Here is a 959,259-nt window from a genome sequence, read left to right as displayed (position 1 = left end):
AAACCCCTTCTGCAGAACAATGCTGTTCACAAACACTTTGTAAGACCACTTGAGAGCAATATACAGGAGTTTGGAATATGAGTGAAAATTCCAATTGGTCGGGTATTTCATCTACTGAGATTGCGAATGAAATGTTTTATTGCACACTTCAGCAAGTGATTGACACTTACTTTCCAAAGCAAAGTGTTCTCCAACATCTGCAGCAGAAAGTGTGGGTGATGTCATACAAAAATACATTTGCATAAAATGTGGGCGGCACGGTGGCACAGTGGTTAGCACTGCTGCCTCACAGCGCCACAGACCTGGGTTCAATTCCCGACTCAGGCGACTGACTGTGTGGAGTTTGCACATTCTCTGCGTGGGTTTCCTCCGGGTGCTATGGTTTCCTCCCACAGTCCAAAGATGTGCACGTCAGGTGAATTGGCCATGCAAAATTGCCTGTAGTGTTAGGTAAAGGGGTAAATGTAGGGGAATGGGTGGGTTATGCTTCGGCGGATCGGTGTGGACTTGTTGGGCCGAAGGGCCTGTTTCCACACTGTAAGTAATCTAAAATTACCAATGAACCTTCCACCATAATGGAAATTATCTACACTGGAGCCATTACTGCAACAAACCTATACACAAAATGAAGAAAACAAAGCAAAATCAATATACTTTTAAAGTAGCATCCAAGGAGCAGGAGGATCGATGTTTCGGGCATGAGCCCTTCTTCAGGAATGAGGAAAGTGTGCCAAGCAGGCTAAGATAAAAGGTAGGGAGGAGGGACTTGGGAGGGGCATTGAAAATGCGATAGGTGGAAGGAAGTTAAGGTGAGGGTGATAGGCCGGAGTGGGGGGTGGGGGCGGAGAGGTCAGGAAGAAGATTGCAGGTTAGGAAAGTGGTGCTGAGTTCGAGAGTTGGGACTGAGACAAGGTGGGGGGAGGGCAAATGAGGAAACTGGAGAAATCTGAATTCATCCCTTGTGGTTGGAGGGTTCCTAGGTGGAAGATGAGGCACTCTTCCTCCAGCTGTCATGTTGCTATGGTCTGGCGATGGAGGAGTCCAAGGACCTGCATGTCCTTGATGGAGTGGGAGTGGGAGGGGGAGTTGAAGTGTTGAGACACGGGGTGGTTAGGTTGATTGGTCCGGGTGTCCCAGAGGTGTTCTATGAAACATTCCGCAAGTAGGCGGCCTGTCTCCCCAATATAGAGGAGGCCACATCGGGTGCAGCGGATGCAGCAAATGATGTGTGTGGAGGTGCAGGTGAATTTGTGGCGGATATGGAAGGATCCCTTGGGGCCTTGGAGGGAAGTAAGGGGGGAGGTGTGGGCACAAGTTTTGCATTTCTTGCGGTTGCAGGGGAAGGTGCTGGGAGTGGAGGTTGGGTTGATGGGGAGGTGTGGATCTGACAAGGGAGTCACGGAGGGACTGGTCTTTTCGGAACGCTGATAGGGGAGGGGAGGGAAATATATCCTTGGTGGTGGGGTCCGTTTGGAGGTGGCAGAAATGACGCCGGATGATACGATGTGTATGGAGGTTGGTGGGGTGGTAGGTGAGGACCAGTGGGGTTCTGTCCTGGTGGCGATTGGAGGGCCGGGGCTCAAGGGCGGAGGAGCGGGAAGTGGAGGAGATGCGGTGGAGAGCATCGTCGATCACGTCTCGGGGGAAATTGCAGTCTTTGAAGAAGGAGGCCATCTGGGTTGTTCGGTATTGGAACTGGTCCTCCTGGGAGCAGATGCGGTGGAGACAAAGAAATTGGGAATATGGGGTGGTGTTTTTCCGGGGGCAGGGTGGGACGAGGTGTAGTCTAGGTAGCTGTGGGAGTCGGTCAGTTTATAGTAAATGTTCGTGTTGATTCGGTCGCCCAATATAGAAATGGAGAGGTCTAGGAAGGGGAAGGAGGAGTCTGAGACGGTCCAGGTAAATTTGTGGTCGGAGTGAAAGGTGTTGGTAAAGTGGATGAACCGTTCAACCTCCTCGTGGGAGCACGAGGCAGCGCCGATACAGTCATCGATGTAGCGGAGGAAAAGGTGGGGGTTGATGCCAGTGTAGCTGTGGAAGATGGAACAGTCCATCTTCTGCAACTTGGAACAGTCCTCATCTTCCACCTAGGAACCCTCCAACCACAAGGGATGAACTCAGATTTCTCCAGTTTCCTCATTTCCCCTCCCCCCCACCTTGTCTCAGTCCCAACTCTCAAACTCAGCACCACCTTCCTAACCTGCAATCTTCTTCCTGACCTCTCCGCCCCCACCCCCACACCGGCCTATCACCCTCACCTTATCCTCCTTCCACCTATTGCATTTCCAATGCCCCTTCCCCAAGTCCCTCCTCCCTACCTTTTATTTTAGCCTGCTTGGCACACTTTCCTCATTCTCGAAAAAGGGCTCATGCCCGAAACATCGATTCTCCTGCTCCTTGGATGCTGCCTGACCTGCTGCACTTTTCCAGCAACACATTTTCAGCTCTGATCTCCAGCATCTGCAGTCCTCACTTTCTCCTATACTTCTAAAGTAGGTTATTTAAAATTTCCAAACTCAAGAACACGATCTTGCAAGATTCACTTCATGTTTACTGGCAGCACTAGCTCAGATAGTAAAATTTCATAAGGGCTTTCTACCTGTTTGCACACACCAATCAGTCACAGTAAGGTAGTCAATCTGAAGGCACAAGTAGCAATGCTCAGGTATCATTTAATTGCAATTGTAGAAATGTGGCTGCATGATAACAAAGACTGGGAACTGAATAGTCATAGATAGTTGACATTTAGGAAGGACAGACAAGAAGGAAAAGGCATGGAGTTGCGCTGATAATAAGAGATGGGACCAGTTCATTAGTAAAGGAGGATCTCAGATCAGAAGAACAATGTGTAGAATCTGTTTGGGTGTAACTAAGAAACAGCAAGAGGCAGACATTGGCTACAATTATTTATAGGCCACCAAATAATAGTGGAGCATAGTATTAATCGGGAGATGAGAGAAGCATGTAGCATGGACAACACAGTTATCATGGGTGATTTTAACCATGAGTGATCATAGTCTGGGTAAACTAATTGAGTACTAATACTGCGGAACAAGTTTCCAGAGTGTGTTAGGGATGGTTTTCGAAAGCAGTACGTTGATCAGCCAACTAGAGGATACAGGTCATTCTGCTATAACGCGCATTTCATTAACATAAATTCACTATCAAACAATTGATGATTTGGGAATACTGTCTCTAAAGCGAAAAGTGTGAAAGCATGTATTGGTTATAGCACAATTCCGGCCCCATTAGTTTAAATGGTGCTGCTATTACGCAATTTTCTTCTAACATTAGATTGCACAAGAATGGAACTACTGCGTTATAGCAGAACTGACTGTTATTTTAGATGTGGCATTGTGTAATGAAAAGGCCGATTAACAATCTTGTCATAAAAGAACCTTTAGGGATGAGTGATCACAATATGATATTATATTTGAAAGTGGGGTACTTCATTCTGAAACAAGAATGTTATGTTTGAGAAAACAACCAAAGATCAATATTTGGGCGCCAGCTGTTCACAATGTATCTCAATGTTTTGGAGTTGGGAATCTAATCTAATATTTTCAGATTTGAGGATTTTCAAAGCTAAGTGGGAATGTATGTTGTGAGGAAGATATAAAATGACTTCAGGAGGATTTGGACACACCTAGCGAATGGGCAAGAAGATGGTAGATGGAATAAAATGTAGAGAAACAGATGAGAGAAACAGATGTGCAAAGTGTTCCTTAAATGGTAAGTGGTTGGAAGTGTAAATGTATAAAGGGACCTGGTTGTCCTTAGTGATAAGTCCCTGAAGGTTAAAGTGCAGGTTCAATAAGCTATTAGCAAGGTTAATGGAATTTTAGCATTTATTGTAAAAGGATTTGAGTACTGGAGGAATTAAGTCTTGCCAGTTGTACAAGAGCTTAGTTAAACCACATCTGTGTTTCAGTTTAGTCGTCATATCTCAGAGAACATATTATTTCTATAATGGGAGTGCAACAAAGGTTCAACAGACTTCGTCCCAGAATGGTGGGAGTCACCTCTGAAGAGTGATTGGCAAATTATTCTGTAATTAGTATTCTGAAGTTTTGAAAAATGAGAAGTGACTTCATTGAAGCTTACAAAAATGCCTCAGGGTAGATGCAGTTATATCAAGACGGTTGATGCAGGTAAGATGTTTTCTCTAAATCTAGAATGAGGGGACCCACTTTAAAAAGTTAGGTTAATGCCATACAGGTCTGAGATGAGAAGAATTTCTTTTAATCAGAGGGTTACAAACTTTTGAAATTGTCTACCACTGAAGTTGTCGAAGATTTGAAGCATTCAGAAAAGGGTTTGCAGTGTCATTCTTGGCCCTAATGATCACTGTTTCACAAATGTTTTACATTATTGCAGCCTGGAGTCACTAGAAAGAAAGAGCAGAGTACAATAACACATTGATCATTCAATTAGAGTCTTTAAGTTAACATGATTTAACATTTAATATTTGTGCTGATGAGATAAAGCATTGAACTGTTCTGAAATCTTGACTTTTTAAAATAATTAAATTGGCTGTTTTTAGTTCCTTGACATAGCCGTTAAGCCCTTTAAACCTGTTTTCGATTCAATATGATCATGGCTGATCCTCTATCTCAACACTATATCCCTGCTTTCTTAACTGATCTTCTAAGTCAATACTAATGATTGTTAAACTTTCAATTCTGACATTATAAAGACACTGATCTAATGATCACTGTGTTACTTTACTCTGCTTTTTTTCTGTCAGATTTTGCATTTTCACATGTTATTCAGAAAAGCAATTCATTACAAACCTTAATTGAAATCTTCACTCCAACAGAGGTTGATTTAAAATAACAAAACCTTAGATGGTGATGGTGATAACATTAAATTGATGTGCTGCTTCACCAGAAATCAATGTAAGTCAGCAAGTGCAGGTGCTGAATATTATTACAATAGAAACATGATGCAAGCAAAGCTATGAACAACGTTTTTGTATGGAGTCAAGGACATGGAAAGTTGGTGCTACAATACTCACGTTGAGAGGTAGAAAAGGGATTGCTGAAGATTTCAACAGCTGATAAGTTGAGAAATGGGCAGAGTTGAGGATTTTTCAATGTTGGAACTGGTAGTCTTAATTATTATGTTATTTTGTGGTTAGGAAAATATCTCCAAGTTTAATATCAACACGTATAATTAACAGGAGGGGGAGAACAGATGCATGCATGGGTCATTGGGGAATTCTGAAGGTAGAAATACGAAATCGGTAGATTAGCCATATTTAGAAATGCACTAGTTGTGAGGAGATGAATAAGAACAAAATCAAGCATGAACAGTCTCAGGGTTGGGCAACAGACTAAACATGTTGAAGAATACTATGATTGATCGTTTCAAAGGAGGGAGGTGCCGGTGCTAGACTGGGGTGGACAAGGTCAGAAGTCACACGATGCCATGTCATTCCAGCTGATGAAAGAACAGTGCTCCAAAAGCTTGTGATTTCAAATAATTCTTTTGGACAATAAACTGGAGTCATGTGACTTCTGACCTTGACCATTTCAAAGGTTGCAATGTGGTTAATGAGAGATATTGCAACCAATGTTAAAACTACAGAAGAATGTTTAGGACTCTGTATGGCTGTTTCAATGAAGTGGCAGGTTAAACTATGTTTGGAGTGGATCCAAGATGGCAGCGATCTAGAAAGATTGCATTGCAGAGCTCTGCACCGCATCGCAAGCGGGGTGAAGTCCTAACTCGCCCTACCCGAACCATCGCAATATCCTGGGATTCTGGAAAGTTTGTGGAGTCCCAGGAAACTGTTAGAGAACAACTTACCTTGGTTTTCACCATCCAGGGATGGCAAAGAGGGAAGCAGGCTTGGCTCACGGTCCAACCTACAGGATCCTCGGATTCGATTGTCTACTAGGTCCTGGTAAAGGATTTTGCAAAATCTCACAAGATGTTGGGGAAGCAGATAGGGGTGAAGCTGGCCCCGATCTCTATCATGCTGCAGACGCATGAATAGCAGCTAGGAGACCTGGAGAAAAGGATGGATGAGGTAGAATACAGAGTCACAGTGGTGGAAGCTGGTATTGATTCCTTCAAGGATAGGATCCAGGCCCTGGAGACACAGGTCCTTAATTTGCTTAACCAGGTTGATGACCTCGGGAACAGGGGCTGGAGAAAAAATGTTTGGATCATCGGTCTGCTGGAGGGTAAGGAAGGTGAGTCACCGGTGGAATTTATTGAGGATTGGTTGCTGAAATTCCTTAACTTGGAGGCCGGAATGGGAAGCTTGAAGATTGAAAGGGCTGACCAGGTCACAGCGCGGAGGTCAGGTCTGGATCAGCGTCCTTGTCCTACCTTGGTGCGGTTTCATCACTGTAGAGATAAGGAGGGAATTGTGGAAGCTTCCAGAATCCAGGGGAAGGATCCCAAGGCCCTAGTTTACAACGGATCTAAAACCATGTTCTTCCAGGACTTCTCAGTGGCAGTGATTCATACAAGAAAATCCTATGACAGCTTCGAGAGAAGACTGAGGGAGCTAGGGATCCAGTACACTCTGAGGTATCTGGAGGTGCTTCAAATCACCTTAGATGGATCTGTACATCTCTTTGACACATCGAAGAAGGCAAGAGACGTTGTGGACAAATTAACTTAATCTGAACAATTTAGTTATGTACAAATAGTAGTGTTTTTTGGTTATGTCTCTACTTGTCTTTAAAAAAAAGAGGATGTCTGGTCGGGGCTTTTTTTTCCTTTTTTTTAATTGGTAATAACCTGGTCTAAACTATGCCCAGGAGTGACTGGAATGCTTACTTTCAAAGTCTAAAGAATGGGTGGGGTACTTACTTTTCTTTCAAAATTTCTTTGTTCACATTGTTATTTCCTGGTGTATTTTATTCCTTTGCTACTTGTATTTGCAGTGCAGCTCTAGCTAGGAGGATGGAAAATGGTTGGGATGGCTAGATGTCTACTTACAGGCAGTTTATACCTGGTTCAGGAATTTAAATGCCCTGGCTGAAGTATTGACAGTGGGATGGGAAGTTTGGTTTTGGGATGTGTAGATGCCTCCTTTGGGCAGGGGGTGAGTTCCCCTATTCAACACCATTGGTGCTTTATATGTTGGTTTGTTTTTTTGGTTTTTGTTGTGTATAATCTTTGATAGCTTTGTAGGTTTGTTAACTGTAGTGCTTTTAGTTTATGTAGTTTTTAAGTTCAATGGATCTTGCGACACTAAGGCTGTACGATTTAGAATTCAAGTTCCTCCTCTCTGGAATCTAAATGTTACTGCGGAAGGTTAAGGCTAATGACTTGATTAAATGGTGTACTTGGAACATCAAGGGGAGTCACTCACCAATTAAGAGGAAAAGGTACTCTCAAGTCTTAGAAAGGAAAAGTGGATTATTTTTTACAGGAGACACACGTGGATGATAGGGAGCATTTTAAACTAAAGCAGAATAGTTTTGATTGGGTTTACTTTTCATCTTTTAACACCAGAAGTAAGGGAGTAGCTTTGTTGGTTAGGAGGAATCTCTCATTTAAGTTACTAGAGTGTGTTAAAGACACACACGGGAGATTTGTAATCCTCAAAGCCCTGATAAACAGGGAAGAATATGGTGTTTTAAATGTTTTCTGCCTTCCGGTCAATCCCCTCAAATTTCTGGTAGATGCATTTCCTAAATTGATCAGTCTTGAGTCCTGGCATATCATTAGTGGGGGAATATTTCAATTGTCTTATGGATCCTATGGTCAACAGGCTGCCCAAAGCACCACCGCCATGCGTCCCCCCCCCACCCCACCCCCAGCACCCTCTGTACAAACTAAACAATTAGTGAATCTGATTGTGGAGCTAGGGTTGGTGGACATCTGGAGGCACCTCCACCCCACAGGCAGGAGTTTTATGTTTCTTTTCAATCTACACAGATGTCACACCAGGATTGATTTTTTTTCTGACCCCCGGGGCAATCCTGGACTTGGTAACCTATTGTATGATTGGTAATATTCTCAGCTCTGATCTTACTCCAGTGCATCTGTTGGTTAAGATTAAGGATGCTATACTGGGCCTGAGGCACTGGCGAATGGATTCCTTTATCCTTAAGGATAATAAGATTTTAGAGTACTTCTCTAAGGAATTTAGGGCTTTTCTTGACATTAATTCAGGCTTGGCTAGTAGCCCATCCGTCCTCTGGGAAACCACCAAAGCCTATGCCAGAGGTTAATTATCTCCTACTCTGCCAGTAGGAAGTGGCAGAAGGTCGAGCAGCAGCGTTTCCTTGAAGCACGGTTGAAGACAGCCAAGAAGGCTTATTTTGACAGGTCCTCGTTTGCCAAGCTACAGAGCATTATGGCACTGCGGTCAGCATTGAATTCCGTCTTCATGCAGACAGCAAAGAACGAGCTTACTTTCGCATAACAAAGGTTGTGCAAGCATGGCGACAAGTCAGACAAGTACCTAGCATATCTCACCAGGAAAAAGAGTGCCCTTCAAGCCATTACATTGATTCAGGAAGGGGCTAACATGTGATTCCAAAAAAGATGGAGTCCTTTTTCAAGTATCTGGAGCTTTTGGGTGTGCCCCCCTAACAAGAGTCTTCTCTCAATGCCCCCTTATCAGAGCAAGAGGTGCAGGAGTCTGTGAAGCAGCTTCAGAGTGGAAAGGTGCCCTGTCTTGATGGACTTCCCACCTAATTTTATAAGGAATTTATAAGCATATTGTCAGGCCTGCTGCTCAACATGTTCAATGATTCATACAGTCATGATCATCTCCCGCCATCTCTAGGAGAGGGCAATATTTCGCTTATTCTTAAAAAGGGAAGGTCCCAGAGAACTGTGCTTCTTTTAGGCCCATTTCACTCTTAAATGTTGCCTTTAAAATCCTCTCAAAACCTCTTGCTTTAAGGCTGTAGATTGTGTTACCTTTGCTTGTTAAAGAGGACCAGACGGGCTTCATAAAGGGCCGCAGATCCTCCAGTAATATTAGGAGGCTACTTAATGTAATTCAAGTGTGTCACCAACAGTCAATACAAAGGTTGGTGATTTCTCTAGATGCAGAGAAGGCATTTAACCGAGTTGAGTGGCTGCACCTTTTTTTAAACTCGAGAGTGTTTAGGTTTGGGTGAAGCCTTTATAAGATGGGTAAAGATTCTTTCCAGTGACCTTCTTGCTGCGGTCATCACCAATGGGGTACGATCAAGTAATTTTAGCATTTTTAGGGGCAGCCAACAGGGCTGGCCCCTTTTGCCATTGCCTTTTACATTGGTGATAGAACCGTTGGCGGAGGCCATTCATACAGATTCCAATATATTGGCTCCAGAAATGGGGTCAAAATTACACAAGATTTTGTTGTATGTGGATGACGTCCTCATTTTGTTTTGTCAAATCCAGCAGTTTTGGTACCTCACCTGATACAATGCATCAGTGTGTTTGGCACCTCTTTGGGGAACAAGATTAATTTTGCAAAATCAGACGCTATGCCTATGGATGGTCTTACAAAGGTGCTTGGTCTTGAGGGTGAATCTGAATTTCCATTTAAGTGATCACAGGGGTTTTATGTATTTGGGCATATTCATCACTCCAGTTCTTGATCAGTTGCTAAAAGCTAATTTTGTTCAATTATCCAACAAAATCAAACAAGACCTTCAAAGATGGGAGGCGCTACCGGTCTCATGGTTAGGTCAGATAGCTCTTATTAAGATGAATATTCTCCCCCGTTTGTTGCACCCTATACGAATGCTACCCCTGATTTTCGATAAGCAAACATTCAGGAGACAGAATGACTGGTTCAGCTCTTTTATTTGGCATTGTAAATGGTCCCTTATTAAATTAGCTAAACTGCAACTGCCGCACAAACTGAGGGGAGTGGATCTCCCGGACATTAAAAACAATCAACTCAGCTCACTTTTCTCTTACATGAGTGATTGTGCTTGTGGGGACCCTCTTTCAATATGGTTAGGTATCGAAACCTCTCAGGCAAAGTGCCCCCTTACTAGCTTGCTGTTTTTGGACAAAATGGGGACAGCTAAGGAATATTGCCATAACCCAATAGTTATCAATACTGTTAAAGCATGGAGAGCAATTCAGCAGAAGGAAGGCAATATAAGCAAAATATCTTTTCTTACACCAAAGTAGGTATGCTGGGTTTTCAACTGGGGATGATGGATTCAGGATTCAAATATTGGGCAGCTAGGGGTGTGTCTTTCATGGGTGATTTATTTGAGGGTAACACAATGATGTCTTTTGATCAGTTAGTGCAGAAGTACGAGCTATCTAGCAGGGACCTCTTTTTGTTCTTTTCCAAGTTGGAATTTTATTCAAAATAAGACTACATCTTTGACCAATCCGTACAAATTCGGCTCAGTGCTAAGAGATTTTCTGTCAGCATTTTATATCATCAACTCGGGGGGTGGGGGGGGCCTCAGATGAGTTTGATCGGCTTTTCAGGGTGTGGGAGAGAGAACTCGGCATTGAGGTCTCTTCAGAGGCATGTGAAGATATTTGAGAAAACACAAGAAAGATATCAATTTGCAATAGGACCCATGCTTTACAGTTGAAGATTCTCCACAGGGTCCACTTGGCTCCAGATCATTTGTCAAAACTTAAACCAGGAGTATTTTCAACATACCCCAACTGCAAAGTTAGTACGGGTACTCTTACCCATTGTTGAAAATGTGTTGCTGGAAAAGCACAGCAGGTCAGGCAGCATCCAAGGAGCAGGAGAATCAATGTTTCGGGCATGAGCCCTTCTTCAGGAATGAGAAAAGTGTATCCAGCAGGCTAAGATAAAAGGTAGGGAAGAGGAACTTGGGGGAGGGGTGTTGGAAATGCGATAGGTGGAAGGAGGTCAAGGTGAGCGTGATAGGCAGGAGTGAGGGTGGGGGGGCGGAGAGGTCAGGAAGAAGATTGCAGGTTAGGAAGGCGGTGCTGAGTTCAAGGGATTTGACTGAGACAAGGTGGGGGGAGGGGAAATGAGGAAACTGGAGAAATCTGAGTTCATCCCTTGTGGTTGGAGGGTTCATAGGCGGAAGATGAGGCGCTCTTCCTCCAACCGTTGTGTTGCTATGGTCTGGCGATGGAGGAGTCCAAGGACCTGCATGTCCTTGGTGGAGTGGGAGGGGGAGTTGAAGTGTTGAGCCACGGGGTGGTTGGGTTGGTTGGTCTGGGTGTCCCAGAGGTGTTCTCTGAAATGTTACCCATTGTCTCTGGTCCTGTGGCAGGCTTCAAACATACTGGAGTGCTGAGGTGGGTGCAATGGAGAGGATGGAGAAGGAGCGAATCTCTCTTGTTCTTGGCCTGCCCAGTGTGTTCCATGTAGATGTGCATAGGGAAAAAATTCTTAAACATCCTTACTTTCTGCGTAAGAAAGAATATCTTGTTAGGTTGTGTGTCTGAAAATCCCCCTACCTATTGGGTTGGTGTAAGATTGTTATGGAGCACATCCCCTTAAATTTCCTCAGAAGTATGGTACACCACAAAACTAAGAATTTCTTTAAGAGATGGCTGCCCTTTTTGGACTATCTGGGCACAGATTTGTCTGCCACACTAATAAGGGCTTTTATATAGCCGTAATGATTGTGCTTTACAAGTTCAATATCCAGAGAGGGGGAGCTGTGAACATATGAATAGGTGAAAACTAATGCTCTCAATCGTCGAGAGCTAGTATTTTGTCTTGCTAAGTTGTATTATTATTACTTATTAGTTTGTTGTTAGTTATAATTTATTTAGTTAAGTAGTCAGTTGTTCTTTTTAAACATATTTTTATATATATTTATACATTGGTACTTGAGGGCGGTTTGGGTTTTTAATTTATTTTGTATTCTTTCTTTGAATTGTATTTTTTGTAATTGTTGCAATATTAAAAGAATCTATGTTTCAATAAAAATATATTTTAAAAAATGTTTGGAGATATTCAAATTGGGAAATTTTGGAAAAATTTGGATCTGAATTGTTTCAATAAATTCAAGACCAATGAGGGAACAGGAAGATTAAAAATGGTGTGGTTAGCTTACGTCAAGCATTAACTTTTTAAGGATGATGTGGAGTTCAATTGCTGAATAGAAGGAAAAATTCTTAATACCAATTAGTATAAGGGAAAGTTGAGTGACTAGAATATTTGTGATCATGGAATATAATTAATATAATTGTTGTTTGATTTTGTGGATGAAATAATCTTGCAGAGAGATTAGGATATGAAGTTGGTGAAAGAGCTAGAAATAAAAAAAATGAATGATTCAGAGCTAGAAAGTAAGAGATTAGATTGAGGCAGCTATCAGGACTGCATGCAAGAAAATGGAAGTAAGATCAATATAAAAAAATGAATAAATATGACATTTAAACATTATGAAAATAACATGGCAGTAAGTTTTAAAATTTAGAAAGACAGAATACTGGATGGCCTGGATATGGTAGATGTTGAGAAAATGTTTCCATTGGGCGAAGAGACTAGGACCCGAGGGCACAGCGTTAGAGTAAAGGGAAGACCCTTTAGAATAGAGATAAGGAGAAACTTCGTCAGCCGGAGAGTGGTAAATCTATGGAATTCATTGCCACAGAAGGCAATGAGTATAGTTAAGCCTGAGATAGATAGGTTCTTGACTATCAAGGGAATCAAGGGTTATGGGAGGAAGCAGGAGAATGGGGATGAGAAACTTATCAGCCATGATTGAATGGCGGAGTAGACTCGGTGGGATGAGTGGTCCAATTTCTGCTTCTATGTCTTATGGTCTTATAATACTCATAGCGGCTCACTGCTGCCACACAGTGCCAGGGACCTGGGTTCGAGTCCCACCTCAGGCACCTGTCTATGTGGAGTTTGCACATTCTCCCCGTGTCTGCGTGAGTGTGCTCCGGTTTCCTCCCACAGTCCAAAGATGTGCAGGTCAGGTGAACTGGCCATGGTAAATTGCCCATAATGTTAGCTGCACTAGTCAGGAATAAATATAGGGTTGGGGAATGGCTTTGGGTGGGTTACTCTTCAGAGGGTCGGTGTGGATTTGTTGGGCCGAAGGGCCTGTTTCCACACTGTAGGGAATCTAATCTAATCATAAATGAAGTCACTTGCTGACACTGAGCTTGATTCTTGCTGAAAAGAGAAAGATGGTGCCAAAGCTTTTCATTTTGCACTTATCAGGACAAACACAAGAATACTAAATTTCAAATGATCACACCAATTTTTAACTTACTGTCTTACTATTTTCATAACATTTAAATATCACATTTATACAGTTTTTTTTGTTTATCTTACTTCCATTTTCTCATCAGGACAGACACAAGAATACCAAATTCAAATGATCATAACAATTTATATCACACTATATACTAATTAGTAATTTTACTCTGATTGACCAAGGGTTTGTGGGAGAGGGGAGTGTGCAGTGAGACCTGGGTGTCCTTGTGCACCAGTTGCTGAAGGTAAGCACACAGGTGCAGCCGGTGGTGAAGAAAGCAAATCGTATGTTGGCATTCATTGTGAGAGATTTCAAGTACAGGAGCAGGGATGTGTTGTAGCAGTTATACAGGGCCTTGGTGAGGCCACACTTAGAATATTGTGTGCAGTTTTGTTTTCCTTTTCTGAGGAAGGATGCTGTTGCTCTCGAGGGAGTGCAGCAACGGTTTACCAGACTGACTCTGGTGATGACGGGACTGATGCATGAGGAGAGTCGAGAGTGGGTGCTAGAAAAGCACAGCAGTTCAGGAGCATCCAAGGAACACAAAAATCGATGTTTCAGGCAAAAACCCTTCTTCAGGAACAAGGTTGGGAGCCTCGGGGATGGAGAGATAAATGGGAGGGGGGTGGGGGCTGGGGGAAGGTAGCTGAGAGTGCGATGGGTGGATGGAGATTGGGTAATGGTGATAGGTCTGAAAGGAGGGTGGAGTGGAGAGGTGGGAAAGAAAATGGACAGGTCACGAGGGCAGTGCTGAGCTGCAAGGCTGGAACTGGGATAAGGTGGGGGAAGGGGAGATGAGGAAACAGGTGAAATCCATATTGATGCCATGGTGTTGGAGGGTCCCAAGGCAGAAGATGAGGTGTTGTTCCTCCAGGCGTCAGGTGAAACTTTGATGGATATGGAAGGCTCCTTTGGGGTCCGGCCAGGGTCCCAAAGGAGCCTTCCATATCCATCCAAGTTTCACTTGAACTTCCACATATGTCATTTACTGTATCCACTGCTCGTGATGCAGTCTCCTCTACACTGAGGAGACAGGATACCCATGCGCAGAGCACTTCAGAGAACATCTCTGAGACATCCACACCAACCAACCCCACCGCCCCGTGGCTGAACACTTCAACTCTTCATCCCATTCCACCAAGGACATGCAGGTCTTGGGCCTCCTCCATTGCCACTCCCTTACCACCCAACGCCTGAAGGAAGAATGCCTCATCTTCTGCCTCACCCTCCAACCTCATGGTATCAATGTGGATTTCACCAGTTTCCTCATTTCCCCTCCCCCACCTTACCCCAGTTTCAAACTTCCAGCTCAGCACCGCCCTCATGACCTGTCCTACCTGTCCATCTTCCTCCCACCTATCCATTCCATCCTCCCCTCCGACCTATCACAATTATCCCCACCTCCATCCACCTATCGCACTCTCAGCTACCTCCTCCCCAGCCCCAGCCCCCTCCTATTTATCTCTCCACCCCCGAGGCTCCCAGTCTCATTCCTGATGAAGGGCCTTTGCCCAAAACATCAATTTTCCTGCTCCTCAGATGCTGTCTGATCTGTTGTGCTTTTCCAACACCACACTTTCGACTCTAATCTCCAGCATCTGCAGTCCTCACTTTCACCTTGATGTATGAGGAGAGATTGACCAGTTTAGGATTGTTTTTGCTGGAGTTCAGATGATTATGGGAGAATCGCATAGAGACTTATAAAATTCGAACAGGACTAAATAGGGCAGATGCAGAAATGATGTTCCTGATGGTGGGTGCATCCAGAACCAGGGGTCACAGTCTGAGGATTCAGGATGGATTATTTAGGACGGAGATGAGGAGACACTTCTTCACCCAAAGACTGGTGGACCTGTGGAATTCATTGCCACAGGACGTAGTTGATGTCCAAACAGTGAATGTATTCAAGGGGCAAATGGGATCAAAGGTAATGGGGAGAAAGCAGGATTAGGCTATTGAGCTGGTGATCAGCCATAATTGTGATGAATGGCAGAGCAGGCTCGAAGGGCCAAATGGCCTCGTCCTGCTCCTATCATCTATGTTTTGAACCCCATTTAACAAAAGAAAAATTTGTTTTGAGTTTTCCAAGCATAGGTTGATTAGGGATAGTCTGTACTCTGCCTATTATAAACAAACAAAGAAGGCTGCTATTTGATATGTTAAGGACATCACTGGGTACTAACGCCTAAGTACCTTGCTTTGTGCTGTCAAAGAAATTCAGATACATGATTGCTCAATTATGTGGGTGAGATATTTTTTTGGACTGCTGGCAGCAAAATGTTAGAGGAAAATGTCACTGGCATGATCACTGCATAGCAGCACTGCAAAGTATCTCAAAAATTTGAACAGGTTAAGCAGGCCATTTCACAATGCCATTAGAAGGAAATGAAACCTTTGCTGATTTTATGAACAACATATAAGAACACAAGAACTACGAATAGGAGTAGAAAATTCAGTCCCTTGATTCTGCTGTTATTCAATACAATCATGGTTGATCTCAACTTGGCTCCAACTCCACCTTCCTGGGGCGGCACGGTGGCACAGTGGTTAGCACTGCTGCCTCACAGCACCAGAGACCTGAGTTCAATTCCCACCTCAGGCGACTGTCTGTGTGGAGTTTGCACGTTCTCCCCGTGTCTGTGTGGGTTTCCTCCGGGTGCTCCGGTTTCCCCCCACAGTCCAAAGATGTGCAGGTCAGGTGAATTGGCCATGCTAAATTGCCCGTAGTGTTAGGTAAGGGGTAAATGTAGGCGTATGTGTAGGTTGCAATTCGGCGGGGCGGTGTGGACTTGTTGGGCCGAAGGGCCTGTTTCCACACTGTAAGTAATCTAATCACTCCCCACAATCTTTAAACTGTTAACAGCACCATCCTCATGACCCGTCCCATCTGCTCAGTTTCCTTCCCACCTATCCTCTTCACCCTTTTCTCTGACCTATCATCTTTACCCCCACCTCCATCCACCTATTGCAGTCTCAGCTCCTTCTCCCCAGCCCTACCCCCCCCCCTTCCCATTTATCTCTCCACCTTTGAGGCTCCCAGCCTCATTCCTGATGAATTCTGTTTGTGTCTTCCTTAAATGTATTCAATGTCCTGGCATTCACTGCAGATTCATGATCCTTTTAGAGAAGTCATTTCTCCTCATGTCTGTTTTAAATTTACTATCCCTTACCCTAAATCTATGACATCTCATTGTCTCAGAAGAGGAATTATCCTTTCTTTGTCTACTTTTGCATCTTACATAGCTCAATTACATTTCATTCTTTTAAACTCTGGAGACTCTATGCCAAAACTGTTTAATGTGCGCGGGAAAAGCACAGCAAGTCAGGCAGCATCCGAAGAGCAGGAAGTTTGATGTTTCAGGCAAAAGCCCTTCATCAGGAATGAGGCTGGGAGCCTCGGAGGTGGAGAGATAAATGGGAGGGGGGTGGGACTGGGGGGAAGGTAGCTGAGATTGCAATAGGTGGATGGAGGTGTGGGTAAAGGTGATAGGTCAGAGAAGAGGGTGGAGACAATAGGTGGGAAGGAAGCTGAACAGATGGGGTGGGTCATGAGGATGGTGCTGAGCTGCACGTTTAGAACTGATATAAGGTGGGGGGAGGGGAAATGAGGAAACTGATGAAAACCACATTGATGCCCTGGGGTTGGAGGGCCCCGAGGTGGAAGATGAGGCGTTCTTCCTCCAGGCGTCAGGTGGTAAGGGAGTGGCGATGGAGGAGGCCCAGGACCTGCAAGTCCTTGGCAGAGTGGGAGGGGGAGTTAAAATGTTCGGCCATGAAGCGGTTGGGTTGATTGGTGCAGGTGTCCCAGATATGTTCTCTGAAGCGCTCTGTGAGTCTCATGACCCGTCCCATCTGTCCATCTTCCTTCCCACCTATCCGCTCCACTCTCTCCTCCAACCTATTAGCTTATTCCCCACCTGCATTCACCTATTGCATTGTCAGCTACCCTCTCCCCAGCCCCACACCCACTCCCATTTATTCTTTACCCCCGAGGCTCCCAGCCTCATTCCTGATGAAGGGCTTTTGTCCAAAACATCGATGCTCCTCGGATGTTGCCTGACCTGCTGTGCTTTTCCAGTACCACACTCTCGACTCTAATCTCTAGCATCTGCAGTACTCACTCTCACCAAAACTGCTTAATCCCTCTTCATAAGACAAACTACTCACCTCTAGAATCAATTTAACGAATCTCCTCTGAACTACTCCAGTGGAATTACTTCCCTCCTCAAGTTGTTTGACCTGCAGAGGAGCAGAATCTGAATCTGATTCACTACGTAACAGAAAAGTAATAAACAATACTAAGAACTGTGAATGCTGGAAATCTGGAAAAATAACAAGAAATAACTGGAGAAATTCAGCAAGTCTGGCAGCAACTTTGCAAAGAGAGTCAACGTTTTGAGTCCAGTAACACTATTCTAATTGTTTAACAATTCCTGTTCAGATATTTGTTTCTAACCAGCTCTAGATTTCTGATTAACTCCAATTTAGACCCAAATAAAATTGGTTAACTGACTGCTACTTTGCCATTCATCCTTTTTCTCTCTATTCCAACCAAGTTTTTGAGCTTGAACCAATGGGTCATTATGATCAAGAAGGCTTAGGCTGAAAGAATGGTAGAAACATATTCAACAATACTATGCCAAAGGGGAAATGAATATACAACATTCAAGGAAAAATAGTTGGTTTTACTCAGCTATTGGAAAAGGATGGGGAGTAAAACAAATTGAACAGCTCTTTCAAAGAGTCAGCAGAGATACAATTGGTCAAATGGCCTCTTTAATGCTATATGCTGAATTTTCTCCACTCCATGGAGAGAGGGTTGGTGGCAGGGTGCGAGAAAGCAATAGGAAATTCCTTCAGAATTGTTCCCCAATGCAGTTATGCCTCCAGCAACTTATCCACTGGTGGACAATGAGCCAAATATCTGCAATCTTCTGTGCCACAAGATTTTCTGTCCAGATTCCTCACTCCATCAGGAGCCTGACAATGGATTGGAAGTCTGAGTTACTACTTGATTTAGTATTCAATATTTTTGGCCTCAGTTATTCATAGAACATAGAACATAGAATATTACAGCGCAGTACAGGCCCTTCGGCCCTCAATGTTGTGCTGACCTGTCATGCCAATCTGAAGCCCATCTAACTTACACTATTCCATATACGTCCATATGCTCGTCCAATGAAGACTTAAATGTACTTGAAGTTGGTGAATCTACTACCGCTGCAGGCAAAGCATTCCATACCCTTACTACTCTCTGAGTAAAGAAACTACCTCTGACATCAGTCCTATATCTATCACCCCTCAAATTAAAGCTATGCCCCCTCATGCTCGCCGTCACCATACTTGGAAAAAGGCTCTCCCTGTCCTGAAGAAGGGCTGATGCCCAAAACGTCGATTCTCCTACTCCTTGGATGCTGCCTGACCTGCTGCGCTTTTCCAGCAACACATTTTCAGCTCTCCCTGTCCACCCTATCTAACCCTCTGATTATCTTAAATGTCTCTATTAAGTCACCTCTCAGCTTCTTCTCTCTAACGAAGACAGCCTCAAGTCCCTCAGCCTTTCCTCGTAAGACCTTCCCTCCATACCAGGCAACATCCTAGTAAATCTCCTCTGCACCCTTTCCAAAACTTCCACTTCCTTCTTATAATGCGGTGACTAGAACAGTATACAGTACTCCAAGTGCTGCAGCATAACCTCATGGTTCCGGAACTCGATCCCTCTATTAATAAAAGCTAAAACACTGTAGGCCTTCTTAACAATCCTGTCAACCTGGATGGCAACTTTCAAGGATCTGTGTACATGGACACTGAGATCTCTCTGCTCATCTACACGATCAAGAATCTTACCATTAGCCCAGTACTTTGCATTCCGGTTACTCCGACCAAAGTGAATCACCTCACAAGTGGATCTATTTCTAGGCATCAGATGTGCATTTGTTGTTACCTATAAAACTATACTTTAAGACATTTGTTGTCTCCACTAATGCTTGCCCTGCTCCAATGACTTTCTCTTCCCTCCTACTGAAGACATTCTGCAACACCACTGCCATGCCTGCTGATGAACAGACATCACCCTAATGCCAGGGATGATATCAACAGTCTCAACAAACAAAATTCATATTAATTACCATTAATCTTTAATTTTATATGTGTTACCTTTCATTAGCATATATTGGCATACTCAAAATAGCTCTTTGTTGAACATATTTCACAAACATATGAATTAAAACTTTTCCCAATGTAGCTACTGGCATCAACTTAATTTATGGGAGGAAATATAAATATCTTCAGTAACATACTAAAAAATGGAAAAAGGGGATAAGGAAAATAACTAAGTTCAAAAAGCTCTTGGAAATTTAGTGATTAGAAATAGCTAATCACTAAAAATGTTGGAAGTAATAAAATAATTTATCTCATATGACAGGTTACTTGTTTCTAGCTGAAATGTTAATCTATATTTCTCCTTTTCAGAGGAAAAATGTACAAAGATTTCAACATACTGAAATGGTGAAATACGATGAATCTGACACAATTAGAAGTATTGACAGTACACTAACATACAGAAAAGAATTAAAATTAAGCAATCGATGTGAATGCTGGCTTGTCTTTTCTGCACGAGAAATAATGACAAAATATGCTCTTGATGATTAACGTTCAATGAACAATGCGTATTGTGCAATAACTCACGTGCCTAGGGCATGATTTTCTTTTCTGTACTTCCTGGTTCATTTTTGTTGACAAAATGTGTGCTTTGGTGTCGAATATATAGCATTCAATTATTACTTAAAGTTTAATGTTGGGTATATAATTAAGAAAGTTGCAATGTTATAGTATGGAAGAAAGTTGTATAGTATAGGAAGATATCGATGGACTGATCAAATGGTCCAAAAATTGCCAACTATAATTCAGTACAAAGAACTGTGAAGTACTTTGGGATGGTGAATGAGGCAACAGAATACACAATAAATACTAAAACAAAACTGAGAAGTGTTGAGAAACAGTACTACATGTCCAAAAAATTCTGTAAATGCAGAACAGGAAAATAAATGAGGAAAAGGCATTTGGGAAACTTCTCTATATTGGCTACTATTGAATTTGAAAGCAATGAGCAAGTAGGAGGATTGTAAATGATTTAGGTAGACCACATCTATAGTAATGTATACAGTTCTGGTCACCACTTAAATGGGAAGAACCTAATCTCTCTAGAGAGTGTATGGAGAAGATATTTGAGGATGTTGCCACAAATAGAGAATTCTATTTGCAATGTAAGATGCAATAGGCTGGATTTGCTTTCTTTGGAACAGAGGAGACTGACAGGAGATACAAAATTATGAATTGGAGGTGCCGGTGATGGACTGGGGTGGACAAAGTCAGAAGTCACATGACACCAGGTTATAATCCAACAGATTTATTTGAAATCACAAGCTTTTTCAGCATTGCTCCTTCATCAGGTGAAGGAGCAGTACTCTGAAAGTTTGTGATTTCAAATAAACCTGTTGGACTATAACCTGGTATCGTGTGACTTCTAAAATTATGATGGACCTCGATGGAGTGAATAGGAAAAACCTATTTTCCTGACCAGTTAGATCAATACTCAGAGGGTATAGATTTAAGGTAACTGCCAGAAGGATTAGAGGGGATTGAGGAGAATTAATTTGCCTTGAGGTGGTAGGAATATGGAACTCACATGGGCACATGTATCATATGATCTCCTTATGGACCAGTGTGAGCAATTTCCGTCTTATATTTCATTCATGATGTAAATTATAATCAACTGCTTTTAATAAAGCCTTCAAATCAGCAATGTGTTGATGACAGCAAGGCTATTAACAAGAACTAAGGAGTGAAAGATCTTAATAAATGTATTAACTCGTTGTGTACTAAATGACCAATTGGATAGGTGCACAGCCTTGTTCATTCATATATTCAAGTTTTGTGAATTTAAAATCTTCCTCTTGACAGAGAAAAGAGTAGGTAGCATTATAGCAACTTCTGAAATATTGAAAACTGTGATTGATTCATATGACGAGTGAGGATGTATAGTGACAATGTCACTACAGTGGACTAGTAATCTATAAAATTTGAATTTGATTTTTTTAAAAGCTGGTCTAATATCAACCATGTAACCACTGTCAAATATTGTACAAAAGAAGTTGTAAACATTTATCTGGTTCATTCAAGTCCTTTAGGGAGGGAAATCTGAGTCCTTACCTGGTCTGGCCTACATGTGATTTTAGATCCAGAGCAACATCGTTGACTCTAGCATTGGCCAGGACCGCTATTCCCACATCCAATGAATGAATAAATGAGGAATGCTCTCTTTGAATATTGGAAGCCGATTAGTAAACAACTGTGATGTAAACTGTGGGATTTATTTCAATTTTTTAATGTTTTTGTGGTGAATTTGGGTTTCTGGTTTTTTGGATTTCTGTGCATCTGAAGTTAATAATGAATTTATAACCATTTCTGTAGCCATGGTGATTTCTCTTAAACACAGATTTGAGGCCTGGTTTCAGAGTGAATGGGTATTTTGCATTACTGGACTTTTATTTAGAGTCATGGAGTGATAGCATGGAAACAGACTCTGCAGTCCAACTCATCCATACCAATCAAGTTTCCCAAACTAAACTAGATCCCATTTGGCCCATATTCTTTTAAACTTTTCCAATTCATGTACTTGTCCAAATGTCATTTAAATGTTGTAAGTGCACATAGAAACATCAAAGATAGGAGCAGGTGGAGGCCATTCAGCCCTTTGAGCCTGCTCTGCAATTCTTCATCATCATGACTGATCATCCAACTCAATAGTTTAATCCTGCTTTCTCTCCATAACCTTTGATCCCATTCACCCCATGTTATACCCAGCTGCCTCTTGAATGCATTCAATGTTTTGGCATTAACTACTTCCTGTAGTAATAAACTCCAAAGGCTCACCACTATTTGGGTGAAGAAATGTCGCCTTATTTCCATCCTAAATGGTTTACCCTCAACCTTCAGTCTGTGACCCCTGGTTCTGGACGCACCCGCCATCGGGAATATCCTCCCTGCATCTACTCTGTAGAGTCCTGTTAGAATTTTATAAGTCTCTATGAAATCCCCCTCATTCATCTGAATTCCAGTGAAAACAAACCTCATATGTAGGTCCCACCATCCTTGGTATCAGTTGGGTAAAGCTTCACTGCACTCCCTCAACAGAAACAGCATCCTTCTTCAGAAAAGGAGAACAAAACTGTACACAATATTCTAAGTGTGGCCTCACCAAGGCCTAGTATAATTGCAACAACACATCCCTGCTCCTGTACTCGAAACCACTTGCAATGAATGCCAACATACCAATTGCCTGCTTTACCACCTGTTTACTTTCAGTGACTGGTGCACAAGGACAGCCAAGTATCACTGCACACTCCCCTCTCCCAATTTACAGCCATTCAGGTAGTAATCTGCTGCCTTGTTTTTGCTTTCAAAGTGAATAGCCTCACATTTATCCAAATTATACTGCATCTGCCATTTGAAGTGCCTATTTGAAGTCTAGTTGGGCTTCAGCTAGTAGGCGCTTTTGCATGGTGACATAATTAATCTCACATTCTAAATGGTCTCTTAGCGACCCACTTAAGGTTAAACGAAAATCACATGCCGCTGTCCGTTGTCTTAACCTCGTCAAAAATCCCAAAACGGATTCCCCTGGTTCTCAAATTGTTGTGCTGACTGCATCTCAGAATTAGAGGAGGCTTGTGGTCATAATTTTCCTTAGCTAAATCCATCAACTCTTGAAAGGTCTTAGTATCTGTCACTTCTGGGAAAGTTAGGTTCCTAATAATTGAAAGTGAGTCCACACGTTGTCAGGAAAATTATCTGTTGCTTTTCATTTGCCCCAATGTTATTTACCCAGAAAAAGGTAATGCATTCTTTTCACATATTGGGCCTAGTCTTCGATGGCAGGATCAAATGAGTCAAGCTTCCCAAATAGCTGAACGATGCCAGAGATGCTTACCACAAATCAAAGACGACTGTTGCAAGTGAATTCTTTCAGAGGCATGTTTTTCTCTCATCACCACTGAAATAACAGCACAAAGGCCTGTACCCTATCATCAAGTGACCCTTTATTTACACATACATAGTACATGACACTGACCCAGTTAGCTCAGAGCCGACTGCTACAATGAGCAGAACCCATGACACTCCTATTTAAATCTGTCAGCTATGGTTCTCTGATTGGATCAGGTTAACAGCCCCAATCAGGGAACTCATATCTTGTGATCTCCACCTGCCTGACCTTGTTCCAATCATTGCAAACCACACTTAATCTCAGATTTATGTGCTGAAGTATTCAAATTTGCCCATTTAATTCCTAAATTTTGAAAAGTTAGCACAGCTCTTAAAGGGGCCAGTCCAACAACAGATAATACTGTTACAGAGAAGTCTCACAGATAAAGCCTGCAGTATCAAATCCATTTATAATATTCAAGGACTCTAAGAACCTTTTGAACTGCATATTTATCCTGGGAAATAAATAAGTAAGTAAAGAAGCAAATAAAAGAATCGCCTTGCAATTACAAGAAAAAAACTTGTAATTGACTTCTTAATTTTGACTAAAAATACATTTTAATTGAAGTTTGGCAGATGCATTCTGAAAGAAATAAAATTATTTGTTGCAAACAACCAAGAGAGGGTTAAAAAGAATTACCCTCCTCAACTGATCATAATATTGTCCAATGACATCTACCTTTTCAGTTGAAGCATTCCATATTCCAACATATCATTGAAGGAAAACATTCCTCTTTATTTCTTCTCAGTGTTTTAATTTTGAAATCAATGATTTATGATTATTGATTGAGTTACCACAAGCATTTTTTGCTGTGCACGCTATCAAAATCTCTCAACATCTTGAAAATTGCTGATCAGTCACCTTTTAACATTCTATGTCCCAAGGTAAATGTTTCCAAGATTTCCAACCTCTCTTCATATCTGAAGTTCTCTATTAATGATAACATTCTCGTAAATTCCTATCTTCTCTAAAGCCTTCTTATTTTTCCTGAAGTGTATTGTCTACAACTATTCACAAAAGTCCAGCTGTGCCAGAACCAGTGATTTATAAAGTTCCAAAGTGAAATGTGCCACAACTATTAAGACTAGCTGTAGGTGTTTTTATTAACTAATTGAAATTACAATGGAACAGCAAGGCATAATACATATAAGATGACGTATAATTGAGGAAATAATTACTATAATAGTGGGTAGGGCAAATTCCAATTGGTATTGCTTTAGAAATAATAAAAAGAGAGATGATGCCAGTAACCTAGGCTTATGAGTGACACTTATATTTCTGAAGATGATGAAATTGGACTTGAAATATGACTTATGGTCTTACGGGACATAATCTCTGTCTTTTCTCACTTCAAAGATGTTGCAAATTTGATGTACTGAACTTTTCCAGAACAGGTTTTTGTTACAAATATACCCACAAATAATGGGTTAATGGCAAAATTTCAAGATGAATATAAGTTTGGTGAGGTATGAAAAGTGAAGCAGGAAATACTTAAGCAGGTTTGCCCACTTTTGGATCAACACATTATCCTACCAATTTATAAAAATAAACACATTTCCTCCCACAGTCCAAAAATGTGCAGGTTAGGTGAATTGGCCATGCTAAATTGCCTGTAGTGTTAGGTGAAGGGGTAAATGTATGGGGATGGGTCTGGGTGGGTTGCCCTTCAGAGGGTTGGTGTGGATTTGTTGGGCCGAAGGGCCTGTTTCCACACCGTAAGTAATCTAAATAATCTAAGTAATTTGCACCCTGTTTAAGTAAATGTAACACCTCGAGAAAATATAGGATTGGGACAAAACACGGGGTCATGGAAGTTATTAGTGTTCAGACAAGGCTTCATTTCTACCTGGAATTTCTCTTTCTGGCAACTAAGGGGATTGTCACATGATTATAGACAAGAGAATAGAAATGCCCTATACTGTGTTTGGTAAATTACTTGTTAGCTCACAGCAATCATTTAAGCAGGAATTATACACAGGAAGTAAATGCTGGCCAGCCAGTAATGCTCAAATCTGCAAATTATTTTTAAAAGATGTTTGAAGCAAATTCACAAGAATATTACAAGCTATCTAAAGGATTAAGTTATAAAGAGATTTCATAAAATTGGCTGCTAACCAATAAATTTAGAAGTCTTAGGAGTAATCTGATTGAAAAGTTTATATTCCTGCTGTTGGAGAAATCTAGAACAAAGGGGCACAAGGTGATGACACAGTGGAGATGTTGCTGGCCTAGTAATTTAGAACACCAAGTTAAATTCTGGTTAACCTGCTTTCAAATCTCACCACAGCCAAAAGGTAAAAACCATATAAAAGCTAGCCCAGTGGTAGCCATCTAGTTTACTAATATCTTCGAAGGAAGGACACTTGCTTGCCTATATGTGATTCCAGATAAACTCAACAACATGGTTGATTTTTAACTTCCTCTTGGCAATAAATGTTAGTCTATCTAGTGAAACCCACATCACATGATTTTTAAAAAAAATTACACCACACTCACTATGAAAGATAAAATCAGATTTTGACAACCTTTCTGTGAAAAATCTATTCCGTGATTTCACTTGGAAATTGTGCCCCTTTGAGATTTTTCCCACCACAGGTCTTTTTCACCTATTCTATTGAATACAAATTTTTCAATCAGATTATTCCTCAAACTTCTAAACTTATTGGAAAGAAGCCATGTTTATGAAATTTGTCTTTATAATTTAGCCCTTCAGATAGCTACTGACATTCTTTTAATTTGCTTCAAAACTTTTTTTTTAATATGGGCATTGTTGGCTGGCCAGCATTTATTTCCTGTCCATAGTTGCCCTCAGGAAGATAGCAGTAAGCTACCTTCTTGAACTGTTGTAATCCATGTGCTGTAGGCTGACCCACAATGCCATTAGGGAGTGAGTTCCAAGATTTTGGCCAGCAATATATTTCCAAGTCAGGATGGTGAATGCTGGGAGGGGAATTTGCAAGTGGTGGAGTTACCATGTATCAGCTATCCTTCCAGATGGAAGTGGTCGTGAGTTTGGAGAGCGTTGTCTAAGGATCTTCTGTGAATTCTTGCAGTGCATCTTATAGGTAGTACTCCCTACTACTAGTCAATGTTGGTGGTAGAGGGAGTAGATATTTGTGATATGGTGCCAGTTACATGGGCTGCTTTGTCTTAGAGGCGAAAGTGGGTATTACAGATACTGGAGATTAGAGTCAAGATTAGAGTAGTGCTGGAAAAGCACAGCAAGTCAGGCAGCATCCGAGGAGCAAGAAAATCGACGTTTCAGGCAAAAGCCCTGATGAAGGGCTTATGCCCGTAACATCAATTTTCTTGCTCCTCTGATGCAGCCTGACCTGCTGTGTTTTTCCAGCACTAATCTTGACTGTTTTGTCTTAAATGCTGTCAAGCTTCTTTAGTTTTGTTGGAGCTGTAACCCATCCTGGCAACTGGGGAGTATTCTGTCATCATGCTGACTTGTGCCTTGTAGATAGTGGACAGGCTTTGGGAAGTCAGGAGGTGATCTACTCACCGCAGTATTCCTAGCATCTCTCGGAGTTTGTTTATTTGGCGAGTCCAATTGGGTTTCTGGTCAATGGTAACCCTAAGAATGCTGATGGTGGGGGATTCAATGCTGGTAGCACTATCAAGAGGTGGTGGTTAGACATTGGAGATGGTCCTTGCCTGCCATTTCTGTGGCAGGAATGTTATCTGCTATTTGTCAACCCAAGCCTAGATATTGTCCAGCTCGTGTTGCATTTGAACATGCACTGCTTCTGTATTTAAAGAGTTGTTAATAGTGCAGATCATTGTCCAACCATCACTAAATATGCTCACTTCTGGCTTTATGATGGAGGGAAAGTCATTAATGAAGCAGCTGAAGGCGGTTCGAACTTGCACACTACCCTGAGGAACTCCTGCAGAGATGCCCTTGAGCTCAGATGACTGAACTCCATCAACTGCAACTATTTTCCTATGTGCCAGGTATGATTCCAACCATGGAGAGTTTGCCCCCGATACCCACTGATTCCAGTTTTGCTAGAGCTCCTTGATGAGATAAAAGAAAGATTCTGCAGATTTTGAAGACATAAAATAAAAACAAAAAAAGCCAGAAATACATTTAAGTAGCATCTGTAGAGGTAGAAACAGAGTTAGAGCTGAATGTTACATTTCTTTGGTATAAGTAGCAATTGCATCAATTTTTTTGGAGAGTGTTTCACCATGTGGCTTAGGACAATTTCTCACCATATGGTAAAAGAGGGAGAAGTGTGGCATCGTTAATAAAGGACAGTATTGCGGTGGCAGAAAGGATGTTTGAGGATTCATCTACTGAGTAGTATGGGCTGAGGTTAAAAACAGGAAAGAAGAGGTCACCCTGGTTGGAATTTTCTAATGTCTCCGAATAGTTCCAGCGATATAGAGGAAAGGATAGCAAAGATGATTCTCGATTGGAGTAAAGTGACAGGGTAGTTATAATGAGGGACTTTAACTTTCCAAATACTATAGATGGCTCAGTATTTGTCCAATATGTGCAGGAGAATTTCCTGACACAGTGTGTAGGCAGGCCAACAAGGGGCGAGGACACACTGGATTTGATACTAGGGTAATGAACCCAAACAGGTGTTAGATTTGGAGATAGGTGAACACTTCAGTGATAGTGACCACAATTTGCTTATGTTTACTTTAGCGATGGAAATTAATAGGTATATAACGCAGGGCAAGAGTTATAGTTGGGGGAAAGGCAAATATGGTGGGATTAGGCAAGATCTAGAATGCATAGGATGGGGAAGGAAACTGAAAGGGAAGGGCATAATTGGAATGTCGAGCTTATTCAAGGAACACGTACTGCGCATCCTCGATAAGTATATATCGGACAGGCAGGGAGGAAGTTGTCGAACGAGGGAGACATGATTTACTAAAGAAGTTGAATCTCTTGTCAATAGGAAGAAAAAGGATTATGTTAGGGTGAGATGTGAAGGCTCAGTTAGGGCACTTGAGAGTTACAAGTTAGCCAGGAAAGACCTAAAGTGAAAGTTAAGATGAGCCAGGAGGGGACATGAGAAGTCATTGGCAGATAGGATCAAGGAAAACCCTAAAGCTTTCTTTTGGTATATTAGAAATAAAAGAATAATTAGAGTAAGATTAGGGTCAATCAAGGATAGTATTGGGAAGTTGTGTGTGGAGTCAGAGGAGATAGGAGTAGTGCTAAATAAATATTTTTCAACAGTATTCACACTGGAAAAAGACAATGTTGTTGAGGAGAATACTGAGATACAGGCTACTAGGATAGATTGGATTGAAGTGCACAAGGTGGAGGTGTTAGCAATTCTGGCAAGTGTGAAAATAGGTAAGTCCCCAGAGCTGGATGGGATTTATCCTAAGATTCTCTGGGAAGCCAGGGAGGAGATTGCAGAACCTTTGGCTTTGATCTTTATGTCGTCATTGTCTAAGGAATAGTGCCAGAAGACTGCAGGATAGCCCATGTTGTTGCCTTGTTCAAGAAGGGACACAGAGACAACCCTGGTAATTATAGACCAGTTAGCCTTACTTCAGTTGTGGGCAAAGTGTTAGAAAAGGTTATAAGAGACAAGATTTATAATCATTCAGAAAGGAATAAGTTGATTAGGGATAGTCAACACGATTTTGTGAAGGGTAGGGTGTGCCTCACAAATGTTATTACGTTCTTTGAGAAGGTGATCAAACAGGTGGATGAGGGTAAAGAGGTTGATGTGGTGTATATGGATGTCAGTAAAGCATTGGATAAGGTTCCCCACAGTAGGCTATTGCACAAAATACAGAGGCATGGGATTGAAGGTGACTTAGTGGTTTGGATCAGAAATTGGTTAGCATAAAGAAGATATAGAGTGATAGTTGATGGGAAATGTTCATCCTGGAGTTCAATTACTAGTGCTGTTTATCAGTTTTATAAATGACCTCGATGAGGGCATAAAAGGATGTAAATGTGCGGATGACACTAAGTTCGGTAGAGTTATGGATAGTGCTGAAGGATGTTGTGGGTTGGTGAGGCCCATTTCGGTCATGGCTGACCATGGGTTACATCCTCGTTGTTCTGGCTTTCTGCTCCCCTGAAGCAACCTCGCTTGTGACTGAAGAGGTCAATGCTGGAGTGACAGTCCAGGTCATAGAGGTCACATCTATATATGGTCATTGATCTGCTAGAACTGCTGCACTCCTTCCTTGGTGCCCGCTTGTCTGCTGCAGCACTCATCAGCTTCTTTTCCCCTGTTTTGAGATGTTGGTTCAGGGGGCTTCTCCATTTCATGTGGTCAGCTGCAAGCCTTTCCCAGGATCTATAACAATATCAAGCTCCTTCATGTCCCTCATGCAGGTGTCCTTGTAGCATAGCTGGGGACGCCCAGTGGGTTTCTTCCTAGATGCGAGCTCTCCACAGAGAATATCCTTTGGCAATCCTCCATGCGGTGGGTGTGGCCCAGCCAGCGCAGTCGCCGTTGCCTGAGCAGAGTGTATGTGCTGGGAAGGCCAGCACAAGATAAGACCACTGCATTGGACACTCTGTCTTGCCAGGATATGCCCAGGAAATGGCAGCTACTCCTCAAGTGGAAGGTGTTCAATCTTCTCTCCTGTCTGGTGTATGTAGTCCATGTTTCACTGCCATACGGCAGTGTGCTTATGGCACAGGCATTTTAGACTGACATTTTTGTCTTCACTGTCAGCTTGGGACTTGTCCATACTCGAGTCGTGAGGCACGCAAGAGTTGAGATGGCTTCCCCAATCCTCTTGTCGATTTCTGTGTCCAAGGAGAGATTATCAGTGATGGTAGAGCCAAGGTAAGTAAACTGGTGGACGACACTGAGTTTGTAGTCATCGATGGTGATGACCAGCGGTGCCTCTGTGTTCTGTCCCAGGACGCTCATCTTCTTCAGACAGATAGTCAGCCTGAAATCCTTACAAGTGTGAGAGAGGCGGTCTGTCAGTAACTGGAATTCCTGCTGAGTGTGTGTTGCAACTGCAGCATCATCGGCAAACAGCATGTACCTGATGAGTGCCACACATACTTCTGTCTTGGCTCTGAGGCGGGCCAGATTGAAGAGTCTGCCATCTGATCGAATGCGTAGGTAAATCTCTTTCGTTGTGGTACCAAAGGCATGTTTCAGGAGCATAGCAAAAAAACTGCCAAGTGCATGGGAGCGAAGATGCAGCCTTGTTTGACACCGCTGTGGATGTTGAACGGCTCAGGAGAGCTGCCATTGAATTGCACTGTCCCCTTCATGTTACTGTGGAAGGATTTGATCATGCTTAGCAGTTTCGTGGGCAGCCAATCTTCAGGAGAACCTTGAAAAGGCCGTTTCTGCTGACCAGGTCGAATACCTTGGTGAGGTTGATGAAAGCGACATACAGGGGCATTTTCTGTTCTCTGCACTTCTCCTACAGTCGGTGATGGGAGAAGAACATGTCTACTGTTGACCTTTTAGCTCGGAAGCTGCACTGTGACTCTGGGTAAACACGTTCTGCCAGTTTCGGCAGGCGAGTCAAGATAACTCGAGCAAAGGCTTTGCTGACAGTGTTGAGGAGAGAAATGCCTCTGTAGTTGTTGCAGTCGCTTCTCACGCCCTTGTTCTTGCAGAGGGCAATGATCTTGGTATCCCTCATGGCCTGTGGTACAGCTCCTTCTTGCCAGCACTGAAGAGGACTTCATGCAATGGGAGCAGTAAGCTAGTCTTGCAGCACTTGATCAGATCAGGAAGAATCCTGTTGCTACCTGGGGCCTTACCTGAGGCCAGGTTGTCAATGGCCTTTCTGAGCTCTTCTTTTGATGGCTCTGCGTCTAGCTCGTCCGTAGTCAGCAAGCAAGTGATGGCATCAAGTGCTGAAGTGAGCACGATATGCTTTCTGGAGTAGAGATCAGAGTAGTGTTCGACCCACCTCTCCACCTACTAACCCCAGTAGAGGATTTGAGGGGGCTGTCTTGCTCTGAGCTAGTCCTAGTGCCTTCTTGATGTGTTCATGTATTCCCCGAATGTTTGCCGTTATAGCGGCCATCTGAATTTCCTCACTTAGCTATGTCCAGCACTCACCCCAATGCCTGGCGGTCTGCTGAACCTTGCTCCTGGCAGCCCTGAGAATCTGCTGGTTCTTCCCATTAGCTGACCACTTGTACTCAGCTGGGGTGACACACTTGGCTTCAACAATGGGGGTCATTTTGGTTACCGTAGCCTCAAACCAGTTGTATGCCTTGTAGATCTTCTTCCCAAAGTTAGCCAGAGATGTGCGGTGGATGGTATCCCGCAAGGTTTCCCATTTCTCTGTAGTGGAGTGTCCGTGTCGCGAGGCACTGACTTCTCTCTGGAAAGCCTCTGAGAACTGTTGCACAAGGTCTGGCTGGGACATCTTGCTGAAGTTGTTGCAAGGGTTCTGTGTTGCTAAGTGCAATGGAATCTCTTAGGTTACAGCCTAATCTTGTGACACACTGATGAGTGGTCTGTGTCAGAGTCTGCACTGTGGTAAGAACATACGTGGAGAACGTGTTTGATGGCGGTGTGCCTAACAAAGATCAGATCGAGTTTGTGCCAATGCTTTGAGCGCAGGTGTCTCCAGGAAACCTTGTGCTGATGCTTTGCCTGGAAGTAGGAATTGGTGATGCACAAATTGTGGTAAGTGCACAGCTCCAGCAGTCTGTTCTCATTCATTTTGTCCACACCAAAATGCCCAAGGCAAGAGGGCCACGAGTAATGTTCTGCACCCACTCTGGTGTTGAAGTTACCCAGAAAAACAAGTTGCTCCTTCCTAGGGATGCTGCTAATGAGGGGTGCAAGTTTGGGGTAAAGTCCGTCCTTTGTGTCTGGCATGGAGGACACAGATAAAACATAGGGACATAGATAAGCTGCAGAGCTAGACTGAGAGGTGGCAAATTGAGTTTAATATAGAAAATTGTGAGGTGATTCACCTTTGAAAGAGCAACTGGAATAAATAATACAGGACTAATGGTAAGTTTCTTGGTAGTGTAGACGAACAGAGAGATGTACATAGATTCCTGAAAATTGCCACCCAGGTTGATAGGGTTGTTAAGAAGGCAACGGTGTGTTAGCTTTCATTCACAGAGGAATAGAGTTTCGGAGCCATGAGGTCATGCAGAGTATTGCATACATTTCTGGTCATCGCACGACAGAAAGGATGTGGACGTTTTGGAAAGGGTTCAGAGGAGATTTATGAGGATGTTGCCTGGTATGAAGAGAAGGTCTTACGAGGAAAGGTTGAGGGACTTGAGGCTGTTTTTGTTGGAGAGAAGAAGGTTGAAAGGTGGCTGAATTGAGAGATATAAAATAATCAGTGGGTTAGATCGGGTGGACAGTGAGAGCCTTTTTCCTCGACTGGTGATGGCTAGCACGAGGGGGCATAGCTTTAAATTGAGGGGTGATGTCAGAGGTAGATTCTTTACTCAGAGAGTACGGGTGTGGAATGCACTGCCTGCAACAGCAGTAGATTCGCCAACTTTAAGGGTATTTAAATGGTCATTGGATAGACATATGGATGAAAATGGAAAACTATAGGTTAGATGGGCTTCAGATTGGTTTCATAGGTCGGAGCCGAAGGGCCTGTACTGCACTGTAATATTCTATGTTCTCTATGTTCTTACCAAACTCACCTCATTAGCAATCTTCCCTGCCCTTATGCTATTCCTCTTGTTTGGTTCTGGCACGATCTCACTGCATACCTTTCCCAGAACTATGCATCACTCAGTGGCTATCCAGTGAGGGATCTGCATTCCTTGTGTCTGCATCATTTTTAAAGGCCATGTGCACCTGAGCAAACATTTGCAATGCACCACTGGCACTCAGCAACAATGTAATGACATAGCAGCCAAAGTCATGCAGCTCACGGCACATAGTTGGTGTGGCTGTCAGTCCCTTGCACATAATCCTTTCATTGAGATACCTTCTGGGAAAGGTGGGACCTGTAGAAGGAGGATGGGTTGCACCTGAACTGAAGGGATACCAATGTCCTGGGCAGGATGTTTGCTAGAGCTCTTTGGGGTGGTTTAAACTAGTTTTGCAGGGGGATGTGAACTGGAGCTAAGGATCAGAGGTTGGGGTAGCTGCTGAATAGGCAGATACAGCGTGCAGAGAGTCTGTGAGGAAGGATAGACAGTTGATAGGACAATGTTGCAGTCAGCGTGATGTGTTGAAATGTGTCTATTTTAATGAAAGAAATGTCAGGAATAAGGGTGATGAACATAGAGCATGGATCAGTACTTGGAGCTACAATGCTCTGGCCATTATGGATACTTGGATATCACAGGAGCACGAATGGTTATTGGATGTTCCAGCATGGAGATGTTTCAAAAAGAATCAGGAGGGAGGTAAAATAGGTGTGGGAATAGCATTGCTAATCAGGGATAGTATCACAGCTGCAGAAAGGGAGGTTGTCATGGAGGGTTTGTCTACTGAGTCAGTATGGGTGGAAGTCATAAACAGGAAACGTGTCATTTTATTGGGACTTTTCTATAGATCCCTCAGAGACACAAAGGAGAAGATTGGGACGTAGATTTAGGAAAGGTGCAGAAGTAACAGGGTTGTTGTAATGGATGACTTTAACTTCCCTAATATTGATTAGAACTTCCTTCATGCAAATAGTTTAGATGGAGCAGATTGAAGGGTTACACCCGAAACATCAACTTCTCCACCTCCTGATGGTGCTTAGCTTGCTCTGTTCTTCCAGCATCCTGCCTGTCAATATGTAGATAGGCCAACTAGAGGGGAGGCCATATTGGATTTGCTGCTTGGCAACGAACCAGGTCAGGTGTCAAATCTCTCGGTGGGAGAGCATTTCGGTGATAGTGATCACAACTCCCTGACCTTTACTATAGTCATGGAGAGCGATAGGAGCAGTATTTAATTGGGAGAGAGGGAATTACATTGCTATTAGGCAGAAACTATGGAGCATAAATTGGGAACAGATATTCCCAGGAAAATGAGTGTCAGAAATGTGGAGGGAGTTTAGAGAGTACTTGCTGCATGTGCTGGATAGATTTGTCCCACTGAGGCAAGTAAAGGATGGTAAGGTGAAGGAACCTTATATAACAAGAGATGTGGAACATCTTGTTAAGAGGAAGAAGGAAGCTTACTTAGGGTTGAGGAGGCAAGGATCAGAAAGGGCTCTAGACGGTTACAAGGTAGCCAAGAAGGAACTGAAGAATTGACATAGAAGAGTGAGAAGGGGGCATGAAAAAGTCTTGGCGGGTAGGATAAGGAAAACCCCAAGACATTCTACACTTATGTGAGGTACAAAAGGATGGCCAGAGTGAGGGTACGGCCGATCAGGGATAGTGGAGGGAACTTGTGCCTGGAGTCAGAGGAGATGGAGGACTCCTTAATGAAGACTTTGCTTCAGTATTTACTTGTGAGAGGGACCTTGATGTTTGTGAGGACAGCGTGAATCATGCTGATATGCTCGAACAGGTGGATGTTAAGAAGGAGGATGTGCTGGAAATTTAGAAAAACAAGAGGATAGATAAGTCCCCTGGGTCAGACAGATTATACCTAAAGTTTTGATAGGAAGCAAGGGAAGAGATTGCTGTGCTTTTGGTGATGACCTTTGCATTCTCACCGTCCACTGGAATAATACCAGATAATTGAAGGGTGGCAAATGTATTTGTTCAAGAAAGGGAATAGGGATAATCCTGGGAATTAAAGACCAGTTAGTCTTACATCATTGGTGAGCAAATTATTGGAGAGGATTCTGAGAGACAGGATTTACGATTATTTGGAAAAGCATAGCTTGATTAGAGATAGTCAGCATGGCTTTGCAAGAGGCAGGTCATGCCTCACAAGCCTTAATGAATTCTTTGAGGATGTGACAAAACATATTGATGAAGGTAGAGCAGCAGATGTGGTATATATGGAATTCAGCAAGATGTTTGATAAGGTTCCCCATGGTAGGCTCATTCAGAAAGTAAGGAGGCATGGGATACCAGGAAATTTGGTTGGTCTGGATACAGAATTGGCTGGCTTATAAAAGACCGAGGAAGACAGTAGATGGAAAGTATTCAGCCTGGAGCTCGGTGACCAGTGGTATTCCTCAGGGATCTGTTCTCTGACCGCTGCTCTTTTTGATTTTTATCAATGACTTGGATGAGGAATTGGAAGGGTGGGTTAGTAATTTTGCCAATGAAACGGAGGTTTTTGGCGTTGTGGATAGTGTGGAGAGCTGTTGTAGGTTGCAACAGGAAATTGACAAGATGCAGAACTGGGCTGAGAAGTGGCAGATGGAGTTCAACCTGCAAAAATGTGAAATAATTAATTTTGGAAGGTCAAAATTGAATTCAGATTACAGGGTTAAAGGCAGGATTCTTGGCAGTGTGGAGGAACAGAGGGATCTTGAGGTCCACATCCATAGATCCCTCAAAGTTACTACCCAAGTAGACAAGGTTGTTAAGAAGGTGTATGTTGTGTTGGCTTTCATTAGCAGGGAATCTGAGTTTAAGAGCTGCGAGGCTATGCTGCAACTCTATAAAACCCTGGTTAGATCACACTTGGAATATTGTGTTCAGTTCTAGTCACCTCATTATAGGAAGCATATGGAAGCTTTAGAGAAGGTGCAGAGGAGATATATCAGGATGCAGTCTGGACTGGAGAGTATGTCTCATGATGAAAGGTTGAGGGAGCTAGGGCTTTTCTCATTAGAGTGAAGAAGGATTAGAGATGACTTGATAGTGGTCATAGAGTCATAGAGATATACAGCATGGGCGTACAAAATAATGAACGACATAGACAGAGTGGATAGCCAAAGACCTTTTCCCAGGCAGAAATAGCTATCATGAGGGGCATAATTTTAAAGTGACTAGAGGAAGGTTTAGGGGAGATGTCAGAGGTAGGTTCTTTACACAGAGAGTGGTGGGTGTGTGGAATAGACTGCCAACAGTAGTAGTAGAGTCAGATACATTAGGGACATTTAAGCAACTCTTAGATAGGCACATTGGTGATAGTGAAATGAATGGTATTTTGGTTAGTTTGATCTTAAGAGTTGGATAAAAGGTCAGCACAACATCGAGGGCTGAAGGGCCTGTACTATGCTGTACTGTTCTAGGTTCTATGTTCATAACCCCTTTCTCTCACCTGGGTTGCTGTTTAACCACCAAACCATACTTGTTATGTGTCCTTAACCAAATCCTGTTCAACCATCTTCTCCTGGTAAGTGCTACCCAGTTCCCAATTCCTACTAGTGGCATACAACTTGTCATTATCCATTAAGTGAAAATCAAATAGAGGCAAGGAATCAAACAACTCCAAACGTGAGCTCTTATTTGCAGCCAGCAAAAATGAACAGAAACAAAACGGGTACCAGCTGGAGATCCCCCCTTCCAATTCAAGATGAATGCTGGCATCATGTTCAATACTCTTCTACAGTCCATGATGGTCTCTTGCACCCAGCTGTCAACGAGTGGAACTGAATGTAATCAGGTCCTCCCTGGCTTATAGTGCAGCTGAGCTCAGTCATGCATAAGGAGAACTTCCCCTTCCTACAACATTCTTGTCTTCCTTGCTGGAAGGTTGCTCCTCCCAAGTCCTCAGCTTGTATCACAATATCTCACATTGCCTGCTTCAATTGTACAGAGTTCAGTGCTCCAGGATAATACACACATTCTATCCCAATATCACAAGAAAGTTCACCTCCCATGCGGTCACAGCATATGCACCAACTTGCTGAAAGTGCCACACCAGCTCAGTGATCGACACATTACATCGAAAAGGGAATGCGTACTGCACTCTTACCCCCTTCCCATCCAGACCATTCTCAATCATTCAAATTTTCATTTAATTCAATCAAGCCCATCATCATGCTGACATGGCGTATAATGAAGTGATGCATTCCTCATCCCACAGTACTCTTGGAAATTTGACAAGCGATGCAACATTTTTGGCCAGAATTCACCTCCTTTTCAGTCATTTCCACAAATGTCTGCATTATTGAGAAACTAATGTTACATTTACAAGCACCAAGATCATGGTGGATTCACCTTTGACCAGCATTTGAAGCCTAAGCACATTAACTCTTAATGCATTGCAAATGGGTGAAACAATGGAAATGAAACTTAGTTGGGGTTTGTAAAAGCATGTACTGATCCATTCAATGTCCTAGCCATCCAGCAGACATGGATCTTGCACATTCACCAATCAAACTGACACTGACTCTGCCTACTTTGGGTGTTGTCCCAAACATTCTCCAATTGCATATTGCATATAGAGAATGCCAAATGATGGCAGGTAATGCAGCTCACAATAGATACCATTAATTCCAGGCTCTGCCTGATCAATAAGTAGCCCCATCCCCAATCCCCCACCATGTCCTTTATTATCTCACATTATCTGACAGCCCACTTCCACCTATCCTCCCCATGTGAAGACCCACCACTTTGAACTTTACCTCCAACTGTCCTCGCTGGCCTCTGAGCCCAGACATTATATCTTAATGATATCCACCCAGATCCTACTTAAGAGGCCCAAGGTAGACATCACTGCCAATAACACCACTTCCTATAGCTCACCATGCCTATGATGCTGTTTAACTTATTCCCCATACACCTTGAGTTAACCCTCACCAAATCCTCATCTTTAACCTTTTCCAAAGATGCATCTGCATCCTCACTTTCCCTCAGACTGAACCCCCTCTCCTTTTGGCAGTAATCCCCTTACTATGCCTATAGGAAACTGTTCACTCACATTAAGAATCAACACATTGATCCCAGTACTATATTCACACAGATCACCAACCTACTTTGACTAACAGTCCCTAGACATAACTGACCAAACCTCTGGGCACTATATTACTAGATTCCTGACTGACAATACACAATTCCCTTGACTACTTGTGATGGCCCTACAGGACTGACTACTCCCTGGACTGTATTCGGACATAGTCGGGATGACCATGTTTGGCCCAAGAGGACATATGACCTGAACTGTGTACAGATTGTGCCAGTGACTAATGATACTGAGACCCCTTGACTAATGTTGACCCCCCCTTTAGTGGACTTAGGACTAGCTTCCATCCACTTTCCAACATAGTAACTTGGATGAACAAATTTGCTAGGAGAAAGTGAGGACTGCAGATGCTGGAGATCAGAGCTTAAAAATGTGTTGCTGGAAAAGCGCAGCAGGTCAGGCAGCATCAAAGGAACAGGAGAATTGACGTTTCGGGCATAAGCCCTTATTCATTCCTAAAGAAGGGCTTATGCCCGAAAAGTCGATTCTCCTGTTCCTTTGATGCTGCCTGACCTGCTGTGCTTTTCTAGCAACACATTTTATGAACAAATTTGCTGTGTGTTGGTCATGGAGGCTTCTGGCAAATGGAGGCTTCTGGCACATTGATGTGCCGTGTGCAGTACAGCAGATATCCCCTGACATGGACAGATCTCTGCTGATCGGTGTAACAAGTAGCCTGTACAAATGAGCAACTTAATATGGTAGCATTGATAGTGTTTGGTTCTGGTTGATGTGCCAATGTGTTAATAGGCATGGCACAGCATGGCAGGGTAAGACAAGATGAGGATACTGTGATAATATGATATTCACTCTAACTTCCATGTTAAGAGTTTTCAATGTCTACTTTCTCAGCATGCTTGATAAGTTGGGAAGCTGGATATTAGTGAGGTGAGTTGTGCCATTATTAATGTGGTTTAATAAGCTATAATTTTCCTTAATTAGCAACTGAATGCTGCCTAGCAAGAAACTTGCTTTTCCACCTGGCAGATGCATAAAAGATGGAGAGTTGCTCTGGGCATTGAGATAAGCCTTGCCAAGCTGCTCACACATATCTTGCGATAACCCATGTCATTCAGCCCTATAAGATTCTGATCTTAATGTTTCAAACTGATGATGTTTCAGCCTTTTTGAAATACACAGCTCATTACTGCACAAGATACTTCAGAAAATATCTAAACAAAACTCTATACAACTAACAATCCATTATCATTTTTACAAATCATCTTTTCAGACTATCGGCACCCCAACCAGAAAATTTCAAGGTCAACTTTGCTTTTATTGTTCTTATATGCAAGAATAGCTATCAAATGTTTTTGTTTGAAATTAATTGATATCACTCACAGATAGATTACTTACAGTGTGGAAACTGGCCCTTTGGCCCAAGTCCACACTGACCCTCTGAAGAGCAACCTACCCAGACCCATTCCCCTAACATAGTGCTAGCATGGCCAATTTACCTAACCTGCACATTTTTGGACTGTGGGAGGAAACTGGAACAAACCCACACAGACACAGGGAGAATGTGCAAACTCCATACAGCCAATTGCCTAGGGTAGGAATTGAACCCAAGTTTCTGGTGCTAGGAGGCAGCAGTGCTAACTACTGTGCCACCCACAGCTAGCAGGTAGCTTAAGTGTTGAATAAGCTGTCAAAGCTTTCAAAGATGTACAGCAGTTTGCAATTAAGTCATCAAACTTTCCAAGCTACCAATGAAGCTCTCAAAAGCATCATTGAAGGCCTCAAGGCATTAATTGATCAATTGACAATGAACGTAATAAGCAACCCACACAATAGAAAAATGCAAAAATGAAAAGGCACAGAAAAGAAATCCTTGTTATTTTATTGTGCAGTTTGATGCCAGACTATGATGTTAGGTTCTTTACAGATTCATTGCAGAGAAGACAAGGTCAAGAATTATTTTCAGGGTCAGACTTCAAAATAATACTATTTATTATACATTAATACAAAATACTATTATGGATGGTTATCATTTGATATATCAGGATCTGACCTTTGGTTACATTATTAAGGACTAATCTATCTTCATGCCTCGATATACCATGTTGTACATTGGTTTTTTTTTGTAGACTTTCAGATACTCTAACTCCATCCATACTTACTTATACTCTGATGTCTAACTTTATGATTTTACCATGCTGGTTCCAAATCCTGAAGCTCTCACAAAAGCTGTCCCAAGCTTTCTCCCCTGTCATAGACATGCATTAACAGTTAATTTAGATTCACAGATAATGTAATGAGTTACCCTGTTTTAAAACATTCAGATTAGATTACCTACAGTATGGAAACAGGCCCTTCAGCCCAACAAGTCCACACCAACCCTCTGCAGAGGAACCCACTCCCCATATTTTACCCCTGACTAATGCACCTAACACTGTGAGTAATTTAGCATAGCTAGTTCACCTAACCTGCACACCTTTGGATTGTGGGAGGAAACTGGAGCACCCAGGGGAAACCCACATAGACACAGGAAGAATTCCATACAGACAGTCACCCAAGGCCAGGGATTGAACCTGGGTCCCTAGCACTGTAAGCAGCAGTTGCTAACCACTAAGCCACCATGCTACCCCAGTTGCTGTACATATTTTCCTTATCCATCCTATCACTTCCCAAGTCTTTAATTTGATTCATCCATTTCAATAGGTAGATCAAGGAAGTCCACAACCAGATTTAGTACATTTAAGGTAAAGCTGACAAACATGCATCTGCGGGCTTTTGATGTATTGGAGATTCAGTCAATCTGGCTGAAAGAACTTATGGTGATGCAATTGCAAGAGTGTATGAAAATGATGAGGTGCTTATACTCCTTTTGTTCTGTTATTAGCATTGAATACTTTTGTTAGTTCCCTTAAGAAGATATAAAGTATCCCATTCATGTGTTGTTCTTCTTCATTTAAGCTTGCTTTCTTATAGAACTGAGGTAAAAACAATGACTGCAGATGCTGGAAACCAAATTCTGGAATAGTGGTGCTGGAAGAGCACAGCAGTTCAGGCAGCATCCAAGTAGCTTTGAAAATCGACGTTTCGGGCAAAAGCCCTTCATCAGGAAATGGCTTTTGCCCGAAATGTCGATTTTGAAGCTACTTGGATGCTGCCTGAACTGCTGTGCTCTTCCAGCACCACTAATCCAGATTCTTACAGAACTGACCTATTCTTCAAGATTTTGTTCCGCAGCATGAATGTTTAGGTTGTGTTGGGAAAAATTTGATGTGTTGCTTGGTTTGTTCTTCAGACTGTAGCACATCTTTAAGATGTGATCTCTTTTGCCACAGATTCATTGTTAGCAGAAGACTGTAGTTTTCTCTTGGCTGATGTAGGATTTTAGAACCTCATCTGTGACAAGATACTGTAGTATTGATTATTATGACTTGAGTAGTCAACATGCTCTGACAAATGTTCTGCTTTGAGGGAAACTTTTGTGTTATTATACTTGAACAGTTTTCTAGATTCTGTACCCACCACAATTTGGACTGCTTATGATTGAATTCTTGTTTAGAAGCTCTGATGCATCATTGTAAGGTTGCTCCCACAGTCACACAACAATAATGCAAGCAATTGAATTTATTAAACCTTTCATACAGTGCAGAAATCTAACTAGCATAACATCTATAAAAATATTCAAACAATAACTATGAAACTGCAAACATGAGAACTGTAAAAACAATAAATCAAAAACTATAAAACTACAAACAGAATAAACTATAAAACAAAACCATATGAAGCATCTGAGCCACAATCCCCCTTTCATTAAATAGCTGCATGCCTCCAGTAATGTGACTGAGGTCAACTTGCTGAAAGACAGGGCAACTGTCTGCTGCCTAGACAACAGCTGTTACTGGTGCTATTGAGTTTCAGCTCACTCAGCACTGGTAGTCATGATGACTGAAAAACCTCAGCCCTATAATGTTCATGTCAGCACATGGCTATGGATGTTTTGTGAGAATAATCCCCATGCAACACGCGTTGTGATCTTATATTGGCTGTTTCCTGGTTTAATCATCCTTGATGACTTGAACAGCATTTAGGGGTCAAGGTTTTCATCTGGCCACTTCCACAGTTGCCGTGCCCCTATTTTGGGTCTTGGTCAGGAGGTGCCTCAAAAGGAATGTACGCAGCAGGCACCACAATGCAAGTCGTGGCTTCTCCATAATACTGAATTGTAGGTCACCAAAGATCTGCCAATGGTGGAAGCTCACTCCCTCCTGCCTAGAGCTCTGAAAGGTGGATGAGGAATTTGTGTATATGACAATACAGATGATCAGAAATGTATACAGCTGCACTATGGCAATTCTGTGGTTTTGTCAAGAGGAGAAACCAGATCATATCTTTGCCAAATTCTCTTTACTAATGCCATTTCTACCCTCATTTGGAAGTTGGTTAGCTCAATTGGCTAAATTGCAGGTTTACAATGCAGAGTGACACTCACAGTGACAGGTTACCAGGAAGGATTCTTCTCAAACCCTTCCTTTGCCAGATGCATGGTGACACTCAGGTTAAAGCCAGCACTGGTCATCTCTCTCTAATGAGAGAGCAGCCCTACTTTCCTTACTGTAGCCCTCATCTTGTGCAGGTGAACTCTGTATGTGGATTCCCTTTTGCATGCATGGCAACTTGCCCTGTCTGTCCAGCGGTGGTTATGCGTTTTCAGGATAACTGCTGCTGGACTCTGGTGTCCCACATCCTGGTAACAATCACATTTGAACTATTCGGCCTGCCTTCAGTGAAAACATTGTTCTCCAGAACAATCTTGTGTTGAAACTCCACAAGCAAAGATAAGGTGATTATTATGACTTGAACAGAAAACCACAACACTTTCCTTGACTGTATTGAAGAAAGTCAAGGCTGCAGAAATCAGATGTGTGCAGCATGGACTATTATTTGCCTAATTTCTCATTCAATGAACCTGTCTCAACTTTCTTGTTCCTTTTGGTATCAAGTCTCTCAGGTTTTGCTGACAGATGTTCATTTCCAGTCTCAGTCTCTAATTCACTATGTAATCTGGTAGGGTCCTGTGCATTTCAGTTTGCCAAGAGTTGGGTGAAATACTTCTGGCAAAGCATCACATTTCAGCTCCTGAATACGTGAAGCTGAGTAAATTGGCATAGGAGTGGGAATATTTCTTTGCTGCTCTGATTCATGAGGGTTCAACTGGGAACAGGTCAGCATGTGATCTTTAAGAATTTGCTGGAAGGTCTCAGGACACTGTTGATTTTGGCATTTTTTCCAATCAAAATTAGCTGCAGGGTCATGACCACTTGGAAACTGTTTGCTGGCAGCCTGAGCAGTGCAGTAAATTCTCCATGATTCTTGTTATGGCTCACTGGAAGCGGTGTGCTGGAAATCAAGCCCTACTATTCCTGTAATTGTCACAAAACAGCTTAAGATTTTATAAGGTACGCAAAATTTACCAATTTACCTGACTTTCAGACCCAGGTTGATAAAATGCATGGAACAGATTTCTGTATTGAACAAGAATTGTTATTTCATTCAAGTAATTAGCCTCCACAAGTAAAAAGTTAAAAACCCTCTGCATATATAATACTGCTAATTTAAAAATCTGATCCCCTTCTAAACTGCCCTTTACACACATAGGCAGAAGATAAACAGGGTAAAATAGGCTATGAGCAGAGGGAAACTGAAGACAGTTCAGTAATCTTTGAATCCAGGTAGTGTTGTAGAGATGATCTTTATGACTCTTTGCCAGCTAGTACGTCTCTTCAGTCATCTTTCTCCAGTTGCTTCCACTGTTTGATAAGAGACACAAGATGGCCTGTTCACTTGTTAAAACGTCATAGTTTACTACAACTATTACAGGAAAGATAAGTAAGCATAATTCAGGTTTACTGTGAGATTTAACTACTGAGAACTAGAGAGAACAAAAGGATAGACTTGTTCTAAAAGTTAAAGTTCAAAATTGGATTAAGGCCAATTTTGATGGAATTAGACAGGGGCTTTCAAAAATTGATTCAGGGAGGCTGGTAACATACAGGGGATAGTTGGAATGTGGGAGGCCTACAAAAATGAGACGAGAGCTCTGAGACAGTATGGCCCTGTTAGTGCAAGGGGCAAGGTTGATAGGTGTAGAGAATGCTGGATGACTAGAAAAATTGAGGCTCTGGTTAAGGAAAAGAAGGAGGCATATGTCAGGTATAGACAGCTGGGATCAAGTGAATCACTAGAGGAGTTATGGACAGTAGGAGTATGCTGAAGATGGAAATCAGTAGGGCAAAAAGGGAACATGATAGCTTTGGCAAATTGGATTAAGGAGAAGCCAAAGATATTCTAGAAATATTCTCACATTGGGCAAAAGATTAACTAGGAAGATAATAGGTCCCCTTAAAGACCAACAAGGCAGTCTATTGGTGGAAACACATTGGAATTGTGTGATAGTAAACAAATATTTTACATCAGTATTTACTGTGGAGAAGGACATGGAGGCTAGGAAACTTGGGGAAATAAATAGTGATGTGGTGAAGAGTGTCTATATTACAGAACAGGAGGTGCTGTAAGTCTTAAAATACATGAAGGTAGATAAATCCCTGGGACCTGATCAGGTGTATCACAGAAGCTAGGAAAAAGATTTCTGGGCCCTTTTCTGAGATATTTGTATCATCGACAGTCACAAGCGAGGTGCCGGAAAACTGGCGGGTGGAGCTTGAAGGTAGAAGACAGAGGGTGGAGGTAGAGAGTTATTTTCAGACAAGAGGTCTGTAACCAGCACTGTGCAGCAAGGATCAGTGATTGGTCCACTGCTTCCCGTCACCTATAATCACATTCAAATTATTTACATAAGTGGTATGGTTAGTAGCTTGCAGATGATATCAAAATTAGACCGTGAAGAAGGTTACTTCAGAGTACAAAGTAACTTTGATCAGACGGCCCAATGGATCAAGGAGTGGAAGATGGAGTTAATTTAGACAAATTTGAGGTGTTGCATTTTGGTAGGACAAACTCGAGCTGGACCTATACAGTTATTGATAAGGCCCAGTAAAGTGTTGCCGGACAAAGAGATCTTGGAGTGCAGCTGCACAGTCCCTTAAAAGTTGAGTCACAGGTTGACAATGTGGTGAAGAAGTCATGTGGCATGCTTGCCTTCATTGGTCAGTGCATTTACACAACATTTCTAAACACAAATGTCACAAAGACATTAATTGTACATTCCCAGAAACATAATGGTTCAGCCATTTCAGGGACATCATGTTGCAGTTGTACAGGACATTGGTGAGGCCACTTATAAAAAATATTCAATTCTGGTCTCTCTGCAATAGGAAAGATGTTGTTAAACATGGAAGGGTTCAGGGTTGTGGGTGGCACAGTGGTTAGCACTGCTGCCTCACAGTGCCAGAGACCTGGGTTCAACTCCTGCCTCAGGTGACTGACTGTGTGGAGTTTGCACGTTCTCCGCGTGGGTTTCCTCCGGGTGCTCCGGTTTCCTCCCACAGTCCAAAGATGTGCAGGTCAGGTGAATTGGCCATGCTAAATTGCCCGTAGTGTTAGGTAAGGGGTAAATGTAGGAGTATGGGTGGGTTGCGCTTCAGTGGGTCGGTGTGGACTTGTCGGGCCGAAGGGCCTGTTTCCACACTGTATTGTAATCTAATCTAATCTAAAAGATTTACAAGGACTTTGCTGAGGTTGGAGAGTTTGAGATAAAGGGAGAGGCTGAATAAGCTGGGACTTTTTTCCTGGAGTGTCAGAGGCTGAGGGGTAATCTTAAAGAGGCTTTTAAAATAATGAGGGGCATGGGTAGGATGAACAGCCAAGGTCTTTTTTCCCAGGGTGGGGGTGTCCAAAATTGGAGGGCACAGATTTAAGTTGAGAGGGAAATTATTTAAAAGGGACTAGAAGGGCAACGTTTTCACGCAGAAGGTGGTGCGTGTATGAAACAAGCTGCCGGAAGAGGTGGTGGAGGCAGGTGGAGGCAATTACAACATTTAAAAGGCATCTGGATGGGTAGATGAATAGGAAGCATTTAAATAGATATGGGCCGAATGCTGGCAAATAGGATTAGGTCTGAATGGGATGTTTCTGATGAAGGGCTTTTGCCCGAAATATCGATTTCAAAGCTACTTGGATGCTGCCTGAACTGCTGTGCTCTTCCAGCACCACTAATCCTGAATGGGATGTTTGGCCGGTGTGGACGAGTTGGACTGAAGGGTCTGTTTCTATGCTGTATGACTCTATGATTCTACTCTATTACTACCATTGACTGCATTTGTGGTTTTTATGAGTTGCCAACCAACTAATCATGCTCTAGTTCAAGTCAAAATACAGCCTGTATTGGCTAGCTCCAATCAACAGTGTGTAAATATTGTAAAGACACAGTTACTCAGAGGCTATACAGTACAAAGCTACTAAACTTAATCTCTTGACTTCTAATAACTGTCAAATAGTATATTGCACAACACAAGGTAATTGAATGCATGGCATGGCTTATATACTATTTTGTTGTTGTACTGTGTGGCATTCTATCTGCGGCCTTATACCAACACCCCACCATTTTTCTGGCAGAAGCTGACCACTCTAAAGAAGAAATAGACAGAAATTGCCACTATTCAGTATTGTCAGCATTTCCTACAGAGCACTTTTAGGAGTCTTGCACTCTCCTGAATATAGAAGTTACTTATTTAGTTGATAATTCATGCTTTAAGATCACTTTGGGTCTACAGCTACTTTTCTTTCAAAGGGGTGAATAGTAAGCTGCAGAGGCACGTCCAAGTTGCTTTAAAAAAAAGCTTGTGATCTACATAACAGATGCAATCAGTTCTAGCTTTTATTTTAAATCGACCTGTTGGAAAGGTTATTGGCAAATTTTGAATCTGAAACTTCTGCCCCAGAGGCAGGGACACTACCACTGTGCCAAAACAGCCCTTTCGTCTGGAGTCCAATAGCATTACCATTGCTCCCCTATATTAAACCACCTGGTATTTCAATCAACCTGTTCACTGATGTTATGACACATTTCTGGACCTGGTTAGATTTGAACTCAGGCCTTCTGTGCCACAGAGGCTTTATCCTGTGACATGAGCTTAGCATGACATTACTTCCTGATTCCCATATTTTAAAAATAATTTGAATTGTTGAGGTCCAACAAACTTGTGACTCCAGAGCCACAGCATAAGATTGATTCTGAATTGCCCTTTGGACAACTATTTAGCAGCAAAAATGCTGGCCTAACCAGAGACACTCATATCCCATTATGAATTACAAAATGTACTACTGTCATTGCATAAGATATATATGCAATAAGAAAAATCGTACCAGCATGTGGGCAAAGGCTTTTAGCTGCTGTGGAAAATGCAAGGTTGGTGCCAAAGTCCTTGTTGTGTTTCCTCCATGCCCAGATCCACAACTCGCTCATGTAGATCTTCAATAATCTATACTGTAGGATTTCTTTTTTTTTTGAAGAAAGCAATTTTTCTGCTTGGAATTATTTTTGAAATATGCATGCTGTCCAAAACTAACTGTGTATATATTGCTGTCATAGAGCTATACAACATTGAAACAGACCTTTCAGTCCAACTCATCCAAGCTGACCAGATATCCTAAATCAACCTCGTCCCATTTGCCAGCATTTGGCCCATTTCCCTCGAAACCCTTCCTATTCATGTATCCATCCAGATATCTTTTAAATGTTGTAATTGTTCCAGCTACTTCCTCTGGCAGCTCATCCCATATGCAAACCACTTTCTGTGTGAAATAGTTGCCCCTTCGGTCCCTTTTAAATCTTTCCCCTCTCACCTTAAACTTAGTCCTATTATGACACGACATGGATTGCTTTCAGCACAACCTATCCATTTTCTCCTATGCTCCACTCTCATTGTCACTTACTCAACTTCTCTTCTGTCCTGGTCTATTATCAATAATCCCCTCATCTGACTATCTCATATCTCTCTCGATCTCTGGACCATGTCCACCTATCCCTCTCCCCCACCTTCACTCCCAACCCACCTCGTCTTCAGCATAAATGCCACTTTTTCATAGTTGCTATCAGTTCTGATTAAACGTCACCAGGTTCGAAACATTAACTCTGCTTTCTCCCTAAAGATGCTGTGAGACCTGCTGGATTTCTATGTCTGTTTCAGATCTCCAGCATCTGCAGTTGAGATTAACTTTTGTATTATCTACATAAATGCTGACCTCAGTCGTGATCCATTAGCCAGAATTACATGTTAGCACATATGCTTAGTGTGAAGTAAATCCACTCAACTCGCAGTACTCCCTCCAAGTTCCATTGAAAAATGTTTATGTGTGCATCAGTGTTGACATGGCCAGATAAGGAATTGCCCAATACTGAATTTCTACTTTTGACCTTAACCCTAGTGAGGGAGATTAAAAATGTATTAAGATAGCTAGCTTCACTAGATCCAAACTTGTTAGTGTGCAAATTAAGTCATATGCATCGGCATAGCCCAAGAAATGTCAAAGTGTTTTGCCTTTTCAATATTCCCATTGCATCTCAGTACTGATCTTATAAATCTGATTTTTGTGCAATATATTTGTTGGTATAATTATGCCTAGTTTTAGATGGGTTTGAAATGATACTTACTGCATGTTACCAATATCTAATTGGATTCTACATTGAATATTTACTCCTATACTATACATTGATGAATAATAGTACAATAAAATTATGATGTTGAATTGCAGGAGACCACTCACAAATATACACCAAGCTGAGTTTTGAGATTCCCAAAGAGGCCCCAGCACAACTCAATTTTACCTAGACACATTGCATGTGAAAAAAAGCAAATAAAGACACAGTAATTATGTGAAAAATGCATTTCCTTTTATTTTCAATTTTTTTCACACTTTACAATGGCCTGAGCTTGTATAGAAAAAGATATTAAACATGTTGGGGTTATCTCTGGAAAAACTCAGTAAACTTGTTCTCCTCAGCATGGTGCCTTTAGGCAAATGTGATACAGTACACCAGTGCATCAGTGTAGTCAAACAACCTTACAGTGTTTGCGTGTTTCAGTGCAAAACCTAGACTATCTCCATGGCCTATGTGGATTTAGCCAGGGAAACCCAGGCATTCGTTAGTCTCTTCAGGATTATTGGCCACTTCTGCAATACTGTAGGGTTTCACAGAAAGATCTTGATGTCAAATGATAGTTTGCCTGTAATTTTGTGCTGTAGCATGGCCTAAATCCAATCAGATATGTTGGTGTGGTTATATGACAAGTTCGAAAAAGTTCAATGAATCCAGAGTTACCAAACCAGAACTTCAATGTATCAAGGGCGTCCTTTTATTAGATTTCCTAATCAATTACAGCCAGTTCAGCTTTCATGTCTACATAGTTACTTAATTTAACTTAGAATACTAGTCTTGGACAGCACATAAATGAACTTCAGAAGTTACCCTTCCCAGTCTGGCGTAAAAATAAAATGGGAATGCAGTCAAACCATGGCTATCAAGGGAAATTAGGGATAGTGTTAAATCCAAAGATGAAGCAAACAAGTTGGCCATAAAAAGCAACAGACATGAGAATTGGCAGCAGCTTAGATTCCATGAAAAGGAAAGAAATAAGTAAGAGACAAAAATAGAATGTGAGAGAAGAATTGATTGGCAAGGAACAATGGTAAAACCTTCAATTGGTATGTGATCAGAAAAAGATCAATAAGGAATATTCCTAACATCTGAATTTATAATGGGGAATAAAGAAATGGAAGACCAATTAAATACACATCTTAGTTCTATCATTACAAAGGAAGACACAAATCATATAGAGGAACACAGGCGCTAATGAGAAGGAGGAACTGAAAGAAATTAATATTAGTACAGAACTGGTTTTTAGGAAACTAATGAGTTTGAAAGGCAAATAAATTCCCACAGCCTGGTAAGCTTCATCCCACAGTACTGAAGAAAGTGACCCTAGAAATAGCACATGCATGCGTGGTCAGGTTCTGAAATTTTATAGACTCTGGAAGAGTTCCTGTAGAGGGATGTTGGCTGATATAAATCCATTATTTAAGAAGGGAGGCAGAGAGAAAACAGTGAATTATAGGCTGGTTAGCTTGACATTGGTGCTGGGGAGAAATATTAGAATCCACCATGAAAGATGTAATAGCAGAGCATTAGGAAAATAGTTACAAGATCAGACAGAAGGGTTTAGAGGGATATGGGCCAAGTGCTGGCAAATGGGATATCTGGTCAGCATGGGCGAGTGGGATCAAAGAATCGGTTTCTATTCGGTACAATCTATGACTCTATGAGTCAGCATGGATCTATTCGCTTGACACATTTTTGATGTTATAATTGGTCGAGTGGATAAGGGGAAGCCATTGGATGTGGTTTCCTTCAATTTTTCACAAGGTTTTCAATAAGGTCTTGCTTAAGCGATTAACACAAAACTAAAGCACATGGAAATGAAAATTGTGCACTGAAATGTAATGAGAATTGGTTGGCAAACAGAAAACAAACAACAGGAATAAACAGGTCCTTTTCTGAGTATCTAGTGGGGTTCTGCTAGGATCAGTGATGGACTTCAGCTAATCACAATGGAAATGAATGATTTAGAAAAAACTACATGTAAAATCACCAAGTTTGGAAGGGAAGGTGAGCTGTAAGGAGAATGCAGAGAAGTTTCAGTGTGATTTACATTGAAATAAATAAGACAGGAGCAAGAGGAAGCCATTCAGCCTTTGAGCCTGCTCAGTCATTCATCACGATCATGGCTGATCATCCAACTCGATTGCCTAATTCTGCTTTCTCCCCATAACCTTTGGCCCCATTGGCCCCACGTGCTATATCTAGCCACCCATTGAATACATTCAATGTTTTGGCATCAACTACTTCCTTTGGCAATGAATTCCACGGGCCCACCACTCTTTGGGTGAAGAAATGTCTCCTCATTTCCATAATGTCTCCTCAAATCCTGATTTGGACAAGTCAGTGAGCAAATTCATGGCAGTATAATAAGAAAAGGCTGTTGGGAAGGTGAGTGACTTACCTTGAAGCCAATGGTCTTTTTGCAGCAGAGAGCGGCGGGAGCTGGGCGGAAGTGAAGTCGGAGTGCAGAGGCGGTTGGGAAGGTGAGTTACTGTTAGTTAAGTAGGTGTGTTCTAAACCCCAGGTGCTACACAGTAGGTCCTCCCTCCCACCCTCCTCCTCTAACCTAAATTAAAAATCGGTAGATTTGCACCAAAAAAAGTGGATCCAGGGAAGTTTCTGTTGAGAAAACAGAGAGTCTTTAGCTCAGGAGTCTTCGACAAGGAGGTTGAGTGAAGTGATTACGCCACAGTTGAAGAGGGTGAAGACGTGACTGCCAAGCTGATTCAGTGTGCTACGTGCATGATGTGGGAGGTCAAGGACTCTGGTGTATCTGGCTCATATAACTGTGAAAAGTGTGTGCATATTCAGCTTCTGACAGAGCATATCGCAGCACTGATGAAAGAACTCGATGACCTCTGGCTCATCCGAGAGAATGAGAACTTTCTGGACAGGACCTTCAGTGAGGTTATTACACCGACCATTCCAGAAGAGAGTAGAAGGGAGAAGACGATGAGGAAGGCAGAGAGGAGACAAGTGCAAGAGACCCCAGTGGAAGTACCTGTCAGGAACAGGTTGAATCTTTTGGAAACAGTAGAGACGGACAACACTGCCTGTCCACGAGGCAGTCAGGTCTGCCAATCAAAAGCTGGCGTGGAGGCAGAGCCGAGGAGTCAGGCATCACACAGAGTCGTGGTAATAGGGGACTCCATAGTGAGAGGAACTGAACAGGATTTCTGTGGCAACAGGCGGGATTTGAGGATGGTGTGTTGCCTTCCTTGTGCCAGGATTAAGGACATCGCAGACGGAGTGCAGGAAATCCTCAAGGGCGAAGGTGAAGAGCCAGAGGTGGTGGTACATGTCGGCACAAATGACGTCGGGAAGAAGAGGAGGGACATTCTTCAGCGGGACTTCAGAGAACTCGGAAGAAAGCTGAAAAGCAGGACGTCCAGGATGGTTATCTCCGGTTTGCTTCCAGTTCCTCGGGCTGGAGAGGCCAGGAATAGGGAGATAATGGACTTGAATGTGTGGCTGGGGAACTGGTGCAGGAAGCAGGGATTTAAATTCTTGGATCACTGGGGTATGTTTTACGGTAAGGATAAATTATACAAGAGAGACAGGTTGCACCTTAATAGGTGGGGGACCAGCATTCTGGCAGGCAGGTTTGCCACTGCAACACAGCTGCGTTTAAACTAAATAGAGGGGGAGGCAGAGGACAAACTGGAAGTTTAAGAAGGAAATTGAAGGGAAAGTTAGAACAAGAGAAGTCAAGAAAGACAACGATATCAATGGAGCAGAAAACTCACAAAAAGGGATCATGCCGTAAGGTTGAGTGAAATAGGAATTGATAGGAAGGGTGAGGGCAGTAACAAATTAAAAATATTATATATGAATGCACGAAGTATTAGAAATAAGATGGATGAGCTTGAGGCTCGTTTGGAAATTGGCAGTTACGATGTTGTGGGGATAATGGAGACGTGCTTCAAGTGGACAGGGCCTGGGAAATAAATATTCAAGGCTATGCGTGCTATCATAAGGACAGACTGACGGGCAGAGGAGGTGGGGTGGCCATGTTGGTAAGGGATGATATTCAGTCTCTTGCGTGGGGGGACCTAGAATCAGGGGATGTAGAGTCAGTGTGGATAGAGCTGAGAAATTCTAAGGGTAGAAAGACCCTCATGGGAGTTATCGACAGGCCCCCAAACAGTAGTCTGGATGTAGGGTGTAAGCTGAATAAGGAGTTGAAATTGGCCTGTCGCAAAGATATTACTACAGTTGTTATGGGGGATTTCAACATGCAGGTAGACTGGGAGAATCAGGATGGTACTGGACCCCAAGAAAGGGAGTTTGTGGAGTGTCTCTGAGATGGATTCTTAGAACAGCTGGTGCTGGAGCCTACCAGGGAGAAGGCAAATCTGGATCTGGTGTTGTGCAATGAACTGGCTTTGATCAGGGACCTCGAAGTGAAGGAACCCCCATTAGGAGGTAGTGACCATAATACAATAAGCTTCAATCTGCAATTTGAAAGAGAGAGGGCACAACCGGAAGTGACAATATTTCAGTTGAACAAAGGGAACTATGGAGCTATGAGGGAGGAGCTTGCCAAAGTTCAATGGTGCAATACCTGAGCAGAGATGAAAGTATAACATAGCAAAGTTGAGTAGGAAAACGGAGGACTGGGAAGCTTTTAAAGGACAACAGAGGATAACTAAGAAGGAAATACACAGAGAAAAAATGAGGTACCAAGGTAAACTGCCCAAAAATATAACGGAGGATAGTAAAAGCTTTTTTAGGTATGTGAAAGGAAAAAAAAGGTTAATACTAAAATTGGGCCCTTGAAGACAGAAACGGGTGAATATATTACGGGGAACAAAGAAATGGCAGAAGAGTTGAATTGGTATTTCAGATCTGTCTTTACTGGGGAAGACACAAGCAATCTCCCAGAGATAACAGTGGCTGAAGGACCTGAACTGAAGGGAATTTACATTCACCAGGAAATGGTGTTGGAGAGACTGTTAGGTCTGAAGGCTGATAAGTCTCCGGGGCCTGATGGTCTACATCCCAGGGTACTGAAGGAAGTGGCTCGAGAAATCGTGGATGCATTGGTGATAATTTTCCAATGTTCTATAGATTCAGGATCAGTTCCTGCGGATTGGAGGGTGGCTAATGTTATACCACTTTTTAAGAAAGGAGGGAGAGAGAAAGCAGGGAATTATAGACCAGTTAGTCTGACCTCAGTGGTGGGAAAGATGCTGGAGTCAATTATAAAGGATGAAATTACGACACATCTGGATAGCAGTAACAGGATAGGTCAGAGTTAGCATGGATTTATGAAGGGGAAATCATGCTTGAATAATCTTCTGGAATTTTTTGAGGATGTAACTCTGAAGATGGACGAGGGAGATCCAGTAGATGTAGTGTACCTGGACGTTCAGAAGGTTTTGATAAAGTCCCACATAGGAGGTTAGTGAGCAAAATTAGGGCGCATAGTATTAGGGGCAAAATACTGACTTGGACTGAAAGTTGGTTGGCTGACAGGAAACAAAGAGTAGTAATAAACGGCTCCCTTTCGGAATGCCAGGCGGTGACCAGTGGGGTACCGCAGGGATCAGTGCTGGGACCGCAGCTTTTTACAATATACATGATAACATATAGATGATGGTATTAAAAATAATATTAGCAAATTTGCTGATGATACAAAGCTGGGTGGCAGGGTGAAACATGAGGAGGATGTTAGGAGATTACAGGGTGACCTGGACAGGCTAGGTGAGTGGACAGATGCATGGCCGATGCAGTTTAATGCGGATAAATGTGTGGTTATCCACTTTGGTGGCAAGAACAGGAAGGCAGATTACTACCTAAATGGAGTCAAGTTAGGTAAAAGGGCAGTACAATGAGATCTAGGTGTTCTTGTACATCAGTCAATGAAAGCAAGCATGCAGGTACAGCAGGCAGTGAAGAAAGCTAATAGCATGCTGGCCTTCATAACAAGAGGAATTGAGTATAGAAGCAAATAGGTTCTTCTGCAGCTGTACAGGGCCCTGGTGAGACTGCACCTGGAATATTGTGTGCAGTTTTGGTCTCCACGTTTGGGGAAAGACATTTTGGCTATTGAGGGAGTGTGGCGTAGGTTCACGAGGTCAGTTCCCGGAATGGTGGGACTATCTTACGTTGAAAGACTGGAGCGACTGGGCTTGTATACCCTTGAGGTTAGAAGGCTGAGAGGGGATCTGATTGAGACGAATAGGATTATTAAAAGATTGGACACTCTGGAGGCAGGAAGCATGTTTCTGCTGATGTGTGAGTCCCGAACCAGAGGACACAGTATAAAAACAAGGGGTAGGCCATTTCAAACAGAGTTGAGGAGAAACTTCTTCACCCAGAGAGTGGTGGGTGTGTGGAATGCTCTGCCCCAGAAGGCTGTGGAGGCCAAGTCTCTGGATACTTTCAAGAAAGAGTTGGATAGAGCTCTTAAGGTTAGTGGAATCAAGGGTTATGAGGATAAGGCAGGAACAGGATACTGACTGAGGATGATCAGCTATGATCATAATGAATGGTGGTGCTGGCTCCCAAGGGCAGAATAGCCTACTCCTGCACCTATTGGCTATACATTTGAGGTTCTCCAATGTGGTAGCAAAAACAGGCAGGCAGATCATTATTTAGATGGCAACAGATTGGCAAAGAGGAAGCTGCAATTACACCAATTGATTAAGGTAAGCATGTAGGGACACAGGCAGTGAAGAAAACAACTTATATATTGACCTTTATAATGAGAGGATTCAAGTACAAGAACTGTGAACTTATGCTGCAATGGTACAGGGCACTGGTAAGACCTCACCTTGAGTACAGTCAGCAGTTTTAGTCTCCTTATTTGAGGAAGGATGTTCTAGCTATTGAGGGAGTTTACCAGAATAATTCCTACACCGGCAGGGCTGATGTACACAGCAGACTGGCTTGATTAGGACTATATCCACTAGAGTTTAGGAGAATGGCTGGGGAAGGGGAAGATCCAAAAAAACCTTTAAAATTCTAACAGAATAATACAGGGTAAATCCAGGAAGGATGTTCTCAAAGACCAGGAAGTGCTGAATCAGGGTTACAATCCAAGGATTTGGGTTGGCCATTTAGTACAGAGGAGGAATTTCTTCACTCAGAGTAGTGAGTCTGTGGAATACTCTTCCAGAGGAAACTGTTGAAGCAAAACATTGATGACTTTCAACAAAGATATCGAGACAGTTCTTCAGTCAAGTGATCCAAGGAGAATGGATCACTTGACTGAAGTGATGAGAAGAAAACAGAGCTGGATGATCAACTAATGACAGAGCAGGCTGGAAGAGCCAAATACTGGATTAGTGGTGCTGGAAGAGCACAGCAGTTCAGGCAGCATCCAACGAGCAGCGAAATTGGATGCTGCCTGAACTGCTGTGCTCTTCCAACACCACTAATCCAGTATTTGATTTTCAGCATCTGCAGTCATTGTTTTTACCCTGGAAGAGCCAAATGACCTACATCTGCTCCTACAGACATCTTTAAGTCAACCAGTTCAGAGATATTGTTACACACCTCGAGGTGGCTCTTGAATAGGAGGGTGCTATACGGTATTCTGTTTCTTAGACATAGCCATTAAACTAGAAATAAAATTCAATCACATTGCAACCGCTGCTATTTCCTCTGCGATCATTCCCGTTGGCAGGTTGAAGCAGGAAGTTGGATCCACACACTTTGTGGAAATGACGGAGTTACAAAATCAGGCAATGAGTTGGAAATGCTAAAAGAAATACGTACTTCAGGAAATCGGGAATGTATCTCGCCATGAACACCATTATTATGAAGTAGATTCATGTCTAATCCGGAACACTCCTGCACAGTAACTATAACAGACATGACCTTAATAAGACGCCGCAGCAAGAGAGGTCAATAACCCACCTGCCCGGGAAGTACTTCCGGGTTCACACCGGAAACGCCCTGTCTCTGTCAAGATGGCGGCTGCTGGGAAGGGGAAGAAGAAAGTTATTGACCAGCAGGAGCTACGGCGGATAATGAGGGAGAAGCAGCGGGCGAGCGCGGTTGGAAAGAGGATCGACTCCCCATTCGCTAAATATCCTTTCGGAAGGTCCGAAGGAAGTGGGAGTTAGATCTCCTCTGTCAGACCGGGAAACGATTTAAACTCGAAATCAGGAAGACTTGTCAGGGTTTAGGGGTATCTTCTCGTCTGTTCCGTGACCCGGATTTCTAGTACATTTGAAGTGACACTAGCCACATACACCAGTCAGCAGTTTGATCCTACCCTCGAAGTGCTTTGCATTAGAGGGGTTGCCAGGCGAAATTAAAGGGAGAAGCAAGGAGTGTCAGCACAAACCTGGTTAATTCGGGAAAGGGAAGATTTTACCTTGAAAATGATGGTAGTGAAAATAAAAGGATCCGTGGTTAGTTTACATCAAACATTCCCATGCCTGAGCAACCCCCCTTCAGCTGTTTAATAGTTACATCCCTTTCAGATTCCATTTGAGCTGTTTTAATAATTACAATGTAATTGTTTATATATATATGTGTGTGTGTTTTATTTTGAAACTTGTGGACTTGATTTACAAGCCTCACTTGGGTCACAATTCTGAGTCATACCTTTTAAAGCCCTTTATTGAGATTTTCCATAATTATCAAACATTTGTAACTGGAATATCTTTTCCAATCATCAAATAGTTTAATATACAGTTTCCTGAGTAGGTGGCAGTGGTATTGCCCTGGGATAACCAAGTCGAGTTAAATGCATGACTTAAAAATTGTTACAGGTGAAGTGTCTTGTGGTTCATATTGCATTAGTACTGGTGGAGAAGACCAGATTTGGGAACTAAACATTCAGGGGTATGTGACATTTGGAAAGGCTGGCAAGAGGCAAATGGCAAACATGATATGGTATGTTTATTAGTGTGAAAAGAATTAAATGTTAAAGCAAGAAATTATCTTGCATCAGAAATATGGTTAAGTAGAAAATACCAAAGGCAAGAAGACACTGGTAGGAGCAGCATCAAGTCACCAGCTTCCCCCCTCCCCCAAAAAAGGGAATAAATCAAGACCTAATGAGATCATGTGGAAAAAGGCGGTACATTGATCACAGTGACTTAAATGGTTACGTAGTTTGGGAAAATCAAATTGACAAAGGTTGCGCTGAGGATGAACTCATAGAATATATTCCAGTTTCCTAGAACAATATATTGTGGATTCAACCGGGCATCAGGATATTTTGGATCAGGTAATGTGCAATGAAGCAGGTTGTATAGGTAATCTCAGAATAAATGAGCCCCTGGGAAACTGTGCCCAAAGATGATAGGATTTAGTTTTGAGGGTGAGAAACCTGGGTTGGACACAGACATGCTAAACTTAAATAATGTAAAGTTTAAAAAAAGCAGAGTTGGCTGGTATGGACTGGGAAAGGAATTCTCAGAAAGATAATTGAGGAGAAAATGGCTAAGGAGTAAAATGAATACTTTGCACCAGAAGAAACTAATAGCATTCCAGAATGCAGAAATAGTAGTACTCGGAAATAATCAAAGGACAGAGAGGGGTGGGAGATGGACTAAATGCAGTTGGTATCACTATCATTGGAGAAAAAGATCTATCGAAACTAAATGGGGTTAAAGGCTGATAAACCCATGGACCTCATTCATTGCACCCTAGGAATTTAAAAGAAGTAGGTACAGATAGTATAGGAATGTATCAGTACAATGAAAAGTGTACAAAGTAGCCATTCTCCGGTGCAATCTTGGTTACAAAACCAGAATTGAAAAAAGCAGAAATTTAAAAACACTGTAAAATTAGGAAAACATCCAGATCTTTAAGCCTTATCTCAAGAAAGCTGTTTGGAACCATTGCAGGCGCCGAGCCTAGCCACAGCCCGCAGTCTCCGATCAGTCTGCGAGCTGTGCATCAATCGCCGGAAGGAGCCACATTCTTGCTGCTGCCTCTGATTCTAGAGGAGCTTTGCCATTGCTGCCACCTTGATCGCTGGAGGAGCTTTACTGCTGCTGGCCCCAAAGGCTGCGAGGAGCCACGTCCTTGCTGCCACTGCTATCAGATAACCTTTCAACTTGATTGTATTTATAATTTGGTTTCATAACAAATTTTCTGTGTGAAATTCATGTTGTATTTTCTGTAAACATTTATTTTATTTTCTGGAAACTCTGCCATCTGGCAGTATCTATAGAGAGAGAGAAACAAGAAGGGTAATATTGGACTTGAAATGTTAACTCTTTCTTTCCCCACAGATACTGCCAGACTTACTGCGTTTTCCAGCATCTGCAGTATTTTGCTTTTAACTTTTGCATTGTAACTTGGTTTACCTTAACCCAGATGAACATACAACAGCTTAGGTCACCTCAGCTGTGTGCTTTGCAGTGCTCCAGTAAAAAATGAATTATTATGGCAGACACACATATTAGGGAAACAACATAAAGAGGTAAGAATACTTATTCTTAATTGTAACCCTAGGAATTTTTAAAACTGAGGATATTTTTATATTGCAATTTTGTTATTCCATTGGCAGAATGACCAGTTTTCAGGGTACAATTCACTTGAGCTGCACATCTTTGGACTGTGGGAGGAAACCGGAGCACCCGGAGGAAGCCCACACAGACACTGGGAGAATATGCAAACTCCACACAGACAGCCGTCCGAGGCTGGCATCGAACCTGGGACCCTGGTGCTGTGAGGCAGCAGTGGTATCCACTGAGCCACCGTGCCATCACTTATGATAATAAGTCTTAGATTGAGAAAAACTAGGTTAAGTAATCATTGTCTAGTAGACGGAGATGACAAGCATACCTATGTTAAAAAAACAACTTTCTCCAGCCTGCACCCTGTACCACATATTTGATCTATTACAACCTCCTTTTACTGTATGATTTTAGGATGATATTCTAACATGAACAACACCACATTTATTTGCAGGAAAGAAGTTTGAAAAAATCTCAAATGTTAATGCAAAGCTGCGATTTCCCTAAAATCCCACTTTTTGTGTTTCACCAATTTGGTCCCAACTGCTTTCCTTTTGTCAAATCAAATTTTGCTGCAAAGATTTGTGAATTGGTTCAATTTAGATTTTCGGGTGACATTGACATTTCTTTCATTTGAACTAAAATGTAGGGAACTTATCTGTGATAAATAGCTCTAACAATTTTAAACTATAAGCAAAGCATTGGTTGTTAACTGAGAAAAGACCATAAATGTTCAGGTCTGCAGTCTAAGTTCTGCTAGAAAGGTTTAGGTTGAGATCAACATTAAAAAAATTCTCAAATGTATTCAGACCTGGTACCCTAACAGAGCCATAGTATTAAAATAATGAAGATCCTCTTTTCATTAAAAAAAATCAAAAAATGCTTTTGATTAGAAATGTGTTCACAATATGCTGTCATGTAATTAAGGACTGCACCTATTGTGAATCAGTACAATGCCAGAAAGCAACAAATTAACACTGTAATATTAGGAATTATCACCATAAGTACTTGTGTATAAACTATGAAAAACTTGTATTCACAGCTTGGAAAGCACAGTTGTTTATTTGAGCTAAAACCCAGTGCTTTCATTATAAAGTAGAAAGCTCCAATTCCTACTTTATCAGTAAGTGAAGACATTTTCATAAGAATTACTCTCGTAATAAGGTTATAAAGGAGTTAAAATAAAATGAATTGCTGCAACTGTTATTATTCATCGTACTTTTGTGTATTCATTCTTGAGTTGTGGGTGTTGCTGGCAAGGCCGACATTTCTTGTCCATCTCTAATTATGTTTGAGAAGGTAACAGTGAGCTGACTTCTTGAGACAATGATGATTTTAGGTAGAGTATTCAGAGAATGCATGGTATTTGGACAGTTTGGATTAATACCAGAATGTATGTGTCAGTGTAGCTGTGCGAGATTAAGGGCACATTAATTTTAGGGCAAACCTTCAGCTTCACAGCTAAAACATTGCTGAAGCTGCATTCATTGCTGTGTCGAGCATTCAACTATAGCTTGATCTAATTTAAAATGGCTAAAAACTGACATTTGGGATGACTAGGACCTCAGGAGAAAAGCACTTGGCTGCTTGATGCTACTGGAATTGATTTTTCTTGTTTAGTTGTTTAATTGCCCACCACTCTTCATGATTGGACATGGCAGGATTATTGAGCTGTGATCTGCAAGTAGCATGCTAATACTACTGTTTAGCTAGCATGTGTGACAATGCTTTAACAAGGTTATGTTGTCCTTGTTTTTTTTCAATAGGGATCATAAAGGCTGAGGTTCCAATGTGTCTAGAAATATCTATTTGAAATCAATGGCAGAGGGGTGGCCAGTTCTCCCAATTGGTTTTTTTTATCCTAGTTTGGTTTAGTTTTACCTGGGGACCTAGAGAAGCAGTTACAGTGAAAAAGAGGTTCCATGTTTCGGCAGAGGTCTTGTCTAAACTTCCTGTCTGAATCCTGTCTTCCCTCTAAGACCCTGAGTTTGAATTTACCTTTTACCAAGGGGTGTGTTTATGGAATGTTGCAAGAATTGAAACAGATTCGCTAATTTGTGATATCATGTCAGATGAGTTATCAAATAAGTTATTCTAAATTCTGTTTTCTTTTGTTCATGTTTCATCCATAAGGTGTAAATAAACTCTGTTTTGTTTAAAGCTAAGTGGTTTGACCAGCTGCATCACTCCTGGAATATTCACCTTTCATCTGCCTATTAAAAACATAAGAATTTAGGGTCTGGGCTACCTTCTTAAAATGTTTTGAGGCAGGTCTGGCCTGGTCCATAGCACATGTAATCCTGTGTTGTATCTTTACAAAGTTGGCACCTCATTTAACGCATAAGGTACTGCACCTGGCACTTACCAGGCGATACCTGAATTTGGCAGAATTGCTATGTTAATTTGCCAGTGCTACCTTGTTTCCTTTGATTAAAAGAGCATTCTTAAAGTCGTGCAATGCAGACTAAGTACATTAATCTTTGATTCCTTGTAGAATCTTGAGAAACTAAAAACTACAAAACAAACAACAGGACCCTCACATGTTAATGCACCAAGAGTTTCTGTAGGAAAAAGGAAAGTTACAGATCCAGAATCGCAAACAACAAAGAAGGTCAAAGGTAAGAACCAATCTAATATTCCAAGAATAAAAGAAAAGCCGATTTATTGATTTATGTCAAACTTCATAAATAAAACTTTTATATTGAGCCACTTGCTCTTTTATCTGTTAACTTGAAGGTTAGGACAATAGTATATGTTACACCCTTGTTCAAGAATTATAACAGTCAATCCAGCAATGCAATTGTTTTAACTTTGTTTGTGGTCACGCTTTTAAAAATAATTTAGGATAAAATTTGTAATCCCTTGTGCAATGTCTATTAAGTAAAACCAAGTATGGATTTGTTAAGGGTTAATTGTGTTTAACTAACATGCTTAAAATTTTCAGTTGAGGATACAGCATTATTTAACACAATATGGTTAATATGGTATGCATAGATTTCTAAAAGGCCTTGATAAAATACCATATCAACAGGTTGCGAGAAATGTTCGAGTTTCTGGAATAAAAGGGATAGTAGCAACATGCATATAATAACAAAATAATACATTCTTCATCATGTCACCTTACCATATCTTCCGATTCACCTCAAGCAAGCTGCAAGCCTTTTCTGTGTGCACTGTCTTTACCTGCCTATCTCTTTTTCTTCACCCCCAGCTTATCTCTGTTTTGTATTTACATAGCAATATGTAGTATAATAGATTTCAAACAAAGATCCAGGTTGGGAAGATCAGTAGAGAAAAAAACCTTCTCGATAAGTTATTTTCTGTTTAATGTGTTACACTATTAATTTATGCTAAAACTGTGATAAATGTTTCTTCTGACTGCAGCAAGCACTAGTTGCTTAGTAACTGTTGGTTATCTTTCACAGCATTCTGTGAATCCACGGGTTCTGGGTGAGTAATTTTGTTACATAAGATCACTTCGTATGGCTTTGATTTTCTTTGACGTTGCATTTGTACAATTTTTGAAATGGTCAATACTACTTGTTTCTCACAGTATACCTTACAGCTTACCTTTTCTTTGCCTGTATGCATCCTTTCTCTGAATGCCTATCTTTCTTTCTTTCATTCAAAGCTTTTTGATTTGTGTTGTCTTGCATTTTTTGTAGTTTCTGTTTTACAGAGGAACATGGGACAAGAGTGAGTGTTTCAGTCACTGGAGCTTGCCCTGCCCTTCTAAATCAAAAATTGATCCCTTAGTTGTACTATCACCATATCCTTTGATAGCATTAGTATCTAGAAACCCATTGGTCACTATCTTGAACATGCTCAATGGCTGAGCTTCACAGCATTATGGGGCTGAGAATGCTACTGGTTCTCTGCCAGCAGAGTGAAGATGTTCGTCCTCATTTTGGTCCTAACCTAGTTTACAAACGTGTAGAATGACAAGGATGAGAAAAATGCTGTCCTTTCGTTGTCTGGCCTACGTGTGACTGCAGACCCAAGCAATGTGAATGACGCTTAACTGCCCTGTGAAATGGTTTACAAGCTATTCAGTTGTATCAAACCACTGAAAAATCTCAAAATGGGAATGAAACCAGATGGATGACTTGGCATCGACTAAGGCACTGTAAATGACAATGGCATACCCAGCCTTGTCAACCCTGCAGAGTCTTCCTTAGCAACATCTGGGGCTAGTGCCAAAATTGGGAGAGATATCACTACACTGACGTGTTAAACAGAAGTCTGACAGGGTAAATCTGACAGAATTGTACCTTGCGCACATCTAGATAACACCATCGCCAGCCCTAGGTATGTCCCATTCCATTGGCAGGACAGACCAAGTAGAGGTAATGATACAGTGGTATACAATCAGGAGGAGATCTCAACGTTGACTCTGAACCTTATGAAGATTCATGGCATCAGGTCAAACATGGGCAAGGAAACTTCTTACTGATTTCTCCAAGGTCAGCAAAGGGTCCCTACAAGCAACCATCCAAGACAGTTTGATCAGAGGATGCCTAAGCACAGACTAGTGATTGATCCCAGCCTTGTTAATGATTGTCCCAGTAAGTGAATAATACTGCATGTGATCTCAACCCATGAAATAGCCAGATTGACTCTGTGAGCAGCTGCAAAGACCACAGCTAAAGTTATTTTGTAGCAAATAGTTGTTTCTTTTGAAATTACTCACAATATTCAGAAATGTTTTCTAGTTAAAGATTCTTCAGAAAATCATAGGGATTGATTCCAACACAAGTATAGATACACATTTAATCAAAGTATAATAGAAGCATAGGGGAAGAATATTTAAACACAGATGTGAACGTTAATTAGCCTCAGGAAACGCTTTCTATTATCTCGCTCTCTCTCACTCCAGCAGCAGTCTTGTTGTTGGTGTCCAGTCCAGCTGCCCCAGAGAGGGGACGGCGGTGGGGGGTGGGGAATAGAATGGAGGTGGATGCGGATGGAGGAGTGGTATTCAACGAGATTGGGGGTGATGTTGGAGGGCACGGTTGGATAGGTTTGAGGGCAGGGGTGTGGGTGGTATTGGATGGGTTTGAGGGGCGGTGTTGGAGGATGAGAGTGGGGTTGTGTTGGACAGGTTTGGGGATGCAGGGTTGGCGTTGGACGGGTGTCAGGGCTCATGCGTGGTGTACTGTGTGTCTCCTGAATGGGGATCAGACTTAACAGAAAACTCAGAGTTTCAGAGGAGAGGCATTGAATCGAATAACAGAATAATCAATTATCCGAACAAAATAGTGCCCGCCCATCTCATTCGGATACTCGAGGTTCCTGTGTGTGTGTGTGTGTGTGTGTGTGTGTGTGTGTTTTATTAGGACAGTGGAGAATACAATGAATAAATACATTCAGGCAGTCCTTCAAGATAAGCAAGCCTGTGACAGATCTGAAGGATTATAGCCAATAACTGTGCAGTACAAATAAATAGGATGCATAGGAAGTTCCCAAGACCTTGATTATAGTTTAGTCAGAGTGGTGCAGGAAAAGCACAGCCAGTCAAGCAGCATCCGAGGAGCAGGAAAATCAACGCTTCGGGCAAAAAGGGCTTTTCCAGTACCACTCTGATCTAACCTCTGGTTTCCAGCATCTGCAGTCCTCACTTTTGCCTTGAGATTATAGTGTCTGGTAACACCTTAAGATCATGGGAACCTGGGGTTGTCCGTAGAGATGCCTATCATTAATTAGGTGTCTCTTAGGATTGGGTATACAGAGTAAGAGGGAAGGAAATGGTGACCACGTTGTGTGTGATTATTATAACATGAAACATATAGGAATGCTGTAATTTGCTGTCACAATCTGAGTGTCTCATTAATCTCTCTTCTGATCTGAGCCAAAGATGAAAAGAAAATTTGCTTCCTTACGTTGAGGCCAGATTTGGGGAAGGTCCTATGACCCTCTCCCTGCATTAACCAGTTTCTGCTTGAATAAAAAGTCTGCCACTTGCCTGAATCCTGCCTGCCTCCTGAGTCGTCATCCCCAGTCGGGTGCTACGCTCCTACAATAACGTATTGATCTACATCCTTATTATCAGCACTTTTCCTTTTTGGTCTGTCTTTTTCTAAATGTTGAATATCCTTAAATATTCTGTTCCCAGCCTTGGTCAGCTATGTCTTTATAATTGCAACTAGATCATACATATGTTTGCATTTATTTGTAATTGCACTTTGTGGCTTTAGTTTGTCTGATTAATGTTGTTCTGTGTTTCAACTCAATCATTGGTATTTGTTTCTGCGGCTTTCAACTTTTGTTTATAACTTTTCTATTTTTCAGTAGCAACTTTATTTTTCTCCAGGCTAAATTCTCTTTATGTTAGGTTCCCAGCCTCCTCTTAAGCTAATTTCAAATATCGCCTCCATCAACCCTCCGCACCCCGTCCCCCACAAACCTCGAAAAGAACCAGCAATTTTCTCTGTGGGCAAAATAGTCCCAGATCTACTTAAACATAATGCTTCCTCTTTATAAGGTCCTTCCTTCCTTCACTAGAACTAGTCCCAATGTCCCAGAAATGTAAAGCCCTCCCTTCTACCTATTCCTCCAACCAAAAGTTTAGATGCCAATTGTACTGTTTCTATACACACTGGCACGTGATACTGGGAGTTTGCCTAAGATGACTTCTGTAGAGCCCATACTTTTAATTCCCTTTCCTAGCTGCTTTCAGGACTTCATCTCCCTTTTTATCATTGTGGACCACGATTTCTTCCCAAAACAATGTCACATTGTCACTCGATGATATCCTTGACAGTGACACCAGGAAAATAGCATAAAATCATGGAACGATGCTTACATCTGTAGAAATGCCTGTCTGTTCCATAACAGTTGAATCTCCTGCCACTATTGCCCTTTCATTCTCAAATCCCAGCCACCATAGTGATTCTTCAGAAATTTCTCTGCGGTGCTGTCACCAGCACCAGAATCCAAAATGGACAACCAGTCCATTAGCAAGATAGACTCTGGGAACACTTGCATTACCCGTCTGGTACTCCAGAACATTGTAGTAGTCACCTGTTCATTTTTTCCCTGCATGTTCTTATCCTGAGATGCGACCACCTCCATGAAGTTCGTACTCTTCATCTCACTTGCTGTGGAGAAAGTGAGTACTGCAGAAGCTGGAGATCAGAGATGATGGTTTGGTGATGGGAGGTGAAATCATGGTCAAGGGGGCAGTAGGAGGAGGTGTCTGCGAGTTGGCGCCTGGCTTCACCAGTTTCCTCACGGGATTACTGTGGATTTCACCAGTTTTCTCATTTTCCCTTCCCCCATCTTATCCTAGTCCAAGCCTCCAACCCAGCACTGCCCTGTTGTCCCGTCCATCATCTCTTTCCCATCTATCTGTTCCACCCTCCTCTCCAACCTATCACCTTCTCCCTCACTTTCATCTACTTATTGCATTATCAGCTACCTCCACCCAGCCCCACTCCCCTCCCGTTTATCTCTCAGCAACCCTCAGCCTCATTCCTGATGAAGGGCTTATGACCAAAACACGATTGTCCTGGTCCTCGGATGCTGCCTAACCTGCTGTGCTTTTCCAGCATCTCACTTGCTATTTCTGTTACTCACTTGTCACTTCTGAAATGAGCTTGGCCCCTTCCTAGGAATCTGACTTGTTGTTATACATTTGCATAGGGCTGAAACCTTGTTCTTCATTGCATGGAAGGAATGAATAGGGAGAAAATGGACATCTTGGGAGTGGAGACACCAGGGAAGGCGCAAATGGAAAACATTGAGGTTGAAATTATGATAAGCTTAGAAGGCGATAGTAGATAGGGGCTAGAGGAAAATTGAGTGGATAGATTATTGGCTGGAAGTCAGATGTATCAACTGAACAATTTGAAATCTCCTTAGTATGGACCAGGGTCTGAAACTCGGACTTTCCTAGTCTGTATAGTGGCTCACTATCATTAGGAAACTATAAAAGTACTTGTACACATACAGTAACAAGGTTTATAGGGATGGTTTTTTTCCTCAAGTTTCTAAATTGTGGACTAAAACAGACATTGTCAAATTAGAATCAATCCACAAAATCAGCATTAGAGCAGAATTGGCGGTCTAAAAAGAACAGTTAAATTTATTTGCCTGTGAGAGCATTCAATAAATTTTCAGCACTTCTAGAAAATTTCCTTTCCTATTTTTATTCCCTAGCTATAATACATGTAAACAATATAACATTCAAAATGCAATACCCTATTCCCCCATTGACTTCCAAAAATAAACTTAATCATTCAAAGTATTTCAGTAGCAAAATATGAAGCAAAAGTTTTATTTGGGCCATGTGGTTTAAAATAATGTTTTCAATCCAGTTATTACTTTTAAGGAAGGTAAATAACTTGAGTGGCAGGTAGAGTTTAATTTAGATAAAGGTGAAGTGTTGCATTTTAGTTAGGCAAATCGGGGCAGGACTTATACACTTAATGGTAGAGGTGTTGCTGAGCAAAGAGTCCTTGAAGATGGTCACGGTAGACAAGGTACTGAAGAAGGTGTTTGGTATACTTGCCTTTACTGGTCAGTGCATTGATTGCAGGGTTGGGATGACGTGTTGGCAGCTGTACAGGACATTGATTAGGCCACTTTTGGAATGCTGCTTCCAATTCTTGTCTCCCTGCCTTCGGAAAAATATTGTTAAACTTAAAGGGTGCAGAAAAGATTTACAAGAACGTTGCCAGGGTTGGAAGGTTTGAGCAAGAGGAGAGGCTGAATAAGGCTAGGACTATTTTCCCTGGAGATTGGAGGCTGAGGACTGATCTTATAAAAGTTTATAAAATCATGATGAGCCTTAGTAGGGTGAATAGCCAAGGTCTTTTTCCAAAGGTAGGATAATTGAGAACTGGAGGGAATAGGATTAGGGTGAGAGGGGAATGATATAAAAGGGACCTAAAGGGAAACGTTTTCACACACAAGGTGGTGTGTGCATGCAGTGAGCTGCCAGAGGAAGTGGTGGAGGCTGGTACAATTATAATATTTAAAAGGCATCTGGATTGGGTATATGATTAGGAAGAGGTTAAAGGGATATGGGCCAAATGCTGGCAAATGGACCGGATTAATTTAGGATATCTGGTTGGCATGGACGAGTTGAACCAAAGGGTCTGTTTCCATGCTGTATATCTCTGACTCTATAACTGATGTAATAAATTGCAGATGGCAAATTGGGGGCCAATTTTTTTGATTAATTGCAGGAGTCTTTTTACTATAAAGTGCCTCTAATGAGGATTATAATGAAATAAAATCCTGAAAATGACAGGTAATTCGATGTTAAAAATCTCACAACCAGGAGCAGTGCTCCAAAAGCTAGTGCTTCCAAATAAACCTGTTGGACTATAACCCAGTGTTGTGTGATTTTTAACTTTGTAAACTCCAGTCCAACGCCAGCATCTCCAAATCAGGTAATTCAATGAATCTATCTTTAAAAAGACTGGCAAAAGAAACTTCAGTAATAATGTTTTAAAGAGTCAATGGGTTCAGACACTGCCTAGGAAAGTATGGAGGTAGATTCAGTTGTGACATTTGAAAGAAAATTCGATAATTTCTGCTTTGAATGTGTTGGCTGAAGGGAAAAACTTGCAGAGCTACAAGAAAAGAACCAGGGAGTAGGTCTACATAATAGCATGGACTCTACAGTCTGGACTAAATGGATGCTGGAAGAACACAGCAAGCCAGACAGCATCAGAAGGTGGAGAAGCCACCATTCTGGGTGTAAGTATTTTTATATCTGCAACATTGACGTCTCCACCTCCTGATGTTGCTTGGCTTGCTGTGTTTTTCCAGCCTCCTGTTTGTCTACTTTGGATTCCAGCTTCTGCAATTTTTTTGTCTCATTAGTCTGGATGGCTCCCTGTTGTGTTGTAATGATTATATCACTCAAATGTTTTTCCAGGTTACCACCTGATTTTATTAATCCAGCGAACAAAGTTTCTCAACAGCCAAAGTCTTCACAGAATTCTGGACTTGGATTAACTGTTATTGATTGTGATGAAGATAGCAATGACACGGTAAAAGAGGGCAAGAAAGGTGTTGTGGCCCACTCAGCTCTTCCAGCACCAGTGGAATCACAGGCTGGACATGGTCTACCTGCTGGTAAGCATTTTTCTGACAAGTGGGGCAACATTCCTTCTTTAAGCGTTGATCATGTTGACAAAATTTATTTGGGAACATTGGAATCAGAAAATTGGAAGACTATTGTTTGCTTAATTGGACAATGGTATTGTTACTCAATTATTCTGTACTTATCTGAAAATTAAACTCCCCATCCTGCAGAATTGGTGCCAAGCTGCCTTTTATATATGATAGGACATTTTTATCGTTCTGTAGTTTTTTAGCATAATTTTTTTTAAGCAAACCTATAAAGACCTTCTGCTGTATAAAATATAAGAAACTGGTTTTTCATCTAATAGATCAATGATTTTCATTGTCATGGAAGCTCTTTGCTTCATGGCTCCTTGAGATAGGAGCATAAATGATTGTTCAACTGGGAAAGATGTTAGACTTTGCAAGCATTTAATAGATTGTAGTTCAGGATGAGAAACTTTCAAACCTCCAGTCTCCAAATCAATTACTTTAGTTAATTAGTTAAGTTCAGATACTGCATTCTGGATATATAGGAAGTATATGCGATGAATTTCTTTCTTATTGTTATTAGATTTGATCCTAAATCCTAAAGAAAAACATTAGTGCTTAATGTGATTAACGTGGCTTCTCATAAAGATGGTGGTTTTGTGGTAAAGTGTTTGGGACCTGAGTTCATGCTCCATGTGCATAGGTTCCAGTTGCAGCTAGTGGAACTAAAATTCAACTAATACATCTAGAATATGTAAGAAAAAGTTTGTTTCAGTAATAGCGATTATGACAGCTATTATTAATTTTTATAAAAGCCCATCGGTACCTTTCTTTGAGGAAGGAAAGCTGTCATCCTTATCTCGTTGGTCCTGCGTGTGATTGGAGACTCATAACAATGCAATTGAACTTCCACCTGAAATTGCTGAGCATGCCAGTCCATTCAAGGACATTTAAGATGGTCAACAAATGTTGACATTGCCAGTAATGTTCATACCCTATGAAAGAGTAAACCATAAGGACTGTGGGCTTTGTATGTTTAAAAAGAAACACGGTCAGTGAATTGCTTTACAGTCTTATATGGGGATTCTGTGTTATAATTCAAGCATTCTTCTTAATATTTCATAGGATCTGGTCATCACTGGCTAGCTCAGTATAGCATTAGTCTACTCTTACTAATCAGCCTTGAGAAGGTGGTGGTGAACTGCCTTCTAGACATGTTGCACCTATGATATGTCTGTACATCTACAGTGCTGAAAGATAAAGAGTTTCAGGATAAGATCATAAGATGGAGGAGCAGAAATAGGCCATTCAGTCCATCAAATCTGCTCCACCACTAATGAGATCATGGCTGAACTGATAATCCTCAATTCCACTTTCCTGTCTTTTGCCTATAACTCTCAATTCCCTTACTGATTAAAAAATCTATCTGTCATGACCATTACAACATGGAGACAGACAGCCGAGCCAAATCAGTCATTCTACCTCTGTGTAAGTGACACAGTAAAATTAAAACCTTCAAATACCCTCAAAATTGACTCCACAGGTTCCCAACAAGTCTTTCTAAATATCCAGTCCAAAACTTTGTGTATAATTAATCATTGACATCAGTTTGTGTCTTAAACAAAATACTTAGCAGCTTATTAACAATGTAATGACTTTAACAGAGCAAAAATTCAACAGTAGGGTCATCTAATTGGTCCACGTTCTCTGCCCAAAAACCATTGTTCTTTTACAGCCCCATTCTAACACAAAGGCAGATAAGCAAACACAGTTAAGGGATAAATAAAAGAAGATAACAAAAGTGACAGACCATTTAAGTTGTTTTTATGATATGTTGTTCCTTGGGCATTGGTGATAGTTTCTTGGTTGAGACCTGATCAGGTGTACCCTGAACTCTGGGAAACTAGGGAAGTAATTGCTGAGTCCCTTGCTGAGATACTTGTATTATTGATAGCCACAGGTGAGTTGCCAGAAAACTGGAGATTGACTAATCTAGTGCCACTATTTAAGAAATGAAAAGCCAGGCAACTATACACAGGTGAGCCTGACATCAATGACGGGTAAGTTGTTGGAGGGAAGATTGAGGGACAGAAGCTACGCGTATTTGGAAAGGCAAGGACTGGTTAGAAATAGTCAACATTGCTTTGTGTGTGGGAAATCATGCCTCACTAACTTAATTGAGTTTTTTGAAGAAGTAACAAAGAGTATTGATGAGGGCAGAGTGGTGGGTGTGATCTATGTGAACTTGACTAAAGTGTTCAAAAAGGTTCCATGTGACAGACTGGTTGGCAAGGTTAGATCTCATGGAAAACAGGGAGAACTGGATGGAAGGTAGAAGATGGAAGGTGGTGGTGGAGGGTTGCTTTTCAGACTGGAGGCCTGTGACCAGTGGTGTGCCGCAAGGATTGGTGCTGGGTCCACTACTTGTCATCATTTATATAAGTGTATTGGATATGAACATAGGAGGTATAGTTAGTAAGTTTCCAAATGCACCAAAATTGGAGATGTAATGGACAACGAAGAAAGTTACCTGCTAGTACAGTGGTCCAAAGAGTGGCAGATAAAGTTTGAATGTGAGGTGCTGCGTTTTTGGAAAAGCAGATCAGGGCAGGACTTATCCTGGGGAATGTTGTTAAACAAAGAGACATTCGAGTGCAGGTTCTTAGTTCAGTTACAGGTAGACAATGCCGCTCACCTTTATTGATCAGTACATTGAGTATAGAAGTTGGCAGGTCATGTTGTAGCTGTACAGGACATTGGTTAGGTCAGTTGTGGAATACTCCGTTCAATTCTGGTCTAACTCCCATAGGAAGAATGTTGTGAACCTTGAAAGGATTCTGAAAATGTTTACAATGAGGTTGCCAGGGCTGGAGGTTTCGGCTATAGGGAGAGGCTGAATAGGCTGATGCTATTTACCTTGGAGCATCAGAGATTGAGAGCTGACCCTATAGAAATTTATTAAATCTTGAGAGGCATGGATGGAGTAAATACATAAGGTATTTTCCCTCAGGTGGGGGAGTCCAATACTAGAGGGCACAGGTTGACGGTAAGAGAGGAAAGATTTAGAAGAGACCTAAAGGGCAACCTTTTCACATAGAGGGTGGTATGTATATGGAATGAGCTGTCAGAAGAAGTGGTCGAGGCCAGTCCAATTATAACATTTAAAAGGTATCTGGATGGATATACAAAGAAGAAGGGTTTAAGAGAGATGTAGGCCAAATGCTGACAAATGGGACTAGACATACTTAGGATATCTGGATGATATGGACAAGTTGGACTGATGGATCTGTTTCCGCGCCATATATTTGTATGATTCTGACTCTTAAGTTGATCAAGGTCATCTTTACAGTTCAGAATAGAAAAGTGTGGAAGCACAGCATGTCAGGCAGCATCCGAGGAGCAGGGGAATTGACATTTTGGGCATAAGCCCTTCATCATGTATGTGATTGCTGAGAAATAAATAGGAAGGTAACTGGGAAGGCAATAGGTAGATGGAGGTGGGGGTGATATTGATAGGTTGGAGGGGAGGATGGAGCGGATAGCTGGGAAAGAAGCTAGACATGTAGGACCGATCAAAAGGGTGTTGCCGAGTTGGAGGATTGGATCTGGGATGAGGCAGGGGGAGGAGAGATAAGGAAACTGGTAAAGTTCACGTTGATGCCATGTGGTTAGAGGGTCCCAAGGTGGAAGATGAGGTGTTCTTCCTCCAGGATCAAGTGGCTTGGATTTGGCGATAGAGGAGGCCTGGGACTTGCATGTCTTTGGTGGAGCGGGAGGGGGAAGTTAAAGTTTTCGGCCACAGGATGGTAGAGATGTGCCCTGAAACGTTCTGTGAGTTGATGTCCTGCCTCCCCAATGTAGAGGAGACCACACTGAGAGCAACGGACACAGCAGATGATGTGTGTGAAGGTGTAGGAAAATCTCTGCAAGATGTGGAAGGATCCTTTGGGGTCTTGGACAAAGGTGAGGGGTAAGGTGTGGGAGCAGGTTTTACATCTCTTGCGGCAACAAGGGAAGGTACCAGGAGTAGGGGGTTGGGTTGGTGTGGGGCGTGTACCTAATGAAGGAGTGCCGAAGGGGTGCCAAAGAAGTCCTCAATTTTCCCACCTTTACAGTTAGGTAAAGACAGTAAGATTTATAACTTCGTTTTTATTTTTTGAGCTTCTGAGATCTGCTCATGGGAGGTTAGGGAGGAAACTTGCAAATCTTTCATCTTGTGGTATCAACAGCCAGATTCTTTTTATCACAGAAAATACAATCCAAAACCCAATTCAAACTCTGATCACTCCCTGACAGACTGAGACTTCTTGAAGGAGATAGTCAATTACCATTCAACATCTGCCATCTGTTTGAGCATGGTCTTTTCCAGACTTGCTGGAACCAATTCCCAGGTGCTGACTTCATTAGTAGTCAACCTCTGCTCTCTGTTTACACATAATGCTCTCCTCCAGTGAGGAAGCATCAACCAACCAACCTGATCAAGAGCCAACCTGCAGTTAACTTCTAGGTCTTGCCTCATGAACAAACAAAAACTTATTCTTTTTTCTTTCTTAATAAAACTGTTGCCCACAGTTTAAAAATCATCTTTCGCTCACAGTTCTCCCAAAATTAAAACTGATAAAAGAACAAGATAAAAATAATGAAAAATCAACAAGGGCTCTAGTATGACCTTGAAAATTCTTTACAACCCAACCTGATCGGCCACCTACAGAAAGGAATTTCTCAGATTCACCATTCTCTGAGGGAAGAAATTCCTCGTCACCTCTGTCTTAAATGGGCAATCTTTTATTGTGCAATTATGCCCTCTGGTTTTGGACTGCTCCACAAAGGGAAACAATGTCTCTGCATGTACCCTGTCAAGCTCCTGAAGAAACTTGTTCTGCTTCAATAAAGTCTTTTCTCATTCTTCTACTTTCCAATAAGTAAAGGCCCAACCTACTTAACATCTCCTTAAAAGCCACTTCCCCCATACCTGCTTTCAGCTTAGTGAATTTTTCTGGTATTCTGAAAAAGTCATACCTGGTTCTTTCTTTCTCAACAGATACTGTCAGACCTGCTGAGTTTCTCTGTGTTTATTTTGAACATTCTCTGGATTGCTTCCATTACCAGTTTACGTAGATAAGGATTCAACAGTGAAGGAATGATTATATCATTCCATATGAATTATTGAATTATTGTCTTCCGTGTTAAATGGATTTTGTGCAGTTAATGAATTTTGAGTGCATTTTGACTTTTATATTTCAGTCTACAAAGTATATTAACTTAATAGCGTGGGACTTGGTGAAATAAGTCTTGGTCATGCAAGTCTGTACCTATTCTGCGTTTGTTGTCATCCCAGTTATTAAACAAGCCCTAGCTTGCACCTGAACCTGATATAGCTCAGTAGTACCAACCTGTAAATGCAATTGATTTGCAAAGTACAAAAGTATAAACTTTCTAGCCTGGTTTATCTTTCATTTTATTGTTTGTGTAATATGAAGGAAATACAGCAGTGAATATCTTTGACTTGTTTCCTTGGAACAATCTGAACAACTTCAAGTTGTTGGCTGGTTCTTTCACATTCTGCTACACGTGGTTGACATAAAAGACGACCTCTGTGTCTATAGTTCTGTCCTCTAAATAGATGGCCAACATTCTGCTTGTGGCCTTTCATAGATATTAACCGACATGGAAGGAAACAAGATGCACAAAAGAAGGTGTACTTATGGGACTGTATATTCTTTGCTGAGTTGGAATTGTTTTGTGCTGGATATTGAAGAAGTATAGTGAATCTGGGAAAAGGCAACTGAACTCTGATGGTTAATAATTCCTGATGTGGAATGTGGAATTTTGCTAACTGAGAGCAGGTCATACACACAAATCTATGGACAGGAAACAAGAGGTAACTAGCTGTCCCCTTGATTCTGCTCCATCATCTAATAAGATCATGGCTTATCTGACTGTAGCCTTAAATCCAAATTCTCACCTATCCCGATAAACTTTCACCTCTTTGCTTACTGAGAATCTATCCACTTCTGCCTTCAAAATATTTAGAGACTTTGCCTCCGTTGCATTTTCAGGAAGGGCATTCCAAAAAGACCTTGTCTCAATTCTGGTTTAAATGGATGGTTTCTTATTTATAAACAGTGGTCCCTGATTCTGGATTCTTTCATAAAACAAAAACATCCTCTTCATATCTACCCTGTCAAGCCCCCTCAGATATCATATGGTTCAGTCAAGTCACCTCTTATTCTTCTAAACTCCAGCAGATGCAAGACCATCCTATCTAACCTTTCATCATAAGACAACTCACTTTTTCCAGGTATTAATATGGTAAACCTTTTCTGAACTACCTCCAGTGTGTATACATACTTAAATAAGGAGATCAATGCTTTCTACAGTATTCCAGATATGGTCTCTCATGTGCCCTGTCCCATAACCTCCCAGTTTTTGTATTCAGTTGCAATAGACAATAACATGGTATTAGGTTTCTAAATTAGTGCATTCTTTTGTGATTTATGGGCAAAAGGTTGGCAGATAGGATATAATGCAGGAAAATGAGAGATTATGTACATGGTGGGAAGAATAGAAGAGCAGTACACTACAGCAAGGAATGAGTGGGGGATCTTGGTGCACATATCATAATAAGCTAATATCCAAGTTCAATGAATAATAGGAAAGGCAAATGAAATGGTGGCTTTCGTTTCAAAGGGAATGAAGTATTAAAATACAGAAGTCTTGCTGAACTCTACAATGCACTAGTCAGGCCACACTCTCAATACTGAAAGCGGATTTCGTTCCCTGATCTAAAGAAAGTTTTACTAGGGTTGGAAGCAGTCCAGAGAAGGTTCACTAAGTTGATTCCCAGTAAAGAGGATTTTCTTATGCATAGAGGCTGTGTAAGTTGGGCTTGTACTCATTAGAGTTTAGATGAAAGAGACCCGACTGAAACATATAAATTCTTTGTGGATTATATAGGGGAGATGCAGAGAGTTTAGAACCAGAGGGCATAATCTCAGAATAAGCGGTTGCCCATTTCATATTAAGATGAGGACTTTTTTTATTTTCTCAGGCTAGTCAATCTGCAGAATTCTTTACTGCGGAGGCTTGTGGAATGTTTAAGTCTGAGATAGACAGACTTTCTTATCCAGTGAGAGAGAGTCAAGGGTTTGGGGGATTAGGCAGAAAAGTAGAGTTGAGGATTATCAGATCAGATTCTTAATTAGTGTCCCACAATACCATCTTGCTTCCTAAGCGGTCTTATTGATCCAGTCCCCACTCTCAGGCAGACATCTTCAGGTGCTGTGAAAACAGCAGAGACATATTAATAGAAAGGAAACATCCTCTCCCAATTTATTTTCGTAAGAATGTGACAAGTATGGGCTATTTTCATATAAAATGAAGCTTTTCCTTTGATCTGAAAAACTTTCTTTTGTCTTTCAGTTGCCTTCACCTTCTCTGATCTGAAGAAAGTACCAATAATTTAAACCCCCCCCCCCCCTTTTTCAGCGTAAGTCCAAACCCTCTCTCAAGGTGCCTTCACAGTCAACCTTCTCCAGGTAGTTAACAAGGCTCCCATTGCTTTACCTATAACACCTCACATGGCTTTACAGTGATGGCACGGGCCTTCCTTTGATCTTTAATTACCCTAGGACTGTCTGCCAGTCTTTCAGACCGAGTGTTCTTTTATAAATCCTACATTTAAAAAATGTTGTTTTCAAAATAAGGGTAATGTTATAATATACATATTTGCAGGCCAGGGCATGGAGTAATTCCAGCTTTGTGTATACCTGGATACAAAGAAAACTCATTCCAATTTTCTGAACTCTGAGCAGGTTTATATTTCACTGTATATAACCATTGTAGTTACATAAATTCCTGTTGGTTGGTAACCATTTGTAGAAGTGCTCTCTTTAACCTTACATCCAGTTTTAATTCCATACACCTTCTCATCCATCTCAATAATGCTGCAATTAACGCAATAATCTTTACTCATTTGTTGCCAACTGCACTTCATTATCAGCTTTCAAAAACAAACATTGAAAACAAAAGTCTTTCTAACTCTATTCAATATAAAAGAACACAAATGAGTAACAATGAAAAGAAACAAACTTACCTGGCAACTGAGGTAAACGTTAATTAAACTTTTAGTAAAATGTCTATTCCAATGTTTTTAAAATAACTAATTACAGAGATCGATCATGGCTGCATATTCTCATACATTCAACAAATACACAAACAAATTGAGAACCAATTTGTCCTATATTTGCGGCTTAGTAACCTTTTCTCTATACATATCCAGCAGTAATACTTAAACCAGGAGTGTTTTTCATTGTTTATGACAAAAGTTACTTTCACCAACTTTTTGAACAGATTTTGTCAAGAAATATCTACTTATTAAATGCCTTTCCTGCCAGGTTCAATAATCTGTGTCCTTAAACATAAAAGTTTAACACATAGGAGCAAGAGTAAGTCATTCAGCCCCTCAACTCTGCCCCACCATTCTCTAAAATCATAGATGATCAGCCCAGGCCTCCACTCGTCTTCCATATCTCTTCATAGAATTCCTACAATATGACAGGCCATTGAGTCCACACCAACGCTCTGAAGAGCATCTCACTCAAACACATCTCATCCCTACATTTCCCATGGTTAACCCACCTAACCTCATATCCCCAGATACTATGGCGCAATTGAATATGGCCAATCCACATAACCTGCACATCTTTGGACTGTGGGAGGAAACTGGAGCACCGGGAGGAAACTGGACCACCAGGAGGAAACTCACACAGACACTTGGAGAACATGAAAACTCCACATCGACAGTCACCTGAGGCTGGAATCAAACCCAGGTCCTTGGTGCTGTGAGGCAGCAGTGCTAACCACTGAGCCACCATTCTGCCTACAGTTCCTCACAACCTTCAACTCCATGCTTTTTAATATGTATCTACGTTCTCTTTAAATACTTCCAGTGATGGAATCTCCACAACTCTTTGGGAGACAGGATTTCAAACGTTTACAACCCTCTAAGAGAAAAATTCTTTCAGATCTTAGTTTTAAATAAGTGTGCCTTATTATCTGTTCCCTGGTTTGAGATTCCTCCCATGAGTTGAAATTGCCTCTCAACATCTACTCTATCAAGCCCCCTTAAAATCTTGTATGTTTGAGTAAGATCACTCTTCTAAACATTAATGAATAAAGGCCTAACTTGTTTGTCTGTTCTTCATAACACAGTCCCTTAATCCCAGCAGTCAGCATAGTGAATCTCTTTTGAAAAAACCTCCAATGCCAGTATATCCTTTCATAAATGCAGATACCAAAACTCCACACTCTGCTTCAAGTGTGGCCCCATTAACACCCTGTAAGATTGTAACAAGACTTCCCTATTTTTAAACTCCAAACCTGGAGCAATGAAGGCTACAATTGCATCAATTGCCTTAATTGCTTGCTGCATTTACATGCTAACATTTTATACCATGCAGAGGAATACTCAAATCCTTGTGCACTGCACTTCTATTTTGAGTCTTTCTTCAATTAAGGATTCGACTTTCCTAAGGCAGCAGTACCAAGAGAGACATCGATAATGGACAGCACTCTCAACCCTTGCCATAAAGAGGAGTTTCATAATAGTGGGTCCTACTTTAAAGGACTTTAATTTTCTGAAGTAGTACATATTTCCCTTTACTATTATACCTGTACACTATTCCTTCCAAATCAACTTATCATCAAGTTTAAGTCCTAGATACTTGTAGTTAGTATCTATTTCAAAGTCACATTATGGATCTTCAGATGAATGTAATAAACTGTCCTTTTTCCTAGATTGTAGTTAGTTCTTGCTCTAGTTTCCATTCACTTTAAAATAATTGTTATTTCACCATTTTACAAATTGTTTCATCAAATTACTTTGTTAGTCCTTATGAAAAATACAAATACCACATCATCTGTGTACTTTCAGATCAAAATGTTGCCTTGCTCTTATTAACAGTAATTCATATAGAAAAGCAAAGGTAGCCCTGAGTAAATCCTGGAGCTAAATACCATTGAGCCCTTCTGTGAAGAAAATCACTGACATCAGTACTTTTTCACTTTTTTTTAATAAACTTGAATATATGCATGCTATTAAAAGTTGGAGAGAAATCAACTAATTTCCTTCCTGACCTCATCCTATGCAATGCAAATTGCTTCCTTACTTTAGGCCCTGTCCTGTCACTTTCAAAACTTCAGTCACCATTTCTCCCTCAGGAAAATGACTTCAATCACCCGTCTTTGCAAAACTACTGCCTTTCTCCAACCTGCCTTTCTTTCTTGGATCAGGTCAATATCTGTCAGAACTAGCCTGTATCCCGTGACTCCCTAAATGAATCCATGCAATCAGGTTTGAATCTTTGTTGCAGGCATTCCTTAACATTTCCTCTGCATCTCTTATCCAAAACCTTCAATCTGTTTAAGAGCATAAGACATTGAAACAGAAGTAGGCCATTCAGCCCATAGCTACTGCTCCACCATTCAGTGAAATTCTGGTAATCTTTTAATTCAACTTTCCTGCCTTTTCCCATAAGCCTTAATTCCCTTCTTGATTAAAAATATCTCTCAGTTTTGAATGCACTTAACTCAGCTGTTTGTGGCAAGGGTTTCCATAGGTTAATAGCTCTCTGAAAGAAGAAATTTCTCCTCATCCATCTTTCAAGATTATGCCCTCTGATCCTAGACTCTCCCACAAAGAGAGACAACTTTTCTGCCAGCCTCAGCTGTCAAGTCTCCCAAGAATTTTCTATGTTTCGATAAGGTTGCCTTTCATTTTTCTATAATCCAAAGATACAGGCCCAATGTACTCAATCTCTCATAAGACATTCCGTCCATCCCTGGTATCAACCTAGCAAACGTTCTTAGGACCACCTCTTGTGCTAATACATTTTCCCTCAGATAAGTGGCCCAAAACTGTTGACAATATTCTAGCTACAGTCTGACTAGTCCCTTATATGATTTTAGCAAAGCCTCCCTACTGTCATACTGTATTCCTTTTGAAGTACAAGCCAACATTCTATTTGCCTTTTTTATTACCTGTTGAACTTGGATTTTTTTTTTGTGATTCATGGATGAAGAATTCCAAATCTCTCTGTTCCATTACTCTCTGCAGTCTTCCTCCATTTATATATTATGACCATATTGCATAACCTCACTTAATCTGTCTATGGCCCTCTGCAGACTCTGTGTGTCTTCCAACCATTTGCCTTCCCATCTATTTTTGTTTCATCTGCACACCTGGGTAGTACATTCACATTTCTCAGCCAAATCATTAGTATATATTGTAAATAATTGTGGGCCAAGCACTGATTCCTTGACACACCATTAGTCACAGGTTTCTATTCGTTAGCCAATTCTCTATCCATGCTCATATGCTCTCCGTTTTCTATTAGTTAGCCAGGTCTCTATCCATGATTAAATGCTACCTCCAACACCATTAATTAGCCTAATGTGGTACCTTATCAAATACCCTCTAAACACCAGAGTATATTACAGTCACAGCTTTCCTTTCGCTTGCTTGTTTCCCTTCAAACAATTCTAGTACATTTGTCAGGCATGATTTCCTCTTCATGAATTTGACTCTATTTGTTCATATAATATATATCTAAATACTCTGCTCCTGCATCCTTTATAATAGGCTAACATTTCTCCCAATAACTGGCCTATAATTACCTGTTTTTATCAGTTAAGTAGAGGTATTACATTGGCAGTCTTCCAATCCTGTAGGACTTCACCAAAATCTAAGGACTCTTGGAAGATTAATACCAGTGCTTACACTATCTTTGCAGCTACTCCCTTTACTTAACCTAGGATTCATCCAATCAAGTTCAGGCAACTTATCAGTCTTTACCCTCATTAGTTTCCCTAACAATTTTTCTCTAGTGATAGTTGCTATGTACTCTGCTGATTTTGCCCCTTGCATATTTTGTAATATCGGGATGCTATTAGTTTCTTCTACTGTGAAGACTGATGCAAAGTATTTATTCAATTCCTGTGCCATTTCCTGGTTCCCCATTATTATTTTTCCAATCTCATTCTCTGAGGGGCTTGTATTCACTTGGGCTTCTTTCTTACAATTTATGTATTTAAAGAAGCTCTTGCAGTCTGCCTGTATATTGCTTTCAAGTTTAGCTTTAAAGTTTATTTTCTCCCTCTTTATTATTTTTGAGCCATGTTTTGTTGGTTTCTAAAACTTTCACAATCTTTTAGATTACTGCTAATCTTTTCAACATTTTTTTTCTTTCAACTTGATGCTATTCCTCAAGTTCCGTGGTTAACCTGTTTAACTCATCCCTGCTCGTAGAATACTTCTTCCTCACTGGACCATGTATTTGCTGTGACCCATGAATTATTTTCTTAAACATTCGCCATTGTTACTTGACCTTCATTGCTACTAAACTCCTTTTCTGGTCCACTCCAGTAAGCTCTGCCCATGTTCTTGTGTAGTTACCCTTATTTAAGCTGAGCGCAATTGTTTCCAAGCCAGGTTCTTCCCTCTCAAACTGAATGTTAAATTTTGCCATGTTATGGTCACTGTTTCCAAGGGGGATTTTTACCTGCTGTTATTTATGAAACCTGCCTCTTTACCTGTCACCAGATCCATATCAGCCTGATCCCCAGTTGGATCTACAACATGTTCTCGGAAATATTATGAATTCTTCTGCATGGTTTCCTCTGCCAATCTGACTATCCTGGTCTACATGAAGATTAAACTCACCCATGATTAATGCCTTTGTTACATGCCCTCATTATCCACTGATTCATTCTCTGTCCTAGCTACTGTGTACGGGGCTGAAAGTCTACCTCTGTTCCAATCAGTGTCATCTTCTGTTTTACCTCCAGCCATAAGCTGTTGCACTTGTTTGCTGTACTAACAATGCTACCTTCCTGCCCTTTTCTTCCTGCCAGTCCAACCAAAAAGTCATGTTAACCCTGAACATTTAGTTCACAGTTTTGATCACCTTGTAACTATATTTCCATAATGGTTAGAGGATCATATACATTAACATGTATTTGTGCAGTTAATTAATCCATTTTGTTCCAAACATTATGCATATTCAAGTAAAGAGCTGTTAATTTTGTCTCATTACCTTTTTTTTCTTTTGACCTTTTTTCTCTAGGCTTTTTCTCTGTTGATATAATTTGACCCTACCTCTCTGTATGATTATCCAAATAGCTGTCCTCTACTACAGCCACATCCTCTTGCTTTGTAAGCCTACAAGTCCCCTCCCGTGAACCCTCACCTCCTCTAATTATTTTAAAACTCTCTCTGCATTCCAATTTATCAAATCACCAGGATAACTGGTCTCAGATTGATTCAAATGAAATCCAGCCCACTGGAACATCTACCCTAGAACTAAGTGTCGTTGCCCCACAAACTGAAATCTATTTCACCCACACCACGCTTTGAGGCACACACTTGATTCTTTGATTTTATTTACCCTATACCAGTTTATACCGGCTCAGGTCAGAATCCAGAGATTATTATGTTGGAATTTCTGCTTTCTAACTTACTTCCTGACTATTCATAATCTTTCTAATTGCGACAGTGTCATTGGTCATAGAGCTGTTTCTGTTCTGTACAAATCTATGACTTCTGTTCACAGCTGCACAGAACAATATCCATCCCCTTCATAATTCTGCACCCTACCAGAACTACATTTCTATTTCCTTCCCTCCCTGAATGATCCTCTATATCAAGGTGCTGAGGTCAGTTTGCTCATTTTCCCTGCTGACCCCATTCTCACCTCTACGACATTTGCTGGAGCCAAAGCTCCTCACTTATAACCCCGTGCGTTCATTTCTGCCTCACCTGCAGTTGCTGATGACAGCCCAGTTTTTAATCATCAATTCAGGGGTGTATTACTATCCTCTGAAGCAAAGTATCTACATAATTTTCCCCTTCCCTGATGTGTCAGTGTTTTCAACTGAGGTCTGAAGTTCCTCGAGCTGCAAACATTTACTATACGTGAGTTCACTCTAGATCAGATTAATGTTTCTTTTCATTCATGGTAAGTGGGAGTCACAGGCTAGGCTAGCATATGTTGACCATCCCTCATTGCCCTGAGTAAAGATATGAGTCAACCACTTTGCTCTCGGTCCGGAGGCACGTGGGCCAGACCTGGTAAGGATGGCAGATTTCCTTCTGAAAGTACATTCGAGGACCAGATAGGGTTTTTCCAACAGTCAACAATGGTTTCATAGCCTTAATTCTAGATTTTTGCTCAGAGTGAATTCAAATTTATCTGTCATGTAGGAATTCGAACTTGGATCTCTGAATTAACAATCTAATATCTCTGAATTAACAGTCTAGTATCTCTGAATTAATAGTCTAGTATCTATGATACCACTAGGCCCTATAAAGCTTTCATGTATTGCAGCAGCAATATCACCTGTCCTCGTATTTGATTTAACTTAAAAACAAATCTTTAAGATTATCTACACTTCACTGTCTGGATATATTTTTTTAAGCTACAAAGAAAAGGAAGTTCACCAGTATCAATCTAATATTTGAGCAGTTATTTTTAAGGAAAGAAAGAAAAACAGTGCAGATCAAAATACAAATAAAAGTAAGATCTTTAGTTTAAAGGACTAGAAACATTCACTACTCCAACTTGACCATGGGCTTTTTTCCCTGTACTCATGTCATGCTATTCCCTGTGTTCTTGTAGTACCTACCAATGGAACCAGATTTTCTTCGTCTACCTTATCTAATTGTGTTATAATCTTGTACCCATCTGTTTGTGGGAAGGCAGATGTTGCTGTCGCTGTCGCTGTCTAAAATAAAGACACAAACTTTGGAAATTCTCAGACCATGAATCATATGGTTTAGGAAAGAAAATAGAATGTTGTTGTTTATTGCAGGAGGAATGCAATATGAATAAAAGCAAAGTGCTGAACATGCTGAAGATCCAAACTCATCAGGCCTGGCAACATCCGTGCAGAGAAAAGCAGAGTTAATGTTTCAAGCCCAATGTGAAATCTTCAAAATTCATGTAATATATTGAGTTGAAAAGAAATCTGCATAGAATGAAATATGGAAATAAGGAGTTTCATAGGCCTTTGGTGAAGCCACGTTTGGAATATTATGTACAACTTCGATCTAATTTGAAATATGAAATAATTGCACTTGAAGCAGTCCAGATGAGATTCCCTCTAATCATTCAATGGATGACAAGTTTATCTTATAAAGAAAGGTTGGGAGAGAGGGCCTTATAGCCACTTGAGTTTGGAAGAATTGGAGGTGATTTTTCCTAAAATTAGTAGGTCCTGAGGGTACAAGGATATTTTGTCAAGTAGAGAAAGATTAGAATGAGGGGATAGTATTAAAAATATGAGGTCTGTCTTTTAAGACATAAGTGAGTAGGATTTTTTTCTGAGGATCATTGGTCTGTAGAATTCTTTTTCAAAAAGCAGTGGAAGCTAGGTCATTGAATTTGTTGAAGACAGAATGATGTAGGTTTTATATTGACCTCTAATTTTCAGTTCACTTTTAGACACTGATGATCTGTTACTTAAAGTTCAACAGGTTTGTTGGTTCTTCCTCATTCCAGAGTCCTTCTGAAGGTCAAGAGCAGGGAGTGGCAATTCTTATTGACAAAACCAGTCAAACTGGAACAGTTAAATAGCTGTTTATTCTGTGGAGCACATATGTTTGAAGCCATATTTTATAAATATTATATTTGTATGAAACCTTTATTAAAATAATTTTGTGGGTAAAACATGAGCAGAAGAAGGGAGTTGGAAAAACATCCAGTTCTACACCACTGAGCAAGTTTCATATATTTTGCCCCTGATAATGCGATCTCTCACCTCTCCAGCCCAACTGATCAAGTTATGACATCTGAGCTCACTTTTGATGTTTTGGCACTGATCCTTCCCAACCACTTGATTCTCCTACACCTTCTGTCCAACTCCTGAAAGTTCCTTTTGCACCACGCTCTTTTTCATCAACGTTGGTCCTTCCCCACTTCATTCCTCTTTGTCTTAGTCTTGCTCTGGCCTTCCTCTCTTTATACATAATGGCACCTTCTTAATTATTAAACTTCCTGTAATGCATTTGTTGTCCTATCTTCCTTTATATTTGATCCCTACCTTCTTTGTTATAACACAATGAATCTCCAGCATACTGTGAGCAATACAGCCAAAGATCTGTGAGTAATTATTTTGTTCTTTTATAGGATGCAGGCATTTCTTTTCATTGCTGGCAGGATCAATTTCCCTTGAAAAGACGACAGTGAGCTACTCTCGTCTACCTGGTCTTGAAGTGCCCATAGTGCAGTTTAGAAGGGAGTTCCAGGACTTTGATCCCGTGACAATGAAGGAGTGGCAATATAGTTCGAGTCAGAAATGTGTGGTATGGAGGGAAATTAGAATGTAAAGGCATTCTTATGCAATTACTTCATTTTACTTCTAGCTGGTAGAGGTCACAGCTTTGAAAGGTAATGGTGAAGGAGATTTGGCAAGTTGCTACAGTGTATTTGGAATATGGTGTATAGTTGCCAAAAACTCAGACTGTTTCGTCCAGGATTGAATTGAGCTTCTCGAGTGCTGTTAGAACTGCACTCACTAAAATAAGTGGAGAAAATTCCATCAGGCTCCTCTCTTTTGTCTTGTAGATGATGGACAGGCTCTGGAAGTTGGGAAGCAAGTTACTCACCACAGAATTCCCAAACTCTAACTTGCTGTTAATTCAGACTTTAAGCATTCGCACTAATGATGATGAAACTCAACAGTCTTGCAACGTCAGTGTGCAACACTTTCTGATAGAGAACTTAGGTGTAACCTTGCAGCATCAATCACAGATTCAAGTGTGTATTTTGCAGAATTGTTGGGATTTAACAACTAAGCAATAGGATCTCTGAAGCAGAATGGGAAAAAAAAATTATTTTAATTGAATCAATTTTTCATTGAATTAATCTAGTTTGATAATGTCCTGAAATACAGTGGGCCGGCCGGAATTGTCTTGGACTGTTCTACCTGGCATAATTGATTGACGATTCAGGCCATCATTGCCAAATTACTTGGAGCCAACTGCAAAATGAAGAGATCCTCCTTATTTCTTTGTAAAGTGGTTGATAAGTTACAGAATGTGCTTGTGATTACTCCTCACTACATCCTCTATCTTTCTCCCATCAATCTCCCTTTTAATGGAATCAAATCCTAGCAGAATGACAAAAGTCCAGCCATATGCAAAGAATGGCTTAATGAGGCTAAATTGACCTCTGTTGTCCTTCCCATATTTTCCATATTTAAATGTTGGACATCCAGCTTTTGATGGTCAGTGGACATAAACTTGAGGTTAAGAACGATGATAGACCTCTACAAAACACTCCCAAACTTTCCATTCAATATTCCATAAGCAAAGATGAAAGTAAGGAAAAATAGATTTTCTTTCTACAGACAGCTGAATATTTTCATCTTCACCCTAACTACAACTGGCCTCTAAGGCATGCTGCAGCAAATCCAGCCCCATCTCTGCTGTGATATTTGCACATATATGACTGTGGAGCTGAGAGTACATTCAAAATTACGGATAAGATATTTGCAGAGCTCACAGAACTCCTGACCTACAATGGGAGTGCCCAATTTGAAAGCTTGAGTTTGAGGACATAAACTAGTAGAATCATACAGATGTACAGCACGGAAACAGACCGTTCAGTCCAACTCATCCATGCCGACCATGCCGATGTGCTATGTTAATCTAGTCCCATTTGCCAGCATATTCTCATATCCCTCTAAACTCTTCCTATTCATGTACCCATCCAGATGCCTTTCGAATGTTGTAATAGTACCAGCCTCCACCTCTTCTTCCAGCACCTCATTCCATGCATGCACCACCCTCTGTTTGAAAATGTTGCCCATTGGGTCCCTTTTAAATCTTTTCCTTTTCACCTTAAACCTATGCCAGCTAGTTCTGTGCTCCCCCACCTCAGATAAAAGACCTTGGCTGTTCACCCTATCCATGTCCCCCTCACAATTTTATAAACTTCCTATAGGGTCACCCCTCAGCCTCTGCTCCAAGAAAAATAGTCCCAGCCTGTTCAGCCTCTCTCCATAGCTCAAACCCTTCAACTCTGGCAACCTCCTTGTAAATCTTTTCTGAACCCTTTCAAGTTTCACAACATCCTTCTTATATCATGGGGACCAGAACTGAATTTCCAAAAGTGGCCTAACCAATGTCTTGTACAGCCACAACATGACCAATATTCAATGCACTGACCAACAAAGGAAACGATACCAAACGCCTTTCTTCATTATCCTATCTACCTGTGACTCCACTTCATGGAACTATGATCCTGCAATCCAAGGTCTCTTTGTTCAGCCACACTACCCAGGACCCTGAATGATAAGTCCTGCCCTGATTTGCCTTTCCAAAATGCAGCACCTCACATTTAACTAAATTAAACTCCATCTGCACTCCTCGGCCAATTGGCTATCTAATTAAAGTCCTGTTGTACTCTGAGGTAACTTCCTTCATTATTCATTGCATCACTAATTTTGGTGTCATCTGCAAACTTACTAAGCATATCTCCTATGTTCACATCCAAATAATTTATATAAATGATGAAAAGAAGTAGACCCAGCACTGATCCTCGTGGCACTCCACTGGTCACAGGTCTCCAGTCTGAAAGGCAGGCTTCCACCACCACCTTCTGTCTTCTACCTTTGAGCTAGCTCTGTATCCAAATGGCTAGTTCTCTCTGTATTCCATGAGATCTAACCTTGCTAACCAGTCTATCATGTGGAACCTTGTCACATGCCTTACTGGAGTCCATATAGGTCACGTCCACCACTCTGCCTACATCAATCCTCTTCAAAAACCTCAAGTCAGTGAGATGGGATTTCCCATGCACAAAGCCATGTTGACTATCTCTAATCAGTCCTTGACTTCCCAAATTGATGAAAATCCTGTCCCTTAGGATCCCCTCCAACACCTTGCCCATCACTGACATCAGGATCACTGGTCTGTAATTCCCTGGCTTTTCCTTACCACCTTTCTTTAATAGTGGCACCACGTTCACCAACATCCAGTCTTCTGGCACCTTCACTGAGCTACAAAGATCTCAGCCAGCTATTTCTAGTCAGCAAAGTACATTTACTACATACTGTTCTTAAGTGACGCTGATGGATCCTTAATCAGATGGCCCTTCCACCTTCTTATATTGATATGAGGACAGAGAGAAAGATAAAACACATTATAAGTAATAAAAATGTGCTGTTCCATGATATTAAGTTAATTACTTGTAATTTTTTACCTTTTTTTTCTCTGTCCTTTTCAGACTTCTTTGATAGCACCCTGGCACCTCCTGCTGTCCCTCATTCTGGATCCATCCAGAAACCAGAACAATCAGACAACACAGTGGAAAGGTGAAAATTCTGATAGTGGTAATTATGTACTAATTACAGACCAAGTTTAACAATTATAGCATATATTATCAATTGTCTTAATATTCTGTTCCTATGAAAAAAATAGATATACTGTTTTCTAACTATTTATTTTTAATTAAACATGTTAAATATTTGGAAATAAATTTATACTTTAGCATTGCACTGGTCAACTTTCCCATCTTTCAGGTGAACATGGGACTTAGGAGCAGGATTAGGCATTTGACCCTTCAAGCCTGCTCTAATATTCATTTAGATAATAGCTATTGTGGTTTTAAACCCACCCCCGCACACCATAGCCATTCAGACCAGTGTTTATCAAGATTTATCTAGTTCTGCCTTGAACAAATTCAATAAAACAGGTGCTACAGGGCAAAGGAATGCCACAAAGCTTTATTTTGTATTCCATTTTATAGAAGGATCAAAAATGTGGGATACAACTTATTAATTTTCAAAGTGAAGGTTCTTGTATTAATTTTTTAAACAAAAATTAAATGTTAAAAATATTAAAATACTTTTGCACAATGAAATATTCTATTGAGCTTGAGCAACAGAATACTTCAGGCCACAGTTGCACTGTATGTTCTGGATTTTTGAGACTCGGCTGGCTTTTAGGTGATCAGATCTGTCTTGCTGTTTTAGGAAAGACAATACAGCAGAGGCTTTACCAGAAGGATTTTTTGATGATCCGGTAAAAGATGCAAAAGCAAGTACCACAGCATTTATGTTACTTTGTTTGTCAAAGCTGATGCTGATATTTTAGTCAAATGTCCTTGTCTAGCAGTGAGATGATATTTTTTAAGGTTGCAGTTTGATAAACTGTAGACGGCAGTGAAGAGCTAGCATTCGTGGAATTCTGATACCTGACCACTTCAGTACCCTCATCTGTTTATTTTCTTCCTGATCATCATCTAATATTATAGGTGCGGAAAGTAGACCCTCCAAAAGATCAAATGGACAAAGAGTGGGAGGAGTTTCAGAAAGAAATCAGACAGGTCAATACGGTGAGTGATTTTAAATGTCCTAAGTAGAGTCTGTTTTCTTATTGTCAGTGATGTGACTCACACACAATCGTGCACACAAAGGTTAGATGCAGATGAAGGAAAAATATTACAGTTTGGTCTAATTAGACCATGAAATCAGAAGATATAGCTCATTCAGCCCATTTAGTCTGCTCCGCCATTCAGTGAGATCATGGCTAAACTGATAATCAACAACTTTATTTTCCTGCCTTTTCCCTATAACTTTTGATTCCCTTACTGATTAAAAATCTGTGTATCTCACCATTGAGTATTAGTAACCCACCCCTATGCAGCGTTCACATTAAAGAATTCCACAAATCCACTACTCTCTGAGGGAAGAGAGCGGCACGGTGGCACAGTGGTTAGCACTGTTGCCTCACAGCGCCAGAGACCCGGGTTCAATTCCCGCCTCAGGCGACTGACTGTGGAGTTTGCACGTTCTCCCTGTGTCTGCGTGGGTTTCCTCCGGGTGCTCCGGTTTCCTCCCACAGTCCAAAGATGTGCAGGTCAGGTGAATTGGCTATGCTAAATTGTTTTCCAACTGTGGCCTAACCAAGTCTCTACAGCTCCAACCTGACCTCCCTACTTTTATAATCTGTGCCATGATTGATGAGAGCAATTGTCCTATATAGTGCCTTAACTACCCTATAAATCTGTCCTGTCACCTTCTGGGATCTATAGACAAGCATCCCAAGGTCCTTCATTCCTCTGAACTTCCTAGTGCCTTTCCATGCATTGAGTCCTCTCTTTTCTACTTCTTCTAGAAACTAAAGTGCTGCTATTAGCTCTGAGGAGCTGGGGCTAATTGAAGTCCCAGGTGCTATTTGGTGCAGCTGAGAAGTAGGGCTTAGGACTCCCATTTAAAACAGAACAGCCATTTATAGATCAGGTGCAACAAGAGACTAGAATTGAGAAAAATCTGGGGGCAGTGCTATTGCTGCAGTATCCTTTTTTTTTAATACTGTGGTGACCAGAGCTGTGCTTGATACTTTTATTGTGGTTTAAAAAGACCACAAGGTGTGGGAGCAGAATTAGACCATTCAGCCAATTGAGTCTCATTCCTGATGAAGGGCCTTTGCCCAAAACGTCAATTTTCCTACTCCTCGGATGCTGCCTTACCTGCTATGCTTTTCCAGCACCACTCTAATCTTGACTCTAATCCCCAGCATCTGTAGTACCCACTTTAGCCCATTGAGTCTGTTCCACTATTGTAAGATCATGGCTAATCTGATATTGAAGCAGCATTGTATAACATACCAGCGTTAATATACTCATTTGGCTCAATATTGATCTATGAATGTGTCCCAACACCTAATTTCCTTTGCTCATTGATATCAAGCATATTATGATAGCTTTCAGTTTGTTGTCCAATCCTCCTCATTTTGATCTCATGTTCGAAATGAAATGTAATGGGATCACTTGTAGTACATTTTCCTTGAGATTTTAAATACTTTAAATGTTGATTTTAAACTGCTATTTTGGCCAAAAGTGGTCTATGCATCTTAACAATCACATTTTTATATTGTGCCAAAAGGTTTCAGAAGCAATTGTAGCCGAAGATGATGAAGAAATTCGTTTTGACAGACAGATAGAAGAAATTGATGAACAAATGTAAGTAAATTCCAATGCATTAGGAAATTTAAAATTATGTTTTGATAAATGTCTGACTTGTAGAAAATCCAGGTCACTTCTTGTGCCCTGGACAGCCAGGGGAGCAGGAAATGTCATCAAGTGAAAGAGCTCAAGCTTCAGGTTTTGGATTTGGAGTAGCAGCTGGTATTACTATAATGTATCCAAAAGACTGAGAAGCATCTCTGTAGCACCTTTCAGCAAGTGGTTATTCCTTGGCTGAAGTGTGCAGCTGAACAGGGAGTGACCCCACCCCAGATACAGAGGTGCTTCTTGAGTGTTGTTGAAGCTGTACCCATCCAGACAGGGGGAGATTATTCCATTCCATTCCAGATTTGTGCCTTCTAAATGGTGAACAGGCTTTTGGGAGTCTGGAAGTGAGTCATTTACCACAGAACTCCCAGTGCTGACCTGTTCTTGTGACCATGGTTCTAAATGGCTGGTAGAAGCCATTCTAGACTTAGCTGCTTTGACTCACCAATCCCAGGATATTAACATCGAATCATACAATGATTTCAGTTTGTTGGGAATTCATTAATGGTTATGGCTGTTGAATTTAAGGGAACGTTTTAGTAGAATCTCAAGTTTCTAGAGCCCAGAGGGCCTGTGGGTGAAGAGTGGCTACAGTGTGGCTCCCTCAGGCCAGTGTGGCTGAATAATGGAGAAACTGTTAGGGTGAGTTTTTTGGCAAGCAAATTCATAGACATAAAGCTATCTTTGTAAAGCTTAGACACAGGATACATTGGGTGGGGAAGGCTCTGGTGGTGCAGTGGTAGAGGCCCTATCTCTGAGCCAGGAGGTCTGGGTTCTCACCTGTGATGTGACAATATCTACATTGGGTGGGAAACATAGAGAAGATTAACCTGATGCAATAATTGCTCAGCTACAGGGTAACAAACGATGAATCAAGTGCAGTGAACCTTCCACATAAGTGAAGTCAGTTCTTTGTTAACACAAACAGTTTGTCAGTTCTTTATAAATGCAATCAGTGCTTTGTAATCATTAGCATTTCCTCAATTAGTTACAAATACAATAAGTTTGTAATAATTCTACAGAAGCCAGTATCCAATCACCAAGTCACTCTTTATTTACATGTGGAAAGTCCTTGACACAGATCCAGCTCCTTCAGAGCCAGCTCTCAGAGTGAACAGGATGTCTGACACCTCTGTTTTTATCTATCTGTCAGCCAGGGTTCCCTGATTGGACCAGGTTTAACAGCCTTAATCAGGGATTTCATATTCTTTGAAGTACACCTTTCAGTTTGTGAACCTTCACTCTTAACTGGTGTATTTAACCCCATGTAATTAATCGAACAGTAGAGTTCACTTTCGACTGTCAAAAGTGACTTTCCCTATGTGCAAAGTACATAAAGCATCAAAACCATACCTGATTTTCTGAGGTATGTTATTTGGAAGCACACCCCTATACATGGTTTATAAATAAATTGCATTGAACATCACAGCTATTTGCAAATTTAACAGTGCCTTTACAATGAGTCAAATTCGGATAATCTGAAACTCCAGTTGTGACAAAACTGTCAGCAGCTCCTGCCAGTTGGATGGGAAATCCAATGAAAAAATGCCCATGATAACCTGAAGTTCCAGACTGGTAGTTGCAATTTGGCCAACTCGTGTACACTAGTCACACGACCACATTGACCAATCAGAGCAGATTTGGACCAAGCTTAAGGGTGAAATCACAGGCTAGCATGTACTAGTAATTGCAAAATGAACCTACCCATGCCCTGAATGAGTACGCACCAAATGATACTTATGATATTAGTAGTGGCATCGATAATGGAGAAATGAACCTGGATGAATCCAATATCTGTGTGATTAGTGTCTTTAAATATTATTCAAATTAGCCATTCAACAGCTTAGTGTCTTAGAAAGGTTGAAAGATTTTAAAAGATCGCACAAGAGACGTATTAGTGGTCTGATGTAAAAACAAACACTTTTGTAAATAGTACATGAACTTCAGTTGTACGGGCCCTTCTAAGCTGAAGCTCTCAATTCGCATCTTATTTTATCTTAACAAGCATCATGTAACACATTATATTGTCATTGTTGTAGTGAGATTTTTCTGTATTGGTATTATTTTGAACATGAATTCATACTGGATTCTCATGTAGTTGTTAACTATGGCTCAGTGGTCCCATGTTTGCCTCTGAATCAGATCATTGGTTCTAACCAGGGACTTGACCATCTTCTCCTTTGCCCTTCAGTGCAGAAACGAGAGAGTGCTGTGCTCTTTGTAGCTGCTATCTTTCAGAAAAAAAGTTAAATCAAAGTCTCTTTTTCTTTCTCATATGGTTATAAAGCACTTGTGGATGTCATCCCTGAATGATGTTATGCAAATGCAAAGTTTTTCTCCTAATCACTATTTTAAGAACACAATTTAGGATGGTTCATTTTTACGAATGTAGAAACATGACCGGGTCTGTGTTTCAAGTAGATCATGGTTGATCGATGTCTTAATTTCATCTAACCACAAAATCTAGTGTCAGCTTTTAAATTTTTGATTAAGTTCTACATTTCCACGAACTTCCTTGTTTCTCTTGCTTAACTTCACACACTTTTCCTCTTTGTGGAGATTAGCGTGGAAGTTTTGGAAGGAGTTGTAGGCTATCAATCTGTTTCAGCCACATCATGAACATTCCTACTGGGGCCATCAAGTTCTGAAGTGGACGTGAACCTGGAGTGTTCTGATTCAGAGGCGGGATGTTGCCAGTTAATTCAACTCCTATTGTTTGTGGGAAGATGTGCATTCTGATATTAGACCTGAACAACTTTGCTCTAATTTTAAGGTTATATCTCTTTTTTTGTAGTTGAATCCATCAATTTCTCTTTATCTACCCTGTCAAATAATTACATCACACATACTGTAGTTGGGTTACCATTTAATCTCATAGATATTTTTAATCAACCTGTTTAAGCATGTTATGACACATCTCTGAAGCAGGTAGAACTTGCATCTTGGCTTTCTAATTGAAAGATGGGAGCACCATCGCTGTGTCAAAAGAGGACCACTCTCCTTTGTTGGCTTTAGGGGCACATGATCACAGTTACCTAATTTAGACAGTTGATGATTTATTGCAATTATCTGATAGTTTGAGCTTGTAAGGAACTAGTAGTTTAGATATGATGCATTAGTTAATTAGATAAAGTATACAACCATGACAATTGGGATGATTTGGTGATACCAGAGGACAAACAGGCTGTCAGCTTGGAATGTTTTGATCTCATTAAAGTGATGGGGGCAGCATCCTGCTCTCACGCGAAGTGGTCAGGAACTCTTCCCATGGTTTTCCTCCTCTCCTGTCTGCTTACTGAAGACCGCTCACAGGGAACGACCCGATGAAAACTGCTGTCTATGAGTTCTGCTTGATGAAAAGTCCCACTGCCTTGATTCTTTTCTTGGTCCCTGCATTGATCTTCCAGCACGGATTTGACCTAGCTTCAGCATAGTTACTCGAGCACAGAATCTGGCTCCTGAACCCTCTTGGCCCTTGCATGGCTTTTCCAGTGTGGAGTGGGGGCCTCTAACTTCCTGGCTTCAGTGCATTTATCCCAACACAGAAATTTCCTAGTGGCTACTGGCTTCTGCTAGCACATCCTGTCCTAAATACTCTTATCTGAGTCTGGCAGTTATTGTTACGTCATATTTTTAGGAGCACGTACCTTAGACTGTGTCAATCAATTGACTGAACATTTTTGGCCAATGGCCTGGGACAGCCACACATGATATCGGAAGGTCATTGTTCCCTTGACCACACACTGAGGGTTAGATTACCATTCTCTGAGAACAAATACTTTTTATTTTTGAGTAATAGAGTGCGTTTGGTGCCTGATAAATCTTTGACACTAGTCTGATGTGCATTGTGATCTTTCTATTTTTCATAATTCTCCCTTTTGTTTTCATAAGCTATGATTTTGGAACATTAACTACTGCTGCAATAGCATTTAAATGAAATCTCATGTTACAGTTTTGATACTAGGAATATTCAGTTTTTCAACAGCTTAATCTTATAGGTATTCTGAATCCACCTGTTCAGATGTGTTAATGCACACCTTTAGTGTCAGTATGACGTGAATCCAAACCTTCTGGCTTATAGATAGCGTGACTACCACTGCACCACAATAGCCCCACTCCTTAATCTTATATAATTATGGAAATGAGCTGTATATGCAACCTGTCCTCCTTTAACCCTTTTTCTCTCTTCATTCTGGAGAATCTGCGCTGCAAGTGGAGTCGAATTAGTGTGCCCTGCAAAGCAGTAATGTAGATCTCATTTCAGCTGTTTAAAATAGCAAGACTTATTTTAATCTTTTGTGATAGAAATATGGTGAGAACAATTTTAATTAGAATTTTATATTATAACTGTTGCGTATTGCACTGACCTGAAATATGCTGCAAATTAGTCATTAATCACAGTTGAAATCACAGAAGTTTCGGAACAGAATGCGTTCATTGAGACCAGTGTGCCGATGCATGTGCTGGATCTAGATCAGAAGTATCTGTTTACTCCAATTTCCCCAATTTGTCCCAGCATATCCTTTTTTCTCATGGAGTTAATTTTATCTTGAATTAAATTCAGTACCAATAAAAAAAAGGCTTCATTTTAAGGTTATTTGAATCAGCATAGCCCTGTGTAAAAAATGGAACTGTTGGGATGCAAATGTTGAGACTAAGGCCAGGCATCTGTACTCAAAAATAAATAAGACCATAAGACATCCAAGCAGCCCATCGAGTCTGCTCTTCTTTCAATGAAGTCATAGCTGATTTGATAATCCTCAACTCCACTTTCCTGCCTTTTCCACAAAACACTTGATTCCCTAACTGATTAAGAATCTGACTATCTCAGCCTTGAACATACTTAATGACTTAATGCTCTTGCTAGTTTATTGCTACAAAATAACCTTAGATTTGAGAGTTGAGAATAGTAATAGTAAAATCTTGTGGGTTGTTTTTAAAGCACACTCCATTTCTTGCCAGGGTAATAAAAGGCAAGTGAAGGACAGCAATTCCATGACAGTAGATCACTTGTACAACTACAGCTACAGCATGTTTATCACTGATCACGATCACTTAACCTACTATCTGAACATCGAGTTAGGGAATGGTTAAATCTCTGAAGGATGCTATTCTACCTCTTGTAGTCATGCTGGCTCTCTACAGGAACAATTCACCATGGTGCCCTTCCCCCTTTCATATAATCCAATTCAGTTTTTTTTCCCCTCTAGTCACCCTTATTTATTCTGCCAAATACTTAAATTGGTTCTTTTTGTTTCTGGACTTTCTGCAATGGGAACTGTTTCTCCTTATCTACTGTCCAGGCCCTTCATAAACGCCAGTATCCAATCTCCTCTCAATCTAACCACCTTCTTGCATACCATTCTCAGCAGCTCCAATCTATCAATGTAACCAGAAAGTGATTGATCATCTAGTTCTTAATTTTTAATATTTTAGTTTCATTGTTTTGAGAAATAGCAAGCTGACCTGGTGACTAGTGTGATGGGAGAAATTGGATTCAACAATTTAAACAGATATTGTCATTCACTCAGATCAGCATTGGTAATCTAGCTGATTGTTGCTGAACCGGACTATTGATTAAGAACCTAAGAACTAGGAGCAGGAGTAGGCAGTCTGGCCTATCGAGCCTGCTCTACCATTCGATAAGATCATGGTTGATCTTTTTGTGGACTCTGCTCCACTTACCCGCTCGCTCACCAGGACTTTTAATTCCTTTACTTTTCAAGTATCTGTCCTTCTTTGCCTTACAAACTTCAACAAGGTGGCCTCAACCACTTCATTGGGTAGGGAATTCCCCAGATTCACAATATTTTGGGTGAAAATGTTCCTCCTCAACTCAGTCCTAAATCTGCACCCCTTATTTTGAGGCTGTACCTCCTAGATCTATTTTCACCCACGAATGGAAACAGCCTCCCTGTTTCTATCTTATCTATTCCCTTCAGAATTTTGTATGTTTGTTTCAGATACCCCCCCTCCCCCTCCTAAATTTCAATGTGTATAATACCAGTTTATTCAATCTCTCCTCATAAGGCAACCTGCTCAATTCCAAAATCAAACTAGTGAACCTCTAATGCACCCCCTCAAGTGCCAGTACATCCTTTCTCAAGTAAGGAGGCCAAAACTTTGCACACTACTCCAGGGGTAACCTCACAAGCACCCAATACAGCTGTAGCATAACTGCCCTATTTTTAAACTTCATCCCTCTAGCAATGAAGGACAATATTCCATTTGCCGCCTTAGTTACAGCTGCACCTGCAAACCAACTTTGTGATTTGTGCACAATGACGCCTAGGTCCCTCTGCACAGCAGTATGCTGCAGTTTGTCACCATTTAAATAATAGTCCATTTTGCTATTACAAAATGGATGACCTCACATTTACCAACATTATACTCCATCTGCCATACTTAAACTGCGAAGTTTGACACACTATTCTTGGTTCCCAACTCAAAATCATCTATGTGAAATGTAAATGATTACGGTCCCAACACTGCTCCCTGAGGCATACCACGAGCCGCTGATCGCCAACCAGAAAAACACCCATTTATCCACACACTTTGCTATCTGTTAGTTAAGATGACACCAAAATTGGAGGTGTAGTGGACAGTGAAGAAGGTTACCTCACATTATAACAGGATCTTGATCAGATGGGCCAATGGGCTAACAAGTGACAGATGGAGTTTAATTCAGATAAATGCGAGGTGCTGCATTTTGGAAAAGCAAATCTTAGCAGGACTTATACACTTAACGGTAAGGTCCTAGGGAGTGTTGCTGATCAAAGAGACCTTGGAGTGCATGTTCATAGCTCCTTGAAAGTGGAGTTGCAGGTAGATAGGATAGTGAAGAAGGTGTTTAATATGCTTTCCTTTATTCGTCAGAGTATTGAGTACAGGAGTTGGGAGGTCATGTTGCGGCTGTACTGTTGGAATATTGCGTGCAATTCTGGTCTCCTTCCTATCGGTAAGATGTTGTGAAACTTGAAAGGGTTCAGAAAAGATTCACAAGGATGCTGCCAGGATGTTGGAGGATTTGAGCAAGAGGGAGAGGCTGAGGCTGGGGCTGTTTTCCCTGGAGCGTCGGAGACTGAGGGGTGACCTTATAGAGGTTTACAAAATCATGAGGGGCATGGATAGGATAAATAGTCAAAGTCTTTTCCTTGGGGTAGGGGAGTACAGAACTAGAGGCCATAGGTTAGGGTGAGAGGGAAAATATATAAAAGAGACCTAAGGGGCAACCTTTTCACACAGGGTGGTACGTGTATGGAATGAGCTGCCAGAGGAAGTGGTGGAGGCTGGTACAATTGCAACATTTGAAAGGTATTTAGATGGATGTATGATTAGGAAGGGTTTGGAGGATATGGGCTGGGTGCTGGCAGGTGGGACTAGATTGGATTGGGATATCTGGTCTGCATGGATGGGTTGAATCGAAGGGTCTGTTTCCATGCTGTACATCTCTATGACTCTATAATACATTACCCATAATGCAGTGCACTTTTATCTCATGCAGCAATCTTTTGTGCAGCACCTTGTCAAACGGCTTCTAGAAATCCGGATCCACCACATTCACCGGTTTCCTGTTGACCACCATGCTCATAACGCCCTCAAAGAATTCCACTAAATTCGTGAACCCATGCTGTCTGCCCGATTGGTCAATTTCTATCCAGATGTCTCACTATTTCTTCCTTGATAATAGATTCAACCATTTTCCGCACTACAGAAGTTAAGCTATAGTTACCTTTCTTTTGTCTACTTTCTTCCTTAAACAGTGGCGTCACATTTGCAGTTTTCAATTCTGCTGGAACTGTCCCAGAGTTTACTGAATTTTGGTAAATTGCCACAAGCACATTTGCTACTTTATCTACTATCTCTTTTAATGTCCTGGGATGCATTCCATCAGGGCCAGGAGATTTGTCTTCCTTTAGCCTCATTAGCTATCCCAACACCACCTCTTCAGTAACAATGATAGTTTCCAGGTCCTCACTCACCATAGCTTCCTCATTAATTATTGACGCGTTATTTATGTCTTCCACTGTGAATACCAACACAAAATACCTGTCCAATGCCTCGGCCATTTCCTCATTTCCCATTATTGAATCCACCTTCTCATCCTCTAAGGAACCAATGTTTACATTAGCCACTCTTTCTTTTTGTTTTATATATTTGTAGAAACTTTTGCCATCTGTTTCTATATTCTGAGCTAGCTTACTCTCATAATCCATCTTGGTTTTCTTCATAGCTTTTTCTGATGACTTTCTGTTGACTTCTAAAGATTTTCCAATCCCCTAGTTTCCCACTACAGAGGAACCTCGATTTTCCGAATGGGATGGGCAGTCACTGTTTCATTCTGATAATTAATTACTCGGATGATCGATTTTACCTTAAACAAGGGAAGCCATACTGATCTAACGCTGTGCTCTACCAGAGAATTTGTTTAAATCAATGATTTTAATAAGTCTGCTATTTAAACAAACTGATCTTTACATTCTGCAAATTACAGGTTAAATTGAGAAGGACTAACCCCATACCATCACATAAATACTGTATATGAAATCCCAGCTGTAAACAAGGTCCTGAACAGCTTCTACGATTGCAAGAGCATTTGTCAGTTTCCAGGAACTCAGTGTTGCGATAGAAAGACAGGATCTCTGCTTCGTGCGTGTGTTTACTTTCTTGACCATTTCTTTTTATGAACGGCCCAGTAAAGTTACAGAAATACTGTAAAACACTTACTTTTGCAAAGGGCTGTGAAACTAACCCTTACATAAAACATATCCAGTTGCTGATGCTTGAGGTGCTTGTGTTTCCTTGCTTTTGCTAGTGTTTTCATGTATTCTTCAATACAGGTAATCCGAATAAACTTACCTCTTTGAAGGAACGTTTTTACAGGGCCTTGAGATCTTCTTCGGGTAATCTGAAAGTCGGATAATTAATATTCAGATAATCAAGGTTCCTCTGTAATCTTTGCTACTTTGTCTGCATTTACTTTTAATTTACTCCTTTATTTCCTTAGTTACCTGTGGCTGATTTTCCTTTTACCTGCATCCATCCTTCTCACTGGTGTATTTAAAAACAAACAAAAGCAGTGTTAGGATGAATCACATTCAGTTTATTTTTCTCTCTTTTTCTACAAGTTACTTCCCTCCTTTTACTGAAAAAACTTTTAACATTAGAACATGAGTGTGTTATAGATTTTCTTTTCATTTGTGGGTTGTGGACATCACTAGCAAAACCCACTTAGGATGGACATGGTTCTTTGGAACTCTTTTCCTCAAAAATGGTGGATACAGAGCCTTTAAATACTTTTAAGATAGTGGTGAATATATTCCTAATAAGCAAATAAGTAGGTAGGCAAATAAGTAGGTAGGCAGACAGCAATCAGACACCACTCCTCTTAGTGAATCTTGGAGCAGAATGTTGCAGTATATTTCACCGACATTTGTCCATCCTTACTTTCCCTTGAACTGAGTTATTAGAGGACAGTTAAAAGTCATGTTACTGTCTGCATCTGGAATCACATTTCGCCTAGACCAAGGCAGATTTCCTTTCCCAAAAGACGTTAGTTAATTAGGTGAGTTTCACAACAATCAGTAACAGTTTCATGGCTACTGATTGGCTTTCAATTATAACTTGATTAGTTGAGTTTAAATTCCTGATGCAATGGTGGCATTTGAATCCATGTCCCCAGAGCATTAGCATTACTAGCCCAGTGACATTGCCACTTTGCCACCATCTCCCTCTAACCAAAATCACTTTCTGACTATCATTTCATTTTGGTAATATTGTGATCATCGATTTAGTGCAGCGCAGAAAAACTTTGTAAATAAGTTAGTGTTTCAATGGCAGACCTTTTTAAAATTTTCTGCCTAATTAATAAGTTCCTATTTTCCTGCAGAATGTGCTACAAACGTATAGAGCACTTGCGAGATCGTCAAGAAGCAGTAAAACAACTGATGGCAGCATTGAAAGGCAGGCAATCCCAAAGTGACAATGAAGTTGACACAGATGAAGAAGAAGAATTTCAGGAATTCCTTTCAGGTGATTGGCGTGCAAAGGGAACCTTACTTTAGTACCCTGGAAGATTCAATTTCTGACTTGAAGAAAGTTTTCTGCAAACCTCAATGAACATTCAACTGAAACTGGCTTCTGATTGTTTATATCACATGAACTGGGAAATGAATGAGAACATTAGCAATTAAACACTTTGGCGAAAGTATTCTTTTTCTTACACTTGTAAATAAAGCCGACTTGAAATGTCTGTGCTTTGGTTGTTGCATTAAACTTAAGTTGAATCCAGTTTTTTTTTCAGATATTTTATTTCAGGAATTCTATTGTAAATTGTAGTGATACTTTTTTCTTAGTCCCTTGAGAATAAGTAATGGGTCTTGAGTTGACTCAGCAATCCAATGTTGGAGCTGCACAATCTGCCACAGATGTTTGAGTTGGTAGGCTGTTTGGCCTATACTTTCTATGTAGTTTTAACCAACCATATCAATGGAATTTTTTAAATATAAAATTGGGTCTGAATGTGTAATGGTAGAACTTAATTTTAGAACTTAGCATATCCATTTCAGAAGTAGCATTGTTTGCAGTTTCATAATGTGCTTGGCTACATGGGTTGAATTTCTCATTCAGTCATCAATATGGAATATATTTTGAAAGGCGTAAGTAAACAAAAGGATGAGTTTATAGCAACCTCTTTTAGTGCAGAGAGACTTTTTTAAACTATAGCATTACTTTGTTTACTGCCTCCAAGGACTTTGCATTAATTGCCCTTCAATCAGAGGCAAGTCACATGCTTTTTCAACAAGATACGTGACTCACTGAGACACCATGTCCTCTTTCTGTCAGCTCCTCTGCATTTTTGCTTCAATACGTATTTCCATTTAGCTGCCTGTTTGAATCATGGCAAAAGTTTGCCCAAATGAAACTTAAACGACTCTGTTCCAGGCAAATCTATTCTAATTAATGGAGAAAGGACATTAGTTTGACATGTCCAAATTTATTTTAAGTAACAACGAGAGCCTTTTATTGCTATCAACTGATTTTAAACTAAATAAGAGTATGGATCCTACAATTGCAATTGAAAACAACAAAATAGATCTTAACCATAGGATGTAAGACTAGAAGTAGGCCGTTCAGTAGTGTGTTCTGCCATTCAGTGAGATCATTGTTGCTTTGATAATTCTCAACTCCACGTTCTTGCCTTTTTCTCATAATACTTGATTATCTCACTGATGAAAGATCTGCCTTAGTCCTGAGTATTCTTCTCCAACAAACTCCAGTAAAGAATTCTACAGATTCTGCATACTCTAAAAGAAGAAATTCAGCTTCATCTCTGAAATTGGCAACCTCTGAATCTGAGATTATGGTTTCTAATCCTAGATTCATCCACAAGGGGATATAACTTCTCCACATCTACCTTGTCAAACTCCTAAGAATATTCTACGTTCAATGAGCAATCATTCGTCTAAATTCCAGTGGGCTCAGCCCACCCTACTCTGACTGTCCTTAAGATAATCTCTCCATACCCAGCACCAAATCTACTGAAAGCTAATATCTCTTTTCTATCTAGTGGATTATGTTTATGGTTTAGATGTCCAACAATCTTTTCTCATGAAACATTGTCATACATAAAGCAGAGAGAATGTATGTTTCACTGTACATGCTTTACTTGTGGGTAGAAACAGTTTAATTGTAAACAGTTTAATTACAGTAAATGTTTTATTTCATACCCAGTTTTGTGGAAGATATCTGTGATTATTTTCCGTGTCATGACTGTCAAAGCCTTTGTAAAACCATTCATCTCCATTCCTGTTAGCAAGTAGAGTATACGGATAGATTATTGCCACCGCTATTATTTAAAATTTATGCTTCTAGCTCTTTAATATGTTTTCAATATACAAAACTGAACTTTAGAATTAGCTAAGTAAGGATTTGCAGAATAATTTATTTTAAAACAGCACTGCATTGTTTGATAAATAAAACTGCAGCTTATATGTAAAAGTACGGATGTCAAACATGCCTTGAAACATTTGTCACTGAAATCTGTCAAATTAATGCCTCATTTTGCATTAAGTTCAAAGCACGCAACAAAGCTGTTTAAAAGCTTCCTTAAGCCATTTGAATCTTTTGAAAGTTGTGAAATGCTCCTGGAAACACGTCTTCACCAACTGTGTTTGCAGTGAGTTAACTCCTTATAATCATGGACCCTGGGTTCAAATTCAGTCCTTCTTGAAAGGATGGTTTCCATTTGTCTGAAAGGCTTTTTGGTGCAGGGACAGTAGCCCATCAACATTGTAATCAGTGTGTCAAATATTTTTGCTTTGTCCAGAAGCCAGCCAAGCATGAGGTGTAGAGGAGGGACATTTGATATTTATAAACTGCATATGTTCCATGGGCTACGTGTGTAAAAACTGGTTTGTGGCAGCTTGGGGAAAGAAGGAAATTATAGCGGGAAGATCTTTGTACGTTAATGATAAAGAGCTTCAGAGAGTGTACAGCACAGTACATTAGGACATTGTTTAATATGAAGAAATACAAATTTTAAGAAAAATTCAGAGTATTTGGGTTGTATTAGAAGAATGAAAATTATAGTACAATATGATCTAGGTGATGCAAATATGAGGCAAGGTAGATAGAAACAGGTTCTTGCAGTTTATGGATTTAGAATGAAGATAGTGGTTACAGATTAATGCAGCAGTTTGAAACAGAGAGCAAGATAAACTTCATTGTAAATTTGAGGAGATTCTAAAATGAGAAAGGTGCAGAGTCAGACTTGAGGGAGACAACTGCAAAGAGTAGAACCAAGATAATTGTTAATTCTGGTGGGATAACAAAGTGCAAGGCACAGAAAGCCAGAATGAAAGAAAGCAAACATTTGAGAGAGGGCATAGCACAATCGGGAATTGTCAAGACAGAGCAGAGCAAATTATATTTATAAATGAGAAACTAGGAATTTGAATCTTATATCTTGAGCCCTGGGCCAGTGCAGATTGATGAGGGTAGGGTGAAATGTAAGTTTACATTATGTGCTTAAGTTCTAAAGTGTAGCTTGAGGCCACAACTTTTCGCTTGAGGCATGGATAATGCAAAAAGAATTGAACTGAAGTTTGATTAAAGACTTTGCAGCTTTCTGTATGTTGCAAAGCACATACATCATTGTGCAAAATTCAATGTTTCTGTTTCATTCATACATGAGGATGTTGTTGGCAAGGTGAGTATTTATTGTCTTATCATAAATGCTGGTGAGAAGGTTGGTAATGAACATTATGGCAGAGTGAAGTCACGAGCTAGTATAATTTATGAATTATTTTGCACTTGTGAAGCAAGATTCCATGGGAATTAAAAACTAATTTAAAACCAAAAGTGACTTCAATACAATGAGTTGTTCCTTAGTCAGAAGATGATATCAGTAGGAATCAAATTAAATGGCTGAAAAATATGTAGAAAGAGATGGTAATTAATTGTGTTATCACTATTGTTTGGATGACAGCCATGGCTTAATGGTAGAATTCTCATTTTTGAGTCTTCAAGTTACATTTTAAATTCCACTCCAGAAACTTGAGCACATAATTTAAGCTAACAGTCAGAGATGAGGGATTGCTGCTAAGTTGAGACCTGTCTGCTCTCACAGGTGGAAATAAAAGATTCCATTGCACTACTTAGAGGGAAGAAGAGAAGGCCTTCTTAAGAGCCTTGTTCATATTTATCCCTCATACAGTATGATTAAAACAGATTATCTGTTATTACCACTATCCTGGCATGGAAATATATTGCTGTTCCTTCACTGTCACTGGGTCACAATCCCTTCCTAAAGGCATTATGAGTTTTTTAAAAAGTTCATTCACAGTTTGAGAGTGACACTCTAGGCTAGCATTTATTGCCTACCTCTCATTGCCCAGAGGACAGTTAAGAATCAGCCAGATTGCTTTGGGTCTGGAATCACATGTAGGCAAATAAGGATGACAGATTTCCTTCCTGAAAGGACATTAGTGAACCAGGTGGGTTTTTACAACAAATCGACAATGGAGTCATGGTCATCAAACTCTTAATTCCAGATTTTTAAAAATTGACTTCAAATTCTCCCATCTGCCAAAGCAGGATTTGAACCCAAGTCTCCAGGGCATTAATTGAGTCTCTGGATTAATAGTTGAGTGGTAATACCACTGGGCCATCACCTCTCTTTTGCAATGGTTCAAGAAGGCAGCTTACGACCACCTACAAGGTGGTCAAGTGTCTAAATAACATGCAGCTATGTTGCCAATGTGCTGAGCCACTCACAGGCACTACATTTGTTTGTCCCAGAGTTGTAGATGTATTCAATGCAAATTAGTGATGGCAGCTTTTCTCTTCAAACCTGGCTGCTCATGATCCTCACAGTAAGACAGAAGGCGGGTAAAATGTTAACAGAGCCATAAACTATTGTTGTTCTGTGGCTGCAATTCTCTACTGGTGCAGGGAGCAAAGCTGCTGTCTGTTTAGACACTTGACACTGATATGATGTGTATCCTGGCCCCATAGACTTTGCTATGCCTGCAAATCCCATTTCCCTCTTCTTCAGGTTGTACTCATCTGTCATGAATGTCTTGTACTCTTCTGCTACCAGTGCACTTCATAGCTTCTAGCAATGAGAGTCAACTTGGGAAATCCCACAAATGGAGTGAGTAACTGTATCCCTGACAGAGTTGGTCTCTCCAGGCATTGGCTGCCAGTTGTAGTTTTGTGCACCTGGCATTTTGGGGACTTAGAGGAAATAGGCAAGTGTGTGTCGTGGGGGTGGGGGGTGAAATTGGTCGGATTGAGACAATTGGAGGACATTGGGAGAAAAGGAATTGTATACCCTGCATATTGTTCTCACATCTGCCTGACCATGTGGACTTATAGTATTTGTAGTAGGCTTAATGAATTAGCTGCATCTTTTATATATTTGTGATAGGGTTAAGGTTGAACCTGAGCATTTGTGGTCTGTTTCACCGATGTTAAATATTCCATTACCTAGTATGGCGACAAAACGACTGAAAACTAACCTTCCAGCTCAGCAAACAAATTTATATCCAGAACCACAACCTGAGCTACAAATCTTCTCAAAACTCACTGACACCTATGGGCACAATACACTAAAACCTTGCCCAAAAATGGGAAACCAAAGCCATCCGACAGATGGCGAACAGCTGTACTTCCTGCATGAATGCCTAAGGAAACAGGTACTACCTAAATATCTTAAATACCAACCTCCCCTTAACACCCCATTAGCCAGAAGAACAGCAGAGCAAAGTGGCCATAGAATGCTTAGAGAAATGATTAATGATGCCCACAACAGACTCCATAAATACAATTTGGAATTTTGCACCAAAAACCTTTACTCGCTAAGGTGACAGACCATGAATGGACTGATACAGTAAAACAAGCCATAGACATTAGATAGCAACAAACACAGAAAATGAAAAAAACTAGATCTGTAGAAGAAACTTGACAAACTCACACAAAATAACAATACAGACAACCTGGAAGAATGGATAAAAAAATTATCTGACTGACCCTTAACAGACACTAAAAAAGCAATCTTAATAAGAGGATTGAATTACAACTTCTGGGATGGGGACAAAAATTATTTTTTAGCAGCATTAGAAACCACGCTGTAAGATAATGCACTCACAGAAGAAACCCAGCAAACCAGCAGTCGCACCAACATTAAGCAGGAAAAAGGAAAGAAACACAATGCACAACAAAGGAAAGCACTAGAAGGACTCAACAAAGATAAAAAATTGTTATCCCACCTGCAAACAAAGGATGCTTGACAGTCATTTTAAACCGAACAGTTTATATTGAGAAAGTGATGGCACTGCTTGCAGATACCAACACTTACCAACAGGTGGCGATAGACCCCATCCCACAACTAGAGAACCGAATTGCAGTCCTACTGAAAAAAAACTTCAGAAATCTGAAGAATTAAACAAGACAGATTTCCAACAAATGAAACCTGACAGATCCAACACACCACACTTCTATGGATTACCCAAAATTCACAAACCAGGAGCCGCCCCTCAGACCCATAATCTTGCTACCTGGAACACCAACGTACAGATTAGCCAAGGAATACACCAAAGACTAAAACATTAGTAAAAGATTCATGCCACTCCATTCACTACACCCATGAATTCCTGAACACCATCAAAGACACCAAGGTAGAAGAGATGAAATAATGTTCTCCTTTGATGTAACAGCACTGTTCACATCCATCAACATCAACCTGGCCAATGAAACACTGACTACACTATTAGAAGACCCAAAGACACGTACACTAAGCATCACCAATTTCATCAGCAAGAACAATATTGTCAAGCTAGTGGACCTATGCCTTACCACCCACTTCACCTTCAACAACAAAACCTGTAGACAAATCAACGGAACACCCATGGGATCTCCGATAACAGGATTCTTAGCGGAGGCAGTAATGCAGAGACTCAAACAAACAGCTTTGCCAACCATCCAACCCAAACTTTGGATAATACCTTTGTCATCACTGAATCAAAGAAATTATAGGAAACTTTCAAGTCTGTCAATAATACCCTTACTGGCATAAAATTCACAAAAGAGGAAGAAAACAACAACAAACTGCCATTCCTAGATGTTACAGTAGAGCGAACAGCCAATGGGGAGCTTTAAACCAGCATCTACAGGAAAACAACACATACGGACCAAATATTGAACTACAGAAGCAATCATCCCAACATCCACAAACGAAGCTGCATCAGAACAATATTTCAATGAGCCAACACACACTGCAGCACAGAGGAACTACGAGGAGCAGAGGAAAATCACCTATACCGTGTATTCAAAAAGAATGGGTATCCAATGAGCAAAGTCCGCTAATTTCTCAGCAACAAACCCAAACAAGCAGACAAAATGTATCCAGAAACCCCAGCTACTCTCCTCTACATCAAAGACATCTCGGAATTGACTGCCAAACTACTCAGACTCCTTGGCATCATGGTAGCCCACAAACATACCAACACACTAAACCAGCAGCTAATGAATTTAAAAGACCCTATACAGATAACAAGCAAAACAAACGTAATTTACAAAATACTTTGCAAGGACTGTAACAAACGCTACGTTAGACAAACGGGCAGAAAACTAGCCACCAGGATACATGAACATCAACTAGCCACAAAAAGACATAACCCACTCTCACTAGTATCCTTACATACAGATAAGGAAGGACACCACTTCAACTGGGACAGCACATCTATCTTAGGACAAGCCAAACAGAGACACACATGAGAATTCCTAGAAGCATGGCATTCCAACCGTAATTCCATCAACAAACACAGCAACTGGACCCCTTTTACCACCTTCTAAGAAAAAGAACAGAAAATGACTTCACCACAGGACATGACATCACCACCCAAGGGAACCTAAACAGATTAAATAGAAAATGGGTCATAACACCAGTGCTTCACTGGAGGCTCACTAATGGTGTTACCTAGTATGGTGACGAAACAGCTAAAAACAAACTTTCCAGTTCAGCGAGCAAACTTACATTCAAACACTCCATTTGTAAAGAGATTTGACACATCTCCACACAACTGTTGTAAGTGCAATATCATCATGATCACGTATCCCTGTGCTTCCTTTCACAGCCTTAATCAGTTGAACTCCTGTCTCCTACTCATTTCCCATACTCTTTAACATTTATTCAATATAAGCCCTGTTTTTACCCTATTTAATTCTCCTCTTCTCTTCTCTCCCTCATTGCCCCAGTTGAATCAATCACTCAATCCCTTCAATCTTCATACCCATTAATATTCCTCAATGTTGTCCCAAGCTTTCTAGTGTACTGCTAACAGAATTGATGGATTGTTTTTATGTGTGATTCACAATTATTGCCACATCATGTATCTGTGATGCATCTAGTTTCATATCAATCAGGCAATTAAACTGGCCCCAACTGAGGCAAGATATAATCCATCAGAAGTGTCAGGTTGCCTTTTGACTTGTGTTTGGTTAACATAAAATACAGGATACACAGTGAATGTGTTCAACTTCAGATGAATATACTTCTTTACTGATAATTTAAAACGATTTCACATTCACAATAATGACTTGCTGTTTGATATTACTTCCAGCACTGAAAACCTGTATGGTTGTTTACTGATTTATCTTTGCATTATCCTATTTCACAACATTTCTTTAGGTTGTTGCATGACTCCAGCGATAGCATGCATGCATACATAGAGAATAGGAACAGACGTAGGCCATTCAGCTGTTTTGAGCCTATTCCACCATTCAGTATGATAATAGTTGACCATTCTAATCAGTATCCTGTGCTCACTTTCTCTCATATCATTTGATCTCCTAAGTCCTAGGAACAATATCTTGAAAGCATTCAATGTTTTGTTCTCGACTGCTTTCAGTAGCAGAGAATTCCACAGGCTCACCACTCTCTGGATGAAGACATTTCTCTGCATCTCAGTCTGAAATAGCCGACCAATATCCTTAAATGGAGATTTGTACTTCTGGACTCTTTAATCATGGGGAACATCCTTGCTGTCTTTACCCAGTCTAGTCCTGCTAACGTTTTAAAGGTTTCCATGTGACTTCACTTGTTCTTCCAAATTCCAGTGAATATATCTTTACCAATATAGTCTCTCTTCAAATGTCATAGAGTCATAAGAGGTGTACAGCATAGAAACAGACCCTTCGGACCATCTCTTCCATGTCAGTCCTGCCATATCTAGGTATCAGCCTGGTAAACCTTCATTGAACTTCCTATGTCTCTTTCCTCAAATAAGGAGATCAATACTGCACGCCATACTCGAGGTGGCATCTCACCAAGCTGTACAATTGCAGCAAACATCCCTGCTCCTTTATTTGAATCTTCTGGCTGTGAAGACCAACACACCATTTGTCTTCTTCACCACCTGTTGCACCATCATGCTTCCTTTCAGCAACTGGTGTACAAGGACACCTAGATCTTGTTGAACTTACCCTTATCCAAGACTATTGCCAATCAGATTATCTATCTTACTGTTTCTGCTACTATGGAAAATAAAGAACATGAAAACATGGGAAGGGTTAAAGCACGAAGACCACTGGCAGCCTGTGTTCTGTGGAAGGCAGGATGGGATAATCATAGTGGAACATTCTTACACCAATTAGCAGAGTAAGGTTAAGGCTGAAAGGTCACTATGACAAGATGAGATAACGCAAGTAATAAAGCAAGTTTCTCTGTTAAGGGTTATTATGACAGGATTGGGACAATAAATATTTGGGACATGACATTAAAATATCTAATTAATAGTTAGTAGAGTCAGCTTGAGACAGGAGACTATTGTAACGGATGGAATAGCTAACTATTTATCATGACAGGTTAGTCTGGAATTGAAGATCACTGTAGCACAGTTAGCAATAAATATCTAACCGTGACATTAGAATAACATTAACTAGAAAGTACCACTAAAGAGATAATGGGAACTAACATCACTGGTTTATTGTGTAGCTGGAGTGAGGTACTTTGATTAATATAGTTGGACATACTGATAAGCTAACAGGAACATGATTTTAAAAAATCCATGGACCCTGAGGTTCGTGGGCATTCGAGAATCTGCTTTCTCAGTGTCACCTGCATGTACATATGTTTGCAAATAAAAGACCTACTTCTTGAAGAACTCTCTGTGTCTCCTGGTACTTCTCTATATTTTCTCCACAACACTACCAAAATGGATAACCTCACATTTGTCCATATTATACTTCATCTGCCATGCATTTGCCTATTCATTCAACTTGTCCACATTCCCAGAATTTTAGAAGATGGTAACCAATACATCTATCTCCATGGCCACCCATCTAGTACCCTGGCACATAGATTATCAGGCTCTGGGGATAGATTAACTTTGAGTCCCATTAATTTTACAAATTAAAAAAATAATAATTTTCTTCAATTTCTCTTTCCTAAGAGATCCTTGCTTCCCCCAGTATTTCAGGGAAGACTTTGTCTTCTGTGAAGACTGAACTAAATGAATTGTTTAATTGTTGTGCCATTTATTGGTCTTCATTTTCACACCATAAGGGATCTATATTTGTCTTCACTTTTTCCTTTTTACATAAGGCTTTTCTGCTCTTTATAAGTTAAATTAAAAACAGTATTTTTCTTAGTCAATCTATTGGTTATCTTTTGCTGAATTCTAAACTGTTCCCAATTCTCAGGTTTGCTACTTCTTCTGGAAATTTGCAAAAATTTTAATTTATTCTCTTGCCCATGATTGGGCCATTTTTCCTGTTGTGATTTTGTAGTGGAATGAAGTATGTAACTATTGCAATGTTATGGTTCATTCCTTAAACATTATGTCTATCTACTGTCCAACCTATTAATGAAGTTGCTCACTTACAACCATGCTTCATACTTCTGTAATTTCTTTTCAATTTAGAACTGTAGTTTCGGATTGGATCACTTCACTGTCCATGAAGAATTTTATCGTGTTGTGGTCACTCTTCCTTAAAGGACCAGGGCCCATATGTATATGCAGGTGTAGAAACATTGTGTTAAGAATGGTGAGGCAAGCCATGACAAAGCTTGAAACAGGTGGAAATGGATGGAAAGAGCTTTCTTGCAAGCTTTACAATTCATAGAATATCCAGGGATGGTTACTTTGATTGACTCATTTGGTCCATGTTGCTTGGTGCTGTGATTCCCATGGGAGGACAGGCCTCACATACCATTCATCAGCTGTATTGAAGAAAGTGCATACAGAATATGGAGTACAAATTTATCTGGAGAGTTGGTAAATATTGTCAAATGAATAGAAATGGCTCAACCACATCCACGTATAAGTCTATTTGCAGCAAGCACAAGAGATGAACTGTCAGTGAGTGAAGGATCAGCTGGAATGCAAAATCATGCCATAATAAGCTTTGACCCCTTGTGGCATGTCAAGTGTCTTTAGTAGGCTGATGACAGTATGTCTCCTGTGATGTTCAGCAAGCTAGGTATTGCTGACATCAGGTTCCCTCTTGCCCTCATACGTGCTGCTCCTGCAAAGTCGTCTATGTTGTTGTCTCCATGACATCGTTATGCATGTGGGTAGAGTCCCACCAACAGACCGGTAGTGCTAAAGACTGATATTGTGCAAGGTTCCATGTGTGGGTGGACCACTGCACATTCACATCGATCTTGGCTACTATTTTTAATAGTGGTGCCATGTATCTTGTATTGAGAACACACAGTGTTTTGACATTATAATACTGACTACCTGCAAAAATATTAAGTTGACTTTAACATGCTTTGAGATGTCCAGATTTTATAAAGGTGCTCAGAAAACATAGGGCTTCCAGTAAAACAATTACTTTGGGAGTGGGAAATGGCTGTCTTCTACACTTTGCTGATTTGCTTATTAGAAATCCTGATATTGTGTAAAGTAAATGTTGATTAAATGTTTCTGAAGATTGCTGCACATAAAGGGATATTGTATGCCGGTGTCAAAACAAGTGGAGCATGAAGCTAAGGGGAACCTAAACAATAAAATTGCAAACAATGGACAGTATTTGCCACTAGATGGTAGTAATTGTGTACATGTATGAAGACTTTCAAGACTTTTCACTTTAAAAATAGTAAATTTATTCTAGGAAAGTGTTTCTGTCCGTTGCTCAGAAATGAAATATTACATTATTGATGCAGCGTAATTAAACATTAAAGCAGGTTGCAAACACCTGTAGGTCAGTCAATTGGCACAAAGGGTCACCTGAATGAGTCCAAGGTTTTAGGGAATGATTTCCAAAGAGCTGAATATGACACTGCAAGGAGGTTCCTTGCCCCCATCCTAACGTGAAAGTCAGGGCATGTTGCTTGCACTTGGCTAGTTTGCCCTGCAACCATTTAATAGCCACTGGGCTGCTAATTTATTACAGATGAGTCTTCTGACACCATTTCAGAAAATCCAATGGCCTGCAGCTCAGTTGTCCCAGCAGCAGCATGAGCAGTGGACACTGCCCAGACTGCATACAAACCTTTGACAAAGAGGAGTCTATTGAGCCTGGACTTTAAGATAAGCCCAAGATCTCACCGCCTCCAGAAAAGAGGGAATGGGGAACAGGTTCATTAGGGAGGGTTCCTGGTGAAACCTGGGAAAAGGAATAGGATGATTTACAATGGCAATCCCTTGCCCTGGCAATATTCTGCCAGTTCCCACTTGCTACCAAGCCTCTGGTGCTATGAATAACATTCCAGCAGAAGTGGGACGAGATATTCGAGCAGGCCTCAATTTTCCCTCAGCCACATCTTCTCAAGTGTGAGTTAGCCACTAAGAGGTGGTTTTATTCAATGCAGCAATTCTCATGTTTATTCCCTTAATCTAAGAATCAGGGTGTGGAGTTTTGCTGTTGAAAGTGATGTTGAGTAGGATGAGGCCTGGACAATACAAAGGCCAACCTCCCATCTGTAGAATCCATCTACCAGGCCCGCTGTCAAGGAAAGGCCACCAGCATTCTCAAAGATCCATCCCATCCTGGCAAAGCTTTTCTACAACCTCTACCATCAGAAAGAAGGTACAGAAGCCTGAACACACACACCAGCCAGTTTCAATACAGTTTCTACCCTACTGTTGTTAGAATACTGAATGGATTCACAAACTCTGTGTTTTGGTTTTTGCCACTGTTTACCTATTATTATTTACTTATCTATGCTATTTAGCTATGTCATCTGTCTGTATTGCTCACAATACAAAGGTTTTCACTGTGCCTCAGTACTCGTGACAATAAATTTAATTCAATTCAATTCAATTTTGAGGTTGACAGACTGTAATTAAGAGTGTCACAGAGATCAGTGTTGAGCTCTCAGTTATTGACAATCTCTAACAATGATGTGGATGCAGGTGCAGAATGCATAGTAGCTAAATTTGTCCATTACGTCAAGACAGTTTGGGAAGTAAGCTATCAACAGGAGCTAAACAGACTGCAAGTGAATAAAGATGATTTGAGTGAGTGGGCAAAAGTTTTGCAAATGAACAATAATGCGAGAAAATGTGAACTTGCCCACATTGGCAGGAAGAATAGAAAAGTAATATTCGATTTAACTGGAAGTGATTACAGAACTCTGAGATACAGAAGTGTGTATGTACGCACATGTGTCAGTAGCTGCACATGAAGTTATTATACAAAACAAGCGATTGGGAAGGCAGATGGAACTTTGATATTTAATTGCAAAAGGAATGTACAAGGCATTGGTAAGACCACATCTAGGAGGACAGTTCTTGTATCTATTTGTAAAAGCGAAATAATTGTATCAGTCTATAAGTTTACCACTCTTACAAATGCAGGAGCTCTTGTGTCAGTGGTAATGTTCCTACCGTTAAAACCGAAGGTCTGGGTTGAAGACCAACTTACTAACCTGGCTGTTTAAAAATACCTATTCTTGCATCAGAAATAGTTCACATATGGTTCACTTGGCTTATTTCTGAGATGACGGGATTATTAGACAGGATTGGTATTTATTCAAACGAATAAAATTCCTTATCTCTAGTAATATGTTCCTGCTACACCATGTGCCATCTGGGAATTGACTAAGAATCATGTAGAACATTTGGAGGTTGGCGAATGAACCATTAGTAGCGAGCAGCTAAATTAAATGCTAAGATTATTTTTGCTATCCATGGTGATGAAGTATCAAAGGTCAGAGGTCAGTCTGACTGAATAAAACTTTGTTTCAGACAAATGTGGTGATTTGTAAGGCAGTTATGCAAATGGAGGACTGCACACTTTTAGGGAGATTTGATTGAGCCATAACAGAATAACTAGGATGAGAGATAGTGAACCTCTTAATCAGAGAGATGGAAGGTGGACAAAGCTGCAAATAAATCAAAGGCTAAGCTCTAGAACTGGGTTAGGACAGTGATACCTGGAGAAAGGACTCAAAGTACTTGACTGAGGAGAAGTGTAAGCTGCCCTGTCTAATGATAGGAAAAGGAGGAGAAAGAAGACCAAAGAGAGTTTGGATGAATACAAACTCATTTCTGGACCATCAATCATTCCTTATTATACTGATCTAAGTTAATAAAATACCATTCCCTGAAGAAAAAGAAGAAACAAAAATATGATTCTTCTATTTATTTTTATGTTGGAGAGTTAATGTTCTCCAAGAAAATAGATCGCTACTGGGATTTTACAGAGGGGCGTCATTGGCAGCAGTGAGGTTACCATCAAACCAGGACTTTACAGCAGTTATAATGTCTTCTCTGAATGTTAATCAATTTCCTCACAATAATCTGGCCACCATTCTATCCAAATCAAATTCCCAGTACATCAGATAGTAATGTTCAGTAATGTTGTAGATATACTTGTGCTTCAGATTGAAACCACTTATCTCAAAATAATTTCCATTATCAAGATATGGTCTAGACTTTACCAACCCTTTGAAGATGGGAATGGTTGCTGAAGGGATTTGGAAATAATGACATGTTGTTGTGAGGGACGCCCCAATGGGTTCTCATTGTCATCAGATATTAACAAAGGTGGGAATTTCAGAGGTTGAAGTGCCCACTTTCTAGACAAAAAAAAAGATTAATTGGCCTATTAATGGTCATTTTATGATTCCCTCAGCGTTTTATTAGCGTTAGGATGTACCTGCTGTAACTGAGTCCACCATACTCACCAGGAAGGCCACCCAACTGCTCCCAAGGGTAAAAGTGGTGGGCTGGCTCCCTGAGGGTCCATGACCCAATTAGGGGCCCACTGAAAGCAATGGCTATCCCTATAGTCCAGCACCTCTTCTGTAGAATACACTCTTCTAAAACCCAGGAACTGCCTAAGTGCTCCAGCAGATAAATACTTTCTCTGTTAGGGCTTCAAGGATTCAATGGGAGGTGATAGCCTAGTGGTATTATCACTAGACTATTGATCCAGAAACTCACTTAATGGGGAACTGGGTTCAAACCCCACTATGGCAATAGCCTGATCAGTGATGCCCAGTTCAGGTTCTGCCAGGGCCACTCAGATCTGACTTCATTACAGCCTTGGTTGAAGCCACTCCCGGCCACTTCCCCTGCAACCGCAAGAAATGCAAAACTTCCGCCCACACCTCCCCCATTAGTTCCCTCCAAGGCCCCAAGGGGTACTTCCATATCCGCCACAAATTCACCTGCACCTCCACACACATCATCCATTGCATCGCTGCACCCGATGTGGCCTCCTCTATATTGGGGAGACAGGCCGCCTACTTGCGGAACGTTTCAGAGAACACCTCTGGGACACCCGGACCAACCAACCCAACCACCCCGTAGCTCAACACTTCAACTCCCCCTCCCACTCCACCAAGGACATACAGGTCCTTGGACTCCTCCATCGCCAGACCATAGCAACACGGTTGGAGGAAGAGCGCCTCATCTTCCGCCTAGGAACCCTCCAACCACAAGGGATGAACTCAGATTTCTCCAGTTTCCTCATTTCCCCTCCCCCCACTTTGTCTCAGTCAAATCCCTCGAACTCAGCACCGCCTTCCTAACCTGCAATCTTCTTCCTGACCTCTCCGCCCCCACCCCACTCCGGCCTATCACCCTCACCTTGACCTCCTTCCACCTATCGCATTTCCAACGCCCCTCCCCCAAGTCCCTCCTCCCTACCTTTTATCTTAGCCTGCTGGACACACTTTCCTCATTCCTGAAGAAGGGCTTATGCCCAAAACGTCGATTCTCCTGTTCCTTGGATGCTGCCTGACCTGCTGCGCTTTTCCAGCAACACATTTTCAGCATGAACAAAACAGCTGAGTTCCAGAGATGAGACGCGTGTCAGAGCCCTTGATATCATGGCTGCAATCGACCAAGTATGGCATGAAGGAGTCCTAGGAAAGCCTGGAATAAATGGGTATTGGGGGCAAATGTTCTGCTGATTGGAGCCATACATGGCACATAGGAGGTTGGTCGTGTTTGCTGGAGGTCAGTCATCTCAGCTCCAGGACATCCCTGCAATACCTCCTCAGGGTAGTGTCTGAGGCCCAACCATCTTAAGCAGCTTCATCAATGACTTTCCACCATCATTGGGGGTGTCAGAATTGTGCATGTTTGCCAATGATTGCTCAATGTTCAGCTTCATTCGTGACTCCTCATACACTGAAGCAGTCCGTAATCAAATGCAACAAGATTGGGACAGTATCGCAGGCTTGGGCTGACAAGTAGAATGTAACATTCACACTTTACTATGCCAGACCATGGCCATCACCAATAAGAGACAATCTACCCACCATCCCTTGACAGTCAATGGCATTACCATCACTGAATTCCCCCACTAGCAACATCCTAGGGAGTTACTATTGATCAGAAACTCAACTGGACTTGCCACATGTACACAGTGGCTACAAGGGCAAGTCAGAGGCTAAGAACACTGTGATGAGTAACTCATCTCTGATTCCCCAAAGCCTGTTCATCATCTACTTAACACAAATCATAAGTGTACTAGGATATTCCCCACTTGCCTGTGTGGATGCAGCACTAACAACACTCAAGAAGCTGGACACCATCCAAGACAAAGCAACCTGCTTGACTAATACCATTTCCACAGGCATTTATCCCAACACCACCAATGCTCGGTAGCAGCAGTGTGTAGTATCTACAAGATGCACTGCAGACATTTTCCAAATATCCTCAGACAGAACCTTCCAAATCCATGGCCACTACCATCTGGAAGGACAAGAGCAGCAGATACCTGGAAACACAACCACCTGCAAGTTCTGCTTCAAGTCACTCACCATTCTGACTTTGAAATATATCACTGTTCCTTCATTGTCACTGGGTCTAAATCCTGGAATTCCCTCCTTAAGGGCATTGCAGCTCAACCCACTGCAGCTGAACCTACAGCGATTCAAGAAGGCATATCGCCACAACCACCTTCTCAAGAGCATCTAAGGACTGGCAATAAATGCTGGCCAAAGTGAGGACTGCAGATGCTGGAGATCAGAGTCAAGAGTGTGGTGCTGGAAAAGCTCAGCTGGCCAGCCAGCAACACCCGCAACCCACAAATGAATAAAACAAAATTAATTTGGAGGAACTCTCTCCTTGTGCAGCCTCAACAGTGCACATATCAACTAAAGGCACTGTGAAGACATTGGTTGTCTAACTGAATCAGCAACTCAGAGGCAGGCTGCAGTCCTTAATGGGATGATGGTCTTGACAGACGTCCATAAGACCATTAGAACATAAGAAAGAGGAATGGAAGTAAGGCCATTCAGCCCATCGAGTCCACTCCGCCATTCAATCATGGCTGATGATTGAACGTTACTTACCGCACTCTCCCCATATCCCTTAATTCCTTGCAAGATTAAGAATTTATCAATCTCTGCCTTGAAGACATTTAAAGTCCCAGCCTCCACTGCACTCTGCGGCAATGAATTCCACAGGCCCACCACTCTCTGGCTGAAGAAATGTCTCTCATTTCCATTCTAAATTGACCTCCTCTAATTCTATGGCTGTGCCCATGGTCCTAGTATCCCTGCCTGACAGAAACAAATTCCCAGCATCCACCCTTTCTAAGCCATGCATTATCTTGTAAGTTTCTATTAGATCTCCCCTCAACCTTCTGAACTCCAACGAATACAATCCCAGGATCCTCAGCCGTTCAACGTAAGTTGGGCCTATCATTCCAGGAATCATCCGTATGAATCTCCACTGGACACACTCCAGTGCCAGTATGTCTTTCCTGAGATGTGGGGCCCAAAACTGGACACAGTATTCTAAGTGGGGCCTAACCAAAGCTTTATAAAGTCTCAGTAGCATATCACTGCTTTTACATTCCAACCCTCTTGAAATAAATGACAACATTAATTTGCTTTATTAACCACGGACTCAACTTGCAAGTCAATCTTTAGAGAATCCTTTTACTAGCAATCCCAGATCCGTTTGCATTTTGGCTTTCGGAATTTTCTCACCATTTAGAAAATAGTCCATGCCTGTGTTCTTTTTTCCAAAGTGCAAGACCTCGCATTTGCTCACTTTGAATTTCATCAGCCATTTCTTGGACCATTCTCCTAAACTGTCTAAATCTTTCTGCAGCTTCCCCACCTCCTAAGAAGTACCTGCCTATCCACCTAACTTGGTATCATCATCGAACTTCGCCAGAATGCCCCCAGTCTCTTCATCCAGATCATTAACATATAAAGTGAACAGCTGGAGCCCCAACACTGAACCCTGCGGGACACCACTTGTCACCAGCTACCATTCTGAAAAAGAACCTTTTATCCCAACTCTCTGCCTTCTGTCAGACAGCCAATCATCAATCCATGCCAGTAGCTCACCTCGAACACCATGGGCCCTCACCTTACACAGCAGCCTCCCGTAAGGCACCTTATCAAATGCCTTTTGCAAACTTAGGTAGATAATATCCACTGGGTTTCCCTGGTCTAATCTACTTGTTACCATTTCAAATAACTCTAACAGGTTTGTCAGGTATGACGTCCCCTTGCTAAATCCATGCTGACCTGTTCTAATTCCACCCTGCACTTCCAAGAATTTAGAAATCTCATCCTTAATGATGGATTCTAGAATTTGACTCTTGGTACTATTGGTAGGTCACTATTGGTAAAATCTCTGTAGTCCCACCACTCATCTGAGCAGGCTCAAGTTTCGGATGATTTGGTTCCAGCAGCAGGGCCAATGATGTGCTCCTAAAATTCTGGCCATGTTTACAAGTTGATCACATTTAGAAAATAAATGTTACCAAGTAGATAACATTTTAAAATGACAACAAGGTGGAAAAGAATGATGAGTTCTGATACTAAAAGGATACAAAAACAATTCTGGTGAAAAATCTTGACTGAGCAGACCAAGTAGTATAATCAAAATGGCTGGAGATAAGAAGTAACAAAAGTCTAAAAAAAGCCAGTGGGAGTAGTATATAGGCCCTCTAAAAGTTATAGTTATACGATTAGTAATTAAGTGAGAAATACTCAGCGTTTGTAACAAAGATAATGTAATAATTGTCAGAGGCTTTATCCTTCATACAGTCCCGACAAATCAAATGGAAAAATCCCACCAGGAAGAGAAGTTTACTGGATACTTTCATGACTGTTTCTGAAACAATCTTTAGTGGAACTACAATGTTATTAGGTCTAGCATTGTGCAATGAGGCAATTTTAATTAATCTCAAAGTAATATCTCCTCTGAGGAGAAACTGATAATAATATGTGTGATGTTAATTTGACTTCAATGTGCTCCAGGCCTAAACAGACATTTAAAAGGACAGCAAAGCCTATTACAGATATTAGAGGACTGACTATAGTTAATTAAATAAATAGACTAAATGTTTTTGAAGTAAATAAACAAACAGTGGTTAATATTTAAACAAGTCACAGAATTCAAGAAAAATATACCCAGTAAAAAAAATCAAAAACTCAGTGAAAAAAAATCCATCCATGGTTTACTTAGGAAGTTAAAGGTAGTATGAGATCTTTTTGTGGAAAAAGGTTATTATAATGTTGAAAAGAATAACAGCAAGTCAGACAAGTGACATTTTACAAACCACCAAGGGTGAAGAAATACAGTTCCGGGAACAAATAGAATAAATGATTAGACTAAACTGGAACAAAATCAAATATAGGAGCTTCTGTTTATATATGAAAAGGAGGATAGCTAAAGTAAATATTACATCCTTATGGATTGAAGCTGTATTACCATGGGGAATAGGCAAATGGCAAATACTTAACAGAAATTCTGACTGGAATTTTACAGCCTCCCCTAAGACAGGTTTGTGGCAGGTTCATTTACTTAGGTGAAAGGGTGATGAGTGGACAACATGCTGGTTTCCCAATTCTGCTCATGAATATCTCCCAACCCAGAAGTGGGAACTCAACCCACTACAGCTGGTATTCACCCGTCAGCGAATAGGGGACTTGCTCTGAATAATCCTGCTACATGACCATTCCCCATCAGAATGATCAGAGTGCTCTTGGCTTCTTCCTTGCTACAGTCTCCAACCACCACCACACCCCTTCGTTTGGTTGAACTGGTGTTCATCTCTAACTTGATTCACTTTCTCCAAGTCAAAATTGTGGCTTTGTCTGCCCACATTGGGTCACAGCTATGCCTCCCTCTTTGCTGAGAGTATGGAAAGTTTCTCGTTCCAGTCCTGCTAGGGGACTTCAGAACATGTTATGAACAAGTGTCACTGAACTTGAAACACTAACTGTTTTCTCTCCAGAAATGCTTCCAGGACTGCTGAGTTTCTCCAGCAATTTGTTTTTGTTTGGTGACTGATGAAGCTTCACTGCTCACTTTAATGACAAGTATATATTTTCTTTGGTAAGATAACCAAAACTGCACAGAATTCTCCAACTTTGGTCTCACCCAAGCTCTGCACAACCACAATAAGGCTTCCTTGTTCCTGTACTCAAATTCTCTTGCAATGAAGGCCAATGTGCTATTTTCCAGACCCATAGCCATAGATTCAGGACATAATCAAAAACAGCTTGACTGGTTGAAATGTCATGGTCCTTCAAAAAGAGATGGCCTATTCTAATAACAAAGGAATTGCCTGGTCCAGAAAACCAGGATACCACAAGAAGGGAAATGTTTGGTTCAACAGAGCAACCATCTTCATGTTGAACATTCCTGAGATTAAAAATCCCTTAGATGGTGTCCTTGGAGAACTACCTGAGTTAACAGGGAAGAGTTTCTCTGCAAAGAGAACTCAGGAGCTCAAAAGGTTCTCAAACAAAGGTACTACCAGATTTACCTGGAATGACACCCTCTGTAAAGTACCAGCAAGATATTAACGGTCCTGCAGCAGATAGTGATTCACAGATCAGAATCATGGTCAATAGTCCTGAAATAAAAGACTGAGTAATCTTCTAAATCTGAAGAGAAAGTGTTCTGGGAATATTGTGAAAAATCCAGACCACCTGGATTTGTGAAGTCAGGGACTTGGAGGAGATGGAGTCATGGTAAATGTATATATATTTCTACACATGGATGTATCATTGTTATCTCTCGGGAAAAAATGCCATTATGAAATAGTTCTGAAAGAGTTAATGTTGATGTTGCATTAAGCTCCATCCAATATGATGATGTTCCAGTGTTCAGGTGTCAGGATTCTTGCATGAGATCTTGGAGCTGAAGTGTCACCCATAGCTCCTGTTAGTCTAACTGATTAGGCATAATCAGTTAAATGTAATCAGTACTTTTTATTACAGTGCTCCACAAATGATTGTTTAAACTAATGTTCCTCATTTAAAAGAAATTAGTGGCAATCACCTGTAGAATCATATTATATGCTGACATTAGTATTAAAAAACAGATATAGTATTCTCTAGTCCTTTTGATCCTGAGTTTATTGCTAAATAAGTTTGCAATGTCTTAACAAGTTATTGCTCAAAAGATTGTTGGTTCAAATACAATTGACAGTTGTTCAATGTAATGCCTGTGTTTGTTGCAAAAGTTGATTTACTTGACAATTTAACCACTGAATCTTCACATATCTACTTAATAATTTAAAGGACTTGTTTCACTGAGCTCTGTTAAATCTCCTAAAGATGAAAACAAGACAAATTCAACTTTACAAAAAGAAGTTAAAATGTAGTTAAAGAGATACAATGATTTGTTTTCCACAAATGAACATAACTTTTACAGTATTTAGGAAACTCCAAAGAATGTAGATCCAAAATAATAATTTATAATGTTTAATCAAGCTAAGGTTTTATAATACTTCGGGCCGTCTAAGTTTTAAAAAGGTACTTTTAGATATGGTTAAGCTTTGCTATTGAGAAAGAAAGACACTTGCAAAGTTTTTACATAAATGAAATAAATTCGGTAATTGCTGGTTATTTCTTGAAATTGTAGCAAGACAGTGGAAGGGTATAGTAATGGGGGCAAGAAAGGAAATTACAAAGAAGGATCGATACAGGATTTTAGTGAACTATTTACTCAAAAACAAGATAATTCTTTGAAAATTTATCAAGAAAGGTAATTGAGAGAAGAAGTACTTAGGTTTCAATTTCTGTGGATGTAGAATCTCTAAACAAATCAGTTTGGAACAGCAAGTACATGCAGCAATGTTAATGTGACCCTGTACAATATTCATATGGATTGAAATGCCATACCTGTTTTAAAGGGAACAGTTAACCAGGTTAATGTACATGGATTGGCAGCACTTAGTCATTAAACAATTTAATTTTATGATAATACATGGTCCTACTGGAATGATAACTCAAACCAGCAGGAAAATACATTAATGCAGACTTGTGAATTATCTTTCATCAGGTTTCCATTACACTCTGGAATTAATTCAAAAATTGCTTTCTGTCAATGAAAGAACAAAATATACTGACAATGACAATGAACTGTAAATACTCTCACTCCAGTGAAAATGTAATAAGTCAAACTGTGCCTTCAGTACCCATAAATTATGTTCTGCCCCCATTTCAGAAAAGTTCCATCTGCATCCTAAATGGCACAGGAAGCATAGGAATAATTTAATGCAGAATGCTTGAGGTTAGAAGAAAGGCTTTACATAAGAAAAACAATATTAACTTATTTGTTTTCCATTACACTTGGTTTAGTTGAAGCATGACATGCTCAGAATGCTGTGACCTTGGGCCTTGTGATATTGGGTTTTCTTCATTCTTCAAATTATAACTGTTCATCTTGTATTCACCATAAAATAAACTGCAGCCTGGCAGGTCAGGTGACCTTTTTCCAAATGTGGTTTGATGAATAATATTGATTGTTACATAGCAGTCATACAGGTTATTAATTGGAACAAACTTTTGAGTTATAAGGAGAAACTGTAAAGGCTGGGATCTTTTTCTCTGAAGCGTTGGAGGCTGAGGGGTGACCTTCTGGAGGTTTGTACAATTATGAGAGGCATGGATAGATTGAATAGCCAATATCTTTTCCCCAGTGTAGGAAGGTCCAAAGCTAGACAGCATAGGTTTAAGGGGAGAGGGGAAAAATTTAAAATGGACCTGAGGGGCAACCTTTACCCACAGGTGGTACGTATAGGGAACAAGCTGCCAGAGGAAGTGGTCAAGGCAGGTATAACTACAATGTTTAAGATATATTTGGACAGGTACATGGATAGAAAATATTTAGAAGGATAGGAGCTAATGTAGGTAAAATGAGACTTGTTCAATTTAGGAAACCTGGTCAGCATGAATGATTTGGGCTGAAGGGCCCTGTTTCTGAGCTGCATTTTCTCTGTGAACCTATGACTCTATCTCACCATGGATTTCATTAGTCATGTAATATGGTTAGCATAGCATGCCAATCGATGTTCGTGAGGAGAGGCTAAGAATGACAGCCAAGAGAAATATTGAGTTGTCTTTTTCATGTTAAACACCTTCTACAGCTAACTCCTAGCGTAGGATTTGAACACAGAGACTCTGACTCAGGGGTAGGGACACTACCACTGCACCATGAAACTGTTCCCCACCATATGGATGCAATGCCAAAGTAACTTGGTAAACATTAATGGCAATCCCTCAGAACTGCTTTTGTCAAATGCACAGAAAGTGCCTGCAGATTTCACTAAGTGTACTCATAGGACAGAGACCCGACATTCACACTTGTAGGCTCCTGAATACTCATCCAAATTTCAGAAGAATAATTTCTCAAAAAACCTGGGGTTACATAAATAATTGATTCTTTGAGTAATAAAGGATTGAATGGGCTGGGTAACCATCAACATTTGCAGCTATCCCTTTGTTTTGTCTAAAAATAAGTGAAACTATACTTCCTCCAATTTCCTTTTTTCCTGATGAAGGTGTAATCTCATAAAGGATGACTGTTTTAACCATGTCCAACCATCTAGGACCTTGTCCAAGAGGCATTTATTTATTTGTGGATATGGATGGTAAGTGTCAGTAAGATGTTTCACATTAGATCATACTTATTCTGATTTTGCCATCATAGTGATCATGAATGTGCAGGAGTTACTACTTAGCTATCAAATTTGCTTGCCCTCAAGGAGGATCACACATTTCATGCAGACTCCATGGATTTTAGCAAGACCTTTGACCTGGCAGACTGAACAAAAGAGTAATGCAAAGGAATATGGTAAGTTGAATTCAAAATGGTTGATAGGTGTTTTTGTGACTGGAAACTTGTTTCCAGTGGGGTTCTGTAGAGTTCAGAGCTCAGTCCCTTGTTTTCTGTGGCATGTTTGAGGAGTTAGATGCAAGTACAGAGGACTTGATTAGGAAATCAGTGGATCATACAAATAGTGAGGAGGAAAATTAAAAGGTGCAGGGAGATATCTATGCACTGTTCCAAATTCATTCGAAAGAAATGGCCAGCAGGGCCATGGACTGAGATCATGAGGCTTCCCTGGATTTGATTTAATAGTCACATGGACTGAGGTAATGAAAGGTATTGTTTTGTGTGCTAACCAGACGAATCATACCTTGCGTAAGTACATCAGGGTAATAGAACGGAATGCAGAATGTAGTGTTACAGCTACATGGAAGGTGCAGACAAAGATTAACTCTTGTATGAGAGACCATTTTTAAGTCTGATAACAGCGGAGAAGAAGCTGTTTTTAAATCTGTCAGTATGTGCTCTCAAACTTTTGTATTTTCTGCCCGGTAGAAGAGAATATAACCAGGCTGGTAGGGGTCTTTGATTCTGATGACTGCTTTTCTGAAGTAGTGGGAAGTATAGACAGAAGGAAATTAGATTTTTTTAATGGACTGGGCCCATAACTCTGTAATTTCTTATGTTCTTGGGCAAAGCAGTTATCATTCCAAGTTGTTTCTGGACTTTCCCCTCACCTCAGCCTTTTTCAACTTCCAACAGCTTCTGCCAGGTCCCTTTATGATGCAATGACCTATATATAGGAATAGTGCAGCACAAAAAAGGGCATTCAGCCGATTGCATCTGTGCTCGTTCTTTGGAAATCCAGTTCACCCTTTCATTATCCATTCCCCACCCCCCCACTCCCTCCCCACTCCCTCCCCACTCCCTCCCCCCACCCCCCCCACCCCCCCACCCCCCCAGCCCCCCCCACCCCCCCACCCCCCCAGCCCCCCCACCCCCCCACCCCCCCAGCCCCCCCCAGCCCCCCCCACCCCCCCACCCCCCCACCCCCCCCAGCATGTGTTCTTTTTTTTGTTCCAAATATTTATACAATTCCTTTTGAATACCAATTTGATTCTGTATCCACAATGATATCAGGGAGGAGAAGTACCATCAGCATCACTCTCTCCTGCCTCTGGATGGCAGAAGCAACATTCGGTGGGGGGGGGGGGGGGGGGGGGGGGGGGGGCATAGGATTACGCAGTAAATGGTAAGACACCAAAGTATAGAGGTGCAGAGGTAGTTTGTAGCTTGTGTCAGTTGAAAAGGTAGATGAGGTGATTAATAGACATATGTACACATTTGCCTTTATTTGCAAAAATGCTGGTTTGGCTACAGACTGAGTATCCCAATACTAGCAGCTCCTATTTTGTGTAGTTATCTTTCATGGAGCACCTTATCAAATATGTCAAGGAAATCCAAATACACTAAATGTACTGGTTCCCCTTTATCAAATCTGTTATATTCTCAAATTACAGTATCAAATTTGTAAAGCATGATTTCCCCTTCATAAAACCACTGATTCTGTTTGATTGCATTATTTTCTAAATGTTATCTAATTCTCCCTTAATAATGAACTCTAGCATTTTCCCAGTACTAGATGGTAGGCTAACCAGTCTGTAGTTTCTGGATTTCTGTTCCCCTCATTCTGAACCAGGCATTATATTAGCAGTTTAACCACTCTGTTGGTACCCTTCTAGAACTGGGTGAGTTCTAGAATATTTTGACCAGTGCATCCTCTATGTCTGAAGCCACTCCTTTAAAACTCTGCGTGCAGGCGAACAGGTCATGGTGACTTCGTTGTGTTCAGTTTCGTTAGTTGTCAAATATTTTGTTCATTGTGATAAATACTGTTTCAAAACCTTTTATTTTATTAAGATTTTGTTTATCTGTTACCTTTGCAATATTTATAGTGAACTCCACCCTGAACAACCAAAGTAAAATAGTAGTTTAAACTATCTGCCATTTCCCTGTTCCCCAGGCGAATCCTCCAAGGGTTCCACACTCACTTTAGCCCTGCTCATTTCTGTCCTTGTAGAGGTTTTTGTTGTTTGTTTTACTTGTATTCATTGGAGTTTAAGAAGTGTGAGAGGTGACCATATTGGAACATACAAGATTCTTAGTGGATTTGACAGGGTATATGCTGAAAGGTTGTATTTTATTTCAATGGTCTGATGAGAGCAGATTTAAGGAAGTAAATAGATGGTTATAGAATCAGAGCTGTACAGCATGGAAACAACCCTTCAGTCCAATTCGTCCATGCCAACCAGATGTCCTAAATCAATCTTGTCACATTTGCCAACATTTGGTCCATATCCCTCTAACCCCTTTATATTCATATACCCATCTAGATGCCTTCTAAATAATGTAATTGTACCAGCCTCCACCACTTCCTCTAGCAGCTCATTCCATACACACACCACCCTCTGCATGAAAGATCTGTCCCTTAGGTCCCTTTTAAATCTTTCCCCTCTTATCTTAAACCTATGTCCTCTGGGTTTGAACTCCCCTGCCATGGCTATTCCCTCTATCCATTCCCCTCACGATTTTATAAGCGTCTATAAAGGTTAAACTTCAACCTCTGAAGCTCCAGAGAAAATAACTCAAGCTTATTCAGCGTCTCCCTATAGCTCAAACACTGGCAATGTCATTGTAAATATTTTCTTAATCCTTTCAAGTTTCAGAACATTCTTCCTATAGCAGAGAGACCAGAATAGCACGCAGTATTCCAAAAGTGGCCTAACTAGTGTCCTTTACAGCTGCAACGTGACCTCCCAACTCCTATACTCAATGAGCTGACTAATAAAGACAACATACCAAACACCTTCTTCCCTCTCTGGGTGAACAAATTTCTCCTCATTTCAGTCCTAAGTGACTTACCATATATGTGACTCCTGGTTCTGGACTCCCAGGTCATTGGGAACATTTGCGTTTACCCTGTCCAGTCCTGTTAGAATTTTTTAAGCTTCTATGAGATCCCCTTCATTATTCTAAACTCCTAACTGATACTGTATTTCTTCCTAGCATCAGTTCTGACCACCCAGGTGGGGTGTCACCAAGCCCCTATACAATTGCAGCAAGATATTTTTGCTCCTGTATTCAAATGCTCTTGCTATAAAATCAGCATGTCATTTACTTTCTATGCTGCCTGTCACGCCTGCATGCTTATTTTCGCCCAGGTCTTGATGCACCTTCCCTTTCCCAATCGATAGCCATTCAGATACTAATCCATCTTTCTGCTTTTTCACCAAAATGGATAATCCCATACTTATTACATTATGCTTTATCTGCCATGCATTTGCCCACTCACTCAACCTGTCAAAATCACACAGAAGCATCTCTACATCTTCTTCAGTTTACCTCTAAGACAGCTTTGCCATATGACAATCCCCACACACCTGAGATCAAATTAGTAAATCAATGCCCCAGAGCTTTTCCAGCATCATCCTTAGTTGGATCAGCAAGACAAACTTGTCAGATGTGGCAATGCCATCGTATCCAAGTTGAAAGATCTGTCAGTCGTCAACATTGAAATTCATGAACTATTGATGCTTCATGTCGAACATGGACAATGAATCCCCTTAAAAAATATCCCATGTGGGTTTCTCTTAATCTCAAGCTGCAAAAAATGCCCAAACATTAATGGATAAATTTATCAGGTCTGACATCATTTGAGGAGAGTGTAACAGTTATTGTTGCAAGTCCAATGTGACTCTTCTTTTCCAAAGGACAATCCTCAATAAAGTCAAAGAGAGGTAGACTGTGGTCGGGGGTTCAAGGGTAGCCTCTGATATCAACCCAGGGGCTTAGATCCAGTCAGCCATTCTCCACACAAAGGCTGAGGCACCGAATGTCAGGCCACCTACCACCAATCTTGACTCTTTTTGCTGTTATCCTCCTGGAATGAGAAAGAGGCAGGTATTAAGGGAAATGAAAATTGGTGGCGCAACTATTAATTTAGGTAGGAGTGGGGAGATGTCCTGAACACGTGAGTAGACAGTGCAGAAGGCATACAGAGTTACTGGTACCAGGAAATGGAGTAAATGAGGGAAGATGCTGCAGCTAATAATGAAATATAGAGAATTCTAGAGCATGGGTCTTGTTGGAAGGTGGGTACAATAATAGAGATAGAGTGAGGGAAGGATATAGAAGAGATGATGGTGGCACTTAGGCTGGTAGAGTGACATTCCTCCTGGTGGCTGAAACTACACTTTGCCTCGGGTAGCAACCTCTGGTCTAGTGTTCAGTCGTCTACTGCTGGTCCTGAGGGAAGAGGATGTCCCACTTCTGCACCAATCTTTCCATCAGGACCTCTTGATCTCTGCCCACAAAGCATGATGCTGCACTTTCCCTCTATGTCACATCATAGCCTGTACAGGGCAGCTCCAGACTGGTAGTAAAACCAAAGAACTATGGATGGCTTATTTGTCTGGGTGCACAAAGATGGTCTTAGCATCAGGGATATTTTAGCAACAGGAAGTTGTTCCAGGAATGACATGTGATAAGGTTGGGCTAAAATTGAATGAAGTGAATGCCATTGGGGCATGGGAGATAGTTAATGAGATGAGTTTGGTAAGAGAAGGTGAAAAACTGTTATATCTTGTGGTAAAAAAAACTGTCCAAGAAAAGTACAACTGAGTCAAAAAGGGCAAAATTCAGCCCAACACTCCTAATAAACTGCAATGTACCTGGAAAAGTTTCAGAATAGTATCCTCAGAATTCCTCATTAATTTTCACAATTTAAATAGAGCTTTGTTTCTGGTCGTCATTGTTAATGGTCTTTCAAAGCTTTGGAGGAATAGCACATGAAAGAATTATAACCATGAAATGATAGGAGGAACAAAGATTCATATTAATTTCATCAATCACCTAAAAAATATACAGCATGTTTCACAAGTATAGAATGACACAGAACATTTTACAGCTAATTAAGTATTTTTGGAGTATAGCCATTTTGTAATGTAGAAAATGGGACAGCGAATTTGGTATAATGTGCTCCCATAAACAGCAATACAATAATGACCAGATCAACCTTCTCTTAGGAATGTCAATTTAAAGATAATTCATTTTATTAGTTTGCAGGATGTGGGTATCACTGATATGTAGCATTTATTGTTCATCCCTACTTGTCCTTGAGGTGTAATAAGCCTTCAGTCTGAACTGTTGCAGTCCATATGGTGTATGTGCAGCCATAATGCTGTTAAGGGAGTTTCAAGATTTTGATACAGATACAGTGACATTTGTTCAAAGTCAGGTCAGCGAGAAACTTTCAGACAATAGCATTTCTGTGCATAAGGTACCCTGGTTCTTATTAGCAGTGTCATGGATTTGAGAGTCAAAAAGCATGGCGCTAGAAAAGCACAGCAGCTCAGGCAGCATCCGAGAAGCAGGAGAATCTATATTTCAGGTATAAACCCTTCATCAGGAATATGAGGGGCAGGGGGTGGTAAAGGGGGCTGAGTTATAAATAGGAGGGTGGGGGTAAGGTGGCTGGGAAGGCGATAGGTAGATGCAGGCAGGTGGGTGATAGTGTTAGGTCAGAAGGGAGGGTGGAGTAGCAGGTAGGTGCAGGTAGGGGGGATGATAGTGTTAGGTCAGAAGGGAGGGCGGAGTGGATAGGTGGGAAAGATGGTGGACAGATCAGACAGTTCAAAAGGGCAGTGCCAAGTTGGAGGGTTGGACCTGGAATGAGGTGGGGAGAGATGAAGAGATCATGCCATAAGGTTGAGTGAAATAGGGGTTGATAGGAAGGGTGAGGGCAGTAACAAATTAAAAATACTATATATGAATGCACGAAGTATTAGAAATAAGATGGATGAGCTTGAGGCTCTTTTGGAAATTGGCAGCTACGATATTGTGGGGATAACTGAGATGTGGCTTCAAGTGGACAGGGGCCTGGGAAATGAATATTCAAGGCTTACACGTGCTATTGTAAGGACAGACTGATGGGCAGAAGGGGTGGGGTGGCCCTGTTGGTAAGGGATGATATTCAGTCCCTTGAGCGGGGGCCCAAAAATCAGGGGATATAGAGTCAGTATGGATAGAGCTGAGAAATTCTAAGGGTAGAAAGACCCTCTTGGGAGTTATCTACAGACTCCCAAAAAGTAGTATGGATGTAGGTTGTAAATTGAATAAGGAACTGAAATTGGCCTGTCGCAATGATATTACTACAGTTGTTATGGGGGATTTCAACATGCAGGTAGACTGGGAGAATCAGGATGGTACTGGACCCCAAGAAAGGGAGTTTGTGGAGTGTCTCTGAGATGGATTCTTAGAACAGCTGGTGCTGGAGCCTACCAGGGAGAAGGCAAATCTGGATCTGGTGTTGTGCAACGAACCAGAATTGATCAGGGACCTCAAAGTGAAGGAGCCATTAGGAGGTAGTGACCATAATACAATAAGCTTCAATCTGCAATTTGAAAGGGAGAGGGTACAATCGGTAGTGACAATATTTCAGTTGAATAAAGGGAACTATGAAGCTATGAGGGAGGAGCTGGCCAAAGTTCAATGGTGCAATACCTTAGCAGGGATGACAGTGGAGCAACAGATATTTCTGGGTATAATGCAGATGATACAGGATCAGTTCATTCCAAAAAGGTAGTAAGATCCTATGAGGAGGCAGGGGTAGCCGTGGCTGACGAGGGAAGTTAAGAAACATCTAAAGTCCAAAGAGAAAAAGTATAACATAGCAAACATGAGTGGGAAAACGGAGGACTGGGAAGCTTTTAAAGAGCATCAGAGGATTACTAAGAATGAAATATGCAAAGAAAAAATGAGGTACGAAGGTAAACTGGCCAAAAATATAAAGGAGGGTGATAAAAGCTTTTTTAGGTATGTGAAAGGGAAGAAAATGGTTAAGACTAAAATTGGGCCATTGAAGACAGAAACAGGGGAATATTATGGGGAACAAAGAAATGGCAGAAGAGCTGAATTGGTACTTCAGATCTGTGTTCACTGGGGAAGACACAAGCAATCTCCCTGAGGTAACAGTGGCTGAAGGACCTGAACTGAAGGGAATTTACATTTGCCAGGAAATGGTGTTGGAGAGACTGTTAGGTCTGAAGGTTGATAAGTCCCCGGAGCCTGATGGTCTACATCCAGGGTACTGAAGGAGGTGGCTTGAGAAATCATGGATGCGTTGGTGATTATTTTCCAGAGTTTGATAGATTCGGGATCAGTTCCTGCGGATTGGAGGGTGGCTAATGTTGTCCCACTTTTTAAGAAAGGAACGAGTGAGAAAGCAGGAAATTATAGACCAGTTAGTCTGACCTCAGTGGTGGGAAAGATGCTGGAGTCTATTATAAAGGATGAAATTACGACACATCTGGATAGTAGTAACAGGATAGGTCAGATTTATGGATTTATGAAGGTGAAATCATACTTGACTAATCTTCTGGAATTTTTTGAGGATGTAACTCTGAAGATAGACAAGGGAGATCCAGTGGATGTAGTGTACCTGGACATTCAGAAAGCCTTTGATAAAGTCCCACATAGGAGGTTAGTGAGCAAACCTAGGGCGCATGGTACTGGGGGCAAAGTACTAACTTGGATTGAAAGTTGGTTGGCTGACAGGAAACAAAGAGTAGTGATAAACGGCTCCTTTTCAGAATGGCAGGCGGTGACCAGTGGGGTACCGCAGGGATCAGTGCTGGGACCACAGCATTTTACAATATAAATTAATGATATAGAAGATGGTACTAATAGTAACATTAGCAAATTTGCTTATGATACTAAGCTGGGTGGCAGGGTGAAATGTGAGGAGGATGTTAGGAGATTGCAGGGTGACCTGGACATGTTAGGTGAGTGGTCAGATGCATGGCAGATACAGTTTAATGTGGATAAATGTATGGTTATCCACTTTGGTGGCAAGAACAGGAAGGCAGATTACTACCTAAATGGAGTCAATTTAGGTAAAGGGGCAGTACAAAGAGATCTGGGTGTTCTTGTACAGCAGTCAATGAAGGTAAGCATGCAGGTACAGCAGGTAGTGAAGAGGGCTAATAGCATGCTGGCCTTCATAACAAAAGGAATTGAGTATAGAAGCAAAAAGGTTCTTCTGCAGCTGTACAGGGCCCTGGTGAGACCACACCTGGAGTACTGTGTGCAGTTCTGGTCTCCAAATTTGAGGAAAGACATTCTGGCTATTGAGGGAGTGCAGCGTAGGTTCACGAGGTCAATTCCTGGAATGTCGGGACTATCTTATGTTGAAAGATTGGAGCGACTGGGCTTGTATACCCTTGAGTTTAGAAGACTGAGAGCGGATCTGATTGAGACGTATAAGATTATTAAAGGATTGGACACTCTGGAGGCAGGAAACATGTTTCCGCTGAAAGGTGAGTCCCGAACCAAAGGACACAGCTTAAAAATAAGGGGTAGGCCATTTCAAACAGAGTTGAGGAGAAACTTCTTCACCCAGAGAGTGGTGGCTGTGTGGAATGCTCTGCTCCAGAAGGCAGTGGAGGCCCAGTCTCTGGATTCGTTTAAGAAAGAGTTGGATAGAGCTCTCAAGGATAGTGGAATCAAGGGTTATGGAGATAAGGCAGGAACAGGATACTGATTAAGGATGATCAGCCATGATCATAATGAATGGTGGTGCAGGCTCAAAGGGCAGAATGGCCTACTCCTCCACCTATTGTCTATTTTCTATTGAAGAAGCTGGTGAAGTCGAAGTTGAAGTTGCGTGGTTGAAAAGTCCCAAAGCAGAATATGAGGCGTTCTTCCTCAAGTTGTCAGGTTACTTGGATTTGGCAGTGGAGGAGGCCCAGGACTTGCACTTCCTTGCCAGAGTGGGAGGGAGAGTTGAAGCAGTCGGCCACAGGGTGGTGGAGTTGTTTAATGCATATGTCCCAGAGATGTTCCCTGAAATGCGCCATGAGTTGGCGTCTTGTCTCCCAATGTCGAAGGAGACCACATCGAGAGTAACAGGCAAAATAGATGAGGTGGGTGGATGTGCAGGAAAATTTCTGCTGGATGTGAAAAGATCCTTTGGGGCCTTGGATGGAGGTGAAGGAGAGGTGTTGGTGTAGGTTTAACACCTCTTGCAGTGACAAGGGAAGGTGCTGAGGGTAGGTTGGTGGGGCGCATGCACCTAACGAGGGAGTCACAGAGGGAATGGTCTCTGCAGAACACAGGTAGGGTAGGTCTCTGATAGTGGGGTTTGATTGTAATGGATTTGAGGGGTGCCATCAAAGTTACTTTGATTGAATTGCTGTGGTGCATCATGGAACAAGATGGTAGATACTTCTGTCATTATGTGTCATTGCTGGAGGGAGTGTATGTTGGAGATTGTGGATGGGATGTCAGTCAAGCAGACAACATTGTCCTGTATTGTGTTGAACTTTGGATGTTGTTGGAGTTGGATACATCCAGGCAAGTGGAAATTATTTAATCATATTCCTGACCTTTACCTTGTACAGGCATAGGCAGTCAGGAAGCAAGTTATTTGTTAGAGAATACATAGCCTCTGACTAAGTCTTGTGACTTTGGTATTCATAATGCTGGTCTAATTTGAATAATGTCACATGAATCTCTATGAGGTTGGCAACAGTCTCATTGAAAGTGCTCAGACAAAGCATTGAATCATTGTGGAGCATATGAGGTGAAAGAATCCTTCCAGTCTCAATTCATGGCCTTCTACCATTGCCTCAGGTAACTCCAACATATGGATACACATTTCACTTTAGCTGTTCACCTTAGTAGAGATGCCTTTTTTGCCTTTGAAGAGAGTGCAGTGTAATTTACCATAATGAGTGCCTGGTAAAAGTGAGTTCAATTATATGAGAGACTAGATGGAATTGTTGAATTAAGATAGATGTATGCAAGACGTAGAGGATCTCAAAAACTAATTTGGTAAAATAAACATAAAATAAACAAATAAGTTCTTCCACAGGCATAACTGTCACCAACCATAAAAAGGTTACAGCACAGAAAGAGGACATTCAAACCATTATGCCTGTCCTAGATGAATTAGCTAGTCATCCATACTAATCCAATTTCCAGCATTTGGTCTGTAGCTTACAGTACCTGTTCCTTAGAGTAGTATCCTTGGCCTAACCAGTTCTAGCTGCATCAATAACTTCTCTGGTATCATAAAAGGTCAGTACTGGGATGGTCACTAGTGGTTTGCATGATGTTCTGTACTATTTGTGAGTCCTCAAACACTGAAGCAGTTTGTAGCAAGACCTGGACAATATTCTGGTTTGGGCTGACAAACAGCAAATAATATTCATGCCACATGAGTGCTAGGCAATGTTAATCTCCAACAATAGACAATCTAATTATTATCCCTTAACATTTAATGGCATTACCATCATTGAATTCCCATGAATGAAGAGAAAATCTGCCCCCAACACTTTGTTAAAAGTATAATTGTTAGTAAACATGACTTTCCCTTAACAAATCCATGTTGACTATACCTGATTAACCCATACCTTTCCAAGTAACAGTTAAATCCAGTTCTCAACATCAATTCCAGTAGTATGCCCACAAAAATCAGACTGACCGGGGATAGGCTAATAATTTTTGGCCAGTGACTCATGTCATAACAGGACTGGGTGTGAGGTGGAAAAAAAGACATGGAAGGATAGAATCAGGATCTAAAGTTATTGAACTTGTTGCAGAACCCTAGAGGCTGCAGGATCCCTGAGCAGAAAGTGAAATGTTTTTTAGGCTCACACTGAGGTTTGCTGGAACACTGCAGTAGGCCCGCAGCAGAAATGTTGGTGTGAGGATATGGTCGAGCGTTGAAATGGCAGGTAATTAGAAACTCAGGGTCATTTTTGCAGACATGAAGTAAGTGTTCTGTAATGCAGTCATCCAGTTATGTTTCATCGCCCACTATAGGGGAGACCTCATTGTAAATAGCAAATGAATTGAATTGATTGTCACACGTACTGAGGCACAGTGTAAAGCTTTTTCTTGTGAGCAATACAGGCAGATCACATGGTTAAGTAACTTAGATACAGTGGACTAGATTGAATGAAGTATAGGTAAGCTGCTGCTTTACCTGGAAAGTATGTCTGGGGCCTTTGCTGGTGAGGAGGGAGAAGGTAAGCAGGTTGGTATTACACCTTTGCGATTGCAAGGGAATGTGCTATGGAGGTAAGAGGAGGTGTTGTGAACGGAGGAGTGAACCAGTGTGTTGCAGAGGGAACAGTCCCTATGGAAAGCTGACAAGGGAGGCAAGGGGAGTATATGTGTCTAGCCATAAAGGTGCTGTTGGAGGTGATAGAAATAGTGGCGTACAGTCCTTTGGATGCAATGGGTGGCAGGTTGGTAAATAAAGACCAGAGTCTGCTTATCTTTACTGTGAGAGGGAATAAAAGGGATGAACGCAGAAACGTGAGACATGGGTCAGACATGGATAAGGGCTCTGTTGACCACAGTAGTGGGGGATACAAATTTGAGGAAAAAGATGGGCATTTTTGAGACCCATCCTATGGAAGGTGGCACCATCGAACAGATGCAACAAAAAAGCTGGGAGATAGAATGGAGTCCTTATAAGAAGCAAGGTGTGAGGTTGTACAGTCAAAGTAACTGTGGGAGTCAATGGGTTTGTAATGGATATTGGTGGCCAGTCTAAGTGCAGAAATGGAAACAAAGATGTTGAGGAAGGGAATGAAGAAGTAAAAGATGGACCAGGTGAAGGTGTGAGCGGAGTGGAAATTGGAAGCAATTTAGATAAAGGTTTCCAATTTCAGTTGAAAGAGGAAAACAGCACTGATGATGTCAATGTATCTGAGAAAGAATTGTGGCGACAAATCAAAGTAGGAGTGGATCAAAGTATGCTCCATGTACCTCACAAAGACACAGGCATATCTATGGTCCTCATCTGAACAAATTGTCCTTTAACTCCAACTTTCTTCAGGTCAAAGTAGAGGCTAGGTACCTGCATGGGCCTCAGTTATGTCACTTCCAATTCTTCGCGTCATGCTTCCTATAAAGACTCCGTCACATTCTCCTAGTTTTTCTGTCTCTGTTGCATCTGTTCTGATGATGCCCCTCAACCTTTGGCAAGGGAACCTCTGAAATATCCATCTTTCTCCACAACTAATGGTTCCTCACTACTGAAGCCAAATAGGCCCTTAGCCATGGAGTTCAAACCATCTCCCTCACTTATGCCCTCATCCCTTCTCTTCCTTCCCACAGCAATACAGTCCCTTGGTCCTCATTTACTAGATTACCAGCCTCCTCATCCAAAGGATTGTAAACTGCCAATGGGATACCACAACCAGACATATATTCCCTTCCCTTCCTTTGTCAACAATCCTCAGAGACAATTCCCTCTGTTCCACTCCCAACATCTCCACATACCCCACAAAATCTTTCATTGCAATCACAGAAGATATATTGCGCTTCAGTGGAGCTAATACCATGAACGTTAGAACCTTGGAAAGTACTGAAGACCCACAGGATCTTGATCTGTACATCCACACATTTCTGAAAATTGAAGTGACGGTAGATAAGATGGTTCAGAAGGCATATAGAATAGTTGCCTTTATTATCTGAGCCGTAGATTGCAAGATCAATGAGATTGTGCTGGGACTGTGTAAAATGCAATAGCAAAAGTGTGCAGTTCTGGTCACTGCATTATAGGAAGGATGTGATTGCACTAGAGAGGGTGAAGACGAGATGCAACTGGATACTGTCTGGGCTGCAGGATCTGAGCAATGAGGAAAGATTGTGTAGGCTGGAATTGTTTTCCTTGGAGTAGCAAAGGTTGAGAACAGACCTGAGTGGTGAACAAGGTTATGAGGGACATCAATAGGAAGGTACTTCTTCCATTTTTAAAGGGGTCACTAACCAAGAGGGCATTGATAAGATGAGGTAGATAGGTAAAAACAATGACTGCAAATGCTGGAAATCAGATTCTGGATTAGTGGTGCTGGAAAAGCACAGCAGTTCAGGCAGCATCTGAGGAGCAGTAAAATCGGCGCTTTGGGCTAAAGCCCTTCATCAGGAATACAGGCAGAGAGCCTGAAGGATGGAGAGTTGAGAACAAGTTATTTTCACCCAAAGGATGGTGAAAGTCTGGAACTCGCTTTCTGACAGGGTGGCTGAGTCAGAAACTCAAAGTATTTAAACGGTATTTGGATATTTATAGGATGTTACTGTAGCCTCCAGAGTTATGGACAGACAGCTGGAAAACTGAACTTGTATAGTCATATCTTTGTTAATTAGTGTGAACATGGGCTGTATGGCTTTCTTGTGTGCCGTAGGCTCAAAGGTTCATAAATGTCTAAGTTCATCTTTGCCAGATCATCTTTCAGCTTTTTATGATTTTCTTCCACCAATTCAGAGCTTTTACTCCTGTTCTATCTTTATCCCTCACTATAATGATGCTAAATCTAACTTTTATTTTTATTACATCCCAAAATGGTTACCCATTTTGAGTTCATTTGTCTACCCAGCCTCATTTCTTGAGACCAAATCTAGACTTGTGCGTCTATTATTGGGCTTGTCATGTTGGCCGGATAGATTCTTTCGAAATGAGTTCAAGTATTTTGTGCCCTTTGTCTTTAACACTGTTTGTATCTCAGTTTTGATTGTTAGGTAGTTGAAGTCCCCAGCTATTGTTTTTGCACTGAAAAGGTGTACATTTTTGTCCCTCTAGCTGTTATCCACTGATAATATATAATACACAACTAGCAGTGTGTATTATATGTTATAATGAGGAGTGTGTGTGCTTTATTTGTTTTGGAGTTTAATACATACAACCTTATTTGATGCTTTATTTAGCGCATCAGCCCTCTTTACAGCTGTAATTCATTTTTCAAACCAACAATGTTACACTCCCCCTTCTTAAATCCCATTCTCTACCCTGCCTGAAAAATCTATCCAGAGACAGAGGAGCCATGCTTCTCTCTTTGTCGCAGTCATGGTATCATGTGTCTCTGTGCCCTCAGCTCATTGGCTTTATTCACTCACTAAGTTTCTGCCTTTTGTTTCCTGCTCTGAATTGGCCCTCATGTTCCTGTTTCTCTGCTGAACTAGTTTAACCCCTCCCCAGCAGCACTTGTAAATCTTGCTGCAAGAATATTCATCCTTGTCCTATTCAGTTGTAGATCATCCAGCTTGTGCAACTCTGATCTTCTATAAAACGAGCCCTAACGCCCCCGAAATATGATGCCCACCTATACCTGATTTCCAGTCACATTCAATTGCTCATTTCTCCTATTGCTATGCTTACTAACACATGGGACTGGAAGTAATCAGGAGACTCCTGCTTTAGAAGTCCTACATTTCAATCTCCTATCTTGTTCCCTGAAGTTTGTTTTCCCATCTCCTTTCAGAATGCCATCCTCATTCATACATGAATAATTGGTACTAGTAGAGACACTCCTCCAAAAGACTACCTTGCAGCCATTCTAACATTCTTTACACTGCACAAAGGAGGCAACATCTTGTCCTGAAGTCAGGTTGATGGTCGACAGAAACACCTGTCTGATCCCCTCATCAGTATTTCTCTTCCATTCTTCATACCCCCACCCCAGTGCAGCTGAGCTATCTGTTGGCTCTGGCTGTACTCTGAGAAATTCCTACCAGTCTCCAAACTGGAATATGAAATAGCAAGCACATTAGTTTCACGGGACTCCTGCATTACCCATATGGTTCTCTTAAAATGCTTGGTGGTCACCCATTCCATTGCTGCTTATACATTTCCAAACTGCAGTCTTCCTACTGCCTCCCAGAATGCACTATCCACATGGATCAGTCTCATGGATGAACAACAGACTAAGGCTATTACTCATGTTCTGAAACATAGTGGTCAAACTGTACAGCTGGTGACACTTCCTGCAGATGTATCCATCTGGTACATACGTCCATGACTTGACATATACCACAGGACATACATTCTACTTGGCTAAGCTGACCTGCCAGTAACGTTAAAATGTGTTTGTTACAATTAGGAAAAACTTATCATTCTTCACCAATTAGCTTCTTGCCCTGTGCTGAAGAACCAAATAATAAAGCTGAAAACAGTCAAAGAAGAAAAGGAGCACCTCCTCTTCAACAAATTCCCTCATAGTCACCAAATTCCTACTTGGCACTCTGCACAACTAAAGTCTCTATCTATACTTCCTGAACTCAACCTTAAAAATAATGGACTAAACCAGCCACAATTAATTAGCTGCAGCTTCCTTCAGAGCTTATAAACCCGGAATTAGGGCTGCAATAAAATTTTAACCTTCTCTCAACCTAACTTGTTCATGTTTAATGAAGTGCTAAAGTAAAAGAAAAAAACTAGACTAGAAAAAATATCACCCCTGAAAGCTCTCACATGCACCAGCTCCCAAAGCAAAAAAAAATTAAGATAATTTGCAATATAAAAGCTAGTGGGGGAAGGGCTGGTGTAAATATTTTGTTTTACTCTTTGAGCTATTATGGTTGGGAATGTGTTGCCTGAAAAGTTGGTGGACGCAGCTCTAACAGCTATTTCCAAAACAGAATTTGCTTTAAAATTAAAATGAACCTGTTAGGGACTATGGGGAAACAAATACAGGAATCTGACTAATTTGTTCACATTCAGGAAGCTCATACAAGCATGTTAGGTTAAATGACCTCCTTCTATGTTCTATTAATCTATGAATGTATGATACATGTTTCATTATATGTTTATGTCTAATATACTACATTTGATGCAGAATAGTTCGACCAACAGACCATCATGGTTTCTCAATATTCTATCCTCCTTTTATTTATTTAACATACAAATTTACAGTTGAACAAAGACTGCAACAATGAAGGGGAAGCATTTTCAGACTCTGCAGTGGACCAAAGATAGAAAGAATGGAACCTGCTGAGGAAAAGCATGGAAAATCTGTTCTGATAGAAGTGTAAATGCTATGCAACCAGCTATTGCTCATATATTCTAGTGTGACAGCCTCATTTGTAATTTGCTTACACAAATTATTATAATTAAATATTGCATTTCAGTCAAAAAAAAGGAAGTAGCTGCTGTAGAATCGATTGGATAAAAACAATAATCTGAAAATGAAAAGGTTTGTTGTGAGAATCAGAATTTATGGCCCATTAGAACCCAAAACTCAGGGAAAACCTACTCCATATTTCCTCAGAGACTCTTAGCTTAAAATGTAATTGATATGGATTTATTGAAAAGGATTAGATTTTGTTTCTCTTACTTAAAAATATCACAACTGAAAAATTCATAAGCAAATCAAAACAGCCCAAGGCTAAGCTTCCTCATTTGACAATTGAAAGTAATTCAGTTACACTATGAACGCACCCAAGAGAGTGATTTTAGTCAGATGTGCAAATTATTCAGAATGTCTTGAAGCATATTTTCCCATCAAATATGCAGCTGCCCAAAAACTAATAAACAGTGTAATCTCTGGAAAAAGTGACATGCAGTCTAATACATAAGTGTGGCAAAATATGTATTTTAATCTCAGGAAACAAATCTAATGTTAAATGGAACAAAGAACGGCAGATTCTGGAGATCTGAAACAAACAAAGTTCTGGAGAAAGGTCTAGCTCATCTGTTGAGTCCAGTGAACCTGCTTCAGAACTAGAAGCAGCGAGGAAAAGGTGATATTTGCGCTGAATATGGAGGTGGAGAGTGAGCTCAGAGAGCATGAGATAAAGGAAGGAGAGGATAGGCAAAAAAAATATTATTGATAGTTGGACAAGGAACAACCGAAGTTAGTAAGGCCCTATGATTAATTGAAAATGTATTGGCTGTACTGAAAGCAACCCATTTCATGACAGGGATCTGGAGTTGAGAGGGTAGGTAACAGACAAGGAATGGCTGTTCATTCCCTGAAATTGTTAAATTCAACATAGAGTCCAAAAAGCTATAAAGGTTAGGAGTGGTCTAAGATGTACCTAAATGGTGGTTGCATGGAAACATGGTGATATGTTGAAGTGGCAGGAAACTGCAAGATGAAGGTCATTTTTATGGACAGCATGTAGGTGTACTACAAAGCAGTTAGCCTATCTGCGTTTCATCTCCCTAATGTAGAGGAGGCCATGTTGTGCTTCACAGGCTGATGGCTCTTTACTTTCCTGTCTTTATCCACATCAGTTGGGATTATATGTAAATGGCTTGCAGACCTCTGTTGTCATTGATTAATATCATGACTAGGTTCTGGGTACTTTTGACAGTAGAGGTTGGAAGCCATGTTAGTGCAAGCCAAAAGAGCATTTGTTAACTCACGCTATTAACAGAGACAGACTTCAGCAGGAATCATTTAGAATCTTATACCCTTAGGTTCAAAGTCCATGTGATCTCTAAGAGTATCTGGTATCAGTAATGATGCTCTGTAGCTATTAGTATTGCAGCTATGAACTCCTTATACTGCACTATGATTGCCAGCAGGATTTTAAGCAGTTACCTCCATGATGCATTTCCCATGATGCATCAGCTGGATGTTCTGGGAGGGGAATTCATAGTTGTTACAGCATAGAGGAGAATTGCTCTTGTGGTGCAGTGGTAGTGTCCCTATCTCTGAGCCAGAAGGCCCAGGTTCAAGTCCCACCTGCTGCAGAGGTGTGTGACAAAAGCTCTGAACAGGTTGATTAGAATATATTGAGGGAAGAATTGAAATGCAGCAATCATGAAGCAAGGGCAAAAAAAGTGCAAGCCTTGCCAATGATGTGTCTCATCTCAACAAATAACAAAAAAGAACATCTGTGCCAAGGCAATGTTCATGAATATTTAAACTTAGTGTCTGACTCAGAATTCCTATGCATTTAAATAGTTGCAGCTTTTCTCAATCAACCTACATCTGCTATCTTACGTCTTCATTGTGCTATGTAAATGCAAATCCTTTTCTCAAAAGTGACCCTCATAACAAAAGAATTCTTAAATACTGAGAGATACGCTGACTTAATTTTATTAGAACCTCAGCTTACAATGCTTCACTTATTCCCAGCTATTGGAATTGTAGGAAGTACAATGAAAATTGAACAGAATATCAGTTGCTAAACAAAGCTGATATCATGCTTATGATTTGGAGAAGCTGGTGTTGAACTGGGGTGGACAAAGTTAAAAATCATACAACACCAAGTTATAGTCCAAACAGGTTTATTTGGAAGCACTAACGTTCGGAGCGCTGCTCCTTCATCAGGTGATTGTGAAGCAGCAGCGCTCTGAAAGCTAGTGCTTCCAAATAAACCTGTTTGACTATAACCTGGTGTTGTGTGATTTTTAACATGCTTTTGTACATTCGTGTCTCTTTTTAGTGTTTTCAAATGATTTCATCCTGCACCGTGGGCATTTAGAGTAATAGCTTTTAATGATAGAACATTTGTGGTATTGAATTTATATATCATTATTAACCCTGATCTTCTACGCTTTGACCTATTAACAGGTTACATCAATGTCATTTTATTCGACAATGATAATTATGTGTTTCTGCTTCCATACCTCTCTCTGACAGCACATCTGTCCCAGTGCCAAATTTTGTCTTTCACTAACAACATTTTCCCTTTGCATTTGTTCACCTGACTGGGATGCAATCTGTGCAATGCCAGACTCCTTTCCTTTGGCAAAAAATTCCCTATATTGGTAAAGCTTCATCCTCCACTAACTAAGATTAATTTCATTAACCTGTAGCAACTTTTATGGATCATATTATAAGTATGCCATTGTGGCACGATTGTATTCTTAAAATAAAATAATGAATCATCTCCACATGCCTAGATACAAAGCAGAATTAACAAGTCTGACAGCAGGTTGCTTATTTACTTCCTTGGCTGGGGAAATGCAGCATACTGTGCTAAACTTAAAAGGAGGAAGAGTTTCTCTTTAAAGCAATTGCACACAATTTTTCTGTTCCCTGAGTTTTACTAAACAATTTAAATCCATGTTCTCTAGTTTGATGTTGTCACAAGTTAAACAGTTGAAATCCACACCATCTATTTCTCTCCAATTTTAGAATCCTTTTCTGCACATAAAATCATTTAAATTTATCAGTATTTCCTCAAAACCTCAAGCCACAAAGATCTTATTTGTACCAAAATGTATTATTTCAACTTGCATTACAAATTCTGAAACATAATTCTAAATACAACATGTTTATTGTTTTCAATTACCGAGATTGATATGAAGATTCCATTTAACATATCTCCCTTGATTTTTCAAGATGTGGAGGAGCAGGTATTGGTCTGGGGTGGACAAAATTAAAAATTACAACATCAGGTTCTAGTCTAACAGGTTTATTTGGAAGCATTAGCTTTCAGAGTGCTGCTTTATCATTAGGTAGCTGTGGAGCAGGATGATAAGACAAGTTGAATCTTTTGGAAACAGTACAGACAGATGACACTCCCAATCCGCAAGGCGGCCAGGTCTGTCAATCAAAAGTTGGCATGGAGGCAGAGTGGAAGAGTCGGACATCGCACAGAGCCGTGGTAATAGGGGACTCCATAGTGAGAGGAACTGACCGGGGTTTTTGTGGCAGCAGGTGGGACTTAAGGATGGTGTGTTGCCTTCCTGGTGCCAGAGTTAAAGACATCACAGACAGAGTGCAGGAAATCCTCAAGGACGAAGGTGAAGAGCCAGAGGTGGTGGTACATGTCGGCACAAATGATGTCGGGAAGAAGAGGCGGAACATACTACAGCAGGACTTCGGGGAACTAGGAAGAAGGCTGAAAAGCAGGACGTCCAAGGTGGTTATCTCCGGTTTGCTTCCAGTTCCTCGGGCTGGTGAGGCCAGAAACAGGGAGATAATGGACTTGAACGTGTGGGTGGGGAACTGGTGCAAGAAGCAACAATTTCAATTCTTGGATCACTGCGGTATGTTTTGTAGTAAGCATGAATTTTACAAGACAGATGGTCTGCACCTTAACAGGTTAGGGACCAGCATTCTGGCAGGTAGGTTTGCTACTGCAACACAGCTACGTTTAAACTAAGTAGCGGAGGGAGGGGACAAACTGGATGTTTAAGAAGGAAATTGAGGGGAAAGTTAGAACAAGGGAAGTCAAGAAAGACAACTGTATCAATGAAGCAGAAAACTCAAAAAGGGATCATGCTGTAAGGTTGAGTGAAATAGGAGTTGATGGGAAGGGTGAGGGCAGTAACAAATTAAGAATACTATATATGAATGCACGAAGCATTAGAAATAAGATGGATGAGCTTGAGACTCTTTTGGAAATTGGCAGATACGATATTGTGGGATTAATTGAGACATGGCTTCAAGTGGACAGGGCCTGGGAAATGAATATTCAAGGCCACACGTGCTATCGTACGGACAGACTGATGGACAGAGGGGGTGAGGTGGCCATTTTGGTACGGGATGATATTCAGTCCCTTGTGTGGGGGGACCTAGAATCAGGGGATGCAGAGTCAGTATGGATAGAGCTGAGAAATTCTAAGGGTAAAAAGACCCTCTTGGGAGTTATCTACAGGCCCCCAAACAGTAGTATGGATGTCGGATGTAAGTTGAATCAGGAGCTGAAATTGGCCTGTCGCAAAGATGTTACTACAGTTGTTATGGGGGATTTCAACATGCAGGTAGACTGGGAGAATCAGGATGGTATTGGACCTCAAGAAAGAGACTTTGTGGAGTGCCTCCGAGATGGATTCTTAGAACAGCTGGTGCTGGAGCCTACCAGGTAGAAGGCAATTCTGGATCTGGTATTGTGCAACGAACCAGAGTTGATCAGGGACCTCGAAGTCAAGGAGCCATTGGGAAGTAGTGACCAAAATACAATAAGCTTCAATCTGCAATTTGAGAGAGAGAAGGTACCATTGGTAGTGACAATATTTCTGTTGAATAAAGGGAACTATGGAGCTATGAGGGAGGAGCTGGCCAAAGTTTAATGGTGCAATACCTTAGCAGGGATGACTATGGATGAACAATGGCAGATATTTCTGGGTATAATGCAGAAGATGCAGGATCGGTTCATTCCAAAAAGGAAGAAAGATCCTATGAGGAGGCAGCGTTGGCCGTGGCTGACGAGGGAAGTTAAGAAACATCTAAAGTCCAAAGAGAAAAAGTATAACATAGCAAAGATAAGTGGGAAAACGGAGGGCTGGGAAGCTTTTAAAGAACAATAGAGGATTACTAAGGAAATACGCAGAGAAAAAATGAGGTACGAAGGTAAACTGGCCAAAAATATAAAGGAGGGTGATAAAAGCTTTTTTAGGTATGTGAAAGGGAAAAAAATGGTTAAGACTAAAATTGGGCCCTTGAAGACAGAAACAGGGGAATATATTATGGGGAACAAAGAAATGGCAGAAGAGCTGAATTGGTACTTCAGATCTGTGTTCACTGGGGAAGACACAAGCAATCTCCCAAAGGTAATAGTGGCTGAAGGACCTGAACTGAAGGGAATTTACATTTGCCAGGAATTGGTGTTGGAGAGACTGTTAGGTCTGAAGGTTGATAAGTCCCCGGGGCCTGATGGTCTACATCCCAGGGTATTGAAGGAGGTGGCTCGAGAAATCGTGGATGCGTTGGTGATTATTTTCCAGAGTTCGATAGATTCGGGATCAGTTCCTGAGGATTGGAGGGTGGCTAATGTTATACCACTTTTTAAGAAAGATGGAAGAGAGAAAGCAGGAAATTATAGACCAGTTAGTCTGACCTCAGCGGTGGGAAAGATGATGGAGTCTATTATAAAGGAAGAAATTATGACACATCTGGATAGTAGTAACAGGATAGGTCAGATTTAGCATGGATTTATGAAGGTGAAATCATACTTGACTAATCTTCTGGAATTTTTTGAGGATGTAACTGAAGATGGATGAGGGAGATCCAGTAGATGTAGTGTACCTGGACATTCAGAAAGCCTTTGATAAAGTCCCATATAGGAGGTTAGTGAGCAAAATTAGGGAGCATGATATTGGGGGCAAAGTACTAACTTGGATTGAAAATTGGTTGGCTGACAGGAAACAAAGCTGACAGGAAACGGCTCCATTTTGGAATGGCAGGCAGTGACCAGCGGGGTACCGCAGGGATCAGTGCTGGGACCGATGCTTTTTACAATATATGTTAATGATATAGAAGATGGTATTAGTAATAACATTAGCAAATTTGCTGATGATACTAAGCTGGGTGGCAGGGTGAAATGTGAGGAGGATGTTAGGAGATTACAGGGTGACCTGGACAGGTTAGGTGAATGGTCAGATGTATGGCAGATGCAGTTTAATGTGGATAAATGTCTGGTTATCCACTTTGGTGGCAAGAACAGGAAGGCAGATTACTATCTAAATGGAATCAATTTAGGTAAAGGGGCAGTACAGAGAGATCTGGGTGTTCTTGTACACCAGTCAATGAAGGTAAGCATGCAGGTACAGCAGGTAGTGAAGATGGCTAATAGCATGCTGGCCTTCATAACAAGAGGGATTGAGTATAAAAGCAAAGAGGTTCTTCTGCAGCTGTACGGGGCCCTGGTGAGACCACACCTGGAGTATTGTGTGCAGTTCTGGTCTCCAAATTTGAGGAAAGACATTCTGGCTATTGAGGGAGTGCAGCATAGGTTCACGAGGTCAATTCCTGGAATGGCGGGACTACCTTATGCTGAAAGACTGGAGCGACTGGGCTGGTATACCCTTGAGTTTAGAAGACTGAGAGGGGATCTGATTGAGACATATAAGCTTATTAAAGGATTGGACACTCTGGAGGCAGGAAACATGTTCCTGTTGATGGGTGAGTGCCGAACCAGAGGACACAGCTTAAAAATACGGGGTAAACCATTTAGGACAGAGATGAGTAGAAACTTCTTCACCCAGAGAGTGGTGGTGTGTGGAATGCTCTGTCCCAGAGGGCAATGGAGGCCCAGTCTCTGGATTCATTTAAGAAAGAGTTGGATAGAGCTCTCAAGGATAGTGGAATCAAGGGTTATGGAGATAAGGCAGGAACAGGATACTGATTAAGGATGATCAGCCATGATCATATTGAATGATGGTGCAGGCTCGAAGGGCAGAATGGCCTACTCCTGCACCTATTGTCTATTGTCTATTGACACAGAATTTATAGCAAGAGATTACAGTGTCATACTGTGATATATTGAACAATCCAGGATTGTTCTATAACCTGGTGTTGTGTGATTTTTAACTTTGATTTTTCAGGTTTTTTCCAACTAACACCGAGAAGGACTGAAATGCTTTTCAACATGTCATCTATACACATATCTATATCTATACACATAGATATCATATCTATACACATTGGACAAGTTGAACCATATTTTAAAAGCTCATGTATTTTGCTTATTTTATTTCTATTTAGGTCCAGAAATGTTCTTAATTAGTCATTAACCTAACTCTAAAATATTTACAGGCTTCAGGAGTCAAATGATTTACTTCTATTCTTATGTTCTTAAAGGGGGAGGGAAAGGTTGTGAGGTGGAGTGATGTCAGTAGGAAATTCCAGATCCTGGGACATTGGCAGCCACACCTTTCTAATGGCCAATGACAGAGCTATTAAAATTGGTTGCTCAAGAGACTAGAATTATATGAGCATGATATATCACTGTGGAACTGGTATATATGAGGGAGGAGCAAGGTTGTGGAAGGATTTGAAGTGAGGACAATATTTTTTAAAGTGAGGCATTGTTTGATCAGGAGCCAGGGAATATTTGAAAGCATAGGTATTACCAGTATGTGGAAGTTGGTGGGAGTAATCACAGATTACAGAGTTTTAGATGACCTCAAGTTTTCAGAGGGCAGAATGTGGGATGCTAGTCAGGAATGCATTTGAACAGACAAGTCCAGAAATAACAAAAGGTGCAGGTGAGATTTTCAGTAAGGTGACAGGTGTAGACTTCAATGATGCTAGAAAAATAGAAAATTAATCTTACTGATGAAGCTATCTGGTTATAAACTCATCTCAGGTGAAATATGACGCCAAGTTTATGAATGATCTGCTTCACCCTTAGATGTTTGCCAAGGAAACAGACAGATGGAGTTTGTATTTGGGGGATGAAGTTTGAAGCTGGAACTTAAGATAATGATATGGTCTTCCTGATATTTAATTAAAGCACATTTTTATTCACTCTGTACTAGACATCATAGAATCACAGAATTGGAAAGCAGAAAGAGGCTTTTTGGCCCATTAAAAATTGTACTGGCTCTATTATCTAATACTAATTCCCTGCCTGTTCCCCTAACTTCTCAATGTCATTTTGACCTAAAAAAGTCCTCTTGAATTTTTCAACTGATTCGGCCTCCATCACAACCCAGGCAAAGCACTCGATATCATAACTACTTGATATGCGAAAAAGATTGCTCTCACTTCACATGCACAGCCTGTTCATTCTTATTTCTTTTACCATCAGAAATAAATTCATCCTATCGACTCTGTTGAGCCCACTCATGATTTTGCAAACCTCAATCAGATCAGGTGGGGAACAGTCTCAACCTTTTAACTGAAGTTTCTCATTCCTGGAACCATTCTAGAAAATCACATCTGCACTCTTTACAATGCATTCGCACCTTACCTCGAAAGCAGTGCCTACACTGTGCACATTACCCCAGCTGAGTGTCTTGTGGAAGTTCAATATCACCTCCTTGCTCTTATACTCTCTGCCCCTATTATTAAAGGTGAGAAAACTGTTTGCTTTCTTTCCTATTCTCTCTGCCTTCTGCCACTTTCAATGATGTGTATATATACATCCAGGACATATGCTCCTACACCCCATTTAGAATTGTACCCTTGTTTTATATTGTCTTTCAATGCTCTTCCAACCAAAGTGCATCACCTCACAAATCTATGCATTAAACCTCATCTGCCATCCTTTACCCCTCCACCAACTTGCCAATCCTTTTGGAGTTCAAACATTTGGCATTTTAGCACAGAAAAAGGCCACTTAACCCAATGTGTCTGTGCTATCTGGGAGTGAGCCACTCTGCCAAATCTCACTTCTCAATCTTTGCTCCATGCATGTCCAATCTTAGCCCTGCATGTCCTGGCACTTAAAGATATATATTCAGACATCTTTTTAAATGAGTTGAGGGTTTCAGTCTTTACTATCCATTCAGGCAATGAATTCTAGACCCCTACCATCTTCTAAGGGAAAGCACTTTTCCTCATCTATCCTCTGATCTTTCCACCAATCTCTTTAAATCTAGAACTCTTGTCACTGACCTCTTTACTAATAGGCCCTTCCCATCCATTCTATCCAGGCCTGTCAGTTTTCTACATCTCAAATCAAAATGTTCCTCATTCCCCTCTAATCCAAGGAAAATCAGCACCAGCCCATCCAAACTTTCCTCATGGCTGTATTCCTCCAGGTCGATAAAATCCTTGGAAATCTGCTATGCACTCACACTATTATAATTGAATCTCTTCTATAGTGAGGTGATTGGAAATACCTAGAGTACTCAAGTTATCACACTAAAGATTTGTTCTGTTCCATCATATCTCCCCTGCTGTTATATTCTACGTCAGCTAATTAGTGAGAGGATTCCATATGCTTTATCCCCCCACTATGTTACTGAGCTATTCTGCGACCTTCTGGGACCTGTGGACTTTGAGGTCCTTCACTTCCTCTCTATCTCCCACCATTCTCCCATTAATTGTGTCCTCCTTTGCTTTCTTTGATCTCCTCATGCACGCCACCTCCCAGTTCTCAGATTTGAATACAATTTGTCATTTTCTACCCACCTGACCAGCTGCAGTCTGCAGCTATCCCACTCATTATCAACCGTGCAGCCATTTCTGTCTCATCTGCAAAGGTCTTCATCATGATGATGTAATTATGTGGGAGCAGGATAAGAAGCTGTTGCAGATTCTACTCAGAGGCTGTCATTCGATAGTTATGAATGAAACCAAGATAGTGCAATCTCACCGATGGAGGACTGTGGAGAGGCATTTTTTCAATTAATTCTTCCAGAGGATATGGGCATCACTGGCTAGGTGAGCATTTATTATCTGTGCTGAACTGCCTTTGAGAAGGCTGCTTTCTTCAATTGCTGTAGTGATTCTGGTGAAGATACACTGACTGTGCTGTTAGGGCAGGAGTTCCAGGATTCTCAGTCAGCAGTAGTGAAGGGATGGTGATACAGTTCTAAGTCAGGATGGTGTGTGGCTTGGAGGGGAGCTTAAAGCCAGTAATGTGCTCATCTGCTGACCTTGTACTTTGAGGTGTTAAATGTTTGGAGTTTGGAAGGTGCTGCCGAAAGGGCCATGGTCAGTCACTTCAGTGCATCTTGTAGGCAGTCCGCACTGCTGCCACTGGGTTGATAGCGTCAGTTAAGCGGTTTGCTTTGTCTGTGTCAAACTTTTTGAGTGGTGTCGAAGTTACACTCGTACAGACAAATGAAAACTCTTTCATTAAACTCCTGAAGCGCACATTGTGGATGGTAGACAAGAGTTGGGCTCATGTAGCATTTATATGGCTGTTCCTGTTAAATTTCTGATCATTTGGAGGATGCTGACATGGATCAATAACAAAGACTGCCAGCAGGAACTTACCCTCGTCCTACACCTTCCCCAAGTCTTTTGTTCTATCCCTTTAAAACATTGTTTAACAATTCAACATTAGCTAAACAGAAATATTAGAAGTTATCAACATTTTCCTCACTTTCTCTCCCCCCACCCCAACATTCCTCTTCAATTCTATTCTTCGCCCATCTTGTGGGAAGATGAATCATTTTCCATTAGTTGAAAAGGCATAATCTAGAGCAGAGTGTGCACATAACTGGAAGATAATGACAGTGAAAGGTGCTTAACGGAGGATGGACTGTCAACAGCTGGTGGGGAAAAGGATAAAATAGGCAAAAGAGGTGGCTGAAGTTCAAATCCCTTTGTACTCTGCCCTATCCCAGAGAGAAACTTCAACATCCTCTTTGTTAAATGGAGAATCTGCAGCTCCTTTTTGTTTAGTAGGAATGGCCTTGAGGGGATATATCTGAATACCACCTTTGTGAATAAAGAAGGATGGTAGCCAGAAATGGGAAGACTTTCCCTTCGTCCAGTTCACATGAGTCTCTGCATGGATACATCTGTTGGTAGTGGGGTATCCTGTCTGTGTTCAAGAGCTTGGAGAGTGGAGGACAATCTCTTTTGATCCCAGGTAGTAAATGTGAAATTCCTAAGTTATAGCAAGTGTTAGGCATCCATTCCTGAAGTGGACATGGGATAACAGTTACCACTGATAGGCAGGACAGACCCAGCAGTGGTGACAGTACAACGGTATACAGGTACAATGGTACTCTGGATTCCTTTTGCACTATAGCAATTCCCTGATTCTACAAAGCCCAGAGAAGCCATCAACATGTATACACATATCACCTGACAAGTAGATGCCAGGCCAATGCATCTATATATTTCATAAAGCAATTTATGATTCCTCTGGTTGGATACTGATGACATCTTCACCCGAATAGACATTATTCTACCACAGCTAAACCACCGTGCCCTGCCCATATGGATGGTGGTATGACATTCATCTGTATAATTCTCCTCTCATGACAACAGAAATACCAATTTTCTTACTGAGGTCTCCCCACACTACCAACTACCTACACCCACAATAAATCCATACTACAACAACCTCCTACATTAAACTCCCCAAATCAGCCTCTTCAACAAGTCACTTTTTCACCGTCTGAATAGAACATACATCACATTCTTTCTCTTTCCTCCAAGTTCACTGACCTTCTATATTCCCTGAGCCTTACCCTCTTTGAAAGCTCTGTAGTCCGTATTTATAGACCCTCTCTTGAACTTGCCATTTCATATGTCCCTGCTACTCCCAAAGTATCACAGATAAGGCCTTCTCAGATTATCTCTTTAATCATGCACAACCTGTAACCCTTCCACGTCCTTCTGTGCCTGACTCTGAAAAAAATATTACACCCCAAATTCACTAATAACTGCAGTCCCAAAATGTTTAACTTTTGGTATTCCATTACACAATTTTAGGTACCAATTTGCTTAATCCAAATGTCACCTCCATTGTTGATTCCCTAAATCTCAAAACAAACATTCCCCTCCTTCATTCTGGGCAGATCAACTGGGAATTTTTCCAAAAACTGTTCTGCACCTGTAACGTGGTTTGATTATCATCCATTAGGAATGAGATTTCTCTACCAATAATACTTTTAAAGCAAAGGACAAACAGCTGTTCATGATCCAATTTCCCTAAAGACTTTTCAGTTTAAATCAATTCAAGTCTCGACCAGTTTCAGTTAAAAGGACACAAACTTGAATAGTTATGGCAAACAAATGACAGTATCAGTTATCGTGGAATTTAGGGAGGGAAGTTAGCTGATCAGTAGCTTAGTGCAAAGTCAATTTAGAAAGAACTCTTTCAACCTGCACAGAGGTTGCTGTTTGATGTCCAGATTTGCCCACTTGGACCATACTAACCCCTACCCTACTCTCAAGAAAAGCTCCAGACTCAGTCAGCACTCCAGGAAAGCTTGCACATTTCAAGGACCCCAGCTAGTTATTAAACTCACAGGAGGTGGAATCAACAAATCGTTCCTCAAGAGTTTAAGGATGCCACACTTGTTGATTTTTACAAAGGAAAACAACAAAGATCTGTATATGACTCACGGAATCACATTGCTTATGATCGTTGTTAAACTTGTAATAAAAGCTCTATTCAGGAGGCTGTGTATGACGAGATATAGTTGTTAAGATTGTACTAAAAGCAGATGAGTTAAATAACAATAATCTTCTCGCTCTAAATGTAAAGTGGATACCCAAAAGACAGAAACTCTTGTAACATGATCTTCATCCTTCGGCAAATGCAAGAAAAATGTCACAAACAACAGATGGGACTCTATTATTCAATGTCAACTGATTTTGACATTGCAAACAGAGAGGTCTTGTGAAAAGGCTTAATCAAATTTGAATGTCTTGAGTGCCACAAAGTTTATACAGCAGTTTCCCAATGTGATGATGGCCAAAGTCACTTGTTGCTGAGAATGCTGTTTTTAGGTAGCATAACAATGTATGATTTGGAGATGCCAGTGTTGGACTGGGATGGAGAAAGTTAAAAATCACACAACACCAGGTTATAGCCCAATAGGTTTAATTGGAAGCACTAGCTTTTGGAGCGCTGCTCCTTCATCAAGTACTCCACAACCATCTGATGAAGGAGCAGCATTCCGAAAGCTAGTGCTTCCAATTAAACCTGTTGGACTATAACCTGATGTTGCATGACAATGTAGTGTATCATGGACCCTGTGATTGTCAGTATATTCTTTGCTACCATGCTTATTGGGGAATTTGATGGAATATACTTCTGATTGCAATAAACTGCCAGCTCTTCAACTAACTTCCACAAAATTATGACTCATCACTACATATCATAACTATCAATAACACAACCATGAAGACTGTAAATAATGTTGCTTGTCTTAGAAGCACAATCTCCAGAAATGGCAAGGTGGCAAATAGAATTGCCAGGGCAAGTTCAACATTTATCCATTTATGCAAAAGACTCTGGAAAGAAGTGAGGAATCAAACTTACTAAAAAAAATGCTGTGTACAAAAGTGTGGAGGTACCCTCCGTCACGCCTTTAAGTCATCAATTACCTACTCTTGACTTAAAATCATTCTTCATGAGATGCACACCAAATTGGAAGACAAATTTTACAACACAAAGGTGCTTCAAATAGCATAAACACCTGGAATTGAAACACTCATCACAGGACTCAGCTCAGATGGCGTGTTCATGTAATATGTATGAATGATGATAACATTTCTAAAATGGTCATGCATTAACAACTTCATCTTTGACATCCAGTGATATACATTGAGATTAAGGTTCATGGATTCCTTGAAGCTGAACTTCAAGAAATGTAACATTTCCACTGCAGATTCAGAGAAAGAAATGCATACTAAAGAACTACTTGGAGATCGATGTTAAATAATGGCTGTTGTTTACTTCGAACAGCAAAGAACATAGGCAAGGGTTTCCTGATGAAGGGCTTTTGCCCGAAACGCCGATTTCGCTGCTCGTTGGATGCTGCCTGAACTGCTATGCTCTTCCAGCATCACTAATCCAAAGAACATAGGCAGCCAAGGACACAATGTAAGACAGAAACATTGGGCAGTCACAATTAATTCATCCTCTCCTGCACTGTGGAAAGCCAGGCAGATCTGCAGCCTGGTCCACCATCCACAATGGAACATAATAGATGACAGACTGTCTGCACAAAAGAAACAACTGTTGTTGATAATGTAGGGAAACCAAAGATGACATAGACAAATAAGCTCAATGATATATCCCTCTAGAACTTTGAAGATTCCCTTGAAACACATTTAGAAATTATTTCATGATTGATATACAATTAATGTATCTTGTCTTTATAAAATTCGATGAACTACGCATCTTACAGAATATAGTATTTGTTCGATAAAGCTTAATAATATTATGCTCTGCAATTCATTGTGCTCCCTTGTGATGCATTATCTGAGCCACAGAATATCTCTTCTCTATTGTTTCTTTTCAATGATCAGAGCTCTACCTTATAATGAACTGCACTTTTGTGATGGTGTGTAGCGAGCATGCCACTAACAGCATCTGGAATTGTTTATATGGAAATAATGAATGGATCCCCAGAGGAAACTCAGCAGATGTACAACATTTGTGTGCAAAAGGAATGTTGAATTTTTCACAGATGCTATCCATTAACCAGCTGAGACAAATGTCTCAGTTTCACTGTGTTGAAAAAGATTTACAATGTTTATCATCTATATGAAATAGTGTTGCTTTGTGCTTATAGAATGAGATGTCATTATTGAAATAGGACTTAGTCATGTCAGGATTGTCATTTTTCTCTTGCTCTACTAAAATATACATCTCCCATTGATCCTGGGCATTAATGGAGCAGCGCTCCAAAAGCTAGTGCTTCCAAGTAAACCTGTTGGACTATAACCTGGTGATGTGAGATTTTTAAATTTCCTGTGGTTCTCTTTTTCTATTTTGGTTGTTGTCTTGTTCACCATGGGTAATTCTCAGATTAATGAACTGCATTGAGTCAGGATCAGTGGTCTGGCTGCAGGCAAATGTTCTGTGCTCTCATAACAAGTCTGTTTTGCTTCTGAAGTTTGACCTGTCTTGCATACTGTACTGCATTTTGTAATACAATGTATTTTTTAGGCTGTAAAAATTCTGAGAGAGCTTTATCCTGCGTTCCTACTAAAGTGCAGCCCCATGTGAGCTTCTTTCTCAAGGGATATGGTCTTATGATCCATACCGAATATGAAATTCTATCACAATATGATCATTCTTGCCCTGAGGAGCCTTTACTACAAGGCCTTTAATCATCCTGTGTCGTGTGCTAAAAATTTAAACAACTCCAATGGTATTTTGACAAGGGACTGCAAGTATCTGACTACAGCCTATTGCAGAGCCAATTACAACTTGATTGACTTGTTAATTTGACTTCCTTGTGCAAATCAAAAAACAATCTTGTATTCAAATCGCAACATTTAAAAGTCTTACAGAAATAATCATGTTAAATTCAACTTCAAATGTTTTTTAGAATATCAATAACAATTCTTTGAATTTCTTGTGTATTCCAGCTCAGCATAGTCAAACTCAACGAACTGATCAAATATTTTCTGGTCACAGGTTCACTCAGATTAATGCTGAAGCAGATAAAACTGCTAACAACTAAATCCAGAATTTATTAACCACACGACTGATTTTAAAGACATTGATTGGCCTGGGGATAGGATATAGGTCAGCATAATAAGGTTGTAATTATGAGGGATTTTAATTTTCCAAACTTTGACTTGGGCTACCATAGTGTTAAAGGTTTAGATGGTGAAAAATTTGTCAAATGTGTTCAAGAAAATTTACTTTATTAATATGTAGATGCTCCTACTACAGAGGGAGAAAAACAAGACCTTCTTTTGGACAATAAGGCAGGGCAAGTGATTGAAGTAAAATGGGGGAACACTTTGGGTCTAGCGATCATAATTCTATTAGTTTCAAAATGGTTATGGAAATGGATATACCTTCTGTAAAAGTTAAAGCATTTATTTGGAATAAGACAAATTTTAAATGGAAAGAGACAAGAACTTTCAAAAGTTGATTGGAGCAGACTGTTCACAGGTGAAAGGATGACTGACAAGTAGGAGGCTTTCAAGAATGTGGTGATGAGAGTTCAGGGACGTAATGTTCCTGTTAGAGTGAAGGATAAGTCTCCTAAGATTAAGGAACAATAGCTGAATCAAGATATTGAGGTTCTAGTCAAAAATAAAAGAGAAAGTTAAGTGCATTCTTAGGAAGGGAATCAGGAAGGCAAAGAGTGATTATGAGATTGCATTATCCTTAACATTATCTACCAAAATACTAAGAGATTCTCCAATACATTAAGAGCAAGAGGGTAGCTACAGAAAGGGTAGGGCCCCTTAAAGATCAAGAAAGTCATCTTTAAATGCTGTAATTGTACCCACACACACTCCTTCCTCAGAAAGTTCATTCCACATGCAAATCACCCTCTGCAAAATACATAAATAAATAAATATGCCTTTCATGTCTTTTTTAAATCTCTCTCCTCTCACCTTTTTATTAATGTGCCCCCTAGTCTTGAAATTCCCCCTCCTAGGGAAAAGACAGCTCACATTAACTCTATCTAGACCCCTCATTATTTTATAAACTTCTATAATGTTGCCTTTCAACCTGCTATGCTCCAATGAAAAATGTCCCAGCCTATCCAGCTGTCCTTTATAACTCAGACCCTGGGGGATGGGAGAGATACTAGATGAATATTTTGCATTGTGGAGAAAGAAATGGAGGCTAGAGAATACAGAGAAATAAATTGATATTTTTAAAACAGTTCACATTATAGAACAGGAAGTTTGGGAGGTCTTAGAGAATATAAAGGTGGATAAATCTCCACGACCTGATCTAATGAGTAAAGGAGGAAATTGTGAGGTCCTTACAGAAATATTTGTAACATCTGTAACTACAGGTGAGGTGTCTGATGACTGAAGGGTGGCTAATGTTGTACCTTTGTTTAAGAAAGGTTGTAAGGCAACACCGGGGACCTAAATACCTGTGAGTCTGACTTTGGTGACGATTAAATTGTTGATGTGATTATAAAAAGAAAAGATTTATGGACATTTACAGAGGCAAAAATTGATTAGGGATAGTTAACATGGTTTTGTGTGAGGAGAATCATGTCTCACAAACTTGATTGAATTTTGAGGAAGTTACCAAAAAGATTGATAAAGGGCAGAGCAGTACACAATGTTTATTTGGACTTTAGTAAAGCTTTTGACAAAGTTCAACATGATAGATTAGTTACTAAAGTTAGATCACATGGGATTCAGGGTGAGCTTGCCAATTGGATACATAATTGAGTTAATGGCAGGAGATAGAGAGTAGGTTTTCACACTGGCAGCCTGTCACCAGCTGTGTTTCACAGGGATTGGTGCTGTATCCATTTTTGTTTGTCATTCATATAAGTGATTTGGATGAGAATGTAGAAGACATGGTTAGTAAGAATGCAGATGACACCAAAATTGGTGGTATAGTAGACAGTGAAATGTTTAAGATTACAAAAGGATCTTAATCAAATGGATCAATGGGCTGAAAAATGGCATATAAATTCAATCTGGATAAATGCAAAGTATTGCATTTTGTTACAACAAACAAGGGTAAGGCTTAAACAATGAATGGTAGGGTCTTGGATAGTGTTGTGAAACAGAGGGACTGAGAGGTTTAGATACATAACGTTTTGATGTTTGCATCATGTATAGACAGGGTGGTTAAAAAAGGCACTTGGCAAGCTTGCCTTCATTTGCTCAGTCCTTTGAGTATAGGAGTTGGGAAGTCTTTGAGGTTGTACATGACATTCGTGAAGCCTCTTCTGGAATACTGTACCCAGTTTTCATTGCCCAGTTATAAGAAGGATATTATTAAGCTAGAGAGGGTTCAACAGAAATTTACCAGGATGTTGCAGGTTATGGAAGGTCTGAGTTATAAAGGACAGCTGGATAGGCTGGAACGTTCTTCATTGGAGCATAGCAGGTTGAAAGGCAACAATATAGAAGTTTATAGAATAATGAGGGGTCTAGATAGAGTTAATGAGAGCTGTCTTTTCCCTAGGAGGGGGAATTTCAAGACTAGGGGGCACATTATTAAAAAGGTGAGAGGAGAGAGATTTAAAAAAGACATGAAAGGCATATTTATTTATTTATGTATTTTGCAGAGGGTGATTTGCATGTGGAATGAACTTTCTGAGGAAGGAGTGTGTGTGGGTACAATTACAGCATTTAAAAGATATTTAGATAGGTACGAATCAGAAAGGTTTGGAAGAATATGGGCTAGGAGCAGGCAGGTGATATTAGTTTAGTTTGCGATTATGTTTCGTATGGACTCCATGCTATATGACTCCAAATATCATTCAATCTGACATGTGACAATCAATCTAATAAAAACATAAGAATCTGTCAGATGGAGGTTCAATGGCTATTGTTAAATATAAGAAGTTCCAATCATGTTCCCATTTGATGCATGTTTAGAGCAGGAAGTCTGGCAATTGCCCAGGAGTTATTGGCATAATCTGGGAAATGCCACAAATGGAAGCCATAAATGTTAACTCTGGACATTTGAAATTGCATTTTGCCATTTTGATGCCTCTATATCTAATGACTGCGAGCTGACCAACCAACAGCTTACTTTAACTAATTACTGTGCATCATGAATCTTGCTCCTTGCTTCCCCATTTAAAAGTTGCTTCTTATTGTGTTTTCATTACTTAGATATGAACAATAGGAGTTAATAAAAACCATTTTAGAATATTTGAAATGTGTTTTTCTAGACTGTTACGTGATATTAGTCATTCAAAAATATTGGACTTCACCAGTATAGGAGAAAGTGAGGACTGCAGATGCTGGAGATCAGAGCTGAAAATGTGTTGCTGGAAAAGTGCAGCAGGTCAGGCAGCATCCAAGGAACAGGAGAATCGATGTTTTGGGCAGGAGCCCTTCTTCAGAAGTCCTGAAGCCATTCCTGAAGAAGGGCTCATGCCCGAAACGTCGATTCTCCTTTACCAGTATGCTAGCCTAAGTGTAAACTTGTCTGCTAGGGTGTTAGATTTGTGCAATAATACAACCAAGGTTTTGGAAAAACAGTATTTTGTCTTTGAGTGTAGAAATAACTCCACTGAGGCTGGTATCACATCACTAAATCACTATTTACACGTGCATAGTACTGACACTGGTGCAACTTCCTGAAAACCAGCTCAAAAGTGAAAAGAGCCTCTGACACTCCTGTTTCTTTTTTTTTCCTATCAATGTTTTTTAGGAGAACACCCAAGTGGCCAGTGACAAGCAGTGCCCTTCATAAGAGTTTTATTTTGACCCCCACACTATCACCTAACTGCAGTAGCGCTTATTTTTCCCCAGCACCCATGGTGTGTGTGCGCAGGTGTGAGACACAGTGAGAAGCACAAGGTGTACAAATCTTTATTCAATTTCCACCACCAGGAAGATAGGAAAACACCTGAGTGGCCAGTGATAAGCAGTGCCCTTCACAAAAGGGCAATGCTGTGTGATCAAACAGTGACGGGGAGGGCAGGGACTAAATCAAAATAGAGTTGGAGAGGGAGACATTCTGTTCCTTGTTTTTTCCTGCACGTACGTACACTCACACTGATCCAACTCTCAAAAGGGAAAAACACCCGGGTGGCCTGTGACAAGCAGTGCCCTTCACATCAAAGGGCAGTGCTGTGTGACCCTCCTGCTTATTTTTTTTCTTTTTTTTTCCCAGTGACAAGCAGTGCCCTTCTCTCCGTCTTTTTTTGTTTTCCTTCCGGATGTTTGACACCCCTGTTTTTTTTTATAATTTAACCCCCACACTACCACCTAACTGCAGTAGTGCTTATTTTTTTCCCCAGCACCCATGGTGTGTGTGCGCAGGTGTGAGACACAGTGAGAAGCACAAGGTGTACGAATCTTTATTCAATTTCCACCACCAGGAAGATAGGAAAACACCCAAGTGGCCAGTGATAAGCAGTGCCCTTCACAAAAGGGCAATGCTGTGTGATCAAACAGTGAAGGGGAGGGCAGGGACTAAATCAAATTGGGGTTGGAGGGGGAGACACTCCTGTTTCTCTCTGTCACCCTGGGCTCCCTGATTGGCCCAGATTAACAGACCCAGTCAGGGACTCACCTAGCTGACCTCATTACAATCACTTCAGTGGTGTCCAGCTAGACAATGTTTGTGTCCCAAGTTTGAAGTTTCTGCAATAAGTAGGTTAAAATTAAGGAGTTTGATTCCATACAAATCAAAGTCACAGTGAGTGGTTGTGGGGAGTGATTTGGATACCAACGAATGGGTAAATAGTTAAAAACACTCGGATGGTTTATTTGACAACATTCCATATTCCCAATCCATTCAGTATTTAATCACATTCTCAAACAGGTCACAAATTACATCCCTTAGACTGGAAGGGTTTGTCTTTAATTACAAGTGCAAAATACTGGAAATGAGTCAGAGTCATAAGCACGGAAACAGGCACTTCAACCCAGCTTCTGCACACTCTACAAGTTTCCTAAACTGAACAAGTCCCATTTGCCTGCATTTGGCCCATATCCCTCTAAATATTTCCTAACCATGCACCTGTCAAAAGGTCTTTTAAAATGTTGTAATTGCACTTGTCTCTATCATTTCTTCTGGCAGCTCATTCCAATAACAGATCAGCCATGGCATGAAAATATTTCCTTTAGGACCCTTAAATCTTTCACCTCTTACCTTAAACCTGTGTTGTCAAGTTTCCAACTCCCCCTACCCTGGGGGAGATAACCTTGGCTACTCACCTTATCTATCTCCCTGTGATTTTTTAATCTCCGAGGTGACCCGTCAGCCTTCGAAGCTGCAGGGAATAAAATCCAAGACTATCCAGGCTCTCCTCATAACTCAAGCCTTCCAGTCTCAGTAACCTTGTAAATCGTTTTTGTACCCTTTCCAGTTTAATAGCATCCTTCCTATAGCAGGGTGACCAGAATTGTATGCAGAACTTCAAATGTGGCCTTACCAATGTCTTATAAAGCCATAAGATGATGTCTCAACTCCTATATTCAATGCTCTGACTAATGAAGGCAAGTGGAAGTCTAAAATAAAAACATACTGAAACATTTCAGAATCTGTGGATAAAGCATTCTTGGTGGATGAGTTCTGATGAAAGATCACCACACTGAGATATTAACTTGGTTTCTCTCTTCACAGATACTGCTTGACCATTTCCTGCATCTTTTGCTTTCATTTCTTCTTTATAAAAAGATTAGGAGCTGGTGACACAATTGGACCCTGATTGCCATTTCAACAATAGTTTACACAGAATATTGATTAGAGGTTTTCCAGCTAAAATGTGGTTTTCCAGCTTGATGTAGGCCAGCAAAAGAAAATCTGGAAGCAGAACAAGCTCTCCCTCAAATCGATTTTCGATTCCATTGGTAATAATAGTGCCTTCGATCATTTGCATAACTTTCTCCATAAATACTGTGATGATAAGAGCAAGTCAGAAGCTGGGAATTCTGCAGTAGGTTTGCTCATTCCTTAACCCCCAAAGCCTATCCATCACCTACAAGACATAAGTCAGGAGCAAAACGCAATACTTCCCACTTGCCTGGATGGGTGAACTCCAAAAAAACTCAAGAAATTTGATTAATTAAATAATCATGGACAAAACCAGCTGTTGTGGTACCCATTCCGCTATTCACTCCCACTACTGAAGCACAACATGCAGAGGAAACCCACAATGTCTTTTTCAACATCACTTTCTAACCTCGCAACCCAGTAAGACAAGGGCAGCAGACTGTTGGAATGCCACTACTTGCAAACTCTTCTCACGCAACATCACACACATCATCCTAACTGGGGTCTATGTCACCATTCCTTCATGGCCAAAAACTTGAAGCTACCTCCATAACGGCATTGTGGGTACATCCATATCAACATTCTGCAATGGTTCAAGATGACAATTTTAAGGGCTTTAGGGATGTCCAACAATAGCTGGCCTAGCCAATAATGCTCATATCCTGTGAGTAAATAAAACAAAATATATAGGACAGCCACTTATTGAGGCAAAGTGCTTAAAAATAATACAAGACAAAATTTTACAATTATGGAGCAATCATGGAAGGCTAGCCTAAACCTGTTAAAGCGATTCATGTGTAACTAATTCAATTGAGTTTCCTCAATGAGAAAATGGAGAATGCAAATAAGGTTCATGCCATTGATTGGGTGAATTGGCACTTCCAAAAGGTGGTTTGTGGGAGGGCTGCATTTTGGCTCATCATCACTATTAAAGGTCATGCAATTAAAGGGTTGAGAAGGTGAGAACGCAGATTTGAGGTGAATGGCAAAAAAAAGTTACATGAGTTAAGCATTTTTTAAAAATGCAATGAATGATTACAATTTGGAATGCACCACACTTGCTACACTTTGACCCTTACAAATATTTCATTTATTGGGAAAGTGTAGGAGAGAAAGACTAATTGGGAGGCTCCTTTGTAGAATAGCCTCACCCTATGCTGTATCATTTTACAACTCCAAATATAATCGAGTGACAGTCAGAATTAACATGTACTTTGGTCAAATTAGCTGAATCAATTTCAAAACTCACACCTTTATGTAAAAGATAGAGTCACAGTCTTACAAGACCATAGGACCACAGTCTCATTAGAAATAGACAACTGGAAGTGGCTTAACCTAAAGGTTATCATGCCTTAGGCAACAGGAGTAGTTGTGAAGGAGAATCCTGCATGGTAACCTTAGCAATGTGTTATTCTGCATTGCAAACCAGCCTTCCAGCCAACTTAGCTAACTGACCCCTTCCCTTGCATCTAAACAGTAGAGGGAAAAGTTCAAATTATTGAGTAGAAACTAATTAGGGTAATTTATTAATAAGATTCATACTTAACAATCCATTTCCGTATATTACTTTATGACATGAGTTTTAGAAAACAAATTAATCTTACAAGGAAATGTGGTGTCATGTAGCTGAAATTTTAGGCATTTGTCATGTTAATAAAAAGGCATATCCTCTGTTCAGCCATCAGAATCAGTCTGTGCAATTTAATTAATTACAGACAAGATGTTTATCATAATAATATGTTGATTTTGTAACACAATAATTTTACTACTGCTGTCAGCAGCATGATCACTGAACACCCACCACAATTTGAATTTCTGAAGGTCTTAATCCTTTGAACATCAGACTGATTTCTAACATGCTGTTTCGCACATCCCCAACACAGTAGCTGTGACATTTTTGGCAAAATCTTGATTATTAACAAGTTGCTGTCACCAGAAAACAAATAATATGTTAGGCAGTGATCAAGATGATGTGAAATTGTATTGTTCTTTGTTTAGCATTTGTCATGAGATTGGTTTGATAATAGTAGTACTCAGAGTATGGTATTAAGTATTAACAAGATCCGTTTCTCGGATCTGCTTTTAGCAGCTTTTCTAGCCAAACAGCTAGGAGCAACAAGATCATAACTCCAATAGTTTTTCATATTACATCATTGAGTTACAAGGTTAAAAGAGAGTTAAACATGTAATTTTCTGGTAATGCACGGCATGTGTGTTGGGGAAGTAAAGAGGATTAAGGGGTAAAAATTGAAGAGGGTGCACTTTCAGCACATGCGTCATGACCTGCCTGTGCCTGGCTGCATGCAAACTTGCTGCTATCTCCTTAATTACCTGAATGGAGGATTAGCCCAAGCTGATCCTCTATACTTAACTGCATAGGAAGACTGAGTAGCATGTGTTGACAATACACCTCTTCACCTACTTCATTGTTCACCTTGTAAAAAGCAGATACACTCTGAAGAAAACCATTGTTGGCTGCTCATACAAACACATAATGCATACACAGGAGCTGCAAAAATGGGAAGGGTGTTTTTTTTAGTGCAGTGCTACTGATGAAGGTGGATAGGCAGAGAAATGATCTATGAGATCCAGATGTCTTTTAGGATCATATTCTGATGGGTATGGAAACAGATGGGATACTCTTTGGAGATTCTGTGTCGATTTGATGGGCTGAATGACCTCTTTCTGCAGTATAGGGATTCTATGATTCCATCACCAAATGACCAAAGAGCTCAATGCAAGCAGTCTGAATCAATAAAAGTGTCAACAGTACCACAAGAAATTAATTATACTTAGGTGATCCAGGTCAGTGAATGCATCTTACATAACATCACCTCCCTATTACACTACCAATCTAGAGTTAAAGCCACAATGAAATCAGCCATGATTGTATTAGATGACAGAACAGGCTTGATGTGGTGAATGGCCTACTCTTGCTATGTGTCTATTAGCAAATCATTCAAACATAATCAAATACAACCACTATTAGCCTACCCTCTCTCTTCTAGAACAAGGCCACTCACTATAGAACTGATATGTCATATGACTGTCCACATATGTTGGTCTTGGGCCTTATGGAAGAGATGACTCTCCACAGCAAGAGTCAAGCTACAAGCATATAGACACTAGCATTGCTGAGAATACTTAATTGCTGGTACATTTCCACTTAAATCAATATTACTTCAAAAATAAATGTTTGGCTGTCTGCTTTGAGTCACCCAGGAACCACTGCTAGTCCAGCTGCAGGAGGGATTTGATCTGTTCCTCTGGTTTTTTTAAACTTCTTGAATATGATGATGCTTTAAGTATTTCTCCTTTATATGCTGATTGTTTGAATGTTAAAATTATAGACTGCTTTAAAATGGCCTATCTCTTCACAGTTGTGGCACTTTGCTCTACTTTCTGCACATGAATCTCATTTATAAGATTTGTTCATGCTGCACTAGGGATATTTTAAAATTGCAGTTGGCAATTTGGTGAGTTAACGTTTCTCCTGTGTGGTTTACCAAATGAACTGCTTCACTCAATTACTTACACGGGTCTTCAATTTCCTGGTGAGTGAATATCCGAGTCTGTTTTCTAAATTCTGTTTGTCACATGATTCAAACCACTTCCTTCAGAATTAAATTTGCCCTCACTTGCAAACGGTCTGATAATGGACTTGACCTGCAACTCTACCAATGATCTGGTCATGAATCAACTCTGCCTTTTATAAGTTCTCTGCTATATGAAAGAGGTAATTAAGAAATTAATCCATACTTTCTTCTGGATTTTCCTTTGGTCTATTAAATGTAGCCCATGCAATAATTAAATTTTGACATAACTAAAATTAGTTGAATATCTGTAGTACTTCTTCACACAAAACTACAGCCTCATCAATGCCCTGTCTTAATTTTATGTAATTTGGTCTTTCTGGCCTTTCCGATCCAAGCCTGAATCAGTTCCGTATCCAGTGAACTTCCAGTTTTCTCATTCCTTGGCTTGGTCTGGGCTCTTGTTTGCTAAGAATGCTTTTGAGAATAGTAGATATGTTTGCACATTTCCTCTGAGATGAATCAGTGTCTGCCACACTGCTTGCAGCATTTGGTCTTTGCTCACTGTTAACCAGTGTCTGTGGCTATCAGCTCACTTCTGCTGCTCTTGCAATAATCCTGACATCTTGGTGAGCTTTCAAAAGTTCTTCTGTTTTGGGTAACCTCCTTAATTCCAAGATTCTCTTCCACTGGTGGCTTGGTCAATTTCTTTTGCCTTTCCCTCTACTGTATTTTGTTGTGCTTCCTAGATGTTTAGTCTCACAAGTGTATGCTGCTTTGAGTCCATAGTCTTTTTATGCAAGAACACTTTATTCACAGCTAGATCTTTACATACATTGTCTTTGAGCATTGCTCCCTTCCAGACCTTTCTACCCACTCATTGGCTCCGACATCATGATTATATCATCATTGTGCATGTGTCTAATGTTAACATCATTACTCCATATTGACACACCCCTGCCCTCTAAACATTCAGTCATGCACCAGAAAAAAATCATAAGAACATACAAATTAAGCAGTAGGCTACTTGACCCCTCCATTCTATTTTGTTGACATGACAGTGACTTCAGCTGTAGTTTCCTGCCTACCTCTTGTATCCTTTGACTCTCTTATCAATCAAAAATCTATCTATCTTAGACTTAAAAATACCCAGTGGTCCTGCTTCCATTACTTTCAGGGGAAGACGAGTCCACATATTGATAATCTTCCAAGAGTAAATATTTCTTCTCATATTCATCTGAAATTTGAGACCTCATCATTAAATTGTCTCCCCTAGTCCTAGCCTTTCTCATTTGGGAAATATTCTCTCAATATTCAACCTGTCAGTTTCCCTCAGGATCATACGTTTCAAAAGTTTCATCTCTCATTCTTCCAGGTGTGAATGGATATAGGTCTAATGTTTCCTCCTAAAGTAACTCCTTGATCCCAGAATCAGCTGTTAACCTTCATCAAACTACTTCTTTAAATAAGGAGACCAAAACTATACACATTACTCCAGATAGGGTCTCATCAGGACCCTTTACAGCTGAAACTCCCGTACTCATACTCATATATGAAATAAATGGCAACACTCCATTCACCTTCCTAATCACTTGCTGAACCAGGGTACTTTTTTGTGAATCATGTCCCAGGATACCCAGAGCCCTTTGTACTCCAGTGTTCTGCAATCTCTCATAATTTTAATGATATGCTGCTTTTCTTTCTGTCCTGCCAAAATAGGCAAGTTTACAGTTTTCCTGATGGTACTCAATCTGTTAAATTCATACTTATTTGTTGAATTGATCCATATTCGTTTGCATAATTCTTACGTTTTCTTCATAGCATATTGTCCTACATATCTTCCCACATATCAGAAAATATAGCAATTATACGTTTGGTCCCTTAATTCAAGTTATTGATATGTATTATAAGTTATTGATTCCTATGTCATTCATTCATCCTTATTCACTGCTTCCTGTTAGTTAACCAATCCTCTATCCATGCTAATATGTTACCCCATACCATGAGCTCATACTTTGTGTAGTGACCTCTGATGTAGCATCTTGTTAAAGGACTTTTGGAAATTCAGACAATATGAGGGATCAGCCATTCAAGACAGACATCAGAGGAATTTCTTGGCTCGAGTTTTTTGAATCAGCCTAGAGGAATAATGGCTGCTTAGGAGCTAAACATATTCAAAGTTGAGATAGATAGATGTTTAGCCTCAATGAAATCAAGGGATTCAGGTAACCAGGCAGAAAGTGCAATTGAGATTGAAGATCAGCTATGGTCTCACCAATTGGGAGAGTAGGCTTGAGAGACCATGGTATATTCCAACTCCTATTTCTTAAATTCTATTGTTGCAATGTTACATAAATGCATTTAATGTACAAAAATATAATGAAGTATTTCACAGAGATTTAAGTATTTCACAGTAATTTGAGAAATAGTTCAAGCCAAAAAAGAAGCTTTAGAAGGGATACACATTTAGTCAAAATAGTGAACAGCGAGGTAAAAGTAGAGACTGGGCTCATTAAAGTCTGAAGAGCTTCTTCGGAATACTGATAGGGGAGGGGAGGGAAATATATCCCTGGTGGTGGGGTCCATTTGGAGGTGGCCTGAAGAAGGGCTCATGCCCGAAACGTCGATGCTCCTGCTCCTTGGATGCTGCCTGACCTGCTGCGCTTTTCCAGCAATACATTTTCAGCTCATTAAAGTCTGACACAAAGATGGAATGTAGGATGCCAAAGCTAGAGAAATTAAGAAGCTAGAAGCAAGGAATTCCCAGCAGCAGAAAGGTGTAAGGGCACAAAAGATATCAAATATGAAGATATGCAGTTTAGATTGTGGACATTGTTAAACTAGGTAATCAAGAAAGGGGCTATGAGTCTGTAGCTGGATACAGAGTTCTGGATGCATGGAAGTTCATTCAGACTACTAAGCTGGCTAAGGCTGCATTGGAATGACAAGACAAAAGGTAGCAATGGCTTGAAATGATTTCAATGGCAGATTGCCCGCCTCTACTCCTATCTCAGGCAATGTGAGAGAGAGGACCCAGAGACAGTCAGCAACATCTAAAAGTGCACAAGAGAGAACAAAGTCTAAGAGTAACACTGCAAGAAAGCCATTGGTTTAAAGCTTGCAGAGTGATTGTCATTAAGGACAGTTTTTCAATTCCAATATATTTTGAAAAAATACATTTCTAAACTACCAAAGGGAAATACAGAGTTTATAGATATAGGAGAAGGAGATAATTTGTGAGTAAGGGAGAGGAATTTCTACTAATTTATAGTTTTTAGTTAACAATGCAAAATTAAGGTTTAAAGGAAATTCAAGTTTAGTAACTAAAGTAAAAAGATAGCAGGACAATTTGGCTAAGTGGAATGCCCATTGTATGGCATGTAGGAAGTCATGGACACTTCTTGTGATCTAGATAATCCAAGTGCTGGAAGTTGCACTGCATAAGGCTGCCATTTGGATTTCAGAGTTTGAGCACTGGCTTGAGTCACTGAGATGTATCCATTAAACAGAGAACTCCATAGAAAGAATGTTCATAAGTGCTCACACTGCAGTATTGAGATGGGAAATGTTGTTGGTGTGATGTACATGGACTTTGAAAAGACATTGGTTACAGTGTCAGACAATAGATATGTGAGAAAGTTGCTGATATGGAATAAAAGGAGCAATGGAGATACACAATTGGCAGAGGGAAAGGAAGCAGAGAGTAATAGTTAATGGTTTTGCAGCTAGAAAAAGATTGTAGCGGAGTTGCCCGAGGGCTGGTGTTGGGGACACTTGCTTTTCCATCTATATATATGAATGATGCAGATCTTGGTGAGAAAGGGACGATTTCAACATTTGCATGTAACACAAAATGTGGGAGAATTGTAAACTGTAAGGAGAACAGTGTAGAATTTCAAAAGGACATCTATGACTCTATAACATTGATACATTGATGGAATGAGACAATAGTTGGCAGATAAAGTTCAATATGGGCAAATGTGATGTAATGCACTTTGATTAAAAAAATGGAAGAGGCAGTATAATCTGAAGAAGTATGATTTTAAAGGGTGTGCAGGAGCAGAGACCTGGGTGTATATGCACACAATTCATTAAAGATGACGGGACAGGTAGAGAGAGAGCAGTTAATGGCCCAGGAAATACTCTAGGCTTAATAAATAGGGACATAGCGTGCAAAAGAAAGAAGATTATGATGAACTTCTATCAGACATTGGTTAGACTGAGCTGAAATATTGTGCACAATTCTGAGAGCCAAATTGGAGGAACGACGTGCATGCACTGGAAATAGTGCCGGGAGGTTTGTGAATTTCTAGGGACAAGTTACTTATATCATGAGAGAATATTGGAGAACTCATAGACTTATCGTGATTTAGAGCACAGAAGGAGATCCTTTGGGCCCATCATGTCTGTACTGGTCAACAAAGATGTAATGATATAAATCCCTTTTCCAGCTTTTGGTCTATTGCCTTGGAGGCTATGACAACACAAATCAAGATCTAAATACTGCTTAAAGGTTATGAGAATTTCTGACTCAGCCACCCTTTCAGGCAATGAGCTCCAACGCTCCCACCAACCTCCACCTGAAAATAATTTGTTCTCAACTTCCTTCTTAGCCTTCTATGTTTTACATTAAATCTATGACCCTTGGTATTGACATCTTGATTGGTGGAAAAAGTACCTTCCACTCTTCCTTCATAATCCTACAGACATCCAATAGGGCCCTTCTCAACTTTGTTCCAAGGCAAACAAGCCCAGCCTATGAAATCTTCCTTGAAATTCACACTCTCCACCCCAGGTACCATCCTGGACAATCATCTCTGCACCGTTTCTACTGCTTTCACATCCATCCTAGAATGTGGCATCCAGAACTTCATGCTGTACTCTCGTGTGGCCCAACCAGGGTTTTATACAATTGCAGCATAACCTCTTGCTCTTGTATTTTTTTGTTTGAATATTAAAGATAACTATCCCAGATGCCTTTTTAACCATTTTATCTACCTGGCCTGCTTCCTTCAGGCATCTGTGGATTTGCACACTAAGGTCTCACAGACATTTCCAAAGTCCTACCATTCATAGTGTAATCCCTTGCCTTGCTGGCCCTCTCAAATACATCCCACATCCCCTTTGATTGAATTTGCTCTGACAGCCCCAACTCCTAACCCCAACCTACCTTGAACAGTCAGCCACTCACTTATCATCCTAACACCCATCACACCCCCACCTAGCTGGCATCCTATTTCCTCATCCAGCTGCCAACCTACCTTCTCATCCACCTAGCTTCCTATTCCCTCACCTCCCTGCCACCTCTTCCACTCACCTTACACACTTGCCTTTCCTCAGCAGCTTCAGGACATGTAGAGTCATAGAGATGTATAGCATGGAAACAGATCCTTCAGTCCAACTCGTCCATACCGAGCAGATATCATAAATTAATTTAATCCCATTTGCTAGATATCCCTCATATCCCTCTAAACCCTTCCTATTCACGTGCTCATCCAGATGTGTTTTAAATGTTGTAATTGTACCAACCTCCATCACTTCCTCCAGCAGCTCATTTGCGTGAAAAGTCTTAAACTATGCCAGCTAGTGTAATGCAAAAATAAGTGAGTGATTTCAATGTGAATCCACTTCACATCTGGATGCCTGGATTCCTGGCCTGGACTAGACTGCTTCTGTTGGGAAAGGTCCTGGCCTTGAGTTTCACACAGAGCAAAGTTAAGTTTGTAAACTTCTGTCCATTCGAAGTTATAAATATAGTTCCTCATTCTGATAAGAGGTCTGAGCTTAATACATTTTATGTCTTCTTCAGAGGGAAAGTAAGGAATGGTTTAACACACGTTTCATTGTGTGTAAGAACACTGAATAAGAAAAGCAGAGTCAAACAAGCAATTTAAAACAAGGACTAAATATTTTATGAAAATTTCAATACAGGCCTTAGGAATTTCTAAACCACATAGAAACTCAATGAAAACTTTCTTATGTTAGTAAATTTTAAAATCTAGTCATTAAGGGTGATGGGTGACCTTGAGTAATTTTAATGATTAAATTATTACACATTTATGTAGATATTGAATAAACATATCTTGAAACTAACATTTTTGAAAACTCCAGTGTGGTATCATTTGAGCATGTACGAAGTATAATTTTCACAAGCATTTAAATCAAACACACAACAAGAATATTTAAAACATTAAATTTAATGATGTGGCTAGATTAGATTACTTACAGTGTGGAAACAGGCCCTTCGGCCCAACAAGTCCACACTGACCCGCCGAAGCGCAACCCACCCATACCCCTAACCTAACACTACGGGCAATTTAGCATGACCAATTCATCTGACCTGCACATCTTTGGACTGTGGGAGGAAACCGGAGCAAACCCACACAGACACGGGGAGAATGTGCAAACTCCACACAGTCAGTCGCCTGAGATGGGAATTGAACCCGGGTCTCTGGCGCTGTGCCACCGTGCCACCCACAGTCTTCAGGTTTTCTGAGGTTCTATGCTATTTGTAAAAAGATTATGATTGAATTTGCTTGAATGTCTGAACCACAAGATGAAGAATTGGAATCTACCAGATTATGGTTTGTTATGAGTGTAGCTAAAACATTAAACACCAGAATATTTAAAGGATATTTAATTATTAATGTGAGTCACAAAATGTGTAGAATCATAAAAAATGATGTAGTAACACTGGAGTTAGATTATTTAACCACTAAGACAGCAAAAACATTTATTTCTCAATATTCTTAATTCTCAACCATGTTAGAAATGTTAGGAAATTTCTCTTATAGATTACAGTCCACAGAAATCATGCTCCAGAGAAAATGGTTTTGTGTTGTGATTAATGCAGTTTGTAAGATGGATATATTACTGAGCCCCCAGGCCAGAAACTTCTGAAGTCAGCCTAAAATGGAGGAACAAAATCAAGAGAAAAGATAAACAAAGTACTTCTCAACCATGAATTTTTGTTGGGACACAACAAACCAGGTACATGATTCATTGGTAAAGCCTGACAGGAGCTTGGATACTTTGACATTGTTTCTAAATATTTTCATTATATACAAGCAAACAAAAACATTAATGAATAGCCAACATTAAAAACAGCAGTTCTACCACTAAAGTACATTTTAGTGTAACTTTGCTGAAATAGTAATGAGTTCCAGAATACAACAATGACGTTTATTGTAATACTTAAAAAGGTGAATGGTCCTATACAACACCATACTAGGGCTGGTTTTGATATATAATTTCTTCACAGATTGTATTTTTTTGTATTCTTTTACAAGTTCACTTGATACAATTAAGGATTTGTACATTTATCTGAAAAATGAAGATGAATGAACACAGTTTGTTGATGGCCTTTTTGAATTCAGAAAGTGACTGAAACAATGTTATTTTGTCAGAGGTGCAAAACTAAACTTAAAAATGAATGAATAGACAAAACAGGAAATGTGATATAAACTAGCTCCAACAGATAAAGACAGGAATGTTTTGTGATATTTAACTCATTGGTGAATTCACTGACGTTATTTTCCAAGTGGGCAGCACGGTGGTTAGCACTGCTGCCTCACAGCACCAGAAACTCGGGTTCAATTCCTGCCTCAGGCGACTGACTGTGTGGAGTTTGCACATTCTCCCCATGTCTGCGTGGGTTTCCTCCGCGTGCTCCGGTTTCCTCCCACAGTCCAAAAATGTGCAGGTTAGGTGAATTGACCATGCTAAATTGCCCGTAGTGTTAGGTGAAGGGGTAAATGTAGGGGAATGGGTCTGGGTGGGTTGCGCTTCGGTGGTTCAGTGTAGACTTGTTGGGCCAAAGGGCCTGTTTTCACACTGTAAGTAATTTAATCTAATAATTTGTATTTTAAGCGCAATTACAACCATAATGTGGATGGCACTTCCTTCCAGAATAACTTATAAAAATATTCAATATTATCTGTAAAATGTTCACACATCCCATGAGTATAAAAACTTTTTATTTCTGTAATTTCCATCCTCTTATACTGTAAGAGGCTAGGTCTTTGGAGTTAGTTGTGTGGTACTGGTTGTTTTCAACAAGAAACCCAAATCACAGTTATTACTGGGTGTGCTTGGGCAGTGACAGTCAAGACTATTCAGTTAGAAAGTAGCAGAGCTGGGTCCAATGCTGTCTTCATCCTGCTTCTTGCAATGCATTCAATTTAAGTAGAGGTTGCTGGATAGCAAACAGAAGCAACAACTTCTTAGCAGCTTTTCTCATTGATAACTCAACCACTGAGGTTGCTAGCTGCCTAAATATAGTTAATTCAGTACTGATCAGGACTCACGTTGGGAACTTTCTGGTCTGAAATGCTAAACTATTCATTCGTTAACTCGCTCCTGAGCTACAGAGAAGATGTTTTGAATGTGATGTTTGTAAGATAGATCAAGTTTTTGCATCTAGGCTGTATAAGGTATCATGCCATGTATGATAGGATTGACCAAATTTCTTGATTTCTAATTTATCTCAGTCCAGCTTTAACCCTTGTCTAATTCCTCACATATAAGCATACTGACTTCTTAATATTCATATCCATAAATACAATGCTTTTCTGCTAACATACTATTTTTCTCCATCAATCACCATGTATTAACAACTTACCCTTTAGTTTTATTTGCTTACAACTGCTTAATATTGACAAATTAACACAACTAACAGATGACCAAATTTAAGATTTTCACTCTTTTTCACAAATACCAGTTTAGAAGTGATTGTCATTGTCATTCAGCAGTACATTACATGAACTGTTGGTCATTAAAAACAAACTAAGTTAGAATTCAAATAAAAACAGAAATTGGTTGAAATATTCCGCAGGTCAGGCCGCATCAATTGAGAAAAACAGAGTTATCGTTTCAGGTGGTGACCTTTCTCCAGATGAAGAGTAAATCATCAACCTGAAATGCTAACTCTGTTTCTATCCAGTTGTACTGGCTGTCCCAGCTGTCTCTAGTGCACTGTCAAATAGCTGTTCTTCACACTTAGGCAATGGTTTGTTCCTGGCAGAGAGCCCTGTAAAACTATGAGAGAAAATAGATGATGGAATGTTCATGTGTCCCCACTGCCATGACATTTAAGTATAACCTTCTCATCCAGAAGTCAATTGAGCCACTTATGTGGTCAATGAAGACCTCTTCCATTGTAGCTGGGCTCCCTGTCATATCAGCAGACTACCTATGAAGAAGCCACCTGGCACAACTAGCTGCCCAGCAAATAACAGCTTACTGAACTTGGCAACCCACCCTGTTTCTTACTTGGGCTTGATCCCATGTCCCCAGATCCTAGTTGAGACAAAGGTATACTTCCGTAGCTTCCTCCTCTTACAAACACAATCCCAGTAGTGGCTATTTCTCCTAATGGCATGACTGAGCTTTAACCAGAGCTTTAACCAGGACATGCAGTCATCCTTTAAAGGGACAATGGCCCTGTGGCAGCCTGTCAGAAACCTGACTTTGGTTAAATAGAGCAGGGAGTCCCAAAAGCTGTGACTCAGGATTACCCCGACTTTCCAGCCCATCATCAGGATCCTTATCTCTGCAGAAAATTCAATCTCTATAATGTAAACTTTCACAGGCAATTTGACCATTTAGAGCCTTGCAGACCAGGTCAATCCTGTACTCACTGATCTTCATTATGTGTATACTCTAGAAACCAATGGAGAGTAATCAGGAGATGGGACCCAGACTAACTTTCATTCCTGAGATCAGAGGCACTGATTTAGTGTTAAGCTCTGGGTGGGATTTAGTTTATGTGATGGCACTTTCCCACTGATTGGACAACTGGTAGGAACCTGCGTTGCTTCTCTCTGTGAAGGCCAAGCATTATTTATGAGGGCATGTCATTGACTATGTTTAATACTGAGATGCACATGCACTTACCTGGCCAGCATTGGTCTGCTCCCATGACAAAGGTACCAGTCAGATGGGAACTCTGCATCCAAGAGCTGCCAGCCAACTTTGAAATTTTTTTTTCCATTCATGGGATGAGGATTTAATCTTGCAAGGTCAGCGTTTATTGCCTCTCCCTAATTGAAGGTGGTAGTGCATTGTCCTATTAAACTATTGCGGGCTTTGGGGTGTAAGTACACCCACAATACTGTTAGGAAGGGATTTCTAGGACTTTGAGACAGCGATAGTGGGGCTTGGAGGGGAACTTGCATATCTTGGTGATCCTCCATGTAACTGGTCTCCGTGTCCTTCTAAGTGGTAAAGGATTTGAGTTTGAAAGGTGATGTTGAACGACCCTTCAGTTATTGCAGTGTGTCTGGCGATGTTACATCTGAAACCACTGTACATTAGTGGTGAAGGAAATGAATGTTAAAGGTAGTGAATAAGGTGCCAAGCAAGTAGGCTGCTTTGTCTTGAATGGTGTGAAGCTTCTTGAGTTTTGTTGGAGCTGCACTTATGCAGACAAGTCATTCCTTATTATTTGTGTGTTGTGAATGTTATTTGCCATCCATCAGCTGAAGCCCAATTGTTGTCCAGGTCTTGCTTCGTGTTGAAGAATAATGGCATGGAGTATTTTCTAAATGGGGAGAAAATTCAGAAGTCTGAAGTGCAAAGAGACTTCGGAGTAATAGTCCAGGATTGTCTCAAAGTAAACTTGCAGGGTGAGTCTGTAGTTAGGAAGGCAAATGCAATGATGGCATTTATTTTGAGAGGATTTGAACATAAGGCTCTATAAGGCAGTTTTGGGCCCCATACCTCAGGAAGGATGTACTGGCCTTGGAGCCTGTTCAGAGGAGGATCATGAAAATGGTCCTAGGAATGAAAAGCTTAACATTGGAGAAACATTTGAGGACTCTGGATTTATACTCAATGGAGTTTAGAAGGATGAGATGGGATTTAATTGAAACACAGAATACTGAATGGCCTGGACAGAGTAGATGTTGAAAAGGTCTTTCCATTGGTAGGAGAGACTAGAACCAAGGTCATAGCCTTAGAGTAAATGGAAGACCTTTTAGAATGGAGATAAGGATAAACGTCTTCAGCCGGAGGGTGGTGAATCTATGGAATCCATTGCCACAGAAGGCTGTGGAGGGCATGTCATTGACTATGTTTAATACTGAGATAGGTAGGTTCTTGAGAATCAAGGGGATCAAGGGTTAAGGGGAGAAAGCAGGAGAATGAGGATGAGAAACTTATCAGTCATGATTGAATGGCACAGCAGACTCAATGTGCTGAATGGCCCAATTTCCACCCCTATATCTTATGGTGTATGGACACAGACTGCTTCAATATCTTCTGGATCATGAAGGGTGTTTACTATTGCGCAATCAGCAAACATCCCCATTTCTGACCTCATGATTGAGGAAAGGACATTTATGAAGCAGTTGAAGATAGTTGGACCTAGAACATTAAGCTGAGGGACTCTTGTGAAAATCTCCTTGAACTCAGATGACTGATCTTCCACAACCAGAACCATATTACTTTGTGAAAGGAATGATTCTAAACTGGACAGAGGTTTCCCATCAATTTCAATTGGCTCTACTTCTGCTAAGTGTCCTTGACCCAAACCAGGTTGAAAGCTGCCTTAATTACAAGGTTAGTCATTTGCTTCTCACCTCTGGAGTTCATCTGTTTTATCAATGTTTTGACCAAGGCATATAATGAGGTCAGGAGCAGACCCAAATTACTCAGTGAGTCGGCTATTCCTTTGCAAGTGGCATGTCAATGACCCCCCCCCTATCATTTTGCTGATGATGGAGAGTAGGCTGATAGGGCAGTAGTTAGATGGGTTGGATATGTCTTGTTTCTTCTGGACAGGATATAACTGGGCAACTTCCAACATTGTCATAGCATTGTGGGTGGCACGGTGCCACAGTGGTTAGCACTGCTGCCTCACAGCACCAGAGACCCAGGTTCAATACCAGCCTCAGGCAACTGTCTGTGTGGAGTTTGCACATTCTCCCCATGTCTGCGTGGGTTTCCTCCGGATGCTCTGGTTTCCTCCCACAGTCCAAAAATGTGCAGGTTAGGTGAATTGGCCATGCTAAATTTCCCATAGTTTTATGTGCATTAGTCAGAGGGAAATGGGTCTGGATGGGTTGCTCTTCAGAGGGTCGGTGTGGACTTGGTGGGCCGAAGGGCCTGTTTCCACACTGTAAGTTATCGAATCTAAAAAAAAACCTGTACTGGAACAGCTTGGCTAGGGTCACCAAGTTGTGGTGCATATGTCTTCAGTACTGGCTGAAGGCCACAACCAATCAGGGGTAGCAACTCTGTATTGCAATAGCACTGCAGAGGGTAGTGGGTGTGGCTAGTAATGCTCCAACACCTTCATCAAGGACCATCTCTGGATCCCTGGAAACAGGTGAATAGTGCCAGATGGGATTCATGTGGAGGGGTTGTTGGTGAGGTGGAGGGGAGAATGGTGGGAATTAGGAAATGGGAGTGGTTCTCACATTAATTGCCAGATTGACATTTAACCTCACTCAGGCTCCGAGGAGTGGTTGCAGTAGGACACCACTGATTACCAGTGGTGATGTGAGGCCATAGCCAGTACATTCCACTTTATAGATTGCTTTCTGACAGTGAAGATAAAAATTTAACTCACAATGTTTATCGTTCTCCTTCAACTTTTTTCTGTGTTTGACTTGTTCTAATGCTTCTCTTCTCCAGTGGAAAATTGTGATAATTTCTCTACTGTGAAATAATTCCTACTTGTTTGTTTTTGCCTAATATTACTTACAAAAACAGTGCGCCTCATTTTCTTAAAGTAAAATTCTTTACCATTTTGTCTTAGACTGTGGGAAATATTTTATTATGTGGTATGTCAATTAGCTGTTGGAACTAATTGCATCATATTGTTAATAGTAATGGAACGTGAAAGACAATTTTAGTTCTCAACTGTTAGAAATGATAAACATTTAAAATGCTTCCTTAGTATCTATTATTAGCTATTGATTTGGTAGAGACTTGAAAACCGCCTTCACATTACTTCAGTATGGAGCAAACTTCTGCCGGTCAGATTTCTTAACCCCACTTGTTGAAGGAATTTTAGGAGTATAAGCAGATAAATTCCCAGGGACACCCATAGCAGCTGTGGCATTAAGTGCCAGGAGCGGGACAGTTTTCATGCCAAGCAGACTGGAAACAGGAACAGCATAGTGGGGTGTTGGTAAAGGAGACGAGGTATTCACATTAACCATGGAGGCAGCTGCTGCTGCCATAACAGCCACAGAGGTGGGGGTTGAGGTAGGGGTGGCAGACTGAGAGAGGTTCACGTTCAGGTCAACAGGGTTCGTGACGGAAGCAGTCTGGGTGCTGACTTTAGCCATCTCTAAGCTGCAAACGAAGAGAGGAATAGGAATAAACAGTTGGGGAGGTCAAGCCAGGGTGAGGAAGAGAGGAAGGATAGGAGCACACATACAGGGTGGGATTAGATTGGTCAACAAATGGAAAGGGAAATGGGGAGGTAAAAAAGGAGAGATTAGGATCAAGGGGGGAACATGTTATGTGTTAAAGAAGAGAAATAACAAAAGGGTATTTAATGATTTTGATGATGAAACATTATTGAGACCTCAAAGTCTTTTCAAATTAAAAATTTGATATCATGAGTAAAATTAATCTGAGGAAATGTATATAATGACTAATGATGGAGAAGCAAACTTAAAGACCAAGAATTTAAAATATTTAAGATATAATCTCCAGCACAAATAAAAACATCTGAATTGGAAAGGTTTTCAAATACTATTTTTTTCATATAAGAAATTATATTACTATAAGTACTCTTGTCTGAGTTGTTTTACATAATTTTGAAAAATAACAACATGATAAATTCAAGGAGTCAGAAAATTTTAAGACCGGTTCGTTGAATTGTAATTAAAATTAAACCACATTATTTATTAAATGTTGCATTGTTTCCATTTCCTCCTTCAGTACAGTACAAACACAGCTGTTGCAATATTGTTGAAAAATAGATTTTCAAATATAATTCTAATTGAAATATAAGAATTAAAATTCATTTAGAAGTGCGTAGTTATGCTTTATAAACCAAACTTATACAAGGGCACTAATCCTATATGTAAAGATACACTAACAAATTACTGGAGTATAAAGGGTAAATTAAAACAATATTTTCTCACATTTCATGTTGACATAGCACATATACATTTATAATACATTGTACACTATTAGATATAAGTAAAAGTGCAAAAGATCAGTTGACTTAATTTTAGATATGAAAAGTTATAAAATTATTATATTATGATAATAACATGCTTACTGATTGTTAGACACATAACTATTGCTATAACAAGATAATTTCTAACAAGCAACAAAACCTTCTTTTTAACTTTACAGTACATATTAGTGCTGGAACTATGATTTAATAATACTGTTTTAAAATCATATTAGAATAGGCATTCTCCCAAATTAATATTTTTACACAAATTTTGTACTGGCTATTGAATATTACATTTTTAAGTTTTCTCAATGCAACTTGGAGATATTAACAATATACAGTCAGACCCCATTATTACAAACCCACGGGGAATGGCCAAGTAGTTCTCCTCATTGGGACTTCATTCTATCGAGGGTTGAGCTGACTTTATTCCGTTACCACAGACACAGCTGCTGCACTGGGTTTTCCAACTGTCGCACATGAGCTGGAATCATGCCTGGTGATGTCATTGCGCACTTCCTGTGAGTGTCAAAACAATGACTACTGACCAGCTCATAATAATGGGGTAAAAGCCTTTGCAAATGTGGGAGTTGAGCTGTAAATCATTGAGAAACAGTTGCTGGTTTGCTTGATTTTAACAGGGGTTGAACACTATATGCTGTAACAGAAAGGAAATTGTTCTAATGGAAGGTTTGTAATAACCAAGTTCACTATAAAGAGGTTTGACTGTATGATTTCTAATCTAAACTTAAAGAACAGTATTAATTTTAAAATATCAATCAATATTTAACTAGTAATTACTTATTTTTAAATCAGTACTTTCCTCAAAGATTGGGACTGCATCCTGTTAAATAACTTCATGTTTACAAAAGAAAGATAATTTGTAGTAATTTATGATTTTCTCCTATGTTCCTGCTGCACGAATCTGTGCACTTACAGGTTTTTTCAAAAATCTATTTGCTTTCCAAAATATTTTGGAAAAAGGAACCATACAGATTATTAATTGTAGGAAATCCACTTCTAGGAGAGTAGAACTTAAGAGCAGAGATGTTAGTATAAAATGTTTGTCTTCCAACAGAGGCAGGAATAGGGTTATGAAACCTGAGACCATTGAGATTTTGCTGGCAAAATGGGCATCCTCTTCCTTTTTGATCCCATACTGTTCTCATACAGCCATCTGTTTTGCCCTGGATCGCGACTCCATATAATATCCATCACTATTAGATTACTTACAGTGTGGCCATTGAGGGTCATTAAAGTGCTTTAAAAAGTGCAAAACTTTCCTTTCTCTTAAAATGCACTATTTTCACCTGTTGGTGTATGTCTGTGAGCATTAACAAAATTGAGTCATAACCCCTTCTTGCGAGTCAGAAAGAGTTTGAGATTGATGTAGAGCAACTTCATTGCAGCATTTTCTTCATACTTTTAACACGCTTAACACTTGGCTGGCAACGAAAGGATTCTCTGCTTGGGAGGGTACCCCACAAAGTGAATGTCAGAAGCCTACACTCCAAGCACTATTAGGGGTCATTGTGGCACTGATTTGTTTTTTGTTGCTGGGGGTTCATGTAAACATTCCACAGACAACCTGGTATATCACAGGCAAAAGCACAGACATAGCTTTTTCGTCAAGGTGAGCAGTTTATCTTTCTTGAGACAATTGCCGCATCAAAGGCCCAGGAAGTGACTGGTTTTGCTTCAGTTGCTAGTTTCCTAAGATGTGGAGGAGCCATTGTTGGAGTGGGGTGGACAAAGCTAAAAATCACACAACATCAGGTTATAGTCCAACAGGTTTATTTGACAGTACTAGCTTTCGGAGCGTTGCTCCTTCATCAGGTAGCTGTGGAGCAGGATCATAAGATACAGAATTTATCGTGAAAGATTACAGTGTTATGCATGTAACTGATACAGTAGATTGAACAAACTTCGATTGCTATTAAGTCTTTCATCTTTTAGAATGGGTTGCAGGTTTTGGTTCACTAATATGTAAAACCAAGAACCTCTTTCAAATCGCATTCTCGAGATAGCAGGGTTGTTGTTATGGGTGATTTCAATGTTCCCAATATCGACTGGAACCTCCTAAATGCAGATGGTTTGGATGGAGCCGCTTTTGTCAGATGTGTCCAGGAGGGTTTCCTTACTCAGTATGTAGACAGGCAGACGAGGGAAGAGGCCATTTTGGATTTGGTGCTCGGCAATGAGCCAGGACAGGTGTCAGATCTCGTGGTCGGAGAGCACTTTGGTGACAGTGATTACAACTGCCTCACATTTAGCATAGCCTTGGAGAGTGAAAGGAGTAGTTACCGAGGGAAGATATTTAATTGGGGAAAAGGAAATTATGATGCTATCAGACAGGAGTTGGGAAGTACAGACTGGGAGCATTTGTTCCACCAAAAGGGCACAGCAGACATGGGGAGACTGGAGCAGTTGTTGCGAGTGATGCTCAAATTTGTTCCTCTGAGACAGGTAAGGAGGGGTAAGATTAAGGAACCTTGGATGATGAGAACAGAGGAGCTTATCATCAAAAGGAAGAAAACAGCTTATATAAGGTGGAGGAAGCAAGGATCTAGCACAGTTTTAGAGGACTGCAGGCTAGCTAGAAAGGAGCTCAGAAAGGGACTGAGGAGAGCCAGGAGGGGCCATGAAAAAGGCTTGGCTAGAAGGATTAGGGAGAACCCAAAGGCATTTTACTCATATGTAAGGAATAAGAGAATGATCAGGGAGAAGGTAGGGCTGATCAGGGATAGCGGAGGGAACTTGTGCGTGAAGTCTGAGCAGACAGGGGAAGCCCTAAATGAGTTTTTGCTTTGGATTTCACTAAGGAAAGGGAACTTGTTGTAAATGAAAACTTAGAGGAGCTGGGATACAGTCTTGACCAGATCAAGATTGATGAAGTTGATGTGCTGGAAAGTTTGGAAAACATTAAGATTGATAGGTCCGCAGAGCCAGACCAGATTTATCCTAGGCTGCTCTGGGAAGTGAGAAAGGAGGTTACTAAGCCGCTGGCAAGGATATTTGCCTCCTCACTCTCCATGGGAGTCATACCGGAGGATTGGAAGGAGGCGAATGTTGTTCCTCTTTTCAAGAAGGGTAATAGGGAAATCCCTGACAATCACAGACCAGTCAGTCTTACGTCTGTGGTCAGCAACGTTTTGGAAAGAATTCTGAGGGATAGGATTTATGATGATTTGGCAAAACATAGTGTAATTAAAGGCAGTCAGCATGGCTTTGTGAGGGGCAGGTCATGCCTCACAAATCTTATTGAGTTCTTTGAGGAGGTGTCAAGACAGGTTGACAAAGGTCAAGCAGTGGATGTGGTGTAACTGGACTTCAACAAGGCATTTGATAAGGTTCCCCTGGTAGACTCATTCATAAAGTCAGGAAGTATGGGATATAGGGAGATTTGGCTATCTGGTTTCAGAATTGGCCGGCTGACAGAAGGCAGAGAGTGGTTGTAGATGGAAGGTATTCTGCCTAGAAGTCAGTGTTGACTGGGGTCCCACAGGGCTCTGTTCTTGGGCCTCTGCTCTTTGTAGCTTTTATAAATGACTTGGATGAGGAGGTTGAGGGGTGGGTTAGTAAATTTGCAGATGACACAAAGGTTGGAGGTGTCATCAATCGTAAAGAGGGCTACTGTAGACTGCAGCGCGACATAGACAGGATGCAGAGCTGGGCTGGGAAATGGCAGATGGGGTTCAACCTGGATAAATGCGAAGTGATGCATTTTGGAAGGTCGAACTTGAATGCTGAATATAGGATTAAAGACAGGATTCTTGGCAGTGTGGTGGAACAAAGGGATCTGGGTGTGCAAGTACATAGATCCCTCAAAGTTGCCACCCAAGTGAACAGGGTTGTTAAGAAAGCATATGGTGTTGTGGCTTTCATTAACAGGGAGATCATGTTTAAGAGCCGTGAGGTTTTACTACAGCTCTACAAGTCCCTGGTGAGACCACACTTGGAAAATTATGTCCAGTTCTGGTTGCCCTACTATAGGAAAGATACAGAGGCTTTGGAGAGGCTGCAAAGAAGGTTTACCAGGATGCTGCCTGGACTGGAGGGCTTGCCTTGTGAAGAAAGGTTGAATAAGCTCAGACTTTTCTCTCTGGAGAGAAGGAGGAAGAGAGGAGACCTGATTGAGGTATACAAGATAATGAGTGGTATAGATAGAGAGAGTGTGTGTGTGAGGTTGTGTGTTGCATGTGTGCGCCTCTCGTGGGGTGTACTTGTGTGTGTGTCTGAGAGAGAGTGCGTGTATGAGAGAGGGTCTGCGTGAGTGTGTGAATATGTAAGAGTGTGTATGTGTGAGAGTGTGTAGTGTAGTGGGGTGTAGCAGAGTGACATGAATCCAAGGTCCCGGTTGAGGCCATCCTCATGGGTACTGAACTTGACTATCAGCCTCTGCTCTGCCATTCTGCATTGTTGCATATCTCGAAGTCCACCTTGCAGGATGGTCACCCGAAGATCCAAGGCTGAATGTCCCTGATTGCTGAAGTGTTCCCCAACTGGGAGGAACACCTCTGTCTGGCAATTGTTGCGCGGTGTCCATTCATCATGTTGTAGCATCTGCTTGGTCTTGCCAATGTACCATGCCTCGGGGCATCCTTGCCTGCCGTGTATGAGATAGATAATGTTGACCAAGTTAAGTGAGTACCTGCCGTGTACATATCCCCATGTGTAATGGTAGTATCCATGTTGACACTCTGACATGTCTTGCAGTGGTTGCCCTGACAGGGTTGTGTGATATTGTGGTTGATGTTGTCCTGAGGCTGTATAGTTTGCTGTGCACAATGACCTGTTTAAGATTTGGCAGTTGTTTAAAGGCGAGACATGAAGGCGTGAGGAAGGTCTTGGCAAGGCACTCATCCTCATCAATGATTGTGTTGCAGGTTGCAAAGAACATGATGTAGTTTCTTCACTCCTGAGATGTACTGGATAATGAAGGGTACCCTATCGGTCGGATCCTGTGTCTGTCTTTGAGGAGGTCATTACAGTTTCTCACTGTGGCACATCGGAACTGGTGATCAATGAGCTGCGTATCGTACCCTGTTTTTATGATAGCGACCTTCAGCACCTTCTATTAATGAACCAAAACCTGCAACCCTTTCTAAAATATGAAAGACTTAACAGCAATCTAGGTTTGTTCAATATATCGTATCAGTTGCATGCATGACACTGTGATCTTTTGTTATAAATTCTGTGGCTTATGATCCTGCTCCACAGCTATCTAATGAAGGAGCAGTGCTCTGAAAGCTAGTACTTCCAAATAAACCCGTTGGACTATAACCTGGTGTTGTGTGATTTTTTTAAACTAGTTTCCTCAGGTTTGAGGGATGGTGGTCTGCCCATGTGAAAATAAGGACTTCTACATAAACTGCAGAGCAATACATTAAAGGTTAATCAAGGAAGCCTCATCTTGGATAGTGAACAGAAGGAGGAAGAATTTCAGCAGAAAGATGAGAATAAAGAGGAAGGTCCATAGGTGAGGCCTTAAAGAAAGGGTAGAGAGCATTGTCATTGAGGGTATGAATAATGAATGCAGGATATCATCATTGTACCTTCAGTACAATGGTACTTTACATGGCACTTTCCTGAGTGTGAATTCTGAAATCAGAATTGAATGTTGGAGACATTAAGGGAAGGGCATTGGAATTTCTTTCTTGCAATCATATATGTGGATTCTTCTCAAAATTAACTGAAAGTAGTGTGGATATTACAGCTGCTTCTGAGTTACAGGATTTCTTGTATAATTCTTATGGTCTTGATATTTCATACGGGATTCTCCTGTCAGGGACACAGACAGGAGATTTTGTGGCAGGGAGCTTGAATCTAGGATAGTATAAATAAAAACCGAAAGAACTGCAGATGCTGGAAATCAAAAACAAAAACTGAAATTGCTGAAAAAGTTAGGTAGGGCTAGCTGCAAGTGTGGAAAAAAATCAGAGTTAAAGTTTTGTGTTCTGTGATCCTTCCTCAGAACTCTGAGGAAGTTCTGAGGATAGTATGTTGCTTTCTCAGTGCCAGGATTAAGGACTTTCAGTTGAAGCATATTGTCAAAAGGGAGAATGAAAAGTCGAGAGTTGTACACATTAGTGAGAATGACATAGTTGGGAAAAGAGCTAAAGCATGCAGGGTGAATATAAGAGGTTAGGTAGAAGGTTAAAAACAGAACATCAAAAGTAGTAATCTCTAATGTACATCCAGTGCCAGGTTCTAATGAGGGAAGAAATAAAAGAATAAGAGAGATAAATCAATGGCTGAAGAGGTGGTCCAATGTGCAGGGATTCAGTTTCTTGGATCATTGGGATCACTTCTGGGACAGAAAAGACCAGTTCAAAAAGGATAGGTTTCACCTGAACTGGAAGGGGATGAATTTCCTGGTGGGAAGATTTCCTAGCTCTATTTTGGGATCCTGTAAACTTTTAGAGTGATAGGTGGGGGCTTCGTAAGTAACAGCGAAAATAGAAAGATGAGGATGATTCTGAAAAGTGCAAGTTAATTAGAAAAGACAGACAAGAGCAAGTCAGATAATGAAGTAAATCTGAAGAATTAAACTGCATTTATTTCAGTGCAAGAGGTCTACAGGTAAGGCTGATGAACTCAGAGTGTGTATGGGAACATGGGACTCAGACATCATAGCTATTACAGAAACATGGCCGAGGGAAGGACAGGACTGTTAGCTCAATGTTCAGAGTTTTAGATGTTCTAGGAAGGATAGAAAGAGGGGAAAGAGAGGAGGGGGTGTTGCATTTTTGATTAAGGAAAACATTACTTCAGTAATTAGAGAAGATAATTCTGAGGGGACATTTTCTGAAAATATATGGGTTGAAATTAGAAATACGAAAGGGGTGATCACCTTGATGAGATTGTACTATAGGCTGCCCAATAGTCAGAGCGAAATTGAGAAGTAAATATTTGGAGAGATCTCAAATACATGTAAGAATAATAAGGTTGTCATAGTAGGGGATTTTAATTTTTCAAACAATTACTGGGACAGCCATGGTGTTAAAGGTTTAGATGGTGAAGAATTTCTTAAATGTGTTCAAGAAATTTTTTTTTTATCAATACTACCTACTAGAGAAGGAGCAAAACTTGACCTTCTCTTTGGAAATAAGGCAGGGCAAGTGACCAAAGTGTTAGTAAGGGAACATTTTGGGACTAATGATCATAATACTATAAGTTTCAAAATGGTGATGGAAAAGGATAAGTCTTCCATAAAAGTTAAATTTCTTAATTGGAGTAAGGCAAAATTTAAGGGTATGAAACAAGAGTTTGCAAAAATTGATTGGAGTAGACTGTTCATAGGTAAAGGGATGACTGACAAGTGGGATACCTTCAAAACTGCAATAACAAGAGTTCACAGGCATTATGTTCCTGTCAGAGTGAAAAGTAAGGCTGGGGAGATTAGGGAACAATGGAAGACTAAAGATATTGAGTTTCTAGTCAAGAATAAAAAGGAATCACATATTAGGTATAGACAACTAGGATGAACTGAATCTCTTGAAGTGTATAAAGGACGTAGAGGCATTCTTAAGAAGGAACAGGAAGGCAAAGAAGGGATATGAGATAAACTTGGCAGATAAGATAATCCAAAAAGATTCTACAAATAAATTAAGAGCAAGAGAACAATGAGAGAGAGAGTAGGATCACTTAAAGGTTAATGAGGTCACCTTTGTGTTGAACCTCAGCAGCTGGGAGAAATATTAAGTGAATATTTTACTGTTGAGACAGAAATGGAGGCTGGAGAACTCAGGGAAATAAAAAAATGATGTTTTGAAAACAGTTCTCATTACAGAAGAGGAAGTGCTGGAGGCCTTAGAAAACATAACGGTAGATAAATCTCCAGGACCTGATCAAGTGTATTCCAGGACATTGTTGGAACTTAGGGAGGCAATTGCAGGGACCCTAACAGAAATATTTGTATCATCTGTAAGCACAGGTGAAGTACCAGAGGACTGGAGGATGGCTAATGTTGTGCCATTGTTTAAGAAAGTCTGTAAGGTAAAGCCTGGGAACCATAGATCTGCGAGTTTGACATTAGTGGTGGTAAGTTGTTGGAGGTGATCCTGATAGCTAGGATTAATATGCATTTGGAGTGGCAAGGAATGCTTAGGAATAGTCAGCATGGCTTTGTGCAAGGGAAATCATGTCTTCCAAACTTGAATAAATTTTTTAATGAAGTAATCCAAAAGATTGATGATGGCAGAGAAGTAGATGTCATTTAGTTGGACTTTAGTAAAGCCTTTGACAAGATTCTGCATAGTAGACTAAATAGTAAAGTTAAATCACAAGGGATTCAGGGTGAGCTTGCCAATTGGATACAAATTTGGCTTTACAGTAGGAAACAGAGGGTGGTGGTGGAGGGATGATTTTTCAGACTAGTGGCCTGTGACCAGTGGTGTTCCACAGGGATTGGTACTGGATCCACTTTTATTCATAATTTATATAAATGATTTGGATGAGAATATAGGAGGCATAGTTAGTAAGTTTGCAGAGGACACCAAAATTGGTGATCTAGTGGATAGTGAATATGGTTATCTAAAATTACAAAGGGATTTATATCAATTAGGTCAATGGGTTGAGAAATGGCAGATGGAGTTTAATTTGGATAAAATGTGAGGTATTGCATTTTGGTAATAGAAACAAGGACAGGACTTATACAACTAATTGTAGAGCCCTAGGTAGTGTTGTAAAACACAGAGACCCAGAGGTTCATGTACATAATTCTTTGAAATTTGCATCACAGCTAGACAGGGTGATTAAGAAGGCATTTTTGCACATTTTCCTTCATTGCTTGGACCTTTGAGAATAGGAGCTGTGACATCATGTTGAGGTTGTACAGGACATTGGTGAGGCTTATTCTGGAGGACTGTGTTCAGTTCTGGTCACCCTGTTATGGGAAGGATATTATTAAACTGGAGAGAGTTCAGATTTACCAGGAATAGAGGGCTGGAAATATAAAAATAGACTGGAAAGACTGGGACATATTTCACTGGAGTGTAGGAGGTTGAGGACTGATCTTATTGAGGTTTATAAAATTATAAGGGGTATAAGATAGGGTGAATGACAAGGGTCTTTTAAATAGGGTGGGAAGAGTTCAAAACTAGTGTACATATATTTAAGGGGAGACAAGAGAGATTTATAAAGAACAAGAGAGGCAACTTTCTTTTTTAAACAGAGAGGGTTCCTGTGTGGAATGAAGTGGTGGATGCAAGTATAGATACAATGTTTAAAAGACATAAAGAGATGTTTTTGAAGAGGAAAGGTTTGGAGGGAAATGGGCCAAGTGCAGGCAGATGGGGACTAGTTTAGTTTGGAAACGTGGTTGGCATGGACTGATTGGATCAAAGAGTCTGTTTCTGTGCTTTATTACTCTATGACTTTATTTATGAAGGCCAACTGAATGTTATGCTGAGATAGCAGGGGAGAAAAAAAAGACATTTAAATTTGTTGTGTAGTGATAAATTGTATATAATTCTATATTTTCATAAATAAAGAGTTCTTTTTCCCTACACAGATATTTTGCATCCTACTTTACACTGCTAACTTACACCACAGTGACCTGATTACTGATGCAGTTTCCTTCACTCTCAGAAACTCCTACACAAACATACAAATTAAGAGCAAGATCAGGCAGCACGTCCCTCCTTGCCTTACAAAAGGTTGCTCGATTCCCTGGCTATACAGCTGTGAGGATCATGGCAGTCAGCTTGTTGTGCAGGGATCCAATAGGCCCTGCTTACGATTGAGCTACTTGAATTTCAGTAGCAATTAGAACAGGAAGTGGATCATGCATCTAGCTAAGAGACTAAGAATTCAGAGGAAGGTGAGATTCCTCCAATATTGCATGGACCATCAACATTCTGTTAAGACTGTTTAATCCTAAGGATGGTGTCCCAGTGGCTGGGCAGGCTGTTATCACTGATTCCATTTAGCCATCAATCTGCCACCCATGAGATAGTCCTGTTCAGGCATCTGAGCTGCTCTCTCGTCACTACCAGGAAACAAATGTCACTGCACAGGATATCCTGTATCCATTTGCTGCATTGCACGTACACCAGGGGAGTCACCATCAGGTTGGCCATTTTTTTGTGACAGTTTGTCATGTGTTCCCAAATCCAGGACATTGTGGAGGTCATGACCACTGTAGACTGCTCCACTTAGAAGATGTAGCTTTGCAATGTTTCAGGGGACTTAGCCAGCTACATTTCTGTGACTGCAGGATCAAATTGGCCTGTGGCACATGAGTCAGCATGTGTGGTTGTCATGACTTTCCTTGTTATGAACTTTATGTTAAATTGTGCTGGTGAGGAGAAGGTTTAGATTAGATTAGGTTAGATTACTTACAGTGTGGAAACAGGCCCTTCAGCCCAACAAGTCCACACCGACCCTCCGAAGAGCAACCCACCCAGACCCATTCCCCTACGTTTACCCATTCATCTAACACTACAGTCAATTTAGCATGGCCAATTCACCTAACCTGCACATTTTTGGACTGTGGGAGGAAAGCAGAGCACCCGGAGGAAACCCACACAGACACGGAGAAAATGTGCAAACTCCACACAGAGAGTTGCCTGAGGTGGGAATTGAACGCGGGTCTCTGGCGCTGTGAGGCAGCAGTGCTAACAACTGTGTTACCATGCTGCCCACTTGGCACAGGTTTGGTGGCCTAAATGTCATTTTCTATTTAACTGTCTGACAAGCCATGTCACATTGCACTAGGGCCTCAAGAGGTTCCTGAAACCTTTATCACCTCCTTTGTGGCGGGGATAGGTCTGGGAGCCTGAAATGTGCTGTGACCTGTGAAAGGGAAGGCATTGAGATGGGTGTAATCGCTGAGAAGATGTGAATGGGACAGAGGGGTATAACAGGTGAATTCTTGCTATGGTGACCTGCAGAACTGTTTGAGATGCTGCATGGTATGTTTAAAAGTCTGTAACATTCAGCAGTGAGCAGCAAATAACAAGTATAGCATAGTGCTGAAAGAATTGAATAGAATGACAACGTTGACAACTAAATAGTCCTTATAATTTAAGGGTTACATCTCACCTTCAGCGACCTCTCAGAATAGTCTCAGTTAAGATCAAGACTCCCTGGTGGTCTAGTGGTTAGGATTCAGCGCTTTCACTGCCGCGGCCAGGGTTCAATTCCCGGTCAGGGAACGGGTGCTTTCTGGGGTGGCACAGAGGCTCAGTGGCTAGCAGTGCTGCCTCACAGCACCAGGATCCCAGGTTCAATTCCAGCCTCGGGTGACCGTCTGTGTGAAGTTTGCACATTCTCCCCATGTCTGCATGGGTTTCCTCCAGGTGCTTCGGTTTCCTCCCACAGTCCAAAGATGTGCAGGTTAGGTGATTTGGCCATGCTAACTTGCCCATAGTGTTAGGTGCATTAGTCAGAGGGAAATGGGTCTGGGTGGGTTACTCTTCGGAGGGTCGGTGTGGACTGGAAGGGCCTGTTTCCACACTGTAGGGAATCTAATCTAATCTTTCACATATTTGTGCTTTTAACTGTACTATATTGGACAGATCCCTGATCTCATCCCAGCATAAAGCTCGGTCTGCACCCATTTAGTAAGGCATTTGATAAGGTTCCCCATGGTAGGCTTATGCGGAAAGTCAGGAGGCATGGGATAGAGGGAAATTTGGCCAATTGGATAGAAAACTGGCTAACCGGTCGAAGTCAGAGAGTGGTGGTAGATGGTAAATATTCAGCATGGAGTCCAGTTACAAGTGGAGTTCCGCAGGGATCAGTTCTGGGTCCTCTGCTGTTTGTAATTTTTATTAATGACTTAGATGAGGGAGTCGAAGGGAGGGTCAGTAAATTTGCAGATGATACAAAGATAGGTGGAGTTGTGGACAGTGAGGAGGGCTGTTGTCGGCTGCAGAGGGACTTAGATATGATGCAGAGCTGGGCTGAGGAGTGGCAGATGGAGTTCAACCCTGCCAAGTGTGAGGTTGTCCATTTTGGAAGAACAAATAAGAATGCGGAATACAGGGTTAATGGTAGGGTTCTTGGTCAGGTGGAGGAACAGAGGGATCTTGGGGTCTATGTACATAGATCTTTGAAGGTTGCCACTCAGGTGGATAGAGTTTGTAAGAAGGCCTATGGAGTATTATCGTTCATTAGCAGAGGGATTGAATTCAAGAGTCGTGAAGTGATGTTGCAGCTGTACAGGACTTTGGTTAGGCCACAGTTGGAGTACTGTGTGCAGTTCTGGTCGCCTCACTTGAGGAAAGATGTGGAAGCTTTGGAGAGGGTGCAGAGAAGATTTACCAGGATGTTGCCTGGAATGGAGAGTAGGTCGTACGAGGATAGGTTGAGAGTTCTTGGCCTTTTCTCGTTGGAACGGCGAAGGATGAGGGGTGACTTGATAGAGGTTTATAAGATGATCAGAGGAATAGATAGAGTAGACAGTCAGAAACTTTTTCCCCGGGTACAACAGAGTGTTACAAGGGGACATAAATTTAAGGTGAAGGGTGGAAGGTATAGGGGAGATGTCAGGGGTGGGTTCTTTACCCAGAGAGTGGTGGGGGCATGGAATGCGCTGCCCGTGGGAGTGGTAGAGTCAGATTCATTGGCGACCTTTAAGCGGCATTTGGATAGGTACATGGATGGGTGCTTAATCTAGGATAGAAGTTCGGCACAACATCGTGGGCCGAAGGGCCTGTTCTGTGCTGTATTGTTCTATGTTCTATGTTCTATGTTCTATTTGAGACTTACAAATTTTATCTGGAACACATTCCAGCCTCCAAAATGCAAAAGCTTGGAGAAAAGTCAGTTCAGAGCTGAATTCATATTTCAGAAGCCACAAACAGATCTGAGCATGCTTTCCCATCTCTAAAAGAAAGTTTGGGCCATTATGCTAAGTTTATTTAGAACTTACATTATAGGTCTGATTGCCACTTTATAAAAGAAAATAAGAAGGTATCGAAAGGTTTGCATGGATGATACAAGAACTAAGAAGATATACCAATCACGAAAGATTGACTAAGTTGAGACTCTTTTCTCGAAAAAAGAAAAGTCAAACTTGACCTCATAGAGGTCTCTACAAAAATAAAAGAGTTAGGGATACATCCACTAATGGGAGAGACTAAAATTAGGGCCATAGATATAATATAGCTACAACAATAACACCATAAATTAATTCTAGAGTTTTTTTTGTCCAAAGAGCAGTTAGAAAATAGAACTCCCAAACACATGCTGTTGAGGGGAATAACATAGATATATATAATGGGAAGGTAGTTAAACACAAGAAAAAGGGTTCTACAGATATGTTGAAAGAAAATGGATGAAGTTGAGTATCACATGGATCATAAACAATAGTGGTGACCTGTTGGTTTGCAGGGCCAGTTTCTTGCTGTATATTCTATGTCATTTTTTTGTAATACACATCAGATGAAATAACAGGGTGGTTAAAAAAACATTAGGCACGCTATACTCAGTCCTTTAAGTATAGGAGGTGGGAAGTCGTGCTGAAGTTGTACGGGACATTGGTGAGGCCTTTTCTGGAATACTGTGTCCAGTTCTGGTCACCCAGTTATAGGAAGGATATTATTAAGCTGGAGAGGGAGCAGAAGAGATTTACCGGGAAGTTGCTGGATTTGGAAGATTTGAGTTATAAAGAAAGACTGGATAGGCTGAGTTTTTTTTCACTGGAACATAGGAGGTTGAGATGAGACCTTATAGAAGTTTATAAGATAATGAAGGATATAGATAGGTTTCTTTTCCCTATGATGGGGGATTTCAAGACTAGGGAATACATCTTTAAGGTGAGAGGAGAGCGATTTAAAAAAAGACATGAAGAGCAATTTTTTTTACACAGAGGTTGGTTCGTGTGTGGAATGAATGTCCTGGGTAAGTGTGGATGTGGGTACAGTTACAATGTTTAAGAGACATTTGGATAAGTACATGAATAGGAAAGGTTTGGAGGGATATGGGCCAGGAGCAGGCAGGTGGGACTAGTTTATATTGGGATTATGTTCGGCATGGACTGGGTGGACCGAAGGATCTGTTTCCGTGCTTCATGACTTTATGGCTCTATGAAAGAAGTCGAGGCATACATTTAATATAACTAAAAAATAATTCAAAAGGAAATTGTAAAATAATCTTTCAACAGAAGGTGGTTAGAAAAACAATCTCTGTCAAAAACTTTGTCAAAGCAGATTCTAAAAATATCTTTGAAACAGAATTAGATTGTTATGTTAGAAAGGTGTATATTGCTAGGTAATGCGAGCAAGTGGGAGAGTAGGAGTAAACTAAATGCTCTGTGTGGTCAAAATAGTATTTCAGAGTGCATGGGTAGAATGGATATTTTTGTGCTATCATATTCAATTCTATTCATTAATTAAGGTAAGGGAACTAAAGCTTGATCATATGGGGTGTGTGTCCTATAATATGTGGGAACTCATGAACACTATTGCTGACCTACACAACCATGTGGAGGAGATGCCACCTGCTGCAGGATTTGGAGGTTAAGCAGGAAGTAGGGTCACTATGACACATCTGCAAGGCTGAAGACCATGTTGATGGTACATTTAGAAAGGTGGTCATACAACCTGAGCATTCAGGTAGATATAGAATGGCTGACCGCCAAAAAGCCTGACAGAACAAGACCCCAGGGGTCCTGCTTGCTAATCACTTTTCCATTTTGGATACTGGTGCAGATGTTAGTTGCTCAGAGGAATGCAGTCAGAGCCATGTTTGTGACACAATGAGTGACTCAACTGTAAAAGAGAGGAGAAAGAAGATAGCTATGAAGGATTCACTAGATAGGAACAGACAGATGTATCTGCAGCTGCAGATTTTACTCCAGGACGGGATGTTGCTTCCCAAGTGGTAAGGTCAAGAACTTCACAGAGTGATTGTGGAACATTCTTTTAGAGAAGGGTGACCAGACAGAGGTCATAGTCCACATTAGTACCAATGACGTGGCTAGGAAGTAGGATGTTGCCTGCTGTCAGAATTTAAGGAACAAGGCAAAAAAGACTAACAAGCTAGACGTCAAAAGTAGTAATCTTCAGATTACTCCCAGAGCCACGTGCAAGTGAGCACAGGCATAGGATGATAAAATGGAAGAATGTGTAGCTAGAAAGATGGTGCAAGAGGGAGCATTTTAGATTTTTTGAAGATGAATGAATTGGTGCAGTGAATGAAAAATGAAGTCTGTGAATGAAGTCTGAATCAGAGTTACTGTGCATGTGTCTGAATGCAGTGAGAACAGCAAATAAGTTACAGTTACAGGTGATGTTTGTCATGTGGAATTATGCTATTGTGGGAATAACGGGGATCTGAGTCAAAAAAAGGGCAGTATTAAGTGTAAATTCCTTGGTACGAGGTGTTCAGAAAATACAGGAAAGAAGAAAAGGAGGACAGGAACAATGCTGGAGAAAGTGGAAGCTGTTAGTGACAAAATCAAATTGGATAGAGTTAAGTAATAAAAAAGTGGAATTACAATTGCTCAGTGTAGTCTGTAGACCACCAACTAGTAGGAAGAATGTAGAAGAACAAATTTGCAGAGAAATTACAGAGAAGTGTTAATGTTTTAGAGTTGTTATAATGGGGGTATTTAATTACCTGAACATAAACTGGAATAATGTAAACTGAGCAGGAAGGCAAACCTTAAATGTAGCTTGCATCCATAGCCAGTTGTCTCTGCTCTTAACCTGGATTGTTCTGTCCGTCTCTCAAAGAATCTACTTCCCCAGATGAAAATCTTATCTTTCAGACTAATGACTTGCTTGGATCAGATTTACAGGGCTAGGGCCTGTCCCATCTCTATGCATCCAACCTGGGAATGAAAAACAGGGCCTCTATGTCTAAAAATCCTTTCATTTTAAAAATATTTTTATATTCTTGGCTAATTTTATCTTATTCTTCTGTACATGACTCCCTTTTGAAAGCTAGCTTTCAGTGCCTATCCAAAGGTAATTGTTCAGTTATTTGCAGTGCATGGTGACAGATTGATTAACCACAGGATCATCACAAATAAGCCTGAACTTGTCACTCAATGTGCACTCTGAGCGACAATTGTTAAGTTGCAATCAGGAGCAGGCTGATTTTCCATCTCAATATCCAACTATACTGAGTCACATCGCCTTCTTCCCTTACCTATTTCTGTGCAGTTTAGTAATGCCCTAGGAGCGTGAAATGTGCAAACCTCAACATCAAAGTTTTGCATGTTAATTTCTGCCTGAAACCAATTTATACAGAAATAACGAGCACAGATATCTGACTGTATTATTTTCCTGAAATGAGGTCTGACAGTTCTCTATTCACAGGATTTGCAACATATTCAAATTATTTCTTAATTACTAATGATTTCTTCTTCACTTGGAAGGGGTGCTTAACTAATTAGGTTTTGTTTTCTCCTTTTCAAATGGAAATTCATACAAGAAATCCAGTTACTAACTTCCTTCATGCTATTGAAATAGATTACTCTTCTATTGCTCTTGAAAATAAATAATAGTAATTCTCTTTACATAATTTATAGTATGGAGATATTGCTTGCTATCACATTTTAAGACTTTCCTTTTCATGTTCTGTAAATTGAAGCTTGTTTCATGATGTTATTGGCTGCTTTTTCAATCTTGATGTTCATCACATGCATTTTTTTCCCACTGTGTTCTCTTTACTGGCATTTGACTGCATTTTGATTTTAATTCCGGGAAAACACTTACACATTGGTTAGGTTTCACTCTAATACCCTAAGGAATCAATAACAAAATCAAAAAAAGCTATTATCATAACATAAAGGACTATTTAATGATTATTAGAATCCCTACAGTGTACAAATGGGCTATTCTGCCCTACAGGTCCATGTTGACCCTTTGGAGAGTAACCCATCCAGAGCCATTCCCCTACGTTTATCTCTAACTAATGCACCTAACCTACACATTCCTGAACACTATGGGTAATTTTAGCAAGGCCAATTCACCTAAACTGCACACCTTTGGATTGTGGGAGGAAACCAAAGCACCTGGAGGAAACCCACGCAGACACAGGGAGAATGTGTAAACTCCACACAGTCACCTGAGTCTGTAATCAAACCTGGGTCCTTGGCACTGTGAGGCAGCAGTGCTAACCACTGAGCCAACATGCCACCCAATGAGATAACAGTAGGTATTAAAGATTTAATTCATTGCCACAGAAGGCTGTGGAGACCAGGTCATTGAGTATATTTAAGACTGAGATAAATAGGTTCTTGAGTATCAAGAAGATTGAGGCTTACAGGGAGAAAGTGGGAGAATGGGGTTGAGAAACTTATCAGCGGTGATTGAATGGCAGAGCGGACTTGATGGGCTAAATGGCCTAATTTCCGCTCCTATGTCTTATGGTCTTATTCCCTCTTGTATAAATAGATGATACAAAATAGAACTCCTAAATTGGAAGTGGCTAACTTAAAAGGGATGAAAAGTTTTCCAGCCAGAGTAAAACCGAACCAACATCCAATGGAAAAGGCTAATCTTTAAGGAAGAGATAGTTAATGTACAAGTTGGATACATTTTAACAAGACAGAAATACAGGAGAACCAAAGCTTGGTGCTGTGGTTGATGAGCTAAATGATGAAATATAAAAGAAAATGCTTGATGCATATCAGGTAAATTATTCAAGTTAGAAGTAAGCCAAATACACTTGGTTGAGAGGAGAAGTCAAGAGGAAAATAAAATTGGAAAAGAGAGAATGTAAGATAGAATAGCAGCTAACATAAAAGGCTTGTAAATAGTCAGCAGGTGGTAATGCCTAGGGTGATGCATTTTAAGGACAAAGAAGTGCAAAACCAATGTAATTATTGAGTACTTTGATTTGTTGAGAAGAAAGAGGATGTTGATATCAGTTGAAGTGGAGATAGGAGTTAAAGCCAGGTGGAAGGCTGAACTGTTAAGAGGATGCAGAGATGCTTCAGTGTGATTTGGATAAGTTGAATGAGCAGACAAAAGCCAGATGAAGCATAATGTGAGCTTATCCATTTTGGTAGCAAAAATGGGCAGGCACATTATTAGCTGAATGGCAATAGATGGGAAAGGGGGAGGGGCAATGAAACATGGGTGTCCTTGTACACCAGTTGATGAAAGCAAGTGTGCAGGTGCAGCAGACAGTGATGTAGGCAAATATTTATGTTAACCTTTATAGTGAGAGGATTCAAGTGCAGGAGCAGGGATGTCTTGTTGCAATCATACAGGGCCTTGAATATCCTGTGCACTTTTCATAGAATCCCTACAGTGTGGAAGCAGACCATTCGGTCCATGAAGTCCACAGTGACTCTCCAAAGAGTATTCCTCCCACATCCAATCCCCCTAACCCTGTCCCTGTAACCCTGTATTTCATGTGGCTAATGCACCTAACCTGGACACTACAGGGCAATTTAGAATGCCAATCCAACTAACCTACAGATCTTTGGACTGTGGGAAGAAATTGGGGCAGCTGGAGGAAATCCATGCAGACACTATGACAATGTGCAAACTTCACACTGACAGAGGCTGGAATCGAACCTGGACCCCTGGCACTGTGAGGCAGCAGTGCTAACCACTTTGCTGATCATGTTCTCCTTACCTGAGGAGGTTCTAGCTATGGAGGGAGTGCAATAGAGGTTTCCTAGGATCCCTATAGTGCAGATAGAGGCCATTTAGGCCCATTAAGTTTGCATTGACCCGCTGAAGAGCAACCCACTAAATCCTAATAACCCCACATTTACCATAGCCTGCACATCCCTGACACCACAGGGACATTTACCATATCCAATTCACCTAACCTCCACACCTTTGGGCTGTGGAGGGAAACCAGAGCAGCTGGTGGAAACAAACGGAGCCACTGTGAGAAATTGCAAACGCCACACAGACAGTTGCCCAAGGCTGAAATCAATCCTAAGTCCCTGATACAATGAGGCAGCAGTGCTAACCATTGGATCACCATGCCCCCATTTACTGATGGCAAAAGTGAGTATTGCAGATGCTGGAGATCAGAGTCAGGAGTGTGATGCTGGAAAAACACACCAGGTCAGGAAGCACCTGAGGAGCAGGAAAATCGATGTTTCGGGCAAAAGCCCTTCATCAGGATGAATGTGGGCTTTTGCCCAAAATGTCCATTTTCCTATCCTCGGATGCTGCCTGACATGGTGTGCGTTTCCAGCACCACACTCCTGGCTCCATTTACTGATTCCTGACAGCAGAAAGGATTGATCAGGCAATGCTTTAAAATGGTGCACATAGACTTCCAGTGCCACACAATAGAATTGTGAGCAATATTTGAACTAATGGAAAAAAAGGATCAGCATGGACAGTGCATGGATTTTATTTGGGCAGGAAAAAGGTTTGTATGGGTTTCCCAGTGGTCAGTGTTGGGACCCTTGCTCTCCCAGATATATTAATTATTTAGGCCTGGGAACAGAGAACAATTACAAAATTGTGGAAGATATGAAGCTTGGAAGCATTGTAAACTGTGTGGGGTATAGTCTAGAATTTCAAAAGGACATACACTAGAAATTCAAGAGGACAATTGCTACAATAGTACAAGTGCCTGGTGAGACCACACCTGGAGTACTGTGTACAGTTTTGGTCTCCTTACAAGGAAGAATGTTCTGGCCATGGAGAGAATGCAACAAAGGTTTACCAGACTAATTTCTGAGATGGCACAACTGAGGAATAAAGAGAGACTGGATTGGATAAGAATATATTCAATGGAGTTATGGAGAATGAGGGGAGATCTTATAGAAACCTATAAAATTCTAAGTTAAAAATCACACAACACCAGGTTATAGTCCAACGGGTTTAATTGGAAGCACACTAGCTTTCGGAGTGATGCTCCTTCAACAGATGATTGTCAGGTGATTGTCAGGCAATCACCTGATGAAGAAGCGTCGCTCCGAAAGCGAGTATGCTTCCAATTAAACCTGTTGGACTATAACCTGGTGTTGTGTGATTTTTAACTTTGTACACCCCCAGTCCAACACCGGCATCTCTAAATCATGTATAAAATTCTAACATGACTGGACAGGTAAACATGTTCCTGATGACCTGGTCTAAGGATATAGTGTAGGCCATTTAGGACTGAGATGAGGTGAAATTCCTTCACCCAGAGAGTGGTGAGCTTGTGGGATTTTCTGCTAAAGCAAGGTGTCGAGGCCAAAACATTGAATGTTTGCAAGAAGGAAATAGATATAGCTCTCACAGGTAAAGGGATCAAAGGACACATGGAGAAAGCTGGAACAGGGTACTGAGTTGGATGATCAGCCATAATCATACTGAGTGGCAGTGCATGAAGGGCCAAATCCTGCTCCTATGTGGATGAAATTCAAGACATAGAAGTGCGAGGATTTGGTAGGAAAAGCATGGAGAGACAAAATAAAATAAAAGATTCAATTCCAAAGGGGGTGCAAGAGCAGATGAACCTGGGTGCATAAGTGCATAAGCCATTAAAGTGGCAGGACAGATTGAGAGAGAAGTTTGTAAAACATACGGCATTGCAGGTTTTATTTAGAGGGCATAGAGTGTAACAACAAGGAAGGTATGTTGAGCTTAGATACAACATTAGTTTGGCCTCAGCAGAAGTATTGTATTGCCACTGGGTGGCACATGTTAGGAAGGATGTGAACAGATTAGAGAGAGTGGAAAATAATTCATAATTCTTGTAAATATAATTATAATTATAATTTATAATGAATTTATAAGAATTATTCCAGGGATGAAGAATTTCAGTTGTGAAGATAGATTGAAGAAACTGGGACCAATCTCTTTGGAGAAGAGAAGGCTGAAGCACCCAAAATTATGGAAGTATGGACAAAGTAAATAGTTCATGCATTTTGGAAGGTCAGGTACAGGTGAAAATTATACAGTGAATAGCAGAACCCATAGGAGTATTGATATGCAGAAGGATCTGGATGTGCAGGTCCATAGATCACTAAAGTTGGCAGCGCAGGTTGATAAGGTAGTAAAAACGACCTACAGCATGCTTGCCTTCATTGGAAGGGGCATTGAGCTGCAGCTTTATAGAACTTCAGTAAGGTCACAGTTGGAATATTGTATACAGTTCTGGTCACCAGACTGCCAGAAGAATGTTGATGCTTTGGAGACAATACAGAAAAAGTTTACCAGGACATCGCCTGGTATGGGGGATTTTAGTTATGAGGAAAGGTTGGATAGATTGGGTTTATAGTCACTGAAATGCAGGAGATTGAAGGGCAACATGATAGAAGTTTATAAGATTATGAATGGCATGGATAGAGTGGGAAGTATGAGTTTTTTTCCGAGGGTGGAGAGGTCAATTACTATGGGACTCAGGTTCAAGGTGCCGGGGGGGGGGGGGGGGGGGGGGGGGGGGGAGTTTAAAATAGATATGTGAGGCACATTTTTCACACTAAGGGTGGTAAGTGTCTGGAATTCTCTGCCAGAGCAGGTGTTGGAAGCAGACACAATAGCAGCATTCAAGAAGCACTTGGACAAATGCATGAACTGGAAGGGTCGAGAGGGATACTGATCCTGTAAGTGAAGTCAGTTTAAGTATGGAAGGGCAGTGCAGGCTTGGAGGGCTGAAGGGCCTGTTCCTGTGCTGTATTGTTCTTTGTTCTTTGTTCTAAATGTTCTCACTTGTGAACAGGCAAGCATAGATTTAAAGTTATTAATAAAAGAAGCCAAAATAATATGAGAAGTGATAAGTCAGGCCAAGTAAGGACAGACCTTCTTCTCTAAAGGGGATTGAAAAAGGTGGGTTTTCATGACAATCAATGATAGTTGTTACATAGACAGTTAACTACCTTTAATCCAGCTTTATTAATTAAATTCCACCAGCACCATGATGGGATTTGAACTCTTATCCTCTGAGCATTAACCTGGGCTAAGAGATTATTAGGCCAATGATATTACCATTATATTCCTGCCTCTTCGTACCAATTGGCTTTTATCTGATAACAGGCCCAATAGTGGAATAGTGGAATGAGGCCCTTAATTGATCACTTACTGTCCATTTTTGGGCACAAAGCAAGGGTCATCCTCAACACTTTCCATCCTGATCATGATCACATAATGATGTGTATCGGGGTGTGGGAGGAAAAGAGAGAGGTGGGACAGTGAATGGGTAACTACACTGCACTTTCTTACTCAACCTGCTTCCCAGCCCACTATGGGTGAGCATTAAAGTCCACCTTTCTGCACAGATCCTGCTTGACCTGCTGAGTGTGACTTACTTTTCTCTTTTTATTTCAGGTTTCCAGCATTTTAATTTTCTAAAACAAAATTTAAATGTTAATTTACTTACTATTTCTAAAAAGTACTAAGCAGTATTGAGGAACAGTCATAAGTTCCTAAATTGGATATTATGATTGCAGCATTTGCCCTTAGACTGAAACAATCAGTGTGTCATTTCTTACGTCAGTGTCTAATATACTTTCTTCTTGCAAGTTATATCAAAGAACAATAAATACTGCACATACCTTGCATTTATTAGGTATTGTGCCAGGCTAATATTAGCAGGAGATCCTGTGATGGTAATCTGTCGCTCTGTGGAACCTTCTGTTGCATTGGCAATCTTGATCTGTGCTCCTGACATCTGCCTGATTTCATTTATTTTGCTCCCTTGTCTGCCAATGATACATCCTATTAACTTAAATAGAAGAAAAACAGAAAGACATTTAATTGGTTGTTCCAGTAGACTTCCAGAAACAGCTAATGATAAATTAATAACTGTATTTGAAATCTATTTCTGCTGTGTACATAGTAATTGAAAAGCACTGCACAAGAAAGAACTGCATAATATTGAACTTGCAAATTAATACACTTGACAAATTTCCTATTTAATAGATCATACGTAAGTACATTTCAAAGCAGGATCAGAACATGGAGCAGGCCGTTCACCTGCCAGAAACGTAAGGTGGATATGGAATCTAGTTTCATTAATCTTCCAAAAAGTTTTAAATCCTGGGGAAGTGAGAGCTTTAAACAAGCAAGTGTTCTGCCTTTCCCTCTGCATCAAGTTTGGGGAAGCATCCTGGTATTCCTAATCAGCCCCAAGACATGCCCCTTTCAAGTCTCAAGAGCAGCTGTTGACCATTCCATCTTCTGAAGGTCGATCATAGCATGTGATGCTGAAGCACCATTCTAGCCCTGGGAATTCTGTCCTATGTAATTGACTTTGTAAATGACCTATTTGACTCAGAGAACCAAGAGACCTGCACATCATACTTATAGTGGTGAAGCAAGCCCCTAACTTACTGTTAATTTATGTTGGACCTTTACATTTAGCAATGATACTTCAAACCATTTATTGTACAACTGCTACAGAAATTATAATTTTACCCTCCAATAAGTGTAATGTAGTAAATTTAATACAATATTGCAAGGATGTTTTAAATAGGAATACTAGATTTCCTTTAATTTGATTTGAGTTTTGGTCAGAATTGCTTTTTATGGCAGAGAATTCCACAGACTCACCTTCTTCCCCTTATCTTCATCCTAAATGGCCTACCTCATATCCTTATACCTAGAAGACTGTTTTTTTATTATTAAAAAAAACTCTTCCACAATTTTGCATCCTTTAAATATGTTTTGGAATTTTTAAAAAAATTATGGTTTGTGGGCATCTCTGGTTGGACCAGCATTTATTGCCCATCTCTTATGCACTTGAGGTGGTGGGGAGCTTTCTCCTTGAATTGCTGCAGACTATGTTCTGTAGGTAGAATCAGTGCCATCAGGGAGGGAGTTCCAAGATTTTGACCCAGTGATACTTAAGTAATGATAATGTATTTCCAAGTCAAGATGGTGAGTGGCTTGGAGGGGAATGTGCTGATGGTGGTATTCCATGTCTTTCTAACTGAAAGTGGTCATGAGTTTGGAAGGTACCGAACAAAATGGTTAGTTGAGTATAATGAGTCATTCTTAATCAGGACTCTTATATGAATGATGTGACAGTTATTAATCCCCTGCAACAACAGGTCAGAATTCTATGCTTTATAAATGAGATATGACTAAATGTTGGCAGGCTGTAATAGTCATTTAAAGGTCACAGTGCTGAGTGAGTATTAAAGGGCACAATCCTTACAGTACTTGCATCTCCAGTGAAGGATGTAACCCATGGAGTTGCAAATTTTTAATTAAGAAACCAGCGTATGCTTTTGTCTTCACAGCCTGTGCGGTCATTTGTTAGAGCAGATTGGCAGCCCTTGTATCTGATTTTTATTCCATAAGTTTCAATAGAATAAATACTATTCATATTCAATAAAGGGTGGTCGATGCAGTTGACCAAATTACCAATGAGGTGTTAAAAAAAAAGCAATTCACTCAGTAACTTTCAATTAAGTTTCAAGACTGTCGGTATTTAGGGGGAGAAAAAATTTGCTTTTAACTGCTTTCATTGGCTCACTGCCCTTTTGGAATACATAAGCATAGTGTAAATACGGTTCAGACATTCCAGACCAGAGCTGTGGCCTGAAATTCTGGGTGCTGCACCATCCTATTTAGCTTACTATGAAAATTCAGTTAGGGCAGAGGTGTAGAACAAGAAAAAAACCAGCTGCTGCTGCTGCAAAAAGGCATGTCTGGACGCATTTCTTTCTCAGTCCAAGAATTCCACCTAACAATGCCCTCTTTGTTCTAGTCGTTCACATGCCATTCAAAGCCCCAACCAGTACAATTGTAAGGCAGGTTAAAAACATCTATCTTTACCTAAACAATGGGCTTAATTATCATCTACATTCAGTGGAGGACAATCTATAATTTTATGTAACTGGCTAACATGATGGGCAGCTGGCGCATTCATGCTTTCAGCCTATTTTGAAAATTGCAACTTCAGGGGTTTCACAGCTATCTACCCACTAGTGGCAGGTAACAATTAGACTAAAGGGTCAATTCAAGACACTTCACATGCCATCTACAATTTTCCAGTCAGAATATGGGGCTCCAGTGAGGCCAAAGCCTTGGATAGAGATGCCATCCCATCAGCAGGGCAGGGGCTCACAACGCCCTATTTAATTTCTCTCTCACTACTGCCCAGCCTTAATTGCTAAAGGGTTATTGCAGCTACAAGTCTATGATGGGGGATTTCCCCTTCACAATTCTGTTCAGGCAGCTGTAGCCACATTTTACATTGAAATTTTAGCAAGTCTTCAGAGGTGCCCTTACAATTATCTTACCTATTTCAGCAGTTTCTGTCACTGATTGCAGTGCTGAAGGGCTTGTTATTACTCCTCCAGAGTTGGGAACTCATCCACCATCTTTGTTGGACAGAGCTCCCGTACAAGTGTCAGGTAATTACCATCATCAGTAGGAGACAAGCTACGTATATCCAATAGACATTCAATGGCACTAATTTCACTGAATCACTCATTCTTAACATCCTGGCAATTAGCATTTACCACAAACTGAACTGGATCATCATATAAATACTGTTGATATATGAGCAGGACAAAGGCTTGGAATTCTGTGGAGAATAACATACCTCATATCTCTTCAATGCCTGTTAATCATCCAAAAGGCACAAATTAGTACTATGATGGAATATTCTTCATTTGGCTGGATAACTACAACAACACTCAAGAAACCAGAATAAAGCAGCTAACTTGAATGACACCCCATTCACCACTTTCAATATCTACCCACTACAATCACTGATGCACAATGCTAGCAGTGTGTACCATCTACAAAATGGACTGCAATAATTCACCAAGGCTCCTCCAGCAGTACCTTCCAAACTCATAACCTTGAATACATTTAAATACAAGGAATGCAGAAGCTTAAGGACACCAGCACCTGCATATTCCAAGACAGACACTGTTCCTTCACTGTTTTTGGGGCAAAGTTCTGGAGCTCCCTTCCTAACAGAACTGTAGATGTCCCTACACATTAACAGTTACAGAAGATAGCTCAGCATCCTGTCCATTGGGCAAGTCAAGAGGAGCAATAAATGCAACATCTATGAAAGTAAAAAAGGCAAGTAGTGCAGAAACTTGACACTGAAGAGTTGATCAGCCATGATCTAGAATAGTGGAGCAAGCTCGGTCAGCTGAATGATTTACTCCTGTTCCCATGTTTCAATGCTTTAAGGGCAAATAAAATATTTTTTAAAAATAAATATTGAGAAATGCATACTCAATTTCTAGCTTTTAGTCCTCTTTAGTGAGGCTTCTTATGTCACTCTTCCAGATGAGTATTTGAATATAGATCTTTTTAGAATTGCCTCGGTGGGTGAAAATGGAAAATGGCGTTCCTTGGCCTGGAAAGCTAAAAAAAAGCTGATAAAAATACTTCAGCTGTAGAAATAATAGTTATGGTGTTTGATTTATCAAATATTTATGGGGACAAGGACACTTTGAGAATAACTGAAAGTTATATTGATCGTCATTCCCAGTGGTGTAGAGTACATTCAACAAAAAAAAGTGACCCAAAAAAGTTCAAGTGTTAAAGAGATGCTGGAAAGAAAATAAATCTCCAGGATAAAATGGAATGAAGTAAGTCATCAATTGTTGGATTGATTTGCAAGAAGGAATGCATCCATAGAGAGACTATTTGAGGTCCTATAAGAGAGATATCTAGTATTGTGATGTGGAATTTATAGAATATTGTTTTTTCTTTTGGTTTTTTCTGATTTGGTTTGAAATATTGTTTTCGTATTTTGATAAAGTTATAATTTAAATAAAAGAGGGGTATGTCTTAATAGTATATTAATTGCATAATTAAGAATATTTAGTTGGAGGGCATTGATTTATTGCTTTACCAGATAAGAACTTGGATTCCGATGCAAATTGCAATAGAGGTATATCATGTGATGTTTAGTTAATTTGGTTTATTGGTAATCAAAAGACAATAAAGTGAGACTTTTGGGGCTCTAGATGTTGGCTAGGGAGGAGTAAGGTGTTTATAATGTTGCATTGTGAATAAATCTAATATTAAATAAAAGATTGGTGCATGGTTTCCTACTTTTTCATCTTTGGAAATTCCAGAGGCTGCCACTAAATTGGCTGCTTCCTCCAAGATCTCACCCCACCAAGTTCCCAACCTGAATTTCACCCAGAGGTGGAATGGGACCCAGGAATGAAATTCCAATGTATGATATCCGCCAGTCAGATTTTAAAAAAAGTTTTAAATAAAATAGAAAATGCCTTCAAAGGTAAAATTATTTTTTGTAGGTTTTAGTATACAAACCCTCATTTTCTAAAGTTTCAATCATTTATTGTCATAATTTTGTTTCTCTTTCTAGTAAAACATGAGGTTATTAGTTTTATTTAAAAGCCCCATGTTAGAGAATAATTCTTATCATTCTTCCATTAAAGTGTCAATGTCAACCGTCAGCCAATTCAACTAGAGTTAATGTGAGCAACAAGCAAGGATTTATAGTCAAGTCTGTAAATACACATTTACTGTGATAGGGTTAGGGTCATTTCCTACCTTCCCTTCAAACTGTAAAACCTGCTCCCCGCAACTATTTTGCTCCTGCCCTAGTTTGGTTTCATGGATGTCAATGTCCCAGAGTATATATTTAGATGCTGTTTCTGATGTTTGAGTCTAAGTCATGAGTGTTGACAGTCATATCATAACCAAGCTTAATTCTTCATCAGATCCCTCTTAGCCATAGTCATTGTAAAGCAGTTGGAAGTAATATTCGTGGCATTTATATTCTACAGTAAACATTGTATTTGTGAATCAGCTATCATGTCAAAGGCAATTTCACCTGTGAAACAATTTCACAAGGTCACGCCATGTCTCTATTGTGTTCTTCTCCAATAAGACACTCCATAAAACTTTTTTCTGTAACCAATTGTTTGGCCATCTTCTGTAATATCTCATGTGGCTCAGTGTCATATTTTGTGGCTGACTAAGTTTAGACTATTCTGACATTAATGTAATAGATATTAAATAAAAGCAAGTAAAATTATCCTAACTTATTCTGTCCAGTGGGATGTGAAGTCTTCCTTCTGTGCTCATTACTACTTTAGCTGGATTTTCTTTTTAAATTGTTTCAGTCTGTGTACTTTAACTGTTCTAAACCAACCAAACATCTTTTGATCTAAGATAAAGATAACCACTTCTTTTGGTCTCTGTCAGAATTATCTTATAAATAACTAATGTAGCATCTTGGAAAACATGATTCTCAATTGGGGAAATATGCTGAGGGGAATACTTTAGGAGGGGGCCACCAAAGGATATAGAGAGCCTGAAGAGAGAGACAACAATACCTTGCCTGGTCACTAGCCTGCCATGCTTATTGATTGAGCTGGACACTTAATGCCAGCCTCTCCCTGTTGTGGTAAAATCCCAACAATGGCACCAGAAGGCCAGTGAGAGGCTCTCAATACTTCGCCTGTCATTAATAAAATTGCAGCAGGAGTGGGCATGGGTTGACAGGCAGCAAGAATGTACTACTGACAGTGTATCCAATTTTACAATACTCTCCATGTGCCATCCTATTCCCAGGGGTCTGCAAAATTCAGTACATGAAGTGAAAGCCTGGAGATGACAGTGGTACCCAAACACCTCATGACCTTGTCTTTCTAATTTGGTGTAGGTTACCAGTTTGGGATCTGTGCTGAAGAAGTTAATGATCTGCATTCTGTAGACAGCATACATCACAGCTATAAAATTCCTGTGGAGAGCAGGAATTATTATGAGGATCGCATTTTCGTATACAGTAATGAGCTTCTTGAATGTTACTCAAGATATGGAGTCATCCAGGGCAATGGAGGGTATTCATTCACACTTCTGCCCTATGCCTTTTCTTTCCTGGAAAGGGAAAGTAGGACAAGCACTACATACCACAGAATTCTCAGCTTTTGAACGACTTTAGTAGTTGCTCATTTATGTAGCTAGTCTCATACAATTCTTGCTTAATGATGATTCAGCCAAATCATTGTTTGATGCTAGTGCGATTCAATCTTAATAAGTAGTTAGGCTTTCTCTTGTTCAAAGTGGATGTGGTGCAGGTTTTACTGCATCGTTATTTCACTATCTGAGGAATTGCAAATGAAGCTGAATATACTGTGATCAGCAGCATTTCTGATATTATGTTAGTGGAAAGGTCATTATTGAAACAGTCAAAGGCACTGAGTCGATATTTACAGTAAGAAACGTCTGAGCAAGAGAAGAAGAAAAGTGGACCACTGTTTTTATTGAAGAATTATAACTAGGTCCATTTTGTTTATTGTACCTGATAAGGGCTGATTGGATCAGTTTTTGAGTTAGTAACATATCTGCACAAAATGTCTGCAGCAAAATTTTCACTAATTGCAAATTGTTTAAGTTGGTATATTGTACAATGAATCAATAGTCAGTGGTTGTATTAATTCTTTACAATATGCCACATTACACAGAAAATACATTTTTGCATATGGAATACATAATCAATAGTTTATTGAAAGATATTAGCATTAAACTCAGAGTTGATGCAAATGTTAATTTACTGCATCTCCAATATAACATTTGTTGAATTCCTTTCTTCCCTGAGAATAATCATTTCAGGACTGCAGGTGAATTTACTGACCCTTCCATTAATTTAACATTGCAGAATTCATCAAAATCTAACATTCTATTTCTTAAAAATGATGTATCATTAAGGATATTTAAAATTTAGTAGATGTTAAACAATATGTGAATTAGAAAGAAACACTCTCAAATCCATTATTTTTCAATATTTCAGCATACAAAAGTGAATCGTATTGGAAATAAATTGTATTTGCTGTACCATAATGACCACTAATTTATTTAAGATGAGGTTTTATTCAAATTAGAAACAGTTTTGATTAAGTGCATTGAATAAAATATTATTAACACTATGCTACATTGTAACTATCTATCAATTAATGTCAAGCACAGATTTATTCCTGGTTCCTTATTATTGACTTTCAATGTCAATGCTTACACCCACCACCCTGCAGTACCATAGAAATATAGGCTGCCGATAGTATTCAATTATTATATTTAGTTGACAGTCGTCATGTAGCTCTACTAAGTGTAAAAGTAAGATTAAGGAATAAAAAGAGAAGGCTGAGCCTTTAATCATATCAAAAAGTTATGTCATTGCACAAGATGCAAAATGAACTTTTGGGAGGTAGCTACAAAGTAGCTTCAGAAAACTTGGGTTTAACTGCTCAGCTTTCACTTCCTTAAAATCTTTGTTCTCTTTTTCAAATTTCCTCCCACCCTTCAACTATCCCAAACTTCTGTATTCCTCTAATTCTAGCTGCTTGAACTTCCTTGGATTTAACCGCTCCACCATTGGTGGCTGTTCCTTCTGTTGTCTAAGTCCTAAGCTCTAAAATTCCCTCCCTGCAAGTCTTCACTTGTCTCTCCTTTTTAAGGCACTCCACATGTTCTACTTATATGTACCTTTTGGTCATCTCCTTATGTGATATGGTATCTTATTTTGTTTTATAATGTTTCTGTGACATACCTTGGGATGCTTTATTATCTTAAAAGTTTTAAATACAGTGCAAGTTATTGATACTGACCAAAGTATAGACCTCCAATGAAATCCAATGTCATTTACACAGATATACTACAATTTCAAAATCCATTAAGGAACGCATACTTGTCTTTAGAATGTGCAGCGCCAAGCTAAGTTTTACATTAATATGTCAGTGACTTATTTATGGATTACTTTTCAAAAGCAACATACATAGTAAGTGATTTTATGGTTAAGATGAAATGTGTAACTCTGCAAGCTCAGCTCTAATCTATTTCAAAATATTCAAAGATATAACTCTATATTATTTTGACAGGTGGTCTTTCCGAAGGAAATTGTTTTTTGTTGTGACAACATGTACTGTCATGTTAGCAAGATTAAAAATGGGGCATGCAGATTATTGCAGTAGCTAACAAAAGAACACTCACATCATTTGGAATAGTGAACTCATGGGAACTGGTTTGACCAGTGGCATCCAATCCTGCTGCTGAACAGAATTAAGTATTTATTAATATCAAATTCCTAGTAAATATTCAATAAAGCGCTTCAAAATATTTAAGATATAATTTAAAAGATACCAGAGCAAAGCATAATTGATAGATCGAATGAAACAGCTGCAGAGCATATAACATATAGTACAGAAGAAAGGAAAATTGAATAATAAAGAGGAATGCAAAAATAAAAGGACAAACTAAATGTGAGGAGGAAACATTGTGATATGCAGGGAATATGGGCACAAAGATACAAGATGGTATAAGAACATTTCAGGAAAGAATTAAATGAAATACTGTGACAAGATTTAGCAAATGAAGACAAAAACAGATGAGAAAAAAAAGCTTAAAGAACTTTTTAACATTGCTAGTTTAGATTGATAAAACAGACAGTTGGTTTGCATTAAAGAAGGAATGGTTAAAAAGAAATTTCTGTTAAAAGAAACACAAATGAAACATAAATTACATCTAAAAAGCAAATTAAGCAGAAAGAGGATTCAGGAAATAGAAAGACTGATTTGTAGTTTTTAGTTCTGTCTGTAACAACGTTTTCATGTAACATGCATCAGATGTGAGTTAATGATAATATCAAAGTTTTGCTTATACAGAAACTTTTAATATTAAGGCAAAATGAAATGTAGGAAGGATGTTAAACAACAAGACATAATTATACAACATTGGAATTACTAACAGAAACATATTACATTTAAATGATGCTACAACGTACTGCTTTTTTTTTTAACAACAAAGCTATTAACAAGGGTACAAGACAACAATGAATAACCATTAATGACATAACTCATTACAAGGGTAATTATAAAAATTAGTCACAGTTAAACGTGACAACAGGAAACTTGGTCATTGACCACATTTAATTAAGTGATAAAATGACCATGGGAGATAAAGGTGTTTTGACAAAGGACATCCCCAGGGAGTCACGGGTACGTACCAGGGAAACCAGGGGTGGTCTGCCCAAGGGGAGTAAAAGGGGTATGCTGCATAGCCAACTGGTGAAGCTTGGTCAACTGCAGGGCAGGATGGGAAATTAGAGCTAACCAATCAAATGGAATTATATCAGAATACAGAAACCATCTTTCTTTAAAAACAGGATTAATTAATTATATTAAATACATACTTAAAATCAACCATAATTTTATTCTACTATTTAGAAATAAATGTGCTATGATTAATGACATTTTTTACTGTTATACATATAAGTAACTACTGTTAATTGTTAAATTATTATTTACATTGAAACGATTAACAAATTTTAAGATACTAATACAAAGCTAATAATTTGTATCTGGGCCAATGTACTTTCAAGCAAAAATAAATTACAGAACAAACTCCAAATAATTCACATTGAACTATGCATTACTCTGCTACACACAATTGAAACTACAGCAAACTCTCTTTCACTTATTAACAACAGAAAGTAAATACTGCCCAGAACAAATGAGAAAGGGCATTGATTGTAGTGCACAGGACTCACGTCAGGATGAGGAATTGCATACTGTCCCTGAACTGTGTATGCCTAAAACAAAAGGTTAAAACATGCAATTACATTTACCTATGCATTTTAAAATATTAAATTAAACCACAACAAAACCATAAAATATTACAAAGCCACTTAAAAGTGCCACATTTAAATTAAAGCATTAGTGTTGATTTCTTAAAGCACACAAAAATCTTTAAGTTAAAGGAATAGTTTGCCCTTTTAGCCAGATAGAGTTTTGGTCCAATTCCAGCTATATGCCATAGATTTTTTTTGTTTTACTTTTCTCTCCTGTAGACTCTAATTTCTATTGCAGTGGGATTCCATCAGAGTCAGTATGACTGAAGTACGGTGTGTAAATGGCTATTTATCGTAGGTAAGTCTGCAAATTGAGTGGTTTTTCACCTGGGAAACCAGGAAGCTCAGTCATGATTCCTCCTATCCTAACTCGAAGCCCATGCACCAGGAATCACAACACAATAATCCAGAGCTGCAAGTTTATTTCTCCATCTCAAAGTTGGGGATACCGTGTCCACTTGCACCCCTTGTGTCATCACAGCTGTGAGTAGTTAACTCATCACAGATCCAAGATTTTATATGGAATCTCCTAGTCAACTTAGAAAAACTGACAAACGTTGGAATCAGAAGTGAGATATGTTATATACTGTCTTAGTAAGGCTAAAGTTAAAAATCACACAACACCAGGTTAAAGTCCAACAGGTTTATTTGGAAGTACAAGCTTTTGGAGTGCTGCTCTTTCATCAGGTAGGTAGCCTTTGGGCTATAACCTAGTGTTGTGTGATTTTTATTTGTCCACCCCAGTCCAACACCTACAACTCCACAACATTAGTAAGGCTAAAACAGATATGGGCAGGGAACAAAAGTATTGGTGCTGATTGGCATGCCAATTTTCTGTTACACCAAGGCAGGTGAAGGACAGCCCCAAGAATTTTCATTTTTTAAAAAAGAATCAACCTGTTTCGACATTTTGTGACATGCCTTTGTGGCATAAGGGACTTGAACCTGAACTGGAGACATTACATGATGCATACGGTGCCAAGAATTAGGATAATCCACTGACTGCAGTTAATGCTGTTAAAGAACAATTCAAGACCATGTTCAGATTTTGTAGGCAGTGCACAGGCTGCGTACTGAATCTGAGGCAGACCAGCTGCATTGATACAGAGATACAGTGGGGATTCATTCTTGGCCAGCCCAGACAATTAGGTGATCTCTATGAAAGGAAGAATGGTGCCGAGACACACAGCCATTGGCATACTGATGTCATTGGTTCAGCACAGGGTAATGGGGGTGAAGCATGGTCATTAAGTGTTTGGATAGCAAGGAATCATTACAGCACAATGCCTGCAGGGTGATAGGTAGAGGGGAAAAAGATTCCTAAACATAATTTGAAAGTTACTTGAGCATAAGAAAGTCAACAGTTGGTATTAAGTTTCATTCAGAATTTCAGACCTAGTAGTGAGGAGGAGCAATGTCCAGGAGAAGCAGATCCTGAGGGCAACAGCAGAGCCACAGGAGGCAAGAAAGCAATGGAGGCTATTTCCTCAACATAACTTGTCTCACTGTAGATGAAGATACGTTGAGATGACAAAGATTCAAAGCTGCAGGACACTGCATCTGCCCAAGGAGACAGTCACTGAGATTTATGCTCTTGTCAGCAAAGACCTCATGTCTCACAGAATTGGTCACTGTGTCCCGCCAGTAGCCACTCAATTCACTGTGGTCTTGAACCTGTTCATTCCTGGCTCCTCCCATAAATCAGCTGTGGACACTGTTAGTGGCCCTCAAACAGATAATTACTAAAGAAAAGTTTGGTTCACTGATTACCTTTTTTGTGGCAAAGTGCTACAATCACAGCCATCTGCTCACTTAAACAATCATTGAACAGCTAGGTCATCAGGTATTTGAGAAGCAGGTTCTGATGCGTCGACTGATCATAGAATATTAGAATCATTGGGCTGTACAGTACAGAAACAGACCCTTCGGTACAACTCGTCCATGCTGAACAGACATCCTAAATTAATCAAGTCCCATTTGCTAGCATTTGGCCCATATCCCTCCAAATACTTCCTATCCATGTACCCACCCAGATGCCTTTAAAATGTTATGATTGTATCAGCCTCCACAACATCCTCTGAAACCTTATTCCATACACACAACACCCTCTGCTTGAAAAAGTTGCCCCTTAGGTCCCTTTTAAATCTTTTCCCTCTCACCCTAAACCTATGTCCTCTAGTTCTGGATTCACCCAAACTAGGGAAAAGACTTTGTCTATTTACCCTATCCATTCCCCTCTATAATGCCTCTGACATTCCAGGGAAAAGTGCCCCAGCCTATTCAGCCTCTCCATACAGCTCACATCCTCCAACCCTGGCAACATTCTTGTAAATCTTTTCTGAACCATTTCAAGTTTCACAACATCCCCCTGTAGGAGGAAGGCCAGAATTGCATACAATGTTCCCAAAGTGGCCTAATCAATGTCCTCTACAGTCACAACATGACCTCACAACTCCTGTGCTGAATACTTTAACCAATAAAGGAAAGCATACCATGCGCCATCTTCGCTATCTTATCTACTTGCGACTCCACTTTCAAGGAACTATGACCCTGCAATCCAAGGTCTCTTTGTTTAGCAACACTCCTCAGGACCTTATACACTTAATGGTAAGTCCTGCTCTATTTTGCCTTTCCAAAATGCAAGACCTAATTTATCTAAATTAAACTCCATCTGCCACTCTTTGGTTCATTAGCCCATCTGATCAAGATCCCGTTGTACTCTGAGATAACCTTCTTCGCTGTCCATTATGCCTTTAATTTTGAAGTCACCTGCAAACCTACTAACTATACCTCCTTTCTTCACATCCAAATCACTTACATAAACAATTGAAAACTGTGGATCCAGCACCAATCTTTGAGGCATTGCACTGGTCAGTTTGAAAAGCAACTCTTCACCACCACCCTCAATCTTTTACCTTTGAGCCAGCTCTGTATCCAAATGGCTAGTTCTCCCTGTATTCCACGTGATGTAACCTTGCTAACCAGTCTACCATGAGGAATCTGGTTAAACACCTTACTGAAGTCCAAATAGATCACATAAACCGTTCTAATCAGGAAGACCTTAAATTGCAATTCTTCAAAGGTATTGCATATGATAGAGGTTTGCTTCTTTTCCCATAATATGGTCCTCCTAGGTCTGCTGCACCTGCATGATTGCAATGATAACCTCCTCATCAGGGCTCACTGCATAGATGCTCTCAGTCTGAGGGTCCAAGGAGGCCAATAAAACTGATGGTGATGCTGGTGTCTATCAGCTGTGGCATCCTAATCCTTGTTGTTTGCCTCGGCCCTAATCTGATATTCTGGATGGCTGGTGAGAAGAATCAACTGGGGCCTCCAAACATCCTGTACCATCAGCCATACTGAAAGTTTCAGGTAACATATAGTGTGGCAGGCATATGTCTGTGTGCAAGTTCTGCATGCATTTCAAGTGCTACTGCAAATGTTGTCCACAAGGTTGATCGATTTCTGAAATGGAGGGTCTCATGTGATCAAACACATGAGCCATTGTGGAGAATCTAAACTGAATGGGCTCTTTCATTCTCAGCCTATGACCACATGCCACTCAAGGAGTTCTAACATGCAAAGTCACATTTGTTACTTGTTACACCTCGCTGGGTAGAATGTTTGAAATCAAGCCCCACTCTTCCCAGAGACCTTTCCTAAGTTAAAGATTTTTAAAAGTACCAGAATTCCCCAATTTAGCTGTTCCTCTGACCCAACATAGGCCAAGTTTCTGTATTTAACAAGAACAACTACTTATTACAAATAAATAATTTCTAGCTACAGGTAAACAATTATAAACCCTTGGCATATAACCTTACTAGTTAAAACTCTAACTGCCTTGAAACTCCCCCTCTACACACTCAAAGAGTCGACACAGGAAAATAACATTGCTTCTTAATCTTCCTTCCACAGAATCTTTCACTTGCTTGCAGGAGGTGGTGTGACTGGTTTCCACTTTTAAAAATCTTCAACTTATTAATTAAACATTGCAACCTCCAGCAACTGGAAAGAGGAAACAGGAAGCCTGGTTGTCCTCAGGCTTCAGATGTTTGTTATTACAGGACAAAGCAGCTCCTTTTCCTACAGAGGTCTGCAGGTTTCTTCCAAACTTTTCTCACACCTGGGAGCCAATCACAGTCGTTGATATGCAGAAGGTCTTTGTCAGCAATAAGTGGTCACTAGACCATAGACCAAACAACTATTGTTGCCAGCCGAAGATTCATTTGTACACACCACTTGGTTCCAGCTCAACTGTATACAAGCTTCCACTATTGTTTGAATAAGCAGTTATATGAACAGCATTTATGATGAACATCAGATTATTTGTTTTTAAAAAGTGTCAGAATCCTTCAATAGTCATTGGTTTCTCATTTCAGTTCACAATCAAAAATACAGAAAAATAACAAGATATTCAAGAACAAGATGGTCATCAACAAGAATAGTTAGCTCTTCAGCTATGAGAAGGAACACAGATTTGAAATTGACAGTAAGAAAAACTATAGTTGAGTAATCAGAACAGAGCGTGGCATGGTGGCACAGTGGTTAGCACTGCTGCCTCACAGCACCAGGACTCGAGTTCAATTCTCACCTCGGGCAACTGTGTGTGTAGAGTTTGCACATTCTCCCTGTATCTGCGTAGGTTTCCTCCAGCTTCTCCGGTTTCCTCCCACAGTCCAAAGATGTGCAGGTTAGCTGAATTGGCCATGCTAAATTGCCTGCAGTGTTAGGTGCAGGGGTAAATGTAGGGGAATGGGTCTGAGTGGGCTGCTCTTTGGAGGGTCAGTGTGGACTTGTTGGACCGAAGGGCCTGTTTCCACACTGTAGTGAATCTAATCTAATCACAGGTATCACAAAGAGAAACTGAACATTCTTAGTATCCTTGTAAAGCAAACCAGTACAAATATGAACACACAACTTCCATGAAGATGACAGAAAACCATGGAAAGCTCTACACAAACCCAAGGAATGGAAATTTAAAGTGAGAGAAGGGAGAGTGGGCAAGACCGGCAACCTCAGGAAAATAGCTATACAATAGCAGATAGAGTTAAATTGCCACAAAGACTTTCCTGAGAATTTAGAAGAAGGTGGGGTGCAATGACATGAAACTAAGGAATAATGTTGTAATGATGAAGTAATGGTGAGGTAACATCACATGAAGAAGAGTCTAGGGAGAGATCTCTTGGAGGAGGTAGTCTTAAGCTTATATACAGTCCATGACTGTATAAAGTGTTAATCGATACATAAAAGGTTATTGTTGAAATGTACACAGTAAGATGAAATAGACATCAGTATTTATGTGTGACAAAAGAAGAAAATCATGTTAGTTAGTCTTGGAGAGTGGAAGTCTCTGCAATACTGAGACTTCCCATACAACCAAGTTTTCTTCGACATGCTGTCAGACAGACTGGAGTGGTGTGCATCCTCCTTAACAGATGAAATCCAGTTTGTCTTCATTCTCTCCACTGGGATGCCCATCCAGCCTTCCCTGAATTGTTGAGCATTACTGACCCTGAATCTTCGTCACTCCTTCTTCCATTGAGTGGATGATATACAGGTAGCAAACTCTTTCAGATATCTGGCCTTTCTCATGACCATTAAGTGGCCTTTTCTACTATACTCCAAGCTCAAAACTTATCAGATCAGGAACTGATGGCCTTTATAGACAATGCCAGTGGCTCATAATGCAAGAAACTACATGTCTCATTGCAATCATCAGCATTTTACATGTTAGCCTTTCTAATGGGTCAGTAATTACCCTGGGTACATGCTCCATACATAATCAGGAGCAACAGACACCCTGACAGAGCATAGCCGGTGTATCAAATGGAGGCCAAATATCCAAGTGTCTGTACTGAGGGTTCAACATTACACTCCCTTTATCAGAATAATTTATCCTTTTCCCATGCTGTTCCCAGTTTTTGAGCACTGTACTATGTCTTCTTATTGTGCTTGTGGCCTTTATCACAATGGAAGAGTGCTAATACCTAAATGTCTCAGAAGTGATATTCTCCAAAGATTGCATCAAAGTCATCTAGGTGTATGAAAATGCTGAGTTACAGCCCAAAACTCAGACTGGTGGCTGGGAATTGCTTAATCAATAGAAGAAACTATATTAAAAAGCCAAATCTGTATACCTAGGCCTGCTTGATCTGTGAGGTGCCCTTCTCTGGACATCCTCTTCTCCATCACTGCCTTGATGGACTCCCAGGTCACCTTTAACAAAATGAGAAACAGCGCTTCCCTAGTTCCTGGTCTCTACTTCTCTGACTGCATGTGCATTTCAGTAATTAATTCAGTGAAACAGCAACCACAAAGAGAACTACCAGTCTGGCTTAATTCAGGTCTACTTTCTTTCAGAATTGCCAACATTTCCCATTGGTGGATTGCTGCTTTTGCAGTTAATGAAAATACTTCTCTCTAGAAATTGGTATTGTTTCCAGGTCCTGAATCTATGTCTATTTCCCAATTCTAGAAGGAAAATAAGGTCTCTGATGAAAATAAAACCCATTGCTAAGTTCTCTGCTGTTTATCTGGAAGTAATGGCATATACTTTATACACCGATATGGTAATGAAATATACCAATTATACAAGGGCAATCGATTCCCCAAATATTTATAAAGCAGTAACTCAGTAAGATAATATGGCATGCAATAATTTATATCTGTGCTTTGCAATTTAACCAAATTGTTATTTGAAATAGGGGAAGACCAATAGAAACATAACAAAATCAAACTTCATGAATTGAATACAGAATATGAAAGCTGTCCCAATATTAAATTAAAAGCCGTCAAGTAAATTCACATTTATACAATATTAAGAACTGAGGATATGAAAATTGAGAATAATTAGGATTATTACCAGATAATAAGGTATTAGTCACCCCCTATATAAATAAGATATGGCATACTAAGTTTAGAAATTAATAATTAAGACAAGGAAGAAGACAGAAAAAGATTTGAAAAAAACTAACAGGCGCTGACTGATGTTGGGCCAAGACGCTGTGGTTTCCTGCAGAAGCCAAAATGGTGTCTGCTCTTACCTGGCCACCTGCAAAAATGACGGGTGCAGAGGCAGGTTTTGGGCGATAGGGAATAGTAGCGCCTTTGGGTGGGGACTAAAGACAAGGAACATAAAGTAATAGAGCAATCTTTTACTTACATATCTTCTTACTAAATTTAAAGGATTTTCTTGCTTTTGTAACTGGCTTCACAAAACAATTTGAAGCATTAATTTCAACATTCAACTCAATAATATTGATGGTAACAGTTCCTCAATTATGTTACGAACAATTTAAAGTTAATTTTATGATTGAACAGATAATTACTAGTATAATTATATGATCTAATATTAATTTATTTTCATCACTAGAAAAGTTTAATTATAGAATTATTCTAGCTAGTGACTGCAAAATTCAATTGTAAGGATACAATTTACATTTTTCTCCAAATGTCATACCTCCAGCATCACCACACAGATCTGCTTTACACATTGAATAATGGCATCTGGTGTGCCAGAAATAGTAACTGCACGTTCAGTGGAGTTTGGAAGCATATCACCTGCTACCTGCACCTGGGCTCCTGTAGTCTATGAACAGACAAGAGTAAGACTAGATTCATGATTCCACAGGTACAGTTGAAAGACATTGAATTACAAGTTTTCTATACTAAAAAGTTTTCAAAATTATTTTCTAAATATTTGTAATCTTAACATTTCTAGTGTTTAACATTTTCAATAACACTAATCTATTATATATCCGGAAACACCCCTTACCCCAGAATGATTCTGAAAAAGTTCCTACAAAAGATAAATATTTTATACATTATTTGTTGTAGTTAGAATATATTTTTTGAATTGGATATAGGTTTGCTTGCTGAGCTAGAAGGTTCATTTTCAGATGTTTCATCACCGTACTAGGTAACGTCATCAGTGAGCCTCCAGATAAAGTGCTCACACATAAATAAAAAGCAGGCCAAGCCACCAGCGCTTCATCCGGAGGCTCACTGATGATGTTACCTAATACATTGTGACAAAACGTCTGAAAACGAATCTTCTAGCTCAGTGAGCAAACCTATATCCAGAACCTCAACCTGAGTTACAAATCTTCTCAAAACTCACTACTTATTGAACTATATATATTGTAAAGTTTGACGTACATTGAAAATGCTCACACTTAAATATTAAAGTAGAGTTATGATTTCTTCAAGAGATTCAATAAAGCATGAGGCTTTTCCTTCTGGTTTTGGACTAACTTCCACAAGAGTGTACTTGAGGATTAGTGTCAATTTTTTTTAGGATTTTAAATATACCTTATGTACAATGCAATGACATTCCATGGCATTAGTGGGCAGCACGGTGGCACAGTGGTTAGCACTGCTGCCTCACAGCGCCAGAGACCCGGGTTCAATTCCCGCCTCAGGCGACTCTCTGTGTGGAGTTTGCACATTCTCCCCGTGTCTGCGTGGGTTTCCTCTGGGTGCTCCGGTTTCCTCCCACACTCCAAAGATGTGCCGGTCAGGTGAATTGGCCATGCTCAATTGCCTGTAGTGTTAGGTGAGGGGTAGATGTAGGGGTATAGGTGGGTTGCGCTTCGGCGGGGCGGTGTGGACTTGTTGGGCCGAAGGGCCTGTTTCCACACTGTAAGTAATCTAATCTAATCTAAAAAAAAGTAATCTAATCTAAATTTAAAATCCTTTTAGGTTTTATTGATTAACGAATATAATTTGATCCATGATCTACAAATTCTAACACAAATAATAAAGAATTAATAAAAGTAATGCAACATGGCATCTAGCATAAAATGATAAGATTACCTATAAATTACCTATACATTGTATCACACATTTGCTATAATGACATATTTTTATTGCATATTAAGGGGTTTATCTTTTTTCCTGTGGCAGATATGAAAACGTCACTGCAAGTCAAAGACAGATGCATGTGAAATTCCAAAAGAGGACTTGATTATTGTACCACAACAACAACCAAATAAGTGAGCTTTGAGGAAATTTTATGTCTACTTATAAAGGTTGACTACAATGCCCAATATTGGTTAAAACAAAGGTGGGGGGGGGGCGTCCTGTCTGTTATAACTCCACATAGAAATATTTTAAAGGTCAAAAATAACTAACTAATACTTTTGATTAGCACACGACCCTTTCAATTTTAGAATGTTAATAAAGTCAAAATTGGATTGATATGTTGAAAGTCTCTTCCTTCTACTGGCTGAATTGAGTGTGACAATCAAGTTTTTGTTGATGCAAGACCACAGCATAAAATTATCTACAATGCTGTAATAAATGCTACTAAATTGGATGGGAGATTTCCTATAAATGCTTGGCAAAACAAAATTATAACCCCTACTCTTCAAAAACTTGATTTTACTTCAAGTACTGCAGACGTGAATCCAAGATAATGAATAGAAGATGAATAGAGAACTGTGGCATTTTTCTGAATTTGAACGAAAGAATTCAATGGGAAAATTGCCATACAAATAAGATAGAACAAGATCTGAAATATATTTACAGTTCTCCTGCAATTACAGTTGATGAAAAATTGTTTGAGCAAAGTAAAGCAACTTCTACCCTGCGTTCAGTTGTGCTATATCTCTCCTTGAAGGAGTGTTTGCTGTCACTGGATATAAAATATGTGAAACTGTTCCATTATCAAGCCAAGAAATTATTCAGTTTATTAGCGCAATTAATTAATAAAATTAAAAGAAAGTTAGAAGCTGTAAGAATTACAAAATAAAAATTAACCTAACTTCATCAAGGGAAATCACACCTCTGAGGTGTTCTTTTTCCTTTAGTGCACAAATGAAGACGAATTTTCTGAGTCTGTTAGCTGTGACATTGCATCTTGGAAAACGTGGACAGCTTGTAAAGGCTTTCCTGTTGTGTGTGGCAAATAGATATGTGGGAAACATTTCTGGCAATTAGTACAAACTTGGAGAGTTAAACTTGTAATATTTTGTGCTCAATTAACAGATGAGGTAGAGTCACATAAAAATGTTTTCCAAAAATAGCCATTTGCTAGCACAGCGCTTGCATATTGCTGAAAAAGTAACACATTTTGGCAACGATTTTCATCTTTCAGCATAAATTGCAAGTGATACCAGATTATCAAGAAAATATTTATGCTCAATGAGAGGAACTGATTGATTGGCAAAAGTACTCTGATTGCCACAGGTCATTTACCATTTAATGATAATCAACAGCGAACTGTCAGATTTTGTGTAAATGGTAAGCCAGGTAAGTTGACTCTGATTAGTTGAGGTATTGTCCTGAGAAACAAAGAAAACAATGGCTGTCATCTATCTTACTAAGTTGAAGCAGGCCTTGTGTATTAATATATGCAGCTTCCAGTATTATTTGATGAATAATCCTAAGTATGAAAGAATTACACTGTCAACACATTTAGGATTGTCAGTTGGGCTTGCAGTGTGGCACATTTTCTTGCACTTGTGGCTACATATACCAAGATCCCTGCCATTTGCAAACACACAGAACATATACGCACACTGTGCCTGGTTGAAAGCCATATTCATGTTTCCTTCACATACCACATGAAGCCTTTAATATCTAAGAAAAATCTACCTCTTTCTCAAATGTATTCAGTGACTTTGCCTTCAAGCCCTCTGTCGTAGAAATTTCCACAGGTTGAAATTTTTTGAGTGAAGGAAGTTTTCCTGATTTCAGTCCTAAATAGTCCACCCCATATCCTGAGACTTTGTCCCTTGGTTCTAGAGTACACAACCAAGGAAAACATCCTGCCTGCAAATAGTCTTTCCTGCCCTGTTTGAATTTTACACATTTCAATCAGATCCCCTCTTGTCCTTCCAAATTCTAGTTCTACCATCCCCAGCATCAGCCTAGTGAACCTCCACTGCACTCTCTCAATGGCAAGTATACTGGATTAGTGGTGCTGGAAGAGCACAGCAGTTCAGGCAGCATCCAACGAGCAGCGAAATCGACGTTTCGGGCAAAAGCCCTTCCTTTTATTCCTGATGAAGGGCTTTTGCCCGAAACGTCAATTTCGCTGCTCGTTGGATGCTGCCTGAACTGCTGTGCTCTTCCAGCACCACTAATCCAGTATTTGGTTTTTAGCATCTGCAGTCATTGTTTTTACCTTGTTGATTTTAACCCTACTGCGAATCCTCTTGCAAGGATGCCTGCCTTGAAGAAGTTTTCCTCCTCTCTCTACAAGAATCTCAGGGAGTCCCTCTCCCACTGCAACTCCCAGGTCATTTCCTCTGCTCTGAAGCTCTTCAACCATGTTGTGAAACAAACTCGGTACCACAGCCACATTTGCTTCCTCAGTGCATGCCTCCGTAACCAACTCATCCCACACGGACACCAGACCACCTTTAAACCAGCAGAGTTCGGACCCGAACAGGACGAACAGTAAGCTTTTATTCCTGATGAAGGGCTTTTGCCCGAAACGTCGATTTCGCTGCTCGTTGGATGCTGCCTGAACGGCTGTGCTCTTCCAGCACCACTAATCCAGTATTTGGTTTTCAGCATCTGCAGTCATTGTTTTTACCTATGGCAAGTATATCCTTTCAAAGGTAGGGAGGCCAAACACTTGCATGCAAAACTCCAGGTGTGCACCACCAAGGTGATGTGTAACTTCAATAAGACATCCCCCCTAGTTCTGAACTTACATCCTCTTGCAATGAAAGTGAATATACCACTTGCCTTCCTAATTATTTGCTCCACATACCTGTCTACTTTTATTGACTGGTGTACCAGGGAACAACAGATGCCTTCATACATCCACACTTCCCAATAAATCATCATTTAAATACTGTTCTTTGTTTATGTTTTCTACACTAGCCAAGTGGAACTGCAACTACTATGTATTTGCCTACTCATTTAACTTGTCCAAATCACATCAAAGCCTCTTTGTATCCTCCTCATAACTCATTATTTCCCTAGTTTTGTGTCATCAGCAAACTTGGAAAAGATGCATTTGGTTTCCTCATCCAGGTAACTTTTAACTATCATGAATAACAGGGGGCCCAATGGGAGGCATTAATCCTTATAACCCTCTACTAGTCATTGCTACAACTCAAAAAAAGGCCATTTATTTCCACTTTCTGTATCCTGACAATCAGTTCCAAATCTATGCCAATATATTATCCCCCATTCATTATGCTTTAGTCTTGCCCACTAACCTGTTCTGAGGGACCTTATCAACTTGACTAGTTACATCCTTAAAAACCACCAGTAGATTAGCTCAGCTTAATTTGTCTTTCACAAATCCATTGAAGACTTGTCCAATTCCATTAATACTTTTCAAATAAGACCACAAGAAATAGGTTCAGGAGTAGACCATTCAGCCCCTTGAGCGTACCATGCCATCCAATGGGATCATGGCTGATCTGACATTTGTCACAACCATTTTCATGCCCTTTCTCCATAATCCTTGATTCCCTTCCTGGTGGAGAATTTATCTAATTAAACTCTAGCATTTTCCCCATGGCAGATGTAAAGTTAACTGGTCTGCAATTATTTATGTTTTTCTCTCCTTCCCTTTTTAAATAGTGGTGTTGCACTTGCCACCCTTCAATCTATATGAACTGCTCCAGAATCTATAGATATTTGAAAAATGACCACTAATGTATACTATATACACAAAGCGGCCTCCTTTAGTTCTCTGGCTTGTAAATTATCAGGCCCTGACGATATGTCAGCCTTTAGCCCCATTAATTTCCTCAGCAGCATTTTCTTACGAATACCGATTTCCTTCAATTCCACGTTCTCACCATCAGGGATAGATTTTGAAAATATGATCAAAAACACAAACAAAAAAACAAAACACAAACAGTTGAGCCATGCTCTTAATGAATGATGGAGCAAGCTCAATGGGGCAAGTGGTCTATTTTTGCTCCTATTTCATATCTTCATATGTTGGCAACTAATTTTCAATCATCAATAATTAGTGTACACTTCATGGCAACATAGTTATCAATCAAAGTCCTGTTGCCATCCAATCAATTTGCTCCAATCATGCATTTTAACATTGTTTTCCCTTTACTTTGGTATTCCTTATGAATTGTCCTAATAAGTGCAAGACAAAAAGCTTTTACAAAATATGTTTTTTTTCATCTTATATATAAGAAATATTATACACACCAAATCTTGGTGTTGTTAGCATAACATGGGGGCAGAGTTTTATCTATCATTGTTCTCTAAAGCCAAAATATGTAACCCACCTTTGAGAAAGCTAAAAGGAATAAACAGTTCTAAAAATAATTAAAATGCAAACTTAGTCAGAAAACCAGATTATACGAAGAACAATGTGACAAAATCTAAACTTATCAACAAGCTTGTTAATTTACTTGAATAAACCATTTTCTGAAATATGTTCCGTATGACCACACAAACAGAGATATCTGAACATGTCCAGAGCCTACAGCCTGTCAGTTAAAACTCTCATGGCTACAAACCCTATGATCATCCAAACTGTCAATTTCCTCTGGTAAACCTGAAAATGGCTGAATAAATACCTTCTGAACAAGGGTCACTAAACTCAAAACATTAACTCTGTTTTCGCACCATAAATGCTGCCAGACGTGCTGAATTTCTTTAGCAATTTCTGTTTTTGTTTGATTCTGAAGGAATTCCACCTTCGCCATTTGAAGCAGCATTTGCACAATGGCAAAAATTGTCTATCAGAATTTAAAATATTAAAAGCTGCCCTTCATGCCCATAAATTCTCTTGAGTCCTACAGCCAAACAAATTCACTTGCTGACATGTGGGAATGAGTTGCAAATCTGTAGAAGGATCTAGCCAAGAAAGTTAGATCCTGGGAGACAATCAGGTGAAAGATGGAGCCTACAGCTTCAAGGAAATAAAAAGTTAAAGCTGCCTAAGTTTCCGAACAACATTGTGAATATGCCTACACACAGGAGAGGCAGTAGAACAATAGTAATGTCACTGGGCTAATAAGCCCAAACCCCAGTCAAATGTTCTCAAGATGTGAGTTTGAATCCCACCACAGCAGATGGTGAAAATTGAAACCAATAAAATCTGGAATTAAAAGCCAGTCTAATGGCAACCATTGGATTGGTGTAAAAATCCTATATGGTTCACTTTTGCATTTTAGGGAAGAACACCTGCCATCGTTGTCTGCCCTACACATGACTCCAGACCCACAGCAACGTGGTTAATGTTTAACTGTCCTTATGGTCAATAAATGCTGGCCTAGCCAGCAATGCTGAGATCCCATCAACATTTTTTGTTTAAAATTCAGCCTCTCCTGGTTCATAATTCAGCTCCCCAACAGGTTTGGCCTAACAAGCAAGCAGCCAGTAATTCCTCATTCAGCCACCCAACTAAAATCACAGACTTCATAATTATTGGGTTTGCTATATTTACACAGAACACAGTTTTTTTTCCTCAAGTTGTCCCATTCATCCATTCAAAATAGCAGGTCAATATTGGGATGTGAGCTAGGGCACCGAAAGGAAGAGGAAAGAGGAGGCCCTTATTTTAATTGAATTTTTTCTGTCAATCTTTAAGCAAAAGATCAGGGCTAATGTTACTACTTTAAAGCTACTGGTTTCACAGATATACAATTTGAGGATTCAATCAAACAACTTTAGCTCTTTGTTCAAGTTCTGGCTATGTAAATAGTAACAAGAATTTTCCTTTCTTTTATTATCTTTCTGGATTGAAAGATAAAATAAGATATTAGCATTTTGGTTAGCCCAGTATAACATGAATATTATTGAAAAACAAAACTTTTAATATCAGCAGGGAAACATTACCACTCCAATCATAAATTTAGCATACAACAAAATGGATGAAATTAGTCCCATCATCTCCCCATGCTCTCTGCAAAAGAGTTGAATTTGGGGAGATGATTTCAAAAGTGAACCCAACCTGCATCAAACCAACCTACTTCTGCTTTAAAAGATGCATGATTCCTTGGGCAGGGTTGGGAGGTGGTTTCCCCAATTACCAACTCTTCCTCAAACACAATACCACCTCTCCTGAATCACTGGCAGCACAACACTGAACCTCTCAATGTTCAATGACTCTCCTGATCATCAACCCTCTCATGTGATCACAAAGGTCTTGATCACTAATCTTCCCATTGATTACTGATATTCCCCAGCCATCTCTCTGACTACCAAATCCCCCTATGAACAGTGACCATTTGCATGCAGCCACCAATTTCCTCTCCGTGGTCACCAATCATTCCCTGCTACCATGAGCCCCAAATCACTGACTGTTCCCAACCATCGATTTCACCCAGCTATTTTCACCCACTGTGCAACGAGTGAGCACTCCCTCCCACTCACCAACATTTTCCCACAATGGTAAATAAAACGTAATCAAATTTCTACAGGACCATTTTAGAATACTTGTCCATGATATCTGTCAGAATACTGTCTAATGGTACTTAACAATGCAATTAAGTTAAAATTGCTTCCAATTATTGTTGTTATAAACTTTTTAAAAAATGACCACATTTAATTTATAAGGTATATTGTACCTTACATTCTCATAATTCAGGTAATACTTGCACATACTGTGCAGTTGCTTTTCCCTTTATGATAGAGCAGCATGTATAAAAATGATACAGATTAAATATCAAATTCCAGTGTCTAAAGCATTACCTCACGGATTTCTTTGATCTTTGAACCTCCTTTCCCTATGAGAGAGCCACATTGGCTTGCTGGAACAACTAGACGTAATGTCACAGGTGGTTTACTTGTCACTGTGCTATTTGTCATTGAAGAATTTATATCCTGTAATAACAATTTCAGTAAAAATTAGTCTCGGATTAGTTATTCCATTTGAAACTTTAACCGTCTTCTCAGAATATTATTACAACAAATCCAGGAACCATAAAGGAGAATAGGCATGGAATTCATTGTGGATTCCATTGAAATAAATACCCACAGAATCTCAAACAGATGGTCAAGAGTTGATATGTACATTGAAATGCAACAGATTAAGTAAATTGAAAACACTGGGCGCTTAAGATACCTACATACATTGCATGGTGGTAAATGTAGATTCAATTATGTCAATAATGGCAATCACCAAATATGTAATATTATGCAAGAAGAGGAATTCAGCTTTTGCTGTGTTTCACAGGTGACAGCGGTCACAAAGTTTATCTCCCATTCGCCATTTTTTAGGCATTGCAGGTGATATTTTTGCCATCACTTGAAATATGTAGAGTAGGCATATTGTAGCATCAATCAAATTGTAATGCTGATTTGACATCAACACTGACATGTTGGAGCTCAATGTTCTCACAAAAACCCTATCTTAACTTCACACAGTTGCTTTCAACAGCAGAAAAAACCTTCCTTCTACCTACTCTATGAATGCAATTTAAGTGCATCAACAACATTCAGCTTAATTTCTGATAGATTTCTACTGGCTGTTGCTGCAGTTGTAGAAGTTTTGGGGGCATGCAAGGCTTCTGTAAAATGTTAAGATCTACAAAGAGTAATATGAAATGTGCTGAAGAAGTTACCATTGACTTCAAGTATTCATTACAAATCATTTGCTTCCTGACACTGGTCACTCCCCTTGGACTATAGCATGATGAGGAGAAAGTAGATATTGCTACAGAATAAGATGTATTTGCTAGGAAGGATGTAAAAGAACAGGTTTACCTACACAGCAAGGCAAGCATGCTGGAGATGTGAGAAGGAGGAAGAAATCCTCTCACTAGGAAACTCTATCCACCTAGGTTATTTCGGGAGCAATACTCCTACTTGAACCTCAGCAAAAAAGCAGTGGGTCGCTCACCAATGGGTGCATCCAGCAAGTGGCCTTCTCTGCCTGCCTCCCCACCATCTCTGAAATTTAGTTTACAGCAGAGTGATGGGGGGAGCAACAGCCAGTCCTTCAGCTCATGGGACTGGTGAGGTCCTTAAATAAGGGCCTCATTCCACTACTGCCAGTATTTCATTCCCAAAGGTGAAAACAATACCTTAAAGCAGGAGCCTCCAACATTTTAAGCACAAGATCACTTTTTAAAATTAAGTGCAAGCCAGGATCTAGCCAAAATCAAATATAGAATAAACAATTTATTTTTAGTGTGAAATAACTCTAAAGCCAAGTATATATAATTATTCATTTTGTCCTTTACTGATCAAGTCTCAGTGTGACCTTGTGACTGCACATTATCTGTCAGTGTTTCAAAGTCTATGCTGCAGTTTAAGGCCATTAGCTATACACAGTCCATCAAACAGTATCTGTGAGGTGGATGCAATATTTGGACTTGATTATCTCCATTTGGGCGAATGCTGTCTCATGGACATATGTGGCATTAAAATACATGTTCACTTTAAAAGCAAAGGATGATAGAAGTGTTTTTTTTCTCTGTTTATGAATCCCCAAAAATAGCTGTCTCTCAATCTGATTTTTAGCTCAATATCATTTTGCATTGTAATCATCTTATTACCAGACTCAACCACTTCACATCAGCATGGAGGATTAATTCACAATAAGCAGCATCACGTTTGTCATGCAAGATTGATGATGAAGGGCTTTTGCTCAAATCAAGTTTATCATCTTAACAAAATTCATTATCTGAGAAAACTCTATAACTTTACTTGCTAATGCTTGCTAGTAGATTATACTGTGGTAAATGTTAAAAGATGGGAAATCAAGATAATTTCTGCAAATTGCAAAAAAGACCACATTTGTGCCAAGCATTGTTGTTGCAGCATCAGTTGTAATGGAAATCAGTTTCTTGAATGGAAATTTTTTTTCAAGCATATACCTTTTGAATGCAATCCAGACATCATCACCTTTTGTTCTCACCAAGTGTTATGCTCTGAATTGCCATTGTGTCCTTCTTTATTCTTAAAATGTTTGAATATGTCATTGCTTCTTTAATTTTTTCATTCATTCCCGGGATGTGGGCTTCACTGGCCAGGCTAGCATTTATTACTCATCCCTAATTACCCAAAGGTCAGTTAACTGTCAACCATATTGCTGTGAGTCTGGAGTCACATGCAGGCCAAATCAGGTAAGGACAGCAGTTTCTTTTCCTAAAGGGCATCAGTGAACCAGATGGGTCTTTTCTGACAATTGACAATGGCTGAATGTGCACCATTAGGCTCTTGGTTCCAGAAATTGTTGAATTCATCTGCCATAGTAGGATTTGACTTCAGGTCCTCAGAACATTACCAAGGTCTCTAGATTATTAGTCTAGCAACAATACCACTAGGCCATCATCTTACCTTTGCCAATAAATAACAAAGAACTGTGGATACTGAAAATCAGAAACAAAACCAGAAAATGATGGAAAAACTCAGCAGAGGGTATGGAAGCATTAGAGGAGAGAAAGCAGAGTTAACATTTTGGATCCAGTGACTCTTCATCAGTATTGTTCTGACGAAGGGTCACTGGACCATTCCAGTTTTGAAAGTTTTTCCAGCATTTTCGGACCTAGCCTTTGACATTTGTGAATGACTTCTCTCATTTAGCTGGAAGATGGCAAATACCCTAAGTTTAAAAAGGGTAGAAATTAGGGGACCAGCTAGGCATTCAGTGGAATAGCTGAGTTTGAGGTTAACAAAAACATGGATAAAGGTTTCACAGTCGATGAGCAAAGTCATAATTGAGATGGAAATAGGCAGTCTAAGTAATGGCACAATTGTGGTTGAAAGGTCATCTTGTGATGCTAAGGTTCAAAGTAGATTGGTTTAATCTTAATACTGCTGCCAAGGCAAGGGATTTGGTCAGTAGTAAGGGAACAGGGAAAATAATTGTTTTAGCTGTCTTAATACATAATTGGAAAAGATTTGTCTTCAATACAGATGTAGTATGTAGTTTCCCTATAGTGGAAGGGTTGAGAAATAGGGAGTGAATAGGGCCCCTTAAAGATCAATGTGGTGGCTGTCTCTATGTGGAACAACAGGAGGTGGATGAGATACTAAACAAATATTTTGTGCTAGTATTTACTGTGGAGAAGGACATGGAAGCTAGGGAACTTTGGAAAAAAAATCATGATGTCTTGGAAAAGGTCATACTACAGAATAGGTGCTGGAGGTCTTAAAACACTAAAAGGTAGATAAATCCCCAGGACCTGATCAGGAATTTCCCAGAATGTTGTGGGAAACTAGGTAAGAAATTGTTGAGCCCTTTGCAGAGACAGTTGTATCATTAACAGCCATGGGTAAGGTGCTGGAAGACTGGAGGTTGACTAATGTGGTGCCACTAATTAAGAAGAGCTGTAAGGTAAGGCCAGGGCGCTATAGACTAGTGAGTCTTACATCAGTGGTGGGTAAGCTGTTGGAGGGGATTCTGTGGGACAAGATTTACATGCATTTAGAAAGCCAAGGGCTAATCAGAGATAGTCAGTGTGGCTTTGTGTGTAGGAAATTATGGCTCACTAATTTGATTGAGTTTTTTAAAGAGGTGACAAAGAAGATGAAGGCAGAGCGGTAGACATTCTCTATATGAACTTCACCAAAGCATGGTAGACTGGTTAGTAAGGTTAGATCACCTATAGGATCCAGGAAGAGCTAGACATTAGGATACAAAATTGGCTTGATGGTAGAGGACAGAGGGTGGTGGTAGAGGGTTGCTTTTGAGACAAGAGGCCTGTGACTAGCATTGTGCCACAACGGTTAGGGCTGGATCCACTATTTTTTGTCATTTATACAAATGATTTGGATGTGAATATAGCAGGTTTGGTTAATAAGTTTGCAGATAACACCAAAATAGGTGATGTGATGGACAGTGAAGAAGATTATTGGATGGCAATGGGACCTTGATCAAAGAGGGCAATGGACTGAGAAGTAGCAGATGGAGTTTAATTTAGATAAATTTGACATGTTGCATTTTGGAAAGTCAATCCAGGGCAGGAATAATCCAGTTAATAGTAAGGCCCTGGGAGCATTGCTGATCAAAGAATCTTAGGGGTGCACGCACGTATTTCCTTGAAAGTGGAGTCACAGATAGACAGGGTTTGGCAGGCTTGCCTTCATTAGTCAAAATATTGAGTATAGGAGTTGGGACTGATGTTGTGGCTTCAAAGGACATTGTTGAGGCCTCTTATAGAATACTGCATACAATTCTGGTCACCCTTCTATTAGAAAGATGTTGTTAAACTTGACAAGGTACAGTAAGATTTACAAGGATATTGTTGGGCCTGGAGAGTTTTTGAGTTTTAGGGTGAGGCTGAATAGGTTGAGGTTTTTGTTTCCTGGCGTGTCAGAGGCTGAAGGGTGACCTTATAGAGGGTTATAAAATCATGAAAAGCATGGAATGAAAAGCCAAGATAATTTTCCTAGTGTGGGGGAGTCCAAAACTAGAGAGCATAGGTTTAAGGTGATAGTGAAAAGATTTAAAAGGGGCCTAGGTGTAACATTTTCATGCTGAGAGTGGTGCGTATATGGAACGAGCTGCGAGAGGAAGTGATAGAGATAGGTATAATTGCAACATTTAAAAGGCATCTGGCTGAGTACATCAATAGGAAAGAACATGATCAAAGTGCTGACAATGGCACAAGGTCAGATTGGGATGTCTGGCTAGCATGTATGAGTTGGACCAAAGGGTCTGTTTCCGTGCTATGTGATTCTATGATTCTATCCCAGTGGAGAGAATGTGGGTATCAAGATTCCTGATTTTGACTGCAAATAGGTTTACACATGACATCGAGATAGGATATAGATTGATTTTTGATCTATTAGGGAATCATGGGATAATGGGGTTCTTTTATTCAAAGATCTATCAATCCATCTGCTTTGTGACAAGCAGCTTAGACTGTATTATATTGGCAAAGGTGTCAGTAGCCCAGCCTGGCTGACTGACAGTCAACAGCAAGAATATTGGTGGATTAGCAGTGGTGGGAGAACAAATGTAATCATTCTGAAAGTGGACAGTAGTTTCATGTTCTATGATGCCATTGTCATCTTCTTATCCGCTTCTCTGCAATTTCAGCAATGCATTGGAGGACAGTTTGCAGAACAATTATTTGTTCATTCTGTGAACTGCTTTGAATACTGCTATCCTCAGCTTTGAAAGCAACAGTCTGAACCTGCATGGCACCAAGCTGACCTTGCACGACTTCACTCTGAGCTGCCACTGCTGCACTCAGACATTGGATGGCACTTGTTGATTTCAATGGGAGCTCAGATATTGGACATCAGCCATGCAGATTGGCTTTAATTGACGTAGGCTTTAACTGATGCTAGCCTCTCATGATTTTGCAGTCTCTGTTTACTCTGTTCACTGGTTGTACAATACAGTCATTTAAATTAGCAAGTTCCATGAAGTTGCCATATGACAAACATCACAAACAAAGAGTGTCAGCTAATTCCATCTCAGAATTCCATGCATTCAGTTTAGTCTGCTGTTCAATTTTACAGCCAAATTCATTTAAAAAAAATTCCCCAGTTACTGTTGTGAAGCTTTTTTATTTCCAATTTAAAACATGGTTATATTAGATACTATTCAATTCTCAAATTTAACATCAAAATCATAGAGAAAAAGTAAAATTCAAAACAAATTGGGTAAATTTGGAGAAAATAATAAGAATTAGCTGTTATTGTAAATCAGCAAAACTCAGTAAAGCAAATGAGATTAACAAGGCAGAATTAAATAAGTTCATAACAAATAATAATTGCACAGTTCACAGGTACTAACCACAATCCCATTAAATGGCAGAGCAGACTCAATGGGCCAAACAGCCTTCTTCTGTTACTATTACTTATTATTTACATTTAAGAGTCAATGGCAGTTCCAATAATGTAATATAAGTTTCCACAATCAGAAAATACAATTAAGCTTCTTTAGTAGTAAATATCTTTTACAGCATGTGATTAGAATGTAAGTTGGAAAAACATTGACGAATAAAGGTTAATTTTGAATTCCAGACTGAAATATGCAATATGTAATTCTAAAATTTAATTTTGTGGTATGTGCTATAAATTATAATATTACAATAATTGGATGAAGTGAATCTATTTTATTAAAATATGGTGGTAAACATCATTGGCTTGGATTTTTGCCAAATCAGGATGACTTGGGAGTCCTTTAAACATAATGTAAGACTTTGGCTCAATCTACCAATTTACTATCTGCTATGTGTGAGCCTCGTCCTGCGTGTTCTTTTAAATGAAGCACTAGGAGAAGATATTCAGTCTCACACTCTTGATTTATTTTAAACAGTAAGTGGACAAAGCATGCAGAGTTCTGGGTCTAACCCTTTTTTCCCTGACCAAGTACCACGTGTGGCAGTTCAAAAAATAAGACCTCGTTTTGTCCCTGCCCTAGTCTTTTATACAATAAAAAACGTCATACACACACTGAGGTAGAATTATCTTCTCATTGGCTGTTGATCTGACTCCATTCCCCGCCTCCTCGCATTCCCGGATGTCCGACCCCACGTGAGCTTCTTTTGCCCGCGAAACGGATCATCACGTGACCTCCTTGGCCCACTTCCTGGGCGCGAAACAGAACGTCACGTGACTGCCCCGCACCCTTCCAGGGCGCGAAACGGAAAGTCACGTGACCGCCTCGCATTCTTCCGAGCGCGACACAGAATGTCACATGACTACCTCCTGCGTGTATTAAACAGCGTCTTCACAGGCTTTTGACTGCTGCAGAGATTCACAGTCGCAGCTAGCCTTCAGTTTTTTTTATGTAAGTCATATATTTACAATAACTAACAGTTTCCCACCCCTATTTCCATACACACTTTGACCCACATCTGTAACCTGTACTCCAGATGAGAAATTATACTTTGGATGTTGGGCCTTCCGAGTTTAACAGTTCAATGCCACATTGTGTATTCACACTCACCTACTAAGGCAACATATATTTATCTCTTCTGATCTATTTTAACATGCACATTCAGTTCACAAGTTAACTTATTGAATACATGCTTAAAGTCCAAATATGTACATTTACCTACCTCCTCAAATTTATGTGCTATCATTGAAAAGGCCATGAAAATAGCATCTGTTGGGCCTGTTATTGTTACAATGCGTTCTGGACAGGACCCCTCTGAAATGTTGATTCTTGCACAGCTCTATGAAAAAGAACAGCTCATTGTCTCATTTCATGAAGCATGTTTGTCAACCTATATTTCACTACAGGATTAACAATTCACAACTTACCTCTTCCCTCATCTTTTTCACCGTCTCTCCTTTCTATAATAGAAAGAAAAATGTTCACACACTTATTGTAACTTTATTTAGCTTTTTTAAAAACTGTAGGCTGGGGAATTAAAATGATAGAACTAACCTTTCCAATAATGCTTCCAACTTCCTGTACAGCAAGAGGAAAAATACATTATGTCAGATTACTAGTTTCCCTCAATTATATGAATTATTTGAATGAAAATAAAGTCTTAAAATATTTATGGAACTTTTTTTCTGATTTAAGTGAGCACATTTGTACTGGAAAACTTTAGCATTAATTACACCTCAGCAAAATCCAATAAGGTTTCACACAGAAATCTTAATATGTTGTGGCCTGGAACAGTGAGATTACAATTTAATGGAAGTTTGTGCTTTGGATCCCTGGAACTGAAAACATGCATCTGGGCTTAACAAACTACTGGGATCTAAATCCTCTTAAGCAAAATAGCTTGGGCCAAAACTGCCCTTACTCCAGTAGTTGCCTAGCAGGTGCCCATTGATCAGAGAGATCTGAATTGGTTTAAGGCAGAATTTCTACTCCATCTGGAAATCCCACCTTGGAGGGCTGCTGGCCAATCAAAGGACTGAATTCACTTGGTGCTATCTGTCTCAGTATCTATACCTGATCTATGTCACTGCTGGAACTACAATAGTGTCCTATACCTGAGAAGCTGGAATGAGAGTAAAAGACAGGGGAGCATATTGCTGGAGACAGCCTAGAATGTCTCAGTTAGGGGACGGGTGGAGCTGAAAGCTAGCATAGATCAGCAAGTGGAGGGAAGAGATCTAAGTGAGGCACAGAAATGACCTGGATGAGGCCAGGTCCCTGAAAAAACTTCTAAGAGCTACCATGCTCCCTTGCTTGTCAAGAGCCTGCGCTGTAAATATTGCCCAGCTGGATGGGGTCTCTCAGGCTGCATGTTATATTAAGTGGCTGTTATGTTGCTTACACTTAAGAACATAACCATAAGGAGCAGAGGTAGGCCATTCAGCTCACTGACTCACCATTCAATGAGATTATGGCTTATTTGATAGTCCTCAACTCCACTTTCCTGCCTTTTTCTAAAAGATCTTGATTCCCTTACTGATTAAAAATGTTTACTATAGCCTTAAAAACAATTAAAAACCCAATCTCAACAACTTTCTGTGGTAAATAATTCCACAGATTCACAACTCTCTGAGAGATGAAATTCCTCCTCATTTTTATCTTCAATGTGCAACCTCTTATTCTGAAATTATGCTCCCTGGGGCTAGACTTTTCCAGGTAAAACTGTGGTGGAGACAGGGGTTGGTGAGTATGGATCAGAGTCAACACCAATGGTATTTTATGAGTCCCCTCCTCATCTACATACCATTTGTCAGGGTTTGTAAAATCTCAATTTTGATTATAGGCTGTAATCAGCACAGACACTCAACATATATATCCAGCTCCCAGAAGTTAAAGTAGTATCTAACCTAACGCACTATTTAGAATCATTATCTTAAACAGAACAATACTGTCCAGGAATTATCCCAGTTGTACATATTTACTTCTTTGTCTGGTTGTTATTGAGCACAGCACAAAGTAACCACGGAATATATTACATATAGCAGTTACTTACCATTCATATAACAGACATCAAGGACTGCATTTTTCTCTGATCCCATAACCCGCAGAAGTATAATTAGACTAGGTTTTTGGCCATTGGTGTCCCAACTGTAGTTTTCAGTTTGGGTTAATTAAAAAATAGCAGATGAACTGAATTATTGAAAATGACTCTAGGATTTTGCCTTTTTGGCAGTGGGAATTATCAAGGTGATAATTATGCAAGATTTAAATGCCTTCAGCTTTCAGGATTCTTAATAATTTTGCTACAAAAACTGGAAATGAACTGTTAGTACACTGCCAGGCATGTCTGCTTTAGGGCTCAGAGCTGCTCTCTTCACACATGGGTCATGATAAAGTGTTCCTGCAGAAGGTCATGAGGATGAATACAAAGATACCGTGAACCATGAAGTAAGAAGTAGCAGCAGAGACATAGAAGAGGATTGCTGGGGTAATCAGTGCCAAACTCAATATTTGCTATACAGTCATAAATTGTGGCAAAATAGTTTGCTAATTGTAGCAGACCAGTCAAGGAGAGAGAAGCTAGCTGCTTATCCTAAGAATATACCAAAGTAGCCCAGAATTGCTGTAGAGTTCTCCTGAACTGCTGTCATAACTTGAACAAGAAATTAACAGTACTTTTGGAAAAACAGCATAAACACCTAAAAATGACCTTCTCACTTAGAATTATTTCCAAATTAGAGTTCATAAATAGCGTCCATTCATTCTGAGGTAAAGTGTTTGAAGACCTTTGAACTATGAGGCTATTCAGTCAATAAAATAAATTCCGGAATCTGGGAGACATTTGGAGGAGTGAAAAATCACAACCTGTCAAAATGAGGAAGCGCACTGGGTCTTCTAGGAATTTTGCACCTGATTGGTTGGCCATAGGTTTTTGACTGGTATTAGGATCCAGGAAGTGGAATTGTCAGCCATCAAGTGTAACTGGCCAATCCGAGGTCAGCAGCTTCAGATCTTGGCAGCATCATAGAGGAAGCTTTAGCTATTGCTGGTATAACACCCCATTATCTCCTAGGGTGATGGACTGATGATAGAAAAGGAACTCTGTGTGTGTGTGCGCGCGTTGTGGGGAGGGAGGTCAGTTTCTGTATTGTGGCTAGAATTCTGAGAGTGTGGAAATACACCAATCAGCCCATTGAGTCTGCACTGACCTTCTGAGCAGCACCTCACTTGTAAGGAGGGTGTTCGGACTGAAATGCAACCATGTAAAAACCTGGTCTGCTATCGTCATGTAACTGAGACTCACACTGGAGGCAGTCATTTTACTGAGAATCAAAGAATTCATTCCGCCAAGACAACAGCTGTTTGCTGTGCTCATCACATAGCATCATTATATAATTTCAACATTGCTTTCATTTTTGGATTGCCATGTTGAGCACTTCACGGAAATTTGTGAAGGTCACGATGATGAATGATCCATATGTGTCTATCTGTCACTTTATGTTGACCTGATGGTGTCCTTCTGCAATTATCATTCACAAATCATGTCTCATCTATTAATCTGACTGAACTAACCAATTGTAACTTAAGAAATAGAAGCAGGAGTAAGCCATTTAGTCCTTCAAGCCTGGTCTGTCATATTATAATATCATGGTTGATATGCTCCAGGCCTCAACTCCTCATAGCCCACAATTCTTTGATATTTCAAAAGTGTATCCACCTTCTCTTTCAGTACTTCCTGCGATCTAGCCTCTACAACTGTTGGGTGAAGAATTCCGGACATTCACTACTTTTTGGAAGAAAGAATTCCCACATATCTGTTTTAAGTGACTGTCCCCTTATTTTGTAACTATGTCCCATAGTTTGAGATTCCTCCACCGAGTGGAAGCATCTTCTCAACATCTATGCTGTCAAACCCGTTCATAATATTGTATGTTTTAATAAGATCACTCTTCATGCTTCTAAAATATAATGAGTATAGGATTAACCTGTTTAACTATTTTTCCTTTCACTCCAGCAATCCGCCAAGTGAATCTCATTTGAACTGCCTCCAATGCTAATGTATCCTTTCTTGAATATAGGGATTAAGGCTGTACTCAGCATTCCAGGAGCATGGGTTTACTCAACTTCCTGAAACTTACCATTGAAAGCAAAATAAAAGCACAATGACAGTTGCTGGGGCTGACTAAAACCCATGTAATTAGTTTAATAAATACTTAGACTTCACCACTTTTTTTTAATATCATTGTGCAAAAGGATTTCATAGAAGCATAGAATCCCTAGAGTGTGGAAACAGGTTATCCAGCCAATCAAGTTCACACTGCCAACTAGCCATGAAACGACACGACCAGCTATCCTTAGTAGCCACACACGCAGATGACACGAACATGAGTTCGACTGGGACAACAATACTATTATAGGGCAAGCCAAACAGAGAACAGCCAGGGAATTCCAAGAGGCATGGCACTCATCCACAGATTCTAACAACACATCGACCTGAACCCAATATACCGGCCACTGCAGCGGACAGCTAGAACTGACAAAATACTATAAATGCTGGAGGAAAGATCACAGAAGCGCTTCACAGGAGGCTCCCAAGCACTGAGGATGTCACCTAGACAGGGGACGAAATGTCTGCAACACAAATTCCCAGCTCGGCGAACAGAACCACAACAACTCTAGATTATACCAGTATATCAATATCTGGAGCACATGCAGGGGACATTCTTTCTGACTCCTACCCACCTTCAATACCACTTACACAAAATAATTTAGTAACAACTAACCAATCCAGCATATAGCCCCTTTAATCCTAACAAGTCATGTATTCCTATTGTGATGAAGGCGTATAATATATCTATGTTATCATTTTTGGAAACTGGATTACAAATTAGAGGCTAGTGGGCATTGGTTTTTGTGAATGGTTTTCTTTCAAAAATAATAACAAGGTCAGAGAGTCCTTCCAGATCCAGATTCAAATCCAGCATTTGTGATTAAAGCAGGTGACTGCAAACCTTTTTGAATGGAAAGATGTTTAGATGTTTATACTGTTGGATTAGCGAAGTTAAAGTAAACACTTAAAGTTTTATTTTCAGTTCAGAAGAAGCTAGATTTGAGTAAGTTTTTCCAATTCAGTCTAGAAAAACCAGAGTTGAGTTCAGAAGCTAATTTATTTTCACTCTTAGAAAGAGTTCACAGCAGTTCAGAGAACTAGTCATCTCAGCAGAACAGTTTAATATGTGAAACTTCCAAAGCAGGAAAGTTTGGTCAGAAATCTGTACATTATTACAACTGAGAAAAGTTCGGCTCTTAGCTTTGGGAAAAGTTCATGTTGGCAGATTTGAAAGGAACTCATTGAATCATCTCAATAGTCTGAGGTAAAGAAACTTGAAAGCATCAGGAAGCAGAACCCTAAAAAGTTGAGACAGGGAGGTAATTTTTCTGGACTTGAGGTTCTATAATGGGTCATGTTAGAAATAGGTTGAAACTTTGTGTTGCATGTTTGAAAATCATTTTAACTTTCATCCATATTTTTCTGATTTTTTTGTAATACATTTTGTCCTATTGTTAAAGAAAATGTGCAGCCTTATGTAAACATATTTCAGCAATTAACTACCATGTTAACTAACTAAACAAAACAAAAAAAAATCATCTATTCAAGGCAGGATTTACTCTTGGATTTGACTTGTCCAGCAGTACCATCAACTGGGATCATAACACATATAAAGAAGGAAACCTTCCATCCAGCAACCAAGAAAGAGCTAGTTGGGAAAATATTGTATGCTAATAAAATTTATGTAATTCTATGGAGATTAGAAATTCCACAGCATAAAACATTTTCAGACCCATGTGCAAACATATGCAGAATTACAAAGTTTAATTCTTTTTTTTCTTACTGCTCCTATATGTTGCGATATCTGTGATTTTAGCAGAGGTGGAAATAAGTAACTCATTCCTCTGATTAGACTGCTTGTAACTAGCAACTTCATAAATTAGAAGTTTATCAGGGTTTTGCCAAAGATTTCACCTCCTACATCCATGCAGGTTCAACAAGCTCAACCACTAGGACATGAGACAGTATGTCTTCTACTGATTGAGGGCAGATAACAGATAAGAAGTATTTGCCTTAAGGCAACATGGAAGAGAACAAAATGAAAAAAACCTGAAAGAACTGCAGTTGCTGGAAATCAGAAACAGAAACAGAAGTTGGTGGAAACACTCAGCAGATTTGGTAGTTTCTGTAGAGAGAAATAAGAGTTAATATTTTGGTTCCAATGACCTTTTTACAGAAATCAATGTATGGAAGAGAACGAACTGTTTGTAGAAGGAGAACAAAATTAATAGGATCTTTTTGTTTTTATCTGCCTGATTCCACCACTGCAAAATCTCTAACTCTAACATCTCCATTAAATTGTTCCTGGATTTCATCTATTTTAACAGATATAGTCAGTTTTTCACAAGATATTTGCATTTCTATTTTCACATAGAAAACAGCCTTTGAATTTCCATTGTACACTCAACATAACTTCAAATTCCTTATTACGATTTGGGCTCTAAAACTATAAGTTATATTAAACAGTGGTCCAAACATATATGAACATATATTGTTGTGCTCTGAGCATTTTGTAATAACCATAGAATCTAAATCGTTTGGAACGCAAACCATTTCCAAATTGAAAAAGCTTTTGAGTGGCATGAAATAGAGCAAAGGCAGATGTGATCTAGTGTAGCTGCCAAGATCACAGCCTGCAAAACTTTTCAACCAGTAGTTATCGCTACAGGGAATTAGATGCAATCAATCCAAAGGCAATGTGCCTTTGATCCAGACCCATAGCTGTTTTTATGCAGCTGCATGATTAGGATTGAATCAGTGAGCGAACTCCCTGCATCTACATGACTAAATTTGATTCTTTTATCTTTGTCGAAAGAAATTATGGAAATAAGATAGTTTTGTGCTATCCAGATAGTACAAAACATTTAACGTCTGGCTTATATAGTATCGTGCACAGGTCAACATCCTTCTGCACCCAAGTTTGAAACCAATGAACATGAATGACAAGCAAACATGGAATTTCAAGACACAGAAACATTCTCATTCAGTACAGGCTCCAAACACTCAACAAAATACCAAATGAAATGCAGTTTAGCAAACTTCATGTAGTCTCCATTTTTGCCACGATGATAAAGGAGATTATTTCAGTAAACACATCAAACTGTTTCTTAGATTCCAAGAAAAATAAACAGTTATGTAAAGTTATTTGTATATTGTGTTCATTTTTGTCATCTCCTGACTGGAGTTCATGGTTCTGGAATAGTGGTGCTGGAAGAGCACAGCAGTTCAGGCAGCATCCGAGGAGCAGTAAAATCGACGTTTCGGACAAAAGCCCTTCATCAGGAATACAGGCAGAGAGCCTGAAGGGTGGAGAGATAAGTGAGAGGAGGGTGGGGGTGGGGAGAAAGTAGCATAGATTACAATAGGTGGAGGAGGGGATGAAGGTGATAGGTCGATGGGGAGGGTGGAGTGGATAGGTGGAAAAGAAGATAGGCAGGTAGGACAAGTCATGGGGACAGTGATGAGCTGGAAGTTTGGAATTGGGGTGAGGTGGAGGAAGGGGAAATGAGGAAACTGTTGAAGTCCACATTGTTACCTGCTTTAGCAAACTGAACAACTTTCATTGAAGCTGCTTTGGCAGCCGTATGAGAGTTGTACACTGTGAGCTTGCAATTCCAGTATGCCACTAAATGCAATATAAAATTAGCTTAAAAAGATAGAAACATACTAGTAAGAGTAGGCTATTCAGTCTCACAGGCCGCCTGTTCCAATCTGGATGATAGCTGATAATCTACTTCAATATCATTTTTGTATGCTGTCTGCATATCCCTTGATGACATTAGTTTCTACAAATTTATCAATCTCTGCCTTGAAAATATTCAATGACTGAGCTTCTACAGCCTACTAGAGTAGAGAATTCCAAAGATTCACTACCTTCTGAGTGAAGAAATTTCTCATTACCTTAGACAAAAAAGGCTTGCCCCTTATTGTGATAGACGAAAGTGAGTACTGTAGATGCTGGAGATTAGAGTCAAGAATGTGGTGCTGGAAAAGCACAGCAGGTCAGGCAGCATCCGAAAAACAGGCAAAGCCCTTCATCAGGAAATTCCTTGACCTTTACTTTGGTAATGTATTCCTCGGTTCTAGATCTATTCAGCCAGGGGAAACATTAGTTCTGCAAAACATCCTGTTGAGTCCTTTAAGAATTTTGCAATTTCAATGACACCATCTCCTATTCTTCTAATCTCTAGAGAATACAGGTCCAATCTCTCTAAATAAAAGTAAAGTTTAGGTGCTGGAGATCTGAAGTAAAGCAGAAAGCACTGGAGAAACTCAACAGGTCTTGTACTATCTGTTGAAAAGGAAACAGAGGTAAGTTTTTAAATCTAATTACCTTTTTTATGGAACTCAAAACTCTTCCTAAACCTTTCTTGGCTAAATCTGAGTTGCGTCAAGTTTGTTGGAGCATTCTTTGTCACAAGGCCAAGAGAGATTTCTTGTTATGTTACCAAACTCATGTCACTAATTACCTACTGTGCCCTTGTGGAATCCCTTATGTCCGATATCTGCCGTAACTTGCCATGTGTCATATGTAGGACAAATGCATGGCCAATGAAGTATAATGTGGACAAATGTAAGTTTATCCACTTTGGGAGCAAAAACAGGAAGGCTGATTATTATGTGAATGGTGATAGATTGGGAGAGGTGAGTTGCAAGAAGACCTTGGTGTCCTTGTACATCAGTTGCTGAAAGTAGGTTGCATGCAGGTGAAGCAGGTGGTGAAGAGGACAAATGATATGTTGGCTTTCATAGCCAGAGGATTCAAGCATAGAAGCCAGGATGTCTTGCTGAAATTGTATATGGTCTTGGTGAGACCATATCTGGAATATTGAGTGCAGTATTGGTCTCCTTATCGGAGGAAGGATGGAGAGAGTGCAATGAAGACTTACCAGACTGATTCCTGGAATGACAGGACTGATATTTGAAGAGAGACTTAATTGATTTGGAGTAGAATTTAGATGAATGATGGGGAAAACTCATAAATATTATAAACTTTCAACAGGAACAGGAGGATGTACCCGATGACTGGTAAGTCCAGAACCAGGGTCACAGTCTAAGAATATAGAGTAGGCAATTTAGGACAGGGGTGAGAAATTTATTCACCCAGACAGTTGTGAGCCTGTCGAATTTGTTGCCACAGAAAGCAGTAGAGACCTAAACATTGAATGCTTTCAAAAAGGAATTAGACATAGATTTTGGGGCTAAAGGCATCAAAGGGTATGAAGAGAAAGCAAGATCAGGGTACCAAGCTGGATGATCGGCCAGAATCATATTGAATGGCAGAGCAGGGTCAAAGGGCCAAATGGCCTGTTTCTGCCCATTCCAATATTTTTGTGTCTGTTTTCCACCCCACTCTACCATGCACCATTTCCTGAATAACTAGCCACTCTCAACTGCTTTCAGGCAAGCATCCCTAATGAAAGGGCACAATTCACCTGGAGAAGTGCTGACATCGGGCAGCTGATCTTCTCATTGAGGACTGAGAAGAGATGACAGAGAAGGGGAAGTTGACACCACAGTTCTCTGATATAGATCTGGATACCTTTATTGATGAGGTATTGAAAGGAAGGGATATCCTCTTCCCAGAGAAGCATCTGAGAAAACCATGACAACACACCATGACAGCCTGAATGGAGATCACCACCCAATTAATACCATCTTCAGGGAGTGGAGGGATGTAGTGTTGCACGAAATGACCCTGCCACAATAACTGCTTAGACCAGACCTGCATGTAGAGAATCATGTCCCAGCAATAGAGTAAGTAACACTTATTGTTGCATTGAAATGCTGCTATCAAGCAAATGGTCAGTGAAATGCATCAGGCATCACTTGTAATCCATGGCTACAATTCATTCTGCCTTTTATGGCCATGGAGGTGTAGCCAGTGTCCCGACTACATTAACAGAGAGCTGCCTGTCTTTCATCTCTGTAGGTGACGCTGTCAGAGCCCAGAGCAGGTTTCAACAACAACGTCTCATGCACAGTGTATCTGCTCTGATATGGAAATGTCAGTGACTTTGATAGACAACAAGAAGTTTGGAATTGAAGGTTGCCCAGGACCTCACACAGACTGTTGTGCAAATAGCAGTGTTAAAAACATTGAGAGGACCCTGTGGTCTTAACAATAAGGGACTTCATGAAAATGCAAAGGCAGAAGCAGACAAGCATGCGATGCGCAGGCCTTCATTGATCAGAAGCTGGAGCAATGCAGGTAGTCCAGCCACTGTATGTCTGTCTCCATGAACAGGTTAAGGGCTAACATGGAGAGTTAGGCACAGCTCCCTCTTGGATGCTGGAGGCTCAAGCCCATCTGCCATCTACCACCATAGGCACTGATCCTCAGGTCTGAAGGCGGGGTGAGAGTAGTGCAGGGAGCCTTGACCTTATTCCAGATGCCGCATCCTCACAAGGAGGCACCCAGTGAGAGGAGGAAGGACGCACACATCCCTCTACTCAGGATACTGCAGAGATAGCAGGTTCCTTCAGTACCCTTCTGATGCATGGGAGTTCAGGCTGAGAGGGGAGACCATATGCCTGACCTATCCAGGCCCCTTCTCTCTACCCAGATCAGTGCAGGGTAGTGGGAGGGAGAGGAGGAAGGTTTACTGAGGATGTAGGAGCCACAGTTGACAGTTCTGCAAAGATTTGTTCTGTTCATACAAGCTTGTTTTCCATGATTCATCTAGAAGTTTGGGCAGGGCTTAGATACATTGTTGTATCCTATGATATCATTCCTTGGGTAGTAATGAGGCACAGGGGTCTATGATGAGCACCCATTGCATCATGTGGGAGCAGGGAAAGCAATGCAAAAACATGGCACTGGCTAAATAAAACAGTAAAGGTGCCCAACTATCACTTACAAAGGAAATTAAGGATAGTATTAGACAGAAAGAAGAAACACATACAATTGCCAGAGAAAAAGTGTCAAGTCTGAGGATTGGTAGCAGAAAAAGACAAAAAGTTTGATCAAGAGGTAGAAAATAGAGTATAAGTGTATAATTGCAAAGAACACAGAAATTATAAAAACTTCTATTAATATACAAAGAGATAAAGATTAAGAAAGATAAAGTTCTCAAGAGTCAGAAGGTGCGGAAATTATGAGGAACAAAAAAGTGGTCAAAATAATTGAATACATATTTTGGTCTTACCTCCACAAAAAAAATAGGACACAAATAACCTCCCAAAACCTTCAGGGAACCAAGGGTCAAATGACCAGATGGAATTATAGGAAATAAACATTAGTAAGGAAATGGTGCTGGGAAATTAATGGGGATAAATCTGACAAATCACCAAGGTCAGATATTCTGTATCCAACAGCAGTAAAGGAAGTGGTCCTGGAAATATTCAGCATTGGTAGTCATCTTCCAAACCTCTATAGACTCTGGAGCAGTTCCTTCATATTGAAAGGTGACACATGTCACCCTACTATGTACATTGGGACATAGGAACAGGAATAAGCCATTCAACTTCTTGAGCGCTCCACCATTCAATAAGATTATGGCTGATCTGTGGTCTAACTTTATTAACCAACTTTGGCCTCTATCCCTTAATACATTTGCTTAACAAAAAAAACTACCTCAGATTTAAAATTAACAACTTATCCTGCATCCACTGCTGTTTGTGGGAGGCAGCTCCAAACATCTAACACCCTTTGAATAAAGAATGTTTATTAACATCTTTCCTGAAGGATCTAACACTAATTCTCAGACTATGCCTCCTAGTTCTAGAATCCCCAACCAGTGGAAATAGCTTATCTTTATCTTCCCTATCTTTCCTGGTAATATCTTGAAGACTTTGATCAGATCACCACTTAACCGTCTAAATTCTGGAGAAAATGTGCCTAATTTGTGTAATCCTTCCTCATAACTTAAGCCCTAAAGTCCAGGTAGCATTCTTGTAAATCTACATTGTAATGTCTTCAAGACCAATATATGCTTCCAAAGATGTGGTGCCTAGATCTGCTCACAGTATTCCAAGTGTGGTCCAACCAGGGTTTTGTATAACTACAGCATAACTTCTGCATCCCTGTACTCCAGTCTGCTAAATATATGAAAGCCAGCACTCCATTTCTAGATTACTTTCTGTACCTGAGGTCTATGCACCTGAAATTTTTTGTCATCAACAAATTTGGATATATGACTTTCTATGTTATTATCCAAGTCACTAATAAATAACGTGAAATAATTGAGGCTCTAACATAGATCCATGCGGAGAGAATTACAGACCAGTTAGCCTGACATCAGTGGCATGGAAAATGCTGGAGTCTTTTATAAAAGTCTTGATAACAGAATATTTGTAAAGCATTAACAGGATTGGACAAAGCCAGCAAGAGTTTATGAAAGGCAAATGATGTTTTATCAATCCACTGGAGCTATTAAGGAATAGCTAGTAGGATAAATAAACAAGAACTAGTGGATATGAAGTATTTGAAGTTTCCAAAAGCTTTTGGAAAGCTCTCCCCTTAGAAGTCAGTGGACAAAGTAAAAACACATGGGTTACGGATTAATATAGTAGCATCGATCAATAATTGGTTGACAGACAGGAAACAGAGAATGGGAATAAATGAACCTATAAATGGATCCCAACTATAAACGAAATATATAAATTATCTTGATGAGGGAACCAAATGAATAATTTCCACAGTTTCGCTGATGACACAAAACTGGACAGGATTGTGAGTTCTGAAGAGGATACTAGGTGGCTTCAATATCAGTTAGATAGGTTGAGTGAGTGGGCAAACACACAGCAGATGCAGGACAATATGGCTAAATGTGAAGATATATACAATCTTGTGAAAATCAGACCAGAAGGATATTGTTTCAATGGTAACATTTTGAGAATTGTGGATGTACAAAGGTTTTTGGATCAATGAAAGTACACTGGCAAGTGCAGCAATAAAATGGGATATTGGACTTCATTGCAAGAAGATTTAAATTCAGAAGCAGGGATACCTTATGGTAGTTACACAGGACCCTGGTGAGACTGCACCTGGAGCATTGGATGCAGTTTTGGTCTCCCTACCTAAGTATATATATATATGCCATAGAGTGAGTGCAGGGTGGCAGAATATAGGAGAGATCAGTGTGACTGGGCCTTTATTCAATACAGTTTAGAAAAATGAGAGGGGATCTGATTGAAATGTATAAAATTCTAACAGAGATGGATAGATGCAGAGAGGATGCTTTCCCTGATTGGGGAATCTAAAACTAAGGGATACAATCTCAAGATATGGAGTAGACCATTTACAGCTGAGACGAGGAAACATTTCTTTGCTCAAAGAGTAGTAAATCTGTGGAATTCTCGATCACAGAAGGCTGTGGAGACCAAGCTTTGAAATATATTCAACAAAGCGATATAAACAGTTTTACATTTTATTAGCACCAGGGGTAAAGGGAGAAAGCAGGAATATGACATTGAGATAGACGATCAGCCATGATTACATTGAGTGGCAGACCAGGCTTGAAGGGCTGAATGGCCAACTCCTACTCCTCATTTTCATATTTCTATGTTGACACAGTCTCTTTAACATTTAGTCTTAAGAGGCAGAGGACGATTATTAGGCGCACTATTTCTATTCTGGGGCAGCATTAAAGATAATACCTAATGGTGCTTTTACGCAGTTTGTGCACGGCCTCTTGTAGGGTTTACATGATATCACATTGAGGGATATTGGGGTAGAGGATTCAGGTTTCCATTTCCAACAACATAAGCAAACACTAAATTGGAAGTTCTAGTTTGTAAAAAGAGAATCTCTTCAAATACATTTATGTTCAAACTGCATATTTTTGGTGTACAAATTATCAGATGTGCCTGGGAAATTCCATCTCCACTCCTTTATCTAGAAAATTTCATCAGATTATGAGAATGATTCACAGTGCTAAACAGATACATTGGTGGATTCATATTTGAAGACAATCCAACTAGAGTTAAAGACAGTGATATTGCTGATTTAAATTACAATTGTTTTGCTAAGTTGCAGTTTGCCAATTTTTTTTATATGCTTTGGCTTTGTTATTTTTGCCCATTTATTGGAAGCTGCAAAGCCTGTTTTTTTTCTCTCTCCCATTGCATCTTCCATAAAGATACATTTGCTCCTTTCAGATTGTATTAATTGACACTCAAAACCTTCTAACCATAACTCAATTCTGCCCACCCAGTAAATTTCTCTGCTTTGATTTAACGACTTTGGAGAAGGGGTAATAAACCAAAAACAGTAATGATAAGCACTTTGTGGGTTGGCTGTTTCAAAATAAGATGGTAACAGGTCCAAGTCTTTACGTTGCCTTTCACTTCAATTTGTTTTCTATTGCAGAGAACAGAGGTTGCTCGATAGAATATTGTGTCATGGAATATATTACTTTTGGGGGGGGAATGAGAGGGAAAGAAATGACGTGGCTTGACTAGTAACAATACCTCCATCACAGAGCAGCATGAAGTTAAAGAGACCCAGACCATCTGTGCGAAGGCTTTCTAAAGGAGATCTTCTCCTGTGAGAATATTGAAAAATAATAGCGGAAGAAAGAGAAAAGAAAATGAGACGAATGACATGAGGCACTCGCATCCATATATAAAATTTAATAAATAAAGGATTAGTGCCACAGGACTAGAAAACTGCAAATTTAATTCCTATGTGAAGGAGCAAGAACTGTAACTGACTTTCCCCTAATTTCCTAACAAGGGAAACTGAAACAATAGCAGCATCCCAAATGTTGCACTAGGTACAACCAGGGATCAAAGCTGGCACTTTCTGACTTTCCATGGCTCAACTAATTACTGAATAAACTCCTTGACCATCCAGGGTAAACTCTGACAAGGAGTTTACTGCACTACTGTGTGCATAAAATTAGACTTGTGTTAGAGTGACATCCCTGACCAAATATGCAACAACAGGAACCAACAACAGGTACTTGAACATCTCTTTGCTAGGAACACAAGTTTAATTATTTTGAATTCAATAACTAATAATATATTCACTCAAAGACAACTTGGTGCAGTTATTTATGGTTGATGAAACAGTACCTTTCCATGCATAAGTAGGCGGATAGTAAGCATGATGTTCAGTCCCCCTTCAGCCACTTTGGAGTCTGATTTATTCATTCTGATGTTCGGAGGCACTCTGTTTTCACACAGAAATACTGGCACCCTGCAGAATGAAACGTTCAAAAATATGATAGCTGCTGCAATTTTTATATATTTTAAAAATTTAAGTAAGTCAGTTACAAATTCATTTGCTGCATGTGCCTTTGTCTGAAAAGATTTGTTATGCTACAATCTTGTGGAAATATTTAAATTAACATAGAAAACAGTTCACAAGAAATCTACATAGGAATTTGACAGCAATCATACTGTGGAAAACTTGACCTGTGAAAACAAATTTCTGTATTTGCTAGAAATAAACATAAATAGTTTCTTTTTCAGTATAGTTCTACAGCAGTTTTTGTGATAGAGAATCAATTCATTTCTCACACTTGAATGAATGAATTAATGATATTATCGTCATATATCCGGGAGGATACAGTGAAAATTGTTTTGTTACCGCAATCTAGTGCCACTTTGATTAACAAAAAAAAAGAAGAAATTACAGAAATATAGTTTATCTTCTTTTCAAATTGGGTCTCAAGCATGGCTCCAGAGCTTCTGCAAAGTTTCCGGGCACAAGAAAGTCTCACTCTGGATACAGCAATGACAATGCCAATGCCGCAGGAAACCCTGCTCAGCTGTTGCTGCCAAGAGCCCCCACTCTGGGCCTACCACAGCAAGGAATCCCTGCTCAGGGCACAGCCACTACTGCAACCAATGCCTTGCTGCCACTACCAAAGGTCTAGGCTGCAGGCCTACTGCAGCCAGGCATCCCAACTCCAGACATCACCATGAGTCCAGGCTCTGGGCCTACTGCTACCAGGAGTCCCCGCTCTGGGTGCTGCTGCTGCCAGGAGTCCCAATCCACACCTTTGATGCTGCAGCCACTATTTATGCAGCTTTTCAATTATGAAATATAGTGAACAAATACACCAAATTCTATTTTCTTATAATATGCAATGAAGACATGAATAAAAACATTTACAGCATTTTCATTGTACAAGTTGATGTATATGTGGGTGTTATACATTGAGATTTCATTCAAATATCAGAACTGAATCTAATGTTAAAACAAAATTACTAAAAAGAGGATAATTAGCAACACAATACAGCTGTATTAGAAAAAAAAACACCAAAAAGCTAAATTTCAACAACTTATATTACAGGAAAAAAAGGTTGCTGATTGGTTGGCCTGTCGACTCTGATTTGGTAAGGCATTGACAAAGAGAAAGCAATAGGAAACTATAAGCTCCTCAAGTTCCCAAGTAAATCAACAAATGCAAAAGACTTCAACATATTCTTTTTATTTACTGAGTATGTGTCCCTGAATGTGTGTGAAGCAACATGTTCAAGTCTTTTTCTTTTTTGAATTGCCCATTTGCTTGCAGAGCTTTCTCCTACAGTATACATCATGAAAAACTATTGAAGTTCCATACTACTAAATAACTGCACACCAAAAAATCTCTTCTGCTTGTAAGATTGATGCTTTTGCTTAGCTGCTTGCAAATAATGTATCAGTGCAAATAAAAATATTTGATCAGAAATAAAATGTTTATTAAAACATGTGCCAAAAGTTATAAATGATGCACTGCAAAATAGGGGGGTGGTAAAGATCTTTAAACCAAAATCAGTGCCCCTGCCAAAATTGATCAAACATAAACATTTGATCTCCATCCTCTCTGATTGATAATATAATGCTTTAATTCATGAATATTAGTGAAGAAGCATTTTCATTATAGCAGAGAAACTATTTTTGGCAGCCATCTCTGCTTTGACAAGTTGGCAGTGCTTTGTGTATTCCTGAAAGTTGAAGAAAAGATAGTGCAAGAACTGCCATTCCTTTTCCATCATGAAGGGGTAATAGAAAACACAAATCTTTGAAATAATCCACTAATGAGTGTCAAGCACACATTAGCAGATGTTTACTGCACAGTACATAAGTATCCTTTGTGAAGCATTAACAAAAGCATCAATAACTGCCCCTTCTATTCCAGTGAAACTAGAATGTAGGCATTGTGCCACCAACCACATGCTTTTATACAATTGCAGTGCAATTTAATTATCATTCCGCAGCTTGTTCCATTCAATCCAAGGCTTAATGCAGCCTTGTATTTAACTGCTGTGTTGATGTCTATGTGCCCCAGAATCATTTCCGTCTCTTGCCTCAGCATCTTTTCAAAAATGACTTTATTCATGAGAACTTTATTTAATCCAATAACATAGAGAAAAAAGGCACAAGTCTATGTTAGCTTGGCCTAAGTATTGTTGTGACACAAAGCTTAAACTGCTATTCTAGTTTCATGCAAGGAGGTAACATGCCTTTTGCAAGGAACACCTCTGGCTGTGCTTTCACTTGAAATGAATAGCACTTACTTGTGTTGGCAATTCTGGAAGTTCTTGTATACTGAATGGCATTTAGCTCATGCTGATGATACCAAATTGGGGGATACAGCTAACACTGAGGATGATTGCAAAATATTACAGGGATACATCAGGGCTTTTGCCAAAACATCGATTTTCCTGATCCTTGGATGCTGCCTGACCTGCTGTGCTTTTCCAGCACCACTCTAATCTAGATTCTGATCTCCAGCATCTGCAGTCCTCACTTTTGCCCTGTCAAGTTGATAAGTTACTAAACAAATGAACTTTGAAAAGAGATAAACATAAGATGTTGCATTTTGATAGAAAAAATAGAAACACCACACACCACCATAGAAAATAAGAAACTGAGGGGAACAGAAATAGAAACTGAATGAAGAAGAGATTTCTTCACTCAAGAAACTGATTAAAACAGAAAACTGATTGTTGTATCAAGTGGTTCAAATAAATAGCTTTTATGCTTTCAAAAGACACGTAAGGAAGAAAGGAACAAATGCTAATAGACTCAGCTGATGCAGGTAAAATGAAAGAAACCTATATGGAGTATAAACGCCAGCATAGGTTAGTTGGGCTGAATGGCCTACTTCTGTCCTATATATTCTATATAATGCTATGTAAGTTGATGTACAGACAGATATATCTATTTAAGTCAGAAAATATTTTGCAACAAAACAATTTTGCAAATAAATGAAAATAGTCTAAACATCAGAAGCACAAATTTTGTTTCCCGCATCCATCTGATTTTAAAACTGGATGTAATGATTATTGAGAGTATACAAACCAATTAATATTTTCATCAGCAGAACAGATTTTTACAGATGAATAAGTTAATTCTAAACTGCAACGAATAATTTTAGCAATCTAATAATTCTGAGAAGTTGCAGTGTTAATTGTTTCCTTACTCAGATTATGCAACATCTTTCTTGGCTTTTATACATTGTGTTTCGAGATGGACAACAATTCTGCAATTGCTTCATCGTGATATATCTGCAACATTGTTAAATGGGAGATCTGTAAAAGATGCCTTCAAAGTATGGACCACTGTCAAGCAAGGCTTATGTTTTACTCATTCATGTGATGTGGATTCACTGCATGGGCAAGCATTTACTGTCCATCCCCTGAAAAGGTAATGGTGTTCTGCCCTCTCAAATTACTGCAATCCATGTGCTGTAAGTAGACCCACAGTGCTATTCGTGAGAGAGTACCAGGATTTTGACCCATTGAGACTGAAGAAACATCAATACATTTCCAAGTCACTGGAGAGCCTAGGGCCAGAGGACATAGCCTCAGAATAAAGAGGAATCAACTGAAACTTGAGATGAGAAGGAATTTCTTCTCTCAGAAAGTTGAGAGTCTTTGGAACTCCTTACCACAGAAAGATGTGGGGGCAGAGTTCTTGTGTATATTTTGGGCTGGAATAGATAGATTCTTAGTCAGGAGAGGACTCAAAGGTTACAGGAAAAGAGCAGGAAAGTGAATATGTGGAATGGCGGATTAGCCGTGATCTTATTAAAGAGTGGAGCAGGCTCAACAGGCCAAACAGCCTATTCCTGTTCCTATTTCTTAAGTCTTATTATGGTCTCAGTCAGAATGATGAGTAGCTTGGAATGAAACTTGCAGGTGATGTTGCTCACATGTATCTGCTGTCCTTGTCCTTTCAGATGGTAGTGGCCATGGGTTTGGAAAATGTTGTTTCAGGATCTTTGCTGAATTTCTGATTACAGATGTGGTAGCAATCAAGCAGGCCACTTTGCCCTCCATAATGTCAAACCTCTTGAGTACATTACAGCTGTACTCATCCAGGCAAGTGGGGAGCATTCCATTGCATACCTGACTTGTGCTCTGCAGATGGTGGACAGCCAAGTGGGGAGTCAGGAGGTGATCTACTCACTACAGAATTCCAAGCCTCTGACCTACTCTTGTAACCATTGTATTTATATGGCAAGACCATTTCAATTTCTGATCAATGGTAACCTTCAGGACATTGAAAATGGGGGATTCACTGATGAAAATAGCCTTGAATGTCAAGGTACAATGGTTAGATTCTCTCGTATTAGAGATGGTCAATGCCTGACTTTTGACTTTGATTTAATTTGATTTATTGTAGTCACATGTACCTAAGTACAGTGAAAAGCTTGTGAATGTCACTTGCCACTTTTCAGCCCAAACTTGGATATTGTCCAATTCTTGTTGCATTTGAACATAGACTGCTTCAGCATCTGAAGACACATGAATAGTGCTGAATATTGTGGAATCATCGGCAAACATTCCCACTTTTGACTTTATGATGAGATGAAGCAGCTGAAGATGGTTCGGCCTAGAACACTTTGATATCGCATGGAGTGAATTGAATGGGATAAAGATTGGCATCTGTGATGCTGGGTACCAAGGTAAAATCGGTGTGTGGAGACAGAGGACATTGGTAGCGTGTCAAACAAGTTCCTTATATTTGTCTTTACTTTGGAGGATGTAGGTACTGAATTTGGGAAGAGGGACTGTGGGGTACTTGAACAATTTAACACAGAGTGAAGAGATATTGGTGGTTTTGGCTGGCTTCAAGTTGGACAAATCTCCAATACTGGATGAATTGTATCCGAGACTGCATGAGGGAAGAATTTACAAGGGCTCTGACTTTTTAATTTTTAATTCATCTCTTGGCACAGGGAGGTGCCAGATGACTCCAGGACAACAATGTAGTTCCATTTTTCAAGAAGGATAGTAGAGATAAATCCGGGAAATATAGACTAATGAGTCTCCAATCAATGGTAAGGAAACTACAGAACAACCTCAATTATCAGAACATCAATTATCCGAATTTCAGATTATCTGAACAAGATTTCAAGGTCCCTGTACATGCATTTCAATTGAAGTTGAAAAATTCTATTCCTCAACCATTTAATGCATCATTTTGTAGGTTTGAACAGGAATATAGATGCAAGCAAGCTTTAATAAATAAGTAACTTCAAACATATACTCGAGACGTGACATTAAAGTTCACACTTTTCGTTTCCATTGCTTTTTCCTCCGGTTATCCCGTGATGACTTTTTTCCAAAAAATAGGTAGTTCAAAATCTTTCAACTGACAAGAAAATTTAATGTAACATTTTTTGATGGAAGCGAGTAAATCATAGTGAGTTAGCTCACATGAAAATAAACAGGAGAAAAATTTGACAGGAGGAAACACGAGGAAAACATTACCCCTAAAAAAAATTGATGAGAGGATGGAAACTGAAGTCAGCAAAAAATTCTTCCCTCTATTTCATGTTCCCCCTGTATTTTGCACCTCTCTCTCTCTCTCTCTCTCTCAGGGATCGGCGGTCACTGAGGAGGGAGGGACAACACTTGGTTAATCGGAATGGCAGGCCAACACCAAACAGAAAGATGCTGGCTGCTGTCGAGGACTGGGATAAAACCAAGGAAAATATCAACGAAGATTTTCACAGACTTCAGTCAAACTCTAACCAAAAAGTGATTTTATTTGTCAAACATCATGTATGAAATACCCAGTATGGCTTCCATTGTTTACAATCAGATCAGTTATCCAACCAAAATACTCCCCACTCATCTTGTTCACCTCATCAAGGTTGTTCTGTACTGGGAAAAATTCTGAAAGAAAGAATTAATCTCTACCTTGAGAGATAAGGTTTGTAAGAGGGTTTATAAGAGTGAGGTAATGCTTAACAAATTTGATTGTATTTTTCAAGGAGGTGACCAAGTGTTTGGATGAGGATAGGGCATTTGAGATAGTTTATATAAATTTTAGGTCTTTGACAAGATTCCACAGGGGAAACTGATATAGAGATAAAAGCACATGGGATTCAGGGAAACTTGGCAAGTTGGATCCAAAATTGGCATAATGGTAGGAGACAGAGGGTATTGCTAGAAAGTTTGTATATTGGAGGCCAGTGTCCAATGATGTCCCACAGGGTCTGTCACTGATTGTAATATATAGAAGCAATATTGATAAAAATGTGGGGAAATGGAAGTAAGTTTGCAAATAATGCGAAGATTGGCTGGTGATTGATAATGAGGAAGGTGGTCTTAGATGACAGGAAGGCATAGACAGATTGGTCAGATAGGCAGATCAATGGTAGGTGGAAATTAACCTTACTAAGTGTGAGGTGATGGACTTCTTGGAGCAAGTAACAAGACAAGGGAGTACTCAATGAAGGGCAAGACAGTGGATGTTGAGAAGAATTGAGGGATCTTGAGGTGCTTGTCCACAGATCCCTGAGAGTGGCAGGACAGGTTGATAGAATAGTTAAGAAGGCAAGTGGAGCACCTTCCTTTATCAATCATGTAATAGGTAATAAGAGCAGGAAGGTTATGTTGGAGCTGTACTTTTGTTAGATCACAGCTGGAGTACTGTAAGCTGTTCTGGTCACCGCACGATAAGAGGAATCTGATTGCATTGAAGCAGGTTCAGAGAGTCAGGGAACTTCTAATCTGGCAGACATATCTTCTTTAAAAAGACGCATATTCACCAAATTTTTACATAGACAGGTGAAGTGGATGAAGTCAAGTTTATTGCCTCTAGAGGTAAGCCTGACGTGGCAACAGAGCAAGCAGTAAATCCAGCTAGCAGGCTAGAACATCTGCAATCCATTTACTGCAACAATGATCCAGTTATAATAATGAACGTTAGGCACGCAAATACATTTTTTCTTTATTCTTTCACAGGATGTAGGCAGCACTGGCAAGGCTAGCATTTGTTCTCTATCCTTTATAGCCCTTAACTGAGTTTCTTGTTCAGACATTTCATAGAATAGTTAAGAGTCAACAATATTACTGTGGGTCTGGAGTTAGATGTAGGTCAGACCAGGGAAGGATGGCAGATTTCCTCAGTTAAAGGACATTAGAGAACCAACAATTGATGGTTGATCTGGTTAAAATTTCTGAGATTAGCTTTATATTCAGTTTTATCAATTGAGTACAAATTCTATCAGCCGCCATGCTGGCAATTGTATCCACATTGTCCAGAGTAGGTCAGTTTAGGATATCTGGTCAGCACAGATAAGTTGGGCCAAAGGGTTTGTTTCCCTGCTGTATAACTCAATGACTCTATGACTTCATTGGCATGGACCACTGGATTACTATTTCACTGACATGTATTACAGCACCATTTCCCCTTCCTCACTCTTACCCACTTAGCACTCAATTCTGTGGAAGTATTTATGAGGCATTGGAGTTATTCACCTGGCTGGGAGCTTGTTTCATGAGTGCCAAGGGTATAACTGTGGGCCTGCATGCTTACCTATCTGGAGTCAAAATGTCCTTTGGATTCCTCAGACATTTTAACCTGGCAAGCCAATAAAAAAAATGCATAAATCCATATTCTTGTTTATCCTAATTATTGTAAGTCTAGAGTTGTTCGTACTTCCTTTTTAAAAAAAATTGCAGTTTATTGTGGTTATGCATTTGCTCAAGCCAGTATAGTGTTCAAAAAGTGGCTACAATATTATTTGAATATTAATGTAATTATCATTGTTGTTACCTCTTACCAACACATTAAGATGCATTATCTTTTATATAATATTGATTGCTTTCAGCTTTCAACTGTCTAACAAGTGAAATAAAATACCCATCCTTTTGTATGGGTTTTATTAAAATTGTTTATTATGGTTCCAAACATAATTTTCCTGTAAAGCTGCTCTATACTGTGTTCAAATATAGCTCCTAAAAGATTCCAAAAGTCGACTTTTTCGTGTGTGTGTGTGTGTGACTGAACAGTTGTGTCAGTAAAATTATGTTTTTTTTAATGGATGAACTGAAAAAACAGTACTGATCCTTGTGCTTAACCAAATGTATCCCTCATGCTGAACCAAAAACATGTAATGGGATTAGTTAAGTAATCAAAGTTATTAACTGTCAGTTAACAAAATAAAATATTGTAATGATCCATAAAGATCAAATAAAGTTGCAATAGCTTGGAAATCAGTCAAAATGACTTCCAAGAATGACTGAAGTTTTATTGTGACCATCAGCTAATAAGCTTATATTTATTATCTTATGATTTTTAAGTTACTGTCAAGCCTGAATTCTAATAAGAACAGTAGACAGCATCAAGCCAGAATACTGAACGCATTTGTTCTGAAACAGTAAACTGTGCCCAGTCAGGAAGGAGAGGTCACATCCAGAGTGAGACACAGCCCAAGTGAGTACATAGTTTAGAGAATTTAGAGGCAAAATGGAAAAGTGCAGAGGGGAAGAGATGCTGTTTGCTTGTTTTTTCTTTTGGCTCATTGTTTGTAAAGGTTTTTTTAAGATGGGATAAATTGAAGTCCGGGATCAAAAGAGCAACATCACAGATAAACAAAAAAAAATTGGTTGGTGATAGCTACTAATTTGATTATCTATTATTGGTTACTTTCAGACTGAAGTCAAATAGTTGAAATATTTACAAATTACAAACTAAAAGACCAACACGAAACTTTTAAAAAATCAAACTAAGAACTAAGTAAATAAAATATAGGTGCAGAGTCAGGCAACATGTTGTACCTGTATGATATGGGACCTGGTGGACTCCAAGGTCCATCATTGGGGCATGGTGGTTCAGTGGTTAGCACTGCTGCCTCACAGCACCAGAGACCTGGGTTCGATTCTAGCCTCAGGCATCTGTCTGTGTGGAGTGTGCACATTCTCCCCAAGTCTGCGTGGGTTTCCTCCCACAATGCAAAGATGTGCAGGCTAGGTTAATTGGCCATGCATTCAGGAATGTGTAGATTAGGTGTATTAGTCAGGGATAAATGTAGGGGAATGGGTCAGGGAGAATTATTCTTTGGAGGATTGGTGTGGACTTGTTGGGCCGAACGGCCTGTTTCCACAGTATAAGGATTCTATGATTCAATTGGTTCATTGTGACCACACCCGTAGCATGTGTTTGCTGGTTGAGGAACTCCAGCTCAGAGTTGATGAGCTGGAGTCTGAGCTTTGAACATGATGATGCATCAGGGACGGGGAGAGTTCCCTGAATTCTGTGTTTTGGAAAACAATTACACCGCTTAGATTACCTATCTCAAATTCAGTCAGTGGTCTGGGACAGGAGGCTGTGACTACAAGCGAGGTAGAGGGACCCAGGAGCTTGTGTTGAAGGAACCTCAGCCCTTGAGCTTGTCTAATAGGTTTGAGATTCATACTTCCTGTGTAGGGCTGTACAGAGGATGCGCAAACTGATCGTAGCATTGTTCATTTAAGGCAGAGATATATCGGATCTTGATTAGTAAGGGGATCGAGGAGTATGGGGAGAAGGCAGGAGACTAGGACTCAGAAACATATCAGTCATGATCATATGGCAGAGCAGACCCAATGGGCAGAAAGACCTAATTCTGATCCGATATCTTATGGGCTTATGGAAATGTCTGCACAGTTTTCTTTTCCAGTATATTGCTAGAAGTGAATCTATTAACTTGAAAGCAACATGAATTCAACTGGGACAACTCTACTATTATAGGACAAGCCAAACAGAGAACAGCCAGGGAATTCCTAGAGGCATGGCACTCATCCACAGATTCAATCAATAAGCACATCAACCTGGACCCAATATACCGGCCACTGCAGCGGACAGCTGGAACTGACAACCGGAAGCGGCAGATTCAAACCACTATAAATGTCGGAGAAAACATCACAGAAGCGCTTCACAGGAGGCTCCCAAGCACTGAGGATGTCACCTAGACAGGGGACAAAACGTCTGCAACACAAATTCCCAGCTCGGCGAACAGAACCACAACAAGCACCCGAGCTACAAATCTTCTCACAAACTTTGAACAGTTTATTTATTTCTAATTCTAATCTTTAATTCTAATTGAACAGATTCACTTTTTTGATTATTTTCTATATAATTCTTACAATCCCAATTCAGAATCAATAAAGGAAATGGGAAAACAGCATACAAAGGTTGTGCACTCCGGTTCAAGCATTCCTTTCTTGAAGCCTGACTTTGTGGTGATTCTTTTGCCTTTTCATCAGGATACCATACCCTTAATCTGAAGTCCAGAACTGTGCAATATGTCGATTCTTCCAAAATATGTCATACAGAAGAAGATAGGAAATAGGCGATCAGTCATCCATTTAGCATTGGACGCCTGCTCTCTTGTTCAATAAGATCATATTTGTTATTCTAACTCACCTCTATATTACTACCCTATGCCCAGTTCTCTTGAGTTCCTTTCACTGCTACAGTAAATCAATGCTCAGCAATAAATTTATCCCTCTAATATTTCCCTGTTACATTCTTATTGCATTTCACATCACTTGGTGTGAAAACTCTTCAGTATTATCCTCGCATTGAGATAATGGAATTTACAGACATATCATTTAGAGACACATTGCATACCATTTGTTAGAAGCTTATAAAAACATTCAACAATTCAAAATGTTATGAAAGCCTGAGCACAGGTATTGAAATATTATTTCTGAATGTGCACTGGAACGGGCATATTCTCAGTGATTATTAAGTAAATACTGTTTCAAAGTGCACAAGACTGCAATAATCTACAATGACAGTACAGTGCAAACACCCTGCAGGCATAGTACTCAGGTTAAATTAATTTGTCAGTGACTGCAATGGCCTTGTAATAATGAACAAATGGGAATTCTGGACATCTGGAACTCACAGCTGTTGTTTTGTAATACATTAAGAACTTAGAAAGCTAATTAGGAACTCCGTGAGATACAAATCAAATAAAACACAGTTGCATATGTCCTTACCTCAGGTATTGTGCTAATATTTATAAACAGAGAGCCAGCTGAATAAATCATTGAATGTTCCAACAAAGCTGTGTTAACCCCTGCTAATATTTTCCACATCATAAGTGCTGCTGATTTAGGCTACAGAGGTTGATTGCTTTAACACAATATACTGTTTACAAATTCAACCACAGTAACATGAATGCAAAAACTCATTCAATGTTAATGTCATAGTGAAGTGGAATTCCAGTTTCACCACTTTACTGTCAACACAATGCCCCCAGTGGCCTGTTTATTTTTGTACTATTGGGTTTTTCAGCTTCTTCTTTCTTATTAATATACAATATAAAGATTGACAAGAAGTATATCCCATAATCCTAATTAATCAGCAAATACCTACCATGAACTATCATGAGCAATACTTTTATACAAACTGCATATAGGTTGTACTGCTGGTGTGTTATTAGAACATAAAACACAGAACAGTACGGCACAGTACAGACCCTTTGTCACTTGATGTTATGCCGATCTTTATCCCAATTTAAGATCTAACTAACCTACATACCCTTCATTTTATTATCATTCATGTGCCTATCCAAGAGTTGCTTAAATGTCCCGAATGTATCTGACTCTCCTACCACCATTGCCAGTGCATTCCACACACTCACCACTCTCTGTGTAAAGAACTGACCTCTGACAGCTCCCCTAAACCTTCCTCCAATCACCCTAAAATCATCTGAATGATCTGCTGTTAACTGGGATGATCAATAAAGAGCATTTTGAGAACTTGGACACAGTGTTTAAATGTTTCTCCAAGGCCTTAAGAAAGAAAAATGCATGTTCCAAGGTACCCCAAGTGACCTACTGGAGCTACAGGATCAATAAGACCGGGTGTGCACATTGAAAGATAAAGTGAGGGCAATCAAGGTCTGTACCAGAGTTTCGGTCTTTCCTTGGGTTGGTAAATTATTATGGACTATTTTGTAATAACCAGACCTCCATCTTAGGAGCTTACATTTGATATAGAGAAAGGGTAAGCCTTGCAAATGGTCACGTAGCCAAGAAGTAACCTTTAGGGAAGTGAAAGAGCAGCTATTGTCACTTAAGATGTTGGCACACAATGATCTCAAGTGAGATGTTGTGCTGATGGCTCAGCAGAGAGGAATGCCCGATAGTATATGCTTCCCAGACTTTGGCTGATGCTTTCAATTATTTCCTGTAATTATTTACTGCAAAATGATAAACTAACAAAAAAAGCGGAATGAATGAACAGTCTTCTGTCATAAACATTTAGTGAGATTTCACTGTATGAAAACTGAAAAAAAAACTTGTTTTTTGGTATATGAACCCAAGCTCAGAAGGGATATTTGAACAAATCCCATTTTGACTGGGGCAATGGTTTTATTCACACAGTGTATGAGTTATATTTTTTTTAAAGCAGACATAAATGCATGTGGAAGGCAGACAAAGTCTGTAGTACTTTCAAGCCATCAAAACACTTAAATAAATCTTGAATCTGTCCTTGAAAATTGAAAAAAACTTGTGCCTATGTCTGAGAGTTGAAAAAATCTGTTCCTGTACCAGTCTGTTATAGCTAAATAAGGTGAGAGTGTAGCATTGTAGGTTAAAGAGTTAATTACAGCTGTAAGAAGCATGATGCATTAAATGATGAATCAAGTGTGGCCAGATGAGTAGAGCTCTGAAATGTACTGCTAGATGCATATTATATATCACCCAAATGGTGGGAGAGAGTTAGAGAATAAAATATGCAGGGACATTTCAAAGTGTAAAAACAATAAGGAAATAATAATTGGGAACTTAATCCAAATATCAACTGGAATAATATCCTCATCTAGAATAATGAAGATGTCCAGTGTGTCAGTGGAGAAGACAAGGCTGAAGCATTGACAATGATCTTTATGAAGATGTGTTGAGTGAATTAGCATCTCAGCCTCCTCCTGAGGTCCTCTGCATCACAAATGCAAATCTTCACCCAAATTGATTCACTCCACATAATTTCAAGGAATGGACTAAGGCATCAGATGCCATAAAGGCAATGGGCTGTGATTGCATTCCAGTACTGAAGACTTGTGTTCAAGAATTAGTTTGTCCCAGCAATGTTGTTCCAGCATAGCTGCAACACTGACAACTAGGAGAAAGTGAGAATTGCAGATGCTGGAGTATCAGACTCATGAGTGTGGTGCTGGAAAAACACAGCAGGTCAGGCAGCGTCCAAGAAACAGGAGAATTGACGTTCCTGATGAAGGGCTTATGTCCGAAACGTCGATTCTCCTGCCCCTCAGATACTGCCTGACCTGGTGTGTTTTTCCAGCACCACACTCTCGACTCTGATACTCCAAAATCTGCAGTCATCACTTTCTTCTAGTTGATTAGAACCTTACTGCGAAGCTTCTTCCAAGGATGCCTCCCTTGACGAAGTTCGCCTCCTCTCTCTACAATGATCTCAGTGAGTCTCTCTCTCACTACACGCCTCAGGTTATCTCCGCTGCCCTAAAGCTCTTCAGCCATATCCTGAAGCAGGGTCACTAACACAGCCACATCTCCTTCCTCAGTACCTGCCTACAGAACCAACTGATCCCGCATGGACTCCATCTACATTCAGAACAACACTAGCATCTATCTAGTAAAAGAAAAATGTGTCCAAGAAGGTCCTTTCCACAACAAATAGCAATAATCCAATCTGGTTAATTAGAATACTATTATATACTCTCATTCATCAGCAAAGTGATGGAAGCACACTTAAACAGCAAAAACTTGATGCTTAGTTTAGATTTCTACAGGGTCATTCAGTTCAAGATCTCATTGATGCTTAGCTTGGATTTCTAAAGGGCCACTCAGTTCAAGACCTCATTACAAATTTAGTCAAAGCCAGGATAAAATAACTGATTTTGAGAATTGAGGTGAGAGTGACTAACCTTGAGACCAAGGCAGCAGCAATTGACCTAGTGTGGCATCAATTACCATGAGCAATACTTAAATCAATTGGAATTGGCTAGACTATTGACAGGGGTGGGGGTGGTCAGGGAGGGATTCTTCACTAGTTGGAGCCATACATGGTACAAAGGAAGATGTTTATGATTGTTCAAGGTCAATCATCCTAATTCTAATACATCGCTGCCGAGGTTCCAATGTTGCATTATCTTCACTTGTTTCATTAATGACCTTTCTTCCATCATAAGGTCAAAAGTGGGGGATAAGTGCTAAAGGTTGCACAACTCCACATTTTTGAAGCAGTCCATATCCATATGAAGCAAGACCTAGATATCATCCAAGATTGGGGTAATTGACATTCACACTGCACAAATGCCAGGCAATGATGATCTCCTACAAGAGAGAATCTAAGCATCTCCTCTTGACATTCCAGTAGCATTACCATCAACATCCTAGGGACTTACAATTAACCAGAAATGGAACTGGATGAGCAATATAAATACTAAGGCTACAAAAAGCAGGTCAATGGCTGAGAATTCTGCAGCAGGCCAATCAACTGACTCCCAAAGCTTGTTCACCAAGCCCAAGGCACAGTCAGGAATGGAATAGAATATTTTCAATTTGTCTGGAAGAGTGCAGCCCCAGTAACACTCAAGAAGCTTAACATCATGCACCAGGAAAAAGCAGCCTGCTTAATCAGCTCTCAATCTACTAATCTAAGTTCCCTCCATTATTACAATGTGTACTATATACAAGAGGACCAGCAGGAACTCACCAAGCTCCCTTGACAAATCCACATCTACACACAGAATGATAAGGGCAGGAAGATTATCACATGCAAGCTAGATTCCATCCAAGCACTATATTATCCTATCTTGGAACTATATCCATATTTCCTTCACTGTCACCGAGTCAACATCCTGGAATTCTCTCCATCACAGCATTGCAGGTCTACCTACACCACATGAACTGCAACAATTCAAGAAGGTACTTCACTGCCACCTTCCTAAGGGCATTTGCCTTGCCAGCAATAGCTAAAGCCCATGAATGAATAAAACTATTTCCAGTTGTACAAGGATAATTATTTGGGATCTCAACTCAGTACTTCTGTTCTGAAACCAAACAGCTCCTTAAATGAGTATTTATCATTTATCTTTTAGCAATTAATTCCCAGGTTTATAATCAAAACCTAAAGATTTACTTGTAACTAATAGTTTTATCAACTGCCTTTTGGTGTCCAGATGCACCATACTGTAGGGCTTTACACTGTTCACTTTAAAAGTTTTTGAGTGTGATCCCGTAAGGTTAGAATATATCTGCAAATATGTTGGAATTTATCATAAGGCAGTATCACATTGCTCGGGTTAAGAGGACATTGATCAGCTGATGCATTTCATTCCTATAGTTTGTAAATTCCTCTTACTTCAAAATTTACTACTTGTTTTGTTGATGTGACTGCTTCAACGATTAATATCAGAATAGCAGACTCTAGTGCTCAAATTACAATATTTTAATTTGTGTCAATCCACATTGATACAAAGTGCAGCCATATTTCTTGGTCAGCAAGTTGTGTTTTTCTGCCATATCAGGATAATAAACACAATCTATACTTAGTATTCCAATACCAACAATAAAGCCTTCCAATACCAAAACAAGAATTGTCAAAAGTGCACTTCTGTGATACATATTGTGCCTGGTCATAACACTATTTAAAAATCATAACACTATCTAAAGCACAGAGATTTCTTTAGGACAGATTTTTATATGACTGCAGTTGTAGGGTCAAAGGTAGTTGTCCTCACAATTTTCTATGATGAGCAACCTTGTCTCCCTTTAGGGTAATTTCCCTACAATCTGTTTGGTAGAAGAGGGTACTTGTGTAGAAAGCCTATTGAGTCCACAATGCATATGCTAACGTGGCTGTTGGGATCTATGCTAAAGCTGAGTCCCAACCAATGAATGTAGCCTCCCAGCAACAAACCAGAGAGCCTGTGCTCTGACAATTATTCCTCTCCTCTCCACCTCCACTAAAGCCACAATTTTGTATGGCCACAACTGTAATCAGATGCTGCCCTATGGAGGAGGATGCCTAATCAACGTCTTTCGTTATAATGTATCAGTTATCTCCTTTCATGTTCTGATTTTGTTGTTCTTTGTTTTGTTCCCTTTTCCTTTCTTTATATCATTCACATTTGCCAGGGTCTGTGTTTTTTTTTTGCACACAGTCAGTTCTGATATAACACGATAGTTCCATTCTCGTGCAACTGCTGTGTTATAAGAAAATTGTGTAATAACAGTACCATTTAAACAAATGGGGCTGGAATTGCATTATAACCAATGCAGGGAAGGAAAGTTCTACAAAGAAATGGTCTAAATTCTACAAACGCATTATAGCCAATTCATTTTGAAGAAATATGCATTACAGAAGACTGTGTACTTGTACACAGTCTTTTCTTTTAGATTTCTCAGATGAAAGCAAAATACTGTAGATGCTAGGAATCAAAACCAAAACAGAGAACACTGGAGACACCCAACAGGTTTGGCTACATCTGTGTAGAGAGAAACAGAGTTAACATTTCAAGAATTGTATGACTCTTTTTCATATGCTGAGATACCTGCTGAGTTTCTCCAGCATTCTCTGTTTCTTTTAGATTTATTTTGAATCTTACCTCCATTATTATCCCTGGCTTTTTTTTTAACAAAGTTCTTGTTTTTTTTATGTTTCCGGCACAAGGGACTCTATGTCCTTCCAAATCAATGTTATATTTTTGATGAGTAGGCAGGTGTATGTGGCCTTACAGTTTTCCTCACTCTACCAGGGGGAACCCCTGACTCAGACTACTTCAAAGTTGCCTCTACCAATGATCTTCCACAGCTGCAACCACAGGAAGATGCCCTAGACTATATCCTTCCTTTACAGAACAGGTAGAGGAACACTACTGACCATGGCAACCAGACAAAGGAGGTGGCTTGAAAACCTACATGCTGCACTTTGAGGAGAATGTGGAAGAGGACACCACCAAGGCACTACTCATGACAGGAACCACCAAAGAAGGAAAGTTCAGGTCTCACATGACTCTTCAAGGAGAATGTGGAGATTCCACAGAAGAAGCACAACTCAACACAACAGGCCCCGCCAGAGAGCACTAGGATCACCTTTTTCTCCATTATTAAACTACCTGAAGAAGAGATGAGGCTACAACCCTGAGAAATGGGCATAAAAAAACCCAATGTCAGTCCAGGTATTGGCCAATGTATGGAAGCCCTGAGGATATCAGAGCCCAGGGAGAGCAAATAATAAACTAGGATGATAGCTATGCTTCAGCCCAGTACAGTGGCTCAAAAAGAACTGCTTTTAAAGAGCAAAACAAATACAACCAAGGACTTAGAAAGTCTGAAAACTGAAAATCCATCTAAGGGAACCAAGCAGCAACAGGAAGCTACACCCAGAGGAGTATTCCAGACTGGTGCAGAACATACCAGAGATGAACCAACAAAGGATATAACAGAATTTTAGCATACCCCATGCAAGATCTGAAGGCAAAACAGTAAAGACTTTCAGGGGTGAACATCGAAGAGGCTACCCAAGAGACTAAGCCTCATGCAAGCACAGATTGCCTAACTCCTAGCTGACACAAGAGCAGAAAAACCCATCAGTCCACCAGCAGACACACTGTGAGAAACCACCACATTGGGAGATAGTCCCAACAATACTCTAACAACCAATAGCAGGAGGTGCTCCACAAATCAACTCCACCATGGACATGGCAGGGCATTGGGAGGTTGCCCTCAACAACTCTTCACCAGACGACGAATACAGTGATTATTCCATGCACTAACTGGACTGAAGGTTTTCAGGCCAGACTAAGCCAAACAACACCAAGGGAACATTATAAACCATATTTAATGCAAGCAAGCAAAATGGATATTCCACTATAGGGCATTTTCGCAAAGAAAAAAGGAACAGTCAATGTTCATGTTTAATTCTCAGACAAAAGCACACATGTAGCACCAGTCCTTCCATCCTTAAACAGGGCTGAGAAAGAAGGTTGGTGATTGAAGCCTCACCACAACAGACTTGGTGGAGAAGTCAATGGAACATACGTTAATAAATAGAAATGTAAAAATATTAGGAACACATTAATGATGAAAAAATGTAAACACTTGAGGACAAATTGAATACTTTGGGGAGATGTAGTATAACAGAAGCAACTATCCATAAGACCATAAGACATAGGAGTGGAAGTAAGGCCATTCGGCCCATCGAATTCACTCCGCCATTCAATCATGGCTGATGGGCATTTCAACTCCACTTACCCGCATTCTCCCCATAGCCCTTAATCCCTTGTGACATTAAGAATTTATCAATTTCTGCCTTGAAGACATTTAGCGTTCCAGCCTCCACTGCACTCTGCGGCAATGAATTCCACAGGCCCACCACTCTCTGGCTGAAGAAATGTCTCCGCATTTCTGTTCTGAATTTACCCCCTCTAATTCTAAGGCTGTGTCCACGGGTCCTAGTCTCCTCACCTCTCGGAAACAATTTCCTAGCGTCCACCCTTTCCAAGCCATGTATTATCTTGTAAGTTTCCATTAGATCTCCCCTTAATCTTCTAAACTCCAATGAATACAATCCCAGGATCCTCAGCCGTTCCTCATATGTTAGACCTACCATTCCAGGGATCATCCGTGTGAATCTCTGCTGGACACACTCCAGTGCCAGTATATCCTTCCTGAAGTGTGGGGACCAAAACTGGACACAGTACTCCAAATGGGGCCCAACCAGAGCTTTATAAAGTCTCAGTAGCACAATGGTGCTTTTATATTCCAACCCTCTTGAGATAAATGATAAAGTCAATAGTAATGAGATCACAAGCAGTGATATCAGAACACATGACGGTCACTATGTATAAGATGGGTCATCAGGGACTTCTGCTCTTGGATTAGTGATGCTGGAAGAGCACAGCAGTTCAGGCAGCATCCGGGGAGCAGTAAAATCGACGTTTCGGGCAAAAGCCCTTCATCAGGAATAAAGGCAGAGAGCCTGAAGCGTGGAGAGATAAGCTAGAGAAGGTGGGGGTGAGGAGAAAGCAGCATAGAGTACAATAGGTGAGTGGGGGAGGGGATGAAGGTGATAGGTCAGGGAGAAGGGTGGAGTGGATAAGTGGAAAAGAAGATAGGCAGGTAGGATAAGTCATGGGGACAGTGCTGAGCTGGAAGTTTGGAACTAGGGTGAGGTGGGGGAAGGGGAAATGAGGAAACTGGTGAAGTCCACATTGATGCCCTGGGGTTGAAGTGTTCCGAGGCGGAAGATGAGGTGTTCTGCCTCCAGGCGTCTGGTGGTGAGGGAGCGGTGGTGAAGGAGGCCCAGGACCTCCATGTCCTCGACAGAGTGGGAGGGGGAGTTGAAATGTTGGGCCACAGGGCGGTGTGGTTGATTGGTGTGGGTATCCCAGAGATGTTCCCTAAAGTGGTCTGCTAGGAGGCGTCCAGTCTCCCCAATGTACAGGAGACTGCATCGGGAGAAACGGATACAATAAATGATATTAGTGGATGTGCAGGTAAAACTTTGATGGATGTGGAAGGCTCCTTTAGGGCCTTGGATGGAGGTGAGGGAGGAGGTGTGGGTGCAGGTTTTGCAGTTCCTGCGGTGGCTGGGGAAGGTGTTAGGATGGGAGGGACCTCTGCTTGCATGGTATATAGATGTGTACTTTAAATAAAAGATTCTGGTTATAAAGACCTGTTCCAGGTCCAACTGAGTATGCTTGATTTCATTATTTGTTCAGCATTTTTTTCTGTTTCGATCAGCACAACTGTTGATTACTGGTTTTGCAATAGTATTCAGAGGCTTTGATTACCATATTGATTGTAACTAATAATATAGGAGAATCCTAATTCTCAAGAAAACTGAATGATTTCCCATAATAATGAATGAATGTGATGGATAAGGTAACACTTACTTACATTGTAGGTTTACATTTTTATAAGATTAAAATGTTACCAAAATTATCAAATCTAATTTTTTTTACCATACTCTATCTATTACTATTAATAAACATTTTTTTGCAATAAGAACACAAAATTAACAGATATGTTATTAAATTTGAGAATAAGTAAGCTTTGAAGTGTTCCAAGCTTCAGACATAATCAAAAGTTACAGAGTTTGCACTGAAACATAATCATGGCAGTCTCAAAGTACAACAAACTTTATTTTTCGATTTGCTTGTGAATTTTACGAGTTAACCACATAAACTGATACCTAGCAGTGACATGATGTCTTTTTAAACTTTTTTCATGGGATAGAGATGTTCATTCGTTACCCATCCTCAAATGGTCTAGAGAAGGTGGCAGGGTAAGGCCACTTTTTGAGCTGCTGCAGTCCACCTGATATACTGTGTTGTTAGGACAGGACATCTAGATCTTGATCCAATGACAGGAAAGGAACCAATTGATCCAAGTCAAAATAGCATGTGGTTTGGAGGGGAGCTTGAAGGTGGTAGTGTTGCCATGCACTTGCTGCCCTGACTTTTTAGGTAGACAGAATGTATTGTTTTGCAACATTATGAATCCACTGTGATATAGCTTACAGATAGAATAAGTCTTAACTGCACTGTTTATGAATGGACATTATTGGCAATGAAAAGCTGAATAAATGAAAAATGATAAAGACAAAGATGAACAGGGAAATTAAACAAACAATAGACAGTGAGAATATTGGTTGTAAACAAATACGCAAAAGAACAACAATAGTGACTGATAAAAAGGAACAGTTAGATTTGATCTTGAGTATTCAAGGCTCAGTTCCAGATGGTGACAGTGTCTGGTAGCTTAACACATGGGTACAGCTCAGAGGAAAGGCATTCAACCCAACTGGTCAATGCCAGTGTGTATATTTTACAAATGCCTCTTCCAACCCTATTTCATCTAACCTGAACAGAATACCTCCTTGATCCTTTCCTTCCTCATTTACTTATCTTGCTTCCTCTTAGGTATTAATGCTGTCCACTTCGCAGAATGTCCTGTATTCTAAACATTCTTCAGATAAATCAATTAATGGATTTACTATGACTATCTTGTATGTATAACCACTGGATTTGGATTCCCATGCAGGGAAGCATTTTCCTGCATCTTCCTATTGAGACCCCTTCATAATGTTAAAGGCATCAATTAAATGGCTCTGTTGTACAGCAAGGAGGGTCAAAGTACAGTAGAGCAGTCGTAATAGGGGACTCTATAGTCAGGGGCACAGATAGGCATTTCTGTGGCCATAAAAGACACTCCACAATATTGTATTGCTTCTTTGGTGCCATGATCAAGGATGTCTCTGAGCAGACACAGGACATTCTCAAAAGGGAGGGAAAGCAGCCAAAGGTCTTGGTACACATTGGTTCTAATGACATAGGCAGGAAGAGTGGCAAGGTCCTGCAAAAAGAGAGTTCAGGGAGTTAGGTAGTAAGATAAGAGTTAGGACCTCTAGGGTTGTAATCTTGGGATTACTCACTGTGCCACTTCGGCTATGAATTGGAAGATAGTACAGTTAAATATATGGCTAAAGTGTTGATGTGGGGGGAGGGTTTCAGGTATGTGGATGATTGGTTGCCTTTCAGGACTGGTGGGACCTATCCAAGAAGGATGTATTGCACCTAAAGTGCAAGGGCACCAATATCTTGGCAGGGAGAGTTTTCAACTAGTGTGGCGGGGTTGGGAACCACAGCAGTAGGTCAGCAATTGAAATGACTGAGGAGGAGTTAGAGATTAAGGCCAGTGAGGCTAAGAGGGAGAACAGACAGCAGTTGCTGAACACAGTGGGACTGGCCTCTGAGATGCACTTGTGAGGAGTATCACATGTAAGGCAGATGAACTTAGAGCATGTTTAGTACTTATAAATATGATGTTGTAGCTATTACAGGGACTTGGTTGAGAAAGGGATAAGACTGACAGCTTAACATTCCAGGATTCAGATATTTCAGGCAAGGTAGAGAGATGTAAAAGATGTGGGGGAGTTGCATTACTCAATAGAGAGACTATCACATGTACTGAGGGATTATACCTTGGAGGGTTCACTCTAGCAAGGTCATATGAGGAGAGTTCAGGGATTATGAAGGGTGCAATCACTTTGGGGTCATACTACAGACATTCCAACAGTCAGCAGGAGGTGGAGGAACAGATACGTGGACAGATTATGAAAAAATTGTAAAAACAACAAGGTTGTTATGGTGGGTAATTTTATTTTCCCTACCTTGACTGGGACTCCCATAGTGCCCGGGGCTTGGATGGGGAGTGAATTTGTTAGGTGCATCCAGAAGGGTTTCTTGAAGCAATATGTAAATAGTCCAACTAGGGAAGGGGCCATTCAGGACCTAACATTGGGGAATGAGACTGACCAGTTGTTTGAAGTTTCAGTGACAGAGCAATTCGGGAACAGTGACCATAATTTCACAAGTTTTAAGTTACTTAAGGATAAGAATAGTCCTCAGGTGAAAATACTAAAGTGGGCAAAGGCTAGCAATGACAATATTAGGCAAGAACTGGGAAAGTAGAATGTAAAATGTAACTGTTTCCAGGAAAATCCATATCTATTATGTAGGAATCTTTTAAAGACCAGCTGATTAGAGTTCAGGACTAGCATGTTCCTGTGCAAATGAAGGATAAGGATGACAAGACATGGGAACCTTAGATGATAAGAGAAATTGTGAGCTTAGTCAAAAAGAGAAAGGAGGCATATGTTAGGTTTAGGAAACTGTAGACAGACAGAATGCTCAAAGAATAAAAAGGAAGTAGAAAAGAACTTAAACAATGATTTAGGAGGGCTAAAAGGAGCCATGAACTGACCTTTGAAAACAGAATTAAGAAACACTCACAGTGTTTTATATGTATCTAAGGAGCAACAGGGTAGCTAGGGAAAGAGCAGGTCCACTCAAAGACAAAGGAGGGAATTTGTGCGAAATTTAGAAGAAGTGGGTGAGATCCTTAATAAGTACTTTGTATTGGTTTTCACAGAGGAGAAGGACATCTGGATAGTGAGTCTAGACAAGGTATGTTGATATTCTAGGGCATGTCAACGTTAAAAAGGAGAAGGTATTGGGTATTTTGAAAACGATTAAGGTAGCAAGCCCCCAGCTCATGATGGGATCTATCCAAGGATACTGGGGGAGGAGAGGAAGGAAAATGCTGGGGCTGAGGCAAGACCCCAAACAACTGAGCCAATGTTGTTCCTTTGTTTAAGAAGGGCAACAGGGATAATCTGAGAAATTACAGGCCAGTGAGTTTTATGCCAGTGGTAGGGAAATTATTGTAAGAGATTGCTAGGAACAGGATTTATTCATGTTTGGAAAAATAATAATTATTAATGATAAAAATGGTTTTATGTGGAAGACATCATGTCTCACAAACTTCATTGAGTCTTTTGAGGAAGTGACAAAGATTGTAGAATCAAAGAATGCTGATAGTGTAAAAGCAGGCCATTCAGCACATCTATTCCAGACTGACCCTCCAAACAGCATTCTATCCAGACCCACCCCCCACTCTATCCCTGTAACCTTGCATTCCCCATAGTTAATCCACATAGCCTGCACACCCTGGACACTATGGACAATTTAGCGTGGCCAATCCACCTAACCTGCACATCTTTGGACTGTGGGAAGAAACCCATGTGGACATAGGGAGAATGTGCAAGCTCCACACAGACAGTTGCCTGAGGATGGAAACAAACACGAGTCCCTGGCACTGTGAGGCAGCAATGCTCACCACTGAGTAACTGTGTTGTCCTTTGGGTTGATGAAGACAGGGCAATGGATGTTGTTTACATGGACTTTAGCAAGATCTTTGACAAGGTCTTTCATTGCAGGCTGATACAGAACGTGAAATCACATGGGATCTGCAGTGAGCTGGTAAGATGGATACAGAACTGGCTTGGTCATGGAAGACAGAAAGTAGGGGTGGAAGGGTATATTTCTGACCGGAGGTCTGTGACTAGTGTGTTCCATAAGGTTCAATGCTGGGACACCTGTTATTTGTTTTATATATATAAATGACATGAAGGAGAATGCATGTGGTCTGATTATCAAGTTTCCATATACAACAAAGATTAGGCAAGCTGCGGTCAGTGAGGAGGGTTGTCAGAGGATACAGCAGAATGTAGATAGACTGGAGATTTGGGCAGGTAAATGTTAGATGAAATTTAATCAGCCAAATATGAATTGATACATTTGGAAGGTCCAATACAGGAGGGAAGTATACAGTAAATGGCAGAACTCTTAGAAGTATTAACAAACACAAAGATCTCGGCAATCAGGTCCACAGTTCCCTGAAAGTGACAATACAAGTGGATAAGGTGGTCAAGAAGGAACTTGACATGCTTGCCTTCATTGGTTGGAGCAGAGAGTACAAATATTTTCAAGTTGTATTGCAGCTGTATGGAACTTTAGTTAGACCACATTTGGAATATTGTATACAGTTCTGGTCACCACACTATCAGAAGGATGTGAAGGCTTTGGAAAGGCTACAGAAAGGGTTTACAAGGACGTTGTATGTTATGCAGGGTATTAGCTATGAGGAGAGATTGAACAAACTTTGTTTTTATTTGAGCGTTGGAGGCTGAAGGATGACCTGATAGAAGTTTACAAAAGTACATTCTTAGGCGATTGTCTGTGTGGAATTCACATATTCTCCCCATGTTTGCATGGGTTTCCTCCGGGTTCTCTGGTTCCTTCCACAGTCCAAGGATGTGCAGGTTAAGTGGATTGGCCAAGGGTTCCAGGGATAGAGTGGGTAGGTCGAGGTGGGATGCTTTTCAAAGGATCCATGGACTTCATAGGCCCAATAGCTTGCTTCCACACTGGAAGGATTCTATGAATTTTCTATGATGCAAGAGGCATAGAAAGGAGAAAGCGAGGATTGCAGATGCTGGAGAGTCAGAGTCGAAAAGTGTGGTGCTGGAAAAGCACAGCAGGTCAGGCAGCATCCAAAGAGCAGGAGAGTTTACGTTTTCAGCATAAGCCCTTCATCAGGAATGTGAAGGGGGAAGGGAGCTGAGAGATAAATAGGAGGGAGGTGTAGGGCTGTGGGCAAGAAGGTGGGATGGCGATAGATGGATGTAGGTCAGAGGTGATTGTGACAGGTCGGTGGGGAAGGTGGAGCGGATAGATGGGAAGGAAGATGGACAGGTAGGTCAGGTCAAGAGGGCAGTGCCAAGTTGGAGGGTTGGATCTGCTCTGAGGTGGGGGATGGGGAGATTTGGAAACTGGTGAAGTAAAAATGTTGATGTTGTGTGGTTGTGGGGTCCTGAAGCAGAAGATGAGGTGTACTTCTTCCACTCAGCGGGTAAATGGCCAGAATGAAAGGTCAGAGTCTTGTTCCCAGGATAGAAATATTAATTACTAACACTTAAGGTAAAAGGGAGAAAGTTTAAAGGAGATGTGAGAGGCAGGTTTTTTCACACAGAAGATGGTAAGTGCCTGGAATGTGCTGCCATAGGAGGTGGTAGATGCAGATACAACAGCAATGCTTAAGAGGCATCTTGACAGATACACCTCTTAAACACAGATATTGTATCTGCTTTTACCAGTTCCTCTGTGGAGAGGCAGAAGGTCTTAGTTTAGAAAAGCATCATGAGACAGTGGGAGTTTGGTGGGCCAAAGGGCCTCTTTCTGAGTAGTACTGTTTTTGTAGCTTGTTCTTTAAATCAGATACTCAGCCTTTTCAATCTTACCTGATGATTCTAATTAATACTAGAAATTAAAGATATGAATTGGACAAACTGAAAAACAGATTTCAAAATGAGTTAGGCTACTTTTGCCCTAGATGTCTACAAGGTTACACATGTCTAGAATTTGGTTAAGTGCATTCACAAAAGTGCTGTAGGGAAGAGTTGAATACAGCAGCCTTTAGTTTCACAATCAGCCTTCAGCAGCTGTTTATAAGACAACCAAGTCAGGGAGGAACAGCTGAGTCACTTCAGTTTCCAATAACTCCTCCAACATCTCAGGAACAGATCAAGTAGCGTTGATACAATGTCACAGCAGAGGCTATACAATCACCCTAGCAGGAAAATCGACGTTTCGGGCAAAAGCCCTTCATCAGGAAGTGCTTTTGCCCGAAACGTCGATTTTTCTGCTCCTCGGATGCTGCCTGAATTGCTGTGCTTTTCCAGCACCACTCTAATCTAGAATCTGGTTTCCAGCATCTGCAGTCCTTGTTTTTACCTATACAATCTCCCCTCAAGGTGGGAAAGCCACAGGCTGAATTTTGCAAGTTCCTTCACCTTCAAACCCCTAAGTGGGCTGGAATGACACAGGGTAATCCCCCTCGCTAATTTAAACCAGCAACATAGAAAAGATTTACCCTGTGCGGTAATCTGTGAAACTTCGAGATGCAAAGAACTATCCCAAAAGTCATTATTTAAAGTAAAAATTAACAACTTTATTTATCTAACAGAGAATAATTAACTAACAACTATTTACAACTCATTCATCTAAACCTATCTTTTACCTTCCCCCCTATAATACCGCTCCAATAAAACCCCCAATTACGATTTACAGAAAAAATTCAATTTCAATTTCAAAACCAACCAACTGTAGAATCCTCTCTTCATATCTTCCTCTGTCTTCTTTTCTTCTTCTTAGGGATTTCTGTTTCACAGGTCATTGATAGATAAATGTACCTTTAAGAGAGCTATTCTCTGGGCAGTCTGCATATGTTGGTGGCTTGGCAGTTTTCCTCCAACTGGTCAATTTTTCCTGATCTTATACCCAAAAGCATCGGATCGTTTCATTCGTTTTAATATTGTCAAAATACTAAATTCAAACTTGAATGGAGTTTAGTATGTTGGGGCATAATTTAAACTGATTGGCCGAATTTGAATTTTTTTTATCTCAAAGCAACCCAGGTACTGCTATCTGCTGAACCATATGTTACATTGTAACTTCTCCAGCACTCAGTGTGCTTGTTAAGTCCTTCAACTCTCTTAAAGGTACAGTACCCCTTACACCTTCATAACAATATGGGTATAAAGTGAAGCCCTTGGAGATGCACAAACCTTCACAGTTTCCCTTTGCACTTTTCTGGATGAATAACTTTCCACTAAGTTTGAAAATAATGTAGTTCAATTTAAAACGAATGCATTAAATCTAAAATAATGCATACAATAAAGTTGGCAGTGATGATTTGGCAAAATACATTAAAAAATACAATGGCATATATCAAATACTAATTGCTATTTAAAAACTTAAATTCTGTATTAATATAAACAAACACATATTTCCTTAAGGTAAAAAAGCTCAACAGTGAAAATGAGTCATCTGTTGCTAACAAAAGAAAGTCAAAATTGCATTAGAAGAATGGAGAAAGTTTGTAACAGGTTTGCCAGAAAAGTAGGATTGGGACCATTTCAGAATTAAAAAAGGAGAATGAAAAAATACTGATAAAGAAAGGGGGAATAGAATATTAATGCATTTGAGACTGGAATAGCAAATCTTTTCAAGGAATTAGATGTAGTTCTTATGACAAAAGAAGATATCATCTATATGGACTTCAGTAAGGCGTTCGACAAGGTTCCCCATGGGAGACTGATTAGCAAGATTAGATCTCACAGAATACAGGGAGAACTAGCCATTTGGATACAGAACTGGCTCAAAGGTAGAAGACAGAGGCTGGTGGTGGAGGGTTGTTTTTCAGACTGGAGACCTGTGACCTCCAGAAGGATCAGTGCTGGGTCTTCTACTTTTTGTCATTTATATAAATGATTTGGATGCAAGCATGAGAGGTATAGCTAGTAAGTTTGCAGATGACACCAAAATTTGAGGTGTAGTGGACAGCGAAGTAGGTTACCTCGGATTAAATTGGGATCTTGATCAGATGAGCCAATGGGCTGAGAAGTGACAGATGGAGTTTAATTCAGATAAATGCAAGGTGCTGCATTTTGGGAAAGCAAACCTTAGCAGGACTTATACAATTAATAGTAAGGTCCTAGGGAGTGTTGCTGAACAAAGACACCTTGGAGTGCAGGTTCATAGCTCCTTGAAAGTGGAGTTGCAAGTAGATAGGATAGTGAAGAAGGCGTTTGATATGCTTTCTTTTATTGGTCAGAGTATTGAGTACAGGAGTTGGGAGGTCATGTTGCAGCTGTATATGTCATTGGTTAGGTCACCGTTGAAATATTGTCTGCAATTCTGGTCTCATTCCTATTGGAAAGATGTTGTGAAACTTGAAAGGGTTCAGAAAAGATTTACAAGGATGTTGCCAGGGTTGGAGGATTTGAGCTATAGGGAGAGGCTGAACAGGCTGGGGCTGTTTTCCCTAGAGTGTCAGAGGCTGAGGGGTGACCTTATAGAGGTTTACAAAATTATGAGGGGCATGGATAGGGTAAATAGCAAAGTCTTTTCCCTGGGGTCGGGGAGTCCAGAACTAGAGGGCATAGGTTTAGGGTGAGAGGGGAAAGATATAAAAGAGACCTAAGGGGCAACTTTTTCACACAGAGGGTCGTTCGGCTATGGAATGAGCTGCCAGAGGAAGTGGTGGAAGCTGGTACAATTGCAACATTTGGATGGGTATATGAATAGGAAGGGTTTGGAAGGATATAGGATGGGTGCTGGCAAGTGGGATTAGATTGGGTTGGGATATCTGGTCGGCATGGACAAGTTGGACCGAAGGGTCTGTTTCCGTGCTGTATATCTCTATGACTCTATGACTGTATAAATGGGGAGAAAGCAGGATGAGGGTACTGATTTGGATGATCAGCCATGATCATAATTATTGGCATGGCAAGCTCGAAGAGTATGGAAGTTTGTATAAATCATTTTGCAACATTATAGGCATGGAAGGCACACCAGATGTGCTCAGGATATTACATCTCTTAACAATAGATAGGTGTCATTAGAGTCTGATAAAACAACTTGAAATTCAGGAGGGCTACATCTGAGTCCATCTACTGTCAGAACAACTGTTGGTTAAGCAACATTTTGAAATGTAGAAGGAAAGTGGACTAACAGGAACAATTGCTTCACCTGAAGGACATACTTTGGACCAAATAGTTACATGATAGCAAAAGAATCTGCCAAAAGGCAGCCACTAACTGCTTTATAAAAGCTAAGAAAAAGATATTTTCATTATTGTTCACAATTTATTTAGCTATTGAGGCATTTTTACACTGAAATACAACTTTGTGGCAGGACCTAACAAAAGCGTGTGGTGGCAGCAACAACAGCATTTCCAATCCTAAGTCTAATAGCAGGGCATGACCATCCAAAAATCTACAAGCAACTACAGCCACAGAATGTAAGCTCAGACGAACATAACATGGCTGAGTCTTTGATCTTGCCGTAGATATCATCAAAAATCCTGCAAATAGTAGCAGCATGATTCCAAAATTTCCTTCCCAGAATTGGAAGCCGGCAATCCTCCTTACTGAGTAAAATTTGTTTAGGCAATGGATAGCACTATGTTTCCTGAACGTGGCTATGTCTAGCCATATAAACAAGCCATCACATGATAATAGCCTTAAGAAATGAAGGTTTCCACAGACTGAACACATCATGACTGTCAAAAGACAACTTCATGGACTCAGAAACAAATAGAGCTCATCTTTCAGTGTGAAACCTAAGTTAAGCTTGTTTTTCACATATACCATCTTAAATTTTAACTTTCAAATAGCAACCAAAGGAGATTATGGATCAGTTTGTGAGCCATTGCAGAGATAAGGGGCATAACTGTGACTTTTCAGAGGCAGAATTAGCTGATAGAATCATCAAACACATGGTAACTTCTACCAAAGAACATCAAAAGGAACTTTCGAATCAACCCAAAGGTTACAGTTTTGAACTATTCATAAAAAGTAATGCAAGTATGAAACAGTCCTAATGGGAAGAAAGAGTTTACAGGCTCTGTGCTGTATATTTGCCATTTTTATGGTAACCTATTCAAACAAATCCAATAAGACATGCAGATAGTGCAGTCTCATATATGCACCCAGAATTTGACCATCTTTCAATGACATATGGAAGGCAGCTGGCATGAGAGAACACTAGAAGAGCCAGTGCAAGAAACCAAAGCCAAAACAGATGGCTCAACACCATGACAAGACACAGTTGGACACAAGGCAGGTACAGCATTCCAGAAAACAAAGGGAGCATACTAAATATGACAAACTGTAAATCCAAACATGACCAGATGGACTGTTAGATTGAATGATAAGGATGATCAGACCATTAACAAACACAATGAGCAGACATTTCAAACAGTCATCATCATAGATCGTATTGACACTGTGGTATCCTCCAAAGCCTTTGTCACTGTTCACATTGTATGCTGACACAAGTTTGGGAAACATAGACTGTGGACAAAAATCAATATAGGTTCAAGCATTGTGCACACTGAAAAGCATATTACAGCAGAATTGGAAAGTGACGGATCAACCAACCACTGTCATGTACATAGATTTCAATAGATCAAAGATTCATCCCTAGGATCCATCATATTCAAATGTCTCTATAACAGCTGACAATGGTCATTCCAGTTGGTCTACATTGTGAACACCACAGGTGCAGCGATTCCATGTGTGCATTGGTTATCACTTATAACATTGCTAAGACAATGGCAAAGACAACAGATCAGAAAGGTGACCTTATCACTTCCACTGCTAATTAAACATTGTTATACTTGAAGAGATTCAAAAGGAATAAATATTTCAAAGTGATATAGCATTGCATATACATGCAGATACTATTCCTTTCATTGATCCTTCATGTAAACGTAGATTCATATTCAGTGGAAGCTGAAAGTGAAACTTGAAAACATAGCAAGAGAAAGCATAATTGAAAAGTTTCAGGACCGCAACAATTAGTATAGCTCCATCTTATACATCATCAAAAATTATCCTTCTATATGTGTTTTTTTTGGACACCAAAGATGGAATCTTCTAAGAGTCTGAAATGAACAGATCATGGCAAGATTTACGACAGAATCACGTGAGAAATATGTTGCTTCTTGTATGCATCGGTCAAGTGCCACGATGAGTTTCTCACTAAATAGTAGCAAGCTGCAAACTAAGAGGGACTATGGCTTGTTAACTGAGTTATTAATGGCTTATTAATTTTCAGCTTCCTATCTTACTAAACGTATCACAAAAGCTAGATGTCTGGAATTCTCAACATAGAAATCAGAGGGGGAAGCTGGTGACTTCAGCTCATAGCTTGCTCCAAAGGAATTCCATGTTGGACACTCAGCATTTACATTTCAGGCTACACTCCATGGCACCAATCACATGCATCCCACATCCACAGACGTTGGCATTCGACATGTACCACCCTCATGGCACATTTCTGATCCACTTACAGGATGCTTCTGTACTTTAATGCTGCATCTCAGACTGTACCAACAACTATCAGTGTAAGGCTGCTATGTACTCAGGGACATGCACCAAGTTTATGGATTGGACCAGGTTGCATCTCCAGCCAGTTCCCTTGCTCTCATATAGCCCAGTCATCCTGAGCCTGCTTGGATGCTCACAGCATTATCTTGCCTTGCCCTTCTGTGCATGACCCGTTCAGCCAAAGATACCAGGCTCACAGTACTGTTGTCTTGCTGTGCTGGGATGCTTGTCATTAATGTCAGCAGTCATTAGTCACAGCTTCATAGCTTCATCTGCTAACCAAAGAAGATTTAAGGCTATAAAAGCAGCTCCACTCAATGAAGAATACTGATGTTTAATAACGATATCTAAGTTCTCTGTAATATCACTTCCATTAAAACAAAATATAATATACATTTGCCCTTTCTTTCCAATTCTAGTATTGCCTTCGACCCAAGGTTGTGTGGACGACAGTCTATTTCAGTCTCATTATGGTAAAAACTATGACTGCAGATGCTGGAAACCAAATTCTGGATTAGTGGTGCTGGAAAAGCACAGCAGTTCAGGCAGCATCCAAGGAGCAATAAAATTGACGTTTCGAGCAAAAGCCCTTCATCAGGAATACTGCTGTGCTTTTCCAGCACCACTCATCCAGAGTCTCATTATGGTGAAGTGTCTAAGAAGTTTGATATGTTTGCTCTATAGGATTCTGGTTTGCACTCAATAATTTGTTGATTTTAGGTGGTTCGAATCACCCCAGATCCCTGGTTCTAGACACTGGACTTGTTTAGGGAATGTGAAATGAAGAAAACAGTAAGCAGGGATTTCAGGGCAAAAGAATCCCTGCATTTATTTGAATATGAAAAGGTAAGTATAATACAAGAAATACAGGTTCAAAACATTAAACAGTGAAATTAACACTATGAATTATACATAGGACAATAGTTAAATACACTATTAAATTTAACACAAATTAAATACTATTAGAAACTAAACGGCAGTTTTAATCACAGGAATTTTAATCAGGCTTCCTACCCTTGGGGGTCCCAGGCACTGTCTCCACCCACTTTTCCCTCCCTGCTACCTAGGTTGGAAACGTTGGGGTCTCGGGAGTTTAAGCTCACCACTGAGGAACACATGATTTTGAGGTACAGCTGGCTATTTCCACTTGCCGTACTCCCTCCCGGATGAAGACTTAAGACTGCATAGGCCTTTAGTCTGGGTTGAGTCTGCATCTGAGGATGCATATTGAATCTGTTGGGTAAATACTTGGTTTTCCTTACTTCTTGGTGGCTTAGCGGGCCTTTTTTTTTTAAACAGGACATGTCTGAGGCCTTGTGGTGTCAGTTGAGTCAGTGGTTTTCGGAATTTGTTGGTTCAGAGGTTCGCTGGTCATGGTTAGTTGCCATTGGTTCCTCTGGTTCAGAACAGGCCTGTGTCAAAAGCTCTCGGAATTGCTGTTAGATTTCCTCATCTGGAGACAGCTCTTGAAAATAGCTGCTGGAATTAGCTGTTGGCTCCATGAAATGTTTCTGGAGCTAGCTCTTTGGCACGCTTCTTGGGATCGCTGCATTTGGAACACTATCGGGGTAAGCTTTCTCAGGGATAGCTGCCTGGAAATCATCTGGGGATAGCTGTGTGGATCACTGTTTCACGTGAGATTGAGGCCTGCAACTATATCGATTGTGGGCCCATTACCTTCATGCCAAATCTGTGTTTGCCATTGCATTTCTGGTGTTCCTTTTGAAATCAATGGGTTTCTTCAATAGTTACAAGCATGTGTGAATGATTTTCGATTGAAGTTGAATGTCCAGTATCTCTGTGAATGTATTTCATTTGAAGTTGAAAGTTTGGTACCTCTGTATGCCCCACACTGTCTGTGCTGGGTAGCCCCAGGTATGAAAGGTAGTTTCTGTGAAAGGTGCCTGTTTTGGACGGGGGTGGACAAAATTTAAAGTCACACAACATTAGGTTATAGTCCAAGAGGTTTAGTTTGAAGTACAAGCTTTCAGAGCGCTGCTCGTTCATCAGATAGCTAGTGGAGTAGGATCATAGGACCCAGAATTTATACCCAAAGATCATATATTGATATGATATATTGAACAAAACTAGATTGCAATCTACATTTGTTCAATATATCTCATCAGTGTATGATACTATGATCGGTTGCTATAAATTATGTCCCATGATCCTATTCCACTGGCCACCTGATGAAGGAGCAGTGCTTCAAAAGCTTGTACTTCCAAATAAACCTGTTGGACTATACCTTGATGTCGTTTGATTTTTAACTCAATCTAGAGTGTTAAGTTTGATTGATTGTTCTCTTAGAGTGGAGTAGTAAATTGGAATTTCAGCCTGAACATAATCCCAGACAGAAACCATCCTAGCTCTGTGTGTGTTTGTTGCAGCCTGAGGTCAGGCTGGATTTTGTCCAGTGTTTTAGACATTAGAAAAGTCTAGGGTTTTGTCCAGTATTTTAGATGATAGGATTTTTGCTCAATCCTACAACTCCTACATCCAATTCCCATTTTATTATATTTATTGTCATCTCTGCATATCAGAATTTGTCTTGTTGATTTTTACTGTCAGGAGAATTTAAACCTTGTTGCACATCTGTAGGAGTTCAGCTTGCCCCTCTGTGCCCCCTATTGCTGGGATGCATGCAGACTGCTATGGGATATGTTTACATTTATGCTGATGCAGCAGTGCCCTGAGCTCTCTCTTTGCCCTTCTGTAAAACTTGCTAGGTTGGGAACTTGCCAGTAAAATTCTGTTATGGTATCCACTGTGGTCTGTTTTGTGGTCTTTTTTTTTTCTGAACCTTTGGCCATTGCTGGAATTTCTGAGTCCCCATTTCTTCTCCATTTCTGAGAGTTTTGGTATTCTGTGGTCAAGTAACTTGCCACAAATTCTATTGAGGGTCTTCTCCATTTTTTCAGGCACAGGCTTTATGAGTTATTTATGCCACATATACCTAGAAAGATGCAGTGAAAAATGTTTTGTTGCCATAATTGGTGTATTTTAAGTTACAAAAAGGAATTACATAAATACAGCCCATCTTCTGTACAAAAGGGTCTTCAATACAGCTTCAAGGCTTCTGTAAGATCTCTTTAAGGCGTTCTGCATCTCAAGGAGTCACGGTCCAGATAGAATGGTGACAACTATGCTTCAGACACATTGCAGCCAGGAGTCCTTACACTGGGCACCACTATCACTGTAGCTGACACCCCGCCCGGGTTTCCCCATGATGTCAGAAGTGGATGAAAAAAAAGAAAGAAAAAGACAAGAAAGGAGAGAGAAAGGGGATGCAGCTGGCCTGGAGCGGATGGGCTCAGGATGCCATACCAGATGAGACTCAAAATCTATTGTTCACTAGCCTCTACTTCAGGTGTTTTATCCACCTCTGGATTCTAATCACAGAATGGCCATGTGTTTTCTTTTTCTCCCTGTTACTGGCATGTCATTGAGCTTTCTTTATATTCTTACTGCCACTCACCTCAGGTTCCATGGGTCTGATCAGCATTGTCACTACGTAGAAATGTGTGATCTATAGTCTTGTAAGTGAAGACCAAGCTTTGTTGAACATAACTACATATAGCTGATGGTGGGAGAGATCCTTATCAGGAACATCATTGACCCATGCTCCAGTTCCCTGAGGTCTAATATCACAATTGCATGGCTTCCTTTCACACATGGTCAGTTTCTTACTGCAAAAGCATATTTCTTCTTCCTCTACATGCAGTGGGAAACATCCATTCACCATCTTTCCTGTCAAATCCCTTCAGGATCTTTTAAATCCAATTCAATGCAGTTAAAAGCCATTCAGCCCATTGAGTCTGCACCAACCCTCCAAAGAGCATCCCACCTAGTCCTACATTAATCCACCTAGCCTATACATCCCACTACGGGAATATTTTAGCATGGCCAATTTACCTGATACCACACCTTTGGACTGAGGGAGGAAACCGGAGTGCCCAGAGGAAATTTATGCAGATACTGAGAGAACAGGAAAACTCCACACAGACAGTCACCCAAAGGTAGACCTGAACCTGGATCCCTGGATCCGTGAGGCAACAGTGCTAGGCACTAAGCCGCCCAAGATCATTTCATTAAGATAATCTCTCATGTACTCAAATTCTAATGAATATAGACCCAACCTCTTCAATCTTTCTTTAAGAATTAATCCTATTCATCCAGGAATCAGTTGAGTGAACATTCACTGATCTGCTTCCAATGCAATTATGTTATTTCTTAACTAAAGAGACCAAAACTGTACACAGTACTCTAAGATGTGATGTCACTAGTGCCCTGCATAAGTGAAACATAATTTCACTACTTTTATATTCCATTGCTTGAAATATACAATATCTCAATTATATTCCTATTCACTTGCTGTCCTGCATTCTCACCTTTTTCATGTATTTGTGCACCAGTATATCCAGATGCCCCTGTATCACTGAGTTCTTGAAATCTCTCTCATTTAAATAGTGCACTGTTATTCTATTCTTGCTGCCAAGTGGACAAGTTGTCACTTTCCCACATTATATTCTATCTGCCACTCACTTAACCTATATAAATTCTTTTGTGATCTTCTCTTCACAACTTATTCATGTCACTGATTAAAGGATCACCAATACTCCAATTTCATAACACAGCAGAGGCTAAATATGCCTTGTAAGTGAAAACAATTTGTGAAAATATTGTGTAAGATGCATGCTCAAAGTGTCTATCAACAACCCAAGACAACTATTCAACTATTGAATAGGAAAGGTTACTTTTGGTTGTCAGAACCTAACGTCTTCATATGTACAAATTTTAAAAATATATTTATAATAGAAACAGAACAGAAATTGCTCAAGATGATTTCGCAAAACCATTAACTTATAAACCATTCAGACTACAACCCTTACCTGTAAAAATGCTTTTAAAGTATGATTATTTAATGCTTTTCTCTTTACAATTATCATGGTTTGGTTTTAAAGAACATGAATTTTGCTGGAAAAATAAAGCAAAGGTTTCATTTTTAGCTCCTTAAAGGTCCTAAATTTATGAACATAATTAAGGTAAACTTGTTTTAATGATCAATTAATCTGGACATGTGGTCAATTTTGCAAACAGGTTTGATTCTAATGTAATGTACTGAGAAAACCAGTGCACACTTGAGCAAGTAATATAACAAAGCAGAGGTAAATTAATTGTTCTAATGCAATGTGTCATTCATTTCCAGGACAGTTTTTAATTTCTCTCTCTTCTGTATTGTTACTACACAGGGGTTATCAAAGAAGAGAGATGATTATGAGAAAAATCATTATTATTTTGGAATAGGAAGCTCAATTTGTAGTATGCTTAATCTTGCATACAAAAATACTGACAATGTAAAAATGCAACAAAATGTGTTAAATAAAAAATATTACATAAAGTAAAATTATTATATTTGTATTGTCTCCCCAGTAGTTAATGGAAATGTTGCATGCCAAGGATTTTTCATGCCCCATGAGAATAAATATTTACATATTACATGACTTTCTCAAATTTGTTAGTGAGAGTCAGAATTGTAGGAAGATGTGTTCATTGGTCCCTCATGATTTGCATCAATTCAATTGAATGCTGATGGTTTCAGGCAGTGGAAATACCAATTCAGAGGCATTACAGCTATAATACTAACCTTTAAAGATCACGTCCACTGCTTTGTAGAGTTTACAAAGCAGTTTTGAATAACAAATGTTACATGATGAGATAGATATTGAGAATATTATTATCTGTTCATGTCTTTGGATCCATGGGAGTATTCGTGCCTCAAATCAAAAGTTCATGTTAGAATCATAGTATTTTGCAGTGATGAAGGTGGCCATTTATTAAGTTATGGGCAAAAGTGGATACTACAGATACTGGAGATTAGAGTCAAGATTAGAGTAGTGCTGGAAAAGCACAGCAGGTCAGGCAGCATTTGAGGAGCAGGAAATTCGATGTTTTGGGCAAAAGCCCTTCATCATTCCTGAAGTAGGCTTTTCCAGCACTACTCTAATCTACTTGCTAAGTTATGCCCATTCTGATACTTTGAACATTGGTTCAATTTGTCCCAAATTCCATGTTTTTTTTTCTATAACCCAGCAAATCAATCCTCTTCAACACCAATCCAGAAGTAGGAACAGATACTCTGAACTGACACTTTAATGTAGCACTGAGGAAGTGCCATTGTGCTACAATTAAAGCAAAATGTTACATATGCTAGAAATCAGAAATAAACACAGAAAGTGCTGGACTCCATGAATTCTGAAGAAGAGTCATACTGGACTCTAAATCTTAACTCTGTTTCTCTTTCTCCATAGATGCTGTCAGACTCACTGAGTTTCTTTCTAGTAATACATGTTGTGTTATGTCTCACAGTTATTATGTCAGTTTACCTGTAAGAGACATGTTTATGATATCATTTGATCATAGGAAGATATAAAGGTCTCAGAGTCCATTGTAACTTGAGCCAGTTCAACATGACCATTGATGAAAGCAATCTGTTCTTTGTAACCAAAGATCCTAATAATAACCGAAACACTTCTGTAAATTTGAATAGCTGTAACAAATCTTCCGTTTGATTCTTCAACACCACATTACCGATGTCCAACTCTTACATTACAGGAGATAACATAAGCATTCTCACATAAGGTACAAGTATCTGTTGGAGCAAAATGCACATCAATACAAATGCCATCTTAAAGATGTGATATTAAACTATCAGACATAAAAGAACAGTGAGGGATTTATCCCGGTGTTCTGACCAATAATGTCAATAAAACTATAAATCAGTTAATTTATTTCACTCATGTTTGTGGGATCATTTTGGAAACTTTGCAGAATCTCCACAACTCTAGGAAAATTGAACCTCACTCAATCTTTCGGTGTGTCTCGTCCCTTTTTCTTTGTTTGTCTTTTAATTCTAAACTAAAGCTTACACAAAGATGAGGAGGATTTTTTTTTCTCAGACGGTATCAATCAGTGGAATTCTTTACCATTGAGGACTGTAGAGGCTGGGATGTTAAGTATATTCAAGGCTGAAATAGACAGAGTTTTAGTCAGTAAGAAAATCAAGGATATCTTAGTAAGGACTACCAGATCATCATGATTTTGTTGAAATTGGAGCAGATTCAATGGGTTGAATGGCCTATTTACACTTTTACATCTATGGTATTTTCTAAAACAGAATGAACTGAATAGAAAAATCGAAGTATTAAATTTCCCTTGCAGTTTGGGTTACAAAGGGAATGCTGGCCTCAGTAGCATCAAGACATCTGCAGACATTGCAAGATGACTTCCAGCAACTCAGAGGGAAGTTCTTCCTGAATTGCTGTGGCCAACACTGTAAGGTGGTGAAAATGCTGTTTCATATGAAGAATGTTCTCATCATCTCAATACAGTGGATTTTAAAAATCCTCATCACTCATTCCATTTCCTTGACTCATCCTCCAGTTGACAGAAGCTGAGATTCTGAGGATCAAATGGTGCCTTCTATTTGGACAGAAGAGATATAAATCCCCAGACATGACCTGCATAGAAATCTGCTGTTAAAGGATCATCATATGGCCCTTGTTGGCCAAAGTGGAATTATAGGTTTCATTGCAGAAATACTATACAGCATGACATGAGATTACAGCCTCTGGAAAGAGTATAGCACTACTCCTGCTCTCTCATCTTCATCACATTCCATGGAAGGTGAGCCATTGTGGTTTCCCTGCATCTTTGCATCATTAGGGCCCCTGTAGCTGCAAGTTCCATTGTATATAGTTGGCTCAACCTTTGGCCCTGGGATTGTAGATGCATTTATTTATTATCCATTCTTGCAGCAGCTAGTGACAGGCATGTGCACAATTTTTATGTGTAGATTCACTGGACATAGTTCCATTGGGCTTATTGTGACAATATTAGAAACAAAGCAGCTCTTAGGTGATCTTTTAGAAGTTGCAGAATAACATTTGAACAGGGTCTTCCAAAACACAGGGCCATGGAAACCCCTGAAAAGAAGGCTAGTGGGAAGCCTTACATTGATGTTTTTACCCTGATACAGACATCTATTGCACACTCCTTTTGGTGCATAGACAGTAGGAGATTATATGTGAGGAACAATAATGAAGACTTCTCCATTCCTCACTTAATCCCAATCTAATACATGAAAGGCGGCATGGCATATAGGATAATAGGGTCGATATTTTACTGTCCAAAGTCTCAAAAGAGTAGCTCCTGCACCCTACAGAGACAATAGGACCTTGGAAGGTGATTGCTACTTTGGCAACTATGGTAAATCACCATATGATTGTTTGTTTGTGTCCCATAATCATTAGTAAGATTATTCATAACGTTGTATCATGATGTGACGAAGAGTGTTTAGGGCCAGAATATTTAGTTGACAGGATAAGTCAATGTGTAAGGTCCACATACAGCATTTTTAAGTATGGATGTCATTCGTCTATATTATGTAGGTATCTATTTAATGCTATTGTCCTTTGAAGGACTTTACATCATTCAAAGGTATATCCCCCCCTCTCATAAAATGAAACATTTATTCCCATCCACCCAAGGGGTGAATGCGGGAATTTTTATCTTTACTGTGAACTTGCCATTTGGAAAAGGATGAAAAGAAACAGCAGTTGAACTTCCTGGAATCAGAAAGAGGCTTAGCTTCTCAGTCTAGGTCTCTCCCAAATCATCATATACCCTTTCTGGTTGTGATGTCTCGGATAGTGTTTTCAGGATCCTTAAGGGGGAGGGGAGCAGCCCCAAGACATGGTCCACATAGGCACGAAAGACATAGGTAGGAAAAGGGATGGGGGATTTAAGGCAGAAATTAAGGGAGCTAGGGTGGAAGCTTAGAGCTAGAACAGAGTTGTTAGGACTGGTTTGTTACCCATGCCATGTGCTAGCGAGGCGAGGAATAGGGAGAGAGAGGAGTTGAACACGTGGCTACAGGGATGGTGCAGGAGGGAGGGTTTCGGATATTTGGGTAATTGGGGCTCATTAAGGGATAGGTGGGACCTCCACAAACAGGATTGTCTCCACCTGAATCAGAGGGGTACCTATATCCTGGGAGAGTGGGGAATGGAATTTGCTTCTGCTCTTCAGTTTAAACTAATTCAGCAGGGAGAGAGAAACCTAAATTGTAATTCCAGTGTCCAGGAGGTTGAGAGTAGTTAGGTCAGATATAAGGTTTCAAGGTCACAAGAGTGCACTGGCAAGCAGGTAGGTGGTTTAAAGTATGTCTATTTCAACGCCAGGAACACCCGGATTATGGTGGGTGAATTTGCAGCATGGGTTGGTATCTGGGACTTCAATGCTGAGGCCATTTCGGAGACATGGATAGAGCTTGTTGTAAATTCCGGGTTTTAGATATTTCAATAAGAATAGAGGAGATAGTAAAAGAAGGGGAGGTGTTGCATTGTTAGTCAAGGACAGTGTTATGGTGGCAGAAAGGACATTTGAGGACTTATCTACTGAGGTAGTATGGGCTGAGGTTAGAAACAAGAAAGGAGAGGTCACCCTGTTGGGAGTTTTCTATAGACTTCCGAATAGTTCCAGAGAGGTAGAGGAAAGGATAGCAAAGATGATTCTGGATAGTAGCACGGATAAAAGGGTAGTTGGTTTGGGGGTCGTTAACTTTCCAAATATTGACTGAGAATACTATAGTTCAAGTACTTTAGATGGGTCAGTTTTTGTCGAATATGTGCAGGAGTGTTTCCTGACAGAGTGTGTAGAAAGGCCATCAAAGGGCGAGGCCACACTGGATTTGGTACTGGGTAATGAACTCGGCCAGGTGTTAGATTTGGAAGTAGGTGAGCACTTTGGTGATAGTGACCACAAATCGGTTATATTTACTTTAGCGATGGAAAGGGATTGGTATATACTGCAGGGCAAGAGTTATAGATGGGGAAAGGCAATTATGATGTGATTAGGCAAGATTTTGGATGCATAGGCTGGGAAAGGAAACTGCAGGGGATGGGCACAATTGAAATGTGGAGCTTATTCAAGGAACAGCTACTGCATGTCCTTGATAAATATGTACCTGTCAGGCAAGGAGGAAGTGGTCGAGTGAGGGAGCCGTGGTTTACTAAAGAAATTGAATCTCTTGTCAAGAGGAAGAAGAAGGCTTATGTTAGAATGAGACATGAAGGCTCAGTTAAGGAGCTTGAGTTAGCCAGGAAAGACCTAAAGAGAAGAGCCAGGAGGTGACATGAGATGTCATTGGCAGATAGGATCAAGGATAACCCTAAAACTTTCTGGAGGTATATCAGGAATAAAAGAATGACTAGAGTAAGCTTAGGGCCAATCAAGGACAGTAGTGGGAAGTTCTGCGTAGAGTCTGAGGAGATGGGAGAAGCGCTAAATTAATATTTCTCGTGAGTATTCACACTGGAAAAAGACTTTATCTAGAAGAATGGGACGAGATGGGATTGAGGTTCACAAGGAGGAGGTATTAGCAATTCTGGAAAGTATGAAAATAGATAAGTACCCTGGGCAGGGTGGAATTTATCCTAGGATTCTCTGGGAAGCCAGGGAGGGGATTGCAGAGCCTTTGGCTTTCATCTTTATGTCATCATTGTCTGCAGGAATAGTGCCAGAAGACTGGAGGATAATAAATGTTGTCCCCTTGTTCAAGAAGGGGAGTAGAGACAACCCTGGTAATTATAAATCAGTGAGCCTTACTTCGATTGTGGGTAAAGTGTTGGAAAAGGTTACAAGGCATAGGATTTATAATCATCTAGAAAGGAATAAATTGATTTGGGATAGTCAACACGGTTTTGTGAAAGATAAGTCGTGCCTCACAAACCTTTCTGAGTAGTTTGAGAAGGTGACCAAACGTGTGGATGAAGGTAAAGCAGTTGATATGGTGTTTATGGATTTCAGTGAAGCGTTTGATAAGGTTCCCATAGTAGGTTATTACACAAAAAATAGAGGAATGGGATTGACGGTGATTTAATAGTTTCAATCAGAAATTGGTGAGCTGCAAGAAGACAGAGGGTGGTGGTTGATGGGAAATGCTCTTCCTGGAGTTCATTTACTAGTGGTGTACCACAAGGATCTGTTTTGGGGCCACTGCTGTTTGTCAAGTTTATGAATGACCTGGATGAAGGCTTAGAAGGATGGGTTAGTAAATCTGCAGATGACACTAAGGTCAGTAGAGTTGTGGATAGTGCTGAAGGATGTTGCAGGTTACAGAGGGACATGGGTAAGCTGCAGAGCTGGGCTGAGAGGTGGCAAATTGAGTTTAATATGGAAAAGTATGAGGTGATTCACTTTGGAAGGAGCAACAGGAATAAAGAGTACTGGGCAAATGGTAAAATTCTTGATAGTATAGATGAGCAGAGATCTCAGTGTCCATGTACATAGATCCCTGAAAGTTGTCACCCAGATCGATAGGGTTGTTAACAGGGTGTACGATGTGTCAGCTCTTGATTAGATTGGATTAGATTAGATTCCCTACAGTGTGGAGACAGGTCATTTGACACAACAAGTCCTCACTGGCCCTCCAAAGTATAACCCACCCAGACCTAATTCCCTCTGACTAACGCACCTAACACTATGGGCAATTTAGCATGGCCGATTCACGTTACCTGCACATCTTTGGATTGTGGGTGGAAATCAGAACACCCGGAGGAAACCCACGCAGACACAGGAAGAAAATGCAAACTCCACACAGACCGTCACCCGAGGCTAGAATCGAGCCCAGTCCCTAGTGCTGTGAGGCTGCACTGCTAACCACTGAGCCACCGTGCTGCCTTTTATTGGTAAAAGGATTGAGTTTCAGAGCAATGGGATCACGTTGTAGCTGTACAAAGCTCTGGTGTGCCATACTTGGAGTATTGTGCGCAGCTCTGGTCACTGCATTATAGGAAGGATGTGGGACAGTTGGAAAGGGTTCAAAGGAGATTAACTAGGATGTTGCCTGGTATGGAAGGAATGTCTTATGAAGAAAGGCTGAGTGACTTGAGGCTGTTTTGGTGAAAGAGAAGAAGATTGAGATATGACTTAACTGAGATATATAAGATAATCAGAGGGTTAGATGGGGTGGACAGTGAGAAAGTTTTTTTCCTCAGATGGTGATAGTTAGCATGAGGGGACATAGCTTTAAATTGAGGGGTGATAGATATAGAACAGTTGTCAGAGGTAGTTTCTTTACACAGAGTAGCTAGGGTAGGAGAATGCCCTGCCTGCAACAGGTGTAGACTCACCAACTTTAAGGGCATTTAAATGGTCATTAGATAAACATGTAGATGAAAATGGAATAGTGTAGGTTAGATGGGCTTCAGATTGGTTTCACAGATTACTGTGCTGTAATGTTTTATGTTCTAAAAAACAGAAATTGCTGGAGAAACTCAGTAGATGTGGCAACATTTGGGGAGACAAAACAGAGTGAACATTTTAAGTCCAGTGGTTCTTCAGAATGGAGTTATATTGCAAAGAATTTAACAAAGTCAAGGATCTGCATTAATTAGCCTCAGGCTGTGTGAAGTTTGTACATTCTCCCCATGTCCATGTGGGTTTCCTTCAGGTGCTCTGGTTTCCTCCCACAATCCAAAGACGTGCAGGTTAGTTGAACTGGCCATGCTACATTTCCCATAGTGTTCAGGGATGTGTAGGTTAGGGGTAAATGTAGAGTTATAAGATTTTTTTTGTTTATAATGTTTTTTCAATTTTATCCCTGAGTAAAAATTTCTTTAGTTGTAACTGATCTATTGTCCTTCTTAGAATATAGCACTAACATTTGTTGTCCAGTAACCCACCAGCTCAATTCCGTTTTCTATGAACTATTAAATGTAAGTAATAGTGTTTCACAACTTCTAATCTTTGTAAATGTAAACCAACCAGATCAGCGATTTTGTCCTGTTTCATTAATTAATCAATTATTTCCCCTTTTCTACATTAAATGCCTTTTCTTAACATTACAGAACTATTCTTATGTTATGCCCACCTTGTTAATACAGCTGATGAATATTGTAACAGACTACACCTTCTATGAACTAAAAGTTAGAAAAGTGGACATTCCTTTAAAAAATTCCAGAAGGCTTCTCATCAGTGCCCTCAATGGGCAAATGAATCAACCTGATCACCCCAGCATAATGGCCTGCATCAAAATAAGCTCAGAGTGGGACCATGGTAGCAGGCAGCAGACAGCACACCAGGTAGTAGCAGGAAATTGCTGACATGCCTGTTTTCAGGCCTGACTGCTTATTACTATTAAAATTCAACTCCATCTGTGTCGAACTGTTGACTGTATGTTTTCTTAATAGATAACTGTCCTAAGAAGTTCACAATTGTCTCAGCTACAAATGCAATTCAATATTTTACAGAAGTAATGTAATTTGGAGAAGAAATTTTGATTTAATATTGTATGAGATGTTGCTTGACAATTAAAACATAACTTACTGCAGCTGTACTTCAGTTGTTTTATCTTAAAGGTTTCTCTTGCTCCTGAAATGCAGAAAGAAAATAGTTCATAAATAATGAATTTTGAAAACCGATACTGAAAATACAAAGCCAGTCCTATGCATTTTTTGCTTTAATTGGAAAAAGAGAACAAGTTACATTTTTCAGTGTTAGAAACTAAAAGATCTTGTCTACAACGAATTTACTATGCCTATTGTTATGAATCCAGCTGATGTTAGTATCAAATAAGTCAGCTCCCAGAGTAAAACCTGGCTTGTTAAGCTAACCTTTTTTTAAAACAATTTTGAAGTCTGTTATTCAGCACATTCATAAGAGTCTGCCAGTATGCTTTAACACAAATAATAAAACATATGTAGAATTAGGAAACATATTACACTAGACAAAAATGTTGGGAAAGATTTGATTGGTAACACATCCAGGAAAGGATTTAAGCTCATACTACCCCTTTTTCTGCAATATCTTTACCAACAACCAAGCCTGAGTGAAGAGCTAGAGTACCTTCAAATAGGCTTCTTTTCCAGATTGGTACAGCTGCAACCAATTTGATTGCTGCAATTGCGAGATGCTGTTTTCTTCCGTTGGTATCTCACCATGAAATATTAAAATTAACTGCAAAGTAAATTCACTATCAATTTAACTTCAGAGCAAACATGTATGTTCTCAGCTGTCTTGTCTCCACGCTGTCTTTTTATAAATGCACTGAACTGGTAACCTCCATTTCTTGACATCAAAGTTGTAAAACCTCATGAAAATGCAAATATGCAAACATGCCTTCAGACTCCCCAGTACAAGCTCCTAAGACCTCTAGACCAATGTCTTCCTTCTTCACACATATAAAAAAATATAAATTAAGCTTAAAATTCTGTTTCATGTACATTTCCCATTTCCCATTTGGCTTAGAGTGACTTTTTCTCACAATCTTCTGCTTTTCACCTCATAAATGTTGTAACTGGGCTTTTGGGCATCTTTCTTGGGCAATAGCACAGCCAGTGATTTGCATGAGCTCACTACTATCAGGACCTTTCAGATTTCATGTCTCTAGTGCAATTTTCAAAGACCAGCTACATTCTACGAAATATACTTCAGACTAGGAAAGGAAAACTTTCTCATCTCTTAATGGATAGGAATCTGGAGAAGTTGGTGGACAGCTGATGGAAAGGAAACAGGTATTTTCTAGTCAACTAACACTGGAAGCTCAGTCAACCTGGATACAAACTGCAGCCTACATCAGTGCTGCATCCTGGGTGAAACAGGATGCCCAGGAATGCAGGAAGAAGGTTAATAATTTATGTTGCTCGAGAGAAAGTGCCAACATCTTCCCACTGCTGCCTCACATTCAAAAGGGACACTATCCATTCTAATTCTGCCTCTGCATACACATCACTCCTGGGTCTGTGAACTACAATTCAATATTGATCATCTCTCGTCAATGGCTTTCACGCACTTCATCTTCTCAATCTACTAATCTTTCTGTCTTCATTTTCAACTCACTCACTGGGGTCACTTCGCCACGTTTTTCTGTTCATGCATTCATTTCCACCATACTCAATTCCTCCTTTTGTCTGAGTGCAGCAAACTTTGGCTTACTTCCACACTGACACCCCTACCTGATATCCCCAGATGTCTCACACTGAATAATCTAATATACAAAATCTTTCATAAAAATCATATTCTACACATGTCCATTTTGGAGCTGAATTCCTCCTGATGATGGGATCCTGTCAAGAAATGACAGAATATTTGCAAAGATATTGGGGGACATAGTTTAGGGTGAATTGGGCAATTACAAATCAACTACCTATTTTACACTGCATTTTTTTTCCCAGTAATGCTAGTAATAAGGAAAATCAGGCAAAGTGTAAAATAAACTACTGATTCACTAGCACTGATGAATTTGGACACCAAATAAAGATCAATGGGGATAAAAAAAAGAGACCTTTGAAATGTGAATGCTAAGATGCATACCTAAAATTTTACACAAAGATCATAAGACAGATGAATGATTGTTTAAAATTGAGAAATAAAAATATTTTCAAAAGTGTCATCCAGGAAAGAAAGTGTCGGTGTTTTGATAACTTGATCAGAGCTGAAAAACTACTAAAATCTCTTCCAGAGGATAAAGTGGAGGGAAGCAGAAAGTGAAGTTGAGCTAAACATATTTAGATGGTGGATCACAGAGCAGTTGCACAACAGCTATATTACACATGTGAGAATGGCAAATGACTGATAAGCATGACATACCACAATAGTAGACCTCCTGTTAGGAGTAACTACCAACAATAGCAGCAAAGACAAATTTAAGCCCAAGTGACTCCAGGGCTGGATCAGGTTTATGGTGATTGTGGCTGAATTCATGATCCAACAATTCATGGATTGTTAAAATGTGGACTGCACAGGAGAAAGATTAGGATATTTTCAATTTCCTGGACATACATTTGAGGTCAAAAGAAGAGATACAATCAAGAGGTCTGTTATTTATATTTGGTCTCTGTTTTGCTGAGAATGGGACAAGTTTTAAATAGCAACAGGAAGCATTTTGTGAGTCTTTCACATTTGCTTCAATTTTAGAACAATTTTTTCTTTAATTTTTCATGCCATGTGGTGTCACTAACAAGGCCACTGTTTATTACTTATCCTGAATTGGTCCAGAACTGAGTGGTTGAGCAGAGACGCTAAAAGAGATTAGCTTTTAATTTTAGATTTTATGATTTGAATTTAAATTTCAACTCAGTGCGTTAGAATGTGAATCCATGTCACCAGAGCATCAGCCTGGAATGCTGAATGATTAGTGACATTACCATTGAGCTACCATCTTTCACTGCCCAATTACGCCTGTCTCCCACCTCAACAAGATAAGCAGCCTGGGCTCCCTCAAGAAACAAGTTAGGAAATGCAAACACAAATCAGAAATTAAGAGCATATTAAGGAGCACTAAGGATTTTGAAATGAAATTGCACCTCATCAGCTATGTGTAAACTACACCACTGACACTGACAGCAATAATATTTGTCAAGCATGCCAATCAAACATGATAGAATGATGCAGGAGGTTCTTTTCAAGATCATCAAGGTTAAATTTTGGGTGGAAGACAAATCAAAGAATTCAGTTTTCTCTTTAACACAGTTAATAACTATGCTACTAAGACAGGAAAGGGCCAGAAAGGAAGATAAGAGGAATCACATTATTTGCTAAGTTGCCCAGTCAGAAGGAATAGCTGGGAGGGAGATAACAAAACAAGCTGACCCAAATGGAAGTGTCATACTATATTTGATTTGAGTAGATTGCTTGCAACATTACTCCAACCACCCTGAAGCACTTTTGCAAGCATTTACTTTTCATATTTATGACACAGTCCTAAAGGACAATGGACTGGTTATCTGCATTAACAAACAATGTCAAATTCCAAAATAATTGACATTCATCTCATTTTGCAGATATAGCTCAAACACGGATCTATTCGCCCTTGCCGATAATGTCACTATAAGTAGCTTGCGTCCTTGTTATTCTTTACTAATTTGATCAGAAACAGTGCTGTAAGCAAATATCACTAAAATCAAAACACGTTCTTCAAACCTTGACAGACCTTTACCAAAATATTAACAAGTGAGATTAGGTTTGAAATCATAAACAAAAGATACTTACAATTTCAAGAAAAATGAATATATAAAAACAAACCTCAACATTATTACTGTTTAGGTTTCCACTGTAAAATACTTGAACTTTAATACACTTACAATGCAGTAACATGAGGTGCATGAAGTCTGTTGCTTGTCTTCCACCATTTTTGGTTATTAAAAAAGGTTTGAAAACAGCAGGTTATGATAATAATTATTTAAACTGTAAATTTGAAGCAGTAAACATTTTCAGGCTGTTATGTTAGTTTTTTTTATTACTGAGTTTTAAGTTTTCTGTGATTGGAAACAGCTTTTCTCCTGTCTAACCTATCTAGGCCTGTGACAATTTTAAACATATCAACTGAAACTCCTCTCAACTTTCTCATCTCTAAGAAGAACAATCTCAGATTCTCCAATCTGCCCCTTAATTGGCGTTCTGCATCACTGGATCCATTCTCATAAACTGTTCATATTTTTCCTTCACCTTCTAAGATTAATACACTGTTGTTCAATGTGAAGCCCAAAATTGGGCATAACATTCCAAATAGGTCAAGTAAGTACTTTATACTATCATATGTTTCTTGCTTTTGTATTAATAAAGCCCACAAGCCTGTATGCCATTTTAGCCATTTTCTCAACTTGTCTTGCCAACATCAATACTGTGATTGTTTCATACAAATATTACATGTAAAAACATACATGGTATCAATGTGATATCATGGGTTTTACATTTATTGCAGGAAACATCAGTGACTTTGCTAACAATTTTCTGACATATTAATTTAAGTTTCCCCATAGAAGAGAAACTGCTGACATAACGCATGTCAAAAAATGTGAGTGATCTAGATTGTGACAAATACTTAACTCAGTAGACTGATGGGTATGTTGATATTCCATTCATTTCAAAATGTCCTCATACTTCCTATGATCCAGATTTAGGGATGAATTTTCACCTCGTGGATGGGAAACTGGAGCTGGGGTAGTTTGCAAGTCCCAGAATTGCTGTCGGTGTGAAATAGCGAGCGACCTGGAATTTTATCAAGTCAACCTTTTAATTCTCATGGAGCCAGGCTCCCTGGCCAGTTAGGAAGCTGGTGGTGTTTCCATTTATCTGTGTCCTTGTCCTTCTAGATGGAGGTTATCATGGGTTGGAAGTGGCTGCCTACAAAGCCATGTAAAGAGCATTTGTACAAAGGGTGCACACTGCTGCTACTGAGTGTCATTAGGAGGGAGTGGATGCTTGTGGATGTCATGTCAAATCAATGAGTTACTTTGTCCAGGATGATGTAAAGTTTCATGAGATGTTAATGGAGTTGCATCATGCAGGCAAGTGGGGATTACTCCATCACACTCCTGACTGTGCCTTGTAGATGTAGGTAGACTCTGCAAAATCAACACGTGAGTTACACACCTCAGAATTTGTAGTGTTTGCTGTAATCTTGTAGCCACAATATACCTATTTCAGTTCAGTTTCTGGTCAATAGTAACCCCAGAATTTTCATAGGAGGGGATTCAGTGATGGTAATACCACTGAATGTCAAGAGGTAATGTTAGATTCTCGCTTGTTGGAGATGGTCATTGCCTGGCACTTGTGGCACAAACATGAATTGCTGCTTGTCAGCCCAAACCTAGATATTGTCCAGGTCTTGCTGCATTTGGGCATGGTTTGCTTCAATATCTGAGGACTTGCTGAACATTGTGCATGCTGTGAAGTTACTACTTCTGACCTGACAGTGGAGTGAAAGTCCTTGATGAAGCAGTTGAAAATAGATAGGCCTACGAACCTACCCTGAAAAACTGAGAGCTCTTTGTGGTACAGTCGAGGTGCCCTTAGGAGGTGAAGGTTCAAGTCCCACCTGCTAATGAGGTATGTCATAACAAGTTGATTAGGAAAATATTTACTCTGAAGACCTCCTGCAGAGATGTCTTTGAAGTGAGGTGACTGATCACAACTACCTTCTTTTGTGCTAAGTATGGCTCCAATCAGTGGAGATTTTCACCTTGACTTTTATGCACTCCAGTTCTGTTAGGACTCCTTTTATGCCATCTTCATTCAAATGCTGCCTCGACGTCAAGGGCGGTTACTATCAAGTCACCTTTCAGCACTTTTGTCCATGTTTGAATCAAGGCTGCACTGAGGTCAGGAACAGTGTGCCAACTGTGAAACCAAGTTGAGCATAAGTAAAAAAAGTATTGCTAAGCAAATGCAGCTTGATAGCACTTTTGATGCCATGTAGCATTGTTTTACTGATAATCAAAAGTATATAGATGGGTCAGTAATTACCTGGGTTTGACTTGTCTTGCTTTTTATGTGCAGAACTACCTGGATTACTAGTCCAGCAACAATACCATTGCCTTCCCAAGTGAAAAAGAGAAGGGGACCAAGGAGCCACAAAGGTAATAAAATATGAATGTGAAGTAAAGACACTTCAGATTATTCATTGCCAGAAAATGGATAGAGAAGATTAGAGCTAGATGAATTCAGTCTCACCCAACCAGATGATAATGGAGAGGTACTGAGTAAGTATATATATCCTTGTGTCAAAAACTGCAATGAGCATAAACCTGATTAGAAGGAATTAAAACTGGAATCTTGGAAAAGTAAGCACAGATTTGAGGGTGACAATATGTTCTATTATTTTGGAGAGAAAAAGAAGGTTACTCATCTAAAGTTAGATAATAATCTGAAATGTGCACATTTGTTGCACAGACAGTAAATTTATTTTATTTGCATGCTTTGGAAATGCACATGCCTGAACTGGGGTCACATCTTCCAGGGCAATGCAATCTAGCAATGACAGAGCTGTTGGGATTTCAAAGGTGGACCAGAGAAGCAGATAAGGACTGGGAAGAAAAACAGTGCAAGGAGCTGTCAAGACAATAGCCTGGCCTGTAATGAGACTATAAACTGCTTCGGTGGCACAGTGGCTCAGTGGTTAGCACTGCTGCCACTCAGCGTCAGGTACCTGGATTTAATTCCAGCCTTGGGTGACTGTCTATGTGAAGTTTGCACATTCTCCTCATATCTGCACTGATTTCCTCCACCTGTTCCACTTTCTTCCCCTGTCCAAAGATGTACAAGTTAGGTATATTGGCCATACTATATTCCTTTATAGTGCCCAATGTGCAGGCTCAATGGGTTAGCCATAGTAAATGCGGGTTACAGGGATGGGGTCAGAGGGTATGCCTGGGGAATGCTTGATGGGCTGAATGGTGCAGACTTGATGGGCTGAATGGTGCAGACTTGTTGGGCTGAATGGTATCTTTCTGCACTGAAGGGATTTGCTGATTCAAGATGGCACACCCAGTCAGTGCCTCATCATAAATGTTACATGACTACAGCAAGCCAGAGGGTCCATTAGTACAGATTGCATTTCCATCACAAACATATTCCCTATCATAGAAAAAAAATTACATTAAGTATCATATACATTGAGTTTCTCAAGTTATCAAACATTCATAGAACTGTACTCGTGCCTTAACAAATCATTGTTTTCATTAGTGTCTGAATATGCATTGCACACAGCCTCTAAGTCATGCCACTCTCTCAATAGCACCTGTGGGCTTATTTGGGAGAATTTCTTTCCCTGGTGAGAGTCATTCCTATGCCATTTATTGTGACATTGCCATGCCATGGTTTCTTTTGTTGGCATGTTGTGAATCTGTGGATTGTGTTGATGGTGAATTTATATCTTCTTGGTTAGCTGTTTGCAGTTTTTTTTATTCATTCACTTTGTGGGATGATGGTCTCACTGACTGGCCAACATTTATTGCCTGTCCCTAGTTGCTCATGAAAAGGTGATGGTGAGTTACCTTCTTTAATCACTGCAGTCCACCTGTGGTTGACCCACAATGCCATTAGGGGGGGAATTCCAGGATTTTGACCCAGCGACAGTGAAGGAATGGTGATATATTTTCAAGTTAGGATGGTGAGTGACTTGGAGGGGAATTTGCAGTGGTGGTGCTCCCATGTACCTGCTACCCTTGTTCTTCTAGATGGAAGTGGTCATGGGGTTGGAAGGTGATATCTGAGGATCGTTGGTGAATTTCTACAGAGTACCTTGTAGATAGTACTTACTGATGCCATTGAACGATGGTGTTGGAGGGAGTGGATGCTTGTGGATACAGTGCCAATCAAGCAGCCTTCTTTGTCTTGTATGGTGTCATGCTTCTTGAGTGTTATTGAAGCTGCACTCATCCAAGCCAGTGGGGAGTATTCCATCACAGTCTTGATTTGTGATGGTGGGTAGGCTTTCAGGCAACAGGAGGTGAGTCATTTGCTGCAGTATTCCTAGCCTCTGACCTGCTGTTGTAGCCACTGCATTTATGTGAATCCAGTTGAGTTTCTGATCAATTATAACTTCCAGAACGTTAATAGTGAGGAATTCAGTGATGGTTACACCATTGAATGTTAAGGGATGGTGGTTAGATTGTCTCTTATTGGTTGGTGATGGTCATAGCCTGGCAGTTGTGTGGCGTGAATGTTACTTGTCAGCCCAAACTAGATATTGTCCAGATCTTATTGCATTTGGACATGGACTGCTTCAGTTTCTGAGGAGTCATGAATGGTGCATCGTGCAATCATCGATGAACATCCCTACTTCAGACCTTAAGACGGAGGGAAGGTCATTGATGACGCAGCTGAAAATGGTTGGGCCTAAGACACTATCCTGAGGAACTCCTGCAGAGATGTCCTGGAGCTGAGATGACTGACTTCCAACAAACACAACCATCTTCCTAAGTGTTAGGTATGGTTCTAACCACCAGAGATTTTGCTCTCTGATACTTACTGATTCCAGTTTTGCTAGAGTTCCTTGATGTCACACTCGGTCGAATGCAGTCTTGATGTAAAGTTAACAAACAGATTCTCCAACTGTGCATATGTGCATGCAGATGCAACTGTACCATTAAGTAAGACCATAAAATGATAAGTAATAGAAACAGCAGTAGACTATTTGGCTCCTTGAGCCTGAGAGTGTGGTGCTGGAAAAGCACAGCCCATTAGACAGTATCCAAGGAGCAGGAGAATCAATATGTTGGGCATAAGCCCTTCATCAGGAATGAGGTTTGTGGGCCAAGAGGGCTGAGAGATAAATGGGAAGAGGGTTAGGGCTGGGGGGAAGGTAGCTGGGAATGCAATAGGTAGATGAAGGTGGGGGTGAAAGTGATAGGTTGGAGAGGAGGGTGGAGGTTGCTCCATCATTCAATAGGATCATGGCTAATCCAACATTCTATGTGTCCACTTTCCTGCCCTTTCCTTATAAATTTTGATTCCCCTACTGTTCAAGAATCTATTACAGCCTTAGATATACACAAAAACTCTGCCCCCACAGCTTTCTGTGGCAAAGAGTTTCAAAGACATTCAACCCTCTGAGAAAAGAAATTCGTCCCCATCACATTTTTAAACTAGTGCCACTTTATTCTGAGACTACACCTTCTGGTCCTAGACTCTTATATAAAGAGAAATATCCTCTCAGTATTTACCCTATCAAGTCCCTTAAGAATCCTATAAATTTTAGAGATCACATCTCATTCTTCTAACCTCCATTGAGAAATGTCCCAATCTGTCTAGCTTGACTCATTAAAAGGATTCCTCACACTGGGGATCATTTTATTGAACCTTCACTGAACTGTCTCCACTGAAATTATATCTTACTTTGAATAAAAGGATCAAAACTGTTAACAATACTCCAGACATGATCTCAGCAGCGCCTTGAACAGTTGCAGTATGATTTCCCTACTCTTTACTCCAGCCCCCTTGAAATAAGGGCCAACATTCCATTAGCCTTCTCAATTACCTGCTGAACTTGTGTGCTAGCTTCCATGCACAAATATCCCAAGTCACTTTGTGTTGCAGATTTCTGCAGTTTTTTTCCCTGTTTAAAGAATGTTCTGTACTTCTGTTCTCCCTTTCAAAATGAACATCTATGCATCTTGCCACATTATACTCCATTTGCCAATTTTTTGCCCATTTACTAATCTATCAATATCTCTCTGTTAACTGCTTGTATCCCTCTCCAAACATGCTTTTCCATCTATTTTAGTGATGCTTGCAAATTTGGTAACAGTACATCCCTCCAAGTCATTGATACACAATGTAAACAGTTCCTGTGACCAGTGGGGTTCCTCAGGGTACCTTGTCTCCATTTGCTGTTCTCTGCCAATTAGCCAATGTTCTATCCGTGCCAATAAACTACCTCCAAAATGTGGGCTCTTATCTTATGACTTAACATTTTGTGAGGTATTTTGTCAAAGTATGGGTAGTTTAAGTTTGGAAGGGGAAGGCATTTTCAGTTTCAGTCAGAGAAAGCTGAAAGAAGGTTAGGACACTCCTTTTTTTCATTCAGTTTATTGACAGCTGACTCTATAAATTCACATTCTTGTTGTTTTGTGTATTTTCAACATGCTACTACCATTAAAATCTACACACCTGTTTAATTCATACTCAATCTGCTTCCTTCTACTTCCAACTTTTCTCTTTAAGCTACTAGTGAGCATACATCTATCTGATTTCCTTTTCTCCATAATGGTGTGCCACTTACAAATTGTGGAATCAGCATCAGTAGCTTTCCTGTTGTATTTAAAATTTAAATGGATTGGCCATTCCTTCAACTGATCATGTGTATTATAGTAAACAACTAATAGGTGGTGAAAATAGATAAGCTTTTATGTTTTTATCATCTGAAAATAGAAAAGTTTTTGTGTTTTATTGTATTTATCCCCTTTCTACATTTTGTCAAGATGAATATTGTCTAAATCAAGAGGGAGAGAAGTTCAAAGAAAAATCTATTGCCAAATTTCAAATGTTAACACTATAGTTGAACACTATATCTCATAAGCATTTGTGTTTTATGTCAAAATCAAAGCAGACCTTTCCTCACGTTACTTTGAATTGCAAACTAGAACGCTTCCTTTTAACATTGCAGTTACTTGAGGCTATTCGATTCACCTTAGTTTCCAGGTCAACTTTTGAGATGAGTTGGTTCTAGGAGATTCTCCCACTAGCATCCACCTAGGTGAATCCTCCAGCCCTACCTCAACAACTTAGAAATTTGAATATTACCAGCCTGAACATGGAGCTCACTAACATCCTTGTGTTGTAACTCCAAATTTAAAACACTCAGTCTTTCTGATGGCACTCTACTTCTTATCCTGAAAGCTGTTCCAGACACAAACGGACACCAGAAATTACAGCCTAATAGATTATGAAAACAGCGTGGTATATTAGAAACAAAGGAATCTCTTTTGACCCAGTTCCGTGACAACATGACAAACATAGCCATTTGGTGAAGAAGGAAGGTGGTGCTACGTTATGGGAATGTCCCCTGATGCAAAATGGCAGCGTCCAAGTAGAGTATACCCTCTATCGGACATCTTTATATTTCGTAAAAACAAATGACTTTCCCCTCACACCTGCTTGCCTATGCCAACTGTGTTATAGCATGGGTAGGGTAATGGTTGATTTAGCTTTTAGCAACTGTCTGTATTATAGGAGTGCGCTAGGAATAGGAAAATAGGTGTACAGGGCACTCTTTATGCTTTATATGCTCTCTGGACAGAAATTCACCCAACAACGGTATGTAATGTCCAGCCACGTACATCTAAACAGGAACAGGTAGTAAAGGTAAAGCAAATATGAAAAAAATCAAACCTTTCAGAAGATCAGTTTACGTCTCTTCTCATCTGCAATCACCAGGAAAGATTCCTTTGGAATGAGAGATTTCTGGAGATTTTAGACTGAAATCCTAGGATTATTTTACTTTCATATCATCTGGTGTGTAAAATTCAACTAATCTTTCTGTGTGGGACTATAATCTGTGACAATGAAACTCTGCCACTGACAGTTTTGTGTAGCTGAGCTGAATGATAATAACTGAGATGTTGGTAATAGCATCTCAGGCGTGTACAAATATTGTAACCAAACAAGTCCTGTGGTGAGCTATCTCCTCCACTTCAATAGGTTAGAAAAATCAGGAAATCACAGGCATATTGAACTCAATTAAATTTAATGTTAATAAAGGTGTGCCATGATGTGTTGCGTTTTCTTCACTAATTTATTAATGCTAATAAAATCACATTCTTACGAATCTAATTCCATCAAGTGTGATGGAGGATAGCTGAGGAAATAGGCCTGGAGGGCCTAACAGATTTTTCTAAAACAAGCCAGAACTCTCAATGAACAAACGTTGGCCCTCTAACCAGCTTATCTTGGCACTTGCCCACCTTTGTGTCCTTTCTGCGTTCTCAAAATATGTCACAATGTCATAAAACCAAAAATTAAAGGACAATCATGAGACCTCAACAAGTCCCCATAAACAGAAATATGTTGAATGATCAGTTAATTTCTTAGGGCCAGATTTTTGGCATCAAGGAAGGAAGTCGCCTAACATGGCAAGCCCACCTTCATGAGATCAACCACATAAATATTATTTTATTTCCAGGAAGGTGGGGAGTGATAAAATGTTCTTTGAGATTTTGAATTTTAAACTAGTAGCAATTGGTGCTGGTCAGTGAAGAAAAAAATGTAGTTCTCGTACATTCAGAAACAAAGGAAGTGAGCGTAGGGAACAAGGAGATGGTGGATCAATTAAATACTTATTTTAGTTCTATCTTCTCAAGGACACAAATAACATTCCAAAAGTGTTGGGAGTGCAGTACCCTGTGACAGGGAGGAACTGAATGAAATCAGTATTAGTAGGGAAAAAGTATTGGGATGATTGATAGGATTAGAGGCTGATAAATCTCCAAGGCCTGATAGCCTATATTACAGAGTGTTAAGGAAGTGGCCCTTGAAATAATGCATGCATTGATGGTTGGCTTTCAAGGTGCTGTAGGCTCTGGAATAGTTCCTATTGATATGAAAGATGATAATGTAACATCACAATTTAAAATAAAGAACATAGAGAGAAAACATGGAATTATAGACCTGATATCAGTGGTAGGGAAAATGCAAGAGTCCATTGCAAAAAAGATTTAATCGCAGAACCCTTGGAATACAGTGACCAGATTGGATAGAGTCAGCATGGATTTACAAAGGGGAAAAAAAATCATGTTTGAAAAATCTACTGGAATTTTAAGGATGTAAGCAGTAGAGTTGATAAGGGAGAGCCAGTGGACATGCTTCTCCTTGACTTTCACAAGGCTCTTGAAAATGTCCCACATTACAGATTAGCACATAAAATTAACATGCATCAGACTGGAAGTAGTGTACTGACATGGATGGAGAACTGGCAGATGAGACTGACAAACAATAGAAATAAATGGGTCTTTTTCCTGATGCAGATAGTGATTAGTGGGTACTGCCGGGATCAGTATTTGGATTCCAACTATTCATAATATATATTAATCATTTAGATGACGAAAGTAAGCGTAATGTCTCCAAATTTGCAAATGACACGGAGCAATAGCAGGGCTTTCTGGGGGTAATTTCAGAGGCACAGCAGAAAGTCATGTTAAGGAAGAAGAAACGTGCCAAGGGGAAGACGAGGCAACCATGGCTGACGAGTGATAGATTGGAATTAATGGGGAACAAAGAAATTGCAGTGGAACTGAATAGGTACTTTGCATCAGCTTTCACCATTGAAGACACTAACAGCATAACAAATTTTGAACAGAGTCAGGAAGTAGAAATGAGTGTAGTGGCCATCACTAAGGAGCATTTGTTGGGGAAGCTGAAAGATCTGAAGGTGGATAAATCACTCAGACTGAATGGACTATATCCAAGAATTCTGATTGAGATTGCCGAGGAAATTGTTGAAGCACTGGTGGTAATCTTTCAAGAACTACTGGAATCAGGGAGGGTACCAGAGGTTTGGAAAATGATTAAGATAACACTGCTGTTAAAGAAGGGAAGGAGGCAAAAGATAGAAAATTATAAGCTTGATTTTAGTCATTGGTAAGAAATTAGAGTCCATTACTAAAGATGGAATTGCAGACCACTTGTAACTGCTTGGTAAAATAGGACTGAGTCAGCACAGCTCCACCAAGGGGAGGTCATTCCTGAAAAAACTGCTCAAAATCTTTGAGGAAGTAAGTAGTTTTTAGAAGAAGGAGAGTTGGTGAAGATGTTCTATTTGATAAGATGCTACATGGAAGGCTGCTAGCTAGGAGCCCAGGGCTTTTAGGGGCAAGGTACTGGCATGGATGGAGGATTGGCTGATGTGCAGAAGACAGAGAGTGGGAATAAAGGGACCTTTTTCAGGATGGTAGCTGGCAACCAGTATCGTTCTGCAGGGATCAGTGTTGGGACCACAACTATTCATGTTATACATTAATAATCTAGATGAAGGAGCTGAAAGCATTGTTGTTAAGTTTGTGGATGACACAAAGATAAGTGGAGAGACATGTAGTGTTGAAGAGGTGGGAAGGCTTCAGAAGGACCTGAACAGGTTAGGAGTGTGGGCAAAGAATATTTGGGAATACAATATTTGAAATTATGAGGTTTTGGTAGTAAGAATAAACATAGAGTCTATTTTCTAAATGGGTAAAAGGTTTAGAAACCTAGGGCACGAAGGGACTGAGGAGTCCTCGTTTAAAATTCTCGTAAAGTTAACGTGCTGGTTCAGTTGGCAGTTAGCAAGGCAATTGCAATGTTTGCATTCATTTTGAGAGGGCTAGACAACAACAGCAAAGATGTACTGCTGAGGCTGTCTAAGGTTCCAGTAAGACTACAATTGGAAAATCGTGAGCAGTGTTGGGCCCTGTATCAAAGGAAGAGGATGGGCGGACCTTGGAAGGTTTGGGGACCAGAAGACGTTCACAGGAATGATCCCGGGAATGAAGGGCTTGTGTATAAGGAGTGTTTGAGGACTCTGGGTCATATCAATGGAGTTTAGAAGGATGACAGGGAATCGCATTGAAACCTACAGAACACTGAGGCCTGGATAGGGTGAATGTGGAGAAGATGTTTCCACTAGTAGGAGGGACTAGGACCCAAGGGCACAGCCTCAGAATGAAGGGATGACCTTTTAGAACGGATATGAGGAGGATTTTCTTCAGAGGCTGGTTAATCTGAGTAACCTATTGCTGCAAAAGGCTGAATGCCTTTAAGACAGAGATAGATAAATTCTGGACTAGTAAGAGGATCAAGGGTTACGATGAGAAGCCAGGAGAAGGGGATTGAGAACAAAACAGTCATGATCAAATGACAGAGCAGATTCAATCACTGAATGGCCGAACTCTGCTCCTATCTCATATCGTCTGAGGCAGGTAAGACAGTGACCTGCGATGGGAATGTAAAAATGTCTCAATTTGATTTGGGCAAGTTCAATGAGTGAATAAATACATGACAGTTGAAGTATGACTTTAAGATTATCCACTTTGGTAGCAAAAACAGGAAGGCAGATTATCTGATTGGCTACAGTTTATGAAAGGGGGAGCTGCAAAGACACCTGGGTGTCCTTGTACACCAGTTGCTGAAAACAAGCATGCAGGTCTTGGAGGTGCTAAAGAAGCTAAGTAGTACACTGGCCTTCATACTGGGAGGATTTAAATGTAGGAGCAGGCAAGCCTTGCTGCAATTGTACAGGACCATAGTGAGCCCACACCTGGAATATTGTGTGCAGCTTTGGTCTCCTTACATGAGGAAGATACCCTGGCTATGGATGGAATGGTGAAGATTCCTGGAATGGCAAGACCAACATGTGACAAGTGACTGGATCAGTTTGCACAATATTCATTGGAATTAAGAATGACAGGGGATCTCATAGAATCCTATAACATTCTAACAGGATTAGACAATGTAAACACAGAAAGATATTCCCAATGACTGGAGTCTGGACAGAGCCAGGAGTCACTGTCTAAGAATATGTGGCAGGCCATTTAGGACCGTGGTGAGGAGAAATTTCTTCACACAGGGAGTTGTGAATTTGTGGAATTCTTTGCCACAGAAAGTGGTTGAGGTCAAACCATTAAATATTTTCAAGAAGGAGTTAGATACAGTTCTTAGAGCTAAAAGGAACAGAGAGTATGGGGCAAAAGCAGGAAAGCAGGGTGCTCATTTGAACGATCATTTTAAATGTCAGAACAGGCTCAAAGGGGCACATGGTCTACTCCTGTCCCTATTGTTTACATTTCTGTGAAAGAGTTAAAAAATTAAGTGGTCAATCTTCCCAGAATCATTATTTTAAATCAGCATATGTCACCTGGAGTGTTAGTGGAGGTTTACAACTACAGAGAGAAAATATCAAGCCAACAGCATGGCAGAGTCTAGAATGAGCAAATTTCTTTTCTATTTAGTTCAAAAGATTTTGGGCAGTTCAAAGGAGACCTGACTGGGATCAGAAGTAAGTATACTTTGAGGCTGGCATGGTGCCTCAGTGGTTAACACTGCTGCCTTACAGCACTAGGGACCCAGGTTCGATCAGAGCCTTGGGCGACTGTGTGTGGGGTTTACACTTTCTCCCCATGTCTGTGCAGGTTTCCTCCCTCAATCCAAAGATGTGCAGGGTTAGGTGAATCGGCCATGCTCAATTGCCCAGAGTGTTCAGGGATTTGTAGGTTAGGTACACTAGTCAGAGGTAAATATAGGCTAGGGAAATGGGTCTGGGTGGGTTACTTTTGGCAGGGTCGGTGTGGGCTTGTTGGACTGAAGGGTCTGTTTCCACACTGTAGGGATTCTATGATTCAATACATAATCTCTCTGAGAAAATGAAAATTGTTCAGAACAGTTAAGGCAATAAGTTACCTCAGAGTAGGAATATCATTTGTGAAACTTCTAGATTGGAAATGTTTGGTTCAAAAGACTAAACTCTCAGTTGTGTGGATACACTAGAGAAAATACCTCACAGCTCAAGGATTGGTACTGGGTAGAATTTACAGATTTGACAGGGAATTAATTTATCTATGTATTTGAATATATAACATGTTGCTGTTGGAGAGTAGATTAGATTTGTTCTGCTATGTATTATGAATATTTTTTAAACTGCATTATATCTAGGTTGCAATGTTTGTTTTAATTTTATTTCTTTTGTGTCATTAATTTCTGTCTTATTGTTAAAACCAAATATGTAGTCTTATGTGCTTATTTTTCAGTGAAAGACTGCCTATTAAATAAAGATCTCAGACTAGGTTTGATTATAGGATCGGATTTGTCTAATTTAAACATCAGTTGGGATCATAACAGGTGATGTAATCAGTTTGGTTCACCCATTTCTGGATGCCGTAGAAGTGGACAAGTGCCAAGATGGGATTACCAAAAGGCCAATGCTGTGAAAAGAGTTGGAAAATCTTTAGTTGGGTAACAAAAGCAGTGCCCAGTTTTTCTTTAAAAATTGTAGCTTAATATATCAATATATATACAGTACATATCAGGCTGATGGGGCCTGAGTGTAATAGATTGGCTTGGATTTTCCAATGAGAGAAAGTGAGGACTGCAGATGCTGGAGATCAGAGTCAAGACTGTGGTGAGTTTAGAGAAGATTTGTGGCTCAGGTTGAGTTTCTGATTGTAGATTTGCTCGCTGAGCTGGAAGTTCATTTGAGACATTTCATTACCCAACTAGGTAACATCTTCAGTAGACTCAGGCGAAGCACTATATATGATTCCTGCTTTCTATTTATATGTTTGGGTTTCTTTGGGTTGGTGTTATCATTTTCTGTGGTGATGTCATTTCCTGTTCTTTTTCTCAGGGGGTGGTAGATGAGTCTAACTCAATGTGTTTGTTAATAGAGTTCTGGTTGGAATGACGTGTTTCTAGGAATTCTCGTGCATGTCTCTGATTGGCTTGTCCTAAGATGGATGAGTTGTCCCAGTCGAAGTGGTGTCCTTCCTTGTCTGTATGTAAGGATACTAGTGAGAGAGGGTCATGTCGTTTTGTGGCCAGTTGGTGTTCATGTATCCTGGTGGCTAGTTTTCTGCCTGTTTGTCCAATGTAGTATTTGTTCCAGTTCTTGCCTGGTATTTTGTAAATTAACTAGTTTTGCTTGGTGTCTGTGTAGTGTCTTTGAAGTTCATTAGCTGCTGTTTTAGTGTGTTGGTGGGTTTGTGGGCTACCATGATGCCAAGGAGTCTGAGTAGTCTGGCAGTCATTTCCAAGATGTCTTTGATGTAGGGGAGAGTGGCTGGGGTTTCTGGATGTGTTTTGTCTGCTTGTTTGGGTCTGTTGCTGAGAAATCGGCGGACTGTGTTCATTGGGTACCCATTCTTTTTGAATACACGGTATACGTGCTTTTTCTCTGCTCTGCACAGTTCCTCTGTGCTGCAGCGTGTGTTGGCTCATTGAAGTAATGTTCTGTAGTGCTGAGAGTGTGGTGCTGGAAAAGCACAGCTGGCCAGGCAGCATTCAAGGAACAGGTGAATCGACATTTTGGGCATAAGCCCTTCATCAGGAATGAGGCTTGTGGGTCAGTGCTGAGAGATAAATGGGATGGCGGTGGTGTTGGGGGGAAGTAGCTGAGAAAGCGATAGGTGGATCAAGGTGAGGAAAAATGATAGGTCAGAGAGAACAGAGACGGACGGGACCCACACACTCTCGACTTGGATTTTCCAATGGTCTGAAAGTTGTTATTCCAATATAAATAGGAGTCGCAGATGGGGATCCTGTAGTAGCCCTGCCATTAGCAGGCTCCAAAGGAATAGCCCAGGAAATAAAAAAGATTTTTCTAGGTAATTCCTTTACTTTTGGAAACCTCTGAAAGTGTCTATAAGACTTTGAGGGTTCCAATGAAATTAGGTAAAAATCTATGCAGCAGAAGTTACTATTATTACTGTTAAATTCATAGTATGACTTCTAAATAGCTATTTAACAGTTCCTATACCTATCCATCTACACCTCTCTCAGATGAGCTATCCCCACCAGACCCTGACTCAAGAACCTCCCACTCCCAGTACACAGCAGACAAGGTACCTGAAAACAAACCCATACAACTGAAACTCTAGCCATTGCCACTGCCAGCTGACCTGACCCAGGACACCTTCCCACCATCAGTGGACCAGAATCTTATTGTCAGACTGCCACCTCTATCTCTGCAACCAACAAACACCCTAACAACCCTCCCATTACCCCCAGCAACCACATGCCACCTCCGATGGCCACTCTCTCTCACTAGAACCAATTTCTCCTACCACCCCCCCAAAAACTCAACATCATTTCCCTAGCTGTCTTGCCAGCTTGAACCCTACCCCTTCCTACTTGACGTCATACCAATGTGACACCTTACACCCTATCCATTTGACACCCTATTTACCCAGCACACGACCCACCAATCCAAGTGGCATTTTACCATCCCAGAAACCTAATGTCACATTTAACATATATCCTATTTTTTGACAGCAGCTGTCAAAGTTAAAGCTGTCAGGCTCTCCAGAGCTTTAAACTTCACAATATGGCTGCTGATTATTGTGAAAAGGGGGCAGAGTTTACTTTCCTCTGACGGTTCTTCACTATGAAATAACTGACTGGATGGAACTATGGCTCTGCATTTCTGTAGGAACCATAGGAATTTCCTCTCAGAAATGTGGAACTTCTTCCTTGTCTAAAAAAGGTCAGAAAATGTGCCCCATTATGTTTAGAGCCACAACTTCAAGAATGCAGTAGTCCTGCAGTCTTGAAGAAGCAGCCTAGATTTTATATGTTTAAATCCTGGAGTTAAGGTGGAATCTGATTTTTTAACTAAGAGGTGGAGGCACTAATGGTTCACTTAAACAGGTATATTGTAGGACCTCACATATTTCCTGCAAAGTGTCAATTAGATTTCAGATCACCCATTAGTCATGCAGGCTGAATACAGTTCTTCACCTGAACAAACAGTTAGTAGTAGAAAAAATGCATTACTAACAGGCAGGTTATAACACTCAAAGCAAATGCTTGAAGAAAAACACACATAACTTCTGACCCAGGAAGAAATCAGATGCTCAGAGATCCATTTAACCAAAAGCAAACTTCGTTATATATGATTAAATTATTTTTATAAACTTTTGATTTCTGTTAAGTGTCAATTCCATCTTAGTTAAAGCAAGGCACATTAAATATGTACATAGCTACAGTTGCATAATCAAACAGAACCAGTTCATGCTTCATAAAGGCAATGCTCATAACATAGAATCATAGAGCAATACAGCATAGAAAGAAGGCTTTTGACCCATCGTATCTGTGCTGGCTCTTGAAAGGTCAACTACAAGACAGCACAGGTTCAAGGTGAGAGGGGGAAACTTTAGGGAAGAAGTGAAGGAAAAATATTTCACAAGAAGATGGTGAATGCCTGGAACGCACTGCTAGTGGAGGTGGTGGAAGCAGACATGTTTAAGATGTATCTTGACAGACACATGAATGTGAGGTGAACAGAGGGATAAGTATCACACATGGGCAGTAAGTAGCAGGTCTAATTAAGAAATAGGAATCAGCACAAGTTTGGTGGGCCAAAGGGCCTGTCCCAATCCTATACTGTATTCAATTGTATTGCTGTCACTAATCTCACTGATCCTGCTCTTCAGTTATTTCCTTGTGAACATCTACACTTTTTTGCATTCAGGTATTGATTCAATTGACTTTATTGGTCAGAGTATTGAGTACAGGAGTTGGGAGGTCATGTTGCGGCTATAAAGCACACTGGTTAGGCCACTGTTGGAATATTGCGTGCAATTCTGGCCTCCTTCCTATTGAAAAGATGTTGTGAAATTTGAAAGGGTTCAGAAAAGATTTACAAGGATGTTGCCAGGGTTGGAGGATCTGAGCTATAGGGAGAGGCTGAACAGGCTGGGGTTGTTATCCCTGGAGCGTTAGAGGCTGAGGGGTGACCTTATAGAGATTTACAAAATTATGAGGGGCATGGATAGGATAAATAGACAAAATCTTTTCCCTGGGGTCGGGGAGTCCAGAACTAGAGGGCATAGGTTTAGGGTGAGAGGGGAAAGATATATAAGAGACCTAAGGAGCAACTTTTTCACGCAGAGGGTGGTATGTGTATGGAATGAGCTGCCCAGAGGATGTGGTGGAGGCTGGTACAATTGCAACATTTAAGAGGCATTTGGATGGGTATATGAATAGGAAGGGTTTGGAGGGATATGGGCCGGGTGCTGGCAGGTGGGACTAGATTGGTTTGGGATATCTGGTTGGCATGGACAGGTTGGACCGAAGGGTCTGTTTCCATGCTGTACATCTCTATGACTCTATGACTTCTGGTTTATTGAATCTTCTCCCACCACCCTTTCTATTTGTGGATTCCAAATCATAACAACTCTCCTTGTGTAACATTCTTTTTCCAAATATATTTTGAGTTCTTTTGATAATTAACAAATATGTGGTCTCTGATTAGCAAGCATCTTTCCACTGGAGCAAGTTTAGTATTACTTTGATTAAAACACTTTAGGATTCTGAATACATTTATTAAATGTCCTTTTAATGATACATTTTGGTTAATAAAACCATAGGAAATATGGACAGATGTATGCCATTTAGCCCCTCGAACCTGATCTGACATTCAACAGGATCATGGCTGATCCAAAACTCCTCACATCCAATTTCCTAACCTTTTCTGACAACCCTTGATGCCCTACTGATCAAGAATCTATCTCAGCCTTAAATGTACCCAACAGTTCTGCCCTCTCAGTTTTCTGTGGCAAGGAGTTCCAAAGACTCATAACCCTCTGAGAGAAGAAATTCCTCCACACCTCCGCTTAAACTGGTGTCTTTTAATTCATCCCTGTGATCCTAGACTCTTCTATGACCTAAAACATCCTCATTATTTACCCTGTCAAGAATCCTTTATGTCTCAATAAGATCACTTCGGAGAAAGTGAGGATTGCAGATCCTGAAGATCAGTGAAAAGTGTGGCGCTGGAAAAGCACAGCAGGTCAGGCAGCATCTGAAGAACAGGAAGTCAACATTTCAGGCATACGCCCTTCATCAGGAAGCCCTGATGAAGGGCTCCTGCCCGAAACATCGACTCTCCTGCTCCTCGGATGCTGCCTAACCTGCTGTGCTTTCCCAGTGCCATACTCAGAGATCACCTGTCATTCTTCTAAATTATTCATTCATGGAATAAAAACTGACAAAGTTAGCATTTATTGCCCTTTTCTTGAGAGACTGGTTGTTTTTGCAATTTTTTTTGAAGGTTGTTAAGACTTGACCCCGCTGCAGTTCATCTCGAGTCACATATATGTTGCTAAGCTAAACACAGAAGATATCCTTCACACAATGATACTAATTAATTAAGTGAGTTCATGAAACAATCTAAAATTACATCTTACAACAATCCAACATAATCACTATAACTAAAGCTAAGTTTTTCTTACTTCATATTTACATACTTAACTGTATTCAATTTATTTTTTGTATTCCTGATTCAGTAGCTACAACTAACGCAGAACCTGCCTGGTTTATCTCTTCAAAGACTGTCTATCTGCCATGTCAAGGCATTTATCCAGTTAGCATCCAGTATTGATGTTATGCATTTGTGGCAGCACTTCAGCTCGCATTTCTTACACAGTATGATGCCCATGCCAAAAAACAATTCAATTATGTAAGATTGTTATGGCACGTCAAATTTCCTTTTCGGGTAAGGTCACTCACTCTCAACATCAGCTGGAGTAAAATACTGTGTTTATTTGGTCCAATAGTGAGTATATTAAACTGACATTAAAAGTCCTTAACATATAATAGAAATTCTTCTATTTTCAGAAGGTTTTAAGCCCAGGTGCAGAAGCAAATGTGGATGCCATGCAATTTCAGGATATTTGCTCTTATGGATGCTAGCCTGATGAGTTACTGTAAATATACTAAATGAAACTACCCTTTCAACATAAATACTATTCATTGGGATTTACCACTTAATCCTAAAACCAATATGACCCATTTTATATGTGAATACCTGCTCTTTTTTTTAATTCCATGGGATTAACATTAAAGAAGGATTAAAATAGGAGATTTATTGTTTAATCTATGGATGGTAGACATCTAAAATAATAATATCAAGTTAGGAAATGTTATATGTGATTTATACAGCATTTCCAATATTTTAATAGTTAGATCATGTAATTATTTAATAAAACATAAATATTAATTAGAAAACCAATATTTTGTGTTCCAGGTTTTACTCCATGCTTAATTTTTCGAAATAATGCTATTTTATATCTGAAAGTAAAAGAAATGCCCTAAACTAATATATGTCTTAAATAAAAAAGATTTGAATATTTGAAACAAAATGAAAAAGCAGAATTCAAGCAACCTCCAATTATTGCAGTAAAACAGATGAACAGACAAAGCTGTTATAAAAGACAAATGTCTTTTTTTCTGTCACCAATCAGGTTATTGATGTTTGAACACAAAAGGCATATTAAAATACTGCTCTTGATTTTCACATGAGATTAAGTCAGATATTTTCTTGTTTATATTCTTACTTTCTTTTCACTTGGATATGAAAGGAAAATTCATATCCAGGAATGAATAAAATATTTCCTTAATAATTTTACTTAATGTAGTGGTAAATGTTTCAAAGTTTTCCAAAGTGAATCTAGGTAACACTTTATCCATTCAACGTCACAGTCCTACAACAAATATAGATGTGTTTGATTGACACCCTGCATCTAAATCTAACCTAAATTGTTTATTAAATAGTTTTCTCCAAGCATTAACTTTTGATGCTTGAAACATTACCATTGTAGTATTTTGACACCACTTTCAGCATTTTTATTTTGCATAACTGAACGCTACGTTTTTTGTTTCCTCAGAGTTTGGTGCGTTCCCAAATATAGGTACATGAAATGCTGCCCATGGCACAGCATTCTATTAAGAGTTTATTATTTATTTTGCCAACTTTCATTTCTCTTTCATAGTTGCATAAACAAAAATGTAAACTCCTCACTAAAGGTGGAGCACAGATTCCTGTATTTTTAAGGTTCCTGGCAGAAAAGAATAATTGCTTCTAGAATTACCCTCACATCTGTCAATTGAAAATATTTTAGCCTTCAGAAATTTAAGATCTTAAATAAAAGTGATTGCTTATTCTGTTAATTTAAGCTAACAATTAATAACAACAGTAACAAAAACAATTAAAGTCAACTTAATGATGCAAAACTACATTAATAATAACAATGCACTAATCAAATTTAAAATTGTCAACCTACCAAGATCTTTCTGTACTGTCGTCCTAATGAAATGCAAATGCTGTCTCAGTATTGCTCCTCTCTGCTGCTAACACAAGTGTGGCCCTTATTTGTCTGACAATTTCTGGTGTGGACAGATGGCCAGGAGCCCTAAGCCCTGCTGATATGAAGGAAGCTTTGCTGTTCCTAGCTTAGCCCTTGGTGGATAAGCCTGAGTAGGCACAGTGAGCTCACAACCTCTTTTCTAATCATTTAAATTAGTGCCACATGAGAAGATCTGCCCAAATCTGTTCAGTAAAGGACTAGAGAGTAGGACAACCAACTTCAAAACTGATCAGGTATAATCATGAATGAACTAATGCTTTGCAGCTGTGATAATTAGGATATGAATCTTAAAAACATGGAGACTTTAAAATAACTGAATGTACAAAGAATAGAAATCCCTCATAGAAAATTCCCATCAATTGTCACAACAGTTTTCTTATAATGAATGTATCAAGTATCTAACTGAGAACATGAAAAGTCTAACTTGGGAATAATATCAACCTACTTTCACAAGTCTCTGGCCCTGAAATGAATGTTATGCTTCTCTGTCTGTAGAAAATGTGTCTTTGCTGAAGATAATGAAGCATTCAGCAATTAAATGAATAAGTAAATGAATCAGTAGTGCAGAAGTGGCAGACTTAAGCACTGTTCTGAGCTAAAGTGTAACTAATTATTGAATACATAAACCACACACCACAATTTTCCCTGACATACTTGATTTTCTTGAACTAGTCAGTGCCAGAAAATAAGAAAGGAAGTAACAAACTCTTCAAATTAACTGAAAAGAAATCTGATATCTTAAAGTCATTACCAATTTCAGTATGTTTTATTAAAAATAATTAAACTACTTACTGCAGCTTTATCTCATTTTAGAATTTGATAAGGTAATTGGAATATTATTACTTCAGTTTAAACGAAGGAGCAGGCCTATATTCTTACTGTATCATTTGTTGTTTCATCTGCAAACCTTTGTTATTGAAGAACTTAAAGGACAGCTGGATGATTATGCATAAAGACGTGATAAAAATATGGCTGATATTTTAATGCCTACTTAGTCATTTAATGTTAAGACACCACTTATGTGCATAGTTGCATTCATGCTTAAAAATGTTAAAAAATTGAAAAAATTCACTTTACAGCAATGAAATAAACCGACCTCACATGTTTCTAACTTCCAAACTCTCAGGAATGTCACCATTACACACATAACAGAAGGCAGTATCACGTTCCGAAGTTTCCATTTTATCTACAACTGGTGATCCAGTTGCAAATAGCATTCCAAAATTCACTAATTTAGGACATTCCTTTAGGTTCAAGTTGCCACTCAGATTCTTCTGTATCACATGAACATAAGGATTTTTCTGTCCTGAAAAGGTCAGGAATGGGTATAGAAACGCAGCAAAAAAAACTCTGAAGGACACCAATTTTGAATTTCCCAATGGAAAAATTGTACAATCTTCCCATGGGGAAAAGAATTTCAGATGTGGTTGGTTTGCAACTCCACACATAAGTCAGGATACCAGTTAAGTATCTTTTTCATTGGGTCTGAGGTTTCTATTTGAGTATGGATGACAACTTTATTAGACTATTTCAAGCTTTTTTTTATGTGCATTTCAAAGACTTGCCATTGTTATTACATGGCTCCTGAAATCAACCTACAGTGGGTTTTTTTTTGTCTCCTTTGCTTTTTAAATAAAGGCAGTTTTCTAATCCTCTGGGGTTTTTCCAGAATCTCAGAATTCCTGGAAGATTACTACCATTGCATACACTATCTCTGTAGTCACCTTCTTTAATATTAGATTCCCTACATTGCGAAAACAGGTCCTTCGGCCCAACACGACCCTTTGAAGAACAACCCATCCAGACACATTCCCCCCAGACTAATGCACCTAACACTATGGGCAATTTATCTAACCTGCACACCTTTGGACTGTGGGAGGAAACCAGAGCAGCCAGAGGAAACCCACGCAGATACGAGGAGAATGTGCAAACTCCACACAGACAGTTGCCCAAGGCAGGAATTGAACCCGGGTCCCTGGCGCTATGAGGTAGCAGTGCTAACCACTGAGCCACCAGGCCACCCATCTTACAATGCATCCCATCAGATCCTGGAGTTTATTGGTCTTAAGCCCCATTTGTTTCACTACCATTTTTATTCAAGTGATTATCATCACTTATTTCCTGTTCTCCTCCTGCTTCTTGAATGTTTGGCAATTTTGGAATGTTTTCAGTGTGAAGACTGATACAAATTGTTTATTCAACTCCTCTGCCATTTACTGGTACCCCATTATTATTTCCCCAGCATTATTCTGTATGGGGCCTATGTTCACTTTGGCTTCTCTCTTCTATTTTATATATTTTAAAGAAGTTATTGTTGTCTGTCTTGACATTACTTACAAGTTTATCCTCAAGATTTATTTTCTCTGTTTTTATTATTGCAGGGGGTATGAGGAAAATAGAGCAAGGTGAAAATATGGACAGAGCATAGGGGCGTGAGGAAAAAGAGATGATGAAAAAGAAAGAAAAGACAATGATGTGTGGAGGGAATGGATACTGCATGGAATTGGTATTTAGTTTTGGGGATGAATGAATGATGGGACATAGCATGATGTGAAGAATTGAGCCATTGATGGCTCTAGGAACTGAGGTGAGACTTCGAACCAGACTATGTAGGAACCCACAACTTTTCTGATACTTTATCAGGCCTGCCTCAGGAGATAACAGATCCAAACTCATTTCTAGTGCATTGACCCAGGTATTGTATTTTAGCTGTACTAATTACTTTTTTAATTGTCTCAGCCATTAAGTTGAATATTCCTCATCCTTCCACATTTGGTGAGATAGAAAAGTTATTCAGACCTTCAGGGAAGACACTGTCTGTGAGTTTCTGTTTCTCCTTGTAGAAATGTTTATTGAATTTCATAAGTAAACACATGCCCATGTATGTCTATCCATAATCTTTTTTGAGATAAATACAGCCTAATTCCTCCAGCTGGCCAATCACAGTGGAATGCACAAACAAGAGAAGTTAGGTGACTTTTGGGAGCCATCTTTGAAAGCTCCTTTCATGTCATAGAGTCATAACAACATGAAAACAGACCTTTCAGTCCAACCAGTCTATGCCGAACATAATCCCAAATGAAACTAATCCTACCTGCCTTCTCCTATTCATGTACATATTCAAAAGGTGAGTTATGAGAAGATTTGTAGCTCAGGTTGAGGTTTTGGATATAGGTTTGCTCACTGAGCTGAAAGGTTCATTTCCAGATGTTTCATTACCTTACTAGGTAATGATTTGGAGGTGCCGGAGTTGGACAGGGTGTACAAAGTTAAAAATCACGCAACACCAGGTTACAGTCCAACAGGTTTAATTGGAAGCACTAGCTTTCAGAGCGCCGCTCCTTCATCAGGTGATAACCTGAGCACCTGAAGGAGCAGCACTCTGAAAGCTAGTGTGCTTCCAATTAAAAGTGTTGGACTATAACCTGGTGTTGTGGATTTTTAACTTATTAGGTAACATCTTCCGTGAACCTCATGTAAAGCAATGCTGAAAATTCCTGCTTTCTATTTATATGTTTGGGTTTCTTTGGGTTGGTGATGTCATTTCCTGTTCCTTTTTTCAAGGTGTGGTAGATTGAATCTAACTTGATGTGTTTGTTGATAGAGTTCTGCTTGGGATGCCATGCTTCTAGGAATTCTTGTGTGTTTGTCTTGTCCTAGGATGGAAGTGGTGTCCTTCCTCATCCATATGTGAGGATACCAGTGAGAGAGGGTCATGTCTTTTTGTGACGAGTTGGTGTTCATGTATCCTGGTGGCTAGTTTTCTGTCTGTTTGTCCAATGTAGTGTTTGTTACAGTCCTTGCATGGTATTTTGTAAATGATGTTAGTTTTGCTCATTGTCTGTATGGGGTCTTTCAAATTCATTAGCTGCTGTTTTAGTGTGTTGGTGGGTTTGTGGTCTACCATGATACCAAGACATTGTAATTGTACCCACATCCACCACTGCCTCAGGAGGTTCATTCCACATGCAAGCCACCCAATTTGTAAAAGAAAAAGTCCCTCATGTCTTTTTAAAACCTCTCTCCTTTCATCTTAAAAATATGTCCCATAGTCTTGAAATGACCTATCTTAGGCAAAAGACAACTACCATTAATCCTATATATACTCCCTCATGATTTTATAAACTTCTATAAAGGTGCTTCTGAGCCTCCAACACTCCAGTGAAAGAAGTCCCAGCCTTTCTTTATAACTCAAACCTTCCATACCCAGCAACAATCTGGTAAATCTCTTCTGAACCCTCTCCTGCTTAATAATATCCTTCCTATAATTTAGATTAGATTAGATTACTTAGATTACTTACAGTGTGGAAACAGGCCCTTCGGCCCAACAAGTCCACACCGCCCCGCCGAAGCGTAACCCACCCATACCCCTACATCTACATCTACCCCTTACCTAACACTACGGGCAATTTAGCATGGCCAAATTCACCTGACCTGCACATCTTTGTGACTGTGGGAGGAAACCGGAGCACCCGGAGGAAACCCACGCAGACACGGGGAGAACGTGCAAACTCCACACAGTCAGTCGCCTGAGGCGGGAATTGAACCCGGGTCTCCGGCGCTGTGAGGCAGCAGTGCTAACCACTGTGCCACCGTGCCGCCCATAATGGGTCAACCAAAACTGAACACGCTACTCCAGAAGAGGCCTCACCATGTCTTGTACAATCTCAACATGACTTCCCAACTCCAATACTCAAAGGACTGTGCAATGAAGGCAAGTGTGCTAAATGCCTTTTAAACCACCCTATCTATATGTGATGCAAACTTCAAAGAATTACGTACCTGAACCCCTAGGTCCCTCTGTTCTACAACACTACCCAAGGCCCTACCATTAATTGTATAAATCCTACCCTGTTTGTTGTACCAAAATACAATTCCTCACATTTATCCAGACTGAACTCCATCTGCTATTTTTCAGCTATTTTCCGTTTATCCATTTGATCAAGATTCCTTTATAGTCTAATAAAACCTTCTTCACTGTCTACTATGTCATTTGAAAAGGAGATTAAAGTTTCTTACAAGATCAATAATAACTGCATGCTCATGACATGATTAAAAGAAATAGCTGGAGATGATTCAGCTACAATAATTCTGGATAGGGTGAGTAACTTCTAACATTTCCTATTTGTGAGTAAGACTCCAGTCTGCAGTCTTTTGCTTTTGAAACTTGTTGATCTGTGTAACATCAATGGCTGGTCTTTCAGGTAGCTATTGAACTCATCTTTGCAAGGATGCCTTTGGAGCCATATATAGTTAAATGTTGCTTGGATATTGAGGTCAGTTATTCTGACTTGCCTCTGGCAAATTCAGCTCATTGAATCTATATCTGATTTAAAGCTGAAAGAAGTCCTGAAGTTGAAGAGTTCTGTCAGAATTTAAACTGCACATTGATGTAGAATTATTGCTAACCAGATGCCTTTGATGAAGTATTGACTCCTTTAAAACACTTTTTATAATGAATAGTGGGATGAAATAAGGCTGTAATTGACGAGTCAAGATTGATCCAGTTTTGTGGAGAGAATAAGTTTGTTCTGTCTTCCACAAGACGCAATAAATATAATTGCCATAAATACATTGAAACAAGTTGAATGTGGGGAGAAGTGAGAAAATAAAGAAGATCCTAGGCCCAGGATTGGGATGAATAGGGGGAGAAAAAGCAAAGATTAGTCTTCTAGTGGTGAGGGAGCGGCGGTGAAGGAGGCCCAGGACCCTGGAGGAAGAACGCCTCATCTTCCGCCTCGGAACACTTCAACCCCAGGGCATCAATGTGGACTTCAACAGTTTCCTCATTTCCCCTTCCCCCACCTCATCCTAGTTTCAAACTTCCAGCTCAGCACTGTCTCCTTGACTTGTCCGGACTTGTCCGACCTGCCTAGCTCCTTTTCCACCTATCCACTCCACCCTCTCCTCCCTAACCTATCACCTTCATCTCCTCCCCCACTCACCCATTGTACTCTATGCTACTCTCTCCCCACCCCCACCCTCCTCTAGCTTATCTCTCCACGCTTCAGGCTCACTGCCTTTATTCCTGATGAAGGGCTTTTGCCCGAAACGTCGATTTTGCTGCTCCTTGGATGCTGCCTGAACTGCTGTGCTCTTCCAGCACCACTAATCCAGAATCTGGTTTCCAGCATCTGCAGTTATTGTTTTTACCTAATGTCATGTAGAGTTAATTGAATTATTTGGGAACTGGCAACTGCAAAGGAGGTAAAATAGGATTATGTACTGGATACTTTTTTTATTTCTGAAGCTGCTTCCAAAATATTCAGACTGATCTGTTGTATTCACATTCTAGGTTCTGCTATGGTGGAGGGATGTAGCCAACATAGTCATAGTCATAAAGTTCTATAGCACAGAAACAGACCCTTTTAATCCAACTCATTTATGCTAATCAAGTTTCTCAAACTGAACTAGTCATACTTGCCTGCAATTGGCCCATATCCCTCTAAATCTTTCCTATTTATGTATCTATCTAAATGTCTTTTACATGTTGCAACTGTACCTGCACCTACCACTTACACTGGCAGTTCATCCCACACATGAACCACCTCAGTATGCAAACATTACTTCTTAGGTCCCGTTTAAATCTTTTTCCTTTCTCCCTAAAAATGTGCCTCCTGATTTTGAACTCCCCCACCCTAGGGAAAAGACCTTTTCTATTCTTATCTATTTCCCTCATGATTTTATAAAGCTCTACAAGGTCACCCCTCAACCTCCAACGCTCCAGTCAAGAAAGTCCCAGACTATCCAGCCTCTCCTTATAACTCAAGCCCTCCAGTCCCAGCAACATCCCGGTAAATCTTTTCTGAAACCTCTCCAATTTAATAATATCCTTAGTGGGCTATCACTTCCTGGTGCTGGGCCCATCATCAAGCACTGAGTGAGGAAGGTAAAAACAATGACTGCAGATGCTGAAAACCAAATACTGGATTAGTGGTGCTGGAAGAGCACAGCAGTTCAGGCAGCATCCAACGAGCAGCGCTGCTCGCTGGATGCTGCCTGAACTGCTGTGCTCTTCCAGCACCACTAATCCAGTACTGAGTGAGGAACCCCAGCCCAGGAAGACTGTTTGCTTGTCATTCCCTACCATGTGGCATTTCCTGTCTGATTAAAAGGTTGTTCAGCCATCAAACCCACAAACAGGAAGGGTATTATACCTCCCCAACTGCACTGATGTGAGAGTTTTTTTAATATTCGTAGCAACCCTAGTATTATGAAAAGGAAGATACACAGAATGTAGATGACCTCTTAAATGTTCGCTTGCTGAACATTCCATGTTCCATCTGTTTTCATGAGGTGTCTGCAAAGTCTCTTCTAAAATTGGCCAGTCAGAGAATTTGACTCCCCCTCCCCCCTCTTCTGTAACAATCAATCTAAATTCACCTGTACGCCCTGACCAAATTAGGCCATCCACAAAACTCACTTTAACTAAAAGCCACACGAATGCAACAGGCAAATAAAGAAACTCATCCAGTAATTCTGTTATAAGTTCAAATAAAACTTCATGGTAGTCTTTTAATAATGGGATGCTTTGGCACAGCTGCATGCCCTTGCAGATACCAGTCATCTTCCACTCACTAGATATAGTGGCTCCCCCTGGTACTCCAAGTCCCATTGGAACCTGAAGATTGGGAGAGACATGGAAGTGAGGAAGGTGGCCCTCTGACAATAGATTTTTAAAATTATTATAAATTATTTCTTTCGGGCTTGTTATTATCAATAGGTGGAACTTTTCTAGTTGTCTATCTTGCTTTAATCCAATATTTACACTATGCAATTTTAATTGCTTACTTTCATCTTTCTGTAGTATGTTAAATGGGATCAAAATATTGAAAATAAAGTCCACTTTCAAAAATAGAGTAGCGATTAAAAATAAAACAAAGACATCTTACCAATGACCACATTGCCAAACAAAATATTTTCCATGCTGCGCTTGAACAGTTGGATACAATCATGGCAGATATGATTCAAAATCCAGTTACAATGATTAGAAAGAAGACAGGATTTCTATATTTCACATTGGACCAGATCTCTCTGTTGACTAATATAGGAGATATTAACATCAAATACCAATATGTATTCAATAATGTATATCATGATATTGCTGTGAGAGAAACATCTTGGTTGCTGCAGTGGAAAATTCTACTTCCAAATCAACTAATTTCTTCAATAAGACAGCAGTTGGTTTTGGTGTATCCAAAACCAACTGAGCTTAAGGGTAGACATAATTTACCAAATGGAACTCAATATTATTAATTCAAATGAATTTTGCATTTGGTGTTAAAAAGGACAGGGATCTCATGAATGTGTTTTTTTTTGTTTAGTCTGCTCGATTTGGTGAAAGCAATACAATTCAATAAAGAAGTTTCTTTTAACTATTTTACTTTTGAGTTAAGTTGCATAACGTAGATTAAATCAATGATTTCTGCACAACTGTTCCAAGTTCAAGCCCCACTTTAAAAATATAATTTTTAAAAAGATCTTGCTCAAGAAGCAACATTATTAATTGATTGTCACTATGCTTAGAGTGTTCATGCAGTAAAGTCAATGCCTTTTAATTATTCAACATGCTTAATTGTGATGTGGTCGATTGATATTGGACTAGTACAACTTTGTAGCCTTTACTTTGGTCTTGCACCATATCTTCAGCAGGAAGATTATATAAAGGGAAGTTGAGGATCTTCTGTATCTAGCTGTTAGCCAACTTTAAGTGGCAGAATTTTAGCCTGGCTCTGACAATGCTAAATATAAAGGGGACAGGACAAAGTCTCCCAAAACTGTAAGTTCTTGGTCAATGTTTCTATATCAAACAAGTAGTCATTCAACCTCCCACAAGACTATTTATGGACCTCACCATTGGGAACCATGCCAAGAATTTCCATGAACATACAGCAGGCACCTCTATGTTCATGACGCACCTAAAATGGTATTTTCCCATCTGTCTCATGTTAATGAGTGCTCTTTAACTGACCCTACAAACGTTGTTACCGTTAGCCCAAGATTGGATCATTAATGTGATCCCAGCAGATTATGATCTGTGAATTTTTTTTAATTTCAGAAATCAAGCTCCATGCAGGCATGAGACCCGATGGTCCAAACATGACTCAGATGAGCCTTTTCCTTGTCCCAAATCGCAATTCTTTGGAAAAATGTTTTCTTTATTATTTTTGGAGCAGAACTATAGTCCCCAAAATAACATTGATATTCAGTTACAAGTCAATTAGTAGCCCACAAAATCTTTTGGTAATTTAAATATGTGGGAGTTAGGGATATAATACTAATGTAATTAGATTAGTAATCTTGAGGCATAGGCTAATATTGTAGGTTTGAATCCACCACGGCAGAAGGTGAAATTTGAATTCAATATTTTTTTAAAAATGAAACCCAGCAATTCTGATTCTTGTTCATCAGAAAGGGTCAAGAGTTAGTTTCTGGTGAGAAGAGAAAGTAGAAAGTGCCTGTTGGCACTATGCCAAACTTATAAGTGGAGGATATTGAGTAAAAGGGTTAGCTATTCAGAGATCCTTACTATTGATTCCTCCATCAGGAGTGACGATGACTTCAATGATGCACAATGTTGCCTCTTGGGGTGGGGGGCGCGGGGGGTGTTAAATAATGCATGTGTGCTTGTCCTCTAATTATTAGCTATTTCTTCAAGTTATGTCACATCCTCTTGCAATTTTCCCCAGGACTTTTCCATTTACTATATAGTTCACTCTTGAATTGGATCTTCCAAAATGCATCACCTTGCATTTGCCCAGATTGAACTCCATCTGCCATTTTTCTGCCTAACTCTCCAATCTGTCTGTATTCTGCTGTACCCTCTGAAAGTCCCCTACACTATCTGCTCCTCCACCAATCTTAGTCTCATCTGCAAACTTGTACCTTCCTCCAAATCATTTATGTATATCACAAACAACAGTGGTCCCAGTACAGCTCCCTGTGGAACACCACTGGTCACAGGTCTCCATTTTGAGAAACTCCCTTCCATTACTATTCTCTCTCTCCTGTTGCCCAGCCAGTTCTCTATACATCTAGCCAGTACACCCTGGACCCCATGCAACTTCACCTTCTCCATCAGCCTACCATGGGGAACCTTGTCAAACACCTCCCTGAAGTCCATATATACAACATCTACAACCCTTCCCCCATCAACCAACTTTGTCCCTTCCTCAAAGAATTCTAATAAGTTGATAAGATATGACCTTCCCTGCACAAAACCATGATACCTATCACTGACAAGCCCATTTTCTTCCAAATGGGAATAGATCCTATCCCTTCGTTTCTTCTCCAGCAGTTTCCCTAAAACTGATTTCAGGCTCACTGGTCTATAATTATCTGGATTATCCCTGCTACCCTTATTAAACAAGGGAACAACATTAGCAATTTTCCAGTCCTCTGGGACCTCACCCACATTCAAGGAGGCTGCAAAGATATCTGTTGAGGCCCCTGCTATTTCCTCTCTCGCTTCCCTCAGTAACCTGGGTAGGTCCCATCTGGACCTGGGGACTTGTCCACCGAAATGCATTTAAGAATACCCAACACTTCATCGCTCCTTATGCCATTTGATCTATAGAAATCAAGCATCTATCCCTAACGTCAGCATCCATCATGTCCCTCTCCTCGGTGAATACCAATGCAAAGTACTCATTAAGAATCAAACCAGTTTTCTCTGATTTCACACATAACTTTCCTCCTTTGTCATTGAGTGGCCCAGCCTTTTCTCTGTTTACCCTCTCGCTCCTTATATATGAATTAAAGGCTTTGGAATTTTCCTTAACCCTGTTTGCTAAAGATATCTCATGATCACTTTTAGCCCTCTTAATTCCTCGGTTTCAGATTGGTCCTACATTCCCAATATTCTTCCAAAGCTTCATCTGTCTTCAGTCCCCTACACCTAATGTATGCTTCCTTTCTCCTCTTAGCTAGTCTCACAATTTCACCTGTCAGGATTAGAGTGGTGCTGGAAAAGCACAGCAGTTCAGGCAGCATCCGAGGAGCAGTAAAATCGACGTTTTGGGCAAAAGCCCTTCATCAGGAATACAGGCAGACTGCCTGAAGGGTGGAGAGATAAATGAGAGGAGGGTGGGGGTGGGGAGAAAGTAGCATAGAGTACAATAGGTGAGTGGGGGAGGGGATGAAGGTGATAGGTCAGGGAGGAGGGTGGAGTGGATAGGTGGAAAAGAAGATAGGCAAGTAGAGCAAGTCATGGGGACAGTGCTGACCTGGAAGTTTGAAACTGGGATGAGGGGGGCAAGGGGAAATGAGGAAACTGTTGAAGTCCACATTGATGCCCTGGGGTTGAAGTTTTCTGAGGCGGAAGATGAGGCGTTCTTCCTCCAGGCATCTGGTGGTGAGGGAGCGGCGGTGAAGGAGGCCCAGCACCTCCACGTCCTCGGCAGAGTGGGAGGGGGAGTTGAAATGTTGGGCCACAGGGCGGTGTGGTTGATTGGTGCGGGTGTCCCAGAGATGTTCCCTAAAGCACTCTGCTAGGAGGTGTCCAGTCTCCCCAATGTAGTGGAGACCACATCGGGAGCAACGGATACAATAAATGACATTGGTGGATGTGCAGGTAAAACTTTGGATGTGGAAGGCTCATTTAGGGCCTTGGATGGAGGTGATGGAGATGAGGGAGGAGGTGTGGGCGCAGGTTTTGCCATTGCTGGGGTGGCAGGGGAAGGTGCCAGGATGGGAGGGTGGGTTGTAGGGAGGCGTGGACCTGACCAGGTAGTCACTGAGGAAAGGTCTTTACAGAAGGGGGAAAGGGATGGGGAGTGATGCCGGTGTAATTAGGGAAGATGGACTGTTCTACGTAGCCAACAAAGAGACAGGCATAGCTGGGGTCCATAAGGGTGCCCATGGCTACCCCTTTGGTCTGGAGGAAGTGGGAGGATTCGAAGGAGAAATTGTTACGGCTGAGGACCAGTTCAGCCAAACAAAGGAAAATGTCAGTGGAAGGATACTGTTAGGGATGTTGGGAGAGGAAGAAACGGAGGGCTTGGAGGCCCTGGTCATGGCGGATGGAGGCATAGAGAGACTGGATATCCATGGTGAAGATGAGGCGTTGGGGGCCGGGGAAACTGAAGTCTTGAAGGAGGTGGAGGGCGTGGGTGGTGTCTCGAACATATGTGGGGAGTTCCTGGACTGGTCACGCCGTATGGGCCCCAGCTATGCCTGTCTCTTTGGCTAGGTAGAACAGTCCATCTTCCGTAATTACACCGGCACCACTCCCCACCTCTTCCTCCACTACATTGATGACTGCATTGGCGCCACCTAGTGCTCCCGCAAGGAGGTTGAGCAATTCATCAACTTCACCAACACATTCCACCCTGACCTTAAATTTACCTGGACCATCTCTGACACCTCCCTCCACTTCCTGGACTCTCCATCTCCATTAATGCCAACCAACTTGACATCGACATTTTTTACAAACCCCACCGACTCCCACAGCTACCTGAATTACACCTCTTCCCACCCAACCTCCTGCAAAAATGCCATCCCGTATTCCCAATTCCTCCGCCTCCGCCGTATCTGCTACCAGGAGGACCAGTTCCACCACAGAACACACCCAGATGGCCTCCTCCTTTAGAGACCGCAATTTCCCTTCCCATGTGGTTAAAGATGCCCTCCAACACATCTCGTCCACATCCCACACCTCTGCTCTCAGACCCCACCCCTCCAACCGTAACAAGGACAGAACATCCCTGGTGCTCACCTTCCACCCTACCAACCTTCGCATAAACCAAATCATCTGCCAACATTTCCGCCACCTCCAAAAGGACCCCACCACCAGGGATATATTTCCCTCCCCAACCCTTTCCACCTTCTGCAAAGACCGTTCCCTCCGTGACTACCTGGTCAGGTCCACGGCCCCCTACAACCCACCTTCCCCTGCCACCGCAGGAACTGCAAAACCTGCACCCACACCTCCTCCCTCACCTCTATCCAAGGCCCTAAAGGAGCCTTCCACATCCATCAAAGTTTGACAACAAACACATCGACATGGACCCAATATACCGGCCACTACAGCGGACAGCTCGAGCTGACAACCGGAAGCGGCAGATTCAAACCACTATAAATGCCAGAGAAAACATCACAGAAGCGCTTCACAGAAGGCTCCCAAGCACTGAGGATGTCAGCTAGACAGGGGACGAAACGTTTGCAAGACATTCCCAGCTCGGCGAACAGAACCACAACAACGAGCACCCGAGCTACAAATCTTCTCCCAAACTTTGAACCAATATCATTTATTGTATCTGTTGCTCCCGATGCGGTCTCCACTACATTGGGGAGACTGGGCGCCTCCTAGCAGAGCGCTTTAGGGAACATCTCCGGAACACCCGCACCAATCAACCACACCGCCCTGTGGCCCAACATTTCAACTCCCCCTCCCACTCTGCTGAGGACATGGAGGTCTCTGGGCCTCCTTCACCGCCGCTCCCTCACTACCAGACGCCTGGAGGAAGAACGCCTCATCTTCCGCCTCAGAAAACTTCAACCCCAGGGCATCAATGTGGACTTCAACAGTTTCCTCATTTCCCCTTCCCCCACCTCACCCCAGTTCCAAACTTTCAGGTCAGCACTGTTCCCATGACTTGTCCTACCTGCCTATCTCCCTTTTCCACCTATCGACTCCACTCTCCTTCCTGACCTATCACCTTCATCCCCTTCCCCACTCACCTATTGTACTCTATGCTACTTTCTCCCCACCCCCACCCTCCTCTCATTTATCTCTCCACCCTTCAGGCACTCTGCTTGTATTCCTGAAGAAGGTTTTGCCCGAAATGTCGATTTTACTGCTCCTCAAATGCAGAATGAACTGCTATCTTTTCCAGCATCACTCTAATCTAGACTCTGGTTTCCAGCATCTGCAGTCATTGTTTTTACCTAATTTCACCTGTCATCCATGGTTCCCTAATCTTGCCATTTCTATCCCTCCTTTTCATAGGAACATATCTCTTCTGAACTCGAATCGACCTGTCTTTAAAACCTCTACATGTCAAATATGGATTTACCTTCAAACAGCTGCTCCCAATCTATATTCCCCAGCTCCTGCTGAGTTTTGTATTGTTGGCCTTGCCCCAACTTAGCATTCTTTCTTCAGGACCACACTCGTCTTTGTCCATGTGAGTATTCTAAAACATACAGAATTGTGATCACTATTCCCAAAGTAATCCCCTACTGAAACTTGAACTATCTATTCGGGCTCTTTCCCCAACACCAGGTTCAGTATGGCCCCTTCCTGTCTTGGACTATTTACATACTGCCCTAGAAAACCGTCCTGGATGCTCCTTACAAATTCTGCTCTATCTAGACCTCTAACACTAAGTGAATCCCAGTCAATGTTGGGGAAATTTAAAATCTTCCATCGCATAGCCTTGTTGCTCCTACATCTTTCTATAATCTGTTAACATATTTGTACCTCTATCTCACACTCGCTGTTGGGAGGTGTGTACTACAGCCCCAACATGGTTACCACACTATGTTTTACCTATTTACAGCACTGTTACCTATTTCTGAGCTCTACTCATATTGCCTCGATTCTTTCACCGTGTCCTCCTTCAGCGCAGCTGTGATATCCTCTTTGCACAGTAATGTAACTGCTCCATCCCTTTTATCTCCCTCTCTATCCCACCTGAAGCATCGATATCCTCGGGATATTTAGTTGCCAATCATGCCTTTCCCTCAACTAAGTCTCAGTAATAGCAATAACATCATACTCCCAGGTACTAATCCAAGCCCTAGGTTCATCTGCCTTACCTACTACACTTGGATTAAAACAAATGCACCTCAGACCAACAGTCCCTTTGCTTTCATCATCCAACGAAATAGGAAGGGAAAAGGTTGAGATTCTGAAGGGAGATTAGAGAGTAAGGCAGAAATTTTAAAAGAAGATCCTCAAGGGTATGTAATATCTGGATTGCTCCCAGTGCTACAAGCCAGTGAGGGTAGGAGTAGGAGGACAGAGCAGATGAATGCATGGCTGAGGAGCTGGTGTAAGGGAGAAGGATTCACATTTTTGAATCATTGGAATCTCTTTTGGGGTACAAGAAGGATGGATTGCACCTAAATTGGAAGGGGACTAATATACTGGCAGGGAAATTTGCTAGAACTGCTTGGGAGGATTTAAACTAGTAAGGTGGGACTCGGGGAGATAGTGAAGAAAGAGATCAATCTGAAACTGGTACAGTTGAGAACAGAAGTGAATCAAACAGTCAGGTAGGCAGGGACAAGGTAGGACTAATAAATTAAACTACATTTATTTCAATGCAAAGGGCCTAACAGGGAAAGCAGATAAACTCCGGTCATGATTAGGAACATGGGACTGGGAAATCATAGCAATTACAGAAACATGGCTCAGGGATGGGCAGGACTGGCAGCTTAATGTTCCAGGATACAAATGCTACAGGAAGGATAGAGGGGAGGCAAGACAGAAGCGGGAGTGGCATTTTTGATAAGGGATGGCATTACTGTTGTGCTGACAGAGGATCGTCCCAGAAGTTTTTGGGTGGAACTGAGAAATAAGAAAAGGATGATTACCTTATTGGAATTGTATTATAGACCCTCTAATAGTCAGAGGGAAATTGAGAAACAAACTTGTAAGGAGATCTTGGCTATCTGTAAGAATAATAGGGTAGTTATGGTTGGGGATTTTAACTTCCCAAACATCGACTAGGACTGCCATTGTGTTAAAGGTTTACATGGAGACGAATTTCTTCAGTGTGTAGAAGACAATTTTCTGATTCAGCATGTGGATGTACCTATTAGAGAAGATGAAAAACTTGATCTACTCTTGGGAAATAAGGCAGGGCAGGTGGCTGAGGTGTCAGTGGGGGAGCACTTTGGGGCCAGCGACCATAATTCTATTCGTTTTAAAATAGTGATGGAAAAGGATAGACCAGATCTAAAAGTTGAAGTTCTAAATTGGAGAGAGGCCAATTTTGATGGTATTAGGCAAGAACTTTTGAAAGCTGATTGGAAGTAGATGTGCGCAGGTAAAGGGACAGCTGGAAAATGGAAGCCTGCAGAAATGAGATAATAAGAATCCAGAGAAAGTATATTCCTGTCAGGGTGAAAGGGAAGGCTGGTAGGTATAGGGAATGCTGGCTGACTAAAGAAATTTGAGGGTTTGGTTAAGAAAAAGAAGGAAGCATATGTCAGGTATAGACAGGATAGATTGAGTGAATCCTTAGAGTATAAAGAAAGTAGGAGTATACTTAAGAGGGAAATCAGGAGGGCAAAAGGGGACATGAGTCAGCATTGGCAAATAGAATTAAGGAGAATCAAAAGGGTTTTTACAAATATATTAAAGACAAAAGGGTAACTAGGGAGAGGATAGGGCCCCTCAAAGATCAGCAAGGTGGCCTTTGTGTGGAGCCACAGAAAACGGGGGGGATACTAAATGAATATTTTGTATCAGTATTTACTGTGGAAAAGGATATGGAAGATATAGACTGTAGGGAAATAGATGGTGACATCTTGCTAAATGTCCAGACTGGAGGAGGAAGTGCTGAATGTCTTGAAATGGTTAAAGGTGGATAAATCCCCAGGCCCTGATCAGGTGTACCCGAGAACTCTGGGAAGCTAGAGAAGTGATTGCTGGGCCTCTTGCTGAGATATTTGTATCATCGATAGTCCCAGGTGAGATGCCAGAAGACTGGAGGTTGGCTAACGTGGTACCACTGTTTAAGAAGGGCGGTAAAGACAAGCCAGGGAACTATAGACTGGTGAGCCTGACTTCAGTGGTGGGCAAGTTGTTGGAGGGAGTCCTGAGGGACAGGATGTACATGTATTTGGAAAGGCAAGGACTAATTCGGGATAGTCAACATGTGCGTGGGAAATCATGTCTCACAAACTTGATTGAATTTTTTGAAGAAGTAACAAAGAAGATTGAGGGCAGAGCAGTAGATGTGATCCCAATGGACTTCAGTAAGGCGTTCGACAAGGGTCCCCATGGGAGACTGATTAGCAAGATTAGATCTCATGGAATACAGGGAGAACTAGCCATATGAATACAGAACTGGCTCAAAGGTAGAAGACAGAGGGTGGTAGTGGAGGGTTGTTTTTCAGACTGGAAGCCTGTGACCAGTGGAGTGCCACAAGGATTTGTGCTGGGTCCTCACCTTTTGTCATTTACATAAATGATTTGGATGCGAGCATAAGAGGTACAGTTAGTAAGTTTGCAGATGACACCAAAATTGGAGATGTAATGGACAGCGAAGAGGGTTACCTCAGATTACAACAGGATCTGGACCAGATGGGCCAATGGGTTGAGAAGTGGCAGATGGAGTTTAATTCAGATAAATGCGAGGTGCTGCTTTTTGGGAAAGCAAATCTTAGCAGGACTTATACACTTAATGGTTATGTCCTAGGGAGTGTTGCTGCACAAAGCGACCTGGAGTGCATGTTCATAGCTCCTTGAAAGTGGAGTCGCAGGTAGATAGGATAGTGAAGAAGGCGTTTGGTATGCTTTCCTTTATTGGTCAGAGTATTGAGTACAATAGTTGAGAGGTCATGTTGCAGCTGTACAGGACATTGGTTAGGTCACTGTTGGAATACTGTGTGCAATTCTGGTCTCCTTCCTATCTGAAAGATGTTGTGAAACTTGAAAGGGTTCAGAAAAGATTTACAAGAATGAGGCCAGGGTTGAAGTATTTGAGCTATAGAGAGAGGCTGAACAGGCTGGGGCTGTTTTTCCTGGAGCGTTGGAGGCTGAGGGGTGATCTTATAGAGATTTACAAAATTGAAGGGCATGGATAGGATAAATAGACTAAGTCTTTTCCCTGGGATCGGGGAGTCCAGAACTAGAGGGCATAGGTTTAGGGTGAGGGGGGAAAGATACCTAAGAGACAACTTTTTCATTCAGAGTGTGGTACGTGTATGGAATGAGCTGCCAGAGGATGTGGTGGAGGCTGGTACAATTGCAACATTTAAGAGGCATTTGGATGGGTATATGAATAGGAAGGGTTTGGAAGGATATGGGCCGGGTGCTGGTAGGTGGGACTAGATTGGGTTGGGATATCTGGTCGGGGTGGAGAGGTTGGACTGAAGGGTCTGTTTTCATGCTGTACATCTCTATGACTCTATCTGCTCCCTGCCTACTATTCCCTTTAACCACGCTGACTTCATGATCTCTGCTTTAGTTACGAACTCCTTGCTGTCCACTAGTCTCCTCAATTTGTTCCCATGCCCCTGCCACATTAGTTTAAACCCTCCCCAATTGATGCTATCGGAGGACTTTTGGTGGGCTCCTACTATTGTACCTTGTATTCATTGCTGCCATTGAACTGCCAGTGGAGGAATTGAATATTGAAGTTGACGGATGGGATGCTAATCAAGGAGAATAGGGTGGCACGGTGGCACAGTGGTTAGCACTGCTGCCTCACAGCGCCAGAGACCTGGGTTCAATTCCTGCCTCAGGCGACTCACTGTGTGGAGTTTGCACATTCTCCCCGTGTCTGCGTGGGTTTCCTCCGGGTGCTCCGGTTTCCTCCCACAGTCCAAAGATGTGCAGGTCAGGTGAATTGGCCATGCTAAATTGCCCATAGTGTTAGGTAAGGGGTAGATGTAGGGGTATGGGTGGGTTGCACTTCGGCGGGGCGGTGTGGACTTGTTGGGCCGAAGGGCCTGTTTCCACACTGTAAGTAATCTAATCTAATACTTTCTCCTAGATGGTGATGAGCTGCTTCCATGTTGTTGGAGCTGCACCCATTCATGCAAGTGAAAATTATTCTATTACACTATTGATCTGTGCTTTTGTAGATGGTAGGTAGATTCTGGTGCATCAAAAATAAGTTATTTGCCTTAGAATTTATAGTCTGTGACCCAGTCTTGTCGCCACAGTATTTATTTATAGAGTCACTTTAATTCAGTTTCTGGTCAATGTTAACTGCCAAGATGTTGACAGAGAGAGATTCAATAGTGGTAACGCCATTAAATGTCAAGGACAGATAGCTAAATTCCCTCTTGTCGGAAACCATAATATCCTGGTACTTGTCCAGCATGAATGTTAGTTTTTCTCTTATGAATGCTATCCAGGTCTTATTACATAAGGATAAGACTGCTTCAATATCTGGGGAGTCAATGGTACTGAAAATCCTATTTCTGACCTGCAAAGGTTATTAATGAAGAAGCTGAAAATGCTTGGGCTTACAGCATGACTCTGACTCTAAAGGGCCCTCTTGTGGCACAGTGGTAGCATTCCTACCCTAGGAGTGAAAAACCAGGGTTCAAGTCCCACCTACTTGAGATATGTAATAGCACATCTGAACAGGTTGATATGAAAAATTTCTTAAATAGAGGAAATGTCTGACTCTAACCTATGGAGTTTTCACCTGATTCCTTTCTGAATTGAAGAGTTGAGTATCAATAAAATTAGTTGGTTGGTAAATAATCCTTGTAATTCAATTAGTTGTATGTGTCATTGGAGTATGGAACTCACCCACCTTGATAATTCTTATTAGATTGCTAGACCAGGAACTACCGCTGCCTTCTGAGCTTGTGACTCAAGGATCTCCTACTCCATAGATATAGGATATACATTCTCTCTCTAAACTTTTGCACCCATACATCAGGGTATTATCAGAAAATTCTGGCTCAGATTCACTTTCTTATATTCAGCCATACTTCAATATATTACAGCACAGATTTAGTTCACAAAGAACTTCTTGCTGTCATAATGCACTTTCTTTCAAGAGGCATTGGATAGACCTTTAGATGACCTTGGCTATGCACAATATTAGCCATTTTGCTGACTTGATCTTTTGGAACCAGTTTGCAGCACTTTTGGCCAGATGGTTACTGATTTTTAAAACACATAGTTGCAAACCTGTAACGCTCCCCCAAGAGTAATATGACAGACAGAGGAGCATAGCCCTGTCTGTCATGGGCACAGCAGGGGGTACCATGCCAATCAGCTATCAACTTCGACTGCCACCTGGCCAAGAATAAGATGGGGAATGGGTGTCATCACAATTTGGACACAATTTTGCCCAACCGGGGAACAGACTTGCCTGACTAGCCCTTGTAAAGCCATCTATTTCCTGGTTATCTCCATGTTGCTTACTTGGAACTGACTGAAGTCACATCAATGAACACTGATTAGCCAGCAGCTTTTACAGACATGGGTGCAGAAGCCTTAACTGTAGGCAGCTAGTTGTCTGTTAATTATAAAACCTGATCATTGTCTCCAGGACAAGAGTCTCCTGCTGTTTTTATCTGAGGGGCAGGGCCGCTATTCTGCAAAAAGATCCAGTCCATATCTTCCCATTTTCTCCTTGCTTATCTGATCTGCCAAATTAGTGAAGAAAGGTACTCTGGCATGATGCTTAAACATATAATGCCACAATATTAAAAAGTTGCATTCACCACAATCTTTCTTGGAAAAATTATGCATCAGTGAGACCACATTTGGAATACGATATGTAGTTTTGATTGTTATATTTTAGGAAGGATGTATTTGTTTTGGATTTGGTATAATTAAATTCACTATATTGGTTTTTGGGAGGTGTCTTATGATAAGGTTGAATAAATTTAGTCTCTATTCTCTGAAGTTTAGAAAAATTGGAGGTGATGTCAATCAAATGTATGATGTTTTGAAGAAACTTGATATACTGAATATTGAGAGATTGTTTCTGTTAGTCAAGTAATCCAATATGTGGAAGCGCAGTCTCAGGGCAAAAGATGATTCATTAGGACAAAGATGAATTACTTTACTCAAAGCTTGTGAATTTTTTACCCTAGAGGCTTGTGGATGTTGCACTATTGATTATGTTTAAAGCTGCTTATGGCTAGATTTTTAATCTGTCAGGAAATTGAGATATGGGAGCAGACAGGACAGTAGAGCTGAAGTCCAAGATCAACTATAATCGTATTTAATGACAGATTTGGCTCAACAAGCCATATGGCTTTCTATACCTTGTATTCTTTCTTTCAAAAGAAAACCCCTGAAGACACACATGACATTGATTCTGCAGATTTGAAAACTCTTGCAATAATGTACATTTATTTAAATGACCGTTGTGATCTTTACAATCAAAGATAATAAATTTACTGAATATGTTTGAAGCCCATCACCATAAATGGCCCTAACAATAATGATCAGTTTATCTCTGTGGTTCACGAGAAGAGTTTTTAATCCACATTCAGTTTAGGAACCAATGTTTCTTCCCCTGCTTTTCTATTTTGATGAGTCTAACACAGTCAGACATGTACAACAAAACATAATGCTCATGCCAGCTGGTCACTACAAGTCTTTTTTTGAATACAATACTTCATCCAACAACTTGGTGTCACATGAAACATTATAGCCTGCCACACTTTAATATTTGTCAGTTGTCACACATTCTCTATATCTGATAGTTAAAATGGTAATATTAACTCTGTCTTCCCTGCCATTACAACTAGATTTCTAACCTTACTACTCAGCTATCAACCCTACCACATGCTGCATTCTGTTTTAATAAAAACAAGTTGTGAGGCAATTTCTTGTCCCTTGAATCACAGTGCAAAAAATAAGCTGTAAATTTATTTTGTTTTTACAATAAATCAATTATATGTGTGGTCCATTACTCATCAAGTAGTGGATTAGAGATCCTGAGATTATATACACTAAGTTTTCTTTAATTGATCAATGTAATAATCTGTTCTATAAACAAAATCTTGTTATTTTTCTTGTTAAGTAATGCCTACTGACATCAACAGTGTAGCTGCAAACTACTGCCTGATTACTCACTATGCCTAGCATTTTAATAGCATCTTATGTGCCAGAAATAGGTCATTTATTTGAACACACTTCCCTTTTCAGTGACTATCATTCATTGAAGTTCATATACAAATTGAAATTTACCTACTAATTTATTATGTGTCAAAAACTTTTCTATTAATGGAATACGTAAATGTAAAATACTTTTAATCTAAATTTTCATGCAGCTTCCAGCCTCAAATAATGTATAAATTCCAACCAACTTTGAGGTAAATACTTATTCCAAATAGCTACTCACAATGCATGTTAATGATTAGATGAGGGAACTAAATGTAATATCTTCAAATTTGTAGATGACGCAAAGCTGGGAGGGAGGGTGAGCGGAGAGGAGGATGTAGAGATGCTTCAGTGTGACTTAAGTGAGTGAAAAAAATACATGACAGATGCAGTACAATATGGATAAATGTAAGGTTATCCACTTTAGAGCAAAAACTGAAAGGCAGATTATCTGAAACAAGAATGGAAATTTCTGGAGAAACTCAGCAGGTCTGGCAGCATCTGTGGAGATAGCGAGAACTGCAAATATTGGAAAGTCAGAGTCAATAAAGTGTGGAGCTGGAAAAAGCACAGTAAATCAAGAGCATCAGAGCAGCAGGGGAGTCGACATTTCAAGTCTGAACCTTTCATCAGGACTTCATGATGAAAGATTCAGACCTGAAACGTCGACTCCCCTGCTCCTCTGATGCTACTTGACTTGCTGTGCTTTTCCCAGCTGCACACTTTATTGACTCCACATCTGTGAAGAGAAACATCTTAATGTTTCAGTCCAGTGACCTTTCTTCAGAATGGCAAATAGTTATAAATTGAGAGGTAATGTGCAACAATATCTGTCACTGACGCTAAGCCTGGAGATTTAGTAGGCAGCAAAGAAGGTAAATGGTATGTTGGATTTGTGAGAAGAATGTTTTAAAAAAAAAAGTGGTGAGTATAGGGCAGAGAGAGAACTTGGGAAGTATGCCTAACAATGTTGGACACTGGGTGAGTGGTACAGAGGGTGTAATGACAAAACCTGCAGCAGCATGATTTAGCATTAAGCTAACATATGAGCTGTGAAGGGTATGAACGTTGGTGGGGTTTCACTAATTAGTTTGGAAAATATGAGGAGCAACGGTGTTGGCACATGTGTTGACATGATTGAACATGTGTGGATATTGATAAGCAGGCATGGCAGGTAAGGACTAGACAGTCTAACGTTTAAGAAAACAAGTGGAACAAAGTGCCAGATAGTTGCAGTAGGCCTTTATAAATGTGGTGTCTCAGTAATTGGTAACTCTTTTGACGCCTGATTCTTCATACTCCCACTCCCAGCACTACAAGAAACTCCAAGAATGAGGATCCTATTACTCACAGCATTGGTTTCCAAAACACGTTCACCAAGCCAGGAAATGTTCAGACTTGAACTACCCTACTTGAAAATGAAAGTTCAGGCCAATGACTTGCATTAACAGTGCACCTTTAATGTGCAAATAATGTCCTGAGAAATTTACAAGTATTATGAAACAAAAGTTAATGTTTGAGCAAGAAATTTTTAAGATTCGCTGCTAAAGACATCTCTGGTGGAGCAATTAAATTTGGAAATGCTTAAATGGCTAGAACTGATAGCCGGCCAAATACTTTGTACTCCGTAAGACTGGAGATCATAGGGAATGATGAGGGACAAAGCCATGGATGGATTTGAAAACAAGGATAAGGAATTTTAATACTTAAGATTTTTTTTTAAACAGCAGCCAATGTAGGTAAGCAAGCATGGAGTTGGGGAGAGGCAGAGGGATAGGTACATAGGACAAATTGCATGTCTGGGAATAGGATTTGAATGGCATCATGTTTGTAGACAACAGAACTGAGGCCAGCCAAGTATGCATTGGAACAGTAAAGCCTAGACAAAAGAAAAGTATGAATGATTTGTCTTGCAGTAGTTGGAAACACAAGAAGAACAGGTGTTAGCCCCCTTTTGATGAGGTAATAGCTGATCGATAACAAAACTCCATTTAAGCTGAGGCAAGGGCAAAGTTGGACAATGTAATGAGATGAAAATTAGCAGTCCATGAAAGTGAGGATATATTGTTGGAAGCTTATCTTGTGGTCAACTAAGACAAGATGGATACGAAGGTTCTGGTTAAACCTCTGACAGTTGGCAGAGAGTGTACTTAAATTGATGACAAGGGAACTGAATTCGTGATGGGGAAGGAAAATAATGATTCCAGTCTTCCTACCACTTAGTTGTAGGTGCAGTGTTTTCGAATGATCAGGCTGAGGAACAGCATGTAGTTGAGGCATAGGAAAAGGCCAAGAATTGATCCTTAGGGGATACCAGAAGTAACAGCATAGTTGTAAGAACACCATTGCAGATGATTCAAATACTCTGATCAGACAGGTAGTCTCATACAAATGGATGACATAGTAAGGTGCTGGAGCAACCTTTGTAATTAACCATGCCAAAAAAAGGTCCTAGCCATGTCTAGAATGGCAATGAGTGGTAGTTTCTTTGTCACAGTTAAACTAGGATATCAATTGGTAATTGGTCTAATAAAAACCATATTCGTATAAGATGAGACAGAAAGCCTGCTTGGAGGGAAACTCAAAGTTTCATGAAAGATGAGCATGGATCTCGGAGTGATATGTTCAAGAACTTTGGGGAAAGAAAAAGACAGATGGAGAAGGCAGCAGTTTTCAAGAACATCAGGGTGTTTTTTTAAGAAAACACATATCATGACACTAAATTTGAAGGTGAGGAAAAAAAATTCTTGAAGACAGAACAGTTAATAGCAACCAACACAGATGTCAAGATGGAATATTTTATGGTCAGTGGTTTTGAGGAAATACGGCCTAGAGGACAAGAGGCAAAACTCATTGATAAAATACGCTTACCAAGGGGGGAGAGAAAGTAGAGAAAGACGTAAGTACAGGGTTAGGACAGAGGGGTGCATCTAAGAAGAAGCAGCTCTAGTGGATTATGGAATGGAAAGAAGCAGTAGAGACAATTAAATTGAAGCTCCTCATTGTATTAAAGAAGTCCCCAACTTCTTCCACTTATTGTGGAACTTAAAGTTCTGCGAATTACATATAAAAGAACTGAAACCAACATGGTCATTTTAAAAGTTGAGAGACTTAGCAAACAATCCAGGTCTTTTTCAATGTATAATTTCAGTTACATCACACTGTAAACTTTGCTATAACTTCTGTCTCTTATAATCTTATACGCCATAACCACCTGATGAAGGAGCAACGTTCCGAAAGCTAGTGCTTCCAAATAAACCTGTTCGTCTATAACCAGGTGTTGTGTGGTTTTTAACTTTGTACACTCCAGTCCAACACTGGCACCTCCAAACTACGTGTTTGCGTATTAATTCTGTGTTATAATATTCCTGAAAATTCCATATACAGCTGGATCAATTTTAGCATGAATGGGTTCTACTCTCTATCAATAAAATAGCCCACTGTTCAAAGGTTATCCAGAAAGGTAAAGAACTTGGCTTCTCCTCTCCATAAATTATATTTTTAAACTATCCTCTTTCATTCTACCCTCCAAATAAACCTGTTGGACTATAAGCTGGTGTTGTGTAATTTTTAACAAACACATTAGGTTGTATTAAGACAGGTAGCCAAAAGCTTAGTCAAAAATATAGGTTTAAGGAGTGTTATAAAGGAGGGAAAAATGTTGGCGAAGTTTAGACAGGCCATTATACAGGATAATTACAGTCAGATTTGCCAATGATGGAGCAATTTGATTTTTGGGCTATTCCAAAATTTCTGAATTAGATTAGAGATATCTTGGAGCATTATAAAGCTGGAGGAAATTAGAGAGAAGGGGTGAGGCCATGCAGGCATTTGAAAAAATACTGAGAATTTTAAAATCAACATATTGCTTGACCTAAAGCCAACGTCAGTCAGCAAGTACTGCAATACTGAATGAAAGAACCTTTCTACATGTAAATATATAAATAGCAGAATTTTGGATTATCTCTATCAAGATCATGACATAGATCCACCATGACATTCCTGCAGTCCTAATTTTCTAAATTACAAGACCTCCACTAACTTCATTGCCCTTATTCCCACTCACTCATCTGAATCATTCCTCTGGTATATACCTTAAATTGAAGGGATGAAGATATGATGCCTTGATGAAGAGCGAGTTTAACCATCCATTGCCACATATGACTGGTTCACATATACTGCAGCACTAATGGGTCCCACACTCCATCAATAAAACTATCCACTCTTCAAAGATTATCCAGGATGATAAAGATTCTCCTCTCTACAAATGGTCTAGTAAACTACCCTGCACTGCCTCTTCCACTATTTCATCCAAAAATAGGTGAATGAAGCTTGGGACATCCTAATACAACAATTAAGAGCTCCATGTATAGATACAGATACAAAAGAATAATCAGAGGTTGCCTCATCAATGATATTATGATGGGAGAATGTGACCACTACCTATCAGAAGACAGATACACCAAAACAAGAATTTACTTGCATTTTATGTTTGAAAGACAACTTATTACGCATTGATTGATGGTGTACCAACAATTCAGTTCTAAGGGCAAGTTGTGAAAGAGAATTCAAGTGAAAATATTTGAAAAAAGTATCAGAATGTAACAATGAATTGAGTTACTATTTTTCAGAATACTAATTAAATGATTCTACTTTCATTTCTCTACTGGCTTGTTGGCCCCTATTTCATTGTGAAAGGATTTGCATAAAGAAGCAGGAATGGCCTGCTGTAATTGTACAGGAAATTGGTGAGACCAGTCTTTGTCTCTCTATCGGAGGAAGGATGCTCTAAGTATTCAGGAAGTGTAAAGCAAGTTTACAAGATGATTCCTGGGATGGCAAGACTGATGTATGAAGAAAGATGAGATTGGTTCAGTCTATATTCACTGGAGTTCAGAAAAATGAGGGGAGAGCTCCTATAAACCTATAAAATTTCAACACAATTAGACAGCATAGATTCAAGAGGGTTGTTATCATTAATCAGGGAGTCCCAGAACCAGGGGTCACAGTATTAGATAAGGGTTACACCATTTAGGACAGATGAAGAAATTCTTCACACAGTCAATGGTAAGCCCATAGAATTCTCTGCCTCAGGAAACTACCGAAGACTTTGAAGAAAAAAAATAGATATAATTCTTAAGACTAAATTAATCAAAGGATATGGGGAAAAGTAGGAACAGAGTCCTGAGTTAGATGATCCGTCATAATCATATTGAACGATGGGAGCAGGCTCAAAGGGATGAATGGCTTACTCTTGCTCCAATATTCTATGTTTTTACTTCTTTCCCTTTTCCTTTAAACATTTCGATTATTCATTTCACTAATTTCATGTTGTTGTAAATATTTTGTTATCTTTCATAGGCTCCTTATGGTGTCTTAAATTTAACAATAGACAACAGGTGCAGGAGTAGGCCATTCTGCCCTTCGAGCCTGCACCACCATTCAATATGATCATAGCTGATCATTCTTAATCAGTATCCTGTTTCTGCCTTATCTCCATAACCCTTGATTCCACAATCCTTGAGAGCTCTATCCAACTCTTTCTTAAATGAATCCAGAGACTGGGCCTCTACTGCCCTCTGGGGCAGAATATTCCACACAGCCACCACTCTCTGGGTGAAGAAGTTTCTTCTCATCTCATTCCTAAATGGTCTACCCCATATTTTTAAGCTGTGACCTCTGGTTCGGCACTCATCCATCAGCGAAAACATGTTTCCTGCCTCCAGAGTGTCCAATCCTTTAATAATCTTATATGTCTCAATCAGATCCCCTCTAAGTCTTCTAAACTCAAGGGTATACAAGCCCAGTCACTCCAGTCTTTCAGCGTAAGGTAATCCCGCCATTCCAGGAATTGACCTCGTGAACCTACACTGCACTCCCTCAATAGCCAGAATGTCTTTCCTCAAATTTGGAAACCAGAACAGCACACAGTACTCCAGGTGTGGTCTCACCAGGGCCCTATACAGCTGCAGAAGAACCTCTTTGCTTCTTTACTCAATCTCTCTTGTTATGAAGGCCAGCATGCTATTAGCCTTCTTCACTACCTGCTGTACCTTCATGCTTACCTTCATTGACTGGTGTACAAGAACACCCAGATCTTTCTGTACTGCCCCTTTACCTAAATTGATTCCATTTAAGTAGTAATCTGCCTTCCTGTTCTTGCCACCAAAGTGGATACCATACATTTATCCACATTAAACTGCATCTGCCATGCATCTGACCACTCACCTAACTTGTTCGGGTCACCCTGTAACCTCCTAACATCCTCATCACATTTCACCCTGCCACCCAGCTTAGTATCATCAGCAAAATTGATAATGTTATTGCTAATACCATCTTCTATATCATTAACATATATTGTAAAAAGCTGCAGTCCTTGTAGTGATCCCTGCGGTACCCCACTGGTCGCTGCCTGCCATTCCGAAATGGAGCCGTTTATCACTACCCTTTGTTTCCTATCAGCCAAGCAACTTTCAATCCAAGTTAGTACTTTGCCCCCAATACCATGCGCCCTAATTTTGCTCACTAACCTCCTACGTGGGACTTTATCAAAAGCTTTCTGAAAGTCCAGGTACACTACATCTACTGGATCTCCCTCGTCCATCTTCAGAGTTACATCCTCAAAAAATTCCAGAAGATTAGTCAAGCATGATTTCCCCTTCATAAATCCATGCTAACTCTGACCTATCCTGTTACTACTATCCAGATGTGTCGTAATTTCATCCTTTATAATAGGCTCCAGCATCTTTCCCACCACTGATGTCAGGCTAACTGATCTATAATTTCCTGTTTTCTCTCTCCCACCTTTCTTAAAAAGTGGTACAACATTAGCCACCCTCCAATCTGCAAGAACTGATCCTGAATCTATCTAACTCTGCAAAATAATCACCGACGGATCCACGATTTCTCGAGCCGCCACCTTCAGTACCCTGGGATGTAGACCATCAGGCTCCGGGGACTTATCAACCTTCAGACCTAACAGTCTCTCCAACACCAATTCCTGGCAAATATAAATTCCCTTAAGTTCAGGTCCTTCAGCCACTGTTACCTCAGGGACATTGCTTGTGTCTTCCTGAACATAGATCTGAAGTACCAATTCAATTCTTCTGCCTTTTCTTTGTTCCCCGTAATATATTCCCATGTTTCTGTCTTCAAGGGCCCAATTTTAGTCTTAACCATTTTTTTGCCTTTCACATACCTAAAAAAACTTTTACTATTCTCCTTTATATTATTAGCCAGTTTACCTTCGTACCTCATTTTTTCTCTGCGTATTTCCTTCTTAGTAATCCTCTGTTGTTTTTTAAAAGCTTCCTAGTCTTCCATTTTCCCAATTATCTTTGCTATGTTATACTTTTTCTCTTTTAACTTTATATGTTTCTTAACTTCCCTCATCAGCCACAGCCACCCATACCTCCTCCTAGGATCTTTCTTCCTTTTTGGAATGAACTGATCCTGCAACTTCTGCATTATACACAGAAATATCCGCCATTGTTCCTCCACTGTCATTCCTGCTAAGGTATTGCATCATTGAACTTTGGCCAGCTCCTCCCTCATAGCTCCATAGTTCCCTTTATTCAACAGAAATATTGTCACTTCCGATTGTACCCTCTCCGTCTTAAATTGCAGATTGAAGCTTGAAGCCTTCAACCACCTTTTCATCATTTTATTCTATTGTTTCTGCTTCTGATACTTCTTTCACAGGTTCTGATCTTTGTTACTCCCAACTGCACCAGATGGAATTGTCCTCTGACTTAGTAGCTGTCATCACCCTAATCTGAACTCTATAGCTGTTTTGGATGAAATCATGTTGTTGCATAAATTGACTGACATGTCAATTAGCAGTGCCATCACACAAAACATCAGTATAGAGATGAGCTTCAGTCTCACTGAACAGTCTTGAGGCTGAAACGCTACTATTGTTCAGCAGCCTTAGGTAGTTAGTATTAGAAATATGCACTGTTCTTTGCGATTACGTGACAATGTTGATGCATACTCTGCAACATAAAAGCCTATTATTTCCCATTCAACAGAAATAAAAGAAAGACCTGCATTAATACTTACCTGCTTATCTCTCAGACAGTGAATATATATACATGGAAATTTTATTGATAAATTATCGGAGTGTTACTTAAGGTCAACTAAACATTGTTTAAGGGTCTTGACAGTTTCAAAACATCCTAGTAAACCCCCATATATGAAAGTTTGGGAACAGAGTTAGATCATGAATTATAATGATATCCTACTGGGCCGACCAGTGGAGCAACACCGTTAATCGTGGCAGACAGGAATTGTTTGATATATAGATTTTTAAAAATTATTTTCGAACATAGAACAATACAGCGCAAAACAGGCCCTTTGTCACTCAATGTTGCACCTACCTGTGAACTATTCTCAGCTCGACCCCCTACACTATCCCATCATCAACCATGTGCTTATCCAAGGATTGTTTAAATCTCCCTAATGTTGAGTTAACTACATTGGCAGGTAGGGCATTCCATGCCCTTACCACTCTGAGTAAAGAACCTGCCTCTGACATTTGCTTTAAATCTATCACCCCTCAATTTGTAGTTTTGCCCCCTTATACAAGCTAACGTCATCATCCTAGGAAAAAGACTTTCACTGTCTACCCTATCCAGTCCTCTGATCATCTTGTATGTTTCTAACAAATCCCGTCTTAGCCTTCTTCTTTCCAATGAGAACAGACCCATGTCTCTCAGCCTTTCCTCATAAGACCTTCCCTCCAAACCAGGCAACATCCTGGTGAATCTCCTCTGCACCTTTTCCAATGCTTCCACATCCTTCCCGAAATATGGTGACCAGAACTGTACACAATATTCCAAGTGTGGCCGCACTAGCATTTTGTATAGTTGCAGCATGATATTGCGGCTCTGGAACTCAATCCCTCTACCAATGAAACCAAACACACCATATGTCTTCTTAACAGCACTATCAACCTGTGTGGCAACTTTCAGGGATCTATGTACATGGACTCCAAGATCCCTCTGCACATCCACACTACCAAGAATCTTTCCATTGACCCAGTACTCTGCCTTCCTGTTATTCTTCACAAAGTGCATCACCTTACATTTAGCTGCATTGAACTCCATTTGCCACCTCTCAGCCCAATTCTGAAGTTTATCCAAGTCCCCCTGCAACCTGTAACATTCTTCCGAAATGTCCGCTACTCCATCGACTTTAGTGTCATCTGCAAATTTACTAATCCATTCACCTATGCCTGCATCTAAGTCATTTATAAAAATAACAAACAGCAGTGGTCCCAAAACAGATCTTTGTGGCACACCACTAGTAACTAGACTTCAGGCTGAATATTTTCCATCGACCACCACTTGCTGCCTTCTTTCAGAAAGCCAGTTTCTAATCCAAACTGCTAAATCATCCTCAATCCCATGTCTCTGCATTTCCTCCAATAGCCTACCATGTGGAACCTTATCAAAGGCTTTACTGAAGTCTATATATACCATGTCAACTGCCCTATCCTCATTCACATGCTTGGTCACCTTCTCAAAAAACTCAATGAGGTTTGTGAGACATGTTCTGCCCTTGACGAAACCATGTTGACTAAATGAAATCAAATTGTTGCTTGCTAGATGCTTATAAATCTTATCTCTTATAATCCTTTCCAAAATATTCCTACAACAGAAGTAAGGCTCACTGGTCTATAATTACCTGGGTCATCTCTGCTGCCCTTCTTGAACAAGGGCACAACATTTGCAATCCTCCAGTCCTCTGGTACTAACCCTGTAGACAATGACGACTCAAATATCAAAGCCAAAGGCTCTGCTATCTCCTCCCTAGCTTCCCAGAGAATCCTCGGATAAATCCTATCCAGCCCAGGGGACTTGTCTACTTTCACTCCTTCTAGAATTGATAACACCTGTTCATAACAAACTTCGATCCTTTCTCGTCTAATATCACGTACCTCATTTTTCTCCTCTACAATATTCTGAGTGAAAACAGATGACAAATGTTCGTTTAGCACCTTTCCGATCTCCACAGGGTCCACACTCAACTTCCCACTTCTGTCTTTGACTGGCCCTATTCCTACCCTAGTCATCCTTTTATTCCTCACATACCTATAGAAAGCTTTAGGGTTCTCCTTTATTCTATTTGCTAAAGACTGCTCATGTCCTCTCTTTGCCCTTCTTAACTCTCTCTTTAAATCTTTCCTAGCTGATCTGTAATTCTCCATCACCTCATCTGAACTATCTTGTCTCTTCAACACAAAAGCCTCCTCCTTCTGCTTAATAAGAGATGCAATTTCTGTCATAAATCAGGTTCCCTTACCTTATCACTTCCTCCCTGCCTGACAGGGACATACCTATCAAGGACACGCAATATCTATTCCTTAAACCAGCTCCACATTTCTATTGTCTGCATCCCCTGCATTTTGCTACCCCATTCTATCCATCCTAATTCTTGCCTAATCGCATTATAATTGACTTTGCCCTATTGATAACTCTTGACCCTTTCCATCACTAAACTAAACGTAAATGAATTTTCCATTTTAATATCATTTTCTGTAGGTAATGAAAGCTAATTTATTTTATATATAAGGTGCTATTGAAACATCCTTTTTTTAGGCTTAATGTTATTAAGGCCATAGATAAGTTAGAGAGTGAGATGGTTAGTAGATTTAGAAAAGTTATTACCAGTAGGATCAGTCACATAGATGGATGACTGTCAGGAAAGTTAAGATGATATTTCAAAAGTCTCTGGTGGCTATCAAAGCTATTCCATTTTTGGAACTGTTGACGGGGATAGTCTCTCCAAGAAAAATGGGTCAGTTAATAAACGTTTCAAACGATTCTTACATTAGGCACTATTTGATAAGATTTCATAGAATTATTGTTATAGGGGACTCTCCTGTCAGGGTCAGAGACAGGACATTCTGTGGCGGTGACTGTAAATTTAAGGTGGTTTCCTGATGCTAGGAATAAGAATGTCTCTGAACGTTTCAAGCATATTGTTAAAGGTGAGATCAAGAAGCCAGAAATTATTGTACACATTGATAGAAATGGCATTTTTAAGGAAAAGATTAAAACAGTACCTAGTGAATTTAGGAGGTTAGATAGAAGATTAAAAAATGAAACCTTAAAAGTAGTAATTTCTGGTTTACTCCCAATGCCAAACTCAAATGAGGGAAGGAACAAAAGGTTAGAGGAGATAAATCAAAGGCTGAAGAACTGGTGTATTGTTCAGGGATTTAGGTTTTTGGACAATTGGAATGTCTTTTGGGAAAAAAAAACTGTTCAAAAGAGTTGGGTATAAGGTAAACTGGAAAGGGACCCAATTACTTAGCAGGGAAATTTGCTCATTCTATTAAGAGAGACTTTACACAGAGAGAAGGTGGGTGGAGGAATTCTAAATACCAGTATAAATGGAAGGATTGATGGGGAAGGTTCTAATTATGAGGAAAGCACATCATTAGAAAATAAAGACAAGAGAGAGTCAGAATATGTATTAACTCTGAAGAACATAATTGCCTTCTGGATATAGGTTTGCGCGCTAAGCTGGAAGGTTCATTTCCGGACCTTTCGTCACCACACTAGGTAACATCTTCAGTGGGCCTCCGGGCAAAGCACTCCTGATAATTCCTGCTTTCTATACATATGTTCGGGTTGGTGATGTCATTTCCTGTTCTTTTTCTCAGGGGTTGGTAGACGAGGTCTAACTCAATGTGTTTGTTGATAGAGTTCCGGTTGGAATGCCATGCTTCTAGGAATTCTCATGTGTGTCTCTGTTTAGCTTGTCCTAAGATGAAACCTTCAAGACCATCAATAATTCCGTTACTGGCATAAAATTCACTAAAGAGGAGGAAAACAACAACAAACTGCCATTCCTAGATGTCACAGTAGAGGGAACAGCCAATGGGGAACTTCAAACCAGCGTCTATAGGAAAGCAACACATATGGACCAAATATTGAACTACAGAAGCAATCATCCCAACATCTACAAATGAAGCTGCATCAGAACATTATTTCCATGAGCCAACACACACTGCAGCACAGAGGAACTACGCAGAGCAGAGGAAAATCACCTATACCGTGTATTCAAAGAAAGGGTACCCAATGAACACAGTCCGCCGATTTCTCAGCAACAAACCTAAACAAGCAGACAAAACACATCCAGAAACCCTAGCCACTCTCCCCTACATCAAAGACATCTCAGAAATGACTACTCAGACCCCTTGGCATCATGGTAGCCCAAAACCATCAACACAGTAAAACAGCAGCTAATGAACTTGAAAGACCCTATGCAGACAACAAGCAAAACAAATGTCATTTACAAAATACCGTGCAAGAACTGTAACAAACACTACATTGGACAAACAGACTGAAAACCAGCCACCAGGATAGATTACATACAGATAAGGGGGGACGACTGGGACAACACATCCATCCTAGGACAAGCCAAACAGAGACAAGCATGAAAATTCCTAGAAGTATGACTTTCCAACCAGAACTCAATCAACAAACACATAGAGTTAGACCCCATCCACCACCCCCTGAGAAAAACAGGAAATTTCATCACCACAGGAAATGACATCACAACCCAAAGAAACCCAAACATATAAATAGAAAGCAGGAATTATCAGCAGTGCTGCGCCTGGAGGCCCACTGAAGATGTTACCTAATAGGGTGACGAATTGTCTGGAAATAAACCTTCCAGCTCAGCGAGCAAATCTACATCCAGAACCTCAACCCGAGCGACAAATCTTCTCAAAACTTGCTAATGTAATTGCATTTATTTCAAGTCAAGGGGCCTTACAGGTAAAGCTGATTAACTCAGGGCATAGTTAAGAACATGGGATTGGGATATCATAACTATTACAGAAACCTAGACAAGACTGGCAGCTCAATGTTCTGGGATTTAGATGCTTTAGGAAGGATAGAAAAGGAAGCAAGAAAGAAGAGGAGGTGGCGTTTTTGATTAAGGTATACATTAATGCTGTAATGAGGGAAGATATTTCTGAAAAATCATCCAATGACGATAAGTGAGTAGAAATTACAAATAAGAAAGGAAATATCACTTTGATGGGATTGTATTGTAGGCCCCCCAATAGTAAAAGAGAAATTGAGAAAGAAGTATGCGTGGAGATTTTAGATATATGTAAGCATAATAAGGTGGCAATAATGGGGATTTTAATTTTCCTAATATTGACTGGAACTACCATTGTGTTAAAGGTTTGGATGGTGAAGAATTTCTCAAATGTGTTCAAGAAAATTTTCTTTATGGAAAGTGTAAAAATAGAAAAGACCCCTGGGCCAGATAGGATTTATCCTCGGATTGTCTGGGAGCCAGGAAGGAGATTGCAGAGCCGTTGGCTTTGATCGTTATGTCGTCTTTGTCGATAGGAAAAGTGCCAGAAGACTGGATGATAGACAATAGACAATAGACAATAGATGCAGGAGTAGGCCATTCAGCCCTTCGAGCCTGCACCGCCATTCAATATGATCATGGCTGATCATTCCCAATCAGTATCCTGTTCCAGCCTTATCTCCATAACCCTTGACTCCACTATTTTTAAGAGCTCTATCCAATTCTTTCTTAAATGAATCCAGAGACTGGGCCTCCACTGCCCTCTGGGGCAGAGCATTCCACACAGCCACCACTCTCTGGGTGAAGTAGTTTCTCCTCATCTCTGTCCTAAATGGTCTACCCCGTATTTTTAAGTTGTGTCTTCTGGTTCGGCACTCCCCCATCAGCGGAAATATGTTTCCTCCTGCCAGAGTGTCCAATCCTTTCATAATCCTATACGTTTCAATCAGATCCCCTCTCAGTCTTCTAAACTCAAGGGTATACAAGCCCAGTCGCTTCAGTCTTTCCGTGTAAGGCAATCCTGCCATTCCAGGAATTGACCTCGTGAACCTACGCTGCACTCCCTCAATAGCCAGAATGTCTTTCCTCAAATTTGGAGACCAGAACTGTACACAGTACTCCAGGTGTGGTCTCACCAGGGCCCTGTACAGCTGCAGAAGCACCTCTTTGCTTCTATACTCAATTCCTCTTGTTATGAAGGCCAGCATGCTATTAGCCTTCTTCACGACCTGCTGTACCTGCATGCTTGCCTTCATTGACTGGTGTACAAGAATACCCAGATCTCTCTGAACAGCCCCTTTACCTAATTTGATACCATTGAGGTAGTAATCTGCCTTCCTGTTGTTGTAGCAAATGTTGTCCCCTTGTTTAAGAAGGGGAGTAGAGATAACCCTAGCAATTATAGACCAGTGAGCTTTACTTCAGTTGTGGGTAAAGTGTTGGAAAAGATTATAAGAGATAGGATTTATAATCATCTTGAGAGGAATAAGTTGATTAGAGATAGTCAACACGGTTTTGTGAAGGGTCGGTCATACCTCACAAACCTTATTGAGTTCTTTGAGAAGGTGACCAACATGTGGATGAGGGTAAAGCGGTTGATGTGTTGTATATGGATTTTAGTAAGGCATTTGATAAGGTTCCCCACCGTATGCTATTGTACAAAATACAGAGGCATGGGATTGAGGGTAATGTAACGACTTGGATCAAAAATTGGCTAGCTGAAAGAAGACAGAGGATGGTGGTTGATGGGAAATGTTCATCCTGGAGTTCAGTTATTATTGGTGTACCACAAGGGCCTGTTTTGGGACCACTGCTGTTTGTAATTTTTATAAATGACCTGGATGAAGGTTTAGAAGGATGGGTTCATAAATTTGCAGATGACACTAAACTCAGTGGAGTTGTTGATAGAGCTGAAAGATGTTGCAGGTTACAGAGGGATATAGATAGGCTGCAGAGCTGAGCTTGGAGGCAGCAAATGGAGTTTAATGTGGAAAATTGTGAGGTCATTCACTTCGTGGTGTCCATGTGAATAGATCCCTGAAAGTTGCCATCCAGGTTGATAAGGTTATTAAGAAGGCAAATGGTGTGTTAGCTTTTATTGATATAGGGATTGGGTTTCGGAGCCATGAGGTCATGCTGCAGCTATACAACAATCAGGTGCAGCCACACTTGGAATATTGTGCACAGTTCTGGTCACCACATTATAGGAAGGATGTGGAAGCTTTGCAAGGGGTTCAGAGGAGATTTACCAGGATGTTGCCTGGTATGGAGGGAAGGTCTTATGAGGAAAGGCTGACAGATTTGAGGCTGTTTTGTTTGAGAGAAGAAGGTTGAGAGTTGACTTAATTGAGACATATAAGATTATCAGCCGGTTGGATAGAGTGGACCGTGAGAGCCTTTGTCCTCGGATGGTGATGGTTAGCCCAAGGGAGCTTTGAATTGAGGGGTGATACATATAGGACAGATATCAGGGTAATTTCTTTACTGAGAGAGTAGAAGCGACATGGAACACACTGCCTGCAACACTAGTAGACTCGCCAACTTCAAGGACATTTAAGTGGTCATTGGATAAACATATGGATAAAAATGGAATAGTGTAGGATAGATGGGCTTCAGATTGGTTCCACAGGTCGGTGCAACATTTTGGGCCAAAGGACCTGTACTACAATGTAATGTTCTACTTTCTATGTTTTTTATCAATATGTGGATGCTCCTACTAGAGAAGGAGCAAAACCAGACTTCCTTTTGGGCAATAAGGCAGGGCAGGTGATTGAAATAAAAGTGGGAGACACTTGGGGTCCAGCGATCATAATTTAGTTAGTTTCCAAATGGTTATGGAAATGGATAAGCCTTCCATAAATGTTAAAGTTTTTTTTAAATTGGAGTCAGGCAAATTTTAATGGTATGAGACAAGAACTTTCAAAAGTTGATTGGAGTTGACTGTTCACAGGTAAAATTATGTCTGAAAGTGAGAGGCGTTCAAATATGTGATGATGAGATTTTAGAGGCATTTTTGTTCCTGTTAGAGTGAAGGGTAAGGCTGATAAGATTAAGGATCAATGGATACATAAAGATATTGAGGTTCTAGTCAAGGATAAAAGAGCATCTTATTTTAGATATAGACAACTTGGTTCCATTCAATCTCTGAATCAATATAGATTGTTGGGGCATTCTTAAGAAAGAAATCAGGAAGGCAAAGGGAGGATATGAGATAGCATTGGTAGATAAAGTTAAGGATAATCCAAAGAGACTCTACAAATACATTTAAGAGCAAGTGGGTAACTAGAGAGAGAGGGTAGAGCCTTTTTCAAGATCAAGGAGGTCATCTTTGTGTTGAATCTGTGGAGATGGGAGATACTAAAAGAATACTTTGCGTCAGTTTTTACTGTGGAGAAAAAGTCTAGAGAATGCAGAGAAATAAACTTTGATGTTTTAAAAACAGTTCACATTACAGAAGAGGATGTTCAGAAGGTCTCAGAGAATATAAAGGTAGATAAATCTCCAGGAACTGACCTTATGTATCCCCGAACATGGTGGGAAGTAAGGGAAGAAATTACGAGACCCCTTGCAGAAATATTTGCATCATCTATAACTGGGGGTGAGGTGCCTGATGATTGGAGGGTGACTAATGTTGTACCTTTGTTTAAGAAAGGTTGTCAGAAGAAACTGGGAAACTGTAGAATTGAGAGTCTGATTTCGGTTGTGGGTAAATGTTTGGAGGTGATTATAAAACATAGGATTTATGGACATTTACAGAAGCACAAATTGATTAGGGATAGTCAGCATGGTTTTGTATGAGGCAAATCATGTCTCAAAGACCTGATTGAGTTTTTTGAGGGGGTTACCAAAAACATTGATGGTGGCCGAGCAGTAGGTGTTGTTTATTTGGATTTTAGTAGAGCATTTGACAAAGTTCTGCATGGTCGATTAATTAGTAAAGTTAGGTCACATGGGATTCAGGGTGAGCTTGCCAACTGGATACATAATTGGCTTAATGGCTGGAGACAGAGAGTAATGGTGCTTTTTGAACTGGAGGCCTGTGACTAGCAGTGTCCACAGGGATCAGTTGTTGGTCTTTTACAATTTATATAAATAATTTGGATAAGAATATGGAAGGCATGGTTAGTAAGTTTGCAGATGACACCAAAATTGGTGGCACTTTAGACAGCGAAGAGGCTTTTCTAAGATTGCAAAGGGATCTTGATCAAATGCAAGGTATTGCATTTTGGTACAACAAACAAGGATAAGCCTTATACAATTAAAGGTAGGGCCTTGAGTAATGTTGTAGATCTTAACGACTTAGGGGTGCAGGTACTTAATTCTTTAAAGTTTGTGTCACTTATTGACAGGATGGTTAAAAAGGCATTTGGCACACTTGCCTTCAAATGTTGAGGTTATACAAGACATAGGTGATGCCTCTTCTGGAATACAGAGGAACCTCGATTATTCGAATGAGATGGCTGGGCACTATTTCATCCGGATAATTGATTATTCAGTTAATTGATTCAATGCCTCTCCTCTAGGAATCAGAGTTTTCTGAAGTTTCCTTTTTCTTCACTCTGACTGCCTTGCTCCCTCTCTCTGCCTCAGGGTTTGTTTCTGAGCAGACACACACTTGTGTAAAAGGGAACTGCAGCATTGCTGAAGCCTCCCCATGCCCCAATCAGTTCAATGGGATTGACACAGCGAGCACTTGCTACGTTTACTTCCCATTCAGGAGACTCGGCAGAAGCACACCATGGGCGAGCCCTCGCACTCCCATCCCCACTCCCACCCATATCCCCATCCACCCCCACAATGGTATCCAACCCACCCCCTGTCCAAACCCCCGAACCCCGCACCCCTTCCACCCCGTGCCACCCCCAACCCCCCATGTCCAACCCCCCCCAACCCTGCCCCATCCGACCCTCCAACCCCGTCCAACCCTGAACAAAAGACCTCACAACCCCATTCAACCCCACCCCCAGTCCACCCCACACCCACTCCGCCACCCACCCACCCTCAATCCCATCCAACCGCGCCGTCCAGTCCGCCCCCAACCCCATCCAACCACGCACCCTGTCCACCCCTGCCCCCGCCTCCACCCACCCGAACCCACATTCTGCCCACCAGTCAGCGCCCCCACCACTCCATCTCTGTCGTCCGCCCTGCACTACTGTGCCTCTGTCCTTGTCCTCCCCGCCCTCTGGGGGAGCCGGTCTGGACACCAAGAGTAAGACTGCTGCTGCCAGTGTACCCCACACCCACCACCACCACACACCCTGTTTTACCAAGTTCCATCTTTGCCCTGTACAGGACAATGTTGGAGAGATTATCTGGGGAAGCGGGGCGTACAGGACAATGTTGGAGAGATTATCTGAGGAAGCGGGATGCAGGCTACACACCTGCTTAGAGCTCCAGGGAAAGTGTGGGGAGAGAGAGAGAGAGAACGGGAGGGCAGGCAGTCAGTCATTTGAAGATGGTGCTTGGAGACCCATCGATGTTCAGGATTGTTCTCGGCAGCATTTCAGTAAGTTGAGTTCAGTTTTAATCATTATAAATAAAAGACACGATCAGTGTTGGAAACCCTGCTTTGATTTAATGTTTCTATCGGGACCTTGAAATCTCCTTCGGATAATCCAAATTTTGGATAATTGATATGTGGATAATCGAGGTTCCTCTGTACTGTGTGCAGTTTTGGTCACCCAGTTATAGAAAAGATATTGTCAAATTGGAGAGGATTCAGAAGACATTTACCAGGATGTTGCCAGGTATTGAAGGTTTGAGTTCTAAAGATAGGTTGGGACTTATTTCACTGGAGCAAAGGAGGTTGAGAGGTGACCTGATAGAAGTTTATAAGATAATGAGAGGTATAGATAGGGTTGATGGTAGTTGTTTTTTCCCTAAAATGGGAAATTTCAAGATTAGGGGATACATTTTTAAGGTGACGAGAAGATTGAAAAAAGACATAAGAGTCAAATTTTTTACAAAGGGTGGCTTGCATGTGGAATAAATTTTCTGAGGAAGTAGTGGATGCAGGTACGATCAAATATATATGTGAATAGGAAAGGTTTGGAGGGAGATGGGCCAGGAGCAGGCAGGTGGGATTAGTGTAGTTTGGGATTATGTTCAGCATGAGCTGGTTGGACCGAAGGGTCTACTTCCATGCTTTATGACTCTGAGTCTAACAATACCAATGTACTTAGTTGCAGTATAGAGAACAGAGTAGATGTTAATTGCACATTTTTGTTCTTTGTTTTTTCACATGATGTGGGAATCACTGAATCAACTGTTTTTTTTCACAACAAATTATACCTTCATTATCACCATTACTCAGATTACCTTTCGGTTTCAGATCTACCAACTTGAGTTTAAATTTCCACCACAATATGTAGATCTAGTGTGATATGTAGGTGAGAGCAGGTAAGGATGATAGATTTCCTTCCCTAAAGGACATTAATGAAACAGCATAGTTTTATGATAACTGGTGATAGTCTCATGGTGATGTTTATTGAAACTCGTTTTTAATTCCAGGATTATGCATTGATGTTAAATCCCACCGACTGCCATAGTAGGTTTTGAACACAAATCCCCACAGCATTAAATAAAAAAAATTAAAAGATCTACAGATACTAGAAATCAGAAACAAAAATAGAAATTACTGAAAAAGCTCAGCAGATCTGGCATCATCTGTGGACAGAAATCAAAATTAACATTTTGGGTCCGGTGACCCTTCAGAATACATGGAATACAGTTCTGAAGAAGAAATTCTGAAGAAATAACATATGAAGTAAAAGTAATCTTCTGAATATCACTAGTTGGGAAAGACGCCAAAAACTATCATGCACGAACCTATTATGCAAGAATCTACATATTGTGGTTGACCCTTAACTACCCTCTGAAGTCCTGATAAAGGGTTCCTGCCCAAAACATCAATTCTTCTGCTCCTCGACCTGCTGTGCTTTTCCAGCACCACACTCTCGACTCTGATCTCCAGCTTCTGCAGTCCTCACATTCTCCTCTTCTCCTATCCAGTCTTGATGTAAATTCTACCACAAGGACTATCTCACAAGTTGAATTCCACATCCGCCAAACTCTGAGCAGCAAGATTTCTTTCATTCTGTGTTACATATGTAACAATGGATTACATATACTCTTGAATCAATAATCTTTCATTCTTGGCACATCAACCACTAGAAACAGGCTGCTTCTATTTAATCATTTAAAATACCGGTAGTCTATGAAATTATAACCAGCATTAGCCTAACAAAGAGACAACTTGTCAAGTCTTTCCTCACATTTGTATTTCATATAAAAAAAGGTGCTGGTTGCTTATAATATGAACAGCACTGGATTCTTCATACAATATTCTATACTTTGTCATGTCCTTTGCTGCCCTTTAGTGGAGGTTTTTGTAATCTCAGGATCAGTTGGTTTTATTGATAAAGGGTGCAAAATTCATTAGGTTGCTCTGCAGAAGGGAAAATAAGATAATCATCAAGAACCTCTGGTGTTGTCAGGTTTGGAAGGTTTTAGAAGTGTTGAGCTGAGTTCCTGGATTTCACAGACCTAGACATTCCCAGAAATGTTAATGTTACATAGTGGTGGCTTGCCTGCAGTGTACTGAATATTATATTCATGATTTGGAGGGGCTGGTGTTGGACTGGGGTGGACAAAGTTTAAAAATCACACCAAATTATAGACCAAAAGGTTAATTTGGAATATTATATTGAACATTTAAGCACTTGATGCCTCTACATACACAAAGTACCAGCAAAGTGAGTGGACTAGAATGAGATTTTTATAAAGGATCTGTTTTTAACAGCTCACAGATATAATTCTAATTCTGAGGCTTGGTGAATTAAGGACATCCGTGGAGGAGTGAAAATGATAGCTGGGACCCAATTCTGGAATTCCCAAGGTTTGTTAGTTTTTGTTTGAGAGTGTTGGTGGGTTTGTGTGCTACTAGGATTCCGAGGGGTTTTAGTAGTCTGGCTGTCATTTCTGAAACTTCTTTGATGTATGGTAAGGTGGTTAGGGTTTCTGGCTGTGTTTGGTCTGCGTGTCGTGGTTTGTTCTTGAGGAATCTGCACACCGTATTTTTTGAGTATCCATTCTTCTTGAATATGTTGTATAGGTGGTTCTCCTCTGTTTTCCGAAGTTCATCTGTGCTGCAGTGTGTAGTGGCTCGTCGGAATAGAGTTCTGATACAGCTTTGTTTGCGTGTGTTGGGATGGTTGCTAGTGTAGTTAAGTATTTGGTCAGTGTTTGTCAGTTTTCTGTATACGCAAAAACTAACAAACTTAAAAGACCCAGTACAACCCATGGACAAAACTAACGTCATCTACAAAATTCCATGCAAGGACTGCCACAAACACTATGTAGGCCAAACAGGAAGAAAGTTAGCCACCAGGATACACGAACAACGGCTAGCCACAAGAAGACACGACCCTCTCTCCCTCGTAGCCCTACACACAGATGAAAAAAACCACCATTTTGACTGGGACAACACATTTATCCTGGGACAGGCCAAGCAAAGACATGCCAGAGAATTCCTAGAGATCTGGCAGTCCAACCACAACGCCATAAACAAACACATAGATCTAGATGCCATCTATCAACCCCTCAGAAAATGAACAGGAAATGACATCACCACAAACCCCAGGAACCCCATCCAGGAGAAAGATATAAATAGAAAGCAGGAGACAACAGCTTTGCTTCACTTGGAGGTCGCCACTGATGATGTTACCTTGCCAGGTAATGAAACGTCTGGATATCAAACCTACAGCTCAGCGAGCTAACCTACACCCTAAACCTCAACCTGAGCTATAAACCTTCACAAACCTTGCATAATTATGTCAATATCAATGGAAGTAGTTATCCTAAAGTTTAACCAGATTTCCATCTTACTTTGAATTCCACAAATAGGAAAAATAGACTCCATTCAACACTGAGTCTAGAAAATTTGTAAACTACCTGGGTTTCAGTCATTGGAAAAATGATACTCTGTTGGCCAAGAGTTAAGAGGAGAAGTCAAAAGATTTATGCACTCCTTGAAAGAAATGATAAATATATATACATCTGAAAGCAGCAATGGAAGTAAGAGCTGCAAAACTTTCTTTGCACACATTCAGGAAACTGTTACTCAATTTCCTGAAAGCCTCTCAACATTGATCAAGCTGTGTGCCACAGAGTTATCCCACAGAGCTAATGATCAACAAGAACACAAACCTAACTGGGATCAGGTGATCAAATGAAGAGATGCAAAATGAAACATGAAATTTAGAGTTATACCACTAAAGTACGAGATAATGTGTTTGTGAAACGTGGTGTTCATATTGAAAAGCTAACAGTCTCGTGTGACATTCAGCCATGTGTTGTATCCAACACAAAATAATAAATGATCAGTGATAAGTATAGTTTACGTCATTACTTAGCATTCTTGAAAGCACTGAAAACACCACTCCTGAGCATTGAATCTGATTTCAACATCAACATCTCAAACGAAAAATGAAATAAATGAGACTGCACTTGATGTTAACCCTATCGTACATGAGAGAAAATTTCTAGGATATTTAAGTAAATATGTCATGAAATTAGCTATTTTAAGATAGTAAATAAATAATTCATTTCATTGTATATTACCAATTGCTAAATATATTAATACAGTTGTTAAAATATGTAATAAGTTGCATGTTAAGTAATACTGGAGTTTATTCTTTACACTAATAAATAGCTCTCTGCTAGATAGAGAAAACTTAGTGAATACTGGAAGAAAGGTAAAACATTAAAGCTCCAGTGGCAAACATGTGAGGAGATATTCCATAACTCTCAGCAACAATATATTTCAATATTCTACGAGAAGGATGCATCATCCCCATCATTAACTAAGGAAGTTAAAAATAGTATCAAATTAAAGGAAAAAACATATAATACCATGAAGGTTAGTGGTAGGTGAAAAGGCTGAGCCATTTTTCCAAGAGAGAAGAAATTATTAACTGGAATTGCAAATTGCTAGCTACACAGGATTTATTTTTCATTCCTAATTGCCTTTTGACAAGTGGTGGTGAATTGTCTTCTTAATCTACTGCAACCCAATTGAGGGGGGCTGGATGGAGCATGGGCAGTAATGCTGTTGGGAAGATAGTTTCTAGGATTTGGACCCTGTAATAACTCAGGATGCCTGACTGGAAAGGAACATCCTTTATTGTTGGAACTAAAGTAGAGCCACCACTCATGGCATACATAGGCTAGTCCCAGCCTGGGACAGAGAGCTTTGCGGAACCATCCTTGGGTCTGCTTTATCTTTTTTTCTTGTTTTTATACCTGAAAGTATTAATACACACAATCAAATGACTTTCCCACTACAAATTCTGTGACTTTTGTTTTGATTTCAACTATTAACCACCACTAATCACTCATGCAGCCTATTAGAAGCTTGCATGCAAAGCTGGTTTTGGGCAATGCAAACAAAATGGAGTGTAGGGATTAGAATGACATTCCCAGGAGCGACACATGCATACTCACAGCAGTAATGGGCATACAAGAAAAGCAGAGGATGGTTTCAACTCACTGACCTCAGGGAATAGACCTAGCACATTACCTGGTGGGCGGCACAGTGCCACAGTGGCTAGCACTGCTGCCTCACAGCGCCAGAGACCCGGGTTCAATTCCTGCCTCAGGCGACTGACTGTGTGGAGTTTGCACGTTCTCCCCGTGTCTGCGTGGGTTTCCTCCGGGTGCTCCGGTTTCTTCCCACAGTCCAAAGATGTGCAGGTCAGGTAAATTGGCCATGCTAAAGTGCCCATAGTGTTAGGTAAGGGGTAAATGTAGGGGTATGGGTGGGTTGCGCTTCGGCGGGTCGGTGTGGACTTGTTGGGCAGAAGGGCCTGTTTCCACACTGTAAGTAATCTAATCTAATCACACTCCCACTGTGCCACTCTGCTATAGCCTGCTTTATTTCTTTTCTTTCTACACATAATTGTCATGTCACACAATTGAGTGACCTTCCCACCTCCAAAATCACCACAACGGTTTCTTTGCCTTTTATTTTAACTAATATCACCCACAGAAAATACATCCTTGCAGCCAATTCAATATTTACAAGCAAAGCTCATTACTGGCAATGCAAACCATCAGAAGTTTGGGCCGGGGAGGGGGGAGGTTGGCATAGAGAAAGAGGAACTGGTCTGCTTTATATTTATATTATAAATATATATGTCTCCCAGGAAGTGTAGTCATGCACAACTCAATGAATTTTCCCACCACCAAATCACCTTCACTTTTCTTTTTAAACTACCTCCACCATAAAGTACCTGTGTAGCCAATTAAATATCTACATGCAAAACCCATTACAAGTAAAGCAAACCATCAAATGCTCCCCATAATGGTAACAAATTCAGACTTATTTTGCTGTATTTGTGCCATTAATTGATCTGTTTTGTTTTGAATACTATGTGTATTCAAGTAAAGAGCCATTAACGTTGCCTTTTAAAACATTTTTTCCTCCTTTGATCCTCTTTACAACTGTTTTTTCTATGTTTTTACACTCTGTCCCTTCCCGTCCCTTTATTGTTAAACAAGTAGTTGCCCAGTAATGCTGCGATATACTCTTGCTTTTTAAGTTGATATTTTCTTTCTCCTAAGCACTCCACCCCACTAATTAGTTTGAAGTCCCCTCTACAGCTTAAGTTATTCAATTCGCCAGGACACTGGTCCCAAACGCGTAGTTCATCCTACTAGAGCAGCTCCCTTCCACCCCAGTACTGGTGCCAGCTTCTCATGAACCAAGACCCAAATCAATCTTCAAGCTAATTTTTATACTGCCCCTACTGCAATCACATTCCTTCTTTCTTCTCCCATTTCAATTGCTCCCTGTAGGGAGATGGTGTTAATGAGTTCACTCATTCATCCTGAAGTCCCCACTCTCATTCTCACAGCTTACAAGAACCGTAACTGTTAGAGAATTGCAGGGATTGAGGCCCCTCAATTGCAACTTCCAGTCATTATACTTGCCTTAGCTGCCATCACACCTGTCTATAACCAATCATAGTCCATTTGTGAATTATCTAGTCTGAAGGGTGTGACCATCCTTTGGAGCAAAGTGTCCAGATAACTTTTTCCTTTTCTGTTGTAATGTCTGAAGTTAGATTCCAGCTCCAGAACTTGAATCCAAAGTTGCTCCAGCAAAAAAACCATTTCCTATAGATGGTTCGCTCTGGATCACATAGGTATCCAATGTGCAGCAGCAACACATCACCCATCCTGCCATTATTACTGGATTTAATTTAATTTAATTTGTAAATGAATGACTTTAGATTCTCTGCTTTTATACTTTACTGTAATATATTGTTTGTATCAAGTGAAAAAAAGTATCAATCTTATACTTAAGCAGCCATTTTTAGGAACAGAAAGAAAGAAAAAATGGAAACCTAAACACAAATTGAAGTCATTACCGTTAAAGACGAGAAATATTCATCAATCCTATTCATAAATCAGCTTCTTTCCCTGCACTCATGTCACTTTGTAGTTTGTGTAGTGTCTCTGCTGCGGGTCTTTCTGCAGGTAGACTTCTCAATCCATGCCTTTTATGCTCTCCTACTTTCCTCTCACTCTCGAAAGTTTACTTCTTGCAATTATCCTTAGCTAAAGCACTCTGTCTCCCTTTATACTGAATTCCCAGTTTGAACCAAATTTCCACCTATATACTCATTCGGCATTCATCTCACTCCAACCATGCTCCTGGCCGACAATGTGGTGCAGGAATTCCCTTTCTGCCTCAAAGTCATTAAACGAGGTCTGACCACCTCCCTCAATGAGCTATTCACATAATTCTCAGCTTCACAGATGTGTCACAGTGACTCCAGTCACTGCTCAAGTTCCAAAACCCTCCGCTCAATTATCTTCAGCTGATAGCACTTCCTAAATATGTGATCATCTAAGACACCAATGGTCTATGATTTCCTAAATATTGCAGGCTACACATTCCACTTGAGCAACTTGTGATGTCACATTTACTCCCTTTATGTCAACTTTATGCTACTTCATATAGATGTAATTGTCAAAATCCACCTTCAGCATATGATTTGGTGAATAGGATGTTCTTGATAAGCCATGGTTAATTTTTGCTGGACACCACTGAATATTTCATATTCCATTGCTTTATTCAACTGAATTAAATCCATGGAAACTTTTTATCAGATCGTTTGGTTTTGCAAGTGTAAGTATAATCAAACACTATCTAGTTAAAAAGACCAGTGAAATCATTCCTTGTAGCATATTCTTTATTTATCCTTTAACTTTTTCCTAAATTGAGTCAGGGATCTTTCTCTGCATGTACAGTATACACAAACTGGTAGAACATCAATTTGTAGTGTGATGTGATAGTCAATCTTTAAAATGAAAACAATTTCAGAAACTTACTTTGAAATTCATTTGTTTGCTCACCAACAGCAATCCCAATGACTTTGCAGATTAATCTCTGCTTTAAATCTAGCTTTCTGCTTAGTAGAGAACATTCTTATTCAGAATAACAGATATTCCAGGATTTCTCTTTTCTTATATCTGCACCTCAACATAAGTTGACCTTTTACATTTAATAATGTTCCGCCAGATACTTGCAGTTTCATGGATGATGTTTGTAATTTAATTTATTTAAGCCATTTAGGTTATCTGTTAATTCTGACACACAAAATCAGAATCTAGTTTAAACTCTGTGGGGTGGCCATTTCCTTCTAGTCTAATTTTCAATGTTTATTTTCTGCACCATTGATTTCTTCTGAATGTGGTGTTAATTTCTCCATTTCTTTGCAATTTATATGCATTTTAAAATGACAGGTTGCTTTTATATGACCTATTTTTCCATAGTTGTGGGATTAAGCTCCTCTTGCTGGACGTTCTTTGCATTTGGCTGGCTTGTACCAGCCACATCAGGGAATAATCAAAATAGCAGTTAGTGTACATTTCTTCTGTTTTGATGTACTGTGGTTTTTGTGCTCTCTCCTTTGCATTCTGTGTGCTGAACTGTCTGGCCTTTTTTTTGTATGGCATATCAGTTTCCCCTCATATACCCTATTGTTTCCAAAGTTCCCTCTGCCAAATAATTTACTTTATTGAGGAGCAAATAACTGCAGATACTGGAATCTGTACTGAAAACAAAAAATGCTGGAGATCATAGCAGGCCAAGCAACATCCATGGAGGGAAAGCAAACTAATGTTGAGTCTCTATGACTCTTCATCAAAGCTGACTTGAAGTGTGGAGGGGGCAGCATTTATGCAATAGTGGCGGGGATGGGATGTGGTTTGGAGTGCTGGAGGAGAAAGGATGTTGACAGTTCAGATTAAGTGATTGGCATGTGAAAATGGCAGAACAATGGTGTGTCTAACTGCCAGACTGGAAAGAAGAGACAATGCCACTGGAATGGGTGTGCGTGGGGTGGGTACAGAGAGACAATATGGTGACAGAGAATGTAACAAGCAAAGCTAAAAAAATGGAAGGGATTGAAGTCAGGGTCATGCTTGCGCATGGACTGGAGGTGTCCTGCAAAGTAGTCACCTGCTGCCCCCTCCACACTTCACGTCAGCTCTGATGAAGAGTCATGCGGACTGAATGGTCTGTTTCCACATGGTAGGAATTGGGTGATGATCTGCACCATTTTTTTGTTTCCAATTTATTTTCTTTCTCTCAATGGATGCTGCCTGACCTGTTGTGAGTGGCATGGTGGCTCAATCAGCACTGCTGCCTGACAGCACTAGGGGCCTGGGTTTGATTTCACCCATGTCTGCGTGGGTTTCCTCCCATAGTCCAAAAATGTGCAAGTTAGATAGATTGGCCATGCTAAGTTACCCTGGCAAGTGTAGGTTAGGTGGATTAGTCATGGGAAATATAGGGATAAGGTAGAGGGATGGGTCTGCATGGACTCATTGGACCTAATGGTCTGTTTCCACATGGTAGGGATTCGGTGATGAGCTGCACCATTTCTTTGTTTTCAATTTACTTTCTTTAACATTTAATCTTCCCCGGCTTGTAAAAGGTTTGACACAGTCTCATGTGCCACCTTGATTACGATCCAGTTGTAAATTATTTCTATCTTCAACCTTTCATAAGCACAGTTCTCTGCCATCATATAAAGATTATTAATGAATAAATCCATGCTTGCCCTGACCATTAATTATTCCTATTAAACTCATATGTGTAATTATTGAAGTTTGATCAATGTTAAAATATGTATTCAGTATCGTAATATATCTCCAAACAATGCTGATTTTCATCAATGTCTTGTCTTGCTAAAATGTCATTGGTTATGGTTCCCACATAAAGAAATGTACTGAGCTATTAACGAATTCTGAAGCAATCTCTATCTTGTGAACCTTTCTTCCAATTTCTCCATTCCTTGACTTGGTGTAGTTGCTCAATTGCCTAGAATGTTTCTAGCAGTAGGAGGTTGGCTTTCTTGCATCTCTTGAGTCCTGGAGTAGTTCCTGAATCTGCTGCTTAGTCCATCATGCTGCTCATGGCTTTGGAACATTGCTCACTGCTGTCCAGTCTCCAGGTCTATTTTCCAGCTTGCTTGTGGTCTTGTGATATCCCTGACATCTTGGTGAATATACAAGAAGAAATAAATCTCTGTCCTATTTGACTATAGAATTCATTTAGTTGCTGACTTTGTTCCTTATGTTTGCCTTTTCCACTGGCACCATGTTTTGCTGTGCGTTTGAGGTCTAAACCTGTTTATTTTCCTGAATTAACATTGCGCAAATCCATTAAATCATCTTCATGAACTTTGTTTACAGCTTGATTCATATATCTATATCTTCATGGTTGGTTGAGCTTCTGCTCACTTCCCGCACTCAGTAGTTAATCACACAGCATATATATAAATGTAACCTATTTTTCTAAGTGACCTGTTTAGAGAAGTTACTCACCTCTGGAGCAGAGCTGAAAATGTGTTGCTGGAAAAGTGCAGCAGGTCAGGCAGCATCTAAGGAGCAGGAGAATCGACGTTTCGGGCATGAGCCCTTCTTCAGGAATGAGGACACTTTCCTCATTCCTGAAGAAGGGCTCATGCCCAAAACATCGATTCTGCTGCTCCTTGGATGCTGCCTGACCGGCTACGCTTTTCCAGCAACACACATTTCAGCTCTGATCTCCAGCATCTGCAGTCCTCACTTTCTCCACCTCTGGAGCAGGTCAAAGCTGAACCTGGCCCTCCTGGTCCAGGGGTAGGGGTACTAACTCTGCGTCCCTTAAAGCAAGGAGGTCCTTTTCCCTGGGTGGTATCAAACCACCAACTTTCCAATTTACAGCTAAACGCACTGACCCATTGTGTCCTAGATACGGCCTTAGTGTTTGCTTGTTTGCAGAAAGATACAGCGTGACAAGCTAACAACACATGTGGCAGCATTGGGATTACATAACTGGCATAATCAGTGTATCATCATCATCATCATGTGCGGTTCTGGAATTAATCTCATTGTTCTTCAGGCTCAGATTCAGCCCTGTGTGTGTAACTACTGCTATTCAGCCACAGACAGCATTAATTTTGGATGCAGATCTCAGTACTTAAAGTGCTTACAGGCTTTCACAGCAATTGAACGACTTATGTTCCACCATATGAGCTGAGGTGCTGCCAGGAGAAGTGTCAGTGAGGCCATGAAACACAAAATTGTTTTCTTCTCTCATTATGACCACATTCATGTTTTCACCACAGCCACTTGACTAATGTCCTTGCTGTTGCCTCTCAGCTGGCCAGTCACTCCAAGGACTACTATGCACACCAAAATGGTACAGTCCGAATTCTAGACCCTTGACACTCGTCAGCATTTAAGGCATTCTTCAAGATCGTCTGCAAATCCCTCTAGAAAATGTAAACAAACTTCCACCAATCATGCTGGAGCCACTGGTGCCCTGCATAAAAAACATTAGACCAGACAAGGGTACTCACATAACAGGCATTATGGAAATCCACAATGGGGATTTTCTTTTCATATTATGGATATGTTTATTGATAAACATTGTGCAAAAGCTTGGTGATGTGGGCCAAAGGAACTTTGAAACAGTATGAAATTATTATATTCTAAATTTGGAGTGGGGAAGTTACATTCATCTAAAATACAGCTTCACCATGTAGTTCCTGTCACATTGTCTACTTTCAGGTGTTGTATGCGATTTCCTCCCTTCTTCCTCCACCTTATGAGGTAATTTTCAGATCTAGAAAAGTGACAAGGCCCACAATACCACAAACATTGAAACCTCTGGGGCTTGGTTTTACATGTCAGTCCATGGTTGTATTGAAAGCCCTTTGATTCAGAGTGATGCAACTGCAGAGTGTGACCATAAGCCAAGTGCAAAATAAAGCAGAGGGTAAGCCTTGCACAAGTACGCAATCATGTTTCCTCTCTTCGAGGCAAAAAGAAATTGCAGCCTATTGAACGATGAAAGCATCATGGCTGCTTCAGGAGAGCAGGAATTCAGTGATATGAATGTCTTGATGAGATCACACACCAATTGCACAATTAACTTATGGTGGTCCTTGCAGTAAAATTCACCAGAAGGGTAAACTCCTGGAGTCAATCTGGCATGGTTCCTCAAGATTTTTTTGGTTCTCCTCCTTTCTATAATGCCATCCAGCTCTCCTTGGAACTGATAAAATTGAACCCAATCTTTTTAGTAAAACCTGCATAGCAACATAATTACAGTTTTTATTGAATCAAAATATTTTATAGTCCAAGCATTTTAGCAAATAATGATATTACCACCAGTTAAGAAAGCCTGAGAGGAAAAGTGATATCTCCAGAAAAAAGAATTTTATTCTTCAGAATTTTACAACAATAAGATGGTAAATACATGTTCTGAATACAATAATATGCCTTCATTGCAAAAACTGCAAAATAACACATGCAAGGTATTGTAAAATCAGACTGCAATATTTGTTCTGAAGTAAGCAAAATGAGAGAATTTTCTCAGTGAGTTACAATACGGCTGAGAAAACTTGATTTTGAAAAGTTTATTTTGAGAACACTTCATTCTAAAACTAAGACTAAGACTATCTAAAATTTATCTATATAATTATAAAATTAAATGTCAGAGAAAGATTGACAAAGAAAAACTTTCTTAACCAAAAAGATTCCAGTTCCATGGGAAAAAAAGCAGATTGGATCTTGTTCAAAGCAATGAAATAACTTTTCTGTAATTGTGATCATAATATAATTTGGTATAAAGTAGCTACAGACAGGTATGGAAAATAAAGAACATGAAAGCATGGGAAGGGTTAAAGCATGAAGACCACTGGCAATCTGTGGTCTGTGGAAGGCATGATGGGATAACCATAGTGGAACGCTCTTACACCAATTAGCAGAGTAAGGTTAAGGCTGAAAAGTCACTATGGCGAGTTGAGATAACACAAGTAATAATGGAAATTTCTCTGTTAAGTGTTATTATGACAGGTTTGGGACCATAATTATTTGGGACACGACATTAAAATATCTAATTAGTAGTTAGTAGAGTCCACTTGAGACAGGAGACTTTTGCATTAGATGGAATAGCTAAATATCTATCATGACAGGTTAGTCTGGAATAGAAAGATCACTGTAGCAGAGTTAGCAATAAATATCTAACCGTGACATTAGAATAACATTAAGTAGAATGTACAACTAAAGAGATAATGGAATTAACATCACTGGTTTATTGTGTAGCTAGAGTGAGGTACTTTGATTAATATAGTTGGGCATGCTAATAATCTAACGAAACATGATAAAAAAATTATAAAAATCCACGGACCCTGAGATTCTTGGGCATTTGAGAATCAGCTTTCTCAGTGTCACGGTTTTTTGTTTGCAAATAAAAGACCTACTTCTTGAAGAACTCTCTGCATCTCCTGGTGATTCTCTATATTTTCTCCACAACAAATTTGGCACTGTGAGCAAGGCAGAGCAGAGACCCACTTGGACAGAGGGCGGCAGTAACAGGGTGCTTGTTGGTCCACCAGGGGCACTCCCAAGACTGACAGAATAAGGGTACCCAACAAAAAAAAGTTAGCATTTTTGCTGTGAATTCAGACTATATTCTGTTGACTTGGAGTGGTCCTTGGGAACTCTGAGGTATGAGAACCTGCCGGAGGGTCTCTCCGATCCAAGCTCCAAAGGCGAGAGGTAAATTACTGCTTAAGGGATGTGGAGAATTGGTCAAGAAAACTGCCCAGTTGGGTAAGGGGTGAGTAAGAATAGAAAGTAGCAATTGTTGAGTAAAAATTCCTCGTGGTGTATATAAGACCCTATAGATAGATAGGGCAGAAATATAAGACCCTAGAAATAGATAGGCCAGAAATATAAGACCCTATAAATAGATAGGGAAGAATAAAGAAGGGGAAATTGTTGTATAAGACCCTATTGATAGATAGGGCAGAATAATGATGGGGCAATTGTTTTATAAGACTCTATAGATAGATAGGGCAGAATAAAGAAGGGGAAATTGTTGTGTAAGACCCAATAGATAGATAGGGCAGAATAAATTAAGGAAATTGTTTTACTGGAATTGCTGATAGACCTGTTTGGAAAGTAATCAGATTGGTAATGGATGATTAAAAGTAAAATAGCAGACAATAGTATAGTGTTATAGTGTTACTAGACTGTAAAATGTTTTAGATAAGGCCTGTAGGATAATACGATTTTTGGAAATGAACCGTTAGTGATTGATGCATTTTGAAGGTGCAGTGTTAGATTGGTTTAGGTTGAATGAATGAGAATAGGTTGTTTGTATTAACTAACTGCAATTGAGGACGTTTAGAAATTGATAGATTGGTAAGGGACAATTGCAAGTTATACAGTTAGGAACTGCTTATACCATTGAACAAAGCACTCCCGGACTTGAATGGTACGAAGAAGTGATTTATGAGAGCAAAGATAATACATTAGTTGGACTGAAAAATATCGTAGATGATAAAGGGACTGCAGTTGAGATACAGAGTAAGAAATTTCCAGTGGCAAGAAATTATATTGTAAAAATTTCTGAGAAATAGGAAAAATGAACTAAGGATTTATTGACTAAATGGCCAAAAGAAGGTACCTTTGATATACATATGTGCAATGACATGGAAGGATTAATTAAGAACTATAAGCCAAAAGATAAATCTAAAAATAGAAACCAAAAAGGGATCAGGAGATGGAAATACTGAAACTTTTCAGGAAAGAGGGTGAGGAACTGAAGGTAGCTTGTCAGGCACCTGTGGTGACTAGGAAAGCTGCAAAAGAACAAGCTGAGCAGTTATGGGAAACAGGAAAGCAGGAATCAGGCTCCCCCATCCCCCACCATCTCTATACCCAGATGTGGAGTTGAATAGACCTCCTCCCTACTCGAATGAAGAGGCATTGAAGCAGAGTCCAGTAATAAAGGGAACAGTAGAAATAGAGGAACAGTTAGAATGGGATAGAAATTCAGAAGATAAAAATGAACTGAAGGAAAGAAGAGAACGAGAGAAAAGGAACAGGCAGGAGCAAATAGAAGCTATACAATGAGAGCAAGAAGAGCTGAAACATGAGATTAGTGTGCTGCATAGGCTAAGGGAACAAAAAGCAATTGAGGATACTCATTGCGATACGAAAGGAGGGCTGAAGAGAAAAGCTGTGAAAGTGACACAAAACAAGCAGTAAGGGATGATGAGAGACCAGGAAAGAAAAAGGTCCCAGTACCTAAAGAATGGGAGAAATTAGAAATAGCATTGGACTCAGAGCCCGAGGGGGATTTATTAAGATGTAGTGTCAATAAAGGGAAAAAGGGCCAACAGGGAAGGATGCTATCACTCCTTATAAAAGAGGGGAGCAACCCACAATATATTCCTTGGGGAACTCAAGATCTGGAAGGGCTGAAGAATGCGCTGCCCAGTTTATATGAGGGAGTGGACAAGTGGATCAGGGCTTTTGAAGATGAAACCACTGGGCGATTGCTGGCTATAGGAGACTTGAAGGCACTGCTGGTGAGATTGGTAAGGCTCCCGAAGTTAAAGGAAATAATGATCCGAGCCCATTTGAAAAATGCAGTAGACAATCCAATGATTGATGGGGTTAGGTTTGATCGAGTGAGACAGAATGTATGGCAGGCCTTAAGAGACTGTTATCCACCCAAAATGGACCCCCAGGCTCTGAGAGGGGATCCACTGGGAAAAAGTGAAACTCAGCTACTTACTTGGAGAAACAGTTGAAGAAGTGGAGGTTGGAAACAGAGCAAGACTAATCAGTTGCTGACCACAATGTTGTGAAATTTTATCATTGAGGCAATGCCCTCCCAAGTCAGGTCAAGACTGGAGGAGGCGGTGGGTCTGATATCATCAATGAACCACCAGGAATTTCGAGATCATGTAGCTCATGCAGTTGAAAGGTTTCAAAAAGACAAAGAGAAACTGTCTGAACAGCAGGAGGAGGTGCAAAGGAAGCTGGCACAAATGCAGCTCGAAGACCTTAAAAAGAAAGAAAAAGAGAAGGCTTAAAAGGTATTGCCAATAAGAACTGACACATAATCAACACTGGCGTGAACCAAGAGCCGGTGCAAGGGGGGTCCTATCAGGTAGCCAGACAGGGGCCAGAAAGTCCCATGCCAGCAATGGAGGCTTTTAGAGAAGTTTCCCGCAGGTGATGTATCCGGAACAGGGCAGATTTAAACAACAGCCTAAACAGAACTGGAGTCCCCAAGGACAGGGACGTAGGAATGGGGGACTAAGGTACATGATAAATAATCAGGCTCAAGGCGGGGGCAGAAATTATGTGCTGGAGATGCCATCAACCAGGCCACTTTAGGAGGAATTGCCCTTATTGGACCGGGCCCTCTCTGCTCTACAACGGGCCTAGTCGGCGGGAAGCCCCAGTGGCCACTTCGCAGATACCTACAGGCCCAGCAGGACCTGTTAACCCGTATGGGATGTGTTAGGGGTGCCCTGAGAACCTGGGTGGGAAGGGGCACTATCCTGTTGTAGCATGGGAGGCTGATCAAGAACCAGTAATACAAGTTAATATAGAAGGGCGGCAGACACCGGTGATGATAGATACTGGAGCTACATACATTTGTGTACAGCCGTGGTATGCCTCTCACCTTCCCATGTCAAGTAAATTTGTTAAAACTGTAGGGTTCTCAGGGAATTCACAGTTAAGCCGATTTACAGCTCCAGTAAGATTAGACATGAAAAGTAGGGAGATAGTTCTGCAAATATTAGTGTCTAAAGAGATGCCAATTAACTTGTTAGGTAGGGATGCTTTACTCTAGTTAGAGGTAAGATTGGAGTGCACACAGCAGGGCTTGGTCATAGAAAAGGCCAATACACAATTAGTGATGTAAGAAGTTAAAGATGTAAATGTTTATTGGATAGGGGATATAGCAAGTGATATTCAAGATGTTTGGGGGATGTGGGAAGCAGAAGTGTTGATGATGTTGACTAAAGCAAGACCACCTAAGTCTGAGATGCACTGTACAGTGATATTTGATGAGTCTCAGGATGAGGTGTTAGAGAGGCAGTGGCAGCAGGAAGTCACTGCTCCACAACATTTGAGAAGTGAAGCAATAGTATTAGGGGAGCAGGGGATGATCCTGAAAATAGAGAGAAATGTGTTCCTGGAAAAGTGGTATAGAGTACTAGGTGCTGCACCACATGTAACCTTACTGGTAAATAAGGGATATCAATCTAAAGACTTAGGATCTATGGCCAGGCATCAGGAATTGGCATATCCTTACGACAGGGATTTGGGAATCCAGGGATGGCAGCTACATTAAAATCCTAGCATGCTGCAACTTGACAGGGAATCAGAAGGAAGTCAAGGTAACGCCCCAGCGGAGCATGCCAGTGACAGTGAAGGAAAGTGATCAATATGGTAATGAGCGATTGGATGCATTACCAGCTACTTTGTGGTCACAGCATGATACAGATGTGGGGAGAGTGAAATCAGCTAGCCCAGTGGAAATAAGGTTGAAACCAGGAACTGGGACAGTAGTGAAATTTCTGATGAATGAAGTTATCCCAAAGTTTGGTATACCGTCAGAAATTAGTTCAGACAATGGGTCTATCTTCATTCAGAAAGTAGTTAAGTTGGTGCTGCAGTCTTTGAGAATCAAACAGAGGTTTGGGTGCGTGTATCATCCCCAGTCACAGAATATGGTGGAAAGGATTAATGGGACATTGAAAGCCAAGTTAAACAAGATCTGCGCAAGCACCAACCTTAATTGGGTTGATGTGCTGCCACTGGCGCTAATGAGTTATTGCATGACCAATCTAACACCGCATGAGATGCTCACACGTGCCAGTGCCCAGGTGGACAGGCCCATATGAAGGGCTGAGCTTGGAGCGGTTAAACTTAGAACTTAAGCAATATATGCAGCAGCTAACTATGATACATGAGATGATCCACCTGCAGGAAACACAAAGGGAACCGACACCTGTCAACGAGGAAGGACCTATTACACCTGGGGATTGGGTGTATGTGCAAGTTTTTCAAAGATGCTGGAACGAGCCAAGGAGAGAGGGACCTTTTGCAGTGACTATGGCATCACCTACTGCCATCTAAGTGGAAGGATGACACATATGGTACCACCTTAATCATTGTACTAAAGCTCTCCCACCAGCACAAACGAACTCTAACACTGAGGTAAGTGGAGCTGAGGCCGAGGAACTTGGACATGGGCAGGGCACACAGAAGGCTAGTACCCCTCAGCAGGGTTCCATACAAGGTACAGATGAAGTTCTTGGGGATATTAATCACTCTAGAAATGATTGTGATGAAGATGTGGAGCATAGTTCTCCTGGCAGCGGGGATGGGGAAGACATGGAGAATGTCCCTGATACCCCCCTCTCTGATGCCAGGCCTGCATATGCAGACTTGGAGACCATTAATTTGGCAGACTTGGACTGGTAATGCCAGGGTCATTCAGGCTTGGAGACAAAGATGTTTTAGAAGTGCAGACTTCACTGCCCTAACATGGGTACGTGCCTGTGACAATCACTGGTATCAATGGGTAAACTATACGGCCGTAATGATGGCTAGACAGGACTGTTTCTTGTGTACTAAGGCAACTATGTTGTCCCAATGCCCTATAACTCAACCACCTGTACTCAATGGCATTTGCAGCACTCAAACCAACCTCTTAGACCGGATGATTCATCAACTTACAGGCAATCCCATTGCCCGTTTTGGTGCCTCCTACTTCAGGTCTTTGCGTTCCATCAGCAGGATTATGTGGGCTGGCAGCAACTCCAATGATGGTGTGGTGATCAGTAAGACTAATTACACGTTCCCCATGGTTGCTTTCAGAATATGGGAAGGGTTGAGTTTTGAATGCTTTAAGCAAAATGGCTCCACACCAGTAGGCTATTTTAAGGGTCTTTGCAGGAATATGATTGAATTAGAGGTGGACACTACATTTGGGACTGTTTTGAATTCTCAACGCATGCCACTGGCAAATACTTGGTGGCTGTGTGGTAGGAAAGGATGGTTGTGCCTGACACTGCCCACTGACTGGAGTGGCAGCTGTGCCCGTATAATGCTCCTACACGAGGTAGTTATATCAGCACACGCGCAGTTTGATGCGATGTCACAGTCAGCTTTGCACCGACTAAGCAAGTGTGTCCCTGATCCGACGATTCGGATTGATCGCATAGGACAGCCAAGAGGTATTCCAAAAGAGTTTAAGGCCCGCAATGAGATTGCCACGGGCTGGGAAGCTCTCATCCCAGTGATAGGAGTTAGCAAGAATGCTGAATGGATTAATAACATTTATTACAACCAGCAGGGACTTATCAATTATACTGACGATGCCCTTGTGGCCTTGGGAGAACAATTGGATGCTACTACTAAAATGACATGGCAAAACAGACAGGCCTTAGATTGGATGCTGGCAGAAAAAGGCAGGGTTTGTGTGATGCTTGGGAAACATTGCTGTATCTTTATACCTAATAACACTAGCCCCGGAGGATCTTTTACTAGAGCAATGGAAAAACTAAAGAATCTAAGATGGGAGCTAAAAGACAATGTGGGATTTGGTCATCAGGCTTTTGCTTGGCTGAATAATATATTAGGGTCTTGGGGAGCATGGTTTATCAAGATTGGTCTTATTGTGGGTGCGGTTTTGCTTGTTGTTGCCTGCATCTTTTGTTGTGCTTTAACTTTTATTAAGTCCTTTTTTGTTCGCGTCACTACACGGCAACTTGTGGTCATTTCAGCTACCCCAGGAACTACTTACTCCTCTGATGGAACCCCACCATTCTATTATTATGATCTGACAACCGCCACAGTGCAAAGGACATGTCCACGTGGAGACGTCAATGATACTTCTGAAGAACACGCTGGTCCTAGAATATGGGGGATCTTTGGGTCTTTTTTCCTGTTCTGGTTATTGGAGGACAGGTTTTTGGCCTGTCCTCCAGGAATGGAGGAAGAACCCTTTAAGTCGCAGACTCCAAAAATTATTTAATCCGTGTTGGGACCTACATTGTTTGTATTGGGTACAAGAGGGGCTGAGCTTATTGTCTTCTTTCTCTAGGTGACACCAGTAGGTCTCAAAGGGGGGATTATGGAAAATAAAGAACATGAAAGCATGGGAAGGGTTAAAGCATGAAGACCACTGGCGATCTGTGGTCTGTGGAAGGCATGATGGGTTAACCATAGTGGAACGCTCTTACACCAATTAGCAGAGTAAGGTTAAGGCTGAAAAGTCACTATGGCGAGATGAGATAACACAAGTAATAAAGGAAATTTCTCTGTTAAGTGTTATTATGACAGGTTTGGGACCATAATTATTTGGGACACGACATTAAAATATCTAATTAGTAGTTAGTAGAGTCCACTTGAGACAGGAGACTTTTGCATTAGATGGAATAGCTAAATATCTATCATGACAGGTTAGTCTGGAATAGAAAGATCACTGTAGCAGAGTTAGCAATAAATATCTAACCGTGACATTAGAATAATATTAAGATAGAATGTATAACTAAAGAGATAATGGGAACTAACATCACTGGTTTATTGTGTAGCTAGAGTGAGGTACTTTGATTAATATAGTTGGACATGCTAATAAGCTAACAGGAACATGACAAAAAAATCCACGAGGTTCATGGGCATTTGAGAATCTGCTTTCTCAGTGTCACTGTTTTTTGTTTGCAGAGAAAAGACCTACTTCTTGAAGAACTCTCTGCATCTCCTGGTGGTTCTCTATATTTTCTCCACAACACAGGAAAAACTACAGTGGAAAAGCAACAGTGAAAAATATTCAGCTGGAAAAGAGACACTGTCAGTGATTTGAGAATTATCACATGTGGACTGAATGGGGACAAAGATTGGTCAAGAAAACACAAATTAAACAGTATCAGGCCTTCAAGGCTGAAGTAGTTTGGATAAGGGAAAAAGATAAAGCATCAAAGCTGGAGTTCCCTAGATAACAAAAGATACAAAGGTGAACACAAAACAAAAAATATTAGGTTTATGCTAAATAGCAGGTACAGATTAATGTAGAAAACCTATTGAAAAGGATATAAGCACAAAGAAAGAAAATCATAAAAGGAAACTGATTTTTTTTTTCTTTTGTAAATGTATTAAAAGTATAGTTAAGGGAACGATGAGGCTGTCTGGAGGCAAAAAAGGAAATCTTCATTAGACAGCAGTGGACAAAACCATATTACAAAATGAGTATTTTAACATATTTACTTTCTCATCTGAAAACCAAAGCAACGCTGCCATAGTGAAGGAAGTGATATTGAATATGATTTTAAATAGTAGAAAAGATTTGATGAATAGGTTGATGTTGAACTGAAGCAGATGTGCCACAGTACAAGTTGGTAACATAAGGGCTAAAAGATAGCTTTAGTATGTTTGTGCCAAGAAAGCACTGTGTGACTGCTTGTTTGCAAGAGTAAACATTAAAACTCACATTTTGAAGGTTGGAGTTAGAATTAATCTCATAGAAGCAATCTCAGTGGAACATCGCAATACTGCTTCTAGAAATCACAGTGCTCAGCAGTTAGGAGACCATGGTTGGTCATGTGTATGCATTTGATCTGTTGCCAGGGCTGTGGATGGTGTGTTCAGCCACGATAGGTTGTGTAGCTGCATGATGTAAGAAATATTCAGCCAGAATGGGCTGAGTAACTACATAAAAGCTATGCAAAATTGTAAGTTGGGAAGAACAAAGACAGAGAGGTCAGCGGGAGCTGATTAGAATACTTGTATCTCCCATGTGCATGTAAAATGAGTCCAATGTATTTGTTCAAACAGAATGTGTTGAGGTGATACTTTAATCTGCACTATAGACATCACTCAAAATTACTAAATCATCTGGTCCAGATATGTTGCATCCGAGATTGCTGAGGGAAGCAAAGACAGAGAAACCGGAAGCTCTGACAACAATCTTTCAATCCTTCAAGGTCTTGAGAGCGCTGCCAGAGGATGGGAGAATTACAAATACTATTTTCAAATCCAAAAAGAAGTGATAACTCAGTACAGGCAGTCTAATGTCAGTGGTGGAAAATTTGTTAGAGACCACTGTCAAGGACAAAATTAATTTTAACTTGGAAAACTATGGGTTATTAAGGGACAGACTGCACAAATTTGTTAAAGGCAAATCATGTCAGACTCTCCTGACGAACCTGAAGTCGATGGTGGCACTGTTCAGTCAGGTCTATTTGGGGTGATCTCAATGACGGGGGTTCGTGCCTCTGCAAACCAAGATTAGGACACAGTCAGTCCTGTGGCTCCGTAGCAGCGAGTCTAGGGGGTTGGGGGGCTAATGCAATGAGTCTGGAAGGGGCACTTCCTGCCCAGCCTGGCTGTTAGACGTCAATCTACAGGGTGGGCCACAGTTAGTACATGATTCAACTGCACAAAAAAAAAATGGGAGGGCACTGTCATGGGAAGGAGACTCAGCAAGTTACTTGGGACTGTAGGCTGAGAAGAAGGAGTTATAAGAATTATGAAGGGAGGAGCAACAACATTACAATAGCATGGATGGGAAGTGGGTCATATGGAAGGTGGGCTAGCCATCAACAGGAGCACCCTGACTTGAAATGGGTAACATTGTATGACTTCACCTGGCATGGTCATCTCATATATAATAGAGGTTAGGAGGGAAAGGTGGGTAGATGCAGGCTTCGTTCAGATGGGTTGAGAACTGGGGTCATGCCTTTGAAGAAGGGTTACCAGGAGGGGGACTTGGATATTACGGTCCACACTGACATGTTGAGACAGACATGTGTGATCTCATCAAGCCACCAGCTGAAGAACACTAACTGTCACCTGCTATCATGCTGAAAATAAAAAATGTACAATGGGGAAGAAAATGGCTGTAACCACTATCAGAGTAGGCAGGGTAAGTGAGAGAGAGGGGGATGGAACTGCAGAACCCACCAATGTTAGTGCTTTTAAAGAGAAAGAACATTACTGCAGAGTCCCTAATCTCTGACCATCCTAATGCATTTCCCTCCTATTTGCTTTGCACTTCCTGACTCAGAAATCGCTGACCAAAATCATTTAATACTGACACGTTTGGACACAGAAGCCAGAAAAGAATAGTGATATTGTGGGATGTTGATCGAAGATGCCAGCAGTACTCATTGCCCTTTGTGTACCTCATTTTCCCTATTTCCAGATGCTGCAGCAAGCTTTCACTACAGACATCTATCCACCCATCCATGATGCATCATATGTGGTCAACAAATTATGCCTCATGCTGGAAAATGACAATTAGATGTACAAAATAATACGTAATGCCAAAAGAGTGCACTCCGTAAGTTTTCTTCTACCTCTCCCCCACATTATGTGTGAGTGTACTCTTTAGCTTGGTCGCTGTAGGCTGAGACAGCTTACTTTCAGTGGAATTCCTTGGCCCTGAAGGTTTAGTTAGGTTGGCTCCAGGGAGGCTATGTTTGAATGGATCACATAGGTCAAAGGTCTTCTTGTCAGATGCAAGTTGACCTTCCTTGGCATGACCCTCTAGAAGCCTGATGGGGCAGCATGGGTGCAGGATAACAGACAGGACTAGGCACGTAGGCAAAGTTCCTGGTTGCTGAAAGCACAGGGGTCTCTCCAACCTGGCACTGAGCAAATACCTGCAGCCTAGGACATTTCTTCTTCAGTCAGCTGCAGAATCGTTCCTGTGAGGGACCTGCCAGACTATGGCCTATTTTCCTAAGTCTAATACTCCCATGAATATGTCTAACCATGCTGGTGGGGAGGCAGGATGCAGTCGAGGCCATGCTTTCTCTGAAGCTTTGATACTCTTTGTCCTCAGAGGTGGAGGAGCTAGCTTCTGGGCAGTCATCCATTTCATGGCTGGTGGCAGGATGCTGGCAGTATCTCCAAGACACAAGAGAGAGAAGGCATTGTGGTCAATGACTGAAATGTTAGAAATGGTGTGCCCACTTAATTAAGATTAATTTAAGATTTGCAGTGGAATGAACAAAGGAACTTAGTAGATTGGCCAGTCATGGATGTCTCAGCATCTTCGTATGATTAAAATCAGATCTTCTTCTGCATGGGCCAGATGTCTCTCTTCATATGGAGTAAGGAGCATAATTTCCAGTACCTCCAGAACCTCTGTGATCTCTTGTAACAAGAGAATGGGAGGTATTGAGTAAGTTGAAGACAAAAATAGAAATCGCTGGAAACCTCAGCAGGTCTGGCAACATTTGTGGAGAGAAGTCAGGCTTAACATATTAAGTTGACTGACCATTCCTCAGAATGTGTTCTAAGGAAGGATCACTCAACCTAAAACATTAACTCTGATTTCTTTCCACAGATGCTGCCAGACCTGCTGAGCCTTTCCAGCAATCTCTATTTTGGACTCCGACATAGCATACTCAATAAAACCAAAAGAACTGTGTAAGTTGAAAGTGTGTGCTGGACCATGGAGTCAAAAGGAGGTGAGGTGTTCAAAAGGAGCAGGTCGTCAGTGTAGAGGCCATATAGGGTTAATGATGTGGGGGGTGGGGGGGGGGGTGGTGGAAGATGCTGCAGGCAATGTAAGATGGGCACAGCATGAGCTTTACTGAGAGGTGGGTGAAGTAGTAGAGATAGAATGAATGTGAGGAAACAGAGACAAGACCTTCTTCATGCACTTCTGCCATTCCTCCACACCTAGGTGGTGACCGCAGACCAGGCTGCCAAGGTCTGTTGCGGCCTTCTCTGCCAGTCCTCTGCACCACCACTCCACAAGGATCTCCTGGCTCCTGTCAGAGATCTACTATGCCATATTTACTTCTTATGTTCAGATTCTTTCCATGAACAAGCAGGACAATTTTGCAATGCAATTACTTGTCTGATTACACAGTGGAATTTAATAGATGGCACAAGGCACAATAGCAAGTTGCTCTGGGAACCATGTCTGGTGAGTGGGGCTGGAATTGAACATTACGGATGTTACAGGGGCAGAATAGATAGTTAATCAGGCAAGTTTGTTAAATTGTTCAAAAACCCACTAGACCTTGATGCCAAATTCCCTTCAAAAAACTTGACACAATTGTACTTTAGCCATAAAAAGGTAAAGTTGAGAACAAAGTATTTCTGCATCCTGGATTTTTCTTATGTTTACATTTCAGAAGTTAATTCTGTTTCTTTTTCCCCAGCAAGTTCGATTTTTATTCCATGTTACTCAAGATCAATGCTACAGAAAGTCAACTGGATTCTTAAAATGATTATATAATTATCAGCCAAAGTCCAACAATATAATGGCAGCAATTAAAACGTCAGAAAAATTGACAATTGAACTTCAAGTTTAAAGTTCAAATGGCAGGGTCTTCATTTACTCAACAAATCTGTAAATGAGTAGTTTAACTTTACAAATCAGTAATCACCAAATAAAAAGTGAAGTACTTCCATTTCAAGCAAGTATAGGAAAACTCATATTCTATTGTTGAAGTACCTTGACAAGCCAAATGTATTCTATTCATTATATGCATGACTCTAGAAGCTATTCCTCTCTCCCTGAAAATCTAGACAGAAAGAAAATTCTGTAAGTTTGCAGTTGATACTGAACTAATAAGAACTATAATAAAAATTAAAAAGATGAATTACAGAAGAACACAAATAAATTGTGAGCTTGGTTGATGCAGTAAATGTCATTTAATGTGGACAAATGGAAAGTCGTTAGATAGGTTAAAAACTTTAGATCGCCTCTTTTTATATTACAAAGGAATCAATTCTTTGCAACTTATCTGTTTAATTATGCTGTAATTAATTTTCAAATGTAATAAGTGTTTTGTATTCCTTAGTAACAAATTGATTTATTTTCAAATGTCCACAAGCATTCCATTGCCAGATAAACAGTCTGAATTTTTCAACAACTTCAGTGGTATTCTACTTCAAGACAATCAATAAATTGTGATAATGCAAGCGCTGAAGGTGCAAATGTGACTGCAAATTGTTGATCACATTTGGGAAATGTGACAGATATGCAGTATATATTGGACACAAGACATTATGTATTATAGATGAGTGGCAATTCAAATTTTAAAGCTTCATCTACCACACCACATTTACTTGTTTTTTTTAACCAATTATTCAATAACAACACTATTATTATAGTTTAAAATGCAATTGTGACCTTTCATTGAAGAATTTGATGGATATGTTAAATGAAACAGATGACCCTTAACCTTTACATACATATTATAGAATTCTATGCATTCTTTATTTGTATGAACAATTGCAGCAATGACTACAAAAGTCATGTGCTGGGATATCTATAGACTGCAAACTTAATGGTTGTTTGCAGGTGCATTGGTATGTTGCCAGCTACAGTATATTTATAGTTTGTTGTTTGTGCCAAAGTAAGCTTTATCCTTGGTCATTGTCATTCCATTACTTAACTGTTGACACGTATTTCAAGATCTCAATGTCTAATTCTTCAAATATTAGACTTACATTCTTTGTTAAAGTACCATGGCAAATTGAAACACCAAACAGAAATATTATATTTGGCTTAAACTTGGCTCAGTTTAAATAGTCTTAACTGAATTACTCATTTAAAAAGAAGAACAATATTTTGAATAACACAGTAGACGTTGTCTCAAAATGTGCTCTAACTGCTGTTTGGTGCCGAGAAATATTTTGATGTTTACATATTACAGTTCTCAGAAAACCTGTCATATAGAAATGGTTGCAAAAGCAATGTCAACCCCTTATAACTGGACTTAAGTTAATAAAACTTCATAGATGTTAAATAAATCTAGTGTTTGTCACGTAAATTGACAAAAATAATAACAATGTAACTACCATTACTATTCGGGCACTGAAATTTCAAATTTTAATAAGTAATTTTAATTGTTTGTTTTCAATATTTTAATTCAGACATTTTTGAATGTCCTTATTAATTTTGTTTTGTTGTCAAGGAGGTAGTTTAGAAATTGTTAAATCACTGTTAGAAGTCTGACCTTGTTTCTCAGCCTAGTTTCTCAGGTGAAAATGAAACTGTTGTTTCTTTCCTTTGTTGTAGATACTAGTAATTGACTTCTTTTGATTGGATCAATCCCCTTGGCTGCCTGTGGGATCTCACTGTTCATTTTCTAAAAGCTTGTTTTCCTTAATATTGACTTACAGTTGTTCTTAGTGGTATCTCTACAGAAGTTTAATGTTCAGAGATATTTTCTCCACAGCAACTGCTCAGCCTGTTGATTATCTGGATGTTAGCTGATCTTAGAGCTTTGCCAATGCCTTCTTTTGAAAGAGTGTTTTTTTTTCCTGTCTTCTTTTGTCTTTATTTGTCAAGAGGTGAGAGGGAGGAGCAGAGGACTGCTGGGAAGGTGAATAAATCCATTTTAAAAACTTATCTCAGGCTTTCAGGCCTCTATTTCAAGAGGTGAGAGAGAGAGCAGCACACTCTTTTTAAAAGAGCAGCAGAGGGAGAGGCCACAACGAGGAGCAGAGGACTACTGGGTATATATTTGGGCAGCAGCTGAATCCCGAGACACTACACTTGTTTCAAGTGTAACTACAAGAGAGGCTACAAGGCGTTTCAATTAACATTTCTTGTGTATCGTGTGACAGATTAAGAGTTTACTATTAGTTGGTTAGTCGAATAAGACCAGAGAGAAGTACTAGAAATTATTTAACTCGTAAATTTGTATAAATTAATTAAATAAGTAGATATGGCTGGGCAGGTGATGTGCTGTAGCAGAATGATGTGGGAGCTGGCTGATCCCATTGTAAACAGCAGTGACCACATCTGCAGGAAGTGTTGGTTGCTGGAAGAACTCTGGATCAGAATTGATGATCTGGAACCTGAGCTTCAAACACTGTGGCACATCCAGCGGCAGGGGGAGAGTTACCTGGATGCTTTGTTTCAGGAGGCAGTCACACCCAGTAGATTTAGTAATTCTAGCTCAGTTAATGATCAGGGACAACAGTGTGTGACTGCAAGTGAAGCAGGTAGGGGGATTCTGAATTCAGGAGTGGAGGAGCCTCAGCTTGTCCAACATGTATGAGATTTTTGCTCCCTGTATGGATGAGGAAAAGGGCTGTGGACAGGATGAGCCAGCTGACCACGGCACCATGGTGCAGAAGGCCATTCATGAGGGGGGAGCAAAAAAAAAAGTTGTTATAGGGGATTGTATAATTAGGGGGACAGATAGTATCCTTTCCCTGGATCAGGAGTCCCACATGGTGTGTTGCCTGCCCGGTGCCAGGGTGCAGGACATCTCCAATTGGGTTGAAAGGATATTGGAGCAGGAAGGGGTGGATCCAGTTGTTGTGGTCCATGTTGGCACTAACAACATAGGCAAGGCTAGGAAGGAGGACTTGTTTGGGAATTATCAAGTCCACTAGGAATGAAATTGAAGAACACGTCCTCAAGGTTCATAATCTCTGGATTACTGTCCGAGTCACATGCTAATTGGCATTTGGATAAGAAAATTAGAGAAGTAAACACGTGGCTAAGAGATTGGTGTGGGAAAGAGGGATTCCATTTCATGGGACATTTGCATCAGTTTTGGAACTGGGGGGATCTGTACTGATGGGACAGTCTCCACCTGAACCCAATCTGGAACCAGTGTTCTGGCGAAAAGAATAAATAGGGTGGTCAGTAGGACTTTAAAATGTGAGTCGGGGGAAGGGAAAGGGAAAGAAAAAGGGAGTATGGAATCAAGTAGAAAGATAAGCAAAAGGTTAGCATGTGTGCAGGGTTTAAGTTCAAGGCAGGCTAGGAATGAAGCAAAAAGGAATGATAACTTAGGACATAATACTAGCGATGTTGGAAATCATGAGGATAAGAAAATTAGCATTAACACGCTTTACCTAAATGCTTGTACTATTCGTAACAAAGCAGATGAATTAACGACACAAATCATCGTGAATGATTATGATGTGGTAGGCATCACAGAGATGTGGATGCAAGGTGTTCAGGGCTGGCAGTTAAATATTCAAGGATTTACAACTTATCAAAAAAACAGGGAGAAGGGCAGAGGGGGTGAGCTTACCTTGTTAGTTAAGAATGAGATTAAATCTATGGCACTGAATGACATATTGTCAGAGGATATGGAGTCTGTGTGGGTGGAGTCGAGAAACCACAAAAGCAGAAAAACCATTATGGGAGTTATGTCCAGACCTCCCAGCAGTGGTCAGGACCAGGGATGCAAGATGTATCAGGAAATAGATCAGGCACGTCAGAAAAGCAAAGTCACAGTGATCATGGAGGACTTCAATATGCAGGTTCACTGGGTGAATAATGTTGCTAGTGGATCCAAAGAAAGGGAATTCATGGAAAGCTCACAGAATGGCTTTTTGAAACAGCTTATGATGGAGCCCACAAGGAAGCAGGCTATTCTGGACTTAGTTCTATGTAATGAGCCAGACTTTTTAAAAGATCTTAAAGTAAGGGAACACTTAGGAGGCAGCAATCATAATATGGTAGAGTTCAGTCTGCAGTTTGAAAAAGAGAAGGCAAAATTGGATGTAATGGTGTTACAGTTAAATAAAGGTAACTACAGGGGTTTGAGAGAGGAACTGACGAAAATCGACTGGAAGCAAAACCTAGTGGGGAAGACAGTAGAGCAACAATGGCAGGAGTTTCTGGGTGTAATTGAGGACACAGTAGAGGTTCATCCCAAAGAAGAGAAAGATTATCCAGGGAGGGGTTAGGCAGCCATGGCTGACAAAGGAAGTCAGGAAATGCATCAAAGAAAAAGAGAGAGCCTATGAAGTGGCCAAGAGCAGTGTGAAATCAGAAGATTGGAAAGACTACAAAAACAAACAGAGGATAACAAAGGAAGAAATAAGGAAGGAGAGGACCAAATATTAAGGTAAGCTAGCTAGTAATATTAGAAATAGTAATAAAAGTTTCTTTCAATGCACAAGAAACAAACGAGAGGCAAAAGTAGAAATTGGGCCGTTCTAAATTGATGCTGGAAGGCTAGTGATGGGAGATAATTGCTGAAGAACTTGATAAGTATTTTGTGTTAGTCCTCATGGAAGACATGAGTAATATCCCAACAATTAAGGAGAGTCGGGCAGATTTGAGTATGGTAGCCATTACGAAAGAGAAAGTGCTAGAAAAGCTAAAAGGTCTAAAAATCGATAAATCTCCTGACCTCGATGGGCTAAACCCGAGAGTTCTGAGATAGGTGGCTGAGGAAATAGCGGAGGCGCTGACTGTGATCTTTCAAAAATCACTGGAGTCAGGGAAAGACCCAGATGTTTGGAAAATCGCTGTTGTAACCCCCTTGTTCAAGAAGGGATCAAGACAAAAGATAGATAGGCCGATTAGCCTCAGTTGTAGGTAAAATTCTAGAATCCATCGTCAAGGATGAAATTTCTAAATTCTTGGAAGTGCAGGGTCAGATTAGAACAAGTCAGCATGGACTTAGTAAGGGATTGTACCTGACAAACCTGTTAGAATTCTTTGAAGAGGCCACCAGTAGGTTAGACCAGGAAGACCCAGTGGATGTCATCTATCTAGACTTTAAAATACTGTGTCCAGTTTTGGGCCACAACCCTCAGGAAGGACATAGTGGCACTGGAATGTGTCCAGCGGAGATTTACACAGATGATCCCTGGAATGGTAGGCCTAGCATATGATGAACTGCTGAGGATCCTGGGATTGTATTCATTAGAGTTTTGAAGGTTATGGGGAGATCTAATAGAAACTTACAAGATAATGCATGGCTTAGAAAGGGTGGATGCTGGGAAGTTGTTTCCATTAGGTGGGGAGATTAGGACCCGTGGGCATAGCCTTAAAATTAGAGGGAGTCTATTTAGAATGGAAATGAGGAGACATTTCTTCAGCCAGAGAGTAGTGGGCCTGTGGAATTCATTGCCATGGAATGCAACGGAAGCCGAGACGTTAGGTGTCTTCAAGGCAGAGATCAATAAATTCTTGATCTCGCAAGGAATTAAGGGCTATGGGGAGAGTGCGAGTATGTGGCATTTGAAACACCCATCAGCCATGATTAAAAGGGTGGAGTGGACTTGATGGGCTGATTAGCCTTGCTTCAACTCCTATGTCTTATGGTCCTATGGGCTTTTCTCTGAAGATTTCACGATGACATCTTGATCCTCACCACATTTTCTTGGTAGTGAATCTCATTGCTGCCACCATGTTTTATTGTGTGGTTTTATGTCCACACCCATGTGTTTATGCTCAAGACGTACTGGGTGAAGAAATGGTAAGGTGAAGAACAGTTTTAAGACTTCAGTTTCCTGAGCATTATTAATACTAAAGATAAATACTACAATACGTGATATTCAGAGGTATACCAGGTTCTGATCTTTTACATTATTGAAAGACAATTCTGTAAATTCTACTGCTTGAAGCTGGTTGATCTGCTACTCATGCTTCTCTTCAAGCATTTCTAAAATTCAAATGGCTAGATTTTGTTTCTGGCTAGCCCTCCCTGTGTTTCTTTTGTTTTTTTTTAAACTTCATGCACATTGTGCCATTTATGCCCAGTGAGGAACAGCTCCATCATATCATTGTAAGGTTGCTCCATTATCCTAATACCCTTACACAATAGTGTCCTAGGTCCAACCTTCTTCAGCATAGCGTCACGGAGTCATACAGTTGCACAGCACAGTAACAGACCCTTTGGTCCAACTCATCCATGCCAACCAGATATCATAGAGTCATAGCGATGTATAGCACGGAAACAGACTTCTCGGTCCAACTCGTCCATGCCAACCAGATATCACAATCTAATCTAGTCCCACTTGCTAGAATCTGGCCCATATCCCTCCAAACCCATCCTATTCATATACCCATCCACATGCCTTCCCATGTACAAAGCCATGTTGACTATCCCTAATCAGTCCTTGCCTTTCCAAATACATGTAAATCCTGTCCTCAGGATTCCCTCCAACAACTTGCCCACCACCAATGTCAGGCTCACTGGCGATAGTTCTCTGGCTTGTCCTTACTACTTTTCTTAAATAGTGGAACCACGTTAGCCAACCTCCAGTCTTCTGGCACCTCACCTGTGACTATCGATAATACAAACATCTCAGCAAGAAGCTCAGCAATCACTTCCCTCACTTCCTACAGAGTTCTAGGGGCCACCTCCAATCCTGGGGATTTATCCACCTTTATGAGTTTCAAGACATCCAGCACTTCCTCCTCTCTATAGTATGGGCATTTTTCAAGATGTCACCATCTGTTTCCCTCCATTCTGTATCTTCCATGTCCTTCTCCACAGCAAACACTGATGCAAAATACTCGTTTGGTATCTCCGCCATCTCCTGCAGCTGCACACAAAGTCCTCTTTGCTAATCTTTGAGGGGCCCTATTCTCTCCCTAGTTACCCTTTTGTCTTTAATGTATTTGTAAAAACCCTTTGGATTTTCCTTAACCCTATCTGCCAAAGCTATCTCATGTCCCCTTTTTGCCCTCTTGATTTCCTTCTTAAGTAAATTAATTTAGTCCCATTCGCTAGCGCTTGGTCCATATCCTGCTAATCCCTTCCTATTAAATGTACCCATCCAGATGCCTTTCAAATGTTGCGCCTATACTCCACCATTTCTTCTGGAAGCTCATTCTGTACACACACACACACATCACCCTTTGCATGAAAAAAATACCCTTTAGGTCCCTTTCAAATCTTTCCCCGCTCACTTTAAACCTTTGCCCTCTAGTTTTGGACTCCTCTACTCTGGGAAAAAGAGCTTGACTATTCACCCTATCCATGCCCCTCATTATTTTATAATGTCACCCCTCAACCTCTAATGCTCCAGGGAAAATAGCTCCAGCCTATTCAGTCTCTCCCTGTAGCTTAAACCCTTCAAACCTGGCAACATCCTTGGAAATCTTTTCTGAACCCTTTCAAGTTTACTAACATCTTTCCGACTGCAAGAAGACCAGAGTTTAATGCAGCTTCATTAATGATCTTCTTTCCATCATAAGATCAGAATGGGAATATTCACTGGTGATTGTGCAATGTTCAGACCCATTCATGATGCCTTAACTATTGAAACAATCTATATCCATATGCAGCAAGACATGGGCAGCATCCAGTATTGGGCTGATATGTGGTATGAATGTTACTTGCCACCTAAGTGCCAGGCAATTATCAAATCCACCAAAAAAGAATCAAACTATCTTCCCTGGACATGTAACAGATTTAAAATTGCTACATCTTCCTCTGTCAACATTCTAGGGGTCAGGAACTGAAGTAGACAAACCTATTTAAGTACTGTGGCTACAAGAGTAGGTCAGAGGCTCAGAATTCTTTCTTTTTTTCTCCTTTATTTATTCACAGGATGATGGTGTTGCTGGTCACGAAGCATTTATTGCCCATTCTTCATTGCACAGAGGGCAGTTCAGGGTCAACCACATTGCTGTGTGTCTGGAGTCACATGTAGACTAAACACATTTCCTTCCCTAAAGGACATTAGTGAACCAGATGGGTTTTTCCTGACAATCAGCAATGGATTCATGGTCATCATTAGACTCTTAATTCCAGCTTTTCTTTATTTCAACTCTCCTGCTCCTCAGGTTCTGCCTAGCCTGCTGTGCTTTTCCAGCACAATACTTTTTGACTCTGATCTCCAGCATCTGCAGTTCTCACTTTCTCCCATTGAGTACAGGAGTTGGGATGTCATGTTACAACAGTACTAGACATTAATTATGCCACTTCTGGAATACAGTGTTCAATTCTGATCTCCCTGCTATAGCAAAGAAATTGTTCAACTTGAAAGGGTTCAGAAAAGATTTACAAGGGTGTTGATGGGGTTGGACAGATTGAGTTATAAGGGGAGGCTGATTAGCTGGGCTATTTTCCCTGGAGCATCGGAGGCTGCTGGGTGGCCTTATAGTGGTTTACAAAACCATGAGGGGCATGGAAATGGTGAAAAGCTAAGGTCTTTTTGCAGGGTAGGGGATTCCAAGACTAGAGGGTACAGGTTTAAGGTAAAAAAGGAAAGATTTAAAAGGGACCTAATGGGCAACTCTTTCATGCAGAGGGTGATGCATGGTGGAATGAATTGTCAGAGTACAAAGTGGAGGCTGGTATGATTGCAACATTTAAAAAGCATCTGGATGGGTACTTGAAGAGGAAAGGTTTAAAGAGACATGGGCCAAATGCTGGCAAATGGGACTAGACTGATTGATATCTAGTCGGCATGGATGAGTTGGACTGAAAGGTCTGTTTCCATGCTGTACAACTCTGTGATCTGCCATGATGGGATTTGAACCAGAGTCCCTAAAACATTATCTGGGTCACTGATTTAATAGACCAGCAATAATAACACTTGGCCATTGTCTTTCACTGATCGTTTTGTGGCACAAAGCTGACCATTTGTCTCCCCAGGGCCTGTCCCTCATCTAGAAGGCAGAAATCAAGAATGTAATATTGTCTTATGCCTGGATAGTGAAGCTCCAACAATACTCAAGAAGGTGAACATCACCAAGGACAAACATGATTGACATCTTAACCACTAACTTTAACATTCATTCTTTCCACCATCATTGCATCATCATTGTACAATTCACAAGCTGCAATGCAGAACTCCTTTGGTAGCTACATCCTCCAGCAGGAGAGAGGAATAGATATGTGGGAACATCACCAGCTTTAAGCTCCTCTCTAAACCATGCATTATCCTAATTTGGAAATATGCCACTATTCCTTCACTGTTGCTAGACCAAAATCCTTCCTCTCAGCACAATGAGTTTACCTATCCCAATATCTAACAAATAAATTAAAATAAAGAACTACAGTCCTCTCAAGCAGCAGAATCATGAATTGTCTCATGCAATGATGGATATCTAGATGAGAACTACCGCCAGGCCAAGTAACGATCGATTGAAAAACACATACCAAAATCACATTCTCAAGGACATAGGATTGAGATGTAAATGCTGGTCCAGCCAGCGACACTCATATCGTGTGAAAGAATATCAAAGAAACACATCCCATCTTACAAAAGACACAGTGGTTCCTAATTTCTTCAAATTTGGGTCATCACAAGCATCAGCTTCTTCACATTTGGGTCATCCCCAGCATCAGCTGCTTGGCTGGGTAGCAGTTTTCATCTACATCCCCATTATTGCATGTCACAATTCATTATTCCACTGTTTGAGAAGATTGTAATTCTTTATTTTAACTCATTCATGGGATATGGGTGTTGCAGACTGGGCCAGCGTTTATTGTCTATATCCAGCTGCTCTCAAGAAGGTGGTGATGAGCTGCCTTCTTGAAGGGCTGTAATCTATTTGGTATAAGTAGACGCACAGTGTTGTGATGGAGGGAATTCCAGGACTTTGACCCAGTTACACTGAAGGAATGGCAATGTATTTCCAAATCAGAATGGTGAATGACTTGGAGGTAAACTTTCAACTGTGTTCCCATTTATCTATATGTCTGCTGCCCTTCTCCTAGTTGGAAGTGGTTGTGTTTTAGGAAAGTGCTGGCTAAGGAGGTTTGGTAAATTTCTGCAGTCCATCTTGTAAATGGCATACACTGCTGCTACTGAATGTCAGAGGTGAAGGGAGTGGATGTTTGTACATGTAGTGCCAATCAAATGGGCTGTTTCGTCTTGGATGGTGTCAAACCTCTTGAATGTTGTTGGATCTGCATTCCTTCAGGTAAGTATGCCATCTCACTTATGCCTTGTGGACAGATGGATAGGCTTTGGGGAGTCGGGAGGTGAGTCATTCACTGCAGGACTTCACGTGCTTTAATAGTTATTCTACTTATATGGTTAGTCCCAATTCAGTTTTTGGTCAATAGTAACCCACAGGATGGTTATAGTGGGAGATTCAGAGGTGGTAATGCCATTAAATGCCACTGAATGTCAGGGGGCAGTATTAGATTCCCTCTTGTTGAATTTGTTCATTGCTTGGCACTTGTGTGGTGCAACAGTTACTTGCTACTTGTCAGCTCAAACTTGAATACTGTCAAGGTCTTACTGCAATTCAACATGGACCACTTCAGAATCTAAGGAGTTGCAAATGGTGCTTAACATTTCACAATCAGCAGCAAACAGCCACACTTCTGAGTGAATGGTAGAGGGAAAGTCATTGATAAAGCAGCTGAGTATAGTTATTGAGTCATAGAGATGTACAACACAGAAACAGACCATTCAGTTCAACACGTTCATGCCAACCATATAGCCTAAATTAATCTAATCCTATTTCCATCAGTTGGCACAAATCCCTCTAAACCTGTCCTATTCATATACCACCCTAGAGAAAAGATCTTGTCTAATTACCCTATCCATGCCCCTCATGATTTTATATATCTTGGTAAGGTCACCTCTTAGCCTTCAACACTCCAGAGAAAACAGCTCCAGTCTCTCCCTATAACTCAAGCCCACCTCGTAAATCTTTTCTGAATCCTTTTAAGTTTCACAACATTTTTGTTTGTAGCAGGGAGACTAAATTGCACACAGTGTACCAAAAGTGGTCTAACTAATGTCCTGTATAGCCGTAAATGACCTCCAACTCCTATACTCCTGAACAAAGAGATCTTGGAGTGCAGGTTCATAGCTCCTTGAAAGTAGAGTTGCGGTAGATAGACAGTGAAGAAGGTGTTTGGTATGCTTTCCTTTAATGGTCAGAGTATTGAATACAGGAGTTGGGAGGTCATGTTGCAGCTGTATAGGACATTGGTTAGGCCACTTTTGGAATAGTGTGTGCAGTTCTGGTCTCCTTCCTATTGGAAAGATGTTGTGAAATGTGAAAGGGTTCAGAAAAGATTTACAAGGATGTTGCCAGGGTTGGAGGATTTGAGCTACAGGGAGAGGTTGAATAGGCTAGGACTGTTTTCCCTGAAGCATCGGAGGCTGAGGGGTGACCTTATAGAGGTTTATAAAATCATGAGGGGCACGGATAGGATAAATAGACAAAGTTTTTTCCCTGTGATGGGGGAGTCCAGAACTAGAGGGCATAGGTTTAGGGTGAGAGGGGAAAGATATAAAAGAGACCTAAGAGGCAACTTTTTCACTCAGAGACTGGTACATGTATGGAATGAGTTGCCAGAGGAAGAGGTGGAGGCTAGTACAATTGCAACATTTAAAAGGCATCTGGATGGGGGTATGAATAGGAAGGGTTTGGAGGGATATGGGCCAGGTGCTGACAGGTGGGACTAGATTGGATTGGGATATCTGGTCGGCATGGACGAGTTGGACCAAAGGGTCTGTTTCCATGCTATACATCTCTATGACTCTACGACTCTACTCAATGCACTGAATAATAAAGGCAAGTATATCATACTCATTCTTTTGGCTTAGGACACTACACAGAGGATCTCCTGCAAAGATGTTCTGGAGCTGAGACAAATGACCTCCAACAACCACAACCATCTTCCTTGTGCCAAGTAGTGGTGCCTTTGACTCCAACCAATGGAGAACTTTCCCCTTGATTTCCATTGACTCCGGTTTTGCTCAGACTCCTTGATACCACATTCAGCCAATTGCAGTCTTGTTGTCGAGGGCAGTGACTCTCACTTCACCTCTGGAATTCGGTTCTTTTGTCCATATTTGAACCAATGCTTTAATGAGGTCAGTCCTGAAAAGCCCTGGTGAAATCCAATTTGGGCATCAGTGAGCAGGTTATTGTTCGATTTGTCCTTCTTTCTGTGTACAGGATGTACTTGGGCAATCTTTTGAATTGTATATGCTAGTGTTGCAGCTGTGCGAAAACAGCTTGGCTCTGGGGTGCAGCAGGATCTGAAGCACAAGTCTTCAGTACTATTGTCAAGTGTTGTTAGGGCCCAAAGCCTTTGCAGTACTGCAGTTGTATCACCTACAGGATGGTGTTGGGTGGGGTGGGGTGGGGGGGTGCCGGAATGCACTGTCTCGGTGGGTGGTTGAGGTAGGTAACTTTGTAACATTTACAAATTACTTGGATGAACAAATGTGTTATTAAATCCAAGGCTATGGGCCAAGAGCAGTAAAGTGGGACTAGTGTAGTTAGTAGTTCACTTTTGGGAGCACAGACTCGAAGGGTCTCTTCTATACTCTATCACTCCATGATATCCAGTGCTCCAAAACATTTCCTGATTATAATGTGGAGCAAATTGATTTGGCCAAAGACTGGCATCTGTTTTGCTGGGGACATCTGGAAGAATGTTCACAACTGGACTGTCAGGACTGCAGAGCTTAAATCTGATCCATGAGTGTGGAATTGCTTAGCTGTGTCTATCACCTGCTTCTAATGCTGTGGCACAGAATATTTAGCTCTGCATCGTGCTGTTCCTAGCATGTTCTCCCCACATGCTTCATTGAACCAAAATCGATCTCTCGGCTTAATGGTTATAGGAAAGTGAGGAATATGTCAGGCCAAGAGGTTGCAGATTGTGTTGAAGTACAGTTCTGCTGCTGATGGTCCATGCTCCCAGTCTTGAGTTGCTGGAGCTGTTTGAAGTCTATTCCATTTCACAAAGTGATAGTGACACAAAACACAATATATAGTATTTCCAATGTGCAGATGGGAATTGTCTCCATGAGGACTGTGCAGTGGAGACTGCTACTGAGAACATTAAGGACAGATGCATCCACAGCAGGCAAACTGGTTATGCAAAACACAAAATGATGAAACAATGCAGCACAGGACAGCAGACTACACCTCTATTGCTAGATTCTTTCAGGTGAAAGGAATTGTTAATTTCACCTAGCTGCCACTGAGGGAATGACTGAACAACTATGGAGAATCCTCAAGAGGAAGGGATATAATTCCTTTAAGGTCCAACTGGTCTGTGACCACAAAAATATTTTCATACAAGTATCTGCATGATATCCAGACCAGTGCCATTCTCAGGCAAATTCTCACATTCAAAGGTGCTGCAAATTATTGTGGAACATGAGGAATTCCATGGATGGCTTTTAAATGGATGAAGGATATCCCTTGGAGAAATAGCTACTGATCCTGATCAAAGACTCTGCAACAGAGACAGATGTCCTTCAGCTGATGCTATCTCATCACCAGAACCAACAAATAAGGAGGCCATTGAACATCTGGAGATGTGGTTCAGAATCTTGACTGCTCAGGAGGGGCCTTGAGTACATTCCCTCAAGTTTCTCTTGCGTTGTAGTTATCTACTGTGCTCCCCTTAATATGCTCTCAAAAGAAATGTGGATCTTATGGAGGCAGAGAAAGAGAATGAGGTTGAAGAGCCAATGGAAGACAGTACATCATTTCTATGGCTTTCCACATGATCAGATAAAGGTCAAAGCACAGGAGCAGAGAAACTTGGGCAGTTCTAATTAAGAACATTTCTCTGATGCACCTAGAAAATCCTGAGATGATATGCACCTCCTGTAAACTGGATAACCATCATGCACACAACACAGAAATCTTCCATTGCTTCATACAGCAAATGAGGCACAAGTCACTAATGGTTGTGAAGTTACACAAAGCATAACCTTTGCACATTCCTCTATGCCTTACTTCTTTGACTGGGGTGAAAGGAGTGCATTGGAGGGGTGGTACCTCTTACGGGGAGGCCGAATACATTACTTTGAGTGGCTCATTCTGAGGGAAGAATGTTTAGGCTGTTCTAGGGCAGCAATCCAACTTTAAAAAATGCAGAATCTTTCAAAAGCAATTGTCTCTTAGAGGCAGAGAGAAGATGCAGGAAGAAGAAATATTGAGTCAGCATCTTATCCAAACTCAATTAGCTGTAGTATTTTGACCTGCTGCAACTGAACCTTCCAGAAACAATTGGTCCTAATACTCACATGTGTACCATTTGAGTTTGGCCAAATACCTCAGATGATGAACACAGTCATCCTCACCTCTTACATTAATTTCAAAGACTGGAAACTCATAGGCCTCTCTTCAAACAAGACCACAAATGCCATATTGAGTTCTCATAATTTGGCACAACTTTTCACACACATAAGAACAAGCTAAGTGACAACATAAAATTGATAACACGATGGTCTTTACTCAAAACAATACCAATGTGTACTCCTCCTGTGGCTGGAATAAAGGAGGAGCAATTGGTTTACCTGTGCAGCAGAGTGGCAGTTATAGTTGCCTTAGAGGAGCCAATGGGTGCGGTTTCACTGTTTGCTCGAAGTGAAACAATGCAGGACCTTGCTGTAGAGATGTTTCCAATTCAGAGGAGTCAAAGCATTGGATGCTGATGATGGTGAACCTCATCATCATTGCTAAATGCTTTAGCATTTGACAGATGAGTTGAGTGTCTGAGGGAAGCTGCAGCACAACCAGCATCCAAGCATCTTTGCATAATTACAGCACTGAATGGTTAATGTCACCAAACATCTCATGCAGTGTGTAAATGTTCTGTTCCTGTATACATTTAATTGCACTACATGAGATTAATTGTTCTCTCAATGGATTAGCTCATGTACTCAAAACTCTGTGATGCTTCTATGTCCATTACTAAACAACACCTCGGAGAATTCCAACATGAAGGCTCATATCTCCCACTCCCGGCCCAGAAATACCCACTTTCTAAGAGTGATTCTCGGTTGTATATTACTGCTGAAATGAGTATGATTGTGTTTGTAACTCATCTTCTGATAGTTACCTGTACCTCCCCTACATTTTCTTGCATATTTGTATTGCTCATCTTGTGTCACTCATTCTAAGAATTAAAGTATTTCATACAAAGTGCTCAGAGACATCTATGATGTGTTTGTTGGAGGGGGTGCAGGTGGGAAGAGAGAGAGAGAGATAGAGATAGAGATAGAGGGAGACTTGATTTGATTTATTATAGTCACATGTCCCAAGATACAGTGAAAAGTATTGTTTTGCATTCATTTATGCAGCATTAAAAACCTTTCCTCTGAGCCAATTGGCAATGTAGAGGTAACTAGCAGTTTGGAGATAAGCCATTATGCTGCTAACTTCAAAAAGCTCATGGCATCTACAGATCTATTTAATCTTATGCCAATTCTATGGAAAATAAAGAAAAAATAGTAGGGTAAATTCGAGGAATATGTATAGAACATTAACTTAAATAGCAGTTGGCACATATTTAATCAGGGAAATTTCAAACTAAGGGATTTTTTTTGAGGGATAGCTACCAAAATGGACCATATTTAGTTCTAAATATTGTGAAGTTAGACGTTCAAAGGCACCTAAGAGTTCCAAACAAAAGGATATCAACTAATCTCAAAGGGTGTAAGGATTTAGGATCAAATTTGGAAATAGATAAAGGTACTAGCTGAAGATAATAAAAAAGACTCTGCTTAAAGTGGCAGCAGTGGGGTAGGAAGTAGCACTGCAGGGATATCCTAAGTTGTCCACTATCAGTATCTGAATTTGTCAAACAATTGCAATTAAAATTTAATGCCAATAAATATAAAGAAAGGAAGTTTTAATTAAGTGACATTAATTTTGCTGCTCTATATTTTCTTGTTTTTGTACTGTATTGTTATTACTACCAGCAAAAACAGTTAAACTCATTACTGTAGCTACATGATGCCACCATTGAAATCAATGACTTTCACTGATTCCTCACATATAAATCAAATATCACAACACCATTAATTTATCTGAAAGAACAATTCTTTAAAATTGACTTATAGTGCATTAACTGAACAGACTTCAACTTTTGAATGGTGCTGAAAATGATTTTGAGCCTCTGAAGATCTAGTTCCAATCAGAGCACAAATAACAATGATCTCTGAGCCAAAGTTAAGAACGATGTTTCAGCAAAATACCTGAAGCTCAAGCTACACAATTGTTTATTTTTACTCACAGAGACACATGCATAAAAGTCCAAAGAGTCCACTTTACCATCTGCCGTACACTTATTAGCCCTTTTGAAAGTTCAAACTAAACTTAGTTTGGAAAACATTTAATTTAATGAGTGTCCAGTATAAACATGTGATTTATTTTAAAATGAGATTTCAGGAGAGACAGTAACTCAGATAAAACAAATAATTATTCAATGAAAATAAAAATAAATTGATGTAATATTCAATAGGAATGTTCTAACTCACATACAGCACTTTTCAATTAAAACTGTTAATTTTAAATTCAATTGGTATGAATTATATAGTACAGCTTCATAATGAATTTCCTCAAATATTTTAAGATTAAATATTAAATTTTACTTGCGCAAGTTATTTTGCACATTGGTTTCAGAAAATTAAAATATCTTAAATGAGTTTCAATTAAAGATTAAAATGTTTACAGTGATGTAATAACAAGCAAATGACCCGAATATTGACACAATTCTCAATGCAAGACATTTACGAACAACACATAAAATATACATATCAATCACATGGAAAGGGTGGCATTTCAATAATGAATCAACACCATTCCACTTCTCTAGTAAACATTTCGGCCTGGCGTTTGCAGAAAAAGTAATGCCCACTACCCACCATTATTAAAGTGCCAAATCAGACTGTTTTGATAACCACACATACATACAGGGTAGTTAAATGTAGAAAGCAGGAAGGTACTAACTGTGTTACCCTGGTCTTCCAGAAATTGTACTACACCTCAATGGAACACCTGGAGTGAGCTAATATTGCTGTATCATGAGTTGTAGTGGCAGAAGAAAAGTCTCAAAGTAACAAGGAGTTATATAACTATAGCATTTTAATGATCTACAGTGGAATGCAAATGCCGCTAGGCTATTTCAAATGGGTGGAATTATTACAGTTCAAATGAGGAGTACCATTAGTTTTCCCCTTTGTTATCTTCTATTATGGTCAAGGCTGTAGATTTGCATAAAATCAGCAAAACGGTCTGAGCATTTCAACACAGTTAGTGTGTGTAATACAAGATGAGGTCCATACTAACAACAAACATGACCGCGGGATTATATGCATACCAAGTGTAGCAAAGGAATATGGCACTGCTTTGCAAACAATTTTCTGATGTAACCCCATTTTAAAATTACCACCGCTTTCTCAAGTACAATTAATGATCGGCAACAAAGGCTAACTTTGCCTTGCCAGCGATGCCCATATCCCATAAATGAATATACAGTATAAAAAGGTTCATGAAACTTAGCAGAATGTGAGATGTTGCAAAAAATCAAAACTGCAATAATGCAGCAGAGTAACAAGTGGTATATTGTAATTAAAATTTGACAATTATAGATTGACATATAATAACACATTACATAAATACGAAAATCTATGTTTGCAAAGGACTTTAAACATTGTTAATAGGAAACAAGAAGTTGAAGTATTTTGTCTTGCACTGCTCAGAACTAGGACACAAGAAACAGACTTGAGAAAAGAGACACCATTTTATACGAAGAGAGTGCCAATATGTTGGACCATAAAGGTTCAGTAAGAAAGATCAACTGTATATCTTAATTCCTACACCAGTACAGGTAAACTCTTATTGTTGACAAACCATATAAAACACCATTGACTATGCTTCCCAGATAAGTTTTCAGCTAATTACCCTCAATTATCATATAACCATTTAAGTTTCAAAATTTCTTCATTCTCCAGTATCAGTTTTAAAACTGCAATATCGATCTTGGTCATTTTTCATTCACATATTTTGTCGAATGTGTTCTATCCCATTGTGACTTATAATTACTATGTATTCAATGCGTATTACTGCTGAGTTCCTTTTTTGGAAATCCTTCCAAACTTTTTTCTAAGAAAAATGCCTTATCTACCACTTCAGTTAGAGGCAAAAAAAAACTGCAGATGCTGGAATCCAAAGCAGACAAGCAGATCTCTAAAGTCCCAGTCAGCACCCATTTCAATTCCCCTTCCCATTCCCTCTCTGCCATGACCATCCTCGGCCTCTTCCATTGCCACAGTGAATCAGACTGCCTGGGCAACCTACAGCCTGGAGGCCTCAACATTGATTTCTCCAATTTCAAATAACCTTCCCACACATCCCCTGATTCCCTTTCCAGCCCCGTCTCCTCCCTTTCATTCCACTTACTGACCCTTCCTTCCAGCCACCAAATGGATTCATTCCTCCATACGGCATACTAGGCCGTACCCTCTATTTGTGTTTGGCTGTCACTACCTCACCCTACTGCCCTTCTCCCTACCCAAAACCCTCATCTTTATCTGCAGCTCTCTTCACCCCCAACCCCAGTCCTGAAGAAGGGTTATACCTGAAATGTTAACTTTTCCACCTCCTTAATGCTGCCTGGCTTGCTATGTTCTTCCAGCCTCCTGCATATCTACCACCTCAACAAGAGTAATACTTCCTGCTGCTAAGTTAATTCTGATCTTTTTTAGCTTCACAAGTTCAAAAGCAACATTTACCTCCCTCTCCCAAAGGGAAATTTATAATATTTTCTCTAATCCAAACTTAATAGACATCTGCGTAGGAAGTATCACTAAAAACAATAGACTTCATGTTCCTGACATCTCCCATTGATGGAAACCTGAAAACAAAATGCACTATTTTTAGTTTTATCAATGTTTTGTTTTCCCAAATAATACCTCCAACCTTGGGGATTTTCATAGTTTTCCTCGTTTTTCAGACCTCAAACTGACATTTGCCTTTTTTGAAAGCTGAATTCACCTGTTCAATTCGATTTTACAATTTTTCCATTTATGTTTTGGAAACCAGATTTTTTTCTGAGGCTCTATTTCTAATAAATGCAATGCATCTAACATTTTCCATATAAGGTTGTTGATACACGATGAAATCACTCTGCCTGATTTTAAATCTAATGCACTTAACAGCCCAAGAAGCCTGACTTCCAATTTTGAATTTGCTTTAAGTCCATTTATGGTAATATTGTCAAATTCAATGCTGCCACCCCTCAAAATACATATACATGCATCATAAAATGCCTGAAAGCTATTCCTCTTGTCTCGAGTAAAACATGAGGGTCTGCTTTCAACTGGAGATAGTCCAGTTTTAATAAGGTGGACCTTCACTGAGAAGCACCAAACACTAGAGGCACCTTTTAGGCTATATATTTATTTAATTTCCAGGGGGTTCCCACAGTGTGTGGTGCCTCTTTTGGAGGTCAAATAAGTACTTCTGCTTTGAGATGATTCACCTGAAAAAATGCAGCTTTAAAATTCATTATGTATATTACTAAGTTTTGTTGCTAATATTGCCAAGAAAATGTTCACAACTGCTTTTCTTGTCATGGAATCTTCCCATGGTCTCCAGTTTATCTTCAAAACCTTGTGCAACTGTCATTGCTTTAAGCTTTATGAGTTCCTTCAGAAGATATCTTTTCCATGCCAATCCACCTAAGTGATAGAGGTGGCTGTCCCTTATTTGGCACCTCTATGTACACCATAAATTCACTCCAGCTTGTCCTTCTTGCTGATGGCCTCTTTTGTTAAATTGTGTCATTTGTTTGTAACCTCTATGTCTTCCCAATTATATGAGTGAATAACTCTACAGAGGTCAGTATCCTATCACCAAGTCATACTTTATTTAATGTGGAGAGTCCTTGACCCTGATCCAGTTTCCTCAGAGCCATTCTCACAGTGAACAGCTTATCTGACACTTCTGTTCTTATCTGTCAGCCAAGGCTCCCTGTTTGGACCAGATTAACAGCCCCAATCAGGGAACTCATATTCCATGAGGTCCACCTGGCCGATCTTATTACAATCACTACATCCCACCCCATTCAATTCGGAGGACGTAGGCCTTTTTTTGTAGCTTCTCCTGGGATGTTTTAGCACCATGTCAAGTTCCTCCAAATCTGCCTCTGATATGCGCGGTGTGTAACACACAGTAGCTCGCCTCTTGTGCCTGGAGCATCTCGGAAGAAATTTATCCTCCTCTTCAGGTGGCAAAAGGAGTCAAGGCGGCAACATCTGCTCAGTTAATCTTAGGTTCCAAGGTATCTTCAATGTTTGTCAGTGAGGGAGAACCCAAGGGTGCTGGAATGCTCAGAAAGACTGTGGAAGAGCTGGACATGTTTTGCTCCCATGCTGTTTGCAAGTTTGCAGTTTCATAATGTTCACATGCTTGTTCAGGGCCATCACACCTATGTGAACTTCATACAACACTGGAGCTTAGACCTTGTAAAATGCCCTTTATTGTCCTCTGAAAAATTGCATGGTTGACAATACCCCAAATGACAGTCCTTGGCTAAGTTCTAGCGTAGGTGCAAGGCCTTCAGGTGGTGACCAAGTGGAGGAGCAAAGTTGGAGGCAGGGTCAGTGGTCATCCGAGGGAGGTTGGGAGTTTTTGTCAAAGAAGAAGGCACAGAGATGGAGGTGGCAGAAGAGCTCTACGTTGTGGCGGATTGTGAATTCATTGAAGTGGAAGTGCAAGGATACAAAAATGAGCCCTTTCCTGAGGACAGATCATCCGGTCTCAGAGTTCAAGGTTGGGGGGGTTAGTGAATATGTGGCAGGGCTTGTGGGTGGGGTTTTGGGGGGAGTCCCGGGGTGGTTGGTGGTGGGGGGGGGGGGGGGGGGGGGGAGGGAAGGGTGATGGTATGTAGTGGGTGAGGGTTGGGTGTGGTTGGGAGAAGTTGAGGTGAAGAGGAAGAGGTGGAGGGGTAAGGTGCATTGTGGAGTTGGGTGAGTGAGGACGGAAAGCTGGCGTGCTGGCTGACTGCAGATCGGCAATAGGATCCGGGGTATCCCTGTGAAATGTCGTCCAGGAATTCCTTGCAGAGTGGGTGGAGCCAGAGGTAGAGGTGGAAGCTGGAGCAGAGTTCAGGCTGGTCTGAGTGCTGTTGTTGGCGGAATCCGGGGCAGCATTGCAGGAGACGTCCAGACCAGAGTCAGGTGAGTACTCGGGGGTCCCAGTGGTATGGGTGCTGATCCATCTTTGCTGGTAACATCAAACAGTCCAGCTTCAGCACCTACACAGGCTCTGTACCCAAACTCTTTCACCGTTACATCGATGACTGCATCGGTGCAGCGTCCTGCACCCAAGCTGAACTGGAACAGATCACTGACTTCGCCCACAAATTCCAACCCACCCTCAAATTCACTTGGTCCATCTCAGACACCTTCTTCTCCTTTCTTGGCCTCACCATTTCCATAGCTGGCAACAGCCTCCAGATGAACATCTACAGAGGAACCTCGATTATCTGGCATTCAATTATTCGAATATCAGATTATCTGGCAAGATCGCAAGATCCCAATGCTCGGCTAAACTATGTTAGAACATAGAACATAGAACATAGAAGAATACAGCGCAGTACAGGCCCTTCGGCCCTCGATGTTGCGCCGATCAAAGCCCACCTAACCTACACTAACCCACTATCCTCCATATACCTATCCAATGCCCGCTTAAATACCCATAAAGAGGGAGAGTCCACTACTGCTACTGGCAGGGCATTCCATGAACTTACGACTCGCTGAGTGAAGAACCTACCCCTAACATCAGTCCTATATCTACCCCCCCTTAATTTAAAGCTATGCCCCCTTGTAATAGCTGACTCCATACGTGGAAAAAGGTTCTCACTGTCAACCCTATCTAACCCCCTAATCATCTTGTACACCTCTATCAAATCACCCCTAAACCTTCTTTTCTCCAAAGAAAACAACCCCAAGTGCCTCAGCCTTTCCTCATAGGATTTTCCTACCATACCAGGCAACATCCTGGTAAACTTCCTCTGCACCCGTTCCAGTGCCTCCACATCCTTCCTATAGTATGGCGACCAAAACTGCACACAATATTCCAGATGCGGCCGCACCAGAGTCTTATACAACTGCAGCATGACCTCAGGACTCCGGAACTCAATTCCTCTACCAATAAAAGCCAGTACGCCATATGCCTTCTTCACTGCACTATTTACCTGGGTGGCAACTTTCAGAGATCTGTGTACATGGACACCAAGATCCCTCTGCTCTTCCACACTACCAAGTAGTCTACCATTAGCCCAGTAATCCATCTTTTTATTACTCTTACCAAAGTGAATCACTTCACACTTAGCTACATTGAACTCCATTTGCCACCTTTCTGCCCAGCTCTGCAGCTTCTCTATATCCCGCTGTAACCTGCCATATCCTTCCTCACTGTCTACAACTCCTCCGACTTTCGCATCATCCGCAAACTTGCTCACCCAACCTTCTAACCCTTCCTCCAGGTCATTTATAAAAATGACAAACAGCAATGGTCCCAAAACAGATCCTTGCGGAACAACGCTAGTGACGGCACTCCAAGATGAACCTTTGCCATCAACTACTACCCTCTGTCTTCTTCCAGAGAGCCAATTCCTAATCCAAACCTCCAACTCACCCTCAATGCCATATCTCTGTATTTTCTGCAGTAGCCTACCATGGGGGACCTTACTAAAATCCATATATACCACATCTACCGCTTTCCCCTCATCTACCTCCTTCGTCACCTTCTCAAAGAATTCAATAAGGTTTGTGAGGCACGACCTGCCCTTCACAAAACCATGCTGACTATCCTTGATCACATCATTCTTATCCAGATGTGCATAAATCCTATCCCTTACAATTCTCTCTAAGACTTTGCTCACAACAGAAATGCTGAATGTTATCCGGCATTCGATTATCCGGCATTTGATTAACCGAGCGAAATACTCCCCACCCGTGTCCTTCAGGTAATCAAGATTCCTCTGTACTACAAACATACAGACTCCCAGAACTACCTGGACTACGCCTCCTTCCACCCAGTATCCTGCTATATCCCGATTTGCAACCCAGATGTCCACCGATTTTGAATAACGTACTTTTCTTCCGTCCGTCATACAGACAGCCTTCTACCGCACCACCTGCATTCCCCATTCCACCACTCTAAACCTCCCCAAAATGCAATAAGGAGTCGCGCTTATCCTCACTTACCACCCCACCAGTCTCTGCAGCCAACACATCATCCTCAAACACTTCCACCAACTCCAAATAGACCCCACCACCAAGAACATCTTCTCTATCCTATCCCTCTCAGCCTTACACAAGGACCATTCCCTCAGTATGTGATTGCCTGTGTGATTCCTTAATAAGTAGCCAAATTAAAGGTAACTTGTGATGATTTACCCACAACACCAGGAAGATTTAATTTCAGAGATGGGCTAAACAGAACACAAAATTGGACACCCTAGAGAAACACTTCTTGAGGAATAAACTAATTTCTAAACAGGATACTAACTCAAAAGCTGAACAAGTAACATCTGTATACAATTGGCAGAACAGCAGATGATATTATTGCCCAAAAATGTAAAAAAAAGAAACAAAGAATAACTGAAAGCCTTGAAAGACTTCAAGCTTAGAACTAATAAAATGCTTGAAAAATTTAAGATTTAACAGGAGAATACAGCATTTAGAAAACAACAAGAACATACAAACATAATACATAGGAACAGAAGTAAGTCATTCATCCCCTCAAATCTGTCCCTATTCTATCAGATCATGGCTGATCTGCCCTGGGCTTCAACTCCTCTAATATTTCAAACATCTATCTACCTCCATTTTAAATACTTTCAATGATCTAGCCTCTGTAATTCTTGAGTAGAGAATTCCAACCATTTTCTACTTTCTGAGAGAAGAAATTCATTTTCATCTCAGTTCTAAATGACTGTCCCCTCATTCTGTTAACCATGTTCTCTAGTTTGAGATTCCCCCACATGTGGAAACATCTTCTCAAAATCTAGCCCATCAAGATGACTCAGAATCTTGCATGTTTCGATAAGAAGACCCCTCATTTTGCTAAAATCTGATGAATTAAGGTCTTACCTGTTCAGGTTTTCTGCATAATTAACCCTCCTCACCTCAGAAATCAGCTCAGTGAATCTCTTTTGACTTCATGAATGATCTTTAGAGACTAAATGAGAAATGTGATTATGGAGACTTGAAATCAAAATTCATGAGATCAATTTCTTTTAGGCATCACTAATAAGATTGACAGATTTATGACAGCCCAAAGACGACCAAGGTCTATAGCAAACCATTCAGAAAGACGGGATTCTTGGCAGTGTGGAGGAATAGCAGGGTCTTGGGGTCCACGTACACTGATCCCTCAAACTTGCCATACAAGTTAACAGGGTTGTTAAGAAGGCGTATGGTGTTTTTGCTTTCATTAATAGGGGGATAGAGATTAAGAGCTGCAAGGTTTTGCTGCTTAGGTCACACTTGGAATATTGTGTCCAGTTCTGGTTGCCTCATTATAGGAAGCATATATATGCTTTAGAGAGGGTGCAGAGGAGATCTACCAGAATTCTGCCTGAATTGGAGAGTTTTTCTAATGAATAGAAGTTAAGTGAGCTCTGGTTTTTAACACTGGAGAGAAGAAAGCGAGGTGACTTGATAGAGTTGAACAAGGTAATGAGATGCATGTATAGAGTAGTTAGCTAGACACTTTTCTCCAGGGCAGAAATGGCTGTCACAAGGGGTCATAATTTTAAGGTGATTGGAGGAAGGTATAGGGGAGATATCAGAGGCAGGTTCTTTACTCAAACAGTGGTGGGTACGTGAAATGCACTGCCAGCATCAGAGACGCTAGAGTCAGAGACAGTAGGGACATTTAAGCGACTACTGGATAAGCATATGGACAGCAGTAAATTGAAAGGTGTGTAGGTTAGGTTGATTTTAAAATAAGATAAATGCTCAGCACAACATCGTGGGCTGAAGGGTCTGTACTATGCTGTACTGTTCTATGTTCTATGGTGCACGAAGTAGACAGCCATAAGTAAAACATACTAATCCTAAGGGTAGACAATCACGCCTAATTCAGAAGATTTTCAGAATTGTGAAGGTGCAGAATCTCAATCACAAGAAGATTTAATTGATAAGCTAAGACAGTGAGTATCCAAAGATGTGCAGGTTAAGTGAATTGACCATGCTAAATTGCGCATAGTGTGCTGGGATGTGTAGGTTAGGTGCATTAGTCAGTGGTAAATGTAGACTAATAGGGTAGGGGAATGGGTTGGGGTGGGTTACTCTTCAGAGGGTCAGTGTGGACTTGTTGGGCCAAATCTGCTGTTTCCACATTGTAGGGATTCTATGAATATTCTGTGGAAATTGCTTCTTATTTTTACCATTAAGTATCGAATTTGTAGGTTTGGGAGAAGAAGCTGATTGGTAAAGACGAGTAATTCTACTTTCCACTATTTATTCCCCAATTTATAATCAGACACGAAATGTCTCAACCAATTCTTTGAAGAAAGGAACATCTTCCAGATACAAATAATGCCTAGCTATTAAAATCAAATCAATAGGATAGTTCTTTAAAAATGTATTGAAGCAAGGCACATCCACAGAAAAACAAAACACTAAAGAACTACATGCATAAAGATATAAGTGAAATTAAACAATAATGGCTAGTAGAAGGCAGACAAAGTTTTCTAAGGGAAAATTGGTGTCCCAGACCATTTTGACAATCTGACATTTAAGTCAATGAACATCTAATGAAGCAAGTCTTGGCTGACAAAACATTGTTTACAGCTGACAGTTAAACTAAAAATTGTAAGACACTTTTCACACTAAATGAACGCTAGAAACAACCCTCCAACATAGGAGACACCTAGTAGTAGAAAATGTATTTGTACCTCACAATCAGGAATTCGCATTTCTGAAAATAAAGGGGACCTCAATTTCATTCAAAAGCTAGAATGGACTAAGTAACAAAAAAGTCAAGAAACAACTGATATAAGATTTTATAGGGCTCTGTTAGCTCGTGATAGAACCCAGCGAAAAGCAGAATCTATAATCCTTAGTTATGTCAGAAATTCCCCGAGGTTCTGTAGCACCTTACAAACACACAACTACTACCAACTAGAAGGACAAATGTAGCAGATACATGGAAACACCCACCACCCACTTTTAGTACACAGACTTTAACATTGAAATTTGAGGAGTGAGTTAGATAAGGAGAGGATGGAGGAACTCTGTTTATTTTGTTACATTATTACATTAGGCAGCATAGTGGCTCTGTGTTTTTAGCACTGCTGCCTTACAGCGCGAGGGACCCAGGTTTGATTCCAGCTTCAGGAGACTGTCTGTGTGGAGGTTGCACATTCTCCCCATGTCTGCATGGGTTTTCTCTAGGTGCTTCGGCTTCCTCCCACAATCCAAAGATGTGCAGGTTAAGTGAATTGACCATGCTAAATTGCACATAGTGTGCAGGGATGTGTAGGTTAGGTGCATTAGTCAGTGGTAAATGTAGACTAATAGGGTAGGGGAATGGGTTGGGGTGGGTTACTCTTCAGAGGGTCAGTGTGGACTTGTTGGACCAAATCTGCTGTTTCCACATTGTAGGGATTCTATAAATACTCTGGAAATTGCTTCTTATTTTTACCATTAAGTATCAAATTTGTAGGTTTGGGAGAAGAAGCTGATTGGTAAAGATGAGTAATTCTACTTTCCACTCTTTATTCCCCAATTTATAATAAATAATTCAAAAGTAAATTTTTGTCATATTGAATTCTCATCCTTTGTCATGGGGGAATTGTGAACCATTGAGGGATTTCCATGTAACCAAAACGGGTACATGTGCAGCAATATTTCACTGGCTGAAAATGCTTGAGCTCACTGTTTCAGAGCATGTCAACAGCTGAAGTCACTATGCTGTATTCATGAAGTAAAGGACACATGAACAACACAGTAAAAGAGATGGGCACAGTGCAGAATTGCAACATTTGGTTAGACAGGGAATGGAAGACCACCAGACTGTCGAAGGACATCAGAAGATAATGTAGGAGCTCCCTGTGACAGTTTTGCTCACTAATTCTTGACAATATTGTTTTGTGTGGCCCAAAGGATCAATTACTGTGCTGTACTGTTCTCATTAATTTTCCATACTGCATACTGGTGAGGGGAAGCATTCCTCAGAGAAGTGCAGTTGTACAGGAGGGAGGGAAGAAGAGTGGAAGAGCCATCAGTGATAGCGGGTGCATTACTCAGGGGAACAGACAAATGTTTCTTTAAATGTGCTCTGAATAGGACTCCAGAATGGTATGTTGTGTCCATAGTGTCAGGGTCGGGAATGTCACGGAGCAACTGCATGCCATTTTTCTGTTGATGATAAGCCTGAGGTCATGGTCCATGCTATTATGGTTTGAATGACTCCGGTAGGAAAAGGGATATACTCTTCCAGTTAGGATTCAGGTAGGATTCAGGGAGTTAGGTAGAAGACTACCCAGCAGGACCTCAAAGTAGCAATCTTTGGATTACTTCCAGTGCTAGGCACACGTGAGTACAGGAATAGGAGGATAAGATGGAGGAACGTATGGCTCGAAGGATAGTGCAGTACACAGGGTTTTATATATAAATATTATGCAATAGTTACAAGGACAGGACTTTAAATATCCTAATGTAGTCTGGGATTGTGGTGGGTTAAAAGGCAGAAAGGGCATGCTTACATTGATTGTGCTCAGGAGCATTTTCTTCAGCCATATGTGTCTAGTCTAACAAGAAAAGAAGTATTGCTAGACCTAGTTCTTGGCAATGAAGAGAGTCAGTATTAGTGGGGGATCATTGACGGGACGGTGATCATTATATCTCGATCTATGTTGATGATGGAAAAGAACAATGAATAATCCAGAGCAAGCAAAACTGGGAAAACAGCCTTCAATGGGGCAAGAATGAAACTGGGCTGGATAGGCTGGAGTCGAGAATGACTTAGCACTTTTGACTCTGATCTCCAGCATCTGCAGTCCTCACTTTCTTAATCCTGGATAGACTGGAGGCAAAAGTTGGAAGGCAAAACTGTAGCTGAACTAAGGGTTATCTTTAAAGAGATGTTTTGGGCATAGTTAAAGTATTATGTCCTCAAAAAGGAATGTTGGTATAAACAAATCCAGAGTTCCCTAGGTAGAAATTATGATTAATAAAAAGTGTACTTATGACAGTGCTCAGAGACAAAACACAAGTAAGAACCAAACAGAATACAGAAGGTACAGAAGCAAGATGAAAAAGCAAATAAGAGGGATTAATTAAAAAAAAAGACTGGGAGCTAATATAATTGTGCAGTTATAAATTTGTCCAATGGCTTAAAAATAATAAAGGATTGTAAAAGGAGTAGTAGGGGTGATTAATGACCAAAACAGAATTTACACACATAATTGTGGGGCACAAATGAAGTAATAAATTAATACTTTGCTTCTTTACCAAAGAAAGATGTGCTACAAAGGCCACAATAACACAGGTGAAAATTCAGTCACTAGCAGGATCCAGAATTTACAGGAAGGAGGTACTGTATGACCTGTCACTCAGTACCTAAAGACTGCTACACATTGGGAGTGTATGAGATACAGCCCAGGATACTGAAGGAAGCAAGATTGGAAATTGCAGATGCACTAGCTGTAATTTTTAATCTTCCTTAGAATTGGAGGTGGTGCCAGAAGAACGGAGACTGGACAAATATTACAGTCTTTCGGAAAAAAAAAGGCTGATGCAGAGAATAGGCCAAATAACTACGAATTGAAGATGCCATGTATAATTCCATGGAGGACACCACTAAGGACAGACAAACAATATTCAACATGGTGCAGAGAAAAAGCAGTGTCTACTCTTTCAGGGATGATAACCTCTGAAAGAAATACAAGAGATTAAAACTTCTCCACTTCAGAAGGGAACCTCAGATAGTCAGGGTGACAATGTAAGACAACTACCTTCTACACAAAAAAACATTCTTTCAATCCTAAGGGAACAGTGTAACCTCTAGATCTCTCAAATTTGTAAAGTCAAAGAACTTGGGGGGCAGATGGGATTGTGATTAACCTAATTATGAAAACAAAGGTATGTAAAGATCACTGTTATTGGACTGTGGACCACAAGTGGGAAAAGAGACTGTTTTAAACCAAGAAAACAATGTAAGAAATTTTAAAAACAAGTTCCAGGAACACACTGTGCCTTATGGAGCAGTGAGAAGAAGAATTCCAGACTGATCAGAACTGATTATCTGTGTAATTTTGCACAGAAATAGTCTTTTGATTAATTTTACAATCAGTGCCTATTTTTGTGGCTTCAGGAGTGCTCAGCATAGTAACAACAACTTGATCAGTTCTTGTGCAGCAAGTTACAGCTTTGTGGATGGACAATACAGCAGAAACATCTAGCCTGGAAAGAGAAATCATCTATCTCTTCTTCTTTCTTTCCTAAATAACAAGTAGTAAAAGAAAATCCCTGGCAGCTTGCTACTCGCCCACAGCTATCACTGCAAATTCTACAAACCAACCCCACCACTGAAAGGGCAAAGGAATAATCACTTTTAGGGACAATGAAAAAAACTAATCCTTAATCAATGAAGGGAAAATTGAGAATTGATATATCACAACCCTGTGTCATTAGCAAAGATTTAGAAGGAATTGCAAGTATGTCAAAGAAAAGAATTCATGTTTCTATGATCAGTACTGGTCACAGAACTGTATTTCAGCCTTTTTTAAAAAAGTCTTTCTTCACCCATAGCATTTGTGACTTGCCTTGTCTCAATGTGTGTCGGTTTGTATATATATGAAGATTTTGAAAGGTTTAGAATTTAAGATATAGATGTATAAGTTAGCAATATGTATTTCTTTCTTGCCATTGGTTAGATACAGCTTAATTACAATAAAAAATTACTTTCTTGTTTGGGTGCATATTCTTTTAACTTGAATCAGCCAGTTGGGTAGAAATCAACCAATTTAGTAGATTCATTCAAATTTTACAATTGTGATGACTCCAGGATTATTGGGGCTTGATTTCTAACACCCTACTCAAAGAGTCAGGCCATATATAAAATATCAGAAAAAAACTCTTGATGGGCATGTTGCAAATCAGTCTAAAAGGGTCTGAAAGAATTTATATTTGATTGGGTGCAATAAATACGACCCACAAATGATGATATCATGGGCACTCAGTGAAAAAATTGAAGTAGGATATCATAGGGAAATTACTGAAGGTTAAGTCCTCCCAACAATATTTGTAGTAATGTACAGCCACTTCTTATTGCCTGTAAGTAACTGCTGAGGTGCAATCATGAAAACTGCAGTAGAGAGAGAAGTGGAATGATCCCCCGCCATAATTCTTGTTGGTATTTGCCCCAAACCATTATGGCCAGTTTAGAAGAAATAGAAAAATCTGTTGATAATTTGTTTTCTGTATGAGATCTGACATTTACAAAAAATCACCTCTTCTCTAATAGCTTTTCTCAAGCCTGGTTTAATTCAACTCCTGTGCAAATCCTGAGTATGAGAACACCACATTTTTACATAAAAATGTCATGAAACATCCAACAGCGGGGAGACCCAAGATGGCAGCAACCCAGCAAGTCTGAGTCTAGTGCCCAGCAAGTGCTCCTCCCAAGACTTGGGCAAAGTGGGCCGCCCACCTCCACCACACCTACCAAATCATTTAAAATAGTTTTTATTTAATATAATTAGTTGCTCTGTACTAAATTTAAACAGTCTAGTCTCCTGCAAAAATGACTAAAAGGAAAAGGTGCCCGCAGTTCTCAGCACACAGGAACCCCCTCCCCCACCCTCCCCAGCTGCAGAAGAGGCGTCCGCAGCTGCCCGGGTGACTTACCTACGGTGGCGAGCCTCGTGGAAGTAATTTCCAAACTTGACACGAAGATCGACGCCTTCATCGAAGAGTCCCAGAGCAGATGGAATTTAATCTCGGTCGTGTTACAAAAGCACGACCGAGACATTGAGGAAATCGAGCGCCGAATCGGAGGGGTGGAGCTAAAGGCCACGATTCTCGAGGTTGTCGAAAAAATATTCGTTTGCTGGGCCTTCCAGAACAGGAAGAAGGCGGCCAACTTAAAGCGTTCCTCGAGCAGTGGCTTCCACAACTGTTAAATCTAAAGGCTGGATCAGGCCAGGTGGGGGTGGAATGGGCCTACTGGGTTACAATGCGCAGGCCCAGCTCGAACCAGCACCTCCGCCCGGTCCTGTTCCGGTTGCAGAGTTACAGGAGAGGCAGCTACTCTTAGAAGCTTCCAGAAATCTTGGGAAAGATCCCCAAGCCATGATTTACAAAGGATCCAAGATTATGCTATTCCAGGATTTCTCCCCAGCTTTGGTCCGAAAGAGGAAGGCATTTGATGAAGCGAAGAAGCGTTTAAGGGACTTAAAATCCACTACTCCCTGCGCTACCCAGTGACGCTATATTTTAGCCATGAAGAGTCTGTACACAACTTCAGATTGCCGGAGAAGGCCAAGGAATTTCTGGACTCTCTTAGATAAATTGTAAGAATTAATTCGAGTGGTGAATGATGTTGTTCTGTCCTCCCCCCACCCCGGTTCATTCCTTTTTTTTCCTTTTATTACCTTACTGTTTCATATCATCTCCGGGGGGTGGGAAGAGGGGTTTAGTTATTTGTTCTTCACTTAGCGATTTTCATCCCTAGGCCGGGTAGTCTAGTTAATGTAGGTGGGGGGGGAGGTGGTTACCTTATCCTATTTTATCTCTGTCTTTAAGAGTGGGGCTGTTTTCCCCTGTTATTTTGTATTACTATATTTAATTATTATTTGTTGGCGGGGGGGGGGGGGGGGGTAGGGTACTCACTGTTAACTTTAGCTTTGTAGTATATTTGAATTTTCTTTATTCTATCGTGGGGTGCCTGGGTCAAGGGTGGGGCACTGGTTACGAGAGGATATGATGGGCTTTCGGAAAGGAAGTGATGCCCCCTGGGAACAAGGGGGAAAATCTCTGTTTAAATATGTTTTATATTTTTCCTATTTAGAAATAGTTTTTTATTATATTGGTGTGAGTGTACTAAAGAACCTCTATTTTTGTGAATTTTATATGTTCTATGCTCGAGATGTTTTGGATGGGGTTTCTTCTCCCGAGAGGTCTCGGACTTCCCCGGATAATTATGGTTAGTCATCCGATTAAATGGTGCACCTGGAGTGTCAAGAGGAGTAATTCACGAATCAAAAGGAAGAAAATATTATCAAACCTCATGAAAAAAAGGGTTGATATAGCTCTCCTACAGGAGACACATTTATTGGATAAAGAAGGCTTGAAATTACGACAGGGTGGATTTGACCAGGCCTTCTTTTCTTCCTTCAGCTCAAAAAGTAGAGGAGTTGTCATCCTTATTTGGAAGAATCTCCCTTTGAAGATCCTAAATCAGATAAAAGACGAATCTGGATGATATATTCTAATTAAAGCCCTTAAGAATGGAGAGGAATATGGGAGCTTAAATCTGTATTGTCCCCTGGCACATCCTTCTAAATTTATAACGGAAGCCTTCTCCAAATTGATGGCTCTCGGTGCTCGTCATACAACTATAGGGGGAGACTTTAATTGTATTATGGACCCAGAAATAGATAGGGTTCCCAAGAGTACTGCAGGAGTATCCCCCAGATCCAGACAATTGGTGGATTTGAACAAAGAATTAGGACAAGTAGATGTGTGGAGATACCTTTACCCGCAAGGCAGAGATTTTTCTTTTTAGTCCAATCCATATAAATTGATATGTTTTTTGCCCCCTCGATTTTTTAAAATTCCATATCATCCTGTAAAATAGGTAGTATAACAATTTCTGATCATGCTGCTGTATATATGGAAATCAAAGTGAGGAACAATGAGACACCACCCCCTCCCCCCCACCCACCCCGGCACTGGCGAATGGATTCCTTCCTGATGAAGGACAGGAAATTTCTAAAGTACTTCTCTCAAGAATTTTAAACTTTTTTGGAAATTAATTCAGGTATGGCTAGCAACCCATCAATGATGTGGGAGACCATCAAAGTTTACGTGCGAGATTTAATCATTTCATACTCGGCGTCCCAGAAAAAATTAAAGGGAAAACAACAGCGTCTGCTTGAAGCTCACTTAAAAGCAGCTGAAACAGCATATGCTGACAGACCTTCTATTATCAAATTACAAAGGATTACGGCCCTTAGGACAGCACTGAATACCACGCTTACCCAAATGGCTAAGAGGGAAATATTATTTGCAAAACAAAGGTTATATGAATTCGGTGATAAATCTGGTAGATTCTTAGCATTTCTCGCAAACAAAAAAAAGGCCACTCAAACAATCACATCTATCAAGGGAAGTGCAGGTACTCTGACTCATGATCGCAAAAGGATTAACGCAATCTTCAGAAAATGTAATTCTGATTTATATGAATTGCAGGATTGCGAAGATAAAGAATGACTGCATCCTCCTACTCTAAAAACTTGACTTTTCCGGACCTCACCCCGGAACAGGTATTGGTCCTGAATGTTCCCCTAACAATCCAAGAAACACTTGACGTAATCAGGCAACTTCAGAGCAGTAAGGCATCTGGCCCAGATGGCTTTCAAGCTGAATTCTACAAAGAATTTACAGGAATACTGGCTGGCCCACTTATGGACATGTATAACTACTGATAAAGTCAGAGCTGTCTCTCGCCTTCGCTGAAAGAGGCGAATATCTCCCTTATTCTCAAAAAAGGAAAGGACCCAGAAGATTGCGTGTCATACAGACCATTATCCTTGCTAAATGTAGATTTTAAAATCCTTTCTAAAACGTTAACATTGAGGCTAGAAAGGGTATTGCCATACATCACAAAGGAGGATTAGACGGGGTTTATTAAGGGCCATAGAACATCCAATAATGTTAGAAGAGTTTTGAATGTGATTCAAGCCTGCCATCAGGGAAAAATACTCGGAATAGTAGTCTCATTAGACGTGGAAAAGGCATTCGACATGGTTGAATAGTCATACCTGTTTGACACATTGGAAAGGTTTGGCGTTGGAAAGGTGTTTGCCAAATGGATCTCAACACTGTATAATGATCCCAAAGCAGTTGTGATTACCAATGGACTGAGCTCAGATAGCTTCAGTATGGGTAGGGGCTGCCGTCAGGGATGTCCTGTCTCATCATTGCTATTTATGCTAATAATCGAGCCACTAGCAGAAGCTATACGGACTGACCCTAATATAACGGCCCCGAGGATTGGTACAGGTAAACATAAAATTACCCTTTATGCAGATGATGATCTCCTATTCCTCAGTAATCCCCTAATGTCCGTGCCTCGCTTAATCAAAGTTATTAATATATTTAGTGCATCTTCAGGCTATAAAATTAATTTTTCAAAATCAGAGGCTATGCCAATGGACGGCCTCGCTAGTATCCCACCTATCGGACGGATCCCACTTTCCCTTTTGGTGGTCCCTGGAGGGTTTCTTATATTTAGGCATTTTTTATTACTTCAGTATTTGGCCAGCTATCCAAGGCTAACTTTGTGCATTTACTGGAGAGGATAAGGCAGGACCTCCAGCAATGGGGAGACCTTCCAATTTCCTGGTTAGGCAGAATAGCACGAATTAAAATGAATATCCTGCCCCGTCTCCTATACCTTATGAGAATGCTCCCGGTGATGCTGCCGAGGTTGGCACTATGCAAATTGTATGGTTGGCTGGGTTCCTTCCTCTGGAATCGTAGACGGCCCCTCATTAAGCTGAGGAAGCTACAGCTTCCACAGGCAAGGGGAGGACTGGATTTTCCAGATTTTAAGAAATATCAGTTAAGTTCCCTATTAAGCTACATAGCCAATTGGGTCTTGTCTGACCCGCAATCAATCTGGCTGGACATTGAGGCTTCTCAAGTAAAATGCCCACTTATTAACAAAATGAGATAGCAAGAATCCAGAGAAAGTATATTCCTGTCAGGGTGAAAGGGAAGGCTGGTAGCTAGAAGGAATGCTGGATGACTAAAGAAATTGAGGGCTTGGTTAAGAGAAGGAAGCATATGTCAGGTACAGACAGGATAGATCGAGTGAATCCTTAGAGTATAAAGAAAGTAGGAGTATACTTAAGAGGGAAATCAGGAGGGCAAAACGGGGACATGAGATAGCTTTGGCAAATAGAATTAAGGAGAATCAAAAGGGTTTTTACAAATATATTAAGGACAAAAGGGTAACTAGGGAGAGAATAGGGCCCCTCAAAGATCAGCAAGGCGGCCTTTGTGTGGAGCCACAGAAAATGGGGGAGATACTAAATGAATATTTTGCATCAGTATTTACTGTGGAAAAGGATATGGAAGATATAGACTGTTGGGAAATAGATGGTGACATCTTGCTAAATGTCCATATTACAGAGGAGGAAGGACTGGATGCCTTGAAATGTATAAAGGTGGATAAATCCCCAGGACCTGATTAGGTGTACCCTAGAGCTCTGTGGGAAGCTAGAGAAGTGATTGCTGGGCCTCTTGCGGAGATATTTGTATCATTGATAGTCACAGGTGAAGTGCCGGATACTGGAGGTTGGAAAACGTGATGCCACTGTTTAAGAAGGATGGTAAGGACAAGCCAGGGAACTATAGACCAGTGAGCCTGACCTCGGTGGTGGGCAAGTTGTTGGAGGGAATCCTGAGGGACTGTATTTGGAAAGGCAAGGACTGATTCGGGATAGTCAACATGGCTTTGTGCGTGGGAAATCATGTCTCACAAACTTGATTGAGTTTTTTGATGAAGTAACAAAGAAGACTGATGAGGGCAGAGCAGTAGCTGTGATCTATATGGACTTCAGTAAGGCGTTAGACAAGGTTCCCCATGGGGGACTGATTAGCAAGGTTAGATCTCATGGAATACAGGGAGAACTAGCCATTTGGATACAAAACTGGCTCAAAGGTAGAAGACAGAGGGTGGAGGTGGAGGGCTGTTTTTCAGACTGGAGGCCTGTGACCAGTGGAGTTCCACAAGGATCGGTGCTGGGCCCTCTACTTTTTGTCATTTACATAAATGATTTGGATGCAAGCATTAGAGGTACAGTTAGTAAGTTTGCAGATGACACCAAAATTGGAGGTGTAGTGGACAGCGAAGAGGGTTACCTCAGATTACAACAGGATCTTGACCAGATGGGCCAATGGGCTGAGAAGTGGCAGATGGAGTTTAATTCAGATAAATGCGAGGTGCTGCATTTTGGGAAAGCAAATCAAAGCAGGACTTTTACACTTACTTAATGGTAAGGTCCTAGGGAGTATTGCTGAACAAAGAGACCTTGGAGTGCAGGTTCATATCTCCTTGAAAGTGGAGTCGCAGGTAGATAGGATAGTGAAGGCGGCGTTTGGGATGTTTTCCTTTATTGGTCAGAGTATTGAGTACAGGAGTTGGGAGGTCATGTTGCGGCTGTACAGGAAATTGGTTAGGCCACTGTTGGAATATTGCATGCAATTCTGGACTCCTTCCTATTGGAAAGATGTTGTGAAACTTGAAAGGGTTCAGAAAAGATTTACAAGGATGTTGCCAGGGTTGGAGGATCTGAGCTACAGGGAGAAGCTGAACAGGCTGTTTTCCCTGGAGCATTGGAGGCTGAGGGGTGACCTTATAGAGGTTTACAAAATTATAAGGGGCATGGATATGATAAATAGGCAAAATCTTTTCCATGGGGTTGTGGAGTTCAGAACTAGAGGGCATAGCTTTAGGGCGAGAGGGGAAAGAGAAAAAGAGACCTAAGGGGCAACATTTCAATGCAGAGGGTGGTTCGTGTATGGAATGAGCTGCCAGAGAATGTGGTGGAGGCTGGAACAATTGCAACATTTAAGAGGCATTTGGATAGGTATATGAATAGGAAGGGTTTGGAGGGACATGGGCCGGGTGCTGGCAGATGGGACTAGATTGGGTTGGGATATCTGTGATATCATTATGGACCACTTAAAAACCCTATAATACTAAATACAGTTAAAGCTTGGAATATAGTGCAAGAGTGGATCCAGTATCTCTCCTTTTAGGCTTTTCAAGCTTGCCTTCCCTGGATGTGCCCGGGAAGAGATTATTTTCCATTCTCTCTTTCTGTACAAGGAAAAATATTTTGGTAAACTGGGTGGCTGAGGGCCCTCCTGGACTTTCAAATTGGCACAGAACAATCATGGAATATATTCCCCTTGACTTCCTTACAAACATGGTGCACCAAAAAACCGAATTATTCTATAAAATATGGCAGCCCTTCTTGAATTACACAGATACACATATTTTGGCCATTCTATTAAGGGCTTTTATCTAATTGAGACAACGACCCTGGCTGGTCTGGGGCCCCTTGGGAGAGGAATCCCGAATGAATACAGGTTTTGCTACGATCTGATGTTAACACATTCCGAGCATGTACTTTAATACTCAATTTCTGTGTTATCCGTTGTTTTTTCTTTTCTTGAGTAATGTAAGAGATTTAATCATACACTCTGATTAGTTGTAGGTTAGATTAGTAGTTAGTTGAGTTTTGTCTTTTTTTCTTTTCGGCATCTCTTCTTTTGTTTGACAAATTTTGGCTATTATTTATTTAAGATTTAATTGTATATCAATGTTTATACTTGGGGTTTATTTTATTTGTAAATTTGCAAAATCATGTTAAATTTTCAATAAAAATATCTAGTTAAAAAAATCCAACAGCAATTTATTAATTTAAAAAAACTACTTGCTTTCACACAAATGTAGCAAATTATTATAAAACTGAAGTTTGACATCTATCCAAATTGATACCATGTATCAGTTGTAATTTTGACAAATTATAACATTGAAATCAAAATCAAACTAAATTGTTGACTTTATTATAGCTCTTGAACATCCAGGAGGAACTCTAAGTAACTTGTACAATGAATGTCGATTGATGTAACTCAGCGTCCAGAAGTATACGTTGAGAATCACATTAAAGAATACTTTACCATCAATAAAGAAGGAGTATTACACAAACGAAGGGGACTAATGGAAGATAAGTCTCCTGACCCTGATTGCTTTCATCCTTGGAACCCAATAAAGGTAGCTGCAGAGGTAGTGAATGTATTGGCTGCAATTCTCCAAAAATCATCGTATTCTGGAGAAGTACGAGAGGATTCGAAAACTGCTAATGTAACATCCCTATTCAAAAAGAGAGGGAGGGAAAATGTGGATAACTATAGGCCAATTACTATTCCATCTATTGTTGGAATAGTATTAGAAGCAATTAACAAGAGAATCAGAACACTTGGAAATTCGTAAACTAATTAAGCAGAGTCAGTACTGCTTTTTTAAAAATTCACTGAGACATAGGCATTGCTGGCTGGCTAGCACTTTATTGCTGTCCCTGGTTGTCCTTCAGAAGGTGGTAGTGAACTGCCTTCTTGAACCACTGCAGTCCATATGCTGTATGTTGACCCACAATGCCCTGAGGGAGGGAACTGATGAAATACAAATCACATATGACTTATTTATTAGAGTTCTTCAAGAACATCTCAACCAGAGTAGATAGAGAAGAGTAGTATATATTTTGTATTTGGGCTTCCAGAAGGCATTCAACAAGATACCTTACAAAAGGTTAAGCCCAGAGGGTCGGAGGTAGTATATTGGCATGGATAGAAAATTAGCTAATGGGTAAGAAACAGACGGTGGTGGATGAGAGGTTCTTTTTCAGGCTGGTGACACATGACCAGCCCGGTTCCACTGAGATCAGTGCTGGAATCACGACTGCTTATATTATATATTAATCACTTTGAGGAAGAAAATGAATGTACTGCAATCAAATTTGCAAACAACAGTAAATTAGGTGGAAAGGCAGGTTGTGACAGTGACACAAATAGTTTACAGAGAGAGAGATTAAGTGGGCAAAAGTTAGTAAATGGAGTATGTGGGAAAATGCAAAGTTGTTCATTTTGGAAGGAAGAACAAAACGAAACAAAACAGAATATTCTTTCAATGGAGAAAATCTGAAAAAAAGCTTCAACATAAAGGGACTTGTGCATGAAACACACAAAGCTAGCATACGTGTGCAGCAGGAAATCAGGAAGTCTAATGAAACATTGGTCTTTATTTCAAAAGGTTTCAACTATAAGAGTAGGGAAGTCTTACTGCAACCGTACAAGATGCTGGTGAGGCCACATCTGGAGTACTGTAAACAGGTTTGGTCCCTTTATTTAAGGAAAGATATCATTTCATTGGATGCAGTTCAGTGAAAGTTCACTAATCTTACCCCTGGTATGAAGTATTGTCTTATGAGCAAAGGATAAACAGGTTGGGACTCTACTCACTAGTGTTTAAAAGTATGAGAAGTGATCTCATTGAAACATATAACATTCTGAAAGAACTTGACAGGGTAAATGCCGAGATGGTGTTTTTCCTCATCAGGGAGTCAAGGGCCAGTGAGCACAGTCTCAGACTAAAAGGCCATCAATTTAAGACTACAATGAGAAAGAATTTCTTTTCTAAGAGGATTGATAGTCTTCAGCACTCCTTGCCACAGAGTGCCATGGGTAGACTCCTTGTGTGTATTTAAGGCTGAGGTAGAATCTTGGTCACTAGGGGAATCATGGGTTATGGAGAAAAGAGCAGGAAAATGGATGCAAAGAATGTCGATAAGCCACGAATCTCATAAATGCTGGTGCAGGCTTGAGGGGTCAAACGGTCTACTCCTGTTCCTATTTCTTATTGTCTTCTTAGAAAAATCAAAATATTAGTTGTGTTTATTGCTTTTTGTCAACAATAAATTACATGCTGTGCTCAGGAACTGGTGGTAAATATTACGTCTATATTTCAGCAATTGTGCATGTTTTTAGAACAACCAAGCACTGGAATTTTTGCATCACAAAGAAATCCATGTGAATATTTCTTATTTTACACATTTGGGAACAAGAAGAAACCAGCTTCGATCAGTAGAAGATAGGTGATAGGAAATCATTAGCTCATTTTACACTGAACCTAATTTTCCTTTCCACTGAAGTCAATGGAAGGTGTGGAATAAAGTGGCTTGCGAATTCACAATGAACATATTTTACACTATGGGGAAGACCAAATTGAGCTTTCTGATTTAGAAACATGAAGAAATTTCTATATCATACAAATACTTTGAGGCATACTGGACAATAATATTCAAAGTTCTTCAGAATTACTAAGGAAGCCTTCAGAACTGACAGCCATTACTGATTAAGGAACATGGTTTTAAAAATGGTGTCTCAAAATAAAATTACAATGCAATTACTAAAATCTTATTTTAAATTCACAACAGTTACATATATATCTTTGAATATGGATTTCACACCCAAGGAAAACTCTAGTAATTTATTTCCTGTTCTTCCATTAAAATATTCACTAAGGTGTCATAAAGCTAGTTCCTGTTTTTTCTAAAAGCTCTTCCTTGGCTCAAGGATACTCTGTCCTTGATTTTTTTCAGAGGGGCAACAAATTGGGCTGGATTTCGATCAGTCTGGTTTGGTACAGAGATGAAAAGGATTTTGAGAGGCCTTTTGTTTATATGTAAACAGATGAAACTTCAGGCTTAAGTGGTCTCTAATGAAAGGTGAATAGTCAGTTCTCTAGCTAGCTGAACTGAGCAGTTTTAGTTCAGTCTTGAACTGGTTGGAAGTTCAACAGGGAGTTGTGTGGAAACCCTCTCTCTCTTTCTGCCCTTCAACTTCAACCTGTAAGCACGTGTTCCATTTATACTGTTTTTTAAAAGGGAGATAGCTTATTGGGACTGTAGTGTATATTCGGAACAGTATAATTAATTCTAGTTGGATAGATTAGATTCGGTAGGGATCCTTTATTCTGTTCTTTGTGTCTCATTGTGTAATTTTGTGAATAAATATTTGTTGGTTTTAAAATCTAGTTGTCAACCTTGCTATCTTACTCCAGGTAATTTTCACTATACACTTACCAAAACAAATTGCAAAGTTATGGTCTGGGGCTGCTGTTTAAGAATGTTTTGAGTGGTCTGGACGAGTCCATATCGAAGGTTTATGTAAAACTGAGAGAAAAAGCAGCTTCAACTTATTGGATCCAGTTACAAAGTCTTGCAACACATAATTGTTCCATAGTAAAACATTTTTCTGAGAAACACAATGTTTTCGTGCTCCATGCAAAAGCTTTTCTTACCATGCGTTTATTGAGTTGGTCAAATATATTGGATCTGGTGGTGAAGTGCTTATTCAGAGTTAATCCTCCCTGAGCTTCATATCCTTGCCAAACTTTACTAATGAGTCAAACTTTTTCCATTATCTTCATCTATGTTTTTATTTGATAAGTTCTCATACTTATCAATGTGCATCCAGACTCTAACTGAAGTTTTAATTTGATTGTTTTCACGTTAACCTCGCCAGAACCTCAGTACAAAAGACACATTTGATTTCCACCAAATCTATAAATATGAATCCTAAGTGCAGAGGATCATAATACTTCAAAATGATGTCACTTGCTCCCTTCATACAATCAACATCCTGAAAAAATATTCAATTTCTTCATAATTCTTGAACAGCTAACATCAATAATAATAACTTGTAGTTATATAAAAAGACTTGCTGTTATATTATGCCCATAATCATGCTTGACAGTCAATAAAGTGTTTTGGAAGCGTTGTGACTTTTGGGATAATGTTGGATCTTTAAAATAATAAAATTTCCAAAGATACTTCACAGGCCACTAATCCATATAAGCATACATGGGAACAGTTGACCTAAAGTGAAAAACAAAAAGAGATAGACAGAGGATGATATTTGGTGAGGAAATTCCAGAGCTTAGATCCTTGGTAACTGAATATATAACCAGTAATGTTGAAGCACATAAAATAAGAGATTCATAATGGATCAGAATTCAAGTTGCAGAGTAATCCTGGTGGATTAGGGAATAGGAGAACCTCAGAGAGGTAGGAAGGAATGAGACCATATAGCAATTTGAAAGGATAAATATTTTAAAATTAAAGTCCTCTTTTAACTGGAAGCAATTGTGTCAGTCCTAAAATCCGTATTTCAATAGAAACACAGATCAGAAGTGAATAGAACTTGGTGTAGGTTGTGAGACAGACAATACAGTTTCAAATAACCTGAAATTTATGGATGATGGAATATGGGAAACCAGGCAGACATACATTGCAATAGTCAGTGCCTAGAGATAAGAAAGATAAGGGTGAGGGTTTAAACAACAGAGGAAGTAAAGTAAGTAAAGACAATGTTACAGAGATGGAAATACACAGGATGTCATTTGTTGTGACCTAGCTAAGAGGTGTTTAGGGAGGGAGAAGTTTGATTGAAGGGATTAAAACAAGGCACCTATAACTGATGGGAAACAACATACAAGGACTTGGGGGAGAAAAAGTAAGTTTGAGATGTGACAGTAGTTTTTGAGAACAGAGTCATAGAGTTATATAGCACAGAAACAGGCCCTTCCGCTCAACTCATTCAGTTCAGGAAACCTGGATTAGATCCATTTTCTTTCATTTAGTCAAAATTCTTTTCGCGTTTTCTGTCCCACATTTCTGTTCAAATGTCTTTTAAGTGTTGTAAATGTGCCCACCTCTACCACTTTCTCTGGCAGAGTGTTCCATACATGCACCACCCTCTGTATGAAAAGGTTACCCCTCAGGTCCTTTTTAAGTCTTACCCCTCACACCTTAAATTTATGCCCTCTAGTTTCAGACTCCACTACCCAGGGTAAAGATCATGGCTATTCATCTTATCTATGCTCCGAATCATTTTATAAATGTCTATAAAGTCAACTCAGCCTCCTTTACTCCACATAAAGTCCCAGACTATCCAGCCTCTCAGAACACAAACCTTTCAAGCTTGGTAAAATTGTTGTAAATCGATTTTGCACCATCTTCAGTTCAATAACATCCTTCCTATAGCAGGACTATCAGAATTGTATGCAGTACTCCAAATGTGGCCATATGTCCTCACTTTCTCCAATGTCTTGTACAACTGTAACATGACATCCCAATCAATAAAAAATTTGTGTTCAAGAGAGATGCAATGATGGAAGATTTATGGCGGATGGAAGATGGCAGATGGACTTTATTTTAGATAAATGCGAGGTGCTACATTTTGGAAAAGCAAATCTTAGCAGGACTTATACACTCAATGGTAAGGTCCTAGGGAGTGTTGCTGAACAAAGAGACCTGGAGTGCAGGTTCATAGCTCCTTGAAAGTGGAGTTGCAGGTAGATAGGATAGTGAAGAACGCGTTTGGTATGCTTTCCCTTATTGGTTAGAGTATTGAGTACAGGAGTCAGGAGATCATATTGCGGCTGTACAGGAAATTGGTTAGGCCACTTTTGGAATATTGCATGTAATTCTGGTCTCCTTCCTATTGGAAAGATGTTGTGAAACTTGAAAGGGTTCAGAAAAGATTTACAAGGAAGTTGCTAGAGTTGGAGAAATTGAGCTATAGAGAGAGGTTGAATAGGCTGGGGCTGTTTTCCCTGGCACATCGGAGGCTGAGGGGTGACCTTATAGAGGTTTATAAAATCATGAGAGGCATGGATAGGATAAATAGACAAAGTCTCTTCCCTGGGGTGAGGGAATCCAGAACTAGAGGGCATAGGTTCAGGTTGAGAGGGGAAAGACAGAGGAGAGACCTAAGGGGCAACATTTTCACCCAGAGGGTGATGCGAGTATGGAATGAATAGGAAGGGTTTAGAGGGATATAGGCCAAGTGCTGGCAAATGTGACTAGATTAGGTTGGGATATCTGGTCAGCACGGACGAGTTGGTCCGAAAGGTCTGTTTCCGTGCTGTACATGTCTATGACTCTAAAAGATAAAGCAGTTGAATCAAAAAGGAAGAACCTGAGTCCATCCCAGAATGCTACTATCTTAAAAATGAAGTCTTGATGAGGAAATGGTGAACATAACATTTTCAGATGGATGAAAAATGGGGAGACATTCATCAAGATGCATATTTTGGGTTATAGAAAGGAGATGTTGCAAGTAGCATATGAGCTACCAATAGGAGGTCATTTGGGAGTAAGGAAAACTCAAGCCAAAATACGAAAAACATTTTTACTGTCTTGGAAAGCACAAAGATGTGGTTAGATTTCGCCAGGCATGTCACACATCAGGTGATAGGAAAACCTCAAGCAATGATAAAACAATTTCCCTTACTACCCATTTCCACATTTGAGGAACCTTTTACATAGGATGCCCTCCCTAAAACATAAAGTGGGAATCAGCATTTGTTGAACATTATGGATGGGTCTACTAATTTCCAGAGGCCATTCCACTATGCAATATCATCATTGTAGAAGAGTTAATCAGTTTTTTTTACGAGATACAGACAATCCACAGGGATACAATCAGAGGAAGGATCAAATTTTACATCACAGATATTCAAGGAAATTATGGACAGCTTAGGATCAATTGTTTACCATCCAGAATCACATGACCATTAGAATGGTAACATTAAACTTTAAAGACCATGTTGAGGGCCCATCGCCAAGAGATTCTAGAGAATTAGGATAAAGGTATTCCATTTTACTTTTTGCAATTGGGATGCACCTAATGAATCAACTAAATTCAGTCCATTTGAATTCACTTTCAGATATGAGGTGAGAGGACCACTGAAATATATAAGGAAAATTGGACAGTCAGAGTTCAAAGATTATATTATTGGGCTGTGTGTCAAATGTTAGGGAGAGATTAAATAGAGCGAGTGAGTTGGCTAGATAGCACTTAAAAGTAGCACAGCATGAAGCAGATGAGAGATCAAAAATTTGTAGTTTCACTTGTGAGAATCAAATGTTAGTATTACTACCAGTAGTAGATGAACCTTTAAAAGCAAGGTTTACTGTATTTTACTGTTGAGCATAGACAGCTTCTGCTAGAAGAACACCTGCACACACTTTTGTGTCTTTCTCTCACTGTGACTCTGTAATTTATTTCCAGTTCCAAACTGCTCAGTTAGCTGAAGACCAAACAACTTCATTTTTAAACAGCTCCTCAGCTCCTGATCCACAAACACAAAACAGAATTCACAATAGGTATTAAAGTCCTAAGTATCAAATTATGTGCCATTCCGGTAAGTCCCTGTTTAAAAAAAAACAGTTCTTTCTAATTGCAGTCCACAGTATTGAGACAAAAAAATAAAAAGCCACTGTCCTTACAAGTCTCTATCCTTAAGGAAATGAAACGTTTTTTTTTAAATGTGTTCTTTGTAAATATGTAATCCACAATAACAAGATCTACAATTACTCATTCTTCTTTCCACTTTGTACAAACTTACACTGCCTTAGAATTTCTCACCTTTTAACTTTTTCTAACGTTTTACATTTCGGATAGTGTACCCACCATTATTCGTCATTTCCATTGATATGAGCTTATATTACATTAAATGATTGCAACAAAAAGTTCCATATGAATAGTAACATATTTCAATTTTTAAATGTTTCAATGCAGGCTCGTGAATTAATCTACGTAAATTAGTGTTTCCTTTTGGATATACATTTTAAAGCACTGAAGACCTTACAACAATCCCAAGGCCTTTTTTATTCTACTTTATGTATTTTTTCTGATATTGGTTTAGTTTCTTAGAAAAGTACCCCAAAACACTAGTTCTGGTACAATTCCAAAAAACACCACTCAAAGTACTGACTTCAGAATCCCTGTATCAATCAACTTCACTTGTCAACAGCTCCTCAGCTCCTGGTCATCCACATGTTGCAGAAACCCACAACTACAAAAACAGAATTCACAAAATATAGCAAAGTCCTTGTTATCAAATTATGTTTCATAGTTTCCCCAATGACTTTTGTTTATTGACTCATCATCCTGTAACTAGATAGCATCCACTCCCAAATCTTTTTTTTATCAAGTGTCATCTTGAAAGGTGTCATTTTGATGGCCAATACTGGTTAATTTATTAAGATTGCTTTCAGAATCTCAAATGACATGCCGAACATATTTCATCTGGCCTCATTCTTAAATAGAGTTTCAAACACCCTAACATCTGCTTGTAATATTACTTTAACACGAACCATTATTGTTAGTCCCAGACCAGAAATGTTGGGATAAAAACCCAGAAATAATTATTCAAGCCGGACGCATTGAAGCACAGGTGTGTGATAGCCCCAGGAAGAAGCTATTGCAGTTTCAAACTGATTTGAGCTACAGGGAGATGCTGAACAGACTGGGGCTGTTTTCCCTGGATCTTCGGAGGTTGAGGGGTGACCTTACATGGGTTTACAAAATTATGAGGGGTATGGATAGGGTAAATGGGCAAAGTCAGGGAGTCCAGAACTAGAGGGCATAGGATTAGGGTGAGAAGGGAAAGATATAAAAGAGACTTAAGTGGCAACTTGTTCACACAGAGGGTGGTAGTGTGTGGAATGAGCTGCCAGAGGATGTGGTGGAGGCTGGTACAATTGCAACATTTAAGAGGCATTTGGATGGGTATATGAATAGGAAGAGTTTGGAGGGATATGGGCCGGGTGCTGGCAGGTGGGACTAGAATGGGTTGGGATATCTGATCGGCATGGACCGAAGGGTCTGTTTCCATGCTGTACATCTCTATGACTCTAAGTCCCAAGTGACGGAAACATACTCAGGTGCTAGATACAGGGATTCTAGAGTCAGTTCTTTATGAGTGGTATTTTTGGGAACTGAAGCAGGACTCGTGTTTTGGTATACTGGAGAAAAGCTGTTTTGTTTCTTTTCTACTTAAAGCACTGTTTCTGTATAATACAAGGATCTTCAAAGAATTGACTAGTGAGACAGTTGATTCGTTGGTTTAAATTTTTGAAAACACTCTGGATTTGGGAAGGTCCGATTTGACTGGAAGATGGCAAATGAAACCCCTTTATTCTGATAGGGAGGGAAACAAAGTATGGGAACCTATAGTTGAGATAACATCTGTCATTGGGAACATGTTGGAAGCTGTTATTAATAAAAGTTATAGCAAGGCCTTAGACAGGTTTTAGGTAATTGAGCAGAGTCGAAAAGACTTTGTGAAATAGAAATCATGCTTAACGGAGCTATTGGGGATTTAAGAGGAAGTAATAGATGCTGTGGATTAAGATAGGGTGGGGGGTGGTAGATGCACTGTACTTAGATTTCCAGGAAGAATTTGATGATGTGCACATCAAAAATGATCGTGGACAATAAAAACTCAGTGTATGGGGTAGGACATTGGTATGAACAGAGGTTTAGCAGACTAATACAAAGCAAACAATCGGCATAAATGAGTCTTTCTTAGGTTGGCCGGGTATGTTGAGTAGTATGCTACAGGGATTGGTGTTGGGACCTCAGCTGTTTATAATTTACAGAAATGACTTGAATAACTTGATTAGCAAATTTACAGATGGCACAAAGATAGGCAGGAAAGTAAGTTGTGTAGAGGATACAAGGAGACTAATAGAAGATATGGATAAGTTAAATGAGTAGGCAAAGATCTGACAAATGGTGCATCATGTGTGAAATGAGGCAGGAAGAATAAAAATGCGTACTCTAAATGGTGAGACATTGCAGAGTTTAAAAGTATAGAAGGATCTGGGTGTCCTCATGCATAAATCACAACATGCACATACAGAAAATAACTAGAAAAGCAAATAGAACGCTATTATTTCTTGAGGTAAATTGAACAGAACAGAGTGGAGATCATACTTCAGTTATACAAGGTGCTGGTGAGACTACATCTGAAGTAGTATGTATAGTAGTGGATACATTATCTAAATGAGAATGTAAATACATTGTAAGCAGTTTAGAGAAGGTTTACCAGACCAATAACTGTAACAGGCAGGTTGGCTTAAGCAGAAAGGCTGGAGGGGCCAGGCTTGTATCTGTTCGAGTGCAGAAGAGGAACAGGTGATTTGATTGAAACATATCCTCAGGGGTCTTGATAGCATAGATGTGGAGTGGAAGTTTTGTCTCGTCGAGAACCACAGATCACCATTTAAAAATCAGGGTCTAGATTATAGTGCTGCCTGACTGGCTGTGCTTTTCCAGCTCCACTCTAATCTAGACTCTGATTTCCAGCATCTGCAGTCCTCACTTTTGCCTATTTTAAAATCAGGGCCACCCATTTAAAACCAATGAGACACTTTTCTGTTCTTTGAAGGTCATGAGTATTTGAAATTCTCTTCCTGAAAAGGTGGTGGGAGCAGAATGCTTGCCTTATTTTAAAAAAAGCAGAGATGGATAGTTTCTTGTTAAGCAAGGGAGTGAAAGATTATCACTGCAGGCGGAATATGGATTTGACATTGCAATTAGATCAGCCATGATCTTATTAAATGGCAGAGCAGTGTGCAGGGCTGAATGGCCCACCCTTGCTCTTCTTCCCTTATAGGTACCTTGGGATTGTTTTGCCTTTGATCTGCACTTCTCAGCTCAGTTTCCTCAGAAGCAAGGTAAATGTTTGCATAGTTCTATCTTAGAGCTCTAATCAAAAACAAGAGGAACAAAATCAGCCTTATCAGCACCACCTGCAAGGGCAGCAGCAGCCTTCTTCTCAATCAGCTGTCACTCCACAGGACAGAAGAGGTTAATTGAAGGCTAGAACAGCTAACAGAAACCACCCCACACTCAACACAGAGTATATAAGTAGAAGATTATTTTTGAGGATATGACTGGGAACCAACACCTCAGGAGACTCAGACTTACCCAATGAGTAGTGACATTTATAGGCCCCAAAAAGGAGGCTTTCTTCCAAGTCATAGAGTCATAGTGGTTAAAGTTAGTGCACAATACCTGTGCTAGTCAAAGGTGCAATAGAATTAATTTCTTCATCTCCTGCAAGGGAGCCACAGAGTCTCACAATCTGTTACCCACAAATGTGCCTTCCACTTGCAGAGTTCCAGGGTTAAAACTTGTGCACTTTGCTACTGGTGGAGCCAGGTGAAGAGAGCCATCAGAATTGTCACTTTTGATGGATTCCAATGCACCCAGGAAGTTACAGATTGTACACATGGCAATCATGATATCCTCTGATCACCTATTTATATCCATCAACTAAAAAGGCTTTCCACTCCTTCAATGTTCAACTGACACACAATCACAGAATGATCATCATGCATACCTGTTCAAGACACAATCAGAGCTGTCATGATGCCTTCATATGAGTTCATTATCTTTCTCATAAATACTTGCACCCAGAACCACCATCAGTAGGTGGATCATTAGAGAGAAAAGCTAGCCTTTAGGTATATGACTAACAATACCAGTGACTACCTTGACCACAGACATCCAGGGCAGGTACAACCAAGCCAAGTTAGCATGAAAGCTGTGACTGAATAACCAATAAAGATGCTGAAGGTGCATTTCAGATGAAGTCTGAGATGTCCTCCAGGAAGAGTTTCCAGAATTATCGTAGGGTGCTGCAGCTTGTGGAACAAAGCAAAGCAGCAAGGTCAGAAGTTTGAAGAGTCAAAGGGAATGAGTGCTTTGTGTTACAACACAGATTAAACACTCCTGCTTAATTTAAACCAGCAACACAGAAAAGATTTATCCTGTACAGTAATCTGTGAAAATTCAAGAGGCCAAGAGCTATTTACAGTAAAAATTAACAACTTTATTTCTTAAAGTATAACAGAAAATAATTAATTAACAACTATTTACAACTCTTCCCCTAACCTATCTTTTACCTTCCCTTCTGTAATACTAGTCTGATAAAGCCCCCAATTAAGATTTACTGAAAAATTCAAATTTCAAAACCAGGCAGCTGTCAAACCTTATCTTTGCAGATTTGCTCTCCAGGTCGGTGTCAATGTTTTTCTCTATGCAAACTCCTTCTCTAGACAGGTACCTCTCCAACAGTTCAGACAAGCAGTCTACATCTGTTTGGTCTTGTTGCAGTTCTCTTCCAACCGTTCAATGTCCCCCGGTCTTATTCCCCAAAGCATTGGATTGTTTCATTGTTTTTCTAAGATTGTCAATACATTAAATTCAAACTTGATTGGAGGTTGGTATTTTGGGGTATAATTCAAACTGATTGGCTGAATTCAAATTTGTTTTTGTCTCCAAGCAACCAACTACACTAACTGCTGGACCACATGATACATTGTATCTTTTTGAGAACACTTGGTGGTGTCAGGTAGTTTTGCTAACTTTTAACTTTCCTAAAGGTACAGTACATCCACATCTTCATAAAATTTGCATCTTTAGAGGATTAGAAGAAATGTTCAAAAACACCTGCAATTGCTTGAATGATTTGTTCAACTGCCAAGGATATTCAGAATAATTTTGACACGCCAGCTAATCTAAACCAATACTGCAGTTTAGCGCATTAATGCTGAACCCACTCTGCCCTACACAAAGCAATCAATCAATAATCCATCCAACTCACCAACACAATTGCTTTTTTAATCATTTACTTTTGCCCTACTACATTTCAAAAGTCAGAAGGTCACTTAACAGATGACAATGGGGAAGAGAAATCAATGGAATTTTGAACTAAAATTTATGGTTCATAAACATGAAACTTTAAGCTCCCGCACTGACTGAAAACAAACCAGCCCTTGTAGTATACTGCATGCGTGCAATGCACAAAGTTAAAGTGCATGCTTGCTTAAATTAATAGGTTTCTCAGAAGAAAAAAGTCAAAGAGCATTGGATGTTGACATCAAATCTACATAAGTAGGTGTTATCTACCATGTGACAGTATCATATTTAAATCTGCCACATATAGTTAGAGGCCACAATCTCTCCATCATGGATGCTGAGATATGGCTTATCTTCATCATATCCTAAATGGAGATGACATGAGGGTTACCTCCAGTTTTCTGCCTCCATCTGGTATTCTGTGTTTCTTTAGCTCTAAGGAGAGAATCATAGAATCCCTACATTGTGGAAGCACGCCATTTGGCCCATCAAGTCCACATGGACCCTCCAAAGAGCATCCCACCCAAACCCAGCTTCCCTTGCTCTATTCCTGTAACCCTACATTTCCCATGACTAACCCACCTAGCCTGCACATCCCTGGACACTATGGGCAATTTACCATGGCCAATTCACCTAACCTGCACCCCTTTGGACTGGGGGGAGGAAACTGGAGCACCTGGAGGAAACTCACACAGACACAGGGAGAATGTACAAGCTCCACACAGACAGTTACCTGAGGGTGGAATTGAACCCAGGGGTGCTGTGAGACAACAGTGCTAACCACTGAGCCACATTTTGAGAAGGTCTATAGGTTTAAGAATTAAAAGGTTTTATATTTGGAAGAAAATGTTTGAGGGGAGATGGGGAGGGAATGGGGTTGTGGGGACAGCAGAGGCTCAGTGTGAGCTATCAAACTACCCTGAAATTTCATATATCCAAATACAACATCAGCAGATTTATCAGCTTTATCAACCATTTATCTAAGCTTTACTGTGACTTCGTCCCAAAGCTTCAGTACATTTGCTCTGATTGTTTTTCAATGAATTATATTTAATTTCCCGCAATAAAACTTCACAAATTTACATAATGTATGCATAAGATAGCAATGTGATTGTGTGCGCGCGCACATGTATGTGTGTGAGAGAGAATATGACATTGCAAATGCAGATGTCGGTTATGGCTATTTAAATGGAGTATGAGGGGGTGGTTACTCAATGAGGGTTGATTGCAAAAGGAAGACTCGTTCATCTGAGCACTGACGTGTAAAAGACTGGGGGTAGAGTGCGGGGTTCTATCTGGGATTGAATCACGGTTTTTGCCTTATTTAGGTCATTGAATGTCTTAAGGGAACAAATCTAGAAGCAAGCCTCAACAATCCATAGCCACACCAACCACACTTGCAGTTTCTTTTCTCCTGACCACAATGAATGGAATCTCCCCACAGACCTGTACACTGCAATATATATTTCGGGGTGAATCTGAAAAGTGTGATGTTGCTTTTCAATTTTGAGACCCCATCAGTGAATCCCCTTGTCCTGTAATAACACTTCGACAATCTTTTGATGCTGACTCTCACAAAGTCCCTTTAAAGTATAAAGCTGAAACAGACTGATGTAAGTTGTCATCCCTTCAGTCTGCTTTAATTAATCAGGAAAGCTTGAAGTCAGATGCAAATAATGTAGCCGAGTTGAAAGTTCACTGCCAAATGAGATGCTGAAATCCTCAGTTTCTGAGCTTCCTAGCTGTGAGCAAGTCTAAAAGCTAAAATCCAAACCTAAGAGTCTAATGCACTGAATTAAAAACGAACACCGAAATAATAGCATTATGCTGCAGCAGAATTTTCTGGCTACAGTAAAAAAAACTAGATGGCAAAGTTAACATAAATAATGAAATTATGCAGAATGTGTATGATGATTCTAAGACCTGTGTACAAACATGTAGTACATCTGTACCAGCTTTTGTATGTGAACATCCATGATTAAACAACATTGAAATTCCACATGTTCCATATTCTATTGGGGCATCACAAGATTCACCATCATGACCTATTATTTGTCTAAGCATTATTGTATCCAAGTTACAAAATTTCTGTAAATCTGCTTTGTCAAGATTTTCTATAAAACATATTTTATTCTCCTCAATAAAACCATACAAATACTGTAACTATTTACAGAATAAACTTTAATAAGTAAATTAGAATACCTACTTTAGTTGAAGAGTCAGCTGTAGCTCAGCCCATAACAGGCTTGCCTGAACCAGTTGATTCAAGTTCCATTTCAGAAACTTGAGTGCAAAAATCTGGGCCGACACTCTCATACAGTATTGGTTAAGTGCAGTACTATCAGAAGTGCAGTTTTCTGGGATGAAATGTTAAACCGAGAGCTCATCTGCTCATCCCAGTGGATGCAAAAAGTCCCAAGGCACTATTTTAAAGAAGAACAGGCAAATATGTTATCCAGGCAAATATGTAGTGCACAAAAACAGATTATCTCATCATGGATTATGTTGTTTTGTGGATGTTCGTTGTGTGTAATTTGGCTCCTTTATTTCTCATATTAAATCTATTATTAACATGAAACAGTTGCTCATGGATTATGAAGGATTTTAGGATGTTTGGTGTTCAAGAAAGATATCATATAAAGACATTTTTACTATTAGTTGTGGTATGCCTAATGAATTGAGCATATTTTATCCTCTACACAGATTTTTTAAAAAATCAAAACAAGTGCTTGCTTTTGGCTGCATTTTATCATGGATAGTCCCTGTGTAGATGTCGAAACTTCCTAGCACCCCTGCAGCATCACTAAACCGGACATTGATACAGAATTAAAAAAAAATCATTCTCTAGCAACACACTTAGCTCTCTGGTACTTTTATAGCAATATTTTCTTCAAGAACAGCTAAAAAATATTGAAAATTATGAGATGTAAACAATCAAACGTAAGTAATCCAGCATAATCTACTGCGACAGTGTGCAGACCTTTAACTGTGATGTAAGCAGTTAGCTCTGTAATGATGATGGTGGTTATACTCAGTGTATTACCACACAAGGGGGTTCAAACGAAAGGATCTTCTATACCTAAACATAATAACGATAATGATCTGAAGTTGTTGAACTCTGTTGCATTTAGAAGGCTTCAGCAATAGCACCTCAAGCTTACAGCCTTCTGGATAGATACACAGGACAGAGTGGGAAGTGCCCAAGAACTCCAGAATTGCTAGGAGTGGGGAAGTGTATCAATGTTGAAGAATGTGAAGATGTAAAGTTTGTTAGAATACAATGATGTGACTGAGTTAAATATTGTATCACCCATTTCCTTTTGACAGGTTATCTATGGGCAAGTTGACATTGAAATGGATGATGATTATATAATAATCTGATGGAGATGGATCAACTAGAAAATAAGTGAAAGAAAATGGAAAAAATAGCCCAGCACAGGGAACTTTCCACAGTCAATGGCTTCTGCTATGAAGGATTATCCCTCCATTCCATCTGCAGAATAGAGGAGCTCAGAGTGGTGCAGCAGGAGTGACAGGAGGAGAAAAATGTATTAATGTCACATATGGACAGCCGCTGGAAAACTTGTAAATAGTTTGTTGATCATTATATCTCATGTAAATAGTTTGTTTGCCCATACAATTGGGTTTATTAAGAAAGCACTTAAATGGTTCAAATTATTTCAGAAGCAATAGTATGAAAATAGTTCTCAGATTTCACAAATTCTTACATTTCATTGTCCACGTGGTTGTCCCTGTCTCTTGTGTCTGTAAATGCTTCATAGCACCCTGCAAAATCACTCCTCATCCATCAACAGAGCAGAATAGTTGTGGGTACATTGCCGATACATTACAATAGAATAGAGTTAGCAAAATGTGTACTGTACATGGCACTGGCTCACTTCGACACCATAGGCCCAGCCTCCAAAGACTTATCATCATCTACTTCTGAGTGCACAGGAATGTATATCTTAGAGAGTTCCCAGCAGTGACAAGGAAATGCAACTTAGACGGTCAATGCAGCAAGATTCTCGGGGGTAGACACCCTGCATGCTTGTGTGACCAACAAAACATGTGTTGGAGGACAATGTTGTTCCCCAAAGAAGTGTCAGTGAACAGCTGCAATACCGCACCCTTCCTCACACTTACCCGGCCCATGGCAAGTACCTATGCAACCATTCTCCACCACAGTGCACACAATCCAAGTGCTTCACGGTTGTCTGAATGAATGATCTTTTATAGGTGGCCTCAGCCTTAGCATTAATGTGCCACTGAGACCAATATTAAGCTCTCCTTTCCAGTTGTCTATTCTGTTAACCACGCAGCTTTGTCACTTTGCCAGGTCACAACCCCTAAGCTATACATATGCAACTTAAAATGCATCTCTTTCCCTTCCCTCCCCTCCCCTTCTCCGAATCTTCTTCCTTCTTAATTTCTGTGAATGTATCTGATGGGATAACAGCAGACCACTCCTTCAAGCAATCCGTCCTGCCAACATCAGCCTTCACCTGCTCTGACTCCTGGATGGTGTTCCTGACAGTGACAGTCCTTTCTTCCCTCCCACCATCTCACCTGACCCAAGTGGCTCCTTGGAGACAAAGGACTGACTGTGTCTCACATACAGGGATGGTCACCTTCTGCAAGCCACCAAAACCAGACACTTGGCAGTGACCAATACCTTGGGCTGGTTTGTGAGACTGCCCTCTAATCAGAAGCCTCATCGCCTGCTTTACAGCTTGTTGTTTTCATTCTCAAGTTGTTTATTGTGTTTCGATTCTGATGAGTGGTGGAAGATGAAAAACTTTGACTTCATGTCTCCTTTGAATAATAATGTTCTGAAATACCAATGAATTATAACCCAAAAAATGTTGTTACTACCAATTTCCTTGCACTTTGCACTACAAAATGTGAATGTTTGTCTCATATCTTGGTGACCAGAAATGGATAGTGCATTCAAAATAAGCACAAATTGTGTGTATTACAGTTTGGTCATAACTTTGTTAGGCTAATTGTCTACTGTTTTGTCATTTTGAACCTTCTTTTGCTTCATAGATTACTAATCTACATTTGATTGGGCATACTATATTGAGAGTTCTAAAGCTTCTTTTTTCAGCTTTATTATAAGCTATTTCAAAACTATTCAGAGTTAAGTATTAAGTATAACATCTCTTTATTTCTTTACTGTGCATGAGTTTACATGTATTTGGACTAAATTTCATCTATGATCTTCTGACCATTTATATACAATATCTAGATACTTTTATAATTTGTGAGTTGCACCTGCCACTGTCTTTCTACTTTTGTATTTTCATCAAATTCTTAACTCCAAATAATTTGTGTTAATTACGAACTTTGACAGACCCAACAACATTTGGACCATCATTCAATATATTCCTGCCAATCCCAACATGGCTATTTGTTGTTGACTACCTTCAGCCACTCTCTTATATATTCTAAAGATTTAAGATTGGATCGCCACAGCTTTGAATTTAATGAAGAGCATTTTATTTGAAATTTTATTGAATGCCCTCTGCAAGTTTCAGTACACTATTTCTTAAGGCTTTTCACTTAAGTCCAATGAATTGTCCTGTTTTCAAAAAAAGTTGAAAGAAATCAAAAAGTTCTTTCTCAATTTATGTTGACTGCTATGGTGTAGGTTATTTTTAGTTTCTTCAATTATTCCGTTGCTCTAGACATAAATGGATCTCTGGATTCATATGTCTGTTTAAATCACCTTTTGGAATATTGATTCTACTTTGACCCAGTTCTAACCTACCGATACCTTCTCATTATTCAATACTTCTCAGTGACTCATCAATCATCTCCTTTATCAGTTTTCCAAACTTGCCACTGCGCAGTGCAAGATTAATTTAGAAACTGGATTAATACTGCAACAATAATGCATGGCACCACTTCAGTTTCACTCAATTAATTATTTTTATGAGTGAATTTAAGCTTGTCTACAAAGCAGTACATCAGAACACACCATAAGTTATTGTCTGATACAAATTTGTATCCTTTCTTACAGTGGTTATAAATTGGTAGGATTATTGGGCTATTCATTTCAAAGAAAGTTCTTAACTATTTATGCTGTTCACAGCAATCAAAATATTGTTATCTTATACTTACAATGGCAATTTCTTAATTTAAAATATAAGCCATACATCTGATTTCATAAATTGAATTTATATTTGATTTTCAACATAATTTTGTTTGGTGTAACAAGCAACATTCTGTGTTTATTTTCTTGATGCAAGTATTGTGTATATAAATCTCCCATTTTGCATTAATTTGTAACAGCAAACTCCACAATTAGAGAATGGTTGAAGGAATGTACCATCTGTTCTTTTATCTCCATAGCTCTGGGGAGCTGGCCTTTTGTTGTGCACAGTACATTGCCTCAACAAACTGGCATTCTGAAAGATAGAGTATAACAATGCAAACCATCCAGTCACACAAAGGCAGCTGAAAAGTCTTCCACAACAGAGACACCTGTTTCACATGGAGACAGTCTGAATAAATGCTGCCTAGATTGAGAAGATACAAATAAACTATATTTTCTTTCATCAGTCAACAGGTAGTATTAAGTTTCTTGCTTCAAATTTATATCTGAGGAAAAGAGATGCTTAGAAATAGGAATCCATTAACATTCAAACAAATCCAAAATGTTTCTTGATAATATCCAGAGAACCAGAATAATTCCTTTGCAGAAATATTGTTCAGTGATTTCAAGCTTCAAGTGTAACTGCATTCTATAGAATTACTTTTTCAGAAATCTCAGACTGTCGTTGCTGGATGATGTGTTCTTCAGTATGCTGGACTACATTAGTTGGATCAGCTGATTCACTGCTGATAACAGTCTTCCCAATTTAAAAACTACATCCAAATATAACGTGAATGTAATGAATTTACAGTTCAGTTTGTAGGTGCGTCCAGGATATCAACTTTCAGTTCCTGTAATAGTCTTGTTTCCATCCCCATGGGAGCCAGCACAGTCAATACTTCATATCCTTAATTGTTCAGCCATTAGGCTGTGGTTGGATTAATGTAGCAACTGAAAGCATTGATTAGAAAGAGTTGGGGGGAAGGGGAGTACATTAGGGTAAATGAAAGGGCCAGGGGAGACCAGGCTGGTTTTCTAACACATGCCAAGAGGACTAGGATCATACACTGGTGGTGGTGGCGATATGGGGGAGGGGTGGAAATGGGTGAAATCAGAATCAAATTCAGCCAGTTTACAATAGCACAGCATTAGTGACTAATGAATGGCAGGGCAGAACTTCATCCAGATGGTGACAGCATCATAGGAGGAGAAAATTACAGCTAATGGAAAAGGACAATAGTCTTTCCCAGCCTCATAAGCCATCTTTATACAAATATACAGTTTAACAGAGCTATTGCATGCCTTGTCCAGACTTCCCCTCAATTCCACAGGGAAATTCCTCCCAGCAAAAAATAACTGCTCGCCATTTTAGGCTCTCTGATTCTCTCTCCCTTACAGCATTACACACTTCAATTATGTAAGTGGAAAAAGTAATATATATTCAATTCAATTCAGCAAAACACTTATTACAAAATTTACACACTTGATACATATTAATGCTTACCTTAAGGACTGCTCATGAAGGCATATATCCTACTTGCTCTCTTAGAGAGACACAGCTCTACACAATAGAGGCATTAATAATTTATTTTAACTATGATAAAGTGACAAATCTATGCTTTTAAAGGACAAAGTGCAGTTGAAAGTTTGCCAATTAGCTATTTTTAAGTTAATAAATATCTAACCTGAAATGAAAATAAATTACAGTAGTTCATATTTTGTCAAAAACTAACTATGCTTCTTACAAGTCATATGGTAGACTTCTGATCAGAGAAAAATATTTTTTAATTTGTCTGCATTTATTTCATATTATTTCATTTTAAATCTACTTCTCAATTCTAAAAACATCATGTGGACTGATCTTTGATTCACAAGGAAATATTACACCTTCAAGATCAAAAGTAAATCCGAATGAACTTTTTGCTAACCTAATTAGAAACATGCATATAGTCGTTAAGTTTATAAATTGCATTGATTGGATTGGTATTCTTACACTCATTTAAGGATAATATTTTATTTACTGGAATTGTTTTGCTTTGAATGCAATTGTTTTGCCATAGCAGCAAGAATGCAGATTTGGACTTCTGTAAATTTTGAAAAACATATATTGCTCAAGTCCATAAAACATGCAGCATTAATTCAAATGCTGTGACTATTTATTGTAATCTCCTGGTCTCACTAATTCTACTGCACTGTTTAATAGATAGGGGAAAATTGTAAAATTATCATCTGCCCACATTATAGATCCTTTATAAGTGAATTATTCCTGACAGTAAAAGGTAGGAACATCTGGGAATATGGAAAAAAATTGTTTGTAGAAACATATTTGTTTTTTTTAGAAATTCTATCATATTGATTCTGCTGAACAATGGGACTTTATATTAACAGTAAGCTATTGGCACAAAAGGTTTGTCTCTACCACCCTTCCTTTTTTCAAAATACATTTCTACTAAATGTCCCAAGATTTAAAAATGTGATCTGTAAGCATCACCGTGTTAGGACAACTCTATTTTTACATTCAAGAAATGTGAACACCCTAGGCATTTTGCCTAATTAGCACCAAACTTGGCAACAGATGGATACTCCAGTCTCTCACTGTGCAGATACTACTGTACCAGAAAATGCCAGCTACTCATCTCTATTAGGTCTGAAAGTAGCCACATTAATTATTAAAGTCCTGCTGAAAGCAAAGTGGTGTTTAAAATTATGCTGCCAAGCACAAATTCTGAATCACTTAGGATATTAATTAAATGCTAATTTCTACCCTGCATTAAAAATAGTGAATAACTCCATTATTAAATGATCCATTGCACTCGTTGTCCAATCTCGATATGATTTATTTCCCAAGATTTAAAGTATATGTTCAATATTCTAATTATATTTGGAGTCTTCTGCATGTTTTGGGGGAGTGAGTTCTGTGCCACAGCTTTAATGAATTTATTTTTAAAAAGCAAGTAAATTGCACTCCGAAGGTAGAAGAAATAAAAGGCTGAACATCCGTCTGTCATGAAGCCGTTATTGCAGTAATAGAAAACTAACACTCATTAGGCATTTAAAATTTTAAATACCAAAAGCAGCATTATTTATCACTTAAAACAGTCGATTTTAACCCCCTTCGCCATTTAGTAACATTAAAATTCACTCTAGATTGTAACCCGCAACTGAAGTAAAACTGACAAAACTGAGAATTAATGGATGTGGTGTTTTAGGGTTAGATAACTACTCAACAAATTTATTTTAGTTATGTAGAGGAAAGTTGCATTATTGTTATTTTGATGCAAATCGGACGCAATATGCAAGCTTTTAAGAAAATTGAAGTATCGTCAACAAAATTCGATAGTACTGTTCAAAGGTGAATCAAAGCAGTTATAATCTATGCGTTTGCTCGACTTGACCATCAGTATCAGATTTTTAACAACATCTGTAGAAGCGGGCGAAAACAATTCACTTAATTTCAACATAGGTTTTTCAGGAAGAAACAATTTTGGGAGATAAAAAAGTATGATAGCGTTGTTCGGAAATTTCCTTTCAGCTTATTGAATTTAGCTACGAGCTAAGCGCCCCGGAGAGCTGAACATCAAAGTAACCGAAATCTGCAGCAAAAGTTCACTGGATGCGACATTTCATTGATAGCTTTCAATGGAAATGTTACGAAAATTTGTAGCTTTTCAATTGCACGACAATTTCCCTTCCGTTCGTTTTCTTGAAGGGTGTCAGAAGTTACATTATGAAGAAATTGTCCTGCCCTTCCCCAAATACACACGCCATTCTCACACTGCCTGATCACTAAAACCTACATCCCGGAATGAGGCAAGTTTGGATGGTGCTTAGGCTCCATAAAATAAACCTGCCGTTTACTTCGAACGGGAGAACAAATCAAAGCCCTTTTTTTTTCCAAAAGTGCACAACTCTATCCGTTTTCACAAAATAAAAGGAAAGTGATGAAAAGACAAACTCACCTGGACGAGAATACAGAGGAGGGTTTTGGGGGGATGCAAACGTAGAGGGTCAGAGCAGGAGGGTGCAGAGATGATGATTAGATACAAGACAGGGTTCGGACTGAAGGGAAGCGAAGGAGGGAAATCAGGGGTTTTTAATAAGACTACAAGTCAGAAATCAGCCAAGTAACACACAAATATTTCGTTCTCTGCTTCTCTTCGGACTCTTTTTTTTGTCTCCTAGATATATGAAGACCAATGCAAGATGAGGCAAGGCAGCTCTTTTTTTCTGCGAGCGCTCGGGCTCAGATTTCTGCTTGCAGCTGAGATTTTAAATGTCTGCAGGGAGACAAAGTACACTGTCAGCTCTTCTCCCGATCTCCACTTCCACTCTCTCAATCGACCCCGCTCCAGCTCCGCGCACACGGACACAGATGTCCCTCAGCCACGGCCGCACACTGATTCACCGCCGCTGGCGGAAGGATACCATCTCCCCACCGCCCGCCCTCCCTGTCAATGGGCACAGGACCGTGGCGCGTGATCAACGGTCGCTGTGCGCGTGTTAGCAGGTGGTTCGTTGCTTGCAGCGCTAACGGTAGATGTTATTCTGCTCGAGCTTGGGACGATCGGTCGGCGAGGACGGTAATAAAGTGCCACAGTCAGTAGCAATGAGCTTTTGTTCTTAGTACCTATAACATAGGAAAAATAGCAGCACCGGTTCAACGCACGCCATTTCCGACGTGGGTGCACCCTGAAAGTTGGCAAGTGTACCATTACCGTTTGCCAATCTCAAAATACACAGTAGCTTCCAATTGGATGAATCAGATTAATTTTATCAAAATTATACCCAATTACAAAGTGGGCATAAATCAGCACAAACAATTCGTGCTAGAGACAAAGTTGTAGCCTAAAATCTAGTGTTTTCATTTTCAAATTTTAATTAATTTAACGTTATTCGTGCATATTAGACAATCAGTCATCGGAAAAGTTCAATTATTTGAATTATGCCATAAATGTTGTTTAAAAAAAAACAGTGCAGATCGTTGAGAATATTTGCAAACAAACATTCAGAGGACCAATTAAACAGGACGAAAAAAAACTTTTTTCGGTTTTAAAATCTGGGTGATACTTCAGAAGAGTTGTAGAGTCATAGAGATGTACAGCACGGAAACAGATTCTTCGCTCCAACGCGTCAGTGTAGGTAAAAATAATGACTGCAGATGCTGGAAACCAGATTCTGGATTAGTGGTGCTGGAAGACCACAGCAGTTCAGGCAGCGTCCAAGGAGCTTCGAAATCGACGTTGCCCGAAACGTCGATTTCGAAGATCCTTGGATGCTGCCCGAACTGCTGTGGTCTTCTAGCACCACTAATCCAGAATCCAACTCGTCCATGCTGACCAGATATTCTAACCCAATCTAATCCCACCAGTGAGCACCTGGTCCTTATCCCTCTAAACCCTTCCTATTCATATACCCAGCCAGATGTCTTTTAAATGTTGCAATTTAAATGTACCAGCCTCCACCACGTCCTCTGGCAGCTCATTCCATACACGTGCCACCCTCTGAGTGAAAAGGTTGTCCCTTAGGTCTCTTTTATATCTTTCCCCTCTCACCCTAAACCTATGCCCGCTAGTTCTGGACTCTCCAACCCCAGGGAAAAGACTTTGTCTATTTATCCTATCCATACCCCTCATGATTTTATAAACCTCTATAAGGTCACCCCTCAGCCTCTGACACTCCAGGGAAACCAGCCCCAGCCTGTTCAGCCTCTCCCGAAAACTCAAATCTTTCCAACCCTGGCAACATCCTTGTAGATCTTTTCTGGGCCCTTTCAAGTTTCACAACATCTTTCTGATAGGAAGGAGACCAGAATTGTACACAGTCTTCCAACAGTGGCCTAGCCAATGTCCTGTACAGCCGCAACATGACCTCCCAACTCCTGTACTCAATACTCTGACCAATAAAGGAAAGCATTCCAAATGCCGCCTTCACTATCCTATCTACGTGCGACTCCATTTTCAAGGACTCCAAGGTTTCTTTGTTCAGCAACACTCCCTAGGACCTTACCATTAAGTGTATAAGTCCTGCTGAGATTTGCTTTCCCAAAATGCAGCATCTCACATTTATCTAAATTAAACTCCACCTGCCGCTTCTCAGCCCATTGGTCCATCCAATCAAGATCCTGTTGTAATCTGAGGTAACCTTTTTCGCTGTCCACTACACCTCCAATTTTGGTGTCATCAGTAAACTGACTAACTATACCTCTTAATGCTCACATCCAAATTTTAGATTTAGATTACTTACAGTGTGGATACATGCCCTTCAGCCCAACAAGTCCCCACTGACCTGCCGAAGCGCAACCCACCCAGACCCATTCCCCTACACCTAACACTACAGGCAATTTAGCATGGCCAATTCTCCTAACCTGCACATTTTTGGACTGTGGGAGGAAACCAGAGCACCCGGAGGAAACCCACGCAGACACTGGGAGAATGTGCAAACTCCACATAGTCAGTTGCCTGAGGTGGGAATTGAACGTGGGTCTCTGGAGCTGTGAGGCAGCAGTGCTAACCACTGTGCCACCAAATCATTTATATAAATGATGAAAAGTAGTGGACCCAGCATCGATTCTTGTGGCTCTCCAGTGGTCACAGGCCTCCAGTCTGAAAAACAACCCTCCACCAACATCCTCTGTCTTCTACCTTTGAGCCAGTTCTGTATCCAAATGGCAAGTTCTCCCTGTATTCCATGAGTTCTAACCTTTCTCACCAGTTTCCCATGGGGAATCTTGTCGAACACCTTACAGAAGTCCATACATCTACCACTCTGCCCTCATCAATCCTCTTTGTTACTTCTTCAAAAAACTCAATCAAGTTTGTGAGACATGATTTCCCATGCATAAAACCATGCTGATTATCCCTAATCAGTCCTTGCCTTTCCAAATACATGTACATCCTGTTCCTCAGGATTCCTTCCAACAACTTGCCCACAACCAATGTCAGGCTCACTGATCTATAGTTCCCTGGCTTGTCCTTACCACCTTCCTTAAACAATGGTACCACGTTAGCCAACCTCCAGTTTTCTGGCACCTCACCTGTGACTAATGATGATACAAATATCTCAGTAAGTGGCCCAGAAATCACTTCTTTAGCTTCCCACAGAGTTCTAGGATATACCTGATCAGGTCCTGGAGATTTATCCACTTTTACACGTTTCAAGCCATCTAGCACTTCCTCCTCTGCAATATGGATATTTTTCAAGATGTCACCATTTATTTCGCTACACTATATCTTCCATGTCCCTTTTCACAGTAAATACTGATGCAAAATACTTGTTTAGTCTCTGCCCCATCTCCTGAGTCTCCACACAAAGGCCACCTTGCTGATCTTTGAGGGGCCCTATTCTCTCCCTTTTACCCTTTTGTCCTTAATGTATTTGTAAAAACCCTTTGGATTCTCCTTTAACTCTATTTGCCAAAGCTATGTCATGTCCCCTTTTTGCCCTCCTGATTTCCCTCTTAAGTATACTCCTACTGCCTTGATACGCTTCTAAGGATTCACTCGATCTATCCTCTCTATACCTGACATATGCTTCCTTCTTTTTCTTAACCAAACCCTCAATTTCTTTAGTCATTCAGCATTCCCTATAGCTACTAGCCTTCCCTTTCACCCTAACAAGAATATACTTTCTCTGGACCCTCGTTATCTCATTTCTGAAGGCTTCCAATTTTCCAGCTGTCCCTTTCCCTGTGAACATCTGCGCCTGATCATCTTTTGAAAGTTCTTGTCAAAATTGGCATTCCTCCTATTTAGAACTTCAACTTTTAAATCTGGTCTATCCTTTTCCATCATTATTTTAAAACTAATGGATGTTACAACCAAGTCCAGGGAAGTGAATAAGTATCACTTTTCCTTTCAAAGATTCGTATTTTTATAAGAATTGTGCTTTTTTTACTCAATTTAGAATGTACTTGAACATGTGCATAGCAATGGCAAAACAAGCCAGTCAAATCTATAGTTAATAAGTAGAGTTCATTTTATGATTGAAAAATCTCACTCAGTTGAAACTATATAATATTAATTAGTAAAACCCATCCCAAAATTCATAACAGAAAGTCTAGGTTCAAGTTCCAGCTGCTCCTCAGTTGTGGATGTGCCTATATTGCGCTGGGGTAGACAAGGTTAGATTTCACGCAACACTAGGTTAAAGACCAACAGATTATTTGAAATCACAAGATTTCAGATGCTGCTCCTTCATCAGGTGAAATGGTCTTCCAAACATCTCTGAGCAGGTCAACTACAAAATATCTACTCACAGAACATTGTACAATTCAGAATGAGTTATTGAGATCGGTTGGTTGGTGGAATTGAAAGAAAAGTTTAAGTTCATGAATAAAAAGAATTCTAATTTCTTTTGGTAGACTTTTAAATTCTAGGGGGTCTTAGCCAATGTAAGATGTTTGTTTTCATTTTTTTAAACCTCAACTCAGTAATTTTGCAGACTGGGTGCTATTGAAGTTTCTTTTATTTTTAACTTCTCTCTGATGTATATGGACTATTATATGATATTGTAGGCTTTTTTGACAACATTCCTCCATCAAAATGAGAATCTTATAATTATAGATTTTCACAATGGGGCATTCCAGTCATGTGATAGCTGACTCGTGACAGAAGTGGGACAATCCATGGGAACAAAGGAGTTTTGGTCTCCCATTATCAAAGCTCTCAAGATGTGATTGAAACAAGAATCTACAGAACTTTTTTTGCATAGTAATTTTCAGTGAGTTTTCTTCGCTGATTGATGATTGCTGCCAATGAGAGGTCTGTTGCTTGTTGTCAATTTCAACTATCTTAATGCAAATCAGTTCCTTAGTAATGTTTAAGCAATCAATTTGTAATTCCCTTTGGAGTTTGGCCCTTTTACAGGGAAAGGGGCTTCTGTAGCCATTTTAAATAGTATTTTGAATCAGTTAACAGTGTTCTGTCAAATAAAAAGCCCAGATATAAAGTCAATGGATGGTTAATAGGTGATATATTAAAACATTATGACATTTTGAATAAATGAAACACAAGAAATGTGCACCTGAGACCAGACAGTGGATATGCCTGGCACTGCCTTTGTTGCTCTATACACACTCTTTGACCAGTTTATTACTCATAAAATGGATTTATCTAGGTGCTCTTTGTTATGAAACAAATAAAGGACTATGGTTCAAACTTAGTTTTATTAAAACACAATGAAGTTATAGAAACTACTCTTACACAACAAACTTAACTTTTACCAAAATCAGGCTGACTGCCTGAAAAACACTTATCTATCTACTCTGGTGAAATTGATTAGGCTCTGGATTAGTGGTGCTGGAAGAGCACAGCAGTTCAGGCAGCATCCAAGGAGCAGCGAAATCGACGTTTCGGGCAAAAGCCTTTCATCAGGAATAAAGCAGAATCTGGTTTCCAGCATCTGCAGTCATTGTTTTTACCAACTTGATTAGGCTGCTGGATTCAATTCACTGAATTCTGTTGACTGATGCACTCAGGTTCTTCTTGATATGAAGATGGGTCTTGTTTGGAGTCTTCATCTACCATGTCTTCGCTGAGGGAATGGCCATCAGGTGTCCCTTCTTATCCCCCCTTTCTGAACCTGCTGGAATGTTCTCTGACTGCAGCCACTGAGGTCACAGTGCCTAATAAGATTAGGCCAGGTCATCCTAGGTGCATTCATCCTCCTTCCAAGATTTGATTACTCTATAGTACCAAGGGTTTGGCCGAAACTGGGGAATGCACAAATGTAATATCTCTCCCTATTAGAGTCATACTGGTAAGAGACTGTTCGTTCCAACTAGTTCATGCCGACCATGCTCCCAAACTAAACTAGTCCCACCTATCTGTGTTTGGTACATATCCCCTCAAACCATTCCAATTCATCCACTTATCTAAATGTCTTTTAAATGTTTCTGCATCCACCACTTCCTCTGGCACTTCATTTCATACTCCAACCACCTCTGTAAAAAAACCTGCCCCTCATGTCCATTTTAAATCTTTCTCCTCCCGCTTTAAAAAATATGACTACATCTTGGTAAATCTCTTCAGAACACTCTCCAGGCCTGGTTGAACCAATTTCTCATACAATAGTCTTGCAATCCTTGGTATCAGCTTTATGAAACTTTGCTGCACTCCTTCAGTGGCAGGAAAACCCTTTCTTAGGTAGATTAAAACAGACCATAATACTCCAAGCGCAGTCTAGCTGCAGTAAGACAACCCTACATTTGGACTCAATTCCTCTTGCAATGAAGACCAACATATTAATTATCTTCCTAATTGCTTGCTGCATCACCTGTTTACTTTCAGTGACTGGTGTACGAGGATATTCAAGTCCCTTTGTCATCCACATATTTTAACACATCACCATTTTACTCTTTTAGTTTCTGTGGCAGGGAGTATGAAGAAAGATGAAGAATATTTATAATGACTTTTGTAAGTTAGATTTTAAAGTAGAGGTGGAGGGAAAATGGCCAATTACACAAAATGCATAATCACTAAGAAAGCATTAAGTACTTTAGACAACCCTTAATACTATGAATGAATAAAATGCTGCTACTGTTGAGCTTATGAAAGGCAGACTGAAAAACCTACAAGGAAGTGAGAAAGTCTATAGCCTTAAAACTTGTCCTTAAACATTTAGACTAAAAATGTTGAGTTAGAGAACACATTTGCTGCACACCCAAAAAAGACAGCCAGGGAGGGTACGGCAATTAAAAACATTTGCCTTAATATCAGTGAATCTGTGTAAACACAACACCGTGTGATAACATTCACAGCTGTTCCCTTGTGAAATTAATGACAGTGTTTGATTCTGACCTCAAATCTAAACTCAATATCAATTAACTTCTCTCCTGAATTATTGCCCTTCACTGTTATGTGACGAGTTAAGAACATGCAGTGTTTTTGTAAACGTTTTGAATAAAGGAAGCCTGTTTGTGACTATAGCTTTTGTAAACATTTTGTATAATGGAAGCCTGTTTGTGACAGTACAGCAGAGTAGCCTGCTAGGCCGCTTGAAGAGCTGATATCCTACTCTCCCAGGCTATTAGAACCTAGTTAGCCTGGCTTATAGGTATCAGTGTTATGTTGTAACAGTGACGCTATTGGTAAATAAAGGGGATGACTCAAATTAAACTAAACTGTCTGTAAGAGGTTTTTTATTCCAGACTACCAAAGAGTATGATCTCTGGGATGAACCAAGAGAGGCTTACAGGTTGGGTCCACAAGCAATTCCCTGGCCCCTCTCAAATCTGTACTTTAACAGAGGTAGGTATCCTGTCATCTTTATTTTCATGTGCACAGTACATAGGCTGTGACCAGCCCGCTCAGAGCCAGTCCTTAGAATGAAGAGATCTTCTGAATCCCCTATTTATTTTATTAAACAATACAAGTTACAAACAAACAGTTAACGTTAACAGCTGTATACAAGAAACAGCAATTTACAGAGGAAAGGGGTGGCAAAGCCAGACCCCAAACCCCACTGTACAGCTAGTTTGCAGAGAAATGAGGAGACACCTTGAATCCCATCTTAGTATTATCGAGAAGACAACAGTAAACGCAATAACATACGGACAATCTGATAAACTGAACTATAAAATGGTGCATATAACACAGACATCCCTGGCAACCCAGCAAACCACTCATCCCTCTCATGCCCCTTCCAGCTCTCGGTCCACCCTGACACCTTGTAGCCGCCTCAGCCCGTCCTGTTTCCCCAACACCCTCCCCAGGTGATCAGGATGGCCTACCCACAAGATCGTACCCTTAATCTGTAATGTTTCCCTAGTATAGGTTCTTAGTCTGGTCCAGGTCTTATGCAAACCTAAGGGTTGGAGTCCAAAATGAATCTTGTTAAAGATTGGTTCTGCAACCACTGCATTGGTATCGAACTAGAATTCTATATACTAAGGGCAAAAGAGAGGCAAAAGTGGACATTGGGCCACTGGAAAATGATGCTGGAAAGACAGTAGTGGGGAACAAGGAAATAGCTCAATAATTACTTTGTGTCAGCCTTCACAGTGGAAGACAAGAGTAATATCCTAAAAATTCAAGTGTGAGGGGCAGAGCTGAGTATGGTGGCCATCACTAAAGAAAGGCATTAGAAAAACTGAATGGCCTGGAGGTGGATAAATCACCTGGAGTAGGACAAAGAATAAAGAAAAACTACAGCCCAGGAACAGGCCCTTCGGCTCTTCAAGCCTGAGGACTGATTTCTAAACTGGCTGATCTACACAATGTGGTACAGGTGTATTGCAGTTCTCATTAGGGAACTGTTGTTTCACTGGCTGATGACAGCCTGTGTGTTACCCTTTCCTTTTACTTTGAGAAAAGGGCTATGCTAATTTTGTGTCAGGGATTCGCGCTTACACTCCACACACCAAACAGTCTCTCAGCATCTCATTCAGGGTTAACCCAAATTCACGTGCCTGTGCAAGTTGTTTTCATCTCCTCAAAAATCCTGATACGTGTTCCCTTGGTTCTCAAACTACCAAATAAAACTGATATTGCCTCAGAATTTGGGAAGGTTTGGGGATGTAATATTCCTTAGTTAAATCTATCAACTCTTGAAAGGTTTTAGTATCTGATGCCTGAGGGAAAGCTAGGCTTCTACTAACGAAAATTCTGCATGTCCGCAAACAGTCAGAAATATTATTCATTACTTTTCATCTACTCCAAAGCTGTTTGCCTGGAAAATATAATGCATGCTCTCCACATATTGGGCCCAGTGTTTGACAGACGAGTCAAGCTTCCAGAATAAATGCACAATGCCAGAAATGCTTATCCCAAGTCAAGATGACTGTTACGAGCGAAGTTTTTTTCGGCTCATGCTATCCCAATCTCATCGCCACTGAGCAAGGATGCAGATATCCCATCACTAGGTCACCCTTTATTTACATGTACATAGTACAGAGGTTCTGGCCAGCCAGTCCCCGGAATGACAGGGCTCTCTGAATCTGCTGTTTATTTAAATTTTTTTCCCACCTCCTGAAAAGATAATGCCTATTGCAGGTGACATCGCTAATTTCTTACTGTAGAGGCTTGGTAATTATATTTAAAACGGTGATTGACAGATTCTTAATCAGTCAGGGAATTGGGGCTATGGGAATAAAGCAGAAAAATGGAGTTGAGAATGATCAGATTGAAATAATTGCATAGAGGCCAATATCCTGTCACCAAGTCAGCCTTTATTTACAAATTATTGTACATGGACTTTGAACAGCCAGCTCAAAGCCTGTGCCTAGACTGAGAAGACCTTCTGAATCTCTTCTGTTCCATTAATAAATCACCTTTTATTTACATGTGCACTTGTTTGTGGGCTGTGACCACCCAACTCAAAGCCAGTCCCAAGGCGGAGGAGACCATCTGAATATTGTTCTTTTTTACTCTTGTTTTTAGAACTTATATTCTTATTTTTTTCCTTAAAATGTGAGCAGCTGAATAACAAGCAAAAGGGTGACCTATAATCCCTCTTTTTTCAGATGTCGGACACTCCTTTCTTTTTGTTTTTTTTTTCCTTTACCCCCATGCTACCACCTAACTGCGGTAGTGCTTATTTTTATTCCCCATGATGTGTGTGTGTGCAGGTGTGAGACACAGTGAAAGACACAAGGTGTAAAAATCTTTATTCAATTTCCACCACCAGGAAGAAAGATAAATATTGTGTTTATCTCTGTCAGCCAGGGGTCCCTCATTGGACAAGTTAACAATCCCAATCAAGAATCTCATAGTCAATGATATCCACTTACTTCAACCACTACGCAGAGGAAAGATAACAAAGTCATTTGTTTTGGTTTGACTTCAGGACAAAAGAACTAACTTGTTTACAGACGAACCTTGATTATCTGAATGACACAGGCGGGGAGTATTTTGTTCAGATTATTAAATACTGGATAATTGAATGCCGGATAACACTGTTTAACCAAACATCGGGACCTTGCGAGGTTGGTCAGATAATCCGAAATTCGGATAATCGAATGCCAGATAATTGACATTCCTTTGTAGTTCAGAAAGAAAAAACAAAAGAACTAAGACTGGCGCAGTTGAGAAAAGAAGCAAGTCAAACAGTCAGGGCAGGCAGGGACAAAGCAGAGGACAAGGGAAGACTGATAAATTAAACTGCATTTATTTCAATGCAAGAGGCCTAACAGGAAAGGCAGATGAACTCAGGGCATGATTTGGAACATGGTACTGGAATATCACAGCAGTTACAGAAACGTGGCTCAGGGATGGACAGGACTGGCAGCTTAATGTTCCAGGATGCAAACGCTACAGGAAGGATATAAAAGGAGGCAAGAGAGGATGGGAGTGGCGCTTTTGATAAGGGATAGCATTACAACTGTGCTTAGGGAGGATAGTCCAGGAAATACATCCAGGAAAATTATTTGGGTGAAACTGAGAAATAAGTAAGGGATGATCACCATATTGGGATTGTATTATTGACGCCCTAATAGTCAGCAGGAAATTGAGAAACAAATTTGTAAGGAGATCTCAGTTACCTGTAAGAATAATAGGGTGGTTATGGTAGGGGATTTTAACTTTCCAAATGTATACTGGGACTGCCATAGTGTTAAGGGTTTAGATGGAGAGGAATTTGTTAAATGAGTACAACAAAATTTTCTGATTCATAATGTGGATGTACCTACCAGAGAAGGTGCAAAACTTGACCTACTCTTGGGAAATAAGGCAGGGCACGTGACTGAGGTGTCAGTGGGGGAGCACTTTGGGGTCAGTGACCATAATTCTGTTAGTTTCAAAACAGTGATGGAAAAGGAGAGACCAGATCTAATACTTGAAGTTCTAAGTTGGAAGAAGGCTAACTTTGACAGTACTGGGCAAGAACTTTCAAAAGCTGATTGGGTGCAGGTGTTCTCTGAAAGGTATGGCTGGAAAATGGGAAGCCTTCAAAAATGAGATAACAAGAGTCCAGAGACAGTATATTCCTGTTAGGATGAAAGGAAAGGCTGGATGGTGGAGAGAATGCTGAATGACTAAAGAAATTGAGGATTTGGTTAAGAAAAAGGAAGCATATGTCAGGTATAGGATAGATTGAGTGAATCCTTAGAAGAGTATAAAGAAAGTAGGAGTATACTTAAGAGGGAAATCAGGAGGGCAAAAAGGGGGCATGAGATAGCTTTGGAAAATAGAGTTAAGGAGAATCCAAAAGATTCTTACAAATATATTAAGGACAAAAGGGTAACTAGGGAGACAATAGGGCCCCTCAAAGATCAGCAAGGCGGACTTTGTGTGGAGTTACAGGAAATGGGGGAGATATAAACGAGTATTTTGCATCAGTGTTTACTATGGAGAAGGACGTTGAAGATCTAGAATGTAGGGAAATCGATGGTGACATCTTGAAAAATGTCCATACGACAAAGGAGGCAGTGTTGGACATCTTGGAATGCATAATGGTGGAAATATCCCCAGGATCTGATCAGGTGTACCCTAGAACACTGTAGGAAGCTAGGAAGCTAGGGAAGTGATTGCTGGGCCCTGGTGAGGTGCCGGAAGACTGGAAGTTGGCTAATGTGGTGCCACTGTTTAGATTAGATTACTTACAGTGTGGAAACAGGCCCTTCGACCCAACAAGTCCACACTGACCCACCGAAGCACAACCCACCCAAACCCATTCCCCTACATTTTACCCCATCACCTAACACTACGGGCAATTTAGCATGGCCAATTCACCTAACCTGCACATTTTTGGACTGTGGGAGAAAACCGGAGCGCCAGGAGGAAACCCACGCAGGCACAAGGAGAATGTGCAAACTCCACACAGACAGTCACCTGAGGCGTGAATTGAACCCGGGTCTCTGGCGCTGTGAGGCAGCAGTGCTAACCACTTAAGAATAGTGGTAAGGACAAGCCAGGGAACGACAGACCAGTGAGCCTGATGTTGGTGGTGGGCAAGTTGTTGGAGGGAATCCTGAAGGACAGTGTTTATATGTTTTTGGAAAGGCAAGGATGATTAGAGATAGTCAACATGGCTTTGTGCATGGGAAATCATGTTTCACAAACATGATTGAGTTTTTTGAAGAAGTAACCAAGAGGATTGATAAGGGCAGGGTGGTGGACATGATCTATATGGACTTCAGTAACGCATTCCAATGGGAGACTAGTTAACAAGGTTAGATCTCATGGAATGCTTGGAGAACTAGCCATTTGGATACAGACTGGCTCAAAGGTAGAAGACAAGGGTTAGTGGTGGAGGGTTGTTTTTCAGAGTGGAGGCCTGTGACCAGTGGAGTGCCACAAGGATCGGTGCTGTGTCCACTACTTTTTGTCATTTGTATAAATGATTTGGATGTGGGCATAAGAGGTATAGTTAGTAAATTTGCAGATGATGTAGTGGACAGCAAAGAAGGTTACTTCAGATTACAATGGGATCTTGATCAGAGGGGCCAATGGGCTGAGTAGCAGCAGAAGGAGTTTAATTTAGATAAATGCAAGATGCTGCATTTTGGGAAAGCAAATCTCAGCAGGACTTATATACTTAATAGTAAGGTCTTAGGGAGTGTTGCTGAACAACGCGACCTTGGAGTGCAGGTTCATAGCTCCTTAAAAGAGTCGCAGATAGATAGGATAGTGAAGAAGGCATTTGGTATGCTTTCCTTTATTGGTCAGAGTATTGAGTACAGGAGTTGGGAGGTCATGTTGCAGCTGTACAGGATGTTGGTTTGGCCACTTTTGGAATATTGTATGCAATTCTGGTCTCCTTCCTATCGGAAATTTGTTGTGAAACTTGAAAAGGTTCAGAAAAGATTTACAAGGATGTTGCCAGGGTTGGAGGATTTGAGCTATAGGGAGAGGTTGAATAGGCTCAGGCTGTTTTCAGGAGCATCAGAGGCTGAGAGATGACCTTTTTGAGGTTTATAAAATCATGAGCATGGATAGGATAAATAGATAAAATCTTTTCCCTGGGGTGGGGAAGTCCAGAACTAGAGGGCATAGGTTAGGGTGAGAGGGGAAAGACGTAAAAGGAACCTAAGGGGCAGCTCTTACACACAGAGGGTGGCACGTGTATGAAATGGGCTGCAGCGGAAGTGGTGGAGGCTAGTACAATTGCAACTTTAAAAGGCATTTGGATGGGTATATGAATAGGAAAGGTTTAGAGGGATATGGGCCAAGTGCAGGCAAATGGGACTAAATTGGGTTGGGATATCTGGTCGACATGGACGAGTTTGACCAAATGGTCTGTTTCCTTGCTGTACATCTCTATGCCTCTAATTAGTGCAGTTCAGGGGAGACACTCACCTGAACCTCTGTGTTTTCCTCATGTGTGAAATTTCAAAGCTGGGAGATGTCATGCAGAAGTCTTCAAGTAGTTAAAACTGAGAAAGTTCAGGCCTTTAGAGTAGCTTGCAAATGTTGTGTGGTTTGAATCAAGTGAGAAACTAGGAGTTTGGTGAGGGAGGGAACCCTAAAGGGTCAAACCCTAAAAGTCTAGTCTTCTCTGCAATTAGCGCATAACTGTAATTTACTTTGTTCTTTGCAGAACGACTTTACACGTTCTCTGCAATTTCTTTTTTAACTTTTTTGTTCTTGTTTGTTAGTTTATTGACATTTACCTGGAATTTTCTTGGGATATATCTTTCCTCCCCTCACTTCTGTGCTTTCAAGTAGTGTTTGATAAATTGCCAGACTTTATGGGGAAGATTTTCCTGGCCTGTACCCTAATTGTCTGGATCATCAGAATGGCAGGAGTATCAGAAAATTTGGTTGGTTCAACACACATCTTTTAGAATCTTCCTGAAATTTTGCATGTAAAACGTGTGCTTCTGTACAAGTGTGTTTCATCTTATCTGATTTTCTGATGTTCGTTTTGGTGGAGCAGTCTATATATAAACCCAATTGAATCCAGGGCTTTTCTTTGTCACTTGTCTCTTTGTAGAAAAACAACATATTTTGCTATTGCTCAGTTCACCTTCGAGTAGCAATCCCAACTGTCACAAGTCTTTTGTTGCAAACCTCATAGTATAATGTTCGTTTCATGTTCAAAACTGAAAAGCTTCATTCCACCCAATTAAGCTGGGCCATCTCAGTAAACTTAACAATAGCAGTAGGTACCATAGGTCTTTTGTATATGTTTCAGCTCTACAGAACTTAAGATTTAATTAATTCATTATTTTACATAATGTGTATGTTTTAAAATAGTTAGTTATCGTACACATCCTTGTAATGGCTATCCCAACAGCTGCAGTAAGTAAAATAACTGTTTTCTGATGAATGCTTCTTCCACATTGAGTGGCCTGCTGAAATATGTGAACACAGGCTAAGCAATTTAAGAATCTTAACCATTTGAACAGTGTGGTAGACAACATCTGTGGCTTAGTTGGATGACCTACATGGTAAATTATATTGTTGAGTAGTCTTACCTTAATAATTTTTACTTTGTTGTGAGTATGGAGTCTAATCTTAGAATTAGAATTAGTTTTATTGTTACATACTCAAATGAGTACAGTGAAAAGTGTACAAGTTGCCACTTATGGTGCCATCTTAAGTAAAAGCTTTTTAAAATTACAGTTCTTGGGAAAATAGACAAGTAAAAAATGTCCAGCATTGCAAACTTTAGGAATAAATTATAAAATGGAGAAAAAAAAGTTCAGAACAACAGTCTTCCGACCCAGTCCATGCTGGCACCTAGTCTCCAGTCCGCACCTGGCCTTGACTGTAGACCGCTCTGGACTTTACCTCCGGGTTCACGAGGACCGGAGATCACTCTGGTGTCATCTTGCGATTGGAATTCCACACTAAGGTGATGCTAGGTCATGAGACTGTCATGTACCACCCAAAGATCACCACGCTCGGCTGCTGGGAGATCGTTATGCCAGGCCAAGTGGATGCCACACTGGGCCAGCAAATTGCCAAACCAGGCTAAGAGACCACCATGTGTGGCTAAGAGGCCAGCACATTGTGCTGAGGCTGGGAGTTCTGAGGTCACGAGGTTGGAGCTGAGAGTTTTGAGGCTGCGAGGTCGGAGGCCAGGAGATCTAAGGCTATGAAGTCAGAGACCATGATTTCCAGGGCCGTGCAGTTGGTTGCAGGGAGTTCCGTGGCCACGAAATTGAAGACTGGGAGTTTCAAGGCTGTGCGGTCAGACCGTGAAGAGAAAAGAGGAAGGAAATAAAGACAAAAGAGAAAACAAAAAGAAAAGAAATGGACGGAGCAGATGAGCTCCTGCTGAAGCATCCTACTCAGCCACCATCTGGGAAATAAGTTATTTCTACTTAGTTGCCCAAAATGTACAAACTTCTGAAGTTAATTTTATTACACTTCATCACTCCTCTTCAAACCTAAGTTCACTGGTTGGTCTTTCTGAAGCTTTGAAATATCTCCTTGGTCTGGTTCTGGTCTTATGCTAAGGTATAAGATTTTCTGCATATTTCCTTTCTTTAGGCTGAATGTAGCTCTCTTTGAATCACTATAAATATTTCTTGCACCTCTTCTATTGGTTTCATTGTCAATGGTACTAATGCTTTACAATATATTGTCATTTGTCCCTTGATTTGTTCCTTATATTGTTCAAATAATGGGGTAAATGCTTGAGACTCTACAACACCATGGGTGTGTTTGCGGAACAAGCTTCACCCGGAGATACACTTTTGATTATGTTTTCAAATAGAACCAGTTATGTGAGCCCAGAGACATCGGCATGACAACAACTCTGATTGGGTAGATAGGCAGACCCAGTGTGAACAATACAGAAGCAGAAGCTCTCCAAACTGCTTTCTCCCTCTGCAGTGAAGTAACCAAGAACTGAAAGATAGCTATTTTGTTCCACCTTTTCTACAAGCTGTTGCCTGTAACCAGGAATGAGGTAAAAACAGTGACTGCAGATGCTGGAAACCAGATTGTGGATTAGTGGTGCTGGAAGAGCACAGCAGTTCAGGCAGCATCCAAGTAGCTTCAAAATCGACGTTTCAGGCAAAAGCCCTTCATCAGGAATAAACCAGGAAGACTGAACAATTAATATGCTATCCACCCTCCACTCCTGGCACCTTCCCTTGCCACCGCAAGAGGTGTAAAACCTGCGCCCACATCTCCCCTCTCACTTCCATCCAAGATTCCAAAGGACCTTTCCACATCCGACAGAGATTCTCCTGCACCTCCACACATATCATCTACTGTGTCCATTGCTCTCGATGTGGTCTCCTCTACTTTGAAGAGACAGGACACCAACTTGTGGAACGATTCAGAGAATATCTCTGGGAAACACACACTAAACAATCCCACCGCCCTGTGGCCAAACACTTCAACTCCCCCTCCCACTCCGCTAAGGACATGCAAGTCCTGGGCTTCATCCACCGTCCAATTCTAGCCACCTGACATCTGGAGGAAGAATGCCTCATCTTCCGCCTTGGGGCCCTCCAACTGCACAGGATCAATGTTAATTTCACCAGTTTCCTCACCCCCTCTCCCCATCTTATCCCAAATCCAACCCTTCAACTTGACATCGCCCTCTTGAACTGTCCTACCTGTACACCTATCTGCTCCACCCTCCACTCCGACCTATCACATTCACCCCCCTCCCCCCACCTTCGACTACCTATTGCATACCAAGCCACCTTCCCCACAGACTCACCCCCCCATTCCCATTTATCTCTCAGCCCCCTTGGATGCCCGCCCCCCCCCCCCATTCTTGATGAAGTGCTTATGCTCAAAACGTCGACTCTCCTGCTCCACAGATGCTGCCTGACCTGTTGTGTTATTCAAGCACCACGCTTTTTGACAACATTAAAGCATAACTTCAAAAAACATTAAGGTATAAAGGAAGGTAAATAAGTTGTCAAAGAAAACAAATCTCAGGTTGATGAACTGATGATTTAACAAAATGAGTACTTAATAAAAGTAACCTTTAGAAAGTGCCAAGCAATAGAGTTAGCAAATATGAATTTTAAATATTTCATGTAACAAGCAGAACTAGAGAGACAGACTAGGCCTCAAAAATTGGTCAAACGGGAAAGAAAGAGGACTGGTGCCATGTGAAGGCATGGTGATAAACATGTTCACCTTTTCTGGCACACACTGCAAGCTGGCCTCTGGTGTAATTCATGTGAAAGTGGTGCCGAGAATTGGATTGCCTTTCAGCTTGAGATTTCCTCATTTCCAGACCCTATTTGACTTAGTATGGCATCAAAGAGGCTTCAGCAAAACTGGTGTAAATGGGAATCAGAGGAAAACTCTCCATTGGTTGGAATCATACCTAGTACAAAGTAAGATGTGAACATGTGTGGTTGTTAGTTATTTTCATTCCAGAATATTTTTGTGGGAGCTCCTCAGGGTAGGTATTTTTATGATCAACCTGTTCACAGATGTTACATCACATATCTGGAGCACATGGTTCTGAGGGAGGGCCACTATCACTGATCCTCAAGAGCTCTTAGATACTCAGGGTAGATATTTTCAAATCAACTTATTCAGAGATGTTGTATCACACCTTTGAAGCAGGTGGAACTTGAACATAGGTCTTCTACTTCAGAGGCAGGGCCACTACCACTGTACTACAAGAGCCCTTTCCTCCGGCCAGTGTTCTTGGCTCAATCATTTTCTGCTGCATAATTTCCTTCCTTCCACTGAAGAGACTTTGGAGTGCAGGTTCATAGTTCCTTGAAAGTGGAGTCGCAGATAGATAGGATAGTGACGATGATGTTTGGTATGCTTTGCTTTATTGGTCAGAGCATTGAGTATGGGAGTTAGGAGTTCATGTTGCAGCTATAGAGGACATTGGTTAGATCACTTTTGGAATACTGTGTGCAGTTCTGGTCTTCCTACTGTAGGAAAGATGTTATGAAACTGAGTAAAGAGTCATGGATTCCTAGAGATGTGCAGCACTCAAGTAGACAGTTTGGTCCAACTTGTCCATACCAAATATCCTAAATTAATCCAGTCCCCTTTGCCAGCACTTAGCCCATATCCCTCTTAAACCCTTCTTATTCATATACCATCCAGATGACTTTTAAATGTTGTAACTATACCAGCCTGCAACACTTCCTCTGGCAATTCATTCCATACACACACCACCCTCTGTGTGAAAAAATTGCCCCTTATGTCTCTTGTAAAATTTTCCCCTCTCACCCTAAACCTATGCCCTCTAGTTTTGGACTCCCCCGCCCTCGGGAAAAGACCTTGTCTATTTATCCTATCCATGCCCCTCATGATTTTATAAACATCCCTAAGGTCACCCCTCAGCCTCCAACGCTCCAGGGAATATAGCCTCAGCCTATTCAAACCCTCCCTATAGCTCAAATCCTCCAATCCTGGCAACATCCTTGTAGATCTTTTCTGAATCCTTCCAGGTTTCACAACATCCTCCTGATAGGAAGGAGAGCAGAATTGCACATAATATTCCATAAGTGGTCTAACCAACATCCTGTACAGTGCAACATGACCTCCCAACTCCTATACTCAATGCTCTGACCAGTAAATGAAAGCATACCAAACACCTTCTTCACTATCCTATCTACCTGCAACTCCACTTTCAAGGAACTATGCACTCCAAGGTCTCTTTGTTCAGCAACATGCTCCTGGGCCTTACCATTAAGTGTATAGGTCATGCCCTGATTTGCCTTTCCAAAATGCAGTACCTCACATTTATCTAAGTTAAACTTCATCTGCCACTACTCAGCCCATTGGCCCATCTGATCAAGATCCCCTTGTACTCTGTGGTAGCCTTCTTTGCTGTCCACTACACCTCCAATTTTGGTGTCATCTGCAAACTTATTAACTATACCTCCTATGTTCACATCCAAATCATTTATATAAAATGACAAAAAGCAGCAGACCCAGCACTGATCCTTGTGGCACTCCACTGGTGACAGGCCTCCAGTCTGAAAGGGAACCCTTCAACACCATTCCTTCTATCTTTGAGCCAGCTCTGTATGCAAATGGCTAGTTTTTCCTGTATTCTGTGAGATCCAACCTTACTAACCAGTCTACCATGAGGAACCTTGTTGAACACCTTACTGAAGTCCATGTAGATCTCGTCCAATGCTCTGCTCTCATCAATCCTCTTTGTTACTTCTCCAAAAAACTTAATCAAGTTCGTGAGATAGGATTTCCCACTAATGAAGCCATGTTGACTATCACTAATCAGTCCTTGTCTTTCTAAGTACATGTAAATCCTATCCCACAGGATTCCCTCCAACAACTTGCCCACCACCGATGTCAGGGTCACCGGTCTATAGTTCCCTGCTTTTTCCTCAAAACCTTTCTTAAATACTGGCATCAACTTAGCCAAACTCACCTCACCTTTGACTATCAATGATACAAATATCTCAGCGAGGGGCCCAACAATCACTTCCCTAGCTTCCCACAGAGTTCTCAGGTACACCTGACCAAGTCCTGGGATTTATCCACCTTTATGCATTTTAAGACATCCAGTACCTCCTCCTCTGCAATATGGACATTTTTCAATATGTCACCATCTATTTCCCCACATTCTGTATCTTCCATGTCCTTCTCCACAGTAAACACTGATGCAAGATACTCGTTTAGTATCTCCTGCGGTTCCATACATAGGCTGCCTTGATCTTTGAGGGGCCCTATTCTCTCCCCAGTTACCCTTTTGTCCTTAATGTATGTATAGAATCCCTTTGGATTCTCTTTAACCATATTTGCCAAGCTACCTCGAGTCCCTTTTTGCCCTATGATTTCCTGCTTAAGTTTATTCCTATTGCGTTTATACTCTTCTAAGGATTCACTCGATCTCTCATGTCTATATCTGACATATGCTTCCCTCTTTTTCTTAACCAAAACTTCAATTTCTCTCGTCATCCAGTATTCCCTACACCTACACCCTTGCCATCAAAGGGTTCAGAAAAGATTTGTGAGGATGTTGCCGAGATTAGACGGTTTGAGCTATAGGGAGAGGCTGAATAAGCAGGAGCTGTTTTTGCTGGAGTGTCAGAGGCTGAAAGGTGACCTTATAGAGGTTTATAAAATCATAAGAGGCATGGAAAAGGTAAATAGAATTGGATGAGTCCAAAATTAGATGGCATAGGTGTAAGGTGAGAGGGGAGAGATTTAAAAGGGACTTAAAGGGCAATCTTTTCATGCTGAAGGTGGTGCATGTATGGAATAAGTTGCCAGAAGACATAGGGCAGGCTGGTGCAATTACAACATTTAAAAGGCATCTGGATGGATATATGAGTAGGAAGAGTTTAGAGGGACATGGGCCAAATGCTGGCAAATGGGTCTAGATTAGGATATCTGATTAGCATGGACAAATTGGACCGAAGTTGTTTCCGTGCTATACATATCTATGACTCTATGAATGGTCAGAAGTGTGGATGTTTACTGATGATGCACAATGCTCAGCACGACTTGCAACTCATCAGATAATAAAGCTGTTTATGTCAAAAAACAGCAACACCTGGACAATATCCAGATGTGGGCTGACAAGTTGAAAGCAAAATCTGCACTGGACAAGTCCCAAGCAATGACCAATGTTGGCAATCTCCAGTAAGAGAGAGACTAATGAGACTAATTATAGCACTGAATTCCTCTATTATCAACAGTTACCACCTACTGGATTAACCACATAAATATAATGGCTACAAGAGCAAGTCAGAAGCTAGAAATCTTGCAGGGAGTAACTCACCCACTGACTTCCTAAAGCCTGTCCACAAAGCACAAGTCAGGAATGATGGAATACTATTTACCTGGATAACTACAGCTCCAACAACACTGAAGAAGCTTGACACTATTCAGGACAAAGCAGCTCTTTTTATTGGCACCACATTCACTCCCTACACCACTGATGCACAATAGTGGCAGAGTGTATTATCTACAAGATGCAATATAGAAAGTCGCCAAAGCTTCTTAGACTGCACCTGCTAGACCCATAACCTACATAGAACAAGGGTAGCAGCTACATGACAACACCACACCTGCAGGTTTCTGTCTGCTCGTCATGTTGACTTGGAAATCCATTGTAGTTCTTTCAGTGTTACTGGTCAAAATCCTGTAACTCCTCCCTCACACTATTGTGAATGTGCCTACATTGGATTGCAATGCCTTAAGAAGGAAGCTCACTAGTACCTTTTCAAGTCAATAGAGATGGGCATAAATATTTGTCCAGCTAACAAAATCTACATCTCATGAATGAATAACATGTATCAGAACTGCAGAGTTTAGATGTGATTTGTTGGTTGTGGTTGCCAAACTCTGATCTGTGTGCTGATTTTGCAGTTTGATAGGCAAATAGCCCAGTGTTGTAGCGTCACCAGGTTGGCATTTTTAGGTTTTGTTCTGGCGCTGCCCTTGCCATGTCCTCTTCTACTGTTCATTGACCAAGCTTGACAGTACCGGGAGAACAGGTTATATGCTAGTCCATGCAGTGACAGATTGTGACTGAATACAATTCTGCTGCTTCAACTGAGCCATGGCACTACATGGATGCCCAGTTTTGAATTGCTGGATCTTTTCAAAACCTGTCTTATTTAGCATGGTTGTGGTGCTGCACAATACAATGCAAGGTATTTTTCGAGACGGGTGATCTAATGCCTAATTTTGGTTTGTAAGACCACAAAACCAAAAGATGCAGGAGCTAAAGTAGGCACAAACAAAAATAGAAATTGCTGGAAAAACACAGCAAGTCTGCCAACATCTGTGCAGAGAAAGCAGTTAACGTTTCAGTGATTCTTCTTTATAACTACTCAAAATTTAAACTCTGGTTTGTCTCAACAGATGTTGCAAGAACTGATTGTTTTTCAGCATTTTCTGTTTTTGTTTCTGATTTCCAGCGTCTACAGTTCTCAGACTTTCTTTTTCTAAAGGAAGCCATTCAATGAGATTGTGACTGATCTGATAATGCTCAACTCGCCTCCTAGCAGAGCGCTTTAGGGAACATCTCTGGGACACCCACACCAATCAACCACACCGCCCCGTGGCCCAACATTTCAACTCCCCCTCCCACTCTGCCGAGGACATGGAGGTCCTGGGCCTCCTTCACTGCCTCTCACTCACCACCAGACGCCTGGAGGAAGAACACCTCATCTTCCACTTCAGAACACTTCAACCCCAGGGCATCAATGTGGACTTCAACAGTTTCCTCATTTCCCCTTCCCCCACCTCACCCTAGTTCTAAACTTCCAGCTCAGCACTGTCCTCATGACTTGTCCGGACTTGTCCTACCTGCCTATCTCCTTTTCCACCTATCCACTCCACCCTCTCCTCCTTGACCTATCACCTTCATCCCCTCCCCCACTCACCCATTGTACTCTATGCTACTTTCACCCCACCCCCACCCTCCTCTAGTTTATCTCTCCACGCTTCAGGCTCACTGCCTTTATTCCCGATGAAGGGCTTTTGCCCGAAACGTCGATTTCGCTGCTCCTTGGATGCTGCCTGAACTGCTGTGCTCTTCCAGCACCACTAATCCAGAATCACCTTTCCAATCTATGCAATGATTACACCCTGAATCCATAACCTGATCTGTCCCCAGGAATCTCATGACCCCAGCTCGACCTTCTGCCAAAATTATCATTTTAACGATTATAACTGTTTTGCTCCTCGCAGGGCCTCGGCCTGATTACCTGTTGCATGATTTTACAGCTCCCTTAATTTACTACGCCCGGTTTCCAGACTCGACGCCTCTGTCTCTTTTCCCAAGTGCAGACGGGCCCAGGCCGAGGAGTGGGAGGAGCTGCGCCTTGGCCCTTTGGTGTCTGAGGAGAAGCCGATTCTGAGCCCACACTAAATGGAGGAGGAAGCGACACCGCAGGAGCGCTGCAACCTAGAGCTGTTTGCTGCAGCTTTCAAGCAGCAGGGGTGCGGGGCAGCGATCGAGGCGATACGCCCCCGCGAATTCAGTCGACTCACAGGTAACCAACCGAGCGAGAAAGGAAGGCCCGGCCATTGGCATTGGTCCTGGGGCCCACTGGGAATAACTTTCCCCACCAACCGGGTCTCAGGAATAGCTGGTTTTTAACTTGCGAGAAATTTCTTTTCCGCCCGATCCCGTGCTCTTCCCCATACTCCAATGCATATTTGCGTGCGCATTGTCAATAAGTGTACAGTATTTGGTTAGCTATAGATTCAATTACAGTATTAAGAAGCTGAGAACACACAAAGGCAGAAATCTAGATCCATTTGGTTATAAAGGATATAACGAGATGGAGAATCCAGCTGTTGTGGACCATGGGCAGCATTATTTGATCCTTGGGGTAGTGAATACAGATACTGCAGTGACAGGTACTTCTGGATTTGGTAGAATTAAAGCTGTGTAATGGAATTTGATTTTTTAAAAAGTCTATATGTTTTAGATGGATCTTGGGGGTATGAGAATTTTGCAGGTGATCACCTCATAATGTAATAATACCAGGAAATAGTTGACAATGTTTGGAAAAACTAGATGGTGTATATGCACACTGATTTCAAACAAGATCGTGCCCATCTTTTGCAATTCTCCACCTCATATCCAGGAAGATCCCCACTGCAGTGAAACTTTTCTACAGGATGAGCTGGAGCAGTTCAATCTGCGTCACCTCCAGTTCAGCCTAGACCACTGCAGCCTCTGTCATTGAGCTGCAGTATGCTGACACTGCTTTTCTGTGCACACTCTGAGGCTGACCTTCAAACCATCATTGATGCATTCACAAAGGCATATGACAGTATGAGCTTTGTGCTAACCAACCAGAGCACAAAGATCCACTATTAATCTGCTGCTGCTATGCAGCTCCATTCTTTGGCTATCAAGATCCACAGTGAGTCACTGGTCAACACAGCCCAACCCTCCTATCTTGAGAGCTTTTTTCAAGAAAACAGCCATAAATAAAATTCAACATGTCTCTAATGTGCCAGCACAGCCTTTGGCTGCCTGAGGAAGAAAATGTTTGGTAACCTGGCACTAGACACTTGCTGTACAGAGCATTGATCTTGCTTGAGTCTGTGTATGTGACGGAGTCATGTAAAGCATAAATGTAGACACCTAGAATCACAGAGAAATATCACCAGTGCTGCCCCCTGCAAAAGTCTTCAAATCTGTTGACACAGTAGGTTTTCAATATCAGTGACCCCTCTCTCAGGCCAACATCCCCACTGTTGAGGCGCTGGTTCCTGTCAGTCAACTGCACTGGTGTGCCACAATGTCATCATGCCTGACACAAGGCTTGGGGAGAAAGTGAGGACTGCAGATGCTGGAGATCAGAGCTGAAAATGTGTTGCTGGAAAAGCGCAGCAGGTCAGGCAGCATCCACGGAACAGGAGAATCGACGTTTCGGACATAAGCCCTTCTTCAGGAATGGGTACTTGCTTCAGGCTTGGGTACTTCCAGCACAGCACTATCCCCATGATTTGTCTTACCTACCTATCTTCTTTTCCACCTATCCACTCCACCCTCCTCCCTGACCTATCACCTTCATCCCCTCCCCCACTCACCTATTGTACTCTATGTTACTTTCTCCCCACCCCCACCCTCCTCTACTAAGGATAGCTGGTACTAAGGATAGACACGACCAGCTATCCTTAGTAGCCAGACACACAGACGACAAGCAACATGAATTCGACTGGGACAACACTACCATTATAGGGCAAGCCAAACAGAGAACAGCCAGGGAGTTCCTAGAGGCATGGCACTCATCCACAGACTCTATCAACAAACACATTGACCTGGACCCAATATACCGGCCACTACAGCGGACAGCTCGAACTAACAACCGGAAGCGGCAGAGACAGGCCACTATAAATGCCGGAGAAAACAGCACAGAAGCGCTTCATAGGAGGCTCCCAAGCACTGAGGATGTCACCTAGACAGGGGACGAAACATTTGCAACACAAATTCCCAGCTCGGCGAACAGAACCACAACAACAAGCACCCGAGCTACAAATCTTTTCCCAAACGTTGATTTTACTGCTCCTCGGATGCTGCCTGAACTGCTGTGCTCTTCCAGCACCACTAATCCAGAACAAGGCTTTTAAACCAAACTCTGTCAAGGCAAGCAATTACTAGCAGGGCAGAGAAAACATTTCAAGGATGTCCTCAAAGTCTCTCTGAAAAGAATGCAATGCTGTACTGAATCTGGGAATCTTTTGCCCACAACTGCCCACATTGAAGAAGAAGCATCTGCAAAGGTTACAAACAACTAAATCATTTTAGGCTTTGGTATGTGTTAAGTGCAAACTGGAAGGAGTATGCAAAAAGCTGAGCATCACATCTACCCACCTCTCTAAATACCTCCTGCCCATCTTGTGACAGGGTATGCATTTCAGAATTGTTTAGCCACCTCTGAACTGACACTTCTAGAATAGAAGAAAGTCATCCTCACTCTCAAGGGACTGCCTAAGAAGAAAATAATTTAGTAAAGGTAGAACCACAACAAAGAATGGTTTGAGATCTACATAGTAGAGATAACATCCACTATTGGTGCAAAAAACATAGCTTACGTGATGCACAATATAAACACAACTGTTAAAACAATGCATGTCCCTGAAAGTATCCAAGACAATCATGCAGAAGAGGGGGATACTGTTCTAATAAACTTCAGTCAGTTGTATTTGACAGGAGAAATCAATGAGCAACATTTTTATTATGATGGAATTTCCTGAAATCAGCATAAGTTGATGTACTCACTGACACAAATGAAGATTTCCAGATGAGCTGATAATGGCAGTGATTCAATCATTGCCCAGTCCGTGCTTGGCAATCTCCCACAGCTTCCTGTCATGGATAAATTAGATGAGAAATCTATTTGCTTGAACTCACGAAGGCCTGTAATGCTTTGCAAATAGCAAGGCATGTTGGAAGTTAGGAACCCCTGCTGAATTGCTCAAACATGAAATGTCCCATCCTTATGTCTTTCTTTTTCTGCTGGAAAGTAGGTCCAATTCTAGATGAAATGATCACACTATATAAAACAAAGGTGACAGGAGACTACTGTACCAACAGAAACAACTCACACCTTAGTGTCACTGGGGAAGATATTGCTCAGGTCATACTAAGATTGCATCTGCTTGCAGACTGAGTGTACCCATTCTGCAGTTTCTGTGCACACAGATCTGCTGTGGACGTGAACTCCATGCATCTGCCACAAGAGAAATACTTCGTTAAGATATTTAGTGCCATCAGCAGAGCAAATGTGCAAAATTATTAGTGATGAAAGACACCGTTCTGTTGAAGCTGATCATCTTGTATGCATCTGGAAATTTACAAAACTACCAATGTAAAGGTGAATAACATTTTTATGCTCTGTCAGCAGAGCATGATGAGTACTTGGCAATGGGCTCTGGCAGAGACATTACCATGGGATTGCACCAGCTACATAATATCTGTCAGTTAATTATCAAGCTTTGTTTAAATTTGAACCAGGCAATCTGCATGGTCAAGGAATAGCTCTGAGGAACGAAACAGAGAATGGCTGTTGCCAATTTTGATCAGTTGTAAAAGGGTTTGTTTGCAAAGAACAACGTCTTATATATGAATGATTACCACTTGCCGTATACACAGGTGCGCCAAACTGAGCCCGGTGAAGTCTAACACAGATATATGTACAGAAAAGTAGAAAAAGACAAATTGACTGGTTCACTGAACACTCAAACACCATTTATGGCTGTATCTTTCATGTTATTTGGGATTATTAATTGACCAATGGGCAAAGCAAAAGTTTAATTCCCAAATTTGACTAAAAGGAGTGAAATTCAAATTTGCAAGAGTCCAGAATAAACTGCAACTGCTTATCCATTTCTGGCACATCTATCCCACTTTTTTGTCCACTGACATCCCAATTAAATTGACTTTCAACTCCCGAATGTTTTATATTGACAACTTGATCATCTAAGAAATAACATAAACCTGCTGTGGAAGCTTGATCAACATCAAGTTTTGCACACTTTCCAAATGAGAGTGCTACACTTAGAGATACTAACTTTCAGTTGACGCAATCAACTGAGGACCAGGCTGCTACATCCGCTAGACCTAAAAGCTTCCATTAGACCATTTGAAAAACAGCAGCAGTGGTCTCACCAGTCTTCTGGCTAATATGTACTCCTCAACCAATATAATAAAAATTATCTATTTGAAAATTCTTGCATTACAGTAGTAACTCAAAAGTACCTTATTGTCTGTAAAGTGATTTGTTAAATACCTTCGGGTGAAAGGTACTATTTAATGCATGATTTGACTTTTCGAATAACTGAAAGCAAGTTTAAGCCAATCAATAGATTTTACCTTGACTTTTAAAGAACCAGATTTATGTTAAATGCAAGCAGTTTTAACAATAAAATGGAATTTCTTTGAGTGAAGGGTTAGTCCAGTGACCTTTGTTGACCTTTCTAATTCCTAGTGATGTCATTATGGTAAGTTTTACTTTGTCTTATTACATAATTTCTCCCCATTCTTAATGCGAAATGTTAACAAAAATCACAAACATTAGAAAGTTGGATATTAATAGTCATGTGGACCAAAAACCTAAGAATAAAGGAACACATGATCAATGCATCATTGTCATACAATGTTTTAGTAGAGGGGGACAGTATTTGTGTCTAACCCGGTTTATTCACTCATTACTAATTGAAGTGCAGGGTGTAGTTAAATGTTATTGTCGACTGTTCTGTTTCTAAGTAGCAATATGTTGGCATTTCAGTCAGCTTTGAGACTTAACAGATTCAAAACTAATTCCACTGTACCATATTTTCCCCATATTCGTCTACCGTTGCTTCAAATGTTAATGCATTTGTTCCATCTTTAATTTTCCATTCTCTAAAATGAAATCAAAACTGAAAGATCATTATTGCCATTCCCTTCCCAAATTTTTTATGGACTGCTAACTCTATTTGTTGTCATCAATATTGCTAGATATCTGGAGATACTGTTGACATGGCATTAGATTTAAGTTAATAGTTGAAAAGGTGAAATTAATGCCACAGAAATTACTAGATTTTTGTGGACAATTTTCTTTGATACCGATGGCAAGAGCTAATGCTTCATTGTTATCATAGAGTCATACAGTGGGGAAACAGACATTTTGGTCCAACTCGTCCATAGCAATTTAGTTTCCCAAACTAAATTAGTCCCACTTTACTGTGTTTGACCCATATTCCTCTAAATCCTTCCTATTCATGCAGCTGTCAAAATGTCTTTTAAATGTTGTAGCTGTACCTACATCTATGACTTCCTCTGGCAGTTCATTCCACATTTGAACTATTCTCTTGCCCTTCAAGTCCTTTTAAATCTTTGTCCTCTCACCCTAAAAATATCGCCCTTGGTTTTTCACTCCCCCATCCTAGGCAAAAAACCTTTGCTATTCACCAGTGTGTGCCCCTCATGATTTTATAATCCTGTATAAGGTCACCCCTCAACCTCCTACACTCCAGCAAGAAAAATCCCAGCTTATCCAAGTCAGGACTGTGATGGAATATTCTCCATTTGCCTGGATGAATGCGGCACCAACAACAGTCAAGAAGCTTGCACTATCCAGGACAAAACAGCCTGCATCCACTCCCTCCACTACAGATGCTCAGCAGCAGCAGTGTTTACTATCTACAAGATGCACTGCAGAAATTCACCAAAGATCCTCAGATAGCACTTTCCAAATTCATGACCACTTCCATCTAGAAGGACAAGGGCAGCAGATATATGGGAACACCACAAACTACAAGTTCCCCTCAAACTCACTCCTATCCTAACTTGAAAATGTATCATCATTCCTTCAATGTCGTTGGATCAAAATCATGGAATTCCCAACCTAATAGTCGGTGGAGTACAGCTGTTAAAGAAGGCAGTCAGCATCACCTTCTCAAGGACAACTAGGGACGGACAATAAATCTGGCCAGCTAGTGATGCCCACATCCCGTGAGTGAATACAAAATGCCTCTAAGAACCCTCATGGCACATTTCCACTCCACATATCAGCTGGTTTAAGTACTTCAGTGGTGCATTGTAATCCTTTAGCAAGGACACTATACACTCAGGGACACAAACCCAACTCATAGACAGGATCAGGCTCAACTAAGTGAGAGTTATGGGGGCAAGTTGGTGGTAACTATGCTGACAAAATGGAGAAGGATATTGACCTCCGTCCCGCAGTGGTGAGCATTCTTCCAGGTGACTGAGACTGCCTTAGCCCAATTGGCAATCTTAGACAAGGGCGACAGGGTTTGGTGTCATGGTCTCTACTGCTGGTCATAGGAGTAGAGGAGATGCTGTCCACCAGAATTCTGATTGCACCAGAATCTTCAGCTTCTTGCCTGCAAAGCAAGGTGAATCTTCTGTCATTTGTCATGTCCGGGGCAAAAATCTGGAATTGTGAGAGGCTGTCTGTGCATCCAGACAAGCGCAAACACCTTTTAAAGATGGTGTGGGTGCAAGGGATTTGCAGATATCTGCCAAGTTTTCAACTTTTCTGGACATTGATGTAATATTAAAGAGTTAAACTGCACTGAGTCAACATTCTGAAAGTGGGTGGAGATGACATTCATGCAAGAATGCGAATCAACCAAGCCCCATTTGCAACTACTCCCCTATTATTACCAAATTAAACTATCATCAATCTATTGTATTCAGAAATGCTTTCATAAGCCATTCCTTGGACCTAGGTATATCACACATGCATTGTCTTGGGGAATCACTGATGAAAATGTGTTGCTGGAAAAGCACAGCAGGTCAGGCATCATCCAAGGAACAGGAGAATCGACGTTTCGGGCATCAGCCCTTCCTGAACATTTTCAGCTCTGATCTCCAGCATCTGACGTCCTCACTTTCTCCTTGGGGAATTACTGAGTCGGGAAATCATCTGCATGACAATTCTCCAGGATTAGAGCATTTACATGTGCATTATCTCTGAGGATGATCTTATCCTACCTTTGTACCTGGGGTAACATGTGACTGTGAGGGAGTAACTGGGGGTTGTCTTGAGTGGCATGTAACTATAGGGGAGTGGCCAGAGTATCTATGAGCATGACCAATTGACCTGTATAAAGGAGGTGTGTTTTCTTTGTTCAGTGCCTCACTTTGACTTGACCTTTTATGCCTGCGAGGGGGAAGGGGAGTCAAAGGGGGTCACCTAGCTTGTACAAGCTTTAATAAACTTTAACTGTTCACAGAAGTTGGTGTGTGTGAAACCTTGAGAAAAGAACCTAACAATGAACCTAATGTGCTAAAAAGAATCAGACCTGAGGAACATCAACATAGGTAGTTAATGAGGCCCATTTGCAAGGTAAGACAAGAAATTTCACTGGTGGTTATGATGAGAATCCCTCCAAAGAATTTGACACAAGGATGTTGCCAGGATTGGTGGGCTTGAGCCATAGGGAGAGATTGAATAGGCTGGGGCTTTTTTCCCTGAGAACGTCAGTGGCTGAGGGGTAATGTTTTAGAGGTTTATCAAATCACGAGGAACATGAATAAGATGAATAGCCAAGGTCTTTTTCCCAGGATAGGGGAGTCCAGAACTAGATGGAATAGGTTTAAGGCAAGATGGGAAAGAGATATGAGTGGCAACCTTTTCTCACAGAGGGTGATGAGTGTCTGGAATGAACTGCACATGTGGTGGTGGACACCTGTGCAATTATAATATTTAAAAGACATCTGGATGGTGAATGAATCAGAAAGGTTTAGAGGTATACTGCTGTCAAACGGGATTAGAAGATGAGTTGGACTATATAAGTTGCTGTACAACCTGATGATGACTCTATAACTGGTGTTGTCGATGAGAATCCCTCCAAAAAATTTGACACAACTTGCACTTCACTAAAAAAAGTAAGATTCTGCCCTTGGTTAGTAAAAATGATCAATTTGATACTGAAAATGTATTATTAGAGACAGTAATTATGTTGGAAACAGCTCTACTATACTTTGTATTAGTAGGTTGTTTCTAATTGAATAGCCTAGTTCTATTTTAATGTTGTCCGTGAATACTAGAAGCAGTGTTTCTCTCCAAATTTTGCTTCAATCAAATTGCCCTGTACCTTTTCTTTTTGACAGACTACAACTGTGTTATCTAAACCAGGGCTTCCTAAAATGGGCGGTTGGGACTTGGAGTGGAATCCTGGCCTGAGATTTGGGGGCCCATGCTGTAAGACAACAATGGCCACTATGGAGCTCAAACCTAATTCTAACAGCTATGCTCCTATTCTAACACCATAATCAACATTGGTGGTCTCTCGCAGACGAGGATGACTCTCTTCCGCTCCCAGATTAAGTCTGTAAGTGGCTTCAATCAACCAAGCGAAAGTGAGAACTGCAGATGCTGGAGATTAGAGTTGAGAGTGCGGTGCTGGAAAAGCACAGCAGGTCAGACAGCATCCGAGGAGCAGGAGAATCAACATTTCGGGCAAAGGTGGCTTCCACAGGCTCTGTTACACTTGAGACAGATGATGGTCACGGGAACGAGTCTGCATGGCAGTTTTCACCTAGATTCTGCTTTTTCCCCGATTGCAAATCTGAAGGTGCTGCTCATTGCCTTCGTGGATGCTCCTGCTCCACTTTGGACAGTCTTGAGCCAGTGATTCCCAGGTGTCTGTGGTAATGCAGCATTTTGATAGTGAGATCTTGAGGGTATCATGAAAGCACTTCATTGGTCCACCTGGGGCTGGGAGTAGAGCACCTGCTTGAGGAGCGAAATCGACGTTTCGGGCAAAAGCCCTTCATCAGGAATAAAGGCAGTGAGCCTGAAGCGTGGAGAGATAACCTAGCGGAGGGTGGGGGCGGGGAGAGAGTAGCATAGAGTACAATGGGTGAGTGGGGGAGGAGATGAAGGTGATAGGTCAAGGAGGAGAGGGTGGAGTGGATAGGTGGAAAAGAAGATAGGCAGGTCGGACAAGTCCGGACAAGTCAAGGAGACAGTGTTGAGCTGGAAGTTTGAAACTAGGATGAGGTGGGGGAAGGGGAAATGAGGAAGCTGTTGAAGTCCACATTGATGCCCTGGGGTTGAAGTGTTCCGAGGCTGAAGATGAGGCGTTCTTCCTCCAGACGTCTGGTGGTGAGGGAGCGGCGGTGAAGGAGGCCCAGGACCTCCATGTCCTCGGCAGAGTGGGAGGGGGAGTTGAAATGTTGGGCCACGGGGCAGTGTGGTTGATTGGTGCGGGTGTCCCGGAGATGTTCCCTAAAGCGCTCTGCTAGGAGGCGCCCAGTCTCCCCAATGTAGAGGAGACCACATCGGGAGCAACGGATACAATAAATGATATTAGTGGATGTGCAGGTAAAACTCTGATGGATGTGGAAGGCTCCTGCCTTTATTCCTGATGAAGGGCTTTTGCCCGAAACGTTGATTTTGCTGCTCCTTGGATGCTGCCTGAACTGTTGTGCTCTTCCAGCACCACTAATCCAGTATTTGCTTTCCAGCATCTGCAGTTATTGTTTTTACCACCTGCTTGAGGAGTCTCATGTTGGTCATGCTGAGGTCATGCCCATTCCATCAGAGTTGATCAAGGGTGGTCAGTGCCTCAATGCTGAGGATGTTGGCCTGGTCGATAATGGTGATGTTGGTGCATCTTTTTTTCCCAGTGAATCTGCAGGATCTTGTGCAGGCAGCATTGATGATACTGCTTCAATGCCTTGAACTGTCAGCTGTAGAGAGTCCATGTCTCAGAGCCATATAGCAGGGCAAGAACCAAGAAACATCCTTTTCCTCAGACGGCTGAAAGCTGCATTAGCATACTGGAAGCGTTGCGTATTTCTTTATCAATAACTTCTTTGGCTGACAGGACACCCCAAAGTTTTGGAAGTGGTCAGCATTCTCTAAGGCCTCCCCATGGATCTTGAAGATTGGGGGTTCGCTCCACAATGCTGTGCCAGGTTGATGGATGATCTTCATCCAGATATTCATCCAGGTACATCCTCTCAACGCCTCCATAAAGATTCTGACGATGGTTTGGAGTACATCCTCTGAGATTGCACATACACAAGCATCATCCATATACTGCAGCTCGATAACACTGGCTGGGGTGACTTTGGTTTCGGCTTGAAGATGATGGAGGTTGAATAATTTCCAGTTGATTCTGTAAATTAGCTCCACTCCAGCCTATTCTTGCAGGTATCCATTCTCACAGCCTCATATCTGGTTTTTGCTAGTTGACCATAAAATACTGGTTCCTGTCTTTTCAAAGTCTTTGGCAGGCGTGCTCATTGTTTGTCAATTCACACATTTTGTGTTGACAGAAAGCACTAAGAATATGTTCCTATACCCCAGTCTAAATCATTTATGTAAGGTTGATTTTTAAGCCTATTTTCCTGCGAATCAGCAGTTTATTCATTTGCTGGGAACTTTCCCAAATCAGTATTAATTTACAGAATTCTGGAGATGATTGACAACTGCTGGAAAGGATAAAGAGGCCCGATGCATAATTCTAAAATGTTTACTGGCCTGGCAGCAGTCTGCTGTGCTCCAGTTGATTAATTTCTAATTACCAGTGGTGCACAGGGATACGAGTACGGGATGAGTAAAAGGTATTGAAGTGTTTGATCAGCCGTGATCGTACTGAATAGTGGGAAAGGTTCAAAAGGCTGAATGGACTATTCCTGTTCTTATGTTTCTCTTCATTGGACTTTGCCCCCACAATTCCTTGCCATTATATAAAAAGCAATAGGTCATCTAAACACAGAGTAAGACATATGAGAGATCAGAAAAGTTACCCATGTATAGAGGTGAAAGACATGGGCATATTTCTAATGTAATTCTTCATACCACACTTTTATAAAGACAAATGCAATGCAAATACAATAGCCCAGACATGCTGTCAATGGCAGAGTGCATGCCACCAACCCAATGTAAAACTGTCCCACGCTTTTTAAAGGTGGAGTTTCCTGTCCTGGTTCCAGCTTGGGTTGAGGGCTGACTTGGGGGGGAAGAGTTTCCCTGTGAAGAGATGCAAATGCAGTGAAACCATGTCCTCTTTTTCAGCATGAATCAAAAGCACACCCTGAGAGATTCCTTGCACGTTAGTGAACTGAAAACAAATTTTTGATAGGCTGCCACTTAACATTGGTTCTGAACTCCCAACATTGCTTGGCTGCTTTCAGTATTTCTCATTCCCTCTCAGACATCTCTAGCAATGCTGAACTGCTCCCACCCTATGACCTGATAATGTTGATTTCACCCAACTTGACCTATGCTCGCATCTTCGAGCCGGCTGTGTTCTGACATTGTCAGACTCTGGACCCAAGGAATCTTGAAAGTGAGCTGGGCAGAGAATGCAGAGCATTGTCGGGGGTGCAGGGTGTGAGCAGTGTTGGGAAGAGACTTGAATAATGTCAGTGTTGTCATGAATGCTTGAGTGCTTTGAAATTCCTTTTATTTAGAGTTGAGCTCCTGAGCAATATTTACACCTACTAGGAACAGCACAACGTAAATCAGAGTAAAAACTATGATAAGAACAGGGTAAACTGTGTAGTATTAGATCCTGAGGTGGGTTGGGGAGGGAGGTGGGCGAGGCATTAATGAAGGTTCCCACAGAACCATTTCTGAGGCACCCACATTCATGTGTCCAGCTTAAGTTAGCTTCCCAGAACTGCTGATGTTGCTGTGACAATAGCAATGAAGCTCTCAATGTTTTCTGTGAGAAGATCAGAAGATCTGGGTATTAATTAAAAAAGAGGACTGTGAAATATTGTGATAAATGTAGAGAGAAAAATGTTAGGATTTAATGTTGTATGAGCATGTCAGCTGCTGCTTGTAATGAAAGTTGTTGCCACCATCCTCTTCAAATATAAGAAACTGCTGGGTCTGCTTGGTCTACTGTGGCAGAGGAAAACCGTTGCTGGGATAACAAGAAGAATCACTTGTGGTTTAAAATCAGTAGTTTATTGGATGTTAATAATGAGTTGCAGATTAAGTTGATATGATGGACATTGTCCTCAAAGTCTCTGTAACAAACAGAAATCACGTCTCAATCCTTGAAGAACCTAAACTGCCCATGAGTTAATATGACATCATTGTAGTAGGTGGTGCTTACGACATTCTTCAGTATTAACCTTTTCAGGTCCATATACAACATCTCCCTGCAAGTCTTTTTATTTTCATTATACCCAAACATAAAATGCAAATTTAGTTACATTTGCTCCAAATCCATTTCTCATCCCTTCCTACTCACTCAAATCTCTGACTTTATAAATTAGGCTGAACTGGAGGAGACTATGGGAGTAAGGAGGAGTGTCAAAATGGTGGGAAGCAGAAGAGAGTGTGGAGTGGAGGGTAGGGAAGAGCTGAGTGGGAGGACAGGGGTAGGCTTGGTGTACAAGAGTGTAGTAGAGGAGGATTTGGCGTTGGGTGGACAAGAGCAGGGAGAGTTGGATTGGCTGAAATGCCTGGTAACTAAAGAAATTCTGCAGTTTTGGAAGGACAAAGGATAAGAACAGGTACCAGTGGGTGGGGGAGAGAGAGAGAGAGAGAGAGACCATGGTGGGGTTGGGGTGAGAGGAAGGATGGAGGCTGGATTGGGGTAGTGTGGTGAGAATGAGCTGGGGAAGAGAGAGGTATCAGAGAGGTGGGTGAAGGATGGTAAGGAAAAATGAGATGGGAACGAAGGATTTAGACTATCACAATATATAACAATAAAAATGCTATAGGATATTATGATTGATTATAGTGGTTCTCAATATAGTAATTGCAACAACCAATATATCTAATACTCAGTACTATAATGAACACTATTGTAATTTGTCTGTTAAACAATTGCAGCTTACAGAAGGAACTTGGAAAAATTCTGATTCTGGGCTTTTACTTCTCTTGATTGCTTGTACTAAGCAAATTTTTGTTTCAGCTTGTTTTCTTTCTCTGATTTTCACTGATCTCAGTTGAGCATTTTCAGGGAAAATAAATGTCTGTGATTGATGTGCTTGGAGCACAGTTTCATTTCATTTCAGGTTCATTTATTTCAATGGATCACTACTTGATGTCAAACAATGAATGAATGAGCACAGATTGAACACACATCATTGCAAATGAGCGTGATCAAATGCCATTCACTGCTGAATGATATCAGATATTTTTGATTGGGTAAATCTCACTGTTAAGAACTTCAGTCATCATTTCCCATTTTTACCACGGTTTTGCTGAATGATTCTCACTTCTTACAGTTTAAATAAATGATTCTGAAGTCCTTTTTATAGCCCTTATAAAGAAAATTTATAAAGAAAATGTACCTCCTTAGTGTTTCAAGTAAACTTATTTTCAGAATTCATTAAGTAAGAGTCCTCAAAAAATTTAATATGAGAAACACTTGCATAAAAATAATTTGCAAGCATTTGAAGCTTGATTTATCTGTCAATTGTGTCTTGCCTTTAACATATCCATACTGCTGTTTATCCTGTGTTGTAACCGTCTCTATCCTGGTTTGCATTATTTATTAAACATTTTGAGTTTTAGTTTTAATCACCTGGTTCATGGAAGCTTTCAGCTGATTGCATGCTTAATGTGGCTGTGCCCCTGTACCATAGATGCATTTCTGTAACCTCTGGGCTATAAGGGCCATTGCATCTCATGTACTTGTTTGCCATTCCAATGCCTCTGTCTACACATGGACAAAGTCCCTGACTGCTGAAGACTGAAGACTCTCCTGCTTGGGACTTAGTAGGTGATTGCTGTCCAGCCTTCCTCCGAGTGCCAGCGACTTGGGACATTTTTCCCCTCTGTCAGTGCAAAGCAATCCCAGTGAAGTGCTCTCCAGTTTGTGCTTTCTATGCATGATGTTGCTACTGAGGTGGTAGTGGGGAGAGCTAGGAGAAGCAGCCTGGTCCATGCTTCTTCTGAGGGGTCTGAACTCTTCTTCAGTGGTAGGTGGGACTAGATTGGGTTGGGATATCCGGTCGGCATGGATGGGTTGGACCGAAGGGTCTGTTTCCATGCTGTACGTCTCTATGACTCTAAGTAAGTGACTTCTGACAGACCGGGTCATTTCTTCACCAGGGCTGTGGGCATCTTACTGGCAAAATTCCAGAGGGAGAAGGCTTCATGGCCAATGGTTACAAGTGTACAGTGAGACTTGCAGTGGAATGAAGAGCAGCATTTAGTCAGCTAGGGGTCATGGATATCTCAGCATTCCCACAGGACCAGTCCTGGTCTCCTCCTGGAAGGAACAGGATTCTCTTCTTGTGTGAGTGAGAAACCAATTGTTAGGCACTTCACCCATCTGACTCTTTCTGCCCTGCAATGGGTTATTTTCTGGTGTCTGTGCTCGAAAGTTGGTGACATATTCTGAGTGTAGTAGGGCTGGTTGTGTGGGAAGTTGGGGGGTGGGGGGGGGCTTGGAATGAGAGGAGTGGGGAACGATGTTGCAGGCAATAGTGAGAGTGGTAGTGAGAGAGATCATGAGCCGTTGTGAAGGTTGGGTTCAGTAGCAGGGATGGAGTGAGTGAGATAGCAGAAAAAAAGAGTGGCCCTTATCCTGGTGGAATAGACAAGGTCTTTGACCTTCTTGCAGCACTGCTGGCTGTACCCTCTGGATCAGCTACTGACCTGGGTTGCCAAGGTTTGGTGTTGTGGTCTCCTCTGCTGGAGGAATCATAGAATCCCTTACAGGGTGGAAGCAGGCAATTCAACCCATCGCGTCCGCACCGACCCTCTGAAGAACATCCTGCTAGATACAGGTCCCCTACACTATCCATGCAATTCCCATGGCTAATCCTCTTAGCCTGAACGTCCCTGGGTACTATGGCCAAACCATCTGACCTACACAACTGGGAGGAAACTGGAGCTCCTGGAAGAAACCAACGCAGACAGGGAGGATGTGCAAAGTTCACACAGACAGTCGTCCAAGGGTCCCTGGTGTTGTGACGGTGCTAACCAGCTGAGACACATGTTTAGAAAGACTGGGTTTCAACGAACAGGGTGGTTTCGGAATGCCAGTGCCGATCTGGGTGCACAGCACTGTTTGAATAATTGGCATCCTTGACAAGTATGACATCTTTAAGCAGATATGTGGTGATTGATTAGTTGGTCCAGGAACAACAAATGGTAGAATGGGGCCGCAATTGTGCAAAAGGGACACCATTGTGGCTGGATAAGTAGATTTTGAAGCAAGTTTGATAAGTTGTGGTGGGAGCTCACTGTAGAACTTGTGCAGAGATACCCTCCATGACATTTGATGAAACTGACACTGAGCAAAAACTACATAAATGTAGGACAAAGTTAAACCCTGCAGGGAATCCAGAAACCAGGACTCAGCAGATCAGGCAATCTTTGTGGAGAGAGAAACAGAGTTAACATTTGAAGGAAATCCTTAGATATTAAGCAAATCAATATAGGGGCAGGGAAAGGGGGGTGGGGTTAGTGGGGTGGTAATGAACAAAAAAGGAAGATCTGGGATAGTGAGAAAGGCAAGAGAGATTAAGTCACCAAAGTGATGATGCTGCAAGGCAAAAGCATTTGATACTGGAGCAAGAAACAAAGGATGGTGGAGATGTAAATGTGAACAGAAGAATTATTACCAACATCTACTACCTGAAAAAGTGAAGGCACAGGTTTTGATTTGATTTGATTTGATTTATTGTTGTCACATGTACCTAACTACAGTGAAAACCTTTGCTTTGCGCGCAGTTCTGGCAGGTCATAGGGAACAAAGACATACAGATCACAGGATGTCGAGATAGAGAGAGGCCTTCAAGGTTACGGCTGCACAGGAGGTGCACGAAACAAGATCATCATTATTTGAATTAAAGGGGTCCAGGTTATGTCCTGAAATTGTTAAATTAAGAGTTCAGTTTAGATGGCTATAAAATGCCACATTGAAAGATGATGTGCCATTCTTCAAACTTTGTTGAGGATACCACCCACTCCCCATGGGATGCAAGCCCTTTAAGGATACCCTTCAGGATTTGGATTACTTTGATCCATCATAGTATGGCTGAGCCACTCATGGTAGTGAATGTTAAAGTCTCCCATCCAGTGTGCCTCAGTTAGAGTATTGTAGCCCAGTAATTGATACTAAAATGGTACTTTAAAAAGCAAGTACTCCACTCCACTCACACTATGACAAGTTGTGAAGTTGTAATCAATCAGTGTGGTAATCTGCGCGTCAGTACCAGAACCTGATTACTGCAGCGGTTTGTAATGTGCTTTAAGGAAGGGGATCAGCCCATTGCCTGTTTAATGGAACTCTAATAAATACCCGGTATGATTAATTGTTATGTCGCTTGGTTGTTGGAGATGGGCAATCAGTGCTGCCCTATAATAATTAAGAAGTCAGATATAGTTACTTAGTTCTTATCTAAGGTTTTGTATGAGTAGACTCTGCAGTATGTAATGAAATATTAAAGTGCAGTGTTGTACAGTAACATTTCTTTTAAATGTTTCAGAAATTAGTGTAATAGTTTTAAAATTGTTTAGTTTCAACATAATAACTGTTTATATCGCTTTCCTTATAACAACCATGCTTCTTTTGTTTCAATAGTTACTCAATTGAGATAAACATAACATTTTTTTTCTTCTTTGAAATTAATACTGATCTAGAATTGTTTTTGTAAGCATACAGGTTGTTCTGCTATAACGTGTTTTGTCAGTGCGAATTGGCTATAATGCAATTGTTGAATTGTCAATGTTGTTTGGATAACAAACTTTCTATTGAATGGGTACAGCGACTTTGGGCTTGCACTTATTACTCATCTCTTGTTCCTCTTGAGAACTTGGTAGTGAGATAGTTTCCTGAACTGCTGCAGTCTATATAATGGGTAGGCATACTGTAGCAAAATCCTGCAGTTCATAATTCATTGACCCCCAGATTGAATAGCGTGGAGACATTGAGGTTAACAGGATTGATTGCTGCAGTGTTTTGATTTAGTTGTCAAAAAGTTTGTGGGTGTGTTATAAGATCATGGTCAAGTAATGACTGGTTAGGAAAAAGTGAAAGAGCTGCAGCAGATTAACTTATTTTTCTCTATTGGGCATTTGGCAATGCATTCCAATCACTTCTAATTTTATTTCTGTTATCAATAATTTATATAATAAGATAATGAAGAAAAAATTAACTCATGTTTTGATTTTTGTTTTAGGAATTACTTACCTGGATCATGCAGGTGCAACACTCTATACACATAGTCAGATTCATCACTTTTACCAAGACCTTGCAGAAAATATCTATGGTAGGCCTTCGCAATAATTTCTAAGGAATCTTTTCTCATTTCAAACTTAGTCTTTTTTTTGCAAAATAATAATGATTGCTCGGTGATACACATTTATCTTAAATTTTAACTTCAATTTCTTTTAAACTCGAATGCTATTTCTAATTTAATGTTCAGTTTAATAGTTCCATCTTTCTTGTTCTTTCATTGGTGTTATTATTGTCCAAATTGTGATTTGGACAAAAATGATCCACATTTGCAGAGAAAATACAGTAGCTATGACCAAAATTATAAAAAAAACTAATTACTTTAATAAAAACAGAACATACTGGAGAATCTCAGCAAGCTTGGCAATATCCATTGAGAGAGAAGAGTTAACATTTCGAGTCCATTATGACTCCTCTTTGGAAGATGGGATGAACAAATGTCATACTGGACTCAAAATGTTAACTCTGTTTCTCTCCCCAGTGACACAGCCAGACTTGCTGAGTTTTGCACAGAGTTCCAGCATCTATAGAATGTTACTTGTCATCAGTTGAGTCTTTTTAATTTGGAAATCCACAATGAACTTGCAATCTTTAAATTCCCCTCACTCAACACCAGCAAGCTAATATTTAAAAGAAGCAAAAGTACAGAACATCAGTCAGTAATTTTAAAGTTTTCTTCCTCTCTCAGATCTGTTTTCTGTGTTGACATTAACAACAACAAATAACATGGTTTATTAGTTGCTATTGTTACCAGATTAAAGTTAACTAAAAATAAAAATCAAGTGCTGAAAAAATACAACTCTACTTTCTAGATATCCAATACTGTGCATTCTAACTTTATGAAGTTCATGTACATTTGTAGAAACCATGCTACTTTTTAGTTGTTATATTATAGTACATTGGAATTGTTGAAGATTTTAGAATAATGACTGATCAGAACTAATCCGTTGCGTTTTGATATGTTTCAGGTAACCCCCACAGTGCAAATATTGCCAGTCGATTGACACATGACACTATTGAACATGTTCGTTACAGGTATAAGATATACCGAGATATATCCTCAAACTTCATCCTATAAATTAAGAAATCTGTGCATCTCTTAGTTTTTCCATGTCTGTCTCGCATTCTCTACCATCAACACACCCAAGTACTGAATTTTCAATCGGGGTTCAAGAACTTGAAATGGGGATGGGCTGTAAGCATGCCCATAGGGATTTTCAAATTCTTGACAATTAAAGGACAGGGAGTGTACTCACATTCAATTGAGGTTGTGCCCCTGAGACTGAAGAGCACTAGAGATGCCCTGCTACATTGTTCTCAACAGTCTGTTGAAATGGGGTAGGCACTGTTAATACTAAAATGGTTACTGCCAGGCACAAACCCAAGTAAATTTATTTTCACTGGTAGTTAGTTTTGCTTTTATAAAAAGGTGGAGCTTCCAGACCATGATTCTGAAGAGGCTGTCCTTCCAGGGGATGGACAGAGCATAGCTGTGGCCTCGTGGCCCTATAGGTAAGTTGGGTTGCCCCTTAAATGACCCATTGGCCTATCCTGTCCTGAGTCCGCCATAGTGAAATTTAGTTGGCCTCCATTTCAGTTGAGCAGCTGATTTGACACTGTTCCAGCCTTGTTTAAAATAGTTCAGGTTGAGGATTGTGGTGGGGAACCAGTTTTGAAGTTGGTGATATATTTTATATTCCCCACCCGGCCTTTTGAAAATACTGGCCCAGTTGTATGCTTCAGCCCATCTGTGGAGTTCTGTCTAAATCTTGCTGATTGTCTCTTGTACCTATGAGTCTTCTTCTCTCCTTATGTCTGGTTTTATTTTGAAAAGCAACCAGAGCAAATATTACTTGAAATATTTTGCTAAAATATGTTTATTTGTGTATTTATTTAGTTAAATATTTACATAAGTTGCAGCATAAATTTTTAACAAACCAGAATTAAATGCTGTAAATGTTTGCAAATATTTTGATCTTTGAGTGGCAAAAATAAATTTAACATCTGCTTGATTTTTAAAAACGTTTTTGAGGTCTTTGATTGTAAGTTCTGTTTTGAAGTTAAAATGAGATTTGCAAAACATCTAGACATTTTGACAAAAACAGAACATTTCAGTTGCATTTATCCTTAAGTAATTTGTCCCCATAGATAGCAGAACATGTCCAGTTTTCAACACAGAAGTGAAAGCATATTCATAATGAATCTTTGATCCTTCAGCAAGCATTGAAAAGAATATTCCAGAACTCACTAGGTAGGCTGATGGAGGAAGTGAAGTCACATTGGGTCCAGGGTGCACCCTTTATCTGAAATCGTGAATTTTTTCTCATTAACAAGGTTGTTTGGCATGCAAACAGTTAACCCAACTCCACACCCACTCGATGCATGTCACTCAGATGCAATGTGGTGGGCGTGGCCCAGCACTGGCAGGCCTCAATTCTGTCTCAGGGCCTGTTGTACTTATAGTGAGTCTGCCGGTCAGTAAGATTTTTTTAAAAATTTCACCGTCAAACTGTCACTTATTCCGAAATTTGAAATATTCAGAATTCCGAAAACCAGCTGGTCCCGAGCATTTCAGATAAAGAATTGTGTACTTGTAGTAGCTAGATGGACAGAGAACTGGTTGGACAATAGGATACAGAAAGTAGTAGTGGAAGGGAGTTTCTCAAAATGGAGAACTGTGACCAGTGGTGTTCCATAGGGATCTGTGCTGGGACCACTGTTGTTTGTGATATACATAAATGATCTAGAGGAAGGTATAAGTAGTCTGATTAGCAAGTTTGCAGATGATTCTAAGATTGTTGGAGTAGCAGATAGTGAAGGGGACTGTCAGAGAATACAGCAGAAGAGAGACAGATCGGAGAGTTGCGCGGAGAAATGGCAGATGGAGTTCAATCCAGGCAAACGCAAAGCGATGCATTTTGGAAGATCCAATTCAAGAGTGAACTATACGGTCAATGGAAAGGTCTTGGGGAGAAATGATGTATAGAGAGATCTGTGTGTTCAGGTCCATTGTACCCTGAAGGTGGCAATGCAGATCGATAGAGTGGTCAAGAAGGCATATGGCATGCTTTCTTTCATTGGACGGGGTATTAAGTACAAGGTCATGTTACAGTTGTATAAGACTTTGGTTCGGCCACATTTGGAATACTGTGTACAATTCTGGTTGCCACATTACCAGAACGATGTTTTGGAGAGGGTGCAGAGGATTAACCAGGATGTTGCCTTGTATGGAGGATGAGCTAAAAATGGCGTCATTTCCGCCACCTCCAAATGGACCCCACCACCAGGGATATATTTCCCTCCCCTCCCCTATCAGTGTTCCAAAAAGACAACTCCCTCCGTGACTCCTTCGTCAGGTCCACACCCCCCACCAACCCAACCTCCACTCCTGGCACCTTCCCCTGCAACCGCAAGAAATGCAAAACTTGCGCCCACACCTCCCCTCTTACTTCCCTCCAAGGCCCCAAGGGATCCTTCCATATCCACCACAAATTCACCTGCACCTCTACACACATCATTTACTGCATCCGCTGCACCCGATGTGGCCGCTATATTGGGGAGACAGGCCGCCTACTTGCGGAACGTTTCAGAGAACACCTCTGGGACACCTGGACCAACCAACCAACCCAACCACCCCGTGGCTCAACACTTCAACTCCCTCTCTCACTCCACCAAGGACATGTAGGTCCTTGGCCTCCTCCATCGCCAGACCATAGCAATACGACGGCTGGAGGAAGAGCGCCTCATCTTCCACCTAGGAACCCTCCAACCGCAAGGGATGAACTCAGATTTCTCCAGTTTCCTCATTTTCCCCTCCCCCCAACTTGTCTCAGTCCCAACCCTCAAAATCAGCACCACCTTCCTAACCTGCAATCTTCTTCCTGACCTCTCTGCCCCCACTCCGGCCTATCACCCTCACCTTATCACCCTCACCTTAACCTCCTTCCACCTATTGCATTTCCAATGCCCCTCCCCCAAGTCCCTCCTCCCTACCTTTTATTTTAGCCTGCTTGGCACAATTTCCTCATTCCTGAAGAAGGGCTCATGCTCGAAACGTCGATTCTCCTGCTCCTTGGATGCTGCCTGACCTGCTGCGCTTTTCCAGCAACACATTTTTAGCTCTGATCTCCAGCATCTGCAGTCTTTACTTTCTCCTTGTATGAAGGATGCTAGCTGAAGAGAGGTTGAGTAGATTAGGATTATTTTCATTAGAAAGACAGAGGTTGAGGGGGGACCTGATTGAGCTCTACAAAACCATGAGAGGTATAGACAGGGTGGATAGCAAGAAGCTTTTTCCCAGATTGGGGGACTCAATTACTAGGGGGTCATGAGTTTCAAGGTGAGAGGAGAAATGTTTAACGGAGATATGTGTGGAAAGTTCTTTACTTAGAGGGTGGTGGGTACCTGGATTGCATTGCCAGCAGCGATGGTAGAGGCGGGCACAATAGCGTCATTTAAGATGTATCTAGACAGATACATGAATGGGCAGGGAGCAGAGGGATACAGAGCCTTGGAAAATAGGTGACAGACTTCGATAGAGGATGTGGATCGGTGTAGGCTTGGAGGGCTGAAGGGCCAGTTCCTGTGCAGTAATTTTCTTTGTTCTTTGTATTCGAAATAGGTTCTGGGAAAACCGCTCATTATTCCCTCGTACACGAAGGGAGGGAAACAGAAAGCAGGAAACAATAGACCAGTTAGCCGAACATCTGTCATTGGGAAAATGCTAGAGTCCATTATTAGTGAAGAAATAACAGGGCTTTTACAAAAGCTTAATGCAATTGAAGAGAGTCAATACGATTTTGGGAAAGGAAAATCATGTTTTACAAATTCGCTAGGTTTCTTTGAGGAAATAACAAGCAGAATTGATAAATGGAAACCGGTAGATGTCATATATTTGGATTTCCAGGAGGTGTTCAATAAGCTGCCATATGAATGTACAAAATAAGATTGTATGATATTGGAGGTAATCCTCATGAATTGAGGATTGGTTAACACGAAGATAAAGAGTCTGAATTGTTGGGTCTTTTTCAGATTATAAAGTGTAACTAGTGGAGTTCCATAAGAATTAGTCTAAGGTCCTCAATTATATACTATCTATATTAATGAATTAGGAGAGGGAATCAGAGTGTAATGTATCCAAACTTGCAAACGATATAAAAATAGGTGGGAAGGCATGTTGTGAGGAGGACATAAGGAAACTAAGGGGATCTAGATAGATTGAGTCCCTCTCCCACTCCACCAAAACCTGATAGATAGACTTTAATGTGGGAAAATGTGAAGTCGGAAGAATAAAAAGGCAGGCTATTATTTAAATAGAGGGAGACTCTAAAAAGGTACAGTGCAGAGATACCTAGGTATTGTTGTGCATGAAACACAAAAATAGTAAGAAGGCAAATTGAATTTTGGTATTTATTGATCAGGAGTTGGAATTTAAAATTGGCAAAGTCTTGTTACAACTATAATGATACTGCTCCTTTAACAACATTATGTTGTCCTTGTTTTTCGTTCTCAGCGCTCGTAAAGACACAGGTGCTGGGGTGTCTAGCTTTGTTGAGTTTTAGGGCCAATTTGATTATAGCTAACAAATACTGCCTCAGGCAAAAGGCTTTCATGCTTAAATAAAACACTTGTGCAACGGAAGGGGAGTGGCCAGCTTTCTCAGCTCAGCTTTTCTCTGGTTTGGTTTGTTTTGGTTTTAGTCTGGTTGTTCAGAGCAAGCAATCAGTTTTGAAGCTGCTGGACTCAAAGACGCAGGTCCATACTGATCCTCCCTCTCTCTGACATCTCTCCTGTTAGATCCTGGTTTTGACTTTATCTTTTTTGCCAAGGGTTGTTTTTGGGCATTGTTGCAGGAATTTGGAACAGCATCATTAAGTTGTGATAACCTGTTAGGTTTTCAAATAGGGTAGGTTATTTTATATTCTGTTCTCTTTTGTTTGTGTTACATTTGGTAATCTTGCAAATAAATTCTGTTTTGTTTAAAATTAAGTGATTGGGCCAGCTCCTTCGCACCTGGCAACTAGCAAAGTTAGAGTCCTGGCAACTTTCTTGAAATGTTTTGAAGGCCTGGTCCATAACACAACCATACAGAGTGTTGGTGTCGCCATAACTGGAGTACTGTATGCAGTTTTGGTCCCCATATTTAAAATATGGATATTCTGGCATTGGACACGGTTCCAAAGATAACCACTAGGCTGAATTGTAGGATTAAGGACTTGACTTATCAAGAATGGCTAAAGAGGTTAAGCCTTTATTTGTAAGAGATCAGCAGAATAAGGGGTGATCTTATTAAAACTGAACAAAAATTCTGGGGGGGCTTGACAGGGTGGATGTCAGAGCAGAAACAGGAAAGCTATGGTAGACACTGAGGGTTCAAAACAGAAGAAACCCGAGAGGAGTTTAGAGCGTACAGGAGGTTATTTGAAAAATAAATTAGGAGGGTGAAAAGGAGTTATGAGAATATACTGGCAGGAAAAGTAAAGGAAAATCCAAATGCATTTTATAAGTACATTCGGCGAAAGAGGATAACCAAAGAATGGGTAGGGCATACTCAGGACCTAAGTGGCAATGTGTTAGGAGCCAGAACACACGGATGAGGTTTTAAATGATTTTCAGCTGTCTCTCTACCAGGTTTTGCCCACTCACTCAACCTACATGGATCCCTGTATGTCCTCTTCACAGCGTGCCCTCCCACCTGTTTTTATATAATCAGCACATTTGGAAATGTTACACTCTGATCCCCTCGAAAGAAAAAAAACCATTAATTATTCAAGAACAGTGGCAGGGATAAATCAGGGAACTATAGGTCATTGAGTGTAACATCAGTGAATGACGAATTATTTATTTATTGTCACTTGTATTTAACAAATAAATACAGTGGAAAGTGTAAAATGTCATCATGCTCCGACACTATTTTGAGTTCACAAAAATAAAGATATATCTAAAATATAACTAAAAATAGAGTTCTTCCTCCCTTGTACTCTGCTCGCCATCATGGGATCTCTCCACAACGGGCTCCATGTCCACCAACGCCCCCACATCACAATCCATTCCAGAATCCCACTTCGGGGTCACCCCTGCCATTATCATTCCATCATCAAAAGTATCATACCCGGCCTACCACGCCACTGCTTATGCAACTCCCATTCCCATCATTCCACCAGAAGTACTAATTCGGGCCTACTGCATTGCTGCAGTTGACTGATACCGACTGCAGATTTTGGCTTGTCCATCAACTACAGAGACTGCCCTAGTGTCATTGCCATCTTGAAAACCGATGCCACTGCCATGGCCTCGAGTCCTGCGCTGGGCCCACCAATGTCAAAGTTGCCATGCTTCAGCACCACCTCTTGCTGCTAGGTCCACACTTGCTGCCATAGCAAGATGTCCAAGTGCTCGCTGTCCTCTGTGCTGGGCTCGCTTTCCCGAGGAGCTGACCCCTGCCACCGCTGCTGTACATGTTCAAGTGGCTGGGCAGGTTTTGCCCTGCCAAAGATACCAAAAAGGCCTCTAAAGAGGTAAAAAAAAGGAAAAGAAAACAGCAAAAGCAAAGAAATAGAAAAAGAGAAAAGAAAGAAGCAAAGAACGCAGATGGAAGCACTTGAGCTCCTGGCCTGGAGCTTGGACTCTGCGCCACTACTCTATCATTATCTTGGATCAAGACCAATTAGTACACAAACTTTTGTACAATGTCATGAGGACAGAATTAATCTCTACTTGGAATAACAGTAATTAATCCAGAAAAGGGAGCACTTGACAAGGGAGTAGCAAGTCTAACAAATCTGATTGAATGTTTTCAGCAAGTACAATACAATTGAAATATTCTACTACGAATTTCAGTAAGGCTTTTGATAATCTGTCATATTATCTGTGATAATCTGTCAAGAAGGGAAAAGCTCCCAGGATCTAGACCAATTTGGAAATTTGATCCAAAATTGCCTTAATGGCGTACTGCAGGGCTCAGCGCTGGGCTCCTTGTTGTTTGCAGTGCATATTCGTGATATAGACATGAGTGTAGGAAGTTTGATCAGGAAGTTCAGAGGTGTTACAAAAGGTTTTGCCGTGGTAAATAGTGAGGAGGAAAGCCTTAGACTCCAGAATGAGCTGACCAGAATGGCAGAACAGTGGCAGATAGAGTTTAATCCGAAAATGTGTGAAGTCATACATGAAACTGCAGGAGTTGGGGGAGATACTAAATGATTATTTTATACCAGTATCCTGTGGAGAAGGATATGGAAGATATAGGACGTGGTGAAATAAATAATGCCATCTTGAAAAATGTCCATATCACAGAGGAGGAGGTGGTTCTGGGCATCTTAAAACACACAAAGATGGATGAATCCCCAGAACCTGATCGGCTGTACCCTAGAACTTTGTGGGAAGCTAGGGAAGTAATTGCTGGGCCCCTTCATGAGATATTTGTATCATCAATAACAACAGGTAAGACGTCTTAGAGGTTAGCTAACACAGTGCCACTATTTAAGAAAGGTGATAAGGAAAAGCCCTATCACTATAGACCGATGAGCCAGACTTCAGTGGTAGGCAAGTTGTTGGAGGGAGAGGATTTACATGTATTTGGAAAGGCAAGGACTTATTAGGGATAGTCAACATGGCTTTGTGCATGAGAGTTTGTGTCTTGCTAACTTGATTGTGTTTTTTTGAAGAAGTAACAGAGGATTGGTGAGGGCAGAATGGTAGTTGTGATATATATGGACGTCAAAAAAGCATTCAACAAGGTTCCTCGTGGTCAATTGGGTTAGCAAGGTTAGATCTCATGGAATACAGAGAGATCTAGCCATTTGGATACAGAACTGATTCGATGGTAAAAGACAGAGGGTGGTGGTGAAGGGTTGCTTTTCAGACTGGAGGCCTGTGACCAGTGGTATTTTCCCAGAATCGCTGCTGGGTCCACTACTTTTTGTCATTTATATTCATTCATCATTAACGTAAATGATTTGGATGTGAACCTAGAGGTAAGGTTAGAAAGTTTGCAGATGACACCAAAATTGGAGGTGTAGTGGACAGCAAAGAAGGTTACCTCAGATTTCAATTGAATCTTAATCAGATGGGCCAATAGGCTGAGTGGCAGATGGAGTTTAATTTATATAATCGTGAACTGCTGCATTTTGGAAAGGCAAATCAGGGCAGGCCTTATAGACTCAATGGTAAGGTCCTGGAACGTGTTGCTGGACAAAGAGACCTCGGACTGCAGGTTCATATTTCCTTGAAAGCAGAGTCGCAGTTAGATAGGATAGCGAAGAAGGTGTTTGGTATGCTTGCCTTTTTTTGATCAGTGCATTGAAAATAGGTGTTGGGAGGTCATGTTGTGGCTGTACATTGGTTAGGCCATTTTGGAATACTCTGTTCAATTCTGGTCTCCTTGCTGTAGGAAGGATGTTATGAAACTTGAAAGGGTTCAGAAAAGATTTACAATGATGCTGCTAAGATTGGAGGGTTTTGAGCCATAGGGAGAGGCTGAATAGGTTGGGGCTATTTTCCTGGAGCATTGGAGGCTGAGGGGTGGCCTTGTTGAGGTTTATAGAATAATGAGGGGCGTGGATAGGGTAAATAATTAAGGTATTTTCCCTTGTTTGGGGGGAGTCCAAAACTAGAGGGAAATGGTTTAAGCTGAGAGGAGGAATATTTAAAAGGTACCTAAGGCGCAATTTTTTCATGCAGAAGGTGATGCGTGTGTGGAACGAGCTGCAAGAGGAAGTGGTGGGGGCTGTTACAATTACAACATTTAAAATACAACTGTCAGAGGGATAAAGGTTAAATGTGAGCAAATGGGCCTAGATTTATATAGGATATCTGGTCAGCATGGGCGAGTTGGACTGAAGGGTCTGTTTCTGTGTGCATCTCTATGATGCATTTGAACTGACTAACAAGGCAAGCGAGTTCACAATAAATAGTAAGACACTGTAGAGTATTAGAGGGACCACCATGTGCATGATTTGTAGATCTGTGAAAGCAGCAGTTTGGATTGATAAGGTTGTTAAGAAGATGTGTAGGATACTTGCCTGTGTTAGCCAAGGCATTGATACAGAGCAAGGAGATTATGATGGAGCCCATATGTAATATTAGTTAGAGTTTGGTCTCCATATTATATGAAGTTCGTGATTGCATGAGAGAGGGTGCAGAGGTGTAAGGATAGTTCCTGATGTGGAGCAATTCTGCAATGAAGAAAGGTTAGTTACACTGTGAGGTTTTTCTTTGAGCAGAGAAGGATGAGGGAAGACCCTGACTGAGGTGTACGAAATTGTGAGGGACATAGAAAGAGTAGATAGAGAGAAATGTTTTGCCTTTATTGGAAGGGTGCATAATCACGTAAAGTTCAATAGATTTAAGGTAAGGGGCAGGTAGTTTAGGGGGATTTAACTAAGAGTTTGTTCAGTCAGAGGGTGGTCAGTATAAGACCATAAGACATGGGAGCAGAAATTAGGCCATTCAGCCCATTAAATCCGCTCCGCCATTCAATCATGGCTGGTAAGGTTCTCAACTGCTTTCTCCCCATAACCCTTGATCCCCTTGACAATCAAGAATCTATCTATCTCCGTCTTAAATATGCTCCATGTCCTAGCCTCCACAGTCTTCTTTGCCAGTGAATTCCATAGATTCACCATTCTCTGGCTGAAGAAGTTTCTCCTTATCTCCATTCTAAAATGTCTTCCCTTTACTCTAAGGTGGTGCCCTTGAGTCCTAGTCTCTCCACCCAATGCAAACCTCCATTCTGTCCAGACCATTCAGAATTCTGTAAATTTCAATTTCCTCCACCTCAATCCTTCTAAACTCCACTGAGTATCTACTCAGAGTCCTCAAACATTTCTCATGTGTTAAGCTTTTCAGTCCTGGGAGCATTCTTGTGAACCTCCTCTGAACGCGCACCAGAGCCAATACATCTTTCCTGAGATGTGGTGCCCAAAACTGTGCACAATACTCTAAATGTAGTCTGACCAGTATCTGAAACTCACTGCCTGAAAGGATGATAGAAGCAGAACTATTTGCAATAGACAAGTATGTTTATATGAACACTGGAATTACTAAGGCATACAAAATTCAGGGCCAATAGTAATTGGGATTAGAGCAGATAAGTGCTGATGATCCAAACATGGACATGATGACCCAAAAAGTTTGTTTCTTTGCTGTATTACTTAAGACACTGTAGTATACCCAGTCTGCCTTTGATCAAGCATACCATCATGCTAAGGGGCCCACATAATTACATATTTTATTTCAAAATTGTTAATGTATTTTAAAGTAGCCCGACCACTATTGATCCTCCTTGTCCCTACTCACTGCTATAGCAAAATATTTTTGAGGAAAAACACTGAATGGACAAATTTGCAGTTGTAAATTTGAGATAATAACACCTCTCTGAAAATATTACTGCCTTAAATTCAGTGCAATGAACAGTGGAATAAAGCAAGGAATAAGGCAGTCTTGCTTCCCATATCTAACCAGTTTGATTAGTTGATGCTGACACATTTCAAGTACGACTTAGGTTGCTATGATATTTCAGTGCTTAATTTTTTAGGGAACAACGATACATGCTGTAATGCATATCACAATGTGAAGGGGGAGTAGTTTTTCCTACACTTACGCAAAGCCATGGTTAGACATCACCTCGGTTACAGTGCATTGTTTTGGAAACTAAGCCTTAGAAAGGCTAGATGTATTCTGGAATGAATGCAGCACAGATTTACCAGAATTTTAAGATATCTTATGAAGAGACATTACATAAACCATGTTTGTATTCTCTGGAATATAAAAATTGATTTGATTGAGGATTTTATGATTTTGAAAGAAATTGATAGGGTATATACAATACTTTTCTTTTGATGGGGTTGTCTAGGACGTGGGTCTGAACATTTAAATTAGAGCTGGGCCATGCTGGAAAATAGTTGGGAAACACTTAATTATGCAAAAGGAGAAAAGAAGTTTAGAACTTCTCCCTGCACAAAGCAGTAGATTCTTGTTCAATTAGTAATTTTATATTTGTGATTGATAAATTTTTACTAACCAAAGCTATGCATAACAAAGCTATGGAGCCCCAGCAGATTCATGGAGTTATGATAAAGATCAGCAATGATCTAATTGAATAATGGAAGTGGCTCAAGAACCTGAATGACAGAGACCTGCATCCATTTTCCTAATACAAATGTTAGATATTAACATTGGATATGTTAAATGTGATTTGTCACCACAAATTTCATTGGACTTGTATATCTAATTCTTATGAGCTTGCCATAATATATTTTATTTTGAGTACCAATTCAATATTTCTTTGCCATTTGTAAAACAGTAATTTTGCTTATTAAAGTAAGTGGGAAAAACCACTATACTTACGTAATGGATTTTGTAACCAATGATTGATGTAATTGTGATACAGTTGGGAATTTGGATAGAGCATCAGACCACTGCTCATTTTTCTGAAGTGTTTCTAGGGGACATTGTGTCCTTGATGATTGTCATTTCTCTGCAATTACTGTGGTATTTCATACAGATATTGCTTGTCATGGGTCACAAGTCTGCTATTTATTTTTAATCCACTAAGTGCTTTATAAGTATGGAGCTGCATACTAAAAGTGTTTGCTTGATAATCAATTTTAAACTGACCAGAGTTCCATACATTTGTTAAAATGAGTTCTGGCAAATAAAGAATATGAATCTTCATCCAAATGATTCTCCATTAAAATATTGTATGGTTTTTATGAGCATATATGTTTGTCTTGTTGGAACTAATACACGTTTTAAGTGCTCAGATTAGGTATTGGGGCATTGTGCATTAACATTCAATGCACTTTTACATTTGCCTGTAAATCCAGGTTAAGTTTTCAGGTTGTAAATATTTTAATATAAAAAAGGAAACAAATAAAATGGAAACACTCAAGCCAATTTGTATTTTTAATGAGAAAAAAGGTTATGCCCGACCTATTGGATTTGTATCCTTCACATTATGGAATATCCAAGATATTACCCGTCTTAATTTATCAGATTTTTCTTTACTGATCAGCTATATTTTGGCAGTATTTCATACATTTGGATGAAGTTCTTAAAGGCCAACATTATGAGGTCCTTTCCTAACTGGGCTGAGCAGGTGTTTGGTGTCCGGCCATTCCCTGAGTGCCAGTGACCTAGGACTTTCTTCCTTGCTTAACTGTGGAAATGTGACATAGCTGTGTTCACAGCTTTGTGCTCCCGTCTCTCACTAAAGTACCCACTGAGATATCAATACCTCAGCTGGTGGAGACTGCAGGGAGGAAGCCTTGCCAACCATCCTCAGAAGAATCTTCTTCAGAAGGCTTCTTCATTAGAGGGGGAGGAGGAGCTGCTTTGCAGAGCTGTCCTCTTGCTGACAGACACTGCAGATATCATTAGTGTCTGCAGGAGGAAAAAAAGAAACAATGAGTTGTGAAATAGGGGCAGAGGTTTGAGCACATTAAGTCTGCATTCACAGTGATGGTAATGGGAGAGCAGTATAGCAATGGACAATGAATTTTAAAATAAGAAAAGTACTGCAACTGCTGGAAATATGAAACAAAAACAAAAGTACTGGTGAAACTCAGCAGTCTGGTAGCACCTTTGGAGGGAAAATAGAGTTAATATTTCATATCTGGTGACTCCTCATCTTCTGTTCTTGTCCTCTGCACCACTTCATCTACCAGAATCTCTAGGTCTCTATTGGCAAAGTGTGGACCTAACTTGCTTATGTCCTCCAACTCTGAGGAAATTTACAGGAATAGTGAAGGGCAACTCTGGACAGACAATGATTTACCTGGTACTCAACTGCATTTTAAAAATGGTGCTGAAACTGGGAATCCTGGAAGATCCTGGCAGTGACAAGCACTTCTCCAACTAATGAGAGGAAGACTGTGTGCAAGTGGAGCACAATTGAGGCAAGGTGCATAATTAATGAAACAACCTGCAGAGAATAGCATGAGAAAACTAGCTTAGGCTCATGGAGAGAAAATGTACCATGAATTTCCACAACTGGCACTTAGCTAATTGCTAGTAAAATTCAGCCCATAGTTTCCATTCTCTCTCAGTTACCCTTTATGATCTAAATGACTGCTTTTACCTTATTAAGCACAATGTAAAGTCACCATGGACCTACTGCATCGTAGGCCTGCTGTCTCATTAGAGAGAGAGATAGGGATCATTGATAATGGTTTAACCTGAGTGTCACCAGGCCTCAGGCAAGGGGAAAAATTGGGAAGGAGTCATTCATGGTAACTCAGCTGGTGTGGAAATTGAACCCATGCTGTTTACTTCACTCTACATTGCAAACCAGTAGCTTTCTATGACTATAAACCTGCCTTCATTCTTCTGTTTCAGAAACTGACTTAAGAGCAAGTGAGTAGGAATTTCTTTCAGCAGAGAGTAGTGAATCAGTGGAATCCTTTAAATCAGAAGCCTGTAGCGGTTAGGTTGTTAGGTATGTTCAAGGCTGAGAGAGACAGATTTCTAATCAGTACAGGAATCCACGATTGTGGGGGAAAGGCAGGAAAGTAGAATTGAGGAATATCAGATTAGCAATGATCTCATTGAATGGGCTGAATGGCCTATTATTGATTGTTATAGTCGTTGTAGTTTATGTCAATTTATTACATACATTTAATTTGCATGTATTATAGTATTATATCATTAGTGTTGATGTTGTATATTTGGAGTGTAAATGCTGTCATGAATTTATTATCCTAATTCCCTTACTTTCATCACTTTGCACACTTGGCACTTACAGTCAAACTTAAATTCTTATAAATTTTAAAATTATCATTTTCCACATACATATTAGTTGTGTATGGTACTTCACTCAGATTAAAAGTTTTTTTTATAGATTACTTACAGTGTGGAAACAGGCCCTTCAGCCCAACAAGTCCACACCGACCCGCCGAAGAGCAACCCACCCAGGCCCATTCCCATACATTTACCCTTTCACCCAACACTACGGGCAATTTATCATGGCCAATTCACCTAACCTGCACATTTTTTGGACTGTGGGAGGAAACTGGAGCACCCGGAGGAAACCCACGCAGACACGGGGAGAATGTGCAAACTCCACACAGTTGCCTGAGGCGGGAAATGAACCCGGGTCTCTGGCGCTGTGAGGCAACAGTGTTAACCACTGTGCCACCGTGCCACCCCTAAAAATGTTTACCAGTAAAGCCCATTCTATATTGATAAATCCTTTGAAAATTTTGGGAATATTTTTGATCTGTAATCAGAGTGCAGATGCATCCTCTAAGTTGCACAGGATGCCAGTTTTTGACTTAGTCCAATGCTTCCACTTGGATTGTACTGCCTTACCCTCCTACTGGTTACCCAAGCCGTGCATTGTTTTGAATCTGAATTGAAAGAGAAGTTAGTGATATGGGTTAGAAAATGAGTCTCACTGAAAGAAGTCATTCAAATAATGCCCACTAACAAATTCTGTCTAAGTGATAATTTATTGCCCCCAAGATCACAAATCCCAATCTTGTGTAACAACCACTTGTATGACATATTTCAAATGCCTTTTGGAAATGACCATTCCTTTTCCTAGTTATTATGTTACTTCCTCTCCCACAGACCCAAACAGTCCCCCTCCACTAACACCCTCATTCATTTAGCAGAACTGGCCCTCACCTTTAACAACATTTACTTTGAATCCTCCCACTTTAAACAAACCAGAGGGATGTCTATAGGTACCTGCATGGGTCTGAGCTATGCCTGTCTTTTCAAAGAATATGTGGAACAGTCCCTCTTCCGTAGCTACACCGGTAGCATTTCCCGCCTCTCCTCCGCTACATTGGTGACGTAATGGCGCTGTCTCATGCTCCCTCAAGTAGCTTGAACAGTTCATCAATTCACCCACACCTTCCACCCTGACCTCAAATTCACCTGGGCCATCTTGTGACACCTGCCTCCCCTTCCTGGGCATCTCCATCTCCATCTCCATCTCTGGTAACTGACTCAGCACTGACATTTATTTCAAATTAACCGACTCCCATATTTACCTCAACTACACTTCCTCCCAGCCCCTCTCCTGCAAAAATGCAATCCCATACTTGCAATTCCTTCGCCTCCGCCATATCTGCTCCCAGGATGAATGATTCCACTCCAGGACATCACTTTAAGGACCATAATTTCCCCTCCCAACCCCTATTCGCTTTCCACAGGGACTGTACCCTCTCTGACTCCTTCGTTAGGTCCACACTCCCCACCAATCTCTCCTCCATACCTGACACCTTTCCCTGTGGCCAGAGAATGTGCAAAACCTCCCCTTTTACCTCCATCCAAGGCCCCAAGGACTCACTTCAGGTCTGCTAGAGATTTACTTGCATTTCCTCTAACCTGACTCATTGCATCTGTTGCTCCCGATGTGGTCTCCTCTACATTGGAGAGACCGAGCGCAAATTTGGGGACTGGTTCAGGGAACATCTATGACCCATATGCTCCAATCAACCCCAACTGCCAGTTTACAGCCATTTTAGCTCCCCCTCCCACTCTACTGATGACATGTCCATCCCGGGCCTCCTCCACCATCAAAATAAGGCCACATGCAAATGGAAGAAAGAACACCTCTTCTTTCACCTCGGGAGTTTACAACCATACAGTCTTAACATGGAATTCACCAGCTTCCAAATCTACCCCCCACCCCCCAACTTCATCCTAGGTCCAGACCTCCCTCTTTGCCCCATCCCCTTGACTTGACTTAATCTGTCCATCTTCCTTCCTACCTATCTGCTCCACCCTTCCCACTGACCAATTACAATCACCTCCTACCTGCATCCACCAATCATCATCCCACCTACCTTTACCCCAGTCCCACACCTCCCTCTATTTATTTCTCAGCCCTCTTACCCCTCCCCAGTCCTGATGAATGGTCCTGACCTGAAATGTCGACTCCCCTGCTTCTCTGATGCTGTTTGACCTGCTGTGCTTTATCAAACTCCACACTTTATCAACTCTGACTTTATAGAATCTGCAGTCGTCACTATTTCCTAGTTATTATGTGGTCTTGTGTGTTATGTGGTCTTGTGTTTTGCAATTTGAAGGGAGTGTGTTAATAATGGCTCAGTGAAATCCTGTGAGGATATGCTTGTCATAATCACATGGTATGGATACAAAATCAAAAGATTGCAGCAGTTGGAAATCTATAATAAAAATTAAAAGTGATGGAATGCTTGTGAGGTCAAACAGAACACCAGAACACATGAATTAGGAGCGGGTGTGGGCTATTTGGCCCCTTGATCCTGCCTTGCCATTTGATAAAATTATAGTTGATTTGATCATGTCCTCAATTCTACTTTTCCGTTTGAGCCCATAAGTTTTGCCCCCTTTGTTGATCAAAAGTATATATAACCCAAACTTATGTATGTTCAATGACCCAACCTCCACTGTTTTGTGAAGGAAAGACAATTGTGAAGGAAGACAATTACACGTGCTAATGACCTTTTCAGAGAAAATAGTTGCCTTACCATAGTGAAACACCCCCAATTTCTAAAATTTCGCTAATTTTAAACTCGCCTCATGGGGAGAAATCCTCCCAATTTATACCTTGTCAGTTTCCTCAGATTTTAAAAAATGAGTCACTGTATCTATTTACCAACATTTTTTGATTTACGTATGAATACACCTATCTCTGCCAAGTCCCTCCATTTAAATAACATGTTGTTTTCCACCAAAGTGAATAAAACCATATTTTACATTATACTCCATCTGCCAAATTTTACCAATTCACTTAATCTAAGTCCCTCTGTAGATGCTACTCTCTTCATAACCTACTTTCTTACCTATCTTAGATTGCTAAATTTGCTAATAGCACATACATTGGGTCCTTGCCTCCAAGTCATTGATATAGGTTGTAAATTGTTCAGGCAGCGTTGATCCCTGTGACACTCCACCAGTAACAATTTGACAATTAGAAAATGACCTATTTATACCTATTATCTATTCACTGACCAATCCTTTGTCCATTTTAATGTATTCTTCCTACACCATGAGGTAGCATCATGGAGACTTGAAAGGTTAACTCATTAACTAAAATGTTAAAATCAATCAGGAATGTTAACTCTGTTTCTGTCCAAAGATGATTCCTGAACTGCCAAATATATGCCACAGACTGATAGCTCAGCAGACTGAAATGGGAGAGTGCACTGTATGTCAAGACCACCTATTCCACGGGTTATAACATCAATATAAATGTTTTTTGCCCAGTTCCTGATTTATCCAAGCACGGGTCAGCTAACTCAGTTGGCTGGATGGCTGGTTTATGGTGCAGAGTGTGGGTTCAATTCCTGCACCAGCTGAAGTTGAGTTGAAGAACTCTCCATCTCAACTTCTCCTCTCAGCCGAGGTGTGGTGATCCTCAGAGTAATTCATCATCAGCCATCTTTCTCTAATGAGAGAGCAGCCCTATGATGTGGTAGGACTATGATGACTCAGCACTTACCTTTATAGCTAATTATTTGCTTTGTCTATTTTAGACTTAGAATAAAAAGACCTATCAACTAGTTTTTTTTAATGCAAAAGTATTACTTTATTAAGAAGCATAACTTATTTAATGAAGATGCAGACGTACACGCACACATCCAGGTAAGGGAGAAAAGAAAACTGATTTCTCTCTCCAGCGATTCACTTTGTCAAATAATAGTTAGTTCTTGAAGGAAATAAAAGGGAAAGATGTGGAATGTTCAAATGGGTGTCATTTTGGTACACAAAGACATGTCACTGAACATGTGCAACTCTGAGTTCTTAGCAGATATAGATTGGTGAAGAAACAATATCAAGAACTCTTCAAGATGCTGTTCAAGGGAACAGTCAGGGTTCACAATGGACTGAAAAGGGTGTTTCAAAAGCAAAGAGATGATCTGGACAACCTTCTCCTCAGCAGGCTTTTCTTTCAAACTGTAAATGAAACAATCTCCGACTGCTTGCAAAACATAGTTCAAACAAAAATTAACACTCTTGCAGTCATAAGTTCAATTATGTATTTTTCTAGAAGTGCTTCAAACAATTAAATTAAATGTGATTTTGAAGAAACAGCTTGATTAGAAAAACAGTTCCAGTGTTCCAGTTTACAAAAGTAAACTCCACAGCACTCAAAATAAATTCATGTTTCTACAATCCTTCAAAACATAAGTCCTCAAAAATTAAATAGTGCTGTGCAATATGTGCCAGTTATATGGTGAAAGGAGGGCAGTTATAATGAACACGGTACCACATGTGGAAGTATTGAAGTGGATAGTGAGTTGGGGGGAAATGACATGTTTGCAGTGATGGAAAGAACATGAAATAAAGCAAGATAGAAAATATTCTGAAGGATGGAGTTACCAATGAGAAGGGCTCAGGAGAAACAACGCAAGTATCTCTGGTCTGGAAAATATGCCTCTTGTGAACTGCAGTTACGCCTTGGGCACTTTTTTCTTTGACTTGCCTTCCTTTTGAGCTCTTTCATCACCACTGTGCCCATTTGTCATGAAACTCTTTAGCCAAACAGTATGAATGTCACTCATTCATAGAGTCGTAGAGATGTACAGCACAGAAACAGACCCTTCATGGCAAGCAGATATCCTAACCTAATCTGGTCCAGTTTGGCCCATATCCGTTTAAACCCTTCCTATTCATATCTCCATCCCAGATGCCTTTTAAATGCTGTAAATGTATCAGTCTCCACACTTCCTCTGGCAGCTCATTCCATACATGCACCACTCTCTGTGTGAAACAATTGCCCCTTAGGTCCCTTTTATACCTTTCCCCTCTCACCCTAAACCTATGCCTTCTAATTCTGGACTCCCCTACCCCAGGGAAAAGACCTTGTCTATTTATCCTATCCATGCCCTTCATAATTTTATAAACCTCTATAAGGTCACCCCTCAGCCTCTGTCTTTCCAGAGAAAACAGCCCCAGCCTATTCAGCCTTTCCCTATAGCTCAAATTCTCCAAACTTTCCTTGCGTGCTAGATTAGATTTTTTTTTAGATATTAGACTCCCTACAGTGTGGAAACAGGCCCTTCGGCCCAACAAGTTCACACCGACCCTCCGGAAAATAACCCAGCCAGTTCCATTTCCCTCTGACTAATGCACCTATCACTACGGGCAATTTAGCATGGCCAATTCACCTGACCTGCACATCTTTGGATTGTGGGAGGAAACCAGAGCACCTGGAGGAAACCCACGCAGACACAGGGAGAACGTGCAAACTCCACACAGACAGTTGTCTGAGGCTGGAATCGAACCTGGAACTTGGTGCTGTGAGGCAGCAGTGCTAACCACTGAGCCACTTATTTAGTACTTATTTAGCAGCATTTGGCAATCCTGGATTTTTTTTGTGCTAGAGTTTCAGCTATGTTTGAAGTCACTTTTGGAGAATATGATATACAAGTTAATGTATACCTCCCCTTTAATACACGAAAGCTGCCTTGACATGGTGTCAAAAACACACAATATTAATGCCTTTTCAAACCAATTAGATGAGTTGTCAATGAACAATGCAAATCAGCTCTCCTTTTACCTGTGTATTAAGCACAGAGATCAAAATGTCACCAGTTCTTTGTCTGAAAATTAAAATAATGTGCAATTTAAACTTATGAATTCTGTGTTGATTTGCTGCACATTTGCTGCAAATTTGCTGCACATCCAAACACCTCTTCTACTGTCTCCATTGCTCTCAATGTGGTCACCTCTACATTGGGGAGACAGGACACCAACTCGCGGAACGTTTCAGGGAGCATCACTGAGTCACATGCACCAAACAACCCCACCACCCCATGGCCTACCACTTCAACTCCCCCTCCCACTTTGCCAAGGGCATGCAATTCTTGGGCTGCCTCCATCGCCAAATCCAAGGCACCCTACAACTGGAGGAAGAATGCCTCATCTTCCGCCTTGGGACCCTTCAACCACACAGCATCAACATCGACCACTAGTTTCTTAATCTCTTCTGCCCCCACCTCAACCCAGATCCAACCTTCCAATTTGGCACTACCCTCTTGAACTGTCCTACTTGTCCATTTTTCCCATCTATCCACTCCACCCTCCCCACCTGCATCTACCTATTCCCTTGCCAGCTACCTTTGTCGTCGTCCCCCGCCCCCCAGCCCAGCTCCACCCTCCAATTTGTTTCTCAGCCCCCTTGCACCTCCCCACATGCCTGATGAAGGGCTTATGCCCGAACGCCAACTCTTCTGCTCTTCGGATGCTTTTCCAGCTGCGCTTTTCCAGCATCACATTTCAAGTCTGATCTCCAACACCTGCAGTCCTCACTTCCTCCAAGTAAAAGTTTCATGTCTATTAGTAAATAAAAGGAGAGAGGTTATGTGTGCATTTATGTAAGGCATGCTGATTTGACTCTTGAAATTTCATGCAACTAACTAAAAACATGTTTTTCCAGAGAAAATTAAAGTCTTTACTGTCTTTAAAATGTAACTTAGTTTGTATAAATAAGTTGTCACAAAGCAACAAATCCGATTTTTGTGAAGTACATTGCGCAACCATGTTGGCTGCCCACCAAGCCCATGCAGTAGGAAATTGACTGGATTGACTACCAGATTTACCTCACATCTGATTTTACTTTATAGTCAAGAAAGTGGTTAAGCTAGTCAGTTCCCACTTTTGATCGGACTAATTAGTATCCTACCATTAGGGAATGATGATAGGAATACATCTTCAGTACGTGGATGAGGTCAGATTAAATTGTCTCCTGTATTTCTTTTGATTGCTGAACAAGCCAATTCTAGAAAAGTCCAAATTCCTAAAATTGTGTAAAGGTTAACTGTCAATTGGTAATTTAGCAACTTCTATTATGGAATGAAATTGAGGAAGTTAGTTTATAATTAAATGAATTAAATCAATTGCTGCAATTAATAATGAAATAAGTGCCCCCTTTTTTAAAAAAAGAAACAGTTTAAGAAAGTTATACATATATCTCTGAGGGGTTGGGAGGGAGCAGGGTGGAGGTATTGATAGATTGAAAGAGGTTCAAATGTTAAGTAAACTGTCATGGTTATGTGAAATATTTCATGTTTTGTCTGTCAGCACGTATATATCACTTCTTGAGAAATTTTCATGGTAGTTAATTATTCAAAGAATTTATTGATCGGTTTCAACAAGCTTTCCAATATTTGTACTAACTGGTGATCCCTAATGGATGGTGCTTGCCCTTTGTTTTTTGAGAATTTCAATATTCTGCATGCCTTTCAAAACTCATTCATTTTAAATTGACTTATCCTTACTATGTACCACTAGATATGATTAAAATAATACTAATGACTTTCTAATTTCAAAGTTTCTGTTGTATCCATTATTCATAAGCCCTGCATATAGTATATTGCTAATCATAAAATGTTCTTGAACAACACTGATACATCTTCCTGGCAGTGTCAGGCTCTTTCAATAATTGTAGTAATTGTAGAACCTCATTCTTGTATCCCACTCATTCATGTGTTAGTTAAAGGGTCTTAGAATTTTTTGTTTATGAATTTCAAAGTAGATATTTGATAAACAGTGTTGTAGTTGAAAAAATACTACTGGTTTCCATTAGCAATGCTTGGTGAGTGTATGCCATTGCTATCAGAAATGTTCATAAAAATTGACATAACAACGTTTTTCTGCACAGTGCTGATATATCATAAGTCTTAATCTTTTAGTTAATTGAATTCAGAATGGTGCAACTTAATCTTTGTTAGATCCACATAAATAGGAACAGGATTAGGCTACTTGGTTCCTTGGCCAGCTTGGCCATTCAATGGGGTCAAGACTGATCCACTTTCTTGCCTTTTCCACATAACCTTTGATTCCCCGACTGATAAGGATCTATATATCTAACTATCTATCTCTCCTTAAGTATACATAAGAACTTGGCTTCACAGCTCTCTGTGGCAAGGAGCTCCAAAGACTTCAGAAATTAGTGCTCATCTCTTACGTTCGTGCGGCTTTATTCTGACACCATGCCCTGTGACTCCCCCACGAGGGAAAGCATCCTTTCAGTATTTACCTTTGCAAGCCCCTTAAGAATCCTAGTGTTTCATTGAAATTGTCTCTCGTTCTTCTAAAATCTGATGAGTAGAATTCCAGCCTGTTTAGTGTTTTATCATAAGACCATACCTCTATACCAGGAATTGAATCCTATTGAATCTTTTCTGAACTGCCTGCACTGAAATAATACCTTTCCTCAGATGTGGATAGATGGCATTACTAGTTTTATAATATAAAAGCTGCAACCCGAATATAAGCTTTTGTTTACAAGAGTGTATTTTATTTCCTCTGAGGTATCTTCGATTGAGGCACTCTAATTCTAAGAACTGCCTCAACCAAGCCCATTTCTCCTATTGAGCTGTAAAAACTCAAGAGCTGTTAAAGTGTGATTGGTTTGGAAGTATCAGAAGACTTGCCGGAAGCCCTAATAGGGTAGTGAGTGCAGAGGTGCCAATTGAGATCACCTCTGGGAAGAAAGCTCAGTTGATCTTAAGCATGGTATATGGACTTGGAGAACTCCATTTGATCCTGACATTGGGGTCCTGAAGCCTGCAAGAGAAACCTGCTCTGTGTGTCAGTTTGGAGGCCTCAGGTTTTTCATTATATATGTGATAATGTCGCAGCATGAAAATACAACTTTTCCAGTAATTGAATTTTAATGTATAGAGCTTAATTTTAATCAGATGAATTCAGTAGAAAGCAAAGGGTATGGGTAAATGAATGCTTTTTGAATTGGCTGGAAGTGACTATTGTGTGCGAGCAAGCTTCTTGCTTTTCCATTTAGATAAATGACATTGGCTCACATTTTTTCAACACCTCAGATTTTCATCCTTGTCTTTAGCTCTTTTTCATTGCCGAGCCTTTCCCTGTATGTTACTTCCTCCAACACAACAACTCCCTGAAACACTTGCTTTGACTCCACGAGAAACATTACCTTCTCAAAACCTGAAATGCTCACTTCCTCCCCCCAACCAACTTTGCAAATTTCCTCCCTGAATCTTTCTACCTTCTCCTCCTTTAAGACACTTTTTCAAAACCTACCTCTGACCAAGTAATTTAGTCAGCTCATTCAATTTTCTCTTTTGGCTGAATAACATGGGACTTAAAGTACAAGAATCATTAATCTCATTGAAGGAAGCCGAAAAAGTCCATGTTAGCTCTCTGTAGCACAGTATCGTTGATTCTATACCCTTGCTCTAACCCAGTCCACTTTTAAGTTTATTTCCCTCAAGAGGCTTCCTAAGATTAGATTTGTTGTAATTGATAAGATCTGGATGAAGGAACTAGGAAATTATTGCTAAGTTTGCAGATGACACAACAATAGGAGGAAGAGCAGATAGAGATGAGGAAATGGGGAAGACTGCAGAAGGACTTGCATAGACTAGGAGAATGGGAGGAGAAGTGGCAGATACAGTACATTGTGGGAAAGTGTGAGGTTATGTAATTTGGTATGTAGAGTAAAGCAATAGAACATTTTCTAAATGGGGAAACACTTCATAAAACCAAATCATAAAGGGATTTGGGAGTCCTTAAGATTTTTGTAAGGGTAACATTAGGAAGGATATTGCAATGTCAGTATTCATTTCAAAAGGGCTAACACCAAAGAGCAGGAATATACTGCTGCGGCTGTGTAAGGCTCTGGTCAGACTGCAATTGGAATATTGTGAGCAGTTTTAGGCCCTGCATATAAGGAAGGATGTGCTGGCATTGGAGGAGGTCCACAAGAATGATCCTGGGCATGAACAGCTTATGATGAGCATCTGGGTCTGTATTTGATGGAGTTCAGAAGGATGATGGAGTATCTCACAGAAACGTAATAGAATACTGAAACACCTGGATAGACTGGACATGGAAAAGATGTTTTCCATAGTAGGAGAGACTCTGACCCGAGGGCATTGTCATTGTGAAGAAATGACTATTTAGAACTGAGATGAGGTGGAACCTCTTCAGCCCAAAGGTGGTGAATCTGTGGAACTCATTGCTGCAGAAGGCTGTGGAGGCCAAGCCCTTGAGCATCTTCAGACTGAATAAATAGGTGCTTGATTATTAGGGGATCAAAGATTATGAGGAGAAAGCTAGAGAACGGGGTTGAGAAACATATCGGCTATGATCGGATATGTGAGGAGCAGACTCAATGGATCAAATGAACTAATTCTGTTCCTATATGTTATGGTCTTAAGAGAGTGATGACAATAATTTACATAAGAGAATGGTATTGCTGTGAGTTGATGACAGCCCATCAAGGGGCCATTGTAAGCTGTGAAGACGAATCCAAAATACAAAAGAAAGCGTGGAAGATTAGTAACAGATCTGGTTCAGTAAAATGTGAATTACAGTTGACAATATATCAAACATGAAATTCAAAATTTCCTCTCCACAGCTGCTGCGTGCCTGGCCGAGTGTTTCCGATGTTTTGTGAATATTTATTTTCTTGTCTTAAAAATAAATAAAATACATTGATGACTAATTTTTTCCTACTTCATTTCTAGAATTCTACAGCACTTCAACACCAGCCCAGAAGAATATACTGTCATTTTTACATCCGGAAGTACAGCTGCTCTTAAACTTGTTGCAGAAAGTTTTCAGTGGACCTGCACAGAGCCAGGAGGCACAAGTCAGTTTTGTTACCTAACTGACAATCATACATCTGTCGTTGGTATGAGAGGATTGTCTGTTTTAGTTGGTGCTCTAACTGTTCCAGTCAACCACTCTGAAATTTATGAAGATAAAAACAGTCTCAACAAGGACAATGCAATGTGCAAGGAGGAAAATTGTCACACACCTCATCTCTTCTGTTATCCTGCTCAAAGCAACTTTTCAGGGACAAAATACCCTCTTACCTGGATAAGAGATATTAAATCAAAAAAGCTGTATCCTTTTAGCAAAGTCCCAGGCAAATGGTATGTGTTGCTAGATGCAGCCTCGTTTGTGAGCACCTCGCCACTTGATCTCAGCGTACATCAAGCAGACTTCATTCCCATTTCTTTTTATAAAATATTTGGGTTTCCAACCGGTTTAGGAGCCCTGTTGGTGAAGAATAAAAGTGTTCATATGCTGAAAAAGAGATATTTTGGAGGAGGAACGGCAGCTTCTTATTTGACAGGAGAAGATTTCTATGTTCCTAAGCAGTCATTAAGTGACAGGTAAAATGTTCCTCTTTCAGAGTACATTTTCAGATATTATTTTTTATTTTATGTGCTTGTCCATCATTGGCTAAAATACCTTCATATGCTGTCAAATATTCAATTTTTCCACCATCTAGCTTTTGACTTTTGATTGAGTCACATGCAAGAACAATATTGCAAAAGGATTTTTTTCATTCTCATCCTAGTGTTAAGAGTAAAGTAAGTCTCCAATTTTTCAAAGCCCTAATCGAAACTTTTATATTAAATCAGGACAAATTCTGACTACTGCCAAAGAGCAAAATTCCAATTAATCCTTCTCAAAAAGTACGGTTTACAATGTTAGGACTTCTCTCTTGGCATTAGGCAAGAACTGTGTAAAGCTGCTTGGAGGCAGATGTTCGCAGGTAAAGGGATGGCTGGAAAATGGAAAGCCTTCAGAAATGAGCGAATGAGAGTCCAGAAACAGTAAATTCCTGTTAGAGTGAAATGAAAGGCTAGTAGAGGTAGGGAACGCTGGTTGACTAGAGAACTTGAGGGTTTGGTTAAGAAAAAGAAGGAAGCATATGTCAGGTATTGACAGGATGGATCAAGTGAATCCTTAGAAGAGTATAAAGGCAACAGGAGTATAAGTAACAGGGAAGTCAGGAGGGCAAAAGGGGCAAATGAGATAGCTTTAGCAAATACAGTTAAGGAGAATCCAAAAGATTTTTATAAATACATTAAGGACAAAAGGATAACTAGGGAACAAATAGGGCCCCTCAAAGGTCAGGCAGCATCCAAGGAGCAGGAGAATCGACGTTTCGGGCATAAGCCCTTCTTCAGGAATGAGGAGGGTGTGCCAAGCAGGCTAAGATAAAAGTTGGTGAGGAGGGACTTGGGGGAGGGGCGTTGGGAATGTGATAGGTGGAAGGAGGTTAAGGAGAGGGTGATAGGCCGGAGAGGGGGTGGGGGCGGAGAGATCGGAAGAAGATTGCAGATCAAGAAGGCAGTGCTGAGTCCGAGGGTTGGGACTGAGATAAGGTGGGGGGAGGGGAAATGAGGAAACTGGAGAAATCTGCGTTCATCCCTTGTGGTTGGAGGGTTCCTAGGCGGAAGATGAGGCGCTCTTCCTCCAGGCGTCGTGTGGCCATGGTCTGGCGATGGAGGAGGCCAAGGACCTGCATGTCCTTGGCGGAGTTGTAGGGGGAGTTAAAAGTGTTCAGCCACAGGGCGGTTGGGTTGGTTGGTGCGGTGTCCCAGAGGTGTTCTCTGAAACGTTCCGCAGGACATTGGTTAGGCCACTTTTCGAATATTGCATGCAATTCTGGTCTCCTTCCTATCGGAAAGATGTTGCGAAACTTGAAAGGGTTCAGAAAAGATTTACAAGGATGTTGCCAGGGTTGGAGGATTTGAGCCATAGGGAGAGGTTTAATAGGCTGGAGCTGTTTCCCAGGAGCTTCGGAGGCTGAGGGATGACCTTATAGGTTTATGAAATCGTGAGGGGCACGGATAGGGTAAATAGACAAAGTCTTTTCCCTAGGGTGGGGGAGTCCAAAATTAGAGGGCATAGATTTAGACTGAGAGAGAAAAGAGATTTAAGGGGCAATGTTTTCACGCAGAGGGTGGTATGTGTATGGAATGAGCTGCCAGAGGATGTGGTGGAGGCAGGTACAATTACAACATTTAAAAGGCACCTTGATGAGTATATGAATAGGAAGGGTTTGAAAGGATATGGGCCAGGTGCTGGCAAATGGGACTGGATTAGATTGGCAAGGACAAGTTGGACCGAAAGGTCTGTTTCCATGCTGTACATCTCTATGACTCAATGACCCCAACCTATGTTGGCGTCATCGCCTGTTTCATGTTTTAGATCCGAGCCAAAAGTAGCTTTATTCTTAATACATCTTGTTATTTTATATTTTAGCAATGTTTATGTTATGTTTGACTACCATGTACTTTTGAATGTGTACTCTAAAGTATATAGTTAGCTATGGCTCAGGAATATTCTCATCTGAGTCAGAAGGTTCACGTCTCCCTTGAGGACTTGAGCACAGATATCAATTTCCAGTAGAGTACTGAGGGAAGACTGTATTATCACAGGTGTTGTCTTTTGGACAAGCTGTTAAAGAAAGATCCTGCCATCTCAGGTTGATGTAATAGATCCATTGACATTATCCTGAAGCAGGACAGTCTGTTTTCCCAGTGTCATGGCCATAAGACCATTAAGTAAAATAGCCAGAATTAGGTCATTCGGCCGACCAAGTCTGCTCCATCATTCAATCATGACTGATTATTTTTATAATAGCTATTCCTGAATCAGCAACACAACAGATTCTCTGGCCATGATCATATTTCTGTTTGTGTGGACCTTAAATTGAGCAAATTTGGGATGCTGTGTAGTTGTGAAAGCTGCTGTTTAAATGCAAGATTTTCTTTAAAATAGTACACATGAAATGTAAGGAAGCAATTTTACATGTGGGTTCCAGTGAATATACACTCCATTGAGAACTGGTACGAATGTGATTGGCGTGATGTGCCTTCAGTCAAACTCCACCAGTCGCACTATTAATCTAAATTTATGGATTCAGTTAGCAAAATGGCCAGTCACACTCTACTGTACTACTACCCAGAAGAGAAGAAACATTTACTGCCCTTCTTTAATGAACTCAAAGTATCTATTTATTATGAACAAAATCTGTTCTTAATGTAAGTAGCAACTAATAATTAATACCTATGATTTCAAAGTAAAACTATGTTGCCTTAATCTCACATACATACTAGCATCTCAAAAAGACAAGGTTCAGCAAAGATCATAGGTTTTATTTTAAAGAAAGGCTAAAGGGGAAAAGATTCCCTTGGGCCACAGTCTGGAAATAAAGGAAAAAATATAATAACTTATCATGTCTGCTGAAATTTCCTGTTGGTGTAACTGGATTGTTGAAGATGTAGATTGATAATAAATAAAAATCGAAAAAACTGCTAATGCCGGCAATCAGAAATAAAAGCAGAAATTGCTGGAAAAGCTCAGCAGGGCTGGCAGCATCTGTGGAGAGAAATCAAAGTTAACATTTCAGCTCTAGTGGCCTTCCTCAGAACTGATGGTTGCTAGAAAAATGTTGGTTTTTATGCAGAACATAGGGTTGGGGGAGCAGGGAGGGAGTAAGGAGTAAATGAAAGGTGCAAATAGAGTGCAAAGAGAGAGAAGAACAGTTGGACTCGCAAAGGAGTGGATAATGATCAGCCTGGGAGAATGATAAGCTACTAATGGGAACTAATAATGGCTAACAAAGGGTTATGTATAACAGCAGACTATGTGATAACAAGGTCTAGTATGTAGGGTTAGGGTAAGGGCTTGGGAGAAGGTGCCTCCACCCCTAAAATAGTTGAACTCAATATTGAATCCAGATGGCTGTAGAGTTCCCAAGCAAAAAATTAGGTGCTCCCTTGATGATAAATGTCAGTTCTGATTCTATTTAATTAGGATTTGTGTAGTTAACAATTGGTCAAGGTCCACTATTCATGCTCCACCAGGTAGGTAGAAATACTGGTAATTGAAACCTCTATTACATTTCCTAAGGATGTTGAAGAAGCAGGAGTTTTTGGGGTATCCACTCAACTCACTGACTTCTGGGTCTGAAAAAGCAGAATTCTAAGACCAGAGTTGGTTGCTAGATAACTATTAGCATAAGACCCTAGCCCTGTCAAAACTGTTTTCTTTCTTCAGTAATTGCAGCAATAAATTTATTCTGCCTTGCTTTGCTTAGCTGCCTCTCCAAAGTCACTTGATTATCAGCAAAACAGCAGGTAGCTTGCAGCAGATGTTAGACCTTTGACGTCAATAATTAGCAGGTCAGAGCCCACATACTGCTGAATACAATTCCAAGATATCACATTAGATTAGATTACTTACAGTGTGGAAACAGGCCCTTCGGCCCAACAAGTCCACACCGCCCCGCCGAAGTGTAACCCACCCGTACCCCTACATCTACATCTACCCCTTACCTAACACTATGGGCAATTTAGCATGGCCAATTCACCTGACCTGCACATCTTTGGACTGTGGGAGGAAACCGGAGCACCCGGAGGAAACCCACGCAGACACGGGGAGAACGTGCAAACTCCACACAGTCAGTCGCCTGAGGCGGGAATTGAACCCGGGTCTCAGGCGCTGTGAGGCAGCAGTGCTAACCACTGTGCCACCGTGCCGCCCACATATTACTGCTCAATCCAGATGAATGTCCAAATAATTCTAGCTTCCTTCATATTGTGCTCCAATACAGAATGCATTAGAATGCCCATGATTTCCTGGAATCACTACTATCTGCCCCTGCCAGAAGTATAGATCTTGAAGATTATTATCACCATTAAACTCTTGTCAACAGCCCAACCTTGTTAATATTCAGCTTTCTATCTCAGTAAACTTGCGACATAAGCTAGATGTCAAGAAAAATTGACATGGAAACTAAATAAAAATTGAAAGAACTGCGGATGCTATAACTCAGAAACAAAAATAAAATTTCTGGAAAAGTTCAGCAAGTCTAGCAGCATCTGTGGAGAGAAATCAGAGATAATGTTTTGGATCAAGTGACCCTTCCTCCAAACTGCTCTGAGGAAGGGTCACTTGACCTAAATATTTACTCTGATTTCTCTCTACAAATGCTGTCAGACTTGCTGAGCTTTTCCAGAAATTTCTAATTTTGCAACATGGAAACTGAAGTGGGTATGTGGCAAAGCTTGCTCTGGAGGGCTTAGATGATATGCTTTAGGCAGTAACATCTCAGGGCATGCTCTTGGGGCAACACCACCTGCATTCCATGTCCAAATGTATTGGCATCCAATACGTGCTGGCCTCTAATAACTGTTCTAAACTTCGGTGATGCTTCTCGGGCTGTACTATCATTGTAATACTACTGTAAGGACACTATGTGCTTGGTGACATGGACTCAGCTCATACACTAGATCAGTATACATTTGATGGTTAAGAACATTTTAGATGAAGGCATAGGCAAACAAGAAATTGATAAGAAAGGGAAGAATAATGTGCAGGTTAGGTGAATTGGCCATCCTAAATTGCTCGTACTGTTAGGTGAAGGGGTAAATGTAGGGGTCTGGGTGGGTTGCGCTTTGGCGAGTTGGTATGGACTTGTTGGGCCTGTTTCCACACTGTAAGTAATGAATCTAATCTAATCTAATAAACTATGAATGTAATCTTGCAAAAAAAGGTAAAAATGGACTGGAAGAGCTTCTCTGGTATGTAAAAAGAAACATTTGTCTAAGATGAATGTAGACCCACAGAATCAGCAGAATTTATAATGTGTGTGTTTTCACTGAGGAAGATATCAGAAATCTCCCTGAAGTTTAGAGACCCAAGTGACTTGAGAGAGTGACGATTTGAAGGGAATTTGTATTCGTAAGAAGGTTCCACTAGAGAAATCAACAAGGCCAAACATTGATCCATTCCTGAGACCTGATAGTGTACAACTCAAAATGTTGAAGGTGCCTGTAGAAATAGTTGATGCATTGGTAGTCATCTTCCAAAGTTCCATAGGCTCTAGAATGATTCCTACAGTTTGGAAGCATGGAAGTATTACCCCACTATTTATGAAAGGAGCAAAGGAAAACAACAGGGATTACAGACCTGTCAACCTTACATCAATTGCAGTGTAAAAGCTAAAGTATCATAACATTCCACCACCTTCATTACGTCTGAGTGCTGAGAGTTTTGTGGACAGCTGTTAATAAAGGGTCTCTAATTTTTTGTGTGCATATGTAGTGGGGAGAATCACAATATGGTGAACGTGACAAGCAAATAAACAGAGGGTTACTGTGGATGCCTCATTCAAAGACAGGCAGTGCCTGATTAAGGGTCCTGACACTACAAAGGGAAGGAAACCTATTGTGCCCAAACTTGTAAAAGTCAGCAAAGCCCAAGTGAGCAATTAGTGTATGCTTTCAAAGGTTACCAGAGTGCAGTCAGTCCACCAAAGATCTTACAAAAGCACCTGTAGATTGAAAGTGCTGAGATGAAATCTAATGCAGGAATTTTCTCGGATTTATGTTTTCCAAGTTGGGTTTGCTTGGTGAAATTAAAATTATTTATAGCAGCCTTTCAGCAAAATGACATTCAATACTAGTCCTGATTTATTGCCATTTGAATGAAACATAATTTATTGTAGGAAATATAATTATTGTCAGAACAGTAATCCTAGAATCCCTGACTAATGCACCTAACCTACACATCTCTGAACACTATGGGCAATTTAGCATGGCCAATTCACCTAACCTGCACATCTTTGGAAGCACCCGGAAGAAACCCGTGCAGACACGGGGAGAATATGCAAACTCCACACAGACAGTCGCCCAAGGCTGGAATCAAACCCGGGTCCCTGGCACTGTGAGGCAGCAATGTTAACCATTGAGCCACCATGCCGTCCATATCCTATCCGCGCCCCTCCTGATTCTATAAACCTCTAAAGGTCACCTCTCAATCTCTGATGCTCCAGGAACAATAGACCAGCCCATTCAACCTCTCCCCATAGCTCAAATCTTCCAACCTTGGCAACATCCTTGTAAATCGTTTCTGACCCCTTTTAAGTTTCACAACATCCTTCTGATAGAAGGGAGACCAGAATTGCATTCAATATTCCAAAAGTGGCCTAACCAATGTCGTTTAGGGCCACAATATGACCTCCCAACTCCTGTGCTCAATGCTTTGACCAATAAAGGAAAGCATACCAAATGCTTTCTTCACTATCCTATCTACCTACAACTCTATTTTCAAGGAACTATGAACCTGCACTCTAAGGTCTCTTTGTTTAGCAACACTTTCTAGGACCTTACCATTAAGTGTATAAGTCCTGCTAAGATTTACTTTCCCAAAATGCAGCACCTCGGGTTTACCTGAATTAAACTCCATTTGCCACTCCTCAGCCCTTTGGCCCATCTGATCAAGATCCCGTTATAATCTGAGGTAATCTTCTTCGCTGTCCACTACATCTCTAATTTTGGTGTCATCTGCAAACCTCCTAACTACATCTCCTATGTTCACATCCAATTCATTTATATTAATGGTGAAAAGCTGTGGACCCAGCACTGATCCTTGTGGCACACCACTGATCAAAGACCTGCAGTCTGAAAAGCAACCCTCCACCACCACCCTCCGCCTTCTATTGAGGGGTCAATTCTATATCCAAATAACTAGTTCTCCCTGTATTCTGTGAGATCTAACCTTGCTAACCAGTCTACCATGAGGAACCTTGTCGAACGCCTTACTTACGTCCATAAAGATCACGATTACCACTCTGCCCTCATCAATCCTCTTTGTTACTTCTTCAAAAACTCAATCAGTTCATGAGACATGATTTCTCATGCACAAAGCCATGTTGACTATCCTTAATCAGTCCTTGCCATTCCAAATCCATGGACATCCTGTTCCTCAGGATCCCCTCCAACAACTTGCCCACTACCGATGTCAGGCTCACCAGTCTTGCAGACAAGCTTCTCTATGTCTGAAAGATGCAATCCAGTTGTTTAGAACTGAAAAGTAAATATTTTGTACAAAGTTAAAAATTTCCTTTTCTGTGCATGATTATTTTAACAAAGTGCTTTTACATGATTGCAATTTTAAAATGTCTTATGAGCAGCAAGTATACCTGCCAGGGTAGTTTATCATAACGGTCAAGAATCCATAAAAATGTGAATTTTTAAAAATTATTTGATATATTGTTGGCACAAAATGTGGTGGCATTCAATTATGCAGTTGCTCTTTTGGATTACTTATCAAGATTTTGTATAAAAACCTTTTGCAAATTTTAAAGTGTAAAAAACGACAAATTCACAAGTTCTTTAAACATTGATTCAGAAACACTTATGGAAACACTTTAACCAATGAGAATGGTCTTGTCACCTTTGGATTTAAACAGAAGATTTACAGCCATAAAAAAGACTGACTCCATCATCATCTGTCTAAGAAATAAATAGTTCTGTTACTTATTATACTGGAGCAAATTGAGTGGATTCTATGTGTGATAAATTATAATGTTGTTTCAGGTTTGAAGATGGCACAATTTCTTTCCTTGATATAATAGCAATAAATCATGGATTTGATGCACTGGATAAATTTACAGGTCAGTTACAAAGTATAATATTAAATGTAAGTATAATGTTAAATCTGTTTAAGCTTTATAAGAATTGCATAAAAATGGGTCATAATATTCCAAACCATTGCAATTTTTTTATTGAATAAACTAGTGACAGAGATTGCAAGTGTGTTGAAGTCTTAACAGTGAACCTATATCATGTGGATTGCAGAGTTCAAAAGGTGGCTCATGAACGTATTCTTAAGGGTAATTAAGGATGGATTTGCCAGCAATGCACATACTCCATGAGTGAATAAGATACAATCTTGTATTTATTGGTCAGTGCCACATTGAAAACAATGGGTGTCTGGAAGTAAGTGACATATGACAGGACCGAGCCAGGCAGGGACAGTAATGAATACTGAGGAGTACGTCAGTAAATCTATTGACGGCAGATCTTGACTTTGTGCAGTACTCTAAACCAGGTAACAGTGATTCGGTAGCCTATTTCCCATTGCTGTAAATTTCATTTCCATTAATAATTGATAGTTCTGTGGCTTCCTTCTCTGTTGTGATTGTCTATACCTGTAAGCAAGAGGGCTGTTTGTTACTGTGCTTGACTGATGTGCCTGGTATGCAAATGTATTCACTTACCTTGTTCACTTCAGTGAAGCCAGTAAAATCTTTTCAATTCATTGCTATATCCTTTGGACAAAGCTGCAAGCATTGCCCAAGTTACCTGCTCCTACTCCTTTCTGCCAATGACCCATCCCATCCCCTGGACTTGTTGGAGTATATAATTTTCTCACAATGCCAGTGGAGCACTGAGAATTCTGGCACTAGTCTAAAAAGAACAGTTGAGTTTTGCTGGAGCCAAGCTATGAGTCTGGAAATGAGTGAATGCACCAATTTTACACACTACTAATCTCATTCAGAACTATCAGGAGCAGTTACCATTACAAAAAAAACTGTTGAAAGCCTTCTTCATCACCCTGTCTACCTGTGACTCAATTTTCAAGGAGATTTGAATCTGTACCTCTACATCTCTTTGTTCTATAACACTCTCCAGGGCCCTATCATTGACTGTGTATGTTCTACCCTGGTTTGTCTTACCAAAAATGCTTTACATTTATCTAAATTAAACTCCATCTGCCATTCTTCAGCCCATTGGCCCAGTTTATCAAGATCTTGCTGCATTCCCAGATATCCTTCTTCACTGTCCTTTATACCACCAATCTTGGTGTCATTCGCAAACTTACTAACCACCCTCCTAAATTTTCATCCAAATCATTCATGTAAATGGCGAATAGCAGTGGAACCAGCACCGATTCCTTTGGTACACCATTCGTCACAGGCCTCCAGTCTGAAAACAACCCTCTACCACACTGCCCTCATCTACTTTCTTGGTCACCCCTTCAAAAAACTGAAATCACATCCATGAGATATGATTTCCCAGGCACAACGCCATGCTGACAATCCCAAATGAGTCCTTGCCTCTCCAAATGCCTGTAGATCCTGTCTCTCAGAATCCCATCTCACAACTTACCCACCATGGATGTTTGGCTCACCAATCTGTAGTTCCCAGACATTTCCTGAAATGATAGTGAAACAGCAGAATGTAAGCAGTTGAGGTAGTCCATGATATGGCTGTATTTGAGGGGCTTTCAAGACTATGTCACTGAAGGTGAAGAGTCAGTCACTTGTGAAGTTTTAATGAGATTTGGTGACCCACAGTGATAATAATGGCTGGATTTGAGTTGTTGAGAAATTGTGAGATCAAACATGACCACATTTGCTGTTTGATGTATTTTGTGTGGTGTCTGACCATAGTTGTCTGTTACATTTATTCATTTTATTTTAGGCTTGAGATATTAGACTATATAAGTAATTTCTATTTTTGCACAGTTTTGAACATTTCCTTTTTCCAGTCTATGCATGTCTTGTTTAAGTTTATTTGTAATCATTATTATTCTTTGATGAACTTACTCGATTCTAATACTAAAATATATACTACAGTATAATACACATGTTTGTTGGCCATATTATCACCCTGATTAAATTTAAATTTGTTGTGACCATTACAGGAGTGAAACTAGAAAGGAGTTAATGTACCTCTCCAACCTCAGTCCGCACTCTGAATTCTGTAGTCAGAAGTGAAAGGAATGTGAGAAAGTAATTGCACTTTATCTAGTTTAAAAAAAATCATTATTTTGGGGATGCGTATTTCAGAGCCACTTTAGTTATTTTGTGTGCATTCCTTGCATCTTACAATGCTCCTCTTTTCCTTTCTGTTTTTTCCCTTCCACCTTCCTCTGAAGATTTGGAGTTTTTGTTGCAATATGCGTTCATCTTTATGCATGACCCAAAACATCTTGTAGTTATGTCATGGCAATTTTACTGGACTAATAATCCAGGGACCCAAGCTAATAGTCCAGGGATGTGAATTCAAATCACATTATTGCAGCTAGACAAATTTAAATTTAATCAATAACCCTGAAATTAAAAGCTAATCTCAATAGTGAAACCATGGAATTGCAGAATAATAAAACTCTGTCCTTTAGGTCAGGAGCCCTGCCATCATTACCCAGTCTGGTCTTCATAATACTCCACACCCAAAGCATTCTGGTTAACTCTTAAGTATCACCTGATATGATTAAACATGCTTCTCAGTTGTATTAAAGGCATCAGACTGACAAAGGCACATTACTAGACATTGTAAAAATCTCCTCACTACCATCTGAGGCAATCTTTTCACACAGAGGGTGGTACAGGTATGGAATGAGCTGCCAGAGGAAGTGGTGGAGAGTGGTACAATTGCAACATTTAAAAGACATTTGGATGGGTATATGAATAGGAAGGGTTTGGAGGGATATGGGCCGGGTGCTGGCAGGTGGGACTAGATTGGGTTGGGATATCTGGTCGGCATGGAAGGGTTGGACCGAAGGGTCTGTACATCTCTATGACTCTATGATTCTATCTGAGGACTTGCTGTAAATTGGAGAGCTGTTTCACAGAAAAGTCAAGAAACAGCATGAAACAACTTTACTCACTGATTCGTACCTTAGAGAAAATATCCCAGACTTTTCCATATCCATCCCTGGGTATGTCCTGTCCCATTCACAAGACAAACCCAACATGGTGACACGGTGGTATAGAGTTGGACTGTTCAACTTCAAACACCATGCAGATTCTTGCCATCAGGTCAAGCAAGTGCAAAGAAACCTTCTTTTGATTTCCATCTATACCCCAATGTCAGTTGATTATTTTGTACTCCTCTGAATTGCATGCATCTTGCATAAAGCATGAAGGATAGCAAGGACACAGAATAAACTCTTGGTTAAGGACTTCAATCCCCATCGTCAAGAGTGCTTCATAGCAGCACCACTGATTGAGCTGGTTGGACCTTAATGAAATAGCTGCTAGATTGGCTCGCTGGCAGGGAATGCAGGAAGAAACACATGGGAAAATCATACTTGATCTCGCCATCACCAATACTACCAATCACAGATTTATCTGTCCCTTACCAATTGGTAAAAATGATTACCATAAAGTCCTTGTAGAGACAAAGCTCCATCTTCCCGCTGAGAATCCCACCATTATATTGTGTAGGAGTACCACTGCAATAAATGAGATACATTAAGAACACTTTGTACATCAAGCCACTTCGGAGCAGCCCCGAGGTGGGAGCTGGGAGGAGATGACGTTGGTGCAAGGTGATTGTCGGGAAGACCGGTAAGTATATTTAAACTTCTTACCTTCAGGCCAACAAGGGAGGAGCGAGCAGAGGACTTCTGGGAAAGGTAAGTAGAAGAGTTTGCGTTACCCGAGACACTACTCGGGTAGTGTTTCCCACCCATCCTCCTCCTCTAACATAAAAAAGTTGTGGGAGACAGATTGACAAGCTAAGGTAACTAGTTTATTTACTAATCCTTTTTTTTAATAGTCACTTCGGGAGTTAGAATAGTGGGAATGGAGGTTAGGGCAGTGGAATGTTCCTCCTGCAGAATGTGGGAAGTAAGGGTCACCACTAGTGTCCCTGCTGACTACATCTGTGGGAAATGCACCCAACACTAGCTCCTCGCAAACTGCATTAGGGAACTGGAGCTGGACTTGGCTGAACTTCGGATCATTCGGGAGGCAAAGGGGGTTATTGACAGGACTTACAGAGAGGTAGTCACTCCCCAGATAAAAGAAAAAGACAGATGTATGACAGTTAGGGGACAGAAAGGGAACTGGCAGGCAGTGCAGGGATTCCCTGTGGCCATTCCCCTCAATAATAAGTATACCATTTTGGATACTGTTGGAGGGGGGATGACTTACCAGGGGAAAGCAGTGGGGCACCTGCTGCTCAAAAGGGAAGGGTGAAGAGGAGCAGAGCAGTAATCATTGGGGACTCGATAGTTAGGGGGACAGATAGGAGGTTCTGTGGGAACGAGAGAGACTCACGGTTGGTGTATTGCCTCCCAGGTGCCAGGGTCTGAGATGTCTCTGATTGTGTTTTTGGGATCCTTCGGGGGGAGGTCCACATTGGCACCAATGACATAGGTCGGAAGAAAGATGGGGACTTGAGGCAGAACTTCAGGGAGCTAGGATGGCAGCTTAGAGCTAGGACAAACAGAGTTGTTTTCTCTGGTTTGCTGCCTGTGCCACGTGCTAGTGAGGTGAGGAATAGGGAGAGAAAGGAGTTGAACACGTGGATACTGGGATGGTGCAGGAGGGAGGGTTTCGGGTTTTTGGATAATTGGAGCTCTTTCTGGGGTAGGTGGGACCTCTACAAGCAGGATGGTCTTCATCTAAACCAGAGGGGTACCAATATCCTGGGTGGGAAATTCACTAAAGCTATTAAGGTAGATTTAAACTAATACAGCAGGGGGATGGGAACCAAAATTGTAGGACAGGTACAGAAGAGGATTAGAGTAGGTAGTTCCAAAATCAAGTATCTGACACTGGCAAGCAAGAACCTGGATTGAAGTGTGTGTACTTCAATGCGAGGAGCATCTGAAATAAAGTGGGTGAACTAGTAGCGTGGGTTGGTACCTGGTACTTCGATGTTGTGGCCATTACGGAGACATGGATAGAACAGGGATAGGAATGACTGTTGCAGGTTCCGGGATTCAGATGTTTCAGTAAGAACGGAGAAGATGGTAAAAGAGGGGGAGGTGTGGCATTGTTGATCAGGGACAATATTACAGTTGTAGAAAGGATGTTTGGGGACTCGTTAACTGAGGTAGTATGGGCTGAGGTTAGAAACAGGAAAGGAGAAGTCACCATGCTGGGAGTTTTCTATAGGCCTCTGAATAGTCCCACAGATGTAGAGGAAAGGATAGCAAAGATGATTCTCGATAGGAGTGAGAGAGGCAGGGTAGTTGTCATGGGGGACTTCAACTATCCAAATATTGACTGGGATCACTACAGTATAAGTACTATAGATGGGTCAGTTTTTGTCCAGTGTGTGCACGAGGGCTTCCTGACACAGTATGTAGGCAGGCCTACAAGGGGCAAAGCCACTTTAGATTTAGTACTGGGTAACGAGCCTGGCCAGGCATTCGATTTGGAAGTAGGTGAGCACTTTGGAGACAGCGATCACAATTCTGTCAGGTTTACTTTAGTGATGGAAAGGTTAGGTGTACTCCACCGAGCAAAAGTTACAGCTGGGGGAAGGGACATTACGATGCAATTAGGAAAGATTTAGGAAGCGTAGAATGGGGAAGGAAAGTGCAAGGGATGAGAACATTAAAAATATGGAGCTTATTCAAGGAAAAGCTCCTGTTTGTCCTAGATAGGTATGTACCTGTCAGGCAGGGAGGAAGATATAGAACGCGTGAGCTGTGGTTTACTAAGGAAGTGGAATCCCTGGTCAAGAAGAAGAAGAAGAAGACTTATGTTAGGACAAAATGTGAAAACTCAAGGCGCTTGAGGGTTACAAGAAAGTCATGAAAGACCTAAAAAGAGAGCTCAGAAGAACCAGGAGGAGACATGAGAAGTTGTTGGTGGATAGGATCAGGGTTAACCCGAAGGCTTTCCAGAGGTATGTCAGGAATAAAAGAATGACGAGAGTTAAGTTAGGGCCAATCAAAGATAATAGTGGGAAATTGTTTGTGGAGTCAGAGGAGATAGGGGAAGCACTAAATAAATATTTTTCGACAGTGTTCACTATAGAAAATGAAAATGTTGGCGAGGAAGATACAGAGATACTTGCATTTAGACTAGAAAAGATTGAGGTTCACAAGGAAGAGGTATTAGAAATACTGCAGAGTGTGCAAATAGACAAGTCCCTTGGGCCGGATGGGATCTATTCTAGGATCCTCTGAGAAGCAAGGGAAGAGATTGCCGAGCCTTTGGCATTGATCTTCAAATCATCATTGTCTACAGGAATAGTGCCTGAGGACTGGAGGGTAGCAGATGTGGTTCCCTTGTTCAAAAAGGGTAGTAGAGGCAACCCTGGTAATTACAGACCAGTGAGTCTCACTTCAGTTGTTGGTAAAGTGTTGGAAAAGGTCATAAGAGATAGGATTTATAACCATCTAGAAAAGAATAATCTGATCAGGGACAGTCAGCACGGTTTTGTGAAGGGTAGGTCATGCCTAACGAATCTTATTGAGTTTTTTGACAAAGTGACCAAACAGGTTGATGTGGTGTATATGGATTTCAGCAAGGCGTTCGATAAGGTTCCCCACAGTAGGCTTTATACAAAATGAGGAGGAATGAGATTGTGGGAGACATAGCAGTTTGCATCAGTAATTGGCTTGCTGAAAGAAAACAGAGGGTTGTAGTTGATGGAACATGTTCATCTTGGTGTCCAGTTACTAGCGGCGTACTGCAAGGGTCGGTGTTGGGTCCACTGCTGTTCATCATTTTTATAAATGACCTGGATGAGGGCTTAGAATGGTGGGTTAGTAAATTTGCGGATGACACTAAGGTCGGTGGAGTTGTGGATAGTGACGAAGGATGTAGTAGGTTGCAGAGAGACATAGATGGGATGCAGAGCTGGGCTGAGAGGTGGCAAATGGAGTTTAATGTGGACAAGTGTGAGGTGATACACTTTGGACGGAGTAATCGGAATGCAAAGTACTGAGCTAATGGTAAGATTCTTGGGAGTGCAAGTGAGCAGAGCGATCTCGGTGTCCATTTACACAGATCCCTGAAAGTTGCCACCCGGATTGACAGGGTTGTTAAGAAGGCATACAGTGTTTTGGCCTTTATTAATAGATGGATTGAGTTCCGGAATCAGGAGGTTATGCTGCAGCTGTACAAAGCTCTGGTACGGCCACACTTGGAGTATTGTGTACAGTTCTGGTCACCGCATTATAAGAAGGATGTGGAAGCTTTGGAAAGGGTGCAGAGGAGATTTACTAGGATGTTGCCTGGTATGGAAGGAATGTATTATGAGGAAAGGCTGAGGGCCTTGAGGCTGTTCTCGTTAGAGAGAAGAAGGTTGAGAGGTGACTTAATAGAGACATACAAGATAATCTGAGGCTTAGATAGGGTGGACAGGGAGAGCCTTTTTCCAAGTATGGGGACGGCAAACACGAGGGGACACAACTTTAAAGTGAGGGGAGATAGGTAGAAGACAGATGTCAGAGGTAGTTTCTTTACTCAGAGAATAGTAATGCTTTGCCTGCAACGATAGTAGATTCGCCAAGTTTAAGTGCATTTAAGTCATCATTGGACAGGCATATGGACATACATGAAATAGTGTAGGTGGGATGGGCTTCAGATTAGTATGACAGAGCGGCGCAACTTTGAGGGCCGAAGGGCCAGTACTGCGCTGTAATGTTCTATGTTTTATGTTCTATGTAACATCTAACAGATCAAAACTGGGCATTCATGAGGCACAGTGAACCATCTGCTGCAACAAATTGTATTTAACCACAATCTGTATCATTGTGGCCCTGCCAATCCCTCACTCTACCAATACCATCAAACCAGAAGAGTAATCATAGAATTTCCACAGTGTGGAAAGAAGCCATTTGGTCCATCAAGTCTGCACTGACCCTCCAAAGAGCATCCCATCCAGACCATACATGGTTAAACATCTAGCCAAGACATCCTTACACATTCCGTATTTACCATGGTCAAACTACCTAACCTGCATGTCTTTGGACTATGTGAAGGAATTGGCGCACCCAGCGGAAACCCACGAAGACATGGGGAGAAGGTGTAAACTCTACACAGATAGTCATCCAAGACTGTCCCTAGTGCTGTGAGCCAGTAGTGCTAACCACTGAACCACCATGCCACCCTTGGTTCAATCTTGGTTTAAAGAGAAGTGAAAGAGAACAAACTAAGAGCAATACCAAGCATACCTAACTGAGATGCCTACCTGAAGAAGTAACACCACAGGACTGTATGTATGCTGAACAGCAGAAAAAGGATGCAATAGAACAAGACAATTCCACAACCAATGGATCAGATCAAATATCTAAGTCCAGTCATGAATGTCAACAGGTGTTTAGTTAAATAACTGGTGGAGAACTCTGCACAAACATTCTGATCTTCATTGATAGGTGTCCAGTATGTCAGGTCAAAACACAAGTTAAATATGCCAAGTGTATGATCCGTGTGAGCCTTCTCCTAAAACATCCAACATCATAAATGTTGATCTTTTGCCTGTTCAATTCACAACACATGATATCAAGGAATGGCTGAAAGCAGTTCACACAGTGAAGGCCACCAAGCCTCAAAATAAGGCAATTATAGTACTCTAAACTTATTATCCAGCACTATCTCTGCCTGTAGATAAGCGAATCCAATGTTACTCAAATAGTCCTATTTATGAAAAGCAGGACAAATCTAATCTGACCGATTTCTGCCCCTGTAGTCTACGTTTGATCCTCAAATAAGTGATGAGAGTTGATACTGGCATTGCAGTCAAGTGGTAATAACTTATCAACAACTTGGTCAGCAATATTTAGCTTGGGTTCTGCCAGGCTCACTCAGCTTCTGACCTCATTACAGACTTGGTACAAACATGGACAAAAGACCTAAATTCCACAGGTGAGTGACGTGACTTCCCTTGATGTCAAGGTGGCACTTCAACAAGTGTAGCATCAGGAGCTGCAGCAAAGTTGAATTGTATGGTAATCAGAAGAAAATGTCTCCAGTGTTTGGAGTCATATCCGACACAAAGAAAAATGGTTGTGGATGTTGAAGCCTTCATCTTAGTCCAAGAACATCACTGCAGGAATTCCTTAGAATAGTATCCAAGGTTTAATCACCTTTAACTGCTGTATCCGTTGCCTTCATCATAAGGTCAGAAGTGGGAATGTTGACCAAGGATTGCACAGCACTCACTGAGTTGTAATGAAGCAGTCTATGTCCATCTGCAGAAATACCTGGAAGGCACTGATATGCTAGGCAATTCCCATCTTCAACAAGAGAGTATCTAACCTCTATCCTGAAGTTCAACAAAGTCTCAATATCTAGGGAGTTATTACTGAACTGGACCAACCAGGTAAGTAATGTTGCCAAAAGAGTAGGTTGTGACTGAGAAAGCTATGATGAGTAACCCACCTGTTACTCCACATCTACAAGGTGGAAGTAAGAGGTCTGATAGAATACTTGCCACTTGTCTGGATGAATACAGCTCCAACATTACTCAAAGGTCAACAACATTAGAACAAAACATCCTGTTTATTTGCCATACCATCCCACTGTGTTCATCATTCACTTTATACAGAACAAAGTGTGCAACCATATGTGCAATCTAGACAATACTGCGACAACTTGCAAAGCTACTTCAATATAATTTGTAAAATGCTGCAGTCTCAGTCCATGCACAGGGAACCCACCACCTGCAAAATCCCTCCAAGCACAGTCACAGTATTATCCTACCTTGGAATTATATTGCCTTTCCTTCACTGGTGCTGAGTCACAATACTGGATTGAGAGTTTACCTATACTAGATATATAGGTGGTTTAAGACAGCTCGCCAACAGCATCTCAAAGCATGGCCAACAAATGTTGGCTTTGGCAGGCATGTTCACAAGTTATGAATGAATAAAAAGATTGTGAATATTGGTAAATTATTCAATCACATGTCAATACTGATCTAGACCCACCAGATGCCCAGAACATAAATTTCTAGTTGGTGCCACCACCTAGTAACCACAAAGATTGGTTGCATTTCTCACTCCACTGTTGAAACTGGTGCATGTATTCTGTGCTCCATCCCAGCAGCGATGAAGTAATTCCTACAAATTAGCCAAAAAGAGTAGCAGGCCTCAGGATTGGGAGCAGTTTAGATTTCTGAAAAGGAGGACGAAGGGTTTGATTAAGAGGGAGAAATAGTGTACAAGAGTAAGCTTGTAGGGAACATGCAAACTGGTATACAAACATGCATACAGGTATGTAAAGAGAAAAATATTAGTGAAGACAAATGTCTTCAGAATCAGAACTTTCCAATCAGAACCAAGCAAAGTTATAATGGGGAGCAAAGAGATGGCAGGATTTTGGTTCTACCTTCAGAAAAGAATGTTAGGCAACGCATGGTCTGGTGAGAGAGGAACTGGAGAAAATTAGTATTAGTAGGGAAACGGGTGTTCGGAAAATTGATGGGACTAAAGGCCAATAAATCCTCAGAGCCCAATAATCTACATCCCGATTAATAATGTGACCCTAGAAATAGTGGATGCATTGGTCATGGCCTTTCAAGATTCTATAGACTCTGCTAATGTAATTCCACTGTGTTAAAAAAAACTGGAAAGAAAACAGGATTACAGAGTGGTTAGCCTGACGCCTGTAGTAGGAACATTGCTAAAGTCCATTGTAAAAGATTTAATAGCAGAACACTTGGAAAACAGTGACAGCATTAAGCAGATTCAGCATGGATTTACGAAACAGAAATCATGCCTGAAAGATCTATTGGAAAGTTTGAAAGATATGCCTAGTAGAGTTGATGAGACGAAACCAGTGATGTAGCTTATTTGATCTTTCAAAAGTCTTTCAATAATATGCCGTATCAGTAATTATTACGTCAAGTTAAAGCACATGGGAGTGGGGCTAATGTACTGTCATGGGTAGAGAATTGGTTGACAGACTGAAAGCAAAGAGTCAGAATAAATGGGCCATATTCTGAATGGTAGCCACTGACTAGTAGGGTACCGCAGGGATCAGTGCTTGGACCCCAGCTCTTAGCTATTAACATATACTAATGATTTAGCTGAGGAAACTAAATTTAGTGTCTCCAAGTTTGCTAAAGAATGGGAGGGTGAATTTTGAGAAGGATGTTTCAGTGTGATTTGGACAAATTGAATGAGTGGGCACATGCATGGTAGATGAACTATAATGTCCATAAATACGAAGTTATCCACTTTGGTAGCAGAAGCAGAAAGACAGATTCTTATCTGAATGGCGATAGTTTGGGAAAGAAGGACGTATGACAAGGCCTGAGAGTCTTTGTACACCAATTATTGAAAGTAAGCTTGCAGGTGCAGTAGATGGAGAAGAGGTCAAATGGTATGTTGGCCTTCATAGCAAGAAGATTTAAGTACAAGAGCAGGAATGTTTTGGTGCAACTGTACTGAGCCTCGGTGAGACCACCCCTAGATGATTGTGTGCAGTTTTGTCCTCCTCATCTGAGGAAGCATAATCCAGCTATGGAGCAAGTACAACAAATGTTTACCAGACTGATTCCTGGTATGGCAGCATTGACATAAGACGAGAGACTAAATGAAATAGGACCATATTCACAGGAGTTTAGGAGAATAAATGGTAATCTGATAGAAAACTATAACATTTTATTAGAACTAGTCAGAGCAAATGCAGAATGGATATTCTCAATGATTGAGGATTCCAGAGCCACAGATTATAGTTTAAGTTTGCAGATAACATCAAAGTTGGAGGTATAGTGGACAGCAAAGAAGGTTACCTCAGATTAGAATGAGATCTTGATCAGGTGGGCTAATGGGCTGAGAAATGGCAGATGGAGTTTAATTTAGATAAATGTGAGATGCTGCATTTTGGGAAAGGAAATCCTAGCAGGACTTATAACTTAATGGTAAGGTCCTAGGGACTGTTGCTGAACAAAGAGACCTTCGATTGCAGGTTCATAGTTCCTTGAAAGTGGAGTCGCAGGTAGATAGTATAGTGAAGAAGGCATTTAGTATGCCTTTATTGGTCAGAGTATTGGATACAGGGGTTGGGAGGTCATGTTGCGGCTGTACAGGACATTGGTAAGGCCACTGGTGGAATATTGCGTGCAGTTCTGGTCTTCTTCCTATCAGAAAGACTTTGTGAAACTGAAAGGGTTCAAGAAAGACTTACAAGGATGTTGCCAGGGTTGAAGGATTTGAGCTATAGGGAGAAGTGGAATAGGCTGGGGCTGTTTTTCCTGGAGCATCGGAGGCTGAGGGGTGACCTTATAGAGGGTTATAAAATCATGAAAGGCATGGATAGGGTAAATAGACAAAGTCTTTACGCTGGGGTTGGGGAGTCCAGAACTAGAGGGCAAAGGTTTAGGGTGAGAGAGAGGAAAGATATAAAAGAGACCTAAGGGGCAATCTTTTCATGCTGAGGCTTGAAATGGAATGAGGCTGGTACAATTGCAACAATTAAAAGGCATCTAGATGGGTATATGAATAGGAAGGGTTTGGAGGGATATGGGCCAGGTGGGACTAGATTGGGTTGGGATATCTGGTCGGCATGGACGGATTGGACTGAAGGGTCTGTTTCTGTGCTGTACATCTCTATGAGTCTTCTGATACAGGTAGGCCATTTAGAGCTGAGATAAAGACAAATTTCTTCACTCAATGATGAGTGTGTGGAATTTTCTGCCTTAGAAAGTGGTTGATGCCAAAACATTGAATTTTTCAAGAAGGAGATAGATGTTGGGGCAAAAGGGGTTAAAGGATATGGAGAGTAAATGGAAATAGGGTACTAAGTTAGATGATCAGCCATGAAAATACTAAATGGCAAATTGGGCTAACAGGACCGAATAGCTTACTGCTGTTACTATTTATCTATATTTCTTTGTTTCAACATGCATTATGAATCAAAGCTGAGACTTTACAGGTTTGCGTAGTTTAGCTATTTGCAAATTTAACCAGCACCCCAATAAATGGATCAGCTTAGCCTACTTAAAAAATTCTTTAACACTGCTGTTGAAGATCATTTCGCAGTCATATGCCAAACAATCCACACAATCCTCCAATGAAATATTAAACTTCATTGCACTTAAAGACCATTTTGCCAGATTTAATACATTTAATGAATTTTAATACAGAATGAAATTTCCCAGATGTCTAAAATATTAATCACCAGCTGCTAAACTCTATTGATTAGTATATAATACAGAACCAACCAATGTGCTAATTTAAAAAAAACACACAGGCATTTATTGATTTTCTGTCCCACTTAAACTACAGTCAACACCAGGTTTACATAGCCATAAAAAACATGATTTCCACAGGAGAATAAAATAATTATTTTTTTTTCAAACAAATGATTGCTTATTTTGTAATGTTAATTGCATGAATAATTTGAAATGACATAACATAGAAATATAGATCCTAAATGGCCCATGCCATGTATTTAAACTGTGACCCCTCGTTCTGGATAAATAAAAGCTCAATAACTGCTGCACAAGACCTTTTGGAGTCTCAACAGGGAGATTTTAATTTGTCCCTAATTAGTTGGTTGGAAGGCTGGTTTGAAATGTAGAGTGATGCCAACAGTGTGGGTTCAATTTCTACACCAACTGAGGTTACTATGAAGGAATCTCCTTTTCAACCTCTCTCCTAGCCTGAGGCATGGTGGCCCTAAGGTTAAACCAACACCAGTCACCTCTTTCTAAAGAGAGAGCAGGCCTTTGGTCTGGTAAGACTATGGTGACTGTTTTTTTACATCTCTTCAACTTCCCTCGTTCTTAGAATCCTTCTTCCTCACTGGGATATATCTTTTCTGTGAGCCATAAACTGTTTCCTTAAATATTTACCATTGTTCCAAAGCACTTTTAACTGCTAAATTTCTATGATACTTCATTCCTATGTAAATACCATTCTTTCACTTAGCACAAATGTTCTGACCCAAGTTCCTCACCCTCATATTGAATGCTAAATTCGGCTGTGTTATGGTCACTGCTTTTTAGGGCATCTTTCACTCTGATATCATTTATTAAACTTGCCTCATTACACATCACCAGATCTAAAATACCCTCATTCCTGAATCCACAGCATATTGTTTTGGGCTACTGTCCCAAATAGACTGTGAATTCTTCCTCATGGTTGCTTCTCCTAATCTGACTATCCCAGTCGATATGAACATTAAAGTCATTCATGATTAATATACTGCCTTTATTATATGTCTTCATGATCGCTTGATTTATCCTCTGTGCTACCAGATAGCTTATAGAAAATTCCTACCAGAGTCTTTTTTTTTCATTTTCATTTCTTACTTCCACCATATGGATTCTACATCTTTCTATCATTTCTACTTATTCCATCCTATACTGACAATGCTACCCCATCACCCTTTCCTTCCTACCTGACCTTCAAAAAAATCAAATGCCTGAAGTATTTAGTTCCCAACTTTGATCTTATAAGCATGTCTCCATAATGGCTACACGATAATACCCATTAACCTGTACTTGTGCCATCAATTCAAAATCAATTCATTTATCCCGATTTCTGCGAGCATTCAATTCAAGAGACATCAATTTTGCATTTTTACCATTCTTCCATCTTTGACACAGTTTACTCCTATTTTTCGATGTCTGCATTCTCTCCCTTCCTGTTCCACTTTGAATGTCACTATTCAAATAGCTGCCCTGGAATGCTGCCATATCCTCTTGCTCTGTAAGCTTACATTTCTGCTTCCCCAAGCCACTGTACACCTGTCCTTTGCCCCCGTACCTGCCTAATTAGTTTAAAGCCCTCACTCCAACCCTAACTCATTCAATTTGCCAGGACATTGGTCCCAACACAGCTCCAGTGAAGCCCATCCCACTGGAACAGTTCCTTTCCACCCTAGTACTGGTCCCAGTGGCCATCTGGAGATCAGTCTGTAATTTTCAAGTGAATCTAGAACATGGATGAACAGTATACTTGTCTTTTTTAGACAGATGACGTGTAAAGCTGAAAATTGGTGCCTTATATTTTTTGTAGGACGATGATTACTGTTTGTAAGTGCAAATTGGTGGAGCATATGTCCCGGGTATTGAAATCAGACCATCGGTATGTTATAGTTCAGAAAGCCAGTTTGCAAAAGATAGAATTGGTGCCATTCTTTACACACATTTATAAAATTACACATTAGTAGCATGCATCTCCTAACCAGAATAAGCTGGATTTATTACTTTGCAGAAAAAGGCTGTTCAGCCCATCATGCCTTCAGCCGCTATATTATCTACTGCCAGTCTCCTGCCTTTTCCCCATGTCCAGGCATACCATTACGATCAAACAATTGTGTAATGCTCTCTTGAATGCATTAAATGAAACATCCTTCACCACATTTCTTGGCAGCACATTCTATACCCGAACTACTCACTGAATGAAAACCTTTTTCTGACCTTTGCTTCACTTGCATATATTGAAGAATGCATTTGGCATGCTTGCTTCTATCGGTGAGAGCATTGAGTACAGGAGTTGGGCTTCATGTTACAGCTGTGGAAATGGTTGATAAGGCCACATTTAGGATATTGTGTACAATTTTGATCACCCTGCTATAGGAAGGATGTTATTAAGTTGGAAAGAGTGCAAAAAAGATTTGCAAGGATATTACTAAGACTGGAAGGTTTGAGTTATAAGGAGAGGCTGATGGGCTGGCACGTTTTTTTTCCTGGAGCGTAGGAGGATGAGAGGTGCCCTTATAAAATCATAAGGTGAATATCCAAGATCCTTTCACCCGGGTAGGAGATTCCAAAACTAGAGAGCATAGGTTTAAGATGAGAGGAGAAAGATTTAAAAGGGACCTGAGAGGCATTTTTTTCACACAGGGGGTGATGTGTATATGGAATGTGCTGCCAGAGAAAGTGATATGGGTGGTACAGTTACTGCATTTAACATATTCATGTACATGCATAAGAAATGTTTAGAGGGATATGGGCGAAACACTTGCAAATTGTTTAGTTTAGGAAAGATTGTTAGCATGGATGAGTTGGACTAACGGACCTGTTTCTGTGCTGTATGACTCTATACCTTCTTGTTCTTGCTTCTCTTAAAAGCCAAAACAGCTTCTCTCTATCTACTCTCGCCAACTTTAAAATCTCATTCAGCTCCCCTTTCAGTCTTCTTCTGTCCAGGGAGACCCAGCTTCTTCAATCTTTGCACATGACTAAAGATTTTCATACCTGGAACCATGTATTCACAACTTTTCTATGACCTAGGACCCAATACTCAACGACACACCCCAGCTGAGGTCTAATAAGTGCCTTGTGGAAGTCCACGATCATCTCCTTGCTCTTGTATTCTCTATCCATACTCATAAAGCCAAGAACACAGCTTTATTTACGACTCTCTCCACCTGTCTTGCCACCTTCAATGAGCTGCGCACATATACACCCATGTCCCTGTGCTCCTGTACTCCCTTTAGAACTACACCCCCTACATTTTAGTGTTCTTCCAGTCAAAGTGCATCATCTCATACTTTTCTGTATTAAACCTCATCTGCCACCTATCCACCCATTCCACTAACCTGTCAATGTACTTTTGAAGTTCCACACCATCCTCCTCACAGTTTACAATTCTTCCAAGTTTAGTGTCATCTGGAAACTTTGAAATTATTCCCTGCAAACCAAGATCCAGATCATTAATATATAACCAGGAAAAGCAAGGGCCCCAATACTGACCCCTGAAGAGCTGCGCTACAAACGTACCTGCTTCCTGAAAAATAACCATTAACCATTATTCTATTTTCTATCACTTAGCCAATCTTGTATCCACATTGTCATTGTCTCTTTTACTCCATGACTGGCAACTTCCTTCACAGGTTTGTTGTGAGGCATTGTATCAAGCGCCTTCTGGAAACCATGTATATTACATCAAAAACATAACCCTCATCAATCCTCTCCATTACTTCTTTCAAAACCTCCATCAAGTTAGTTTCACACAAATTCCACTTTAAAAATCTATGTTGACTCTTTCTAATCAACTCAGCTTTTCCATGTTTCTACTGATTCTATCCCACCAAATAACTGTTTCCAAATGTTTTCCCATTACTGAACTAAACTAAACTAAACTAAACTAACTGCCCAATAATTGCTTGGATTAGCTTTCCAACCTTTTGTGAACATAGACATTATGTTGACAATTCCCCAGTCTTCTATTACCTCCCTGCAGTCTAAGAAAGACTGAAATATTTTGGCAAGTGGCTCCATAATCTGTACCCTTACTTCCTTCAAAATCCTTGGGTGCATCTTATCTACTCCTGGTGCCTTGGTAACTTTAAGTGCCAACAATCTATCCAAAAAGTAGAACGATACATCACAGGAGTTGTCCCTTAGGCCCACCAAGTCTTGGCCAACCATGATGCCATTCTAACCTAAAAGACTTGTTCCTTATTCATTCTGAACCCTCCTCGTTTCAGAGTTTCTTCTACTTTCATGCTAGCCTGGGCAGCATCCACGTCTTTTGTAAAAACGCATGCAAAGCATTCATTTAATACTTCAGCCATGCCTCTGCCCCTGTCTTTAAATTCTCTTTTTGGTTTCTGATCAGCCCTACTCCTCCTTTAACCTCCTCTCTAACTGTTATATACCTATAGAAGACTTTGGAATTTCCCTTTATGTTAGCAGCTTTTCTTTCTCATAATCCTATTTGCTTTTTACCTTCCCCAAACCTCCAGTATTTCTGCTGATTTTCATTTGTATTTTCTGCAGTGTACCTGTAGTAAACTCACCTTTTCTTTCTAATGTCAATTCTACTTTTAGGTTTCAGACTGTTTTTGTTTATAAGAGCTTCAGCTAAATCGCCAGTTCATGCCCGCAACTGCACACAATGAAATACAATTAATATGTAGTCAAAATGGTGGACTCTTTGTCAAAGACCTTCAGATCCTTTGTTCTTTTGTCAGAAAGTCCATCACCTCAGGCCTGACCAATTAGCTAGCTCAGTGTAAGAACCTGCTTTTGCATAACTGATGTAGCATTGTGTCTGTTTGACATTTAGAAAAGTTAGATTTTTAAAATACATTTTGGAGCATTATTTCTTCTGAAAAAAAGGTTGTTCAAGTTATAATTTATTTCTCTGTATACCTAAAAGCTTTTGAATAGAACAAAATAATCTAGTAGCAAAAGAAAATATGAATTAGTTCCTGTGTCCCTGGAGCAAATTAGGAATGATTGACCTTGAGATAACTTTCATTAAGCCTATAGGCATCAAATTTTATATTGCGCAACTTCTTCAGGCTGTTGCCCTTCTCCATCCGACCCTTTAGTTCATTTGTCGCTCTATTCCCTATTCCCTTCAGTTCAACCTTCTGCTCTTGTCTTTTTCAACCCAGCTCAAATTTGCACTTCTCTCTTCAAGTTGACACATGGTTATTATTATAATCAAGCAGGCATCTTAAACAATGAGTATGCAACTTTAGTACATCAGATATTATAGCAAAAAGCGTGTGTGTTAAACTACAGAAATCCACCCTGCTGTTTATTTCAAGCCAGAGACTTTAATTACAGTTTATCATCTCAAATAATGTGAGAATTTTGAATTAATTCTTTTAGTGAACATGGTGGTGTTTTCTCCAGGTGAACAATTGATTAAATTATGAAGCCCATAGTAACGCACGCATCTTTTTTGCAATGATATGCAAAATATGCAATTTTTTTGTACAGAGCTGCCAAGAAATAATAGGACGCTACTGTATGAGTATTAGGGATTGTGGAAATTGTACAGAAGGAAAATGGTGTGGGAGGCATGAAATAAAACAAAATGATAGAAAAATAGGTCTGTGGGCATTTGGAAAGAAAAAAATTTTACTGAAGTGAAGCTATTTTGCCTTTGATTTATTGGCTAACTTTATTAATATAGTGAGAATGCATAGCTAAAAGCTAACTGTAGTTAAATTTCATATCCTAGTCTAATGCAAACATTGCAAAGATTATGAACTAGATTTTAAATAATAGGCCTTATAGGAGGCAAATTATGTGTCCTGTGCACTCTGTTCAGTTACATGTGAAACTAGCACTTGTTTTTTTAATCCAAATATTTTTTCAAGTTTTTCAAATGTATATTTGTTTGCAAAATATGTTGAAACCGTGATTGCTGAATTGAGTGGAGGGGAATCTCACAGAAAGAATGTGCTTGGAACTTTTAAGAATTAATTCAGGCCATTTCACCTCATGCATTTGTAAGAAATATTAAAAATGACTGGGTAATATTTTAATTTAAACTATGAGTATTTCAGTCAAAAAATATTTTCTTTTCAAGCTTCTACATATTTTCTGCTAATCACTTCCTCATCTTTTGTTCAAAAAGTGCTTGTAAGTTAAATCCTACATGAGATTTCATGTTAATACTGTACCATTTAACAAAGAACATTTATAGCACAGTGAGAAACTATTCAATACATCGTTTTTGTACCATTCTTTGAAACATTAATCTAAAACTATTCCTACCCTCTCTTCCCTCCCCAGGGGTCTATATTTTTTATTCGAATATTTAATCTAATTCACTTATTTATCCAATCTTCCCAAAAACATGTGAAGATCTCTGCTTTAGCCACTTTCTATGAAAGAGCTTTCCCTGCACTAAAACCGTATACTTGAAGACACCTCTGTTAGTATCGCCCCAACTTTCACAATTGTAATTTAACATAGACAACCTTTAATCATTAACTCTGGAGGGAAGTAAAGGGTGATATAACATTTACTAAAAAAGTAAAAAAAAAATATTTTAACATCAAATGGCATTGCATTATTCTGTACTATTCTTGTCACCTTCTAAGAATTACAGTGAACTTGGTATAAATGACTGGCTAAAGAATGAATATCTGTGAAGGAGCACAATTTATATAATTATACTGTATTTGTTCTCATCCTGACATGTAAAAGAGGCAATTATAAGTATTTAGCTTTTTCTTTTTACTGACATTACTTGCTACAAATGGTTTAACTCCAGTTAAGTAGTTATTATTGAAGTAATTGAGGAATGTAGTTTTTCTTTCTTTTATTTGCACTGTGATGCACCATGCATCATCCACCTCTTACTTAAAACGAAAACAAGTTGACTGATTCATTTGAGCTTTCTCCAAGGTTGCTGCATAATCTCCTGCAAGCACAAGATGTAAAAGCTGGAATAGGCCATTTGGCCCTTTTACAGCCTGGTTTGGCATTCAGCAAGAATGTGACCGATCCTCTACCATAATTCCACCTTCCCTCACTTCCTCATATTCATTAGTTCACTTAGTGTCCAAAAATCTGTCAATTTCTATTTTGAAGAGTAGTAATGATGGTGGGGCTAACCTCATTAATAATGATCATGACAACTAATATCAATTTTTGCAAAAATCCATCTGGTGTGTTTATTGTCCTGCCAGGAAGGAAGTCTAACATATGTAGGGTCATAGAGGCTCTTGTGGTGTATTGGTAGTGTGACTACCTTTTGAGTCCTCCCTGTTTCTGAGCAGGTTTAGTATAAAATTAGAAATCTGCAACAGAAAAAAGGCCCTTTGACCCATCAAGTCTGTACGAGTCAGAAACAACCACCTAACTAATCTAACCCCAATTTCTAGCATATGGCCCATAACTTTGTATGCCTTGGCATTGCACGTGTCTCTCTAAATACTACTTAAATGTTATGAACATTTCTGCATCTACTACTGTTATAGGTAGTGACATCCAGCATGCAGCATGCATTTGTACCTGGGACCTCGATGTTGTTGCCATTTTGGAGATATGGATATAGCAGAGACAGGAATAGTTGCTACAGGTTCCAGGATTTAGATGTTTCAGTAAGACTAGAGAAGCTGGTAAAAGAGGGGGACATGTGGCATTGTTAGTCAAGGACAGTATTATGGTGGCAGAAAAGACATTTGAGGACTCATCTTCTGAACAAGTATGGGCTAAGGTTAGAAACAGGAGAAGAGAAGTCACCCTGTTGGGAGTTTTCTATAGGCCTCTGAATAGTTTCAGAGACATAGAGGAAAGCAAAGATGATTCTAGATAGGAGTGAGACTAATAGGGTAGTTGTTTAGGGGGCTTTTAACTTTCCAAATATTGACTGGAAATATTATAGTTTTGGGAATTTAGATGGATCAGTTTTTGTCCAATGTGTGCAGGAGGGTTTCCTGACACCATATATAGACAGACCAACAAGGGGCAAGGCCACATTGGATTTGTTATTGGGTAATGAACTTGGCCAAGTGTTAAATTTGGAGGTAGGTGAGCACTTTGGTGATAGTGACCACAATTCGGTTATGCTTACTTTAGCGTTGGAAAGGGATAGGTATATACCGCAAGGCAAGCGTTATAACTGGGGTAAGGTAATTAAGATGCGATTAGGCAAGACTTAGGATGCATAGGATAGGGAAGGAAACTGCAGGGGCTGGGCACGATAGAAATGTGGAGCTTATTCAAGGAACAGCTGTTGTACATCCTTGATAAGTTTGTACCTGTCAGGTAGGAAGGAAGTGGCCGATCGACGGAGCTGTGGTTTACTAAGGACATTGAACCTTTTTGTCAAGAGGAAGAAGAAAACTTTTGTTAGGATGAGATGTGAAGGATCAGTTAGGGGCACTTGAGAGTTACAAGCTAGCCAGGAAAGACCTAAAGAGAGAACTAAGAAGAGTCAGGAGGGGACATGAAAAGTCATTGGCAGATGGGATCAAGGAAAACCCTAAAGCTTTCTATAGGTATATCAGAAATAAAAGGATGACTAGAGTAAGATTAGGCCAATCAAGGACAGTAGTGAGAAGTTGTGCGTGGAGTCTGAGAAGATAGGAGAAGCGCTAAATGAATATTTTTCATCAGTCTTCACACTGGAAAAAGACATTGTTGTCGAGGAGAATACTGAGATGCAGGCTACTAAACTAGACGGGATTGAGGTTCATAAGGAGGAGTTGTTAGCGATTCTGGAAAGAGTGAAAATAGATAAGTCCCCTTGGCTGGATGGGATTTATCATAGGATTCTCTGGGAAACCAGGGAGGATATTGCAGAGCCTATGGCTTTGACCTTTATGTCATCATTGTCTGCAGGAATAATGCCAGAAGATTGGAGGATAGCAAGTGTTGTCCCGTTGTTCAAGAAGGGGAGTAGAGACAACCCTGATAATTATAGACCAGTGAGCCTTACTTTGGTTGTGGGTAAAGTGTTGAAAAAGCTTATAAGAGATAGGATTTATGATCATCTAGAAAGGAATAAGTTGATTGGGGATAGTCAGCATGGTTTTGTGAAAGGTACCTCACAAACCTTATTGAGTTCTTTGAGAATGTGACCAAACAGATGGATGAGGGTAAAGCGGTTGATGTGGTGTATATGGATTTCAGTAAGACATTTGATAAGATTCCCATGGTAGTCTATTGCACAAAATACGGAGACGTGGGATTGAGGGTGATTTAGCAGTTTGGATCAGTAATTGGTAGCTGAAAGAACACAGAGGGTTGTGGTTGGTAGGAAATATTCACCCTGGAGTTCAGTTAGGATTTGTCTTGGGGCAACTGCTGTTTGTCATTTTTATAAATGACCTGGATGAGGGCGTAGAAAGATGGGTTGGTAAATTTGCAGATGATGCTAAGGTCGGTGGAGTAGTGGACAGTGCCAAAGGATGTTACAGGTTACAGAGGGTCATAGATAAGCTGCAGAGCTGGGCTGAGAGTTAGCAAATGGAGTTTAATGTGGTAAAGTGTGAGGTTCACTTTGGAAGGAGCAACAGGACTGCAGAATACTGGCCTAATAGGAAGATTCTTGGCAGTGTAGATGAGCAGAGAGATCTCTGTGTTCATGTACATAGATCCCTGAAAGTTGCCACCAAGGTTGGTAGCATTGTTAAGAAGGCATACAGTGTGTTAGGTTTTATTGGTGGAAGGATTGAGTTTCGGAGCCACGAGGTCATGTTGCAACTGTACAAAACTCTGGTGCAGTTGCACTTGGAGTATTGTGTACAGTTCTGGCCACTGCATTATCGGAAGGATGTGGAAGCTTTGGAATGGGTTCAGAGGCGATTTACTGGAATGTTGCCTGGTATGGAATGCAGGTTAAGTCTGTGGTTAAGAAAGCAAATGTAGTGTTGTCATTTATCTCAAGAGGATTGGAATGTAAAAGCAGCGATGTCTGCTGAGACTTTGTAAAGCTCTGGTTAGGCCCCATTTAGAATATTGTGTCCAGTTTTGGGCCCCACATCTCAGGAAGGACATTGTGGCACTGGAACGTGTCCAGTGGAGATTCACACGGATGATCCCTGGAATGGTGGGCCTAACCTAGGATGAACGGCTGAGGATCCTAGGATTGTATTCATTAGAGATTAGAAGATTGAGGGGAGATCTAATAGAAACTTACAAGATAATGCATGACTTAGAAAGCATGGACGCTGGGAATTTGTTTCCGTCAAACGGGGATACTAGGACCCTTGGGATTAGTGGGGGTCAATTTAAAACAGAAATGAGGAGACATTTCTTCAGCCAGAGAGTGGTGAGCCTGTGGAATTCATTGCCACAGAGCGCAGTGGAGACTGGGACGTTAAATGTTTTCAAGGTAGAGATTGATATATTTTCAATCTCGCAAGGAATTAAGGGATTAAGGGAGAGTATGGAGAAGTGGCATTGAAATGCCCATCAGCCATGATTGAATGGCTGAGTGGACTCGATGGGCCGAATGGCCTTACTTCCATTCCTGTGTCTTATGGTTTTATGGAGGGAAGGTCTGATGAGGAACGGCTGAGGGACGTGAGGCTGTTTTCATTATTGAGAAGAAGGTTGAGAGGTGACTTAATTGAGACATATAAGATGATCAGAGGATTAGATAGGATGGACAGTGAGACCCTTTTTTCTCAGATGGTGATGGCTAGCTTGAGGAGACATAGCTTTAAATTGAGGGGTGATAGATATAGGACAGATATCAGAGGTAGTTTTTTTCCTCAGAGAGTAATGGTGTGGAACACCCTGACTGCAACTGTACTAGACTTGTCAACGTTAAGGGAATTTGAATGGTCATTGGATAAACATTTGGATGAAAATGGAGTAGTGTAGGATAGATGGGCTTCAGATTAGTTCCACAGGTCAGCGCAACATTGAGGGCTGAAGGGCCTGTCCTGCACTGTCATGTTCTATGTTGTTATTTCTATAACTACTAAGTTGTGGCACCAGAAGTAATTTGGAAATTACTACCTTTTGGTTCCTATTATTTAACCTATTTCCCACCTCCCTAAATACTGCTTGCAGGACCTTCTCCCTTTTTGTACTTGTTTCGTTTGTACCAATATGCACCACAATCTGTGTTTGCCCTCCCCTTTCAAAATGTCGTGCATCCATTCAGTGCAATTTCTGACCCAGACACCAGGGAGGCAACATATCATTCTGGAGTCTCTTCTGCAGCCACAGAAACACCTGTCTGTTCCCCTAATAGTTGAATCCTCAACCACCACAGCACTGCCATTCTTCTTCCCTGTTGTATAGTAGGCCCACCCGTGGTGCCATAAAGTTGGCTTCTGCTGCTTTCACCTGTCATCCTCCCCAACAATATACAAAACTGTACATCTGTTAGAAAAGGAGATGGCCACAGGGGACTCCTGCAGTATTTGCCTCCTTCGACTCTGGCTGGTGGTCAAGCCATATCCTTTTTGCCTATTCAGTCTTCACCTGCAGTGTGGTCACATCGCTGAATGTGCTATCTATGACATTCTCAGCACATATGATGCAGTGAATTTACCTGCAGCTCCCACTGTGAAATGCAGTTAGCCAGTTGCTGCAGGTGGACACACTTCCTGCACATGTGGTCACCAGGGACAACAGAGGCTTTGATGCTTGAGCATATCACAAGTTCAAGCTCTGTTGTCGTGACTCCCCTTAAGTCCCTTAGTTAATCCCTTCATAAAAAAATTGCTTATACATATAAAATGCTGAACCTATCAACACTCCACAGCCCTGCAGTGACACTGGTTGATTTATTTACGTTCAGTTGAAGAGAAAGGATGTAGCCTGACAAAAATAACTGCCTGCTCCTACTGCACCTTTTCCTCTAGTGTTCTAAATTCCCCAAAGCATACCACCTTATAACCTTTTGACTGGATTATTGAACTTTAGACGTTTAAAGAAGAGAAAAAAATGTAAGACTTGCCAGTTCAGTTCCCATAAAACCATAGTAATGATACAGCACAGAAGGGGGCCATTTGGCCCATCTTGTCCATGTCAACCCAAAGACATCCAGTTGCCTATCTAATCCCATCTTCCCTTAGAAGGTGCTTCAAATTGCCCAACTCATTCAGGATTTTTGTTCCCTCCCTATCGCTCATACAAAGCTTATTGACATGTTTACTCTGGACCCACAGCAATGTGGTTGATTCTTAACTCAAGAATACCCTTGTAAGTTCAAGGGCCATTAGGAATGTTAGGTTTGTCTGAGACTGCACTTCAGATGGTGAGAGCATTTCAGATTCATCTGAAAAGGAGAAATGCAGGAAAATTCCTCAGAAGTTGTTTATGTGTTGGGAAATAGGGGCTGAATCAGATGAAGAGAATAGAGCGTACAGAGCCTCTAGTTCAAAGCTTTGGATTTGAGTGAGAATTAAGAGTGCTCCCTGTTCAACAGCTTCGAGGAGCAGAATGGCTCAGAATAGTGCTGAAAGACGCAAAGTCAAAAACAAACACAGTCTGAAGTGAAATTTATCATTGCATTTAATGTCAGCGAGCATTATTGATTTAGATTGGGCATGTTTATCATGTGCCAAAGCAAAATACATAAGAATCAGAAGCAGACATAGACCACCTGGCAGTTCGAGCCCGCTCTGCCATTCAGTAAGATCATGGCTGACCTTAGCTCCTCTCACCATTACCCTTCCTTTACTGTTCAAAAAAATTATCAATCTTAGCTTTAAAAACATTCAATGAGGAAGCCTCAACTGCCTCACTGGGCAGGGAATTTCACAAATTCACAACCCTTTGGGTGAAGAAGTTCCTTCTCAATGCAGTTCTAACTCTGCTATCCCTAAGTTTGAGGCTATGTTTCTTTTTCTAGTTTCACTTGTCAGTGGAAACATCCTCCCTGCTTTTATCTGTTCCCTTCATAATTTTGTATGTTTCTATAAGATTCCCCCCTCATTCTTCTAAATTCCAATGAATATAATCCCAGTCTACTCAGTCTCTCCTCATAAGCCAATCCGCTCAACTCTGGAATCAACCTAGTAAATCTCCTCTGCAACCGCTCTAGTGCCAGTATATCCTTTCTCAAGTAAGGAGACCAAAACTGCAAGTAGTACTCCAGGTGTGGCCTCATCAGCATCCTATACATCTGTAACATAACCTCCCTGTTTATAAACTCCATCCTCTGGCAATGAAGGACAAAATTTCATTTGCCTTCTTAATTGCCTGTTGCACCTGCAAACCAACTTTCTATGATTCATGCACAAGGACACCCATGCCCCTCTGCAAAGCAGCATGCTGCAATTTTTTTATCTTTCAAATAATAGTCCTTATTACTGTTATTTCTGCCAAAATGGATGACTTCACATTTATCAACATTGTATTCCATCTGCCCACTCACTTAATCTGTCTATATCCTTCTGCAAACTTTCACAGTCCTCTGCACACTTTGCCCTACCAATCATCTTGAGGACAGTGCTGAACTGGAAGGTTGGAACTGGGGTAAGGTGGGAAGAGGGGAAATGAGGAAACTGGTGAAGTCCACATTGATGCCCTGGGGTTGAAGTGTTCCGAGGCGGAAGATGAGGCATTCTTCCTCCAGGCGTTGGGTGATGAGGGAGCGGCGGTGGAGGAGGTCCAGGACTTGCATGTCCTCGGCAGAGTGGGAGGGGGAGTTGAAATGTTGGGCCACGGGGCGGTGTGGTTGATTGTTGCGGGTGTCTCGGAGATGTTCCTTGAAGTGCTCTACGAGGAGGCGTCCAGTCTCCCCAATGTAAAGGAGACTGCATTGAGAGCAACGGATACAATAAATGACATTTCCTCTCTCCCCCACCTAACCCCAGTTCCAACCTTCCAGCTCAGCACTGTCCTCATGACCTGTCCTACCTGCCAATCTCACTTCCCACCTATCCGCTCCACCCTCCCCTCTGACCTATCACCTCTATCCCACCCCCATTCACCTATTGTACTGTTTGCTACCTTCTCCCCAGCTCCTCACCCCCCATTTATCTCTCCACCCTGGAGGCTTCCTGGCTCTATTCCTGATGAAGGGCTTTTGCCCGAAACATCGATTTTCTTGCTCCTCGGATGCTGCCTGACCTGCTGTGCTTTTCCAACACCACTCTGACCTAAACCATGCTAATACATCACCTATAATGCCATGCATCTTTATCTTGTGCAGCAGCCTTTTGTGCGGCACCTTGTCGAATGTTTTTTGGAGATTCTATAGATGCTTGAAATTTGAAATAAAAAACAGAAAATACCGGAAATATCTGGGAAAAGATAATGAAGTTGATGTTTCATCAAAGCATGCATCAGGCTTTTCCTGTAGGTTGGTTATTGATCATTAATGTAGAACATGGCCATCGACCTCAAGCTTTAGCATTGACTAAATCACATGTGCTAGCCTGGAAGCTGTAGAAGAAGTAGGAGAAAGTGAGGACTGCAGATGCTGGAGCTGAAAAATGTGTTGCTGGAAAAGCGCAGCAGGTCAGGCAGCATTCCTGAAGAAGGGCTTATGCCCGAAACGTCGATTCTCCTGCTCCTTGGATGCTGCCTGACCTGCTGCGCTTTTCCAGCAACACATTTTTCAGCTGTAGATGAATCCAAGATGTCTCCATCAATGGACATTGGCTGGGAGATCATATGATGTAATTTCACTGTTAAATGAGATGAATGGATTTTTAAGGTTGTTCATGACCTAAACCCAGACTTTCAAGCAATGAATCCACCTCTATTTTCATTCCACCCAACTTTCTTGATATGCAAGCAGTTTTCGTGGGATAGACTGTCTCGATGTGGAATGAATGAAGAGCAGTGGAATGGAATAGATTCAAGGCACAACACACACTGACTTTTTGTTTTATGATATATAGGTCCTTTAAATTATGTTGCCATCAGAGCAATAGGTACTACCTTTAAATGTCCTTTGAAGTGACATAGGAAGTCATTCAGTTGTATGAAGCTGATACAAAGTCTGAAAAAATGAAACTGGATGAACTACCCAACATTGATCCAGGCAATGGCAATGGAAATGGCAGTGACAAACACAAGCCCTGTTGACTCTGTAACGGCCTCCATGTAAATATCTGGGGATAGTTTCAAAATTAGGAGAGTTATCTCAGACAATAATCAAGTAGCAGTCTGCCATAGTCACTGTCACAAAATCACTTCTTACATTGCCACAGACACCAACACGCATATCTAAAATTGAGGTTTAAACCTGGTAAAACTAAACAAGAAATATAGTTTTGTCAAACAGTAGAAGTAACATGTAACAGATACAGCTAAATGGTCTAACGGCCAAGGGATCAGGTCTAAGCTCTGCTGTCCTACTGCAACCGTTCATATTGTGGCCAATTAAACAACGAACAGGAGAAAGATATTCCATAAATATCCCCATCCTCAATGATGGGGTAGTGCAAAAGACAAGGCTGAAGCATTTACAGCTACCTTCACCTACAGGTCCAAAGTGAATGATCCAACTTGACCTCCTCGTAAAGTTCCCAGAATCATAGATGCCAGTCTTTGGCAAATTTGATTCACTCTATATCAAGAAATGGTTGAAGGCACTGGATATTGCAAGGGCTACTGGCTTTGACAACATTTTGACAATAGTACTGGAAATCTGTACTCAATAATTAGCTGTGCCCCTATTTAAGCTCCTTTAGTACATTGGGAACACTGGCATCTACTTAGTAATGTGGAAAATTGTCCAGATCACATACTTGCACAAAAAACAGGGGAAATCCAACCAAGCCAATTACCTCTCCAACAGTGTACTACTAGAATTACAGGCTGGATTGGCAAGTGGTTAAATTTTCCAATATCACATTCTTATTATATTGCTGGAAGATTAACATGAAACTCCATGAAAGTAATTTCTTATGTAATGCTTTTTTTTCCAGTAAATTTCCATTTTTCACCATGTTTTGCCACCTTCCTGATAAGGCAGTTCTCAGTCAAGCTTTGCAATTTAGCAACCATTTCTAGGCATTGTTTTAGTACCTTTATGAGATGGTTAATTACAAATACTAGTGAACCCCAATTCACTACCTGAGTTTTCAAAAATATTAAAACAACGCTCATCATTCTCCAGTTCCCAGGTAATTATTCAACATATTCTGAAGATATTCTTAAAATGTCATTTTTAAAAACTAATTAAGAATAATAGGAAGTGTCACATCTAGTCCAAGGGAATAATTTGTGGTTATTGTTTCAGCTCCTTGTTTTGTACATTTTACTCATGGATATGGCATATTTTAGTAATCTGTAATAAAAACATAAATAACTGAAAATACTAGGCAAGCAGTATCCATGGAGAAAGGAATATTGATTGTGTTGAAGTTCCTGAGGCCTTCCACTGCAAGCATGGCAGCAGGGTTCATGGGAGAAGTGGATACAAGTACTTACTTCTCATTCCTGATGTTCGGTAAACTGTCTCCAATTTAGTGTGGGAGTCAGGAAACATCGGAATTTGGCTCATAAATGAACAACTTATAGGCAGTTGTCCTTGAACTCATTGGGATTTGTGAGGTTGACAGGTGATTAATAGGTCTTCAGAAGACCTGTGTGTTCAATGATAACCCTTGTAGATGCATGGGTAGTATTAGAGTACTGTCCAACTATCTATGAAGGTTCTGTACTGGGCACACTAGCTATGCATTCTGTGGGTATCCTTTGTTACTCACAAACCAGCCCTGAAGATGATGCAGTGCGGCAAACATCTATGGAACATGGGAGTTGTACAGGATGTAACTTTGTGACAGTTCCATGGATAACATGTGAACATCTGCAGTAATTGTGGTCACATTGAGTGCCAGTTGAGATTTGAAAGGAGTTGGTGTCAAAAAAGTTCAATAATATTATTATCTTCAGCGTCACAGGTAATGTGGCTCCTTCCAAGCCACATGTTGGTAGCTCAGCCTGTAGGAGGTAGTAAATGTTGGTTACAGCTTCACTTGTAATGCAAAAACATCTCTCACCCTGCCTTCCACTCATTTGCCATGCTTTCGGTTCACACTCTCTCGTTAGTCTGCTTGATGATGCTGAAAATCCTGGCTCATCTCTTTTAGCTCATCCACACATTCAGGCTCCAAACCTCACTTGTCTAGTTTTGTTGGTATTTTTTACTCCTTCTTCTCCTCCTCTTTCTTCCTTTACTTTAACCTTAGTAAAGTTAGTTCAGCTTAAATATCTAGCATGGAGTATTTTATTTGAGGTCCTGACATAGTCAATCTTTCATTTTGGTCTTTACTCATGTATTGAGTGAAAGCCTGCTCTACAACCACCTTTATATGGTGAGGTGCATCCTGACTGGTTTGCCTCTTCCTGATAATTCCACGTGCAAGGTATTTGTAGCCTTGAGTTCTACATTGTTTTCATGCACATGCTAATTAGCAGATACTGATTCTTGATGGCCTTCACTATCTCCGATGACAAAGTCCTGTAACCGAGAGCCCGCATGTTTCATCCAGCATTCTTAACTTGCATGTAAACTGCTTTTGAATGCTCTTGCATGTCTGAATGTGAAATAAGCATGCTTACCACCCCAGCACAGTCACAACTGATGGTGATTCTTTTGTACCCTCCTTGACATGGTTGTAATATTAGTTTCTGGAGCTGCAAGAGCCTATTTATATTTACTCTACAGTGAGTGCTTCACTTCAGTGTGAAGCTGTTAACTGAGTATTTGCATAATAGTATTTTTCCGTATCTGTTTCAGTTCCCTCAGACGGGTGTAACTGCACTGTGCAGGAACACATGCAAGTAGATTTAGGGTCTCTTTCCATTTGAACTTCATTTGTTCTGGGAGGTCTTATTTAGAAGATCAATTTAGAGAAAGGTGGTGGTTGTAAACTTCTCTTTAACTCATTCACCTTTACCCTCCTCCTCTAAAGAACACTTTGTCCACCATAATTGGAGGTGCTGTTCTTATTCTTTCTATCAGTATCTCTAGTCCTCCTCAAATCTCTCACTTTAGCTGTCAGACATTTCATGATCTCCCTCGGTGTTCCTGCTCTTTCCCTAAGATCCTATGTCCTGCCTGATCTTTATACCAGCCCTTATTATTTTAACCTCTTTGTTCTCTCTCCCCTAATTGTCCCATCATGTTCTCCATCCTTAATATGCAGCTCCCACCCTTCATTTGCCCTATTCGCTGTCTCTGTAATCTATAAAAGTTTGCTCCCTCTATCCTTTCAGTTCTTTCATGTATCATTCAGTTTAAGTTCCATTCCTACTATTCCATTCCAACCAAAACATTTTTGTGAATCTCTTGAGTCCCCTTTAATTTCAGATCCCTTTTACATTTTAGTCCCATTTTCAATTGAGCTTTGTTTGCTTTGCCTGGTCAGGTTTTCTTGTGTCAGCATGTGTGGCTGTCTCAATTAGGTAGGTTTACACACTCGGTCAGCCTTCTTTCCTTTGATTGTAAGTGTTTAACTACAACAAACCTGGTCATGTATGACTGAGCTTTTCATGAGCTGGTTAACACAGTCAAGCTTTGCCCATACACTTTAAACATTATTGCCAAAAAAAAAAGGTTTATCTATGAAGAAGTCATAAGTCTTCAAAAGAAAAACATTGGACTTGAGGGAAGAAATCTACCTTGCTAGGTATGCACCTCATATGTTTGGGCTGTGATAGTTTCTTTTGGCAGCTTGTTCCATTGTGAGATTTTCCTTGGGAAGAAAGATTGTTGATATCCTGCTTTGGAACTAAATGGTCTTTATAGTTTTTGTACTTTGTAGTTTTATAGCTCCTATGGATGGTCATCTCTTTGTGCAATATATCTTTCAATTATTTCTCACTTTTTATGGGTCCCACCCACCTCTTGCATACTCCAGAATTGGATGAACAAATGTTTGCTGTGATATAACTCTGAAATCCAAGAACCCTCTTTGCTTTGGATATTACCAGTTGAATGTGCAATCCCCATTAAAGATTATTTCTAAGATGAACTCCCCCAGCTATGATTATGTATCTAACTGTTAGATTACTTGATCATAGGACTTAAGACTTGTTGGATCGTTTTCCCTGGTAATGCATGACTTGGCATTTTTGGCTCTGAAGGCCATGTCCCATTGATCCTGTCTTATTTTCGAAGATCATCTTGCAGATAATTGATGTAATCTTGATTGTCCTTGATGTAAGAGATTGAAATCACCTCCAAATAGTTTTACGCATTTTCTTAACTTGTTTGGATGATCATTTACGAATGTTATCATTAAAAAAAAAATGCTGCCATGGAATTCGATCCTACGGTAACAAATTTCTTACCCTAGCTCCAAAACCCACCCAAGTAAATCTTTGATCTCTACATTAATAGCATACCAGCATCACAATTCCCGTCCCCTCTTCTGGCTGGCTTTCAACATATCCCTATATTGTACTGTTACTAATGATATTGCCAAGAGATTTCTGCATTACTTCAGAAAAAACAGTAGCCATCAGTCCCTACACTGTTGGTAGCATGGGCCCACAAATTCTTGGAACCAAAATACTTATGTTAAAGTGCTGGAGGACATGGAATTTGAATATATTTAACAGGCATATTTACCAAATATAATCTTCCAAGTGTGTGCAAATTGCAGAGAGCCTTATCTATGTGTTTCCACATGGACTAGAAATTTGAATGAAAGCCATGAGTTATTTTCTTAACATTGTTTGAAATAATCAAAAAAAACATATATAACGCACGCTGAAATCCCTGATCCATGTCTGTGATTGGTGACATTCCACACTAATCTATGAGCTCACAGAATCCCATCACCTGTATTAGATTTAGAATTTTCTGAAGTGAAATATAAACATTAAAAGCATGAGAATAATTTAAGGGCAGTGTTGACCATTGGAACCGCTGGCATTACATATTTGAAGCTATGGTGACATCAATCTAACCACATACATTAAAATTATTTAAGACACTTGCACAATACATTGACTTCACTTGCAAATATTTACTTAAACATTCGCCATAATTTAGTAACAAAGGAAGTAAAACACTCTTCATGATCAAAGAAAACTCAGGTTTTATCTTGTTTCTGCTTTTTTCCCCTTAATATGGGGATGAGGAGTTTTTTTTCTCTGTAGGTCATTAGTATATGGAATTATCTTCCTCAAAAAACACTTTCTTTATTCAAGGCAGAGTTAGATTTTTAATAAATAATGGGAATCACAGGTTGTGGGGTGCAGACAGGAAGATAGAATTGAGTCCACAAACATATCAGTCATAATTTTATTCAATAGTTACGCAGGTTTGAATGTCTGAATGACCTATACCTGCTCCAAAGTTGTTTGCAGCTCTGCCAGGAAGTAATCTGTATTTAATTTCAATTAAATTTCAGTGTTAAAACTTTGCTTACTGGCTGATTAATTATTGGTCTGATTGTGACAGAAAACACAGCAGACATGACACACTTTATAAAGATCTATATTGTGGTAGTATTTTGCAATTTTACATGATTGCAAACTTCTATTCAAACTCACACTAATACATGAATATGGCTAATGGCACTCCCTTTACTTTCTCTTGTCTGCATTCCGACTATGCAGATGTCTCTATTTAGTTATCTACAAGCTGCCTCTCCAATAACCTGTGAAGCATGAATTTGGATCCAGGAATTCATTGTGCAGCACATTCTTAGAAATGCAAATGTTTTACTATGATATATCAAAGCATCCTCTTTATCAGACAACTGCAACTGGAAAACAGCTAGTCAGTCAACATTTATAGAAGAAACAGGCAATATTTCTTCAGTATCTGATCTATTATTCATTCTTCTGGGCTGAAATAGTTTTAATATGTTTTGATTCTTGGGATATGGCTGAATATTCTTGGGATAAAGCATTTATGGCTGGATATAGTTGATGTGTGGAATTACATGCTGAAAAGTGCATAAAATAATATGTTTAAGTTATGTAATAAATTCTCACAAATTAGGTATCTTCTTCATAAATTCTCTACCTGACCATGTGTCCAGTCCCTGGTAGGACAATCACAGATAGGGGATGGAGGCATCTTTTCAATCCAAGTTCTGGAATGGGAATAGAACCCTATGATGTTGGGAAGTGCATTTTGTAGCCTGCAACTATGAAGAGTGAGGGTAGTGGCTTCAACTTCTTTCCATCAGCTGGCTGACCAGGAATCTTTCCCACTCTTGCCAGCAGGAATTGGAATAAGATTTCCATGTTGATGTTGGTTGAGTCTTGTTTTCCTCCTCTTCATTATCAGCTGTACGTCAAATTTCTGTGTTGGCTGCAAACTTCTTAACTGTATCCCTTTTCAACAAATGCAAAATAATTGATATATTTAACACTAAACCTTTCAAATTAGCCTTCCAGTCACAGAAAACACCTTTTAACCATTACTGTTTGCTTCTTGCCTTGTTTGAGCCAAATTTGGATTCAAGTTGCCACTTTTTCTGGGTTTTCATGTACATTCTTGCCTTTTCATGTAGAACGTTTTATTTTTACATGGGATGTGGAGAAGAACTAACTTGCCTCCTTTAATTGAGGTCTTCAAACTGATAACATTTCATGGGATAAATGGAGGAACCATTATTATCTTTCTTTTCTCAGTATGCCAAGTTAGATTTAAATATTTTCAGATCTGTAATGTAAATCTTCTGGATCTTGGATTGGTTAAGTGATTAAGATTTTAAAAAGCGGGTCTGCTGGTTCTGTCCAACTATCATTGCAGTGTTACATACAACTAACGTGATTTTATACCCTGAGCTATGATTAGACCTGCATCCTATGTAAGCAGTGTTCTGATTCAGTTTACTTGAAAGATGGTGCAAAGAATGTTCTTTGAAATGTTGAATACTGCAATCTATCAAAATAATCGATGGAGGCATAAAATTCCACAGTGTCATCATCAATGCAAAAAAGATTTGTGAAGCAGTAGGAATAAATCTTGACAAGGGCACAGTTGTATTTGAGACAGTTGTTGATACATCATATAATGTAAGGTTTTGAGCCTGTTATTTCTGCTTAAACATATAGCATCTCCCACCTCACTCCTTTCTGCTCAGATGGATGCATTGCCATATTTCTATGCTAAATGGAAGTTCAATGACCAAAACATATTTACATATGCTTCCAAAAGATGATTGACTATTTTCTATCTCCAGCGTAATCGTGTATTAATATAATAATGATTGAAATGATAAATGCTGAAAATGTACTGTCATGACTATACTGATGCCAACATTTCTGTACATCTAACTTTTATACTGCTAAATGTAATTACTGGGATTGACTTTCACTCATTTAGCTAACCTTAAATTTTCAGCTTCATTCTGCCTCATTGAAGTCAAACTTTTTATGTTCTCTTGACAAAACTATAGGCCACAGTACTTATGAGTACAGTTGTGTGTTTGAAGTGGATGAATCCTAGAAACATGGAGTTCCTGCCACATTTAAGAGCCACATTAGCACTTTCAAATTCCATTTCTTGCCTGGCACCTGGCCAAATGGCAGGTTGGCTGATTCCTAGGTGAAAAAAACAGCAATTGAAAAATGCAACCCAGGATCTTTTGGAGTCAGAAAAGATTGGTGTAGGCTTGGGGAAGGGAATAAATATTAGATCATGGGCACGAGTAAAGACAAAGATAAATATTAAACTGTAGTGAAGGGGTGATGTTGAAACACAAACATGAAAAGATTTGGAGGCAAAAGATTGAGAAAGGATTAGGTTGATGGCAAGGCAAAACAGCAAGAGAGAAGGGAGGAAAAGATCAGGACATCATGGAGGGATCGATTTTGGCAGCAAGGGGAATTTGCAATCGGCAGAAGACTTGCTTAGGAGGTTGGAGGATATACAAAATGACTGTCTAGTGATGCTGTAGAGTCTGAAGTAAGTAATTGAATAATAGAAAATAGTCTCCTTCTCTGTCTTCTCTCACTTAAAAGAAGTCAAGTAAAGATAGCTGAGGTCTCACAAGGACTGTTATCTAGTCAAAGACCATAACTGTAACAAAGGCATTAGTGTAAGACACTTCTTAGCCTGATAAGTTGAAATTTCATGTCTGTTTATCTGAATGACTGAGTGAACTCAACAAAATGTTCCTTCAAGAGATAAGCAGTGTCATCATTTATTTAGAATTGGAATGGGAGGTGTTAACTTTGCCTAGCCTTCTGATTAATCTAAATGTGGCTGGTTATGTCAGCAGAAACCTCGTGGTTCTGATACGGGACTAGTAAACTTGATTGCAGTCACTATCAAATACTTTTATGTCTATTCTAGTTACCTTATGTGCTGTATAAAACATTTATCTCTCAATAAAGTTCTTTAAATCACAAGTGACTCCATACCTGTTTTTAGATAATCTGTGATCCTTGACCAAATCTTCAAAGGAACATAGTTTTCCTTTTGGTTCAGAAGCTGCACTGCAGAAACTATAGGCCAAATCTTATGATATTTTGACTAAGTGTCAATTTCATCGGGTTTCATGGAGGGTTTCTGTCCTTGAGGTCGAGAGAGATTTCTCGCTACATCATCCCAAACCTGCCTAGTTTATTACTTAATTCACCCCTGTGGTACCTTTTAGTCTGATGCTAATCTGATTCTCCAAATTACTGTAACTGGTCATATTCACCACTCACTGGCTATCCCAGAATAGACTGATCTCCTTAGTGCCAATGCCATCTTTAAACCCCAGAGATGGTCATGGATTGGCATTCTGGACTTGCTTTTCTCCAACAAACCAATGGCACAACTGCTCCCATGTGGCTCACAGCACATGGGATAGGGTTAGGGTTAGCACATTTCCTTGTACCTATAACTTGCCTGTTCTGAGCCACATACCATCTTACCAGCTCCAATCACTGTTGGTCTCTCTCTAATGCCTGCTGCGGACCAGTATAATTTTATTGTCCAGTGGAGTTCATCACAGACATTCCAAAGATAATCTTTAATTTATGGGCAACGAAAGTGAACACAAATGGCTGTAGTTCACCTCCACAATGCAAATAAAATGCTAGCATAATGACCAGTGACAATTTTATATTCCACCAATCTCTGTGGCATCAGCTCTCATTTACTGGAAGTAGATGTCAATCAAGTCCTGGCTGGGTTGTAGTGCTCCAAGCGAGCACATTCTCCTTCTTGGAACATTGGTTACATTCACCTAGTCTGTCAACATCTAGCACATCACCTCGTTACTTGCTTCAGTTATGCAGAGCAAGTATATAAGCAGGTCATTCAGCCTGGTGAGTCCATACTGACCCACTGAAGAGCATCTTGCCCAGAGCCATGCCCTCTACCTGTCCCTGTAACCCTGCATTTCCTGTGGCTAATCCATCTAGCCTGCATACCCCTTGACACTATGGGCAATTTAGCATGGCCAATCCACCTAACCTACACATGATTGGACTGTGGGGGAAAGCGGAGCACCCATAGGAAAGCTACATTGACACGGGGAGAATGTGCAAACTCCATACAGGCAATTGTCCAAGGCTGAAATTGAACTGGCACTGTGAGCTAGCATGGGGGTCACCTTGCCACCTAGAAAACATTGCAGCCAATACCCCGCTACCCCATCCCTGACCTGTCCAAGCAATTGATTTGCATCTTCAGTTGACCTACTGCCTGTTCCAACATGACCCTGATCACTTGTGGGCAGCATTATCTCTGTTCTCTTAAGTTACAAGTTATGCAATGGAGTAACAGAGGGTGGTGGTGAGAAGTGACTAAGGAAGATTCTGAGAGAAGTCAGCTCAGTCACCAAAACTGAGTAGGAGATCACGGAGGAGCCAGTGTCAGAGAACAGGTTTTTTGAGTAGAGGGCCTAGATTTGAACGTGCCAGAGATGGCAAAAAGAGAGAAGTTAGGGAATGGGAAAAAGAAAGTGAGGGAATGCTTGAGTGAACAAGGAAATGGTTGCCTTCCAATTGGCAAGTAAGACATAAGGGCACAGCTATATTATATATATGTAAATGCCTGGAGTAGTGAAAAATATTGGGGAATTGCAAGCAGAAATTGCTGTGGCGTACATGACATTGTAGCATTGACAGAAACATGGCTCAATCCAGAACAGAACTGGATATTTAACATCTTGGGTTATCAGGCAGGGTGAGTAAAAAGGGAGTAATTGTAGCATTCTTGGTCAAGGATGATATCATTGCCCTTAAACATTATGCAGTTCCCAAATTAGAATCTTATTTGTTTAGGGTGTAATAAACAGGAAGACCTCCAGCTCATGGGGAGAAAGTAGAAGAGAGTATTTGTTAGCAGATTATGACAATCTGCAGGACAGGTAGGGTTGTGATAGTTGATGATTTCAATTACCCTCAAGTTAACTGGGAAAAAGTAGAGTGTGGGGCACAGAGAGGGAGAAATTCCTTCAACGTAAGCAGGAGAACTTTCTGGAACAGTACATCTCCAATGCTACCAACGAGGGAGGGGTCCTGGATTTTGTCCTAGGAAATGAGGCAGGCTAAGTGTCAGTGTCAGGCAGCATTTGGGAAATAGTAATCATAACATAAGAACATTCAATATTAGAAACAAAAACAAAAATTGCTGGGAAAATTCAGCAGATCTGACAGCATCTGTGGAGAGAAATTAGATTAATGTTTTTGGTTCAGTGACTCATCTTCAGAACCTAGTGGAGACCACACCATCAAATTGGCACAGGCTCTGTCCACCCTGGAAGTTTTTCTAAACCTTTTCTGATTGTGTTTCAAATTCTAATTCTAAATTGTTGCTTCCAGCAAACAGCAAGTGATCACAGGAACCATAGCTCGCAGTGGACAATCTCAGCTCCAGACTCAGTTACATCCCCTGACCTCCAACAAGAGTCTTCACATTCCCTTTTACCTTACTGTATTCAGACAGATCATTTCTAACCATTCCCCACGACCTCTACCTCCAACTTTCAGCCTGGTCCAATTTGTGAGCTAGGTCTGTCCCTATGCCTACTGTCATTGCACGAGCATTTCAATGCTAGTTGTCAGTGCACCCAAAATTGCCGCATTAATGATAGTTTGAGGATTCAGAGAAGTTGTCAGATGACAGTATCTGTCGATGCAGGTGTGCTCGGCTGGTATCCTAGAGTGTTCCTGAGATATTTTTGCCAGATTTTCAAATGGCAACCTGGAGGTTTAAGCAGTGAGCTCAAGTCATCAGGTACCCGCTCTGACTTTCATGTCGGGAATTGACCTTTCGTTTCCTCATAGCAGGTCATAGAATGTGAAGCTGCATGTTAATGAGGTGAGGGTAATTGTTAATGAGGGTGTTAACAAGCTGTAATTCCTATTAATAGGCATCTCACCAGTGCCTAGTAGGAACCTTACCTCAATGCCTGGAAGTCTGTTTCAAAATGCAACAAGTTGATTCCAGCATTGCGTTAGATCTCGCCAGAATTTTATGCAATTCTCTGATATTTCTCACTGTAGTCCACTTTGTTCATTCCCCAGATGATTCCACCCTTTGTACCTACTTCCATTTAGCTGCTAGGTGCACATATGCTATGAAACTAACCCACTTGTGTTGGATTAAACTGTGCTTTCAACTGTTAGAACCTAATTTTAAAAATAATAGAAGTGTTCCTGCCTCTAAACAGTTGGACACAGATGTTCCACAAATCACCATAAAAATGACTAGAAACTTGTGTATGAGAATTGAGATCCACTATTCAATTTTTAATTGTTAGCACCTCAAATTCAGAATTCACCATTTACTTTTACAAATCTGTTGTGTTTTTTCTTCGGTCAGAGAGCATTTCCCCCTTGTCTCAAACTTGGAGCAAAATGAGTGGACAAGAGGCTGTTGGCTCAAATATGCCATAGTGATGGATTTTGAAGAGTTTTTTGAAGTAACATTTGCAGCATGTACTGGCCTTTGTGTCATTTTTTTTATAACTCATGGAATAGCTTGAAGCTTCTCAATGGAATCTGCAAGTACATGATAATGCCTTCCCCTCACAATCTCGTTGTCAAACACAATTTATTAACCCTCAATAACTTTAGCAACTACTTGACTGCTCATCTTTTTCAACTCTTGCTGTTCATCTACAACTTTTTACATTATTTGCTACAAAACAAAATATCCCACAATTTGGTGGTGTCTGCAACAAATTTACATATCGTTCTTTCACTTTCTTTAGATTTGACGTACATAGTTAGTCATTAAACAAATGTATTCATTCTGGGTTTTTTTGCAGAAATTACATGCTACCTAATCCAAGTGTTAGGTCCAGGCCAAAAGCTATGTACTATTGCAAGTTATGATAAAAGGCAGAAACAAAATAAACTCTTTTCTAGTAGGTATACTCAATATCCATTTAAGCAAGGCAGATTGACTCTGATGAGTCAAAGTTAAAAATCATACAACACCAGGTTAATAGTCCAACAGGTTTACTTGGAAGTACTTGCTTTCGGAGCGCTACCTGACAAAGGAGCAGCATTCTGATAGCTTGTACTTCCAAATAAACCTGTTGGATTATAACTTGGTGTTGTGTGATTTTTAACTTTGTCCACCCCAGTCCAACACAGGCACCACCTTATTCTGATTAGTCAAGGCACTGTCCTGGGAAATGAACCCAAAGAGAAGTTGTCACCTATTTTGTTGTGTTGAAACAGGCAAATTATTTTTTGACTACTTGACAAAGCATGCCATAAAAAGGCTGGTTAAAGAAATTGAGACTTAATAGATAGAAGAAGCATTGTCAATTTTCATTAGAAATGTGCAATCATAATGATTAGATTACTTTTCAGTGTGGAAACAGGCCCTTAGGCCCAACAAGTCCACACCGACCCACCAAAGCGCAACCCACCCATACATTTATCCCTTACCTACAGGCAATTTAGCATGGCCAATTCACCTAACCTGCACGTCTTTGGACTGTGGGAGGAAACCGGAGCACCTGGAGGGAACCCACGCAGACACGGGGAGAATGTGCAAACTCCACACAGTCAGTCGCCTGAGGCGGGAATTGAACCCGGGTCTCTGACGCTGTGAGGCAACAGTGCTAACCACTGTTCCGCCCACGTTTTTTAATGTTTTTAATGTGTCTGCAGAGATAGGCAGACTCAGCAGTAAATCATTAGAAATGGAAAAATGTATTGAGAGAGTAAATGACAAAACATATAAACCACACCAGTGAAGAGAATGTCAAAGACCATGTACAATTAATCACTAGCTCAAAAATGTGTTGCTGGAAAAGCGCAGCAGGTCAGGCAGCATCAAAGAAGCAGGACAATTGACGTTTCGGGCATAAGCCCTTCTTCAGGAATATATGTCATTCCTGAAGAAGGGCTTATGCCCGAAACTTTGATTCTCCTCTGCTTTGATGCTGCCTGACCTGCTGCGCTTTTCCAGCAACACATTTTTCAGCTCTGATCTCCAGCATCTGCAGTCCTCACTTTCTCCCAGTTCATCACTCGGTAAAATTTGGGAACTGAACCTCTGGTTGAAGATGGGGATGGAGCTCATCTGCTCTGACTGCTTTTCTTTTTTTTTCATCTTTTTTTCCATTTATTTTATTTTCTTCTAATTACTTCCCGCTGCCAATGCTTTCCAAGCTCAGAACAAGGTAAAAACCCAGCATGTGGATCTCAAGTGGGCCTAGCATGGAGGAGAGTGAGCTCACTGCGGAACTCAAGTGAGCCTTACTTACTTTTCCGAAACAAGCACAGGACCTGGAATCAGTGGCAGCTGCATCGAAAAGTTGATGTCAGCGAGGTAGGCCCAAAGCAAAAGGTGGCGCCTGATGATCGGCAACATTGTTGTTGGTTGGATCTAGCACGAGCAGTAGAAAAGCAGTGGCAGAAGAGCATTGTGGCAACATTGATGAGGTTGGCCCAAAGGCAAGAGATGCAACTCTGATGTCGAGTAGTCCGGTGCAGGTTGCAGGGATTGGCCCAGCAACAAAGATGGTGCCTGAGGATAGGCAACTTAGATGATGGTTAGGTCTGGTCTAGACTGCGACAAAACGGTGACAGAGCAATGACAGTGCAGGTAGTGTTGATGGTGATGAGCTCAGGATTGATAGACTGTCTTGTTATTGTTCAAAATGGCGCCATTTCATGGTAGCAAGTGAAAGCTTTTCACTCTATTTTATAGTATTTGTACTGTAACATACATATGAAAATAAAAGATCAAAATTAGACTCATGAATGCATGATGCCACCGTATGCTGTCAGTGTTCTACCAACTGATAGGATAGTGCTTTTTTCTCTTGGACAATGCTTTTCCCTTACTCACTGACTTTAACTTCCTTTTGTTGTTGTCATCACCCTGCCGTAGAGATTGTTACCTCTTCCCCTCTTGGTTCCAATTGTAGTGCCTGCACCAGCACTCCATCACAAATATTACTTTAAAAACATGTTGCTACACGAGCAAAATAGCAAATACTTATCCTTAAGCTCAGGTACATCCCTTTTACATGCAGTCAAATATCTGACCACATGCGTTTCTAAGTTGGGAAAGAAGACCACTGCAGTGCGCTGGCTGTTTTTGCTATTTTGCTGTTGTAGCAACATGTTTTTACAGCACTGACAGCATGCGGTGGCATTATGCATTCATTAGTTTGATTTTGATCTTTTATTTTCATGTGGATTTTGCAATACAAATACTATAAAATACAGTGAAAAGCTTTCATTTGTAATCATGAAATTGTGCCATTTTGATTAATAACAAGACAGTCTATCAGTCCTGAGCTCATCACCATCAACGCAACTTGCACTGCCATTGTACGATCACCGTTTTGCCTCTGTCTAGGCCAGACCTAACTATCATCTAAGTCACCGATTCTCAGGCTCTATTGTTGTTGCTAGAAAAACACAACCAGTCAGGCAGCATCCAAGAAGCAGGAGAATCAATGTTTCGGGCATAAGTTCTTCATTATTGCCTGACTGGTTGTGCTTTTCCAGCACCACATTCTTCAACTCTAATCTCCAGCATCTGCAGTCCTCACTTTCTCTTTGTAACCAGCCTTCCTGACTATTGGCATTGGGTAGGTTGACTCACCTTTTAAGTCTGGCGGACATAAGTGCAAAGTTCATCCCGTCATTGAGATCCTGAATTTTGACCTCCCAAGAATTAAGGTCACTTGCTCACCTTTCATCTCAACACTTTCATGACTGGAAGTTTTGTCCATTTGTCACAATGGCTGGCATCAAGGGTCATCAAAATGAAACTGTCTCATGAGAACATTCTACCAGAATAACATAGAATGATTACAGAATTGTAGAGTATTACAGCGTGGAAAGATACTCTCTAGCCCACCGTGTCCAAGTTGGTCACTAAGCCAAAAGAAACAGATCAGTCACGACCATATTTAATGCTGGAACTGGCTCAGGTGGCTGAATGGTTTAAATATGGTCTTATGTTGTATGTTCATATGTGCAGGGTTACGGGGAATGGCAGGAAATTGGCAATAAATCATAATGCTCAGAGAGCCTACGTAAACAGCATTGACCAAATGGCCTCTATTGTAACAATTCTATGATTCTGTAATAAATAAATTCTTCAGATAAAGGTTAATATTCCATTATCTTTCTCCTTCTGTTTGTCCACTCACTTTAAATGGTTTATGTCCTTCGATTTGAAACTTCCTTACTTAATCGTTGTGCTTTATTTCTCAACCGTTAGAAAACACTAACTGCTTGGTCAAATAAATAGGTTTCAAGGACAGCCTTGGAAGACAAGGCAGAGTTTAGAAAGGAAATTCCATTGTGTTATCAATAGATAGGGCCAACAGTGGAAGAGTGAAGGAGTGTGAAGAGGATAATATTTGCTCTAAACTGTGTTCGTGTGCAGCAGGCCCAAGTATCCATGCAGATTGGATACGAATTGGTGACTTTAAATATATGTCATGCAAAACAAAATATGGGATTTGTGCATTTAAATAAATCAAACCCCCAATTCAAAACACTCTTAGAGGATATGGAGGAGTGTTTGTACAGGAGACCTCAGTGGAGAGTTTGGAGGATGAAAGGATTTGTGTTGGAAGCTGTTTTAGAGATGAGCTGATTTAAATAGGAGTATTCATATATTAAATAAGCGTAGTTGGAGCCATCGTAAGTCAAATGGTGATGGATGAGTGAAACAATGGAGTTACAAAATGAACAGTATGGTTTTGGGTGAGCAAATGTTCAGGGTGAATGATGATGGCAGAGTGGCTAGGAGAACACAGAAAGACCAAAATCTGAACGTGGCAAAAACATGTTTGAGAGTTTTGCAGCCAGTGTACTGAGGCTTATCAGCAAGTGTAGGAGGAGATGGTTTTTGTAATAGAGAGGATATGAATTCAGACACTCAGCTTGGGTGGAACAGAGAAAAAAATCTTATATTTATATGATTTATGTAATCTGGATGTTCTGAGGCATTTGACAACCAATCAAACACTTCTGAAGTTGAGCTACTCTTATAATAAAGGGAAAAGCAGTATCCAGTTTGCACAAAGAAAGGTCTGATAAACAGCAATGAAATAAATATCCAGATTTTTTTTGAAAAATATTGGTTGATGGACAATTATTAGCTATGGCACTTGCAAACCTCCTCTTTACTTAGAATAGTGACATGGAATTTTTACATACACTGCAGAGAACAGCTAGGCTGTGATTTAACAGCTCATCCTCATGACAGCACTTATTATTGTGCAACACTTCCTCAGTACTATTGTAAAGTGTCAGTCCAAATTATATACTGGAGTTCTGAAGTGAAAGTTGAACTCACAACTTTCTTAGAAAGGCAACAGTATGACAACTAAACCAAGTCACCAACAGCACAGAAGTAGTGAAGGGGTTGGGAGAGGTAATAGAAAAATAGAACAGGGCATGATTTGTGTACGTGTGAAGTTTGACTCTAAATCTTTGGATGATAAAGAGGAGGCATCAAGGATAATCCTTAAGATTAACAGTAATAATAGTACTGTTCTGGAAAGAGAAATGATATTGAACATGTTTCAGTTAAAATAAGATGGCTAAGCATGAATCAATGCAAGCTTAGTGCCATTGAAATGAATAATAAAGAACTGCTAAAGGAGGATAGTGGTCAACCATGTCAAAAGTTATATAGATGTCAGAGTGGAAGCAGTGTGCAAGAAGGTCACAGAGATGTCCTGCCCATTAAAAAAATTGCTGAAATCAGTCATTCATCAACTATGTTGAACCTATAAATTGGTTTTTCAGCTTTTTTGCATTTCTAAGGTGATTAGAATAGAATTCAACAACATAACATTTAGAGCATTGTTCATAATTCATTATGTGAGGTGATGCAGTTTGATTATAAGAACAGGAAAATACAATACAAGATAGATGGTACAGTTCTAAAGGGGGTACAAGAACAGCAGAACCTGGGTGTATCATTGAAAGTGGCAAAACGGATGGAGAGAACCTGACTTTATTAATAGGGACAGAGAGCGCACAAGCAAGGAGGTGATGTTGTACATGAACAGGGCACTTGTTAGACCTCAGCAATATATGTAATGTCTTTGTAGTTATTTCAATAGTAGTGGATGCCTTCCACCAGTTGAAAATTATGATTTAGGTAAGCATCAATTTGCAATATATATGACAGATACAAGGTACTTCTGATTGTGGTCCTAGCTGTGTTATGACATTGTTGATTGTACCAGCCTAATAATTGTTTCTTCTTCTTAATTGCAGGTGGAATGCAAAATATTATGCTTCATACATTTAGTTTGGCCCGTTATACATACATAATACTCTCTGGAATGTGCCATGCTAATGGAACACCAGTTGCTCGGATATACAGTGATAATGAATTTGAAACTCCAGATGCTCAAGGACCTATTATTAATCTAAATGTGCTTGATGAGGAAGGCGGAATAGTTGGATATGCCAAGGTATGATGTAATCTTGTCACCATCTCATAGTTTCAGCTAAGAGTCATTTAGAGAATTGGCTACAATTATCTAAGAATTGTTTTAAATGTAATTTTTCATGTGATATGGTCATTGGTCACACTTGGCTAGCATTTTTTCCCATCCTTAATTGACCTGAAGTAGATGGTGGTGAGCCACCTTTTTGACCTACTGCAATCCAAATGGTGTACATGCTTGTATAATACTTAAGGAAGTCAAAAAGTGTGGCTCTGGAAAAGCACAGCAGGTCAGGCAGCATCCGAGGAGCAAGAGTCAACGTTTCAGGCATAAGCCCTTCATCAGGAGTGTGGGGGTGTGATCCAAAAAGGCAGAGAGATAAATGGGAGGGATGTGGGGCTGGAGGGAGGTAGCTTGGGTCGCAAAACGTTGATGAAGGTGAGGGGTGATGGTGATAGGTCCAAACAGAAAGTGGAGCGGATAGGTGGGAAGTAAGATGGACAGGTTCAAGAGGGCAGTTCAACTCCCCCTCCAATTCCGCCAAGGACATGCAAGTCCTGGGCCTCCTCCGCCACCAATTCCAAGCCATCAGACACCTGGTGGAAGAATGCTTCATCTTCCACTTTGGGACCCTCCAACCACAAGGCATCAAGGTCAATTTCACCAGTTTTCTCATCTCCCCTCCCTCCACCTTATCCCAGATCCATCCCTCCAACTCGGCATAGCCCTCTTGAGCTGTCCTACCTGTTCATCTTCCTTTCCACCTATCTGCTCCACCCTCCACTCTGACCTATCACCATCACCCCCGCATTCATGAGATTAGATTAGATTAGATTCCCTACAGTATGGAAACAGGCCCTTTGGCCCAACAAGTCCACACCGACCCTCCAAAGAATAACCCACCCAGACCCATTCTCCTGCCCTATGTTTACCCCTGACTAATGCACCTAACACTATAGGCAATTTAGCATGGCCAATTCACCTGACCTGCACATCTTTGGATTGTGAGAGGAAACCAGAGCACCCGGAGGAAACCCACACAGACACGTGTAGAATGTGCAAACTCCACACAGACTGTTACGTATCGCCTTCCAAGCTACCTTCCTCCCAGCCCCACCCCTCTCCCATTTATCTCTCAGCCCACTTGGCACTCCCCAGTCCTGATGAAGGACTTATGCCCAAAACGTTGATTCCCCTGCTCCTTGGATGATGCCTGGCCTGCTGCACTTTTCCAGCGTCACACTTCTTGACTTTTATCTCCAGCATCTGAAGTCTTCATTTTCTCCTAGTGCTTAAGGAAGGTAACTCCAGAATTTTAATCCAGTGACAGTGAAAAAAAACTTTATCTATAATTATAACAAAGTTTCAAATCAGGTTGGTGTGTGACTTGGAGGGGAACTTGCTGACAGTGGTGTTCCCATAGATCTACTGCCTTTGTCCTTCTAGGTGGTAGAGATCATTGGTTTGGAAGGTGCAGTCAGAGGAGAGAATCTCTACAGTGCATTTCCTAGACAATACACACAGATGCCACTGCAGTCACTGGTGGATAGAGCAAGTATTGAATGTGGTGGATGTGGTGTCCGTCAAATAGGCTGCTTTATTCTAGATGGTATCAAGCTACTTCAGTGCTGTGCAAAGAACAAAGGACAGTCCAGCACAGGAACAGGCCTTTTGGCCCACCAAGCCTGCTCAGACATATGAGACCTTTCTAAATTAAAACCCTTTTGTTCTACATGGTCCATATCCCTCCATTCCAGGTATTCATGTATCTGTCAGGATGCCTCTTAAACATTGTCATTGAATCTGCTTCTACCACCTTCTCTGGCAGCGCATTCCAGGCACTTACCACCTTCTCTGTAAAAACCTGCCTCTCACATCTCCTTTAAACTTCTACCTTTTATCTTAAACCTTATAATTAAAGTTTCTTCCCAGGGGAAAACACTGACACTATCCATTCTATCCATGCCTCATAATTTTGTAAACCTCTATCAGGTTGTTCCTTAGCCTCTGGTGTTCAAATGAAAACAAGTCATGTTTGTGTATTTTGTCACACTCTCAACTTGTACTTTGTTGATGGTGAAGAGACTTTGGGGAGTCAGAATCAGAGCGAAGTAATCACCACTGAATGCTGAGCCTTTGATTTGCACTTGTATCCACAGTATTTAAATGGTTAGTTCAATTAATTTCTGGTCACGATAACTCCCAGGATGTTGACAGTGTAGTCAGCAATTGTAACATCATTGAATGTCAAGAGAAGGTATTTTGATTCTCTGTAATATAAACTGGTTTTTGTTTGGCACAAATAATACTTGTCACACATCAGACCAATCTTGCATGGTGTCCTGTTTGATGTGTATGGATGCGGGCTATTCCAGTATCTGAGGAATTGTGAATGGTGTTGAACATTGTGCAACCATCAGTGTACATTCCCACTTCAGATCTTTCAGTGGAGGACTGGGTATTGATAAGGGATGTGAAGATGCTTAGGCCTTGTATAGTACTGTGAGGAACTCCTACAGCACTGTACTGGACTAAGATGATTGGTTTCTAACAATCACATCCATCTCGCTAATTCACCTATTCTACACATCCCTGGCCAGTATGGACAATTTGGCATTGCCAATCCACCTAACCTGCACATCTTTGGACACGGAGAATGTGCAAACTCCACACAGATAGTTACCCAAGTGTGGGATTGAACCCAGATCCCTGGCATTGTGAGAGAGCAGCGCTAACTGCTGAGCCACTGTGGAATTTCTTTTGCTCTCTGATTCCCATTGACTTCAGTTTTGTTAGGAATCCTTGATGTCACATATGGTCAAATACTGACTTGATATCAAGGACAACTCACTCTCACCTCATGTCTTGAATTCAGCCTTTTTTTTCATGCTTGAATCAAAGCTGCAATGGCAGTCAGGAGCTGGCCTAGTTGGAAATGAAACTGACTGTCAGTAAGCAGATATTGATGAATGTGTCATTTGTTAGCACTGTCAACAACCCTTCTGTCACTTTACTGATGTTTGGTAATAGATTCACGGAATAATTGGCCAGGTTTGATTTGACTTGCTTTTTGTGGCCAGAATATAAACGAACACTTTTCTACATTCCCAGTGTTTTAGTTGTACTGGAACAAGTTGACGAAGAGTTTAATAAGTTCTGCAGCAAACATCTTCATAGAGTTGCCAGAAGGTTGTCAGAACCCATAGCCTTTAAAGTACCAATGACTTCAGTGTTTCTTACAATCATAAGAAATTGATCAAATTAGCTGAAGTCTAACATCTCACATACTTCAGACTTCTGAAGGAAACTACAATGATCACCTACCTGGCACTTCTGGCTGAAGATGATTGCAGTTACTTCAACACTGTATTCTGTATTGATATGCTGGGATCCATATCATTGAGGATCAGAATATTTGTGGAGCCTCTTCCTCCAGTTCATGTTTAATTGTCTACTACCATTCACAATTGAATGTAGCAGGACTGCAAAGCATAGTTTTGACCTACTAATTGTGAAATTGCTTAGCTCCTTCTATTGCATCCTGCTTTTATTGTTTGTCCTGCAGTAATCCTGTATTGTTGTTTACCAGGTTGACATCTCATTCTTTGGTATGCTTTAGAGCAGTTTCTCAAAAGCACAATTTATTGAACAATGCTCGATCCCCTGGTTTGATACCAATGGTAGAGTGGGAGATATGCTGGGCAATGAGGTCACATGCTATGTTTGAGTAAATTTCTGCTGCTGCTGTTGCTGCTGCTGGCCCACAACCAGCTAATGGATGGTCAGTTTTGAATTGCTAGATCTGTTCACAATCTATCTCATTTTGTACAGTGGTAGAGCCATTGAGGGTATTCTTAGTCTGAAGACAAGACTTCACCTCCACAATAGCTGTGCAGTAGTCACTCCTGCTAGTACTGTCAGGAACATATGCATTTGCAACAGTTAGATTGGTAAGGAAGAGGTAGAGATATTTTTCCCTCTTGTTGGTTCCCTCATTACCTATTGCAGAACAAATCTAGCGGTTATGTCCATCAGCTCTCAACCATCTTGGTCAATTGAAGTGCTGTGAAGTCCCTTGTCATGATGGACTTTGAAACCACCCAGAGTACCCTCTGAGCCTTTGTCGTCCTTACTGCTTTTTAAAATTATTCTTGTTCAATGTGAAGCTGACATATTAGCTGAGGGGGTGAAATAGCTGATAGTCGTCAAATTTGATCCTGATACCATGAGACTTCAATGGAACTGGAGTTCAATTCTGAAGCGTCTTCAAACAAACACTTCCCAATGTAAACTATTGTTCTGCTGCCTCTTCTAGGTCTGTCCAGCCCTTCATTCTTGATGAAGGGCTTTTGTCCGAAACATCAACTCTCCTGCTCTTTGGATGCTGCCTGACCTGCTGTGCTTTTCTAGTGCCATTCTTGTCGACTCTGATTCTCCAGCACCTGCAGTCCTCACTTTCTCCCTGTCCTGACAGTAGGACAGGCTGTACCTAAGGATGCTAGCAGTGTTGATTTAGATTTGATGAATAAAGTGTGATTCAGTGAGCCTTTTTAAAAAGTACTGCATGGAATGTGGATATCACTCACTAGGCTAGTATTTATTGTCTATCACTAATAGCTTTTGTGAAGGTGATGGCCAGCTGCTTATAGTATTGACTATGTCATCCTGTTGCTTAACTCATCTACGATATAATTCCTCAGATGTTAGCAAGGAGGGTTGACAGGGCTGCATGTGCCATTTTCAGTTCTGGTCCCTAGTTTGATGCCAGGCAAATTTTCTGGTTTCATTGTTATTTGGCTTTGTAGCAAGTAATACAAATGTGTGACTTGCAGGACTATTTCAGAGATCATTTAAGAGTGAACCTCATTGCAGTGGGTCTGGAATCACATGTAGACCAGACCAGGTAAAGATGGCACATTTCCTTCTCTGCAGCATATTAGTGACCCAGATAGTGAGTTTTTATAAAAATTGCTGATAGTTTAGTGCCATCATTGCTGCGTCAAGCTTTCAATTCAATAATTATGAATTAATTAGATTTTAATTCCATCAGCTGCTGTGACAGGGCTTGGACTTTTGTACCCAGAGTCTGAGCTGTTGGATTACTCATCCAGTGACTTTGCCATTATACCACTGCCCCTTCCAGAATATGTCAAATGACTTGAGGTCAATAAGCAGCAAAGTGAAAAAGAACCATGGAAGGCTGTATTGATGTTTTGATGAACGGCTAAGTTTCAACAATCAAGGTGAAAAAACTAATGATGAAAACATTCCACGATGAAGACACCTTTGATGATAGATCCTACAGAACAAATGATCTCCCTATTTTCCTTTGTGTATTTTTCATATATTGCACAGGGAAATCACAGTGATTAGACCTTATCATTGAAGAGGATTTTACTTCCATAGTAAAGTGCCTGTAAGTCACTGTTGCCATTTTGCAAGTATAATTAAAATGTAAAATGTCTATGGCAATCAATACAGTTCCAACAATTACGTATAGACTCACAACAACTACATGTAGACTTTAGTGTGCTTTCAGAGAGATTTTGGAATCTGGAAGCTGACATTGTATTGAATTCTCCAAGTTGACAGTAACATTCTATTAAGGAAAGAATATCATAAGCAACACTAATTTAAATTCACTATTTTTATTTTAACTTTGTTTTTATATTATCGGTCATTTTTCTTTTGTTTACTGAGTGCATAATCAGGAAACAAGCCAAAAGTGACAAATAGCCGTGCCAGCTAGCTCATGAATTAGACCTTCCGTCCTGAAATCAATATTTTGTCGAAGCCAGCACTTCTCAGCAACTGTTTCATTGTGGGAAATATTAAATGAACTAATTAATAGAGACTTGGACATATAATCCAGGAATAAACAATGCAAAGCACTTATATGCTGAGGCACCAATGTACCACTAATAAATATATTGTAAAGCACAGCAAATGTATCCTGAAGAACACTTACATTGCTTGGACCACATTCAGTTCTAAACCTGAACTCATCTTTCTTTTTTAATAAAATCTTCAATACTGTACCCTCACTGATTATTGCCTAGAGTTTTTCAAAGATGCTGACATTATGAAAGATTATTGGAATAGTTCCCAGGCAGTCGTATTTATCAAGGACATTGGACAAATCCTCGATTCCTGCTTTAACTCCTTGTCAAAGAACTGTTTTTACTACCAATCTATGCCTTAGAGTTAATGATGCCTAACTTTGACAGGCTGAACCATCTTGCATCACCCATTTTAAATTAATTTAGCATTTACACTACACCACCTTCCATTAAGATATAAGCTAGTGTGGGAAGTATTCATTCTCTTTTGGCAAAGTATTAATGAAAAAGATAGATTATATGAACTTTTATTTCCAGTATTTTTGATTATGAATGGAAATGGGAAAAGAACTGGTTTGAAAAGCAAGGATTGTTGCAGGATTGCTGCACGCTTAAAATCAAATAACCTGACACTGATTGTGAGTCCCATTTACACTGCTGAGTGTTCAAGCAATAAGAGAAATGTTTGCAGATAAGCTGGAACAAAGGGATGTGTATGTATGGATTTCACCAACAACAACAAGCTGATTGGTCTGTGGAATAGTGATCAGCTATCAATAACAAGGGCCTTCTGCCTGTCAAAAGAATTTAATTCCAGGTAACTGAAAGCTTGGGGTGTGAGTGTTTAGGAGAAGCCATCAGAACATCACAAGGGAAACAGCTATCTCTTTCTCTGCAATAAAAGCCATTTTATGTCTGAAGAAAGCCTATTTATTTTCCACCAATAGTTATTGTAAGCTGTGACATTTAACCAGTAAGCCAGAAACTTCATTAGTGTGAACCAGCCACCCAGCACATTTGGCAATCAAGTGAAAGTATCTGGAGAGTCTAGAAGCAGTACACCCTGACAAGTCAAAAGAACCATCTCAATGAACTCTATGAGGAACCATTGAATTGCCTTCCTAGTTCGCCCTCTCCCCATCACAACCTGTAATTTTGTATCTCCTGTCTTTAACTGTACGTGTTTAAAGGACAGCTTATAAGGGGGCTGGAGTTTTAATTCACAGAGTTATATGTCTGTCCTTTATAATTGTTTTATCTGTAGCTAGAATTATTATTCCAGATCAAACAGTCTTACTGAACAAATTGTTCGCACTATTAAAGCACTTAACAGGAAATGCAGCATGACAAATTAAGATTTCTGTATTCCTATGGAACACTAAAGAGTTAATTCTCTGGATATGGGCTTACCATCCACACAAAGATCATGTTTGAAAGGCAAGTTAAAACAATCACTTGTCCACATTTTCAGAACTACAGGGACAAGTTGTTAGCAAACCAGGGAGAATGAGATTGGGTAATGACTGAAATGCAAGTGTGGAACTGTCTAATTTACACATAGGATCCACACATTCCCAAAGTGAGCAAAGATCCTGTGAAGTCGCAATGACTAATGAAACAATATTGAGGAGAAACAAGCAAACTTTTGCCCGCCTCTAAACCCTTCCTTATCATAAACCCTTCCAGATGTCTTTTAAATTGTAATTGTACCAGCCACCACGATTTCCTCTGGCACTTCATTCCAAACAGGCACCATCCTCCGCATGAAAAAGTTGCATCTTAGGTCCCTTCTAAATCTTTCCCCTCTCACCTTAAAATGCCCTTCCCTATCCTGTGGAAAAGACCTTGACTATTCACCCTAGCCATGCCCCTCATGATTCAATAAACGTCTATAAGGTCATTCCTCAACTTCCAACACTCCAGGAAAAATAGCCACAGCCTATTCTGCCTCTTGCTAATTAATCAGCAATTCATTCTCCTGTATTCTAAACTGTTGCTCCCTTTTACTTTGGTATTCCTGTAAATTTTCCTGATGAGTGTGAGTCAAAAAGCTTTGACAAAATGGAACCTTTTTCAGCAATATCCAATTCTACCTATCCTGTTTCAATATAAATATTTTTGTAATCATTTTGTACCATTTACATATTTTCACTCTTCGTGCATTTCGGTTTATCTTGGCTTGGAAGAGCAGGGGATTGGGATGTTGAATTACTGCTTTAAGAGCTGAGTGTGCAAATGAGCCAAGGACCAAGATGACACCACATGACCAACAACCATGAGGACTCCGAACAGTAGGAGCTTGATGGACCAAGGGTCTGGATATAAATTGCTGTGTACCTGCAAGTTCTCAGTTTCTGTTAAAGAAACCTGTTTGAAATTTTCAAGTAAATTGAAGCTATATTGTTTACCAATTCAGTATGAGATTAGAATTTTATGTGAAAACATACAACACCGGTGTATGACATGAGGGATTTCAATTTTCTAGAGAAACTAGAAAAGCTGGGATTGTTCTCCATTGTAGGTTAAGTGGAGCTTTAATTGATGTTTCAAAATTGCAAATGGATTTTCAGTAAGTAAGGAGAATCTGTCTCTGTTTCCATTTGCATTTTTTATACAAATTACACAAATTTAAAGTAACTTGTGAAGAAATTAGTGGATACATGAGAAATTTGTTTATACAGCAAGTTGTAATGTACTGGAAGATGCTGACTGAAGCAAATATAATAGTAATTTTCAAAGTATACATATTTGAGAAGGAAAATTCTTATTTTGTTTTTAAATTTCTAAATCAACAGAAATTAGACCACTTCTTGCTTATTTTAATGTACAATATCCTGGATATTCACTGCTGGAAGGTCATTTTATTTCTTACATAAATTGGTGAATTGGTGTTCTAAAATTTGCTAGCGTTCCGTTCAATCTGGACTCCCGCTACCCCCCGAGGTGTTTTCTGAGGGACACAGGCAACAGTGACTAGAACCACCTGAATGAGGAGTGCTTTATTCAAATATTTACCAGGATTTTGTAGTCATAATAAAGGCAAAGCTATCTGTGTTAACTGTTTTTACTTCCCTGAAACTAACAGCAATTTATGGTGCCTGTGTATGCGCAATTAAACAAGGAAAAACAGAGATTGCTATCATTTTTTTCTGACAGTGCACTGTTGGATTCCTCTGAATTGAAATAATGTGGAAATGGCTGAACAGTCAAAAACTTGCCCTTTAATGCTGTTAGTCTTGGTGTACAAACGCTAGAAGGAGTTACACCTTCTTGAATGAGGTGAGATTAGTAAATTATGAATGAACTTAATATATTATTAAAGATGAATAGCACCTTCTTGAATGAGGTGTGACTAGTCTTTAATAATGTGTTAATTTCATAACTCACACCCTATTAATTTTGTGGAATATTAGTTTTTCCACGTGATTAAAAAAAAACTTTTAAAGTAATGGGTGCAGAAAGACGTTTATTTGATATTTTAGAGCTTCTACCCCATGTACATGTCCCAATCACTTATATCACCTTCTGTAAAATTTCAACTGGAAATGAGTGTGTTTTACTTCCTGATTTGCTGTTTCTAAGAATACTTTGAATCGAATGGCTGTGACTTTGATAACATTTCTATTGCTTGATGTTTGAAGATTCCTTTGCCTCCTGATTGCAAATGTTTTTGGGGAAGTGGAAATCCAAGCCAGTGAGATTGATAGATCGTTGTGCGCAGCTTTCTTCAAAGCTGACTGTGAATGTCTTTACTTCATTGCTGAAATTGAGATCCTTACCATGAATTTAGAAGTACATTCAATGTAATTAATTAGTCCTGTACTTCATTATTCACCAGTCTGATACACGTAATATCAGAGGTAAATTGTTAAGATAGGTACACAAACTTTCCAGGTGATGGTGTATCCATAAAGGTATAAGTTGACTTAGTTGGTTGGTTTGCAATACAAAGTAACACCAACAATGTGGGTTCATTTCCTGCCCCAGCTTACATTACAATGAAGGACTCTCTGTGTCAGTCTCTCCCCTTGCCTGAAGCATAGTGACCCTCCAGTTGTCTCTTGCTAATAAGAGAACAGCCCTATGACGCAGTTGGACTATGGCGATTTTACCACTACCTTTCACCATTAAATATGTATATTGTACATCATTGAGAGAATACAGTAATTGTAGGTTAAATATATTATAGCCATTTCAAAACCTTATTTTTTGGTTTTGTTTTCTCTTGGTGTACTTTGTGCACTTGAATCTTGATGCTGATTATTCTGCATTGTGTATATTCTATTCTAACACCAGTAATCCAAAAAAAGGAATATAGATAATGCCATGTATGACAGATGCTCACTGTCCACCCATTTGCAAACTGACATTTTTAGACAGAGGTGAATGGAAAGCTCACCTTAGCAGGTGCATTGTGCAAGTACAGGCTTAGCTTTGAAAATGATGCTGGAGTAGAAAATTCGAAGAGTAGCAGAATAGAGATCATATTACTATTATAAGAGAGAGAGTTTGGCTCATCACGATATTGTATGTCACTTCAGAAGCATCTAGTTATAGTATTTCTTGCTTTTGGTGGCAATGAATGGAAAGGAATGCTCATATGATGAACAGCACCTTAACTACTTCTCTTCACTGATTTTGATGGCACCAAAAACAGCTGCAGGTCCTGCCATATTGTCTAACAATACTATGGGGAACTGTCTTCATAAAGTCTAAGCAACAGAAAGCCTGATTTGGAGCTGTGGCATAGGCTACAGGGAGCATCGATAGATATCATGCAGTAGACAGCTGGCACATGTGGTGACAGTAATCATTAGATGTCTGGAAAGAGAGCTTTAAAAATATGCGGGCAATTTGCAATTCTGACTGATGTGGACAGTGCTATAAATAGAAGACAGGACTGCACCAATTCAGCAACTATGAGTATGCTCAGATTCTACTGTTTTAATTTTCTGCAAACTCAGGCCTGTCTCTTTTTCACTTTTACCTGACCTTTAACCCCCTGCCCATTTAATGATAGTAAAAGCTGTATGATGCTCTCTAATCCTCTCAAATTGATCCCCTTGATACTCAAGAACCCATCTCAGTCTTAAATGCCTCTTAACACCATGAGCCCTTATCTTATTCAGTAGTCTCCTGTGCGACACCTTGTCAAAGGCCTCTTGAAGTCCAGATAGATAACATCCATTGGCTCTGCTTAGTCTAACCTGCTCGCTACTTCCTCAAAGAATTCTAGCAGATTTAACAGGCATGACCTCCCCTTGATGAAACCATGCTGACTTTGCCTATTTTACCATGCACTTGCAAGTATTCAGAAACCTCATCCTTCACAATGGATTCCAAGATCTTATCCACAACCGAGGTTAGGCTAATCGGTCTGTAATTTTCCATCTTTTGCCTTACACCCTTTTTACACAGGGGTGTCACATTAGCGATTTTCCAGTCTTCTGGTACCCTCCCAGATTCTAACAATTCCTGAAAGATCACCACTAACTCCTCCACTATACCTTCAGCTATCTCTGTTAGAACTCTGGGATGTAGTCCATCTGGTCCAGGTGGTTTATCCACCTTTAAGCCATTCAGTTTTCTATCACCTTCTCCTTGATAATGGCCATCATACTCAGTTCTGCCCCTCACTCTTTTGAATTTTTGGGATATTACTCATGTCTTCCACTGTGAAGATTGACGCATTATTCAATTCTTCAGCCATTTCCTTGTTCCCCACTGCTTCCTCTCCAGTGTCATTTTCTAGCAGCCCAATGTCCACTTTTGCCTCTCTTTTGGCCTTTATATATCGAACGAAATTCTGACATTTACAATACTGGCTAGCTTACCCTCATATTTAATCTTCTGCCTCCTTATTTCTTTTTTTGTTGCCCTCAGTTAATCTTTGTAAGCTTCCCAATCCTCCGGTATCCCATTGCCCTTCGCCACACAATGTGCTTTCTGTTTTGCTTTTATGCTGTTCCTGACTTCCCGAGCCAGCCACGATTTCCTCATCCTCCCTATACCATGCTTCTTCTTCCTTGGGATGATTTTCTGCCGTGTCTCCTGAATTACTCCCAGAAATCCCTGTCTTTCCTGCTAGGCTTCTCCCAGTCAATTCTAACCAGCTCCTCTTTCATGCCTCTGTAGTTGCCTTTATTCAGCTGTAATACCATTATCATTCTATGTTCTCCTCCTGAAATTGCAGAGAAAGTTCAATCATATTATGAGCACTGCCTCCTAAGGGTTTCTTCACCTTAAGCTCCCTTACCAAGTCTGCCTCATTGCACAACACCGAATCCAGTGAAGCCTGTTCCCTAGTGGCTCCACTATAAGCTGCTCCAAAAAGCCATCTTGTAGACATTCCACAAATTCCTTTTCTTGCAATTACTACCAACCTGATTTTCCCAGTCCACCTGCATATTGAAATCCCCCATGATTACTGCCCGTGTATATCGGTCACTAAAATTAAAATGCAAGTGCAGCAGGTGGTGACGAAGGCAAAGAATATGTTGGCATTCATATCAAGAGGATTTAAGTACAGAAGCAGGAATGTCTTGCTGCAGTTATACAGGGCCTCCATGAGACTATCCCTAAGTATTTTGTGCAGTTTGTGTCTCGACTGAAGAAGGACGTTCTGGCTTTGGAGAGAGTACAACAAAGGTTTTTCAGACTGATTCCTAGGGTGGCAGGACTGGCATATGAAATTAAACTGAATCATTTAGGACTATATTTACAGGAGTTCAGAAGAATGATTGGAGAATTTCACAGAAACATTCTAACAGGACAAGATAGGGTAAACACAGGAAGGGATGATCCTGATGACTCAGGAGTTCAGAACCAGTGGTTATAGTCTAATGATATGGAATAGACCATTTCAGAACGAGACGAGGTGAAATTCTTCACCCAGAAAGTGGTGAGCCTGTGGAATTCTTGCCTACACAAAGCAGTTGAGGCCAAAACATTGAATGTTTGCAAGAAGATGTTTAATGTCCTTCTTAGGACAAAAGGGATCAAAAGGTAAAGGGAGAAAGTTGAAAGAGTTAGATGATCAGATGTGATCATATTAAATGACAGAGCGGGCTCAGATCCCGCTTGGCTATGATAGCACCCACATTTATTCTAATTTTCACCTTATGTTACACTAGCAGGCTGACGTCAAAGAATCAATACCCACTTCCAGTTCAATTTATCTTCACCTCATTGTCTTCAACCTGCAGTCTGAATCTAATTTATGCCAACAGTGAAAAATAAGCCATTCTACACAGCCCTGAAAAAAAATCACTTACAATCTAGTTGTTAATGTGATTTTATGAAAACACCATCATTCTTACACTGTTACAGGTGGACAAGCTGGCAAATTTGTACAACATCCATCTTCGCACTGGCTGCTTTTGTAACACTGGAGGCTGTCAGCAACACCTTGGAATTAGTAATGAAGATGTCAAAATGAATCTAAAGGTTAGTATTTACTATATACGAATTTTGTATTTGATGTCCGAATGGTTTGCAGCTCGTTCAGAAAGATAGTTACAAAACTGGATGAAAATTTTTGCAATTTTTCATCTCAGCGCAACAGAACTTATTTATTGCTCCAGCAGGTAGTTTGCTAAGCTGCTTAATGAACCTTCCTAATGTTTGAACAAGACTGAGTTCATTGCTCATATTATGCACTAATTCTAATTTCAAAAAAACCTTGAACAGGACTAAACTGAAGGATGTTTACAATCTGGGTTGGAAACAGAGAATTTTTACATGGTTCTAATCTAGCTCATTCAAATATGAGCACCTTAGATTAGTACTTTCCTGACCTTTTACTTATGGATACTATCATGCAGGAGACATGAGGGGTTGTGTTGGTTTTGGTAAAATATAAAACTTACACCTTATCTTAAGGTTTTTCAACCTCTTGAATAATTTGCCCATACACCCACTTGATTTGTCTGAATGGTTCCAATACTTTACAGTAGTCCATGTAGTTTTCATATTTATTTTATTTTCATTCAGTTGTGTGTGATTTTCCTTTTGCCTATCTCTCAACAAACTAATACACAAGACAAAACAAAGTATAAAAGATTGTGACCTGAGCACTAATCTTATCACATTGGTCAATATTCTGTGCTACAATAAATTTCAGGATTGCATCAGTCAGCAATCACTAATTCCACCAATTTAAATACATCTGCCCAGTCTCATGTTATTGCTAAAAGTGATCTGGAATGTTATTCTTCATTGAAGCACCTTCCATTGATAATCTGAATCAAAAATTAGAGAATGTATAAGAATGCCATAGATGAATTTGACCTTTAAAAGGCCTTTCAGATTTCAAAGGTAATTTGTTTGGGGCTATCAAATGTGGTGAGCAGGAAGCCTTCATTTGCTGTGGCTGTAAAAGGTCTCTTAATGCTGCATGCACACTAACATGAAGTATCTAGTGTCCTGGACACTTCTGTTTTTCATTCTAGGAATGTAGACAACACTAGCTAGGCCAATGTTTATTGCTATTTCCTAATTACCCTTGGACATTTGGTGCTGAGCCACTGCGTAGACTCACTGCAGTCCATGTGATGTAGGTACATGCATTGTGCTGTTAGGAAGGAAGTTCCAGAATGTTTGACCGTGTAACACTGAGAAACTAATATATAATTCCAATTCTGGGAGGTTTATGACTTGAAAGGGAACATATAGGTGATTGTGCTTGCATGCATCTGCTGCCCTTGATTTTCACAATGGTAGGAGCTACCAGCAGAATTTTGCTGAGTTATGGATAGAGCCTTTTGCTGCCACTATGCACTGCTGGTGAAGGGAATGAATATGAAATGTTAGGGACTGAGCAGTCAGGCTGCTTTCTCTTAGATGGAATAGAGTTTCTTGACTGTTGTTGGAGCATACCCATCCAGGCAAATGGAGAGTATTCCTTCATATTATGGATTTGTGTCATGTAGTTCATGGATCAGCTTTGGGAGTCAGGAGTTGAGTTACTCACTGCAGATTCCCAGTATCTATCCTGTTCTGATTGCCATCAGATTCGCTGGTCAATCTAACTTTCTGGACTTGGTAGGTAGATTCAGATAATAATGTCATTGAATATCAAGGAGAGGTGGTTAGATCGTCTCCTGTTGGAGATGGTAATTTCCTAACGTGCATCTTGCTTAGTATTTAACAACCCAAGGTTAAATGCCATTTAGGTCTTGTTACACGTGGGCATGGACTGTTTTAGTGTTTAAGAAGTTCCAAGTGTTACTGAAGATTGCAGTCATCAATCAACATTCCCACTCTTGACCTTATTGATGGAGGGAAAATCATTGTTGAAGCTGCAGAGGGTAGCTGGAGCTAGGGGCACTACCCTGAAGAACTCGTATGCCAAAGGGAGGTGAGGGAGGAAATTGCTGGGGCCTTCTACAAAATCTTTGTATTCTCTTTAGTCACAGGCAAGATCCCAGAGGAATGGAGAATAGCCAATGATGTTCTTTTGTTCAAGAAGGATGACAGTGATAATCTGCAAAATTATAGGCCAGTGACTTTACGTCAGTAGTAGGGAAATTATTGGAGAAGATTCTTAAGTACAGGATTTATTCACATTTGGAAAACTATGGACTTAGGAGCAACAGACAGCATGACTACTAGCAGAGGAGGTTGTATCTCACATAATTGATTACGTGTTTTGTGGAAGCGACAAAGATGATTAATGAGGGCAGAATGGTGGACCTCATCTACGTGGACATTAGCAAAGCCTTTGACAAGATTCCTCATGGCAAGCAGTACAGAAGATGAAGTGACGTGGGATCAGCAGTGAGCTGGTAAGATGATATAGAACTGGCTTGGTCATAGAAGACTAGTGTAGCAGTAGAAGGGTTTAATTTCTGAATGTGGTCAGTTTAATCCTGCAGCAAGTAATGCAGGGACCCTAACAAAAATAAAAATTGCAGGAAGAGCTCATCAGGTCTGGCAGCATCTGCGAAGAGAATCAGAGTCAATGTTTCAGGTCTGGTGACTGTCCTGAGGAAGGGTCACCAGACTCAAAATGTTAACTCTGATTTCTTTTCACAGATGCTGCCAGATCTGCTGAACTTTACCAGCAATTTATGTTTTTGTTACTGATTTACAGCATCTGCAGTTCTTTTGGTTTTTATTTAGTGCTGGGACCCTGTTGTTTGTAATATGCATATAACTGATTTGGAGGAAAATGTAGGCAGCTTGATTAGTAAGTTTGCAGATGACACAAAGATTTGGGGAGCTGCGCATAGTGAGAAGGATTGCCAGAGGATACAGTAGGATATAGTTAGGCCTGAGATTAGGACAGAGAAACGGCCATTGGAATTGAAACCGGACAAATGCATGGTGATGCAGTTTGCAAGGAGGAATATTTATAGTAAATGGCAGAACACTTAGAAGCATTAACACATAGAGAGATCTAGACATATAGGCCCACAGTTCCCTGAAAGTGGCAACACAGTTGGATCAGGCAGCCAAAAGGCATATGTCATGCTTGCCTTCATCAGTCGGGGGTCAGGGTACAGGGTCTAAAAATTACCAAGTCATGTTGTAGCTATATAGAACTTCAGTTGGGCCACATTTGGAATATTACAGACAGTTCTGGTCACTACACCAACAGAAGGATGTGGAGACTTTGGAGAGGGTACAGAAAGGGTTACCAGGATGTTGCCTGTTTTGAAGGGTAATAGCTATGAGGAGAAATTGCACAAACCTGGTGTGTTTTCACTTTAACGTTGAAGGCCAAGGAGTAACCTGATACAAGTTTACAAAATTATGAGAGGCATGGATAGAATGGATAGTCAGAGACTTTTTTCTCAGGGTAGAAACGTTAATTACTAGGAGACATATGTTTAAGGTAACGGGGACAAGTTTAAAGGAGATGTGAGAGGCATGTTATTTACATGGAGGGTGGTGGTACGTGTCTGGAATGTGCTGCCAGAGGAGGTGGTAGAGACAGATGCAATAACAATGTTTAAGAGGCACCTTGATGGATGCATGAATAGGCAGAGAATAGAGAGATATGGACTGTGTAGAGACAAAAGGTTTTTAGTTTAGAAAGGCATCATGTATTGGCACAGTAATGGTGGGCTGTAAGGCATGTTTCTGTGCTATACTGTTCTTTTTTCTTTGTTCGATGGTTTGGTACTACTGCATGAACATAGCCCTTTCCTGAGATTTCACATATTTGCAGCTCACTTAATCTGATGCTATTCTTGCATAGCGTCCTGCCATCTCCAGTGAACCGAGTCAGGCACTGACTTGATGAAATTATGTCTTTTAAACATGCGATCCTTCAATCATTTCACTTTATTGAAGTAAGCAGTGCCAATAATATTTCAAACACCAAAACAATTGCAGGCATGGACCCAAGTTGATCAAGGATGTGCATTGTAGCCAGATCTTAAGACATCATTCTACCACCTGTAGTGAGAAGTAAATATTAATGGGAAACACTAAGGGCAAAGATAAACTAACGCTATCTTTGTTTACTGAATCAGAGGTTGTCCCTGTATTTTGTGCATAACAGTTAGGGACACAGTAACTGTAGTTCTGACGGCACTCACCATTCTCCCTGCTGCAGGATGCTGTCAAGTGGTTAGCTGAAGCTCTATTAATTCTTCCAATTAATTGGGTGAAACAACATCAATGGAACAACCTTACAGTAAGGCTTAGATTGGAAACATTTCATCACATTTCATTGAAATCCTGAAACCTCTATAAATAAATGTAGAACACATTGGGATCATACTATAGAACTCCATAGTCAATGGGACATTGAGAGGCAAATTTGTAAGGAAATCTCAGTTATCTGTAAGAATAATAGGGTTGCAATGGTAAGGGATTTTAACTTTCCAAACATAGATTGGAACTGCCATAGTGATAAGGGCTTAGATAGAGAGGAATTTGTTAAATATGTACAAGAAATTTTTCTGATTCAGTATGTGGATGTACCAACTAGAGAAGAAGCAAAACTTTACCTTCTCATGGGAAATAAGTCAGGGCATGTGACTGAGGTGTCAGGGGGTGGGGAGCACTTTGCGGTCAGTGATCAAAATTCTACTAGTTTTAAAACAGTTATGTGAAAGTGAAAGTTCTAAATTGGAGGAAGTCCAGTTTTGATGATATCAGGAAAGAACTTTTAAAAGTTGATTGGGGACAACTATTTGCAGATAAAGGGATTGATGGAAAGTGGGAGGCCTTCAAAAATTAGATAATGAGAGTTCAGAGACAATATGTTCATGTTAGTGTGAAGGACAAGGCTGGTAAGTGTTGGGAATGCTGGATGACCACAGAAATTTAGGCTTTGGTCAAGAAATCAATGAAGCATACGTCAAATATAGACAGCTGGGATCGAGCAAAGTGTATAGGACAGTAGGAGTACGCTCAAGACGGAAATGAGATAGCCTTGAAATGTAGAATTAAGGAGAATCTAAAGAGATTCAAGAAATATGTTAAAGAAAATGAGTAACAAGGGAGAAAATAGGGCTTATGCCCGAAACATTGATTCTCCTGTTCCTCGGATGCTGCCTGACCTGCTGTGCTTTTCCAGCACCACACTCCCGACTCCTTAAAGATCAACAAGGCTCCTATGTTTGGAACAGAAGGAGATATGTGAGATACTAAATGAGTATTTTGCATCAATGTTCACTGTGGAGAAGGATATGGAAGCTAGAGAATTTGGAGAAATAAATAGCAACATCTGAAAAAGTGTCCATAATCAGATGAGGTGGTGCTGGACATCTTAAAATGCATATAGGTGGATAAATCCCTGGAGCCTGATCAAGTGTAGGTTAGAACTTTGTGGGAAGCTAGGGAAGCAATTGGTGGGCAGTGCTGCACTTTGGAAAAGCAGGACTTATACACTTAATGGTAAGATCGTAGGGAGTGTTGCTGAACAAAGAGACTTTGGAGTGCAGGTTCATAGCTTCGTGAAAGTAGAGTCACAGGTAGGTAGGATAGTGAAGAAGGCATTTAGCATGCTTTCCTTTATTGGTCAGAGTATTGAGTACAGGAGTTGGGAGGTCATGTTGCGGCTGTACAAAACATTGGTTAGGCCACTGTTGGAATATTGCATGCAATTCTGCTCTCCTTCCAATTGGAAGGATGTTGTGAAACTTGAAATGGTTCAGAAAAGATTTTCAAGGAAGTTGCCAGGGTTGGAGGATTTGAGCTATAGGGAGACACTGATCAGGGTCGGGCTGTTTTCCCTGGAGCATCGGAGGCTGAGGGGTGAACTTATAGAGGTTTATAAAATCATGAGGTGCATTGATAGGATAAATAGACAAGATCTTTTCCCTGGGGTGGGGGAGTCCAGAACTAAAGGACATAGGTTTAGGGTGAGAGGGGAAAGATATAAAAGAGACCTAAGGGGCAACTTTTTCACATAGAGGGTGGTACGTGTGTGGAATGAGCTGCCAGAGGAAGTGATGAAGGCCAGTGCAATTACAACACTTAAAAGGCATGTGGATGGGTATATGAATAAGAAGGCTTTGGAGGGATATGGGCCGGGTGCTGGCAAATGGGACTCGATTACATTGGGATTTCTGGTCGGCATGGACAAGTTGGTCCAAAGGGTCTGTTTCCGTGCTTACATTTCTATGATTCTATGACTCTAAGTGAGGTGCCGGAAGACTGGAGATTGGCTAACATGGTGCCACGACTTTAGAAAGGTTGTAAGGAAAAGCCAGGGAACTATAGACTGGTGAGCCTGACGTCTGCAGTTGTTAGGTTGTTGGATGGGATTGTGAGGGACAGGATTTACATATATTTGGAATGGAAAGGACTGATTGGAGATAGTCAACATGACCTTTTCATGGGAAAGTGTCTCATGAACTTCATTGAGTTTTTTGAAGAAGTGAGAAAAAGATTGATGAGGGCAGAGTGGTGGATGTAGTCTATATGAACTTCAGCAAGACTTTCAAAAAGGTTTTGTGTGGTAGACTGGTTAACAAGGTTAGATCACGTGGAATACAGGGAGAGCTAGCCATGTGGATACAAAATTGGCTTGAAAGTAGGAGATAGAGGGTAGTAGTTGAGAGTTGCCTTTCAGACTAGTGACCTGTGACCAGCATTGTGCAGCAAGGATCAGTGTTGGGTCCACTGCTTTTCGTCATTTATATAAATGATTTGGATGTGAATGGACGAGGTATGGCTCGTACGTTTGCAGATGACACCAGAATTGGTGGTATAGTGGACAACAATGAAGGTTAACTCAGAGTACACTGGGACCTTGATCGGATAGGCAAGTGGGCTGAGGAGTTGCAGATGAAGTTGATTTGGATAAATGCTTCATTTTGGAAAGGTAAATCAAGGCAGTACTTATACAGTTAATGGTCATATCCTGGGGAGCATTGCCGAACAATGAGACTTTGGGGTTGAAAAATGTGATGCTGGAAAAACACAGCAGGCCAGGCAGCATCCGAGGAGCAGGAGAATTGATGTTTCGGGCATAAGCCCTTCTTCAGGAATGAGGCTGGTATGCCAGGAGGGCTGAGATAAAAGGTAGGGGGGAGGGGATTTGGGGGAGGGACGCTGCGAATACGATAGGTGGAAGGAGGTGATGGTGAGGGTGATAGGCCAGAGAGGGGGTGGGGGCGGAGAGGTCGGAAATAAGATTGCAGGTCAACAGGGCGGTGCTGAATCCGGGGGTTGGGACTGAGAAAAGGTGGGGGGAGGGGAAATGAGGAAGCTAGAGAAATCTACATTCATCCCGTGTGGTTGGAGGGTTCCTAGGCGGAAGATGAGGCGCTCTTCCTCCAGGCATCGTGTGGTCAGGGTCTGGCGATGGAGGAGGCCAAGGACCTGCATGTCCTTGGCGGAGTGGGAGGGGGAGTTAAAGTGTTCAGCCACAGGGTGGTTGTGTTAGTTGGTGCGGGTGTCCCAGAGGTGTTCCCTGAAACGTTCCGCAAGTAGGCAGCCTGTCTTCCCAATGTAGAGGAGACCACATTAGGTGCAACGGATACAGTAAATGATGTGTGTGGATGTACAGATGAATTTGCAACGGATATGAAAGGATCAATTGGGGCCTTGGAGGGACGTGGCAGGGGAGGTGTGGTCACAAGTTTTGCACTTCTTGCGGTTGCAGGGGAAGGTGCCGGGAGTGGAGGTTAGGTTGGTGAGGGGTGTGAACCTGACAAGGGAGTCGCGGAGGGAGTGGTCTCTCCGGAACGCTGATAGGGGTGGGGAGGGGAATATATCCCTCGTAGTGGGATCTGTTTGGAGTTGGCGGAAATGACGGAGGATGATACGATGTATCCAGAGGTTGGTAGGGTGGAAGGTGAAGGTGAGGAGCAGTGGGGTTCTGTCCTGGTGGCGATTAGAGGGGCGAGGTTCAATGGCAGAGGTGCGGGAAGTGGAGGAGATGCGGTGGAGAGCATCTCCAACCACATCGGAGGGGAAATTGCGGTCTTTGAAGATGGAGGCCATTTGGGTTGTTCAGTAGTGGAATTGATCCTCCTGGGAACAGATGCATCGGAGGTGAAGGAATTGGGAATATGGGATGGTGTTTTTACAGGGGGCAGGGTAGGAGAAGGTGTAATCTAGGTAGCTGTGGGAGTCGGTCGGTTTGTAGTAAATGTCTGTGTTGAGTCGGTCGCCCGAGATAGAAATGGAGAGGTCTCGGAAGGGGAGGGAGGAGTCTGAGACAGTCCAGTGAAATTTGAGGTCGGGGTTGAAGATGTTAGTAAAGTGGATGAACTGTTCAACCTCCTCGTCGGAGCATGAGGTAGCGCCAATACAATCATCAATGTAGCGGAGGAAAAGGAGGGGGATGGTGCCAGTGTAGCTGCGGAAGATGGACTGTTCCACATATCCGACAAAGAGGCAGGCATAGCTGGGGCCCTTACAGGTGCCCATGGCTACTCCTTTGGTTTGGAGGAAGTGGGAGGATTGGAAGGAGAAGTTGTTAAGAGTGAGGACCAGTTCAGTCAGTCGAAGGAGGGTGTCAGTGGAAGGGTACTGGTTGGGTCAGCGGGAGAGGAAGAAGCGGAGGTCTTGGAGGCCTTTGTGATGGGGGATGGAAGTGTATAGGGACTGGATGTCCATCGTGAAGATAAGGCGTTGGGTGCCGGGGAAGCGAAAATCATGGAGGAGGTGGAGGGCGTGGGTAGTGTCCCGAACGTAGGTGGGGTGTTCTTGGACTAAGGGGGACAGGACCGTGTCGAGGTATGCATAGATGAGTTCGGTGGGGCAGGAGCAGGCTGAGACAATGGGTTGACCGGGGCATTGGGGTTTGTGGATTTTGGGCAGGAGGTAGAAACGGGCTGTGCAGGGTTGTGAGACTATGAGGTTGGAGGTGGTGGATGGGGGATCCCCTGAGGTGATGAGGTTATGGATGGTCTGGGAGATGATGGTTTGGTGGTGGAGGTGGGGTCATGGTCAAGGAGGCAGTAGGAGGAGGTGTCCGCGAGTTGGCGTCTAGCTTCAGCGGTGTATTTTCACCATCCCTCCAGAAAACCCCACACCAGGTCCTAGCTCCCAGCCCTGCCGTATTTTCACCATCCCTCCAGAAAACCACACCACGTTGATCTACGCCCCCACGTCGAACTCCGTCCCCACGACCAACTCTGCCCCCAAGCCTAACTCCACCCCCATTCCCAGCTCCAGCCCCACACCAGGTCCTAGCTCCCAGCCCTGCCGTATTTTCACCATCACTCCAGACCTCCACCTCTCTGAGGATGAATGATCAGTCCTCAGCAGAGGCCTCACCTTCATCCCCCTACGCTCCCGAATCAGTGAGTTTGACATGCGGCTAGACATCGAGCATTTCTTCCCGCCTTCGCTTCCGCGCCTACTTCTTCAACCAGGACTCTTGCTCACCCTCTGATGACCCCTTCTCCCGCCTCCAACACACCCCATCCACCTGGACACACCATGCTGGCCTCTTACCCGCCCTCAATCTCTTCATATCCAACTGCCGCCGCGACATTGACTGTCTCAACCTGTCCATCCCTCTCACCCACTCCAACCTCTCACCCTCACAACACGCAGCCCTCCACTCCCTCCGCTCCTACCTCAACCTCACCATCAAACCGGCAGACAGTCGGGGGGGGGGGGGGGCGCAGTGGTAGTTTGGCGCACCGATCTTTACACCGCTGAAGCTAGACGCCATCTTGCGGACACCTCCTCCTATTGCCCCCTTGACCATGACCCCACCTCCCACCACCAAACCATCATCTCCCAGACCATCCATAACCTCATCACCTCAGGGGATCTCCCATTCAGCGCCTCCAACCTCATAGTCCCACAACCCCGCACAGCCCGTTACTACCTCCTGCCCAAAACCCACAAACCCGACTGCCCCAGCCGACCTATTGTCTCAGCCTGCTCCTGCCCCACCGAACTCATCTCTGCATACCTCAACGTGGTCCTGTCCCCCTTAGTCCAAGAACTCCCTACCTATGTTCGGGACACCACCCACACCCTCCACCTCCATGATTTATGCTTTCCCGACCTCCAACGCCTTATCTTCACGATGGACATCCAGTCCCTATACAATTCCATCCCCCATCACGAAGGCCTCCAAGACCTCCGCTTCTTCCTCTCCCACCGACCCAACCAGTACCCTTCCACTGACACCCTCCTTCGACTGACTGAACTGGTCCTCACTCTTAACAACTTCTCCTTCCATTCCTCCCACTTCCTCCAAACCAAAGGAGTAGCCATGGGCACCTGCATGGGCCCCAGGTATGCCTGCCTCTTCGTCGGATATGTGGAACAGTCCATCTTCCGCAGCTACACTGGCACTACCCCCCCACCTTTTCCTCCGCTACATTGATGATTGTATTGGCGCTACCTCATGCTCCCGCAAGGAGGTTGAACAGTTCATCCACTTTACTAACACCTTCCACCCCAACCTCAAATTTCACTGGACTGTCTCAGACTCCTCCCTCCCCTTCCTAGACCTCTCCATTTCTATCTCAGGCGACCGACTCAACACAGACATTTACTACAAACCAACCGACTCCCACAGCTACCTAGATTACACCTCCTCCTACCCTGCCCCCTGTAAAAACGCCATCCCATATTCGCAATTCCTTCACCTTGCCGCATCTGCTCCCAGGAGGACCAATGCCACTATCAAACGACCCAAATGGCCTCCATCTTCAAAGACCGCAATTTCCCCTCCAATGTGGTCGACGATGCTCTCCACTGCATCTCCTCCACTCCCCGCACCTCTGCCATTGAACCCCGTCCCTCCAATCGCCACCAGGACAGAACCCCACTGGTCCTCACCTTCCACCCCACCAACCTCCGGATACATCGTATCATCTTCCGCCATTTCCGCCACCTCCAAACAGACCCCACCACCAGGGATATATTTCCATATTTCCCTCCCCACCCCTATCAGCGTTCCGGAGAGACCAATCCCTCCACGACTCCCTTGTCAGGTCCACACCCCCCACCAACCCAACCTCCACTCCCGGCACCTTCCCCTGCAACTGCAAGAAGTGCAAAACTTGCGCCCACACCTCCTCCCTCACCTCCCTCCAAGGCCCCAATGGATCCTTCCATATCCATCGCAAATTCACCTGCAGCTCCACACACATCATTTACTGTATCCGTTGCACCCGATGTGGTCTTCTCTACTTTGGGGAGACAGGCCACCTACTTGCGGAACGTTTCAGGGAACACCTCTGGGACACCCGCACCAACCAACACAACCGTCCTGTGGCTGAACACTTTAACTTCCCCTCCCACTCCGCCAAGGACATGCAGGTCCTTGGCCTCCTCCATCGCCAGACCCTGACCACACGACGCCTGGAGGAAGAGCGCCTCATCTTCCACCTAGAAACCCTCCAACCACACGGGATAAATGTAGATTTCTCTAGCTTCCTCATTTCCCCTCCCCCCACCTTTTCTCAGTCCCAACCCCCGGATTCAGCACCGCCCTCTTGACCTGCAATCTTATTTCCGACCTCTCCGCCCCACCCCCTCTCCAGCTTATCACCCTCACCCTCATCTCCTTCCACCTATCGTATTCCCAGCGCCCCTCCCCCAAATCCCCTTCACCCTACCTTTTATCTCAGCCCGCCTGGCATACCAGCCCCATTCCTGAAGAAAGGCTTATGTCCGAAACGTCGATTTTCCTTTTCTTCGGAAGCTGCCTGGCCTGCTGTGTTTTTCCAGCATCACATTTTTCAACTCTGGTCTCCAGCATCTGCAGTCCTCACTTTTGTCAAAGAGGCTTTGGGGTGCAGGTTCAGAGTTCCTTGAAAGTGGAGTTGCAGGTAGATCGGATAGTGAAGAAGGCGTTTGGTTTACTTTCCTTTATTGGCCAGTGCATTGAGTGTAGGAGTTGGAAAACCATGTTGCAGCTGTACAGCACTTTTGGAATATTGTGTTCAATTCTGGTCTCCCTGCTATGGAAAAGGTGTTGTGAAACCTGATAGGGTTCAGAAAAGATTTACAAGGATGTTGCCAGAGTTGGAGGATTTGAGCTATAAGGAGAGGCTGAACAGACTGGGGCAATTTTCCCCGGAGTGTCGGAGGCTGAGAGATCACCTTATAGAAGTTTAGAAAATCATAACCTTAGGTGAAACCGTTTCACACAGAGGGTGATGTGTGTCTGCCAGAGGAAGTGGTACAATTACAACATTGGGATGGATACATCAATAGGAAGGGTTTAGAGGCATATTGGCCAAATGCTGGCAAATTGACTCGATTAATTTAGGATATCTGGTTGGACCAAAGTATCTGTTTCCATGCTATAGATTTTTATGACTCTAAATTGTATAGGGATTAAAACAAATATACATTAGACCATGACTGTGTGGAGTCTGACCCTCATTGCTCCTGTCTACCTCAAAATACTCCATCATCTTCTTTGCCCACCTTCTTCATGTCTAAAACCTAGATACTTCCTCCTCAAAAGAATTGATAGTTTGCCGGTTGGATGAAACCTTCACTCTACTCAAGATGTGCTGCTGCTTCATGTTTTGTGCATCTTGCTCCTATTAACAGATGTATAAGGTGAATATGTTTAGATGAGAAACAGCAAGAAATGTGTCATGTAGATGCAAAGGAACACTGAACATATTGCATGCAGCAAACATCTGTGATACTGAAGACTTGTGCTCCATAAGACCATATGATATAGGAGCAGAATCAGGCCATTTGGCCTATTAAGTGTACTCCACCATTCAGTCATGTCTGATATATTTCTCAACCCCATTCTTCTGCCTTCTTCCTGTAACCTTTGATCCCCTACTGATTAAGAAACAATCTAACTCTGTCTTAAAATAATCTAGAAACACCCAACCCTCCAGTCAAGCTGTCCAATACAGCACTGACTCAGAAATCTACTCAAGTATATGTAAACGTGCCTACCTATTTCCTATCCATTAAAGCAAGGACTAATCAATTCAACCACTGGTTCTTGCATCATTTTCCTTTCGATCATAAGAACTTAGGAGCAGAGGTATGCCATTCAGCCCCTTGAGCCTACTCAGCCATTCTCGATCACAGCTGGTCATCTGCATCAATGCCATATTTCCACACTATCCATATATTCCTCGATATCATTAGTAACTAGAACTGTATCTGTCTCTGTTTTGAACTCATTTAACAACAAACCCTCCACAGTCCTCTCACGTAAAGAAGTCTAAAGATTCACCACCCTCTGAGTGATGAGTTTCCTCCTCACCTCTGTTCCAAATGGCTTGTCTTTTCTTCTGAGGTTGTGTCCCCTGGTTCAAATGTCAAGGAAAACATCTTTTTCTTCGCTACCTGTCTATCTCTTTAAGAATTTTGTAAGTTTCTATGAAATTGCCTCTAATTCTTCAAAACATTCCCAGTCTCCAACAAGTAATATAAGGTGTTGTTGACTGTATTATCTGTAGTTAAGGCCCAGTTGATGGCCTCATTGTACCTCTGCTGATATTCAGTCAGTCGTGAGTAGAGCTGTCATTCCATGAGAATCAAAAGTGTTATTTACTGGCAGTTTGCTTGTGCTTGTTGTAAGAATGAGATCTCTGATCGAGGGACCAGGTATCAGAGAAAGGGTTGGGTTCAGCTGGGAACCATTTCCCTGATCTTGCTTTCAATCTGTAGTCTCCCATGCACCTTCCAGACTGCAGCCTCCTCCATGTACCTCCATCCTGCCCTCATTCATTTGTGACCTGGGTCTCTCTCCAGTTGTGGATAATTTGCAGGCATCCACCTCTGCTTGACTGGCAGTTATTTTTCAGTTTGATTCTTGCGTGGGATGAGGGCATCCCTGGCAAGACTAGTATTTTTTGTCTGTTCCTAACTGCCATTGAACTAAGTGGCACACTGGGCCATTTCAGAGGGCATTGAAGCATCAAACACATTGCTGTGTGTCTGGAGTTACAAGCAGGCCGGACCAGGTAAGGATGCCTGATTTCTTTACCTAAAGAACATGAGTGAACCAGATGGCTTTTTACGACACTCTGTAATTGTTGCATGGTTGAAACTAGACTAGCTTTCCAGATTTGTTTTGACTCAAATTTCACTGTGTGTCTTAGGATCTGAATCAAAGCCCATGAATATTATTACTGACAAAAATAGTGGCTGATGAAAATTGATGGATAGAATGTTAAATATTCTTATTTCTTTACAATAGGCAGGTCATGTCTGTGGAGATTCTTTGGATTTGATTGACGGCCGCCCCACCGGATCAGTCCGAATATCCTTTGGCTACATGTCTACATTTGATGATGCACAAAAATTTTTAAAATTTATTCTTGGTTGTTTTGTTAAGCAGCCAGTTTGCTTTGACAAAGACACTTTGTCCATGCTTAAAACGTGTGGAACAATGACAAGACGTGATGAATCGTGGGCAGGACATCGCACAGATGAAACAACAAACAAAATCTCTTCAGAAATTGCTGCAGCACAAAATTCTGCCAGAATTGAGATTCCCCGATCTCAGAACTCTTCAGATAATCAGCTCAAGTTGGTTGAAAACCAAGAAACTTCCAAATTAATCGACGACAGTGAGTCATTCACACTCACCAACATCTACTTATACCCAATCAAGTCTTGTGCTGCTGTTGAGGTGGGTGTGAAATTTTCTTTTTCCCTTGCAAAAGTTTTAGTATTTTGAGGTTTTTTATTGCCATTCATGCCATGTTTTAATGATCATTATTATACAGATTTAATACAGACATAAAGATTTCACTGAAAAGGACTGTTTATAGTTTTGTCAATCTAGGAATCTCATTGAACCATTTACTTAAATGACCACCCTTTCATATTCGCTCCATTTTTGTTTTTCTATTATGACAGTCCTCTAAATCTCCACAATTGACAACAAAAAATGAATTTTTTATGAACTGTCAGATGTCTTCTACTTACGACTGTATTTTATACACACTACAGCTATTGAATTCACAGCGCATCATGAACCATACACTGACTGAGAATTATGTAAATGAGCTCGCCTTCATTACAAAACACGGTTAGGTTATTTGTGCAGAGACAGGAATCCTTCTTCCCTAGCAGAAGTCATCTCACAAAAACTTAATTTTGTAATCGTAGTGCACAAATATTGTAGTAGTACATGATTTCTCCCATTAGTTCTCTTTTAAATTGAAAGAAAAATTTTACAAAGTTTTATTGCTGGAGTTAAGAATTGTGAGAAATAACTTATTGGAATCGAAGGGAAAGGTTAAAAAAAAAGGTGACTGCAGCAGAGCGAATGTTAACAGATCATTCAAGATTACACTTTATCCACAACACCAACTCCAACCGCAAATACAGTATGTACATTTGTTGGCTTCTTTATCTGCCACATAACACAATGCCACTGGAGAAAGAAATGGGAGAGAAAGAGAAAAATGAAAAACAAATTAGTGAGAGAAAAAAAAGACAGAAAAATAGAGACATGGAAACAAAGTACAAAGGACAGAGAGAGAAAGGCCATTTTGTATGATTTACAGAAATCAATGCTGCTGGAGATTGTCAAGTGTATGTTATATATTTATATTGTTCATCTTTTTTCCATAAGTATACTAGGGGTTGCAGCTCCAACAAGAGCTATGATGTGGAGTTGCACTAATTTTTACATTATAAATTTCAGATACTGTGAATAAGTGGTGACGAAGGATTTGCAGAAGTCATTTAATTTGGAAAAGATAATACAGCGCCATTCATTTGTCAGATAATGTAAATGCAGCATGATAAGTTTGCACACATGATTTCTACTATTAATGTGGATTTAGGATTATATTGTTAATCAAATATGATAAAATATTTTTGGAAAATGGTAATCTGGGTAAAATTTAGTATCCTAAAAGTACTTTCTATGTGAGATTTTTATTGAGGTACTGCTATTCATAGATTCCCTACAATGTGGAAGCAGGCCATTTGGCCCATCATGTCCACATTGACCCTCCGAAGAGGAGCATCCCACCCTGACTCATTCCCTACCCCATCCCTGCATTCCTCATGGCTCATCCATCGAACCTGGAAACTATGGAATCTCCCTGGAAACCACGGCCACTCCACATAAAAGGACGGGAAAAATTTCTGGCTGTAAGAGCTGCTCCTTTTTTTGAGGTATTTTAGGTGTTGGAGGTGATGTTCCTTGAATTCCAGGAGCAGCAATTACTGTTTTATATGCTGTTGCATTGTTTTGGAAGTTTGGGAAAAAAAAGTCAAAACATCAGCAGTTTTAAAAAGGAGAAGAGCAGACAAAGGAAGCACATGGTGAGGACAGTGCAGAAGACAGAGAGAGAGAGAGAGAGAACCTGCACAGTTACCGCCTTTGCTGTTTGAATTCGTGTATCGCTGGACATCGGAGTGAATCTGGGAAAATTAACAAACAGTGAAATTTAGAACTAATCTTAGAGGAATTGTTGGGCAAAATTCACAGCACAGAATCAGATAAGTTAATTGTAGTTTTAAGTCTGTCCAACAGAAAGGCTGTAGTAGTGAGTATAGTGGATTCTTTCTTGATTATATGTTTTTGGAGATAAGTCTCTTGACTAAACATAAAATATAAGCCATAGCTATTAATTTAACCTGGGGCAGTGTTTGTAGAGGCATAAGACGGTGTTATTTTCTGGGTCTGTAGATTGTGAAGGATGGCCTTTGCAGTGATATGTACTTCTTGTCAGATGTGGGAGTTTAAAGAGAGTTTAAGGATTACTGCGGATTATATCTGCCATAAATGCTGTTGGATGCAAATCTTATCAGATCGAGTGCATCGGTTGGAGAGACAGATAGAAGCGATGAGGAATTTGCAACAATAATAGTATGTGATGGATGGCAGATATAGGAACGGAGGAAAGTCTCAGATACAGTCACATAGATGGGTTAACTCTAGGAAGGGTAAGAGAGGTAGGTAGCTAGTGCAGGAGTCTTTTGTGGATATACCCATTTCAAACAGGTATGCTGTTTTGGAAAATGTAGGGAGTGATCGATTCTCAGGGGAACGTAGCACGAACAGCCCAAGTTTCTGGTGTTGAGACTGGCTCTAATGCAACGAGGGGTACGTCGGCTTCCAAGAGATCAATTGTGTTAGGGGATTCTGTAGTCAGAGGTACAGACAGATGTTTCTGTGGCCAGCAGAGAAAAGGCAGAATGGTGTGTTGTTTTCCTGGTGTCAGGACCAAGGATGTCTCAGAGAGGGTGCAGAATGTTCTCACGGGGGAAAGGGGCCAGCAGGAGATCATTGTCCACATTGGAACCAACAACATTGGAAGGGAAAAGGTTGAGACTCTGAAGGGAGATTACGGAGAGTTAGGCAGAAATTTAAAAAGGAGGTCCTCAAGGGTAGTAATATCTGGATTGCTCCCAGTGCTACGAGCTAATGAGGGCAGGAGTAGGAGGATAGAGCAGATGAATGCATGGCTGAGGAGCTGGTGTATGGGAGAAGGATTCACATTTTTGGATCATTGGAATCTCTTTTGGGGTAGAAGTGACCTGTCCAAGAAGGACGGATTGCACCTAAATTGGAAGGCGACGAATATACTGGCAGGGAAATTTGCTAGAACTGCTTGGGAAGATTTAAACTAGTAAGATGGGGTGGTGGGACCCAGGGAGATAGTGAGGAAAGATATCGATCTGAGACAGGCACAGCTGAGAACAGAAGTGAGTCAAACAGTCAAGGCAGGCAAGTACAAGGTAGGACTAATAAATTGAACTGCATTTATTTCAATGCAAGGGGCCTAACAGGGAAGGCAGATGAACTCAGGACATGGTGAGGAACATGGGACTGGGATATCATAGCAATTACGGAAACATGGCTCAGGGGTGGGCAGGACTGGCAGCTTAATGTTCCAGGATACAAATGCTAAAGAAAGGATAGTAAGGGAGACAAGAGAGGAGGGGAGTGGCATTTTTGATAAGGGATAGCATTACAGCTGTGCTTAGGGAGGATATTCCTGGAAATACATCCAGGGAAGTTATTTGGGTGGAACTGAGAAATAAGAAAGGGATGATCACCTTATTGGGATTGTATTATAGACCCCCCCAATAGTCAGAGGGAAATTGAGAAACAAACTTGTAAAGAGATCTCAGCTATCTGTAAGAATAATACGGTAGTTATGGTAGGGGATTTTAACTTTCCAAACATTGACTGGGACTGCCATAGTGTTAAAGGTTTAGATGGAGAGAAGTTTCTTAAGTGTGTGCAAGACAATTTTCTGATTCAGTATGTGGATGTACCTACTAGAGGAGGTGCAAAACCTGACCTACTCTTGGGAAATAGGGCTGGGCAGGTGACTGAGGTGTCAGTGGGGGAGCACTTTGGGGCCAGCGACCATAATTCTATTTGTTTTAAAATCATGACGGAAAAGGATAGACCAGATCTGAAAGTTGAAGTTCTAAATTGGAGAAAGGCCAATTTTGACGGTATTGGGCAAGAACTTTCGAAAGCTGATTGGAGGCAGATGTGGGAGTTTAAAGAGAGTTTAAGGATTACTGCGGATTATATCTGCCATAAATGCTGTTGGATGCAAATCTTATCAGATCGAGTGGATCGGTTGGAGAGACAGATAGAAGCGATGAGGAATTTGCAACAATAATAGTATGTGATGGATGGCAGATATAGGAACGGAGGAAAGTCAGCGACCATAATTCTATTCGTTTTAAAATCATGATGGAAAAGGATAGACCAGATCTGAAAGTTGAAGTTCTAAATTGGAGAAAGGCCAATTCTGACGGTATTGGGCAAGAACTTTCGAAAGCTGATTGGAGGCAGATGTTCTCAGGTAAAGGGACGGCTGGAAAATGGGAAGCCTTCAGAAATGAGATAACAAGAATCCAGGTATATTCCTGTCAGGGTGAAAGGGAAGGCTGGTAGGTATAGGGAATGCTGAATGTCTAAAGAAATTGAGGGTCTGTTTAAGAAAAAGAAGGAAGCATATGTCAGGTACAGACTTAGAGTATAAAGAAAGTAGGAGTATACTTTAGAGGGACATCAGGAGGGCAAAACAGGGACATGAGATAGCTTTGGCAAATAGAATTAAGGAGAATCCAAAGGGTATTTGCAAATATATTAAGGACAAAGGGTAACTAGGGAGAAAATAGGGCCCCTCAAAGATCAGCAAGGCGGCCTTTGTGTGGAGCTACAGAAAATGGGGGAGATACTAAATGAATATTTTGCATCAGTATTTACTGTGGAAAAGGATATGGAAGATATAGACTGTAGTGAAATAGATGGTGACATCTTGCAAAATGTCCAGATTACAGAGGAGAAAGTGCTGGATGCCTTGAAATGGTTAAAGGTGGATAAATCCCCAGGACCTGATCAGGTGTACCCGAGAACTCTGTGGGAAGCTAGAGAAGTGATTGCTGGGCCTCTTGGTAAGATATTTGTATCATCGATAGTCACAGGAGAAGTGCCGGAAGACTGGAGGTGGTGCCACTGTTTAAGAAAGGCGGTAAAGACAAGCCAGGGAATTATAGACCGGTGAGCCTGACCTTGGTGGTGGGCAAGTTGTTGGAGGGAATCCTGAGGGACAGGATGTACATGTATTTGGAAAGGCAAGGACTGATTCGGGATAGTCAACATGGCTTTGTGCATGGGAAATCATGTCTCACAAACTTGATTGAGTTTTTTGATGAAGTAACAAAAAAGATTGATGAGGGCAGAGCAGTAGATGTGATCTATATGGACTTCAGTAAGGCGTTAGACAAGGTTCCCCATGGGAGACTGATTAGCAAGGTTAGATCTCATGGAATACAGGGAGAACTAGCCATTTGGATACAGAACTGGCTCAAAGGTACAAGACAGAGGGTGGTGGTGAAGGTTGTTTTTTTAGACTGGAGGCCTGTGACCAGTGGAGTGCCACAAGGATCAGTGCTGGGTCCTCTACTTTTTGTCATTTACATAAATGATTTGGATGCGAACATAAGAAGTACAATTAGTAAGTTTGCAGATGACACCAAAATTGGAGATGTAGTGGACAGCGAAGAGGGTTACCTCAGATTACAACAGGATCTGGACCAGATGGGTCAATGGGCTGAGAAATGGCAGATAGAGTTTAATTTAGATAAATGCAAGGTGCTGCATTTTGGGAAAACAAATCTTAGCAGGACTTATACACTTAATGGTAAGGTCCTAGGGGGTGTTGCTGAACAAAGAGTGCAGGTTCATAGCTCCTTGAAAGTGGAGTCGCAGGTAGATAGGATAGTGAAGAAGGCGTTTGGTATGCTTTCCTTTATTGGGCAGAGTATTGAGTACAGGAGTTGGGAGGTCATGTTGTGGCTGTACAGGACATTGGTGAGGCCACAGTTGGAATATTGCGTGCATTTCTAGTCTCCCTCCTATCGGAAAGATGTTGTGAAACTTGAAAGGGTTCAGAAAAGATTTACAAGGATGTTGCCAGGGTTGGAGGATTTGAGCCATAGGGAGAGGTTTAATAGGCTGGGGCTGTTTTCCCTGGAGCATCGGAGTCTGAGGGGTGACCTTATAGAGGTTTACAAAATTATGAGGGGCATGGATAGGATAAATAGTCAAAGTCTTTGCCCTGGGGTGGGGGAGTCCAGAACGAGAGGGCATAGGTTTAGGGTGAGAGGGGAAAGATATAAAAGAGACCTAAGGGACAACTTTATCACGCAGAGGTGGTACGTGTATGGAATGAACTGCTGGAGGATGTGGTGGAGGCTGGTACAATTGCAACATTTAAGAGGCATTTGGATGGGTATATGAAAGGTAGGGTTTGGAGGGATATGGGCCGGATGCTGGCAGGTGGGACTAGATTGGGTTGGGATATCTGGTCGGCATGGATGGGTTGGACCGAAGGGTCTGTTTCCATGCTGTACATCTCTATGACTCTATGACTCTAAGTGAAGATCTCCTAAGAGATCTTCTGCAAATAAAAGCTTTCGTTTGGAGTTGTTCAATTGCTTGCTGGCAAGTAATATTCCCCATTGGACATTGACAAGATGTGGGTCTGCAGTAGCCTAGCGCTGATTTAGAGGGTGTTCAGACAAGTATATTCAAGGCTGAGATAGACATATTTTTAATCTGCAAGGTAACCATTCGTTCTAGAAAATGGCAGGAAAATGAAGTTGAATGTCATATCAACCATGATCTCATTGAATGACAGAGCAGACCCAAGTGGCTGAATAATCTACCATACTCCTGCATCTCATCCTACAGAATGCAATACGGACAGGTAAAGTGTGTGTCATGATGGTTAAAAAGGAATTAGAGAGAGGAAATGAGGTTGTGCAATGGAGCATTAGCCATTCTAACTATGTGCTGTGGGCAGCCTGATTTTGGGGCTGACATTGGTGAGGAGCAACACTGGATTGTCATTGCTTAATCTAAGAAGCCTTTTAAGGATGGCATGGGCATGATGGCTATTGGTCTTTAGTAGATATCTGCTGAATAGTGAATTGGTCGCAGAATGGCCATAATAAGATGGGGCAAAAACATGCCATGGGGTGTGGTAGGTAATTGGTGTGATGAATTTAGTGAGATATCGCAAGAAAACTTCCCAGGACCTGTGGAAAAAAACCCTCCAAAACAGTTGACACAACTTGGGTTTAGCCAAACAAGTGTAACATTCAGCCCATTCTCTCTATCCATGTCAAACTTTCATACTTGGTGGATTTTCACACACCACATCTAGTCTATATGCCATTATCAGGATCTGGCAATGCAACTTCATTCTGAGGTGTGTTAACTGTCATCAAGATTCATGAGTGTTATTTTATTAAAGATGTGTGGTGTTGAATATGTTGAAAGTCACTGAATATATTAAAGAAACAGATTTCTAGGGGTTGTAGGTGTTGAGTGGTATGGGGAGGGAGTGGGAGTTAACATTGAGATGGGGTCAGCTGTGATCATATTGAATGGTAGGGCGAATAGCCTATTCCTGTACTTCTTTTCAATGTGTGGTTTGGCATGACATCTTAGAATCTAGGTCATGGTCTTCTGTACAGGTAGTTGATGATATGCAATTTGTATATGCCATCTGTTTCTTCTCAGGAATTGGCCATTGCTTATTTCAATGTCATATGCCCTAGGCTTGACACAATGGCAGTTGTGTCTTTTCATGAGTTTTCCATGAACCCATGTGGTTGTGCAAAATTCTTTGCCCTTCTTCATGCAGACAGAACCATCTGCCTGTTCGTTGATCATGCTCTTGTATTATTTTTGTCCTTCTTTTCACCAGTGCTCACTAATGCGACATGCACATTTGGTGGAGCGTGAGTGTCAAGGGAAACAACCATATGGATCTGTCTTTGTGAGAGCTTCCAGTGAGGGTAAACCATTGCCATAGGCATATTGATTTAACATAGCTATCTGAAAGTCTTGGCAAGTCGCTTTCCATTTAATGATTATGGATTTTACAATATAATTAGCATGTTTTGTGAGACTGATCAACTGAGGTTAGTGAGGAGAAGGAGAATGTTGAACATCCCATTTCCTGCCCAGGTTTTAGAAGGGTGGACTGGTGTACAGTGTTGCATTGTTGGATACCATTTTTTAAGGAACACTGAACATGATTGTCAATATTTTCAACCGCCATTGCATCAGTCTTTGATTTATTGCACAAAAGGAAATTTGGTGAAATAGTTGCCAGAATGTATTCATGTCCTTAGAGACTTGGAAAATCTCAGTGTTGACCTTGCACCACAACTCAGAAGGAATCTGGTGTAAAAAGAGAGGTTCTCTCGGCTCTTGAGGTTGTTGAAATTGGCATGTTTCACACATTTTAATTAGTTAATCAATATCCTTACGAATGTTGTTTTTTCTGCACCCATATAACCTATACATATATGGTCTATTATACTTTGATATTGAGCTGCTGGAATTATAACTTGTTTGCCTTTGAAGATTACAGTTTTGGAAAGTCATAGTTCATCTCTGAATGACAAGGAAGAATATACTAGTTCAGCAACCTGTTGAATGCTTTCTGGTTGCTGCTGATCTTTTTAAGTTGTTGCAGCCTGGAGTCCGGTTACTAGTGGTGTGCCACAAGGATCTGTTTTGGGACCACTGCATTTTTTTAAATGACTTAGATGCAGGCAAAGGTGAATGGATTAGTAAATTTACAGTGACACTAAGGTCGGTGGAGTGGTGGACAGTGTGGAAGAATGTTACAGGTTGCAGGGTAACTTGGATAAACTGAAGAATTGGGCTGAGAGGTGGCAAATGGAGTTCAATGTATCTAAATGTGAGGTGATGCACTTTGGAAAGAATAACAGGAAGGCAGAGTACTGGGTCCATGGAAAGATTCTTGGTAGTGTGGATGTGCAGAGGGTTCTTGGAGTCCATGTACATAAATCCCTGAAAGTTGCCACCCAGGTTCATAGTGCTGTTAAGAAGGCATCCGATGCGTTAGGTTTCATTGGTAGAGGGATTGAGTTCCAGAGCCACAATAACATGGTGCAACTGTACAAAACGCTAGTGCGGCCTCACTTAGAATATTGTGTACAGTTCTGGTCGCCATATTTCGGGCAAGATGTGGAAGCATTGGAAAAGGTGCAGAGGAGATTTACCAGGATGTTACCTGATCTGGAGGGAAGGTCTTATTAGGAAAGGCTGAGAGACTTGGGTCTGTTCTCATTGGAAACAAGAAGGCTAAGAGGGGATTTGATAGAGACATACAAGATGATCAGAGGTTTAGATAGGGTGATTTTCATTGCCCTTCTATATTAAAGATGTTGTAAAATTTGAGACGGTGCAGAAAAGATTTACAAGGATGTTGCTGGGACTGGAGGGTTTCAATTACAGGGAGGGTCTGAAAAGGCTGGGACTTTTTTCCCTGCAGCATCAGAGGCTGACGGGTGACCTTATAGAGGTTTATAAAATCATTCTCTCCCTAGCTACTCTTCTGCCGTTAATGTACTTACAAAATCTCTTTGGATGTTCCTTAACTATTTGCCAAAGCTATCTCATGTCCTCTTTTTCCCCCTCTAAGTTTCCCTCTTAAATATCCTACAGTTATTGCCCATATATTCCTCTTGGAGGGATTCTGAGGAAGGGTCACTTGACCTGAACCATTCAGTCTAATTTCTCTCCACAGATGCTGTCAGACTTGCTGAGCTTTTCCAGCAATTTATGTTTTTTTGTTCCTGATTTACAGCATCCGCAGTTCTTTTGGTTTTATTCCTCGAGGTGTTCACTCAATCCCAGCTGCCTATACCTGACATAGGCCTCCTTTTTCTTGACCAGAGCCTCAATTTCTCTTGTCAGCCAACATTCCCTGCACCTACCAGCCTTGCCCTTCACATTAACAGGAACATATTGTCTCTGAACTCTTGCTATCACGTTGTTAAAGCTCTCCCGCTGTCCAACTGTCCCTTTACCTGTGAAGCCTCCCCCAATTAACATTTAATAGTTCTTGTTTAATACCATCAAAATTGGCCTTAGTCCAATTTAGAACTTTAAATTTTTGATCAGGTCTAACCTTTTCCATACTATTTTAGAACCAGTAGTATTATGATCACTAGACCAAAAGTGCTACCCCACTGACAGGTCAGTCGCTTCCTCTGCCTAATTTCCCAACAGAAGGTCAAGTATTGCTCCTTCTCTAGGAGGTTCATCCACATATTGAATAAGAAAGTTGTCTTCTATGCATTTAACAAATACCTTGCCATCCAAGTCCTTAACACTACGACAAGCCCTGTCCACGTTTGGAAAGTTAAAATTCCCTACCATTACAACCCCATGATTTTGACAGATATCTGATTCAGTTGGGGATGCTAATAGTAACCTTGCATGCACAGTTTACATGCCATGAATGAATTATTTTTTAAAATTGACCCCATCCCATTGAACTGACTTCCGTTTGTACACATTCCATAATTATCAAATGTTTATGGAGACTTGGTGGAGTTACCGCACTGCAAGCCACATTGTAAAACAATGGTTGTCATAATCATATTCAAACTATTCATCTTGTTAATATGTCCATTTTAAATCTAAATTTTCTTTTACTTGCACCTGATTTTTTATTCATTTATAGGATGTAGGTATCAGTGGCTGGGCCATCCCCAAGTGTCTTGGGGAAGGTGGCTGTGAGTTGATTTTTCGAATGGCTGCACTCTTGGATTTAGAGACACCCACAGTGCTTTTAAGAAGGCAGTTCCAGGATTTTAACTCAGTGGCAATGAAGGAATGATCCTACAGTTCCAATTCAGGATGGTGTCAGGCATAGAGGGGAACATGCAGATGATAATGTTCTCATACATCTGCGGTCTGTATCCTTCTAAGTGTTAGGGGTCATTTGGAATGTGCTGTAGGAGGAGCCTTGATAAGTTATTGCACTGCAACTGTAACTGATACACACTGCTACCATTGAATGTTGTTAGTAGAGTGAGTGAATGTTTGTGGATGTGTTGACAATCATGTAGTATGCATTGCCACCCACCCCCCGGCCCCAGCCTCCAAGCTTATAGCTCCCAACTCCATATAGCCCTCTTCTACCTTCTTCCCAAAGTCCACAAAAAGGACTGCCCGTGCAGAGACCCATTATTTCTGTCTGCTTCTGCTTTCTTCCTACCTTGACTTGATTTCTTTTTCTCTTTGACCAATCTCTTCCCGCTTACATCCACGATTCTTCTGACATTTTATGTTTGTGATCTTACTGAATAGCAGAATAGGCCCAGTAGGCCAAAAAGCCTAATCCTGTTCTTAGTTTTGAATGTTCTTAACCTTAAATTAGCTGATCATGCAAGGATTAGGAGTCAGTTTTAAGGTTTGAGAAGATAAGCAAGGAGGATGTAATTGGGAAGAACTCTCTTAATACGAGTGGTAATGACTTGGAACTTGTGGTCTAACAGAGTGTTGCAAGCAGAGATGATTAATGATTTCAAATGAAAATCAGATGTGTAATACCCATCCCTAAGCCAGTCACACTGAGGGCATAGCCTTCAAGTGAAGCGACAACCATTTAAAACTGAGAGGAGGAGGAATTTCTTCATCCATATGGTGGTTAATTTGTGGAACTCATTGCTGCAGAGGGCTGTGCAGGCCAAGTGATTGTGTGTATTTAAGACAGAGATGGATAGGTTCTTAATTAGAAAAGGGATTAAAGGTTACGGATAGAAGGCAGGAGCATAGGATTGTGAAACATTATCAACCACAATTGAATGGTGAAGCAGGTGCAATGGGCTGAATGGCCTAATTCTGCTCCTGTATCACATGGTCTTATTTGGTCTTTTCATAGAAGGGAAAAAAATGATAGAATTACTGCTAAATGTCCTTGTAGGAGATTGGATCATATTTGAATTTTTAGCTGTTCTATAGCAACGTCAAACAATACTTACTGCATACTAAAAATCTTCCTAAAATCTAACTTTGCTGCTTTGTTGCACTGATGTGAAATAAGTGAAATTTAACAAAGCTTTTTCATTATTAGCAATGATGCTCTATAACTCTGTGGCTCTATGACTCTGAATACAGGTGGTCATTAGTTGGGAGGACATGCTGGTAAAAGCTATCTCATTGATTATATTTGAAAAGAAAATTTTCATGTGGAGCACAAGCCAGAACATATTTTGGTGTTCAAATGTTGCAGAAATATATATATGTCATCATTATCAACTTCAGTGACACCAGTTTTATGTTCCCTCTGTTATTTTAAGACATCGGAGTCTGATCTCTCAAAGCCATAATCTGTTATGTTTTAAATATTATTTACTGTTACAGCTGCACCTCAGGTTTATTTGAAGCTGTAGTTTTTCCAGTCAATTGTGTGACAAATCACCAGCATCTCATCAGTGTACCTGGAGCTGAATTCTGTTCAACACCTCATGTTTATGTCATCTGAACAGTTGCATATCAGCTTAAGTAATGACATAATTAATGGGACTACATCTGTGGAGTGTTACTCCTATTCTGTCAGCAATAAATGATTAGTCTTAATTAGATTTACTGTGTGCAATGTTAGGAGGTGAAGGCAGCTCAGTTGCCATCTGGAGAGCTGGCAAGAGTAGTGTGATGCCCCTTTTTGGAAAGGCTAGCCGTGGGTACTTAGGTACTTAACAAGCAAGCGGCAGTCCTTCCCAGACAATGAAGAACCAAAAAGTTCTCCTGAATTGCAGTACCACTGGGGAAGTGATGTCTGCTTCCAGCAAACCGTCTACCCAAGGCCCAGGATTGTTGCTGGATCTCAGGTCAAAGATGAATGATTGGTGGGGTGTGGAGGAAGAAGGGTTGGGACAGTGGAAAACCACTGAAGGGCAAGGGTTGGCTCACATTAGGTCGTCTTCTAAAAGTTGGAGCCCTCGATCAGACACTGATACCTTTTGAATGAGGGGCCCTCTCTGGAATCTTGCACACAACATTGCACGAGTTTGCTTATAGAGCTGCTTGCATGGTTTGAATCCCCCATTTAAGGAATGAAGCCCTTAGAGATCCCCATTGTCAGCAATATGCTTCAAATGTTTTCAGACATCCTTAATCCTGGCACCAGGAAAGCAATATACTATCCTAGGTTCACACTCACTGCTGAAAAATCTCCTGTATGTGCCTTTGACAGGAGAGTTTCCTATAACAATTATTCTTTTAAATTTTATCAAAATCCATCTAACTTCATTCTTCATGCCCAAGATCTGACTGTCTTCTGTTTTTCTCTGAGAGACTATCCTTTTCAATAGTATCCACACTTGAACATCTGTTTGAAAAGGTAATCGCCTCAGGAGTCTTCTGAACTATCTTCTTCTCTTTCCTGACAGTTATCCAACTATCTGACTGATTCTGTTGTGTAATCACTTCTCTAAATCTATTAGCCATCTAACTCTGTGTCTCTTAAATGCTCTCAATGTCATTAATGGTAAGGTCCTAGGGAACAAAGAGTACAGGTTCATTGCTCCTTGAAAGTGGAGTTGCAGGTAGATAGGATAGTGAAGAAGGCATTTGGTATGCTTTCCTTTATTGGTCAGAGTATTAAGTACAGGAGTTGGGAGGTCATGTTGCGGCTGTACAGGATATTGGTTAGACCACTTTTGGAATATTGCATGCAATTCTGGTCTCCTTCTATTGGAAGGATGTTGTGAAACTTGAAAGGGTTCAGAAAAGATTTACAAGGATGTTGCCAGGGTCGGAGGATTTGAGCTATAGGGAGAGGTTGAATGGGCTAGGCCTGTTTTCCCTGGAGCATCAGAAGTTGAGAGGTGACCTTTTGAGGTTTATAAAGTTATGAGGGAATGGATAGGATAAATAGACAAAGTCTTTTCTCTGGGGTAGGGGAGTCCAGAACAAGAGGGCATGGTTTAGGGTGAGAGGGGAAAGATATAAAAGACACCTAAGAGGCAACTTTTTCATGCAGAGGATGGTGCGTGTATGGAATGGGCTGCCAGAAGAACTGGTGGAGGCTCGTACAATTGCAACATTTAAAAGACATCTGGATGGGTATATGAATAGGAAGGGTTTGGAGGGATATCTGGACTGAAGGGTCTGTTTCTGTGCTGTACAATTCTATGACTCTATAAACTTAAAAAGAAGCAGCTTCCAATAACACCTTATATATAAAATAAACTACGTTTCTTTACCCAAAGTTAATATTAAGCTTGCACAAATTAGAAATAAAACAAACATATAAATCTTAAATAAAATCAACTACTTTGCTGAAAAATCGAATTTTTAAAAAACACTATATATGTTATATATAGTGTATAGATTTACTGCATTGTGGAAAATTTTACCAGAGACCTCATACTTACACACATCGACTTGGCACAGATCTCATAGACACATAAATTAATCCACTCCTGTGATGAAGATTTCAAAAGACTAAGTTAATTTTTTCTCGATGATTTATTTAATAGTCATCATTTAGTTTAAAACATTACAGAAGTGCATTGGAGAAAACCAAAAAATTAATTCACCTGTGAAATTCAGATTTTACAACATGCATCAAGATGAAGCTGCAGCAATTTAAATGAAGGCTATGATTAATGTAAGTAATTTGTCAGTTCTTTTGACCATGTTTGCTTTCTCAGGAAGAGCTCTAGAAATAAAACAGAAATTGAGAGCGGTGCTGTGCCTTTCGTAAAACACTTCAATTACATTCTTTCTTAGATCTGTAGTGAATATAAAGCCCAGAAACAGGCCATTTGGTCCAATTAGTCTCTGCAGGTGTTTATTCTCTACACTATCTTGTACTTCTGTTTATATATCACCTGAGTTCTTTACCATATCTTTCTATTCTCTTTCCATCATATCCTGCTCTATTTTATGTTTAAAAGCATCTGACCTATTTGCATCAGCTACTTTTAATGGTAACCAGTTCCACATCCTAATCACAGTTCTTATTTCCCATTGAATTTTTTTGATAACTATGCATGGCTCCTGATTTTGGATTATACCACAAATAAAAACATTCCCATTTAGTTCCACCGAATTCTGTTCTAAGTATTTGCAGACAGTTTATGCAGGAGTATATCCCACATTTAGCTTCCTTCCCAGCTGTTAAGTAATGCATGAAAATTATTGAAAAAGGAGCACATACAAAATGCTAATAACTAAAAAGAGGAATGTATTCACAGTTTAGACAGAGAGGTTACAGTGTATACAAATAATTGTCTAATAGATAATGAGAACCGAAGAGTTGCAATAAAATTACCCAAATTGTAACTTTAACCAGTTTTCTTGCAAATGAAATTAGGCTTCACTTTATCACAAAATTGGTTCATCATCTATGACTGATGGAACAAACACAGAGAGTGCTGCAGAAACTCAGCAGGACTGGAAAGAGAAACAGAATTAACATTTTGAGATTGTTCTGACTCTTCGTTAGAACAGAAAAGTGTTGAACATGTCTTTTAGTATACTTTTTGACAAAGCCAGCGGAGGATGAATGAGAACAAGAAATATAAATTAGGTGTAAATTAAAATGTGAAATGGAGGGAAAAGAGTCCTGTCTAGTAAACAAAATGAGAAATGGAGAATAAACATAATGCAGCCGGTTTCTGGAGTTGTGGAATTCAATATTGAGATTTTGAAGCTGTAAAGTGTGAAAAATGACATGTTTCTTGAGCTTTCGTTGTGCCTCATTGCACCAGTATGGCAGGCCCAGGACAGAAATGTTAGCATGACAGCAAGGTGGTTCATTTAAAATGGTAAGCAATGGAGATTGGCAGTCATTCCCATGGACAGATTAGAGGTGTTTTGCAAGGCAGTCATCCAGTCTGTGTTTAAACTAAGAAAAAAGAAAATTACACATAGGAACAGTCTCTTTGGCTGTCCAAGCCTGCGCCGATCCAGATTCTCTATTTAAACCTGGTCTCACCGTTGTAAAGGAGATCACATTATGAGCAATAAATGCAGTAAAGTGCTGCTTTGTCTGGAAGCTGTGTATGTGACCTTGGACAGTGAGGAGGGAAGAGGTGAATGAGCAAGTGTTACACCTGCAATTACATGGGAAGGTACCATGGGGGTTTGTCACAAGTGACAGAGGAATGTATTGCAGGTCAATTATGACCTGCCTGCATATGCATTATATATACTTTGCCTTCCCATATCGATTAGTGTGGGTCAGACACTTAATTGTCTTGCTAAACGTCAGTCTCACACATGCTCTTGTGTTCTAGCAGCTGTAATGATGCTACACATGCAGCAAGCAAGCAGCCATGTTTCAAAGTCTGAGGAGAGTATTCCTCACTGAAGTGCACAGAGGCACACATAGCCGCGCGGGGGTGTTGGGGGGGCTTTGTTGGGGGGGCAGGGGTGTGCCAGTGGCGATGGCAGTGTGGTCCCTGCTTTGCACCACTCTGTCCACGAGCAACTCCAGGTCCCATTTGGAGAATTGCAGCATCATCTTTCCCAAATCCAATATCTTATATATCAGACACTCTACAGTGCAGCTTCAGAATGACAGTGCTCACTCACGTGCATGGTGACCTTTCAGATATGGTGTGGGCACTGGGCTCACTGATCCTTTGGTGAATGGATATCCACTGAATATTGTTTCAGTCACATTGCTCTAAGATAGGGGCTAGAATCAGATGTGGGGAATTTCATTAGAGTGGGGTAGCTAGTTAATGAGGCAATTTAGATAAGTGAGAAATCTCACCTTGTGTTACAGTGAAATATACTGTTAAAAAAAAACTTGACACAACTTACATTTAGGCCAAAAATAGTAAGGTTCAGCCCAGTAGGTTTGCTGGTGGATTATTGTGGGCGGCACGGTGGCACAGTGGGTGGGCGGCACAGTGGTTAGCACTGCTGCCTCACAGCAACAGAGATCCGGGTTCAATTCCCGCCTCAGGCGACTCTCTGTGCGGAGTTTGCACATTCTCCCTGTGTCTGCGTGGGTTTCCTCCGGGTGCTCCGGTTTCCTCCCAAAAATGTGCAGGTTAGGTGAATTGTTAGGTGTTAAGTGAAGGGGTAAATGTAGGGGAATGGGTCTGGGTGGGTTGCGCTTCGGCGGGTTGGTGTGGACTTGTTGGGCTGAAGGGCCTGTTTCCACACTGTAAGTAATCTAATCTAAAAACAAAGCAAATTATTATAAATTTAGTTTAAGCAGCAATATGTAAACTTAGATGTCTAACTTTTATTTGAAAAATTGTTAAATTATAAAATGTGGAAGGAAAGAAAATATTGGGTAGTATTAGACTGACAAAATAAGAAGGTTTTTCATCCATATTAACGTGTCAAAACATGAATATATCTGTAAATTCAGTGCCTGTCTCCATTATAACCATTGTTGATTAGAGAAATCATTAATAAGTAGCATGTGGCTTGCCTGACCATAAGGCAGAGGAGCAGAATGAGGCCATTTGGCCTATCAAGTCTGCTCCATCATTCAAACATGGCTGATATGTTTCTCAACCCCATTCTCTTGTCTTCTCCCTGTAACCCTTGATACTATAACAATCCAGATTGTTGAACCATTCATCTAGAGATAAGAGTTCAGAATTTTCGAGGGCTAAACTAATGAATTCTGAAATAAGAAAACTAAATAAAAAATTGTAACTTTAAAGTACCAATTGTCGTGAAAACCAAATGATACTGATATCCTTTAGAGGAGGAAATTTCCCAACTTTACCTTGCCTGGTATATATATGTGCCTCAGAGCAATATGTTTGACTCTTAACTTCCCTCTGAAATGATTAAATAAGCTCCTGGGCAATTAAGAATAGGCAATTTTTTTGCCAGTGATTTTCACATTCCGTGTATGCTTAAACCATATAAAACATCAACACTAAGTATATTGAAATACTTCACAGTTTGATTAAAAATCCAGTCTGATAAAATAATTCAATTATGTAAGTAATTAGTTTTCCCACAGTGTCATATGGTGGAATGACTATGTTTGTAATGTTCATGTCCTTGGAGAACAGTTATTTCATATATTTAACAGACCTACATTATAAAGACATTTTATCATTAAAATAGTATTGGGGAAAGTCATATGACATTTACATTTTTGAGACAAGCTCATTTGGACCTACTTCTTTGATCATTCTAATTACTATTTCCCTTTAATGATATGGACATGAAAGGATTGACTGCTGCAAGTAATCCAAGTACTAAATTATTTCAATGGCCTAGATTGACCCGATAGTTGATTTCCATAGCTATCCAAATTCTAAACCCATAGTAGAGAAGAAAAAAAAACTTTAGTTTCTTTTGATGCATTTTAAAGGAGCGTTTTTACTTGTATACTGAAGATTGATGTCACTCACTACAATTGTGTCCACAAATAAAGCTTGCAAACAGGTTTATGTAAAAAAGTCTGTGAAAGACAAATAGTGGTGTCATGCCTGAATTACTCTCATCACTTAATTAGATAATCTCTGACTTCCAATCTACTGATCTTGTCCATATAAATCTTATGCACTGAAATCCATCCCACAACACACTTAAAGTGTTCGTGTAAGGAAATATTTACCATTTGTTTTTTATAATCAGTATAGTTCAAAGCTGCTGACCTTGTCTCCGACAGATGAACTTTCACCTGGTATAGGGGTGAGCATGGAGGTGGACGGATATGTATGTAGCTTTGCACTGCAGGCAGGCATTTTGCTGTTACCATCCTATGCTGAGCTTTTTTTTGGATTGGGGGTGGAAGGGCCACCCATATGTACATAGAAGTGAAACAAAAACAGAAGTTGCTGGAAAAGGTATGACAGCATCTGTGAAAGGAAATCTAAGTTAATATTTCAGGTCCGGTGACGCCCTCACCCACAACTCTTCATCTGATATTTAGATGATATCATCAGTGCTGCTTCTGTGTCTCGTCTGGAATTGGAAATGTTCATTGATTTCACTTCCAATTTACACCCTGCCTTCACTTTGACCTGGTCTATCTCTGACTCATCCTTTCCCTTCCTCGACTTGTCTGTTTCCATTTCTGGGGATAGACTGGTCACTAATATCCACTGTAAACTCACTGACTCCCACAGTAACCTGGACTACACATTCTTCCACCCTATCTCCTGTTAAGGCTCCATTACATTCTCCCAGTCCCTCTGACTCTTTTACATATGTTTAGATGAAGCCAACTTCAATAAGAGAGCCTAGGAAATGTCCACCTTCTTCCTCAACTGAGGATTCCCTAGCACCGTTGTCAACGGGACCCTCAACCAGGTCCAACCTATCTCCTGTACTTCCACCCTCTACCCCATCATCCCTCCCACAAAAGCAATATGGTTCTCCTTGTCCTTACCTACCATCCCACCAGCCTTTAGATCCAGAAGATCCTCAGCCGCCATTTCCACCACCTCCAACGAGATGCCGCCACCAGACACAAGACCCCTCCCCTTCCTTGTCTGCCTTCTGCAGAGACCATTCTCTACAGGACACCCTGGTCCACTCTTCCCTCACTACCAACACCCCACCCTCCGCCTCCACAGCTCCACAGTACTTTCCTCTGCAACCGCTGAAGGTGTAAGACCTGCTCATTTACCTCCTTCCTCCTCAGTATCCAGGGGCTCAAACTTATCTTCCAGGTGAAGCAGTGCATTACCTGCACTTCTCACAATCTAGTCACAATGTGGGTCTCCTCTACATTGGAGAAACAAAGCGTAGACTGAGTGACTACTTCGCAGAACATCTGAGTTTCCAGTTGCCTGCCACTTTAGCACACCATTCTGTTCCCTGACATACATCTCTGTCTCAGGCTTGCTGTAGTGTTCCAGCGAAATTCAGCACAAGTTTTCTGCTTGCGTCCCTGAAGCTCTCTGGACTCAGTATCGAGTTCAGTAATTTTAGAGCTTGTACTCCCCATGTCCTAGCCCCCTACCTTACACACCAGACCTTGTAATCACATTGTCTGCCATTACACACTACGTATTGTCAGCCACAGTTTCAATTAACAGCTATTCACCTCCCAGTCAGATTGTTATCGCTTCTCTTGCCCATCAAACTGTTCTCTCTCTTTGGGCTCTACCCCCTATCATTTATACCCCCAGCCCCCACCCTATCTTCTACATATAAACCAACATTTTCCTAGCTGCCATCAATTCTGAGAAAGGTCACCAGACCTGAAAGGTTAAGTTTGATTTCTCTTCATAGATGCGGCTAGACCTACTGAGCTTTTCCAGCAACTTCTATTTTGTTTCTGATTTATAGTATCCACAGTTCTTTCCGTTTTTCTGTAGTAAATTAAAGTGAGTAACCGACAAATTCTAAAAGATCTAATTGAAGTTTCCAATTGACCTTTGGTCCCTTGGCATCATAAACAGGCCAGCTGGCTGGAGGCAGACTGGATTTCTAGCACTTCAGACATGCCTCAACTTCCTACCTGTTCAGAGCTCCAGCCACAGGCAGCTCTATAGCTGAACAGCAATGGTCATTTTTAATTCATAATTGTTTGAAGTTGTTGTGGGCACATCAAGATGGAGCAGCCCTCTCTTTTCACTGTTTCAGGAAGGGAAACAGCACCATGGCACAAATATTTCATTCATTTATGAAATAATTAATGCACAACTTGCTCCAGTCTTAATTATTGAAGTTTTATGTGTAAATTGGGTTCTACAGTTGCCACTAGTTTCACAGCATTCTGGGCCATTAGTTCAGGAGTCTCATAGTTAATGCATCCTCAGTCCTGTTATGACAAATTTGCAAACTAATTGCAAACACTTGGAGTTTTTGTGTTCACTCAGAGCTTTATTAGCTTTGTGATTCAATCGTAAATCAAATTCTGTCAGGAAATCAGACGGATCAAAAATGTAATCCAATATCTATTTTAAATCATTTACAATGTGGTAAATAGCCTTGCATCTTGCTTTCATGCATTATCTCCCTTAAGTTATAAACATAAATGACACAAATGCAGTAGTTAGAAAAAAAAGTGCAATACTTTGGCATATCCAGAAAAGTTTCATATTTCAACTTATGAAGCTCAGAGATCCACAGTGAGTCATTTTTTTAGCATTGCAAATGTGGACATAGGAGTCCTATTTACCGGTTACTCATGGCAAAATGCTCTATTTCATCACAAATGAGCCAATATTATCCTAAACTTTAACAACACGTATGGGCTGAAATATAGAGGAGGAGGGTCAGTGAGAATGAAAGTGGCAAATTAATTTGAGGAAATTAAGGTCCTCAGGATTCAAATAACACTTTCTAGCTCTGTTCTAGCAGCAAAACATTGCAGCTGGACACCCTTTGGGATGGTCTATGACAAACTGCAAGGGCAAAATGCCTGATGTAGGAGAGGCCTGAGCTCAAGAGATTTATGGGAAAATTAAAAATGGATGCTTTGGAGGTAAGACAAGTTAAATGCTTTCTTATGTTTCTTGGCTTATTGAAGGTGAATTTACTCTTAACTCTTGATCCAACAAGAATAAAATCAACAAGGCAACCAGGTATCTTAATAGCATTTCCAGAATTTCTATTATAAACTGAATTTGAATTTAACTATCTTTAGGTAATGAGTTTACAACTCTATTGGTGATGCTTTCTGAAGTTTAATCATAGTCAATACAACAATCTCGTCTTCGTCAGGTAATGCTCTTTCATACCATGTAGTAAAGCTCTTGATTCTCAACACAGTTACATCTCTAGAGTCTTCTATTGTTTCTGTACAACAAGATCTCTTATCCTTTTCAGACCACCAAAACACCTTGTGTTTGACCTAATGGTAGGCTCAGACTTTGTTTTCAGTTGCAATTGCAAGCCTCATCTAAATGGGACTTGTGAAAAAGACATCTGCCAATGTTGTAAAAGATATTTTCATTCTGTTTGTTATTTATTTGTGCTGTCGTAAGCTAAGTACAATTTGATTACATTAAATTACAGAATTTGATTAAGTATCTACATTTTCAGAGTACTGATACAAACACCTACGAAATAACTATTATTAAATCTACATAATCAATGCGTAGGCTGGGATTTAGTGTTCTGTGCATAAAGTGTTGGGGTAGGTGACTTCAGAAGTAATTAACATCACTGCCACCAGCAAGAAACTTCACTGGATTGAACAGCACTTAAAGTATTGACCAGCGTCATGAAACGCAAGCCTTCAGACAATACAAATTCACTTCACATGATGTCAAGAAATGGCTGACAACCCTGAATGCTGTAAAGGTATGGATCCTGAAAGTATTCTGGAAATAGCACTGACAGAACTCAGCCTTGTGTATCAGAACTAGCTGCACCCATGGACAAATTGTTCCAGTACAGCAACAACACTGGCACTTTCATAACAATATGTAAAATTGACCTGGTAAGTCTTCTCCTTGAAAAAGCAAAATGTAAAAAGCCAAGCCAATTGCTACTCCATTATTCTACTCCCATGCATCTAAGGTAATGGAAGGGATTGTTGACACAGCTATAAAGTGGCAATTACTCAGCAATATCCTGTTTACAGATGCTCATTCGGATTATAGCAGGGCATTGAACAGACCTCGCTCCAATTTTGGTCCAGACATGTACCAAGGATATTAGTTCAAAATATGAAGTGAAAATGACATCAAGTACATTTGACCAAGGGTAAACATAAACGAGCCTTGGCAATTCTGAAATCAGTGGTAGTTAGGAAAAAAATACTGCACTGATTGGAGACATACCTACACAAAGGAAGGTGGCTATGGTTTATGGAGGCCAATCATTTTAGTTGTGAGACATGACTGCAAATTTTCCTCAGGATTGTGTCCGAGACCCAACTATTTTCAATTTCATCAATTATGTTTCCTCAATTGTAAGTCAGATGTAAGGATATTGGCTGATGACTGCATAATCTTCAGTACTGTTCTCAACTCTTCAGATATGGAAGTAATAGCTGTACATATGTAGCAAGACAGGAACAACATTCAAGTTTGGACAAAGGGTTAGGAAGCAACATTCTTACTACACAAGTGCAAGGCAATGACCATTTCCAACAAGAAAGAATCTAACCATTATCTCTTGATATTCAATTGCATTACCATCACGTAATACCACATCAACATCCTCAGAGTTACCATTGACCAGAAATTGAACTGGACCAGCCATTTATATACTGTATCTGCAAAAGCAGTTCGGCAGGTGAGAATTCCACAGCAATTAATTCATCCTGGTAACTCCCCAAAACCTGTCCACTATCTACAAGGAATAAGTCAGGAGTGTGATGGAATACTTTCCACTTGCCTGGATGAGTGAAGTTCCAATAACACGCAAAAAGCTTGACACCATCTAAGACCTTCAACATTCATTCCCTGGACCTTCAACCGTGGCAGTAGTGACTACCATTTATAAGACTCACTGCAGCAACTCACTAAGACTCCTTTGGTAGCACCTTCCAAACCAGTAACCTCTACCATATTTAAGAAGAATGGCAGCAGATGCATTGGAACACCACCGCCTGCAAGTTCCAATCCAAGCCAGAAACCACCTGACTTGGAACTATATCGCCATTCTTTCACTGTTACTGAGTCAAAATTGTGGAATCCCACACCCACTTCCGAACTAAAGTCCAGAATCCTATATGCCTTTTTAACAAAATTCTCTACTTATCTAGTTACCTTCAGAGATTTATAGATTACACCCCAGGCTGCACTATTCCTGCACCCTCTTTAAAATTATACCATTTAACCCATATGGCCTTTTCTCATTTTTCCTACCAAAATGAATCACCAAATACTTTTCACTTCATTGTCTGTCCATATCCTTCTGAAGTCCTTTATTCTGCACCACCCTATTTATTAAAATTCCTATGTTTGAGTTTTCGAGACATTTTAACTATGCAGTGTATTCACGTCATTAGTAAATGCCAAGAGAAATAGTTGTAATACTAACCCCTGAGGTATGCCACTGATTCTGTCTCCCCATTCTGACAGAGCAATTTGTGACTACAACCCTTTGGTTTCTTTCCCTCAGCTCATCAATGGAGCCACTGCCTCATCAATTGAATGAGTTTCAATTTTACTACCATATCTTCTATGTGGTAGTTTAACAAATGCCATTTGAAAAACCACACAGGTACTACCAGTTGCATTACTCTTTATTAATCTGCTCTGTATTACTTAGCGTCATAGAGATATATAGCATGGAAACAAATCATTCCAACTCATCCATGCCAATCCTAAATAAATCAAGTCCCATTTGCCAGAATTTAACTCATATCCCTCTAAACCCTTTCTATTCAAATGTTGTAATTGTACCAGCCTCCACCACTCCCTCTGGCAGCTCATTCAATACATGCACTACCCTCTGTGTGAAAAAGCTGCCCCTTAGGTCACTTTTGAATATTTCCCCTCTTACCTTAAACCTATACTCTCTAGTTTTGGACTCCCCCGCCCCAGAAAAAAAACCTTGTCTATTTATCCTATCCATGCACCTCATGATTTTGTAAACTTCTATAAGATCACCTGTCAGCCTCCAACGCTCCAGGGAAAATAGCCCCAGTTTATTCAGTCTCTTTCTATAGCTCAAACCCTTCATCACTGGCAACATGCTTGTAAATCTTTTCTGAACCCTTTCAAGTTTCACAACATCCAGAAGGAGACCAGAATTGCATACAGTATTCCAAAAGTGGCCTTATCAATGTCCTGCACAGCCGCAACATGACCTTCCAACTCCTATGCTCAGTGCACTGACCAATAAAGGAAAGCATTCTATATTCCTTCTTCACTGTCCTGTCTACCTGGCTTTGAAGTATGGTGACTTAAACACTTTTCACTGTAATTTTTGTAAAAATACAATTGACAATAAATTACTATTTTCTTTTAGAAAAATTACTATTCTACCTGTGACTCCACTTTCAAGGAACTATGAACCTGTATTCCAAGATCTCTTTGTTGAGCAACACTCCCCAAGACTTTAGCTTTAAGTGTATATGTTCTGCACTGATTTGTCTTTCCAAAATGGAGCACCTCACATTTATCTAAACTAAGCGCCATCTGCCACTCCACCGTCCGTCAGCCCATCTGATCAAGATCCCATCGGGCACTGAGGTAACCTTCTGCGCTGTCCCCTACACCTCCAATTTTGGTGTCATCTACAAACTTACTAGCCATACTTCCAATGTTCTCACCCCCACCCTCTGACTGTATTCAGCTAGTTCTCCCTCTATTCCGGGTGATCTAACCTTGCTAACCAGTCTACCTTGAGGAACCTCATCACCAAAGTCCATATAGACCACTCTGCCCTCGCCAATCCTCTTTGTTACTTCTTTGAAAAACTCAGTCAAGTTCATGAGATATGATTTTCCACTAACAAAGCGATATTGACTGTCCCTAATCTGTCCTTGCCTTTCCAAATACATGTAAATCCTATTCCTCAGGATTCTGCCCAGCACTGATATCAGACTCACCGGTCTATAGTTCCCGGGCTATTCCTTATCGCCTTTCTTAAATAGTGGCATCACATTAGCCAACCTCCAATCTTCTGACACCTCACCTGTGGCCATCAATGATACAAATATCTCAGCAAGGCACCCTAACTTCCCAGAGTTCTGGGGTATACCTGATCAGGTCCCCAGGATTTATCCACCTTTATGTGGACATTTTTCAAGATGTCAATTTTCAGTAGGATAGACAAGGAGTAAATAAAATTTCATCTTTCTGCTTGAGAAAACCAGTCATGAATAGGTTTGGACAAGTATCAAAACAAATTTGTTTCACAGAAGTAATATTTGACCTTCAAATTATTTTTCACAATTCCAACTTAATGATTAGCTTCACTTACTGTTATATGTCATGTAACTGACCATGTGCATCAACTAGTCCGACCTGTTTTGTTCAGAGATCAACTGTAAGCTAAAACATGACATATTTTTTCACAACCTGCAAACCAAGCTTCCTCAACTATTAGATACAAGGTTTGTGTCATAGCCACAAGTTTCTTACGTAGTAGATCATATGAAGAATAGTGCTTCTGTATTAGATCTGAATCTTTCAAAACATTTCCAAACATATCAATCCTAAAAATTATATTTCAAGTTTGCTGAAAATAGAAGGGGAGATATTGAAAAATCACAGATCATACAATCTTCTTCCACCCAAAGGAATCACAGATCTATTAAATTCTTCTGCTTCAATACAAGTGAACTCTGATCTCATGAATGATGAACTTCCATTGCCACATGTAATCAGCAATGAGCAACACTTAAGCTGGCAGATAAAGGCCAGCACTTGAAACTATATCAGATTGAGCATTTGTATGGAAGAGATTAAGATACTGAATGTCCAATTCCATTATGGAAATATCTGACCAACAGGGTATTCAGGGGATAAATGGATGTAAAGACAGACAATATTTAGCAGGTTTGCTAGAGAAGAAAAGTACTGAATTATAAAAATAACTTGGGAGAACTAACCAATCTCCCCAGCAACATGAAGCCCATACTGATTAAGACTGTAAGCCAATGAATCTGCAACTGAATAATGCTTGGTACATTGGATCAGGGATGGAACCAGACAATGGAAAGAGAACACATTCCTAGAATTACATGCTTCCCAAAAAAACCCCATTTACACAGGACAGCCTTCAGTCACAGTAACACAAACAAGCTAAAGGCATTAGCTAGTCTTATTTGGTATCTTTCTTTTAAGGGTTCAAAGTTGAAAATAATAAATTACCTTTGAACAAAATTTAGCAAAAAATCTAATGGCCTTGGGGACCAATGACTTAGCCCACATTTGTTACTCACTCAAAACTGCCCTCAAGATGTGATCCACTTGTCTGAATGACTGCCGTCTAAAATGTAAAAATTCTGATGCAGAAAGAGTGTAAAAGGTATGGATCTTGGATAGGCACCTGTAAGGTGCTCCCACACATCTGCTGCCTTTTGGTAGAGGTCATGAGTTTGGAAGCTGCTGGGGTGGCACGGTGGCTCAGTGGTTAGCACAGCTGCCTCACAGCGCCAGGGACCCAGATTCAATCCCCACCTTGGGTGACTGTCTGTGTGGAGTTTGCACATTCTCCCCATGTCTCCGTGGGTTTCCTCCAGGTGCTCCGATTTCCTCCCACAGTCCAAAGATGTGTAGGGTAGGTAAATTGGTCATGCTAAATTGCCCATAGAGTTAGGTGCATTAGTCAGGGGGAATGAGTCTGGGTGGGTTGCTCTTCAGAGGGTCTGTGTGGACTGGTTGGGCAGAAGGGCTTGTTTCCACGCTGTAGGGAATCTAATCTAAAAAAGAAGGCATATCAAATTGCTGCATTGCACCTTCCATGCAGCATGCACAGAGCAGTAGAAAATAGGGTACTTATCAAGTAGGCTATTTTGTCCTGCGAGGTGTAGTTTCTCAAATATTGGAATTGCTTTCGTCCAAGTAAATAGAAAATATGCAATTATATTCCTGACCGTAAGCCTTATAGATGGTGGGCCAAGGGGTGGTGAGATAAGTTGGTTGCAGCAGCTTTCCAACTTGCCAACTTGCTCTTCTATCCAGTCGTCACACAGTGGTCCAGTTCAGATCTTGTCAATGGCAGCTCCAAAGTAATTATCCAGTACTTCCACCAGAACCAGCTGGGACGACAAGTTCAATTTTGTTCTCCACAACTTAAAATCACAGGTGATTCCTATTTTCTTCATTCAAAAACGAGGCAACCCCTCAACCGATATCCACGTGAAAGTCAGCCAAGTGGGAACCTGTCAACCTAAACATCACACATCAGTGCACTATTCCCACACAAAATCATAGCCAAAGCTTGATACTACCAAGTTTCACAAACTTATATCCCATCAGTTGTCCAACAATATTAAGACCAAAAGTAGTAGAAAAATTCATTAGTTCACACATTTAAGTTGAAACTGAATTTATGTCCAGCCACATAAATAACACTGTCCAACATTTCAGAAATGACCTCAAGAACTTAGTTCACACAAATAAGGTAACAGAGACATTCACCTTACTAATTAGTGATGAAAGCCATTAAATCAATGATACATGAGAATTCCAAGGGAAAGAAACGAGGTCAATGTAGAACTCAATGATCCAAACTGCAAAACCTTTAAAAGTTGTAAATTTCAGTCCCCACTCCTGAAAATAGTAAAATGTGGTATTCCTTGACTAAGAGCACCATCTCCAAACAAGAAAAAACCCATCAAAATTAAGATGAGTGAAAGCAAGCATGGTCATATCTTGCCGCATTGTAAACTTAATGTTCAATGACAAGTTCAAAGTTTGATGACTGTGACCATGTTGAAGGAAGTTCTTAAGCAAAGTAAGTCAATGACCTATTTCTATATTTCTTTGTGACTAAAACAAATTCCAGTTTGCAATTCAATAAAAATGAACGTGCTGAATCAAATTAATTCACAGCAGAATGCAAATTTGCACATTGGACAATAAGTCAGAATGCAAACCACATGGAAAATTAATGGTATACACATGTTCTCACAGCAGTACTTTTATGTGACAGTAACATGGAACAGTGACAATAAGTAGGTGAAAATAAGTATCACAGTGTGTTAGCATTCTACTGATAGTGTGCTGTGTAGAGACATTAATAGTGAATTTCATTGGAACAAGTAGGTAAGAAACCTGCAGGTCATATGCAGGACTCCCTGTCATCCTAATTCACACCCTGGGCAAAAACAGTCAAACCCACTACTTATACATCATAATGCTCTGTGCAAATGTAGCACAAAGAACCAAACATACCTCTTCTAGATAAATTCATTTAAACAAGTTGTCTTACAATTTTTGCAAAATGTCACTACAGTGGAAATTTGGAGATGCGCAGGTAGCAGAGGTGAACAAACCAATGCTTCCAATTGTTTTAGCATATTGCTGCACCCAATCTATTGGGTCAGAAATTTTCTTAGCCTAGTGGCTTCCAGTTGGAACTGTTGCTAACTTATTGGGAGCAAATGGCTTGAAGGAACTTATTGAAGTTAATCAAAGCAGTTTGTCTCAACAAACGTATCCAGGCTTTCTTTCTATTGACTCAATATTTAAAGTAGCAACTTTTGGGTGATATTCTCCAAATGTTACCCCATTTGCAACATTGAGTAGCCTGTATATGCCAGATTTGGTTTATTCCTCTCTTCGTTTTGAATAGGTTTAGAGTGTTTGCATTCCTCCAGTCCAATACCACCATTCTCCTACTTGGGAGAATTGTAAGATTGTGGTTAGAGCTTCCACCATTTTCACCTCTACTTCCCTCAGCAACCTACGATGCATCCCTTCAGACAGGGTAGCTTTTCTACTTTTGAGTACTGCTAATCTTTTACATAATTCATTTTTTTATTGCATCCAAATTCTCGACTACGTTTCTTTTACTGTGACATCACTATTATTGAAGAACTCTGTTAGTATAATAATCTCAAATTAGATTTGATATTTTCATTAAAATGTGAATATTGGAAGTGGCAAAGACTTCTATCAGATCCATGCTGAAGCCAGTTATAAGATTTGTCAGAGGAGCCCAGAAAACTAATATTGCTTGCATCAGTGTAACATGTTTTTTTACTGTATGGCTATACCCTCCCATGACAGGAATCTTGAGGATTTTGTCATCATTTCTTGAATTCAGCAGCTTCTGATATATCCCAGCCCAGAAAGCAGCATTAATAGAGATAGGAACTCTTCTGGTGAGCCAGACTCCTTCTGCTAGTCTCTTCCTCTTGCACACCCATGTGAATATTGTCATTTGCATGTGGGAGGTAGAGAAGAAACAAGCTATGCCCTGTAGTATAGAAGCATGGGGCAGATAAACTGTGATGGAGGTTGTCAGAAAACAAAAAGCCTTTCAGTATCTGCATTTTTCCTCATTTTGTGTTGCATTGGTTCTTAATTTTAGGATGACACAGAAGTATTACACCCTCAGACAAATCCCAATATCCCAGTGCCAAAAAATACAAAAACATATATAAAATTGTACTTATATAGTTGCAAGAAAATGGGTGGGCAACAAAAGGAAAGAGGCAAAAATGAACTTTCAAAATTGAATTACATTGGATTTGAAGTACATATTTTTGAAATTTATGATTAACATTACTGTAATAAACCTGCCATTGATATTTGACAAACTTTAGTGCGGTTATGTGCTTATTTCACCACAGTATTTTGAAATGGAAACACAAAAAATTACATGTTCCCAAGACACATAATGTCTGACAACTACCACCAAGCTCTGAAGAGTTAATAGTTTACTTCAAAATTTCAATATTCTTCAATTAGTTTATCCCAGCTTTATTAAAAATGTGAATTATTTGTTTTTACATTGAAAGCTATTATTGACTTCCTGTGGCATCTCATATGTATTACTGATGGGATTCGAGGACAAGAGTAACTTCCAGGGCTGATGATTATGAAAATTGGCCAACTGAATTGAATATTTTCTAATAGGAATACACATAGTTGCAAGAGAGCACAATTCAAATACTTAAACTGCTAAAACGCATGCATAATGTGGCAGTTAAATATTTAACTTTCAACTGTAAGGCTAGAGGAAATCAATTTAAAATTAACATAGTTCAAGCAAAACTAGTGATTTGAAGATTTTTTTCTTCCACATGGTGTATTTGTGAAATAAACACACATTTAAAGCACAATGCTTTGCCATTTTAAAAAAACGGAGCTAGGTAATAGGATTGGTACTTAGGAGCTGACTCACAATTCTAACAATGCAATTAGCATAAAAAATGAAAAAGGAAGAGTTGCATTTATATAGCTCATTTTGTGACCTCAGGAAGTACTGGAAGGGTGTCAATCAAGCAGGCTGTTTTATCCTGAATGGTATAGACTGGTGAGTGTTACAGCATCTAAGTGGCTCAGTGGCTCAATCACTGACTGAACATCATGTCTGCCCAACTTCACTTGAGACATACAGTGAGGGAATGTATTTGTACCCCCATCCCTGTCACTTGCATCTATTCATGATATAATTAACAGGTATGACCATGTCCGTGGTTTCTTCTAAGGTATCCACAAACACAGATGTCATTACTCAGTCCATTTGTTTTTCTTTGCTTAACATTGGATGCACCAAAGGCAACAAGCCACAATGACATCCTGCTAATGTGCTGAGGACCTGTGCTCCAGAATTCACCATGCTCCCAGCTAAGTTGTTCCAGTAGAAAACTAGCACATACACATTCATCAGATATGTGCATTTTCAATCAACCTGTTTAGATATGTTATGACACGCCTCAGAACTGGTAGGACTAAACCTGGGCATCTACCCTTCAGGTAATCACACTACAATATATCACAATGTTCATCACATATATCTTGCCTACAAAAAGTAGTTATTAATCTAACTTAACTAGTTATTACCTGATCAGGCTAATCATCAATCATCAGCTGCTAAGTATTGTTTCCAAATCAATTCACTGTCTTTGACCACTGCTGTGGCATAGTTGAACTGCTTGCAACATTGCATTCAGGCCCTCAGGGCTTTCTCCATGATTCTCCATGGTCTCACTGTCTTTTGAGTCAAGATTAAAGTGGTGCTGGAAAAGCACAGCAGGTCAGGCAGCATCCGAGGAGCAGGAAAGTCGACATTTTGGGCAAATGCCCATCATCAGGAATGAGGTTGACAGCCTCAGGGGTGGACAGATAAATGGGAGGGGGATGGGGCTGGACGGAAGGTAGCTGAGAGTGCAATAGGTGAATGGAGGTGGAGGTGAAGGCGATAGGTGGGAGAGGAGGGTGGAGCGGATAGGTGGGAAGGAAGATTACCAGATGGGACAGGTCATGAGGGCAGTGCTGAGCTGGAAGGTTGGAACTGGGGTAAGGTGAGGGGAGGGGAAATGAGGAAATTGGTGAAGTCCCCTTTGTTAAGGCTTCCAACCATTCAACAACATTTAGTGCTGGATAGAATCTGCAATCACTTAAAACAGGCATGAAAACATTGGATTCCTGTCTCTGTTACAGTGAACAGGTACTAGTGAATGACCCATCACCCCTTTACAGGTATGGCCAGAGTTAGTTCCAATATATCATAATATCTCATGATGGCTTAGTAATTTTAGAAGAGTATTTAAAAAATCAGGTGAGTGTCACCTCCTAAATTTTATTGCTATTTTTATTTCAGTCCACATAGTTAATTTGTAATTTGTTCCAATAATTTACTGGATTACTGCCTGTCATACTAAGTATTCTGAATTTATTTTTCATATGAGGATTATGCTTACCTATGGTAGCTGATGGAAAAGAAGTTCATGTCTTTGATCTGTCAGTCAGGAAAAAATCATTTTCATGATCCTGCAGTTATTCTATTGTATGCTGCAAATGGACCTAATCTGTGACAAAATGTCTCCAGATCTGCAGAAACATGTTTCTGAAAATTCCTATAAAATTCTTTCCATATGACTTTAATACCATAATATTTCATATAATAAATGAAAATATTCCAGTCATCAAATTTATACCACAGAGAAATTAATCCTGTTAAATGTCAAGTATCATCAAAATTTGTAGGACCAGCTATTAACTATTATAAAAGTTAACGCGAACCCATTTTATAGCAATAATAGTGTTAAGCCCAATATGCTGAATTGTTAAATTGTGTTAATTTACCAATATCTCTCAAATAACTCTTAATTTTTGCACCAGTAGCCCCCACAGTCTACTCAAATCTGCATTGTCCCCTCCTCATCACTGATTCCCCCTTCATCCTCTGGATAGTTATTCATCCTCTGTCTGAGTTTTCATTGTATCATATTTTATTTGTTTCTTTGAGACAATGGTACATTTGGTTAAAATGAATTGCAGTTGTCTTATTCATCACTGTCCAAAAGTACATTTTAAGACCAATTTACCAAAGCTATTAACATGTGCCTGTGGGGTTTTCCTGTGAAACTAAGGTAGTTAATTGTGTTAATGCCTCATAAAAGGACAACCTCAGCTGCTTTCAGCCCAGATTGATATTATTAATGGCTTTCTGGGTAAATATTCATTTTCTGCAATCACAAAGGGTCACTCAACTTGAAACATTAACTCTGATTTGTCTCCACAGATGATACTAAACCTGCTGAGCTTTGCTATCAATTTTTATTTTTATCACAAATTGCTCAAAATAAAGGCATCATGGCGATTCAAGTATATTGTGTGATTAACATCTTTAGGATCTTTTTAAAATTGAGGTCGTTCTGCGATAACATGCATTTCGTTAACGCGCAATCACTATAATGCGATTGACAAATTGGGGGCACTTTTTCTAAAGTGCAATCTTTTAAAACATGTTGGTTGTAATGCAATCGCATCGCCAACACTTTAAGCACTATTTCTAAACTAATTTTTCTATAATATGTGGTGCACAAGAATGCAACATCACGTTATAGAAAAAATACCTGTAATAGATTTGATTGATAGCAATGTAAAGATTTGATTTTGCAGACAAAAATTCTTAATCCCTTTGAGAGACAGCTCTCTCAGCAGAAGTTTCCCATTGGGAGCTTGTTTCCTGTCAAGATGCTAAATCCCTCTCTCCTTCCTTAACACATTCCAAAAGCCCATATTTTTGAGTTTTTTTACGACCATCTGCTAGTATTTTATCATAGTGTCCTTTCTTTTTGCATATAACTTATGAGATACCTCAGGATTTTTTTCCAACATCACAGATGCAGTAAAATTGCATGTTTATGTTGAAGTTGCTTGTCCATGCTCTTCCCCTACCACATTCCCTTGCCCAAACTTCACTTGATCACTCACTCTCTACATTCACCCTTCTCCAAACAAGCTGCCATTGTAATTTGATAAGGGACTGTGTAGACAGGTATGACAAAGTTGAACTTCAAAGTTTCCTCCCCTAAAGTTTAATGTTCGACCAAGGTTAACTAAGGTCCACCACTGGAATTTGTAAAATGTTATCATAAGTTCAGAATCAATGCTGATGACTGGCTGAGGCTTGTGCTTTGGGGAATTTCTGTCAATCATTGTATGTAACTTTGATAATACATCTGTGGAAGCGCAAAGAAATTGAATAGGCAGGATTTGTTCTATTTCTCAGCATTTCCATTGCTTGATCTATGAACCGTAGAATTCCTGCAGGAAATTGTGTATCTAGCTCCACTGAAGGACCAAGTCCTTTGTGAGCAAGGTTTTATTTAAATTAGTAGCCACTTCTATTATCATTTATATTTTCGAATAAAACAGTATTTGCTGGGTGTTTGGTTTTGTAAATCAGAGGATAGCTGTGAAGCTGATTTTTAATTTTTTTTTTGAAATGTCATTTTAGATTAGTATGTTTTTGACCATCAAAGCTGTTTTTGAAAGTGAGCTGCTTTGAAGTGGTCTCAGATGTAACAGCAATAAAGAGGATTCTATTAGACGTAGTGATGAAGTGAGTGAACATAGAATGCTGAAATGAAAGCCTCAAATAAAGGAATATGACTGCTCATAAAAAATATGATGTTCTAAAAAATGTAGAAATAAACAGAGCATATGGTTTATTTTATTGTTAAGTGTCGTTAAAGCAAGGACAGTTCAAAACACTTTAAGAATATCATAAAGTGGTAGCTCAGTTCTTTCTACATCAGGGTGAAAGTCCTTTGCTAGGGCGGTACGGTGGTACAGTGGTTAGCACTGCTGCCTCACAGTACCAGTGTCCCAGGTTCGATTCCAGCCTCGGGCAACTGTCTGTGTGGAGTTTGCACATTCTTCTCATGCCTGCGCGGGTTTCCTCCTACAGTCCAAAGATGTGCAGGTTTGGTGAATTGGCCACGTTGAATTGCCCAAAGTGTTAGGTGCATAAGTCAGAGGGAAATGGGTGTAGGTGGGTTACTCTTCGGACGGTCGGTGTGGACTGGTTGGACCAAAGGGCCTGTTTCCACACTGTAGGAAATCTAATCTAAAGATCAGCTTTTTCATAATTGAAGTTTCCCAAAAATCAATATTTTGACTCACAATAGTTTCCATACATAGGAAAGCAAGCATTCAGGACTAGGAGTTAGGCCCCCTTAAGCCAGCTTCACTATTCAATTACATTGATTGTGACCTTATGCCCAGTTTTCTATTCCTTCACTCCCGAAAACCTTTAACTCCTTTGCTGATCAAAAATCCATTCAATTTAGTCTTGAACATGTTCAGTGATTTTCACTGCATACTGTCTGGGGAAGAAAATTGTACAGACCAGTGACCCTCTGAGACAATAAAGTTTCTTCTTTCCTCAGTATTAAATGGGAGATGTCTAATTTTCCACCTGTGTCCTGTGGTTCTGGACTCCTCAACAGGGGGAATCCCCCTACACTATAAACCTGCAAGATTTTCTCAGAAACTTACATATTTCAACAAAGCCACCTCTCATTCCTCTAAATGTTGATGAGTGTCAGGTCTAATTAGCTCAATCTTTCCTGATGAAGGGCTTACGCCCGAAACGTTGATTCTCTTGTTCCTCAGATGCTGCCTGACCGGCTGTGCTTTTACAGCACCCACATTCTTCGACTCTGATCACCAGCATCTGCAGTCCTCACTTCCTCCTCATAAGACAACTCCTTTATCCCAGGTATCAGCTGAGTGATTGCCTGCAACTGCTGATCATTGGGGCGGGGAAGAACAGGAGGTCTCACAGAACCCAGTCCAGCCAACCACCTCAGGATACATGCAATGCTTGGCACTTAATATGTTTTCTGTCTGTCACTTCTGGAGGTATCCCCAGACAGTTTAGAAATCAGCAGTCATTTATTCAAATTGGCATCATGCTACTGTTGATCTGGTATCCAATTCAGGTGATGACCATTTCTGGAAAGTACATCAAGAGATAGGAGTGCAGGGGCTCTTAGATCCAAAGATGTCAAGATATCTGCATTTCCTTCTGGTTCCACCTCCAAGCTGAGCCTGCAGATCTAAGAAGATTCCACTCTACGTATTAGTCAAGATCATTTACTCTCCTTCATCTGCTTTGCCTTTGACATCTAAGTATTTATTTGGCTACATCTTATTGCAAGCTGGACAGAATAATTTAGTGGTTCAGGCAATAGTTGCCTATATTAGCAGTCATCACAATTTCTATGGAATAATAAGAATAGCCTTATTTTATTGCACAATTGCCAAACTGGCGGGTGATTGGTGACAATAACGTAAAATTTTATAGTCCATCCTGCATGCTAAAAAATGATCATCTGTTGAGCAAGTTCGTTGTTGTACATTGATTTCAAAGGACAGGAGTAAAGTCTCAACGCCAGTGTAGCAGATGCTTAACAACTCTCTGAAATAACTGAGCAAGTCACTTGTTCAGTTCCTTCAACTGGGAAAAGGCAATAAATGCCAGATTTGCCAATGCTTTCTATATTCCAAAAATGTTTTTGTTTAGATGAATTATTATGATGTTACAAAGCAATTTATTTTTGTGATTATATATGTATTTGTAAGAATGAGTATGGATTTGGCTTATTTACCATGATTTTTAGTGTGTTTACAGTGTAGAAAATTTACTAATATTTAACATCTTTATCCTATTTATTTTATTCCTTTACAGGTTAAGAAGTGGCCTATTGGAAAGCATGGCTTATTATATGATCGTACCTGGATGATTGTCAACCAAAATGCTGTCTGTCTTAGCCAAAAGCAGGAGCCCAGACTATGTTTGATTCATCCACACATTGACTTAGAGCAAGGGATCATGACCATCAGTGCAGAAGGTTAGCCAAACCAATAACCCTTAGAGGCATTTGAGCAAACTTAAAAATAGTCATAAAAATAAGAAATGTTTATTAGAAAAGACAATTTAAGCCCATTGGATCATGCCAGTTTTTAGGCAGGAATTTTCAATCTTCAGTCAATATTACAGGCCAAAGTCTCTGTGCAAGTTTTCTTCAGTCTGTAACCATTTTGCAATATGGTTTTGACATTTCAATTTTAAATAAGCAGAAAATATAAAATAGTTGTCAGTGGAGACAAACTAATATTGTAATTCTAAGGTTAGCATTCTGTGATATGAACTCAGACCTTTGAACAAGTTGACCAGTTAATTACTGTTACAGTTATGAAATTTCTAAGCTTGTTATGTTTTGGGATTGTCTTTTTAATTTAGGATATAAATGGATAAATTAAGAGTGTTATGCTTCTGTACTGAATGTCAAGTTTTGTAAATCATTACACTTCAAACTGTCTTATTTAATTCCAATATAGGATGGGATTGGGGGTCAGGAGGCAAGTTAATTAACATTTCTAGCTGGATGTAAAGCTCATGTGATTCATGCTGCCATGGAGCTGGAGATTGGGAGGGGAAGAGTTCATAGAAAGCCATTGTAAATTTGGATTGCAAGTTCTTTAAAAGTATCTTTGAGAGCCACAGAGACAATGTCAGACTGCACAAATATGAGTGAGTAATATCGCAGAGAGATTGAAGCATTGAAATTTAATTGTTCACTATCCGGAAAGCGATGGGGGCTCTGTCTCAGTATTATCACTGGACTGTTAATACAGAGATCCAGGAAATGTTCTGGGGGCCCATGTTTGCTTCCCGTTTTGGCAGATAGTGGAATTTGAATTCAATAAATATCTGGAATTAAGGGTCTAATGGTGATCATGATTCCATTGTTGATTGTTGGAAAATTCATCTAGTTCACTAATGTCATTTTGGGAAGGAAATTGCCATACTGCATGTGACTTCAGAGCCACAGCAATGTGGTTGACTCTTAATTGCCTTTTCAGCAATTCGGGATGAACAATAAATGTTGGCCTAGGCCAATATCACCCTCATCCTGTGAGTGAATGAAGAAAAGAAACCATTGAAATTAAGGTGGACAATTCAACTAGCTTTGGCTTGAGGGAAGGATCCACAATTTGTCCTTCTCCCTGAAAGTAATTTTGTGGAGCATATTATGTCTGGCTGGAAAACAGAAGGGAAATTATCAGTAGCTTTTGAAAGATTCCAGGAGAATTCCTGGCTTTCGTTAAACTGTGGTGGGGGATGTTTAGTTTTTTGTAAAGATAAAATGGTTGATTTTTATTGTAGTTCAGAATATAAGTTGCCTACAGAAAAGTGTTTAATCAAAGTTGCTTTTTTTAAACTTGTTGAGGAAGTCTTAAAATTTGAAATCTTGGTCGATAATCCATTCATTCAATGGAAGTTTTAATGAGGATTGTAACGTTAGGAACCCATCTAAATGATATTATCTTTATGTAACTTCTAGGAAATGCAGTATAAAACATGGCCTGCAGGCCAGCATTTAGCACACCAAAAATATCTAACTCACCTGCAGGCTAAACCATAAAATACAGGTCAGTGATGACAGCAGATTCTGTACGGGGCTGCTCCTCCCCTACAAGGCTTATCAGCAACAATGTAGTTGTGTAACAGTCTGTGATTTTTTTTAATTCAAGTGATTTGCTAGACAAGCACTTACTGCTCATCCCTAATTGTCCTTGAAATCAGTGCAGTCCATTTAGTGTACTCACTATACTGTTAGGGCAATGGTTTTGACCCAGCAACATTGAAGGAATGACAATATGCTGAATGCCTTGGGGCAACTTGTAAGTAATGGTGTTCCTGTAGATCTGCTGATCTTGTCCTTCTAGATGGTCTTGGTCTTTGCTTTGAAAAGTGCTGTCAAATGAGCTATAATGGATTTCTGCAGTGCATTTGTAAATAGTACACCCTGCTGTTACTGAGCATCGTGAGTGATTGTGGTGCCAATGAAATGGGCTGCTTTCTCCTGGACAAAGTCAAGTACCTTGAATATTCAAGTACCTTGAATATCCAGACAAATGGGCAGTACTCCCATCACTTTCTTGGCTTATGCCTTGTAAATGGTAAACAGGCTTTGGGGAGTTAAAAATCACACAACACCAGGAAGATACAGAATTTATAGCAAAAGTTTACAGTGTGATGTAACTGAAATTATATATTGAAAAAGACCTGGATTGTTTGTTAAGTCTCTCACCTTTGAGAATGATCATGTTGGTTTCAGTTCTTTCATATATAAATCGCAAAACTTTTTTTAAAAGTTACATTCTCAAGTGAACTTTAACAAATGGTGTCAGGCTTTGGGGAGTCAGTAAGTGAATTACTCTCTTCAGGATTCCTAGCTTCTGACCTGCTCTTGTGGCCTCAGTGCTTACAACGTTAGTCCAGTTTAGTTTCTGATCAATGGTAGCTCCACGATATTGATACTGAGGAATTCAGGGATGGCTATGCCATTGAATGTCAAGGAACAACGGTTCTCTGGTGTTGGAGGTGGTCTTTGCCTGGTATTTGTATGGCGTGAATGTTCCTTGCTACTTGTGGCCCAAGCATAGATATTGTCCAAGTCTTCTTGTATTTGGACACAGATTGCTTCAGTATTGAGATTGGAGGAGCAGTGAGCAGTTGTTAAGGTGAGTGGTTACGCAGAGTCTGAGACTGGATGAGTGGCAGTGAGTTTGTGAAGGTGGGAGAATGGGGATGAAAGGCTTCACTGAGAAGCTACCAACCAGGTATTGAAGCAAGGAGGGTATCGTACTGGGGGAATAGAGGAAGAGGTTTTCTACCAGTGAAGTGGGATATAGACACTGAGAGGGCTATGGAGGTATAGACTGTGTGTTTTCTGAATGCCTCCCATTTTTCTGCTGTAGATTTACTCTCAAGTAGCTATTCCTAGTCTACTTTGTCCAGATCCTGCCTTATTTCAATAAAATCTGCTTTCCCTCCGTCTAAACTCCTTTTTTGCAGACCACCTTTTTCCGTAACAAACATAAAACTCATGGTAGATTAGGTTACTTACAGTATGGAAACAGGCCCTTCGGCCCAACAAGTCCACACCGACCCTCCAAAGAGCAACCCATCCAGACCCATTCTTCTACATTTGCCCCTTCACCTAACACTACGGGCAACTTAGCATGGCTAATTCACCAAACAAGCACATCTTTGGACTGTGGGAGGAAACCAGAGCACTCAGAGGAAACCCACGCAGACACGGGGAGAATGTGCAAACTCCACACAGTCAGTTGCCCGAGGCAGGAATTGAACCCAGGTCTCTGGCACTGTGAGGCAGCAGTGCTAACCACTGTGCCACCATGCCACCCACAAAATTAACAATGCAGCTATCACTAAAATGCTCCCTTGCTCCATCTCAAACAACTGCCTAGCTTTGATCCCCAGAATTAGATCCAGCATTGCACTGCACCTTGTATCCATATATTGATATAAAAAGCTCTCCTGAATACATTTCAAGAAATGTCCCGTCTTTAAACATTTTATACCTTGATTATCCCAATTCATGTTAGAGTAGATTAGATTAGATTAGATTACTTACAGTGTGGAAACAGGCCCTTCGGCCCAACAAGTCCACACCGCCCCGCCGAAGCGTAACCCACCCATACCCCTACATCTACATTTACCCCTTACCTAACACTATGGGCAATTTAGCATGGCCAATTCACCTGGCCTGCACATCTTTGGACTGTGGGAGGAAACCGGAGCACCCGGAGGAAACCCACGCAGACACGGGGAGAACGTGCAAACTCCACACAGTCAGTCGCCTGAGGCGGGAATTGAACCCGGGTCTCAGGCGCTGTGAGGCAAGTTGAAATCTTCTAATATAATTACCCTATTTTTGTTTTCACATACCTCAATGAATTGTCTACATATTTGTTTCCGTATTCCCTGCTGACTGGAGCTCTATAATACACTCTCAGCAGTATCACTGCTCCCTTGTTATTCTGTAAGGCTGTACACACAAAGCCTCATTTAATGACCCTTCCATTTATTGTCCCACCTAACTGCAGTAATTCACTCCTTAATTAACAATGCAGCACCACCTGCTCTTTACAGTCTCCCCTGTCATGCCTGAATATATTATAACCCAGAATATTGAGTTGCCAGTTCTGTCCCTTTCTCAACTATGTCTCTGTTAGAACAACAATATCACAATTCCATGTGACAATTCATGCCCTTAAGTGATCCGTCTCACCTATAATACTTCTAGCATTAAAATAGAGATGATGTAGCCTCACCTTGCACCCTTGAGAGTCAACATGTCTGAACCCACTCTTTTCTAAGGTATGCTGTGACACTATTGAATTAATGCACTGTTATCCCCTGCTCTGTGCATTACTGGAACAAACCCAGACCTGGGTGGCTGTATTATGACAGGATGTATTCTGGCCTTAGTTGTCTGCCTATGATACAACTCATCCTCCCATGTAGGGGGATGGGACTGCAGGAGTTAAGACGATGGAGTGTTTTAGGAAGCCCTAAGGAGCAGGAATTAAAGCAGCTGAAAGATCTGGAGTTTCAGGCATAGTGAGGAGGAAATGTCCTGCTATTGGGAGGAAAGGTCCTGCTATCTTCACAGCCCTCTTTTCATCATCTTTTCATCAAAATTTTCAGACCTACGGTGATTGAGAGAGAGTGAGTGTGACAAAGTGTGTGAGTATTCAAGTGAGTCTGAGTGAGACCGAGTGTGTGTGAGGATTTCTATGAGAACGTGTGTGTGTGTACACATAAGCACAGGCACGCGCACATGCAATTGCCCGCTAAGACCAACTTGGATTATGAGCCATCAGAGGTAAACACTTGATTGGTGTTAGTTAGGCTCTACTCCTTAGCTTGGTTCTGGTCTGTCCCAATTTGAATACGATAATGAGTTGGAGCCATGGCTGTCTATCCCTAGGTTTGTTTCTTAAGAGAAAAGGGGTGTAGGTTTGCTCGCTGAGCTGTAGGTTTGATATACAGATGTTTCATTACCTGGCTAGGTAATATCATCAGTGGCAACCTCCAAGTGAAGCGAAGCTGTTGTCTCCTGCTTTCTAGTTGTATGTTTGTCATGGATGGGGTTCCTGGGGTTTGTGATGATGTCATTTCCTGTTCATTTTCTGAGGGGTTGATAGATGGTATCTAGATCTATGTGTTTGTTTATGGCGTTGTGGTCGGAGTACCAGGCCTCTAGGAATTCTCTGGCATGTCTTTGCTTAGCCTCTCCCAGGATAGATGTGTTGTCCCAGTCGAAATGGTGGTTTTTTTCTCCATGTGTAGGGCTACGAGGGAGAGAGGGTCGTGTCTTTTTGTGGCTAGCTGGTGTTCGTGTATCCTGGTGGCTAACTTTCTTCCTGTTTGTCCTACGTAGTGTTTGTGGCAGTCCTTGCATGGAATTTTGTAGACAACGTTGGTTTTGTCCATGGGTTGCACTGGGTCTTTTAAGTTTGGTGGTTTTTGTTTGAGAGTGTTGGTGGGTTTGTGTGCTATTAGGATTCTGAGGGGTCTTTAGTAGTCTGGCTGTCATTTCTGAAACTTCTTTGATGTATGGTAAGGTGGTTAGGGTTTCTGGCTGTGTTTGGTCTGCGTGTCGTGGTTTGTTCTTGAGGAATCTGCGGACTGTATTTTTTGAGTATCCGTTCTTCTTGAATACATTGTATAGGTGGTTCTCCTCTGTTTTCCGAAGTTTGTCTGTGCTGCAGTGCATGGTGGCTCGTTGGAATAGTGTTCTGATACAGCTTCATTTGTGTGTGTTGGGATGGTTGCTGGTGTAGTTCAGTATTTGGTCAGTGTTTGTCAGTTTTCTGTATATGCAGGTTTGTATTTCTCCGTTGTCCGTTCTTTCGACTGTGACGTCCAGGAATGCAAGTTTGTTGTCGGTTTCTTCCTCCTTAAGAGAAAAGGCAAAAATGTTTAATTAGTTATTTGTGTTACATGACAGTTTGACATTTCTTTTTCATCAATATGCTTTTTATGTTTTCTTTGTGCCTTAACTTCTTTTTAAAAAAATTAATGTTGCTGTGCCCTCCTGGGTCTCAGGATATTGTCTTTCTGGTTCAAGTGAAACCTGTTACAAAATAGAAGTAACATTACATTTTGAAGAGCTAGCAAAAGCAGTGATTTTTGCTCCTTTTGGAGCAGGCAGTGTTAGAAATGATCAGAAACAAAAACAGAAATTGCTGGAAAAGCTTATCAAGTCTGGCAGCATCTGTGGAGAGAAATCAGAGTTAACGTTTCAGATCCAGTGACTCTTCCTCAGCACTGATGGTAACTCCGAAAACGTTGGCTTTAATGCAGAAGATAGGGTGGGGGGCATGAGTAAGGAGTAAATGATAGCCCAAAGAAAGAGAGAAGAACAGTTGGACAGATAAAGGAGTGGATAACAATCAGGCTCAGAAAGTGAATGCTACCAATGGGGACTGTTAGTGGCTAACGGTGAATTGTGTGTAAAAGCAGACCATGTAATAACAAGGCCTGGGGTGTGGAGTTTGGGCCACTTCAGCACACCATCTTGTTCCCTGGCCAACATCTCTGTCTCAGGCTTGGTGCAGTGCTCCAGTGAAGCTCAGAGCAAGGTGGAAGAACAAAACCTCATTTTCTGCTTCGAACTCCATAGCCTTCTGGACTCAATACCAAGTTCAACAACTTTAAGGTTTGAGTTTCTCCCATGACATTACCCCAACCTCTGTCCCCAGGTTAGGGAAGTCCAAAACTAGAGGGCATATGTTTAAGGTGAGAGGAGACCTAAGGGAAAACTTCTTAACACAGAAAATGGCATGTTTATGGTATGAGCTGCCAGAGCAAGTGGTGGAGGCTAGTACATTTACAACATTTAAAATGTGTCCAGATGGGTACATGAATAAGGATTTAGATGGATATGGACCAAATGCTGGCATATGGGACTAGATTAATTCAGGATATATGGTCGGCACGGACGAGTTGGACTCTATGACTCCATACAGAGAAGTGGCATCCTGCTTTATGGGCAGGTTGGTCGTGATGTTGCTGGTGCAGTACTTCCTCTTCCAGGAGAAGTGGAGACCACAACATCAGACAATACCAGCCTGGTTGGAGGTTGCCACTTGGGTTAATGCAGTATTGATCATTTGGAGGAGTGTAAGAAGAAGGTCAGTGTACTTTATCACCCTGCGAGGTAAGTTGAAACATGTCACACTCACTCTATCTCTGAAACTATATCCACTTCCCGCCAAGCATCATGCATCACTGTCATTATTGCCTGCAATGTCTTTGCCACCTGCTTCACCCGCCCTAACTCCCAACACCATTTACATGTCCTCTGTGCTGCCTACTCATACAGTTGGGAAACTTTCTCACCTCCACCAGTGTAATAGCTGTGCCTTCCACATTCATTTCCAATAATACTTGTTTCTTTTATTTAACCCACAATAGGACATGAAGTCAAGCTAGGTAGTGTGCAGCCCATTATTCAACTGATCATTTATTATGCATTCTGACTTTAACCACCTGAGCAAGGCTTGGATTGGTACCAGGTGCTGCCCTTGATTCACTGTTCCAAGAAACCTGAGCAAAGACTATCCTCTTTACTTGAGGACTGGAGTAGTATGAGCCTGCTATCTCGATCTGAGTGGGCAAATTGCAAAAAAAGCAAGAAGAGACAATGCAAAGCAGAATGCTGCGAACAGAGGTTCAGAATGAGTGAGTGAGTGTTATCAGAGAGTTCAGAGATGCAATGTTTTCCCTGAGCTAGATGCATGTCCCTGAGCACACAATGTCCTTGCAACGGCATTACATTGATAGTTGCTGGACTAGCCAGAGGCACAGCGTTGAAGCACAGATGCATCTTACAAGTGGCTTGAAAATATGTCTCAAGAATTCTCAAAGGCTGCCAGTGCAGTACGTCAGATGCAACTGGCCATGGACATAGGATGCTTAAGATCAGTGGCCATGGAGTGTATCCTGATGTATTGATGTATCCCATCTGTCACGTTTCGCCCACTTTCTTAGTCTTGCCAAGCCCTTCTGCAGCCTGCTTACCTCCTCAACACTGTCGGTCCCTCCACCTACCTTGGTGTCATCTGCAAATTTAGCAACAATGCCCTCCATTCCTTTGTCCAGATTGTTAATGGATTATGTGAATAGTTGTAATCTCAAAACTGACCTCTGCAGGACTTCACTAGTTACCAGCTGCCATCCTGAAAAAGACCACTTTATCCCTACTCTGGATTTCACAGGAGCTGGAATTGTTGCTGGATGTTCCAGGGTTTAGATCTTTTTTAAAAAATATCGGGAGGGGAGTAAAAGAGGAGGGGGAGTAACATTGTTAATTAGCGAGTGCATCACAGCTGCAGAAAAGGAGGTTGTTGAGGAGCGTTTGTCAACTGAGTCAGTTTGGGTGGAAGTCAGTAACAGGAAAGGAGCAGTCACTTTATTTGGTGTTTTCAATAGACCCCCCAATAGCAGCAGAGAGATGGAAGAACAGATTGGACAGCAGATTTTGGAAAGGTGCAGATGTAATAGAGCGGTTATTATGGGTTACTTCAACTTCCCCAGTATTCATTGGTACCCCATTAGTGCAGATGGTCTGGGTGAAGCCAATTTTGTCAGGTGTGTCCAGGAAGGATTCCTGATTCAATATGTAGATATGCCGAATGGGGGGAGGCCATATTGGATTTGGTGCTGGGCAACAAGCCAGGCCAGATGTCAGATCTCTTGGGGAGAGAGCCTTTCGGTGACAGTGACCACAACTGTGCAACCTTTGCCATAGTCATGGAGACGGATAGGAACAGACAGTATGGTAGGTAGTTAATTTGGGGAGGGGAAATTATATTGCTATTAGACAGGAGCTGTGGAGTTTAAATTGGAAACAGTTATTCTACAGGAAATGCACAACACAAATATGGAGGCTGTTTAAGGAGCACTTGTTGCGAGCATTGGATAACTTTGTCCCACTGAGATAGGCATGGAATGGTAAGGTGAAGGAGCCTTGGACAACAAGAGAAGAGGAGCTTCTCATCAAGAGGAGAAAGGAAGCTTACTTAAAGTTGAGAAAGCAAGGATCTAGCACAGTTTTAGAGGATTAAAGGATAGCTGGGAAATAACTCAAAAATGGACTGAGGAGAGCTAGGAAGGGGCATGAAAAAGCCTTGGCGGGAAGGATTAGGGAAAACCCAAAGGCATGCTACACTTAGGTGAGGAATGAGACAATGATCAGAGAGAGGGTAGGGGTGATCAGGGATAGTGGAGGGAACTTGTGTCTGGAGTCTGAAGAGGTAGGGGAGGCCATCAATGCTTCAGTCGTCACTAGAGAAAGGGACCTTGTTGATAGTGAGAACACTGTGGACCAGGTTAATAGGCTTGAACAGATTGATATTAAGAAAGTGGATATGCTGAAAATTCTGGGAAGCATCAAGATAGGTAAGTCCCCAAGACTGGACTAGATATATCCAAGGTTACTACAGGAAGTGAGGAATGAGATTGCTGCTCCTCTGGCAATGATCTTTGTATCCTTACTCTCCATGGTGTAGTACTGGATGATTGAAGTGAAGTGAATGTTGGGCCTTTGTTCGAGAAAGGGAATAGGGAAATCCCTAGGAATTAAGACCAGTCAGTCTTACGCCTGTGGTAAGCAAGGTACTGGAAAGGATTCTGAGAGATAGGATTTATGACTGTTTGAAAAAACATAGTTTGATTAAAGATAGTCAGCCTGGCTTTGTGAGGGGCAGGTCATGCCTCACAAGCCTTATTGAGTTTTTTGAGGATGTGACGAGACAAGTTGATGAAGGTTGAGCAGTGGATGTCGTGTATGTGGATTTGAATAAGGCATTTGTTACAGTTCCCTATGGTAGGCTCATTCAGAAAGTTAGTAAGTATGGGATAATGGGAAATTTGGCTGTCAGGATACCAGATTGGCTGGCCGAAAGAAGGCAGCGAGTGGTAGTGGATAGAAAGTATTCCGCCTGCAGGTTGGTGACCAGTGGTATCTCACAAGGATCTGTTCTTGGGCTTCTGCTCTTTCTAGTTTTTATAAATGACTTAGATGAAGAAGTGGAGAGTGAGTTAGTAAGTTTGCCGATGACACAAGGTCACTGGTGTTCTAGATAGTGTCGAGGGCTATTACAGGCCTCAAGAGAGGCCTTACAACAAGACGTTGACTGGATGCAAAGCTGGGCTGAGAAGTGGCAGATGGAATTCAACTGGATAAGTGTGAAGTAATTCATTTTGAAAGGTCAAATTTAAATACTGAATACAGGGTTAAAGACAGGATACTTGGCAGTGTGGAAGATCAGCTGGATCTTGAGGTCCACCTCCATAGATCCGTCAAAGTTGCCACCCAAGTTGGTAGGGTTGTTAAGAAGGTGTATGGTGATTTGGCTTTCACTAACAGAGGGATTGAGTTTAAGAGCCGCGAGGTTTTGTTGCAGCTGTATAAAACCCTAGTGAGGCCACACTTGGAATATTGTGTCCAGTTTTGGTCGTTTCATTATAGGAAGGATATAGGTGCTTTAGAGAGGGTGCAGAGGAGATGTACCAGGATGCTGCCTGTGATTGGAGGGTATGTCCTATGAAGAGAGGTTGACTGAACTCAGGCTTTTCACACTGGAGAGAAGAAGGAAGAGAGGTGACTTGATAGAAGGGTTACAAGGTAATGAGAGGCATAGATAGAGTAGATAACCAGAGACTTTTCACCAGGGATGTCACAAGGGGTCATAATTTTAAAGTGCATGTGTGGAATACACTGCCAGAGGTAGTAGTAGAGTCAGAGACATTAGGGACATTTCAGTGACTGCTGAACAAACACATGGACAGCAGTAAATTGAGGGGTGTGTAGGTTCAGTTGATTGAAAATTAAGATAAACGCTCGGCCCAACATCGTGGGCCAAAGGTCCTGTACTGTTTTATGTTCTATGCACATAGCCTGGAGAATTGGGAAAACAAAAGCTGCCTAGCCAGTGATGCCCTCATCCAATGAATGAATCAAAAAAAGCAGATGGAGTTTAATCCAGACAAATGCGAGGTGATGCATTTTGGAAGATGTAATGCAGAAGGGAAATATACAGTGTGACAAAGCTAATCCCTTTTTTTTTCTAATTCTTGATTTTTTTCAGAGAGATAATAAACCGGGCCAGGCTGTGATCAGTTTGATTTGGTAAAGACAGGAAAAGGACTTTGAGAGGCCTTTTGTTTATATGTAAACAGATGAGACTTCAGGCCAAAGTGGTCATGTTTTAGAAGTGACCTGTATAAAGAAAGGGAACTGGTCAGCTCTCTAGCTGAGCTGAGCAGTTTTAGTTCAGTCTTGAACTGGTGAGAAGTTCAACAGGGAGCTGTGTGGAAACTCTCTGTCTCTCTCTCTCTCTTTCTGCCTTTCAACTTCAACCTGTAAGTACGTCTGCCATTTATACTGGTTTTTTAAAGGAGTTTGCTTAATGGGACTGTGTGTATATTCGGAACAGCAAAATTAAGTTGAGTGAATAGGTTGAATTCTGTTGGGGCTCTTTATTCTGTTTTTTGTGTTTCCTTGTGTAATTTTGTGAATAAATTTTTGTCTGCTTTCAAATCTAGGAGTCAATCTAGCTAACTTAATCCAGGTAATTTTCACTGTACACTTACCAAAACAAATTGCAAAGTTATGGTCTGAGCTGCCTGCTCAAGAATGTTTTGAGTGGTCTGCCTTAATCCATAACAAATTTGAGGCTCATTGCAGGATTTTAAACAGCGAGTGGAAGGTGCTAGTGTCTTTATTTCGGGTGTTGGTTTGGATGGGTAGAAAAAGCTTGTGATAGGAATGGCTCTTTCAGTTGTCAAAAGTTTTCTGGATGTGGATGCGGTGACCTTGGAAGTTTTGCAAAATGTGAATAAGACCAAGTTGCAAGAATTAGCAGAGAAGCTGGAATTGGAACTGCCTGCTTCTGTGAGGAAAGGAGAGATCATTACAGCAGTAGTTCAAGCATTTAAACTTGCTGGAGAAACCATCAGAATCTATAGAGATGGCAAGAATTCAATTGCAAATGAAGCAGCTTGTGTTAGAGGTGAGAAATAAGATTAGATTAGATTAGATTCCCTACAGTGTGGATATAGTCCCTTTGGCCGAACTTGTCCACACCGACCCTCTGAAGAGTAACACACCCAGACCCATTTCCCTCTGAATGATGCACCTAACACTATGGGCAATTTAGCATGGCCAGTTCACCTGATCTGCACATCTTTGTGACTGTGGAAGGAAACTGGAGCACCCAGAGGGAACCAATGCAAACATGGGGAGAATATGCAAAGATAAGGAAAGGGCAGCAGAAATGGAACAGTTTGAGTTACGATTCAAAGAAGAAGGAAAAGAGATAGCAGCAGAACAGAGAGAAAGAGAGAGAGAGAGCAGCAAAAGAAAGGGAAAAAGAAAGAGCAGAGAAAGAAGAGAACTTCAAAAATTGACAATTAAAAAGGAAGATCAGCTTTAAAGGCTGGAGATAAAGGCTGAGGGAAGGCTTAGTGAGGAGGTAGTGTGAACTCATGTGGAAGAACAGAGTTAAAACAGCAAGATTAGCAGCTGAAGTGGCTGATGATTATGAGCTGGTCCATAAAACATGGTTTGGCTTCCAGGATCAATTTCAGTCCATGAGGGATAGAAACTGGGGCAAAGAGAAATCCTCACATGGAAAGGGAAAGGTAGAGCTTAGTGAAGATCATAAGGATAACGTACCATAAGGTAAAAAAGAAACCGTTGAGGGGGACAAAGAAGTTACAAAGCTCTAGTGTTTTCATTGTAATAAAGTGGGCCACAGGAAATCGCAGTGTTGGTGGGCTAGCAGAAAGCCAGATGAGGGAAAACCAGACAAGGCTGGAAGTTTTGTTGCACTAGTAACAAAAAGCCCAAGGGAAGTCAGACAACTGCCTCAGAGTGTACAAGATGATCCAAGGTTGATTAAGGAAGAAGTGCCAGAACTGTTTAAAATTTATACATACAAGGGCAAAGTTTATTCACTTAGGCCAGGAGCAGTAGGTAAGGAGGTTATGATAATAAAGGGCACAGGATCCTCTGTATTTGTAATGCTGAAGGATGAGGATATATACACTCTTGAGTGACTATTGCCAGAAATGGTATTGGTCAGAGGAATTCATGGTGAGACAAAAAGTGCTCAGTTTTGTAAAGTGAGGCTATAGAGTCCAGAGAAGAGTGAAGAATTTGTGGTAGGAGTACTGGACAAACTCATAGCTCCAGGAATACAATTTGTCCTTACAAATGATACAGCTGGTTCACCGGTAGGTTCACCTACTCCAGTTGAAAGGCCATAGAACATAGAACAATACAGCACAGAACAGGCCCTTCGGCCCACGATGTTGTGCCGAACTTCTATCCTAGATTCAGCACCCATCCATGTACCTATCCAAATGCCGCTTAAAGGTCGCCAATGAATCTGACTCTACCACTCCCACGGGCAGCGCATTCCATGCCCCCACCACTCTCTGGGTAAAGAACCCACCCCTGACATCTCCCCTATACCTTCCACCCTTCACCTTAAATTTATGTCCCCTTGTAACACTCTGTTGTACCCGGGGAAAAAGTTTCTGACTGTCTACTCTATCTATTCCTCTGATCATCTTATAAACCTCTATCAAGTCACCCCTCATCCTTCGCCGTTCCAACGAGAAAAGGCCGAGAACTCTCAACCTATCCTCGTACGACCTACTCTCCATTCCAGGCAACATCCTGGTAAATCTTCTCTGCACCCTCTCCAAAGCTTCCACATCTTTCCTCAAGTGAGGCGACCAGAACTGCACACAGTACTCCAAATGTGGCCTAACCAAAGTCCTGTACAGCTGCAACATCACTTCACGACTCTTGAATTCAATCCCTCTGCTAATGAACGATAATACTCCATAGGCCTTCTTACAAACTCTATCCACCTGAGTGGCAACCTTCAAAGATCTATGTACATAGACCCCAAGATCCCTCTGTTCCTCCATCTGACCAAGAACCCTACCATTAACCCTGTATTCCGCATTCTTATTTGTTCTTCCAAAATGGACAACCTCACACTTGGCAGGGTTGAACTCCATCTGCCACTCCTCAGCCCAGCTCTGCATCATATCTAAGTCCCTCTGCAGCCGACAACAGCCCTCCTCACTGTCCACGACTCCACCTATCTTTGTATCATCTGCAAATTTACTGACCCACCCTTCGACTCCCTCATCTAAGTCATTAATAAAAATTACAAACAGCAGAGGACCCAGAACTGATCCCTGCGGAACTCCACTTGTAACTGGACTCCATGCTGAATATTTACCATCTACCACCACTCTCTGACTTCGACCGGTTAGCCAGTTTTCTATCCAATTGGCCAAATTTCCCTCTATCCCATGCCTCCTGACTTTCCGCATAAGCCTACCATGGGGAACCTTATCAAATGCCTTACTAAAATCCATGTACACTACATCCACTGCTCTACCCTCATCCACATGCTTGGTCACCTCCTCGAAGAATTCAATAAGACTTGTAAGGCAAGACCTACCCTTCACAAATCCGTGCTGGCTGTCCCTAATCAAGCAGTGTCTTTCCAGATACTCGTAAATCCTATCCCTCAGTACCCTTTCCATTACTTTGCCTACCACAGAAGTAAGACTAACTGGCCTGTAATTCCCGGGGTTATCCCTATTCCCTTTTTTGAACAGGGGCACAACATTCGCTACTCTCCAGTCCCCTGGTACCACCCCAGTTGCCAGTGAAGACGAGAAGATCATTGCCAACGGTACTGCAATTTCCTCTCTTGCTTCCCACATAATCCTAGGATATATCCCGTCAGGCCCGGGGACTTGTCTATCCTCAAGTTGTTCAAAATGTCCAACACATCTTCCTTCCTAACAGGTATCTCTTCTAGCTTATCAGTCCGTTTCACACTCTCCTCTTCAACAATACGGTCCCTCTCGTTCGTAAATACTGAAGAGAAGTACTTGTTCAAGACCTCTCCTATCTCTTCCGACTCAATACACAGTCTCCCACCACTGTCCTTGATCGGACCTACCCTCGTTCTCGTCATTCTCAGGTTTCTCACATACGCATAGAATGCCTTGGGGTTATCCTTGATCCTATCCGCCAGGGATTTTTCATGCCCTCTCTTAGCTCTCCTAATCCCTTTCTTCAGGTCCCTTCTGGCTATCCTGTATCCCTCCACTGCTCTGTCTGAACCTTGTTTCCTCAACCTTATGTAAGCTTCCTTCTTCCTCTTTACTAGACATTCAACCTCCCTCGTCAACCAAGGCTCCCTCACACGACCATTTCTTTCCTGCCTGATCAGTACATACATATCAAGGACACATCGTATCTGCTCCTTGAAAAAGTTCCACATTTCCACCACATCCTTCCCTGACAGCCTATGCTCCCAACGTATGCTCCTCAAATCCTGTCTTACAGCATCGTAATTTCCCTTCCCCCAATTGTAAAAACTTCCTTGTTGTGCGCACCTATCTCTCTCCATAACCAAGGTGAAAGTCACAGAATTGTGGTCACCATCACCAAAATGTTCACCCACTAACAAGCCCACCACTTGTCCCGGTTCATTACCGAGTACCAAATCCAATATGGCCTCCCCTCTGGTTGGACAATCTACATACTGCGTTAGAAAAGCTTCCTGGACACACTGCACAAACACCGCCCCATCCAATCTACTTGATCTAAAGAGCTTCCAATCAATATTTGGGAAGTTGAAGTCGCCCATGACTACGACCCTGTGGCTTCTGCACCTTTCCAAAATCTGTTTCCCAATCTGTTTCTCCACATCTCTGCTGCGATTGGGGGGCCTATAATAAACACCCAATAAGGTGACTGCACCTTTCCTATTTCTGACTTCAGCCCATACTACCTCCAGAGGCAGATCCCCCTCAAACTTCCTTTCTGCAGCCGTTATACCATTTCTAATTAGCAATGCCACCCCCCCTCCTTTTTTACCACCCTCCCTAATCTTACTGAAACATCTGTAACCAGGAACCTCCAACAGCCATTCCTGTCCCTCATCTATCCATGTTTCCGTGATGGCCACAACATCGTAGTCCCAGGTACCGATCCACGCCTTAAGTTCACCCACCTTATTTCTGATACTCCTTGCATTGAAGTATACGCACTTGAGCCCATCTCTGTGTCCGCAAGTAGTCCCTGTCAGTGCTACCTTCTCCACAGCCTCCCTACAGTCTTGGACATCCTGACACACAGCTAGCTTACTTGCTGGACTACAAGTCCGGATCCCATCCCCCTGCCAAATTAGTTTAAACCCCCCCGAAGAGTGCTAGCAAACCTACCCCCCAGGATATTGGTGCCCTTCTGGTTCAGGTGCAACCCGTCCTGTTTATACAGGTCCCACCTTCCCCAGAATGCAGTCCAATTGTCCAAATATCTGAAGCCCTCCCTCCTACACCATCCTTGCAGCCACGTGTTCAACTGCACTCTCTCCCTATTCTTTGCCTCTCTGTCACGTGGCACCAGCAACAACCCAGAGATGACGACTCTGTCTGTCCTAGCTTTTAGCTTCCAGCCTAACTCCTTGAGCTCTTGAATGACCTCCCCACCCCTCTTCCTACCTATGTCGTCGGTGCCAATGTGTACCACGACTTCTGGCTGCACACCCTCCCCCTTAAGGATTCTGAAGACACGGTCCGAGACGTCTCGGACCCTAGCACCCGGGAGGCAACAAACCATCCGAGAGTCTCGCCCATGTCCACAGAACCGCCTGTCCGTCCCTCTAACGAGAGAGTCCCCTATAACTAGCGCTCTCCTCTTCTCCCCATTTCCCTTCTGAATCTCAGAGCCACAGACCCCTTCACTGCAGCTTACACCTGCAAGGCTGTCCCCCCCAACAGTTTCCAAAGCTGCATACTTATTTTTTAGGGGAACGACCACAGGGGAACCCTGCACTGCCTGCTTCTTCCCCTTCCCACCTCTAACTGTTACCCAGCTACCTCTGTTCTCCGGCGTAACTATGTCCCTGTAGCTTCGATCGATCACCCTCTCAGCCTCTCGAATAATCCTCAGCTCATCCAGCTCCAGTTCCAGTTCCCTAACTCGTTCGGTGAGGATCAGGATCTGACTGCATTTCCTGCACACGAAGTCAGCAGGAGTATCGGTGGTCACCCCTACCTCAAACATCCTGCAGGAGGAACATTCCACCGCCTGCGCTGCCATGACCGTACACTGTCTCCAAAAACAAGAACACTGAGTCAATAACCTGGGGTCTAGAACACACCCACTCAAATACTAATCACTTGCCTTCCCGCCCAGCTATGCGCTCCAACCTCACTTCCGCTGCCCGCTACAGGTAAGTAATTTTGAAACAAACTGTCTTACCTTAGCTGTAGTCTCCCGGGTTCGTTTTTCCTCGGCCGCTGCTCCCACTCAAATGACCGTTGGTGATTAAAGGGTGAGTATTTATACTCACCGTTCTCCTTCCCGGCTGCCCCTCTGTTTGCCGTCACTTCCTCTGCTGCTCCCGCTCTTTTTGTGAAGAGGAATAAAAAAACACCGCTGCCCGCTACAAGTAATTTTGAAACAAACTGTCTTACCTTAGCTGTAGTCTCCCGGGTTCGTTTTTCCTCGGCCGCTGCTCCCACTCAAAAAAAAACCAAAGACATGAAGAATCTTTATCCAGGAATTTCCCAAGTTGTGTGATCACAAGATCACAGAGGCACAAGCTGAAGCAGGAGAGATCAAAAGGCACAGATAAGGAAGCTGACATAGCTTTATCCAAGACTTTTTTGATCAGATAAGCGGAACAGAGAAGGAGCAAATAGGTAAATATTCCAGTATCTTTAGCTCTGCTAAGCTGATTGAATTACAGCAGAAAGATGAGGAGTTAAAACAATTAATCAAAAGGCATTTGCAGAGAAGCAGAGTGGATGCCTTCATGTGTTATTACTTAACAAATGATGTCTTAATAAGGAAATGGAGACCATCACACAGCAAACAGATGAGAAATGGGCAGAGATTCATCAAATTGTTTTGCCAGTAGGGTCCAGAAAGGAGGTGCTGCAACTGGCACATGAGCTCCCACTTGGAGGTCATTTAGGGATGAGGAAAACACAGGCTAAAATACAATGACATTTTTATCGTCTGGACTATACAACGATGTAATTGAATTTTGCCAGATGTATCATACATGTCAGCTAATCGGAAAACCAGAGGCAGTAATAAAACCTGCACCTTTAATACCTATGCCAGCATTTGAGGAATGTTTCACAAGAGTCTTGATTGATTGCGTAGGTCCCCTGCCTCAAACAGTAAGTAGGAATAAGTATTTATTAACAATAATAAGTGTGTCGACTAGGTTTCCAGAGGCAATCGCATTCTGCAACATCACAGCTAAAAGAGTTGTTGAAGAATTACTTAAATTATTTTACTAGATATGGACTATCAGTAGAGATCCAGTTAGATCAAGGATCAACTTCACATCCAAACTATTCCAGGAAGTTATGGATAACTTGGGAATAAACCAATTCAAATCTCCTGCATACCATCCAGAATCACAGGGAGTGCTAGAGAGATGGCATCAAACACTGAAGACCATGATAAGGGCTTATGGTCAGGAGTTTGTACTTTTTGCGATCAGAGATGCGCAGAATGAATTGACCAGATTCAGTCCATTTGAATTAATTTTGGGGTATGAAGGAAGAGGAGCTGAAGGATTCTGGGTAATCCAAGGTGGAGGACGGGAACAAATTCTGGCTTTAACAGCTGCTCCTTTTTTGAGGTATTTTAGGTGTTGCAGGTGATTTCCTCGAATTTCAGGAGCAGCAATTACTGTTTTATATGCTGTTGCATTGTTTTGGAACTTTGGAGAAAAAAAAATCAAAACATCAGCAGTTTTAAAAAGAAAATGAACCGACAAAGGGAGCACATGGTGAGATCAGTGCAGGAGAGAGAGAAGAAAGAAACTGACAGAAGTGAACCTGCACAGTTACTTTGCTGTTTGAATTCATGTATTGCTGGAGATTGGAGTGCGTCTGGACAATTAACAAGCAGTAAAATTCACAACTAATCTTGGAGGAATCTTTTGGGAAAGGTCACAGCACAGAAACAGAAGTGAATATTTAAGTAGTGGGTAGAGTGGGTTCTTTCTTGATTACATGTTTTATTGAGATATGTCTCTTAAACTTAAAATATAAGCCATAACTATTAATTTAACCTACAGCAGTGTTTTATAGAGGAAAAAGACGGTGTTATTTTCTGGGTCTGTAGATTGTGAAGGTGCAAAATTGACCTTTAGTAGAGTGATATTGCTCTTTTTGTTGAATGTGGGAGTTTAGGGAGTGTTTATGGGTTACTGAGGATTATATCTGCAATAAATGCCGTTGGTTGCGAATCCTGTCAGATCAAATGGATCAGTTGGAGAGACAGTTAGAGGAAATGAGGAATTTACAAGAGCAAGGGGATGTGATGGATGGCAGTCATACGAAGGAGGAAAAGTTGCAGATGTAGTCACATAGATGGGTTAACTCCAGGAAAGGTAAGAGAGGTAGGCAGTTAGTGCAGGAGTCTTCTGTGGCTATACCCATTTCAAACAAGTATGCTGTTTTGGAAAATGTAGGGGGTGATGGATTCTCAGGGGAATGTACCATGAACAGCCAAGTTCGAAGAGATCAATTGTGTAAGGGAACTCTCTAGTCCGAGGTACAGACAGATGTTTCTCTGGCCAGCAGCGAAAAATCAGAATGGTGAGTTGCTTACCTGGTGCTAGGATCAAGAATGTCTCAGAGAGGGTGCGGAATGTTCTCAAGGGGGAGACGGGTCATCAAGAGGTCCAATGACATAGGAAGGGAAAAGGTTGAGATTCTGAAGAGAGATTACAGAGAGTTAGGCAGGAATTTTAAAAGTGATCCTCGAGAGTAGTAATATCTGGATTACTCCTGGTGCTATGAGCTAGTGAAGGCAGGAATAGGAGGATAAAGCAGATGAATGCATGGCTGAGGAGCTGGTGTCTGGGAGAAGGATTCGCATTTTTGGATCATTGGAATCTCTTTTGGGATAGACGTGACCTGTACAAAAAGGACAAATTACACCTAAATTGGAAAGGGACTAATATACTGTCAGGGAGATTTGCCAGAGCTGCTTAGGACGATTTAAACTCATAAGGTGGAGGGTGGGACCCAGGGAGATAGTGAGGAAAGAGATCAATCTGAGACTGGTACAGTTGAGAACAGAAGCGAGTCAAACAGACAGGGTAGGCAGGGACAAAGCAGAGAACAAAGTAGGACTGATAAATTAATCTGCATTTATTTCAATACAAGAGGCCGAACAGGGGAGGCAGATGAACTCAGGGCATGGTTAGGAGCATGGGACTGGGATATCACAGCAATTGCAGAAACATAGCTCAGAGATGGACAGGACTGGCAGCTTAATGTTCCAGGATACAAATACTACAGGAAGGATAGAAAGGGAGGCAAGAGAGGAGGGGGAGTGGCATTTTTGATAAGGGATAGCATTACAGGTGTACTGAGGGAGGATATTACCGGAAATACATACAGGGAAGTCGTTTGGATGTAACTGAGAAATAAGAAAGGGATGATCACCTTATTGGGGTTGTATTATATACTCCCTAATAGCCAGAGGGAAACTGAGAAACAAATTTGTAAGGAGATCTCAGTTATCTGTAAAAAATAATAGGGTGATTATGATAGGGGATTTTAACATTCCAAACATCGACTGGGACTGCCATAGTGTTAAGGGTTCAGATGGAGAGGAATTTTTTAAGTGTGTACAAGAAAGTTTTCTGATTTAGTATGTGGATGTACCTACTAGACAAGGTGCAAAACTTGGGAAGTAAGGCAGGGCAGGTGACTGATGTGTCAGTGGGGGAGCACTTTGGGGCCAGTGACCATAATTCTATTAGTTTTAAAATAGGGATGGAAAAAGACAGAGCAGATATAAAAGTTGAAGTTCTAAATTGGAGAACGGCCAATTTTGAGGATCTTAGGCAAGAACTTTCAAAAGCTGATTGGGGGCAGATGTTCGCAGGTCAAGGGATGGCTGAAAAATGGGAAGCCTTGAGAAGTGAGATAACGAGAGCCCAGAGAAAGTATATTCCCATTAGGGTGAAAGGAAAGGCTCGTAGGTATAGGGAATGCTGGATGACGAAAGAAATTGAGGGTTTGGTTAAGAAAAAGAAGGCAGCATATGTCAGGTATAGACAGGATAGATCAAGTGAAGCCTAAGAAGAGTATAAAGGTATTAGGGAGTATACTTAAGAGGGAAATCAGGAGGGCAAAAAGGGGACATGAGATAGCTTTGGGAAATTGGGTTATGGAGAATCCAAGGGGATTTTTACAAACACATTAAGGACAAAAGGGTAACTAGGGAGAAAATAGGGCCCCTCAAAGATCGGCAGGATGGTGTTTGTGTGGAACCGCAGAAAATAGGGGAGATACGAAACAAGTATTTTGCATCAATATTGACTGTGGAAAAGGACATGGAAGATATAGAATATAGGGAAATAGATGGTGACATCTTGAAAATGTCCATATTACAGAGGAGGAAGTGCTGGATGTCTTGAAACGCATAAAGGTGGATAATCCCCAGGGTCTGATCAGGTGTTCCCTAGAACTCTGTGGGAGGCTAGGGAAATGATTGCTGGGCCTCTTACTAAGATATTTGTATCATGAATAGTCACAGGTGAGGTGCTGGAAGACTAGAGGTTGGCTAACGTGGTGCCATTGTTTAAGAAAGGTGGTAAGGACAAGCCAGGGAACTATAGACCAGTGAGCCTGACGTCGGTGGTGGGCAAGTTATTGGAGGAAATCCTGAGGGACAGGATGTACATGTACTTAGAAAGGCAAGGACTGATTTGGGATAGTCAACATGGCTTTGTGCATGGGAAATCATGTCTCACAAACTTGATTGAGTTTTTTGAAGAAGTAACCAAGAGGATTGATGAGGACAGAGCAGTAAATGTCATCTATATGGACTTCAGTAAGGCGTTCAAGAAGGTTCCCCATGGGAAACTGGTGAGCAAGGTTAGATCTCATGGAATACAGGGAGAACTAGCCATTTGGATACAGAAATGGCTCAAAGGTAGAAGACAGTGGGTTATTTTTCAGACTGGAGGCCTGTGACCAGCAGAATGCCTCAATGACTACTTTTTATCATTTATATATATATATGATTTGGACATGAGCATAAGAGGTATAGTTAGTAAGTTTGCAGATGACACCAAAATTGGAGGTGCAGTGGACAACAAAGAAGGTTACCTCAGATTACAGTGGAATCTTGATCAGATGGGCCAGTGGGCTGAGAAGTGGCAGATCAAGTTTAATTTGGATAAATGCAAGCTACTGCATTTTGGGAAAGCAAATCTTAGCAGGACTTATACACTTAATGGTAAGGTCCTAGGGAGTGTTGCTGAACAAAGAGACCTTGGAGTGCAGGTTCATAGCTCCTTGAAAGTGGAGTCACAGCTAGATAGGATAGTGAAGAAGATGTTTGGTACGCTTTCCTTTATTGATCAGAGTATTGAGTACAGGAGTTGGGAGCCAAAAGAGAAAATACTGGAAAATCTCAGCACGTCTAGCAGCATCTGTAAGGAGAGAAAAGAGCTGATGTTTCAAGTCTAACTGACCCTTTGTCAAAGCTAAAAAAAAGGGAGAAATAGGGAGGAATTTATACTAGGCTGAGAGAAGGTGAATCATGGCTCCAGAAGCAAAGGTAGCAATAAAGAGGTGATAATGACAGTGCATAGAGAGATTATAGGGAGGTTAGGAGCTGTGAATGACCAAGGCTGAAGCCGGTGCTATGTGACAAAATATGTGGGGGATGGGTGAAGTAGAAGCAAAATGGAAAACAGGGGAGAAGGGTAGCAAAGGGGGAAGAGGAGAGGAAAAAGGTGATTAGAGAGTGGGGAGCGAGAGAAAGAGAGACAATCAAGAAATAAGAGGTACAGAACAGTGAAAAAAATATTTTAAAAAGATTAATAAAATAAATAAAACAAAATTACGGAGCAGAATAAAAATAGAGGGGTCGAGATGGGATAATCATCTGAAGTTGTCGAATTCAATGTTGAGACCGGCAGGCTGTAACGTGGCTAGTCAGAAGATGAGATGCCCTCTGGGACAACCTAGTCCACTCCCCCATCACACCTAACACCTCTCCCATCACACACGGCACCTTCTCATGCAATCGCAGAAGGTGCAACACCTGCCCCTTTACTTCTTCCATGCTCACCATCCAAGGTCCCAAACACTCATTCCAGATTAAGTAGTGTTTCACTTATACCTCTGTCAATTTGGTCTATTGCATTCGTTGCTGTCAATGTGGTCCCCTCTATATCGGAGAGACAAAACGCCAACCGGGTGATCACTTTGCTGAGCACGTTTGGTCTGTATGCAATCAGGTCCGGACCTTCCCGTGGCTTGCCACTTCAACACACACTCCTGCCCCCATGCCCACATGTCTGTCCTTGGCCTGCTGCAATGTTCCAGTGAAGCTCAACGCAAACTGGAGGAACAACATTTCATCTTCTGACTAGGCACGTTACAGCCTGCCGATCTCAACGTTGAATCAACAACTTCAAATGATTATCCCATCTGTACCCCTCTATTTTTATTCTGCTCCGTAATTTTGTTTTATTTATTTTATTTATCCTTCTTAAATTTTTTTTTCACTGTTCTGTACCTCTTATTTCTTGATTGTCTCTCTTTCTCTCGCTCCCCACTCTCTCATCACCTTTATTCTCTCCTTTTCCCCCTTTGCTACCCTTCTCCCCTGTTTTCCATTTTACCTTTGCTTCACCCATCCCCCCATATTTTATCACATAGCACCGGCTTCAGCCTTGGTTATTCACAGCTCCTAATTTCCCTATAATATCTCTATGCACTGTCATTATCACCTCTTTATTGCTGCCTTTGCTTCTGGAGCCATGACTCATCTTCTCTCAACCTAGTGCAAATACCTCCCTATTTATCCCTTTCTTTAGCTTTGATAAAGGGTCAGTTAGACTCAAAACGTCAGCTCTTTTCTCTCCTTACAGATGCTGCCAGACCTGTTGAGATTTTCCAGCATTTTCTCTTTTGGTTTCGGATTCCAGCATCCGCAGTAAATTGCTTTTAAAGGAGTTGGGAGATCCTGTTGTGGCTGTACAGGACATTGGTTAGGCCACTGTTGGAATATTGCATGCAGTTCTAGTCTCCTTCCTATCAGAAAGATGTTGTGAAACTTGAAAGGGTTCAGAAAAGATGTACAAGGATGTTGCCAGAGTTGAAGGATTTGAGCTGTAGGGAGAGACTCAACAGGCTGGGGCTTTTTTCTCTGGAGCATCGGAGGCTGAGGGGTGACCTTATAGAGGTTAACAAAATCTCGAGGGGCATGGATAAGATAAATAGACAAAGGGGGAGTCTGAACTAGAGGACATAAGTTTAGGGTGAGAGGGGAAAGATATAAAAGAGACCCATGGGGCAACATTTTTAGGCAGAGGGTGGTACGTGTATGGAATGAGCTGCTAGAGTAAGTGGGGGAGGCTAGTACAATTGAAACATTTAAAAGGCATTTGGATGGGTATATGAATAGGAAAGGTTTAGAGGAATTTGGGCCGGATGCTGGCAGGTGGGACAAGATTGGGTTGGGATATCTAGTCGGCATGGATGGGTTGGACCGAAGAGTCTTTCCGTCCTGTACATCTCTATGACAGTTAAAACTGATTAAGGAGAAATTAATAAGTCAGAATTCAGAGACCACCCTGGGCCATATTATTGGACTATGTGTCAAGTTTTAGAGAATGATTAAATAGAGCTGGAGAGTTGGTTAGACAGTATTTAAAAGTATGTAAAAACAAGGACTGCAGATGCTGGAAACCAGAGTCTCGATTAGAGTGTTGGAAAAGCACAGCCAGTCAGGCAGCATTCGAGGAGCAGGAAAATCGACATTTCGGGCAAAAACCCTTCATCAGGAATAGAAGCAGGGTGCCATAAAGTATCACAGCATCAGTGAAACAAGAAGCGGATAAGAAATCACAAATTTGCAATTTTGCAATTGGGAATAAGGTATTGGTGTTACTTCCAGTCACAGGTAAGCCTTTAAACACAAGGTTTAGTAGGCCTTATCAAATTGAGAAGAAGTTGAGTAAGGTGAACCGCTTGGCAAGGACTCTAGAGAGGAAGAAATCTCAAAGAGTATGTCATGTGAATATGCTCAAAGGTATTTTGATATGGAAGGAAAGCAAGAGGAGATGGTGTTCATGATTACAGCACAGAAGGAAGAACCAAGTTCAGAGGATTCTCAATTGGACATTCCTCAAATCAAATTGGATAATGAGGAAATTGTCAAAAATTGGGATAAATTATTGAGTTACCTTCCACAAGAAAATTGAAATGACTTGAAAGAGTAATTACTATGACATGAGGAGATATGTGGAAATAAACTGGGAAATACTAACTTCATTGTGCATGATGTAGAGACAGGAGATACTGTTCTGATCAAGCAACATCCTTAGAGGCATAACCCTCTAAAGTTGGCACAGGTTCAGAAAGAGACAGAGCGCATACTTAAGATGGCATAATCGAAGTGAGTTACAGTGACTGGAACTCACCCATAGTCATGGTGCCAAAGCCAGATGGTACCCAGCGGTTATATGTGGACTATCGCAAAGTCAAGGCTGTTATAAAAACTGATGCATATACAATTCCACGATTGGAGGACTGTATTGAAAAAGTGGGACAAACAACTTACATTTCTAAGTTGGACTTGCGCAGAAGCTACTGGCAAGTACCTCTGACAGAGAGAGCAATGGTAATTTCGGCTTTAGTAACGCCAAATGGACTATATCAGTTCAAAGTCATGGCATTTCGTACGAAAAACGTTCCAGCCACATTTCAGAGACTGATTAATAAGATCATTGCCAGATTACCCAACTGTGTGATGTATATTAATGACCTGGTGTTTTTTAGTCGCTTATGAGATTTATGACTTGTTCAATCAATTTTGGAAAGCAGGCTTGGTGGTAAACCTAGCTAAAAGTGAATTTGCCAAAGCCCAAGTCATCCTCCTAGGCCATGTTATTGGACATGGACAAATGGCCCCATGTGATGTGAAAAAAGCAGTACTACGGTTCCTGGGGTTGAATGGATTTTACCGAAAGTTTGTGCGGAACTTTAGCAGTGTGACTGCTCCACTCACTGAATTGTTAAAAAAAGGTCAAGAAGTTTCAGTGGACAGTGGACTGTCAAAAGGATATGACAGTCTAAAAACTGTGTTAACCACTGCTCCAGTATCACCACACCGGATTGCATGAAGGCCTTCAAGGCGGATATCAATGTCAGTGATGTGGATATTGGTGCAGTGCTCCTGCAGAAGGACGGCGAAGGGATAGAAAGGCCCATTCGGTATTTTACCAGGAAGTTGAATGTTCGTCAACAGAAATAATCAACAGTGGAGAAAGAGACTTTAAGCTTGATGTTGGCCCTACAACGTTTCAATGTTTACATTACCAGCAACGCATCTGAGACAGTCGTCTACACTGAGCACAACCCATTGATATTTGTGGAAAAATTTAAGGACAAAAATGCCGGACTGTTTAGATGGAGCTTTTTGTTGCAGCCATTCAATTTGACAATTGTGCATGTGGCAAGTCGTGAAAACATGATTGCCAATCCGTTATCCATTGACTGATATACAGAGGTGTTCAGTGGTGGGTGTGCCGAGGCCTGAATTTGCATGTCGTTATGCATGCTTGCATGTTTATAGTTAGCATAGTGTAAGTGTGTGTTTGGACTACTAACCGGGTTTGAAGGATTAAACAAGAAGCCATCATTTGTTTTTGATGGTTCATTTTTTTTCAAGCTTAGTGGAGGGGGAGCGGTCTCACAAAGCTAGTGCCTTTTTTTGCTAAAAGTTATTCCATCGCTCAAGGAAACTCTGTCCTTGACTTTTTTCCGAGGGATAATAAACTGAGCCGGGCTCCGATCAGTCTGGTTTGGTACAAAAATGAAAAGGATTTTGACAGGTCTTTTGTTTATATGTAAACAGATGAGACTTCAGGCCAAAGTGGTCATATTTTAGAAATGACCTGTATAAAGAAAGGGGAGTGGTCAGCTCCCTAGCTGAGCTGAGCAGTTTTAGTTCAGTCTTGAACTGGTGAGAAGTTCAACAGGGAGCTGTGTGGAAACTCTCTCTCTCTTTCTGCCCTTCAATTTCAACCTGTAAGCATGTGTTCCATTTGTACTGGTTTTTAAAGGGAGTTTCTTTATTGGGACTGTTCAGAACAGCATAATTAAGTCTAGTTGGATAGGTTGAGTTCTGTAGGGGTTCTTTATTCTGTTCTTTGTGTTTCATTGTGTAATTTTGTGAATAAATTTTTGGCTTTTTTCAAATCTAGTAGTCAACCTAGCTAACTCAATCCGGGTAATATTCACTGTATTTTTACCGAATCAAATTGCAAAGTTATGGTCTGAGCTGCCTGCTTTAGAACGTTTGAGTGGTCTAGCTTAGTCCATAATAACAGAACATGGCAGAACCTTCAGTAGCATCAACATACAAAAGGATCTAGGTGTACAGATCCACACAATTCCCTGAAAATGGCAACACGAGTGGATAAGTTAGTCAAATAGGCAAATGGCATGCTTGCCTTCATCAGTTGGGGCATAGAGTGTAAAAATTGGAAGTCATATTACAGCAGTATGGAGATTTAGCTCGACCACATTTGGAATATTGGGTACCATTCTGGTCACCTCACTGCCTAAAGGATGTGGAGGCTTTGGAGACGATACAGAAATGATTTACCAAGATGTTCCGTGGTTTGAATGGTATTAGAAATGGGGACAGATTGGACAAACTTGGTTTGTTTTCCCTTGAACGTTGAGAGAGTGACCTGATCGAAGTTTAAAAAATTGTGAGAGGCATGGATAATTGGAGCCTTTTTGCAGCGTAGAAATGTCAATTACTAAGGGACATAGGTTGAAGGGAAAAGGGAGAAAGTTTAAAGGAGATGTGAAAGGCATTTATTTTACACAAAGAGTAATAAGTACGTGGAGTACACTGCCAGAGGAAGTGGTGGAGACAGATACAATTGAATGTTTATCAACCATCTTGACAGATATGAATAGGCAAGGAAAGGTGGGATTTAGACCACATTGAAGCAAAAGATCTTTAGTTTAGAAAGGCATAATGTGTCTGCATAGGTTTGATTGACTGAAGGGCCTGTTCATGTGATGTACTGTTCTTTGTTCTTTATTCCCCCATTGCATTACCATGTATCTACTGTGAGCAGACTTCAGAAGACCTTTCTTGCAAATAGACATAAAAATAAAATCTAACGGTCTAATTAGCTCTCACTCAAACTGACGTCATACTAAACAAAGCTCCATTCTTCAAAAAGGCTATTTGAAATTGCCTTATCTTCCACTGACCAGTCTGTTGTAAAAAGAAGTCTGCTAACCATATCATTATCCTTTAATGACTGTTTAAAATTGCCACTCAAACTGTACAAAGATCCCCTTTCTGAGATCAGTGATTCTTTGGTTTTTAAAACTCACTTGAGAAAGTGAGGACTGCAGATGCTGGAGATCAGAGCTGAAAATGTGTTGCTAGAAAAGCGCAGCAGGTCAGGCAGCATCCAAGGAGCAGGATTCCTGAAGAAGGGCTCATACCCGAAACATTGATTCTCCTGCTCCTTGGATGCTGCCTGACCTGCTGCGCTTTTCCAGCAACACATTTTACAGTTTTTAAAACTCAGTTAAGCATTCATTATAATTCTAGCTTTTAAATAAGCTATTCTAAATTGAAACAGTGATATCTATTGAAACTTTAATACAGAACTTTTTCTCTGATATGTGCTAGATAGTCCATCAATGCAGTCCTGAGCAGGCGTCTTCCGTTCTCTCTCTAAGTGAAAGTTACAGGTCAGTTTTTATAATTTAAAGCATTATGAATATTTAGATAAATAGGTGATTTGTTTATTGAACAATTATCATGCTGGTATCTTCCAAATTGCAATGCAAATATACATAAAATAAGTATTAGTGAGTTTTGAGAAGATTTGTAGCGCAGTTTGAGGTTCTGGATATAAATTTGCTCGCTGAACTGGTAACGTCATCAGCGTGCCTCCAGTGAAGCACTGGTGGTATGCCCCACTTTTTATTTATATGTTTAGGTTTCCTTAGGTTGGTGATGTTATTTCCTGTGGTGACACAACTTCCTGTGATGATGTCAGTTCCTGTGATGGTGTCATTTCCTGTTCTTTTTCTCAGGGGGTGTTAAATGGGATCCAAATCAATGTGTTTGTTGATAGAGGTCTGGTTAGAATGCCATGCTTCTCAAATCCCCAGTCCCCATTTCTCAAAGCATTCCTTTCCATTACCACAGGATATGGTGTCACCAACCCAAGGAAACCTAAATACATAAATAAAATGTGGGCCATATCACCAGAGGCTCACTAATGATGTTACCTAGTATAATGACAAAACGTCTGAAAACAAACCTTCCAGCTCAGTAAGCAAACTTACATCCATAAAATAAATGATTACAGTTCATAACGCAGTAATAGACAATTATTGAAATAAAAATGAAATACAAAATAATAAAAGAATTGAATAATTAGAAACATTTTGATATATACATAATACTATATTGCCATATGTGGAATTTCTTAGTTTGCAAAAAAAAAATGTTTTTTTGCACTCATAATTTGTATTTAAGTCTATGGGTGATGTATTGTCAAATTGAATTAATTAGATCCTCAATCAATTTTATGCTGTTTGTAAGTTTTACAAAATATAGGACCAGGCTTTCTGGTAATCTATTCACTATGTATTGTTTCTAAAGAATGATTAGATTAGATACCTACAGTATGGAAACAGGCCCTTCAGCCCAAAACGTCCACACTGACACTCTGAAGAGTAACCCACCCAGACCCATTTCCCTATCCTGACTAATGCACCTAATGCTGTGGGACAATTTAGAATGGCCAATTCACCTGGCCTCCATATCTTTGTATTGTGGGAGAAAACCGGAGCACCCGGAGGAAACACGCACAGACACAGAATGTACAAACTCCACATAGACATTCGCCTGAAGGGGAATAAAGAACAAAGAACAGTACATCACATAAACAGGCCCTTCAGTCAATCAAACCTATGCAGACACATTATGCCTTTCTAAACTAAAGATCTTTTGTTTCTATGTGGTCTAAATCCCACCTTTCCTTGCCTATTCATATCTGTCAAGATGGTTGATAAACATTCAATTGTATCTGTCTCCACCACTTCCTCTGGCAGTGTACTCCACGTACTTATTACTCTTTGTGTAAAATAAATGCCTTTCAAATCTCCTATAAACTTTCTCCCTTTTCCCTTCAACCTATGTCCCTTAGTAATTGACATTTCTACGCTGCAAAAAGGCTCCAATTATCCATGCCTCTCACAATTTTTTAAACTTTGATCAGGTCGTTCCCTCAACGTTCAAGCGAAAACAAACCAAGTTTGTCCAATCTGTCCCCATTTCTAATACCATCCAAACCAGGGAACATCTTGGTAAATCATTTCTGTATCGTCTCCAAAGCCTCCACATCCTTCAGGCAGTGAGGTGACCAGAATGGTACCCAATATTCCAAATGTGGTCGAACTAAATCTCCATACTGCTGTAATATGACTTCCTGAGGTGGGAATTGAACCCGGGTCCCTGGCGCTGTGAGGCAGCAGTGCTAACCACTGAGCCACTGTGCTGCCCACCATGGTGGCTTTTCTTCTTGGTTCCAACATGCATTTACTATGTGGTTGTGGCAGTAACTCATGGCAGTAGAAGGTGGGATTCAGTTTTCTGGCAATGTCTAGAGCCTTTTGTGCCTTCAGTGAGGAAATACACAGAGACATTGTTTGATTGTGCAGTACCTCAGTTCAGATTCACGACTGGTGTCTAAATTCTTTCAAGCTTGTTGGCATGCTCTCTGGTAAGTCCAATGTTTCAAGTAGGTGTGATGTATTCAACAATGGGGCCTTATGTAACTGTTAACAGTGAATAAGTCAGTTTAAGATATGCTGTGGTGGTTTAGAATATGTTGAACGTGAAATATTCCATTTATTCTTAAGCATTTCACAAACATGATGATCCTATTTGAGAATACTTTGAAGTATATTCCTAATAGCCTAATAGCCGAAGTTTGTTTTGCAATCTTTGCTTCATAACTTAAATCACTTTTAAGCATGACAGAATAATTCAAAACAGTGTTTTTGTCAGTTTGGAACAGATATTGGCACTTTTTCCACTGGGCAAAATACTCTAATGCAGCACAACACTTAGCAAATGTTGATCAATGTAATGGTCAATTTATCTTTGCAGAACAGAGCCTTATATTCAATCAATGCAATCCCACATTCAATTTACAACACAGAACCTATCAATTAAAACTGAAAGCCCTGCTTTCTTATATATTTCAATGGCAAGACATGGCTATTGTTTTCTATTTTTCCTGAATTAAAACTGGGAATCACTCGTGGTTCATTACTTCTCTGTGATTTAATCCCATCCCAGGGAGGTTTAGACTGCTTATTCCTGCAATGAAGTTGCCAAGGATTGGAGTGCTGTGTGTGCATAAAAATAAATTGCCAGAATGGAATGAGTACAGAAATCCTGGAATTCAGTCCTGTCTGCTTTTTTTAAAGCACAGTAAAATGCAAGCCTCTTCTATGACTTTTGTTTTGTTTTATATTGTCTTATTATACCCTCTTTTGTCTCAGTGTGATTATTGCTTCTGCTGTTTAATAAATTTCTCATGAACTGAAGTTTCAGCATCTCTTGTTAAGGTTCCATATTGCCAGTTTGATCTGTATTTTGCATTTTATCCATGAAAATATAATTAGACTATCAAATATAATGTGGCATAGTTAGTCTTACAATGGCAAGAAATTGAACATTCTTACAAATTGAAGACTCACTTAGGTAGGAAATTATATAATCTAAGGTTTTGGACTTTTTTTCTAATTGTGTATTCTCACATAACCAATTAAAATTCCATTCTACAGCTACTGCACATGCTGTACAGTAGAAAATGAGTTTCTACTGAAAGCTGCGAAAGGGCAATGAGAACTCTCAGGGTTAGCAACTGGTAATTAGTGAACGTCAATCATAGGTGGAGTCTTTGTTTTTCTGTAGAACTGGTCATCTACTCCCCAGGGCATGTGACACTATAACAATGGCCTGTCTTCTATACTGAAACAGGATGACTGGAAAGACACCATTTTTTAAGTGCATGAAAATTAATACTGATTATTATATTCCTATTAGATTTGAATTTAGAAAATTATTTTCAGAGTTCTAGCTGTATTTGTTGGAGAATATACATTTTAAAAATATTGCCACCATGAGAAAATCAGTCAGGAAAATGGAATAAATTATACACAACACACTGTCATCCACTGACAAGATCTAATTTGTGGAGAATTGTGATATTTCTGATGGCACAGAGCACAGTAAATTATAGAACTATAGAAAATAAGACCTGCAGAAGCCCCTTTGGGCCTGTTCCACCATTCAAATTCAATCAGCCATGATTATGGCTGATCATCCAACTTAATACCATATTCCTTTTTTTCCCCACACCCTTTGACACTAAGAGCTGTATCTAACTCCTTGAAACACTCAGTAGTTGGCTTAAACTGCAATTTGTGACAGAGAATTCCACAGGCTTGCCTCTCTCTGAATGAAGAAATTTCTCCTCATTTCAGTCCTAAATGGCCTACCACATATACTTAGACTCTGACCCCTGGGCACCCCAGTCATCAGGAACATCTTTCCTGCCAACCTGATACTACTAAACTCCAGTGAATAGTGTCCGAACCAATCCAGTTTCTTTTCATACTTCGGTACTGTCATTCCCAGCAATCAGTCTAGCAAACCTTTGTTGTACTCTCTGCATAGTCAGAACATCTTTATTCAGATAAAGAGAACATAAATCTACTATACTACACCCAAGGGAAGGTGGCGCACAGAGTGATATTGTGAAGTATACACAGAAAATAACATCTGGAACATTTAGCTGACAGGACAGCACTTTCAACCTTTTATGTTGTTTCACTGAGATCAGGAATCTCCAGGTTTGTTTTGATCTTGGCAAAGACATTTAAAGGTAAATTTTCTCCCTGTGTCTTTGAATATGACAATATACATTATGAACCATACATGGGAGCATTCAGGTAGACAGCTTGTAACTTCTCGGTGTACATGTGTGACATACAAAGTAACATCACTTGAATAATTTCCCCTTTAATGTTTCTTGAAGACAAGATAAGCCTCTCTTTACAATCCTGTCAACCTCCAAATGTAGAATTCTCAAAGGCCAGGAAACGTATTGAACCTTCATTTTGAATCAAAGGTAAATCATATTTGACGGAGAAAGAGTTTAGCAAAGATATTATCTAGACTCAGTATCGTAAGTGCATGCAGAGTGACTGCAAGTGCATTTTGTCTTGCTAAAACATTAATGGTTAATTTACTTTACTCCCTCAGGAATGGATCCCATAGTCGTGCCTCTAAAAGGAGAAGATAGAAAAGAATTTTCACTTCAATTCTGTCAAACCCGAGTCTGTGGAGACAGGTGAGTACTAAGACAAGCTTATAAAAGGGTATTGCTTGCTCCATTTTCATCATTACTTTTCACAACAGGCGTAAATATTTCAATGGATAAACAAAGTCGTACTACCATTGAATTGATTGAACTGTAGTCAAAAAATGAAAATTTGATACAGCGCAAGTAAGCTTCTTTAATGAAAATGAAGAATGTTTCTTTTATGCTTTGTGCTAACATATATTTTGTAATTATATAATTGGTTCAGACATACAAGTTTGTTGATAGCATCAAATTTAGATACAGTGGCAACTATAAAGAGGATATAGAATGTTTCATGGAGTTGTCAAATAGGTGACAATGAAGAAATTTTGTATATTTTGTATATAGCCACTACTAGCTTTTTGGAACAAAAAGCAGTGGAGCAGTGCCCTGCATGCTACAAAGGTATCAAAGAGATCGAAGTGTACAGAAGATAGATATTTAAAAGTGAAAATATGAGTAGAAAGTGTCAGGTTTATGGATTTTAAATGTAAGGACAATGAATACAAAAACAAGCAGATGTTTTGTATAAGTGTGTCTGTGCAGGATATTAGTTCAGAAGTAGTTTTATTTTGTATGCATTTCTGAGCAATCCAGTATACCCCTCCTTGAAAAGGATGTAGCAAAGTTTCACTGGAATTATATAATCTCATGATAAAGGAACACCCAAAACATTGGGGCATTTTAAAGTGTAACAGGAAGGTAAGGCTGAATCTAATGCAAGTTTTCAAAACTGTGGAAGTATTTTAGAGAAGCCTGAACCATTAAGAAAAAATGAATATCAACTTTGTTTCCAAAAACTGCAGTAGTATGGAGGCCTCTAGCCCCAAATTGGAGTCAGCTAAAAAAAACTAATCTCCTATTTGAGAGGTGCCAAATTCAAGGGCCACTACTAGCTTAAGACCATAAGAAATAGGAACAGGAATAGATTATTGGCTCCTTAAGCAAGCTTCATCATTCAATAAGAAAATCATTTGATCTTTCACTTCTTGCGCCCACTTTCCTGCACTTTCCCCATAATTCTAGATTCCCCTACTGATCAAGAATCAATCTATCTCAGCCTTAAATATACACAAGAACTTTGCCCCACAGCTCTCCTAACCCCAGAATTCTAAGAGATAGCTGAAGGGATAGCGGAGGCATTAGTGGTGATCTTTCAGGAATTGCTAGAATCTGGGAGTGTCCCAGAGGACTGGAAAATCGCTAATGTGACACCCCTGTTTAAGAAGGGAGTAAGGCAAAAGATGGAAAATTACAGACTGATTAGCCTAATCTCAGTTGTGGGTGAGATCCTGGAATCCATTGTGAAGGATGAGATTTCTGAATACTTGGAAGTGTTTTGTAAAATAGGGCAAAGTCAGCATGGTTTCATCAAGGAGAAGCCATGCCTGTTAAATCTGCTAGAATTCTTTGAGGAAGTAGCGAGCAGGTTAGACCAAGGCGAACCAATGGATGTTATCTGCCTGGACTTCAAGAAGGACTTTGACAAGGTGCTGCACAGGAGGCTACTGAATAATATAAGGGCCCAAGGTGTTAGAGGCAAGTTGCTAGCATGGATAGAAGCTTGGTTGTCTGGCAAAAAGCAGAGAGTAGGGATAAAAGGGTCCTTCTCAGGATGCCAACCGGTGACAAGTGGTGTTCCACAGGCTCAGTGGTGGGACCACAATTTTTCACATTATATATTAATGTTCTAGATGAATGAACTAAGGACAGTACAAAGATAGATAGAGGGACAGGTAGCATTGAGGAGATGGTGAGGCTGCAGAAGCAAGTTAGGAGAGTGGGCAAAGAAATGGCAGATTAAACACAATGTGGGAAAGTGTGAGGTCATGCACTTTGGTGGGAAGGATAGAGGCATAGACTATGTTCTAAATGGGAAGAAAATTCAAAAGTCTGACAAGCAAAGACACTCGGGAGTTCTATTCCAGGATTCAAGGTAAACTTACAGGTTGAGTCAATAGTTAGGAAGGCAAATGCAATGAGGGTATTTATTTTGAAAGGACTTGAACGTAAAAGCAGGGATGTACTTCACTGGTTCGATAAGGATCTGGTCAGACCACATTTGGAGTACTTTGCACAGTTTTTGGCCCCATATCTCAGGAAGGATGTACTGGCCCTAGAGCATGGTCAGAGGAGGTTCACAAGAATGGTCCCAGGAATGAAAAGCTTAACATTTGAGGGAATGTTTGTGGACTCTGGGTCCTTACTTGATGAAGTTTAGAAGGTTATGGGGGGAGTCTAATCAAAACATACAGAATATTGATTGGCCTGGACAGAGTAGATGTTGGGAAGAAGTTTCCATTGGTAGAAGAGACTAGGACTCGAGGGCGCAGCCTTAGAATAAAGGGAAGACCTTTTAGAACAGAGATAAGGAGAAACTCCTTCAGTCAGAGAGTGATGGATCTATGGAATTCATTGCCATAGAAGGCTGTGGAGGTCAGGTCTTTGAGTATATTTAAGACTGGGATAGATAGGTTCTTGAATATCAAGGGGACCAAGGGTTATGGGAGGAAGAGGGAAAATAGGGCTGAGAAACTTTTCACCTATGATTAAATGGTGGCTAAATGTCCTAATTTCTGCTCCTATGTTTATGGTCTCTCTGTGGCAAGGAGTTCCAAAGATTCACAACCCTCTGAGAGAAGAAATGCCTCTTCATCCTGTCAAGCCCCTTATGAATCCTATTTGTTTCAATGAGATCACCTCCCACTCTTCTAGACTCCAACAGGTAGAACGCCAACCTATTTCACCTTTGTTGAGATGACAATCTCACCATACTGGGGATCATGCTAGTGAACTTTAATTGAACTGCCTGTAATGAAATAATGTTTTTTTCTTAAATAAGGGTCTAAAACTGCTCACAGTACTTCAGAAATGGTCCCACTAGAACCTTGTACAGTTATAGTAAGACATCCCTATTCTTATACTCCAATCCACTTGAAGTAAGGACCAACGTTCCATTACCCTTCCTGATTACCTGCTGCACCTGTGTGCTAGCTTTCTGTATTTTATGCATAGGTACCCAAGTCTTTTGTGTTGCAGCTTTCTGCAGTTTTTCTCCAATTAAATAATACTGTTCTTTGTTCCCTCTTCCAAAATAAACAACGTAATCTGTGTTCCTCTGTTTTTGGATGCACAATTAACAGGGGATAATGAGGTGGAAAGTACAGTTACGGCTTTGATTCCTCATTAATTTGGCTGGTGCTTGATAGAGCTTGGCCTGAGTACAAGACCTCAGTGACCATTCAAAACATCCCCAGGAAATCCTGTATATGTAAAGAGAAGTAACCTGCTGTCATTATAGATTTCCGAATTTTTTTCCTCTGCATCACTTGGATATTAAACACTTTCTTGTAGGCGCACAGGAAAGCAAAGTTGCTTCCATTATTTTTTATAACAATAACATAAATTTATATAGCCCTTAAACTGATGTCCCAAGGTGTTAAACAACTGTAGGTAGATCAGTCATTCAGGGAGTTTGGAATGGAACTCTCCACACAAACAAAAGATCATGAGATGTAGGAGTAGGCCATTCGGCCCCTCGAATATACTCTACCATTCAATGAAATCATGGCTGATCTGATCATCTTCATCTCTACTTTGCTGCCTTTTCCCTATAGCTCTTGATTCCTTACTGATTATAAATCTGTCTCTCTTGACCTTGAATATACTTAATGACCCAGCCTCTTAAACCCACTGTGATAAAGAATGTCACAGATTCACTACCCTCTGAGAAGAAATTCCTCCCCATCTCACTCTTAAATTAGTGGCCTTTTACTTGTGATTATGCTCTTTCGTCCAAACCTCACCCCCAAGAAACAATCTCTTAGCATTGACTCTGTTAAGTTCCCTAAGAAACCAAAACAAAAACAGAAATTGTTGGAGAAACTCAGATGGTCTACTCACATCTGTGGAGAGAAAACAACATCAACATTTCTGTCCTAGGGCCCATCATCAGAAGAAATTAAGGGTTCTGAAGAAGAGTCACTAGACCCAAAACATTGACTCTGCTTTCTCTCCACAAATGCAAAAGAGCTCGCTTAGTTTCTCCAGCAATTTCTGCTTTGTTTCAGATCTCCAGCATCAGCAGTTCTTTGTTCTATTATCCCTAAGAATCTGTTTCAGTGCAATTGCCTCCCATGCTTGTAAACTCCAATGAGTTCAGAACCAACCTACTCAATCTCTCCTTATAAGAAAACCCTTTCATGCCCAAGATCATCCTACAAACTTTCTCTAGACTGCTCAAACATTGTTTTCATATAGGTGACCAAATATACTTTTAATGACACAAAGATTGACTGGCTTGATCCCATTATTTGGAGCAAAGGTAAATATTTGATCTGTAGCCAAGAATATTGCAGCATCAGGCCACGCATGCCAAGGTATTTCTGATCACTATTTGGGGTTGAAATTTCTCAGGGCTACAATGTCTCTAATGGCTTCAACACAAGATCAACAGACCCCACAGGAAAACAGCATAGTGCCAGTGAAGATCAAGGATTAGTGCCCAGGAATAGGAATTATATGAGTCAGGAGTTCCTATTGCTGAGGCTGGATAGTTGATGGTTGACAGTTGGTTCGTCAGACGAAGGCATCCACATGGATGTCTGTCAGTCACACTGGTGAGATTTAGGTAAGATAGGTGGTTTGGAGCTTCAAGAGTTGAATTTTTTTTAACATCATTTTTCCAGATGCCTTATTCAGAGCAGCAAGAATATCTGGGCTAAATGAAACACCCTCCAACTGAACTGTAAGCTCTAAAAGGATTAAAGTTCAAGGGCATTATCAGACATTAAAATACAGAAGGATAGCCATTAGATTCAGAAGGAAAAATTGAGGAATAATTTAAAAAATCAATTTTACACAAAATAATCAATTATATTACTTACATGGATTTTAAAATCTGTATTTAAAATAAGGAAAGGCCAGCACAAGTTGAAGATAGTCTGTGTCTCTTAAATCAGGGCTGCACTGTGCCTGGAGCAGTAGGTCATGGAGTCATAAAGATGTACAGCACGGAAACAGACTCATTCATGCTAACCAGATATCCTAAATAAATCTAGTCCCATTTGCCAGCATTTGGCTCATATCCCTCTAAACCCTACTATTCAAGTACCCATCCAGATGCCTTTTAAATGTTGTAATTGTACCAGCCTCGACCACTTCCTCTGACAGCTCAGTCCATTCATTCCATACATGCATCACCCTCTGTGTGAAACAGTTGTGCCTTAGGTCCCTGTTAAATCTTTCCCTTCTCACCCTAAACCTATTCTCTCGAGTTTTGGACTCCCCTACCCCAGGGAAAAGAACTTTTCTATTTACCCTCTTCATACCCCTCATAGATTCATAGAGATGTACAGCACGGAAACAGACCCTTCAGTCCAACCTGTCCATGCCGACCAGATATCCCAACCCAATCTAGTCCCACCTGCCAGCACCCAGCCCATATCCCTCCAAACCCTTCCTAATCATATACCCATCCAAATGCCTCTTAAATGTTGCAATTTTACCAGCCTCCACCACTTCCTCTGGTAGCTCATTCCATACATGAACCACCCTCTGCCCTTGTGAAAAAGTTGACCCTTAGGTCTCTTTTATATCTTGCCCCTCTCACCCTAGACCTATGCCCTCTAGTTCTGAACTCCCAGGGAAAATACTTTGTCTATTTATCCTATCCATGCCCCTCATAATTTTGTAAACCTCTATAAGGTCACCCCTCAGCCTCTGATGCTCCAGGGAAAACAGCCCCAGCCTGTTCAGCCTCTCCCCGTAGCTCAAATCATCCAAACCTAATAATATCCTTCTAAATCTTTCCTATAGCAGGGAGGCCAGAATTGCAAACAGTATTCCAAAAGTGGCCTAACCATTGTACAATACAGCTGCAACATGACCTCCCAACTCCAATACTCTGCGCACTGACCAATAAAGGCAAGCATACAAAACGCCTTCTTCACTGTCCTGTCTATCTGTGACTCCATCTTTGAGGAACTATGAATCTGCACCCAAAAGTCTCTTTGTTCAGCAACACTTCCCAGGACCTACCATTAAGAGTATAAGTTCTGCCCTGATTTGCCTTTCCAAATTGCAGCACCTCACATTTATCTAAATTAAACTCCATTTGCTTCTCCTTAGCCCATCAGCCCACCTGATCAAGGTCTCCTTGTTCTAGATTGCCCCATTAGAGGAAAAGTCTACTTTTATCAATCTACTGAGTCAAAACCTCTTACTGTAAAAAACATTTCAATTAATTCACATCACAACTTTCTAAATGCAAGGGTCTACAAGTGAAGATGATGCAAATTCTTATAATTTGACACTTGTTTGATGTAACTGAAGCATTACAAACTACATTACAACAGTACTTATATTTTTTAAATGTATGTAATTCATTTTGGACATCTTACACTGCAGGTGTAAGTTTTTGTTTCTGCTCTCCGACCCTTTTGAAATAAAGACAACATTGCATTAGCCATTTTGTGGTTACTTTATGTATTTGTGTACTACCTTTACTGATGTGTGTGTGTACCCACCGAGATGCCTTTGCCTATCTGCATTTCCTCCCCTCTAAACAGATCTCTTTTTGTCAAATCTAGAGCATATTGTCCCATATTGAACTCCATCTGCTATGGTTTTTCCATATTTTACTGTATTTTATTATTGTATTAAACAAAACTATCTTAGCCTTAAATGCACTCTGTGATAGGGCACCCACAACTCTCTAAAAAAAAATCCAAAGATTAACAAGGTTTGAGTAAAGACATTTCTCCTTATCTCTGACCCACATGATCAACCCTATATTCTGAGTTGTGTTTCTCTGTCCCCCAGCTTGGGAAATGACCTTTTGTGTCTACCTTGTTAATTTATTTTTAATGGTTTTCCTGTATTTACTCTTTTACTGCTGGTTATCTTCTGTGATTTTCCACACTACTTAACTTCTCCGATTTTTCTACATAACTATATCAGCTAATACTTATTTTCTGGCATTCCTTGGCAGCGTGTTAAACTAAAAGCACTTACTGGATAATAAATTGATTTAAAATCACTGATGCGAAAGCAGGACATTACTTATTAATTTAATAAAATTAGTCATCTGCCCTTAGAACTAACATGCTACATAATACAAATATAATTACGGCAGTTTTTAGAAATTGAAACAACACAGAGGAAAATAAATGAAGGCAACATAATTTGGATGTTGGAAGTCTGAATTAAAAACAGCAAATGCTGGGTTTCGTAAGTCGAGACATACAGATATTAGTTATAGATAAAATTTTAAATTTCATTAGTGAGACCTCAACTGGATTATATCCACTACACTTTCGAAAGGACATGAAGGCTTTAAAAGAGTACTGAAACAATTTACAGTAATACTGCCAGAGATAAAATATTTTATTTTGTCATGCCTTCCTCACTATCTGATTGATTTGCTTTGATTTATTGTAGTCATGTGTATCTAAGTACCGTGAAAAGCTTTGTTTGTGAGCAGTTACAGGAAGATTATAGCAAACCAGGACATACAGATCACACGGTGCTTAGACAGAGTGAAGTATACAGGTTACGTTGCACAGGAGGTGTGCGAAGTAAGATCAACATTATTTGAAGTTAGAGAGTCCATTCATCAGTCTACTAACAATGTGGAGTTGCCAGTGTTGGACTGGGGTGGATAAAGTTAAAAATCACACAACGCCAGATTATAGTCCAACAGGTTTATTTGGAACCTGTGGAACAGGATCATAAGACACAGAATTTATAGCAAAAGATTACAGTGTCATACAGCTGAAATGATATATTGAACAAACCTAGATTGCTGTTAAGTCTTTAATCATTTAGAATGGGTTGCAGGTTTCGGTTCATTAATATGTAAATCCCAGGACTTCTTTGAAGTCACATTCTCAAGATAACTTAAGGTTTTATGAAAAAAGGTGACATCTCATAAAGAGTGTCACCACGTGTACAGTCCTGTCATAGCAACCACAGCAAGATGTGTCAGAGTGTCGACATGGATACCACCACTACACATGAGGACACCACATATCATGTACATGGCAGGTAAGCCTGTGACTCGGCCAACATTGTCTATCTCATATGCTGCAGACAAGGATGCCCCAAGCTATGGTATATTGGCAAGACCAAGGAGACGCTATGACAACGGATGTAACAGTTGCCAGACAGAGGTGTTTCCTCCCAGTCGGGAACACCAGTTTTGCTATAAATTCTATGTCTTATGATCCTGCTCCTGAGCTACCTGATGAAGGAGCAGTGCTCCAATAGCTAATGTTTCCAAATAAACCCATTGGACTATAACCTGGTTTTGTGTGATATTTAACTCAGTCTAATAATGGCAAGGAAGAAGCTGTTGGTGCATGTATTCAAGCCTCTGTATCTCCTTCCTGAAGGAAAAGGTTTTAGGAGAGGGGTATTTGATGATGAGATGAGATGTGTAAATGGAGTCCGTGGATGGAAGGTTGGTTTCCATGATGATCTGGCTGTGCACACAATCTTCTGTAGTTTCTTATGGGTCTGGTCAGTGCAGTTGCCATACCAGGCCCATTATGCATCAGGCTGTATGCTTTCTCTAGTGCATCTATAAAAGTTGGTGAGGATTGCACCATCATGTCCATTTTAGCAACTGGTATACAAAGACACCCAGGTTTTGTTGCAACTGTCCTTCAGTCTATCACATTCAAATAATAATCTGTCTTCCTGTTTTGCTACCAAAATGGATAGCCTGCATTTATCCATATTATGCTTCATCTACAATTAACTTGCCCACTCTCTCAACTTGTCTAAATCACACTGAAGCACCTCTGTATTTTCCTCACAATTCACCCTCTCATCCAGCATTGTGCCATCTCCAAACTTGGAGGTATTACGTTTAGTTCTCTCATCTAAATCATTTATATATGTTGTGGATAGCTGGATTCTAAGCACTGATCTCTGCAATACTCTACTAGTCTCTGCCTGTCATTCAGGAAAAAGATGCATTTATTCCTATTCTTTGTTTCCTGTCTACCAACCAGTTGTTTGTCCATATCAGTACTATAGTCCCATCCCATGTGCTTTAATTTTCAATGCTAATCTATTATGTGGGACATTATTGAAAGACTTCTGAAAGGGCAAGTAAACCACATTCACTGGCTCCCCCTTACCAACTCTACTAGTTCCATTCTTGAAAAATTCCAGTAATTTCATTAAGTATGATTTCCCTTTCATAAATTCATTCTGATTCTGTCTGATCCTGTCACTGTTTTCCAAGTGCTCTGCTGTTACATTTTTCATAATGGACTTGAACATTTCTGTACTACTGATGTCAGATGATCCAGTCTATAATTCCCTGTAATCTTTCTACCTCCTTTTTTATATAGAGTGGGGTTACATTAGAAATGTTATGATCCATTACATAGTATATCTCTGAAAAGAAGTTGTTCGCTTACAACTTCCCTAATACCTTAAGATGAATCCTACAGATGAATTTAATGGGAAATCAGATAATCATATGAAGGAGAAGGGTAGAGAGGGTAACAAATTTAGATAAGGAAAAGCATCAGGAAACTCAAGTGGTGTCCAACAATTCTTGATGGCTGAAATGAGATGATACAACTGACTTCACAGATTTGGATATATTACTCACTTGTCTCATGATTGCAGCCAAATCTTAAAAATCTGGTCATGAGATATCCCTAACACCCCAATACCCAATTGTTAGCAGTGCATTCTTGATAGTCAATTCAGCTGTTAAGGAGAAGCAATACCAAAACATCACAATCAGCTTTACTGCCTGTACATGAATCTGATAAAATGATGAAGATTTTCAAAAAGAATATGTCACTGCAACATAAAAAGTGATTAATTCTTTCAAAAACACAATTATCTCCTCTGTGATGATTTGAAGGAACTAAAGATCCTCCAAAGGGAACAAACCCTCGATACCAGAGAATGTCTTCTGCAAAGAAGTTAAAAATCACGCAACACCAGGCTATAGTCCAACAGGTTTATTTGGAAACACTAGCTTTCAGAACACTGCTCCTTTATCAGGTGGTTGTGATGTTTTTCCAAATGTTTTAGTGTTTCCAAATAAACCTGTTGAACTATAACCTGGTGTTGTGTGACTTCTAAGTTTGTCCACCCCAGTCCAACACCGGCATCTCCAAATCAGTTCTGCAAAGGACATCCAGGAAACTAAAGATTCACTAGGGATCCAGTGTGACAATGAACTGTACCTGAATGCTTTGTCCTACAGCATCAGACTTCCAACCCAGTCAAGTCATAAAATTTAATAACCAGAAAAATGTTTAATGGAGATGTTGTATAAGATAGTTAATATTTGAAGGGTTTAATTGACATTGCAAAATGATCTCTACCCCTCAAGATGTAAAGGATTATTCGTGAGAGCTAAACAGAATTATGTATAGTTGTCAGAGTGTCCAATTTTCGTGCAGCTGAAGTAGTAATGTGTACTTAGTCTTAAGTTGAGCCTAGTGTCTAATAAGACGCCATCATTTATGTCAGATATAATGTAACTGCAAAATTAAGCATTACATAATAAACTGTTTAAGTAAGATTGAGCCTGGATTCTACCAAAGACATTGTGCAGGCATTCTTCCCAATGGACATCAGTAATGTAGACTAATGCCTATAAGAAGAATTGATGACAGTGAAAACACCCAAAGCATTTTAGAACTATGCTGAACCGTTCTAGCAGAAACTGGCATGTACAAGATTTTACATGTCAGTTTCTGGAAGCTGCATATATAAGAAGTAACCAGCAACCCGTGCAAATTTCAGGAAGATAAGAGTGGATTTGGCTCAGCTACTGGCAAAATAATTAGCATATGCAAAATACTTGACACATGCCAATTTTAATAGAACTATTACTGACTTAGAAATCAGTAGTTGCAGATGAAAAGAGGAGAAAAATTGGTGAAAAAGGGATATATTTTGGAAAAGTTCTGTTTTCCAAAGGGTAGAATTCTTGATTGCTTTGTACACCAGAATGTAACACAATTGTGCCTCTGATCTTACTATCATTTCAAATTCCAGGAAACCATTTGTTAGTTTTCTTTTATAGCTGAATGTTTAGTTATAATTTGTCCAGTTCCTTCATACCCTTTTTGACAGCGCTAACACGGAATGATGAAGCATCTGAATTTGAAAAACAAACCTTCCTTTGTTGTTTCTATAAAGAATTACTCCATTGTTTCTTTTAGTTTTTACTGTGTTTCAGCATGGTATGCAGTGTGATTTTATTACAATATTTTGGACAAAAAGGGACAGAATTCCTTCTTGCTACGCAACAACAAATAGTTACCATTATTTAACTGATTTTGGATAATTTGTTAAAAAAAGTATAGAAATCACATTGTAAAATAATATAACCAGTTTTGAAAACTCTAAAATATTTAGGAGTTTTAAGGAAAACTTCAACAAAGTCTGCCACCTTCTGACAGAAGGAGTATACTCCCCATGGCAGATTTCTACAATGTTAAATTCAGCTGCTAAAAGAGTGCTATGAATCTTAAAAAATAATGGCATTACTTATGCTGAAAAATGAGAAAAGGTAAAAGTTTAGTAAGTTGTTATTTTCATTCTCACAAAGGATCTGAAGTCACTGGCAAGGCTACCATTTGTTTCCTCATCCTTGACAACTGAGTGACTTCCTAGGCCATTTCAGAGAGCATTAAAAGTCAGCCGTGTTAATGTCTGTCTGGAGTCACATGTGAGACAGACTGAATAAGCACTTTCCTTCCCTGAAGGAAACAAGTGAACCACATTTCTTTCTAACAATCAGTGATCATTTTATGAAAGAAGCAGCAAGAAAGTAGGGTATCAGTATAAGATTATGCAGTGAGTGGGATTGAACAGTTCTCTGCAGCACAAAACAAGAGTCCAGACAGCTGTTTTGGCTGCCTGATGCCTGGCTTGGGATGTCTGCTCAGAACTTGAAAAGAATTTGCAATGGGAGGGAAAGTAGGTCCATGTAGGTACCAATGAAATAGTTTGAACTAGGAATAAGTTCTGCATGGAGTGTGGGAAGCTAGGAACTGAATTTAAAAATGGAACCTCAATGTTTATAATCTGTGGATTTAGGATACATAAAATTAGAGAGATGAATGTATGGTTCAAAGATTTTTGTGGGAGAAATGGGTTCTGGTTTATATACATGGGGAAAGTGGGGACTTTACTGTTTCAATGGTCTATGCCTGTATGACGCTGAGGCTAGTGTTTTTGCAAACCACATAACTGGGGAAGTAAAACGGATTTTAAACTAAAGAGTGGGAGTGAAAAATCAAAAATGGAACAATGTGCTATGGCACACTTTGTTTTAACTGGCATCCTATGAACCAGCACAGTCAATAAACCGGCAAAAGTTATATACCTCAAATGCCACAAAGTTTACTGTATTATTGACCAGTTATTGTAGTTTTTCAATTTGTTTACTTCAGTATAAGTATACTTATTGTTCATTCGAAAGCCACATGAAATATCAACAGTTGACTCAATTTCTCCTCAAAAACCACAATCTACTGTGATGTTCGTGTCATCCAAAAAGACTAGGATTGTTTTCACTGCAAAGAAGGTGGCTGAGAGGAGACAAAATTATGAGAGGTCTACAAAATTATGAGAGGCATAGATAGGGTGGATAGTCAGAGGCTTTCTCCCAGGGTTAAAGTTTAATTACAAGAGAGGCACAAGTTCAAGGTGAGAGGGGGAAAGTTTAAGGAAGATGTGTGAGGGAAGTTTTTCACACAGAATGGGAGTAGCCTGGAACACACTGCTAGAAAAGGTGATGGTAGCACATATGTTGGTGACATTTAAATGGCATCTGGATGGTTACATGAATAGGGAGGGAATAGAGGGATACAGACTGAATAAGGGCAGAACATTTGTTTTTTAGTTTAGTTAGGACATGATGATTGTCACAGGTTTGGAGGATCGTAGGGCCTGTTCATGTGCTGTATTTCTCTTTTGTTCTTTTGTTTGCTCTTAGTCAGTCATGTGTGTAATTGAGAAGGCTCTCCACCAGTAAATTTTATTTAAAGCAAAGTTGCATTATTATTTTAAATGATTTATGTTGTGAATACAGTATAACAATGTTATACATCCTGCATTATGTTTCCATTACTTAGTGTGTGTTTTTACACTGATTATGTAGACCTCTTAATTATCTGGAATATTTGATCAACTGACAAACTCCTGATCCTATAGGGGCTGCTTAATAAAAAGTTTGCTGTATATCAAAGCATGGAAAGAAGGTAAGAGAGAAGATAGTAAAATGGAAATTAGGGTCAGAGAATGGCAGGAAAGGGCAGAGAGAAAAAAAGAATTAGGGATACACCAACAATAAAGACCAGATCTTACAAAGATAACAAAAAAATGGCAATACTTAAGGTTCTGAATCTGAATACGTACAGCATTAATGACAAAGTAAACAAATTGGTAGCATATATTTAAATAATTAAGTAATTCTGATAGCTGTTATGGAGACAGGAGTTCAAGACTAGAGTGGTGCTGGAAAAGCACAGCAGGTCAGGCAGCATCCGTAGAGCAGGAAAATCGATATTTCGGGCAGAAGCCCTTCATTCCTGATGAAGGGCTTCTGCCCGAAATGTCAATTTTCCTGCTTCTTGGATGCTGCCTGACCTGCTGTGCTTTTCCAACACCACTCTAATCTCCAGCATCTGCAGTGCTCACTTTGGCCATTATGGAGACATGGCTGTAGGATAAGAAGGATTGAGACTTGAATGTTGAGAGATAGATGTAATTCGGGCAGAAAAGGAAGCTAGATAAAGGTGGTGGGGCAACACTGTTAAACAATGAAGGCAGTTGTGCAATAGTTAGAGATTATCTGAGTTCACAATATCTGGATGGAGAGGGGATTGGGTGGAGATGAGGAATAGTAGGCAAAAGAAGTCTCTAGTAGAAATGCTTTACAGGACCCTAACAGTAACCACAATGTGGAACATAGTATACAAGATGAAATACCATGTGCTTGTGATAAATGGATGTCAATAATCATGAATGACTTTACATAAAAACTGTTCACAGAATTCTTTTGTGATAGTTTCTTAGTGAAGCATATTCCCAACTGGTCAGAGAGTAGGTTGTATTATACTTAGTGTAACATAACAGGATTAATTACTGACCTGAGAGTAAAGCCTGCTTCCCCTGGGTAGCAGCAACCACAATATGATTGAATTTTACATATAGTTTGAAAGGGAGAAGATTGGGTCTAAAACTTGTATTTCAAATCTATGTAAGGACAACTGTGGGAATGAAAGCTGAGCTAGCAACAGGAAAAATAGACAAATCTTCATTTACTAAGGATGCCATCTTCCCAGCTCCTGATTTACCACTCAATGTTTTAATAATGAGGCGAGAATCTTGCTCGTGAATGGTGAGGAGCCTTTTTGCATTTATATCTCATTTTTATGTAAATTCACATCATTTTTTGAACATTGCTTTCTCACAGGAAGAGGAGTGAAACTACAGCAGCAATCCCCAACATGAAACTCTGAGTAGGTGTCTGAGGGGTTCAGCTCACCACTTTCTCCTCCAGGCTTCTTTCTTAGCAATGTTCTCCACCACCTTTAGACATGTGTTATATATAGGGAGTGCATACACCTCTCAATCCACAGAAATTGGCATCAGACGTGCACCAGTCTCACATCATCACCATGGTGCATCTCTGTCTCACTTAGGATATAGTTCACCACTTCAGTATTACACTCTGGAACTTGCCAACATCTTACTGCACAATGTGAATGCTAGATCACTTTGCATACAGTGACAGGCATACATTTTATATATAAGAACAAGGTACATCTCAGGACTCTTCACTTGTTTTCTTAGTGCTCATTCACTTTGAACCTGCTTGGATGCTGACAATATACAAGGACAAAGGGGTTCTTGAAGTGTTTACTCAGTGCTGTAGACCAGTGGATTGCAGATTCACTTCATGTTTGGGGAACTGTGCAGGGCTGCTGCAGACTAACTGTGTTTGACAGGGTGCACAACAGCCTTTTATAGATGGCACAGGCATGAAGACTGTTGATAAATTCTGTGATATTCATAGTCCCATTCTGCAGAGACAGACAGTGGGGACACTACGCTGAGAAGAAGCCTATAACAGGCTACATACGTGCATCTTCTGGTAGTAGATCTGATTGAAATTCTTGTGGTATAAGGGCAGTCCCTCTTACAATTATGGGGAATAGCGGAGGAAGGGAGATAACAGCAGAAAAACAAAGTTAACATGTTAAACTGCAGACCTATCTGTTCTATCAGCTCTCCCTGGAGATAGCTACGAGTTGCAGTCGGCCTGATCTGTGATCACAGTTGTATGAGACAGACTGGATGGATCAGACATTATTGTTAGTTAAAACCCTCAAAAACTTAATATCTCTCTCTTTAATGCAGAGTAAAAGGATTGGACTGTGGGAAAAATGTTTCAAAATGGATCTCCACGTTTCTTGGACGGCAAAGTTTTCTGATCAGACAGAGTTCCAGTTTTCACAGAGCCTTGAAAAAGCAGCACACACAAGGTAAGAAGCTTGTGTGTTAAGGTAAGTTAAAGAACTGACTTTGCCAAGTGCAACTATTTCAAACATTGAGTATTTGCTTTATGCACTAAGTAACTCACATTACTGAATGCCATAATGCTAGGTTGAAAGAAATCATAGTTTTACAAAAACTTACATTTTTAACAGCTCTAACATAATGAATTGCTCCAAGGCACTTAATAGAAGCATGATAAAACAAAATAGAATGCTGAGCTACAATGATATATAGCTGAATCTTACTTTTTTTTGGCTGTGAATTTCATTGAGTTTGAAGCGATTTTTATTATGAGGCCAAGTGAATTTTCTTGCTTTATCTTATCAAACTTGCCTCATTAACTACTAGTCACACATTTAATTCCAGCCCATCTCACCATGTGCTGTTCCATAACAACTATGCACTGCTGGAATATCCCAGAATTTACTAACAGTTTTCATGCCTGTGCCATCTATAAAAGCCTGTTGTGCACCCTGTCAAACACTGTCAGTCTGCAGCAGCCCCGCACAGTACCTGATAAGTTCCCCAAACATGGCAGATGGGGGAAATCAGTGCCTGTTTTATGGGCAGAGATTTGGAGGTCTTGCTGGTTGGGGTTGTACACAGATAGGACTTCCCCTTCCCCAGGACCAGCAGTGGAGGCCATGACACCATGCCATGCCAGTCTGCTCTGAGGTTGCCGCCTGGGTTACAGCAACCTCAGCCATCTGGAAGAATTCCCAGCATTGTGGGAGAAGTTCAGTGTCCTTTTCCATTTCACTAGTATAAGTGCCACTACCTTCTCTCCAATATCTCATGCCACTCTATCTCTCTACCATATTCACCTCCTCCAAGGCTCACTCTTATTGTTGTCTACAATATACTCTTTGGAGGGTCGGTGTGGACTTGTTGGGCCGAAGGGCCTGTTTCCATACTGTAGGGAAGCTAATCTAATAATCTAATCTAATCTAATATCTTCACTCAACTCATTGTAACCCACCCCAACCCTCGACAGCACAAAGTCTGCCTGCCTTCTGCATTGGGGTGCGTGTGGTTGGTACCCATGGTGTGTGCCTTGAAATAGTGGTGCCCAGTGACTGATAGATTTGTCTGAATCCACAAGCATTTACAGCAGCGAGGAGATGTGAAGACATAAAGAATATGATTGGATTACGTAATTATATGTATTGATTTAAATATGGTTGGTTAACATATTCATGTGTATTAGTTTGAGTATGATTGGATAATATAGTCATCAGTACTAATTTGAAAAGTTAATTATTTAGACAGGTTGAGTAGAGATACGGGTGAACAAATGTGTAATCCTTTGATTGAAAGGTATTATTTGTAAGTATAGTCGATTAGAAGCTATATATTCAGCAAGTTGAATTTGCCAAGTACCTGCTTTGAATTCCATGTCAAAATTTCTCAATGATTCACTTGTTTGACAAAACAGAAAGCTGAACATTAGTGAGGTGAGTTGGGCCATAAAAAAAATGTAAAGAGCAATAATTCCCATTTAATTGGCAGTTTGCCACTGCCAACTGAGAAGCTCAACACATCACTTTTCTAAGTCATTAAATATGTGAAATGCACCTGACATCAAGACAGGCATTACTGGACTTCTCATGTGATTCTGCTACAATCTCACCTTAGCCCACATTATTTAGACTTTTATAAGATTCCACCCATTAGGTCATATGATCAGAACCTTGGTTAAAAGATAGAAGAATCTTAATAGAGGAAAACAAGATGAGAGGTGTACAGAGGGCATTCCAAAGCATGGAACACAATCACAAAATGTACAGCCATCACTGGTGGAGTAGTTATGATTGGAAATGTACAAGAGACCAAAATTAGAAAGTGCAGATGTCTAGTGGTTTGTGTTGAAAGTTACAGAGTTCCGTGGGACAAAACCACGGAAAATTTTGAAATGAAGGATGAAAATGTTAAAATCAAGACTCTGCTTGAGCTGGAGACAGTGTAGGTTAGCAAACATACAGGTAAATAAATGGGGCTTGAAGCTTGTTAGGACACAGACACAGGTGCAGCAGAATTTGGCTGACTACAAGCCTACAAAGTATGGAATGTGTATGAGCAGCGCTGGAATTGTCAAGTCTAGAGGTAACAAAAGTATGGATGAGGGCTTCAACAGCAGATAAGCTGAGCCAGACTTGAAATCAAATTATATTATAAAGGTGAAAAGAGACAATCTTACAGTTAATATAAAGCCAAGATCAGAAGCTCATCTCAGGATCAAATGTAACACTGAAGTTGTGAGTAGATTTACTTAACCTCACACTATTACCAGGAAGTGGGATTCAGCTGGTATTAAGCAATAGAATTTGAATCATAGCCCAAAATCGATGGCTTCAGTCTTACCAATACTTAATTGGGAGATGTTTCTGCTTTTCCACAACTGGATTTAGACAGGCATTTGTAATTTAGCAAAACTAAAGGAATTGAGAGAAGTGGCAATGGCATATAGCAGGACATGGCAGCATACATCAGGCAGCATGTAGATCAGCAATAAGAGATGGCCAATAATCGTGATTTACAATTGCACAGATAAGAATGGAACTTTATGAAAATAGTCTCACTCAATGATAAGGTGGCACACATGCTCACTTGTAGTTGGTGAGTCCATCTTCAGATAAATAAGTGTGTGTGATGTTTGACAAAATCAATGGTTACAGTTTTAACTCTGACAGGCTGGAGTAGGCCAAAAGAGAATCAGGATGTGAAAGTCCCTGAAAGATAAAATCTTACTTTCTCTTGTGACTGGAGAAGTAGTAGTGGCCTATAAGCCCTGCCCTACATCTCCTGTGATAGCCTTAGAAACTGCTCCTCTCCAAGCATGTAACTGCATGTCACGGTCAGTCCTGGCTGGTCAGTTTCTGCAGGCTCGTGGCCACTCACAGCCCATTTTCAGTTGGTTTATGGCAAGCTGATAATGAGACAGGGTTATTACAATTATAGTTACTTCATGCTCCAACTGGAGAAAATTAATTAATCAGTTTGGTTTATAATTAGAAATATACCTGGAAATAAATTCTCTCCATTAGTTTGTGATGAAAGATTTGAACTTTAAGTAACATAATCTGAAGATGTTCATAAAGTAAAATGAATTAGGCAGGACATCCCTTCAAAGGATTCTAATGATATTCGGAAAAAAACCATACTGAACTGAAAGAGTTAGCCATTTCTTGTCTCTACAGGTGCTGCTAGACCTGCTGAGTTTCTTCCAGCATTTTCTGTTTTATTTCAGATTTCCAGCATCCAGTATTTTACATTTGTTTTGCTGAAATTATATTTCTTGTATGACGTCTCTAAAGTTATTCTCCATCAGCTGTGGTTCTTACAATTAAATATCAGTCTGCTTGGCTTAGTGGCACATAAGTAGTAGCAGTTATCTCTGCATTGTTAAGAATTTGCTGTAGCATTGTTACTTTACCAAACATTTTTTATTTTTATACTATCCTTTATGGTAAATTTATAGGAAAAAGGTTATTTAAACATGGGTATAAAAGAATGATTACATTTTCCTAATCATGCTGAAGAACATTAATGTTGGGAAATGGATGTCAAAATGCAATCAAATTAGTAATTAGTAGAAAGTAAGGTTAGATGGTCAGTAAAAGATGGTCATTTTTTTTCCCCCAGTAACATACACCAGAAATGGATTTCTGTCAATGTCAGAACTTTTTTCATTGCCTTTTACAATTTAGGATCCCATCCACCTACTGAATTAGTTTAAACCTACCCAATGAGCATTAGCAAATTCCCCCCCCCCCGCCAGGATATTGGTTCCCCTCTGGTTCAGGTGAAGACCATCCTGTTTGTAGAGGTTCCATCTACGCCAGAAAGAGCCCCAATTATCCAGGAATCCAAAACCCTCTGTCCTGCATCATCCCTGTAGCCACGTGTTCAACTCCTGTCTCTCCCTATTCCTCATCTCACAAACTAGATGAGATCTCCTTCCAAATTTGTTTCTTAATTTCCCTCTGACTATTAGGGGGGTTTATAATGCAATCCCAAAAAGGTGATCATCCCTTTCTTATTTCTCAGTTCCACCCAAATAACTTCCCTGGATGTATTTCTAGGAATATCCTCCCTCAGCACAGCTGTAATGCTATCCCTTATCAAAAACGCCACTTCCCCTCCTCCCATGCCTCCCTTTCTGTCCTGCCTGTAGCATTTCTATCCTGGAACATTAAGCTGCTAGTCCTGTCCATCCCTGAGCCATGTTTCTGTAATTGCTGTGATATTCCAGACCCATGTTCCTAACCATGCCCTGAGTTCATCTGCCTTCACTGTTAGGCCCCTTGCATTGAAATAAATGCAGTTTAATTTATCAGTCCTACCTTGTTCTCTGCTTTGTCCCTGCCTGCCCTGACTGTTTTTGCTTCTTCTGTTTTGGCTCGCTTCTTTTCTCAACTGTACCAGTCTCAGATTGATCTCTTTCCTCAGTATCTCCCTGGCCACACCGCTCCCCCTCCCCACCCCCCCTCAGCCACACCTTATTCTGAATGAAAATTCTCCTCAAAGGAACCAAGAAGCCTCAAAGCAGGTAGGTGAGTGGGACTGAAAACTGGGACTGGAAATGGTCAGAGCAGGGTTGCTAGAAATGTTTTTGTGTTGATAGTAAATTTTAATCCTGTGCTGTATATTTCAATAAGCTTGAAACATCTTATAACATTTGAAGAACAAATGTCGTGTTCTTCCAGTATCCTTCCCCAGTCAAAGCTATCAAAAGTTAATTAGTTGACAATTCATTTCATTCATCATTAGTAATGTTATTAGTTATAGGTTAGGTTTTCTTATTCTTTACGAACAGCAACTTTTGTTTCAAATACTATTTTAGTATTGTTGACAAAATGGGAATGCTCCTACACTATCTCACTTCTTCTTGATTTATCTGTTCTAAGCTAGGTCCAACACCCCGGTACTGTGACTTCCATGCAAATAAGTAAGGAGACAAGACTCAGGGGAATAGTGATCATATGCACACTGTTGGCATCAATCTGATCCATACTGCTGTTCAGCCAACTGAGACGGCCTGTCTTCCAATGAAGCTGAGTTACCGTGACAATGTACACTGTTATATGCGTGTTCTAGCTGGGAGTTATGAAAAGTGGTGGTAAAGACTCCACTTTCTTTGCAATACATTGCTGACAAGGAATTTCTGTCACCTTTACTGCCTGCCATTAGTATATGTTGGGAAGACTGAGAAGTTGATACACTACATATTGGAGATGTCTTGAATGCATCTTTCTGATCCTGATTCTCGTTAATGCCCTGACCAATCAGAGTCAATCTGCTTGGTTTAAAAATTAAACAGAATCTGTCTGAACCAGAGTTCACTTGACAACCAATCACTCTCTTCTCATGCAATAAAAATATTTGTTTCCCCTTGAATTTATATTCTTGTGAAATATCCTAATGAGCGCAACATGAAAAGTTTTGACAAAATGTCTTTTTCAGCAGTACTCAAGTTTAATATTTTCAAATCTGAAACATAACATATAATTACTTTGCCCTAACATAATTTTGCAGAGATTAAACATTGCCCAGAGTGTCTTCCTCATGTGCAATCATGATGTCTTTAAATTTTCAGTTCAAGACCAAGCTTTGAATGAATCACCGTGCCTTTCATTAGTGAATGAAGCTCAATATCTTCTCATAAACATGGCAAGCATTCTACGCATCAAAGAACAATTATTACATCGGTAAGATCTATCCAGAAAGGACACTTTCCTCATCGGTAATAAAGAAAGAATTGCAAAATGATTCCAAACATATAGTAATCAAAAGCTTTTAAGGTGTTTGGAAGACTTTCAGTTTGGTTCTTTTAGTGAGAAAGAAAATGAATTGTGACAGTAGCATTTTTCACCATATGACATTAAAAAGTAGATGAGTACACTGAATAGTGAATGTTGTGGCTCCTAAGAACATCCCAGTTGCATTGTACAAGACTGATACAGTAGAGCAAGCTAGCCCTCAGCCAAACTATTCCAATACAGTATGCCATTGACATTCACCAATGCAGAAAACTGATCGATCCACAAGTCTAGCCCAACTAATTGGCACCCTATCTGCCTCTCCCAATCAACTTAAAATGATGGGCAAAGTATAAAGTAACAAGTACTCACCTACTCACTGACGCTACGCTTGAGATCTTGCACTCAAATCCAGAGCTCATCACAACCTTGATTCAAATGAATTGAATGTCAAAGGACAGGTGACAGAATTAAATCCTGGCGTGAAGGGAGGTTTGACCCACAATTAACAACACGTATCATCAAGAAACCAAGCAAAACTGAAATCAGTACAAATTCTCATGTTTGCAGACACAAAAGGAAGTAGAATGATGCAGTATGGAAACAAGCCATTTAGTCCACCATGTCTGTGCTGACCAACAAATGCCAAACTACACTAATCCCATTCACCTGCACTTGTTCTATAACCTGCTACACCCCAGCATTTTAAGTACTCATCTAGATGCTTCCTAAATGTTGTGAGAGTACCTGCGTCCAATCTCCCTCTCAGGTAGCATGTTCCATATATGTACTAGACACTGGGTGAAAAAATATTTTCTCAGGTTTCCTCTAAACCACTTGCTCCTCACCTTAAATGTATGTCTTCTGGTCTTAGACTTGTCAGCAATGGGGAAGAGATAGTTTGTCTATGCCTCATAATTTTGTATGTTTCAATCAGATTCCCCTTCAGCCTCCTCTGCTCAAAGGAACTCAAACCCAGCCTATCCAGCCTCTTCTTATAACTGAGACTTTTCATCCCAGGCAACATCTTGTTGGATCTTCCCTGAACTCTCTCCAGTGCAATCACGTACTTCCGATAGTGTGGCTACTATTACTATGCATTCATCTATGGCCAAACCAATGTTTTATAAAATTGTAACAAAATGTCCTTGCTCTATATTCTACACCCCGACTAATGAATGCAAGCATTCCCATGCCTTGTTCAGCACCCTGTCTCCCTGTGCTGACATACTCAGGGATCTGTGGACTTGTACACCAAGATTCCTTTATTCCTCATACTTCCTAGGGACCTACCATTCATTATGTATATCGTTCCCTTATTCGACCCTCCAAAATGCATCACCTCACACTTACTAAGATCCATCTGCCATTGCTCTACACATTTACCAGCTGATCAATATCAGACCGTAACTTGAGACTATTCTCCTCACTATCAAAATAATTCCAATTTTTGTGTCATCTGCAGACTTACCAATTTAACCATAATTACATACATGTCATCAATGTACATAAAAAACAACAAAAGACCTAAAACCAATGTCTGTGGTAAACTGCTGGGCACAGGCTTCCAGTTACAAAAAGAACACTCCACCATCATCCTTTGCCTCCTAGTTGTAAGGCAATTTTGCATCCAGTTAGCCAACCTGCCTTGGATCCCATGGGCTCTTACCGTTTGGAGCAGCTATCCATGTCCTTGTCGAAGGCCTAACTGAAGCCCATGTAAACCACATCAACTGTACTTAATATATTTAATTACCTTTTGAAAAACACTCAATTAGTCAGACAGGATCTCTAACAAATCTGTGTTGACTATCCGTGATACTTCCTGCCTTTCCAAGTATTGATTAATCCTGTCCTTCATAATTTTTTTCCAATACTTTCCTGACCATTGATGTCAGACTAACTGGCCTGAAATTATCTAGTCAATCCCTGCTGCCCTTCAGTTACCTGGCATTTTGCCTGTGGCCAGCAAAATACTAAATATATCCACTTTGGCCCCAGCAATCTCCTCCTTTACCTCCCATAACAGCTTGGAATACATCTCATCGGGCCCTAGGGGATTCATGTATCTGTATGCCCATTAAAACAACTAATGCTTCCTCCTTATTAATTCTAATGTGTGCAATAGCCTCACCATGCCAACTCATATCTCCGATTACAAGATCTTCCTCCTCTGTGAAGTACTTACTTAAGACCTCGTAGAAACATAGAAGATAGGAGCAGGAGAAGGCCGTTCAGCCCTTCAAGGCTGCTCCACCATTCATCACGATCATGGCCAACTCAATAGCCCAATCCTACTTTCTTCCCCTAATCTTTGATATATTTGCTCCAAGTGCTATATCTAGCTGCCTCTTGAATACATTCAAAGTTTTGGGATCAACTACTTCCTGTGGTAATGATTTCCATAGGCTTACCACTCTTTGGGTGAAGAATTGTCTCTCCTGATCTCTGTCCTAAATGGTCCACCCCAAATCTTCAGACTGTGACTCTTGGTTCTTGACACACCCACCATCGGGAACACCCTCTCTGCATTGACCTTGTCTAGTCCTGTTAGAATGTTATGAGTCTCTATGAGATTCCCCCTTCACTCATCTGAACTCCAGCAAAAACAATCCTAACCCAATCAATCTGTCCTCATACATCAGTCCTTCCATCCCTAGAATCATCCTGGTAAACCTTCACTGCACACCCTCGAGAATAAGATCATCCTTCCTCACAATACTCTAGGTGTGGCCTCACCAAGCCTTGTACAACCACAACAACACATTCCTGCTCCTGCACTCGAAACCACTTGCAATGAAAGCCAACGTACCAACTGCCTTCTTTACCACCTGTTGCACCTGCATGCTTACCTTCAGCAACTGGTGCACAAGGACTGTCAGGTACCAGTGCAAACTCCCCTCTCCCAATTTACAGCCTTCCAGGTAGTAATCCGCTGCCTTGTTTTTGCTTCCAAATTGAATAACCTCGCATTTATCCAAATTATACTGTATCTGCTATCGATTTGCCCACTCACCCAACCTGTCCAGATCATGCTGAAGGATGTCTGCATCCTTGTCACAGTTCACCCTCCCACCCAACTTGGTATCATCTACAAACGTTGAGATGTTACATTTTGTTCCCTCATCCAAAAAGTTTTATATGTACGATCCATGCACATGTCCACTGGCCCCATGCACAGGTTGCCCCTTTGGTCTGTAATCGGTCCCACTTTTTTGCTGGTGATCCTTTTACTCTTAATGTATTTATAAAATGCTTTGAGGTTTTCCCTGATCCCATCTTCAAAGATATTTCATGAGGCCCCTTTGCCCTCCTAACTTCCTTTTTAAGCAACTTCCTCCACTATACTTTTGAAGGGCCTCCCTTGTTTCTTAATGTGCTGTACGTGACATGAGCTTTTCTCTTTCTTTTTCAAATTCTCAATAATCCTTGATATCCAGATTTTCCTGGACTTGCTGCCCTAAACCCCTCACTCTTAGAGGAACATGCTAGCCCTGAATTCTCATTATACTTCTGAAAGACTCCAACTTTCCAAATATTGACTTACCTGCGTGTAGTTGCTCCCAGTCTATATTTGCTGCATCCTGTCCAATGATATTGAAATCAGCTTTCCCCCAGTTTGGACACTTAACTTCTGCACTTTCTTTATCCCTTCGCATAATGACTTTGAAACTTAGAGTTATGGTCACTATCCCTAAAATGCTTGCCTACTGAAACTTCAAACACTTGTTTGGTTTCATTCCCTAGGATTAGGTTGTGTTTTGCTCCATGTCTAGTAGGACTGTCAGGGTGTGTACTGGCACAAAAACCTGACTGTACATTAAAAATTCCACCCTTCTAATTCTTTTACACAAAGATTATCCCAGTTAATGTTAGCAAAATTGAAGTCTTTACAACTATAATACTGTTTCTCTCACACCTTTTTAAGATATGCCTACATATCTGCTCCTCTATTCTTCTCTGAATGTTGGGAGGCCTGTAGTACACTCAGTATAAGTAGTTGTGGTTTTAGCTAACTCTGTTCTCAGAGAATCACAGATTCCCTACAGTGGGGAAGCAGGCCATTTGACCCATTGAGTGTACACCAACCATCCAAAGAACATTCCACCCAGACCCAACCCCTACTCTATCCCTGTAACCCTGCATTCCCCATGGCTAACCCACCCAGTCTGCACAAACCCTGCACACTATGAGCACTTTACCATGGCCAATCACCCACCTAACTTCCACATCTTTGGACTGTGGGAGGAAACCAGAGCACCAGGAGTTTGCACACAAACATGGGGAGAACATGCAAACTCCACACAGACAGTTGCCTGAGGGTGGCATCAAACCCGGTCCCTGGTGCCGTGAGGCAGCAATGCTAACCACTGAGCCAACATGCCACATGAATTTTTTTGTAGTATTTGATTATCACTGTGCAGATCAGTATGTGCTGCTCATGAGTTGAGTGTCTTTCCAGGCTTTTGCAGGTGGCAGTGAAGAGTCAATCACTGTGCTGGGATTTGAAGTCATACCTTTGCCAGTTTGGACAAGGATTGCTGATTTCCAGTCTCAATGTACTGAAGCTAGCTTTAGACTCCATCAGCTGTAGTTAGATTTAAACCCATGTTCCTGATCACTGGACCTCATTGTTACTAATCCAGTAACATTGCCACTATAACATGCTTCCCCACGGCATATTTCAGCTACTTTATACTTAGCTATGATACCTTAAATCATAAAATCAAGAGTTAGACTTCTTGCTAGTATATGCGACATAACTCATCCATTATAAAGCAGTCCATGCTTGTCCAGAGCAGGACCTAAGGAACATCCAAGCTTGGGTAGACATGTAACAGGTAACATTTACGTCATCAGCTAATGATCACCTTTAAAAAGCAACAGTCAAATAATCTTTCTCTGACATTAACATCACCATTTTCATCAAGTTCTCAACCAACAACAACCTGAAGAAATGCTGGAATCTCAGATATAGAATAGTTGTGACATTGATAAGTTGTTTTTTCTTAATTAGCAAAGAAAGGTGTTTTTCAACTTTCCAATAACATGTCTCATTTGGCGATATTGTTTGTCAGTGGCTTCTAAAGCTGTTTCAATTAGGACCTACTGAATTTACTATCCTAATAATAATACATTTTGCACAATGTTAGGAAACACTTCTACAAATTCACTGTGTCCTGTTTATGATGGACGAGGACTACCTTTACAGCTTTCCCTTACTGTATGGTGAAGTTAATAGAAATAAACCTGAAAAGGGCTTTGTCGGATGCAGCATGAACCCTTTTGTGTTGCTATACACTGTGAATTTGATTCAAATATAGATGTCTTCATATCAGTTGCTCTTTGTTGTGCTGAACTTTGGGATAGTATTAGAAAACATTTTAACAAATTCGTTGTGACCAATTTATTAAAAGTTCTGGATGCACCTCAATCATTCTTTTTTCAGTATTTATGGTTTTAGAAACGCATTATCTGAGATATTTTTAAATGATTATGTTATTACAGTTCCAAATGATTGTTGAATGTGATTGTCTTTCTGTGCTAGAGATGGAACAAGTGTTTCTAATTCTCCTGAAGTATTAACAACTGAAGAGCTAATCCATCGTTTTCGTGCCAACCTTGTGATAAATGCATTGAGGCCATATGAAGAAGATGACTGGGCTGAAATAGGTATAGATGGTGTATCTTTCCAGGTAAAAACTTAACAGTTTTAAATATACTTGTATAAAAGTTTGAATATGACTGTCACAATCCGGATACTTAATTCCAAAGTATATAAAATTTTAAAAACTCTTCTTTCTGGCTTGGAGCCAGGGTTTACAAACATTGAAGAATCAGTGTTTTGATGAAGAGTCACTAGATTTGAATCATTAACTTTGCTTTCTCCCATAGATGCTGCCAGACCTGCTGAGTTTCTTCAACAGTAGCTATTTTGCTCCAGATCTCCAGCATGTGGAGTTCTTTGGGTTTTTTTCCCACTCCAGGATTTATTTAGTCCTTGGACACAATTAATAATGGCAGAGAAGGCTTTAAAAGGATTGACCATGTTAGCAATTAAGTATCCTGTTTATTCTACAGGCATCAGATTATCTGTCACAGCATAAGGTAGCAAATAGCAAAACTGAGACATTTACACATTTTTTTCTGAAGTCTGGAACAGTTTGCTTACAGTACGTGGAGATACCTAATAATTAATAGTGTTGCTTTTCTATTCAAACGAGGTCTATTTAGCGTTGCTCTGTTCAGATTTTTTATGTTCCTGATAACTGTCCACAGAGTTGCTACCACTCCACTATCATAACAGGGCTTCTTTCCCAGTAAAGTTACGCAATCAAAGCAGAAGTAGATGAAATTATGTTTGTTTACAGAAAAGCAGACAATTTAGAATGTTCATTGGATCATTGTATCATCCCCCAACATTTAAGTTTGCTGTCACCAGAAACCTTCCATATCCTGCATATGCTATGAACGGGCAGTGATTAACCATATATTGCCATCACCTAAGTTTCTGCACACATTTCTCAGAGTCCAGAACTCTAATAATAGGAGTAATATAATGTTTTCTACTATTTCTAGTATATGGTAGTTAGGCTCTCTCATGTATCAGAGTTAAAAGCCATATTCAGTGATATAGCCATCTCTGTTTTGGCTATATCATTCAACATCTTGTTGGGATTTTTTAACTATTACTCTGAATAGACTGGATGTATTAAGTGTGGAATATACTGGAACACCTAAGTTTCACTGAGATTCATACTTAGCCATTTCACATCACACCATCGATGCAGCACATCTATCACTTTTCCTTCCTATGTGCAGTATTTCAACGTGTTGCTTTAGATTAGATTAGATTACTTACAGTGTGGAAACAGGCCCTTCGGCCCAACAAATCCACACCGACCGGCCAAAGCACAACCCACCCAGACCCATTCCCCTATATTTACCCCTTCACCTAACACTATGAGCAATTTAGCATGGCCAATTCGCCTAACATGCAAATTTTTGGACTGTGGGAGGAAACCGGAGCACCTGGAGGAAACCCACGCAGATATGGGGAGAATGTGCAAACTCCACACAGTCAGTCGCCTAAGGCAGGAATTGAACCCAGGTCTCTGGCGCTGTGAGGCAACAGTGCTAGCCACTGTGCCACCGTGCCGCCCATCGCCTGCAATTGTTCTGCTCATTTATTAACCTTGTCCAGCTCATTTTGTAACTTCTAAGCATCTTCTTCCAATTCCAATACCCTTTCCTTTTTGCAAATTTGATGACTTCACCTTTTTGAACCTTATTAAACTTTTAAGTACATGTAAGTTAGAAGCAGTCATAATCACATTACTAAATAAAAATCCGAAAGAACTGCGGATGCTGTAAATCCAAACAAAAACGGAAATGCTGGAAAATCTCAGCAGGTCTGGCAACATCGGTGCTGATTAATGCTGCTCATTAAGGTGTTTCATTTTAGTATTAATCAAGGGATATGAGCATTATTGGCACGACCAACATCCCTATTAAACCTTGAGAAGATGTTGATGAGCCTTTTTCTTAAACCGCTGAAAAACATGTAACAAACCATCTTAATTAGAACACAGCGCTTTTAGGGAGGGAGTTCTAGCATTTTTTTCCAGATAGTGAAGACATATCATTGAAGTTCCAAGTCAGAATGAACAAAAAATCCTAAATCAATGCCTAATAATTAATTCCACTAATTCGCTTGGAGTGGAAGCAGCAGTAATCAGTCTGTATCTGCACATGTTAGATTTATCAGTCTGTTTGAATATGGGCACCTTATTAGTCTGTCTCCAGTTGTCTGGTAACACTCCATTAATATTTATAATTACCAGTTCCTCAAAGATCTATCTAGTTGTGAAATATTATTACTCTTTAATTGCCCCACATTAGACCAGAAGTCAAGGTACTTCATATTGTTGCTTAGTCCTAAAGGAGAAAAATGGAAGAAAATGACTTTGTAATATGTATGGTAAAAATGTAGTGTTTTAAAATACAACAGGACTGTTCAAGAATAGTTGCTAAATATGTGCTGCAGGTGTTACTTGTCACTTGTCTGCCCAAACTGGAATGTTCAAATCTTGATACATGCTGACACAGACTGCCCCAGTGTCTGAAGAGTCACAATCTGTACTGAACACTGTGCAATCATCAGCAAACATCGCATTTATCAGCTTATGTTGGAAATAAGGTTACTGACAGGAACAGCAGCAGTTTTAACTAAAAGCAGGATGCCAACCTGTTGTCACTACAGCTTATTACTACTTGCACATTAAACAACAGAAACTGTGTGCTCTAGCCAGATCTAAGCAATACCACAATCAATATATCAGATATAAGCTTTGCTATTCTGCTAGTAGTGAGCAGTAATGATCAATTAAGTAACTGTTAAGAGGAGCAGATTCCAAAATCAGGCCCATCTTCATTGATGCATGACAGTGCAAAAGACAAACTGAATCATTTGGCAGTTTGATACTACTGAACTACTCTTGATCATGGACTTTGAAGTTTCATTTTGTGTTTATGCTATCATCAGTATATCGTGTAAGTGGTGTTCAACATGGAGAGGCTCAGATTCATCATCTGAGAGTGGGTAATAAGTGGTAATCAGCAGGAGTGCTGATGTCTATAGGCTTTTCAGGATCACTCCTTCCTGTCTGTATTCCACTGTGCCACTATCGCTGGTAAGGGTGCCCTACATTGAACAGGATATATCCAGGGATGGTGATGGATAGTTTAGGATATTGCATGTAAGGTATTACTCAGTGAGTATGCAGTTAGTTGACTCGTAGGTGGGACAGCTGATCCATCTTTAACAGAAGTTCCCAGCTGTTAGTGATGACAACTTTACAGGAGCAACTGTGTACAGTCTTTGTCATTTCCTCTCTAGGTTAATGTTAGGTGGTCTGTCTGGATTTGCTAGGCCATTTCAGAGTACAGTAAAGAGTCAACCATAATTGGAATAATATGTAGGCCAGGTCAGGTAAGATTGGCAGATTTCTTCCTCTTAAGAGCATTAGTGAACCAGATACTTTTTACAATAATCTGGTAGTTTCATTATCATTAATACTGTGACTAGTAATTTTGTTGCAAATATATTAATAAATTGAATCTAAATTTTCCCATATGCTGGTGTGAGAATTGAAATCAAGGTTGGAATTTTATGAAGGCAACAGGTCTCAACAGAACAGCTAGCTATAGGTATCTGCTGCCTCCTTTGGTATCCCCTGCCACTTTCACATGCCAACCAAACAGTTCAGTGGTGATCAGTAGGGCTTTCTTCGGTCTAATAATCCAGGAGTGGCAAGTGCCCCCTTTGAGAGTTGCTGGCAAATTAGAGGTCGGGAAGCTCTTTTCTTCAACAGAAATAATGAGAGATCAGGGATTGAAATGAGTGATAGTTGCAATATGGAGGACACAAGCTATGGCATGTTCCCATGGTTCAGAGCGCCCTTCCCATGGCCAGATGTCTGTATCAAGGATGAAAGTCCAAAAATTGGAAAATTATTTCAAGCATGTTAAATTGAGAATTATGAACAAAAGTATAAGAATACACATAGAATAAATATATCTAATATGAGAATGCAGCAAGAAAAACTGTGAAAAATGGTGGAAATCCTTTGTATGTCATACTTCAGGGATGATGAAAATTATATGATTGAACTATGTTAGAATTCTTTGATTTCTTTGGACCTGGTGACTGCAAAATTCATAACTGCAAATTGATTACTTTTTTTAATCTAATACTCTGTTTTCTAATACTGGTATACACTTTATTTTAAATTCTTGTTCCCAACTGAAAGCTAATTATAAAATGGCACAAGATCCTTATGTACTTGTCTTTATAGTTCAAAATATGCACTGTCATGATGTATATAAAATTTTGCAGGTTGTAGGACTGTGCAACAGATGCCAAATGATTTGCATTAATCAAGTGAATGGAAAAAGAAGCACTGAACCCCTGCAGATTCTATATTCATCCAGGAACAGAAAGGTAATTGCTGTCTCCCCTATTTACTTCAGAAGTAGAACTGGCAATTGTGTTGTGCTTTGTTGTATGAAAGAGTGCAAAATATACTTTGGGTGGAGGATTTCAATGTCCACCATCAAAAGTGACTCGACAGTAGCACTACTGATCCTAAAGGACTTAATTGCTAGACTAGATATGTGGCAGGTAAGGGAACCTACAAGAGGGAAAAATATATTTGACCTCATCCTCACCAATCTGCCGGTTGCAGATGTATGACAGAATCAAGAAGAGTTGAAAATGTGTTGCTGGAAAAGCGCAGCAGGTCAGGCAGTATCCAAGGAGCAGGAGAATCGACGTTTCGGGCATGAGCCCTTCTTCAGGGCTTTTCCAGCAACACATTTTCAGCTCTGATCTCCAGCATCTGCAGTCCTCACTTTCTCCTCGAAGAATCAAGAAGAGTGACCACCACACAGTACTTATGGAATCAAGGTCCCACCTTCACATTGAGAAGACCATTTGTCATGTTGTGTGAAATTATTGCCATGCTAAATGAGACAGACTTTGAACAGATCCAGCAACTCAAGGCTGGGCATCCAGTAGGCCTTATGGGCCATCAACAATAAAATTGTTCTCCAGCACAATCTGCCACCTCTTAGCCTAGCATAGCCCCCACTCTACTATTACCACACAGCTGGGGTCAACCCTGGTTCAATGGAGAATCCAGGAGGGCATGCCAGGAGCAGCACTTGGTATACCTAAAATGAGGTGTCAACCTGATGAAGTTACCAACAAGACTACTTGCATGCCAAACAGCATAAGCAGCAAGTAATGGTCAGATCTAAGTGATCCCACAACCAACAGATCAGATCTAAGCTCTCCAGTCCTTCCATATCCGGCCATGAATGGTTGTAGAAAACTAAATAACTCAGTGGAGGAGGGCACTCCATAAATTTCCTATCTTCAGCGATGCAAGTATCCCCACCCTCAGTGAGAGAAGAGACAACACATCAGTGCAAAAGATAAGGCTGAAGCAATGATCACAATCTTCAGCCTGAAGTGCCAAGTGGATGATCCATCTCAGTCTCCAGCCAATTCGATTCATTCCATGTGATATCAAGAAACAATTGGAAGCACTAATATTGCAAAGGCTATGGGCCCTGATAATATTCCGGCAACAGTACTGAAGATTTCTGATCCAGCATTGATACTCCCCTAGCCAAGCTGTTCCAGCAGTTATAACACTGGCATCTACCAACAGTGTGGAAAATTGTCCAGGTATGTCCTATACACAAAAAGCAGGACAAATCCAGCCCAGCCAATTACCTCCTCATCAGTCTATCTTCAGTCATCAGTAAAGTGATGGAGGATGTCATCAAAAGTGTTCAGCAAAAGCTGCACCCAGTTTGGCTTCTGCCAGGGCCACTCAGCTCCTGATATCATTACAGTCTTGGTTCAAGCATGGACAAAATTGCTGAATTCCAGAGGTGAGGTGAGAGTGACAACCCTTGACATCAAGGCTGCATTCAACCATGTATGCATTAAAGAGCCTGGCAAAACTGGAATCAATGGGAATTGCAGGGAAACTTCCCACTGGTTGGAATCAGATCTGGCACATAAAAAGATGGTTCTTGGAGGTTAATCATCTCAACTCCAGGACATCTCTGCAGGAGTTCATCAGGGTAGTTTCCTAGATCCAACCATCATAGCTGCTTCATCAAAGACCTTCCCTCCATCTTAAGGTCAGATGTAGGGATATTCTCTGGTGATTGCACTATGTTCAACACCATTCTCAACTCCTCACATACTGAAGTAGACCATGTTCAAATGCAAAAAGTTCTGGATAATAGTCAGGCTTGGCTGACAAGTGGCAAATAACATTCACACCACGCAAATGCCAGATAAAGGCCAACTCTAATAAGAGACAATCTAACCGCTGCCCTTTGACCTTCAATGCTCTTACTCCATCACTATCAATATCCTGGGGCTTACCATTGATCACAAGCTCAACCAGACTCATCATATAAACACAGTAGCTACAAGAACAGGTCAGAAGTTAGAAATACTGTGGCAAGTAAGTCACCTCCTGGCTCCCGAAAACCTGTCCACCATCAATGACGCACAAGTCAGGAGTGAGATGGAATATTCCCTACTTGCCAAATGGGTGCAGTTCCAACAACACTCAAGAAGCTTGACACTACCTCAGACAAAGCAGCCCACTTGACTGGCAGCACATTCATAAGCACCCATTCCTTCCACCACTGATGCTCAGTAGCAGTAGCATTTACAATCTACAAGATTTGCTGCAGAAATTGACCAAAGATCCTTAGGCTGCACCTTCCAAACCCACAACTACTTCCATTTAAAAGGACATGAGCAGAAGACTCACCAGAACATCACCATCTGCATGCTCTCCTCCAAGCCACTCACCATCCTGACTTGGAAATAACTCACCATTCCTTCAATGTTGCTGGGTCAAAATTCTGGAATTCCTTCCCTAAGTATATTGTGGGTAAACCTATAGCATGTGGAAGGCAGTTCAACACCATCTTCTCAAGGACAAGTAGGAACACGCAATAAATGCTGGCCAGCCAGTGACGTTTTTGCTCCACAAATGAATTTTAAAAATTACAACTGAGCAGGACAGGAACTGATATTCTCATGGGATCATTTCCTCATGCAGTTGAGGAGGGAGCTATCCCTGATTTCCTGGAAAATATTTATCCATCAAGCAAATTACAAAAACGTTATCTCCTCATCATTGCTTTATTGTTTGTGGGAGTTTGTTCTTATGAAATTGGTTCTTGCATTTCCTAAATTACAAGAGTGACTAAACTCAAAAGCATGTAATTGGCTTTAAACACTTTTTAATGTCTGATGACCATGAAAAACCTATTATAACAGCAAGTCTTTTTTATTGTTGGGCTGGGCATTTTCCTTGAGGTCAATCAGGTATATTAAATATGTTGACAAGTTAGACTAGAACAATGCTTGTTTGTATTTGAGTACTGAGGAATATTTTCACATCAAACTTCTTTGGCTTACCTAAAAGAGGTTGAAATAATAGCATTTGTACATTGGCACATAAAAGTAATTGGCTTCATGGATTGAGAAGTTTTTTTTCTATATATTCTTACCTTCTTAAACAAATATAATATAAAAATATGACTTTGATAAGTAAAAGAGAAATTAATGCTTTCTTGTATCTGGAGCATTGGTTTTGAAGGCAGTATCATCAGTTTCAAATGTTGTCTTGTTACAAAAATTCCTAAAGCTTTTTATTTCTTGATATAACCCAGGTAGTCTGTCAAATAAATAGTCTATGACCTTTTAACTGATTTCATATTTTTCCCAGATGACCTTTGGTGTATACCTGTCTCATCAGCTACCAGCAGCCGCAGGGCACTGTGCAACCCTGACTGTAGGATCTCAGGTCTGTGTGAGAAAAGAAAAAAGAGCTACTCCTCCTCCTGCTGTCCAGTGACATTCTCTGCAGCTTCCATAGACAAGAATATGAGTGTATTTGGTGTGAATGCTTCAGTATAACTTTGATGATGTTATGAATTAATGTTCTACTCATAGTTCTCCAATGTAAAGCCTATGTTAATTCCAGTTTACTGGATTTTCAAACTAGTACTGCACTATTTCCTGACTTAAAAATGAAAATACAATTGTTGTAACTGTGAATGAAGTCCTTAAAAATAGGAATTGTCCAAATGAATCCAAATGCTAAGTTATTTCAGTTTTTCTTTGTACTTGATATATTCTACTATATTTTTTATATAGTAGCAAATTATTTTCAAGAATTTATACAGATCAATTAATATCTATTGATTTTTAGAGTATACTATTCATTATTCTCATAAAGATTTTGTTTAATTCCTGTCCCCCACTGTTAAAATCATTAAATCTTAAAGATATTGGTTAAATGATTCCATGTATGCAACAATATTATTGTGATCAGCTGATTCATTGGTATATGCAAACATTATGTCAATCTTCTATAGTTGTTAAACAAGAAATTATGACAATTGCCCAAACCTCATCCACAATTTATGGATGTGCACTGATCTTTGGTGAGATTCCTTGCTGGCTTTGTATCAAAACCATAAGATATAGAAGCAGAATAAGGTCATTCGGCCCATCAGATCTGTTCCACCAGTTGATCATATTTCTCAAACCCATTCTTCTGTCTTTTTCCCGTAATCTTTCGTCCCTTTACTAATTACGAACCTATCTCTGCCTTAAATATACTCAATGACTTAGTCTCCACAGCCTTCAGTGGCAATGAGCTGCACGGATTAACCACCCTCTGGCTGAAGAAATTCCTCCTCAACTCAATGCTATAGGATTGTCCCTTCACCCTGAAACTGTGTCCTACATTTAGACCAGTACTTTTTAAATAGTTTGAATTTTGTTGAAACTAATTTCACTTGATTAATCTCACCTCAGCAACACTGAAGATGCTGCAACTGACTTCAGTACTTATTGCCAAGGTGCAAAATTCAACTAGGGATGTATAATTTTGCATTTAGCCATTTTCCAGCTGAATGGCCTGACACTCACTGTCTAGTTATGGGTTGACAAAGGGTTCAGACAGAGTTTCACCTCAGGGTGACACGGTGGCTTAGTGGTTAGCATTGCTCCCTCATAGGACCTGGGTTCAGTTCCAACCATGGATGAATGTCTGTGTGGAGTTTGCACATTCTCCCTGTGTTTGCGTGGGTTTCTGCCAGGTGCTCTGGTTTCCTCCCACAGTCCAAAGATGTGCAGGTTAGGTGAATTGGCTATGCTAAATTGCCAGTAGTTTCCAGGGGTATGTAGGCTAGCTGGATTAGCCGTGGGAAATGTGGGAGCTGAGCTGAATGGAAAGCTCATTTGAGGGTTGGTGCAGACTTGGCCGAATGGCCTCTTTCTGCATTATAGAGGATTCTCGATTATCCGAACGTGATGGGCAGGCACTATTTCGTTTGGATAATCGATTATTTGGTTAATCGATTAAATGCCTTTCCTCTGGAGCTTGTAGTTTTAAAATCTGCTCCTCGTTCAGGAGACTGCAGCAGCACACAGTCTGTGAGGCCCCGCCCCCAAACCATGCAACACCTCCCTCATCCCTAACAAACCCTGGGCAACACCGCTGCCCCCTACCCCGTGCAATACTCCCCCGCCCCAACCCAGTGCAACACCTACCTCCACCACCTAGCCTCCCCCCGCCCCTAATACCTCCTCTTGCCTCCATAACCGCCACCCCACCTCCAACACCGACCCCCACCCACTCACCCCAACCCTGTCCGCCTCCGCCCCCGCCCCCGCCCCCACCCCATCTCCAGGACAGTTGGACTGGACACCAACAAGACTGCTGCAGCTACCTTTATGGGATAAGTCTCCAAATAGCAATCACACACAACTTTTTAACTGTAACTTTTTAACAGGTTCCACCTTTGCCCTGTATAGGACAATGTTGGAGAGATTATCTGGGGAAGGGGAGTTTAGGGTCACCCCTGTGTAGAACTCCAGGGAAAGTGTGGGGAGAAAGAGGGTAGGAGGTCAATCATTTGGAGAAGATGCCTGTTTAATCACTGTAAACAAAAGACGCGACCACTATTGGAAACATGTCTTTGATGTAATGTTTCCATCGGGACCTCGAGATCTCCTTCAGATAATCTGATTTTCAGATAATTGGTATTCGGATAATCGAGATTCTTCTGTATGGGGATTCTGTTCTAGGATAGGACCATACGATATATGAGCAGAATTATGCTATTCATCCCAGTAAGTCTGCTCCACCATTCAATCATAGCTGATATGTTTTTCAACCCCATTCTCCTGCCTTCATCCCCTAACCCTTAATCACCTTACCAATGAAGAACCTATCTATTTCTGTCTTAAATGCACTCAGTGACTTGGTGTCCACGTTCCTCTGTGGCAATAAGTTCGACAGATCAACCACCCTGTGGCTGAAGAAATACCTAAGTTCTAAACAGTCGGCCCTTCAGTCTGAAGCTGTGTTCTCGGGTCACAGTCTCTCCTACTAATGGAAACATCTTGTTGAACTCCATGCTATCCAGGCCCCTCAGTATTCTGTACGTTTCAATCAGATCTGCCCTCATCCTTCTAAAATCCATTGAATATAGACCCAGAGTCCTCAGCCATTCCTCATGACAAGTCCTTCATCCCTGGGATCATTCTTGTCACCTTCCTCTCGAACCCCTTCAATGCCAGCACATACTTCCTTAGATACAGGGCTTAGTATTACAAATTTAGTCTGACCATAGCCTTGTACAGCCTCAACAACACATCTCTAGTTTTGTATTCACACCCTCTTGAAATGAATGCCAACAATGCCTTTATCTGCATAACTGCCAACTGAACCTGCATGTTAACCTTAAGCAAATCATGAACTCGTACTCACAAGTCCTTCTGTGCTTCAGATTTACAAGCTTTTCCTCATTTAGAAAACAGTCTACACTTCTCTTCTTCCTACCAAAGCTCATAAAATAAAAACCAAAAGAACTGCGGAAGCCGTGAATCAGAAACGAAAACAGAAGTTGCTAGAAAAGCTCAGTAGGTCTGGCAGCAGCTGTGAAGAGAAATCAAAGTTAATGTTTCAGGTCCAGTTCTGAGAAAGGGTTGCTGGACCTGAAACATTAACTTTGATTTGCTGGACCTGAAACATTAACTTTGATTTCTCTTCACAGATGCTGCCAGACCTGAGCTTTTCCAGCAACTTCTATTTTTGCACACTTTTCCACATTTTATGCCATGTGCCATTTCTTTGTTCATTCCCCACAGCATATCCAAGTCCTCCAGCTTCCTCAACACTACCTGTACCTCCATCTATTTTTGTGTCATCTGCAAACTTAGCAACAACGCCTTCAGTTTCTTTGTCCAATTCATTAATGATAGCATAAATATTATAATGCACCAACACTGACCTCTGCAGAACTCTGTTAGTTGCCAGCTGCCATCCTGAAAATGATTTCTTTATCCCTACTCTCTGCCTTCTGCCAGTCAACCAATCCTCTATCTATGCCAGTACCTTGCCCCTAACATGATGGCCTCATCTTATTTAGCAGCCTCCTACGCAGTACCTTGTCAAAGACCTACTGGAAATCCAAATGGAATATGTCCATTGCCTCTCCTTTGTCTAACATACTCATTACTTATTCAAAGAATTCCAACAAATTAGTCAGGCATGATCTCCCTTGATGATGTCAAGCTGACTCCACACTATTTTACTATGTGCTTCCAAGAACTCTGCAATTTCATTGTGAAATCTTAACAACTACTGAAGCCAGGTTAACCAGCCTATTGGTTCCTGTACTTTGCTTCCCTCCCTTCTTAAACAGGGTTGTTACCATTAACCATTGCCCAATCCTCTGGGACCATCCCTGACTCCAGTGATTCCTGAAAAATCACCACCAATACCTTGACAATTACCTCAGCTATCTCCTTCAAAACTTTGGGGTATAGTCCACCTGGTCCAGGTTATTTATTTGCCATCAGACCTTTCAGCTTCCCCAGCACCTTCTCCTTAGTGATGGCCACTCCACCTACCCCTGATCCTGAATCTCTTCAGGTTTCTTATGTTGCTGGTGTCTACCACTGTGAAAGTATCTCTTTCATTCCTCTGCTATTTCTTTGTTCCCAATTACTGCTTCTCCAGCCTCATTTTCCAGCAGTTCAATGTCCACTGTTTCCTCTCTCTTACCTTTTAGATATCTAAAATAAACTCTTGCAATCTTCTTTTATATTACGAGCTAGATTATTCTCATATTTTATCTTCTTCCCCTTACTGATTTTTTAGTATTCATCTGCTGATTTTTAAAGGCTTCTCAGTCTTCTCCCTTCCCACTAATCTTCACCACATTGTATGCTTTTTATTTTGCTATTGTACTATCCCTGACTTCCCTCGACAGCCATGGTTGTCAGCCTGTGCTCATTAGACATCACTAAATCCAGAAATACCTGTTCCCTAGTGGGCTGTGCCACAAGCTGCTCCAAACAAATCTTGGAGGCATTCCACAAATTCTTGAGATCAGCTCCCATCCTGACTTTTCTAATTCACCTGCATATTGAAATCCCCATTATTGTAATAGCATCTTTCTTACATTCCTTTTCTATCTCCTGATTTATTTTCTTCCCTACATCCTAACTACTGCTAGGAGGCCTGTACAGAAATCCCGTTAGGGTCTTTTTTCCTTTGCAGTTCCTCTACCCACACAGATTTTACACCTCTGAATCTTTATCATTTTCTTGCTGTCAATTTCTCAAAGTTGTATCCTTATCTGCTCTGCCTGAAGTTGGACTTTTGACACTTTCCACTCTCTGCCCTATTAATTGTTCTGGAAACCTTAACCCCTACTAAGTACTCCCCCCTTTAACTTTTTCCATAATTTTCAATGCAACTGAACCCACTCCCTCACTATTTAGTTTAAACCCTAATACAAAGCCCAAGTTATGCGATTTGCCCATATTCCAGTACAGGCGCATGATTCAGGTACAGCCCGTTCCATTGGAACAGCTCCCTCCTTCCCCAATACTGGTGCCAATGTCCAATGAATTCAAACCTGTTTCTCCCGTAACAGTCTTTGACCCTGTGCCAACTTGCTTGTAGATCTTGTAGTAATCCAGAGATTATCACATTTTTGGTTCTGCTTTTTAATTTCACCGCTAGTTGCTTATATTTTTTCAGCAGAACCCCTTTCCTCTTTCTACCTGTATTTTTGGTCCCTAGGTGAACTACGACAACTGGACTATTCTCCTGTCCACATTCTTCTGCAGTCCAGATGAGATATCCTGAACCGAAGGTAAAAGGCAGGCAACACAGCCTTCAGAAAAACGTGTCTATACCCCTGACTATACTATCCCCGATTACAATTACATTTCTCTTTTCTCCCCTCTCATGAATGGCTCCCTGGACCATGGTGCTATGGTCAGTTTGCTCATCCTCCCGACAGCACCCACTCTCATTTACACAGGGAACAAGGATCTTAAACCTGTTAGACAAGCTCAAGGGCTGAGGCTCTTTCAGCACTACCTCCTGGATCCATCTCCCTGCTTTGCTTGTGGTCACACCCTCCAGTCCCTGACCACTGACCGAATTTGAGGTAGGTAATCCGAGGAGTATGAATGACTCCTGAAACAGAGCATCCAGATAACTCTCCCCCTCCCTAATGTGTCACAGTGTTCAAAGCTCTAATACCAACGCATCAATTCTGAGCCAGAGATCCTCAAGCAACCAACAGTTGCTGTAGATGTGGTCACTATGAGCCACAATGGGGTATGCATCATGCAGTTATAACACATTACCTGCTAAGCATCTCACTATTAATTATTCAGTTCATAATTTTATTTTTAAAATTTTATACTGATCTATAAATATTTCCCCTATTTATCTTCAATCTGAAGATAATCTATAATAAATAGTCAAATTAATAGCTATCACAAACCGTAATGTCACTGTCCTGATAAAAAGAAACCTTCCAAACTATTGGCAAAAAAAATCAAGCAGAATACACCTCTTCCCTTCTGCATCAAATTCCTATGTTGCCTCCAAATTCCTCACTCTGGATGTGATCTTTCCTTCCTGACTTGGCAAAGTTGCACATTAACTATACTACCTGTTCCAATTATCTCCTCTAAGCCATCTTTCTTAACTAAAGTACCTGCACTTAGTTCACAATTAGCAAGAGTAAACTAACAGAAATTTCAATTTGAGATAATATTGTTAATTTGTAACTGAATTTTGAAATGGTGTTGATTGTGGAGCTCTCTTAATATGTTTAACATACTGTGCATTCATTGGTCAATTTGCCCAATTTTTGACGAGTGTTAGTTTTAATTTTATAACAATTTATTTTTATAACATTTATGTATGAAATTATCAGCATATCTACATGATTAAAAATAAGGAATCAGAATGAAAACTGTGAATCATTTTTCTCTGAATCATCTGTGCTTCATTTCCGGTCCCACCCAATGGGGCTAATATTAGTTCTTATCACTGGCTGAAAAAAAGGTGATGTTGAATCAGCAGCCCCTTTTGTACCTCACCCAAATTCCTTTTCCATTGGATGCGATTTGTAATCATAGATAAAGCATAACTCCAAAATTCCTCCTGGCAGTTGAGCATGGGTGCTACTGACAAGCCAGGTGGGGAAATGGGTTAGTAACCATAGAACACAGATGTAATTTTGTTGGCAACAGAAGCAGAGGGGAGATGAGTTTTGTTTCTGTAGTCCCAAGTTGTTATAATGTGAAAATTACTGCCTAAAAGTAAAGGGAGTCACACAAATACTTGACAGAGAAAAACTGCATATGATTTTGGAAATGCAGTATGGGAATGGGACAAACTGGATAGCTCTTCAAAGAACTCTGGTAAGCATGATGAGCTATTATAAAATGAAGGATAAATTTTAAGACCCAAGAAAGCTAGTTAACCTGCCATTATTTGTGGAGGAGTCCTTACTGTTTCAGGTGGATTCCTCACATCTATGAATGGTTTACTGTATTGAGCAAATAGGTCTCCAGCTGAGTAATAATAAAGCTGCTTGGTATTTTAACAGTTTTAGTTGGAAGACAACAACACATTCTTATTGGCAGATTTCCTGTATGTGTTACAAATAGAGCTCCACTCTGTCATGGAAAGAAAATTGATCTATTAACATTCACAATGTTAGCCTGTTCATTGCATATTAATGCCTCTTTTCAGGATGCACTGGTCTACTTTCTGTAGGATTGTGAGAGCAGCCATGTTTGTTGAGATCTCCGACTGCTGGTTGGATATGGGTATATAGACCAAGTCATCTGGCTATGACCTCTCCAGCAGTGTATTGGAATTAGAACATGTGCAAAACCCAGAACTTGAAATGTATAAATTCAAGTGATCTTCTTTTCATAGAATCCCTACAATGCTCCCTCTGCTTTTTATAAAATACATTTTTATTGAAAAGTAGATTTTTAACATTACAACAAATACAAAACAATACAAAGGTCAAACACTAAAAAAGTGTAAAAAACTCAAACCGCCCTCATGTACAAATGTGTAAATATGTATAAAAAATACATATTCAAAAAACCCCAACGAGCTATTTAACTAAATAAATAATAACCAATAACAAACTAATAAATAATAATACAGCTCAGCAAGACAAAATACTAACTCTTGAATATTGAAAGCATTAATTTTCACCTATTCATACATTCGCAGTTCCCCCTCTCTGGATTTTGGACTCATAAAGCACAATCGTTATGGCTATATAAAAGCCCTTATTAATGTGGTAGACAAATCTGTGTCCAGGTATTCCAGAAAGGGCTGCCACGCCTTCTAGAAATTCTCAGTTTTGTGAGAAGTACAAGTACCATACTTGTAAGAAAATCCCAGGAGATATGTTCCATAACAATCTTATGCCACCCGGACAGGCCCGGGGAATTTTCAAACAAGATATTCTTTCTTTCTCAGAAAGTAAGGATGTTGAAAAGTTTATCTTATGTGCATCTACAGGGAACATACTGGGTAGGCCAAGAAGAAGAGAGATCGTGTCTATCTCCACTCTTACACCCAAATCCCCTCCATTGCACCTGCCACAGCGCTCCAGTATGTTTGAAGCCTACCACAGGACCAGAGACAACAGGTAAGAGTGCCCGTACCAACTTTAAACTTAGGGCATGTTGAAGATACCCCTAGCTTAAATTTTGACGAGTGAGCCAAGCGACCTTGTGGAGAATCTTCAACTGTAAAGCATGGGTCCTATTGCAAGTTGATACTTTTCTTGCATTTTCCCAAATATCTTCCCAAGCCTTGGAGGAGACCTCACTGCCGAGCTCTCTCCCCTACAACCTGCAAAAGTTGATCAAATTCATCTGAGGGGCCACCCCCCAATTGATGATATAAAGTGCTGACAGAAAGTGTACTCTTAGCATCGAGCATCCTCCTCTCAATGTCGGATTTGTAGGGATCAGTCAAAAGTGTAGTTTTTTTTAATAAATCCCTAACTTGAAAAAAAACGAAAGAAGTCCCTTCTAGATAACTCATATTTCTGTGCTAAATGATCAAAAGACATCATTGTGTCTCCCTCAAATAAGCCACCCACGCAAGACACACGCCTAGCTGCCCAATGTTTGAATTCTGAATCTATCATCTCTGGGTGAAAGCCTGGCATACCCACTATAGGTGTAAGAAAAGATGTTTTGCTTATATTGCCTTCCCTCTGCTGAATTGCTCTCCATGCTTTAACAGTATTGATAACTGTTGGGTAATGGCAATATTCCTTAACTGCCCTCATTTGGACCAGAAACAGCAAGCTGGTAAGGGGGCACCCTGCCTGAGAGGTTTCGATATCTAACCATATTGAAAGAGAGTCCCCACAAGCACAATCACTCATGTTAAGATAAAAGCGAGCTTAATTGATAGTTTTTAATGTCCGGGAGATCCACGCCCCCTAGTCTGTGAGGCAATTGCAGTTTAGCTAATTTAATGGGCGGCACGGTGGCACAGTGGTTAGCACTGCTGCCTCACAGCGCCTGAGACCCGGGTTCAATTCCCGCCTCAGGCGACTGACTGTGTGGAGTTTGCACGTTCTCCCCGTGTCTGCGTGGGTTTCCTCCGGGTGCTCTGGTTTCCTCCCACAGTCCAAAGATGTGCAGGCCAGGTGAATTGGCCATGCTACATTGCCCATAGTGTTAGGTAAGGGGTAAATGTAGATGTAGGGGTATGGGTGGGTTACGCTTCGGCGGGGCGGTGTGGACTTGTTGGGCCGAAGGGCCTGTTTCCACACTGTAAGTAATCGAATCTAATCTAATCTAATAAGGGGCCACTTACAATGCCAAAAAAAAAAGAGCTGAACCAGCCATTCTGTCTCCTGAATGTTTACTTATCAAAAATCAGGGGGAGCATTCATATAGGGTGCAACAAACAGGGGAGAATATTCACCTTAATAAGAGCTATCCGACCTAACCATGAGACCAGAAGCACCGCCCATCTTTGAAGGTCTTGTTTGATTTTGTCGAGTAATTAAACAAAATTAGCTTTAAACAACCGATCAAGAACTAGAGTGATGAATATGCCCAAATACATAAAGCACTCTGTGATCACTTAAATGGGAATTGAGATTTGCTGTCAAGACCTAGCACCTTCGTAAGACCATACATAGGCATAGCCTCTGATTTTGCAAAAATAATCTTGTACACCGAAAAGGTGCCAAACGAGCTGATGCGTTGTATCAGGGAAGGTACCAAAACTGCTGGATTTGACAAAAAAATGAAGACATCATCCACATACAACAAAATCTTATGTAATTTTGACCCCACTTCTGGAGTCGATATATTGAGATCCCTATGAATGGACTCCGCCAATGGTTCAATCTCCAATGTAAAAAGCAACGCCGAAATGGGACAGCCCTGCCGGCTGCCCCTAAAAAGCTAAAATTGCTTGATCGTACCCATTGATGATGACCACAGCAAGAGGGTAACTGTAGAGACCCCTTTTACCATCTTATAAAGGCTTTGCCCAAGCCAAACAGTTCTCGAGTATAAAAAAGGTATGGCCACTCAACTCTGTTAAATGCCTTCTCTGCATCTAGAGAAATAATCAATCCCTGTATTGACTGTTGGTGACACACTTGAATTATATTAAGCAGCCTCCTAATATTACTGGAGGATCTGCGGCCCTTTATGAAGCCTGTCTGGTCCTCTTTAACAAGCAAAGGTAACATAGTCTCCAGCCTTAAAGCAAGAGTTTTAGAGAGGATTTTAAAGTCAACATTTAAGAGTGAAATAGGCCTGTAAGAAGCACAGTCCTCCGGGACCTTCCTTTTTTGAGAATAAGCGAAATATTGGTCTCTTTTAGAGACGATCATGACTGTGTGAATCATTGGAGAAAGTGAGGACTGCAGATGCTGGAGATCAGAGCTGAAAAATGTGTTGCTGGAAAAGCGCAGCAGGTCAGGCAGCATCAAAGGAGCAGGAGAATCAACGTTTCAGGCATGAGCCCTTCTTCATTGAACATGCTGAGCATCAGGTCTGACAATATGCTTATAAATTCCTTATAGAATTTATTGGGAAGTCCATCAGGACAGGGCACCTTTCCACTCTGAAGCTGCTTCACAGACTCCTGCACCTCTTGCTCTAATGAGGGGGCATTGAGAAAAGACTCTCATTCGGGGGTCACACCAGAGAGCTCCAGATCCTTGAAAAAGGACTCCATTTGGCCTGTCCTTCCTCACAACCATCAGATTGGTATAATTCAGAGTGAAATCTCTGGAATGCTGCATTAATTTTTTTTGGAATCGCATATTAGGTTCCCAGACCCTTCCCTAATCGACGTAATTGAGGGGCACTTCTTTTGCTGGTGAAGTACGTTAGGTACTTGCCCGGCTTGTCACCATGCTCGTGAAAGTAAGCTCTTTTTATGCATGAGTATGAAATTCAATGCATACCGTAGCACCTAATCCTGTGTAGCTTGGTCGAGGGCCTGTTAAAGCAAGCCTTCACGGCTGCTTTCAACCGTGCTTCAAGGAGAGGTTGCTGCCCACCCTTCTGGCACTTCGTACTGGAGTGTGATCAGAGATGGTAATATTACTAATCCTACAAGATGTCACCAAGTCCAGTGTTGTCATGGGGGTCAGAAAAAGATCAATCCTGGTGTGATATCTCTGTGATTGGAAAAAAATGTAAAATTCCTGCCGTAGGGTGGAGACACCTCCAGACGTCCACCAACCCTAACTCCATACACGGATTCACTAATTGTTTAGCTTGCACAGAGGGTACTGGGGGGCCTTTGGGCAACCTGTCTACCATGGGATCAATAAGAGAATTAAAATCTTCCCCTATAATGATATGCCGGACTCAAGACTGATCAATTTAGAGAACGCATCTACCAAAAGTTTGAGGGGATGGGCCAGAGGGCAGTAAACATTTAAAACACCATATTCTTCCCGTTTATCAGGGCTTTGAGTATTACAAACCTCCCATGTGTGTCTTTAACACACTCTAGTAACTTAAATGGGAGACTCCTCCTAACCAATATAGCCTCCTCTACTTCTGGCATTAAAAGGTGAACAGTAAACCTGATCAAAGCCATTCTGCTGTAGTTTGAAATGCTCCCTATCATCCCAGTGTGTCTCCTGTAATAAAACAATATTTAGCTTTTCCTTTCTAAGACTTGACAGTACCTTTTTCCTCTCAATTGGTGAGTGACTTCCCTTGATGTTCCAGGTACACCATTTAATCAAGTCATTAGCCATATCTTCCGCAATAACATTTAGATTCCAGAGAGGAGAAACCTGAATTACAAATTGCACAGCCTTAGTGTTGCAAGATCCAATGAACTTAAAAACTACATAAACTAAAAGGACTACAGTTAACAAGCCTAAAAAGCTATCAAAGATTATACACAACAAAAACCAAAAAACAAACCAACATATAAAACAAACCAAGGTAGGACAAGGACATTGGTCCAGACCTGACCTCCACGCCATGACTCGGTGAGCCCTCTCAATCTTCAAGCTTCCCATTCCAGCCTCCAACTTAAGGAATTTCAGCAACCAATCCTCAATAAATTCCACTGGTGACTCATCTTCCTTACCCTCCGGCAGACCGACAATCTGAATATTTTTTCTCCTGCCCCTGTTATCGAGGTCATCAACTTGGTCAAGCAAATTACAGACCGATGTCTTCATGGCCTGGATCCTACCCTTGAAGGAATCAATATCAGCTTCCACCACTGTGGCTCTCTGTTCAACCTCTTCCATCCTTTTCTCCAAATCTCCCAGCTGCTGTTCATGCTTTTGCAGCATGATAGTGATTGGGGCCAGCTTTTTCCTCTATCTGCTTGCCCAGCATCTCGCAAGATTTCGCGAGCTCCTTCACCAGGACCTGGTAGGAAATTGAGTCAGAGAATCCTGCAGTCTCGGACATACCACCTCCATTCTTTGGCATCCCTGGACAGCGAAAACCAGGGTAAGTTGTTCTCTAATGGTTTCCTGAGACGCCATGACCTTTGCAGAGTCCCAGGAAATCACAGTGGTCCGGATAGGGTTGGTTAGGTTTACGTCACACTTGCGACATGGTGCGGAGCTCTACAACGCTATCTTCCTAGATTGCCACCATCTTGGATCCCCCTTCCTCGGCTTTTTACTGAGCAAATATTTAGAACACTGAAAGGCTGGTTCAGTTCTTTGATCTGGTATCGCAAACAACCCCTAATTAAATTGACTAAATTGCAGTTACCTTACAGACTGGGAGGAGTGGGCCTCCCAGATATCAAAAACTATCAATTAAGCTTGTTGCTACTTTACGTGAATGATTGGCCCGGGGAAACCCTCACTCACTTTAGTTGGACATAGAAGCATCTCAGGCAAGACGCCCCCTTATTAGCCTGCTGTTCTTGGACAAAATGAGAAAGTTAAGGAATATTGCCATAGCCCAATAGTCATCAGTCCTGTCAAGGCATGCAGGGAAATGCATAAGGGTGAGGGCAATACTGCCAAAACATAATTTTTGACACCCATAGTTGGTATGCCGGGCTTTCAGTTTAAGTTTAAACTATGAGTGGCTAGAGGCATATCTTGCCTGGGTGATTTATTCAAAGGGGACATATTGATCTCCTTTGACCAGTTGGCTCAGAAATGTGAATTGCCCAGTAGGGACCTCTTTCGTTTCTTTCAAGTTAGAAATTTCATGCAAAAAGAGACCACACTTCTAACTTATTCTTATAATTCTGACATGAAGAAGAGGGTATTGAGTGCTGAGGGTGCATTATCTGTTAGCAACGCTTCTCATCTATTGGGAGAGGGTCCCTCGGACGAGACTGAACGGCTTTGTAAAATATGGGAGAGGAAGCTGGACTTTTAAATCTCTTATGAAATATGGGAGGATATCTGGGAAAATGCAACAAGGATCTCGATTTGCAACAGAACTCGATTTGCAATTGAAGATTCTCCACAGGGTCCATTTGGCCCCAGACCACCTCGGAAAATTTAAAGCAGGAACATCTCCAATGTGTCATAAGGTAAAGTAAGTGTGGGCACGTTTATTCATTGTCTTTGGTCTTGCCACAGACTGTGGGCATACTGGAGTGCTGTGGTAGGCAAAAGAGAGAAGGCCTTGGGGACAGAGGTGGAGATGGACCCAGTATCTCTTCATTCTTGGCTTTGTTAATTCACTTTCATTAGATGCACATGAAAAATGGCTTTTTGTGCAAGAAAGAACATTCTATTGGGGTGGATGTCGGGAAATCCCCCAGGGCTGGCGGGCTGATGTAAGCTAGTCATGGAGCACATCCCCTTGGACTTTCTTACGGTGCACCATAAAACTGAGAATTTGTGTAAGATGTGGCAGCCTTTTTTGGATTATGTGGGTACAGATCTGTCCGCCATAGCCATGGTAATTCTATGTAATGAGAATGGTATCCAGAGGGGAGGAACTACGAACATATGAATATGTACAAACTTCTGCACTCAATGATCGAGAGCTATTGCTTTGTTTGGCTGAGTTGTGTTATGGTTATATTATTGTTAAGATTTTCCTTTTTTAGCATAGTTACTAGTTATTATTTACTTATCTAAGAAATTAGTGGGTTTGTTTTTTAACATTCACTTGAATTGTTTGGTTTTGTATTTGTTGTAATATTCAAAAGAATAAAAAATCCTTTCTTTTAAATAAATAAAATTAAAATAAACTTTTCTCATACTTAGAACTGTCCATTCCTGGCGAGAGCCTTAGATGTCTTCTCTGTACTGTCTAGAACGACAATATTCTTCCTGTAATGTGGTGAGCAGATCTGCGTATAACATCCTTTCTGTCACCTAATTATACAGTTCTAGGATAATATACTTGCATTTAAGATTCCAAAATCTCATTGGTAGGTGTCGCAATTAAGTTCTTCGACTTTAAATGGTAGTTTCTCTTTCTGATTCCAGGTGTTTGGAAAACTTTTAGCATGTACAGTATTTGAAGACAGGACTGCTCAACGCTACATTCTGATGCCTAGACCACTCAGGAATTGCACTGCAATAAATATCAGAAAGCATATCCCACATCATTTTATACTGTTTCCTCCACAACCTTCCTCTACAAAGTGGTGACATTTTGCGGATAAAGGAGTGAGAGGTCTCCTCTAATGAGAAAAGGGAAGGCAGCGATTCTGAGATGGGCCAGAGACTTCTCTCAGTAGCAAGGATGATGGGCCAACAAGGTACACAGGCCCATGAAAACCTTATTGATAAACAATTCAAGACTGACTGAGTTACTGACATATATTTGCTTTTATGTTATGGTTGTTAGAAAACAGCTGGTTGGTAGCCTACAGCTTCCTCTTTGGGACATTGATCATTGACTAAAAAGTGATGCATTTCATATTGATTTAAATGAAGGGGTCATACTTACTTTCATTGGATCACTGAGAAGCATCAAACTACATGGTCAAGTCTAGCCTTTGTCGTGATTATACAGAATTCTATGTACACAACAATGCATACTCAATTTGATCTTCTAGAAGGAAAAATGTTTGTTGGTCTTACTTCAAGAAAGAGAAAGTAATCAACCCAAATGCACCCTGGATCAATCTGCCCAATTCTCCTACGCCCTGGCTCATGTGATTATTTGCCTTACTCCCTCAATATCTCTACAGACCTGGAAAACGTTGGGTTCCATGACTACTATTGAAATTGCAAAGCATCTCCGTGACAGCTTCCACGACAATGGAGGGACAAATTTAAATACTTACCTTCAATCCTTTATATCTCAGTTGTACATTGACTCTTACTCTGAGAATGTACCAATAACATTGGAGACCCTAACCAAGTGAAATATTTTTCCGTCCTGCACCCTGCCACAGCCTGGTCACATTTCTCTATTATTCATTCTGATTGTCTCTGCAGAGTCTGTCACGTGGCAATTCAATTTCCTTACTCTGACCTTATCAGATAAGGCCACTGTCATGGAAATCAATGCCATGAGCTTTAACTGTAATCCCCAAATGCTAACTCTTTACTTTGCTGGGTCATGAGAAACATTAGGCACAGACAATGCTGGTGATGTTCCAGATTTCCTGCATTATTCCTTGCGTCCTCTAGATCTGGAAAGTTCTGACTTTAGTTTCCAAAGTATTGCAGAATTCACGAGTATCCCTCATCTGGAGATAACAATATTGGTCATGGTTGGTGAGGTGAAATTTATTAGCTAACTCGAGAAACTTGACAAATCCTGATAATCCCTTTTACTTGACAGGCATTACATTCAACTGTACTTCTGTAAGTTCCCCATTGCATTATATTGTAGACAGGAGTTATTAAACGATTGGAATTTTAAGGAAGAATATTGAATTCCAGGCTCTCAGTTGGGGAGAAGGCCTCATGATGTCCACTTAAGTGTGTAATGGGCTGACTATTCTAAGGGTGAGTGTGTTTTGATACTTTGCAGGCAAGATGTGAGACATCTGCCAAAGAAGGTTCTTCCCATAGTGTGAATAAAACCCTTTGTATCCATTTTCCCAGCAGTCTCTTGGAGACATCTTCCCACCATATGTACTGATTTTACCTCAGTGACCAGGACAGAATATATACATGAATTCAGGGAATATAACCAAGGTCAACTGTTGAAATAGGGCATGGTAAAGAATAGAAATAGATCTTAAATACCACAATCTGCATGACAGTGCAGGAACAGTGCATTGGGCAGTATGGTAGTGGTTAGCTCTGGTGCCTCACAACACCAGGGACCCTGGAGACTGCCTGTGTGGAGTTTGCACATTTTACCTGTGTCTGCGTGGGTTTCCTTCAGGTGCTCTGGTTTCCTGCCACGATCCAAAGATGTGCAGGTTAGGTGAATTGGCCATGCTAAATTACTCATAGTGTTCAGAGATGTGTAGGTTAGATGCATTTAGTTGGGGGGTAAATGTAGAGTAATAGGGTAGGGGAATGGGTCTGGGTGGGTTACTCTTCGGAGGGTTGGTGTGGGCTTGTTGGGCCAAAGAATTCACTGGGGAGCCAGTCAGGACCTGGCACCTTTTCATTCTGGAGCTACCTCACAGCCTCCTGCACCTTTCGCTCTGACAACAGGGCATTGAGGAGAGACTCTTGTTCAGGAGTCCAAATTCTTAAAAAAAAGACTCCATCCTAACCCGCCCACTCTCTAAGTTTTCAGATTGGTATAGTTCAGAGTAAAATTTATGGAATGCTGCATTAACCCTTTTAGAATTGTAGGTTAAATTTCCAGTGTCCTCTCTGATCGAGGTAATGGTTTGGGGGGGGCACTCCTTTTACTAGCAAGGTACCCTAAGTACTTGCTCTGCTTATCCCCATGCTTAATTGATCTTTGACTTGCAAATGTAAGCTCCCTCTTGGCTGTCCGTGTGAGCATGGAGTTCAGCATAGACCAAAGCGGTGTGATCCTCTGCAGTTTAACCAGTGAGGGCCAACCCCCAGCATAGGCTTTAGCTGTTTCCCAAAGGATGGATAAGCTACTGGCCAAGCCTGAATTAACATCAAAAAATGCCCTGAACTCAGTAGGAAACTCAATAAACTTGCTATCCTTAAGGATGAAGGGGTCAGTTGCCAGTGCCTTAAGCCTACCACAGTATCCTTACTCTTAGCCATTAAATACACAGAGGCATGATCGGAAATAGTGATACTGCCAATTGTACATGACGCCACCAGGCCCAGGTGTGCTGTGGGGGTCAGAAAAAGATCAATCTTGCTGTGGCATTTATGTGGGTTTGAAAAGAACATGAAGTCCCTGTCAGTCAGGTGAAGGTGCCTCCAAACATCTACCAACCCCAATTCATCACACAAATCCTTCAATTGTTTAGATCGCAAAAAAGATATCAATGGGCCTTTGGGCAATCTGTCTACTGTAGGGGCTATTAGACAACTGAAATCCCCTCTTACAATACTATGTTGAGATGCAAGGGTAACCAGTCTAGAAGGTGCATCTGTCAAGAATTTAAGGGGGTGGGCCGGGGACAGTAAACATTTAAGATCCTGTATTCTTCCCCATGTATCAAAGCTTTAAGAATTACAAATCTCCCATGTATGTATTTAATGCACTCTAATAATTTAAATGGGAGATTATTTCTAAGTAAAATGGCCACCAGAATGGAAACCCAGTCATACCCATTCTTCAAATGCTCTGCATCATCCAAGTGTTTCTTGTAATAAGGAAACAACCACCCTCTCCCCTTTAAGGCTGGAAAGTACCTCCTTCCTCTTGAGAGATGAATGACTCCCCTTAATATTCCAGGTGCCCAACTTAAACACATCCTTAGCCATAACCTTCTATAGCATCATTTAGACTCCAGAGAGGAAGAAACCGAACTACAGATCGCTGAGCTTTAATGCAAAACAATCCACAAACCCAAAAACTACATAGACTAAAGTAACTACAGTCAACTAATCTACAAAACTTCCAAAAACTACATAGAACAAAAATAGAAACATAAAAATCACCAAAGGCACTGATTAGAGGAATTTACCCTCCATTCAAAAGGAGGTACCTACACATCCTACAACCTTACTAACCATCCCAACCACCCTCTCAACTCCTACCAGCTAGGGTCGCGCCACATACATCAACCAACTGGTAGAGAAAAAAAACACCAAGAGCAAGGTTAGTATTATAGAGAAGTACTATAAAATTAAATATGTCACCTATCCCTTAACATAACTTAGAGACTAAAGCTAAATACTCTAATCAACCCGGACATCATTTCACGCAACTTATTACCAGAAAGGAGACTCCACCAAGTCCTTTTTAAAGAAGAACAAACCCAAACAGCTCTGTCCTATTCACCTATATGGCCATTCGACTTGCCCACAAAGTACTTTGCTTTCTCTGGTGAGTCGAACAAATGTATGGATCCATTATGATTGATCCAAAGTACCAATGGATATCTTAGAGAATACTGGATCACCGGTTCTCTCAATCTCCTCTTGACGCCATCATAGAACTTCCTTTTCTGGACCATTACCACTGAGATGTCTTGAAAAAACATGACCCTGGAGCTGCCACAAATCCTTCGTATCCCTCCCCTGGGCTCTAGTGGCTTCCATGATGCTCTGCTTCTCTTTATAATGATGAAACCTAACCAGGAGAGCACATGGGCACTTATCCGCTCCTGGCTTTTGTGCCGCAATCTGGTGGGCTCTTTGATTTCTTATCCTTCCCTTCTCAAACTCCAACTAAGGAATTCCGGGAACCACTTCTCAAAGAACTCCATTGGCCGCTCACCTTGCATCCCTCCGGTATGACACCAATATGCAGGTTCTTTCTTCTGCCCTTGTTTTCGAGATCATCTACCAGACCCAACAGACCATGGACCTGTATTTCCAGGGCTTCAATCCAGCTCTTGCAGGAGTCAGTCTCTGCCTCTAACCTTGTAGCCCGGCGCTGGAATTCATCGGTCCTTTTTCCCAGGTCATGCAACATAGCAGATACAGGAGCCAGCTTCTCTTTGATTTTTTCCTGGATCTGCTTCCACAGGACCTCATGAGATTTGGCCAGCTCCTCAACCAGGGTCTGGTTAGTAAGCCCGCTGCTTCAGTGGGCTGGACAGTGGCCCCAGCCCTGGGTGAGCTTTCTCCTTCTTCAGCATTCTCCAACTGCAAGTTCAAAGGTAAGTCGATGTTTTCGGGTTTCTAGCTTCTTTACTGTGTTTTTACTCACAGTGAGGTGTATAGGACGGGTTCTAGCTCATTTGGGTCAGAGTTGTACTGTGGAGTCCAGCAAACGTGATCCTAACAGGACGCCACCATCTTGGATTCCCCATGAGAAAAGTTTGATTAGGAAACCTTCATCATATTTTTAAATAAGTACTTGGATATTCACTTGAAGTGTTTTAGTATACAGGGCTATGGATAAAGAGCTAGCGCAATGAGCAAATGACTTTCTTATGTGCTATAAAATTTCTGTTTCTATAAGTAAATTAATACATTGAAAAGGCTATCAGAAGCTTGTGCTCAATGTCAAATGACATGGAAGAATTGGGCACTTGGTTTTGTGTAGGGCTTAGAGCAAAAGTGCTCAGATGTAGAATGGGTGGTCACCTCCATCTGACATCTGTGGAACACATTTAATAGATAATGTCACAGTTTCCATTGCAGCACAGTTTCCATCAGAGATCTGAGTACTGCGCAGGAAGCTCTGATTGTAGTAATATGGCTGTATGCACAATAATTCAACGGGACTTTAAGAACCTTACATAAAACTCTAGCAACCTATTTTCAAAAAGATCGGAAGGATTGCAGAGGCACCACCTTGGGCAATTGACAACAGCCCATGGAACATGAACCTGCTCTGCCTGACCCCTCTTCATTCACCCAATCACACCTAATTGCAAGAGGAAGGTCTACTAAACTATTCAGGTCTGAAAATAACTTATGGAACCATAGAATTGTTACATCATAGGACCTTATTCAGCCTAAAATATTTGTGATGGCTCTTTATGAAGCAGATCTAGGAACAGGATTGGACATAGAGGCCATCTGCTTTTGTTCCCCAAAAACCTTGCTGGACTTGAATAAACATCAGCAACGGCTACTCATGAATAGGTATTAATAATTGTGACACTAATGAGGGGGACTGGAAAGACTCCACCATTTACCAACACTTGTCTGAGTGCAGAACATGGCAGGTCCATAAAAAAAGCCTCTCAGCTGCTAGTCAGGTGGTTATCATAGCTGGAAGATCCATGCTTCAATGGCAGAGCTACAGATCTGACAGGCTGCACCTGCTGTCAAAATGAATTTTCCCAGTATTTTGGCAGTGGGCTGGAATGTGGGAGGACTTGTAATATCATAACAAAAAGGATTGGCAGAAAAGCTGAATGTTTTTAAGCCACAACAAAATATTCTGAAGGTGGGGATATGGCGGGCAGATGCCATACCCAAGCAAGGTAGGAAGATAATTAATCGTATTTAACTATGATTTTATAAATTTCAAATTATAATTTTTAAACAAGGAGGGGTAAGTACATCAGAGAGCAGATTTTGTGAATGTTAGCATGATTTGGCAGGAAGGATTATAAATTATGGATAATGGCAGTTGAGAGGTGTGACAAATGTGCTATGTTAGCAGAGACTTACTGCTTGAATGCTGCCATAGGCAACAGTGGATGTAAAACACCTTGAAAACTGAGTGAAACTGTCATTCAGACTTGAAGGCCTTTAGTGAGGAGGAGCATTACTGATGGAAAGCACTGCAACCACAAGGTTTGGGCCAGCAGCTGCTTGAAGGCTAACAGAAGCTTCAGCCTTGAGGAATGCAGGAAGAGGGCACAGTGAGTCTACAAAAAGTGGCCTGTTTGCAAAAGAGATTACTTATAGGTTTAATGTCAGAGGTTCAGCTATCTTCAAAGCAGCAGCACCACCAGTGCCTCTCCAGGGAGTCTGGCACAAAGCTGTACGCCATGATAGAGGATGAACTGAACCTGATGGGAATTGGAGAGTATGCAATTCCTGTGGTGCTGAAGGTTGTTGTGCCACTGAATATTTATGCCGCAGGATCATTCCAGAGATCCTCTGGAGATGTATTAGATCTTCCTGTCTGTGGTTCATTAGTGCATGAAGATCATCATCAATGCCATCATCAAGCAGGCAGGCAAATACATGCATTTTTGCAACAATCCATCAGGTTGAGAAGGGCACTGCTGGTGTCTTCTACTGTGAAGACTGATTCAAGTATCTATTCAGTTCCTCTGGCATTTCTTTGGTCCCCATTACTACTTACTCCAGCCTCATTTTCTAGCATCTCCCCTCGTCCGCCTGTCTACTTACTAAGTAAGGAAACCCTCCTGAACACACCTGACAAAAATGGCTCCATCCAAACCGTCTGCACTAAGGAGGTTCCAGTCAATATTGGGAATGCTGAAGTCACCCATAACAACAACCCTGCTTCATGTACATTTTTTTCAAAATCTACCGGCCTATCAGTTCTTCAATCTCTCTACTGCTATTAGAGGGCCTGTGGAAAACCCCCAGTGAGGTGGCTGCTCCCTTGCTGTTCCTAACTTCCACCCATACTGACTCAGTAGACAAACCTTCCTTGACAACCTTCGTTTCTGTAGCTGTGATTAGCAATGCCACACACCCCTCCCCCGCTTCTTTTTAAATGTTCTAAACCCTGAAGCATCTAGCAATCATTTCTGCCCCTGTGAAACCCACATCTCTGTAATGGCCACAACATCATAGTCCCAAGTACTGATCCATGCTCTACGTTCATCGCTCTTATTTCTGACACTCCTTGCATTAAAGCAGACACACTTGAACTGATCCCTTTGTTTCATCACATGAAAAAACTCCCTGATAGATTCACTACATCCTCTCATTGCCCCATCTACAACCACCCACCTCTCAGATATGTAGCTCTGGTTCCCACCAGGTATAGACAGGAGAGATCGAGTGAATCCTGGGAAGAGTATAAAGGAGTATACTTGAGAGGAAAATCAGGAGGGCAAAAATGAGACATGAGATAGCTTTGGCAAACAGGATTAAGGAGAATTCTGACAGTTCTTTACAAATACATTAAGGATAAAAAGGTAACTCGGGAGAGAATAGGGCCCCTCAACGATCAGCAAGGCAGCCTATGTGTGGAGCCATAGGGGATGGGGGAGATAATAAACGAGGATTTTGCATCAGTGTTTACTGTGGAGAAGGACATGAAAGATATAGAATGTGGGGAAATAGATATGTTGGGTCTAAATTTCTAAAATTCTTCAGACTTTGTAAAGATTCCAATAGATTAGAAAATTGTAAATATACTTTCTTTATTCAAAAAGGATGATAGTAATCTATCTGCATATAGTTTCTTGCTTTCTATCATTAAAGAAGTTATAGCTGGTCATCTAGACAAATTCAACATAATTAGACAGAGTCTACATAGTTTTGTGAAATCACGTCTAACCAATTTGTTGGAGCTCTTTAAAGATATAAAATGTGCTATAGATAGAGGAGAACTTTGGGATCTGTACTTAGACTCCCAGGAGGCACATTATGTCACATGTGGAAAGTAAAGGCTCATGGTCTGGGGGATAACATAATGACACAGATAGGAGATTAGTTAGCAAATAGTATGCAGAGATTAGGCATAAAGGGTCTTTCTCTGTTGGCAAGATGTAACAAGCAATCTGCCACAATGCTGGCAACCCAATATTTTAGAATTTATATAAATGACTTTGTTTAAGGGATTGAAAGTATGGTTTCTAAATTTGCCATTGACACAAAAATAGGTAGGAAGTTGTGAAGATAACAGGAGGACGATATAGGCAGGTTACATAAGTTGACAAAGGTCTGACAAAGTGTACTATAGGAAAATGTGAAATTGTCTTTTTTGCTAGAAAGAATAAAAAAACGTTGTATGAATGGTGAGAATCTGAAAAACTCCAAAGTACAGGGTAATCTGGGTGGCCTAGTACATGAACTGAGACACACGCATGTCATGGAGTATGGAGTGCTATATACAGAATTGGCTCCATATTTAAGAAAGAATATAAATGTGTTGGAAGTCAGCCAAAATAACTTAGTTGGGGCAGCATTAGACTAAAGATCTGAAGGTCTAGATTGCGGAGCAGCCTTGAAGAGCCCAATGGCCTACTTTCATATTCTATGTCCTAGGTTTCAGTAGAATTTCTGGGTTGATTCCATTACAGTGTTTATTTAAGTTTCTGAGGTATAATTGGCTGCAATATTCACCCATTAATTGGGTTAATATGGTTGGTGGTTGAAACCATCCAAGAATGACACCCTAACTGTTTCATTGGAATCTTGGATCTTGTGGCAAAAATGGGCTAGAAGTGCTGCAGTGGTGTGTCGTAACAAGAGAGATTTAGGGGGAAGTGACAGCCAGTGATTTTATCACTAGACCACTAAGCCAGCAACCCCAGGTAATATTCGAGGAAAAATGTTCAATTTTCACCATGGCAGAAGGTGGAGTTTGATGACCATGAAACTTTTGTTTGATTATCTAAAAACCCTGAAGGACCATGAACCCTAAAAAATCCTGAAGAAGGGCTTATGCCCGAAACATCGATTCTCCTGCTCCTTGGATGCTGCCTGACCTGCTGTGCTTTTCCAGCAACACATTTTTCAGCTCTGATCTCCAGCATCTGTAGTCCTCACTTTCTTCTATCTAAAATCCCAAGCAGTTCACTGATGTCTTTTTAGGGAAGGTCACTGTCCTTCTTATTTGGTCTGGCTTACATGTGAATCCAGAGCCACAGCAGCATCTCTTAACTCTTAACATCCCACTGGCAATAAATGCTGGCCTTACCAGTGACATTCACATCCTGTGTTCCAATAAAAACAAGTTCATTAAAATATTTATAAAATGTGTAGGAATTATTTCAGAGAAGGTCTACCAGACTAATATCTGAAATGGACGGATTATCTTATGAGGAAAGGTTGGACAAGCTCAGCTTATCTCCGCTGGAGTTTAAAAAGCAAGAGGTGAAATGTATAAGATCCTGAGGGGACTCGATAGGGCACATCTGGAGAAGATGTTTCCTCTTATGGGGCAATCCAGCAGGATTGTCCATTTAAGAAATAATGAGGAGAGATTTTTAATTTATCTTCCTCAGAAGGTGGTGGAACCAGAGTATTTGGATATTTTTGAAGCAGGGATGGATAGATTCTTGGACAACAAAGGGTTGGACGGTCATCAATGTATGTGGGAATATGAAGCTGAGGTTTCAATCAGGTCAGCTACTATCAGATTAAATGGTAGAACAGGCTCAAGATGCCAAATGCCCTACCTTGCTCCTCACTTGCATGTTTGTACATACTCAAATAAAACCAAAGTATTCTTAATTTAGAAGTAAGTAGTCAAACTTTTTCTGTTCTGACTTCATTTTAATGCTTCACATTTGGTGCAACCACAGAGTGAAAACTGACAGGTGAGGGGGTTCAACCTGCAGGAATTCAGACAGAGACACAACTAAGTCTAAGCATTCTGAAAAATCTGTTGATGTCAGTGATGGAGCTTTAGAAATTGCAAACAGCCAATCCCAGGACTGTCAAGTCTGAGTCTCCACTCTACAGCTGCCATTGCTGCCTTGGAATTCATTATTCCAAACACTCTTAGCACAATCCCACTCGGGCTTGCAAATCACAGTTTGGGCACCCCTTATATAACTGCTCACTTACAAATGTGGTCTATGACACCAAATCTAAGGGAAATATCAACTGTAAAAACTCTAAAATCTAATCATTAGGCTTCATATAGGCCGCTGCTTTCCAAATCATCCCAGTATAAATATCTAAAGTGGAATAAATATGTTGTAGCATGCCTACTTTCAGAGTTTTGCTGATTTATTCAGATCCTTCATAATTTTAAATAATCGCAAATATTATTTTAAAAAATCTAAATAAATAAACGCATACATGCGCATACAAACACTCCCTTTGAAAATCCTTAAATGTAGACTAATTAATGCTTTGTATTTTCTGCATTACATTTTTTTAAAACTGAAGAAATCAACTAATTAATTCACATAATTAGTACCTAGACAATTCCCTTGTGAGGGTAAAGTAAGTTTCCCTTTTGCTCATGGTCTCAATGAAATTTACTTCTGGAATTTGACAAATTATGTAGCGTTTATGTGGAATTTATTTTTCAAAACTACTTGACTTTAACCACTTGCTAGATATATGCTCATTCAATAAAAAAGCATGAAAGCCAATAAAGAAAGCTTTGAGGTCAAGTTTTTACAAGTTCTCACTGACATCGTTGTCAAAGATAGCTGTTAAATGCCTGAGGCTTCCGTAAGCTGATTTTCCTGCTTCTCTCTTTCCATAGTTCAACATAAAAGAAAAGCAGAGTTTGGCACGGTGCCAGCTTTGAGAATAGATTCTATGTTGTGCATTTTAGCACATGCCCAAACACATGAGAATGAATATGAATCACCAGGACTCATTGGCTTACTCGACACGAGCTTTTGACACTGGTCATGCCTTTACAGGCAGCTCACCTGAAAAAGAGATTAGCATTCAGCCTTCTGTCCCATTCAAAAGAGGCAGATTCCTGGAGGAGAGCATAGGACTTTGTAAATTGCAGGCCCAAATTTTCCATTCTCCAGACAGTTGGATACCAGACATCACCTGAAAGCTGTGCATTTGGACCCTGGAGAAATAATTGCCAGGGAGGTTTCTGACAAGTGGCAGGGCCAGGGGGGATATCATGGGTCCTGGTGCTATTCCTGTTTCCATATGCAATATGTCCTCTTGTCTTCTTTTCGCCCTCAACAGCTTCTATTCCATGCATTCAAAAGCGTAGTGCAGCACAGAAGGAGGAAATCAAGCTTGCTCCAGTTCTTTCACAGAAAAATCCAATCAGTCCTACAATTGCCAAACCCCCATCCCCTCCTCCATTTATTCTTTCCCTAATTTTCTTCTCCAAGTATTTATCCAATTTCATTTTCATAGCTAATTTGGGTTTGTATCCACCTAAATATTAAGGAAGAAGTGTATTCAAATATTAACCACTATCTGTATAAAAGCTTTTCCTCATGTCACTTCATACTCTTTTGCTAAACAATTTAATTTAAGTTAAATCTGGGTCATCTGATTATCACCCTTGAGCTAATGTAAACAGTTTATATTTATTCGAGCTAAACCTTTCATAATTTAATCTAAATCATCCAATTACTTCAAACTTGTTGGATCTTTGGAGAGCAACCTCAGCTTTTCTTGAGACCTACTTAATAATTTTTGGGGCTATATTTTGGTTTTTAAGGGGTTTCATTTTCATTCCCATTATCCCGTTTATTAAGTGATGCACTCACACTGTAACAACACCATCTGTATTTGAGTTAACATGAGGTCTTTGGATTCACGCAGGCGCAGACCTATAAGCATTCACCAGTATCAATTCTCAATAACACCTAAGTACACAACACACAAGGAAAGCATTAATTTCCTTGATACAACAGCATTTAAAATGGCTGCAATAGGTTTATGTTAGCATCAAAAGACTTTTTTCCAAAGTAACTGATACACACACAGAAAAAGCCACCACTTTAAAGGCACCTTACACAAACCTGTGAGGTAGCAGCTAATGCACTTTCAGCGCATTTACGCAAAGCTGGAACATTTTAAGTAGGCAGATATTATTCAATTTACAGCATCTCAGATGTCAATCACAGATTGAAATATAATAATTGACAATGCTCATTGTAATAATAGCTCTGATTTTAAACAGCCTTCAAGAAATTCCAGATACATTTTGAAGGAATTAATTCCTCAAAGACTCCAGGTTTTCCTGGCTCCCAGGTAATACAACATTCCATTTTGATGTGTTTTGAATTCACTCACAGGATTAGGATGTTGCTGACTAGGCCAACCTGCATTGCCCATCCCTACTTGCCCTTGGGAATGCAATAGTGAACTGCCTTTTTGAACCACTACAGACCATAATTCCACGCAATGTGGTGTGCCAGGATTTGACCCATTGACACTGAAGGAGGGGCAATATATTTCTGAGTCAGGGTGGAGAGTGGCTTGCAGAAGAACTTGCAGGTGGTGATGTTCTTATGTATCTGTTGCCTTTGTCCTTCAAGATGGAAGTGATTATGGGCTTGGAAGGCAGTATCTAAGGAAGTTTGGTGAATTTATGCAGTGCATCTAATAGATGGTACACACTACAACGACTGAGTCTGTTACGAAGGGACTGATGTCTGTGAATGTGATATCAATCAAGTTATCTGCTCTGTCCAAGATGGTGTCAAGCTTCTATAGCATTGTTGGATTTACACTCATCCAGGCAATTGGGAGCATTCCATCATACTCCTGACTAGTACCTTGTAGAATGCTTTGGAGAGCCAGGCAGTGAGTTACTAGCTGCAGGATTCCTATCCTCTGATCTGATCATTTAGCCACTGTTTTTATATGGCTAGTTGAGTTCATCTTTTGTAAAAGTTGGTAACCTATTAAGATGTTGATTTAGTGGAGGATTCAGGGATGGCAACACCGCTGAATGTCAAGCGACATGTTGAGATTTCTCTTATTGGAGATGGTAATTGTCTGGCACTTGTGTGGTGCAAATGTTACTTGTGACTTGTCTAACTGAACCTGGATATATTCCAAATCTTGCTCCTTCGGTATCTAAGGAGTCATGAAAGGGGCTGAACATGGTGCAGTCATCAGTAAACATTCTCACTTCTGACCTTATGATAGTGACAAGGTCACTGACGAAGCAACTGAAGATGGTTGGGCCAAGGAAATTATCCTGAGAAACTCTTGCAAATATAGATATCTGAGCTGAGATGACAGACCTCCAAAAATTCCAGGCATCTTCTTTTGTACCAGGTATGACTCTAGTCAGTGGAGAGTTTTTCCTGATACTCATTGCCTCCAGTTTTGCTAGGGCTCCTTGATGCCACTCTCTGTCAAATGCAACTTTCATGTTGAGGACAGTCACTATAACCATAACTTTTTTGTCCATGTTTCAACCAAGGCTGCAAATGGAGTCAGGAGCTGAGTGGTCCTGATGGAATCTAAATTGGGTTTCAGTGAGCAGCTTACTAGTGAACAAGTTTTGCTTGATAGCATGCTCAAGAATAGACTAATTGGACAGTAACTGGACAGGTTAGCTTTGCCCTGCTTTTGAATACAGGACACAGCTAGGCAATTTTCCACATTGTTGGATGAATTCCAGTGTTGTAGTTGGCTCAGGGTATTGGCAAGTTCTGGAACACATACCTTCAGTACTTTTGCTGGAGTGTTGTCAGCACCCATAGCCTTTTTAGAATTGAATGCCTCCAACTGTTTCTTGATATCATGTGCTGTGAATTGAATTAGTTGAAGATAGGCATCTGTGATGCTAGGGACCTCAAGAGATTGAGATGGATGATCCATTCAGCACTTCTGGGTAAGATTGTTGTGAATGACTCAGCCTTATCTTTTGCATGGTGGTGTTGGTCTCCCCATTATTAATTATTAGGATATTCGTGGTGCCTCCTCCTCCTCCTCCAGTGAGTAAATATAACTTGACTGAAGGGATGGAAAGTATGGTGGTCAAGTTTGCTATGACACATAAATAGGGAAGCAAGTTGTGACAATAATAAGACGACAGAAGAAGTTACATGAATGGATAAAGACCTGCAGATGAAATATAATGTGGAAAAGTGAAACTGTCTATTTTGGCAGGAAGAATAGAAATGCATATTATCTAAATGGTAAGAAAATGTAGATTTCATGCATGAATTTCAAAAGATTAGTATGTAGATATAGCAAGTAACTACAATAGTAAACAGCATGTGATCAAGTAGTGTGGTTATGCTTCATTTATGAAGGGCATTGACGAAATCACATCTGGAATGCTATCAATAGTATTAGTCTCTTATTTAAGGAAGAATATTTTGGAAGCCATTCAGAGAAGGTTTACCAGTTGACTATCTGGAATATGGGAGTAGTATTATGAAGAAAGAATTAGATTAGATTCCCTACAGTATGGATAGATAGGCTAGTTATGTATCCGCTGGTGTTCAGGAGAGTAATAGGTGACTTATCTAAAATATAACAGTTTTGACAGGTTGGATATAAAAAGGATTATTTCTCTAATGGGAGAATCTGGAACTAGGGGTTACTGTTTAAAATAAGGGGGTCACCCATTTAAAACAGAGTTGGGTTTTTTTTGTCTCTGGAGAGTCATGAGTCTTGAAACTCTCCTCCTGAAGATGTGGTGAATGTAGAATCTTTAAACACTTTATTAAGGCAGAGGTAGATAGATTCTTGTGGAAGCAAAGGGCTAAAGGTTATCAGGTGTAGGCAGAGAAGGGGAGTTGAAGTTACATAAGATCAGTGAGGATCTTATTAAATGCCAGAGTAAGCATAAGGGGACAAATAGCCTGCTTCTTGTCATATGTGTTCCATCCATACATTGCAGCTGCTCCATCCCTTACACTTTTTCTCTTTTCCCCACCAAATCCTTGTAGCCTTCCTTCTTCTTCATCACACAGCCTCCAGCCTTCCCCCTCACACCTCGAACCCTCCATCTTCATCCCCTTGCAACCTTCTCCCCTCTCTCTTCACTCCTCACACTAACCCGTTTCGCTTTGCTGCAAATATTTCAGCCTTGTGTCCCTCCATTTTATATCAGGTGGTGTGTCTGAACCTGATGACAGTAATCCCTAGAGTCTGGAGCTGTGATCGCCACCTCCATGACAAGAAGTCACACAGTCACCTGGAGACAAGGAACTGTGCTCGACAATAATCCAGTGGCTCATTCACTACAGCCAATTACCTTCCAAGGTCCTCCTCTGCAGACTGCTCTTTCTTATACATGATGCTGATGGGCTCAATAGTTGTTGAAATATGTTGGATACAAATGGGGTGAGAAACAGCCTCTGATTGGAAAGGCGACTTCTCACAAATTCTCTCTCTCTCTCACATACAGGGATAATGCTGCTTTGATTGGGCACCAAGGGGTGTGGTGCTACTCGAGTTCAAATCCCTGAAGACACCAACCTGATGGTTAGCACTCTATGCACCCCTTCTCCTAGACTCTGTTCCTCAGATCAATCCACCCAACCAAACCTAACTTCATTATCTAACTACTTCCCAGCCAATTCACCAAATAATCCACCTCACCCACAAATCTGCCATGCTACCCACCTAGCACACTAGCCCTTCAATCACCAACTTTATACATTACTGCCTTACCAACTTACTTGCTTTCCTACCCATCCTACCCTGAATAGTTCCTAGTCCCTGGAGTCAAATTGTGGATAGCTCGAATATTTATTGAGTCAACCAGTTCAATGTGTCACAGGACAGTCCATAATGTTTCAAATTCCTTTCATGCCTCTTTACTTCTATATCAGCAGTCCAATACTTCTCTTGTGTTTATATTATTTCCTTTAGAAATATGGTTACAATGCTCTGTCTCTTCAATTTCTTTCATGTTGCCCTCCCTTATGATTTCCAGGTTAAAGTCATTTTATTGCAACACACTGTTTTAAAGAAGTCTGTATGTTTCCATACATATGACTCTCAATTGTGTAGGATAATCTTCACACCATAGTGAGGACATTGCACAACAACATCAGGCTCCCTTTAGCAACACATTCCTAGCTTCAGCTTTGGAGTACTTTTACTTCTGTGTCCAACACATTATGCTGTCTTGAATGATTATTTCAATGACACCTCTCTATCTCCACTAATAAAGACAGTTTGGTTCTTTTACTTAAGCTCTCTTGCTAATTACATTGCTTGAGTTAAAGTTAAGTCTTCCTTACACTGCAAAAAAACCTGATAGGGTTTCCTCCAAAGCTCTGACTATGATCCAATCTTTAATCAGGCCATCTTCTAAGACTGCATAGTCAGTTATCTGCTAAATTATAGCATTGATAAATGAATCTTTGCTCATACCTAGTTTTTGATCTTACAATAACTATTCTGTATTCAGTGCATTATAATATAGAGTCATAGAGATGTACAGCATGGAAACAGACCCTTCGGTCCAACCCATCCATGCCGACCAGATATCCCAACCCAATCTAGTCCCACCTGCCAGCACCTGGCCCATATCCCTCCAAACCCTTCCTATTCATATACCCATCCAAATGCCTCTTAAATGTTGCAATTGTACCAGCCTCCACCACTTCCTCTGGCAGCTCATTCCATACACGTACCACCCTCTGCGTGAAAATGTTGCCCTTCATATCTTTCCTCTCTCACCCTAAACCTATGCCCTCTAGTTCTGGACTCCCCAACCCCAGGGAAAAGACTTTGTCTATTTATCCTATCCATGCCCTTCATAATTTTGTAAACCTCTATAAGGTCACCCCTCAGCCTCCGACGCTCCATGAAAAACAGCCCCAGCCTGTTCAGCCTCTCCCTGTAGCTCAGATCCTTCAACCCTGGCAACATCCTTGTAAATCTTTTCTGAACCCTTTCAAGTTTCACAACATCTTTCTGATAGGAAGGAGACCAGAAATCCTCAACAAAATTGGTTATCTTTTCATTCAGTCAATCTCGCTAAATCATTGTCCACTACACTACCAATCACAAATTAGAGCAGTGACATAATTTTTATTTGACTTTGTTCTCAGCCCTGAAGTATTCCTGTATTTCATGAATCATTTGGACCAAATCTGCTTTTTTTTAAACTTGCCAAGGGTTTGGAAGTGTTTGGATGAATCTTGTAGCAGTAAGGTGTGTGTTATGACTTATCCTGTTGTTGGTTGTCAGTCACAGAGTTGCTTCTTTATTGATTCTCTCACTACTTGGTTCCACTTTTGGGATGATTCTCGAACCTTCCTGCTGCTCTGCCTTGCTGCTGGGTGAGTCTTCAAACTTTTTTATAGTAATGTGTCTCGCTTGATGAATAGCACTCAAAATACAGGGCAATGCACAAATTCACGACCAAAATCCCTGGGAAAATGTATTCATGGAAGGACCCACAAGAAGTCACCCCCATGAGTGTAATCAAAGGGTCAGAATCTCTGAAAGGCTGCTCGTCCAATCACAGGCTGCTTATCCTTTACATTTGCTTTTGATAGAGGAAGGGAGTAAAGGAGAGTAAAGGGAGTAAAATAGGAAAGGGAAAAGGTGAAAGGGGGTAGAAAGAGGGAAGCATAGTGATTGGGACCAGGTTGACCTCATTAACCATGAGGTTCTTAACTGGAGTTGTTAAACTGGGCCAATCAGGAAGGCCTTGGCTGACCAATGTAACCAGGAGATTAGAGTCTCCTTAGTACAGGAAAAATATATAACCAGCAGATTAGAATCTCCTCAGTTGAGGACTGACTCAGAGCTAAAGGAAAACATATATAACCAGGAAATTAGAATCTCCTCAGTAAGAAAAACAATATATAACCATGAGATTAGAATCTCTTCAGTTCAGGTGACTGACTCCAAGCTGACTGGCCACAGCCAGTGTACTGTGAGGAGGAAGAGAATTCTCTTGGCTAGGAAGATGTTTGCCTTCTGTTTCTCTTAAAAAATATATAACCAGGAGATTAGAATCTCCTCACTGAGGACTTACTCTGAGCTAAAGAAAAATATATATAAAACCAAGAGATTAGTAACTCCTCAGTAAGAAAAAAAAACAAGAGATTACAATCTCCTCAGTTGAGGACTGACTCCAAGCTGGCTGGCAACAGCCAGTGTACTAGTAAATAATGGGGGAAAGTGAGGACTGCAGATGCTGGAGATTAGAGTCGAGAGTATGGTACTGGAAAAGCATAGAAGGCCAGGCAGCATCCAAGGAGCAGGAGAGTCGATATTTTGGGCATAAGCCCTTCCTGCCCAAAAGGTTGATTCTCTTGCTCCTTGGATGCTGCCTGACCCTCTGTGCTTTTCCAGCACCACATTCTTGTCTACAAGTAAATAAAGGGTGATTTGGTGATGGGACCCAGCCTCTGTGCAGTTACTTCAGGAAGGAAGGAGGAAAGGAGAAGGGGTAAAGGGGAAGGGAAGGAAGGGGTAAAGGGCAAGGGAAAGAAGGGAAAAAGGGGAAGGGGGAAGGGAGAAAGGGGTAGAAGGAAGGAAGAAAGGAAAACATAGGAAGGAAAAATGGGGATATAAGAGAAGGGAGGAATTGGAGGAAGAGGGAAGGGAAAAGAGGGAAAGGGGGAAGGGAAGTGTGGGGAGGTCATGGGAGTAAGGGAGTCGAGGAAATGGAGGGGAAGGGAAGGGAATAGGGGAAAACAGAAGGGAAGGGAAAGGACAGAATGGGGGAAAGGGAAGGGAAGGAGGGAATGGAGGGAAAGGGAAGAAATAGGTGAAAGGGGAAGGGAATGGGGAGAAGAGAAGGGAAAAGAGAGAATGGGGGAGGGGAAGGGAAGGGAAGGGAGGGAATGGGGAGGGGAAGGGAAGGGATGAAATTTGGGAGAAAGGAAGAGAGAATAGGGGAAAAGGAAGGAAAGGGAGGGAAGCGGGGAGAAGACAGGGAATTGGGGAAAGAGAGGAAATGGGGTAAAAGGGAGGCAATTAGGAAAAGTGAGGGAGGGGGAATGGGGACAAGGGAAGGGGAAAAGGGGAACAGATCTGAGGCAGTGAGAGAAAGAAACAGAAAGGGGATGAGGAAGAGACTGCAAGGGTGTGGGGGAGTTGAAGGTTAGATGGGGAGGGATGTAACATTTTGGGGAAGCTGCAAAGAAATAGGGAGAAGAAAGCAACTGCAAGGGTTTTGACGCGTAGAAATTGGTTTGGAGAGAGAAGAGCTAGCTGCAAGGGGGCAACCAAGGAATACTTTGCTAAACTGGTACAGGAAAACTTGAAATCACTGAGGTAATAAATTCCTTTCAAACGAATGTGGAGTCTCAACCTTCAACTTTCATAGTTCAAGAGCCCTTTTATTTTTAGGGAAAGTGTGTAATAAACGTTGTTGTAATGAACATACCATCAATTGTTAAATTTAAATGTGACATTGAGATCTGAGATGTAATTGAAAGGGTAGTAACTCTGATTAAAACCTTTCACCTTTTTGATAGAAACACATCAACTGTGACCTCACCAGTCTGTGGAAGATTTGTTTCGGGTGCTGGCTGTTTGTGTGCCAAAATGATTATCAGTTATTTTGAAAACAAATTCTACTCACCTATGTCCACTGTCCACTGTGCTAACTGAAATTGGGGTTGAAGAAATTAATAATTTGGCTTTAATTTTAATGGAGCACTGATAATTATAATGGATACTGATGAATTCTTCAAATTCTGCTTGTGTGGGAAATTAAATACTGCGTGTTTTAGTAATGGTAAAAATGGATTATTGGTATTCAACTTCCCAATGATATTTTAATATCTGAGACTTCCAGGGATTTCAGGAATGTTTAAAAGTGACAAATACTGACCTAAAGTCATTGCTGACCTGTTTGAGCCAAGCATGTGAAACCAAGCATCAATAAACAAGAGTAGGCCTCAGCCAAAATTAATATCACTATTAAGGACACTGAAAATCAGATCTATATCTTCTAGTTGATTCACATCATTCTGGAAGTTGTACACTGAAATGAATGTCACTTTCTGAGCATCCAGCATGGATAAAAAAATGACGCCAGGCATGGGAATTTGTAAAGGAACTGAATTTCAAGTAATACCATTTCAGCAGCAAAGCAAATGGAAAAATAAACACAAATTCAAAGATCCCTACAGTGCAAAAAGAGGCTTTTCAGGCAAATCAAGTGTGCATCGATCCTCCAAAGAGCACACTATCCAGACACACTCTCCTCATGCAAGCACCCCCCACTATCCCCCCATCCCTCCACCGCCACCACCAACCCCCCACCTCTCACCACCCTACCTGTATTTACAATAGCTAATCCATCTTGCTTGCACATCCCTGGGCACTAGAGGACAATTTACATGGCCAATTCATCTAACCTGCGCATATTTGGACTGTGGCAGTAAACCAGAGAAACCAGCAGAAAACAATGCAGACACAGGGAGAATGTGAAAACACTGCACAGTTGCCCAAGGCTGGAATTGCTGTGAAGCAGCAGTGCTAATAACCTTGCCACCGTTTCATCCCTTGATAACAAGAAGCCTGAAGTATCTCTATTCCCATCTCTCAACCTCAAAAACTTGCATCCAATGAAGAAGTGATTTGGGAAAACAATCATTCCATGAGAACTCAAAGATATCTACAAACTTTGCCACCAGAAATTCAGTCAACAATTAAACAATGAGTTTCTGGTTTAAAATCAAACACTGCAAAGACTCTAAATATTTAATTTTAAACTGGAGAACTGGTATAGAGGGGTAAGGCATTCAATGGGACAATGGGTGATTATTTGGATTAAAATAATGTGCTAGCCTATGAAGAAAATCTGGTACAATGATGCTTATTTAATGAACCAGTGCTGGCTGTACATGGTAACATTTCTGTGATCCTGTATGGAGCCTATTCCCTCTCCTCACATTGTCAGAACAAAACATAAAAACAAATTTTGGGCCCGATTGCTAGTGTCTCAGCATTGTCACCATCTGCTGATATTTTGGTTGCCTTGGAGAAGACTTGAAGAGGGTATATATTTTATTACTGTAATAGTTGATTCACATCATTCTGGAAGTTGTAAATTGGAATAAACACCATTTTCTGAGCAACCAGCATGGATAAAAGAATGACGTCAGGCATTGAACATAGAACACAGAACATTACAGCTCAGTACAGGCCCTTCGGCCCTCAATGTTGTGCCGACCTGTGAAACCAATCTGAATGGCAGAGCAGTCTTGACACGCCAGATAGCCTACTCCTGCTCCTGGTTCTTATGTTCTTCTTTACATCAGGATCACCCTTTGCTCCACACAAATTGTTTTTCACTGCCTTACATCTAGATACCTAATTTTGATAAGATTTTTAATCACTTTATTGAATCTTCTCTCAGACTTTTCTCCATTGAAAACATGGGTACCTTCTTCAAGCTCCTTCAGAACTGAAATTCTTCATCTTGGAACCATTTTCATGAAACCTTTCTACATTTGCTCAAATATACTTGTGTCCTTCCTAAATTGCAGTAACCAGAACAAGATACAATCCTTGTGTGCTCTTATATTTGATACCCTAATCAATAAAATTATGCACCTAAACTATGCTCTCAATCTGTTCTGCTGTCTTCAATAACTTATGCACACAAACACCCTCTGCATCTGCATCCACTTAAGTATTATGCCCTTTATTTTACATTGTATTTCCATATTCTTTATACCGAAATGAATCAATTCACATTCTCTGTATTAAGCTTCACCAGCCACTCGTCTTTTCATCTATCAACTGGTCTATATCCTTTTGAGGTTCTACACTCTCCTCTTCACCGTTCACAATATATCCAAGTTTTGTATCATCCACAAACCTTAAATTTTACCATGTACACCAAGATCGAGGTAATTTACATATATAAAGAAAAACCAAAGTCCCAAACTCTAACCCAAGGGAAGTCCAATGCAAACATTTCTCAAGCCCGAAAACCATCCAATTATCATTACTCTATTTCCTGTCATTCAGCTTCTGTGAGTAACAGCTTGTAACTTTAGACTACTGAAAGATACTTAAATATCTTTTCAAAAACAATGCAATTGTTCAGGAACTTCAGTTTGGTATCCAGCGTCTATACAAATTAGTCTATGCTGAATCAAAGCTTACAGGAAAAGAAAAAGAAAGAACTCAAAATTATCAGGTGCTACAACAGCATATATGTTATATTTCATGGCAGATTTGTTTAATTTTATAGATGTCTTGTCTCCACTTGAAATGGTAAAATGTGACTGACATATCTATTTTTCAACTAGACATAAATATAGAAAATCCTTTCAAAGCTAGTTGTCAAAGCAACAAATACAAGTTTTATCATGTTGTTTTCAGTTTACAGCAAATCTCAAATCTTGGATGAGTTTGTGCTCAAATGCCATTCAGTCAGTATTGTAACTATAGTAACTGTCATAATGCAATTCCATCCATGTTATAGCTAATGCTAACAATAACAAGAAGCATATCATAGATGTTTCTCCAGAAAGCATTTAGTAAGACATTTATCCAGGGCTCTGATCGTACCTACTCTATTTTGCCCCAAATGACATTTCCTAGCTACTGACTCCATCTCATTCACTGGCAACAAAAAAATTAATCTGTTTTTGATGTCACATTTGAGCATGAAATGAATTTTCATACTCATATTCCTGTGATTTCCAAGATTATGTAAAACTTAGGATGCAGTCCACATAATCCAACAGACTGGTCAGCCTTTTGCGCCAATATGGTGGTGACTGTTTTATGTTCATCTTTCTTCATCACCTCTTGATTTTCAATTATCTTTGGAAAGTTTTCAAAGTCTTGTACTGCAAAAACACAGACAAAATTCTTGTTCAAGCCTCTGCCGTTTCTTTACTCTCCTTCTCAATTCCCAATGCTAGCTTTACTTACTCCTTTCCCTAATCAGAAACTCTTGTAGAAACTCTTACTATCCGTTTTCATAGCTGGCATTCTTCAATACACTTACTTTCTGCCTCCTTTATGTCACTACAGTACTTCATCAACAGTCTGTTTTGAACAACATATCGTCAAGCAAGAGGATGAGACCAAAAGAGCAGAAGTAGGCTATTCGGGCCATCTAATCTGCTCCTCCATTCAATAAAATCTGAGAATTACGTTCGTTGTATCCAACATTTGTGACTAAAAGTACGATACGAACCATAAAACAAAATTAGTCAATAACTGATCCTCACAATTTAAGATCTACATGAGCCGGTGAAGTGCAGGAATGGTGAACTAAAATACTGTACTGTCAAACGTAAAAAATCATCGCTTTGCTTGTGCAAATTTCTCGCTTCCAACAGCCAACGTGACGAGCGCGAGCGCTGTCATGGTGCGCGCGTCTGCGGTGGGTTGGGTGGAGCAATGAGGGCGCGCGGTCGCGGTGGGTCGGGTGGAGCTATGAGGGCGCGCGGTCGCGGTGGGTCGGGTGGAGCTATGAGGGCGCGCGGCCGCGGTGGGTTGGGCAAACCTCCCCGAGTGCGCGCGGCCGCGGAGACTTGGGCGGAGCAGTGTACACGGGAGTGAAGAGCTTATGACGTTGCACACCTGCTCGCGAGCTTTGTGATGAGAGTTTCGAGCCAAGATCGAACCGCGGAGCGAGACTGGTTGTAACTGACAGGCAGCGGCACCGTGTCTCCTGAATGTGGAGGTGGGCAGTTTGGGCACAGTGAGCTGCCAGCGCTCAACTTAGACCGGCGGCTGCTATCCTTTTACTTTCCGAGTCTGTGGTCAAGGTACAGCCGGAGGAGGCGGAGAGGGTGCGCGCGCAAGCATCTTGTCAATATTTGCAGGGAGTCGGCAGTATTGGGAAGGGCTGAAATATATGAGAAAAAGCAAAGCTTGGGTGGTACTCTCTCCATCTGACGACTAGTACAGTCTAGAAAACATAGAGGAGCTGGTCACTCATACAGTGCTCAGGAATCGTAGGGGAGTAACACAGGTGAAGGAATGTCTGAGAACTGTTTGTAAACCCAGAATAGACCCCTATCCTAAAATAGTAAGCAAGATGTACGTCAATCCGAAATCAGGACAAATTATTTTATACTTGATTGTTGCCTTGTAATCTCTGCTCAGTTTGCACCTAAGAGTGATCACAGAGAAGCAAAGCAGCCTGCCTGTGCCCATGTGATATGGCAGCAGGCAAGACTGCCAAGATATTATTGAATTAGGTTTGTTTATTTTATGACAATCAGTTAATGGGGAGTGTGTTCATTTGCACAAGAATATTGTGGGAGTTACAAGAGGTCGTCTAAGATGTTAGTATGTTAATTAGCTTTCATTTGTAAGGTTGTGAAACTGAGAGCTAGTAGACTCACCCAGCCTAAACAGGCCCTTCGGCCCAAAGCGTCTATGCCAATCAGGTTTCCTAAACTGCACTAGGCCTATTTGCTAGCGTTTGACCCATATCTGTCCAAAACCGCAGAGAATAGGTGGTATGTAAGTCGTTCCTGATGGACAGTTAGCCAATTAACTGTGGTGAATGTTAAGCAAATTAATGAACACTCGTTGGAGTGTCGGAAGCTGAGGGGTGACCTTATAGAGTTTTAAAAATAATGAGGGGCATGGATAGGATAAATAGACAAGGTCTTTTCCCTGGGATGGAAGTACAGGGCATAGATTTAGGGTGAGCGGGCAAAAATTTAAAAGGGACCTAACGGACAACTCTTTCATGCAGAGAGTGATCTGTGTATGGAATGAGCTGCCAGAGGAAGTGGTGGAGGCTGGTACAATTACAAGATGTAAAAGGCACCTGGATGGGTATATGAATCGGAAAGGATTAGCGGGGTATGGGCCAAGTGCTGGCAAATAGGACTAGACTAGGTCAGGATATCTGGTCGGCAAGGATGATTTGGACCTGTTTCTGTGCTGTACGTCTGTATGACTATGACATTCTACATTCGACTAACAGTCCCAAATATGATTGAAAATGAGTAGGTAGTGGGAAAGTGATTAATTTAAATATTAGTCATTGTTACGGTAAAGGTACTCCAGAAACTATTGGACTTTAAAGACTGAAGAGTCCCCAAGACCAGTTAGTCTGTAAACTAGAGTCATAAAAGAAATGTTGCCAAAGGTAATAGATACATTAGTTTTAGTCTTCCAAAATTCCTTAAATTCTTGAAGGATCTGGTCAGAAAATACATTACACCTTTATTCAAGAAAGTAAGGGAAACAAGGTGGGAAACTGTAAACCAGTTTGACGACCACTTGTCATAAGGGAGGTTCTAGAATTCATTTTTAAGGCAATATATTGTGGCAGTTGCCACAAAATAAGAATATATATAATATTGTAAGAGGTTGTGCATTATCGCAAATATAGAATTAAACAGCTAACAGTAAGCAGAATCTAGGAATAAATGGATCATTTTGGAATGATAAGCTGTAAATAGTAGAGCACTGCAGGAATTGGGTCCTCAACTATTTACAATTTATATCAATGTTTGGCTGAGGGAGCCAAAAAGTATCATAACTAAATTTGCTGAAGACATCAAGATAGATCGGATGATAATTTATCAGGAGGAGATAGAGAGTATCCAAAGGATTATAGACGCAGTAAGCAAATAGTAGTTGATAAATAATAATTGGTAAATGTGTTTTTGTCTGTTTTGACTGAAAGATTAGAAAAATATACCAGTTAAATGGGGAGAGATTGCAGGACTCATTGTATAGGGCAATTTAGGAGTCCTTGTGCATGAATTACAAAATGTTAGTTTGTAGGTACAGCAAGTGATTAGGAAGACAGATGAAATGTTGGCATTTATTGCAAGAGATGAAATATAAGAGTGAAGAAGTTTCACTGCAACTGTATGTTTTCTTGGTGAGAATGTATCTGCAGTACTGCATATATTTTTGTTGTCTTATTCAGAAGAAGGCTGTAATTACTTTAAAATTAGCTCTAAAAGTTCACTCCACTTATCTCAGGGATGAAGGGCTCTCCTTGTGAAGCAAGGTTGAACAGATTAGGCCCATATGCATTGGATTTTAGAATGAGAAGTGATTTTATTGAAGCACAAGGTCTTAAAAGGGCTAGATTGGATGGATGACATGAGAATGTTTGTGGGGGAGATACAATAAGGAGCTGTGCTGAGAGATTTTGGGGTGCTCCTTAATGTTAATTGTAAAACATAAGTTAATTATAGACTTTTTGAGTTTTGAAAGAATCTAAAAGTGTGGCACTGGAAAAGCAGAGCAGGTCAAGCAGCGTACAAGGAGCAGGAGAATTGATGTTTCAGGTGTAAGCCCTATCTAAATTTCATTACTTCTGTTTAGTAACAAGACTCAGTCCAGCAACAACTATTTTTGTATTTTACAGAATTATTTGTCACAACAAGAACAAAAATGTACTTAATAAAAGCAGTGACTTTCGGCCTATCCAAGATGGTGTACCAGTTTGTGACACTGGTTTGACTGGCCATGGGTCTCCTGTTCTGTTTACTGAAGTTCTTCTGTCTTCATACTTCCTTGTGCATTGAACCACTGAAAACCAAGTTTTATTAACCCATCATAAAAAACAAAAGAATCGCAGATAGTCATAGAGATGTACAGCATGGAAACAGACCCTTCGGTCCAACCTGTCCATGCCGACCAGATATCCCAACCCAATCTAGTCCCACCTGCCAGCACCTGGCCCATATTCCTCCAAACCCTTCCTATTCATATACCCATCCAAATGCCTCTTAAATGTTGCAATTGTACCAGTCATGACACCAAAATTGGAGGTGTAGTGGACAGCAAGGAGGGTTACCTCAGATTACAACAGGATCTGGACCAGATGGGCCAATGGGCTAAGAAGTGGCAGATGGAGTTTAATTCCGATAAATGCGAGGTGCTGCTTTTTGGGAAATCAAATCTTAGCAGGACTTATACAGTTAATGGTAAGGTCCTTGGGAGTGTTGCTGAACAAAGAGACCTTGGAGTGCAGGTTCATAGCTCCTTGAAAGTGGAGTTGCAGGTAGATAGAATAGCGAAGAAGGCGTTTGGTATGCTTTCCTTTATTGGTCAGAGTATTGAGTACAGGAGTTGGGAGGTCATGTTGCGGATGCTGCAAATCGGAAACAAAAACAGAAATTGTTGGAAAAGCTCAGGAGATCTGGCAGAATCTGTGGAGAGAAATCAGAGTTCACACTTTGGGTTCAGTGACCCTACCTCAGAACTGATGGTAGCTAGGAAAATGTCAATTTATATGCAAAAGGTAGGGTGGGGGGAGGGGTAAGGACTAAATGATAGGTAGGGATAAAGCCCAAAGAGAGAGAAGAACTGTTGGACAGACAAGAGTTGATAATCTGGAGAGTGTATGATTATTAATTGGGACTGTTAATGGCTCGCAATGGTTTGTGTGTAATAGCAGACTGTGCATTTAAAGCAAGGTTTGATGTGTGGAAGTTAGTAAGGATATGGGTGAGCTCAAGCTCCTAAGCTATGGAGATATGGAGTCTGGAAAGCTGCAGAAAATGAGGTGCTGTTCTTCCAGCTTGGCCAGGGAACGGGATGGTGTGTTGAAGTGGCAGGTTCAGCACCCCATTTTCTGCTTGGGGATCCTGTAGCCTTTTGGACTCCATATTGAGTTCAATGACTTTAAGGCTTGAGCTCTCCCATGCCCTTACCCCAACCCCCACAAGCCAGGACTTGTTATCATGCAGTCTGCTAATACACACAATCCATTATTAGCCGCCATTAATAGCTATTCACCCTACCAGCTAGATTGTCATCCACTCCTTTGTCTGTTTAACTGTTCTTACCTTTTGCGTTCAATTTCCACCTGTTATTACTCTTACCCCTCACCCTACCTTCTGCATATAAACCAACATTTTCCTAGCTACCATCAGTTCTGAGAAAGGGTCACTGGACTTCATAGAATCGTAGAATTCCTACTGTGTGGAAACAGGCCCCTTTTGGCCATCAAGTCCACAGCGATATTCTGAAGAATGTCCCACCCCAACCCATTCCCCTAGCCTATTACTCAACATTTACCCCGGAGTAATGCACCTAACCTACACATCCCTGAACACTATGGACAATTTAGCATGGCCAATTCAGCAACCTGCATATCTTTAGATTGTGGGAGGAAACCTGCGCAGACATGGGGAGAATGTGCAAACTCCACAGAGACAATTGCCCAAGGGTAGAATCGAACCTTGGTCCCTGGTGCTGTGAGGCAGCAGTGCTAACCACTGAGCCACCATGCTGACTTGAAACATTAACTATAATTTCTCTCCACAGATGCTGCCAAACCCGCTGAGCTTTTCCAGCAATTTCTGTTTTTGATTTTATTAACCCTTGCTAGCTTTCATCTCCTTGTATGATCACAGATATCATGAAATCTAATTGACTTATTACTTCCTGGTCAATCCTTAGCTGAATAATATTTCTCTAAATCTTGATTTTTTAAAAAAAATTGATAGTCTTAGTTACATCAGTCACAGTTGAGGTGCCGGAAGACCGGAGGTTGGTTAACATGATGCCACTGTTTAAGAAAGGTGGTAAGGACCCCCCAGGGAACTATAGACCAGTGAGCCTGACATCAGTGGTGGGCAAGTTGTTGGAGGAAATCCTGAGGGACAGGATGTACACGTATTTGGAAAGGCAAGGACTGATTAGGGATAGTCAACATGGCTTTGTGCGTGGGAAATCACATCTCGCAAACTTGATTGACGTTTTTGAAGAAGTAACAAAGAGGATTGATGAGGGCAGAGTGGTAAATGTGATCTATATGGATCACATTCAATAAGGCATTTGACAAGGTTCCCATGGGAGATTGGTTAGTAAGGTCAGATCTCATGGAATACAGGGAGAACTAGCCATTTGGATACAGAACTGGCTCAAAGGTAGAAAATGGAGGGTTGTTCTTCAGAATGGAGGCCTGTGGAGTACTACAAGGTTTGGTGCTGGGTCCTCTACTTTTCATCATTTATAGAAATGATTTGGATGTGAGCATAAGAGGTATAGTTAGGAAATTTACAGATGATACCAAAATTGGAGGTATGGTGGATAGCAAAAAAGGTTTCCTCGGATTACAATAGGATCGTGATCAGATGGGCCAATAGGCTGAGGAGTGCCAGATAGAGTTTAATTTAGATAAATGTGAGGTGTTGCATTTTGGGAAAGCAAATCTTTGCAGGACTTATACACTTAATGATAAGGTCCTAGGGAGTGTTGTTGAACAGAGAGACCTTGGGTGTGCAGGTTCATAGCTCCTTGAAAGTGGAGTCGCTGGTAGGTAGGATAGTGAAGAAGGCATTTGGTATGCTTTCCTTTATTGGTTAGAGTACTGAGTACAGGATTTGGGAGGTCATGTTGCGGCTGTACAGGACATTGGTTAGGCCACTGTTGGAATATTGCATGCAGTTCTCGTCTCCTTCCTATCGGAAAGATGTTGTGAAACTTGAAAGGTTCAGAAAAGATTTACAAGGTTGGAGGATTTGAGCTATAGGGAGAGATTGAATAGGCTGGGGCTGTTCTCCCTGGAGTGTTAGAGGCTGAGGGATGACCTTACAGAAATTTATAAAATCATGAGGGGCATGGATAGGATAAATAGACAAAGTCTTTTCCCTGGGGTGGGGGAGTCCAGAATTAGAGGGCATAGGTTTAGGTGAGAGGGGAAAGATATAAAAGAGACCTAAGGGGCCACTTTTTCACGCAGAGGGCCATACGTGTATGGAATGAGCTGCCATAGGAGCAAATGTAGGCAATTCGGCCTATTGAGTATACCTCACCATTCGATGAGATCATGGATGAACTGATAATCCTTGACTTTATTTTTCCTGCCAATTCCCCCTTCCTTTGATTCCATTATTGATTAGAAGTCTGTCTATTTCAGACATGTCTCTATGGTAAAGAACTCCATAAATTAATTACACTCAGAAGAAATTGCTCCTTATGTCCTAGCCAGGCAACCCATACCCTTGAGATTATGCCTCTGATCCTCGATTCTCACTCGTGGAAACCACTTCTCTTCCATATCTACCCTTTTAATAATCTCATGTGTTACAGCAATGTCACCTCTCATTCTTCTAAACTCCAGTCAATACAGAGCCAACATACTCAGTCTGTTGTAAGAAAATCCCTCCAAGCCAAATGACTGCCTCCAATGCCTGCATAATCTTTCTTTCAGTATTGGGCTAAGAAGGACACACTGCATCATTTACTTCTAAGCAAGGTAAGGATATTATCATAAGACCATTAGACATAGCGAAGAAATTAGGCCATTCAACCCATTGACTCTGCTCCACCATCCAATCATGGCTGATAGGTTTCTCAACACCATTCTCCCGCTTTCTCCCCATAACGCTTGATAACCTTGATACACAGGAATCTATCTATCTCAGTCTTAAATATACTCAATGACCTGGCCTCCACTGCCTTCTATGGTAGTGAATTCCATAGATTCACCACCCTCCGGCTGAAGAAGTTTCTCCTTATCTCCATTCTAAAGGGTCTTCCCTTTACTCTAAGGCTGTGGCCTTGGGTCCTAGCATCTCCAAAAAATGGAAACATCTTCCAACCATCTACTCTGTCCAGGCCATTCAGTACTCTGTATGACTCAATTAGATCCCCTCCTCCTCCTCCTCCTAAACTCCATTGAGTATAAACCCAGAGTCTTCAAATGTTCCTCATATGTGAAGCTTTTCATTCTTAGGATCATCCTCATGAACCTTCTCTGAACATGCTCCCAGGCCAGAACATCCTTCCTGAGATATGGGGCCCAAAACTGCACACAATACTCCAAATATGGTCTGACCAGAACCTTATACGGTGTCAGAAGTACATATCTGCTTTTATGTTCAAGTCCTCTCAAAATAAATGCCGTCATTGCATAACTACTGACTCAACCTGCAAGTTTGCCTTGAGAAATCCTGGATGAGAACTCCCAAATCTCTTTGCACTTCAGACTTCTGAATTTTCTCCCCATTTAGAAAATAGTCCATGCTTGTATTCTTCCAACCAAAGTGCATGACCTCACACTTTCCCACGTTGTACTCCATCTGTCACTTCTTTGCCCACTCTCCTAATCTGTCCAAAGCCTTCTGCAGCCTCTCTGCTACCTGTCCCTCTACCTAGCTATTTATCATCTGCAAACTTAGCCAGAATGTCCTCAGTTCCTTCATCTAGATCGTTAATGTAGAAAGTGAAAAGTTGTGGTCCCAACATTGAGCCTTGCAGAACACCATTTGTCAGCGGTTGTCATCCTGAAAAGAACCCTTTTTTCCCTGATCTCTGCTTTCAGCCAGACAGCCAGGCTTCTATCCATGCTAGCACCTTGCCTCTGACACCTTGGGCCCTTATCTTACTCAGTAGCCTTCTGTGCGGCACCTTGTCAAAGGCCTCTTGAAGTCCAAGTAGATAACATCCATTGGTTCTCCTTGGTCTAACCTGCCCATTAATTCCTCAAAGAATTCTAACAGACTTGTCAGGCATGATTTCCCCTTGATGAAACTATACTGACTTTGCCCTATTTTACTATACACTTGCAAGTATTCGGAAATCTCATCCTTCACAATGGATTCCAGGAGCAAGGTTGGGCTAATTGGTCTGTAATTTTCCATCTTTTGCCATCCTCCCTTTTTAGACAGGGATGTCATGTTAGCGATTTTCCAGTTCTCTGGGGCCCTCTCTGATTCTACCGATTCCTGAAAGATGCCCGCTAACTCTTCCGCTATCTCTTCAGCTATCTCCCTTAGAACTCTGGGATGTCGTCCATCTGGTCTTTATCTACCTTCAGGCCATTCAGTTTTTCTAGCACCACCTCCTTGGTGATGGCCACCATACTCAGCTCTGCCCCCTCACTCTTTTGAATTTTTGGAATTTTACTCATGTTTTCCAACATGAAGACTGATGCAAACTAATTATTCAGTTCCTCAGCCATTTTCTTGTACCCGACCACTACTTTCCAGTGGCCCAATGTCCACTTCTGTCTCTCTTTTGCCCTTTATATATCTAAAGAAACTCTTACAGTCTTCCTTTATATTACTGGCTAGCTTACCCTCCTATTTAATCTTCTCCCTTCTTATTTTTGATGCCCTCTGCTGGTCTTTGTAAGCTTTCCAATCCTCTGGTTTCCTACTGCCCTTCACCATGTTTTCTCTTTTTTGCTTTTATGTTATCCCTGACTTCTCTTCTCAGCTATGGTTGCCTCGTCCTTCCTGTACCATGCTTCTTTTTCCTCTGGATGAATCTCTGCTGTGTTTCCTGAATTACTCCCAGAAACTTCTGCCATTGCTGTTCCACTGTCTTTCCTTCTAGGCTCCTCTCCCAGTCAGTTCTCCCCAGCTACTCTCTCATGCCTCTGTATTTGCCTTCATTCAGCTGTAATACAGTTGCTTCTAATTCTATCTTATCCCTCTCAAATTGCAGAATCAATTCCATCATATTATGATCACTGCCTCCTAAGAGTTCCTTCACTTTGAGCTCCTTTAGCAAGTCTGCCTCATTGCACCACACTAAATCCAGTATTGCCTGTTCCCTAGTGGGCTCCACCACAAGCCATCCCGTAGTTATTCCGCAAATTCCTTTTCTTGCAATCCACTACCAACATTATTTTCCCAGTCCACTTGCATATTGAAATCTCCCATAATAACTGTGACTGGGCTTTCCTACACATCTTTTCTGTCTCCTGGTGTATCTTACACTATTTGTACATAACTCCAACTTTTTTTTTGCCTTTTGTGGTCCTTAATTCTACCTACATAAATTAGATTAGATTAGATTCCCTACAGTGTGGAAACAGACCCTTTGGCCCGACCAGTCCACACCGACCCTCTGAAGAGTAACCCACCCAGACCCATTTCCCTTTGACTAATGCACCGGATACTATGGGAAGTTTAGCATGGCCAATTCACCTGACCTGCGCATCTTTGGACTGTGGGAGGAAACCCACACAGACACGAGGAGAATGTTCAAACTCCACACAGACAGTCGTCTGAGGCTGGAATCGAACCTGGGACTCTGGCGCTGTGAGGCAGTAGTGTTAACCACTGAGCCACCGTGCTGCCCAGATTCTACACCATCTAACCTTACTTGAAATTTAAAGGATACTGTTAAATACTGTGAGGGTTATTGGTAAGTTAGCTGATTGGACAGATTTGAAAGAACAGCATATGACCTCATTTTAAAAAGTGAGACTAAGTAGAGTATGAGAGAAAGCTAGCTAGTAATATAAAACCTATTTATGCTAAAAAGAAACAAAGTTAGTATTAGTGGTCAGGAGAGCACCTCTGAGATTATTGATGGAAAATCAGGAAAAGGTGGAGACATTGAACAGGTATTTTGTCTGTCTTCATCACTGACGACTTGGAAAACTTCCCAAAGACGCTTCACAATCATAAGATAAAGAGAAGGGAGGAACAAGAAAATGGTGCTGGGGAAACTATTTATGTCTCAAGTCCCCATGAATATTTGGCCTGTGTGCTACAGAGGTAGTGGAGGTATTGATTATAATTTTCCAAAGTTCATTAAATTTTTGAAGGGTCCTGGTGAATTTAGTAATGAATAACATAAAACAATTGTTCAAGAAAGGAGGGAGCTATAAAGTGGGAAAACCATAGGCGAGCTAATATGAAATCTGTCTTGGAAGATTACTGGAATTCATTCTTAAGGAGGTTGCAGCAGGATAATTGTAGACTGCAGAGTTTTATGAAAGGCAAATCATGTTTAACTAATTTACTCGTGTGTTTTTTGAGTAAATAACAACCAAAGTGGACAAAAGGAAACCTATCATTGTCATACAGCATGGAAACAGATCCTTCAGTCCGACATGTCCATGCCAAACAAGTTTCCCAAAGCAAACTACTCCCATTTGTCTCCATTTGACCTATATCCCTCTAGACCTTTCCTATTCTTGTACCTGTCCAAATGTATTTTAAATATTTTCATTATATACCCGCCTCTACTTCTTCCTACACTCTTTATTTAAAATGTTACCCCTCATCCTTTACAAATCTTTCTCCTCTCACCTTAAAACATACATCCCCTACTTTTGAACTTCCCCACCCTAGGGAAAAGACCTTTACTATTCCAAAAAAAGTGTTTAAATTGGTACCATGTCATAATCTGCTGCATGAAATAAGAGTCCTTGGTGTAAGGAAAAGCATGTAACTACGAATAATGAAAGTGGACATGAGATTTTTCTCAGTTTGACAAGATGTAGCAAATGGAGTGCCACATTGTTGTGGTCTTAACTATTCTATAACAATGACTTTGCTCTGGAGACCAAAAGTATGGTAACAGACACAGGAAGTAAGCTGTCAAGTGGAGGTAGTGTCTGCAAATGAAACTAGACAAGTGAGTGGGCACAAATATGGCAGCATAATGTGACGAAATGTAAATTTGTCCACTTTGGCGTGAGGAATGGAAAAGAATTATACTATTTAATTGCACAGCTTGCAGAACACTGGGTTAGAAAGGGATTTGGGTGTTCTGGTACATGAATCACAAAAACATTATTGTGCAGGTACAGCATATTATTAGGAAGATAAATGTTATGCTGGTGTTTTTGAAAAGAATGTAATGTAAGATTGGGGAAATTTTACTGCAGCTTTACAGGATCTTGATGAGATCATATCTGAAGTACTATGGGCAATTTTGATTGTTTGATTTGAATAAGGGTATAATTGTGTTGGCGAAAACCCAGAGAGATCAATTTGACTGATTCCTGGAAAAAAGAGCTTATGTTAGAAGTAGATTAGGCTGGGTGTTTAACCATTACGATTTGGAAGAATGGGAGGTGATCTTCTTGAAACACAAGGTTCTGAGGGACTTGGCAGCTAGATTCTGAATGGATGTTTTCCTTTTAGGAGAAATGGAACTGAAGGAATAAAACAAAGTACAGTAGATAGCCAGAGGAAACTGTTTATGCACAAGACATAACCCTTCCAAGATAGATAATGAGATTTCTGTTTGCTCTGAAAGTCACTGGTGTTTAGATTTCTCTTCCCCAGAGAACAGAGGAGACTGAACCATTACGTTTATTCACAGCTAGGCTGGATTTTTGGTCGACACAGGAGTCTAGTGTTTTGGGTGGTGACAGGAAAATGGAATTGAAACTGCAATCAGATCAGTCGTGATCTTTTTAAATGGCAGAGCAGGCTCGAGTTGTCTAACTGTCTTCTTCAGATTTATTTCCTTTTAGTGAAAAGATTCCTACTCATCATAGTTCTAAATGGGTAACTTTTTTTTTAAAATTACAGCCACTATTCTAGCCTCCTCTATCAGGAAAAATATCCTTTAAGCATTCACTTTCCAAATCCTTTAAGAATTTGTGTTTCAGTTGGGTGACAGTTTGTCCTAAATTCTGAACATTCCCTGAACCCAGACATGAGTTCACTGAATCTTGTCTCTCTGTCTCTCTGTCTCTCTCTCTCTCTGTCTCTTTCTCTGTCTCTTTCTCTGTCTCTTTCTCTGTCTCTTTCTCTGTCTCTTTCTCTGTCTCTTTCTCTGTCTCTTTCTCTGTCTCTTTCTCTGTCTCTTTCTCTGTCTCTTTCTCTGTCTCTTTCTCTGTCTCTTTCTCTGTCTCTTTCTCTGTCTCTTTCTCTGTCTCTTTCTCTGTCTTTTTTTCTCTCTCTCTCTGTCTTTTTTTCTCTCTCTCTCTGTCTTTTTTTCTCTCTCTCTCTGTCTTTTTTTCTCTCTCTCTCTGTCTTTTTTTCTCTCTCTCTCTGTCTTTTTTTCTCTCTCTCTCTGTCTTTTTTTCTCTCTCTCTCTGTTTTTCTCTCTCTCTCTGTCTTTTTCTCTCTCTCTCTGTCTTTTTCTCTCTCTCTCTCTCTCTCTGTCTTTTTCTCTCTCTCTCTCTCTCTCTCTGTCTTTTTCTCTCTCTCTCTCTCTCTCTCTGTCTTTTTCTCTCTCTCTCTCTCTCTCTCTCTGTCTTTTTCTCTCTCTCTCTCTCTCTCTCTGTCTTTTTCTCTCTCTCTCTCTCTCTCTCTGTCTTTTTCTCTCTCTCTCTCACCTTCCTTCCGTTCTCACTTTCTTCCTTCCTTCCTTCCGTGTTCTCTTTCTCTCATAAAGTCATAGAGATGTACAGCATGGAAACAGACCCTTCGGTCCAACCTGTCCATGCCGACCACATATCCCAACCCAATCTAGTCCCACCTGCCAGCACCCAGCCCATATCCCTCCAACCCTTTCTATTCATATACCCATCCAAATGCCTCTTAAATGTTGCAGTTGTACCAGCCTCCACCACATCCTCTGGCAGCTCATTCCATACACGTACCACCCTCTGCGTGAAAAAGTTGCCCCTTGGGTCTCTTTTATATTTTTCCCCTCTCACCGTAAACCTATGCCCTCTAGTTCTGGACTCCCCCACCCCAGGTAAAAAACTTTGACTATTTACCCTATCCATGCCCCTCATAATTTTGTAAACCTCTATAAGGTCACCCCTCAGCCTCCGACGCTCCAGGGAAAACAGCCCCAGCCTGTTCAGCCTGTAGCTCAAATCCTCCAACTCTGGCAACATCCTTGTAAATCTTTTCTGAACCCTTTCAAGTTTCACAACATCTTTCCGATAGGAAGGAGACCAGAATTGCACGCAGTGTTCCAACAGTGACCTAACTAATGTCCTGTACAGCCGCAACATGACCTCCCAACTCCTGTACTCAATACTCTCACCAATAAAGGAAAGCATACCAAACGCTGCCTTCACTATCCTATTTACCTGTGACTCCACTTTCAAGGAGCTATAAAGCTGCACTCCAAGGTCTCTTTGCTCAGCAACACTCCCCAGGACCTTACCATTAAGTGTATAAGTCCTGCTAAGATTTGAATTCCCAAAATGCAGCACCTCGCATTTATCGGAATTAAACTCCATCTGCCGCTTCTCAGACCATTGGTCCATCTGGTCCAGATCCTGTTGTAATCTGAATAACCCTCTTCACTGTCCACTACACCTCCAATTTTGGTGTCATCTGCAAACTTACTAACTGTACCTGTTATGTTCGCATCCAAATCATTTATGTAAATGACAATAAGTAGAGGACCCAGCACCGATCCTTGTGGCACTCCACTGGTCACAGACCTCCAGTCTGAAAAACAACCCTCCACCAACATCCTCTGTCTTCTACCTTTGAGCCAGTTCTGTATCCAAATGGCTAGTTCTCCCTGTATTCCATGAGATCTAACCTTGCTAATCAGTCTCCCATGGCGAACCTTGTTGAACGCCTTACTGAAGTCCATAGCGATCGCATCTACTGCTCTGCCCTCATCAATCTTCTTTGTTACTTCAAAAAACTCAGTCAAGTTTGTGAGACATGATTTCCCTCGCACAAAGCCATGTTAACTATCCCTAATCAGTCCTTGCCTTTCCAAATACATGTACATCCTGTCCCTCAGGATTCCAACAACTTGCCCACCACTGAGGTCAGGCTCCCTTCTGTTCTCTCTCTCTTTCTTCCTTCAGTTCTCTCTCTCTCTCTTTTTTCCCCACCCCCCCTTTCCTTACGTTCTCTCTCTCTCTCGCTTCCACCCTTCCGTTCTCTCTTTTTTCCTCCCTTCCTTCCGTTCTCTCTCTCTCTCTCTCTCTCTTTCTTCCTTCCTTCCTTTCTGTTCGTTCTCTCTCTCTCTCCCCCTTCCTTCCGTTCTCTCTCTCGATCTTCTTCTCACTATCTTCCTTCGCCTCTCGCTCTCTTCCTTCCTCCCTCTCTCGCCCGCTCTCCCTCCCTGTCACTCTGTCTCACTGGTTTGCGCTCGCCCTCCCTCCCTCCCTCCCTGTCTCTCTCTGGTTTGCGTTTTCGCCCCCTCTCTTTCTCGCCTCCCCCCTCTCTTTCTTTCCCGCCTCCCCCACCCCGCTTTCTTTCCCGCCTTCCCCCCCCCTTTCTTTCCCGCCTCACCTCCCCCTCTTTCTTTCCCGCCTCACCTCCCCCTCTTTCTTTCCCGCCTCACCTCCCCCTCTTTCTTTCCCGCCTCACCTCCCCCTCTTTCTTTCCCGCCTCACCTCCCCCTCTTTCTTTCCCGCCTCACCTCCCCCTCTTTCTTTCCCGCCTCACCTCCCCCTCTTTCTTTCCCGCCTCACCTCCCCCTCTTTCTTTCCCGCCTCACCTCCCCCTCTTTCTTTCCCGCCTCACCTCCCCCTCTTTCTTTCCCGCCTCACCTCCCCCTCTTTCTTTCCCGCCTCACCTCCCCCTCTTTCTTTCCCGCCTCACCTCCCCCTCTTTCTTTCCCGCCTCACCTCCCCCTCTTTCTTTCCCGCCTCACCTCCCCCTCTTTCTTTCCCGCCTCACCTCCCCCTCTTTCTTTCCCGCCTCACCTCCCCCTCTTTCTTTCCCGCCTCACCTCCCCCTCTTTCTTTCCCGCCTCACCTCCCCCTCTTTCTTTCCCGCCTCACCTCCCCCTCTTTCTTTCCCGCCTCACCTCCCCCTCTTTCTTTCCCGCCTCACCTCCCCCTCTTTCTTTCCCGCCTCACCTCCCCCTCTTTCTTTCCCGCCTCACCTCCCCCTCTTTCTTTCCCGCCTCACCTCCCCCTCTTTCTTTCCCGCCTCACCTCCCCCTCTTTCTTTCCCGCCTCACCTCCCCCTCTTTCTTTCCCGCCTCACCTCCCCCTCTTTCTTTCCCGCCTCACCTCCCCCTCTTTCTTTCCCGCCTCACCTCCCCCTCTTTCTTTCCCGCCTCACCTCCCCCTCTTTCTTTCCCGCCTCACCTCCCCCTCTTTCTTTCCCGCCTCACCTCCCCCTCTTTCTTTCCCGCCTCACCTCCCCCTCTTTCTTTCCCGCCTCACCTCCCCCTCTTTCTTTCCCGCCTCACCTCCCCCTCTTTCTTTCCCGCCTCACCTCCCCCTCTTTCTTTCCCGCCTCACCTCCCCCTCTTTCTTTCCCGCCTCACCTCCCCCTCTTTCTTTCCCGCCTCACCTCCCCCTCTTTCTTTCCCGCCTCACCTCCCCCTCTTTCTTTCCCGCCTCACCTCCCCCTCTTTCTTTCCCGCCTCACCTCCCCCTCTTTCTTTCCCGCCTCACCTCCCCCTCTTTCTTTCCCGCCTCACCTCCCCCTCTTTCTTTCCCGCCTCACCTCCCCCTCTTTCTTTCCCGCCTCACCTCCCCCTCTTTCTTTCCCGCCTCACCTCCCCCTCTTTCTTTCCCGCCTCACCTCCCCCTCTTTCTTTCCCGCCTCACCTCCCCCTCTTTCTTTCCCGCCTCACCTCCCCCTCTTTCTTTCCCGCCTCACCTCCCCCTCTTTCTTTCCCGCCTCACCTCCCCCTCTTTCTTTCCCGCCTCACCTCCCCCTCTTTCTTTCCCGCCTCACCTCCCCCCACTTTCTTTCCCGCCTCACCTCCCCCCACTTTCTTTCCCGCCTCACCCCCCCCCACTTTCTTTCCCGCCTCACCCCCCCCCACTTTCTTTCCCGCCTCCCCCCCCCCCCTTCCTCATTTTGCGCTTGCCCACCCTGGTTCTCTCTTCCCCCTCTGTCGCCTCCCCCCACCCCCCACCTCTCTCTCCATCTTTGTGTCCTTCCCCCCCAACTTCTTTGTTTTTTGCGACTGCACAATTGTATTCCTTCCTGTTCATTCAGTTGGGATCCTCACCGACTCCTTTCCAATTTGTTTTCCCACCTGCTGTGGGAGGCTGTGTCCCCTCGCTCAAGACACTTGTAACAGCACTTTTAAGTCCAACTTCTTGATCTTTTCCTTCCATTCACCACAAAGCAGCATTCAATTTGGTTCAAACACTTCTAGGGTTTCAGGCTTGACTGCACATAATTGGCTTCTCTATACATCACTACTTCTGAAATATATCAACTGCTGTCAGCACCAACCAGTATTTCCGTACCACACACATTTAATTCACTTGCTTAACTTTCCGACTATGCTAAGAATCATACTCAAGCAGTTTAAGATTATCAGCTAGGCCTACAATGTGGCTCACTTATGCTTGCTAGCTGTTCCATATATTCATAGACAGGGACTTGACCTCCACAGACAAAAAGAATATTTTTAGATACTGTGCCTTTTTTGAACCTAAAAAGAAAGTTATTGGTAATATTAACACCAGATAGATTCTCCAAGGCAATACTGTGACCAATCAAAATCAGCTTGATCAATCAGTACTTTTTCTCTTATGCAGTATACATTGTTTTGAAGAAGCTCTGGAGAAGAGTCATATCAGACTTGAAACCTTAATTCTGATTCTCTCTCCACAGATGCTACCAGACCTGCTGAGTTTCTACAGCATTTCTATTTTTGTTTCAGATTACCAGCATATGCAACATTTTGTTTTTATTTCAGTATAAATTCTTGTTCCCTATTGAAATTTAGCATTCTTGCACCTGTTCTGATGAGTGTAGGATAAGCTGTTTTCAAAACATGTCTCTTTCATTTGAAACAATACATTTGGGCAGAAGCATATATTCTTGAGTAATGTAACTCCTCTAACAAGCTTTTGGCTACTTCATATCTATTCTCCTAGTTTTTCCTGATTTCCCAGAGCTTTTGCTGAAGACTCTCTATGCAGTACTTTGTCAAATATCTTCCAGAAGGCTTAAAAAGTCTATGTGCTTTACTGTTCCAAGTGGGATATTATTTCCTCAAATAAGTCAAGCACATTGCTCAGACATGATTTGTGCTTCTCAATCTATGTTGGTTATGGTTAATTGAGTTATTCGTGCAAATATTTGCGTTTGATTAATTTTTATTGTACATGGCATAGTGATAATACTAATCTGACATTTTCTTATGAATATAGACACTTCATTCTGTTTATTTCCAGTTGTCAATTCCTTACAAATCTCCAGTCTGCTCCAGTGGCTCAGTGTGGGTGGCACGGTGGCTCAGAGGTTAGCATTGCTGCCTCACAGCACCAGGGACCTGGGTTCAATTTCAGCCGCTGGCAACTGTTTGTGTGGAGTTTGCACATTCTCCCCGTGTCTGCGTGGGTTTCCTCCAGGTGGTCTGGTTTCCTCCCGCAGTCGAAAGATGTGCAGGTTAAGTGAATTGGCCATGCTAAATTGCCCATAGTGTTAAGTACATTAGTAAATATAGGAGATTGGGTCTGGGTGGGTTGCTCTTCGGTGGGTCGGTGTGGACTTGTTGGGCCGAAGGGCCTGTTTCCACACTGCAGGGAACCTAATCTATTTCGGTAATCTCGAATAAGTACCATCTGTATCTGGTAATTTGTTCAGAGTCTTTCTTGCCGTTTTGTGACTTTCATTTAACTTATGTCAAATGTTGAGATTAGATGAAGGGCTCCAGCCCGAAATGTCCATTGTCCTGCTCCTCAGATGCTGCCTGACCTGCTGTGCTTTTCCAGCACCACTCTAACCTTGACTCTAATCTCCAGCATTTGCTTTATGTCAAAGGTTGTCCATTTTACTTTGTTTACCTCTTTGGAGTGGGAAAGTTCCTTGTCAGCTTGGTGCATACTTACAGGAAGCAGTCGTTCCCAAAACTATTCTATTTCGTTCTCTGATTCCATTGTTTATAGTTTCAAGCACTTATCAAATTTAACTTTATCATTGTGCTGAATTTTTAAAAAATGTTTTTAGTAGTCTATGTCCTCATTAATTTGGCTGTATATTTTCTTAGTCTAGATTAGAGTGGTACTAGAAAAGCACAGCAGGTCAGGCAGCATCCAAGGAGCAGGGCAATCGACGTTTTAGGCAAAAGCCCTTCATCAGGAATAGATTTTCCTGCTCCTCAGATGCTGTCTGATCTGCTGTAGCTTTCCAGTACCACTCTAATCTAGACTCTGGTTTCCAGCATCTGCAGGCCTTGTTTTTAGCCAGTATATTTTCTTATCCTCATCCTTGTAAATTCTGTTCCCTATCTCAGCAGGAATTGCAGAGATCACTTTTCTTTGTTGTTTTGCTTTTAATTCAGCAAACCATTTGTTTAAGTTGAGCTGTTGATTTGCAATATATATTTCTCCTGCATGATCAGTATTATGCTTTAAATAGTGTATCCTTTACCCAAATGTGTGAAATAAATTCCAAGTTGTTTACTTTGGGTGTTTTTTTAAAACATCAGCCGTGAGTGGAACAAGCAATTACTTAAGATCTTTTTGATCAAAGACTGGTTCCAAAGTGCAACACTCCCTCAGTACTACACTCCCTTGTTTCTTGATAAGTTGGACTTGAACCTAGAATGTTGAATTTGAGGTAAGAGTGTTACCATGTAAGCATTTTTTCCACTTATTACAGCTGCATGATCCCTTTGGAAAGCATAGTAAATATTTACAAACAAAACTTTGTTTTAAATTACTCCTGACTGTGTGTGAAATTAAAACTTTCTTTAATTGGAAAGATACATTAAATATAGATCTTAAGAATAGATCTGTTTTACTTTTTTGGAAGTAAGCCTTTTCATTGTTCTGTCTCCATGTCTCAGTTGCTAGGCAATTCTGTATAGTGCCCATATAACTTGTTTTTCCCCTTTATTCATTCATTCCAATGCTTGTTGTATCTGGCTAACACTCAGCATAGCTCTCGTGACATAGGAAATTCAGCATGTGGGCAACTGTGGATCAAACTTGTATCCTATTATTCCATGTGGCAGCATGATCTTGACTACATTATTTTTATTTTTGAGATCAGTTTTAAAACTAAACCTCAATTTTTCCTCAATCTCCTCAAATGCTATGCGTGCATTTTACAGTTGTCAAAATATCAATCGCTCATTCTGTTTAGCGCTCAACTGGAAGGATGTAGAGGCTTTGGAGAGGTTACAAAAGAGGTTTATCATGATGTTGCCTAGATTAAAGTGTAATAACTATCAGGAGAAGTTGGATATTATTGAACTGTTTTGCTAGAGTGTGGGAGGCTGAGAGGTAACCTGCTGGAAGTATATAAACTTGAGAGGGGACATGGATAGGGTGGATAGTTTGTCTTTTTTCCTTGCAGGCTGGAAATGTCAAATATTGAGAGGCCTGGATTTAAAGTGAGTGGGGGGCGGGGGGATGTTTAAAGGAGATGTGCAAGGCAGTTTTTTTTTATGTGGACAGTGGTAGGTGTCTGAAACACACTGCCAGGGAGAGGTGGTAGAAGCAGATATGCTGGCAATGTTTATGTGACGTTTAGAAAGATGCATAAACAGGCATAGAGGGATATGAACTATGTGCAGACAGCTGGCGTCATCATTGGCACAGACATGGTGTGCTGAAGGGCCTGTCCCTATGCTTTACTGTTATATGTACGTGCCCAGTAGTCTGAGAAAGCTGACTCAAAACAAAATTGTAAAATACAGAAGAAAGTATTTCAACCTCAGGACATCCTAAAATACTATATATATTTTTTTAAATTGTGTTTTGAACCACAGGCATTTGTGTAGACAAATGAGGAAGCAAATTTAATAACAACTGACACACCTGTCATTAATCAGAAATCATGTTTAAGTTGTCCTGTGCAGCATTTAGTGCTAATACTTTGTTGAGGTGCTGTCTTTTTGGGTAAAATGTTGAATCAAGCCCCACTTTCTATTTCTGGTAGTTATAACAATTCTGATGTGGTTCTGGTCCTTTAAGCCTCCAAACCAGTAATTCATCTCGTTTGCTTTTTAGGAATCTGGTTGGTTGTAAACTTCCATGTTTGTGTATATAACTGTCTGTGGTTCTTTCTCCACTATTTTACAATTTTGTTTTTGTTTTTGTTTTTGTTTTGTTTTGTTTTGAGTCAAGTTTCTCAGACTACTTTCTGTATATAGTTAGTTGTGCTCTAACACAGTAGTTCCGTTCTCATGCAGCCCTGTCTTTTTTTTAAAAAATCGTGTAACAACAGCACCATTTAAACTAATAGGATTGGAATCACGTTAAAACCAGTACACGCTTTAAAAGTTTGTGCATTAGAAACAGTATCCCCAGTTTGTCAGTCACATTATAATGAATTCACATGCTATAGCAGAACAACCTGCACAGATAAAGGAGGTCATAATATTCTGCATTGGTGCTTACCCAGAATTGGAACTCTGGCAGTGGAAATTGTTTCACTCTTGCAGCTAAGGAGAGCAATTTTATGACACACTCTCTATGAAGGTGGTATACAGGATGAAGGCTTTTCAAATGTTTACTGCCATTGTAACTGTCCCAATTCTCTAATCCTGTGCACACCTAACTCCCATCCTGCCAATAGGTTGGTGTGGTTGCCTGCACAGAGGGAGAAGGGAATGGAGCATACTTTATAGAGAAAGGTGCAGTATACTGGCACAATAAACTTCAAATGGTATGCTTTTCCATCTCTATTTCAGATTTGACTATTACCACAGACCCTTTGTCCCAACTTTGTCCATGGCAACCAGACATCTCAATCTGACTTAGTCCCTAGACCTAGGCCCATATCCTTCAAAAGCCTTCCTATTTATGTACTATTCTAGATGCCTTTTAAATGTGATAATTGTGCCAGCCTCCACCACTCCCTCTGGCAGCTTGTTCCATACATCCATCACTCTCTGCATGAAAAAGCTGACTCTCAGGTCCCTTTCAAATCTTTCCCCTCTTACCTTAGACTTATGCCTACTGGTTTTGAACCCCCAACCCTATGAATAAGACCTTGTCTATTCACCCTATTAGTGTCCCTCATGATTTTAGAAACCTCTATAAGGTCATCCCTCAGCTTCTAAGCTTCAGGGGAAAAATTCCATCTCCCCCTATAACTCAAACTCTCCAGTCCCTGGCAGCATCCTTGTAAAGCTCAAGTTTAACAACATTCTTCCCATAGAATGGCAACCAGAATTGTACTCCGTATTCTAAAAGTGACCTCACCAGTGTCAAAGAATAATACAGCACAGGAACAGGTCTTTGGTCGTACAAATCTGCACCGACACATTTCACCTACCATACCAAAAACTCTCTTCTCACAGTGGATCCATATCCCTCTATTCCCTATCTATTCATGCATTCGTCCAGGTGTTTCTCAAATGCTGTTATTGTGTCTGCTTCCACAACCACCTCAGGTAGCATGCTCCAGCCACGCATCACCTTTTGTGTGGGAAAAACCTACCTCATGTATCTGTTCTAAACCCCCAGCGTCACCTCACCTTGGATCTGTATCCCCTAGTAATTGACCCCTCCAACCTGGGAAAAAGCCTCCTACTTTCCACTCTACCCACGTCCTGTACAGCTGCAACATGAGATCCCAACACCGATCCTCAATGTTCTAATGGTTTAAAAAAAACACAATACCAGGTCATCGTCTAACAGGCTTATTTGGAAGTACAAGCTTTCGGAGCACTGCTGCTGCTTCAGGCTGCGAGTCAGACTCATTACTTGATGAAACTAGTGGGGTGAGTTATTCTCTTGAATTGCTGCAATCCATGTGCTCTACGTAGGCCCACAATGCTGTTAGGGAGGGAATTTCAGGATTTTGACCCTGTACCATCAAAAGATAGCAATTTATTTGCACATCAGGACAGGGAGATGCATGTAGAGGAACTTGCAGGTGGTGGTGGTGTTCCTATATATCTGCTGCACGTCCTTCTAGATGGAAGTGGTTATGCATTTGGAAGGTATTGTGTAAGGAGCCTTGGTGAATATCAGTGCGGTTTGTATATGATGCACAAAGCTGCTACTGCGGGTTAATGGTGGAAGGAATGGATGTTGTGGATGTGGTCCCAGTCAAGCATGCTGCTTTGTCTGGTTCGCTGTCAAGTTCCTTTGGTGTTGTTGGAGCTGCTCTCATCCAAGCAAATGGGGAGGACAGGTATTTCTGATATAACATGATGGTTGCATTCCTGTGCAACCTCGAGCTATAGAAAATTGCGCTGTAGAAAATCATTCTGTAAAATAGCACTATAGAAAATCACTGTACTTGTGCAGTAGAAAGTTTGCATAATCCAAATAACATCCACTGTTCATTAATCGCATTATAGCTAATTTGCTTTGACAAAACAGGAGTTGTACCAGAAATAACTGTACTCCATCACAGTCCCAACTGGTGCCTTCAGTGTGGTGGACAGGCTGTGCAAATTTAGGTGGAGAGTTGCACACTACAGGATACCTAGCTTCTGATCTGCTATTTTAGCCATTGTTACTTATGTGGCTCTCCCAGTTAAGTTTCTGGTCAGTGGTAAACCCAGGATGTTGTTTGTGGGGGACTCAGTGACAGTAATGCCATTGAATGTCAAGAGGCAGTGGTGAGATGGTCATTGTCTGGCAGTTGTGTGATGCAAATGTTACTTGCCACTTTTCAACCCAGCCTGAACCTTGTCCAAGTGCTGCTGCATTTCGATGTGAGCTGCTTCAGCATCTGAGGAGTCATTAATGGTGCTGAACATTGCACAATCATTGATCATCCCCACTTCTGACCTTGATGAATGTCACACTGTCAATTCATAGTTTCAACTAGTGGAAATTATGTTAGCTTGTTTGCACGATCCCTGGATAACAAGAAACACAAGAAAATTGTTTCAATATTGGAAACAGATTGGAAAAACAGCAAAAGCAGGGCATCAGTCTTTTGTTCCTTTTGGAAAAAAAGGACTTTGGATAAGCCCAACTCACTGTCATGTCCATGTAACGATTTAAATCTTGCACTAGAATACAGTCTCACCTTTGCAAATGTAGCTCGTGATCCTGCCAGAAGCAGAGTTATTTTAGCATTTTGATCCAAGCACTGGTAGTAAAGTCAAAAAGCAGGCCAGTTTTAGTAACTGAAGGCAAGTGACTCTCAATTCTGGCTAACTCACCTAATGCAGGTGAATCATATAAATAATGTCGGAGTTGGTTAGAATCTGAAAAGGAGACCCACATATGAAGGCAGAAGGCATGGCTGAGTTACTAAATGAGTACATTGCATCACTCTTTACCAAGGAAGGAAATGTTGCTAAAGTCCACGTGTACGAGAGGTGGTTAGATATAATTTGGTTGAGTATTTTGATCAGCTGGAGAAGTGTCAATAAGAGCATGTGGTGTTTATGGACTTCCAAAAGATATTTGATATAGTACCCTAAAATTGACATGCTAGTAAAATTAAAACACGTACGAATCGTGGAAGCTTGAATTTTAAATTGGCTGAAAGGCAGAGTAGTGAACAATGGTTTCTAGACTGATGAAGGCACGCAGTCGAGTTATCTGAGGGTACAAGGGCCACTGCTTTCTGTGATAAATGTTAATGTAGTTTTTTCCCAATGTTTTCCCAGTGTGAAAATGTTCTAATATCTCTGACTTGGTGAGACCCAAATCCTATGAATGGTTAAGCATTTATTGTGCCTTTTAATTATAGAGTCATGAAGGTCTGCAGCATGGAAACAGGCCTTTCAGCCCAATTTGCCCATGCTGTCCAGTTTTCACTATTAAACTCATCCCATTTTCCTGCATTTGGTCCATATCCATCCATACCTATCCCATCCATGTAACTGTGTAAGTGTTTCTTAAAGGGCAAATTCGTACTCACTTCCATCACTACCGCTGGCAGCCCGTTCCACACACTCATCACCCTCTGTGTGAAAAAAATTGCCCCTCTGGACCCTTTTGTATCTTCTCCCCTCTCACCTTAAACCTGTGCCCTCTAGTTTTAGATTCCCCTACTATGTCAGCTACCTAACTTATCTGCGTCTGTCATGATTTTATAGATCGGAAAAGATGTTGTGAAACTTGAAAGGTTTCAGAAAAGATTTCCAAGGATGTTGCCAGGGTTGGAGGATTTGAGCTATAGGGAGAGGCTGAACAGCCTGGGGCTGTTTTCCCTGGAGCTTCGGAGGCTGAGGGGTGACCTTCTAGAGGTTTACAAAATTATGAGGGACATGGATAGGGTAAATAGGCAAAGTCTTTTCCCTGAGGTCGGGGAGTCCAGAACTAGAGGGCATAGGTTTAGGGTGAGAGGGGAAAGATATGAAGGAGACCTAAGGGGCAACTTTTTCACACAGAGGGTGGTACATGTATGGAATGAGCTGCCAGAGGAAGTGGTGGAGGTTGGTACAACTGCAACATTTAAAAGGCATTTGGATGGATATATGAATAGGAAGGGTTGGAGGGATATGGGCTAGGTGCTGATAGGTTGGACTAGATTGGGTTGGGATATCTGGTTGGCATGGACGGGTTGGACCGAAGGGTCTGTTTCCATGCTGTACATCTCTGTGACTCTATCTGCATAAGGTCACCCATTAATTTACTCTGCTCCAGAGGAAAAAGTCCCAGTCTATCCAACCTCGTAAACTCAAATCTATAAGACCAGGTAGCCTCCTAGTAATTGTTTTCTGCCCTCTTTCTAGCTTAATAATATCCTTTCTGTAGTCGGGTGACCAGAATTGGAAGCGGTATTCTAGATGTGGCCTCACCAATGCCTTGTAGAAGTGTAACATGACCTCTTAACTCCTACACCAATGAAGTCAAGCATTTACCACCCTGTCTACCTGTGACTCCATTTTCAAAGATCTATGAACCTGTACCCTTAGATCTCTTTATCCTATAACAGTTCTCAAGGCCCTACCATTGAGTCTGTAAGCCCTGCCCTGGTTTGACCCACTAAAATGCAAAACCTTGCATTTATCTAAATTAAACTTGTCTTTGAGAAGGTTGTGGTAAGCTGTCTTTTTGAACTGCTGTAGTCCATTTGATATGGGTGCACCACAAAATCATTATGGAGGGAGTTGGAGGATTTTGACCCAGCAAAATTGAAGAAATGGTAATTTATTTTCAAGTCTGGATCATCAGTGGTTTCAAGGTTAACTTGAAGGTTGTGGCATCCTTGTATATCTTTGGCTTTTGTCCTTATAAAAGAAGTGATCATGGGTTTGGAAGGTACTGTCCAAGGAGCCTTGGTGTATTTCTGCATTGCACCTTGTAGGTAATACACACTGCTGCGACTGAGCATCAGGGTTAGTGTGGTGCCAGTCAGGTGGGCTACTTTATCCTGACAGTGTCAAGCTTCTTGAGTTTTGTTGGAGCTGCACTCAATCATGCAGTTGGGGAATGTTGAATTGCACCCCTGACTTGTAGATGGGAGCAAGCTTTGGGAGTCTGGAGGTGAGTTGCAAGACTTCTAGCCTCTAACCTGTTCTTGTAGCCCGAGTACTTTTATAGGACTGATCCAATTCAGTTTCTGGTCAAGCATAACTTGGGGGTGTTGATAGTGAGGAACTCATTGGTTGACACCATTGAATGTCAAGGGGTGATTGTTAGATTCCCTCTTTGGAGATGGTCATTGTCTAGCATTTGTATGACCTGTATACTGTATTACTTGCCATTTATCAGTCCAAGCCTGGGTATTGTCCAAGCCTGGGTATTGTTCAAACCCTGTTGCATTTGAGTGTGAACTGTTTCTGTATCTGAGGAGTCACAAATGGGGCTGAGCATTGAACATGCCCCTGCTTCTGACATTATGGAGGGAAGATCATAGAGGAAGTAGCTGAAAATGGTTGGGCTCAGGAAATTATCCTGAGGAGCACCTGAAGAATGTCATGAAGTTGAGATGACCTTCAGCCACCACAATGATCTTCTTTTGTGCCAGGTATGAAGCCAATTAGTGGAGGTATTCTCCTGATTCCCACTGACTCCAGTTTAGGTTGCGCTCCTTGATGCCGAACTAAACTGTGCCCTTCATGTCAAGGGCAGTGACTCTCGCCTCATGTCTTTTATCCATGATTGAATCAAGGCTGTATTGATGTCAGGAACTGAGTGGTCCGAAACTGAGTGCCACTGAGCAGGTTATTACTGCGCAAATGATGATGGCACTGTTGATCACACCTTCCATCACTTTACTGATCAATAATAAACTGTGACAGTAGTTGGCTGAGTTTGATTTATCCTACTTTGTGTATAATGGACATGAATGCCCTTGACTTTGAGAACCTAAATTATGGATGATTGTTCAGTGGTGGGGAATTGTTGGTTAGGGCGGTGTAGTTGTTGACTATGGGGGAAGGGGATGATTAAGTTGCCAGGTATTGTCCTGAAAAAAAGCAAAAGTAACACAACTTTTTGCTGGCTGCAGCTGTAGTTATGGTCAAGCCTCAGAAAATCAGCAGTAATGCCTCATCTTGGGAAAGAAAATAGCCCAGAAAGGTTTAAAGGGGCCTTGCAGCTGTCACAATCTAGTCTGAGGTCTGTGGTTTCTATTGCTACCTTGGAATTTGCAACTCTCAGTTTAGGGACATCCATATAAAAGACTTGAGTTGAGAGTATAGTGCTGGAAAAGCACAGCAGGTCATGCAACATCCGAGGAGCAGGAGAATTGGCATTTTGGGCAAAAGCCCTTCATCAGGATGTTCAAACTTACTGATGACACAAAATGTGGAAGTGTTGTGAACACTGAGGAAGTTGTCGAGATTTCAAGGGGTGATAAATTGGCAGAATGGGCAAATATTTCGGAGATTAAATTTAACATGATTTCATGTCAATTAAAGGGCACAATTCTGAAAGGGCTGGAGGAGCAGGAAGACCAGGGTATATAAGCACAAATGATGAAAAGCTACAAGTTGAGTAAATGATTAAAAACCCCGTTGGGATCCTGGATAATAAGGAAAGCATAAGTACAAAAGGCTAGAAGGTGGCAATGACCTGTTATAAAACACTTAATTGGAGTTTTGAGTTGAATAGAAATGATATTAAGACCTTCAAGTGAATGGAGGACAGATGCACAAGAATAGTTCTAAATGAGACACAATTTACATTTAGAGTCTTTTTTTTGTTGGTGCAGACTAGATGGACCTAAGGGCTCCTTCTGTACTACAAAATCTGATAGAGTTCAGTTACTTGGATAGATTAGAGAATCTGGGATTAATTTTAGAGCAGAGATGATTGAGAAGAGATTGTAGAGGTGCAGAGTAGATAGGGAGAAACTGTTCTGCAGACTTAAAGTGATTAGCAAAAGAAGCAAGGGAGTAATTGGAAAATAAATCGAATGCAATAAGTGATTTAAAAACATAGCCTGAAAGGCTTGTGGAGCCACATTCAAAAGGAAATTGGATGAACAAATTTGTCGGATTCTTTAAAAGATGCTTGGGAATGAGATGTGCTGAATTTCTGTTGCAGGAAGCTATCATGGACTCAACGGTTCAACTGGTCTCCAAATATACTGTAACCATTCTGTGACTCTAACTTTATACAGAAGGCTACATATTGTGATTTGTTCATTTCTGAAGAGTTATGATAACAGTGTAGTTCTCATCTCTGGTCCAGCTTGACCTTGGGTGTTTTTCATCATATTTGAATGTATGACTCCTACATTACTCCTCTTGACTGGCCTTTTGAAGCTCTTATAGTTGACTATCTCCCAGATCCCCAGTTATTTGCTTTCCAAGATCTCAGCCAATCTGTTCTCCGTGTCTGCTCAGCAATGGAAGCCTGTGGCCCCATTGATAACCCAATTTAAGTCATCAAAGCTGGTGAACTTGTGCAGTAGAAAGTTTGCATAATCCAAAAAACATCCACTGTTCATTAATCGCATTATAACTAATTTGCTTTGACAAAACAGGAGTTGTACCAGACTGTGTGCATTGATCCTGCAGGTTTGGAAAGGGAGAAATAAAACTCTCTTTCCCCTCTCCTGATGCCAGAAATGCAATATTCGTATGCTATCTTCAAGAATGCAATAAATCAGGGCTGTGGAACTATCAAGGTATTTCCCATTTTGTCTACAGAGGGACAAGGCCTGACATTTATTCTCCCAAGTCACCTACCTCTTGTGGTGAGGATAACTCCCCAGAGATGTAATGTGGCTTCTGACTTTCCAGAGAAAGTCAGACTTTGTGAATCTCTCAGAAAAAGTCTTTATTGCCAGAAAATGTGAAGGAAGTATTGAGACCAACACAAAAGCTCCTCATCAATCTGACCAAACCATTTGATTTTGAAAATCACAAGACTGTGCTCAAGATCTAGATATTCAAGAAACTTCTTCACAATCCTGCAGCAGCTTCACAGTGCTTTGGCTCGAACTGTCTGCAATGCAGAATCTGAAACAGTCCCCTTCAAAATCTGCATAGGTGTCAAGGTAGTTTGTGTGTGAGCCCCTCTATGATGTACCTGACGATAGCCGTTCAACTCAGATCAATTGTTTTCTGAGAGTACTAATTAACACCTTGATGGAAAGCTTTTTTAATCCTAACCACTTCCATGCTAAAACTAAACTGACCACCAAAGCCATTCATGATTTATAGTTTGTGGGTCATTCACCACTCTGTCAGATTTGCAAAACACTGTCGATCCCTTTAATTTTGCATTTGAGAGATTCTTTGGATGTTGCCAAAATGCAATTCATACCTGGTCAGTCAAATATTATACCTTCCATATATATTAGAGGAGAGATGCTGGGATATGATGACTACTTTCCATATCTTGGCAGTTATCTCTCTCAGAAGGTTACCTTTTTTTTGAGGCTGACCAATACCAGATCAGCGATGCCAGTGCAGTCTACTACAAACTACAGACACAAGTATTTGACAACAAAGACTTCCAAGACTCAACATGTAGTGTTTTGGTTTGCAATTAATTATTCTAATTTTTAAATGGTTCGAATCACCCCCAGATCCCTAGTTCTGAACTCTGGTATTATTTAGGGAGTGTGAAATAAAGAGGTAGTGGATAGTGTTTCGGGCAAAAGAATCTGTTTATTTAAAGCACAAAGCATAAGTATAATGCAATAAAATTAGGTAATGCATTAAACAAAGAAATTCACAATTAATTATACAGAGAACAGTAGTACTATTAAACACACTATTTGCTGGATTAATGCTATTAGAACCTTATCTTACTGACACATACAGAAAACGATAGTTTTATTCCCAACATCTGTATTCAGGCTTCCTATCCTTGAGTTCTCAATGCGCTGTCACCACCTGCCTTCCCTTTCCTGCCCCTCCCCCTGCTTACACCACCACCAGCCACCACGAGCTTTGCGGTCTCGTGAGTTTGAGTTCACCACTGAGGGAAAGTTGGTTTTGAAGTATGCCTGACTGTTCCCAATTGCCATACCTGGAGCCTGGATGAAGACTTCAGTTTGCGTTGAGTCCATAGATACAATAAGATGTGTATTAGATTTATCGCGTAAATACCTGGTTTTCTTTATGCAGCTAGGTTTTCACCTCAGGACATGTCTGAGGCCTTGTGCTGTTCAAGTCAATTGGTTTTTGGAATTTGTCGGTTTTCGGTTCTACCGGGCTTGTCGGTTGCAGTTGGTTCTCCTGGTTCAGAACAGGCCTGTGTCTGGTGGCTCTTGCTTGGAAGCTCACGAATAGTTCTTGGATTGCTCTTGAAATAGCTCCCTCAGGTGAGACTGGAGCTTGCAATTGTACTGAGCTTTCTGTTGTGTTTCTAATGTTTTCTTCTGAAGTCCATTGATTTCCCACAAGTGTACTGTGAATGGATTTCGATTGAAGTTGAATGACCAGTTCCTCTGTAGGCTCCATACTCTCTCTACAGGGTAGCCTGAGGTGTAAAAACTGTCTCAGGCTAGAGTCTGTTTTTGGCTGATTGTCCTTTTTCGCGAGGAGGTGTAAATTGGAATTCCAAGCTGAACAATAGTCCCGACAGAAATCCACATTCTGCTGTCTCTGTTGTGTGTTTGCTGCAACATCAGTCCAGGGTTTAGCCCAGTATTTTAGGTGATGATGGTTTTTGCTTGATCCTACATCAAATGTCCTCATGTACAAGATTTGGAGATGCCAATGTTGGACTGGGGTGTACAAAGTTAAAAATCACACAGCACCAGGTTATAGTCCAACAGGTTTATTTGGAAGCACTAGCTTTCAGAGCGCTGCTCCTTCATTAGGTGGTTGTGGAGAATAAGATTGTAGACAATCTTATAAAATAAACCTGTTGGACTATAACTTGGTCTTGTGTGATTTTTAACCTTGTGTACAAGCAGTTTTCATCACTATACTGCTGTACTGCAGTGAGACATTAATTGAGTATCATCGACACATGGGAGCATTAGGGAAATTTCATTAGCGATGCCTTTGCTACATCCTCTGATTTCATTGGGAGGACTACTGAAACAAATGTTAATGTTCTTCTAGAAGCCAACTTCACTATCATTCAGGCAAAGTTCTCATGAAGTTAACTGGAATGGACTGTGCCTGAATGTTTAAACAGCATCTTCTTCTAGTGGGTCATGTTTTCTCATCTGAAATGGTCAGAGCTTCAGGGGAAAACAAGTAAAACGGTGCTAAATTGCTCTGGAGCTATTTCTGAAGTGCAGTAGCATTAGGTTAAAAATTACATGACACCAGGTTATAGTCTAGCAGGTTTATTTGGAAGTACAAGCTTTCAGAGCGCTACTCCTTTGTCAGATAGCTTTGAAAGCTCGTACTTTCAAATAAACCTGTTGGACTATAACCTGGTGTCGTGTGATTTTTAACTTTTGTCCAACCCAATCCAACACTAGCAGCTCCATATCGTGCAGTAGCATTGACATTCCTGACTGGGAGGTGCTTGCTACCAATCAAAATAACAAATACTTTTTCATCGAGCAGCATTTCACTTGAGAGTCCAAATGCATTACTACTGAGGTGAGGTAAAGTAGCTGTAGTTCCAGAGCACCATAGAGCTGCTATCTCAGTACAGAGAGATGACTGGTGGTGACTTAAGAGTCACCTCACCACGGGCAAGGGGTGAAGTTGGGAAGGTGGTAACCTCAGCTGGTGCAAGAATCGAACCTGTGCTGTTGGTGTCAGTTTACATCTGTTGCTGAAATGGGAGACTATGTAAGACAGCGAGTATAGCAGTGATGGGGGAATTGGAGTGCTCCAGTATTTGGAAGTAGCGTTTTACATTCGTTCTTCTGCTCATTTCCATCTTTATGACACATTGTGAGATCATGACTGGATAAAACCACTAAACTCCAAGTTGATCATAGAATTCTATGATGACACTAGCTATAAATCAGCTCTAAGAAAGAGGCTGGCTTTCAGAAATGTACTCTAAGAGGTTCTTGTGGCACAGGAGTGGACGAGATACCAAGACTTTAGCACTCAAACAGAAGTGACTTATTGGCTTGGGCACATCCAGAGGACAGAAGGCAGCAGCATACCCATGAACGTTCTGTATGATGGGGTAACTAGCCACTGAAATAACCCAAAACTTTGATTCTGGAATACTTGCAAGTGTGACGTGAATGTCCTGAATATTGACAGTCACATCTGGGAGTCGCTTGCTGATGACAAAAGAAAATGTTGACACCTCTGACATGCTAACATGCACTACCATGATCACAGGTAGCTGCAGTGGATTGGTAATAGATGCCAGTGTTGAAAACAACAACCCATAATAACATTCAGTAACTTGTGACAATAGCAGCAGAATCTAACTCAGTAATTGATGCAAAAACAAAAGTTACTGGAGAAACTCAGCAGGTCTGGCGGTATCTGTGGGAAGAAAGCAGAGTTAACGTTTTGAGTCCGGTGTGTCCTCTTCAGAACAGGATGTGTTTTGTTTTGTTACCTCAATGATTGGCCTCATCTGCCATCAGCAAGCATGTAATATAAAGACAACCCATCTAAACTGGATTTAGTTGTTGTGTGTCCATCATCATTCATAATTGAAATGATGACAGAACTTTGTTTAATTACACTGGCAGTACAAATGATAATTGTATGGGAATAGTTTAGCTATCTGTGTCATTTTCTTCTGCTACAGTGCATTCTAATGAATTTAGTGCTTTGTTTCCAAAGTCTCTTTCCAGCATTTTTTTTTTACCTAGGAAGCAACGCAATTGATTTGCTTGACTGAGACCTTGAAATTGAACAAAGTCAGCTGAGGCGGAGGACAGGGCATTATAAACTGCATTAGTACAGGTACATTGTAATAATCATACCTGAAAAGGAATCTTCCTCAACAGTACTTGTAGAAAGTATGTTCAGTATTTGTATGAATTTTTTGGTAAAATGCTTAAACATTATTGCTGGAAGTGCTTTCCTCCTGTTATTATAACATGTTTTTCCACGGCTAATTAATTTTTAAATTGAGATCAAAATAACCAAATTTTCCAAATGAAGTGGTGACCGGACAAGCCTTCACTTATTGTAACTTCTATTTTAATGCAAGTCAGAATCGATTTAACTTAATAAGAAAATCACCCTCTGTATGAACTATAAATTACATAAGGAATCACAGATACTATCTCGTGGAGTTAGAAGGCAGGCTACGCTGCCTCTATGGTTCAGTTTCAGCTTGAAAGCCCTTCCAGGCAGAATTGAAGTCCCTTGCTTTAAAGACTTAACTGATTTTCCACAGCTAACAAATTTGTGGTTCATCCCAGGTAATTGCTATATGGCACACATCTTTCCAGAACCTTCTACACTTCTGACCGTTTTTGTCAGTTATGGTAGTTTAGATCGACTACAACTGACTTCTCTCTACAGCTCCCAGGTTTTCTCTTTCTCTTCTGTAAAGTGGTCTCTATTTTAACTTCCTACTGATTGGTAATACTGTTCATGACTTGCAATGGATCATTATTTCTTACTGCACAGTATTGATGTCTTCACAGATGATACAAACTCTTATGAAATCTTTTGCAAGTATTTTGAAAACAATTGCAAATTCTAAAATAATTAAAATTTCCTCAATTTTAGTAGTATCAGAAGAAAGGCCATCACAAGATAGGATTTTTTTTCCATTGGAGTAAAGTGACTGCTTTTAACTCTTCTTGGACACATACCTGAAAAGTATCAACAAGCTACGTGACTGCCAGGTTTTGGGCCAGAATGTGGCAAACCCTCCTATCGAGCTGCATCGGATTAAGGAGCTCCAAAAAATCATTTTATTAAAGCATAACTCTGTGCAAAGGTCTCATTACTTCATTTTCCTGATACAAATACAGAGTATGGCACAACCAACTGAAAGAATATTGTTTTCAGCTATGATGAAGGAATGGGAATTTTTATGCTGTCAAGCAGTTTCAACATTGTGTTTCCTGATAAGGTGTTTATGTGCCAGACTTCTGGATACCATTTAACTGGCTGAGTAAATATATTTAGGCTAAGTGAATTGCACAAAGCAAGTTTCGAAATTGAGGTTAATTTTGTTAAAATGCACAAGTAAAGGTCGTAAATTTGAATGTTTAAAAGCTGAGAACCAAAATGACTCCCATATACCTGCAATTTATTCATTGACGACTGTATTTTGAATAATGTACAAGTTTTAATTGCTTTCTTGCCTCCAGGAAAGAAACGAACTGCTGACTGAGTTCAACACATAGTTACATAAAGTATTCAGAGTTCAGAAAAAGGGGTGTAGGCATTGAGGAATGCATTGTTAGTGGAATTGTGAAACTGATGTAAAAAATTTTGCATCTTATTTCAGCAATAATGTTCAATGTGAAAGGTTAGAAAATTTAAAACGTACAAATTCTGTTGGATTACTTTGTGAATGTGGATAATTGTCTTACGGAGTGGTGAATCTACTTTGTTAGAAGGATGAAGTTGGGAAAGATTGAATTGCAAGCCACTTAGAATATTTGCTACACAGCAAACAAATGGTTACAAAGTAGCATTGAGAAAGGTTTGGAAACTAGTTGCCTGTCCACTATCTTGGCTAATATTTGGAATGTTTGGCTGTGAAAGAAGCGGGCAAAAGAAAGCACTGTTTGTTCATTTGTGTTACTTAGAATTTGAAACAGTTACCGATATCATTTCGTCATTAATAATGTTCAACTTAAAAAAAATTTAAAAGTCTTTGTTTGACCCTCATAATTATGTCTAATAACTTGCTTGCTATCCTCCCAGATTAACCTTGTAGTGTGAATGCCAGAATAAAGTTGAGTTTTGCATTCTTACACAATTTCATTGAGATGTTCATAGATCTGGTGGCTCATTGTGTGCAGTATTTTAACACTGCGGCATGTCTGATTGGAAGTGCATGAACATTCCAAACCTTTTGTCTTGGTAGGCCACATTAGGGCATTGGAGAAAACACACAACAAACTGAAATCAGTTATATTCCTGACAATTATGAGCTTCATTTGATGCTGAATTCAGACGGGATGTCACTAAAAAATTCTTAATGAAGAAGAGATGGTTAGAAATATTGACCAAAAAAAAGTATGCTCGTGACACTGAAGAACTTTTTTTTTATGCAGTTTGATGCCAGGCTGAGTTTAGGTTCTTTGCAGACTGATCAAGGAAAAGACAAAGTCAAAATCTGTGTTCCAGCTTAGATTTCAAAGTAATGCTGTTTATTATACATTTATACATGGTGATCATAGATGTACTAGGCTCTAACTTAAATAAGGACTAGCCTACATCTTTGTATGTTCATGTGCTATCAGGGGTCGGTCTTCCTATTGCATTCTGTTTCCAGACTTTTCTAATGCTGCCCATTTTCTGACATTTATACTCAGTGAAGTGGAGTGATTAACAAAACGTTTCCCCAGGTTACTTGCCTTCATTGGTCACAACATTGAGTACAGTATAAGTGTTAGGATGTCACTGTTGTGGCTGTACAGGACATTAGTGAGGCCACATTTGGAATTCTGCATATAATTCTGGTTGCCCTTCTTTAGGGAAGATGTTGTTATTACTTCAAAAGGAGCAGAAAGATTTAAGAGGATGATGCTGGGACTGGAGGGTTTGAGCTAAAGGGAGAAGCTTAATAGACAGCGGCTTTTTTTCCCTGAAGCTTCTGAGACTGAGGGGTGTTATAAAGGTTTATAAAAGCATGAGGGGCATTGATAGGGTGAAAAGCCAAGGTCTTTTTGCTAGGGTGAAGGAATCCAAAACTAGAGGAAATAGGTTTAAGGTGAGAGGAAAAAAAATTAAGGACCTCAGGGGTAACATTTTCATGCAGAGGGTGGTACCTGGAAGGCTAGTGAATAGGATGGGTTTAGAGAGATATGGGCCAAATGCTGGCAAATGGAAATGGATCTGGTCTGGTCTGTGTGGATGAGTGTCTCATTCCATGCTATATGTCTCTATGACTAAAGAACTCGAACAGTGTTTAAATATAGAATACTATCAAAGTACTCGGCGGATCGGGCGGCATCTGCTGAGAAAGTAACAGGTGTTAATGTTTAAGGTTGTTGATTTTAAAGCAGATTCTTTGGAAGAATGAATCAACTAGTGCCATTCTTGCTCTTCTTTCATGGGCCTGCAAAGTTTTTCTTTTCAAGTATCTGTCTGCTTCCTTTTCAAAGTTACAGTTGAATCTGTTACCATCACCCTTCCTGGCAGACCAATCCATATTATAACAAATGGCTTTGTATTTATTTTTCTCCATCTCCTTCAGTTCTCAATATTTTCAAAACAGAGGTAGACAAATTCTTGAATGACAGCAAAACCAAAGGATATTGGGTAGCCCGGAAAGTGGGGTTGAGGCTGCAATTTGATCATTCATGATCTTATCAAATGGTGGATCAGCTCCAGAGCTGAATTACTCACACCAGCTCCATTTATTTATTTACACTATCATTTCCCTTCAAGATTTTGAACACCTCTGTTAAATTTCTCTCTAATCTTCTTTAAGGAAAATATCCTAATTAATATCCTCTGTACCTTCAAAAAATTCTTTGAATCCTTCTTAAAGTGTCTTTCCCAGAAGAATTAGCTACAATACTGGCTTCTTAGACCTAACCGTTATTTATAAAATTACTGCACATCCTTACTTTTGTATTGTTGTTGTTTCAGGTTTTTTGTGGATCATATACCTGATGTTATCCGTTTGCCTGAAACTTAGTTCGTGGGTGATGACATATTGCTATTTACAAACATAGACCCACTTGGGTAAATTTTTCACCATCAATCCTATACAAACCAAACTGACAATATCATATCATGGTATCTCTTCTCTATGAGCAACTCACCTTGTTCCTCTGACTTGGCTCAATAAGATTCTTATTATCTACTAACCCATTCCAAACTCAGCTCCAGCTTCAGATTGTAAAGGAGTAAAACCTAAAATTGAGATCTCTTTCATGGTCACAGTAACAACCCTCAAGATAGCAGCGGCAGAGTAGCAACGCAGCAGGCTTGGGGCTCCTGCTTGAGGCTTGTCTGCTCCGTCCAAAGTAACTTTACTTTTTCTCCTTGTTCGTTCGTATCTTTTTTTTTTCTTCTTCGTTTAATCTACTTACCTTATGTGAGGTATGGGTTGATGTAGCACCAAGGAAATCCCTGCATGGGGAGGGTGAGCCCAAGTTTTGGCGAGAGAGAGGTCCACTGCGCCAAATGCAGTCATCCTGAATAGTGAGAGCAGGAAAATGCAACCGGTGGTGAGAGGAGACAGGTGTTTTCTGAGTTGGAGGCAGCTCACGGGAGCAGGCAGCCTGGGGCAGCCGGCAACAGGGAGGTCGAACCCGGAGCTGGGGAGGTTGAGCCTTTTGAGGATTGCAAGCCCAGCCTGATCTGGCAGTTATGGACTGTGATGTTGAAATGCTATCTGTTTTTTTTTTTGCTTTACCACTTTTTAATAAGATGGACTGTAACTTTTAATTTTTTAACTTAGGTATAGAATCTTGCAGAAAAATAAACAGTGTCTTTGTACCTTAGATGGTGCTGTGAGTGGCGACTTGCTAATGTTTCACTGCACTCATGTGAGTACATGTGACAATAAACCTAATTCAATTCAGTTTCTTCAGATATCATTAAACATATCATTGTGCGTGTGTTTTAGTATACGGTGTTTAGGTTTAGAATTCATCTTTAACTGGAAAATATGAAATAAGTACAATTGAAGCACCTTGAAGTCTGGTATACTTGAAAGGTTGGGGTTATTTGTTTTAAGATGTTAGCACCTGAAAAAGTAAGGTCAGAAACACAAAATGGACTTGCAGAACTAGACTGTTGGTATCTACACTCCTCGCAAGAATAGTAGTCCTGAAACATAACATTGTTTTTAATGCTAAACTAGTTCAAAGCATTCAGTAATTGCTGAAAGGCTATAACCCCCTTACTTCATGAAGTCAAGAAATGAATTGTAAATAAGAGATACTTCATTTCAAAGTCAAATAAAGGATAGCTTAGAGCAGACTATGCCTTCATGGAAATAGGTACATTTTAATAAGATTCTCTGATTTCAATTTATCTAAATGCTGTTTGGAATAGGTTAGTTCAGTTTGATGCTGGTGTGAGTGCTAAAGCAGAAGTGGTGGCTCCAAGGAGACCAGTTGCAGCTATTAGCACACTGTAGGCAGTTAGAATTAGGAAAAGTCCCAGGGAGTCAAAACCCCAAGCTGTGGAAAGGTGAGTGCTAAAATATGCCCTGACAGTGATTGATAGTTGATACAATGGAGAGTATTTGCTTGATATAGCAGCGAAAGTTAGAAGTTCAACAGCAGTGTGCTGTTAAGGTGTTAACCTTGATAAAGAGTGAAATTGTGTTAGTGATTAGACACATGGAATAGTCATACAAGTAGTGAGCAAATCTGTCTTGAGAGAAGAGTTTATATTTATTCATGGGAAATGGGCTTTGCTGGCTAAGCCAGCATTTATTGCCCATCCCTAATTGCCTTTTGAGAATGTGGTGATGAGCTGTCTTGAACTGCCACAGACCATGGGATAAAGGAACACCATAGGACTGTAAGATTTTGAATGGGTGACCGTGAAAGAATGGCAGTGTAGGTCCAAGTCAAGATTGTACGTAGCTTAGAGGGAAATTTGCAGATGATGGTGTTACCATGCTCTTGTCCTCCTCGGTGGTAGAGGGCACAGGAGAAAGTGAGGACTGCAGATGCTCGAGATCACAGTCAAAGAGTGTGGCTCTGGAAAAGCACAGCAGGTCAGGCAGCATCTGAGGAGCAGGAGAATTGACGTTTCGGGCATAAGCCCTTCATCAGGAATGTGAGTAGAGGGCACACGTTTGGAAGGTGCTATTGAAGACCTGTTGAGTTATTGCAGTTGGTGATGAGGTGAGTGACTGTTGAAAGTGCTGGATGGGATGCCAGCCAAGTGGGCCACTTTGCCTTGAATGATGTCAAGTTTTTGAAGTATTGTTGGAGATCCTAGGAACATAAGATATAAGAACAGCATTAGGCTATTTGGCCCATAAGCTATGCTGTTCTATGTGATCATGGCTGGAATGTTTCTCAACCCCATTGTTCTGCCTTCTTCCCATAACCTTTGATCCTCTTACCAATCAAGAACCTATCTATTTCTATCTTAAATATGCTGTATGATTTTTGCCTCCACAGCCCTCTGTGGCAATGAGTTCCATAAATTCACCACCCGCTGGCTGAAGAAATTCCTCCTCGTCTCAATTCTAAAGGGTCATCCCTTCACTCCAACACAGTGTCCCCTCGGGTCCTCGTCTCTCCTCTTAGTAGAAACATTTTCTCCATATCCACTCGTCTAAACTCCAAAAATTACATACCCAGAGTCCTCCACTGCTCCTCATATGACAAGTCATTCATCCCCAGGATCATTCCCGTAAACTTCTTCAGGATCCCCTCCAATACCAGAACATCCTTCCTTAGCAACAGGGTCCAACACTATTCTCATTATTCCAAATACAGTCTGACCAGAGCCTTATGCAGTCTCAGAAGTACCATTCTGCTCTTGTTTTCTTGACCTCTTTAATTGAATGCTAATATTGCATTTGCCTCCGTAACTGCTAACTGAACCTGCAGGTTTACCTTCAGAGAATCCTGAACTAGAACTCCTAAGTCCCTTTGTGTTTTGGATTTCCAAAGGCTTTCTTTGTCTAGAAATTGGTCTATGCATCTATCCTTCCTACCAAAGTACGTACCCACACAGGTGGACCCATTCAAGAGTATTCCATTCCGCTACTGATTTTTCGATGGTGAACAGACTTGGAGGTGTTACTCACCTCAACAATTGTTACATGAGACCTCTTTAACCCACATAGCTCGTCAGTTCAGTTCAGTTTCTGGTCAATGTTAATCTGCAGAATGTCAGTAGTTGGAGATTCAACACTGGTAATCCCATTGAACAGAACTGGGAACTGATTAGATTCTCCCTTGGAGGTGACAATTTAGACGTACTCTGCTTCAGTATCCGTGGAATCATCAGTGATGCTAAACATTGTGTAATGGTCAGTGAACACTGCCACTTCTAATCTTCTGATGGAGGAAAGGTGGTCTTCTGTGCATCTGTATCAATCACTTGTGTGTTTTTGCATTTTATGATTACTTAGTTTATAGATAAACTATCATTGCCTAAAACTGAGTTCTCTCCCTTTAAATGTAATATTGTTTATGTTTTAAAAATTCAGAAACAATCAATCTTCCAGAGTATCTAATATAAAATATGGAACTGTGGATGCTAGCGATCCAAAACAAAAACAAGTTGCTGGAGAAACACAGCAAGTCTGGCAGCATCTGGACACAAAACAGTTAATATTTCCAGTACTTTCTGATCAAGAGTCACCAGATTCGAAAGGTCAACTCCATTTTCTCTCTACAGATGCTGCCAGATCTGCTGAGTTTCTCCAGCAATTTCTGTTATTGTGTCAGAATATCTAATTTTAGTTTAAATGCTTCATGCATCTGTGGGTGTGAAATAAAGTACAGATTTATATTTAAAAAAACTGCACATCCCACTTTCATTTTTATTTCTAGATCTATATTTTGCACCTGGATTTACAAAACACAACCTCAGCAATCAAATTTTTGTTGCAAACCAACTTGGGTGTGGCAAAGTTAAAAATCACACAACACCAGGTTATAGTCCAACAGGTTTAATTGGAAGCTCACTAGCTTTCGGAGCGTCGCTCCTTCAGCCTGGTGTTGTGTGATTTTTAACTTTATGCACCCCAGTCTAACACCGACATCTCCAAATCATGGGTGTGGCAAGGTATCGCTCTGGACACATTCAAATATAGTGGTCAAACTGTCAATGCAATGCTGATGGAACAGAGGTTTTGCTTTCCTGAAAAGCTCCAATCACTAAGTGAACACTTTAATTTACAATATCTTTGCTGTCAAAGGACCATTCAAAGGGAATGCACAGTTCTCAATTTTGATTTTGAAAACATGGGTGGATGGTAAATTAAAATTGGTGCTCTTTGTATAATAATAAGTTTTTCTGTGGATATAGGTTTGCTCACTGAGCTGGAAGGTTCATTTCCAGATGTTTCATCACCCTACTAGGTAACATCTTCAGTGAGCCTGAGGCGAAGCACTCTACATGATTCCTGCTTTCTATTTATATGTTTGGGTTTCTTTGGGTAGAGCGAACAGCCAGTGGGCAACTTTAAACCAGCGTCTACAGGAAAACAACACATACAGACACACCTATTGAACTACAGAAGCAATCAATCCAACATCCACAAACGAAGCTTCATCAGCACATTTATTTCAACGAGCCAACACACTCTACAGCACAGAGGTACAACGCAGAGCAGAGGAAAATCACCTATGCCGTGTATTCAAAAAGAATGGGTTCCCAATTAACACGGAGCAGGAGAATCGACGTTTCGGGCATGGGCCCTCTTCAGGAATGGAGAAAGTGAGGACTGCAGATACTGGAGATCAGACCTGAAAAATGTGTTGCTGGAAAAGCGCAGCAGGTCAGGTAGCATCCAAGGAGCAGGGGAATCGATGTTTCAGGCATGAGCCGAAGAAGATTCCTGAAGAAGGGCTCATGCTGGAAATGTCAATTCTCCTGCTCCTTGGATGCTGCCTGACCTGCTGTGCTTTTCCAGCAACACATTTTTCAGCTCTGATCTCCAGCATCTGCAGTCCTGACTTTCTCCTACCCAATTAACACAGTCTGCCGATTTCACAGCAACAAACCCAAACAAGCAGACAAAACATGTCCAGAAACCCTAGCCATTCTCCCCCAGATCAAAGACATCTCGGAAATGACTGCCAGACTACTCAGACCCCTTGGCATCATGGTAGCCCACAAACCCACCAACACACTAAAATAGCAGCTAATGAACTTGAAAGACCCTATACAGACAACAATCAAAACTAATGTTATTTACAAAATGTCATGCAAGGACTGTAACAAACACTACATTGGACAAACAAGCAGAAAACTAGCCACCAGGATACATGAACACCAACTAGCCACAAAACCGACATGACCCTCTCTCACTAGTATCCTTACATACAGATAAGGAAGGACACCACTTCGACTGGGATAACAAATCCATCTTAGGAAAAGCCAAACAGAGACACCCACGAGAATTCCTGGAAGCATGGCATTCCAACTGGAACTCTTATCAACAAACACATCTAGTTAGACCCCAACTACCACCCCTAAGAAAAAGAACAGGAAATGACATCACCACAGGAAATGACACAAGCAACCCAAAGAAACCCAAACACACAAATAGAAAGCTGGAATCGTAAAGTGCTTCACCTGAGGCCCACTGAAGACCCTACCTAGTAGGGTGACAAAACGACAGGTAATGAACCTTCCAGCTCAGTGAACAAACTTGCATCCAGAACCTCAATCTGAGCTACAAATCTTCTCAAAACTCGCTAACTGTTTTGTTCTAATCTACATGTTTTGTACCATTTCAAGCTAACACTCAGTTAACTTTTAGGCTCAAGTAATGTTTGTTTTCATATATGGTAAGAAAATCCAACTTGGGCTATTAGTTGGTAGTAATCCTTAGATTCCTGATGAAGGGTGCCTGCCCGAAACATCGATTTTCCTGTTTCTCGAATGCTGCCTGACCTGCTGTGCTTTTTCAGTGCCACTCTAATCTGGTTTGTAATGAGTACCAATTCTAAACAAAAGTCACAGTAAATTATCAATTATCAAATTATATCCTCTTGGTTGAGATGTTGCCAGAAAAACACACTGCCCTATGCTTCCTTATTTTGTTTAAACATCACTAATGTACAATTTCTGTCTTTTGTCCTAAGAAAGTTGTGTACTGTGAAAGATTCCAAACCTGCCCACTGTGTTCATGTTGATGTATGAGTTAATATGCAAAATTAGTATCTTAACTGATTATATCCAACATTGAGTAATGTGGATGGTTCCTTCTCCACTTGAATGTACCATGAACACAAAAACCTCATAAATCCAGAGAAATTTAGTATAGGCTTTTGCACCTGTCATAGAAGTTGGGAAGTCAGCTGGTTTCTGGCAAATTTTGTTTGTCACGAAAACATTCATTTTTCCTTGTGGAGAGTGTTGAGAGGTTTTGAAATATGTAGTAATAGCAGAGTTTATAGAAGTTAATCTTGCCTACTGTTAGTTTGGGTAAAATAAATTAACTGCTTCAAAAATATGTAACTGTTCGAAGCAACCTGATACTACTGGTCAATATGCTATAAAAGAAATATAGAGGCGCTGGCAAAGATGCAAAAATAATTCCTAAGGATGATGTCAGAACTGAATGATTATACTTAATAGGCAAGGGTGAGCGGAATGGGACTTTGCTTTCTAGAATAAGGTTAGAAGTGAAATGATGGGTGTCTTCAGCAGAATGGAGGGTTTTAATTGGGTGTGCAGAAAGGAATTATTTAAGACCGTAAGACCATTTTTAAAAAAAAGGGGAACAGGAGTAGGCTAATTTGGTCCATTGAACCTGCTCCACCACTCAGTAGGATCATGGCTAACCCACTATTCCTCGCGTGCACTTTCCTGTCCTTTCCCCATAACCCTTGATTCCCACACTAATCAAAAATTATCTATCTCAGCCTTCAATATACAGAAGGACTCTGCCCCACATCTCTCTGTGGCAAGGAGTTCTAAAGGCTCTTGATTGCTGAGAGAAGAAATTCGTCTTTGCCTCTGAATAAAGGAGCACCAAATTATGTCTGAGACTATGCCCTGTGGTGCTAGCTCCTTCCATGAGGGGAAGCATTTAACCTGTTGAGCCCCTCAAGAATCCCATGTTTCAATGAAATCACCCCTCATTCTTCTAAATTCCAATGAGTAGATCCCAAACCTTTGCTCATAAAAGACCCGCTCCATTCTGGGGGTCATTCTAGTGAATCTTCTCTGAACCACATCCAGGCGAGTTCAAAACTAGGGACATGAATATAAGATAATTATCAATAAATTCAATTCAGAAGATATGTCTTTATCCAGAAGTGGAAAGGATGTATAACTGGATGCTATATGCACTTAAGATGCATTTTAAGGAGAAACTAGATACATAGAAGAGGGTTAGAATAGACCACAAAACAAAACTAAGAACTGCGCACGTTGGAAATCTGAAACAAAACAGAAATTGTTGTAGAAACTCAGCAGTCTCTCTCTCTACAAATGCAGATACGCTTGCTGAGTTTCTCTAGCAATTTCTGTTTTTGTTGAAATAGAACATTGTAGTAATAAGATGAGAAAATATTATTCAAAGGAGGCTTCTGTAGAGCATAAATGTGATCATAATTCAGTTGAGGTGAACAGCCAGTTTTTGTTCTCTGTATTCTGTTTTAATTTTTTTTTGCAGCCCACTGCTTTGCTGTGTTTGTCCCACTCATATTGTGCCTATGCTCTCATACTCACTCCCTAAAGCATTTTTCTTTCATTCAATTGAGGGGTGATAGATTTAAGACTTGTCAGAGGCAAGTTCTTTACCCAGAGTGTGGTAAGGGCGTGGAATGCCCTATCTGCTAAGGTAGTCAATTCAGCCACATTCGGGAGATTTAAACAATCCTTAGATAAGCTGATGGATGATTTTGGGATAGAGTAGAGGGACGAGCTGAGAAAAGTCCACAGGTCAGTGCAACATCGAGGGCCGAAGGGCCTGTTCTGCGCTGTATTATTCTATGTTCTAATTTCATTTCTTTGGTCTCCTTCTTTGAATGTGTTCCAAAACTTGATTTACAGAACAGATGTTTTCATTTATTTTGAGAGGACTTGAATATAAAAGCAGGGATGTACTTCTGTGGCTCTATAAGGCTCTGGTCAGACCACATGTAGAGTATTGTGCACAGTTTTGGGTCCCATATCTCAGGAAGGATGTACTGGCCCTGGATCATGTTCAAAGGAGGTACATGAGAATGGTATTGGGAATAAAAAGCTTACTATGAGAGGAATATTTGAGGACTTGGGGTTTATACTTGATGGAGTTTAAAAGGATGAGAGGGGATATAATTGAAACATACAAAATGCTGGGTAGATTTTAGGAAGATGTTTCCATTGGTAGGAGAGATGAGGACCCGAGGGCATAGCCTTAAAGGGAAGATCTTTTAGAACAGAGATGAGGAGAAACTTCTTCAGCCAGAGGGTGGTGAATCTGTGGAATTCATTGCAACAGAAGGCTGTGGAGGCCAGGTCATTCAGTATATTTAATACTGAGATAGATAGGTTCTTGAGTATCAAGATGATGAAGGTTATGGGGAGAAAGTGGAAGAGTGGGGTTGAGAAACTTATCAGCCATGATTGAATGGCGGAGCAGAGTTGATGGGCTGAATGGCCCAATTTCTGTTCTTATGTCTTATAGTCTTATGTCATCAACAGTGACTCCAATCTATTTTTAAAAATTGGATAAAAATATATGAAATTTAATATAGAGCACTGTGTGAACTGATGCATTTTGAAAGGAATGATGAGGGGACACCATTTAAACCAATTTGATACAATTTGAAGTGTGGTGGAGGAACAAACCCAATAGTTCACAAATTGCAATCATTAGCAGAACAAATTCAGAACGCAGAAAAAAAATTAATGGAAAAACTCAGCAGGTTTTTCAGCATCTGTAGAGAGAAATCAGAGTTAATGTTTTGGATCAAGTGACCCTTCATCAGGACTGTTTTCGTTTATGATTTACAGCTTGCGCAGTTCTTTCAGTTTTTATTTCAGAAAAGAAATTGAACTAGATGAAAGACATAGGGGCTCTTGAACGTGACGTACTATTCAGTCAGATCATAGCTAACTTCTACATCAACTCTGCTTTCTCACCATATTCTATTGTTCCTGTCATGTCCAACATTCAAGAACTCTATCTTAGATATATTCATTGAACGAGTATCCACAAATCTCTGGCAATGAATTCCAAAGATTCAAAGCCATCAGAGTGAAGAAATTTCTCGCCATTTCAGTTCTAAATGATGACCCTTTATCCTGAATCTATGACCATCACGCAGATCTAGACTTTAGCTAAATGAAACAGACTTTCAGCACTTACCCTGTAACACGCTCTCAGAGTTTTCTATGTATCAATTAGATTACTTCTCATTCTTCCTAACCTCAGAGAACATAGACCCATTCAACTCAATCTCTCCTTGTGGAGCAACTCTATCGTTCCCAAGAAACTATTGAGGCTTTAGAGACTATTATAAAGCATGGAGGATCCTAGATATTGTAAAGCGAGGCATCAGTTGGATATTATGACCAACTTTGGGCATCAAACTTTAGGAAAGATATCAAGCCCATCGAGAGAGTGCAGAGCAAACTTAGTAGCAAGGCTGTGAGAATTCAGGTATGTTGGTGGGCAGAAAGCTGGAACTGTTCTCTTTTAGAACAGAATGTGCTATGGTGATATTTAATTAAGATGTTTGAAATTATGAAGGGTTTTGAGAGCACGAATACGAAGAGCATCAATTCGGAACCTGTTTAGAATATGCTGTGTTTCTTGGGAGATGTGCAAATTTAAGGTGACTTTTACCAATCAGAGGAGGGATTAAGGTTTTTTTGTGTAGTGAGACATGATCTGGAATGCTGACCCTAAACAGGGTGATAAAAGCAAAATCAGAGTTAAATACTTATAAAGAGCTAGATATCTACTCAAAAGAGAAAAAAAAAACTGGACGATGGGAAAATAGCATCTCAGGATGTCCCAAATGACTTTGCATCTTATCATGTAGTTTTTTGATGTGTATTGTTGTCAATGTTTTTGGCGTATCTTTGCGCTTTTTTTGTCTTATTGTGGGATAGTGGGAAGATGTGGAAAGGTTCGCAGGCTAGTTATCAGTCTTTTGAATTGTGTGAAGGATACTGTCCCTTAGTGTGGGACTTGAATCTGGCGTTTTTGGCCCAGGTGCAGGAACATTTTCACTTTGGCTGCCAATTTGGTCTGTGACAATCTGTGCACAACCAGTTCCCACAAAAACAGTAAAAATCAAATCATCTGTTATCAGTGTTAGACAGTTGTGTGTTGACCCTCTTCTAGATAGCATTGTAGGATATTTTAAGTACACTTAGGAAGGTTAACTGAGCCTAGGTTTGATGTCTTATTTGAAAAGTGGCACCTATGTGCTTGTAGCATTTCCTCAACATTGCATTGAAATGCAGACCTAGATTACGTGTCAAATTTCTGGTATGGGACTTGAACCCAAGACCTTTTGACTTAACCACGTGTACTTCTACTGAACCAAAGATGACACTTTTCTGTTTCACCACAATCAGTTTTTATTGCTAAGCCGATTTGTCATCAATTCCTTGAGGCATTATATTTCTTATTATTCTCAGTCAAGGGCCTGATAACCTTTTGGAAATCCACATCAGATTTCATGTTAAATTTGTCTAGATCTTTAGAATACAGTTTTTTTTTGTATCCTGCTTCAGACAAAATCTACAAAGCTCTTTCACAGATATTCTACAAACAAAATATTGAAACATTGGTGCAACTGTGTAGAAAATTTGCAAGGCTGTTAAATTATGTGGATGCTTGAGCCAATAAGCACTACATTTTCCTTGGGGAAAATAGATTATGGATTATTGGCGAAATCTTCAAAATTAAGAAGGATTTTGGAAATAAGTGTGGTGTGAAACTATTCCCACTTGTGGTTGAGCCCAAAGCAAAGGGGCATAAAGATAAAAAATAATTTTATGCAAATTTCTTTTACATAAATGAGAATATGGAACTAATTGCCATGTACAGTGAAGTAATATTGATACATTTATGCTTGACACATAAGAGAACAAGAATAAATGGATCAAGACCTGGGTGGAAATATGTAATTAAATTAGGAGGAGGCTTTTGTGGAGTATAAATAGGAGCATGTCAACTAAACCAGTTGGACCTAGTGCCCCATTTCTATTCTGCAGGTTCTATACAAGCACATTTCTGTTTTTAAGCTATTTCACTACTGAATTTGGCAAGTATTCATTTCTAGCAATTTATACAATCTTTGTTCTTGAGGATTTTCTCCAGGGCTTTACCGAACTCCTTTTAAAATTATCTTGCATTTGTTTTCGTCCAGTGCTCCAATCCAGTGATAGAACTATACAAACCTTCAGCCAAAGCATCATGAAATTCAGCATTTTTGTTTTATGCTTCCATAATCTATTTTATCTAAGTGCTTGATGGATAGTCAGTCCTTTCATTTTCTGCACAACACTTTACTAAATTTAATGTGTGTCATCCTATTTCATTCATCTGTAATCTGCTTGACTAAATAAAGATATTCTGATTATTGTTTAACTTAATTTATCTTTTAACAGACCCCCTCTTACGATTTCCATATTCTTAACATACATCTGGATCTTCTATCAGTCATTTACCTACCAAAAACCATATTGATACCTTTTTCAGTCTGAAGATGTAAAATGCTAATGTAGTCAAATACATTTTTGAAAGGCCTCTGGGTTTCTACTGAGGGAATTGAATGACTATTTTGATCAATTTTATGGTTGTTACATTTTTTATGTTCATTTTCAGTGTTCCCTGCAAGAAAATTAACTAGATGGGTTCATTAAATTTGTCATCTTGTTCTGATTCCTAAAATGTTCACCAAAAGCTGGTTTCCAGACTTGCAGGTGAAGAGTCAACAAATAAAAGTAGGTGTTGCTACAAGATTTTTGTACACTCGCTACATCATAATTGGATTTGATCCATCTGGCATTGATTGTAAAATATCAAGTTGCGTACCTATCATAAAGCTACCTTCTTAGTCATGTGGACAGGAAACCAGGGGAATGTGAAAGTATGAGCTAAACTGTGGCGTAGTCAGAAAGATACTTGATCTCTCGCCTTGCTTGTGATTAATTTTAAGCCTGGCTGCATTTCTTGTGGAAAACCGGTTTGTCACAATCTAATTTAGTCATAGGCACAAAATATTAGGTTCACTAAGACAAATCTGAGATTGGTGTGGAACTCTACAAATTGCTAATTAAAATATGCACTTTTAACTGATCTTTTCACTGACCTATTTTGTCTTTTCTTTACACATTTTCTTGTAAGACCAGGCAAGTGGTAGCATGCAATTTCAGTTTTTTAGTATTGTTATTGAGATTTTGCAAAGCATGTATGTCTATTTATTTCTTGGTGAATAGCCATTCTTACTCAACAGTTACTGGTCATGGGATAAAACTGGGTGAGTTAGGACCACTGTAAATTTTTAGAAATTTTCCCAATGCTATTATGTTGAAACTTTGTACATGTCTTTTAGATCCTACTGTTTCTCGCAAAGTGGTGGACGTTACTTTGAAAGGTTATGTATTCTGTTCAGTTGTGGGAGTGGGGAGAGGTAGAACAAATAGTTCAACTTGGCATTTCAATGCAAAAATATTTATTACTGGCTGATCCATGCCTCTACACCATTCAATCTGAATAAAATATCAAATGTGTGTACTCTATTTGTTCCATGAAGTAAGAAAATGAGAACTTTGTGAAGAGTATAATCTTAAAATCATAGCAGTGCTGTGATACAGAACAAGCATTTGGCTTTATTGTGCTTGCGTCAGCTCGTTAAACAAGCAATGTTACCTAATAAAACCCAAAAGAGTTCTGAGGAAGTGTCGCCAGACCCAAAACGTTAACTCTGATTTCTCTTCACAGATGCTGTCAGACCCTTTGAGCTTTTCCAGCAACTTCTGTTATAGAGTCATAGAGTAATGGAGATATACAGCATGGAAACAGACTCTTCAGTCCTACTCATCCATGCTGACCAGATATCCTAACTTAATCCAGTCCTATTTGCCAGCACTTGATCCATATCCCTCTAAACCCTTCCTATTCGTATACCCAGATAGATGCCTTTTAAATGTTGTAATTGTACCAGCCTCCACTCCTTTCTCTGGCAGCTCATTCCATACACTCATCACTTTTTGCGTGAAAATGTCCCTTTGTTCGCTTTTAAATTGTCCCCCCTCAATTTGAACCTATGCGCTCTAGTTCTAGATTCCCCACCCCAGGGAAAGGACCTTGTCTATTTACCCTATCCATGCTCCTCATGATTTTATAAACCTCCTTTAGGTCACCCCTCAGCTTCCGACACTCCAGTAAAAACAGCCCCAGCCTATTCAGCTCTTGCTGATGGCTCAAACCCTCCAACCCTGGCAACATCCTTGTAAATCCTTTCTGATCCCTTTCAAGTTTCACAACATCCTTCTGAAGGAGACCAGAATTGCATGCAATATTCCAACAGTGGCCTAACCAATGTCCTGTACAGTTGCAACGTGGTTTGCCAACTCCTATACTGAATGCTCTGACCCCCGTAGCAGCTTTGTGCACCATATACAGAGGAACCTCGATTATCCAAATATCAATTATCCGAATTTCGGATTATCCGAAGAAGATCTCAAGGTTCCGATAGAAACATTACATCAAAGAAGTGTTACCAACACTGATTGCATCTTTTGTTTACACTGATTAAAAGGGAATTTGGCTAACTGAAATGTTGCCGAAGACAGTCCTGGACATCATTGGGAATCCATGCACCATCTTCAAATGACTGAGTTCCTGCACTCCCTCTCTCTTCCCACACTTTCCCTGGAGTTCTAGACAGGGGTGTACCCTAAACCCCCCTTTCCCAGATAATCTCTCCAATATTGTCCTGTACAATACAATGCTGCTCCCTAGTCTCCTGAAAGGGGAGCAAACATAGCAAGTGCTCACTCTGTCAATTCCATTGAAGTGAATCAGCGGTGGCGAAAGGCAGCAGCAATGCAGCAGGTCCCATACATGTATTGTGTCTGCTCAGAAACAAACACTGAGAAAGAAAGAGGGAGCAAGGCAGGCAAAGCAAGGAAGAAGGAAACTTCAGAAAACTGTGTCCCAGAGGAGAGGCATTGAATCAGTTATCCAAATAATCAATTAACCAAACGAAATACTGCCCACCTATCTTGTTTGGATAATCGAGGTTCCTCTTTATCTGCTGTTCTTGTACTTCTAGATGGATAGAGATGAGGTTTTGAAGTTGCTATTTAAGCAATGTGAGTGAATTTCTGCAGTGTTGATTGTACACACTACTGCTACTGAGCTTCAGTGATGGAGAGAATGGATACTTGTGGATGTGATACAATTCAGGACAGTTGTTTGCCTTGAATGGTGTCAAGCTTCTTCACTGTTAGCGTGGCACCGTCCAGGCAGGTGAGAAGTGTTCCACCACATTCCTGATTTGTGCTTTGTAGATGCTAGACAGGCTCTGGTCAGTCTTCAAGGAGAAAGTGAGGACTGCAGATGCTGGGGATCAGAGCTGAAAATGTGTTGCTGGAAAAGCGCAGCAGGACAGGCAGCATCCAAGGAACAGGAGAATCAACGTTTCGGAAGGGCTGATGCCCGAAACGTCGATTCTCCTGTTCCTTGGATGCTGCCTGACCTGCTGCGCTTTTCCAGCAACACATTTTCAGGCTCTGGTCAGTGAGGAGAGGAGTTGCCCATTGGAGGATTCATAGCCTCTGACCTGTTGTATTGACAAGATATGGCTAGTCCAGTTCAGTATTTGGTCAAGTGTGGCCCACAGGATGTTGGTAGTTCAGAATTTGAGCTGCTCCATATAGTTTTATCCACAATGCCCTAGTTCCCTTAGTGAATTCCAGGATTTGGACCTAGCAGCATTTAGAGATGGTAATGCTATTGAATATCATGGCGTTGTGGTTAGATTTTCTCACTGAAAATTATCATTACTTAGCAGTTATGTGCTGTGAACATTACTTGTTGTTTGTCAGCAAATTTTTTTTGCCAACTTTTGACCTGATGCATGAGATTTGGAAGCATGGGAGCCAGAATCGATGTTGAAGACTGTCAGGGGAACACCCTCCTGAATGTGGACAAGTAGCTCTGCCGGCTCTGTCCTGCCATTGGTCAGTTCATAGCCAGAGTTAGCGATTTGTGTTATTTGGGAACTTGGCCAGTAAGGTCAGATTTTGTGAAGCTGTTGATTGACTAGCCTGTGAGACAGTTATCTTGATTGTGGCACTTGCTTCCACAGATGCTGATAAGAAGGACTTTGACACCATGAAATCTCTATGGTGTGGAAGCAGGCCAGTCATCCCATTGAGTCAACACTGACTCTCTGAAAAGCTTCCCACCCAGACACTTCCCCATCCCCCCCATCTCCCCCCCCCCCCCCCCCCCTCCCCACCCCATCCCCCCCACCACCATGGCTAATACATCCAGCCTGCACATCCATTGATGCTTTGGGCACTAAGCATGACCAATCCACCTAACCTGCACATCTTTGGATGGTGGGAAGAAATCTAAGCACCTGGAGGAAACCCATGCTGATACGGGGAGAATGTGCAAACTCCACATTGACAGTCACCCGAGGGTGGAATTGAACCTAGGTCCCTGGCACTGTGAGGCATGGTGCCCCTGACAACAATGGCCTTGGTTGACCATCTTTTTTGTTTTTGAGACCTTTTAACAATTTGATGTAACAAAAAATTTAAGGGTGCATTTAGAGTCAACCAAATTGCTCTGTCTGGAGTCACATGAGTTAAGGTTGGTGGTGAGGAGACAGTGAAGTTTCCAAGGCAATGAAAGACACAATGTCGGGTTTAGGAGATAAGATTCCTTGTGTCCTCAATTTGCTACTGACTTCTAAATTACGTAGGGTTTGATCTCCTTTAAAAACTGATATTCCCTTTGAACTTCTCAAAATGCTTCTTAACCACTTTATTTGTTGGGTCATTGCACAGAATGTTGTAATTAATGGTGGAACAGTGGTCTTGGTGTTGACCCATTTTGTAATGATGAGCACATTTTTGAAAAACTAGACTTGATGTGTCTGAGGAATCTTTTTGTGTATCCTTTTTCTGTCTTGCAGTAAATAGTACAAAAAAATCTTATTGATTTATGTGTACTAAACAAAAATGCATTAGCTGTGATCTCCATAGTATATGGAAGGACTCAGAAAAGAGTCCCTGAAAACCGAAGCGTAGCAGCCAAAAATCAAAAAGTAGTTTTCAAGAAAATTTCAAGAACCACTCTTGAAATGAACTATTTTTACATTTGAATAATCCCTGAATTTAATTAACCTTGCAGATACTGTAATGATATTCTTTCAATGTTCTCACCTTTTAAAACTGTGGGATGAAAACCATCTGGTCCTGGGTGTTTGCCATCTTTTTATTCTCATGAATTACTTCATTGCTGTGATGTTGTTTATGTATTTTTGAGTCCCTGTCCTTGATTCAGTAATAGTTTCCTTGGGGCATGTGGCATACTGGCTTCTGCTGTAAATACTGACACAAAGTAATTGTTCAATATGTTTAATATTTCCTTATTTTCATTGACAAACTCACCATTAACAGTTTAAGGCACCCACACATTTTCTGTCCACCGTCTTTTCCCTAATGTAATTGCAAAAATGTTTTGTGATCATTTTTGATATTCCGGCAAGTTTATTTTCATACTTGTCCTCTATAGCTCATGTTATTAGTTTTCTCACCTTTTAGTTGCCCTTTGTATATTTCTTGTTCACTGGGATCTTTGCTTGTAGTTTTTTAACTTTGTATGCTGTTTCTTTTAGCTTTGTGATATCTCTGGCAATTTATTTTTCTGGACCTGCCTTGCATAGTCACCTCCATATGCTCAATATTTCCAGTCTTTTTTTTTGTTTATCTGCTCAGAAGCAACATCCATAAGTCAACTTCCATATGCTATTTCCCTCTGCCAACATTATTGATTCAAGGGCTCTTGTATGCTTGATGTCAGAATTTGGATGAGTTAGCATTTTTGGAATCTAGAAACAGGAAGAGTAAGCAACTATTCTGTGTAAATCTCACTTATGCCTCCAAACCTCTAGCTTTCATTCCATTAAACTACTTCGTTGTACATGTGGTATGTAGCCTATCAGTTGTGCGCATGCATGGCTTTTAACCTCTAATTACAGTCTGCCAGGATCTCTGCTGTTTACCTCGAGAGCATTGGCCCAGTTCCTCATGCATTGTTATACTCTTGCAGTAAAAATATTCATTCCTTAAAGAATATCTTCAAGAATAATAATAGACTTTAGTCTCCGGCTATTTCATTGCAGGTGTTTCGGTGGCTGTTTGTCATATATGTTTTAGATGCTGTGAATTAGGAAGCAAAAAACAGCATTAAGGAACACAATTTTGGATATTTGCGTTGATTATAATGTGAAAAGTCCAATTAGAATGCTGAGTATAGAGTATTAGAAAAAAACTGTACACTTTACTTCGTGCTTTTCATGATCTAAGATGTTCCAAAGCATTTTATAGTCAATAAAATATTTTCAGGTTGTCTTTGTTTTGAGGAGCTCTTGTGAAATAGGTTGCATTCCTGCCTCTGAACCAGAAACACCAGGTTCAAATCCCACACCAGTACTTCATATCCAACAAAAATGTGTTCACAATGCAGTCAAACAGGTTGAATGTCAACATGTAAGTCCTTCAAGTACATGTCAATGTCAGGCACTGAGAGCAGGAGCAAGTCCTGGTCAACCAGTTAATGGAAGGAACTTGGAGCTTCTACTATTCTGGCTCTGACAACAACATGGTAACCTGAAACATCGATTTCGCTGCTCCTTGGATGCTGCCTGAACTGCTGTGCTCTTCCAGCATCACTAATCCAGAATCTGACAACAACATGCATGCCGAAGCTGTTATAGCAACTTGGATTCCTTATCCGATTGGGACTGACATCCTGGGATTCAAGACTTGCCTCCTTGCCCGGCCTGTGGTGGAGGTTGATATTGTAATTTAGGAGGAGAAAATGAGGACTGCAGATGCTGGAGATCAGAGCTGAAAATGTGTTGCTGGAAAAGCGCAGCACGTCAGGGAGCATCCAAGGAACAGGAGAATTGACATTTCAGGCATAAGCCCTTCTGGACACACTTTCCTCAATCCTGACGAAGGGCTGAAACGTTGATTCTCCTGTTCCTTGGATGCTGCCTGACCTGCTGCGCTTTTCCAGCAACACATTTTCAGTATTGTAATTTAGGAAACCAGTTTGCAGAAAGCACGTTTTATCTCTCTTTCTGTCGCCCTATGTTTCCTCTTTCAGTTGTTTTCTTGCATTATATGGCCTCTATTTCTAAACTCTGGTTTTCATGAATTTTTCTTTCTTTATTCATTCATCAGATGAGGGTGTTGCTGGCTATCAGTTGAGAGGACAGTTGATAATCAACCAGTTTGCTCTGAGTCTGGAGTTGCATGTAGGCGAGACCATGTGAGGATGGCAGATTTCCTTCCTTGAAGCACATTAGTGAACCAGATGGTCTTTCTGACCATCGGCAATGATCGTCACTGGATTCTTAATTCCAATTCAGATTTCACCATCTGCCATGACAGATTCAAACCCACTACTCGAGAATATTAGCTGAGTTTCTGGATTAATAGTCTAGTGACCACTCGGCCATTGTCTCCCTTGATATACTGTAGGGTCATGACTAACAGAGTTGTATTGATGACCGAATGGATGATTTAAAAATCTTTTTAAAGTTGTTATTCCTTCTGGACATCATTAGTAAGGTCAGCAATGATCTTTGAGCTGAGTGGCTTAGTAGGCCACTTCAGAAGGCAATTAAAAATTATTTTATTTCATCACAGGACATGGGTATCACTATCAAGGCCAGTATTTGTTGTATACCCCTAATTGCCCTTGAAAATCTCCTTGAGAAGGTGGAATGAGCAGCCTTTCCAAACTGTTGCATTTCAATTACAATGGTGTAAGGAAGGTAGTTTTAAGATTTCTACCCAGTGACCATGAGGAATGCAGATGCAATTCTAAGACCGAATGTTGTAGCTTGGAGGGGAAATTTGCAGGTGTTCATTGTTCCTCTGCATCTGTTGTCCTGTCCTTTTTTTTAGGTGTTCACAGTGTAGAATTTAGAAGGTGAAGTTAGAGGAACCTGGATGAGTTGCTGCAGTGCATGATACACACATCTGTTACTATGTGTCAGAGGCAGAAGGTGTAAATGGTTGAGGTCATGCTTGGCATGCCAAGCAAGCAGACTTTTGGCCTGGATAGTGTTGGGCTTCTAGATTATTGATGGAACTGCTTTCATCTAAGCAAACAGGCAGCATTTTATCATTCTAACTTGTGCGTTGTTGCTTGCTGCTAAATTTCTAGTCGCTGACCTGCTCTTCTGGCCAGTATTTGGGCGGTCGAGTTAAGTCTACAGTCAGTGGTACCCCCAACGATGTTGATATTGGGAGATTGAGTGATGGTAAGCCATTGAATGTCAAGCTCTTATTGGAGATTATCATTGCCTGGTACTTGTGTGGAGCGAATGTTCCTTGCCACTTGTCAGCCAAAGTATGCATATTGTGTAGGTCATTGTGCATTTGAATATGGACTGCTTCAGTATCTGAAGCATTACAAATGATGCTGAATATTTTGCAATCCTCAGCAAATGTCTCCACTTTGACCTTATGATGGAGGGAAGATTGTTAATGAAGCAGCTGATGATAGTTGGGCTTAGGATACCACGCTGAGCTACCCTGCAGAGATGTCCTGGAGCTGAAATGACTGACCTCCAGCAACCACGACCATCATCTTTTGTGCGAGATATGAGTCCACCCAGTGGAGAGTTTCCCACAATTCTCATTGACTCCAATTTGCCATGGCTTCTTAATGTCACCTAGTCAAATGCTGCCGTGAGGTCAAGGGCTATCACTCTCACTTCACCTCTGGAATACAGCTCTTTTATTCATGGTTAAACCAAAGCTGTATTGAGGTTAGGAGCTGAGTGGTTCTGGCAGAATCCAAACTGCACATTGGTGAGAAAGGTATTGCTGAGTAACTGCTGTTTGATGGCACCATTCAAATGGGACAATAATTGGCCAGATACGATTTGTAATGCTTTTTGTGGACAGAGCGTACCTGGCTGGCATTCTGTATTGCCATTTGAATACTAGTGTTCTAGTTCAGCTACATAGCTGTGGATCTGGAGTCACATGTTGTTGAAATGGTGGATATCTTTCCCTAGTTTGTGAATCAGATAACTATTTACATCAATAAGGATGGCGGATATCCTTCCCTAGTTCAGATAAGTATTCACAATAATAAAAATTTGATAGTTGTAATGACTAGATGAAGCGTTCAACATCAGACTTTTATTAATCTGAATTTAAATTTCACCAGTTCCCATGGTGAGAATTGTATTTGTGTCCCTGAAGTATTTGCCTATGCCCCTGGATTATCAGCCTAATGAAATTTACCATTATTGCACCATATCCCTAAATGATGCCTATGTGCCTTGATTCAATGATTCTTCTTCCCTCTGTTGGAAATTTTGGAAAGCATTAAGACTGATAAGTCTCCAGGGTCAGACCAGATTTATCTGGTCTGCGAGAAAGGAGGTTGCTAAGCTGCTGGTGAAGACCTTTGCCTCCTCACTTTCCACGGAAGTCGTACCGGAGGATTGGAAGGAGGCAAATGTTGTTCCTCTTTTCAAGAAGGGTAATAGGGAAATCTCTGGCAATAACAGACCAGTCAGTCTTACGTCTATCGTCAGCAAAGTTTTGGAAAGAATTCTGAGGGATAGGATTTATGACTATTTGGCAAAACATAGCATGATTAAAGACAGTCAGCATGACTTTGTGAGGGGCAGGTCATGCCTCACAAATCTTATTGAGTTCTTTGAGGAGGTGACAAGACAGGTCGAACAGTGGATGTGGTGTATATGGATTTCAGCAAGGCATTTGATAAGGTTCCCCACAGTAGGCTCATTCATAAAATCAGGAAGTATGGGATATAAGGAGATTTGGCTATCTGGATTCAGAATTGGTTGGCTGACAGAAGGCAGTGGTTGTAGATGAAAAATATTCTGCCTGGAGGTCACTGGTGAGTGGTGTTCCACAGGGACTTGGGCTTCTGCTCTTTGTAGTTTTTATAAATGACCTGGATGGGGAGGTTGAGGGGTGGGTTAGAAAATTTGCAGATGACACAAAGGTTGATGCTGCCGTCGATAGTATTGAGGGCTGTTGCAGGCTGCAGCATGACATTCACTGGATGTGGAGCTGGGATGAGAAATGGCAGATGGATTTCAACCTGGATAAGTGCGAAGTGATGCATTTTGGAAGGTCGAATTCAAGTGCTGAACATAGGGTTAAAGACAGGATTCTTGGCAGTGTGGAGGAGCAGAGGGATCTGCGTATGCAAGTACATAGATCCCTCAAAGTTGCCACCCAAGTGGATAGGGTTGTTAAGAAAGCATATGGTGTTTTGGCTTTCATTAACAGGGGGATTGAGTTTGAGATGCAAGGTTTTGCTCCAGTTCTGGTCGTCCTACTACAGGAAAGATACAGAGGCTTTGGAGAGGGGGCAAAGAAGATTTACCAGGATGCTGCCTGGACTGGAGAGCTTGCCTTATGGAGAGAGGTTGACTAAGCTTGGACCTTTCTCTCTGGAGGAAGGAGGAGATTGAGGTATACAAGATAATGAGAGGAATAGATAGAGTCAATAGCCAGAGACCTTTCCCCAGGGCAGAATTGACTCGTACAAGGGGTCATAGTTGTAAGATATTAGGAGAAAGGTATAGAGGAGACGTCGGAGGTAGGTTCTTTACACAGAGTTGTGAATGCATTGTCAGCAGTGGTGGTGGAAGCAGAGTCATTAGGGACATTTAAATGACTGCTGGACATGCACATGGATACCAGTGAGTTTGAGAGGTGCATAGGTTAAGTTACTATATTTTACATTAGGATTAAACCTCAGCACAACATCATCGGCCAAAGGACCTGTTCTATGGGCTGTACTGTTCTATGTTCTAAACCATTCCACCCTCATCCAATCCCCAACCCCACTTTACCTGAAAACTACATTGTTGACTTGACCTAACGCAGTATCTCAAATTGATGTGTGTTTCAATTATCATAATTTGAATTGGCTGTGCTATAATTATTAAGTACTTTAAGAGATTAGGAAGAATCTCATTAACGATTCAGGGTTTATTTATATGTTCAGTGAGATAGTACTTACTGATTATAAAGCTTTAGATTTCTGAGATCTATTCAGTACAAATGAAATTACGATCTAAAGGAAGTTAATCCAGCGTTGATAACTGGATAAGAATTTTTCAGCTGCTTAGCTTTCATCTTAATATTTTTACTTAGGTGTTAGGAAGAGAGTGATGACATCACGATTTCGTGTGCTGGGTGGGAGAACAAACCACACACGTGCCTTTGAAGTACCAAGAGATAAACATCGGTCAGAGATCATCTGTAATGTCCAGTTCCTTGATGGCAATTTGCAGAGCTTCAAAGTTAATGTGAGTTGATATGCTTCATGTTTGTAATTGCTAAGTCTATTGGCTTATTCTTGTAATATTGTAACAGAATGAAAAGTCAATGCTTTATGTTGACTAAGCCATGTTAGATTTGTGACTTGCAGAGAATGACAAGCAAGTCTTTGACATGGTTTGTTTACAATGGTGTGCAAATTTAACATGTGTATTGTACATGAGTGTTCCTATTCTACTGTGAATTTGGAACATTGTCATCCCAATTCATATACGTTGTAGAAAATGTTCAGTACGAATATCATAATGTGCAGCCAGCAAACTGGATTCAACTTCAGTCTTAGTACTTTAACCAGTGCTGCTCTTTACCAAAGGATGTTATTGTCTAGGACTGGTGTTATCTTACTTTCACTTCAGTTTACATACTTGGTAATGGCACAATGTCACAGCATCCAATATGTTGTGCACTATTGCTATTGTCATATGCTCAACCACTTCCTGAATTTGTATCTCCGGTGAGTAAACACACTTTAGACTTGTCTTTCTGTGGATGAAACAATGAAGCTGTGAATTATTTTTAGTCATCCTGGAATGATGCACATATAGGACAGGAGGAACCTGAACCCAGACCTTGTAAAAAGGTAGGGACATTATTATGAGGACCAGTGATAAAGTTGTTTTATACTTGCAATTACTTTGATTTGTGGTAATGAGAACCTATGAATAGAATGTAACTGAACAGAACGTCTTAATGCATCTTGTATAATAAAGTTAGAGGATGTGAGCAGCCATAATTGTGCAACATTATTCTGTTTTCAAAGATGGTTAAATCCCAGAAGTTGAGATCAGCTCATTACTAAACTCGTACCCATATTTGCCACATTGAGTTGATATGTACTAAAGTGCAATTGGTGTGTATGTATTGAAATACCATGTTCCAGAACTGTATTAATTGCACCAGCTGGTGAGAACAGAAGATTGTAGTAAAGTGGTCATGTCAAGGATTTCTGTGGCACACTGATAGGGTTCTCACCTGAAAGCCCAAGTTCAAGTCCTACTTGCTCCAGGGGTGTGCCACAATATCTTTGAACAAGCTGATTAGAAAATATCTAATGGTAATGTCAAGGGCTCCTATGTCACACCTAATAGTGCCTCTACCCCAGGGCCAGAGAGCCTGGATTCAAGTTTCACCTGCTCCAGTTGATCTGCACAGTTAATTTAAAGTACCCTGTAAGTTCTTCAATGTTGTAGAATTCTCTGATTTGTCAGCAAACTGGTCAACCACAGACTGGGTACCTTTTAAGGGATCTTGTGGGGCAGTGGTAGTGTCCCTTTTTCTGAGCCAGGAAGCCCAGGTTCAAATTATGCCTGTTCCAAAGTTGTGCAGTAACATTTCTGAATAGGTTGATTAGAAAATGTCTGATGGTAACGTTATTTAATTAATAATCTATAGGCTAAAACTCCAGGGTTTACAGGTTCATTTCCAACCATCACCATTTGTGGCATTTAAATTCAATTAATGAGAAAAATAATCTAGAATTGAAATTTAGTGACAATATTAGTGTCCATGGAGCTATCATCAATTGTCATTAAAATGCAGTGGCTCCATTACTTTTTATGGAGGGTTGACTCAAAAGGTATGGGTAACCAACGTGGGTCTTACCAGTGACAGCTCTATTCTATAAATTTAGAAAATGTACCACAAAATCGGCTCTAGCAAAGTGTTATGGTGCTCTGTTCATGCCGCTCATGATATGTCAGAACATCAGAGCCATAATAACTAGTGCCAACAACTAAAAGTGCTGCTGCTGGTTGCAGTATATGAGATAGAGAACATAAGAACAAGAGAAGGCCATTCAGTCTTTACCTCGATTTGGTTAAATGGTAGATGATGATCTGCTTTTCAAATAGCTGCTTCACTTTGGTTCCATAAATAGTACCCTTGCTGAACACACACATATTACTCATCCTTGAAGTTTTTAATTGATTAGCATGACAAATTCTTGCAAAGTACAGAATATTCATATTAATGTGAAGAAATTCCTCTTAAAATCATTCCTGAACAAAATAAAAACTAAAATGCCAGAAACACTCATTGGATGAAGATCGCATTTATGCAAAGAGAGAGGAAAATCGCGTTAATATTTCAGGTCAGTGACCTTCTAGCAAAACATCCGAATGGCTTTATTTCACTTGGGTTTGGATGCTGGAGTTCCAAGAGGAACAGTACCTGGATTTTTTTCAGCCATTTTTAATGAAAGCTTCCCTTTCAGTATCTATTAAAGAGTCTTGGCATGTGGCCATTTAAATCCAGCCCAATTTTCACAAGGAGTTTCCAATAAGGAAGTATTCCAGGGTATGTTTGGGTGGGAGGCTGGATGATGAAAAACTGAGACACCTGCAGGCCTTTTATTTCCACAGAAATGAGTGCTTAATGTCTTCCCACACAGTAGATTCCACTTAAGTCCAAAAAGCCCAGAGGAAGAAATGAGGACATCCAAGTATGTTTATTCATTTTGGTGACATTTAACTAGCGGAATTGCTTTGCCTGATTTATCAGAGCAGCTTTCAGCTGGGACTGTGCATCCCATTAGAACTTTAGATTCTGACTTACAAGGAGTTTACATATCTCTGGCACAGCTTGAGCCATACCAGCCCAGAATGAAATACATGACCTTTCTAGTTTGTAGTTATTTGAATCAACATGTTAGAGGTAAGAACATTACCACTGTGCCACAAGAGCCTCTCCCTTCCAATTTGCATTATTGAACAAATAGGTTGATTGATCATTGGTGACCTGCAGTGGAGCATTGATAATCTAATATATCACCCAGTATGCTGCAGAAGTTTAATTAATTGATCATTTGACAGGCTGCCTTAACTGAACCAGTCTCCTTATACTGTAGCTGTTTGATGCAACCTAATCCCACTTGCCAGCCCATGGTACATAGCCCAGGCAGTTACATCCCTCCAAGCGCATGTCCAAGTAATTTTAAATGTAGTGAGGGTTTCTGCCTATGCCAGCCTTTCATAGGCAATGAGTTCCAGCCTCTTGATGAGAGTTTTCTCAACAACTGTACACTAACTGCTGTGCAAAATACTTGAAATATTTGTCCATTTGGTATTGAGCTCTTTCTGCTAAAGGAAATAGGTTCTTGCTGTCCATTCTATACAGGATTCTCATAATTTTAAAAATCACACAACACCAGGTTATAGTCCAACAGGTTTAATTGGAAGCACACTAGCTTTCGGAGCGACGGTCCTTCATCAGGTGGTAGTGGAGGGCTCGATCGTAACATAGAATTTATAGCAAAAATTTACAGTGTGATGTAACTGAAATTATACATTGAGAAATTGATTGTCTGTTAAGCCTTTCATCTGTTAGAATACAGTGATAGTTTCACTTCTTTCAGGTGTAAATCACAAAACCTTTTTTTAAAAAGTTCCATTCTCGGGTTAGCTGTTAACAATGGTGATAGCTAGACAATATGTTGAAGATGTTGGCCCCCTGTGTTCTCTGTCTATGCCATGATGTTTAGATTGATTCTAATCTAAAAAGTGAGATAACAGAGTTTTACATAAATTAATGCAGTTTTTGAGCAAAGTACAATGTAACTCTGCAAGTACAAATTCACCCTACAAAATATACGTGTGCATGTGGGTCTTTGTCTGTCTGTCTGGGGTGGGGGTTGTGAGTGTGAGAAAGTGTGTATGTAGTGAATACAGAGTGTCTTAAGTCTGTGAGGGGGTGCATGTGTGAGTGTGGGAGTATGTGTATCTATAAGGGTGTGTGTGTGTGTGTGTGTGTATGTGTATGTAGGAGTATCTGTATGTGTGTGTAGTGCAATGGTGATCACCTGTAATGTGACATGAGCCCAAGGTCCTGGGTTGAGGCCCTCCCTATGGGTACCGAACTTAGCCATCAGCCTCTGCTCGGCCACTTTTCTCTGCTGTCTGTCCCGAAGTCCACCTTGGAGGATGGTCACCCAAAGGTCCAAGGCTGAATGTCCTGGACCACTGAAGTGTTCCCCAACTGGGAGGGAACCGTCCTCTCTGTTGATTGTTGTGCGGTGCCCATTCATCCGTTGTCGTAGCCTTTGCTCGGTTTCCCAAATGTACCATGCCTCCGGGATGACTTTTTAGATTAGAATCAATCTAAACATCATGGCATAGACAGAGAACACGGGGGCCAACATCTTCAACATATTGTCTAGCTATCACCATTGTTAACAGCTAACCCGAGAATGCAACTTTAAAAAAAGGTTTTGTAATTTACACATGAAAGAAGTGAAACTATCACCGTATTCTAACAGATGAAAGGCTTAACAATCAACTTTTCAATGTATAATTTCAGTTACATCACACTGTAAACTTTTGCTATAAATTCTGTTACGATTGAGCCCTCCACAATCACCTGATGAAGGAGTGTCGCTCCGAAAGCTAGTGTGCTTCCAATTAAACCTGTTGGACTATAACCTGGTGTTGTGATTTTTAACTTTGTACACCCCAGTCCAACACTGGTATCTCCAAATCATTACTCATAATTTTATACATCTTCATTAATCCCCTCAACTTGTTCTGATTCAACAAAATTTATTCAATCTTTCCTCATACCTATGTTTAAAAAAAACCCTTCTTTATAACACCTTGATAAATCTCCTCTATATCCATATATTGTATTCACATCCTTTGCACAATGTGGTGACCAAAACACTAGTTTTTGTCAGACTAGTGTTTTATATGGTTCTAGTATAGCCTAATCCAAAAGCAAAAATCTTCAGAGCTGGAAATCTGAAATTAAAATAAGCACAGTTAAGTTTTCAAGTCTTTAACTTTTCATTGGCTCTCCTATTAAGGAAAAGAATCCAAAATGTTTCCTTAACTCTAAACCTCACTGTATTATTGTTCTCTTGCCTTATTTTTCCCTCCTTAATGCATTGATTGTCACCTTCTTTGGGTTGAAGTAACATTTGAAAATATATTACTGAGAAAAGTAACATTTTGTCAAAGATTTTCTTTTCACTCATAAGAACAATTTGCAAGAAATGCTAAAATAAAGGAAAAGGAACATTTATACTATACAAGATTAGATTAGATTCCCTAAAGTATGGAAACAGTCCCTTTGGCCCAACAAGTTCACACCGACCCGCCGAAGAGTACCCACCCAGACCCAGTTCCCTACACAAGATTTACCCTTGACTAAGCCACCTAACACTATGGGCAATTAAGCATGGCCAATTCACCTGACCTGCACATCTTTGGACTGTGGGACAAAACCAGAGCACCCGGAGGAAATCCACACAGACACAGGGAGAATGTGCAAACTCCACACAGACAGTCGCCTGAAGTGGGAATCAAACCCGGGTCCCTGGTGCTGTGAGACAGCAGTGCTAACAACTGAGCCATTGTGCCGCCCCTATATGAGAGGACCGTATTGATTGGGAAAATTGAGTCTAGATGCATAGCTCTGGAGAATGCATGGGTTAATGAATGCTGACACTTAACTGTCAAACTCAATTTAAATTTTAAACAAGGCAGGTTGACATTGAAAATGTTAACCTAAAAATGAACCAGAGATTGGCTGTCACTTATTTTATTGAGTTGAAACAGTTGGTAAGCCCAATCTTGCAGCACGTAGAACTAAAGGAATCTCAACCCATATCTTAACCAGTGAAGATAGATTTGCAGTCGACAGTAATAAAGAAACTCTAGCTAGTTTCTCAACTAAGGCATGAATTAGAGAGAGCTTGTTTGACAACTCCATTTCAAAGGTGAATTCAAGCACAGAATGGAACCCATTAATACGTAAGGAAATTCTTAACTACTGCTGTAGATTTAAACAAAACAAACATATTGGAAATATGCAAGGTGTGGGAGGTTTTGCCATTCCATTGAAAGCATGCTTCTCATGTAATGTAATAAAGAGGTTTTGAAAGCTGAACTTAACTGAGATCATATGGAAACATCACCCATTTATGCATACATAGTGTTTTTAAAATGAGACTATGGGAGTTGGTGAATTCAAAATTTCAATGAATACCACTTCACAAAATGCTGGCAGGTCTGGATCAGCATGATATGATGCTGTAATATTCTTGAGTGGCATTTTGCTAAATAGTCTACAGTGTCGTATGTGCACACGGCCACTGCATTGTTATCAATGTGCACATTTTGTGCACATGTGGTCTTTGTAAATGTGAAAAAATCTTTTGCCATGTATATAGAAAATCTGCTTATAACTGATTGCAGCAATTCATCCAAACCTTTTGCCAGTGAGTGTTGTGCAGAACCTCTTACAGATAAGGTAGTAATAAATGGATATCACTGTATGTCTTGGAAATTCTGTACGTATGTGGATGCAGTGAACCCTATCATATATACCACCTGGTAGTTTGCTCTTGCACAAGACCAGCAAGAACATTAAGTCACTAATGAACAGTGTCCATTTTGTGGATCTAGTCATACTAGTTGAGAATGACTATTCTGGTTCCTTTGTCAGGTTTACTCAGATGTATGTCCAAGTTGGCCTTAAGTCTTCTTAATGCTGCCAGGCATTAATGTTGCACGAAAACTGAGCCTAATAGTTTATACTCCCACAGTACATTTGCACTACATCAGGCAGATACTGGATTAGTGGTGCTGGAGGAGCACAGCAGTTCAGGCAGCATCCAACGAGCAGCGAAATCGACGTTTCGGGCAAAAGCCCTTCATGCGTCGATTTCGCTGCTTGTTGGATGCTGCCTGAACTGCTGTGCTTTTCCAGCACCACTAATCCAGTATTTGGTTTTCAGCATCTGCAGTCATTGTTTTTACCTTACATCAGGCAGATGCATTTCATGAATCCATTGTCTTCGGTGGCCACTGGCTTCTGGTTGGATACTGAGCAGTAGATCATTTCAAAATTAACAGTACCTCTTCCCATTTGTTGTGTCACAGAAATTACACTCCTTGTTTTGAGAGAGACCACAGAGGTTTACTACCTGTTTATTGATGACTCTAATTGCATTGCCAAAACACTTCCACCAAAATTATATCCATTGAACCTGTCACTCAGTATGATCAGAGAGCTTTGCATGAAAACAAGCTTTAAGAAAAGTTTACTGAGCTTGTACATGAGTGACAACCTGCTGGTAAAGTTCATGCTCCTGACTCACTGTGTCTACGTATGGATGAGCTGCCAAGATGTATAAAAGTCATATCCTTTTACACTCTGTCTTATCTATGACTTGTTCCACAAACGTTTGATACTGTAACCTAATTTCCAAAGTACCACTCAAACAATGCATAGACATTTACACTGCAACATTATGTCATACTGATCAAAATTAGCAGGTATGATGTGGTGGACATCACAGAGATGTGGCTGCAAGGGGATCAGGATTGGGAGCTGAATATTCAAGGGTATACATCCTATTAAAAAGAAAGGCAGGTGGCAGGTAGGGTGGGGTTGTCTTATTAGTAAGAAATGAAATTAAATTGATAATAATAAATGAAGTATGGTCAGATGGTGTAGAATCTGTGTGGGTAGAATTGAGGAACCGCAAAGGTGAAAAAACCATAGTTGGAGTTATGTACAGGCCTCCAAACGGTGGTCAGGAGCTGGGGCATAAGATACACCAGGAGTTAAAAAAGATGTGTAGGAAAGGCAAAGTTACAGTGATCATGGGGGATTTCAGTATTAAGGTGGACTGGGAAAATCAGGTTGGTAGGAGATTGCAAGAAAAGGAATTTTTGGAATGTCTACAAGATGGTGTTTTGGAGCAGCCTGTGGTGGAGCCTACTAGGAAACAGGCAGTATTGGATTTATTGTTGTGTAATGAGGCAGATTTGATCAGGGAGCTTAAGGTGAAGGAGCTCTTACGAGGAAGTGATCAAAATATGATGGCATTTACTCTGCAATTTGAGAGGGCGAAGATAGAATCAGGGGTAACAGTATTACAGCTAAATAAAGGCAACTGCAGAGAAAAGAGAGAGGAGCTAAGTAGACCTGCCTGGGAGAGGGGGCGAGCAGGAAAGACAGTGAAGTAGCAATGACCGGAGTTTCTGGGAGTAATTCAAGAAACACAGCAAAGATTCATCCCACGGAAGATGAAACATGGTACAGGGAGGATGAAGCAACCATGGCTGTCGAGGGAAGTCAGAGATAGCATAAAAGCAAAAGAGAAAACATATAATGTGGCAAAGAGCAGTGGGAAACCAGAGGATTGGGAAGCTTACAAAGATCCACAGAGACAACAAAAAAAGAAATAAGGAGGGAGAGCTGGCCAGTAATATAAAAGAAGATTGTAAGGGTCTCTTTAGATATATAAAGGACAAAAGAGAGGCAAAAGTGGACATTGGGCTGCTGGAAAATGACACTGGACAAGGGAGTAGTGGAAAACAGGGCAGTGGCTAAGCAACTGAATAATTACTTTGCGTCAGTCTTCATGATGGAAGACATGAGTAATATTCCAAAGATTTAAGAGACTGAGGGGGGGGACAGAGCTGAGTATGATGGCCATCACAGAGGAGAAGGTGCTAGAATGGCCCGAAGGTGGATAAAGACCAGATAGACTACATCCCAGAGTTCTAAGGGAGATAGGTGAAGAGATGGTGGAGGCATTACCAGTGATCTGTCAGGAATTGCTAGAATCAGGGAGGGTCCCAGAGGACTGGAAAATCAATAACATGAGATCCCTGTTTAAAAAAGGAGTAAGGCAAAAGCTGGAAACTTACACACCAATTAGCCTAACCTTGGTCATGAGTAAGGTCCTGGAATCCATTGTGAAAGATAAGATTTCTGAATACTTGAAAGTGTTGATAAAATAGGACAAAGTAAGCATGGTTTCATCAAGGGAAGTTCATGTCTGACAAATCTGCTAGAATTCTTTGAGGAAATAATGAGCAGGTTAGATCAAGGACAGCCAATGGATTTTACCTACCTGGATTTCAAGATAGCCTTTGATATAGTGTTGCACAAAAGCCTACTGAGTAAGATAAGGGCCCAAGGTGTTAGAGGCAAGGTGCTGGCATGGATACAAGCCTGGCTGTTCAGCAGAAAGTGGGTTTAAAAGGGTCCTCCTCAGGGTGGCAGCTGGTGACAAGTAGTGTTCCTCAACTTGGAGGGTTGGAGGGTTCCTAGGTGGAAGATGAGGTTCTCTTCCTCCAGCCGTCGTGTTGCTATGGTTAATCCTTGTAGAGGGAGGAAGAGAGCTTCTTCAAGGAAGGCATCCTTGCAAGAGGATTCGCAGTAGGTTAAAATCTTCGAGGAGAAAGTGAGGACTGCAGATGCTGGAGATCAGAGCTGAAAATGTGTTGCTGGAAAAGCGCAGCAGGTCAGGCAGCATCCAAGGAGCAAGAGAATCGACGTTTCGGGCATGAGCCTTTCTTCAGGAATGAGGAAAGTATGTCCAGCAGGCTAAGATAAAAGGTAGGGAGGAGGGACTTGGGGGAAGGGCGTTGGAAATGTGATAGGTGGAAGGAGGTCAAGGTGAGGGTGATAGGCCGGAGTAGGGGTGGGGGCGGAGAGGTCAGGAAGAAGATTGCAGGTTAGGAAGCCGGTGCTGAGTTCGACTGACACAAGGTGGGGGGGGAGGGGAAATGAGGAAACTGGAGAAATCTGAGTTCATCCCTTGTGGTTGGAAGGTTCCTAGGTGGAAGATGAGGCGCTCTTCCTCCAGCCGTCGTGTTGCTATGGTCATCCTTGTAGAGGGAGGAAGAGAGCTCCTTCAAGTAAGGCATCCTTGCAAGAGGATTCTCTTCAAGGAAGAGAAGTGGCAGATGGAGTATAACATAGGAAAGTGTGAGGTCATGCACTTTGGTAGGAGGAATAGAGGCATGAGGTAAAAACAATGACTGCAGATGCTGGAACTGAAAATGTGTTGCTGGAAAAGCACAGCAGGTCAGGCAGCATCCATGGAGCAGGAGAATCGACGTTTCGGGCATGAGCCCTTCTACAGGAATGAGGAAAGTGTGCCAAGCAGGCTAAGATAAAAGGTAGGGAAGAGGGACCACTTAGCCTGCTGGACACACTTTCCTCATTCCTGAAGAAGGGCTCATGCCCGAAACGTCGATTCTCCTTCTCCTTGGATGCTGCCTGACCTGCGCTTTTCCAACAACACATTTTCAGCTCTGATCTCCAGCATCTGCAGTCCTCACTTTCTCCTGCAGATGCTGGAAACCTGATTCTGGATTAGTGGTGCTGGAAGAGCACAGCAGTTCAGGCAGCATCCAAGGAGCAGCGAAATCGACCTTTCGGGCAAAAGCCCTTCATCAGGAATGAAACCCTTTCCTGATGAAGGGCTTTTGCCCGAAACATCGATTTCGCTGCTCCTTGGACGCTGCCTGAACTGCTGTGCTCTTCCAGCACCACTAGTCCAGGAATAGAGGCATGGACTATTTTCTAAATGGGGAGAAAATTCAGAAGTCTGAAGGGCAAAGAGACGTGGGAGTTATAGTCCAGGATTCACTCCAGTTAAATTTTCAGGTTGAGTCAGTAGGTAGGAAGGCAAATGCAATGATGGCATTTATTTTGAGAGGACTCAGGGATGTACTTCTGAGGCTCTGTAAGGCCAGCTTTGGGCCCTATATCTCAGGAAGAATGTACTGACCCTGGAGCATGTTCAGAGGAGGTTCATGAGAATGGTCCCAGGAATGAAAAGCTTAACGTATGAGGAACATTTGAGGACGTTGGATTTAGACTTGATGGAGTTTAGAAGGATGAATGGGGAATCTAATTGGTACATACAGAATATTGAATGGCCTGGACAGAGTAGATGTTGGGAAGATGTTTCCATTGGTAGAAGAGGGCATAGCTTAAGCACCAAGAGAAGACCTATTAGAACAGAGCAAAGGAGAAACTTCATTAGCCACACCGTGGTGAAACTATGGAATTCACTGTCACAGAAGGCTGTGGAGGCCTAAGACTGCGCTAGGTAGGTTCTTGAGTATTAAGGGGATAAAGGGTTACGGGAAAATGGTGTTGAGAAACTTATCAGCCCTGATTGAATGGCAGTGCAGACTCGATGGGTTGAATGGCCTAATTTCTGCTCCGATGTTTTATGGTCTTACCTCCCACCATTGCATGAATCTGTATCGTTGAACTTATAGACTTGGCAACTTGCATAGTTGTTCAGTTTTAGTGACAATGTGGATGCTCAAATTGGAATCTCATTAACAAATTCATCTGCTAGGCCCAGCTCTTGTAAACGTATTTGTTGGGCACTGCAAGAATCATGTGTTCGATGGAATAACATGTAACTTTCTACACCTTACATATTTCCAATATGTAGTTGTAGCGGTGTCATTAACTGAAAATTTTAACAATTGCACACCTCAGGGTGAAAAGCAGGTGAATGATTTGCTCTTTCAGAAAGCTAGGACACAACAGGTCAAATGCTTCCTTGTGTGCAGTAACCATTCTGTAATTCTTGAAATTATTACGAGCGTTTTTGCTTTCATATCAGTATGAACATACTCAACTGTTTGATAAAAATCCAAATTCTCAAGGATAGTAGTTACATTTGTTATGACAAACTATAATTTATATTCCTGTTTCTTGCCAAAGCAGCTAACTAAAGAGCATATTAACCTTGCTGTGACCACTAATTTCACTAACTTTAGGTGTGGTGCTATTTGATGTTTCGAGTATAACAACCCAACTGCTGATACTAGCAGTTGACTTGTTTACATCATAGTTCTTAAACAGAAATCAAGTGTTCCCTCCCTCTGGGAGTTTTCAGGGCTGCAGTGAAATTTAAACATTAAGGCCTGGCAACTTGGCAGTAAGTATAATTTAAATTTTCTGAAAGTTAGCACTTTGTTTTTTCTTCTGATCCCTAATTGCCCCTTTCCCTATTCTCAGGCCATACTCATCATGCTGCAACATAATGCTGTGATGTTCTAATTTTTCACTCCCAATATCCATTACAGTTTTGTGGTTAGATTTGATTTATTGGCCATTACACCAATGATTTATGCATGTTTCTCTGATTCACTGCTATCAAGTCAGGCTGTGCAGCTCTGATTTGCTCTGTGACACTGGGTGTAACTTTACCAACAGGTATTCCAATAACTTGTGGCTGCTTTGCCTTGATTGTCCATTAGTGTTTCAATGAGCAATCCTTTCTGTTGGTCAAGACTTTGCCTCAGCAGCAGACACAATGGGCTCTCTTGATGTAAGGTCTTGCCTTACCTCCTTGTTTCTTTCCTCAAGCTTTTGATAGCACTTGATTCTTCAGTGGAAAACATTTACTTGTTAAGCAAGTGGGGCCTCATTATCTTCTTAAATTTGATAGAAACTGTCAGAATCCTCCTACTTTTGTGTTATCTTCACTAAGAGCAGAAGCAACTTTTTTTTGTACCTTTGCAGGCGGATCATATTCTGGTTTTCTCAAGTCGATTAAGGTTTGGCTTGAGGACAGAAGGTATTTATTTTAAAACTTTCTTTCAGCTTAGATCTTATCTGACATAACCAGCTGTGTCCCCTTACCCTGGTTGGCATAAAACCAAGATTCCATGATCCTGAGGATGGTCATCTGGCCTTCAGACATTTGGATGAGCAGCATAATAGCTGAATGGCTCTGGAAGATCATCAAGAAACCTGCTCATCTGCTTTCAGCTTCTGAATGACCTTCAGTTGTTATTTATAGAATAATAGTAAACTAGTTGCAGTTATCTACAGTGATTTGGGAAATAACAGATAAGGACAAGGATACATTTTATTCACTATTTTTCATATTCCCCAGAGTGGGAAACAGTGTGTCCTATTCTGGATATCAAGGCCTCAAGAAAGAAATGTTCATAATTATACTGCTTCACGTTATTCAGATGGTATACTCAGGAGACCATGACAAATTTCATAATTCCCTACTTCTGTATTGTTGTTGCTTAGTCAAATATAAATCAAATTTCCTGCATGTACTTCATTGGTGTAATGGCCAATAAATCAAATCTAACCACAAAACTGTAATGGATATTGGGAGTAAAAAGTTAGAAGGTCACAGCATTATGTTCCAGCATGGTGAGCATGGCCTGAGAATAGGGAAAGAGAAAAAGTGAGGAAGCAGTTTTAATAGTTTTTATACCTATTCTTTGTATACTCATCTGTGTTTGGGGAACAAACTATTTGAACAGAAAAGTCTAATCAGGGATATAGAATATAGTAATTTTGGGGAATGCTGCAATTTTCTAATTTATGGAGCAAGAAAATTGTGTTTTGCTATTGAATCCAATATATTGAACTGTGCTATTCAACCCCAATATAATGTTGGACTATGCCTGTTACACTGACTAGAGATAACGAAAATTCTTAGAATCCATTGAAAGTTGATGTCCATCAGTAACGATATTATCCTTCCCTTTTTCGAATTCACATTGTGATTTATAAATCCTGTTACTCATATATTTATTTCTGTGCTGCAATGCATTGTCTCACTATTTTTAGGCAAGATATATGAAGCTATAATTTTTTTCTTGACCACTCATTATTTCTTTGAAATCCAGGTAACAACATGTGGGAAGTGTTACAATCAAACAAATTGCCCGTAGGTCAGATGAGATAGATGAATTTAATTGCTAATCTTTAGTGAGTGCAAAAGATGAATTTAGAACTTAGTTAAGGAATTGTTTTAAACACCAAGAATGATCAATGCAAGGAATAAAGAGTAATTCCGTGGGGATTGAATGATCCATTTTTTTTGAATTGGTAAATTAAGATGAGCTGAATGTCCCACTTTATCTGTATTTATTTTGTGACCTCATGAGCTATAATAACTATTGAGTAACATTGAGTATAGGAGTTGAAACTTCATACTGGGCTTGTACAGGACATGAGTGAGGCCATGTTTGGAGTACAGATTTGATTTTTTTTTGTCACATATATTCTACAGTAAGAATACAACAAAACACAGTGAAAAGTTTTCATTTGTCACCACGAAGGTGCTATTTTGAATTATTTAAGAATAAGGGGAAAAAAAAGAAAGATATGAAGAGAGTCCATCAGTCTTGAGCCAGGCATCACTGTTAACTGTTCCGCCATCCCTCCATCACTTCACTGCCGACTACACCAGAACCCAAACAGCATTAAAGTCACCGATCCTCAGGCGCCATCTTTTGCAACTGGGCCAACCTTGCCAATGTTGCATCTGCCAATATAGCAGCCATTAATTCCAAGTCCTGTGCTTGCTCCGACAAGTAACTATGCGCTCACTCTCCTCCGCCCTGGGCCTACTCGAGTTCCGCGCACTGGACTCTCACCCTCGCCAATACCGTCCAAGCTCAGGACAAGGTAAATATTTTTCTTAAGATAAGAGACAGAAACAGAAAGACAAAGAAAAATAAAAGCAGTTGGAATGGACAAGCTCTGGCACAGACCATAAAACATAGGAGCAGAAAGTAGGCCATTCAGCCCTTTGAGTCTGCTCAGCCATGCAATCATGTCTGATATGTTTCTCAATCCATTCTCCCATAACCCTTGATTCTTGATCCCTATCTTAGCCTTAAATGTACTCAATGACCTGGCTACCACCGCCATCTGTAGCAATGAAGAAGTTTCTCTTTATCTCCGTTCTAAAAGGTCTTCACTTTACCCTAAGGCTGTGTCCTCTGGTACTAGTCTGTCGTACCAATGGAAACATCTTCCCAACATCTACTGTGTCCAGGCCATTCCGTATTCTGTATGGTTCATTTAGATCCGCCCTCGTCCTTCTAAACTCCAAAGAGTATAAACCCAGAGACCTCAAACATTCCTCATATGTTATGCTTTTCACTCCTGGGACCGTTCTCGTGAACCTCCTCTTAACACGGTGGCTCAGTGGTTAGTGCTGCTGCCTCACAGCACTAGGGTCCCAGGTTCGATTCTAGCCTCTGGCAACTGTCTGTGTGGAGTTTGCACATTCTCCCCCTGTCTGCGTGGGTTTCCTCCGGGTGCTCCGGTTTCACTCCACAGTCCAAAGATGTGCAGGTCAGGTGAATTGGCCATGCTAAGTTGCCCATAGTGTCAGGTGCATTAGTCAGAGGGCAATGGGTCTGGGTGGGTTACTCTTTGGAGGGTGGGTATGGACTGGTTGTGCCGAAGGGCCTGTTTCCACACAGAAGGGAATCGAATCTAATCTAATCTAATCTAACCTAATCTAATCTAAACTCCCAAGTGTCTTTGTACTTCAAACTTCTGAATTTTTTCCTTATTTAGAAAATTGTCCATGCCTCTATTCTTCCTACCAAAGTGCATGGCCTCACTTTCCTAGGTTGTACTCCATCTGCCACTTCTTTGCCCACTCTCCTAACTTGTCCAAATCCTTCTCCAGCCTCCCTGCTTCCTCAATGCTACCTGTCACTCCACCTATCTTTGTATTGTCTGCAAACTTAGTCAGAATGCCCTGAGTTCCTCCATCTAGATTGTTAATGTATAAAGTGAAAAGTTATCGTCCCAACATTGATCCTTGTGGAACACCACTTGTCAGTGGCTGCTATCCTGAGAATGACCCTTTTATCCTCACTTTTTGCTTTCTGCCAGACAGCCAAACTTCTATCCATGCTCACACCTTGCATCTGACGCCATGGCCTCTTATCATACTCAGTAGCCTCCTGTGTGACACCTTGTGAAAGGCCTTCTTGCAGTCCAGGTAGATAACATCCATTGATTCTCCTTGGTCTAACCTGCTTTTTACTTCCTCAAAGAATTCTAGTAGATTTGTCAGGCATTACTTCCCCTTGATGAAACCATGCTGACTTTTCCCTATTTTACTATACACTTTTACAGAAACAAGATGTCGGTCAAGTTCTGTTGGATATGGTCTATAAACACCTGGACTTGATTGAAAAGGAATACTTTGGTTTGCAATTTATAGATGACTCAATAGAGTGTCCTGTAAGTACATTTTATTTTTTAAAGTTCAAACATTATTTCTTCTATGCATGCCTTTTGATACTAACTTGAACGTAAAATCTAACCTGGATTTACTAATATTTCATGCACAGAGGTGGCTTGAACCTAGTAAACCTATCAGGAAACAGCTTAAAGGTAAGCCTACTGACTTACTTTAACTAAGTATTATTAACCTTCCAAAACTGTTCACGTTAATTATTTAGCCTTGATTTCAGTTTTAGTTTATTTCTTCAAAGGAAATCATGCAACTAACCTTTTATGCCTGGAATAAAAATGTATGGAAATATGGACAAGTATGTGCTTTAGGAAACAGGCAATGATATTTCAGTTTACACACAACACAGTTTCTTGATTGCAATGTTTCTTCCTAATGTGTTTAAGAGATTGTTTGATGCTCCAGTAATTAGCTTTGCTGATAGCTACAAGTTAGTTCCGTTCTATCATAAAATGGCTCAATCTTACACAGTGCTTGTTCAAATAAAAAAGATTTTCTTTCTGTGCCTCAAAATATTGTTTTGTCTGTCTCTGCCATATCTAACATATGACTCTTGAACTAGTCACCTGAACTGTTGAGTATTGGAATTCTTATACATGTCATGGTTGAGTTCTTGCTTTTGTTCAATATCCCCTTGTGGACTTTAAAGGAGTGACTGGCTAACAATCTAACTCTTGCTGAACACAACTGTTGTGGCCCAAATGACATAGAGCTTAGAACAGGCCAGTAACTAAACCAGGGAGCTTCCTGTACAACACAAACCACTGTGTTAATCAAAACAATATGAATGCAGTATTTAGCTTATAAGATGACAAATTTACTTTGGGTAGTTTGTTGCGTAACAGCAAAAGAAATCAGTACTGCTGCTGCACCACTAGAAATTGAACGTCTATCGAATTGGCTTGTAGTTGTTCATAACCTTATCCAAATTCTGGTGAAAGAGCCATTTAATTATTTGGACTAAATTTTAATGTCATTAAATGTGTTATGTAGCAATGCCACTCTTCTCTCCTGTCTCACCACTGGTTTGTCAGAGTCAAAAAATGTGGCGCTGGAACAAGCACAGCAGCTCAGGCAGCATCTGAGGAGCAGGAGAGTCGATGCTTCAGGCATAAGTCCTTCAAGTCTCAGACCCTTGCTGGGAGGTGAAAGAGTTCTATGCTTATAGTGTCTGAAGTAATGTTAGACATTGTCTACAAGAAATGCTGTGGAAAATAGAATACAAAAGCTGCTGACTGTGGGAGTTCAGTGTTAATAGTTTTCTCAGCAAGTGTGGACTGAGACAGTGTTCTCGAAGGCTGTTATCCTAGATGCTCCACTTCAACAAAAGTGCACTTCTTAGACATATCTCCAAGAGATCAGCACTTGCCTACTTCTGGCTTCTTGAGCATCTCCAATTTTAATCATTTCACTATTAGAAGCCAAGCCTTCAGCTGTTAAGGCTTTAGCTCACAGAATTTCCTCTATTTCCCTCCTTTACACCTTACTTTCTATGTCTTGAATGCTTCTTTAACCAAACTTTTGGTCATCTCCCCTAACCTTAATGGAATGGTGCCAAATGTTATTACATAAAACTCCAGCAAAATACCTTGGAACATATTACTACATTAAGTACAACTTGTTGCTCTGAGATTAGAGATAAAGCATGTTTTTGCAGCAGTTTAGAGGGATATTTTATGTCTGCTCTTGCTATACTTGACTGGAAGAGTACATGATGCCGATAGTAGGTGTTTGAAGTGCAAGGAGTTCTATACCCTGGCGCGCACAACTACTTAAAAGTTTAAGGTTCAACAATGTAAATGTGTCTCTTCTATTTTCACCCAAAATATTTCAGGTGGGGCACTAAATGTCCGGGTGAGATTTTTTGTAACAGACCCAAATGCTCTGCAGCAAGAACAGACAAGGTAGGCAATGTGCATGTAAGTACAACATCTGGCAGAATATCTCCATTGTGCACATGCAGAGCCTAGGAATGTAAATAGTGATATTTAGTCAATTGGCTATTGCTTAATGCACAAAATTTTAATGAATTGGAATTCCATTTTAAATTTCAGACTTGAATATGTAATTCAAAGCCTTGCGTTTAACACATTCTATGGTGTAGTTATCTGCATGATTTTAAAAATTTCAAAATCATAGTTACAGGCTGAATGAATTTCTATAAAATGGTTTATTTTTGAGAAATCCTAGAATAGTAGTAGTGTGAAAATGGGGGATAGTTAACTTGTCTTTGACTCCCAAAAGGTGCTGAGCAGGTTTTGTCCACTTCTGCTATGGGCACATTTCTTCAACTGTTGCATTTTCAGCCTGTTACATGCAGATCTCCATTCCATTCTGAAGAATCAGAGAATCCCTGCAGTTCTAAAACAGGCCACCTAACCCAGATGCCCCACCCTATCCCCATATTTATCAAGGCTAGTCCACCCAGCCTGCACATCCCTGGACACTACTGAGTAATTCAGCATGGTCAATCTACCTACCTGCACATCTCTGGACTGTGGGCAGAAACCTGAGCACCCAGCGGAAACCCATGCAGACACGGCGAGAACATACAACTTCACAGTCACCCAAGGCTGGGATTGAACTCAGGTCTGTGACACTGAGAGGTAACAGTGCTAACCACTCAGCCACTGTGCTGCCAATTTATATAGCAATAAAATATAGTAAATTAAAATACAGAAAATAAAGCAAAAATACAGAATCTCAACTCTTCCTTTCAGTTATAGAATCAGAATTATACATCACTGAAATTGAGGCTTTGGTCCAACTCATCCGCACCAGCCAGATATCGTAAACTCACATTTCACCTATATCTCTGTAAACCCTTCTTATTTGTGTACCCATCCAGATGCCTTTTAAATGTTATAATTGTACTCACCGCCTCCACCACCTGTGGCAGCCCATTGCAAACACGCACCACGTTCTCTCTGGAAAAGGCTGCCCCTTACATTCCTTTTAAATCTTTACCCTCTCATCTTAAATGTATGCCCTCTAGTTTTGGACTCCCCTGCCCTGGGAAAAAGTTCACAAGCCCGATGACAATCCAATAACACTTTTACTGAGACAGTGAGATACAGCTTGGATCATAGAAATCATACAAAAATAATTGCAAAAAAAAAAAAGTTGGCATTGCCCATTTCCTGCTAGAAGTACATTGGCTTTGGTGCTCAGTCATCTATCTTTTGTCAGATTTCTCAAGATTTAGTTTTGTTTTCTGTCTTTCCCCAGAAATGATCCAGTATGTCTTGAGCTTTGTTCATACAATGTCCATTATTCTGTTTCTTTTAAGAATTTATTTATGACTTTTGTCTGATTCTTGGTGTTGCCTCCCTGTGAACAATGCCACTAGAGTTTGATTCTTAGAAAATATGTTGATGTGTTTCTAAGATCCAGTTACTGTGTGACATGGAACCAGACTGTGGCCTTTAAATTGGAAAACACAAGCTTAGTTCTCATCTTTTATGTTGGAACATGATGTGATATAGATTGAGTTCTTAGTTGAATTATTGTTAGTAAGAGCATTATTGTCCAATTGAAAATTTTGGTCCAAACATTGCAGTCACTGACATCATTTCAGGAATAAGAAATGGTTTCAAAATCGCTATTGTTTAAGTCATTTATATCCTAAGAGACAACAAAGTATTATATGAAATTCAGTATAAGTTCCGAATTCTATATTCATGTGACTTAGTAAATTTGTTCCAGAATGTTGTTCTTGAAAAGTATCCCATTCAAACTTTGTAGATCTGAATGCTGATACGCGTTGGAATCCTCTGATTTTAAACAATATCTATGATTAGATTGTGCACTGATATTTAACATTTTCATCTACTTTTCAGGCACTTGTATTTTTTACAACTGAAGAAGGACTTTATTGATGGAAGGTAAATATTTTTTTTTTGAGCAGCATGCATTAGTTTAGCTGCAATGAACAGGTCGTAAGTTTTAACCTGTATTGATTCCTTTCAATAACTTTTCAATTTTAAATATTAAGCATGAATAATTCAAATGCATGTTAATGATCGGTACATCTACCGTGAGTGAAGAAATTGTCAAACTGAATGTGAACTTAAAACCTGATTTCAATTCATTTATTATGAGCAGGTGGTGGTCTGGTAGTAATGCCACTGTTATTAAGAGGCCCAGGGAAAGGTTTTGAGAACATGGATTCAAATCCCACAATCACACCTTGTTGAATTTTATTTCAATGAACTTTTCTGGTATTGAAGCTAATCTAACCACATTAAAATGCTCGAAGGAAGGAAGTCAATAGTTTTGGTACTAAAACTAGTCTAACATCCGGAAAGTCTGCCATTCTTACCCAGTCTGGTCTAAATGTGACTCTACATCCAAAGCAACCTGTGATCAACTCTTAACTGCCATCTGAAATGATCTAGCAATCACTCATTTAAGAATAATTAGGGGTGGACAGCATATGTTTGCAATGTCCATATCTTACATAAGAATTTTTTTAAAAATCAGGATAGCATATTTACATTATTGACATAATGACAATTCTACAGATATTTATCTGCGCATACATGTTACTAAATTGCAGCTTTAATCCAGAATATTAGCTAACAGCATAAAAGCTTAACATTTAAAAAAAAGACAAAAGGGGAGTGTCCTAGATTTGGGAGGATGGGCAAGGGCTGGTGTGAATGGTTGTGTTGAAAGGGTTAAATGCAGCATTGTTTCATGTGCCATGCAAACCTCAAGCAATTTGTGTACAATTGAGGCAATTATTCCATTATGATAGTGGTTAAGAAAATACTGTTTAGTTCATGAGCTTTTCCTTACCCTGAGTTATACTATGAGATCCTGTTTGGCAACTAGAACAAGCTGATGGGGCATTGGTTTAATGTGCCATTGAGAAAAATTGTACCTTTAACACTGCATTACCACCATAATGCTGTATTGAAGCATCAGCTAAATTGTTGTCCTGAAATTTCTAAAATAAGTTTCAAATCAGTGAACTTATTTACTTGTAAGAGGAATGTGACCACTCAGACACGTTGATATTTCCTGGCATCAGTATTTCTGCTGATTTCAAAAAGAATAGTCCTGTATTGCTAAAACTGCCTTCAAAAAGGTTTCTAATCTCTTCCCACACTTCTTTTCCCATAACCAATTTTAATCTTAGAAAATCTGACTGTCAATGCCTTGGCTTTTCTTTCAGTTTCCAGGGAAGATTCTCTGTCTTAATTATCCATGTTTCTCCATTTATAAGAATTAGCAGCAAAAGAAGAAGTCTGCTTCACAATACAATAAGATTTTTGAAACATAAGAGCACAAGTAACCCATTAAGCCTGCTTTATTATTCAGTACAATCATGGCTGATCATTCACTTTGATACCATTTCCTCCCATTAGTATATAAATATCTGTCAACCCTTAAACATAATCGTAGAGATGTACAGCATGGAAACAGACCCTGCGATCCAACTTGTCCACGCGACCAGATATCCTAAACTAACCTAGTCCCATTTGCCAGCACTTGGCCCATATTCCTCTAAATCTTTCCTATTCAGGTACCCTTCCAGATGCCTTTTAAATGTTGTAATTGTACCAGCCTCCACCACTTTCTCTGGCAGTTCATTACATACACGTGACACCCTCTGCATGAAAAGGTTGCCCCTTCGGTCCCTTTTACAAATTTCCCCTCTCAACCTAAACCTATGTCCTCTAGTTCTGGACTCCCCCACCCCAGGGAAAAAAACCTTGTCTATTTACCGTATCCATGCCCTTCATGTCACTCTCAGCCTCCGACGTTCCAGGAAAAACAGCCCCAGCCTATTTAGCCCTCTCCTTGTAGTTCGACCCTCCAACCCGAGCAATATCCTTGTAAATCTTTTTTGAACCCTTTCAAGTTTCACAACATCCTTTCTATAGGAGGGAGACCAGCATTGCACATACTATTCCAAAAGTGGCCTAACCAATGACTGAGCACTCTCAGCCCTCTGGAATATAGAATTCCAAAGATTCAAGACCCCTTTTCATTCAAGGACTTGTGCTTTCTATCTTCTAATCCAATGGCACCTTCTCAAATTTAGGGATTTCTGGAAAATTAAAACCAGTTGGTTGACTATCTCACTAGATGAGTGTGTGTTCCTGGAAAAGCACAGCAGGCAATTGGAGCAGATGTTGCATCATCTGCCGACATTTCCGCCACCTACAAATGGACCCCCACCACCAGGGATACGTTTCCTGGTCAGGTCCATCCCCCCCTAACAAGACACCCTCCCCTCCCAGCACCTTCCCCTACCACAGCAGGAATTGCAAAACCTGTGCCCACACCTCCCCCCTTACCTCTGTCCCAGGCCCCAAAGGAGCCCTCTACATCCATCAAAGCTTCGCCTGCACTTCCACACATTGTTATTTCTTGTATCCGTTGCTCCCGATGCAGTCCCCTCTACGTTGGGGTGACTGGACACCTTCTCGCAGAACATTTGAACATCTCTGGGACACCCACACCAATCAACCCACCACCCCGTGGGCAAACATTTCAATTCCCCCTCCCACTCTGCCGAGGACATGCAGGTCCTGGGCCTTCTCCTGCAAGACTCCGTCACACCCGATGCCTGGAGGAAGAATGCCTTAGTCTTCCGCCTCAGGACCCTTCAACCCCAGGGCATCAATGTAGACTTCACCAGTTTCCTCATTTCCCCCCCCCCCCCCCCCCCCCATACACAGTTCAACCTTCCGGCTCAGCACCGCCCTCATGACTGTCCCACCTGTCAATCTTCCTTCCCACCTGTCTGCTTCACCCTCTTCTCTGACTTATCACCTTTACTCCCATTTCCATCCAGTAATTATACTCTCAGCTACCTCCCCACCCCCACCCCATCCCCTCCCATTTATCTCTCCACCCCCAAGCCTCCAGCCTCATTCCGGATGAAGAGCTCCGGCTCAAAACGTTGATTTCCTGCTCCTCGGATGCTGCCTGACCTGCTGTGCTTTTCCAGTATCACGCACTCAACTCTGATCTCCAGCATCTGCTGACCTCACTGTCTCCAAGTATCTCACTAGCTACTTCTTTAAGATGAACATCGCAAGGGCTAGAGGTCTTCTCAACTTGCAGTTCTAATATTTTACTCAATACTATTTTCCTAGAGTTTGCAAATTTTCTGTGTACACTGAATTACGCAATTGTTATGGTGCAGAAGGAGACCATTCAGCCCATCGTATCTGCAGTCGCTCTCCTAATTTTCTATTTCTTCCACATAATGCAGCACATTATTGATAGTTAAATAGTCATCCAATGCCTTATTGATTTCCTGAATTCAACCCACCTCCACCATAGTTCCAAGCAGTATATTCTGTACCCTAACTACACATTGTGTGAAAAATTTCTCCTCTTGCATTTTGGTTCTTTTGAGGGCCAGAGGACACAGTTATAATCTGTTTGTTTGGGAACAGTTTCTCCCGAATCTATAAAACATATGTTAAGTACATATGATCTTCTGTTCACATGACATCAAGCATCAGAGGTTCGAGTTAAAGTTCAGTACTGCTATGTGGGATTGAAGTAGGGCTTTCAACCCAAATATGTCAGGGCCTGTTTTGAAAGGCTGGAACAGTAATGCAGATGAGTATTTGCAGAATGTGTACGTAGACCTGATTTACTGTCCCATTAAATTATTGATCACAGTACACCTATCAGGGTTAATCTTTTACTGCACCTTATTCCTGTTGATCAAGCATCATGTGAAAACAAAGTACTGTAAATGCTGGAAATGTAAAACAAGCACAAAGAATGCTAGAGAAACTCAGCAGACTTGGTGGCATCTGTAGAAAGAGAAGCAAAATTAACGTTGAGTCCATTATGACTCCTCTTCAAAGCAGAGATTGTTATGGGCCAGGCCAGACCCCCTCAAAATATTTTAAGAAGGTAGCCTAGACCTTAACCTTTTTCTTATTTTAAAGGTAGACGTGAAGTGGGTTTTCCAGGTGTTGATACTGGTCAAACCACTCGGCTTTAAACAAAATGCAATTTGTTTAAACACTATTGGAAATCTTAATTGAATATTCAATAAAGTAACTTACTTAATTAACTGTTCCAATATACTAACATCCCATAAACACACCCCCTGGCAAAAAGATAAATTCAAACACAGATTCTTAAAGGCAGGAGGGAACAACATCCAGAGAGATTTCAGAAACAGTCATTTAGGAATGATGTACTGAAGCTTACAACACTTTTTGGACTCAAACATCTTGTGACTGCTACAACTTAAAAAAAAAACTAGAATGCCTGAAGGCCATTCCCCTTCCATTGTGCAACTGTTTTACAAAAAAACTAAGTCCTCCTCTGATGTTGACTTAGGCAGTAGCCATTTTGCCACCTCTGTCTTTACAACCTCTTTTCAAAAAAAAGGACAAAATAATCTTTTAAAAAGAAAGCATGATCACAAGAAGAGACACACCCCAGACTCAGTATGTCAACTCTCTTTTTGTCTCCACATGCTGCCAGACCTCCTAAGTTTCCCCAGAATTCTCTTTGTAAGATCAAGTATTGTAGCAGTTCTTTGAGATGTTCTCGGGGGATCCAAGATGGTGGCGACCCAGCAAGTCTGAGTCTGTAGTGCTCCTCCCAAGACTTGGGCAAAGTGGGCCACCTGCCTCCACCACACTCATCAAATCACTTAAAATAGTTTTTACTTAATGTAATTAGTTGCTCTGTACTGAATTTAAACAATCTCATCTCCTGTAAAAATGACTAAAGGAAAGGGAGCCCGCAATTCTCAGCAAGCAGGAACCCCTCCCCAGCTGCAGCTGAGGCATTCGCAGCCGCCCCAGGGGACTTACCTACGGTGGCGATCCTCGTGGAAATAGTCTCCAAACTTGACACTAAGATCGACGCCTTCATCGAAGAGTCCTGGAGCCAGTGGGATTCACACTCAGTCGCGCTCCAAAAGCACGACCGAGACATCAAGGAACTCGAGTGCCGAGTTGGAGGGGCGGAGCTAAAGGCTGCGACCTCTGAGACTATAGCAGAATCGGCCGTGGATCGGGTCCAGACTCTCGAACAGCGAGTCCGGACCTAAGAGAATCACATCGAGGTCGTCGAAAAAATATTCATTTGCTGGGCCTTCCTGAACGGGAAGAGGAAGGCCAGCTTACAGTGTTTCTTGAGCAGTGGCTTCCACAGCTTTTAAATCTAAAGGCTGGATCAGGCCAGGTAAGGGTGGAATGGGCCTACTGGGTTGCAATACTCAGGCCCGGCTCGAACCAGCGCCTCCGCCCAGTCCTGTTCCGGCTGCAGACTATAAGGAGAGGCAGATGCTCTTAGAAGCTTCCAGAAATCTTGGGAAAGATCCCCAAGCCATGATTTATAAAGGATCCAAGATTACGTTATTCCATGACTTTTCTCCAGCTCTGGTCCGAAAAAGGAAGGCGTTTGATGAAGCGAAGAAGTGTTTAAGGGACTTAAATATTCAGTACTCCTTGCACTACCCAGCAACGCTATGCTTTAACCATGAAGGGTCCGTGTGTAACTTCGAATCGCCGGAAAAGGCCAGGAAATTTTTGGGGGACTCTTAGATAAATTGCAAGAGTTAATTGATGTTGTTTTGCTCTCCCCCCCCACTCCAGTTTACACCCCCTCCCCCTTTTTTTAACATTAATCCCTTTCTTTACCTTACTGTTTAATATTGTCTTTGGGGGGTGGGGAGAGGGGTTTATTTATTTGTACTCTACTTAGTGATTTTCTCCCTTTTTTTTATATAGAGATGTTCTCTTCCTACAGCCATTTTCTACCATGTCATTTTCTAAAGCTGTTCAAGATCTGTGTCCCTGGCACCTTTGATCACGTTTCTATAACATTTTAAATTCATGATTGGTGTTTGTTGTGTTGGATTTTTGAATTCCTTCGGGATGTTTCAATATGTTATCAAAGTACAAGCCATTGATGCTTTCCAAGGACTTCTGAAATTTATTAGGCTTAGTTCCATTTCCCTTAACACCGAATAGAACAGTGTTGTCTACTTTCCCTGATACATCCCCAAATCAATATACTCACCATTGACAACATTGAGACTTTCACTGGACTTGTTAGATGAAGGGATTGACCGTTTGAGGAGAGATTGAATAGATTAGTCCTGTATTCCTTAGAGCTTATATGCTTGAGATATGATCTAATTAAACCATATAAAATTCTTAAGGGTTCGATATGATCGAAGATGAGAAAATGTTTCCCTTGCTGGTAAATCAAATATCCAATCACATTTTCAGAACAAGAGGTCAATAATTTAGGACTGAGGACAGAAATTAACTTGAAAGGGTTTGAAACTTTTGGAAATGTCTACCATGAGAGCTGGGAACAATGTTGTTAGTCAATGATTCTACAAAAGATAGAAGGCAATAGATTTGTGGATACTAATGGAAATAGCAATTGCGTGGAAATATGGAGTTGAGGTAGACAAACAGAAACAATTTTGATCAATTATTGACCAAAATTATTGCTGATTATTTATAATCAGAGTTAAAAAGTCTTGTCCAACCCCTTACTACCTCTACATGTTTGTATGTTTTGATTCTGTAGCCCCTGTGTTGGTCAGGTATCCTAGAGACAGCTAGTATTTATGATCGGAGGTTCCCTGCTCTCCCAGATTATTTTGAAAATACTTGTAGTACAAGCTTTGGATGGCAGAAGCTTGTAGCCTGAACTTTGATTCATCTAATTGGTTGCAGTATACCTTGCTGGTTCCAGTCCTTGTGTTTAAATCAGTGTTTCCTTCCACAGAGCCTAAATGGAGGAAACATTCTTCATCCTTGCTTGTTGTGCCACTGTAGGGTTTTCAATTTCTTTGACTTCCAGGCTTAAGGCCCAATATAGAGCTTGATTGAAAGATGTAGATTGTGTTGTTTCTTTGAAGTAACTGATGATGAATGATTTTCAGAAGCTTTTATTGATCAACAACTTTAAAAAAAAAAAAATTTTCGTATGAAGTTGTGGAATTGCACTTTCATTTATTTCAATTAAATTGAAAAAAACGTACAGATGCACAAGGATGTTGCAAAAGACTTGCTTGATTATGTAACAGTGCAACTGCATAATAATGAGAAGTACTTGTTTAGACTCTATCATAAACTTGATTAGTGTGGTGCGTTTCACACATGGATGTTTAATGGATATGTGATTAACCATATGTTATCACATTACTCTGATAATATAAGCTCCAAGTTTGTGTTTTCCAGGTTACCTTGTCCTCACAATAAAGCAGCCTTCCTTGCTTCCTATGCAGTCCAGTGTAAGTAGTGAAAGTGCAGCATAATATTTTCAGTAATCCGACTATGATTTAGTATCTTTGGCATTTGATTATTTATTTATGTAAATAATGTTTTCTTTAGGAAATGTTTCAATATGCCTATTTTAATTATTTGTCAAGCTCTTCCTTGAACTTAACTTGAACTCTCAAATCTGTAAATTATAAACTTTTTAGAACAAAACTACCATTGTCACCCTAAAACTGTCCCCAGTTAGAATGAGTAACAGCCTATGTTGTGCAAATACGTACCTCGTGCTTTTCCATTTAAAAAGATCTACTGATTTCAGAAAAAGTCAGGCTTGCAGCAACAATTTGTATTCATGCTATCGTTGGGAATAATCTGACATCTTGATGAGCTCCAGAACACTACAGAAAAGTTGAGTTGTGAATGTTAAAAAAATTTGATCAATGTAGAACAAAATTCAGTTAGGACATGAATATGATCAAATGCTTGGAAATGTTCACTAATGAGTAAGAAACAGTTGGAACGGAACTAGCTCTGCAGAAATTTTGAGTCAGATATATATTTATCAGAAAGAGCAGCACGGTGGCACAGTGGTTCGGTGAATTGGCCATGCTAAATTGCCTATAGTGTTAGTTGAAGGGGTAAATGTAGAGAAACGGGTCTGGGTGGATTGCTCTTCAGAGGGTCGGTGTGGACTTGTTGGGCCAAAGGACCTGTTTCCACACTAAGTAATCTAATTTAAAATGAGCCATCAACTAAGGACAGCACGGTGGCTAGGTGGCTAGCGCTGCTGCCTCACAGCGCCAGAGACCCGGGTTCAGTTGTCGCCTCGGGCAACTGTCTGTGTGGAGTTTGCACGTTCTCCCCGTGTTTGCGTGGGTTTCCTCCGGGTGCTCTAGTTTCCTCCCACAATCCAAAGGTGAATTGGTCATGCTAAATTTCTCATAGTGGATTAGTCAGGGCTACCCATAGGGTGGGGGGGAATGAGTCTGGAAGATCTCTTTGGAAGGTCGCTCTGGACTTGTTGGACCGAAGGTCCTGTTTCCATACTGTAGGGAATCTAATCTAATCTTAAAAAAACTGTGTCACAAATAATGAGGCAAAAAAACTAGATAGGCACAAAGTTGATGGGAGATTAATAGTCACTTGGCAGTGCATAGAGCTGATTCTAAGGAATGTGCGGTGCAGGTCATTCACCAAAATGTTCAGCAGTGTGCCAGAGGTGGAAAATGCAAATAGAAAGATCATCAGTGCAATGACTATGCTGTGAAAAATACACCAAATCAATAATTTATCCAAACATTTAAGAACATGGATACTAAAAGCATTAGGAAATGTGGCAGGTAGAATATAATGGAGCTAAGTATGAAGTTACCCACCATAACAGGTGGAACAGTATTGCAAAATATTTTTAAATTGTGAGAAATTTTGTTGGGATGTACTCTTGTCCAAAAGAGCTTGTATGTCCTTATTCGTAAGTCACTGAGAGCTAGCATGCAGGTTCAGCAAGCAGTTAAGAAGAAATGGTATTTTGGCCTTCCATTGAAAGAGGTGTTTAGTACCGAACTAATAACGCCTTTCTACAATTGCATAGAACCTTGGTGAAACCCAATTTGGAATATTGTGTCCAGCTTTAGTTCTCTTATTGAAGAAAGGGCATAATTTCAATAAAGCAGTGCAGTGGAACTTCATCGCACTAATTCATGGGATAACAGAATTGTACTTTGAAGAGAGATTGAGGAACAAAAAACAAAGAAAATTTACAGCTCAGCAACAGGCCCTTCAGCCCACTAAGCCTAAGCCAATCGAAATCTACTGTCTAAACCTATCTCCCAATTCCTAGGCATCTATCTCTCTGCTCCCCATCTACTCATGCACTTGTCTAGACTCACCTTAAATGAATCTACCATGCCTGCCTCTATTACCTCTGGTGGCAATGCGTTCCAGGCACTTACCGCTCAGTGTAAAGTACCTGCTGTGTATATCCCCCTTAAACTTTTTGCCTCTCACCTTGAACACGTGACCTCTCGTTATTGAGTCCCTCACTCTGGGAAAAAGCTTATATCTATCTGCCCTGACTATACCCTTCATGCTTTTGTAGACCTCAATCAGTCCCCCCCCAGTCTACATTTTTCTAATGAAAACAATACTAACCTACTCAACCTCTCTTCATAGCTAGCACATTCAATACCAGGTAACATCCTTGTAAACCTCCTCTGCACCCTCTCCAAAGTGTCCACATCCTTTTGGTAATGTGGTGACCAGACCTGTACATAGTGTTCTAAGTGCGGCCGAACCAATGCCTTGTACAATTTTAACATGACCTGCCAGCTCTTATACTCACTACCCTGTTCAATGAAGACAAGCATACCATATGCCTTCTTGACCACTCTATCCACTTGTGCAGCCACCTTCAAGTTACAATGGACATGAACTCCCAGATCTCTCTGCTCAGCAACTTTTCCCAAAGCTCTTCCGTTTACAGTTTAGTTTGCTTTAGAATTAGACTTCCCAAAATGTATTGCCTCATATTTGCCTGGATTGAACTCCATCTGCCACTTCTCCGCCTAACTCTCCAGTCTATCTATCCTGTATTCTTTGACAGTCCCCTCTGCTTTCTGCTACTCCACCAATCTTCGTGTCATCTGCAAACTTGCTGATCAGACCAACAATGCCACCTTCCAGATCATTATGTATATGACAAACAACAGTGGCCCCAACTGCACTGATCCCTGTGCTACACTGCTGATCACTTTTCTCCATTTCAAGAAATTCCCTTCAACTACTACTGTCTCCTGTTGCTCAGTCAGTTCTTTATCCATCTAGCTAGAACACCCTGCACACCATGTGACTTCACTTTCTCAATTAGTTTACCATGCCTTACTAAAGTCCATGTATGTGACATCAACAGCCCTTCCTTCATCTATCAACTTGGTCACTTCCTCAAAGAGCTCTATTAAGTTGGTAAGGCACGATCTACCCCGCACAAAACCAGGTTGTCTATCACTGATAAGCCCGTTCTTTTCCAAACATAAATAGATTCAGTACCTTCTCCAGCACCTTTCCCACCACTGACGTTAGGCTCGCTGGTCTGTAGTTACCTGGAATATCCCTACTACCCTTCTTGTACAGGGGGACAACATGAGCAACCCTCCAGTCCTCCGGCACCTCACCAGTGTTTAAGGATGCTGCAAAGATATCTGTCAGGGCCCCAAATATTTCATCATTCGCCTCCCTCAGCAACCTGGGATAGATCCCATTTGATCCTGGGGATTTACCCACCTTAATATCCTTTAGCCTACTCAACAGATCTTCACTCCTTATGACAACGTGATCCAGAGTAAGCAAGTTCTTTTCCAGCACCACTCTAATCTAAACAAATTCTAGTTCTAATCTCAGCATTCTTCACCTCTCGTTCCTCAGTGAACACTGATGTGAAGTAATCATTGAGAATCTCTCCCATTTTCTCAGGTTTGACACACAACCTTCCTTCCTTATGCTTTAGTAGACCAACCCTTTGTCTGGTTATCCTCTTGCTTCTTATATAAGAGTAAAATACAGGAGATGGCCTGTATTCTCTAGAGTTTAGAAGAATGTAAGTTGATCTCATTTGACATTTAGAAAATTCTTAGTGTTGGACGGGAGAGTTGCAGAAAGGATGTTTGCCCTGATCTGGGGTTGTAGAACCAGGGAGACATTCTCAGGATAAATGTCAAAACTATTTAGGACTGAAGTGAGGAATTTCTTTACTTATGGGGGAAGTGAAACTTTTGAATAGTCTTGGATGAGAAAAGGAAAGGTACTATAGTCAAGGTTGTGGATGACTCAAAAATTGGTGGGAAGGCAAGCAATGAGGGTGACACAAAGTCTGCAGAGGGATGTTGACATATTAGATGAATGGACAAAAACTTGCCAGGAAGAATATGATGTGGAGAAATATAAGATTATGGAGTTTGGTCGGAAAAATATCGCTGAATGTTATTTAAATGGAGAACGACTATAGCAAGCTGTGGAATAGAGCTATTTGGAAATCTTCGTCTATGAATCACAAAAAGCTAGCAACCAGGTTCAGGTAATAGGAAGGCAAAGGAAACATTAGTCTTTATAAGCCATTCTCTTTGAAATAAAAGTCTTGCTAAGACATGTAAGGCACTAGTCAGACCACAGTTGGAATACTGTGAACAGTTTTGGCTCCCTTAATTCAGGAAAGATATACTGACATTGGAGGCAGTCAAAAGAAAGTTCACTAGGCTGATACCAGGGTATGGAGGGACTGTCTTTATGAGGAGGGCTTGAGCAGATAGGGCATGTACTTGTTGGAATATAGAAGAATGAAAGGCAACCTTATTGAAACATACAAGATTCTTAGAGGACTTGACTGGATAGATATGGAAAGTGAGATCATAGCTGGTCTGATAATTCTTAATGCCACTTTCCTCTTTCTTTGCCAAAACTCTTGATTCCTTAGTGATTAAAAATTTGGCTATCTCAGCCTTCAATATACTTAAATGACCAAACCTCAACAGGCCTTTGCTGTAAAGAATTCTACAAATTCATTATCCGCACATAAGAAATTCCTCCCCACTTCAATCTTAAAAGTGCAACCCAATATTCAAAGATTATGTTCTGTGGTCCTTGACACACGCACAAAGAAAAATCTCATTTCTAAAAAAACGGCAGATTTTTTGGTGATTTTGATTTCATCTGAAGCTAACTATTATTCACTGTTTAATACAAAATTGCACAATGCAAATTGAATAAAATTCCATAAAAGCAGAGATATTATTGAAGCTGTGAGAAATCCTAGTCGAGGTGGTTTTTAGCCTCAATTTTCCAGTTGCAGGAGTCGCTTAAAATGAATGAAATATGCAAAGGAACCTGGACTATTTGCTTAAAAAATGAAGAGTGTGATGGAATGGTAACAATTATATGCATATTAATGGTTGATTAAACCTTACAGCTGAACTTGGAGAATACAATCCTTCTGAGCATCAACCTGGCTATATAGAAAACTTCCACTTTATACTCGATAAAAACCAAGAATTTCGAACTAATGTGATGTCCTTGCACAAACAACACAGGTAGAACCAAAGTGCTTTCATTAAAGGACTATAGTAAAAATAAACTAATTAGTTTCTAATTAGCTTTTTTAAATTGTAGTGTTTTAAAATTTTACACAATTGTAACTTAATAATTACTTAATTTCACTTTGCATCCATTTTATCTGGTCCGTTGTTACAGTAATGCCAGTATATCACTTAATGTCTTCTGTAGACTAACAACTGTTTGGATATAACCTCAAATTGTGTTTAGTAGTGAATAAACTAACTCAATAAAATGTTCTTCAGTGGTGCTGTTGAGATCTATTTGCAGCTCAGTCTTAGTTCATTAACTTGTTTAATGCAAAGTTCTGCACATAAATCTTTGACACAGTAAATTTAATTTTGTATTATGTAAAATGCTGTGATATTTTAGAACTGTTGTGCAATCCTTTTCTGTTGTTCCCATGGCAATCTTGTTTTTTTTTAAATTCATTTTCTAGAGATCTTAAACAAACAGAAGCAGAACTTGGTTACCTGAGTATAGCAAAAACCCTTGAATTTTATGGCGTGGAATTGCACAATGCAAGGGTAAGCCTGTCACTGCAAATGATCAACTTTGTAATTGATTTTTATTCCAATTTGTGGAAATGTGATTGATTAAAATTATTTGGGGCAATTTGCTGTTTCTCAGCCTTCAAATTCTCCTCTCTCCACAAATAAATCGAAAGTCATGTTACTGAGCTTAATTAGAATGCAGTTTTGGGTTTCTCATCTTGTTGCTAGATCTACATTATTTCCTGATACACTCTTTCACCAGCATTGGAAAGAAGAATTAGCCTGCTTTTCATTAATTTGTGAGATAGAGTTCTGTTGTGGTTTTTCATGCCTTTTGGAAAAAAGTGTTTTTTTTTTAACCATGTCTTATGCTTCCTTTGTGCAGTGACCTTAAAGGTGCAGGGTAGGTTAATAACCAGACAGTATTACAATAGGAGATCCATTAGTGTAAGGTTGACACTGTTTAAACTGAGCCTTATTCCCCTATGAATAGTGGAACTGACTAATATAATAAATGCAATCTTGCACCAAAAGGAAAAAAATGTTTGCGCACATTATTTAATTTCAGCAAAAAAATTTTGCATAAAGCTTGCCTCCTTTCATCTGTAATAAATGACATCGAAAGTAAAAGCAAAATATTGAGATGCTAGAGATCTAAAATAAAACAAAGCATTGGAAAAATTTAGCAGGTCTAGTAGCATCTGTGAAGAGGAAAGCAGAGTTAACGTTTAGAGTTCAATGTGTCTTGTCTTAGGACATTTCAGTTCCAAAGAAAAGCCATTTTGGACTCAAAAATGTTAACTATGTTTCTCTTTCCTCAAATGCTGTTAGACTTGCTGAACCTGTCCAGCACTTGATGTTGACATCCATCATAAAGGTAGTTTTCTTCTCATTTGGGTAACATCCACAGTGTGTATGCTGCTTTTTGGGATGTGCCCTCAGTTTTATGTTTGTCATTCTTTACGGCAGTCTGGCATTACAAAACCTTAAAAACATTACATAACCGCTCATAAAGGAGCTGTTTCCTACAAATCCAAATTGTGGAAGAAGAGTAATTCGATTTATTTCTACCATATTTTTTATAAACTATTTGGCATTTTGTTCATGAAGGTGATGAATTTCAAAAGTTAGAAGAAATAGAAACTCCTCAATTCTGTATTCAATATGTTTAATTGATTGATTTGAGAGAATCAGGATGAGATGTCCTCCTGTACCCAACAAAGCAAATAGAGCAGACAGTAGAGATCCCTGAACTTTAGAATACATATGTTGAGAGAATCCACCCGTAGGTGATTCAGAGGAGGACAACAAATATTGCATTTAATTAGCATGGTCATCTTTTAAGTATTCCCTGTATGGACTAAAGAGTCCTAGTTTAATTGTGATTCATCGTATCTTAGATAACTTGATTTTCTCTACACTTGCTAGAAGCTTGGCTATCTCTGTGTTCTTGGCTATCAGAACTGAGTACAGTTTTTAAGGTGTGAGTTGATGACGGTATTTTGATTGGGCTATTTTTTGTAACTTGGATTTTACTGTTGGATAGCTGTTTAGTTTAGTATTTTATCGTTCCTTGATTGGTTCTCTGCAAAATTTATGATTGTTGAAGATCCAAAGTTTGCTTTGGCTTCATAACTATTTTAACACTTCTGATGGTTGTATGTAATCTGTTTATCCTTTTTATTTTTATACTTGGCAACATGAAATTTTGTCTGCCATTGTTCTACAGAATTAATATTTGTCTTGACCATTCTTTAATTTCTGAACTTTCTCCTCTAATGGCACTGACCTTCCTAGTTTAGTATCATCTGCAAATGTAGCTACTTTTTGAATGCAAGCAATTTATGTACACTAGAAGCAATAATTGAACTAGTATTGAGCTACTTCATTCAATATTTCCTCTCACTTTGCTGCTGCACCACAATCATAATTTCCTGTTGCTTTACCAATTTCTTATAAGTTTCCATGATTTAAACTGAATCCACAGAGTTTGGGATAAATTAACAGCCTCTCACGTAAGACTTCATCAAAAGTAAACCAGAACATAGCACTGTGCCCATAGCACTTGGTTCCCACTTCCTCAGAAGTTGATCAGGCTTATCTCCTGCTTCTCAATCTATGCTGATTGCTATTAATTAAATTACTTATTGCACAGATGATCAATATGTATGCTGTTATGGATTAGTTGTGTTTTTTCATAATGACTATCTAATCTGACCTCTGTGAAATTGGCCATAATTGCCTTTTTTTCAAACCATCTGCTGAAGCATTCATTCATAACTTTGTCACCTTCAGACATAACTATTCCAATGCTCTCCTGACTAATCTTCCATCCTTCACCATCTACAATCTCTAATTTATCCAGTTTCATTCAGTTGTATCTTGGCCCACAGCAAATTACACTCCCCCATCCCCGCTATAATTTAAAAAAAACCTCAACCAGTCTCAAGAAAGCCACCAAGTCAAGTGTTATCCTGTCTGAGAAATTGACTTCCTCATGAAAAGGTATGATGTGCTCAAATCTCTTCAATTCTTATTGCTGTATCTACTCAATATATTGTCTACATTGCCTGCCTTACAGACCTGGGCATATTGTTGTGAGTTACTCGTTTATTTATTTTAGGATCAAGGCAATTTAGAAATAAAGATTGGGATATCCTCTGAAGGACTGCGTGTCTATCGAAATATGGCTCGAATCAGTTTTTATCCCTGGTAATGATTCTTAGTTATTTGGCTTGTGTTACTTGACACGGTATGGTATGAATATTCCTTAAGTTTCAGATATTTAGTTGTTTATCTGAATACAGTACCTTCTTGAAAGGAGTACTTTTAGGCCATTCTAAGAGTACATTTAATGTCTTTGCTTTGTGAGCTGGTGGTGGGGGAGAAGAGAGATGCAGACAGTTGGCTTTTGCATTGAAGAGCATTTATTTTGCCTTTATTATTGATTTTTGTCACATGGGGGGGCAAACATCTGTTCTAAGATTATTACGTGTCGCTTCCTCCAGTGTGCTGTAATTTAAAATAAATTGATGCAACAACTGGCCTCTCCCATTCACATGTAAATCCCATACACAATTTTTGTTGAATCTTGAGCATTTGACATGTTTCAATAAGGGCGCACCTCATTTTTCTATACTTCAATCTACTCAATATCTCCTTATAAGCAAATCCCTCCATACCTGGAATCTCCTAGTGAACTTCTTTAGACTGCCTCCAATGCCAATTCATTTTTCCATAGATTAGGAAACCAAACCTATTCACAATAATTTAGATGTTGTCTGATTAGTGCCTTCTATAGCTTTAGAAAGACTTTGCTACCTTCATACTCTATTCCCTTTGAAATGAAGGACAATGTTCTATTTGCCTTTCCTATTATACGCTGAACTGGGGTGCCAACATTTTATGCATGAGGAATGCCAAATCCCTCTGTGCTGCAAGTTTCTGCCGGCTGTCTGTGGGAGTGTGTCTCTCTGCCCCTCTCCCTCTGGCTTTGCTGCAGTCTCTTTGTCGCAGTCTCTGTCTCTTCACCCCGTCCCAACCACCATTAAACAACAATCTCCTAATCTTCCTGCCAAAGTGCATCACCTCACATTTTCCAACTATTTCATTGTATTTCATCTGCCATGCTTTTGCCCACTCATTTCACCTGCTTATATTCCACTGTTGATTTGGTGTCATCCTCAGTTTTGCCTTCCTGCCTGTTCTTGTGTCATCTACAAAATGGCTAGAATATGTTCACTTGCGTCATTCAAGTCACTAATATATATTTTTAAAAATTGTGGCCACAGCATTGATCCTTGCAGGACTCCTCATAACAAATTGCAATTGTGAAAATGTACCCTTATCCCAACTTCATCTTCTATTAGTTAGCCTGTCTCCTGTCCCTGCTAATGTACTACCCCCAATACCATAGCTCATCACTTATTAAGTTGCTTTATGTGTAGTATCTTATCAAATGCCACCTTGGAAATTGAAATGTATTGCATCCTTATCTCCTTTATCTATGATGAGGAGGTGCCAGTGTTGCACTAGGGTGGACAAAGTTAAAAATCACACAACACCAGGTAAAGGTCTGACAGTTTTGTTTGGATGTACTAGCTTTCGGAGCAGCTTGCAAATATACCTGTTGGACTATAACCTGGTGTTATGATTTTTAACTTTTTCCTTTACCTAGTCTACTTGTTACCACTTCAAACAATAAATTTCTCAGACCTGTCATAAAATAGTCAATAGAAGAGATCTTATAGCCATTGTCAGATTTTTATTTTTGCTGATTTATTCCATTTAAAGTTATTGCTCAATAAAAATCAGGAGAGTCGTAATATAGACTCATGACGATTTTCATCATTTTTACAAAATAGCATGAAGTCAAGATTGACTCTATTAAAAACAAATTTCCCCTAAGTGTTCTTAACATTGTATTGTATACTTTTTGCCATTCTGCCAATTAAAACCTTTAGTTTCAGTAATGCAGAAATCCAGATTTTTTTTTAAATGGCGGTATATTTAGAATATTCTTCTTTCAGGGTAAATATAACAAAGATTTCTTTCAAGAGGAAACGTTTCTTCATTCAGCTAAGGGAAAAACCTGTAAGTACTGTACATTTATATTGTAATCAAAAGATGTGCTTGTGTAGTTGATTAGATTTTCATGATGAATAGCAGGTCTCATGTGCTGTGCAATTTGGGAGTGTATACAGCTTGATAGCATTTGGGGATTTCATACCATATAGGTGGTGATAACGGGATCAGCAACTGCAGTAAGTAAATGCCAGCTTACACTTATACATGATGGCATTTGCGACCTTTTGCTGGTGCTTTTAACAAATGAGCAGCTTTTATTTAACACCTATTTTATATATATATAAAAAGACCTTGGAGTGCAGGTCCATAGCTCCTTGAAAGTAGAGTCGCAGGTAGATAGGATAGTGAAAAAGGCATTTGGTATGCTTTTTCTAATTGGTCAGATTATTGAGTACAGGAGTTGAGCGGTAATGTTGCGGCTGTACATTGGTTAGGCCACTGTTGAAATATTGCATGCAATTCTGGTCTCCTTCCTATCAGAAAGATGTTGTGAAACTTGATAGGGTTCAGAAATGATTTCCAAGGATGTTGCCAGGGTTGGAGGATTTGAGCTATAGGGAGAGGCTGAACAGGCTGGGGCTGTTTTCCCTGGAACATCGGAGGCTGAGGGGTAACCTTATAGAGGTTTACAAAATTGAGGGGCATCGATAAGATAAACAGACAAAGTATTTTCTCTTTGGTCGGGGAGTCCAGAACTAGAGGGCATAGGTTTAGGGTGAGAGGGGAAAGATATAAAAGAGACCTAAGGGGCAACTTTTTCACGCAGAGCGTGGTACATGTATGAAATGAGCTACCAGAGGAAGTGGTGGAGGCTGGTACAATTGCAACATTTAAGAGGCATTTGAATGGGTATGTGAATAGGAAGGGTTTGGAGGGATATGGGTCGGGTGCTGGCAGGTGGGACTAGATTGGGTTGGGATATCTGGTCAGGATATGGGTTAGACCGAAGGGTCTGTTTCCATGCTGTACATCTCTATGACTCTTTATACATTATCCATTCTGAATTGTAAAACTGAAAATATGCAGCAACTATGCTACAAAGAGATTGATATATGGTTATCAGGACTGCTTGGTAGGGTTGGATTTACTGCACGAGGAGCATGTCTGCACTTTGCTAGTGCTGAATGATATGAGGTTTTCACAAGCTAAGTATATTGTAGTATGTCCCATCATGGAAAAGATCTTTTATAAATAGATTTTGAAAGGTGAAACAAACACGTGACAATGTGACAATATTGCAGGACTAGGGTGGGATTAACTTTTAACTCACTGTTGGATAGCTGGTATTTTTTCAGTGAAGATGGAGGAAGCAGAGTATTAGGTGGAGGTGGTGTAATATCCAGTACCTTTATCTCTATAAATATTGGTGTTTTATGGTTAGTTCTTAGAAATAATAAGATATTAGTTGGCTTCCGAAATTCATGTTATACTAGTTCCAAATTTCTATGAAAAGACTTTTACAGATCTGAATTTAAAGAATATAATCCATAACCAGGCAATCATCAAAACTTAATGTCGTACAAGATAGTGCAATGCATGTCACATATAGGAAATTGTGTGAATTCTAACTAGAGGGTAAGGATAGAAGGATAGAGCAGATGAATGCGTGGCTGAGGAGCTGGTGTATGGGAGAAGGATTCACATTTTTGGATCATTGAAATCTCTTCTGGGGTAGAAGTGACCTGTACAAGAAGGATGGATTACACCTGAATTGGAAGGAAACTAATATACTGGCAGGGAGATTTGCTGGAGCTGCTTGGGAGGATTTAAACTAGTTTTTGTTTGTGGGGGGGGGGGGGGGGTTGGTGGTGTGCGGTGGTGGGGTGGTGGGTGTGGGGAAGCCAGGGTGATACTGAGGAAAGAATCAATCTGAGACTGGTACAGTTGAGAAAGTAAGTGATTCAAACAATCAGCAGGCGAGAACAAGGTAGGACTAATAAATTAAACTGCATTTATTTCAATGCAAGAGACCTAACAGGGAAGACAATGAACTCGGGGCATGGTTAGGAACATGGGTCTGGGATATCACAGCAATTACAAAAACGTGGCTCTGGGATGGACAGGACTGGCAGCTTATTGTTCCAGGATACAAATGCTATAGGAAGGATAGAAAGAGAGGCAAGAGAGGAAGGGGGAGTGGTGTTTTTGATAAGGGATAGCATTACAGCTGTGCTGAGGGAGGATATTCCAGGAAATACATCAAGGGAAGTTACTTGGGTGGAGCTGAGAAATAAGGAAGGGATAATCACCTTATTGGGGTTGTATTATAGACCCCCAAATAGTCAGCAGGAAATTGAGAAATAACTGAAATCTCCTTACAAATTTTTCCGTAAGAATAATAGGATGTTTATGGTAGGGGATTTTAACTTTCCAAATATAGACTGGAACTGCCATAATGATAATGGTTCAAATGGAGAGGAATTTGGTAAGAGTGTACAAGAAAGTTTTCTGTGTCAGTATGTGAATGTACCTACTAGAGAAGGTGCAAAACTTGACCTACTCTTGGGAAATAAGGCAGGGCAGGTGACTCAGGTGTCAGTGGGGGAGCACTCGTCTAGTGATGATAATTCTATTAGTTTTAAAATAGTATTGGAAAAGGATAGACCAGATTAAAAATTGAAGTTTTAAATTGGAGGAAGGCTAATTTTGAAGGTATTAGGCAAAAACATTCAAAAGCTGATTGGGGGCAGATGTTTGCAGGTCAAAGGAAGGCTGGAAAATGGGAAGCCTTCAGAAATGATATAATGAGTGTGCAGAAAAAGTATATTCCTGTTAGGGTGAAAGGAAAGGCTGGTAGGTATAGGGAGTGCTGGTTGACTAAAGAAATTGAGGGGTTGGTTAAGAAAAGAAGGAAGCATATGTCAGATATAGACAGGAGAGATCGAATGAATCCTTAGAGTACAAAGGCAGTAGGGGTATACTTAAGAGGGAAGTCAGGAGGGCAAAAAGGGAACATGAGATAGCTTTGGCAAATAGGGTTAAGGAGAATCCAAAAGGGTTTTACAAATGCATTAAGGACAAAAGGGTAACTAGGAAGTGAATAGAGCCCCTCAAAGATTAGCAAGGCAGCTTTTGTGTGGAGCCACAGGAATTAGGGAAGGTACTAGACGAGTATTTTGCATCCGTGTTTACTGTGGAGAAGGACATGGAAGATATAGAATGTGGGGAAATACATGGTGACATCTTGAAAAATGTCCATATTACAGAGGAGGTAGTGATGAATGTCTTGAAACGCATAAAGGTGGATAAATCCCTAGGTCCTGATCAGGTGTACCCGAGAGCTCAGTGGGAAGCTCAGGAAGTGATTGCTTGGCTTCTTACTGAGATATTTGTATCATCGATAGTCACATGTGAGGTGCCAAAAGACTGGAGGTTGGCTAACGTGGTCCCAGTATTTAGGAAAGGTGGTAAGGACAAGCCAGGGAACTATAGACTGGTGAGCCTGACGTCAGTGGTTGGCAAGTTGTTGGAGGGAATTCTGAGGGACAGGATTTACACGTATTTGGGAAGGCAAGGAATAATTAGGAATAATCAACACGGCTTTGTGCATGGGAAATCATGTCTCATGAACTTGATTGAGTTTTTTTTTGAAAAAGTAACAAAGAGAACTGATGAGGGCACAGCGGTGAAATGATCTATATGGACTTCAGTAAGGCATTCGACAAGGTTTCCCATGGGAGACTGACTAGCAAGGTTAGATTTCACTGTATACAGGGAGAACTAGCCATTCTGATATAGAACTGACTGAAAGGTAGAAGACAGAGGGTGCTGGTGGAGGGTTGTCTTTCAGATGTTGTGAAACTTGGAAGGATTCAGAAAAGATTTAGAAGGATGTTACCAGTGTTGAAGGATTTACGCTATAGGAAGAGGCTGAATAGATTGGGGCTGTTTTCCCTGGAGCATCGGTGACCTTATGGAGGTTTATAAAATCATGAGGGGCATGGATAGGATAAATAGACAAAGTTTTTTTTTCCCTTGAGTGGGGAGTCCAGAACTAGAGGGCGTAGGTTTAGGGTGAGAGAAGAAAGATATAAAAGAGACCTGAGGAGCAACTTTTTCACGCATATAGTAATGTTTATATATAATGATCTGCCAGAGGAAATGGTGGAGGCTGGAGCAATTGCAACATTTAAAAAGGCATTTGGATATGTATATGAATAGGAAAGGTTTTGAGGGTTATGGACTATGTGCTGGCAAATGGGCCTAGATTGGGTTGGGATATCTGGACGGCATGGATGAGTTGGACCAAAGGGTCTGTTTCTGCACTGTACATCTCTAATTAGGTGGTTGATATGTGCTTTTTTTTCAATATTTTTGGTTCAACACAACTTTCTGCAACTATAATTGAAGATGTCTAACTTTGCTAATCTATTCATTTAATTGACAGAACGAATCTCAAGAGTGTGTTATTGGATTTAATATGCTTAATTATAGAGCATGTAAAATTCTTTGGAAATCATGTGTAGAACATCACACATTCTTTCAAGCAAAGAAGCCACTACCTCAAGAGAAAAAAATGCTTTCAAACTATTTTACACTCGGCCACAGAAACCAGAACAGGTTTGCTTGCATTTGTAATTCTTTTAAGAAGTAATCTTCAACTGTTTGCAGAGATGTGCATTTATTCATCTAACATTACAGCTCAGTATGTCACAACAGATATATAGTCGTTTAATTGTTTTCATGAATTAATGGGTGTACTGACTTTCATGATCACTCATAGTATCAGTAACACAGTCCATTCTGGATATTGTCGAGTGAATAATCCTTGTAATCTTTACCCAATTTTCGTTTACTTTTTTGCCCTAGTTCGTGCATTCATCCTGTTTGCACAGCAAACAATGCAAAATTATGTCTTGAACAAAGATTTACTTTTGCAGTACTTTTTAAAAACAGGTTTTCAATGTAGATATACTTGGATGTTTGTATTTATTTTTCAGATTATTTCATTTCAAGAACATTGGCTTGCGGTTCATGGCAAATTAGTGGAGACATAAAACACATGAAAAGAAACATAAGACGAGAGATATTTAGTTCAGATATGGAAGTATTGGTTTAGGTAACCAAGTTTATTTTTAGGATGAAGTAGGCTAGCTAGAATTACTTAAGAGTAATCATATCAAGAGGGAAGAAAGGCATGAACCAGAGTTTCAGCAATAAGGAGCTGAGGCAGAGAACACAAGAATAGTCCCATCAGCCTTTTGAACCTGTTAGACCATTCAATGAGATCATGGCTGATCTCTGGCCTAACTCCATATATCTGCTTTTGGCCCATATCTCTTAATACCTTCTAATTAACAAAAGTTTACCTACTTCGTATTTAAAATGGACAACTGATTTAGCAATAACTGACGTTTCTGGAAGAGAGTTCCAAACACCTATCACCCTTTGTCACAGAGCTTCCTCACATCTCTCCTGATTAGCCTGACCCAAATGTTTTTGACTAAGCCTCCTAGTTCTCGAATCCCCAACCAATAGAAATAGTGTTTCTGTTACCTACCTTGTCTTTTCCTGTTAATATCTTGAAGACTTTGATTAGATCACCCCTTAGCCTTCTAAATTCTAGAGAAGACAGGCCTAATTGGTGTAATCTAGCTTGCATAATTGGGGTGGTACAGTGACTCAGTGGTTAGCATTGCTGCCTCATAGTGCCAGGGACCCGAGTTCAATTCCCGCCTCAGGTGGCTGTCTGTGTGGAGTTTGCATGTTCTCCCTGCGTGGGTTTCCTCCGGGTGCTCCGGTTTCCTTCCACAATCCAAAGATGTGCAGATCAGATGAATTAACTGTGCTAAATTGCTCATAGTTGTAGATGCACGAGTCAGGGTATGGTATAAGGTAGGGGAATGGTGTTGGTTGGGTTACTTTTTGGAGGGTCGGCATGGGCTTGTGTGGCCAAATAACCTGTTTCCTCACTGTATGGAATCCAGGAATCATTCTTTGTAAGCCTATGTTATACTCCTTCCAAGGCCAATACCACCTTCCTAAGGTACAGCATAAGACAATGTTGGATAATTGGAAGTTGATGACGTGCATGAAGTTATGTGGTTAGAAACTCACTGAGCTTGTGGACACCCTTGTTAAGCCTCCAGTTTCCAGAATGTGATTGAGTCAGTGCTAATGGAGCAAAGTTTGTGGTGATAAGCTAGAGTGATGACTTAATAATGTTTAGGTAGAGGGAGTTTCTGCTCCTGCACTGTGTATTGGACAGGTAGACTGATCATTTAGAGGGGCAAAGAGACATCGACAGAATTGAATATTATCAACATATGTACTGAAACTGATGCTGCGTTTTCAATGAAGTTAAAAGGGCAGAAATAGATGCAAAATAATGAGGTTAAAATAGATCCTCCGGAACACCTAAAGTAAAAATTAGGAATGGGATGAGAAAGCATTACAAGTGATTCTCTCTCAATGTTTAGAAGGACAAATACAGTCATACTTAACCGAGTCATGACAAAAAGGCTTTTGCAGAAGTGGATTGTGTGATTAACTATGTCAAAAGCTGCAAGCAACACAAGTAGGGATAGTTTTCATTTATCACAGTCGTATCAGGTTTAGGTAACCAAGTTTATTTTTAGGATGAAGTAGGCTGGCTAGAATAAAGAGTGATCATATCAAGAGGGAAGAAAGGCACGAACCAGAGTTTCAGCAATAAGGAACTGAGGCAGAGAACACAAGAATAGTCCATTCTTACACCTAGGCCCTCAAACCCAGAGGCAGGGACAGTACCACTGTGTCTTCTCAGCTAAAAACTTTGACAACAGGTATTTTGGTACTGTGACAGGATAGGAAGCCTGATTTGAGGGATGTACGCATGAAGTTCTTTCATGAAGGGAACATGCTTGGGTTCTAAATAAAATGTCTAAGGAGCCTGGAGAGCAAAGAGAAATTGTAAATATGATTTAGAATTTATGAAAATAGAGGAGTCAAGGTTTTTTTTTGAGGCGGTCATGGTGATGGTTTTTTTAGGTTAGATTAGATTACTTACAGTGTGGAAACAGGCCCTTCGGCCCAACAAGTCCATACTGACCGCCGAAGCGCAACCCACCCATACCCCCTACATTTACCCCTTAGCAAACACTACAGGCAATTTAGCATGGCCAATTCACCTGACCTGCACATCTTTGGACTGTGGGAGGAAACCGGAGCACCCGGAGGAAACCCACACAGACACTGAGAGAACGTGCAAACTCCACACAGTCAGTTGCCTGAGGCGAGAATTGAACCCGGACCTCTGGTGCTGTGAGGCAGCAGTGCTAACCACTGTGCCACCGTGCCGCCCCTGTATGTGTATTATATCAAACTTGATATTTAAAAAGAGTGAATAAGTTTGGATTCTCCAGCTTTTGTTCTTTACCTTGAAAGGACATGAAACTAAAAAAAGAATCACAATTTTAAAGTTTTTAATCTTTGTTTGCCATAGGACAATTGCCAATCAGTTCTGTCATCGTGTCATTGGTGGCATGGTCTGGAATCCAATATTAAGAAAGTCTGTATCAGTTGAACAGTTGGAAACCAGAAGTCTGCCTTCGCGCTCTCCACCATCTACACCCGATTGGTAAATAACTTAACAAAAATGTTTTATCCCATTATAGGAAGCTAACATCTTTATTGTTTGGAACTAGAATAAAGAGAACAGCACAATAGTATAACACACGTGTTCTAATATGTCCTGCAAGTGTGACAGGAAATGTGACAGATACCAATTTCATTGGGATATGTGCCTGAAAGGCCATATTTTGCTGAAATAAAATGCCAGAGATGACATCTTCTCATTCAACCAATGCACAGCTCCAATATAAAGTCACATTGGTCAATTCCTAAGAATCAGTCAGCTGCCTTTCCCCTCAGCTAGAATAATTATTTTTAATTAACCTGTTCAGACATGTTGAAACACACTGAGGGCACTTACACCTAGGCCTTCAAACCCAGAGGCAGGGATGGTACCACTGTGTCTTCTCAGCTAGGATAGATATTTATTAATCAAACTGTTCAGAGATGTTATTACACATCTTTGGAGAAGGTGGGACTTGATCCTAGGTCTCCTGGCTCAGAGGTAGAAACATTCCACCTCTGTCATAAGAGCCCGCCCTCGCAGCTCGGATAAATAGCAGACGGAAATTAAGAACAAATGTGGAACATTTGCTATTACTAACAAATTAGTTATACAAGTTTGAAGATAGAAGCTGTGGCCCTGAGCATATTGGTTGTAGGAGTCTATGTTTGGACCTGAGCCCACATGAAGATTAGAATCTCAAATTCCACAATTAAGCACCCACAAAGACGCAGACAATTAACTAAAATTATCACATTGAGATGCCCCAAGCAAATAGGAAAAATTGCATTAGACAATTATAGAACAGTAAATTCTGATGCGATATTTGGCTGGATTTGAGTTATCCACTTAAATCAACTCAATAAGATTAATAGAATATTCTACCCAACACCCGGTGTAGAATGGAGTATGGGTAGAAAATCATTTAACTTGTGATTTTTGCAAGAAAATCTCTATCTGACAGTTTATTTTTCTATTTGTATAACATCTGTCTGCACAGTGGTGTGATATTCCATTGGACAGGACGGGTCCAAAAAATGACTCATTCACCATTGTAACCAAATAATTGTAACAATTTTGAAAGAAACGACCTTTGTTCAAAATGTTTTCTAACTATTCTACAACCCCATTTATCTATGTTGTCAGGGGTGCAGCTTGACCTGTGTACCATGTTTTGAGACGAATAGTATTTTAGAGAGATTGATATAAAAGGAATGTTTAACTTCAATGTAATTACTAAAATCTCTCACTGGATTGCATACCGTTGTTCAAAGATCTAATCCCCTTCCACTTTATCATAATGCACACTTTTATTACAATTACCATGCAATTTCAGATTGTCTTGCAAGTTCCCAAATATTCACCGGGTGGTTACGCGGATAGATCGAGCTATTCAAATAAACAATTGTGGAATTTCCTGGAATTAATTTGAATGGATTTATAAAGACTTGACATGCTAGTTTCCCTTCTCTTCCTCCTTGCTCTTGCCTTCCACCACCTCCCCAACGCCCCACCCCACACCCCACACACACACCTAAGTGATTTGTTTCCACAGATATACCACTAGGTGGGGTCCAGTTACTGGGAACTGCCTCTCAGGATTCTTAGTTGTATTTAAATCCACTTGTGATGGTGATTGTTTTAAGATGTGCTTGACTTAAGTTATTCATTCAAGTAAATGTTTAAAGCATACTATATGTAGTTACTTTATGTAGATATTGTCATAGCACTAATTCATGAAATATATTTTGGTTCCATTGAAAAGGAATGCATCTCCATATAAAAAGTGTGGGCACCAGGTATATCCTCTGCAGACCTCACCATAGCCTAGAATTTCCATGAAGTTGGGTTAAAAGTAATCTTGAATTGCTAGGGCAATGGGCCAAACGTGTTCCTAATTCTCCCCACAAAGATGACAGTGATGTCTTACATTTTCATGGCAATCTGAGAGATCTGTCAAGTCTAGAAGAAGGAAGAGAAAATCTAGTTAAGAGTGGATAGTAAAAAGAGTTTGAATATCTCTCCCTCTTGAGAAACATTTGGATGCTATTCCCTATCCTAAAAACGCTGACTTTAAAAGAATAACTCCCAAAAATCATGGGGCTTTGCTTGTACTCTTAGGAGATCTTCACTTAGAGTCATAGAGTCATAGAGATGTACAGCATGGAAACAGATCCTTTGGTCCAACCCATCCATGCCGGCCAGATATCCCAACCCAATCTAGTCCCACCTGCCAGCACCCGGCCCATATCCCTCCAAACCCTTCCTATTCATATACCCATCCCAATGCCTCTTAATTGTTGCAATGGTACCAGCCTCCACTACATCCTATGGCAGCTCATTCCATACACATACCACCCTCTGCATGAAAAAGTTGCCCCTTAGGTCTCTTTTATGTCTTTCCCCTCTCACCCTAAACCTATGCCCTCTAGTTCTAGACTCCCCGACCCCAGGGAAAAGACTTTGCCTATTTATCCTATCCATCCCCTCGCCTCCGACGCTCCAGGGAAAACAGCCCCAGTATGTTCCTGTAGCTCAGATTCTCCAACTCTGGCAACATCCTTGTAAATCTTTTCTGAACCCTTTCAAGTTTCACAACATCTTTCCGATAGGAAGGAGACCAGAATTGCATGCAATATTCCAAATGTGGCCTAGCTAATGTCCTGTACAGCCGCAACATGACCTCCCAACTCCTGTACTCAATACTCTGCCCAATAAAGGAAAGCATACCAAACGTCACCTTCACTATCCTATCTACCTGCGACTCCATTTTCAAGGAGCTATGAACCTGCACTCCAAGGTCCCTTTGTTCAGCAACAATCCCTAGGACCTTACCATTAAGTGTACAAGTCCTGCTAAGATTTGCTTTCCCAAAATGCAGCACCTCGCATTTATCAGAATTAAACTCCATCTGCCCATTGGCCCATCTGGTCCAGATCCTGTTGTAATCTGAGGTAACCATCTTCACTGTCCACTACACCTCCAATTTTGGTGTCATCTGCAAACTTACTAACTGTACCTCTTATGTTCGCATCCAAATCATTTATGTAAATGACAAAAAGTAGAGGGCCCAGCACCGATCCTTGTGGCACTCCACTGGTCACAGGCCTCCAGTCTGAAAAGCACCCTCTATCACCACCCTCTGTCTTCTACCTTTGAGCCACTTCTGTATCCAAATGGCTAGTTCTCCCTGTATTCCATGACATCTAACCTTGCTAATCAGTCTCCCATGGGGAACCTTGTCGAACGCCTTACTGAAGTCCATAGGTCACATCTACTGCTCTGCCCTCATCAATCTTCTTCATAAAAAAACTCAATCAAGTTTGTGAGACATGATTTCCCACACACAAAGCCATGTTGACTATCCCAAATCAGTCCTTGCCTTTCCAAATACATGTACATCCTGTCCCTCAGGATTTCCTCCAACAACTTGCCCACCACACCGGTCAGGCTTACGGTCTATAGTTCCCTGGCTTGTCCTTACCACCCTTCTTAAACAGTGGCACCACGTTTGCCAACCTCCAGTCTGCCAGCACTTCATTTGTGACTGTACAAATATCTCAGCAAGAGGCCCAGCAATCACTTCTCTAGCTTCCCACAGAGTTCTCGGGTACACCTGATCAGGTCCTGGGGATTTATCCAGCTTTACCTGTTTCAAGACATCCAGCACTTCCTCCTCTGTAATCTGGACATTTTGCAAGATGTCACCATCTATTTCCCAACAGGATCTTCCATATCCTTTTCCACAATAAATACTGATGCAAAATATTCATTTAGTATCTCCCCCATTTTCTGTGGCTCCACACAAAGGCTGCCTTGCTGATCTTTGAGGGGCCCTATTCTCTCCCTAGTTACCCTTTTGTCCTTAATATATTTGTAAAACCCCTTTGGATTCTCCTTAATTCTATTTGCCAAAGCTATCTCTGTCCCTGTTTTGCCCTCCTGATTTCCTTCTTAAGTATACTGCTACTTTCTTTATACTCTTCTAAGGATTCACTTGATCTATCCTGTCTGTACCTGACATATGCTTCCTTCTTTTTCTTAACCAAACGCTCAATTTCTTTAGTCATCCAGCATTCCCTATAGCTACCAGCCTTCCCTTTCACCCTGACAGGAATATACTTTCTCTGGATTCTTACTATCTCATTTCTGAAGGCTTCCCATTTTCCAGCCGTCCCTTTACCTGTGAACATTTGCCTCCAATCAGCTTTTGAAAGTTCTTCCCTAATACCGTCAAAATTGGCCTTTCTCCATTTTAGAACTTCAACTTTTAGATCTGGTCTATCCTTTTCCATGACTATTTTAAAATGAATAGAATTATGGTCACTGGCCCCAAAGTGCTCCCCCACTGACACCTCAATCACCTGCCCTGCCTTATTTCCCAAGAGTAGGTCAAGTTTTGCACCTTCTCTAGTAGGTACATCCACATACTGAATCAGAAAATTGTCTTGTACACTCTTAAGAAATTCCTCTCCATCTAAACCTTTAACACTATGACAGTCCTTGTCGATGTTTGGAAAGTTAAAATCCCCTACCATAACCACCCTATTATTCTTACAGATAGCTGAGATCTCCTTACAAGTTTGTTTCTCAATTTCCCTCTGACTATTTGGGGGTCTATAATACAATCCCAATAAGGTGATCATCCCTTTCTTATTTCTCAGTTCCACCCAAATAACTTCCCTGGATGTATTTCCAGGAATATCCTCCCTCAGCACAGTTGTAATGCTATCCCTTATCAAAAATGCCTCTTCCCCTCCTCTTTTTGCCTCCCTTTCTATCCTTCCTGTAACATTTGTATTCTGGAACATTCAGCTGCCAGCCCTGCCCACCCCTGAGCCATGTTTCCGTAACTGCTATGGTATCACAGTCTCATGTTCCTAACCATGCCCGGAGTTCATCTGCCTTCCCTGTTCGGCCCCTTGCATTGAAATAAATGCAGTTTAATTTATTAGTCCTACCTTGTCCCTACCTGCCCTGACTGTTTAACTCAGGTCTGTTCTCAGCTGTACCCGTCTCAGATCGATCTCTTTCCTCACTATCTCCCTGGGTTCCCCCCCCCCCCCCCACACTAGTTTAAATCTTCCCAAGCAGTTCTAGCAAATTTCCCTGCCAGTATATTAGTCCCCTTCTAATTTAGGTGCAATCCGTCCTTCTTGTACAGGTCACTTCTACCCCAAAAGAGATTCCAGTGATCCAAAAATGTGAATCCTTCTCCCATACACCAGCTCCTCAGCCATGCATTCATCTGCTCTATCCTCCTATTCCTGCCCTCACTAGCTCATAGCACTGGGAGTAATCCAGATACTTCTATCCTTGAGGACCTCCTTTTTAAATTTCTACCTAACTCTCTCTAATCTCCCTTCAGAGTCTCAACCTTTTCCCTTCCAATGTTGTTGGTTCCAATGTGGACAATGACCTCCTGCTGGCCCCTCTCCCCTGTGAGAACATTCTGCACCCTCTCTGAGACATCCTTAATCCTGTCACCAGGGAAACAACACACCATTCTGCTTTTTCTCTGCTGGCCACAGAAACGTCTGTCTGTACCTCCGACTACAGAATCCCCAAACACAATTGATCTCTTGGAAGCCGACATACCCCTCGTTGCATTAGAACCAGCCTCAATACCAGAAACTTGGCTGTTTGTGCTACGTTCCCCTGAGAATCCATCACCCCCTACAATTTCCAAAACAGCATACCTGTTTGATATACCTGAAACCCACAAATGCACTGACCACTGATCCTGTTCCTGCTGACATGGAGACAGGAAATTTTATGTTACAAGTTTATTTTTTCATCGGAACATTCTGAAATCTTTAAATATATAATATAGTATTAAATTTATGCTATCAAAGACCTATTCAACTAATAAAGGCTACACTCCTTTGTTCTACCAATAGGCCAAGTCCAAGATTAAGACATGATGCTCAAAAGCCAAGACATTCTTCTGTAGATAACCTTGCTACTGAGATGGCATATATCACAGAAAGTGAAGAAGTGTTTTATAACTACAAGGCAAACATTCCAACCTTTGAAAATAAAAAGGATGTGGAGGCCTGTCCGAAACATTCATCACACAGCTGGTATGTTATTTAGGAGTTTGATTAAATGGTACAGAATTGATAGTTGGTTTAATTATGGAGAAAGCCATACATCATAGGATTATAATATATTTATCACATAGCCATATGTGCCTAATCTTGGACGTTCTAATAATCTTTCAGAATTTTTCAATCAACCCTGAAAAATATTTGACCCAAGTAAAGAATGTCAGTTTAATCTTTTGGCTTTTTCATCATAATGAGTCATTTCGGTTACTCAAATTCTCTTTCAACAGGCTGGAAACCTTTCAGTATAATGATCTGCTTCTCAATTTACTTAATACTTAAGTGATCTTTTCATTCAGAGTCAATGCTAGCCTCGTGTAGATTTGGGACATGAGGGAAATACCCTGCTTCAAACTTCAGGTTCAAGTCTGACTTCCAGCCTGTTAACAAAATTCATTACTGGAGCCATCTCAATGATTGAGGCCCTTGAATTCAGGAGGAAAAAAAAACACCCATTCCCTTTAACTGTTCTTTTATAGTCTTTTTATGTACTCTTCAGGCTTATTGCCCTCCTTACTTTGTCTCTTCAGCAAACCTGGATGTATTACACTCAGTCCCTCGGTGTGATTTGTTCAGGTGGATTGAAACTAGCTGAGGCCCAGTAGTGATCCTTGCATTTGGTATGGTTTTCTTCTGCAGCCTTTCACTAGGGAATTTAAGGTGATGCACAATGAATATAGTTGATGGTGACACGAGAGGGCCTCACGTTTTGGTATAACCCACTGGCTTGAAAATGCCCAGCATTAAGATCGATCAGGGACTATTACCACTTGAAAGGAAATCCTAGTACCTTGTTTGAAGCTACACCACAGGTTTCACTTTTTATAAAAAAAACAGTCACTGGATATCATGGCCAGTTGTATAGGCTGTAATTTCCAATCAAGCGTGTGGTGCTGGAAAAGCACAGCAGGGCAGGCAGCATCCAAGGAGCAGGAAAATTGAAGTTTCAGGCAAAAGCCCTTCACCAAGATTTTCCTGCTCCTTGAACGCTGCCTAACCTCCTGTGCTTTTCCAGCACCACACGCTTGATTCTAATCTGCAGTAGTCTCTTTTGCCCTGTAGTTTCCAAAGACTGGCAGACCATTATCAAACAATGTAGCATTGTTCGGATAACTGATCTGATCGTAAACAAGGGAAGCCATACTGTTCTTGTGTGGATGCTGCTCCTTCAATCATTCATCATTAACAGGAAATGTTTGATGTTATATTAAAACAAGGTGTGAAGTTTGAATGTTTTTTTCCCTAGCAGCATACTGTATATGCAGTCAGACTTTCTTCCCTCTCGCTCAGTGAAGGTAACACCTCATTGATGAAACATTTTTCATTCTACAGTGTAGAGGCTGATAGGAAAAATCATTGTCATGCAGTCGCTTAAAGGCCTGAAAAATAGTAGATTTGAACTGCCTGTACAAAATTGAGCTATCTTTGTTTATGTAAAAGATTAAAATACCAGATTGGGAATTTTCTTGTTGTTAGTCTCTTTCTCGGGTGTTTAAAAGGTGTGACCTCCAGTTTAACGTGGGGGAGTTTGTGGCAACGCAGTAAACGCAGTCCTGACTTGAGTTTTCCCTGGACCAGAATGTGTCATGTTCTGTTGAGTCATCAAGTAGGTAATTGAGCGGCCTCAGTCTTTGAAACCAAATTGTAGCAGACCAGGAAAGCTCCTGTTTTCATACTTGATTTTGTTGTTCTTCAGCTAGTGTCACCGAAGGTGGGAGTTGGTGGGTGCTTAACCATTACAATGTCTGACTGGTTTCAAGAAAGGGGGGAGTCAGCAGGGTGGTCCATGCTAATCTGTTTTTACGGGACAGTGGGATCTTGTTCAAATAACCTGAAATTCGGATAATTGATGTTCGGATAACTGAGGTTGTTCTGTATTCAACCAGTCTATGCTTGTAAATCTCAGAATACAATGTTCAACCTGACATATACTCTGGTATTGGACAACATTTAGTAAATAATACTGACTATTGTCACGAAAGATTTCTAAGCATCATTCTTAAAGTATGGATTTTAAAATAATGGTATATGAGTTTGTTAACTTTTCTGACCGGTGTAAAAATAGCTAGGTCAGACCATCATTCTGAAATCTGTGCTATAACCCAGAATGTATCAGAGGACAGGGATCCCCTGTGTTGATTTACAATGGTTGGGTATAAATGTTGAAGACCATTAGCTTGGTTTTGTTTCAGGATAATTGAGGATTGATAGTTCAGGGAACCCAAAAATGGAAATTTTTAGGGGATTTCGAAGGAAATCTTTCTGGGATCAGAAAGCAGTACTGTCATTCTTCTAGAAAGGATATCAACGGTTCAGGGAAGCACATTGCCTTGTGTAATGGTTTAGGTTGCCAAACTTCCAAATCATACAGTGTTTAATTAGAAATCTGCAGGTTACTAAGCTGTCTGTTTTGAGTAAGAAGACTTCACAGTTCACCAAAAGAACTGGGGAGAAATCAGTCAAATTGAAATTAAAGATTTGACAGAGGGATAATTTCTCTGGATTTGAGTCTGATGTGGAGATAGCATTGGGAAACAGGTTGAGACTTTGTGCTGTATAAAGATCCTTCAAAATGTTAGATATAGATTTTTTTTGCCTTTTGTAATTTCTGTTGCTAAAGAAAATTTGCAGCCTCATGGAACTGTTTTCATATGTGACTATCACATTGAGTAAAACTAAAAAAAATCTAGCAAGTCAATTCAATTCTGGAATCTGACTTGTTTGGTGATACAATCAACTGGGAAACTGGAATCAGAACACTGCACTATGAATTATGCTGGACTACTTAATTTAGGATTACTAGTCAGGCTGCATTGCTATGTCATTAACTTCTAGCATGCACAGTAATTATTTACATGAACCTGTCCTTTGTAGACAAAATGCATAGGCTGACACTTGTCCCTATCCTCAGTGAAGACAGCCAGGCTCTGCCACATTGCTATGGTAGTGCTCTGCCTCATCAGAATGAACCTGTCTGGTTTGAATTTAATCAGTTAACTAGACAACTAACAGTCCCAACTGTGTTTCCAGGCCAACCATGAATCAGGCTGATCTTCTCATGCTGTGTAAATTGTTCTTTTCCTTTTGCCATTTTAATCTTTTTGCATTTCCATCATGACAAGTGGAAGGAGAAACAGTTAACCTTCATGCCATGTTTTTTGGCAATGTTTAAGTTCTGTACTGAAACAGTTATTTAAATAAATAAATTGAACAGGTATTTACTACTACATGGATAGACATAAATAAGCTACCATCTTCTGGACAATTCTTAACTCCAGCAATTCTCAGAGATAAATGGAAGTGTTATCATCCTTTCCAAGGCTATAAAAGCCTCAAACCATTGTTCTGGTTATATTTTCAATACTTGCCAACTAATTCAACAGATTAATTTATTTTGCAGTAAAACACTGGTTCTTGCTATAGATTCTTCCAGCAATTTGAAACAAGGCAAGCTTCCAGCTTCTATTTCCTCCAAGTTAAAATAGAAATTTCACTTCCATTGCTGATAGTTGCCATAGTCACTGATGAAGTCTTTTTTTTTAGTCTGCTTACAGTGCATCTTTGTCTGATTTATTATTTATGTTCTGGATTAGAGTGATGCTGGAAAAGCACAGCAGTTCAGGCAGCATCCGAGGAGCAGTAAAATCAACATTTCAGGCAAAAGCCCTTCATCAGGAATACAGGCAGAGAGCCTGAAGGGTGGAGAGATAAGGGCATTTATCTCTCCACCCTTCAGGCTCTCTGCCTGTATTCCTGATGAAGGGCTTTTGCCCAAAACGTTGATTTTACTGCTCTTCGGATGCCGCCTGACCTGCTGTGCTTCTCCAGCACCACTCGAATCTAGAATCTGGTTTCCAGCATCTGCAGTCCTTGTTTTTACCTTTATTATTTATGTTTCCTGACTAATAAGATGCAAATCACATTTGGTTCAAACTGCACTAATTTGTACACCAAATCCCAAATAAATTGAAACCAGAGACCTTCTCAAGCTCCACCAGTCCGTGACAGCATCACCTGCTCTGTGCCATCCAGTGATATGAGTGTGGCAGCATTTGACTGTATCTGGCATGAAGGAGCAAAATGTGACTCAATGCAAATCTAATTTTCCACCATTTGGAGTTGTACCTGGCACAAATAGGTTTTATTATAGTCTTTGGTGATCAATTATCTCAATTGCAGGGCAATAGTGCAGTAGTTCTCTCGGATAATGTCCAAGGCTCAAACACCTTCAGCTATTCGTCAATAGCTTCCCTTTATCACAAGGTCAGAGTGTTGATATTTGCTGATGGTTGCTCAATGTTCAGGGCCATTTGCAAGTCCTCAGATGCTGAAGCAGTCAATGTGCAACAAAACCTAAACAACATTCAAGCCTGGTCTAATAGAAGAGAGGCTCTAACCAGTTCTCCTCGACGTTTGATGGAATTACCTTTGCTGAATCCTGTGTCAACATCCATTTATTTCCCTCTTATTTCCCCTGATCGTTAACTACAAAAACCTCAAATATGGTTTCCCCTTCATTAAGATCGTTTTGGCTTCTTCCAGTCATATAATTTTGAGTTTTAAAAAAAAGATTGCTGGTAAAGTACAGGTCTGGCAGCATCTGTGGAGAGATATTAGAGTTAATGTTTCGAAACCAGTGACCCTTGCTCAGAACTGGTGGTAGCTAGGAATGATGCTGACTGTTGTCATGAAAGATTTCTAAACATTATTCTTAGAGTTTGAATTCTAAAATGACACTGTGGGTTTGCTAACTTTTCTGAAAGGTTTAAAAATTGCTAGGTCAGACTGGACCTGAAACGTTAATTCTGATTTCTCTCCACAGATGCTGCCAGACCTATTGAGCTTTCCCAGCAATTCCTGTTTTTTTATTTCTGATTTACAGTATCCACGTTTCTTTCAGTTTTTATATAGCTTTGAGTCCTTTATTAATATTTTTTATTTGCTCACTAGGTGAGGGCATCACTAGCTAGATAGCATTTATTGCCCATCCCTAATAGCCCAGAGGGCAGTTAAGAATCAGCCATATTGTTGTGACTCAGGAGTCACATGTAGGCTAGAACAGGTAAGGGCGGCAGTTTCCTTCCCTAAAGGACGTGACCTTGGAGTGCAGGTTCATAGTTCCTTGAAAGTGGAGTTGCAGGTAACTAGGATAGTGAAGGTGGTGTTTGGTATGTTTTCCTTTATTGGACAGAGAATTGAATATAGGAGTTGGGTGGTCATGTTGCAGTTGTACAGGACATTGATTAGACCACTGTTGGAATGTTGCGTGCAATTCTGGTCTCCTTCCTATCGGAAGGATGTGAAACTTGAAAGGCTTCAGAAAAGATGTTGCCGAGGTAGAGGATTTGAGCTACAGGGAGAAGCTGAATAGGCTGGGGCTGTTTTCCCTGAAACATCGGAGGCTGAGGGGTGACAAAGGTAAATTTACAAGGTCTTTTCCCTGGGGTGGGGTCCTGAACTAGAGGAAATAGGTTTAGGGTGAGAGGGGAAAAATTTAAAAGGGACCTAAGGGGCAATGTTTTCATGCAGAGGGTGGTGTACGTATGGAATGAACTGCCAGATGAAATTGTTGAGGCTGATATAATGACAACATTTAAAAGGCATCTGGATGGGTATATGAATAGGAAGGGTTTAAAGGGATATGGGCCAAATTCTGGCAAATGGGACTAGATTAGGTTAGGATATCTAATTGGCATGGATGAGTTGGACCAAAGGGTCTGTTTTCATGCTGTACATCTTTATGACTTTACGACATTAGTGAAGCATGAGTGTTTCTGACAATTGACAAGGGATTCATGGTCATCATTAGATTCTTAGTTCCAGATATTTATTAAATTCAAATTCCACCATCTACCATGGTGGGATTTGAATCTGGGTCCCAAAAATGTTATCTGGGTCTCTGAATTAACAGTCTAGCGATAATACCATTAGGCTATTGCCTCCCAATTAAATCCGCATTTATACTAAAATCCACCATTTTCCTGATGGTTGATAGCTCACTTAGCTTTGTACTCTCCCAAAATTTTGTTTGGGAGAATGAATCTGTTATATCTATATTCCAATGCTGTCATCCCTGGCAAGAAAGCCTAGGAATCATTAAAAGCTAATTTAACACATTTCAGCTGCATTGTATACATATAACTTATGTCATTCTTTTATTTTTATTGGTTTGCTTCAATTAGAAAGAATAGCCAATCCTCTGTCTTCACAGAATTCTAGCTTCTTCACAGTAGCTCTTGCCTGTCAACGACAGAATCCTACTGAAAAATGCTTCTAAACTGTGATGGAGTGGAATGCTCAGCCTTACAGCCATTAAGTAGGTTTTCTCAATTAACTCATAACTTTGAAGAGGATAAAATCTATTTAAAAGACTCAAATTATCACCACCAGTTGTACTACCAAATTTTCCAATGCCACCAGTTGGTCTAATGTTCACCTGTGCAAAAAGGAAGTAAACCTGTGATAGTGTAGTGACAGTAGGGAAGTGGTCTCACTAAATTTCCTGATGACGATCCTTCCTCCCAATTTGAATAATATGAGCTTACTCTGTCATATTCTTGGCCAGGGAGCAGAAAAATGGAAAAATAGCTTTTAAAAGGCTGCAGCTCTCTACTAAAATAGTGGTGATCACAGAAATATTTGCTTGGACCAGACATACATCAGGTCCGCTCTGCCATTTAATAGGTATCACAGAACATGGCTCAAACTTCACTTTGCTTTTCCACCCACTACATATACCCCTTGATTCCCTGAGGGAATAAATATCTGTCTATCAGAGCCTAAAATATCTTCAATGATGGAGTATCCACAAGCCTTTGGAGTAAATTATTCTAAAGATTCACAATCCTTTGAAGACATTTCTTCTGATCTCTGTCCTAACTGATCAGCCTCTTATTGTCGGGTTATTCCCTGTGTTCTAGCTTGCTCAGAAAGGGGAACAACATCTTATGTCTACCCTTTTGGGCCCCTTCAAAATATTGTCTGCTTCAATGAAATAAATTCATGGTGTCAGCCTTTTGTCTTGTAGGACAGTGTTTTGTGATTTGGTAACTTTCTGTTAAGTGTTGTCCAGTGTGCTGCAGCAACAATCAGGCATAGCAGCCTCTGCAGCTTTTGCTGCAGACAAGAAAGATGGGATGAGAAGGTGCACAATTTACTGGCCTTTCAAAGAGTCACTTTCCAGAGGAAACAACTATTTGTGATTGTCTCCCAGTTGTCAGAGTTAGTTTCTGCCATCTTCAGATTTCACATGCAGGTGTTTTTGTAGGAGAAGTATGAACATGCAGGAATTTGTGACCTGGGGAAATTCACCGTACTGAAGCTGTTTGGATATGTGGCCTACGTTCATGCAATTAGCCAGTGCAGACGTTGTTGGCGAGGCAATGAGAATATGCTGATGTAATTAGCACGCTCCTGAACTTGAGTTGCCAAGAGTTGGCAAGGATACATTTAAAACAGTAAAGGTTTGGAACTGTCCAGATTTTTCTCCTGCTTGGCATATGTTGTCGAAGATTCACCACTGCAGAGGAGCACACTCAGAATGCTGGCATTGTGGTTCTGTTTAGTGCCCTCGGTCAGGTTGTACTTGTCTACGCTTTCACAGATTGTCGTAACACCTGCAGCTTTTGCGATGCATGAGTTTTGAAGTAGGGTCACTGGACCCAAAATATTGCCTATGCTTTCTCTGCATAGATGCTGCCAGATCTGAGTTCCTCTAGCAATGTTTGCTTTTGTTTGTGATACATATGTTGCACTGAACATCAAGTGACAGTGTGCTGGTGATTGTGGAGCCTAGATAATTTCACACATGAGCAATCGCCACCATCGCATTCTTAATGTTAATGGATAGCAGTATGGCAGCATCATTGATCATGGCATTTTTCCAGCCTCGTTATAGGGTGAGTGTATCTGTCCATTTGCCACAATAGATGTTCCTTTGTATCATCAGTTGTTCCTTTGCACCATCAGCACAGAACAACCTTTTGACTTTGCACACCTTTAATCTTCGATCTCGGATGAGCAAAGTTCAAGTTTTATGTTAGTTCAGGTATGCAAATAGACACCATCTATAGATGAAGACTCATGACAGCAACAAGGAGAATAATGTACCAAAGACTGTTAGTGCCAGAACACAATCCCATTTGACCCTGTTGCAGATCCAGAAGGATTCTAATATTGCCCTGTCATGGCTAATATTTACTCCATTGTTGTCATGGAAAAAGTGGAGATCACCTGGAGCAGCTTCAGCAGGCAGCCTGCTTTCTCAAGCAACTTAAATAAACTACTTTGTTTATATGGTTGAATGTTTAGTGAGGATAATGAAAGCAAAACAAAGTAATTTCCCTTGTTCACAACATTTCTCTTGCAGCCGTCAGACTGAGATCAGGCTAATTGTAGATCTTCCAGCTCAGAAACCAGAGATTATGGTAATAGCAAACTCAAATAGTCTCACTAAGTTCTCATTTGTCTTCCTAGGCCTTGGTCAATGGACCATGCATCATGATCTGCAACCGTTCTTGCTTCGAAATCACTCTCTGTAAAGATGCTTTGACTTGCAGAAGCTGATAGCAATATCAAGCTCCTTCGTATGGTCTTCTGTTCTGTAGTGGAGCACACTTCTGAAGAATAGGTACTCCTGAGGTTAACTGGCCTTGTTTGAATTAAGAGTCAGATGGAGAGAATTTGATCTGAATCACCTTTCTCGAGGGAATTTGAAGAATGGAGCTCTATCATTGAGAGTAGTGAATTTCTTGAAATCGAACCTGCACATTCCTCCTTTATGCCTTTGGATTCTTTCATGATGATCTAAAATATTGAATTGAATTTATTGTCACATGTGCCGAGGCACAGTGAAAACCTTTGTCTTGCGAGCAATACATGCAAATCACGTAGTTTAAAAAGCATAGATAAGTAAATAGTAGGGTAGAAACTGTTTCTAAACCATCTGGTGCGTGTGTTCAGGCTTCTGTACCTTCTCCGCAATGGTAGTATGGAGTAAGGTCTTTGAATTCCATTATCCAATTTAATACATCAGACTTTGTTGAATTGAAATAGTTTTAAAAGGAACTAAAAACATGACTTTGAATGGACACTGCATCATTTGACTGAAACAAGTTGACCAATCTTTGTGAAACCAATGTGTATCGTGCAAAATACAGTCTAAACAGAAATTAATATTTTACATAAAGACAATGAAAGCAGTCAACACCCCTGTCCCCTGCCTGCCATAGGGTGTGAAAAGGTGCTCATCCATCTGATTTGTAAAATGAGAATGCTCATATGGTGGAGGAGAAATATCACTTACAATTATCAAGCATGGACGCAATAAACTCCGTAGACGGAATATACAAACATGCTGCTATTTAAAGAAGCTGTCTTTGTGGCAGAAACAAACCTGTCGATGTTAGAGTGTTGGACTGAAACAGATTTCTAAAATCCCACACACTCAAAAGTTTATTTTCCTGATACAGTGGATCCTGTGACAATATTGATTGGGGGGCGGGGGGAGCATCAGGAAACCGATAACTTAAAAGGTAAAACTGTTCACTACTGCTAACAGTCCCACAATCAGCTAACTATTTGTGGTATTAAGTTAAAATCTTGCATCTCGAGGACACTCCATGGACTCCAAATTTTTATCCTTTTTATCTTTCTTTTATGTTGAGCACTATTCTCTTTTAGGAGAAAGTGAGGACTGCAGATGCTGGAGATCAGTCTAAAAGTAATGACGAAGGGCTTATGCCCAAAACATTGACTCTTCTGCTCCTTGGATGCTGTCTGACCTGCTGTGCTTTTTCAGTGCCACACTATTCTCTTTTAACTTTGCAAGTGTGTGTCCCTAAGGTTCTGAGTGACTGAACAATGGCAATTTGCTTGATATGACTTCTGTTTTTCTCAGGATTCACAGGTAATAAAATTGCTCTAAGTTTCATGTCATCAACAAATTACATTTGATTTCCTCACCCAAATCATTCATCTATAGATCTTGAGTAGGTCGGCCAAAGCACTGAAACCTGAGGTAACCCACTTGTCGTCATCATCTGCTCTGGAAAAGGCCCATTCTTTCCTAATCTCTTTCCTGTTTGTTAAACAGATCTCAGTCCATGCATTGTACTACTACTACCAATTCCACATGCTTAGATTTCTGCACAATTCCTTTCTTTATCAAAACTTTTGAAAAATCCAAATGCATCACATCCACTGGTTCTCCCTCATCTATTAAATGTTCCCCCATCTAAATTGTTATTCACAACACTACTGATGTTCTGTTGACCATGAGTCCTCTGAAATCTGGCCAAACTTCATGAAAATTGTCGGGGAACAGGAATGTTCTTTCCCTCTGTAGAGTCAGATTGGCATTATAGGACAGGGGTTTGGACACTCAACAGCCCTTAAACTGCAATGCTGAAAATTGGAAACTATTTAAATGAAGCCACCATTTTCAACCACCACACAGTCTTCGAAAACCATGATTTGAAGAAAATGCTTCAGTTTTCCAAGAATATAACCTTACTATTATAACCTTAGGTGGACTTTAGAATTAATTGTGGCAAATAGTAATTTTACTGGCCGCAAATAAGTTAGGACATTGTCCAGCTCTTGCCATGCTATCATAGTTATTTACAATGGCATACTGTCCACCCAGATAGGCATCTCCACCAATTAGAGTCTACTTGCCAACCAATCATATTTGTCCACTCATTCATTATAATTATTATTTTCTATTTACTTCCAAGATGAAAAGCTTTGACAAAATCTGACATTTTCAGCAACATTCAATCATAATACACCCCAAACTGAAGCTGTTTTGTTTTGTGTAGCATCAGTTCCTGCATGCCCCTTTTGCTAACCATGTCAACTTTTCCTTCTGTCATGGCAAGTTAAATCCGCGTAGGAACCTCAGCATGCTGCTGTGCATAGCTGATGTTTCTTCCCACATTAATTGACACAAGTCTATATCTTTTCCCTCCTCATCTTTGCTTGATTATTGGATTGGCTGCTCTTTCAATGACCATGCCCATGTTGTCCCACAATCTGTAATACCTCTCTCCCTCTCTTTCCTAAACACACACATTCCTTTTCACGTGTTCTTTTTGTCATTGGTCCCCACCTATCATTCAATAACCATGCTATAATGCCTGTTCTCCACTTCTGGTATCCATTTCCTCCTTTGCTCAAATCAGTGATGTTTGTCCAATCTGATTGACCATGAATAATGGGATCTTTTTCATCTCTTAATTTCATTGGCTAAAACACTGGATAGTGAAAATATTTTGAAATAAATGTGAATGCTTCACTACATTTTACTTATTGCTCTAAATTAAAATACAGGATTTCCTCTGAAAGGGTTAAGAAGCTTGTCAATAATCAGTTGATTGCAATTCAGTTTCTGAATGCCTTTGTAATCCTTTCTTATTAGTTACTTCCTTGTGACACGTGATCATATGCTGAAAATAATTTTGTGTTGAATTGTTTGCTTATAAAAGGTTTGACTTATGCCATTTTCAAGGGAAAAACTTTTGAACAAAGATAATTTATTATGTGGTAATAGAAAAAGCAAAGCATCGATGAATGTTAAATTAAAACCATTTGCAAAATGTGGATTAAAATCATAAACTACCTGCTTCCGAGCAGAATTGTTTGTGGTTGTGACAAGCACAGTATGTCCTTGCTGTCACAAAGACAATGAAAATAAATTTGTATCCCCACAAAACATGCCTATCAATATAGTTAAGTGACTTTCAAATTATTCTTTTGCAGGTCAGAAGAACAACAATTAGCAAAGTAAGTTCACTATTTGTTCCTTTATCTTGCAAAAAAAGTACTATTCTTATAAATCACTAAGCTACAGTGGACTAGATATTGTGGATAAATAATCACATGCACAATCACTAATATATAAATTGGCTAACAAGATCAGTGCTTTAAGAAATACATGATGAATTTTGAAACTCCAAAACTAGTTGATTTTTGTGAAGCTCCACTATTTGCATGATATACATGCAATCTTGTCCTTAGGCTCCATTTTTTAGAAATTGTGAATTTGAACATTCGAAGCCAATAACTCACCACAAGTTGTTATATGTGATACAATGTAGTAAATGTTTAGGCAATTTGATCATAGTTACTACCATCCAAGTTCACCTTTTTGGCCCAAATAGGAAATAAGTTAAATGTTTACATCTCCTCCCTCTTTGTAGTAAATCCTCAATAAGATTTTTTGAAGTCTTCATTTTTCCTTGTTTCTTCTCTTTCTCAATCCAATATTTCTTCCTGCCATATTTGTTATCAATTCACAATGCAAACATTCTCAAGCTGAAGGGTAGAGAAAGCAGTTTTAACTGCTGTATGTCATAACAGGGGGAAGGCGATGGCCTAGTAGTGTTTTCGGTAGACTTTCCATCCAGAAACTCAGCTAATGTTCTGGGTACCTGAGTGGAAATTATGCCATGGCAGATTGTGGAATTTTAATTCAATTAAGAATCTGGATTTAAGGGTCTCATGGTGACCATGAAACCATTACCAAGGCAAATAGAATTAGGGAGAATCCAAAGGGTTTCTACAAATACATTAAGGGCGAAAGGGTAACTTGGGAGAGAATAGGGCCCCTCAAAGATCAGCAAGGCAATTTTTGTGTGGAGCCGCAGGAGATGGGGGAGATACTAACAGAATATTTTGAATCTGTGTTTACTGTGGAAAAGGACATGGAAGATATAGAATGTAGGGAAATAGATGGTGATTTCTTGAAAAATGTCCATATTACAGAGGAGGAAGTGTTGGATGTCTCGAAATGCATAAAAATAGGTAAATCCCCAGGACCTGATCAGGTGTACCCTAGAACTCTGTGGGAATTTAGGGAAGTGATTGCTGGACTCCATGCTGAAATATTTGTCATCGCTAGTCACAGGTGAGATGCTGGAAGATTGGAGGTCAGCTAATGTGGTGCCACTGTTTAAGCAAGGTGTAAGGATAAGCCAGGGAACTATAGATCTGTGAGCAATTTGTTGGAGGGAATCCTGAGGACAGGATTTACACATATTTAGAAAGGCAAGGACTGATTAGGGATAGTCAACATAGCTTTGTGTGTGGGAAATCATGTCTCATGAATTTAATTGAGTTTTTTGAAGAAGTAATAAAGAGGATTGATAAGGGCAGAGTGGTGGATGTGAACTATATGGACCTCAGTAAGATGTTCGACAAGGTTCCCCATGGGAGACTGGTTAGCAAGGTTACATCTCATGGAATACAGGAAGAACGAGCCATTTGGATACAGAACTGGCTCAAAGGTGGTGGAGGGTTGTTTTTCAGACTGGAGGCCTCTGACTAGTGGAGTACCACAAGGATCAGTGCTGGTGTTCACTACTTTTCGTCATTTATATAAATGATTTGGATTTGAGCATACAAGGTATAGTTAGTAAGTTTAGAGATGACACCAAAATTGGAGGTGTAGTGGACAGTGAAGAAGGTTACCTCAGATTACAATGGGATCTTGATAAGATGGGCCAATGGGCTGAGGAGTGGCAGATGGAGTTTAATTTAAATAAATGCGAGGTGCTGCATTTTGGAAAAGCAAATCTTAGCAGGACATATACACTTAATGGTAAGGTCCTAGGGTCTGTTGCTGAACAAAAAGACCTTGGAGTGCAGGTTTATAGCTCCTTGAAAGTAGAGTCACAGGTGGATAGGATAGTGAAGAAGGCATTTGGTATGCTTTCCTTTATTGGTCAGAGTATTGACTATAGGAGTTGGGGGATTATGTTGCGGCTGTACAGTATGTTGGTTAGGCCACTTTTGGAATTTTGTGTGGAATTCTGGTCTCGTTCCTATTGGAAGGATGGAGTGAAATTTGAAAAGGTTCAGAAAAATATTACAAGGATGTTGCCAGGGTTGGAGGATTTGAGCTATAGGGAGAGGTTGAATAGACTGGGGCTGTTTTCCCTGGAGCATTGGAGGCTGAGGAGTGACCTTGTGGGGGTTTACAAAATAATGAGGGGCATGGATAGGATAAATAGTCAAGGTCTTTTCCCTGGAATGGGGGAGTCCAGAACTAAAGGGCATAGGTTTAGAGTGAGAGGAGAAAGAAATAAATGACACCTAAGGGGCAATCTTTTCACGCGGATGGTGATGCATGTGTGGAATGGCCTGCCAGAGGAAGTGGTGGAGGCTAGTACAATTGCAACATTTAAAAAGCATCTGGATTGGTATATGAATAGGAAGGGTTTAGAGGGATATGGGTTGGTGCTGGCAGGTGGGACGAGATTGGGTTGGGATATCTGGTCAGCATAGACGAGTTGGACTGAAGGGTCTATTTCCGTGCTGTACATCTGATTCTAATGGATAAACCCATGCAGTTCACAGATTTCCTTCACTGAAGGATATTAATCATCCTGACCTGGTCTGGCCTACATGTGACTCCAGACCCACAGAAATGTGGTTGACTCTTAACTGCCCTCTGGGTGACTTGGCGTGGGCAGTAAATACTGGCCCGCCACAGACATCCAAATTCCATGAGTTAACTTAAAAAAACCTTGATCTGGCAAGTTCTCAGCATCATAATGTGTGTGACAATAAGGAATTTAAGTGAAACGTTGAACTTTAGGCTTATTTCCTTCTGGTTCCCTTTCAGTTAAATGCTGTCTATCCCAGGAATCTCAATATAATTTAACTTATTTTCAGGATAGTTGCAGAGGATGAAATGCAACAACAGTTCTCACACTGCATCAAAAGACAACGACGATCATTCATACACTCAGTGAATGGTGTAGAAACTGTTGTACCATGTGATGATCACCTATCTGTGCCTGTTTCTCACCCACTGGACGGTGTTGACTTGCAGTTTCTTGAGACCTATGGCTTTAAAACAGCAAGAACAAATATGGATGAAACAAATCCCTGCCAATACTACTGTGATGACAAGGTTTGCAAAATTGAATGCAGCTTTCTTTTTGAAATCAAATGTAATCTATTCTTATATCATGATTTGGAGTTGGACTGGGGTATACAAAGTTAAAAGTCATACAACACCAGGTCATAGTCATGGGCAGCACGGTAGCACTGCTGCCTCACAGCGCCAGAGACCTGGGTTCAATTCCTGCCTCAGGCGACTGACTGTGTGGAGTTTGCACATTCTCCCCGTGTCTGCTCCGGTTTCCTCCCACTGTCCAAAAATGTGCAGGTTAGGTGAATTGGCCATGCTAAATTGTCCATAGTGTTAGGTGAAGGGGTAAATGTAGGGGAATGGGTCTGAGTGGGTTGCGCTTCGGTGGGTCGGTGTGAACTTGTTGGGCCGAAGAGCCTGTTTCCACACTGTAAGTAATCTAAAATAGTCCAACAGGTTTAATTGGAAGCTCACTAGCTTTCGGAGTGTGCTTCCAATTAAACCTGTTGGACTATAACCTGGTGTTCTGTGATTGTTATCATTATGTCAGTTTACGAAGTATTTGAAGTTTATGTGAAAATCCAGACCCTAGCAGCAATATGAGTAATTCATTCTTCAATCTAGTTAGTTCAAAATCTACCAACTTCTTTATTTAAAATGTTGCTTTGGTCACTTCTGTAGGGCATGATTAGATATGGTATTTTTGCATTTGCAAAGAGTAGACTGTACCCACTGCCTTAAATTCAAAAGTGGCAAATTGAAAGTTCTGAAGAACTACAAATTAAAGAAAGCACAAGTGAACCAGTTTTTATTAAACAAAACATTTGGCCTATATTTTCTCACAACTAATATTCTATTATCTAAAATAAATTTTAAACAAAATAAAATATTGAAAATCATATTTCAAAATAACATTTACCCACCAGATTTCATTTTGGCATCTTGTGTACTGTATTACTGTCATAAAAGCTTTCATTTGAATTTCTCAGTCTCAAAAAATCTGGGTTTGAAGTTGACTCTTAACAACCACTCTGCGGGCAATTTATTGATTATAGCGATGTGAGCAAGTAATAATTTCCCAAAAGGGGTTTGGAAAGCTTCCCAGTACAACATAAAAAGTGTCTTCACAGATACTATTCCAGGACTTTTGAGTTTAATTTAACTCTATTTGGAAAATTAATAGCATAATTCAAGTTAAATTACAAGTTTGCGAATTCTCACTTTTGTTCCTTCCTAGATTGCCAGAATTTGCTGTTTTTGTTGCCCGAAGGTATTTTGTAATTAATTTAATTCTCATCTCTTCTGGGTTTACAAAGGCATGAAGTGAGCAGATGGATGATACAGATATGAAGGCAATAATTAAAATGTTTGAGAAGTGCTAAGAATGGTAATACTTTAGTTGGTATTCCATGATAATGGCTGCTCTTGTATCACTGTCTGTAATGTTTCATATGAATTAAACCCCTGGAGTTTAATTGCTACAGTGTGCTGGTAATTATCATGGGATCTTTAGTATTTAAATACATAATCTCAAAGTAAATAAATATCCGAAAGGATTTTGTAAAAGCAAATGCCGCAAAAAAACGAACACTTTCTTAGCTATTGTTCTTACCATAATATATGGCACCTAACTAAATGAATCTGTGACTGGTGAGGAGTCACCCACTTAAAATTGAAAATTAATAAGTGAGTGCCGTCAATCTGTACTGACGTACTAAGAGCTGTAAATAGGTTTGCATATTGAGAAAAGGGTCTTATGAAAGTTTTTGCTGAAGTATGCGTCCCACAAATCAAATTAGATGTGCTATCTTCTGAATTTAATGCTTAGACACATTGCAACTAATTATGTACTAAGTATTAACTCCACTGAAAATGAAAAAGCAAATGACTAAATTATTTTCTGTTACATCTTAAAGTTGTTCTATTTGTATTAGATACCTTATATGTGAAGCAGTAATTAAGCTAATACTCCTCTAACTTTCCTATTCTACATGTATTCATACTCAAAAGTCCATTCTCTGAAAACATAGAGTTACCAAATATGCTTATCTTGCTTGATGCTGATATTGTACTTGTTAGCTATGACAATTAAGTATTGGTTCTAATTAGCCAGTGGGCAAAAATGGTCTTATAATATTTGTGAAGAATAGAAACATTGCAATTCTGCAACTGGACTCATGACCTCTAGCCTCAAAAACAATACTGTTCATCTTTAGTAACTTGGGATAACTAAATTTAAATTTCACTTGACCCTTCAGAACACAGGTATGTTGAAGTCCTGCTGTTTAGATCAAAACCAGTGTGCTATAATGCTCTCCACAGATGATGATTTATGGCATCCACTGTTCTTTTGGGTTTTTTATTAAGCTATGTCTTGACATTAGGAGAAATGGTGGTTAAAACCAGTCACCACTGGAAAAATAACAAAAATTCTGGAAGCTCTTTATACCCAAAGTAAAACTTCGTATAATTAATTTTAATTGATGCTAAGTCAAGTAAACAGCTATGTTATAATATTATGTGTTGTGGGTTGATGCAAAAGTAAAGTTGAACATTAAAGCAGCCTAGAATTCAATCCCACAGGCAAATTCTTAATTTCAAGTTAGGAGCCAAAACACTAAAAAAATTGAAGTTTTCTGCACTCAATATTGTTGGAATTTTAAGACAATTCAAAACTTAGGCTGATGGTGTATGTTATCTGAGGCCCCCTTCAGCCTTCTCCAATGTTTCTGTGTGTAGTTGAAGGAACCAGAGAAAAGGGAAGAGACTGAAAAAGTTTACTTTCTAAAGGTGAATTTAGAATGTCTTGACTCAGGGCAGGTAATCAATTTGAATCTGTTCAGCTGTCCAAAAATCTGTTTTAATTGGTTCAGTATTATCATAGGTATGCTACATGTTATTACTGTGGACTATGTATAATTGAGATGCATGTTTATATTCATGTTTCATATAAAAATTCATGTTAGGTTTAAACATGATGAGTAACTGTAATAGTTCTCTCTCACCTGTCCAGTGTGACCCCACTTTATAAGTGGTGAAATAAGTACATAAGTTGATGCTTGATTTTCTGTTTCAACTATAACATTGCAAAGTATAATCTGAATAATTATGTTGACCATAAATTGGGTGACTCCAGTACAGTACTTCCCAAACTTACTCTCACTTGGAAGTCATTGCTGACTCAAAGCTCATGACACAAAAATTTCAGCTTATGACAACACTTGGTATCCTACCTCTCAGTTTGGGGAGCTCACTCTAATGGTATCTTTTGATTCAGTCCTGCATAGTAAAGTTCACTTGTTCTTATCTTCAGACTGATCTGGTAAACAGTGATAATGGCTTTCTTTGCGTTCACATGATACCTGACGAAGAAGGAAAATTTGGTTTCAACTTAAAGGTAAATGTGATAAATTTTACCTTCCTTGCCACGCTTTCCTGTACAGAGACAAAAAAACTGCAAATGCTGGAATCTAAGGTAGAGAAGCAGGAGGCTGGAAGAACACAGCAAGCTAGGATGCATCAGGAGGTGGAGAAGTTGATGTTTCAGGTGTAACCCTTCTTCAGGACTGGGGTTGGGTGTGGTGGGAGCTGCAGATAAAGGGGGTGGTGGAGGCAGGGTGGTGAAGTGGGGTTAGGTGAAGACAGGCAGAGGGTACAACCGAGTTGGTCAGTGAGAATTGAATCCGGTAGTTGGCAGGGAGGGGGAGGGATTGGGAAGGGAGGTTACTTGACATTGGAGAACTCTACGTTGAGTCCTCAGGACTGTAGGCTGCCAAGGCGGAAGGTGAGGTGTTGTTCCTCCAATTTGCAGTTTGGTTTGTTATGGCAATGGACGAAGCCAAGGATGGTAGTAACAAAGAGTATAATACAAATCCAACAGTTCAGCTCTCAGAATGAAATGGCAGTCACAAGTCAAGGTTGAAATTGAAGATTTATTATATTTTGTTTTCTAAATATGAGAAGCAAACTTGTACTATGTCTGATTCTCTGACCAGTCATTTTAACTTTTGGGGGTTTATACATGAACAGGGGAAATTGGATTTTTTTTCGACTTTAATTCTTTTGTAAATTATGTTTCGATACTGGAAGCCAGGATGATGTTTCCTGTGGCTGAGCGAGAGTCCAGATCAAGTGGTTACAGTCTCAGAATATATGACAGGCCAGTTTGGATGAAGATGAGATGAAGTGAACGACACATGCTTAAACCACTTTATTGTTCATCTGTGTTTCTCAAATCTAATTAAATATTTTTCATAATTCGCTAAACCTTGAGAGTTTTGATTTTGCAGAGTCCATCAAATGTCAGGATGAATAAATTTCTCTACATACAGTCATTAATCTTCAGTCTCATTTGTTGTAAAGGTTGTTATGATATAATGAATGTTTCGTTAATGTGAATTCATTGTAATGCAATTGGCAACACTGTTTCTAAAGTGCAATCTTTTAACGTGTATTGGTTATAACCTTTAGTCCCTTTAGTTTAAATGGCACTGCTATTGTGCAATTTTCCTATAACACAAGATTGCACAAGAATAGAACTACCCCATTATAGCAGAACCAACTGTTATTAATTCAACTAAATTTTAGCTGAACTAAGCTACTCCACCCAATTGCCTTTATATTGAAGCTACCAGATTTATTGAAATGAAAATATATTTAAGAATAACAAGAATCTATGCAAGTGTAATGTGTAACAAAGTCTAAGTATAGAAACTCTATGAACAACAGATTTTGTAAACTCGAACATCTTTCTTTGTGTGTATAATCCTAAAGCATCTTTCTTCTTCCCACTCCACTGTCTACTTGCAGGGTGGAGTTGACCAGAAAATGCCCCTCATTGTGTCAAGAGTAAGCCCAGGATCGCCAGTGAGTAAGACTTCCTCAGTAACTGCACTAAATCTCTTGTTGTTTTCTGCATCTATAAAAAATGAACTTTTTTGTATGTATCTGCTTCAGAGTCTCAATTTTCAATGAAAGAGATGGTGTAAAATTCTTGATCTCTTGCACAATTTATTGGCCCCTCAGTTAAGAACAGTAACACACAGTGCATGCAGAAAGGACCACTAGGGAAGTAATTGAAATTCGCAATAAATGTCTCACTGCTAAGTCATTACATCTGCCAGTTTTACCCTTGTAACTTCCTGACCAGCTTTACACATCCTTTCCATTGTTTTGAGAGAATCTTTGCCATAGAGATTTTAAATAGTTCTTAACAATCTGCTGCTCTTCATTGGTGAGCAATATAATTTTGGAGTTGCTGGATTTCCTTCTGCTGTGCTTCTCTCTAATTATACTTGTTTACTTTCTAATTCCTTTAACTCCCTCATGAAAAATTAATTCTATGGAATAAGACTTTGACCATAATAGAACTACTACAGTGGTCTCAGATCTCCTCTTCTGCAAGATGCCCTTCTGTCGCTTATACTCCTTAAGCCTTTATTTATATTGAAGAAGTCTCTCAATCTAGTAAATGATCCTTATATTATGGTTACCGAGCTCGATTCACCTTAATTTCTGTTCTCCTCTCCAGAAAGATTTCTATTTGTCTCTTTCACTTTGTTCATTTATGTTGCTTTCTGTTTCATTTATCATGTTTGATCATGCCCAAGAACTCAGTCTCCTAGCTGTACTTCACCCCACGCACCTTTACCAGCTGCCTCTGAATCTAGTTTACTCTGTGAATTTCAACCAAAATTATTTCTGTTTTGGACCCAGCCATGATTACAATAGCTGTATGATAGCTTTCCTTTGCCGCTTCACAGAATTCAAAATCAAAATCCTACACCAGCACTTGTACTAACAGCAAATCGTTCTGGGGCAGACATCAGATAGAAAAGGTAGCTTTCAGCATAGCTTTTTAAAAAAATAAGGCAAGAGGGTAAAATAACCATAAAAATTGTGCTTCTGGCATCATGGGTAAAAGGAAAACTAAAAGATATAAAGTAAGCGAACCAACACACTAAGAAATCTGAGATTAAAATTCAGGAGAAAAGGTTATGGAGCGTAGCTCAAACAAGTTTTGTTTGCACAAATGAAGTGAATGTAAGAAACAGATTGAATAAATTTCAGGCACCTATGACTGTAAGGTGATCAGGACTGGAACTAAATGTATTATGTTATACACTAACAATAGGAAAATGATAGATGGGGAGGAGTAGGACTGGTAAGATTTTTTTTAAAATGTTTTTATTTTTGGGATGTGAACATCACTGGCTAGGCTAGTATTTAATATCCATTCAAAGTTTGAGAGAAGATCTGTAGCTCGGGTGCTCGTTGTTGTGGTTCTGTTCGCCGAGCTGGGAATTTGTCTTGCAAACGTTTCGTCCCCTGTCTCGGTGACATCCTCAGTGCTTGGGAGCCTCCTGTGAAGCGCTTCTGTGCTGTTTCCTCCGGCATTTATAGTGGCCTGTCTCTGCCTCTTCCGGTTGTCAGTTCCAGCTGTCCGCTGTAGTGGCCGGTATATTGGGTCCAGGTCGATGTGTTTGTTGATAGAATCTGTGGATGAGTGCCATGCCTCCAGGAATTCCCTGGCTGTTCTCTGTTTGGCTTGCCCTATAATGGTAGTGAATTCACCTCTATCGACAAAACCCTAGCCAGAGAAACAATAGCCAACCTGCTGGACAGACATAACAGACAACAGGACGTTGAACCTATCAACAAAGACGGCATACTTAAACTACTGGACTTGTGCCGCACAACACACTTCACATTCAACAACCAGATATACGAACAAATCAACGGAACACCCATGGGCTCACCGATCTCTGGACTCATAGCAGAAGTAGGAATGCAAAAGTTAGAACAAACAGTCTTACCGCAAATTCAACCCAAACTCTGGGTCAGATATGTGGATGACACCTTTGTAATAATTAAAAACACAGAAATAGAGAACACACACCAGATCATCAACGCCACACTCACAGGAATCCGATTCACTAGAGAGGAAGAAAAGGACAACCAACTCCCATTCCTAGACGTGATGGTACAGAGAACACTGAACGGAGAATTCACCACAAAGGTTTACAGGAAAGCCCCACACACAGACCAAGTCCTAAACTATGAAAGCAACCACCCCAACACACACAAACGAAGTTGCATCAGGACACTATTCAAAAGGGCCACAACACACTGCAGCACACCAGAACTGCAAAAAGAGGAAGAGGAACACCTATACAAGGTATTCGCCAAAAACGGATACCCGCGCAATTTCATCAACAGATGCCTAAGGGAGAGACAACGGAACGAGGACATGCCGCAACCCAAAGGACTAGCCACACTACCATACATCAGGAACATTTCCGAACTGACAGCAAGACTACTGCGACCACTAGGACTTATAACAGCACACAAACCAACAGCCACTCTCAGACAACAACTTACCAGAACAAAGGACCCGATACCCAACATGAGCAAAACCAATGTAGTGTACAAAATCCCATGCAACGACTGCACAAAACACTACATAGGACAAACAGGAAGACAGCTAACGATCCGTATCCATGAACACCAACTAGCCACAAAACGACACGGCCAGCTATCCTTAGTAGCCCCACACAAAGATGACAAGCAACATGAATTTGACTGGGACAACACTACCATTATAGGGCAAGCCAAACAGAGAACAGCCAGGGAATTCCTAGAGGCATGGCACTCATCCACAGACTCTATCAACAAACACATCGACCTGGACCCAATATACCAGCCACTACAGCGGACAGCTGGAACTGACAACCGGAAGCGGCAGAGACAGGCCACTATAAATGCCGGAGGAAACAGCACAGAAGCGCTTCACAGGAGGCTCCCAAGCACTGAGGATGTCACCGAGACAGGGGACGAAACGTTTGCAAGACAAATTCCCAGCTCGGCGAACAGAACCACAACATTTAATATCCATCCGTAATTGCATGTGAGAAGGTGGTGTTGAGCCACCTTCTGGAATTGTTGCAGTTCTTGTGTAGGTACACACAATACTTTAGGAAGAAGGTTCCAAACTTTCATCTAGAGAGAGGTACGTGACGGATCCTCCTTTTTGCCCTTTAAACTTGTAATGGGATGATTTGTGGAGAAGTGATGGTCAAATAAAAAGGAGCACAGATCTTAGTCGGTGAACAAATCAACAAATGATTCCTGAAGAAGGGCTCGTGCCCGAAACGTCGATTCTCTGGCTCCTTAGATGCTGCCTGACCTGCGCTTTTCCAGCAACACGTTTTCAGCTCTGATCTCCAACATCTGCAGTCCTCACTTTCTCCCCAAACAAATGAACAGGAAAAGAGTAAAATAATAGTCAAAAGCTGTGCTTTAGCCACTATGGATAAGGAGAAAATGAAAGTTGTAAAGTAATTAAAGCAGGAGAGAAAAATCAGCAAGGTACAAATAAAATATTAAAAGCGTCTGTATGTAGTGAAAGGAAAATAGTGTGTGGAGATGTTTTGGATGAAATGAGGAAGTAAGAAAACATTTAAGACTAATGGGAGTTGTGTGCAGCCTTCCTGACATGGTAGGTTGTATAAAGGCAAAGATTAGATAAGCATGTGGTAAAGGCAGTGTAATTTTAAGTTTAAAATGGATTTGAAATAGGTGTGCTCGAATCTTTTAGAAAGGTGGTAAATTTTTTTTTAAGCTTGTGTGGAATATGCGTTGGAGCCAACAACAACATATGCTGTATTAGATTTAGTAATGACTCACAAACCGTATTTAGGATAACTAATGGTGCATGATCATTTATCTAATATCAGTCATAACATGATTATGTTTAATACAGTGTTTGAAATGAGGAAACATAGAACAGCTGCTCAGATTTAGATACAGGTAGGCCTGATTTCAATGAAATGAGACAAACTTTTAGAGTAAATTGAAAAAATTCATTCACGGGATGAATGCTAGGCCAGCATTTATTGCCCAACTTTAATTACTCAGTGGGCAGTTAGGAGTCAACCACATTGTAAGTCTGGAGCCGCATGTAGGCCAGACCAGGTCAGAATACGAGATTTCCTTCTGTATAGGACATTAGTGAACCAGATGGGTATTTCTGATAATTGGCAATAGTTTCATGGTCATCATTAGACTCTTAATTCCAGATTTTTATTGATTCCACCATCTGCCCTGTTGGAACTTGAACCCGGATTAATAGTCCACAGGTAATACCACTAGACCATCAGCTCCCCTAAGGAGCAAAAGTACTACATTCCAAAAAGGTAATCATTAGCAAAGAGAGTTAAGAAACCACACTGAAGAGACAACATAAATTTTTAGACTAAAATGAAACTGCAAAATAAAGCACAAGATTAAGAACTACTAAAGGGATGCTGGCAAGGAATATTAAGCTCACCAGAGGAGAGAAAAGAATTACAATTGCATACGTTTGGTTTGGAGCAGTATTGGCCTTATGAAAATAGACAACTGATATTGTCAGTGAAAATAGTGGAATGGCAGACATTCTGAATAAGTACTTTGCTCTAGTATTTATGGAGAAAGACATCAGCATGCCAGATAATTGATGAAACCAATGTTGAATAAAAGACCAAAATTAATGTAAACAAATGAGAGCAGTGAAAAAAGAACAGTGCCAGAGAGTGGCTTCCATTCTTGGGTTTTAAAGGAAATGGGTGAGATGCAGGGGTATTGGGAATATGCTAACTATAAGCTTCCAAAGTACTCCTAATTCAGGAAATTTAATATTGAGTATGTCACAACTACTTAAGAAAGGAGGAGGAGGGTAATTCAGAGTCTACATATAAGGATAAAGTGACTGAACACATTTTAAATTTTTCACCTCATTAGAGAGAGGCTGGATTTGTAAATGGTAATTGGTTAATTCACTTGATTGACATTTTTGAAAGAGCACTTAAAGCAGGGGATTGGCTATGAATATTGTTTATTTGAAGTTCTGGAAGGCAATAGATAAAGTGTTAGGATACAGGGAATGTTCAACTAAAGTTGAATTTCATTGAATTGGAGGCAAATTATTGAACTGGTTAAAAAAATTGGCCGAATGACAGGAGACCCAAGTGTAAGGGTGATGGGCAGGTACATTAATTGGCTGGCTTTGTTTAATGGTGTCCTACAAGAATTTGTGTTCCAGCCTCTATTGTTCAAAATTTCTTTTATTTGTTCAGGGCAAGTGGTCTTATCTCACTGAGCCAGCATTTATTGCCCATTCCTAGTTGCCTTTGGGAAGGTGGTGGTGGTGAGCTGCTGCCTTAAACTGTTGCTGCCCATGTGCGAAAGGAAAACTCTCAATGCTATGAGGGAGAGAGATGTGGGATTTTGACCCAGTGACATTGAAGGCTCAGCATTATATTTCCAAATCATGATGGTAAATGGCTTCAAGGAGAATATGATGGTGTTGCTAGACATCTGCTGTCCTTTTCCTTCTAGATGTTAATGATTGTGGGTTTGGAAGGTTACGGGCCAGACCAAACCCCCTCAAAATATATGAAGATGATACATTAACCTTTCCTTTTATTTTAAAGGCTAGTGCCAGGCATTGTGTTTCAGATGCCATTTGATCAGTCTAACTACCAATCTTGAAGCAAAGCAACTTTTACACTATAAGTAAAATACAACAAAAGAAAGAAGAAATTGGAAAGGAGAATAATAATTTTAACTGTAATCATTTTTACAGATAAACAGTAACTGTTGCAACATGGTAACATCCCATTAACACCCTTGGCAAGGGCAGATTCAGTAATATATATTTTCTGACATGTAATTCTAGCAGCAGGAAAAGAACCCCTTAGCTTTTAGCTGAAACAGAGAGAGGAAAAATAGCTTCCTTATCCAGCTTCAAGACCCCAGCAGCAACTGGTACTAAAAAAGTATAACTAAAAATCCAGGTTCAGTGGGAGCATGACCCCACCCATTCGGGCCACTTCTATTGTTCCAACTTTAGAAAAAACACCCAACACCTCGTAAGCTGTTTATTGGCTTTAAGGGAGATGGCTTGGCACCTCTGTCTCAACCTTTCTCCATTTAAAAAAAAAAGGACCAAGTACACCTCTTAAAGCCACAGTATTGTCACACTAAATATTTTTCGTGCATATCTGATACTGAGCCTCGGAGGTGGAGGGTGTGAATGTTTGCGAATGCAATACCAGGCAATTGGATTGCTTTGTACTGGATAGTGTCAAGCCTCCTGAGTGATGTTGGAATTGCACACATGCTGGCAACGGGATAGTATTCTATCACGTTGACCTGTTGCTTGTAGGTGGAGCTCAGTCTTTGGGGTGCCAGGAGGTGAGTTACTCACTGAAGTATTCCAAGCCTCTGAACTGCTCATGTAGCAACATTTACTAGGCTATTCAATTTCAGTTTCTGGTCAACAGTAAACCCCAGTTGATAGTGAGGGATTCAGCTGTAGTATCGCCATTAAATATCAAATGACGATAGATGATTTGTCTGGTTATTGAAGATGATAATTTTATTTGGCATTTGCGTGGTGTTAATCTCACGTCACTTTTCAGCCCCAAGCCTGGATTTGCATTTGGATATGTTGTTTGGTCATGTTGCATTTGGACATGATTGACATCAGAACCTAAAGAATGGTACAGGCCTGGGGAGTGTTGCTGAACAAAAACCTAAGAGTGCCATTGCATAATTCCTTCAAAATGGAGTTGCAGGGAGACAGGGTGGTGAAGAAGGCATTTGGCGTGCTTGCCTTCATTGGTCAGTACATTGAGTATAGGGGTTGGGACATCACGTTGTGGCTGTACAGTATATGGGTGATGACATTTAGAAGTAAAAAAAACTTACAGGGTTACTTGGACTGAGCAGGGAGAGTGGGCTGACTAGATTGCTCTGCAGGGCACCAGCATGGACCAAGTGGGCCAAATGCCTAATTTCTGAGCCAAAAATGATTCTGACCCAGTTGGTATCAAGGCTAGACAGGCCATTTTCAACCCTCCCTGCCTCAGTTAACTAGAGAGAGTTGGAAATATTCTTCACCGCAAGCCTTCACAGCCCTGCATCTCCTAGCAGGAGGGGGCAGGAAAGTAGGGATTGAATTCTGCCATTAAACCCTCTTTCTTTTCACAGATGTTAACTGTTGTACAGTATTTCCAGCAGTTTCTGTTTGTGGTCATTCCTTTAGCTTACTTTAAATAAAAGGTCCATCTCCAATCAGTTGCTAAAGGGAATTTTTAGTACAAGACATTAACAATTTAATAGTATCAAATATCATTCTGAATGAGAAAGTGACTGCTCAATTTATTTATTGGTCAGATATTCGGTGAGCAGCTTTATTGCTCCTACTTTCATTAGAATCTCATCAAATCAAAGTGAATTCAAACAACTACTGTTCTTGACTCTCACTACAATTCACCAAAACATAGAATAGTTCCTTCTTCATCATTTTAGCAGTTTAAAAGTCTAGAAACTGTAATATGTTCACTAGTTCATTTCATATATTATGGGTAAAGCGTTAATGACCATACAAAGACGCATACATCAGCCTTGAGTTTAACATTCACATGTATAAGATTTAATTAGTAACTATGTAAATTACTTTTCCATAACTGCTCGTGCCATTGGGTCTTGAACTAAGTAAAAATACTCAATTCTAATCTCATTATCTATGCTGTCAGTTTCCCAGCAGGTGCAACACTTCTGTGCTGTTTTATGATTGCTCAGTTGTTCAAGTAGATTGCCAAACAAATGAAAGACCTCATGCATATTTGTGCTACAGAGTTACTGTCCATTATTGCTTTTGCTGAGCCATATCTTTGTGTGACATCTGTTGATGTAGGCTCTAGCAACTTATTGGCTTTTCTGTTGCAATTGACATCATCTCTCACATTATCCCTGTGTGATGAAAAGCCTGTGTTTTTGTGTTTCAATTCTAACTCTTGAAGATCCATAGTATTCTCCCTACATTGTTAATCTGCACGTGCCTGTCTTTGCGGTAGAAAGACCAGACCTGCAACTCAACCTTCTCCAAAGTGAGCATTCCTGAAGGGAAGAAAGTGGGTTCTCAAAAACACATTATTAATCTGTTCTTGTTAGAAGTAGAAGTTATGTGAAAATATATAGCTCTTAGACATTAATAGTAACTAGATGGAATTAGAGAAGTGAAATTATTGCTGATAATAAATGTAAATTTGGAAAAGGTAAGTTAGAAATCATTGGTCTGATTTTCCTAGACATAAAGACATGAGTTTCTAGAATATTTCTTGGGGTTAAGGGAGCAGTAATGACACTATTGAGTAAGATATAAATAATCTTAGGTATAGGAGATCAATCTTAGGTTATCCAATGGAGTTATCCGATAGCCAGCACTTTCAACTCCTTTGGATAAGGACAAAAGCACAACATCCTCAAATGCAGTCAAAGGGAGCGAATCAAAAAGGGGTTCAGTAAGAGACTAAGCATGAAGGGATGATGGTACAGTGTACTTTCAATTATAAGAGGTTCCAGGAATGTCAAGTGTAAATATCCATAAGAAGCAAAAGCAGTGGTCATGCATCGGTACAATTTAAGTGTGTACTATTTTGTGAACCTTAAAAACATATAAATAATATTAGATACAGTTTGGTACCAATAATAGGAAAGTAAATGAGTATGTCACCATTGTGACATGCAAAGGCCTGCAGAGCTGAATTGTATAAATGCATGCTTCCTTCAGTATATTATATTGTTAAGGCCATCATCCCAAAGCACCACAAACTGGTTCAGACCGTCACAATCAGGTGATTGCATAAATGGTACATCTGTTTAAATTGTACACAATTCCAGTAAGATCAGATCTCATGACAACTCAAGTCACCAGTGATGGTGTAGAAGAAACCGAAATGGAGGAAAGCGTATTGTGCAAAAGGGAGAAATTAAACATGTTGATAAGGAGATGAGAAGGTAAAGAGACAGTGTGATATTTATGGTTTTGGATTCTTATTTTGGGAATGAGACAGGACAAATAATCTAAACGATAGGTCTAGCAATCATTCAGGACATAGGAATGCAATTAGTTTGCTCAGATTTGAGATGTATGGAAATATAAATAATTCCTCTTTTCTAAGTTAATACAGAATATTTAATTATTCACTCTCAAAACAAATACAAAATTTTAAATTCTTAGCTGAATAGAGAGGAAGTTTGGAACAAATGTCTGTCTGAATCCTGAGATGGGCTTGTTAGGACTTGAACATTGAGAGTAGATTTTTGTTGAACAACATGTAAACATTTATAGTATAAAAACATAGCATATAACTCAAAATGGAACCAGAATGCTGTCACATCAAATAATAAATGTAGTTAACATTTCATGTACTTAGTATTTCTTTGTTTTCATTCCAAAATCTTACATTTTTATTTACATTTGTTGTGTAGGCTGACGTGTGTGTGCCAAAACTGAATGAAGGAGATCAGATATTGTTGATTAATGGCAGAGACATCTCTGAACATACTCACGACCAAGTTGTAATGTTCATAAAAGCAAGCAGAGAATCACACTCCAGAGAACTTGTGCTGCTGGTTAAAAGAAAAGGTAACTAGTAATTGTTAGATTCCGTCAACTATCATAAATGTTAATTCTATTCCAGTTGACATAAAATATGAAACTAAAAAATCGATGTGCCTTATATTTCCTACATTAATGATTCTTTTGTTAATAATACAGAACAGCAACTCATTTTATAAAAAAAAAGTACATGTGCCAGTCTATTTTTGAGAATTTATTTTTCTAATTTCTCTTTGCCTTGTCCTGCTGCAACTTTGTGCCATTGATATGATGTGTTAACTTCTACCAATGACCACATGAACCACTCATTAGGAGTTGTGTCATGGGTTCACTCTATTTATTGTATTGTGTTGCCTGTTTATGTAGAATTGTCTAGTCTTTCCTTGATCCGTCATAATAGATTCATTAAAATGATAATTTAATATTTGACCATTAGGTATGGCATCATAAATATTTACCTAGGTAGAAAGTATGAATATTTTTTTTATATGGCATTTAAGATTGTATGTTAATACTGCTGAGTAAAGGCTTCAAACCTTCAGTTCCTGTGTCAGAGATTAAAGAGAGACAGACTGAATCTTACCAGAATTTGCCATTTTGGAGAGTTAAATGCTGGATTTCTCCCTGCAAGGCCTGATGAGTTTTTCACAATATCCTCCCATTCATTAACACCCATGTGCCATGGCCTTTGGCCTTTGGTGCCCTGCTCATCTCAAGCCAGAAATTTTCAGCACTGCCAGGACATCCTGGGATCCCTGACATCAGTGTCATTTTTGAATTCATGCTATATACCCACTTGACATTCTGGAGTTGCCCTTCACCATGCACATAAAGAGACAGTAACCACAAAGCATTGCTTTTCAGGGCACAGGGGTGATAAGCCTGCCACTTCGTATACATACAAATGCATAGTCCTTCATCTTTCACTGCTTGGTACAAAGCCATGCAACATACATGTTCTTAGCTACATCCCATCTTACTATCCTGTCAAAGTTAGTGTTCATATTTTCCCCAATGCTCACTGTAGCCCAGCACCTTATCGTTGTGTGACCAGCACATATACGGAAACTTTTAACACTTCAAAATAGTCACTCATTAGGTGGGTAAACACTCAGTGACCTGATTGAGAGGCATGGATAGGGTGGATAGTTGTGGGCCTTTTCCCAGGGTGAAAATATCAGATAGCAGGTGGTATAGATTTAAAGTGAAGGGGGGGATTGTTTAAAGGAGATGCAAAGGCAAGGGTTTGTTTTCACAGAAGGTGGTAGGTACATGGAACATGCTGCGAGGGAGGTGGTAGAAGCAGATATGATAGCAATGTCTAAGAGATGTTTTGACAGACCCATGAATAGGCAGGGAACAGAGGGATACAGACCATGTGCACGCAGATTAGATTAGTTAGGAATGGCATCATGGTTGATACAGACATGGTGGGCTGAATGGCCTGTTCCTGTGCTGCATGTTGTATGTTCACTCAAATTATCTAGACCGCCTTGCATCCTTTTTGCAACCCAATTAGTTTTGTGCCATCAAAAAATTTGGAATATAACATTTGGTTCTTTCATCCAAGTTATTTTAGATATCAGTGGACAACTGGGGCCTGCAGTACTCCACTAGTCATGTTGTCTGGAAAAGACCTATTTATTCCAACTTTCTATTTCTTATTCTCTGTCATCTAATTTTATTTCTCCCAGTCAAATGTGCTTTACTTTTACCCACAAGCTTCTTATGTGGGATCTTATTAAAATTCACTTTGAAATCCAAATAAATATATTCACTGGTTCTCCCTTATCTATTCTAATTACATCCTCTAAGCACTTCAGAAAATTAGTTGAGCATGATTTTCCTTTCATAAACTCATGCTGACTTTAACTAATCCTGTTAATACTTTCCAGGTGTTCCGTTATCATGTGTTTTATTAAAAAAATTACCATTTTCCCCCACCTCTGTTAAGGTAACTGATTTATAACTTCTGATTTTTCCTCCCTTTTTTTTTAAATAGTGAGGTTACATTCGCCATCCTCCAATCTATAGCAACTCCTCCAGCGTCTGTAGAATTTTAGAAGATAACCAATGATGCAATATTAACAAGCATACTTCCTTTACTAATCTGGAGTGCAGGTTATCAGGTCCTGAGGATTTTTCAGCCTTTAACCTCATTAATTTCTCTAGCACTTTATTTTTCCTAATACTGGTTTTTTTCAGTTACTCCACCTCACTAACCCAATGGTTCCCTAGCATTTCTGAGAAGTTATTTATGTCCTCTTTTGTGAAGACAGAACCAAAATGTGTTCAATTCTTCTGCCATTTTTTGTTCATTTATAATTTATCCTACTTAAGACTGTAAAGGATCTATACTTCAAATATTTTTCTTGTTAAATATTTATTGAAGCTTTTTACAGTAAGTTTTTTATGTTCACAGTTTTTGCTCTCATACTCTCACTTCCCCATCTTAACCTTTTTTGTCCTCTCTTAATGAATTCTAAATTGCTACCTGTCATCAGGCTTGCTACTTTTTCTGGCAATTTTGTACGTCATCGTCTCATTTCTTCTGTAGCTTTGGTTGAACTATTTCTTAATTGCTGCAATTCATGCTTTCATGTTATTTAAATATCAACCTTAATCTGTTGACTGCACGTTTTTTAGTAAGGTTCCCCAATCCATCATTGCTAATTTGCACCTCATCCCCATCATAGTTTGTTTTATGTAGATTCAGGACCCTAGGTTTGGATTCAGTTGCTTCACACTCTATCTTAATGAGCACTTCTATCATTTTATGGTCACTCTTTCCCAAAGGACCCCACATAATAATTAATCATTTCTCATTTCTCAATACTTAGTCAAGGGTAGCCTGCTGTCTTGCTCTTACCATATTGTATTGATCTTTAGAAGTTGGTCTGAAACCCTAATCCTCAGCATTGCTGCTGTTCCATTTGTCTAATTCATATGAAGATTAAAGTCACCCATGATTACTCTTGTACTCAGAAGTTATTATGTGCATCTCTATTCTCCTTTTTAATTCCTTCCTTTACATTTTTACTGCTGTTTGGGGGCTATAGACAACCCAACTGATATGTTCTGCTCGGTGTTGCTCATCTCTTCCCGTTCAACATCACGACAAGCCAATATCTTTCCTCACTATTGTGTTGATTTAAATCTTTGCTCACAGTACTATCCCTTATCCTGTTTGTTTATCATTCCTAAATATTGGAATACCCCTAGACATTCAGTTCCCATCCTTTGTCACCTTACAGCTGTGTCTCTGTAATTGCAATTATTATCATACTATGACATGTATATCAGTTGTAACCATGTATATCATCTTGCACTATTAATTCATTTACCTTACTGCAAATGCTGAGTTTGTTATGATACAATGTCTTTAGATTTGTTGGTCATTCTTATTTTTCTTATGCACTAGGACCCCGTTTGTTTTTTGCCCTTGTTTATTTCTACTGTCCAATTTTGCTTAATGGCCTGTCTTTTGTTTCTATCCCTGTTTCCCCTTCGAAGTCTCCCTGCTCAGGTTCCCACCCCTACTATCCTCATTTAAATACTCCCCAACTGCACTAGCAAACTGCATAACTCCCTCTCACAACAAGGACATTGGTCACAGCCCTGAACAGACGAAATAAAGAAAGCAACAGTACAGAAGGAATTGAGAGTACTCTTCTATGAATCAAAGAAACCTACCATCCAAGATCAGCAGGGTATAGAGAAGGCAAATTCAATGGTCTTGACTTCAAAGTCAGAAGTCAAGTGACTTCAGCTTAAAGTCCAACAGGTTTATTTGAAATCACAAGCTCTCAGAGCATCGCTCCTTCAGTGGGAATAGAATATAAGTGGAAGGAAAGCTTTGCTAAACTATACAAGACAGTAATCAGAGCACCACTGGAATATACTGTGGATAAGTTTAACCCCTTATTTGAGAGAAGCTATACTGACACTGGAGGCAGTGCAGAGGAAGTTTATTAGGCCGTTACCAGGATTTGGAGAGACTGTCTTATGAGGAGAGGTTGTGTAGGTTGGGCCTGTACTCCGATTACAGAAAATGAGCAACAACCTTATTGAAACATATAACATTCTTAATTGACTTGACAGCATAGATGCAGAAAGGTTGTTTCTCCTTGTGGGAGAGTCTAGGGACCAGAGGGCATAATCTCAGAATAAGTAATTGCATATTAAAGACTGAGATGAGAAGGAATTTATTCTGAGGTTAGTGAATCTGTGGAATACGTTTGAGCGCGCTCAAGTCTGGGTCATTAAGTATATTCAAGAAGTCTGTTCTAAGATGGACAGACTTTTAATCAATAGGGAATCAAGCATTACAGGGAAAGACAGGAAAGTGAAGTTAAGGATTATCAGATTAGTCACTATCTCATTGAATTGCAGAGAAACCTCAGGCTGAATGTCCCACTTCTCCAATGTTTTATTGCCCTGTTTGTACTGGTCCCATCTTCTTCCAGGACTAGTCCTCATGTCTCAAGAATCAGTATACCCCCTCCCCAAACACACACTTTGATCAGCTATATATTCACCTGATATTTCTATGCTCACTGACACATGGCACTGGTGATTTTTGCCTTAGATGTCCTACATGTAATTTACGTATTAACTTTCTTTACTCTGCTTGTAGCATGTCATCTCTTTAATCAAAATTGGAAGTGTAGTGTACAGCGAAGAAGGTTACCTCCGAGTACAATGTGATCTTGATCAGATGGGCCAGTGGGCCGAGGAGTGGCAGATGAAGTTTAATTTAGATAATTGCGAGATGCCTCATTTTGGAAAGGCAAATCAAGGTGGGACTTAATGGTAAGGTCTTGGGTAGTGTTGCAGAACAAAGACCTTGGGGTGTAGGTTAATAGTTCTTTGAAAGTAGAGTAACAGGTAGATAGGATAATGAAGATGGCGTTTGGTATGCATTCCTTCATTGGTCAGAGCATTGAATATAGGAATTGGAAGATCATGTTGCAGTTGTGCAGGACATTGATTGGAACTTTTGGAATATTGTGTGCAATTCTCTCTCCAATCGGAACAATGTTGTGAAACCTGAAAGGGTTCAGAAAAGATTTACAAGGATGTTGCCAAGGTTGAAGGATTTGAGCCAGAGGGAGACGTTGAATAGGCTGTAGTTGCTTTCTCTGGAGTGTCAGAGGCGGAGGGGTGATCTTCTAGAAGTTTATAAAATCATGAGGAGAATGGATTGGGTAAATAGACAAGGACATTTCCCTCTGGTGGAGGAGTCAGAACTAGAGGGCATGGGTTTAAGGTAAGAGGGGAAAGATTTAAAAGAGACCTAAGGGACAATCTTTTCATGCAGAGATGCGTGTATGGAATGAGCTGCCAGAGGAACTGGTGGAGGCTGGTACAGTTACAGCATTTAAAAGGTATCTGGATGGGTATCTAAATAGGAAGAGTTTAGAGGGATATGGGCCAAGTGCTGGCAATTGGGACTGGATTAATTTACGATATGTGTTTGGCATGGACGAGTTGTTCCAAAGGATCTAATTCCGTGCTGTACATCTTTATGACTCTGTCATTGGTACAATATGTACCATTACCACAGGCTGTTTTGTTCTCCCCCTTCAGAATGCTCTGCAATCTCTGAGATATCGTGGACCCTGCCACCAGGGGGCAACATATAATCCCGGAGACTCCTGCAACTGCCGAAACATTGTTCCCCTATTGATGAATTCCCCATTAATGTAGCCCTACTACTCCTCTTCCTCCAGTCTTGTACAGCAGTGCCACCCTGGTGCCATGGACCCTACTTCCATTGTAATCCCCTGGGAAGTCAACTCATCCTAACCGTATCCAGAGTAGTATATCTGTTAAAGTGAGGGAAGCCACAGGGGTCTCCTGCTCTCTCTGCCTTCCTCTACTCTGGTAGTTAATCTTCTTGCTGCCTTTTCAGTCTTCACCTGCAGGGTGCCACCTCACTGAATGTGATGTCCACAATAATCTCATCACCATAGATGTGCCACTGAGAGTTCATCTGCAATTCTGCCTGCAAATTGCATTTAGCCAGTTGGACACACTTCCTGCATTAGTGGTCACCAAGTGTCCATGACCTCCCACATACTAGAAAAGGAGTATATCACATCTGTGAGATTTCCTGGTAGTCTTTCTTTAGATTAAGCTCATTAGTTATTCTCTTTAAAGGATACCAGTTAGGCTAAGCACCCTTTTCCATTCCAACCACACAATTTTCTGTCCAAAGTCCCCTAACTTATTTTATTTAAGCGAATGGACTACATCATTTTAATTAGTAAAAGAAACAGAAGTACTCACCTGACCCTATTCCACATGCTTTTTAACTTAGGGCTATTTAAAGATGCACCCAACCAGCACCATCTCTCCAAATTCATTACTCTCCTCTCCGCTTCATGGAGACACCGATTCACTGCTCAGTCCTTGCAGTCGGCTTTACAGCAATGCCAACTTGCTACACACGCTTCGCAATCCCTATTTGACAAGTGGCTCTTTTACTTTTGCCTTTCCTCTTTTTCTTACCTAGCTGCCTGCTCTTTCCCTTCCCCTTACATTTGCTGTTTTTCAAATAGCCAGCCACATTTCAAAAGCAGTTGAGTTCTACATCAGTCATTGTTTCTGATAAGACTTTCTATATTCTCAGAAAGCCATGTGGGATTATTGTAAAAATATGTTGAGATTGCATCCTAATCATCTGTAATAAACCCCCAGTAGAGAAAATGTTCCTTACTGACTACTTGGGATGAATTCAGACACTGTCTGCACATTCACCACCTCTCAGTTAAAATGTGCCCTAAGCCAACTGGTGAACTACGGCATAATCAATAGTCCTGAGCCAGTTTCTAGTTTGTGATTTGTTTGAACGTGGCTAATAAAACTCTCAATTGAGAGAATAAGAAATTGATTGACTTCCATATTGAGCTGATTAGCAAGTTAGGATTGAGAGAGAGGGGCTGATCCTAGAGGTATTCAGCTGTGGCTGATAGTGACCCACAATACTTAGAATCAGAGCATTAAAGAATGCTTACAGCACAGAAAGACGTGATTCAGTTTGTTATGTCTCGGTCAGCTGTCTGTAAGAGCAAGTCAAATTTCCCTGTATTTTTTCTCTGTAAGTCTGCTGAAAGGGTTTAAAAATATATAATAATTTAGTGAAATAACTTGCAGACCCTGGAATTTCCCACAACCCCTTCAAATATCATCTAATCAGATAGTTTTCCAGTTCGGATTTGAAAGACATAATTGCCTTCACCAAGCTTGTAGAGTGCATTCCAGATGCTAAGTACTTGTGGTATGATAATGTTTATCTTCAGCTCACTATTATTAATCACCTTGAAGAAAATCTTTCCAGCCTCTGAATGACCTGGGTTATTGTGAGAAACTTGGGAAAATAGGTGAATTGTCCAGGGAAGCCCAGATCAACATCAAGACTAAGAGGTCACATCTGCAACTAAATCCTAGGCATCTTGCTTGTGAGCAGCAAGAACCTCATTAATTGGAATTATTGCTCATTATTACCCTGATTGCTATCTATTCTCTCCCCATCAATGCACAGGTTCACATTCTCTCACCCAGTGGATAGAAAGTACATACCAAGAATTCCCCAAAATGGAAGTTTAAATGGGTGCCTAATAATTGCAGCTTGCCACTTGCTCTTCTGGACCTCCATCACGGACACTGGCAACAGCATCTTAATGTATGCTCCACACAGAACCATCACACTCGCTTATGTTCAGACATTGGCATCCGCAAAGTATCAGCCTCACTGCACAGTGCACTTCTGCACTTTAATGCTGCATTGTGGAATGCACCAGCACATTTCATTTCAATGCAGTTGTAAAGACACTTTGTGCACAGCGACAGGTACCCAGTTCTCAGACTGGACCAGAAAGCATCTCCAGGTTGCTTGCTCACTCACTTTTAACACACGTTCACTTTGCGCCTACCTTGATGCTTAGAGCGCCTCTGCCTTGCTTAACTTACAAAATAAGATAAAGTTATCACATTATGAATTATAAGTTACATAGCCAGCTTGATAAAAAAATTGTTAATAATAAACCTTTGTTTGAAAAATTTCTAATTTTCAAGTTACAAGCAGTCATAAAGAGGACAAGGTGGAAGAGGAAATAGACTTCCGGTGTTTTCCAAACAATTCCATTCATTCCTCATATCCTGAATATGGTGATTCATTAGAAGAATCCATGATTCAGCTTCGAAAAGGACTTGAAAGCGGAGCTATACTTAATCAGTTTGATGTAAGTTTATTCACCTGTTTGACTGCAAAATAATTCATGTAGTTGGATTTTTTTCATTCATGGTATGTTGGCATTTGATAGCTAGGCCAGCATTTAATACACATCCTAACATTCCTTTAGAAGGTGGCGATGCCTTCTCCCTTTAACCACTTGTGTCAGTACATCCACCTTATTTAATGTTTATAGATTTCTAAATTGTAATAGGTTGAAGGGTTCTGGAGAGCAGGCAAGAAAGTGGAGTTGAGACTGAATTGAGACCAGGCATGATTGTATTGAATGGCAGAGCAGGCTCAATGTGCTGAATTACCAACTCCTCCTTGTTTTTGTGTTCTTATTTCCTGCATTGATTGGGTATTGATTAATTTAATTAACTGGACAGCTGATTTGAAATGCAGAGCATCTCCAACAGCATGTTCAATTCCTGTACCAACGAAGGTCACCATGAGAGTTCTGTCTTCTCAACTGAGGTGTGGTGATCCTCAGGGTAAACCCACCAGGAGTCATCTCCCTAATGGGACAGTATCCTCTAGGATTATAAAACTTCACTATTATTCTCTGTAGCTATTTATAATGGATTGGCTGCTGAATTTGAATTTCACCAAGTCCTGTTGCTAGGAGGAGTGACTCATAAATGAGTTTTTTTAAATATGGCTAAAGAATTGTAAGGTATGAAAGTCTTCTATGCTAATTGGACTAGTGACCTCCACAGTGCATTGAAGTTGAGTCATTATGGTTTTATGCCTTTAATTCAAAGGTAAACTTTCATCATGGGGTATAAATTTAATTCCATTCAAAATCTGTGTACAAGTTCCTTTACTGTAAGATCTAGAGGCTGAGAGAGAGATTTAAATGCAGGTTGTTCCCAATGCATGCAGAAATCACTAGTCTGTTTTCTCCAATCCCTCTTTCCAACCAGTTAAGCTTCCTGTCCAACCCCCTCCCCATCACAGTGTACCCTTGTAAAGAGTCAGCCAACCTTCAGAGATCTGGACCATCAGCGTAAGTATGGACAGTCAGCAGATAATGATGCCCACCTGAAGGTAGCCAAGCCAGCACAGACATCATTGGAATGGTAATGAGTGTATGCTGACAGAGTTATCAAACTGAGTTTGTGACTTTGTCCTACGAAGAGATGCGAAAGCTAAGACAGCGAAAGTGGAAGTTGATCAGCATTTTATTTTGTTTACCATTCTTGCTCCTTTGAATGAGTGCGCAGAGAATGCAGGCTTTGTACCTTAATATTCTTCATTAATCTGTTATTAATCTGCACACTCATGCTCATCTTAGACACGTTTAGTTTTTGTAATGGGTTTGCTCATTTTAGCATCAAGTGAAGATTGTTAGTGATTATGGAACGTAGATACAAAACGCTATCAACAACTCCTATGTCATATGCTTATCATCTGATGGCCCATAGTGTTAGGTGAAGGGATAAATGTAGGGGAATGGGTCTGGGTGGGTAGCTCTTCGGAGGGTCAGTGTGGACTTGTTTGGGCTGAAGGGCCTGTTTCCACACTGAAAGTAATCTAATCCAATAAATAGTTTCACTCTTGTGTGTAATTACTACTGAATCAAATAATAGATCAAATTATAAGCTTGTCTCCTGGATTCTGACTTCTATCTTCCTGATGAATATTGTCAAATCAAATGCGAGAGTGTCTGACCATTTGCTTCCTTGGAATGCTAGTATGATGTCAGTGTAGATAACGTGCACAATACCACATTCTCTGGTTAAATAAAAGTTAACATGCAACCTCATGCAAGTAGCGTTTAGCTGACTTGGCCCTCCTTAATAACTTAACTTCTCCTTATCCAATGAGTTTTGTTTTCCCTTCATAGGTGAATTGGGCTTACTAAATTGCCCGTAGTGTTAGGTGAAGGGGTAAACGTAGGGGATTGGGTCTAGGTGGGTAGCTCTTCGGAGGGTCAGTGTGGACTTGTTGGGCTGAAGGGCCTGTTTCAACACTGTAAGTAATCTAATCTAATAAATAGTTTCACTCTTGTGTGTAATTACTACTGAATCAAGTAATAAATCAAATTATAAGCTTGCCTTCAATTTACTTGTTATTTCTGATCAAAGAATTTGCTTCCAAAGAATCCCAGTTTAAAATGATGCACACCCCAAAATGTTTTATTTCTCAAAATAGGCTTTATCCCATAAAACATACAATAATCAAGTTTCTTATTGAATTCTGAAACTGACACTGTTCATCCATGGCTCAATGATCATTCAATATCTGTTTGGACATGTTCTACCACACCTTTGGTGTACCACTACAGTTGTGCAAGAGCTCTTTCCTCTTATTTATTAGTTATCATTTTTTTGGGTTAATTTATATTGGGACAGGAGCTTAATACTGTGTGGAAGGTTTACCACACTTCGTTTAAATACCTCAAAGTATAGTTTAGACCAGAGTGGTGCTGGATGGTCCTGATGAAGGGCTTTTGCCCGAAACGTCGATTTTTCCTGCTTCTCAGTTGCTGCCTGACCTGCTGTGCTTTTCTAGCACCACTCTAATCTAAACTCTGGTTTCCAGCATCTGCAGTCCTCACTTTGCCCTATACTTTAAGGTAGGCAAGGGAAAAAAGAGTTCAATGTTTGTAAGAACAACATGGACAAAACAGATCATACAGGGTGACAGATGCTGACAGAAATTTCAAGATTAAGACTTAGAATAAGAAGAAAGAAGTTTGAGGAAACTGTGAGCAAGGCTTCCTTGTATTGCTTCTTCTCATCCTTTTCTTCCTCTTGAAAGAAAGTGAGACAGGGGAATGCCACTACTTCCTGTACTGAGAGGTTAAAAAGTCTGATATCGGCAAGCTTTACATTGGAACGATAACACAAATAAATGTGAAAACTCTCCAGTTAGAACTAATATTTTTTCATCTTCATTTTCAAGCAACTTTACAGGAAAAAACCTGGATTGGCTGTCACACATGCAAAGATGCCACAAAATATGGACAAAAACCGATACAAAGATGTGTTGCCATGTGAGTGTTATGCAGTTGTTTCTTGGCTAATTTATGATGATATGCATTTGTTCATTAAGTAATTGCTTTATTTGTTAGTGAACTAAAAATGGTCAACCCTGAACCTGCTTTTCATGCTTATAATGAAATAACAAAGAACAATGTTTAAGAATAACTTTTGGAAATCTTAAATTTCATTTTTCTTCACTTTTGTACAGATGATGTTACTAGAGTTGTATTAGATGGATCAGAAGATTATATTAATGGCAGTTACGTCAATGTAAGTATTCAATTTCTGATATGGTAAAAGAAAATGCAATTGTGGTTTGGCTTTTGTATCTGAATGGATTTTAGCGGTAGTTCATAATCAAGGCTTCTGCAAATGGAGATTCATTTCAATTTGCCAAGTCAATTATTTTGGATTATCTTTGAATCATCAAATGACAGCAAATAGTTTGACTGCTTACGAACAAACTTACCTCTTGTTAATGTTGTGGATTATTATTGTCAGCTGTGATCCTGTTGAATATAGATCAGGCTAAAACTGTCATCTTTGGCTGTTCCTGCTGCTGCTGCTGTTGTTGTAAATGTATTGTTTAATTTTGTTGAGATCTATAAGTCAGGAAAACTCTATGCTGCATGAATTTATAACCCCTTGAGAGCAATGGTAGCCGAGAAATCGTCCTCTTGACAAACCATCCACCTGAGTCAGTAAGGTTGATTCTTGAAAAATCCCACATAAATACAGGTCAGATAAATATGCATGTGAATAGACAAGAATAATTTATTATTATAATAAATAACAAATAAAAAAAGTCAAAGAACTCTGAATGTTGGAAATCCAAAACGCAAACAGAAATTTTTGGAGTAACTCAGCACACCTAACAACATCCGTGGAGAAAAAACACATCTTTTTTCCATTAACCATTCAGGTTTTGTAACCCTTCTTCAGAACAGATTCTTCCAACTAAATTAGTGCTTTTGTAAGAAGCTTATAATACGTGATACCTGAATTATGGAGGATGATGCCACTATTTTATACAAAAATGGAAACACCCATAATTTACTTAAGATGTCAACAAACAGAATTTAAGCACATAGCTCATATATTAATGCTGTAATGAACCCAGGTGATGTTGTTACTGGACAAGCCAGATGCCAGACTGAAATCTGGCTTGATAGATTTTATTTTGTTTATCGGTTTAGGTAAGTTGGTCTTTCACTAAAATACAAAGACGCATTGTTGCAAAAAGGTTTCATTCATAAACCAAAATTTTTAAGTAAAAGAAATGAAAATAGGTTAAGCTACCTGTATTTATGTGATACAAAACTAAAGATTTTGAAACCGGTGCTTAAAAAAAATTCCATTAATCCCAATAGCACTCCTTTTACATTACTCTCGCCAGTGGAAATTCTCGTCTCTTTCATATCTTTCGAGCTTAGTTTAACTGTGGCTTCAATACACAGACTGGAGAATCTGAGAGTGTCCTAAAGCCTTCATCCAATGAGTTGAGACTTTCTCAGCTTCATATAACCCCTTTAAGGTTTTACCAAATACTTCTGGTCTGGGCGTTTCAAGCTGCAGTGCTGACACTGAGGTAACCTATTTCTTAACAGTTCCACCTCCTCTAATCAGGGGCAGTTGTTTTACACATCCAACTTCAGCCAAGATTTCTGTAAACTGCCCAAACGAAAAAAAAATTTTCTTCAAGCTATTGGTGTCTTCCTTAATTTTAAAAAAAAAGTCTCTCATCTTCTAAACTGAGAGGCAAATGCACAGCAGTTTACTTTTGTTTGCTCATAAAAATTCTCCCAATATAAACATGAGCTTCTAAGAGCTATCTCATTTTTTTGTTAAATGCCATGTTTCACTGGGATGAAGCTGAAAATCAAGCCCTGTTATTCCCAGAATCATTATGTAAGTATGCAGAATCTGCAATTTACCTGTCGGATAGTCCCAGGCTAAACAAAAAATCACATTTCGGTGCTTAAGAAGTGTTATTTATCAAAAATAAATTGATTCTACAGGTAAGCATCTATGATTATCGACAAATAACTCTACGAGTTAAAATTCTAATCCCTGTCCTGAAAACCCCCTGCAAGCACATACAGACAGGCAAAAAACATTGATATTTTGGGTGAAGGGAAATATTACTAGTGAAACAGCTCAGTGACCCCAGTCAACAGGTATTGCCAAGACTTTAGTCTCTTCAGGTACTTTGCTCTTCTATGCAAGAGGCACAAGCAATTGATACGCTAACTCCAAGGTTGTTTTAATTATTAGTTATTAAAGACCTTTAATTATTAAAGGAAACTGCTTGCAACAACAGGTGAGGGAAAATAAACTGGCTTTCTTCAGGCTCTAGATATTTTACTGGAGCAAAAGACGCCCCATCTGCCCATGTCAGCAGTCTGAAGGTTTCTGCCAGTATCCTATATCCCCACAAGCTTTCCAGCTATCCAGGAGTCAATCAGATAATTGTCAGGCTGATGATGGCCTTCATCATTCAGAACTGGTCACACCTTTAGAAACCAATCAGTAGTTTGTTGCAGGCCGAACTCACTTTGTACACTTCACTGGTGTCGGTCTATTTGCAAATAGGCTCCACCTTTCAGTAACTTTCTTTTAAAATGTGCAGCAATTCCTTCCACGATCCTTAGTTTGAAAACAGTCCTGTGCCCAATTCAGTTTACAATCAAAACTACAGAAAAATAAAAAGATGCATTCTATACAAAAAAAAACACCATGGCTTCAGAAATATGTATAAGTTGATTATTAAACTCTTTTGATTTATTATTGTCACGTACCGTGATATAATATTGCATTCAGTATTAATATTGCATGCTGTCTAAACAACTCGTACCTTATGTAAGTAATAAAACAGAATACAAAATATAGTATTACAGCTGTAGAGAAGGTGCAGAGAAAGATTAACTCTAATGTGAGAGATCTGTACTTAATTCTGACAACAGCAGGGTCACGATTCACTGACCAAAACCCAGATGCCAATAACTCAAATTCAGACTTTAAAATAAATTATATTGAATCTCACACCTTTCATCACAATATTCAAAATCCTTCCCCAAATTATGCACTAAAAAGTTTTACTCGTACATCTGTAAGGATAACCAGAAGAGAATATTTTAGATATTTCAAAACCTAGTGGAAATGATTAGATTTTGTCATTAATTTCTTGTTATGATTAGTATGGTATACCGGTATTACGTCTTCTGGAGTAATATTTGCAGTTCTGGTCACCCTGTTATCACAAAGATATTGTTAAACTGGAGAGCATTCAGAAAAGATTTACCAGGAATGGATGGTTTGAGTTACAAAACCTTGAGAGGCGTAGATAAGGTAAATGACAAGGGTCTTTTCTCTAGGGTGGGGGAGTTCAAAACTAGGACGCATATTTATAAGGTGAGAGGAGAAAGATTTAAAAAGGACTTGAGGTGCAACTTTTTCTTAAGACAGAGTGATTCATGTGTGGGGATAAAAACCGCCAGAGGAAGTGGTGGATGCAGGTATAGTTACAATATTTAAAAGGCATTTGGATAGGTACTTGAATAGGAAAGGTTTGGAGAGATATGGACCAAACATAGGCAGGTGGTACTAGTTTGAGAACATGATGCGGACCATTTGGTCCACAGGGTCTGACTCCATGCTGTATAACTCTTGACTGTATTACACCTTCATCACTTGATTCGAAAGGTCGATCTCTGGAAAGGCATTTTTTAAAATTGAATTGTTTTTGAAATTAAAAATTTCTGGAAATTTCAAATGTGTCAAGGTGTATATGTATATTTGAGTAGAAAATATTAGATATAGACTCTATTTTCACATGGACTGAACTACAGGGATACATGAGTACAGTGAAGAGTATACAAAGTCACTATTTCTGGCGCCATATTATGTACAAAGGTGCATAGATACAGATATAAATTAGAAAAATAAATATATTAAGTTATATGTGTAGCATTACCATCCTAAAACAGACAAAGAGAGCAAACCAAAGCAGATGATCCACACTGGGGGCTTCACCCCAAGGCGGAGGGTCGACACTGGGGGCCTCACACTGAGGCAGGGGGTCCCGTGCTGGGGGCTTCACCCGAGGTGGGGGAAGTCTACACAGGGGATTCACCCCGAGGCAGCAGAGTCTACAAGGGGGGGCTTCACCCCAAGGCAGGAGGTCTACAGTGGAGGCTTCACCCCGAGGCGGGGGAGTCTACAAGGGGGACTTCACCCCGAGGCGGGGGAGTCTACACTGGGGGCTTCACCCCACGGCAGGGGATCCATTCTAGGGGGCTTCAGCCCGAGGTGGGGGAGTCTACACTGGGGGTTTCTCCCCGAAGCCGCCACTGGGGTTAATGTGTTGTTATTTGTGCTAACATAACCTGCTTCACTGAAATGTTTGAATTTTGCTCCTTTTACAGATGGAAATCTGTGGTACCATTATCCAAAATAAGTACATTGCATCCCAAGGTCCACTTCCACATACCTGTCAACACTTTTGGCAAACAGTTTGGGAGCAAAGTTCATCTTTAATTGTCATGTTAACTACCCTTGCAGAAAGGGGACGGGTAAGTATTTGGACATTGTTGCATTTGAAATCTTGAAATTGAATAATTTAATTAATCTAGAATGCTGACATTCATCTGACAAAGTTACTGAAGACATTTATTAATGGGATCATAGTCATTTTGCTCAACCGTAAATCTAATGATTTATTCAGGAGGTTTGTTAGGGAGTAACAGATCTACATTCGAGTGAGGACACAGGCCCCAAGATTATTTCGTCTCAATCAGGAATTGAATCCTGTGCTATCAGCGTGAGTCTGATCTACATGCTAGCAGTCTAGTCAGCATGTTGATGGCATAGCCAGCATTTGTTTTGCATCCTTAACTACACTTATGACAGTGGTTCTGAGCCAGCTTCTTGAACCACTGCAGTCCATCTAATGTCAGCGCACACAGGCTGCAGAGAAAGGGTTTCAGGATTTTGATTCTGTAACAGTGAAGGAAGATATTACAATTGCAAGTCAGGATGCTATGTGGCTTGAAGGGAAATGTACAGAGAGTGGTGTGTCCTGTCGCTGCTCCCCTTGTCCTAAGTTGTAGAATCTGCAAGTTTGGAAGGTGCTGGCAAGAGGCTTGCTGAGTTCTGCAGCACACCTTCTAGATGTGATGCACTGCCAATGTCCCTGGGCAGTGAAAAGAATGAATGTTTAAGATACTGGGAGGCATGCCAGTGAATAGCAGTCCTTTGTCTCAGATAGTGTGAAATTTCTTGTTTTGTTGGAGTCATGATGACACAAGCAAGTGATGAATAATCCATCACAACCTAACATGTGCTTCTAGATTTTGAAGAATCAGGGGATCAGTTACTTCCTGCTAGAATATCAGCCTCTGACCTTCTCTTGTAGCTGCTGTATTTGTGACCAGTCCAGTTCAGTTTCTGGTCCATGGCAATGCCAAGAAGTTGATACAGGGGAAATCACGTCATAGAGTATTATAGATTGATTCTCTTTTGTTGAAAATCATTGCTTGGTGTTTGTGTGGTATAAATGTTACTTGCCATTTATCAGCTCATACTGAATATTGTCAAGTCTTGTTGCATTTGGGCATGGACTGCTTCAGAATCTGAGGAGTTATAAATGGTGAAATGCGATAGTCAACAATCATCTTTACATTTGACCGTACCAGGAAAGAAAGTCATTAAAGCAGCTAAAATATCTGGGCCTACACACCACCCTGAGGAACTCCTGTACTGATAGCTAAGATGATTGACCTGCAACAAGCAAAACCATTTTTATTTGTGTTTGGTATGACTCCAATCCTTCTGATTCCCATCAACTCCTGTTTTTCTAGGGTTCCTTGACATCACACTGGTCAAATGCCACCAAATGCCATGGGCAGTTAATTTCACTTGTCCTCTTGAGTTCACCTGTTTTGTCCAGGTTTGAACCAAGATTGTAATGAGATCAGACGCTGAGTGGGCCTGGTGGAACCCATTTTGGGCATTAGTATGCAAGTTCTGGTTGAGTAAACACCACTTTACAACACTATCGACTAACTTTCCATCACTTTGCAGATGATGGGGCTCATTGAGACTGAGACTCATTGACTGGTTTGGGTTGATCCTGGTTTTTGTGCACAGGATATGCCTGGCAAGTTTGCATGTTGCTGAGCAGATCTCCATGTTGTGAGTGTACTGGAATGGCTTGGATAGGTGTGCAGCTAGTTCTGGAGCACAAAATTTCAATATTATTGCTGTAGTGTTGTCAAAGTTGAATTCTGTGCTTTCATTTATTTGTTGATATTGTGTGAAGTGAATAGAATTGGTTGAAGACAATTATCTGTGCGGCTGGACCCACTGGAGGATGTTGAAATGGATCATCGGTTAATCACTTCTGGCTGAGATTCTTGCAAATGCTTCAGTCTTGTGCTGATGTGCTGGGCTACCCTTTGTTGAAGATGGAGATGTTTGTGGATAAAACAAACAGCTGCAGATGCTAGAAATCTGAAACAAGTTCAGAAATTGTAGAAATTTTAGATCTGGCAGCACATGTGGAAAGAAAGCAGAGTTAATATTTTAAGTTCAGTGACCCTTCTTCGGAACTCCGATATTTGTGAAGCCACCTCCTCCAGTGAGTTCTTTAATTTCCCTCCACCATTTGTCACTGGATGTGGCCCAATGACAGAGCTTTGGACTGTGCTGCTGGTTGTGCAGTTTCTTACTGCATGCTCTGTATGCTGCTTGGCATGCAAGTAGTCTTGCGTTTGATTCTGCAAATCAGAACAGCGTGAGTTCAATTCTCACACCACATGAGGTTACCAACATCCTCAATTTATTCCCTCACTTGACTGGTGTGAGAGAGGAGCAAAAGACTGCTGGGAAGGTGAGTAAAAGCATTTAAAACACTTCAGGTGTCGGGGCCTCCATTTGCTGAGAGGTGTGAGGGAGGAACAAAGGACTTCTGGGAAGGTTTTAAGTGGGTCAGATCTAAACCCGAGACCCTACACCATAGGGCCTCCCTCCCACCCACCACCTCTAACCTTACTAAGAGTCTGTAAACTAGGTAAGTTTTCAGGTTTCTCTTTTTTTTTTGTTCTCTTCCTTTGTTTAGTTCTGTGCGGGCTTTCAGAGTAGTGGGATATGGATGTTAGGGCAGTTGCATGTTCCTCCTGCAGAATGTGGCAGGGGAGAGACACTTCACATGTCTCTGTGGACTACATCTGCAGGAAGTGCACCCAACTCCAACTCCTCGAAAACAGAGTTAGGGAACTGGAGCTGGATGAACTACAGATCATCCGGGAGGCTGAGGGGGAAATTGAGAGGATGTACAGAGAGGTGGTCACTCCCCAGACACAGGATAAGGACAGGTGGGTTACTGTCAGAGGAAGGAAAGGGAACCGATGGTCAGAGCAGGGATCCCCTGTGGCTGTTTCCCTCAGCAATATGGATACTGCTGGTGGGGACAGCCATAGTTGTCATGTCTCTGGCACTGTGGCTCAGAAGGTAAGGGGGGGAAAATAGAAAAGCGCTAGCGGTAGGGGACTCAATAGTTAGACAGATTGACAGGAGATTTTGTGGTCAGGAGCGGGACCCCTGGAAAGTATGTTGCCTCTCTGGTGCCAGGGTCCAGGATGTCGCCGATCGGGTTTACAAGATTCTGAAGGGGGAGGATGAGCAGCCAGAAATCGTGGTACATATTGGCACCAATGATATAGCCAAGAAAGGGATTGAGGATCTGAAAAGTGACTACAGAGAGTTAGGTTGGAAGCTGAAGAGCAGGGCGAGTAGGCTACTGGTGCAACGAGACAGTGAGATGAGGAACAGTCAGTGAATGCAGTTTAACACATGGCTGCGAGGCTGGTGCAGGAAGGAGGGCTTCAGATACCTAGACCATTGGGATACCTTCTAGGGAAGATGGGACCTGTACAAGAAGGACGGTTTGCACCTGAACTGGAGGGGCACAAATGTCCTGGGTGGGAGATTTGCTCGTGTGATTCGGGAGGGTTTAAACTAGTTTGGCAGGGGTTAAGGAATCATAGCCACATATCTGAGAGGGGGGGGTCAGTTGCAGACGGGACAATGACAGAATGTAGTAAATCTATTGGGAAGGTTCCTCACGCAATGAAACAAAGGAATCGGTTAAAGTGTGTCTGCTTTAATGCAATGAGTGTCCAAAATAAGAGTGACGAACTTAGAGCATGGATCAGTACTTGGGGCTACGATGTTGTGGCCATAACGGAGACATGGGTTTCATGGGCAGGAATGGTTGCTTGATGTTCCAGGGTTTAGAATGTTTTAAAAGAACAGGGAGGGTGGAAAAAGAGGAGGGGGTGTAGCATTGCTAATCAGAGAGTGCATCACAGCTACAGAAACGAAGGTTGTTGAGGAAGGTTTGTCTACTGAGTCAGTTTGGGTAGAAGTTAAGAACAGCAAGGGAACAGCCACCACGTTGTGGGTTTTCTATAGACCACCTAATAGCAGTAGAGAGATTGAAGATCTCATAGGCGAGCAGATTCTGGAATAATGCAAAAGTAGCAGGGTGTTTGTTATGGGTGATTTCAACTTTCCCAATATCGACTGGAATCTCGCAAGTGCAGATCATTTGGATGGAGCCATTTTTGTCAGGTGTGTTCAGGGGCATGAAAAAGGCTTGGCAAGAAGGATTAGGGAGAACCCAAAGGCATTTTACTCATACGTGAGGAATAAGAGAATGATCAGGGAGAAGGTAGGGCCAATCAGGGATATTGGAGGGAACTGAATTGTGTGGAGTCTGAGCAGACAGGGGAAGCCCTAAATGAGTTTTTTTGCTTCGGTTTGCACAAAGGAAAGGGAACATGTTGTAAATGAAAACTTAGAGGAGCTGGGATACAGTCTTGACCAGATCAAATTTGATTAAGTTGATGTGCTGGAAGTTTTGGAAAATATTAAGATTGATAATTCCCCAGGGCCAGACCAGATTTATCCTAGGCTGCACCAGGAAGCAAGAAAGGAGGTTGCTAAGCCGCTGGCGAAGATATTTGCCTCCTCACTCTCCACGGGAGTCTTACTGGAGGATTGGAAGGAGGCGAAAGTTCCTCTTTTCAAGAAGGTTAATAGGGAAATCCCTGGCAATTACAGTCCAGTCAGTCTTACATCTGTGGTCAGCAAAGTTTTGGAAAGAATTCTGAGGGATAGGATTTATGACTATTTGGCAAAGCAGAGTGTGAATAAAGGCAGTCAGCATGGCTTTGAGAGGGGCAGGTCATGCTCACAAATCTTATTGAGTTCTTTGAGGAGGTGTCAAGACCGGTTGATGACGGTCAAGCAGTGTATGTGGTGTATATGGACTTCAGTAAAGCATTTGATAGGGTTCCCCACAGTAGGCTCATTCATAAAGTCAGGAAGTATGGGATACAGGGAGATCTGGATTCAGAATTGGCTGGCTGACAGTAGGCAGAGAGTGGTTGTAGATGGAAAGTATTCTGCCTGGAGGAGTGTTGAGTGGGATCCCGTAGGGTTCTATTCTTGGGCCTTTGCTCTTTGTAGTTTTTATAACTGACTTGGGTGAGGGGTGGGTTAGTAAATTTGCAGATGACACAAAAGTTGGAGGTGTCGTCGATAGAGGGCTATTGCAGGCTGCAGTGTGACATAGACAGGATGCAGGGCTGGGCTGAGAAATGGCAGATGGAGTTCAACCTGGATGAATGCGAAGTGATGCATTTTGGAATGTCTAACTTGCATGCTGAATATAGGATTAAAGACAGGATTCTTGGCAGTGTGGAGGAACAGAGGGATCTGGGTGTGCAAGTGCATAGATCCCTCAAAGTTGCCACTCATGTGGATAGGGTTGTTAAGAAAGCATATGGTGTTTTGACTTTCATTAACAGGTGTATAGAGTTTAAGAGCCACAAGGTTTTGCTGCAGCTCTACAAGTCCCTGGTGAGATCACACTTGGAATACTGTGTCCAGTTCTGGTTGCCCTACTTTGGAAAGATACAGAGGGTGTGGAGAAGATGCAAAGAAGGTTTACCAGGATGTTGCCTAGACTGGAGAACTTTCCTTATGAAGAAAGGTTGAATAAGCTCGGACTTTTCTCTCTGGAGAGAAGGAGGAAGAGAGGAGACCTGATCAAGGTGTACAAAACGATGAGAAGAATAGTTAGAGTCAATAGACAGAGACTATTCCCCCAGGGTAAAATTGACTGGTACAAGAAGTTATAGTTTGAAGGTATTAGGAGGAAGATATAAAGGAGATGTCAGAAGTAGGTTCGTTACGCAGAGAGTTGTGAATGAATGGAATGCGTTGCCAGCTGTGGTGGTGGAAGCAAAATCATTGGGGACACTTAAGCAACCACTGGGCATGCACATGGATAGCAGTGAGTTGAGGGGTGTGTAGGTTAAGTTACTATGTTTTACATTCGGAGTAAACCTCAGCACAACATCGTGGGCCAAAGGGCCTGTTCTGTGCTGTATTTTTCTATGTTCCAAGGTTAAACCACCACCAGTCATCTCTCACTAATGAGAGCACAGCCCTGTGATCCAGTTGAACTATGGTGATGCCAGTTACTCCTAGGATCAACCTTCTTATTGTTAGTTTCTGTTCTTTTGACTCCTTGATAATATATAAGGATATTTATGATATTTTTCTTGCCAATTTGTTGAGGATTGAGAGATGGTCGATACTTTGAACTCATCATCTCTATTTTGCGAAATCACAAGATTAGACCACTCCGCCTTCGAACGTGCTCTTCCACTTAGTAAGATCACGGCTGATCTGATTTTAACCTCAACTCTACATTCTGCATATCACTGATAATTTTTCATCCCCTTGGTAACCAAGAAACTATCTACGGTTGCATTAAAAATACTCAAAGATCCCACATCCACTACCTTATTAGGAAGGGAGTTCCAAAGGCACTCAGTCTTCTCAGAGAAAAAAATGTTTCCTCATCTCTGTCTACAGTGAGCACCCACTTATTTTTTGAACTATGACCCCTAGTTCTAGATTAGCAAGATCCTCATTAAGTCAAACCTCTATCAGGGACTGCTTGTTGCTGGAAGCTACTTGTTAGGTTATGGTTCTCTGTCTATTTATGGAGCTGGGAAATGAGTTATCTTTCTTTTAAAACAAAGGACATAGTGGAAAGGTTGTTTGTAATATTAAACCTATTTGCACACACAATGGAGATCACAAGTCCTAATGCAGTCAAATTACAAAGTAGACACTGCTTCAAAGTTATTCAGAATGTTTATAAAGTACCAGTGCATAATGGTGTATAAAAGGTATCGTGAGATCTTATGCACGTTAATATATAACTTTCATATAAAAGTACATTTAGGAAAGTATGATTACTCTTTTTATAAAACACTAAAATAAACTAGAGTTAATGTTGAATATAATTGCTATTTTCTTCCTGCTCCTTTTTTTCCCCACAGTAGACTCATAGCCCTGCTTTGTTGATATCACCAGGTTTTTGATAAAGCTTTAACAAGTATGCTTTCCTTTATTGGTCAGAGCATCGAGTAGAGGAGTTGGGAGGTCATGTTGTGGCTGCACACGACTTTGGTTAGGCCACTTTTGGCGCAATTCTGGTCTGCCTTCTATAGGAAGGAAGTTGTGAAACTTGAAATGGTTCAGAAAAGGTTTACAAGGATGTTGCCAGAGTTAGAGGATTTGAGCTACAGGGAGAGGTTGAATAGGCTGGGATTGTTTTCCCTGGAGCATCAGAGGCTGAGTGGTGACCTTGTAGAAGTTTATAAAATCATGAGGGGCATGGATAGGGTAAATAGACAAGGTCTTTTTCCTGGGGTGGGAGTCCAGAACTAGAGGGCATAGGTTTAGGATGAGAGGGGAAAAATGTAAAAGTGACCTAAGAGGCAACGTTTTCATGCAGAGGGTGGTGTGTGTATGGAATGAGCTGCCAGAGAACATGGTGGAGCCTGGTACAATTACAGTATTTAAAAGGCATCTGGATGGGTATATGAATAGGAAGAGATATGAGCCAAGTGCTAGCAAATGGGAAAAGATTAGTTTAGGATACCTGGTCAGCGTGGACAAGTTGGACCTAAATGTCTGGTTCCATGCTGTACATCTCTCTGACTCTAGGTTGAGAGGATGTGAATTTGCTTGTGCAAATTTTAAGGTTACAAATTTTTATAATGTGGCTCTGTGAAATAGAAATGAACTAAACAAGGATCCCAGAACCTCTGTCCTGTAATGAAATCATTAGTATGTTACTGTTCAAAATTCCCTAGTACATTTCTTTATCAAGTGAGACGAGAGAGAGTCACATGATAATAGTTGAGCTGGATAATATAACAATATTGCATGATTTTAAGCATTTCTACGAGGAGATAAGTTGTTGCTTTTTCATCTTGCACATAAGTAAGATGCAAAAAACAGACTCAAACAAAGGCACACCAGCTTGATTGGGCCATATAAATAAACAAAACTAATCATGAAACATTACTCTCCCTACTTGTCCTACACTTGTCTCAGTCTGTTTGTCATTTCCCAGATTAATACTTTTCGCTCTTGCCTGATCTCTATTCTTTGATTTACCACATTCCCAAATGTAATCCTTTGTGGTTCCAATTTGTTTAGTTTATACGCTCCTTGGTTATATGACTCAGTAAAAAAATAATTGATTCCAGCATTATTCAGGTGCCCCACAACTGGAAACCACTTCTGCTGCACTGGTCTTTGAGCTACACACTTATTTCTCAAATTTTATTTGCCTTATGGCAATTTGCATGTGAATTAGCTAATAGTCCAGAGGTTATTAACTTTGAGATTCTGCTTCTTAATTTGGTGCCTAGCTCCTCATTGACATAGTGGAACCTCCTTTGTTACTGGTATAGATAATGTGTTCATGTAATGTTTCTCCTTCCTGATGTGTTGTAATGTCTGTAGTTCAGCCGCACTTGCTGCAGACATGTTTATCCCGGATCACACTGGCAGCCAGGAGATAGCCTATATTCTACAATCGCATGATATCACTTAGTCTGCATCTTTTATTGTGTCGTAATTAATCATGTTCCAACTCTAACTGAGGAGTGCACTGGTAATCAAGCAAGACCTGCTACTTCATGAGTCATACTGAAAGTGTCAATGCTTTATTTAATCTCCAGAATGGTAATTTATTTTTATTATTAGCACAGTTGATTCCACTATAAAGCATGTTTCTTCAATGCGAATTGGCCTTAACACGATTGAAGAATTCAGGCCATTATTTCTAGAAGGCAGACTTCCCTTACTTGTATTGGCATTAAGTGATTCCAGCCCCATTCGTTTAAATGGCGTGGTTCTTGCGCAATTTTCTAATAGTGCGAGATCGCACAACAACAGAACTATCGCATTATGTCAGAACTGACTGTATTTGGGGGAGGAAAAAAAAGACTTCCCCAGACTTCCTTCAATAAACTCAAAAATAGTTTGTTTATTAAGAACAATTCCGATTCAGTATGTGGATGTACCTACTCGAGAGGAGGCAAAATTTTACCTACTCTTGGGGAAATAAGGCAGGGCAGGTGACTGAGGTGGCAGTGGGGGAGCACATTGGGGCCAGTGACCATAATTGTATTACTTTTAAAATACTGATGGAAAAGGATAGACCGGGTTAAATGTTGAAATTTTAAATTGGAGGATGGCCAATTTTGACGGTATTAGGCAAGAACTTACAAATGTTTATTGCAGGTGGATGTTCGCAGGTAAAGGGACAGCTGGAAAATGGGAAATCTTCAAAAATGAGATACCGAGAGACAGTGAACACCTATTAGAGTGAAGGGCAAAGCTGGTGGGTGTCGAGAATGCTGGATGACTAGAGAAATTGAGGTTTTGGTTAAGAATAAGAAAGAAACATATGGCAAGTATAAGACAGCAGAGATCGAGTGAATCCTTGAAGAATATAAAGGCAGTAGGAATACTGTATACTCCAAGGGAAATCAGAAAGGGAAAAAGATGACATGAGATAGCTTTGGCAAATAGGGTTAAAGAGCATTCAAAGGGATTTTATAAGAACATTTAAGAACCAAAGAGTAACAAGGGAGAGAATAGAGCCCCTTAAGATCATCAAGGCCACTATGTGTGGAACTGCAGGCAATGGGGGAGAGACTAAATGAGTATTTTCCATCAGTGTTTACTGTGGAGAAGGTTATGGAAGATGGAGAACATGGAGAAATAAATAGCAACATCTCAAAATGTCCATATTACAGAGGAGGTAGTTTGGGATGGCTTAAAACGCGTGAAAATGGTTAAATCCCTAGGATCTGATCAAATGTACCTAGATGTCGGTAGGAAGCTAGGGAAGTGATTGTTGGGCCCCTTGTTGAGATATTTGTATCATCAATAGTCACAGGTGAGGTGCTGGAAGACTGGAGGTTGGCAAACGTGGTGCCATTATTTAAGAAAGGTGGTAAAGAAAAGTCAGGAAACTATAGACCAGGGATACAAATGGGATTTTGAGGGATACGATTTTATGTGTTTGGAAAGGCAAGGACTGATTAGGGATGGCTCACATGGCTTTGTGCATGGGAAATCGTGTCTCACTAATTTGATTGAGTTTTTTTGGAAGAAGTAATAAAGAGGTTTGTTGAGGGCAGAGCAGTGGATGTGATCTTTATAAGGCGTTCGACAAAATTCCTCATGGTTGACTAGATCTCATGGAATACAGGGAAAATTAGCCAATTGGATACAGAACTGGATACAGGTAGAAGGCAGAAGATAGTGGTGAAGGGTTATTTTTCAGACTGGAGACCTGTGACCAGCAGTGTACCACAATGATGGATGCTGAGTTCACTGCTTTTCATCATTTATATAAATAATTTGGATGTGAATATCAGTATGGTTAGTAAGTTTTGCAGATGACACCAAAACTGCAGGTGTAGTGGACATCAAAGAAGGTTGACTCCGTACAATGAGACCTCGATCAGATCCACCAATAGGCCAAGGGTTGGAAGATAGAGTTCAAGTGAGATAAATGAGAGGTGCTGCATTTTGGAAAGGCAAATCAGGGTAGGACTTATACACTTAATGATAAGGTCCTGGAAAGTGGTGTTGAACAAAGAGATCTTGAAGTGCAGGTTCATAGTTCCTTGAAAGTGGAGACGCAGGCAGATAGGATAGTGAAGAAGGCCTTTATTGTTCAGTGCATTGAATACAGGAGTTAGGAGGTCATGTTGTGGCAGTATAGGACATTGGTTTGACCTGTTTTTGAATGCTGTGTGCAGTTCTGGTCTCCCTGGCTTAGAAAAGATGTTGTGAAACTTGAAAGAGTTCAGAAAAAACTTGTTTCCCTGAAATCACTTGATAAATCCCTCTTCAGTCCAGTTTTCCAGTTTCTCAAAACCATAATTAATGGAAATACATTAATATTCAAGGATGTTGCCAGGGCTGGAAGGTTTGTGCTATAGGAAGAGGCTAAATAGGCTGGGGCTGTTTTTCCTGGAGAGTTGAAGGCTGAGAGGTGACCTTATAGAAGTTTATAAAATCATGAGAGGCATGGATAGGGTGAATAGCCAAGGTTTTTTCCCTGTAGTAGGCGAGTTCAGAACTAGAGGGCATAGGTTTAGGGTGAGAGGAGAAATATTTAAAAGGGACCGAACGGCCAACTTTTTCACGCAAAGAGTGATGCGTGTCTGGAATGAGTTGCCAGAGGAAGCAGTTGAGGCTGGTACCATTACAACATTTAAAAGGTATCTGGTTGGGTAAATGAATAGGAAGGGTTTAAAGGGATATGAGCCAGGTTGTGGCAAATGGGACTAGATTAGATTATCTGGTCAGCATGAATGAGTTTTTTCCGTGTTGTACAGCTGTATGACTAAGTGGCAAACATGTTACTGTCTAAGCTACAATGCAGACTTAAAGTATATTCCTTTAAACCAACATACACACTTGTACACAGTCCAGACACCACAGCTCTGCAGAAATGTCATCGATTTGAGAAATAAGCAAAAAAGAAACAACACTCCTGTGGGTCAGTGGTTCAGTTTCAGAAGATAGAGTTGGTTGACTCCATGGTGTCTTTGATTTCCTGGAGACAAGAGGTAATTGTTGATAGTTGCAGAATGACTGAAGATTTTCAGACTCAGATGGAACAAACTCCTGATGATTGAAACTTTATCAGGTTTCTTAAGCAAGTTCAGACATAGAGCTTTTTAGCTGGTTTTGCTTTCTGGGTTCTTCTCTGAATAACAGAAAGAATCACATTATCTCATTCCATGCTTCACCACAGCTGCCACGTCCAAGTGTATAGTGAAAAAAACAACCTTCATTCAGTGACTGTTGCTCGGCAACCTTCAGTACAGATTCAAGCATTTTTTTTTCCGCTTAAGACCATCTGTCCAATAGTTAGGCCATAGATCTATCTCTTACTTTTTTCTTAAAAGCTTTGCAGACACACTTTCCTCAAAGTCGTTTAGACATCGAGTAAACCACCATTGCTTTGACCTTTTTAACTTGTTTCCCTGAAATCACTTGATAAATCTCTCTTCAGTACAGTTTTCCAGTTTCTCAAACCATAATTAATGGAATATATTAATATTCATGTAATTAATTATTCGATAAACTAATGAACTTTATGAAAACCACTTTCTGTTCTAGCATTAGTCTTAGAATCCAAAACACATTACCATGAAAAAATAAGATAAATATTGAAATCACCATTAATTTCTTCAGTTCTGTTCGGGTCTCTAAATCCTCCACATACTGCTGACTTGACTGTATTAAGGTCCTCCATTCAGTGTTAATGTATAGATGCAACAGGCAAATGAAGAAGGTAAATGTAAAGGCACTGTAGTTCAAGAATAAGAAAGTCTTGCTACAATTATGCAAGTCCATATCATAGCAATTACAGAAACATGACTCAGGGATGGGCAGGACTGGCAGCTTAATGTTCCAGGATACAAATGCTACAAGAAGGATAGAAAGGGAGGCAAGAGAGGAAGGGGAGAGGCATTTTTGATAAGGGATAGCATTACAGCTGTGCTGAGGGAGGATATTCCTGGAAATACATCCAGGGAAGTTATTTGGGTGGAACTGAGAAATAAGAAAGGGCTGATCACCTTATTGGGATTGTATTATAGACCCCCCAATAGTCAGAGGGGAATAATAGGGTAGTTATGGTAGGGGATTTTAACTTTCCAAACATCAACTGGGACTGCCATAGTGTTAAAGGCTTCGCTGGAGAGGAATTTAAGTGCGCACAAGACAATTTTCTGATTCAGTATGTGTATGTACCTACTAGAGAAGGTGCAAAACCTGACCTACTCTTGGGAAATAAGGCAGGGCAGGTGACTGAGGTGTCAGTGGGGGAGCACTTTGGGGCCAGTGACCATAATTCTATCAGTTTTAAAATAGTCATGGAAAAGGATAGACCAGATCTGAAAGTTGAAGTTCTAAATTGGAGAAAGGCCAATTTTGACAGTATTAGGCAAGAACTTTCGAAAGCTGATTGGAGACAGATGTTCGCAGGTAAAGGGACGGCTGGAAAATGGGAAGCCTTCAGAAATGAGATAACAAGAATCCAGAGAAAGTATATTCCTGTCAGGGTGAAAGGGAAGGCTGGTAGGTATAGGGAATGCTGGATGACTAAAGAAATTGAGGGTTTTGGTTAAGAAAAGGAAGGAAGCATATGTCAGGTACAGACAGGATACATCGAGTGAATCCTTAGAAGAGTATACAGGAAGTTGGAGTATACTTAAGAGGGAAATCAGGAGGGCAAAAAGGGGTCATGAGATAGCTTTGGCAAATAGAATTAAGGAGAATCCAAAGGGGTTTTACAAATATATTAAAGACAAAAGGGTAACTAGGGAGAGAATAGGACCCCTCAAAGATCAGCAAGGTGACCTTTGTGTGGAGCCACAGAAAATGGGGGAGATACTAAATGAATATTTTGCATCAGTATTTACTATGGAACAGGAAATGGAAGATATAGAATGTAGGGAAATAGATGGTGACATCTTGCAAAATGTCCAGATTACAGAGGAGGAAGTGCTGGAACAGGTAAAGGTGGATAAATCCCCAGGACCTGATCAGGTGTACCCGAGAACTCTGTGGGAAGCTAGAGAAGTGATTGCTGAGCCTCTTGCTGAGATATTTGTATCATCAATAGTCACAGGTGAGGTGCCGGAAGATTGGAGGTTGGCAAACGTGGTGCCACTGTTTAAGGGCAGTAAAGATAAGCCAGGGAACTATTGACTGGTGAGCCTGACTTCGGTGGTGGGCAAGTTGTTGGAGAGAATCCTGAGAGACAGGATGTACATGTATTTGGAAAGGCAAGGACTGATGAGGGACAGTCAACATGGCTTTGTGCTGCATTTTGGGAAAGCAAATCTTAGCAGGACTTATACACTTAATGGTAAGGTCCTAGGGAGTGTTGCTGAACAAAGGGACCTTGGAGTACAGGTTCACAGCTCCTTGAAAGTGGGGTCGCAGGTAGATAGGATAGTGAAGAAGGCATTTGGAATGCTTTCCTCTATTGGTCAGAGTATTGAGTACAGGAGTTGGGAGATCATGTTGCGGCTGTACAAGACATTGGTTCGGCCACTGGAATATTGCATGCAATTCTGGTCTCCTTCCTTGAAAGGGTTCAGAAAAGATTTACAAGGATGTTGCCAGGGTTGGAGGATTTGAGCTAAAGGGAGAGGCTGAACAGGCTGGGGCTGTTTTCCCTGGAGCGTCGGAGGCTGAGGAGTGACCTTATAGAGGTGTATAAAATTATGAGGGGCATGGATAGGGTAAATAGGCCAAGTCTTTTCCCTGGGGTCGGGGAGTCCGGAACTAAAGGGCATAGTTCTAGGGTGAGAGGGGAAAGATATAAAAGAGACCTAAGGGGTAACATTTTCACGCAGAGGGTGGTACCTATATGGAATGAGCTGCCAGAGGAAGTGGTGGAGGCTGGTACAATTGCAACATTTAAGAGGCATTTTTGGATGGGTATATGAATAGGAAGGGTTTGGAGGGATATGGGCCGGGTGCTGGCAGGTGGGACTAGATTGGGTTGGGATATCTGATCGGCATGGACGGGTTGGACCGAAGGGTCTGTTTCCGTGCTGTACATCTCTATGACTCTATGACCGCAATTGCAGTGTCATGTGCAGTGTATTGGTCCCTATATCTTGGTGAAAGATACACTTGCATTGGAGGTGATACAATATAGGTTCACTAAATAGATACTTGGGATGAATGGGTTGCCATACAGGGAGTAGCTGAGTAATTTGGTCATAAACTCTCTGGAAATGTAAAGGTTAAGAGATGATCACACTGAAACTTGCAAGAATGAAAAGCATTAAAAGGATGAACGGAGTTTGCTTGTTTCCTCTGACTGAGGATGCTTTTTTCCCTTTGGCCTGGAGGTCTGAAACAGAGAAACATCATCTCCGAATAAAGTGTCCATCACATTGGACTGAGAAGAAGGAAGATCTGCCCTCAAGGCTCTAAATCTTGGAATTATCTGCTCCCCAACCCACCCTAAAAGGATTGTGGCTGCTCCATTACTGAGTATATTTAAGATTAAGATTGACATTTTTTAAATTATCTTGAGGAATCAAGGAAAAGGGCATGCAAAGTCCTGCATAGTAGGAAAATAGATTGAACTAGAGGATCAGCTAGCATCGTAGTAAATGATGGGGAAAACTTGAGGGACTGTATTACCTAGTCCTATTTCTGATATTTTTCCTTTCATAATTTAAGCAAATAGAATTTATTTGCCATTTTAATGCATAAATCAGATTTAGCCTGCTATCTCATGCACTGTAAAATCAGATTATTCCAGCATCAAAATCCAGAAAAATCATTAATATTGAGTTCTGTAATTACTATGTTGCTGCTGGGTGAAAACTGAGCATGACCCTGTTAAGTAACTCTGCAAGTTATTGCTACTTAAAAATACTTGCTTGCATGCTTACATGACTTATGGTTCTAGCTCATCTAACACACTCTATTCGTCAGTTTTGCACCATATTGTCATTTCAGGCCTAAGCATCCAGTTGGCATCAACTGCAGTCTCTCTACCTCCCAGTAAGAGAGGCCACCATTGACTTCCTCAACAGAGGACCTATACCAGCAGCCAAATTGCTTAGATTAGATTACTTACAGTGTGGAAACAGGCCCTTCGGCCCAACAAGCGCAACCCACCCAGACCCATTCCCCTACATTTACCCCATCACCTAATACTATGGGCAATTTAGCATGGCCAGTTCACCTAACCTGCACATTTTTGGACTGTGGGAGGAAACTGGAGCACCCGGAGGAAACCCACACAGACACGGGGAGAATGTTTGCAAACTCCACACAGTCAGTCGCCTGAGGCAAGAATTGAACCCGGGTCTCTGATGCTGTGAGGCAGCAGTGCTAACCAGTGTGCCACCGTGCCACTTCCGTTTGATCAAATAACTTTAAGCTATTCCCCAAACTTTACACTTAAAGTCCCTACAGAAATCAATACTTATTTTCAAAGATGTCTCCTATCTGAAAGCAGTTGTTCACATCTGTGCATGTAGGAATCCTATTCCCCAAGGAAATTAGAGTCCCCAACTCATCCATACTGACCTGGTCTTGTAAGCTGAAACAGGCCCATTTGGCCCATATCCCTATATACCTTTCCTTTCCATGTACCTGTCCAGCTGTCCTTTAAATGTTGTAATTGTACTCACCTCGACTACTTCCTCTGGCAACTCATTCCATATATGCATCACCCTCTTTTTTTAAAGAAAAGAAATGTTGCCCCTCAAGTCATTTTTAAATCTTTCCCATCTCACCTTCACCTGTACCCTCAAGTTTTGAACTCTGCTATCTGGGGAAAAGACCTTGACTATTCACCTTACCTATGCCCGTCTTGATTTTATAAATCTTTGTAAGCCAGCTATGTTCCAGGGAAAGAAGTCCCAGCCTATCTAGCCTCTCCTTACAACTCAAATTCTCCAGTCTCAGTAACATCCTTGTAAGTCCTTCCTTCTTGCACCCTTCCAGTTTAATAACACCATTCATCTAATAGGCTGACCAGAACTGTACACAGTACTCCAACTGTGGCCTTACTAATGACTTGTACATCTGTAACACGACACCCTAACTTCTGTACTCCGTCTCACTTTGAAGGCAAAAGCGTGCCAAGCACTGCCTTCACCACCCTGTCTACCTGTGACAATACTTTCGAGGAACTATGTACCTGTACCCCTAGCTCTCTCAGTTTTGACAGCACAAACGAGGATCCTACTGTACATATCCTGCCCTGGTTTGACTTAGCAAAATACAACACCTCTCATTTATCTGAATTAAACTCAACCTGCTGTTCCCTGGCTCACTGGCCAAGTTGATCAAGTTCCCGTTGTAATCTTAAATAAGTTTCTTCACTGTCCACTATACCACCAATTTTGGTGTCATGTGCAAACTTACTAACAATACCTCCTATATTCTCATCAAAATCATTTATATAAATGATGAACAACATCGATCCTTGTAGTTCACCTCTGGTCACGGGCTTCAAGTCTGAATAACAACCCTCTACCACCACCCTACCATCAAGTCAGTTTTGTATCCAATTGGCTAGCTCTCCCTGGATCCCACGTGATCTACCACTCTACCTTTATTTATTTTCTTGGTCACCTCTTCAAATAAATTCAATCAAGTTTGAGATTATCAGACCTGAGCCCTCACACAAGAGAGCCTTGGTTTTTGTTGCAAATGTTGTCATCTCTCGCAATAAAGTCCTGGGACATGCTGTGAATATATTATTCCATATGCTGGGAAGTGGAGAAATTTGTTAGGTGAAACATAGCAGAGAACATGGGCAGCAGAAAGGGAAATGTCAGAACATTCTCTTTTTCCAAACTTCTGAACTCTAATGAATGGAGCACATAAAACTTAGAATAACCTATAATCTAAGTCTAATATATAAACAGTTAAATATTTCAAATAAAATGAGAAGTTGAAACACTTTCCTGAAAACGAAAGAAACAAAATAGAAATAGTAGCTGAGAAACTCCTACCACTTAGTGGCCAGAACATGCTACTGCATTGTTGCGGTCAACTCTTAAAGATACAAAAAAAAATTCTTCAAATTGTTTGCACTCAAATATGCAATCGTACAGTACAAAAAAGGCCCTTTGGCCCATCAGATCTGTACTGCCAAACTATCCTAAATCGACATTCATCTCAAATTCCAGCACTTGGTCCAAAACTTTGAATGTTGTGGCATTTCAAGTGCTCATTCAAGTACCTATTTTAAAGGTTGTGAAGTTAACCATCTCAACCATACTCCCAGGGAGTGCATTCTAGACTCCCACCATAGTCTTTGTGAATACTGTTTTCTTCAAATCTTCTGCTTTTCTCCTTTCAGTTATGTCCCCTTATTATTAATCCTTCAACTAAGGGGAACAATTGCCCCTCATAATCTTGTACATCTCTATCAGGTCTCCCCTTAATCTCTGTGCTTCAAAAAAAAACAACCTGAGCTTAACCAATCTGTCTTAACGGCTAAAGTGTTCCATCCCAGGCAACATTCTCGTGAATCTCCTCTGCACCTCCTGCGCAATCAAATCGTTTCTATAGTGACCTGAACAGCACCCAATATTCGGCTGTGGTCTAACCAAAGTTCTGTGGAGTCCAACTTAACCTCCCTGCTCTTATAATTTATACCTCGACTAATAACACAAGTGTTTTGTTTGCCTTATTAACTATCCTATTAACTTTACCTGATATTTTCAGGGATATGTGGATAGATGATCTGAGATACCTCTTCCTCTGAGATTTCTAGTGTCCTGCCATTCATGAGTGTTCCCTTGTTATATCTTCCAAAGTGCATCAGCTCATACTTATGGTTCAATTCTATCTGCCCAATCCATTTATAGGTTTCTGTAATCTAAGAACACTTTCACTGTCATCCACTCAGCCAGTCTTTGTTTCATCCACAAACATATCATACTCCCCCCTCTACACTTTTACCTATATTGTTTATGTTGTATATACCATGAACAATGAGGGACCCAGCAACTATCCCTGCAGTACTCCATTGGACACTGGCCTTCAGTCACACAACAGTCTTCTATCACCACCCTCTGTCTCCTGCCACTTCGCCAGTTTTGGGTCCAAATTGCCAAGTTATCCTGGATCCCATATATTTGCCTACTTTCAGTTTCCTGTGTGGGACCTTGCTGCAATCCAAGTTAGCTGCATCAACTGCACTACCTTCATCTACGCATTTGGTTAACTGTTCAAAACATTCAACCAAATCCGTTAGGGTTGACCTCCCTCTGACAAAACCTTGCTGATTATCAAAGCTTGCTTCTCTAAATGGAGATTAATCCTTTCCTTCAGAATTTTCTCCAATAATTTTCCTATCATTGATGTGAAACTCACTGGTCTGTAATTCCCTGGCATACCTTACCACTCTTCCTTAAAAAGAAGAGCCACATTAGCTGTGCTCCAGTCCTCTGGCATCTGCCCGGTGACCAGAGGGGAATTAAAAATTTGGTCAGGGCGCCTTGCAATTTCCTTCCTTGCCTCCCACAGCAGTCTGAGGTACAACTCACCTGGAACTAGGAATTTGTCCACTTTCATACCCACTGTGTGGAGTTTGCACGTTCTCCCTGTGCCTGCGTGGGTTTCCTCCGGGTGCTCCGGTTTCCTCCCACAGTCCAAAGATGTGCAGGTCAGGTGAATTGGCCATGCTAAATTGCCCGTAGTGTTAGGTAAGGGGTAAATGTAGGGGTATGGGTGGGTTGCGCTTCGGCGGGGCGGTGTGGACTTGTTGGGACGAAGGGCCTGTTTCCACACTGTAAGTAATCTAATCTAATCTAATACTTCCTCACTCCCTATATCAGCCTGCTCAAGAATCTCAAAGACAATCTTGCTAAATCTTGCCTATATCTGGCTTCTCCTGAGTGAATTTTGTTAAAGTTTCATTTTATCTTTGCTCATGAACATATCCAAGATTTTGAAAACATAAAATATATTGTATTCTTAATTCTGATTTACTTTGTTAATTTGAACTTTTCTCTTTGCCTCAGTATTACACATTACATACTAACTATTTATTTATATATCATGTATTGGAAGGAAACCACATAGTTTTATTGTCATCAATCTACTTATGTAGTTACTCCTCTAACAGCAGTAGTGATTTTGTTAATGTTTAAAATCAAGCTATTTGTTTTAACTACTATTCTATAGGAGTTCTATGGTTGGCCATACCAACATATGCATTACATGATATCTTTAATTAAAAGAGCTGCCCGTCCACCTTTTCTTAGTTCCCTGTAATTATAAAATGTCGTCATCTGTCAGCTACAACTCTGTAATGGTCATATAGAGTTATTTACATAGGAATATAACAGTTAGGAGCATGAGCAGGTATTTGATCCTTCCAGCCTGCTCCATCATTCAGCAAGATCATAGCTGATTTGTTGTTTTGTGTTCTATGTTTGTCTGCCTCTCATAAGCCTTGACTCCCTTATCTTTCAAAAAAAACTATCCATCTTGAGTAAATCCACTTATGTAGTTACTCCTCTAACAGCAGTAGTGATTTTGTTAAAGTTTAAAATCAAGCTATTTGTTTTAACTACTATTCTATAGGAGTTCTATGGTTGGCCATACCAACATATGCATTACATGATATCTTTAATTAAAAGAGCTGCCCGTCCACCTTTTCTTAGTTCCCTGTAATTATAAAATGTCGTCATCTGTCAGCTACAACTCTGTAATGGTCATATAGAGTTATTTACATAGGAATAGAACAGTTAGGAGCATGAGCAGGTATTTGATCCTTCCAGCCTGCTCCATCATTCAGCAAGATCATAGCTGATTTGTTGTTTTGTGTTCTATGTTTGTCTGCCTCTCATAAGCCTTGACTCCCTTATCTTTCAAAAAAAACTATCCATCTTGAGTAAATCCAATGAGCCAGCCTCCAATGTTTTCTGGTCAATTAGATTCTACAGAGTAATTACCCTTGGAGAGACAACATTCCTCCTTTTAATCAGAGGTCCAGTTTTAAACAGTATTCCCCAGTTCAAGTCTGTCCTAAATTGGAAAAGATCTCTCAAAATCCACCCTGGCAAATCCTGTCTTGTCTGCTTCAGTAAGATCATGCCTTATTTTTTAAACTCCAATGGGTAAAGGTCTAACCTGTTTGACGTTTCGTCACAGGATGTGTCCTTCATCCTATAAATGTATCAAGTGAACCTCCTTTGAGCTGTTTATAATGCAGCTTTGTCCTTTCTAAAATAAGAAGACCACAGTGGTACAGAACACTCCAGATATGATCTCACTAAGGCCCTGTAATGCTACAGTAAAAGTTTCCTCCTTTCATACAACATTCTTGCAGTAAGCATCAATATTCTGTTCGCCTTTGTAATCACTTGCTGCTATTGCAAATCTTTTGTGATTCATGTACCAGGATACCCAGATCTCTATAACACTGATCTCAATAATTTTTCCATATTTAAATAGCATACTGCTTTTCTATTCTTCCTGCCAAAATGGAGAAGTTGCCATTTTCCCTCTATCAAATTTTTAATCACGCATCTATCCTGTCTATATCCCTTTGCACACTCTATATCTCCCCTTGACAACTATTTACCTTGGTATCATTGGCAAATTTAACTCCCATACACATGTATCCAAAATGTTGATGGTGATTATATAAGGTTGGAGCCAAAGCAGTAGTCCCTATGGCAATCCAGTTGCTAGCCTGAGAAACACTCTGTGCTGCTTGTTAGCTAACCAATCCTTTATCTGTGTTAATATGTTACCTTTTATACAAATTAAGATCATATTGTGTAGTAATGGCTGTGGCATATTTGTAAATCTAAACACACCATCTTCTCAGGTTCTCATTCCTTGCACCTTTCGTGTTACTTCCTCAAAGAACGCTAATAAATGACTTAAACACTATTTCCTTTTCAAATATATGCCTGATTGTATTACAAATTTCTAAGAATCCCGTTATAACTTCCTCAATAATGGTTTCTAGCAAATTCTTATGACAGATGCTGTGCTAACTGAAAGAGTTTCCGGATTTCTGTCTCCTTCCTTCCTTGAATAATCATGTTATATTAGGTATTTCCAGTTTGCTGGGACTCTTCCAGAATGTAAAGAATTTAGGAAGATTATAATAAATTCTCTGCTGTCTCTGTAACCACTTCTTTGAAGAGTTTAGGGTGTATGCCATCTGCTTCAAGAAACTTGACAGACCTAGGACTAATAATTAGCCCAGCAGCTTTTTCATGGTGATGTGATTGTTTTAAATTCCCATGTCCCTTTCATCTCTTGTTTTTTCCAGTGTAAGTGAATTTTTTTAGTTATTCTTTGTTAGTCCATAAAATCTGTCCAAGTCTTATGGCCACCTACTAACCTGTGCAAAATTGTGCAGTGTTCCTTTCAGTTCAATGATACCTTTAATTTTCTTAGCCTAGACGATCCATCCTTTTTGGTCTTTCTCATTGGATAAATGTTTGCTGTGAGATATTAAATATCTCACTAATATGAGCCCTTGCATTTCTGCAGTTTCTACTTTTAACTTGATCTCCCAGTTCACTTTACCTAGTTATGCCTTCATATCAAGATAGCAACCTTACTTATGAAAGCCTTAGAAATTGTAGCCTTAGAACCAAATGTCCACATGTCAAACTGAATGAGAAGTTCTACTGAGTTTGATCACTGTGGCTTAGAGGCTCCTTTATCATGAGTTAATTGATTAATCCTGTCTCATTGCTCCTTACCAGGTTAAAAATAGCTTGTCCCTTGGTTGGTTTTACATGGCTCTAAGCAACAGTCCTGGGAACACTCAATGAACTCATTTTCTGCCTTTGCAAATACTGTTTGCCCAATCTCCGTAGAAACATAAGAGGAGTAAGCCATAGTTGGCCATCCAACTCATAGGATTAATTCCTGAAGAAGGGCTCATGCCTGAAACGTCGATTCTCCTGCTCCTTAGATGTTGCCTGACCTGCTACGCTTTTCCAGCAACACATTTTCAGCATCCAACTCATACTCTGTTCCTGTTTTCTCCCCATAACTGTCGTCATCCCCAAGATGACTATCCTTGATTGACCCTTGTCTCTCCATGTGGAGATCAATTCTGTCCATCAGAATTGTTTTCATAGTTTTCCTACCACTGATTTTGGTTCACTGCTCTTTAGTTCCCTGGTTTATCTGTAATATTCTTCAAATAATGGTACCACATTAGCTATCTTCCACTCGTCTGGTTCCTTTGTTGTAGCAGGTGAGGATTTAAAGATTAATGGAAGATCCTCCAATCTCCTCCCATGTCTCCCACAGCAACCTGGGATACAACTTGTCTCGGCTTGGGGATTTATCCAGCTGTAAACCAACTAAAACTGTTAATATCTCATCCCTCTCAACACTGATTTGTTTAAGCTTATCACATTTTTTCGTCCCTAATTCCTATACCTACTTTGTTCTTCTCAAGAATGAATACAGATGGCTTCCTGTACAATGGTACCATAGTCAGTTCATTATCTATCAGAACCCACTTTTTTTAGTACAGGCTGTAAGTACCTCACGCCTGACAGATAACTGCAAGGACTGACACTCTGCCAATTCTGTCTTCTCCATCCACATTGATCTCACTTGGAGTCACTTCCTCTTGACCCTGGCTGTGGGCCATATTATTAGACACTCTGCTAAGAGGTCTGACAGCCTCTTGGAGCAGTATTTACGTAAATGTTCTCTTTCCTGATTTATCTTCAGCTTAATGACTGAGCTGAAGTTCTTCCAGCTGTAGACATCTATGGTAGATGTGTTTGTCCTGGATTATACCAGCCGTGTCTTGCCGTGTCATCTTTATAGTAATTAATTAATTAATTAATTTGCATATCACATTTTAATTAATTTCTCTAGACTTCTTTGCTTATTGCTATGTCAATAAATGTTCTACTCACCCCATTGAAATTCCCTAGTTAGGATATCCTCATCAGCCAACCTAAAGAGCTTTATTCTAATAAAATATTATAACTTAAAGTACTTGCATTTTAATGATGTGAGTTAAATATTCATCGACCACCTGCTTTTTCTGTGATATTACTCTTGACTTTGTTTCCAAAAAATGCTTTATCAATAAAATTTGTACAGGTACAGTGCAAGACATTTTGAAAAACTTGAAAATTAAAGTGCAACAAAATTCAATTAGTCCATAAAGCATGTTCCACCCTCAGTGCCATGATACAACTGTGATACACCTAATGTTTGCAGCCTGAAGGCGCAGCAATTCAATTGAGAATTACAAGAAATGCTATTGAAATAATTTTCTATCAATATACAATGTTCCACTCTACCTCAAAACAATACAGAGGAACTTCAATTACCCAGTATTCGATTAACCAAATTTCGGATTATCCAAACAAGATCGCAAGGTCCTGATGTGTGGCTGACTATGCTTTCCGGCATTGATTATTTAGCATTCGATTAACCAAATTTCGGATTATCCAAACAAGATCGCAAGGTCCTGATGTGTGGCTGACTATGTTATCCGGCGTTTGATTAACCAAACGAAATACTCTCTGCCTGCATCCTTCGGATAATCAAGGTTCCTCAGTATAATAATCTTGACATTTATTAAATTTTTGTAGGGCATATAGCTGGGAGGTTCTACTGTTTGATTTTTTTCAGAACAAGGTCAATCCCATCTGGATCCACAGACCAGACTGGACAGCCTCGGGGTCCTCCCTCACCCACTCCTCCTGGTGTTGTGACTGCCTGTCTCGCACTTTACCTCTAGGTTCTGCTCACTACTTGTTTTGGGATCCTAATGTTTTGCCACACTCTTAAGGTTATACCCTATATCCCTTGCTTTAATTATCCTTTGGTGACATAGTGGGTATTAACAATTTGTGAGCATGAGGCTCTGGATCAGAATTCAACAATGCTGCTTTGCTCAATGTAGCAACAAGGTAAGGCTACTGTCAGCTGAAGTTTTCCTTGAGGGGCTGGGAGTAACACTCTGGTGTCACCTGGTTCACCTGTAACCATAAGCTCTCAAGTCTCTATTGAGCTGCCAAATTTATTGGGTAACAGGACTGACAACCACTGAATGTAAAATAGGTTTCCAACTGTGCTGTGGGAGCCCAATTTAAATTGTCTAATGAAATGTTCCGCCTTTCTAAGAAGGAGCAAAAATGGTAACAAGTTGATATGTATCAGATTTAGAATGTATTCTACAGTTTTACATTTTTAACTCAGTAAACCTCAGTCAGTCTCTCCAGTGTCCCCAAAGGCTCTTAGCTCACTCCCGCCCCCGCCACAATGTCCCTAAAAATGTTGATATGTAAAGTCCCTTTTACTGCAGACAAAGAATATGTTCAAGCATGCACCTTTTTTGAATTTGCCAGAAGGTTAGGGAGCTTTACATTGGTTGAGGTAATATTACAAAGAAAGCAATTGGAGTTGCTTTGTCATCAATCAAAATTCACATTTCTTCAGTGCTAGAAATTGAGACTGTTTGAAGCTTGACATTCTTGTATTTGTTCTGATGAGTGTTAAACAAAAAGCTTTGTCAAAATGTCTTCTTTCAACAGTAAAATATGTTTTACATATTTATTTCTCACTAAAGCTTTGGTCTAAAAGCATATTCATATATCTGCTGAATGCAAGGAACTCTCAGCAGATTGTTATATTTTTAGAAAGGTAGAATATAGTGGCAGATTTTCTTTGCATTTCAGTAAAAGTGTCTAGATGATGATCTAAGACAAGTTCTGACTCATTGACAATGAGGGATGAGCAAGATCTGATTATGGAAATAATGATTGAATTTGACACTGCTTGTATTTATATATTTTTACAGTACCTTGATTGTGATAAAGTGTCCTGAGATACAAATTTGTCACAAATATCTAGGTTGTTTATCGTGTATTTTTGTATATAATTTAATTTTCGGAGTTAAAATTTAATTGTAGATTGTGGGATAGATGCAATCAAAGCACATGGAAGTTATTATAATTATTATTTGGTATTATGTTGATTTAAGAGGTTGACTCCTGGGAAGTTAGATGAGAAACAGGTGGGGTTGCTGAGTTAGAGACATGATGTTATTAGTTATTCAATCATTTTCATAAGGAATATATCCTCTGATCTTCATTTAGAGTTGGAAGTTTGATTCTGGTAGTTGTATTGTTCCACATTACGTGCCCAGGAAGATGACTTTGTTTCCATTTTCTGTCTCATTTGCAATCTAAAATGTTAACATTATTTGGATTTATTCAGAAACGAAAGGTTTTATCATACTGTGAAATAGAACATTATTTTAAATGGCTGTATTAATATGGCCAGCAGATGCATGTTATTTTGCATTACACGTTCCCCTCCAAAATCTAAATGGGGTAGAGGAGCAGAAAAATCTGTGAATATGGCTTCACAAAGCACTGAAATTACTGGGCCAGATTTTCTAGTGTTGCCTTTTTTATGAAATGAGGGAACTCTGCATTTCTGGGAGGAAAATCTGTTTGAAGCGCTCTCAGAAATGCAGAGCCATACTTCCATTCTGACAGTTCCCTCACAGCATCAAACTGTCAGTGGAAAGTCCCTTTTCACAACAGTCAGCTGTTGTATTCTGAACTTTAAAAGTCCTGACAGCTGCTGTCAAAGGGTAAGTCTGTAGGGTACATGGGATTTTAGAGTGTTGGGAGCATTGGGTGCCAAGTGGGTAGGGGATAGGGACTAGGTAAGTTATTGTGCCCAGTGTGTTGGGTGCCAGCTGGGGGGTGTACCTAGCAAGTATAATGCTAGGGTACCAACTGAGGTAAGGTATGAGTTAATGAGGTAGGTTGCCAGCTGGGTCGTGGGGTAGGGTAAAAGGTGACAAGGGGCCAGCTCGGTGTCTAGGATAGATCAGTATAGGCCGGAGAAATCAGATCCGGCAGATGGTGGGTAAGATATGTATTGGAATCTGGCAATTGGAAGGGGAAATAGGGAGGTGTGCATGGACACTCGAACTGGGGTGGGTTGGAGGGACAACAGCAGCGTGTGGATGAGTGGTTCGGGAATCGGGTTGGCACTAACAGCAGAGGGGCAAAGGGATTGGGGATGGTGGTAGAGGTGTTGGGATTCAGGGGTTGGGTCTGCTGGCAGTGGTTAGAGGGTGGGCTGGATTGAAGATGTTGGCCCTGGGGGCCTGCCCTGCACCCATTAGGCGGAGCAGGTCTGGGAGTTGTGGGTCAGTTTAGTAGTTTGTCAGCAGTTAAACCATATATTTATTGGAACAATCCGAAGCCTCTGATTTTTGTAACTTCTTCAGTGGAGTTTCTATAGACAGATATACTGGTCTTTTCCTGTAACTATCTTGAAGGCTTTGATCAGATCAACCTTTAGCCTTCTAAATTCTAGAGAGAACGGGCCTCATTTGTATAATCAATAATTTATAATCGTGATGATCCCATGTTAACAGAGATGAAAACTACGAGTATAAGATAGTCACAAGAAAACCAATAAAGGGTGGACTTGTTTCACCCAGAGAGTGATTGGAATGTAGCATGTGCTGTCACAGAGACTAGTTGAGGTGATTAGCCTCCATGCTTTTAAAAAGGTAATGGATGAATATGAGAAGGAAGCTAAAAGGAGATTATTCTGATAAGGTTAGAGTAAGAATGCTTGGAGAAAGTTCTTGTGGAGCGTAAGCTCTGATCCGGAGCAATTTAGCAGAATCGCCTGTTATGAACTAGCCACAGAGTGGTAACCTGGTTACGAAATTACTTTCATTTTAGAAGCCACAAACACAGGTGTTTGCTAAAAGAATGAAGCTATGAAGCTCCAGGTCTAAATAAAGAATTTTACTGCACAGAAATTAGAACTATAGAAATTGCATTCTATTGTAAATAGTCAGTTACATTAAAAGTAATAAAATAAACATCATTGCCCAAATCAAATATCTTAACTCTACTTTGCTCCTTCACCCATTAGACTTGCAATCAAAAGCACAGTGAGATATTTATAAAACTTGGAAGATTAAGCGCTTTTTATGCATACTGTGACACCGATTCATGTATGTGCTAAGATTTCCAGACCTTTCATTTACTCCCAGCAAAGTTGTCTCCTCAAATCTCTTCCAACTACCCAAAGGTTGCAAACTCCATGTTCAAATTCGGCACTTCTGGTATCTTAAGCATAGTAATCTCTGATTAGACCTTCCCTGCTTCAAACATTCTTCAATTATGGTGTATTGTATCTCTCTGTTCTTGGCTTGGCTATATCATGCAACTCACTACCAGTAGAAATTAATCACCAAAGTCATCCTAATTATTTCTGTCAACACCCAAACTTCTGAATTCTGATAAACATGATATTTCCATTATTCCAGCTTATTCTGAACTCTCAAATTACTCTGCTCAAACCAACAATTAGCTCCAGGAGCCTGCAATACCTATAAATAACTTACAGACCCTTTCTTTTATATTGTTCATCTCCCAAGCAACCAGGTCTCATGATCCCTCCTAGACCCCATTTTTTTAAACAGAAATCAAATCCTCATTTTTAAGGGTCAATTAACCTATGTAAAAAAATAGCTTTTGATTTCCCCAAAAGTACATAAACTATTGCATTACTTCTATATGTTGTATATTTTATCTGATTCTTTGTAGAGGCATTTGGATAGTATATGAATAGAAAGGGTTTGGAGAGATATGGGCCAGGTGCTGGCAGGTGGGACTAGATTGGGTTGGGATATCTGATCGGCATGGACGGGTTGGACCGAAGGGTCTGTTTCCATGCTGTACATCTCTATGATTCTGTGAAAGCCCAATTATTGTGTGAATACAACACATTTCAAATGTGTTGCTGGAATGTACCTCTAGGTGGTGCAAGAAGTGTACAAGTGCAGAAGCTCCACCTGGAAGTGACACATATAGCTGCTTGCTAACTGGAAGGATAGTCTCTTGAGCCATCCCTCAGACATTCAGCGAAGCAGTGGCTGTTATTTCTAGATCTGGCAGGCCTCCCCTCAAGTCCACATTCAACCCAGATCCACTATTTGTCATTCATCCATTATGAGGTGCCTCGCAGCTACACTGTTCAATGGCTGGAATGACTTAGTGCCCCTCCCTTGGATTCTCAGTCTCAATCTCCCCTGGACATGAAGAAGTTTAGCCTCAAAAGGCCATCTACATCTGCACAGACCGTGGAGTATTTACACACTGCATATGCATTGATACGTCTGGCTGAGGGATGTCTGTTGCCAGTAATTAGTATTGCTAAGATCATTTCTGCAAGTACAGGCAGTCATTTTGATGACCATCTTTGTGTTTGAGCCAATTACAGTTTTGACAAAGCACTTTGCAGCCATCTGGAACTCAATGTTGTGTTTTAAACTTAGCGATTGTAATCACTCCCTCATTCTATTTCCTTTTCATTGTATATGTTGGCATTAATGTTATTTTTCTAGTATATACTTTGACGACAGCTGTTCATTATTTGGCAATTTGGAACTCCTCTGGTGTCTCGTTTTCTTTCTTTTCTCCCAAATTATGCAGTGCTTATACTGGAGTTCCATTTTGAAATATATTGAGTCAGATCAGTACGTTTCATTTGCAAGCTTCACTTTTTCTTCTGGGTTCTCCTCTTACTGCTTTCTTTGGCTGTGTACCATCAACTCATTTCTTGTTTCATATCTCCCAGTCCTTTCCTTTTTTTACCCCCACCCTTCCCCATTTCACCTCCTTTAAAAGATATATTGCATTTCAAGCTTTTCCCAGTTTCAAAGAAAGATCACAGCCTGAAGTGTAAACTCTGTTTCTCTCCACAAATGCTGATTATTTTGTAGCATTTCAGGAGGGAAGGTCTTATGAGGAAAGGCTGAGAGACTTGGGTCTGTTCTCTTTGGAAAGAAGAAAGCTAAGAGGGGATTTGATAGAGACATACAAGAGGATTAGAGGATTAGATAGGGTAGACAGTGTAAGTCTTTTTCCTAGGATGATGACGTCAGCTTGTACGAGGGGGCATAACTACAAATTGAGGGGTGATAGATTTAAGGCAGGTGTCAGAGGCAGTTTCTTTACTCAGAGTGGTAAGGGCATGGAATGCCCTACCTGCCAATGTAGTTAACTCAGCCATATTAGGGAGAATTAAACAATCCTTGGATAAGCACATGGATGATGATGGGATAGTGTAGGAGGACAAGCTGAGAACAGTTCACAGGTCGGTGCAACATCAAGGGCCGAAGAGCCTGTTCTGCACTGTATTGTTCTATGTTCTGTGTACCCCAAGCCTGATCTTCTACAAGCTCAAAACAAGAGCCCTCCAAATGATGGGTTTTTCCTAAGCAAGAAAAAATCTTGATTCTTCTAAACTAAAAGCAAGCTAATACCGTTCGATATAAATACGGAATTGCTAACAAAACGCAGCAGGTCTGGCAGCATCCGGGGGGAGAAAGCAGAGTTAATGCTTCAAGTCCAGTGACTCTCCATCAGATCTGAAAGCTGCTAGAAAAATCTGGTATTTTTGCTGAAGGGGAACCTGGGGCTGTTGGGGTGCAGTAGGATGGAAGAGAAGAGTGGATAGGCGGGGATGAAATCCAGAGATGAAAGGGCTCGGCAGACAAGGGGATTACAGACAATAGGCCAGAACACCTATTGATGTTTACCCTGTCCAACTGTAAAATATTCACAATACAAAGAAATCCCCATTATCAGTGCAGGAGGGCTCTAGTCTTCTGATTTCTGATATAAACAGTTTGAAAATCATGACTCCAAAAAAGCTGACAGTTATTAAAATTTTTCATACACAGTCCAAAACATTCATGCTGCTAGTTCAAGCTCTAAAATAAATATTAATGTATATAAATCACTCATCTTAATCACACAATGCATTCTCATACATTTGAAACAGTGACCAAATAAATAGATTAATAACTGGCAAGAAATGTTTTGTGTAATCTGTAGTTGACCTGTAAGTGAGTACCTATAATCATTAGGTTATGGTGTTTTATTTACTGTAAAATGTTTACTTTTAATATTTTCAAATATCTTTAACTATATAATTTGGTTGATATTATTGCATCAGTTCAATTTATTATTTTTTGATTCTGAATTTTTTTATAAACTACTTCACTCTTGTTCAGTTAGATAACCTTTGTTTGTTGTTTGCTTTTATTTCACAGGTGAAATGCCATCAGTACTGGCCAGATCCTCCAGAAGTATGCAGATATGGCAACTTTCATGTCACATGTCACTCAGAAGAATATAGCATTGCCTATGTTTTCAGAGAAATGACACTTACTAATTTAGAGGTAGGAGTCATTTATTCCTGAATTGCAAAAACAAACAAATCTTTTGTTTACTACTATGTTTTGTTTCAGCATATACTCCTTAACTCTTTACTAAAGTGTTTAGGTTAGATTGCTTACAGTGTGGAAACAGGCCCTTCGGCCCAACAAGTCCACACCGCCCCGCCAAAGCGCAACCCACCCATACCCCTACATTTACCCATTACCTAACACTATGTGCAATTTAGCATGGCCAATTCACCTAACCTGCACATCTTTGGACTGTGGGAGGAAACCGGAGCACCCAGAGGAAACCCACGCAGACACGGGGAGAACGTGCAAACTCCACACAGTCAGTCACCTGAGGTGGAAATTGAACCCAGGTCTCTGGCGCTGTGAGGCAGCAGTGCTAACCACTGTGCCACCGTGCCGCCCGTTATCAGTGAAGTTTTAAAAAAAAGCAGATCCTCAAAATTATAAATAAAACCACCAGGTGCCAGAAATAAAATCTGTTGGGAAATGACAGGATACAGTGTTTCTTGTTTATGTTCTTCAAGTCAGGGAAAAATAACAGATCATGCCAGAACAGTTGTCTTACAAAATCATGTTTTCTTTCGAAGGATTTTGAGCTGTTTTTCTTGATGTTGATCTCGAAAAAGAAATGAGATTGCTTTGGAAACAATGAATTGATGAAATGGTTGAGCTACTGCCAAGTAATGGTTCATTTGTCTAAAATGCTTTGTTCTGTATGATTTACTTCACTTTCTGTTCTTTCTAGCAGTGTCTCTGAAGTATAAATATCTTTTGTCTGTAAAGTTGAATAAATTCTTACAGGAACTTATTTTGAATCCAAAGATTAATTTAAATCGCAGTAGATAATTTCCCACTGGCATCTAATAAACAGTGGATGTATGCAAGTATTGGTACTAATTATGCTTGTAATAGATGGTTGTTCAGATCAATTAACTTTGGTACTAATATAGTAAATACTTCAACTATTAGTGAGTGAAGACCTAAATTTACTGGATCTGGATGTTGTTGGCAAGGTAAGAGTTATTACTTTAGAGAAAGAGTGTTGAGTTCCTTTTTGAATCACTGTAGTCCATCAGTTGAAACACTCTCTTGTTGGTTAGGGAGTTGCAGGACTTTGACCCAGAGATGAAAACGGTTGGGATTACAGAAATATTACAATGCAAAAGGAGGCCATTAGTCATCATGTTTTATGTGTTAACTCTTCAAAAAAGCATTTAATGTCATGTGATTTCTCCCCACAACTTATCTGTTCTTTCCAAGTAGCCATCTAGTTCCTCTTTGAATGCCTCAATTGTACCTGCCGCCACTAGTTTCTCAGGCATTCCAGACCATAATCGCTCTATGAAAAAGAATTTTCTCAATCACTTTTGCTTTCTGTATTGACTGCTTTGGATATGCCCTCTTATTCTTGCTCCTTTCACAAGTTCAAACACATTCTCCCAATTTACTGTGTCCAAACTTCTCATGATTTTGAAGACTTCAAACAGGTCTATTCTCAACCACCTTTGTTTTAGAGTCATAGAGATTTACAGCATGGAAACAGACCCTTCGGTCCAACCCGTCCATGCCGACCAGATATCCCAACCCAATCTAGTCCCATGCCAATGCCTGGCCCATATCCCTCCAAACCCTTCCTATTCATATACCCATCCAAATGCCTCTTAAATGTTGCAATTGTACCAGCCTCCACCACTTCCTCTGGCAGCTCATTCCATACATGTACCACCCTACATGTGAAAACGTTGCCCCTTAGGTTTCTTTTATATCTTTCCCCTCTCACTCTAAGCCTATGCCCTCTAGTTCTGGACTCCCCAACGCCAGGGAAAAAACTTTATCTCTTTACCCTATCCATGCCCCTCATAATTTTGTAAACCTCTACAAGGTCACTCCTCCGCCTCTGATGCTCCAGGGAAAACAACCCCAGCCTGTTCTGCCTCTCCCTGTAGCTCAAATCCTCCAACCCTGACAACATCCTTGTAAATCTTTTCTGAGCCCTTTCAAGTTTCACAACATCTTTTCCAATAGGAAGGAGACCAGAATTGCACACAGTATTCCAACAGTGACCTAACCAATGTCCTGTACAGCCGCAACATGACCTCCCAACTCCTGTACTCAATACTCTGACCAGTAAAGGAAAGCATACCAAACGCTTTCTTCATTACCCTATCTACCTGCGACTCCACTTTCAAGGAGCTATGAACCTGCACTCCAAGGTCTCTTTGTTCAGCAACACTCCCTAAGACCTTACCATTAAGTGTACAAGTCCTGCTTTGATTTGCTTTCCCAAAATGCAGCACCTCGCATTTATCTGAATTAAACTCCATTTGCCACTTCTCAGCCCATTGGCCCATCTGGTCAAGGTCCTGTTGTACTCTGAGGTAACCCTCTTCGCTGTCCAAACCTGCAGGAGTTTTGTTGTCATGTATCTATTAGTCTAGTACTTCTAGGTTTGAAAATCATGAGTAATGTACTGTTGAAGTAGTCTTGGCAAGTTGCTTTGGTCTGAGTTGCAGAGGGCTGTTTGATTGTTGCTGGAGCTGTGCTCACCTAGGCAAAGTAGAGACTTTTCCAACACAATGTTAACAAGTGTCTTGTAGATGATAGAAACACTTCAGGGGTGTGAGTTGAGTTCTCGGGATCTTCAGGCTGTTCTTTTTTTCAGTCATAGTATTTATATGGTTGATGTCTTGATGTTCTCTTGATGGTACAGAATTCAGCAATGACTGTCGTGTCAGTGGAAAGTGGTTAAACATGTCATCTTGGAGATGGCTAGTTTCCAGGGCTTATATGTGTGCATATGTTTCTTGTCACCTATCAGCTAAAGGCTGAACATTGTCTTGCTGCAGGCAGCCATAAACTGTTCCATTATTTGAGAAATTTCAAATAGAATAGGGGAAATGTGGTGGCTCAGTGGATAGCTCTGCTGCCTCACAGTGCCAGGAATCCAGGTTTGATTCCACCCTCAGGCAAAGGTCTGTGTGGAGTTTGCACATTCTCCCAGTGTCTTCCCACAATCCAAACATGCGCCAGTTATGTGGACTGGCCATGCTAAATTGATCATAGTGTTCCAGCATGTAGAAATGCAAGGTTACAGGAATAAGGGTAGGTTTTGGTAGGATGATCTTCAGTAGGTCAGCATGGACTTGATGGGCCGAATGGCTTGCTTCCACACTGTCGGGATTCTGTGATCTCTAGAACTAAACACTATGCAATCAACAAACGTTTCCATTTCTGACTTTATATTGGAGAGAAGCTCCTGTTAAGGCAGTGAAGGGTGTTTGGGCTGAGAATACTGTCCTCAGGCTGAGATGAGACTTCGTAAATGAAAACAGAACAATGTTCCTTTGTGCTATGTATTATCATCTGGTATGAGGTTCCCTGCACCCCTCCCCTGATGCTCTTCTAGGCAGTCATTTTGACTTACCCTCTGAAATTCATGTTTTTTGTCCATGTTTGGGCTAAGACAGGAATGAATTCTGAAGCAGCATGGTTCCAGGTACTTTAGAAAGTAAAAGAGAGGGCATGTGGGAACAGGCAAAGGATATTTTGAAATTTGCGCACAGCTGCAAAACATTAATTGAGGGACAGATTTACAAAGATTGAACTCAATTTGTTACTTAAAATTAAATGAAGATTAAATATAATTAAGTTTATATTCCAGAAAAAGTAGAATCGCTGATCTTTTGACGTAAAGGGCATTAACCCTGTTATATCTGTGCGTGCTCATTCACAGAGCACTTGCATTTAGTCTCCACCCCTTTCGTTTGTCCAAATCCCTGTATTTTCTCCTTCCTTATGTAGCTTTATTAAGAACTATTTATGGAACCAGCTTCCCAATGGAACATTATTTCTTGTAAGAATCCTCTGAGTGGAGAGAAAATATTCTCTTTATCTCTCCACTTGATTATTTCCTAACATATTTAAATCTATGACCTCTAGTTATTAATCCGATCACTAGAGGGAATAGTTTTTTCACTTACCTAATTTATCGAAGTCTTTCATTATTTAAAATGTTTATTGGATTAACTTTTAACCTCTTCTGTTCCTTGGAGAGCAGTCATAACTTTCAGAACCTCTCCTCATAAATGAAATCTTCTGTCTGTGGCCACTGATTGTGACTGGTATTGTTGGGATGACAAAGCTGCCCAACATCCAATTGGCTGTAACTTTATAAGGTAGCGCTTCCTCCCAAGATAGCATTAGTTTCTTTAATGGCTGTTCCTAACACTGGTTAGGAACAACCACAAGGATTAGAGGTGGGTTCCCCCTGCCATTTTAGTTAGGTGGGAAGAACAGTAATGTCCCCAAAAACTCCAGCTCATGGAAGCATTTGTAATGTATTGTAAACAAGTAAAAATACTAAATAATCTCCTGTACAAAAGAAATGCTGCAAGTATGCATGCCATAATGTGGCATTGAAATTGTTCACTCCATTGCTTCCATTGTAAAAGGCAATAAGAGAAAATTTAAAAATCAAAGATGAGAAAGATTTACAACTGAGGTGCAGTCAGTCTCCCAGTCACGATCGCCATTCATACTGGATCAACTCTTTGTTTATTAGCTTTAGCTATGTCTTGTATCTTTAAATACTCCTTCATGTATTTTAGTTCTCTTGCTGCTTCACAGTAAGTCGGTGCTGAATTTCAGTACTGAGAAAATGGAAAGTAAATCATTGAGATTCTGTGGTAAAAAGGATATATGATTGCAATGCTGAAAGGAGAATTTGGATTTGAAATAGTGAAGTGTAATTGGAATTTCTTCGTACCATACAACTTCAGAGCAATAAGCTACAAAGAGGCTGTTGGTGCTATCCTTTCTGTAATATATCAGAGTGCACATATGTTTTCAAAGATCATAAATAACTTCTGCTATGTGACAGTTAATGTTAATTTATAAAATCATGTGGTGTAATTTATAATTAATCTGCATTGCTGTCAATATGTCATCTTACATGAATAATGATAGTGACGCCAGCTAAAAATATCCTGTCATTTAGTTTTTATGGAGAACAAAATCATAAAACATGAAAGACTGTTGTTTCTTTAACTGGAAATCAGCCATGAATATTAGGTAGTTACGTGCAAAACTTAAGCAGCATGAGTCATTAGGAAATTGGCATATATGAGGTTCTCTAATCATAAGCACATCTTTGCAGAATGTTGCAAAATGATATTTGATTTTAAACTCACCTTTGCTACAAAGTCATAATGAAGCTGCTATTTATGAAATTTCACAGAAAAACACTTTAGATGATTTAAATTCATGAAATTTAGATATGAACAGAATTTTCTAATAATTGTACTTTTTTGTTGAAGGGTCTACTTTATTCGTTCCCACTGTTTTTGAGCAAAGTTGTACATTCGAATGTCTGACAATTGACTTGTTGATGCCATTAAGAGGCAGTTTGAGATTTTGTGTCAAAGATGCTGTAATAATTTATTTAATTCATTTTTTTAAAAATTGGGTACCATTTGGTGATTGTTGCCTTACTGCTATATTGTACCAATGCATTGTCCATTAACATATAATGTACAACCACCTGAAATTAGCTTTGGCAAATAGGATTAAGGAGACTCTAAAGGGATTCTACAAATATGTTAAGGACAAAAGGGTAACTAGGGAGAGAATAGGGCCCCTTAAAGATCAGCATGGCTGCCTATGTGTGGAATCGCGGAAGATGGGGGAGATATTAAATGATATTTGCATCAGTGTTTACTATGGAGAAGGATATGGAAGATACAGAATGTGGGGAAATAAATAACAACATCTTAAAATCTCCATATTACAGAGGAGGTGGTGCTGGACAGTTTAAAACGCATGAAGGTGGGTAAATCCCCAGGACCCCTAGATGTCTGTGGGAAGCTAGGAAAGTGATTATTGGGCCCCTTGGTGAGATATTTTTATCATCGATAGCCACAGGTGAGGTCTTGGAAGACTGGAGGTACGCTAACGTGGTGCCACTATTTAAGAAAGATGGAAAAGAAAACCCAGGGAACTACAGACTGGTGAGTCTGATATCGGTGGTGGGTAAGTTGCTGGAGGGAATCCTGAAGTACAGGATTTATATGTATTTGGAAAGGCAAGGACTGATTAGGGATTGTCAATATGGCTTTGTGCATGGGAAATATTGAGTCATTAACTTGAGTTTTTTTTTGAAGAAATAACAAAGAGGATTGGTGAGGGCAGAGTGGTGTTCATGATCTATATGGACTTCAATAAGGTGTTCGACAAGGTTCCGCATGATAGTCTGCTTAGCAAGGTTAGATTACATGGAATGCAGGGAGAACTATCAATTTGTTACAAATCTAGCTCAAAGGTAGAAGGCAGAGGGTGGTGGTGAAGAGTTGCTTTTCAGACTCTGACCAGCAATATGCCTCAAGGATCTGTGCTGGGTCCACTGCTTTTCGTCAGTAATAAAATGATTTGGATATGAACATAGGAAGTATGGTTAGTAAGTTTACAGATGACACCAAAATTGGAGGTGTAGTGGATAGCGAATAAGGTTACCTCAGAATACAGGGGGACCTTAATCAGATGGGCCAATGGACTGAGGAGTGGCAGGTGGAATTTAGTTTAGATAAACATGAGGTCATACCTTTTGGAAAGAGAGATCAGGGCAGGATTTAGACATTTAGTGGTAAGGTCCTGGGGCGTGTTGCTGAACAAAGAGACCTTGGAGTACAGGTTCGTAGTTCTTTGAAAGGGGAGTTGCAGGTAGACAGGATAGTGGAGAAGGTGTTTGGTATGCTAGCTTTTATTGGTCAGTACATTGAGCATAGGCTTTCTGAGGTCATGTTGTGGCTGTACAGGGCATTGGCAAGACCACTTTTGGAATACTGTATACAATTCTGGTCTCCCTGCCTAAAAAAGGATGTTGTGAAACTTGAAAGGGTTCAGAAAAGATTTACAAAGATGTTGGCAGAGTTGAAGGATTTGAGCTATGGGGAGAAGCTGAATAGGCTGTGACTATTTTCCCTGGAGCATCATAGGTTAAGGGGTGACCTTTATAGAGGTTTATAAATTCATGAGGGGCATGGATAGGGTAAATAGCCAAGGTCTTTTTCCCAAGATTAGGGGAGTCCAAAACTAGAGGGCATACGTTTAAGGTTAGAGGGGAAAGATTTAAAGGGACCTAAGGGGCAACTTTTTCACACATAGGATGGTGCATATCTAGAATAGGCTACCAGAGTTAGTGGTGGACGCTGGTACAATAACATGCATCTGGATTGGGTATATGAATAGGTAGGATTTAAAGGGATATGGGCCAAATGCTGGCAAATGGGGCTAGATTTATTAGAATAGTTGGACTGAAGGGTCTGTTGCTGTGCTTTACATCTCTCGGACTCTATGACTGTCAATTGCTAAATAAAATAAATATTTGTATCCAATTCATGTAAACTTCCCTTTCACAATATAAAATGTCAATTTTACAAGTAAACTAACTAATTGAAATCATCCCATTCCAAGTAAATCAGTCTTTACTGAGGAGTTAATTTTTTAAGCAGCTATATTGCCAAGTTAGGACTAATGTTGAACTTCTGGACTGAATGGAAAAATAAATTCACTCTGAAGTCAAGGGAAAGTGATTAAAAATTAGAGTAGAAAATTTGACTAACAAAGGAAATCCTTTTGAGATGTGGATGCCACTGCTAAGGCCAGGATTTGTTCACCCATCCTTAAAAGTAAGTCTTGAAAGACATTTCAGAAGGCAGTTAAAAGTCAACCATGTTGCTATGGGTCTCTACTTGCAAGTAGGCTAGACAAGGTAAGGATGGCAGATTTCTCTCCTTGAAGTATATTTGTGAACCGGATGAGTTTTTACAACTATTTATGATAGCTATCATGGTCACTATTACTATGAATAGCAGACTTAAACCTAGGCTATGAGATCTTAGTTGATTTGATAATCCTCAACTCCACTTTCCTAACATTGCCTCAGAACTCTTGATTCCCTTACTGATTTAAATCTGTATTGAAAGCTCAGCCTAGATAGCCCTCTGATGTAATGAATTCTATAGGATCTTTCAAACCGATGACCACTACCATCTAGCAGGACAAGGCAGCAGGTACATTGGAACATACCAGTGCACATTCCTGCCAAGTCACATACCATCCTGACTTGGAAATACATCCCCATTCCTTTATTGTCACTGGGTCAAAATCCTGGAACTTCCTCCCTAATGGCATTTTATGGTGGACCCACAACAAATGGATTGCAATAATTAAAGAAGGCAGCTCACCACCACCCTCTCAAGGGCACCTACAGATGGGTAATAAGTGCTCTCACAGCCAACAACACCTAGATCCCATGAATTAATAAAGAAGAAAATAATCGCCACCCTCAGAGGAAAAATCCTCTTCAACTCTGCCTTTAAAAAGGTGATCCTTTTTCCTGAGGTTATGTCCTGTGATCCTAAAATCTTCCACAAGGGGAATAAAACCTCTCTACATTTACCCTTTCAAGCCCCCTAAGAATCTAATGGCAATGAAGTCACCAAAAGCGCAGCCAAATGTATTTGTAAATTAGAAAGGGATCTCCTTAATGTGAAACTGTTATGTGACCACAGAGACAGAATAATAAAAGTCTGTGCTGCCATGACACTTTCATATTTCAAGTGCCTCAAGTTCTATAGGTTTTCCAACAGGTACCTTCAACAATTGACTTCTGGCCAACTTGGAAGATGTTTTGAAGACCTCAGTGCTACCTGTAGTGAAGATTATGTTGTAGAGGCATAGGATTTGGCACAACAAAAAGGTCAGATTGAGCTCTGCTGCTTTGACTGATCAGGGGGCATTCATCAATTTGCTCCAGAATGGATCTTCAGGATTGTAATAGACCTCTGTTCTCTGCACAACACGGCACTGTTGAGGGGACTGGAACTTGCGTCAGAGGGAAGTGGAGATTGAGAACTTATACTTTTGTACTTTGGATTTTAGGGAGAGCTGAAGATGTCTTCCTGAGTGCATTGTTTATTGACATCCTAGGAGAAGAAGGAGCAGCCTGCTTTGCGGTAGCACATCATTACTCAGGCCTTATTCAAGCACCTTTCATTGAGAAGTGTGTTAGTGGTTTTGAAAGCCTCACAATCATGATCCTTGTGCAAATTCTGCCCCACATCTTGTTTTGACATGAGTGACAATTAAATGCTCAATGATAATATGATATCTAATGCTGTCATCGTTTCCCTGGGTGACTCCCTCTCCTCTCATTACCAACTGCCTAAACTTTTGCTATCCTACTTACCTTTCGGACTTTCTCTTATATGGGTGCAGTTCTAGCCCCAAGTATCTACCTCTCCCTGAAGTCTTTCCTGTAATGGGAAAAAAAAGGCAGACAGTTGGAAGTATGGAAAGTGATCACTGTTCTTCATCCTTCAAGGTGGATGTGACTGTTTGCCATCTGAAGTGTTTAGTAGAGCTCTAGGGGTATGTTGGTGACTGCTAAGCCCAAACTATACCGAGACGGTTCTGCTGTAAATAAAACAGTGTTATAGAGAATTGAGTTCTGGGCGATTGCTGGCTCGGAATTTCTTTTCCTATTTTTATATTTTCTCTCTACCAGTGAAATGTAGCTTCATGATTAACTAAACAGAGAGAAGTACCTCCTGGGCAAAAAACTTAAGAGGCTGGCTTTGATCTACATAGCAACACAGCTGAGGGGAAATATTGCTTATTGCTGCTAAGGTAACTAAACCTTTTCCTACACAAGCGCCACATTTTCACTACTGACCGTGCTCTGGCTGATAGCCATTTCTGCTTTATGAGGTTGTTGGTCTCCTGTCATCTTGAAGGAAATGAATTCTTTTGCCCTCACTCGATCATTCATCATCTGTAGGGAACAGTCTTTCCAAGTTTTTCACTGGTAAAACAGTTATGTATTCCTTTACATTGTTTATAAAGTGTAATCTCTACTGACATTGGGAGTCCTGCAGGGTTCCAATAAAGTAGAGATTCTTCATTGCTTATTTCAGTATACTTATGCTCCCTGATTGGAGAATCGAAAGGCAGAATGGTAACTAGTTTGCTCCAGAAATGGACAGTGGCACAATATACAATGTAAGTAGTTGGGTTCCTGGCTGAAATAGTCTGCCATTCAGGCAAGGAATAAGTTGACAAGATTTTGCCCTTTGCTTCTTGGGAAGTACCAGCTGAGCCTGCAAGCGCATAAGAAAAGAGTTATCAGAATTATGTGGAACAAGATGAAAGTACTTAGTGCCTCAGAGCTTGTGTTGTGTCGACTTCAGTTTTTGACTTGCATAAATGACCTGGAACCAGAAATTTAAGACAAGGTGGTCAGATTTGTAGACGATACAAAACTGGGAGGGAAAATGTGTGTGAATAGACAGAATAATTAAGTAAAAGTTAGTGCAGAGTATTACGATACAGACCAAATCAGCCTTTTTAACTCTGAATTTGCAATACAGTAAAATTGAACAGTCGAAGATCCACGATATTCACTCCAATGGCAGAGTTTTGAATAAACAATCCCAGACTTTTTGAACAATTAAGTTCCAGATACCAGTTTTGTACCTTCATCAAAAGACTCGCTACTTAGTCAATACATTAATTTGAGCAGAAAGAAAATTAAGCATCACAGTAATCTAATTAATATTTGTTTTAAACATGAAACTTTCGTTTTCAGGCCCTGTTCACACACAGAGAATTAAGGAATAAATACAATTAAGGAATAAATAAAAGACTGGCCAGATGACTTAAACAGCTTTCCTGATGTGTTGTTTCACAAATGTAGGTGTGGACTCCTTGGCTATTTTCTTGGAGCCATGGGCTAGGGTCACCTTAGTTCTTGAAGTAAACAAAGCTTGTTTGATGTGTTCTTTTCCTCTTATCACAAACTGCTTCAAAATCCACAAGTCATTATCAACTAACGGCTCTTGGTTCACAGCTCCAAACCAAAATCAATAACATAATAAAAATAATAATAAAATCAGTGAGGGTTCCAACAAGAGAGAAAGCACATTCAAACTTCTGAAAAGGAAGAATAGAAATCATGCAGAGTCTTTGTAAGGTATTAAATATAACTGAGGATGAAACTGAAAGAAACCTAGGAATTTTGGAAAACTCAAAATTGTGCATGACTAATACTAATACAATTTTTTGACATAATCAAAAAGATTGAGGGCAGAGCAATAGTCATCTACATGGACTTCAGTAAAGTATTTGACAAGGTATTGCATGGTAGACTAACTCTAAGTTAGATCATGTGGGATTCAGGGAGACCTTGGCAATTGAATACAAAATTGGCTTAATGGCAGGAAATGGAGGGTGGTGTTAGAGGACTGCAAGCCTGTGACCATTGATGTTCTCTAGGAATCAGTGCTGGCTCTGCTTTGTTTGACACTTTATATAAACGATTTGGATGAGAATTTAGGAGGCGTGGTTGGTACGTTTGCAGATGACACCAAAATTGGTGGTACAATCAACAGTAAAGAATCCTGATCAATTGGAGTGGCAGATGGAGTTTAATTTGTATTTTGCTAAAACAAACACGGGCAGGAGTTATGCAGTTAATGGTAAGGCCCAGGGTAGTGTTGTAGAACAGACAGCAAGGGGGTCAGGTACATAATTCTTTGAAATTTGTGTCACAGGGTGGGTAAGAAGGCAGTTCGCACACATTCCTTCGTTGGTCAGACCATTGAGTGTAGGAGTTGGGACATCATGTTGCAGTTGTACAGGACCTGTACAGGTCAGGCCTCTTGTGGAGTACCATGCACAGTTTTGGTCACCCTACTATAGGAAACATATTATTAAATTGAGAGTGTTCAGAAAAAATTTACCAGGATTTTGCTAGGGCTGGTGGGTTTGAGTTAGAAAGACAGGCTGGGACTTTTTTCAAGTTGAGGTTTATAGAGGTTTATAAAATCATGAGGGACATAGATAAGGTGAATCGCAAAGATCTTTTCCCTCAGGTGGAGGAGTTGAAAACGAGGGAGCATATGTTTAAAATCAGAGGACAAAGATTTAAACGGGACCGGTGGGGAAACTTTTTCACACAGGATGGTTAGTATGGGGAATGAACTGCCAAAGGAAGTGGTGGATGCAGCTAAAATTACAATATTTATAAGACATTTAGATTAGTACATGAATAGGCAAGTTTGAGAGGGTTATGGGCCAAATGCAGGCAAGAGGAACTAGTTTATTTTGGGAAACTTGGTTGGCATGGATTAGTTGGACCAAAGAATTTAACTCTATGTTGTATGACTTTGTGACAACCAACGAGACTCGTGAAATGTTGAGTTAAAGTGCCAAAAGGATAAAGTATAGGTCTTTGAAGGCAGAAATGAACCTTAGTAATGTTCTGTTCCAATTTTGCCATGATTGCTATATTCAGTTTTCAAAGCTAAGAAGCAAGAGAGACGGTGCAGGCAAACACTTTGACTGCTCCCCTGTATCAAGTGTCAGAAGGATGAAAACTAGATATATTCAGTGTAGACCGTCTGGAAAGGAGAATCTGAGAGGTGGTATTCTATATAGTTTTGCACCCTTATTAGACAAAATCAGGCAGTTGCAGGACAGAAAATCCATCAATTGAAAATAATGTGTGAACATTGTTGTGAAAGTAACCCTGTTATGTTATGCTAGCAATAAGTTTAGTTTACTGCAGCCTACAGTATAATTACATCAAAACTTTATAGTCAAGTATTCTTACTTTCTGATGCACTAGCTCAGGTTTAAATTCTGTTGATATAAATGTAGTTTCTATGTGTAATTATAAAATTGTTTGACAGCATTTTTAACCACTTGTAATGTAAAAATCGCTGTCAGCATTTTTTCTTGCAGAAATGTAGAATAATCTAAGCAATTTATTTTATTCTAGAAGGATTAGGGAAAGAAAGGATTGGTGCATGAGAATCTTTTCTTTAATTTCTAATAATTAATTATATAAGAACATAAAAACACAAGTAAAAGGGGTAGGAAAAGGCTACATGACTGCCTATCTCATAAGTCAATGCTGCATCCCAGGAATCAACACAGCAAGTCTTCTTTGAACCCTCTCCAATGCAAGTACATCCTGCATTTTGTCAGGAGATCCAAAATGCACATGCTGCTCTGAATGTGGTCTCACTGCTGTGCTGTATAATTGTAACAAGACTTCTCTAGTTATAATGCCACACCTGCCTTGCAATAAAGATCAGCATTCCATTTACCTTCCAAACTATTTGTTTCCATCAGTGTTGCACTAGCACTTGGGTCCCTCTGCAAAATATTCTGTAATTTTCAACATTTCTTTTTTTTTGTTAATTTGTGGGATACAAGTGTGTTGGTTTAGTCAGTATTTATTACCCATTCCTAATTTCCCTGAAGAACCTAGTGGTTAAGCTACCTTCTTGAATTGCTACAATCCTTGGGGTGAAGCAGAGAGCCGGTAAGAAGCACCAAGGAGGATCCTGAGAGAAGTCAGCTCAGTCACCACGACTGAAAAGGGGATTGCAGCCATAGGCTTGGCTGCTCAGCAACTAGGTACTCACTGAGTTGTGCCTGAAGAGGGATAAGGTACTTACTTTTTGTAGATATGCTCTCCTATGAATGAAGAATGGAAGTGAGAGACCCATGTTTAGTGACCAGTAGATAAGGTTGTATAATCAGTACCTGGACTTTTGTCTGTCGTTAATAAGGTTCAAACTGGGAGAGCATGGCCTCCTCCTGAATGTCAAAAGATGAGGGGCATCTTGATAGAAGTTTATAAAATTGAGAGGCAAGGATGGAATGGATGGTCGGAATCATCTTCACAGGGTGTAATGTCAGTTACTCAGGGGCATAGGTTTAAGGTAAAAGTAGATCAGTTTAGAGGAGATGTAAGTGGCAAGTTTTTACAGAAGGTGCAAAGTGCTTAGAATGCAATGCCATAGGAGGCAGATACATTAACATCACTTAAGAGGCCCCTTGACGGATCTATGAATAGACAAGGAATAGAAGGATATGGACCACGTAGAGGCAAAAGGTTTTTAGTTTCAGTAGGCATCTTGTGTCAACACAGTCTTATGTGCCTATTCCAGTGCACTGTACTCTCCTTTGTGGAGGGAAATCCACAGTGCCCTGAAGAAAGGAGTTCCAGGATTTGACGCAGTGGTCAGTGCCATAGTTTTCGGTCAGGACCGTCTGTGGCATAGAGGAGAACTTGCAGGTGGTGCTATTCCCATGTGACTGCTGCCATTTCCTTCGAGTTGATCGAAGTTGCGGGTTTGCAACGTGTTGTCAAAAGAGCTTTAGTGAGTTACTGCAGTGCAGCTTGTAAAGGTACACGCTGTTACCATGTGTGTCAGTGATGAATCAAGTGAATGTTGAAGGTAGTAGTTGTGGAGCTAATCAAATAGACTACTTTGTCGTAGATTCTGTCAAACTTTGAGTGTTGTTAAACCAACACTTATTCAGGAACATTGAGAATATTCTGTCACACTGTGAATTTGTGCCTTATAGATCGCTTTGGCAAGACAAAGAAGTGGTTTACTCACCATAGACTTCTGTAACTCTGACCAGCTGTTGCAGCCAAAGTATTTATATGGTTGGTCCAGTTCCATTTCTGGTCAGTAATAAACTGCAGATTGTGAATGGGGAAATTCAGTGATGATAATTCTATTGAATCTCGAGAGGCTATGTTTAATTCTTTATTCAGCTTCTGTTCTTTCTGCCAAACTGGATAACCTCATTTTCCTGCATTACACTCCTCTGCTATTTATTTGTCCACTCACTTATTCTAGTTTTATTTCTTTGTAGGTTCTTAATGTCTTTCTTACAACTTGCTTGCAAGTATTGATTCCTCCAGCACCAGCTAGTTTCAGTTTTCCCATCCTTTATTCACTTTAATCTTTTACGCCAAGCTCCTATTTTGTGTAGTAATATTTAAATGGCACCTTATTGAATACCTTTTGAAAATCCAAATGCACTACATTTACTGGTTCCTTCTATCCACCCTGACCATTTCATGCTCAAAGAACTCTTATGAACCTTGTGCAATGTGATTTCACTTCCATATTGACTCTTCTTGATTGTATTATGATTTTCTATATGCCCTTCCATTATTTGCTCAGTAATGAATTCCAGAATTTTTTTCAATGACTCATGCTAGGCCAATTAGACACGGTTTCCTACTTTGTGTCCATCTTTCCTTTAATAGATCTATATTGCTTGTGATTTTGCAAGCTGCTGGGGTCTTTACTGAATATAAGGAAGTTTGGAAGATTACACCCAATGCATCCACTACCTGCAGCTTCATCATTCAAGACCCTAGGATGCAGACAATCAGGTTGAAGAAACTTGTCAACCTTTAACATTAGAACCTTACAGTACCCTTTCCTCTAGTGACAAAGATTATTTTAAATTCCTACCTCACTTTTTGCATCCTAATTTTCTACCGTTATTGGCTCGTTTATAATGTCTTCTACTATGAAGACAGGTACAAAATATTTGTTCCACTTTTGTTCCCCACTCTCATCCTCTGAAGATTCAGTACTTTAGCTACTGTCTTCACTTTTATATTCTTATCGAAGTACTTACTCTCTCTTTAAACATATTCCTTACTAGTTCTCTCTCATATTCTTTGGTTTCTAAAGATTTTAGCATGCACAATATTTTGCAACAACATTTGGCTTTTCTTTAAATTTGATGGTATCTTTACCTTAGTTAGCTGTAGATGTTGCAGAGAGACTTTAGAGTCTGTCTTTCTTCATGGATTTTATTTTGTTGAGAATTATGTTACATTTCATCAAATGTCTGTCACGGTTTATCTGTTTTACATATTCATCTAGTTTCCAGGCCAGGTCAGCTAGCACTGTCTTCTTATCCCTGTAGCTGCCTTTATTTAAGTTTGCGACTCCAGTTTCTAATTCAAATGTCTCATCCTCGAACTAAATTTCAAATTTAATCATGCTGTGATCACTCTTGCTGAGAGAGGATCTTTAAAATTAGATTGGGTAATGTGTAATCAGACAACATTAAGTAACAATCTAAAATAATCTCATTCCTTGTTTGGTTCCACAACATATTAGTCCAAGAAACTGAATTGGATGCTCTCCATTAACTTGTCCTCCAAGCCTACATTTGCCAATAGATTTAACCCCTCTAAATGAAGAGTAAGGTTGTGCAAGATCATTGCAGTACCTTTCTTATGTGCTCCCATTAGTTTTGGATTTATGCCTGCCCTACATGTAGCTACTGTCAAGTGGCATTTGGTCTACTCCCACCAATAAATCCTTTCCTTGTGATTTAACACCACCCAAAATGATCCTATGCCTTCCAAGCCTAGATAAGTTTGACTACTGTACTTATCTCATCCTTTTTTAATAGATCTGTGATGCCTCCTTTACCTTTCTGCCAAACTATTGAAATGTTAAGTTATCAGCATTGGTCAGCACGGTCTTTTAAGGATATTTATTGTTCATCCAAATTCTCTGTACTGCATCAACCTTTTAATGTTACATTCTGTTTCTGAAAGCAATACTTTGACAATTGAAAATAGATCTTTTTTGTTTATTTATTTGTGGGATGTGGGTGTCACTAGCTGGCCAGTATTTATTGTTCATGACAAGGTGGTGGTGAGCTGCTGCCTTGAACCATTGCAGTCCACCTGCTGTGGGTTTACCCACAATGCCATTAGGGAGGAAATTCCAGGATTTGACTCTGACAGTGAAGGAACGGCGATATATTTCCAAGTCAGGATGATGAGTGGCTTCAAGGGGAACTTGAAGGTGGTGGTGTTCCCATGAATCTGCTGCCCTTATCCTTCTAGGTGGAAGTAGTCATGGGTTTGAATTGTCTGACGAACTTTGAATTTCTGCAGTGCATCTTGAAGATAGACAATACACACTGTTGCTACTGAGCATTGGTGGTGGAGGGACTGGATATTTATGGATGTGGTGCCAATCAAGCGGGCTGCTTTGTCAGGAAGGGCTTATGCCCGAAACGTCAATTCTCCTGCTCCTTGGATGCTGTCTGGCCTGCTGTGCTTTTCCAGCACCACACTTTTCAACTCTGGTCTCCAACATCTGCAGTCCTCACTTTCTCCTAGCTGCTCTTATCCAGGCAAGTGGGGAGTATTCCATCACACCTCTGATTTGTACCTTGTAGATGGTGGACGGGTTTTGAGGAGTAAGGAGGTGAGTTACTCACTGCAGTATTCCTAACCTCTAACCTGCTTTTGTAACCACTATGTTTATGTGGTGAGTCCAGTTGAGTTTCTCGTCAATGATAACCCCCAGGGTGTTGATAGTGAGGGATTCAGTGATGGTAACACTATTGAATGTCAAGGGATAGTGGTCAGATTGTCTCATATTGGTGATGGTCATAGCCCGGTATTTGTGTGATGCGAATGTTCCTCAATGCTTTCTGTTAATTTGAATATTTGTTTTCCTATTTTGTGAATACTGTTGGTAAGCATTCTATTTTGCTGTTCTTACTGATCCTAATCTTGGTGATAAGTTTCCCAAATGGGGGGAGAATAAATTCTGTCCTGAGCAAGTCAGAAATTTGGAGCAGGCTAATTTTCTACTTAAGATTTTTTTCCCCCAGAGAAAAGTAATCATTCCAAGAAACTTCATTTCTTCACTGTAAAGCAGGAGATACCAGAAAAATTTCATGGTGCCTACCATTCTCTTTCTGCCAAAATAGCAATGTCACCAGAAGCAATTTCAAAAACAATTCCTTTTATAATTCTGCTTTGCTAAATACCGTATTGACATGTGGGTGTATGTTTAACCATGGATCATTAAACTAAATAAGTTGTATAGATTTTTCTTTTTTAATCAATTCTGGTGAAAGGTCCCGCCCAAAGGTTAACCTATGTTTCTCTTTTTAGTTACTAACAGATGAATTGCATGTCCCAACATTTTCTGTTTTTCTTTAATCTCAGAATTGGCAACAATCAGAAGTAAATATTAATAAAGAACAAGATGACAGAATATCATCAATTTCAACTTTGTGTTTTTCTGTTGATGCAGACGGGCCTAGAACGTGATGTCAGTCATCTTCAGTACGTAGCATGGCCTGATCACGGTGTTCCTGATGATCCAATGGATTTCTTTGACTTTGTGACTTGTGTGAGACAGAAAAGAATCGGAAGAGACAATGAGCCAGTTATTGTTCATTGCAGGTACTTATTTTCTTTTCAGCAGGGAAAGCAATTACGCATACTCTCTTGCTGAGTTTGGATGCAACTGTAAGGTAGATCTACAGGAAGACTTGACAGCCCCTTTATTGTCTCAGTAATGAAGACAAATCCTCAGGTCGAGAATTTGACATCTGCAGTAGGTTATAGTTTCCTGACTAAATTAACATGCATTGCTTTGAGCAAAATAAACCTTTTAATTGGGTCCATTTGTGTTAGCTACTATAACACTATTTTAAAGTTGAAGTTTAATAGAGGTGTAACTTTTAAGTACTTTTACAAAAATGTGAATGTTGCATCTGGAATCTCACTGGCAAAGATACCATTATTTTGGTTTGTCATTTCAAGTGATGCAGTAGGTAAATTTTACATTTTTTCTAATGCGGCCATTAAGCTTCCTCACTGTAAATTGCATTATATTGGACCCTTGCATACTTACCTCACAATCTGATTTTGTTTTTTTTAAATACATTTGTGGGATGTCGATGTTGCTGGCTCAGCCAGCATTATTAATCATGACTAATTGCCCCCAGTTGTGATGTTGCACACTTCCTCAACTGTGCAGTCTGTGTGGCAGGAGTTCACCCGTTGTGCTGCAAAGGTGGGAGTTCCAGGATTTTATCTCCGGAGCAGTGAAAGACTGATGTATTCCCAATTCAGAATGGTCTGTTAATTGGAGGGAAATTTGCAGGTAATAATGTTCCCATGCATCTGCTGAGAGTTGCGGGTTTGGAAGTGCTTTTGAAGGAGCCTTAGCGAGTTGCTGTTATGTACTTTGCAGATAATACACACTGCTCACATTGCTGGAGAGCGTGAAAGTGATGGATAGTTGCCCATCCAGCAGGATGATGGTTTTTCTTTTCATTTATTAGTTCATAGAATATAAACGTTGCTGTCTATCCCAATACTGATTTCCCATTCCTAATTGCCCATGAGGTAGTGGAGAGAGTAAATGGTGGCATTGGTGAATAGACTGCAAGTGAAGTGCACTGCTTTGTTGTTGGAGCTGAACCCATCCAAGCAAGTGGGGAATATTTCATCACATTTCTGACTTGTGCCTGATAGATGGTGAGAAAGCTAGGTGAACTATTCCATGAAACCAGAAGATTTCAGAGCAGAAGTAGGCCATTTAGTCCATTATGCCTGTTCTGCCATTCACTAAGATCATGGCAGACCAGGTAACCCTCTATTCCACTTTCGTTCCTCTTTTCTACAACCCTTAATTCTGTTGCTTAAAAATCTGTCACTGTCAGCCTTGAATGTATTTAATGACCCAGTCTCGATAGCCCTCTACAGTAAAGATTTCCACAGATTCACTACCCTCTGAGAAAGGAAATTCTTCCTCACCCCTGTTATAAATGTGTGACCCATTACTCTGAAATTATGCCTTCTGGGACTAGACTCTAGAGGAGAAAAAAACATTTCTACATTTACCTCATCAAGTCCCCTTAGAATTTTGCATACTTCAATAAGGTTGCCTTAATGTTGCTAAATTCCAATAAACACCGGTCAAACCTACTCAGCCTCTCCTCATAAGCCTGTCCCTCCAAATCCAGGATCAGTCTTGTGAGCCTTGTCTGGACTGTCTCCAATGCCAGTATACTTTTCCTTGGATGAAGTGTCCAAAACTATTTATGGTATTCCAGCTGTGATCTGATTAATGCATTATGTAGTTTTAGCAAAACCTCCCTACTTTTATACTGTATTCCCTTTGAAATAAAAACCAATGTTCAATTTACCTCCTGGATTACCTGCTGAACTCGAGTGCTAGCTTTCTACGGTTTATGGACGAGGACTCCCAAATTCCTGTTCTGTAGCTTTGTACAATCAACTTGCCACAGAATTCCTAGCTTCTGATCAGCTCTTACAGTATTGGTATTTATGCGGCAAGTGTAGTCCACTTTCTGGTCAATGATAACCTTGTAGGAGATTGATCGTATGAGGTTCAGCAGCGGTAATACCATTAAATGTCAAAGGGTCGTGGTTAGATTCTCTCCTGTCGGAAATGGTCATTGCCCAACATTGTGTCGCACACATTTTAACTTGCTTTTCAACCCAAGCCTGACTGCTGTCCAGGTCTTGCTGCATGAAGTTGCTTTCTTGTCTGCGGAGTGCTGAATATTGGTGCAGTCACCTGTGGACATCACCACTTATGACCTTATGCTGAAAGGAGGATCATTGATCAATTAGCTGAGATGGTTGGTTTTAAGAAACTACTCTGAGGAACTTTAGCAATGATAAAATAATGGACCATCAGCAGCCACAATACACCCTTCCCACACCAATAATTCCGATTAGCTGTTATTTTGCTAAGGCGTTCGTTCGAATGCTGCATGATATGAAGAGCTGTCATTATAAACTTCCTAGAGTTGAGCTCTTTTGTCCATATTTGATTAGATTAGATTCTCTACAGTATCGAAGCAGGTCCTTCAGCCCAACAAGTCCACACCAACCCTCCGAAGAGTAACCCACCCAGACCTATTCCCCTAGCCTATATTCACCCTGACTAATGTACCTAATGCTATGGGCAATTTAGCATGGCCAATTCACCTGACCATGGATTGTGGGAGGAAACCCACGCAAACATGGGAAGAATGTGCAAACTCCACACAGATGATTGCCCGAGGTGGGAATCGAACCCGGGTCCCTGGTGCTGTGAGGCAGCAGTGCTAACCACTGAGCCACCGTGCTGCTCCTATTTGGATCAATTGAGGTCAGGTGCTGAGTATCCCTGGCAGAATCCAAACTGAACATCAGTGAGCATATCATTGCTGAGCATGTCGTGCTGTCGTCAACACCTACCCTACTTATGATCAAGAATAGACTGATACAGTGGTAATGGGCTGGGTTGGATTTTTCCTCCTTTAGTGCACTGCACCTACCTGTGAAATTCCCACATTGCTGGTTGGATGCCAGCATTGTAGCTATATTAGTACAACTTGGCCAAGCATGAGGTTTAATACCTGGAGCCCAAGTCTTTGGTACTCCTTACTGGAACATTATCATAATCATGACCCATAAGCTTTGCAATTTCCAGTGCATAGAGCCTTTTTTTAATCATGTGGTGCATTAGATTACCCGAGGAGAAGCATCTGCAATGCTGGGGACTTCAGGTCAACAAGAAGATGGATCATTCACATGGCATTTCAAAGTCGGTTGCACATGGTTAGATTAGGTTAGATTAGATTCCCTACAGTGTCTTGACAAGACCTTTGGCCCAACAAGTCCACCACCGACCCTCCGAAGAATAACCCACCCAGACCCATTTCCCTCTGGCTAATGCACCTAAAACTATGGGCAATTTAACTTGGCCATTCACCAAACCTGCACATCTTTGGACTGTGGGAGGAAACTGGAACACCCAAAGGAAACCCACGCAGACACTGGGAGAACATGCAAATTCCACACAGGCACTCGCCCAAGGCTGGAATTGAACCCAAGTCTCTGGTACTGTGAGGCTGCAGTGCGAACCACTGAGCCTCTGTGCAGCCCCTAAGGAAAATTCCTAATCACATCAGCTTTCATTTTGTGTAAAAACCTTTTCTCTTTTTTTAGATTCCCTACAGTATGGAAACAGGTTATTTGGCCCAACAAGTCCACACCGACCCTCCGAAGAGTAACCCACCCAGACCCATTCCACTACCCTATATTTACCCCTGACTAATGCAGTTAACACTATGGGCAATTTAGCATGGCCAATTCACCTGATCTGCACATCTTTGGATTGTGGGAGGAAACCCATGCAGACAGTGAGAATGTGCAACATCCACGCACACAGTCGCCCGAGGCAGAATTTAAACCTGGGTGTTGTGAGGCGGTAGTGCTAACCATTGAGCCACCTTGCTTCATTTGAACTGATGTGTTGCCCACTCCATTGTCAAAAATGGGGAAATTTGCAGAGCCTTTTTTTCGTGTTAGTTATTCAACTGCCCACCAACATTCCCACTGCATGTGGCAAAACTGCAGTGCTTAGGTCCGATCCTTTGGTGTGGGATTGCTTTGTCCGATTGCATTATCTTTCTGCTATTGGCGTGCATGTGTTCCTGTCTTGTAGGATGTTGATCATGGATGATATTCTACTGATGGTACTTTTTGAAGTCACTGGGAGATGGTTAGTTTCTATCTGGATGGTGATGGTAATGTTTGACATTTATGATGTGACTATTACTTCCAGTTATCATCCCAAGCCTGAGGGTTCTCCATTTCTTGTATGTTGAAATGTAAGACTATTTGCATGATCTGATCTGTTGATTGTAGGATCACTTAGCTCTCTTAACATATACTGCTTTTGCTATTTATCATGCATACATTTGAGTTATACCTAGCATAAAGGATACCAATCACTTTAGGTACAGGATTGTGACAGGAAGCTTGGTGAGGATGAGATCCAGAAAAATTTTCCCTCTTGTTAGTCTGCTCACCACCTTGGCAAAAGTGAGGACTGCAGATGTTGGCGATTAGAGTCCAGATTAGGGTGGGTGCTGGAAAAGCATAGCAAATCGGGCAGCATCAGATGAGCAGGAAAATCGACGTTTCGTGTATGAGCCCATCATCAGGAATGATAAAGGGTTCCTGCCCAAAATGTCGATTTTCCTGCTAACCACCTTGAGCCAGTCTGGTTAATATGCCCTTCACGATTTTGCCAACTCAGTCAGCAGCCATATAACTTAGCATCTTGATAGTCATTGAAGTTGCCCACTCAGAGTATATTCAATGCTATTGCTACCTTCACTGCTTCTTCCAAGTGATGTTAACATTGAAAGATATAAATTCATTGAAGGAGGGCAGTGATTAATGCAATGTATCTGTTTTCCATGTTTGATTTGATGCCATGAGACTTGATTGGTCGGAATCAATGTTGAGGGCTCCTAAGGCTACTCTCTTCTCATCATCCAGCAAGGTGTTGCCTAGCCTTGCTGGATCTGCCATGCCAATGAAACAGGACATACATAGGAAATATGTTGGGAAATTTGGAGAATTGGACCAATTTTTCCAGCTCTCCCAGTTTTACTGCAAATCCTTACATGGTAGTGAGCATAACAATGTCAGGTTGCATTCTAAAGTTATACAGAATGCATTCACCATTCTGTGAGAATACATTTTAGTCCACAATTACATCATATTTTTTTCTTACCTTCCATCTGTTCAGCAATGTTCCTTTTACTGTCATGCAGTACACTCTGAGAATCACCACCTTGATTTTAAAGAGCATTATTATAATTTAGAGCTACTGATTGTTTAAAAGGCACTATGCTGAGATTACCATATTACTGGGCTACTGCGAAAGATTTTTCTTTTGTTTTCCTTGTTGCTACCAAGGTATTTGAAAAGACTGTGTGCCATTTATTTCTATTCTTTGTACTAAATTGCATTATAATTTCCATCCCATGCTTGTGTTATTTGTAGAAACATGGGAATAATACGATATTGAAAGCCAGACAGCTCACACTGCATCTGAATTGATTTTGTCTTGCTTTGCATCTTCAAGCCAGAATATACTGGCAAAGAGGCACATACAAAGTTAGTGGGCAAGAGTAAGCCATTTGATCCATTAATACGGAAGTGGGTACTGCAGATGCTGGAGATTAGAGTCAAGATTAGAATGGTGCTGGAAAAGCACAGTAGGTCAGGCAGCATCCGAGGAGCAGGAAAATCGATATTTCAAGCAAAAGCCCTTCAATAACTTCCTGATGAAGGGCTTTTGCCCGAAACATCGATTTTCATGTGCTTTTCCAGAACCACTCTAATCTTGACAGTTGATCCATTAAGCCTACATAACAAAACCATACTATCTGGAACATTACGATAATTTACTGATTCCAACAAACATAGTAAATTTGTTTTTTGCCCATCATAGATGTACAGCACAAAACAGACCCTTCAGTTAAACTCATCCATTCTGACCAAGTATCCTAAATTAATCAAAGTCCCAATTGCCAGCATTTGGCCCACATCTCTCTAAACCCTTCCTGTTCATATGCCGTACAGATGCTTTTTAAATGTTTTAATTGTACCAGCCTCCACCACTTCCTCTGGCAGTTCATTTCGTACACGAACCACCCTCTGTGTGAAAAAGATCCCCCTTGGGTCCCTTTGTAATCTTTTCCCTCTCACCTTAAACCTATGCCCTCTAGTTTTGGATTCCTCCACCCCAGGCAAAAGACCTTCTCTATTCACCCTATCCGTGCCTTTTATGATTTTATAAGCCTCTATAAGGTCACCCTGCATTCTCTGTCCCTCCGTGGAAAATAGCCTCGGTGTATTCGGCCTCTTCCTTTGGCTCAAATCCTTCAACCCTGCCAACGTCCTTGCAAATCTTTTCTGAACCCTTTCAACTTTCACAACATCCTTCTTCAAGCATGGAGACTAGAACTGCATGCAGTATTCCAAAGGTGGCCTCACCAGTGTCCCCTACAGCCTCAACATGACTGCTAGCTCTGAATCTCAATGCACTGACCAATAACATCAAGCTACCAAACTCCTTCACTATCCTACATACCTGCAACTCCACTTTCAGGGAACTATCCAAGGTTTTTTTTGTTCAGCAACACTACCCCAGGGCCTTACGATTAAGTGTATGAGTCCTGCTCTGATTTGCCTTTCTAAAATGCAGCCCCTCATATTTATCTAAATTGAACTCCATCTGCTACTCCTCGGCCCAATGGCCTATCTGGTCAAGATCCACCCATAATCATTTAATTGATAAAGTTGACAGATAAAATAATTTCAAAATCATAATTGAGAGCCTTCGACTACAAGTGTAGCTCAAACTTTTTTTTTTAATCCTGGTGTTGTGTAGACACACTGCCTAATCATGAAAACTTCCATATACAGGAGGTTTTGAATTTCAAATGTACAAATGCTCGTACTTAAAAAATCCAATTGAATACAGGGGTGTAATTTTTAACAGTCGAGAGTGTGTTGCTGGGAAAGCACAACAGGTCAGACAGCATCCGAGGAGCAGGAGAATTAATGTTTTGGGCATAAGTCCTTCATCAGGAATGAGGCCTGTAGGCTGGCGCTGAGAGATAACTGGGAGGAGGGTGGGGTGGGTAGCTGAGAAAACAGTAAATGGATGAAGCTGAGGGAGAAGGTAATAGGTCAGAGGGGGGGAAGTGATGGACAGGTCAGGAGGGCAGTGCCAAATAGGAGGCTTGGAACTGGGATAATGTGGGGGGAGGAGAAATGAGGAAACTATTGAAATCCACATTTATCCCGTGTGGTTGCAGAGTTCCATGGCGGAATATGAGATGTTTCTCCTCCAGACGTTGGGTGGTAACGGTTTGGCGGTGGAGGAGGCGCAGGACCTGCATGACCTTGATGCTGTGGGAGCGGGTTTTGAAGTGTTCGGCCATAGGGAAGTGAGGTTGGTGGGTGCGGGTGTCCCAGGGATGTTCTCTGAAACGATCCGCAAGAAGGCGTCCTGTCTCCCCGATGTAGAGGAGACCACGTCGGGTGCAATTGATGCAGTAGATGACATTGGTAGAGGTACAGGTAAATTTCTGATGGATGTGGAAGGATCCTTGGGGCTTTGGACAGCTGTGAGGGGAGTGGTGTGGGTGCAGGTTTTGCACGTCCTGTGGTGACAGGGAAAAGTGCCAGGTGTGGGCTGATGAAGGGTGTGGACTTGACGAGGGAGTCACTGAGAGAATTGTCTCTCCGGAACGCTGATAGGGGTCGGAAAGGAAATATATCTTTGTTGGGGTCTGTTTGAAGGTGGCGGAGGATGATGCAAAGTATGCAGAGGTTGGTGGGGTGGACGATGAGGATTTGGAGGGGGGTTCTGTCCTTGTTGCATTGGGAGAGGTGGGGTTCAAGGACTATGGTGCGTGAAGTGGAGATGTGCTAGAGGGCATCGTCAACCACGTGGGAAGGGAAGTTGCAATCATGGAAGAAGGAGGCCATCTGGGACTTTCTGAGATGGAATTGGTCATCCTGAGAACAGATGCGGCAGAGGCGGAGGAATTGGGAATAAGGGATGGCATTTTTACAGGAGGTAGGGTGGGGGAGGAGGTGTAGTTTAGGTAATGCCCTAAACATTGATTCTCCTGCTCCTCGGATGCTGCCTGACCTGCTGTCCTTTCCCAGCAACACACTCTCGACTCTGATCTCCAGCATCTGCAGTCCTCACTTTCTCCTGTAATTTTTAACACCCAACATAGTCATTTCCTGTACTTAGGAATAGCTGCTTTACATTTCCCTGCATTATGTTTCAAAGTGTGTAAAATGGACTTCAGAATGGAGCCTATGTAGAACCCTCAGGCTGCCTGTATTTAAGTTGGACACGTGTGCATATGCAATTGTGGCACGTGTAGAGCCTAACATTGTCATCAGTGACAAATACAACCACTTTAAGGCTTTATAGTGCGTTAAGTCTTACAAATTTTTTAATAATGTGGATCACTATTATTATAGATCTAATTCAAGTCACTTTTTATTGAAGTAATTGAGTTATACTTAAGGCTTGTCAATATTAATTGTTTTGTCTTTCATCTGCAGTTGGTTTTATTTCTTTGCTGATTTATTTTCAGTGCTGGAATTGGTCGAACTGGTGTCCTTATTGCTATGGAAACGGCAATGTGTTTAATTGAAAACAGCCAACCTGTATACCCACTGGATATTGTTAGAACAATGCGAAACCAGCGTGCCATGATGGTACAGACGTCGGTAAGATTTTGATAATGTGTGAAAAAAATGAAGCCATTTATTGTAATTAATTTTCAAAATCCTAAAAGAAACAGGACTGTTTTATGGTTTTGGCCAATCTTTTATCCTCCTATTTCCCAGATTATTTTCTTTATTTTCCATCAATATCCTGCATTATTCCCTGACTGAGACAGTGAGCAAAATATCATTTTCTGTGCCTTCATCAGTTGCAATTGTAAGTTGTTTTGAGATGTGTGAAATCTATGCAGATATAGTCTCCTGTTTTCTGGAAATAGTAAACTTACTTCCTAACCTTATATGGCAACAGTAGACTGTAATTTTGATTTCAGTTGGACAATGCTTTGTAATTTTCATTTTCTGACAGAATACTAAATCAAGCCTCTTCAATCTTATGCACCATCTTGAATTCTGGAATGCACAGTTTCTGTCAGAACATAGTCAGGTGACACTGCAAGTCTGGCTCTACGTCTTCCTACTGCTATCTAAACTAAATCTTGTTATCCCCTAAACTACTATTTTTCTGATACTGCTCTTGCACAGCTTCGAAGACTGACTTGAATGTCAGAGCCCATATTTTCACATACACAGGTTTTCAAGTCCTTACTTATTTATCTCTACCAAACCTTACTGGTTAACTACCTTCATAGGAAGCTCACTCACCAAAAGTGCATCCAGACTGTTCTGCTGTAACCCAGTAGTTGCATCCTCGTGCAACCTCATGTTATAGAAAATCGCACAATAGAAATAAAGCGATCTAAGGGAAAAACAGAGATTGGGCAAACACCAAAAACAAATCAGTAAAAGTTGTAACAAAAACAGTAGTTAGCCTGACACATATGATGTTAAAATCACATATTTTAATGAAATAATATAATAAATTTAACACATTACGGGGTTCTTGAATTTGCTGAGTTATATAGTATCAGGAGAAAATGAGACCTGCAGATGCTGGAGAGTCAGACTCAAAGAGCATGGCACTGGAAAATGCATGGCAGGTCAGGCAGAACCCAAGGACCAGGAGAATCACTGTTTCAGGCATTAGCCCCTCATCATGAATGGGAAATGGGCTGAGAGATAAATGGGGGGTGGAAGTGGAGCTGGGGGCTAAGGTAGATGGATGAATGCAGGTTGGGGGGGGTGATAGGTTGCTTGGGGGGGTTGGTGGGGAAGGGTTGGAGCAGATAAGTGGGAAGGAAGATGTTCAGGTCAAGAGGGTGGTACCAAGTTGGAGGGTTGGAATCTAAGATGGGGTGGGGAGATTTGGAAACTGATAAAGTCAGTGTTGATGCTGTGTGGTTGTAGGATCCCAAGGCAGAAGATGAGGTGTCCTTACTCCTGTTGGCAGGTGGCTTTGATTTGGCAGTGGAGGAGGCCCAGGATTTGCACATCATTGGGGGAGTAGGAAGGGGAGTTGAAGTGGCCACAGGGTAGTGAGATTGGGTGATGTATGCCGAACAGAGATGTTCTCTGACTTACAGTACTGTAGTAAAACAGGGGCTGAGGGTCATCAGCATCATCATTACTTTCAGGTGCAGGGTTAAGACGAAGTGGATGGCTGTGGTTAGTTGTCCTCAGACTGTTTCCTAGGGGGTTGGCTTAAAAAAGGCATCTAGTTTTTGCTGCATTATTATCTATCTTTTTTCATAAAGAAGTTGTTCATAGTATTCCAGATAAGACCTAACGCCACAAACTGCAGTTGTGCTGTGTTCGGTATTGTAGTCATTGTCTTCTAAGATCTGCAACTGCTGCTCAACTTCCCTCGGGATAGAAGACAAAAGAGAAATGGAAAGTTCTCATGGTGCTGCATCCTGGATAACTACTACTTCATCTCTAGCTTCACTATACCCCCCAGCAACAAGTTGTTGTAGATCAGCCTGCACATTTTCAAACCCAACTTGGTTTGCAAGAACGACACAATGTTCTTTGATTGCTAGAAGCTCCCCTGACAGTTCAATGCTTTTAAAATCATGAAGAAAATCTGGGAGAAGTTTCTGCCAAACTGCATGCAACCAATCCTTACTGACATCACCCCAAGGCATCCACAGTGATGTCAATAGCATTCTTAATGTTAAAATTCTTCCAAAATTGAAGACCACCGTCCTCATTATCCCCATCAGTAGCTGCAACAGCTTCCTGAATATGCGCTTTAAATAATAAGTTTTAAAAGCTGCTATTGCATCCTGGTTCACAGATTGAATGAGAGAGGTTGTGTTCAGAGGTAGAAATAGCACTTTGGTGAACTTTCTGAAAACATCAATGGTGGGAGAATGGCTTGGTGCATTGTCCAGAACGAGAAAAATCTTGAAATCCAAATCTTTTCTCCTGTAATAATTTCTAAAAAACATCCTTGAAAACATCAACAACAAGATTAGAAAAATCTGCCATGTCATCCAACCTCTTTTGCTGCAAGTAAATACCTAGAGCAGACTTGACGTAACCGGGGATGGAATCCTGTAATAGCCAATGGGAGTTCATGTTTTAAAAAAATTGTTCCCCAATTTACAATCACGTTACAGCCAAATCGCATGGCAAGCAAATAAAATAATGTGCAGTTTGCACCAGAATCTCCCATTATCGTTCTTGGTAGAGAAATTCCATACTGGAGGCACAAAGTCAGAAAATTACATCTTCTGTTAATTAGATAATAGGTGCAGGAGTAGGCCATTCTGCCCTTTGAGCATGCACCACCATTCAATATGATCATGGCTGATCATCCTTAATCAGTATCCTGTTCCTGCCTTATCTCCATAACCCTTGATTCCACTATTCTTGAGAGCTCTATCCAACTCTTTCTTAAATGAATCCAGAGACTTGGTCTCCACTGCCCTCTGGGACAGAACATTCCACACAGCCACCACTCTCTGGGTGAAGAAGTTTCTCCTCATCTCTGTCCTAAATGGTCTACCCCGTATTTTTAAACTGAGTCCTCTGGTTTGGCACTCACCCATCAGTGGGAACATGTTTCCTGCCTCCAGAGTGTCCAATCCTTTAATAAGCTTATATGTCTCAATCAGATCCCCTCTCAGTCTTCTAAACTCGAGTATACAAGTCGCTCTAGTCTTTCAGCATAAGGTAGTCCTGCCATTCCAGGAATTGACCTCGTGAACCTACGCTGCACTCCCTCAATAGCCAGAATGTTTTTGCTCAAATTTGGAAACCAGAATTGCACACAGTACTCCAGGTGTGGTCTCACCAGGGCCCTGTACAGCTGCAGAAGAACCTCTTTGCTTCTATACTCAATCCTCTTGTTATGAAGGCCAGCATGCTATTAGCCATCTTCACTACCTGCTGTACCTGCATGCTTACCTTCATTGACTGGTGTACAAGAAGACCCAGATCACTTTGTACTGCCCCTTTACTTAAATTGATTCCATTTAGGTAGTAATCTGCTTTCCTGTTCTTGCCACCAAAGTGGATAACCATATATTTATCCACATTAAACTGCATCTGCCATGCATCTGACCATGCACCTAACCTGTCCAGGTCACCCTGTAATCTCCTAACATCCTCCTCACATTTCACCCTGCCACCCAGCTTAGTATCATCAGCAAATTTGCTAATGTTATTACTAATACCATCTTTTATATCACTAATATATATTGTAAAAAGCTGTGATCCCAGCACTGATCCCTGTGGTACCCCACTGGTCACTGCCTGCCATTCCGAAATGGGGCTGTTTATCACTACTCTTTGTTTCCTATCAGCCAACCAATTTTCAATCCAAGTTAGTACTTTGCCCCCAATACCATGCGCCCTAATTTTGCTCACTAACCTCCTGTGTGGGACTTTATCAAAGGCTTTCTGAAAGTCCAGGTACACTACATCTACTGGATCTCCCTCGTCCATCTTCAGAGTTACATCCTCAAAAAATTCCAGAAGATTGATTTAAAATTTTTTATCCTAACCTTCAGATCACTTAACCTCAATGTTCTTATGGCCAGAAAGCTGGAAAAAGGAGAGTTGCATGTTGGGACAAAGCAGAATCCCGGACACAGCAGAGGCTGTGGAAATTGACTGAGAAGTAGAAGGTTCCAATGGACAATTTCCCCAATTTAGCACTGTTCAAAAGAATCTGTTCATAGTGGAGATTTGTTGGGTTCTGCTTCCGTTTGTAGCTAACCAAGAAACCTAGTCTAAATACTAGATGACTATTAAATCCAGTCCCAAATTATCACTACCCCCCGTGCTCTGCCAAAGTACACCTCCCTGACCCCTTACACCCACAGGAACCCTAATAACAGTCCCTCCAACCAGTTCCAACCCAATACAATTCATACTGCCGCAACAGTCCTCCCACACCCCTACCCCACTCTGATACCTGACAACCCACCCTGTCATAGTATCTGGCTGTGCTGTTGGATACTCAAATCTCAGAACACAGCATACTGCCATAGATGAGGTTATGGTTTGACTTCCAACACTATCCCCCCGACCCCCACCCCCGCCACCAACCACCACCACCCCAAGCTATCCTGCATTACAAGGGAACTGTGTTGCTTTAATTGGAACATCTGACTAGAACTGCAGAGCTCAGTATTAACCGGGAGACAAAATAGTGTGAATTAGTAATCTGACTGTGATTACTGATCCTCGGGATATTTGGGCTACTGTGACCTCAACCATTACAAAGATCTCCAAATGTTTTGCAGAACATATGTGCACGCTACATTTTCAAGTCTTCCTCATTTTCTTTGCTCCACGTGTAATGATTATCTTTTCATTAATTTTACTTACTGTCTTCATACCTCAGTACATTGCCATCTCCATCCCTGTTTTCATAAACCTCCCAAGTATCCTTTTGTTTTACTTTGATTTTCCAAGAGAAAAACAGATCAAAAGAAAAACTTGTCATTCCTTAACAAATGCTTAATAAAGAGCTTCCTAGAAGTGCTTCAGATTTTGTGGCTATTCTTTGTGAGTGTTGGAAGCCATTGGTCATGTCATGGGTAGTGTATAATCTTTGAACAACAAGGTATGAACTGATGTTGTTCTTTCGTGCAAAATTATTGTATAATTCTTTGTCATAGCCAATTGATATCATGTTTGTTCCAGTTTGAGTTAATGGAATCACATTTTAAGTGAGATTTAATTTTTTCAGAGTCAATACAAATTTGTATGTGAAGCCATCCTACGTGTATATGAGGAAGGTTTAATTCACCCGTTGGAAGCATGCCAGGCTGCAAGTTAGTACCGGTGTCGGAGAATGTTGACTAATTTCTACACATTGAAACAAATCTGAAAATGTAGTACACATCTCAGTGCTTGGCCTGCTCCGTAAGTCTGAAAGAAAGCCGCTTGACGATTGAGCACATCTGACGACTAACACGTTACACCGATGGTTAAATAAGGAATATATCTGTAAATCTTTGTTAAATGGGCACCACATTTTATGATATTGTCCTGTGTTTCAAGTTATTAATTTTGTCATTCTGACGTATCTTTTCAAGAAACTGCTGAGGACCAGGATGCCTTTGAAATTAAAAAAGCTGATGGCAGTTAAAATTTAGTCCATGACACAACATATAGCAGTGAGCTTGTTTAAAGCCCAGTAATGCAATGGAAACAATTTAATGGTTCTGGTTAATGCTGCTAACTTTTTTTCCCCCTTCATTTAATCACCTAATGGTTATTGGTTGAAAACGCTTAACTTCTGATTGTTTAGGATTATTTATTACTTAAATGTCACCTCATTCACAGGTTATAAACATCTCTATTCCATGAACTCAGAGCAGATTTTAATTGGAAATCACTCCAGCTTTCTATACTGTAGGACAATACTGTTTAACTGTGTGAATGTTGGTATGCACAGTTGGTGAAGTCACATATTCGACCCTTCTGATTCGATTAACGTTTAATGAATTTTTCATACATTTTAAGTAAGGAATCAAGAAGTGCAACACACACGCTGCAGTGCATGTGATCCTTTATTGCGAATCATGTAAAATAGGATAACTTGGTATTTAATTTAGTCGAGCTCCCAATTTTGAATCCCAGCTTTCACTTGGTGTTCGGACCTGTCTGTCCTCATAGGACATTATACTTCTCAACTAGTTTTTAGGCCATAGAATGGAGCTCTGGTTACATTCAGACTGAGGGGAAAATGTCATGGAATCAGTCCCCAACAATTTCACGAAATTAGTGCAAAGCCACAAAGTCGGGGACTTTTGGCAAAAAGAAGGAGCAAGTAAACGAAAGATGGTTCAATTTGCCAAATATCAGAATGTTAGGTTATTCAGGCTGAATCAAATGTTTTATATATTGTATTTTTGAACGTTCAAAATGTGGATACAATAAACCGTAGTAAATTAATAATTTGGAATAATCTAAATAGTCCACTTCCTTTGCTGCAGTGAGAGACACTAACCTGGCTTGTCTTTCTGTGTTATTTGTCGAGTGTTTTTAGTTTCTGGGATACACTACAATCCAATAGGATCGAGAATAGTTTAGTTCAGCGCAAAATAGTACATCGCACTGAATTTTTAATGTGGTACCACATGAAAGAAATTTCAGATTTTGAGAGATTTTCACCTATGTGCTTTAATTTTGTACAACTTCATTTTACATTCACATTTAGTTAATTTTGTAACTAGGCTCACTGTGTGATGAATTGCTCCAGCTCACAGCACTTCTGTTGAAGTTGTATTGTTAAGAGGATGCACAAGTTTGTCCGATTCAAATCAGACTTTCTTGCAGCCAGTCAGACAGAAATTTGTGGACATGTTAAATGTTTCTGGCCAGCCTAACATCTCTTCCTCAACCAAAGAAGGAAGAGAGGTATTAAATGGATGGGATGCAGAAGATTTTATTATATTTGTACCACAATGAAACTATTCCATGAAACACCTTTTATACAGTTGGTAAAGGAAAAGCAGTTTGTTTTTCTCATTGTTCCAACAATTTTAAAATTTCATTCTTTTGTTATTGAATTGTAATTACTATACAACGTAATAGAATAAACCAGTATTGTTATGAAAGTATGATTATTTCACTGTGGGATTAGTGCCAATTAAAACAACTTTTTGACACATCAAACAAATAATTCGTCTAAGTATAGGTATAACTGAAGGTATGCTGTACTGAGCAACGTTTCATGTAATTTGACACCATCTACCTGCCAAAAGAACCAAAGTCTTATACTGTTCAGTGCTGTCTCACCAGTCCAAAGTCCTGTGCCAAGTGTTGTAATTTGCAGAAATACCACTTTGTGCAATATTGTTCTTGTGATTTGCTCTGGGTATGGGTCAGTGGAGATGGTAAAGGTGCATTACTCTGCAGAAGTCACTCATTTGCCCTTGTATACCCTTACCTATATGGCGTTTGCTTCAGTTGGTGTTGTTTACTTGCACATGTTAAAAACTTAAATAGATGTAAAATTGCTGCTGTTATATTTCAGGACATGTGCTTTTAAATTGAGCAGCATGTTCATTTTATAATACATAACCTTGTCGATTCCAATGCTATCATTTCTCCTTAAGCTGCAGCTATTGTGAAATTTCCTCTACAAGCCTGTCTGAAATGTGGTGTGATAGCAACACTAACATGAAACCAATTGGACAAAGTGATTTACTGCCATCTGATTGCCCCAAATTGATTTTACTATTTCTCTCCTTTTCAGGATCAATGCTTGTCACTCTTTCCCCAGCCACTGTCTGGGACTATCAGGTGTATTATAATATTAGACTAATGGCATCAAGAGGAGTGAAGTTAGGAAACACTTACAAAGATTGAGAAGTTTATATCTCTCATACCAAGTAGAATACTCTCCTAAAACTTGTTGTTTTAGAATGAGGTACTTGTTTGAAGAAGAGAAATATTAAATAGAAAGAAGTGAGCAAGAAGTGGGATTAGATCATGTAGGTTGTATGGAGAAATGCACATGTGTAAACTTGATGAATTGTGTGTCCTTTTACTGTGCTGTAACATTGTAATAAATGATAAATCAGTCATAGCTTTAAGATGTCTGGTGAAACAGCCAGAGGAGTTTGTCTCTTTATATAGAGTGAATTATGATCCAGAATGCACCACTAGAGAGTTTGGTGCAAACTGATTCATGAATGACATTAAAAAAGGAAATTGCATGTAGACTTAAAAATGACATTTATCAGATCAATGGCAAATGAGACTGACTGGATAACTTTACAATGCACTGACAAGGGCACAATGGGCCAAGTAGCTGCCTCCTGATTCTGTGCTTCCAAGATGATCTATCAGACATGCATTTATATTTATATATGTATCTGTAAAGAAAATAAGTTATTTTAAAATCTACATGCATCTACATATTTCTGGCTTCTGAGAATATTGTTAAAAACAAAGGTGAGGTATGAAGGGGATGATTAATCTTGAAAATGATCAATGATTAATCTGCAGGTCTTAAGTTGAATATTGCAATTCACATTTTCTTTTACTGACGTCAATGCAATCTACAGCAGCTGAACTGACAATTAATTTTGATGTACAGAGATCTTTTATTACTGGTCCCTCTACAATAGTCCTGCACTCTGCATTAGTTGAAAGGCCCCACGAAAGAAATCCATGTTGGTTGTAATGTATTTTCAATTTGTGAACATGACAATCGAAAAAGAGGCAGGCATTAGGGAGTGTATGAAAGGCTGGGAGCTCCTGCTCCTCCTCTTCTGTAAGAAATGTGATAAAACATACTTACCTTCTGAAACCATTTCTTTTTTCACTCCCAATTGGTCTTTGAGAGCCTAAATCAAATAAATTAATGAAATGTCATATCCTCTCTGTGTTAGGCACTTTCGTTTATTGCTAGCCATTGCAGAACAAATGGCAGCACAACTGTACTTGTCACATAGGGAGAAGGTGTCATATTGCACATTGCTTAAAAAATATTTTACCCCTCTGCCAGTCATTGAGGGGGGAAGTTAGGAGGAAATAGTATTAAGGTCATTGTGTCAGTACAGCCTATTGTCTAATGCATACAACAGTCTAGCAAGTCTCCCCAAACAGTAGATAAAATCACATTAGGCACATGAACACAGATTATTAGTCTTATACTTTCATACTGTCAATTTAACCCTTCTGAAACACTTCTAATACAGGAAATGTGTGCTTGACTGCAAGTTTCAAACCTTATAATTGTGAACATAAGGCAGTAAGCAGTATCTCATACAATGGCTGCAGGACTAATTTCCTCCCAATTTACCCTTTAATGGTTCGAAGAAGGGTAAAATATTTTCTAGCATTGTGCAATGTGGCTGCTTCTCCCTACATGACAAGTACAGTTGTGCTGCCATTTGCCAGTGTCTAACAACAAATGAGAGAGCCCTAGCACAGGGAAGTAGGGCACTTCATTAATTTATGTAAATCAGGCTCTCCTATACCAAGTGAAAGTGATGATGGTTCCAGAAGGTAAGTATATTTTATTGCATTTCTTATAGACCAGGAGGAGCAGGAGCTCCTAACCTTTCAGGCAGTGCTTAATGCCTGAAATCTTTTCGATCCTCATGTCCAAATCTGGTGTCTGATGCCTTTCTGCATGCTGGAGATAATTTCCAAAGATCGTAGTTTAGCTTACTGCCAGACAATAATTGCATAAGTCAAAGTTAATGAGGTCTGTTCCTAATATGTGTTCCTTTATGATGATAACTTTTACAACACAATCTTTAAATGCAAACTATAAATTAATTTTAGTTTTGTTATTTCAGTATTAGTTCCATATACTGCCAACTACCATTTTTCAGAAAATGTTAAATATCAGACTTGTACAAAAGTTGGTCTCATAATCTATATTATATGCATAAATCACTCATCAGGTTTATAAATCATACAAGATTAAGTGGAGGTGCAATTTGTATGATGAATTTTACAGTACTGGGCATATAATGTTCAAGATCTAGTTTATGAATTAAGTATACATATTTCATCTCTACAATAAGACATAAAATGCATGAGTGTGATTTACATTTCATTTGCTCTCAAGGAAAAATATGGACTTGACTTCTTCATTACGACTAGTTGAAACAGTGCAACTTGCGCACAGTAAATCCTTTTCTTATGTACGATGGAATTTTTTGACTTTGTATTTCAGTGTAGAATTTTGTCCACCAGAAAGTGTATATGAACATTTAAATTTGTGCTCGGCATATTGTTCCAAATCTTTTAGCCTTGGCTCAATGATAGCATCTTTGGTTGCTAAAACAAAAGCTGGGCTAAAGCCATAATCCAGAGACATCAACATATAATTACAGGGCTTCTGGTGAACAAGGCACCCCACGAGGAATACAAAATGAGAAAAATGCTACCACGGAGTAATTCATGTCAGTACAGTGTAGGCATAAATCGCATTCATGTTTTGCTCAGGGTTACCAAAAAAAGTAAAATCCAGAATTGTGTTTCGCTCCGGAGATTTATGTGATGATTACATTTTATCTTGTTCATGGAACTGAATGAAAATATTATTAACTGAATTTTAAGAGCTTAATTTAATTTTATATTTTGGTTTGCTCTTAGTACATGCAATAAAACTTCATAAAGCTGAATTGTTTAAATAAGTAAATTTCACTTATTTATGGCTTGTAGTATACATTACTTTAAAATTTGGAGCGAGCAGCATGAGAGGATCAAGGCATGAGCCATTGTTATTTCTTTTCCACAAGGTGAAACTTATTTGTTCAAAAGTACAAATGAGTAAAAGTCAAACCTGCATTGAGCTGTATGTCATTGCTGTATTTTAATTATCCAATAGGACTAACACAATAACTTGTTGTACTGACAGTTACTTACCCAGTCTATTTTGAACTTTAATTGATGTGCCAAGTGGCCAGGTAATTTGGTACTTGACTCTTCTACCATAAATTTGTGAGCAAAACAGCTTGTTCACGTTTTTGTAAAAACGGGTTCATTCATAAAATTAAAATCTGCATTGATCCTGCTAAAAGTGTACTTCCCGATGACTAAACAGGAGCTGTCCGATGAATATTTCTGGGAATCTAACGCCACAGTAAGCTTGCAACTCAGTTTTTAAATAACTCAGATTTCAGTGTTTTGTATTAACATTGTCTTTTGGTGCACTTTCAGTATCTCAGCCGACATGTGAAATTATTCCAGTGCATGAATATCTGTAAATGTGCCTAGCTTGTGTCATTTAGATTATTTATTCTGTTTTTCCTAGATTTTATTTGGTTTCTAAGTTCCAGTGTTCCGTGATTGCCCATAATGTTTTGCAATAGAATAATTTTGATTTATTTTGAGACATTATATTTCTGATGCATTCTGTGCCTTATTTCACTTCGACCAATGAGCAATACAGAACAAAATCTTTGTATAATATAATTTAAGAATTTAAAGAAATGCTTTAGAAAGAAACCTCAGTCATCTAGCAGATATTTGTCAATTCAATCAGATTTATTCAGTTAATTTGCTGCCATGTACTACGAATGTCTTTAAAGTACAACTTTATATGAGAGTTTCCTAAATCTTAATAAAATTATTAAATTAATTTCAAGAACAAACTTCTGCAAATAATTATTCTCACTTGTTATGATTTCATTTGTTGTAAATGTAACACTGGCAGTAATGGAACCTGATACTAGTATTGTTATTTGTGTACACCAGTGAACTGAACTAGACTGAAGACTGAATTGTTTGGTAGCCAAACCCAATGAAATAATCACTTTATTTGTTAAATAGATCATACAATTTGCAGTAAGTTCAAGCAATAAATTTATGATCAGTTTAACTTTCTCTTGAGAATGGCCAATTTGGCACTATTGTCCTTTTTGTCCATAGTTTAAGAATAGTAACCACTTTTTCGTCTTTTGAAAATAATACTTTTGACACTGGAACATAGTATATTTTTCTTTCTTCAATATGTTAAATTGTCTGTTTTGGTTATTCTATTATATTGTACACTGAGATTTTAAATACTGTTTGTTATCTGATGGATTTTGTTTTAGGTTCTTCTGTTTTTAATTTG

General features: G+C 40.5%; 4 protein-coding genes across 24 annotated transcripts; 3 read left to right on the top strand and 1 right to left on the bottom strand.

Annotated features, from left to right (window-relative positions):
• The first annotated feature begins 56,372 nt into the window (after nt 1-56,372).
• On the top strand, nt 56,373-101,335 carry znf830 (zinc finger protein 830). The gene is made up of 10 exons (XM_072575599.1): nt 56,373-56,515; nt 58,771-58,867; nt 61,399-61,522; nt 62,330-62,354; nt 68,791-68,990; nt 88,256-88,343; nt 89,004-89,067; nt 89,285-89,365; nt 90,918-90,994; nt 100,935-101,335. The coding sequence occupies exons 1-10, from the start codon at nt 56,394-56,396 to the stop codon at nt 101,107-101,109; spliced, it is 1,053 nt and encodes a 350-aa protein (XP_072431700.1). The 5' UTR covers nt 56,373-56,393; the 3' UTR covers nt 101,110-101,335.
• A 70,477-nt stretch (nt 101,336-171,812) lies between these two features.
• Nucleotides 171,813-467,351, bottom strand: LOC140480572 (poly(rC)-binding protein 3). Of its 15 annotated transcripts, none has more exons than XM_072575587.1 (15): nt 444,709-445,177; nt 436,856-437,072; nt 295,096-295,140; nt 250,269-250,392; nt 235,694-235,717; nt 235,567-235,599; nt 235,362-235,478; nt 228,088-228,219; nt 219,917-220,045; nt 219,432-219,575; nt 212,374-212,415; nt 211,831-211,906; nt 210,819-210,877; nt 202,436-202,605; nt 172,792-179,180 (listed from the first exon to the last, which is right to left on the bottom strand). In XM_072575587.1, exons 4-15 carry the CDS (start codon nt 250,344-250,346, stop codon nt 178,835-178,837), a joined length of 1,350 nt encoding a protein of 449 aa, XP_072431688.1. In that variant the 5' UTR covers nt 250,347-250,392; nt 295,096-295,140; nt 436,856-437,072; nt 444,709-445,177; the 3' UTR covers nt 172,792-178,834. The 15 variants fall into 15 exon arrangements, with proteins under 15 accessions (XP_072431697.1, XP_072431688.1, XP_072431687.1 ...); XM_072575586.1 differs by lacking the exon at nt 436,856-437,072 and adding an exon at nt 408,433-408,520; XM_072575596.1 differs by lacking the exons at nt 172,792-179,180; nt 436,856-437,072; nt 444,709-445,177 and adding exons at nt 171,813-172,785; nt 318,792-318,961.
• On the top strand, nt 445,230-703,775 carry mocos (molybdenum cofactor sulfurase). Of its 3 annotated transcripts, none has more exons than XM_072575582.1 (15): nt 445,230-445,329; nt 484,643-484,732; nt 485,667-485,733; nt 510,144-510,797; nt 518,808-518,884; nt 564,675-564,874; nt 578,020-578,136; nt 592,256-592,690; nt 628,844-629,006; nt 662,481-662,568; nt 677,995-678,119; nt 683,729-683,840; nt 689,440-689,587; nt 693,790-693,894; nt 697,223-703,775. In XM_072575582.1, exons 1-15 carry the CDS (start codon nt 445,287-445,289, stop codon nt 697,349-697,351), a joined length of 2,553 nt encoding a protein of 850 aa, XP_072431683.1. In that variant the 5' UTR covers nt 445,230-445,286; the 3' UTR covers nt 697,352-703,775. The 3 variants fall into 3 exon arrangements, with proteins under 3 accessions (XP_072431683.1, XP_072431681.1, XP_072431682.1); XM_072575580.1 differs by lacking the exon at nt 445,230-445,329 and adding an exon at nt 467,426-467,549; XM_072575581.1 differs by lacking the exon at nt 445,230-445,329 and adding an exon at nt 467,779-467,919.
• Nucleotides 703,776-735,336: 31,561 nt separating this feature from the next.
• LOC140480570 (tyrosine-protein phosphatase non-receptor type 3-like) lies at nt 735,337-955,944 on the top strand. Of its 5 annotated transcripts, none has more exons than XM_072575574.1 (27): nt 735,337-735,474; nt 793,701-793,855; nt 809,565-809,672; nt 809,783-809,825; nt 811,520-811,589; nt 813,525-813,569; nt 820,884-820,936; nt 825,880-826,000; nt 826,462-826,549; nt 829,140-829,228; nt 831,046-831,109; nt 835,491-835,663; nt 838,527-838,661; nt 844,559-844,741; nt 856,526-856,549; nt 859,442-859,682; nt 862,957-863,040; nt 864,453-864,509; nt 873,963-874,119; nt 882,172-882,338; nt 885,239-885,329; nt 885,527-885,588; nt 889,743-889,889; nt 920,396-920,524; nt 938,485-938,636; nt 947,183-947,318; nt 952,417-955,944. In XM_072575574.1, exons 2-27 carry the CDS (start codon nt 793,718-793,720, stop codon nt 952,504-952,506), a joined length of 2,847 nt encoding a protein of 948 aa, XP_072431675.1. In that variant the 5' UTR covers nt 735,337-735,474; nt 793,701-793,717; the 3' UTR covers nt 952,507-955,944. The 5 variants fall into 5 exon arrangements, with proteins under 5 accessions (XP_072431675.1, XP_072431677.1, XP_072431678.1 ...); XM_072575576.1 differs by having other exon boundaries at nt 735,337-735,559; XM_072575577.1 differs by lacking the exon at nt 793,701-793,855.
• The last annotated feature ends 3,315 nt before the right edge of the window (nt 955,945-959,259 follow it).

This window comes from Chiloscyllium punctatum, chromosome 8, assembly GCF_047496795.1.
Source record: "Chiloscyllium punctatum isolate Juve2018m chromosome 8, sChiPun1.3, whole genome shotgun sequence".
In the NCBI taxonomy this organism is placed as follows: Eukaryota; Metazoa; Chordata; class Chondrichthyes; order Orectolobiformes; family Hemiscylliidae; genus Chiloscyllium; species Chiloscyllium punctatum.
Note: the sequence above shows the minus strand (reverse complement) of the source record. Positions and strands in the feature narration are given on the sequence as shown.

Excerpts from the sequence above, each read along its gene's own strand:
- znf830 (XM_072575599.1), top strand. The coding sequence starts at position 56,394 with ATGGCGGCTGCTGGGAAGGGGAAGAAGAAAGTTATTGACCAGCAGGAG. Across the intron at positions 56,516-58,770 it reads GACTCCCCATTCGCTAAATA|CAACAGCTTAGGTCACCTCA; the intron begins TCCTTTCGGAAG and ends CAGATGAACATA. Across the intron at positions 58,868-61,398 it reads TAGGGAAACAACATAAAGAG|AATCTTGAGAAACTAAAAAC; the intron begins GTAAGAATACTT and ends GATTCCTTGTAG.
- LOC140480572 (XM_072575588.1), bottom strand. The coding sequence starts at position 250,346 with ATGAATAAATCAGACTCCAAAGTGGCTGAAGGGGGACTGAACATCATG. Across the intron at positions 235,479-235,566 it reads TGAAAAAGATGAGGGAAGAG|AGCTGTGCAAGAATCAACAT; the intron begins GTAAGTTGTGAA and ends TCTTTTTCATAG. Across the intron at positions 202,606-210,818 it reads AGTTCACTATTCCAAATGAT|TTAATAGGATGTATCATTGG; the intron begins GTGAGTGTTCTT and ends CTTCTATTTAAG.
- mocos (XM_072575580.1), top strand. The coding sequence starts at position 467,426 with ATGGAGGAGGAAGCGACACCGCAGGAGCGCTGCAACCTAGAGCTGTTT. Across the intron at positions 578,137-592,255 it reads ATGTCAAAATGAATCTAAAG|GCAGGTCATGTCTGTGGAGA; the intron begins GTTAGTATTTAC and ends TCTTTACAATAG. Across the intron at positions 592,691-628,843 it reads AGTCTTGTGCTGCTGTTGAG|GTTAAGAAGTGGCCTATTGG; the intron begins GTGGGTGTGAAA and ends ATTCCTTTACAG.
- LOC140480570 (XM_072575574.1), top strand. The coding sequence starts at position 793,718 with ATGACATCACGATTTCGTGTGCTGGGTGGGAGAACAAACCACACACGT. Across the intron at positions 885,330-885,526 it reads ATACAAAGATGTGTTGCCAT|ATGATGTTACTAGAGTTGTA; the intron begins GTGAGTGTTATG and ends ACTTTTGTACAG. Across the intron at positions 920,525-938,484 it reads TGACACTTACTAATTTAGAG|ACGGGCCTAGAACGTGATGT; the intron begins GTAGGAGTCATT and ends CTGTTGATGCAG.